General features: G+C 44.5%; 1 protein-coding gene across 1 annotated transcript; it reads left to right on the top strand.

The window, feature by feature from the left end:
- Positions 1 to 278,532: 278,532 nt before the first annotated feature.
- SLIT1 (slit guidance ligand 1) lies at positions 278,533 to 966,189 on the top strand. Its single transcript, XM_069239602.1, has 37 exons — positions 278,533 to 279,167; positions 371,236 to 371,307; positions 407,370 to 407,441; positions 424,394 to 424,465; positions 685,534 to 685,605; positions 707,539 to 707,610; positions 707,932 to 708,003; positions 709,580 to 709,743; positions 739,494 to 739,641; positions 762,986 to 763,057; positions 766,605 to 766,676; positions 767,927 to 767,998; positions 778,909 to 779,052; positions 783,219 to 783,382; positions 806,839 to 806,862; positions 809,440 to 809,584; positions 810,676 to 810,750; positions 815,867 to 816,010; positions 823,966 to 824,109; positions 825,840 to 826,006; positions 828,475 to 828,607; positions 831,062 to 831,130; positions 833,270 to 833,341; positions 835,109 to 835,180; positions 843,007 to 843,078; positions 859,924 to 860,087; positions 860,732 to 860,856; positions 874,408 to 874,508; positions 937,440 to 937,579; positions 939,994 to 940,087; positions 940,360 to 940,497; positions 949,923 to 950,160; positions 950,333 to 950,463; positions 952,492 to 952,646; positions 960,726 to 961,014; positions 961,852 to 962,063; positions 965,237 to 966,189. Exons 1-37 carry the CDS (start codon positions 278,974 to 278,976, stop codon positions 965,473 to 965,475), a joined length of 4,605 nt encoding a protein of 1,534 aa, XP_069095703.1. The 5' UTR covers positions 278,533 to 278,973; the 3' UTR covers positions 965,476 to 966,189.
- Positions 966,190 to 1,153,433: the final 187,244 nt, after the last annotated feature.

The raw sequence follows: 1,153,433 nt of genomic DNA, 5'->3' as shown, positions 1-1,153,433 counted from the left end.
CTGGGTAACACAGGCCTTGGGTTATTGTGTTAGGTTCCAACACACAGGGCAAATACAGTTTTCATTTTCCACAGTGTTGTTCCAGCTTTGACCAGTCTCAGTCTGCTCACTGTGTATTTGCTGTGTTTATTTTTGTTCCTGACTGACCCTGCATCCTGTTAGCCTGACTGGTTCCTATCTTTGCATCACCATAAAGGCTCCATGTTGGTACAGTTGTCTCATATTTGCTTTCCATGCCCTCACTCTCCTCCTGGAGTATTGTGTCATGTAGGTCTACAATGAATACTCAAATACATTGTATAGCGTAATCAGTTTACTCATCGTATCATGGGGTGGAACTTGTCTTCAAATAGCCTAATCATGGCCCATCCCTTGTCTGGGTTTCATGTATGCATGAGTGACAAATAGTGACAGTGTACCATGGCTGTATGCATGGATTGGGTATGGTGCCTCCAGCACAACAAACAACGTCAGATAATGTGCATGAAATGTAAACACATGTTTGTAACCTGACAGTCCACACATTGATTCACATTGCCCCCAACATATTGATGGGGCTTGCGTGGTGAATAGCTGTGAGATTAATCAGCACAGAGGCACTGATGTTCCCGGCTGCAGTGGAAAGTTTAGAGGCCACCCTGTGTACAATGCTGTGATGAAACCTGCTGGTTTAAAATTCCTGATCCATTAACTTTGTGAGCAAACCAAGGTTGCCCTGTTGTCAGTCTCATAACACATCTGCAGTGCCATAGCTGGACTATCCCCTGTGTGTTCTCAATTCCTCTTCGGCTTTCGTTCAATTCAGCTGTGAAGGAAACTTTGTAAATGCAGGAAATGGCTCCACAGACTCATGAGTAGACCTGCACGTAACTGTGACAACATGGACACCAGTAATGACACAGGCTACACATGGCCCCACACACTTGAACTGGACACCTTTGTGCAATTAACCACTGGAAATATGTGCACACCTGCTGCTTGGTCTGCTGGTCCTCCACTGCTACAGGAGAAACAGAGCTCATTTATATGACTCAAACTTTGATGTGACATTACATTTGTGGATTGGTTTTGGGACTCTGTGTCACAAACACCATACCCACATAGCAGTTTCCAATGCCTGACTCATGGGTAGTATACAAACAAGTGCCCAAGAAGTGGTATCCAACATTCCAGGACATGTGATGGCCTAGTCTTGGAACTTTGCCATGATTAAACGTCTTCTATCTATCCTGTGCAAGGTTTGTCATTGGAGATGCTTATGTCCCAAAAAACCTGGGAAGTTCACACAGCATTTGTTGCTACGTGTATGACAAACACATTTCCTTTCTCATTTCTGAATACCATCTGATGGTTGGCCACATTGAGAACACATGCATACATGCACATTTAAGAAAACGCGTTTTGTGATGTTCACACAGTGGTACAACTACATTAGTAAGAGCCAATTCACACACATTGACACACAGGCAATGAGTTACTGTATTGAGTCGAGTAGCCTTGTTATCCTCTATTGACGCACAACATGCCCAAACTGGGTAATACTAATTTGTATTCCACACATTTGACCATCTATTGCGTCAGTGAAGAGTGCAAATCCGGCACAACAACTAGAGGATCATGGTCCGCAGTAGTATGATCTGTCACATGTGCCTGTACACCGGAATGCACAATGTAGGTGCAAACAGTGTATCTCTGTATAGTCACACCTGTCATGTACTATTAAAATTGAGAAATGACCCAAACCCAGTAAAAGACAGAAATGTTGACGCATACGCATAAAAAAAGACGCACATGCGTCAAAAAATGCTGCATATACATGGAAAAATGATGCTCACTGCCATGATACATCCATTGGCCCTGAGCGGTGTACCCCATGAAATTGGTTCAGCATGAAAAATAATTGAAAATATGGATGCAGGGTAATTTCTAAGCATGTGCGTAAAAAAAAATTACGCACACACTGTAAGCGTTGTAATATTTTGACGCATAAGAATAAAAACGCACCGCATTTTAGGCAGGAAGTGATGTAATAGGATATTCTGTTTACAGAATTGGTACAGTGGGTGTACTTTCACTTTCACTTTGCAGTCTGTGATTTTTCCTGACTGTGTGGCTGTGTTTGGACTTGTCTCTCTGTGCATATTGTGTATTTGTCTCCTGTGTGGTCTTTAAATTGTCTTTTGGTGTTTCCTAAGTGTCTGTGTTATCCTTTGTAAGTGTATTTTTGTCATTTCTGGTGTCTAATTTTGTCTTTGTACTGTTGGGAGTCTGTTGTGGGTAGTGTTATTTTGGGGATAGTTGGGCTGTTTTACTGTTAATTCGTTTTCATTTCCCTCTCCTACTTTCCCTTCATTATCCTTTGTACCCCTTTATTACTTCTTTTTTTTTAAGCATGTTGGGTATGCCACGTCTTGGTAGGATGGAAGTGTGTGACACTTCCTCCCATTAATGATTGAAGCCGGTGGCCGTGTGATACAGGGGTATCACACAGAGGCAAGGAGGCTCCGGTGGGCAAAGGTCCTGTATCATCTGAAAAGAATCTACAACACACCACGCAACGACCACCAGCTAAAACACCATTGGGCTGACCTGGTTGCCAGTGAGCAAGACCTGCTGGACCACCTGGGGATTGTGATTGGTGGCCCTGTTGGTGAGTACAATTCAGAGTAATGTGCACATTTAAATGCTCTGTAGTGACAGTAGCAGATTTGTTCTTATGCTGCAGGCAATGTTTTTAGACATGTGGAATGCAAGTTAAACATACAGTGGCCATGAGTTATACAATCATTCCTAGACATTACCATCATTTGTTGACACAACAGCTGCACTAACTTACAAAACACAACAGGAGCCTGTAAATTAGTGCTGCCTTCACGTCAATTGATGATGTAAATGTGTCTCTAACATATGTTTTATGCATGGTCTATGAATGTACCAGGAAAGACATGTTTTAAATCCAGATATTTTCAAGAAATAATGTGTCCCCCAATTATTTCTGATACATGTCTGAACTGGATTCTGACACATACGTAACAAGTTATATCTGACCTCAGGTAACATCTTAGGCTGATAGTTGGATTTGGTTGTGCCCCAATTAAATTAGGGATGGATGCCAAAAGTAATGTACACAGGTTCATATCAAAATGTTTAGTGCCGCTTACCATAGCTGTGGCAGATGAAATGAAGCAAATGATACAAATTGAGGGGTAACAACTATACATGGCCCTCTGTTCATTGTACCTGTGAGTTTTACATTGGTCTTAGTCACAATAGCTGGCCTGAGCTAATGCATTTGCCATCTGTGTTACTCTAATGCCATGTACTTCTCATAAGTTATGGGATCATCATGGAGTACCTGACGTTGGGGAATGCATGGACACAATGTATTACGTGCATGATGTCATGCAAGGGATCACTGACCAATTCCATCATACATATAAAGTTGACTAATACTTAGCTAATTTAGTTTGGCACACCCATGCTGATCACATGCAGCATATGTTTAATAACTAACCTCCCAGTATGAAGGCTATCACTGACATGGGTGTATGCTAAGATCAGTAGACCAGCAATCCTGTGACTGCTGTCATTCCGAAGGTACATTCAAATTGAAAACTACATCATCATGATTGACACACTGGTACATTTGCCAAACCATGTCTTAAAAATATCACAGTGTGAGTTTGCTACATATCCGCTGATCAACCAAATTGGCAAATGTAAGATGATGAATGTGGCTCATCTGTGATTTCCGAAACCCATATTGGGTAAACAGGGCAATGAGAGACACATTTCAGGTTCAATGACTACACCTGTGCCCATGCAATCTGTCATGGGTGAATACAATATACACTGTCATCATATATCTCCTTGTTGTATCCAAATATGAAAACTGGTCAATCCATGGCTAGCCTCAAACTGTCACCAAATAATGCACAGGATCCCTGCCATTATGGTGTCATAGGGGGCATATGTGGCTCAGGGTACCCTTTTAATGTAGCATATGTAACCTATACACAACACAGGCCCTACATGTAAGGGACCATAGAAAGCATAATAAAACATGCCCTTAATTCAACCCACAGGTGTGTCACACAGTAAAGGGTTGTCCTTTGATGCCCAAGCCACAATACCTGAGTGACTAGTATTGCAGTCCTCCAGGAAAGTGGCTTTGCATGTCTCTCATTGATACACATGATGAGAGGAGTACACTCCATAAATGAGTCTGCAAACAAATGATGGAGCATGTTTGCCACCACATGATAGTTAGGGCCACTGAATCTGTGCAGATATGTGTGTATCACTCACTGGAGTGCCCGGGTCTGTACATGTTTGCAGTGGTATGTCGGTTGCAGTATCATCATGCCTGAGTGGCTGGACTTTCTGATTTAATCTTACACACAGTAATTGTATTTGGAAGTGTTGTACAGTGCACAGACATTGAGCACATTTCTCCCTTACAATTGGAGAGGTGGCTTGATTTGCGGACCCAGACATCTCCAGTAAGTGTTGATATTCCTGTTCTGTGTTGTGTTTGCTGCTGTTGTGTGATTGACTCCTGTGTATTGGACACATAGCAAGGTATGATGCGCTGGTAAATGATCGGATATGTTACTTGAGTGGAGTATCATTTTTTTACTATCTTTGAGTTGGACAATCATTAGCGTATAGTCATATTTTGGGATTGTCGTGCAGCCCTGTAGGCACAGCCATGTGAATAGGGTGACTTTTGTTGATTAAACTTTTATTAAGAAAAATTAGCAGAGCACCATATTTATGATTTAGTCAGCAAGTCAGACCCTGAATCTCACAGAATAGGGATGCCAAAGTCTTACACACAGGCTTGAGCCTCAATCAATCAATCAATCAATATATTTATTGAGCGCACTACATACCCGTTAGGGTTTCAAGGCGCTGAGGGGGGGGTTGGGGGAGGTTAGCTGCTACTGGTCGAAGAGCCAGGTCCTGAGGAGTTTTCTGAAGGTGAGTAGGTCCTGGGTCTGTCGTAGGTTGGTTGGGAGAGTCTTCCATGTCTTGGCGGCGAGGTAGGAGAAGGATCTGCCGCCGGATGTCTTTCGGTGGATGCGGGGGACGGTGGCGAGTGCGAGGTCTGCGGAGTGGAGCAGTCGGGTGGGGGTGTATAAGCTGAGTCTGTTGTTGAGGTAAGCAGGTCCGGTGTTGTGGAGTGCTTTGTGTGCGTGGGTGAGGAGCTTGAATGTGATCCTCTTGTCAACGGGGAGCCAGTGGAGGTCTCTCAGGTGGGGTGTGATGTGGTTGCGGCGGGGTATGTTGAGGATCAGTCGGGCGGAGGTGTTTTGGATGCGTCGGAGGCGCCGCAGGTGTTTTGTCGGGATGCCTGTGTAGAGTGTGTTGCCGTAGTCTAGCCTGCTGCTGACGAGGGCCTGTGTCACTGTTTTTCTTGTGTCTGTCGGGATCCACTTGCGGAGCAGGAGGAGGAGACTGCGTTGACCTGTTTTGACATGGAGAGGGAGGAGTCGAGGATGAAGCCCAGATTGCGTGCGTGGTCGGTCGGTGTTGGTGGGGTTCCTTGAGATGTTGGCCACCAGGAGTCGTCCCAGGCGGAGGGGATGGGTCCGAGGATGAGGACCTCCGTTTTGTCTGATTTCAGTTTCAGGTGGCTGTTTCTCATCCATTCGGCAACGGCCTGCATTCTCTCGTGGAGGTTGGACTTGGCGGTGTGCGGGTCCATGGTGAGGGAGAGGATGAGCTGGGTGTCGTCCGCGTAGGAGATGATGTTGAGGTTGTATTGGCGGGCTACTTGAGCGAGGGGTGCCATGTAGATGTTGAATAATGTTGGGCTGAGGGATGAGCCCTGGGGTACGCCGCAGATGATTTTGGTGGCTTTGGAGTGGAAGGGAGTGAGGCGGACTCTCTGGGTTCTGTCGGAGAGGAAAGAAGTAGTCCATTCGAGGGCTTTCTCTTGTATTCCGGCTTCGAAGAGGCGGGTTCTCAGAGTCTGATGGCATACTGTGTCGAAGGCGGCTGATAGGTCCAGGAGGATGAGGGCTGATGTTCGCCGTTGTCCATTTGGCATCTGATGTCATCTGTGGCGGCGAGGAGCGCGGTCTCGGTGCTGTGATTTTGTCGGAAGCCAGACTGGGAGGGGTCCAGGATGTCGTTGTTTTCGAGGTGGCAAGTCAGTTGTGCATTGACGATTTTCTCGATGACCTCCCTGTTCACTAATGAACATGTTTGACTGTATGTTTGACTTCCTAGCAGCATGTAGCTCCACATGTTGTGCTACGTGTATGTGACACTTGAGTACAATGTCATAGGTGTGCATGCAGCTCATGGCCAGATGTGTGCTTGCATCTAGCTGCTTTTTGTAAGTCATGCATTACTGGTATGAAATGATGTTGACAATTGTCTGCATTTCCTAACATAAATGTGGATGGGATTGTCCAAGGTTTGGGTCTATCCTAGTTGGACATCCTCCTTACCTGTGGTGGACTGCTCACACCCATGTACAGATGTCCGAAGTTTCCTGGGTGTCCTAGATGTTGGAAAGTATTTGTTTCTTGTCCATCCCCACCCCTCAGGCACAGACGTAGGGTTATGAAATGTGTACCTAGGACTGATGATCCAAGTTTAGTACACAGACATGTAAATCTGTGAATCACTTGTCCAAAACTAGGATACCCACTCATGATTAGCAACTACATTCTATCCTGGCAATTCCATTTACAAATCACAGATCGTGTGGCCCTTGATTGTCATCCAGAAGTTAGTCATTAGTTGGCCTGTCACATGTGGAGGACTTGCAGCATTTTTTACGTGCCAAATGGCTGAACAATGATGCATAGGTCATTTAAGTTGTTACACATCTTCTAGAGTATTGCTGGGCTGTTTGATAGGACATGTGTAGGCTGCGTTGGCATGTACTTCCTCAGGGACATTCAGTGATCTGTATGATGATATGGCCTGTTTCTGGTACATTAGATGTATTGTCTGAATTACTTCTGGAGCCATATCACACAATGAAGTACCTAATGTTTGGTTTTATATATTTTTTCACAGCAGCCAATATGAATCCCATCCAGATTCAGGAGTTTCAGTGCCGGGTGATTCGTTACCGCCACATTCTGGATGTGAAGTCTGGGTTCCGCAACATGGCACATCTTTATCGCCATGAAAGACCCTCTGGAGTGTGGAGGGCATTTGCCCAAGGGGGCCCTTCTGTGTCCACCACAGCCACCAGCACCACCACTACCACCCAGGTGGCACCAACCATAGCAGGCACCTTTGCTTGACCGTCAACCTCCACTGCTCCAGGACCTATTACAGCACCACCTGCACCTCCTCCTACACGCATGGCACCGACAACGGGACATACATCTTCAACTGGCACCCAGACCACCCCTGCTGCAGTCATTGACCCAGCTGATTTTCAGCGGATGCAACATGACATTGACCGTATGTTGAGGAAAATAAACAGGCTGGAGCAGGAGGTGGCACAAGTGAATAGGAGGGTTCGTGCCATAAAGAAGACCCTGCGGAGGGCGAACTTGTAAAAATATTACCCTCACCCATGATTCCCTCCCCTCCCTCCTCTTTCCTGGTTCTTTTCATTAGTGGGTTTAGAGGGCTTAGGGCCATATGTACGAACATGTTTTCCCATAGACACAGAATGGGTAAAAACCTTTGCTACATCCCAATTGAGCTGTTACATTGGCAACTACACCAGAGCTACTTTGCTACGAATCTGCCATCCATTGCACCCACCACTCAAGGTTACTATGGATGACCAAAGTTTTGTTAATTATTGATGTAGGTTTTCAATCTCACATACTTTGCGACCACATTTGGTATTGAGGACACTGTGTTAAGTCTGCCTGCAGCCTGATGTTCAAGTTAAGCCTTATAAGGTGAGTGATCGTAAAATCTTATGTAGTACAGTATACATAACTCACACCTATCAATTTTTACATTGTTCTGCCAGTTTACATATTTGTACATACACTCATACACATCTATTCATGTTGTATGGTGTGTGTTAGGAAACATGTGAGTCAAATGTCACATACGTAAATATTGGCTTGAAGAAAAAGTTGAAGGCAAAAATGTTATTCTGTCCAACACAGCATCTTACTGTATAGTTTCTATTTCCCTCATAATTAACCCTCAGGAAGGGCAGATGATTGTACAATCCAGACCACAGTGCATAGTTATCAGCCAACATTCTTTCAGGTCAGTTGTATTGACATTCTATAATCATTGACCTGAGGTAAACATCACTGATCTCCATCACGGTTGATGTGTCACATTACACAGAGACAAAGTTGTTGTGTAAGTGCTATTTATTTTAAAGTGCTGTAGTGCTATATGTACATTGTCCATGATTGTGAGTCCATTAGTGTGACACCTTCCATAGTGATCGTACACAAGTGCAAAAGGACATTTTACTGGACATGCTGGGGTGAAGTGTCAGACATTGCAGAGGGACAGGATTTGCCAATGAGTTAGTGAGAGACAATCTCAGGGCAGGGTGACAAGATAAACAGTGGGCTGGAGAACAGTGCTTGTGAGGAGCTGTTGCAGGACTGGCAGGTTACAAAGCACAGGGCCTTGGTTATAGGTGGCCATGTGACAGGGACTAGTGCTACCGGGTCCTCTTACGGGTGAAGGTGATCTGTTCCACGTCTTCATCTTCTGATGTGTGTGTTGTCTCTTCTGCGCTTGGTGGTGGTGGATGTGAAGCGGCAACACACACCTCAGTGTTTGAAGACGTGGAGTCAGACATCCTGGTAGCTGCCAACAGTTGGGCTATCAAGGGCAGTACTGCAGCAAGGTGGAGACGCTGGTTCTTAAGTATAGCAGCCACATCACTGTGGTAGGCAGCCAGGTCGGCCCTGAGGGGGTCAATATTGCATTTGTGCACGCGTTGACAGGATTGTTGTTGGAGGTGTTGTGTCAACTCTCTTACAGCTGTGCGGATTTCCTTCACACTTTGTTGAAGTTCATGCAAGATTGATGTTCGCCCTTGCATGGCTGCTGCCTGTTCTGCAGTTGACACCATGCAGGAACGCACCCCCTCTAGCCTGGCTGCCATATTTTCCATCCCCACCCGCACCTCCTTGGCCAGCTCCCGCTGTACTCCAACTACAGTTCTCTCAAACCTGGTGCCAGCGTTGTCAGAGTCCTTAGCTGGGTTGGAGCTGGCAGGTCGTACAATTGGGGTGCTGGGTGGGACCTCTTTGATGGCTGCTACTTCTGTGCTCCTCCTTGCGACTGAAGGTGGGGTCTGGAGGGTCCCAAGGACATCTTGGAGGGTCTGCTGGCTGATGTTTGTCAGCTCGTCATCCATGTCATCAGGGAAGTCCAGGACAGGCATTTCCCCAGGAGAGCCATCATCCTCTGCAATGAGACATGGTACAGTTAGTGTGTCTGTGATGTGGGATTTGTAATGTGACGTGCCTGCCTTCATATTTGTTGCACATTGTGATCTTGGTTCCGGTTAATTACTCCTGTCTTTCATATTAGCATTCTCCCATGGCCTATGCCCCACTTGCATGTCACATGTATTGTGGTCAGTTTGGGGACTTGTCAGCATCACATCCTCTAGGTGTTGGTTCTGGCCAAATTGTGAAATGCCACCTTCTTGTCCTACTCAACCCTCTGTCTACTTCCATTCTCATGGTGAGGGCTTGCACTGGCTGTGGTTGTTCTGATGGCACTAGCACCACACTTCACAATCTGGAACTGAGCTAGTCTCAGATATTTTACATCCAGCTATATGTTGCTGAGACCTAGCATCCACTATGTATAGCATTGGCATGGCACACTACATATGCCAGCATTGGTAGTGTGTAATGTTGATGTTGAGGAATGTGTGCTACATTGGATTGCACTGATGGTCCTAGCAGTGTTCCATTTCCTCTTCTGACTGTGAGGGTGAATTTCACTAGCCAGTGACATATGTCCTTCCCCTCAATGCTGTTGTCTGAGCAGTAAGACATTTGGGATGTTGCATGGTGTCATTGGAGCTATTGTAACCCAGGCACAGGGTGGACCCTGACATATGCAGCAAGGGTATGACATTACTGCTGTGTACCTCATAATGTTTATGACAATGGCTAATGTTTGTAGCAACTACAGACAATCACATTTGACAGGTTGGAACATTTTTATTGATTACAGGGGATTGATAAAGCTGTCATCCTGAACCCTCTAATTTGGGTGTGTTTGATCCATGGGGATGTTACTGCCATTAGCTGCTTGACCTGCACACACAGCAGAGGTGGTAGTGGCAATTGTTATCAATGTCAAATTCCACCTGCAGATATGGCCTGAGATTGTTAATTGAGCCCTAGTTCATGTCGGGAGAATACCAGCTGTCGTGTGACAGCAGGCCAGTTTTACGTTGTACCCTACCCTCCTGAACTGGCTTTACCTTTCCAACATCCTTGGCATGGCAGCAAACCCTCATGCAAAGGTTGTTGGTGTAGTGTAGTACTGTGCCCCAGGTTTCATCTGAACGGGCCATGCCCCCGTGCCCCTTTACCCATTCCACTCCCTGAATATCATGACTTACATGCATTGTGTAGTAGGTATGTCCCCCCGGTTGCAGTTAACAATTAGGCATTTTAGTTCCCCATGCAACTTACCCTGCATCTGTGTTGTTTCCTGGTAGTCTGCTCTGTCCTGTCCTTGAATCTCTGTGATGATCTCCTCAGGGATGACGGCTGCCACCATCTCCTCCATGTGGTCCAGAGCCTCCTGCGGTGCTGGACTTCCACATCCATTCTGCAGTGCTGCCTTCCTGTTCCTGCCCATCTTTTCCTTTGTCCTGCGCTTGCAGTCATACCAGCGTATCTTGCACTCAATGACTGTTCTCCATACTTCTGCCACACTGTTTATCTTGTCAATAATTTGTTGCCATATTGCCTCTCTCCTACTGATTGGCACCTTTAAGGTGACAAACAGTTGGTGCTTGTGTTCTGTCACCTCTTTCACCAGAATTTCCTGCTCCTCTGCACTGAAGCAACACTTTCTTTTCTTCTTCTCCCTGTCCTGGCTCTTCTGTGGGTCCTCCTGGATGGTTCATGGTCTGTTGTCATCTTCCTGGGGTCTGTGCAAGTATCTGGGATCCATTTTGGCTCTCCTTAGCACATTTTGCTGTGTTTGTGCTGCTTTTTGACACAATTGCGTCAAAAAGGCGTGTATCGGTTTGCAACGTCGTAAACCGGCTCACAGTCATTTTCGCCATGTTAATGTTGTTTTTCTTTACGACGTGACGCATTGGTTTGAGTAAAAAAAAATACTCACACCAGTGGTTTGCGCTGCCGTGCGCTAAGTATTAATTTGATGCCTGAGCGGTGTAAATAAATGGCGTTAGCCGGCGGTAACATTTTTGAAGCAAAACTGCATCGCTGCAGTTTTGCGTCAAAAAGTATAATTATGGCCCTCTATCTCTTCTGGAATAATGAGATCACCTAGACAAAACTTTAGGAATATACATATTTATGGGAGAGCAAAGCACGGTTTGTGTGATATTAATTTCTGTACACGGAAAGGATGTCAATTACAATCACAAACAGTTCTCCTGGGGCACACATGATGTAATAATTTCCGGGATGAATAAAAGTATAGAAAACACTGACATAAACATAATACTCAAAGAAAAGACTAAGGCCCTCATTATGACTTTGCCGGTCAGCTGACCGCCACGCCGGCGATGGTGGTTGTACTGCCGCCAGGGTGGCAGTGAAGACCGCCATATTTTCACAACGGCGGGGATCCCTCCCATATACAGCCAATCGATGGCTTGAACCGCCAGTGTGGTCGGGCCACCTACCACAGTGGTTGCCATTTTCAACCCTGAGTAACATTATTCACTGCCCACCATATTACGACATAGCAGACTGCCAGGATTTCTGGGGTGGGACCACCACCATAAAAAGCTTGGTAGAAACAACAAATATAAAAGGAGACACTCACTTCCTGGGACATAGAGAAGTCCACAGCCGCCGCAAAACCCAAACTGGAGTCCTGCTGATGCTGTACCATGCAGTGGGAGTCCAGGAGCAGTGACGTAGATGCAGATGACAATGGTCAGTACAGCCGTCTAGCACACAAGGGAGGGAGGGGAGAGTGACACACGCACAACACACACCATACACACATACCACACACTGAGAACAACCCACTGAAAAATACAACATCCATATAAGAAAGTCAGAACAAAATACCTGTGAGGCAACCACTGTATTTGGCCGGGAATATTGCCTACAACAATACACAACAGGTAAACAAAGGGCCCTTGGCCAGTCCAAAAATGTCCATGCCACTACATAGGGCAATGTGAGAGGCCCAACCTGACTCCTGACAGCCAAAGTGACTCCACTTGGCAGGGACGTCAATGTTGGAGGCAGGCACCTCGGAGGGCAGGGTGTGGGGGAGGTTTGACTTGGAAGGGGGGTCCTTGGACTTGGGTTTGGAAGAGCGTGTGCTCTTGCTCCTCTGGTGGCAGGGGAGTTGGTCTGGAGTGGGGGGTGGGACTGACTGCCTTGTGACCCGGCGTGGAGGCCTTCCTAGCGAGGGTGGGACATTGGAAACACTAGGGGGTCATGGGAGGACTGGGAGCTGGTGGGATTGGACTGGGAGAGCAGGACCTTTCGTTTTGGGACAACACAGGGTGGGTCAGGAGGAGGGAAGAGGTCACGGTGGGCAAGGAAAAGTTTCTTAGGTACAGTGGGGCGGACTATGGAAGGAGGTTTGGGAGTAGAGGTAGAGGGAGTGGTCGTAGGACGTGTAGGTGGGCTGGCATGGGTTGTAGGTGCATGCAAAGTATACGTGTGTGAGGTGGATGACTGTTGAGTGTCTGAGTGGGAGCGTTTATGTGTTTTGGGAGGAGTGTGGGAAGAGAGGGAGGGATAGGACAAACAGGTCATGTGCATGTAGGTAGGTGCGCTGCATGCTATTGCGATGGTGGTGTTGGTGACTGTGCATGTGGTGAATCGGGTGCTAGTCTGCCTGTCTGCTGTTGTGGTGACTGTGGGCAAGGTTGTACAGGTGGCAGGATCTGGCAATGAGGGTGCAGAGCTTGCAGGTATGAGTGCTGTTGTGACTGTGATGGAGGAGGTGGAGGAAGAGACAGTGGAGGCAGTGGCTGTTGTTGAGTGTGCTTCTGTGTGTTGGTTGTGTTTATGCTTGTGGTATGATCTGTGGTGCTTGTGCTTGTCTTTGCGAGTCCTGTCTGTTGTCTGGGGTGCATGCTCATCTGAATGTGTGCTTGGGATGGGTGGGGAGAGAGGGCTCTGGGACTGGGTACAGGTAGTTGGAGGAGGGATGGAAGAACTAGGGACACTGGCAGCCTGAAACGATCTCTGTAGGGCAGCCAAGCCGGTGTGAATGCCCTCCAGGTAGGCATTGCATTGCTGCCTCTGGGGTGCCAGCCCCTGGATGGCATTCACTATGGTTGACTGCCCTACAGAGATGGATCTCAGAAGGTCAATAGCCTCCTCAGTGAGGGCAGCAGGGCTGACTGGGGCAGGGGCTGAGGGGCCTTGGGCGAAGGAGATGCCCACCCTCCTGGGGGAGAGGGCACGGGCAACTGGGGGGGCTACTAGGAGGGCGTTGCCAGAACGAGGGTTGGCGAAAGATGATGTAGCCGGGGTGGTCCCAGAGGGGTCAGCCACCACCAGGGAGCTCCCATCAGAGGAGGAGGAATCAGAGTCTGTAGTATCAGCTCCTGTCTCCCTGTGGTGCTCCCTTGCCCTCTAACCAACTGGTCCCCTTGGTGTCGGTGGACACTGGGTCCCGTGGGCTGCAGCTCCCCCACTCGCCAGTGCCCCTGCTCCTTTGCCAGATGATGCTAATGAACACAAGTACAGGAAAAGAAAAGGACGGAGGATGGTGGAGAAGAAAGGAATCACAGGATCAATAACAGCACATATGGCATACACATCACAATAACTCACTGGTAAACAACACTATGCAATGACAACCACAATACCACACCATTGCCTGGGATCAACAGCTGTAAAGAACTCAGTAGAAACTACCATCTGCACAGCTACTGTGACTCACTAATCCATGTCTGCCTGTTGACAAAGGCACTGCTATACGTACTCCGTTATAGTATCTGCACAACTTGCAATTGCCAGGTGACACTACATAGGCAGTGGACATCAAAGCATCACTCCAACAGTGGTGAGTCTGGATTTAGGCCCTTACTGAACCAGAAATCCCAGCAAATCACTGATACTAATTGTACATGACACTCACTATAGCAATTCAGTCCTATAGTACAATACCTCCAGGGGCATACTGAGGCATACACTGACTATCACCTTGCATTGCAAAGACCATGGCAGGCATTAGGAACAAATGTACACAGTGAGTACTCACCCCCTTGTAACTGCTGTGCTGCCCTCAAGCGCCCATCCAACTCTGGGTTGGTCACTGCTAGTACGTGGGCCATTATGGGGGCTCAGAGTCTGACGGGCATCCCTCCCTCATAGGGAGGACTTCCCTAGCTGAGCCTCCGCGGTCTTCCGGGACCAGCGTCTCAGGTCCTCCCACCATTTTTTGCAGTGTGTGCTCCGCTAGCTATGGATGCCCAGGGTCTGCATGCCCTTGACAATGGCATGCCATAACCTTTTCTGCTGATGGGCGCTGACCTGCATAGGAAACACAGACAGAAGGACACCATTAATTACACACTACATACAGTTACAGCAATGACTACGTACTACATTGCTCCCACAATCATCTTACACATCAATTGTACCTCTGTGTCCATAATGCTTGCACTAAACAACACTCCCTAAAGGGCACACACATCCATCAACATAGAGCCGTGTTGCATTCAATTTGCCTAAAAGGTGCTCACCTGTTGATCTGGAGGCCCATACAACAGTCCATACATGGGTAGGACCCATCCACAAGCTTCTCCAGTTCTTCGGATGTGAAGGCAGGGGCCCTATCCCCTGTTGCACAAGCCATTGTGGGTTCCAGACACAGGACAAGCCAGCTCACACAGTGGAGTTCTTGATTGGGTGAAGTCAGGAGTCAGGTGACATGGGCTCCGGAAAATGGCGGTCACGCCTGCTCCGGTAATCACCGTCACCGCCGACCATGATCATCATTGGGTCCCTGTGCTCCATAGGCTTCAATGTTAACCTATGAGGAGTTGCACGGTGGTTCAGATCGCCCTCCGCCATGACATCAAACGCCGGTGAAGTGAGGTCATTTCTACCTGTACTCTTCATGCAGGGCAGGCGGCTGCCATTTCCTGAGGATTGTAATCATGTTAGTCAAAAAAATGTGTCACACCAAGGCAATTACTACACGTCAACATGTAACATTTGCTGAGAGAATCTGGCTCTTCAAAGAGAGCTCATACCAGTGCGCTGATTGCAGAAGAGTAGTTGACAAAACATGTAAAATGTGATGGTAGTTATCACGTCTCACAACTGCGACGACATCCGTGTAGCAGTTTGACAGATTAATGAAAATGTATGGTATCAGAAGTCCGTTTTCATGTAGAGTTAACAAGAGCAGATCCCAATCATTGGTTGGCAGAAAATTATGAGACAGCTCTATTTACTGTGATGTTATATGTTCCTATCACACACTTGTAATGTTTTGTGTGTACAGATATCAACAACTGCGGAGGAGGAGGCATGCACCCATGTAAAGACCCCTAGTAGACTTGGCTACACTGGAGGAATGCCATGAACTACTCACCTATCGTCTGGACAGGGCCACAATTACTGAACTGTGTCAACAATTGGAGCCAGATCTCACTCCTTCTCTTCGTAGTCCTACTGCTATTCCTCCTACAGTACAGGTGCTGTCAGTGCTCCACTTCCTGGCCAGTGGATCATTTCAAGTGACAGTGGGCTTGGCTGCAGGTATGTTACAGCCAATGTTTTCTAATGTGCTGAATAGAGTTTTGACAGCCTTGCTGAAACACATAAGCAGCTATATTACATTCCCCCAAAGTGTTGAATTGCCCACTGTTAAGGCTGCTTTCTATTCAATAGGACACATTCCACGTGTAAGTAATTGGGGCCATTGACGGGACCCATATTGCTTTGGTCCCTCCCAGGATAAACGAGCATGTGTTCTGAAATAGAAAGAGTTACCATTCGATAAATGTGCAGATGGTGTTCCTTGCTGATCAATATATTTCCCACGTTACTGCCACGTTTTCAAGATCTGTACATGATGCCTACGTTATGAGGAACAGCAATGTCCCACAGATGATGGCACAACTACAGAGAGAGAGAGTCTTGCTTATTGGTGAGCATGATGTTTCACACAATGTACGTCACAGTATGTTACCTGAAGTTGTCCTCTGTGCTATTGTACACATGTAATGTGAGTTTCTTACTATTTCCAGGTGACTCCGGCTACCCAAACCTATCCTGGCTGTTGACACCAGTGAGGAATCCGAGGACAGAGGCAGATAATCAATACAATGAGGCACATGGACAGACTAGAAGAGTCACCGAAAGAACTTTTGGTCTACTGAAAGCCATGTTCAGATGCCTCCATATTTCAGGTGGTCCCTACTCTACTCCCCTGGAAATGTCTGCCAGATAGTAGTGGCCTACTGCATGCTTCACAATTTGGCCCTCAGACGGCATGTACCATTCCTGCAGGAGGAGGGGGGGAGACCATGCACCTGTGGCAGCAGAGGTAACTGAAGACAGTGATGGAGATGGGGAAGACGATGTGGACAACAGTACATATCTTATACACCAGTACTTCCAATGACAGTCAGGTAAGACTGTAGTTCTGTCCATTTCACCATGTCAATGAAGAGCTGTGTGGCATCTATGATGTACTAAGCTCAAATGTATGAAATCTGTACCCTGCCACTGTTCCATCTGTGGTAAGTCGTGCCAGTGGTATGTTGATTAGGAAAAATCTGATTCAGCCTATGCACTGTGTCAGCTGTTTAGCAGTTTCAGATACATGCCGATGTCAAACTGTGTCCTCATTCCATACAGTACTTTGCATTTGTTGCTGGGCAATGTGAGTTTCAAAGTGCTTACACAAAGGCTCTGTGACTTCATTGTCCTCAACAGTTTGACCTGGATTAGGTGTACCAGAGGAGGGATTGACATACTGACAACATGACATGGAGAAAACTGTGGTGTCTTGTCTGCGGCCCTTACATAAGTTGTTTCTACTAGTCACTACTAGTGTATGGAGTGAATTGCAGTGCAAAATATCAAGTTGATGTGACCAGATGAAATATAACTGTTATGTTACAGGGGCTCATGTTGCTTTCCTTCCCCTTACTGCTCATTTGTATGTGACAAATTGTTTCCCTTTTTACATATGTTGGTGGGGCCACTACAGTGAAATCATGGGATGCCTACAGACTGCTTTCACATAGTTTGGTGGATGGTGACCTGTGGCAAGCACTTACACTGGTAATGTGTACCCCAAGCTGACTGTATATTGGATGTATTCACACTTTACATTACAGTTACACAGGATTATAAGGGTCAAGACATTGCATACTGATTTTATAAAATCACAAAAACTTCAGTTGTGTATAGTGAGATTACAAATATGAAGGGATAGTGCAATAGAGTGGGGTGACGGTGGACAAAATCTTTAGTGTAGTGGCCCAGTTAATTTGTAGCACAGGTCCAGTGTCCATGGAGCCATGAGATAAAGGAGCAGTGGCAGTCCAAAGTGTACACGTGTCTCATTGGCACACTAGGGAGACATGTTGGTGAGGCTCATTTCCTGGCAGTGTTTTTGGTCTTGGCTACAGTCTCTGGTGGATGTCTGGCTCACAGGGAACATTTGGGGAGTGGTTCTTCAGCTGCAGAGGGAGGGGTGCTGGTGATCTGTGAGTCCTGTGGCAGGTACTCCTGTCCACTAGCTGCAGCAGATGTGGAGAGCTGATCAGTACACTGGCTAGTGGAAGGGGCCCGCTGGTGTGTTGTGTAATCATGCATGATGGTAGCCATATCACTGAGCACCCCTGCAATGGAAGCCATGGTAGCATTGTAGGCCTGCAACTGCTGCATGACCTCCTGGTGGTGTTCCCCCTGCAGCATCTGTTCTCCTGCAAGATGGTAAGTACCTGGCCCATCCTGTCCTGGGATTTCTGGTATGCTCCTAGGACATGTGACAGTGCCTCCTGGGCAGTCGGTTCCCTGGGTTGGCCCACCCCTTGGCACACAGATATACCCCCACTGTCCCTGGCTCCCTGTGCCTGTGTCCCCTGAACTGTGGGCCCACTCCCACTGACACCAGCCTCTTGTACGTCTTGCCTGTGAGATGTTGACCTGGTCCCTGTATGGGTGGGCACACTGTTGATTGACTTGGCCTAGGTAGAGGTTTAGGAATGTTGGGTGGCTGCTGTGGTAGTGGAGTCCGATGTGGGGTGCTATGGGGTAGACTGGGTGTTGCCTGTGGTGTCTGACTGACCAGTGGTACCAGATGGGCCAGGGAGATCTTCCAGATCCAGACATCCAGAGTTGCTGCCATCGCTGGGGCCTTCTTCTGGTGGAGGACAGGGTTGACATGGCACATGCTGCCAGCTGACATTGGCTGGGGTACCTGTGGACATGTATGATATTTGTTAATTTCATTCGCAGATACATATTCAGAATCAATGGGTTTCTCTATGGGATGAGTGTGATTTTTCCACCTTTGGTTTGTGTATGGTGATGCATTGTGGGGTTGGTAGTGCTTCATGCTGACCATGCATTAAGCAGGTGTGTGACTGATGACCTTGGAGAGGTGTGCTATCAGTGAGTTGAGCATGCAGGAGAAAGTTGTTCAAGGTGGTTTTGGGGTGGTTCTAGGTTTGGAATGAAGTGGGTTAAATAGAGATAGGGTGACGGGAAGACATGCCATGCAGGTGTACAAGGTAGTAAATAATGGTGACTTACCAGTGTCCAGCCCTCCAGTTATTCCACTTAGACACTCGGGATGCAGGACAGCCAAGACCTTCTCCTCCCATGTTGTCAATTGTGGGGGAGATGGTGGGGATCCACCGCCAGTCTTCATGAGGGCAATGTGATGCCTGGATGCCATTGAACGCACCTTCCCCCGTGGGTCGTTCCACCTCTTCCTTATGTCGTCGCATGTAAGTGGATAGGTTCCCACTGAGTTCACCTTGTCCACGATTCTCTGCCGTAGCTCCATCTTCCTGGTAATGGAGATCTGCTCGACCTATGCACCTGTAAATCTACCCTAACAATTTCGTCTACCGTGACCCGCAACATTTAATCAATGAAAAGGGGGTTCTTTTGGGGGGCATGCCAATTGTGTAGTGGGTGTAGTGTGTGTGTTGTGCAGAGGGTAAAGTGTTTGTTGGGGTGCAGGGTGTGTGAGTATGTGGGATGCTGTGACGTACTGATTGAGTGCAGTGGTATTGTGTGTGTTTTGTGTAGCAGTATGATGTGTGGTGTGTGATACGTGTATAGTGTACAGGTGGCTGTGGTTTGTGTGTGCAGTTCTGGCGATATGTGGGATGGCAACGTGTTGCAGATTTTTGGCTTTTGCAAAGAATTGTATGTTGTGAGGGGGTGTGTTTAGTAGTGCTGTGGTGAGTGTGCATGGTGTGTATATGTGTATCAGGTGTGGGTTTTTCAATTTGGCCAATGTTGGCTTCTGTTGTTGTGGAGTGTTCAAATTGACAGTGGTGGTCCGCACCACCAATGGGTTGCCACCGTTGAGGGACCGCTGTGGTGATTCGTGGGTCGTAATTTGGAGGCGGGTTTCTTGTAAGTGTAGCGGTGTGGGTGGTGTGATCGACTATTTTCAGCCTTCATTGGCTCTGGTATGTGTTGTACTGCTTTGTGGTGGTTTTGTCTCTGTGGGTCATGATACGGCAGGCGTATTGCCACCTCCGCAGCAGTTGTTTGGCAGCCGTCACCGCTGCGGTCTTTGGTAAAGACCGCCAAAGTCACAATGAGGGCCTCAGTGCCCACAATGGGCTCTCACCAATTTGGGATTCTCACACTTGCCAGTGGGGGTGAGGATAAGAAAGTTGTCTTGAAAGATTACGATCAGGCTATCTTTCTCCTTTACGGTTCATGGTTTGAAAGCCTGCAAAGAAGATTAGGCTGACACTATGGTGGTCATTACAACCATGGCGGATGGTGTGAAAGCGGCGGTAAGACCGCCAACAGGCCGGCGGTAAAAAAATTGGAATTACGACCGTGGCGGAAACCGCCAACAAAGACAGCCACTTTACCACTCCGACCGCCACGGCGGTACAGACAAACATCTTGGCGGTCACCGCCAACAGACAGGCGGAAGTCAATGTACCGCCCACAGTATCACAACCTACCAATCCACCACCTTTTCCGGGGCGGATTCACCATGGACAAAAACACGGCGGACACAGGACTTCAAAGGGAAAACGCTCACCTCTATACACCCCACGAGGAATCCGGACGCCATGGAACCAGAGCTGCACATATTTCCAGCCCTCATCTTCTTGCTCCACTACCAGGAGCACGAATGCCGGCGGCGAAGACAACGGTGAGTACTGCACCTATGACACAGGGGAGGGGGAAGGGAAAAAACAGGAACACACACACGCAACACGCAACACGCAACACGCAACACTCCCACCCTCACCCATGACAACACACAAACTAATACATATTTATACATTATAGTTACACCCCCAACACCCCTGGAAGAATGCAAAGACAAAAGGAAATGAGTCGAATAATTGTAATCTATTAAAATCAAGTACGCAAAAAAATATATCTACACCATAAACAAAATATACACCAATCTTAGTAGTCCAGGTAGTGCTCCAATGAAGTCCGTGGAACACTGGGCCCACACGGTATGGGCGAGGCCCACACAAGATCCCCGATCATGACGGAGAGAACACTGCAGGGGCATCAGAGAGCAAGAAAACAGGCACCTCAGGGGGAGGGAAAGGGGGGGGCACCTCAGCCGGTTGAGTGCACGACACCAAATCCACGAGGGGGCCACATGCCCACTGTTCAATCCTGGGGAGTGCAAAGCCACAGTCTCTCAAGTCTCTTCCATGGGTGGGTTGCCCACTGTTCCATCCTGGGGAGTGCAAAGCCACTGTCTCTCAAGTCTCTACAGTGGGTGGGTTGCCCACTGTCAATCCTGGGGAGCGCAAAGCCACAGTCTCTCAAGTCTTTACAGTGGGTGGATTGCCCACTGTTCCATCCTGGGGAGTGCAAAGCCACAGTCTCTCAAGTCTCTACAGTGGGTGGGTTGCCCACTGCTGCATCCTGGGGAGTGCAAAGCCACAGTCTCTCAAGTGGATAACAGTCTCCACTGGTTCTGGAGGGGGCCTGGTGCCCAGAGTGCTTCATCCTGCTATGGACAGAGGTAGTGGATGTGATACTCCATTGGTTCTGGAGGGGGCCTGGTGCCCTGAGTGCTTCATCCTGCTAAGGACAGAGGTAGTGGATGACAGTCTCCACTGGTTCTGGGGGGGCCTGGTTCCCAGAGTGCTTCATCCTGCTATGGACAGAGGTAGTGGATGTGATACTCCACTGGTTCTGGAGTGGGCCTGGTGCCCAGAGTGCTTCATCCTGCTAAGGACAGAGGTAGTGGGTGACAGTCTCCACTGGTTCTGGAGGGGGCCTGGTGCCCAGAGTGCTTCATCCTGCTATGGTTAGAGGTGGTGGATGTGATACTCCACTGGTTCTGGAGGGGGCCTGGTGCCCTGAGTGCTTCATCCTGCTAAGGACAGAGGTAGTGGATGACAGTCTCCACTGGTTCTGGCGGGGGCCTGGTGCCCAGAGTGCTTCATCCTGCTAAGGACAGAGGTGGTGGATGTGATACTCCACTGGTTCTGGAGGGGGCCTGGTGCCCAAAGTGCTTCATCCTGCTCGTGACCGACTCAGTAGCATCAGTGCCCTTGGCACTCATGGGTCAGCGGTGCATGTGGCGGCGGTGCCCTGTTCAGCAGTGCTTGAGGCGGTGGTGCCCTGTTCAGCGTGCTTGGAGCGGCGGTGCCCTGTTCAGTGGTGCTTGAGTCAGCGGTGCCGTGTTCAGCGGTGCTTGGAGTGGCGGTGCCCTGTTCAGCGGTGCTTGGAGCGGCGGTGCCCTGTTCAGCAATGCTTGAGGCGGTGGTGCCCTGTTCAGCGGTGCTTGGGAGCAGCGGTGCCCTGTTCAGCGGTGCTTGGAGCGGTGGTGCCCTGTTCAGCGATGCTTGAGGCGGCGGGCTCCTTTGAAGCGACTCAGCTGCTGGCGGTCCTCTCTGTCCCAGCGGGGCTTGTGCTGGCGGTCCTCTCTGGCCCAGCGGGGCTTGTGCTGGATGTCCTCTCTGTCCCGGCGGGGCTTGTGCTGGCGGTCCTCTCTGTCCCAGCGGGGCGGTCCTCTGTAGCCCAGCGGGGCTTGTGCTGGCGGTCCTCTCTGTCCCAGCAGGGATGATGGCGGTGGCCTTCTGGGCAGCGGGGATGATGGCGGTGCCCTCCTGGGCACCGGGGATGATGGTGGTCTCCTCCGCTGTGCTGCTCTTCCCAGACTTGCCGGGTTTCTTGTGGCCCTTACCCACCTTTGAAGGTGTCGCAGCTGACTCCACACTCCCACCAGGACCTCTGAGAGCGGCTTTGGTGGCAGGAGTCTTCCCCCCTCCCGCCGGGCACTGGCCAACTTCTGATGCTTAACAGGTGGGGGACTGTCCGTGCTGTGGCTCCGTGCCACACTGGCTGCCCTGGTGGCCGGTGCACTCCAGATTCCGGTGACTACAGGCACCACTGGTCCCGGAGATGTTGTGGCTGAGGTGCTAGGTTGGGACCTGGAGAGTCAGGACCTAGGAGACAGACGGAGTGGGGGAGGTGTGGGAAAGAGGTCAAGGTTGGACAGGAAAAGTTTTTGGGAGACACTGGGATGGGTAGCTGGAGGGGGTTTGGGAGTGGAGGAAGAGGTTGTGGTTGTATGAGGTGTTTGTTTGGTGACTTTGGGTGAAGGTGCATGTGCTGGAGGCTGTTGTGAGGTGGATGGCTGCTGTGTGGGTGTGTGCCTGCGTTTGTGTATCTTGGGAGTTGGCGTCACAGACACACTGGGAGAGGACACAGGGGACGTGTGGATGGTAGTGTGGTGGTGACTGCACGTGAGCGGGGTGTGGTGGTGTGTGTGCTGGTGATGGCAGTAGTGGCTGTAGATGTAGCGCATGCAGGTGTGAGTGTAGACGAGACTGGGAGGGAGGAGGGAGACGAGGAGGAGGGGACACAGTGGAGGCAGTGGATGTTGGTGTGTCTGCATGTGTGTGATGCTTGCGTGAGTGCCTGTGGGATGTGTGGTGCTTATATGTGCCAGAGCTTCCCTTGTGCGGTTTGACGTGTGTGCATGCTGGTCTGAAGGTGTGCTTGGGATAGGCTGGTGTACAGGGGATTGGGTCTGGGTGGAGGAAGTTGGAGGGGGGAGGCTAGAGACGGGGACAATGGCTGCCATCAGTGCTGAAGCCAGAGTCTGAAAAGCTCGCTGAAGGGCCGCCTGACCAGAATGAGTGCCCTCCAGGAATGCATTTGTTTGTTGCAACTGCCTTTCTACACCCTGGATGGCATTCAAAATGGTAGACTGCCCAACAGTGAGGGACTTGAGGAGGTCAATGGCCTCCTCACTGAGGGCAGCAGGGGGGACTGGGGCAGGGCCTGGGGCGAAGGTGATGCCCACCCTCCTGGGTGAGTGGGCACGGGGCAAAGGCTGAGGGGCTGCTGGGAGGGCGGTGCTGGTGGGGGGGTGGCGGCTGTACCTGTAGATGCGGGGGCACAGATGTTGCTGCCACCACAAGGGAGCTCCCATCAGAGGACGAGTCCGTGTCGCTGGTGTCAGCTCCTGTCCCCGCCGTGGAGCTCCCCTCGCCCTCCGTCCCACTGGTGAACTCCGATTCCGTAGTTTCGCCTTCCATGGACATGTGGGATGCAGCTCCCTCGTGCTCCGGTGCCACTGCTCCTCCGCCTGATGATGCTAATGCACACAAGAACAGGGAGACCACAAAAAGGGGGGGGACAGAAGAAAGACATGTTGAGTGCATGCATTACCGCTACCGTTGGCGGACACGACAGACACAGAAGCCCCTGCACTACGCCGCGCTCTTGGGCTCCACTGTTCAATCCCTGGGACATGGCCTACTAGGCTATGAAGGACATCTGCACACATGGATGACACAGGGGCATAACTAGGTGTACTTGGCACTCTACAGAGGTGGGGTGGGGTGTCACATGGCCTGTCTTACGGAGGAACCTTGCCTACTAAACTCGCCCTGGCCTAGGGAAACCCACAGCCCACCTCCCCCACCCATACACCTCCACTGCGCGCAAAATCAGCAGGATGAGAGTGTACTCACCCCTTGTGGCTGCTGTGATGCCCTCAGGTGCCCATCCAACTCCGGGTACGCCACCGCCAGGATCCTGAACATCAGGGGTGTCATGGTGCGATGGGCACCCCTCCCACGTTGGGAGGCTATCCCAGCTGAGCCTCCGCCGTCTTCTTACTCCAGCGGCGAAGGTCCTCCCATCTTTTCCGGCAGTGGGTGCTCTGTCTGTGGTAGACCCCCAGGGTCCGGACGTCCTTGGCGATGGCCTGCCAAATATCTTTTTTCTGGTGGGCGCTGACCTACATGATTTGTACAGGGGGAAGAGAAACTTATTACCAACTGCACCGCCATAGTCATTGGCCACCATCCCTACACTTGGCATGTGGCACATGCACTCACCGTCGTTTCATGCACGCCGCACTCTCCCCCCTTCCTTCTTACATCTACCCCTCTCCACACAGGCATAGCCCATACAGCATGCTCCCAGTGTACTTACCTGTTTGTCTGGAGGACCGTAGAGTAGCGTGTACTGGGGGAGGAGCCGATCCATGAGTTTCTCCAACTCCTCCGATGTGAAGTCAGGGGCCCTTTCCCCAGACACTCGAGCCATTGTCTCTTCCAGACTGAGGTCACAGCAGCACTTGCAGTGTAAGTCCTCTCCTGTCGAAGATCAGGTATCGAGTGATTGAACAGATAGAAAATGGCGGTCACGTCCGCGGCGGTGCGTACCATCACCGCCGGCGTACATCGTCATTGGCTCCTGGGACCCATAGGGTCCAATGTTAACCAATGCAGCATTGCGCTGCGGTCTTCGACCGCCTACCGCAACGGTGTACAACACCAGCGCAGTTACCTCATATCCCATTGTCCCACTTTAGAGGTCAGGCAGCCGCCATTTCAGGGGCCCACATGGCTTTATTTGTAACTGCGTCACACATACCTAGGCCTAGACTCAACACACATACAGGCCACTTTTCGGATTATGATTCGTGTTCTGTGTAAGCTGTGGGTACGTGCCTCTGAGTTGGTTGACTGTGCTCGCTGTTGTCCTTCATAGGCACCGTCCACTGGGACATGTGAGGAGATGGCGGCAACCTCCGGTGACATATGATAATCACATGCAGGCTTGACCATGCCACAATCCATGAACTGTGTACCCAGCTGGAGCCAGACCTGATGTCAGCTATCCGCCATCCCACAGGAATCCCCCCTCAAGTGCAGGTGCTGTCAGTGCTCCATTTCCTTGCAAGTGGGTCATTTCAAACAACAGTGGCCATAGCATCAGGGATTTCCCAGCCTATGTTTTCTAACGTGTTGTCCAGAGTGTTGTCTGCCCTGCTGAAACACATGCGGAGCTACATCGTTTTCCCTCAGGTGGAGGATTTGCCTACAGTGAAAGTTGATTTCTATGCCCTGGGACGTATCCCCAACATCATAGGTGCCATTGATGGGACACATGTGGCTTTGGTCCCCCCGCAGGAGTGAACAGGTGTACAGAAACCGGAAGAGTTATCATTCTTTGAATGTGCAGATGGTATGTTTGGCCGACCAGTACATCTCCCATGCTAATGCCAAGTTCCCTGGCTCAGTGCATGACGCCTACATCCTGCGGAATTGCAGCATCCCCTATGTGATGGGGCAACTCCAGAGGCACTGTGTGTGGCTATTAGGTGAGCAGCTGGAAGCAAGTCAGTGGGAATGGTAGTCTGGGTCTGGGGATATCTCTACAGGTTAGTGTGTGTCTAACAGTTGTCCCTCGCCATTTGCTGGTGACTCTGGTTACCCCAACCTATCTTGGCTACTGACCCCGGCGAGGAATCCCAGGACAAGGGCAGAGGAACGCTACAATGAGGCCCATGGGCGAACACAGCGGATAATCGAGTGGACCTTCGGCCTCCTGAAGGCCAAGTTCCGGTGCCTCCATATGACAGGTGGATCCCTATTCTACTCACCAAAGAAGGTGTGCCACATCATCATGGCCTGCTGTATGCTTCACAACTTAGCTTTGCGACAAAAGGTGCCTTTCTTACAGGAGGATGGTCCAGATGGCGGTGTTGTTGCAGCTGTGGAGCCTGTGGATAGTGAAGACGAGGAAGCAGAAGAAGAGGACATCAACAACAGGGACTCGGTGATCCTGCAATATTTCCAGGAGACACAGGTAAGAATACAAACCTGCCTACTACATGTACTTCAACATTACTACCTCTCTACTGTCTCTCGTTTTCACCCAATGTATGGTCACTGTGTTGTCACTTCCCCTTACGATTTCACAGATGTGGGTCCCACTGTGTGACATCTGCTTTGATTCCTCATGGATTAGAGCTGTGTGACATAGGTATGTTGACATTACAATTGTAAGAGCATTTTGCCACAGTAATTGATAATACACTAATTCGAAATCACAGACTGACTCCAAATTGTTTTGTGCTTCAAGGGTGTATATTTAAGTGCTCAATATTGGAGGGGGTTGCAAAATGGGGAGGGTGATGGTGGAGGTAATATTGGAGGGGGTTGCAAAATGGGGAGGGTGATGGTGGAGGTATGTCCATGGCAGAGTCCAGTCTATTGGTCTCACAGGTGCATTGCCTAAATGGGCATAGGAAGTGGAGCTGGGGCAGTTTGAGGATGGCTAGGGTGACAAAGTGGGACAGAAAGATGACATTCAGGGTTGTCTCATTTTTTGGCAGGGGTCTTGGCATCGTTCTCTGTCTTTGTCTTGGATCTCAGGGACCGTTTGCGGGTTGGTTCTCCCTCTGAAGGGGCTGGGGTACTGGTGTGGTGGTCCTGTGGCGGTGCGTCCAGTCCACTAGCGCCGGCGGAGGTGGTGGGCAGTTCATCATCCATGCTAGTGTCAGGGACCCCTTGTTGTTCCACAGTGTCCCTCCTGGTGTTGAGTACTTCCTTCAGCACCCCTACGATGGTGCCCAGGGTGAAATTGATGGCTCTGAGTTCCTCCCTGAAGCCCAAATACTGTGCCTCCTGCAGCCGCTGGGTCTCCTGAAACTTGGCCAGTACTGTTGCCATCGTCTCCTGGGAGTGGTGGTAGGCTCCCATGATATTGGAGAGGGCCTCGTGGAGAGTGGGTTCCCTTGGCCTGTCCTCCCCCTGTCGCACAGCAGCCCTCCCAGTTCCCCTGTGTTCCTGTGTCTCTGTCCCCTGAACGGTGTGCCCACTGCCACTGCCCCCAGGTCCCTGTTGTTGTTGGGGTGGTGGGTTAGCCTCGGTTCCCTGTAGTGGTGGACACACTGCTGATTGACGTGTCCTGGGGACAGAGGTCTGGGCCCGCTGGGTGGGTGCTGTGCTGGTGTTTCTAGAGGGGGGAACCTCTGTAGTGGCCTGTGACTGTGTGATGGGAACCAACTCTCCCGAGGTCCCCGATGGGCCGGGCTGGTCATCTAGATCCAGTTGGACAGAGCTACTGTCATCAATGTGGGCCTCTTCTGTTGGTGGTGTGGACATGTCTAGACCCTCCTGTGCGGTGACGTTGGGTAGGGGTCCTGCAGGGGTGTAAAAGCATGATTATTGCATCTGTGTGTGCCATGGTGTGCAATTGGTGGTTGACCGTGTACCCCAGTGCTTGCATTCCTGTGTGGGACCTTGTGTGAGGATGGTTTAGGGGGATGTCTGGGTTTGTGCAATGGGCATGCTTTGGTGTTGGTTGTCCATGCTTTGTTGTTGCATGCAGGGCTTGGTGTTGGGATGTGTGGTTTGTGATATTGGGACATTTGTGAGGAGTTGGAGTGATGGGGGTGAGGGTGGAGGTATGTGATGGCATGCAGGTTGGGTGGGGGATGTAATAGTTAAGATTTGACTTACCAGAGTCCATTCCTCCATCTACTCCTGCGAGGCCCTCAGGATGCAGAATCGCCAAGACCTGCGTCTCCCATGTTCTTAGTTGTGGGGGAGGAGGTGGGAGTCCGCCACCAGTCCACTGAACCGCAAGGTGGTGTCTTGAGACCACAGAACACACCTTCCCCCGTAGGTCGTTCCACCTCTTCCTGATGTCATCCCGATTTCTTGGGTGCTGTCCCACTGCGTTGACCCTGTCCACTATTCTTCGCCATAGCTCCATCTTCCTGGCAATGGAGGTGTGCTGCACCTGTGATCCAAATAGCTGTGGCTTTACCCGGACGATTTCCTCCACTATGACCCTGAGCTCGTCCTCCGAGAACCTGGGGTGTCTTTGCCGTGCCATGAGGTGGTGTGGGTGATGTGTGGGGTGGTGTGTGTGGTGATAAGTGTGCTGATATTTAGTGGTGTGTTGTGTGAGGTGCGTGGAAGTTATGTGGGTGATGGTGTTGTGTGCCTGTGGATGCTGGTTTGTTGATGGTGGTGTCTCTCTCTGGCCTTCTCTCTGTGATTCTGGTCGTAGGGGTTTGTGGGTGATGTGGGTGTGTGTTTTATATAGTATTGGGTGTGTGGGAGTAGTGTGTGTATGTGTATCAGGTGTGTGTATTTCGATTTGTCCAATGTGGCTGTGTTTTGTAAATGTGTGTGTATTTTGAGCCCGGCGGTGTGTACCGCCAACAGAATACCGCGGTTGAAAGACCGCCGCATGGATTTGTGGGTTGTGATAGTGTGGGCGTGATGGTGGAGGTTTTGGTTTTGCCAGTTTATCACTGACCTTTGGTGTGGCGGACTTGTGTGGGTGTCTGAATTTTGGCGGATTCTGTGCTGTGGGTCATAATAGCTGTGGCGGATTTCCGCTGGCTCGGCTGTGTGTTGGCAGTGTTCTGCACGGCGGTAAGCGGCTTTTACCGCCAATGTTGTAATGACCGCCTATATGTTTTTGGGCCTTGTGCAGACTTGTTACCAAGTGCCAGTAACTTTACGGATGGTCAGAAGATGTGATTTCTCAAGAGTGGTTGGGGTGAGAGGGGTCAGTGATCTGCGCACTTCTGCTCATCTTTCCAGACAAATTGGATCCCATGAGGCTGGAAACCCAGCACTCAAAGCTGCTCTGTAGTTTCACAGTGAAATGGACCAGCTTCAAGACACCCAGCTTCAACAAACTCTTATATTCTCTTCCTATCCTAGGCATAGGTTGCAAGGATATCCTTGAAGCCTGTCATTGAGTAAACTGATGATGGCAAATAACTAAGTTGCATTTGTTCTTCTTTACCAATTTGAGAAAAATTGAGAAAAATGTAAGAAAGAATCATGGCTTGTGGCAGGAAATATCTAACCTTAGGCTTTTCTAGCTTGCACTGAATGTTGAAGGTGTTGTACTTGACTCAGGACCCATCCTTGGCTGGCTTATTGATCGAGCAGCTGGCACCCTGGATTCTAGAAAGGCACTGATGGATTGGCGCATGTTCGTTCTCTAAGCTGAAAGATAGTCTGAAACTGATAGTATTTTATGCTTCAATTGCAAACCTGCTGTTTCAATAATCAGTGTTAAGGCTGAAATGCTTTAATCTTATTATGACTAGTCCAGAAGACTACTACAGCTTTAGGCTTTTCCAGAATCTGTCATGGACTCTTCCCTCCACAGGGGCAATCTTCTTCCAAACAACATAGGATTTGAAAGACACTTTCTAGGATGACATGGAAAAGGCTGCAAGCAAGCATTATTCTGGTGCTCTTTTTCTGGGAACAGTCACTGGTCGACTATTCGTAATCCTTATCCTGTATTGATGAGGTTGGCACAATGGGTAATTCAAGGCTGCATTTTGGTAGGGCTTTTCACATCATGCCTGTATGCTTTTACGGAAGGCTGTAGAGGTTGATCCGTAGCAGAAGGGCCAAGGATCTCAAGCTTCTTTGAATGGTAGGGGCACTAGAATTGAAACTGGGGTGATTCACATTTAGTTTCAGACTTGGGGATTAGAGATGGCTTGTCCTTGAAGTAGAAGTGAGACTGGAGAGAACCCATATAAATTCTGACTAGACTTTTCAGGTAAGCTTGGCACCGATGATGGATGCCTAGGTTGCCTCCGCATTTCTTGAAATTCACTGGAGTGGCATAGTAGTCTTGACCAGTGTCATGGATCTTCAAAAGCAATACACTCACTCACGGTGGCCAGAGCTTATGCCCCTTTGCTTCCTAAAAAAGGCACTAAGATGTGCAGCAGCTCTTGCTTTTAGTAGAAGATGTGTGGGGGGCTCTAACTTCTTCCCAGCAGAAGGCGTTAACAACAGTAGGAATCCAAACAGAGTCAACCAAATGAGCATACATTTCAGAGATGCACACTGTTTTGGCAGCTGGCAATGCACTCTGCAAAATTACAGAGGTTTTGTGCATTTTCAGGAGAGATGCCTTTGCTGCTTTTTCTCTTAAAAACTGAGAGTTGAAGCTACACATATTTCGACGTGGAAGGCATGTGCCGGAGGCTTCTAAACTTTCAGGCTGCTTGAAAAAGAGCGGAGTGCTTTGTACAAATCTCTAAAGGAACTGCAGCACCGCTAGGTAAATTTACTCCTGCTAACAAACAGCAAAAGACTGTCGGATTCATGCAGCACCGCGCTTCCCTCCTGGCATCTTTTCCCAGTCAATCTGTTCTTTTCTGGCTGCCGGATTCGATCTGACTATTGATTTTCAATACCCAGGCTTTAGCCTCATCACTCCATGCTCGCTTTGAAATTAGTTAACCTCTGTTTTTGTTTTCTTGTTGATCGTTGACACATTGTTGCAAGTGGTTGGTTCACAGAGTCAGGGCTCAGCTCTTCTAAGTGGAACTCTTATGATATTTCCGTCTTGGAAATAACTTCAGAACTTGTACTTTGTGCATCTGCTTCTGTGTTTTAAATTAATATCTTAAACTTAACCCCTTCGCTGCCAGGCCTTTTCCCCCTCAGGTGGCAGGCCTTTTTTGGCTATTTGGCTATTTGGCTATTTGTTTGCGCTTAGGCCCTCATAACTTTTTACCACATAAGCTACCCGCGCCAAATTTGCGTCCTTTTTTCCAACACCCTAGGGATTCTATAGGTACCCAGAATTTGTGGGTTCCCCTGAACGAAACAAATGGGAAAAAAGGGCTGCAGAAGAAGGCTTGTGGTTCTTTCCCTGAAAATGGCATCAACAAAGGATTTCCTGTGCTAAAATCACCAGCTTCCCAGCTTTCAGGAACAGGCAGACTTGAATCAGAACACCACATTTTTCAACACAATTTTGGCATTTTACTGGGACATACCCCATTTTTACAATTTTTTGTGCTTTTAGCTTCCTTCCAGTTAGTGACAGAAATGGGTGTGAAACCAGTGCTGGATCACAGAAAGCTAAAACTTTCTGAAAAGTAGACAACATTCTGAATTCAGCAAAGGGTCATTTGTGTAGATCCTACAAGGTTTTCCTACAGAAAATAACAGCTGAAATTTAAAAATATTGAAATTGAGCTGAAAAAACCCAGCCATTTTTCTCCACATTTTCCTGCGATGTCAGATTTGTGAAAGCATTATACCGTTAGGTCTGCTGGACTCTTCTGGTCGCGGCGATATATAGGGCTTGTAGGTTTATCAAGAACCCTAGGCACCCAGAGCCAATAAATGAGCTGCACCTTGCAATGGGTTTTCATTCTGTCCGGGGTATACAGCAGTTCATTTGGTAAAATAGAAAGAGTGAAAAATAGGTATCAAGAAAACCTTTCTGTTTCCAAAACTGGCACAAGATAAGGTGTGGAGAAGCAGTGGTTATTTGCACATCTCTGAATTCTGGGGTCACCATACTAGCATGTGAATTACAGGGCATTTCTCAAATAGATGTCTTTTTCACACACTGTCTTATATTTGTAAGGAAAGAATGTAGAGGAAGACGAGGGGCAAAAACACTTGCTCTGCTATTCTGTGTTCCCCCAAGTCTCCCGATAAAAATGGTACCTCACTTGCGTGGGTAGGCCTAATGCCCGCAAGAGAAAACGCAACATGGACATATCACATTTTTACATTGAAAACTGATGTGTTTTTTGGAAAGTGCCTAGCTGTGGATTTTGATCTCTAGCTCAGCCGGCACCTAAGGAAACCTACCAAAACTTTGCATTTTTTAAAACTAGACACTTAGGGGAATCCAAGATGGTGTGACTTGTGGGGCTCTCACAAGGTTCTGTTACCCAGAATCCTTTGCAAACCTCAAAATTTGGCCAAAACAACACGTTTTCCTCAAATTTCGGTGACAGAAAGTTCTGGAATCTGAGAGGAGCCACAAATTTCTTTCCACCCAGCATTCCCCCAAGTCTCCCAAAAAAAATTATGCCTCACTTGTGTGGGTAGGCCGAGCGCCTGCAACATGAAATGCCCCAAAACACAATGTGGACACATCACATTTTCCCAAAGAAAACAGACCTGTTTTTTGCAAAGTGCTTAGCTGTGGATTTTGGCCTCTAGCTCAGCCGGCACCTAGGGAAACCTACCAAATCTGTGCATTTTTGAAAACTAGACACCTAGGGGAATCCAACATGGGTGACTTGTGGGGCTCTCACCAGGTTCTGTTACCCAGAATTCTTTGTAAACCTCAAAATTCAGCCAAAAAACCACACTTTTTCCTCACATTTTAGTGATAGAAAGTTCTGGAATCTGAGAGGAGCCACAAATTTCTTTCCACCCAGGGTTCCCCCAAGTCTCCCGATAAAAATGGTACCTCACTTGTGTGGATACGCCTAGTGCTCGCAACAGGAAATATCCCAAAACACAACATGGACACATCACATTTTCCCAAAGAAAACAGACCTGTTTTTTGCAAAGTGCCTAGCTGTGGATTTTGGCCTCTAGCTCAGCCGGCACTTACGGAACCTACCAAACCTGCACATTTTTGAAAACTAGACACCTAGGGAAATCCAAGATGGGTCACTTGTGGGGTTCTCACCAGGTTCTGTTACCCATAATTATTTGTAAACCTAAAAATTGTGCCCAAAAAAACACTTTTTCCTCACATTTCGGTGATAGAAAGTTCTGAAATCTGAGAGGAGCCACAAATTTCCTTCCATACAGCGTTCCCCCAAGTCTCCCGATAAAATGGTACCTCACTTGTGTGGGTAGGCCTAGTGTCCGCGAAAGTAAATGCCCCAAAACACTATCTGGACACATCAAAATTATCAAATACAAAACTATCTGTTTTTGCGGGGGGAAGGGCACCTGCGTTTTTGGTCCTGAGCTCAGCAGCGATACAGTGAAACCTACCAAACCCAGACATTTCTGAAAACTAGACACCCAAAGGAGTCCAGGGAGGTGTGACTTGAGTGGATCCCCCAGTGGTTTCTTACCCAGAATCCTCAGCAAACCTCAAATTTAACTAAAAAATCATATTTTCCCCACATTTCTGTGTGGGATCACCACACCGGGACAAATTTCCTACCACTCAACGTTCCCCTCAGTCTCCGGGTAAAAATTAAGCATCACTTGTGAAGGTGGGCCAAGTGCCTGTGACAGGGAAGAGCCAAAAACATGTTGAAATTGAGGGGGAACCAAAGCGAGTCAAAAAGGGCAGTTTGAAAAAAAAACATTTCTAGGCGGACAAGTGGGGCAGAATTTTTATCGGTATAGATCAGACAATGCTGGGTGGTAGGAATTTAGTGGATTCCTGTAGATTCTGGAATGCTCCATCACAGAAATGAGGAAACAATGTGTGATTTCCAGCAAAGCTGGAGGTTTGCAGGGCATTGGGGTAACAAAATGGTGCGGGTGCATGTGAAGCACACCACCCTGGACTCAGCCAAATGTTTAGTTTTCAGACTTGTCTAGGTCTTATGGATTTTTCTACATGGCAGCGTCCCAAAGTTCAAAAAGTGTAGCCCTCACCATTCCAAGTGGGACGATTTTGAGAGTTAGCCAAGCTCTCATGGCCCAAATGTAAAATCAAAACCCAAAATAATCAAATGTCTTCTTGCTTGCCGTGGGATAAGATGTTTTAGTGTGCGGGGGAGAGCTGAAAGACTGTTACCCCCTTCAGTTTGGGTGGGGGCATAACCATGCCCATACTGGTTGGTAGCCACCACCCCAGTTGTTTTTTTTGTTTTTTTACATTCCCTGGTATCTAGTAGACTTTTTGCCCCCTCCGGGTGTGGATCGTGGTAATTGCCCCATCTGCCCACTGGTGGACAGAACAACTGTGGCCCCATTTCTTTGGGGTAGGGATATGGCCATACCCCCACCCTCTTATTTTGAAAAAAAATCTTTCCTGGTCTCTGGTGGCCTTTCTGCCCCCTTGGGGGCAGATGGGCCTTCCAAAAATAGGCCGATAGGCAACAGTAATGTGCCCCCATGGGGAGTGACCCTTGCCCATGGGGCTGCCCCCCAAACAAAACATAGACATACACACACACCAATCCCCGGTGCCTAAGTGGTTTCTGCCCCCCGGGGGCAGATTGGCCTAATAGAAATAGGCCGATCTGCCCCCAAGGGAAGCATAACTAGCCTAAAATAAATTTGCCTCCCCAGGGGAGCGACCCTTGCCTAGGGGGTCGCTCCCCTTGCCTAAGTGGTCGCTCCCCTTGCATGAAATTGGCGCAAAAAAACACCCCGGGGCCTGGTGGTTTCTGCCCCCTTTGGGTGCAGGTCGGCCTAATGAAAATAGACTGATCTGCCCCCAAGGGAGGCAGAAATGGCCTAAAATAAATTTACCCCCCAGGGGAACGACCCTTGCCTAAGGGTCGCTCCCATTGCGTGAAATTGATGTAAAAAAATAAAAATCCCTGGTGTCTAGTGGTTTCTGCCCCCCTTGGGGGCAGATTGGCATAATAAAATTAGGCCGATCTGCCCCCAAGGTGGGCAGAAGTGGCCTAAAGACAATTTGCCCCCAGCGGAGCAACTCTTGCCCCACATATAAAAAAATAAAATAAGGGGAAAAAAATCCCTGGTGTCTAGGGGTTTCTGCCCCCCCCTCCATAGTGGCAGATCGCCCTAATTACAATAGGCTGATCTGCCCCCAAGGCCAAAGAAATGGCCTAAAACAAATTTGCTCAGGGGTCTAAGGGTCCTAAGGGATCGCTCCTCTCACTTGAAACTGACAAAACAAAATTCCCTGGTGTCTAGTGGTTTCTAATAAAAATAGACCGATCTGCCCCCAAGGGGGGCAGAAATGGCCTAAAATGTATTTTGCCCCCAGGGGGGTGACCCTTGCCTAAGGGGTTGCACCCCACATATAAAAAAAATTTAAGAAACAAAAAACAATTATCCCTGGTGTCTGGGGGTTTCTGCCTAATTATAATAAGCCGATTTGCCCCCGGGGGGGGGAAATAGCCTAAAAATAAATTGCCCCCTTGGGGAGCGATTGTAGTGCTCCTAATTCACTGACAACCGGTAAGGTCCAACCTCCAGCGTCACCCAAAGTTCAAAGTGAGAAATTGTGCTTTAGTGATATTACAGTATATTCAAAGACAGGCTCCACATTGTCAATGATACCGGCTGAACAAGTGCTTATCTGATCTGAACTGGCGAGTCATCCTCCAACAGAGGCACAATCAAGTCCTTCTGCACAACCACGAGTGAGGCACCTCAGTGACATAGCAACAGAACCATGTACCCTGGTGCGAGCAAGGTAAGTTACCCTCTGCCACTACACTGATTGGATAGTAAAATACAGCCCTAATTTGGGTGCATTGACCCCCTGACATGTCTGGGAGCTAGTGACACTTCACCTGCTGCATTATTGATACCTATGCCGCTGCCTATATCATTAAGATGGGCACATTAAGATGGACACTGCTTAGCTAAACTATGTATGGATTTTCAAGTACTAATGCAGGATGCCACCTTTGGACAAAGTCATGTCATGAAGTAATTAGAAGGCTAGTGTTTTATTTATTTATTTAATTTAAAACATTTGTAAAGCACTCTGAGACCATTCCAGTCTCCTAGTGCTGACAAGAACCCAACCGGGAGGGGGAGAGGACAGAGAGTAGACTGCCAAGTAGGACAGGTCATGGGTGGGGAAAGCTGCGAAATATGAGATAAAACAAGGTAAACCAACATTACTGTAGAACAAGCCAGGTTTCCAAGGCTTTTCTAAAATTATCTTGCAGGAAGTATATGGAGGCTCTCTAAAGTCCAGCACCTACTATGGTTTGACTCATGCTCACAATGACCATGTTCCAACAAACATCTTATGTCCTACTCTACAGACACTGGCCAAGACTTATCTGATCCATCCATATCTATACATCTATGAAAGCTTAACACATGGGTTGACAAGCAGAACCTAACCAGAGGCCTTCAAACTCCAACTAATTATTTCCAGCCCAACGCACTCTGCTGAACACAATTTGGATATCATATTTGCCCCACTTGGACAGGTCACAGTAAGAGACAACTCCCCAGAAGCTGGAGCAACCACTAGTGCTTAATTTGAGCCAGTGATTGCCATTGTTCGAAACCGGCACTTAATTGTTTACACCGGCACTAAAGACAGTCTGCCACATGGTCAAGTTGTTTCTTTGCTTTTGCGATGAACACAACAGTTGTTTATTCATTCAATACACTTTAAAATTGACTGCTACCTGCTATCCAAACCATTCTTATAAATTTGGGGGCCTGGAATAGTCTGAATCGTCACACTTGTAGGAGTGTGATGGTTAGTTGTGTTGGTAATGTCATTGACATCACTGACAGGGGCATGGGTTGTGTTAGATGCAGTGGCTTCCTGACGAGGGTCCTGCTACTTATTTCTTTCTTTCTTTTTCTTCTTCTTTTTTTACAAGCTAAGCGACCACAACACCACCATCTTCAAGTTCAACACATCCAGGGCTGGACTGGGAACCCAAAGCAAATTTTGTCAGACCAGCCCCCCTAGGGGAAATAGTGAACAAGCCTGACCACTACAATGGGGCTTGTGGGAAGTTCTTTCTGCTCTGAGAAAATCTGGGATAAAATGGCAAAAGTGGTGCATTCTAGAACACGTTTTTCATTATACATATAATTGTATTTGTTTTTAAAGCATAGTTAATGATGACCTTACAGTGCACCAGGATACATCAAGCTTTATTTGGATTGTTTAATGATTCCCTCACTCTCACCCTCTAACAGTTGCTCTCATCTCTCCATAGCCCCTCTCTCGTATGTATTTTATTTGCCTCATAGCGCCTCACTTACCAGCATGGAGTGTTGGAGCACTTCACATCATCCACACATACAGAGACAATGAATCATACATGTGTAAATCAGTGTATAGAAAATGTTGACAAAGAGCACTACAATGTGTACGATTCACATGTCATCCATACTGGTAGGCATTTATTTAGAGTACCTGGTCTGGGAAAGCATAAACTCTGAATTCAGAATGTGGCACAGTAATCTCCACTGCTACAAAACCGACCCCAGTAACAAAAGCAGACCCCCACCCTTTCAGCCTCCTGTGGAAATACCCGATGCCTGGTCTGGCCAGTCCAGCTTTGAACACAGCTATCATAAGCATCAATTCAAATACTCCAAGAACTAACAACAACAAACAATCATACAAACAATGGAAAAAACATAAGCCTCCACAAACTCCTCTCATCTCAAAAGAAACCCAATAACTATGCAACCTCAAGACATACACACCTTCTACAACTGAATCACCACTGCACTGAACAAATACATAACAATAAAGACCACTTCCAGTATTAACCACAAAATAGAATATCAAATGGATTAATCACACCATCAAAAGAATGAAAACCCAACTCAAGATACTACAATGCAAATGGATAAATTCAAGAAATGAACAAGACAAAGTCACTCTATGTTACTGTAACAGAGCACACAGAAAAAAACAGAACCTCAAATAAACAACACTATTCCATACATGCATAACTGAAGTTAACTGCCCCTCTCACACTGTGATAAAATCTCAAAGGACTTAGAAGAAAGATAGAAAAGGAAAGGAAAACACAGGCACCTCCACCCCAACAAATGACCCAAAGAAACATAAAAAGAGAAGATAGAAAGAGAAGAAAGCAATCTTCCATGAATACATAACTTCAATACACTTTCAGAAACGTTTTTCAACAACATTTTCATTTTCAGACCATCAGTATCACCTTCAGAATTGAACTTGTGAAGGGGAAGTAGCTAGATGTGTCATAATCTAGAAGTTCCCCCAGAGCCACTGGTGTTGGATGTCTAATTTCCTGATGCAAAGACTTGGTTCAATGCACAAACACAATTTAGAATTCCAGTTGGACTGCTGCCCATACAGAACTCAGTAGGCAATACTGTGAAATTGGTCACAAGTAGCCCTTTTAGATGCGTTCACGGACACAGTGGAACTCCTAACTCTCTTTTGTTAATGAATAAAACACTCAAATTAGCAATAAGAAACATGGCCTAACACTTTCAAATGTTTATTTCTAAAACCCAAGTCTAGTACATAAAACATGAATGGTAACACAGAATACAGTAAATAAATTCAGCAAAGCATCACGTGGCCATCGAAAACAATATTAACATTCATAACATGGTAAGTTCCTTGCATCCTAGCCTCCTTTTTGCTACATCTAAGCCCTATGTTGAAATTTAACAAGCACAAATAAAAAAGCCTATATATAAAGTGTTTTTCTTTAAAATTAGTCACATAGCATATATTTCAGTGAGAAATAGCTGTTTAGCTAGTTTCTGTCACACCCCTGTCTTGGAATGATAAGCAGTGCCGGGCTGAAGGCTACTTCTCTACAGCATTCTCAGAGCCCTGGGGCAACCCCTGGCTTGCGCTGGTTTGCAGCAAATGAGCGTGACCTCTGGCCTGATAGACCAGTTGTGAAACCTCTCCAAATTCCAGTCAAATACAAAGGTTTTGTAGCATACAAGCACTGATTTGTATCTCATGTTTATAAGTTTGTCAAGACCAAAGCCCCAACAAGACAAGAAAGTCTGGCAACAAATGTGTCATCTCAATTAACATGTAGACATTTTAGCCTCCACTGTACATTTCTTTATTAACAGGGCAGCGACCATACCACAATCAACAAAGATATGTCAGCCCATATAAGAGGTGAACATGATGAATGTGTCTACATTTGACACTTTCTAGTAAAAATAGATAAAAGATACTGCAGGCAAGCACACAATAAAAAAGAAGAGATTTGAACAAGCCCTTTCACAGTGTTCATGACAGATGCTTACTTAAAAAGGTCCCTCAAACATGTGTGCAATGGCATCATTCCTTCTCTGAAATCTTTTTGACAAATATTTCAGTGGCAAAAATCAGTTCATTTCATGTAGACAGTAGCAGGTTGTGCAATGTGAGCCAATCTGTGTCAACCAACATGACTTTTAATGCAAGAATGTATTGATTGAAACAGACAGCTATGTTTCCACACTGGTGACAGAGGTACACATAGCCCAAATTACATGTAGATGTCCTTAGTTATGTACAGATGGGAAAGCAGTGATGGTGAACAAAGTTATACTTGAAATGACAATTGCAGATGGAAGGTTCCATCACATAGATATTTGTGTATCCCATCTTGATGAATCAATAGCCTGCCCAAACATGTTTCTTTTAAATATGTTGAAAGGTTTTTGCTCTGTATTGCAGTGATTTATCAATGTATCCAGGCCTATGGATTTACTAATGCGGTCAAAGACGTTTGTCATGCTGAGAAATAAAAGTGGATAGGAGACAAAAGGCATTTATGGCATGGGAGTAAGCGTGGAGAATTTCTAGACTGTGAGCAGATGGTTTGTGGAATTCTTCCCACATACATGAGATACTGATGACAAAGAAGCCAAGTTTGAGTGCCTTGAAGCTGGTGTAATCTGTAGACTTGGCAAATAGTTTCTAAGCAAAGTTCATGTTGAACTCCGTTTACACACATACCCTCAAACTGTTGTATCTGTTTATACAGTATCACCTGTGCAAGGCAAAGATGACAGCGGCCACATCAGCGGAGAAGGAGCTGGAAACAGTGGCCCTGGTGCAAACACGACTGACACTGAGGGATACACTGCCTGGTGAGGGTACTGGCACTGAGGCCATGAATAACTCATAATCTTCTGCGGAGGCCTCCACAGATGACCGGTCTCTAGTAATGGCGGACCCTAGTACGGCTACTCCATCTGCATTGTCGTCCGCCACACATGATTCAATCTCCACCTTCTTTCTAGCTCCTCCCCCCAGTTGGCCATAGCTGCTTCCCTAAAAGTGGTGGCATCACCTTAGTTGCAGGCTCCTCCCCCCTGCCCTCATCTCCCCAGCTGCGCTCAATCAGGAGGCTGCTGATCTTTTGAGGACTATCGCTGTAGGCCAGACCACAATATTGAATGCCATCCAGGGGTTTGCTGGTCAGAATACCCAGAGGCTGGCCTACCTGGATGGCATTTGTAGTGCCCTGTCTGGCCTACAGAGGTCATTCCAGGATCTGGACTTCTCAATTACTGCAGCCCCCCACCCACTTCAACCTCTAGCCCCAAATCCCACCCTTCTCCATGCCAACTCTCTCTTCCCAGCCCTATCCAGAGCACACACACACCTTTACATGTACCCACTCCAACACCCACAAGCAGCACATTCGCACACTGACACAACAAGAAACACAGACACACATGCAGACACCACACACCCCACCACTACCACAAGCATACCCACAAACACCACACCCACCACAACACAAACACTTACCACCAGTACACCTGCAGACACCACACCCAACATGACACAGACATCCACCTTCACCACCAGGACACCCATAGACACTACACCCACCACTACACAAACACCCCCACACACCACACACCACCAGCACACCCACAGACACCATACCCACCGCTACACAAACACCCACACACATCAACAGCACACCCACAGTCACTACACTGACCACTACACAAACACCCACACACACCACCAGCACACCTGCAGTCACCACACCCAGTAAGACACTTCACACATATGCATTGCGCATCATTAAGGTGTTGTTTGCAAACATTTTGTAGACATGCACGAGTCCAGTGCTACTGTACAACAACATTTCAGAGGATGACACCTATAACACTTCTGTTCCAGCCATGAGTGGTTGGTTTTCTTCCCGGTCCAGGAGCAGCAGCAACAGCAGGACTTGTATGACTGGGTTCATGGTGGCAGGAAATATGAAAAGTGGAAAAAAGGCAAGTCTTGTCCTTTTATCCCTCCCAATCCACCAACTCAGGTGTGGAGGTTTAGCTGCCACAGTATCATCAGTGAGAATACACATTGTGATTGGCTCGGCGGCAACAGGGCCTGGATTCCCGCCGCTTTAGCCTATAGTGCCACAAAGTGGGTGGAGGGTCTTGGTGGTGACAGTGGACCATAAGTGGTCTTTCGCTTATGCGCCCCCTAACATCTAATTAAGACAGATGGATTGTAATGGTGGCAGGTGGGTTTTGAAACTGGAAAGGGACAGTGGGATCATTACCGCCAAGATATAAATGCGGCTCTTTGTTGTCCTATGTCACTACACCCTTAAGCTGGGTTATAAGATTTATTTAATCCTGTATAGAAAAATGCTTCAGGAAATCTGGTAGCAGGGAAAGTTTTCGATCCATCAAGGGGGGAGACAAAGTTAGGCATAGTGTTAGAGATCCCTAAAGCTTTTGTCATGTGAATTGCCCATGCTAAAGGTTTCTGTACCATGGTTAGTGCCATGGTTAGTGCTGTAGATTCATGAAGTTCCAGTGTCATTCCTCTGTAGTGGATGCATAAGTATTAATAGGGTTTGCTCTTGCATTGCTTTGGCCTGGAATTGCAGTGAAGTATGATGTTGTAAAATGCTTTGCAGTTTCTGCACTTGTGTGGTTGTGAAGCAGTTGTTGAATGGGTCTGCCGTGGCCTAATTTCCAGGGATAACGCACAAGTGTAAAAGACACTTGGTTAATTTATTGTCTGCAGCATTAAGTTCCTGTAGTGAGATGTCAGCAACAGTGCCAATCGTTTTCCTTGCGTGAATGGGAGTTGGTTGGTATTGAGTGAATCCTGAATGCACATGGAGGATCTGTATCAACTGGAGTGAGTTTTGCTGGTCAAGTCTCATTCGTTGTGTAATTGTGAAAGCATAGTCGCAAAGTGTATCTCCGTACTGCTTTGAAGTATTTGGTTACCCTATCCTGTAGTGAGCAGGCAGGTTGTTGGCTTATACTCACAATATTTTGCATTAAGTTTGTGTGAGAAGAGATCGTGTGAGAGACAATTGCAAAGGAGTGTCTGTTGCTTTGAGGAGTGAGATTGTCGTCATCATGTGTCGCACTGGCATAGGTCGGTTGGGGTGAAGCTGCTCCGATATCGGTGGACAGTGTTGTACTGCTACTGGTTGCAAACATCACGGAAAGAATTGGGGAACAGAGGGCCAGATGTATCTTATTATCCAATATCGATTACCTAATTGCGAATTTTTGTGAATCGCAATTAAGTAATCGCTATTGGAATGTATGAAACTCCAGGAGTTTCACACTGCAATTCACAAGGGCTCACAAATCAATCTACCTCATTAATATTCATGGGGTAGGTTGCAATTTGCGAGCCATTGCGAATGGCTACAATCACAGAGATGATGACCTCCTGGGCTCAGTGATTGCTTTTCAATAAAGCTATTTTTTAAAAAAATGCAGACAGTTTTCCTTATAGGAAAACAGCATGCGTTTAAAAATGAAAAATGAAAAGTTTTCTTTTCATTTTTTAAGAGTAGGCTGTGGTCCGTGGGACCACTGCCTGCTCTTAAAAAACGTTTTTGCATGCATTCACAAAGGGGGAGGGGTTGCCTCCTACTTGAACTAGGTGGTAACTGCGATTGTTTTGCGACCGCATTCACGGTCACAAAACAATCCTACATACCTCTGCAATTCAGTATTAGTAAGGGACGTCCTTGACACACCCCTTCCTAATACCAAATCGGTATGTAGTCGCAAATCCATTTTGCGATTCGGTAACAAGTTACCAAATCCCAAATTGGACTTGTTACATACCAAAACGCATTTTTTGCAATCGCAAACGGCCCGTTGGGCATTTTGCGACCGCAAAAATGTTTGATGCATCTGGCCCACAATTACTTCCTGATTTGTACAAAAGAATTATTGTGAATTATTGAATTTGAGTGAAAATTAAGTTCTTTGATGCATTAAAGAGTGTATTGAACGATGATGTATTTATCTCGGTGAGAGAGGGAATAGAGACCACACCCAAAAGTACTCCAGGTCATTATGTTTTGTCTGAAAAAGGTCTTCAGACACGTTTGTGGCTTGAACAATGGCATGAGGTTATTGAGAAAGAAGGTGTATTCACATTCCCTTGCAATGGAAAATTTAATTTGAGTATTATTGATAACTTGAGATGAGTACTTTATGAGATGAAACCGCCTCAAAGACTCCCACAATTTGAAGCTCTTAACACTTGGTAACATATGGCTTATCAACAGCAAGATAATTATGAGAGTGGAATGACGAAAGCAATAAAAACAGTCGCAGAAGCAAGATGGGATAGTCAGCAAGAAGCTTGGAGAGCAGATATTATTGAAAGAGCTAGGCTGTATCCAGCCATTTCTATTGAAGAAGGAGAAGGCACAAGACCGAAGACTCGGTAAAAGACAGAACCTACAGATCCTGAAAATAAAAAAGACTGAGGCGTATGAGAGTGATTTGGATGCCGAATTTATAAATAAGCTTTTGTATAATAGTAAGCCTCCATATAATTCTGAGCAGATAAGAACAAGTGAGATACCAAGAACTGTGACTTTTGATGTCCCTTCTGCACCAGTTGGACAGACCCCTATACAGACAGTGCCAGTCTCAAATGTAAGTTCAGTAGGACAGGCTTCTAATGTAAATCAACCAGTTCAGAGTTTTACCACAAATCAGTTAGCGGAGAGTTCTACCATGAATCAGCCAACACAGAATATGAATACAAGTCAGTCTGTGCCAAATTACAGTTCACCTGAGTCTGTGCAGAATTCCAATCCAAATCAGTTGGTGCTGAATTTTACCCTGAATCAAACAGGACAAACTCCAAATGTCACTTTGAAAGGACAGAGTGTAGGAATGGAAATAATCCAGACATGATTAAATGTTCCAAATACTCCAGTTGCATGAAACAGCGCATATGGATTTGTGAGCCCAAGTGATTCGGAGAGGCAGATAATAAATTCCCTTCCAAGACCATTGACCCCTACACAGATTTCTGATCCGTCTTCATTGGCAAGTCAGAAAGGATTTACCCCGATGCAAGGTTTCCTCAGAGATCCTCACCAGAATAGAAGGTTACCCTTTAGCACACCAGAAGACATGTCTATTGCAAGGACCCCAAATCAATCAGTTGCAGATCATGCAAGAACAGAAATGTTACAGAATAATTCAATAGGTTTGTGAGGCTTTACTGTCCAGCAATTGAATGAGTGGCTGAATAATTTGAGCCCCGAAGGTACAATTGGAGGAATGAGTTGCTGTGCAAGAGTAGAAAACACCCCAGAAAGAGATAGACCATTGGATATACCCAGATTGAAGCTAGAAAGAAATGAGATGATAATAGGAAATGTAGACCCTATTCACTTGGATATTCACACTGAAAGTGAATTGAGGTTTGGGTGCAAAGACATTAAAGACATGCAGGTCAAGCCTATGACAGGCTACCTGAATTACCCCAGATATAGGATGTTGATTTGGAGAATTCAAAACCCTTGAAGAGAACTTACAGAGAAGGTTTAGAAAATCAATTAGAGAATTGATTACATACATTCAGAATTGGGGAGCTTTAGGCAAATGGGAAGGAAGATGCCTCTGACAGGAGCAAATCAAGCTGAGGAAAATGTCAAGATACTTCCTATGCGAGAAATTCCTGGTGGTGGATGTGTTCATGTAGGTTGGAGTAGAACTAATATTTTGTCATTCACAAATGATTACCTGAAACTGAGAGAGAAACCAGTGGAGTGGTATAAGCAGATAGAAAGATTTGTGAAGCTTACAAAATGCTTGTGGGAAGATTTTAATACATGGTTTGATGTTGTGGTTCCGAATGACTTATGAACGAGTGTAAGATTGCTGTTGATAGGCTTGACAGTGAACCTCCAAGAGATCCAGTGACAATTGTGCTGTCTGGAGAGCTAATGAAAAAGTATTAGAAGGTAGTTGGGTTTTTGGAGATCAAGTGGTTCCCTAAAGACATTTAAAGGCTGACGATTAACAGGACGACTCAGGAATCTAAGGAGTCAATTAATTCCTATTATGAGAGATTGTTGTAGGCTTTCTAGCATTTCAGAAATACTGAAGCCTTTGAAGCTAAACATATGGGTTACTTTTGTATTCAGATGTGTCCTAGGATTGAAGCCATAAGTAAGTAACATAGGTCAGTAGCATTATATTTGTTGGCAGAACAAACCAATTGAGGAGACCCTTTGGTACTCAATAAACTGCAGCAATGAACTGGAATTGAAGCAGAAACCTTTGAAGCAGCAAAGGATGGTAATGCAAATGAAAGGTCACCGGAAGTTAGCCAGATTCAACAGTTTGTAGGGAATAATGGTGGAATGCAGGGAACTCAGGTGATGCAAGCTAATAATTTTCAGCAGCAAGGTAGAGGACATGGTGTTCCTATAGATCGAAGTGGAGTTGTAGATGTCCATCCCTTGAAAAGAACCAATCCGTGCCATGGTTGTGGCCAGTTGAGCCATTGGAGGAGGAAGTGTCCACTTAATGGTGCGAATAACCAGGTACAGAGTAATGGAGCTGTTCAAACAGAAGCCAATAATCAGATTCAAATGCAGAGAGTTCAGAGACCCTGAATGCTGAATTCAAATAAGTCCCAGAGACAGTAGATGCAAGTTCCACAAGCTCCAACGTCACACCAACAGACAAATGTGTCCAGGCCAAATTGAAATCAAGTTACAAATATGGATGTGAATCAGTTGGCATCACAGTTTCCCCTAATCGATCGAAGTGATGATGACTTTTCAGACATTTTTCATTTAAAATGCCCCAGAGAAGAAGAAAACTGCATGCTAAGTGCTTCCTTAGAAGCGGATCAATGTGGTCCATATGTGGGTGGTGATGTAAATGGTCAACATGTCTCATTCTTAGTTGACTCAGGTGCCACACATTCTACTGTTAGAACAGCAGAAGTACCAAACTTGCCTCTTTTAGGAAAGCAAATACAAGTTGTAGGAGATGCAAATAAATAATTGTCTAACCCAGTAACATAATCTATACCTGTAAAAATAGCTTTCTTTGAGGATCAGCATCAACTTCGTGGTGTGTGACTCGAGTCTTGTAATTCTGTGGCAGGTGTGATACCTTTTTTGCTTGAACGAAATGGAAACAACGTAGTTCCCTACTTTCCTGCAAACAAAACAGATTTGAAAAAGTCACGTATGACCCACCGGGACGAAGGGGCGGATCTTGAGTAAGGCCAGCACCAAGTTTCCACTGTGTGACATAGGTCATCTTTTCAGTTTCTAAAAACATAAAGAACAAACCTTAGAACATAAAAAAATGTACATTGTGATTCCTTTCCATGTATGTAACCCACTTTGAATTACCTAATGTCTCTTTACCCTTTTAGGTGCTGGTTTCGGTAGGCTGGACTTTTCTATGCTAATGCCTATATTACTGAACTCAAGATCAGTAACTCAACAGGTAATTTTCACATATATGTCTACAAATATAACGTTACTCTCAAACACCTACCTAAATGTAAAGACTCTATGAATATAGTTATAAAAATAACATCAGTCTTTTTGAGAATGAATCAAGGTTCATATAAGATTCATACGCTTAAGTCAGCGTTCGTTTCCTGAAACATAAGGTACACAATAAAACATTGACCCTAGTTGAATCACTCTTCAATAATCAATGTCAGGTGGAAGTAAAAATGACTTTAATATAAGTCTCTGTTCGCTTAACAACTTGTACAGAAAATATATATATATATGTGTGTATATATATTTATTTTTCTCTTGTAGAAAATAACAGAAAATGGTTAACTTCACCAGACTTTCAGCAAGACTCCAAAAGATGAGTATTTTTATCCTTTGACTTTTATAAAATTCTTAAATGTTACCAGATTGCGGAGATTGCTGCGTAAAACACTGTCTTTGATTTCGGTAGGAATCCTGAAACTGAAGTGCCGGAGCCAGGAACCTGATGTTTACTTCGCCGAGGAAAGACCCGCCACAGTTCTAGGCGAGGATGCTGAGCACTCAGAATACAGAAGTCGGAAGATGATGCCAAACACAGGTGTCCAACAAACAGGAGAGTACGGGAGGGAACAAGGACAACGAGCAATCGTCAGGGTGCAGCGCATAGCTTTTAAAGCTACACACTCCAACCTGAACAGGGCCACACCTGGGATGCGTGCTGTGTGCCCAATAGTCTGCTTTAATGCGACTTGCTATGGAAGTTGAATTGCTCCATCAGTTGTACCCCATGTAGTACTGAGATACACATGAATGATGAAGATGAGGTATTTCAAAATGTAAATCATAGCCCCAGTGTCATATTGTACCCAATGCTGACATGTAATGATTTGCCCAAAGATTTAAAAGACACTCTGTCCCCTGAAATTCAGGACTTTTCAGAAAGAGGACTCAATAAAGGAGTTGAACGTATTAAGATTAATGTGAAACCGGATGCCAAGCACCCGAGAACTCCCCAGTACAACATGACACCTAAAACAATTGCAGGAATCACCCCTTTGATAGAGTCATGATCGAACAGGGAATCCTAAGAGAGATTATGGGACATCCATGTAACTCACCCATGAGTGAAAACCCAGTGGAAAATACAGCATCATCCAGGATTTGCACAAGGTGAATTAAATAGTTGTTCCATGTTGTCCTGTGGTACTGAATCCATCAGTGATATTATTCTGGATTCCATTTGAAGCAGAGTGGGTCACTGTGAATGACTTGTGCCAAGAGTTCTTTTCTGTGCCATTGCATGAGGAGAGACAGTTTATCTTCGCGTTTTGGTTTGGTAGTCATGTTTTGGCATGGTGCTGAGTCCCATAATGGTATATAAAGAGCCCAACAATGTTTAACCAGACCTTGAAGAAGAGTCTGGAGTCCCTTAAAATGCCCTACCATTCAGTTTTGGTTCAGTACATTGATGACCTACTAGTGGCATCAAAGATTCAAGAAGACTGTAGGAGAGAGACAATTGACCTGTTGAACCACTTATTTGAGAATGGACATAAAGTTGCAGTATTGTAAGAAAAAAGTATTATACTTAGGTCAGCACATTGAGAAAGGTGCAAGGAAGGTGTCACAAGTAAGAATCACAACAATTCTGAAAATGAATCCACCAAAGACACAGAAAGAAGTCAGGATGTTTCTGGGAATGGTTGGCTACTGTTGCCAGTAGATTACAAACTTTTCCTTTTGGTTAAGCCTTTACAGAGGCTGACACAGAAAGATGTGTCTGATCCGGTACCAGTGGATGACAACTGCAAACATGCCTTCAGAGACCTGAGAGAAAATCTCTGTTGTGTCCCTGCTCTGGGAATTCCTAGTTACAATACATGTTTTACTTTGTTCTGCTGTGAGAGGGAGAAATGCACTCTCTCAGTTTTTACTCAAATGCATGGAAGTGAAAATAGACCTGTGGCTTATTTTTCTGTCACTCTTGTTCCTGTGGCTTCGACTTTATCTGGTTGTCTTAAAGTCACTGCAGCAATCTGTGTCAGCATAGAACAGTGCAACAGTATTGTTAAGGGTCATCCTTTGAATGTTTTTGTCCCCCATTCAGTGGAAATTCTGTTGACCCGCACCAAAACCAAGTATCTTAAGCAGGTTATACTCACCACATAGAATGTTAATCTCAAATATTGTAACACCTTGAATACTGCTACTTTGATACCTATACCTGTAGATAATAAGGATGCTCATGGTGAGTGTGCTGATGAAATTGAACATGACTGTCTGGATGTTACTGAACTGTACACCAAGCCAAGATCTGACATTCAAGATATTCCCTTGCCTGAAAATGATTGTCATGTTTGTTGATGGCTCCTGCTTAACAGACAACAATGGTGCCATGAGAGCTTGTCATGCAGTTTGCTTTGTCTCAGGTGTGGTAGTTGTCTTTACTAAAGCTTACTGTGTTTCAGAACAGCTGAAGGTGACAATTTTCTGATCGTCAGTATGGCTTTGGTATTGTTCATGACTTTGGACAGTCATCATCACAAAGTGGCTTTTTAAGCTCTTCTGGTTCACCAGTTCATAATGGAGATAAAGTTTATAACTTCTTGAATGCATTACAGTTTGCCTGATCAAATTGCAGTTGTAAAGTGCTCTTCATACCACAAAGCCACTGATTATGTAACTCTCTGCAACAACTACACCGATGAGCTAGCAACACACTGTGCCCTAAATTGTGCAGCCTTTAATGGAGATTACTCAAATGAGTCAAATGGTGAGACGAGTTACAATCCTCTGTTAATTGCTACAGATATCCGGGAGGAAGTCAAATGGTTGCAGGAAAAGGTGTCAGAGGAACAACAGCAAGGTTGGCTTAGAGCAGATTGTGTCAAGAGAGATGAGGATGATGTTTGGGTTTCAAGTGATGAAAAGGTTGCAATGCCTAATAGTTTGTTAAAACCCATGGCTAGGTATTACCATAGACCAGCCCATATTGGTTCTGACAGCATGATTAGAACATTCAGACAGACTTGGTTTAACTCCAGATTCAGATTGAATGTAGAGGCCCTATGTCACCGCTGTGTCACTGTCAGCAGATGAATGTCGGTAAACGTACAGCAGTCACACTGACTTTATTGAGCTTCCAGTGTGCAATGGACTGAAATAAGTCTGGGTTATGGTATGCATTTTCTCTCATTGGATTGGGTTGAGGCTTACCCGACTAAGGGAAATGACAGTCCTGCGGTAGCAAAACTGTTGCTAAGAGAGTTTATACGTAGGTTGAGCTTCCCAACTTCTCTAGAATCAGACCAAGAGACACACTTCAATAGTGAGGTCCTTAAATTATTATGTGTGGCATTACAAGCTGAGCAAAGACTACACTGCAGTTACAAGCCTGAAGCTTTTGTATTGGTGAAGCAGGTTAAAGGAACTTTGAAGTTCAGATCAGCAAAAGTATGCGCCTCAGCCTCATTGAAATGGCCTGATACATTGCCTCTTATATAAATGACTTTGCGCAGTACATCAGACAGAATGGCTGGCCTCTCCCCACATGAAATCATCAGGGGGCATGCATGAGATTGCCAGCTGTACCTCCAAATGCACTTGTGAACATCACAGATGTCTGGATTATTGCGCAGGACTAGCTGACATGGTTTATTCTTTGTTTCATCAGGTTGGAGAAGCTACAGTTCAGCTGCAGCTGTAACTCTGGCACGACCTGTGCAACCAGGTCATGGTGATGAAACATGTGAGGAAGCCCTGCTAAGAACCACTTTTGAAGGGGCCCCACCAGGTCATCTTAGTGACTACAACAGCTGTGAAGTGTGCTGGTCTCCCTAACTGGGTACATGCAAGCCACACTTGCCAAGTTCCAGGTCCCCTTGATGATACACCACCTGTCCCTGATGGGTCGGTTACAGTGAGTCGAAGGGATCAGGTTAGTCAAGCTGTTGGGGATGTGCAAGAGGCTAATACAACACAATGGAGTTCTGAAGGGAGCCAGAGTGAGTCAACAACAGTAGTTGGTACATAAGGGTTAAGACATAAACAGTTGGCTTCTTAAAGCTCGGATGCTGATGAAGGACCCAGTGCTGTTGCAAATGGAGTTGTTTCTAGAGACAAATGGTCAAATGAGAAAGCTGTGCTAGTAGTCCAAGTGCCCCCAACGATTCCAAAAGGACCTGAGAAATCTGGTCCGAGCGACAGTGATACTAAGAGACCAGTAGCTTGAAGATAAAAAAAAGACTTCCTGGTCAAAAGTGCACAGCACCTGAACTGACATACTTTGCAGCAAATGACTAGGAGGAGGAAAGTGTAACCCTTTGCTTTAATAATATGAATCCAGTGCAATATTCTTGAGTTTGTGATTGCAGCGGAACTGAAATGTTAAATTTCGTTTCCACTTGATGAACTGCGACTTACACCCTGGATGTGTTTATTGGTGATCTTTGAACAACACTTTTATGAAAGGCTTTTTGAACATTTGATATAGAAAAACTTGATGAATGTTCTAGAAGCTCAAGAAGATTTTTGCAACTTACGTTTGAACTAAAAACTAAAGGAGATGTTTCAATTTTAGTTTTAGTTTCCTTGAATGTGTGCTTTGCTCATAAATAAAAAAGGACTGAAAGAGAAAGTTGATATTTTGCTGCTGCAATTGCATTTTTACATTTTGTATTTTCGATTTTTAAACTTTTGGTCTGAAATTAAAGAACTCATGTAGTCAGACAAAAGCAGTAAGTGTAAGTATATTTGCAAAGGATTCTTTGCTGTGACAGTTATAATGATTATATTGTTGCTCGTTGGATTAAGTCAGCCAACAGCTAGTAACTCAGAGAAAGTTGAATCCACAAACCCTGAGTTCTGCAAGCCCAATAGCAAACAAAAAGTCCTTGTTTAATGAGAAAGATTTACAGGCAGGATGGTTCCCAAGATGGTTTGCCTACAAATGTATCTTACAAATTATTAAATGAGAATGTAATTACCATGGAAGTCAAAGATTGCTATGTCTGCACACAATTGCTGTCATCAGTTAATGAGGTACTCACTTATCACATTATCCCCTGACATATGGAACTTCCTGTAGTTTTTTGCTGACACTTTTGTAACAGCAAGAGAATTTCCAGTATTATTATTTAAATTGTTATCTTTTTTTCTCAATTGTCCCCATCAGAAAACATTTGAGCTGCATTGCCAAAGTGAAAACCATTGACACAGTAGAGGCTTCTTTGAACCTACCTTCACATTTTGTACAGTCTATGCGCAAGGAAACAATCTAACATGCATTCTTACCGCAGGAGAAAAGGGGTTTATTGGACATGTTGAAGATAGAAGAAGAGCAATGAAAGCTAAGGTACAATTTAGGGAAAAGCAGAAACTCATTCACTCGCAGGGAGTCAAGAATCCCTTGCCTTGCAGAGGCAACATGTAGGGAAGTTGTGTGTATATTGGCCTAAATCTAAAACTGACACACAATTTGTAGAGACTAGTGAATATAGATATGCATCTTTGTTTAAAAGCGTTTAGACTTTTATGTTGAATTTACAAGGCCATGTGTTTATTACATCTGTGGGAAAAATACTTATTGTAAGCTGCCTAAAGGATGGTATGGAACATGTTATCTAGGAGTAGTCTTTCCAAAGATTTATCATGTGGAGCATTACAACCCTGCGTTGTTGAGAAGTTAAACACCAGAGTTAAAAGAGGTGCCAGTGCTTCAGAGATTGTAAGAGATAATTTTGGTGCCATAATTCTATCTGTGGGAGTTATCCTGAATGATCACAAAATAAGGAAGTTGTCAACAATAGCAGATAAACTATTTACAGATACAGCAGGTGCCTTCTTGTTGAAAGACACAGAAATGGATGCTGAAAGATCAAAGGCTTTACAAAATAATCTTGCCTTAGATAAGAGGGTGGAGTTTGCAAAATGTTGCAGGTTCACCACTGCTGCACGTACATACCTGACAATAGTAAGGAGCTGAGAAATATATATTGGCAATATAAGTCAGAAAAAAACCTGAAAGATTTAGAAGCAACAAGTTCCTGGGAAACTGTAGGCAGTGGTTTTTTAGCAGTTGGAAAGTGGTTTGGAAGTTTACAAAGAGGAATTATTGGTACTATCCTGAGGCCTATATTGGTAATAGCTCTTTGTGTGCCTGGGTTGCAGTTGGTCTTCACAAATTGTTCAAGAAGCTGAATGAGGTGAGAATAAAGAGAGGAAAGCAAAAGAAAGAGATTGAGATAGAGACTAGAAGGAGTATATACTATAGTGAAATTAAGCAGGTAGAGGAGTCCAAAAGATATTTATTGGAAGAACCTCAAACATTTTGACCCGTCTCATTACAAATGAGATATTGTGATATGATGTCATGGCCTGATTCACCATCAGAGGGGGGATTGATCTAACACAAATGTTATTGCTGCCCCTGACATCACAATAATGATCTATATGTGAAAAATATTAGCATTTTGTTAACCAAAGTACTAATAGAGTGGCTGTAAAGTAGAGCACTGAAAGCTATATTATTGTGCATTCACTGTAGTTTACTAGGTGAAACTGTTGTGCTATAGCCTTTAAACCTAATATTTAATCAATTAATTTGTTTCTATTTTATATTTCATGATGTTAATTAATAGTGTCCACCAAAATTATAATAATTTTTAAGAGAGTAATTTGTAATACATTACATGCAAAAGTTGAAGATTGCAGTTGTCCACCATATTTCATAGAATGTACTATACTTTGTTTTGAAACTATTGTAACATGAACACTGACAACGTTTATTAATGTTGAATTTATAATTTTAAATGTATTATGTGTATTATTTTGTATAATAGCCTGTGCCATTTTAACTCACTTTGCCTAGTCTAAGTGAGGCCTGCAAAGCCCTGTTTCATGTGCAGAAAATGTTTAGTCATTCTTGCTAACACAAACTTTTCTTTCTGACTTTATTCTCATGAAATGTTAGCTTGGTAACAGATGCTCTATTGTTCTATACATACTGAGCCTGAGAAAATAACCTTGAGCACAGTACATTCAGGAACTGTGGAACTGGACTCTGTATACATTTGTTTCAACCTGCATGGATGTGCTAACTTGGATGCCATCTACATTTTGGTAATGGGAATCTTCACCGATGTTGCAGTCTAATGTCACATGGCTGACTTTTATTGGACAATCACACCTTCTGCATCATGTGGAGTGATGGATGAACAAATCATCTTGCACTATGAACTTTAATATACTGTTCCCCAGAGGGGCGAGAAGCATTCTTCTTTAGTCAATTTTACCCACTTTCCTCTGTCTAGTTGGTGGACCTCTTCGACTCTGAGAAGTACCGTCCTCTCTACTCTTGCCCTTTATTGCAATGCTTTGCTGAGACTTAGACATTTTTTTCCCTGCACTCAAGAAGAAGACTCTTGACTGCGTTTCTGACATACATGTTGACGCTTCCTCTTTTTACCTATCCTTTGCCAACTTTGGTTCATCAACTCTTGCTCCACATGTATTTTTTCCAAATTCTTTTTGTACTTTTTTGTTTTACCTTTTTACCCACGTGTTCAGCCCAGCACATGTTAACTTTTGACTTTTTTAATCTGTAGGATTTTCCCTTGCTCTAGCTAGTTGAATTTAGATGACTTTTGAATTGCCTTAATGCTGAAAAGAACTGATCAGCTTTTGTTTTCTGAACATCAGGTTATTCTTCTGATGTTTTGTATTGCTTTTGTCGAATGATTAGTTCTTTTGATGTTAGTTTGTTTGAACTTTTTCCATCGCCTTGGTCAACCAATAGTGATTCTGTATCTTTATAACTTTGTTTTCAGCATTGTCTACATGACTTTGAGTCTGAGCTTGTAATAAAACTTTTTAACCTTATTTCAGACTGGAGTTTTCCTAGTGTGGTTTAAGTGGTCATGCTGTCTCTCTAAATTGTTTTTTTGAGAGAAATTTGTTGCCTTATGTCTCCACACTCTTATTCTGGGTAAAAATATCCATGACCTTGTTTAAAGCATAATTCTAAGTAGGAAAATGCTTCAGCAGTACAAAGAAAAATGAAGGCCTGAATTGTGGCGAAACAGGAAGAATTCTCGAGGAAAGCTAACTAGTAAACCCACCAAGGAAGAAGTGGAACAGGAGAGAGTACAAAGAGAGGGTTTGGTCGTAGAGATGCAATGACCTAATGGCGCCTGCCCAGATGTGCGTCGACAAGTGCAACTTGAGTTGGAGGCCAAACTTAGATCAGAAACAGAGAGCTACTAAGGGGACGTGCCGGCACACCCAGTGATCATGTTGAGGACATCTAGGAGCTTCTTTAGCTGATAATCAAGTTTATCATCGCAGATGGGTGTTGCATTCTGACTCAATACAGAAGATTCCTGTGGATGGAGGGGGCAGGAGAGGCAAGAGTTGGGTACAAGTTTTGCTATGCAAATTGGTCCTTACATTTACCTGTGCATGTGAGCTAAACCAATAGATTGGTGTGCATATGAGGCATAGATATACCTATTTCAGAGAGGGATAGGTTGAATTGTCAGGGTGAAGGATACAATAGTAAAGAAATAACAAATATATTTATATTTAAAACATCAAAACACTCATTTAGCACAGATTCAAGAGCTCCATTTTTCTGTACATGAATTATCAAATTGAAAAGCAAAATTTACAAGAAAAGCAACTCGTCATTTGCACGAGGGCTATTAGTATGAATCTCCCCACAGGTTCCCTATTTGATACACAGTGGATTTGTGGACATGATGGGAGCATATGTGATACCGGGAGGGGTGTTAGATAGTGCTCAACGTGTGCTACCTTCTGTGCATGCACTAAACTGTAGATTAGTCATAAAAGGATTTTTGACACATTGACCCTAGGAGTATTCCAGGCTCCACAGTCGTCATGCATATGAAAGGTGACTTTAATTGCATACATGATATGGAAGTAGCAAAATGTAATGCTTGGATAGAGCATAGGCAACTATGTGATAAATAGAATGAAATGCACCTGAATGTGCAGGAATGTTCTTGTTACTTCCTGGTGCCTCGTCTGGTGCATACAAGACTAGGCCTATTATTGTGCACATTAGAAATGGGGGTGAGGATAACCGATATGTAACAACTGGGCCACACATTATTTGACCACAGCCCACTGATGAGGACAATAAGGCGTGGTGTAATGTTGACAGCCATTCCTGTGTGGCATATGCACAACAGAAGCATTATTAAACACATCATTTACAGCCAATGTGGGTGACAACATACAACATTACTTCGAGGAGAATGAAGACATGCCTCAGGGGAGAGGTCAAGTGGGATATATTCAAGATGGTGAAATAAAGAATATGTAAAACACAGAAATCAGGGGGGTGCAGGGAAACTCCAGTTACTGGAGATCGGTACAATGGCTGCTTCATTGGTAGCACAACAATTAGGGGGTCATTACAACATTGCCGGTAAAAGGCGCATACCGCCGTGCAGAAGACCGCCAATACACCGCTGCGGCGGCGGTAGTCCGCCACAGCTATTATGACACACATCTCGGAAATACAGACACCCACACAACTCCGCCACACCAAAGGTCAGTGTTAAAGTGGTGAATACAAAACCTCCACCTCCATGCCAACAGAAACATGCCCAAGCTATTACGACCCACGAATCCACGCGGCGGTCTTTCAACTGCGGTATTCCATTGGCGGTATACACCGCCGCGCTCAAACTACACACACATCTCCAAAACACCGCCACATTGGACAATTCCAAATACACACACCTGATACACATACACACACCACTCCCACACACCCAATACAATATAAAACACACACCCACATCACCCACAAACCCCTACGACCACAATTCATGGACGAAGGCCAGAGAGACAGCACAGCCAAGACAACACCACCATACAGAGGCACACAACACCATCACCCACACCACATCCACGCACAAAACACCACACACCACTACACATCACCACACACATCAACACTCACACCGCCCCACACATCACACACACCACCCCATGTCACGCCAAAGACACCCCCGCTTCTCCGAGGAGGAGCTCAGGGTCATGGTGGAGGAAATCATCCGGGTCGAGCCACAGCTATTTGGCTCACAGGTACAGCACACCTCCATAGCCAGGAAGATGGAGCTATGGCGCAGAATCGTGGACAGGGTCAATGCTGTGGGACAGCACCCAAGAAATAGGGAGGTCATCAGGAAGAGGTGGAACGACCTACGGGGGAAGGTGCGTTCAACGGTCTCCAGGCACAACATCGCGGTTCAGCGGACTGGCGGCGGACCCCCACCTCCTCCACCACAACTAACAACATAGGAGGAGCAAGTCTTGACCATCATGCATCCAGAGGGCCTCGGAGGAGTCGGTGGTGGATGGGACACTGGTAAGTCAAACCTTAACTATCATATCCCCACCCTACCTGCATGCTATAACACACCCCCACCCTTATCCCCTCCCCTATCACTCCAACTCCTCACTACTGTACTAATAACACAAACAACACATCCCAACACCAAGCCCTGCATGACACAACTAAGCATGGTCACCCCTCACTAAAGCATGCCCACTGCACATACCCAGAACACCCCCTAACCATCATCACACAAGCCCACACACAGGAATGCCTGCACTGGGGTACACAGACACCCACCCATTGCACACCATCACACACACAAATGCATTAATTATGCTCTTATGCCCCTGCAGGAACCCGAAGGACCGTCACCACACCAGAGGGTCCAGACGACACCACTCCACCCCCAGAAGAGGCCCACAGTGACAATAGCAGCTCTGCCCTACTGGATCCAGATGACCAGCCCGGACCATCGTGGGCCTCGGGACAGTCGGTTCCCCTTGCACAGGCACAGCCCAACACTGACCTTCCACCCTCTGGTAACACCAGCACAGCACCCGCCCAGCGAGCCCATACCTCCCTACCCAGGACAGGTCAATCAGCGGTGTGTCCACCACTACAGGGAACCCAGGAAAACCCACCACCCCAACAACAACAGGGACCTGGGGGCAGTGGTAGTGGGCACACGGTCCAGGGGACGGAGGCACAGGAACACAGGGGAAATGGGAGGGCTGCTGTGCGACAGGGGGTGGACAGGCCAAGGGAACCCACTCTCCACGAGGCCCTCACCTCCATCATGGGAGCATACCACCACTCCCAGGAGACGATGGCCACGGTCCTGGCCAAGTTTCAGGAGACCCAGCGCCTGCAGGACGAACAGTATTTGGGGTTCAGGGAGGAGCTCAGGACCATCAGCTCCGCCCTGGGCACCATCGTAGGGGTGCTGAAGGACATACAGAACACCTTGAGGGACACCGTGGCACTACAAGGGGCCCCTGACACTAGCATGGACGATGAACTGCCCACCACCTCCGCCGGCGCTAGTGGACAGGACGCCCCGCCACAGGACCACCATACCAGCACCCCACCCCCTGCAGACAGACAACCACCACGCAAGCGGTCCCTGAGAGCCAGGAACAGGACAGAGCAAGATGGCAAGACCCCCGCCAGGAAATGAGACCACCTTGATTGTCCCCCCACTGACCCACTTTGTTACCCTGTCCATACTTGAACTGCCCCAGCTCCACTTCCTATGCCCAGATGGGCAGTGCACCTGTGAGACTAATAGACTGGACTCTGCCATGGACATTCCTCCGCCATCACCCAACCTCATATTACAACCCCCTCCCATTTCTGAGCACTTCAATAAACACCTTTGAAACACAAAACAATCTGGAGTCAGTCTCTGAGATTGTAAATATGTATTATCAATGACAGAGTCATAATGCGTTTCCCATTGTAAAGCCAACATACCTATGACACATATCACAAGTCCTTGAAGAATGCAAGCAGATGACACACGTTGGTAACCACACCTGTGAAACCGTAATGGAAAGGTACAACTCATTTACCAAATACTGCTTGAAATCGACAGACAGGATAGAGGTAGACGTGTGAAAGTTAATGTAATGGTAAAAATTAAAATGTTCTCACCTTTGTCTCACTGGAAATATTGCTGTATGACTGACTCCCTGTTGTCGTTCTCCTCTTTCTCAGCTTCCTCCTCATCACTGTCCTCAGGCTCCACAGGCTCCACAGCTGCCGCAACACCGTCATCTGGACCATCCTCCTGCAGAAAAGGCACCTGGCGTCGTAAAGCCAAATTATGAAGCATTGAGCAGGCGATGATGATCTGGCACACCTTCTTTGGTGAGTAGAATAGGGACCCACCTGTCATATGGAGGCACCTGAACCTGGCCGAAGGTGCGTTCGATCACCCTCCTAGTCCGCCCATGGGCCTCATTGTAGCGTTCCTCTGCCCTGGTCCTGGGATTCCTCACTGGGGTCAGTAGCCAGAAAAGGTTGGGGTAACCAGAGTCCCCTAATAGCCATACACGGTGCCTCTGGAGTTGACCCATCATATCAGGAATGCTGCTATTCCGCAGGATGTAGGTGTCATGCACAGAGCCAGGGAACATATCATTAACCTGGGAGATGTACTGGTCTGCCAAACAGACCATCTGTACATTCATAGAATGATAACTCTTCCTGTTTCTGTACACCTGTTCACTCCTGTTGGGGGGGACCAGAGCTACATGGGTCTCATCAATGGCACCTATGACGTTGGGGATATGTCCAAGGGCATAGAAGTCACCTTTCACTGTAGGCAAATCCTCCACCTCAGGGAAAATGATGTATCTCCTTACGTGTTTCAGCAGGGCAGACAACACTCTGCACAAGACGTTGGAAAACATAGGCTGGGACATCCCTGATGCCATGGCCACTGTTGTCTGAAAAGAGCCACTTGCAAGGATATGGAGCACTGACAGCACCTGCACGTCAGGGGGGATTCCTGTGGGATGGCGGATTGGTGACATCAGGTCTGGCTCCAACTGGGTACATAGTTCCTGGATTGTGGCACGGTCAAACCTGTAGGTGACGATGACCTGTCGCTCTTCCATTGCCAACAGGTCCACCAGCGGTCGGTACACTGGAGGATTCCGCCATCTTCTCACATGTCCCAGCTGACGGTGCCTACGAAGGACAACAGCGACGAATCAGTCATTTTTCATCCAGGTATGTACCCACAGTTACACACAAGACTACACCAATCACAAAACCCTTCCTGTATGTGTGTTGAGTGTAGGCCTAGCTATGTGTGACGCAGAGGTAAATGAAGCCATGTGGGCCCTTGAAATGGCGGCTGCCTGACCTCTAAACTGGGACAATGGGATTGTGGGGTAACAGCGATGGCGTTGCGCACCGTGGCGGTAGGCGGTCGTAGACCGAGGTGCAATGCTGCATTGGTTAACATTGGACCCTATGAGTCCCAGGAGCCAATGAACAGGTGCGCCGGCGGTGATGATGCGCACCGCCGCGGACGTCACCGCCATTTTCTATCTGTTCAATCACTAGATACCTGACCTTTGACAGGAGAGGACCTACACTGCAAGTGCTGCTGTGACCTCGGTCTGGAAGCGCCGATGGCTGCTGCGTCTGGGGAAAGGGCCCCTGCCTTCACTGCTCAGGAGTTGGAGAAACTAGTAGACGGGGTCCTCCCCCAGTACACTCTACTCTACGGTCCTCCAGACCAACATGTTAGTACACAGGGAGCACGTTGTATGGGCTAGGCCTGGGTGGAGAGGGCTGGGTGGAAGAGGGAAGAGGGCAGAGTTCATGGAACATTAATGCATGTGAATGAATGGGCCACATGGCCAGAGTAGGGAGGGGGCCACTCACATAGACGGTGCAGTTGGTAATGACTGTTCCTCTTCCCTTTGTGCATGTCATGTAGGTCAGCGCCCACCAGAAGAGGGACATTTGGCGTGCCATCGCCAAGGAGGTCCGTACCCTGGGGGCCCACCAGAGACGGGGCACCCACTGCCGGAAAAGATGGGAGGACATTCGCAGCTGCAGCAAGAAGACGGCGGAGGCTCAGCTGGGGATGGCCTCCCAACGTGGGAGGGGTGCCCGTCGCACCATGACCCCCCTGATGTTCCGGATCCTGGCGGTGGCCTACCCGGAGTTGGATGGGTGCTTGAGGGCATCACAGCAGACACAAGGGGGTGAGTACAACCTCATTCTGCGGAGTTTGCGCGCAGTAGAGGGGTCTGGGTGGGGGAGGAGGCGTGTGGGTGTACCTAGGCCAGCCAGAAACACGAAGACTAGGCCCCTCTGTAATGCAGCCCATGTGGCACTCTACCCCACCTCAGTAGGGTGCCAAGTCGAGGTATAGTTGCCCCTGTGGCATCCATGTGTACAGATGTCCACCATTGCCATGTAGGCCATATCCCAGAAATTGCATATGCAGAGGCCAGGAGCACGGCGTAATGCAGGGGTTGCTGTGTCTGTCTTGTCTGCCAACGGTAGCGGTATGCCATGCACTCAACCTGTCTTTCTTCTGTCCCCCCCCCTTTTTCTGCTCTCCCTGTTCTTTTGTGCATCAGCATCATCAGGCGGAGGTACAGTGGCACCGGAGCACGAGGGAGCTGCATCCCACATGGCCATGCAGGGCCACACCACGGACTCTGAATGCACCAGTGGGACGGAGGGTGAAGGGAGCTTCACGTCGGCCACCGGATCACCAACCAGCGACACGGACTCGTCCTCCGATGGAGACTCCCTTGTGGTGGCGGCACCATCTGTGCCCCACACTTCTACAGGTACAGCCACCACCTCCCCTACCAGCACCGCCCTCCCAGCAGCCCCTCAGCGTTTGCCCCGTGCCCGCTCACCCAGGAGGGTGGGCATCACCTTCGCCCCAGGCACCTCAGGTCCTGCCCCAGTCACCCCTGCTGCCCTCAGTGAGGAGGCCATTGACCTCCTCAGGTCACTCACTGTTGGACAGTCTACCATTGTGAATGCCATCCAGGGTGTAGAACGAGAGTTGCAACACGGTAATGCATTCCTGGAGGGCATTCATTCTGGTCAGGCTCTCCTTCAGCGAACCCTGCAATCTCTGGCCTCAGCACTGATGGCAGCCATTGTCCCTGTGTCTAGCCTACCCCCTCCAACCTCCCCCACCCAGACCCAATCCCCTGTTCCCCAGCCCATCCCAAGCACACCTACAGACCAGCATGCACACAAGTCAGCACACACAAGTAGCTCAAGCAAACATAGGCACCATACAACCCACAGGCACTCACGCAAGCCTTACCCACATACAGACACAGCAACATCCACTGCCTCCACTGTGTCCCCCTCCTCCTCTTCTTCCTCCTCCCTCCCAGTCTCGTCTACACACACACCTGCATGCACCACATCTACAGGCACCAGGAATCGCATGAGGACACCCAGCACCACAAGCCGCTCACCTGCACTCACCACCTTCACTGCCATTTACACGTCCCCTGTGTCCTCTCCCAGTGTGTCTGTGACGCCCCCTCCCAAAGTACACAAACGCCGGCAATCACACACCCAACATCCATCCACCTCACGACAGCCTCCAGTACCTGCACCTGCACTCAAAACACCTAAAGTGACACCTCCTACAACCACCTCCTCTTCCTCCACTTCAATGCCCCCTCCAACTACCCATCCCAGTGTTCGTCAGAAACTGTCCCTCTGTAAAGTTGACCTTTTTGCCCCCACCCCCCCTCCAATTCATCAGTCCCGTCGTAGCGCCTCAGCCAAAAAGCCTCCAATGCAAGTGGTGCCTGTTCAAGGTATGTGGAGTGCACCGGCCACCAGGGCAGGCAGTGTGACCCGGAGCCAAGGCACTGGCAGCCCACCCCCTGTAAAGGCTCTGAAATTGGAGAGTGGACGACGGGACCGTGTGAAGACTCCTGGTGGGAAAACAACTCACATGGGTTCCAAGGGGATTGGAGAGTCAGCTGTGACTCCACCAAAGGTGGGGAAGGGCCAGAGGAAGTCTGCCCAGCCTGTTGTGAGTATCACGGCGGAGAAGGGCGCCATCATTCCCGGTGGTCGAGACCCAACCGCCAGCACCGTCATCACTGGTCAGGAGACCACCGCCACCGCCGGAGTCAGTGCCCAGGAGGGCCCAAGTATCGTCACTGGTCAGGAGACCACTGCCGGAGTCATAGCCCAGGAGGGCCCAAGTATTGTCACTGGTCAGGAGACCACCGCCGGAGTCATGGCCCAGGAGGGCCCAAGTATCGTCACTGGTCAGGAGACCACCTCCGGAGTCATAGCCCAGGAGGGCCCAAGTATCGTCACTGGTCAGGAGACCACCGCCACCCCCGGAGTCATAGCCCAGGAGGGCCCAAGTATTGTCACTGGTCAGGAGACCACCGCCGGAGTCAGTGCCCAGGAGGGCCCAAGTATCGTCACTGGTCAGGAGACCACCGCCGGAGTCATAGCCCAGGAGGGCCCAAGTATCGTCACTGGTCAGGAGACCACCGCCAGTGTCAGTACCCAGGAGGGCCCAAGTATCATCACTGGTCAGGAGACCACCGCCGGAGTCAGTAACCAGGAAGGCCCCGGCTCCCACAGCCCAGGTGGGCTATGAGGGAACGTCATGCCACACACCAATGCCCAGTCTAGGGAACGTCATGCTACACACCAATGCCCAGTCTATGGAACGTCATGCACACACACCAATGCCCAGTCTATGGAACGTCATGCCACACCCCAATGTCCGTACCAGAACCGCCATGGCAAAGCACCGCTGAACAGTCCCGAACCGCCATGGTGAAGACCGCTGAACAGGGCAAGCACCGCCATGGCAAAGCACCGCTGAACAGGGCAATGACCGCCATGGTGAAGACCGCTGAACAGTCCAGAACCGACATGGCAAAGCACCGCTGAACAGTCCCGAACCGCCATGGTGAAGACCGCTGAACAGGGCAAGCACCGCCATGGCAAAGCACCGCTGAACAGGGCAATGACCGCTATGGTGAAGACCACTGAACAGTCCAGAACCGACATGGCAAAGCACCGCTGAACAGTCCCGAACCGCCATGGTGAAGACCGCTGAACAGGGCAAGCACCGCCAATGCAAAGCACCGCTGAACAGGGCAATGACCGCCATGGAGAAGACCGCTGAACAGTCCAGAACCGCCATGGCAAAGCACAGCTGAACAGTCCCAAACCGCCATGGTGAAGACCGCTGAACAGGGCAAGCACCGCCATGGCAAAGCACTGCTGAACAGGGCAATGACCGCCATGGTGAAGACCGCTGAACAGTCCAGAACCGACATGGCAAAGCACCGCTGAACAGTCCCGAACTGCCATGGTGAAGACCGCTGAACAGGGCAAGCACCGCCATGGCAAAGCACCGCTGAACAGGGCAATGACCGCCATGGTGAAGACCGCTGAACAGGGCATGCACCGGGTAAGAATGAATAGACCGCCACATCAAGCATCATTATCCCATGTGCAGCTGGGACACTGACGGGACAAGAACTTTCATGGGGAGACTAATCCAGTCTGGGCACCAGTCCCCCTCACGAGCCACTGGTGGATGTTATCTAGTTGCAAAATTGAGGCTTTGCACTCCCCAGGATGGCACAGTGGGCAAGCCACCCACTGTAGAGACTGTGGCTTTGCACTCCCCAGGATGGCACAGTGGGCAAGCCACCCACTGTAGAGACTTGAGAGACTGTGGCTTTGCACTCCCCAGGATACATCAATGGGCATGGAGCCCCGTCGTGGATCTGGCTTCGCAGTCATTCGGCTGAGGTGCCCCCCTTTCCTTCCCACTGAGGTGCCTGTAGTATTTCTATCTGATGCCCCGGCAGTGTTCTCTCCGATTGTGGTCAGGTATCTTTTGTGGGCCTCGCCCATGCATTTTTGGACTAGTGGTGCACGGACATTGATATGTACATATCTGCACTACTTCTCGTACTGTATATATTTCTGCCAGATTTTCGTATATATCTGTATATTTTTGTAAGACTTGTTTATTGCAACATTACAATGTTTGAACGGATTTTGCTTTGTCTTTGCATTCTTCCGGGGGGGATTGTGGGTTGTTACTGTGATGTTTGGAAATGCATTGGTGTGTATGTTGTAATATGCAAGGGTGGGGGTGTTTCGTGGGTGTCCCCCTAACTTTTGCCTCCACCCTCCCCCATGTCGTAGGTGCAATACTCACCGTTGTCTTCGGCGCCTACGTAGATGGTGGTCGTAGAGGAGCAGAAAGACAAGCGCAGGGAGTATTTGTAGTTCCGGCTCCATGGAGTCCTCGTTCCTCGTGGGATGTGTTCAGGTGAGCGTTTTCCCATTGCAGCAACTGTTTCCGCCGTGTTTTTATCCACGGTGAATCCGACCCGGAAAAGGTGGCGGATTAGCGGGTTGTAATACTATGGGCGGTACATTGTCTTCCACCTGTCTGTTGGAGGTGACCGCCGCGCTGCTTGTCTGTACCGCCGTGGCGGGCGGTGTGTTAAAGTGGCTGTCTTTGTTGCCGGTTTCCGCCAGGGTCATGATTCCCTTTTTTTGTCTGCAGGCCTGTTTGCGGTATTACCGCCTCTTTAACACCATCCGCCAGGGTTGTAATGACCCCCTTAGTGTAAACTAGGACCAAACATGCCAAGCTGCTTTGCAGACTGAGCAGCTTAATTTGCATACCATATGCTACTCTACTAAACAACAAGTGGAAGGTGACAGGGTAGGTAGAATCCTAGCATTACTGTTAGAAACAGAGTGTCCCAGGTCTCCGATTTCTACCACTGGTTCGGGCGAAGGTGATTTAATTAACATAAATACAGGGATTAGCGATGTATATGCTGTATCATTCTAAATATGGAAAATGTGGTTGTGACACAGGCACATATACACACATACCCAAATGCTATCAAGACGCCCCATCTCACATGAGAATACGGAAATGCACTGGACAGCCCAATGACACCGGACAAGATCACTGTGGCAGGAAACAAGTTAATGAGAGGGAAAGTTACAGGACAGGCTGCCAGTTGAATTCCATGTGAAATATAGGATTCTTCTCGCACACCATCTATTGAAGGTTTTTAAGGTATTCCATTTGGAAAGGAACTTACCACAATTGATGAGGGAGGCGACGAGAGTGGTGCTGCCTAACCAGGCAGGAATCATTTAGAGATGTGACATATTGTCTTTTGTCACTATTGAGCCTAGATAACAAAATATATGAACCCTTAGCCAATGGATTGATGACAGCACTATTTTCATTGGTCCACCTGTAACAAAATGGCTTTACAGACCAGCATAACATGTTCCTCAACATATGACAACTTCACTGACATGGTCAGTGAACTGCTCTGCCTCCGCATAGCTCCACCAGTAAGTGGAAGTCCGTTCTAATTTGAACTCTGACTTCGGTCAGAAGTTCAAGGCCCTCCTCCACCCACAGGCTTCTGCCTGCGCCTTATACCTGGTGTCTGTTGGGAGAGCTCTGCTATTCTGCTGGGCTGCCCTCTGCCTCTTTTATCCTCCTTATTTTCTTTTGTGTGCTGTTTTTCTGCCTTTCGCTTTCTGCGCTTTCCTATAACTTTCCTTGTTTTTCTACTCACTCCTCTCATTCTTGCATCTCTCTCTCTCCTCTCTCTCACCCTCCCTGCTGCTGCTGCCCCTGTGGCCCGACCACCTTTTTCACGCTGCTGTTCCTGCTCCCACCTCCCAGCTGTCCTCTCCCCCCCTCCCTACTTAATGGAGGCTGCTGCGCAGTAGGAAGAGCAACCTCACTGACCTGGTCAGTGAACTGCACTGCCTCCGTATAGCTCCACGAGTAAGTGGAAGCCCGGTCTAACTTGAACTCTGACCTCGGTCAGAAGTTCGAGGCCCTCCTTCACCGCAGGCTTCTGCCTGTGCCTCATCCCTGGTGCCTAGTGGGAGAGCTCTGCTCTTCTGCTGGACTTCCCTTTGCCTCTTTCCTCTTTCCTCCTCATTTTTTTCTTTTGTGTGCTGTTTTTGTCCCTTTCACTTTCTGCACTTTCCTCTATCTTTTCCTTGTTTTTCACCTCACTCCTCTCATTCTCGCATCTCTCTTTCTCCTCTCTCTCACTCTCCCCTTCCGCTGCTGCCCCTTCCCACCTCCTCTCTCTCATTCTCCCCACCGCTGCTGCCCCCGGCCCGCCCCCTTTTTCCCACTGTTCCTGCCTCCTAGCTGTCCTCTTCTCCCTCACTACTTAATGGCACCCGCTGCACAGTAGGAAGAGCAACCTCAATGACCTGGTCAGTGAACTGCTCTGTCTCCGCATAGCTCCACCAGTAAGTGGAAGTCCGTTCTGACTTGAACTCTGACCTCGGTCAGAAATTCGAGGCCCTCCTCCACCGGCAGGCTTCTGCCTGCGCCTCATCCCTGGTGTCTAGTGGGAGAGCTCTGCTCTTCTGTAGGGCTGCCCTCGTCCTAATTTCTCTTTTCTCCTCATTTTTTCTCTTGTTTGCTGTTTTTGTGCCTTTTCGCTTTCTGCGTTTTCCTCTGTCTTTTCCTCATTTTTCTCCTCACTTCTCTCATTCTCACATCTCTCTCTCCTCTCTCTCACTATCCTCGCCGCAGCTGCCCCTGCGGCCCGGCCCCCTCCTCTCTCTTATTCTCCCCGCTGCTGCTTCCCACCCCCTTTTTCGGGGCGTCCCCTCTCCCGCCTCCCAGCTGTCCTCTCCCCCCCATCCCTACTTAATGGCGGCCGTGTGCGGCTGTGCCGCTGGCGCGCCTAAGGCAACCCCGTCTGCGCCCCTCCGCAACCTGACCGCAACCAGTGCCAGGACCCCTGGACCTCTCACCCACCACTGCTACATGCGAGCAGCCCTCATCGCTCTCAACTGGAGACACGACAACAACTGTGAGCAGGCATCACCAAGCAACACCAAGGGACCCTTCACCTGTCGCCATTGCAAATTCACCAGCTTCCATCACTCAAGCCCCACCCCGAGGACCTACAAAGCATAACACAACCTCAGATGTACCCTGATCAACACTCGCTCCATCCAAAGGCATGCCATCGAACTCTGGAACGTCATCGACACCACATCCCTGGACATCACCTTCCTCACAGAGACCTGGCTTAACACTTCCTCGATTTGAGACATCGCCATCGCCTTCCCAGATGGCTACAAGATTATCTGCAAAGACCGCTCAAACTGCCCTGGGGGAGGCATCGCCATCGTCCACAAAGAGTCCCGATGCTTCTCCACCAGCACCGAAGTCTCCACAACAACATGGAACTCCTCACCTCAAGATTGGAACCAACCCTAACACCACTCTGTGGAGCACCCTCATCGACAGGCCGGCGGGCCCCCACCCCACATTCTGCGACACCATCGCTGACCTCGCCACCACCCATGCACTCGTTTCCAAGGACTACATCCTCCTCGGGGATCTCAACTTCCACCTGGAGAACCCCAATGACAACAACTCCACGACGCTGCTCAAAAATCTTGCCAACTTTGGACTCAACCAACTCATCACCTCTCCTACCCACTCCACCAGACACACACTCAACCCCCATCTTCACAGGCAGCAACGCATCTCCATTAGCCACATCACCGAACTCCAATGGACCAACAACCACTGTATCCACTTTACCTTCAGCCAAACCCCCGACCAACACCTCACTCACCTATCCCCGCAGGAGCTGGAACAAGATCACCAAGGACCAACTACTTACCAGTCTCAACAACTCACCCCCCCAGATGTCCTCCACACTAACACAGTTGCCCAAGATCTCATCAACTGGATCTCAGACTGCGCCAACATCTTAGCCCCCATCAACAAACCCTCCAACAGGTGCGCATCAACAAAAGCCAGTTGGTTGACCCCCACCCTCAAGGAGTCCAAACATAACTTCAGGCGCCTCAAAAGAAAATGGCGCACCGACAAGACACCCACCAACCACAAAGCCTTCAAAAAAGACAAATATCACACACCGCAGAACCAGATGACCTCAAGAACTTCCGGCCCATCTCTCTGCTCCTCTTCCCAGCTAAGGTCATTGAAAAGGCTGTCAACAGACAACTCACCAGACACATCGAACTCAACAACATCCTGGACCCCTCACAGTCAGGCTTCTGGAGCAACCACAGCAACAAGACTGTCTTCCTTGCCGCCACAGACGACATCCACATCCTCCTAGACAGGGGAGAGACCCCAGTTCTCATCCTACACGATCTGTCCGCCGCCTTCGACACAATTTCCCACTGCACGCTACAGTCTCATCTCCACGGCGCCGGCATCCGAGACAAAGCACTAGAATGGATCACCTCCTTCCTCTCTGACAGGACCCAAAGAGTCTGACTCCCTTCCGTTCTACTCAGAGGCCACCAAGATCATCTGTGGCGTCCAGCAAGGCTCCTCTCTCTTCAACCTCTACTCAGCGCCCCTGCCCACCATCACCAGACACCACACACTCAACATCGTCTCACACACCGATGACACTCAGCTAATCATCTTCCTCACCAACGACCCACACACAGCCAAAACCAACTTCCACAATGCAATGAGGGCAGTTGCTGCCTGGATGAAGGAGAGCTGCTTCAAGATTAATACTGAAAAAACAGAAGTCCTTGTCATCGGCAACAACCCCTCTGCCTTGGATATCTCCTGGTGGCCTACTGCCCTTGGAAGCGCTCCAGCCCCCACTGACCACGCCCACAACCCTGGCTTCATCCTGGACTCAGCACTTTCGATGAACCATCAAGTCAGCTCAGTCTCCTCTGCCTGCTTTAACACCATGCGCATGCCCCGGAAGATCTTCAAATGGATAACAACCAAATCCAAAAGAACAGTCACCCAGGCCCTCGTCAGCAGCTGCCTAGATTACGGCAACGCACTCTACGCCGGAATCACCACCAAGATACAGAAAAGACTGCAACTCATCCAGAACACCTCCGCCTGTCTCATCATGAACACCCTGAAACACAGCCATACCTCCACTCTACTGAGAGACCTGCCCTGGCTCCCAATAGAGAAGAGAATCACATTCAAGCTTCTCATGCACGCCTACAAAGCCCTCCACAACACCGGACCAGAATACCTCAACCAAAGACTCCACTTCTACATGCTCACCACATAGCCCGCTCCACCGACCGCGAACTCGCCGCCGTACCACGTGTCCGGAAGGCCACAGCCAGAGGAAGATCCTTCTCCCACCCCACCACCAAGACCTGGCACTTCCTTTCCATCCACCTCAGTAGATCTACCACTCTATCGCAATTCAGAAAGGGCCTCAAAACTTGGCTTTTCACCTGATCATCAACGGCCTTCCACTTACTGTCCACCACCCCAGTGCCTTGAGACCCTAGCGGTGACCAGTTGCGCTTTACAAGTATTATGATTGATTGATTGACTGTTTTACATAATAGATTGTATTCCTGGGGATGGTCTGGTCCAGTGGGCTTCACTGGATATTGTAAAAGTGCTTGATAAGTTAAACTTGACCTATCTCTGGGAAATATTCCAGTAATTGGATTAAGGGACGTCATATCCGAAGTGAGTGATGTTGCTTTACACTTCACTAATGGCCAAGGTTAAAAACTAGTTGGGATGTCTCTGCCCCATGGAACATTGAAAGTGATATCAGACAGGAATGTCCCCTGCCAACCCTGTTGTTTGCCCTAACCATAGAACCGCCTGCCTGCTAGCAATTCGGAATAGACTGGAATGGGGCATACATGACAGATAGCACATAACTTCATTATGTGCGGATATTGTGTTACTATGGGCCTCATTATGAGTCTGGCAGTCAAAGGACTACCATGACTGCCACATTAAAACCCTGGCAGTCGGACTACCAGGGGACCGCCGTCACAGCCAAGAGCATGGTTCCTGATGGGCTGCCGGTGGTTGGGGTTGTGCTAAGTCACTGTGGAGGGGAACTCAGCGCTGCCCTGCTGATCACAACCACACTTGCCACTAGCCTTCCCATGGTGCAGACCCCGCCATGGAAAGACTGGCAGTAAGCCAGTGCTGGGGGCCACAGTGGGGCATACCATGAGCAGTGCAGGGCCCCCTTGCCCAGAACCATTGGAATGCATCCTGCCTGCAGACAGTGCGCATTCCAAGGGTGCTATGGTATTTTCCCCTTGACTCACCAGTGGGAGCCGAGGCCAATACCATAGCACTGTTCCCACAGGTCAGCCTGGCGGGAACATTGTAACACAACAGGGAGGGATGCCACAGGCCTGTCGGTGGGACCGTCAAAGTCATATCTGTGTGGAGTTCATGGGCTGGACTAAGGGAATTGATGGTGGCTTTAGAGGATTTTGGTGCTTACTCATGTTTGAAGATAAATTGTCAAAGTCGTGTCCATTCCCACTCAGAACGCTGTCTACACAGGAAAAATCCCCCTACACCAACATGACTATGCTGGAACTCAGAGACTTACATGAAGATTAATATTTATAACTAAGATGAGCAAGTAATTGCAGGTAGTCTTGGCAGAACTTCTATATGCTCTGACTAAATTGCCACTGTCTCAATTTGGTAGGGTGGTGATTGCTAAACTGTTGGTGTTGCCACAACTTACATATTTCTTTTCATCGTTACTGGTGATGTTGAAGGGTATGTTTTTCAAAGAATTACATAACTTGTTGAAAACTTTGACTTGGGGTACTGGAGGGAAAGTGTCGCTTTATAGACAATCCACTGGCCCATGAAGAGGGAGAACTGGGAGTGCCACAATATGAAGCATATTACATGGCAGGGTAACTACAGTGATTTAAAGACAGTTAGACACCTATGTTAACTTGAGCAAGATGACATACAAAATGCACTTCCTGGTACTAACATAATAGACTGGGTGCTGACCTCGAGCAAGTCTAGTGTTGGGAGATTGAATCCTCTGAAAGTAGTTAAATATTGGGGGCTAAGATGTCTTAGTAAATGGCTGGAAAATACCCCATACTTACCTGCACTGTTGTGGTCTCTTTCTAGGTTTAGGGAGATCAAGAGAAAACACAATAAATGCCTGAGGGTGGATGCTAGAATTTACACTCTTGTAGACCTGTATGAGGATGGCATTCTGCACACTTTTAATAATATGATAATATCATGAGAGGGCAGTTCCTAACAATTAATGCATACAGGGAACTGTCACAAGTACATCGGCATTGGATGACACCGAGCCACCAGAATGGAGTTGCTACATTTCCTTCTCATGTATGGGCATATTAAACAAACCATACCATAGATGTAAAAAGGTAATATTGCAACTGTACATGACAGATAATACAAACTTAGAGGACAAATGGGCAAGTGACTGGACTGGAGGAAATGGAGGTTCAGTGATATAGCTGCCTGAGGTATGCGTTCACAGTAGAATTCACACTTTAAGTATACTGTGAGAATTTGGGTTACTGGTTGACAGGGTGTGAGCCCAGTTCAAGCAGCAACCACAATCCTTGTAAAGGTAAAGCACAAGCAAACCCAAAAATTAACTTGTGCTCAACGTCATGGTCACTTGGCACAGAGCAGTCAGGCTTAACTTAGAGGCAATGTGGAAATTATTTGTGCAACACGTCAAACAGTAATACTGTGAAAACACCATATAAAAAGGTTGTGCACCAGGTTAGAAAAATAGAGCGGAATTTAACAAATAAAACAAAAGCAAGATGACAAACATGCAATCAGTAGAAGCAGAGTTATACAATTTTAAACAATAAAGTGAAAAATAGCACCAAAAAGAATAAAGCTCAACCCACGACAAGCCAGTCTCACTGGACCATGTCAAGGTCATAGGTACAGGCTGACCACAATTGAGCATGAGTTGGATAATATACCAGATTAGCCCCACTGAAGAATTTCCGTCCCACGTTTTGTGCCAAGCGTTCACATTAGAGAGGGTAGCCGGGAGCAAGGAGAGGATTGGGGGTGGTTGTTGGTGGGCCGTAAAGAGCAGGCTGGGCTTTGCTGACAGGTTGGCTGGTGCTTCACGCTGGTGATCCACTGTGGGTGGTTGATACTGCTGTGCAAAGAGACGGGCTGGTGGCAGCTCACACTTTGGTGCGAGCAGCATGGTTTTGGTAGGAAAGGGCCTTGTTTGTGGTCGCAAAGAGCCCAAAAGCTTGATTTAAGAGCCCATGTGCCACACCAAAGGTCCAGGACCTCGGAGGCACACCTTGGGTCAGGAACTCTCTGTAGCTGGGGCCAGGAGCTGGTTGGGGAGCCTTTTATGTCCCTGAGGCTCAGATCAGGAGGCCGTCAGACTAGCCATTTGGGTCCCTCTGGTGTCTTGGGTTCAAGATGAAGTTGCAGGTCCAGCTCTTCTTCCCAGACAAGAGGGCAGCAGGACAGCACAACAGGGCAGCCGTTCCTTTAAAGCAGCAGTCCAGCAGAGTGGCAGTCATTTTAGCAGCACAGCAGTTCTTCTTCCTGGCAGAGTACCTACAGGTCCAGAAGTGTATTGAAGTATTGGTGTCTGAGGTCCAGTATTTATACACAGTTGTGACTTTGAAGTGGGGATAAGCTTCTAGAGGCATGCCTTAGAAGTGCACAGATCCCTGCCTTTCTTGTCCTGGCTCCATACTAACTACAGGGTGTATGAAGCCCTTGGTGTGGAGACAGGACACAACCTATTCTGGTGTAAATGGGGCTGGGCCAGCTCCTACCACCCATCCTTGCAGTGATGGCCCATCCAGTCACACTTAAGCTTCCCATTGTGTGTGGCTGTCTAGGAGGAATACACAAAGCCCAACTGTCAGCTACACTTAGTCATGTGACCACGAGACAGGCTGCAGGCACCAAATGACCAAGGCAAGAAAAAGCCAACTTTCTAAAAGTGGCATTTTCAGAACTGCAATTTAAAATCTGACTTTGCCATAAGTTAGTATTTTAAATTGTGATTCTAGAGACAACAAACAGGAACTGGTTATCTCTACCCATTTGGAAAATAACACTTACAAAATGTAACAATGCAACTCTGATGTTATCCTATGAGAGAGATTGTCCTAGTGAAACATGAATTTAAGAGTTTTTCACTCCCAAGACATGTAAAACTTAAAAGTATGTGTCCTACTCTTTTAAAAACATTGCACCCTGCCCTCTGGGCTGTCCATGGCCTACCGTAGTAGTAGCTTATGTGTACTAAAAAGGAAGATTTGGCCTCACAAAATGTTTATTTTGCCAGGTCCAAATGGCAGTTTCAACTGCAAACACATAGGCTTTGCAATGGCTGGCCTGAGGCATCTTTAAAGGCTACTTAAGTGAGTGGCACAATCAGTGCTACAGACCAGATAATAGTACTTAATTTACAGGCCCTGGGCACATGTGGTACCATTTTACTAGGGATTTACAAGTAAATTAAATATGCCAATTGGGTACAAGCCAATGCAACATGTTTAGGGGAGAGAGCACAAGTATGTTAGCGCTGGTCCCAAGACCAACAAAAACAAATATATCAAAAATAAGAGGAGGGAGGCAAAATGTTTGGGGATGACTGTGCAAAAAGTGATAGGTCTGCCTGTCACCTGGCAAATCTCTTCTTAATAGGAATAGTTAAATGGCAGATAGGGCATTCAGAAGAGTGATCCCATACTCTGGACTTATGTTGAACTATTTGCTGTAGGTGCTTCTTGGGTAGGAAAGAATTGATTATGTGTAGATCCATGTGAAACTTTTTAGCCAGCGTGTAGCACAATGATTTTCTACTATGGATATTCTCTGGGGAAAGGGCAACATTTTGGAAGTAGTAACACATTTCAGTTAAATGAAGCAAACACTTTCCTTTTAACTACCATCATATCTCCAAATCCTTAAGTATAGTAGTATCTGACACCAAACGCTACTGCCTTGAAAAAGAAGTAAGATCCATCTGATATATATAAAACTACCCCTAGATTCATCAGACTCGTCAAATAATGCTACTCTTACTAGTCATGTATTAACCTCAACCCGTACCCAATTATTCTTCCTATGGCTACTCTTTAGCAAATATTTATATTAAGGCTAGAATACATTTCTTGATTAATTATTTGGTTACACCAAACATTATTGCATTCTTTATTTCCCTATATTTCCTCTTAACTATATTGTCAGCTAAATGTGAGCCTGACATGCCTTTTTTCAGAACCATTAGCAGCCTTACCTTTTAAGTGAGGGTCTTGTGTGACTGTGCTAGGGTGTTGGGACAAAGGAGCAAGTGTTTTGAATAGTGATACATAAATATACGAAAATATTGTGTCACAGAATATTGTCTAAAATATTGGGCTTGATTCACAAAGGTAAATTTAGACTCAAAATCCAAGTTTAGACCTAAAGTCTAACTTTACTCGTAGTAAACGTGGTCTAAGTTTGGACGTTTGGTCTAGGTTTATACCAAAAGTCTAAACTTAGACCACAAGTCTAACCTTACTCGTAGTAAAGACTTTTATTTGTAGTCTCTCCAAAGTCTTATAGTGTCTGTACTGTTGTTTAGACTGGAGAAGCAACAGTAAATCTAACCCCTCTAAAGGTCAACACTTTCTCTACTGTTGCATAGATTGGAGATGGAATAGTAAATATAACCTCAACAGAGCCATACACTTTTCCTACTGTTGCCTTGACTGTAATGGGAATAGTATATCGAATTGATCTGACAATCTACACTTTCCCTACTGTTGCTTAGACAGGAGTGAGAATAGTAAATGTACCCACTCCATGGTCCAGCATCCTCCCTACTGTTGCTTAGATCGGAGTAGGAATAGTAAATGTAACATCTCCAGGTTCCATTACTTTCCCTACTGTTGCAAACACCGGAGTGGGTTAGTAGATATAACCCCTCTAAACAGTTCTATGTTTATTTGTAATATTTTATGTGAAGGGTTAAATATTATTATTATGTATACAATTATGTTAATATATGAAATCAGTGACATGTTTTTAGGTTGTATAAATTTTTTTTTAAATTGAAATTAAATGTACTTTTACTACTTTTTTACTGTTTTAATTCTTACTGCGAAATGCAAGCAGGGAAACAGCAGAATCAATACTCTCACAGAAAGGAAGCTACTTTAGTGGCCCCCCTCCCCTCTAAAAAAAATTATTATGAGGCCGGGCCCTGGTGGTGGGGTCCCCGGAGCCAAGATCAGCCCCGGGGAGGTGGGCCTCTGCTCCGGGGGATGTGGTCCCCAGTGCCAAAATCAGTTGGGAGAGAGGGGCATGCAGATGTGCTGCCAATTACCGCTGTGAATGGTCAAAGGCTGTGTGCAGCGTAGGGTTGACTGGTTATAGGGGTTGACCACAGGCCGAGCGGTGGTTGGATTAAGGTATAGTAATACAAATTGCTTTACGTTAAAAAAAAACATAGAAATTCACTTAAAAAAACAAGGGTTAGAGAGACTCTATAGTTAGGAAATAGAAATAAAAAAAAAACATGGAAATTCACCAGTTGTAGAGTTACCTCAAGTAACTAGAATTGGCGCCCTAAGGTAATTATAACTTGTGACCACACCATGCACTGCCCATTACCTCACAAATTACGGCACTCAGAACATCTTTGATAACATCGTTGCTAATATCAATGTAATATTTGCAGTACATTTTTTATGAAAAAACTGTACGTGGCGGAATACTGATCAAGTAGGGATTGCAGGTGTTTAAACCTGTTTCACTGTGCATATTGTTACATAAACAGTGAATACTATAAGAAGATCACTCTTACACTGGCATATACCTTGTAGATTTGAACATTCTTCATAAGAAAAGTGTATAGAACAAGGGGATTCCAGTTAGACCTGGCACCCTTGGCATGGTTTCCCCCTAACTTTTTGCCTTCAGACCTCCTGTTTTTGGTGGCCTTAGGACTTGGAAAACTTTACCACTGCTAAACGGTGCTAAAGTGCTTGTGCTCTCTCCCTAAAACATGTTAGATTGGCTCATACCCAGTTGGCATATTTAATTTACTTGCACCTCTCTAGTAAGGTGCCACTAGCTGTGCCTAGGGCCTGTCTATTTAATGCTACTAATGGGCCTGCAGCAGTTCTACCCACCTAAGTGGCACTTTAAACATGTTCCAGGCCTGCTATTGCAGCCTGCATGTGTGTGCAGTTTAAACTGCCATTTCGATCTGGCAAGGTAAACCTTTTGCAAGGCCCATGCCTTCCTTTTTATTATATATCTCACCCCTAGGGTAGGCCCTGGCCAGCCCATTGGGCAGGGTGCAATGTATTTGGAATTAGGACATGTTATTTTAAGTTTTGGTCCTCATAGTGAAAAACTGTCAATTTGTTTTTCACTACTATAAGGCCGACCTCTCCCATAGGATAACACTGGAGATACCTAGGTACATTTTATAACTGTATTTTCCAAATGGGAGCAGGTCACAGTTCATGTTTGATGTCCTAACTTATGGTGAAGTTGGATTTTAAATTACAATGTTGAAAATGCCACTTTTAGAAACTTGACATTTCCTTGCCTTAGCCATTTGGTTCCGGCGACATGTCCATGGGTCACATTGCTGGGTGTAATTAGCAGTTAGGTTGTATATTCCTCCTAGATAGCCACACACAGTGGGGAGCTTAGGTTTGATTGCAGGGCCATCACTGGCAGGATGAGAAGGAGGAGCTGGGCCCAGCCCCACTTATACTTGAATACGCTGTGTCCTGTCTCCAAACAAAGGGCTGCATACCCCGTGTAGTTAGTCTGGAGCCTGGGCAAGGTAGACAAGGCACCTGTGCAATTCAAAGGCATGCCTCTAGAAACTGCTCCCCATTTCAAAGGCACAACTGGACTCTTCAATACACTTCTGGACCTGTGGATACTCTGCCAGGAAGTAGGATGGCTGAAAGGACTACCACTCTGCTGGACTGCTACTCTGAATCAGCTGCTGATCTGCTTCCAGCTACCTTTTTGTCTGGGTAGGAAGAGACCTGGACCTGCCACTTTCCCCTTGAATCAGGACACCAAAATGACTCTAAGGGCTAGTCTGCTGACCTCCTGACCTGAGCCTCAGGAGCACAAAAAGCTTCCCAACATCCTGCAACATCTAGTCCCAGCTGCAGCGAGTTCTTAATCCCCCAAGCGGTGCCCCTCAGGTCCTGGACTCTTGGTGTGGCTCAGAGAGCTGCCTTCAAGTTTTTGGGCTCTGCATGAGTGGTCCCATTTGCACCGAGACCTCACTGCTTGCACTGTGATTCAATACAAAGTTCTGGCAGCTTCATCTATGTGCTACAGCATCGACCATTAGGGCGGACCACCAAAGCGAATCTCCAGCATGCCCGCACAAGATGCCTAGCTTGGTCTTTGCACTATGGTGACAGCTGCACATGGCACTCTCCCTGCTCTTCACGGCCCCTTTCATCACAAAAAAGACTCTTGGCACAGATTTGAGAAGGTAAACTTCAGTGGGCCCAACCTGGTGACTGTAGCTGACCTGCGCTTCATTACAGTCAGCCTGAAAGTGCAACCAGATATCCCTAGTTGGCTCTTTGTGCTTTGTGGCGCTATTTGCACCAGAATCCTTACAAATTCATAACTCTGGAAATACTGATTGGATTTTTGTCATTTTGGCCTTGTTTATTTATTTATTTATTAATTTTTACTCTGCTTTCTACCATTTGGCCCTTTTTATGTGGCAATTTGTCACTCTATTATGGTTTGAAGTGTTGCACAAATATTTTACACATTGTCTCTGAGTTAATACTGACTGCTCTATGCCGAGGTACCAGAGGGTTGAGCTCACATTAATTTAGGAATGGCTTGTGCCTCATCATGACAAGAACTGTGGTTGCTATTTGACAAGAGCTCAAACACCAGTCAACCGACAATGCAATTTCTCACATTTCCTCACATATGGATGCCATTGCATTGAAGAATATAGATTAAGTAAGGAATTAAGTCATTCAAGCCAGGTTAGCTCTGCATATTGTGATAAGAAGTCAAGGGTTTAAGAGGGAATTTATGAATATACTACAAGCCTGAATGCAGTAGCTCAACAGAGAGATGCAGGCACTATTACCACTTGCTCTCTGAGAAAATGAGAGTTCTAGTCTAGTGAGATATAAGTTGGCGCCAGTAAAAAAGGTTTGCTGACTGCCACAGTATGTCAATAAGCCCTGTGAAGACTCTCTGAGAATTTATTTTTTAAACTTGGATGACATTGCGCTGGGAAAGATTGATAAATTTGGGAGTGAAGTCATATATGCTACTTCTGTCTTGCATACTGGAATACAAAGTTCAAACTTTTGTGAGAGCATCAACATGTGTGAGATATTATTACCACTTGCTCTTAGAACTTGATTCTTGTGAAATAAAAGTTATATCTGTGAACTTATTGAGGTATTTGGTTACAGTTTGAATGTAAGTGATTTAGGCTTTTTACCTAATTGGATATAGCAGGAATTTTTGCAAACCTATCTCTCAAAAATTGAAGCTGGAAATGACAAACCACATCATCCTTGTTTAATGTTATAAGAAGGTGAATCTTGGGAAAGGGATTAATGAATATGGGATGAAGAAGAAGAACCCAATAGCGCACCATTTAAATAATGGTATGATCAACACGTATTGAAAAGAGTGGTAGATTGATTCTGGTACATGATTTAAATGATTTGCAACTATATTGTTAGCTGTCATCTAAATTTTAGGCTTGTGGTTACAACATGACCAGTGACCTTGAGAATTTTTGTTCAGTTGTTTTCTTGGAATGAGGATATTTTTAAATACAGAAACATATATTGATCATTGTAAGATTATAGGCTTCTTAGAATTGGGTATCCCTAAGTGTGGACTTTTGGTTGTTGTGAGCAAAATTATGCGCCAATCCACATCAGGTTTTTCAGTATACCACCTTTGCATCTGGTTTGGCAGCAAAATGAAAGGGGAATTAAGTAAGATACCGAGGTGTAATATTTAAGTGAGATCCGTGGCAAAATGAAATCTTTGTTGGCATAGGAATGATTTTCCATCTGAGGCATGTGTTTTGATAAATCCCTTGCTTGAGGTGACTGTCACATCAGGAGTGATGTGGATATCTACGATTTATCTTTGTAGTCTTAATGGATAAGAAATAAGATGAAAGTATTATTTGAATTAGCCTCATATCAAACAGTAAGAACTGAGAGTAATACAAATGTGATGAATGGATGTTTCTCACAATGGAGGATATATTTAATGGATCTGTAGAGATTAATGATATAGAGCCAGAATGTTTTCCATGTGGGGTGGCTTATGTTGGGATTCAGTTTTAGCTATGAATCATAGAATTAAGTTTGTGCAAATATCATAAAGTAAGTAGGAATTCCATGGAAGTGAATAGATATGCAATGCAATTGAATTTATGACTTGCCTGAGGAGGATAATTACTAAAGATAAAATGAAGGATTAGGAGTTTGTATGAATCTGGTTTCAAAGATATGTGATACCTTTACAAGATGATGAAAAAGTATGGATGGAAGGAGGATATGAATAACTAATGAGTTTGAGGATTGATATGTGTTATGGATATCAGATGGAATTTCATACTATAAATAGTGAGGTAAGGCACAAAAGGGATCTTGTGTTCTTTAACTTTTGTCTTAAATCTAGGGAGGTAGACTGAATGATAGATTTGTTTTTTGTTTACGGATAGAATAATCTAATGAATACTGTCAGACAATTTCAAGGAAAAAAATTCAAAATATATATACAAACTATCCAAACCTATGGGGCCTCGATTGCATATCTAGGCAATAGTTTTTCCAAATTCCTGCCTAACATCCCAAGTATTCTCTTCCAAGATGCAGGAATTGAGATTAACAATCACTTTCTAGTCCTTTCTTTCAAAGGGTAATAGCACTGCCAGCCACTTAACTTTTTAGGTGGATTACCCACGGCTCCCCTTTGCCCATTTTGGGTTATAATAACCTCTTTTTCTTGGGTATGCTGGAAAAAAGTTTGATATCTAGTGAATCCAGAGCTACCACGTCAAAATATGCACACCTTTCTGGGAAACTGCACTGCATTACCAGACAAAAGGCAACACAACATATTATACCTTGTATACCACCCAGTACAGTACCATGCCCTTCATTACCCTACAATAACGTACTATAGAAGTCTGTAATATTTCATTATCGTACCAGAGCAGACCATAATATAGGGAAGTCTATGATATATACAAACTATTCAAATGTATGGGGCCTAGATTACGTATCTTGGTGAAAGTTTTTCCAAACTCCTGCCTAATTTTCCAAGTATTCTCTTCTTGAGAGATGGTGGGTGAAGGGGTAAGCCCCTCCCGCTTTTCTTCTCAAAATGCAATGACTTATTATCATTAGGGAATCATGTTCAAAATTCTGACTGGCTTTCGAAGTTCAAAGGCCTCTTTGTTCAATATCTCTGTCTGCCCTTGACATATACAGTCATAGGCACACGTCTTCAAAGGTGCAACAGTTTGGAAAGCAATCGCCTTCTCCTTCAAGACAAGCTCTTCACTCCCATAATTTGGAAGAAGGTGAAAGCTGAGGTGCTGTGGCGACATTTTCCATGATTCCTGCAGATGCTCATTACCTAAATACTGATGTTGAATAACTAGTTCAAATGTGCACACCTTTCTGGGACATTGTACGCATTAACACAACAAAAGGCAGCACAACAAAATGAACATTGTAGACCATCCAGTACAGTACCATGCCCTTCTTTATCGTACAATACCGTACTGTCGGAGCCCAAAATAATTCCACATCCTACCATACCATAATATGGGAAAGTCTACAGCCAGGCCTTTGAAGTGGACATAATATTTATATAGTAATATTTTGTTGGAGGAACCTGCGCCCATTTGGGGCACCGACTTCATAAATGTTTGAATAGCAGTTAAAACAATCAGCAATAATTAGTCTGCTTAGGATCAGGGGTGTGGTAACAGAGGCCCCAGCAGCCCCTGCCGTGGGGGTGGAGGGGGAGGCAGAGAAGGGGGCTCCTTTCATGGCACCCCAGTCAGCCTCAAAACTATGAATATCAACGACTTATGGGAGCCTCAGGGGCCCGTCAACATATTCTGCAAGGGGCCTATCGTTATGCGTTACAGCGCGGAACAAATCGTTTCCTCTCTATAGCGTTTAAGCTGTAACTAGCAACGACAGCGTCAAGAGCTTAAACTTCCGAAAAACAATTGCATTAATGAGCTGGATTAATTTATGCAGACAGTGCACCGTTTATGATACCGCCGAGAAATAGGCCAGATATCTTAGCAATCACCAAGTGTCTATTGAACAACGAAGCATCCACTGAGCTATTCTTCTTCATTTGAGAGGCTTAATTACTGGCTGATGGCTGGGGAGCAGAGAAAACAGGCTGTTACTGCTGGCCAGTGAAGTCGGGAACAGTGTGCGGCGTCTAGCATCATTTATGGGCATCACACATTTAATCTTCTTTCGGGCTAGGCTTAAAGTTGTAACAGGCACCTACTATGATGACATCTTAACGAAGAAGAGAATTACCACTATTTAAACGTTTTACCTAAAACGAAATAAGGCTTTTATAAACCATTCTTCTTAATAATAATTATCTCCTGGCATCATGTGAGAAAGGATATTGCAAAAGGGAATTACTATCTAGTTTTGTCCTTTTTATGCAGTAGCATCATAACTTGGTCCCATCTGCGGTTCAAGGAAGGAAGGAAATCCTCAAGCACATCATATTTAATTATATTAAAACGCTTTAAAAGCTGCTGCTAAGCATAGAAGTTCAATAAACAAAAATAACAGCAGATCTCAGTAGCCTGACCACCAGTTAACTAAACCTATAAAAAACGAGTTCTCCAATCAGATGCGCACTTGGTCAAAGCCCTTCAGGGGCCGTGGACAGGAAGAGAGACCCACCTCTCCCTGACTTACAGATTTGGGAATGGTGGCTCCTTTGCATGGGTATGAAAGGACCTGGGGCATAGCTAAGTCAGTTAAATTGGGAAGAGGGTTTGAGCCTCAGCTTTCCCAACAATAACGTTGGCACATAGGTGTCTATTTACGAAGTACTCATGCAGCAGAGTGCAGCAGCTAAAAATGCTGCACTGCGCTGTGTGATAAGGAGAGCACCATATTTACAGAGATATGGCACTCTCCTCGCCTCCACCTAGTGCCGGCACACAATCAGGCAGTCATGCGCCACTCACATACTTGTGCACCATAGTGCAAGGGTGGCTGGATGAGTCTAGCATAGGTTTTGCACTTGAAGGGTAGCATTTTTTATGCAAAACTGTATACTTTCTTTTAGCAAATAGGATTTTGCGTCAAAATCTATGGGTGGTTGCATGGGGATGCCTATGCACCACCCATGGAACACCCCTTGGCACTAAATATTGCTAAGTAGCGCTGTGCGCTTTTTTGCATTACTTTCAAGTGAATTTCCAGTGCAAAACAAATTTTGCACTGTAAAATAAAGTGGGAAAAAAAGATTTTGCCTCGGTTTGCGTCACTTTTGTGACACAAACACAGCACAAAATATTAGTAAATCTACCCCATTATGTTATAATACATTCTACGACAAGCAGGGGGCACAAGAGGGACTTAATGGGCAGTGGAAAGGAGAGTAAAGCAGATTGGTAGGGATACTAAGTGAGGGAAAACATATTATTTTGTGAAATAACCAATATTTTTTAATTCTCTTTCCAAACAGAAAGGAGAGTGTGTGTGCTTTTTAGTCTGTGCGTGTAAATATTCCTGGTGAAATCCAACAGATACAGCACCATACCCAAAGGAAAGCACCTGTATCCAAATATTCAATGCAAAATTAATTTATTAGAGGGGGTGTAACATCCCAAACGGCCCCCTGAAGCTACGCCCCTGGAAGGGGCATATTTACTAACATTTCGCACAACGCAGGTCAGCAAGGGAAGTTGCTGTGATATGTTGCGTGAAAGGGAGAGCGCAGAAGCGCACCATATTTACAAAGATAAGTCTCAGTTCTGCTCTCTCCTACTGCTGGTATACTTTGTAGTTGCCTAGCGCCAATGAAAGCACACTTACATCATGCCCGAGGGTTCCTGCATTGTGGTCAGGATAATTTTTGTGGTGGAAGAGATACCTTTCTGCATAAAAATGACTTGAGGAAGTTTCCTCTTTGAATGCATGCTGCAGAAAGCAGCACACATGCAAATAGGTAAATAAAGCAAGGACAAATAAAGTCATTTATTTGCAAGACTCGGGTGGGCTCACCATTTTGGCGCAAACCCATGTTTACAAGTCTTTGTAAGTATGGGTTCACATGAAAAGTTTTGGGTGGAAGCATGTGAACACCCATGCTCCACCCATGTAGCGCCTACAGATCTAGCAGAAAAAAAAAGATAAACATTACTTCTGTCTGCTAAGAGCTTTATTTTATTTGCGGGTTTTTGTAGAACACATAAAGTCACCATCTAGGGATTACTTGCTGCTAGAACAAACAAAGGTCACAAAGCCTCTAGTACAGAGAGTCGCATGCCGCAGAGAAGAATAAATATGGTAAATAGGAAAAAAATCTGTTTTTTTGCAGCTTGTAAAATGTGGTCAAATTATTTTCCGTAATTAGGTGAAATGGCAGCTGGTTAAACCACGTGGCAGCAGCCACTGAAAATAAATTATTGTTCTCCCAGGGCCTTTAAGCAAAACTCGGGAATCCTAAATGAGAATTTTATCTTGAAAGAGGAGATTTCTAATGAGATGATACCACTGGCCCATTAAGCGGAGAACAATTGAAGTTGAATATTGCCTTACATATTAGGCATATTGACTTGAAGAGTATGCAATTCCTTACAGGCAGCCAATGTAAGAAACTCATAGCTGGAACAATATGATTCCTTAGTTGCAGGCCCAGAACTAGAACCAATCTGGTTCCGTAGTTCTAGACTAACTGCTGTTTCTGGACCACGATGTCTGGGAGGAAACAAATGCATTGTGAAGTTGAATCTTGAAAGGGAATGGCAAAATTGTGTAATCCATTTCAACAAAAAAGGTTTAAAAAAACAAAATTTGACTACAACATTGATTTGAGCGACTACAGTTAAAGCTGATCCAATTTCCACTCCCAGAAACTTCACCACTTGGACCTAATGAGAGGGGTCAGGAGATTAATTCTAAAAATGAGTATGGTTTCCAAAGACAAAAAAATCTGTCTTTTTCTGTTTAGTTTAAGCTGGTTATGCTGTGATCTGAGCATTGTGCAAGATTATGTTAGTTATCTGCATGCCGTCAGCATAAAGATAAAAGCTGAAGCCAGAGTGTCAGACTCCAGTGAGGGATTTTTTTGGTCAGGGGGACACCAGTGCTTAATTTGTAAATAAACGTGCCAGTGCCCAAAGCCCTCCTCTTATACACGTGGCTGCTGCAATTAAATGTGCGAGCATGGAATACTGAGGCAGTGCAATCCTGAAGCCACCCAGGGCCTCTTCAATCCATTTAAAGCCACTCCCTGCCCCCTTAGCTCACTTTTGCAGCTTTCTGCTTTCTCCCATTGTGATGCTTTATCGTTTTTATCTTCCTCCGTCTTTCCCTTATGTGTCTTTTGCTCGCAGTAAATGCCTGAGGCAGAAAAATAAGCACCAGCCCTCAAAAATAAGTGCTGGTGCTCCACACCGGAAACAACAAACACAAATTCCGCACTGGGTGACACACATAAGCTAATTTCAAGGGGGAGGCAGAGGGTTTACAAGGCAAGGGGACAAGATGCATTTATGATGGCTCTAGGTCATTACATACCCAAGCTGCAGTAGACTTTATTTAGCTTCAGGGGAAAAGGGTCCATGAGGCACCTGAGGCTTTAGGTGTAGGAACCAAATTCTAAAAATCATCCGAGTCTAGTAAGTAGAACTCAGTTAAAAAATTAGGGGTGCAGTGCAGAGGAAGCTTCAGTGGTGCAAAGTACTCTGCTAAAGATACTTGAATTGCTGAAATGTTATTGTGAAACAAATCAGCAACAAATTTACATGGTAGAGTGGCTTGAATAAATTTGGCATGGGCGTGTGAGAAGTGATTTAATAACTATAAAAATAGGAGCTGTAGGATTAGATGCATTGAAAAATACATTAAGATTAAAGGTTTCTTTAGTATTCCTAATTGTTATTTTATAAAGATAGTTTACATTTTGCCACATTAGTTTCAAAGGGGGATCATAACTTCGGAGCCAATGGTGTACAAATGATGTTGAAGCTCCTTGTTGTGCCACGTTACTGATAGGCAAGATTCGTTTACTGATTTTAAGTACAGGGACTATATCATTGGCCACCTTAGTTAATGGTTAATATGCATTTATGGAAGGCCTAGTTGTAATCTGAATTACAAGAACAGACTACATCCCTCATTCACCACAAACATGTGCTTCTGTTTTGTGAGAAAGGGGTGGCTATCCCCATCTTGACATGGCATCTCTGTGGTGGATTGGCTCCCAGATCAAGGATTTAGAACAACTGATGCACAGTAGAGCCATGTATGACTCTTAATGAGACAGGGGAGTTGTTCTTTGGTGGGGAAGGAGCACTGCCAATTTAAGGCAGTACTCCCACTCCGTAAACTGTAAATGAGCCCCTCTCTCTCTTCATGCACCATAAGGTAACACACTTTTTCAGTACTAGATGTCCAAGAAACTGATGATCACCTATTATTTTCTCATTGGTTTATTGCACAGTCACCCAGCTTCACCTAGGCCCTTCTGCCATAATAATTACCCTTACGTGGAGTATCTTGAAACCCACTCTGTCCTCCCAGCATTCACTGCGCTGCATTATACTTGTATCCCTCCCACTAAGGTAAGAAATGCTTGTGTTGGTCACCTGAAAACACAAACACAAAGATGTCATATAAATTACAAAGTTCATTATCTGAACTACATATGTAAATTAGGCTCCATTCATGATTTCTTATGAGCATCTACTTAGTTCACTTCAGTCTATTAATCTGTATAACTAGAAGCCCATTAGGGGTCAATGTCTCTGCCTTACAGGATGCAACCACATTCATGGTGATACAGAAGCAGCTTCAGCCTTCTTTCCACCCAGGCCTATAAACTTCAGCCAGTTGCCTTATATCAGTGAAAAGGCAGTGGCTTTGAGTGTGTTAAAGGTCAGCTCCCCACGCTCTTTAACCACTGCTTCATGCATGTCCTTGTGGCTGCTTTCAAGTACGAGGAAGACAATTCATTGAGCCTAGAACACCAATGATCTAGAGATCTTTGGGGGAAAGAGCCCTGCATTTCACTGCTCAAGTGACAAGGCACTTAATGGTCTTCCATTTCAAATGATACAAACAGTTAGCAATCTCCTTGAGACCTTTGAAAAATTTGTCAAAGAAGAAAATACAAAGACTCTCAAAGAATGGGAGTTTAAAACATGGGCCACCAAAACAATGTTTGTCAAATTTCTCCTTTGCCCAGTGGTGTTCGGTATGCTCCACTTCCTGGTGAAGATGGCTACACAGCAAACGCTACCTATCAAGTCAGACAAAATGTGCAATGTTGGGAATCCTACGCCACTCCTGCCACATAGGTACTGGTAGGAACACCCAGCAGTGACTTAGATGTCATCTCTTTCAACACTGCATAGGCAAATAAAATGACCCTAGGTTTTAATTCCTAGTGGTGCCTTGGCTAGACTCTGTGAAAGTTAAGCTGCCTGAGAAGAAACTTCATCTCTACAAGAGACAGCATCTCACTGTGAGACAGAATGGAGATAGCTTGTTTAACAGAAGGAGGGCCTCTTAGCAAAATCTGCTGCATCCCAACCAAGGAAGTTACCAAAGATGGGACTTTGTATTTATCATCCTCGCGTCGGACTCAGAATGGAAACCTACTCTAGGATAAATGACACTTTCATCTGCAAGCCCACAGTCCTCCCTGGCCGCAAACAGGACAGCATCAAGATAGTCACTCATGTGACCTAAGCAACCGAGTTGGTCTCATGATCCAAGAAGTTCTAAAGCATTAAAAGGAATGCCCAGGAAATGACTCTCACTGTATTTTGTAAACATTGCAGAAAGTGACAGGTGGATGATTCCACTGAGATATGTTGGCAGTAGGCACTGCTTCCTCTAGTATGGGCGGCTGCGCGGCCGCCCAGCTTCATGCACATAGACATCTGGAGCTTGCACACATTATGAAAGTCTGAATATGAATGACGAAAGCTTTACTGTCAGTACTCGCTCCTTTCTTGTCTGTTTAAGGCGGCTTTCCATACAGATGGGCTACCTTCCCAAACCATATGACAAATGTGCTCATAAAGCCAGTGAATAAAAGCAGCTAACGTCTTTCAAAAGGTGAGTGCAGAACAAAATAACTCATTTTTTTTTTTATAATTACATTTACCAGGCCACATGGGATAGTGATAATTGATATAACGCGACCAGTATTGACCGCGTCATAGTGCTTTTTGTTTTTTACTTTCAGCTGCACCGCTGTACAACAAGGCTAAAAAACATTCACAAAACCAATATATCCTGCAGGAGGCGAGGAACTACTGGCTTTGCTAATGCTCCTTTGAGTCAGGTGCTGTGATATTGTGTTCATGAGCAATACCACAGAATAGCTTGGCAGACCTCCTGGGAGTCTAAGTGCTACAAAAGTGCTAAAAAATCAAGGGCCCACTTAGAATACTACGCATCTTGCACGCCATATATGCTCTTAGCTGGTACTAGTTTGAACACCCTGTTGTTACGAAACCTAGCTGGCAAAAACATCAAAACGTGGCCCGAATCGGAGAACAAGGCTGTGGGGCGAAGCCCATGAATGCATTTATTCAGCGCTTAGTACACCTGACGAGGCATTGAATCGCTTTACTCTGAGCAACACTTGGAATCATTTTCAGTGTTTTACCTAGCCTCGTGCATGAATTCCAGAATGCTTGCCTGACAGTCTCGCCTCTTAACTCATGGTCAACATTTATTTTTTAGGCGTCACTGAATGTCATCTCATCCTCTGAATGCACTTTGTCATTCTGCACTGTCGGCTTTAAATGGAAACATAGAAGTGAAAGTACTCACTCTTTAGAGTAACTGTTTGCTCCAGAGAAGTGATGATACGCCCCCATTCGCTGAGTGACAAACTGCACTTCTCCAACTTTAGGGGCTTCTACAACAGAACAGAACATGTGGCCAATTGGCACAGCCTTACATGACATAGCTGCACTTGAAAATGACTCTGCTACTATCCTGCAGATGTGCACCCGTCGTGCCACTGACTCTGTCTCAGCCCTGCAGGCCTTTCATAGGTAAGCCTGGTAGGCAACTGGCATTGTCGCAGGCTAAACGCCAAGCAGTGGAGATTCATCAAATGTCACTGAGGCCTTCCCCAAGCCCTCGACGTCTCCAGCCAGTCTACTTCTAGCTAGTAAAAATCCCTATTCACATCAACAACGCTACCCACTTGCACCCTTGGCCTGAGACAGCAGCAACAAGCAACTAAGGAAAAACAGCATTTCTCTGTACAATGAAAAAGCAACACTGACTGACTGCTTTGAGGAATAGCTGATTGATAAACACAAGCAAAAAAAGCACTTGGAAGGAGCAGCAGGCAGTGGGAGTTGGGGGGGGGGGGGGAGGAAAGAGAAATAGTACCTGAATTATGCCAGGAGCAGCGGACGGGCACTGATTAACTTGAATCAACCTAGGCTTGGGCACAGATCTACAGAAATGATCAAAATGATGCTTGGCCAGCCAGTAAGGTGATCTGGAGTGAGGTGGGGTGAAATAGAGTAAGGTGGAGTGGACTGGAGTGGGGTGGAATGGTTTGGAGTGGGGTGGATTGGAGTGGGGTGGATTGAAGTGGGATGAAATGGATTGGAGTAGGGTGGGGTGGGGTGGACAGGAGTGGAGTGGATTGGATTGCCGTGGGCTGGATTGGATTGCAGAGGGGTGGATTGGACTGGGGTGAGATGGATTGGGGTGGGGTGGATTGGATTTGGGGTGGGATGGATTGGACTGGAATGGATTGGATGGGGTGGATTGGAGTGGGGTGTTATGAAGTGGGTGAGTTAGATTGGTGTGGGGTAGATTGGAATGGACTGAGGTGGATTAGATTGGTTTGGGGTGGAATGGCTTGGGTGAGGTGGGGTGGATTCGATTTGGGTGAGCTGGATTGTATTGGAGTGTGATGGGGTTGATTGGAGTCAGATGGGTTGAATTGGAGTGGTGTGTTTTTTTTGGAGTGGAGTGGCTCCTTTGGAGTGAGGTGGATATTTTGGAGTGGGGTGGAGTGTGGTGGATTGGAGTGGGGCGTGGTGGATTTGACTGGGGTGAAATTGGATTGAAGTGGATTTGAGTGGACTGGATTTGAGTGGACTCGGTCTGAGTGGGGTTAATTGGACTGGAGTGGAGTGGGGTGGATTGGAGTGTGTGAATTGGATTGATGTGGGGTAGATTGATTGACGTGGGGTGGATTGGATTAGAGTGGGTGAATTGGATTGGTGTGGGGTGGATTGGATTGGAGTGGGGTGGATTGGACTGGAATGGGGTGGATTGGACTGGAGTGGAGTGGGATGCATTGGAGTGGGTGATTTGGATTGGTGTGGAGGGGATTGGATAGGAGTGGGGTGGATTATGGTGGTTTGGAGTGGGGTGGAGTGGGGTGGAGTGGAGTGGCGTGGCTTAAGGGGGACTAGATTGGATTGGAGTAGGGTGGATTGGACTAGTGTGGGTAGATTGGAGTGGAGTGGGTGGATTGGGTTGTGGTGGATTGGATTGGAGTGTATTGGATTGGATTGGATTGGATTGGAATGGGTTGGTTTGGTTTGGATTGAAGTGGCCTGGCTGCTGGGTTGGATTGGAATGGGTTAGATTGGATTGGATTGGAGTGGAGTGGGTTAGTTTGAAGTGGGGGTGAATTGGATTGGAGTGGGGTGGGTTAGATTGCAGTGGGGTGGATTGGACTGGAGTGCTTTGGGTTGTATTGGAGTGGGGTGCATTGGACTGGAGTGGGTTGGATTGGATTGGGGTCGACTGGAGTGGGTTGGATTGGTGTGGGGTGGGTTGGACTGGAGTGGGGTGAATTAGGTTGGATTGGAGTGGAGGAAAGGGCACAATTGTTTTTCTGGCTTTCTTCCATGGCTTTGACCAAGAAATCTCACAAAAGGGTAGTGGTGATAAATAACTTTACAAAGCACTCCTTGATAGGAGATTTCTTGGTGCCATAATTAGATGAGCTGTTTTGTAAGAGAAAGTACAACATTTTAGTTTTTTTATCACAGTGCAAAAGGAAGAAATCAAGCAAAGTTAACCTGGCATCCATCGCCTTTTGTGTGTTTCATGTGATGCCCTAAGTGGCCAAGGGTATGTCCAGATTTGTACCATTGCTCACAGTGCAACACGATCCACTCCATACTACACTGATGAGGCCTTACAAGACTGAACCAGTCTGGTGTTTCTTCTGCTCATTTTTAGTCAGGATGAACTCGCTGTGAGGAGAACAACGAGTTAGTACTGACTTGCATAAAGCAAGTCTCTGTCTAGAGGAGCACAGTGAGCGACAAAATGGAATGCAACCCAGAGTGATTGCTGGGGGTTAGACTACCTGCAAACATTCCTCCCTTCACCCTTTTTGTGTCTGAGTGCAATCTAGAATAGTAAAGAGAAGGCATGTCCTCTCAAATATGATTGTCTGAAGAGGGGCACTGAATTTTGTGTAAGTAGCAGGGAAAAAGTAAACTGAGTGGATGCACCAACATGATTTTAGTTTGAAAATGACTGCGGCCCAACCATGTATATAACTTTAAATAGTATTCGCTTTGCAATTTGAAGTGAGTGAATCTGCATCAGGAGCAAAGAGGAACTGTGGTCACGCTGTGGTGTCCTACAAAGAAGCTGAGCTGCTGTATGCTGGGTGAACTGAAGTTTAGCCACCTGAACACATCATTTAGACACCGTTATGTTTATACCTTTGAGTTACACAGAGCTATACTTTACACTTTTAATAATTGATCTGCTTACGTTGTACAATTAATGCTAGTCATTATTTATTAATATAAAACATAATTGTTTCTCAGTTAATACCTACATGATCTTACTGCAGGCCATACCAAAAGGGCTCAATTAACAAAAAAGGGTCCAGTTTGTAACTTCCCGTAGGGAATTGCCTAGTCGCTGATGAAATTAGATAGACGTGGGAGCTTGGAACCGGGGGAAGTGGATCCTAGTCCCCCATATATAGACTAAACTAAGAATAAATGGTAAGTTCCCACTTGCAAGATGATGATTTATCAGCATTCAATTGCCAAATATATAAAAATCTTCCGTTCCGAAGCTAATAATCAAACTTGAAATTTATTCATCTTAGGAAGATGGCGGCGGACGCACCACTTTGAACTTTCGTGCCCGGCCGATATCGGCGTTTTCTAGACCGGATTGACTATTTTCATTTCAATACTCTGAACACCTGTGCATTAGTGAAAATGATCAACAATTATGCCTTGAGAAAGCCCTGGTGAATGAACCCCAAATGGTGAAACACGTGTTGGCTGAATATTCACTAGTTTCTATGCTCCTTCTACCTGTAGTACGACATGAAGTGACCTACATTTGCTGAATAAAGTTCAAGTTTGATTTTTAGCTTCGGAGTACGGAACATTTTTATATATTTGGCAATTGAATGCTCATAAATCATCATTTTGCAAGTGGGAACTTACCATTTATTCTTAGTCATACCAAAAGGGCATAGTGCAACACTTCTCTTCCCACAAGCTGGATAACCTCGCACCAGCCTAATGTCCAGTCACCAGCAGAAAGAATCCCTGAAGCCATACTGGCCTCTAAACCATCTGAGCACTGCATGCATCTGCAGAGGCCAACGAAGAATTGAGGGAAGCCTAAGCCTGACAATATGTAGTGGTAGTACCTGGGCGATGGACTGTGGTCCATCAATGGCTATCGTTACCATTCCTTGTTGGTGAGATAGGGCACAGAGTAGGAACCTGTCCCGTTGACAGGCAATGAACCACGTTGCAGACATGCCTCTCAGCTGGTTTCCATCCAGTCAATCAAGGCGTGTTTGAATTTCTGTGGACCCGATGGGGGCACAGAAGGCATACACCCTCACACTGGCTTACATGTCCTGTTGCAACTCACCCCTTATTATTTACTATTACCATGGGATGTGGCGGGCAATCCTGGGTTAGGGCTCCGTATGATAATAGGTTGCACCCTGAGGCGAGAAACAGAAACATCAGTTAGGCTGCACACTTATTGACCTGGCTTTTTGGAGTGCTACGGTGTATAATGTACAAAGTTTGAATCCAGTTTCCCTTTAGCCTGCAAGACACCCTACATGTCTGCAGTGTACTCCCCAGCCTGGGAAAATGCAAATGAATATGCCACACACTGTGCTCTGTAACAGATGTCTTTAGTTTTCACCATACTATTGCGCTCTGCAAGTATTGCGTCATAACTTACATAACCACACCTTAACCCCTCCCATTGGTTTACATAATTCCTGTCTAAAGTCAACCCAGGGCCATGTGGGTCCTAGCGCACATGATATCAAGGACACTACAGCATCCATTCTGTCTCAGGGAATCCCTCACCCTAGGTGATTAGACCACAGTATGGCACCAGCCCGCTGAGTGTGAGACGGGTCCAATACCATAAGGTAAATAGTTCATCAGTGCAATTTAAAGGACCAATTAAAAATGGGGCATAACAAGTCGATCTTTGTGCTTTCTGCACCAAATTCTATATGTGTTGGAATTTAACAGGACTTTCTCAACCTGTAAAATCTGTAGATATTACATGCAAAAGTGCAAGGGGTCAAAATTTCGAATTGTAATTGCGACTCCTTCACAAACAAATATTTGCTTAAGGATTTAAGGAGGCCCTTGTAAAGTATATGTATAACTCTAAGGGTCCTGGACCCCAAAACTCAGGTGGAGTACATGTGAGATAACAAGTATGGTAATTAGATAAAGTTTTATATTTGTGCCTACATGCATATATACATATGTGTGACCCAGAACCAGATATTTCCATCAACATTCCAGAGTTAAGGTCCCTGGGCTGTTAACTCCTGTTACTGGCCTCATTGGAAACGTAAAGTCCAAGGAAAATATCCCGGTAAAATTCCAAGAATCTAGGGCAAAGTTAGGATTTAACAGGGGGAAAGGTTGTGGAATTACTTCTTTTCCAGGTATTTAACAAATTCTCAGCGAAGCCTGAGGGGTTTGCCTATGAACCCTGTGAAGTCTACCTCTCTTGTTGCCGGTTCAAGTTGTATCGGTAGTATCAGGGGAGCGGGGCGGGGCGAACTTAACGGGGCCACGTTTGGGGCCCACAGAATAAGGACCTTAGAAGTGTGCCTGGTTCTGTACTGGTTAGCACTTCAAGATGACATACTGCCGGAGAGGTGTGGGTGTCCAGAAGCGAGAAGCCATTGCTGCACAGTGCACATTGGGGGCACCTACATATCCTTCTTATCCACATTCAGGATAGGAAGAGTTACTGATGATGAGGCAAAATGTCAACGGGCTACATATCCCCTGCCTGCCTCGCCTCTCATCTATCACAAACTCTCCTGTAAAGGCTACATCTTGGCGAGCGCGAATGTGTTATTATTCTACAAATTATGTGCAATTATTTTTTACCCAGCTATGCCTCCTTGGGTTTATCAATATTACTGATTTTTTAACACGACATTTGTTTCTATCAGAATTGATGCTGTGCTATTGATTGGTTAATTATACTAAATTGTTGGCATTGCAGTACATTTTATGTGGATTATTAAATCCGTTTTCCAGAGCGACACAAAGCTCATTAGGGCAGTTTTCAACTTGCGAATTCCAAAATACTGTTTTTTTTTTTAAATATTCATTATTTTTGTTGAACTGAGAACATCTGCTAAAGTGTTTATCAGATAATGACAAATTAGAAAAAACACAAGAATATCACATATTTGAAAACAAGAAACTAAAAATGTCAAAATAGTTTAAAGTAAACAAAAAACATCAACACAAGAACTAAAGAGTTCGACCACTATTACAAGCACTCCTAAAACAGCTAAGAAGGTTGTGCATAAGACTGCAGGAAAGCTGGTCTCGTACTCAGATCCACTGAAGACAATTTTATACTAAACAGCTTAAAGAATTTTCCTGAAGTTGTGAAATTTCCGAACTGCACTAAAACTAGGGATTGTATCAAAGCTGGTACAGCAAACAAATATGCGCTTTAGCCCAGCAGGACAACAAATCTTCTATTCCGGGCACCTACCATGCTGCAGCATAAAACGTGAAAGGGCAAAAGTGTGGATTTTTTTCATTTTTGAAGCTCATTCCTGGGTTTACAGGGGTTTGAGTACCAGATTGAGAATCTGAATCTGGAATCAAGACTTTGATGAACCGAGAGAAAAACTATGGAATACTTCTATCCTCTTTAAACCGAGCTACCTGCAAAGTAAAATATATGGTAAGAAGCAAAGGTTCAGCGGAATTTGCCAAGGTGGTCATGCCATCTATTCTAAGTTCATTCAGCCAGTCTCACTCAAGAAGAGTGCAGTTTTAATGTAACAGAAGCATGAGCTCATGTTGGCTATGTTGATTTTAAAATGCAGCTGACAGTCCATTCCCCTTGAAGCAGTGCCTTAGATCATTTAGCTCTTCAGTTTAGGACTCCTAGGCCCGTATTTATACTTTTTTAGCGCCGCATTTGCGTCGTTTTTTGACGCAAAAACGGCGCAAACTTGCCAAATACCATTGTATTTTGTAGGTTTGCGCCGTTTTGCGTAAAAAAGCGGCGCAAATGCGGCGCTAAAAAAAGTGTAAATACGGGCCCTAGTGTACTGCAATACAAGGATACCTAAATCAGGGATCAAAAACCCAGCGGCGTTCTGTCCAGATGTAACAACAAGGGTGAACAAATCAATGACTGGGACTCTAGCAAGGAAGTGAACCGGAACCGCAAGATCTGTCTCTCTCCTTCCCAGCAGACCGTCCCCCCACAATCTCACAATTGTAACACACATTGGCAAAGACAATAGGTCTGGCTTTAATGTGTAAAAAATGTAAACTCCTTCTCAAAGGTTTGAATGCATTCTATACAAAAATGTTGTTTATCACAATAAAGCTAGTCATACTGGCTTTGCCAAAGCTGGGAAAAAGTAGCAGAAAATATTGATTTCTGTGTAATGGATATAGGAGAAAAATAACTGAATGTGACAAGCAGCATAGTTGGGTTTATTTTTAAAATATGGAAAAATCCCTTGAGCATGCTAATGGAAGGACTTCCTGGAAGGTGGAATGATACATCGGCAGCTAACATGAGGTGAAACAATAATACTCTTCTGGGTAGAGCCAAGCCTAAGCCCACTCTGTGCATATTTTAAAGAATTACTAAAAATATGTCATCCACACAGCAGAGCTGTTAGGCCAGACACAAAAATAGAAGGTCACCTTACCTAGATGGATTAATATTACAAAACAGTTAGAATAGCCATGCACTAATCTTTGCTATAAATAATTCACTGGCATATTACACAGGGAGTCATTTAGAATATGTGAGAAGCTGTAAAAATCGTGTGAAATACATGAAGAGTGCTTTTCAGCGCATCAAGGGCCACATGTACGAAATTTCGGGTTTGCGACTCACAGATTGCGAGTCAGAGTGACTCGCAATTTGCGAGTCGCAAATCCGAATGTAGGATGGTGTCCCTGACACCATCTGCGATTTGCAAGGGGGTCGCAAATGCCCACCTCATGAATAAACATGAGGTGGGTCACAATTTGCGACCCCCTTGCGAATGGCGACCCTCTCAGGGATGGTGGCCTGCTGTGGACAGCAGACCACCATGTCTGTGACGGCTTTTCAATAAAGCAGTTTTTTTTTTTTTGTAATGCAGTCCGTTTTCCTTAAAAGAAAAACGAGATGCATTACAAAAACAAAAAATGAAATGTTTTTGTTTAATTTTTTCAGAGCAGCCAGTGAGACCACTGCCTGCTCTGAAAAAATGTTTACAGTGACATTCACAACGGGGAAGGGGTCCCATGGGGGTGACTTACAAATAATAAATAGGATGGTTTGTGCTTTGCCAGGGGTTGAAATGGGAAAGCTGAACTGGCTGTTTAAAAACCACTCTACCTTTCTGCATTGGTAAATTCTTCAGAATTCGACAACAATTGCACCAAAAAAGCTAATTTTTCACAGAGGCCAGGAGACTGTCAGAAAAACTGGCTGTAAGGGGCTATCCACTAGTGAGATAGTGAGACGTTCCCTTAAAAGAGCATGGTACTGTCTATAACAGAGACGAATTACTGAAAGAGAAGGAAAGAAAAACAAGGAATACTAGGATTACATGTGTAAATACTTTTGGGACAGTGACTAATACCATCCAAAGAATCATCTTAAAAAATGGCATTAACTTGACTCATCTAATGTCTCTTTAGAAAGCCCAATGTTTGCCTTTAATAGAGGGCGTAATTTGAAGGACAGTTTGGTCAAAGCCTATAAACAACTGGCTAAACCAATATTAAGACAACTATAGGGTTTAAACCCAGTAGTGGGCCATTACAAATGCAGGAGTTGCACTGCTTGCAATTTTACTTCCATCACGAGTTTTTGTGTTAATGGTAAAGATTGGATATTTAAACATCATTCCAACTGTGCATCAAAAAATGTCATTTATTGCTTTGTTTGTCCTTGTGATTTGAAATATATTGGCAAAACAACCCAAGAAGTGAGCCGCCAGATTCTTCAACACCGATCAATAATCCAATGTAATGTACAGAATGCGCAATGGTTGGCCACTATCATACGACACATCATAATGTCGGGAGATCAGAAGGTTTGTTCTGGATGTTGTGACAGGCACCACCAGGAACAGGATGTGGATTATTTACTTACGATAAAAGAGAACAGATGCATTTGGTGTTTTTACTCTGTTAACAAGGGCTAAAACCAACAGATTGAATGCCAATTTCAAGACACTTTACCTTCTTGAGCCTCCTCACAGTGTCTTTACTCTAATCTAGCTCTGTTGACATTTATCTACTGTAGATATTGCTGTTAGTTTAATGGAGGTACACACTATCTTAAAACATATGGCCCGGTTGTCTTGCGATATGAACTACTTGCCTTATGATGACAACTTGTTTATTTTTCATACAGTTTGTCTTTTCCCTACAATTTGCCTACTGTCATATGGTAAATGCACCCTAGCAATCTGTGCAGGATGGCCACCATTTATGGGTATTTTAGTTTATATGGGGTAAGAGCTTTCAGCCACTTTAGGGGGTTTGTAGTCACTTATGGTAAGCAGCCATGCCTCAAACACTTGAGTCATCTGCCACTCTCAAGTCTTTTTTGATCTATTATCATGAAGTATAAGCATTTTTTTAGTAGAGTTACCCTGGTCCAATAAGGCCACTGTGCACAATGTTAAATAATCCAGATAGTTTCTTGAATAATTTTTGCCCCTAGGGATGGTGTTATCATATTGATGTATGTCTGTTGTACTTTGTGAATGATTCTATCTACTTAGTGATCCCCCTGTTTGCCAAGCGACTCTTTTTCAGTATGGCTGCCTCCACACAGCACTCCTTTTGATCAATAAAGTGTGTGATCAGCATTTGCCTACTTAATTAGGAGTGCAAGTACTGCAGCATTTGAATTTAAATCAGGTGACGCTTGCACCTTCCTGCATGCTTGATTATTCACTCAGAGGACATTCGGATTAATTTGATGATGAGTCACAACGAATTCCACTAGCGCGGTCTCTGATCCTGTTCATAAGGACTTGATAGGAATTTTCTTATGAGAATTTTGTTTGAATATGTAGTTATTTCAGTTTTCAATTTTTTAGGGTGTTAAGTGATTCAATGTGAGAATTTATACCAATGGAGGAGTGAGATTAACTTTTTTCCCTTCCTTGTAGTACGAGAATTTAATTGATTGGTTTGTTGTGAGTCGGTGACAGATAGTTCTTTATGGAAGGGTATTTTTTCACTGGTGTTTCACTTAGCTTGGTTTTATTCTGCACTCAGCGGTGTTTTGATACACATCTTGGTTTCTACGATGATCCCCATGGCGCCTCAAATCAACCTTTTGAGAAGTCACAAGTGTTGATCTGAGATGCACCATGGGACATTGAGAATCATGGATATCATTGTCTTGACCCAATGCTCATGAACTGTGCTTGATGTAATTTACTAATAATTTGTATTTGATATTCACGTTGTATATCTGATACAGTCTATTTGTAACCTGCAAATTTTGGCATAGGCTAAGAATAGCTGATATTCTTACTGGTATTTCACAAACAAAGCCCTATTCGTACAGTGGCATGAAGAGGCACACAAAGTAAAAATGAATTCCAAGTCTGGAGTATGTGAGGTAAGAGAAGTTGAAGTACCAAATTAGCCACCCTAAGGACAAAGTTAGGGCTTGTGTTGCAACTGCTCTGCCACCTTCATACTTATTTTCAAAGGTACCTGAACTTCAAGACAAGGACAAAGAGAATGAGGACACAAGGGAGGAGAATATGTCCATCATGCTATCCAGTAGGGTTGGGGGTGCAGCCGTTGATGTATTGTATCCAGAAATGAAGCAATTGCCGGTACAGACAATGCATGGGCATTGGCATTGGCTCTCCCTGAGAGCTGAAGCCAACGCAGCCACACTGTTTCCACTGGCCTTCCCGGTGGGGTGATCACAATACGGCGGTAGGAAGGCTGTGGGCTTGGCGGCCGCCTTCCACCACCATATTGGCAGTCCAATGGTCAGACCACCAAAGTCTTAATGAGGCTCTAAGTGGTGTGAAGGATGCATTGTTGAATGCGATTGGCGATGTATGCCCAGTGAAAAGAGATTGGACTAAGATTTTGAATTTTAAACAAAATTATGGTGAGGCACGAGAGGATTATTTGGACAGACTTAAGTGCATGTTTGAAAGCTGTTCAAGCATAGCCCATCCAATAGGTGTTGCTTTAGTGCAAGGATTATTACCAACTATGAAGAGTCATTTAACAACAATATGTATTGGATAGCGAACTAAGAAGTTAGCAGTATTAGTGACAGTCGCAAACCACTGTGTAGCCTTTCTTGAGAAAAAGAAAGAAAATGCAGAATCAAAGTTAATTTCTTTGAAATTGCATAATATGTGGAGGGCAGTTCAGAGAGTGGGATGGGGAGCCCTTCAAAGTGGAGATAGCAAGGGAGGGCAAGGAGGCAGAATAACTGGGAGAGGGAATGGCAGGAGCTGGTATCTCAGAATCAAACTGAGATCCCAAGGTTTTTGCTTATTTCTCACATCTGGCTGCCAGGGACTGCAGACAATCTCAGAAAGGTAGTACATGCAGCTAGACCCTATTCCTAGCAGACGACTGTTACCAAGGCCTGTCCTTCTCCCTAAAATCAGTATTGATGCAACCACTGTCAGTCCTCCGCAGCCCAGCAAGGTGGCAGAAATGACACTTGTTTAAGAGAGGGTGTATATGGGGCGTCCCTCTGGCATAGTCCTAAATGAGTGAGCTGGGTTAGAGTTAAACAGGGCAACTCATGAAGGTATGGCAACTACACATGCTGGCATAAGCACTACCACATCAGTTCTGGAGCAATGACACTGGTGTCAGTACTTAACAAACAAAAATATGTGCAACAATGCAATATCTTGAAAGCAATAAAACATTTTATTGTTGCAAGACCAGTGCAGACTCCCCTTACTATATCCAATTGCACTTTGAAGGGGTTTTCCCTCGGTCATGTCGGGATCATCACAGTTGTAAACTAATATGAATTGATATTAGTTGGTAATGATTCATCATTGAAGATTCCTGTGGGTTTTGCAGCATGGAAAACTAATACCTGAACAATAATAAAAGACTTTCAGTGCATAGTATCAGTGGGAGCAGTTAATGCCTTTCATTAAGATGATGGCCCTGCGTTTGCTATCAAAGTGTTCATGGATGCTGTGTCTGCTCTGCAAAAATGACAGCTATATTTGCACCTTTTGGTTGGAATTGTAGCCTGTGCCACTGGTATGATTAAATACGTTTTGACAGCCACGGTTCTGAGTGCAGGACTGAGTTGGCTATTTAATATGAAAGGAGTCAGAGAGAATTAAATAAGTTGCCTAGAGGAGCATTAGGTTAAGGCTCTCCAGATGAAAGGCTTTTCAGAGAACCTATGTATTGTTTTTGATTTCCCTGGAAAACTTGCAGACACAAAGTTGCCTAACCCAGAAACCAATCAAAAGCTGATGCAAAACATCGAAGAGGTCAGAACTAAACTGTCTAATGTAACACTGTGTCACTGGTTAAATAAGGTTTCTAAAGCTGTTGACAGATGGCTTCCCAAAGTAGGAGAGCTAGTTCTGGGGAAGGTAGCTAGATAAGCTTTCTTTGGTCAATAGTACACAATGCCTCTTAATAGAGAAGTAATCCACATTAAATTTATGCAGAAGATTTAACTTCAAAAACAGCAGTGCATGCCTTTAGGGAACACGATCTCCAACTAAGACTGACACAAATATTTTGGCAGTGACTCAAGCAACATTCAATGGAGAGAAGCCTCCTAACAGCTTTCCCTCTCAGTACTCCTACGCCCTTGTTTAGGGTAATGCACAATAATTTTCATGGCTGTTCTGGTCCCACATGTCTCAAAAATGGCACAGAATACTTGCATAACTGCAGGTGTGAGGTGGGGAGGACACACTAAGGCCCTCATTATGAGTTTGGCGGTCTACCGGCAAGACCGCCATGCAAAATACTGCCACAATCCCGCCAATGTTGGTGGTACAGTGTCCGCCGTATTACGAGACACAAACACCAAGCCGACGAAACACAGCCAGAAATCCAACACCGCCAGTGCCACTGATGGCAAAAGAGCAACTGTCCGTCTGCCAGCCCCGCCGACACCATTCCGCCCACCATATTATGAGTCACAATTCAGCACAGGGGAACATGCACGGTGGTAAACCATTGGCGGTGCGCACCGCGGCTGGCTAGAAAACCACCGCCAATAGAAGGCAACACCAGATTGGACAGAACAAATACCCCACACCTGAAACATATACACACACCACACACACCACACACACCTGTTCACCGCACTATAATACACGTCCCATCACACCCTCACAAACCCTTGCACATATCACCACGAGCCAGAGATATACAAAAGACAAACTACTGCACATAGAGCAAGAATCCACACGTTGCACGCACCCCACAACATATCACGCCACAAGCACCCAGGTTTCACCGACAATGAGTTGCAGGTCATGAGGGACGAGATCGTCAGAGTTGAGCCACAACTGATGGGAGCCCAAGTACAGCAAACATCAATGGCCAGGAAAACAGAGCTGTAGGAAGCTGGCTCTGCATGTACTATATCAAAATGAGATATAGGGCCTGATTACAACTTTGGCGGAGGGGGTTAATCTGTCCCAAATGTGACGGATATCCCGCCCACCACATTACGAGTTCCATGGGATATAATGGGCTTGTAATACGGCGGGCGGGATATCCGTCACATTTGGGACGGATTAACTCCCTCCGCCAAAGTTGTAATCAGGCCCATAGTGTGCATAGAGTCCAGGGGTTCCCCAAGAGGCTTGACAGAGGCAATAATAGATAATACTAACACCCTATTTGTGGTAGTGTAGTCAAGCAGTTAGGCTTATCAGAGGGTAGTGTCAAGCATTTGTTGTACACACACAAGCAATAAGTGAAAACACACACTCATTGACTTAACTCCAGGCCAATCAGTTTTTATATAGAAAAATATTTTTTTGTTAATTTAATTTTAGAACTACAAGATTCATTTAGCAGGTAAGTGCATTAAATAAAAGGTAATTTGAATAGTAATACTTAGGACTTTGAATAAATTCAATATTGTACACAGTTTTCTTTAAAATGGCAAAAAGCTATTTTAAAAGTGGACACTGCAATTTTCAACAGTTCCTGGGGGAGGTAAGTAAAGTACAGTTTCTGAGGTAAGTACCACACTTACGGGTTCAGTCTCCGGGGCATAGATAGCCCACCATTGGGGGTTCAAGGCAACCCCAAACCCCCAGCACCAGCAACACAGGGTCAGTCAGGTGCAGAGGTCAAACAGGAACCAAAATAACATGGGTGCCTATGGAGACGGGGTACTCCGGTTCCAATCTGCTTGCAGGTAAGTAGCCGCGTTGTCGGAGGGCAGACCAGGGGGGTTTGGAGGAGTACTGGAGGGCCCCTAAGTAGGCACAAAAACCACACTCTCAGAGGCATGGGGCGGCCGGGTGCTGTGTGCCAACAGGGATTCGGGTAAAACTCTATGGAGGGACAGTTAGGTGCTACAAGAGCTATGGCAGAGGATCGTCGACAGGGTGAACACAGTCGGCAGCTATCTACGCACAAAGGAGGACATCAGAAAGAGGTGTATGACCTCAGGGGGAAGGTCTGTTCCATGGCATCTAGGCACAACATCGCCCTCAACAAGTCTGGCAGTGGACCCCCACCTCCTCCCCTTGACCTGACAACCTGGGAGGTGAAGGTCTTGGACATCATGCATCTAGAGGGCCTGACAGGAATTATTGAAGGGATTGATACTGGTAAGGATCCTACACCCCCCTGAGCACTAACCACTCCAGTCCTGCATGCCTCCCAAGCACCTACCATTCCCCATCATATCACAAACCACAAGAATGCACCCCCCCACTATCACCCCACCTTCCTATTTTGCATGCCACACCACCCCTCTCCCACCATCCACACAAGCACCCCACACAACGCATGCTAAACCTTCACTATCTCCTCAACTACCACTCCCACAATCCATTACTAGGCATGCCGGATCTGAGTCACATTCACACCTCACAATGGTGCACCTGCATGGACCCACAGCCCACCCAGACTGCTAGCCAACACCACCTCACTACCAATGCCAATTACAGCACTGTCAAACAGCAAACCCACAACTACAATTGACATGACAAGCATGGCCCAAAGGCCATTCACCATGCAGTGTCAGCATTGCTGCAAATGTCATTGCCATCCTTGGGTACTGAATCCACCCATTGCAAGTGGCACACAATTATACTACAACAAAAGGTCCACGTAATAACTCTCACCCTTTCCATCCACAGCGACCCTGCTTCTGCCATCCAGCAGAGGATGCTAGGGTCAGTCAGCCCTCCCAGGATGAAGGCCCCAGTTGATGTCTGGAGAATGACGAAATGCCTGGGCCATCTGGAGCGACTGGCCAGTCCACCTTCAGGAGCCCCAACCTAGACACCCCAGACTCACTCTCCTGGGTGGCTACTACACCACAGCTAGCCCCTCCTCTCCAAACCTGTGCCTCAGGGACCATTCAATTAGAGGTGTGCCCCACAGTACAGGTGCCTGAGTCAAGGGCACCCGCCCAGACAAAGAAGGCCTTGTTGCTACTGGGAGTGGGCACACTCTGCCAGGGGCACAGGCACAGGGTGCCAGGGCTAGTGACAGGGGATCTGTGGTCCAAGGGAGGGGCAGCAAAAACATCATACGGGTCAGGAGGGCCTCAACCAGATCCTGGGTGCATACCACCAAACCCAGGACACCACGGCCCAGATCCTCACTACCCTGTAGGAGAGCCAGAGGCTACAGAGGGAGAACCATCAGGAGGCCATGCAGCAGTGGCAGACCCACAATGCCACCATGGCCACCATAGCAAGGCTGCTGACAGAACGTGCCACCATCCAGCATCAGTCCACCTCCCAACAGCAAGTCCCTACCATAAACCAGATTACATCTGAGCCCTCCACGTCAGCCGCAACCAGTGGAATGGAGGCCCTGCCACAGGACACCAACACCCCTTCCCCTGTAGCTGAGGAGCCCCCACGCAAGCAAAGGCCTCCAACCAGGCATACAGCCTCCACTGATGCCAAGACCAAGACCACCACCAGCAAGTGAGCCACTTCGGAACATACCACCTTGTGTGTCACAACGACACCCTGCTGACTGTCCACTGTCATAACACCTTTTTTCACATGGACATCATACTGGACAACGACTCCCCACAGGTGGACTAAGTACTCTGATGATCCTACTCGCCATGACCCCACTCATCAGCCCTTGCACCTGTATCATAAAAATAAACACCTTTGAGCAGAGTTTCTGTCTACATCTTTATCTACCATGAGTACATTATGTACAGCCATCACATGTGTAACAGGAAAACCATTGTCCCACCAATTAATGTGACAGTGCCAGAAGGGGGAGCAATCATATACAGGTTCTGTGATACAGTTTACAGCACCACAAATAAAGTAATGTGCGAACACTACACCCACAATGAATACACAACCCTGGTGGCAGCCCTGCACACGACAGACAATGCCACTGGTTACATAGCATGGCTCTGACACATAGCTGCATGTCAGTGTAAATATTGTTGTATCAGCTCTGCTCTGGTACCAGCTGCATCCTCTTCCTCATCCTCCTCATCACTCCCCAAATCCGCTTCATCAGCCACTGGCACAGCTGCACCCTCCTCAGCATCCAGTAATGGGATGTGACGTCTGATAGCCAAATTGTGCAACATGCAGAACACTACAATGATCTGGCACACTTTTGCTGGTCTGTACAGTGGGACCCCTCCAATAAGGTGCAGGCACCTGAATCTGGCTTTCAGCACTCCAAAGGTGTGTTCGATTACCCGTCGGGTCCTACCATGGGCCTCATTGAAACATTGTTCTGCTGGTGTAGTCGGATACCTGAGAAGTGTCAGTAGCCATGGCAGGTTGGGATAACCAGAGTCACCTATGTGCACAGAGGTAATAGGCATATTGAAAACTGTTTGGAAATCTGGAAGGTGGTGTAGAGTGTGCAGAATACAGAGGCACACATATGACACAATACATACCGATAAGCCAGGCACGATCCCTTTGCAGTGGTGCCATCAAGTGTGGGATGCTGCTGTTACGCAGTATGTAGGCATCATGCACTGACCCTGGGAACCGGGCAGTCACTTGAGTGATGTAGAGGTCTGCGAGACTTACCACCTGAACATTGGTTAAGTAGAAGTTTTTATGGTTCCTAAACACCTGTTCACTCCTCCTGGGTGGCACCAGGGCATGGTGGGTCCCATCAATAGCTCCGATCACATATGGCACATGTGCCACAGCGTAGAATGCTGCTTTCACAGTGGGTAGATCGTCATGTTGGGGGAACTTGATAGCGGACATTCTTCAAGATGTTACTGAACATGGCCTGGGACATTCTGGCAGCCCAGCCCACCGTAATTTGGAAGGACCATGAGGCAAGGAAGTGGAGGACTGCCAAAACCTGTACTGTGGGTCTGATAGCATTGGAATGACGAATTCCAGGTCGCAGATCTGGCCCCAACAGCCTCACAAGATCCATGATGGTATGACAGTTGAGCCAATAGCACTGGATGACATGCCTCTCCTCAAGGGTGATAGGATCAACCAGTGCATGCCTCACCATCATTCTTCCACCATACCTGGGAATAGGAGGGAGTGGCAATCATCATGTGCGTGAAGGACTGTGTGGATGCAGCGGAGCTGTGCACAGGTCACTATTAGATATTGATGACAAACCTCGGAAACCCCCTCTGTACACATTATAGTAGTAAAATGACAGCCGCCTGTCTGGCATGCACAGGACAGATGGAAATGAGGGATTCCGCTGCCATAAAGCGTCATGACGGTAGGCAGTCGCAACCCAGTGCAACTCCTCATTGGTTAACATGGTTGCTTATGGGAGACATGAGCCAATGACGGTCACTGTCAACACCAGAGCAGTACGCGCTCTATTGGCGACAAAAATCCAAAAACCCAGCACTCTCAAAACAACGTAATTTATGCATTGTGCTGATATGTTGTGGTTTAACCTTTTGCATTGCAGAGTTCAATCCTGAAAACTTATTTTTAAAATGCTTACAAATACTGTTCCTTTGCAATGTATTGCTGCAGGTTTTCAGAGTGTGTTAGGATGTGGCCCCTTTCCAGGGCCTTCCAGAGACTTTCCCTGCAACATGCCTGGGCGTGGTTCTGGGCTGGGCCAAGTCTCTATAAAAGAGAGCCAGCCCAATTCCCAGTGCTCACTATTCAGAGGTCACGGTGCAGAGCAGCAGCTTCTTCCTGAGCTCCTGTCCCGGCGGCCTATTTGGATCTTCCAGTCTTCTGCTCTTCATCCTTCATTGGTGATCATTGTTCCAGGCGGTAAGATGGTGGTTGGGCTGTCCCGACACCGTTATTGAGATTTTTCATATTCTTGGTTTAATTCTTAAATGAGTAACAGATTACTTGCACGCTACCATTTCTTGACATTTATATGGTAGTTGACAAATAGGCAAGACACGCGATTTGTTTCATAAAGGTTTGACTTTGTTATTCATTGCGTGCTACCATTTTTTGACATTGGTATGGTGGCTTAAGAATCGGCAAGATGCGCGATTCGTTTTATGGTGTTTAAACATTGTTGTCCATTGCGCGCTACTATTTCTTGACATTTACATGATGTTTTACGAATTGTCAAGACACGCAACTCATTTCATGGGGATTTAACTTTGTTGTTCATTACGCGCTTCCATTTCTTGACATTTACATGGTGGCTTAAGAATCGGCAAAAGAAGGGTGATTCGTTTCATTGTACTTTGATCTTGTTATTTATTGTGAGCTGTTATTTCTTGACATTTACATTGTGTTTTATGAATCGGCAAGATGCGCGATTTGATTAATGATGATTTGACTTTGATATTCATTGCGTGCTACCATTTCTTGATATTTTAGATGTTGACACTCGAATCTGTAAGACGCACAATTTTCTCTTCGAGTTTATTTCATGTTGTTTATTGTATGCCACTATTCTAAGGTATTTATTATGTAATATTTGAGTTGACAATTTATGTGATTTGTTTCCTGAATCCATATTGTGTTATTCATGGTGCACAATCCTTTTATGGTGTTTACTATATATATATATATATCTGCAATATGCACAATTTGTGTTGAAACATTTTAAGAGTACACAGAAGGCTAGAGTTTCTAGATGCAATATTGTATGGTCCTAGTATACATTCTCAAAACAGGATTTATATGACTGTTTTAAAATTTAGTCAGAATGTTTTTCTGATTCTCATGTAAAGGAAAGTACTTGAATAAGAAAGTTTTCATTTAATTCATCTTGATTCCCCTACAGGTATCCGGCCATCTTGAAACTTAGTAATTTTAAACTTAACTCTTAGATTGTTCATGTATTCAGAGTCACTAGGCTTAGAATCATAGTCTAGTATTGATTTCAGGAGATATAATTTTCATATTGTGAGTTCTAACCTTTTTCTTACTACAGGTCTCCTTCCCAGCTGTTCCCTTCCTAATCCCTCTTCCCCTCTTGGACTCTGTCAGTCTCTGTGATTTATCTATCAGAGTCTTGGAGCTGTTCAGTGGTGGACATGTTGGGAACATGCACAGACCCCGAGGATCTGGTGACTCTGACAGTCACTGCCAGCAGTGATGGTGATATCCGCGGCAGCCATGACCACCATTCCATGTTCTCATGTTCACTTGACTCCTGGTACTCGTGCTGAGAAGACCTCCACTGCGTGTGCTGCTGTGTTCTGCCACTGGTAGCCAAGATGCCACGTGCTGTAGGGGATAGAGCCCCAGCCTTCACACAGGAGGAACTTGAGAAGCTTGTGGAGGGTGTCTTACCCCTGTATGCACAGTAGTATGGGGCACCAGGGCAGCAGGTAAGTACACTATGATTGTACTGTCTGTGAGTGGTACGAATGTAGATGGGGGCCAACGATGATTGACTTGTGGAAGAACCTGGCTGTGGGCTGTGAGGACAACTGGAAGGTTGAAATGTGTGTCTGTTCAGGGGACATGTTGTGTCCAATGCAGTTCCTAAGATGCCACGCTACATGACTGTCTCCTTTTCTCTGTGTTATCCATGCAGGTGAGTGCCCAGCAAAAGAAGGGGATCTGGCTTGCCATCACCAAACAAGTGTGGGCCCTGGGGGTCCATGCCCGGGGGAGCACCTACTGCAGGAAGCAGTGGGAGGACCTGCAACGCTGGGCGAGAAAGACTAGTGAGGCCCAATTGGGGACGTCCTCCCAACAAGGGAGGGGTGCCCGTCGGACCCTGACCTCCTTATGTCCCGCATTTTGGCAGTGGCTTACCCTGAGGTGGATGGGCACTGGAGGGCAGCACAGCAGCCACAAGGGGGTGAGTTCACATTCGTACTTAGGTTATGTATTGGGTGATAGGTGCAGCCTGTGCAGTGTGTGAAGGCTGTGGAATATGTGCTAGGTAGATACAGTATGACTAGGCTTTGGACACATTGATGCCGGATGTGCTACATACATGTATTAAAATGCCGTGCAGGATGTGAGTTGGGCTTATCTCCACTGCTAAGTGGCATCGATGACAGGGCAACTGTGTAGTACACAAGTAGGGTCTTAGATGTGGATATGATTCCTGCTTCTGGAGTCCACACACATTGTACTCCTAACTATCCTATCAGTGTTGCTGTGGCCACATCTCTATCTGCTGTCTACTGGTATGTGGTGTATGTGTAGTCTGTGAAGTCTGAGGTTTCATATCATACAGCTATTTGTGCTTGGGTTATGTGGCTGTGTCAGTATGCTTTCAAAACTACATAGAGTGAATATTTAGGGTAAAGTGATAATATGGAGCCATGACCCAATGGGGTGGGTCAGACATGTGTTGAGGGTATGGCCTTCATCCTGTACAGGATTGAATGTGTGTCAGCATGTGTGTAACTCATGAACATGACTGAGGTGGCACGCATGGGCTGTCTTTGCAGTGGAATGTGTGTGTGAAGGCATGGCATGTAATGACATGGCACTGGAGTATGTTGTAGTGTCTAGTATGTGGCTGTTGTGCTGGCATTGACCACTTGCTCCCTGTTTCTCTTCCTCCCACCCTGTCTCTCACTGTTCCACCCTCCCTCCTTCCCTCTGCTCCTCTGTCTTTGTGTGCAACAGTATCATCTGGCAAAGGAGAAGGGGCACCAGCAAGTGGGGAAGCTGCATCCCACGGGACCCAGGAGGCTGATACCAGCGGAGCCGAGAGGACCAGAGGGATGGAGGGCGAGTGGATCACCGAAGGAGAGACAGGAACATCTATAGCATCATCAGATTCTTCCTCCGATGGTGACTCCCTGGTGATGGTGGATCCTTCAGGCCCTATGCCTACACCATCCTTGTCTGCCACCCCCCTTACCAGCACCACCCTCAATGTAGCTCCCCACCCAGTTGCCAAGGAGGGGGGGCATTTACTTTGTCACAGGCATCTCTGCCCCTGCCCCAGTCAGCCCTGCTGCTCTCAATAAGGAGGCAATTGACCTCCTGAGGTCCATCTCTGTTGGGCAGGCAACCATCGTGAATGCCATCCAGGACTGGCATCCCAGATGCAACAGTCCATGCATTCTTGGAAGGCACTCACGGTGCCCTGTCTGCCCTTCAGAGATAGTTTTAGGCTCTGGCCTCCCCATTGACAGAAGCTAGTGTTCCTTCTTCTTCCATTCCAACTCCAACTACCTGTTCCCACTCCCACATCCCTCTCCCATTTCCCATCCAAAGCACACTTCATACCAGCATGCATCGCCCACCAACAGACCCAGAGCGCAAGGACATTCATATGCACTAAAAATGCCACCAGCGCCATTCACACAGCCACCATTCAGACGCACACACGTCAACATCCTCTACCTACCCTGACTCCCCCACCTTCTCTCCCTTCACAGTCACCTCGCCACTCACACATGCAGATACCACATCATCAGTCCCAGGTCCAGAAACATGTACTGTCACTGCCACCGTCACCACTACAGCTGACCCCCATGCATGCACCCCATATACCACATCCGCATGCACCACAACAATCAACACATCCGCATGCAGCACATCCACCCCACCTGCACACACCACCCCAACATTCACTCACACATCCCCCCTGACTTCTCCCTGTGTCTCCTCCGCTCGTCCTCCCAGTACAGGTTTACACCCACACTCATCCACCCAACACACATCCAGCACACACATTTCATACACCCACGCACCAGCACCCACACCACATCCACCATATCCAAATACACACCTATCAACCATCCCCTCTCCCTCCACTCCCAAACGCCTAACCCATGACCTACCCGCTGCCCCTAAAAAGAGATTCCTGCATGGGTTTTCCCTGTTCCCGTCTCCTGGTCCAGTCCCTGTTCCCCCCAAACGCCTTGCTACCCTTCCCAGAGCCCTGCCTTCCACGTCCCTGTCCTCCTCTGGGCTGAGCCATGTCCCGTAGTCAGCAGTCTGCAGTGCTGCCACAACAGGCACACATGCCCTTCACACCTCCAGCCATGGTGGCACTCCATCTGGGTCCCCTACTGTGGTGGCCTCCACCGTAGTCACACCTAAGGCAGGAAAGAGGGGCAAGTCCAAGGCGTCCCCCCCGACAGCAGGACAATAAGAGAGGGAAGCATGATTAGAAGAGGAAGGACCCCCCATCCAAACCCTGATCACACCCAACCCCCCCTCCCATCCCTGAGGTGCCTCCATGCCCCATTGATGCCCCTGTCCTGTGGAGGTCTGCACATTGAGGTCAGGAGTCAAGTTGGGCAGTCCTTACATGCCCAGTGTGCCCGAGACATTTGGACTATGAGACACTGGCCCTTGTGGCATCATGTATATAGTTATTTTATTAAGATTTTGATATTTCAAATAGTTTTTCTCTACAACGGCACCGTTGGTGTTGTTGCTACATAGCTTGGCCTGGCTTTCCTTGCGCATGTATGTATGGTGCTTTTGCGTGTGTGTGTGTGTGTACTAATGTCCTTCCCTCCAGTGTGTGCTAGGATGGGGTACTTATGGCTGGTGTCTATGTCGGCATCGCTGGTCCTGGATGTCAATGGCCAGCAAGAGCATTGGAAAAACTTGCAATTCGCGTGCCATGGCACCTACGGACGTGCCTGTGTTCCAGAAGTTGGGTGCTTCCTTTAATGTTGTTAGTTTCTGCCATGGTTTTTGCGGCATTTAGACCGCCTCGGAAGTCCTGCCGGTGTGCAACCTCATGATACAGTGGGTGGAAACTGTGTGGCCACTGGACTGAAGGGGCTTTCCGCCGGCAGCAGCAGTCCGTCCACACTGGCGGTCCGGATGGAAACTTGGCTGTGTTCCGCAGGTGCCTTCCCAGTAGTCATAATATGCAACCGCCATCTCTACCGCAGCAGTTTACTGACCGCCAAACTCATAATGAGGGCATTATGTTAGCATGATGTTGAGGCAATAGCACACATTCTCCAGAGCCATGCAGGAGAACCTTTCTCCATCCTAACACAACTCAAATATTCATTTTGGAAGTCACAAATCAACCGGAGTCAAATGTGGTCATATGTTGAAGATTATTAGTCATTTCTATCCATCATCAAGAACACTTTGTACCCACGTCCTCATGCCTTGTTCTGTCCTCTCTCTAACTCCCCCTTTGCATTCTACCTTAGAACCCTCCTACATCATACAAAGGTCTTACAATAGATCAAGACATAACATATCCCCTTCACTATCAATTGAAAAAACTTAACAGAAAAAGAATCTAGCATAAATGTACATAATACCTATGATGTATTGAAATAAAATGTGTCAATATATACCATTTCATGGTAATAACTATATTACATAGGATGCATTTAAACAAATCAATATCAGGATACTGACAAAATAATATCCGAGGCGTAAATTCACAAATTCAAGAATGTATGCATTTTAAGTAAATTATATATGTAAACCTATTAATGAATAAGGAACATTGATATGAAAAAGTCTTAACATAACCAACATACACAATATGCCTGACATAAACACAATAAGGTAATGTGCCAGATATTCAAACAAAATCCTTTAACCATCCTAGTCTCTTTCGCTGTCTCTTCTTCTTCTGATGACCCTTGAGATCTGTTACAGGATCCTTAGCATCAGACAAAAAGCTAACAGAATGAATGGGATTTTTTATCATACTTTTTGGGTGCATTTACATCCCTCTTTACTATTTTTGACATACTCCATACCTCACCAGATTCCAGCACTACCACATTCTTTTTAACTTCTTTGATTTTGAAGGGACCCATGAAACTGGATTCTACTTTCTTCACAAATCGAGCTTTCTTCACCTACAACCAAACAATCACCTTCCTTTCCTTTCACTATGTAATTCATCATATTTTTGTACCTCAGTTGATGTTCTCTTATGACACCGCCTTCATATGCTTTTGCGTCTCCAATATTAGGAGAAAGTTTAGTCCATAGCAATTGGCAACAACCCATTTGGTTGTATAATCAACCAAAACAATGGCAAACTTTTCAGATGCTCTCAAACATTCCATTGGCCCTGTAATATCTATACCAAGTTTTTTCCAAGGTTCAGTAAGTAATAGTACAGGTTCTAAAGGTGATTGTCTCACAATCTTTGTTTTGGCAGCTTGTCCATACATACCACAATCTCTCACAGCATCCTCCACCTTTCTGTCCTTGCCTGGCCACTACATTTCTCACAATCTTGCTTTTGTCAAATTCCTATCTGGGTGACCCTCATGAGCTAAGCACCCTAAGTTGTTCATCAAAATCTCAAGAGGGTTTTTTTGTTACACCTGCATAAAATATTTTCTTCTAAGTACAGTTCCTCCTTGATAATCTGAAAAGGTTTCTCCTCGTCACTCAAATTATTTTATATCCGACCAGCAATTGACCACTAATGCTTGTAATCCTTATTCGCCAGGTCCCACTCATCTTTTTTCACAGCTTCCTGGCTTACCCAAGACACTAATTTCTTCTTTTCAAGTTTTTAATCATTCTCACTCTTGATAGGAAGCCTAGAGAGACAATCAGCTACTTTGGTTTTGATTTCTTTGAAACATCTCCCCTCCTTCCATCCATCTGTTTGGTCTGGGTGTAACACCTTCTCTATCCTTGCATGAAAACACATAAACTAGAGGCTTATGATCACTCCTTACTACAAATGGCATTCCCCACAGATAAAACGTGAAATGTTGAATTGCCCATGTGCATGCCAATGCCTCTTTCTCTGTCAACGAATAATGACACTCAGGAACTTTTAAAGTAATGGGGCAAATGCTGCTACATTTTCCTCACCTTCATTCACCTGGGTTAACACAGCTCCCAACCCATGTAAACTACCATCCACTGTCAAGATTGTTTTTCCCCACATCAGAATGTTCTAAGGTAGGTACTTTACTCAGTTGTTGCATCAAAAGCTGCCATGCATTCCTTATTCCAACCAAACTTCACCCCTTTCCTGAGAAGTATCCTCATTGGTTGTACAAATGATGGAAAGTTATCTACAAATTTAGAATAGTACTTTGCAAGACCAAGAAACAATCTAAATTGCTGCTTGTTCTCACGTAACAATGATCCTACCACTGACTTCATCAAATCCAACTTAGGACTTATCCCTTCTTCTAAAATAGTATGGCCAAGGTATGTAACTGTACGTATTCTGAACTGGCATTTTTCTCTTTTCACTGTTAAGCCTGCAATTTACAACTTCAACAATACGTGTTCCAACATCTTGTCATGGTCTACCCTGTTCTTACCATAAATCAATATGTCATCCTGGAAAAATAAAATCTGTTCTTCACGTTAAGGTACCTTGCTCATCACCCTTTGAAAGCAAGCACCAGCTGATGCCAGCCCAAAGGTAATCCGTTTAAAATGGAAAGTTCCCAGAGAAGTAACAAAGGAGATTAGCTGTCTCAAATCTTCGGCCAGTAACACCGGATGATAAGCAGAGGATAGATCTAGCACACTGAAAACCTATGCATCCTTAAGTAATGATAATTCTTCCATATATGTTAGTAAGAGGTCGTCTGTCCACCCAGATATTCCTATTCAGGTCACAGAGATCCACCCACATTCTAATGTTGTTTCCTCCATCTTTAGGTGCCAAAATCACTGGGACTAACCATTGCGAGGATTCAATTCCTCAATCACCTCTAACTCCTTCGACCTGTCGAAATCTTCCTTAAGTTGTTTCATCATCATATTTGGACCCTTACGTACTTTATGAACTACAACCTTTGCTCCTTCCTTCAAAAAGATTTTATGTTTGAATCCTTGCAGTAATCCTAATTTACCGGTGAATACATCAGGATAACGGACCACAATGCCACCATCCTCACTCACACATATGATCATCATAACTTGTTCTGTATAATTAGTGCTCAGAATTATCCACATATTATACTGATGCCTCCAACCTAAAAGTTTGCCACCTCTTTTTGCTACGTAAACTTTCCCTACAGTTTCTCTACCTTTGAACACAATGTTCATTGGTATATACCCCAACAAATCTACACTCACACATTTAACTTATCACCCATGTCAGCTATCTCTGCTAATTTTAATTCACCTTTTCTCACTACCTTTATCCATTCTTAGGTATTCTCAATACTTTCAATAATGGATATAACTTCTTTCAAACTAGTATTTTTAGCCAAGAGCTTTTCCTGCACCTTTGTATTATTCCTACCCCATACCAGTTGGTCTCTAATTAGTAAGTCAGATGGGGCCAGATGTAGCAAACATTTTGCATGGTGCAAACTGCGAAAATCGCAGTTTGCGCCATGCAAAATGCCATTTGCGATGCTCATTCACAATTTGCGAGTACCGACTCGCAAATTGGGAATGCGACTCGCAAATAGGAAGGGGTGTCTCCTTCCTATTTGCGACTCGCATCGCTATGCTAAATTGCAATTCACAGTTACCACCAGTGTCACACTGGTGGTAACCCATTCGCAAAAGGGAAAGGGTCCCCATGGGACCCCTTCCCCTTTGTGAATGTTGCCAAAAAGGGTTTTGGCAACATTCACAAAATGCCAAAAAGGGTTTTTCAGAGCAGGCAGTGGTCCAATGGACCACTGCCTACTCTGAAAAACCAAAACCAAATGGTTTCGTTATTGTTTTTATTTTGCAACTCGTTTTCCTTTAAGGAAAACGGGCTGCAAAATAAAAATAAAAAACTGCTTTATTTAAAAGCAGTCACAGACATGGAGGTCTGCTGACTTCAGCAGGCCACCATCCCTGCGAGTGCAGGAACTCGCCATGGGGTCGCAAAATGCGACCCACCTCATTAATATTAATGAGGTGGGTCTTTGCGACCCCATAGCGACTCGCAGTCGGTGTCTGAGACACCATACTGCATCCGATTTTGCGAATCGGAAATTGCGAGTCGCACGACTCGCAATTTCCGATTCGCAAAATCAGAAAATATTGCATCTGGCCCTAAGTTCCCCAAACTCACACATTCTTGCTAGGTTCTTTAAAGCAGCCAGATAGTTACATATCTTCTTCATCTTTCATTGATTCCTTGAGTAAAATGTATGCCTTTCCATGACTACATTAATTTGAGTTCCAAAATGTTGTTCTAGTATCATCACTGACATCTCATACACCTTGTCTGGCTCACCGTCTCCTCGACCTATAGGCATCAAAGCTTCCTTCCCTCAATTCCTGATGGGGCATCAGGTAGAAAATACACAGGCACCTCAGGAGGAAGGGGAAGGAGAAGGGGGGGCACCTCAGCCGGAAGATGGCACAATGCCACTGCTCCTGGAGGGGGCTACATGCCCACTGCTTTGTCCTGGGGAGTGCAAAGCCACAGTCTCTCAAGTGGGTGGTTTTCCCACTGCTTGGTCCTGGGGAGTGAAAAGCCACAGTCTCTCAAGTGGGTGGTTTGTCCACTGCTTGGTTCTGGGGAGTGTAAGGCTACAGTCTCTCAAGTGGGTGGTTTGCCCACTGCCTGGTCCTGGAGAGTGCAAGGCCACAGTCTCTCAAGTGGATGGCTTCTCCACTGGTTCTGGAGGGGGCCTTGTGCCCAGTGTGCTTCATCCTGGCAAGGATGCGGTGAGTGGATGGCTCCCTCCACTGGTTCTGGAGGGGGCTTTGTGCCCAATGATGCAGATCTTCGAGGGTGCAAGGTCACAGTCTCTCACCTGAGTGTCACACCTACAGTTGTTGCAGGGGCCAGGACGCACTACAGCCCATGGAGGCAGGACTACACACTGCCCGCCGGTGGTGACAGTTGCTCAGTGGTGGCAGTGGCGTTGCTGGCGGCGGTGCTGCCTGTGGAGGGAGAGGCTCCAGCCCTTCACCCGCAGCCTCAGACGGTTGCCCACTGAGGCTGCTGTTGCTGGCAGTGGTGCTGGTGGCAGTGCTGGCGGCGGTGCTGGCGACGGTGCTGCCAGTGGTGAGGGGAGGCTCCAGCCCTTCCTCTGCAGCCTCGGACGGCTGCCCACTGGGGCTGCAGCTGCTGGCAGTGGTGCTGGTGGCAGTGCAGGTAGCGGTGCTGGCAGCAGTGCTAGCGGTGCTGGCAGCGGTGCTAGCGGTGGTGCTGCCTGTGGCGGGGGAGGCTCCAGCCCTTCCCCCGCAGCCTCGGATGGCTGAAGTGCCATGGCTGGTGTTGTTTGCCTAGATGCTGCTCCAGCACCAGGCTCCAGATCCGTCCTGCCTGCAGCGTCTGTGCCTTTTTCATTGCCCTTGGCAGCTCATGTTCCCTTCCTGCCCTTGTCAGCTGGTGGTACCTCCTTGCTTCTGCCAGCAGGTGCTGTCTCCTTGCGATTGCCAGCTGGTGCTCCCTTTTTGCCCTTGGAAACTGGTGCAGGCACACTGGCTGTTTGGACAGGTCTCTTCACAGTGCCTCTCAAAACTGCAGTGGCTTCAGAAACGACAGTGGCTGTGGACTGGGTGGGTGAGGTGCTAGCCTGGGTCCTGACCACCCTGGCCTGAAGTGAAGGACGAGAGGGGAGGGGCAGGGAATAGGTCAAGGGTGGCAAAGAGAAGCATTTTAGGGACACTGGGGCTGGAAGAGGGTGACAGTTTGGGAGAGAAGGAAGAGGGAGTGGTGGTAGGAGCTGTCTGTCTGCTGTGTTTGGGTGCATGGGCTGGATGCTGTTGTGAGGTGGATGGCTATTGGGTGTCTGAGTGCTTGCGTTTGTGTACTTTGGGAGGAGGGGGCACAGATACAGTGGGAGAGGACACAGGGGACGTGTGCATTGATGTGGGGGTAGTGACTGCCAGTGAGGGTGGTGTACTGATAGGCGTGATGGTGATGGAGGTAGTGGATGAGGATGTAGTGCATGCAGGTGTAAGTGGAGACGCTGCTGGGAGGAGGTGGATGCCGAGGAGGCGGGGGATACAGTGGAGGCAGTGGATGTTGGTGTGTCTGCATCTGAATGGTGCTTGTGTGAGTGCCTGTGGGATGAAGTGTGGTGCTTGTGTTTGCCTGAGCCACTTCTGTGTGTTGATTTGGGTTTATGCTGGTCTGAAGGTATGCTTGGGATATGCTGGGGTTGAGGGGAATGGGGCTGGGTAGAGGAAGTTGGAGGGGGAGGCTAGAGACAGGGACAATGGCTGCCATCAGGGAGTTGGGCAGAGCCTGGAATGATCTCTGTTGGGCCGCCACGCCAGAGTGAATGCCCTCACGGAAAGTGTTTTTTTTGTTGCAAATGCCCTGCCAGACCCTGGATGGCATTCACTATGGTTGATTGCCCAACAGAGATGGATCTCAGGAGGTCAATAGACTCCTCACTGAAGGCAGCGGGGCTGACTGGGTCAGGGCCTGAGGTGCCTGGGGCGAAGGAGATGCCCACCCTCCTGGGTGAGTGGGCACGGGAAACACGCTGAGGGGCTGCTGGGAGGGCGGTGCTGGTACGGGGTGGCGGCTGTAACTGTAGTTGGGATGGCCACAGAGCTGTCCGCCACCACCAGGGAGCTTCCATCAGAGGAGGTGTCGCTGTCAGAACTGTCCCCTCATGTCTCCACCGTGGTGCTCCCCTCACCCTCCGTCCCACTGGTGCCCTCACCGTCGGTGGATTCGGCCTCCTGGGCCATGTGGGATGCAGCTCCCTCCGTTGCCGGTGCCTCTGCTCCTCCGCCAGATGATGCTAGTGCACACAAAAACAGGGTGACAAAGAAAAGGGGGTGGAAGAGACAGAGGATACACTTGGTCAATGCCAGCAACAACAACGCTGTTGGCGTACACAACACACAGAGAACAGCCCTGTGCTCTAGGCCATGCACTATCAGTTACAATGTTAGTCACCAGGCCATGGTGTACAATGCCTAACGCCAATAGCAGCACACCTGAAACCCACAGGATCCTGCCCAGTAGTTGATGCCCACTAGCATATTTGGGGGTTGGAGTGCATCAGACCCTGCCCATCATGGAACCTTCCCTGCCATGTTCGTCCTGGCCTAGGGGCATCCACAGATCCACATCCCCCACCCAGATTACACCTCAACACGTGCAATTTTCTGATTCTGAAACTGTACTCACCCCCTTGTGGCTGCTGTGATGCCTGCAAGCGCCCATCCAACTCCACCACCAGGATGCAGAACATCACAGGGGTCAGGGTACAACAGGCACCCCTTCCTCGTTGGGAGGCCATCCCCAGCTGGGCCTCCACCATCTTCCTTGCACAGTGGTGCAGGTCCTCCCACTGTTTGCGACAGTGGGTGCTCCACCTGTCAAAGACCCCCAGGGTCCGCACTTCCTTGGCGATGGCATGCCAAATACCCTTTTTTTGATGGGTGCTGACCTGCAGAAAAAGATACATAGAAAAAGGTATTAGTCATGCCTGGCCTGTTACACTCATGGCCCTCCATATCCCTCCCATTCCCGTACGCACAGACATTGACCACCATACATGCAGCACTCTGTCCAGGACCCCTCAGCCATCCCCCCCCTTACACGAGGCGTCCACACACAGCACTCCATGCATTCATGCCCCATGCATTGTGCTCACAGTGTACTCACCTGTTGGTCTGGAGGACCATAAAGTAAACGGTACTGGGGTAGGACCCCATCCACCAGTCTCTCCAACTCCTCCGAAGTGAAGGTAGGGGCCTTTTCCCCAGACACTTGAGCCATGGTCGCTTCCAGACACAGGTCACAGCAGCACTTGCAGTGTAGGTCCTCTCCTGTTGAAGGTCAGGTAGTAAGTGAGTGAACAGATATCAAATGGCGGTCACCTCTGCGGCGGTGCATATCGTCACCGCTGGCGTACATCACCATTGGCCACTGGAACCCATAGGGCCCAATGATAACCAATGAGGTGTTGCACAGTGGTCGTCGACCGCCTCCCGCAATGGTGCACAACGTCAGCGGAATTACCTAATTTCCACTTGTCCCTCCACACAGGTCAGGCGGCCGCCATTTCAGGGGGAACAGACCATGGCACCTAACTGCATCACAGCAGACATAGGCACATTTACTGAACTACTTGTTCACATACTGTTTCTGTCACAAAATGCAAGGGATTTTACTCTGAGGATATGTTTGAATATGACCATCTGCTCACCGTTTTTCACCCTAGAGTTCAACCACTGAGGATGAATAGGAGATGGAGACATACCCCCGTATACAGACCCCTGGTGGACCGGGCAACAATGGAGGACAGGCACATTATCCTCACCTACAGACTTGATAGGGCCACAATCCAAGAGCTGTGTGCCCAATTGGAGCCAGACCTGATCTCAGCTATCCGTCACCCCACTGGGATCCCCCTCTTGTGCAAGTCCTATCAGTGCTACATTTCTTGGCAAGTGGCTTCTTCCAAGCGACAGTCGCCATTGCAGCAGGGATGTCACAGCCTTTGTTCTCAAACCTGCCGACCAGAGTGTTGTCTGCCCTGATTCAACACATGCACAGCTACATCGTATTCCCTCAGGTGGAGGATTTGGCCACAGTGAAGGCTGACTTCTATGCACTGGGACATATCCCCAACATCATTGGTGCTATCGATGGTACACATATTGCCTTTGCCACCCCCCCCCCCCAGAGAAATGAACAGGTGTACAGAAAACAAAAAAGCTTTCACTCTATGAATGTGAAGATGGTGTGCCTGGCGGACCAGTATATCTCCCATGTGAATACAAAGTATCCTGGGTCTGTGCATGATGCCTATATCCTGAGGAATAGCAGCATCCCATATGTGATGGCTCAACTCCAGAGGCACTGGGTGTGGATAATAGGTGAGCTTATGGTCCCCACCCAGTGACTGTTGGTATATGGGTGTGGGGTTGGCCCTAGGGGTGAGTGTCTGGCTAACAGGTATCCCTCAATATTTACAGGTGACTCTGGTTACCACAACCTTTCATGGCTACTGGCCCCAGTGAGGAATGCCAGGGCAATGGCAGAGGAACGTTACAATGAGGCACATGGGCGAACAAGGAGGATCACTGAGTGCAACTTTGGCCTCCTGAAGGCCAGGTTCAGGTGCCTCCATCTGACAGGTGGATCCCTGTGCTACTCACCTAAGAAGGTCTGCCAGATCATCGTTGCATGTTGCACAGCCTGGCCTTGAGATGTCAGGTGCCTTTTCTTCAGAAGGGTGAGGCTGGAGGTGGTCATGTGGCAGTGGGGGAGCCTGTGGACAGTGACGAAGAGGAGGGAGAGGAAGAGGATGTGGACATCAGAACAACTATAATTCAACAGTGCTTCCAGTGACACACAGGTAAGGCACTGTAACCTCACCTTCCATTGCTGTTTTGTGAAGTGAATTTTCTCTGGCGGGCTGGTGTTCCCACTACAAAGGCCACTTGTTGTACCCTTTCACATGTCTATTTGCAAATATTTGTGCCTTCCTGTGGGTCCTGGTGTATTGACTGCAGCACATTACAGGTCATAACTATGTATGCTTCACTGTACAGTCTATTTGCAATGTCTACAGATTGTTAAACAACTGCATCCTGAAATCATTTGACATACTCCATACTTGTTTTTTCCAAGGGTGTTTATTTCAGTGCTGACAAGTAAATGGGAATGTGCAATGGGCTTGGGTGATGGTGGAGGAAAGTCCAGGATAGGGTCCAGTCTATTGGTATCACAGGTGCATTGTCCAAGGGGGCATAGGAAGGTTAGCAATGTAAGTTGAAGGTGGACAGGGTGACAGAGTGGGACACCAGGGAGACAATCAGGGGAGTCTTATTTCCTGGCGGGTTTCTTGCCAATGTTCTCTGGCTTCTGCCTGGATTGCAGGGACCATTTACGAGGTGGTTCTCCTTCTGCAGGGGGTGGGGTGCTGGTGGCCTGTTGTTCCTGTGGCGGGCCCTCCTGTCCACTAGCGTCAGCGGAGGTGGAAGTCTGTTCATCGGTGTGGCTAGTGTCAGGGGCCCGTTGGTGTGCCCCTCCCTCCCTCATGGTGTTGGCCATGTCTGCCAGCCCCCCTGCAATGGTGACCAGGGTGGTGTGGATGTCCTTCAAGTCTTCCCTGATCCCCAGGTACTGTCTGGGTCTCCTGCAACTCGGCCAGTATCTGGCCCATGGTCTCCTGTGAATGGTGGTATGCTCCCAGGATGTTGTTGAGTGTCTTGTTGAGAGTCGGTTCCCTGGGCCTGTCCTCCCCCTGTCGCACAGCAGTCCTCCCTGCTTTCCTGTTGTCCTGTGCCTCTGTCCCCTGAATCGTGTGCCCACTGCCACTGACCCCAGGTCCCTGATCGTCCTGTGTTTGTGGTGTTGCCTGGGGTCCCTGTAGTGGTGGACACACTGCTGATTGAAGTGTCCTGGGGACAGTGGTATGGGCCCGCTCAGTGGGTGATATGCTGGTGTTTCCTGAGTGGGGAGGCTCTGTGGTGGTATGGGACTGTGCCTGGGTAACCAACTGTCCAGAGGTCCCTGATGGGGCAGGTTGGTCATCCATATCCAGGCGTGCAGAGCTGCTGTCATCACTGTGGGCCTCTTCGGGTGGGGGCCTGGATGTTGCTGGCACCTCCTCTCCGGTGACGTTGTGTGGGTGTCCTGTGGGTATGTAAAAGCAGTGTTATTGTTACTACGTGTGACATCTTGTGCATGGGTATGTTCCCCTCTATGGTTGTTATTACGAAGGCAGCTTTGGCTTGTTTGAGTTGTAATTTGGTTAGCTTAGTGATTGCCACTACTGTGCATGCTGTGGTGATGGGTGTCCATGCAGGGCTGTGAGTGGTGTCCATGCCTTGTTGTTGCATGCAGTGCTGGGTCCTGGGAGGGGTGGGTTGTGATGGTGGGGTATCTGTGAGGTAGTGGGATGATGGGGGTGAGGGTAGGGGTGGAGGTATGTGATGGCATGCAGGTAGGGGGGTGAAAGTAGTTAAGAGTTGACCTACCACAGTCCAGTCTTCCTGCTACTCCTGCCAGGCCTTCAGGATGCCTTATTGCCAAGACTTGCTCCTCCCATGTTGCTAGTTGTGGGGAAGGAGGTGGAGGTCCACCTTCAGTCCTCTATACTGCTATATGGTGTCTTGCAACTACAGAATGTACCTTCACCCGTAGTTTGTTCTACTTCTTCCTGATGTCATCCCTGGTTCTTGGGTGCTGTCCCACGGCATTGACCCTGACCACTGCTCTCCGCCATAGCTCCATCTTCCTTGCAATGGATGTCTGCTGCACGTGTGATCCGATTAGCTGTTGCTCTACCCCGATGATTTCCTCCACCATGACCCTTAGCTCCTCTCAGTGAATCTGGGGTGTCTTTGTGGTGCCATGGGTGTAGTGTGAGTGGTGTGTGTGAGGGTGTGTGGGGTGATGTGTTGGGGTGTGTGCTGTGAGGTATGTGGACGGTGTACGGGTGATGGTGTTCTGTGGCTTTGGTTCTGTGGGTGCTCCCGGCGTGTCTCTCTCTCTGTTGTAAATTATTTGTAGTAGTAAAGGTTTGTGGGTAATGTGGGTGGGTGTTTTATTGTGGTGTGGGTGTGGTGTGTGTGTATGTGTGTCAGGTGTGTGTAGTTTGAATTGTCCAATGTGGTGTTGTTTTGTTAGGTTGTATGTATTTTGAGCGTGGCGGTATGTTCTGCCAATGGTTTACCGCGGTTGAATGCCCGCTGTGGTGATTCGTGAGTCATAATACTGTGGGCGTATTTCTGCTGGTGTAACGGTGTGGGTTTTGGCACCGGCAGTTTATCACTGACCTTTGGGCTGGCGGACTTGTGTGTGTGTCTGTTTAGTGCCAAATTTCTCTGTGTGGGTCATTATACGGGTAGCAGTATACCTTCGCAGTCGCAGTATGTTGGTGGCAGTCAGCATGGCAGTAAGCGGGAACTTACTGCCAGTGTCATATTGAGGGCCATTGTTTTTTACCTAAGTGTTTTGGTTTGGAGTGTAGTGGATGTATGTGGTGTGTGAAGTGGAATTACGTGGGTTGAATTGTAATTGTTAGTTGTGGAATTGTGTGCTGCTGCTGAGCCCTGCGGAGCCAGCACGGGCAAAAACCAAAGATTTGCTTTTCTTCTCAGGCACAGTTTTTGTAAATAGAAACTGAAGTTAGTTTTACGTTTAAAGAAAGTATTTGTCAGACTAACGTTTTTGTATTTTATTGGTTTATACAATGTTCCACAGCTCAGGTAACAACCACAAAACAACTGGACTGCAGCAAAAGTATGTTGGTATACACAGAATGATGCTGTAAAGTACAAAAATGAGGCATGATAAAGGCAGGAATATGGAACAAGTGTGGCAAAAAGAAGGGGGGGGGGGACTTTTACACTAGCTGCATAAAAAATTTACTGCTTACAGAAAACCCTCACAATAGCATACTTCACATCACATAGAGGCTCCAAATAGTCGTAATTTGGAACATAAGTACTTGAAGAGTAACATAATTTATGGGCAGGGCCAACACAACACAAAATCAAGCTGGTTCTGTGGCCCCGTACTTGAAATGTGGAAGAGAGAACCGCATACCAATCACAAATTATTAGCAAACACCGAAGAAACACTTCCCACAGCCACTTTCATTACTACTGCCGCCAATACTGTCAGCTCCACTGGTTAAAACCTTTATACATAATTCACATTAATACAGAGTAAAAAATAAACACCATAACTCCATAATTCTCTGATAAAATAATTTAATACACAGCTCATGGAAGCTGTGGGCACACAGAACCGCAATCACAGTGTGCATGTTTTCTCAAATGTTCTCAAAATCGTACGTAGATAGACATGTTTAAACACAGTTTAATGTCATCACAAGCGAAGGTGTATGACAGACATTGTTTACGCGGCTGTTTTGAAGGTGCTGTTATTTATAGGTGGGTGCATTTCGAGATGCCAAGTTTCTGTCATGCTTTGGCACACATTCACATGTGAATAAAGCCCTAAGGCAGGAGCAATGGGAGGGGGTTAGAAGAATTAGTACCTGATCAGAGTGGATGGCCACTAAGGTGAATGAATCTGTAGTTGAGTGGTGCTCCTAAGCTACAAACGGAAGTGATGTATCGGGTGCACAAACCAATCAGGAGCCAGCAAATCAGAGTGCCGCTGGAATCAATGTATGGGAAGCAGCAGGCATGATCAAAGCTATTTTAGTAACTACAACATGTCTTGCAGACAGCGCATGCGTGCTGCCATGTTTGACCTAAAACTAGATTATATTTTTATGAATTTTAGACACCAAGATGAGCAAAATCCACCGAAGGGTTCCAGAGATATACATTTTCAATTAATTAAATGAAATATAAATTTTAAAGTAAAACATAAATTTCAGCATTTTAGTCCAAAGAGAAAACAACCATTGGCAACTGTCATGTTTAGACACTTTTGAAAAGTTTGAAAGCATTGTGTTCAACTACTCCGGCCCGAGTGGGGTGACTAAATACAACAGGCCAGAATGGCCACTAAACTTTATTTGGATAATTACCTGATCACCAAAACAGTCTCAAGTCCAGTTTCATGCTTAACATCAAAACCGCAATAGACTTTATTGGAGTCTATGGCGAGGTGTGTTAGGATGGAGAAAGATCCTCCAGCACGTCGCTGGAGAATGTGCACTATTGCCTTAACTTTATGCTACAAGGACGTAGGGCCTCATTACGACTTTGCGGTCTTTTCGGAAGACTTCCACGGTGGCAGCTGCCAAAAGACCGCCATGTTGGAGGTAATCGGACCGCCGTATTACGACTCACACCCTGAAGACCACCAAAAAAATGCCACAAATCCGACACCGCCAAGAGACAGGAAGGTGGGAAAGAGGTGGTTCCACCAAGAGCACCAGCAGCCTGACACAATTCCACCCACCAGATTACGGCCCACAAATCACCACAGCTGTCACGGAAGAACACAATTGGCAGGGCGAACCGCTGTGCTCAGAACCCACTATAGTTAGAACACAACACCACATTGGACAGTTTGAGTACCGCACACCTGACTCACAAACACACACCATACACACCTACTCCCTGCACTATATAACACACACCCACACAACTCACAATCCTTTGCTACAAAATTGATTTACACATACACAGAGACCAGACATATACACTAATATAGCACCATTATACCACAGGCACAGATACACATCTCACCCAGTACACACAACACAACTGCACTACCAACACAAAACACACATAACGAGCACAAACACTCACACAACAAGCATCCATCACCAACTACGCACCACCCACACCCCATCCATCACCCTACACTGGACTTTTACACACACAACACCCCACCCACCCACCCACAACACAACCACTACCATGTCCCCACAAAAGCACCTTCGGTTCACAGACGAGGAGCTGAGGGTTGTGGTGGATTAAATCATCAGGGTAGAGCCACAACTCTTTGGAGCACAGGTCCAGCAAACCTCGATCGCAGGAAAATGGAGTTGTGGCAGAGAATAGTCGACAGGGTAAACTCAGTAAGCAGCCATCCACGAACAAGGGAGGACATCAGGAAGAGGTGGAACGACCTTAGGGGTAAAGTGCGTTCCATGGCATCACGACACCAGCTCGCCGTGCACAAGACTGGCGGTCCACCACAGTTCACATCTTGGGAGGGGAAGGTCTTGGACATACTGCATCCCGAGGGCCTGACTGGAATGCCTGGTGGACTGGACTCTGATAAGTACACACAACTTCTATGTAACACAATTGTTGTGTCCTGCATGCTTCCTCGCCACCCAAAGACTCTCCAATGTACTGCATGTCTCACTACATATCCCACCTATCCACCTAATGCCCCTCTCCTGCATGCCACACCCAGCCCAACTGCCCACACTGCCCTTGGCAAAGGCACAGATAGAATTGGATAATACTATCACTACAACGCCCACTATGCACTAGCCCATCTATGTGAATACTTGGAATGTTCACATCACATCATATCCCTTGCATATATGACTATTGGACTAGCTATACCAACTAGATGGTACCACTGAGGCCCACTACATGGCAATGGCATCAATGCAATGGCACAACACAATGCCAAACAAGGCTAAACACAGCTACAGCACTGTGACTAATCCAATTGGCCACTAACCAATCCAAGCAGTGGGCCAGAGGATAGGACCCCCAAGAGACTCGACTGACCAGGAAAACATCTCCCAAGTCCTGGGAGCGTACCAACAATCCCAGGTCAGGATGAGCCAGATTATCACCATGTTAGGGGAAAACCAAAGGCTGCAGAGGTAATATCACCAGGAGGTCATGCAGCAGTGGCAGGCCCACAATGCCACCATGGCCACCATTCCCTCAGCATATCCCTCAGGGGTGCTGAGGGATATCAACACCACCCTGCATAGTTCTTCCAACCACCAGCAGGCCCCTTCCGCTAGCAACCTAACATCTGATCCATCCACTTCAGCGGCAGCTAGTGGAATGGAGGCCCTGCCAGGAGAACCACAGCCCTCAGACACCCCTCCGTCTGTAACTCAAGAACCCCCCGCAAACGTGGACCTCCACCCAGACATCCAGCTGGAGCAGATGCCAAGACCACACCCACTGCCAGGAAGTGCCCCTCTCCTGATTTGTATCCCTTGTGTGCCACTGAGACACCCTGCTGACTGTTCAATGACACAACTCCATCTTACCATTGGCAGTTGGACACTGGACCTGTGCAACCAACAGCTGTACCACCTACTCTGATGTTTCCATCTACCATGAACTCACTCATCACCTCCTGGACAATGTATGCATTGTATATTATATGTCACAAGTTCATTATATGCACAATAAACACCAATGGAACACAGCTACTGTATATGTGTCTTCATTACAACATCAACAAAAGTAATGATTGCTAAATGTGATATGTTTATGCACCCGTACATCCAACAGGCAGTGTAATGGACAGCAGAGGGAGGCATCCTCAGCAGGAGACACAGTACAACAGATATGTCCCAGGACGCATGTCTAACACTCCAATATCCTGGGCCACAAAAGAGTATAGTCAGTATTCCAACCTGCAAAATGACAATGACAGAGAGAACCATAGGATGAAAGGCCTGGAGCCACACAAAGCACATATGAAGCACATAGAGATCATGCCCTGTATAGAATACCTCCTATCCAGGGCCCCCCAGAGCTCACCAATACAACAGCAGTCACATCATAAATCAGTGTAGCTGCCATCTGTCATTTACAACCCTCAATTCCCAAATCATTCAGCAATGGCTAATGACTATGAATACCTCAAGCCAAAGGTAGCAGAGGCACATATTTCATTGCCACAGTCAGTGGGTGGAATGACATGAGAACAGGAGAATGCAGCAAACATAGCTCCTTACTGGTCTGTACATTGGAGATGTGAGTCTAGGAAAGTTCAGGGAGTACACTTGTTTGATTTGCAAAACGTTTACTGTGCACCTTACATTCAATCAGCCTGCTCCCCAACACACACAAAGGAATAGGACCACATTACACCCACACTAATGAGCCAACTCAGGAGGACTATTGTCAGCAAATCATGTGGATATACAATACTTGCTAAACCACACTCACCACACCTCCATGTACTAGAAGTACTGATCGATTAGCACAGTCCTAGAGTCAGCTGCACCTTCTTACTCTGCCTCCTCATCACTTGCCGTGCCAGCGTTACCAGCCACTGGTCCAGCTGCCTCACCCTCATCAGATAGCAATGGAATCTGACATTTCAGGGCTAGATTGTGGCGCAAGCAGCAAGCTACTATTATCTGGCATACCTTTTGGGATGAGTAGAGGAGGGGCACCTCAAGATAGGTCCAGGTACCTGAATCCGGCCTTCAGGAGGCCAAATGTTCTTTCGATTACATGCCTCGTCCTCCCATGGGCCTCATTGAAATGGACTTCCCCATTCCCCATCTATGGCAGTGTACCTCACTGGTGTCAACAGCCAGGAAAGGTTAGGATATCCAGAGTCACCTGTGTGAAAAAAATGTAGGACTAGTGAAATAACAGGTACAGCGATAGGAAAGAATGTGATGACAGGTGCCATAGCAGTGAAACACCTTCAAATGCATACTTACCAAGGAGCCAGGCCCTCTCTGTGTGTAGTTGTGCCATCATGCGTTTGACATTGCTGTTCCTCAAGATGAAGGAGTCATGCACTGATCCAGGAAACTTGTCTGTGACCTGTGAGATGTACTGGTCTGCCAGACACATCACCGGAACATTAATGGAGTGGTAGTTCTTCCTGTTCCTATACACCTGTTCATGGGCACTGGGAGGGACCAGGGCTATATGGGTGCCATCAATGGCCCCCATCACACAAGGGATATCATAAAACTCTGCCTTCACATAGGCCAACTCCGCACATTGGCGGAACCTGATGTAGCTGTCCAGATGTTTCAAAAATGCAAATAGTACGTCCTTCAAAACAAAACTGACCATGGGCTGTGACATCCCTGCTGTCAAGCTCACTGAATTCTGAAAGAAGCCTATAGCAAGAAAGTGTAGCACCTACAGGACTTGGACTGTGGGAGAGATGGCATAGGGACTGAGTATGTCTAGTAAGAGGTCAAGCCCCAACTGTGTACATAGATACATGATGGTCTGATGATTCAGACAATAGGTCTGGATGATATGCCTGTCCTCCATGGTTGCCAAGTCAACTAATGGACGGTACACTGGTGGTTGTCTCAATCTCCTCATGGCAGAATATCTAGGTAGAGAGGAGAGAATGTACAAATGGAAAATGCACTTGACACATGTAAGCAGAACATGTTAAAATAGCACATACCTAACACTGTAGGATGTGTGTAGCACTGCTGACATATACTATAATGGGCATGCTGAAGTGCTTTGGACACTAGCCTTGCAGCACAATGCTGAACCTGTAACTTGTATAGGACACATATCACCTGTGTAATGTACCATATGTGGCACACTAAGCTGTCTTGCACTGATCATTACAAAAGTAATGGAATATAGCAATATCGTGCCACCACCTATGTGCCTTCAAGTCTTTAAGCAAGCCCATCAACAGATATACTGCCACATCACGTCACTGTGTTATGCATGTCACATGTCTTAGCACTACCATGATGGCACAACATAGGGATACTCCCCAATTTGGTAATATGTGTATTTCGCACTTATATTGGCACATCAATGCATGATATGGGCACAAAATGGCAGCCACCTGTCCTGAAGCACTGGACAGTTAGAAGTGACCTTAGTCCACCGGAGTATGTCATTATGACCACTGTGCAACTTCTCATTGTTTAACATTGCTGCCTATGGGGACTGGGGCCAATGGCGACGACCGCCAGCAGCGACTCCCTTGTATTCAGTGGCCGTGACTGCCATTTTCTGCAGCCTTGCTCATTTGACTCCTAAAACTGTTGCCAGCAAGACCTCCACAACCTGAGCTGCTGTGTACTGTCTCTGGGAGCTATCATGCAACGTCCTGCAGGTGATAGGGGCCCGGCCTACACCCCAGAAGAGCTGGAGAAGCTTGTGGAAGGGGTACTAACCCTGTATGAACAGCAATAGGGACACCTGAGAAGCAGGTGAGCCCAATGCCATAGTCATATGTGATAGGGGTGCGTGTGACGGTGAATGGTGTACGTGTACTGGTGAGGGAGTATATGGATGCAGAGGGCATAAAGTGAAGGTGTGTAGGAAGAGAGAATGGGTGTGTGTGGGCACTTGGTGAGTCAGATGTGTATAGGCTACTCCTGTTGGTATGGTGCCAGTGTACATGACTTTCTCCTTTTGTTTGTCTCATCCATGCAGGTAAACACCCAACAGAAGGAAGGGGTCTGGCGTGCCATTGCCAAGGTAGTGAGGAACCTGGGGGGTCCACAGCCAGTGGAGCACACATTGTTGCAAGCGGTGGGAGAACCTTAGACGCTGGGTCCGGAAGACCGCGGAGGCCCAGCTGGGGATGTCCTCCCAACGAGGGAGGGGTGCCCATCAGAGTCTGACCCCCTCTAATGGCCGCATTTTGGCAGTGGCCTACCCAGAGGTGTATGGGCATTTGAGGGCAAGACAGCAGACACGAGGGGGTGAGTACTGATTGTATCCTGGGACTTGGCTTGGCTTGTATGGGATTAGCTACCTCACTGTAGTTTATGTGACAATGTAGTCAATGCAACATGTATGTAGACTTGGGGGGAATGGGTAGTAACCACCCAACCTGAGTATCAGTTGTAGATGTGTTTTCTGCCAGTGGATGACCATCTCCCATATCCAGACTTCTCCATGTCTGCATTGTGGAGATGCTCTAATCATACTGGTACATGTGTGCATCCATCCAGCCTTTACTATGGATGTGAGCTTGTGTATCACTCTACCCATTGAGTAGGACATGCTCCATCCATCTGCATTAGGGCATTTGTGGCTCCAGTGCTTAATTTGTGCTTGTTGTTTCTGGTGTGGGGCACTAGCACTGATTTTTGAGGGCCAGGCATTTACTGCGAGTAAAAGACACATATGGGAAAGACGGAGGAAGAGAAAAACGAAAAAGCGTTACAATGGGAGAAAGCAAAAAGCTGCAAGAGTGAGCTGAAGGGGCACAGAGTGGCTGTAAATGGATTGAAGATGCCCAAGATTGCTTCAGGATTACGCTGCCTCAGCAGTATGTGTTCGCACATTTAATTGCTGCATCTGCATGTTTAAGAGGAGGGCTTTGGGCACCGGCATGTTTTTATTTACAAATTAAGCACTGTGTGGCTCTAAGGTTTCTGTCCACTCCCATCTGTACATGATACCTGTATATGCAACTCTGTGACTCACCTTTTATCACTGGGACTATATACATCAAGTATTGGTTACGGTATTGACTTCATGCGAGGCAGCCATTACATTTCCACCACAGATATGGCCTGCATAGGTCTGGACTAATAGCTTGATAGTTGTATTCCCACACATTGGCAATCTGCTATCTATTGGGTATGTGAAGGTTGCTAATGTAGGTAGGGTGACCACCTGGGATTGAGGCAAATTCTGGACAGGACTGTAAAAAATTCAGGACAAAGGGTCAAAATTCAGGACAAAAATTCAGGACAAAGGGTCAAAATTCAGGACAAAAATTCAAGAACAAACTTCAGTTTTACAGACACACGCAAGAGAGGCCATGCCTCATTATGTTGTCAGTGCATTTATTTACTCTTTTTTAACATAGCACTATTTATTCACTGTGGTCTTTTTGTGATTGCCTCCTGGTATGCTACATTCTAGTGTCACATTACGTCCTTGTTCAGTAGTAAATTAATGCCCTTTCAGTACTGTGGAAAGCCCATCCGCCCTACCCAAATCTACCCGATCTTTCTTGAAGAGAAAGTAACAGCAAAATTTTTATTATGTTTCTGAACATTTTAAAACCCCTGGCAAACAGTATGGGAAACATTAAGGTAATTAACCTTATGCTAATTTAAACAAATTGAACAAAAACACCTGGCTTACCCCAACCGCCCATGGACTTTCAACCTATTTTTTTTTTAAAGAGGCTGGGCAGATGGTGTGGGCGACAGTCTCACACCTAATGTCAGGATGAGAGGCACCCATAACTTGTCTGTAGTCTCACTGCACTAGAGTAAATGTCTGGGACTCTACATTTATCTCAGAAATGGGAGCCTGGACTGCAAATCAAAGATAATAAAAGAGGAGGATGAAATTGAGATCAAATGGGATTTCCTCAGCAAGTAATTCAAAGCGTTGTTGCTAATAACTGGATAAATAAAGAAGAAAAGAACAAGGTGGGACAATTCCTAAAATCAGACAAGATGGGTCCACCAAGACTATTCAAAGGTACTCGGTACCTGGGGAAATGTCTCTGCACACAGGAGCGAAACAGAAGAGGCACTATCAAGTGGTCGAACAAGCAACACCCATCCACCTTGGCAAACTCTTCTGGTGCAATGGTCCGCTGTTAGTGCTTGTGAAGGATGAGCAGGGGGCAGACCCCTTGCAAGGTTGTGCAAGGCAATTACCTGCTTTGTCCATGTCTTTAAACGGTTTTGAAATTGAGCAAAAGCCAAACTAGAGATCCGGGATATCCTTAAGTGTCAAGTACACATAGAATCTTTGGGATGTAAATTTTACAAACAAAATGTACAAATTTTAAAATGTAATTAGTGTTTCTTAAACATATGTCACTGTTTTCCCCTTTATATACAATTAGATCTCAGATTGAACTAGGAACCAGTTACCTTTTGATATCTAGTGATTAAGATCTACCATTCTTACACTGATTTCCAGGATGAAAATCCCGGCAGAGCGAATGGTCCCTCCAAGCCCAGTTTGCTTTTTGGTCTTCTCTTCTGCTTTCTTTAGTGGGTCATGTGGCACTAGTGAAGATGGTGTGCTACCCCAATGATAGTATTATTTTGCAAACCTTCCCCTGCTCGTCCTTCATTCCTTCTTCAGACAGGCCACACATCTGATTTGGTTGCTGCGTTGCCATCGGGTAGCTCTTTCCACTCTAAAGTCACCTGTGACTGTGGGTGGAGTAGGTCTTCTGGATTTAGAATGCTATTATTCAGCTGCACAGGTCCAATGGGTGGAACGCTGGCTTTCTGCCCACCTCCCTGCATTAGATGGGGTTTACCCAGTAAATACTTTTAAGGAAGGCTTAATACACTGCTCATTGTTTCCTACTGACCATTCCATGAATCACCATCTGGGGTTATCATGCACAGCTTTCTCTTGCCCTGCCAGAACCTGTAAACTCACTGACCTGAAGAAACCCTATGCTCCTGCACTACCTTTGCTAAGCCTTCCCACCTGCACACTGCACTGGTCGCCACTGTACTCTACACCACTCTGCTCTGTACTAGAGCATTCTGCACCAATACACTCTATTCTACTGCACTCTATGCCACTCTACTCTGCCCAATGCCACTCTATGCAACTGCACTCTACACCAGTGCACTCTAAACAACTGCACTGTGTGCCACTGCCCTTTACTCTGAACCACTGTACTCTATGCCACTGTTCTCTGTACCACTCTACACCACTGCACTGACACTCTACTCTACAACTCTGCACTCTACACCACTCTACTCTATGCCACTGAACGCTAGGCACTATACTCTACTCTACACCATTCTACAATAATCCTCTCTGTACCACTCTACACCACTGCACTCTATGCCACATGAGTCTACTCTGCACTCTGACACTGCATCACTCTGCATTACTGCAGTCTCTGCTACTCTACTGCACTCTATGTAACTCTACCCCATGCCACTCTATGCCACTGCACTCTGCGCCAATGTACTCTAAACAACTGCACTGTACTCCACTGCCCTCTATTCTGTACCACTGTACTCTACGCCACTCTGTGCCACTCTACATCACTGCACTGACACTCTACTCTACAGCGTTGCACTCTCCACCACTCTACTATACACCAATCTACTATGTACTACTGCATTCTATGCCAATGCACTCTATGCCACTGCACTCTATTCCACTCTACTCTGCATCACTCCACTCTACAGCACTATACTCTACTCTGCACCACTCTACACTACACCACTGCACTCCCTGCAACACAAGTCTACTCTGCAATCTATGCCACTGTACCACTCTACACTACTGCTCTCTCTGCCACTCTATTGTATGCCACTCTACTCCACTGCACTCTACTCTGTCCCACGCCACTCCATGCCACTGCACTCTAAACCACTGCACTCTACGCTAACGCACTCTATACAACTGCACTGTACCCCACTGCACTGTGCTTTGCACCACTGTGCTCTACGCCACTGCTCCTATGCCACTCTACTCCACTCCACACAACTATGCCACTAACCTTAAGCCATGCTTAACAGCAGCTACTCTGGTGTATAACATGGCTAATGGCTAAAACACATTAGCAAAGACAATAACTCTTTCGTAGACGAGACCTGTTGGCTTTGCCAATGTTTGTTAGTACTATACGGTACAGAGGTCGCTGAAAGAACTGTGAAAAATACAATTACATCATAATAAAAGCTGCTACAAAATGCGCAAATGCATTTAGGTTAAATAAAAAAAAGCGCTTCTCAAATACAGATTTGAATAATATACAGTTTATACCCAGTACTAAAACATGTTATAACACTCCATAAAAACCACACACTCCACAGCTGACCTTGGAACACCATTACAATCCCTCTCTAAAAGAAATATCTTTGCCACCAGAAAACGTCCAGTCACTCCTTTTAGCAAAGCCAATGCAGGTTTTCAAACCCCTTTGTATTTGCAGATTTAGCAGTTGCGCACATTTGCATGTCTTTAGGGAAGGTGACACCCTAGCAAGAGGGTCTGATTCTTATCCCTCTGCCCCTCCCTCAGAGCACACGAGACTCCCAGCCTTTGAAACCTGCTGGGGAAACTAATCGGCCCGTAATTTCGCTCTACCTTCTCTTGTCCATTTGGTGAAAGGCTAAAATTACGGACAAATGCTGTCCGTTAAGCCTTTCATCACGGACAACGGACAGCAGGGCGAAATTACTGACAGTCCGTGAAATTTACGGACGGGTGGTCACCCTAAATGTAGGGTAATTTGAAATGTTACTTTGATTTTGTCTGATTGCAATCATCATGCATTTGTAAGTGCTAGACATGTGGGGATGAAACCTTGAACCCAATGGGATAGTACTAGATATGGTAAGTGCCTAGGCAGACCTTGTCATTGTCAATATGTTAAGTAAATGCCATGTATGCCAATACCCTAACAGTTACAGTGCAACATAGCTTATTTTCTGCCCACATCATCACCACTATCTCAATAGTTACGTGGGGGCACATCTGATGGAGTGGGACAATGTCTGCTCCCCTTGGACTAGCTGATGTGGGAGATTAGTACAGGATTGGTTATTGTATGACTTATGAGATGTTGATGTGAAACGAATGTTGTACTTTCTCTTCTGATGCTGCCATATGTAGTGGTGGGATGTGTTATCAGTGCACAGGCCGGGGTGTTGGTCCATATCGGCATAATGCGTACATGTTTTTACCATCTGAGATGTGTGTTGTCTGGACTTAGGTACAGGTATTCATAAATCTGGAATGGTGAGAGTGAGAGTGGTGTTATCATGTTGTGAAGTCCTACTGGTGAAACTGCACGTGTGGTGGAATTTGTATGTGGACTATATTGTCATATGTGTCTTCCTGAGGTTCATCAGTTGTGACACTGCACCCAGTGATTGAGTAGGGATGTATAATATGTACAGTATGGACCATTGTAGATGCACTTAGATGTATGATCAGTTATGATATATATGTGTTTGGTGTCTGCAGATCTTCCTCTGTGATTGGGTTAGACTAATCACATGCCTGTACCCCAAACTTATATTGTACACATCAGATGTCACCTGTATGGGTGTATAACTTGTAGTGGCTTAATCAGTTCTTAGATCTATATTAGCATTACTGTACAGAGTGTTATGTCAGCCATGTAATGTGATAGGCAGATGTTGGGTGGTGTGCACGTGGAATAACATTCACTGTCATGGATATTTTAACAAAGGACATGGACTGATGAGCTGTGAGATCAGGGAGACATTTGTACTTCATCCAGGGCACAATGTCCATGCAGACATGGCTATAGTGGTGATCATGTGGATGACTCCAGTCGTGCTGACTTACTTGAATGTAGGTGTAGGCATGAGGGTTGGCATACAGGGGTAAGTAGTGGTGACATGTGACATGATGCAGGAAATGTGTATTGGCACCTCCTGTCACAGATATGCATGTTTACATGTGTGTATGTGAAATATATGTTGACCCTCTTTCTCCCTATCTCTCGCCCTCTCTCTATTTGTGTGCATCAGCAGGTGAAGGAGAAGGGGCACAGCTGAGTGGGGATGCTGCTGGCCACAGGACCTGGGGTGCTGCTAACAGTGACAGCGAGGGACCCAGTGGCACAGAGGGCAAGGGGAGTGCCACGGGGTGACCGGATCATCCACGCCATCTTCGGAATCCTCCTTCAGTGGACACTCCCTGGCAGTGGCGGACCCTTCTGGGACCACCCCAGCACCATCATTGTCCACCCCCCCCCACTACCACCGCCCTCCCTGTAGCTCCCCACCTAGTTGCCCTTGCCTACTCACTCAAGAGGGTGGGCATCTCCCTCGCCGCAGGCACCTCTGCCACTGCCACTGTCATCCCTGCTGCCCTCATTGAGGAGGCTATTGACCTCCTGAGGTCGATCTCTGTGGGTCAGTCGACCGTCATGAATGCCATCCAGGGACTAGCAGCTCAAGTCCAGCAGAGCAATGTGTTCCTGGAGGGCATTCATGGTGCACTGGTTGGCCTACAGAGATCCTTTCAGGCATGTGTATGCCTCCACACTGACGGCAGCCAGCCTTTGTCTACCATCCCTCCTCTACCTACCAGCCAAAGCACACAGGCACACAAGCATGCATCCACCTCAACAGCCAAGGGTACCGCTGACAAACACAAGCATCATAAGACCCACCACCTGCATGCACACAAACAACACTCACCTGCAGACACACCAACATCTATTACCTGTGTAGACTCCCCCACCACCCTTTCCTTCACAGACACTACACCAGACTCACCTGCAGCCACCACACCAACATTCACTGATCCAGCCACAACTCCTATCTTACCCATAGTCAGCACAATTGCAGACCCGCAGACAAGCCGCAGACACCACATCCACAGCCTCCACAACCACTGGCACACCCACATGCAGCACATCTTCCATACCCGCAAACACAACCCCAACAGACAGCCACCCATCCAGCATGGCATCTCCCAGCACCTTCTTCCCCATTCCTCCCAAGACACAGAAACGCCCACACTCACCCACCCAACAGACACCCAGCACCCACAAGCATTCATCGCACGCACTTGCACCCAAGACATCCGCATCAACACCTCCTACAACCACTCCCTCTACCTTCACTCCCAAACCTGTGTGTCTAAGAAGCATTTCCTCTTAGATTTTTCCCTGCTTCCTAGTCCTCTTGCACCCCATGATACCCCCAAATGGTCTGTGTCTCTCCCCAAGTCCAGCCATTCCACCTCCAAGTCCTACCCTGCCCCCTGCTAGTACCCATGCCCCTCCCCTGCCAAGAAGTCTCCCCACCCAAGTGTTCCCTGCCATCCCCTAAGGCTCACCTTAAGCCCCCCCAAAGCCCAAGCCCAAACACCCCTCCCAAACCCCCCTCACTCCCCCTCCTAATCCCTGAGATGCCTGCCTGCCCCCATGATGCCCCTACCCTATGGAGGTCATATAGCAGTCAGGAGTCATGTAGGGGCATACAGGGGTGCCATTTGTGCCTTTGGACTTATGACTGGCCAATGGCCTTCTCATTGTAATTCGTTATTTTTATAGCCCCATATATATATTTTGAATATATCTGGCCCAACCTGTTGTTGGATTTGATGGTAACATACTTGTCCTGCCTTTCTTTCAACATGGATGTTTTTTGTTTGTCGGCTTTGGTTTCTGTGTGTTTGACGTGTGTGTGTGTTGGTTGTGCTAGCTGTTGTGTCAGAGCTGCATGTGTGGGTGTGGTCCTGCCATTTGTCCCACTGTCATGGCTGATAATTGTGTGTAGGATATGTTTGTGTTTGGTACATGCATGTATGTAGACAAATTGTGTATTGTTTGTATTGACATATGTAATGGTGGTGTTGTGTGCCCTTGTGTGGTTATTGTGTGTGCGTCCGTGTGTGTGGTGAAGGATATGTCAGATACGTTGTGTATTGTGTTAGCGTGGTATGACAAAGTCTTCATTGTATGGCTGTTTGATTGTGTATATTGGTTGTGGGGTGTTGTTACGTGTTGTTGTATGTGTATAGTGTCATGTGGAGGTGTGAAATAAAATTGCTTGCCAACGAATTTGTGTAGTTGCGGTTATGGTGTTGTTGTGTGATTCAGTGCTGTGTGTATCGTTGTGTTAGACTGTGCTGGTGCTGTGTGCTTACGAGTTGTTGTGTGTATATAGCACATGCATGTTGGCCGTAGTGTGTGTAGTACGGGTGTGCATGCGTGTAGTATGATTGTGCGTGTGTGTATGTAGGTGTGGGTGTATGTGCATATAAGTTTGTAGTTATGTGTGTGCTTCACTGTTGCCAGTCATCCTGGATGTGTATGTTGTGTGTGCGTGTGTACTTTGGGTTTTTCTCTACAGTGTCAGGTAGGTACGGGTATACTCATGGTTGTTGTCTCCATCGCCATTGCTGGTTCCAGAGTCATTGTGAGAGCAGGAGCAGTGGGAGGACATCACGTTTACGTTCCATGGAGGTTCCAGTCAGGTATGTGTTCTTCAGTCCACAAATGAGGTGGAACGACTTTAGCAATAGAGGTCAGAGTCCCTCTAAGCCCTCTTTAAGCCAGTAAGTAGAAGGCCAGCTGCTGCTGTGGTACCAGTCTTTATACACAGCGGGTCCAGCGGTATCCTTTGATGGAGGTTTGTGTCCATTGGTGGTGACCAATCCAGACTAAGGCCCTCATTATGAACTTGGTGGGAAATCCTGCCGAGTTCGGTGCTGGCGGTTGAAACAACGACCGCCAGCACGTTGAAGACCCCACCAGCCAAATAAACAACATTCCGCTGGACTGGTGGGCGGAGACAGTGTTTCCGCCAGCTGGCCCAGTGGAATGTAGGGCCTGTACATTGCCGACGGCTCCACATGGAGCCGTCGGCAATGTAGCAGTGCGGCGGGTGCAGAAGCACCCGTTGTGCATATCATTGCTTGTAAATCGGGCAGTGACATGCGCGACGTGGCTGTGCACGGGGGCCCCTGCACTGCCCATTCCATGGCTATACCTCGGAAAGTTGGGTTTGAGGACCGACCGGCATTAGCCGTGCACATACTGGGAGCTGGGGCCTACAACTGAAGCACGTGCCCCTTCGGGGGACAGCTGGCTGAGCAAGGTCAAATTCAAGAGGAATTTAGTCACCGGGCTTTAATGAGCAGCTTGCACCAACCCTTCTGCAAACCTTTTGGCAGCCAAATTAAGATAACATACAAAGCTTCAGTTCATTTGTTGGGCATCAGAGGATAAACAGGCCAGCACAGCTTGCCTCCAAGTATGGATTCCTCTCTGATTGAAGTGTGCTTTTAGCAGCTGTCTCTGTTAAGCTGAAAGTTCTTTGCACCTACACAGTAAATGCAACAGATCTTCCTTGGCTGTGCCACATAATCGGCAGGTCGTCCTAGAGGGATCTCTTTGCCAAGGTGGTAGGTGCGGTGCGCAAGGTAGCAGACCCAAGCGATATTTCAAGAAATGTTCCTTGAGTGTACGTCTAAGCAGAAATACCTTTGGGGGGCCAATATGCCATAAGTATTCAGGGATGTCCAACAATGCACTCTACATGCTAGTGCAGCTTTATCCTCCACCAGTGACAAAGACTTTATTGATTTCCACACCAGTTTTTTAAGCATAGCATGGCTGGTTGAGGACTCCAGAGCTGGCACACCCCAACTCTATGCAAGCAGTTCGTGAGATAGGACCTGACGGGTGAAGAGTCTCTTTGTTGCAGTTCTAGCCAAAGTTATGGTTAAGCTAATCAGAGGGAGCCCTCCTGATTTTATCCCACCATACTATTGTCACGTAGGCTCTCATGAGTCTACTGGATTTTGAGCGGCAGAATCGCCTGCGGTGTGGGAGACTGAGTCTAACCCAATGCATGTGACATCTGTCTTTCCAACCTGGGGTTTTCTCCGGCCAACTAGCAGTGCCTCATCCCCGCCCAAGGGCCGGGATGACTGGGCAGCCGTGCGCATGACATAATTGGTTTCTCGGGGAAGCCGTGGTCACTCAGGTCTCATCCGTTTCTCTCGGTTACATTAGTCTCATACATAAATGACACACAGAGGCAGTATATGTTTTAAGAATGATTTTAATAAAACAACTGCATCTTAGATAGCAAAGCATGAGCTGCAATAACCAGGATGACACAGCATGACAATATTAAAATGGTAATGAGGAGAGTGAAGCAAAGAAATAATGCTATCACATTGTCGCTACAGTTGATAGACTAATTCCTACCTAAGCTATATTAGAGCACAGCATATTAAGCTCTAATTCTGCCCTTCAGGTTTCCCTGGGAAGAAACCATCCCCCATGCCTGAGCAAAGGCCTGCAGTCTGCATTAGCATCTGTAGTGAAGCATTCGGCAATCAGCATACAGTTGTGGTTCTCTGGCTGGAATCTCCCTCTAACGTGTTAAGGGACAAAGAAGTGTTTTTATAATAAAACAGCTGATGTTCTGAGAAAATGTCCCTACGTAAAGATGTGTATTTTCCACGAATGTCGGAGACTAAACTTAAACCACATTCATCAGCAATGTCCTGTGCTGCAGCCTTGGAAGAAGCACAGAGTGAGCAAGAACGTCTTGTTTGAGAACATTGTGCTGGCTTAGGAAAACAAGTGGATAAACAGAAAATAAAACCAGACCGTAAAAGTGGCTATTGTAACAATAAAATAAAGACGAATAAAATATATCTGAGTTAGAGTGCACAGCAGCTTGGCCTAGTGTGTTAAAATAACTTGCACAGAGCTATAGCTAAAATGGCTACACTACGCTATGAAGGCTCCTTGCCAGGGTCTTCCTTTGCAGACTGAATTCCAGCCTGACCTGTGGCGGCGAAATGTAACTTGGCAGGCTGAATATGATCCTGTGAGTTTTTGCAATGGTGCTGTCTAGAATTTTATCTTCCCTTACCTGCTGGGTTTTGCTGCCATATGTTAGCGCTGGCACCAGTTTAGCTTGAGTTACGCGCATTACGTGTAGCAATGGCCCCTTAATTTTAGTCTTAAAGTTCTTTAGTAAGATTACCAAAGCGTGGCCTCTTCTACCAGTATCTCTCTCTGGTAAGTGAATTGGCCCTCCTTGTCAAAAGTTACTCCCAACTATTTATATTCGGATGCTGACTGAAGATGTGTCTCAACCCAAAACCATGCATGTCTTTTCCTATAGTTTTTTCCAATCAACATAGTTTGTGTTCTCTGAAAGTTGATGTTTAGGCCATTTGCCTCAGAGTAGTGTTGTATTGTAGTAAGAAGGTGCTTTAAACCAACCTGTGTGTAGCTGACCAAGACTACGTCATCAGCATACAGGAAGCTCAACAACATTAGGCTTCCAAGTCTTGGAGCATGAGAATTGCAGGCATTAAATGCGGGTGTCAGATCAGCCAAGAGGTTGAATAAGATCGGTGCCAAAACACACTCCTGTTTGAGCCCCTTGTTCATCTGTATATGTCTTGAGAGACGCGAGCCGTTGCCAAGCTTTACCTGCACCCATGTATCGATGTGGAAGGCTATTAAAAGGTCCAGCAGATTAAGAGGGATTCCCCAATATGTCAATTTGCTCCAGATCTTACCCCGATGCACATGATCAAAAGCTGTTTTGAAATCGATAAAGCAGAAATGTAACTGCAAGTTGGATGGATTAGCCTTTTAGATTAGCAGTGGCACGGCCATGATGTTTGTTATTGTACTGCAAGACTTTGAGAAACCGGTTTGGTTAAACAGTATTATTGATCTCTCTGTAGCCCACATCAGGAGCTCCTCTCGTAGTGTCCCTTCAAAGTATTTTGCCTCATTATCTATAAGGGCTACTTATCAATAGCTTTTTGGAAAGGACTTGTGGACACTTTTAAATATAGGAGAGATTATAGAGCCCCCTCCAAGAGGAAGTCATTGCCCCAGATTGCCCTATTTCAGAGAAAAGCAGTAAAAATGCATTTGCCCAAAATTCAGCATCCTGTTTTTATATTGCAGGTAGAATCCCATAAAGACCCGGGCCCCCCAATCTTCTGCCTTTGCTAATTTGCCATTTAATTATTGGAAGGTCAGCTGCCTGTAGTGGGAGATGGTCCATGCCCAATTTTATAGAAAGAGGTACTCAAAGGTTACCATCAAAGAGGGACTGCTCTGCTTGTTTTCCCTTGATCGTATATTCATTGATTGACCCTGAGTTGTGGACCATAGACTTACTGAAAGTGATCACTAAGGTACCTTGCCCAGACCTCTTCTGGAATAAGAGCGATCATACCCCTGTGTGAAGCATGGCTCAGTATGTTGATCATCCCCAGAACCTAGCATTGTTGTTCTGCTTCATATCAGCAAAAACTTTTGCCCAGACCTTTCCTTCCATCGATCTGTTACGAGCCCACTTCAATTTTTTTGTTGGGGTTTTTTCTGCTGTAGGGGTGTCTGCAGAGCAGTGTCCTCTGCATTTTGGCAGAGGGACCTTAAAATTTGATTTGTTGGGGTTACTGTTGTTTTCTTTATTCGCCTTTTTTCAGTCGTCTGTCACTTTAATGTCCTTATTGTATTTCCTTGTCTGTGAATTCTTCTGCATGTAGGCAGTAATTCTCTTCTTTCCTCTTTTTTTCTTAGGTTCATGAACATACTCTGGTGCACCCACTTTTCTTCCGCCTGGCCACCTCAGAGGAAAAGCGAGAGAAAACAAGGATCCTGGATAAGTTAGGGGTTTATTTTATTTGGGATCTCAGCATGAGTAATGGGGAGTGAGGGAAGGGTAGGTAGTTGTGGGTTAAATAAATCATGCGCTTTCACCGTGTGCAGCTGACCTTGATAGGGTCTCAGCCACAAGAACCCAAAGTGCTCCCCTCATTGGATATTAACTCTTCCCCTCCTCTTCACCACCCTTCCCTGCCCTCTATAATGTTGCCCTTATGCCTCCAGGAATGTGGCATGGTTGGCTGGTCCTGACACCACCTCCTTCTGCTCACCTGGCCATCTCAGGTCCCGCTTCTTCACAGCGTCACTCAGATACTACGTGTCCAAGATTCTGTTGTATCCTTTTTGCATCCTGGTCGGTCACCGTCTTCCTCTCCTGGCTCAGTCTGCTTGCCCTATTCACCTCCTGGGCTCCAGAAGCAGTTCTTGCTTCTGCTGTATAATCTCTTCAATGTGCCCCCGGGGCAGTGAGAGGAGTTAATATTGCGAGCCAAGACTCCGGTCTGTGCCAGAATCTCTCCTGCAATCCCGCTACAAAGCCTCTTGAGGGTGGGGGTGGTTATCCTCAGGCAACCTACCATTGTGGCCCTTAAGTTAAGATGCTCAAGGTCATCCAAAAGGTTCCTGCTCATTTTAGTTGAGTGACTCTGAGTGATTACCCCTTGTGCTTGGAATGTCCCAAAACAAAGTTTGAGCCTCAAGTGTTTGTTCCAGGGGAGCACTTAGTAGAATGAAATCCCCTGTCAGGACAAAGTCTCCCATTTCTTCTTCAATTGTGTATGTCAGCAACTGTTCTGTGAGGTGGCGTGCCACCTTAGACTTGTGTTTTGGGTTATTGTAGAGAGTAATGATAATTAATTTGGAAGTCCAGTTCTGGAAAGTGATGGTTATTTTTAATGAGTTAGTAGATGGTCTGGCAGACCGAAGGGGGCGCACTGAGGCTGTGCAAGCAATTGAAACATAGGTTGCCAGGCCACCTTGGAAGTGCTGTGCTTTGCCTCCCCTGACAGCTAGAGTAAAGAAGCATAGGTAGCCCTGCAGGTGTATTGGTTCTGCCAGCCAGGTGTCCTGTAAGGGGATGATATAAAAATTGTTTCAATAACAAAGAAAGTCCTGAGCTGCAACTTTACTGGCAAGGTCATTCATGTTCCAGGGGTGCAATTGGAGTTGATTGGTGCATGAGGGCTGCTGCTCTTCCCTGGTACTTTCATTGACTTCCTGATTGGCAGGTGATTGCTCTAGTGATCCACCTATACTCGTTGTGTGGAAAAAAAGAGTCAGTTGTCCCCTGAGGGGGGCAGTTGACAATCTGAGGTGGCTTTATCTTGTTAGGGGAATGGCTCATTACACCTTTAAGGACAGAATTGGTAATCTTGTTCAAACTTGACAGGTGGGTGCTCCTGCCCCATGTAAGCAAGTGGGCGGGGTAGTCGGGCTCCTAGAGAGGTGTTGTGTGGATCCCCATAGTTTTGTGGAGTTTGTGAAACTGGCATCCTGGCGACCCTGCTCTCCTCAAGGGGCTGTGTCTTCTAACTTGCGACTCCTGAATGGTTCTGCTTGCAGACCCGGATTGTCCCCTTGCCTAGTTAACCCAAAGATTGCAAAAGGGTGTCCGTCAGGACTTCATTTCTTAAACCACGTAATTCCGGAGTCACCGTCTCTGAATGAATTATTTTCTTCTCAGGGAAAGTATTAATGGTAGGGAACCCACGTTCAAGGAGGCATAGATGGTCTGGATGCAAGGTCCTTCGGCGGCTGGTGCCTGCTCTGGTGTTTGGACCGCCTGCTCAGGATTTATTACTTATTATTTAACCTATTGCAGGCCTGAAAAAGGATACAAAATTATATTGGCTTAGGGCAGGCTTCCTATTCCGGCCATTCTTCCTTTGAGAGTACCTTTGCTTTGCATTTGTTTTTGTTTTAGGATCAGGTTCTTTTTCTAGGGTGGCCTCAAACCCTTACTAGAGGGATAAAGCTGACCGTCGGCTGAGCAGGTCAACGCAGATTTTTGGTCAACAGGCGAAAGTTCCTTAGGCGGTATGGCACAGAATCTCAGAACTTATTTTTAAAAATCCTTGTGTAGATTACTCAGCATTGAGAACAGAGAAGATCATTTATCGACTACTGGGCTGCACCCCATTTGGTTTGTAATCCCTGCAGGCCAGTCTGGGCACATTTGAGAAATGAATTCAAGTCACCAAGTTTCCAGTCAATGCCTGTGACAAAGACTACCAGGGTTTTTAGAAGGGTCAACTGTACGTCCATTTGGTCTGATTAATATTAAAGTGCCACCACTAAGAGTTGCATCGTGTTTAGAAGAGATGCGCTATCGCCTGTAGAGCGACTGCCATTGTCTGCATTGGACTTTCCTTTGCCCGAGGAACCCGGGGCCATGACGCCGTCCTGTGTTGTAGCTTCCACATTGGGTTCTGAGGAGGCATACCAATTTTCGTGTGTGTCCTGTGCATAGGCTGCTAGCATATCTTCCCATTCTTGTGTCCCAAGATACGAGACCTGCATATGCACTTCAGGCTGCAGCCCATGTGCTCTGTCCTGGAGGGGCAGGGAAAAAGGCTAGGCTAGGAAAATGGCTAGGTTTGTCACTATTTGATGGCAGAGGAAACAATGTGGATTGAGGGGTTTGGGGCTTAGGGTCCTTAGAGGAGGCATCTTCAGTATTTGGAGGTGCCAGACTCATCAAACTATCAAGCTGCAAGATAGTTAAAGAATTGTTTTTTTCACAGTCCTTCTGCCTAGGAATAGTCCCTTGACAAGCCCCCTTGTTGGGCGCTTCAGTGCTCCTGTTTTTTTCCCATTGTGAGGGTTGAGTTGCGTCTGCTCCCAGATCCCATTCTTGAGCAGCAATAACGTCCACCCGGACTACCTGGACCAGATGTCACAGAGGAAACAATGTGGCCTGGAGATGTTGTGTAAATAAGCGGTGCTAGAGCAGCCCCCAAATTGTGATCAGGGATTCTCCTTGAAAGAGGGGAGACTACCTTCCTTCATTTGGCCAACCATTTCCAAGGGATGAAGAGGGGATTGCAAACCTTGAATCTCGTCATTGCTGGAGAAGAGAGCAGAGCCTCGGTTTTTCAAAAAAACGAATTTTGAGTCAATGTTAGATTGGAAAAGGACAATACCACACTTCTTGGTATTGTTTTTTTCCCATCCTTTGGTAATCATTTTGTCCTCAATATCGGATCCAATGTCGATAGGCGGGGAATCAGTTGGGGTTGGGGTAGCTTACAGGCTTATTTTCTGCTTTTTCCCTTCTGCAGAAGGAGGCCCCTTTATTCTCCCAGACCTCATGCTGAGACTGTGCGGCATGAGTGTGATTGTAACCTTTCAATGGGTAGCACCACCACTCCCCTTTCCATTGATGAGAGCTCCAGAAGGCAGAGGGGCACAAGTGTGCACACCCTTCAGGGTAAGGGCACCTACGCTGGTGCGCCAGTGTGCACACTTCTCTTTCCTTGCGGTCAACCTTAAAGTGTCTTTGATGATCCCTGTGGATGATATTCAGTCCGGCTCTTACTGGCTAATAAAGATTGCAGCTTACAATACGTGGGTTCGGCCTGTCTCAGGGGCCAGAGGAGAGCTGCAGGCAATGGGTGGGTGCCCTTGGCTGATGATTGGGCTGAGAGTGGGGACAGCCAGCCACACATGCACAAGCTGCACCAGTCTAACACCGACCGCCTCCGCGTGCCAAGGACTGCCCGTAGCCTAAAGCTACCGACCTCCCCAGGCCCTCTGCACCTACCCTGCTTCAGTTTAAGAGTGCTTACTTGCTGAATGCTATGTATTGTTTGCTGCTGTGTACTTCTTTAATGCCTCTAGGGTGCCTCTTTAATGCTGCTTAAGTGCCTAGTAAAGCAGCACCTGTTCCTTTTTGAACCTCTTTGAGACTTTGTCTGTGTCTTCTATAGCGCTTCTGTGGCTCTGTATCTCAAGGCCCCCCGCAGCCACTCCCTCCGCGTACTCTTGCCTCGGCCGCACAGTGAGGATGAAAGAGAAGGTTACCACCGCACCAAATTCTACAGGACTCAATAGACCCAAAAGCCTGAGAGCCAGCACCTGAGCCTGCACTTGATTCCTTTCTCTGAGGGAAGGCGGGCCAGGCAGACAGGCAGACAGGCAGGCGGTAGGTGGCAAGGTCGCGAGGCAGCAAGCTAGTGGTCAGTGGGCAGGAGGGGGTGAGACGAGATGAGGCAGGCCACAGCACAGGATTGCACAGCGCAGGAGCACCAAGCCTTCAAACTCTGGCCTGGCCCAATCAATGGCGCGTAACTCCTCTGTGACTCCGCAGCTCCTGCACGGACCCCAGCCATCCCACTCAACAAAGCCACTAGAATCCATCCAGCTCCAACCTCCAGCCCCGCTCCAGCTCCATCGGCATTGTACGACTCTTCTGTGCTCCTCTGTGCTCTAGCTCTTCTTTTTCACATCAGTGGCATCAGTTGCGTCAGTGGCAGCAATTGGCACTCAGCTGTATTAGGTGACCCATACTGGCAATCCAGACTCAGACAACACTCCTGGGTCCAGCAGATTTGGTGCAAGCTTTGGCCATCAAGGATGCCCAGTGGTAGTTGGTGACGATTCCAGAAATGTGGCTAGCAACTTGCTGGATGGGGCTTCTTCAGCATTGATGGCCCTGATGCTGGTTCCAGGGGGTCAGCAGGCTGACCCTTGGAGTCACGTCTTTGATTTGAGGCTCAGAAATTACTTTGAGGGTCATTTTGACCCTGGCGGGCGGCGGGAGCCGCCCGCCTGGCGGGAACCGCTAAATGGCCGCTCCGCGGTCAGAAGACCGCGGATGCCATTCTGGCTTTCCCGCTGGGCCGGCGGGCGACCGCCAAAAGAGCGCCCGCCGGCCCAGCGGGAAAGGCCCTGCAACAAGGAAGCCGGCTCCGAATGGAGCCGGCGGAGTTGCAGGGGTGCGACGGGTGCAGTTGCACCCGTCACGATTTTCACTGTCTGCTAAGCAGACAGTGAAAATCTTTATGGGGCACTGTTAGGGGGCCCCTGCACTACCCATGCCAGCGGCATGGGCAGTGGCATGGGCAGTGCAGGGGCCCCCAGGGGCCCCACGACACCCGTTCCCGCCATCCTGTTTCTGGCGATGAAAACCGCCAGAAACAGGCTGGCGGGAAGGGGGTCGGAATCCCCATGGCGGCGCTGCAAGCAGCGCCGCCATGGAGGATTCCCCCAGCTGGGGGAAATCCGGCGGAAAACCGCCGGACCCGGCTGGGCGACCGCGGCTGAAGCACTGCCAGCCTGTTGGCGGTGCTTCAGCCGGCCTCCACCCTGGCGGTCATAGACCGCCATGGTCAGAATGAGGCCCTTTGTCTTGAACCAGGGCCCACAGGCACAGTACTGCCTTTGTTAGCCCAAGGTGCAGCAGGTGCAGTCCAGCAGATGGGGCAGCCTCTCTTGCTAGGTCCAGGGGTCAGCAGGGCAGTCCTCCTTCAATCCTTTCTCCAGTTCCAATGTGATCTGAGGTTTAGGGTGCCAGGGTTGCCATATGTATGTCCAGAAAGAGCCCTTGGGGGGAAAGCTGTCACTAGCCAATGGACTACAGCACCCTCCAGCCCTGTGAGGACTCTCAGCTATATATCACATCTAGCAACCCCAGGGTGCACTATTTTGCCCACTCCCAAAATGCCTGAACTCTTCATTCCATATTAGGTGGCTGGTAGCCCATCCTAGAGGTGAGCTATCTGTGGGCTAAACGCCCATGTGAAACCTGGTTTCGGCACTGGTCTCCTCTCTCTGTTCCAGCTGCCAGCCTGTTTACCTGATCAAAGGGGCAACCCTTCAGAAGTGTGAGTGCCATTTGCCCATCAAAGGTGGCTTTGCCATTTGGAGCTTGCCTTTTTGGCCAACACCCTGAGTGGCTTCCAGCTAGGGGGAGATAACACCTCCCTCTGCAGCAGAGTATCATTGTTCCTAAGCCTGGGAGTGGTTTACACTGCTCTCCAGGAGGACAGAAAGCTTTCTGGGGGCCAGCACCCCTGTGAGGCTTCTGGTCAAACTAGGCTGCAGAGTGGCAGCTTTCACGTAGTTGCTTTTCCGTAAACTGGACATTAAGTTTGATGTATTATGGTTTAATGCCATGATTAATTTGATACCTTGAAGTACCCATTTTAGCAGTCCCGGGCTGAGTGGTCAGCAGGTAACTCTGTTAGCCAACAAAAATTATAATTCTGAAGTTTTGCTGCTAGGATATATAAAATGAATATGTCCTACTTAATAATGCACACCTCCCTGCCTCAGGGTTCCATACACCTTTCTTTGGGGAGACTTACCTATATTGCTAAGGGAACTGGGGGTTCTGCATTGGTTTAAATTGCTTACGTCAAACTAGAAGTGTAGAACTGCTCTTCCAGGCTGCAGTGGAATGCTGGAAGCCATTTTGCACTTAGTCTCAAACACCAGGTGGAACAACCAGTGCTGCAGCCCTGGGTGGGGAGACACTCTGTCTTACTTGCCCTGGGTACCCTTGGTACCATATACTAGTATATTTTGACGAAATGTCAGCTTATGCCATTTGGGTGCAGTCAATTCAACATATACTTTGTAAGGGGTTAAAACACTGGCACAGTGGTCCAATTGGCAGGCCTTAGTAAGGTCTCAGAGTTGGAAAACCAGAAGCATCAGTCCACAACTTTGGGTGTTCTCATTCAAAAACTGCCATTACCTTACAACAGTTTTATCAGTAAAACTGCATGTCTGTACAAATTAATTGGCTGTTTCAATGGAAAAGGATTTTATGGCTACCACGCCATGCTTTAGTAATATAGTCAGTGTGCCCAACACTACAATGTGTTTTGGAAATTTGGCTGAAATGGAGGCCTTCATGGGACTGAAGTTGCACTCCTCCAGTATGCTTCTTAATGTAACAAAGATGAAGTCAGGATTAATAAGCATCTAAATAAGAGAAGTGAGGTAAACAGGATTGTGTTTTCTAAGAGTCTACTTCATTGTAGGATGACTGACCCTCATGGCACATCTGGATCCTTTAGTGACTGTGGTAAGGGTAGACAATCAGGGCCATATTAACAAGGCCGTGGCACAGGGCGGTGTAGCAAGTGCCCTGCTGTGCCGCACTGGGCCACCAGGAAAGGGCAGAAATGTGCTGAATCTACAAGATACAGTGTATTTCTGTCCTCTTCCCCAGCACTGGTGCATAAATTAATGCCATGCGCCAATGCATGTACGCTTGCACCATGGTGCAAGGGTGCCTACATTGTGGGAATGATTGTTTTTGTCCCCTAAGGGACAACTTCCTGCACAAAAAACAATCAATGGAGGCGACTTCCTCCTTCTATGTTTACTGCAGAATGCAGCACAGATAGAAAGAGGAAAAACGGGGAGAAATAAAGATATTTCTCTGTGTTGCACCACTGTTATACTACCCCTGGGGTAACGTATGCTTTTGATGCATTCCCAGTTTTACATAGCTTTGTAATTCTGGGAATGCGTCACAATCCATGGATGTTACATGGGAACACCCACTCAACACCCACGGAAAAGCCTCCCTGACTTACCCTGCATTCCCTTACTCCATATCTGCAAGGTCACGTAAAGCCACAAAAAGTGACACACCGGTGGCGCAGGCCGCTTGTAAATATGGGCCTCACTGTACACTAAGATTGAGCTGCATGAAACTCCTTGGAGTCAGAAGAGTTTTTACATAGTATAAGGTCTCTACCAGCAGAGATGTTGAAATGTTTGCCTCATGAGTTAAAATTGCACATTAGCACGTCTTTCAGAATTAACATAGCTTGTAAGACAATACGACTGATGACCACTGAGGTCAACTCATTATGCTATTGTGGTAGAAAAATATATTTCAATGCTATACATAGCTGAAGCGCAAGCAGTGCACATCTAGACTGCAATAATTTGCTGGTTCCTGGTTTGCATTAGAGCGTCAAGATGGACCTGTGCATATGAAAAATAGCAGGTCATCTATTACTCAAAAAGAAGCATTACACACAAACGCAAGCTTCTTTCAGCTTTGCAAGTGTAAGGCTGATTCATTCATTTTCATTCCTTGAAAAGAGGTGACCATAAATGCTTGCTCCCTCGTCAGATAAACATGATTTGTCCATTAATACCTAACATAGGGCCCAATTTATAAATTGCTGGATGGCCTGTCCTCTACCAGAGTGTAGGTGCCAACTGCAAAATGTATAAACGTCCATCGGGCCAGCTGACATTTAATGCATTGACAGGAACCCCCATCAAGGCAGTTCCAAACAATGAATTGTAACTTTGTGCATGGTTCAATCAAACATGAAAGCGCCATATGACAAAGTTAAATTTTTGTATTTCCAAAACAAAACCCACAAAGCATGACTTTGTTTTTGAAAATAAAGCAACAATGCCCCCCTTCTCCCCAGCAAGAAAGTTATCTCCCATGCAGAGGGCGCATTATGCACTTTTTACTGCCTCTTACTGCCAGGGATTTCCTGGCGATGATGGGCAGTGAACACTGACCTTGTATGTCTGCCCGTATAAATTAGGTGTGCAGACGCACAGGCCAATCTCTGATGGCCTTTAGTCTGTCAGGCCATTGGAAGGAGCTAACCACGGCAGAGACAGAGTAGCCTCCACCCTGATTACACTAAAGGTGTGCCTGCTTTTAAATTTGATGGATGGTCCTTTACGTTGGTTGGAAGGGTACTACATTGTCATTGCAACAGAGAACGCTGTCCATCAACATACAAATGGGCCCTTTAATTCTTTATGCTCTTCCTCCTCAATGACAGAAGCCTACTGCAACCGGCTGACCACCATGCATACTCCATTTAGAGTAGAGATAACAATGAATGTTCAGGAGCTTGGCATGCATTTTCATTAGATTGCTCACAGCAGCAATCAGCCATCACCCTCTCAATGGACAAATTTCCTCCATAAGTTAGTAGCTTGCACATTATCCTCAGTATGGGCTTGCACTTCACGTATTCTCATTGACCAGGAACCACTGCCTTTCTCTAAAGAGGGCTACCATATTTTCACAATTCTTTGTTCTGACAGGATAGCCTTCATTAAATCTAGCGCTTCTTCTGCATTAGTGCTTTGAGGTGATTGCAAGGCCGCTGTTGCAGTGATAAGCATTCCTTGTTCTGGAAGAAATGCCCATTATTTCAGATATTTAACAGATCACCTGTCTTTTCCTGTCGGACTATGATGAAAAACTAGAAGAAAAAGATGAAAAAGAGGGTGTGTTGCAATCCTTTTAATTTCATCTTGGACTCAGTACTGTTTCTAGCTCGATAAACTGCTGGATCACAAGTTCACATCTTCCTAATCTGCGTAGTCATTTACAGATTTACTACAATTGCTAAACACTGCCCAGTAATTCTTTATTAATATGTGTCACGCCCTACACAAAAGTCACTTACTCCTGGGCTCTTAATGTAGTGGCCCCTTTCTGTCTTTGTCTGTATTTTAGGACTGAGCATGCATTACTGTTTATGCTGGGACTGCTTTGGTTGCTACTTTGAAAGACCACAAATAAGCAATCGCCAACTCGCTGTACCTCAATGGGCCACATCATATCCTAATGAATAATGTATGTAAATGGCAGACACACAATCACCAGCACCAGCAGAACACACTAGGCAATTAGGCAGGACTAGTGATGTTAAAACCGTGTAAATGTGATACCGCCACATCAAAGTACCCAATGTCAATGAGCCTGATGGAACCAGGGGGCCCTGTGAGAGTTCTGCACCCATGAAAACACTAGTGTCAGAGCTCAAACTCAGGGGCATTAACTGGCCCGGTTTTAAAGGATGGGCCAGGCCTCACCCAGCAGGCCCCTGGCCCAGCAATGGCCAGGCTCATTCACATGCTGAAAATCATCCGTTGTTATTTTTTTAATGTATACCTCCTGGCTATGTACTGCTGTAAAAGCCTGGGGTCCATGTGTGAAGTCACTGGCTGGTGTTAATATGCATACATAAACAGCAGGGGTACGGTAACACTTCTACTATAACAAAATACGCTACAAGTTACAAACACCAAGTACTTAAAATATGAAAACAGCCATGTGACAGAAACACTCTGACAAGGATAGGATCTTCCCATGAAAAGTAATATAAAATGTGCAAAAATGTAGGCTATATATTAGTAATTTGTTTTATTTTCTTCCTGCTATGAGGCAGTTCATAAACTGCAACAGAGAAAATACATCCTAACATCAGGTAAAGGAAGATCATTATATGAACTATTCTACATAATTCACATGATCTTCATGTGTATGTCGGTGGGTTTATGTGCAAGCACTGTGCCTTCTACAAGGGTCAATGGATAGCTTGCCAAACACTGGATTGAATCGCAGTAGGTGTCTGTCAGGGTTTTATCTTCCTTAGAGTTATAAAATGGGTAGAACTTAGTCGACTATTTGTAAAACTTCTCATTTACAATGCTCCAAAATGACAAAATGTGCTTTAGCAAGAGCCACATTAATGCAAGATATTGCGAAGGTATTTCATGATAAAAAAAACAACGTTTTTATTGGTAATTAAAGTTACAACTGGTGCGGCTGCAACACATAAAAATACTGTGGGACTCAATTAGACTTCGGTGGACACCACAAACATGTGGCTCTCCTGTCCCACGTAGAAGTGGTAGATGCACAATGTTTCCAATGGGAGAATCTCAGCTGGCTGTGCAGGGGAAATTCCCATGACTTGGGCTACAAAGCAGCAGTGACTGGTACCACATCCTACTTAGATTGTGAAGTCTGACACTTATTTTGCCTGTCCTTGGCCACCCCATATACGGTGAAAATTCTTCACTTCAGGGCAAAAAGATTTTTTGTTTTTGCAAAACAATCTGCTTCTTTGGGAGTTTTTTTGCTAAAATAAAAAAGAAAGCCAATCAAGGTCAAGAAAATATGGGACCCAGTTAGCATACTGCCCTCCACACATTACATTCACCACATCAGTACAACACGCAGATGTACTGTAGGTCAAAAGATTCTCATCAGGCTGGTGGAGATCTCAAAATACTCAAAGTGTTATTCTTCCACTGAAGCGTAGGCTAGAGTCTCATCTGACCCGGGGGTGGTGGGGTGTGGAGGGGAGGGGACGCTGCTGGGCCACCTGTCAAAGTACAAATGATCTCCACAGTCACAAAAGTACTCAAACACATCAGTTAAGGTGTTTGTTTTAAAAACAAAAAATGCATTGCAGCACAATACAAATACCTTGACTTTCTCTGAATAACACACCAAGTCATATCTTAGAATATTGGTGATTCTTCAGAATTAGTAACAGATGTTTTTAATGTACTACCTTTGGGATAATTAAGTTACTTTTTGTAGTATGCACCTATTGTATCCTTAAATCCTGTTGACATTGTGTATTAAATGAATGAAAGTGACTAAGCAAAGCAATTTAATGCATAGTCCATAGCTGTCCATTCTGAATATGTATACATTCTGTATTGTTTTATACGAGGCACACACATGTAATATTGCTTTCCTAAATAATGAAGTCTTTATTTCATGTTATTTCTCTTGGTGTTATGTTAAACGAAATCCTGTATATGTGATATGAGATCTTGTGTGAAACTATATTTGATGGTGTGTGTGTCCATCAATCGGCATAAATGTACATTCTTTGTTAGTGTGCATTTGCAGGTTCAGATATAGAATGAATCTGGGCTTATTTGTCTGACTGAATATTGATTAAAGCGAACAGACATTTGACTAGGCTAAACGTCATGTAATATTTACATAATATGAATGTGTTCTCTCTGTCTACATCCAAACTGAGGAAATTTTGGACATGTTTAAAGTGCTTTCTTAAATGCCACAGAAGTGGGCAAAGTAGATTATACTTACTTGCCAAGTGTGAAAAGGCATGCCATTTTCAGAAATGTGTGCTTTATAGTGATCAATTAAGTCATCCATGATAGAATAGTGTTCCAAAACTGACTTGAAAATGTATTTTTTAACTGTGAAATCTTTGTCCAAAGTTAACTAAACTTTATTTGTGTAATGATTTGCACTTTTTAGGTCACTGCCTAAAATTTGGTAAACTTTAGTGAAAGATTGCAATAGTTTAGACAAAAATTGATTTTGAATTCCCCATAGAAGGCATAACTATGGGCCCAATATATATCTTGACGATTTGTATACTCTGACGCCACAGTGATGAAGTATACATACCGCGAAGATAAAAATCCGTCTTTCAAATATAAAAGCGGACAGATCTAAGGAGTAATTACAGCATAGACTACTCCCTCTCTGCCATACTTAAACCCTTCTCATGACCTTTTGGGGTAAGAGCCATCAGACAAAGACCTCTAATTCTGCCCTCAAATTAAAATCTGATTTAGATGGCTGGAATTAGAGGTAAGTTTTACCTGCCTCACATCCAGGAAAATCCTGGCAGTAAGGAGCAATGAAAACTGATAAATGCTCCTCTCGCCATGGGAGAGGACTCCTATGGTGAGGGAAGTATCTTCTTTTTTATTTACAGAAAGAAAATCCAGCTTCAGGATTTTCTTTCAGAAAATAAAAAAGGAAAACGTTTGGTGCAGGGCTCCGTCATTCTAATGGTGCTCTGCTCCAAACTGCAAACAGCCTTGACAGGAACTGCTGTGAGAACAGTTCCTGACAATGCTGTAGAAACGTCCACCAACTTGGTGGCCATTTTTAAATTAGGAGGGTGGCAACTTCTCGAGGGCTACAGAGTAATTTACTCCATTGCCATGATGGAAAATTGGGCTGCCCCCCCCATATATAAATTAGGTCCTTAGTTCCATAAGTTATGCTTTCCACTATTGTGAAACTGTGATATCTATCTGTAGAGTGGATAAATAATGGACAACTGTATACTGTGTTTTTATACAGAGGTGAGCAAAGGTGCAAAGCCTAGGGCTCCATACATTTCTTTTTAACTTCCCATCTTTAAAAAGTGAAAAGCTGGCAACCTTTTTTTTTATTTGACTTTAAATTAAAAGCTAATAATATGCCTCTGCCTGACAGCAGGATTGATGCTGCTTCTGCTAATGATGGAGGTATGTTAACTTTGTCGCAGGTGTTCCCATACCACAGGCTCAGGGGATGCTGCTGGCAGGAAGAGCTGGTGGGGCAGCGCGCGGAGAGAGGAGCAGGACCGGGAATAATACAAAATAAAATAAAAAGAACACTTACCTGTCGTGGCACCTTGCATCCGTCACTCCCGCAGCCTCGGTGCTTCTGCCTTGCTCCCCTCCCACCCAATCCAGATGCTTCTCTCATGCTGTTGCACAGCATGAGAGAAGCACTGGGATTGGTCTGAGTGGGCTGAAATGCCGCTCAGTGTGGGAGTGGAAGCCTGGGCTTGGTCTCCACCCGGCTGTGAAACACAGTAGGGTGGAGAGTTCCAAGTGCGCAAGTCGGTTTGGCTGGCATTGGACGGCTGTCCAAACTGACAAGTGCACTTAGAGTGCACCTAGCGATCCTCCCCTCCCCAGCTGGTGCAGAGGATGCTGGCCCCACCCCACCATACCTAGGTGGAAAAAAAAATTATGAAATGCTTTTATTATCATTTTATTTTTCTGCTTCCCAGCTTCCTTTCAGCGGAGGGGGGGGTGAACGGCCTCCGCCATTGTGGAGGAGCCTCCCCTGCACAGACCAGGACTCCTTGCAACAGGACACTTGAACTACGTGGCTCATTGGGCAGAGATAGTTGTGCGAAAACGTCAAAAATTCATCTTCATCGCCAGCACATGCTTCTTGATTGCCCTTTATTACACAGAATCCTGGGGCCGGGCCTGAGCATCACTCCTGCTAAGTGCCAGGTGGAGCACTGATAACCCTCACTGTTCCCTCGCACGGGGGCACTGCCAGCACTCAAGCTGTGCCTCAGCTCATCTTATATATGTATGCTATATTACAATATATTTACTATAACTCTGGCAGGCCTCGCATACACTTTCATGCAGCTCTTACTGGCCCCTTTCATAACAGCAAGCCGACCCTCATGCCGCCTTCAAAAGCCCTCACATCCCAACCACCTGCCATATAACCTGAACACAACGAGATACGACCCACCAAAAAGGGTGAAAAAGCTCCTTACATGCCCTCACCTAACAACCGTAACAGGCACCGCTTTTTTCACTCGCGACAACCAACAGAATGCACATGATGTTCACTCCGTCACCAACTACATTAAATTATTTCAGACAGATAACACAGAGTTACAATTTCAAAGGATTTGAAACACATTTCGGGTGCCCAAATGCAATCAATGTGAACGATCGTCTCTCGAAGGATAAAACAGACTGGTCGTATTAAAACGCGTGGAACTCCAGTTTGAATAAGCTGTACAGCTGGTACCAACGACAGCTAAGCCACCCCTCCAGTCTCAATCAATAACTCCAGCAAGGGGACATGGCCGCTGCGCTTGGACGGATTTTATGATGAAACAAGGGGTGGCGCAGCAGTGATCATCAGCTGCCCCAATTGAATGCTCAGTGGTGCGGAACCTTAAGACATAATGAGCACACTGCCACTGAGCTCAGGTGGGAAGCGCTGATGAGGGCGGGAGGAAGATTAGGCCTGCAAACAAACATGGCTGACTGAAATGCGTCGGATACCGCCGCTCAATAAATTACTTCCTCTGCACCCTTTTAAGAAGCAGGAAGGCCCAGAGTGACAGAGGTATGTGAAATGAGAAGGATCACAGTCTAATGCCTTGCTCCCCCGGCGACAAGACGAACGGTAGTAGGCCTATCCGGAACTCATCTGCCCATGCACTTCTTGCCGGTGTCATTGCTACACTATAAAATCAACACAGCGTGGTAGTCATGTCGTTGTTTTGCTGTAGTCTATTGTCTGCTGTTTGCTGTAGTCTATTGTCTGCTGGACATGGGAAGTAGGTATTCAGATATAAAACAGTGCAAAATCATCTCTAAAATTCAGGGGCATATTTATTATGCCCCTATCGTCACCTTTCGCCACATTTGCATCATTTTTGTTACAAATGTGTTATTACAGTTGCATTTCCAACACACCATAAGCATTGCTCCACTTTGTAAACCCTTGTGCCACTTTATGCCAGCACCAGGTATAATGTATGCAAGGGGGTGTTCCCACGTAGGAAGGCCCAGAAAAATGGAGCAGTGAAATTTATGAGATTTTACTGTGTTACATTTGGCGTAATTATTGACGCCTGCCTGAGGCAGGCGTTAAGATGGCACACTCATTGAAAACAATGGGCCTCCTTGTGCTTTGCTGCGTTAGCGCCATCATTTATGGTGCTAATCCAGCAAAGCGCCACTTTAGCACCATAAATTATGATGCTAATGTGGACACGACCACCATGGAGCGCTGTATTGTAAATACAGCGCACACATGGTTTGGTTAGGGCATGGGTACTCACAAACTTTTTCTCGGGGGCCAAAATTGCAGTATGGTTTGCGGCCGAGGGCCGCACTGAAGTGACAGCGGGGGGGCGGGGCTTAGAGGGGGCGGGGCTTAGAGGGGGACCAACCACCCCACCCCCTTTTTCAAAACAATGCCCCTACCCCAGTAACACACACAGCGCGCACACATACAGCGCCATCTGCTCTCACCCCTACCCCAGTAACACCCCCAGCGCGCACACATACGGCGCCATCTGCTCTCACCCCTACCCCAGTAACACACACAGCGCGCACACACACAGCGCCATCTGCTCTCACCCCTACCCCAGTAACACACACAGCGCCATCTGCTCTCACCCCTACCCCAGTAACACACACTGCGCCATCTGCACAGGTTAGGCGCAGGCACTAGGAAACATAGTTGGTCTGAAAGCATTTGTGGGGCTACATTGTTAAGGCAACCTTGGTTTTATACAGCTCACGTTTGCCAAATAGGTGGCTACTGCCTATATTTTCGATTTGGGTGCAAACTGTAGTTTCCACCTGTACTGGGATTTCCAGTCAGAGGCACCCTACCCCCTGGAGCTCGCCCCCTGCACTGCAGGGGCCTTTGTTACGGCACTGACTACCATGTGGCTTTAAAGGCTTCAGAAATTAACAAGCATTTGCAAGACCATTAGGCCTGGGTCTAATGTCATAACACATGTAGCATTAGCACATTAGTGCTAAAAACAGGGAAGCTTTCCAAATGCCCCCAAGATGTCGTTCATATACCCAGACAGCTGTGTTGTCTGGTAGGCTTTGACTTAAAAACTACAAAAACAGTACTTATTGTACTTCAGCTCAGATTAGGAGAAAATCTAGCACCACACATGGCCAACCATCAGTACTGCTGCACCCTTTCATAGAAACTGATGGAGGCAGAAACTTAAAACAAAACCCCATATGAATTAATGTAAAAGTAAATTAACCTATTATAAAATTTCTAAGAATAAAAATAATTTTAATGTAGTGTTAAAATAGGAATATATAATAAAAAATAATTATTTGTTTATGATAAACTGTGTTAATAACCTTTTTGAATATAAAAATTATCGTCAAAGGCAGAATCACTGAAACGCATACTGTGGAATAAACACATGGTGAATGCGTCTCCCTGAGTGCCAGCGCCTTTCCTTTGGGAATATTAAGGATTGTGATTAATGTATATTGGGAGGATTCCAGCACCTCCCATATGCACCAGCGCTGTTGGGTTGGGATAACTGCTACCCAGATGTTGCTGGACAAATATAAAAACAAATGTATTTTAATTGAAAACATAATTACATTAATTTAAATTAATTCTAAACATAACCATAAAAATATTTTTTTATCTTGGTTGTGTATTTTTTAATTTAAATCATAAGAAAATGTTCATTAAATTTATTATATTCAAAATAATCAAATATTTAATTCAAAATTCAGTTAATAATGCTGTGGCATTTTTTCTATTTTGTTATTGTTTAAAAATACATTTTTTCAAATAATTTACATCAATATCCATCTTGAAAATATGTTACAGATTTTTTAAAACTTGAATAAACTTATAACCTTTTCTCTATACTTTATCATGGAGAGATATCCGTCCTGTTGGCGGAAACTCCACCTTTGTGTAAAAAGTTACAACTATTATCTTTACAATTGTAATTTAAGCTCCACACTCTGAATTCAGGGTATGTGCCTATAGCCTACGATTTGTAGCAAATATATACTTGTAAATAGTGAATAGCTAAAGCAGTCAATTTTCTACAAAGTGTAAAAGTTAACATACATGTGTAGGTTTACTCACATGTATATTTACCTTTATGAAAAGGCCCCTTATTCTTTTGTCAGCAGCACATCTGATTGAGAGATGCATTGTCAAAATCAAGGCCTAAAAATCATACTTAATTTTACCTGCACTGGCTTCAGGCTTAGCATGCTAAAATCCAACCAGAACATGAAAAAAATAAAAACATAATGCGCACCTAATGGACGTGAGCGGAGAGGCCCTGCTAGGAACCTAGCACTGGCAAAGATAATGGGTTTGTCATTCATTCCTTGTTTTCTCTTGCCATTTTTGTAACCTTTTACTGTTAGGGCAGCTGCCAATATAATTAAACATTGGCAATGCTAATAGGTCTGGCGTCAGTTGCCAGCCAGTTTTTTACCGCTGTCAGTGTTTGATTTGTTTTGTTACAGTTTTTGCAAAACTTTATTGTTGAGGAAGTTGCTGGGTCCTCATCAATCACCAGTGAGTAAAAGCAAAAATATTTTTTGATCTCTAAAGTACATATTGCCATGGTAACTACTCTACTTTGTGTGTAGGTGTGCCTCTGTGAAAAAGTACAACATTGTCACTCACTGTGAAGTGAACCAGTGGCTGAAGTGGGCTGTCCAATTGCCCCATGCTGCATGCTGTAGTGAGTAGAAGAAAAATGTGAATGATGCCCTAAAAGAACAATGGAGGAAAATGGCAGGCCTAATTAGGTATATTGTACATGTATTTGTAGTGAAATCAAACATTTTGGGCTAACGCCTGACTTCAAAAGAATGCCTAAAAGCAAAAAAAACGTTTTTGCTCTGAAAAAGCACACACTTCCATAGCAGTCCCTCCCAATGAATGTACCTACTTTGTGCACCCATGATCTCCTTGTCAAGGAGCAGAATGCCTTCACTACAGTAAAGTTAGCAAATGTTTCAAGAGTACTGACCCAACGCCTTGTGTTGTGGTGAATAGAATTAAAATGTGAAGGGCACAATAACAGACCAAAGGATGAAGTACCAAAACAATAAAGAGATGGAAGGAAAGATTGATGATCGCTCTGCACCACATTCCAGCCCATAGTTTTTCACCCACTGTGCCATTCCAGACAGAGAGCCGCCTTATGCACGTCAGTCTTGGTCCTGCTACAACAGAAGAGTTCAGCTCAAACTACAAGGGAAGGGCTCCTCCAAGTGGGAACACAAACAACCCCAGACCGGTTTCCCATACCTAGGGCTCATCAGTGAGGTATAGTTTAAGTCCTATGGCACAGTGAGGACAGGGCCCAGGCCTGGGCATACCTGTCGCACTTTACAGATTCCATAGCAAAAAAAAAGCAAGGTGATAGAAGGAGTGTGTAAATTAATTTCAGCCACTGGTGATCTCTTTGAGCTGCATTCCATGCCATAGTTTTTCCCCAACTGTGCCATTCTAGACAGAGACCCACCTTACGCAAATCCGTTTCAATCTGGCTCCACTTTTGAGTTGCTTGTGTTCCAGTTCAGGGAGGACCTAGCCTAGCCCTTAAGGCTGAACCGTTCCTAATGGAGCAAGGTCCAGACTGATTTGCACATGGCTGAGTGCAAGCTGAGGTGGCGTGGTAGGCAAAAACACAATAGAGCATATTTACATGCCCCTAGCACCACTGGAGCATCACTTTTTTGTGACACTCTGGTGGCGCTGTGCACTATGCCATATTTACAGCCACTTTTTGGACTTAACGCAGCCTTGTAAATATGGGCCAATCCGATGCAGTTTTCTGTGGCAGATGGGCATGCAATGGGTGTTGCTGTGGTCGTTCCATTGCAATATACATTGCTTTTGACGTTGCCCCATATTTACAAAAATGTGTAAATCTGTGGCAGCGCCAAAAACTAACGCCGGGGTGGCGTTAGCATGGCGCACCTTGGAGAAATAATTTTAAGAGCAAAACGCCATGAATGATTGTTTATGTGCAGGATGGTGTTCCATCCTGCACATAAACAATCATTCAATAATGATGATTTGCTACTTCTATGAATGCATTCTGCAGCACACAAAGAAATGCCAAATCGCCATTGTAGATTCCTGCATATAAACAATAATTCCCTTCAACGCAGACACCTTTACACTATGGTGCAAGGATGCCTGCTTTGGCACTGGCCATAATTTAGTGCCAGCACTAGGGGGAACACAGGGGTGCCCCTTATTTGTGTAAGCACAGTGCATCCCTGCATTTCAGAAGTGACACAACTCTGTGTTGACAATATTGGCACCACGCCGCGCTGCACCATTTCTGTGTGAATATGCCCCAATATGTTTAAATGGTGCCCCAAGTGATTGTTAGTGGTTAGACGCGTTGTAAACATTCCTCCCATCACCCTTTGAGTGTGTGTCTGTGTGTTTTTAATATCTCTTCATTCTATTTTCTGTATAAACAAACAATACAAACAAAGGATAACTAAACCAGGCTTAGTGCAAGCTTACATGAAGTATAACAAATGCAACGTTATAAGCCACAAAGAGACCCAGATAAGACATGATTAAAAAAGTAGTGCTGCCACTTAAACACAAAGGAGTCTTCTAAATATCCACAAAGTATTATACTGCAGACTGAAGGTGGGAGAAAGAACCTAGAAAGCATTACTAGAAACATCAAGCAGTTGCACCTTGAATTTAAAAGAGGGAATTGGGGGAGGGGGTAGTCCAATAGCCTTTGTAATATGCTCTCAAAATGTGGTTCCTCATGGGAGTCATTGAAAAGGTTCAACTTCATAAAGCTGAACAGAGTGATTAGGGCTTGTCCATGAATGTGGTTATTGCCAAAAAAGAGGGCCCATATTTCTTCAAAAATGTTCAGTTAGTCTTGCATTCTGTATATAGTTTGTTCATTGCACCACAGTTATGGCCATATCTCACATCTAATCTGTGTGCGTGGATGGAGTTTGTTGCTTCCAGCATCTCAGAAAGGCCATTGTTGTAACTGGTAAAGCTGTGTCAATCCATTTATTGACATGACGAGAAATGTCTGGGACGTCTAGTGTGTCATGGAGGAAGATAAGTTCCATAGACACCCAGAGAATCTATGTATTGGTGGCGTTCATTGAGCTGAGTACTTCATCCCAGAACGTTTGGAAGGATATGCAAGAGTAGACCAGATACAATATGTCTCCCCGTGGATTGTTGCATCTCCATTGGGCAGAAATTTGAATTAAGTAAGCCTAGGTCAGTTTGTAAGGGGACCAGTCTTGTGGAAGAATAAATAATTGTACTTAATTCATGCCTCTTGCAACCCCCACCTTTTGTGCGTTTGATGTACTGCCCTAAGTGGCAAGAGTATTCCCAGACGTGGGTTCTGTGCTTACCGTGCCACTACACACGACTGATGAGTCCCAATTAGGGCAAAAGCAGTCTTTAGTTGCTTATGTTCCACTTCAGGGAGGACCTGGTCTGGCAGTATGGGTTGGATGTTTCCTATTGGGGTAGAGTCAAGACTAATTTGCATATGGCTGGGTCCAAACTAAGGTGGCATTGTGGGCAAAGAAATGATGAGTTGAAATGCTAACTTGAGTGCTTGCCAGTGGTTAGACTTATTGCAAGCATTACTTCCATTACCTTTTGTGTTTTTGAAAAAGGATAATGTGGGCTGGCTGGCAGCACTTATTAGTAAGAATAATATATATAAAAAGTTAGTAAAACAAAGGGTCTTGGCTACAGCTAAAAACAGCCAGAGGCACTTACCACCAAAAACGGAGACCACAATTGACTTTACTTGAAATTCACACAGATCGTATTTTTATAGCCCTGCTGTGAGGTATTCCAATCGCCTGCTGGCAGAGAGGTTCAAGGGGGAACCATGGTGAGTGTTATTTTCTAAATGACCTCCTTCATACTAAGTGCATCGAACCATTGTTGAAATACATCTCTGTATTAGTCTCTGTACAAATCATGGCCTGGTGTCTAGCATGGTTATTCCTGAAAATCCTTCCGTCTTATTCACAGTTCAAATGTTTGGAGGCAATTGAATTTTGCGCCAGTAAATGGCATTTCCTTCATTTTTAAGATGTCACGAGTCTCCTACTGCCCTCGAGCACTACCCCACGCATACCTTGAAGGGGTTGACTTAAGAGGCCCTCGAGAATCGGAAAGAGACACCTATTTTCCTTAAACTGTCTGTAAATTGCACACAATGAAGACAAAGCCCACCTCTTCTCTTCATTACATGACAGGGTCTTCCATTAAACCTTGAGTCACAAAAGCGACCCTGGCGGTGCAGACAGATTGCGGCTGAGGCACGTCTGTCTGCCCTAATTACTTTTATTGGAGGCTCCTCTGACAGTGACGGATGGAAAACAGATTCCTCTCCTTATTACTGACTGGGGCGGCGGGAGGGGGGGGGGGGGCGTCTGAGAGCAAGGAGAGTTAACCTACTCAGTGTAAGAGGTGAATATCCGTTTAAATCGGAGTCCAGGTTGACAGTCAATTATTTCTCACTCCGCACCCAGCACCACCACCCTTACGTCATTTTACTGGTTATCAGATGCCCTCAAGAACGGCCTTGGAAGCCCCATTAGACACTGCGTAAACACTCCGTGGCAGATATGTGCCAATACCCCGCAGCAGTGAGCGGGCCCGGTCCTTAGCAGAGCCAATCGGTGAATGATAACGCCACAAGCATAACGCCAGTCAGACTTCTGTATTCGTGCGGTGCAAGATTAAGTAAACATAATTTATGTTATTCTTTCCTGTGGATTGCCACTTTGAACTGTGACGTTATCAGGCAGCAGAATTGCTGCAAGGACCATGTCTGTATTTCTATCCGCATTTGAGAGGAAACGCCCTGTGGTAGGGCAGAGTATCGGAATTTAGAGAGCAGTTGCACCCCTTGAAAAGGCACCGAAGAGCTCTGTGGCGGGGCTAGCAACCTCGTGAGTGGTTGTCCATTTACCAGTGTCCCACCATTGTTCCCCATCCCAGCTTTTCAAAAAGAAACATTTCATATGTTGTCACGTTTTATCAGCATCATGGTCAAATCCAGACTTCTGCAACACATAAATATTGGGGACCAGTCCTCGGAAAGAAAAGCTGGGCAGACTTCGTATACAGTGCTGCTGTCCTGGGACAACTCACAAGTCAAAAAGGACCCCAGCTTCCATTCTTGTACAGAATAATTGATATCCCTCCCAGTGCTTTAAATGGGCAGGATCCCACAGCTACTCAGTACCTGCACTTCTTTAAATTGACTTCTTGGTAGGGGTGCAATACTTTTAATAGGAGAGTCCTTGCACTTCTCAGAAGCAAACAGGTACTCTGGAATACTGGGTACCTTTTATTCTTCCATTTCAAGCACTGATCACTCCTCAGCTGGCCACAGGATGATAGTGCCTCCTTATGGTACAATTATTCCCTTTCTGGTTGCACGTGGAATGATGGTCCCAGGACTGATGAGAGGTCTGAGTTCTTTTGCAGCTCGTTGAAGAGGACAAAGCGTGCCTGGAAGATGTGGCTAGGTATCTACACCCCAGAGTAAACCATGGATTGGTGTGTCTTACCTGAAGTGCAAAAGGGACCAAAGGAAGGATGAACTAGCAGAATGGACACAGATTTGGTCGGCGCCCCTATGCCAAATGATAAAAACCCTCACTGGGGCCTTGCGCAGACCAATGCGAAATAATAACACGTGCAAAAGAAAAATGCAGAGCAAACACAACATTTATTCACCACACCTGTAAAGATAGATCGTTCAAGCAAAGAATGGAAATGTATTCATAGACACACCCTTGCTTGGAATTTTATTATATGGACATTGCTTCTAACTCAGCAGTTACTGCACTGCCCCCCTAAGGACAGCCCACCCTTGATTTAATAGTCCTAGGTTGTGGCACAACTGGGTGTCCTCTGCACTGGCAATGGTGATCTCACACCACTAGGCCGAATATGTAATCACATGAAGTGTAGATCCTTGCTTAATAGAGATGACAATTTTATAAAGCAGGACTGCAGATGGATTGCAGGCTGCAAAAGGTAATTTACTGAGAAGATCTTGAGTCCCGCTGGCAGAGTAAAACACAATTCTGAATATAAAGCCAAGTCCATGGATGCAGATTAGAGGCTTGCTGGGCAAGCCAAAACATAGCAGGCTTCCCCAGGGTTAAAGATTTGCCACTGTTACACTGGTTATTATTTTTACACTGCAAGGCTTTTTAGAGAGAATCCTCTCTTAATTTTATGTTAGACAACGGCAGGACTTTTCTGAATTGCCCTTTTATATAAGCACTTGTTCCCCCACCCTGAAGAATCCATAAAATGCCCGGAATATATCTGCCTTGAATGAGCCAACAAGAGCTGGAGTCTCTTTAGCTGATTTACATAAATCCACTATCTCATCTCGAGGTTGGTCACATTTAACTTCTTCCAACCTTTCAATGTCTTCTTGATGCAAAAATATTTAAAGGATTCTGAGCACCTGTTACCGTTTGCAAATAAAGTCATTGTTTCTAGGTGCCAGAGAGCATAGGCTACCATCCTGCCAATAACCCTGAGGTGTTGCAGTAAGGAAACCAATGAACACATAGAAACATCTCCACAATCTGCTAACCTTTGGAGAACAGCCTGTAGTACCCAAAAGTCCCCCCCCCCCAGACCTCCTGGTCTTTGTAGCTTGAGAGGCACGGATGAGCTGAGCCAGTACTGTGCATTAATATGCCAAAGATCTTTAACAAATGGCGTGATGAGTCCATATCTGCAATGCCACCAGAATGGGCAACAGTACATAAGGTTACATTTCATGCAATGCCCAAAGAAACCACTTCTAAGACCATGGCTGGCCTCACCAATCCCCGCCAAGAGTTGTTCTATTATGTACAGTGCCTGCTTCCTCAGTAATCATATCCACATCTGCACTCAGCCATCTCACTGCGGACCATGCAACTGAACCATTGATGCATTCCAAATGTCCCAAATCTCTAAATTGTGCTTGACCGAAGCATTGAGACATTTCCAATGATGTCTGGACTTCAGCCCTGACATATCCTATGTAATGGCCCTGTAGAAAGGGCGCCCAAGAAATGACTAATAGAGCAAAAGTGAGATGGCCCACAAAACGCTTAATCTGATGTACTGTGAGCACAGGCATAATTTCGGCCAATTTGTGTGTTAATCCCAAAATTGCGGATTTTGCCACGTACTGTAAACAAGATTTCCATTCGGGTAAAAATCCCATTGCAGGAGCACAGGAACAACATAATTGAACTGAACACAAGAAGCTGCTGCTTAATGCTGGCATCAATAAAATCAACTTGATAATGAATTCCAAGTAGATTTTGTACTCAAGCAAACCTCTTGGGTAACTTTAAGGGCAATAAGCATCTTTATTTTATCCATTTTCTTTTGACTACAGGGCAAGTGGCATAGAAAGTGATGTACTGTATTGACTTCCTTTTCCTGTCCTGAAGACTCCTCCTGGTTCTTTGTTCAACCATTGATCATTTTAGATTTGGATTGGGAAGAAAGTATCACTCATCCATTGCCTGCAATCTCTGCTGCATCATCCAACCCTGAAAATGTAGCTTTATTTTTAGCAAATCAAGTAAGTTTAGCACAGTGTGTACATGTTTGTTGTTTTAGGTAGGGCAGGGACCAGTATTATTGCTTCATTTTTCCATTTTGTTTGTTGATGGGTAGCCTTGAGTTTGGAGTAGGGATGCAGACAGGCCCATGTGAGATTAAGGGATAAGCGTGTAAGGGCAATGGACATTTATGGACAGTTGTTTTGTGGTTTGTTTTGTGAATTTTGTCCAGTTGTGTCGATGTACTGGGGTGCTTTACTCTGTGGGGGCATCAATGTATTTCCAATTTACCTTGCATATTCTCATTGCTGCTGTGTTAGAGATATTTGTTATTATTTTCTGTGCTTGTGGATGACCTTAAATTCAAGCCACATTTATGTTATGTTTTTTGTCTACTTGTGACTGTTGTTGGCTAGGGTTGGGTGACTCAAGGAACAGGTACTCACGTAGGCAGATATTATCATTTGTTCTTAGCCACCTTCTTCCCCAAGTTCTTGCCCACCACTGCATGTGTAGTTGTATATGTGTGAGATGGTTGATTGATTTGTTTTTCTCCAAACTGTAAACGAAGTTGCATAGGGAAATGGTTGCCTAAGGTTCTTTGTGTTTGCCATATTTTTAAAGTTTATTGTAACTCATTTCAGTATCCATGTTGCTGTGGTATTATTTATTTTAGTAATTTTCTTTTTCCACAATGGAAACAGACACGTTTTGGGTACTTATTCGTGGACTCCTTTCCCTGCAAAGCTGCACGCTTTTGTTAGTGGAAAAGAAAAGAAGGAACTCCAGCCATTGTAGAGCAGCAATGTTCTTTTTGTTCTCCATGCCTCCTTCCATGCCTTGCCATCTGGTTGACAACGATCTTGTGGAACCAGGGTGTGTGTCATATGATGCCATTTGGTCTTTCTTCTCCATGTCTCCCTCTTTCATTGCCACATGGTCGACCACTATTCTCTGAACTAGTGTGTGCTTCCTAGGTGGCCATTTTGGATTTGTGTTCCATGTTGTTTCCTTCCTTGCCATGTGGTCCATCACCATTTTGTGAAACCAGTGTGTGTGTGTGTGCATGCTTATTAACCACTTTATGCCACTGTGTAATAGCCATATGCTAGGCACATTGATTGTTATTGCCCCTTAGAAAACCATTTCATTTTTGTTCATTTTTCATTGTCTATATAGTTACTTCCTGATATATGTATTTGGGCCTGAGTAGTATTCTGCAGTACATGGCAGCTGATTTAAATTAAATTTAATTGTTTTTTGCCATTGAAGTTCTCTAGGCCGTGGAAGGACGTCAGGAATTGGTTTACCATTTTTAGATTTTTTTCTCACATGTTCTGTTTCCTAGACTGTGCTCTCCGAGCTATTGTGGCTGTTGCTTTTTATTAATTTAGTTGATCTTTCATTCAAGGTCACAATATTCATGAACTGAAATGATTTTTGCCATCCATCCATCCTGGTCTAACAAAACAGTTTACATGTGGCTATATCATTGTTACGATGCTGATGCATTGACTAAAATTATCTAGTCTGACTGTCTTCCTGCTTAATTGTTATAGGCTGCAGGTGGACAAGATTGAGACGGAGAGAAATCTGTGAATTAGCTGCCATCAGCGTGCTACTGTTCACACTGACCAACAAGAAGTCAAGAACATGGCACTTAAGAATGAGGCTCCTGCCAAGAATGAAGCCATGGAAGAGAAGAAGTCTGTTTACACCACGGGCATTATACCTTCATAATTTTCCCGCCAACATGGGCAATGTGGTATTTCTGCTGCAGCCTCTTCTGGGCAATAAGGCATTGTGAGGAGGGTCACTCCTGTATCACAAACTGTACAGCTATCTCTAAAACCAAAGCAGATGTCTCTCAGTGCTACATTGACAGCAGTAATGGCTAAATCAGTAGGTTTGAAACAGAATTGTTCCAGGACACCGAATTTTTCCACTAAACTAAACAGCAAAACAGTCTCCTATGCCTGATCTTCCAGAGGTAGGAGCAGCACAGGAAATTGAGCTTGGTGCACCTCAGGATGTTGAGATTGCTCTTATATAGAATATAGGGCCTGATCTACAAGAAAGTGGTGCATCGGTCCCGATTGCACCACTTTTTTTTGTGCTGCCCCTGCCCCACCTCACAACACCATGGTTGTGCCGCATTTACAATACGGCATCCCATGGTGCTAGTTTCCACAATAGTGTCACAATTTATGATGCTATTGTGGCACTTTGCATGATTAACACCATAAATTATGGTGCTAGTGCAGCAAAGCACTCAGGAGGCCCATAGGTTACTATGGGCTGGTCACTCTAACGCCATTTTTTATGGCTTCATTGCTTGGGAACGCCCCCTTGCATACAATATACCTGGTGAGGGCATATTGTGGCACAAGGGGTCACAAAGTGGCGCAATGCTAGCATTGTGCCACTTTGTAAATATGCTGGGGAAATGACCTCCTTAATACCACATTAGCATAAAAAAAATGACGCTAGTTTAGCGCAAGGAGGCACAAGGGCCTTGTAAATCTGTCCGTAGTGGCTTTTCCATCTCATACGATGAAAAGAAAGCCCACGCCACTTCAGATGAAGGTAACATCCCATCATGAGAGACAAGGGAGAGGATGGTTCCAGAAAGCAAAGCATAACTCAAAGTGGGGAAAATGAACTAGGGATTGAGCATGGTACAGAGGAAGTACAGATCATTTCTATTCAAAGGGCTCCTGTAGTAACACCAACACCTCTTACTACCATCTTTTGAAAACTCCTAGAACCAACACCAAACTACCACCCCTACTGCAGGTGCAGCCTTCCCTAACGGAAAGCTAATTCAACTACCTTCTTCTGCCACAGAAACTCCAAGGTTTGACTCTAAGGATGCTCTCTTCCACAGTTGGACCTTCTTTAGACTAGGGCTGCAAGAGGGCCGCTTTGCAGACTATATACTTTGCCACAGACTAGAGGGTCATGTGAAGCTGGGTGGACATTAGGGTGATGCGCCCAATTGGCAAATATGAAAACCAACATCAAATCCTGTGGAGCAGCACTCAAAAAAGATAGCTGTTGTCGAAAGAGAAGAACCCGAGCAGCTATGAAAGACATAGTGAAGATGAAAATACTGTCGCCATGTGAAGCACCCATGTCACTCTTAGTCGGCAGCCATTATCTACAGCAACCTAAACACTTGGCATAAGGAAAGGAGTGATGCCATAGCCACCTCAAAGAGTCCAAAGAGTCTACATCCTCTAGAAAAGGTTCCTTGAGGTGGGATCATCAAATACAATTACTAACAATCTAGCAAAGAGCTCAACAAGGAGTTATTGTGCCACTGAAACCATGAGCAGGTTCATTTCTACAATTGGAATACAGTCAAAATGTTAGAGCTTCAACTTATTCCTTTTCCTTAGGTGAACAGAAAGGGTTTCTGGAATTTGTGGAGACCCACTATCTAAAATGCAAGGATCGAAGCCAGACTTCTATTTCAACTCTTGCTGTGCCACAGCTGAACCATCAAGTGCAGGAATTGATTGGTGACGAAGTGAAGGAGAGCGCTGTGTAGTGGATCTATCTCACTGCAATCATGAGGACTAGTTTTCAAGCTAGACTACATGTGCATCACTGCATGCTGGTGCTCTTTTAAGGGGGTTAAGTAAAGGCAAACCACTAATGTAGGTGTTCCTGATGCTTTTCAAGGCATTCATCGGCATGCATTAGGGGCAGTGTTCTCCATGAAGAAAGCACATATAGCTGCCAACATCCTGGACAAATTAAATTTGAAGGTCTATGAATGGCTTCAGTCCAGAGGCCACTGCATTGGGTTGATTGCCATGGATAATGGCAGTAATATTGTCAAGGCCATCCTCCATCAACTTCAGAGTGATATTTATATAACATCAGCCTAACTATGCAGTGCTTCTTCAAAAGAGAAAAAGTGGTCAAAATGTTGGTCACCTGTCACAGTAGTTGCACTCATTTTCTCAATCTCTTAAGAGCCTGAAAGCAGTCGAGTATCATTCAGTTTGCCAATAGAGTCCTCTTAAAAGTCCTCATACAGGAGGTCACAACCTGGTGGAACTCCATCTTCGACATTCTGCAACACCTGTTTGAGCAGTACAGGTCTATTATTGATTAAAATAGCACAAAGAAGAGGAGATATAACACACAACGCTATGATAATGGTTGACACATGTAGCCTAATAGAGTGCCTGATCCAAATGCTAGTATCGTTTGAGATTGTGGCACATGAAATCAGCAAGAAAGATGGGGCCATCAGCAAAGCCATCCCATTGTTGCACATGCTACAAAATCATTTGCATAAGCTGAAAGAATCAAATACCATGATCAATGAAGAAGCAGCTGCTTTGGCCAACAGCTTCATCCTTCTTGCAAATACAAATCTCAGGCTGCAAAAAGAGATTTTGTCCTCCAAAGAGTACATCTGTGCTACAGATGTGTGGTTCTAATAGTGCTGATTAATGTTGTGTGACTCTCTCATTATTTACCTGGTTCCCCTACCCATCCATTGATTAATAATCTAACCCTCTTCTCCCCAGTGCGAGATATATTTTGTTGTAATCTACTTTCATCATCAACAGACTACACAGTTGGTGGGGCTGATGTTGTGTAAGCAACTCTAAATCGTTACAGGAGGAGTCTAAAGATACGGTAAAGGTGCCCAGCCCACACCAACCCTCTTAGTCTGGACATGGGATGTCATGGTGCAGAAAATAAATTATAATGTTCAATGGTAGGCTAAGGCTTGATAGCATGTACCTTTCCCAAAATGTATGCCCAAAAGACAATCTAGCCGCTGAAGTAACTTTCTCCTGACTAGTATGTTGGTTTATTTTGTATTCCATAATGCTTGATTTAGTAAGCGACTGTGTACATTATATAGCTATAGTATGGCTTCTGTCTTGGATTAGCCACTCATTATCTCTTCTTTTAGTTTCAGGTTGAAGAATTTCCCAGCGCATGATGTTGAGCTGTTTGGAAGTAGTTGGGTGTGGGGACACATTTGAGAAAGGGCAGCTTATAGAATTGCTCAGGGGTCATCCCTGAGTCCAACCCATTTTAATATCCATGTAACCCACATAACAACAAAGCTCAGCTGATCCTAAGCTTTGATAATACCCCTTTTGGACTCAGTAATTTTTAAAGAATGTTGTATCACTGTTGCTCAATGTATACTTTGCTTACACTCAGTATAGAGAACGCAAATGTTTTGATTTAGGGGGCCAATTCCCTATTGTCCAACACAATGGGGCTCACCTCCATGGTCTCCGCCCTGATCCAGCTGATCAATTAAGAATTCTTGACATTCTGTTTGAAAAGGAAATCACTTTCTTTCCAAAGATTGCCAAAAGTGTCCTGTAGCTAAGAACCACTAAGGCCTACTCTAACTTCCTCCATTCACCCAGGCTGTCATTTCTTTCTGTTTAGACATTGGTGATTCAGTCTATCTTGGTCTTCCCACATGCATTATCAGTCACCGTCAGGTAATCCAGCTCATTGCTGCCAGACTAGTGTTTGGCCTGGGTTGCAGAGAAAACAACTCCAAGCACCTATACATCTACAATGGATTCCGGACCACAAGTATACAACATTCAGAGGTTTGTGTATTTGTCCCTGTCTCAGGTATAACACTAGTTCTGCTTTACTTTAAAGTATTCAGCTTTCTTCTGAACACATTTCAAAGGTGTACTATTCTAGAAATATCTGATCATCTGTTACTCATCACCTGATCATCCAATGAGTGTGCTGTGCTAGGTTGGAATCGAAAGAATTATTTTATGTGTCTGCAAAAATTTGGAATATCATTATCACCCACCTCTTATCTCTCATGAATCATCTTACTTTCAGTTGGACTCTTAAAACTTGGCTTTTCACTTCTTCTATTTCTCCTTAACTTGTCCCAGGTCTGATTATTTTAACCACTGTAATAAGTATGTCATTCATCATTAATTCATAGTGCAGGCAGATGACCGAAGCTAAAAAGCATACACTGGCTACCTCAGTCACAATCCTGTACCAGATCCTACTATATTCAAGTTTGATGTCTACCATTCCTAGCCATCCTACACATAGTGCCTGATTTAGAGTTTGGAGAACAGAGTAAAAGCAGTCACAGTGGCAGAGTACTGAATATCCACCACACTGCCTTTACTCCACTTGCCAAATGTAAAGGTAACCTCTGCCACGCTAGTAAACTCTAGGATTTTGTGTGGGCCACATCACATCAGTTCATGCAAAGCTATTTAAAAGTTTGGTGTGTGTCCATCGTTGGTGACTGGCACTTACATCACATTTACAAATGGTTTTACTTTTCCAAAAACAAACACCCAAAGTGGGAGTTTGTTTGTAACGGTATCAGCTGATGACCCCAACACCATGGAAGCATTCTCTCATGGTGTGAGGGTCATCATGTTTTATTTTTACTGTCATCCACCTCCAGCATATTCCTGACAGTGATTGACAGTATTAAAAAAAAGCCTTCAAGCGGCGGTTCTGAGATTTGTCTGGGAGGGTCGACCGGCGCGCCTTCCGCAACGGGTTCTGTACCGCCCTAAAGGGGAGGGGGGGCTGGCGGTTCCCTGCCTTTTGCGATATTTTCAGGCGACACAGTTGCGCTTTCTTTTAGAGTGGAGTCGCCCACTTACTGAGAAACATTGGTGCTTTATGGAGCAGGCGGTGGCGGGCTCTCCTATATGGAAGGAGCCCTGGCTCCAGCGTCGACACAGGGCGGGAGGACTCTATTCTTCCCCGATCACTGGAGCAACGTTACGTATATGGGATGCGGTGGCTTGTCGGTTGGGGCTGACGTCGTTTTCGCCCCCGATGACCCCCATAAGTGCAAATCCTGACTTTGAGCCTGGGCTACACATGGAAGGTTTGTGACGTTGGTATGAAGGGGGCTGTAAGAGGGTGGGGAGCCTTTTTGATGAGCAAGGAGTGATTCCCTTCGACCAGATGAGAGAGACATATGGCTTGAAAGAGGCGGATAGGATGATGCACTATCAGATCCGGCACTGGGACCTGTTGCCGACTAATAGAGCATTAATAGATAGGCCGCTAATGCCGTTTGAGAAGTGGTTCATGATGAAGAAGGATGATAAATGAGTAATCTCAGACCTTTACAGGCTTTTGCAGGGGGAGGGGCGTCCGCCTAAATCAAAGGGGCAGTTGAGATGGGAGAAGGAGCTGGAAAGGGAGATTTCTGAAGAAGAGTGGGACAGTATCTTTTATAGAATACATCATATGGCCTATAATCCGGCAGGGACAGAGACAGTATATAAGGTGGCCTCCTACTGGTACTACACCCCGGCAAGGATACACACATGGGACGCCATCAAGTCTAGCCTTTGTTGGAGGGGGTGTGGTGGCATGGGTACACTTGTGCACTTACTCTGGCATTGCCCCAAGCTCCATAGATATTGGGAGAGCATTATAGACGATATTGGTACAGCGTTTAATACTAAGATTCCTAGATTTCCATTGTACATCCTGCTGGGTCTGCCTAATCCCCTCACCTTTCTTCTGCGATCGCTAAAAGGGCGACAGATGGCCCTGGCCCTCAATGCGGCGCTGCAGCTGATTCTAGATTTGTGGGACAGAGACAGGGTACCGACACATGTGTCCTGGCTGCTGAAGCTGTGGTTTATTCTGGCAATGGAGAAGCTTACTCTGGCCTCTCAACAGTGGGTGGGTGACCTGAACACCTTATGGAGACCGTTCCTTCAGATTTTATCCACAGAATTTACTGAGTTGACATGCCCGGCTTATCTGAGAGTGTTGGGGCTGTTCTGAACCTCTGGGAGTGTGCCTGTTTGGAGGGATCTTGGGGAGGACTGGGGCAATGCGGGGGTGGGGGAACAGAGAGATGGGAGGAAGACGGGGCCTCTTGAGGGAAGCAATGTTGGTGTTTTATTAGTTATTTATATGTTTTGTATTACTATGTACGGAGTTCACAGCTCAATAGACTTTTGCGCGTGGCCCACCTGTTTATCGCGTCGCAAGCTGGAGACTGATGGGAGGTCCCTTTTGAAATAGCTACTCAGGGGATGGATTCCTATGGGCTGCTTTGGAGCCTTTGGGTAGAGATGGTGCATTGTGTTTGTCATGCTACGATGTGCTGTACTTTATATGTTTATATGTTTAAATCAATAAACAGATTTGATCCATAAAAAAAAGCCATCCAACAACCCACTATAAATAGGGCGGACAGTAGAAAGGATTTCCTCCCACAGGTTGTACTCCCTTGGGCTGTCACAACGGAATACATTTTACTCAGATTGGCATACACCTTTCCGCCCACTGACTTAAAATTGGATGGGCAGAGTAAGATTTTGGTGAACAGGGTACTCCGTCACCCTATCAGCCTAACTTTAAATTGGGTCCATGGTCTTTTTTATCAGCAATGTCCACAGCGTCATCCATAGATGAGAATTTATTTAGTCTGTCCTTATTAAATATTTTAAATATACTATATGTAGTAAAGGATATCTAAGATCTGTAAATTCATCAGTCAGATTAGACTATCAGTGTAAAAACAAATATAGAATACCTAATTTAGACCCTGTTGTCTGGCCAACCAGGTCAGGGCTTCCAATCCTCCAGTAGAGGACTGCCTAACATATTTTCAGATGCCTGCCTGTGTTGCAGGGATCTCACTGCTTATAGTGCAACTACAGGCAATGTGTATATATTGAAGGAAGAGCAATCTGTAAACAGGTGCTATTTTTTGGCCCGCTTGTGTTTCTTTTAGGTTTTACAAAAAAAAAATCTCACAACTGAAGTTTTTTCCACAAATCAAAAAAGTAATGGCCTTGATGTGCAGGAAGTTTTCTCCTTGAGCTTTCTAGCCCCGTGACTGGCATGCTTTGCACTGCAGAGCATGGAGGTGAAAATCAGTGACGTCCGGTAGTCACTGTGACAGAGCGGACCATTAAAGAATGGGCTGTTAGTTTAAGGATTTCCGACGGTGGAGCCAGCTGAGACTTCGCTGTGAGAAATCAGATCTCTAAATGGGACAGGGGAACTGCGAGGTTGGAAGATGGTACATCTACCATTTTCTAGCAGATTCCTCACATCCCTATATGAGGCCCAGAAAGTGCTATTTACAGTGTACAGGCTGTATGAATTCTGTCTTACAACCATGATATAATTATTGAGCTTTGATAGTGAAAAGGTTGATAACCCACTTTCATATAGGATTTTAGAGCATACTGATAATAATTTGAGATGAATCAAGTTAGTGAGTCAAAGTCTGTTTATTATTGTTGTTTTAGGCCTGGAGATCTAAGCAACTTGTAGATGTCATTTTAAGAAAGCTTGTAGGTTTTAAATCGGACAGCCGACACGTGTTTTGCCCCCTAGTGATGGATAAACCCGGGACTATTTCAAGGCTATTCACATTCGTGAGTAAAGATCCATTATGACGGTCCGTCAGAATAATCAAGTCCAACGATCAGTAAAAGTCACTTGCTGAACCCCTTTGGTTCGGCGTTCGAGTAATGCGCCATGTTGTTTCAGTTTTGACCTGGAATTAATGGGTAACTTAATTAAAATACATAAAGGTTTAGATTTCTGCTTGCATATAAACTACAGTAGGGCAACCATACTAAGGTTCTATTCCTTCTGTATGCTTTAAGCTTTGGACAAATGGCTTACCTATTTATTTATTCATTGATTGAATAGGTGCTCTAGAGAGTGCCTCGGTGAAAATGCGTTTAGCTCTTGATGTGACCCCAATTACGTTTATCAAACAGGTGACAAACATTTAGAAACCGCTATTGATATCTGTGTGTGCACTTGGAATTCTTTTGTATAGAGGACATGATTGCTGTTTGGTGGGTGAGACATCTAGTGATGAGCTGAAAAAGGTATGATTTTCATGGGGAGCACGGATATTCCAAAGTCACTCCTGTTGGTAGCTCTTAGAATGTACCTATCGCTAAACTGATGTTGAGTTATTAGAGACAAATCTTGGCTGAGCTATGAGAAGAAGACCTAAAATTAGTCAGGATGTCAAACAGGTAATGCCAATACGAGGCTAGTGGGCAAATGGACAGCATTGCCTTCTTACTTCCACAGGAAATCTGTAGGGCGTCAGGGAGATTAAACATTTTGCTCTTGGAGATTGAGTTTGGAAGATGGATAGAAACCTTGAACTATACTGGTCCGGATCCTGGCCCGCATTATTCCCTGGGCAAAGGCTTGCCATGAGCCATTATCCTGAATCATGTGGCTTTTACAGGAGAGTTCACTGAAGCTAGAGCTTGGGACAGGAACTTAAAGATGGCTCACCGTGAGCATACGGCTGGATTGGGAATTTTTGGAATAATTAAGGGATTAGGGCAATGGATCAGGAACGTAATTGGACTCATTGCCTTCTGAATGGGAGAAGGTAGATCTCCCAAAGGTATATGTCAAGGTAGGTGGCAGAGAAACTGAATATTAACCCACCTGAAACTGAAGTGAGAGCTGCATAAAAGCCATGGTTATAGATGGGCAATTAATAGGCTGCAAACCCGATGCATTAGTATGCATAAGCATGCATTTATGTATATGTTGACTTGCTGAATGTAACATCAAATAAGTGTGTAGTACTATGTACCTATAATGTTTCAGGGTTTGTCAGAGTGCTACAGGATGTCAGCCTGGCCATGTGTCAGTTCCTCACATTAAGGAATCAAGGTGGTATGCCTTCTGTATGTGTGTAGACAACCCCCATTATTCTTTCTTTTGTACATATATTTTTATTGTTTCATGATTGACAATGACAAACAACCAACCATAACGACAAGGCACCAATGATAACAACTAACAGACATGCATTGCAAAGTCCCAACGTCCCGTCCTGTTCCTCCAAGGCCAATGACAGGGCAAGGGGAAGCATATATACCATTGGTTATAGAGTCCGTGAGCCACGTGCCCTAGATCTTGAGATGTTTGGTGGCACAGCCCCTCCATTTATAGATTCCCTTTTCCACTTTGAAACAATAGTCTGTCACTTGTGTTCAAGCATGTATTCGGGGGTGGAAGGGTATACTTGGGATCGCCAACATCTATCTATGGCTCTTTTAGAGATCATGTACCCAAGAGCAGCCAATAGCCTCTGGTACCTGTTATCGACCCTGCCTTTCATGATTCCCAGCAGGGCGTTGCAGACTTTCAGGTATAAAAATAAAATGTATTCTGGCTTGAGGTGATTGAAAGACACTGTCCGGCCGTGTTGCCAAAGGTCCTCCAATGTAAATATTCCACTAAATCCCAGATGCTGAAGCGTGTCAGCGAGACACTTGCCTCAACCAGAACCCAGTCCACAGTGTACTCTGGGCAGCTGGTTTCCATATCCAGTTTATATTGGAAGGGCCTCCCTCCAACATAGAAGTGGGATCCTTGAGACCTGTAGCAGCTAAGCACGGAGGCAGGTCTCCTAAAGCAGACTGTGCACACCCCATCTTTCTAGATAGCAGAGATCTAGGTGCCTAGCTGAGTCCTGGCATTCTACGAAGAGCTAATCCCCAGACTGGGATCATCTGTGCTGCCCAGTACAGTAAGAGCCAGAGGTCCACAGTGCCCACCTTCGTGTGCCATGCACTGGGCATGTGCCACTCCAGAGCTTTCTCTGTTCAACAGCAATTCATTGCCATGGATAGCACATCTGCAAAAAAACTTGACGGGAGCAGGTAGGGGGGATTTGCTAACACGTATAGGAACCGAGGGAGCACTAATATTTTATTGAGAGTCACTCTGCCCAGGAGATTTAGTGGGAGGTGTGTCCACGAGTCCAAATCTCTGAGCACTCTCCACAATATAGGGGCTATATTCGTAACCCAGGCCGTTTAAGGGTTACATGCAATAGTAATACCCAAGTATCGGAATGGGCCCTGGCTGACGTGCAATCTGCACTCTGGGAGCCGAGAGGAGTTCAGTCAGGTAAACTGAATGTACTTTGATTGCTGCAGAGCCGAGAAATCCTAGCTATTACCTCAAACTAAACAGTAGATCTCGCGCCTTTTGCCAATGGATCGACACAACATCAATTTGAGAGGATTTCAAGGATGCATGTCATAATAAACATCAATAAACAAGAAATCGATAATCTAATCACTACCAAATACCCACACCAGTTTATTAAGAAGGATTGTAGATTTATTTCCCTATATTAACAATGCTAAAGTCACGAAAATAATTTCTAAAACATAAATGATAAGCATATAGAATCATCAACGACTGACTACAACGCCTTATATATCTAAGTTTAATCAAAGCAAGTAGACAAATTAACTCAAGTATCATAACACAGCTTAATAACACAAACATTTGCAACAGCAAAATATTATACATTTGAACAAAAGATCAAACAATTTCAATATAAACCATGAACATGTAAAGACAAATTCCCTCACTAACCACTGATTAGCCTTAACGTGTTGGGCTTCATGTAAAATAATTTAGAAACACAAACTTAGAAAAACATTCTAACTCGGGTTATAGCAAAAACTTTATCATTATGCAGCAATTTAATTTATGAATTGCAGCTGGTACCTGTAAAACAAAAGACTCAAATAACAATACACAATTTATATGTTACCCATAGAACAAGAACATGTAGATCACTTCACCAAGAAGACACCATCAGTAGGACGATTCCTCAAGCTCACATGGCTAACATATCACTGGAAAATCTTTCAAAGTCTAGTCTGTATCGACAACTAAACCCACTTCACTAATCCAACTCTCTCCCAAGAAGAATAAGAACTCCCACACCAAGAATAGGTGACAGAACATTATATTATTTTTCACAAAACATATGATTGGTAAAGACATGGGTTGTTATACGATCCAGCCAATAAACTAAAGTTAGATAACTAAAAGTTACACATTCACAAAACACGGAATTTTCATTCGTCTACATTGCATTTCCGTAATCATTAGCTAGACTTGATTGATAACAATTTTTTCTTCTCTTCTGTCTCGTCTGTGGATCTATTGTTCCATCTCATCTGAGTCTTAGGTTCAGGAAGAAACATCTAATATTGTTTCCATCTACTTCCACCCTTGAGGAAGAAGCCACACGTTAGTGACAATTCTAAATAATAGGATAGTCAAACTCGAGCAATGACCTAAGAAAACTGACCTTGTAAGGCATAACACAAAAACCCACTAGGTGTAGCTGTCTACACATCTATAAGCTATTAATCACACTCTTTTAAGTAAGCATTGAGCAATGGAAAACAACTGCAATTTTAGCTTAAGTTAGCCTAAGTAGAAAACAAAATGAATTATGGAGGCCATTTACAAAAGTCACCCATTTTTCACACATGAGTTCATCAATGATCAGTACATTATTAAATGATAAATTCAGTTAGTAAAATCTCCACTCCTGCAAGATTTGCCCCAGTTCACCCAGAGCCCTGCGGTGCCTCTGTAGATGTTTATTATTTGAAATGGAGGGGTGAGAGGAGAGCACAGTTATTGAATGTACAACAAGAGATTATCCGTTTATAGTACCTATCTATCCTCATGGTCTTCAACCCATCAGAAGCTCTCCAGCTGTGCACAAAGTCTAATCCAGGCCGCCATTTGTTCTATAATCAGGGTGAAAATGAAGAGTGAGAAAAGGCATAGAAGGTTTCTGGTCCTCAGAGAACAATGATGTAATGATGCCCGTTAGTCTTGTTGTCAACATTTTTGAAAGCAGTTCGCATTCTATATTTAGAAGCGAAATAGGTCTGTAAGGAGAGCAGAAGTGAGGCAGCTTGCCTGGCTCATGTATGCAATACTAGTGGCCAACCTAAGGTCTGGGGTAGTGAACCTCTCTGTTCACCCTCCAAAAGGATATTTAAAAGGTGCTGGGGGAGAAAAGTGGAAAATTCTTGAGAAATTCTGCAGAGCAGCCATTCGGTCCCTGTGCAGTGTCTGAGGGTGAGGTCACAATAGCGGCCTCACTGAATCTCTAGTTTGAGTAGGATGTCAAGGTCCACCCACTGTGTGGAAGAGAATGAGGAGTTCTTCAGCTATCGAAAAATATCTCTCAAGAAACAGCTGGGATGTATGACTGTGCAGAGTACCATTTCTCTCTAATTGTCTTGCTCCTAGCCCGCATTGCTGCAAACACCTGGCCCTGGGCAACCAGTTTGAAAGGCTACCAGTGGGTGAGTGGGCACTCCACAGAGTGTTGGTTCAAGTCGGAGTAGTCTCCTATGAATGGCCATAGGATGTCTACCAGGTGGTCCTCCTTTAGCTACCAAGCATTGAATCGCCAGATCCCTTAGGTCCTGGGTGCAGCTACCCCAGGTCGCATCTCCACCAGTGCAATGTCTGAGTGCTCCTGTGGCAGGATGCAAATAATAAGGCCATGTGTAAAGAGTCTGCAGGCATAAAGGAGTAGTCTAGCCTCAAATGACTTTTGTGCATAGCAAAACAGTGAGTATACATTCTCTCACCTAGAAGCCATGTATGCCATACATCTTCCAGCCCCAGAGGCATTGCCCATTTGCTCAGGGCCAGGGTCTCCATGGCAGGGGCTGGCTCGGCTGTACCTAGGAATTTGTTCATGATCACATTGAAGTCCCTGGCTGGGTTTGCAGTAGTGCTTCTGATATAGTCTGCAACATGGTAGTGATCATTGGTGGGGGCAAATAAATATTGCCTAGAATCCATAATTTGCCCTCCAAGCTGTCCACCAGTAGTACAAAATGCCCCAGAGGATCTAACTAGAAATTAGTGATGGTCAATCAATTAGTGAATCAGGATTTTTAAAGCGTGGCTAATCACCCGACAGGGTCTCCAATTGCTTGCTGGCCCTGGACGAAACAGTGAAAATAAGGGAAAAGCAAATAGAAGGCACAACAAAAACAGGACAAAAAGCAAGGAGAAAGGCAGTCAAAACTAGGGAAAAGCAAGGAGAGAGCACACAAAAATGGGGGGAAAAGCAGGGAGAAATCAGTTAAAACTAGGGAAAAGCAAGGAGAAGGCACACAAAAAAGGGGGCAAAACAAGGAGGAAGCAGTGAAAAATGAAGTAAAAGCAAGGAAAAGGCACACAAAAGACAGCAGAAAAAAAGCAAGGGGAAGGGTAGTCAAAACAAGGGAAACCCAAGGAGAGGGCACTCAAAAACATGGGCAAAAAGCAAGAAGAAGTCAGGAGCAAGAGTGATGCAGCAGCACAGGGAGAGCTGGGCCTGGGACCTCAAGCATGTTTTATTTAAATGAATCGCTACCCTCCAGGTCCTCTGGTAAACCCGCCATGGAAAACCTTATTGTAGCCATTCTACCTATAAACAGGCAGATTGACCCCCTTGTGTTTCTTGCAGGAAACGTTGGAGGCAGCCGCTTCACATATCAGAGTACCGCATCCCTCTTAATCTTGTCCATTATCCTGTTTATGTTCCAGGTTAGGGCTAGGAGTTGACATTGATAGAGAAGTCAGTGGGCACTTTGTCGTCTACAGGACAGATGTGGTCATGTTGTGTGCCTTGTGAACGTAAAAGCAAACAATAATTAAAGAACCTAAACTGAAATTCACCCTCAACTGTCCTCATCCCTACACTTCTCACCCAGTGCAAACACCTCACAAAACAAAGCATTGAAAACTTGGGGGTAGCACTAATTTAATGCCTTCCCTGCCAGGCCTTTTCCCCCTCCAGTGCTGAGCCTTTTTTGGCTATTTGGGGTAGTTTGCGCTTAGGCCATCATAACTTTTTGTCCACTTAAGCTATCCACGCCAAATTTTTGTCCTTTTTTCCCAACATCCTAAGGATTCTAAAGGTACCCAGAGTTTATGGGTTCCCCTGGAGGAGACCAAGAAATTAGCTAAAATACAGCTAAAATGTGTTTTTGGGGGAAAAATGGGGAAAAAGTGCTGCAGAAGAAGTCATGTGTTTTTTCCCTGCAAATGGCATCAACAAAGGGTTTGCGGTGCTAAAATCACCTTCTTCCCTGCTTTCAGGAACAGGCAGAATTGAATCAGAAAACCACATTTTTCAACACAATTTTGGCATTTTACTGGCACATACCCCATTTGTATGATTTGTTGTGCTTTCAGCCTCCTTACAGTTAGTGACAGAAATGGTTGTAAAACCAATGGTAAATCCTGGACATCTAAACACTACAGAAAAGTAGACAGAATTATAAATTCAGCAAGAGGTTATTTGTGTAGATCCTTCAAGGTTTTCCTACAGAAAGTAAGATCTGAAATAAACAAATATTGACATTCAGCTGAAAACAACAGCCATTTCTGTCCACGTTTTCTTCTGTAACTTTTTCCAGCTATGGCAGAATTTTATGAGCAATATACTGTTACACCTGCTGGACTCTTCTGGTTGCGGGGATATGTAGGACTTGTAGGTTTATCAAGAACCCTAGGTACCCAGAGCCAGTAAATGAGCTGCACCTTGCAATGGGTTTTCATTGTATACAGGATATACACTAATTCATTTGGTAAAATATAAAGAATGAAAAATAGGTATCAAGGAAACCTTCACATTTCCAAAATGGGCACAAGTTAAGGTGTTGAGAAGCAGTTGTTATTTGAACATCTCTGAATTTGGAGGTCCCCATACTAGCATGTGAATTACTGGGCATTTCTCAAATAGACTTCTTTCTTACACACTGTCTTACATTTGGAAAGGAAAAAAGTAGAGAAAGACAATGAACAGTAATACTTGTTCTTCGATCTGGTGTTCCCCCAAGTCTCCCAATATAAATGGTACCTCACTTGTGTTAGTAGGCCTAGTGGCAGCAACAGCAAACGCCCCAAAACGCAACATGGACACATCACAGTTTTACATTGAAATCTGACGTGTTTTTTTGGAAAGTGCCTAGCTGTGGATTTTGTCCTCTAGCTCAACCGGCACCTACTGAAACCTAGCAAACCTGTTCCTTTTTGAAAATCAGGAAATTATGAGAATTCAGGATGGGGTGAGTTGTGGGGCTCAACACACAATCCAAATTATCCTGTGCCCGCCCTCTGGTAGCTTGGCACTGAGCAGTCAGGCTTAACTAAGAAGGCAATATGTGATTTTTAGGGAGAGAGCATATGCTCTTTTGCACTGGTTAGCAGTGGTAAAGTCTCCAGAGTCCTAAAGCCAGCAAAAATGAGGTCAGAAAAAGGAGAGGAGGAAGGCAAGAAGTTGGGGTGACCCCGCAGAGAGGCCATTTCCAACATATCATCTTTCCAGCCTAAAGCCAGGGTAGGCTAATACATACTCTGATGGACTTCCTTGCTTACGGTAATAGGACATGGACAATGGCCCTCTACTGCAGGGGCACTTGCCAGTTCTATGCCTTTCTGAACTCAGTGAGGCTCCTCTGTCTATACTCTCTGGGGCCACTGAACTGACCTAATGGGACCCCTTCTCCTCATCTGAGGACCCCATCTGTGAAGCTCCCATCTTTAATTTGCTCTCAGATGCATCCCAGTAGGCAGACAGTTCCACCTGGGTCAACAAAGTAATGTGGCCCCTTCCACTCTTTTGGTCTGACTTCTGTCCCCAACGCAGCGAAAACTCTGTCCATAAGGACAGTAACCAACAGAGGCCACTGACAGCTGTCAGTGTCAAGAGCCAGGCCCCAGGCCATCCACTGCTAAGTGGAGGCCCTGAGGGGGTGCCATTGGGTGAGTTTCTCCTCCAGCCTTTGGGCTGGCAGGGAGTTCCCTATGAGCTCCTGAGGTTTCCCTGACTTATGAGGGGTCTCAGAGTGGGGGGCAGTAGCCCCAGGGGTTTTACACCCTATTTCGACCCTACCTCTCTCTGGTTCAGGGGTGGTTCTGACACTGGTCCATCAACCCAGAGTCTGTACCCTGAGGCTGAACAGGAGACAGGGGCGAGTCCTCCCTCACCTTGCCCCTACATCTGGGCTTCTGTATCCTCCTCTGGGGAGTGATACTGACAGACAACTGAACTGTCAGGGTGCCCTTAGGGGTCACCCCTTGCAGTTCTCCTGACACTGTGGAGCTCCCTTCAGGGGATGGTCTCTCGGTGCAGACTAGGTTACCCTGCTTGGGTCCCCGTGGGAACAGTCCAAACTCTGGGGCTAGAAATAGGGCACCCCGGACCTCTGCCCACCCCCACCTCGCCTCCTACCTTTAGAAGGGACATGGGACCCTTTCCCCCTTACCATTATGGGACCTGCCTGGGTCACTGTGTACCTCTCCCCCACTCTGTTGAGAGAACCCGGAACCACCCTCCTTAGGGTCACTCCCTAATGCCTCTCCAGACACTCTGGTACTCACCCAGAGGTCTGCCTCCTTTGCAAGTTCCCTGGGTTCAGAGAACTTACAATTAACCAGGTGCTGGCGTAGCTATGGAAAACATTGACTGAACATGTGCTCCCTGGCAATCAAATTGTACAGCCCCTCAAAAGTGTTTATCATACTACCCTTCACCCAACCTTCCAGTGGCTTGCAAAAGTGTCCCACAAAATCCCCCCAGGACAGGGTAAAGCCATAGCTCTTGACAAGGGTCTCCTTCCTGGTTGGATACATCAACCGGTCTCTCCCATCTAGGGCCAGCAGGGCATCTCTCCCATTACCAGGTATATGCCTCATAGGACAGCCCCCTCCTCAGGGATTCTGTGCACTACTAGAGTGACCTCATTCACCTCAAACCACCTGCCTATGTCATCCCCCTCACTGAAGTCAGGTACCAAATCTCCGGGTGTGTTGTCCTTTCCCTCAGGACTGGACATAGTAGTTTTGCTGCCACCACTGGACTCTACTTGCTGTGCTTTTAAGTCCAGTTCCTTCAAACTCAATTCATGAGCCAATAAGAGTTTTCTTTCTGCTAAGGCCCTTTCAGCCTCAGCTCTTCTCTTCTCCGCCAGGGCTTTCTCAGCCTCAGCCCTTATATCCGCAGCAGCCAGTTGAGCCAGCTGCAGCCTCAGGTCCCTTTCAGCCTGTCTGTCCCTCATTTCCTCAGTGGACAGGGTGTGGGAGGAGACACTGCTTCCTGTATATGATCGAGTAGGGGATCCCCTCTCTGTGGGCTCCCCACTCCTCTGGAGCCAACGCTAAGTAATTTCCCTCCTCCTCCTCATTATCCTTCTCAGGGCCATCACCCTTTTGGTCCTCTGCCTCTTCCTTTAGCCAGCGTGCTTCCTCAAAAGGATATAGGGCATCCTGCAGGACCTGCTTGGTTGACGTCTTTGTCCCAGACAGCCCCCTATCCTTGCAGAATTGCCTCAGCATAGCCTTGCTGAGGGCTTCTATGTGGACAAGGTCCGTCTCATTGTATTCCTCTGGGAAGTTGGAATCCATTTCTGATCTATTAAGGTGTCACAGGCGCAACACAAAGTCCCAAGTTTATGATGGAGAGGTAGGATTCAAATTTGGAAAAATGACCACTGGAGAGAAAAAAGAAGAAAACAACTCAGAATGACTTTTAACTGTGAGTAGCTAGTATACATGTAGATATTGTATGTCACTGCACAAACACAAGTTCTAGTCTCACCGCTGATCACCAATGTTAGAAATTGGGTCTCTAGTTGGCAGAGGTATACACCTTTGTCCAAATAGGGACCACAATCCTAGTCAGGGTAAATCACACACGATCCGAATTATCGTGTGTCCACCCTTGGGTAGCTTGGCACTGAGCAGTCAGGCTTAACTTAGAAGGCAATGTGTAAAGTATTTGTGCAAAAAATCATGCAATAACACAGTGAAAACACCGCACAGGTTTAGAAAAATAAAAGATATTTATCTGCTTAAATTAAGGTCAAAATTATAACGATTCAATAAGCACAAGTTGAGATATCACTTTTGCAAGTTTAAAAAGAGTCTTAGATCTTAAAAATCCACACTTGTCTCTTGTTTGCAAAAAGTACCTAATTTGTGTCGAAATTACCAAATACTGAGACGGCAGAGGAGGAGATGCATGGAAAAATGAGTTGTGCGTCGGATTTTCCGACACAGCACAGACGATGTGCCATTTCTTTCCGTGCTGCAAGGGGCTTTGCGTCAATTTCCGGCGCACAATCTTGGGTCCTCACTGCGATGCGGGGTTCTTTTGACGCCCAGGGACAATGCGGGGAAAAACCCTGGCCGTGCGGGAAGAAGTCACAGGCGTTGTGTCAATCCGGTAGGCGAAGCGTCAAATTTTCTGTCACAGGGCAGGCGCTGCATTGATTCTTAACTCAGGAAGTCGGCTGCATCGTTCCGGTTCGGCTGTGCGTTGTTTTGGCAGGGCCAGTCATTGAATTTTCGGTTGCTACGCAGGCGCTGCGTCGATCTTCGCTCGGGAAGTCGGACTGTGTCATTTTGGTTCAGCTGTGCAGTGATTTTCTTGCTGCAGGGCAGGCTGTGCGTCATTTCCAACAGGCTGTGCATTGAATTTCGGCGCACAAGGAGTTTCCTTGAAGAGATAAAGGGGGTCATTCCGACCCTGGCGGTCCATGACCACCAGGGCCGGGGACCGCGGAAGCACCGCCAACAGGCTGGCGGTGCTTCCTGGGCCATTCTGACAGCGGCGGTAAAGCCGCAGTCAGAAAAGGGGAACCGGCGGTTTCCCGCCGGTTTTCCCCTGGCCCAGGGAATCCTCCATGGCGGCGCTGCTTGCAGTGCCGCCATGGGGATTCCGACCCCCTTCCCGCCATCCCGTTCCTGGCGGTTTTTACCGCCAGGAACAGGATGGCGGGAACGGGTGTCGTGGGGCCCCTGGGGGCCCCTGCACTGCCCATGCCACTGGCATGGGCAGTGCAGGGGCCCCCTAACAGGGCCCCATAATGATTTTCAGTGTCTGCTTTGCAGACACTGAAAATCGCGACGGGTGCCACTGCACCCGTCGCACCCCAGCAACTCCGCCGGCTCCATTCGGAGCCGGCTTCATCATTGCTGGGTCTTTCCCGCTGGGCCGGCGGGCGGCCTTTTGGCGGTCGCCCGCCGGCCCAGCGGGAAAGCCAGAATGCCCGCCGCGATCTTTTGACCGCGGTGCGGTTGTAATGACCGCCAAAGTCTTTTTGGCCCTGATACTTCAGAAAACAGGAGGCAAGCTCAATCCGAGCCCTTGGAGAGCACTTCTCAGCAAAGGCCGAGGACAGCAAGGCAGCAGGGCAACCAGCAAGGCAGCAGTCCTTCCCAGCAAAGCAGTTCAGGTGAGTCCTTTGGGCAGCCAGGCAGTTCCTCTTGACAGGTTGCAGGATCTGGTCCTAAAGTGTCTGACTTGGTGCGGTCAGGGACCCAGTTTATATACCCAAAAATGCATTTGCAGTGGGGGAGACTTCAAAGAGGGGTTTTGAATTGCACAATGCCCCCTTTCAGCACAGGTCTGTCTGCCATGCTCCCAGCAGAGGGTTTGGCAGTCCATTGTGTGAGGACAGGCCACTAGCCTTTAAAATGTAAGTGTCAGGCCCTCCATCCTTCCAGCCCAGGAAGACCCTTTCTGTATGCAGGTGAGAGCAGGTGTGACTGAGTGTCCTGTGTTTGTGGTTGTCTGGGTAAAATGCACAAGGGAGCTGTCAAACATCCAGCCCAGACGTAGATTGGAGACAGGCTGTAAGGCACAGATGGATTTTTAAGGGCATAGACATGCTCACTTCCTAACAGTGGCATTTCTAAAATAGTAATATAAAATCCAACTTCAGCAACAAGCAGGATTTTTTATTACCATTCTGGCCGTAATAAATATGACCTAGTTACCCCTTTCTGATCAGAATCTACCACTCAAACAGTATATAAGGGTAGCCCCAATGCTATCCTATGAAAGGAGCAGGCCTCCCAGTAGTGGAAAATTAATTTAGGAGTTTTCCACTAAAAGGACATAGAGACCACACATGTACATGTCCTGCCTTTTACCTACATAGCACCCTGCCCTATGGGTTACCTAGGGCCTACCTCAGGGGTGACTTATATGAAGAAAAAGGGGAGTTTAAGTCTTGGCAAGTATTTCTAATTGCCAAGTCGAAGTGGCAGTGAAACTGTACACACAGGTCTTGCAATGGCACGTAGAAGGCTGGCCTGGCTTACAGTGGGTACATGATGGTACTTGCACCTTGAGCCATGTCCAGTTTTCCCTTATTAGTAGATTAGTAGCGTTCTAGCAGCTTAGGCTGATAGAGGTAGCTATAACAGAGCAGCTTAGGCTTAACTAGGAGACATCCAAAGCTCCTATTATACCACTTATATCATATACCACTACATCGTAAGAATCACAACACTCAGAGTTACTAAAAATAAAGGTACTTTATTTTAGTGACAATGTGCCAAAAATATCTCAGAGGATATACTCCCTCAGGGGGTAAGTAAAATACACAAAATATATACACAAACCAAAATCAGGTAAGTAAACAGTTAGAAAAGTAGTGCACACACTGTAGAATACGATAGGATGCAATAGGCCTAGGGGCAACACAAACCATATACTAAGAAAGTGGAATGCGAACCACTTAGGGACCCCTGGCCTAGTGTAGTGTGTAGAGGGTCGCTGGGAGTGTAAGAAAACACTAAGGGTGTCCAAGATACCCCACCCCAAGACCCTGAAAAGTAGGAGTAAAGTGACCCTACTTCCCCAGAACCACACTAAAGATGTGATAGGAGATTCTGCAAAGACCACAACAGACTGCAAAGCACTGAAGAGGGATTCCTGGACCTGAGGACCTGTAAAGGAAAGGGACCAAGTGCAAGAGTCACGAAAGTGTCTGGGGGGGCAGGAGCCCACTAAACCCCGGATGAAGGTGCAAAATGGCTGCCTCTGGGTAGAAGAAACTGAATATTCTGCAACAATGGAAGGTGCCAGGAACTTCTCCTTTACACAGAAGATGTCCTACGGAGTGCTGGAGGATACAGAGTTGTTTCTTTGGAGAAAGACTTCAAACAAGCCTTGCTAGCTGCAAAGGTCACCGTTAAAGAAAAAGGGTGCTGCCTGGGCCCAGGAAGGATCAGGAGGTCGCCACTTGGAAGAGAAGACAAAAGGGGCCCTCAGCAACACAGAGAGCACACGCACAAGAAGGCAGCACCCGCAGAAGTACTTGGACATGGGTTTAAGAATACTGAGCATGGCGGTCATCTCAACACTACAAAAGAGGGTCCCACGAAGCCGGTGGTCAACTCAGCGAGTTGAGCAACGCAGGACAGAGCGCTGGGGACCTGGGCTCAGCTGTGCACAAAGGATTCCTTGCAAAAGTGCACAGAAGCCCTAGCAGCTGCAGTTCACGCAGTACACAGGATTACTGTCTGGAGAGGGGAGGCAAGGACTTACCTCCTCCAAATTTGGACAGTTGGAGCACTGGACAGTCTGGGTCAATTGGGTCCACCACCTGTGTTCCAGGGGCCACGCTCGTCAGGATGACAGGGGTCCCAGAGTGCCGGTGATGCTGAAGTTTGGTGCCTGCTGGAGCAGGGGGAAGATTCCGTCGACCCACAGGAGATTTCTTCTTGCCTTCCAGTGCAGGGTGAAGGCAGACAGCCCCCAGAGAATGCACCACCAGGAAACAGTCGACAAAGCTGGCAAGATTAGGCGTTACAATGTCGCTGGTAGTCTTCTTGCTACTTTGTTGCAGTTTTGCAAGTGTCCTGGAGCAGTCAGCGGTCGATCCTTGGCAGAAGTCGAAGAGGGAGATGCAGAGGAACTCTGGTGAATTCTTGCAAGTCGTTATCTGAGGAAAAGCCCACAGGAGAGACACTAAATAGCCCTCAGAGGGTGATTGGCCACCTAGTGAGGTAAGCACCTATCAGGAGGGGTCTCTGAAGTCACCTGCTGGCACTGGCCACTCAGAGGCCTCCATTGTGCCCTCACACCTCTGGATTCAATATGGCAGATGTCTGGGACACACTGGAGGAGCTCTGGGCACCACCCTTGGGGTGGTGATGGACAGGGGAGTGGTCACTCCTCTTTCCTTTGTCCAGTTTTGTGCCAGAGCAGGGGCTGGGGTTTCCCTGAACCGGTGTAGACTGGCTTATGCAAGGAGGGCACCATCTATGCCCTTCAAAGCATTTCCAGAGGCTGGGAGAGGCTACTCCTCCCCGGCCCTTAACACCTATTTCCAAAGGGAGAGGGTGTGACACCCTCTCTCAGAGGAAATCCTTTGTTCTGCTTTCCTGGGACTGGGCTGCCCAGACCCCAGGAGGGCAGAACCCTGTCTGTGGGTTGACAGCAGCGGTAGCTGCGGAGAACACCCCATTGAGATGGTTTGGCAATACCCGGGGTCCGTGATGGAGCCCCGTGGATGCATGGTATTTGCACCCTAATACCAGATGTGGCATAGGGGGACTATTCCATGATCTTAGACATGTTACATGGCCATATTCAGAGTTACCATTGTGAAGCTACATATAGGTATTGACCTATATGTAGTGCACGCGTGTAATGGTGTCCCGCACTGACAAAGTCTGGGGAAATTGCCCTTAACTATGTGGGGCACCTTGGCTAGAGCCAGGGTACCCTCACACTTAGTAACTTTGCACCTAACCTTCACCAAGTGAGGATTAGACATATAGGTGACTTATAAGTTACTTTAAGTGCAGTGTAAAATGGCTGTGAAATAATGTGGACGTTATTTCACTCAGGCTGCAGTGGCAGTCCTGTGTAAGATTTGTCTGAGCTCCCTATGGGTGGCAAAAGAAATGCTGCAGCCCATAGGGATCTCCTGGAACCCCAATACCCTAGGTGCCTAGGTACCATATACTAGGGAATTATAAGGGAGTTCCAGTGTGCCAATTAAAATTGGTGAAAATGGTCGCTAGCCTATAGTGACAATTTTAAAGGCAGAGAGAGCATAAGCACTGAGGTTCTGATTAGCAGAGCCTCAGTGACGCAGTTAGTCACTACACAGGGTCACACATTCAGGCCACAAACTATGAGCACTGGAGTCCTGGCTAGCAGGATCCCAGTGAGACAGGCAAAAACAAACTGACATACATGTAAAAATGGGGGTAACATGCCAGGCAAGATGGTGTTTTCCTACATGGCATGCCTGAGACATGGTTAAGGGGCTACATATATGGTTGGCACAACCAGTGCTGCAGGCCCACTAGTAGCATTTAATTTACAGACCTTGGGTACATGTAGTGCACTTTACTAGGGACTTATGAGTAAATTAAATATGCCAATTGCGTATGACCCAACATTACCATGTTTTTAGGGAGAGAGCATATACACTTTAGCACTGGTTAGCAGTGTTAAAGCGTCCAGAGTCCTAAAGCCAGCAAAAATGAGGTCAGAAAAAGCAGGAGAGGTAGGCAAGAAGTTTGGGGGTGACCCTGCAGAGAGGCCATTTCCAACCGGGTTGTATTAGTTTCTGGTTTATTTTTGCTTCTGGAAGAATATGGTACAGAAACGCAAGACAAATGTGTGATTTTAGTCACAAACTAAAGTTTACAGGGCATTGTGGCTAAAAAACTTGTAGGGATCCACGAGGGGCACACCACCCTGTACTCCACCGGGTGTCTAGTTTTTGAACTAATCTAGAATTGATACTTTTTCCCTAGAGAAGAAGTAAGCACACTACCAAGACTCTTAGGCCCATATTTATACTTTCTTTGTGCCGCATTTGCATCATTGTTTGACACAAAAGTGGCGCAAACTTACAAAATACAACTGTATTTTGTAAGTTTGTGCCGCTTTTGAGTCAAACAGTGACGCAAATGCGGCGCAAAAAAAGAATAAATATGGGCCTTACTTCTGTGATGTTCTAAAAACTCCAATTGTGAAAAGAAATGCCCTTAGGTTATTCTAAAAAGACCCCTCACCCTCCAACATAGTTGGTGGCATGCTTCATCATTGGGTCCCACCAGAGACACAGAGCATATAACGGGTGTGCTTCGACGCCTGATTACAGCAGAGCAGGTTTTAGATTTTTTTTAATTTTACCACACATACTGGTTGGATTTGGCACGAGGGGGAGTGATGGGTTCAATAGATAAAATTTTATTAACAAGAGATTTCACAAAAATGAAATGCACTGTTAATGACTTAAAGACCAAAAAACTGAACCAATGACTCACAGCCAGTCCATTCGCACACCTTTCATACGTGACATGCACAAGACTATTCACGCCACCAGCCGCGGGCCCAGCACATTACAATCCTCACATCAACAGACAGTACCATTAAAGGGCCCATCACTTTCATATGTCCACATGCCTGACACAGTAATCACATCAGCTGACGAAGTCTGTGCACTAGCATTTGGCTAGCAGTGCATTGTAGTGGCCAACAGCAAGTCACTCTTTGCACTGCCAGCCAAGCGCCACTCCACGCAAATGCCAGCCAAGCTCCACTCCATGCACACCGTCAGCCAAGTGCCACTCCACGCACACCACCAGCCTAGCGCCACTCCACAAACACTGCCAGCCAAGTGCTAATCCACGCACATTGCCAGTCAAGCGTCAGTCCATGCACATTATCACTTTTTTTTTAACAAAAAATAAAACACTAACTAATTATAAGTAGGTGCAAAATTTACAAACACAAAAGCTCTAACTACACACATGAAAGTAATGCCAACCGTGAAACTGAACAAAAAATATAAAACAGGCAGTTTACTTTTACACTCACAGTAGTTCCCAATAATTCTTTGGGTGTGGTAACTTCTGAAACAGGCGGCCACACACAGCCCAGACTTAGAAGGATAATCAGGGCAGTACATATGAGTCTCATTCCAGATACCTCTTTTGGCACAGACTCTACATTTCTTAGCAGGAAAGTATTTTTGGGGAGTTGGAGGAATGTGATCAGGAAAGTAACAATCTTTCAATCTAGCCATATCCTCCACCACTGCTTCTCTAGGAACTCTTGCCTGTTCCACCACAACAAGGTTCTCGTTCTAAGACTCCTGAAAATTAACAAATGTCATCTTTGACTCAGGGGAACAATCCTTGAACACAATAAAAGCATTAAAAGTTGCTAAATGGAAGAGATTTATAGCCAACTTTTTATACCAAAAGTAAGCCTTACAAACAGCAGTATAAGGTTCCAACCTCTGATCTACTCTATCTCTACCGTCCATGTGCTTATTATAGTCTAAAATATACGCAGCTTTGCGCACTCCAGCAACCTGACCCCACAAGCCACAGGGGAAGTATGCTCATCATGGATGGTAGTCAACATGTAGGCATCCCTCCTGTCTGCAAATTTCACAGCTAGCAGCTCATCATTATGCAAGGCACTACACTGTCACCTCTCAAGTTTTATACGTACAAGCTCCCATGGATAGCCTTTACAGTTAGAGCGGATTGTGCCACAAGCAACATTGTTCACTTTGAACAATTCCCTGAATAATTGCACTCCAATGTGGAAATTATCTAGGTACAAATGGTCACATTTGTTAAACAGTTGTCTACCAAGTTCCCACACAATTTTCTCACAAACTCCAAAAGTGGGTGGACAACCAGGGGGCCAATATTGGAATCCCTACCAGTGTAGACCCGAAAATTAGAAACATATCCCGTACTACTTTCAGACAGCATATACATCTGAAATTCCATACTGTGCCCTCTTGCTAGGAATGTACTGCCTAAAAACCAAACGGCCTTTGAACAGGACCAAAGACTCATCCACAGCTATTTCTTTCCCTGGAACATAGACCTCTGGAAACCGATCTACAAAATGAACAAGGACAGGCCTAATCTTAAAAAGATGGTCAGAATCAGGGTGATCTTGTGGCAAAGCTAAAGCATTATCAACAAAATGCAGAATCGTAAGAAGAAGCAAATACTGATTGCGAACCATGGTTGCAGGAAATATAGTTGTTGCCATTAAGGGACTTCTGGAACAATATGAAGACAGTGACGGCTTCCTTATCATCTTTCATCAAAATAGTTAAACCCCAGAACTTTTTTAACTCTTCCAGATTGTGGGAATCCACTGGGTAGCTGTAGAGTGTGGCCTAAGTCTGCAACTGTTGTCCTTCAAATACTGATCTGCACACAAATTAGTCTGCTCAACAATCTCTTCCAAAAATCCATCGTCCATAAACAACTGAAAGAAATTGATAGGCAAAAAGTTTTCCGTATTCACTATATACCCTGGGAGACCAGTAAAGGCAGGCAACTCCGGCTGCTCCATGAATGGTGCAACCCAGAGTTCAGGTCATCCAATGGGAAGTCTTTCAGTCCCATGCTGCTGCACATCTGTGTCCTCCTCTAAAACAGGCACTTCATCCGCACTGAGAGTGGCTTCATCATCAGATGATTCCCGCCTCTGTTGGGTTAGGCTCTTGTTCCGTTTCTCATGCTCCTGCACCTTCGTCTCTTACTGGTGTGATTGATCCATCTTCCACCAACTCTGGGTCAACTTCAGACTCAACTTTCTCCAGTTCTGGTTCGGGAAGGGCCACTTGTTTTGCTGCTGTTGGTACCCTTAACAACACTTCTTCATTATCTTGCAGACTCACCATTCTCTTGGTATGGCTCGCATGAATCCAGTTAGGTAGACCGGCATATTTCACAGCTGCCATAGTTGTCAGCACCACCTGGTATGGGCCCTTTCAACATGGTTCTAAGAAAGTATTTCGGAAGTGCTTTTTGATCACAACCCAATCTCCAGCTCTCAAGTTGTGACCTGGGTCATGGTTGGGTGGCAGGGTAATAGCCTGTACCTGCTGAGATAAAGATCGAACCACATCAGCCAGACCTTTGCAGTAGTCCAACACCATATCATCTGTAGTATTGACAAGAGCATTTGCTGGTATTGTTGGCAATCTCATTGCTCTGCCCATGAGAATCTCATGTGGTGACAGTCCTGTCTTTCTGTCAGGTATATTTCGCATGGACATCAACACCAAAGGTAATGCATCTGCCTACTTGAGGTTTGTTGCAGCACACATTTTGGCAATCCTTGATTTCAATGTACCATTCATTTGTTCTACAGGTCCTGAGACTTCTGGGCGACAACTACAATGAAGTTCCGGTTCAATGTTTAATGCTGCACATAAGAGTTTGATCACTTCGTTATTGAAGTGTGTTCCCGTATCTGATTCTAAAGAGATCGGAAATCCGAACCGTGGTATCAATGCCCTAAGCAACAGCTTTGCAACTATAAGACTATCATTCCTACGTGTGGGATATGCTTCAATCCAATGACAAAACATACACACAATCACCAACACGTACTTCAGTCCACCACATGCAGGCATTTCAATGACATCCAACTGCATCCTGCTGAATGGTCCTCCTGCTCTTCCAATGTGGCTCAAATTCACCACTGTCCCTTTTCCCACATTTAGTTGCTGACAGATCACACATCTGTAACATACTACTTCTGCTGCTTGTCTGAATTTTGGATTACACCAGTCAACTTTGAACAATCTGACCATGGCATCTCTTCCAATGTGTGCCTGGCCATGGTAGTACCGGGCCATCTGAGTCAATAAACTGTTTGGCAGCACCATTTGGCTCTCCTCAGAAACCCAAATTTCATCTGGTCTTTCGGCACATTTTAACTTCAACCAAAGCTTTTTCTCTTCCTTGTCTGCATTTTCCTGCAACTTTATTAACTCTTCCAGAGTGTCAATTATTTTCAAAGCAAGGTTTGCACAATTTGTTTCTTCCTCTGGCAGTAGCTCCCACTTATCTTTGAACGATATACAGTTCAATGCGCAAAACCTTGGAACTTGATTTGCATACCCATGTCCTAAAGAAATGTAATCTTGTGTCTTTTGGTGTTCACTGCATTTTACCACAGCAATTTCGTCAGGTAACTGAATTGCATACAACAACTCTTTTATCCGGTCGCCATTTCTCACTGGTGTCCCAGTTGAGGTCATAAAACCTTGCTGTGACCATAATTGGCCAAAATCAATGAACAATTCCAAATCCATATTGACTATCAGTGTAGATTGTGACTCTTAACCTTGCAGAAACATAGCAGCCCTAGTAAGAGCTACTAGTTCTGCCACTTGTGCAGAATACACACCTGGAAGCCATGAAGCTTCTAAGGTGCCTGTTATTGTACATACAGCATATCCTACTCTCAGTGTGCCCGTTCCATCTCTGAGACACAAACCATCAACAAAGTCAATTTGGTCATTTTCTTCTAAACGCCTGTCTCCAATGTCAGGCCTCGGTTTTGTTCACAGCTCAGTTACCTCAAGACAATCATGCTGAATATCTTCCTCCTTTTCAATTTCAACAGTGTCACTTGGAAGTAATGTTGCTGTATTCAACACTGTACATCTTTTCAACGTTACATTCTGAGCACCCAATGTGCTCGTCTCATACCTTGTCAGTCTTGCTCCTGTCAAATATTGTGTTTTTGTCTTTGTCAGTAAAATCTCAACGGAGTGTGGTACCATTACCGTTACAGGGCATCCCATGAAGACCCCTTCACATTGGGACAGACTTTGACCAACTGCAGCTGCTGCTCGCAAACAGCCTGGTAAAGCTGCTGCAACCGGGTCCAAGGTAGCTGAAAAATAAGCTACTGGGCGATAAGCACCTACATAGACCTGTGTCAAGACAGACAAAGAACAAGCATCACATTCATGATAAAACAATGTGAAAGGCTTTGTGTAATCAGGCATTCCCAATGCTGGAGCTCTGCACAGACTCTCTCAATTCGGTGAATGCTTTCTTCTGGCCCTCATCTAGGATAACAGGGTCTGTAACTCCCTTATGGGTTAACTGTTGTAAGGGTTTGGCTATTCAGGCAAAATTTGGAATATACTGCCTACAGTACCCCACCATTCTCAGAAACATTCTAACATCTCTCTGAGAAGTTGGGGGACTTCTCTGCAGAATCATAGTGATCCTTTCTCTGAGATTCTTCTCAGCTCTTTCTCAATCTGATGTCCCAGATATTTGACTGACTTTTGACAATACTGTAACTTCATAGGTTCCAATGACTCCAGATTCTTTTTTAAAATATGCTTGAACAGGGATGGTGACTCCGTATACCCCTGTGGAAGCCTGCACCAGCTGTAGACTCTGCCTAGGAATTTGAAACTAAAAAGAAACTGACTATCCTCATGAAGAGGCACAGAAAAGAAAGCCTGTGACACATCTACCACTGTGAACCACTCTGCATCACAAGAAATCTGAAACAGTATCTCTGCTGGATTGGGCACTATCAGACAGCATTTAACCGCCATGTCATTCACTTTCCACAAGTCCTGTACAACTCGTACTTTCCCACATGGCTTTTTCAAACCCATTATCGGTGAACTGCATGGGCTACTCAGCACTTCTTTCAAAACTTCTTGTTTTAAAAAGTCTCTGATTATTTGTGGCACTTTCATCAAAAATCCTGTGGCATGTTATACTGTGGAAGCTGCGGGAATTCAGCATTCGGCTTCAAAGTGATTTTAATCGGTTCTACCCCCTTAATCAGACCTACTTCTTTCACTGTCATGTCCCAGACTTCCTCCTTCACAGTTCCCTGTAAATCTGCATGCAACTCTTTCACAGTGAACATTGGGAAAAATTCAATCATTGGGTATTCCTCATAAGCATTGTTGAGTACCATTGCTGATGCCTGTTCTTCTTCATCTTCACTGTTTGTCTGGACTTCTATCCCTGCGTCTGTACTGTTTATAGAATATTTAGTCCTACACAACAAGTCTCTATCCAGTAAGGATACGGGGCTTGAGTCATACACCACAAATCTATGCATGCCCAAGTAGTTTCCAATTTCAACCTGCACTGGTTCCGTGATAGGGTTTGTCAACTGTCTATTCTCGACTCCCACAACTTGGACTGTCTTGCCTGAAAGAGGTACGTTTGGTACTTCTATGCTTCTCACGGTGGAGCGCGTAGCTCCTGTATCAACCAGGAATGATACTTTATGACCCATCACTTTTCCTTTTACAAAAGGCCCTCTCTGATCTACTTCTAGGGAAGCGGTAAGTATACAGTCTCCTTCATCTGAACTGTCACTCATCCATTCATTGTTTATTTCATCCTCACTGTGGAATGGAACCTGGTGTACTGTGTTACTACTACTGTCTTGTCTTTATCCTGTGACCTGTTGAGTAAGCATCACTTGTTGCTGTTGCATCGGTGCTTGAGGTACTTGCATTTGCTGTCTAGGTACCATAGAAACCTGCTGCTGTACTGGTGATAACGAGCAAATTGTGCACGAGGCACCTGAATTTGCTGCACTGGTAGGAAATTCTGCTCTCGACTCTGAGTATTAGGAATTGAACCCTTCATTCTCGGAACTTTCACAGTTTGAAATGTACTGACGTCACCTTGCTGAACCACTACATCCTGCATCATCAATGGACACTCCCGCTTCCAGTGTCCCATGTTTCTGCACACATGACACGGTAACATCCTTTTCATACCTTGCACATCATTCTGAACAACCACAGTTCCCACATCTGGACCGCGCATCATAACCATTCCGCGCCGTCTGCCCCTCACTTGAGGTTGGAACATGACAGCTCTCTGTTGCAGCAGCATCGGAGGCACTAAAGCTCCCTGCGCTCCTGTTTGAGCTGCTTTAATTTGCATCACCATCGCCTTCTCTTTCAGCTTCTTTTGTTTTAACTCAATCTCATCACTACAGTATTTAGCGTATTGCAACACCTCATCAATCGGCTTTGCCTGCCAGCAAATTAAATTATTCTTAATCATCTGTCCCACTTCTGGTCTCAGACCTTCAACAAATCTGAACATGAAATGCAACATGTCTTCCGGCTCTATTGCTTCCTTGCCACTGTATTCCTTGAAAGCTTTCAACAGTCTCTCATAGTAAGCATGTATTTACTCTTTAGACTCTTGGACTGTTCTATCAATCCGTTGCCAATCAATGCTTTTTGGGAGAGAGTCTAGTCTTCAAGAACTCAATCACCTTATAATAATTCTTCATTACCTCGGGTGAAGGTGCACCTGTTACCTTGTCCCTCTCTGGTTCACTTGTCGGCCAGTCTACTGCCCTCTTACATTCGACCCACAAGTTGGCTGGAACGACTATCTCCAATAATGTGTTCAAGTCTTCCCACAAACATTTGGAAAGCTTCACAAATCTCTCAGTTTGTTGATACCACTCGACTGGCTTTTCTCTCAGCTTGGGATAATCATTTGTAAAAGATAATATGTCGCTCCTGTGCCACGGGACATGAACAAATTGCCCCCCTGGGATCTCCCTCATTGGAAGCATTTTAACTGATTCCCCTTTATCATCCGGGGGCACGAAGACTGGCCCGTTGCTGATCCATCCTGGATAGGTAACTATGAAAATGTGACTGACAAAATGTGTGACTTTTCTTCTAGGTGCCAACTGCGCTGTTCTGAATAGGTTTTTTTTCACTCTTAGATAGATTTTTCCAAATTTATGTTTTATCCAAAATTGTTTTCACATGAAGACCCACATGCTGATGCTAATCTTGGTTAGGTAGGTTGACAGGGGAGACGTTGACGGTGACAATTGACTGACAAATTTGCATTGCTGAATTACTCCATTATTGATGATAATTGCTGACTTATGATTGCTTTGTTGCTTGTGATTCTTTCGGTGAATAATATTTTCTTGACGATTAATAAAGCTTTGATTAATAAAAAGGTACATAAAGATTGACTAGAATTGTAATCAATAGGGAATAAACATTATTACCTTTTCCAGTGAGTGATGGTTATTTTTGATTATTAAGGTTTCCGTTCTTGGTTATTTGAATGTTGACATTGATTTATCAATGTTGAATTTTGGATCAGTAATCACTGCATGACTAGGATACTCCATGCGATTTAAAAGGTTCATCAACCTATACATGTCCCCTTGTAAGTTTACTTACTAAGGACCAGGCGCGCTAGCAGTTTTTGGTTGCAGCTTGATGGTTAGTTTCCTTGGAGAACTAGTTATGTGGTGATTTTGCTATGGTATTAGTTTAAGTTAGGATTAGTTGTTCGTATTTTATGAGGTTTGAATTGTATTTTTTCTGAAATGGCAATTGTAACAAAGATGATGTCCCCTTAAGCCCAGAAATGACTTTCCCAGATCCTGGATCCTGCTAGTACAATTGGGTATGTTCCCGGTGAATTTTGTGGTAGTGTGTAAGTGGTAGGTTGCGCTTCTAGAGGCTTAAGCAAACCTCAGGTGAATTATGAGGTTTGTGAGGTAAAGGAGGGAGTCTGCGTACTCTAGTCGAGGTTAGTAGGAGTGTGCGTACTCCGCAATGTGAGAGTAGGGAAGTCGTCGAACTTCATATGTGTGTGGCGCTTTGTGCTAAAAAATTGTCCACGTGGTTGTTGGTGATGTGCGCACCCTGCGTGGTCTAAGACTCTGGAGTATATTGACAAGTGTAGGAGACACATGGTTATATGTTGTAATCTGTCTGATTTAATAGGTTGATCGGGTGTGGTCAACAAGTCGGTGTGTATGACAATTAAATAAAAGAAATTTCGACTGAGATTTGGTGAGTTCTATGTGTACTAGGACAGACCAATTGATCAGTTGAGAGTAAAATTTGCGGGTCGAATTTTGCTTGCGAACGTGGGAGACTGAGAAAGAGGAATAGCTACATGAGCGAAAGGGCCATTAGTGAAAATCTGTAAGGTCTCTAAAGCGATTGTGTCCCTTCCTGTAGCAAACCAGCAGGTTTGTTTTAGTTATTGTTGGTAAAGGTGCTCGCAATAAATTGCATTAGTTGAGTCAATCGAGTTAAGGAGGACGACCCGCAAGACTTTGTCAGCCACTGAGTGTGAGTGTGATGTCAGAGTGTGCCGCGCTGGGATAGGTCGGTTACTGAGGAGAGCCGTGAGCGGATTGGCAGCAGTCCGTAAGAGGCAATTGGTTGAATAAGTGGGTGAAGGGAATCTTGGGAGTAAAAGTCATTTCATTATTGATACACAAGTAAACAAAGCAGGTAAAATGACGTTTTTCAAAGCATTTAGGAGTGCAATGAAGGGCGATACTTACATTAAGGCATCAGTGGGGGAGCCGACCCCACTGGAAGATTCTCTGGCATATTTTGTGATAGCAGAGCGAGGTGTAGCACTGTGTCTTTGGTTAAAACAATGGAGCAAGTTGACAAAAAATCAAGGGTCTTTAGCGTTTCTGGAGCACCGGACGTTTAATTTGAGAATTTTGGATCAGATGCGAATGTCATTATATGACATGAAGCCATTACTGAGACCAGCACAGTTTGAAGCTTTAGCAATCTGGGAGCTAGTGGCCAGACAGCAGCAGGAGCTGAAGTTTAAGAGGAGGATGAAGAAAGTGGAAAAATCATTAGCTGAGGCTAGATGGGATTGGGAGCAGAAGAAATGGAGAATGGCGACACTTCAGGAGATTAAACTGTTTCCTGCCATTGCAGAGGGAGACGAGACAGAGAAGGAAGATAGTGCAAAAGAAGATGAGAGTGGAGAAAGGAAGAAGAAGAGAAAGTCCTATCTAGATGATGATGATTCCGATGTTGAGGATCTCACTACGCAATTATTGAGAGACAGGCCGCCACCTTGAATGACCTATGCGGTGAGTCCAGCTACCAATGCTCCTACCCCTACAGCTGCTCCGGCACAAGCCCAGGGAGCTGAGGGAGCTGTACAGGCAGAAAGCGAACAAATACCAGGGGTAGTACAGAGTACACCTAATGCAGGAACTACTACTGTAGTTCAAGCGCAGATGCATCAACCTTCGGTGCAGAGAATCTATCCAGAGGTGCCAGTTCTTGAGACAGTTTCGAATATCATGGTACCAAGGGAGCAGGTGCTTCCGGAGCCAATGCTGATTTAGACAGATCCAACACCAATGTTATTGCCTTCGGCTCAAGCACAGGGTCTACCGAAGTTTACACTACAGACAGGAACACAGTCAGATATCACACCAGTTATGAATTAGGCAATGGGGGTAACGTTCCCGCAAGGTGCAGGTGCTAGGGCAGCTCCAGATGCAATATCATTGCCAATTAATGTTGGTCCAGCAGAACCCTTATTTGCACAGAAGAAGTCAGAAACAGGAGAACAAAATGAAATGTCACAGTCTTGTGAGGAGAGGAGTGTGAGATCCAGCACAGTTAATATCATCTGCAGGACAAACTTTCAATGGACCTAGACCTTTAATGGATCTTAGTCCTCTTGTAGCACTTCCAGATGTAGTAAATGGCCCGAATGCAAGTCAGAGTCTGAAACTTCTGACTCCACAAACTTCAGGTACAGTGGTACAACAGTTACCAGCGCCAAATGCAAGTAACATTTCATTATAGGCGTTAACAGCTCAGCAATTAAATAATTGGTTAGACAGTTTAAATACTCCTCAGAACGTATCCAAAGGTGAAGATCAGATAAATCGAGTGGGGTTGAATATAGAAGCAAATGTATTAGTTGAAGGAACAATGGGGCTCAACAGACTAGAGTCTTATACAGAAGAAGAGCTGAGATACTTATGCCCAAGAATCACAAAAGGAAGTGAGTAAAATACATCAGAAGCTAGCTGATTTAGCAGAGAAACATTACATTGATATTAAGACGATGAAGCATCTGCGACGAAGTTGCAGACTAGATTTTGAGGCGAAGGATTTCAAACACATGAGATCAGCTGGGATGAAAGCACATTTGAGAGAGCTGCTGCAGAGTGCACAGATTTGGGGAGCATTAAAAAAGTGGGAAGGTAGATGGACAAAGAAAAAAGAAAAACGGAAACGAGATTCTCAAGAGGGGGTAATCATTACATCCTCTGCACCCAAGGAGTTAATCAACCCTTGTTGCTGTGATCCGGTAACCTGTGTGGCCATGTGCCTCTGTCCTCGCTCTGCTGGAACCAAGAGGATCACCTACTTCCATCAGTGTCAGTGAGGTCTGCGTCCTTGAGGTGTCACATACTCCAAGCTCCCGGCAGGTCCTTCTCTATTGGGTCTTTCCTCAGGAGCATTGGTGCCGCCTGGAATCAGCCTTGTGAAGGCACTACTCCAGGTCTCCTCCAGGGGGCGTTTCCAGCTCAGGATGTGAGATCCCATTCTTAGGGAGTGCTCCCCGATCTACTCTGTTCGGATGACCAAAGAATATTGCCTTGTCCTCAAAGAGCACTTTAAGTTTGGCTGGGAAAAGGAGCATATGTAACAGGTTCATGGCCCAGAGCTTCTGCTTCACTTGTTCAAAAGATTTCTCTTGGGCCTGGATTAATCTTGCATGTACATCATTTAGGGGTCACAACTGTGACCCCTGGCTTGCCCCTTGTGACCCCTGGCACTGTGGCTGCAACCTCTGGCCTCAAAGGTGGCAAACTCAGTGCCAAGAACACAAGGCCAGCTTGTATTATTAACATCGATTGAGGTGCATCTTTCCTTGTTTTCTGTCAATTTGTTTATTACACTAACAGTGAATAATATTTTAATATTCAATTATTTGATTGTTACTGTAAAAAAGAATGTATTACAATTAGCTTGAATATGACTATTCATGTCAGTTGACATAAGTAAAAATTGCTTTTAAATGTAAGTTGTATAGGTGCTTGCGGGTGAGAGTGTGTTTGTCAGTGAGTGTGTGTATGTGTAATCATGCATGTAAGAGTGAAAGTAAAGGCTACATTGCATGTGATGTCATGCTACCACTGGCATTTTGGTGAATTGACATTCATGTACTCTTGTATAGTCCTGAACAATGAGGATATTTGAGAACTCATAAGGGGTTTCATCCCAAATTCTAGCCGTGTGTAGGATCTGGTCTCTCTCCCGGTAATTTAGGAACTAGGCGATCATAGCCTGGAGAGAAGCTACTGTTGGCAGCCAAAGTGTGAGCGTCTGATGGGTTGGCTCAATGAGAAAGCAATTGGATATCTGGTCTGCAGGTAGAAAGCACTGGAGACAGTTTTCAAGGAATTTCTCTGTGCTGGGTTGCTCTCTGCTCTCCGGAAAGCCCACAAATCACAAGTTATTGCGATGGGAGCAGCCTTCGGCATCCTCTGTCTTCTCCACCATCTCAACTTCCATCATCTGCAGCTTATGGGCTGGCTGCTGTAGCTTCGTAATGGTGTTGTCAATGGCCGGGGTGTGTCCTGCTGCCTCTGCCATTCCATCTGCTTTGTTGCATAAGTCATTCAAAGGAGCGAGAAATCCATACCCACTTTGCTGATTTTGGCCTTGAGGGCAACTCTTGATTCCTGAATGGCCAGCAGGAGGGCTTCATTGTTAACCGCATTTCCTGGGGCTGTGTCCTCCATAGGTCTAGCACCCTTCCCACAGGGGTCGGTAGACTCTTTGGCGTACAAGAGTGGCTTGGTATGTTTGCTTTGCTTGAGAGCAGGTTTGTCTTTCACCATCTGTAGATGTGTTGCCGGACTGAGTGTGCCAGACCCTCACCAGGAGGGGACACAAGCAGCTCTACCTCTACCTGTTGAAGGGAGCTAGAAAGGAACAGTCGAGAGAAAAATGGGCCATCCTGGGACACATCCCAGCCATGGGAATGCCTGTACCACTGGCGCCATGTTTAGGGCCCAGCTCTCTTTCCACTCAATCAATTCTGGCCTACTATTTCCAGCCATCTTCCTCGGATTTGGTAGTGCCAGAAATCCTGGGCCACTGCGGCTTCATGTCACCCACGGGGGAGATTCTCACTTCCTTAGCATGATATTCCAGCCCTGCCCAGAGGCAAACCCAGAGCTGCTGCCGGAGAGGCTGCATGACCTGGGCTCACACTCCACAGTTTTCCAGGGCTGATTGACTTACTTCATTGCAGCGAGGCTCCTTCTGCTCGGCTCATGGCCATGAAAGCCAGCCAATGAGTCTTCATCTGCGGAGCCTTGGATGGTAACCAGGCATCAGGTAAGGGCAGGATCTATGGAGGATAAACAGTGCCAGTCAGGAGCGCAATCAAGATGCGTTCACTAATTTTCTCACTTCGGCTGCGCTACCCCATTTTTCTTTCTAATAGATGCACTGTTGAATATTCAGCAAAATGACACAAGCTATACTACTCCATGGGAATTTCACTTCAACCCCTTAGTGTAGATCAGTGTGTATGCAGTATAAAGTATGAATAATTTAGAATTACAGAATATAAGTGACAAACATTAATATATTTTGTTTCTAGGTATACTACGACCTCCCAAAATAGTCCACATCTGTTATTTTTTTTAACCTTTCACTGACATCCAATAAACAAAAGCTGTGCACTTTTTCAAGTTGTACTCTCGGTCATGGATAAGATTTGCCTGCTACTTTCTCAATTCTTGTACTCAATATCAGTTTGTTAAAATTTTTATTACAGAAGCTTGTTGCTTTATGGCTAATTCAGTGCACTCTGAGGTGCTTTACATAAATTAAATAAACAATACAGCTCTTAGAAAATATACAGTCACAATACACCTTGGAATAAGGCACACCAAAGTGTGAGGTAGAGGGTGAGCTAACAGCATGGATACTGTGGATCTCGATTTTCTAATCCTTGCAGAACATAAGGATCACACAAATTTTCTGGCTTTGCCTTTCCTCTTCCTAACTCTAAGCACTACTGTGGTTTTTATTTGTGGACTACTTAAGACTCTAGTTTTTTACTGTTTGGCCAGAAATAAAAATTAGACAAAATTGTTATTTTGTTCACAAAGTTTTGTGAGTGATTTCCAGTGCTTTTTAAAGGTGAGGGAGTTCAAGACCAAACATTTTTTAGTTGAAATGTTCTCCTGTTTTCAATTTTAAAAAGCACAAATTTAATGAGTTTACTAACCTGAGTTCAAGAGAGGTCGCAATCCCATGCCATGAGAATGAGGGCCTGTTTTAGATCTTGGTGGTCTTACCACCAATCCGTGGTGGCAGCAGACCAGAAAAGACTAAGTCAGCGGTGTTCCACCGGCCGTTTTTAAATACATGGAGGGTGAGCTGCAGGCCGCCACGACAGAGTGTATTCCGTCACGCCAGCTGCATCCTGCAGCTGATGAAGCAGACTCTAATGCTGACAATTAGCACACCATTGCCATTTTGATGGTATGACCCCGCCAAGGCTATTTAGATAACATAGTTGTGCTGGTGGCATACCAGTGGTAATCCCATGATGGGGGGAGTTTGTCTCAGAACCTGTTCAGCATAGTACTATGGCTGTGCCTATTGGTTGGATGCTAGCAGCCCACACGTGTTGTATATTGGACAATTGTGGACACCTGCAAAACACACTATAAAACACACTTCATTTCAAACCATGATCCTTTGCCATCACACTGCAACAGATCATTTCAGACCATGATCCTTTGCCATCACACTGCAACAGATCATTTTCTAGCAGAAATTGCCACACAGGAGCCAGGTTTACAGTATTTTCGGTGTCCCCTCTCCCTGTGTTTTTTGTTAATATTACGTTATTTTTATTATCTTTCATCTGCTCAGCCACTAGTTTTTTTCAGAATTAATCACAATGGAAGGGAGGAGAAATCCATGTTTCACAGAGGGATAGTTGACTGTCATGGCGGAGGAAATCGTTAGAGTAGAGCCATACTTGTTTGGAGCACAAGTACCAAATACAACCATATCTCAGAAAAGGTAAATGTGGTCCAGAGTAGTGGACAGAGAGAACAGCTAATAATCTGGGCACACAGGAGTAAATTAGGAGTAAATTAGGAAGTGGTGGAACGACCTGCAGGGAGAGTGCGTTCCCTGTCCTCCAAGCTTCATCTGGTGGCCCAGAGTACTGGTGGTGGTTCTTCCAGCTCCCCCGTTACAGCTCTTTCCCTGGGAGGACAAGGTCTTGCAGAGCTTACATCCTGGAGGGTTGACTGGAATCCCTGGTGGAGTGGAGAGTGGTAAATTGTACTTAGCAGTGTCTCAACAATCACAAATGGAGTTCTGCCCTTACGTTAACTGTTTAGAATGTCAAGTTACACCTAAACTTGACTCCACAAAGTATCTTGTTTATATTAATTACTAGCATCATGGTTGTTTCTCTCTTCTTAACAATGTGCAATATGTTTAGTCAGATTGTGTGCTGCTCCCCATAGATCATCCCCTGTGTTTGCTTAGTCCCTTGCTTTCTATCAATGTATGTTGCTGGTCTCCAAAAACAGGCCCAAAACTCCATCCATTTGCACATGAAGGTATAGTGTTTTTGAGTGTTTTTTTCACCTATTCACATCTTACCCATATGTGTGTGTACATGTTGCAAATGTGTGTTAATCTCTACTATAGTTATTGAAATGGATATGTGTAATTCACTTTTTGACAGCTATTGTCTATGGTATCAACAGATGACTAAAACTTCCTTGGTGCCCTGTTTTTGTATCTGCAAAACAATAGTGCAATGTAATGTTGGTCTACCTTCCTTTACTCCATGTGTACACACATCTCCAAAACTTGTGCATTTGGCAGTCACCATATTATGCTATGTATGAAAATGTCTCTTGTTGTGTACATCAATCATGAAGACACTTTCTCAAAGCTATATTGAATTGATGTAAATGTTTGACGTAATTCATAGTCTGCTGAATCCAAATCCAAGATTTCCTACCATGTTAAGTGGCATGCTGAATAGAAGTAGTATCCATACACAATTTACTTTGCACTGCCATATGATGACCTAGATGAGCTAGAAAGGAACAGTCGAGAGAAAAATGGGCCATCCTGGGACACATCCCAGCCATGGGAATGCCTGTACCACTGGCGCCATGTTTAGGGCCCAGCTCTCTTTCCGCTCAATCAATTCTGGCCTACTATTTCCAGCCATCTTCCTCGGATTTGGTAGTGCCAGAAATCCTGGGCCACTGCGGCTTCATGTCACCCACGGGGGAGATTCTCACTTCCTTAGCATGATATTCCAGCCCTGCCCAGAGGCAAACCCAGAGCTGCTGCCGGAGAGGCTGCATGACCTGGGCTCACACTCCACAGTTTTCCAGGGCTGATTGACTTACTTCATTGCAGCGAGGCTCCTTCTGCTCGGCTCATGGCCATGAAAGCCAGCCAATGAGTCTTCATCTGCGGAGCCTTGGATGGTAACCAGGCATCAGGTAAGGGCAGGATCTATGGAGGATAAACAGTGCCAGTCAGGAGCGCAATCAAGATGCGTTCACTAATTTTCTCACTTCGGCTGCGCTACCCCATTTTTCTTTCTAATAGATGCACTGTTGAATATTCAGCAAAATGACACAAGCTATACTACTCCATGGGAATTTCACTTCAACCCCTTAGTGTAGATCAGTGTGTATGCAGTATAAAGTATGAATAATTTAGAATTACAGAATATAAGTGACAAACATTAATATATTTTGTTTCTAGGTATACTACGACCTCCCAAAATAGTCCACATCTGTTATTTTTTTTTAACCTTTCAATGACATCCAATAAACAAAAGCTGTGCACTTTTTCAAGTTGTACTCTCGGTCATGGATAAGATTTGCCTGCTACTTTCTCAATTCTTGTACTCAATATCAGTTTGTTAAAAATTTTATTACAGAAGCTTGTTGCTTCATGGCTAATTCAGTGCACTCTGAGGTGCTTTACATAAATTAAATAAACAATACAGCTCTTAGAAAATATACAGTCACAATACACCTTGGAATAAGGCACACCAAAGTGTGAGGTAGAGGGTGAGCTAACAGCATGGATACTGTGGATCTCGATTTTCTAATCCTTGCAGAACATAAGGATCACACAAATTTTCTGGCTTTGCCTTTCCTCTTCCTAACTCTAAGCACTACTGTGGTTTTTATTTGTGGACTACTTAAGACTCTAGTTTTTTACTGTTTGGCCAGAAATAAAAATTAGACAAAATTGTTATTTTGTTCACAAAGTTTTGTGAGTGATTTCCAGTGCTTTTTAAAGGTGAGGGAGTTCAAGACCAAACATTTTTTAGTTGAAATGTTCTCCTGTTTTCAATTTTAAAAAGCACAAATTTAATGAGTTTACTAACCTGAGTTCAAGAGAGGTCGCAATCCCATGCCATGAGAATGAGGGCCTGTTTTAGATCTTGGTGGTCTTACCACCAATCCGTGGTGGCAGCAGACCAGAAAAGACTAAGTCAGCGGTGTTCCACCGGCAGTTTTTAAATACATGGAGGGTGAGCTGCAGGCCGCCACGACAGAGTGTATTCCGTCACGCCAGCTGCATCCTGCAGCTGATGAAGCAGACTCTAATGCTGACAATTAGCACACCATTGCCATCTTGATGGTATGACCCCGCCAAGCCTATTTAGATAACATAGTTGTGCTGGTGGCATACCAGTGGTAATCCCATGATGGGGGGAGTTTGTCTCAGAACCTGTTCAGCATAGTACTATGGCTGTGCCTATTGGTTGGATGCTAGCAGCCCACACGTGTTGTATATTGGACAATTGTGGACACCTGCAAAACACACTATAAAACACACTTCATTTCAAACCATGATCCTTTGCCATCACACTGCAACAGATCATTTCAGACCATGATCCTTTGCCATCACACTGCAACAGATCATTTTCTAGCAGAAATTGCCACACAGGAGCCAGGTTTATTTTCGGTGTCCCCTCTCCCTGTGTTTTTGTTAATATTACGTTATTTTTATTATCTTTCATCTGCTCAGCCACTAGTTTTTTTCAGAATTAATCACAATGGAAGGGAGGAGAAATCCATGTTTCACAGAGGGATAGTTGACTGTCATGGCGGAGGAAATCGTTAGAGTAGAGCCATACTTGTTTGGAGCACAAGTACCAAATACAACCATATCTCAGAAAAGGTAAATGTGGTCCAGAGTAGTGGACAGAGAGAACAGCTAATAATCTGGGCACACAGGAGTACATTAGGAGTAAATTAGGAAGTGGTGGAACGACCTGCAGGGAGAGTGCGTTCCCTGTCCTCCAAGCTTCATCTGGTGGCCCAGAGTACTGGTGGTGGTTCTCCCAGCTCCCCCGTTACAGCTCTTTCCCTGGGAGGACAAGGTCTTGCAGAGCTTACATCCTGGAGGGTTGACTGGAATCCCTGGTGGAGTGGAGAGTGGTAAATTGTACTTAGCAGTGTCTCAACAATCACAAATGGAGTTCTGCCCTTACGTTAACTGTTTAGAATGTCAAGTTACACCTAAACTTGACTCCACAAAGTATCTTGTTTATATTAATTACTAGCATCATGGTTGTTTCTCTCTTCTTAACAATGTGCAATATGTTTAGTCAGATTGTGTGCTGCTCCCCATAGATCATCCCCTGTGTTTGCTTAGTCCCTTGCTTTCTATCAATGTATGTTGCTGGTCTCCAAAAACAGGCCCAAAACTCCATCCATTTGCACATGAAGGTATAGTGTTTTTGAGTGTTTTTTTCACCTATTCACATCTTACCCATATGTGTGTGTACATGTTGCAAATGTGTGTTAATCTCTACTATAGTTATTGAAATGGATATGTGTAATTCACTTTTTGACAGCTATTGTCTATGGTATCAACAGATGACTAAAACTTCCTTGGTGCCCTGTTTTTGTATCTGCAAAACAATAGTGCAATGTAATGTTGGTCTACCTTCCTTTACTCCATGTGTACACACATCTCAAAAACTTGTGCATTTGGCAGTCACCATATTATGCTATGTATGAAAATGTCTCTTGTTGTGTACATCAATCATGAAGACACTTTCTCAAAGCTATATTGAATTGATGTAAATGTTTGACGTAATTCATAGTCTGCTGAATCCAAATCCAAGATTTCCTACCATGTTAAGTGGCATGCTGAATAGAAGTAGTATCCATACACAATTTACTTTGCACTGCCATATGATGACCAATGCCAGTTATTCTATAAAGTGGACCTACAGTTTGTCCTGCAAGGCCTGCTAGGCCTTGCAACGGTCTAGTACTCTAATCCACTTCCCACTGTGTTGGGTTGAATGTCTGGTGCATGTAATGTACACTCCAGAAATAGCATTTTGCATTTCAGGACATCTCTAAAACATAATCACTGGAGTGTGTGTCTGTGTAAATCATCCTGCATGTGTAAAACAATGAAAATCACACAAAGGCCTAATCATTCTATCAGTCTGATTTTACTTTTTTAGGTTGCCCTGTTTGTAGCTAAAGACACATATGAGATACAAACCAGATTTTAATATCATGTTGTCTATATTCTTCTCAGGTCCAACACCCTGGGCTAGGGGACCACTGTCTATTACTCAAGGCACCTCCACTCTAGGCCAGGATCTAGCATTCAGTGAAGACTTCCCTCTTGCAATTCAGAATCAGGGAGACAGCTCCAGTGACTCGCACTCGGCCCACACCTACACCTCCCACACCAGCTGCAATCACATCTCAGCCTATGGATAACTTCACTTCCTGTGTATGGTGGAACTTCTCACCAATCTTGTGCCCCCCCAGTCCTGGCTGCTGTTGAGGCAACACCAAAACAGCATCCAGTTGTGCCAGGACTCAGTGGGAGGGCGCACACTTCCTCCAGGGCACAAGGTAGTGGGGGTAGGTATCATGGTAGAGAATCTGTGGGCCAGCAAAGTGAGGCCGCTGGTGTCATTGTCAGCCAGACTACCATTGACCGAGTCTTGGGAACAGTACAAGAGTCCTAAGACATGATGGGCCAGGTTTCAACTGAGATCCGGGAGATCAAGGAGGTGCAGAAGGAGTTCATGTTGGAAATACTCAATCATAATGACAAAATGAGCTCCCTGACTGAGATGCTCATCGATATCTATCATCACATGTGCAGACCTTTTCCCCATACCATCTGCCCCTGTCTGTGGTCCATCTACATCTGGACTAAGTATTCCAATGCCATCCACAGAAAAGGAGGTCCTGCCACATGAGGAGCTTGCTCCTCCCGCTCTAATCGCTGCACCTGTGCCCCCTTCCTCCCAGGAGGGGACGGTCATCCGGACCTCCAGGAGAGGATGGCAAGACCACCACCACCATCTCCAAGAAAGAAGCGGATCCTAATTTTTTCCAGTGTGTGTTACCATTCACTTTGTGGACTATTTCAGGAACACATTTAACTTTTTTGAAGACAGTTGTATCTTGTACCTTGGACTTACAACAATTTTGCATCTTCTACTGTACTTTCCTACACCATGAGAGACTATTTGTTTATCATTGTTTTACTGTTTGAAACACTTTTCAGTTCCTTTGTGTCATGAAAAGAATTTATAATGACACAATCTCCAAGACTGTTGTTGCATTTAGTGTGCCATTTTATTTTTCATGTCTGTATTCCGCCATCATTTTGTCAAACCTATAGAACAGTTAGCTGCAAATGGAAATTAAATATGGCCAAAAGTTAATGTGTTATCCATTTCATTCAAAGAAAACTAAACAAAATCCAAAGATACTTGTGTCATACATACGTAGGAAACAATTGTTAGCCAAAATCAGAGCTGATATCACAAACCATGCATAACCCCAATAGTCTGTGCCATTTAGAGGTTGACACTCCATGACCATGACACCATGGAAGAAATGGAATTTTACATGGGATCAAATTAAATAGGTAAAGTGTCATTAATGCATGACCTCAGTTGGAGCCATACATCCTGCCCTTACAATAGGAATCCTACATTAATAACACCAATAGTCTACATCAGCGGTTCCCAACCTGTGGTCCGCGGACCCCCAGGGATCCGTGACACATTCCTAGGGGGTCCGCAGGCCTGGGCCGGGAGAAAGGCACTTCTCCTGCTAGGGCCTCTAACAGTAACGTGCGTGTTTTTATTTGTGCAGCAGTGTAAAAGCCCTCAAAGTTCAGTGTACAACCAGAAGCTTTCCAGAGACCATAAAAGCATCAAGATAACTCTGGTGATTAATGTACCTGCTGGAGCAAGATTGGAGTTTTGTCTAGTGGCAGTTTTGACTTATCTAAGGTAGCGCAGATGGTTAATATGCCTGCTGCAAAGAACAGTATTTTATGTGCATAGCACAATGGATTACTGCTTTTGTTACAGAGATTCTTTTGTTACTGTGCAGTTTATAAATTACAATCGTAACATAGCAGACTGAGCTATGCACGGCCATCAAAGAGCTGCATGCAAATTGCATGGCACAAATTAGAAGGTTTGTTTTTCCCAGTCTCTCATTATCCTTATGCTGCTAACAAAAGGGTTTGCTTTCGTACAAATACATTCTTATTATTAAAGTAAACGGTAACCACTGTGTTATGTTCTGAAACCTGAGTTTGTGCTTTTCCAGACCAAGCCCTCTTAGAAAATGCCTACCAGTGTTGATGACATGTACATCCTGCACCTTGTAGTCCCCTGTAAAGTGCACCAGCACCCTACAGTGGTATGAGAGGTGCTATATAACAAATGAATTACATGTAACAGAAAGGCTATGGCGATATGAGAGGCGCTTGTGGTTTTACTTCCATTCCCCACCACATTTATGCGAAAAAAGGGTTCTCAGATCTTATATACATAAAAAATAAAAACAGAAATCGCCTGGGAGATGTAGAATCCGGCCTGAGGATTCAGCCTTCCTAAACAAAACCAAAATTTGAAAGGTTAGTTGACAAGATGCAGCACCAACCTTCCCAATAAAATGTTTAGATTTTTGCATATTTTTTCAATATAAAATAATTATATCATTAGCAATTCGAGTATTTGTTTGGTGTGTACTTGTTCATGTATTTTTTGAGAATTACTGTTTTAATATTTGAAATTTAAATTGTACAAATTTCTTGGGGGTCCCCAGCTTCTAGTAGTGATTCAGTGGGGGTCCTCAGGAGTCAAAAGGTTGGGAACCACTGGTCTACATTATGGCAGTAACACATTTTGAGGCCACATGACCATTACAGGACACTGTGGCAGTATCCAGTACAATGTCACAACCACCATTCAGTGGTGTGCTAAAAAATGTTCTATCACCTATGAGGAGACACGTCAACAGCTACCTACACTGAACACAAATTGAAGATTTAGCCAATGTGAAGGAAGAACAGTATGCTATGAGTTGACATGCACGTGTGGTTTGAGCAAGTTAAGTGGCACATATTGCCTTGATGACAATATCCCACAGAAAACAGGTCTGATACAATCTCAAGAATGTCCATTCAATCACAGAGCAAGCTGTCTCTGCACCAGACCTATCCATCCCAAGAGAGTGTCTGTCCCAGAATCAACACATGTTCACTTTGCACTTTCCAACAGCAACATATCGCTGCAAATGTCACAACTTTGAAATGCCCCAATGAAGATGTCATGGTAAAGGACCCTGAAACAGAATAACAAAGGAACATTAATGATCTCACATATGCAATCTGACTCAAATGATAAGTTAGGAGGACACATATACTTAGCGCAAATAAAGTTAATCTTTGTCAATAATAACAGTAGTCAGTGTAGGGAAGCTCTGATCCACAAACATCTTTGCCTTTGGACTTTCCTGAACTGACCATTCCTACCAAATTACCATTGCAGACTGATATGTTCCCTATGTCACAAGTTGTCTGACATTGGAGGTTACAATATGTAAAGGTACACTCACACTCAGGTGAAGAAGTGGCTAATAACATCTTGACGTAGGTCCATTCCTTCTCCTTCATCACTGTCATCTTCATTGGGCATTTCAACATCCTCACCTGGTGGCTCTTCATGGTCTCCATTCTCTGTGATGATTAGGATGTTCAGTCGCAGAGCAATGTTATGGAGCATGCAGCAGGGAACTGTGATTTAGCACACCTTATTGGGTGAGTAGAGGAAGGCTCCACTGGTCTTGTCCAGGCACCTTAACCTGTCCTTGAGAAGCCCGAAAGACTGCTCCACTGGCCTCTGTGTTTTTTCATTGGCCTCAATGAAGCACACTTCGACTGGCATTGTTGGATTCCTGTCTGGTGCTATCATATATGATCTATTCAGATAAGCTGAGGCTCCTGCATGGAGCAACACATTAATAGATTAATATAATTTCAAACCATTGTGCCTTCCTAAACTAGGATCCAAGCAAATAATCCTCAAGTCACATTGTACTTACCAACAAACCAGGACTTCTCAAGTCCAACCTGTGAAATTTGCAGGGGTATTGTGCTGTTCTGTAGTACAAATGAATCAGGAGTTGACTCAGGAAAATGGGAAAACACTTTAGGAAGCTGGCCTTTAATGTGGTATGTGTATACCATGTAAAGGGTCCAGGGGTTCCCCAGTGAGTAAAAGTGGCTTGCTATGCAATCCCAAAGTGCTCTATTTAGGGGTAGTGTGGTTGAGTACTCAAGTTCAACACAGAGACATCTACAAATACACACAGTAATCAATAAGAGGCACAGGACTCAAGAAGGAGATCCACACCAATTTATAAAAATAGCAAGTACCTTTATATATGTTTAGACATCAGAGAAAAATTGTTCAGCTAAGTATGTTTTTAAATAGGAATTATTTTCACTTTAAAAAGTGGACACAGTGCAATTTCTGAGTTCTGTAATGTTAATCAATGGGACGGAAAACAAGTTCTGAATTCAGGTACTGTTTGACAACTTACGGGACCAACCTCCAAGATTTAAGGAGAGTACTGGGCAAGGGTCAGGACCACACCAACAGGTCTCCCTAGGCAGAATTTGGGCAGCTGAGTGCAGAGGTGTAGTACGGCGTCCGGTGCCCAATGTATTTCAATAGGGATCCGTCTCCGTGAGAAAAATGCTGCAGGCCCTGCATGAAGACCAGTCGAGGTCTACCAACAGGTAAGTTACAAATGTGGGGTGCTCAGGAATGTAGGTACATCTTTGGTCCTCTTATCAATCAGTCAGGGCGATGGGTGTAGACCTGTCCTTTGGTGGTGGGTTTCTGTGTCTGAGAGCACTCACATTTGAGTGTCCTGTGGTCTGAGGCTGCAGGCCTCATTGGGGTGTCCAGGAGGGATGACACCACAGTGGACTCAAGCTTATGACAGCTGGCGGACTTAGTTGACACCAGGGGTCCACTTCAACTCGGGCCAGAAGCGACAGGTGCAGTGGTTGTTTTAGGCGTCGGGTTTCTCTCACCACAAAAGCTGCAGTAGTTCAGGGCTGCATGCAGAGGCTGTATGTGGCTTTGTGGAGTCCAGGAGGGGTGAAACCACAATAGACTCGGACTCTGGGGAGCTGGGGAACCTTTTTGGCACCGGTCGTCCACTTCATCGCGGTCGGAGACGGTGGGTGCAGTGGTGACTTCAGGTGTCACCTATTGGTGGTTCAAGAGGCTTCAGAGTCTTTTCTTTGGAGGTTTGTGAAGAACAGGCCCACTGTTCACGGAATGTCTTGAGTCTTTACTGAAAGCAGGTAGTCCTCCTGGGTTTCTGGAGTCACAGTGGAATGAAGAGTCAATTTTGGTGCAGATTTAGTCAAGGGATGATTTGCATGCAGGGGTTGCTACCAGGTCAGCTGCTTCTTTTCTCCTCTTCTGCTGCCGTGGCTGTTCAGTTTTCTTTGTCTTCTTAGGTCGTCAGGGTCTGCTTCTCTGGAACCAGGGGCTCCCATAAATACTGTTTTTGGGGCATTAGGGGTGTGTACTTTATTAACCAATAGGCTAGTGACCCTTGGGGTCACTACATCCCATATATGACTACTTCTGAAAAATGGTGTCCACCTCGCAGGACCCCACCTTAAGGGTGGTACTAGCCTAGTGGGGTGGCATGCCTATCTAACTAGCTAATTTTCCTGCCTCTCCATGTGCCAAATGCGCGCTGGACAGGGGGTGGCTTCCTTTCCTGTGAGGGGAGCCATATTCGCATTTCAAAGGTGCCAGCCCTGTGAAGCTTGCCTCCTTAGGATGGCTAATCAGCAGGTCATCCCGTGGAAGGGGATGTTACACCCTCCTCCTGACAAACTTTTGCTCTGGACCTCCTGAGAGCAGAGGTCTCTCACTTTAGGGGTCCAAAATGGTGTCTCAGAGGCAGGCTTGCAGAAACAGGTCAGCGAGCACACCAGAGGCTAGTAGGATTTCAGAAGGCACCTCTAAGGTGCCCTCTGGGTACAGATATTGCTAAATCTAACACTAGCATTAGTGTTGGTTCATCAATATGAGATGTTTGATACCAAACATCCCTATCTTCAGTGAAGCCATCATGTAACTGGGGAACTAGTATTGACTGGTGTCCAGCACATGCATTTAAAATGGCCTTCCTGGTCACTTACTATGCCTGAGAATTGACAATGACATAGCAGGGACATTTCTGATCATGCAGATATGCCCTCACATATGATATAATGTACCCTGCCTTAGGGATGTAAGGCCTGCTAGAGGGGTGACTTACATATACTGCATGTAGTGTTAGGGGACATGGCACACAGGTTGTATGCCATGTCATGTTTTCACTTTGGTCTGTACCAAGACACGTAGCCTGCAATGGCAGCCTGTCATGCTTGGTGAGGGGACCCTTAGGGTGGCACAATTAGTGCTGCAGCCTTTAAGGACCATCTTTAGTACCCCACGCCCTAGGTACCAGGATACACAGAGGGTGCTAAAGGTTTTCCCAATTGTGGAATCAACTGTACAGTTTTCTGGAAGAGATCTGCCACTAAGGACCTGGTTAGCAGGAACACAGTGCACTTTCAGACAAAAGCACATCAGATACAGACAAAAAGTGGGGGGTAACCATGTTAAAAAAAAGGGCACTTTCTGCTTGACCCCCTTCCTAATGAAAGGATGAAACTAACCTTTACCAATAGAGTTTTCATCTCCTAAGTAGAAGAACCTGGAAAGGCTATTTCATTGGCATGGTCAGTCCTAGGTCTGTGTTCCACTGTAAAAGTCAATTTCCGGTAGGGAGATAGACCACCATAATTTTTTGGCTTTTCACCTTTCATTTGCATTATCCATCTGAGAGGTCTGTGGTCAGTTTAAACACAGAAGTGAGAGCCAAACAAGCATGGCCTCAGCTTCTTCAGGGACCAGACCACAGCAAAGGCGTCCCTCTCAATGGCACTTCAATGCTGCTCTCTGGGGAGTAACCTCCTACTAATAAAAGCAACATGTTGGTCATGTCCACCATCATTTATTTGGGATAGGACTGCCCCTTTTTCATGTTCTGAGATATCTGCCTGCACTTTGAACTGCTTGGTGTAATCTGGAGCTTTTAGAACAGGTGCTGAGCATATTGCTTCCGTCAGAGTGTCAAAGGCCTTTTCACCATTCACTCTCCAATTCACTTTCTTGGGCATCTTTTTGGAGGTCAGTTCTGTGAGAGGTGCCACAATGGTGCCATATCCTCTCACAAACCTCCTGTAGTGCCAAGTGAAGCAAAGGAATGCCCTGACCTGGGTCTGGGTGGTTGAACCTACCCCGTCCAGAACTGTCTGGATCCTTGGTTTTAGTGGTTGAAATTGACCTCCACCTACAAGGTGACCATAGTATACAACCTGACCCTGCCCTCTCTGCCACTTGCTTGCCTTGATAATGAGGCCTGCACTTTTCCGAGCCTCTAGGACCTTCCTCAGGCGGATCAGGTGATCCTGACAGTTGTAGCTAAAGACAGCAATATCATCAGGACATGCTGTACTAATTTCTCCCAATCCAGCGAGGACTTTGTTCAACAACCTCTGAAAGATGGTAGGGGCATTCTTAAATCCAAAGAGCATAACAGTAAACTGATAACGCAATCAGGAATGGAGTGGAAAATTTTGAATTCTCTTTTGCTCAAGGGATCAGATCTATCTGCCAGTATCCTGATGTGAGATCAAACGTTCTGAGATATTTGGCTGCCCCTAACCTGTCAATCAATTCATCAGCCCTAGAAAGTGGGTGTGCATCTGTTTTGGTCACCGCATTGAGGCTGCTATAGTCCACACAAAACCTCATTTTTTTCTTTCATCCCTGGAAATGAGGCTTGGGAACTAAGACTGGAACTCTCAGAGTGCTCAATAAAATAACTCCCATTTCCAGCATCTTGCTGACTTCAGCTTTGATGATCTCTCTGACATGATCAGACTACTGGTAGGTTTTACTTTTGACAGGTAAGCTCTCCCCTGTATCCACATCATGTGTACACCAGGTAGTCTGACCAGGGGTCAAAGAGAGGGCTCAGCATACTGATGCAAGACTTGCTTGCAGTCAGTCTGCTGTTGGACAGGGAGTGTGTATGAAAAGACCACTCCTCCAACTGAGCCATCTATGTGATTGCTGGAGAGGAGATCAGGGGGAGGTTCACTCTCAGCTTCCTGTCCCTTATCAGTGACTATGAGCATGGTCATCTCAGCCCTGTCGTTATAGAGTTTAGGGTGATTGACATGGCTAACCCTTTTGTGTTGCCTGACAAAGTGAAAGTCCACCAAGTAGGTGACTTCCCCTTTTCTTTCTGAGATAGGGTAGGGTCTGTTGCATTTGTCTTAGAGGGCCCTAGGAGTCACAGGCTCCTAACCCCAATCCTTATGCCTTGGTTGGAACTCCACCAATGCAGCCTTTTGGTCATACCAGAGCTTCTGTAGCTCTTGGCTGGCCTCAAGGTTTTTTGAAAGCTTTTTACATGTACTCAGCCATTTGGGAGTGAATGCCAAGTACATAGTCCACAATTTCCTGTTTAGGTTCTCTGAGAGGTCTGTCCTATCCCTCCTTCACAAGACAAAGGGGTCCCCTCACAGGATGCCCAAGAAGACGTTCAAAGGGGGAAAAACCTACTCCCTTCTGTGACACTTCCCTGTAAGCGAAAAGCAGGCATGGAAGTAAGACATCCCACCTCCTTCTGAGTTTTTTACGGACTCCACCAATCACACCTTTCAATGTCTTGTTGAATCTCTCAACAAGACCATTGGTTTGTGGGTGATATGGGATAGTGAATTTATCGGTCATACCACTTTCAGTCCACATGTGTTTCAGGTAGCCAGACATGAAGTGTGTACCTCTGTCTGACACCTCCTTTGGAAAGCCCACTCTGACAAAGATACCAATGAGGGCCCTAGCTAATGCAGGGACAGAAGTAATCCTCTGGGGCATTGCCACAAAAGGCATGATCACCTACAACCAGGATAAATGAGTTTACTGATGCTGTTGGAGGTTCTAGGGACCAACAATGCCAATCCCTATCCTCTCAAAGGGGACCCGAACCACTGGAAGTAGAATTAAGCGGGCCTTTGGGAGGCCATCAGTCTTGCCACTGGCTTGACAGGTGGCACAGGAGTTACTAAAATCCTTCACCTTCTGCGACATGCCAGCCACCAGAAGTGATTAACTAACCCACTCCACGTTTTAGCCTGGCCAAGATGTCAAGCTAGGGGCATATCATAGGCCAAAGTGATGAGACACTCTGTAAACTGCTGAGGCACTACTACTCTCCTAGTGGCACCAGGTTTGGAGTCTCGGGCCTCAGTGAAAAGGAGTCCCTCCTCCCAATAGGTCCTGTGGGAAACTCTGATATCTCCCTTTATCTGATCAGCAGCTTGCTGTCTCATGCCTTCATGAGGAGACAGGTCCTCTGCACCTGGCAGAGATTATCCCCAGAGGGTCCTCCTGGGCCTGAGAGAACTACCTGGTAAGGCTCAAGCTCCTGGGACTCAGTTCCATCTGGGGCTGACAGGTTTTCTCTCTGAGGAGAAGGGACCTGTTCAGGCATCTGTTTGGAAGCTGGTTTCACAGACTTCTTGCCTTTTCTCCTGGTAGGTTGGGCCATTATTCTATACTCCAACTCTACTTTTTCTCCCTGGGCTCTGCACTGTGCTTTTTTACACACACCCATTCAGGGATACGCATCATAGCTGCATGGGTCTTTTTTTCAGCCTCAGCTCATGCTGAGGACTCCAGATCATTGCCTAGCAGACATTGTACAGGGATTGCAGAAGATACCACCACTTTCCTTTGGCAGTAGCCTCTCTCCATTCTAAGGATGAGATAGTGGACCTAGGTCTACCAGGCACTGATGTAACTTCTCTTGAACACAATTATTCAACAGATGCTCTTTCATAATTAAATTACAAAGCCCTTCATAATCATGCACATTGTTACCTTTAGCCAACTTCCCAGTGCTTTCTCTGAAATGTACACAAATTCTTCCCAGATCGGAATCTGTTTTTTTTTAGCATCCCTGAACCTCATCCAGTACTCTTCAGTGTGAGTACAAAGCCCTCAATCAGGGTATCCTTCATGAGGTCATAGGACTCCGCATCTGCCTCATTCACTGTCAGGAGTCTATCCCTGCATTTACCTGCGAACAGTTCCCAAAGGAGAGAGGCCCAATACTTCTGGCTGACCTTCCTAGCTCTACAGGTTCTCTCAAAGGCTGTAAACCATTTGGTGATATCATCACCTTCTGAGTATTTTGGGACAATCCCTTTGGGGATTTTAGGGTCACAGGTTTCCTCCCTAGTTATAAGTTTGTTGCCAACAGAGATGGTCCTAGGCCCATCTCAGCTCTTTTTTTTCTATAGCTAAGAGTTTAGCCTCTAAGGCTATCCTCTTGGATAGATTCTGAAGATCGGCATCTTTAGTATCTAAATCTTCTGAGACACTACTAGTAGTGTTCTAGGTGGAGATATTAACTGAGGGGTTAGAGAAGGATTCATTGTTGACCTCATCCACCTGCATTTTTCCCTTCTTCCCCAGTGGGGGGATTTTTGTTTGCCAAGGCCTTATTATTCTCTGCAAGCAACTCCTGCAGATGGGCTTTTGTAGGTTTGGGCCCTGTGGCAATTTCCCATGCTTTACAGAGCTCCTCAAGTTGGGGTATTTTTAGGTGTTGATATTGTGCCAGGTTGAGTTCCTCAGATGGCCCTTGCTCAGACATGGTGTTTAAAGTAGTTGGGAACTTTTTAAAGGACTTACAAAACATGTGGTAAGTACTTTGCTAAAAAACATAACTTACTTTACTACTTTAAGCTCTAAACAGTTTAGAAAAAAAGCTGAAAAGTGAAAAAAATATTTACCTAAAGACAATTTTCGGATTTCTCTGTGGAACCACTTATCAACCAAGTGGTACAGTAGATGTCAAGTCTTGTATCCCAACCGCTGCACCACCAATGTAAGAAGCTGGCTCTTTATGTCGTATATGTATACCGTTCAAAGGGTCCAGGCATTCCTCAGTGAGTGGAAAGGGCATGCTATGCAATCCCAAAGTGCTCTATTTATGGGTAGTGTGGTCGAGCAGCCTTACGCTTAACATAGAGGAGTGAAAGACATCTACAAATACACACAATAATCAACAAGAGACACAGGACTCAAGAAGGAGATCCATACTAATTTATAAAAATAGCAAGTACCTTTATATAAGTTTAGACATCAGAGAAAAATTGCTCAGCTAAGTACGTTTTTAACTAGGAATTCTTTTCACTTTAAAAAGTAGACACAGTGAAATTTCTGAGTTCTGCAATGTTACTCTACGGGAGGGAAAACAACTTCTGTATTCAGGTACTGTTTGACAACGTATGGGGACCAACCTCTGAGATGTAAGGTGATTATTGGTCAAGGGTCAGGACCACACCAACAGGTCACTCTGGGCAGCACTTGGGTGGCTGGGTACAGAGGTGTAGTTCAGTGTCAGGTGCCCAATGTATTTCAAAGGGGATCCGTCTCTGTGGGAAAAATGCTCTCGGCCCTGGCTAGGAGACCAGTTGAGGTCTACCAAGTAGGTTATAAACATGGGGTGTTCGGGGACGCAGGTGCACCTTTGGTCCTCTTATCCACAAGTCAGGGGCGATGTGTGCAGACCTGTCCTTTGGTGGTGGGTTTCTATGTCCCGAGCCCTTGCGGTTGAGGGGTCCTGTGGTCCGAGGCTGCAGGCTTCACCGGGGAGGGGTGAAGCCACAGTGGACTCGAGCTCAGGCGAGCTGGGGGACTTTGTTGACACGAGGGGTCCACTTCAGCTCTGGCCAGAGGCAATGGGTTGTTTTAGGCATTGGGTTTATCTCACTACATAAGCCAAGGGAGAGGGGGCCTGCATGCAGCGGCTGCAAGTGACTTTGTGGAAACCAGGAGGGGTGCAACCTCGAAGGACTTGGACTCTGGGGAGCTGGGGAACCTTGTCCGCACTGGTGGTCCACTTAACCTCGGGTTGGAGATGGAGGGTGCGGCGGTGAATTCAGGTGTCAGCTTATGGTGGTTCTGGAGGCTTCAGAGTCGCTTCTTTGGAGGTTTATGAAGAACAGGTCCGTTGTTCGTGGGAGGTCTTGAGACTTTATTGAATGCAGGCAGTCCACCCAGGTTTCTGGAGTCACAGCTGCAAAATGAGTCGACTTTGGTGCAGATTTCATCGAGGGATGGAGGCAGGCCGGTGGGGATGATACCAGGGTAGCTGTTTCTTTTCTCCTCTTCTGCTGTTGTTGCTCTTCGGTGTCCTTTGTCTTCTTAGGTTGTCAGAATCTGCTTCTCTTGTCCCAGGGGCTCCCCTAAATACAGATTTCAGGGGCGTTAGGGGTGTGTACAGTAGTAGCCAATGGGCTAGTGACCCTCTGTCCTGTGGGAGGTGGGCATAGCCTTGTCCCAGAATTCCGAAGTATGCCATCACCCAGTTAGCTACTTCTGAAAAATCGTGCCCACCTCGCAGGAGCCCACCTTAGGGGTGCTACTAGCCTGGGGGTGGCATGCCTACCTAATTAGCTAATTTTCCTGCCTCTCCATGTGTCAAATGGGCAATGGATGGGGGGTGGCTTCATCTCCAGTGAGGGTGGCCCTGTTCACATTTCAAAGGCTCCAGCCCATTGAGGTCTGTCGCCTTAGGAAGGCTAATCAGCAGGTCATCCTGTGGAAGGGGATGTTACACCCTCTTCCCATATAGGCTATTGTTCTGGACCTTCTGAGAGCAGAGGGCTCTCACCATAGGGGTCTAGAATGGTGTCTCAGTGGCAGGCTTGCAGAAACTGGTCAGCGAGCACATCAGAGGCTGGTAGGGTTTCCGGGGGCACGTCTAGGGTGCCCTCTGGGTGCATGTATTTGTAAATCCAACACTGGCATCAGTGTGAGTTCACCAACATTAGATGTTTGATACCAAATATCCTTATCTTCAGTGAAGCCATCAAGTAGCTGGGGAACTCGTATTGACCAGTGTCCAGCACATACATTTAAAATGGCTTCCCTGGTCACTTACAATGCCTGAGAATTGACAAAGACATAGCAGAGGCATATCTGATTGTGTAGATATGTCCTCACATGTAATATAATGCACCCTGCCTTAGGGCTGTAAGACCTGCTAGAGTGGTGACTTACATATATTGCATGGAGTGTTAGCAGACATGACACACAGGCTGTGAGCCATGTCATGTTTTCACTTTGGTCTGCACCAAGATACTCAGCCTGCAATGGCAACCTGTAATGTACTTGGTGAGGGATCCCTCAGGATGGCACAACTCGTGCTGCATCCCTTAAGGACCCTTGTTATTACCCCAGGCAACAGGGGTACCATTTACTGGGGACTTACAGAGAGTGCTAAGGGTTTTGCCAATTGGGGAAACAACTGTGCAGTTTTGGGAAAGAGATCTGGCACTGGGGACCTGGTTATCAGGAACATAGTGCTCTTACAGTCCAAATCACATCAAATACCAGGCAAAATGTGGAGAGTAACCATGTCAAAAAGAAGAACTTTCCTACACACACACCTGAGATGTACAAATCCACTAAGAAGACAACTTGCACATAGCTGGAATGGAAGTTCTTCCGATTGCGGTACCTGTTCCCTAGTGTGTGGTGGCACCAAGGCAATATGCATAACATCTATTGCTCCAACCACATGTGGTAGTCCACCCAAAGCATAAAATTCTCTCTTCACAATGGCCAAATCCTGTTTTTGTGGGAACTGGATTTAGCTGTTGATGTGTCTCAGCATTGAAGAAGGGACTTCTTGTAGAACACCATTGAAAGTTGGTTGGGACATGTCCCCAGATACTGCCACAGTGTATTTAAAAGAGCCTTTACCCACATAAGGAAGTACTGCCATGAGTTAAACTACTGGTGGCATTGCTGTTGTATTCCTACTGTGAGGCAGGAGATCAGGCTCCAGCTGGTGACACAAATCCAGGCTAGTTCGCCTATTTAACTGAAACATCGTAATACCAGCCCTTTCCTCCATGGTGGCAAGGTCTTGAAATGGCCCGAAGACCTGAGGCCGCATCTCCTACCCATGCTTGAGTTCAAATGTCTGCATGTATGGAAAATAAAATATTAGCTGAAATAGTCACACCATACTTGGATAATCAACACACATCTTAAGTCTTAGTGACATTAGGAATCTAATTGTGTCATACATGTACAGACATTGCTATCAAATTTTTGTTTAACTTCAAAACTCATTTTTACATGTCTATTTTTATTATGGGCAAATAATACTTTTGCAATGCATTATTTGCCAATAATGTTTTATCTTTTTTTCAAAATACTGTCAAGGGAGGTATTATTTCCCCGTGGCACTAATGATGTCAAACACAGTCACGGTTCACTTTTCAATGTTTCATATTGAGCCAAAAACAGTGACGTTCATATCTGACATTTGTATAAGCACTAGCCTCCATTTTTAATGCTGGTGACATACTAACAATTTCAAAATACCCAGCTTCACATCCAAAAAAGGCATCTGCCTGACCCGGCTGTCGGGAAATTGGCCAGACTCATTAATGGTAACACTCACCTGCCTTGAACCTTTTTCATGTGTTATTCCCTAGCGGTATGTTGTCATTTTGCTCACAATTCCAGGTTTAATAAGAGAAAATGCAGGCCCCTTTCTTCTAGTGGCTTGTAGGTACTGCACTAATAGTTTAAATGTAAACATACAGCTGAGATCGAAATGATAGAACTCTAAATTCCGTGTAGACTTTTCAGAGTTATGGAGTTGTCTAATGCTGTTCTGTCAAGTGAATGTACAGGGCATATTTGGGATTTGGAATATCTTTTTGTTTCAAACATGTCATGGCAGATCACAATGAGTTGGACTAATCTGGAGTGGGTCTCACTACATGACAAATTTCCTATCCCTGGCTTGGATAGTGTTTGGGTCCTGTATAGGTAACATGAGACAAAAAACGTTGAGGCTACTTAAAAGATCACTGCAAATTAGTGTTTCCTAGGAACTTTGAAATGTTTGTTGATAATCTGTACAGACTGTTCTGGGACTGTGAATGAGAGCTGCGACTAAATTGTGTGACTGCACTACTGACTGCACTATAGACAACCAAAATCACTCCAAAACTCTTTTGTTGTTACTTGTTCTCATCCATAGAGGACAACGCCTTCCAGAATCAGGAACTGTGGAAGGCCATCCCGAAGAAGGTGCGGACCCTGGGGGTCTTTAAGTGTAACAGCCTGCCTTTCTGGAAGAGGTGGAAGGACCTCTGACACTAGACCAGGAAGTCAGAGGAAGTCCAGCTCAGCCAGGACTCCCAAAGAGGCAAGGATGTGTGCCACAGCCTGACCTCGCTAATGGCCCGCATCCTTGCAGTGACTTTCCCAGAGCTTGATGGGCAGTTGCGGGCCCAACAGCAGCATCAAAGGACTGAGTTATTGTATGTAGCTACACTTGTTTTTTAACCTTGTTAATTTACAGCAATGTTGTTTGGCATCAACATGACAGTTGACACAGAGTCAACGCAGACGAGGATTTCTGGAGGTGTAGGTTTTTCAGACAGTGCCTGATGCTATGTTTGGGATATATTTTTTGTGCTAAAGTGTGCCACTAGATTCTACATCACAAGCCAACTCCTGTTTAGAGCAGACACATGGCAGCATGCGAAAAAAGAGGTATCTGCATTTTCTCCATGTTATGAGGGACATTTGTACCAAACATGCCCCATTTGAGGATTGGGTCAGGAGTAATGCTCCATTACTGGTGTGATTAGGTAATGTAGATCCTATTACTGGTGACATGGTATAGTAAGCACTTGTGAGACAGTTGCTGTTTCAGACTGTACATTGATAAGTTAGTACAATGAAAATATGATCATGAACATGTGCACCAAAAGGCCTGGAAACGTGTACAATGGCATCCTTTCTTATCTAAAATCTGTTTGAGAACGTTTTCAATAGTAAAAAACAGTTAATTTAATTTAGACAACAGCAGCTTGTCATGAAGCTTCAGTCCTTCCCAAATATGCATGTTAGCCAGTCTGTGTCAACCAACATGACTTTTCATGCCAGAATGTATTGAATGAAACAGACAGGAATGTGTACACAATGTTGACAGAGTAACACATACTCCAAATGACATGTAAGTTTACTTAGTTATGTCCAGACAGGAAAGCAATGATGGTGAGGAAAGTGATACCTGAAATGACAATTTCAGATGGAAGGTTCCATCACATAGATGATGGAGTATCCCATCTTGACGAGTCAATATCCGGCCCAAAAATGCCTCTTTAGGATATGTTGTCCTGAAGTGGTTTAGGAATGTATCCAGGCCTATATATTTACTAATGCTGTCAATTCCATTTGTCATGCAGAGAAATGAAAGTAGATAACATATAAAAGTCATACATTGTATGGGAGCTAACATGGGGAATTTCTAAACTGTGAGAAAATCGTTTGTGGAATTCTTACCTACAGGCATGGGATACTGATGATTAAGAAGCCACATTTGAGTACCTTGAAGCTAGTTGAACAGGTAGACTTGGCAAATGTTTTGTGAGCAAAGTTCATGTTCACATACATTTACCGAGATAGCCTCAAAATGTTTTATCTTTTTTACAGCATCACCTGGGCAAGACGAAGGTGGCAGCGGCCACGTTGGCGGGGTAAAAGCTTGGCACTGTGTTCCTGATGCTGACAGCACCGACACCGAGGGACACGGTGCCACAGAGGGTGAGGGGACTGGCATGGAGACCACAAGTGATTCTTCATCATCTTTGAAGGCCTTCACAGATGACCGTAGTGGTGGCGGACCACAGTGCGACTGTTCCACCTGCATCGTCCGCCAACCACGTTCCAATCTCCAGTCTCTCTCTTGCTCCCCCCAGTTGGCCGTAGCTGCTCATCTCCCCGACCCGGTCTCCTAGGCTGCGCTCAATCAGAAGGCTGTCGATCTTTTGCACACTATTGCTGTAGGCAAGACTGCACTATTGAATGCCAACTAGGAGCTTGCTGGTAAGAATACCCATATGCTGGCTTACCTCTATGGCATTCACAGTGCCCTGTCTGGCCTACAGCGGTCATTCCAAGGTCTGTCCCCCTTCTTGACCACAGTTTCCCACTTACCCCAACCTCGTGCCCCAACTCCCACCCCTGCCCCATCCCAAATTCCTCTCTCTAGCCCTATTCAGAGCACACACACCTTTACCCACTCCAACACACGCAAGCAGCACAACCTCACAAAGACACAGCAAGAAACACACACACACAGGCAGACACCACACACCCCACCACAACCACAAGAAAACCCACAGACACCACACTCACCACAACACAAACACCCATACTCACCACCAGCACACCTGCAGACACCACACCAATCACAACACAAGCACCCACACTCACCACCAGAACACCAGCAGACACCACACCCATCACAACACAGACATGCATCTGCACATCCACATTTACAGGCACCACAACCACACACAGCACCTCCACAGCAGACACATTCACACACACACATACTGTTCACAAACACCCACACTTTCCCACACAACAGTAAAAAAACACAAAGCAAAACATACACCACATACACCAAACCCTCAGGCACCCCCACCATCAATAGACACATGCACAACAGACACTGCCACTCCCTCTACCTTCTAAGCCCAAATTCCTCCCAAACACCATACAAGTTTCCCCAAGGAGGACCGAATATTTGTCCTGGCCCTGACCCCTTCCTCATCCCAGACCACCCTTCCCAAACGTAAATCTACCCACCCAAACATCTTGGCACCCCTTCCACACACAAACTCACCCCTTCCATACCCCAACTTACTTGTTCCACACCTCAACCCACCCTTCCCACATCCCAACCTACCCTTTCCAAACACAAGCCCACCTGTCCCAAATCCAAGCCTACCCCTACCAAACCCAAGGACTCCCCGTCACATCATTGAGGTGCCTGCTCTGTGCCCCATAGATGCCCCTTCCAGAGGAGGTTTATTCTGGCAGTGAAATTAGGGGGCAAGTGATGGGCATTCAACCTAGACTGGACATGATGGCCTGGAGCCTTTTCTGTATTTTTGTTTTGATTCAAGATCTCTAAAGTTATGAGAGAGTTCTCAGTTATGTATAAAAGAAAATTATTTTGAGAATATCTTTGTCCTGGTCTTATTTTTGGATTGTTACTGATTGATGATAATGTTCTTTCTGCTAATGTGTGTGCCATGCATGTACTCTCATTTGTGACAGTGACCAGCACAGGCTGTATATTCCAGTTTTGTTTTTAAATGCATACATCAGTGTTGTACAGTTGTGATGGACATGTTCATTTTGGTGCCAGCATTCATCATGTTACTGGACACCTACAGCAAAATTATTTGTGTTTCTGCAATTGTGACTGGAGAATACATGAGTGTTTATTTTGACATGATGTGTCAATAATATGCACATATGTATTACACAGGGAACCTGGCACTTTGCAGTTAAATTACATCTAATGTTTGTCATATATTGCACACACCAAGGGGACATGTGACCCTTATAAATCTTTGCAGTTTAGAAGTAAGTTTGGTAGTACATTTTGTGTAGACCCACTTGTAGCATATTGTAGTGGAATTGGCACATTATCATGGGATTGAGTAGTTGCTATTGGGAATAATGTTTATACTTATTGTATGGAATTAATATGGATATTTTTGCACATGCCCACATGGACACATTTCCATTTGTGATTGCTGTGACTTTTTGTGTATAAAACAGAAAGAGTTGGCCCCAAGGGAGAAGTGTATCCCTTGACTTCCACGGGAATAATTCAAACAAATAGAAAACCCTTTTTTGTCTGAATGTGTTTTTTAAATGAATTTATAATTCACTTAAACGTCTCACATAATTATCAATTAAAAACAGATTTGGGTGCTCCTACAGTGATAGCACAGTGAAAGTGAATAATGTGATATATGAAGTGCCGGAGTGTTACATACAATATATACAAAAGTGTGGTTAAATTGAACAGTGATCTTCAGGGAGACCCCTTCAATCCAGGTGTCTAGAAGTCACCATTTGTCTCAACATTAATCCACATCAAATGATGTTGACATTTCGACCCAGTATATAAGCACAAATCAATAATGGGTCATCATCAGTACTGGTAGTCTTCATAGCAGTAGCACCCACTAGTCAGATTATTACGCAGTGATATTTTCTTTTACATTATTTTTTATTCTTCAGTCATTCCTCCATTAGGCTAAAAATCATGTTTATTCCTCAAATGGGTCAAAAAATATGTAGAGACCACTGGGATCGGTAAATGATTGCTCTGATCCTATTCCGTCATTCCCTTTCAGTGTCTCTTCAAATTATCTTGTTCAGGCGAGACAGGCCACCTTGCATCTCCTGAGTTTTGCCTCGTTCTTTCTAATTAGTGACTTTTTGTGTGGGCGTCCATTGCCATGAAAATAGTTAGTATTAGATTGGTGGCTACTACTAATATCTCGAGGTGTGTTATGGTACAATTTTCTAAGTACGACATTACACACATATGCATTGCACATCACTATGGTGTTGTTTACAAACAATTCTTAAACGTGCACGAGTCCAGTGCTACTGTACAGAAACAATTCTGAGGATGACAGGTATACAGTGACTTAACTTCAGTTGGTGACGGGTTGATTTTCATCTTTGTGCAGGAGCAACAGCAATGGCAGGACTTGTGTGGCTGGGTTCATGGTAGCAAATGGGTAAAGTGGAAAACAGGTGAGTTTCGTCCTTTTATCCCTCCCAAACGGCCAACTCAGGTGTGGAGGATTAGCCACCACAGTTGCACCAGTGGGAATGCACATTGTGATTGGCTTGGTAGCAAAAAGGGCTGGAGACCCACCCTCAGACGATTTTGCCTATGGCTCCTTCTACGCGGGTGGAGATTCCTGGTGGTGACAGCCGATCATCAGCGGTCTTTCGTCTATGATCCTGCTAACATCTAAATAGAGTGGGTGGACTGGCATGGCGGCGGATGGGTTTTCAGATGGAAAACCAACGTCTGGACTGTTACCGCAAAGATCTAAATCAGGCCCTAAGCTCTGATCATGAAACCCAACTCTGGGCTTCCCACAAGTTCAAAATGATTCTGCTCCCTGAAATCCTGACAGTTTTCCTAAAGAGATGAGGTGGCATCACTGGCAATTGACACTTCATCCCTTCCCAGTGGTAGGGAATGTTAGGGAATGATGCTCCAGGGAGCAAGAACCTGAATTATTAGGTCAAGACAATGGTGGGGGCCATAAACCTACCCTGCTCCTAGTAGGACTTGAACAGGTGACTACACAGCAGAAGAACGACTGCTGCTGATTCTAATGTTTCCTCATTTTTAAGTCTGGCGTTACCCTAGACCTTTCAATTTTAATAATATTATATTTTTACTTATTGGGGTTTACAGTCAGCCCTCTTCATTAATTGGTCTGTTATCATGTCACCAACACAGCATACAGCAAGGGGCAGTAGGTAAGCGCATTTTATCCACTGGCTAACTTCAAAGAGATAAGTTTGCTCTTTAAAACGGAGCATACATCTACACAGAAAGTCGTTCTCTGGCAACGCATGGTTTTTGAGACCACAAATTACTTTTGCTCTTGGCCATATTTTTTATATTTGCCACTGCAGGGCAGCTCCCTAATAGAAAACGTTTTACCACACCCATGACAAATGAAGCATTAGCAAAGTCAACAGACGTATTTGATTCTGAAAACCCACCCTTTCTTCCTTGGTGAACGTCTACAAACTGCAGCCGGGCACTTTACACGTCTAGGACTGAAAGCAATATCGTCCCACACCCTAATACATGTCAATGTGTCATCCTCTATAATGGAAACATTAATCTGCCTTGAACCTTTTTCATGTGTTATTCCCTGGCGGCATGTCTTACCTGATGAGAGAGCTCCATTCATATCGCGAAATGGAGCTGCCACAAGTCTGTTTTGAAGAGCTAGCCGCTTGCTTGTTAGTATGCCAAGATGGTGGCAGTTGTTACCTTTTATTGACGTATTTCATAAGCCAATTTAGTGGTATTTTACTACGTTTTTAAGTTTATATGCAAGTGTTTATGTGGAACTCATACCGTAGCTGTGCGTATTTGTTTTAAAAAGATTGTTTACATAGATTAAAATTGGATAGAACATATCAAGAAACACATTCCTTCAAAGCACAAATAAAATTGCCTAAAGCAAAACAATAAACTTTTCTTTTAAAATACAGTCCATTTCGTTTAAGGAAAATAGACTGCACTGAATGTTCAAAAAATTATCACAGACATGGTGGTTCTGCTGACTCCAGCAGGCCACCATCCCTGTGATGACCACTGTATGAATTTGAGTTATTAGTTGTAAGGGGTAAAAAACCCACTCAGATAAGAAATACAATCTTTTTTACGATGAACCAAAAAAGTCACTAAATTAACCTATTTTGTGGCTTTTAACAAAAGCAATCAGGCTTAACTTAGAGGCAATGTAAGTATTTATGCAGCACACAAACAGTAATAAAGTGACAAGATAACTCCAGAAAAATCCCAAACCAATTTAGAAACATAGAGGGGGTGATTCTGAGACTGGCGGGCGGCGGAGGCCGCCCGCCAGTCTTCCCCCGACAAAATACCGCTCCGCGGTCGCAAGACCGCTGAGGGTATTTTGAGATTTGCCCTGGGCTGGCGGGCGGCCGCCTAAAGGCCACCCGCCAGCCCAGGGCAAATCTACCTTCCACGAGGACGCCGGCTCCATTAGTGGGAAGGTGCGACGGGTGCAGTTGCACCCGTCGCGTATTTCAGTGTCTGCTTTGCAGACACTGAAATACTTTGTGGGGCCCTCTTACGGGGGCCCCTGCAGTGCCCATGCCATTGGCAGGGGCACTGCAGGGGCCCCCAGGGGCCCCGCGGCACCCCCTACCGCCATCCTGTTCCTGGCGGGAGACCCGCCAGGAACAGGATGGCGGTAGGGGGTGTCAGAATCCCCATGGCGGCGGAGCGTGCTCCGCCGCCATGGAGGATTCTCCCGAGCAGCGGAAAGTCGGCGGGAGACCGCCGACTTTCCGTTTCTGACCGCGGCTGAACCGCCGCGGTCAGAATGCTCGACGGAGCACCGCCAGCCTGTCGGTGACCCTGGCGGTCACCGACCGCCAGGGTCAGAATGACCCCCAGAGTATTTTGTAATTAAAAATTGACATCAAAACAAGAAAAATCCATTCAGTAGAACCAGAGATATGTGTTTTAAAGTTTTTAGGTAAAAATAGCATCAAGATTCAGGAAGCACCTCTTGCAGTTATCTGTATCTGTTCTGCCCTTGCTATACCGGGGAAAGTCACAAGTTCAGTCCTGCCGTGATGGAGCAGGGGTCAGATACCAGTCCCAGGTTAGTCACGCTGAAGATTTATCATCTCAAAGGCCACACGAAGAGTTCTATTCGAATTGGCAGATGCTGCAAGGAAGAGGCTGACAGCATGAGGAGCAGGGTGAGCATTGCGAATGGTCATTGCTGGATTGTGAAGAACCGGTCCTCTCTGGAGTTTCGCCTTGGTTGATTATCACAGACGGTTGTTGTCAACACAAACTGCAGGTCTTGCATTGCCAGTCATTATGGATGGCTGAGGTTGGTGTGAAGAGCCGATCCTGTTGAATCTTCATGTTTGCCATCATTGCAGGCAGTGAATTTGTGGCAGAAAGAAATCACTTTGCGGTCATGAGGAGCTCAAAATTGCTTTAATTTCATCTTTTCTTCAGGAGTTCTTATTAATGCCAGCCAAAGGTCCAGAACCTGGGAGTCAGGACTCCCTCCAGCAGAGGACAGCAGGAGAGCTCTGGCAGGTCCAGGCCGGATCTGTTGGTGCTGGTCCGATGGAGGCCTCTGGAAGTTTGGGTGTCCCTATAGCTCACACAGGAGGTCAGCTAACTTACCCCTGAAGTCATTATGGGCAGCCTGGGTTTGATTCAAGCAGGCTCAATCCTTCCTATGACAGCAGGGAAGTCCTTCTTCTGAATTTTCCACAGGTCTAGGACTGTTCTGATGAGAGCTTCTGAAGGTCCCATATTTTTACCTTGCACCAGTCTTTGTTTTGGAGAATTCCCTGTCCTACACCTAAAACTGATCTGGCCAGTTCTTCCCGTTCTCCTGGTCCTGGGTCCTAAATATCAAAGTTAATAGAAGCAATGGCAGATCCGGTGTCAGGTTCCTTTGTGCTACAGGCAGGGCCCATTGAAGTACAAACAGGGCAGGTTACAGCTCCTCCCCTTCCACCATTTCAGGTAGACACTCTCCCCTCACACCTAGGCTTTCTTTGTTCCACTGTCAGGAAGCAATACACAACCCACAACAGTAGAGCCAACCACAGTCACGCAACTGCGGACATTGGCTGAAAGGCAGAGTTGATTTGGACAGAAAAATGCCAACATTCTAAAAGTGTTACTTTCAAAATTGCAACTTAAAATCTGACTTCACCATCGAAGAAAATATTAAATTATGATTCATTTGGGTGTAAATGTAATTTCTCTGTCTGCCCTCAACCTGAAATTATCACTTATTAAGTGTAATAAGGTAACCAGGTGTTAGTCTCTGGGTGAGAACGCCTTACAGCAATGAAATGAACAACTTTAGGAGTTTTTCACTGCTAGGACATGTAAAACCTATACCTACATCTCCTACTTTTTACATACCATGCATCTTCCGCTGGGGTGGTTAGGGCCTACCTCAGGGGTAACTTATAAGCATTGAAAAGAAAGGCTTAGGCCTGACAAAAGGTTCAATTCGCCAGGTAGAAATGTGAGTTTGCAACAGCACTACAGGCTTCAGTAGCAGCTCTAGGACATGTATTAAAGCTACTGTAGTGGGTGGCACAATGAGTACTGCAGCCTACTGGTACAATTTAATATACAGGCCCTGGTACATGTATTTCTCAATACTAGGGACCTGAAAGTAAATTAAATATACCAATCAGGTGTATGCAAATTTACCATGTTTTCAAGGGAGAGCACAAGCACTCTACCACTGCAGAACAGTGAAAAAGTGCACAGAGTCCTAATAGCCAAAAAAAACGGGTTGAGCAAAGGAAGGAAACAGTCTGTGATGTTCCTGTAGAGAGGACCAAGTCACCAATTGTGGTAAGTTGCAACTTGTGATCTACCTCATGAAGAATGATAAAGTAGGCCGGATAGAGATTCACTATGGGTCAGAATTTTGTGAACTGACCTATCAATATATAATTTGTTTTGCAAAATTCCAAATTGGTGGCACAAATACTGATCCAGATGTGTGACCATATATTGGGACCAGTGTTTCATACATGTGGCCCAGAGTTCTGTCTTAATAGTGGAAATCATTGCGGAGCTAGAGAGACCCAGCGCCTTTTTAAGGATTTTGGTCTTCAGGTTTATGATAAGGCAGGCTTTATCTATCACTAACATTTTTCTCTCATCCAGAACCATTGGGTACCCTTCCCTACAATAGCTTGTATTAAAGGGATTCAAGGAAACAGTCATATAACTTACTAAACTTAAGCAATGCAGAAATAGCACTATTTGCCTTTGAACTAATTGTATCCTAATGAGAAACTAATATACATTCCTGGTGATTGACATTCCCAAATATTGATACTCACTGACAACATAAAGTTTGTCTCCAATTATCCACCAAGATTATATTTTCCAAAGATAATTATTTTGGTCCTTTCTATTTTTGTTGTCAGTTCATTAACCTGGAAAAACAAATAGAGTATTAATTTCCCTTTCAAGGCCAATTGATGCCTGATTGACTATAACAAGGTTGCCTCCTATATGCTAGCCTTCTCACTTTAGGAGAAAAGAATTTGGGAACTTTGAGCTGGTATGTCTGCAATAGAGTCAAAAAATAGGGGGAGCTGAAAGGCAAGCTTGTCAACTGCCATTTGTCCTTGGAATTTCTTTGGATAGCTTATATGTATTGAATGGTCTTCAGGCTAGCAGATTATTCAACACATAGAATTCAATTCAATCCATTGCAGAGATTTCTTCAACCGCTCCTTAGGCTGTTCTTCCTCAACTTTTTTGAAGCTAGAATTCTACTGCCCTGTGGAAATGTTGTGCTGATAGACTGAAACCATGGGTCAGAAGAGGTTCTCCCTTCCCCCTTTACTAACCTTTTCATTGCAAAAGTCCTTTTGTGGGTGGTTGCAATAAACTGCAATTTATGGAATCAGGGCTAAATTGAATTTCTCAGTTATGTGAAATCTGAGATTAACTAGGTAAGACACTCCTTTATTCCCCACTGTGTCTTGTACTGTGATGCAAGTAGAAAATGAATGTCTCATCAATGCCTCTCCTGTATGCCTGTTGGACTCTGGATGAAAGGATGAGATTGCTGTTAATAGTTGAGTGGCCCAGAGGACTTCAACTCTGCCACACAGCTACAAAGGCTTAGGCTACCAGAACATTTTCCAGGCAGACCTCTGTAGATGAGGTGCAGAAAACAGTGAAGCCTCTAGACTAGCTGTGCGTGCTTCTGCAGGACTACTGGCAAAGGGTCTAGGCTTGAAGGGTCAGAATTTTAACTACCACCAAGAGTGGCCACTGCAGCCAAAGAATGGGCATCTCTCTACAGACTTGCCCTACCCCACTCTCACAACATTTCTTGACTCCTGCTGAGGCTTGTGAGCTGATATATCATTTAACCTTTTTTGAGTGCTCGTGTCCCAAAGACGGAACCCTTCCTGCTTTGCTGAGGCACTATCCTTGCCTATATTCCCTTTGTCTCTATCCCATGTCAGCTCCAGGAAATCAGCTCAGAAGATAGTTGTGGAGGTAAGTATACACAAGTGCTAAAATTATAAGGAGGGGTATATGTTGCAGTGGGTTTATGATCCTTCGTGTGTACCCTGTATCGGGACTTGTCATGTTGTCTTATGTGATCTGCCATCCCTTTTGTTGTGATTTGGTTTATGTGGGGTTCTAAACTCCATTGAAATGGCTCTGGGGCTCACAAACAAGGACTCTCAAACGGACTGGATATAGAACGTTCTTCTATTTCTTTAGCTCATACTTCTCAACATTTTGATGAGGATCAATGTGCTCTGATGTTTGCAAGAGCCTACAACCATGAAGTACACCAAGAGTACTGCCTTTTGACAATGGCTGTCAAGAGCCATACTTCTACATATTGCAAGTGTCAATCATTGACTGCTCAAGGTATGCCACCTCTCACCAGCACCTGCAAGGGTGTGTGCACTGGGTTTGCTACAGCTGCCCTAAACCACATTCTTTGAGGACACCATATTCCTGCTTTGTTAGCCATGTCACAGCCTGTCACTCATCATCCCACCTGACATGGAAGGGTGGTGAGTTTGTGGTTTTTTTTCTACGGGAAATTGGCTTTTCTCTGTATTGTCTTGACATAACTACAGGCCTATTTGCTTTTCTCGACTTTTGCACTCTGCTTAATACACTATAACGTGTTAGTTCATTCAACATTTGCAACATGCAAAGCAACCCACCTCCTTTGATTTTAGACATGCAAGATGAACCAGTCATGAAATGAGTTTGTGAATAAGCCTTTTTTGATGATTACTTGATTGCTATAGATTGCAAAAATGTTGATGTGATGGGAAAAAGCAGTTATTAAATCTGTTAGAAGAGAAGCTAAAAACATTTTTGAACAGCTTCCAACTAGTTGACCTCCCACTTGTATGGCTGCTGGTGATCATAAAGAGCACCTTGAAGTACTTGATAGACTGATATTTCAATTTAAAGAAGATCCACATATTGCATGGGAGAGGCATAAGTTCTATATGCACCATCAATTGCCAAATTAACCTATTGACACTTAAGTAGCCATATTACGCATTTTATCAGTGCAGTGCCATTTGACAGCACTTTGGATTTGTAGGTCAGAAATCAGATTGTAGTACACTTACACAACAACAACAAAATCAAGAACAAATCCCTTCTTGAAAGAGACAAATTATATTGTTAAAGTAATTGAAGTATCTTTGTGTTCTATAAAGCAAATGTCTGAAAGCAAGCAAATGGCAGAAGACATTTGTGTAGTCAGACAAAAGCCTTCTCTAGAGAAAACTGATGATAAGAGCAAGTATAAAAGTGGAACTACATTTTGCAGGTGTTATAGGTGGGATCATGTCCATGTACTGCAACTCCAAGAAACCGTCCAGCTCTGAGAAAAGAATATTTCAAATATAATAAATTGGAAAAAAAAACCAATTCTTGTCCTCATCTCTGACAAGAGGCAAGAAGTATCAGACAAACAAGACACAGCCCAACCCATTAAGGGTTTTAGGCCCTCATTATGATTTTGGCAGTAAAAACCACCTACCGCCATGGCGACGGCCACAAAAAGACAGTCACTGCGGCTACCAGTCATCTGCCGGATTATGACCACAGCCGGATTTCCGCCAGTAGGATGGTGGAAATCCGGCTGTGGGCATGCAAGTGGACAGCAGTAAGGTGACCCATGAAACGGCTTGGCGGTGTTCTGCTGGTGGTAGCTGCTGCTGGCAGCATCGCCCTGTTTCGTCTCCTGCTGGAGGACCCCCTGACATCAGGTAGTCAGGTGCTCCGACAGGGGAGGGGGTGGGGAGTGTTTTGTGTGTGTGTGGGGGGGGGGGTGTATATCTGTGTGTGCGTGTATGCGGCTGTGTGATGCGTGTTGTATGTGTGTGCATGTATGGATGTGGGTGTGCGTGTATGTTGTGTTGTGTGAATGCATGTGTGCTTGTATGTATGTCAGTGTGTGTGGATGTGTGTGTGAATGGATGTATGCATGATTGGATGAATGTGTCTATGAGTGTGTGTATGCGTGTGTTCGTGTATGCATGAAGGTGCAAGTGTGTAATGGGGGTCTTGGGAAGAGGGGGGTGCGGGGTAAACCAGGAGATGGGGAGGGGGGCTGGAGAAGACCCCTATCAGTGACAGGGAAGGGATTCCCTGTCACTGATACTGCCTACCGCCATGGTTTTCGTGGCGGTGAGGTTGCCATGAAAACCATGGCAGTAGCCATGATCATAATCCCGCAGGCGGGCAAGTGACGGCCGCCCGGCTGGAGTCTGAAGTCTCCAGCCCAGCGGTCGTTACTGCCGTGGCGGTCGGTGTGATACATTGGCGGTTTGGCTTTAGCCAAACCGCCAATGTCTTAATGTGGAGAAAAGCACTGCCAGCCTGTTGGCAGTACTTTCCTCCATATTAACGCCGTCCGCTGGGGTCATAATGACCCCCTTAGTCTCTTAAGGTCGACCTCGAACAACATGTGGAAGGAGAGATGGAGCAAACCCTGCCTTAGCTCCTCCTTGTTGAGATTTGTCATGTAATCATAGGGCTACCAAGAGTTTCAATCTGACCAAATAGAAGTTACTCTCAATTAAATATTAGTAGTGCTGAGTTGGGGAAAAAGGAAAAAAAAGGTTCCCACATCTTAACTCGTTTCTCCAGACTATTGACACAGACAAACATTGCCAAAACTCTTTGCCGAATTTAACCAATCCGTATGTGTAGTGGGGAGCTTAGATAACCAGTTAACACATATTTCTCTACATGCAATCATTACCAAATTGAAAATAAGATAAGACTGAAGCTTCCCCACTTCGCCTCTTGGCCCTTCACTTCCCTGTAAGCCAAATATAACCAATGCCAGGCTTACTTTTATTTCTTTTCTCATCACTGCTGAAGGAGTTTTAACCACATCTTGCCAGAAGGTTTGGATGTCCAGACACTGCCACAGTAGGTGCATGTCATCTGCTTCCTCCAAGGCATACTTTGGACAGGACCTCACCCTATCTCATTGTTTGGAGACCAATAGGTCCTCAACAATGTAAACAGATGGTTTCTCCTGAGAGGTGAAGACTTCACAGCTGACCAAAACATGCCCATTGATACTTGTCAGAGGTGAAAGATGTCGGACAAGGGCAGGTCCTCTTCCCAAACAGCTTCCAGCAGTGTGAGGGGGCTATCCTCTGCCTGTACCAAGATCCAGTACCATTTAGGTACCTCCTTCTTTAAGGCTCGAGTACTTTGTAAGTCCTCTTCCCATTCCATTCTCATCCCCACCTAGGGTTTCCCGCCGGACCAACTCACTATTTGGAAATATTTAAATCTAGATCTCCTGTTGTTTGTAGACCTAGCTAAAGAGTTCCATGAGGTCAGGGAACCCCCTCAAACCAGCTGTCCCCATCTGATTATTCCCACTTCCTTTAATGGAATGGCCAACACGTCTTGGTAGTACTGTGGCGTCCTGGGGGAGTTCCATATTAGGACCATCTCCAAGATTCTTCTCACATGGAAACATAGGTGGTCATTCTGACCTCGGCGGTAAAAGGCGCCTACCGCCGGTCAGAAATCCTCCATAATCCCGCCGCGGTCGCGGAAACCCGCCACGGTCATTCTGACCCGCAGAAGGCAAACCTCCGAAAATCCGACCGCCACAACAGACCGCCAGACCAGCGGTCGGCGGAAAGGTGGAGGTGACCAAACCTCCACCGCCACGCCAACAGAAATACGCCCATGCCATTACGACCCACGAATCCACGCGGCGGTCATTCAAACGCGGTATTCCATTGGCGGGACACACTGGCGCGGTCAGAATACACACAAACGAACAAAACTCAGCCACATTGGACGATTTGAATCCCACACACCTGATACACATACACACACCACTCCCACACACACAATACAATATAAAACACCCACCCACATCACCCACAAACCCCTACGCTTAAAAATTCGTAAAGAAGACAAGAGCGAGACACCAGCATCCAAAACATAACAGCCACAGCCACTCAACACCATCACCCACACACTATCCACACACAAAACAACACACACCACCACACTCAACTCACTTAAATACACATACTCCACCCCACACATCATACACACCACCCCATGGCACCCCAAAGACAACCCCGCTTCACAGACGAAGAACTCAGGGTCATGGTGGAGGAAATCGTTCGGGTAGAGCCCCAGCTGTTCGGCACACAGATACAATACACCAGCATTGCCCGGAGGACGGAGCTATGGCAGAGGATTGTCGACAGGGTGAACGCAGTGGGACAGCACCCCAGAAATCGGGAAGACATCAGGAAGCGATGGAACGACCTACGGGGGAAGGTGCGTTCCATGGTATCCAGGCACAACATCGCCGTGCAGAAGACTGGCGGAGGACCCCCACCTCAACCCCCACAATTCACATCATGGGAGGAGGAAGTCTTGAACATCCTGCATCCTGACGGCCTCGCAGGAGTCGGCGGAGGAATGGATACTGGTAAGTTGAAGCTTCAATACTGCTTCCCCCCCACCTGCATGCCAAATCAGACCCCAACCCTCACCCCCATCCTCGAACCCCACCCTCACCCCCACCCCCATCCTCACCCCCACCCTCACCCCCACCACCATCCTCACCCCCACCACCATCCTCACCCCCACCCCCAGCACACCTATTCCCCGCCAATGTCTCACCATCACAACCCACACATCCCAAAACCTAGGCCTGCATGCGTCCACTAAGCATGGACACCCATCACCAAAGCATGCCCAATGCATATACACATCCCCCCCACAAGCCACCCTCACCAAAGCCCCCACACACGAATGCCAGCACTTGGGGACACGAGAACCCACAGATACACCCATATGCCACACATTTAAACTATAACCATACCTCTATACCCCTGCAGGACCCGACCGTCAACACACCGCGGCGGAGGGGCCAGAATTATCCACACCCCCCACCCAAGAGGCCGTCAGCGATGACAGCAGCTCTGTCGACCTGGACACCGATGACCAGCCCGGACCATCGGGGACCTCTGGACAGTCGGTTCCCCTCACACAGGCCCAGGCCACTACAGACCCAAACCCCTCTGGGAACACCAGCACAGCTCCCACGCAGCGGGCCCATGCCTCTGTCTCCAGGGCGCGTCAATCTGCGGTGTGTCTACCACTACAGGGCACCCAGGATAACCCACCACCCCAACAACAACAGGGACCTGGGGGCAGTGGTAGTGGGCACACCGGCCAGGGGGCAGAGGCCCAGGGAAACAGGGCAACTCGGCGGGCAGCTGTGCGACAGGGGGGGGAGGAGAGGCCCAGGGAACCCACTCTCCACGAGGTCCTCACCACCATCATGGGAGCATACAACCGCTCCCAGGAGACGATGGCGACGGTACTGGCCCGGTTCCAGGAGATCCAGGTGCTGCAGGAGGAACACTATCGGGGGTACAGGGAGGACATCAGAGCCATCAACACCACCCTGGTTACCATGGTAGGGCTGCTGCAGGACCTCGTAAACAGCAGGGCGGACACTGAACAACACCCAAGGGCCCCTGCCACTAGCCTGGACCAAGAACAGCCATCCACCTCCGCCGGCGCTAGTGGACAGGAGGCCCCCGCACAGCAGCAGCCCACCAGACCCCCACCTCCTGCAGGAGAAGAACCACCCCGCAAGAGGGCCCTGAGATCTCGCAAGAAGACAGAGTAGGATGTCAAGACCCCCGCCAGCAAAGGATACCACCTGATGTCATCCCACTGTCCCACATTGTCACCCTGTCCATCCTTGAACTGCCCATGCTCCATCTCTCCACAGGCCTCTGGACAATGCACCTGTGTGACTGTTACTCTGGACTCTGCCATGGACATTCCTTCACCATATCCCCCACCCACTTGAAACCACCCATCCCATTTTGAGCACTTCAATAAACACCTATTTTGCACCAAAATATCAGGAGTCTGGCTGTGATTTCAATAGATTGTAATTGACATGACAGTGCAAATATGTCCTTGTACATGGTGAAGTCAACAAACAGCTGCCACAAAGCTGTAGTCCATGGGGAAACGAAGCACAGGACTCGTAGTGGGGACCCCAGATCTGAAATAGGGAGGGAAAAGCCAAAACTCAGTCATCATACACTGGGGCAAATAGACAGGCAGCAGAGATGCTGCAGAGTAGTTAACATTTACTAAATTATCTTTGAAATGTTACCTGTGTCCTATTGGAAGTAGTGTTCAATGATTCTGTCCCTGTTGTCTGTTTCAGCCCCGTCGTCTTCCTCCTCGTCACTCTCCTCAGGTTCCACCGCTGCCACAACACCACCGTCTCGACCATCCTCCTGCAGGAAAGGCACCTGGCGGCGCAAAGCCAGGTTGTGAAGCATGCAGCAGGCCACGATGATGTGACACACCTTCTTAGGTGAGTACATTAGGGATCCACCGGTCATATGCAGGCACCTAAACCTGGCCTTTAGGAGGCCAAAGGTGCGTTCGATCACCCTCCTAGTACGCCCATGGGCCTCATTGTACCGTTCCTCTGCCCTGGTCCGGGGATTCCTTACTGGGGTCAGTAGCCACGACAGGTTGGGGTACCCAGAGTCCCCCACTAGCCATACACGGTGTCTCTGTAGCTGTTCCATCACGTAAGGGATGCTGCTATTCCTGAGGATGTAGGCGTCATGCACTGACCCTGGGAATTTGGCATTTACATGCGAGATGTACTGGTCAGCCAAACACACCACCTGGATGTTCATTGAATGGTAATTTTTTCTGTTCCTGTACACCTGCTCCCTGTCTCTTGGGGGAACCAAAGCCACATGGGTCCCATCAATGGCACCAATTACGTTGGGAATATGTCCAAGGGCGTAGAAATCACCCTTCACTGTAGCCAATTCGCCCACCTCAGGGAAAATGATGTAGTTCCTCACGGATTTCATCAGGGCAGACAACACTCTGGATAACACCTTCGAAAACATGGGCTGAGACATTCCGGAAGCAATTCCCACGGTTGTCTGAAATGACCCACTTGCCAAGAAATGTAGTACTGACATGACCTGCACCAGAAGGGGAATCCCTGTGGGTTGGCGGATGGGGGACATCAGGTCGGGCTCCAGCTGGGCACACAGTTCATGGATAGTGGCACGGTTAAGACGGTAGGTCAGGATAATGTGGCGTTCTTCCATTGTCGACAGGTCCACCAGCGGTCGGTACACGGGAGGATTCATCCGTCTCCTCGCCCAACCCAGCGGACGGTGCCTAGGAAGGACAACATGGAGCACACAGTCAAGCAACCCACAGGTACGTACTCACAGCTAGCACAGTATACGATTCTCTATGCAGTGAATGGCGTGTCTGAGTGGCTATGCAAGGCCTAGGCCTGTGTGACGCAGTTGAAATTGAGCCATGTGGGCCCTGGAAATGGCGGCTGCCTGACCTGTGAAGTGTGACAATGGGATGTGAGGTCAATGCGCTGGCGTGGCACACCGCGGCGGGCGGCGGGCGAAGACCGCGGCGCGAAGCCGCATTGGTTAACATTGAAGCCTATGGGTTTCAGGAGCCAATGGCGAAGGGCGCCGGCGGTGGCGGGACGCACCGCCGCGGTACGCACCGCCGCGGACGTGACCGCCATTTTATATCTACTTATCCACTTGCGACTTGAACTTTCACAGGAGAGGACCTATACTGCAAGTGTTGCTGTGACCTCGGTCTGGAAGGGACAATGGCTGCTGCGACTGGGGAAAGGGCCCCTGCCTTCACTGGAGAGGAGTTGGAGAAACTTGTGGATGGGGTCCTCCCCCAGTATGCGCTACTCTACGGTCCTCCAGACCAACAAGTGAGTTTAATTCAATATGGATTTGGGGCCACTGGCTGGCTTGGGGGCCTGGCGGGGATGGGGGGCATGTTGGGGCTGGCGGGGGGCCTGGCGGGGGGCCTGGCGGGGATGGGGGGCATGTTGGGGCTGGCGGGGGGCCTGGCGGGGGGCCTGGCGGGGATGGGGGGCATGTTGGGCATGGCGGGGGGCATGGCGGGGGGCCTGGCGGGGATGGGGGGCATGTTGGGCATGGCGGGGGCATGGCGGGGATGGGGGGCATGTTGGGCATGGCGGGGGGCCTGGCGGGGATGGAGGGCGTTGGGCCACTGGAAAGGAAAATGCTGAGAAACTTGAACGTGGTATTTCTCCCTCCCTTTACGTGTCACATAGGTCCGCGCCCATGAGAAGATCGGGATTTGGCGTGCCATCGCCAAGGAAGTCCGGGCCCTGGGGGTCCACCATCGACGGGGCACCCACTGCCGCAAGAGGTGGGAGGACATCCGCCGCGGGACCAAGAAGACCGCCGAGTCTCTGCTGGGGATGGCCTCCCAACGTAGGCGGGGTGTCTGCCGTCAACTGAGCCCCCTGATGTTCCGGATCCTGGCGGTGGCCTACCCTGAATTGGATGGGCGCATGAGGGCAGCACAGCAGACACAAGGGGGTGAGTACAAGCATTATCTACTCTGTTGTCGCGCAGTGGAGGTGTCTGGGTGGGGGAGGAGGGCTGGGGGTCCCCCTAGGCCAGGGCGATATCTGTAGGCTGGGCACCCCCGTAAGCCCCTGTGTCCCCAGCCACCACCCTCAGTAGTTTGTCAGTACAGCCATCCCTGGGCCGTGTCATCCATGGGTGCAGTTGTCAACTCTAGGCGTGTAGGCCATGTTCCACGGAATGCGTTGCGTACCCCAAGTGCGCAACTTAGTGCAGGGGGCATCTGTGTCTGTCATGTCCGCTAACTGTACCGGAGATCCATGTACTCAATATGCCTTTATTTCTCTCTCCCCCCCCCTTTTTGTTTGTCTTTCTGTGCTTGTGTGCATCAGCATCATCAGGCGGAGGAGAAGTGGCATCGGGGCAGGAGGGAGCTGCATCTCACATGGCCCAGGAGGGCCATGCCACAGAGTCAGACTGGACCAGTGAGACGGAGGGCGAGGGGAGCTCCACGACGGGGACGACTGGACCCTGCAGCGACACGGACACGTCCTCGGAAGGGGGCTCCCTTGCGGGGGTGGCACCATCCGTGCCCCCCGCCATTACAGGTACAGCCGCCACCCAGCGCACCATCTCCGCCCTCCCAGCAGCCCCTCCGCGTTCGCCCCGTGCCCGCTCTGCCAGGAAGCCGGGCATCTCCTTCGCCCCAGGCACCTCAGGCCCTGCCCCTGTTACCCCCGCTGCCCTCAGTGAGGAGGTCATTGACCTCCTCCGAACGCTCATTGTTGGGCAGACTACCCTTTTGAATGCCATCCAGGGGGTGGAGAGGGAGGTTCATCGCAGCAATGCGTACCTGGAGGGCATTCATTCGGGTCAGGCTGCCCATCAGCGATCGTTCCAGGCTCTGGCCTCAGCACTGACGGCAGCCATTGTCCCTGTCTCCTGCCTGCCTCTACTAACTCCCTCCTCCCAGTCTCCTGTTCCTCTGCCTGTCCCACCCACACCATCAGACCAGCCTGCACACACCTCAACACCCAAGAGAAGCTCATCCAAACATAAGCACCACAGATCACGCAGACATTCACACACGCAACATTCCGATGCAGACATGCCAACAGTCACTACCACCTCTGTGACCCCCACCTCCTCGTCTCCCTCCTCCCTCCCTGTGACGTCTACACTCACACCTCCATTCACCTCACCATCAGCCAGTGTTTCCATCACCAGCACACCCTCCACTCCAGTCCGCACACGTGCAGTCACCACCTCCACTGCCATTTACACGTCCCCTGTGTCCTCTCCCACTGTGTCTGTCACCCCCTCTTCCACACCACACAAACGCAGCCACCCACCCACCCAACAGCCATCCACCTCACGACAGCCTATCCCTCCTGCACCCAAAGACAGCAAACGTGACTCACCTACAACCACATCCTCTCCCTCCACTCCCATTCCCACTGTACTACCACTCTCCATTGTCCCAAGAAGCTCTTCCTCGCCACTACTAACTTCTTTCCTGACCCTGAGCCCCCCCCTCCTTCTCGTCGGGGTAAGAAGAGCACCTCAGCCACCACCAGCCCTGCAGCCCCCTTGACAAGGGTGCAGGGGTATTGGAGCCCGCCAGCCCGCATGTCTGGATCTTCGCCCAGCAGCAAGGGGACAGCCAGCCCACCCCCTGGGAAGAGGAGCAGAAGGCGGAAGGGGCGCCGCAGGAGCCCGCCTTCTACATCCCCCCCGGACACCACCCAGAGACAGTCACCAGCCACAGCTCCAAAGGGAGGAAAGGGCCACAGGCCGACGACTAAGGAGGGCAAGGGCAGCAAGTTGGAGAGGTCAGGCAGCAGGCCTGCTGCCCAGGAGGAGCCCACAACCCCCATAGCCGCTGCCCCGGGAGGAACCGGCACAGCTGCCCCGGGAGAGCCCACCACCCCCATAGCCGCTGCCCAGGGAGGACCCAGCCCAGCTGGCCAGGAGGGCCCCACCACCCACAGCCCAGGTGGGCAGTGAAGGAGCACCATCCCCGCTGCCCAGGAGGGCACCACCAGGCAATTAGCAGTTGGCCATAGACCGTCCGCCGTCTCAAGAACCGCTGAACTGGGCCCTTCAAGGCAAGGACCGCTGAACTGGGCCCCGCCGTCTCAAGAACCGCTGAACTGGGCCCCGCCGTCTCAAGAACCACTGAACTGGGCCCCGCCGTCTCAAGAACCGCTGAACTGGGCCCCGCCGTCTCAAGAACCGCTGAACTGGGCCCCGCCGTCTCAAGAACCGCTGAACTGGGCCCCGCCGTCTCAAGAACCGCTGAACTGGGCCCTTCAAGGCAAGAACCGCTGAACTGGGCCCCGCCGTCTCAAGAACCGCTGAACTGGGCCCCGCCGTCTCAAGAACCGCTGAACTGGGCCCTTCAAGGCAAGAAGCGCTGAACTGGGCCCCGCCGTCTCAAGAACCGCTGAACTGGGCCCCGCCGTCTCAAGAACCGCTGAACTGGGCCCCGCCGTCTCAAGAACCGCTGAACTGGGCCCCGCCGTCTCAAGAACCGCTGAACTGGGCCCCGCCGTCTCAAGAACCGCTGAACTGGGCCCTTCAAGGCAAGAAGCGCTGAACTGGGCCCCGCCGTCTCAAGAACCGCTGAACTGGGCCCCGCCGTCTCAAGAACCGCTGAACTGGGCCCCGCCGTCTCAAGAACCGCTGAACTGGGCCCCGCCGTCTCAAGAACCGCTGAACTGGGCCCCGCCGTCTCAAGAACCGCTGAACTGGGCCCCGCCGTCTCAAGAACCGCTGAACTGGGCCCCGCCGTCTCAAGAACCGCTGAACTGGGCCCTTCAAGGCAAGAACCGCTGAACTGGGCCCGCCGTCTCAAGAACCGCTGAACTGGGCCCCGCCGTCTCAAGAACCGCTGAACTGGGCCCTTCAAGGCAAGAAGCGCTGAACTGGGCCCCGCCGTCTCAAGAACCGCTGAACTGGGCCCCGCCGTCTCAAGAACCGCTGAACTGGGCCCCGCCGTCTCAAGAACCGCTGAACTGGGCCCAGCCGTCTCAAGAACCGCTGAACTGGGCCCTTCAAGGCAAGAAGCGCTGAACTGGGCCCCACCGTCTCAAGAACCGCTGAACTGGGCCCCGCCGTCTCAAGAACCGCTGAACTGGGCCCCGCCGTCTCAAGAACCGCTGAACTGGGCCCTTCAGGGCAAGAACCGCTGGCCCTTTGGCAGACGTGGCAGGGCAGGATCTATCTCGGGCAGGGCTGCAGGATGTCCTCTGGACAACTTGCCTCCTCCAGTGGCAGTGGGGTCTGTTATGGACTGTATGGACTATGGCTTTGCTCTCCCCAGGATGGCCCAGTGGGCAGGCCACCCACTGTATGGACGGTATGGACTGTGGCTTTGCTCTCCCCAGGATGGCCCAGTGGGCAGGCCACCCACTGTATGGACTGTATGGACTGTGGCTTTGCTCTCCCCAGGATGGCCCAGTGGGCAGGCCACCCACTGTATGGACTGTATGGACTGTGGCTTTGCTCTCCCCAGGATGGCCCAGTGGGCAGGCCACCCACTGTATGGACTGTATGGACTGTGGCTTTGCTCTCCCCAGGATGGCCCAGTGGGCAGGCCACCCACTGTATGGACTGTATGGACTGTGGCTTTGCTCTCCCCAGGATGGCCCAGTGGGCGGGCCACCCACTGTATGGACTGTATGGACTGTGGCTTTGCTCTCCCCAGGATGGCCCAGTGGGCGGGCCACCCACTGTATGGACTGTATGGACTGTGGCTTTGCTCTCCCCAGGATGGCCCAGTGGGCAGGCCACCCACTGTATGGACTGTTTGGACTGTGGCTTTGCTCTCCCCAGGATGGGCCAGTGGTCATGGAGTCCCCTCGTGGATCTGGCGTCGTGTACTCAAGTGGCTGAGGTGCCCCCCCTTCCCTTCCCCCTGAGGTGCCTGTCCTATTTTCTTTCTGATGCCCCTGCAGTGTTCTCTCTGTGGAGTTCTTGTCGTGGGACTGGGCCTTGCCCCTTTGCACAGGACCCCTGTGATCCACGGACAGTGGTTGGACTACATTTAGTAGCTGTATATATTTTGTACATAGTTTATTTATTAATTGGGATTACTGGTGTACATATTTCAATATATCTGCCCGTTTATGATCTCTTCTTTTGGTCTTTGCATTATTTCGGAGGGGGGTGGTTTGTGGGTTGTGACAGTGATCTGTGGGAATGCATTGATGTGTGTGTTGTAGTGGGTGTGGGTGGGTGGGTGTGTGCCGGTAATCTTTTCCCTCCCCTGTGTCGTAGGTGCCGTACTCACCGATGTCTTCCGCGCCGCCGGGCGTGCTCCTGGTATATGAGCAGGAATAGGAGTGCGGGGATGACCTGCAACTCTGGCTCCATACTGCCGGAATCTCGCGTGGAGTGCGTAGAGGTGAGCGTTTTCCCGTTCGTAGTCTGTTTCCGCCGTGTTCTTATCGGCGGTGCTCCCGCCCCGGAAAAGGTGGCAGATTGGTGGGTCGTAATAGGGTGGGCGGTACTTTGTCTGCCGCCGGGCTGTTGGCGGGAACCGCCGCGCTGTTTGTTTGTACCACTGTGGCGGTCGGAGTGTTAAGTTGGCGGGCTGTGTTGGCGGTTCCCGCCAGGGTCAGAATTGCATATTTTAGACCGCCGGCCTGTTGGCGGCTTGGCCGCCGCTTTATCACCGACCGCCAGGGTCAGAATGAGGGCCATAGTCTGCAGGTCGCATTAAGCACTCTAAGCCTGATCTTCTTAAAGTACTTTGGATGGCTAAATTTGAAGAGAAAATAGTTGCCTTCCTCTGCAGGTCTTCTGTTAGTGCATGAAGGTAAGGACCGCCTGCTGGTCACCCTTAGAAAGTAGTTCCCTGACATTTTTCAACTGAGAGGCCCAACAGTAAGACTGAAAATATGTAAGAGCAATGCCATTGTCAATTTTCTTTTTCAGTAGTTTCTTCCAGGCAATTCTCAGACTTTTATTTGCCCAGATGAAACTGGAGAGTTCCCCGCTAATTTTTTTAACTACTCAGCCTAAAGTGTAAGGGAAGGGCATTCAAAATTAACATAAACTTGGAAAAAATCATCATTTTGATTAAGTTAGTTCTTCCTAAAATGGAGAGTGGGCGGTAGGCCCATAAATGTAGGTATCTCCTAGCTTCTGACATAAGTCTAGCAAAGTTTACTTGAGCAGTATTTCCCAGGTCTTTCACCACTCAAACTCCTAAATATCGGATTTGCTCCTTTTCTAAATGGGTTATTGACAGGTCCATTCCAGGCCATCAGTTCCGTCTTGTCTGCATTAATTAAATAGCCTGAAACTCTCCCAAAATTGTTTAAGATATCTAAAATTGCAGGGAATGAGCTTTGAAAATCTCATGTGTAAAAGATGAAATCATCTGAATAGACAGTCTCTTTTTTGACTCAATCATGATGTTGAAAAGGTAGGATCCTCCGATCTTGCCTAATCCGCCTAGTGAGTGGTTCAATATAGAGATTAAACACTAAAGGGTCGACAATGGCCACCCCTTGCCGGGTGCCTCTTCCAATTTGAAATTGTGGTGATAGATTGCTTTAACTAAAATCCTTGCATTGGGGGTTTTATAAATTATATTTATTGCCTTGAGGAAGTTACCTCCTAGCTTATTATGCTTAATCACTGCTTATTGTATGGGCCAGCTCACGCTATCAAATGCCTTAGCGGCCTCAATGCTAATTTTGGAAAGCAGAGAATTTGTGTCCACTGTCACATCTATCACGGAGACCAAATCATGGGTCAATTAACATAAATGCCTATCTCTCATGAAACCTTTTTGATTGTCATGAACCAACCTTCCCATTACTTTGTCTAGTCTTTTAGCTAATGATTGTGCAAAAATGTTATAATCACTATTAAGCAAGGATATGGGTCTATATGACTTACACCTTTTTGGGATCTTTGTTCAGCTTTAAAATTAAGGGTATAATAGCTTTGTTCCATGATGCTGGTACAGAAGAGCCTTCTATGAGCAACACGTTTATTAAGTTCATCAGGACAGGAGTAAGCTTGTCTTTTAATGCCTTGTAAAACTCACTTATATGCCTTCCAGGCCTGATGCCTTCCCCTTTTTTAACTCAGCAATAGCACTGTCTACTTCTTCTATATTGATCTGCTTATTAAGGGGTGATTGACGAGGGGGCAACATGGTGGCCAGTTAGTACCCAGGGTGGGAGCTCTCTGCCTCTCTGGAGCCATGACATACCGCTAGCCGGCACTTGAGGCTTCCACTTACCTTTGGATTATCGAGTGACTTCGTTGGAGCAGTACAGAGGTGGATGGGCACTCCGAATTCTTTCTCCAGCCTCACTTGCTCACTGCAACACGGTCCCAGGGTCATGGGATGCCCTGCGACTTCGTTGGGGCCGATGTGCATCAGTCTGGATAGACTTCCAGGGGAGCACAGGCAGGGTCAGCACAAGCTGGCAAATGTAATCTCTTCTATCAGCCATACTGTGAGTAATACTAGCATCGCAGAAAATGCAACCGAAACTTAAAAGACCTACGTGTGGTGGGTCTGTGCTCGGGCCAAAAATAGACACCAAGGACCAGCAAAATCCTTTTTCTCTATGAGGCTGGCCCCTAGTAAAAGAATAGGCCTGCCGAGTGTTGCAGGGTCTCCAGACTCAGACATGGTAAGACCTGAGGGCATAAATAAATGCACCACAAGGGATAACAAAGTGTTTTTGGAGTTACCCCAACATAAGCAGAGGGATTTCAGTGGGTCTCAGCAGCAGAACAGAGGTGTAGCTTGCTAATGCAGAGAGGTGCGGGAGAAATTGGGGACACAATAGACACAGTCGGTGGGAAGGAAAGAATTACGCTCTCTCTCAGGTCTTTTTTTAAAGCTCGAAGTACCCAGGAGGTTTTCAAACAGCCTGACTTAATCATCTTGGACATGGCTACCCCAATGCACCCCACAGAAATGAAATCAAATCGGTTTGCCCATCCTTGTCAGTTTCAGTGGACTCACAGTCTGCCACTACAGACTTTTTTCAATTGTCATTGCAAGGGTCTACTGGTAAAAAGAGGTCAGTAGCTGCACCGGTGCACCAGTGCCATCTCAGGCAGAGGGAAGCACTCAATCCATTGCAGTGCAGGACGGGACAGAACCCCTCTTACCTACCTTAATGGAGGTGATTAAAATAAGGTTTGCAATATCTGAGTGCAACCAAGCCAAAATCCAGGGGGCTTGTGACAGTCTGGACCTTAAACTCACACATCTCACTGATGGATTAATCTTGATGGAAGCCTCCCTCGGATCACTAAGTGCAGAGGTAGGAAAGAAATACAGACATTGAAATTGGTGCTAAAAAATGCTTTGTGAAAAACTGGAGCCCCTGGAAAATAATTCCAGGTGGAACACTTTAAGATTCCTTAATATTCCAGAAGAAGAGGAGGGTGAGAACGTAAGGGAGTTTGTCATAAACTTGATCAAAGAACACATCTCCTCAGTCGCTTCTATAAACCTTGACCATGAGATTCAGAGAGTGCATCGGGATCCTTTTAGGAGGAACCCCAACAGAAATAAATCCAAGAAAACCCTGGTCAGTTCTAGCTTCCACTCTGTAAAAAAAAGCAGATTCTTTCACAAGTCGTAAAAGCAAAAAGTTTTTTAAAAGGGGGGTGGCTTTCATATCAGGTCAGATATTTCCAAGGCAACTCAGAACCGTCAATGGGAGTTGGGGGAATGTATTCAGGAGCTCAAAACGTTAGGGGCCACTCCACAAATGAAATTTCCTGCCACACTAAGGGTAATGAGCAATAAAATGTATAACATCAGAGAACCTCCTGAGGAAGAGAGTCTGATAGAGCAGATAAAAACTAAACATTTGTTTCGTATGAGAAACTACCCAGTTTGGGGATGGTGGGTGGGGGATGAAGTGGGGGGGAGTGCACTGAGCCTGATGATTTGGATAGGCATTCACAGGGTGGGGAGCATGTGAGAGACATTTAAAAAAAAAAATTGTCCTCATAATTGGCAATGGTTACTTTAAGTTTTCGACAAAGGCATTAGGAACATATTGGAGGTTTCAGAAACACTCCGCAGCCTACAAATTCTAACATGGAACATAAATAGGCTCAGAGTATATAGTGGGAGGATGAGAATCTTAGAATTCTTGAAACTTTCAGATAATTACATCATGCTCCTGCAGGAAACACACTTACGGCAGGAGGAGTGAGGGAAAATTGTTAAGATTGATTAACAAACTTGCCTAAACTGTCCAGAAATGCAATGTGAAGAGGGTGGTTATTATATTAAGGAAATCTGCCCACGGTCATCTGGAGAATTTTATCGCATATCCCAGGGGAAGATGGTTGATTGCCAATGTCAGAATACATGGCATAGGTTACTCATTAGTAACCTACTATGGTCCAAACATGGACGATCCAACTCCTCTCAGGGAGCTTTACAATCAACGAGCCGAAAGTGGGAACTTTATAATAATAGGAGAGGATTTTAATATTTTGTTAAACCCCATTTTAGATAAATCTACTTCAAGGCCCACTGTTAACTCCCCAAGGATGAGGGAGTGTATCCATCATATAATGAAGATCCTGGGCTTAGTAGATCCCTGGCAAAGGTGGGCTGGCCAAACTAAGGATCACACTTACCATAACAAGAAATATGGTCATGCCTCAAGAATAGATTTTTGTCTTGACGGATGTTTGGGATTAAGCTCAAGGAGGTATCACACCAGTCAGGTCACCTCTCAGACATATCTGCAGTGCAAACAGAACTCCTGGTCATCGGCTCCTCCTCCCCACAGATGGACCGTCAATAGGTCCCCAGTAGGAAAGCAAGAGATTATTAATAATCTGAAGCGAGACACCAATTAATTAACTAAATAAGGGCTCTGTTTCAACTCACATTACATGAGACACATATAAAGCCGTTATCCAGGGGAGACTGATTAGTTATGCTGCATATACAAGGAAAGAAAATAATAACAGAGTGAAGGAGTTGTAATAAGGAATTGGTGAATTATATGTGATGTTCAACAGCTGGAATGACCCTGTGGACATGTATCTCTACAAAAAAAGATTAGAGGGGCTAGGTGATCCCTAGAGGAATCTTTAGAGGGAGTGGGGTGGAAGACGTGGGAAGCTAGTAAGCTGGCACATTACGAATATGGTGAAGAGTGTGGGAGGCTGCTGGTATGGAAGGTCAGGACAGAGAACGCCAGACATATAGTCAGGGAAACAGTGATCAGAGAGACCAATGAATGTTGTTTAGAAGACCTTGATATTGAGAGGGCCTTTATTAAATTTTTCTATGACTTATATACTGGTGATGTTACATCCAATAGAGAGGAAATAGACAAGTGTTTAGAGGGTGTCCCCCTTCCTCTATTAGAACAACATATTGGACATTTTAGGTCTGATTGACGAAGGCAAACTTAAACTTTTGGATGAGTTTACAAACGTCGGCTATTGTCAAAGGTATTTTACTAGTAGTATCTTTATGACTGTGGAGTTTCGCACCTAAATAGATAGAACAGTCCTGTGTTTTTATGTCTAGGGACTCCACAGTCATACAGATACTACTAGTAAAATATATTTCTGAATAGCAAACCAATGTAAACTCACACAAAAATTTACATTTACCTTTGAGAATCAGGCCTGTTGTATCTATCTGCAACTACTCATGAAGGAAAGTCAATAGTGTTCAAGGCTTGGAAGAAGATGTTGATGGTGTTAAGGTTAACGTGGTTTTTAGAATTGATGACCACAATGTTTTTGATAAAACTACACATAATCGGAATGCACTTGAACAATGTAGTTGTAATATGACCATGAGCAATATTGATGCAGATATTAGTAGATTAAGGATCCACATATCCAGTTATTTATGATTGATTCTTTATGAAGTTGTGGAGAAAATGTTCTGTCTTTGAACCTGATATTAACGACATTTTCAGATTGTGGCAAAACAAAACTGTTAACATGTTGGAGTTCTTTGTAACTCAAGTAAATTTAAAGATAATGTGTGTTTAGGAAAGATATATGTGGCTCATATGGGCAAACATTTATTAAAATGGAGACATGAAACTGGGAATGACCTTTACGCCATGTACTGAGGTTCCTCTTTCTTGAATTACTGAGGAACTTAGTATAAAAATAATTTTGAATGATTACATTAATGTTCTGATGATGATCTGGGAAAAGTGGAAGGATTTTCACATGCATAAATCCTTGTTGAGTATGCTATATGACTCAAGCCCAGGAGTGTGCTACTCAGTGTGTGTAAAGAACTGTATTCTTTGTTTGACATAATGTGCAGTGAAGGTCTGATTGAGCCAGTGAATCTTCTTATTGGCTATCTCTGATTTTTCTTCTGAGAATAAAGTACATGATTTAAGACTATGCACAGACCTATGGGCTCCTAATAAACACATTTTAGTGGATTATCACCCACTCCTTAAAATATGGGATATTTTTCCCCAAAATGGATCAGGTGAAAGGTTTTTCAAACTTGGACTTGCACGCTACTGATCACCTGATTCAATTCACTGAATAATGTAAACACCTTACAACTTTGTTACACTGGATGGTGAATTTGCTTTTGCAGAATGCCTTTTGGTTTGACTTCAACAACCTCCTTGTTTCACAGATTCATGAATAATTTGTTCAGGAACACAGAGGGTGCAAAAGTCTTCCAAGATGATATAACTGTTTTGCTTCAACACTTGATGAACACAGTCAATTTTTGCCAAAGTGGTGGCTATGCTCAGTGATAAAGGGATCACTGTACAAAAAGAGTAGTGTAGATTTTTATGTAAGGAAGCAGAACTCCTGGGTCATTCCATTTCACAAGATGGCATTAAACCCTAGGAAGCTTTATTGAAGTCCATTAAAGAAATACCCCCTCCTTCCAGTGAACAATGGTCTTCATTCCTTGGTCTCTGTGATTATTACTTGTGGTTTGTGAAAAAATTTTCATTAGTCACTTCTTCTATGCACTCTTTATTGAAGAAAAATATAAATGTAAATGGTCAGAAGCCTTTTCTAAAAATTTTGAGGGAATTAAGACAACAGTATTGCAGCTCCTGCCCTTGCACCATTTAATAAAAATGGCTAATTATACAATTGCTGTGGATGCCAGTGGGGTAGGTTTAGCATTGTGGTGTCCCAAAGAATTTCAGGTACAAATATTAAGGAGCAAAAGTGGGCATTTACTTCTTGATCATTGTTGGATATGTCCCTCTCTGCAGGGTTACGTCCAAACTTTTGACTTCACCCCTCTTGTTTTCTGAATTTTGTTTTATGTTGCCACTAGGACTCTGTGCACTTTACCACTACTAGCCAGTACTAGAGTGCTTGTGACTTCCCCCTCAAACATTGTAGGCCTACCTCTTATTGGCACATTTACTGCATGTATCCTAGGCCTGTAAATAAATGCTACTAGTGGGTCAGCACCACTTTAAACAAGCCTGCCATTCAGACTGTAGTGTAGTTTAAAATAGTCAATTCAACCTGGCAAAATAAAGCTTTAGCCAGGCCTAACCCTTCCTTTTTAAAACATGTAAGACACCCCAAACGTAGGCCCTAAAAAGCCCATAGGGCAAAGTGCAGTGTATCTAAAAAGTAGGACATGTTGTTTTCAGTTTTACATGTCTTGATAGTGAAAAACTCCTACATTTGTTTTTCACTACTGCATGGCCTATTTCTCCCATTGGATATCATTAGGTTACCTTATGACATTTAATAACTGCTTCCTTTTGATTAGAAACACATAGCAATGTCATGTTTGGTTGCAATTAAAAAAACACTTTTTAATGGTAAAGTAGGATTTCAAGTCACAATTCTAAAAATGCCACTTTTTAGAAAGTTGGCCTTTTCGTGTCCAAACCATTTGGTGCCAGCAGCCTGTGTCCTGGGTCACACATGACTGTCAATAGCTTGGCATTAGTCTTTGAGTAATCCACCCAGACAGTAAAACCAAGGCGGACTACGTGTTGGCAGGCTGGGCCAACCAACCAGGATAGGTGGGGCATAGCTGTTCCCTGCCCTACTTACATTTCAAAGGGCTACCTCCAGCAGACACACACAAAGGGACTTAATACCAGTCTTTTCTACCCCCTGACTTCATGGGACATTTGCAGGAGAAGGGAGGAATTCTCTAGAGCCATATGTGGGGACAGCCTAAAAATGTCCCCAACTTCAAAGGATGGCACCAGGTATAAATATTGACCCTCCTGAGCCACGGTTGAGTATACTCTTGGGCTTGTGGCCAGTACAGTAGAAGGACTGCCTAATTCATCAGAGGACTACCCTACTGCTTGAGGACCTCCTTGCTCCCCAGAACACTGCCCTGCTGCTTGAGGCCTGCCTTGTTCATCAGCAGACTGCTCTGTTGCTACCAGGGGAACACCTTACTGTTTGAGGTCTGCCTTGTTCCCCAGAGGTCTTCCCTGCTGCATGAACCCTGGACCTGCTCCCTTGATCTTAGGCAACCTGAGTGACTGCATGAGTCAGTTGGCTGACCTCCTCTTCTGATCTACAGGAACACAACAAGCTCCAGAGGACTCCCTGCAAACATCAAGCTGACCCGCTGCAACTGGATCTGCCTAGACTTGCAACTGGACCTGCCTGAGCCTTGCTGGCCTCTGCTAGAGTGCGTGCCTGTTCCCCAAGACTGGCATCAGACTTTGAGAAAGTCACATTTTCAGGAGGAATAACCTGGTCACTGTATCAGAAATGCTCTCTAGCATGGTCAGCTTGCACCTCTGACTTTACACCAGTCTAGCATATCTCGGTTCTACTGGTTGGATTTTTGTCGTTTTGGTATCATTTCATTGATTAAAATGTTCTGTTTTCTCAATTCGCTTGGGATGTTTCTTGTGTTGTAATTTCACTTTATTATTGCTTGTGTGTTACATAAATGCTTTACAAATAGCCATTAAGTTAAGCCTGAATGCTTTGTGCCAAGCTACCAGAGGGTTACGCACAGGTTAATTTAGTGACTGATTGTGGTTCACCCTGACAAGGATTGTGGTTGTTGCCTGATTGGGGCTTCAACCCCCTCAACTAATAACCCAATTGATTACAAACATTAACTACTACTGATAAGAAATTCACTATTGGGGGGTGGGGGGCATTGGTTGAATATGGGCAGTGGAACATTCAAAAAGTGTGGGAAAGTTGTTTCACTTGCAAAATAGATCACAATCCTCTCCTTTATTTGATGAAAATTATTGACATCAGTCAAGCCATTCAGGTTTGATATAGAATTCATCTTTGTTAGGCAGAACACCAGGGCTACCTGTTTGTCTAGATTGTCTAAGGATGACACACATGAAGGGGAGGAGGGACTGGAGCAATGTATTGGTGCTACAGTTGATGATGCTAATAAAGCTAAAAAGGAACATATTTCTGAAGATGAATGGGTCAAAGGAATAGATGAAGGTGTTGTTTGAAACAAGTTCAGTAGTTTTTAATTAGAAAGTGTTCGTGCAAAGGTACACTATCCAAAATATTCCAAGTGTTTTGAAAAGTGAAACATGAGCTGTCTATGGGAGAGGGTTTTGTACTTAAATTTGTAACTTGCACACATGTAACACCTACATGTAACTTCAACAAAAATGGTTAGGACAAGGTTCTGGTGTCCGTACATGGATGATATGGTTTCCAGTATTGTGAAGACCTGAAAGGTGTATTCAGAATGTGACATGTCATGCAAACCTAATTTAATACTGTTAGTTCTTGTCAAATTTCCAAATAAACCATGGGAATTATTGGGAGTTGGTTTTCTGGGTCCGTTTCACACCTTCGGAACACCTAAAAATATGTTATAGTTCTAGTGAATAATTATTCTAAATGAGTTGAGCGGAAGCTGGGGGGCGAGTTAATACTGAAACTGTGTTGGATGTTTTCAGAGAGTATTTCTTTAGGGATTTTGTTTTTAAAAAAACATACTTTCAGAAAACGGGGTACAATTTGTGTTTCACAAGATGATAGCATTTCTTCACAAAAACGCTGTTCAACACAAATGTATTCTGTTGTATTCTCCGAGATCCAAAGGGCAAGAGTAGAGGGTTAATAGGATTATCAAAGAAGGGATACCGTGTGTTCTGGTTTTATGAAGGAATATCAAATCTTTTGTTCAGGAGAAATTATGGTCTTAACCTACTTCACATACCACTATATGTTTTCCGTCATCTTCACTGTTAAACAATTCCTAAATTGAATGTCAATTACAACTGATTTACAAAAGTATAAGTGTGTCAGTGAGTGCTCACAGACATGCATGTAAAAAAAATGTTAATGACAGAAGAAATTGAAGGAATGGTATGATGAAGTATTCGGTGCCAAATCTTCTAACATTCAAGTCGCAGATTTTGCAAAATCTCCTTACTTCGTCATCAAAGGATGTCTCAGATATTTTGGGTTCTTGAACAGTTTTGAAGAGGTCGTGCTAGTTGGATAATGGTAAGTGGTGGAGCTTGAACAGGCTTGTTAAGTGCAGTAGTGTCAGCAGAGAGAAGGTTGATCATGAATGTGAAAATGTTTATGACTTTGGCATACAACAACCAGTTGGCTCAACAAGCTCTCGATCTTGAGGGACAGGAACAGTGCTGTGAGTTAGTTGCTTCTGTTTTTGTTGGTGTTCCTAGAAGCTATCGGGTTAACAAAGAAACTGGTTATTTGAAATGGTATGTGTAATTCGTCTATGGTTTATTATTGCAACTATGCATCTGTTCATAAATAGTTTTCTTGCGACAACATTCTAATAACATAATTAAAATATCTGTGTTGCAACGGGTAAGTGTGTTACATTGGATTTATGCTCCTTCTCTTGTGTGTCTTGTGGGCCCTATCTGGTTACTATTAATGTAGAGCATGGCATGATGTCTCAGGTCAATCAATGTCCCTCTTATTGTGTTGTAGTTAATGAAAACAACCAGAAATGTAAAAAGGATCTCTTTTTAGTTTTCCCCATGCTGGGCCAGATGTAGGTAGGTAATACCTACATCTGTGTTGTGATTACCAAATAGCAAATTTTTGCGATTCGCTATTTGGTAATCGCAAACACCCATGTACAAATGTGTATTACACAATTTGTGATTCCCAGTGGGTCTCAAGTAGACCTACCTCATTAATATTAATGTGGTACATCTCGGTTTGTGACCCATTGGGAATAGCTAAAATCACAGGGATAGTGAGTGGCCTGCTGGGGTCAGCAGACCACCAAGCAGTGATTGCTTTTAAATAAAGCAATTTTATGCATTTAAAAAAAAACTTTAAAGCTCTCTTGTCATTTTTAAGAGTAGGCAGTGGTCCGTGGATCCACTGCCTGCTCTTTAAAAATGTTTTATAAACATTCACAGAGTGGATGGAGTCATTTGAAAATGGGTTACCATCTACTTGAAGTGGGCAGTAAAATGTGAATGTTTTGCGACCGCATTTTGGTCTCAAAACATTCACACATACCACTACGGTTCGGTATTAGAAAGGGACACCCAAAACAAGCCGAATCACAAACCCAATTCGTGATTCAGTCATAGGTTACCAAATCGCAAATAGGGCTTTATACATTTAAAAAAGCCTCTTTACATTCGCGCATTGCCCCTTTGTGAAGCCAAAAATGCTTTTTACATCTGGCCCTCTGTCATTTTTTTGTAGTGTTGGGATCCAAAAACTTCAAATGGACAACACCTAGAGTGCAGTCCTGAAAATATGTCACTTATTGCCTCAGAGTGAATATAAAAGAACAATCTGTGGTCTACGCAGGTTCTAGTGCTGGGCTTCCACGTATTTATGCTGGTTCTGGTGTTGGGCAACTAGGGACCATGGCGGCTATGATGTTGCAGCTTCCCCACATATACACTAGGTATTTAAACCTCTGTCTCCATTTGCTCATTCCTCCACATTCAATTCTGCATTTTTGTCCTTTTTCAGCCATGTTACTGATCAGTTGATTCACGGATGCATTTTATCTTGGGCAGTTCCATATAAAATGTTCTGCTTTTCTTATATTTAACGAGAATATGTTTATAATAGAAATAAAAAGAATGTAATGACTCCCTCTTGGGCGTTTTTGTTTTTATGCATTGCTTAATTAGATTTCTCCTTTTATTGAATATACTTGTCATGAAAGTGTTTATTTTATTTCCTAACTGTGCTGAATGTTATTACCTACTTAATTGTGCATGCACATTGCTTTCGAAGGGAAGCTTTTCCCTCAGTCTACAAAAACCAGAGTTAGCTGCACCTCAATAAAGGGCGACATTAAGATGTGATTTACTGGGGCAGTGCAGAGCCAAGCGCGTGTTTTATCCGCCTGCAGTGTATAATGAAGTTACTGCATTATTTTTTGGATAGTACAGCTCTGAAAAAGTGATAAAAGTTTGCATCTGTCTGTTTCAGAGCTGTGCTGTTTGGAAATAAAGTACTAACACCGCGTAAAATTTAGTTAAATTGAAATCACTTTATGTACTGCACGCACATCTAAAAGGTGGTTGGCTCTGCACTGCGCCAGCAAAGCCCATTATGAAAGGGCCCCAGTAGGGCCACTGGAATTATGCTGTAAATTATGTGGCAGGTTTGAGTAAATTATGTGGCAGGAAAAGGCACATTATGCTGCATAATGCACCAAACCTGTTAACACTCTCTTGACATTGGTTGCTTCTTCTTAGTATCAACTTAACACCGAAATATGGCTATAAGCAACATAAAGGTGACCAGCCCAGCTTTGCAAAGGGCCTTACACTCTGCAGCAACACATGTCGCGTTTTTAGTAACTTTTGGAACGTCTGAGCTAGAAGCAAATTTTGTTTGTTAAAATCTTCAGATCATGCAGCAGATGGTGGATTATGTGGCATATGCGGCACGTCTATATTTATGGGGAAATTATGTGGTTGCAGAATCACATGATTCCAGTGGCCCTAGGCCCCAGCAATTATTTCTATTTTGTGCCAGACTAATTCAGCCTGACTGAAAGGACTTCTAGAATAGTTCTGGTGCGTGCATACCCCAGTCCTCCATGTAATTGTGGGTTGGGGAGTCCTTGGTAAATGGGAAGAATACTCAAACTTGTGTGTGCTTGTCTGGTAAACTGCACTTAGAAACATTTAGGGCCAGATGTATCAAGAAAGGGCTTTGCGAATCGCAAATAGCGATTTTTAAGAAATCGCTATTTCCAAGTCGCAATATGCCAAGTAACACCATTGCGATTCGGAATTAGCGATTTCTTAAAATTCGCTATTTGTGGTTTGCGAGGCCCAAATACCGAATCACAATTTGCGAGAACGCAAATTGCGATTCGGTAATTGAAAATCGAAAATTGCGAGAACGCACACCAGGAGGAGCCTGATGACATCACAAGCAGGAAATGAGTCATCCCAAGCAGTATACTGGTGCCACACCCAAAGGAGCACTCAGAGAGAGACATCCCAGCCACAGTGAGCAAGTCTCTGAAGATGGCAGGACTGCAGAACCACCATGGACACCTCTGCACAGGGAAAGGAGAAGGGAGAAAGGAAAAGGAAACTAAAGTTTAGTGAGCAAGAACTGGAGGTGCTCACAGAGGAGGTGGTGAGGAGCCATGACTGTTTGTTTGGCAAAAGCTCACTCCAGGTGCCTGAAAGTGAAAAGCGTAGACTCTGGGCAGACATTCAGACAAAAATCTGCGCTGTGGGAGTTGCCCAGCGCTCTGTGGAGGAGATAAAGAAGAGGTGGTACGACCTGCGTTCCTGTGCCAAGGAGAGGGTGGCAAGACGACTGCAGGAGGCAAGGAGCACAGGAAGCGGCCCACCCATAGAGACACCCTCCCCCCCAATGGAAGACCTAGTGGAGTCGACACTCCTCCCAGAAGCAGTCAGTGGGGTCACTGACATCGACACATCCGGCACACCAAGCACCAGTAAAGGTAAGTGCTATACTGAAATGTAACCCCATATGTGTATGTACAAATGCCCCTTAGGAATTAGCAAGTAGGGCAAAGCATTGTGAGAAGTAGCCCATTCCACATCTTAGAAGCGGCACCACGATGCCTTGTGGTAGTGGTAGTCCACAACCCAGAGCTGAAAGTAGCACATAGAATGTAATCAGGCAGAGCGACACCCAGAAGAACACAACACCCACAACATTGTGATGAGAAGTAACTGTACATTTATTACCATTGTGTGATCTTTGGTGATACATATATAACTGACATGCTGCACATTGTCGTTGCAGGTGGCCCAGGCCCAGCAGCTTCTACAAGTGCCGGTGCGGGGGATACTGAAACCCACCTTGCATCGGACTCAAACACCAGCGAGTCACAGAATATAGCGCCCATCAGACGCAGGGCTAGGGCTGTACCGCTACCCGAACTTAGCCAGGACTCTGATGACCTGTAGGATGATGCCCACACACCTTCCCCAGATGGCAGATGCACTGGTATGCAGGAGTCCCAGCCCCAGCGTAGCACAACACCCTGCAGGAGGCCTACATATGCAGGCGCACAGCATTTTGAAGCAGGAGAGGGACCATCAATGTTCGGTGGCCTGGAATCTGCTATGTTGAAGCAGCAGCGCCTGCAAAAAAATAAAATCTCTGCTTTGCAAAGGCAGATGCAGGCACACAATTCAAACATGGGGGGCTGCATCGGCAGTTGGAGTGCCTCAATTCGAACCTCACTAAACTGCATGAGGGACAGATCCAAGCATCGGAGAACACCAGGGAGCTGACAAGTGCAGTGAGGAAACTGTGTACTGAGTTGTGCCACGACAGAGTGAGCCACCGCAGGCAGGAGAGATGTTTTATGGGGATGTTTGGCGGTTTTTGTCACTCTGTTAATCGCCTTGCAAATTCAACAGTCCTCATATCGCGGCGTGCTGTGGCCGCACAGTTGGAGGCAGCGCACAGCAGTAGGGATATGGCACAAGGACAGGTGCAGATCACAAATGTGCTTGACAATATGCTGGGTAACCGCTCCGCCACACCCAGTGAACTGGGACTGGGGGACACTGAGGACACATCTAGCCTCAGCAGCGTAGCAGTGCCCACAACTGATGCCAGGCGTCGCAGTGCCAGGCACAGCACTGCCACTGAGGCAGAAAACAGAGGTGCCCGTGAGGCCACTGCACACTCGAGTGGCTTGCGTGGCCATAGAAAGTGAGAGTAATGGCCACAGGGGACTGTTTAACTTTGTGTCATACAGTAAACTATGAATGAATAGTGAGATACTGTTATCTGCTTTTGTTTTTAGTTACATAATCTTATTTTTGCTGCTAGTGAAACTGATGTTACTTGACATTAAGGTAATACATTTACTAACTACTAGTACAAATGTCAGTGGAGTTGTGTTGTTCTTACTTACATCTGAAATGGTTGTGCGTGATGTCAGCACGCCTTTGCCTGCCCTCTGCTGCACTGGTCCTGTCTGCTGGCTGTAGGGGTGGTATGGGATAATCATCCTCATCCGATTTAGAATCAGATATTTCCACAGGTATGCCCCTGGTGGTAGCTATATTGTGCAAGATTGCACAAGTAGCCACTATTCTACATTGTTGTCTCCGGGCTGTACTGTAGTACACCTCCACTTTTGTGGAGACACCGGAAGCGATCTTTAGCAGCCCAAAGGTGCGCTCCACCACATTGCGGGTTTCCCTGTGTGCTGCATTGTATCTCCGTTTAGCAAGTGTTGTAGGATTGAGGTAGGGCATCATCATGTAGGTGCGCACTGCGTAGGCACTGTCTCCTGGAAGGAACAGAAGGTATGATGAGTAAGTGAGCCATCTGACATCACCACGCCATCAATGCGCCAGTGTACAGAGGGTCAATACCTAGTAGATATACTTCTCCAAATGCCCCAGCTAGCAGTCTTGTGTGAATCCCGCTGTGGCGAAAGATGTACGAATCATGTGTGCTCCCTGGGTTCCTGGCCACGAGATCAGTTATGATATAAGAGGCAATGCATATCACCTGTATATTCATGGAATGTTGGTATTTACGGTTGCGGTACACATACTCTGTGGCTGATGGTGGACAGATTGCAACATGTGTCCCATCTATGGCACCTAGGACGTAGGGGAACTGTGCTATCTGGTAGAAATCTATTTTTGTCTGCTGTATTTCCTGTAGGGTGTGGGGGAATCTGATGTACTGGTATATTATGCTCAGCATGGCGTTTTTCAGTGCATTGAAAAAATCTAGAGAGGCACTCTGTGATACCCCCCCAGTTGCTGCTATGACCCCTTGATAGCTTCCTGAGGCAGGTAGGTGTAGGGAGCATAATACCTGCACATGGGTGGGTATGCTATTTGTCCTGTGTGTTGTGTGCTGCAGTGTGGGTTGTAGCTCAGCTATCAGGTCAAGTATCATGGCTGAGTTCAACCTGTACTTCTCAAATATTTCCTCCTCAGTCTGGTCAAAAAGTGTAATGCGCACTCTGAAAATGCGCTCCTGTCTCCTCCTCCCTCTCCTCAAACCTGCCAAGATCCTCATTCTCCTCACCATGACATAGAGTGCAGCCATTGTGGAAAAGAGTCTGAGGCATTCTGGGCCCCTTACATAGGTTGCACCTGGTTACCATCTGGTTTCACTTAGTGGTATTTTGCATGTGCAAAATGCCATTCTGTGAAAAATCGCAATTTGCGATTTTTTGGTGCATCGAATTGCGACCTGGTTTTGCGTGTCGCATTTTGCGTCTCGCAATTTCCGACTTGAAATACCGAATCGCTAAATACGATTCGGTATTTAATGTCGCAAATTGCGAGACGCAAAATGCGACACGCAAAAGCAGGTCGCAACGCAAAAAACGATATTTTTGCGATTTCTTATTTTTGGTCTGCGAATGCCTTTCATGCATTGCAGACCGCGTTTTTGCATTCGCAAATGGCCAAATTTAGCGATTCGCACCATTTACGAATGCAAAAACGTTTGATACATCTGGCCCATAATATTTTAGCCTATTAGAAAGAAAATCCAGAAAAGGCTAAGCATATTTCTTACTTAAGTGAAGTGATAAAGTTGTTTGGCCATTCCTGAAACAGCTCATGATTCTTGAGCTAAAACACAGGCCTGCCAACTTTCAAATTTGTTTAAATGTGTGAGGAGGGGTGTGGTCATGAATGGGCGGGGTTAGGTGTTTTGGTGGGGCTTTGAGCCCATCACCATATAGCTATTCATGGAAGCTGCTAAGGGGCAAGAAAAGGGGGTGGGCTTAGAGCCAGCACTGTTTGAGCAGACATCCCTCATGCTCTCCTAAAAACAAATTACAGGCTTCTTAGGATGCTGCCATCATCCTGGGGAGGTTGTAAACCCCCTGACGGGCTCTGGTTGTGCAGATCCCTCACACAATATGGTGGAACTTGCACTCCACAGCGGTTTTTAGCTGTGTGCGCACAACTGGTGATATCAGCTTTTCAAGGGGTGACCATGTCTTGAGAGTCAACATCGCATGACACACTTTGGCGCTTTGTGAGTTCCTACTTCTAGAAACAGTCTTGCCATAATTTGAAATTGCTCTTGTATCTTCCCACGGAAAGCAACAGAAAAGGGATGGCCATATGATCCATGCATATGAGGCCTAAGAGAGGTGACGGACAAAGAAGAGACGAAGAATAAGGACGTCATACTGAAGAATTTACCAGCATGCGATAGGGACTCAGAGTGCACGAAAGAGGCTCAAACCATGGTAAGATCCCTAATCTGTTTGGGGCTTATTTATGTATTAATACTGAAAGAAGCCAGTGCAACCTGTATCAGGAGAAGCAGCGTAACAAACAAAAGCTGTTTGTCTGCAAACAGAAGAGGATGACTCTTGGGAAAGAGACAAATCTGATGAAACTGGAAGCAGTGAAAGATTGTCCTTTTGGCCCAGTTTGAGCAACCAGTGAAGATGATGTGAGACTGGTCACTAACCCCCTCGCTCTCCACTCTCTTATTTCTGGGGCTGTATATTGTATGTTGGCATACTGGAAAGATTTTGACTGATCTTCACTTTTCTTGGCTCGTGAATATTTTGTCCAAGAGCAGTTAGAGCTCTATATTAGTGAGCAAATACCCAACAGAGAGTACTTTTAGAATTTTTCTTTCAAAACACAAAAAGCTACAACTGCAGCAGGGGAAATGCTGTTTCAAGGTATGCTAGTAACAGTGAGCAGCATCTAATGTGATATTGCAAATTTCTAAAATGGAACATCATATCGAAAGTGGGAGTCCAGGATGAGTAGGTGTTGAAGAATGTAGGTTCTCCAAGTTTTGTGCCGAGAGAATCTGGATTTCATTGAATAGATGGATGCTAGCAGTATGCATTCATCTTTTATTGCTACTCTATTGCAATACTTCAAAGCAAACTTTAAAGGAGGGACTAGAACTGTCTGACATTTCTGGCTCTTCACCATCAACAAAACTTTCTGTATCATCGCGGAAGGAGGAAACGCATACCTTTGAAGCCATTTCCAAACTTGCTGAAAAGCATCCCCTGCCTCTGCAATCGGGTCTGGCCTCCAACTGAAATACCAGGCTAACTGGAATGTCAAGCTGGAAGCAAAAAGATCCACCTCCAAAGGATCCCAAACTTTCTGAGTTCTCTTGAACAGTACTACATCCAGCTTCCAATCGCTATAATCTCTGAGATACCTTGAATTCTGGTCTGCCACTGAGTTGCGTAAACCTGAAAAATATTCTGCCTGCATATTCTTTGTTCCAAACAGAAATCCCAAATTTCCACCCAACCTTTTTATATATCGTACTGCTGAAACATTGTTCATCTTTAAAAGAACATTGCAATTCTGTAATTTGTTCCCAAAACTTTTCAATGCAAAAAGACCTGCTTTCATTTCCAAACCATTTATATGGTTCCTACTCTCTTCCCAAGACCATCTGCCACCCATCTCTTGACGATCCAAGCAAGCTCCCCAACCAAAGAGACTTACATCTGTCTCCAATACGAAATCTGGGCATATCCCAAAGATCATACAGCCACTCCAGTCTTCCAAATTGTTTAGTCACCAAATCAGGTACTCCCTTGCTTCCACTGAAATCTCCAGTTGATGTCCACACCATAAACCCTTCCTTAGGCTTCTGCCTTCAATCTCTGCAAAGCTTTGTAATGGAGGAGACCCAGGAAAAAAAACGCCTGGAAAGAAGAAGAAAACAAACCTATGACCATTGCTAAATAACTCAATGTAATGTGCTGCTTCTTCAAAACTTGCTTTATCGCTGTTTGAATCTTCATTATTTTCTTCCCTGGCAGACTCAAAGTTTAAAGGACTGTGTTCACCTGGAACCCCATGAATTCCACCTCCTGACAAGGGGTCAGTACTGACTTTTTCACACTGATCAGGAATCCCAGAGATTCCAATAGTTCCAAAACCAGAAGAAGTTGAGTCTTCAACTCCTCCTGACCCTGAACCATAATAAGAAAATTGTCCAGGTACATCATCATCATGTATTCCCCTATCTCTCAGAAAAGCTGCAACCAGCCTTAACAACTCTGTGAAACACCAAGGGGCTGAGGCTATACCAAACGGTAGACATCTGAACTTATATAATTCTCCCAACCATCTGAATTGCAGATACCTGAAACTCTCCTCTGCAACTGGTATGGTGAAGTAGGCATCCTTCAAATCCAGCTTTACTAATAATCACCCCTTTCTAGAATATCTCTTAAAAGATTAATCCCTTCCATCTTGAAATGCCTGTAAACTAAATACCAATTCAGATCTCTTAAATTTATCACAGGCCTCTATCCCTTCACTTTTCCCTTACCAAATAAATTGTGCTCACAAACATAACCTCTATTTCTGAAACCCTTCCTATTGCTCCCTTTTTTTTAACATATCCTTGATTTACGAATTCATCAACTGCTGTTGGTCCTCCTGAAAGACCATCTGCCTTGGCTCAACTGTTTGGACTGGAATTTCTCTGAGGGTAACCCTGAATAGCTTCCAGTACCCATTGATCTTTTGTTAAAATTCTCCAAGTTTCTACAAACTTTATTAACTGACCCCCTACCTTTCCTTGGAAAGAACTAATTTCTGTCTTCATACTTACATTGGTTATTCTGGGGAAATTAGGCTTGCCCTCTGGAATGGCAACCTCTGCTACTCTTCCCTCTCTGGGGATAGAATCCGGTTGCAGACTGGAATCCTCTAAAAGAACCACGCTCATGTGAAAAATATTGGGACCTTAAGTGTGACGGTGGCCAGAGGAACGCCTCCTTGCTCCAACCCTGTCAAAAACATGACTTCCAAAAACTCTATGCAAAGAAGATTGAGCCTTATACAGGCTTGTGATGCTAGAAACATACTGCCCTACACCTTTCACTAATCCTTCACCAAACACATAACCATTAGGGTCTTCACTGGGTTCCTTCTTGGCAAAATACCCTAGTTTAGGATTGATACGCATATGTATTCCCTTCCTTCTTTCAGGTATTAAAGCTGCATTTGCGTTTCCAAGGAAACATATTGATGTTTGTGATCATACTCTCAATATTTCTATATCCACCTGAAACAGATTTGGAATTGGCTTCTCCTGCAATGTATAAAATTCTTGCCAAAGAACCAGTGACATCAAGGAGTCTATCCTGGTGCTGCTTTAGAGCCCTCTCCAGACCCTTCATGGGATCAAGTCCCAATTTAAACAGAAAACTGATCAGGTCTGGATCTAAGTCTGCAGTCATGCAAGCTTTCCCTCAATTACCAGCTGGGAGCACTCTGCTCTCACCACTGCTCTTGCCTCTTTTCCTAATATCCTTTTTATCCACATCTTAATAAAATCTGCTACATGAGAAATCACCACCAATCTGCATTCCTTGGTAGTTTATCCTATCATGTCCACTCCTTGTGATATTTTATTAGCCCTTTTTCCTTTTTGATTTTTTCCACCTTGTCATCATCTAAATCCTATCCCTCATCCTCATAGCCATCAAGAACAAACTCATCAAAACTGGCATCATGCTAAGTATAAATATTTTCCTCATCAGGGCTAACCTGACTCTCCTTTCTGCTGCTTGGGACACCCTCCGTTGTGCTGGGAAGGTCACCTTCGTCTTGTGTGGTTCGAAGACCACCTTTCTGCCAAGAAAAGATGAGATCATCTGTCTCCTTATGAGAATGCTTTCTTTTCATCTTCCTTTTCCCTGATTCCTTAACATTAGTAGAAGTCTCCTCCGCTATGGAATAGTATTCCTCATCTTAATGCTCATTAGCTTTCCTCTTTTTCATCATCACATTTTCTAAAACCTCTTACACTGAGGCCTTTACTTCCTCCCGAATCATCTTTTTTAAAGCTGACTCTCCACAAACATTCCCAGAGGATTCTCCTTCCTTGCAATTTCTTTTTATTTCTATTGATTAATCCCACAACTTTTTAAATATGTCTGTGATTCTGCTTTTATGGTACCTCAAATTTAAAATAACAACTGAGACTGCGCACCACTTATCATGAAGATTCAGAAGGTATGACAGGAATCTTCATGATGAGAAACTCGTGCGCCACACTAAAATGGCCTCCAAAGGCCTCAATTGCATTATATGGTTTTAGCAATATGGCCACCCTAACCGAGTGATGTCTTCACAAATGCATTGTGTGCGACGTCAACCGACCGAGGAGGGAGCTTAAATCAGTTTCCTCAGAGCGCAGGGGCGGCTCCTCCATATGGGCAGAGGAGCATCAACCCCCACCAGCAGCAGAAGCTGCAAACCTTTTAGAACGAAAGGATGATAAACTAATTTTATCATCCTTTCGTTCTGAAAGGGGTGGGGCATTGGGGGTGACATGCACTGAGGGAGAGTGCTCAGCACTCCCCCTCAGATCGCATGTGTGTTTGGCGGGCCGTCTTGGGCTGACCAAACACACAAGCGCAGTGGGCTGTCTCCAGCCCGGCAACCGTGTTGCCGGGCTGGAGAGAGCCTGCACATGCTCCCAGTCTGCCTGGGAGCGCCCTGGGTGGGTGCTCCCAGCCAATCCTGACGCTGCTCTGAGCAGTGTCAGGATTGGCACAGGGCAGGCTGGGAGCCTGTGCCTGCAGCAGAAGGCAGCAGAGATGGAGGAGTGGCGCGTGGCGAGTTCAGGTAAGACATTTTTAATTTTTTTTAAACAATTTATTATATCTTGCCCTCCCTCCCACCTCCCCCGTTCCTTCTTCCCCTCCCAGTCGTGCCGCATCCACCCCACCCCTTTTTAGGAGCTGCGAGCCACGACTGTCAGAGCGTGCTCTACTCCTCGGCACAACCTCAATCTCAGCGCAAGGCAGAGAAAAGGAATCTCACACTGAGCCCGTTTTCCAAAGGAAACTAATGCTCAACACTCGATATGGCTCAAAATGCCGACAGGCAATCTTAAAGTTTTTTTTTTCTTTTTAAATCTATTGTAAACAAATAATTTACAATTTAAATTTGCCAAACTTAACTAATAATTACATTCAAAAGAGACTAATGTGTAACAACAAAGCCTACTAACGATCCAAAAACTGGGAAACTCAGCAAAATATCTATAATTAAAAAAGGCAAATCACACATCACAAATAATCAGTAGCTAAATTAATCTTTAAAATACAAATTATTCAAAACAAAGTTAAAACCAAATGAAGTGCACAGATACTTAACTGGCAAGGAGCAGCAATCAAAAGAGGATGATGGCTGCTGGGTTCTGACTTATATAGACTGGAGCATGGTTCTAATTCTAGAATTTTAAGTGTGGTTAACGTTTGCTTTGAAATGCTGCAATGGAGCAGCAATGAGAGATTAATTCATAATGCTAGCCTCCGGTCTTGACATGAAATTGAAATGTGTCTGGTAAAATGGGATAATGGTTGGTATATTTGGGACAGCCTTATGTAGTAGACACAAAACAATTCCTTAAGTATATTGCAGATTTATACCTCTACCAACTAAACTCCTAGCTTTCAGAACCCATGTTTTTGTACTAAGATCATCCCATTAGGCTTTGTTTTAACATTTTGGGGCATATTTATACTCTGTTTGCGCCGGAATTGCGTCGTTTTTTTGACGCAATTCCGACGCAAAACTAACTCCATATTTATACTTTGGCGTTAGACGCGTCTAGCGCCAAAGTCCATGGAGTTTGCGTCATTTTTTTAGTGTGGACACCTACTTTGCATTAATGATATGCAAGGTAGGCATTCCCGTCTAAAAAATTGACTCCGAGGCATGTGCGCCGTATTTACACTCCTGGGCAAAATTCACGCCCGGGAGTGGGCGGGTCAAAAAAAATGACGTACGTCCGCTTTTGCGCCGTTTTTTAGCGCCTGGACAAGGCAGGCGTTAAGGGACCTGTGGGCTCGGAAGGAGCCCAGAGGTGCCCTCCCATGCCCACAGGGACACCCCCTGTCACCCTTGCCCACCCCAGGAGGACACCCAAGGCTGGAGGGACCCATCCCTGGGACATTAAGGTAAGTTCCAGTAAGTATTTTTTTTTTTTTTTTTTTTGCATAGGGGGGCCTGATTTGTGCCCCCCTACATGCCACTATGCTCAATGACCATGCCCAGGGGACAGAAGTCCCCTGGGCATGGCCATTGGGCAAGGGGCATGACTCCTGTCTTTGCTAAGACAGGAGTCATTTCTATGGGGGTTGGGAGTCGAAAAAAATGGCGCAAATAGGGTTGAGGCGAAAAATTTGCCTCAGCCTGACTTGCCCCATTTTTTGGCGCCCAAGCTCCATATCCCCCTACGCCGGCGCTGCCTGGTGTACGTCGTTTTTTTCCACGCACACCAGGCAGCGCCGCCGGCTAACGCCGGCTAACGTCATTGATTAAATACGGCGCCCGCATGGCGCTTCAGAATGGCGTTAGCCGGCGCTAATTTTTTTGACGCAAAACTGCGTTAGCGCAGTTTTGCGTCAAAAAGTATAAATATGGCCCTTTATTTCTCAGAGTTTTTTCTTTATCTTGGTAACCAACCTGCCCCATTCCACCCCTGGTGAGCATTTTCTCAAGGTAGCATCCCCGACAGTTAATTGATCAAGTGGGACTATGCCAAAGTGCCAGTAGTCTATAAATTTCTTTGTCGGAAAAAAACCCTTTTTTTTTCCATAATTGCACTGCAACACAGCCATACATCGTAAAGGGTGAGTAATTGAGTGGACTAAATAATCTGACTCTTAGAGGGATAATCCATTAATTAATTACTAGTGCAAAGTTGTTAGCTGTAATTTCACCTCTAATTTATTTTATGTTCTTCATTTACACACATTACTACAGGCACTTGGGGCACACCAAGGATGATTCCTCCCTTTCTTTACTGCTGCACAATCAGTTATGATAATTCCAAAATAGAGATACCAGTGGAGAGGAGGTACGTCACTCATATTTCACAATACTTTAAAGGAGGTGTTTTGATCTATGTAATTAAACAACAATGATGCCCATGAGGGGGGCATCTGATAAGATTTGTCAGTATGACAGGGTCAGTTTCCTAAACTTACAGTAAGTCACATCCTTTTTTGCTTTAGACATTTGAGTCCAACTTTATTCTCGTGAATTACACACTAGTTAACTTGATGCTGTACAAGAGACTATAAAACAACTATCTCTAAACATAATGTATTTTGAGTTGAGTAAAAGAAATCTGCTTGCATGCCAACACGACTCTGAAAGGCTTTACTGATTTTTTTATTATAAATGATTTGTGAATCACTGTGAGCTACAGTTTGTAGAACAGGCTTATAAACAACAGGTGAGAGGCAAATTCATACACCAAAATGCACAAGTTTTGTGTTTGGTCTTATGTCTGTTCCTTGCAAAAGGTGCTAACAGGGGCACAGTCTGAGATCATTGGCCAGAGAAATCAAGGGACATATTTATACTTTTTTAGCACCACGTTTGCGTCTTTTTTTATGCAAAATTGGCGCAAACTTACAAAACACAATTATATTTTGTAAGTTTGCGCCGCTTTTGTGTCAAAAAATGACGCAAATGTGGCACTAAAAAAGTACAATTATGGGCCTAAGTACTTAAAATATTTGCAGAAATGTAAACTAAATCAGTGAGCAAGATCTTCTTTGTTTTTCATGCCTCTGGAGCCAAGATGCAAAAGCAGTTGTGTGTAAAAGACGATCTTCAGGTGATGTTAGCATGAGCAAGAAAAAATAGCTGCAGTGGATATTAGCTACTCTAATCCCTATTTGAGAAAGTGTTTCACAGTTAAAACAGTTATGAGTTAACTCATTAGGAACTTCATACATGCATATCAAAACCTGGAGAAATTGATGGGTTGTGTACTGAAATAATGAGGCAATAGTAAACTACATCCCCATATCTGGCAAGCCCACATTGGTGCCCTGCACTTCTAAAAAATCAGAGTCGAGCTTGAGGTTCTGTGGTCATAGAGAACAAATTCCCAAATGTTCTAAAGAAGAAATGATGACCTGATTCACTCTTTTCGCATTTGAACTCAGGGTTAATTTACAGAATCAAATGCTAGGTCTGGTTTGGTTAATAGAGTTAATTAAAAGACATGTGTCACATTCCTTTTAGAGTACAATTTAGGAGAACCACAGTGCAGGATCTATTTACACTGACCTCATAATCTTCGCATGTGGCCAGAAAACAAAAAAGTAAGCAAGCACTAACCGCAGGGATGTGAGAGCGAGTAGTCAAAGGCTTCTCATGGATGTAGTGTGGATGAAAGAACTCAAAATGCTAAATGTAACCAACAGACACAATAACATGTTGATCAACATAGTTCTTCTCTTGTGAAAAGAGAAGTACTTTTATAATATGAAAAAAATGCAATAGCATACAGGAATGGGGTTCAATTACAGGTTTCTTCCAACACTACGAGTTCCAACTCTAGGAAAGCTTCTGCATCCACTCATGGTTGTAGATCATGGGTGCTAATTCCCGCTCTACTACAGAGATCCAGTACTATGGCTGTATCTCCCACCATGCTTAGGGATGTATTTCTGTAGAGATACTCAAGTAACAGTCAGCTCAGGTCCGAGTACACTATTTGGTAATACACGTGTTCAGTCAACGTGGGTCAGATCGACTTGTATTTTGCCAAGGATTTTGTAGTGACACTCTTGCTGGGTTTCAGGATTCAGTTCTAGGGCAAGACATGGGGGCCTTATGAGTTTGACAGACGGTTGTCACCGTCTGCCAAACTCCCGACGGGGAGGTTGCCGCCACACAGTCTACCTCCCTGCCAGCTCCATTAAGAGTTTCCCGCTAGGCTGGAGGGTTGAAACCTCGGTGGGAAACAGGCTACCGCATTGTCACCAGCTCATAATCGAGTCAGCGGCAATGATGTAGCCTGCAGGGTGCACCACAGACAGTGAACGTTGCGAGGGTGCTGGGCATGGGGGGCCCTGCACTGCCCATTGAAATGCATGGGCAGCTCAGGGGGCTCCCTGTGGACCCCTACAGCTGCTCTCTGCCAGCCTTTTCATGGTGGTGTAACCACCACCACCATGAAAAGGCTAGCGAAGATGAGGTCGTAATCCCCAGGGCAGAGTTAACGGTCATCTTCTCTGTGGCGGCCGAGGTTTCCAGGCCATCAAAGAAGTCCTCAGTTCCAGCGGTGATGATGTCTGAATGCACAGCGTGGTGGCGGTGGCAGACAGTCTCCTCATCTGCGACACCTACAGCTTTAAACTTGATGTTGCTTCACGCACATCATGTATGGAGGCCAGGTGACCCCCCCCATCTCAGCCTCAGCCAAAACAGTGCACACTCCCAAATGCAACTCAGATTTTTCTGTGGGTTCTATGACCCAGAAAATTGCTGGACTTCTCGGTCTAGACAGTCTTTCCTCCTGTAGAATCCGGTACCCTCCTTCCCCATTGAGTATTATCACATGTACAACCAGCATTTACACACACACACACACACACATGCACATACACACACACACAAGCAGCCACATACTTACACGTTTCTCTAAATGTTTTGATGAATTTGCAAATGTATGTGCCTGCCTAGTTACTTAATTGTGTCTGTCATTCTATTCATCTGTCGATCCTCATTGTCCATCCATTAAGTCCATTCACCTATCCATCCACCGCTTCTAGTGATGACATTTTTGGGTTCGCCTGTGAAGCCTGCCACCCAGACAAACCGTGCCAATAATAGCCGAGTCCCTTCTGCAGAACGAGACTCCATTGCTCTAACCCTTCTCGTTTTGTGCAAAATAATTAAAAGCATGCGTTATTCTGCCAACAGCCATAGTGGCACTGCAGTGGGTGGCTGGAAAGTCTGCAGCCCAGCAGCAGGGTGTAACAGGGAGCCGTTTCCCCTCACGTTTCATTCTCAGTTTCTCTGAATGGACCTTTTATCCGTGGGGTCTTTTCACTTCTCAGTTGAGGGGGCCAGTTGCGACTTCGATTCTGCAGCAGCCTCTTATACTGCAATCTTAGTGAAAAGGAGATCGTGGGAGGAGGCAGAGGCCAGGTAACGGCAGTGTTTAGAGATGTACAGTGTGGATTCAGGGACCATAAGCGAAGTTTGCCTAACCCCGCTATAAAGGTGCATCCGTTCGTGTGTGTTTTTAGCCTAGGGCAGTATTTTCAAGCTCAGAAGGGCGAGCGTGCGGCTGGAGGGCAGGCACGCGCCTTATTACTTTGGGTAAGGTGCCGAGTTGTGAGAAATGGTTCTTTGCCTGCGCCACTTCCAATGCGCTTGCTGTCCGACAACTAAGCGCGTCCTTCCGCCCCTCCGGCTCGGAAGGTACTGCTCTGAAACTGCGGGCTGCCCTCCAGCCCGAGCGGGGCTCTGGGGGCGGGAGGAGGGGTCGAGGGAGGAGCCACGGCTGATGTGTGTGTCTTTGGATTGATGGATGACTGCCGTTATGTGCCCCTGTGTGCGCGTATCAGCGCCCTCTCTCTCATTTATGCATCTCCCGGGCTATCAGTTGAGACGCTGAGACTGAACGCCAGTGAGGAAGGAGAGACCCGGCCAGGCGCAGGGAGCTCATTAGAGGGAGAACTCCAGCCACTGAGAGAAGCCAAGAGCAAGAGTTAAAAAGCCGGCGCCGGGCAGAATTATTACAAAGATGCTGCTTGTGTTGTGGGGGCACAGTATTTGAGCAGCAGAAGAGGCGCCAGGCTGTGCTCTATTCTCCCCTGCTTTGCTGATTGTTGTGTTATTCTTCCTGCATCTGCCTGCTCCTGCTTGCCCCGAGATTGCCAGAGCGTCGGAGCAGAGCCCGGAGCCCCTGGAGGACAGACTGCGTGTGATGACACAGGGCTCCAGTGCCTAGCTCGGAAGCAGCGCCTGTGACAGCATGGCTCTGAGGAGCGGGCGCGCCGGCTCCATGTGGCTGAGGGCAGCGCTCTGGCTGCTGGTCTGGAGTGCGGTGTGCCAGCTGCGTGCCCACGGCTGCCCGGCTCTGTGTACCTGCAGTGGGACCACGGTGGACTGCCACGGACTGGGACTCCGGGCCGTGCCCAAGAACATCCCCAGGAACACGGAGAGGCTGTGAGTATACTCCTTGTTACACCTGCCCATCCTGCCCCGCAGCGTAGAGCCCGTGAAAAGTCGATGCATGCCAACAACACGTAGCGCGTGCGTGCGCTCAGGTCTTAGCCTCGTGTGTGTGTGTGTTCCCATTTCTCAAACCCGCTGTACGTGATTCTAAGGCACGCTTTATCATTAATTGTGTGCAATATGCTAGTTTTCATTGTTCGTGAGTAGCATGACTGTGCACCTTTGTATGAGGTTGGCTTCTTTTTGTATTTTGTTTGTTTGTTTTCCCATAAAAAGGTGCCCTGCAGTTGTTTCTTGGTGACTGCCTCTCTTGTTCATCCCCACAAATAGACAGACAGATGCTCCCAGCATCTCACCATCCCGCTGCCACATTTACGTGCGCTGCGCTGGCAGTGTGGCAGATCTTGGCACAACGGTGGCAGGGGGTGTGGTGGTGAGGAATGAAGCGCGCGCGGAGGGAGCGGACGCAAGACTTGTTTCTCTCTCACACATGACACATTAAAACATACGTTTACACACGAAGGCCTCTTGGGTGCGTGGAACATATTCCAGTCTAAAAAAACAGGCAATATGCCTTTTTGTGCTGTAGGTTGGAGAAGGGCCACCCTCTTTGTCTGCGCCCCAGGCAGAAGATCATTTCTGAGTGTCATGCAGTCATTAGAGCGCCAACAAGAAGTTTGAGGTGAGAGGCGGCTGCAGGGGTGAACGAGGGAACATCTGCTCACCTCAATATCATCGCCCTCGTCCAAAAGCAATTAAAATGCAGAGTAAAGCTCCTTCTCTGCAGACGGGGAAATAAAAGAAGTCGGGGCAATGGCGTGAAACAAATGGCAAATTCAAATCAATTCCTTGGGGAGCATCTTTGAACCTGGGAGACATTAGAACTGCTTAACTGCCTGTCCCAGGAATCCATTAATTCAAAAAAATCCAGATATCCATATTGTTAGTTGTTGGGTTTAAATGTTACGTTTCCGAGAATGAAGTTTCTGCCCTGCATAGTCTATGAAAGTGTTTACTAACATTTCACGTATATATTTAGGTGGCTGCAGTTATAGACGGCAATGCTGAAGTGGAAGTTTAAATATTGACAATGAAATGAATATTGAACCCGAGCATAAGACCTAGGAGATTTTACCGACAACGTTTATGCAGACACGTTTATATCATTTAGGAGACTGAATGATGACTAAGCTGCAGTACGGCATCGAGTTTGAATCCCAGCGCACCCGCTTAATTGCATTTGTGATCTTCGGTATATTGTTTAATCGCCCTGTACACCGGTTCCTATATTTGACGCAAGTGGGATTCCTTACAAATGGACAGTCAATAGCACGGAGAGCTTATTGACTGCTATTTATTACTAAATAATGGAAACCAGCATTAGGGGGCAAACCATAGATTTAAAGCTGTGGGGGTGTCAATCGATCTGTACTGGAGTAAAGGGCACCTTATCAGAGGGTTTCAGCAAATAGATTGTGTTTCCGTCCATTGGGTTCCTTTTGAAATACATATATTTTAGAGTGGGAAAAGTGAGAAAGCTGATAATAGAGCACGTATTGTATAAAAAGAGGGCTACTTCCCATTAAATATAGATTTTTGGCGTATGTGCGATGTACCATGTGAGTGGCGTCTCTGCACTGCAGAGGTACCTTAAAGGCATGTTTAAGAAATCGCCTTAAATATCGGTTTATGTATGGACACCTTACCACCTAGGGAGAGCTGCAGAGTCACTTCTCATCTCTCCTAGAACACTATCACCCAGTGACGCACTAGGCAAGCCAACTGCCCCACTGGTTCTTTCTTATTATCCTGGAGTTGGGGAGTGGCTCTCCCTTCGACGAGTGACTGCTGCTTGTGGTATAGCGCTTGCAGGAACTAAAACACCTCTCGGCACTTTTGGACTTGATGCACTATTAGTAAAGATGGCAGACTGAGTGGGCCTGAAAATGGAAACGCACAACATTGTGAACTCCGCATAATTCGCGAACTGCAGAACTGTGCGCATTTAGGCTCCTCGGCAACTTCAGAGTGTTTTTGCGGACAGGCCATGCTCGCCAGTTGCCATGACTGACATTTTGACCTCAGGAACCGTTATTTTATCGACAGAGAAGTGGCACCAAATAAAGGGGCCCTGGTCCAAAATATGTTGAGGGGCACCCGAGACCTCCGTGAAGCAAGGCATATCGCCCACCATGTTCAGTGAAAGTGTGGTTCTGATTTTTCTCAGTGTCTGCGCCCTCAGTGTTAATGACAATGAACGCCCTCTTGAATCAATGCTTTCTGGGCTGATCCTGACTAGGAGAACCCAGCTGCCTCTCGCCGTTCCCCGTGCAGTGCAGTGTCCAGCCCCCTGCTAAAGGAGGAACGCGGTTCCCACCGCTACCCGCCCAGGAGCCGCTGGTTAGAGCTAGTTTGAACTTTGGTGAGTGATGGGCTGGTTATTTCCGAACGTGAAATGCATAGAAAGCAACCAGAAATACTTTAGGACTGAATGGCAAAGATGTAGTTACAGAAACGTAAAGAACACAGGAAGTTCTGTGTGTGCACACGTGCAGGTTACAACATTTCACGTATTTATGTAAATCCCCGTGTGACTTGCGCACAGATACACGAGTCCTAATGCTTGTCAGTAGCTCTTTGGTTTTGATGTACATGGGTGATTTGCACCTGTTTTCCTAATCCCAACCTTGCGTGGTGTATTCCACCAGGATCATTAGACACAGCAGATTGCAGAAAAAATAAAGATTCATTATACTTAAACTATTCCTTGCTCATAATGCATGGTTTGCACACTCGCCTCGGTCTTCGCGCGTATCTTGTAGATACACCTTTAACTGGTAGACTGTTTATGCAGGCCGAAGTGAGGGTGGCAGTGTGCTGCTCTGATACAAAGAGCTACCGCATGCTCAACCCTGGGATGGTGCCCCCTGAATTACTTTGCGGGCGTTCATTGAATTTCCATTGCATGCCATTGGGCGCTCATCCGCCACTTTCCTGGAAACACAACCTTTTTCTCAACCCTTTTCAAAATTGCACACGCTTTCTGTATGCATATTTTACATACATCGCATGTGCAATGCGCCTGGGTGTGTATGTTGTACCTTTGAATGCCAATGCACCTTACAAATGCATATATCACAAAGTCCCACATGTAAATATTAATTAAAGGAGATGCCCTGTGCTCATTTCCAGCCAAACATGTGGTTTAATGATTTTAGACACATTCGCCTCTCACTGTTTATGAGTACACATTCAAAGATGACTCTGTGGGTGAATGTAGACCAGAGTGTTATGTGGCGCAGTCAGGTGTGCTGCCAGGAAAGAGAGAGTACCCGCATATGTTCCAGTGGTTATTGAAGTGGCCTGAAACGCGCCGGAATAGTAAATATGTGATGCCAGTTTCACTGCTTTGCCTGAACGGTGTCTGAACTGTGACTGTGTAAATGCATTGCTGAAAATTAGAGTACTCAGTGGCATTTAACCTTTTCCTTGGTGCTCACAAGATTCGACTGATAAAGGGGTTGATGTTTGGGGCAAGAGAAGATGAAATTGTTTTTCCAGGATCTCACAATGCAGTAAACCTCGTGCGGCGTTTATGAGACCCAAAGGTCTCTTAAATGTTCAGAGGTCTGTTTTGCAGTGAAAAGTACTGGGATGAAAAAGTCCAGTTGGTTTGTTGGATTGCAGTTTGTAGGTAAGTCTCTCGGGTACACCAAGGTGTAGTGACAGTGCCATAAGAGTGAGGGATTCCAGTGGATGAGCCAAGATTATACCCCAGGGCTCAGTGGCGTAACAAAGGCCCACGCAGCCCCTGCACTCTGGGGATGGGAGGAGGGAGATCAGCACAGTACCCGAGACCTCTTGAGTAGTCCGGAAAGGGGGGCACCTCCATGTACTGCGCAGGTGTGGGGTTTCAACTTTCGTTAAGCCACTGTCAGGGTTCCTTGTTTCACAGCTGACCGGTGACCGAGCTAGCTGGTTATAGGGTTTTAGCGCCGCAGTCATCTATTTAGTCACCACTGCGCCTCTCGTCGGCCATGTTAAGACTGCATAAACCCTCTCTGTGTAACTCGTCTACATATTTAGGTATTTTTTCATAATTTGGGTTTCCCTACTTTTCTTAACATTTCACTCACATGTGTATGCTTCCACCTTCTCCAAATGATGTCGACACTAGACTTTCTCTCTGAAACTTTAACTCACTGCGTTTATGCCAGAATGAGAAAGGTCCTCTCAGTTTAGTTCTTTCTCTTCACTCTTCAAGAATCTAGAGATATAACCACCTAACCTGATATATTCTAATGTAGCTGCCTCTGCTCTATCCACCAGATACTCTAATTAACTTGGCACTTCTAAAATAGTGCCCCTTCAATCCTCTGTGCCGAGGACCCTTGCGCGCGCGCGCACACACACACACACACGTGAATCTGCTTCCTAACACGTCGGCTTTTCGTTCACTTTTATTTGATTAGCAACCAAATTAATACAGTTTCCCTTTTTTCAGTACGAGCTGATTTTAGGTAGAACATTTTAGCTGGACTGGTAATTGCACACCGCGATAAGCGCCCCCAGGTAAAAGGACTGTCAGAATTTGGGTGGAACATTACACAAGGCCAGGGCTAGCGCTACTGGAAGGATGGATGCATCGGGCACCAGAGGTCCCGGAAGTCACGTGCAGCTCCGACGCTGCGTCACTGGCGTGTTATGTGATACCTGGTAAACGACACCACTTCAGTGTGTTTTGGTTAATCCCGTAGAGAATTCCTTCTCAGTGTGGAAAGAGTAGACCTTGGAGGCGGACGGCTTCTTGGCGGCGCTGTACAGAAGTGCTTACTTTAGAAACAAGCTGAGAATGGGAGGATTAGCTCTGCAGGAGGATAACGATCTACGTATTGTGATGGCTCTCTTCATAGCTGCCTTTCATCACTTTCCCGCCCATTTTCACAAACAGGAACCTCGATGTCAAGATGAGAAGATGGAAGGACAGCATAAAATAAAACAAAAAAATACTTAAATTAAAAAATAACTAATATTTGAAACGGCTTCAGTCAACACTTGCTGCTAAATCAACCGTTTTCTTAACAAGCTGCAGCGTTTACACTGGGGCATGACTTTTCCTGCTAATCTGACATTATTCTTCAGAGCACCAGGTGCTCGTGTTGTCCAATGGCACAGTGCAAGAAGACCTGGATTCTCATCTAGGCCTCTTCACTTAACCACACATTGCTTAACACTGGACAACTTGCTATCTGTGCCTCAGTTTCGTTACTGCCACAATCGCATAATTCTAGAGGCTGTGGTTATAAAGCATGAGGAGTTTTGCCACACAGGGAGTGAAGTTTTAGTTTTTGTGGTTCATCAGTACAGGTTTCCTCATTCAGTTTTTATTCAAGATCACAGAGCCTGAACTCGTCAGTAATCGCCTATAAACAAGCAGTGGCAAAGGCAAGAGCCTTGCCGTTTTGCTCTGCCATGGCATACCTATTGGGGTTGTCAATAATGTTCAGGATTGTCAAAATCAAAGTAAATTGTTTTTACTGATGATGAACAGCATTGGTGAAAATGTTTTAAAAAAATGCGGGGATGCGTATATGGTTCGCCACACATGCAGACTTACTCATGTTGTTTGGCAGCCCCTGAATCATCACACATGAACAAACGTGTTTAAATGCAACAGCCATTTTGTTTGTTGCTTTAACTTATCTCCTCAAGATGGCAGGCACCCATGTTGAAGCACTAAATGAAAAACAACATAAAAGTACACCAGGACAAGAATTTTTAAAGAAATGAGCAGCCCTGTAACAAATTACATCTCCAGCCCCTCCAAAAACAAATACCATTTTTAAAAAAAGTACAAGATGCGGAGGGATGAACAGTGGTGCAAAAAAATAAACAAAACTGAGCAAGATGCCTATGGGCAGAGGGAGCAATGGATGAGCTAGGGAAGGAGAAATATGTTTGAAAATTTTTCTGACAAGCCTCTGAACTTTAAAAGCCTGGTTGCATCTTTCTGTCACTCCATAGGCCAAAGAAAGGCACATACCAGACCCAAGACACATGGCATGATTATTAAGTAAACAAAATAGCAGAGTGGGTTGATGCATCTCTATCACATAACTACGTGCAACTTGGTGCACAACTCATGTTGAAATCCTGTTTGGGCCAACCCGGCCCCTTCCTCCACTATCCTTTAAGGGAGGCTGCACACTAGAAGTAATTTAAAAATAGTAACATTACAATTCTTCCAACCTAAGGAGATAAAAACAAAAGCCTTTACACTGTGTGCTAATGACCCATATCCAGTTTTCATGCCAATAGCTAGGTTAGCAGAGTAGGAAAAGTCGGTAGATATTTTAACCCAGTGATGATGGTGTCCAGTGGCTGCGATCCAAGGAATTTAGGTTCTAATCCTGACTTTTCCACTTTGCAAAACGCTGTGTAAAGCTGAACAAATTACCATAACTGTGTTTCCCAAGTCTTTTCTGTAAATTACTGTGACTTACTTGTTACTTCTGTGTAGGAAAATGGCCCCCTGTTGCAGTTACCCCCCACACTTTTTGCCTGATATTGATGCTGACTCGACTGAGAAGTGTTCCTGGCCCCTGCTAACGAGGCCCCAGCACCAGTGTTCTTTCACTAAAAATGTACCATTGTTTCCACAATTGGCAAACCCCTGGCACACAGATAAGTCCCTTGTAAAAGGTACCAGTGGTACCAAGGGCCCTGTGACTAGGGAAGGTGCCTAAGGGCTGCAGCATGTGTTGTGCCATCCTAGGGGACCCCTCACCTAACACATGAATACTGTCATTGCAAAATGTGTTGATGGGGAGAAAAGGCAAAGTCAACATTGCATCCTCCTCAGGATGCCATGCCCACAAAATACTGCCTGTAAGTCACCCCTCTAGCAGGTCTTACAGCCCTAAGGCAGGGTGCACTGTACAACAGGTGAGGGCATAGCTGCATGAGCAATATGCCCATACAGTGTCTAAGTCTATTCTTAGACATTGTAAGTACAGTGTGGCCATATTAAGTATATGGTCTGGGAGTTTGTCAAAACGAACTCCACAGCTCCATAATGGCTATATTGGATACTGGGAAGTTTGGTATTAAACTTCTCAGAATAATAAACCCACACTGATGCCAGTGTTGGATTTATTACAAAATGCACACAGAGGGCATCTATTTTCCCAGTCCTTCAGTGCAGGACTGACTGGTCAGTGCCAGCCTGCCACTGAGACGAGTTTCTGCCCCCCTGGGGTGAGAGCCTTTGTGCTCTCTGAGGACAGAAACAAAGCCTGCACTTGGTGGAGGTGCTTCTCACCTCCCCTTCCAGGAACTGTAACACCTGGCAGTGAGCCTCAAAGGCTCATGCCTTTTTTTTACAGCATCCCAGGGCATCCCAGCTAGTGGAGATGCCCACCCCTCTGGCCACTGCCCCCACTTTTGGCAGCAAGGCAGGACAGGATATTGAGAAAAACAAGGAGGAGTCACCCACCAGTCAGGACTGCCCCTAAGGTGCCCTGAACTGAGGTGACCCCTGCCTTGAGAAATCCTCCATTTTAAGATTGGAGGATTCCGCAATAGGATTAGGGATGTGCCCCTCTCCCGTCAGGGAGGGTGCACAAAGAGGGTGTAGCCCCCCTCCAGGACAGTAGCCATTGGCTACTGCCTTCCTGACCTAAACACCCTCCTAAATCTAGTATTTAGGGGTGACCCATAACCCGCGAAATCATATTCCTGCAACATACAACAAGAGAAGGACTGCTGACCTAAAAGCCCCGCAGAGATGACGAAGACGACAACTGACTTGGCCCCAGCCCTACCGGCCTGTCTCCAGACTCAAAGAACCTGCACAGCGAAGCATCCGACAGGGACCAGCGACCTATGGATTCTCAGAGGACTGCCCTGAACCGAAGGACCAAGAAACTCCTGAGAACAGCGGCACTGTTCGAAAAACAGGAACAACTTTGCAACTTTCTTGCAACTTTCAAAGACTTCACTCTTCCCGCCGGAAGCATGAGACTTCACACTCTGCACCCGACGCCCCGGCTTGAGCTCCGGAGAACCAACACTGCAGGCAGGACTCCCAGACGACTGCGACCTCGTGAGTAACCTGAGACGACCCCCATGGACTCCCACAGCGACACATGCAGAGAGGATCCAGAGGCTCCCCCTGACCGCAACTGCCTGGAACAAAGAACCTGACGCCTGGACCAAGCACTGTACCCGCAGCCCCAGGACCAGAAGGAACCGAACTCCAGTGCAGGAGTGACCATCAGACGACCCTCTGCCTAGCCCAGTTAGTGGCTGGCCCGAGAAGCCCCCCTATGTCTTGCATGCACCGCTAGAGTGACCCCCGGATCCCTCCATTGATTCCTATTGAAACCCCGACGCCTGCTAAGCACACTGCACCCAGCCACTCCTGTGCCACTGAGGTTGTGTTTTGTATGCCTACTTGTGTCCCCCCCAGTGCTCTACAAAACCCCCCTGGTCTGCCCTTCGAAGACGCAGGTACTTACCTATTGGCAGACTGGAACCGGAGCACCCCTGTTCTCCATAGGCGCCTATGTGTTTTGGGCCCTCCTTGGATCTCTGCACCTGATCGGCCCTGTGTTGCTGGTGCTGTGACTTTGGGGTTGCCTTGAACCCCCAATGGTGGGCTGCCTATGCCCAGGAAACTGAACTTGTAAGTGCTTTACTTACCTCAGAAACTTTACCTTACTTACCTCCCCAAGGAACTGTTGATTTTTGCATTGTCCACTTTTAAAATAGCTTATTGCCATTTTAACTAATACTGTGTGTGTTACTGCTCTAATTCAAAGTTCCTTACTTACCCATGTGGAGTAACTTGCATTTTATGTATTTACTTCAAATCTTGACTCTTGTGGTTCTAAAATAAATTAAGAAAATATATTTTTCTATATAAAAAACTATTGGCCTGGAGTTAAGTCTTTGAGTATGTGTTGCTCATTTATTGCCTGTGTGTGTACAACAAATGCTTAACACTCCCCTCTGATAAGCCTACTGCTCAACCACACTACGACAAAATAGAGCATTAGAATTATCTACTTTTGCTACTATCTTACCTCTAAGGGGAACCCTTGGACTCTGTGCACACTATCTCTTACTTTGAGATAGTATATACAGAGCCAACTTCCTACATTCTGCTTACTCCTTAATTTCTAAGAGCAAGTTACATCTATTTTTGGAAATAAAACGGTGTGATTTGGGGCCCATACCTCTGTACCTCATTCGAACAATTGCTTGATTGAGAGCTTTGGGTAACAGGTTGCTCATTAGTATTTAATCCTGCATACTAAACAGTCATTCAATGTCATCTGGGAATGTGTTGTGTCAATGCAGTATGTAGTGTTTCTCCATAGAAGTTCACTCCACACTAGCTCTGCACAAGTGCATTCTTTGGGGGTTGTGCATCTGAGTCTGGGAGTTCTTGTGTCATAGATAAGTAGCCATTCTGATTCCGAGTATCCCTGGTCCTGTTACTTGAAATTTTCCACTAGAAAAATGTAGTAAATCCAGGTTGTGAAATGTTTGCTGCTCATGTTGTAAAGAGTGGCACAAGTGATTTTAGCTCCAACTTGAGACTGAAAAAGACCAAATTAAATCTTACACAAGGACAAAATGCACAATTTACACGTTGCACATTTTTTCACAAGTGATGGACCTCATTTGGAGGCATTAGTGTCTTGACATACATTTCATTATGTAAGCAATACATATGCTACAATTATCCACTGTGTCATTTAGCCATGTGGCAGGTACATTCTGCTCCAGTCTAGACTACCATAAATAAGATGATGATGGTTGTTTTCCTTCAAAGCATGGTGGCTTCCCCCACAGCTTTCCAAGCATTAGACCTGAATCTCACCTCGAGAGGATTAAAGAGAGGATTAAAGAGAGGTGATGAGACATGTTTCAGCTCTGTCCTTAGAACCACGGGGGGGTAGGCCTACACAGCACTGGAAGCAAGCTCTGAGAAGGTTTTACCTTCTCATCTCGCCCTTCAAATATTTTTTGTATTCATTTTTTGATACATTATTAAATGATAATTAATCAGATAATTGATTTTTATGCCTATTTATCGAATTGGCGATCTGGATGGGGCAAACATTGAACACCAGCAGTACTTTGGGCAAAACCTATTTGCCCAGGGATTGCATTAGTGCAAATATGCATAAAACCTTATGTAATTCCGCACATATGATGAAGAGTTCCTGAAGTAGGAAGATGAACCATTATACATAGCATTCTCTCTTTTACTATGAACCCATATAGGTTGACATTACTTTGATGTTTTCAGTAAAGCACAATGCACAGCCTAGCCAATGATCACTATCAGATAATAACGAACAATATCAGCCAAAAATCAGAGACATTGAAAGTAAATCAAGTTCAACTAAGACTGCACAGTAGCTTGATGCGCCAATGTTTTTGACACAGGAGACATCTTTGTGTAACCCAGTGGTCACTAATTTGTACACTGATTGAGTTAAATGAGCATTATTGTCTAATTTATTTATTATTTATTTATTGATTATTAAGTGTGCAGTTACCCAGAGAGTGTAATTGTGCTTAGCTAAATAGTATCTTCTGCATGCCAACAAGAAAAAAGATACAACCCTTAGTTAAGTAAATAGATAGGTTTTCAATGCTTCACAAAATTCTAGAAAATCAAGTTCAACACAGAGGTCTAAAGGCAATGTATTCCCGGCTTGGGCTGTGACCACAGCAAAAGCTTTCCTCCCTAGGCATGCTTTGCAGAACTTCGGTAGATGATGAATGAAGCAGCCTAGAAGGACAATATCTTTTAAACACATCGGAAATGTATGAGCCTCAAATTGCTGGGCAGAGAGCTTTATGGGCCATGAAGAGGGCTTTAAGCTGGCATTTAATCTTAATAGGTAGCCAGTTAAAATGTCTGAGAAGGGGAAACACTGTCACATTTTCTTTACCCTATCATTCAGCCTGGCTTCTGTATTATGTATGAGTTGTAGACTCCTAGTGAGGTACTCAGGGAGACCAATGTATGGGGGCATTTTAGTAATCCAGTCTGCTTATCACCAAGGTTTGTGTCAGCACCTGCCTATAATCTTGAGGAATACTATGAGTAATCTTCCTGAGTTGTCTCAGAGCAGGAAGCATTTAAACATCAGCTTATTAATGGTCAACTCAAATGATAGTCTATTGTCAGATAAGCCTCCTAAATTACGAGTCGGGTAGGGTGTACCGATCATTCACCCATAGAATGAAGCCACCACATATGGGGCCAAATGGAAGGATTCCCAAAAATCAAGACTTCCATCTTATCGGAATTAAGGCTGAGAGAATAATCATTCATCCAGTTGGCCACTCATTGATATGATTTTCAGTGCCATAGAATACTGATGCGCCAGTAGTAACCACTGGTTAAAATAATTTAATATTAACTGCTGAATGGTAAATCAAGGTGAAATTTAGGTAAGAAAGAAGAGGTGAGCGGCTGGCCCGATGTGCAACACCAGCTGCAGAGGTCAAGCATGAGTAAAAGTCCCTGGGAAGCAGGAATAACTGTTTCACTGACTATCTTGCCTAGTGTGAGCAGGACAGACAAAATAATGCAACATTAAACTGGAGGGTGCAGCATACATCTCTACCATCAACCTTTCCCACAAGACTTGGCAGGTGCATCATCTAATATAACCTAACCACACCATGTTGTGGAACAAGATTTGGGCTCTTCAGCACTGCCAGGACAGTTACAGATGTAATCTTCTCCTGATGAGGAGCCTGAGTTGTTTGTATATTTACAGGATCCTGAACTGTCTGAAGTACTTTGCTACACAATAATTTGCAGAGTGTTTAGTAAATGCAGCATCACATCTCAAGCATTGGCCATACTATGATTATTATTGTCATATCGCCATTATGGGCCATTGATAGTGTTTGGATGAGAACATTATGTAGTTTAAGACTTTTCAAACCTTGTGAGTGAACAACCTTTTTGAAGCACATACTCGCAAAAACAAACTTTCAACCAAAAGGAGATCAACTCCTTCATTGATGTTGATCCTCCAACATACCAAAGGTTGAGGGAATAACAAAACTCATCCTTGGACCTCTGCAAACATTACAGGGTTGACCCTTTGTTCCACCATTCACATCTCAGAAGCCTCCTGTTTGATGGGCTGGAGAAAGGGCCTGGAGTGGGAAATATAGAACGCTAACACAGCTGTTTGGACCCTGCTTGTCTTATGTTTCTGCTATGTCTTCATGAGCCCCGACATCATGGAATGCAAGGGAAGTACCACGTGTACCAAAGTACAATCCATAGTAAAATGTGCTTCCCCTTGCTATCTTTAATTGACCTAAAAAAATTCTCTTTCCAAAGCATCTAAGTGTGCAACTCATTCCCAAAAGAGTTATAAGTGACTAAAAACAGAATATTCTAGTAACCGTAGAAGTTCAAAGAGAATATTTTGGTGGTACAGAGTGCTACATAAGGCCAGCCACTCATTCAATTCTTTCACCTTGACTAAGCGGTAACAAAAGATGAGCTGATGGTTTCTCGTGATAAGTAGCCATAAGACATGAAAAATCCAGAAACAAGAAGAACATGGGCTGAGCAGGTGAACTAAAAGTAGTAAAGAATGACAGCAGAAGTAGAAAGTGGTGGGGTGCAGGTCCAACGTGGTACACAGGCACCAAAGGAAGACAAAGAAGAATTTGCTCTGCATACAATGGTCAAATAGTCAAGGAGGTTGCTATTTATCACACAACACTAAATCTGATAGTACATGGAAATAGTTGTATCTTGAAGAGTGCAGCTTGTAGCCGAGAAAGGGATTCATAAAATTTGACAAGCTTTCTCCAACATTGTTTGGAACAGGTAGCTTAGAATGGTGAACTGAGCTCTGAATGATGATCTGCATGTTAGACAAGGTGGATAGCTTTGTAATGCTTTTATAGACTGCAGCAGCACTCATAGTTAAGGTTGCAATGTCATTTAAAAAAAAGGAGTTCGTTTTTGATTTATTGTAACTGTCCACTCTGGACCAATCTTCACAAAACTTTCAAAAACAATTTTTTGGTCACTTTTAAATTCTTTTACCAGAATTTGGGAAAATTTCTCAAACTAGGAAAAAAGTTGCATAAACCTTTTCGGAGAAACAGAGCAAGGTTTGCTCTTTGTTATAGTCTAAGGAAAAAAGTTGCTTAATGGACGGTCAGCATAGTTGGAAGACAGGTGGTGATTGCTAAAATGTGTAACCTTCTGCTTTGATGCTAAATTTCAGATCTTATATTCAGGTTTACTATTGACTAAGGCAGGCGGTCAAATTGAATTAAGTGGATACATTTTGCACAGAAAGTTTATGTGACCGTAGCTCCATATGTTATGTTATGTTATGTTATGTTATGAAAATGTGTAGAGCGCATAGCTACCCGAAGGCCTCCCAGCGCTATACAGAAAAACCTTTGAATATACGGCTTTGGGACACAACTAAAACAGCCAAGTTTTTAATAGCCACGGAACAACAGTTCATGGCTGGTTTGACGTACATTCAGTGGTAATGAATTCCACAGTCTAGCTCCAAGATACAATATTGATCTTCCTCCCCATTTGGCCTTTTTTATTGGGGGAATGACAGCTAGGGCCGTGGATGATGATCTAAGATGTCTGGTAGGTTTGTAAAAAGAAGCCAGAGTTCGCAATATTGGTGGGCCTTTCTCATATAGCCCTCTATGAATGTAACATAAAGATTTAAATGTTATCTGTTGCTCCAAAGGAAGCCAGTGCAACGTTGATAAAGCTTATCTGGCCAATTCATGCCTGGGTAGATTGAAGAGAAGGTGGGCAGCCGTGTTCTGCACCACCTGCAATTTCTTCATAACATATTTTGGTGCACCAAGAAACAGGGCGTTCCCATATTCCAGCCGAGAGATTATTAAGGCCTGTAAGATGGGCCTCTTTGCAATGAATGGAAGTATTTTGAAAATCTTTCTAAGAAGTCTGAGTATGCCAAAACAGGAGGAGGATATTTTTTTCGCTTGATGATCCACGGTCAACCATGGATCAAACAATACTCCCAGACTCTTAATGCTTTCTTTGGGCAATGGAAGATTTTCTAATGGTTGTAATACTGGGGAGATTAAGTTGTGTTTTGCCTGGTGACCCAGAAACATAACCTTTGTCTTGTCTACGTTCTACTTAAGTCTACAGCTGGACATCCATTTGGAGATTGCCTGATGACAAGGAATGAGGCGAGAATTGGTTGATTTTTGATCGGTAGAAAAGGATATCACAAGCTGGGTGTCATCTGCATATGACACTATGGAGAGTCCATAGGGCTCCACTACTTTTGCCAGAGGGGCCAAGTAGATATTAAGTAACGTAGGGCTCAAAGAAGAGCCCTGCGGCACCCCCCACTTACTCTTAAAACAGCTGAAATAAAAGGAACAGTCCAACACTTGAAATGATCTTGCTTCCAAGAATGAGGCAAACCAACTCAGAGCATTGCCTGAGACTCCACTTTCCCTCATTCTCTGGAGTAAAATCTTGTGCTCCACCGTGTCAAAGGCGGCACTAAGATCGAGAAGCATGATTGCAGAGACCAAGCCCTGATCTACACGTTTCTTAACTTCTTCAGTGACTGCGATTAATGCGGAATCCATACTAAGTAATGGTCTAAAGCCCATCTGAAATGGATGGATGGAGAATGTTATATTCCTCCAAAAAACTCAAAAGATGAGTATTGACATGTTTTTCAAGAACTTTGGTAAGGGCTGGCAGCATAGAGATTGGTCTATAGTTCCCAGGATGAGTGGATCCAGGCTGGGCTTCATAAGCAACGACTTCACAATTGCATGTTTCCATTGTGAAGGAACGGTGCCGACTGATAGTGACATGTTCAGCAGCTCAGTTATCACAGGGACTATTATTGAAGTCCCTTGTCCTAAGATTGAAGGTGGGGTCGCATCCTGGGTAGACCCTGATTTAAGGGCGGTCAATATTATAGAGACCGCTTCAGGAGAGAGGGGAGGAATATATGTAAAGCTTGCTGCACCCTTGGAACACTCCTCATCTACCGCTTGGGGACTATGGGTATCTATTGGAAAGGTTGAATAGATCTCTGCAATTTTTTCCTGAAAAATACAGCTAAGTCATTACTATGTTTATGCAAGGCTTCTACAGTTTCTGTGTGTGCCTGCAGAGAGGGTAATTCTTTTAACAGGAGGAAGATTTCCTTCGGGGAGTTAGGGCTTTGTTTGATTTTATCTGCATAATATGCGCTTTGGGCTGCTTTAATTTCAGCATTAAACCTTCTGATAGCCTTCCTATACTCATCTTTAGAGAAAGTCTCATAGCATTTTCTCAATTTATGCTCCAGCCGCCTACATTCCCTCTTTATTAGGCTAAGATGTTTGGAGAACCAGGGGGCACATTTTTCTTATGTCCACTCGGCCCCTTGAATTGCCTTTGCATTGCCCAGTACCAACCCCAATCTACTTAAGATGAGCAACCAAGTTTTGCATGGCATCCTAGCACCAAATAAAACCAAGCAGAAATAATGGCGAAGTAAAACATTACATGCTATTTCTTCATGTAATGTGTAATTTCTAGTGAGTAACGCATTTTACACAACTTACCAGGGACGGTTATCAGCGCATAGAAATTTGTACTGGATGGTGTGCCTCTAGTACAAATTTCACAAATGATACTGCTGAGTCATATTGGCACTAACACACCATGTTAACCACAGCTTATGACATCATTGGAGTGCGACTCTGTAAAATATGGCATTGCACAATTTTTTTCATTTTGCAGATGGCAACATTGTAGAATGTCATGCAGCGCTTTCCGATTTTTAGTAAATATGGGCCTAAGGTTTTGGAAACATTTGATATAAATTGATGTAGTAATGAACCCTCTACCGCTGCTGACGACAGTCTATAGGCTGAGTCATTAGGATGGGGTTTCTGAAGTAGGCTACTTTAGTTTACCATTATAGAATTAGAATTGTGTAGGCTCCTCTACTGGAGAATGCTGGGACGTTCGAGCCTTTGCAGCTTTATTATTCTGCAGTAGTATTTTTTCTAATGAAACGTATAGGGTTTAGAACCTTTATTGTAAACTGTAAGAAATTACACACAGAGCAAATTCTTTATATTTTTGGTAGGTACGCTACAAACTGTTTGTTTACCTATTGAACAATCCCAGTACTAGTTGTGGACTGAAATAAGACAGTTTTGCAATTATATATGGCAAAAGTATAGTAAACTGTGCCATGGTGTTTTTTTTAGCTCTTTACGCATGTATTGTGTATGTCCCTAGATGCTTGATATGAAAGATACTTAACTATATGAAATATGGTTTATAATGTTTTGATAATAGTTTGTAACTCCATTAATTTGATATAATAAAAACAAAATACATAAACTTGAAAATTGAGCATAATGGATCTGTGGAAGCTGTGCAGAATTATCTCTCAACAGTTGGTTACACATGCATATATGGTGGTTACTGCATACTTCTCTTAAAATAGGATTTTAGCAAGATAATTGTCAGTATATCACTGAACTGTTCATTGCACAAAGCCAAGTACTGATGAAAGTTGCCCATAAGCGTAAGTGGACTTGAATCTGTGCATTACAAGAATGCAATATATTTAATTTATAATAGCATAAAGCTTGTCCATTACCATTAACAAATGTAACATTGTCCCCTTGAATTGATGTATTTTTCAGTTAACCTATGAACTGGCAACATTTAGCACTGTTGCAATGTATTCCCCCTTAGTGGCACAAACCATGGTCTATTGCTTTATTTTGAGAAAAAATAAAAAAATATCCTAGCAAGTTGTTCCTGTTTACATTCAATTGTACCTCATGGATAACTTCCTATAAATTTAATGAAAATACACACCTTACCAGGCTATTTTTGTATCTTCGTCAATTATTAAATCAAAAGCTGGCAGACTTTAAGGTATGCGATTACAAAGATAACTTATTGCAATGAGAAGTTTGGTTATAAATGATCATTGCCAGATTATCAATTAATAGCTTTAAAAACGTAACTTAAGAAAAGCACATTATTTAAATTATCATTACACAATAAAGTATTGAAAAAAGTTAGTGTCCTTCCTTGTGTTATTTTTAAAATTACTCCAGCGTAAGCGTTGGAAATGCCCCTTTTCGCAGGGTTATCCTCAAACTTTTTGCCTTCTTCCTCCTGTTTTTTCTGACCTGCTTTGTTGGCTTAATGGCTCTGGGCACTTTATCACTGCTGACCAATGCTGAAGTGCAAATGCTCTCTGTTCAAATTGTGTTGGTGATTACTTTATCCATGATTGGCATATTTGATTTCCTAGTAAGTCCCTAGTATAGTGCACCCTGTGTGCCCAGGGCCTGTAAATCACATGCTACTAGTGGGCCTGCAGCACTGATTGTGCAACCCACAGGTGTAGCCCTCGAAACATGTCTCAGACTTGCCACTGCAGTGTCTATGTGTACAGTTTTAAACCGCCATTTCTACCTGGCAAGGGCAGCCACTTTCCAGACCCAAACCTTCCCCTTTACTACATGCAAGTCAATCCTAAAGTAGGCCCAAGGCAGCCCCATGGGCAGCGTGCCGTGTATTTAAAAGATAGGACATGTACTGGTGTGTTATACATGTCCTGATAGTGAAATACTGCTAAATTCGGTTTACAATATTGCAAGACCCTTCTCTCCCATAGGTTAACATGGGGATTAAAAAAAAAAATAGATATATATATATTGTTTTTTAATGAAACTGACAGGGGGTTGCCTGTGAGCAGGGCTGATCCCTTGTGGGGGCAATTACAAAAAAATAGATTTATGGTTTCCCTGGAGGCCTGGGTCGCACCCCCAAAGGAAACAATACAGCTATTAAAAAGATATATATTATATAGCACTATATATTTATAGATCTATAAATATAGATCTCTCTCATATCTATATGTATGTGTGTGTGTGTGTATATATATATATATATATATATATATATATATATATATACACACACACATACACATAAAGGGAGGTCACTTTTGTCAATGAGTGTGTGGTTTCACTGGAGGCTGTGATCAGCCCCAAGATAAACCCCACCCTCATATAAGAGTGATCTCTTTGTATTTATATATATATATATATATATATATATATATATATATATATGTTCACCACCAGTTATCTTGCAGCGCGCATCTTCAAAGCATTGCCCATACTCTGACGTCCTTCAACCGTAGCTTTTAGGCAGCAATAAACAAGTCAAGCTAACTCTTGTGATTATGTTACTGTCTAGTAGCAGTTTTGATGCCATAAAGTAACAGTGAAGGTTATATATGCCTGCTGCAAAGATCAAATCTGTATTTTATGTGAATAGCTGAGTGGATTTGTAAAGCCAGCCATTACCTGCACTATAATACCAATGAAATGTATGTGCAAGGGGGGCTATGGAGAGATGAAGGGCATTTTTGCCCAGTGGTAGTGACGGAATCCGTGGAGGAGACCATGGGAGTGGGAGTACCAATAATGATTGTTAGCGTGGGTGCTACAGGAGCTAAAGACTGTGACGATGGGTATGTCACAAGGTGAAGAAGTAATGTGTCTTTTTTTGTTTTTTGAGTGTCTTGAGAGAACGTGCTGATTGAGGGAAGAAGCAAAGGTAAGGTGACTGACCTTTACTGTTGCACGCATCACATACCTAGGCTAGTATATTAGAGGGACAGTTTAGCCAGTAGCAGAGATGGATGATTCTGCTCAAGGGTTATGGAGGACAGCTCTGACGTAGGATCAGAGGCTGAGACATCAGATACTGAGACAGCATCCGAGGTGTAGACCAGGGAGCAGACTCTGAGAGTGATTCTTCAGTCAGAGGAGTCCCATCCGACAACTCCTCCTCCAGTGATTCTGAGGGAGGTGATGAGGACAGTCGTGCTGTCCCTTTGCAAGCACAGTCTGTGCAGAGGGACAATAGCAGGTAAGCCCAACCCAGAGAGCAGGTGCATGCGGCGGCAAGCACACAGAGAGTGCTCTCTTGTGAGCTCCCCAATTTAGCTCAGCCCCAAATTCCACCACCCAAATCGTATTGTGGAGACATCAAAATTATCTATCACAAACAACCTTTTTTTTAAGGCAATTACCTGCGTTTCTTGTTCTGGGCTCGGCAGCCATATAGGCAAACCTACCAAACCCAGACATTTCTGGAAACTATGCACCCGGGGAAGTTCACGGAGGTGTGGCTTGTGTGAATTCTCCAAAGCTTTCTTACCCAGGAAACCCTGCAAAGGTGAAATCTTGAATAAAAAATATTTTTTCTTGAATTTCTGTCACACAAACTAGAGGAAAATGCTAGGATCTACAAAATTCCTACCACCCAGTGTTTCCCACCTGTCCTGATAAAAACGCTACCCAACTTGAGTGCCTGTACCTAGTGCCTGCATCAGGAATGGATCACCCCAGGGTCAACAGTTGCCCTCATATAAGGACTAAGATTGACCGTTGTGTGATCCATTCCCGTCACGGGCACTAGACTTATTCACAAAAGTGAGATTACGTTTTTATCTGGAAACTTGGGGGATTGGTGGGTGGTAGGAATTTTGTGACTCCGCTCAGATTCCAGAACTTTCCATCGCTGAAATATGCAGCAAACGTGTTTTTTTAGCCAAATTTTGAGGTTTGCAACGGATTCTGGGTGACAGAACCTGGTGGAGCCCCACAAGTCACCCCATTCTGGATTTCCCTAGGTGCCTACTTTCATTAAATGTATAGGTTTGGTAGGTTTCCCTAGGTGCCGGAGGAGCTAGAGGTCAAAATCCACAGCTAGGCACTTTGCAAAAAACATGTCCATTTTCTTTGGGAAAATGTGATGTGTCCACATTATGTTTTGGGGCATTTCCTGTCACGGGTACTGGGCCTACCCACACAAGTGAGGTACCATTTTTATCAGGAGACTTGGTAAGTGGAAGGATGTTTGTGGCTCCCCTCAGATTCCAGAACTTTGTAGCACCGAAATATGAGGAAAAAGTGTTTTTTTGCCACATTTTGAGGTTTGCAAAGGATTCTGGGTGACAGAAGCTGGTGAGAACCCCATTCTGCATTCCCCTGGGTGTCTACCTTCCATAAATACATAGGTTTGGTAGGTTTCCTGTTAGACTTTTCATCCTTGGCGTGGTCTCCCTTAACTTTTTGCCTCAGTTCCCCAGGTTGTTGATGTGTGCTGGACTCTGATTTTATTGTGTTTGTTACTCTGGGCACTTTACCACTGCTAACCAGTGCTAAAGTGCAAGTGCTCCTGTTTAAAATATGTACGTAATTGGTTCTCCATGATTGGCATATTTGTTTTACTGTTAAGTCCCTAGTAAAGTGCACTAGAGGTGCCCAGGGCCTGTAAATCAAATGCTACTAGTGGGCCTGCAGCACTGGTTGTGCCACCCACATAAGTAGCTCTGTAATCATGTCTCAGACCTGCCACTGCAGTGTCTGTGTGTGTATTTTTACACTGTAAATTCGACTTGGCAAGTGTACCCACTTGCCAGGCCTAAACCTTCCCTTTTCTTACATGTAAGGCACCCCTAAGGTAGGCCCTAGGTAGCCCCAAGGGCAGGGTGCAGTGTATGGATAAGGTAGGACATATAGTAATGTGGTTTATATGTCCTGACAGTGAAATACTGCTAAATTCGTTTTTCACTGTTGCAAGGACTGTCTCTCTCATAGGATAATATGGGGGCTACCTTTAAATATGATTAAAGCGTATATTCCCCTAGAAAGTAGATGGACATGTGGAGTTTGGGGTCCCTGAGCTCACAATTTAAAAATACATCTTTTAGTAAAGTTGATTTTAAATTGTGCGTTTGAAAATGCCACTTTTAGAAAGTGAGCATTTTCTTGCTTAAACCATTCTGTGACTCTGCCTTGTTTGTGGATTCCCTGTCTGGGTCAGTTGACAGTTGGGTTGTTTTTCACCTCACACCAGACAGTGACACAAAGGGAGCTGGGGTGTAACCTGCATTTCCTGATTAGCCATCTCTGCTAGGAGGGAGGGGTGGAGTGGTCACTCTCATCTGAAAGGACTGTGCCTGCCTCTAACAATGCCGGCTCCAACCCCCTGGTGTGTGTCTGAGGCCTTGCCTGGGCAAGGCAGGATTTCACAAGTAGGTGTGAGTCCCCTTTGAAGAAAGGTGACTTCAAAGACTAAAATGGGTATAAGAAGGGCACCCAAATCTACAGACTTTAGAAACACTTCTGGAATCAAGAGGAACCTCTGCCTGGAGAAGAGCTGTTAGCTGAGGAGGAAGTGCTGCCCTGCCTGTGACTGTGCTTTGTGGAGCTTTCCTGCAGTGCTGCTTCTGCCAGAGTAAGAGGGCAAAGACTGGACTTTGTGTGCCTTCCATCTTGAGAAGAAATCTCCAAGGGCTTGATCTAGAGCTTGCCTCCTGTTGTTTGAAGTCTCAGGGACAGCAAAGACTTCTCTCTGCCAGCACCTGGAGCCTCTGGAGAGACTCCTACTCGGCCCTGTGGTGCCCATCCAGTCCTGGGACCCTGAAAGGAGAAGCTGGCAGCCTAAAGACAAGAAAATCCACGCACAGAGCGCCGTGCGGGGAAAAGATCGACGCGAATCCGATCGGCGGCTGAAAAACGACGCGCCGCCAGCTCCGCGGCTGAGAAACGACGCTCACAGGAAACGCGACCGAAGAATCGACGCACGGAGCAGGAGAAACGACGAGCAGCATCGCTGACGGAGGCTGGGAGATCGCAACCTGCGCGGCTGGATCGTCAACTCATCGTGCGGCTGGATTTTTGACTCGAGTACCGCCGTGCGGAGTTATTTTCGACACACGCCCACCCGTGCGGGGTTATTTTTGACGCACACCAGGTACATTTTCACTCTAGCAGCGCTAGTGTGTTTTTAAAACTACTTAAAGACTCTTTTTTGATTTTTAATTAATAACTTGACTTGTGTATGGTGGATTTTTGTCGTTTTGGTCTTGTTTTGTTTAGATAAATATTTCCTATTTTTCTAAACCTGTGTTGTGTCATTTTGTAGTGTTTTCATTGAGTTACTGTATGTGTTGGTACAAATACTTTACGCCTAGCACTCTGAGGTTAAGCCTACTGCTCTGCCAAGCTACCAAGGGGGTAAGCAGGGGTTAGCTGAGGGTGATTCTCTTTTACCCTGACTAGAGTGAGGGTCTTTGCTTGAACAGGGGGTAACCTGACTGTCAACCAAGGACCCCATTTCTAACATTTCCCTTGGTGCCTGCTGAGCTACAGGCCAAAATCCACAGCTGGGCACTTTCCAAAAAAAACGTCCATTTTCATTAGGAAAATATGGTGTCCACGTTATGTTTTGGAACATTTCCTGTCGCGGACACTGGGCCTACCCACACAAGTGAGGTACCATTTTTACTGGGAGACTTGGGGGAATGCTGGGTGGAAGGAAGTTTATGACTCCCCTCGGATTCCAGAACTTTGCAGTACCAAAGTATGAGGAAAACGTGTTTTTTAGCCCAAATTTGAGATAAGCAAAGGATTCTGGGTAAAAGAACCCAGTGAGAGCCCCACAGTTCACCCCATTCTGGATTTACCTAAGTGTCTACTTTCCATAAATGTATAGGATTTTGTAGGTTTCCCTAGGTGCCGGCTCAGCTACAGCCCAAGATCCACTGCTAGGCACTTTGCAAAAAACACATAATTTTTCAATGGAAAAATGTGATGTGCCCAAGTTGCATTTTGGGGCGTTACCTGTCATGGGCAATAGGCCTGTTCACACAAGTGAGTTACCATTTTTATCAGGAGACTTAGGGGGAATAGAGCACAGAAGAACAAGTGTTATTGCCAATTGTCTTTCTCTACATTTTTGCCTTCCAAATGTAAGGCAATGTGTAAGAAAGAAGTCATTTTGAGAAATGCCCTGTAATTCACATGCTAATATGAGGACCCCCGAATTCAGAGATGTGCAAATAACAACTGTTTCTAAACTCCATATCTTGTTCCCATTTCAGAAATACATAGGTTTCCTTGATTCCTATTTTTCACTCTTTACATTTTACCAAATGAATTTCTGTATACCCTGTGTACAATGAAAACCCATTGCAATGTGCACCTCATTTATTGGCTCCTCGTAGCTTGGGTTGTTGATGAACCTCAAGACCTATATATCCCCAGCCAGGAGGATCCAGCAAATATAACATCGATTGATTTAAAAAATCTATCATAGTTGGAAAAAATTACGGAAGAAAACATATTCAGAAAGGGCTGTTTTTTCAACTCAATTTCAATATTTTTTTATGTCAACTGTGAGAAAATCTTAAAGGATCTACACAAATGACCCCTTGCTGAATTCCGAATTTTATCTACTTTTCAGTAATGTTTAGCTGTCCGGGATCCATCATTGATTTCACACCCATTTCTATCACTAACTGGAAGGAGGCTGAAAAATAGTAAAAATGGGGTATGTCCCAGTAAAATGCCTAAACTGTGTTGAAAAATGTGGTTTTCTGATTCAAGTCTGCCTGTTCCTGAAAGAATGGAAGATGGTGGTTCTGGCACCACAACCCTTTATTGATGCCATTTGCAGGAAAAAAAGAGATGCTTTCTTTTGCAGCGCTTTTCTCCCATTTTTCAATAACAAAAACACATTTTAGCTGTATTTTGGTTAATTTCTTGGTCTCCTTCAGGGGAACCCACAAACTGTGGGTACCTTTACAATCCCCAGAATATTGGAAAAAAAGGACGAAAATGTGGCGTGGAAAGCTTATGTGCACAAAAAGTTATGGGGGTCTAAGCACGAACTACCCAAAATAGCCAATAAAGGGCTCAGCATTGGTTAGGGAGGGGAGGGAGGAAGGCCCAGCAGCTAAGGGGTTAATAATACAATGATAATAAACAATGTTTATTAGCATTTTATTTTTAAAGGGGCGGGGCCATGGGGATGATGAGCATTGAGGGGGAGTGGTGTGCACTCCCCTCTCAGTGCGCATCGGTGTTTGGCTGGCCATCTCAGTACGGCCAAAAACACAAGCGCACTGATCTCTCTCCAACCTGGCACTGTGTTGCCGGGTTGGAGAGAGTCGGCCCAAACTCCCAGTCTGCCTGGGAGTGCCAAGTCAGGGCACTCCGGTCTATTCTAATGCTGCTCTCATGCTGCAAGCAGCATGAGAGCAGTGGTAACAGTGACCGCAGGGCATCTAGGAGCCTGTGCCTTTAGTGCAACCTGAAGACCAGCGATGCGTCGGGAACTCAGGAGTCAGGTAAGTTTGTTTTTATGTGTGTATTTTGTTGACCCCTGCCATGAGCCACCCTGCCCCACCCCCTCATCGAGCAGGGAGTCGCAAGTGCTTCCTGCCACTACAGTGTAGCATATGGGGCAGTGGGTCAGTCCACTTCAATCTTTGCTAACTTCACTGTGAGTGATGGCATTCGGCTCTTTCACAATAAGCATATCTTTACACAACATTGTTCCCTTCAGTGCAGGGACTACCATGCCCAAAAATATTTTGCTTTGTTCCAATTTTGCTTGATCCAATATATATATATCCCACTTATCCATCTGCATTTACTTTAGGTTGACTATCTGTCCCATGTCCCATGTGCCCCGATACACTTCTTACCCCATGCTTGGCCTGGGGGGCACCACCTGTAACTCGACTTCCCTGGATCCAAGCTCTGCACGTTGGGTGTGCTGTGTTGAGTGTGTTTGGTGTTCAGTCAGCAGCACAGCACAAGGTTTTCAAGATTCTGTTCTGTGTTTGCGAGCTCCAATGTGTAGATGATGTGAACAGGTCTGCTCTGCACCCATTCATCCACATGCTGTGAAGTCTTTATTCTACACCTCACCCACTCAGTGCTCTGTGAAGTAATAACACCCATGGACATCACATGGCCTTAAGCATTCAGTGGCATCGCAGAATGTACTGTGACACAAACCTTCTCCCTAAGGGTGGGCTGGTTGTAGCATAGTATTTTATTGAATACATTGTTGTTTGGCTCATATATTGAGGACAATATTAGCAGGGAACTTGGGGTGTCAAGAGCAACATCAGGGCAGTATTTGCCAAGTTTAGCTGCCCCAAAATGTGTGCATAGTAACATCAGGTCAATTTGTTGCATTCTTTCAGTTGGTTCATAGATAGGACTTCTGGTTCAATGTTACTTATTTTTTGACATTCCTAGCTGTATTTATCCATGATTAGTTCTCTTTTCTTACTATGTTTTCACTTTTTTATTTTTAACAGAAATGGGTACTTACACTAACATGTCTGGATGATCAGGGCCAGCTTTAGTACTGTGGCGGCCAGCGCGACAATCATTTTTGGCACCCCCATGACCTCCTGCTTGAATACAGTGGCACTCATCCCTCCATGACCCCTCTCTCACGTACAGTTCATGTTTTTTTCAAAGCATACTGTTATGATGCGGCTCGCGGCAATGATCGCACATCGTAGCCGCGAGCCTAGAAGGTTAGCGGAGATTCTTCCTCCCGGCAGTTGCTTGCTGACCGGGGAAGATGACACCGCGTTAGAGGAGAGCTCCTCGAATAAAACTTACCATCATACTACGACGCTGCCTCCCGTCCGTCATTACATTTCTTGGCGACGAAGGTGTCAGCAAGCAGATTGCTTTCCTCTTAACGCGGATGCCGTGAACTTTGCGGTGTGATTCGCTTTTGATGAGGGATCACAGACGTGGCATAATGTGTGGTGTTTTATGCCTTTCCAGCAATAATTTTCTTCAAGGAGATTGTTTATGAGTTGCAGTCCGGCTGGGATTTGGAGACACGACTGCATCGGCCTCGGTAATGTCAGTGTTGTTGATTTGCTGTCATGACAACGTCATGTTGATGACATAGAAAACTGGTGGCGGCCATCTTAGAGAGTTGGGAATACTCTCATTCAATTATATTGCGTGTACGTCGAACTACTTTGTGTGGTGGCGGCCATCTTAGAGTGTTGGGAGAACTTCAATCAAAATAGACTCTGGCCACGACGAACTGCTCACTATTACACTATTTTGTGGTGGCGGCCATCTTAGAGTGTTGGGAAAACACCAATTGAAATAGATTCTGACCACGACGAACTGCTCACTATTGCATGGACAAGTGTCCCCTACGGTGATAGGCATACCCGTAACCTGCTGTTTGCTACATTGATTTATCCTGAAAATACCTGGAGGAACATTAATTTTGGGAGTATTCTTTTGAGTTTCTTTGGAGCACACCGTCAAATTTGTGTTTTACAGAGACTGAGCACAGATTCACACAATGGATATGTCAACCGCTGCTGTGCACTCTCCACCTTTATTCTTGGTACAATCTGGGAATCCGCCAATACTTTGGGAGGAGTGGATAGACATATTTGATAATTACCTTGAAGCCTTAGACGGGCTAGGATTCTCGTCCAGTAGAAAAAAAGCTATCTTACTTAGTTCCCTAGGCAATGAAGGACAGCATGTCTTCAAGTACTTGCCTAAAGCCGTTGATCAGTCTGGTCAACCCATAGATGACGTATTTTTAGAAGCAAGGCGGAGACTAGAAATAAGGTTTGCCAAGACTGAGAATGTAGTCATGCAAAGATTTAAGTTTTACACACAACCTCAAAGGGATGGTGAATCTGTGGACGAGTTTGTCACTCGTTTAAGAGAGCTTTCTATCAAATGCAGATTTGGGGCGATGACAGAGGAGTTGATTCGGGATCAGCTCATAGTGCAGTGTAGGAGCAAGAAAATGCAGGAAAGGTTGTGGGCAGCGAAGGACCCGAAGCTGAAGGATGCTATAGAAATTGCGAAGGTGGTTGAGGAGTCAGAATTTTGTATGAAACAAATGGAGAGGAGAGAAGTTAAGGCTTCCGAAGAGGTATCTTCTGTTCAGGGTGATGTCGCTGTGTTGAGTAAATCATCCTGGGAAAGACCTAGTGGATCTAAAAATGGGAGGTGCAACAAGTGTGGGAGCAGGTATCATACTTCTGAGTCCAAGAATTGCTTTGCCCTAGGGAAAGAGTGCCGAAGGTGCGGGCGCAAGGGGCATTTTGCGAGAGTGTGTAGGGAAAAAGAGTATTCAAAGGGGAAGGTGGCCATGGTTGGTGATGTTTCAGGCGAAGTGTCCTTTGGTGATAAATTTGGAAGGGTGTTGTGTGTTTCTGGGTTGGATGTGGCAGGGGTGAGAGCAGAAAGGATGCAAAGACCTAAGGCAGAATTTATAGTTAAGAATGTGTCTGTGGAGCTAATGGTGGATTCTGGCTCTTTATATACAATAGTTCCTAAGGATTTATTTTTCAAATTGTGGCCTTCAACAAGATTATTGCCAAAGGACATTAATCCTGGTGGGTATCAGGGTGAACAGATAGACATCGTAGGTTATATGCTCACTGAAATAGGGTTCAAGGGGAGAAAGATCTTAGGCAAAGTGTATGTGGCAGAATCTGGTCCGCCTATTTTGGGTTGGCAACATCAGTACGATCTTCGCATAATCATCAATCCGTGTGCCCCAAGTCAGGTAGCTGCAATCGAAGATGTTTCCCTTGCTAGTATACTGAATGGGGCTAAAGGGGTATTCAGAGAGGAGATGGGAGAGTTGAGAGGTTATGTTCACGAGATTAGGTTGAAGCCCGGTGCTGTTCCTGTGCAGCACAAGGTTAGAAAGGTTCCAATCTCAGTGAGAGAGGGAGTAAAGGAACTTTTGAATGAAATGTTAGATAGTGGGGTGATTGAACCAGTGGAGGCCTCAGCATGGTTGTCACCTGTAGTAATTTCTAAGAAGAGAGATGGGAAGTTGAGGTTCTGTGTGGACTTGAGAGGGTTGAATCAGGCGATTGTTACAGACAATTTTCCCTTGCCAAACATTAATGAATTGGTCCTACTGATGAAGGATGCTAAATACTTTTCAAAACTGGACTTGAAGCACGCATATCATCAGATTAGACTTCATCCTGGTTCGAAGGGCCTCACTGCTTTCATCACCATGGAGGGCACATTTCAGTTCACACGGATGCCGTTCGGTCTGGCGTCTGCCGCCAGTGTGTTCCAGAGGATGATGAATCAAATTTTCAAGGGGTTGGACAATATTTAATTTTTCCAAGATGACATTCTAGTGTTTGGTGAAACTATTGAGAACCATAATATAACTTTGAAGATGTTATTGGACAAATTATTGCAATCTGGTTTGACTTTGCGCCGTGAAAAATGTCAATTCTTGATGACACAGGTGGAGTATCTTGGTCACTCACTGTCGCAAGAAGGTGTAAAACCAAAAAAAGATCTGTTGGAGGCAATTAGGTCGGCTCCAGCACCCAAAGACAAGGATCAATTACGATCTTTTTTGGGATTGATTGAGTACTATTCCAAATTTGTAAAGAACTTTGCTAGTAAGACAGAATGCTTAAAAGTACTTTTGCGCAAAGGGGCTACTTTTGTCTGGGGAGGAGAGCAATACCGATGTTTTCAGATGATTAAGGATGATATATGCAACGCTGGCATTCTAGTGCCTTTTGACACAAAGAGAAGAACAATAATCACGGTGGATGCGAGTGCTGTGGGCATTGGGGCCGTCTTATCTCAAATGCATGGGTCGGTGGAGAGGATGATTGCCTTTGCTTCTTGGACTTTGTCGTCTGCTGAGAGACATTATGCTGTCATTGAGCGTGAAACTCTGGCTGCGGCGTGGGGTGTGGAATATTTTCGCACATATGTATGGGGTAGTACCATCACATTGCGTTCTGATCATAAACCATTGCTGAAGATCTTGTCACCAGGTGGGACTGGTAAAGGGTCAGCGAGATTGGCTAGGTTGGCGTCCCGTTTGCAGGAATTTAATTATAAGATTGAGTACATTCCAGGTTGGAAGAATGTGCAAGCGGACTGTCTTTCTCGTCTGGCTCTTGAGTGGCAGACAGTGGATGGAGACAATGTATTGGAGCATGAACAAGAGGGAGTCGTTGTGTCAGTGGGTGAGGTTATGCATTGGTGTAAAGGGGCAGTGAAGGAAATTGACTGGGATTTGGCTATGAAAGCAGATGAAGTCTTGTTGCAGGTCGTAGATTTAATAAGGAAAGGTGGGAGGAGAGACAGTACTCTCCCGGTATCTGTACGTCCTTTCAATAAGGTTGTGGATGAGCTTTCTGAAATTGATGGAAGAATGATCCTGAGGGGTGAAAGAGTTGTTCCACCTATGGGGGTGCGCAAGCGCTTGTTTGATATTGCACATGAGGGTCATCTTGGTCAAACGATTACCAAGAGAAGGTTGAAAATGGAATTTTGGTGGCCTGGTTTGGACGATGATGTGGTGAGATGGGTAGAAAGATGTTCTGAGTGTATTCAGAGTGAGAAACGGTTGAGAGTGGGAGAGCAGTCAGCTAGTGGAAATATAACTGACCCTGGCAAACCTTGGCATAGTGTTTGTTTGGACTTTATTGGACCTTTGTCTGGCATTGGCAGAGGAAGGAATTTTGCCTTGGTTATGGTGGATGTGTACTCCAAATGGCTTATTGTCAAGTTTATGGGAGATGTTACAACATCTGCTACCATAAGTGTACTGAGAGAAATTTTCTCTGAGGAGGGTTTTCCGTCAGTGTTGATTACTGATAATGGTACACAATTAACGTCTGTGGAGATGAAAGGGTTTCTAGACTCGTGTGGCATACGGCATGCCCGTACAGCGTTATACAATCCTCGTGCTAATGGTATTGTGGAACGAGCTAATCGCATGATTAAGGGTGGTCTGCAATTGGCTGTGGTCAATGGTTTGGATGCTGGTTCGGTGATCTCAGAATTGGTGTGGGGATATCGAACTACAGAAAATACAACGTCGTGCAGAGTACCGTTTGTTGATATGAGGGGTAGGAAACCTGTCAGTAAACTCAGACCTGCATGGATGGAGAGATTGTTGGGTGGTGGTGGCGCATTCAATGGAGACTCAGCTAATGAGACAGGGGATGACAATGAGAGAATTAAACCAGGTGATTGGGTAAAAATCAAATCTGGTAGAGTGAGACAGGGGTTTAGCAAGTTCTTAGGTCCGTTTAGAGTTCTTCAAGTTCACAGGTGGCATGTTTTGCTTGATAATGGTCAACGTTGGAATTTCAGGCGTGTCGCAAAATTTTCCTCTGCGTTGGAGGGTGGATGTGCAAGGAGGGGTGATGATTGTAGTGGTTATATGATGATGAAAGATGAAGATTTGAACGGTTCTAGTGGTGGCGAGAGGATACAGTTTGATGGTGGAAGTGGCGATGCTGCGATTGGCAGGAGTGAAGTGATTATTGATGCTCCTGTTACCGGCTCAGATTCCATGGGAGCCTCTACTTGTGTTCCAAGTATGGTGTCACCTAGAACTGTGGGGTTTCCCAGGACTACTAGATGTAGGAGACCTCCAGTGTTCTTGAATGATTATGTAACTTAAAGCCTATTGCTAGGGTAATTACTTTGTGTATAGATTTTTCTTTGTTTTTAACTTGTTATCTATTATTTGGTTATTGTTTTTCCAGTTGTTATTTGTGGTTCTTTTTGTGGGTGTCAACGGTGGGGGATGTGTTATGATGCGGCTCGCGGCAATGATCGCACATCGTAGCCGCGAGCCTAGAAGGTTAGCGGAGATTCTTCCTCCAGGCAGTTGCTTGCTGACCGGGGAAGATGACACTGCGTTAGAGGAGAGCTCCTCGAATAAAACTTACCATCATACTACGACGCTGCCTCCCGTCCGTCATTACACATACCTAAACGCTGGCTTTACTAATCCACTCAGCTATCCACATAAAATATAGATCCGTTCTTTGCAGCAGGTATATTACCCTCGGAGCTACAGGAACATTATTCACAAGCGTTATCCTGATATTTTTAGTGCTGCTTGAAAGTTGGGCGCACAATGAACTCTGCAACAGGTGTTTAAAAACCGAAATTTATTGCTCAACAGGGCGCCCCCCCTCGGACCCCCTAAAGCTGTGCCTGTGCCTGATTTTAATACACGAAGTAGCCACGTGTTCTAAAACAGTACAGAAAACACCAGCTTTATAGCAAGAAAAGGGTCGTCTATGTTTCTATTTATTTAAGTATAATTACAAAATCAAATTTATTTATTCATTGCGCATTGTGTCAACGTGCGCAGCTGTTAAACTGGTGGTTATAATTACTATCACGGAAACATACTAAAAAAGATGTAATTTATGTGCAGCCAGGGATACAGATGGGTTAATGTCTGTAAATTAGTAAAATGGAAAGCTGAGTGTTACTCATGGAGCCCTTGTTCAATCTGTGCTACTCTCATTCCTGTTGCTGCTCTTTCAGTACCCCAAAGTTCTTAGATGTCTCAAAAAGCAGACTTATGTGCTAAAAACGACTCTGAGCTATAGTGCTCACTCATACACTTCTGGACTTCTTGGTAGAAGTAAAGGCTTCTCACCATATGCTCTGAGCTCAAGCCTCACTTGAGTTTCATTTTGCCTTCTTAGCTACCCCTGGGCTATACAGTTTCCGATTCTGTGCAGATTCTGTGTTCATTTCATGCTGATTCCTGCCACTGCTCGCTCTGTCATGTGTGATCATATCGCTCACCTGGACCTGCCCTCCAGGGCCAACAATGTTCGTGGCATTTCTCCTTCCTTCTGTCTTCCTCTCATGTCCTATACACCACTTTCAAGTCACAGCACGGGGGTAATCTAAATGTTTGATGATTGTGTGACTCCCTTTGATCATTATTATCTTTTCAATTATTGTGCATCCCTAATGCTTCTGCCCTGTTTATGCAGCACCTGACTGTGCTCCAGCATCCCCTCGACTCAGTCCACCTTTCATATGTTGAAGTGTGCCTTGTGTCCATCACCTCCTTCATACCTCATAAATACTTCCAAATGTGCACAAGAACCTGGCTTGTTGAGCCTTTCAGGATTACAATCCTGTGCCCAGCTAGTATTCCCTCTGTTATCACAAGAGTGAGCCTATAAATTGGTGCAGTTCCTCTGCTCTGGGAACTTGCCTGACTAGGCTTGTCATCAACCAGCACACCCTCCCTTTTAATGTCACCTAGTACAATGTGTTTATACTTCCATCGACCATTTTAGAAAAGTTACCAGTATTCATTGCTCATTCTCCACAACTAATCCACACCTATATCTTTCATCTGTGGACGGGACATGAGGTCTCAGGGTAAAAGAAGATGAACACTAGAGTTGAGGGGGTGGGGGGGTTGGAGCAGGAACCCTGTTCCCTCAGCTCCTGATTGGAGACATTTACAGCATCGAGCTAGCTGTGTTGTAAGAAAATAGCTTTTTGATTTGTTTCCATTAGACCACATTTTTATATCTTACCCCATGGATTTTCCTAAAAGTGATATTATGGAACTTTAATCTTGAAAAGATGTTTACATGGTACAAAGCATGCTTTTGCCAGCAAACCTACACCAGGGATACAGCATCAACCCGCAGACAAAAATGCCCTCCGCAGCCAGATTTATCTCATCCAAACAAGAGTGATGTATCTTTACAAAAAAAACAGCCATGTCATAAAAAATATTTTGCAACACTAGCAGGCCAGCTAAGTCATCTATCAGGATCTTCTTTACTTAATGTCCACCTCAACACACTTAACTCGGCCCACCATGTTGACACTCCATTTTCAGCATTTATTACTTCAACATTATACACAGAATTGAGACACATGGGTATGCCCTTTTCCTTAAGCTTTGGGAGCTCTAAAGACCCCCCTAAGCCCTTGATCGGTTGTACTTCTCTGAAAGCCTTGCATATTCCCGTGTTGGGATCCTTACCCTGACACCTATTCTCAACCCCATGACATTCCCAAATGCTACTGAACTCTAAGAAATCATGGCCATCTCAAATCTGTTGACATGATTTGTGGAAGTGTTTCCACTTAACCCTTTGCTGTTGCCTAGTTCAGATCCCTAAATAAATTGTATCTTCACAAAGCTTTCTCTTCAACCATCTGTTCCGTACCACTTTTTATACCATTGTGTCCAGAATATTTATTGTTTTACTGTTTTACATTATTTTACTTCACGTTTGTTGTGTAAAAATGGTCAATAACTGTGCTAAATTAAAACAAAAATCTACATACTGGCTAAATAGGTATAGAGACAATAGCAGGTACTTTCTTTGTACCAAGTGTGAGATCATTCTTATGCTGCTGAGGGCAGTTTTTGCAGTTTAGGCAGAGCACCTTTAGTAAGTTCCTGCCTCTAAACTCTTATCTGCAAACTCATCAACATGTGAGTGATCCCACCAAACCTTACATGTCAAAGCTTCAAACAGTGTGGTACATATTACTCTCAACTGACTCTTGAGTAGCATAAGATGGCAAGTAAAGAAAGGCCTGTTGGAAATACTTCTTAATGGCAGCTCCTGAAGGAACAGGATATAGGTGGTGGTCTTGCGTGGTAATATGCTTTGATCCCATGTGCTTCCTGCCCTACCGCGAGGCTTTGCAGTTACAGACTCAGTCTTTGGCAGTGGACCACCTAATCTTCTTTATTACCACTCTCTCCATCACAGCAGGACTCTCCCTGGTACTTCTGCTCATTATGGGATCACTTGAGACATGCTGTGACACTTCATTAGGGTTTTTTTTTTCACTGTTCAAAACACTTTTAGAAAAAAAGCGTACTTTGGAACATTGAAATACAATTGTGCCCTTTCCTCTGTGTCTTCGCTGTGTTCTCCTTTTCTTTTCATTTCAATCTATCAGTGTGTGCCTAATTTGAAAACATGCTTGTACAAAATAGTTTCCTACATAAACTATATGGAAACTTAGTAACCAACTATTAACTACATTATTGATAGGTAGTTTAGAGTACTTGTCACATAGGTTTGCTAATAATAAAATAACCACATGTAGTTCTTTCAGACTGTATGTGACTGAAAAATAGTATCTTGTGTGGTTGAGTTTCTTTTGAACGAGAGGGGACGCAGTGGCTCCCAAAATAGCAATTAGAAAGACAAAACAATGAATTTTGTTAATTCTGTAGTAAAACCAATTTACAAATCTCTTAATCCTTGGAAGCTGAATGAAAGCACCGATGAAAATTCAGAAATGTTGACAAATTTATACGTGAGATAAATGATTCAGATTCACTATGGCATCACACGAATACTTGTGACATTTGTCTTCGTGCCTTCTATGCCCAATCATTCATGATTTAGTGAGATTTTCTTAAATCTTAGCTTCAATTGAAAAGGTTACTCACCCCAAGAAAACTTTAGAAAAATAAAAGCAACCCCTGCATTTCCCCATCTAGATGTAAAGATTGTACAGGAAAATCTGACGAGTAGTTCATTAAATATTTGAATACTCCAGGGTCTGTGGTGAGAAAAATCATGTCTGTTCTGGATGCTGCTTAAATATACCAGAATTCTCAGGGTTGTGCCAGCATGTGCTGCATACAAGTCCTTGCGTAATCAATTTTTACCAAATTGTACCTCGATACCCATCTAATTAAGTGGCGGAATTAAACTTGAGGGGGTCCCCATGCAAAGTACATGGAGGGGCCTCCTCCTCCTTCCTCCGGGCCCAGTCAGGAGAGCTCAGGCCAGGGTCCCCTCGCTCATGCACATTGTCGGCTGCGCTGAGGGGGCCCCCTAGAGCTCGGGGGCTTGCGGGGGCTAATGTTACCTCACTGACCTAATTTACTTCCTAACACACAAAACAAAAGCGTGAACAGGAGAACGTCTCCAGTTAAGGAGGTGAGTCGATTTTATCCACGGAGGAATATAGGCTTATGTTGCAGGGGCTCATCTTGAGGACTTGTGGCCCACATAAGCTGCCTCTAGCTTTCATTCTCCCTAAAGGTCATTCATAGGGCAGTTGCCACTCTACCGTGGCTGCAGTGTTATTTGGACCACATAAAGCGCTTCGAGAGGACTTCCAAATGCGGAAATATTGGAGGAAAAACACAGGTTCGGCCCAAAGTCAAGTGAAGGAACAAGGTAGTCCAGCTGTCCCCGTATGGGGAACCTTTTAGCATTATAAGTCTCTTCATCTAAACAATGCTTAAATATCTACGTGTGAGATGCCACGCTGTCTGGAAAATAGAAAAGGCAGGGAGGCCCCAAATTACATGTACATGAACATTAAGTATTTATATTCATGTAAACTTCATTCTACTCAGTAAAACCAAGTCAGATTTTTTTACTGTTGGGGAAAGGATAAATATGGGAAGAGGAGTGTGTGTGTTTGGCTAGCAATTATTATCCAGTTCTGGGTGAAAGTAGGTTTTAACTTCTGCTTATGAAGATGAACAGATGGGAGGTTGTGGCCCTTCCGGGAGGTGGTGGCCCAGGCCTGGGTGGGAGCAGGATAGAATACTGTAACGCCCCTGCATGTCAAGCAGGATATGATGCTGCTTTTGGATTGTCAGAGGCCAAGGGGGCAAGAGTGACAACTAACGAAGTGGTCCTGAAAGTGGCTAGGACTTCCTGTGCTGCGCTAGCAGGCAGGGGTTCACCACAGTACCCATGGCCTGTAAGTATTGTAACAATAAGTAGCTCATTGAAGCAAAGATATACCTAACCCAGACCTCAACCGTATCGTCACAATCTACCAAATCTTTCCCTTTGTTAAGACTCACTTTTGGGTTCACCACTCACTGATTTCACTCCTGCACGAGGTCTGACTTACTGTGCTTCACAGTTGTGCAGCAACTTCTGCTTAGACTCAATCCTCACTTCTTCATGGCGGCAGAGGAGACAGTAGTCAAGCCACTATTATGTTATAGTGTTAAGCACAGGTAAATGTCTGCACACAGCATCTGTGGTACATTCATCGTGATCACTTGGTGTGGCTACTTACCTGTCCTGAATCTTAGTTGTTCTCTGGAACCCTTGTTGCTGGCCTGTCTGGCCTGTTGGGCTCTGGGTGATAGAATAGGTTGCTCACTCCAGCATTAACTGTACTTCTACACCAGCACTGAGGCTGGGTGGGTTGAGATTACCAGTCAGTACCACTACCACTGTGCCTAGATCCCTCAGTGAAGTCCCAAAGGAGGTCGGAAGAGGACATAGAATCATAGTCTCCTCCTCGGATCAAGCTATCTCAGTGTCTTTTGCCCAAATTCTTGTTTGTAGTCACTAAAGGTTGTAGACCTCACCGCAGTTTGTGAAGAGCAAATTTAAGGTTCAGGACGTACACCACTGAATTCAACAATGGAGGTGTGTTCACAAATCACAAAGAGTACCTATTATTTTCTCTAAACACAATAGTGAACGTGTCATCTGGCAGCACGGGCATGCACTACTGACAGGAAATCAGCAATCACTTTTGTGGAGCATAAAGTCATACCTTTCAAAGCTGGACTTCAGAACCGCTTTTGAGGCTCTGGTCCTTTCCCTATGAATGAAGACACTGTCCTACTTGGCACCATCCTGACTGTTCATCGGCTTCACTCAAGAGAGGCCTGCATGCCATCGCTCGACATCACAGGGCTAATGTACTAGACCCTCACTTTTCCGCCTGAATCTTCTCCTCATACAGACGCACATTACATTCAAAACCGTTTGTCTCTGGAGTGGTGTGTTCCAGGAGTATGGGGCGTGCAGTGATGATATGGGCGCCCTTCGTAAGTAAATTAGCAACACATGCATTTTCAAACGACAATTTAATGCTGCCTCTGTTGCCTTATGGAAGACCCAAGACTTTAATGTACTGCTTTATCTTTGGATTTCTGATTTTGTCCTTCCACACCAACACGTACATCTGTTTTTTGGAAGAGCAGGTGTAGTGCCTTTACCCCAATGACATCTGTCTTTTTCTACTTATCGGGTCCCGTTCCATGCTTGCATTAGGGCCTCTGCCACCTCTGCTATGTCTACTGTATTCACTAAAGTAAAGGTCGGACCATCATAATTTAGCACCTGAGTAGGTGTTGGGAGAGAACGCATTTGGAATTGTGGAAACAACTTTGTTTAAACACTCTTCCACTCTTCCATAAGTATAGAATATATAAATCCAAGTGAGGGTGTCCAATTTGGAAAGATTCAGGGAGCAACATGTATCACTGTGTTCCCTCTTCTCTTACAAGACTCTTGAAAGACACACATTTGTAAATAATACATATACGCATGAAATACAGAAATATTAACACAAATTAACACAGATCATAAAGACTAACAGATACTTGTATAAATGCATCAATCAATAAGTGGAAAAACCCTCCGAATTGTGGAGGAAGATTTGCTATATGTAAATCAAAGTTCCTGTGAACCAGAGCATTTTGCAGTGATGTCTTTAGAGTACAGGGCGAAGGCTTCTTCTCCCATCTCATCAATGTATGATCCCAGTTGACATAGCGGTGTAAGGTTTATATGCAGACTGAGCATATCTAAGATCTATTAAGGGTGCTACTTTCTCAGCTAAAGGTATCACACATTCAGTACTCACCATTAACCTTCTATGTTAACACTAAGAAGTGGCCTTGACAATGTTGCCAATGAGCCAGTTAGTTTCATTACCCTTTCTTTTGACAGGAAACAGTGGAACCTTTTTATTGCAATCATCTGAAACGCTGATGGAACCTGAATCCCAATATTCTAACAAGCTGTTAGCACCTTCACATTGCTTTCATCTGATAATCTGTTAAATGACTAAAAGGTAAAGTCACACACGTTCTACAATGCAAACTGCACAGCAGTGGCTCACAGCTTTAGAGATGCACCCCTGTTAGGAAATGACACACAATCACCTGCGTTATGGGAACATGCTATGCAGATGGCGTAGATCTACTTACTAAGCATCAGTTATTGCCTGTTGTAATCTGTCTGCTCACTTCTCGATTATGCATTTCCATATCATACTATGTGGCACAGGCAGATTCTTTCAATGGAGAGAACACGTTATCTTTATCATTCACGCCCCACCTTGGTTTATCTACTGGTAACTGTTTCCTTTAAGGGGGCGTGGCTTTATGAGTGCATTAATTACACTTGTTTTGTGATGCCGTTTGTAAAACAAGAGGTTGCACTGCTCAGTAGTCCCTTCAATTTTTGGATTGGTGCCTAACATGATGAATCCGGCATGGGAGCTAGCTTTTACAAACAAGGTGTAAATAAACATAAAAATACTTTGGGCCTGATTGTATACACTACTCAGATTGTACTAAATTGCACTGAGTGTTGTTTGGCACCACATAATTTTGTAGAAGTGCTGCATTTGTTCCATTCCGCTTTATGCCATTCCGTGCTGTTTGTGGCAGTAAACCGCAATATTCATATTCTGTCTATTTAGACAAAATAGGAAAGATGGGCCCCATTCACAAAGGTACATTCGGTGATAAACGTATCACCAAATTTACCTTTTGTACGCGTGCCTGGAATTCACAAAGGAATTCCTGGTGGGTGTAAATTCATTTGTGGGAGCAGAGCTCTACATCGTGAGTGCAGAGATCCCTGCAGCTGTAAAAACCCCAACGGGTGGGAATGTGGGCGTTCCAAGGTATGGTGTGCCTTGGAAGTTTGGGAGCTCCCATAAACTTGTAGGTTTGTAGGCATTCCTAAACTCTGACCCATCCTGTTTCCACCATGGAAAGAGTTGGAACTTTACTCCAGCACAAAGCTAGCATAAATCGCCTTTCAACAGTAGAAGAGGAGTGGCTCACCTCCAGATTTGCTGGGCATCTGAAGGAACCAGTGAACCGGGGAATGAGGAGAGCTGGCTGGAGAGGTTAATAGTCAATATAAAGTCCATTCTGCCTGCAATGACAGGTGGTGAGGTGAGGGATTGGCGGTAGTAGCCATAGTCTTGCTTTCTGTGCAACAGTCAAGGTCAAATAGAATTTAAAACAGACAATTTTAATTGATCCGTTTGTCCTAAGTATAAGTACTTACCAGTATTTCTCACTGAACGTTAGCAAAGAGATATACTTATTTTTAGCAATTGGGTAGCACCCTTGTGTGGGGGAATATAGCTTGAAATCAGAGAGCTCTCATTCTAACTCCTCCATTGCAACAAAAGCTGCCACTGTTTTGGCTAGCAACCCAACACGATCGACATAGACTGCAGGGGTGGGCGGTGAGCTCCACTCTGCTGGCGAAGCTAACATAGCTTTTGGCACTCCCCACTCCACTTGGAGTGCAGAATTCAATCAAAAACTCAGCTAGCCCCGGCAGCGGAGCGGAACTCACCGTGTGAGCACTGCAGCCCAGTTATGGGCCACAGAGCGCGAGCGCAGACAGTCTGCGCTTGCGCTGTGTGGCCCATAACGGGGCTGCAGTGCACACATGGCCCAATGTCGGCAGCATGGAGCTGCTGCCGGCGCCAGCTCCTGATCCAGGCCTCCCTCCGCCAGCAGTCTGGGAGGAGGGGGCAGAAGGAGGCAGAGATCCAGGCCGCTGGTAATGAGGGTCCTGGAGGACCCAAGTAAGTCCTCGTTTTTTTCGTTCTGTGCACAATAGTTCACAAGAGGTCTGAAATTGAAGCTTTTGCTGCTTACGGCCCTGGCCTGTGAATTCAGGCCAGGGCTGTAGGCAACAAAAACTGCAGTCCCAGGCCTCTTATGCACAAAGAGCTCTGAAACAGCAGCTTTTACTGCCTATGGCCCTGGCCTGATTGCACCTGATTTCAGAAGTACCAAGCAGGGTCTTAGCACTTCCGAGATTGGGTGCATTCAGGTTAAGGTGCCACTAGGGCAGGCAGCACTCCGCCGCCCTCGGAACTCCATGGAATTCCACAGAGCTGTAAACCAACTCCGCAGAATTCCACAAATTGAACTCTGTGAGCTCTGCCCACCCCTAAAGACTGGTAATTCCTTCAGATGTTAGATCAACTTGTAAGACCAAGGAAGCTTATTCAGCTTTTAAGTTGGGGAAAGGTATGAGCAATGTGGCTGACTGATTACCAAAACAACAGACCAGATGGCAGGGGTAGGCTGATTATCAAAATCATTTTTCCCGAAGTCACAGACGGTAAGCAAGCTAAAGTGAATCCAGTACTTTAAATGGGCCGGTACTGTCCGGTACTGAGTACCGGCACTTTTTTATTTTGAGAGGGAGAGTGCCTGCTCTCCTCAAGAAAAACATAATACTTTTAATTGTAGACTAGCTTTTCATAAACAAGCAGGTTCTCTGATACAGAGTACCTGCACTTCTATTTTTCCATTTCAAGCACTGAGTGAATCATTCTACAGAACAGCCGCAGCAGCAACGAGCGAGTGCTGCCCACTCTGTCACATAACACCTGGCAGATGTTAAAAAAGACTCACCTTCTTTTGTCCCTTACTTTAATATTAATCCCCTAAAAGCTTCCCTCAACGTCAAAGACAAAGAATAAGGCCCTCAATCCGAGTGTCGACTATTTTGAATAAGGTCCTCATTCCGAGTGTCCTGTATTTGGAAAAAGGCTCTCATTCTGAGTGTCCTATGTCTTGGTGTGGTAATACCAAACTCAGTAAAAATCAATAAGGTGCAGAGAAAGATTTACATGGAGCAGTAGTTCCGTGCCATTCTGAGGTTTGAACCTCGAAATGGCCTTATTGGAATGAGGGTTGTGAAAAATAATACACAACATGTAAGGAAGTCCAAATGTCGTTTAATGCAAAATAAAAGCAAAAATTTCAAAGACAATTATCATGTCAATTGACGAGGGCTCTCGCTAGAAAGTGGGCAGATGAAGCTAAAGCGAAATTCACATAAAATTACCCCAGTATATATATCTTTTCTCTCAATGCAAGTGAATGCAGCATGGTCATGTAACACAAACTTTTTACTCTCAGAGACAACTTAGCTAATGGACAGGTGTCAGGATTTTCCCCAGAAAGAAGTGCAAAGCAGCCTTGAGGGGAAGGTTTCATGCTTGTGCACTACTTGCCCCATTATTTTCACAAAATTCTGCTCCCGTTGCCAGGTTTGAAAATAAGGTTACAATGTTTGGAAAATGTGCAAGGCTTGAGGGCCTACTGGAGCCATGAAGGTTTCAAGCATATGTTCAATGTCACAGGAAGCTTCAAGTTAATACAAAACGACATTCATACATAATTAAATGGTTGCTACATTCAGGACTACAGAAGTGATTGCTTGCATAGATTTTAAAAGGGTTTATATACAACGTGATGCAGACAAATCTTAATTTTGTTTTCCCAGTGCTTAAGTTTTTTGGTGAGTGCCAACACCCAGAGTAATATGGAGAGTTAAAGTGCCAAGTATATATGTACATAATACATGTCCAAACTAAGATTAATCTAATCACGTCTATGTATTTATTTATTGGGTTTGTACTAGTCCATCACTAATGTCAGAGCATTCTAAAGTTCCATGTGATACCAAAATGAATGTAACTCTATGGTTTACGTCAAACGTCTTTGACCAAGGCTTTTTGAAGTCCCTAAGTAGAGTGGAAGAGGTGAGATGTAAGGGCTTTCCCAAAATAAACGGGATGAGGGTTGTACAGGGAGGTGGAACAACTCTACATTTTGCAGCGTGACTCCTTGACAATGCAAGGACTTTCCTCCATAATGTGTGTCCCTAATTTTATGACAGTACAATTGGCTATGTCGGCCACGGATGTTTGTCTGGCTGCTAAGGTGAGCTCAGTCTGGGACACTGAGAACTTTGTGTTGTAAAGACAGAGCTTTGCAGTGTCTTCATTCCTTCTTTGAGAGCCAGTATAGGGCAATTCTTGCTACATTGATGTGGTCAGAGCTCCACATGCTGAACATTAGTTGTAAAATAATGTTTTAAGCCTCTGGAGTTTTACTACTTTTTGGGGGGAAATCTAATAGAGATGCTGTGCCGTTATCGAAAGTACTTCATTATCGCCACATGGATCCAATCAACCTCAGCTGCGGGATAAATAGTGAGAGATTAGCCTTCAGGGTGAGCAGAAAATTAAAGACTTGCTTCACAGCAGGCATGACCTGTGATATAAATGATAAATCAGAGCCAAATAACTTACATCTATTGCAGAGATTGCAGGTGCTATCCTGATTCTAGGAGTGTCAGGAGTCACAGGAACTTTCCAAGTTATCTAGTTCAAAATATTTTTAGACACAGTTTCAGTCTGCAGAATCAGTGCCAAATTTCACACAAATTTATTCCAAGGTTTTGCGCCGCCCAGAATGTATTGGACTTGTTGTAAATTGAAGGTCTTTCTTATTTCAAACATTTTGTTGGAAGTTTTGAGTATAGCGAAAATTATGTGCGTTGACAAGGGATTGAAAGAAAGGAAATAGCATGTATATGAACCAAAATCGGATGGGCATACATTTACTGCGGTATAGTGCAGAAAAGGGTTCAAGGAGCAAATGAAAGAAAAGAAAGAGTGGAGAAAATAAATTTATAAGTAGAGGCGAGATAGGAAGACAGAGTGCAGGAAAAAGGGGAAAGCAGGGAGAAGGAGAGAGGAGGGGGCATCTAATGCAGTTCCTATGGGTATTCTGTCTGTGAGCACTTCTTAGGATGAAGTGGCGAAGAGTGGGAAGCAAAGGTAGCATGAAGAAGAAAATGGTAGGAATAGTCAGAATTGTAGAAGATTTAGGGTCGTATATAATTGTCGAGTGTCTTCCATATTTTAAATATGGTCAACATTTCAGGGGTCCAATCTTGTTTATTGCACTAAAGTCATAACCGCTGTCTTAATGCCATTCACTTCCAAGAAGTTTAGTTTGCTTGCCTTCCTTCATGAATGGCAGAGATGCAAGAATGCACAATGGAAGACTTGCTATCCATATGTAGCTGAAGGTGTGTACCGTCTGTTTAAGAAAAAAGTTGCACGCCAAAACAAGGGGTTAAGTCTGCGAGGACTCCATATGACACTGTAGTGCCAATAAACTGACTAAACTGTGACCATTTGGTGCCGGGCGGAAATGAAAGATGAGAACCATCAGAGAACCAAATCCGCAAGTGCTGTCTGGGCCACAGGAGAGTAAACTGACATGATTGATGGTGCAAAATGCCGCTGACATGTCTGAGAGTATAAGGGCTGTAACACTGCACTTCAGCGGCCTGACACAGTTGCTCCGCAATTGATCCATTGAAGCAACAAAAACATTACTTTAACTCTGCCAGGCCAAACAACAAAACGCGGGAGTTGTTGAGGAAGGTCCACCAAGCCATAAATGATGGCTCGATGAGCTAATGGATCCACTGGAGTGATCTGCATCACAGATTTGAATCCCAGCGGTCATCCTGAGTTTGATAAAATGAGTGCTATTAAGCCATAACAACAACCATGTATTGCATAGTTCATAACGATCTGTAGATGATGGTGCACTTCACAAATAGATGTTATGTAATAGACCTAATATAGGAATAAAGATCTGTGCCAGGAATAATTCTGGAGCTTAGTTGAGTAGAGTTGACAAAAATCATAATGAAACTTGCAGTGTCATTGGGAAACAGCCAGTTTTTCGAATGGAGTAAACACAGCTCCCTTCAGCCCATTAGAAGCATTAATTAAGACATAAAGATTTCAGCTGTAGCCGCAGGAAAGTACTTCAAAAATCCTCAGATGGAGAAAGTGGAGTTTCAATAATTGCTTGAAGAGAAATTTTGTGAAAGCTACTGAAGAGCTTTTGGTGGAGGAGATTGAAGATAATAGAGATATTTGTTTAAAGTAGTATTGCTTGTCACCTGAGTCAGAGTCTTTGTAGACTTGCTCAAAAGAATGAATTCAACTGGGGACAGTTATGAAAACACAGTGTCTCTCAGTAGTTCTTGCATGTTATTCTATTCTTTTCTTTTAGAACCTCGGAGATCGGCCAGTTATTTTGATATGTGTACCTGACTATTTTTCTGGCAGGCCGGGCAAGGAAATCTAATTTCAAATTAATCCAGGCCTTGAAGGTGACTAGGTTCATCTGCAGCTAGGTTCAATGGAAAAGCATGCACTGAATAGAGAACATATTTGGCAAGGTTAACTGAGCCCAAGTGTCATGCACTGCCAGCCCAGGTGAACAACACAGTGTTCTATATCTCAAGTGGAACAGCTAATTGATCTGATCAAATAAGCTGCAAAGCATTGAGAACTCTTTGGTTGCTCCAACAATCTGCTATTTTACAGTTCAGCACAAAGTACAGAAAGTCATGGCGAAAAGATCTCAAAAGACAGAAAACTCTGTTCAGTTCTTTTTGCTCTTGTGAGTGCCTTGCAGGGGGTCTGCATCTAAGTTGTTCAATACTAAGGGCCATATTTATACTTTTTGATGCACAACTGCGCCAACGCAGTTGTGCGTCAAAAATTTTACCGCCGGCTAACGCCATTCCAACGTGCCATGCGGGCGCCTTATTTATGGAATTACATTAGCCGGCGCTGCGGACTGGTACACATCAATAAAAATGACTCACACCAGGCAGCGCCGGCGTATGGGAAAATGGGGGTTGTGCGTCAAAAAATGGTGCAAGTCAGGTCTGAGGCAAAAATCAGGCCTCACACCGGACTTGCGCCATTTTTTTTTACGCCCAACCTCCATTGACATGACTCCTGTCATAGCAAAGACAGGAGTCATGCCCCCTTGCCCAATGGCCATGCCCAGGGGACTTATGTCCCCTGGGCATGGCCATTGGGCATAGTGGCATGTAGGGGGGCCCAAATCAGGCCCCCCTATGCCACTTAAAAAAAAGTTGAAAAATACTTACCAGAACTTACCTTTACTTCCCTGGGATGGGTCCCTTCATCCTTGGGTGTCCTCCTGAGGTGGGCAAGGGTGGCAGGGGGTGTCCCTGGGGGCAGGGGAGGGCACCTCTGGGCTCCTTCCGAGCCCACAGGTCCCTTAACACCTGCCCTGACCCAGGCGTTAAAAAACTGTGCCCATCAGGCTGTGCGACGTTTTTTAAGGCCCACCCCCTACCGTGCGTCAAAATTATGCCAAAGTATAAATAAGGCGCACATGCCTTAAAGTCATTTTTTGGAAGGGAACGCCTACCTTGCATATAATTAACGCAAGGCAGGATCCCCCTTCCAAAAAATGACACACATGGTGGGATTTTGACGTCCGCTGGGTCGGGCGTCAAAGTATAAATATGGGGCAGGGTTTGCGCCGAATGTGCGTCAAAATTTTTGATGCACATTCGGCGCATGCAGAGTATAAATATGCCCCACAATGTTAAAGTTCACCTGTCTCTTCAGTGATTTTAAACAAGGGTTCTCATCTGATTCATTATAACGTTTTTGATAGTCTAGTGCCATGATGTTTAAATACTGTTTTAGCTTCTTTTGCTATTGGCAAGTATTCCACAAAATCATTCCGGTAATCCTATATGGGAACTGCAGATGCTTCGCTCACGTTTGGGAGGGCTATCCTCCTTGGGTGTATTTCTCTGAATTTGTAAAAATCTCTCAGCAGTCATTGGGGTCATTTCAATTTCCACAATTTTCTGAATACTGTGGCTATCTCATGCATTTTTGGATTTCCTCCATTATCCACTTTATTAAATTAATCTTTCAGTGTCCACACAGATTTTAATACCCTCGAACATGGGAGGAACACAACTGAATTCACACTTTTTAAGTTCTTTATGTGTTTCAGTATTCCTCCAGTGGTGTGAATGGACATTGGATAATACATTATGTTGCAGACAATATTATGGAAAAACAGACATCAGCATCTAGTTTGGATAGGGAAAGGCACAAACTAATAGTGGAAATGCAGGCTCGGTTGGTCAGGTCCCTCTGGGGCTAATAAGATTGCATTTAGGATCAGCATATTAAAGATTGTGCCACAGACAACTTGTATGAAATATTTTAAGGATTTGGTGACTGCAAACAATATTTTTCCTCCGTTATCATCATCTCACTAAGTGATAAGGTTAACAGGGAAATGTCAGGAAACATTATCGATTGCACAGTAGAAGGACATGTGCTTGCTAAAATCCTACCATGTTTTTGTTGTAGCAAACAAGAAAATATAGCATAAGAGGAATTTCATATAAAGGCACATAGGCTAAATATTAAGTGCATGTAAACGATGCATTGATATTGTACTCTGATCTGCTGCCATCTTTGCCACAACTTTCTGAGGCTGATACACTGACAGGATTCATGAGTTAATGACGGAACAGCAGAAGCATTGTCGGCTTGTGGCACACAAGAGCAATATTCCGAATATTTTAACAAACTGAAATAGGTAGACATTTAAGAGCAATCTGCACACAGCAAACCTTCTAATTTTTATGAGCTTTCTCGAAAACATGATCCCAATCTTATAATATGCGATTTTGATGTAAACTAATAATGTCCACTGTGCAAGAGTCAACACCATAACATGCACAGCAATTTTAATGCTACTGTTTGTTACCTTGAATGTGTCTCCACCTACTGACTTTCAGTGCCAATCCGATACATCAACTAAAGAGTAATTATCTGGTGGACCATCGTCGCCCAGCACAAAGTCACATTTACATCATTTGGTTTCTGGCTTCAGTTGAGAAGTTGGACTCTTCATTTTAAGAAGTGGGTTATTCATCATAAGGCGAATAAGGGGCTCAGGACAAGAAGTGGTGTGATATGTAACTGCAATTATATTTCCTTGCCGGGAAGTATTGTCTAGTGAAGGATGGAACCTAAGACTACACGTTCCAAAAACAGGATAAAATGTAAGTCAATTTCATTTTGATGTGCCTTATGATGTGGTTGTAACTAAATATGGGCAAACATAAAACGTGTTTCATTGGTTCCATTATTGTTTACATTCCGTGCACCCCATAGATCAAGTGTTTAATCTAATGATCCATCTTTCAGCTTCATTAGCTTCAAGCGGCATTGGAGACTTGCAAGTGAATTAAAGACGTACTTGAGAAATATATCATTGTGACAAGATAGTGTCCTGCACAAATATGAGAATATGAATAGGCGTAGTACTTATGCTGTTAGAGAACATAAAGCTATGAAACTTATCAATTTGCATTGGGCCGTCACACTGAGGCAGGAAAGGGAAGATAAATTGTTCGCATCAACTGAGCTGCTCATGGGAGGGAGAATACTCTGGCACTGACACACATGCTGCACAAAGTCTTAATTACAAGGCACAACATGCACACTCATCTTTACATGCTTGCTTTTATTGGTGATTATTTGCAAGACAATCCCTCCCGCCCCCCCACCCCAACAACCCCTTCACACCCACAAGAATAACTCTGTAGCAAAAACCCGCAGTTAAAACTAGGCTTGTGAAGATGGAAGGTAAAACCATATGCCCACTAACGTAAATTTAGACAATTTGGCCAAAAAAAAACAAAATGAACTGATTGGAACAGGTTTCTCTGAGGACCAGTGAGTACCATTAAACTAGATTTACAGACACACAAAGCTAAGCCAGATTGAACCTGAGTGCAAGATCCTTAATTCACCACTAGGGCACCATCCAGCTTGGATCAATATAGCAGCACTCTGCATCATGACACTGACAAACTCCAAGCCGTGCCAAAAGGTTGTTAAATATGGTGGTCGATGTGCCATATAAAACAGAATAGCAATGTGGCACAGCGAACATTTCACTAAGCTATGATGTGAAAGTCCAGACATATATCCTGTACTTTCATTGGCAAAGTCATGTCACTGACTGAAAACTACCAGTTGGCAGAGCCTTAAATACTCCAGGCTAATTATTTCCGTTACATTGAATCTCTGCTGCTCATGCGGCCACATTGCAGTCTGCAGTTTCTATCGCTGCTAAGTCATTCTAGATTTTGGAAAGATATTATTCAGGGGCGGATTCCTTCACAATGGCGAAGGAGCGTCCCCCTCCTGGCTAAGCCAGGAGATAAAACTATATTTAATTATCATTTTATCTTTCATCTGCTGGCTCAGCCAACAGCGTCTTCAGGGTGGGACGGGGCTGGGGCTTGGGAGGAATGGAATGCACTAAGTGCGCATGTGTGTTTGATTGGCCGTCTTAGGCTGGCCAAACACCCATGAGCACTTAGGTTTCTCCAGCCTGGCTGTGTACACAGCCGGGCTGGAAAAGCTACACAGACCCCAGGGTTGTGCCTGAGGGGCAGTCACTGCTGCTCAGACCACTCCTGGCGCGGCTTTCTATGCTAGGTTTAGCATGAAAGCAGCACCAAGATTGCTGGGGAGCCTGCACAAAAAGACCAGAGGAGCAATGCGTCAGGAGGCAGCAGTGACGGGAAAGGGTACGTTTTTTAAAATATTTTTTTTATATACCCCTACACACTCCTCTCCTTGAGATTTGTAGTGGCCACCGCTGATATTAATGCCAGCCCTGTTCCATTACTCCTCTTCCTCTCGATATCTCTTGTTCCATCAGTCCTCTCTCTCTTTCCTTCTCCTCTATAATCTCTCTCTTGCTCTCTGCTTTCCTTTCTCTCGCTCTGTCTTCCCTGAAAACTCCACTGTGCCTGCTGTAGTTAAACTCGTTTAGATGGAGAAAGTCACAGAGGAGCAAGCAGCGGCTCTGGGCCTTCAGAAACACCCCCGCCCACCAACGCAGTATTGTAGGGTCGGATAAATGGCCAGTCCAGGTCTGATTGTCTCTCCGTTCTCTGGTTGATCTGACCACACTTTACTCCACACACATTACCTGAGCATCTTTGGCTGCCAGTCCCAAAACAAGACAGAGAGAGTGTGAGCTCAAGAATGAATGCGTTAGAATGTACGCGTGTAAAGCAGACTAAACGCAATATTTGCACAGATCCGTCATCCAGGAGAAAAAATACAAATTCTCCCAAAGGCCCAGATCCTTTATGAAGCAGAGCCCTGTCTTTACTTGGATCCAATGCTGCTCCGTAGCAATGCATTTGCAGAGGGGTGCTTGGGACATTAAATATCAAGGCTGATGTATGGTGGCGCACGGAACATTCAGAAACCGATTTAATGGGTGTCTGACAAAATGATAATATATTTGCTGACAAGTACTTTTTAGAAACTACTTTTAAGAATGTCATGGCAGCACAATGGTCTTTAACCCGTGGGTCTGGCTGCAGTGAGGCATACAAAGAGTTCCTTGTGAATCCAAGCTATGGCAGGAGTGAAATATCCAGCATGTTACCGGTTGCACAAAGCCTTCGCAGCTCTGTTATTATTGGTGACCGAGGCATTTAGTTTTGTTGAAATAGGCTCAGCAGAAGCCGATTAACAACCGCTACAGTTCAAGACAGTGGGTAGTTAATTTACACACGCATGTGACCCTTCAATGCATCCATAGTCTGCCTAATCTAGCCGAAAAATAACTGCTGCGTTTATCTTGCTTACTACCAGATCTGATGATATTGAGTCGATTTCAATGAGCTTTAGAGCTCATATAACCTTTTTTTATTTCAGGGCTCTGAGGCTCATCTGTAAACCACATTGAAAGTGGGGGGTCGGAGACAGGGAGAGCATAGCCACTCATTTTTCTGACCCCTCTCTCAGGTTCACTTAGTTTTTCCCCCTACATTTTTAGGTCAGGTTTGACGGATTGACAGCTTTAATTGTCTACCAGAGCTCATATAATAACAAAAAAGACTACAGAAAACCAGTGTAGAGAAAAGGGGCTTTAGTTCTGCTCTGACTCTGATTTTCGTCTTACCGTATTTGGGAAGCAGTTGTGTTAGTTTGCATGCAATGATGTCTCCATTGCAGTCCATCAATGGTGTAGTGTCTATAAACTGCAGTGGAGGTGCATTATCACCAACTATTACTGAATAAATCTGCTTGCTACTGTCTTTCCCCCCCAGTGCTCCTGCATGTGGCACCACCAGATCTAACAGAGCTACCCTGCTGGTGGCTGCTGAAAAAAAGAGCCATAGTGTGTCACGCCTTAAGTACCAGCAGCAGCACTGTAACAACATAGCATGACATGCTGTGAATTCCCAAACCCTAGGACCGCTGAGGTGTCTAAAGATAATGGCTCTCTCAGAGCCACTGCCCATGTTTATGACAGGCATAGCATTGCACATACCGTAGTCTCAAACCGCTCAGAGAGTAGAAGTCTTTCAGTCTCTGGAACTCCAGAAAGCCCCTACCATCCCTGAATACCTGTACTGGTAATCAGAGGGAAATGTGTTACCTGTTGTGGGGATCTGGAGACAAACTGGGAAAGAGGAGTGAGAGACAAAAACACTGGCATGAAGCTCACCCCTAGTCGTGTAATTGTCTGACTCAAGGAACTCACGTCTAAGCATTGATGTTCTTAGGGCAGGTAGTTCTGAACCGGCTGGAAAATAGAAGATGATAGGTAAGTATATGTTGACAGCCATTTGGACCAATAATGTACAATGAATGCGACTGAGCTTACCAGTTTCAGAAGCTGTGGTGCTTTGATGAGCTGTGAATCAACTAGTATTCCAATGAAGGGTCTCAGGACGCTGAGTTAAACACACTGGCCACTAACTACAAAAGTACAGAAGAGATCACAAACCACAGTACAATGCAAGTAATGACTAACTAGAGGACTGAGGGTTCTAAGAGGGAGATAAACCAAGGGATGCAAGATGGGAGCAAACGGATATAGAAAGCAAAGCCCCAATAAATAGAAAAACTTTTGCTAGGCAGTGACTAAAAGCCTAGTGAGGTCTTAAATGTGGCTCTATTACCCTTTATTTGGAAATGATCCCAACCCCAAGTAATGGGTTAGTTGTCTAGGGCTCCTGTCCTTGTTAGTTTCCACTGGCCCGGTCTCGAGCGTTTCCACTTCCTGTACACATGATGATGCTTCACCTGAGTCCTGACACAGTCACATAGTACCAGAAACATTCACATACTACCGGTCTTGCTTCACTGAGAACACTCCCACACCCATCAGAGTAGCAGTCACATTCTAACAGACACACTTTCCCACCCATCACTGACTAGCAGTCACACACCCCTGACAGCACTTTCATACCCTCACACTGACTCACGATTACACACTACTGACAGCACTCACTCCCTCACAGACTATCAGTCACACTGATAGTATTCTCATACCTTTCACAATCTAGCAGTCATACTCTATCAGAAGCACTCCCACATTCCTTATAGACTTAGTCACACATCACTAAGTACACTCTCACTCCTCACAGTGTAGTAGTCTGATACTAACAAAATCATTCACACACCCCTCACATACTAGCAGTCACAAACACAAACAGCTCTTTCACACACCTCTCAGAGTAGCAATCATTCACTTCTAGCAGCACCTTAACACCACTAATAGAGTAACAGTATACCACTATCAGCAGCACTCTCATACCACTCACAGGCTAGAAGTAACACTCTACGAAAAGCACTCTCATTGATGCTACACCAGCAGTCACACACTACTAACAGCACGCCATTATAGTCTAGGAGTGGCTTACCCCTAGAAACACCCCTACGCTCCTCACACCCTAGCAGCAAAGCATATAGGTCTGGCTTATATTGAAAAGTGTCTCTTTACTGAAAGGTGAGTTTGTTTTATTTGGTAGTGTGGATGACTACGTAAGTGAATGCAACCATGAATCTGCGTGGGTGAAAAGAGGCATAAGTGCAAGGATGAGTGACCAGGAAATCAAGATGAGTGACTGAGCGCATAGGAAGGTGGAGAGGTGATCATATGGATGAAAGCATCCATGCACTTCCGTTATACGCCATGCCTATTGGTTTAACCAAATTGTTCACTCTTTCACAGACCTGATTTCACTTGCAATTGTGCTTAATGTCTAACTTCCCTTGATCTTTAATCCCCTATAAATCAATAGTTCCTCTCAATGTCAGACCCCTAAGGCCTTAAAAGCTAGCAGTGAAACCCAGCTTGTAAGGTTAGCTCGCCATGCAGCAACAATAAGGGACATTTCTCAGGGTGAAGTGGTGCTCAGCAGCGTGTATTGTACCAGGTAGAGATAATAATGTGAATTACCAAGATTTTGGCACATTTCAACCGGTGAAACACACCTAGAGCGTGTGAAAAGTCTGCTGTAGCAGGCTATGTCGTGCATTTTTTTCTTGTTTGAGTCAATAAAGATTCATCAAACCCCGTAATGTTGTAGCTTGGCCGCCCGAGTGGCCCCTTCTGTGTGAATGACGTTCCTTTGGTAAGAGACTGGGCGGCACGTGCAAAGGCGTGGCACTCGAGAGAAAAGGCAGGTGCTGAGTGACTTCACGTTGAGAGAAGATAGCTCGAGTTCCAGAGCAGTAGGCTTCACGTGTGTATAGTCGCCACTGTAAATAAAAATAGAATTAAACTAACAGTCGAGCTAATGTCATAGGGACACAGTTTTGAATTTAACTGGAATTTCCACTTCATTCCTGTTCTTTAACTTTCCACATGAGTCAAATTTAGATCAAGATTAAATGATCATGCGTACAAAAGTGAGTTTACATTTGCAGGCCCGGTTGGAGTATGGCCTTGCTGTAAACCTAAAAAACAAGACAACTTTAACCCCTCATTGCTGAATCCACTACAATACTTTTCTTTATGTCGCCTAAATATGTTTCAACTGAAGGAACCGCCGCCTCGTGCTTCTTCCATGTTTTTCCCCTCGCAAGCCCCTCCCCTTCTTGCAGTGCTGTCTGTGAAGCGCGGATTTATTTGCGAACAAAGGCCCTGAGGTGGAATGTGTCGTTCGTGGCTCCTTGGCGCCCTCCAAGTTCACTTTTGTTTTGCTTGGTATTTCTAGCCAAAGCAATGGTTGTTATAGCATCTCAATCCAAGGGCAACTTCCTTTGATGTCACAGAAATAATCTCCGGTTTTTACAGAGGTGTAGCGCGCCTGACAGCTGCAAATCGTGCGGGCAGAGGACAGGGAAGGGGCGGAAAAGCCGCTGCGCCTATAACACAAACCACTGGAATTAGCTGAAGCCTGTATTTATAAATGCGAGAGATTTCCGTGTCACACGGTGGAGAGAAAGGTGTCAGGCTCCAAGCTGTGCTGCTTTGTACTATTTTTTTGGTTCGGCTATGATGAAATGTTCTTTACCTGCTTAAAAGGGTATCAAACTTAAACCAAGACCTAAACCGTGGCAGTAATGTGTCTGGGGCCAGGCAGGAAGCATTAGCCTTGTTTTTATGGGTAAAAGTATCCACTTACAGTCTGGGCTCAAATGTATTCTGGTGTCTGTGATGTGGCTGGAACTTTCTATCATGTTGCTTATTGCACCCTTGTCCTTAACCGCACTAACACGACGATATTGTGGGAGTAGGTGGACATATTTTGACGTCTTTGATTAATCGAAGCACATGAAAGAAAAGCCTCTGGGGGGAGGAGAAAGAAAGTAGTGCTTTCAGATTGTTGCATTTGGCTCCGCAGACCTGGCTTCTAATCCTTGCTGATACATCCTACAAAATAATTGAGTTTTTTTCACCAAGTCCCCATATCTTACTTTACCTCAATTATAAATGTGTGTAATGTAAATGCCATCTCATAAAGTGGTGTCTCAAGCTGTCACAATTACATGTTCATCATTTTTAGGGTCGAGCCTGCGTAGCATGCGCTTGCACATGCGTATCGCTTGCAAGACGTTGTATTAGTTAGAAAAGGGCTCGGAGCCCTGCCCACGTCACATCAGTGTCTTTCATTGGTTCGTGGGCTTGCCTTTTAAAATCTGCTTGCTTTCATTAGTGGAAGGCATGCATATGTCATGCCTTTTATGGTGGTTAGCCCTCCTCGAGCGCAGCGACCAAGTACGGAAAACATACAGGGCTCGTTGATTTCCGTCTGGTTTGTGGACTACTTTTTCTCTTTTTTCGCAGCGCGATCTCGCTTGTTTAGCAGCGCGATCGCGCTTGTTTTTTTTCCATTTAATGAGGCAAGAAAAGTCCAGTTGGGAGTTTACAACTGCTAATAGCTCTAACTCAGAGAAATGCGAGACCCGTTGCATTGCAAATGTTTGTTTTGAACTTGGGTTCCATTGTGTGATTGCTAAAGTACCAAACATCATAGAGTACTGAATATAGTGCCTTTACTGTTTGGACGCTACAGATGCTTTCTGCGGACCCACTCAACAAACCTGTGTGTTTAGAAGCTGAATTCACTTGCTCCAAAACCTGATGTTGAATGAAGGTTCAAGAATGAAGATTGATGAATGTTTCAGATGCAGATTCTCTTTACTACAACCAACTTGTATGGTTATAAACATAAAAGTCCTGAGGTTGTATGCAGCTCTTCTTTGCCATAATTTTTTCTTTGATATAAGAAGTTCCTCTCCATTTTTTCCTTTTTATGGCAGAGATGTCCAAAATCCCAAGTGGCCCCCAAACCACAAACCTGATTCTTAAAGTGATTCTTAAAGGCACGTTCAAATTTAGCCTAAGGTAAGGGAGAACTTTAAATTGTCTCCCCATGTTGAAGTCTAAAGAGTGATCCACTTGTCTAGTTTCTTGCTGATGATAATTTGTATAATTATTTGGTATGAAACAAAACAATGGTTTGGTTGAGGGAAACATAGAAAATCAGCCTTCTTGCAGTTACAGACAGTGACACATTCACACTGCTACCAGTGCAACAAGACCCCCAAGTGTTAGTCATGGGCCATTATCAGCACTGTTTGACAAATCATTCGCTGCCATCAATTAGTCCTTTCTAGGCACTGCACACCTGATTGTAGGCCTTTGATATTTTGGTCCCCTGCAGATCTACCTTAGTAGATTGCTACTCTTCTGATTGTCCCTCACACCATTCTGATGATGACCTTAGCCTCATCACCTCAGGGAGTTGAAACACCAACACGTTTTCGATTGGACTGGCATGCATATCTTTTTGGATATTTAAATTAGGTTTAATTAATTCTATACATCATTTTAAATACTTATTTTCACATAAAAATAATTGTTTGCTTTAGGTGTTTTTTTAAATTTTAATTTAATCTTCCGAAAAATGTTTTAATTTAATATATTTAAATTAATTCGTTTTTAATTTCAAAATTGTTATTAATTTTGCAGCATTTGTTTGAAGTGCATTTAAAATGATATACCATTAATTTACATCAATATTCAACATAAAATACTTTTATTAATTTTTTCCAAGTTTAGGAAACATTTAAAATTCTACTTATATATTACCATGCAGAGATCTCCACCATCTGCATCGAGATCTACTTATGTTAAAGTAAAGGGATTGTTTTTTCTTATACCGTAAGCAAACTCTGCACTCAGGGTGGCGATCTCCCCACAGTAAAGTATAGGGAGTTCCTATACTTCACTGTAGGGAGCTCTCCCTCTGCAGTGGTGCAGTAAGAGCAATGCAAAATATAATCTAATACTTTGTATACCATGGAGAAGGATGATTAGAAAAAGGATATCAGTGTTTTCACTTGTGACAAGTTTGTGTACATCAAATTAGTTATCAGGAGTGTTGTGACAATGGGGTATGTTTGATTTAATAATGATTAAATTGTACGAAGAAGGTTATGTACAATGATTTCCACAATAGCTCATCAGTGGGGCTGTTGCTTAATAATGTGTGTGGTGATCTATCAACATTTGAATGTTTGTGTGTGTTTATTTTTTGGGGTTTGTGGATCTATATGTTAAATGTTATGTTAGTCTTGTCTTATCCATTATAGCATCCTATCCTTTGATTTTTATTTGCAGCTCACCTAATGAAAATTATCCAAAGCCAGAGCCTTTGGCTTTCTAGACTTGTTGCCTGTGGCAAAGAACGGGGGGGCAGGGGGTATGTTTGTGTATCTAGCTTAAAACATAACAGAAAATCACATATATGCACACTGGACATTGAAATCACCATTGTCTATGTCCATTCTCTATGTCTTAGCACATCACTTTCATTTTTAGGTCTCCCCTGCAGACAGCTTTTGACTGCCTGTTGCTCAAAAACAACTTGTGGACTGTACCAGAAACTTACAGTTGGCTTTGTGCTGTACCACTGCTTGCCTCTGATTGACTTTTTAGTCACTTTGATTGGATTGCTTTGTATTCAATGGCTGGTCTTTCTCTTCTTGTGCTCGTTCCTCCCCTGAAGCACAGCTTCTTTACCATCCTTTTTATTGGACGACTTTCATCCTTCCACTGATGATATTCAGGGAACATCGTTTTTTCTTTTTACATTCAGCATTCCATGAGCGTCCATGCATTGTCTTGCTCTCAACTCATGTTCTGCTTACCTTCTCACCCCACGCCCACAGTGCTTCTTCTTATCCCTCCCAGCTTGTTAATAAATGAACAGCAACAGATGTGTTTTGTTCCATGATATGACCCTTGAACAGATTGCAAGGGTTGTTTTTATTTTATTACCTGCATTCTACATATTGCATGTAAGCAAAGGCCTTGGCACATAAAGTATTTTTATGGCATCAGGGAGGGCCTGGCTGCAGCACTTACTGAGCTGGTATTTGAGGCAGAAAATGTACTTAGCATGACTGAAAAGGAAATGTCTCTTCTACTTGAAGCCATAAAGCTTCTCTCTGGTCTACTGCAGAGGACCAAACAGCTGAAGCATTTGTTTCAGTACCGAGTTGTACGAGAAGTAAATTAGGCCTTGGTAAACATTTGTCCTTAAGTTCTGACGCTACATTATTCTTTTTCAACTCTGTTCAGAGTTTCCTTAAGAAAAGTATTTGAAAAATAAACGTGCCATTGACAATATGGAATTGTATATAAAGTTCTGAAATACCTTAAAATGCATGTTTGTTTTTTCTCCAGTATTTAGAAATGTTGTTTTGTTTAACTTTTTCAAGCAATGCTTTTCAAACAAGCAGTGGCAGAGGCAATAGCCTTGCACTCACATTATGAAGGCGAGAACTATTGTCTTTGTCAGTGCTTAGTTTCTCTTGTTCGTTGTATGTGTGCATTGAGTTTCTGTGTGTAGATATGACATAGACACACCCACAAGGACATTAGCCCACCGCATATAAACAAAGACTCCCCTTTTTTTACTTTTTAACATATTTCTCCACTATTTTCTCTGTCTCTCTTTTCAAGGAAAATGCTTAACTGACTGCTGCCCTTCCTGCATGCATGTGATTACTGTAGACAACTGTTGGACTCTCATTCAGTTACAGAAAGTGAAATGGGCACAAGCCATTTTAAATTGAAAGAAATGACCAACATTAATTGCACTGCCACTCCCTCCAACACATATCAGTGAGTTTGAGGGAGACTGCTCTTTAATGGCAGTCTCTGCCAACCAACGCCGACTGTAGTTTCTATCACTGAGTGCAAGTTAGGAGGGAGAAGAGGAAGGGAGACCACGAGACCTCTGTTTTACAGAAACTCTGTATACTAGCAATGTCTGAGGAATAATGGTTTGCATACGTATACCTATAGTGTCAGTCTATGCATGTAGTGCTCCAAATTGCATACTGCTACCCAGCATCCAGCGGGATAGGCATTTGCAGGTTTTGACAGTTCACCTTCACACACTTGTAGTGCTTTTAGGATGCAAACTGCTACCCAGCATCCTATAGGCCAATAATTTACAGGCCATCTTTGAATGACACGTATCTTGCAAATGCACAAAGTAAAGCATTTTAGGAACCCTAACACACAGGCAGGTGCTGCATTAGACTTGATTCTCATTCAGCAGGCTACAAAGACAACTAGGAATTTCATTGTACATTACTTAGCCCTTTTCGAAGTGCTGATCCTTTTTGGCCAGTAACAGAATTGCCTCACAAAAAAGAAAAAATCATTTTGCAGAATTACACAATGTGGTCAAGTGATGAAGAAGGATTGGAATTTCGATTTTCTGGTTGAAACTAGACTAGACCATATGACCCCCCAATGCCATTCATACTGGTTGGCAGCTAGGTTCTACTTTGCTCTAATATTTTCAAGCAAACTTACGTTCTGACCAACCACAGATTTGACCTATACAAAAATTCATTGCTATTACGTCTTGTACTCTGCAACCTGTTTGAATAATATATATTGTTTTAAATGAATGCTTTGGTGTTTGCCTATGCAATATCCATTTCACACTGCAATGAATTATGGAACATGATTTCTGATTCTGTGTAGGGGTAGGTGTAACTTGTGTAATTCCTTGTAGGGTAATCAGATTTAAATACCTAAAAACCCTGCAAGATTACGTTGAATTACGCAAGAAGAGTAATTCTGCATCTAACTCGATTTTCTCTAACTCGATTTTCTTAGCACAAAACTGCTCCCTCATGCCCTAAATGTGTGTGGAAGGATGCATTGTGCGCTAAGAAATAGCACTAAAGGCAACAGGACATGAATAGCAGTGTGAACAGCTGCTTGCGCTCTCCAATTGTGCACATGGCGTAGGATTTTCCTCTAACTCACTACCAGCATTTAGCACAAGTTTGATGGCAGAAAATGAAACCTTGCATCGAAAACGAACATGAGGATGCATCTTATGCTAAGAAAATAGCTCCAAATGCAGCAAACCATGACTAGCACTGCTCACTCTCGCTAAAAATGCTCTTGCAGTAGGTTTTTTTTCCTCAAAAGTACTCTTAGTTACTCAAGTGGATGTAATCGCATTATTATCAGTAATTCTGCGTGAAAGTGTACAGATTTACCGAAATTATTCTAATTACTCTGTCATAAATAAAATTAGTCCCAGGCCTATTTCTGCAAACGTTTGGGGATTTATCTTTAAAATGAGTTATCAATCAGAAATTAGAAAGTTGTCAGTCATTGTTTGTAGTGAATAGCTAGCTTATGTGGCAACATAAACAATCTTCATAACAGTTCCATAGATAAACATACTTGGTAATTCTCCGACAACAGAACTGGCAAAAATATAATTTTGAAACCACATTCTAGGTTTTACTACGGAGTCCTGGCCTTTCTAGTTTGTGACCGCTGTATGTGACAGATAATAATTATGTTAACCTCGAATTCTCATTTCTGATGTAATTACTGACCGTATATGCTACTTATCATGCATATATGAGGTTTTCAAGAAGGGCAACAACACTGACTATATGTTAGACGCGCACTTATTTTCGATTTTCTACATTTTGTTAGAAGAGTGTAACAGCTTTCGTGGGTTGTTTGAATTTTTATGCAAACATTCAAATACCAACATTTCTTGCAGACTGGTAAGTGATTCAGACTCAATGTAAACAAATACTTTGATGTCAAATGTTCCTACGTGATGATACTGAAGTCACAATTCATAAAAGTTCATCATTTTCTGTAGAGAAAGTATGTTATGAAATTCACTGCTTATGTTCCCTGACAGACCAGGATAGCACAGTCTGAAGTGGGTTGCGGGCACACAGGAAGTGCAAGATTTCATATTAGCTCTGACACTTTTATTTCCTGGAAAAATTGTTTTATTTTAATAAACCAGTCACCCTTAAACCTACAACCCCAGGATGTCATTAATTACACGACCATGGCATTGGTGAAGGCAATAAAACACACCTGTGAAAAGTCAATCTAGCCTCACTGAGCTCCTTTATTTCTTTAACTTGTTTCATGAATATTGCTCAAACGTTACTACGAATTCTAAAGTAGATTGTATCCCTTAAATGCTGAAGGACATAAGCACAACTTTATACATCAATAGGGTTGATGCCTTCCTATACATTTCATGACGCAGGTACATGCCATAAGGGTGGTGAATGTGTTAAGCTCTATTTATACCAGACTTTAAAAAGCGCTCGAAAAAGTGATAGATTTTTGTATTGGTCAACTTAGGGACCCAGACCCATTTCTGAAATATACTAGTACCTTGTCCTCGTAGAGATTAACGAAATCAACAAATGCAGGGCACATCTCCTGCTCCATCAAAGACGTTTACCTAGAATAGCAGAGAGAAACGTACATTATGAAAAGCAGACAAAACACTGTTGAATTTATTTGATATTTTTCATTTTACGTATTTGCATTATATGTGTTTCTGGTATTTAAATCACTCTTATTCGACTATTGTGTCTTTCGAACAACAATCCCCTTTTCATTCATTTTTTTTCAATTACTACCAGCAAGTATTTATAAAGGGCTACCACAATTAGTTTTCAGCCATTTAATTGTGTGTAATTTGCCTAAATATGCTGTTCATTCATTTGTAATATTATATATAATCTACCACTGACGTCATCTGTAATGTAAGGTGTGATCCTATAAGCAATATGTTGTGTGAATGTTAGGCTTATGTGGCTAATCTCCTCTATTCCATAATATATTAAGATGCTATTATATAGGCAGAGAAAACAGAGGTCCTTGAAAGTCCCCAGCATTCATCTCCTCCGTGACATATACAGCAGAGTTACACTGAATTACCTCTCCATGCTCCAATGAAGTAAACAATTAAAGAAATAACCTCATAAGAAGATTGTTTGAATGTGTAGTTTCACCCATCTGCATCACTGTATCGCAGCTTCTTATACAAGGGAACACAAGTGCCATCTGTCCTCTGTACCGGAGATATAGAAGTGACCGAACTGACAAAATGCATCTGGGTATATCCCTTCCGCTCCACAACACGAACTCTCACAGAGGAAACCTCATAACTCAGCTGAAAGGCCTGTAGTTTTTGCTCCCTTTCTACGCCTCACTATGTGAACTACACAAATGAACTGTCTATTCTCAGTGTTAATCTATTTGTACATCAGCGAGTGACTCTTCTATCAAAAGATGTTCGTGTATGACGACTAAGGAAACCTTCAGAGTGGAGAAGCCGCAATCTGCTTGTCAGTCATCAGATGAGCTCTATCGGTCCAAGTTGTGCCGGCCACTGTTTTGGTGTTGGATACATACGATTAGTTGAGCAAAGCTTCCTAGCTTTTACTAGCTTTTACTAGCTTTTACTAGCTTACTAAAAATATAGAGAAAAACCAAAACCCAATATTGACCAATAAACAGAATTAATGACGAGATGAATGCCTGCTGGTCACTCAGCCTCTAACATTTTTAATTAATTTACTTTAGAGATTCTGCAATTATCATGCTGTAATTAAAATACATGGCTAACCTTGATGAAAGATGATATGGAAGGCTTACATCTCTGGAGCACATTAGCCTTATTAGAAACACACCAATATTTGTATTTTATCGGAATATTGGAGACCTCAATATAGATGCAAATTATTTACCTTCACGGTTTCATTGACAATCAAACACGTTTCAGGTAATTGAACGTCCAACGCATTACATTTTCGTTCACTCATGCTGAGGTTGAATATTTCCTACAAGAAAAGATTAAGATTAAAAATAATGTTCCCTATAAATAAAGAACCTTTTTATTATACAGTATTCAGTAATGGAACCTTTTGTTCATTATATTTGTTCACCAGAGTCTGTCCAATAGCTTTGTTCCTGTTATAACTAAAGTTCTGTTAATTAACAAAAATGTATATGATGTTGTTATAATATGAGGCTATATACAAATCTTATATATATTATAACTTTGTTAATTTGGTTTCAATTCCTTTTTTGTGGTAGGAGTTCTCTGTGTATTGTTATTTTCACATATTATTTGTTCATCCGTTTTCCCTGCATGTTTATCTACATACTCAAGAACTAATAAAAACATTTGATTAAAAAGTAAAACGCAACCAGTTTCAAAGAACCTTTAACCAAATTTCATTTGCTATATGGGATCTGGAGAAAAATATCAGTGGTTTGCTGGTTGCATTACTTATTGTATCTGATTGTATATATTGATCTAAATTATAATTTTACTAAACAAATGGAAGTTCCATTTTTGTTTCAGTGGTTGTATATATATTGATATATGTTAATCTGCTTATTGAAATTTTCAGCACAATTATATAATATTAGAAATGGGGTCTCTAGTTGGCAGTCAGCTTGCCCCCTGTCCAAGTAGGGACCCTCAATCTAGTCAGGATAAGGGAGATACCCGCTCAGATAACCCCTGCTCACCCCCTTGGTAACTTGGCCCGAGCATTCAGGCTTATCTCAGAAGCAATGTGTAAAGAATTTGCACATAACACACAGTATTAAGTGAAAACACTACAAAAGGACACCACACTTTTTTAGAAAAATTGCAGATATATATCTGTGCAAAATAAGACCAGGACAATAAAAATACAACATACTGCTTAAAGATATGAATTTTCCAAGATTTACTCAAAAATACAGTGTCGAGGAGACCCATAAACAGTACCTTTGGAATTGCAGGGCGTCATGATCCTCATGGTGACCTCCGGAGAGTGGCTTTGCGGTGTAGGTACCGGAGTTGGTGCGGGGGTCATCGGGCCTTTGAAGTCACACGTGTTGCAGATCGAACTCTGGGCTGATGAAGCTAGGAGCGCTGGCGTGGATGGTGTCTGTGTTGCGGTGCAAAGCAGGATGATACGACGTGCGGTGCCCACAGGTCATGGTGTGGGCAGCAGCTCGGTGACGGTGTCCAGCGGAGTCTGTGAGACTAGGGCTGCAGTGTGAAGCGGAGCGCTGCGACGTGCGGTGTCACCAGGTCACGATGCAGGCAGTGGCATCATCTTTGCTGAAGAGCTGTCGTCGGTAGGCCCAAGCCAGCTGTCCAGGGCGGGATGGTGCTTTGTGATCCTCACGAGCGCTGTCCACAGGTCACAGTGCAGGCAGGGATGCCTGGTGACAACACTGGAGTTGATGGTAATGGCGTCGGTGGACCATGGCTGAGGTGAGGGATGGGATGGTGCTTTGTCAACCTCATGAGCAGTGTCCACAGGCCACGGTGCAGACAGCATCACCGGTGTCAGCAGGAGCATCGTCGTCGGGGAGGCCCAGGCTGCGGTGTGAGCAGGCGATGCCAGAGTGCGGGCCTACAGGTCGTGGTGGGAGCAGCGGCTCGTTGAAGCCATCCGACGACGGCGTCTGTGAGACCAGGGTTATGGTGCGAAGCGGGGCAGTGCCACTCTGTGTGGCGTTGGCAGGTCATGGTGCAGGCCAGCCGCATCGTCATTGCTAAAGAGCTGTCGTCGGTAGGCCCAAGCTGGCAGTGCGGGACAGGACGGTGCTTCGTGACCCTCAAAAGCGGTGTCCACAGGTCACGGTGCAAGCAGGGATGCCTGGTGACGACACTGGAGTTGATGGTGCTGGCGTCGGTGGACAGGGGCTGCAGTGCAAGATGGGACGATGCTTTGTGTACCTCATGAGCAGTGACCACAGGCCACGGTGGAGGCAGTGGCGCCAGTGTCATCAGGAGTGTTGTCGTTGGGGAGGCCCAGGCTCAGTGCGGGCCCACAGGTCGCGGTGCGAGCAGCAGCTCAGTGAAGCCATCTGATGACGGTGTCGGTGAGACCTGGGTAATGTGCGAAGTGGGGCAGTACAGCTCCGTGCGGCGTTGGCAGGTCACAGTGAAGGCCAGCAGCTTAGTTGGCAGCGGTGTGGTGGTTTCTTCTCTTGAACAGCACAAAACACACAGTTCCCAGTGCTGGAGGTCGGGGAAACTGAAGTCTTTGGTGTCCCTGGGACTTCCAACATACGACAAGCTCTACTCCAAGCCCTTGGAGAAGTTTCTCATGCAGGATACACAGCAAAGTTCACCCTTTGCACTATTTTCAGGCAGATACAGCAACTGCAGGCCAGTCCAGAAAAGTAGCTCAACAAAGGGACAGTACTCCTCCTTCAGCTCTTCAGCTCTTCAGCTCTTCAGCTCTTCTCCTGGGCAGAGGTTCCTTTTGATTGCAGAAAGATTCTAAAAGTCTGGGGTTTTGGGTCCACTACTTATACCCAGTTCTCCCTTTGAAGTTTGAAGTAGGCATACTTCAAAGGGAAGTCTCTGTTGTTCACAAGATCCTGCCTTGCCCAGGCCTCCCCCCAGACACACTCCAGGGGGTTAGAGACTGCATTGTGTGAGGGCAGGCACAGCCCTTTCAGGTGTAAGTGACCACTCCTCCCTCCACTTCAGCCCAGATGGCTCATCAGGATATGCAGGCTACATTCCAGCTCCTTTTGTGTCACTGTCTAGAGGAAAGGTGTGAACAGCCCAACTGTCAAACTGACCCAGACGGGGAATCCACAAACAGGCATAGTCACAGAATGGTTTAAGCAAGAAAATGCATACTTTCTAAAAGTGCCACTTTCAAACTCAGAATCCAAAAAACAACTTCACTAAAAGATGTATTTTTAAATTGTGAGTTTAGAGACCCTAAACTCCATATTTCTATCTGCCCTCAGCAGGAATCTGCACTTTAAAGTTATTTAAAGGCAGCCCCCATGTTAACCTATGAGGGAGATAGGCTATGCAACAGTGAAACCCAAATTTGGCAGTATTTCACTGTTAGGACATGTAAAACACACCAGTACATGGCCTACCTTTTAAATACACTGCACCCTGCCCATGTGGCTACCTAGGGCCTACCTTAGGGGTGCTTTACATGTACCAAAAGGGACAGTTTGGGCCTGGCAAGTGGGTACCGTTGCCAGGTCAGATTGGCAGTTTAAAACTCCACACGTAGACACTGCAGTGGCAGGTCTGAGCCATGTTTATAGGGCTAGTAATGTGGGTGGCACAACCAGTGCCCCAGGTCTACTAGTAGTATTTGATGTACAGGCCCTAAGCACCTCTAGGGCGCTTTACTAGGGACTTACTAGTACATCAAATATGCCAATCATGAATAAACCAATCAACAATACAATTTACAAAGATATGCACTTTAGCACTGATTAGAAGTGGTAACGTGCCCAGAGTCCTAAAGCCAGAAAAAACTGGTCAGAAAAATTAGGAGGAAGGATGCAAAAAGATTGAGGATGACCCTAGTAAAAGGGCCAGGTGCAACACATAGTAAGTGTACTTGTGTGAATCATGGCTATACCAAAGAAATGTAAATTGTACTTTATGACTTGTAAGCATCATATATGCTGTTTGCAAATGTGGTGTCGCTAGCAAAATATATTTATGGCCGTCTCAGTGGATAGGATATTTTTATACAAATGCCAACACAATGGTTTACTAAATAGTTTTTTTGAATGTGCTATTACAGTTTTTCCTTTCTTGATGTAAGTGCATACATTTTAGTCTGCAGTCATCTCGAGTCTCTAGAAATTTTCATTCTTTTGAATGCAGTAGCCTCCCTCTGTGCTCTAGCTTGTTCTTTCTTCCAATTACTTTCTGAAAGTTTGAGGAATCAATAAGGATGCTACATTTATGTGTTCCTCTTACAAATAGATCAAAAGACCTTGAAAACATTTTTTATTTATTTAGCTATCTATTTCATTAATTTATGTGGTTACTTATTTATGTTCTTATTCATTTATTAGTTTTGCTGGCACATGTATAAAACAACTCCCTAAGAAGGGGAAACAGACAAAGTGAAGTAATCTAACACTGTATGCAAATCAATTACTGACCCCAGTACAAATTTAATATAATCAGGGAAGTGCACATAAATCCATGGACTCAGTCATGACAGTACAGTGCATTTCTTAGCTACTACAGGGTCACTGAGTTCTACATCTCTATTACATTGGCATCCTAGTCTCCTTCCCACCTAATTCGGATCCTTCATCTGAAGGGAGCCAAGTGGGTGCACTGTCAGTGGCCTGCTGCGCCTGCAAAAGTTAATTGAGAAGCAGGCTCCAGATACCTCTCAGACGAGAAGTCTGAGTTAGTAAATCTGTGTACAATTCTAACTGCTCATTACAATAGCTTAAATCTGACTGCCAGCTCTGCCATGTTGTGGTCCTGCCTCTACACCAATGTTTGGAAATTTGGCACTTGGCTAACAACAAGGAGACTGCCACCAGTTTACACAGAACCTGTGTAATTTGCAAATGGTCATTTAGCCAGCAGCGAAAGCAGCAGTTTGATCCATCTTAACACCTTTTCCTCTATTGCAGAGACAGCTCTGCCATAGTTTTCCCCTTTAGTATCACAGAGGTGTCCCGGTGTATCCACCCCCCCCAGATATTTGACCAGTCCTTCACTCCAGACCGGAAGGAAGTCTAAAGTGCATCCCACTGCATCACACTCTCTCAAAATACCATTCAAACACACTGTTGGATCCCTCAATGTCAGTATCATATCATCTGCATATAGTGATATCAGTACTAGATGTGCCATACAGCGGATGGCAAACTCACAGTAGTGCTGTCTCAACATCGCTGCCAGTGGCTCAACCGCCAGCAGAAACAGGAGTGAGGAGAGGGGGCAACTCTGCGATGTGCTGCATCAGATCTTCATTAGTTCTGAGGTGATCCCCTTGACTCTTGTACAGGCTAAGGGTTTGTGCAGAACAGTTTTATCCAGTTGACAAAAGGGGGTGAGAAGCTCAAATTATTTAATATCATGAATAAATATGAATTGGAGGCCTTAGGGCCATCCCGCATCATTGAAACTGCTTGAAGATCAGGGTTTAACTGAGGTATTATAGCTAGGAGTGTGTGGAGATTGTGGGCCATTGAGCGACCTTGTACGAATCCTGATTGGTCCAGCAGTGCCAGTTTTGCAAGCGAAGCAGTAGATATTGGGATTCTTCTTGGCCAATATTTTCACATCACAGTTGATGAGCGATAGCGGATGGTAGGGGTAAAGACTCTCTGCTAGTTGGGGTTTATACAGGATTATTACCAGGGCCTCTCTCAGAGTTGGTGGGCATACCATGTCTCTTCGAGAAATGAATTTCCTGTATGATTGCCCTAAAGGCATCCCATAGCATTCCCTTGCAAGACACTGAGCCATCATTTAAGTAAATGTAATCAAGGACTAAACTTAAAAACATTAGGGACAGATTTTTCTGAATCAGTATGAAAAGAATTGTAAGCAGTTTACATTTTATGATATCCTAACTGTATAGTTCCATATAGGCAACTTGTTTTCATGTAAGGTAACTTTGGCTTGGTGACATGGTTTAAGCTTCGGGGCTAAATAAATTCTAGTGGAAAATGCATTAGTTGCTTGTGCCACAATTTATAACAACAGGTCAATCAAAGAAATAAATAATGTCAAAGAACAAAGTTTAAATTAAAGATAAATATTTTACTAGAAAAAATGTATCAGCAATTTTTTTTTTTTATAACTGAATCAAGGTGTATTAATTATCAAAAAATGGGCAAAATGAAAGTGCCAAGCTAGTCAAATGTTCTGCACCGTACTTTTTTCAGTTTAAAGCATTATTAGAGGTTTCATAATAGTACATGCATTGCCATTTAATGAGTATGGAATGCATTACTGGATTTATAGATAATATTTACTTTAAAACCAATAACTGAATGAGCATATTTAAACGATAAAAACCATAACATTATACACTAGAAAAACTTACAACACTTACATTATAATATATTGAAGCATTATAACCAGGTCACTGGAACTATGCGGCAGAGGAGGACCAAATTATGTGTCAGGGTTGACTAAATTATGCGAAAAGAAAAGGCAAATTATGCAACATAATGGAGAACAAAAGTTCACCTTAATTAGTACCAGTTTAGTTCCCAAATACAGCAATTAGCAACTGAAAGATGACCAGTCAACCTTTGTGGAAAGCAATCTGGTGCACAGGAACCTGAGTAGCTATATTTTTGTGTTACAATTTGAAGATTATGCGGCAGATGATGGATTATATGACAGATGAAGCAAATCCATAATTATGCAAAAAATGCAGTGGCTGCAGATTCGCATAACTCCAGTGACCCTGATTATAACTATTGTTGGACTTGGCCCTCTCCGCATGGTCACCCCCTTACATTTTGTCTTTGTTTTCCTACATTGATTAATTAATTTCTGTTGGTTTTAGGACCCTGTGCACTTTACCATTACCTAACCAGTAGTAAAGTGCTTGTGCTCAGTCCCTAAAACATCGTAAAATTGGCTTACACCTGATTGCATATTTAATTTACTTTTAAGTCCCTTGTAAAGTGGTATAACATACCAAGGGCCTGAAAATGAAATGCTGTGAGTTGGCCTGCAGCACTTATCGTGCCACTCACTTAAGTAGACCTTTAAAATATACACAAACATCACCCCCTAAGGTAGGCCCCAGGTAGCTCAAATAGCAGGAAGCATTGTAAATAGAAGGTCAGACGTACTTTTAAGTTTCATACGTTCTGGTAGTGAAAAACACTGAAATTCATTTTTCACTGCCTCTCCCACCCAATAACATTGGGTTGCCGTATTGCATTTAATAAGTGCTAATTTGTGATTGGGAACAGGTGAACCTTTCATGTGTGGTGTCTGAGAAAGTTGGCATTTTCCTTCTTGAGGTATTCATCACCTGCAGTCTGTTCCAGACTGGGTGAAGTTTGGAGTTGTACTTTGTTGTGCAGTTGTCTAAGAAGGATAAACAGAGAAATTAAGTGTGCCTGGATAGGCTCTCACTGGCAGGATGGTGGGAGGGAGACTGACACAGCCCCTCTTGCAACCGAATAGCCTGTGCCCTGCCTTCACACAAAGGACTTTCACCACTGTATTGTTTATTCATCCAGCTTGGTGCGTGTCCAAGGGAGGACAGACACTTCAAGCACTTCAATGGGAATTCTCTAGAAACATCTCTGACTTCAAAGAAGTCACCAACATATGACCAACAGACCCATTCTTCAGTTCACTTTCTGAGTATGTGAAGGACTCCCATAGGACTGCCTACTGCTGTGGCCTGCTGTGTACCTCAGAAGACTGCCTTGCTGCACCTGAAAGGACTGCTCTGCTGCCTGAAGCCTGCCTTGAACACTCAAAGGCCCGCCCTGCTTCTTGAGCCTTGTTCTACTTCTTGAACCTAGGACTACCAGAGTGACTCCAAGGGTTAGTTGACCGGCCTCCTGATGAGAGCCTCAGAGACAGAAAAGGCTTCAACTATATTGAAGCTGTGTCCAGACCCAGCCTGAGTGAGTCCTAACCCCTCAAAGTTTGCTCCGAAAGAGGACCGGAACCAAACTTCTTCTCTATCAACCCAAAGTGCATCACCAGTTGGCCTGACTTCACGCCTTCTCCTGCTATGTTCTTGTCCACAGCAGCAATTCCTGTTCAGTGGTTCTTTGCCTAAGGGTTACCCGCCTCATGGAACTTTTATCACCTACAGCCTCCAGACTCACCCTGTTGAGAGTTTTGACTTCCAAAAATGGGAATAAGGCCCTCATTACGAGGCTGGTGGTCTTGAGACCGCCAGCCCTGTGGTGACGGTCGGACCGCAGCACTCCAGGTGGTCCGACTGTCGATTAGATCCTTGGCAATCGGACCCCAAGGGGACCGTTGCCACCACCGGGAACAAGGTTTCCAACGTCCTGACAGTGGGTAGACTTGTGGTCAGTCATGGTGGTGCTGAACGCCGTGGTGATCATGACTCCTGTTTCTGCCAGCCTTTCCATGGTGTGGACCCCGCCATTGAAAGGCTGGCAGAAACACACTGCAGAGGGCTACAGGGGAGCCCTGCCCAGCACCCTCGGTATAGCAGACAGTGCTACAGTATTGGCCTCAACTTCTTATGGGAGGCGAGGCCAATACCGTAGCACTTTTCCTGCAGATCTGACCGGCAGGAGCGTCGTAATACGATGTTCCTGCTGGTCAGCCCAGCGGGAACATCGTAATACAACCGGGGGGAGACAGCTGGTATGACAGCTGCCTCCTCCCCACAGCTTTGGTGGTCACAGTGTTCCGACCGCCAAAGCCGTAGTGAGGCCTTAGGGTTCAATGTGGAAATCTTCACAACTTTGTCCAGTGGCTCACTGACGATGCCTCCTCCTCTTTGGACACTACCTGGAGGCCTGCCCCGCTGAACTTTGCCTTTTCAGACAACTTTTTGCTGAAATTTTGTCTAAGTCCGAAGGTAAGCGATGACCAGGCCCAATCCACTTCTTTTATCCAATTTGCATTCCATTGTTGTCAGCCATAATTTTGGCTTTGACCTGCTCGGACACGACTAAATGTCTGTGATTGGCGCTTTGATCTTTTAGGTGCTAGAGTTTACCTTACATTTTAAAAATTCATAGCTCCAGTTCTACTAATTGGATTTTTGTTGTTTTGGTGTCAAATAATTTTATTTTGCTAATTTGTGGGATTTTTCTTGTGTTGTGTTTTCACTATATTAACTGTTTGTGTGCTGCATAAATACTTTCCACAATGCCTGTAGGGTAAGCCTGACTGCTTTTGTGCCAAGCTACCAATGAGTTAGGCACAGGTTATTTTAGTGACTTTTGTGGTTCACCCTGACAGTGACTGTGGCTGGTGCTTTAGCAGAGTTAGCACCCTATTCAACCAACAACCCAATTTCTCACAAATATTATATTTATAAGGCAAGTACATATTCTATATTTATCAGAAAAATTAACAATTGTAAAAAGAATAACACAAATCAGTAACCCAAAATATATTAAACTGCTATGCATTTGAAATATTACACTAACAACATATGCTTATTTATGTAATCAATAGAAACATCCTAATGTTTTCTTAAAAGACGGGAAGAATTGAGAAATGTTGTTATAGGCGACCACAGATTCTCTCTTAACTATGAGTGATATAGGATATTCATATGCTTTATCTATTTAATGGTGAAACATATAGCATATCCCTAGGATTTAAAATTAACACTGGTAACATTTTCCAGTTAACTGTGAGCCACTGAAAGTCATCAGCATTAAAATATCAATTATCTCATTTGCCTAGGAGTGGTTGGGCTCTTCAGGAGAAATGCTTCTTAAGAACATATTTCGTATGTGATCCATTAACATTAAAGATCAATGTAATTTACTTCTAAAACATTTACCGAAATTTATAAATATATATGAGCAAGCAAATAGTATAAGATTCAGGTCTCTTTTCAGCTCATTATAAGATCAAAATCGATCCAGCATTCCAGTTTTCTTTTTTGCAAAAACTGGTCTTAATAGCAATCTAAAATAAACAAAATATAATGTTTGGGCTGTATTAGATGCTTTAGATATTTATGAATTTTCTTCAATGTTTTATCCCACCAGTCTATTAAGCTTAATGAGGCCTTGCAAGGTAGCCTCAATATGTGAACCATTTTAGCATTATTTTGGTTTACATTACTTTCATTTGATACATCAAAATAGATTTGGAAATAATTCCCAGCTGGTGGACCCATTTAAAATCTGTTGGGATCTTGCTTGGAATAGTGTGGGCAGTGGACAGATGGGTGGAGTCATTGAATGTGGGGATTATGATGTATGTAAATGGAATGGCAGTAGTTGAATAAGGGGCCAGGCAGTTGATGTGAGCCTGCGTCCATGCCAATCTGTTTATGAAGTTATTCGACAATAAACACAGGAAAATAAGAAATAACTTGTGGATGCATCTTTATATTAGTGACAAAGATGAGTAGACTGGCAGACTCCCACCGAATGATCCTTGACTTCTTCATTTCTAGAAGGAATCTTCATACAGCAAGAATTTTCCATTCACACTGTCATTTTGCTCTTCTTTTTGCCATGGATTATATGCTATGCTCTGAATTCATGCGCTGCTGAGAAGATGTCAGCAATGTGGTAATTCAGCAAATATTTGCAGGGTTGGTCATTGGCAACATTTCTTATCTGGCTGTGTCCGGATTCCGTGCCTGACTTCATCATGCCAGCTTATTGGTTGGAGTGTGATGCCATCTTCTTTGATGTTTGTTACTTGGACATATCCAGGTTTCGTGTCTAACTTCATAGCACCAGCACTGGCTGTAGTTTAACATCACCTTCCAGCCTGACGATTTCTTCAATTGCATGCCTGATCAAGGTGTCAACTAGTTTGTTGATGTATCCTGGAGCTGTTTTGATGGCAGTTTTGGCATTGCCTGTTGCATGTCTGACAACTGGCAGCAAGCCTCACACAGCTGGCCTACGTGCACGTTGAAGTTGGCATATCTCCATATTCAGGTATTTTGGATTTGCCCTTATTACCATTGGTAACAGCCACATTATATTTCATATTTGGAAATGTATGTGTTTTTGTTAACTTCGGTGGCATGCACACGCTAACCTATAAGTAGAGACATAATTCTCATTACCTTGGTACTATAGTTCAGATTCTTTGGAGTGTTTGTGCCTTGTTTAAAGTTGGTGATAGGCATACTGTATTTGATTCAGTTAAGAATTTGGAGTGTCTGCATTCACTTCAGAGACACGTACACTGTAAATATATTGAGTTGATAATCTACATTAACTCTGCACATGCACATAGTTGTGTACCAGTATTGATGTGAAGACTGGTGTGAAAACAGTGTATTATTTTTACGCTTACAGTCAGTGATTTGGTATGTAGATATAAAGTGTATTGTACTTAGCAGGCTTAAATTTTACTTTACATATACTTCACCATAATGCAACAAGATATAGTACCTCCACACTAATTTATACCCAGCCCTGAACATGCTGGCATCTATTGGGATCAGTGGAAGAAAAGTTTTGAAGTGTAAATGGATGCTATTGTTGATAATGACTTGACTAACAAGAAACAGTACGTTTTGCTAAGACACTGTTTAGGTACAATGGGAAGGAACGTTTTAAAACATTTACCACAGCAGGTGGTACTGGGTGAGGGAGAATTGGAAGATGAGTATGTATCTGCTCTCAAGATGCTAGAAATATGACTCCATCACTGTTTATGTTGCCAAGCATGCCATGGATCATCATTACTGGATTGGCTGGAGCAGAGGAATTTAAAGATAATTCTTGATCCCAATAATTTTGATCAAGGTGCTATACTCTGGAATAGCCTTCCTCTTAATATTAGATTAAATTCTCAAGAGATTCCCTTTAGGAAGGCCTTAAAAACCTGGCTATTTAGAGCTTGATTTCCTATGCAACTATGAACAGTGACAAGTCTGCGTTGCAGTATAAGCGCTACGAGGCCTCTGGGCAGTTTAGGGTCTATATAAGCAATTCTAACATAACATAACATAACATAACATAACATAACATAAGTGAGTAATAGAATAACCAAGAATAAAATGGAATGGAAACCTATAGATAAACAATGAGCAGATAGTACAAGCCATATAAATGACAACTGAAAAATTACATAAATGAAAGGAATGTGTTGAAGGAATAGGGAGACTGCAAAAGACAGAGATGATACAGCTTTGCTCAGGATGAGCAGACACTATGAACATATATGGAATATGAAGAGACAATTGAGTAAATGAAGAACAGGCCTATGTGATAAGAAGTCATCAAAATATTATTTTATGAACAAGCAACAGCAAAACTAATATTCTCATAGAAGAAACCTTCACAATAATTCAAAAAGACAGCTACATCTTAGAAGTCTCTAGCTCTCTTGACGACCATCATATAGGATTTTTTAAAGTTTGGAAGTGTCATCGAATGTGACTGATTTGTCTTTATAGGTATTTTTTAAATGACGCGGCTGCATGAGGCCAATCTGGCCTTCTTAAGTCTGCAGCCTTAAGTCTAGGTTTAGCTGTTCATTTCTGCCCAACTCATTGAGCCCTTAGTATGAATAGTGAAAGGAATATGAATTCATAATCTTTGGTATAAGGTTTTTGAAGAGGTGTATAAGAGCACTTTCTTCTGTATTTTCTGGAAGGCCATAAATTCTGAGATTGTTTCTGCAAATCTTTTTTAAAGATCCTATGCATGTCTCTTGAGATTTTACAAATCAGATGCAAAGTGTTTATCTTAATCACCTCGTTTGAAAATCAGCCACTTTTTGTTCTAATTCTGTAAGTCATTTCCATATAAAAGACAACTTCACACCATGACCAACTTTTTATTTATTTATTCCTTCCAAATAAGGTTATAGAGCTTTAATTTCTTCCAAGTGTAGTTCCATTGAAGCATGTGGGGGTGATTTGATAGGAGAAGGTGGATTTTTCTTGGGTCTTTTATTATTTACTACTGTTGTTTATGTTTTATTAGATGTTGAGTCTTTATTGACCACCACAGGAATAAAACTTGACCTTTTAGTTGCATTTTCCTCCATGCTTAAATTCAAATTGACGCAATGAGATTTCAGCAAAAAAGAGTCATACTGTGGGAGATTAGTGAGCAGCTTATTAGATATTTTAAGTGTTTTCTTCACCTCTTAAACAGATCAAATGGTTACAATATAAACTGCAACATTTTCAAGCATTCAGTGACTAGTAATTCCAAAAGACTGAAGAGAGATTTATTATGAGTATAATTTTGAAGCATACTTGAAATAAGATTGTCGGAGTAGAAATATTCTGCTTTTTCAGGTTTTTTAAAACAGATTTCAAAGTGAAGCCATAGTTCTTTGCAGACCAATAAACCTATACAAATAGATCACATATATAGGTTATGGCATTGAACTGTGAGTTGGTAATGAACAATAACGATATTGCAGCAGTAACTATGTTACATTAAAGTACAGCCATATTGACCATAAAAGCAGGCATTACAGTCTAATGAACTTTACATTTATTTACTTTTATTTTAGAAGCAAGTAATAAATCTGTATCTTTAGGAAAATCTGCAAGTTTTCCCTGCAAAGTAAGAGATATTGAAGAAGAATAAAAAAGTACTTCAGTGCATATTGTACCTGAATTTGTCCAAACTTCGCTTTGTAAAATGGCAACTAAAACTCATCAACACATCATGATGATTTCTTTCACTCAAACAGCATAAAGAACATCCATTAGGTTCCAGTTCCTCTCGCTGTCAGTCGCTAATGGCCTCATTTATTCTTTTGTTACAAAAATGAACTCTCCAGCACCATGCTGAAAGTCTTCATGTTTGTTGCCTCTGAGCAGGACCACAAGGAGGGCATCCTGCATGGCATCCATAATCCCAAATGTTCTATAAGTAAGTTAAAAGAGTATCTGGTTAAAAACACTGAGAGCCATCTGCTAACTGCCTTGACGGAGGCTGGGAGAAAGCAGCTGTCCACATTATGATGTGCTTTTCCAACAAACCAAATGTGGGTGGGGGGCACTTGCCTCGAGATGGCAGAATCGAAGGAAATGTGGTGCTAGCTCCCCCATTTCCTTCTTTATCCTTAAGTCTCTGGTGTGCGCGTATTCATCCAAGGACCCTCCTCCCCCCGTCCACAGCTGCAACTTCACCCCTCAAATAGAACAAAAAACACAAGTAAGTACAATTTAAATTTTCCTGTCATTTACTGGACTGGGCATATAGGGCCCATTCTCCAGCAATAAAATGGTACATGCACAAAGTATTTTTACACATGTGTCATGCATATCTGTTGCCTTTGGCCAGAATGCACACACCAGCATTGACACAAATGTAAAAATATACATTGCATTGCCTACCACGCCCGCTACCGGTCCACCGCCATCAGATACACCACCGCTGGGCCAGCGGTAATGTTGTAAGAGGGCGAGCAGGAGACCGTCGACTCAGAGGTCTTTTGGGGACCGCTGTCTTGCCGGTCTAGCAGTCTGACCGCCAATCTTGTAATCGGGTCTTAAGTTTTCATGGGTTGTATGTGATTTGATAGAAAAACTATTTCAAGGTATACAAATATTGGGAAGCTATTTCATCTAAATTGTTTAACTGAAATTTTCAGAATCAAAGGCATATAGCTTTTTATAGAAACTAATTGATAGAATGTCTTTCTGGTCAGAATTGGCTTTTGAATACTAATTTTTGAACTCTAAGTGCAGTGGTTGTAGGTCTTACTTTCAGAAAGAGATTTCTCTGAGATATTTATTTATGTATTTTCCTTCAGGGGACAACATAACATATGTATATTTTTTGCATTTTCAGACAATTACTTTGGATGTTTTTAATTCTCTGAACCATCACCTTCCCTCCCTGACCCCTCACAGCCCCTAAACACCATTAATCCCTGCCCCTAAAACCCTTCACTACACCTACTCTATACTCTCCCCTGAAACCTAAAATCCCTTTCTACACCACAAATGCACCATTGAACCATAGAATCACTTGCTACCCCTAACATCACCCATTCCTGATCCCTAAAAACCTCTTTCTATGCCTAAACTCCACCCATCACATCCTATAAAGATCTCAGAACACCCAAACTCCACTCATCCCTGAACCCTAAAAACCTCACACACTTAAACACACATTCATGAACCCTGAACACCCCTCACCACTGCTCCACTCCACCCGTCTCTGAACACTAAAAAAACCTTTCTAGCACTGGCCTCCAATTATTCCGGATCCATCAAAATCTGTCATCTCCCTAAACATTACCCTTCCCTGAATTAAAAAAAAACCTATAGTAGTTCCAAATTCCACAGAATTTTATGTAATTTTAGATTTTTCCATAAAAGTATCTTTCCTTGAAAATGTTTCTTTAATTTTTGATTTTGTTTATTTCCTTACTGTGAGGAAGATCAACCCACTTCATTCAGGAATATTACCTGAGCATCGTGCAGTATTGATAATATTATAACTTTTTTGTTTACAACAATTTTAATGAAATACTTGACAAATGTGCAGCTAGATCCCTTACCTACCAATGCCTTCCCAGCATAGATTTGTGGGTTTTATAGTCTCCCTGTACATAAAAGCACACTATTACACTATTTCAGTTTTACAAAAATCTAATTTTAAGTATAGACCTTAAGAGATGACAATTTTGTGTATTTACTCTTGTGGCTTGATGTTGTGGTTCAAGTGGAACCCCTGGTAAATAGCTGTAGGAGTTGGCAATGTCATGTGAAACATTGTTGATGGGGTTGGTGATTTTATTCAGGTATTTATTTACATGATAAGCTTTCAAGTGGTGTGGGATACCACAGCAGACACTGAAAGAAATATAACACAGTCAGAGGACTAACCTATATTTGATATACACCTTTTAACTCTTTTTGCAATTGGTATTAATGTACAATGTTCAATGATAACTTTCCCTGTTTCTGTGTCCTGTCCTCCTATCCTCTCTGGAAAATATGTTTCTCTGATCCATAATGCACCCAGTTCATGCAACTACTGAACAATTCTTTGCTTGATTTGGATTATGCATTGTCGTTCTGTGCATTAACCATTTACATATTTCCAGGGCTTAGGCCTTTTACTTTCTCATCTTAGATCAACAAAAGCTGCACAGTGTTCCATGGTAATTGTTGGGTCCAATATTACATTTTTTTTGTAAAAGATAATGGGATTCATCACGTGTCTGGTGGTCACTTGACTGGCAGACTTGCGGATGGCAGTCAGACTAGCGTCAATTCAGAGGTCTGAGCCCATATTTTGAACACAGTGGTTGTGCCACGGTGGGACCGCCAGCACCGCCAGGATCAGAGATCCTGGCTGTCTGGCAATTGCAGCGGTCCTAATCTGCAAGGCCTGCACTGCAAGCAGTGCTGCCCTAGGGATTACGACCTTGTTCTCCGTCAGTCTTTTCATGGCATGAAAAGGCTAGTGGAGAATGGGTGCAGGGGTACCCAGTGGGGCCCCGGCACTGCCCATGCATCCTACAGCATTGCCGCCGGCTTGATTACAAGCGGAAGACAATGCTGTAGGCTGTTTCCCGCGAAGCCAGTGGGCAGAAGCCGCTGACCTGACTGGAAACTCTTAATGGGCCCGTTGGGTAGGTAGCCACTATGGCGGCAACCCCCCGATTGGAAGTTCAGCGGACGGCCTAAACCGTCTACCGAACTCGTAATGAGGCCCTATATGAGCTAAAAGTGAAACTTTCATGCAGGTCAAAAAGAGATACATGAGATTGCCATTACCAAATGCCCGTAGTATCAATTTACCATCAAAAGTGAAGATTCATCAGGTTTTTTTATAAACCCTCATGTGCACACATCACAGTAATCTGCACACATCACGTGCCGATTTTAACGAATTAATTAATGGACAACTGACGAATAAAAGAGAGTCCTAGAAAGTATCTCTAATACTGAGAAAATAGGCAACAATGTGTATCGAAACCATGCATACTTATTTTCACCTTTCAACTAAATGATAATTCCTTGAACCGGCCAGTCTTTGCATAATTTACTGAAAGCAGTATTTCAACACTCTCTTTTGTTTTGCTCTTCCCAGATCATAAACCCCTTTCCTAAATCCATTTTTTTTCTTCAACTAATTAAGTATATTTTCTCTATAGACAACATATACCAGTAGAACAAATGACCCACAATATGGTGTACAATCACATTTATTTCACATGTTAGTGATGGGGAGGCCAAGTTTCATGAGTGACAGAGCTTAAATAAATGAATTAGCCCTACCCTTCATGTAATAAAATAAGAGATCACATTGTCTAATATCATAAATATTGTTTATTCCATATGACACCAAATGATAGAAACTGTAGGTGTAATATTTAGCAAAACACCTTGCAATGATTACGAAGTGGATTAAAAGACACAGAGCTTTACTTATCTGGCACATAGAAATCACATACAAAAATATATTACAAGCTCATGATGGGACGGGTGAAATATCACTTACCACAACGTCTCATGGTATTCCAGACTTCAACAAAAGATAATGTGCAAACCTATAATATTGCTTGGCCTGGTTGTTCAGTGAACTAATGCACTGACTGCAGAAACCTGTGTTTGACGTCATCGTCACAGGCTGTAATCCGTAATTCAGTTTTCCTTAAACTGAGTACCATTGAGTTGAGTAACAGTAAATATTTTGTATTCAGCACCAAGAAGTCCAAAGAGGTGAATGTTTACTTTACAAATAAACATTACATTACTATTGTTGCAGTGTGATTTTGTTTGAGTATTGCACTGGTGTCATTTACCTGTAAAAGTATAGAGCACATTTTGCAGGTATAGCATGGAAATCTCTTCTTCAAGGGAAGTGGGCGGTAAGAGGAGCACATTTAAAATACTTTTATTCAGTATGCTTATTATTCATTCACCTTGTTATTTTTATTGCATTTCTCAAAACGTAATTTTGTGGTTGACATACAGATCACTGGCACAATATTGAACACAACAATATATATAGATAGAGAAATATTCTGTCAAAAACATTGTCTACGAAAATATTGTGTCCGTATACTTATAATGGTATGGACAAGAATATAGAAAAAATATAGTTTCACATTAATATTGTTGAAAACGTAAAAAATATTGGGGGTCATTCTGACCTCGGCGGTAAAAGGCGCTTACCGCCGGTCAGAAGACCGCCATAACACCGCAGCGGTCGCGGTAAACCGCCACGGTCATTCTGGCCCGCAACTGGCAAACCGCCAAAAACCCGACATCAACAAAATTCCGCCACTGCAACGGCCAGCGAAAAACTGGCGATGACCAAACCTCCACCGTCACGCCAACAGAAATACGCCCATGCCATTCCGACCCACAAATCCCCGCAGCGGTCTTTCAACCGCGGTATTGCATTGCCGGTACACACCGCCGCGCTCAAAATACACACACCTCTACAAAACACAGCCACATTGGACAATTCAAAATACACACACCTGAGACACATACACACACCACTCCCACACACCCAATTAAATATAAAACACACACCCACATCACCCACAAACCCTTACGACCACAATTGCGACTGAAGGACAGAGAGAGACAGCACAGAATAGAGTAGACCATCACACAGAGGCAAATCACAACATCACCCACACAATATCCATGCACAAAACACCATACACCACCACACTCACCACACTCTACAACACATACACCACCCCTCACCTCATCCACACCACCCCATGGCACCCCAAAGACACCCCAGGTTCTCTGACGCAGAACTCAGGGTCATGGTGGAGGAAATAGTTCGGGTAGAGCCCCAGCTCTTTGGGACACAGGTGCAGCACACCACCATTGCCAGGAAGATGGAGCTATGGCAAAGAATAGTGGACAGGGTCAACGCTGTGGGACAGCATCCACGAAATCGGGACGACATCAGGAAGCGGTGGAACGACCTACGGGGGAAGGTGCGTTCCATGGTATCAAGGCACAACATCGCGATGCAGAAGACTGGCGGCGGACCCCTACCTACTCCCCCAGAATTCACAGCATGGGAGGAGGAAGTCTTGCACATCCTGCATCCTGAGGGCCTCGCAGGAGAAGGCGGAGGAATGGACTCTGGTAAGTCAAACCTTCACTACTTCATTCCCCCCACCCCACCTGCATGCCAAATCATACCCCCACCCCCATCACACCAACTCCTTGCAAATGGCTCACCATCACAACCCACCCATCCCAAAACCTAACCCTGCATGCGTCCCCAAAGCATGGACACCCATCACCAAAGCATGCCCACTGCACATACCCATCTCCCCCACAAGCCACCGTCACAAAAGCCCCCACAAGGGAATGCCAGCACTGGGGTACACGGCCACCCACCCATTACACAAAATGGCACACACAGAAGCAATAACCATACTCTTATACCCCTGCAGGACCCGAACGCCACCAGACCGCCCAGGAGGGTCCAGAGATGTCCATCCCACCCCCAGAAGAGGCCCCCAGTGATGGCAGCAGCTCTGTCTCCCTGGACCCAGATGACCAGCCCGCCCCATCGGGGACCTCGGGACAGTCGGTTCCCCACAGACAGCCACAGGCTACAGCAGACCTAACCCCCTCTGGGAACACCAGCACAGCTCCCACCCAGCGGGCCCATGCCTCTGTCTCCAGGACACGTCAATCAGCGGTGTGTCCACCACTACAGGGCACCCAGGTTGACCCACCACCCCAACAACAACAGGGACCTGGGGGCAGTGGTAGTGGGCACACTGTCCAGGGGACAGAGGCCCAGGGAAACAGGGGAACTGGGAGGGCTGCTGTGCGACAGTGGGGGGACAGGCCCAGGCAACCGACTCTCCAAGAGGCCCTCTCCTCCATCATGGGAGCATACCACCGCTCCCAGGAGACGATGGCTACGGTACTGGCCAGGTTCCAGGAGATCCAGGTACTGCAGGAGGAACAGTACATGGGGTTCAGAGAGGAACTGAGAAACATTAGTTCCGCAATGGGGACCATCGTCGTGGCCCTTAACCAGATAGTCACCACATTGCGGGACCATGTGGCACCACAAAGGGCCCCTGTCACTAGTATGGACCCATACCAGGCTACCACCTCCGCCGGCGCTAGTGGACAGGAGGCCCCCACACAACGACAGGCCACCAGAACCCCACCTCCTGCAGAAGAAGAACCACCCCGCAAGCGGTACCTGAGATCTCAGAAGAAGACAGAGTAGGATGCCAAGAACCCCGCCAGCAAACGATACCCCCTGATGTCATCCCACTGTCCCACATTGTCACCCTGTCCAAACTTAAACTGCCCCTGCTCCATCCTTCCACAGGCATATGGACAATGCACCTGTGAGACTGAAAACTGGACTCTGCCATGGACATTACTCCACCATCACCCATCACCGTTTTACAATCATGTCCCTAAATTTAGCACTTTAATAAAATCACTTATTGCACTTAAAAAATCTGGAGTCTGCTTGTATTTTGAACAAATGTATTAGACATAACGGTGCCAAAATGTTCAGTTACATTGTGATGACAACATACCACTGTCACACAGCTGTAGTCCATGGGCAAACAAAGCAGAGGTCACGCAGTGGGGCCCACAGCTCTGAAAACGGAAGGGAAAGTCACAACTCAGTTAACAGGAACTGGGGGGAAACACATACAGTAGAGAGGCAGGAGACTTTAAGTAAATGTAAAATGGCGGGGTTGATTCGTACCTGTGTGCTACTGAAAATACTGTTGTATCACTGTGTCCCTGTTGTCTGTGTCGTCCCCGTCGTCTTCCTCCTCTTTACTCTCCACAGGCTCCACAGCTGCTACAACACCACCATCTGGACCATCCTCCTGCAGGAAAGGCACCTGGCGTTGCAAAGCCAGGTTGTAAAGCATACAGCAGGACACGATGATATGGCACACCTTCTTTGGTGAGTACATTAGGGATCCACCTGTCATATGCAGGCACCTAAACCTGGCCTTCAGGAGGCCGAAGGTCCGCTCGATCACCCTCCTCGTACGCCCATGGGCCTCATTGTACCGTTCCTCTGCCCTTGTCCTGGGATTCCTCACTGGGGTCAGTAGCCACGACAGGTTGGGGTAACCAGAGTCACCAATTAGCCACACACGGTGTCTCTGTAGCTGTTCCATCACATAAGGGATGCTGCTTTTTCGCATGATGTACGCGTCATTCACTGACTAGGCATTTACATGGGAGATGTACTGGTCAGCCAAACAGACCACCTGGACATTCATTGAATGATAAGTTTTTCTGTTCCTGTACACCTGCTCACTTTCACTGGGGGGAACCAAAGCCACATGGGTCCCATCAATGGCACCAATGATGTTGGGGATATGGCCAAGGGCATAGAAATCACCCTTCACTGTAGCCAAATCGCCCACCTCAGGGAAAACAATGTAGCTCCGCATGTATTTCATCAGGGATGACAACACTCTGGACAAAACCTTAGAAAACATAGGCTGAGACATCCCTGATGATATGGCCACTGTTGTTTGGAATGATCCACTTGCCAAAAAATGGAGTACTGACAGAACCTGGCGAATGGAGGACATCAGGTCTGGCTCCAGCTGGGCACACAGTTCCTGTATAGTATACTGTATGTCAGTATGACATGTCTTTCTTCCATTGTCGACAGGTCCACCAGCGGTCTGTACACAGGAACATTCCTCCATCTCCTCGCAAGTCCCAGAGGACGGTGCCTAGGAAGGACAACATGGAGCACAGAGTCAAGCAACCCACAGGTACGTAACCACAGCTTGCACAGAACACGATTCGCTATGCATTGAATGGCTTGTATGAGTGGCAATGCAATGCCTAGGCCTGTGTGACGCAGTAGAAATTAAGCCATGTGGGCCCTTGAAATGGCGGCTGCCTGACCTGTGAAGTGTGACAATGGGATGTGAGGTCAATGCGCTGGCGTGGCACACCGTGGCGGTAGGCGGTCGAAGACCGCGGCGCAAAGCAGCATTGGTTAACATTGAACCCTATGGTTCTCAGGAGCCAATGACGATGTGCGCCGGCGGTCGCGGTACGCACCGCCGTGGGCGTGACCGCCATTTTCTATCTGCTTAATCACTCGAGACCTGATCATCCACAGGAGAGGACCTATACTGCAAGTGCTGCTGTGACCTAGGTCTGGAAGAGACAATGGCTGCTGCGACTGGGGAAAGGGCCCCTGCCTTCACATCTGAGGAATTGGAGAAACTTGTTGATGGGGTCCTCCCCCAGTATGCGCTACTCTACGGTCCTCCAGACCAACAGGTAAGTACAATGGGACCATGCTTTGTGGCCAATGCCTGTGTTGAGTGGGGTGGATGAAAGATGGTGGGGAGGGGAGCGAATGAGGCATGCATCGCACGACAGATGAGAGCATGTGCCATATGGCAAGGTTGGGGAGGGGGGCCACTCACATCGACCATGCAGAAAATGATGATATTTATTTTCCCACCCTGTCCATGTCACATAGGTCAGCGCCCATCAGAAGATCGACATTTGGCGTGCCTCGCCAAGGACGTCCGGACCCTGGGGGTCCACAACAGACAGGGCACCCACTGCCGAAAGAGGTGGGAGGACATCCGCCGCGGGAGCAGAAAGACCGCGGAGGCTCTGCTGGGGATGGCCTCCCAACCTAGGAGGGGTGCCACACGGCAATTGACCCCCCTGATGTCCCGGATCCTGGCGGTGGCCTACCCCGATTTGGATGGGCGCGTGAGGACATCACAGCAGACTCAAGGGGGTGAGTACCAGCACATTCTGCTATATTAGCGCACAGTGGAGGTGTCTGGGTGGGGGAGGAGGGCTGTGGGTATCTCTAGGCCAGGGCGATTTCTGTAGGCTAGGCCCCTCCGTAAGGCATGGCCCTGTGCCCCCGCCCCCCACCTCTGTAGGGTGCTAAGTACAGCTATCCATGGCCCTGGGTCACCTATGTGTGCAGTTGTCGTCCATAGGCTTGTAGGCCAAGTCACAATAATTGAGTAGTGTACACCGAGTGCGCGGCGTAGTGCAGGGGGTTTCTGTGTCTGTCCTCTCCACCAACGGTGTCGCCAATGCATGCACTCAACATGTCATTTTTTCTCCCCCCCCCTTTGTTTTGGTCTTCCTGTTCATGTGTGCATTAGCATCATCAGGCGGAGGAGAAGTGGCATCGGAGCACGAGGGAGCTGCATCTCACATGGCCCCGGGGGGCCATGCAACCGACTCCGAGTTCACCAGTGAGACGGAGGGCGAGGGGAGCTCCACAACGGGGACCCGTGGAGACGTCAGCGACACAGACACGTCCTCGGAAGGGAGCTCCCTTGTGGTGGCGGCAACATCCGTGCCCACCGCTACAACAGGTACAGCCGCCACCCAGCGCACCAGCTCCACCCTCCAAGCAGCCCTTCAGCGTTCGCCCCGTGCCCGCTCGGCCAGGAAGGCGGGCATCTCCTTCGCCCCAGGCACCTCAGGCCCTGCCCCAGTTACCCCTGCTGCCCTCAGTGAGGAGATCATTGACCTCCTCCAGATGCTCATTGTTGGGCAGTCTACCCTTTTGAATGCCATCCAGGGTGTAGAAAGGGAGGTGCACCGGAGCAATGCATACTTGGAGGGCATTCATTCGGGTCAGGCTGCCCATCAGCGATCGTTCAACGCTCTGGCCTCAGCACTGACGGCAGCCATTGTCTCTGTCTCCTGCCTCCCCCCTCCAATTTCCTCATCCCAGTCCCACTCCCCTATTCCTCTGCCTAACCCAGCCACACCTACAGACCAGCCTGCACACACATCAACACCCAAGGGCAGCTCATCCAGACATAAGCACCACAGATCACACAAGCATTCACACATGCAACATCCACATGCAGACATGCCAACAGCCACTGCCTCCTCTGTGTCCCCCTCCTCTTCGTCTCCCTCCTCCCTCCCTGTGACGTCTCCACTCACACCTGCATGCACACCACCATCAGCCAGTACGTCCATCACCAGCACACCCACCAGAACACTCCGCACACGTGCAGTCACCACCCCCACTGCCATTTACACGTCCCCTGTGTCCTCTCCCAGTGTGTCTGTCACCCCCTCTTCCAAACCACACAAACGCCGGCAGCCACCCACCCAACAGCCATCCACCTCACGACAGCCTCCGTCACAAGCATCTGCACCCAAAGACACCACACTTGACTCTCCTACCACCACATCCTCTTCCTCCACTCCCATACCCACTGCACCTACCCTTCCCACTGCTCCTAAAAAGTTTTTCCTCTCCAAAATTAACCTCTTTGCATCACCTGACCCACCCCCTCCATCTCGTAAGAGTCCAAACAGCACCTCAGCCACCACAAGCCCTGCACCTACAAGGACCATAGTCCAGGGCTATTGGAGTCCACCAGCTTCTAGGGCAGCAACATCGGCCAGCAGCAAGGGGAAAGCCAGCCCACCCCCTGGGAAAAAAGCTAAAAAAGGGAAGGGCCGGAGGCCAGAGACGGCAGCCCCCAAAGGCACTACCCTGGCACCGTCACCTGGCACATCCACAAAGGGAAGCAAGGGCCCCAGAGAATCGGCGAAGGAGGGCAAGGGCAGCAGGGCGGACAAGTCCGGCAGCAGGCGAGCTGCCCAGGAGGGCCCCACCAGCCCCATTTAGGGTGTGAAAGAGGACACCCACGGGCCCAGGACTCCAGCACAGGAGGGCCCCGCAAGCGAAAGGTCAGATGGCGACTGAGCGGAAAATATTGGCCTGATCTGGTTCCCTGGGAACACATGTCAAGCACCGCTGAACAGGGCCCCGCCGTGACAAGCACCGCTGAACAGGGCCCCGCCGTGACAAGCACCGCCGAACTGGGGCCCGCCGTGACAAGCACCGCTGAACAGGGCCCCGCCGTGACAAGCACCGCCGAACTGGGCCCTTCAAGACAAGCACCGCTGAACAGGGCCCCGCCGTGACAAGCACCGCTGAACAGGGCCCTTCAAGACAAGCACCGCTGAACAGGGCCCTTCCTGTCAAGCACCGCTCCGCTGGGCACCGCCGTCTCTGAACTGCTCCGCTGGGCCCTTCCTGTCAAGCACCGCTCTGCTGGGCCCTTCCTGTCAAGCACCGCTCCGCTGGGCCCTTCATCTCAAGCACCGCTCCACTGGGCCCTTCCTGTCAAGCACCGCTCCGCTGGGCACCGCCGTCTCTGAACTGCTCCGCTGGGCCCTTCCTGTCAAGCACTGCTCCGCTGGGCCCTTCCTGTCAAGCACTGCTCCGCTGGGCCCTTCCTCTCAAGCACCGCTCCGCTGGGCCCTTCCTGTCAAGCACCGCTCCGCTGAGCCCTTCCTGTCAAGCACCGCTACGCTGGGCCCTTCCTGTCAAGCACCGCTCCGCTGGGCCCTTCATCTCAAGCACCGCTCCGCTGGGCCCTTCCTGTCAAGCACCGCTCCGCTGGGCCCTTCCTGTCAAGCACCGCTCCGCTGGGCCCTTCATCTCAAGCACCGCTCCGCTGGGCCCTTCATCTCAAGCACCGCTGGCCCATTGGCAGGGCCAGATCTGTGTCGGCCAGGGCTTCACGAAGCACTCTGGGCACCATGCCTCCTCCAGAACCAGTGGAGTCTGTAATCCACTTGATGAACTGTGGCCTTGCACTCCCCAGGATGGATCAGTGGGCAAGCCACCCACTGTAGAGACTTGAGAGACTGTGGCTTTGCACTCCCCAGGATGGTACAGTGGGCAACCCACCCACTGTAGAGACTTGTGAGACTGTGGCTTTGCACTCCCCAGGATGGTACAGTGGGCATGGAGGCCCCTCGTGGATCTGGCGTCATGGACTCAACTGGCTGAGGTGCCCCCCCTTCCCTTCCCCCTGAGGTGCCTGTAGTTTTACTATCTGATGCCCCTGCAGTGTTCTCTCCAATGGAATCGGGTCTCGTGTGTGGGCTTTGCCCATGTGTTTAGGCCCATTGGCCCACGAACAATGGATGATAGCCAATATGGGCCGGACTTTTGACCTATGTATATATTGTTCATGATGTAATATATTTTATTTATATATTTCATATTTCACTTAACTTCAATTATGCTATAATATACTTCATTTTTAATGATCATTTTATTTTGTCTCTGCATTCTTCCGGGGGGTTTGGGGGGTGTCACTCTGACTTGTTGCTCTGCATTGATGTGTGTGTTGTAGTGGGTGAGGGTGGGGGTGGGTGTGTGGCGTATGTGTGTCCCCGTAATTTTTTGCCTCCCCCCTCCCCTGTGTCGTAGGTGCAGTACTCACCGTTGTCGTCTGCGCCGGCGTTCGTGCTCCTGGTAGAGGAGCAGGAAGACAATGGCTGGGAGGATGTGTAGTTCCGGTTCCATGCTGTCCAGATTCCTCGTGGAGTGTGTAGAGGTGAGCGTTTTCTGTTAGAAAAGTCTGTTTCCGCCGTGCTTTCATCGGCAGGGCAACCGCCCCGGAAAAGGTGGCGGATTGGTGGGTCGTGATAGTGTGGGCGGTACATTGTCTCCCGCCTGTCTGTTGGCGGTGACCGCCGCGGCAGTCGGAGTGTTAAAGTGGTGGGCTGTGTTGGCGGTTCCCGCCAGGGTCGGAATTCCATTTTTTGGACCGCCAGCCTGTTGGCGGGTTGGCCGCCGCTTTAACCCAGACCGCCAGGGTTGGAATGAGGGCCATTATTTGATATATGCATATTATTTAAAATAGTAGATATTAAATATGTAATATATTAAATACATTTATATAATAATGAATACTATATAGTAATAAATACTTTTATAAACATACACACATATATCTGCATATATATGCTTAATTATATAATGTAACGCTATTAGTAAAAATATACATTTAACATTATATTTAAAAGAAATTCTTGAAATTTACTGTTATAAAAAACATATATATGTGTACACTGACATATATATACTGCCAGTCCTGTTTTCCCATACAAACAGGTACCAACACCGGTTTGAGTACTGTAAATATATTATTTTTTATTTAGCTGACCCTTATATATATATATTTTTTTTTTTTATATATATATATATATATATATATATCTTGCCACAAACTTTCTTCGAATAGTGAGGAAAGTGATGCACACTTGAAGACATTTTTCACTGCTTCTTTTACTGAATAGTTACAAATTTAGAGCTAGTTACATGCTGGTGCGTTTCAGTCCCCCTAGACCTTGATCACAGGTATGAAATTCTCTTGTCTCTTGTCCCGGTTTATGTCATCAGCTAATCACGTTTGTTCCACCAATTATCCGTGGGATATGAAGTTCGTCCTTTTTCATGGCGGAGCACACGTATAAGTGTTTTTGTGTTTATGTGCAAATTAGCAACTGTCTCTAAAACAATAAAAAAAAGTGCGAGGTGCTGATACTGTGAATGTTAAAAAAGAGAAAAATGAGCAGTCCAGAGGTTCTTCACAATTCAATTAAGGATCCATTGGCAACTTCACCATTATTTGTGAACCTGTACATTTCTTTTCTTTTATTTTCATTTTGCAATGCATGAACCTTCCTAATCATATGAAATGCGAATATGCTTTCCGAGTTCAGCATCTGTCAATTCCATTTATTCTGATATGCAAGTACTCTCAATTATGTTTTCCACTTTGAAACTTCTTACGCCTTACTTTCATCATTTGAAGAATGGCACCGTGTATTTTGGCCCTCTAGTGAGTTGGCAATTAGACATCCCACATGATATTATCACTGTTTGCACTTTTTCCAACTTTTTCTGATGGTTGGGTCAATGCTCATTTCAGAGTCATTTCATTTTAAAGTGCATTTTAGGCATTGCAGGAATCTTCCCTGCTTGATGTCATTAAAAAATATTATTTAGAATACAGCATCAACCAATTTATTATCTCAATTATAAAACACATTTAGTGCTTTTTAAATGCACTTTTTCTTTTGAGCAATATTCAAATTGCTTCCTTATTTATTAAAGCGCAAACATGTTTTCAGATTGTACAACCAATCTATTTTCTCTGATATAAGTGCATTTGTGGCCTTTAAAGTGCAATTTTATCTTTTGAACTGTGCTGCAGTTTCCACTGTTCTCTCTGATGGAATTCTCATAGTACAATTTAAGATGGAGTACCCAATCTTCATTTTATATTGCTTTCAGTATTCCTACTTACTTCTCGCTACTAATATATATTTTGACGAATGGTCTGGTGACATTCTCCCGGATGGTGAATATTTCCAATTCTTTCTTTAGTGGTTTTCATGTCTGGGAGGGGGTTGAGGGAGGTGAATGCGTGCTTGTATGCAAGTGATTGTGAATGTGTGTGTGGGTGTATGTGCATGTGTATGGGGTGTCTGTGTAGATGAATGCGAGTGAGTGGGGGTGTCTGAGTGCATGGTTGCGAGTGAGTGGGGGTGTCTGTGTGGATGTATGCGTATGCTGAAGGATGTGTATGTGAATGCATGCGTGCGTGAAGGGGTGGGGGTGGAGGTGTGTTTGTGATTGTGTGGACGGGTGGAGGGTGTGTGTGTGCATTTGTGGGGACATGTGTGCATGTCACTGGGTGCGTGACTATCAGGGATTTTGTGGCAGGGTGACCGCCACAGTAAGCCTGGCAGTTTTCAGCTGTGTAATCTGGCCTGCAGGCTGAAGCCTGTCGTCGGGTTAGAGGTGCTAACCGCCGGCCGCGGCTTGCAACCCCCACGTGCGGACCAGGCGGCATTGTGAAGACTTGGCGTCTGTCAAGCGCCACAACTCGTGATGTGGCGGTTCTTACCGCCGTGTTCGCGGTGGAAGGACCACCACGGCGAGGCTGACGGTCTCATGACCACCAGCCTCGTTATGAGGGCCTATATTTTTAGAACTAATTGATTGAAAATAATATTAACAACAATATTCTTTACAAGGATATTACTTACCTAAAAAAATCTATATTCTGGTCAACGATATTTCTGCATCACAAAATGTGTGAATCATGTTATTTTTCCCGGATATTTTTGTAACTCAATATTTAAAACTCAATATTTTGTCCAAATAACTGACATCCTCTACGATCTTGCTCCTATTGTAGGGCGCTGCATGAGATTAATGAGCCTATTAAAGGTCCTTATCTAACATTGTCTATTGTTCTGTGTACGTGGCTTTATCAGTCTTTGCTGCTAACCGGCCCAACGCACTAGCCTCTGCGTATGTGTTAGTATAGGAAAGCGACCACTCCAGCCTCCTGCATTTGCAGCAATTCCCTGAAGTCAGGTATTTTTCCCTTGTAAAGACGTGATAACACAACATTTTCTTTGTCCATAGTATAATGCTCATTGGGGACACATCTTTGATGTAAGGGCGAATAAATTATCATTAGTGAATTACATATAACATTTACATAGAACTGCTGATGAAAGTGTCCGACATTTTGCCATTTTATGGCATATTTGTGTTTTTGATTGATTTTGAGATCAGTATTGCTGAATTTTCCTTCATACTGATTAATTGAAGAAAAATATATATCTTTGTTTTCTTAAATTGTCTTAATAAATGTAGTGTTTAATTTTTTTTACATAGACCATGGATTCTTTTTTTACAGTTTAACTTAAAGGAAATATTGTAATTTCCTTGTACTCTTAATTTTGGGCACCTCTTATCCAACGAGGGAGTAATGTCCCCGCTCTACTAGGACTCCTGTACTCAGACCTCATCGATGGGCCAGTCATATCCTCAAACAGGGGTTATGATGTACACATCTAAGTACTTTTAAAAGTGACAATATGTAATAATAGGAAGTCACAGACATAAATATATCAGATCTTAAAGTCAGATCAACTAAAGCTGACTATAACAACTTACAATCGAGTTTCGCTCAAGGTTTCCATTTGGAAAACGTACATTAAAGGTGGCATTTTATTAAGAATCAATATTGTTGTATTGTTTGGCTGGTTTAACTGCTGCCTAGACCAGTGTAAATTCTGTATAATGAGAAATGCCAGCCATATGAGAAAAATTCTGATGAGTGAGAATTGCACCTATGGAAGTACTTTTAAAGAATTCCAAATTCAATGGTCTTCGTACGTGGCATCAACAATTTCACTGTATTTTGGCCTATAAAGACTAGTGCAATGTTATGTTAAGGACTGAGCACTTGTGTAGCACTTACCACTATTGTTATTACATCATAATGCATTCTGAATCCATGCCACCTCCTGTGTGCATCTGGAACTACCATCAATTTATTGTGTCTGTTGTTGGTGTTTTCTTGCACATGATTAGTAGTGAGGTGTTGTCTTCACTTACCTCAAATAACCGTCTTGGTCTAGACGGATATTTACAAGATTCTTCAATTTACCTGCTCAACATTAACATATTTCTTGTTTACCAATGGAACTCTGCTCTGTGGGCAATCAAGACTTAGAACAGAGAACCTGAACCAACTTTAGTCTCTCTAATACTGATTATCAACTGCTGAGCCCTTTCCATGAGTTGGACTGACTACCAATTCATTAAAATAAAAAAATGGCAAAGTTTTGTGTAAGTATTTCAGACACATCATGGTCCAGACCCTCGACTCTAATATTGAGATTGCAAACAATAGCTATTTTATTTATTTGTGTAGTCATTGCTGCCATCAAGAGAGATTCCATACCATATTTTGAAGTCCCAAAGAGGTGATACAACAATATGAATGAACAATTTTCAATACATCACAACATTGACAGCTTGAGAGTCTTTATTTACTACCACAAGACCATGGCCACTGTATAGCATGTGTTTGAAATCCACCATTTCAAAACTTGGTAAGACTTCATCTTTAATGAGGATCAAAGCAACATCATTTTACCAGGATTCAGTGATAAACAAAAGGTCAGGTTGGAGAATCTTTCTTTAATTAGCATACAGCTAATAACTGAAGGTTGCTTGTATGGAAATATTATTGTTAAAAGTTTCCAATTTACTAAGTTTGCTTCATTGGGGTGGCATTGGAATAGATGCTTCCATATGGATGTCTCTTAAAGTGTCATTAAAATGAGCACCCAAGTGTTCTCTTTTTATATACACATTTCTTAAACCTTGACATAGATATCTTATCACGTATCTGCACTCTTTTTTCAATCAATATCCATGACTTTTTATGACACAATCACAAGTCTCTTAAAGAGGGAAGGTTGATAGGATTAAGGCGTAAATGAGTGTGAATCAGATGAAAGACTATATTGTTAATGGTCTCCATGCTAGGAATTTGATCAAAGCAAAAACAGCGCAAATGGAAACATCAGAACTCTGTCAACATCTATTATAAAGATAGAGAATAACTGCGAGTTCATCTACAGAGCATTATGCAAGAGAATTGTGAGCTAGTACCTTTGTTGTTCTTTTGATGAATTCTTCATTTGGGATTACAGAATGTAATAACATTATTGGACCTGTATGTATTAGATAAATGCAAGTGATCCTCTTGCTCTTCAATGAATGTTACATATTAGACACCAACCTCTTGACCAAAGAACACTGTGTTTCTGGAGCCTCGAAGATGTGAAGATGTATATGAATTTATATCACCATTTTAATGCAGCTTTCCTCTGTTTAAATCTATAGGGAATTGAACGGCAACAACATCACACGAATCAATAAGAATGACTTTTCTGGACTGAAGCAGATGCGAGTTCTGTAAGTGCTCCTTTTGTGCTTTGTTTTTTTTCTCAGTGCTGGTATTTTTACTAGATATGAAAACTGATGAGGTATGAATAATTAAGCAATCCTATAGATTACATCAGATAAACCGTAAAGCATAAATGGATATTCTCACTGCAAAGTTGTCTTCCTTTAGTTTACACCATATGTTCCATCTCCATCTACGTATTAGGACTGGGGGTGTACAAAAGTGTGCTATTAGCTTGTGTGTAATTACATAAAATGTTCATAAAATTATGTATACATTTCCAAAATGCAAAGCTGGCATTTGCAGCTGTATTTTAGCAGGAAATGCATTTTTGCGTCCACTTTGGAGGCAGGGGTGCAATTCACTCTAAAAAATAGTGTGAAAAAACAGGAGTACTGCAAACAAAAGCTGCTCGCGCTCTGTCATTCATTTGGTTGCTGTAAATTTTTTCTGTGAACATTGTTGCATAATTAATCAATTTAGTGAAATTGCATAATTTGAGGAATTTCATGCAGCAAGAGAAACACACACCAGCAAAATGCTACTTTCACCACTGTCTAGAACCGAAGTTACTTAAGGATAAGCCACACATCTTAACCAAATTTAGAACAGAGAACCAGACAACCAAATTTAGTTATTTGTACTCTGAAGCAAGCTTGGAAATATCAAATGCATTTTAAATGATCCTGATGTGTCTTTGGGATTTGCACAAGTGCATTAAATTTGTTATGAAGCTGTTGGCAGTACCCTGAAAATCTTCAAATTAGCTCAAAGGTGAATCTGACCATAGAGGTCTGTTTTTTTCTGGAGAAGCAGGGACCATCCCTAAAGTTTGGTAGATTTTGCTCCAAAGATTTATGCCAAAATGTAAAACTCTTTAAAAAAAATATATATATGTGACCAGGATGGATGCCAGATTAAGAAATGAGTCCAACATTAACATTAAAGTGCAAAGGAATGTAAAGTGCATATCAATACTAAGTAAAGTGTATCCAAGGTTACGGAATGTAAACATTAACGTCTGGCAACACAGAAATACAGCTTAAGCAGTAGTAATCCTAACCAATAAAGTGCAGTATAGTGCTATAAAGTGCGAGCATGCAAAAAGTGCAAATCGAGAGCTTAATAAGACACAATGCCAATTCAGACAAGTACATTCTATAATAAAAGCATTTAAACAAGATTAACAATAAAATGGCAAAACTTTATAATACCAGGAAATCATGTAGCTTCAGCACTTTGGACCAATTATCGTTCACCATAATGAAATGTTTTTGCCTCAAAATAATCGCATCAGTGCAATTCATCAGTAGGACTATAGCTGGGAAAAAGAGATCCCAGTGGCCTCAAATCTCTCAAGAGCCCCCACTTGCTTAGCACAGACCGCCTCGAAAGCTTTTGTACGTGGCATGTTATCGTGCCATTGCAAAAATGTTGGAACCATCCCCGTTTTCCAGCACTGAAGGATCAGTGAGCATGTCCGCGTAATAGCTATTGATATGAAATATTACTGGTACTTCCTTAGGTGAGGAACCTTGTGTGAGGACCCAAACAAGACTAACATTGGTGACGGGGTAATCATAATCTAAATAGAATGACTGATTGCATGAAAAACCTCACCCCAGAATTTCTGTAAGCTAGGGCCATCAAAAAAAGTCTGAACCCAGCAGCCCATGTAACTGGCCTTGTATCTAAAGCGATGCTCTGGAGAAGATGGACATGTCTCATACAGCCTATGAGGTGTATAATAAACCAGCCACCTTTATGAGAAGGACATTCTTTTGAAGTTTGCGGCTCTTAATGATCTGTATCCTACTTCTCAAAGAAATTGCCATTCTTTGATGTTAAACCTACAGCTAGTTTCCTTGAAGATTTTCTGGAGCAGTTTCGGTAGTAATTTCTGACTCAATCATTGGCCAATAATACCAATTTCCCACTCCTGCGAGCTTGGTGACATAAACGTGACGTATTAAGGCAAGGGCATCCTCGTCCAATAACATCTTGTTTTATAGTTTGCTATTTTCCTATATTTATTAGCAGCTGTGACCTATGCATATAAATAAACATAAATCTTTACTCCTGAGAAAATTGAAGATTGGATTGACTATTCTAAGCAACAGGCTGCTGACTTTCTGGTAGTGTAGAGTGTTCATGTTGGGTTTTTGCTGTTTGACCTCAAATGCAACTCTGCTGAACAATTCTGGGCTTTCGCACTAATAAGCCTTCATGGGCCTTTGCACTTGTGCCGGAGCTGATGGACCAAAGCTTTAAAAAGTTGTGCTGCAGTGTGCAATTGCAGGTTACACCTAGTGTTTATCATCATAAGCAGTATTCATGACTGTTGCAATCACTAGAACTTGAGGCAGACGTGCATCATTGAGGCAGACAAGTGCATCATTCCTTCTGCTGTCTACTGATCTGTTTGGCCGTGGATCCCATGGTAACATCTGACTGCTTTCATACGGGAACTGTGCAGCCTCTGTCTCAGCTGGCAATTGTCATTCAGTACTCGCCAAAACAACAGAGATCCAGATGGTCCAGTGTTGACAGAGTTTATGGGAGGGAACCCAAAGCAAAAAGCTTATTTATTTATGTGCCATTTTAAGTCCCAAAGCACGGCTCATTGAATGAAAACAATGAGACCGCCATGACAGAAAATGGAAATGCCTAAAAGGGGCCTTGAAGGCTAGATTAAACTGATGAGTTTTGTAAAGGGTGAAAGGAGAAATTGCTTCAGCAGAGTTGTAACACGGTTAATAGCTTGAAGCTAACCAGCTCAGAGGCTGAACTATTGTTGCTGGTTTAGAAAGCATGCAAAGATTCTTTGCAATATCTATGCTACTGGGAGAAAAAGAGCCACTCTTTCACAGCCAGGGGTTCGGAGTTACTCTGCACACACCCATGCAGCAGACTTGTCAGCATGGTTATTCTGTCATATACCAATTACCAGAGGCTTTTCCAAAGTATTCCCCTACTTGCCATAAAGGTGTCCGATTACTGCAAGCATTCTGATTAATTAAGATATGACTTTTCACCTTTCTTTATGAAGAAATCACCTAAAGTGAGATGAACAGAACTGAAGGAAAAAACTACTAAAACATCATATTGGCTCCTTAGCTGAAGCAATGGAACCTGATCTACAGAGGTTTAGGTAACTCTTTGCTAACCAGGAGCTAAAGGGGGGCCCTAAGCTAACACACCTTTGTCATTATGGAGGACGTTTTTACTATTTTACACTGTACTGGGGATCAGAAAAACACCTTGAGCATTAGTGACTGTCCTAAATCTAGATGGCCAACCTGTTTGCCACATTTAATGGCTTGCGACAAATTATGCACTACCATAACCCTCTACAACCTTGCTTACACAGAATAAACATGAGACGGGGGCTGGGAGCAAGGCCAGAGCACGAGTGGCCACAAGATGCAGCCACGAAGAGGTCCTGAACAGGCATATTTATAACTTTTTTCGAGTGTGTGATCCCCTTTCAGGGTCTCACTTTACTTCTTTCTGACCAGTTTCATCTTTCGAGAACTATTAAAACCATATTTCAGTCTCAGTATAAGAACAGTCCATTCTTACCGGTTGAATATCCCGATATTTCATTCATTTTAAAACAGTGGTGTGACCATCACTTTAAAATGTAGATTCTGAAACTGTTAAACTACAAGTCAAGGGAGTTTGGATCATTGTAAGATAATAATAATAATAATAATAATAATAATAATAATAATAATAATAATAATAATGATAATAACACTAATAATAATAATAATAAAAATAATAATAATAATAATAATAATAATAATGATGATGCCTTTTATTGAGCGCACAGCTGCTTCAAAAAAGCACCTGAAATTTAATATCATTAGGAATTAATGGAAAAGAAAGTTCTTTAAGTGTTTTTTTAAAAATAGACGCTGTAGGAGCCTTCTGTATCGTTAAAGGAAGACTGTCCCAAAGTTTGGACAGGAGGTAGGCAAAGAATCTGCCACTTTATCTGGCCATCTATTCAGTGTAAAGGGCAAATGAAGAAATAGATCTTTTTACAAACTTTGGGACTCACACATGTGCTTTGGACTGTAAATTATTTTCTATATTTGCTTGTTATGACAGACATTAATATCGAGTTGTTAATATCGAAAATATCTTTAAAAATGAGCTGTTATTTTTGTGATTTGTGCCTTCAGTGCCTATTTACTGCTCCTATCACGGCACATCTGCAATGCCAAGCCATGGAATGCAGTTGGCAGAAATAAATGTAAAATGTTTTTGAAAAGCTTTCATACAATATGTAACAAATGTCATTTTTTCAAAATCTGTATTAAGGCATCCCCAAACCTGCATTCCCAGTATTTGATATTAATAATTCTGGAATTTCAGGCTTCCAGTGTTTTGCTTTTGAACTTTATATCTTTTGCCTTTTTTACTTTTTAAGTTCAAACATTTTATATAGCACCAAGCATGCACTCCAGCAGCCATATCACAGTACTTTCTCTCACTGAAGCTTGCATATTTTTGATTAGTGAGTCCATGCTGATGAATCAGATGTGTCATTGATGCAGTTTACAGCCTATGTTTTAAATCTAGGTAGTACAGTGGAAATGTTCCCTCCTGTGCCTCTTTTTGTGGTAGTAAGCAACCTATGAGTTGAATTCCTGTGTGGTAGTTTGTGGGAAGTGAAAGGGGATAGGAAGGTAGAAAAGGAAAGGAGGGGAGGGTTATATACATATGAATGTTTATACAGATGCAAATCCATGACTTAGTTGAACAACCAATCAGGTTAGCGGGAAAGGTAATGTGGAATTATTGTTTACAGCTTGTTCTGCACTAGGTTTAAATACAGGTGAAGATCTGCAACATTGGTTGAATAGTTAAGAGTATGCATCCATGGGTATGTGAACTGTCTAAATACTTTTCTATAGAGCGACTTCTGGTGTGGATCCATAAACTGTTGATCTAGAATATTGAAGAATGATGTCAGCCATTGTATTTTTGAAAACATATCACTTAAGGCACATTTGTGACCACCTTCTAAAGGTCTCTTTGGCATTAAAACTCTCAATGTTATCCACAGAACCACCTGGCATACTGGACGTCTGCATTATGTATTTCTTGTAACTATGCATACACTAAGAAAATCATTTGAGTCTGTTGATGGCTTCCTGGATAATAATAATATTGATACACTGTTTTTATTAGAGAGTCAAACAGCATTTCTTGTGTTTCAAAGACCAACATTACCAATGAGCTGGTAACTGGTGTATTGTTTATTGCACTAAGATCCAAGTCTGCTGGGTTGAGATTTATTGGGTATGATAAGGATCACCTAATAACGAATTCTCAGTGTCATGAGCAAGGACAGGTTAGCAAACAAAGGATAAGATCATAAAGAGTGCTCTGAAGGGCCCAGAGAAGAAGATTAATATTGGGCTGAAACACTGAGAGCCTCCACTGCTCAGATGGATGAGTGAAAGGGCTAACCACTTAAGGACAATGGTTAGACAGAAATTAAGGCAATTTCTTAGAAAAACAAGGAAGACTCTGGAGGGACATATGCAGTAGGGGTTGGTGCTGCCTTGAAGTTGCTTCCTGTGGCATATATTGATGCTAAAACCAACATAAAGGAAACAGAATGTCCAGCTAGGTCTAAAGAGATGTCCACATTAAATTCATGCAAATCTGGTGTAGTAAACAAGTGTAGGTTACTCAATTTCTGAAAAGAGTTCAGTGGAGTGAGGAACCATAATTATAACTCAAGTAGAAATTGTTCTGTGACAGAACAAAGTTTCTAATAAACTTCACAGAAAAGAAAGATTGAAGTGAGATGGCTATTCTGAAGGACATGGAACAACAGGAAGCCTAGCAAATGCACAAGTGTTTGACTTTTTACTAAAAGAAGATGGGAAATAAAAATAATTTAAGACTTAAATAAGGAGCAAGGTATGAGAGCCGGTAAGAACCTTGACTTGGAGAAAAAAAGAGAATGATTGACTACTGATTATATGGTAATAACGACTAATCAAATGCATAAGATCATGAAAAATATTGAGAGCACGAGTGTTTAAATAAAGCAACACTGTTAAACTCCAAGCCAGGAGTCACTTCATCAAAGTGCTATTTTTTGGTCTTCCATGCATAAGGGTAGCACAAAAGTATTTTAGCAGAATTTTGATTCAAACTCCCCGAGCAGTGGATGTCCTCATGGGACAGCCCTTCCTTGAGGTCACCGGACACCCAACCTCCAAAAGAGCAAAGGCTTAGTACTTTGAGAGAGTGCAGATGACATCCTTCCCTCTCCAGATAGGAGCCCACGACTGAGACAGCATCCATTACCTTAGAGGCTAAGTTATACTCACTGATGCCAACCCAACTCATTCAGTAATCGCTCCCTGAGTGGGATGCCACATTTTAGCACCATGGTGTACAACTGGTGTAAGGGGTGCAGAGAGAATCTGTGAGTGTGACATCCAGCTGTGCTAGTTACCATCGAGAATGCTCAGCACAAAGATGACCTCCCTACAATTGACTATGGGGATGAATCTGCTACCTACTCCTGCCTAGCTTCCATTGTGTTCCTTCAATGGAGATAGATTTTGCCACCCCAAGTGGATAGCTGCTCCAAACACAAAACAGTCTCAGTTAATTCCAGGCACCTATTAACTCATTTGTGTGGCGTGTGTGCATGCACACACACACACACACACACAAACAACTTTCACACACACACCTCTCACACTGATATTTTCAATGTGTGACCATAATTTGCAGCCAGGGCTCAGCTCCATACAACCTTCCAGGAAACCAGCAATCTTTCCCAAACCTTTAAATATTCCACAGGCATCAGAGAGAGACTGGGCTATTGAAGAGTGGACAAAGTAAAGTGAGTAAACCATCTTCAGGAAAAAGGTCTCTGATAGTTGTTAAAAAAAGAATATTTCTCCCCAGCTCCGTCGACATCTGACATGACAAGGATGACCTTTTTTTCTTGACATGGTGTAAAAGTAATGAATCCCAGCTTTGTTAACAAAGTTACACCGAATAGACCTAAAAAGGACAAATGATGCATGTGATTTTTGAATATCTTTGTGAGTCATTTCTATCTTATTGACAAAGGAATACCATGCCTAGATTATAAATGAGTCTGAAATTGTGGTTGGTATCATCGATGATCATAATGGGTGTTTCTTAGTTATAATGTCCATATAAGAAAGCTTCTTCTAGTGCCATGGGTCTGAGGTGAAGCATCATGATGCGAGGAATCTGTAGGCAAGGGGATGCACAATGTACATGATGATGGGGGCTGTCATTTTCTTATAATCATAAGAGTACATTCTCAAGATTACTTGTGAGTAAAAAAGACAATAGATTCTTAATTGGCTCATTATTTCTTTACTACTACTAAGATCTCATAACATACTTTTTCATCAATCAGTGAATTCATATTTGACATCTCTGTTTAACTAATATATATTTAAAATGTATAACCCTTGTGTTTTTGAATTGCCTAGAACACTTGACTAGGTTTCATCCATATCATGACTAAGGCATCTCATAAAAAGTTCTTGAAGACTTATCGATGACTGAAGTAATCTGGACAGCAGATAAAAAACGTAAAGCTGTGAGTGGTGAAGAAAAGGGAGACAGGATCTATCACAAGTGTTCTGAGGGCTTCAGGAAAGGGAACTCAAAACCTCCAGGGTGAAAAACCTGACCTATGTGATGCTCCCACATATTTGGGACGTCATGTGTTTATAAAAAATTGAAGTGGCCACATAAATGTATTCTAGGTCTACACTTTAAGGCACAATAGCAGAAACAACCAGCAGAAAGAGTTGTGTGTGGGCAGGAGAGGACTACCAGTAAACAGGAAGTGGATCGCATGCTGGCAGTAACAGATGACTGCCTTGGGTCAGAAGAGTAGTGTTTGGGAGGCAGGGACAGGGATCTGCAACTATTGGACAAGTAGGGGTAGAAGAAAGTCTAAGTACACCCTGGTAGAAGGGATCTGGTTTGTGGTGAAGGTCGGAAGGAGTATAAGGGGTTTAGCATTAGTAATCTGTGTAATCTTCAAAATCAGATACAGGAAGTCCCAAATCATCGAGAATGATTTAATAGGTGATCAGAGAGGGATGGGACTAGAAAACGTGCCTGTGGTGAATAGCAAGTCCCAGTGTATGTGGAGGCTTTGAAGCTGGCAGAGAAGCTGTACCGTGGCACATATATAAAGAGGGACCCCAGCAGAGAGTCTGGCTGAGAGGAAGCACCCTGCCCATGGCAGGGAAAGGGCTGCAGCAGCAGGGGCACATAAGACCCATCCTGACAACCAGATGTCAGTGCTCATAAGTATCAGATGAATACCTTTAATCAGATCCAAATCAAAGAAAGGATGTTATCCACGTGAACACAGGGAGCTCAGTAGCTCTGAACTGCACAGTATGTGATTCCCAGCCCTTAAAAGGTGCTGGACACCAGTGATCCAATTAATCCTAGGCGCCAGAAGCCAACACATTTAGGCAGTTTAACTTAGTCGACCAGCTGAAGTACCCAAGCAAGGCAGTCCAGCCTACTAAACGACATAATAAATTAATGTAAAATGCCCGTGCTCTGTCTCTCACATCTCATCCCTCATTTGCATGCCTTGGCACAATGACCATGGCCTCCTGCCCTCCAGGCAGGCTACACCTTTGCTGTTCACGCGCGCACTTGGTGACATCACCCACATGACCCCTTTCATCAGGTTCAACTTAGTCAGAGCCAGGAGCAGACGATACGTAATCGGTGGAGCCACTGGTTCCAGTTGCATGCTCGCTTGAAACCGAAAAATGAATTAAAATCAAGTCCAGCAATTCATAAATCTTTTTGGCCCTTGTAATACGAATAATTGAATGTTCTATTTACTTTGACTTGGAAATCTAAGATTATTAACACGGGTATTACCCTAGTTTCTTAACCCTGTAGGATTCTCTGCAGAAACACATGCCTCTGTGTCTTCCGTTTGGGCCTCTTGCCCTGACTTCTCAGCATGAATATTTAATATTTGTCAAAAGATTGTGTCCTGATCTAGAGAGCTCGTTTAAGCTGGTGTTGTGAAAAGTTGTATTTGTTGTCTCTAATTTTCATATGCATGAACCAGGATTTCACACAATAGATTCTTTAAATCTGTTTTAGTGGCCAAAATGTTCCAGCCTTTTATGATGAGTTTTTATTGTTTGCCTGAAACTGAAATAAAACGTAATCGGTTGATTAGCTGATAGATTTTCAGGGAGCTACACGACTCACTGCTACATGTAAAACCCAAGGACAGCTTGGTTGATTCAGTGCTGTAATTTCACTAATTTCACAAAGAAAGCAGAAGTTACACAGACATTGATAGTAAAATAGGAATTAGCACTAAATTACCTTTTCCACCAAAAACCATTACAATTCTCAAAGCTTTGATCCTGCGGAACCTTGTCTTCTGGAATTCCATGGGTATGCCACACCCATGTCTCAGTAAGACAACTACTCACACACAATGCAATCTGAATCAGGCCAGAAAACCCAGGACTAAATTGAACATATAGCACAAAGAGTATATTTTTTTATGAATGTGCGACTCACTGATATATCAGTTAACGCACCAATGAATATTTATGATTAGCATGGCCAACAAAGACGATTCTGATTGTTTTTTTATTGTTTAATAACGTGACTCTGCAAACAGATAGAATTGGCTCGGGTTAGTTTTTTTATTGTATTTGTTGTAATTAGTCTCTGAAAATGCTTTGTTTTGCCAGATTTTAGATATCTATCTAGTCCTATATATTTCATATAATAAAATACTCATAACTGTTTAGCAACTTCCATCACCTGATCAAATTATTGGTGACTTCTAACACCCTATTCTAATATATATATAAAATATAGCGTCCTTCTATATCTACAGGTTGAGAGTCTTAATTCTACTCGTACATATCATATATATGTATATATGTTTCTGCTGCTGAACACAAATGCACTGCCGGAGAAAACATAATTGTGGTTTGATGACAGCTGTGTTTATTCAGCTTCAGCCCCTTTAATCTTATGGATTTAAGGACTTTTTTCCCATCCGCCACACAAACTGAGCAGTTCCTATGAGGAACCTTCTATTTGACATAAGCTATCATTAATGATAGTCTTGTAGGACTTACCCCTTTCTGTATTTCCCCTGCTTGATAATTATACATCCTTGGTACAGTTTCTTGAGCAGAAAACTTGTTATCTGCGGCGTGCCTGTAGAGGCTGTTGCCGAGGGCCACGACGCGGCTCAGTGAATTGGAACCTTGTGTTGGCAGCTTGGATTCTGCCACTGAGCCTTAATGAACAAAGGTAATTAACATCTACCAGCTGTTTGATGGTGTCCCTGAAATGAGTCGCTGGCCTGTGTTCAATTTGTAGTTAGCCTTGAACCTTTACTGGCAGAATAGCAGAGAATGGGGAAGGAATGTGCAGCAACTCACAACTTTTTATCACTTTGGAGATGGACTCTGCGTTGGAAAGATGTACCTTGAGAGGACTCTAGGGCATAGCTTCCACTATCAGTTCCACCATGTGCCTTACCTTTGCACAATAAAAGAAGGACTGCATCTCCTTGTGCCTTAGCACCTCGCACCACAAGTGAAAAATAGTAAACAAAGTAAAGTTTGACTAGTGCTAGGATCAGAACCAGGTTGTAACTCTAGGGAACTCAGATCATTCTGCTCTGAACACTCTAATTTGTCTTTTGAGAACAGAATACGTTTAGCATCTTCCACACTATGCACAAAGCTCCAATGCTAAAAGTCCTGGATAGTTGTTAAAGCTGGATCAATGCCACATCCTAGGCTGAATTCTATAGTCCAGCTGTTCCAAACCCATCTGCAAACCCAAAGTGAGTAGGACCAGGAATGCCAAAATGCTAGATCTCACCTCTGGAATAACCGGAACAAACGCCCTAGGGTTTCGCCCACCTTTCTGCCTTTAAAAAGAGCCTAGATAAACTTCCTTTCCAAGATGCCTTAACCTAGTTTTCTTGGGAATCAAATACAACCTGGTCTCCCAAAAAAGACTGCTCCCAACTTGGGCAATCCTCCCACTGAGCTTCAACAGTAACCTGATATTTCTCCACTCCTCAGGAAAGCCGACTCCAAAGTGATGATGCAAATCTCAAGAATCTTTTGTCATATTCAACGATACCCAATGATGTGCCATTAAGCGAAAGGAAACCGAAATCTATAGCTCTCTGCAAAACTCCTAAATAAATATGTCTAAAGTGCTACACATCAAGCAAAATAATAGTGTAACATAAAGAAAAAAGGAAGGCACTAGGCAAAAGAAATGGAGGATTTTTTACAAAACAAAAAGACATACATTACAGCAGCATCCGAGTAAAGTACACACCAACTACTGCACATGTAGTTGTAAAGTGCGTTTTCAAACAATGTAAAAGTAAGACTTTGGTTATAAGAAGATAGTTATCGTCATTACGAAACTTACCCAATACCTGGCATGTTGTGTTCCCCAATATGAAACTTTTTTGTACTTCCCCCACATGTGCCTCTTATTTTTACTTCTTCACTGATAGTTTTAGCAATCCAGTGAGACAAGGATAATGAAACTGTTATGCTATTCACACTCACCTTTGACTAACAGTCGTAGGCTACAGTTCCTAAAAGACTGTGTGCCTGATTTAAGATCTGGCAACTGAAGTGCTGTCCATCAGGGTGGTGGGAGACATTATCTCTGCCACCTTGACAGACCACCCCACTCCAGATTTAGAGATGACCGCCAGCCTAGTGGTCATTCCTGTACACTAAAGGAATCCACAGTCATTGTGGTTCCTTTCAATGTAAAACAGTACAGGTGAAAAACTGGGCGAAGAACCTCTGTGTAATTCAAACACAGGTTTGAAGTACGGGTTATGTATTGCACCCAATAAATATTTGGTGCTTTGAATACCCCAACCTTCAGTAAATTCGGCAGGCCACATGGTGACAGGGGAAATGTGTATGGAGTTTACTGTACCATACCAATTATGGTAAATTAAATGCCAAATCTCCACGTTATTCCCAGAATACCTATGAGGCTCTGTTTTTTCCCACCCAGTAAATAATGTACGTTGAGGTATCGTTATATATGAGGTGAGCTAAATACCACCTTGTTTGAACGAGAACTTATAATCAGGCCTTTAAGCGGGTGTGGTAGTGATATAGGTAAGGGCACCACAGCAGCATATATTTGTAACCTTCTCCATTACCTAGCTTTAGATCTACTTGACTATGTTTTATGAAAGATTTGTGTTCCGTTTAGCTACATATGATTAAACATTAGCATTTTTGAAAATTGTCTTTATTAATTAGTGCATTTCATAAAAGTAGTGTCTTCAAAACAAGTTCATAATCCGTCTGAGAAGCTTGAGCAAAACAGTGGCACCTGTAAAACGCCTGTTGAATTTCATTCATACAAACACATTGGCATTATGTACTTCTGTGAATCAATGCTGATCTTCAAGATGGAAGCTTAAGTTCTTGTTCTTGCTATGTCATCTGTGCTCAGTACTGGCAAGACCCAACTTGGTGCGAGTAGGTGAGCATCCCTGCTACTCTTTGCTTGGTCCTGGTTGTCATGTCTTGTTGAGGAGAGATAGTTAAGCTGGGATGCTTGCTTCTGGCTAATGTAGTCATAAGAAAGTTAAGAGTTCAAAACCCGGTAAGGTTGACCCAGCTTTCCCTTCAGAGGTGTGTACATTGAGTAGATAACATTCGCAATAATGAAATATGTAACTAGTGCTTATGAGCTTGAACGATGCTAGCAGTAATCACCCTCGCTGCTGCTTCACTCGTCGATTTCGATAATGTAGTTCGTTTTAAAGAAATTCTGAGCACATTCCAGTCAAAGCCTGATATAATATATATATTTGTGCTGTGCCTTTCCTTAGGAATCTCCCTCATTTAAGGTTTGCAGGGAAAGTTCCTAGTTGACCGAATCTGTCACTCATAGATAATACATTTTACTTTAGTTAATAAACCCTTTCAGGCTTTGACTGGCATGTGCTCAGAATTTCTTTAAATGTTATACAATATAATATGCTTCCAATACAGATCACATATTTTCATAAAGCAAAGTACATACACTTATTGGCTGAGGAAGCTAATCAACACCTTCTCCTCTTTGGATCCAAGATGTGTAAAAGAGGCTCAAAATGTCTTAGAGGGGCAATTCCCTTAGGCATCTTTAGCATATAAAGGGAAGCATGGCTGCAGCGGTTACAATTATGCTAAGGGAATGAATTTCACATTTGGCTCTTAAAAGCTTCGTTATTCTTGCTTAAATAGTTTACTTACATTTTACACAAATGAAGCCTCCTTACTTCTTTGGTATTTTACAACCATACCTGGGAAACCTTAACACGTCAATTTTCTAGAATTATTTTTCACTGATGCAGTTAGAACAGATTTCTATTTGGCTAATATTTTCTTATAGAAGTGGTCTGAAAGAACACCTACTTCAACTATGTCATATTCGTTTTTACTTTTCTAGTGGGGAACTGCAGCCATAGGTAGCATTTTATTAAGCAAGATGCACAAATCTACTTATTTCTTTGGATCCTGTGTACCATGGTGTCTGTCGACCGGCGGTGTTCTGTTATGCATATGTTGTGCACCAATAGAAAACGACATTTCAATACAGTTAAGGTTAATAGGTCACACCTTTAGGACCCTATTGCTTTGTAGAGGGTTTTAGCAGTGTCATACAGCATCCCTGATGCTATGGAGCTTGGCTGAAAAGAAATGAAAAAAGCCTGTCACGGCCGTGTGACATGTTTTAAGAATGCGCACCATGCATGCACACATTTTCCAAATCACGTGGACTTTCTTTTTATTTTTATTGGTCCTAGTTTGACCTGTAAATAAAAGGGAAAAAACGCAAAAGTGTTTTTGTGAAAGCAAATGAGAGAAGTAACACAGAGGGGTGGAAGGAACAAAGGAGACGGGGTGGGGGCAGAGATCACCAAACAGGTGAGAGAGAGAGCAACATCGAGCTGGGGAGGAGAAATACGTAGACGAGGTGCAACTTGGGGGTGGGGGCGGAGTACACAAAATCAAGTGCATGACAGAGAGGTAGGGAAAGAAACACCCATGAGAGAGAGAAACACGAAGCGTGTAGATAGGAAAGAGAAGCATTCTTGTGAGACAAGTGTAAAACACATGTGCTCTCTTAAGACAAAAGAACAATGTAGATTCCTAACACATGTATAATGGAAATGGTCGAAGATGGACAAAGCAAGCATCTGAATTAGATGTAGGCAAATGAGACTGAGTGTAGTCCAGCAGTGGTAAGCCGCGAGTGGACTGCAGGCTCCTCCATGCTCTTGGTGCACATGCTTTTGCATCTAGACACTTGCACTGTCTGGCAGACTCCACCCGCGGTCGAGGAAGCCGGCTATGCAAATATCGATGCTTTTATCGGAAGACAGTATGTTAATATTATCACAGTTTGGCTGCCAAAGTGTGCCCAGCGAAAAAGCGAGAGCTCGGTTTCATGGTCGGTGGGCTAATGACATGGCGATAAGAGGTCTTGGTTTCAAATAAGACAGTGTCTTGAAACGAAGCACCTGGACATTCCTTGACCTCCTGTGAGAGGCTGGATACTCTTGTTCTGGGGTTGCCAGCCATTTTGTCTTGCTTCTCAGTTCATACGTACTGGCAACAACATTGATCAGCTGAGATTTCCTAATGCTCAGCATAAATCAACTTTTTGTTACCACTGACTACGATCATATGGCGCTGTCAGCATGCCCTGGTGATCACAGCGTCGCGAAAAACACATAGTGATACAAAAGGTGCCTGATTGTGTCAGATATGTACTGAATGAATGTTACCAGACATGTACAGAATGAATGTATGACAGATTTCACAGCACCTTGCAGCCTCATCCAGGATATCAGGGAACTTCGCAAATAATGTTTAGCTTGCCTTACTACCATGGGCGCAATAGAATCAGCGTGGAAATTCCGCAGAAAGGAGAGTTGTTTCAGGGGTCTCAGGCAGAACATGTGTTCAGCAGCTCTTCTCCCTGGAACTCACTCAGTGTATGTGGGAAATCCTCTTGGAAAGTACTTCCACTTACTTGACCTCTACATATCAAATTAAGTTGACATAAAAGACTATGGTGATCCGACCATTTTACCCTTCTGAGGAAGATCCACTGGACTCTGCATCAATATGTATCATCAGCCTCAACGGGATTCGTATAGCTCGCGCTTCCACTCCTGCTTTTATCATTTTATAAGTTGTCAAGTGCAGGAGGATCCCAATGTTGGAAATATATACCATTACTGACCATGTATGCTCGTGGACCCATTGCATCTCACAAAACTATTGTCTAAACCGCATTGATACTGGGCGCAGATTGGAACTGTTCTTGCTTATGGTTATTTAAAAGTAGGTGGCAATACATACATTTAAACATCTCATGTCAAGTACAGATGGAAATCAATTGCTCCGTATCAAACACAATAAATATGTACATTTGGCAACTCTATAAAATGCTGCATACATTTCCTCTCTTACTCTCTCCTGAGTCCTTATGACTTCAAGATTTCATTGTCAAGAGCTTTACCCCTATACCCTCTCAGACAGGTAATCTTATGATGTATGAGTTTTAGTTTACCGTCATTGCTCTCAAAACGAAACACTGAGCACACAGGAGCACTCCCCCAATGCAAAACTAGAGCTGACGAAGCCAATAAGTCTTGTCTTTACGACCTACTGGCTTCGACAGTGCTTTCTGCTGAAGTTCCACGCATCAGTAAAAAGAAAAATGTGTTTTGAGAATGCTATGCAGCATCTGTACACGTACCTGTGATGACGGTACTATCACCCATGCCAATAAGTAGGCGTGCGCATGGGTGATGACGTATTTGCAGTTTTTTTAAATTACGGCGATGAGAGGGGGAGCAATGAAAGAGTTGGGAAGAAAGCAATGTAGAGCTGTTTTTTTTTTTTGGGGGGGGGGGGAAGAAAGCCGAGGAGTAGACAGCAATGGACATTGCAGAGTCGGGCTGCTCCTTGGAAACGAGATGCAGACTCTGCAAAGGCTGGAAAACTTTTTATTTTACTATTTATCCCCTTGCCTGATTACCTTTGCTAGCAACTCGCAATCAGCTGAGAAGAGCTTTTTTTACCGACTTTCCTTCATCATGCCGTCATATCCTCTCTCTCTCTCTCTGTCTCTTTAGCACTGCCATCAGGGTCCTAGTGCTTGACTCCGCACCTCTCCCTTTCTTTATTATTAGTCCAATCTCTTTTCAGTGATTAGATCTATTCGAGTAGCTGGCGGGGATGGATGATGTGCTGACCAGACCATGTTGTTGTTGTACCTCTTCAAGTGTCAGAGATGGGAGTTGCTTCTTTTGCCCTGAGGGGTGCACTGGATGAAGGTGTGCCCTCAGTGGGTTCTCTGACACTCCTGGTGACTTCTTTTGGGTGATTGAATGGCTTGAAGTGGAAAACATCCCCGGTGATTACTTTTCCCAGAGGTGTGGCCGTGAAAATTCTTCCCTTTGGTTTGGTCACTTGCAATGGGTGGACAGCATAAGGGGTGTCTTCTTTCTTCTACTGTTTTTGTTTGACTATCACCCAATCCCTTTTGTTGAGTGGGACCTCTTGCGCATTCCCCTAATGTCAGCATATTCCTTCATCTTTGCCTCCTGCTTGGTGACTTTCTCACAGTTTGGTGGCATTTATGTGACGCATGCTAGTCCATTGAGGGAGTTTTGTTCGGATGACCTTTTCAAACATGAGAGTGGCAGGACTCTTCCTGGTGGTCTAATGTGGCATAATTCGATAGGCTTGCAATGTTTGACATAGGACTTCATCAATAGACAGTCCGTCAGTCTAGGCTTTCTTAACTGTTCTCTTTAATTTGCCTATGAACCGTTTAGCCACACCATTAGCCTGGGGCCATAGTGGTGTGATCCTCTGGTGCTGAACTTCATGGTGCCCCAGGAAGTCTTTAAACTCACAACTATTAAAAGGTAGGCCATTGTCAGATGTGAGGATTTTCAGAAGCCCCCACATGGTGAAGATCTCATTGAGTGCTTAAAGAAAAAAAAAGGCTCCCTAAATGGAAGCAGTGGAAGGATACAAGTCACCCAATCAAAAGCATTGTATAGAGTCTAAGCTCAGAGGAGGGCCAAAACATATCCACCTCAGGGTTTTATCAGGTTTTACTCCAGATGAACACTGTCTCTCCACTCTCCAAATTCCATCTGAGGGATTTCTTAAATTCCATGGTGCCAACAACTAGCTTTTGACTACATTCCACACATCTCCCCAGCAGTCAGACTCCTCTATAAATTATGGGGATAAAAAGAGCTCACTCAGCCTAGTTTCATCCTGGGGTCTATCTCACATTAGTAGTCAAGCCTTATGGCACACTCTTCCAGTAAATGTAGTGCTTTCAGGCACCCTTTCAGAGTTGCGTGATAATTAGAGGTGCAATTTGCTGTAGTGGAATTACGCAAAATTACCAAAAATGATTTAAAATGCACTGCACACTCAAAAAATTACCTAAATGGTCCATTGAGGTAAAAATTCAACTCAAAAATGCAATTTTGATTTGATTTCCAGTTGGTCACATTCCAATCAGTGCTGCTCATGTTCCAGTTTGTAGTTTTGCACTCAAAAGCTCAAGCTGCTAAATTCTTCCTATGCTCTCACATAGAACAACCTTCTCCACTGACTCCTTCAGCAGCCAGCTTCACTCTCCTGCCGCTCACACAGCAGTTTTTCCTCAGACATCACAAAGAACTCCCAGTATATCTAATGAAGATGCTGAAGGTTCACTTCCACCAAACACAAACTCCATAATCCTTTACTGAACAGGAAACACATGCTACATCACGTGAACTACATGTAGCTCATTGCTGTCTTCTGCTGGGTGGAAGTTTCTATTCATCTCAAGGAATACTTGAATATTGGTTTCAAAGATATTTGTAGAGTAATGCAGGCAGTGACCTCAAGGGTGCATTGGGCCCTAAGTCTAATATTCAGTATAGGTTCTTTACCCAGAACATTTCGGCCAATAAAAAACTCATAACTGAGGTGCAATGGCAACTCACATCTATGGGCCCCAATGCCACTCTACCTGAGGCACCACTGATAGCTAACTCTTGAATACAGGTTTCAAAAAGGTTTGTGCCTTGGTGATGGTTCCCAGAGAAGGTTCACTGTACTAAAATAATATTCTAAGTGGCTAGTGCAGTTCATACAAATGTAAGTAGAACATGGCTTGCACATGCTTCTCTTTCAGTGCTTTGCTGAAAAGTAAACTAAGAGAATATCATCCTAATATTTGGTTAATAGTACTGGTATTTCGAGTCTGGGAAGTGGTAGATGTTGGCCATGTGCGTTGGATACACCGAGGTAGGAGCTGCATCCATGCATATAACAGCTGCTTGTAAAGGTAGAAGAGATTTCCGAAACAAAAGCTGAAATAAGTTTTGATAGATCTGTCAAGTAAAGAGTTTCTTGCTCAGGTATTGCATTTTGTGAGGATTGTTCTTGCTTCATTTCATGTCTTGAATATATGGGCAAATTGTTTTAATTCATTTGGTAGTAGTAAAATGTAACGTTGAAAAACTCAAATCATGTGTGATCCTATACTTGAGTAATTTCAGATTTTTTTGCACATAAAATAGATAATTATAACTGATTAGCATTTTATTTGCGTTCCTGTTTTATATAGCATACGCTTAAATCAAAATAAGTACCAGTACGATGTACAAGAAAAGACACCTGATATGGCATTGTCTTGAAATTAATGCATTTATAAAAATATAACATCTACTAACAAAGAGGGCAATCTGTACAGGTAGTCTGAGTTTTTGATGGATGAAGAATGGAAGAACAGGTAGTCTGAGTTTTTGTTTTGACAGATATCATGGTAATCCCAGGAGCACACTCGATGTTTTTGAGAGAAAATGCTAAATAATTCATGTATGAATATTTCATATGCGTGTTCTTCTCGTAATGCGCAAGAAGCACTTTAAACATTTTGGTGAGTGCTACAAAATAGTGCTTTCTTGTCATATGTGTTAAAGTGCGCTCAGAATCAGTCTCAGAATCTATTCACTTGGTTCTTGAATTATCAGTTTTGGAAAATAATCTGCCTTTTTTATCCATTGCTTTATGAATATGGCTTATATTTACTATTGTTTCACTGTGCTTCCCAGACAGCCGGTACAGAGACCAATACACCAGTTTAAGGTGCTATAGCGACTCGTTTACATATTATTTTTTTTTGCAGTTTTCTGTAGCGGGAACTCTACCCGAAGGTATTACAGCTCGTTACCTGAGCATCAGTTACATTACACAAGGACACATTCTTTTTTGATGGGACAGGGAGATTAAGGGCCACATTAGGAGTGTGGCGGTCCGAGGACCAACACACTCACGTTGACGATCGGACCGCCCTACTCCAGGCAGTTCGACCACCCAATTACAACTTTGGCTGGTGGGCCCACCTAAAGACCACTGTCCCTGCCAGGATCATAGATCACAATGGGGTGACGCCCGTCGGGCTTGTAACCAGCCCTGGCAGTGCTGAACTCAGAGCCACCCAGCTGATTACAACCCTACTTTCTACCGGCCTTTTCATGGCAGGGATCCCGTCATGAAAAGGCTGGTGGAAAGCCAGTGCTGGAGCCCCCCTGCCCAGCACCGCCATAATGCTCGCTGTATGCTTTGCAGACAGTGTGCATTCTAATGGTGCTGGAGTGCTAGAATATAGGCCTCAGCTCAGGCCAATATTCTAGCACTGTTTCTGCTGGTTAGCCCAGCGGGAACACATATTACAATGTAAAACACTCTGAAGGTGTCACCGGAATGGCAGTGGCATTCTTCTTGTGATTTTTGTGGTCCCGTGGTATGACCACCAAACTCATAATGAGCCCCTAAGTGAATCATAGGATGTTAAGCCGATTCTCATTCACAATCAACCTGACCCCCATGGAGCAGTGAGGTGCTGCCTTCGAAATGCATATCACAACTTCAATCCCTCTGAGTGATAGGAAGCAGGGAATTTATTTTAGAAACTGCACATGTGGTGTGCACAGACTATCACAGATGCATTGCCTAGGCTCGGTAAAGGTGGGGGGACCTTTGCCAGAGAGTTGATCGGGATGCCTTGATACCAAGCCATCTAACAGAGTTCTCTTCGCCCCGCTCTCAAGCCAATCAGTCAGCTTTACCAAGCTCTGCGACCACACATTCACTAAGGTGGACAGCGAAGGGCATGTACTACATGTTGAGTGTTAATGGGCACCACACTGTGAAACATACTGATATGTATGAAGGCCGGTTTTCTGCCTCAGCTGCTGAAGGCTTTGTAGGGCTTTGGTGGACTGATTTCAGTATCAATTAAGTAGAAGAGGAGGAGATAGGACTTTTGACTGGCCAGGGTGCTGGGGGTAGTGGCAGTGTAGGAATAGGTGTGCATGTGTTTTTACACCTTTGTGTACTTGTATCAGTCTCTCTGCGTGTGTTCATGAGTGCATGTATGGTTGTCTTTGCGTCCAAGAAAGTACTGGACCCGTCACAAACTAGAGCCATATCTTTCTTCTTATGGCTCATCCTTGGCACAATTGTGGCCATGAAAGTCATATTCTGAGTAAGATATAGTCTCGATTATTCAGCTATTTTTGGTGTTGGCTACAAGCGCAACAGAACTGTCAATCCTTTCACTGGAAGTGAATTGAGTACTATTTAATAGGGTAATCCAATATCCGTTATTTACAGTGATTTGCAATGGAAAAAAATACAGTATGATGTGATGTAAAAAAGGCGAGTTACCATTATTGTCTCGTTGCTGGCGTAATGTGGTTGCTGATCTTATGGTGGCCATTCTTGGCATACTCTGGGCATCCATGCATGATTTTGCCCACCACTGCTAAAATGTAGAACGTGGCATAAGTTTTGGAATACTATGGGACTCTAGCATTATAAAGCACAATATAGTGCCCGCTTTTGCCTTATTTTTGTCGTACTTTATGTTTGTGTGCTTTTTCCAGGCATTCTTGGCGCACTCATATAATGGTGGCCATGAAATAATTGTGTCCACACCTATCATATTGTGGGCACTCTTGATATAAATGTGTCAATTCCAGGGTGAATGGACACCCCTTGTAATTGCTGATGATGTGACGTGGAAGGACTTGATAAAAATGACAAGTTGATGCTTGGACACCTAACGTACACTGTAAGTAGCTTGTATTTTGCACCAAATTTAGCGTTTTTGTGAAACTGACGAGCATGTGTGTGGAGGGAAACAATTATTGAAAACGAATGAAATAATTGATTTATTGACTTTTTAAATACATTTGCAAACTCAAGTTTGGAGATAAATTTACTGTATTAAAAAATATATTTTAAAATAATATTGTGGAAAAGTTCATAATGAGTTCAGGAGACTTATTGCTGGTGTTGGTTCCTTGTTAGGAGAGGGTGCTTGTTGATAAGGCTGTTCTTTATTTCATGACTAACGTTGAAACATTTCATCATCTTTATTGATAATACCTAATGCAATATTATGATTACTGTTATCTGACACTTGAGGCAGTAAACTCCGTTTAAAGTGTCTGTTTTCTGTAGCAGTGGGGTCTCTCTAACCGGAGTGGCAGGAGTTCTCTAAGATCCATCTAGCTCTGCTGTCCACAGCTTCAGATATTGAGATATCTGTAACTTCTGATTTTATTACCATACACTTCCGAGCTTATTCTCTTGCCTAAGAATAGTTACCTACTTACAAAGGCTAGGGATGAATACAGAAGTGGAATGTATCAATGAACGTATTGAAATGTATGAAGCTGTGTGAAATTGTATAACTACATTTTCTGAACTGCCTGAAATACCTGTGGCTCTTTTTGCAATTTATAAGAAACGTTTGTTGGAAAGGCACTGCTTTGTCATCACTATTTCAAAGTATTTCTTGGAAGGACTTCTGGGTAGTGCCAGGCAAACTCTTATAATGCACTTAACAAGTGTTCCTGCCAAACCTATTGCTTTTTATTTATTTATGTAGCAGTTTTATATAGGGCACATGCACTGTGAAGTATGCAATATAATACGAACAAACAATGTGGTCTTACATCGAGTCATGAAAACTGTATGAAGAGCCAATTTTAGGTCAATAAGAGAGAATTGAAAGATCTCTGGAGATGGATGGAGACAGAGGAAGAGACGATCTAGCTAAAATGAGCTGACAAAGAGCAAAGAAGGAACTCTGTGCAAAAAATAAACAGTGGAGGAAGATGAGACAAGAGAAAGTTAGACCAAATGAGCTCGAACAAGTAGGAGGAAGAGTGTGAAAGAACTATGAGACCGAAACACAGGGGATGGTTGGTAGAGAATTTAAAGGCCAGAAAGAGTCCACGATGTTGCATAGAGAGGACAGTGCAAAAAAGAGGAGAGAATACCACTGAGGTACAAAGAGAGAGGGGCCAGATTCAAGGCGTGGGGAATACAGGAGGTGGAAGGATGCAAGGCAAGGGCTGATGAACCGATGGGGATATCGGACTCATACTATAGAAGAAGAGGGGCATGTAGCTAGTAATGATGAGCAGACTAGAGGAAGGAGGAGACAGTAGAGGAGACAAGGGAGCGGGTGACATGGCACAGTAGGTAGCAAAGGTACAGAGAAGATAGGAGTGACAAGGAAGGGGACCAGAGGAGTACAGCTAGCACATCGAGAGTGACCATAAGAGGATAAGCCACAAGTCAACATTGTAGTGAGAGGACAGTAGACGGGAACCAGAAGATTAGAGTGCAAGGAGACATTTAGGGCTTTTGGGTGAAATGCAATCTGGCTCTTTAGATGTTGGCAGAATCATAGGAGAAAGCATTTAGTTTTTAGGTCACCTGGAAGAGAGTTCCGTAGCAGAGTAGCAGCTCATGAGGATAGTTGGTGCTGTGCATGAGTGGGTTTGAAGCTTGGGATTTCCAGCAGATGGTTGATTTTGCTTCTGAGACCTCTCGTACCATCTGATAGTTTGAGCAGGATATAAAGATAGAGTGGGGAGTTGGAGTGGACTGCTCTGTAGTTTAGGCATCCTAGTTTACATTTTATACTAGCCTCAGTAGCTAGCCATTTTAACTCAGTGAGGATTAGAGAGTTGTGTCAGAACTTCATAGAATACGAGATAAGTCTTGCGATGGAGTGCAGAACATTTTTGGAGAGGCAAGAGAGAATACTGTAGTAAGCCATTGAGGACAGCACTACCAGCTTTATTAGTCAATTTATGTGAACATGTTGCTTTGTAATGCTCCATTTATGTAAGTTTGTTTTCAAACTTTTCTGAGGATGAAAACTCCACTCAGTCACTTCTAGAGGAATTCTGAGCTCATCCAACTATAGACAAATGTTTAAACCCCACCAGAATAAAATTTCACTAGCTGCTGCATTGGGATGAATTGTAAAGGCGAATTACTGCTAATCTCACTGCTTTACGTACGTTTACCTCAAGGTCTTCATATTATCCTGGGGAGTCCTCTAAGGACCACCAACCCTCTGCTTTGGCTTCTGTTGCGGAAACAATGGAATTGTATGTCAGTTGTTTACAAAACTGTTAATGGGTCGAGCTTAAGAAAAACTATGGGTTTTGCGTTTTTTTTTGTGTTCCAGCAGGATGTTAGGTTGTGCTGTATCGTGTATTGTTTTGTTGTGGTGCCTTGTGTGATGTTGTGTTACAGTATATTATTTCATCAGGAACACAGGCAAACATAATTTGAGCTCTCCTACCTGGTATAAATCTAATCTTGTGTTGCCATCAAGGATAGATTTGCTGACACCTTTGGGAGCCAGCACAAGAATGCTTATGTCAAGACGCTTTGGATGTCTAGTATCAGCATACTTTTTTTTTTTATCTTTAGAAGTGGGTAGTTCCATTCGATCTGATGTGTGTAATTTCCATTTGCAAATTGCACACTGACTTTTCACAAATAGAAAGGAAGTTTGCAAACTGACCTCCTATGTACTAATAAGTCGTTCACAAAATTCCGAATCCTGATCCATTGCAGTCTAACCTTGTAGATTATAAAGTGTGACTCACGATGATTGGATGCCATCGCAGGGACCATGGCCTGCTGGGGTCCGTAAATGACCATGTCTGTGATCACATTGTAAATAAAGTTAAGTTTTACAAAAATGGAGCCCGTTTTCCTAAAAGGAAAAGGGTCTGCATTTAAAAAGAAAATGCTTTTTTTTTTTTTAGATTTGACAGCGTTCCTAGGGACATTGCCTATTTGCCTATAAACATATTTTTTAACCATTCGAAAAGGGCAAGGGTGTCCACGGGGAACCCTACCTATTTGTGAATGGGATACCACCTCCTTTGAGCTGCCAGTAAAATTTCATTGTTTTGCAACCAGATATCAGTTGCAAAACTTTGATACATACCTAAACCATCAACCATTTGGAGGTGACATCCTAAACACGCTTATTTCAAATAGCGATTCATTATGGGCTTCTGAAACCATTTTGTGATTTAATAACCTGTTCCTCAATCTCAAAACAGGTTAAGCATTAAAAACAAGCCATTTTCCGCGTGCAGACCCTGTGATTTTGTGAATTGCAGGCTTTTCAACTCCAAAACAACTTTCAACTTCAGGCCCCCTTTTCTTTGAAAAATGTTTGAGAGATGGGAAATTCTATTAATGTGCCTATTATTGGGCTTCTTGAGGAAGTGAACTGCTAATAAAGTTTGTCATCTGGCTGATACAGTTTTTTTAGGGTCAGGTCTGCGAGAGCATGCGCTAGCTCATGTGTCTCGCTTGAGAGACCTAGTTGTTAATAAAAAGGGCTTAGAGCCCGCCCACTGCTTACCATTTATTAGCTTGCGTGGCACTCTTCTTTACAGCCTTGTAATTTGTTAAGGCATACCCAGCATGATTTTTATTCCTCTCTGTGGAGCAGTGAGCAAGCACTGATTGATTCAACTTAACCAGAGCCCATCCGCTGCTCCCTACATGACTGATGTAGTATTTTGTTCTTTTTAACTTTTAGTGCCATGGAAATAGAATGCATGTGACTGGCAAAAACGTGTCCAGCAGGACAAAAAAATTGCAAAGATTTATTTTCTATGGTTAACTCTCTTTTATTTTCCCAAGTCTTCTTTTCTCACTGTGCAGTCGTTTTCTTTTGTTGTTGCTCGTGGGTGCTGTTCTCAAAAGATGAAGATTATTTTATTGCCAAGCAGCATTGTTTCTTTGTTATGTTTATTTTCTGAAATGATGCTTTAACACATAAACATGCAGTAAACCCAATCCACCTCACTCAAATCCGCCCCACTCCAATCCACACTAATCCACCCCAGCTCACCTCACACCAACCCACCAAACTCAATCTATTCCGCCCCAGACCAGTCAAACCCCTCACTTCAATCTAAACCACTCACACAATCCAATCCATTCCAATACACCACGTTCCAATCCTCCTAACCCACCCCACTCCAATCTTCCACAGTCCAATCTGCCCAACTCTAATCCAAAACAATCTGTCCCACTCCAATCCAAATCAATCTATCTCACTCCAATCCAAAACAATCCTCCTCACTCCAATACAAAACAATGTGCCCCACTCCAATCTGCCCCACTCCAATCTAAAACAATCCGTCTCACTCCAATCTGCCCCTTTCCAGTCCTGAAATATATTCACCACTCCAATCTGCCCTACTCCAATCCAAAACAATATGCCCTACTCCAATCTGCCCCACTCCAATCCATAACAATCTGTCCCACTCCAATCTACCCCACTACAATCCACCCTTCTCCAGTCCAAAACAACCTGCCCCACTACAATCTGCCATACTCTAAACCACCCCATTCCAATCTGCCCCACTAGAATCCAAAACAATCTGCCTACTCTAATCTGCCCCACTAGAATCCAAAACAGTCTGCCCACTCCAATTTGCCCTACTTCATCCTAAAACAATCAGCCCCACTCCCGCCCATCCCACTGCAATGTACCCTACTCTAATTCAAAACAATCCTCCCCACTCCAATCTGCCCCTCTCCATTCTAAAACAGTGATTACCACTGCAATCCAATTTGCCCCAGTCCAAACAAGTCCACCTCACCACAATCCACTCCACTCCAGTCCAATCTAATCCACCCCACATTAATCCAATCCACCCCACTCCCACCCCAATTCACCCAACTCAAATCCACCACAATCCACCCCACTCCAATACAATCTGCCTCACTCCAATCTGCTTCACTCCAATCTGTCCCACGCCAGTCTTCCCCAATTCAAAACAATCTGTTCCAGTCCAATTAAAAGCAATCTGCCACACTCCAATCCAAAACAATCAGCTCCCCTCCAATCCACAACAACATTCCCACTCCATTCAGCCCCACTCTAATACTAAACAGTCTGCCCCACTGTAATCTTCCCCACTGCAAACCAAAACAATATGCCCCATTTCAACCTGCCCCACTCCAATCCAAAACAATGTGCCCCACTTCAATCTCCACTCCACTCTTCCACACTCCAATCTGCCCAACTCTAATCCACAACAATCTGCCCCACTCCAATCCAAAACAATCTACCTCTTTCCAATCCAAAACAATCTCCCACACTCCAATTTAAAACAATGTGCCCACTCCAATCTGCCCTACTCCAATCTAAAACAATCTGCCCCACTCCAATCTTCCCCTCTCCGGTCCATAAATATCTGCTCCAATCTGCCCTACTCCAATCTAAAACAATCTGCCCCACTCCAATCCATAACACTCTGCCCCACTCCAATGTACCCCTCTAAAATCCACCCTGTTCCAGTCCAAAACATCCTGCTCCACTCCAATCTGCCTCACTTGAATCCAAAACAATCTGCCCACTCCAGTCTGTCTCACTCCATCCTAAAACAATCAATCCCACTCCAGGTCATCCCACTGCAATCTGCCCCACTCTAATCCAAAACCATCTGCCCTACTCCAATCTGCTCCACTCCAATCTGCCCCACTCCAATCCACACCATTCCATTCCAAAACTGCGATTACCACTCCGATCCAATTCGCCTAGTCCACACCAGTCCACCTCACCACAATCTACTCCACTACAATCCATTCTACCCCACATAATCCAATCCACCTCACTCCCTCCCCAATTCACCCAATTCCAATCCACCCCACTCCAGTACAATATGCCTCACTCCAATCTGCTTCACTCCAATCTGCCCCACACAAGTCCTGCCCACACCAATCCAAAACAGTCTTCCCCAACCCAAAACAATCTGTTCCACTCCAATTAAAAATAATCTGCTACACTCCAATCCAAAGCAATCAGCTCCACTCCAGTCCAAAACAATCTGCCCACTCCATTCGGCCCCACTGTCATACTAAACAGTCTGCCCCACTCTAATCTGCCACACACCAATCCAACACAATCTGCCACACTTCAACCTGCAAAACTCTATTCCAAAACAATGTGTCCCACTTCAATCAGCATGATTCCAATTCAATCAGCATGATTCCAATTCAAAATATTCTACCCCACTCCAATTTACCCCACTGCAATCGGCCCCAATCCAATTCAAAACAATCTGCCACTCCAATCAACCCCACACCAATCCAATCCACCCAGCCCAGCCAAATCTAATCTACTCAATCCAGTTCACCTCACCCCAATCCAATCCACCCCAACCCAATGCACTCCATACAATACAATCCATTTTACTCCAATCCATTGCACGCCACTGCAATCCAGTCTACTCCACTCCAATTCACCCCACACCAATCCCGTCCACCCCACTCAAATTTACACCTCTCCTTTCCACCACACTTCATTCCACCCCACTCCAGTCCACCGCACTCCAATCCAATTTATCCCACTCCAATCCACCCCACCTCAAATCATTCAACCACACTCCAATCAAACCCACCACACTTCACTTCACCCCAATCCAATCCAACCCATCTCACCCCTATCCAATCTACCCTGCCCCACTCCAATTCACCCCACCCTCTACTCACCCCACTCCACTCTAGGACACTCCACTAACTTTTAGTCATGCTCACCAACAGTCACACTGGTGTTTAACATGGCAAAACACATTGTCAAATCCAATAGCTCTTGTATAGGCAAGATCTATTGGCTTTCCCAATGTTTGTTTTTCAGTTTGTGTTGTGATTCCTTTTCCTTGTGTCTTGTTCATTGGCTTTGTCCTTTCAGGTATTGCCAAGGTGTAGAGTTGAGGCAGTATGTTCTGCCAGGTACACTGTCGTTCATGCCTTTGGTTTAGTTAGTGTTGACTTTTTTCAATTTCTGAGTGGACATGTGGTACGATTTTTAGGACAGAATAGGGAAGTTTATTCTTTAAGTTACATTGTTCAGAGTGCAAGCCTTTTGAGGAGCAGGCTTTTCTGGTTAAGCTGCTGGTTTAATGAGGTGTGCAGTATTTAGCCGGGCAAAGTTTTAAAGCAGTTTGTGATGGTAAGTGTGAATAAACCATGATAGTTAAAAGGTAAAAATAGTTATGAATTTCCTTTCTACAAGAGTGATTTTTGGGTCTTGTGAGTAAATGAGCTGCAGACATTATGTTCCATTTAAAGGTCAGAATCAGTACAGAGAAATATAGTTATAGGTTACTCTAATTCAAAGCTGCACCTAAGTATTTCATTATTTGGTCACAAATATTGCAATAAATAATCTAGCTCCATTTCTGAGATATTCCTATATTCTGTTAGCAAAACCCCCAATAGTAGAATGTGCTCCAGAATTTTTGTTTTCCACAATGAATAGCAACAAAAAGTGTTTTATGTACTGACTGTAATATGATTAAATGTACAAAATGGATCTATAACAGAAAATCTGCAGAGTAGTAAATACACACCTACAACCAGCACACCAGCAGTGCAGCCAATGCATGCACTCCTTGTTACACAGCAGGTCATGCCTCTATCTGTTGAACAATTAGAGCCATCTATTAAACTGTGGTTGCAGTGTTCTCAGTCAAGAAGGTGTAGTAATGTGGCTAGATTGTGAACCTTGGAAGTAGACGAATGAGCACTGATCTTAACTTCCACACTTGACAAAATGTTGAATGAAAAATTACATCTCTTCCTGTGTACCAGTCCCTTTGTTTGTAAAGATCCTGAGAGAATCCAATTTTTAAGTACATGATACTTTAAGTGGATTTTAGGGTCTATGTATCTTGTGTTTGCTTTTCATTAAAAAACTGGCAATGAGTAACTGGAACAACAAATATTTAATGTTGGCCACAGCGTTTATATTAGGGCTGTTGAAGGTGTTTCAGCTCATGCTTTTTTATATTTTGTGATTTCAAATTAAGATTTCAGCACCTCTACTCTAAAATTGGCACTCTTTTGTGGCCTTCACATATGCTGCATATTTGAAATTACCTGTAGGCGTCTGTAGGAAATCCCCCTTTTCTGCCTGGTCACCCCAGAATGTTCACCTTTTGCTGAACCCTGTATTCTTGCTGATTTTAGAACTTTATGCACTTTAGCCCTGCTAACCAGTAGTAATTTGCTTGTGATACCCTTTAAGCGAGGTTAGGTTGGCTTATTTCTTATTGGCACATTTAACTTGCCTATAAGTCCTTAGTATATGGTGTAGAAAATACATCCAGGGCCTGGAAATTAAATGCCACTTGTGGACTGCAACACCTCTTGTGCATCCACTACGATGGCACTACAAAAAAGTCTTCATACCTACCATGTGTAGCCTGACTGCTGCAGTTGAAACATGCAATGTAATCTAATATAAAAACCACATTTTTACAGGTAAAAAACTCCCTTTTTAAAATTATTAAGTCATCCCTGTGTAAGGTTGCAACCCACAAATAGGATGCATTGTATTTAAAAACAGGATGTGTAGGCATTTCAAGTTAACATGCCCTTCCAGTAACACACACTCAAAAGCTATTTTCACTGTAAGAAGGCTGGCTGGGGCATGGAGAAACACTAGGAAGTGATATTAAATACTAATGTTGTATCTCTGAAGTTCAGTAGTTATTAAGAATCCAGTTCAATGTTGAGGGCAGGTTCTTAATCAATATTATGGAAAAGTAATTTTAAAAAGGCATCTTTCTGCTGCTTGACCTTCCTGGAAGCTAATTTGCATTAGCTCCCTAGTTTCTTTCAGCCAGTGGACAGCCTTGGATAGGTGTAAATGAGATGTGAAATAGCCAATGGGAGCAAATAATAGGTAGACCTAAATGGGCAGAGATGAATCCTCTGTGATCAACAAAATATGTAGGATAGGATGTGGGCCTCCTTTTGACAGTACAGTGTCACATCCTGCTTGATAAGTCTGTTAAGCCACATTAACACTTGGTACACACTTGAAAGGGAGAGAACAGGATCCAAAGTTAATTATTGTGGATCCCCTTGCTGGTTGCTGAAGGACTCTACTTTTGTGCTACCAGACCTCGTTCTCTGGGTTTGCTGTAGGTACATTGCCTGCTTACACCTGGAATTTAGAGTTAGATATAGCAGGACACTGTGTTTTCCATAATATACAGCCTACTCACATCTCCAGTCTCAGAGCCCAAGTTCAGTATGGCCGAAGATTTTCAACACTTTGAAAATGCCCTGACAAATAGGCATTGTAGTCCTGTTTTCAGCAAAGCAAATAGAATTGCTGCAAAAGTGAGTAGGTCAGGGCCTGGGATCTTTTACCCCATTAGTTAGGAAGGAGCCAGGAGTCACCACTACCCAATAACTAGTCACAGGCATATAACTGCATCTTCAGGCACCTACTTCAGAGCTCTTTATGGACCTCTAGAAGACCAGAAGAGGACAGACCTGCTGTTTGTGACCTAAGAGGGGCACTGAAAGACTAAGGCCCTCATTACGACTTCGGTGGTCTTTTACAAAGACTGGCGAAGCCGCTGCAGTCAAGAGACTGCCAGTGCTGGCTGTCTGCTGACCGCCATATTTGGAGTTCTGTGGGGACTTCCAACAGAGTTGAAGAGGCGAGTGCATTACCAGCACCGCCACGCCAGCAAGACTCCACCCGCCAGGACCCATCTCCTCCCGGACGACTAGCTTTCCGGAAAAGGTAAGGTGGTCATCCGAAAGAGGGGTGGGGGGAGTGTTGGGTGCATGTATGTGGTGTGTGCATGTATGTGTGCGAATGGGGGTGTACGTGTGCATGTTTGTGAGCAGGTGAGTGGGGGTGTTTCGATGTATGCATGCGGTTTACGGATGTGTGCCTGCATGGACGCGGAGGGGGTAGGGGTGTGGATGATTACAGAGGGAAGTGAGGGTGTGAATGTTTGCGGAGGGGGTTCGTATGTGTGAGTGTGGGTGTGTATGTGAGTGTGAGAGCGGGTGGGGGTGGGGGTGCTGGTATGGATGTGTACAGTTGGGGGGTGTTTGGAAGTGTGTGGATGGGTGGGGGGGTATTTGGAAGTGTGTGGATGGGTGGGGGTGTCTGCATGTGTGTGGACGTGTGGGGGTCCATGTGCCAGTGACAGGAATGGGGATTCCTGTCACTGGGTGCGTTACCGCCAGGGTTTTCGTGGTGGCCTGCAGGCTTGTAATCCAGCCAGCAGGCAGAGGCCTGCCACCGAGCTGGAGGAGCTCACCGCTGGCTGTGTTGGTGCAACTGCACTGGCGGGCCAGGTGGCTTTGTGGCAGTTTGGCTTCTGCCCAACCCCACAACTTGTAATGCAGCAGTCTTTACCGCTGGCTCTGCAGTGGTAAGACCGCCACAGTGAGGCTGGCGGTCTGATGACCGCCAGCCTCATAATGAGGTCTTGAATCTGTTTCCTTCTCTACCAGGGCAAAGAAATTAACTCCAAGGGTCAGTTGGCTGACCTCCAGTGTGGCTACCGAGAGACAACAAGCTGCAATAGGCCTTTTCCTGGACGTACCCAGCTGAGCAGTGGCAGCTGGACCTGGACTGAACCCTAATGTTGGCCTCAACGTGACACCCTTTGAGTCTCTAAGTACCTCCCCTGAAGTACTGGAGGCCATAGATGTGTACTCTTGTGGCAGGTTTGGACACATAAGTCTTAGGGCCTGATTTATATTTTGGCAAATGGGTTACTCTGTCACAACGGTGATGGATATCTCATCCTCTGAAATATAAATCCCATAGGACACAATAGAATTTATATTTCAGCGGATGGGATATCCATCACCATTGTGATGGAGTAACACAACAGCTAAAATAGAGATCAGGTCCTAAGTCAAAAGATAAAGGCCCTCATTACAATAATGGCTGTAAACGCCGCCTACCCCCGCCGGCGACAGCCGCCAAAAGACTGTCGCTGCGGCTACAATCCGTTTGCCAAATTATGACCACAGCCGATTTCCGCCACAAGAAGAGCGGAAATCTGGCTGTGGCCATACTGGCCCATGGTGGTAAGGTGGCGCTGCTACGACCAGCAGCGGCACGCCAGTAGACCGCCGCCAGTCGTACTATAAAAAATAATACGGCCTGGCAGTGTTCTGCTGGCGGTAGCAGCGTTCCGTCCCCTGCCGGAAGAGCCCCTGGATTCAGGTAAGTCAGGTTTCCGATAGGGGAAGGGGTGGGGGGTGTTGTATGTGTATGTGTGGGGGGGGTGCATGTATGTGTGAGTGTGTGAGTGTGTGCGTGAATGTGAGTGTGTGTGTAGTGTTGTTTGCGTGCATGTATGCATGTGTGTGCGTGTATAAATGGAAATGTGAATGCGTGTCTGCAAGTCAGTGTGAATCTGTGTACGGATGTGTGCGTGAATGAATGGATGCATGCGTGTATGTCTGTGTGAACGAGTGTGTGTCTGCATGTGTGTGAATGGGGGAGGTTGGAAGGGAGAGGGAGCGTGGATGAAGGGGGGTGGGGAGAGTCTGGGTAGTGTTGAGGGGGGTGGGGGCCTCCTATCAGTGACAGGGAATAAATTCCCTGTCACTGATAGGGCCTACCACCATGGTTTTCGTGGCGTTACTAACGCCACTGCAACCATGGTGGTAGGCAGGGTCATGATACCGCTGGCGACACAATAGCGGCAGCCGGGCTGGAGATTCTTATCTCCAGCCTGGCAGCTGCTACTGCCATGGAGATTGGAGTGGTACATTGGCGGGTTGGCTTCAGCCAACCCGCCAATGTCATAATGTGGAGGTAAGTACAGCCAGCCTGTTGGCGGTACTACCACCACATTATCTCCGACCGCCAGGGTCATAATGACTTCCACAATCTTTGACCACAACAAACCTGTTGTATCTAACCCGCACTTCGTTTCAGTCGGCCTCAAATCATGTTTAGGTCCTGGTCTACCACTACCTTTACCATTGGCTCTGTCAGTGCTCTAATTATACAATTAAGAGAGTTAGGCCCTCATTCTGACCCTGGCGGATTGAATCCGCCAGGGCCGAGGGCAGCGAATGCACCGCCAACAGGCTGGCGGTGCATTCATGGGCATTCTGACCGCGGCGGTAACGCTGCCCATGGGAATCCTCCATGGCGGCGCAGCAAGCTGCGCCGCCATGGGGATTCCGACCCCCTTCCCGCCAGCCTGGTTCTGGCGTTTTACACCGCCAGAACCTGGCTGGCGGGAACGGGTGTCGTGGGGCCCCTGGGGGCCCCTGCAGTGCCCATGCCAATGGCATGGGCACTGCAGGGGCCCCCTAACAGGGCCCCACATTGCTTAGCAGACACTGAAAAGCGCGACGGGTGCCACAGCACCCGTCGCTCACCTTCCACTCCGCCGGCTCCATTCGGAGCCGGCATCCTCGTGGAAGGCGCTTTCCCGCTGGGCCGGCGGGCGATCTTTTGCAGATCGCCCGCCGGCCCAGCGGGAAAGTTGAAATGCCCCCCGCGGTCTTCTGACCGCGGGGCGGTGTTTGGGCGGTTTCCGCCCGGCGGGCGGCGTCCGCCGCCCGTCCGGGTCGGAATGAGGCCCTTAATGTGCAAAATCAGGACTGTCAAAGTTTTCATGAACCTGATTTAGATTTTGGTGGACAAGTTAATTTGTCACAACAGTGACGGGTATCCCATCTGCCAAAATCTAGATCCCCTTATATCCTATGGGATTTAGATTTTGGCAACAGAATGTCCATCACCACTGGGACGGAGTAACTGGTCCATCAATATATCAATCAGTCTGATGCTAATAAATAAATCTGCATGAGACAAGATTTCAAGTTAAAAGCTCATGGGTTTATTCATTTATTTAATCATTACAGAAAACTACAAATAATTAATTACTCACTTAGCCAAGGACTCAGTTAGAAAGCCAAAGAAAGTCTAAGTATAAATCAAATATCAGACTGACATGGTGTCTGCCTTCAAAAGTAACCCTGAAAGCACTTTGAAAAATTAACAAATATATATCAATAAAGAGACTAGTGTACAGTCTGCACTGCTAAAGGCCCAGGAAAGCTCTGGCTCATCTTTAAACTAACACAGCTTTTAAAATGTTTCATGGTACAGAAACTACACACATTTCATGGTAAGATATGACACAACAAGTTTGGACTAGCAATGTTGCAAACACAGAAACCAATCCGTATTCCGGTAATCAAGATACTTCTAGAGACTCCTAGTTACTAATGCCTTTCATTGGTTAGGTTATTCTAACTAATTAGGAAAACAAATTGGTATTTTATATAACACAGCAATGCAGCAATACAATGATTTGTTTGTCTAATGGATGACATACACTGGACACCAGGAGGCAACCCTTGAATGTTACAAATTAAAGAACATCCTGAGCACTGGTTCCTCAAGAGAACATAAATATTACACTTTATGCTTGTACAGACACCACAGATGGGGTCCATTTTCAGTGATTTGATGATGAAATGGAAAACCACACAAGATTAGAGAAAGACAGAGAGAAAGGCTTACATGCACTATTATTCTGCAAATATGAATAACTCTCATGGCTAGCTGACTGCAGCCTAGTCATGCTAACTAACACACATTAAATTAGGCTTCAGTTTTTTAACTTGTACAAACTTGCTTAAAGTGCTCTGTGGTTGTTGGTGCACGTTTGTACTGAGAACTTTAAAAACTGATATCTCATATTGGATTTTTGTTATTTTGTATGTCAATTTTTTAAAGGATTTACTCTATTTTCTAATTCTCTTTCAGATTTTCCATGTTGTTTTTATTGCTGTTTTCGTATTTCATAAATACTTTACACAGTGCCCTATGTTAAGCCTATCTGATTTATGCTATAGCTACCATGGAGTTGAACACAGGTTAATTTAGTGACTTTAAGGGTTCAATCTGATAACAGTTGTGATTATTTATTGGGGTCAGTACTAATCCAATTTCTTACAACATCCACTACGAAAGTCAGTGCTCCCTGGACCACAAGATGTCCATCATGTTACTTAGTTGCTCTTAGGAATATCCTATTTCACGACCTCAAACATTTCAGCATTGACTTCTTTCCTCTCATTGACTTAGATGCCAATATCATATATGCTATCTCTCACCCCAGGACTCCCTTTTCCCTCCTGATCCTTCACTGCAGTGGCCCAGCTGAGGCTTGTCTATACCTGGGTTAACAGACAGACAATTTGCGAGTTGCATTGATGCTGCTCCTCCCTCAGAGCTCAATGAACTCACAAATAATTTGAAATATCTAACAATTTTATGTTGAGCCACTTGCTTGTCATTTGTTTATCACAGAAAGCATAGGACAAAGTTGCTTGGCACTATAATTACCAGGGTGTTCCTAACAGCAGTTCGGTCCTGTGCTTATGGTTGTTAGGAGGGCATAAAATGTCACGTCGAGCAGGACGGCAAGAATGTCCTACATCAACGGCTGTCAATGGTTATGTATGAGTTTATGCTCACAATAACTTTGCTCCTTCTCTTCTCTCTGAATTTCTGCTTTGCAAAATATATTGAAACCTATTGCGGTAGTTAATGTGATGTATAAAAAGAAAGGCCGCTTTCCCCGTCACATTACATCTGCCCCCTGTCCCCATTTGTCTCTATGAATGTTGGCAGTCTTGCTGCTTTTGAGCGATTTACATATTTCACGTTGCATATTGAATTCCTGTCATGAATCTCCCTGAAACAACTATTCTGTGATTCTTTTTTGCAGGCAGCTTATGGAAAACCAGATCAACACTGTGGAGCGTGGAGTGTTTGACGACATGAAGGAACTTGAGAGGCTGTGAGTGTTAATATTGTGGCACAGGGGGGAGGGAGAAGAAAAGTAGACGTTCAAAGCGCACACAGAAGACATGTTAAACCTCAGGGATGTGATAGCGAGACTGTGATATAAAATATGCATATTACATACACTAAAAGGTAACAATCTCAGTAGTACCTAGCCATAGCTTTACTGGGTCTGTTAGTGCCAGTGTAATCACATTGGGATATGCGTTATCACACAAACACGGTTGAGTTATAGTACGTTTGATGTTACCATTTCCCCTGCTCGCTTTCCCCTGTGGTTTACTATCTGTAGTTGGCAGAAACTTAGAATAGTATCCTCTCTCTCTGGGAACGTGGAACCCTCTGTCACTTGATCTGTGCTCTTAATGTGTAGGTAGATGTTTGAAAGGTTAGTAGCACAGAAGTCAAAACCTTTCCAAAACCTTAGTCATTGTCTCAAAATCATAGTTGATGAGGTAAAAGATAAGCACTCAATTTCGACAGAGAGGAAAACAACACAGTATTGGAAGGGAGGACCTCAGTCACCATGTTACTCCAGTTAGTCACCAATCCAGAGGTCCGTCAGCAATCGTTTCCCACTGGAATACAGTCCTCAGAGCTAAGAGCACCACTGATTGCTGCAAGCAGAATCCAAAGAAAGGAAGTGAAGACACAAGAAAATTATGAACAAAACTCTGATGTCTACAGTCACTGATAACGTACACCCCACTTCCACCTGAGGATGAAGAAGGGACGGTAGTTTAGGTGGAGGTGGTGTTCCTGACTTGTAATGGTTACCTCAACTTCACAAAGGCATTGCCATTGGAGTTAGGGATGGCGAGAGGCTGACATGTCCTGAAAGGATGGTCCCACAGAGATTGTGTTCAAGTTATATATTGGAGACTGTTACACAGGACTGTCTCAAAGCCAAAGGGAATAGGCCACAATGAGCAATCTGACCACAATCTGGCACTATGGACTCCCTTCTTGGCCCAAACCCTTGCTCTCATTGCACCCTTCCTTGTAAACTGCTGGTATGTTAACCTGCGTTGGGAGGATAATATGGGCTTAGAAAGGGACGGAAAATAAAGACCGCATCTATCTGTCTACAGAAACAGGGTCAGGTTGTGACAAAAAACAGGACTGGGCACCAGAAAAAGGAAAGGAAAACACCCCACATTCATAATTTGCAGAAGTTGACTTTTCACAGCACATTATTTTAGTAGTACCCGTAGGTACATTTTTGTGGAGCATTGTGCCTATATATGCATTTAAAGCACATCTGAAGAATAACAATATATAAAATGCAATAGAAGTTTGTTACTGTGGGTTATGAGGGCACTGGGGTTACCCACTAAATAAATTGTGGAAGAAGTGCATTTTAAGTTTAAGGAAATGCCATTGCCCAGCTTCATGTAATACAGGAGTATTACACTGTGTTTCTGAGACACCACAAAAAGCAGCCCATATTGGAGACAAAAAGACTACACTGGGCTTTAGGCTACCCCTTCTGGTATTGTTATACATCCAGACAGGGCAGTCCAAGCCTCAAAAGACACGGTTAAGAGACCTCTTCCAACTTATCTGCTGGGAGACAGAACGGGAAGATATTGTGGGGCAAATATACAGAGCCCCAAATATCGAGAACAAAAATATTGGAGGGGTGGGCGAGGGTAATACATAAAGGTAGCTATATGTTTACAATAGTTAACTTTGCAAATGTGGCTTGAAGATATAAATATCATCAAGGGACCTAAATGTGGAGTTATCAGTAGTACATATACACTTACCTATTTGCACATACATATGCACTATTTTGATTCTTGGCTGTTAGGTGTCGATATTTTGGCCCCATAATATGTTCTCCTGGTATTTTGACATTTAGTCAGTAAGAGAGTATTCTCCACAATGTTCAACATCTCTAGAAATTGTAATGCTATGTTGCTAGGAAAGTCTTAGGAGGGATTTTGATTAAGAAAACTCAAAACCTTGAGTCTAAGGAAATGACTTAAGGTCGTTCTCTGAAGTTGATAGTTCTCTGAAAGGCTTGGAAGTCGTACCTTCCTCAACTTTTCCTATCTCATGTCACAACCCTACCAGCACAAAACAACATCTCAGCACCCCTAGTGGGATCATGTCACTGGGAATGATAACCAGGTTTACATAATGAATGTAAATTGTACACTTAGTAGGATATCTTTTTGGCCACGTGTAAATGGCTAGAAAGCTCCTCTGTTTCTTCTCTATTTGATTACCCTTGCTAAAAGTGTACTTCCTACTTTTTCTGCATATTTAGTCTAGCATAATTCTAAACCCAAAGCCGAAGCCTAAACCCAAAGTCAAAGTGTTTTGTTCCCAGTATATCGAAGCTCTGCCTTACATGCAATAATGGATACTCCGATGTGCAGACATTTGCAAGTGGAAGCTACTAGCATAAACTGTGGCTACTGCACCCGCAACTACCCAACTCCAACCTCCTTGAAACTCTCACAGTCTTTCTTACAGTGACATTAACACCAGCTTTGGGACATATGCAGATCAAGCAGTTTGGCCCTCTTGCGATCCAAGGCCCTAAGCTCTTATATTTGCGTACCTGCAGGTGATGATCTGCCCGGCCTTGTGTTCTATGACGCTTTCCAATGTTTGTGCCTTGAGCTTCCTGGTTCTTTAACTGAGCTAGTGATTTGTCTTATATGCCCATAAAATTGAGATACTTGCGTGTAGCTACTTATGAATGACTTGAACCACTTCAGATGGACACTGAGATGATTGTGTCCCTCTATCTGAAGTCGAACAGATAGCGGGAGTAGCCTTCGGGCACAGAGGTAATTTGGGTATTTAATGCAATGGGGAGCATCACAAATGGGAGGAAGCAGATAGCCACACAATTGCTAACCAAGCGAAACAACAATACATTGCTGTCCAACTACTAGCCGGGACACAATCCGGTTCATCCTACCCGAGAGGAACCAAAGCTCCCCACCGACCTCACGGCCCTACCATTCAAGTGAACATAGATGCAGTGCCTTGAGAGGTGACTAGCAGACACTCTAGGACACCCAACAACGCCATCCGTTTCTCCCCAAACCTGACCATAACCTCACCTTAGCACTGATATTATTGTATTTCCATAAACTTATCGTTTCACCTCTGAAACCTTTAGCACTCTGAAAATCTTAAATACCTAAATGTTATCTGCATCCAGGTCTATAGAATTAATACTGTGATGTCATGATAGTATTTTCATACACCCTTGAGAAAACTGCCATGTGCTCTTATTGGCTTTGGAGGTCTTGGATTTCTCTCTTTACTTTCGACTTGCGCTGTGATATTATTCTTTCAGGTTGCGATTTACTCGAGTATTTATGTTTTTATTATATACAGTCTGCATCTACTATTACATTACTGTAATGCAGTTCTAACATTGTACATCTTTGCTGCAAAGTTGTGTTTCTCCAAAAACTAAAAAGTCAATGACAAATTAAAAAACAACACACACTTGTTTATTTGAGGTGGCGTCCAGCTCATGGCCCACGTGACGGAAAAGGCTGGTGCAGGTCCAGGAATAAGGAACCATAATATCATTTATTTATCGTTTGAGGTTTTGTTGCCACATCAGATTGCTTGTATGGCAGGGAGTACTTGGAATGATAGAATTGAGGACATCCAGTTACCAAGGCGCTGTGAATATTTGATTATGCTTCCAGTAGAACAAAAGAAGAGCGTGCAGCAAAGTGTTAATCGAGTTGGCATGCCCAGGTCTTTAGTTGCAGTTTGGCTCATTGTAGGGAGAGAACTGTGCCTCAGTATCCAAGGTGCTTAAAAAGACGCTTTCATGGACGTCAATTCACCGAAATGCCAGGGGGAGCGGAAGTGACATCACAGGCCCTTTGACCTCCACTTTCACTTACATACACACAAATTCACACTTACATACACTCTCACACAAACACAATCTCGCCCGCAGGCACGCACACAACATACATTTATTTAAAAACATTTTTACTTACCTCAGCTTCCATGGAAGGGCATAGTCCAGCTATCTGTACTCTATTTTCATTACACTAATAGTGAATAATATATTATTATTCACTATTAGTGTAATGGTGAAATGAAAAATTGACAGAAAACAAAGAGAGAGTGGAACCACAACTGACGTACATGTACGATTTGCCCCTGTGTGCCTGGCACCGAATTTGCTACCTCTGGGGTCATGGGTCGCAAAGGCAGTGCCAGGGATCGCAGCTGCGACCCCTGACGACCCCTAAATGACGTCCATGGACGTTTTCAGTTTTATGCATTTTAAAAAGCTGTACACTTACATATTTTCCTCAAACATACCCAATCAGTGTCAGAAGCCGTCCATCATGTACCCCCTCATCTCCCCGTACTCAGCATGAATTACCTCACCATTCCTAATACCAAGAAGGGCTCTGGTTCTACAAGCACTTTATAAAATAAAAGAATAAGGGGGTCATTACGACCTTGGCGGGCGGCGGCCGCCGCCAATGCGGCCGCACTCACGCGGCCCCCATTATGACATTCCCGCTGGGCCGGCGGGCGCAAACCAAGTTTGCGCCCGCCGGCCCAGCGGCAATGAGGCCGCAACATAGGAGCCGGCTCCTTATGGAGCCGGCGGAGTTGCGGCCGTGCGACGGGTGCAGATGCACCTGTCGCACTTTTCACTGTCTGCAATGCAGACAGTGAAAAGCTGGCCGGGCCCTGTTCGGGGGCCCCTGCACTGCCCATGCCCGTGGCATGGGCAGTGCAGGGGCCCCCATGGGCCCCAGGACACCCCTTACCACCAGCCTCTTCCTGGCGGTGCAAACCGCCAGAAACAGGCTGGCGGTAGGGGGGTCGTAATCCCCAGGGCAGCGCTGTAAGCAGCGCTGCCCTGGCGGATTACATCCGCCGGGGCCATTGTGGCGGTAAACTGCCGGCCCCGGCGGTGCGACCGCGGCACTACCGCCGCTGTCAAAATACGCCGGGAGGCACCGCCAGCCTGTTGGCAGTGCTCCCGTCGTTTTGGCCCTGCGGTTATAATACCGCCAGGGTCATAATGACCACCTAAGTGTCTTAGAGCGAGCCTTCACTGATCGGTGTCACGGTCCTGACCCAGGTCTCTTTCAATAATCAAGCAAGGACTGGCAAAGCCAACAGGTCGTGCCTACGAGAGAGCTATTCAATTTGTCAATTTTTTAGCCATATTGTACAGCACTGTGGCTGCTGTGCAACATTGTTGAAAGTAAATTTAAAAATAAAATCAGCACTATGTTTCTGCATCCTAGTGTTTTTTTTAATTGCTGGTGGGGCGGGAAGGGAGTCAGGAATCAACACAGAGAAAGGGCCTGTGAAGGGGTAAAACAAATGTACGATGTTGGAAAGAAAATGTTATGTTACCAGCCCTAGGTGCATAAAGTGCTTTTTTTGTTTATTGTGGAAAGTGATGTGGGAGGCAACAAAGGGGGAGGGGCAAGTCAGGAGGAGCAACGCAGACATCAGAAAGAAGGATGGGCGTGTTGGGGTCAAGCTCACAGCAATGCAAGGTCGGAGGGAAGGAGGTGGGGAAACTGACGACAACGGAATGAGTGAATGGTGGAAAGCTGACGATAATGGAGGGTGGAAACGAAGGGGCTGGTGGCAAGCTGTGACAATGAAGGGTGGAAGGGAGGTGCTGAGGGCAAGCTGACAATAACAGGGGCTAAGAAGGGAAGAGTTGGGGAGAAGCTGACAACAACAAATGATGGGAAGGGAAGGTCTGGTGTCAAGCTAACAACAGTGAATGGTAAAACGATAGGGCTGGGGCAAACTGACAACAATGTTGGGTTAAAGGGAGTGGCCGGGGTCAAGCAGACAGACTACAGTCAAAGGGAGAGGGAAGAGCCGTGGCGGGCGGTAATTTTAGCAGGGGGGGTGAGTGTGCACACTTAGACTCATTTATTCACACACGCACGCACATCATTTCACAACACTCATCAAATATTCAAACATACATGCACGCACCAAACATTCATTTAAAAAACACACTCACAAACACACACACTTAGCTTCAGCTCGGAGGTCCCAGGAGGGTTGGGACTGCTGCCTTCCCTCATTGGCTGATGTTAGGTTAGCCAATGAGGAAAGGCAGCAGTCCCAACTTCGTCACAGAGTGGGATGGGGTCAGTGAGACTTCTGACCCCTCCCCACTCTGTGATGAGGTGTCACTGATTGACACTCGCCCTTGGCGCTTCAGGGCTTAAACCTGAAGCGACCAGGTCAAAGTCAATCGGTGACGCTTCCCTGAGGGGAAAGGCATTTAGGCACCTTTGCTGAGCCGAGGAGGTCACGCCCATAGGTGCTGTGACCTCTTCAGCACAGCAAAGTTGAGCTCAGGCAGCCCGGGGTCTGCGCAAATCAAGCATGTCTCGCTCCTGGCTGCCTGATCTGAACAAGAAGAGTGTCTGTCAGGCTGACCTTTGCTCAGCCTGCTAGCCACTCTTCATGAGGGGCAGAAGGTGGGGGGATGAGGCCCCTCCACCCTAAAGGATCGACAGCGGCTGGGCTAGAGGCAAACAAACAGACTGAGGAGGGTCAGCGGGCAAGAGCAACATGGTGGGGGGCAAATAGAAGAGGGAGACAGCACAGAATAACGCTCTCTGATGGAGTTGTTAAACATAAAAAAGTAGCGTCTAAAACAATTTGCATTGGAAGGACACAAGTAATGTGTCCATGCTCCCGGGGAGGGACAAACACATACAGAGGAATGAAGCCTATGATTTCTGACCAATAAAAAGCAAGGAAATGAGCCAACCAATGGTAAGAAATGGGTTGTCTCTAAGCCCACCGAATTGAAAACAAAAGATTTCACAAGCGACAGCGTATGTGCTGTCTTAGATAAGATCAAGAAAGGGCATTGGTCTATGGTATAAATGGATTTATGTAGTGGTAGAAAGAGTGTCTCTCCTATGAAGTAACATTCCATTAAGAGGGTTTTTCCGTTACTCTCTCTTTCCAACTCGCTTTGTAGCTCTTGTGCAGTTGTTTTAGATGAAGGTGTAATGTCCACAATAAATATGCTTGGTTACACAGCTTTTAACTGTATTTGCAACCAGTTGCTATGTTATCTCAGATGAATGGAACTACATGTGTGGAATATGTTAATCATAGGAAGTTAGAAAAAACAGCTTTGCATGATTGTCAAGGCCCAGAAAAACTTTAGTGTGCATGTACTGTTCCCTACTTTTCATGAGAAGATGATGATCCTTTGCCAGACTCAAAAAAGACAGACTGAAAGAGTAAGTACCTGCACATTTGTGCCACATAAGACAGCCTCTTGACAACCAGGTCTGCTTCAAGATTTCCAGATCCAAGAAATACAACCTGCCCCTACAGAAACACTATTGGCTGATCTGCTTCACAAGCTAATTGTACTACTGCTCATTTTACACCAGAGTGACACTGCATCCAATGTTTCCAACATCTGAACAAAGTAGGCGGGACAATTGCTTTGCAACTATTTGTAAGGCAAAGCTATATATGGGCCTAGCTATATGTCAGCACTGCCCGTTATTCCAGCCGGATTTTGGATAAGAACGCCTGTTATCTGCACTTTCTATGATGAAAACAAATTATCTTCAAAGCTAGGGCCACAAACCTTCGTTCTGCTGTTTGATGTGCAGCTTTAGCTGCTGCAAATACCAGATGTACTCCAAAAGTAGAGAATAAAAATGAACTGTTATAAAATGTTACAAAAGGACAAGGGAAAAGGGAAGTAGAAAAAGGGAGAAAGGTAAGAGAAAGAGAGAGCAATGAAGGGGAAGAAGTAGGCAAAGGTATGAGAGGGAAAGAGTTAAGAAATTGTCCCGGAGACTTTATTGATACAAAGAATAGGGCACACCACAGGCCGTATTATGCATAGTTCCTGAGTGTGCAATGGTTGTGTGCTCTTGCTTTGTGTGCCCGGAACATTAATAGGGGCATCATCTTCAGAGAGTGCTTTCATTTCCATGCAGGTGTGGCCTCATGCAAATGAGGGAATCACTTTGCCTCTGTGCTAGTGCCATTTTTGCAAATAGGCCTTCAAGAGTTGCACTGAAAATGTGTTTCAAAGATATGGTGCACTGTCAGTATTCCCCCATGAGGGCAGCCTTCTGGAGGTGGGGAAAAGGGGTCCCTTGGTCCCCTCACACCTACCTCCAACAAGCGGGCGCAGTCACTCACTGCACCCACCAGCAGGGGATCTCGTCCTCATCTGAAATGCAGGCAGGTGCTGCCTGCACAGTAAAAGACAGATCGCCTGCTTCATGCAGCTGCTCTGTCATTCACTCATGTGCTGCCCCTGGGACAGGCACTAGTTTGTGGCTGCTCTGGGGGCAGAGCATTGTCTGTAATAGTGCACACTGTCCACGTTTGCACCTGTCTCACCGGTTTAAGGGAACACTGTGATGCAAAGCGTCAGTGTGCAAATTACATAACACCGAGCCAGATGTTCTACTTAATTGACACTCCCACATTTTTCATGTTATAAAAAAATGCTCGATGCAATGCAAGGCGCTTTCTATTGAACATGACATAACTCACTCAAGACTTAGAGCCTCATTATGAGTTTGGCAGAGGTGATTACTCCATCACAAACATGAAAGATATCCCATCTGCCGTATTACAAGTTCCATTATGTCATATGAAACTTATAATATGACGGACGGGATATCTGTCACGTTTGTGACAGAGTAATCCCCTACGCCAAACTTGTGATGAGGCCCTTAGTGTGCGCACATTGTTGTACTGTCCTCCCTCCTTTATTCATTCTTCAAAGACTATGATGCTATTGTGGGTTCATTACCATCCTAACTTTCCCCATATGGTACTTGATGACATGAAGCTTAAATGGGAAAGCAATCAACAACACACACTTTGTGGCCAACTTCAATTTGGCCAATCTCTAATAAGCAATCACTCCATCATATACACATGCACATGAGACTACTATTGACTGTTGCCACGTCGCAGAGACTCATTTCTCTTGAATTGATAACTCTCCCTCTGACCATCCTATAACAAAGAAACAAATATTTTAATAGGAAATCTTTGTTTGTTTCCCATAACAAACATGACTAATGAAGCCACTAAAAGGGAAGCCAATTATTTAATGGAAGTATTAATCTGACTCTATGCAAAAGTTCCTTTGCCCAATCTCCATGACCTCTCCCACCTCCCCAAATCCACTTCTCTCAACATATTGAACCAAGTTCTTCATTTGGTATATAGGGCTCACTGTCAAAATGTTTTGAAGGATATCTTCACCGCCCCCGATCCCACCCGCAGTGGGTAGCCTACAGCATCAAATTTCTTCTCTCCCCTCCACACATAGCCCATATCAACTCTGATGTCTTTTCCACTGGCTTTGCTTCCTCTCTACAAAATCTCCACCATTCGTGTGACCTTTGCCCTGCTCCATTCCGTCTGACTCTCACCCTTTTACACCTCCTTAACCCCTACTTATTTAATACAACTTGTATAATTCCCACACCCTCCCGCCTGCACTATTTCCAGTACTTAACTCTTCAAGGTCATCATTTTCCTCTGCTGATTGTGTGGGTCCCCAAATTAACTAGTATTTAAACCTCACCACCACAGCTTTCTCCTGTATGCTTTTAATATTAATCACTCACTCCCCTGTGGCACTCACCTAAAAAGCTTCCAGTCGCCAATTATGAAACCACATCTCATAAAACCTGCAGCTGGCCCTGCTATTCCGTCTTTCAAAATGTTGCTGAACAACCCGCATTTTACCAAACTCTTGAACACCCGGAATTCCTTTGGTCCTTTCACTACTTCGTCCTATACAATCTACCAAAACCTCTTCAATCTGCCATTTGTGTGCTGCATTTCATGGAAACTATCCTTTGTTTTCTGTGATAGCCATAACTTCTCACCTATTCACACATTTACTGATCTCCCGAGAGCAGTGTTGGTAACCTTTAGACTTCTGTGGACCACACCTTAATCACTACTGGAATCGAATAACCCTCATTAAATAATTACTGGAATCCGTGGACCTACACTAAATAATTATTGTAATATGAGGACCCTCACAGAGTCATTATGGGAATCTGGGGACCTTGACTTAAGCAATTTGAATAACTGGACCACAAAGCAATACAAAAAAATACTGAAACAATCATTCATCAAACAAATGGTGAAATATTTTATTTAATTCACAAGTACAAAAAAATCTTTTCAGTGGGGAGGTTGGAGTTTTCCTAAATTCAGTTGAGGCCACCTATCACCCGTACTATATTCTGTTTGCCGCACTGGCACTGCTCCCAAGAATCAGCCTGAGGATACCAACTTACGTTTTTGCCTCCAATTTCAAAAGCCTTCACATTTACAGTACTTTTTTACGTTTTCTGTTTTACTTTTTGCTTCTTTATGTATATACACTTTATTAATCTATTAATACAATTTAATTTTCTAAGCAGTCAGAATCCACTGAGTAGGCATCGTGGACCACCCTGGGTCCTCGGACATCACAAGCTTTCATTCTACTTTTCTGGTGGTTCATTTCCATCTTCCGGTCTACTCGTGATTTACGCCTACACTGCCAACTCCATACCCTTAGGTGGCCTCCAAAGGTCATCTCTTAATGCTTTGCCCCTTGGTGACATCATCGAGTTATCCATTCTCCTCTACATGGATGATAATCAAAATCTTTTTCTTATTTTCATTCCTCAGCTTTCGCCACCATTTTACCGCCTCTGCTTCTCTTAAAGCCACCCATCATTGCACGCCTCTCCACTTCCTCCTATACCATGTGATCATAATTCAGACACTGTGAAGCCCTGTGCGTCATCAGATGGATATGTCACTTATGGAGACTGACCTCTCTTAGGTGAGTCTGGGGGGTGTACTGTAGTAAGTTTGGGTAGGTGCACAAAATCAACTTTGCACTCGAGAGAGCTGGTAGTGCCCTGATCTGCAAATCTGTATGAAAGCCCCTGCTTTTCTGTCTTTCCAAATGCTTGTAGCCAGGAAATATGCCGAACCCTGCTTGCATACCGCATTGCCATGCGTGACTGAGTCTTAATTGTACAACAAAATGTGGAACACATGAAAAACAATTAGAGACTCATGCAAATAAGCAGACTGAGTATGGAAGGAATTCTCTTAAGATAATATGATTAACTTAGGGATTCCTTTTAATATTGTTACACGCTACAGTTTTTTTTATAAAGCCACGAACCAGGCGTGGTAGTCTGACGGCAAGCAATGATCTTCTGCCCATATCAGAATAAAGAAATAAAGGTCTGGGCGATGTGAAGTGTGGCTCGATGCTTAAGATGGCACTTTATCTACAGGCAGTGATATTTCTGCGTGTGAGTCCCTCGCTGCCAACAGTCTGAAATTAGCATAAAGCCATTTTTAAGGCTGGTTCAACACTTCTTTTGCATAGTTTTACTGCTCAGGGCTTTGCGGTCCTCTTAAGAGTGAGCTAACTGCTTGGGTACACTCTTGTACGCAAATTTATTAAGTTTTCTTGCAAGACAGTGCAGCATCCAACTATGTTGTGTTGTGTTGCATGAAGGGGAAACACACAGTGCAGAGTCATATCTATTGTGATTGTCTTGCTGCTAGGGTCATCCCCTGCACCGGTGAACAAATAGACTGCTGTGCACCACTTTCTGCCTTGTACCGTGCACAGAGGAGACTGAGCAATGTCCATCATAGGGTTTGCGGTGGAAACATATGTAGCGTCTTCCCCAGCCCTGGAGTATACACATGAATGATGCCACATGAGAGCTGCATTCAAATGTTACATTATTCATTGGCATACACTAACATATTGTGCATTACATCACATTGTTAACCATACCTTAACACCTCCCATCCATTGCATACTTCTTGTTCACAGTCTGCCCAGAATCATAAGGGTTCTAGTGAGGTTCTAGTGAGCATACCTCTAAGACGCTACATCTTCCCAGTTGTTAAATAAAATGTGGGAAACATCACCAAAATCTAATTTCCTATATTTAATTGGTGAGACACTCTTACTTGTCTGCCAGATCGGGTGGTTCAAGATGAATGAGGTTCACCCTAATTGGGCGACAGCACTATAGGATCAGGCTCTTGAGCTGGACCAGCTGGCAGAGTCATTTCCCATACAGTTTCAGAAATCGATGAGTGTCTCTGTGGGTGTTCAAAATGTGATGTGTCCCAAGTGATGGATTGTCCAGGATGATGTGCTGTCACCATATGTCCTTTGCACTCCACAGCCAGTAAGGGATCAAGATCAAAAGGGGCATTCATTTTCTGTTTCCATTGTTGCTTAACCAAATAGCAAGATGGCTGGACTCTCACCCACTTTGGAGTGACGAGTTGATCGATAGGCCCAGAAGGCCTGACATATGGCTGGATTCCAGTCAATTCCCTCCATGGAGGCTTTTTGAATGTCTCTCTTGAGGGTGCCCATAAATCGTTTGACTACACCATTGTTTTGTGGCCAGAGAGTCGTACTCTTTTGGTCGTTGAGGTGAACGAGGAATTATTTAAACTCTGTAAAAGGGTGGGCCATTATCAGACTGGAGAATCTCGGGATGCCTCATGTTGCAAAAATGTTATCAAGCCGTTCTTTGACTTTGTCATGAGTTGTCGAGGATGGGTCTTCCACTAAAGGGAAACGTGAAATATTCGTCTATGACTATCATGAAATGGTATTCATTTTCTAAAGGCCCAAAAAAGTCAACTGCAACTCTCTCCCAGGCATGGGTATGAAACCTAGACATTATTATGGTTATGGTTATTGGTGATAGATGGTTATGGGTGATAGATGGTTATGGGTGATACAGTTGCAAATGTGGCATGCCTTTAACTCTTTCTCGATTCCGTCATCTAGCCGAGGGAACCATACTCGATCTCTCAGTGCTCTTCTAGTGGCCACAGCACTACAATGTCCTTCATGGGCCAGTTCGATGACCCACTCTCTGAGGCATCCAAGTATGACAATTCTTGAACCTCTTACTATCACACCTTCTCGAGTGACTGTTAACTCATGTGCATTCTTTTGAAATTCAACATAGTCAGGGGCTGGGTCTTTCTCCTCCAGGATTGATTGGTGATCAGTTCTTTAAATGCATTCATGTCTTTGTCTGCATTGGTCTCAGCAATGATCTGTTCCACAGATAGAGCAGCTGGTGTGATGGAGTTCACAATAAGGTTGAGATATGCTTCAGTTGTCTTGGCTGTCAAACTGTGACAATGCAGCAGAACTAGTGAAAAATAGTCTGCTGAGTTTTGTTCCTTTTACCGTTTGTGTACAAATTCATAATCATAATCTTGGAGATGTAACCCCCACCTCTCAATGTGAGAGGGCATCATAGTCTTTGGGTTCTCAAAAACTTTAAGCAACGCCATTAGTCTGTGATGATGATGAATCGTTTTGTGTAAAGTAATACATGAAAGTGTTCACAGGCCCGCACTACAGCTAGACTCACTGGATGAGAATGAGCACATTCTGCATCAGACAAGCATTGAATGGCATAGACCAAAATGTGTCTCGAAGCATCTGTATGACCATTGTGTTGATCAAGGATTGTCCCTCATCTTACTAGGCTCAGATCAACCGTTATTTCAGTGTGTAAGTTTCTGTTGCATTCTCAATTGCATATTTGATGTTTTTGAAACTCTGGTCACATTCTTGAGACTACTGGAAAGGTACATTTTGCTTTGTCTAGTCTCTTAGTGGCGTGCTCACTATAGCAAGGTTGCGGATATATTTTGAGCAATAACTGGCCATGCCTGAAAAGGATCTCAGCAAGGTGACATCTTGGGGGAGGGGGGGCAAGCGGATGATAATGCTTGCACCTTGTCTGGATCTGGAGTCATCTCTCCATCAGAGAACATGTGCCCAGAAAATGACAGTTGGTCTTGTGAAACTCACACTTTGTGGCATTCAGAGTGAGGCCTGCATCAATGGATAGCTCACTTGGGTCAGGACTTTGTCATGTTCTTTTTGTGTTCACCCAAAAACCAGTTTGTCACCACTATAATTGAAAGCATGCATAACAGGTTGAATTACTCGGCTGATGACATCCTGAAATTTTCAGGAGCTGAGGACACACAGAAACTCAGTATCTCATGCCTGACCAAGCCAACATGAGTTGAAAAGGTAGTGATATATCTGCAGTTTTCCTCTAGATCGAGTACATGATATCCTTTATTCAGGCCGAGGGAGGAAATTATTTTGGCTCTGTACAATTGCATGATCATGTCGGCGATGTGTGGACCAGGATGCCTTTCTCCCTCAGTGGCTTTGTATGTCTGGTGGAAGGTTGAACACAAATGTGCACGCTCTGCTATTGTCCCTTTTTGGTACTACTACTTTAGGTGAAACCCAGGACGTGAGGTCTGTAGAGAGTCCAAGGATGTCATGTTTTAAGAGGGCTGCTAAGTCTTTCTCTACAGCGTCTTATAGATGGAAAGCAATGCTGTTGTGTCGCTGAGCAACAGGGTGAATGTCTTCATTGATGTGAGGCTGTACTTTCATTTTCTTGAGTTTTCCCAGGCCGTGGAACAACAATGGGAATTGGCTCGCGGAGGTTGTAGTTAGGGGATATCTGTCCCATGTCAGCAGCAGTGGCAAAGCTGATTAAGCAAGCACTCAGCAAAGTCCCTGGTAGAACGTGAACAGTGGCTCGCACCAATGTCTTTTTCATTGCATTGTTGCTAAGAACGACCTTTGGCTTGTAATGATTCAGAAGCAGCCCAAGTATATACCTTTGTGCTTGGTGGAGTGAGGTGAGGCACAAGTGATAGGTTGTTAAATTGTTTGATGCACCAATGTCTATGATGAAGGTTATTGGATGATCATTCGCTTTCAACTTGATTTTTGGACTGTGCACAAGTGACGTTTGCCGTTCTGTTTGCTGAACTTTCTTTTTGTGGATATCATCAGTGCACATTCCTCCTCTTTTCTGGTTCTTGATAGTGACATTGAAGATCCTTTGTTCAATTAGCTCAATGTGGCTGATGATGCTTTTCAGTTTCAGGGGCGTGGCGTGAAGGTTTCTGCGCCCAACACTTAGTTATGAAGTGGTTCTCTCTTCAACAACCTTTGCAAACCTGTCTCATGGTGGGACATTTATCTTCACTGGGAAATGAAAATCCACATTGGAAGTATAGTTTTGATTTCTTTGACGACGTCGACCTGCCTGTATCCTGCTTATGTTTGTGCCTGCTTTTCACATCAACACTGATTCATGATGTGCCATTCCTACTTCCATGTCAGCAGCTTGTCGATCTGCTTGTTCTTCTGCTCACGCAGCCATCCGCATTTTCTCTAGACTGTGTGTTTCTCCTAGCATGTGCCTTCTAAACAAGACACATGGCTTCTTGAAGCCGCAGAACTTGCAATGTTTGATGAATGTACTGAGTCTTTCAACAAATTCAGCTATTGTTTCACCAACCTGATGCGTGCTTGGTTGAAGATAAACCTTTCACAGTCAACATTTGGAATCAGTCTGTGAGATTTTCTTTAGGGCTTCTTTTACCCCGTCTTCCACAAGGTTTTTTTGATATTTGATGATCTTCTTGTCATCTTCCTCTAGTTTATCTATGAATGTTCCAATCTATGGGGCCCACCTAGCACTGATGTTTTGCTTCTTGGAAGCACCGAAAGGTGGTGGTGGCTTCAAGAACACGGCAGCTTTATATTTTGCACTCACTTCTGCTGCCATTGAGAGCACGTGCTGTTCAGACAGTGTTCGCCGTGCAGAGTGGCACCACTAACGTCTGCAAGCAGAGGTTGCAGGAGGAGTGTGCGTCGCTGGGTGCTTCCATCTCCCCTGGCGGTGAATACATTTTCTGTCTTTCGTACCTTGCTGATGCGATCGTTATTTCTTGCTTCAGCTGTATAATCGTTCTGTATTTGATGCATGTCACAGCATCCCTATTTACTTCAGCAGTTTGGCGGGTGTTTTAAAATGTACTCCTTAACAAGGCCTTCTATTACATCCAAAGCTGTGTAGAGGCTGTAGCAAAGCCTTGACTCCACATGTGCCAGTGCAGACCACTCTATATATCGATTTTGAGAATATGTGGGAATGCACAAGCAGTTTGCTGTATCGTTGCAAACTCTCAGGGAGAACAGTCTTGTCTTCTTGGGGTATGCATCTCCTACTCGTCGCCAGTATTAGCATCATCCCCAGTCGTGGAGCATACACATGAATGACGCCACATGGGAGCTGCATTCAAACGTTACTTTATTAGGAAAAACCCCTTCAATGCCTTGAGAACCTTTCAGGTGAGTAATTGATCTCTATAAATCCTGATTTTATTTGCATTTGATTTATTCCTTTGCATACACTAGCATAATCTGCATTACATCATGTTTTCTGTTATCCACACCTTAACACCTCCTATTCATTGCGTACTTCCTGTTCAGAGTCTGCCCAGAACCACAAGGATTGTAGTGAGCACACCTTCAAGATGCTACAACATACACTTCCAGGACAAAATATTAAGCACAGACAGCAAAAGGGTCAGACGCCTTGGATGTGAGCTGTGCACTTTAGCACTTGTGATTCTTCGGTCTCTTGAGGAAATGAATGCATTCCCCTTTGTGGCTGTTTCTACTAGCTATTTGCCTTTGACACAAAGGCTTGTTCGACTACCTTACTGGATTGTGTATTGGGCAAAAACCTATGGGCATTTTCATTGAACACCCCTTTGAAAAGCAGAGCAACATTGATTCGGTGCTATGAAAGAGCCATCTTACTAGTGTAAAGCACCTTTTGCACTGAAAAGTAAATCCCTGCTTCTGCTTTGTGCTGCTTTTCACCATATTGCGTTGCTTTGCATCATGATAACACCGGTGCAAAGCTTTTATAACTCTGGGATGTGGGCTTTCTTCAGTCAAAAATCAAACAACATTTGGAAGGGGAATGCTACTGACCGGCTGGTGATTGTTAATTGTGTTTTCTTCTTCTGTAGACGCCTAAACCGGAATCAGCTGAACTCTCTGCCAGAGCTGTTGTTCCAGAACAACCAGGCCCTCTCCAGACTGTGAGTACAAAGGGTCTCCTAGAAGAGTTTGAGAGGCTGATATCCAGCCATGCATTAAGAACATATTGTATACTGTGGCATGTCTCTCTGTGTAGTGACTTTTATGCAGTAGAAGAGCTTAAACAAATGCTTGGCAAGGTGGGAATTATAAAACAAATGTTTGGAATTAAATGCAGTTTTTCTGATTAAAGCAGTGTTTTGTATATTCATCCTAAATTACTTCTTTGAGTTGAGGGAATATTTAAAGCATGGCCATAACTCCATGGGCCTTATCACGGAGTTCCTGGATTTCTTCCCATTAAGCACACCCCGAGGAGCTCAGTTAAGAGTATTTACAATTAGAACCCTGGGATTCTTGACAAATTAAAATTTATCGTTGCAATCTGTAGTTAATCTGTCAATTTTGAGGCCGGAGTCCCCTGGAGTGTCCTTATTTTCACCTGGAATTTGATCTAGGTAAAGTGTAGCTGGTCGGAGGTAAATGTATGGCCTGTGTAATTCAGATCACAGGAGTTACTGTCCCGTTAATCAATTGATGCTTTTGGAAGCTGCAAGGTTCTACTAATTGTTGGATATAATAAAATCATGGAAAATACATAGCATAGTCTTTGTAATTAGCATAACGACAGGACAACACATGCTCAAGTTGTTTTAGGTGGCGGCTACTTAGAGCGTGAATTAGAGACGAGTAGTTACGATAATTGAAGAAACTGGATCAAAGAGGTCCAGTGCAGTTAATCTATCCAAAACAGCAACAGCAGAAGCTGATTGGCTAATGCAAACTCCCATCACGGAGTCCCTGCTTGTTAAGAGAATGCATGGTTACAAAGATATGCAGAAGCCCGAATTCTGGTATATTGCGAAGAACTGTAATACACGGTGCCTCGCTATGTCTTCAAGCTTCCGTTTAACACAAAGGGAGCTAAAAACAGGGAACTACAGAAACTTGCCAAAGTTCACAAGACAAAGAGAAGTAAAACTGAGCTTTGACCTCTAGTCACAGGTTCCAAACTCTGTGCTGTGAAAATCTGACTTTGCCTCTTTAGTTTTTGTTGTATTTCAATAACACAGGTCTACAAAGCCTTGTTTACTTATGTATTGTATTGTATTGCAATAGTATTTATATAGAGCTTACTACCCCTGACAATGCGTCGAAGCGCTTATGTGTCTTAAAGCATTGGCATTCCGACAGCTACACACAGTTTAGCATTTTAAAAGACATGAGAAAAGGGAACCTGATTTAAAGGGAGAATGGGGATGCAATGTATCCGGTAATATTTACTGAAACTCACTGCTTATTTTTCAGAGCACAGCTCGTTCTTAGTAAGGTGATTCTGGGGTCTTGACATGCCAAATAGCAAGGTTAAAATCGCCATGTCATCCATCTTCAGTGACCCATGGCAGAAGCTAGCATACCACCGAGATCAGGGCCACTTGAATTTTGCGATTGTGCAGCCGCAGCGTTTTTGACATAATTGTAAATTTGCCTCATAATCTCTCATCTACCCCATAGTCTGCAGACTTTAGCAAAAAAAGATGTTTCTATCTCAAACGGTTTAACAGTTACTAAAAAGGCAGCGAAACATGTTGCCCTGCAGTGGAAGCTCCTTTGCAAAGATTGCTAGGTCATTTTTCTGTTGCTTATTGTTACATTCGGGTGTCAAACTGGTACTAAGGAGGCACAACTAGTCCCCAGACAATGTTAACAAATTTAAAAAAGGCAAAAAAATGAAGTAATACTATCACATGGGGCGCATAATTTGGCATAATTTGTCTTTTCTTGCCGCATAATTTACTCACCCCTGCCACATTATTGGGCCCCCCCTGCCGCATAATTTCAGTGGCCCTGACCGAGACTCACACATTTCAGATGCACTTTCACCTCTTTAATGGGACAATGCATGTCAACTGGACTGCTCTATTTTAGTGGAAGCGTGCATGCCTTTACAGGATATTCCATAATACCGTTAATAGGTCAGTAGAAACCTTCCAAAGAGCAGAGTATGCTTTTGTCATTTATAGCATTATAATTTAGTCTGCTAGTTTGTGGCTTTTTTAAAGGGACAGTATGTCCCTTCCAATGAGGAGAGCCTGCCTTTAACTGCTTGCCTGAAAAACTTTAGTTTGACAGTACCAATAATACTTTCAATGGGATAGGACCTGTATTTCAAAGGGCAAAGCATGTCTTTAACAGTAGACTGATGTACTTCAGTTGGACAGAGCATTCATTTATAGAGTGGCCTACAGTGCATACCTCCTAATGGGCAGGGCACTCCTTTACCAGCTAAGCTGCTGTACGTTAGTGTGACATAATACTATGAATGGGGCAGAATGTCCCTTCTAATCTGCAGAACATGTCTTCATCAGCCAGACTACTACACATTAGTGACAGCAGTGGCATAAGGTGAAAAGCTCAGCCCCCCTGGCAGAATGTGATGAGGGACCCCTGAGTCTCTCATATTTCACAGATATACATTGGGCTTGGGTTGAACGGGGGTCCTCGGTAGTTTTGGGGTCCCATTAAAGAGTCAGGGTCACCCCTGCACCACAGGGTGTACAGGGGCCTGCATTATTCCCCTGGTGAATTTTGCATGCATTTATAAAGTGGCCCACAGTGCATGGATTCCTAAGGATGGAAACTGCTTTCATCGGCTAGACTGCTATACTTAGTGGGATAGGGCCTGCCTTGATAATGACTCCCACAGTACATACCTGCGAATGGACAGGGTATGTCTTTATCACCTGTACCGCTATGCTTTAGAGCGGTGAACAAAAAAGTGCATGCGTGCCTTTATAAGGGACCCATGGTACTTTGAATGGGGCAGTAGGTGGCCTCTAATAGGCAGATCATGTCTGGATCAGCTGGACTGCTACACTTTGATAGAACAGTTCATGCTTTATTGTGGAACCAAAGTATTTTTAACAGCTCACTGCATACACTTGTAACTGGAGCATTCATTCAATCTGTGGTACTTTGCGTCCTTTGATAAGCCAGGCATGGACACTCCAAATGGCAAAGTGCAGTTTATTTGCTGGACTGTAAGAGTTTCAAACTAAGATTCACAAAGAAAAAAGAAAAACAATCCTCCCTACATCCACGCAGAGCCTTCTCTTTATTTACATTTCCTGACATGGGTCTGTCAAGCAGAAACTACACACCTAATGCAGCCCCCCCACCAAGCCCTGGCTGCTACTAACATCAATAAGGACGCATGGGGCATGACAACAGGAATGACAGACCGAGAGTGGCCTGATGTACATCAAATTTAGAGGTTACTTTCTCCTCCTGAGGACTTAAGAAAATTGAAAAAAAAGGTTCTTGAGGGAATGCATATCTGTGGTGCGACCGGAATGTTTATTTTCCACTAGACATCCATTTTCAATCGGACATACCTCTTTACTGCAATACTTTTATCATGGCTCTTGGCTGTTTCCTAGCAGCACTGCGGTAAATAATTCTGTTTGTATAGACTGGACTAACATAAAAAATGCATAGCTGCCACGAGCACCAGCTTTTATCACAAAATATTTACCCCTTGTAGGGAGTCTCACCAATAGGCCAGCGGCAGAGCCTCCGTGCAGGCATTTTGAGGTGCTGAGTGTCTGGATCTCTTTTTGATTTTTATCAGTTACATTTAACTGCATTTCTCATTAGCGGTAGTCAACCCACATGTGTGGGACGAACATCTGTGCTTTGTTCCCTCCGAAGCATGGGACAAGAGGAGGCTACGTCCCTCGAGTGGATTGCTAACCGCATTTGAATATTAAGTGCCTGGATGCTTCAGTCACATCTGGAGATGCATATTTATGATCTGCACAGCCGATCCTTTTCATTGAGGAACTGAGCTAATTTTATTTTCTGTACTCTGATCAGTCAGCAAAGTAAATCTAAAAATGAGACAGCTCTCATTTTCTGCATCTTACGGGGGGGCGTTGGTTTGCTCAGTTCAGACCCTTTCAAGATAAGCTTGGGATTGTACATCTAATTCTTTGTTGTTACTTTGGAAATAATGGATGCACCATTCTGCGTGAGTACCTCTTTGACTTGGCGCTTGGTGATACATTATACACATGAAACTCTACTCACTTCTTGCACTTTAAAGGGCAAATGAACTATTGATTGTTTAGAGCTATATGGGCTGTAAGATGGGTGCAATGCCGGTCAATTCAGACTGATCACAGCACCTCAGATTTTCCCATAACTGATTATGCACGGGATGTTCTTTGCCGTCTTTCGCCTGATGCGTGGAATTGTACAAATGGTGAACTGCGAGGGTCACTCATGCGCTACATTGGCGAACAGCCTTATTAGACAAGAGGCTTTGGGAGGTATGTTGTCTTACTCTCAAGAAGAAAGGATCAGACTAACCAGGGTGAAATTGAGGGGTGCATGCAACAATGACACGTGAATAATGCAGAGCACATGCAGAAGCAACATGTATTGTTAAAGTGGAGCAAAAATTGCAAAACTACCTGGTGTTCTTGTAGAATCCGCAGCTGATATGAGAATGGGAATTTGCAATTATTTGCTCGGTAGCATGTGGGCGTGTTTATAAACCTGAAAAGCCACCGGACGTACCATGTTCACCTCCTATGGCTTTATCACTGTCCCACTTTTTTGTAAGTCTTGGGATACCCCCTTGCAGAACTTCATGAGGCCTCTCCAGACTCCTTGAAGGGGCAGATTAGTGACTCCTGCCATTATGAGACAGAAGAAGAAAAGACTTACATACAAATTTTAATGTGAAAAGGACTGCGTGCCCTTCATCTCCACTTACACTGACGCCAAGTAACAAGGATCACTCCAGGTGGGTAGGAATGAGTCCACCATGCCTTCTTGTGCATGATCTGCAGCAAACCCACCTTTACAATAGCGGAAGTGAGAAACATTTACATTCCTTCCATTGGGCCTCAATACCCCCCAAATGGAGGGATCCCAGAATGATTGACTGCGCATGAAACCATTTTAAAAGTAGTAGCAACAATATGCAATGGTGCTTGTTTTATTGTATAATAGCAGAATCATTTGTGAAGCAATTTTAAAGGGTTTTGAGTGTCTGTAGCTGTGCCTGGGGCAACGTCACAATTTGCCTCCATAGTCCTTAAATGGGTGCTTTGCGAATAATGCGGAAGCTGGTTTCCTTCTAACAATGGTGCATGCCAGCTAGCACAGCAAAGCACACTGGGGTGGTGATTGGTGATCTCAGAATATGACTTTTTCCTTTGGTACACTGAGTTGTACTATCAGGTTAACAGTGGTTCCATAGTGAACAGTTGCTTTACTGACTGTCTACTTCATTGTTTTACTAATTGAATATGCAAAATGTTAACATTTATTTACGTCTTTTCGTTTGCACTTTGAGGAAAAGAGTTGGAGTTTTTGTTTAATGCCAAATTTAGAAGTGCTGGACGGAAAGGAATGTAAATTGTTATGTTTAAATCAGTGTAATTACATGCTATCAGAAGAGGATCACAAAGTCTGTTGCCAATGGAAGCTAAATACAGAGTAAGAATATCACTGATGGCGATAGATGCAAGAAGCATCCTAGACACATCAGGCAGAACTCCACAACATCTAGCAATTTTATTTCTCTAATGTAGACAAACAGTGCGGACCGGGGTGGCTCGAATGTGGTTTATAGTGGATACCCTTAATTCATTCCTATACGTGTTGTGATATCAAATAGAAAGTGATATATAAAGGGGATAGAGAAACAGTGACCTACTATTTTGATCTGCCACATTCCCCGTCCCCTCATCCTCTGCATTGATTCCACCACTCGATGTCCTTCCACAGACAGCCGGGCTCTGAGTAGAGGCATTACAGAAAGGGCACCAGAACCCAGCAAGATGGCAAGGGGTGAGAAGGAGAACTGAGGGGGCAGGAAGCAAGGAAGAATGGACCTCGCAGATGGATGTGTCAGGGAGAAAATTTAATGACATGGCTTTTACACAGAGACTGAAGCATGGGCTGGCGACGTTAAGGGATGATGAGAACTCCGGACAACAGGACTGTCCCAGACATTCTCTGGCATCATAAACATGTGAAGGAAACTCGGGGAGCAATAAATAAGTGAGAATAGGTGATGTCCCACATATGAATAAATAAGTAACATGCAAAGATGTGGAGGTGGATTTGTGTGTAGAGCACCTTGTGGCAAGGACTTTGTGGGTTGATTGCCACTTTATTATATGGTAAATATTCTTTACCACATTGCCACCTCAGAACAGAGCAAAGATGGATTACTGCTATTTAGATGCTGGCTACCACCTCTCAAAGTCTCTTGTGTTAGTTTTAGTTTGCACAGTTTCACTTAAGTCCAATGTAAACTCTACAGAAACAGGATTGTCTCAACCAATGCTAAAAATGAAGTATAGTTGTAGCACGTACTACTGTGCATTATCCAGCCTCCCCCTAAAATAAAACTTCATGAGTGAGAAGAGTGATTACACCAGGATGGCAGAGTTAAAAAAAATGTAAGTAAACTGTGGATATTATAGTATGTAGCATGGTAGAACACGTCTTACTGTGGGAAGTTAAGCGTGGTTGCTCACACATACTTCTAAGCGGAATAAGGTAGGCTAGGAACAACAGATATGCATTTAGCAACATGAAAAGTAAAAAGTGCTCCAGAAAATGTCATACATTCTTTTAATGGTGCTGTAATGAAATGGGTCAAATTAGACTTACCGTTTTGGTTACTTTGAGGTCTGTTGCCGACAACTTTAGTTCTCTCTTGGTAGACTTATGATTTTCAATACATAATAAATACTTATGGAGGGCTTTGAGTCAAACCTCTGCTCATTATTGGGTAACTTTGTTGTCTATCTTGGCTGTCTGTGCTTGATTAAATAGATTTAATTTCAATCCATTTTCTTGTGGTTTGTCACCAGTAGCAGCTGATGTCAGGGGGCGGGCGTGGTGGGGGTTGGATGTCATGAACAGCAAAACACAACAAACAGAGGATACAAAAAAAGATAAAAAGAACTTACCTGCGGCCGCCGCATTGACGCTCTTCTGCTCCTCCCCACTGCAGGCTCCAGTGCCCTGCGGGCAATCCTAATGCTGCTCTCATGCTGCTGGCAGCATGAGAGAAGCATCGGGATTGGTCGGCGTGCCTTGGCTTTGCACTCCCAGAGAGACTGGGAGCCTGTGCCTCCTGTCTCCAACCCACCAACGCAGCTCGCGTTGGAGACAGCTCGCTGTGCATGTCGGTTTGGCCGACCTGAGATGGCCGGCCAAACCCAGATGTGCACTGATGGCAGTGCACACTACCATCTCTCTGTCCCCCCATTGCGCTTGGCCCCAGCCCCAAGGCTCAGCCCCGCCAAACTTGAAAAATAAAGCAATAATAAACCTTTTGTGTTATTGTTTTTTTTTTCCAACTTTTGAGGCTGCTGGCAGGGGGAGACGCTTCTGTTGTTTGTCTCAGCCGGGAGCTTCTTCACCTTACATTATTTGATTAGATGAGTTGTATTCTTCCACACATACTTGAGGGGAGGTTTTTTTAAAATGTTATTATTGAGCCCTCCTTTGGTATGTGTTTTATTGTGTTTCCTTGCTCTCTCCCCCTCTTTCCTCTTTATTACATGTGCACTTTTCGTTCTCCAATGATGCTCTTCACCCCAGCTCCTGTCCCATTCACCATCCTGCTGGCCGTGTAACAATTTGTTAATTAATTATTTTTATGAGGGCTCAGCAACTGCGAAGTGGTGCCAGGACACTCACTAGCTTTCTCATGCTCCATGGGCATTAAAAAAAAATGTTAACATTTGAATTTATCTTTCTAACATGACTTCCTGCCTTTTTACAACACCAACCTTTAAAGGCCACCATGTGTCATGACCCATGTGTACACATGCATCAAGCACATGCATGTGCATCCACTGCCGTGAAAGAATGGGTTTTCTTGAAAAGAAAACCCATTGCAACCTTGTCTGTCAGGTGTGCACGTTTTGCATGTGTCACATGCATTGCTCTGTCTTTCAAAGTTGAGATGTATTGGCTTTGCCAATGCTAGTTGGATAAGTGACAAATCCACTTCATTTACTGCCCTGCTGACCAAACAGCTTTAATGTTGTTTGATTCATAGGTTCTGGGGTCCAGAGTTTTGCTTAGAGGCAAGTGGACGGTGTTATCGAACTTTAGGGTGCTGAATAATAGAGGTGCTTAATCTTGATTCCACATCATGCCTCTTTCATTCACCACCAGAGACCCCCTACCTTTTATCTCATTCTTGAAGGTTCTTATCATCTTTGCTTTTGTCCATTTGTCACTGCTTTTCTTTGTTTCTTTTTCCTTCTTTCTGCTTTGTGTGTTTTAATCTCTCTTTTGTTCTTGGTCAAAGTCTGATGAGGAAAGATAAGTGTTGGTCCTTAAAAAAGAATGCTGGTGCTCAAATGAAGTATTGCACGTTTTTCTGGACAGCATTGTATAAATCGCTAAAAATGATTCTATTGTAACATTCAACGGTTTAAAATGCATTCATTTTTGTGACGTTTGTGTTCATTGGATGAACTTTTAAAACCTATACGAACTATTATTCAGCTCCAGTATTAGATCGCAAACCTCACATAGGCCCTGTTTTAGAAAGTGTGTAAAATTAGATAAAAACCCTAACAATTTCCATATGGAGCCACGTGCGCTCTAAACACTTGGGTCAGGGCGGCAAATAAACTGAAAGATTTGGTGTGCTCAGGTTTTGGAAAGTTCACAGAGGCGAGGGGGGTTATAGAGCATAATTCCCAGTGCTTTAGTCTAAGCAAGCCTGATAGACAATACTGTCAGTTTGGCTGTGACTCGGGGCTTAATTGAGGAGTGACAAAATCTTTCAACACTGCAAAACCCAAGGAACCCAGCAGGCAACAACACACTTAACTAAACCCTTCCTACTTTGCAAGGTATGTTCTTCTTAAACCCTACGTTTGCTCGTTTGTAACTTCAGCATGTATGTGACTGCGGGAGCTGGTTATCTCGTAGCGCCCAGTGTGAAACAAGTTACTTCAAAGTGCTTTCCTGCAACTCTCAGAGATTGATGGATAGGTGGGCTTCTCCCCTCTTCTGTAACTGCGTGCGATTTCTGGATCTTGTAAAAACAACAGGACAAGAATTCTCAATCGAGGCTGGTCCTGTAGTCTTTGGAACCTGGATAAACTGAGGAAGGCAGTGGGTAGCCTGTGCAATCCTGCGGCTATGGGCGTTGTAGAACACACAGTGAAGTTGGACTCTCCAGAGATCCTGAACCGGAAGTGACGAGTATGACAGGGGATTCCTTCCCTCATCCATCTTGCATTTCATTCATTGAACATAGGCAGGCCTGGCTCCTCTCCCCTCCTCATTTCAACCCTTCCCAAGTCTGAATCCCTCTTGACCGGTCCATCAGCGTAGGCCGCTCGAGAAGGGCTCGCGCTCCTGATTATGTCATCGCTTGCCGGACAATTAGCAAGGCTTTGGGGACCATAATGAATCCAATCACAGCAATGAAAGGATCGTTGCAAGGCTGAAAACCCCTAAAGTTTATAGTAAACATGAAATTCCTTCTCGCAGAGTGGTCTGCTGTTGCCCTTGCGCTCCACGGGCTCTCTTTCTTTCTAGAATGTTTTAAAATTCCTTTCTTTTGCTTGCCTTTTTCATGCGGTTGAAGTGTTGAAAGAGTGTTAGCATGGGAAAATAAATATTATTTAACCCAGTGAAGAAATGGTTTGCAAAGTTTTCTGAGCCTCGGATGGAATTTGCAATGCTTCCTGCCTTTTTCTTTAAAATTAAGTGATATTAATATAGACCATATCAGAGAGCAGCCATTTTAAAGAACACTGATAAAGTGGTACATCATAACGTGCCATTTACCAGCTTCCTGAAAAAATGGAGGGATAAAAAGTGTCTCTATGGTGTCTGACGTGAAGTCATCTGTTAACCCTGAAACTGACATTCTGGCCCAGAAAACAGATTTTTATTGGAACAATGTCTGTGCCAAGTCTGCAGTCAAAGATAAAGAGAAAGAGTGCGCTTGTACATTTTGTGTGCTTGCTTCAAGGAGAAAGGAAAGGAAAAATCAACGAGGGACAATTAATGAAAGCGATAGTATAGCTCGAAAAACATATACATATGCTTTTGGGCAGAGACAGTGAACAAAAAAGAATATTCTTTTGCGCTCTGGTCCCATGATGAATGAATGCTCGATGGGTCCAATCAGAGAGTGGAAGATGGCTTATGTGAGGAAAGGATGCAGTAAAACGTTGCAAGAAGGATCCCAGTGTTGTAAACGTGGGATTAACACGTGCTCTGATATCAGCACTGCTTAACAAATGAAATGCTGTGCTGTGCACAGCGGTACATGGATGTTTGGGAGAGCTTCACAAAAGTTTGTACCCGAATCAGGACTCTGTTTGGATTTTGCGGTAAATAACAGACCTCGGTGTTTTTGCTCTTACGCCTTTCATCAGGTAAAACTGGCAGAATCTGTGTGGGAAAAACACTCACATTCCGAGTTTGCACACCTGGGAAGCAGTGGTTAATTGTAAATAAAAACGTGCCAGTGCCCAAAGTCCTGCCCTTAAGCCTGCGGCTGCTGCAATTAAATGTGCGAGCACAGAATACTGAGGCAGCCTAATTCTAACATCATCCCGGACCTCTTTAACCCAGTTACAGCCACTCCCTGCCCATTCAGCCCACTCTTGCAGCTTTCTATTTTCTCCCTCTGTGACGCTTTTTCGTTGTTCTCTTCCTCCTTTGTGCCCGTCAGTGTATTTTGCTTGCAGTAAATGCTTGATAAAAAAAAAAAAAAATGCCGGACCCCAAAAATAAGTACCGATGCCCCCGACCGGCAATCACCGGCTCAATATAAGCACATTGTATTAGTGCCGTATTCCCAAATATGAGACGCAGAACCCAGAATGATTTGTTAAACTACCCTTGGGTAACAGGACGACCCACGGTATCTGTATTTACCGGTGCGGTATTATTGCTGTGAGGAGCTGCACTGTAAATGAGGCTCTTTACACGGTATACATGAGCGGGCCCCGTGATGTGTCATGAATCGGAGCACTAGGCGAATCTAGCGCAATCCGTAAGTGGCGAGGAGGTGCAGGAATGCCATTTTATCTCACATATGACCCCGGCTCATTCCTCACAGTTAGCAGCGCTCCGGCTGTGCACGAGGAGCTAAGCAGCAGAATTAATGCAAACAGTTACCATGACAATGCGACAGGGCATTCCCCATTGTTGTCATGATTGTTTGCATTACAATGTTTGTCTTGTTTTCCGCTGACTGAGCTGAGATCCCTGGCTGTGTTTGCTAAAAGCCACTGTCAGGAACAACAGCTGTGGCATCTGACAGCCAGAGTCGGGTGTCTGAGGTCCCGTTCAGGGAATAGTGTATCCGACAAATCACAACGAGAGTGTGTGTGAGCGCGAGTGATAGCGAGGGAGAGAGAAAGGAAAAAAAGAGGGATGGCCGGAGAAAGGCAAAGACAGATCGAGATGGAGAGAGGTGGAGTGAGGTGCAAGAAAGACAAAGACAGAGATAAACAGAAAGGGAGGGGTGTGTAGGTGAGAGAAGGGTAGAAAAGAAGCACGAGGAAGGATGAACAGAGAACCGGCTTGTGTGAGAGAAATAATGAGAGAGGAGAGAAACGAGACATAGTAAAAATAAATACGAAGAAAGAGAAGGGGGGGCAAGAATGTGTGTTTGTTAGTGAAAGAGTTCAAGAGGAGAGATAAATATACTAAAATGTCTGAAAGAAAAGGAAAGGAAGAAATGGTAGAGACAGAGGTCGCGAGAGGACTGTGTTAAAGGAGGAAAACACAGAGAGAGGTAGAAAGAGGGAGGAGAGAGAAAGGGACAAGCAGAGAGAGAGAAAGAGAGAAGAAGAATGAGAGAGAGTTGTAGGGAACAAAAATAAAAATGAGAAAGTGTGCGTCAGGGAAAGAGAGAGAATAGGAGAGGGAAGAGAGACCGAGAAAGAGGCAGATAGATGGATAGATAGATAGATAATGCGAGAGTTTTAGAGAGAAAGAGCGAGAGCGAAATATAAAGAGATAGACACATAGGCTCATATTAATACCTTTTTAGCGCCACATTTGCTTCATTGTTTGACGCAAAAGCGGCGCAAACTTACAAAATATAGGCCCATATTTATACTTTTTTTACACTGCATTTGCTTCACTTTTTGATGCAAAAGCGGAGCAAACTTACAAAATACAATTATATTGTGTAAGTCTGCACCGCACTTGCATCAAAAAATGATGCAAATGCGGCGCAAAAAAAGTATAAATATGGGCCATAATTGTTTAGTAAGTTTGCGCAGCTTTGGTGTAAAAAAATTACACAAATGCAGCGCTAAAAAGGTATAAATATGGGCCATAGAGCGAGAGAATGATAAGGAGCCAGAAGTCAGCTGGAAATCTCCCAACATGCCTTTGTGTTCTGCTGTAGGCCGCTTGGCTCTGCAGTGAGGTCTAATGACATTTCTGCACTCCTGCCTGCTGCACTCATCTCCAGTGCATTAATGCTCAGCTGGTAAATGTACCAAGATGAGAAGCGCATAGAGAAATCGGTCGGTGTGCTCAAGGGGTTTGATCCATATATTGGAACAGACTCAAGTTGAGTCATAGTTCAAGATTTAGGCTTCTTGTACAGGGCGTGTTTTATTTACGTCTTCTTTTAATTTGCATACAGTACATTTATTTGTCAAATACACATTTGAAAGCCTACAATATTATTAAAAAACACAAAAGAAACAAGCGATAATGGATCTAGTTATTGACAATCCTCCTAACCAGACCAGGTACCTTCTCCAGTGTCTGCAAACACTTCTGTCCTAATTGGTCACATTTACTGTGAGCACTGTGCATCCAAAAAGAATAAAATGCATATATTCTATCTCCTGTCACAAAACCTACTCATCGGCTTTTCATACTTGGAACCCACCCACGCACCTTCAGTCTCACAAACTGGAATCAGTCCCACTGAGGACCAGGTAAAGTTATGTTTATCCGACAGAATGGATCATTCAGAGCAGAGAACATGAAATAACTTCTCACGGTTATCTTTTTGCACGATGGTCAGAGATTGAGGATGTGCCACAAAATATCAACTGGTCTCATTAGTTATTAGAGTTCTGCCAATTCACAAGGCCCGATCAATGGAAGATTTGTTGCAACACTTAGGCCTACATAGCGAGTTTGGTGGGGGAAGGAGGCAGTCCACCAAACTCATACTGCCATGTGACCACCAGTGCGGACGGAACACCGCCGGCCCTATTACAAGTTTCACGCTGGACTGGTGGGTGAAAACAGTGTTTCTGCCTGCCAGCCCAGCTGGAGACAGGGACTTAACATTGATGCCGGCTCGTAAACAAGCCAGCGACAATGTGGAGGTGCGGTGGGTGCAGCAGCAGCTGCTGCACTTTATACTGCCCATAATTCGGACAGCGGAAAGTGTGACAAGGCTGTCCATGGGGGTCCCTGCACTGCCCATTCCAAGTGCATGGGCAGTGCATGGGCCCCCAGAGTGCCCCAGACACCCCCATTCTGCCAGCCTTTCCATGGCAGTCCAACCACCAGGAAAAGGCTGGCAGATTGGGGAGTTTTAATCCCCAAGGCGGTGCTGCACGCAGCTTCACCCTGGTGGATTAAAACCGCAGAGAGCACCAAGCTATCTACTGGCGGCAACCTGGCGTTGTTGGCAGTCGGACCATAATGGCCCTGCCACGGTCGTAATGTGGTGGTCTGACTGCCACGACCGCGGCGGTCCGACCGCCACTGCAAGTCTGGCTGTCTTAGGACCGCCAGACTCATAATGAAGGCCTTAGTAGTCCATCACCGCTTATTCTCCACCATGTGCCACAGCCTCTTTCACTTGTAAACCCACAGGCAGCTATTGAGAATTTAATAGAATAAAGACAGGAGGTGCTGCACCACCTTTGTTGTATAGGAAGTGAGTCCCGGGCCGGACTGTTCCTACAGAAGCAGAATCAAGACTGATTTTCATATTGCTGAGTCCAAACGAAATGTAATTGTGAGCAAAAGAACAATGGGCTGGGATGCTACCCTGAGTGATTGCCAGTAGTTTGACAAATTGCAAGCATTTCTCCCATTATCCGTTGTGTGTTTATTGTTGGGTTTTGCCATTAGTATTTTGCCCTCAAGAAAATCCTTCTATGCATTTTCTCCTGTTTCCTAATGGTAGATTACATCAATAGGAGATGAGTGTGCTTAATAGTGGGGGGACATATGAGGTGATGTAAAAGTTATTCGTATGAGTAGATGAGATGGAGAAGATGATGTATTGTAAGGGTGCAGAGATACTCTCCTCAATAAAACGAGGTGAGGGCAATTTGCAGAGATAGAATAAAGAAGATTAAAGTGACAGGCATGAGGTTTATAGTAGGTATGCAGAGTGGGGGGATAAGGCGGGTGTTATTCAAAATAAGGAAAGAAGAGGGAACAATTGAAAGTTTTCAGTCCAGGTTACATTTTCATGCAGGGTTTTTGAATATAGTGGGAGGATGCCTTGTAGGATTGCATGCAACCGGAAGGTGTAAAATTGTAGAAGGAAACTGTAGAGAGAAACATCATTAGCATGTGAGATAGAGCTATATAGCAAGTATTTTGGTAGGATTTAGAATCAAGAAAATTGACTGTGCACTGCTAGGATTTATTTTTGTTGGAATGGGAATGTACCCTGCATGATATACAAATATATACCCCGCTCCGACCGTCTGACTATATGTGTATCTTATATACTGATTTATTTTTAACCTAGTGTCATTCTCACCTAGCATGGTCACAGAGGCCTAGTCTGTCCGTGACAACGTGAGGGCAAGAATCTGTCCTGTGACCTGGTGGGTGCACTTTGTGTTCCCTTAGAGTGGCCTGAGCACTACTGTTCCTGGCTTGGATTTAGCACGTTAGGCAGTTGTGGCAGCATATTGTGTTTTATAATCTCATGGTCAGTGTGAGTGTGGCTTTTTTGCTCCTCTTGCACAAAGTTCTGCTATTACGTGAAAAACTCAGAACTTTGAGCTCACACCATTTATGTTTGTGAAGTGCATGTGTGCCTGTGAGTGTGTGCCTGTGTAATATATGTGTAACCAGTGCTTGAAATGGAAAAATTAAAGTGCAGGTACTCTGTGCCAGAGTACCTGCTTGTTTCCGAGAAGTGCTGGTACTCTGCAATTAAAGGTATTACGTTTTCTTGAGATATGCAGGTACTCTCCCTCTCAAAATAAAAAAGTGCCGGTACTCAGTACCGGACAGTACAGGCCCATTTAAAGCACTGTGTGTAACTCATGTGTAGTAATAGGACTTTGTGTGTGTATGAGTGCTGAACCCAGTGGAATCTGCTCTGGATGCCCTTGGAGCACCATGGCACAAGATGAGGATGACAGCGGCTTTTATTAAGATAGCGGTATTAAGCAACCACATCTAGAGCCTATTGGAGTCCATTAATGGTGTGATCCAAAGGAGTAGTGTCACCTGCGTGTAGGAAAAAAAAGATGTGATTGCGCTGTCACTATATAGGAAAAATGCTAATAGACAAAAAGACTTTATAAAAACTGTCTCGGAAGAGATTATGGGGGTTATTCCAACTTTGGAGGAGGTGGTAATCCGTCCCAAATGTGACGGATTTACCACCAGCCGTATTACGAGTTCCATAGGATATAATGGACTCGTAATACGGCTGGTGGTATATCCGTCACTTTACTGTCACTTTTGGGACGGATTGCCACTTCCTCCAAAGTTGGAATAACCCCCTATGTATTTACAAAATGCTCCAGTCTCCTTATGCGACTCTGATCAATATTTATGTGCACTGTGTGGATTGTTCTTTTAAAAAATGAGTAATACAAAACAGGAGGCCTCCTAACCCAACCTTTTCCCATTTGCACCATGGCAAATATTTTGTAGCTATAGGTAGATGTATATAAAAATCTCCAACTGCACATTTTGCCATTTGTCTCCATAAAAGGAAGTTAAGCATTACTTGTTGTCATCAAATATCATGAACAGAGAACCACATCCCGTGTACGACAAGCCTTTGCATTACCAGACAGAATAAATCCAGATTAGGTTTGATTATGACTCTACCATACAGGGACAAAGGTATCAGCAATGTGACCGTGCTTAAACTGTGTTCTCATTGAGCTAAGAAATGCCCTTCTTATCATGCTTGTTAGCCAGGCATGATTTTCAGATGTTAGACAATCAGTATTTAGTTGTTTCTTTTGGTGTTGCACATGGCATCAAATGTGTTGGCTTGCGGTCACATCACAGTACTCTGCTGTAGCAGCTGTAGGTTCATTGGCTTAGCAAGTTTGTGCGGAACAAAAAAGAATGTGCCCTGGTGGAATTCTTATCTTATATGGAGCAGTGCTGGGTTATCTATTGTAAATAAGGCCTCAGGCCTTTTCCATCTATTTACCCAGGATCTGGAACAACTTCGCCGTATCTATCAGGACTACCCTAACGGTGCTCCATTGTAGGAAGAGTTGAAGACTTGTGTCTTTAAAGAACACTACATCACACTGCGTTAGCCTTCCATCACCCAGGCACATCTCCTATCACTCGTTGACATTATGCTGGTCTTTAACCCTATACATCTCTGCACTGCCATTTTGTTAGGTGTACACTAGAGAAATTCCATATGGATACATACATACAAGAGAGATATCTTCTCCCTGGGTGCCAAGTTTTGAGGTTCAGGGTAGTGTGGGAGGTTAGCCTAAATAGCGAGGTAATCAAGAAAGGGAGGTAAGACAGTAGTTAGACAAGGGCAGGGAAGTTCAGTTATGCCATTAATCAGATGGAATTGGAGCCTGGACTTGAGTCTGGGGGTGTTCACCATCTGGTGTTCCTTGGCACCAGCATCCCGTGGCTCTGCAGCTTGTGCCTTCAGACACCAGGAGGTGGGAAGGGGTGTCTGAGGGAGACACCACTGTAGTGCAAAGAGAACAGAACACAAGGTAAGTGCACATTTAACTAAATGCAGACTGCAATAGTGAAGTGGGGACTCTCCAGTGGCTGCCTAAAGCAGTGGTTCTTAATCTTTTGACAGTCGTGAAACCCTACTGAATCACATTTGGAATCCGGGGACCCCCGCCTAAGCAGTTTCTATGATTTGAACCTCCAAAATCTCAAATGTTTTCTTTAGTTCACAAACAGAAATGTATACAAAAATTGTCATTGTAATGGAAAGGATGGAGCTTTCCAAAATGTGTATTTATTTCTAAAAGACAAAGTGATATGCAAGACCCTATCATATCTAGCATATCATTTGTCTTTTGCTCGTGCTGCATGCTGTCTTTTTGACAGTGCATAACAGTGCTTAACTTGAGGTCACCAATTGTCTGTGCTACTGTTTGCTGTACTTGTGAAGCTCCTAAAACTCAAGCTAAGGATACCAACTGAAGTTTTAGCCTCCGATTTCAAATTACTTTACATTACATATATATGTTTTTAAATTGAACTTTTGTTGTTTATGTGTATATAAATGTTCTGCTAATACTAATTCATTTTCTAAACAGTAGCCGAACCCCTGATTTCACGGACCCTACAGGTTAAGAACCCCTGACTTAAAGGATTCTTTGTGCTGTCAAAGGTGTTGGGCCCTAGAGGCAGAACCATGTCCTGGCTGGCGAGGGGATTAGTGCTTCTGGTTTACAGTTTGAACTTGGCCTCTGTGCTGAAACAACCTGAACTTGCAGTGGTGGTGGTCACAAGAAGACACCGGACTCAAAGACTGCCAGTGAGGGTGTCCCGTGACTGTGAATTCTGAGCCCTATTGGTCTGGCTTCTGCCTTGAACTAATGGAGAAGAGCGCCTTACCGGTTGATCCCGCCACGCTCCGCCCCTCCCATGGGGTGTGCATAGTTTGCAGGAGGAGGGAGAGCAGTGATTTAATGGACGAGGAGGGTGGCATCTGCAAATGAGCGAGACTGCTTGCACCGTTTTGTCCGCGAGATAAAGGGAGCCGAGCAGTGACAGAGCGACACCAAGCCAACCTGAAAAGGGCCCGCTTTTAAGCCAGGCGTTGCCCCGGCAACCGAGGGCTTGATCTGGATTTTTGCCGTTGGACGTTGACTTTGCAGTGACTGGCGCGTTTACCTTCGGAACTCATCTGTTTTCATTAGAGGTTGATATTTCTTTGGTTTTCCATTTTGTTCGCCCTGGCAGTGAAAAGCTGCCTTTCTCTCGGCAGCTTGCCCCTTGCACAGAAACGAGACAGGTGATTAGTATATTGCCACAGACACCCTGACACCAACCAACCCCCTTTGTGCGCACACGGCGGGCTGCACAATGCGTCAATGGAGGGGCGGCCTGCATTATCTAGACGCACAATTGCTGTTTTCGCACAGAGCCAAAGCAGGAAACGAAGCCCATCCTTTGTCATTAATTCATCGCAATCACAAATGTGCCGGGCAAACACCCGCTGTCGGGTAAAAGTCAGCCCTTACTGCACCTGTGAAATAAACTATGTGCGGGGAGAGAAGGGGAGGCCGCTCAGCTATATAGTCCGAGTGACTGCCTCAGACGGAATCTGGAAAAAAACGTTTAAAATCAAAGTAGATGTGTTTTAACTATAACTTATGCATCTGTAAAGAGCGCGTTCAACCTTTGCAAATGAATAATATGATACTCAACAGCACTGATTTTATCGATCTCGACTCCAAGGGGATCTTTCAGGGTTCCTGTGACCATGAGGTTTAACACAGATCCCTGGGGTGGGTGCGTAAGTCCACTGAACCACTAGGCACAGATATAGCTGTGATGCCCTAGTTACTTATCAGGTCTCACCTGCACGAGCAGATTCTAGTGCATGGGCTCTCGCTTGCAAGACCCTTGTGTTCAATAATGGCCTGGAACCCACCCATTGCTCACCATTCGTTGGCATCATTGTCGCTTTTCTTTGCTGCCTTCTAACTGGGCAGGCCTTGACATGCATCACTTCCTTTTCTTTCCATGGCACAGGCAGTGCTTGGAATGGGAAAACAGAAGTGCAGGCACTCTGTACCAGAGTACCTGCTTATTTTTGAGAAGTACCGGTACTCTCCAATTAAAAGTATTATGTTTTTCTTGAGAAGTGCAGGTACTCTCCCTCTCAGAATAGAAAAGTGCTGATACTCAGTACCGTCCCATTTAAAGCACTGGACACAAGGACCAAGCACAGATTAATTATGTTTGATTAGCGTCCCTCTCCTGTCCATCCACTTCCCATGCTGTGATTCAGGTACTATTTCTTCTAAAACAAAGTGCTAGCATGCCAACGCTGGTCACATTGTAGCACCATTTTTACCTTCTCCCCATCCTGTCCCTGTTTTTTCTCCCCCGCCACCTTCCTTTTCATCCACTGCCCCATCTGTTTTCCCCATCTGACATATCACTGTTTCTTCTTTTACCTATCCCTGTTTCTCCCCCACCCACCTCTGTCTCTGTTTATTACTCCCCGCGACAGAAGGAAACAAGTGCTAATAAGTGGCCAGTGCTGTCCTCTTCCTCGTGCTTTTTAAAACTCATCTTGCCCCCAGTTAGCCTTTCCCACCCGATTGCCAAAGCCAATGGCTTGCCTACAGGCTCGACCTATTTGCTTTGTCAGCGCTTATTTTTAAGAGTTTTAGCAATCTGTTTGAGGACGTTACCACATATTTTAAGGAACAGTGGGTATTCCCAGGCCAGTACCTAACTGAAGATCCTGAAGAAAGTGCATCATTCATTTTTGAGGGTTTAGGCACCATAAAATAGCTTGTTCTGAGTAGCTGCTGGAAACTGTAGTATTTATTTATTTGAAATGTTCAGATAGCACTAATATATCAGCGTATGGCGATTCAGAACACTTCTGTCACAAAAAGTGCTTATAAGATAGTCTGTACTATTCATTTGTAGTCCAGTGCCTTACAGTTTTCACATTGCTGGTGCCCAGAACTTATGGTACATATTCACAGGGCCGGAATCAATGTTTTGATACAGTAATCTTTCTAACATAAAATTCACCTAAACATAACACTCTTGAGGTTGGTGGTGCAGTGCTTATTACTTTCCAGGGTTAAAAAACCTTGCAAAGGCACTCACTTTTTACAAATTATAAAGTTGCCTTTGCTTGTTGTTTGAAAGTAAAAGACTATGCAGCCTTTTGCTTTGTATTTTTTATCACTACTCCCTTACCTTAAACTCTGTTTTGAAAGTCTCATATAACATCACTTAGCTATGTATATGCCATGTGAAAGAACGAGAGTTGACCTGACACTTAAGTAGAGGTCAGGCAGCCTGAGCCCTTGGTGACCAAGAGACTGGCTCATCCTCAAAATGGACCACTTGTGAGTATTTTGAGCCAGGTTTATAATTCTTCGTGCAACGCAACCCTGTACTGCACAACACCAGATGCATTGTCTTGCGGAGCGTATACAAATTGTGCAGCACAGTGTTTACAAGGTCTCGTGCTGATAATGTCATTGGCTACACAAACTCAAATAATGCCATGTCCACAAATGGTAAATGTGATTCAGCGTTGCACCACTATGGAAGGGCTATAACGCAGGATCTTGTTTGGCTTTTGTAGTTAGGGGACATCCCCAATGACAACTGTCTTGAAGCAGATGACGACCAAAGAGTAAATCACATAATAGTTGCACTTTCCACGATGTTTAAACCCATTGCACATTGGAAAATCACACACGTCACCCATCCCACATTTTGCACATGATTTGCACCTGTTTTTATTTGGTGCTAGTAATGTCAGCAATGCTAGGCTGCACTAAGTTGCATAATGTTAGTACATGTGGATTTACGTTAACTAGTAGGGTTTTTTTTCCTTCATTTTCCTCACCATAATACACATGTTACATTCATTGTCAGTGGTTTTGCACTACACAGTGAAATGCCATTTAGTGGTATGCAAGCAGAATCCTTCAGTGCAACAAACCTTTAACAATCAAACGTTCTTGAATCTATTTTATATGTGAGTGCCAGCACAATAGTTTATGTAGTCTGGGCCTTCCTATTTCTTCCCCATTGACTAACAACTAACATTTTTCTCACTTACAGCATAAACATCAAAAAACAGGGGGAAGAAAAAGAAAACAATTATCTATTACATCAGTGGCTCCCAACCTGTGGTCCGGGGACCCCTGGGAGTTTGCGACGCCTCCTCAGGGGGCCTGCGACTGCTTAGAAAATTAAATAAATTAAATAATATTAACAGATTAGGTCCAGAGCTTTCAGTAATGACTCAGTGGGTGGTCCAATTTTTCAATAATGATTAGGTGGGGGTCCCCGAGTTCCAGTAATAGTAAAGCGCGGGTCCACAGAAGTCAAAAGGTTGAGAACCACTGCATTACATCATTTGAGGTGAAATACAGAATTTGTTTATATGGGTCTCACCTCAAATTAAATGTAGTGGCTTAATTTGTTGAAAAGTATGGGTTCAACACAAACCACAGAAATGTTACTAATAGGATCACACCGAGAGGTTTCCAGAAACGTGTGCACCTGTTACTTACTTCTCACAAAAGGGTTCCTAAAAGCATGTAAATTATCATTCTTTACAGTTTACAACATTTTGGTGAGTGTGTGTTTTTTAACAGGCTTTACCTCTACCTACCATAGAACACATTTTCAAACCATTCACTTCTAAACTTTCAAACACATCAGCTCCATATGTAAAATACACTCTATCTATGTTACACATGCTACTTTCCTGCTTAGCCCCCACCTAAAGATGCTGGTTTAACTTACCCTTGAATTTCTAAGAGTAAAACGGGCTTATTCATCAACGTGATTTTTAAAGCTATTTTTCCCAGGAGTAACGATGTCTTACTACTGTAAATTCAGATTTACTTGCACATCTAAGGCAGGCATACAACATAACTCACAGGAAAAGCTTTATGGATTGATGTATTTTAAGTATGGAAACTGAACTGTTCAGTCAGTCAACAGATTACTTGAAAATACACTAAGAAACTGAGACCTCTAGCGCTGTGTTTATGAGCCGGGTTGCCTCATGTTTGCAGCGCAAACCGCTGCATTGCCCTACTCGGCTCTAGAGCGGTGTTCCATAGGCATTGCGTTGGTGTTCCCACACAACTCCCATGGTTTTTGGCACATTTCCAGATTTACCAGAACTGGTAAACCTTGGACTGCGCTAAAAAGGTTTGCCTCCAGAGGAGAGGCGTAACGAGAAATATTTGTATTTCTCTTCGTTTTTTCCTCTTTTGGTGAGTGCTGCATTCTGCAGCACACATCGAAAGAGGAAGAAGCCTCGGGGATTGTTTTTGTTCAGGAAAAGTGGCCCTTCCTGCACAAAAACAATCCTGCATGTAACAGAGACGCCCCTTGCACCTTGGTGCCGGGTGCCTGCTTTGGTGTTAGGTGGCCAAAACGGCGACAGTGCATGGGAAAAGGCAGGAATGTATTTAAACAGAATGTGTTCCTGGCCTTTCCCTGTCATGAAGTGCAGCACAGCAAGGTGCTCCACTGCATGACAGTCCCCAATAATATGCCCCTTAGAGTCTCACTATCCAAACCTACTCATAACCAAGAACTGACCTACAGCACCCAAGGGGCCCTTAACTGCACCTACTGTAGTTTACTATTTTCATATTGCCCAGAAAAACTGACCTGGAAAACATCTGAATCATCAACAAATGAGTTGTACAGACTGTCCCCCTGCATAGGACAATTTTTTGATTGCGCCAACAAGACCTATTGTGGGCTTATCAAGAATTTAAAATGGCATATAGCCCTCCCATTGCTTACTATTGGTTGTCACTCTCATCTGCTCGCTTCTTTTTCAACGACTTTCCATGTCCCCATTTGTCCTACTTGATTTTGTCCCTCTCCTGTAGAATAGCCTTTTGACCATCACTTTGATTGGGTGGAGTTTTGGGGAACTCCTGTTTAACTGTTTTATTTTTGCTTACGGGCCCCATGAGACTGTATGTGTTTACCAGCTATCTCACTGGTTTATTTCACCCCTTGCCAATTACCCACTCGCATCCTCTGTGTTGCTATCCCCCTCATGTCGCAAGCTCTCCTTCCTGTGCATCTCCCCCCACCAAATTCCCTACCTCGCCCATGCTTTATGTTGTTTTTTCGTTAGTGTGCTCACCTTGTGTGCTGCTTTTCTCCTCTCATTCCCACGCCCTATTTCTTTCCTACACACACTCTTCTGTTGCCTCACCCCCATATCCATTGTCTCTTTTGTATCAAACATTTTATTTTACATTATTTTGTTGGAGGGAGAGGACCAGGCAACATATTTCTGCCGGTCACTCCCCCTTTAAAAACATACTTTCGCGCTACTATTTATATTTTTTATTCACTAATCCATCTTTGATTGGTACATTTTAAAAAGAGGCACCCGTGTAATTTTTTAGGCAAATATGTGTAATAACGCATGTTCACACACAAGCCATTCTGCATGCACGTACCCGCAACATGACATGGGCCCTGGGACCGAGCCATAGCAGCTCTTATTCTCTTTTGAACATGCTCCACCGCCTCTTGCAGAAACTGTGCAGCATAACCAAAAGGCATTGGCAAAGCCAGCAGCTGCGAAAGGTGACACCTATTAGCTTTGTCAGTGCTTGTGTTATGTAGTTTATTGAATGTAAAAGGCTAATCGTGAATGCTATGAGAGTTACTGAAACCTTCTTACAACATGTGCAACCTTTTCTGTCAATTTACCTGGACAAGCACCAGAACTATTCTAGCGAAAACCTTAGTGATACCATTTAAGAGGGATGTCATACAATTCGAGGTGGGTAGTTTTCGTTTCTTATAAATGTGAACTACTGTGAAACATATGTTAATTAATTCTTCCAAAAAATGCTCCACCAATGTAAATCAATCACCATTTTCACGGATTAAGGTCAGAGTAGGTGGGCAATCAGGCAAGTGTTTAGAAGAGCGGTGGATTGACAAAGAACTAAGGAAAACGTGGTCAAGGGGCACTTTGCTGTCCAGCCATGCCCCTTCTTCATGTCTGGTAAGTTTAGCAGGCAGCTCTTTCAAGTCCTAACCCAAAGCTTACACCCACCTTCTCCACAAACTGTGCTCCACAGACATTCACTGCACAGTCTGCTATAGGCAGCCCCGAAGGCACCACAAACAGGTGCAGTACATTTCATTATTCAGTCACGTTTGGGGTCTCGGGAAAAGGATAGCAGAAGCTGATGCACGTGCAACAGTTAGTTTCAGTGATAGGAATAATTTGGGATGGGAGGTACTTGGGGCAAGTACTAACACTTGTTAGCAGTTTGATCCTGTTTTAAAATTTGAAAGAAAACGAGTGAATAGCGACGTATGCAGTCTGTTGCCATATTGTTATTGCAGTCTATATGTCTAAATGTTCATAAGATTTACCACAAGGTAAAAAAAAAAAACTTTAAATAATGAGTGGTCAATACGATCAAAAACTGTTATTACCAAAATACACATCTTATGTGTACTGACAGATGCAAACCTCATGGGAGTGACCTAGGACAACTGAAAGATAATATGACACTTTTTTGGACCCTGGCCTATAAATCAGTGTCTAGATGAGATCTAAACAACAGAGATGCAGGCAGCTGGAAAATGTTTAAAACAAGCACTGGCAAAGCCAATAGGTTTCACCTACGACAAAAGCTATTGACTTTGCCAATGTCTTTTAACCATGTTGTACAGCAGCGTGGAGTGGAATGAAGTGAAGTGGCATTGTGTATAATGGAGTGGCATAGAATGGAGTGGCATAGAGTACAGCGGGTGGCTTGGAATGCTGTAGAGTGGCATAGAGTAGAGAGAAATGGCATGGACTGACGTAGAGTAATCTGGTGTGGAGTGGAATAGAGTTGCATATAGTAGAGTGGCGTAGAGTACAGTGGCATATAGTGAAATGGCCTAAAATAGATTTGAGTAGAGTAGTGTGGTAGACTAGACTGATGTGGAGGGGCGTGGCATGGAGTCATGTGGACTGGAGTAGAATGGAGTAGAGGAGAGTAGATAGGCATGGAGTGGAGCAGAGTGCCTTGGAGTGGCGTAAAGTCTAGTGGTGTAGAGAAGACTGGCATAAAATAAAATTGGGAGAGTGAAGTGGATGGAAGTAGCGTAGAGTAGCGAGGCATTGTGTGGAGTGGAGTGGTGTTGAGTGGCATACAGTGGAGTGACAGAATGGAGTGGCTTGCAGTATATCGGACTGGTGAGGAGTGTAGTGGCATATAATAGAGTGGTGCAGAGTAGAGTGCAGTGGTGTAGATTAGATTGATGCAGCATAAAGGAGAGTGGCATAGAGTGCAGTGGTGTAGACTGCAGTGGCATAGAGTGCTGGAGAGTAGAGTAGAGTGGGGAAGAGTGCAATGGCATAAAATTGAGTGGTGTACAGTGCAGTGGTGTAGAGTGCAATGGTGCAGAATGCAGTCATGTAGAGTGCAGTGGCATTAAGTAGGGTGCAATGGCATAGAGTGCAGTGGCGTGTAGTGTGGTGGCATCGAATATAGTGGTGCAGAGTAGAGTGCAGTAACATAGAGTAGGGGGTGCACAGTAGAGTAGAGTGATGTAGAGCGAGTAGGCATAGATTGCAGTGGCATAGATTGCAGTGGTATAGAGTGTAGTGGCATAGAGTGCAGTGACATAGAGTGCAGAGACATAGAGTAAAGTGGTGCAAAATAGGGTGCAGTGGCATAGCATCGTACAGAGTAGAGTGCAATGGCATAGAGTGCAGTGGCATATTCTGCTGTAGTGTAGGGTGCAGTGACAAAGAGTGGACTGCAGTGGCATAGAGTGCACTGGTGTAGAGTGCAGTGGGGTATAGAACAGGCTAAGAGTGTGGAAGGGAAAAGATGCAACATGGAAGGGGAATGGGTGGGAGGAAATCAGAGTGAAATGGACAGGGAAATGGGAGACGGACTGAAAACACAAGCACTCACATGGAGTGCTTGAACTCAAAGAAAAAAGTTTCCTCCAAAAATGGGAGCAGTGGATGGACAGAAGTACTTGATCCAAATACAAGAAGGGGACATGACACCCACATGCCCTAACAAACTGGGACAAAGAAAATGAGGGCAATGCTGAAGCTAACAAATGGTAAGCTTTTGGCTGGCTGACAGCCCCCTGAATGTAAGTACCTTGTCTTGTAGAGACAGCATATACCTCATTTACACAGGCCAGTAATTCACAAAGAGATTTCTGTTAGTCATAAATACATTTACTATTGCAGATTTCTCCATCACGAGTGCAGAGAAATTTGTAGAAGTAAATTCCACTAAAGGTGTGGGAACTGTTGGGCATTCCAAGGCATGGTTTGCCTTGGAAGTTTGGGAATGGCCATAAACATGTATGACTGTTGGCATTTTCAACCTCTTTTTTGACCTCTTTACATGCTCGAAATGTTAAAATATTTACTCCAGTCAACGGCTAGCATACATTTGCTTCCAGGATGAAAGTAGGGGACAGATCACCCCTAGAATTCGTAGACCTGTAGAGGAAGAGTTTTCTCCATGAGGAAAAATGGTTTCCTTGCAAGCAAAGACATGCGAATTTGCTCTGTATCTCCTGTGTGGAATTCTACACAGTGTAGTTTTCCGTCGGGGTGAATAGGACCCAGGAGGACAAGTCACGTGACATTCCCAGCAGTACACCTGGAGACCTGTGCCTGGCCTAGCTTTTCAAGAATACCACTGAGAATTTTTGTGAAAAGGAAAAAAACTTAAACTACATTTAAGTGGAGATGTAAGTCTCAACCCATATTTTTACATTTTTTCTTAATAGGGCCTGATATATTTCAGTTTTTGTTTTCATTCCCTTTTCTAGTGGTAAGCCTTTCATAGTCAGGTCATTTCCTCCTGTTAACGCTCTGGCAGGAGACTGGATCCTCAGCTTTCGCCAGACATAGCCACAACCACCAGGAAATACTTTCCCTTCCACTTCTTATTGCTTTTGTAATTTGGTAGCTTTTCTCTTTGCTAAATTAGCTATTGTTCACCAAGTTGCTGATTGCTGTTTATTTGATTTGCCGCACCTGGTCCTCTGTTTAATCTTGTGACTGCTTCAACAGTCAGTTTTGTTTGAAAATGTTTTCATCTTGAACAGGTTTGTTAATGGAGACATGAACTCCCCATATACCTTAGAACATCTGCTGCGGTGCTGAAAGCTGCTCCTTGTAACCCAAACATGCCTGCAGATTTTAGCCTGCTCGTTCCATTTATGATTTACCTTTGTTATTCCATGGAGCCCGAGCTTTATTTAAAAAGGGTCCTGGGAGAACGATATAGAATACTAAACCTGCTTTGCAGGACTGACTTTTTGATTCACTCCATAAACATCATATGTGATGTCAGATAAGGGCCACCACTTCCAGACACAACTAGTCTACATGTTTTGTGGCTGCTCTTCACTCCTAGATGCCATATGGTCTCCAAAAAGTCAAATTTGTAAATAGATAACTGCAGGACCCCCAAAGCTTTTCGCAGCAGCTTGTCAGTGACATTGCTGAATGATGGGGTTGCTTAATAACAATGTTTCTTTGTCTTCATGTCACCTCATGCCTCTTTCCTCCACCACCCTGCACTTGTTGTCTCTTTTGCTTTCACACTCTTGCAGGACCATCCCTGCCTTTTCTATTTGTAACTGTTTTCCCACCTTTCATTTCCTTTCTCCTTTTTCTGCCTTCCTCTCTTTTGAACTGGATCAAAGTCTGACAATAAAAAATAAGTTTTGGTCCCCAGACATTTGTCTCATCCCTCACCACCCGCAAGTACCAGCACAATTTAAGCAGTGTCGCTAGGTTAGTTTTTCTATATATTCTGGGAATTTTGAATTCATTTTCTCTTTTTGCCTCCACCATTGATGTCGAGGCTCAGTGTAGTTGGTTCGCCACATAACTGAGCAAAAAATATTTTCTCAGATGTTTTCCCCTCCATCCCTTGGCCTCATCTACTGTCCTGTAGTAAACAGTGCAACTTTCTTCCACTCAGACTTGTGTTTCCCCCTCTAAAAATAATCATTTTTAAAAATGTTTTTTTTTTTTAATTTACATTTACAAACTTACCTGCTAAAACAGGCATTGGCATAATCATTAGGTCTCGCCTACGAGAGGTATTGGCTTTTTCAATGTTTTTTTAGCCATGTTGTAATGTGTTGCTGATGCTGTGCAGTCTGGCTGAAACTAAAAAACAACAAGCTCTATGACACAGCCAGTGCTGTCAGCATCACAGTGATTTCTTTTTTACTGCTGGTGGGGTGAGAAGAGGCGCAGGAAGCAACACAGGTGTAAGGCATGTGGAGAGAAAACACAGACAATTGTCAGGGTCAAAATGGACAATGAATAGAGGGAAGGTTTCATGGGGGCTACACGGACACAGGTGGAAGAGGAAATACAGATCTGGACAGATCAATGCAGACAATGCAGAAAGGGTGGCTGGGGTAAAATGGACATCAGAGGGACGGCAGGTATGGTAGCAACACAATGGATAGTGGAGAGTCACAGATGAACACGGAGGAGGGGGGAACAAATGACGAAAACAGCTGAAAAAGATGCACTCTGGTTAATGCTTAAATACAAATATAAAAGTATTGCTTAAAAGAAATGAGCATTGCAAGGACACTAATAATGTATCAAAAGCCCCAGGGAGGGACAAACACAAAGAGGAAGGAAGGCTATGGCAGCTGACCAATAAGAAACAACCAAATGAGAGTGACAATGAAGTGAACCAAATGTAAGCAATGGGTGGCCTCTAAACCCACTGCTAGAAAACAACATGTTTTGCAAGAAGCGCATGCCCTGTCTTAGTTGAGACCTAAACATTGCACACAATAGGGGCATAAAGCACTAACATGGACCAGTAAATGTCTGGGATAGAAAAAAGGCTGATCTGTTGTGCTTCCCAATAAGAAACACTATTTCTGTTAGAGCTCTAGGTGTGCTGCGATTGCACTTCTTAGAGCTTAGCATGTTAATAAACCTTCTGCAGGGAGCTGTGTGTAACCTGAAAGCCACAAATTTATGATAATGTATCTCGGTTCGTGACTGGAACAAAAATGTATTCTGTACAAGCTATGCTGATTTCCTTTTGAAGCATGTATCACAAAGCAAGCCATCTATGGCCATTCCAGGAACCAATGATACTGAAGCAAGGAAATAAGTAATTTTTGCTTTTTAATGACCCAAAGACAAGGAACAAAGGGGCATATTTACAAGCCCCTAGCGTCACCGGAGCGTCACTTTTTGTGATGCTTGTGTGGCGCTGTGCAATGCCCCATGTGTACAATGTGAAGCTAAGCTACTTTTTGTGGCTTAACACCACCTTGCAAATATAGACCCCTCTGATGCAGTATTCTGCTGCAAAGGGACGTGCAATGGGTGTTGCTGTGGGAGTTCCACCGCAACACCCATTGCTTTTGATGTTGCCCCAGATTGACAAGGAATTATAAATCTGTGGGAGCGCCAAAAACTAACGCCACCCCAGGGGTGGTGTTAGCATGGTGCATCGAGGAGAAATACTTTTATTTCTCCCTGTTTTTGCTTTTTTGAATGATTGTTTATGTGCAGGAAGGTGTTCCTTCCTGCACATAAACAATCATTCAATAAAGACGATATGTAATTTGTGCAGCACACATAGAAGTGCCAAATCACCATTGTAGATTGTTCATGTGCAGGAAGGGACACCTTCCTGCACATAAACAATCATCCCTTCAATGCAGAGATCCTTGCACTTTGGTGCAAGGATGTCTGCATTGGCGCTGCAGCTAAATTTAGTGCCAGCACTAGGGGAAACACAGGGATGCACTGTATTTTTTAAATATCCCTGCGTTTGAGAACTGATGCAGCGCGGTGCTGCCAATTTTGGAGCAGCGCCACGCTGCACCAGTTTGTTATAAATCTGGCCCTAAGTCTGTAAAAGATTTGTCTCATTTATAGTCTGATGGCCTTCGACAAACCACTCTAAAATAACCAGTGATCCTCTCAGAGTAAGCTTTACGGTACCCCACATGGATGCAGTGAAGTTATTGGTACAACTTCTCCACCAGGGACCGGTGAACTCTGAGCCTGCTGTGCCTGTTTTTAGTTTACATGCTTTTGGCTTCTTTCGGTTGAACTCCATCGGAGTGAATGCGCAGGAGAGCCCACGAAGATCATCTTTCCCGGGAAGAAAGTTGTTCACCATTTCCCAAAACTGCTATGACGTCTGTTGACTTTTAAATGAGAAACACTCATTCAGAAAATTCAGGGTTTGTGCTAGTTTCATGGTATTCTATCCCCTGAGAACCTGTTTTCTTGACCTTAGCTGTTATACATTATAAATGTGCACTGCTTCTCACTGTATAGCACGTGCTGGATTCAGAGGTATGTTACTTCTCTACAGATACAGGCACCAAGTGTTGCACAAATGATGGGCCATCGATATGTACATCCGAGCAGCCGTGTACATATAGCCATACTCTGGTCAAAATAGAGCTCTTTTAGAGTCCTTCAGTGAAAAGCATTGGGCGGTTCTGTGTCATGTACTCATTGTTGGTGGTATTGGGTCACAAAGCAATTACAATAAACAGGTTTGAAAAAGCGGCAGGATGGGGGTGAATGTTTTTGGAGGTCACTTCCCTTTCAAAAAACAAGTGAAGGGTGCGAGGGTAGGTGTACAGCAGGGAGGAACCAGAAGTTGCATCTCCTCTCTGAAAAGCGATTTAAAAAACTATAATGTAACCACAGAGTTGTTTTGTGCAGATCAGGACTGCCTATGTTCACCTAGGGCCTGCAGTACCCCAACGGTTTAAGAGAAAGCCCATCTGCTCAGAGGATATCACGAGTAGCCCACATATTGCCATTCTTTGCTAATCCTTTGCAATATATTTTCAAATTTTAGCAAAGTATGAAGAACAATGTCAGGCAAGCATGCAGCATGCCTTTAATCAATTATTTAACACCCCTCCTTTGGAAGAACAACATAATCTATGGTCACAGTGTGACCCACCTGTATGGCCTACAGCAGGTGGAAGAGTTCTGCATCTACCTAGTATTTTTATTGTTGAAAGGTTTGCTGGGCATAGTCCTAGTTTCTTGTCTTACAGGAGGGCAGTCTTTGGGGCCAGGGTCTTGACCAAAGGATGAAGTGTTTGATAGGTGCTCTGAGTTTGCAACACATCCGTGCTGTCTGACAATTCCTAGGAGTACGTTAGAATTGTGAAATCGTGTAAGAGTAAATGAAAATACAATAGCTGGATTAAGTCAATGAGTATAAGCAGTCCCTATGAATCACGGTTATTCATTTATTTAGTGTATTGCTTTGTAAAGCCCTGGCTTATGACAGAAACCACTGTGTATCACTCCAAACAAAAAGTCGTCAGAAAAAAATCAATCTGTGACTGATATGAAAGGGAATCACACTGAAGTCAACAAAAAAAGTGATTGGTGGGATACTTCAATTAATCTCACTGGTAATTACTAGGGCGACATTTCAGTCCATTGTTTTTTTGCCATATGCACTTCAGCCTTCGGTGGGGCTGGACTTTTCCTACTGGAGAAAGATCAAGGCTGAATGCTTGTTATACTATGGGATGCACTGGTGCCGATGCTCTGCTAGGACATTATTTAAGTGAAGCTGCCTCATTTGAATTGGGTCCTCCTTGCATTGATCCCCGTCTACCTTGTTTGGATAGACATTTATCTGGCTCCCTTAAATGTTCAGATCTTGGAAATTTTCACTTCTGTCTCCTCAGTGAAATAGTGGATCATTCTTTGATGTCATGATTGTTATCATTGACCTTATGACAACCTAATGGCTGTTTTTATTGTTGGCCACCTGGCTATTAATCCACATAAGAACAAGCATTGTCAAAAGCAATTGGGCTGGTGTTGGGTGCCAGTTTTAAAGCTTTGTCAGTGTGTATTGTGTTTTGTCAAAGTTTTTGCAAAACTTTATTTTTGGAAAAGGTGTATCACATCATAAATCTAAGAAAAATAACAAAAAATGACCCATTGCCATAGTAGTCCTGGCTGCCGAACAGAACAACTTTATGGGTAGGTGTGTTCCTTGTGAAGGGACAGAATGCTCTCACTCATGGAGAAGTTACCCAATGGTCGAAGTGGGCTGACCCATTTCCCCATTCTGCCTCCTGTAATGGATGGAAGACAAAAATGAATGACACGACAGTACACTAATGAATGAAGAGGGCTTGCTGAAGCCCCTATATGTAAGTATATTGCAGATATAAATTTAGTAAAATGTGTTGACTACTATCAGATTAAAAAAGCAACACAGCCCCTATTCCACACTAGCTCCCACACCACACACACTCTCAAAAATTGCCTTGACCTAATCTTGCCCTCAACCTAATTATCGTTCTTACCTCTCTCTAGCCACCTCTCACTCATTTTAAGACTACTTCCATTACTCTTAGGAAATTCCCTCTAAGACCTTTCTACTCCTGGCTACAGTTAAAAGATTTTTCATGCCCTAAACCATTTACCTTACATCGCCTACCTTAGCTTGTTTAATAACACCTTCTGTATATTATTTCACACCCACTAACCTTCTCGAAGTAGGGTGTTCACTGTTTCCAATCCTGGTGTATATGAGGGGTTTGAGCACAAAAATGTTGCGTGTGCTTACTTCTTCACGAATTGAGGGAAAACAGTTTACAGCATTTAACAATGCATAGATCCCAAAAGTCAAACCTCTGCCATCTTGCAAAAACCATGTCCTTCATCACCCTAATAAATCAGTCATGTGTACCTGATGCTGTGCTTGCCTTCCACTTCTGTTCTAAAACATCTAGGCCAATATTTATTATTTTTTTACGCAGCTCAATGCAGCAAGCCACTTTGTTGCACTGTGTGAAAAGGAAAGGGCCGGAGTGCACAGCATCTAACATTAAATGGAGTATTCCAGTCCTTTCCTAGTGCTGGCGCACTTTTGCTTGCCTAGTGCCAATGTAGGCACCCTTGCATCATGGTGCAGGGGTGCCTGCATTGTAGGCAGGATTGTTTGTGTGCAGGAAGGGACACCTTCCTACACAAAAACAATCCTCATAATGCAGCACATGTAGAAAGAGGAAAAGAAGAGGGATAAATATAGATATTTCTCTGTGTTACGCCTTACATGGGGAGGTGTAGCACTTTGACACATTCTAGGGAAATGCATCAAAATCCCTGGGCAGATGGGTGGGAATACCCTCGCTCCACCTATAGCACCCTCACTGTGGCAAAGTAATGCAAGGCAGCGATATGGCTGTTTTGCGTCACTCCAGATTTATCAAACCATACAGGGCCATGCAAGGCCTTGCGTGGCTTGAAAAACAACACGTAGATTTTGTGTCACCCTTGCACCCCCTGTGTAGCAGAAGGGCAACGTAAAACCTTGATAACTATTACCCCTAATTTATATACTCCTCTTTCAAAGTCATTAGCTACTGTTGGGATGAGCAGCCTAGCTTATTTTACTCACAGAACATTGGTACAGCATGAACAGAAGACATGCAAGCATCTCTCAGACACAGAAGTTGTATGTCAGAACATTGAGCACAAAATACCATGCTCCCAAAATATTGTAGGCTAAATATTATGAAGATTAATTTGTATTGGTAAGTAGAGATTTATTATTCTAAATTCCACATCTAAGTACCACAAAGGCATGTTCTTCATCAAGGTACATAGTATACAGGGAGTGCAGAATTATTAGGCAAATGAGTATTTTGACCACATCATCCTCTTTATGCATGTTGTCTTACTCCAAGCTGTATAGGCTCGAAAGCCTACTACCAATTAAGCATATTAGGTGATGTGCATCTCTGTAATGAGAAGGGGTGTGGTCTAATGACATCAACACCCTATATCAGGTGTGCATAATTATTAGGCAACTTCCTTTCCTTTGGCAAAATGGGTCAAAAGAAGGACTTGACAGGCTCAGAAAAGTCAAAAATAGTGAGATATCTTGCAGAGGGATGCAGCACTCTTAAAATTGCAAAACTTCTGAAGCGTGATCATCGAACAATCAAGCGTTTCATTCAAAATAGTCAACAGGGTCGCAAGAAGCGTGTGGAAAAACCAAGGCGCAAAATAACTGCCCATGAACTGAGAAAAGTCAAGCGTGCAGCTGCCACGATGCCACTTGCCACCAGTTTGGCCATATTTCAGAGCTGCAACATCACTGGAGTGCCCAAAAGCACAAGGTGTGCAATACTCAGAGACATGGCCAAGGTAAGAAAGGCTGAAAGACGACCACCACTGAACAAGACACACAAGCTGAAACGTCAAGACTGGGCCAAGAAATATCTCAAGACTGATTTTTCTAAGGTTTTATGGACTGATGAAATGAGAGTGAGTCTTGATGGGCCAGATGGATGGGCCCGTGGCTGGATTGGTAAAGGGAAGAGAGCTCCAGTCCGACTCAGACGCCAGCAAGGTGGAGGTGGAGTACTGGTTTGGGCTGGTATCATCAAAGATGAGCTTGTGGGGCCTTTTCGGGTTGAGGATGGAGTCAAGCTCAATTCCCAGTCCTACTGCCAGTTCCTGGAAGACACCTTCTTCAAGCAGTGGTACAGGAAGAAGTCTGCATCCTTCAAGAAAAACATGGTTTTCATGCAGGACAATGCTCCATCACACGCGTCCAAGTACTCCACAGCGTGGCTGGCAAGAAAGGGTATAAAAGAAGGAAATCTAATGACATGGCCTCCTTGTTCACCTGATCTGAACCCCATTAAGAACCTGTGGTCCATCATCAAATGTGAGATTTACAAGGAGGGAAAACAGTACACCTCTCTGAACAGTGTCTGGGAGGCTATGGTTGCTGCTGCATGCAATGTTGATGGTGAACAGATCAAAACACTGACAGAATCCATGGATGGCAGGCTTTTGAGTGTCCTTGCAAAGAAAGGTGGCTATATTGGTCACTGATTTGTTTTTGTTTTGTTTTTGAATGTCAGAAATGTATATTTGTGAATGTTGAGATGTTATATTGGTTTCACTGGTAATAATAAATAATTGAAATGGGTATATATTTTTTTTTGTTAAGTTGCCTAATAATTATGCACAGTAATAGTCACCTGCACACACAGATATCCCCCTAACATAGCTAAAACTAAAAACAAACTAAAAACTACTTCCAAAAATATTCAGCTTTGATATTAATGAGTTTTTTGGGTTCATTGAGAACATGGTTGTTGTTCAATAATAAAATTAATCCTCAAAAATACAACTTGCCTAATAATTCTGCACTCCCTGTAGTTAAGTATAGTAAATATTTACTGGCATATAAACTTACCTTTGTGATATTTTGGTAGTTAATGTTATGGCTACAATATTTTGGAAGTTTGATATTTCGATATTTCAAAGTCTAAATACTGGTAGTATACCAACAAAGAACAACTGCAGCCTGGGCAGCAATGCACTTTTCTTTCATGCAGACAGTGCTTAGTTTGTAAATAAAAACGTGTGGGTGCCCAAAGCTCTCCTCTTAAACACATGACTGCTGCATTTAAATGTGTGAGCACAGGATACTGAGGCAGCATAATCCTAAATCAATCTCGGACCTCTTTAATCCATTTACAGCCATCCTCTGCCCCTTCAACTCACTATTGCAGCTTTCTGCTTTTTCCCTTTGTGTGCTTTATTGTTTTTCTCTTCCTCTGCCTTTCCCATATGTGCCTTTTGCTCTTAATAGTGCTTAATTTGAGCCAGAGGTTTCCGGTGGGGGGTGGAGGGGGCTAAAGCACTTTTTTTTTAGGGCTGGCACTTATTTTTGTGCCTCGAGCATTTACTGCTAGCAAAAGATACATATGGGAAAGATGGAGGAAGAGAAAAAAACGAGAAAGCAGAAAGCTGCAAGAGTGAGCTGAAGGGACAGAGAGTGGCCGTAAATGGATTAAAGAGGCCCGAGTTGGCTTCAGGATTATGCTGCCTCAGTTTTCTGAGCTCGCACATTCTATGGCAGCAACCACTTGTTTCAAAGGAGAGCTTTGGCCACCGGCACGTTTTTATTTACAAATTAAGCACTGGCTCACAGTAAATGCTTGATGCAGAAAACTAAGTGCCGGCCCTCAAAAATAAGTGCAGGGGCCCGCACCCAAACCACTGTCTCAGATTAAGCCCTGCATGTAGAGAGATCAGCCAGAGCCTGGAAAGCAATTGTGTAAGGTTCCCTCACACACACCAGAGTACTGGTGCAACACGTGCACCAGCAGTTCAAGCTTCCTCACAAGGGAACAGCATGAGCTGCGAGGGGCCAAGGTTCACTCATAGAGCAGGTATGGCATAGCAGCAGCAGTGCAAACTTACTTTCCAGACAGGACAAGCCATGCAAAGCCAGTAGCGTGGATCCTAACAGATTCATGTCTGGCACCTGCTGTCCCCATTCCATGCATCTCCTGACATAGGTTGACATGCTCTCCTACACTTCCATGCCAATACCTGTGTACTCTCCTGGTTACCTACAAGCTACTTCTAGGCCACTTGCGTACTCTATCTGGCAACTCCTCTTTTCTTTCACTGTTTGTTAGCGCTCCTAAGACCAGTCGCAGAGTTCTGACATTCCAAGCATCATGTCCCACACATCTCTTAATGCATGGAGGCGCCCACATCACAATGTACAAATTACTGGGCGCACAGTGGTGGCACTCGGCCCAAATGCTATCTCTTCTGGGTTGATCTGGGTGGTCTCCTACGGGGGTGGAAGGTTGAGTCATATTTTGTAACCAGTCCTCTGATTTAACCCATTCCTTTTGCCATCTCTCAGCCTGACAATCATACTACCCTTCTGTCTGTGAATCGGTATTAGGAAGCTCTCTGATTTACTCATTTGTATTTCATAGCGAGGCACAAGGAATAATATGTTTCGGATGTGAAGGTAAGGCTCACATTAGGGATTCTCCTGACTAATTCAGGAGGTTTGGCATTAATTAAAGTTGCCCCAGCCCTCTTTTTCCTGCATATGTTAGGTGTTGGCAGCAGTGACTTCTATTTCAGCCTAGGCAACGGTGCATGTGCATAAAAGGGTGTGCTATGCTGCCATTTGATGAACTTCAGCAAGGGCAATGACAATGCTTTGCTACTTAGGAGATTGACTGGTGATGAATGATACCATGAAGCAGCTTGTCATGTCCCTCCCAATGATACACTTATTGAAACACCACTTCTTTACTTTGCCTTAAGGTGTCACTACACCAACATGTTACAGAACTAATAAAATTAAAAAACACTTAATTAAAATTAACTTAATCCATCTTGACAGCATCACAATACCATCTATAAGTGATTCTGGAACTTTTCATCAGTTTTCTTTGTAAATGCAAGAAAGCTTAATAACCATGTTGCCTTTGATGCATATCCACATAACTGATTTGCATCTGCCTATTTTTTAGTGTGTAATTAACAAGGGCTTAAAATTGAACTTGGCAAAGTTAGGACTTTGTCATGTTAGCTTAATTTCTTACTTCAGTTCTACATGAACGAACAAGTGGAATACCAACTAAACTCTTCATGATGTGCTTGCATGCATGTGAGGAGCACAATGCAGAAATACGGAGTGTCCAGTTCAGACGCTACTCTGTGAATGTGTGCTGTAGGTCTTACCAGCCCTTTAACAGGCAGGGAGCTGGATATTCGTGCACAAATTCTAATAGTGTAGCCCTGGCCAAGGTAACATATTTTAAAGGTGTGCCCTACCAATAACCCTTAAGAAGGGAACAAGGACACTCCACAGTGGTGGACCTAAGAGAGCCCTTGGAATCTTTACAACATTCCATAAGGCTCCACTGGAGATGGAACATAAAATATTTGCCACCTCATTAATGGCAAATATCCAGCACATCCGTGTGATCCTGTTGGTCACTGTGAAAGCTTCTTTTAACAGAGCTACCTCTTCTCCTGAAGACATATAAATCTGCTCCTTTGCGCTTGGCTACTGCAGAGGACCAAATGGCTGGAGTATGTTTCAATTCAGAGTTCTGTTGAAAGTGAATTATCCTTGACAAGGATTATCCTTTAAATTCTAACATTTCCTTTTCAGTGTTTTCTGGGTGAAAAGTATTTGAAAAATAAAACAGGTTCTTTATAATGATTGAAATATTGAATTCAATGTACAGTTTTGTAATACATTAAGATATGTGTTTACTTTTCCTTCAGCATTTTGAAATCGTTTTCTTTTACTCTTTTAAGCAATGCTTAATAAACAATCAGTGTCAAAGCCAATAACTTATTACTTGCATTATATAGGCATGAGCTGTTGGTTTTGCCAAGGCTTATTGAATTTTTGACACCAGTGCAACCACCTCACATAAAAGTTGAGGGATGGAGCTGTTTATACTTGATGTGGTTCACAAGTGACCTCATTTAGATATTATTACGACGGTTCTCAGCTGAGACTTGGGAGTGCAGGTGTTATTATTCTCCTTTCAGTGGGCACAGTGTGACTTTGTACAGTAAAAACTCAATTTCCACCATTATTGATAGTTGTGCAGCTAGGCAAATGCAGAAGCATGCAACTCTACACATCTACACCCCTCTGTCTGGAACAATTGCAAGACTCTTTTTAAATTTAGCATCTGCTGCCTTTTGATAGGGCACCTACAACACAGGCTAGGCTGGACTTGCCATCTTCAAGGCTGGGGCAACCAATTAGATAATAATAATCACATATCCCCAGGGACTAGGCACACACTTCTTTTCTGGGTGACTTGTTACGTAATATTTCTTTTTGTAAAGTGTTCATACTCCAATGACATTTTGGCACTCGGGGTAATGATCAGATGAACACGGGGAGGCACCGCTAACAGGCTTGTCTTTGTCAGCTGGACATTGACAGAGAAGCTCTCCCTGTTCTGTAATATGTACCTGATGCTGCCCAAGCTTTTGCTCAGGTAGTTCTAGGTCCCTGACAAGGAGCCCCAACATTTCTCACAAACACCAGAAGTAGGTTTCTGGCGCATAGTGCAATAATCCCACTTGTGCTCTTCATCAGTGCATCAGGCCATAAAAGAGGGTTCAACATTTGGCCTCGAGCTGTGACTAAACCTCACCTGAGGGCCTTGAGTGAGCAATATAGCTCCTGTGCAACAGGTGGCACATGCAGATGCGGGAACATTCCATATACTTGAGGAGGCATACCAAAAGCCTTGTACTATTCAATATGTGAACATTGGAATGGTGAGTGCCCCACTGAAGACAACGAAGTGACAGAGGGCAAATAATGGCTGATATAAGTATTTGACTTCAACATCTCAATGCTTGCCTCCTGTTTTTCGTTGTTTAATTTAGAACATTCTACCCTCAGTGGTTGAAATGTTCTAGTAGCACTATAGGCCTTCTACCCCAGGCTGTAACAGTCATTATAGAATGTTTAGCCATGTCAAAGGCCCTCCCCATCTGCTCATGCCTGCAACTTTTTAGCTGGCCTTTAACAATTGCTATAGCCCTAAGCAGCATGTGATGCTGTATTATAGAATTATAGAATGTTCTATCAATGTTAGTTGGCTGTACAAATACCATTATAACATGAAGTTTTCCCTGGTTTCTCGAAGCAGCTGAGTCGTACCCACAGTGTGTTAGAAAGAATTAGAACTATGACTTGCATGGAAGACAGAAAGACGAAACTCTTTCTTATAACACGAATAATAATTGAATTTTACTTACAATGAAACAATGAAAACAGGGGAGGCCTCTCCGCCATGTCTAGGAGTGTCGCCACACTGCTGAAAGGCAGCAAAAAGCAGGAAAATAAAATGATAATAAAAGCATTTTATTATCATTTGATTTTTCTGCAGACTGTAGGGCAACAGGGAGGGGTGCTAGGTGCGCTCTAAGTGCACATGTCGGTTTGGTCGGCCATCTGAGGCCAGACAATCTGACATGCGCACTTAGAACTCTCCACCCGAGCTGTATTTCACAGCCAGATGGAGAAAAAGCTCAGGCTCCCACTCCCTCGAAGAGTGGCATTTCAGCCTGCCAATCCTGTGTAACAGCATGAGAGAAGCATCTGGATTTGGTGGTGAGGGGAGCGGAGAAGCACCGAGGCAGCAGGAGCAGAGGAGCACTAAGGCAGCATCCCGCAGCGGCAGGTAAGTGTTTTTGTTATTTTCTTTATTATCCGCCCCCATCCCACCCTACATCCACATCCACACCCCCCGCTCCGCGCTCTGTGCCTCCAGCCGTTCCTGGCAGCAGCCGCCACTAAATGAAAATAATTTGAAAGTTCCTATGATTCTCATGAAAACATTTTTTTCTTTAAAATGGGCATGCACATAGCAAAATAATATTTAAAAAGAGGGAACTGGGAAGACTCCTATAAAAATGAAGTTTGGAAGAGGACTCCAGTATAGCCTTTACCGCAAGCATAATTGTTGGACCGTTGTGTTTTTTACAATGATGCCCCACTTTTCTCACATCCACCATAAAACCAATTTTAGTAATGAGGGAGGATATATAACACATTAACCTGCCCTGCGAGAAATGAGAGGTGCCCAGCCTAAATTCCAGTAAAACGCTGTTGACAAATGGCTGACCCTCTGTGACCTCCTCTTGAGCAGGGTTTAATTAAACTGTCAACGCTGGACAGCCGAACAAACGGGGGCCGAGGTCCAGTACAGGCAGCCAGGACATTGTCTCCATAGAAGTAAGGAGCTGTTAAAAAGCGATCTCTGTTTATCGTGGAGGAAAAGTGACAAAGGCGGGAAAGTGACCCTAGCGCTCTCTGGTGTCACAGTTTTCGACTCCTTGTACCTAAAAGTGCGGGGCATATTCCTCTCCGCCTCCCTTTTGGCACCATGCCTCTCCCTCATGCTGAGTTTAGTCACCGCTTTATTTTACGTCAGGCGGAACGCGGAGGGGGCCTGACCGGAAAATGTTGTTAACAAGTCTTCAGAAGAGAAGATGGCGCGCAGCACTGGGTCAAAAGAGCGACCCGTGAGGAGTTTGTGGCCCGGTGCTCTAAGTTAGCTGTTTCCCTTCAGCGAAATAACAATGTGATCTGAGACGGCTCACCCTCAGTGTCTCACTTCTCTTATCTGCAAAAAACGGAGAAACTTTGAAATACGTTATTAAAAAAAGGGCTATACAATTAAATATTCTGAAGACGGTTTTATGGCGCACTCGGCTCAGTTCAGTCACATGCAACGTGATCAAGTTGTAAATGTCCAGTTTATTAATTGTTTCAAGAAAACAAACAATTGGCCAATAACCGAACCATTCCAAATATGTACCTCATGTTAAGCCAATTGCAATTAGCGGTTCTTATCAAAGTAAATATTTTATTTTCATGTGTGTCACTTCAAAAGAATTGGCACCCCGTTTCAGTTGCTTGCAATGAAACAACACATGACGTAATTGGCCCTTCGCAGTTGCTTCTCGCAGTCTCCTCTCCAGACGTATGAAAGGCTGGGGTGGGATCCCACGGGCCGTAGCACTGCACGGATTCTCCAGCTGGTGTCTGAGCCACAGGCTCGAGTCTCCAGTCGTTTAGTAACAATGCAGATTGGTCGGCGCTTGGACTTCAAACCTGCATTGGATAATACTTGTGAGGGTTTCTTCTGAGAACACAAGACTAACCCCCTAAACAAAATACATCGACTTAACCACTGGGCTACGGTGAAGAGTACTAATCGCCATAAAACGTTTCAGTGCATCGTCTGGGATTGCGAACGCATTGTAATGTCAATTATAATTCAATAAACACGATGTCTTGACTTCCCGAAGTGAGACAAATGGTTTAAACTGGGATGGGCTGACCTTGACGCATTTTTATGTGTATTTTCTCAGTACCATTATCTCTTCCACTATATCCTTTCTCATATGTCCTTCTGAAAAAAGGCCATATTTCTGGCGACTTCCCTACACGATGTGCTAATCGTATGTGATATGACCAGATGTTCTGGGGCTACTTTATTTTTATGGCAGAAGTATTGATCACATGCTGTGTTTGTTGAGTACTGGATCTTGAAAGTTCTTTCCAAGTCACTTTGGAGGAATGGAACAAGAAACCTAAAGTAATTCTAAAGGAACTTGTATAATAATTTTGTTATTGAACTGAAATTGTACGAGCTGTAATTTTTATTTTTTATTTTCTCCAAAAAGAAGCTAATTCAAGGACCTTCAGTGAGGTGAGATAGAAGCCACTTCAAAGGGCCTGAATGAGGTGTGATAGGGAGTCTTCCATGAGATCTAAATTTAGGATCATTGCAGCTCTGAAACCACAGCCCTGATTTATTAATGCTTTGTGCCGGGTTTGCAGTACTTTTGCAACACAAACAAGATGCAAAGTGTTATGCTCGGATTTACTATCCAACGCAAATGAGGATCTGCATTGGATAGTTTCCCAAAGTAACACGAAGTTGCGATATGCACTGCTTTGCTTTACTTCGATTGAAGGAGGCGTTCGATGGGTGGTATATGGGTGTTCCCATGCAACCACCGTTTTGATGCACATGCCTATCTACAAACATATATTGACAAGGATCTGCACCAAATTCTAATGTCTCCTTGAGGCAGATGTAATGAGGAGAAATGTTTTCATTTTGCCTCGTTTTCTCTGCATGCATGCTACATTCTACAGGATACATACAAAACAGGGAAAGTGTTAAAGGATAATTGTTGTACTGGAAGGGTCCCCCTCCAGTATAAAAACTATTGCTTACAGAACTCACAGACCCTTGCTTTATGACGCAAGGGTCTGTACACTAAAACAAGGCCGCCTAAAGAGCACCAGCACAGGCAGATATTAGATAAAGTGTTCTGCTCTCTCCCCTTAACAAAACACAGTTTTAGGTTAGTGTTTCCTAAATCTGGGCCTTATGTTGGGATGGGGGTTTGCTTCTTTGGGCAGAGACATCTCTAATGTAGTTTAAAGACTAGTTGGAACAGAAGCATTTAAGGCTTTTCCGATTCTCACAAAGCAGAGACTGCTCCAAAGGATGAAGCAAGACAGCATTGGACATGAAGACTCACTTGCAAGACTGCTAACTTACAGCATGAGGCAGAAATTCCACATTCTTGAAATGCTTTTGTTTTCTAGATGGCCTGACGTGGGACTTTGCACTGCTTTCTGGGCCTATAGGTTGTATACCTCAGAGCAGAGGCAGTTTGACCTCTTTGCCCTGGCAAGTGAGCAGCAACAGAGTGCCTGTAGATGCACCCCACTTGTGAATAGAGTAGTTTACTTCATGTTTTCTCAACTGCTCATTCCTTTGCGTTTGGCTCTGGGTGGAGAGGTTGGCTTGTGTGCCATGTTGTAGGCTGCTTCTGAAGCTGGTATGCCACCTACTGCCCACAGGAAGGGGAAGAGAAATCTGTATCACAGTACCAAGTCTTATCCCTGTTGCTCAGGACCATTTCCCAGAATGAATGTCCGGGGCAATGGGTTACTCTAGAATGGTTGTTAGGTCTGCTATTTATGTTTTATATGCTACCATAATGGGAAAGAGATTATCCCTATAAAAACATAACACATACATAATTGAACAGTGTGTAATATTGCCCCTTCTATGATAAATTATTGACCTTTTATGGAGTGTACACAAGAAATACGAAAAAGCAAAAACACAATGAAGTGCGAACACCATCAGGCCAGAAAATAACTTCTAGATGTATGTCATGGCTTAAATAAATCTTTCTTTATTTCTAGTCTTACTTTGGATTATGGACCACTTAGTTATGTATCATACATTTCAGCGTTTCCAACTTCATTATGTCCAGTTGTTTGGTTCAGTATACTAAGCCAGTGCATTGTGGTAATTGAAGTACATCCTAATATTTTAAGTCTAGTTCCTGAAAGTTAGTTTGCTCTTTTTTTGAAGCTCCTCGAGAGGAAGATAGCAAAGTTGATCTGTAAGCAGTTCAAATTAATTTTGTTCCATAAAATAATGTGGGTACATCTGTCCAAGGGATAATTTTTCCCCGGCGTGCAGCCACCTTTTGCCACTAAGAAACCACAATGGAAAATCCAAAAAGGCAGACTAGGAAGTGCACACCATCAGGGAAGAAAATCACTTGAAGGTGCAGTTCATGGGTTAGTCTTTACCTTATTTCTTATCTTACTTTGGAATATGAACCCCTTAGTTGTGTTCATTCCGATTATCTTTCACAACTTCCTTATATTGCTTTTTTTGCTCAGTAGCCCAGGTCAAGTGCATAATCGCTATTGTAGCACACATACAAAGAGGAAAAAGCTTAAACAGATAGTTTTAGTGCAGAAACCCACTCCCGCAAAAAATTGACCTGACCACAGAGCAAGCATTCTTGTTCTATAGTTCAATGATACCTGCAGCGGGAGCTAGGCACCCAAAGTGCACCAGCTTATGATAAGTGCATTACTGTGTAATTGTTAGAAGATTTGGGTCAATTCTGCTCTCTCTAGGTGACACAGTGTAGTTCAGAAACTGTGCTTGCTGTGCTGCAGTGTGCCACATCTTTGTAAATATGACCGACCCTACTTGTGCATATACATTAATGGAAAGCATAAAATAAACAAGAACTGAACCATCTCATAGGTGAAGCAGGAAAACCGTTAAATGGGTCCTGACACACTATAGTTAGTCTGAGTAACTATTTTGCGTCTATTTTTAAGGAGTTGATCCTTATTCAGTTCATAGACATGGAACTAAAACCAGAAAGAAAACTGAGGCACAGAAAATATTGATAGAACTCAAACCTTGAAACTGAGCTCCTTAGGTGTGGAATAAATGCAGCCTGAATTTATTAGGGTTTCATGTAACATAGGGAAAAGGCATTGAAATGTTCTTGAAAAATCACTGAGGATGAATGTATCACTGCTAGTACAGAGTAATACAGGTGTAAAAAAGGGTCCATGGTAAATATTGTCAAGTACATTTGGCCTTTTTACCTGTGTCCAAGGGAGTAGCCAGAAAATTAAAATATCCCCCACTCGAACCATATCAATATTCACACAAAGCACGAGAAGTGGTTAAACCTCTTGCTTTCACCCTTTAATTCTCCTTCTATCCATCCTTCTCACTTCTACCTGATTGTCCATTAATTTGCTCAGAACACAATAAATGGAGAGAAGGGGAACATAAGCGAACAGTCATAATACCCCTATTTATAACAAGCACAAAAATATCACTGCTCTAGTGAAATCATCTTTCCATTTTTATCAAAAAGGAAACCTTTCGGCTGAACTTCATGGGCTCAATAGCCCGCACTAGGGTAATTTCCTGGAATGGAAGTAGAAGTCTCACACACTTCATGGTGTCATGCTTCATCCTTGACTTCTACTCCCCTCTTCGTTAGGATCAATGCCACCGGGGAGGACTCAACCGTCTAGCTCCTTTTGAGCCGAGGGGAGTTGTTGATAAGTGATAACTGGATAAAAAGACCAGGATCCAGATTTGTGAAAATAACTTGTGTTCACCTCTAAGAATTGCGTTATTCTATTGTATTGTTAAAAAACATAAGTTGAAATTACGATAATAATGAGTTGTGATACTCACTCAAGCCAGCATGTTTCTGCCCATTCTTATAAGTCTTTTTGGGTCTCGGGCATTCATCAGGGCATTGGATCCCTGTCCATTAGGAACATTTTTGTGTCAAACAGCTATAGTGTACCTTACAAAATAATGTGCAAGGAAACACCCAGAAAAGATCCTACCTTACTTTGGTATACATCTGTGTTTGGCACACTTAATTTGGGAGTCACTAAGCTGCTTAAGTGTTGAGGGAGAGTGGCACCACTCCACAGCCTGTGTCAGTACTGTAGGAAAGAATGTAAGAAATGTTATGGAAGACGATGGAAGAAGGTAAACTGTAAACAAAAGTTTGTGTGTGTTTCCCAGTGTGAAATCACATAAAGCACACTTTATCTTCTTTGAGAAATGTAAATGAATCCTGGACCAATAGTTGAGAAAGAGAAGGCCCCAGATCCAGATTTGGAGGAGGTTTATTTTTTGGTAAGGTGGTATCACAACTCATGGAACGTGTTGATGCCACCCTCTCACCTAAGACAGTTGCATGTGTTCTTTGAGTGTGAATCACCAGAGTTCATATCATAGTAAGGTAGATATATGGTATCAATATTAATTGAGAAGAGAATAGTAATCCAGAACAAAGTGCAGGATCATGAAAACAGAGTTGAGTATATTTATGGATCTCCAAAGTTCTTGGCTGTGTTCTTTGTAGAGGTTCAGTGTCCCAAGCATTGGTGAATAGTCCACCTTGCTGAATACCACTGAGTGTTCTAAGAGGAACACTCATGACGGGCCATGGCCCCTGGGAGATCCAGCCTCACTGAAGTGCAAAGGTGAAGGTGTTTCCAAAGGCTAGAAGAAGAAATGGGGCACAGCACAAATCTATCTGTTGTAGGGCTCGCTCACAAAGGATCCCCACGAGGCAAGAAGGACGGTCACCCACGCACTTGTCAGCAGAAAACTTGACTACCACAACGCTCTTTATGCCGGCATCATGAAGAAGCTCCAAGCAAGACTCCAGAGAATTCATAACGCAGCAGTCAGACTCATCCAAGACATCCCCTGCCACAGCCACATCTCTGCCCACCTTAGAGACCAGCACTGGCTTCCCATCAACAAACGCATCACCTTCTAGCTCCTGACACACACCGACAAGGCCCTACACAATATCGTACCGGCCTATCTCAACCACCGCCTATCTTTCCACACCCCTGCCAGACAACTCCGCTCTTCTCATTTTGCCCTTGCCGCCACCCCTAGAACCAGGAAGAGCACAGTAGGAAGCAGATCCTTCACCTTCCAGACAGCGCAGACCTGGAACACACTACCAATCCACCTCAGACAGGTTCCCTTGCTAAATCAGTTCAAGAAGGACCTCAAGACCTGGCTCTTTGATTGATCGGCACCCTCATGTCAGCACCTTGAGACTCCATGGGTGATAACCAGTGCTTTGCAAACTGCTGATTGATTGATTGAGTACACTTTACACATATATGTACATCATGTAAATCCCTGGTATAGAGAGGATGCTATGAAATTGCACAGGGCAAGCAAAGTGAGAGCTTCGAAAAGGAATTGTATTGGTTATGAGCAATTTGTGATCTGTGCGTTTCTCTCTCTCTCACACCCACCCTGTCTTTCAAACTGTTTTCTCTCTGACTGTCAAACTATCACAATTTCTCTATTTCACTCACTTTTTCATTTTTTCTCTGTCTTTTAAGTCCTCGATCTTCGTCTCTATTCCTCTCTGCCTCAGTCTTACATGGTCTTTCTCCTTCTTTCTATCCATGTTTGCTCTTACTGTCCGTCTGTGTCGCTCTGTTTTTCTCTCTCCGTCTCTCTCTGCCAATCTCTGTCTCTTCGTAGTTTTCCACCTCCATTTCTCTTGATCTTCTGTACGCAATCCTGCACCTTTCCTCATAAAGCCTCTACCCTCTGCCCATCAAGCCATCTTCTAATTAATTCTTGGCGCTGCCTGCCTCCATTTTTTCTCATTTTCTTCTTCCTTAGTTCGTGCCCCCTCAGTTCTTGCCCACCTTTCATCTGCCTATTCGTATGCTTGCTTAGTTTTCTTTTGATTGATTGCCTTGGCTAGAGTGAGTCTTCTCATTGGTTCAATTGCCCAAGGGCAACTTTGAAAGGAATTTTCCTAGAGCGTGTGAGAGAGTCATTTGAAAAGGAATTGTGCTTTTTTCTTGTTCGAAAAACACATTTCTCCTGGTGCTCTTTAAACACTGTGTACGATCACATGAAAAGTGGCAGGAAGATCAGAACTTCTTCCCTTTGCCCAACCCTTGTACACTTTTTAATGAGATACAATATGAATAGAAAAAAACAACTAAATGTCTATTTTTTAAAAGACAGAATTTGTACTCGGCTAGACATCACTGGACATGGTTAGAATGTTACAGATTAACACTGGTCAGGGCTGTAAGTGGGCTAGCTGGTCTTAGACCTAGTAGTAATTTAAAATCTACATTGAAATGGGTCACTTTCTGGCCCTGTATTCATGTCTTTAGCTTTTCAAGCAAAGGCACTGACCTGTTTCTGAACAATGAGTGTAAAAAAGTCAAAGTAATTCATATCGTTCCTGTTTATATTTCACCTGGTTTACTTAATCTTGCATTCACTATGAGTGTTTGCTTTTTCCAGGATGTTGTGTTATTTTCTTTTCAGGGAGCATATTACTCTTACCTAGTGCATAACTGATATTCAGTTGTGGCTGAAGGCATTGCGCGTTTCTCTCAATGCCTGTCAAAGGCAAAAAGGGTGTTAAGAATACTTGGTCATCCAATCCTTGGCCTCTCTTCAAAGGACACAGAGCAATGTTTACATATGCTAGTTGCAGTTCTGATTCTGTGCAAATGTGTGGGTAAGCTGGCACTCTATATGAATTTGAGGACCATATTTATGGCAAAGTCACGTAGCGCAAGGAAGCAAGTTACCTTGCTGTGGTGTGCTGCATGACAGAGAAAGGTGTGTTTAAAAGAATAAAATGCATTTCTGCCTTTGTGTCTGCACTGGCGCCATTTTGGTTGCCTAGTGCCAAGACAGACATCATTGCGATGCAAGGGTGCCTGTGTTGTAAGGAGGATTTTGTTTGTGCAGAAAGGGGCTCATTTCTGCACAATCACAATCCTCTTTTCAACGCAGGCACCCTGAGGCATTTTCCTGTTGTGTGTGCTGCCTCATGAAGAATCCAAGATATCTACAGGTATATTTTCTGCTGCTTTCATTCATAGCATCAGTGATTTGTTAAATCTTTCTTTGAAGGAGAGGCATGAGCCAAACATGTTCAAGAAGTGGCAAATGGTACCTTTGATAAAAATGTAATTCATATTCCACCTCGCTGTCTATTTTTGACCCATTAGAAGGCTACCAGTTTTGGCTAAAATACTTGAAAAGATAGAGGAATATCAATCACAACTATATCTAAACCATAACGCAGTGCTTAATTTGTGCTTGTTGTTCTGGTGCTGAGCACTGGCACTTATTTATGAGGGCCGGCGCTTATTCTTCTGCCTCAAGCATTTACTGCGATAAAAAGACACACATGGGGAAGACGGAGGAAGGGAAAAACGAAAAAGCTTCACAAAGGGAGAAAGCAGAAAGCTGCAAGAGTGAGCTTAAGGGGCTGGGAGTGGCTGCAAATGGATTGAAGAAACCCAAGATGGTTTCAGGATTACGCTGCCTCAGTATTCTGTGCTCACACATTTCATTGCAGGAGCTGCATGTTTAAGAGGAGGGGTTTGCGCACCAGCATGTTTTTATTTACAAATTAAGCACTGCCATAACGCCTGCCATCTAAACAGGCCTTAGCCCCAAGCATGAAACTGATATTGCCCTCATAGCCTCCTCAAGTAAAACTCTTAGGAATGGAGATGAAGGAGGCTTTTGCTTACTTGTCATGCTGAGCTTCTCAGGCACTGAGGGCCATGGTTTCCTGCAAGATAGGCTGCCTTCTATTGCTCAGTTTGAACTCAATACAATGTCTTAGATGTTTTCTTTTACATTAATCCAACAGGTCATCCTAAATCAATTTATATCTGAATGAGTTTAAACCACTTGTGATCTTCCCAGGGATTCCTTTGTAATATTTATTTTATCCCTTCACCTGACATCTTTGCTGATCTACTGGTCATTGACCCATTATAGTCTTATAACACACATGCTTATATCAAGTTTTCTGAAGACACTGTTGTGACCTTACAGAATATACACCCCAGAATTCAAGACTGGATGACAAATACCTACCTTCAGCATACATGATGAAAACAGGTTGTAACCCGGCTGTTAAGTAAGAACAGCCCAGGACTCCGTCCCCATTTATGATCTTCTATAAGACATAAGTAAAAAAAACTTGATTTCCTCTTTGATGCTGATCTATTTTCATATTCCAAACAGATACGGTCAGCATTATTCCATCACCTATCTAAATGTAAGCATATTCTCTCCAACATAAAGTATTGGGTGTAGGTGTGTCATTTATATATTGTCTTCATTACTGTAACTTATTGCATCTCTCAGATCCATAGAATCCAGAGAGAGTGGACTGTCACAGCAAAGGATTATCCAAAAGAAACTGTATTAACCAGCTATACGTTACCTGCACTTGTCTCCGGTGCAACAGAGAACATTCAATTCATGCCATTGTTTTTATCCATAGATCCTTTAACGACCTCCCCCCCTAACTATCGAGCTTGCAAAATTCACACTGATCTGTAATTATAGAAGTAAACATCTTGGTCCTTCTGACTACCCCTCAGTTTACCCTTTTTCTGAAGATGAAAGGACTTTTTTCAGCCAGGGCCACTGATACTGGAACTCATCTCGTATTTTAGAGTATCGAACCCAGCCTTTTTAAAGTACCAAGAAGGCTCAGAAAACCTACTTGTTAAAGGTAATACCTTATTTAGCTTATATTATCCCTTCCCAATACCCAGACATGCTAAGACTTGAATATCAGTAGCTATGTTTTCCTCCTGCAGTACTTCTATACATATATACCCCTCTGGGCGTATATCTTTTGCCTTTCTTCTCACTGTGGGGTGTTCAAAATCATATTGGAAATTTGGAAAATGCAGGTGATAGATGATAGCTCTTGAAGACTGATGCATGTCCTCATCAAGAAGGAATGAAAGACACCAATTTTCACAAATTAGTAAGAATTATACACCGAAACAGGTTGCTAAAATTCGGGAAGATGTAGGGATGTCATTAAAAAATATATTCAATGCCAGATTTACAAGAAAGTGGCGCTTCGTTCCTAATGTCTCACTTTTTTTCTGTCCCCTTTGTCCCCTCTAACGCCACCATGGTTGCGCCGCCCGATGGTGGTCATTACCACAACAGCAGGCATGTCATTAAAAAAATATATTCAATGCCAGATTTACAAGAAAGTGGCGCTTCGGTCCCAATGTGTCATTTTTTTCTGTCCCCTTTGTCCCCTCTAACACCACCATGGTTGGGCCGCACGATGGTGGTCATTACCACAGCAGCATCAACATTTTTTATGCTGTTGTGGCCCTTTGCCTAACTAGCCTCAAAAATGTTGACGCTAGTGCAGCACAGCACAGATTATGGGTGCATCACTTTAAGGCCTGCTATGAGCAGGCATTAAAAATTATGGAAAAAATGGCGCTGTAAAATCTTGTAAATTTTACAGTGCCATTTTTTATGGCCTCTCTGCGTGGGAACGGCCCCCTTGCATACATTATGCCATTGCATTTATTGCGCCACTTTGTAAATATGGCACAGGGATTGGCCACCTTCACACTGCCTTAGAATCATAAAAATCACATTAAAGCAATGTTAATGTGGCACTAGGGGCTTGTAAATCTGCCCCCCAGTATTTAAAAGGTGAAAATGTACTCCAATCGTGGCGTAGAGTGCTCACCTTTGGGGCACCTACAACTGCACCTGAAAATCTACAAAAAATAAAGTAACACCCCTCACTGAACATAAATTCATCATTTTTTCTGTCTCTCCAAAACATGGATATTACTGCATGTGATTGATCACAATACTTATTACTTAAATGTATTATTCATTTTATTCATTTGTTATTGAGTAGCACAATCATAAGTGTGGTAAAGGGCAATGCACTATTTTCTCATAGAACGTATTTAAGAGATGCAGTTCATACTGTCCCTGATGAGGGCAAGACTGTTGTTTTTGTGTGAAAATAGATTGATTAGTAATTTTAAGGGGCATTTTAAAAGTCCATTCAATTTGCCAGTGCTCCTCATGAATGTCATAAATAACGTGCTGATGTTTCTCGACCTCTGCTGATATGGGCAGTGTTCAAATAAGCCTTCCTCAGCACCAAAGTGTTGTTTCCTCTTCAGGACATGTGAGAAAGTGGATTATTCATTGTGGTGAAAGCTAGTCCACCACAAGTAGTAAGGGCACTATTCTTATTAGGTCCAGTAAATATTTCAGTAATTTAATCAGGAGCTCAAACCCTCATAGCTATATCAAAGAGTAGACAGGCTTAATTTCAGAAAATATATAAAGCATTTAGAAGTACCAAAACAGTTACAAAGTCAAAAATACACAACAATAAAAATCCCACTCCAAATAAAAAAGTTAAGAATATTTTAGTGAAGTAAATGTCACAGAAACAACAAGAATTCAATAATGGGAGCCAGAGATATGAATTGCTAACAGTTTAGATCAAAATAGTACCAAAACGTGCAAAGCAGCAACCGCGGGCAAACTGTCGAGCTAAACCAGAAGGGTAAGTGTAAGGGTTGAGGCTAACCACGAAGGACCACAGGTCAGAAAACAAGAACAAGTTCACCCCGGTCAGAAGTCTTACCTTCTGACTTAGTCTCAGAAACAGAGGTTAAAAATTCTCAGCTGAGCAAGCCAGCAGAATGTGGTCGAGATGGGTTTCACAAGGCCAGATAACTGTTGAATGAAGACCTGGTGAAGCTTTGATGTCTGGCAGCAAAATTCAGTGTGGGAGAAATTCAAAGTTTGCACCCAAGGAAGAACCCTCTCCAGCCAGATACCTAAGGCACCTTTACCTGCTGAAGATTTGTACCTTCAGACTGAGCCACTTTTTGGGCACTTGGATACCTCCAGTAATTCAAGGCTGGAAACTGTAGCTGAACAGGGCCCCATAACGTCAAATATCTTCTCAGAGATGTCCATCTGAGACAGATGTGCGCTGTGAAAAAGCTCTGAGTAGTAGCATCCTGATTCTTTCACCTAGTGGCAACATACTTTCATTGGAATGATTTGGCAGTTTTGTCCCAGTCTTCTGTCAGTTCTCCAGCAAAATGTATTGAACGTGTTTATAAGTCCCAGGTTTTAGGGTTAGGCAGAAGGAGTACACTTTGACACCAGTGTAGGTCTACAGGACCTCAAGAACAGCACTTAGAGGTTGGGAGTCACTCCAACCAAAGCCACCAGCAGTGCCAAGGGTAGGGGAAGTTGTAAATGGTCAGCTGGGCTTCTTCAGGAAAGAGCTTCTTGCAGCTTTTGTGTCCCTCTACCTTAACAGGAGCTCAGCCAACTGACCCTTGGAGTCCAGTTCTTAGTCCTGGATATAACTTAGATTAGCCCTTAGGTTTAGCCTCACAGGCCACAGCAGCAGGTGTTGACCTTCTGTCTTTCACAGGTCCAGTAGTGTTCTGAAGAAGGTGCCCAGGGACACCACATTTATGCTGGGCACTAGCCCTATGGTTAGGGAGGGGTCAGGAGTGGGTGAGGGTGACTCCTGACCCCTCCCTAACCATAGGGTAAACGTTCCCACAGGTACACCTACCCTCTTTTGCAGAAGTTCTTTGTGTCCTATGGCAAACAATCCAAGAGTTCCCCTCTCTGCCTACATCCAACATGGTAGAACCTTTTTTTAGTGTACAAGGCTCCTTCACACATCCTAGAAGTGTGGCCAGAGAAATGAGCAAACCCTCCTCGACAGCCACTCAAAACCAGTTTTGGGGCACCTCCTCTCCCACTGGGATTGGTGCCTGACTGGCTATTTAGACAAAAGGGAGACAGGCCAGGTGTGAGCTACATCTGCCAGTGACAGGATAGGATAGGTATCCATTGCATATATGCCGGTGGCAGGGCACAGCTCCAGGCCATCCTGTCAGGAAAAGGTCAGGCATATAGGGCATGCTAAAGATGACTTTAAAAAAAAAAACTTTTGTAAAAATATATGTTACAAATCTGACTTTATTAATTAATTGAATTAGTAATACACATTTAAAAAAATCTAAGAATTAACTATTGTTGGAGACTAATGCAGAGATAACTTTTTAAACTTTAATAGAGTATCCCAGTCCTTTCCTATGGGACAATTAGCCCTGCTATAGTGAAAATGGCTTTAAGGGAATTGTCACTCTAAAACATTTTGAATATTAAACTTTTACATTTCCTACTTTTAAATATCATGCACCCTGCCTTATGCGCATTTAAGGTCTACTTAGGGGTGACTTACTAATACTTAGAAGGAGGGTTTAGGCTTGTCAAAAGGAGTTATTTTGGCAGAATTTGCAGTTTACTCTGTATAGTCAGGTTACTTGTGGAGGCCTGCAGTCATGTTTTACATTGTCACTTTAGTGGTGGCACAATGTGTGGTGCAGTCAAATAGTGACTCCACCACATGTTGCGCCACCACTGAGGAGACAACTTACATGCCCAGAATACATTTTGTACCACATACTAGTGACTTATAGGTAAGTTAAATATACCAACTTTGTATGTACCAATTTAGCATGTTGTTAGGGGTCAGAAAATATACACTGAGCACTGGACAGCAGTGTCCCAGTGTTAAGAGTCCAAAACCCAGTAGAAAAATCCAGCAACAATTGGGGATTATCACATAAAAAGGGGTATTTTCCTACAGGTCATGGTAAATATCCTATGGGTCTATCCCTGTGTTGTTATTTCTTCAAAACCTACAACAGTTTTAGATGTACAGTGCTCCAATTTAGAAGAATTTACCCATGCTGACTTTTGAACTTAGGTGATAATCCACATGAGGAGCTCATGCACTAATAATTACGTATTTAATCAACTATTTTTTCCACTAGACAAAATGTTTATCCTGTAGTGGCATTACCTCTTTGAAAATGTAATTTTCCTGTTTCTTTCCCTCACATCCTGGAAATGCTCCTGCCTTTCACAGCTGTAGATTTGCATGTGTATCCTCACCTGGAAAGTGTGCAAGCAATGTGTCAATATCCATAAACATATGATTAGGTAGCTCTGGGAAGTTGTGGTGCATTTCCACAGTCAGAACTATAATTTCCAGGTGTTCTGTGAGTGAAGTTGTGGAATTTACAAAGGAAAAATGCATTTCATGTGCACCTAAGTTTCACCAAAGCGTGCAAAAGCCTTTGTGCATTGAGCCAAGAATAATAGTTTCTGAAGTGGTCTATGTGTTAGACGGAATTGTTACAAATTGTTCAACGTGGGTTTATAGCCATATATGAGTTGAGAGACTTGCCTGAAAACTGTCCTAATGGGAATGGAATAGTTCCTTTTCACATACATGAAGATATCTCATCCGCCGTATTATGATCCTATAATGCGCTGCCTTTCCGACGTGTTGGAATGTATCTGGGCTTTAAACAACACCCACCTCACGCTCATCACTATCACTTGTTCGTGGGCTTGCCCTTCAAAAATCCTTTGATGACATTGGTAAATGGTTAACGTTTGTCCCTCCTTGGGGAGGTTTTGTTACCGCCTTGGCTATCGCCCCTGTTACATTGCTAATTGTAAATGTAAATTTGCACTTGTATAGCGCACTACTCACCCGTTAGGGTCTCAAGGTGCTGTACTCATACCGCTATGGAACCCCTCCTGGCTTTTCCCTGTGAGGTGCCCACTGCTGGGCACCCCCAGGGTGAAGCCAGGCATCCAAGCGCTGTTGGGACCGTTGTGGAGATTAAGCAAGCTATTGCCCAGAGTTGCAGAGTGGGACCCATTAATTAGATTAGGCACCGAGGCAAGAATTATCTGGTCCAAGGGAATTGAGCCCAAGACCTGCCCAAGCGGGACTTGAACCCTGGTCTTGAGCCAGATCTCAGCTTCAGGGTCTGCCGCTCTAACCATTGTGCCACACTTTTGCCAATAAGTTTGACTTCCAGCTAACTTCTTTTTCCTTTTGTGCCTCTCCTTATCGCTGATGCTCATGGCGGCCCTGGTGCTGTGAATCGGCTTGCTTATGTGAAACTGTTTTACTTTTGATTTTCAAGTAACGGGGTAGGAAAAGTCTGGTTTGGAGTTTACAACCCTAATAGCTCGAATTCGAGCAAATGTGAGACCCATTGCATTGCAAATGCTTGTTATTTCATGTGGTCTAATAAGTTATATTGATGATTGCCTTGTTTTTATAAAAAAAAACGTTCAAATGATAGTCGTGTATCTACCCAAAAATTGACTTGAATGTAAATTCCTTGCAAGAAATATAAGGAATAACCTTGAGAGTAAAGTATTCGAAGAAGCAAAGTTCAACTCAGTAGAGATGTAAATAGTTATTGATGGCCATGTTCGCTAAATATTGCTTAGCCTGTGTTCTGTGCTGCAATAACGCGGTAATGACGTGTAATATGCCGTATTTTAGTAGCAGAGGACATGATGCAGCTAAATGGATCCACAATCAAGTGCACTTCTTCACTCAGTAATTTTGGTCAGTTTTTATTATGTTTAACACCAGTCTAGAGCCACAAAGGTATCCACTTGGAAATTATAGATGGTTTTACTTCCGGGTTACTAAACCACTGTGTAAATTACAACTGCAGTAAACCCATAGTCTGGGAGGGGCAGATCGAGGCCCTGATTGCCTAAAGACTGCCTTGAGTTTGCTATCACAGGCTCATCTCTGATGCTTTCTCGTGCGTGTTTAGAGGTTCGCTTCAGCAAAGTGTTAGAGTAACTCCCCTACTATGAAGGTAAGGGAAAGGAAATATCCCTGAAATGCATTCAGTGGAGATGAAAAGGTTTCTTCACGGGTAAACCTTTTTCCCCTTGGAGAAAACTTCCCTAACAAGAGCCATGGACGTTAGCATTTGGTGAATAATCTTATCTTTGCCCAGCAGCTGGCAGAACGGCTCAGAAGAGGAAAGTGCAGGCCAGTGAGCTGAAGATCACACGTGTGAATCCCAGCAATCTAGCCCCCCTTTTCAGGTTAGCAAAGTGGCATCATAAATTGGGTAATAGCAACAGCTCTTATTTATAAAAACCGAAGGTAGTATTTGCCTGCTTTCTATTTTTCTTTAGTTAAAAAGGCTGTCACCCTCTTGGCACCCTCCGGTCACACTGCTTCAAGAATCAAGAGACACGTTAACATGTACAGATTGTGGTGTACTCACACACAACAAACTGAGGTGTGCAACACCTTCATCAAATGTGGATAAAATGAACACATCCGACTGTGTGTGGCCCACACAAAGAATCACCAAATCCCGAAAATGTACCTTCAGCCATCTTGTCCTCAATCAGTCTTTGATATGTAGCAGGTTTGTGTGTTCAGTGGCGTAAGAAACATTTAGACCCCCCGTGCAAAGTGCAAGGAGGGCCCCCCTCCGAACTCACTCAGGAGCTCTCAGGCCCAGCTAGTGAGCTGAGGGGGCCACCTGGAGCTCTTTCCCCACTCCCCCACACTCGGGGGCTGCGGGGGCCTTTGTTACGCCACTGTGTTACAAGATAATGACAGAACCTGGTAAATGGGTGTAGGACACGACATGAATCAGGAATAGTTTGAAAGCAACAATCATCCACACAGGAAGCTTCAAATCCACTGGAGGACCACATCACCCAGACAGAATCCTCGTGCAGTCTAGAGAACAAGTGATGAGTCATGCCATCAAACCATGTGGAGAGTTTGTGTGGAATTATCACCACCCTCCTCATATAGAGACAGTCCTGAAGAAACCATCATATAAGACACCAAGAGCCGATTCAGCCCCCTTTAAGAGTCAGCACAGCGACTGAGGGGCCTCGAAGAGAGGAATGTGGAGGTTTTTTTTTATTTTGTTTACTTAGTTTTGGTCTTTTATAGAGTGCTAAATGTTACCTTGTGCTCACTTCAGGCCGCTAGTCCCCTCAGTAGCTGCCGAGAACATGGCATCTGCAACTTGTTAAGCAGGTAATTCCGTGTCATTTCATTGGATACAGCCCTTCTTTGGTTCGGGCTGTGACTTTTTATTATTGCATGGAGTACCGCAATGTCTGTGTGGGCTGCCTTATCAGGTCCACGTGAACTGCAGATTAAACAACACAGGCCGCTGGAACCGACTAAACTTCTAGATGTCACATACCCTCATAAAAGTGACAAAGACGCCTACAAGATCACCATGAAATAAAGCTTATTACCCCCTTCCCTCTGCCTGCCCATTAACTAATCTGTTCCTGAACACCAGATACAGCTCTCTGAACCGTGGTTGAATCAGAAACACAGCGACAGAGAGAATACTCAAACAAGAAAGCACCTTATGTTAAGACTGACTTTGCTATAAATCGCCCTATGCCATAAAAATACGCCAAAGCACTCAGGGGCATTTGCCTTGTACAGAATACTGGTTCTGAAGCAAATGGTACCATCGAAGCTATCTGTAAGATGTTAGAAAGCCATCAGTTGAAATATCGGAGACAGCACGGATCCTTAGCCCCAGGGGCCCCTTTTAATTGATAATTATTCTCGTTCAAGCAGTGAAAATGCCAGACACTGAGGGACAGATTTACTAAAAGGTCAGAAGATAAAGTTGCTGTGCAGCAGTACATGAAAGGAGACAAGCAGAACAGCGTCATGTGTACCGTTCTCCCTGCGCAGGCGCACCTTTGGCAGTCATGACCAATGTAGAGGCCGTCGTGCAAGTGTGCAAAGGTGTCTACGTTTTCTGAAGCTTATATTTTGTATTGAAAAGTGCTCCTTCCAGTACATAAACTATGCTTAACGAATTTTCCCACTTTGCCTGTGTGCTGTGCAATGCAGCACATATACAAAGTAGAACAAGCGTTTGCAAAGCAAAGGGTCTCTCGTTTGCTCGAGTTAGAGCTATTAGCATTGTAAATTCCTAACTGGACTTTTCTTGTCACTTAAATTGAAAATGAAAAGTAAAACAGTTGACATAAGCTAGCCGATTCAAAGCGCCATGGCCGCCATGAGAATAAGTGCGAAGGAGAGACACAAAAAGAAAAATACGTTCGCTCGCAGTCAAACGTATTGGCAATTGTGCAACTATCCATGTAATAGGGGCAGTCTTCTAGGCAGTAACAAAACCACCTGAAGGAGGGACAAACGTAAAGCATTTACCAATGATAACAAAGGATTTTTGAAAGGCAAGCCCAGGAACGAGTGGAAGTGATGGGCGTGCGGTGGGCATGGTTAAAAGCCCACAATACTCACAACAGGTCAAAGCGCTTGCCCGCTCAACCTAAAAAACAAGGGGAAATGAAAACATTTCTCCTTGTTGCACCTGCGTCAGGGAGGTATTGGATTTTGGTGCAAATCCCTGTCTGTGATTCTTTGTAAAGAGACAGTTTCGACAAAGTCCATGAGTGGTTGTGTGGGTTTTCAAAAGTAACGCAAGCCAGACACAAATCGTTAGTAAACTTGGGCCTGAATGAGAATACATGACCTTATGAGGCTGAACCTCAACTATATATAGACCCCAACTTTTGGGGAGTAAGTGTGGTAAAAAAGAATTATTTTCTTGAGAAGTAATTCAGAGTTTGCCCTGTCTGGTGCTGGTAGCAGATAAATATAAATAAGCATTAGCACATGCCAAAGCTCTAACGGGAAGCAAACAAAATAAAAGTGCAACTTTGCCTGTTGAATCCATGGATGGATGAGCTGATTGTCATATCATGGGATACAAGTTAAGCTTTATTGTTTAAGGGTCAGGTTCAGAAAGTGAGAGAAAATTGGCCTGGGCAAATTGACCCTCCTTAGTAAATCAGATAGTTGAAAAGGTGCCCCTATTTGCAAACCGGGGCAGTTTTGAACTTGTAAAGACATGCTGTATTAGTAGGAAGGTAGTAAATATTGCATGCATTTGTACTGCAGCAGGCAATATTTATGGACATATCAGGGAAATGAACAGTAAAATACAGCCCATCCACCTGTAAACTTGCCCACAAATGGCCCACACTGACTGTTAAGTCCAGCCTTCAGGACAGGGAGAATACCCTATAGGCCAGTTAGACCTTTTAATAGTGGTAATCTGGTGCAAAGTTTTGAGCAGCTGAAGAGGTTATTGTTAGTAACCTGCAGAGTATGTAATAGGTACAAGGTTTTGAGTGAATTAATCATTGAACCATTTGCCAGGAGGGGGATGGAGTGGTGTTTTGACCAGAATTTTCAAGATTGTGTGCTCAAAGTTAGGTGGGATGATCCATAGTGAGTAGAAGATGTGTCTGATATCAATATTTGATGCAGTCAATCACGTGATTATGCATGCCTGAGTAGAATGTATTATAGCCCCACAGCACACTGTTGAGGGCTGTATTAGTTGTTGAAGGCCCTGAACTCAATTTACAGGCCCAGGCTGCAAGCAAGGGCCTATAACAAGGATGAGGGCCATCAACAACAGATATAGCCCGAGGTAGAAGGGCTTTAAGGAGGCTATTAGAGCATTCCACCCACTAAGGATAGAATGTTCTTAATTAAAAAGTGAGAAAAAGAAAGACAAGAATTGTAATGCTCAAGAAGAAGGCTCATGCCAGCCCTTATAAGCCTGGAGCCACTCCGTTGTCATCAATGGAGCTCTCATCATTCCAGTGTTCTAATATATTAGAACATTCCACCCACTAAGGGTAGAATTTTCTATTTCTAAATGTGAGAAACATGACGACCAACATAGGGATGTTGGAGTTCTGTGCTTATGCCAGTCTTTATATATATTACTCTATTGTTTCAACATTCCAATGTTCTAATAAGGATTAAATTGTCAAGTAGGATAGGAGCGGACAATGTGTTCTGTAGTTTATAGTCACGTTTCAGGTTAACGTCACTGATTATGATGGTAGAATTTGTGGTGGTCAAACATCAAAGGACATTATCATGCTTTTCAAAGAATGTGCCAATGGTATTAGGAGGGTAGGGGAATGACACAACTTTGGTTTTGACGGGTGCAGTGATTGATGTGCATGGTAATCAAAATATGATGGGATATAAGAGCAATTGATAATTGATAGATGACCTTTTGACAGAGCAATCTCTGCTGTCACTGTTGATCCATTGAGGCGTGTGGAAGATAGATGGCGTAGTCACTGTGAAGAGCAGTACGAGTGGTAGAGTCATTGGGGTCAATCCACATCTAGGTATTCACAGTGTGAGGGGCTATCTCAACCATAGGATGGACAAAGTATGAAGCTTTTGCAGGTGAATCGTGTGCTCCATAGGCAGAAAGAGATGGTGCAGTTACTGGTTGTAGGATCAAAATATCCTATAAATAAAATATGTTTTACATTCTGCTTTTCCTTATACAGGTTTCCTGTCTTACCTAATTTGCAGAAAATGCAATATGAAAGATTAGCTTTTGGCGACAGCACTTTTCTATTTGACAAATTAAAAGAGACATGATTGTCTTTCTAGACACCTGCAGTGCTGTAGGCTAGAATGCAGATGCCTTACTTCACAGCAAGTCACGATTCTCATGAGCTACATTTCAATGAGCAGTATCCTCAAACTAAATATACAGACTCCTGCTGGGGCACTAATGAGATCAGACTGGGGGGACGCAGCGGTAGATGTATGTGGATGTAGAAGAGTATCCCTATCTGTTTGTGAAGGAATTTGCAAACATCAATACGATTTTCATTAATGTATTAATTATTTCATCTGCATCAGCTCCTTTGTCATTGAAATAATACCCAAACAGTTTGAACCACAAAGGGGAATTTATCAACACTGATTAAGGGAATTATCCCACCCCATCCTAAACATTACAAGTTCCATGTATGTTCAAAAAATCGACGCTGGGTCCTGAAAACTTTCATTCACAGAATTGTTTTCTATGTAAAGACATTGCTATGAGCCCTCACTATCTCATTCACTGTTTCACTCATATTCTTGTGTATAGCGATCACTCAAAGACTCGCACCTAACATCCCCCAAACTGATCGGCCCAATGAAAGAACATATCCAAGCAAGCTGACTTATAGCCCATTTGTTTTATTGGGTTCACACCGACGTCCACTTTTAGCAGTACAGGGCCACTACAGCACAGTAAATAATTGGAGAGTGACTAGGACTTGCTGATACGGATACTGTCTGTGGTAGCTGAACTCAGCCATGGAGAGCCCCGACTTTAACAGCAAAGTGCCATTGGCTCCAGAACCCCGGCAGGATTCAAACCTTTGCACTCCAATGACCCGGAGATGTGGCTGACTTCATTCAGGACTGTCCTAGTCCCGTCAAGCAAAGGTCGCTATGAACCTGCCCATTTTCACGAATGAATGAGTTTCATGGGCTAGAAACCAAAGTGCAGGTACTCCTTATACCTGGCCATGAGCTGGGCCTCAGCCAAGCATGCTGAGCTTTCTTTTTAGTTTCCTCACACAAGAGAAGGCATAATGAAGAAGCTGAGCAGAAAAAGGTCTGCTATTGCTTGTGCATGCCTTGAAAGCAGCAAATCACCTGCGATCTTGTATCACTTTAGACCTTTATTGTGACCTGCTTGTAAGGGCTCCAAGCTTTTATATACAAGAATACTGAGACACAAACTTAATCTTCACCCCCACGCTGATTGGACTGGGATCATCTTTCCAACTTTAAGAGGAAATAGGTTGCATCAATGTAAGAACCAGTGTGGAGATCTCTGTAATCTTAAATGTGTGAAAAATTAATACCTTTAATTAATTCTTAAAACAATATTTAAAAATAAATATAAATTACAAATGTGATAACATTTAAAATCATAATTTTTAACCTATAACTAACATAATAAAAGGTTTCAGCTCATGGAGTCATAAAATTAAATTTGTATTAAATAGTTAATAAGTACAACATAGTAATGTAATCTATTACAAATATTAATACTATTTGTAATCAAAAGAAGAAAAGACCCCACTAGCGAGTTATTATTTAATAAATATGTATTTAATTCTAATAAATGTTATGTATTTTGTATTAATTTAGAATATTTTTTTATTTGTATTTAAAAGTTTACATGTTTAATGTAATTATTTAAACAATAATGATCAATGCTTAAAATCGGTGATGTTTAATTTTCAAAGTAAACTATTTAACATTAAAAACATTAATACACATAATTTAAAAGTGAAATAATTTAATTTCTTTGATATTATTTCGTATTGGGTGATATATTAAATCACTGCCTCTGGGATTGTCTGTGAGAGTGAGTTGCAATGCCTGTGAGTTGCCATCACTCCGTGGATGGACTGGTGTATATTCACTACTGGCTTGTGACATTTAGGGGTTTAATATCTTTAGATGTGTACTTTGTGAATAGCAATGGTTATATTCCTTTGTGGGTGAGTATTTGTGTTAGCATGTCCCTCCCTAAATTATGTATTACCCATAAGCCCCTCCTTAGTCCATCCTAAACCCAATCCATTTATTAGTAAGTGTTATCTGTTTTCCAGCCAATCTCCCATGTCCATCCCACATTTCCACCTAAATTAAATGCTTATGTGTGTGGAGATCTCCACCACTTTGCACACGATCTCCACACAGAAAAGTTAGGAGAGATGGAGGTCTCCACATCGAGGTTTGTGAACAGTATTTTGTTCTATGGGAATAATAGTAATTTAATACCACTTTACATATTACACATTGCAGTTTGCGAATATGCCACGTTCTGTCCTTGATTGACTGCCAGTAAAGGGAGTATTTTTATTGTCTCTCTTGCTCAGCCCGAAGATAGGTATGAACTTTAGATTTTGAACTCCATGAAGATGTTATTTTAGGCAACAAGAAGAAGGGCATGAGTTACCTGCATCTGTCACTACTACGGGCTAATGAGCCATACATAGCGAGAGCAGGAAGGGCCTGAATTTAGACAATTGATGGAAACAGCATTCTATGGGACATTTTGGAGTCAAAAATAAATCCAATGCTCTTGCCTTTGCTGGAGACATCAAATCTTTGGCTAAAATATACAGGGATTAACTTAAAAGATAACCTGGCTTTTACCATGAATTGAAACTGTTTTTTTTGGGCAAACAAACTACAACTGATAGCTTTGTTTTACTACTTTCAGCTGTTTTGAAGTTCCACCAAGTGCATTTGTCTTGGATAAATCTAATAGAAAAGGGATGTCTTTTGCATAGAACTGCATTTTTACCTGGGTGGTCTTAAAAATCTCAATAGTAATGCAAAATAGATATTAACTAGTGAGGGCACAGTGAAGCCGCCTTCGGATGGAAACATATCCAGTGATACATTTGGCCTAGGTAGAAGAGCCTTTTTATGAGAAAAGATTTAGAAGTGAATTGAATCACTGTGTATGATTGTCTGCATGTGAAATTGTGGAGGATCCTGTTTTGCAAGATTTGGTGGTGGAGAATGTCAAAGACTGAAGAGAAGTCCACATTGACCTACAGACAGCTTGCACTATCATCTGCAAACCTGAGGCCAACATCAGAGAAACTGATTCCAGAAACCTAATAAGACATTTTCTGTGTCATATTTGGATAAAAACTGGTTTGGAAAGGTGGTGGGTAGTTTTTCTATCAATGTGGTATTTGAGTTGGTTGATAAGAACTTTCTCAAAGATTTTGGCCAAAGCAGGCAAATTGGTAATAGGCATAATATGAAATAGCACCGTTGGATCAAAGATTTTTTTTCACAAAGGAAGAAAACATTCCATTTTAGGTGAATTTTGACAAGCCTTTGGGATTGAACAGTTTATGAGATGGCTAAATGGCCTAAATGTCAAGCTTTGTTAGGCTTAATTTATCTCTGCATAAACAGAAGTGAAAGGGCAGACAAACAGATCCTCATGAGGTGGGTCTTTTCACCAATCAATTTCACTATTTCCTTTCAGGAATCAATTTCATTATATACCTTCTCCACCTAAAATGAATTAGGAACCTTGTTGTAATATTGTATAACTGTAACAGTGAAGCTCAATTATTCCAGGTTGTCACCAATTACTGATCAATGCAGACACAATTTCTTAGAACTGCATGATTCTGAACAACCTGAAATTGAACCAGTCAAAAATGGAGAGTCTGAGGGAAGGCTACACACCTGTGACATGGCTACATGCTCTGTAACCATGTGAACCAGATTTCTCTCCTAGGACAGTTCATGGGTTGAAAATCTCAGGGTGCTGTTTGCCGTAAATGAAACCACAGGTTGCAGAAATTGTCACAAAAGCTACTTTCAGCTAAGATCACTGAAGTAATTTTGCTGTTCTTGTTATTTTCCTAATATGTCAAATCAACAATTCCTTTACCGCTATCTCACTAGGAACTCACAAAACATTCTTCTAAACAAGTGGTTCCCAACCTGTGGTCCGGGGACCCCTCGGGGGTCTGTGAAATCTCCTCAGCGACTCCGCGACTGCTTAGAAAATTAATTAATATTAACAGACTAGGTTCCCAGCTTTCAGTAATGGCTCGGTGGGGGGGTCACCGAATTCTAATAAAGTTTCAGTGGGGATTCCCGGGCTCCAGTAATGATAAAGTGGGGGTCCACAGAAAGTCAAAAGGTTGGTAACCACTGTTCTAAACTACCGGCTCCATAGACTTCCAAGGCATTTGAATGTCACTAGATGACTCCTTTTGGGTCTTAGACAGGCTGACCCTGCTACTCTGACACTGAGAACTTCGAACAGGCTAACTGTCACGAGCTAAGTATACCTAAAGATACAGTGCATGGTGCATTGTACCATCTATGGATGCAGCTCAAAGTTCCATCATAAGAATTGTATTAATTCTCCCTTCCCCTAAAACACGATTCTGAACTTTGTATAAATTGGTAATCTCTAAAACTATAATCATGAGAACAAGTGATGGAGCATTGCCAGTAAGTGAAGACTGAGGGGCAATCTGCTGCTGAACCTTAATTCAGAAGAGCGTCTTAAAACTTGTGTTCCAGCAGTAAATAACAGTCTATTGTTGTACAGTCTTTTCTGGCAATTCATTGATGGTGCCTTGTAACTCCAGTCATGCTGCTAGTTGCAAGAGTAGACTAATATACCATGACTAGTCATTCTAGCATCATTCATATTCGTTTGAGTTTAAAGGATTTGCCCCCCCCTGCCCGTTTGTGCACTCAGGAGTAAGATGGCACCATGCACACACACAGATTTAGTTTGAGCTTAGAGCCATGTAGTTGTCCCACTATGGATGGAATCATGGGAACATGAAAAAGAACACAAAACGCAGAGGTAGAAGCAAGCCAAGTAGGACCCAACTCCATCCAACCCACCCCCCCCCCCCACAACTCCCCCGCCCGCTGCAGGCATGGGCTCTTCCCTCATCTACATGCCATTATGGCCAAATGTTCATCCTTTGAGCTTTGATTGTACCCCATGACTATCAAGATTGCTGCATCATGGGCTACAGTATGGATGTTGCGGGACACATATTGTCATTAATCCTGCAGCTTCCTCCTGAAAACTCTATGAGGCAAACGCAAATATACACCACAAAGTGTTGCAAAGTGCTGTGGGTGTGCTCGGCCTATACGTGCCAGTGTCTGCTTGCTGATGCCAGCCTCGAAGCCGCTACATGCCCGCCCAGCTCTCCTCCATCATTTGGTATCTGCGGGGTGAGTCGCATAGGGGCAGGAGTGGTGTGGATACTGCCACTACCCACTCTGACCCACACTGCCACGCCTAGTGGGGGCATTCAAGCCACGTTGTTCCCTGCATGCACGAGCTGCTGGTTCTGGGTCTCTCCCTGTTTAATACGTTTGCCTTATAACAGACGAAGGTTTGATTTTGCAAATGCGAAAACGAAGTTGCCTCTAATGATAATAATATATACATATATGCTTCAACACCTAAAAAAAATCCTATCAATGGAACAGAATTTAAGTCTCGAGTTGAGTGGTTGGTGAAGCAGATCGAGCTCAGAGTGGGAAGCCCCCCCCCCCCGGCAGGCTCTGGGGTCGTCCCGTGAGAGCACTACGACATTGCACCGTAGTTTATTTTAATACAAGTCAGATAATTCTTTTGACATTTTCATGCTTATATCTGGTTTAGCCCTCATACGCTCTCTACCGTATAATTTAAAAAATAATGCCACTGATCAAAGGCAAAGCCTGGTCTTTGAAGGAGCTGTGCGCCGCACAGTTGGTGTTTCAAGCCCAGTGGGCTCCACTGTGCTTGTGGTAAGACTTCCTTCGCCCTTGTCGTCCCGCCTCCCTCCCCCTCTCAGAACCTCTCCTGCCACAACCCCCTACAAAGGGCCCTCTGTCTGTTGTGGAGAAAGATTACATGGTACATGTTTAGAGGCAGGGTAGAGCAATAAGTCATTAGTATCAGGTTAAAGTATGTTTACCACGGAGGGGTGGAAATCAAGACTTCTGGCGTAAACTTTGTGGATACTAAGTTTGTTCAGTTTTGCTGCTTCCAAGGGAAAAACAGTGAGGCCACACATGTGCACACACACACACGTGCCCACACACACATGCATACAAACGCAAATGCACAGACACCACAAATGGGCACACACACGCACACATACACATGCAGACACACAGGTGCACAGTGTTGCATAAAAAATAAAAAAAATAAAAAACTGAATAAAGCCCCTCTCCCACCCCACCTCAACCACCTCCCCCTTGGGTTTTTGACAGACTGTACATTGATACTGGATGGAGGTTGGGAGTGTCCGGAGAAGCCATGATTTCTGATGGAAATTGACACTACAAATATATCACATCCCTTCAGTGATGGCGCGATGTAGACACAGGGCAGCTCATGCTTCCCTCTCCATTTCTGGAATTGTACCCTTGTTCTACACTTACAACAGGTTTGCCACAGACGTGTAAAGCAAGGTTGGCAATAGAAGTTGGTTGCTGTGGTGCTTAACCCAGGATACCGGTTGCTCCCCTTCTCCACTCAGCCAAGCAGGCGTGAAAACATTAGCTCATAAGGTTCCAGCAGCAGTTGATCCCATACCATCTCCAGCTACACTCGCATGTAATAAATCTTTGACATGTACTTGTAGGGCACTACTGCTTTTTTGCATACATGTATTGGTTTTATCCACGTAAATAGAACATACACAGATCTTGTAGTATGTATGGCAAGACTAGAATATGCATTGCATGACAGTTACTTGTGTTCTGACTGCACATGTGGTACATTTATCAGGTACAATTGGAAGCCAGGCTGCGATAGGAAGAGCAGTTCACTGACTGCTTTACCTGAGCACTTCCTATATCAAGCTCTAACCGTCTCCAATGCTTGTTGTCTGTGGACGCTGCACGGGGACTTTACCATGACAGACAGCCTCATGCTGTGTGCCTTCCTGAACTGGGTTCAAAAACCACTCGGGGAAATAGCATTAGTTCGTGGAATTGGGTCGATATTAGCACCCGATTCTCAGTTTTTTAACTCATGCATTGCGGAATAAGGCGCTGAAATGGTTTTTGTGTCTGGGTTTTTCTTATGGCATTCCCATTAACGTAGTTTTATACAACCACTAGGCCCATCAGGTTTTCCCGGCAGAAATGATGTAAGCAGGCAACTCGGGACCGATAGCGCTTTGCGTGGAGCATCTTTGCGTCCGATTTCAAACTTTGAACGAGGCTATTCCCACGAAATATTCAGGAGTGCAGTCATGTAAGAGAAGGAACCATTGTACTTTGTTTTTTCATGTCAATTGCTGAGCTCAGCTGTGTGGTAGGTCTGTAACTGCACAGCCATGAATAGGTACGTGCTTGATATAAATAGAACATTGTCGAATGCATTGAAGTCGGCAATGATGTCATTGGTGCGCGCGTGCCATGGAAGCAGTGTGGTTTTGTAAGCGGCTTGCTGCTTTATATTTTACGTCTCATCCTGTAGTAACAGTACTGGGAAAGACCACTCCACTGGCCCTGATAACTAGGTGGGCTTGTCAATGGGGCAATGTGATTCGGTAACAATCCAGCGACCCGAAAGGCCAGAAGGGCTGGTGACGGCCGGTCATGTGAGGCAGGCAGCACTTGCAACCACCGGGACAGCCGGTGTTTCAGATGTGCATGCCTGTTGTTACACCTCCACATATCTCTGTGTGCCACCCCCTTATGTGCCCCCAACCTCCCACACACACTCCTGCCCTCAGTGCCTTGAGTGCCGTGTAGCGGAGGACGTTCTTCACTGGGGCTGTCCAGACAGTTGCAGCTGTGTCGTCCCCAGACAAGAGAAGCAGGGTTCATTTTTAACTGTGCCTGAGGGGGACATTTGTAACGGAAGATGTCGTGCTGTCTTGTGCTCTGTAATCTGTGACTGAGGAAAGAGGAAGCTTTTGATCCCGACTGGAGAAGGGGCGGGAGGAGTGGGCCCTCAGACGCCGCACTACGGCTTTTCACTTTCTTTACTTCTTGGTGTTGGAGATGTCTAAATTTTTTTGTTGAACAGGTGCTCGCTGGTGGTTGAGATATGGAAGCAGCATGCATTGTGCATATCCCTCGGGAGTCCCTCGAAGCCAATTTTGCTCACATTCGTCTTTCAAAATATACAAACCTTCAGCAACGGAAACTAAAGCCCAGAGACACCTTTCAACGAGAAACAGGGCACCCTTGAGTATTTTGTATCTATGCTTGCAGCCATGTGTTTGTATATGTGTGAGTAGGTGTTACTGTCTCCACACTGAGCTGTGAGTTTGCATGAGTTAGGTGATGGAAGTGAATCTCATTCCTGACGCGGGGTATGCTGGGATACTCTTCTTAATGACAAGTACCAGGGCAACCGCTGTGTAATCCTTTGTATTCATTGCACAGTTTCCAGTCATGCATCCCTTGCATCTTTAAACATGTTTCCCCTGATAGTTACCGCGCCACCAACCGCAGAACTTCCAGTGTCCTAAAGGCACATTATTAGCTTTTGAAGGTTCCACTGTCTGGCTTTTCTCAAGGTGCTCCAATCCGCAATGCGGAGGGTAGGTTGGTTCCCTTGGCCTGTATTTTGCTGTTAAGGAGAGTGTGACTGAGTCATGAAGGAGAGGACTGGTGTTACCACCAGAAAACGGCCAACATGCACAAATCAGTCTGTTCAAAATATTTAACTGAGTGGAGAAACTGCATTGGCTGTGCAGCTCTACCACCCAGAGCACGGCTTTCGAGAGTATCCGCATGTGCTGGGCACAGGCCTGCTTTTAGCGCTGATGGCGCCCATTGCAGCAGTCTTTCTTGGCACCCCTATTACCTCCTCCTCGGATTCACTCACTCCAACTCTGCAAAAGTGACCCTCATCTCTCTAAAACCCCTCTCGTATATATCCTTCATTTGTTTTAATGTGCTGGAACCTGCTGGCTTTACTAATCTACTCAACTATCCACATAAAATACAGATCTGTTCCTTGCAGCAGGCTATTAACCCTCTGCGGTACATTATGTGAGTCAACCCTGCCACTAGACAAAACTCAAATTTCTCTCTCTCTAGCAGGAACATTAATCACAAGAGTTAACTTTACATTTTATTGCTGCCTGAAAGCTGGAGCACAAGGAACTCTGCAGCAGGTGGTTTTAAATCTAATGTATTGCTAAACGCTGTTGCCCCTCCCCCCCCCTTCCAGGTCCGCACCCAACGCGGCTGCACTGGTCTCACTGCCCTAAAGCCAGTCCTGGCTGTGTAAATATTGAGCAGAGGGTCAACCAATCAGGTTTGTAGTTTAGGTGGGTGTCTTTGGTCCAGACAGCTTATACGTCATTCGTCCTTAAATAGCAGCTACTTCTTCCACAGTAGTCTTGCTGTTCTGGGAAAGATATCTGCCAGCACCAATGCTTCAGGACATTGTCTTCATCAGATGCTACATTTGCTGTCTGTACGTACGATGTGTAAAGTCAATTCGTTTTGGGTTGGTGAGAACATTAGGTTGTTAATTAAAAGAAGATGGAGACGGTAAATCAATTTTATTTGTATTGCCTGTCCACACCTCCAACCTTTGTGTACAAAAAGTTTGAAATCATAAAATTGTAATGCATTGATCAACAAGGAATAAAGAATACAAATAAGTAATGAACGAGTAGAGCTGTTTGGGGTGTGTGGCAAGAAAGGAGAAATTAGGTAGGTTTGCAGTTTAAGAATGCTGAGTCTTCTGTGAATAAAAGCAGCAGGGGCATCCATTTTATTTAATGCATTCATGGTAAACCCACTTGTTTTTGGCAAAATACATTAAAATAATCAATGTGCTCTTAATTCACCTCTGTTTCCTCTGTGGTACTTTATCAAAGTGTAAGAGCCCAGAGAAATCAGTGTACAGAGGTCAGGCACAGACAGAAGTTGCTGTGGGATGCCAATACCTTCAGTAAAAGAAGAATACCATCCTGCAACAGCATCCTCAACCCAGTGCGGTGAGTAGGAAGTACACTTTTCTACAATTTTTAAATACTTTTCGCTTGGTGAGTGCTTAACAGGTTACACCGAGCTGTAAATTCCTCATGGAGAATGATCATAAGACATTGAGGCTTTCCAATGAGTCCCACTTCTAGCTGACAAGCTTTAGACTAGGAACAATCACAACAAACTGAGGATCTAAAAATGAACTTGACCAGTGCTGCACATTATCAGCCTCTGTTCATCACAACTAAATAATAAGGATTCCGAGTCTGATGTTTCTCTTTTTCATCCCAAAGGTGCAGGAGGAGCCCACTGACACTCATTTTTGTGGGCGGCATGTCATTTTCATCATCAGATTTTGGCCCGGAGCAAGAGTGATAAACACAAAAGAAAGACAGGAGGAAGAGAAAGATGGAAAAATAGTGACAAAGAGAGAAAGCATGGATGAAAAAGAGCCTGCAAGGGTGAATTAAGGAGGCAGGGAGTGTGTGGTGGTGCTTTAGAAAGGCATACGGTGAAATTAAGATGAAGTTGCTTAGATATTCGACATCGCAACCACTGATACCACCAGCTGCAGATTTCTGAGCAAATCTTTGTGCTCAGTTTACAGACTAGGCACTGAGATGGTACTTCATGACTGCGAATTTTTGACCCAATGTATACAATTTTAATCTGTCGGGATGGTATCAACATTCCCATACAATGAAATTCACTGAAGAGCAGTTGCATTTTTTATGATCCTACTGAAAACGTAACTGAATTTTAGGAATCGCTGGCTTTATAACTCCAACCCTAAAACAGAGGTGGAGATTCAATTTGCTGTTGATAACAGAGTGGCTATGAATCAGGGAGCAGTTGGTGACATAAAGAGCTTGACTTCCTGCAAGACTCCAAAACAAGCATGGGCAAAGCCAGTAGGTCTCAGCACAACAAGAGATATTGGCTTTGTCAATGTCGTTTAGTCATTTGTGTTGTTTGGGGGTCCATGTAAGGGAAAATAGATCCTTGTGAATTACTCTTGTATTGTTTGATGGACAGTTCCAATATCACAGTGTCTTTTTGCTGCCCAGGCATAACTTTCTGCTTAAGTGGAGAGGATGTGGCTTGACGGCCAGAGCAGCTGACTTTGAAGTTGGAGATCCAGGTTTGAATCTCGGCATTGGCTCAACATCCTGTTATTTTGGACAAATCACTTCATCTCGCTGTGCCTACTGCAAATGAATGTGTCCTTGTGTTATGTAACTGGTGCTCTTCCAGTCGAGTTCACACTATATTTAAAAAAAGCAATAAAATGGACAGGGGGAGGCAAAAAAAAAACAGAGTCACATAACTAAGAAAGAATGTGTATGTGTTTTTTTGTAAAGGGCATCTACTGAGATCCGATTTTATACTAGCATAGTTCATCAGGCTCATGAACCTTTTAAGATTACAGAGGCTAAAATTTTGGAACTTTGAATTGCCTTTAACAGGACAACAATATTCTTTCATAGAATCATTTAGCATATTTTGGGAGGTCCATCACCATGCCAAGGAGACTATAGGTATATATTACTGCAAGCAGTCCTTAAACATCCATCACTTCTCGGGTTTCAATTTCCTAACATACCCCTACAACAAAACGCTCCTCCTTCCTTGTGCAGTGTATAAGAGAGGGTCAATTAAACATCAAAACCCTTCTGGTACACACTCCCAAACTTCTGGACCAAGCAAAACAAAGAAGGAATCAGTGAGATAGACAGAAAAAAGGATTATTATTGTCTCTGAGCCCAGTCCTGAATTGCCTAATTCGGTTATCTAACCAGTCTTCGTTATTTAGTATGCAATTTTTTAATCCAATGTTTTTTTTTTTTCGTCCTCATAATAGTGAGAAAATCCCACCTCGCTACGTGAGGGTCATCAACCTGCGTCTCGTGAGGTGATCTAATATAAACGGATCAAACCTGAGCAGACGCAGCTATTCACCTCTCCCAGACGGAACCAAAACTCATGACCTGCAAGGCCCCAACCAACAACCAGCCCAGAGAGGGGGGAGGGGCAAGAAAGAGGACAGAAGGCGGTGGTAATAATCATTGGACTATAAATCTGGGGTAACAGTTTGCAAAAAGTTCTCCCAAATGGCCCAACATTAATCTCTGTTACCCAAAGGGCCCATATGTTCCAAATCACAAAAGTAATTAACAGATGCAAACCAATCACGTATGTTCGGAGGTGTGGATTTAACCCATTTTAAGCATATTTGTCTTCTGGCCAGCAGCATCAGTAGGAACATCATAACCTTATATGACCTGGGCAACTTGGAATCCCATGAGGTACCCGAAGAAACCCCCAAAAACACTAATAGAGGGGTCACTTCCACGTCAGTGCAAATAACCTATTTAAAAAAAAAACATTAATCGAGGTCCAAAAAGAGAAGAGGTTAGGGTAACTCCAAAACATATGTATGTCATCTGCGTTAGGCTCCGCACAACATGGACACTTCTTTTCTACCTTCCCCAAAGCAGTTAACCTCTGGGGTGACCAGTAAACCCTGTGTATTGTAAACAAATGATTCTTCTGCAGAGCTACTGATCTAGTTACCGACCAAAGTATGGTAAATGAAGACTCAGAAATATGCGCTATATCTGGGGCTGGCAAGACACGTCCCCATTTCTTCTCTGGGAGGGAGACCTCTGAATCTGAGGCTTCAAGGAACGCCCGATACCAAACAGAAATTTCTTTATGAACCAAACCCGTTAATAGCTTCTCCTCCCAGTAGTTCTTAATACCCCCCTCCTCTTGAAGGGAAGCCACCCAACACAATAACTGCAGGTATTTGAACTTGGAAAGCCTATAATCTGTTAGCTCCCCAAGCCTAAACCAGGATAGCACCCTGGACTCCTCCATTATTTGCCCCCATCTCATTACACCCTTCAATGGAAGAGCCAGTTTATATAAAAGGGATTGAGGAGTACCAGGAGATTCCAAAATCGGGGCCCAAGAACTGTAATAATGAATACCTAATACTTGCTGAGCCAGCCACCAGACTCTAGCAGCATCCTTAAGAAGCTTCAAACAATAAAAAAAAAAAAATTGGGATGACCAAACTTATACAAGAAAAAACTACAGGCCGCTGGAAACTCTTGAGTCATTGCGCCCCACAAAGAAGTATATTCAGAACTGTCACGAAGTAAAATCCGAACATTCTTCAAATGAAAAGCCAGATAATATTTATAAAAGTCTGGAGCTGCAATCCCCCATTTGCCCTTAGGCCTGCGCAACTTTTGCCAAGCAATCCTGACCCCTCTGGAGGACAATACAAATTAAGTTAGGTCTGCTTGTATCTTTTTAACCAACTCTTCTTAAATTCCAGAGGGATAGCATTGAACAAAAAGGTAAATTTGGGAAGGATAATCATTTTGAGGACGTTAACTCTCCCTATAAAAGATAGAGGAAGCCCAGCCCAGGTCTTAAGCAAAGCATGAGTCTCCTTACAAAGCTTTTCAAAATTAAACCTCGCTAAATACTTCAGGTCAGGAATGACTTGGACCCCCAAATATCTAATCTGCTGCTTAACTAAAGGGCTATTATAGGTGGTATTCCAGCACATTATTTCAGTTTTCTCAGGGTTAACAGAATAGCCAGACAATTCAACAAAATCTTTTAAGCATTGCAGAATTCTAGGAAAACATGTGTCAAATGACCAGTCTAAATCATAAGATCGTCCACATACAAAGCAACCTTTTTTTCCCAACCCAAACACTTAAAATGGGGGTATAACGATGTCTGCTCTAATTTTCGCAGCCAAAGGCTCAATATATAAATCAAAGAGAAGGGGAGACAGGGGACAACCCTGACGCGTCCCTCTCTCAATCCTAAATCTAGAGGAAATCCTGTCATTTATCAAGATACCAGCGAACAGGTCTTTATACATGGCCTGTATAGTCCCAATAAATTTAGAACCCAACTTAAAACCCTCCATAACGCATTGCAAAAAGCGCCAATTAAAGCGATCAAAAGCTTTGGAGGCATCAAAGGTAAGGACCGATAAGGGAACTTTTTCAGAAACCACCAGGTCCTCGCACCCAGCAAATCATGAGTTAGCTCATGCAATTGTCTACCGCCAACAAATCCCTTCTGATCCGCGTGTATCAAGTTACAGATCACATCCTGAAGTCTTTTAGACAAAATATGGGTGTAGATCTTATAATCCGAATTTAAACGGGAAATTGGCCTATATGAGCTGCAAGAGACTGGATCTTTCCCTGGCTTCAGAAGGAGATTAATAACCACCTCATCCCAGAATTTGGGCATAGCAGCCCCTTCCTGTAAGAGAATATTAAACAAGTCTGTCAAGAATGGAATTAACTCCTCACCTAAGTTACAATATAATTCGTTAGGCAGACCATCAGGACCTGGAGCCTTCGCCTTCTTTAAATTCTGAATTGCTACCTGCACCTCCTCACAATCTACCTCCCTGATCAATTGTATATGATCCTCCTCTGATAACTGAGGGAGATGAAGGGCATCCAGATAAGCTCTTGCCGACGATTCGGAAAAGTGCAGCTCTTCAGTATAGAGGTTCTGAAAAAAAACTATGAATGCCTCCTCTATCTCAACTTCAGTTGTAGCTAGGGCTCCATTAACCTCTGATCTAGTGGAAGAAACAAAATTTCTGGAGTGATCTGTTTTGGTCTTCCATCCTAAAAGCTTCCCATAACCTTCTGCATACTCATAGTGAGCAAACCTGCTGCATTCCCACTACCTTCTGATTTTCTCCTCAACATATAGCCCCAAATCCATTCTAGCCCTCTCCAACTGAGCATTCAGGGAGCGCAACTGACTCTTTTCAACTCCTAAATGATCCTGGAGTAATAGCCATACTTTTTGTTATTAAATGTAAACTGCTGTCCTACCCCACCCTTCTGATGCCAAATGTCTATCAGGCCAAGATCTAACATTCCTTGTTTTATGCACGACTGAGTTTTGGGTGAATTCACATTAGGTCTTATCGTAGATTTATCTAACATTGGGTCTAAAAAAATGTCAAAGTCCCCATCAACTAAAATCGGGTACTTAGCACCCAGAAGATGGCTATAGAGAACTTGAAATGGTGCGGGGTCGTCAATATTAGGCCCATAATACCCAGCGATGGTGAACCAAACCCCATATAGGGCGGCCTCTACAATCAACCACCTACCTTTAGAATCCTTTTTGACATTTGCAACTTTCATAGTGACCGACTTCTTAATGAGAATTGCCACCCCGTTCACAACACAAGATTGATTAGTACACACACAGAAACCGACCCAATTCAGATGTTTAAGATACTCTTTCCATTCTGGAGCTAATAGGTGAATTTCCTGTAAAATAATCACCTCCTCTTCTATCCCTTTCAAAAACTCAAAAATTCTCCTCCTTCTCCCTGGAACCCACAGGCCGTTAACATTCCAAGATCAAAATTTCATCAACACCTTATTTGACTAGCCATCAATCAAGGAGGGGACCAGTTTAAAAAAAAAAAAAAAAAGAAAAGAAAAATTGTGGGCGTGAAAAATAGCACAAAATCCCTCACATAGCCACATACCACATTCTTGAGGACTTTTTTTAAAAAAGGCATATTCCCCCAACCCCCTCATACCACATTCCTAGTGCAGGCAACCCACCAACCAACAAAACCAGTAAACCTCATCCACCCACCACCAACAGGGAACCCTCCCATGCCTTCTCATTAGGTGAATACAACCATCCATATGAGCTTGGTTTCCGGCTGACTTGTCAATAAAGCAAACCAAAAGAGTAAGCCATCAACACGCAGACTTCATCTTTTCAAGTAAAGCCCGAACATCCGCAGGATCTCTGATATTGAACATAGTGTTGTTCCACATAATCTTCAGAAATGCAGGAAATCTCATTTGAACCATGGCACCAAAAGATCTGAGCTCCTGCATATACTTCCCCAACTCCCATTGCCTGTCAAGCGTTACTTTAGAAAGGTCTGAACGTATCTTAAGCGACCAATCGCCCACTGAGAAGCTGCCTGCCTTTAAGGCCTCTGATAAGATTTTCTCCTTAATAATATAAGTACCAAAGTTAACAAGAGTTTTCCTGGGAGTCTTCCTATCAGGATTTCTCCTAAAGGGATCGCAGTGGATTCTCTGGATATCTTCTTCCATCTTTAAGTGAGCCATAGAGGTAACAAAATTCTTAAACAGCGTTGTTACATAAACCTTAATGTTATCCCCCTCCAGCCCTTCGGGGACGTTCAGTAACCTAAGATTATTCCTCCGTAGACCATTCTCCAAAGATTCCAGCTTCTCCTGAAGCATCTCGCCCTTGTGTGTCAACTGGGAGATATCTTGGGAATTAGATAGCACTCGGGCCTCCTGCTCTGAAACAACCGTCTCCAGCTTACTCATCCTCTCCACCAGCGCATTAAGTTTACATTCCAATGCAGCACAAGATTCTCTAATTTTTGCCTGGTTATTTTCAAAAATCTCAAATTTACCCCCAATCTCCTCTGATAGTGATATTAGAAGGTTCTGCACAGCGGAATCCTGGGGGGATGGACCAGCTCTACTACCTTAATCATTGTGGAGCCCTGTGCTCCACCATGTTCTACAAATGAGAATTGTGTTACCTCTTTATCGCCAACCAACTCCCCAGAAGGGGAAACAAAAGAGACTGGGGAGGCAGAAGATAACCCAATACCGTGTAAAGACTGCATCTCAGAACTGCACGTGATCTTTTTTAGAAAGTGCATAAGGGGGGACACCAGCCTACGTGTTCCTGATAGGTAACCTTGAGCACTAGGAGCCTTACAAGGGTCGCCCGGTTTATTGCTGTGCCTGCTCACCAATTTGGCTTCTAACTGCGGGTGAACCAAGGAGCTCCCTTTTTTAGTTTTTATAGCCCCCTCCCTTGCTTTTTTTTTTACAAAGCCCCTCCTGACCAAGTACTGTTGCAGCTCCAATAGAACCCTCATGAGGGGGCCCACTAGCCCCCCTGGTAAAATGCTGCTGCTGCTTCGACGCCAGTGGTGGGCCTCTACTGACTCCCCGGGCCCTTCACTTCACTGGCGTCATGTACGAGTTCTCTCCTACTGTGCTAGCCGGGGTTCTGCCACAAAGCTGGGTTCTCTTTTCCGCCTCACTCATCCGGGTGGAGAGAACCATGGCAATATGGGCCCCGAGGAAGTGGCTGAGAGCAAGCCCGTGTCTCCTCTGCCCACGGCTTAATACTCGGGGCGCCGAACCTCGGCGTCTCAGTGCAAGAAGGCCAAGAAGGCTCATCTGCAGGGCCACAGTCATTCGTGCGTAGCGCTGGCATCTCCAACTACGCGTGCGCCGGCCGCAAACCGAAAGCTCACGACCGCGGAGCTACACGGCCGTCATGTCCCCCTCAGTATGTTATTTTTTGTCTTGTTTTTTACAGCTTATGCTTGCTCATTGCAGGTAAAACTGCCACACGCAGATGTAAGTCTGACTCTGTCTGGCCCCCATCTTTACAGGGGCTTCGCAGGTGCCAGTACCTGTAAGTTCCTTATTTTTATACTTTCAGTCAGTTTATGAATGAAGCACCAATTGATTGGGAATGTGGTCAATGATAGGAGGTACACATTTTTACCACTGATGTGCAGGACCAGTGGAATGACGTGAGGAGTAAGCGGTAGCATTGAATCAGTGGTCGTAGTGCATTAAACAAGCAGAGCAACAGTCCTGCTCAAAAGCCAATTGCCATAAATACATCGTACATCTCGAAGCGGGTCCTGCTTCCACGGAAAGTGCTCCCAAATGCATGCACGGTCACCCATTAAAAAAAGATTATTCCAAAAACAATGACTGAAAAGATCCGCTGCTTAGTTTTAAAAGCAGTTGGGCCGTGCTCTCGGGGAGGGCTAAATACCCAAGAGGCATGACATATGCATTTCATTGACAAATGGGGAGAACCAAAAAATAGAGCAACAATATTGCCAGCATGGAAGTGATGGGTGAGCTGTTAGCCCACACAGTAAATACAGCACTGTCTCAGTTCGAGACAGTGCATGTGCGCTGCCTAGAGCCATAACCTGGAGGAATGTTTTTTAAATTAATGAACAAAGGAACAATTGAAATGAGATGGCATCATGTATAAGCATTGGGAGGAAACACCCCCAAAGGAAATGATACCAAATACCATTACCTCATGTGCATAAGACTGTTTGCCTGAAGAAGGTTTTACAGCTTATCAAAAAAAAAAAAAAGACTCCAGTGCTAAGAGCCACAAAATTATAATAATTATTTGGTTTTCTACTTTTATTGTATGATTTTACGATGTTGTTAATTGGTTATTTGTTTGTTTGTATAATGTCAGATATGTAGTGATGTAGTTATGTATTGAGTGATGTTTATGTGGTAATCCACCTCCTGATTAGAGTCAATCAAGGAGACACAAAACACTAAATAAATATTAGTAATGTGTAAGACAATAATTGTCCTCAATGATTAATTGATGTTTTCATGTGAGATATGTTTCTATATACACATCTATCCCCTCTGTATATTTATCAAGGTGTATAGAGCCAAGACCTAAACAGGCAGAGAAATGAAGGTTCTATGCAGCATGGTTTGGGAGGTTGGGGGGGGTTGTAACTTAGCCGCTAGTCACAAAAAAATAAAATGTGGAAGAAGAAAGCTTCCAATATATTACTTTGCCCTGAATTTCTAAGATTAAAAAAGAAAAGAAATGCAAACGCTGTATAAGTGATGCTACATTGAGTGGTTTATACAGAGTTGTATTGCCATTGGTATTAACTTGCAGTGCTGTCAGGCTGTGGTACTTTCACACCCAATGTTGAGGATTCCATCACCGACTGCAGTTTGTTTTCAAGTCAAGTATATTTGTTGATGAGGTTGTAGAGGACAGCGGCATGTGGCACTAGTACGAGTTACATGCAGCTTGATATTTCAATATCCTTTAGGTGGGATCAGGCTACATATGCTTCTTCATTGATCGTTTAGCAGATTTTAAGAATCTTACATGGATTAGTGGTAAGAGCCGCACAGTTTAGAAGGTGTTTAAATAGTAGTGTGGGTGATATCACTGGTAGCCAATGCATGTTTGGGTAATACTGGATGAACCTGTTCGGTGGTGTGTCAGAATAATTGAACAAGCCAAATACGGTTTGAGATAAGAGAGTGTAAAGCAATGGCAGAATGATGCATTCACATTATAATCAGGGCCACTCGAATAACGTGATCCTGCCACCATTGCAAATTATGGATTTGCCGCATTTGCCACATAGTCAAACATCTCCTGCATAATTTGCAGATTTGAACAAAAATGGTTTCTAGATCAAACCGATCAAAAGTTACTAAAATCTCAGTGACACAAGTTGTCACCCCGTGGAATGCCTTTCACAAAGGTTAACTGGTCAACGTTTAGTAGTTATTGCTGTATTTAGCTGTTAAAGTGGTACTAACGAGGTGAGACTTTGCTAGGATAGTATTAAAACGGGTACAAATGTCAAAATAATGAAGTAATACTATGTGCTGCATTATAACACATACATTTCCAATTTCTTGCATAATTAGTCAACCTTACTGCATAATTTAGTCCTCCCCTGTTGCATAATTCCAGTAGCCCTGATTGTAACCCATTGTGAATCAGAGCCCATTATGGGGGTCATTCTAAGTTTGGCGGGCGGCGGTCGCCGCCGCCAAATGACTGCTCCGCGGTCAAAAGACCGCGGGGGCCATTCAGACTTTCCTGCTGGGCCGGCGGGCGCCCGCCAAGAGAGCGCCCGCCGGCCCAGCGGGAAAGGCCCTGCAACACAGAAGCCGGCTCCGAATGGAGCCGGCGGTGTTGCAGGGGTGCGACGGGTGCAGTTGCACCCATCGCGATTTTCACTGTCAGCTATGCAGACAGTGAAAATCATGCTGGGGCCCTGTTAGGGGGCCCCTGCACTGCCCATGCCAGTGGCATGGGCAGTGCAGGGGCCCCCAGGGGCCCCAGGACACCCGTTCCCGCCATCCTGTTTCTGGCGGTGAAAACCGCCAGAAACAGGCTGGTGGGAAGGGGGTCGGAATCCCCATGGCGGCGCTGCTTGCAGCGCCGCCATGGAGGATTCTCCCAGCCGGGGCTAATCCGGCAGGAAACCGCCGGACCCGGCTGGGCGACCGCGGCTTTACAGCCGTGGTCGGAATACCACATGAAGCACCGCCGGCCTGTTGGCGGTGCTTCCGTGGACAGCCACAGGTTGGAATGAGGGCTTATGTCTTCTTTTGAGGATGAAAGACTCTGGCAAATATTTCTGGATTACAACATGCACCAGTGTTTCCAGCCAGTGCGTTAGGAACACCCAGTCACATCTACAGATATTTAATTCACCAATAAAATGGCAATTGGCATGCGGCTGGCGGTAACTTTAATTACATTTTAAGGAATGTTGTTATTGATAGAAATAGACATGTGCATCCAACGATCAAGCACAACAAATGATAAAGCCACACATTGTTCATGTGCACAAGCTCTATTACATGTTAATCTGAAGCAAGGGTAAGTACAGCATCACACAGTTCAATTAATAAAACTCACTGTGAAGGCACGTCTATCCTACCCACCTTGCCTTTGTAATCTACATTACAACCTCTACCCCTGGATCCTCCACAACAAGGAACCTGAACGTGCTCAGCCCAACCATTGCTCCAAGCAGAATACTAGTCTGAAATTGGCATGCCTACTTTTCCAGGGGTAACCTTAATTAAGAGAAATTTAGCATCGTTGTATCAAATTGCGTCATATTTCAACAAACGTTGACATTTGACAAATTTATGGGTGCAGCAGAAAATCCTTTGTCGGAGGCCAGATCTAATGACCCGAGGATCACACTGGAAATAGCCCCATTGCGCAAAACTACCACATTAGTTTGCCTGTTCACAAGAGTTGTGTTCAAACGTAAGTACTTTTCGGTGTTTTAGATTATTATGATTCTGTGGTGTTATGAAATTAAATAATGCCACTTTGTATCACTGACATTTCTACTGAGGTGTGTAAACATCCACTTCATTTGTACAACAATGAGTAATACTAGTGTTTACCCTGTTTTGTCTGGAAGTTATTGCGATGGACACAAAGGGACCTGAAGTAATTTCTGTGGATCAACAATTTGTTGTTTGCAGTTCTCTTTGCTGGAATAGAGTGGGAACCAGATGGGCTGCTTTTCAGCAGCTACTCATCTGGATACTCCCCAGTTCACTGTTACAACAAGCACTGTCTACATCATCCTCATGTCATTGTCTGGGTCCCACCTTCCTTCCACAAGAATGCAAGCAATACACTTCCCATGTCTGGGAAGCTAGCCCCATCCCCATCTTGTGCCATGTCACAAGCATGGCATTACAAAATGGATTCAGCGTTGCTCTCATAATTACTACCGATACAATTTTAAGAGTGAATTTCAGAAGACTTTCACTCCAGAATTTTCAGAATCTCCAATTTAATGTTTGTGTTATTGACCCCTTATAAAATCTTACGTTGCCTGAATCCTGAGGTTACTGCTGTCATGAAAACAGATACATCTCTTAATATTTCCCTAATTATGGGTCCAGCCATTACTTTATGCTTCATGCGCTTAAACTGATTAGCTGTTGTTATTAAAGCAGGGGTCAGACTATAGCCCCTATCAGGGGATAGAATGTTTGCCTGATTCTAGCGCTTATAAAAAGTACCTAACATAGAACAATCTCACATGCAAATAATGCTGTCTATTTCCACAGTTTTCCATCCTATGATTGTGTGTATTCTCAAAAAAGCCTCCTCGGAATTCCAATGAAATGTGACTATGTCTTAAAACCTCTGATTGATGGTCCTCCTTTTTCTTTCAAATGACCCTTCTTTCCACCTTCTATATGCCCCCTCTCTCTGAGTACAGCCTGCTCTAAATCATTTGCATGTTTACCTTAATCCCTATTATTGTATTTCTGCAAATTGCTTGCACCTCATTTCAAGGATTACAACCTCTACTTTAAAAGTCATACCCCTGCAGCCTAACAATACCTAATCTACTGTAGCTCATCTATTACTATGCCCAACCAATTGCATGAATTCACCTACTCCCTTCCACTGAAGACCACACTTAATTCCTTGTAATTTAATACACTTAGAAACTAGAATATATGCCTGGAATGGATTTCTTAAAAGTACAAGAATAATCCCAAAAGCCAACAATAACCACTGGAAAAAAACACCAAGCTTGGGTTCCGGAGCAGCATGCTGCCTGACGTACAGCTATTCAACACCTCATCAGGGGAGGTAAGCACTATGCAAATGCGATTACAGAACGATAGAATATATAATCCTCCTTGCTCATACTAATACTTATATCATAACGCTCAAATGTCAGGCAGTCAATTTTAGTTCATACAAACTGAATAATAATTTTGCTCATACTTCTTGACACTCTTACATTTACATAAAGCAAAACTGCAAACCGCTCCGGGTCACATCCATCACCCAGGACTGTGCCAGTCCAGAGCAATAAACCACCCATCCCCAACTGAACAACATAGAATAATTAAAGTGACCTGCCACATGCTGCTGGCCAACAAAGGACTTTAAGTTCATCCACCACTGCATGTCCTAACAGGCTACATACTATGACTGCTTCTTGCAATCTCACAATGACATTCAGATATGGTATAATATTACTGTAATCCATCCCAGCAGATCTCTCAACCATGTATTTCTCCAACCTATGCATGCTCAGGGCCTTAACTTAAGCAAATATCTCAGAATGGACATCCAAGCGCAGTAACTGGTGGAGTACAATCATGGGAAACACTATAAAGGAACCTGCAGAGCTGTTCAAAGCTGCCGGCTTACTGAAAACCATATACTGTGCACTTGTTTCTCTCACAGCTCACTACACCACGCTGCTAAGAGCTGTATCCAATAACAAAATAACTGCACTTCAGCAGTCCTCACACACAACATGAAAACACTTCTCAAACTAGATAAAAACAAAAGCAACGCACGTCTAACCACTCATCATACATGGTGTCACATGCTACCCACTTAGGAACCTGCTTAGGTGCCTCACATATGCGGTAGTAAACGCTTGTATTGTATTTCAGTGCAATGCAAGAGTGATACACATGGTGCCACACATGCACATTCAGTATGTGCTGTGTCATTCCTATCAGCAGCCAGCAGGTGGTCATGGGGACTGGATGTTCTTTCGTCCACTGCCAGACTGGCTCCAATTCACTTACATTATTTTTGCTGTCCAAATTTTGTCTTGCCTTGGGGAGGGGCATGAACTTAATTTTGCCTCTATATTATGATGTCCATCAAGGTAGACAAAAATGTGCTCAGCTGGTAACTTCACACAATGACCAAGAAATAAATCAAAGCTAGCTCGAGCACTATAATTATGTTGAGTACATAGGAAAGTGAATGTGCTATATGTACTAGACATGCATGTGGAATTACACTACTAATAATGTTTATATAGCATACAGTATAAGCAGGGCCACTGGAATTATGTGATTGTGCAGCAATGTTTACACAATTTTAGATGTGCCGCATTTGCCACATAATCGATCATCTGTTGCACAATCTGAAGATTTTAACAAAAATAGCTCGAAAGGTTCAAAAGTTACTAAAACCACAGTGAGCCATGTTGCTGCACAGTGAAAAGCCATTTGCAAAAATAGATTTATCTTTTTAGGGATCTACTGCACAGCATTTGGGCTGTGCTTACAAAATCTGTAAATAAAAAAATCTTAAAAGGGGCTCACAGCCGACCCACAACGCATCCATTACTTATCATTGATAGGCTTTGTTGGTCAGGCTTTTCTTGCTACTGACTGGTCAGCAGAACCTTCTGATGTCATCAGGCTGCACTTCTTCTCTGCTTTCCCCGGCTTTGGCTCTCCCCTGGAGCTTGGACCAAGTACCTTTCTTGGTTGACAGTCACAGGCTGGCAGCCAATGTTCTTCCACTGGCCACTTGCTTCAGAAGTAATACTTTTTAAATTTCAGTCTGCACTCCATAAAAGTGCATGTGTTCTGTCTTTCCACTGTTTCCTATCGCCTTCCCACTCCCTCTGTTGTTTCACGCACGCCCTTGTATTAGTTTCCCAACCCCCTCCCACTATTTGTTCTTTTTTAAAATTTTATGTTTGCAGCAGATCTTTGCTTCGGCAGTTTCTTCTTTCAGCCGAAGTAGCGAGATATAAACTCTAGTGCCTCATATCACGCATAACTTTGATCTAACTTCTTTTTTTTTTTTAAATAGGCAAATCATGGATTATAATTTTTCCAATGGCATGAACCAAAGAAACTCTTCCAACTCTTCCGGCACACCAAAATGACTTGCACTTTCCGGCCATGGTGACTGAGCCTAGGAAGGGTGACAGCCTCTTCCCAAGCTCGCCCGGTATAGCATGTGCAGAGTGGAGTCCACAAGCCACCTGGAGGGCTCCACTACTACTGCAGTGGTGTAAACACTGACCTTTAGATGAGTTCATCCTGTTTCTGCCCCGTCCCATAATAGAAGCCAGACACGGTGAGACGAAGGGATCTACCCTAAATGGCAGCAGTATATTAAAACGCAGGCCCCTACTTTTTGAGTCAGAGCTTTCAACAACATTATTTTTTACTTTCAAGCAGGCAAATTTGGTACCTGACACGTTCTGTGACTAATTACTGCGCAGACATTAATTTGAAAAGCCTGTTTACTTACCTCGCTAGGCTCATTCGAACAGCCCTCTCTACCGGACATGGCTCTGTTGTGCATGACACTGATACGGGCAATGGCTCAGCACAGGTCGAACTAGTAATTTACATAATCAGGCATTTGTTTCCTGGGAGGGCTGGAGCCTCTGGAGGCCAGCATTTGAAGAACCAGGGTCACTTGTTTTAATTTTTCCCTTTAAGCCATGCTGTACAGCAGTGCAGGCTGCTGTGCAACATGGCTTCAGGTAAAGAACAAACAGAGTTGTAATGTGGCCATCACTGGTCGTCTCAAACCGGTAATATTATTTTTACTTTCAGCCATGTTGCGCAGCAGCCTTTGCTGCTGTGCAAGGTCTTAAAAACATTGACAAAGCCAAAAGATCTTGCATATTGCTTATTGCTATATTTGGGTATTAAAATGGTGCAAATGAGGTGCACCAAATGCCCAGACAGAGTAAGCAAGTTTAACAATGATGAAGTAATGAAGTAGTATCAATACACAATGTGCTGCATTATACTACAAAATTATCCTCTTAATGCTGCATAATTTACTCAACCCTGACACATAATTTGACCCTCTCCTGCCGCATATTTCCGGTGTCCTGAGGGTCCTGAGTATAAGCGGAATTGATCTTTTAGCCTTAATAATAGATGTTTATTATGATCCAACTTAATGGTGCCTTTTTATCAACCTTAGAAGAAAATATTGAATTTAACCACGAGGGTTCTAATTCATGACCTGAAGGTTACATGCAACATGTAACAACAGGAGGAAAAATCTGAGACCTGTATTTCAGTGATTGGAACTTCTGATCTGCATGGCAAGCAGGATCTCGGCAATGAGTGCTTACCCCCTGAGCTATGTTACTATGAAAGCATCAACTACACATTGCACGCAGCGCCCTGCAGCAGGCACGCTAACCTCTTAAGGTGTCTTCCTTACCATTATTCCACCCTGAGATGTTCTTAATGCACAGAGAGCTCTGAGTGTAGGCCACAGTACCCAGAGCTATCTGAGAATGCTGGTTGTCTGTTTCCCATAAAGTGAACCAAAATTATTTTCCTATTGCATTGGTCCTTGTTGTAAATGTTGTTTTAGTTCAAAGTTTGTAAAAATATAAGCATATTCATTGGGATTTCATGTGCTGACTGTGCTCCTCGTGACACTGCCATTTCTGGCTTCTACCTCTTACCGATGCCACCTGTCCTCCTGATGGTGATCTCCACAGTAAATTGTCACACACACCCATTGAGCACAACACACACATATTGACATTGAGGAGTGCCGCTGTCTCGACTTTTATGTGTGGGGGAAATAGATAGTAAGACTGGCCCACGCATCGGGCACCCGGCCACGCATGTGGACTACATTACAGGAGAACCAACCACTAGGAAGAAGCGAGAGTGAACTATCAAACATGCTTTTATAAATAGCGACACAAACAGAGCTTTCTTTCTGGCTGTGGTCCAGGCATTCGGTGTCCCCCAATAAAAGGACAGCTGCATTTTCTCCTTTTTAGATTTCATTTCCTACACACATTAAAGGCAGTGCATTTCCCAGAGAATTTTATAGCGCTCTGTTGCGGTTGCCAGCACAAAGTTACAATACCCCAAAAACTCGCTCTTCAAAGTCTGCGCTTACATTTGCCGAAATACCTGGAGCACGCGCCAAAAGCAGCAAAGGCCGCGGCGCTCTAACTTTCTCTTCATTATTCAATTACTGTAAACATATTGGCCCCGTTTTACAGGACAAGAGGAAATGACTGCACTGGTGTTGACAGTAGGGCCTTCACTAGATATGTTAGATGCTGCCCACATATCTTGACTCAAATAAGACATACCCTCCTCCAGTGTGATGTAGGGCCCACGAGTCTCCAACTTCTCACAGATATTCAATGGGCCGGAGCTGAATGGCCCTGGAAGAACTGGGGCTCCCGTCAAGGATTCCCTGCTGTACTGCAGGGGCTGTAGGGGCCTGCATTACACCCCCTCTGTGGCTTTTGTTCCTAAACCGAGGCCCAGGTGTGTCTGTTGTGCACAATGTACTCGGTTTGACATTAACTTATGTATTCTTTCCACTCATGCCTACCCTTGTAGTTGAACATAAACTAGTGGAGCAACAATAATGCCAGGTTCTAGTGCAAGGAAAAATGGAACCGCCTGCAAACCTTCAACAGACAAACGATAATAAACTATGTTAATAAACAGGTTTGATAACTATGTTTATTATCGTTTGGTTGTTAAAGGGACGGGCCATGGTGTATGACTAGGACGAGGGGAGTGCCCTTTGCACTCTCCTCAGAGCGCATGTGTGTTTGGCCGGCCATCTTAGGCCTGCCAAACACACATGCGCACAGGGCTCTCTCCAGCCCAGAAACACAGTTGCCAGGCTGGAGAGAGCTTGCACAGGCTCCCAGTCTGCCTCGGAGCACCCTGGCTAGGTGCTCCCAGCCAATCCTAATGCTGTTCTTAGCAGCGTCAGAATTGGCGCAGGGCAGGCTGGGAGCCTGTGCCTGCCTGGAGAGATGAGGGAGAGAGGAGTGGCGCGGCACGGAAGCAGAGCAGGTAAGGTTTATTTTTTATTTTATTATTTCCCCCACTCCCTCTTCCAAGTGCCACCTGCACCTTTTATTCCCCACGAGCCTGAGTGTGCACTATTTATAGTTGTTATCGTCCAATACAAATGTGAACTCTATAATGGCCAGTGGCATATACCATGAATATGCATGTACTGCAGGTGTGTAGCGCCTACCAGTTCAAAGCTTTGTATGGACCTCTATCATTCTCCTGCACCTGTGCAGATATGCCATTACTTACGTGGTTCCCAATGGAGAAGCACATGGTGTGTAAATTTTCTCTGTGGTGGTTTGTTAAACAAATCAGTTATGTTATTAGTTAGATGTTATTCCTGTTTCAATGATGTTTGCATTGGTATGTCGAGGCAGTATCACTAAGGGGCCTGCAGACACATTTGTTTGAAGTGCCTAGCCCTTATTTGCAGAGAAGTTATTATATTTAGTCCTGGCAATCGTAGAAAGAGAACACAGAAATTACCACTTAGTAAATTCTGAGTAGTTACTTATAAATACAGTGAATGCGAACATAATTAGTGCTTAATTTGAGCTGGTGTTTGTTAGTGGGGGGTCACTGACACTCATTTACGGCAACCTGCACTTATTTTTCTGCATCACACATTTACCAAGAGCAAGACAAGGAGAAACACATGAAGCTGACAGGCAAAGACCGAAAAACTGTCACAGGAGTAAAATAAGGGGGCAAGGAGTGTGTAGTGGATTAAAGAGGCATGAGATGAGTTTAAGACTACACATCCTTGGTATTGGGCACGTCGACATTTAATTTCACTGGGCACGGACTTTGAGCAGAACTTTGGGCACAGTCACTCATTCTTTCACAAATTAAGCACTGGATAAATTACAATAATAAACATGATTGTATTTCCTTCATTTAGTTGCTAAGTTCAGCTGCACACCGGAGCGTTTTTAGAATTCTGGTCCAGTCAAGCTGGTATAATAGCGCCCACCGGGACTGCAGAAGTGGTTGCTCCACCACATCTACTCAGTCCAAGGGGCCTGGGCTCGCAGAACGCAGCTACATTCATGAGGGAGTGATCTCTCATTTACATTTCCCATGCAAATGGGGGGTGGGGAGGTTACTGCTGCTAGGGCCATATATCTTCCAACAGAGGATCACTCCTCCCCTGGAGGGCGTCGTTTCTCCTCGACTGGAAATTGTACCCCCCTGAAGGGCCTTGGCAGAGCCCAGGAGTGTCACATTGAATCTTATGGGCCATTTTAGTGGATTTAGAAGTACTTCCACCAACCCTCCCATAAAAAGAGGACAGTTGGAGCGCCAGCGCAAATGAGAAGTGTGTGCTGCGAGGCCATGGCAATCACAATACAGAGCTATACAAATCTTGGATAGCACAATATAACTTGCAGCATTTGCAGGAGGCCTGACCTCTTTTACTAGAATTCCCCATGCACCAGAGCTCTATCTCTACAGGCAAACAATCTCACTCTCCTGCAGAAGATCGTGGGCGCACAAGGTCCCAGAGTGTGATCTTGGACAGCGATAGGTGAAGTAAAAAAGGTGTACATTTGCTGAAGCTACTCAGTAAGTAATATGCAGCGTCTTACAAATATTGGGCTAAATAAATATTGGGGGTTATTACAACTTTGGAGGAGGTGTTAATCCGTCCCAAAAGTGACGGTAAAGTGACGGATATACCACCAGCCGTATTACGAGTTCCATAGGATATAATGGATACGGCTGGTGGTATATCTGTCACTTTACCGTCACTTTTGGGACGGATTAACACCTCCTCCAAAGTTGTAATAACCCCCTATGTGATTAGTGAATTAATTGACTGCTGTACAAATCCTCGTCTGCTAGATTGCTTTTGTTCTCCTTTAAAGATGGAAAAGCGCAATGTGTCTTCAAGGTGTACGTGTCCAGTAGTACCCGAAATCGCACAGCATTAACATGCTGTGCATTCTTTTACATCGCATGCCCTTGAACATTTTACTTCAATATTTCGGATACTTTCTGCAGGAGTGTTTACACTACCATTAATCAAGTTCCATTACATTAGGTAATCATGCCAACCATCATACTCTTTGCTTCCTAGCTGTTGAAGTGTAATATGGAGCTGTATATCTATAGTCAGTATTATTATTATTGCTAGTAGTAGTAGTCATCCAAGTAGTGGTAGTAGTTGGCATTCATCTGCTACCATCACCAAACCTAATCAAAGTGCCAAGACTACAAACTTGGCAAAAACATCTGCAAGCGCACTTTATTTAAGAAATAAGGACGTGTGGCAAGCTCCACCTGTACTTTTATCCACTTTGTAAGGAATAAAATCCAGCCTTTTCTTAAGATTTTGATCTCAGGTCACAGCAGATTTCCCCATATCTGAAGCATCCTCCTTTCCCAGTTGAGATTAAAAGAGAGAGAGTTGGTACACAAAGGCACCTAACTTCCACTGGCATGACTCATTAGGATAGGCCAGGGTTCTGCAAAGTCGGTCCTGGAGAGCCGGGTCCATGACAGATTTTTTGCATATCCACATTTAGAAAAATGTAGATTTCTGAAACATCTTGTTTCTAAATGTGGATATGCAAAAAATCTGGCATGGACCCAGCTCTCCAGACTGACTTTGCAGAACCCTGGGATAGGCATTCAGCAAAAAGAGTTATCACGTCCCAATGAAACACAGAAGCAGTGTCTGGTCTATCATGTAGCTCTCATGTTCACTGTGTATAGATGGTCTGTGATTGTTACACGTCTTTGAGAGATGCAGGCTGAACCGTTACGTTTAAACCAGCACTTTTTTAGGTTATGCAGTTATTCAGAGTTCTTGCTTAGAATTGTTGTAGCAAAAAATGAGCATTGAGTTGGGAGCTTGGGCGTCCACAACTCCTGCCTACGTCCTTACCCTGGTGAGGAATCATTGAGCATAGTCAGTGCCACAAGGAACGAAGCTTCTCTACTGCTCACTGTAGTGGATATTTTCACATTATTTTCGTGTGTTAAGGGATTCTGGTTTTATGGTTGTGCCTCCTGAATATCAAGACCATACGAATGGTGGCACACAACATCGAGGACATAAAATTGAAAATAAAATATCGACAGGTAAGTACGTCTACATTTTTAGACCTAAATCCACATATATATACCTACACAGTACATATATCTTCACGGTACGTAGAATAGTGAATCTATAATTCCCTACCTGCATTTACCTTTTTATATTTTGTACCTTGATATTCTGTCATCGATATTCTTTTTTCATGATATTGTTGTTGTCCATATTCAGTAGTACAATCATATTATGTGTGTAACTGAGAAAAGGTCAAACTCTGTTAGGAGAGCAACATGTCAACTTAAAACTAAATACTCTGACCTGTATACAATGAGGACGAGCCATTAAACCCCATATTGCTTTAGAAAACAACCCAGCAGAGTGAGCTTGTAACTGCTGTGTCCCAAGTCCTATGTCAGAAAACTTGCTCTGGACACCATACTGCCAGGACTTTCGAGGCGGTCACCACACAGGTTTTATAACGACAGTAACAATGACAGCGGAAGCAGCATAAACCAAAAAAACAGAATTGCATGTAGGCTCTTGAACAAGTGTCACTACAAACAAAGCTCGAGTACCCGTTTAATCAACCCAGGAAGGGTGAGTGGCTGAGTGGGCCCCACCAAGGTTTCAGACTTCCAGGTCTCAGGGTGGTTCCTGGGCCCACTGAACTATTCTACTTTCTTCATGGTTGTTTTTTGACAACGATAATGTCACTGCATGTGATGATGAATGCACTCTTTCACCCTCGAAGGTCTGTAAGAGCACAACAAGTAACGCAATTAAAGAATAACATTGACTAATTAGTGAAAAGCGACTCCGATTACCCGTGGATTGCGCCATACGCGCTTGTTTCTCTCACCTCTGGCTGGCGTAACTTGTTAAATGTATTGTACAGCACCAAAAACTCACTGGTGGCGCACTAGAGGTTTCTGAGGCCCCAGGCCGGCCTAGATCTTTAAAGTTATTTGAATAATCAGGCAAGGTTAGAAAATCTTCTAGAACAATCAACTTTTTTTCTTGCAATAAAAGTGGCGCTGCAGCCAGGCTGGGACTCCCTTGAGTACCTGAATGGCATTGGTGGGGAGAAGTAGAGAGAAGGCTCTGAAAGCAGCTTTTGTCCCTTTAAAAGTCAGCAGAGAGCTCCACAGGTGGGGTGACTACTTCCGAGACTCTTACGATTTCACAGCGCAACCCTTAGCAGACCCGCAGTGGTAAAAATCGAATAAATTTACAACTTTCATTTTTACCCATGCTTGACAAACAAGAGCCCCCACACACCCCACCACTTCCACTAAGTAAAGCCCAGGCCGCTCCAAGTGAAAGAGCTGCCCTTTACCAAACTGCATGTGCTTTTCCCAGGGGGCATTGTTCCCAGTTGCTAGGAGACAGAGGCCTTCAGGTGTCACCAGGGAGACAAGGGCCTGGGTATTTAGTTTTAGGTCAGGCACAATAAAGACGGCAGAATTGAATGGGCGTCCTCTGGACCTCCTCAGTCATTTGTCAGGCAATTCCAGCCCCCAGCGCCTATTCAGGAAGACTGAGGAAGGGGGTGTAGAGACAGAGGGGAAATGGGAGTTGGATTGTCTGTCAATCCGAGGGCTGAGCGGCCTTCGATAAACACATTGACCGATTCAAAGGAACATGGCCGATTTCTGAGAGGAGAAAAACTGCCTAAATAGATCAATTAGGGGACTACCTGGAACTGAAGCCACGCGAGCTGGAGCGTGCTGTCAGTCTTTGCCTAAATGCTTTACTGAGCCAATTCAGAGTAAAAGTCATAGTCAGGGAAAACATGGCGTCTTTATAACAGTGAGGGAGGTCCAGCTTGTGCGCGTCTGTGCCAAGTGCAAGGGTTCCATGCTACACACACTCCTAATCTGTGACTCCAAGGTTTCAGTAATCTATTAGCCATTTTGCCTCTGTAATTACTGAATTTAACACTCATGTAAACTGAGTGCCAGCATGTCAACAATCTCATTTCATATCCTCCGTGCTTCCCTTGCGTGGCCCCTGCCACCTATTGGAATTGACAACTGTCTACTTGGTAACTTCAGGGATCTCAGACCCAATGCACTTTGCTAACACACTATGGCGTCCTTCTCTTCCATCAGGATGGCTGGGGAGTATGGCAGCCTCTTACCCAGAATTAAAAGGGTTTGGATTGCTACAAACGTCCTGTACAGACCTGTGGAGAACTTTGAGAGAGAGTGAGAGCTAGAACTCAGCATCATTTTCAGCTCTTATTGGAAGCCTGGCCTCACCAGTCGAACAGTGGGTTCAGAAAATATGTGAAAATGGAGGTCTACAGTTTATTTAGACAAACACTTTTAGGGCAGCAGTAGTTATGGGTCAAGAGGGCACAATAATGTTGTTTCATATAACCAGGGCCTGGCAAAGACTTTATCAAGGCATCACAGCAAGCCTTTTGCTGAACTGAGGGTAGTATTTCCGTCGGCAAAGGAGAAGGAATATCACCAAGGTAACACTATGGAACCTAGAGTCGGAAGAGGCAAGTGGAACGGGACGGGGCACCTTCAGAGGGGCAAAGAAGCAAGGGAAAACTACGTAGGAGTTCTTAGGGAAATCAGGTCCAAGTTGGAAGTAGATGAGAGACAAGGCAAGGAGTAGTTACATGTTGTGAACGGGAGACAAAGACAAGGAAGCCAGGGGAGCACAAGAGCTGATCCCAAGCAGGCTTATCCCAGAGTAGAAGCAAGAAAAACAGCTAATCACTGTTTGAAGCTGAGGCATAGGTGGCTTAGAGATCAATGACATTCTAAGCATTCTATCTGTTTTTATTTGGTATAGTTATACTTTGCATTTTTAGTTGTTTGAAAATGCTAAACATGCTATGTCTTCCTTTACAATCCTCTGGGATGTCAAGCGCACACTACTTTGTGCCGAGAGAGACCTGAACTCGAGAGCTGCCTGGCATTCTTCTAAGCGATTGTTTGGTATCTCTTAGGCTTCTCAGCAGGGAACATATTTTGCTTTCCCATCAGAGGGCTGTCTTCGCAGTTGAACTTTCTGATGAATTTCACTCGTGTCACTCTTTATTAGTGTTTCTGGAAAGCAAAAAATAGGAATACTTGCCTATTACATTAATGTGAAATCCATTTTACAAGCACATGGCAACCATGAGCGTTCAGTGATTCCATAACTGGCAAGAAATTCAAGTAATATTTTATGTATCCTGCCTATCTAAAGTACAGTAGATATGTAGAAGTTAGCAAATATGAGCATGGAGTAATACGAGTGCAGAGATACCACAACACTATTTTTAATACAGCAATGTACATCTAATGTCTAAAGGTGCATTTTGAACATTATCCTTCTTACTGGTGTACTTGTCCAAGAAGGCATTTTTCTTGTCACATGGGGGACTGGTCATTGATAGGAGGGCTATGGGAACTGTCTAAGAATACCAGGTTGTTAGCATGAAGGTCAAAGCACATGATGGTGAAGATTAGCAATCCGTAATATCAAGGACAGGGTGAAAAGCAGTAGTGCATGTGCCTATAATTTCTTCTTCATCTGCGTATCTTGGTAGGATTTACCTGTTCCAGGTGGCTGTAATCAGCTCCTTGCCAAAAGGTCTCATAGAAGGATAGCCAAAGTGGTGCCACTGCTCCCCGATATGTTGCGGCTCAATCTCCTCGTGATAACTAACACTCTTTGCATCTTTAGTGACAGCTGCCCTGATTTTATTTTCATGGACAATTCTGAATAATCAATTGTTCATGAACTATCAAACACTGATGCCCAGGGATTAACAGTCTTTTAATTAAATCATTCAGTGGGGTATGGGGGGCAATTCTTTATTCATACTTCTGAAAAACACACATCATTCACGGATCATTTTCCTTTCGTCCACAAAGAAATTCAACTACATTAACCCCATTATTAATTTTCATTGGCTGCAAATTGAGGTTAGAACAATGTTTAAACTTATCTGTGTAATCTACAAAGCCCTCCACTTGACACATCACCAAATATCAGTAACCCATTCACTCTGGCAGACAAAGAGAGTTCAAAGGCAAGACGGTCTGTTTCATTGAATCCACTAATTTCATGACAACTGTGGAGACCCTGCACTTGTGGCGGGGTCTTCAAACATAAAAAGATAGGCTTGTCCTATCTTTTTATGTGCAGAGTTCTATGCCCTGACTACAGAGTCTCTGAAGTCATAAAATTACTATAAGTTAAACTTGTAGTTTGAGAAAATACCAAACAAAACTTACATAAAATAATAAGACCCCTGTGTCAGGAAGAGTCTGAGGCAACAGATTCATGCAGTGCTATACTTTCCACCAATGCTGGTCGAGAGGTAGCTTGAAGTTGTTTAACCTTCAAGCTGGTTTAACGTTTGTAGACATGTCAAGAGGTTTGAGGTGAACCTTGCTGGTGCATAAGTATTCAAAGATGTGGAAGATTGTGTGAAGTCCAGTGTTTCAAGTGTGCACATGTAAGTGTATCCCAGAAAGTTGCATTATGGTGTGCTATGGAGTAGTAGCCACAGGACCTGCATACGAAAGTACCCTGTTCTCCCTCCCCACACACACCCACACCCTTCAGGGCAGCATTGAACATACTAAATAAATGACCAACTTAACAATATGAAGTACACTACACAAAAAGGAAAGTAATTTATAGCGCAACAAATTTTAAATATGAGCACGTATTGTGTAAAGTTGAATTTTTTAACACGTTAATGGAAGGCTGTGTTTTGGATCAAATTATTAACATAGGAAAAGATACGTGACAAGTGATGTATATTAAATGAAACTATTTCCTTATGAGTTGTAATGCATGAATGGGCTCCCATAAAAAACAGCTTATACAGATTTAGTGTCTCACCACAAGAAGCTGCAAAGTACTTCATTGGTGTCATGGTTGATAGAGCAACAGAAATGTAGAGTAAAAGAATGGCTGAACAGTTATCAGAGGTGATGGTAAACTGGCTGAACACAGCTCTGTTAGGTACACAAGTTCTATACTGCATAGTGTGTATAGCCAGGATCTTTCAATGTCTAGCTTTCAAAATTCTTGTTGTAATCTAGGAGGGCCTGTAAAGCAGTATATTTGACATGTGTCATACCTCCCATCGGCCAACTCCTAGGATCCATGGGTTGACTAGAAATTTCATATGAACTGGACATATTTATCGAGAGGAAAGTACAGGAACAGAGGATCATCTATGTTTCAACTTTGCATGGGCCAACAGACGGGACTAGATGATTGTTCATGTAGGATTGAAGAGTTGGTTTGAGGCCAGGTGCCTAGACAGTAATGCATCGAGTTCTAATATCAATCAAGAGAATGGCGGATTGCAGCCTGAGTCTATCATGCCTCAGGATGAACCTTAGTTTGTGGGGACTGTATCTTGGATATCGGATACAATATATTGTGGGTCCAGTGCTGTTCAGAGATGGTGGGTCCTGTAGTATTTATTCTGATAGGGGGGTATCAGTGAACAGACATTTCAGCTCTTTATCAAAGTGTCAAGTTTTAGTCTGGGTTGAAGCAACAGATCATAGTAGATAACATCAGACATGAGCCTGGGCCTGTTTTAATCAATCAATTATTTAAGCTAGTAGGTGAATACTCATTCAGATGTCTGGTCTCCGACCTTGGTTGGGCCTGGGTGGAGTGACTGCAGCCTGAATGATGCTCTATAAAAAGAACTTTCGGCAATCTCAATTACCACACTAGTTATGTATTCTAGTGTTGGGTTTCATGGTCTTTCCTTGTAATATCGCACATATTGAAATGCTATGGAAACTTGACAAGTTTCTAACTGTGATCATGGAAAGAGGCAGTACAGAAAACATCACACCGCTGGCTGTAAACATAGTCCAGCATGTCAGGGGCACACTGATACAAATCTAGACTTCTCCGAGGCAGCACAGCTATGAACACCATGCTAGAAGGGCCTGCTTCTCATTACTTATGTCCCTCACAGGAATTGTCCGATAAGGATCCTAGGATTTCACCATTTCAGTGGAATCCGACGTGACAGACAAGTCATCAGTTAATGCCAAACCTTTCGTGTAAGATGATATGGATCCAACTACATTAGACAAATGAAATATTACAAACAGAAAGCAAGTGACTAGTATCAGATGTTTTCAGCAGCTCTCTAAGCAGTTTTCAGTTAGGGTTCTTGAAGTGCTTGATTTTTCGGTCTGGCATTAGCCAACATTTTTTGATTTCAGTAAAAATTTCAAATGAGATAATTAGCTATAGGAGGTTTCAGCCCACCATATTCACCCATTGGTCTGTTGTGTCATTAAAAGATTTTCTACCCACTACATCATACAGCATGGGCAGTAAGATAACCCACCTCAGCTACTGGATAGCTTCCCTGTGGGTGCCGGATTTTTCCCTTTTTTCCACAAGGAGCACATCCACACACAAAATAATTTCATTAAGTAATAGGAATTACAACGGCAATCTGCTTTTTGAGACAAATATATTTTTGCTTCTATCCAATGTTTTTATTTGATATTGGCGAGGGCTTCTCTAGCAATAATGTTTTACAAAAGCCATGACAAAACAAGCATTGTCAAACCTTGAAGGCTGGCGGCTAAAGTCAGAGCTATTAGCTTTGCCAATGCTTATTAACAATGAAAACAGTTTAACAGTAACATTTAAAGACATTTACATGCATTGATTCCATAGCTGCCAACTCGCCCTGTCTTTTCCAATAGCACTTTGCATGCTGGGATTTGAAGGCTCATGCTTAGTACTGGAAAGGCAAATTAGAAAGTCTAGAAAGAAAATTGCTGTTGGCTAAAGAGTCAGGATGGACTGAAGATGTCACACATGACTTGTGGCCCCAGTGCACCTTCCTAGTAAAGGAGTTTAGTGTAATGTCACCATAAGTACAAAGTTAACCACAGACCAGGACTATGAAGGACAGCTGATGGGGGGCGAAGGGGGTGGTGTTAATTGGTAATTTTACCATATTCAGCTACAACTGCCGGAACCTTTAGTGGATGCTATGATCAGGTTCAGCCCCACCCCTCCCCCAGGCTCTCACCCACACACTCCCCCCTCTACTCTCCCCACTGGGGCTCAGGTGAGGTGGCTGGTGCTGATGCTAATTTGATTGAAGCTGCAGCACGCTGTATAATGATAGCACTTACCATGACAAAAGGGAAAGAGAAGCTTTTAATCTGCTCTATTTCTGGGTGGATGTAACAATAAACTGGGATCATCCTGAGACGTTCTGCAAGCAGACTCTGCCCGCAGGATGCAACGTGCTCGGCTTAGAATCCGATACCAGAAGCCCAAATAAACATGCTATTCTTGTACAGCACAACAGCCTTTCTGAACCTTTTTTCCTACGAAAGGAAATTGTTCAAATGAATTGCTTGAATAATAATGTGGCTGCATGAGCATGTGATGGCGAAGTGCTGGGACGCTGTTGGCAGAATTTAAAGAGGGGATTAAATAGGTTAATTTGTTTCAGATGGGTGGCTCCATGTAAACAGACCAGTTGTCTGCAGTCTGGGGGCGGACACAATAAAGGCAAGGGTTGGTTGAATCTTGCTTCCCTGTTTGGTGGTTTGTCCCCTACGTTTCAAAGGATGACCTGCCATTTTGTTGCTATTGTGCTTGACGTGCCACATTCTGCTTTTGGTTAGAGCTACTGCGTGTGGCCTCCACGTGATAAATTTCGGAGTTGTTGCACCTTTGCCTGGCAGTCACATACTCACAGAAACCCAGGGCTATGTCCTAATTACAAAATCCTGCGAGGAGCTATCATATTCGGTGTGCGTAATGCCTTCGCTGCTCTTGGATGATTCCTCTCACATCTTTAAACTTTTCAGCGTCCCTGTGTGCCTAGAGATTTATTCCTAATGACAGTCGCCTAGTCACGACCCTCTGCACTTCCCTTCTGATGAGGTCTATGGGCTTCCACACTCACCTCTGGGTTCCAGACACATTACAAACTTTCTAGAAGATCAACAGTGCACTGTCTTTGCAACTAGTTTTTCCATATTTTTTCACGCCCTTGACAACCCTGCTTGTCTTTATTGTGTAGATAACATGGAAGATGAAATTGTTCTAAAAAATGGTACTTGATGTGTTAAGTTTGTTTCAAAATAATGATTGATACCCTCATTTAAACAATCTTTAATGGAGCGTGCAGCAAGTTATGCATGCACTGGTTTACCTGTCCTGTATGGACTCTTTTAAGCTTTTGCCCAGCCAGTTGGCTGGTCTTTCTGTTGATATCTGGAATTGCCATCCTCATCTGCCTGAAGCCATTCTGTCCTTTTAAACGTGCAGCTGATGCTGCCTAGAGCCGCTGTTTTGCCTCTGGTGCAAGGGAGGTTGAAAGTTGTGTTCAGGTCCGTAACAAGTCAGTTTGTCCCTTTGTTGATCTTGACTTTGCCTTAGTGTTCAATTATTTTGTCTCCCTGCTGCCCTTTCATTTAACTTTCCTAAGTGTTAGGAGTTCTGTGTCAGAAAGCGATGTCCACTCTTCTCCAGACTTCCTTGAAATTATACTACTTGCTTTTGTATGGGGTGAAGCATATATTTGAGTACAACTCTGATTTAGCACCACAAGAAATGATTGGACAGTGAATACATATGAGCAGCCGTTCTCAATATTCTGAAATCACACTTGATATGGATAGCTCTTCCAGACAACCTCATTTATCTTCAGCTTCTCTAAATGCATTTTATTTAGAGTTTCATTGCCTGCACCATCTTTGTATCTTTTATGCACCTTTTTTTTAGGTCCATACATTTATTTGGTTTGATGTGTTGTGCCATTGTTCTGTTTATTTCCTTCTGGATTCTGTAGAACAATTCTTTTCAAAGTAAGTTCTCCGCGCTGTTTATCTTATGTATTCCTGTCCCCTCTTCACTCTTTCTGATCACTCATTTTGTGCAGTAGAGATTTTACACTCTCCAAAATCAGATGACATTTCCTGCATTGTCGTCCATCAAGTTCTGCAATTTTAGGCGTTCATTCAGACCACGTTGTTTGTGACTGCCCCTTCTAGAAAGATGATGTTAACACTAATTCTAAGACAGCAGAGCATGTTGATAGAAGGACAGTAATGAAAGAGCCACCACAGTTCAGCAGACCTTGGGCCCTATTACACTAAGGGCCCCAGAAGTGCACCAGAACAGGCTATCTATCCACTTTTTGCACCCCCGCCCCCAGCACTTTGATTTTACAAAAGGGGCAGTAGACACCTTTTTTTGCAGTTTTTATATAGTGCAAACTCAACTGGAAGGTATTGGGACGTTAGCACTAGGTTCTTTACATAAGATTAAATTTAAGTTTTTTAAGGCACAGGAAGATTAAGTGATTTGCATAGGAACGCAGCATATTGAGGGGATGCCAAGATTTGAACGTGGTTCCCCAGTACCAAGCTGACCGCTCTGGACCTGAGGCCATTTCCTCTCCCTCGCTTGTGTGGCCTCTTCTGTAATACAGATTGCAGGAGCGCTACATGTGTGCTGGCATGATCTCAAGGTAGGGAGCAATTTGCCACCTGCAATATATTCCAAAAGTGGGCACAGATGCAGAGGAGTTGTCATGGGACACATTTATTATGCCACATTGAGGTTTCACACAGTAAGTGCACATCCCACTGTCATCCCCTTAAAGGGAGTCCACTGGAACTGCTGAACACCACCGCTTGCAGGTGCGTGCACCCTCATGTTGCACTTGCCTGTAGGGGGATCTCTTACCTTTTTTCAAATGCAGACTTCGCCTCTGACACAGTGAAAGGAGGAGCAACAGCTTCAAATAGCTAGTCCTCCTTTATTTAATTCCCTGTTCTGGGTGCAGCTTTGTGCCTGTACTGGGAACTGTCGATTTGTTGTAATATAGCACAGTGTCCCATTCTGAGCCGGTGTACAGACTTACGTGTGCACTGCTGTGAAGACTAGAACAGTGTGCTGTATTCATAATATGGCACCTTGTGTCTGCACATACTGCAGTCTAACCTCTGTTTTGGAGTTGTCTCTATGATGGCTGTCCTGCAAAGAAGGTAACCTCGGTTTCTGCCATTTATTAGGCCTGCTACGGTGCCCTTGTAACTTTTCCGAAAGTTTGACTACCACTCTACTTGAGGAAAGTCTGCCACTCTGTTTGTCAGAGTTCGCCTAAAAAGAATTCCATGATGAGTGTGGTAGACATTCGAGTAAAGATGAGTATGGCATTTCTAGTATATGTAGAATCAGCCCCTGGCATGTTGGAAAGACCAGCAAAATAGGAGTGCACAATGTATTTCTACTTGGGGTACATTACCCTGTTCCATCTATGTCAGTGCCCACAAGGTTGGTGGAAATTCTACCATCCAATAAAGGCATTAGCAGAATGTGTGCCAAACAAGGCACATGACATGTCAGAGAGTGCCACTTTGGTGGAGAAACCTCAACTGCCAGAGAGGTTGAAATTTCTCTACCGGTGTGGCAAAGACTGAGTTCCAGCTCACAGGTGGATGGAAATTCCCCCAGAAAAAGTTTCAATCAGCCTGAAGGGTTTTTAAAGTGCTAAATACCAGAAGCATGCCATTTTGAAGTTCTGTAAATAGACAATACTGGGAAATGACGTAGCCTAACGGTCAGTGACTGACTTTAGAACTGGGGAACTAAGGTCAACTCCTGGCATCAGCTCAACATCTTGAGATTCTTGGCAAAGCACTTACTCACCTGTGCCTAACAGTAATCATATTAAATGACTCTGACCTTGTGAAATGCAATCTGGTGTTCAGGTCAACTGCTCTAATGTCCGTGGGCTGAGGTTTGTGCTCTATAAAACTGCAAAAAATAGAAAAAAGGTTTTAGTGCAGTCTTTGAAAATTTTACGAAGTCCTTAAAGAGGCGCAAATATATTTTGCACTTGTGTTTTTTAATGCATTGATGATCACGAGTACAGTTACAGTTCAACTGTCTCAGGCTTTTCACTTGCTTTCAGCTCCACCTTTCAACTGGAGCTGAAACAACAGAAAATGGTAAACAAATCACTAACAATGCATGCAAGCCAAGCACAAAACAAGTTTATATGCATTTTCTTTCAATCAAGTTGTAAAGTGTGGCTGCATCACCAGTAAGGGTCTCGAGGTGCTGGGGAAACAAACTGACAGTTCTTCTATTGGTTGAAGATCAAAGTCTTGAGGTTCTTCCTGAAATGCTGGAGTAATGGTGACACTCAGAGTTGCAGGGGGAGGTTGTTCCAGGTATTTGCCTCCAGGTGAGAGAAAAAGAGTGGCCTCTGCTGTTCCCAGGTGGGTACGACATGTAGCTGCTATGGAGAGGGATTCAGAGTGGAGTTTCCTGGTAGGTTGGTGGAAGTTCGCTTGAGTGTTGAGGTACACCGGTCGTTCAGTGTGTAATGCCTTGTAAGTGTGGTAGCCATTGGAGTGTCTTGAGGTGAGAGGTGATGTGAGTGCGTCTGTGGAGGTCGAGGATGAGTCTGGCTGCAGTGTTCTGGATAATCTTGAGTTTCATCATGAGTTGGGTGGTAGTTCCAACTTAGGCAGAGTTGCCATAGTCTAGCCTGCTGATGACGAGAGCTTATGTGACTGTTCTCCTGGTGTTGGGTTGGAGTCATCTGAAGATCTTCCTGAGCATTCGGAGGGTGAGGAAGCAAGCGAAGGGGACAGCGTTGACCTGCTTCTTCATAGAGAACAAGGATGATGCCAAGGTTGCAGGTGGGTCCATTAGGTTTGGGGGTTAGGCTCAGCTTGGGTGGGCACCATCCGTTGTTCCAGAGGATGTCCTTACCTCTCCCGAGAGGAGTACTTCTATCTTGTCAGTGTTGAGTTGAGTTTGACACCAACTTAATTTTAATCCCCACTTTGAAATTCCTTCACATTTATGAAAAGTTTTACATTTTTCAATTTTCAAATTTGCTTCTTTATTCATATACTCTTTATTAATTTGTTATTATTATTTAATTTTCTAAGCACTTACAGCCCCCTCAGAAGGCATTGCCGACCCCCAGGGTTTTCTGTACCGCAGGTTAAGAACTGCTAGCCTAGAGCAGTGGTTCCCAGCCTGTGGTACAGGGATCTCTGGGGGTCCGCGAAGCCTCATCGGAGGTCAGGGACTGCTTAGGAAATTAAATAATATTAACAGATTAATAAAGTTTATATAAATTCAGTGGCTAAATGTACAACTGAAATTTTTAAAATACACTGTAAATGTCAAGGAAATTTAAATTTGAGACTATAAATTTAATTAGTACCTTCTGGGAGCAGTGCAGGTGCATCAAGCAGAATATGGTATGGACGATGTGTGGCTTCAATTGAATTTAGAAAAGCTATAACCTTCCTATTAAACTGTATTTTTAAATTTATATTTGTTTGCAAATTAAATAAAATGGGGTATTTGTGAGTGTGCTTGATGTTTCTGTATTTCTTGTGTATTGTTTTGCATTTCAAATCATCTACAATGTTTAGGCCGTGGTCCCCAGCTTCCAGTAATTACTCGGTGGTGTTTCCCAGGGTTCCAGTAATGATAATGTGGGGTTCACAGAATTCAAAAGGTTGGGAACCACTGGCCTACAGTACTCTTTGCTCTTTCGGCAAATGAGAGTGGCCATTACCTGGAGAGCTCTGAAGTTGTTCTGTATGGAAGTAGGCCTTCCCTATAGCTTTGCTGTCACTGCCCTGGCTACAAGTCATTTTCTCTTTCTTAGCTGCCCGGCATTGTCTGGAGCAATCTGTTTTTGAGAGATTCACACAGTCTGGGCTGCTTCTTCCCATCTGCATTTCCGTCAGCAAATATTGAACCAAAGTTCGAGTCAATGGCGGGGTGAATCGGTGACTTTCCTACCGGTCTCATCAAATATCCCATCTGCCCTTTCGCACAGAGAGGGGAGCAGGTGTTAACCCCTGATCCCTCGCTCTGCCTTAAAGACTTATGGGTTTACTTGAGAAAAAAAGCAAACATTCACTCTACTAAATCTTGTTGGCGTCTTGAGTTTTTTCAACAAACGTTTACACAGTGAGCATGGTTTAAAGTTTCTGGGGAGACAAGCAGGCAGGGCAGCAATGTTACTATAGAGCCTAAGAGAGAGAACCTGTGAATCAACTTGGATCAGCAGGCCAGCTTCAGTCAGACAGTCTGGCTATACTTAGCCAAAATACATATATCTTCATGTTTCGTATAGGAAAGCCACTTAAATCATCTGGTTCTAGTCTCTGCCTCACAAATGAATGCATTGTTATGATTCAAAAACTGTTATTTCTTTAAACACCAGTAGCATTCAGTCCTACATGACTGACACAAAGATATACTGACCCAAAAGCAGCCTTATGAAAAATGGTGAAATCCCTTTTCTGCAATTGTGCCTCAGGCAGGATGTCTCAGTCCATTCTCAAGCACTAGTATTTTTGTACATGTGCTACAATACAGCATGACCATTGCATGTCTATTTACGATCTAATTCTAACAGGCGTGGTGGAAACACCAGGCTGCCTTTTTCTTGCATCCCATAATAGCGCATTTCATTCCTCGAGGTGCATTACAAATAGAAATGGCTTCTCGGCGCTTGCTTGAATTATTTTAGTGAAAGGTAGTGTTCGTGGGTGGCACCTTCTCAAGATCACTGGGAACGCCACAGTGGTGCCAGACTCGTTGCTCCTGCCGCCAGTGTGCATCAGATCTGATCAAGTGGTGGGAATGCAGGTGAACCTCTTGCTGTACTGCGCACGTGCACCAGTTTATATAAGTTGCAGTCCTGATTCTGTGGGTACCAGGCACAGAATCCCTGGAAGGCAAAAATGCATCTATGTATTATTTCGTGTTTCATACCTGAAGAAATCATAGTTAGGAACACATTCTGATGACTACTAACCATGGTCGGATTTAAACTTGCAACTTAATGAAACAAGTATTGGCAAATCCAGCAGGTCTCACGTATACAGGATCTATTGGTTTTGTCAATGTTTCTTTTAGTCGTGTTCTACAGTAGTATGGCTGCTGTGCAGCATGGATACAAGTTTTTTTAAAAGTGCTATAATGTGGTCAATGCTAGCCCTGTCGTTTTTTTGTTTAACTTACAACCATGCATCATAGAAGCTGTACTGCTGTACAACATGGCAAAAAAGCATTGACAAAGCCAAATAGCTCTACTTGTGGGGAATCCCTTCTGGTGAGGTGCTTGTGTTTATGGTTACACTTATTCCACTGACACATTTCTGTGGAGGGAAGACAGATAAAATGACCGTTTCTAAAAACAGCTATGTCGAAAACAAGAATGCCTCTTACATGCCAACTGTGATAGACATGTCTTTTACCTGCCCATGAGTTCATCATGATTTGGAAAATAAGAATCTTTTCTGTCTTGCTGAATTCGATTATCAACCTGGAGTGTATTTCTTAAGCAATGGGATTTGGACCTGCATATCACTAAACAAAATGTTTGCAAATTTTCTCCAAACAAATGTATGAAATGCTTAAAAAAAAGAAGCTCAAATATTTTTTAATTCCTATATATTGTTGCAGTCTTAGGGTCTCATTTAGAGGGGAGGGAAGTACTCTGTTTCTGATTCCAGAGACACAGTTGGTTCCACCGTTAAGAAATGCTCTGTTCAGTTCTTGATATCATGGTGATTCTACGTGGAAAAAAAACGTTTCCCTTATAACCGGTGAGAAAAAACAATGTCAGGGATATTGATTTGACATTTTCCAAAAACACACCCTCCCTTTATGAAAAAGTACAAAAAATGAAGTCCAGTAATTCATGCTATAGGGACATTGTGGGGCCACTTGTATTGTATTTATGGAAAGTGACCAGCCAACACACACAGCAAATGGTGCTGGATGATTTTTAGAGGTTTTCTTTGCGGGGGGGGGATGCTGCCTAATAACATCACCTCTGTTAACGCATGCAGGATATTTGACAGTGTTTCTTTGAAAATAGTAAAGAATACTGCCAGAGGAAAACATCTGATGGGTTTCTTTATTGTTCATTCTGCATCCAAATGCTGTTGCACCTCTCACACTCCTAGCTCCAAAACCACTGCACACATTGTCATCAGGTGTCAAATGGTATTGGATTTCCTTATACAGTCTCCAAGTGAAGAGCCAAAGCCACATAGTGAAAGATAAGCTGATTTGGAACCTCCTGCTGAGAGTGGGTTTCCAGCTAATGCATGGAGTCCCTGCACAACTGATGCCCATCAGAGGTTTCACAACTTCCATGAGACATAAGAAACAGCGTTAGATATGTTATTCGTTTTCATAGGGAAGGATGGGAGTGTCTCCTAAGGCAGTACCCTGCCCTAACCTCTGCCATCCCACCTTAGCCTCATCCCAAAAGCCCTTCCAATGGTGGTAAATCAGTAAGGGTCTCGAAGATCCGTCCTCTCTCCTGATTCTACCCCCATCCCAAGACACTGCCTTCTCTACTCACACAATAAAAATAGTTTATAGCTAGGCAGGTCTTTATCATTATAGTGTGAATATTTACAAACTCACGATGGTTTTGCATCTGCAAGGTGGCTTTCATCTTCAGAACCTTTCTGATTACCAGAATATCAGGAATTGGTTGGTAGTTTCAAGCATCTGAAGCATCTAAATACATTTTTAAAACAGGCCATAAACTATCGGTTTCAGTATTATTGAAAAAAGTGAACGCTGAGGAGAACAAGTTTGAGAAAATGGCACAGAAGATGCCCTGGAGATAGTTCACAATGTAAGTCACTGTCCTTTAGTTTAATCAAAAGGAATCCAAGTTCACCATCTTTTATAGAATTCCTACTTGAATGGATAGTTGGAATAGATGCAGCCTCAGCATTGCCAGGGTGAGTTCACTGAGGTGCAAGGCAGGTGATCCTGTAAGTAGACAGAGAATATGGGGAAAGCAAAACATCTGAAATGGCATATCCATTGTCAGACACCTTAATTCCATGACTTCTTTTTTTTATTTTATTAAGAAAAACAGTGTTGTTGGTGAAGAATCCTCTTTCCGAAGCAAATTTGAAACAGCCTAGTGAGCTGAGCCACATACCTTAAAAAAATACTCTAAAATCCTCTGGATGTTCAACAATTAGCTACAGAGAATCTCTTATCAATTGTGAGCCATTTCTTTATCGAAAGAAGCCTCCTATTCTCATTTGTAGACTGTGGAATCGTGTACTCATTTCAAACAAGTGTCAATGCTTTTAGACAATAGATTAAAAATGTTGAGATGCATGACCTGGGCACTGTGAGTCTCATAATAGGATGGCCCTGTGCAAATAGTAGGAACCTTCACAGGACAAAATTCAAAGTCAAAACCATAAAGGTTTACTCAAATTTAAGAATCAGTACAGAAGGCAAACATTTAGTCAGATTCAAATGAGCATCAATAATGCATTAAATATTGCAAATGTGGGAGGAACCAACATAAGCTCAACCTCCAAAGCAAGTATTCGGTCATAACCAGAGTATAGTTCAAAAACAGAGATAACATACATTTGCTAAGTTCAAAGGTCAATGAAAGTCTAAGCACAACTCAACAAGCAGAAAGACATAGGGCCTGCTCAGTTTAAAAGGCAAGAACAATCCATGTATGTACATATCCTACGTGATTACTGCTTTGTGCAAGTGAGCAAAGAATCTGGCACACATCCCAAACACGTTTGGACACATTTTTATAGTTTTTAGGCAGTGAAGACTACACTTTCCACAGGGCATCATAAGACTTTACTAAAAAAGTTACTTTTACATAAATCAATAGTTTTTCAAGAAAAACTGACACATCAAATTGAAACCATTTAGGAACTTTCATGTATAATTTAAAAGCACATTTTTCTTTCTGTTACCACAAAACGAATGTCAGTGCAGGCTGTCGTTGGCCTTTGAAACTTAATGGTAATTAAAACACATTTAATACAATCATTATTTTCTAATAAGCAATTGTTTAATCCAGTACATCTGGTCATTGCAAGCTGCTGGAATGATGACTTTTTAAATTACAATTAAATGCCACAAAAATGAAAAGAAGAAAAACAACCATGTCACGATCTAATTGTGGTGGCCATAAACTTGCTATTAAAAAATATTTTTCTTTTAATATACAACACAAATATGTTTCTTATTGTCAAGGAGAAAATGTACTACTGGCATTAAGTTACTATAACCAGAATCCGTACTTCAAACACACAAACGACTAAACAAAACACTGCAATGCACTTCTTTTTAAGCAGATGAGCACGTGTTCAGGTGAAATGCAGCTACTCTCAGTGTAAGAGAGACAATGGCTGAAGTAGACTGACCCATAGCCTCATGCTGTATAATGAGCACTAGGCCTCTACGTCCCGTCGCTCCACTGATGCCTCACTCTTTCAAGTATCTGATTTCTGACCTGGCCAACGGACACCCACCAGGGCTCCTTAAAAAGGGAATTTTGAATGCCTTCCCTTTGCCTTTAGTTCGGGTCACATGAGTCTGCCATTCCCGCCAGACGGATGTCGGGGAGCAGAGTAAGAGCTTTGTCAATGCAGGAATTGAAAGCGCAAACTCGAGTTTCTCATTATATTTGGTAGCTGTTGAGGACATGCTCCCGCACCTTTTGGGCTCCTAATCATCACTTTTCTCAAAAATACCACTAGTTTAGTCTCTCCTGAGTGGTTGTTATCACTCTCCTGCACGCCAGAGGGAGCTTCAGACACAAGCCTTTTCAACTGGTGTGCTAAGCTTATGTAAGCCTGCAGATATGTTTAAAAGCCATGGGTCTGAGGTACACTTGGATATAATAGTAAAGGAAACCTGTGGGAGGATGTGACCACTGAGTGCATTCATCATCAGACTGTCGCACCAGCGCACACCGGTGCGCTCGCCAGCTCGCTCAAACACACGCCTTAGTCACAATTCCAGCTGGGCATCCTCCGTCTCCTAGCAACTGTCTCCGATAGGAGACCCGGAGTTAGCTTCCTCTGTGATCTGTTTTGAGTATGTTTGACAGTGCCAAGCTGACAGGGCAGATGGCGAAGTTTCATATCTGCCTGGCTTGCAGTTAGAGGGAGTCTGAGGAGGTCTCAGGTCCTGAATCATTTAAAGAAAAGTATTATATTACACCGCGTGCAGCCGTGATTGTTGAAAACTCTGTAACAGTGGCATAGCGTGGGGAGTGCAGGGGAGGCCGGCCGCACCGGGCGCAACATCTTGGAAGAGACTAAATCCACGGGTTAGGGGGCGCAAATTACTTGCCTTGCCCCGGGTGCTGACAACCCACGCTACGCCACTGCTCTGTAATGCTCGAAATTTAAATTCATGGTTTGTTTATATTTAATCGTACTGTAAAATATTACCCGCAGCTGGCCTCACTAATATTTCCGAGGGAGATACTGTCCCATTAGGTTTGCTGAACGCACTCAGTACACTCAAATATGTTTCCACGTACATTTTCCTGGAAGCAGAATAAGGAAGTTGTAATGCAGCATTAGGCACAGTATTGTTAGGTCTTGCATGTTATTCCACATTCCAAGCAAGACAATTTGTTATGACCAGTAACTAGGATGGGAACTCTGGTAGGGAATTATAACATCTGACTTGGACTTTGCCTCGTGCCTATTAACAATGTAGACGCTGCTGGTTTGTACTCTCCAAAGAAGCTCTAGAGGCAGAGCAAGAACCAGATAAGTGGGTCATCCTTTGCAAGCAGCAGCGAGCTCTGGGAGTAGGTGCTTCTAAGTATAGTCACTCGGCCATTACTCTATTCCTCTGGTGCTTCAGTCCCAGAATTTTACAGTTTTTTTTGCTAAATGCGCCATTGTGGAACATCCCATTGAAGGTGTTGGTATGGGCTCTAGAGTCAGCCTGCCATAACCCGACGAATCAATGTTGCAGTGAGCATACCCCTTCTGGTCCCTGTGCCACAGGTTTATGTGACCGGCGGCCCACTTGTACACAGAGTGTACTGGGTCTTAGGTGAAGCGTTTACAATAGTTACTTAATGAGCAGTCACATTGGAGCAGAGGTTCACATCTGCAAGTGTATGCCCACCCCTTAAAGCCGGCACAGCTCCACCAAACATTTGTCACTGGAGGAGTGATGCAGCTGAGGGTGCTTTATGCCTCTGTGGGCTCACCGTAATCACAGGTTTTGAGAACTTTGTGTCCCCCAAAAGGCAAAATGCCTGCATCTGGCTACAGCTGGCTACACCATGCCATTTTATTTATTTGCTTTTATTTCATTTTGTATTTGTGTAAACACCTGAAAATTGCCAAGAGGAAACTGCAGATCACTTTTATGCCACTTTTATGCCTTCCATCACGATAACTTGGAAGCAGGAACATTATGTGTACACCCCACTGTGACAGGTTATAGGGGTGTTGTATGTGCTGGTTTGTGATAATCGGTGTCTCCTAGCCCCTCAGATCCTACAGAATGCATGTTTGAAAGAGCACTAGCTACTAATGCCAGTCCTGATTATTTGAATGTCTGGGGTACACTTGAGGTCCTACAAGCTCTCCTGTGCACATCTGACACTTTTTAAAAAAAATAGGATATTTTATTTCTACGGCATTCCTTATGATTGAGCCACAGATGGTGAAAACGTGTGCAGCGGTGGTTCTAGGGCCATGCACCTGTAGCCACCTAGGTTGCCAGCAGCAAGTGCCACATGATAAGCAGCTGAATGGCACTTCAGCAGAAGCAACAAAACTGTTTGCACAAGCCATGTGCTGAAACTAGTCACCTAGCGTACTAGCAGCAGACATGATTGCCTACAAAATCTGCGAAACATTTCTATTTCTAGTGAGCTCTGCATAGCCGCACTTTTCCATGAAAAAATGCTTGTACTTAGCCATGTGTACAGGGAACGACTTTATAAAATGACATAAGCAAAACAAAGGTGGGTCCTACACTTGTCAACTTTATTGTTCGACAGATGCCCCCACGGTGACAAAATAACTTTTTAAACCATGGTGCATCCGTGCACGCAAAGCGTTTAAACAGAAACAGCCTCTGCCACAGCAAGGGCATAGGGGCGTTTTTAGTGTGTCATTTCTAAATGCTCTTTTCACTGGAATTGGCTGACGCTTTTGACTCTGTATACACAACTAGGAAAGTGAGGGGCAGTGGTCATTAACCACCAATATTTATCAAACTGTCTGCCTCACATAGTGGTAGAGCTTTAAAATGCTTCAAAGCTCATGAAACACATTGCCACCAACAGGGAGAACTTGGCATGCTTCCTAAGAGGGTGGGGCGCGCGTCATAAACAGATTAATGCCCCAAGGGACAGGTCATCATCGTGATGGTAATTGACCTACCCCTTCATTATCTACTCTTGCTTGTTGCCTGGAATGCTTTGAGGGTGGATAATTATCTCAAGATAATTACTTTTTTGTGTGCATTAACGACTATTTTAGACTTATCTACTAGAAAGATGCCCATGAAAGATGAAAGAATGTTAAGATATCTTGCTAGTGAATAGTAGCTATATTTTAAATGTATTTACTTTCTGCAAAGTTGTGAATTCTCCTGATTGGAACCTGGGTACATTTTCCATAGTTCACAAGATTTGCAAAGGGCGACATTTGTGTGTTTAGAACAGCATGCTGCTTTTAAAGGCCTTCTGTGGCAGTGGGAAACATTTTTGCTTACACCGAGGGCCACAGGTGTACTGGCTTTGCTTGGCAGTCATCCCGCAACTTCTTCTTTGAGTCTTCAGAGGTAAAGTCCCAACTCCAAAGCCCCATTGTCTCGCCTCACCTGCACCAATCCTCTTCTTGGCTGCACAATACCCTAGAAGTAGCAAAGCCTACCCAACTACCCCTCTGCCCATACACTGCTACCCTGCCCTGCAGTACATGTGTAATCGTACCTAGCAAACCATTCTTTGAGGTCAACAAATTACCTCTTTCTTAGGGCTCTAGAGTCACTTTCGTCAAACCGGTGATTGCGTAGATCTCCTTCACAGGTGTAAATGAATAAAAACCTAGATACAACTTCCTCAAATATCCAAATCGTTTTTACACCTATGCCTTAAATTCTGCGGTCCATTAAAATCAGGCCACTGGAATAATGCTATTGTGCAGCGCGGTGTTTTTCGCAAAATTATGGATCTGCTGCATAATCTGCAGATTTTTTAACATCAACAAAAAAATTGTTTCTAAAATTGCTAAAATCGCAGCCACACGGGCTCCCGGGCAGTGGAAGGCCATTTTGCAAAGGTAGACTGGTTACCTTTCTGTTGCTTACTGGTATGTTTTGGGTGTTAACCTGGTACTAATGAGGTGTAAGTATGACCAGACAGTGTTAACAAGTATAAAAATGGCAAAGTAATGAAGAAATAATATCAGAATATGTGCTGCAGTATTCTGCATAATTCGCCTTTTCTTGCTGCACAACTTAGACAAAACTGGTGCATAATTTGTGCCCTCATGCCACATAATTCCAGCTGTCCCGAATAAAATATATGATGAAATATACATTTTAAAGAGTTTCGCAACTAAATTGAAGATGCTGGCAATAAGTAAATAACTGTAGCTCTCATTAGGCCATGCATATTTACCATAGATTTTGGAGACTTAAAGAAAGACTGCCTCTGTTTGTATGTTAATGCAGTGCATTGTTAAGAAAACACACTTACTGGGCAGGGCAGAGTCTCATTTAACCCCAAACACAAATCTAGCTGATTATCATGTGCCCTCACCTTCCCACTGTGATTAATTTGCTCCTCTAAAATGGTTTAAAATAACCCAAAGTCTGGAATAAAACTAGGAAAACAAATGCCAGCTAAGATCTAGCACGACCAAACAGTACATCAGAGACATCTGCAACTTCAAGATGCTATAGCAGTTCCCTGTGTAAGTATATTGAGAACTCCCAGGAAACTCACATTTTAACACCCAAGTGCTCCACCCCCCAAAACAGGCCACATCTTAGGTCATTTTCTGACAGTTGATAAATGCTTGTACTGGCACCACAATAGAGCTACCTACAGTCTCTTTACAGAAGTCCCAACCCTATGCCTTTATGTCCAAGTAGTTTACCAGTCAGGAGCATGACGATTCCCGCAGCATGTTTTTACGTTTAAGGAATGAGTCCGGTGTCTAGATTCGGTGAGAAGAACAGCAAGGGTTTGAAGAAGGAAAGTATTTGAATAGCATTGTGCAGCACAAAAAGCATGTCAATCATGACATGTAAACCTTCCAGAACGAAAAATTACCTCTCTGTTAATGGAACACAAAGCTTACAATGGGGCAGTCAATTATAACCCCGCCTTCGAGTCTGTGATTCGCAGTAAAGGCTGCTAAGAAGCAAATATTAAAGCCAAGTGGAAGTAGGCTGTTGCTGCAATACTGCAGGCAATTCCATGTGAGTATCAGCGACCTCAGGTACAAGGGTACTGAGGCCTCGCGAAAATCTAGAGCGGGGACTCAATGAGTCAGCATTTCTCTACTCTTCCATCCGCACATTCTTCATTCATCTTCAACTAATTTTCATATCTAATTGCAATTTTTCAATCACTCATTAGTTTATGCATTCATTTCTCATAACTAGGATCTTTCAATTGGTTTAATTGGTATTCTCCGCGCAGGATCTTCACTTACCTGCATGACCCATAACTGGAATGTAGGACTCTTTTCACTCAATTGTTGGTACTTTTAAATAATGTTCAGGTTCTTTTCATTGTCAGCTCTATGTTTTTTCTTATTCAGTTTAGGGTGGTGTGTGCTCATTTGTATACTGTTTTATAATAAACAACAGTTTATATTTTCTGCATTTTATAATCTACATGCTACTGTCATCTGTAAAAAACGAAATCCTGCCTATCACCTTTCGAAAATCTCAGGACTCTCTCTTGCCCTCCCCCTCACCAGGGAGAGGGCCCCAAAGAGCACAGAACACTCACAGAGGTTGTCTTGTCCCCCAGTAACTAGCCAGTGATACCTCTTACCCATCAGCATTACCACCAGTATCTGTTCTTCATTTAATGAGAATGGGGACCTATTTCCTACTGCTCAGTGTGCCCCCTAAATTTTGAAACCACAATATTGATGGGATACAATATTAAGGACGGAATATTACAAATAAAATATCAACAGATAAGCAAGTCCAAATGGTCTTGACCTAACTTCACATAGATGTACCTATGTGGAGTCAGTAATAGTAAATCTATACTTCTCTATATGCACTTACCTTTTGATATTTTGTCCCTTTGTGATCTGTCCTCAATATGCTTGTAGCAAGATATTTTTGGTTTCCACATTCAGTAATACAGCTCTATTGCTCAACAGTGCTACAAAATGACTCAGGCCACAAGCCAGCACTTAAGGAAACACTCAAATAAATAAATGATACCTGCAGGGCTTTGTCATGTCTACTCTCTCTCTATTCATCTGCTGTGTCTTTTCATTCATGCACATGTTCTATTCAAACAAATATACGTTATTTTAAGGTCGAAGCCTACCAGACATCTTGGGGACATTATGAAAGCTTCCCTGGAAATGCATTCCGCCCATCGCTTACCATTGGGTTTGTGGTTTGTAACTCACATTTGCTTGCTTTCTATTTGATGCCTTTATTTCTTTTAGACTGTCCAGCTTGAGTTTGTCCCTCTGTGCATTTAAAGACAGAGGTCAAATGTCAGGTGTTTATTTTTCTATCTCTAACATCAAAGTGAGAGGATTTATGTGACAATCTTGCTGTGAATAAAATACCTTTTTTCTAGTACATGGCTAAGTATAAATGTCTGCAGCAGAACTATGCAGATACTTCTGAATATATCAGAATTCGGAAAGCACAAAGCACTTTTTTTGCATTCGGAAGTGTACTGGAAAAAAATATTTGAATACGATTAAAACAAATCAATGCACTAGGTGATCACATTCCCACATGTTATTGTTTGTGTGTTGTTTATTTATATCAGTAAAACTGTATGTCTGTGTAAATGTAATGGTAATTTCCATTGAAAATATGTCACCTGTTATGGCATTGCACTACCACACCATGCATACTCCACTTTATGCCACTCCACTCTACGCTGAAACACTCCATGCCACTCGACACTTGTCTAAACCACTCCACTCTTTGTCACTCCACTCTATGCCACCCCACTCCACTCTGTATCACTGCACTCTACTCAGGACCACTAACCTCTATGCCACTTCACTCTTCTCCTCGCTACTCTACTGAGCACCACTGTATGCCAATGCACTCTAGACTACTCTCTACCACTGCACTCTTTGCCACAGCATTTTACACTACTCCACTCTACTCTGCAACAGTCTTCTCTATGCCCGTTACTCTACGCCACTCCACTGTACACCACTTCACTCTATGCTGAGCCACTTCACTCTATGTCACTGCACTCTACTCTACACCACTCTACTCCTCTGCACTCTACTGTAAACCACTGCAATCATTGCAAATTCACTCTACACCACTCTACTCAAAACCAATGCACTCTACAACCCTGCGCTGTGTGCCAATTTACTCTTCACCACTGGACGCTACACCACTATACTCTACACTGCAACACTACTCCATGCCCCTGCACTCTATGCCACTACACTCTACACCATTCCACTGTACACTATTGAACTGTACACCACTCTATTCTACTCTACACCACTGTACTCTGCACCACTCTACACTACTCCACTGCACTATATGCCACTCTACTCTACACCACTTTACTCCATTGCATTATATAACACTCTACTCTTCAATATTGCACTCTCTGCCACTGAACTCTACGCCATTGCACCCTACTCGACTGCACTCTACTCCATGCAACTCTATTGCATTGTACACCAGTGCACTTTAAGTCACTACTCTCCATACCACTCTACTCTGCATCACTCCACCTTTTGTCACTGCATTCTATGCCACTGTTTTGTATACCACTCTACTCTGCAGCACTCTACTCTGCACCTCTCTACTCTACACCACTACACTCTATGCGACTCTACTCGAAGCCACTGCACCCTATGCCAATGCACTCTAAGCTACTCTGCACCAATCTATGCCACTCAACTCTACTCTGCACCACTGCACTCTGTGCTGCTGTTCTCTATGCTACTGCACTATATGTACCCTACTCTGCACCAGTGCACTCTATACCACTTCACTCCAGGACACTCTAGTCCTCTCTGCACTACTCTAATCTATGCCACTGCATTCCATGAAACTACAACACTCCACTCTGCGACACTCCACTCTATGACACTGCACTCTACAACATGCCACTCTACACACTCTATGCTACTCCACTCTGTGCCACAGAATTTGAGCCCCGCTGAACAGTATCCACGCTAGTGTACAATATTGCTAAAATACATTAGCAAAGCCAATTGCTCTTGCATAGGCAAGACATATTAGCTTCGCCAATGCGTGCTATTCTTCTGTTGACTCTTTTGTTTCATTTGCAGGTTCGCTTTTATGGTGTTCAGTTGTGACTTTCAAAGATCCTTTCTTGCGTTGTCATAACACATCCTTTGGCCCTGTTTCTGTTATATAATTTCGTAACAGGTGAAGCCAGATTGTCCCCCAACAAGCTCTGGTGCACAGCCTGACCTTCAGTCACTCCTGTTATCCAGTCTCTAATGCCCAGTTTATTGACACTTGGTATGTTGACCTTGAGAGACAGAAAGCTGAACCAGCCCTACTAGCGCTGGAACTTGTAACCTTCAAACTCTACACAGATGACCTAAGTAAGTGCCTAACCTACTGAGCAATCTAGCAGATTCAACCTTTGCCACAGCCCTGAGAAGTGGAATGGGAGGTATCCATACCAGAGAAGAGTGTGCAAGCTCACGTCCAGGAGCAGACATTTGGAAACAAAAGGGTGATATATCATCAGAAACTACGGAAACCTACGACACTGACTTACATTTTGATAAAATAATTTGAGGCTACAATTTCTTTATTAAGCCTCTCCTATTGTGGGTGGGATAAACTCCTCGCTCTTAATGACAAACTTCTTGAATACAATGCTTTTGAAATTATGCGTAAGCCATGGTTTCCACATCTGATAGAATTTAATGCCTGCTTTTGTGTCTCATCACTCACCTCTAATGTATTCTTGTTTGCATGTCATTGGCCAATTCTAATAAATTAGGAAATGTTGTTTGCTTTTGCTCGGTATAACAAAGTTGTTTAGGTCCAATGCATGTGTGTATAAAAGTAGTTTACTATCACATTAGGTACAGGTAAAGAGCATGAAATATTCAAAGTGCTGTCCCTGATCTGAGGCACGGGCTCACAGACGGGAAGGTCTCCAGAGAGAGGTCGCGGGTGCTGCGGGTAAGCCCTCCGTCCAGGCACCTTGGGTGAGTTGTGGCAATGAGTCATCCTGAGAGCTTTTAACATGTTAACGACGAGTCTCCCAGGCCAAACAGTTGTGTGTAAAACCCGTGTTCAGACCGCATTCACTGACATTTGCCTGGAGACACATTGTTAAATATTTATCCCCCCTCAGCTCCTCGCCCCCATTAATTATGGATATTACGTTTTACCTCCCATTCTCTAGAGAGCTTGTGGCCTGCAGAGTAGGACAGCTGACAGTCTCATTTGTATCTGTGAATTATTGATGCACTATAGGATACTGTGCATTTACCCAGTAATGCGAGATGAGTTCTGTCAGGGCGCCTCAACGACCCCGGCCAGCGCCTTTGTGACTATGACGTTTAGCACTAAATCTCTTCCTTTTAAAAGGAAAACAAACAAATGTGGCTTTGAATTTTGAAAAAGAGAGATTTACGGAGCAAATTGAGTTCTGAAAATGTACCAGACTAAAGTCAGCCACATTGCACGAGTTACACTTAGTTTCACAAGGAGTTCATTAAAATGCATACAAATTAAGAGTAAACAGCATTTTACATGCCAGGAAAAACTAAACATTTCGGAATTCGATGCAAATATGTTAAACACCAGTATCTAAAGGCCAATCTTCATGTCTTCATAAATGCCTGCAAAGCTCTGTCTACAATACCTGGAGAGTACCTTGGAGGCTTACATAAAGATTTTAAATCGAGCTCTGTCTTTTTAGGTTGAGTCTAGGAAGCACACATGCGCTGTCGCTGTCTTTGACATGTGATCAATTTCTGTAGGCTTTCACCACACCCATCTCACGCCCATCACTTTCATTCGTTCCTTGGCCTACCTTTCGAAATTCTCTTGATTTCGTAGGTAAATGCTTTACGATTGTCCCATCTTGAGGCTGTTTTGTTACCACCTTGGAAACTGACTCTGTTACATGGATTATTGCACAATCTGCCATATACCTTAGTGTGGCGCACTACATTTATCTTTTTTCTTTTGCCTTCCACTTTTGCACTCCATGTCCAAATGTTGTTTCTTGCTCTTCCTTGTTTTTAAGCATGCCACTGTTTCTTTGTGGTGCCTGTGCCCAAAGGCTGCAAGCTAGAGGGGGTTCTTTGTTATTTATTTATTTATTTTATTGGGAAGTTTCATATAGCACAAACTGGATCAGAGGAGCGCTTTACATGAGTACCACTTACGTATGTGAAGTTTCAAATAGCACAAACTCGATCCGAAGAGCACTTTACATGAGTACAAGTTTAGCAATTGAAAAATATACAAACTAGTGCATCTTAAACAGAAGAAACACAGAAATCCTCAATGCAATTCTCTTAACACAGAGGGAAAGCAAATAGTGCAATATTCACTGTACTCAGGAAACTCGCTCCATAATGCTTTGCAGAGCATTTCTTTTACAAAACATTTTGGTCCATTACTCAGCCTGTGGTGGTCCTACGACAATGGGACCACCATCAAACCACTCAGCACAACACAGTCTTTCTGTTTAGGTCATCTCTGGGTCCCCACAATAGGTTGTGGGGGACCCTAAATTAGTAACCTCCCCCACCATTCAGAATCTTTTTAAGCTCTCATGGCTGGAACTTTTGTTTCACGGCTTGGAGTACTTTGTGTTTTTAAGGGCCTTGTTTGTAATATTTTTGCAATAGGCCTGAAAATGTTTAAGGGACCTTGGACTCGATGTATAACGTGATTTTGTGGTAGCAAAAGGTGAATTTCGCTGTTTGGGACCGCAAAATGGCCTTTTCCAATGTACCTTCCCTATTTTGCTAACCAACATGCAAAATAGGGATTCTGACTCTCAATTAAGAAGGGGCATTCCAAGGGTGCCCCTTCCTAATTGCGAGTCGCAGTGGCATGTATTATAACTGTTTTATTTAAAAAAAACAGTCACAGACATGGTGGTCTGAGATCCCATCAGGCCTCCATCTCTGTGAGTGCGGCCATTCCCAATGGGGTTGCAAATTGCAACTTGCCTCATGAATATTCATGAGGTAGGTCATTTGCGCCCCATTGGGAATCGCAAACAGTGTCATTGATACTGTTGTACATTTAGTTTTGCAACTCGCAAACAAATTGCAAATTGCGAGTCGCAAAACATACAATCGTACATCTGGCCCTAAGCTCTCTAGGGGCTAAATATATGGATCGACTGCATCACTTTCTGCCATTCTCTTTTCATATGGTTATGCCCTCGGGGGCTCACTATATGTTTTACATGACTATGGGGGTGATTTTAACCTTGGCGGACGGCGGAGGCCGTCCGCCAAGGTACCGCCGTGAAATGACCGCACCGCGGTCAAAAGACTGCGGCGGCCATTTAAACATTTCCGCTGGGCCGGCGGGCGCTCTCCGAAAGAGCGCCCGCCGGCCCAGCAGAAATGCCCCTGCAACGAGGACGCCGGCTCAGAATTGAGCCGGCGTAGTTGCAGGGGTGCGACGGGTGCAGTTGCACCCGTCGCGTATTTCAGTGTCTGCAAAGCAGACACTGAAATACTTTGCGGGGCCCTCTTACGGGGGCCGCTGCAGTGCCCATGCCATTGGCATGGGCACTGCAGGGGCCACCAGGGGCCCCGCGGCACCCCCTACCGCCATCCTGTTCATGGCGGGTTTCCCGCCATGAACAGGATGGCGGTAGGGGGTGTCTGAATCCCCATGGCGGCAGAGCGCGCTCCGCCGCCATGGAGGATTCAATGGGGCAGCGGTAAACCGGCGGGAGACCGCCGGTTTACCCTTTCTGACCGCGGCTGAACCGCCGCGGTCAGAATGCCCTCGGGAGCACCGCCAGCCTGTTGGCGGTGCTCCCGTGGTCGGTGACCCTGGCGGTCACCGGCCGCCAGGGTCAGAATGACCCCCCGAGTTTCTTCCAAATGCTATTTTTATTGTGGTGTCCTCTAAGGGCTGTTCTGAGCATTACATCAAGATACTACAATATTCTCTGCACTCGGAAACTCGCCCCATAACGCTTTGCAGGGCATTCCCTTTACAAAACATGTTTCCCTATCACTCACTGTATGGTTGTCCTAGGACAATGGGACTGCCATCAAAATATTGAGGCGAGCACTCTTTCTGTTTAGATCATCTCTGGGACCCCACACTAGGTGGGGGAAACCCCCAAAGCATAATCCCTCCCACCATTCAGTGTCTTTTTAAGCTCCCTCATGACTGGAACATTTGTTTTACAGTTGGGAGTAGTTCGTTGCTTAAGAGCCTTCTTTGTAGTATTATTCTAGTAGGCCTAAAATGTGTAAGGTACTGCACCCTCTAGGGACTATGTATATGGTTACATTGCATTACATTCTGCTATTCTCTTTTCAGGTGGTTATGCTCTCTAGGGGCTGGCTTTATGGTTACATTACAGTGTTTCTTACAGATACTATTTTTATTGCAGTGCCCTCCAGGGGCTGTTCTGAGCATTACAGTCGAGATACTACAATATTTGCTGCATTCGGAAGCTTTCCCCATAATGCTTTGTGGGGTATTTCTTTTACAAAACATTTTTGCCCATAACTCACCATGTGGTGGTCCTTGGACAATGGGACCACCATCAAAATGGTCATCACAACATGCACTTTCTGTCTAGGTCATCTCTGGGTCCCCACACTAACCTGGGAAGGACCCCAAAATAGTAATATAAATAAATATAATAAATAATGGCAACATTTTCATTTTTTGCTGCAGATAGAGGAAAAAGGTAAACAGAAGTGCTTTAGTTATATGCAAGGCCACTGGAATTATGTGGCAGAGAGGACCAAAATATGTGGCAGGGTTGACCAATTTATGTGGCAAGAAAAGCCCAGTTATGCATTTACAATGCCAATAGCTCCAACTCAAGTAAACGCCAGATCTATTGCATTGCAAATGCTTGTATTCCTTGGGGTTAAGTAAGGGTCATTATTTTGAGGTTAAGTTTTAGCAACCATTTAAAGTGCTTTACAAGTAGTAGTAAAGTTTAAAGTCTGTTGGGCTGATACAATTCTGCTCTCCTTTGTAGTGTTGTATGGCAATACTTCAGCTTCAAAGACCACAAAACACAGATCTATCTGCAGGATTCAGACAGATACACCTCTCTCTCTCTCTCTCTCTCTGCTGCTCTCTCTCGCTCTGTCACACACACACACACATACACAACGACGTGCACACACACACACACAGATCAAGAGCCATATCTGTAAATTTTGGTCAAGCACATTGTTCACAACGGGATTAAATTGGCTTTGCCCCTTGCCTTGATGAAAGCACCTTTAATATCATACACTGCCCCGTAATATGTCATCACAAATACTTTTTTTTCGTGTTTTACATCCATGTTGCTGTTAGAAGAAATCTTCTCCATTGACTAAAACAGATACATTCAGGGTTATGCCTTGAACCAAAAAACAGCAGTTACTTTTCCTATTTACATCCAGTTTATTTGACTGAAGTTACGAATTGTTGCACAATTTATCAATATACTATTTAAACTTATTAGTACTTGGAGAAACTCAGCAATACTGTTTCAGGTATCCACAAAGACATTGCTTACATTGATACGTATAGCTCACATTGTTCTATCAAAAAAATTTTACCTGAGCTCTGGAAGGGCTCATTTGAGGAACACACGTGCCATCATGTTTCGCATGCCGTCCGTCTGTGGCACTTACATATAAAAAACATAAGGTCAAGGCACAGTTGCTATATTCATTTACTTATTCATTTATTCGAAAAGAATAGAAGACGCTCAATACCGCTCACCGACATGATCTTGGTGAGGCATTTGTTACAGTATTTCCTATGTCTTTTCAGAGTAGAAGCAGATGGACAATGGTGACTTTCTTTTCTATTAGTTTTGGGTATCGATCACACTTCTATTTGCTAGTGCCTTGAGTTTCTCTGTGGTGTTAGGATTTCCACTTTTTCCCTTCAATACTTTTTTAAACTCCTCCAATGTGACTGCAGCAAATTTGAGAACAGTGACGTAAAACTCTAGTCACTGAAATTTGGTGTCTGTACAGCTTTGATTCTTATAAAGACATGACTGAGTTATCTGCTTTCCAGTATGGTCTCCTGAATTAAATAGAATGACAGCCTCCTACAGATTTCAGTCGATCATTTGGTGTTTCCGAATATAAAGGCCCCTCCTGACTAGACATGTGTGCCATTTTATTACAAGAGTATAATCTTGGCTAGACCTTGATTATTAGGCTTCCTGTACTTTCTGTAATTTCCTGTCTTCCTTACGCTTACGAGGACTGCTTAGATTTTTCTGGGAGGAGAACCGGATCTCTAAGAAACGTCTTGTGGGAACTTTGAAACAGTAGGCGTGCTGTGTGTGATGGAGTAGCAACGGTAATTCTGTGACTTCCAGAAACTGGGGAATGTACAATCTATTTGGAAAGAAAAGCAAGATCATTTATTCTGGAAAATAGATGTTGAGAAAGGGAATTTTGTGATAAAAGACATTGCAAGTTTCCCTATTTTCATGCAAAAAAACATCCCTGCATAACATCTAACCCATTGTCAGTTGGGTAATTACATGTGCACTTCAAGAAAAAGACTAGGCAGCTTTGCAGACCCCTTCTCCTAGCTAACTCTTTTTAGGTCCAGGTTTTACCTGTCTACTGAGACACACTAGAGCTTTAGTCCTTTGCTCCCATCAAGTGGAGAATAATGGACAGTTGAACATGTGTCTTTAACTTAACACTGGTACTGGGGGACTTAGGGAGAATGATCTAGAGCATTGTTTTTCATAGGGTGGATTGGGCCAACTGCACCATTATTTTGACCTATCTGCCTTTGCTTGCTTGGTCCACTTGTAATTTAGCTCCAGGATGATCCCCTGCAGCAAGGTAGTCTCTATCTCTTTTTGTGGGCAGGGAAAGGATCAGGGGCCGCATTACACAAAGTGCCTCGGGGGCACAACGGGTGCATACACCCACTTTGCGAGCCCCAGGGGCACTTTGGTATTACAGAAGGGGACGCAGATATTTGTACAGCCCTGTCTATAATACAGATAGCACTGGTGGACATATAGCTCCAGTGCTGTCATCAGAGGGCACGCCCTCATTTGCATGCAGGCTTGTCCCCATGCAAATGAGGGAATATCTTTGTCTTTGCGCCTGTGCCAAATCATAGACGTGGATGCAAAGGTAAAGAAGCTCTTGGGAGGCGCATTGACAGTGTGCCACAAAAAGATGGCACACTGTCAGTGTTCCTCCTCATGGCAGCCCCCTGGGGAGGGCAAAGGAGGTCCTATGGACATCCCATTGCAGGTGGGTGCAATCAATCAATGCACCAGCCTGCAAGGGGATCTCTTACCCCTCTTAAAAGTGCAGGCCAGTTGCCGCCTGCACAGTGATGCATGGAGTGGCTACTTCAAAGTCGATCCGTATTTCACTTGAATATGCTATCCCCAGGGCTTTGCAAGTTGCAGCAGCCCTTGGGGCAGCGCCTTCATTCTAATATCGCACACTCTCTTTGTTTGCGCAGGGTATACCTTTTGGAAGGTGCACCAGGCCAAATAAGGGAAATGCACCATATTTGTTATACGGCCCCTGATGTGCAGCACATGGTAAGTTGCCCATAGAGGCTCAGCAGAGACTACCTGATGGGAGAGTGACATATACGCTGGCCTGCTTTGTGGCTTAACTTAGTTGTTGTGACCAGAGGTAATACTTCCAGTTTGCCCAACAAGGGGAGGTGAGATACCTAAATCTGAGTGACCAGGATAGAATACACTTTGTTAGGTGAGCGCTAGGGGTGGAGTTTCATTCTGCAGAATTCCGCGAAGTTCCATAAAAAATTTGCACGATTCCATGGAGTTCCGCCAATGGGCAGAAATATACACATCTCGCTGCTCACCCTACAATTTAGTACCATAGTGTTAGCAGATCTAAAAAATCAGCCTAATTGGCACCATAAAGTTAGCAAGAGCTTGCGGACATATGAGTGGATTTTACTGCCGCTCGAGTGGAAAACCACTGAAGTAGAAAATCTCTTTGAGTGACATCAAATCTACTTGAGAAGCAGCCCCCTGACTGTGACTGCTCGTGACCACCTGTGTTAGAAAATCACGCTAGGGGACGCCATATCTCGCTTGCATTTCTGGAGCCTTGTGGAAAATAATTCTGCCATGCGGTGATTGGTGAAATTTGTCCAGAACTCTGTGTTACAAGAGTAACACAGAGTCGCCACATTCTGCCAATTTTGTGGGTGGAATGAAACATTCCGTCCACCTCTAGTGCTAAGGAGCCCATTGTTAGGGTGTTGATGACCTAAACAAATAGGAGCAGGCCATGATGGCACATGCTTTTAATCCTGTCAGTCCCTAGTAAGCATCATGAAAAGCGTTATTATAGAATTATAGAAAATTATTTGGAGGGTTAATACACAAATTCACAACAATCCGACAGCAACCCATTTCACCATGCCAAAGCTACAAAAAGTGCACTGTATATGAGTTGTTGCTAATCCCTAAAAGCGTTGTTGCTGCAATAACTGATAGAGTAGTCCTGTCAGGAGCTTTGGCAGAGATGTCTAGGTTAGGAATCCGTGTTGATGTTTATTGTAAAAAAACATAACGCTGGAAGCAATACTTGGAAACCAGCGTACCTCAATGCTTCATGATGAGCATCTGTATGCAGGGTGTAGAGGAGCTCAGGATGCAGTGAAAGAGGGAATGACTGTGCTCGTGCAGCGCCACAAAAGTTTGACTGACGTTGCCAGTGCAAAATGTCCGACTACTCGCAAATGCTCGAAGAACAATTTCCCCTTCTCCAGGATTTCATTTTCACTAATTGTTGTTTTAGACGACCAAATGACTTATCATTCATTACCTGATGTTTCGAACCAGTTATGAACTGGATTTTTAAACTTATGAATATGGATCCCAGTGTGTGTACGTGATTACTAACTTCTGTCATCGTTTGCAGGGCGGAGGCATTTTGTGTAATGCTCCAGTACAGCGCAAGTGGTGCAATCTGAGAAAGAGTATGTCGAGTGTGCGGACTTATAGAAGGAGTAGAGAAATCAAGACAAGGTCATTGAGTGGACGGCGGGGTACCTCAGTGCACCATCACGTTTTGTATTCATTTATTTAGGAAGGGATTTTATAAAGTGCAGTGAGGCATATTTAGGAGCCCCTAGCGCCACTGGAGCGTCACTTTTAGTGACGCTAAGCAATGCACTGTGTTTACAAGCTGGCGTTAAGCCACTTTTTGTGGCTTAACACTACCTTGTAAATACGGCCCCTTCACATGCAGCACTTTGCGGGGAAGGGGTGTGCAATGAGTGTTGCTGTCGGCGTGCCACAGCAACACCCATTATATTTTAACGCTGCCCCAGATTTATGAGTTTTCATAAACCTGAGGCAGCACCAAAATCTAACGCCACCCCATTGGTGGTGTTATAGTGCACAACGAGGAGAAATGCTTTAATTTCTCCTCGTTTTTTGCTCTTTCTATGTGTTGCATTTCGCACCACACATAGGAGGAGCAAATCACCATTGCAGATTGTTTTTGTGGAGGAAGGTGTCCCTTCCTGCACAAAAACAATCCCCCCTCAACGCAGCCATCCTTGCACTATCGTGAAAGGGTGGTTACACTGGCACGCGGCTGAAAGTTGAGCGATGGCGCAGGGGGACCCACAAGGGTGCGCCATATTATTGTAAATACAGTGCATCCCTGTGTTTTGAAAATGACGGTGTGTGATGCTGCCAAATTTGGCACAGCAACACACACCGTCATTTTCTCTTTAATCTGGCCCAGTGTGTCTCCATTTGGTTGTGAGTTGGCAGGAGGCAACCTGAAAGAGTAAAAGAAATGTGTCTGAAATTCTATCCACATAACCCCTCTTCTGTGTTGAGTTAAAGGCCAGTGAAACGTGGTTCGCTTTTCAAAAAATGTGTGTCCAACAGGTGGTTGAGTTCAGACCTCAGGTGCATGTCGGGGGCGTTGCTGAATGCAGGTGCTTCCATCCCCAGTGATCTGCTTCTGCGCTATGCGAATTCATTTTGATTTTTGCCTGCTTCATTCGTCTCTGAGGAAGGGTCGTTTGAAGTCCTGTAAAACAAGTTTATAGAGGAAGATCTGCAGCACACATTTCTTTAGGTCTACAGTTTGTGCCATAATTGACAGATGGTGGATTGTTGTTGCCTGCCTCTTGATCGTTCTAGGTCTCACACAAAAGTTTCCACTGGGTTTTTCTTTCACCATTGGGGTGAATGTTCCAGGCTTTCATCCTCCTGGATAGGTATTTAACAATTCTGATAATAAAGCTGCCACCGAATCGTTGAGACACTTTCTCTGGTACCACTCAGCAAAGGCAGAATTAATCTTTGTGCAAAATGTTTGATTTCATGTGGCTCTGCTCAGCAGTATAAAGTTCTTCCACCGTGAGCTTACTGATAGCTCTGTCTTTTCCTTTCTACTGGAGGTGAAACAGATCAACAGCGGGCTGCAGTGGCCGGAAGGCTAGCAAACTTTCTGGCTTGTTTTACAATGAAAGGCTTTAATCCTTCCCGCAGGTTTGCTAGAGACTCCAACTCCTGGGCGGTACCCTCAGTTTCTCAGGTTATTAAGGCTTAGCAAACATATCCTATAATGCGTTGCCAGTTGGTCACGCCACCTCCATTCTCTGATTTTGTGGTGATGGATACACCTCTTTCTTGTTGTCAGGACTGTCACATCTTCAGTGTACAAGGCAGGACGTGAATGGGATTTATCTCTCTGACAAGATACGTCAGGTAAAACTTTTGCTCAGGGAATGGGTTATGGCTGTTTGTGTTGTATTGTTAACTTGCATCCTTCATAGTAGTTTGATGGGATCAGACTTGCAAGGCCTGGTGTGTGTTTGTGCTGGGAGTCCAATGTATGACAAGATGGCTGGGAGGTTGCATGACCCAGGATTGATTTTCAGACTCCAGTCTGGGCTTACGTTGTTGTTGAAGGTTTCTCTGCTCTCTCCTTAACTTCTTGCAGTTGTGTGTTTGCTAGTCCCCCACATGCTAGTGCAGGGTGTCCCACATTCAGATAATTGCTATGTTGTTTAGGGCAGATAAAACGTGCAGCCTCTTCCTAAGAGGTTTGTGTTCAGGTGGCTACACCTCCTTCCTTAGAGTTTGGGGGCTATATTAGAATATCCGTATTCTCAGGACAGCTAGCACAGGGTAGACTGGTAGCGAGCTTTCTCTCATAAAATGAGGTGTAGCATTGAGTTTTCTTTGCAGATGTGGATGCCACTTACATTTGAAAACCAGACATGTTCAACTTGGGTGCCAGTCGTCCACAAATTGGCAGACCCTAGAAGGAAAGAGACCCTTTCCAGCCATCGGGCACGGCGTAGAAACAGCAGATCATATTCTGTTATGGATTTCTATATAAGCAGGATTAGAAACTTGGGGATTTGCCATTTCATGCCCGTTTCCTCTTTGGCACAATTTCAAGGCTGGCAGATGGCTTCTGCATCAAAATATTATTCATGAAAGAAGCAATGCCTCACGAGACTCAGTGGCATGGGTGAGAGAAACCATGAATTAGAAATGAGAGCTGCCAGTTCACCATCAAAGCAATATAAGGGCAAAAATTCCACTGATGTCAGAATTGTTCATAATGTGTTGCTGCTAAGTAAGAAATCCAGATGAATAGAAGATGCGGTGTGCTTGAATCTATGACCCATCTTCTTCTCTGATTAGGTTTTAAGTCATTAACTGAAGGCTGCAGATAGAATGTTTCGAACTGAACAGATGCGGCCATGCTCATGTGGGAGAGAGGACAGATATAGGAAAATAAAAGAAGTACTGAGGAGTCACATGAAGTTGTTATTCAAGGACTGCTTGAACACTGCAGGAGTCCACCTTTCAGCAGTAATTTGAAGAACTGAATCAGGATAGAGCAAGACATGAGGTAGATGAAGGTAGAGATGAAACCCTTTAGTGCGGTTGAGCTCTTGCTGGCAGGTGATTGTAGTAGGGGACAATGAATCCCAAAAATCGACAGGACAGACTATTCCCTACCACTATCGAGGGTCAAAATATTGAAAGGTAAGTGCACAGAGGGAGGTAAGGATTTACGTTTCCTAACTCTGCATCTACATACCTTGAAGATATATTTATCACCAACGTGCATATATGTCGAGTTAGGTATAGAAAAGGTATGGAAACATACCTTTAGATGTTTTGTCCCTTCTATATTTGGGATAAAAAATATTCCTAACCTACACCTAGAAAGGGCATCACTCAGCCTAAGGCTTTTATACACCTGAGAGGTAACAGCTTCCTAGTCCCGAACTTTCGTCGCCGTTTGTAGGGTGGAGGAATTTTGTGTAATGCTACAGTACAGCGCATGTGATACAACCGGCGGGAGAGTATGTCTAGTGTGCAACTAACAAAGTAGGGGTAGATAAATCGAAGAGAAGGACATCGAGTGGAGGACGGTGGGGTAGCTCAGAGCGGCCTCACCTTTTTGTATTTTTTTAGTTGTTTCGGGAGGGATTTTATAAAGTGCAGTGTCTCCCTTCGGCTGTGAGTTGGCAGGAGGTTTGAGTTCAAACAGAAAGGGTAAAAGAACCGTGTCTGAAATGTTACCCTCGCATCCCTCTTCCGTGATGAGTTGAGTTAAATGCTAGAGACATTTGGGGCCATATTTATACTTTTCGACGCACAACTGCGCCAACGCAGTTGTGCGTCAAAAAAGTTAACGCCGGCTAACGCCATTCTGAAGCGCCATGCGGGCGCCGTATTTATTCAATGACGTTAGCCGGCGTTAGCCGGCGGTGCTGCCTGGTGTGCGTCAAAAAAAATGACGTACACCAGGCAGCGCCGGCGTAGGGGAATATGGAGCTTGGGCGCCAAAAAAATGGGGCAAGTCAGGCTCAGGCAAAATTATCACCTCAACCCGATTTGCGCCATTTTTTTCGACTCCCAACCCCCATTGAAATGACTCCTGTCTTAGCAAAGACAGGAGTCATGCCCCCTTGCCCAATGGCCATACCCAGGGGACTTCTGTCCCCTGGGCATGGTCATTGGGCATAGTGGCATGTAGGGGGGCACAAATCAGGCCCCCCTATGCCACAAACAAAACAAAAAAAAAATACTTACCTGAACTTACCTTATGTTCCCTGGGATGGGTCCCTCCATCCATGGGCGTCCTCCTGGGGTGGGCAAGGGTGGCAGGGGGGGTCCCTGGGGGCATGGGAGGGTACCTCTGTGCTCCTTCCGAGCCCACAGGTCCCTTAACGCCTGCCCTGATCAGGCGCTAAAAAACGACGCAAAAGCGGATAGACGTCATTTTTTTTTACCCGCCCACTCCCGGGCATGATTTTTGCCTGGGAGTGTAAATACGGCGCACATGCCTCGAAGTCAATTTTTTAGACGGGAACGCCTACCTTGCATATCATTACCGCAAAGTAGGTGTCCACGCTAAAAAATGACGCAAACTCCATGGACTTTGGCGCTAGACGCGTCTAACGCCAAAGTATAAATATGGAGTTAGTTTTGCGTCGGAATTGCGTCAAAAAAACGACGCAATTCCGGCGCAAACAGAATATAAATATGCCCCTTGGTTCAGTTTTCAAAAAATGTGTGTCCGGTAGTGGTTGGGTTACGATCGCAGGTGCGGGTTTGCTGGCTCCAGGTACTTCCATCCCCCGTGATCTGCTTCTGTGTTTTGCGAATTCATTTAGATTTTTGCCTGCTCCATTCGTCTCTGAAGAAGGTCGTTTGAGGTCGTGAACATATGCTTCTAAATCTGCGATATCTATATATGCTACCTGAACAAATGAAAGGTGTAGCTACTAGTTTTTAGTTTTCTTCGTGCCATCGCGTGATGCAAGTATGGCGAGACTCCTGTGCCGCTGGACAGCCAACACACACCGCCCACCTTCCAACTCTCGGAGGGAAATCTCGGAATTCCTATTTGCAGCTTTTCGAATGTTGTCTGAGGAGACCTGCTTTAATGACAAGCCTCCCCCGCTCTGTAATTACTCTTGGTATGGAATGGCGCCTTTCGCTCGGTTCTCTCCACATCCAGAGCGCTTTGTGCCCACACGTCTCCCCCACCTCTTTCGTCAGTGCCCCCTCCAGGCTGGCCTCTGCCGTGGAAGTTGCACCCAGATGGAGCGGCTTATGGCGTCTCGTGTCTCTCGTGTCTCACCCTGGACCCCCTTCACCTGGTTAGACCAAAAGAAAGTATTTTGAGGCCACTCGTTAGCCATCCCTAGAACAGCAGTTCCAAAATGCCAGACATTTTATTTGCATTCCTGACCGAAACTGTAAGCGAGACGCAGTTTTTAAACAACGGTTTATGTGAGGCCAGTCATTTCTAAGTGTAAACCAACAACAACACTACACAATTTCAAACAGCTCTGCTCCAAAGTCAGCAGTTATACACCAATTAACTTGACTGGCCGGCCTTATTTTGAACAAAACTGGAGGCTAGATTTTACACTTCAGTCTTTAAGCATATCTATTCTGGGAATTCAAAGTGTACATCTTTTATTCTTTGACATGCCCTCACACTTTCTGTTCATTGCCTTCAGTGCATTGCTTGATGTGTAGAGGGAATTTTTGCATTCTAGATATTTCAGGTAAAGGCGAGAGCATCAAAATTCACTCACACTACCTGCGTATGACCTAGTTCTGTAGGTAAAAGAAGCACTAACTTCAATAAATTGAATTAAAAGTTATATAAACTATTTGTTGACTCCAATACCATCCAAAAAGTGATTCATGTCAATTGTCACTCACTGCGAATCACTTTAGGAAAGCGCTCCATACTCTGAGCAAATCTTTTTTCAGTGTCAGGTGGAAGTAAAGGGACTTCTAAAAAAGTGTGGAAGCGCACTGTTAGAAATAGGGCTTCTTGTTGGCTAGGGTAAGTCAGATACACACCCTAAATTAACCTGTGCTCACCCTCTGGTAGCTTGGCACAGAGCAGTCAGGTTTAACTCAAGAGGCAATGCGTAAAGTATTTGTGCAATCTCCACCACAGTAACCCAATTGAACCACCACAAAAGGACTTCACACAGTGTTTGAAAACATAAATCACTTTACAGCCTTAAATAAGATTAAGATGGAAAAAAACATCCAATTATTAGTATCAAAAGTATGTAGCTTTGCAAAGTTGTCATCAGCAGAGTTGGTTCAGCACATTTAAGTGATTTGGGCAATGCAGATGCACGTTGTCCCAGGTAATTACGGTAATCCACCGGTCGTGCTCTCGTCAATCGATGGTGTGTTCTGATGAGGCTTGGTTCCCCTCTCTGCACTGCGGGAAGAAGTGCTGTTGGTGGCGAGGCTGCAGGGAAAAAGGAATGGTCGAGGGGCTCCTTCGGGTGAGCCCAATCCCAGACTCACTGGACCGGGTAAGTTGCAGTCAGTGAGAGTGCTGCTCTTTGCCAATTCCTCTGGGGAGAGGCCGTGGGAAGAAACACTGCTCCATGCTCTGGCAGGGAGCTCAAATTTGGGGCTAAGCTCCTCCCCTTCTACTGCAGGTAGTTCCTCTGAAGGTTCCTCCTCACATCCCTCCATCTCATCATCCTCTTCTGAGGTTACACCCAGTGCTGAGCGAGCTTCTGTTCAGGCCGTCAGGGCCTCTTGCAACTCCACCTTCCTGGTGGTGCTCTTGGCAGGATTTCCAAACTCTGCAGAAACCCTTGAGTTAGGCCACAATGAAGGTGTGCATGTAACCCAGCAGACAGAGACATGATTTTGGGAGAAAAAAAATCCAAAATGCTGATCAAGGAAAAATTTAAATTCAAATTGGTCTTAAATACAGAATGGTAGTGTACACCAAATCACTGTATGACACTGCACAAACACTGTCATCCCTGCTAATCACCAATGTTAGAAATTCAGATGTTGATTGACTGGGGTTTAAGTCCTAATTAAGCATCAACCACAATCCTATTCAGGGTAAGCTACAAACCAACCTTAAATTAACCTGTTCTTCACTCTGGTAGCTTCGTCCGGCTTAATTTAGGATGCAATGTGTAAAGTATTTGTGCAACACTTCAAATAGTAACATGGTGAAAACAGCACACAAAAAGATTCCATACCAGGTTAGAAAAATGGATCTGAATTTAATAAATAAAACAAAACCAACACAACAAAACTCCAATATGTAGAACTGGAGATATTGAATTTCAAAATTTTGGGTTAAAATAGCACTAGGAAGTCCTATTGGGGATATCCGGTCGCAACGGATTGGGACAAAGTCAAAGGTTCAGGCCGACTGCGATGGAGTGTTGGTCACCTCCAAGAACCTAGGTAGGCCTGCTGAACCAAAGTACCTTAAATCCTGCTGGTGATGCGTTGCTTGGATCCGTATGGAAAATGCGTTGCTCAGCCATGGTGATGAGACGGTTTCATGATGCAGTGAGGCTGCGGGGAGAAAGGAATGGTCGAGGGGCTACTTCGGTTGAGCCCGATCCCAGACTCATTTGACTGGGTAAGCCGTGGTCAGTGAAGGTGCTGCTGGGGGGGGGAGCTCCCGGATGAGTACGTGGGTGGCTTCTCTGATGAAGGCGGGCCCAGACTTACCATGTCGTCGGGTCAGAGCGCGAACCCTGAGAACACTTCCACTAGCAGGAGCGGCCTTACTCCATGTCACTTCCAGGCTCGGGGGCACAGCATCATCCTTGGTTGTAGCTGCAGGCCCGCATCGTCGACTTTGATAACCCTGGGTGGCAAACACCAGGCATAGCATTGTTACTCTGGCAACCTCATTAATGGAAGTGGATCCGCACTCGAGCAGGGAAAATCAGCATGGAATTGGGCGATTACGCGGATCAGGGCTGCAAGTCTCTGCAGTCCCCGGAGACGACCTGTCGCAGCTGATCAAAATTTGATCAACACAGTTCTTGGAGAAACAGGACACGCCCGCAAGGCCCTGGAGACACTCTGATGTTGCTTGGGATGTTGTTATTCTGGGCAGAGGTCAGCAAGCAGTGGGGTAAGCTCAGCAATGCCTCGCAGCAGTTCCTGGGAACAGTCAAAAACAGCAGGTGGCAATCCTTGTGACACTGCAGCCTTTACTCCCGCAGAGTTTCTTCTTGGTCCAGAGGTGTGCTCATGAGTGGGTCAGAAGACCCACTACTTATACAGGAAAGTGCCTTTGATGTGCAGGATGACTACAAAGGAATTCTTGTGAAGTGCACAGGCCCCCCTTTCAGGTCAGTCTCAGCTCCAGCCAGCCAGTGGGAGGTAATCATCCCTTTTGTGTGGACTCCAGCCCTTACACATTGAGATGCAAGTGAGAGTCTCTCCCAACCGCCTCCCCAGGAGGACCCATCAATCTGCAAGTGAATGCAGATGTGGCTGAGTCTCCTGTGTTGTAGGTGTCTGAAGGAAATGTACAAGTGTAGCTGTCACATGGCCCAAGCCAGACGTGTATTGGAGATAGGCTGTAGGCACACAGGGCAGAGAGTACATAGATGTCCACCTTCTAAAAGTGGCATTTCTAAAATAGTACTAATAAATCCAACTTTATCAGTAAAGAGGATTTTTTATTACCATTCCAATTGTACTAAACATGATACAGCTTCTCCTCTCAGATCAGGAATTTACAGCTTAAATATTTTATAAGCAATTCCCAATGCTGGCCTATGCTAGGGGCAGGCCTCACAGTATTGAAAAATGTCTTTAGGAGTTTTTCAATACTAGGACATGAAAAACGGAAAGATACATGTCCTACCTCTTGCTTACATGACTACCTAGGGTCTACCTTATGGGTGATGTATATTTAAGAAAAAGGGTAGTTCTGGACTTGGGAAGAGTTTTTAGATGCCAACTCATGGTGACAGTGAGACCGCACATGCAGGCTCTGCAGTGGCAGGCCTGAGACATGTTTACAGGGCTAATTAAGTGAGTGACACAATCAGTGCTGCAGGCCCACTTGTAGCATTAAATTTACTGGTCCTGGATATGTGGTCTACCACTCTACAAGGGACTTACAGGCAAATTAAATATGCCAATTGCGGATACACCAATGTTACCATGTTTTAGGGGAGAAGCACAGGTACTTTAACAGATGCACGTGCACATAATTAGCAGTGGTAAAGTGCTCAGAGTCCTGAGGGCAACAAAAAGATACAGCAACAAAACAGGAGGTAAAGGCAAATGTCTGGGGTACGACTACCCTATGGATGCCAGGTGTAACATGCACAATCACCTCTGTCAAGTGCAACTATTGGTAACAATCAATTTGGTCCCTGAAAGGCACCAAAACTGAGATCCTCCTCACTGGCCTTGGAAGTCCCAGGGATTCTCACCACTATTCATCCTTTGTCTCACACCCACCAATCAGTCAAAAACCTGGAGTCATTTCTACATTGTAGTTTACTTCTCAACGCAGGTTAATTCTCTCACCAAAATGTGCTCTTCTACCTTTGCACTTTTTTCATGATTCTTCTCCTACTGAAAATACAAAATCAAACCACCCCTAGGATACCCAGGCCCCCATTTGCATTGGGTATTGAATTGGAGTCTATGAGGGTTTTACAGTAGGAGCCTAACGAAGACCCTTACAGCCACTGTGGTGTATGGGGGGCCTCAACCCTTGATGGGGGGCATTCATCCCAAGGTCAATGAATATCTGTGACATATGAGAGACTCAGGGTCCCCTATTCACATTCTGTGGAGTGGAGGGGTGTAGGAAGCTGGCTCGCTTTATGATATATCAAAATGAGATTTATCATGCAAAGAGTCCAGGGGTTCCCTTACTAGTGGAGAGGTGCTTGCTCTAGCAACCCCAAGGTGCTCTTTGTAAGGGATAGTGTGGTTGAGCTGCCTTAGGCTTCTCAGACAGGAGTGTGAGACTTCTGCAAATACACACACAGCCAATAAATGAGACACACGACTCAAGAAGGAGGTCCACACCAATTTACAAAAATAACAAGTATCTTTATATATATTTCAGCACCTGAATCAATTCAATCAGTTAAGTACATTTTGCAAGAAAAATCTTTACAGTTCTGAAAAGTTGACACAGTGCAAATTCTGGAAGCTGCAATGTTACCTTATGGGGGAAAAACAAAGACAGCAAAACAGGTATAGTACAGTGACTTACGGGACCAATCTCCTGGACTTATGGTAAGTAATGGGCAAGGGTCAAGACCACATCAACAGGTCACACCGAGCAGCACTGGGACAGCCAGGTGCAGAGGTGTAGTAAGGCATCTGGTGCCAATGTTAGACAATGGGGCTCGGTCCAGTCAATAAGATGCTGCAGGTGATGACTGGAAATGCAGTCAGGGGGAACCAACAAGCGGGTTCCAATCATTGGATGTCCAGGGACGTGGGGGCACATCAGGTCCTCTTCTCCACGGGCCAGGGGCAAAGGGTGCAGAGGTGTCTTGAAGCATTTGGTTTTCTGCACCGGAGCATTTGTGGTTTAGGGGGCCTGCGTGTAGAGGCTGCAGGCTACTTCAGAGTGTCTACAGTGGGCAAGTCCAAAGTGAACTTCGTCTCTGAAGGGCTGGGGAACCTCGCTGGCACTGTTGGTCCACTTCAACTCGGGCTGTGCAGCATGGGCGCAGTGGTGGTTTTAGGCGGTCCAGTGTCCTCGCAGTTTGTCTTGGGGTGACTGCAAGATGCAGTGAAGCAGCCGCTGCTCCACAGAAGTTCTTGGGGTCCTTGTTGAAGGCAAGCAGTCTTCCCAGGCTTTGGAGGCACAACAACTGCAGGATGAGATGACTTTGGCGCACTTCGGCAGGAGCAGCAGGCAGCCAACAGGGCTGGGTCCGGGTCAGGTTCTTCTTTCTTTGGTTTTGCAGCTCTTCAGTGTCCTTCTTCTTAGATCAGCAGGAATCTCCTGGTGCTCCCCTAAATACTGCATTTAGGGGCATTTCAGGGAGTTTAGGGTAGTAGCCAATGGGCTACTTATCCCTAGGATCACTACACCCCATATATGATCATTTCCTATGGGAGGTGGGCTTAACCCTTTCCCAGACCCTAAATCTGCAGACACCAAGATGGCAGAATTCTAAAAGTTGTGTACACATCAGCCATCACACCTTAGGGCTGGGACTGACCTGAAGGGTGGACACACCTCCCTGAATACTAATTTCCCACCTGTCCAGGTGCCAAATGGGCCCTGGGGCAGGAAGGGGAGGCAAATCTCCTTTGAGTGTAGCCAGATCTGCATACCAAGGGCGGTGGGCTTATTTGATGCCCCCTGCCTTAGAATGCAGATTCACAGGTGTTCCTGTTGAATGGGGTGTGCAAGCACCTCTCCCAGAGCAGGCTTTGTCTCTGACCGCCAAGAGCAGAGGCTCTCACCCTGAGGGGTCAGATGCCTGGTGGTGTCAGGCTGGCTAAAACTAGTCAGTCCCCACACAATAGTTGGTAGGTTTTCAGGGGGCACCTCTAAAGTGCCCTCTGGGTGCATGTAATAATAAATCCATGACTGGCATCAGTTAGGGTTTATTAATTTGAGATCCCTATTTTCAGTTAAGCCATCATGTAGCTGGGAAACTTGTAGTGATTATTGTCCAGCACATGTACTTAAAATGGCTTCCCTGTTCACTCACTATGTCTTAGATTCGACAAAGACATATCCGGAACATATCTGCTCATGCAGATATGTTCTCACATATAATATAATGCACCCCACCTTAGGGCTGTAAGGCCAGCTATTGGGGTGACTTACACATGTTGCATGCAGTGTTAGGGGACATGAAACACAGACTTTTAGCTTCACCAAGACACACAGCTTTCAATGGCAGTCTGCATGTGTTAGATGAGGGGTCCTTGAGGGTGGCACAATACATGCTGCAGCTTTTGGGGGCCCTGCTTGGTTCCCATGCCCTAGGTACTAAGGGTACCATTTACTAGGGACTTACAGGGGAATCAAAGATGTTTCCAATTGGGGAACAATTGCACAGTTTTAGGGAAAGAGATCTGGCACTGGGGATCTAGTTAGCAGGAACCCAGTGCACTTTCAGTCAAAATCGCATTTGATACTGGGCAAAAAGTGGGACTGACCATGTCAAAAAGGAGACCGTCCTACCGGGGGCTATTATTTTTTGTTATGCTACAGCTTCACAGCTAACCTTGTTAAAAAATAGCTCAAAAGTTTGCTACTTGCCTCATTTTTCACTTCAAGGGCCACGACCACATCACCCCAACACTAAATTCCCTCCACTGGCTACTGGTCAAACAAATAAATCATTTCAAAACCCTTCTCTTGGAACACAAATCCTTGCATTGCACAGCCTATGGCTACATTTCCCAACTGTTCAGTCCATATAACCTGACCATACACCTAATTTTGGACTCCCAGGATCTTCTCTTCCTATGCTTATAAAGCTTGCAATGGTTTGAATGCAGGTGTCTGCACCACCAAGGTTCCTCTCTCTGGATCTTTCTCTCTCACAGAATCTACATCTTAAAGCCAACTCCAGATCCAGGTCCCTAATTTGCTTTGTTTGCAGCAAATAAAATCAAATATAATATGTAGATGGAAGACCTTGAGTTTGTAACTGAGTTTGCCTTAAGCTACTAGTCCACAGCTCAGCGTTTCACGAAAGGTTAAATCTAGGCACCCAAGTGCCAATATTTGTGGTAGACGTCAGCTCTGGTGCTTCTGCCATACTGCATTTAGGGGCATTTCAGGGAGTGTAGGTTAGTAGCCAGTGGGCTACTTACCCCTGGGGTCACCACATCTCCTATATGACCTCTTCGTATGGGAGGTGGGCTTAACCCTGTCCCAGAGTTCCTAAATCTGGGAACACCAAGATGGCAGATTTCTTAAAGTTGTGTCCACATCAGGCAGCGCACCTTTGGGGTGGGACTGAAATGAGGGTCATATTCTTGTAGACCATGGCAAAGTTTAGAAATGGGTTCTTTCCCTAATTAGCAAGCAGTTCAGGGCCTTCGTTACTGGGGTGTTATGGTGACACAAGCGCAGTCTGAAGATTAGGTAAACAGCATGACTATATGCTCTTTCTAGCTTGCGATAACTGTGGCCAGTTTGGATGTGGGAACTGCAAGAAGCAGGGTGATCCTGTGTGGAATATTAAGAATAGAAAGGATTCAATAAATCAAGTAAGGAGGTAGAATGTATTGTTGACAACTCCATTAGCTTAGCGAAGATATCACTTTTGAATTGAAAGTGTACCACAGGTCTCACTTCTTTTATACTGGCTGGGGCACTAAGGATGTTGTCCAGTTTTAGGGAAGGTTGATAAGACTGGTTGGTAGGATATGCGATATATATCTACTTTTAAAGTACTGAGATATAGTATCCTTAGAAGGTAGGGCCCTTTTAAGGCCTTTAGTACAGAGACCTATGTTTCCAGTTCATTACATATACATATAGTGGGCTATGGGTCAGCCTCTTGCTCATGATTTGACCGCTTTGCTGTCTATCATACGTCTTTGCTCCTTATTCAATGGCGTTCCTCCCTATTCTTGTGTTCATTTCACAGCAGTATTTTGGTTTCACACGGTTTTAACATTTCAAGATGACCATCTATGTGTGCCCACACATACACCAGACAGCCATAAAGAACTTTGTTTTATTATAAGAAATCCCATTCAAAGATGGCTTTCATTTATGCATGTGCATCCACAGCAGGAACCACTGAATGGGATTTGTAGAAGTAAAATACATTTCAAAGATGACCACAGTGGATTCAGAAACATCTATGACTGCCAACTTTGAACTCAATTTTTAAAAATAAAATAATTTTCAAGATGGCTGCCACAGATTCATGCAATGGATGCTTTTTTGACTAATTTAAAATAACTGCCAATGCATACACATGCATGCGCATAGGACATGTTTACATGGCTTTGTTTTTTTATTTGTTGCAAATCAACTGACGTATAATAATTCACTAATGGCATTGTCATAATGGAGGGGGCAAGGAGTTTCTCAGTGCATGTTTACAGACTCTCACCATTAATAAATACTTTCCATTGCAGATATATCATATAATCTGATGTACTAATTTGTAACACTTACACATGTTAATGAAATACACTGTAGAATCTTGAAGAAAACTTTTTATATTCTAACATGATGTTTGTTGCATGATTTGCATGCCAAATATTTTCAAGGCTCAGCTAGGCTTGTCCATGGGCTCTTAAAGCCAGAGCCGACTCTTAGCTTGGCTCTGCTCTGCCTGTTAATTTGTTGGCTTGCCTACCTCTATACTGGAGCCATGGTGTTCTGAATGCCCTAACCTCTTATGAAACCTTCGCAGATGCTTGGAAACATGCAACTGTCCTTCCATTGCTGAAGAACCCCTCTTTGGATTCTTCAATGCTTGCCAACTACAATTCGATCTCCCTGCTTCCATTCCCAGCTAAAGTCTTAGAGAAAATCATCTATCAGTAACTTCTCAACACCACAGTCTGGTTTCAGACCCAAACACAGCATGGAAACTGCCCTCATTGCAGCGTTGAAGGACATCCATATACTATGAACAGAGGAGACCCAGCGGCCCTCACCCTCCTGGACCTCTCCGGAGCATTTGACATAGTCTCCCATCCCATCTTCATCCAACCCTTACGCAATATCAGAATCCAAAGACACACACTCTGATGGCTCTGATCCTTCCTGACTGGAAGGACCCAGTCAATCAGCCTGACACTGTGCACCTCGGATGCCTGGGACCTTATCTTTGGAGACCCACAAGGATCCACCCTGACCCAACCCTCTTCAATGCATACATGATCCCTCTAGCCAGCATCATCCACTCTCACAATATCAACTTCCTCTCATACGCGAATGACACACAACTAATTCTCTCCCTCTTGGACAAGACGCCCAGTACCCAGATTAAGTTTGATTCTTGACTGAAATCACTCATAAGATGAAGACCAACTGCCTAAATCTGAACACCAACAAGACTGAATTCATGATCTTTGGGAAGAGCACATCACTGTTGGCCTCCACCTGGTGTCCATCAGAGCTAGGGCGACATCCACCCCCATCACCCATACCATAAACCTTGGGGTCATCTTCGACAGCAAACTTGACATGAACGCCCAAACTAATGCTGTCACTGCCTCATGCTTCCATACTCTGAAGATGCTGAGGAAGATTTTCAAATGGCTACTAATTAGCACCCGGAAAATTATCACACATGGCCTTGTCACAAAAAAGCTGGACTACGGGAACACCCTTTATGTCAGCATCAGTAAAAACTCACCAGAAGGCTGCAGACCATTCAGAACTCATTGGCCAGAATCACTCTCAACCTCCCACTCCGTACTCACATCACACCACACCTGAAGGAGCTCCACTTGCTCCCCATTCACAAACAAGCACAAATCAAACTCCTCACTCACACTTTCAAGGCACTACATAGCATTGTCCCAGCATACCTCAACTATTGCATCTGCTTTCACAAACCTTCCAGACACCTCGACTCATCTGGACTCTGACTTGCACAAATTTTACGCATACGGTAAACCAAATCTGGCAGCCAAGCCTTCTCGTACATCCTTTGAAAGCTTGGAATGACCTGCGGGCAGAGAAATCTGCAAGAATCTGAAGACTTTCCGAGTAGTTCCACTAGCCCCTGGGTGAGCATAGACTTACACCTGCTGATTGCCAGGATACCTCACGGTGATAGTGCACTCGACACATCTGCATAACATAACATACAAGTACTCTGAGAATGCCGGACTGGTGATAGAATATGCACTGTACACATCTCTACAACATAACATAGCATAACTGTTCATTAGGAATGATTATAAATTATTGAGGCCTATGGCATATGTAAGGTGACAGCTAGACTGAAAGCCATTAAGAAGCATCACAATGCCACCTAAGTGGAGTTGCATGTTATACACATGGCAGTCCAAAAGAGGAGAGAATGTTTAAGTGATCAACTTCTCAAGGGTCACGGCCAAGAGGGGCAGACGTAATACGGGTGTCAAATTGAACAAATGTTTTACCCACAAATCACTTTGAGAAGTGAGCTGACAGTGTCTTTAAGTTTCTGGGGTTATGGTTCAGGTGCAGTGATGGATTAAAACAAACAATGATGAGAGGGGTCAGTTCAAGCAGCCCTAAATTACCTACCTTGGCATTACAGTTCTCTGTGGTGAGGTGCATTATAAGGACACACAGAAGTATCTTCAGTACATCTGTGTCTATGCTGATTTTATACTGGGGATGTTGCATCTACTAGTCTCGCATTAAGAAGACTCTGGGTTGTCACGGAATACTTGAAATAGGGATGGGGACATTGAAGATTGAGATGATGAGGACAGCATTGGTAGACCCCAAACAGCTCCCCGTAACAGTTAATGTCTCCTGCCTGCTTCGCAATAAATTGTGTTGCTCCTGAGCTGGGAGTGTTTTACCCGCTTTGGTGCTTGCTGCAGGCCATATGGTCAAGCTTGTGTTTTAGCCACCATCTTCCTAGATTCATGCTCTGGCTATTCCATTGGCACAGCTCTTAAATAAAAAAAATGTACTGAAGATTAGCCCTCCATTGTCCTCTTGTGGCTTGGAAAGCACTCAGTGGCGGCTCCTCTGTATGGGCAGAGGAGAGTCGCCCCCCGCCACCAGCAGCTGCAGCTGCAAACCCTTTTAAATAAAATGATAATAAACTATATTATCGTTTTGTTTAAAAGGGGGCGGGGCCATGGGTGTAACATGTACTGGGGGGAGTGCTCAGCACTCCCCCTCAGAGCATATGTGTGTTTGGCCGGCTGTCTCGGGCCGGCCAAACACACATGCGCTGTAGGCAGTCTCCAGCCCGGCAAGAGGCTCCCAGTCTGCCTGGGAGCACCCAGCCAATCCTGACGCCGCTTTGTGCAGCGTCAGGATTGGCCGCAGGGCAGGCTGGGAGCCTGTCCTGTGCAGCCAGAAAAGAAGAGGAGCGGTAAGTGTTGTTTTTTTTGTTTTTTAAAAATTTAATTTAGTTTGAGGTGCCTGCACCTCCCCTTCGCCCTGCCCCGCCGTTTCAGCGGCCCACTACTGAAAGTACTCATGAAAGGGACAGAGGTTACTTTGTAGATGTCCTTTGTTAACAGTGCCAGTCCTGTTTCTTCAGGTAGACAAAGGTGGATTTGCAATTTCGCATTGAAGATTAATTGGAAGAGAGAGTTCAGGTTTCTGATATACAATAGCTGGAGATGTAGAGGTTGGTGGCAAGAAAACATATGTAGTTCAAACAGTGACTCCCTGAGTCAAGGCGTTTTAACATGAGTGCCTCTCATGGGGGCTGCATGGTAAATGCATGCTCATTTCCACAGGTTACATGCCAAGCAGGAGGACAGTGGAGGAAAGATGAATGTTGGTGTTGCATGCGCCACCCAAAGAAGAGGTAGGCGGAATATGGGCAGTCAATGCTTCTGTATGGCAGTTGTGGAATTCGGCAGCAGTTTAGGGACAGACCTTAATAGATGTTGTGGGCTATATGTAAACAGTGGTATTCAGTTTGGTAAACTTGGGTTTGAAGGCCTTCAAGATGGTGTGACATATTTGGATAGCTATTTTGCTTTTGCACAAATTCTGATTGTCAGATAGCTTCGGCCATTCACTGGCTTCACCTGTCAGCCTAGTAGTCCCAGGGTGAGGCACTCTGGTATGCACCATGCAAGGCCATCTCTCAATCACGGATGCCTAGAATGAAGAATATGATCTACTTCAAATCAGGCCGTTTCAGAAACTGTAAAAGTGCTCAATTAATAATGTCTACTTGTGTTCATAAAGGAAGCTGTTTTTTAATTTATTTAGTTTTTGTGGCAACTTTATGCAGGAAATCTCATTTTTGAAGCAGGAAAACTACCCTTGTTTCATACAGAATCTCAGAGCCTGACACGGGTACCAAGAATATAAAAAGTGTGACTTGGAGTCCCTATTGGTGTTTCTGAAAAAATAATGTCTGTTAATATTTTAGGTTGTTCTAAGAACAGTTTGTTGTTTAAAAACGAATTCGTTAATGTTACTTTCAGTTTTTCTTTAAAAGTTAATGGCACTCTTATTTTCAGCATTTATGCACTAATAATTTGTCAACATATGTACGGTGTGTGTAAGCGGTTAGTAGGAAACATACCTTCTGTTGTCATAGGTGGGAGGAGTGGCTATTAGAGATTCTGAAATAGACTTGCTTAACTACACTAGTTGTCCGTGCTATACCAGCCCTCTTGGAAAACTGTACTTCCGTTAAATTTAACATTTAACCCTGAAATTCGTGTCGAATTTGATGATTTCAGAGAATAAACATTTGTTTACTGTTTACATAGCTCATCGAAATTAACAGATTCATTTCATAGTTCTAATTTTTAAACTATTCTACCTAAAATAGACCGATTGACTCACTCTAGTAAAAATAAACAAATATAACCCCCCCAGGTTCCCAATGCATTAGTGCCTCCTTCAAGGTTTTGCAAACTCAAAATTTAGTCACTTCTGCCCTACTTCTGTGCTTTTCCGTTTTAAAAGAGGTAAAAATGCATTCTTCTAAATGGTGACACATCCTATGAAAAAGCACTTAATAACACCCTGTCTGCAATGCACAGCGTGGGACAAGCCCAACCTCCCTAGATTTTCATTAGAAAGCATTCACACAACTATGCACAGCAATGATGACCTACTCACAGTATACAAGAGCTATTCATAAATATTTAAAACGTATTCACTTCGTCTTCTTTAATTATGCCATCATGCAGAGAATGCATGTGTAAGGAAGTTACTCCAAGGTATTTTCAATGTCAAGTTTAGCATTTTCCTTTGGCTTTAAATTTAATAATTTAACCCAAATTAATTGTGCCATGATACAGCAATAGTGACTAAATGACACGTCCTACAGAAGGATTATGGCCACTGGATTGTGGAAATGAGTAGCTCCAAAGAGTGAGCTTAATATCTCAAAGTACAATTTGGAATATTAAAAAAGAAGCCAATAATCATTTACCTTCTTAGTAACATACTATATCCAGCTAAAAGTAATTCCCAATGTTCCTCAAGATCATCCAACATTGAGAGGTTACCACAGACGTCACTAGTATAGACCTGCTAATGTAAAAAAATAATCACCTCTGTGTGAAGGGGGAGGCCTTAGAAGGAGCAGAGCTTCATTCCGAGAACTGCCTTAGAGACACTTCTGCCTCATCCCCCCACCAATACTGTCCCCTCAAAAAAATCAAAAGCTATCTGAGGCACCGATGTCTTACGGAGTTACCACATTACAGAATAGACAAGGGATGATTACTGTCTCCAAAGACGAGTTGGGATCGCACTCAGTGGAGGAATTTCAGGTTCTCCTTCCCTGCCGCCTTGCTATAGCGGCTCCGCACCAGGTGACATTGTGAAGTGAGCCAATACCCTGTAACACAAGGTAGCACAGTGCGAGTTGGCAGGTATGCTAGTAGCCTTTGCACAGTCTAACAATTCATGTTAACATCAGGCTAACAAAAGACGTTTTTTTTTTTTTTTTTTTGCACTTTTATAAAGCGCAAACCTGACTTGAATTGCCTTACATGAGCACCAGTTACACAAGGACACATTCAGTTTTTTTGGTAGGCATGGGGAGATTAAGGCCCTCATTCTGAGTTTAGCGGGTAGCGGAGGTCGCCCGCAACACTCAAACCACTGGTAAACCACCATTACGGTCTGAACACCGCCCACCCTATAAAGAGTTCACTGCAGGGCCAGCAGGCGGAAACAGCATTTCCGCCCTCCGGCCTTGCTGTGAACAGGGTGAACAGGGCCTTAACATTGATGCCAGCTCGTTATTGAGTCGCAGCAATGTGGCGGTGCGGCGTAATTCTGGCAGTGGAAAGCACGACGGAGCTGTGCCAAAATGCATGGGCATTGCAGGGGCCCGCATGGGGCCCCCTGCACCCCCTTTTCACCAGCCCTTGCATGGCAGGGCTGCCGCCATGCAAAGGCTGGCGGAAAGGGGACTCGGAATCCCCAGGGCAGCGCTGCAAGTAGTGCTACCCTGGCGGATTACAACTGCCGAGACTGCCAGGCTGTCGACTGGCGGCAACCTATTGGTGCAGGCGGTCCGATCCTGGCGCTTTCGCCGCGGTCGTAATTTCGCGGTCGGACCGCCACTTTGGCAGCGGTCTGACCCCGACCTTATAATGAGGCCCTAAGTGATTTGTAGGACACATCCCTGTCAATAGAAACAGTGAAATATTTTTTTCTTACATTGTAGCAACGAACAACATCAACATACCACACACCAATTAAGAATTCAAATTGCGCATTTCTGTCTTCTATACACATACTGTTTTGATATATCAGATTGTAGTGAGGCCAATAGTTCTCACGTATTCAAGAGCTATTGACGCTGACAATGTGTTTTTCCATGTTGTACACCAGTATGACTGCAAGTTAGAGGCATGGAGTGTCAGAGTGGAGTGGGGGTGTAAAATGTTGTAGAGTGAATTTGTTGGAGTGTCATAGAATGTAACAGAGGGATTAGAGTGTTGTAGTGTTGAATAGAGGGGAGTAGAGTTCAGTGGCAGACAATGTCATAGAGTGGAGTGGGTGGAATAGGGTGGAGTGGGTTGGAGTGGATTGAGGGAGTGGGTGGATTGAATTGGAGTAGGGTGGGGTGGATTGGGGTGGAATGGGGTGGATAGAGGAGGTTGGGTTGGATTGGAGTAGGATGGATTGAAATGGGGTGAGGTGGATTGGATTGGGTGTATTTGTGTGGGGTGGTTGCTTTGGGTTGGAGTGATGGGGCTGGGGTGGATTGGATTGGAGCGGGGTGGATTAGATTGGAGTGGATTGGAGTGGAGTGGGGTTGATTGGATTCCCTGGATTGGAGTGGGGTGGATTGGATTGGAATAGGGTGGAGTGGATTGGAGTGGGATGGATTGAATTGGAGAGGGTGGACTGAATGGGAATGGGGTGGGGTGAGGTGGTGTGGGGTGGACTGAACTGGGATTGGATCAGGCACATTGGATTGGGATAGAGTGGGGTGGATTGGAGTGGGTGGAGTGGAGTCAGTGGGATGGGGTGGGGTGGTGTGAATTGGATTGGAGTCGGTGGATTAAAATGGGGTGGGGTGGATTGCGGTGGTGTGGGGTGGGCTGCAGTGGGATTGATTGGAGTGGGGCGGTGAGGATTTGGATTGGAGTGGGGTGTGTTGGATTGGATTGGGGTGGATTGGAATGGGATGGATTGGAATGGGGTGGATTGCATTGAGGTAGGGTGCACTGAGGTGGGGCGGGTGGGGTGGACTGGGGTGGGGTGGACTGGAGTGGGGTGGGGTGGATGGATTGGATTGGAGTGGGATGGACTGAACTACGATGGGGTGGGGTGGACTGGATTGGGGTGCAGTGTATTTTAGTGGAGTGGGATGTAGTGTAGTGGATTGGATTGGTGTGGGAAGGGGTGGTTTGGAGTGGGGTAGGCTGGATGAAGTGGTCTGGAGTGCAGTGGTTTGAACTGGGATGGGGTGAGGTGGATTGGATTGGGTTAGAGTGAGGTGGATCGGAGTGGGGTGGAGTGGACTGAAATGGTATGGTCTGAACTGGAGGAGGTGGATTTGATTGGAGTGGGGTGAATTGGATTGGAGTGGGGTGGATGAGATTTGATTGAGGTGGGTGGGTTGTTGTGGATTGCACTGAGGTAATTGCCGTGGAGTGAAGTGGACTGGAGTGGGGTGGACTTGAGCGGGATGAACTGGACTGGGGTTGACTGAATTGGGGTGGATCAGATTGGGATGGATCATCTTGGGGTGGGGTGGGGTGGGGTGGATTGGGATGGGGTGGGTTGGATTGAGTAGGGTAGATAGATTGGATTGAGTGGGGTGGGCTGGACTGAGTGTGGTGGATTGCATTGCGGGTGGTAAAATGGATTGGGGTGTATTGGATATGGGTGGGGTTGTTTGGATTGGGGTGGGGTGGATTGGAGTAGGGTGTGGTGGGGTAGGGTGGATTGGAGTGGAGTGGATTGTGGTGGATTGGACTGGAGTGGTGGTAGATTGGATTGGAGTGGGTTTGATTGGATTGGAGTGGGGTGGATTGGATTGGAATGGGGTGATTGGATTCGAGTGGGGTGGATTGGATTAGTGTGGGGAGGATTGGTTTGGTGTGGGGTGGGATGGATTAATTAGAGAGGATGGATTGGAGAGGGATAGATTAAGGTGGTTTGGAGTGGGGTAGATTGGGCTGGAGTAAGGTGGTTTAATGTGGACTGAATTGGACTGGAGTGGGGTGGATTTAAGTGGATAGTAGTGGAGTGGGATGGATTGGGGTAGTGTGTGTAGATTGGATTGGAGTGAGGTGGATTGGGTAGTAGTGGACTTGATTGGAGTGGGGTGGATTGGAGTGGCTGTATTGGGTTGTATTGGATTGGAATGGTGTGGGTTGTATTGGAGTAGAGTGGGTTGCACTGGAGTGGGGTGTGATGGATTGGAGTGGTGTTGGTTGGATTCGAGTGGGGTGGATTGGAATGGGGTGGATCGGACTTTAGTGGGGTGGATTGGACAGAGTGTATTGGGTCAGAGTAGAATGGGACAGACTGTTTTAGATTGGAGTGGGACAGGTTGTATTAGGGTAGATTGGAGGGGGGGATTGAATTGGAGTGTGGTGAACTGGATGGAAGTTGGGTGGATTGAAGTGGGGTGAATGGGGCGGAGTGAGGTGGATTGGATTGGGGTGAGATGGATTTGATTGCAGGGGTCGTACTGTTTTGGATTGGAGTGGGACAGATTGGAGTGGGGTGGATTGGAGTGGGACATATTGTTTTGGATTGGAATGGGGCAGACTGGATGGGGCAAACTGGAGTGAGGCAAATTGGAATGGGGCAGATTACTTTGGATTGGAGTGGGGATGGTTGGGAGGACTAGAGTGGATTGGGGTGAGTGGTTTGGACTGAAGTGGGGTGGATTAGTGTGTGGTGAGATGGGGTGGATTGGGGTGGATTGGAGTGGGGCAGATTGGAGTGGGGTGGATTGGGGTGTACTGAATGATTATGTGTTAAAGCATAATTTCAGAAATTACACAAAATAAAGAAACAATGTCGCTTTGCAATATTTAGAGCAAGATAATCGTCATCTTTAGAGAACAGCACCTATGAGCAAAAACAAACAAAAACATGAGTGCAAAGTGAGAAACGACGACTTGGCTAAATATTAGAAAGTTAGCTATCACAAATAAAACTTTGCAATTTTGTTTGTCCTGCTGGGCACATTTTTGCCAGTCATGAGCCTTCTGTTTGCTGGACATTAGAATTAAAAAAGAACAAAATAGTATCTCAATCTCATCAGGAGCAGCAGATGGGAACTGATTAAGTTGAATCAATCAGTGCTTGGTCACTGCTCCCTGGACAGGAACAGAAATGACACAAGACCTGCAGTGACGAATTACAAGGCTATACCGAAGAGTGCCATGCAACCCAACAAATGGTTAGCGACAGGCGGGCTACATGCATTTACTGTACACAACAGAATGTCGCAAATGAGACACATGCGTTAGCGCATGCACTATCAGACTCAAACCTAGTTTGCGGGCAGACGATGGATCCTCATCACCTGAGTTGAAATCCTATCTCCCAGACTGCCCTCGTTCTTCAGTCTGTAAATGGGCAAATAAAAGTGGATCGTGTTCTTAAGGAAGAAGATGAGTCAGCCCTACAAGCAGTCAAACTTCACACCAGTATGACTACTCTTCCCTGACAAGAAGAGCTTGTCAATCATTATGTATACATGTTCAAAACAGGATAATGTGCATATGACTCACTCTCTCTCTCGGGTAATTTCGACAACTGATTTCAACACAGATGTATCAAGCTGTTCCATCTTTCCTGTCTTTAACGAACCCACATTTCACTTTCCCACACTGCAAACATCTGTTAGTATAAACTCGACAAGTGAATGTTTTCTCTCTTTTTATTTACTTAAATTATTGTACCGTTCCCAAACTGTAAAATGCACTTACACTGTTTTTTTCTCAAAATGGAAGGATTTGCTTTAGTTGTATTTTAACTGATTAAATAAGACTCACTTGATTTTGATAGTCCAGCAACCAAACAAATACGACTTAGTCAAATAGAAGTATAAACTTTGGCTGAATATGTTTTGCATTTATTGAAATAGTATTTTGTTACCTGGTTAATGTGGTATCCCCCTATTATTGTACACATTCAGTTATCAACAATACACAGTCAAGGCAGAGGCTAGTGGTTACTGAGTTAAGTAGATTTCACAACAACCCTTTTTCAAATAGAAGGATTCAGATGCACGCCTCTCTACTCACAGCTCCCCCGCAGAGGCCTCGGAGCACGTGTTTCTGCCTCCCGGCTGAATGCTTAATGTCAAAGAGAGTTTGGGTGGGAGGTCGTGCATGAAACGTGTTGTCATATCAAACTCGAGCTTGTACAGATTCCCATTAGCCCTATACTCAATGGCCCTGTTGTGTAGAAAGAGTTCAGAACCGAGGGTCCCTTTGATAGACGAACCCACACACTCAAAACAGGTTCAACAGGTCCCTGATGAGAGGGAAGGCTGTTGTTGGTTTTGAATTGCTAGTTTAAATCCCAAATTTTGAACTGATTTATGACTCTTCTTGTGCCATGGAGGCATGGCACATCCGTTGAAAAATGACAAAGCAAATACCGCCTTCTGATCCTTTGTCAGCAGTAATCTGTTGATTTTCCGTGTCATTGGTTGGAGTTGGGACTTGTTTAAGCTAAAAGGTAGTTCCTAGTAATAATGGTGTTGCTTTTGGAGGGCATAAGTTGGACAGCATGATATATAACCATAGTACTTTGGCTTTGTTTCCTTCTGGAAAATGTTTGCAAGTGTCAGTTTTTTATTTAATGAGGTATACTTTATATGACTACTATCTCATTGTGCAAAGGTCATTAGCAAAGTCAACCGTTTACAACATACCTCAGCGTAGTAATCAATAATACATAGTTAGTTGCTTTCCTGGCCTAATCATCTGTGATTTTTGTACTGCCTCACGTTTTCTTAACATGCTGGTTTTGAAGATGCTAACTGGGGAGTGAGGGGTGGTCTTCATACTCTAGTACAGTGGTTCCCAACCTGTGGTCCGGGACCCCTTGGGGTCCACAAAGCCTCATCAGGGGGTTCGTGACTGCTTAGAAAATGTAATAATATTAACAAATTAGGTCCCCAGCTTCATTGGGGGAGTCCCCGGATTCCAATAAGGATTCAGTTGGGATCCCTGGGTGTAAGTACTGATAAGGTGGTGTGTCACAAAAGTCAAAAGGTTGGGAACCATTGCTATAGTAGCTTTAATACAAGAAAGACTCTGAAAAGCCCTGTCTTCACCTTGAACTCTGTGCCTTTTGTGGAATCTGATCAGCTTTTGACTTTGAGGATTCTGCTCCAGCCTCTGTGCTCCCTACAGAAGAATGTTGTGGAATAGATATGCAAATGTCGCTAGATAAAATGTCACCAATAGGAGTACAGCAACCTTCATTCAACACATCCAAACGTGATCATCTTTTATTTCTACAGGTAATATATTTTCAACATTTATACTTTTTCTTGCAGCAGGTGAAAGCAAAGGCACTTCCAATATATGTGGCTGAGGCACTTTTGGTGACAGATTCTAGGCAATACAACAGAAAGGTATCAAACAGTAAACAGTGTATGTTTAAGCTATGAGTCCTGCGATGAGAAGCTGTAGGGCCTGATTTAAATGTTCACCGAGAGAGAAGTACATCAGAGCGGTGATGGAGTTCCATCCCAGCCAGTATTGTGGTAGCTCGCCTGATTTTGATTCAGGCGGACTATAGGTTGATAGTTGATCTAACTTCTCCGACGGCCTGACCATTGAATATTTGGCTATACGTCAACCCACCCAATTTAGATGGAAAAACCTGGTGGAAAAAGAGCATTGAAAAGTGCACAACGCCCTCTTCGCCATGGGAGGAAACTCTCATGGTGAGGGGGGCATTTTATTTTATTTGAAAAAGAAAATCTAATTTTGAATTTGTTTTTTTTGTTTTTTTTTTAAATAATAACTTTGCCAAACAGCACCGTTACAATGCATTGCATTGGCAGAAACTGCCTGTGAAGGACTGAAATATCCGCTAGGCAGATGGGCATTTCAAAATTTGGCAGTTGACACCTCCATTAGGCCCGAAGGAGTAATTTACTCTGTCAAAATATAAATGAGGCCCTTAGTCTCCAAAAGTGAACACTAATGGGAAGGAGGGGTCGTGATAGACATGTTCAGATTCCCGAAGGAAACAAAATTATCAGTCTCTCAGGACAAGCATTAGAACATTTTTATTCAAGTGCATTTTTACAGACAAGGTAGTAAATGTGTAAAGCCAAAGCCTAACGTTTTATAATTTGGAGGGACATAGTATATTATTGTAACAAGCACTGGCAAAACCAATAGCTCTAGGTTTAATGGGCTAATACATACTCTTACTATGTAGTCTCATCATCTTGTGCTCGGTCCTCATAAACCATTTTTCCTGTCATCTGTTGTTTTCAGTCATTAAATTAACGAGTAGGTCTTTTTAAGACATCCTTAATAAATACATCAAGACAACAAAGCAGACTAAATGACTGCAATACACATCAGCTCCATTAGTGAAAATCTATGCAAGTATCTTCCGACTTTAAAAAAACACATCATGTCATACATAGCAGGACAGTTGATTTAAGATGGTGACTGTGATCGCTGCCACAAATGCTTGTTCCCCTCACTTTCTTCAGGAACACGCCTCTGATACAGGTTGTGTAACCTGATAAGGGATTATCTTCATAGTGTGAGACTTAACGTACAGAAATTATCAATGTGAACTTCTCTAATGGTTAGTAAAGAACCTGGGAAAAACGAATGCGAGAAGAGTTCAGCTCATTCACGGCGTATCAACCTGGAAGCTACCCTAAGGAGTAAACACAAATGATAGCTTGCAGTACAATGGGAACCAGATTCGTCAAAGGAAACTTAGAACTCCACACCTCTCAGCTATCACTCATTACTAATAATACCGCTCATTTCAGACGTAAATGTACCACTGCGTACAATGTACGACTAGAAACAGGTGGGAATATAAATGGACTAGCATGAAACCGAGACCAGAGGAAACACAGACACTCATTTCCTACTTCTTTCTGTTTTGTTTCTGCATTCCACCCCTGCTCCTACACATCGGGCCTTTAGCCTGGGAGTTATCACTTGTATGACGTGACAGGCCAAGGGGGAGAGATTAATGAATAGTATACCTTCTGTAACCCAAGCCAGCCTAGTTTTCTAAAGACAAAGGACATTTATCTTCAACAGACACCTGTCCAGGGGTGAGCTTCTTTACAGAGGCATTTCTTTAGGTGTCTTTTGTACACATACTCCTGGTAAACTCTGAGCCTGACTCTTTTTGCAACATTTTCTTATTTACAAAAGTAATAATTTGCTAGAATCCAGTAGTTCCTTAATAAAACCGAAGAATAAATAATACATCCGTTTCAAATACCTTCAGCATTAATACACTTACATTTCACAAAACATACAAAATCCAAGCACCTATGAATAAATCGTTAAAGATATTATCTTAACATGTTTCTAGTATAATCAACTCAAAATAACACATTGTATCCTCAAGAAACACTAGGGCGAGACCAACCGAGACAATATATCTCTTCGTAAAACCTTATTCTGAAAGCACATGCCTCAAAGTGCTAGGATAAGTTGAAGCCTTGCGAAAGCAGAAGATTCCGGCGGTTGGAATGTTTAAAGGACCATCTCAATAGTCGCTACAGTGCTTAAATATGAAACTCTGTTCTCAGCTGCACATGCACACTGGTATTGATATTTCTTCATTTACATTTTTTTTGTTTGGGACAGGCTTAACCAGGGCGGGCTTTAGAGGGCAGTACATCTGGGTGTTGTACAAGATGGGAGAGCATAGTTAAATTACAATACGTGCTTTTCTTTCAATGTACACATAAGCAGGAGGGCATTAAGGGGCATATTTATACCCTGTTTGCGCCGAATGTGCGTCAAACATTTTGACCCACATTCGGTGCAAACCATGCCCCAAATTTAAACTATGACGCCCGCAGACATCAAAAATCCTCTGTGTGCGTCATTTTTGGGATGCGGGATACCGCCTTGCGTTTAGGACATGCAAAGTAGGCATTCCTGCCCAAAAAATGACTTTAAGGCATGTTCACCTTATTTATACTCCTGCGTCATTTTGACGCACGGGAGGAGGCGGGCCTTAAAAAACGGCACCCAGCCTGATGTGTGCTGTTTTTTAACGCCTAGGTGAGGGCAGGCGTTAAGGGACCTGTGGGCTCACTTCTATGGTCTCTGACCATGGAAGCAGTCAACAGGTGCCCTTTCCTTCCCCCAGGGAAACCTCCTGCCACCCTCTCCCATCCCTGGAGGACACCCATGGATGGGGGGACCCATCCCAGGTAAGTACAGGTAAGTTCAGGTAAGTATTTTTTTTTTTAAGTGGCATAGGGGGGCCTGATTTGGGCCCCCCTACATGCCACTGTGCCCAATGGCCATGCCCAGGTGACAGAAGTCCCCTGGGCATGGCCATTGGGCAAGGGGGCATGACTCCTGTCTTTGCTAAGACAGGAGCCATTTCAATGGTGGTTGTGCGCCAGAAAGTGGCGCAAGTCCGGTTTGAGCCATGATTTTTGACAAACCTGACTTGCACCATTTTTTGACGCACAACCCACATTTTCCCCTATGCAGGCTCTGCATGGTTAGAGTAATTCTTTTTACTCTGACCAGCCCGCAGCGCCGGCTAATGTCAATCCTTAAATATGGCGCCCGCATGGCGCATAGGAATGTCGTTAGCCGGCTGTAAAGATTTTTACACAAACCCTGGTTTGTGTCAAAAAGTATAATATGGGCCTAAATACGATGTTTTCACGGGTGTAAACAAGGCCAGCACAATGAGTTGGTGTAACATTTCAGAGAACATTGTAAGTAGAAATTAGTGAGTAACATATTTTCTTAGAGCACAGATATAAGACCAGTAGGCTGCAGAAAGGTTTTTGTGAGTGTAGGCAAAAATTCCATACAGTAGTTTAGAGGGGTAAAGTTATGATCATAAATGTCGACAAAGATAGGAAGTCTGTACAATCGTTTACACGGGCATAGTTAAAATGCGTGAAGAAGATTGCACAGGCTATTTGTCGATGTACAGTTTTTGAGAAGTTTGGTGAAGACAGGTGAAATCATGTATTATGTTGTTGTGGAGAGCTCTCCGGATTTTACGCTCATGTGTAGTGGTACCATGCTTGGAATTTAGCCATCAACATCAGATTTAATTTTCAAAGTCACTGTCTCCTCGTTGTTGTGGAGATATCACCCCCCCCCCCACTCAATTCCGGAATTAGATTTTGGAAGGCTGGGGAGCCAGGCCCTCTTCGGGTGGGTTTCCCTTCTCTCAAAAATCCTCTTGACTTTCCCATCAACTTCATGGTTGCTAGCAGATGCATGTGCTTAATTGGTATTGGGTTTTCGGAAGAGAGAGGTACGCAGTGAAACATGTTATGGGCAATGATTATTCACACATCATTAATATCTAGAATTGAGCCCTCATCTCTTTGCCTGCCTCTGTAAATTGATCAAAAATATTGGCTCCAGAAATTAAAATCCAAGGTTTTTATCAATATAACAAGGTTGATATTGAAGATATGAACTTCTTTTTACACCATGCCACCAGTTAAAAAGAGCTTGCACTTTTGCCTAGAAACATCGATTAATTAGTAGGGCATACTCTGTCCTTTAGGTCTGGCATGGCAGATGTCCCCACACATTGTGTGATTAAAACGAGGTTTCAGGTGTACTACATAGAGGGATTCTAGCTTCACCCAGATGTTCATTCATCTGAGTACAGCTTTTGAGTCGTTTATGACGGCAACTAGTGAAAAAAGTTATAGGTGTGACTACTTCCTGAGAAAAAGGTTTGCCAAATGCCATAGTTCTGATCTGTTTTTATAAAAGTTACAACCAATTCAATAAGCCACATTTATTTGGTATGAAACACGTGTGAAAGCCAATAAACCTTCAAGAGTGAATTGTAATAGTACCATATTTAATTTTGCACACATGTATTTTGTTATATGAAATCTCACAGATTACCTTTGTGGTGTAGGCAAAGATTTTGCTATTGATTAACTCCTCTGACAAACCCCAGTGTGCAGACGATTTGCACTGTCATACTGGACTAGTTGTATTTGTCTGTCATAAAAAAAAAACATTAATACATTAAATATAAATAAATATATCTATATCTATATATATATATATATATGAATATATATATATATATATATATATATATATATATATATATATATATATACATATATATATATATATATAGAGAGAGAGAGAGAGAGAGAGAGAGAAAGAGAAGGAGAAGGAAATCGGTTCAGAAACAATTGCTGTCATTCAAAGGGCAATAGAACAGCTGCAGTACAGCCAATGGCAGAGGCATTCTGCCTGCATCATGATAATATTCAGCATGGGGCATAGGGACAGCCGCTTCAGACAAAAACTCTGTTGTGCTATGCGTTGCACCATTTTTCTGATCACATGCCAGGACTAGTGGGCCAATCCTTCAGTTTTCCATTGTTTTCCCCTCATTTATTTCTTTCACATCTTTTTATTTTCATTATATTTAGAGCATACTTCACCTCCCAAGACAGTACAAGCAGGCTGCTTAATTACACCATTTCATCTGCGGCGCTCCTGTAGACGAGGCGGTCATGATAAAATCGTATTGTCAATAGTATAACTGTTATACCATTCCAAGATGGGCAACATATTTGGTTCTAAACATGGCAGCCATACTCCAACTTCAAAATTAAAAAAAAACACCATGACAAGTTCCATTTTAAGGTTGCCATCTGCCACTATGTTTCATTTTATTTGTTATTGCAAGCATATGCCTGTCATGTTTTCTTTTTCTATTTTTATTCTTTTCATTTGTCTTGCATATGTTCTTGACTTTGTATACGGGTTTATTGTGTTGTATGAAAGTTTATTATGGTTTATTGTGGTTGTGTAAGTGGATAATTCAAGGAGGAGTCACTGGGTGCATGAATGGGCACATGAGTGCTAAGATGAGTGACAGAGAGGATTTATGATGACGTTTTGTTCGCCTAAAACCATCAATGTCTCTGGAATCACTTTCATTTGAAAAGCAGATCTATTTGTTTTGCCAATGGGCTTTGTTTTGGATGGTGCAGTACAGGAATTCAGCCACAACCAAGTACGGTTGTGTACATGTATCTGACGACTAGTCTGAACGAGACTCAGTATGACTGCATTCTAATTGCTTCTTTTGCTGCAAGTCGGCTTTATTCATGCTTGTGCTTCGGCTCTTATGATTGTGCGGTGCTAGGCCATAGATTAGATATCGGAAACTACAAATTCAGGACCCTAGGACAGGTCACTTGATATTTACATGTGCCAGACAATTTTCCAGTGATTCCAGAAAATTGAGCATCAGTGCTAAGCAATTATGCAAAGATATTTTTCACTAACCATTACTGAAAAACTAACATTTGTACCAAAGAACCGGAGCAATAGAAACGTTTGGTACTAGACTGACATTGAAAATATCAGCTGAAGAATGGTGAAAAATTGCTCAGCACTAGTGCCTGGGGCTGATGCAAGTTATATGACCAGGACCCTTCTGTTTGAGGCGAAGTGGTCCAGTGGCTAAATTCTTTAACGTGGAATTAAGGTTTTGAATTTTAACCCTAGCTCCTGCATTTCTCAAAGTGATTGTGTAATTCTTGGCAAATCAGCAAAGTTATTGTGTGGTTCTTTGCAAATGAAAAATCTTGTGTCTTGCTTCGAAGATGTATTTAACAGATAAGAATAAAAATACTGTCCAAATGTCAACTCCATCATCCGTTATCTACATTCCACCCATCTCCACATATCACAGTTTTCTGTATGTACAACACCGAGTGCAGGAGATGCTCCTGCTACTGTACAAATGTTTTCTGGAAAGTCCTCGATTGTTGGTAGGTCTGCGCTGTGCCTAAATCTTATGCCCGCATATATATATTTAAAATGATTTTCTACAGTTGTATGCACCAGCAAGTAATGAAGCTGACCACAAATTGAAGGAATGTATTAATCTATGATCTAAATCGAATGTATATTTTTATGTGATAAAATTTGCTTCCAGATTAATAAAACACTTTACTACCAGCAGTACTACTTCTATTACAGCCCGGATTATGCTACTACTGCTACCAAGTGCTTTATGCGGCCTAGAGCCACAAACATTTTTGTTTTCCTACATCATCTACTATACGTTCTTTAGAAAGTATCCCACATTTAACTGCAGCTTGTATGTCACAAGCTTTATTCACGCCCTTCTGGATCTTGAAATTGCACACAGCCCGCACAGTATACACAAGTCAGATTTTAAAAGAAGTGCCTTCCCTCTCAGCTGTATTTGTCTCTGACACGACGGGGGTCATTCAGACTCTTGTGGATGGCCTGCCCACCCGCCAGGCTGGCTGGCTGCCCTATTGAGAGATTCCGTCAGTTGCGGCTCCCTTCACTGAATTGAAGGTTTGCCAAGTGGGCACCATGGTTAAAGGGACTGCACAGAAAACTATTTGGTATTGAAAAAATAAATTCCAAGAGCAGAAGTTTTCTCAAAACAAAAAGTAAATGGACCCTACGTGTTGAGACTTTTCCGCCTGTGCATTAGCGGCCATTTTAAATTTTCACTTCTTGTGTCCACCATGGTTGTGTTATGGGCACAAAAAGGAGTGACAATTGCAGCAGCTGCCACAGGGCTAGCGGACATTCACTGTGACCTGCCAGCCTTTGACTTCCGGGTCAGAGGTTCATACTCAAGAAGCTACTGGAGATAGCTTAGGAGTTCCTGCTCATACAAAAACTCCTACTGAAGATCTATTTCTTGAATCCAAACAAATACGTTCGATGTTTAGCGGAATCAGGACAACGTAAACAACATGGTTTTGTGTAGTTACGATCTTGTGATTCCCATGTTTCAACTATAACGCTATCCGCCCAATGTCATCTGCCTCCCTCTCGCTTCCTGCAGTGGCTACACTTAAAACGTGGGGTGACGGTAAAGCTAGAAACTAATCGCTGTTCCATTTGCTTCAAGAGAGAACCTTGCAGAATTGATGGACTGATGGTCTTTTCTGCTACATCTTCTTGTGGATCACTTTTAGAACTGTTGGAGTTTATGGACTTATACATTTAGCCCCCTTCTCTTTGTCTTCTCCCCTATTCTCTCCCCTCCTCGCTCTTTACCTACTCCTCTTTCCCCTGTTCACTATCACGTTTTCTCTTTTACTTTGTCTCCCACTCCATTCTGTGGCTCTCTGTTTCTCCTTCTCTCTTACAAACTGTTTCTTTGTCTCTATCTCTGGCTCTCCTTCTTTCCCTTTTCCCCTTTTCCCATTGTTCCCCTTTCATACGCTCTCTCCATCACTGCCTGTCTTTCTATATATCTGTATATATGTTTATCTCCTATTCTCCCCCTCGCTCTTTATTCTGTCTCTGCTTCTCGTTGTCTCTCACTGTAGCTCAATATCGCTCTCTGTCAATCTCTCTCCTTCTCAATTTCTGTTTCTTTCCTTTCCTAGCTGTCTCTCTCGTTCTAAATCTCTTTCTCTGTCTCTCTCTATTTCTCTATCTGTTCTTTCCCATTCTATCCCTCCTCTTTCTTCCCCTTTTTTTCTCTCTCTCGTTTATGTCTCCTCGCTATTTCTCTCCTTTCCCAGCAGTGCCTGGCTCTCGCTCCCTTGGTGCCCTGTGGTTCGCAGATTCTTAGTTCTCCTTTCCTGTCTCTCTGAGAGGGCCATGCAGTTATTTGTCAGACTTCCTGGCAATCTACGTTCGATTGCATTTTGTTTTTTTGGCAGAGCGCTTTGTAGATGCAAATCTGTTGGGTGGTTTGCTATTACATTCAGCTGCGGTCTCTAGATAACAATGCAGACTAATCACCAGTTTCACTGCATACAAAAAAAGATTCGGTAGATGGTATAGGGTAATGCAGATATAGAAAAGGTCTTAAAATTTTAAAAAGAGAAACATAATCAATTTCATTCTTTGATTTTTATAGAATAGCCACAACCCACCTCAATGGAGCAGTGTACAAAACATAGGAGCCGAAACCAAGGCAAGCGTGATGAAGCAGATTTAAGATAGAGAAAGTAATGCTACAACCTGAAGGCAGCGGCTGAAGACGTGGTACCGTGCATGACTGTGAAGTAGAATCTTGAAGCTTTGAAGAGGGTAGCAGGCACACTCTGAAAAGGTTTAGCAACCTACTTCCTAAATAAACTGGGTTTCAGTCTGCACTGCCCAGAAACTTGTAAGGCCCTAGAGTCTTAAAATGTTGACTTGACTACGGGCGAACGATCAATTCTGCTCTACAGGTGGAAACGTAATGCGGAGTTCCGACCACATTCTGGAGTTTTTTCTTGCACGTTGCGGGCCAACTGTAAGTTGATGAGCACAAGCCAAATTTGGCATCGCTTAGTGCAGTTTACGGTCACTAGGGGGTCACCTGGTGAGATTTCTGCAATGTGGACATTCGCAACCATTCGTGGTCAGAAAGCTGCTGTTCAAGTAGATCTTCTACTTGAGCAGCAGCAAAATCAAGTCGAGAAGCAGTGACCTTTAGTGTGCCACGTGGTGCAGTTTGTGCTGGTATTTCAGTGCAGGATGAACTCCCAGTGCTAAAAATAAGAGTGAGCAGAGCTACGTGCCTATTTCCCCCCATTTGCGGAACTCCGTGGAATCTTGCAGAGTTTTCATGTAACTCTGTAGACTTCTGTGGAATTCTGTGGAACTTCACAAGTTCTACTCATACCTAGTCATGACTCTGGCTGTGCTGTGGGAAGTTGTGGTAAATGTGAAGCAGAGGAGAGGTGCTTGAGGCATAATACTTCTGTCCAAGCAGGAGAGGCTTTGCTTATCCTGCAACTCAGGATAATTCTGCAGTCTAGACTTGCCATTCTGAAGGCATGCACAAGTGTCACTTTCACCTCATCGAATTAAAGTAATAATTTGGGTTTTGTGCAAGTGGAATCAGAAGTGTAGCTAAGTAAAACATGCCCAGTACATGCAATTAGGGTTCAGATATGCTATCAATTGTGGTCACAAGAAATACTCTGAAAATTTGCAATGGTTAGAATACAAACCTTCCATTTTGGATGATCGTAAATGACCATATAATCATGTAGTGGCTTCATGCAAAATTTACTGTGTTTTTTTTTCTCCAAATCCATTTAGTAGGTACCTTTTTTGTGTCTGGGCTACTGGTTGTGAGAAAAAATAATCTTCCCTCGGTTGCTTTATTGCTCCTTTTAGGTCCTTACTTCAACTTGAGGTATTGCACTTGAAGTGATAATTCTGGGTGAAATAACCCAGGTAATAATACCAAGTGTGTCTGTGCCCATACTTATCAGGACTGAAAACTTTTCACACAATAATTCCGGGTAGAAAATGGTCACTGTTTTTTCATTGAAGAGTTCCCCTGTAAGTCACCCAGTATCTCGAGGTCCGAGCAATTATTCCCCATCGCAGGGAAAAACTGATATTGACTGGACTAACGTGCAGCGATAACGGTTGGTAACATAGATTCCAGCACCCCATCGTGGATGCACCTAATTCACCCAACTCTTAAAGAGGGCCTTAGCGGGGGACTGAGAAGGTGTGCTTGTAAGCACAGTCAGTCATATAACTCTGTTGGGCTGAATAAACTCACAGGGTTCTTTACTCATGTTTTGCCTTTCTGTGAATGCATTAACGTGCTTTTCCAGGTTATGTTTATGTAAAAATGACCAATGGCCTGAGGTACGGGACACTGGTTGAAAAATACTGGTTGCAATTTGCAATCAATATTTGTGCAACCAACGTGTAATTTTGTGAAGTGGTCAGTTTGCAAGATTCCAAATCATACTGGGTTGCAATCTTACCTAACTCATCAATATTCATGAGCTAGGTCACAAATTGTGACTCACTATGATTGGATGCCATCACAGGGATTATAGTCCGCTGGGTTTAGCAGACCACCAAGTTTCGGATTGCATTTGAAGAAAGTACATTTTTTAAGTGCAGCCTGTTTTCCCTTAAGGAAAGTTAACTATGTTTAAGAAATCTTAAAAGATTCACAAACCTTTTTTAGAAGTAAGCAGTGGTTTGTTAGGTGTCTTATGTAGCTAATAGGGGGGAGGAGGCATTGGCCTCCCCTTGGGTAGGTAGAAAAGAGCTTCTCTATGAAGACTGTGGCTTTGGAAGGCACAAAGGACAAAGTAGATGGCATTTGCTTATGGGGGTGCACAAAATGGGAAAATCCTGGGTTTTGTCTTCGACCCAGACCTCTACTGCATTTCACAGTAGTCAAAGAGACTAACTCCCACCTGTCCACTGACAAAATGCCTGGTCATTGAAAGACTAGGCTGTTCCAAAGAAGCCAGTGCTGGTTTTCATTAAAACTAATAAAGTAATTGATCTACTATAACAAGTACAAAACAAGGCAGCAGGACTGGCCATGAATTCAAAGAAATTGGAGCACATTAGCAAGCACTGAACATACTCTAGTCCTAGACAGTTATTCATCAAAATATCAGGAGTACTATTTACTATCTCCTCCCTCTGGTGTTTTCAGTATTTTGGAGACTGGGGCAGGTAAGGTAGTGCCAGGGGAAACAAAGGGCTAAGCAGAGTTCGCATTAATATTTATTCCTAATGAAATGCAGTATACAGTTCAAGACTTACCCACGGGGCACATGGCATCTTTGAACAGGAGCCACAGCTTCTTCATAGGTTTGACCTCCACTACAGACCATCCAGAAATCTGTGATTAACTACCACACTGTTCATCATTCAGAGGAAATTTAAGCATCAGAAACATGGGAGCACAGTCATTGATTACAGGGACCGGGATCTTGGAAAGTCCACAACGTTACTCATCATGCAACAAAATTACACACTCTTCAGGAAAATATTACAAACTGTTTAGTAAGAATTATTGTGTTGGAGTGATAAAGGACCTTACTCAAACTGCACTTCAGTCATAATGAATTTTATCTCCAGGAACAAGCCCTTACTCTCTCCACACTACAAAGATCCTTGTTCCCACTAACAGTTTGTTTAGGCCACATGAGAAGCTGTACTGGCAGAAAAGTAGGAATGCATACCCTACCAAAATTAGCCCACGCACACACAGTGCATCGATCTTCAAACAGTATATACAACTATGTATAAATGAGTGCTTTAAAATATAAAACAGAGAAAATAAAAAAGGTTATTAACCCTTCTAAAGACAACAAGTTCCAAAACAGGTGGTGGATAGATTTAATGAGTCTGCCCTAACAGAATCTCCTCCGCCATAAACAACTAGGTAGGTCCAGGCATCAGAGAGCTTGCACACCCTCTAGACCATGGAACAGCTAGTGCCCCATGGTTCTTGGAAGTCTGTCGTTCTTGCAAACAAGGGAAGGAGTGCACCCCTCTGCGAATACAAGGAGCCCCTGAGGTAGGGGAAGCCCAAACGGGGTTCCTTGAGGTTCCTAACCCCCTCCTCTGATGTCCCAGGGGGTCCTCCTGAGCAGAGCTTCTGGGTGTGTGTCTTTTAACATGATGGGAACAAATATGGGACACCCACGGCAATCAAGCCCTCTACTAACAGATAGTCTATGGAGGCCAAGACTATATTATCACCTTATAGTTGAATAAGTTGAGGACCACAAGTTACACTTGACGTGGCTGTACTTCTACACCCACACAAGAATGTTTGGTTTTGGGCAGCACTGTCGCGTGGGCTCTCATTATTCTAAATGAGACTACTGGATTTCTAGGTAGCAGGATCTATAACAGTGTGGGGGACTGAGTCTGACCCACGTGTAAAGAACTCTGCCACCCTAAATCCGGTTTTTGCTCCGGCTAACTAGCAGTGCCTCATTTCTCCCATGTGGAAGGAATGATTTGGCAGCCGAGCGCATGACATCTTTGGAACTTCTCAGGGAAGTCGTGGTTACTCAGATCCAAACCAACTCTCTTATTTCCAATATGATCCCATATACAAATGACAAAGACAGTATAAGTTTTATATAATGTTTTTAATAAAACAACTGTATTTTAGATATTAAGGCGTGAGCCGCAATAACCAGAACGATACAACACAGTAGGATTGTAATAGTTACCAGGAGAGTAAAACATAAAAACAAAGCTATCATATTGTCAAACAGTTTCTACTCTCCCTCTGCTTGTTTTATCTAGAGCACAGCATGTTAAGCTTCTAGCTTGCCTATTAGAATCACTGTGGAGACATCAGCCCTCATACCTGAGCAAAGACCTGTGATCTTGGTTCAGCATCTGCAACGAGGCAGTCAGCGTCAAGTTGTGGTTCCCTGGTCGGAATCTCCCTCTTGCGTGTATTGGGACAAGGAAGTGATTTTATAACTAACATGTCATCGTGATCACAAAATGTCCCTACGCAGGAATGCCAAGTCTAAACTCTTACCATGTCTATCGGCAATGTACCAGACTGTATCCTTGACTGAAGCACAGAGTAAATATGTTATGGAGAACTCCAGTGCTGAAGTAGGCAAAACAGTGTGATATGAATAAAAAACAACACTGTAGAACTGGCTATTTGAAAAATAACAGTACGAAGCCTAATAAAAAGCAAATAGAGCAAAGTACACAGAGGCTCTAAGCCGTCAGCAAATGAATAAAATATATTCAGGGCAAAGTGCACAAAGGCCTAAAGCCTGAAGCTAAAGTGCAATGAATACGTAAAACTAACCACACTACACCCTCCCCTTGTCGGTAGCAAGTGGTTCCAATAATATAAAAGGATGCCCTAAATATAAACAATACCTAAAAAAAATTATTTCGACAAGGTGAGAAGACAACAAAGTCATAAATTTAGGTAACATGTGATCATAAAGCCAAATTCAATATAGTGTAAATTTCGTAAAAAATCCAATCGTCAGATAGAAGCAATAGAACGCAGGAGTTCCTCCACTTCGATATATGTCAATATCGGAAGATCCACGCCACAAAGTACCATGGAGCAGGTGTGATCCAATGCCCCAAAACCATTCAGGGCGGCACCCCGTGCAGGGCCTATGAAAGAGACAATACCATCTTCCTCCAGGAAGGGAATCTCATAAACTGCCTCACGAAGCAAACGCATCCGTAGTGCACAAGTCTGGGAATGAGCCCTAATAGGGAACATCAACAGATCAGTATCGACCATTGGAGGGCGCTGCAATGAGAGACAGAGAGCCAGTGCATGTTCAAACGAGCACCAAAGGCATCGAAACACGGGTTGCACACAATCCAAAACCGGTCTGAATGACAGAGACCAGTCGCACTCCAAATGTCCCAGGAGTGTCGCTCCAAAATGCTGCATCATGCGTTCACGACACAGCTGCGCTGATGGGAGCAGCAATACAGGATCTCGTTGTGACGGGACAGCCATTGCGAAAAAAAAGCAACAACAGCAAGACTCCAGCCAATAAAGCCAAAGTAATCGGGAAACCCCCAAAAATGCTTCCGAAAATAGGATGTATAGCCGAAGGAATCAAACCGAATATGGAAGTGAAGGTATGAGCAAAACCAACACCAACGACTTTGAAAAAATGTGCAATACAAGCAGTGCTGGATGCATTAAATATACGTCCCACAAGTTCACCGAAGTGATTCGGAAAGTTAGTATTCAAAAGGGACTGTATCTCCGCCGATGACCTTGCCACCTGAAGTGCGTAGGTCTCGCTAGCAGATGTAAGGGCCACATGATTTTGAAACAATAAAGCTTTTAGCCGACTCAACTTGTCGAAATCAACCTTGGAAGTAGCAATATGAGGCCAGATGTCCGCTACCTCCCTAAATTGAGTGGGGGGAAACATCACATTCCCGCAGCACGTAACGGCCTTGTTGACAACGACGATGTAAACTATTCCGGCACGCATGCCACAGCAGCGTTCGCTGTTAAGAACAATGTAACTGCCGTTAGAAAGCACCTGGAAAGTGTTTTTAATAACCGGGACTGGAACTCCCTTCAGATAACAAGCTAAGTTAGCAATCGAAGCGTTACACGCCCCGTGCAAGAACAGCTGTTTACAAACCATTGAATGGCTGACAGAAGCTTCGCATTCGCTGCCGCTAAGAAAAACCTCCTTCAAACCATTAACACATCTGTACTGAAAGGGAAGGTCCCACACCTCGTGTATGTAACTGTCTCCCAATAGTTCATATCTACCCACCGGAATGTGCTTCAAACACGAAGTAAATTGCAAAGTAGAGATAGGCAAATCAATAACCCCATGGATCAACCATTCAGCTGACGGAATCTCAGCTACCGTGAAAGGCAGTTTCTCTAATTTCTCAATATTTAACATAACATATGTCGCTTCCTTGTTAGCCATCAGTTGTTGTTGACGAGTCAAATTAAAAGAGATAAAGATCTCTCTGGCACGAACGTGCTGCCATGGAACGCGACCCGCCTTCAAGGTCTGAAGAGTCCAACCCAGCTGCATGATGGACCGCGTCTGACTCTGCCCATGATATAAAGAAGAAATGTCCGATTTAATAATGTCAATGGCAGAGGAAACAATGCTGTCAATCGTGTAAACACGTTCAGAAAGGGTATGCATGCCATTATCAACAACAGACAAAGGGGGTGATTCTGACCGCGGCGGTCACCGCCCGCCAAGCGGTTCCCGCCGAAAGACCGCTCCGCGGTCAAAAGACCGTGCGGTCATTCTGGCTTTCCCGCGGGGCCGGCGGGCGACCGCCAGAAGACCGCCGGCCGGCCCAGCGGGATAGCCCCGTCAACAAGGAAGCCGGCTCAGAATTGAGCCGGCGGAGTTGAAGGGGTGCGACGGGTGCAGTGGCACCCGTCGCGATTTTCACTGTCTGCACAGCAGACAGTGAAAATCTTTGTGGGGCCCTCTTACAGGGGCCCCTGCAGTGCCCATGCCATTGGCATGGGCACTGCAGGGGCCCCCAGGGGCCCCTCAGCACCCCATACCGCCATCCTGTTCCTGGCAGGCGAACCGCCAGGAACAGGATGGCGGTATGGGGTGTCAGAATCCCCATGGTGGCGCAGCAAGCTGCGCCGCCATGGCGGATTCCCATGGGCAGCGGAAAGTCGGCGGTACACCGCCGGCTTTCCGCTTCTGGCCGTGGCTGTACCGCCGCGGTCAGAATGCCCGGCGGAGCACCGCCAGCCTGTTGGCGGTGCTACCGCCAACCTCCGCCCTGGCGGTATTTACCGCCAGGGTCAGAATGACCCCCAAAGTCTGCATCAGATTTTCTTGATCAATCTGCCTCAACCGGGCTGCAGCCTCTTGTTGTGAAAGCTTCCAAATCTCATTATAAACCTCGTATAAGAACCTTTTCTTCCGTGGTACTTTGGGACCTGACAAAAAATCTTGTAAATCAGTATTATTAGACAGTAACATGAGATGTGACTTAACTGCATCCAGCGTGGATGACTTCAACCATTGCTGACAAAGCTTCCCCACACTGTATGTAGTTATAATATCAGCATGTTCTGGTGAAACGTAACGAGGGTCTGCCCTACTAGTCCTGAACCCCCCTGAAGAGGTGACAAAACGTTGATGACACATATTAGTGTCTACAGGCCATAATAACCACCCGCCTGGATGTAACGATGAAGTGTTAAGCGTACCATTCTGGACCCAATGTGTAAAGTCACTGAAAGTAGCATTCACATAGTGCTGCCAATTTTTTAATTTAGAAGGGACAGGTATACTAGGCAAAGTCAACTCCCTAATCGTCGCTAAGCCCAAACAGCTAGTCTGTTGTACTGTGTCATTGAGGAAAATCATCTGCACAGGGATAATACATGCTCTAAATAACGTGTCCCTGCCTTGCATTTGCCAATTTTTCGTACCCCAAACACTTTTCAAGTCAACATTTTTGAACCAGTATTCATATCCCTCGACCGACAGTTTAGATACAAACAAATTGGAATACAGTAATTTAGTATCGGTCAATAACATTTGCTTATTAGAATACGGTGTAACTTTAAAATAGTAGGACTTAGCATTACGTGGATCATGCCCAGCAAAATATGCAAATTTTTCATAATACGTTTTTGAACTCCCTTGTGGAGGAGTCGAGCAATGTTCCCATTGCACATAATTAAACATGGGCTTAGGGCTACTAGCTTTATGAATAAAGTGGTGTCCATAATAGTTGTAACAAAACATGTCACCATGATTATCTCTAAACTGGTAAGCATCTTCATCGTCATAGACAGTATAATATTGCAAATCCGTTAGCATAGAATCTACTGTCTTCACATCCCAATCATCAGAAACAATGCCAGGTATAACAATATCATTCATTGATAATTTGAGGACATACGGTATTTGAATCAATTCAGTGGGACCACATATATCAAACATTACTTTATCCCACACAATTCCATCCGGAACTGGTATAGCAGAAATGTTCACTGTGGACAAGTCTCTTCGAACCATATGAGACAAAAAATGCGGTTTTAACACAGTCTCCACGTGCTCAATGTCAGATCGATCAGGAAGAAAATGACCATGTATTATCAGAAAAAAAGTAACCACAAATCCCAACCATAATAAAATAGTCATTACGGCCAAAAACAGCCAAAAATAGTTCCAAGGAAAAACAAAATATGTTCGTTTAAGCCATCCCAGCAGCCGTCGTGGACCGTGGACAGAAGACATCGAGGACGAGGAGCCGGACCCATCATTATCAGCGTCGTTGAAGCAGCCAGAAGCAGTTCTAGCAAAAGGTGCAACTGTGAACGAAGAAGCAGATGGAGGCTCTCGCCGTGGCACGCTATAAACCACATGTTCAGAAACGTCAGTAGAACGTACAGCAATTTGATCACAAGATTCCATATTAATCGCCGTCGGTGGAACAATCGCAAGATCATCATCGACCCTCCCCAAGCTCGGAGAGGAAACAGTGTCGGTGAAAATCACCTGCAGCGGGACCTCTTCCCCAGTAGTGAGAGGGATTCTGGAACTACTGGGTGTCCCTCTTGGTCTGCTGTGCAGAATCAGCCACATGTTGTAACTTGACATTATCAATGGAAACAAAGCGATTTCCTTTGGCCCCTCGCAGCGGCGGTAAAATCACAGTTCTTGTGCCGCTTACCCCTAACACAGGGACAGGTTCTCGATGAGAAGGACCAAATTCTTTTTTAACTACGACCTTTTCACACACTAGATCCCCAATCCTGGGTATCCAACCAGTAGGTGTTACTGGCTCATCCTTAATTCCTGAGGAGGCAGCACTGGCAGAAGAGTTATCTTCACGGAATTGTTGTAAATCCTGCAAAACAGTGACACGATCATTTATGTCAAAGGGCGTATCTGCCGCCTCCACACCAGGACCATCTAGATCAGGAACATACATTTGTGTTCCAAACAGGCACTCATATGAAGTACGACCCCCCAGTGACCTTCTAGACAAGTTATTAAGTGCTCTCTGTACTCCATATAGGTGGGCTAGCCAACCACGACCTGTACCTATAACTCTGGCCGTTAAGGACTGCTTTAAATCACGATTTAAACGCTCCACAACAGAATTTCCCTCGGGATGAAATGGAGACGAGAATTGGAGTTGGACCCCCAACGAAGCCATGGTGTCCCTGAATGCCTTAGAGGCAAAAGCAGGGCCCTGGTCCGAATGAAAAGCCGCAACTGCAAATATATCGACAAAGATGCGCAAATCTTTAATAACAGTGCGAGCGTCAGCCGAGCGTTGTGGCCATACCCATACAAATCTGGAGCACGAATCTACAGCAACCAATATATATTTGTATGCACTATCTGGCGTCAGCGGACCACAATGATCCAAGTACACACACTGTAATGGTTTATTTGAAATCAGAAGGGGCGTCTGCTGCGGGCGTCTAGCCGACGACGCTTTAATTTGTTGACAAACGTCACAACAAAGGACATATTGCTTTGTCTCTTTATAGAGACCAGGCCACCAGTAACGAGCCTGTAAAAGTGAAATCGTGGCAGCCACCCCAGCATGTGCAGAAGCCACCCCCTCATGTGCTGCAGAAATCAATCGAGGTCTCTCAATCTTATTGGGAATTTCACGTACACCAATGCCTGGAATTGTAACAGTAGCATTTAGCGCACCATTCAAGCAGTAACTATATTTTGAAGGAAATCCTTTAGGAAAGGGCGTGCCATCAGCCGTAGCCTTTATGGCAGCCGAAATTTCTGTGTCTGGTTTGGAACTCGAACGAGTCACTGCGGCCACAGTGGCGACAGCCACTGCCGATTTCGCGGCTTCATCAGCCAAAGTATTCCCAGCAACGTGTATTCCAACGCGCTGGTGTCCAAGTGTATGTACAACATGGACATTAGGAAGCGTTTCCTTCAGATCCGCAACCTTACCCCACAACATTTTATGTTTAATGGTGTTGCCTTTAGAATCTCTGAACCCATTCATCTTCCAATAGTGTAAATATTCGTTGAAAGACTGCACACAGTAGTAGGAGTCACAGACCAGCAATGTTAAAAGTGCCGGATCCGCGTGCTCCAACGCTAACAATAGAGTGTTCAGCTCAGCCAGCTGTGCCGTGCAATCTCCCAAGGTTTTAGTATAAGTATGTTGGGGGCAGAACACTTCCCCCTCCATAGTGCCGCTCACCACCGCACATGCAGCCGAATACTGTTGTTTAGTCCCAACCGCTGGTTGCGCAGAGCCATCAGTATACATGACCACTTCATATTGGTCAATAGGCAACGTACCAGCAGGAACAGGGTATTCTATTTCGTATTGAAGAAATTCTTGAGTCTGCAGTTTAGGGTCAAATACATAATCTACATCAGTGGCTTGTCAAAGACGTAGCCCATTGTATCCATTGCGGGTGTAAAGCTTTCGAATTAGGAACACTCGCTTTTGTAACAGCCTCTAAGGCCGGAACCGGGGAAACGACAACAATGCGTTGACCCTGGGCCAGCGGTCTTTCTTTAATAACAGCCATCTGTACTGCAGTGAGAATTTTCTCAGTTTGTGCAAAACGTTGCTCTGCAGCAGAATACAAGTGAGACTTGTATGCAATCGGGACAGTCTCCCCTTTATTAAAGGTGACATAAGTAAACCCAACAGCCCCAGGTATCACCCTGATCACTAAATGTGTCTTATTGTCCCGTGTGTGTAAGTGTTTAACTGCTAAGAGATCACTCTGTAATTCTCGCAGTATGTGTGTATGTTCAATCGTCCAAAATGTACTCGAAAAATTCGGGCGAATCAACTCGTATAAGGGTTTTATACGCGTTGCATAATCAGGAATGTAAGTTCTGCCAAAATTCAGAAACCCCAACAATGACTGGAGCTTCCGAACCGTATTAGGAGGCTGCAATAAAGCACATTTCTCCAAAAAATGTGGCGCTAGGCTCTTGCCCTCACTCGACAACTCATATCACAGGAAAATGACGCTGAGGAAGGCAATCTTTGATTTCTTAAAATTAAACTTATAGCCAATATCAGCAAACCCCACAACAATGCGCGATACGCGCCTTAGATGTTGCAGAATCTCATCATCTGTTAGATATATGTCATCAACATATGATAATGCTTCAGGGTCGAACTCATGCAGCATTTCAGTTACACGAGCCGAAAACAGTCCTGGGCTATTCTTATACCCCTGAGGCAAACGACAAAACTTTTTCTGAGAGCCAAACGCACTGAAACAGGTATAGTCCCGACTCTCGGGCGCTATATTCTGGCAGAAAAATCCATTCGAGATATCCAATGTTGTTTTGTATTTTTTACGCACTATATTATTCATAAGCGCTGCGCTATGTGAATTCTGTATTGCATATGTACGTGTATGACTATTCAAATGTCGGTAATCCACCACTATCCTATATGAATGGTCCGGTTTAGCAACCGGAAACAAGGGATTATTCATCGGCGAGACACAGGGCTCAATTACACCCTGATACTCCAATTGTGTAAGAATTTGTCTAACCGATGCCCTAGCTTCAAATTTGATAGGATACTGCGGTTGTGGCTGAGGTTCGCCCTTTATCGGAATTACATGATAAGGTGAATGTCTGTCCCACCCCACGTTATTTCTATACAAGGCGGGAGCCTGTGCTAGAGCCCATGATTTACTATATGACTCCGCGAGTTCTCTCGGAACAAGTGGTGAGAAGGAAGGTGTAATAACCTCCTCCCCAACTGGACAGTCGCGAACAAAGTCAGGTGTCCAATCTTGTTCGGCCAATAGAACATCATATGATTTTACCACATGGTCCCAAAAAATGGCGTTTATAATACGGTCAATGTCCCCTTCCAATCGCAGAGTCACTTCATATACTCTATCAGGATCAGAGACTCGCATATCCGCCGTTTCGACTTGTATGAAGTCATCAGTTGCTTTCACCTCCAGATGCTCTAGAAGACTCCGGCGAACTATTGTGACCTCTGCCGCGCTGTCTAACAGTGCTAACGCCCATGTCTTGTTCGTCAAGAGAACTCTCTTCTTGAGCGGCATGTCTAACTGAGACTGCTGCCACTTTCTTCTTTTTAAATTGCTGTTTTTGTTGCAGCGGTTTCTCTTCTTGTTTAATAGAAACCTCAGCTGAGCGTTGTGAATCCTGTCTTGGTTTCACGTACTCCGTCCTCCGCTCTGACCGCCCACCTCTCTCACTTCTCTTTTCCGAGGAGTCCTGAAAGGAACGAGATTGGCGTGTATCAGTGTATTGATATCTATCAGGCGTCTTCAAAGTATCCCTATTCCTGAGATTATACTTATTCTGTGGTGTCTCCGGTTGCGGAGACTGTCCACCATCTTTCTTAGGTGTTTGCTGTTTCTTTTCCCAGCGCTTTTTCGAACCTTCAGGTTGTTGCTGTTTAGCATTATCTTTATTATTTTTACCCTGTAACTGGGGTTTTTGTGGTCTAGCCCCCAGGCTATCACGACCAATACTAGAATATGTTTCTGCTATTATTCTCGGAAGCTCCCGCTCCTGATTAAGCAGCGGAACATCCCGAAGACGCATTCGCACTGCTAGTGCTACCGCCTCTCCTTTGAGATTACTCAAAATAATAGAAGAAACCGTGGCAAAATTGCCCAGCAACTGCATGCACCAATCCAAGGCAGGGGCAGCCCCATATTCATCTTGAATCTGTTTAAGTACGTCCGGTAAATTAGCTAATGTCGGTGTACCGTGTCCCGTAGTGTAGAGCGCGGCAAACACCGTGCCCCAGGTATTACAAAGGTCCACCGGAGGAACCATCCTGTACGGCAAACACATCGTCAAAATTCTATGTTTATCCTGAGGTCCCGTATGGGGAAATACTGCTTCCAGCGTATGAATTTTTTTGCGCCAGCCAAAATGGAGTCTCCTCTCGTTTAGCCGGCACTTTACCCATTACCGAGTGCACAGTGGCCGGATTAATACCCGGAACCACAGCCTGTGGGTGCGCTGGAGCAGCACGCGCTGCATTCGTATTTAGTGTCTGCATGACAAACTGAACTAATCGTCTATATGTAGCCGTTAATTCTGTATATAAACGACGAACTTCAACCACTGCCAATTGAGCAACCGCAGGATGTGGTGTATATGTAGCCAATAAAGGGCAGGTAGGACCATCATTACTCAGTGGACCTAACCTAACTTGTGCTACTGTGTGTGGGAGGGCGCCATCAAGCCAATTATGGTGTTCTTGATAAGATAGAGGTATTTCTAAATAAGCGTAAGCCCTGTATTGTCCAGGGACATTCGCAACTGTGTATTCGTGAAAAGTATTTGTTCCCCCATCCACTGCTGGAAATCCGACCCAAGAATAAAAAAGTTCCGTTCTATAGGCTGCATGGGCGTCCACCACAAAAGTGACTGGACCCCCCTGGACTGTCAGTCCATGTGTCAATAGATGACCCGTGAGCGGATGTCGCATATTAATTGCTATGTTCACTACATTAGGATTCGCCATTTTATAAAAAAGGCTTCAGGTCAGAGAAGGCACACCAATATCGGGGTTTTTTCCTTTCAAAGTACAAGCTTGAACAACCAACCACTAAGCAACAGGAAGCACCTATGCCGTGGTGGCGGAAACCCTCAGCCCCACGGACGTCTCCGTATACGGAACCGAGGAGTCAAAATATATATGAGACCAAGAGAGTCAGTCGGACCTAATCATTAGAGCCAGACCAAACGTTGGCGGCGCCATGTCGCGTGGGCTCTCATTATTCTAAATGAGACTACTGGATTTCTAGGTAGCAGGATCTATAACAGTGTGGGGGACTGAGTCTGACCCACGTGTAAAGAACTCTGTCACCCTAAATCCGGTTTTTGCTCCGGCTAACTAGCAGTGCCTCATTTCTCCCATGTGGAAGGAATGATTTGGCAGCCGAGCGCATGACATCTTTGGAACTTCTCAGGGAAGTCGTGGTTACTCAGATCCAAACCAACTCTCTTATTTCCAATATGATCCCATATACAAATGACAAAGACAGTATAAGTTTTATATAATGTTTTTAATAAAACAACTGTATTTTAGATATTAAGGCGTGAGCCGCAATAACCAGAACGATACAACACAGTAGGATTGTAATAGTTACCAGGAGAGTAAAACATAAAAACAAAGCTATCATATTGTCAAACAGTTTCTACTCTCCCTCTGCATGTTTTATCTAGAGCACAGCATGTTAAGCTTCTAGCTTGCCTATTAGAATCACTGTGGAGACATCAGCCCTCATACCTGAGCAAAGACCTGTGATCTTGGTTCAGCATCTGCAACGAGGCAGTCAGCGTCAAGTTGTGGTTCCCTGGTCGGAATCTCCCTCTTGCGTGTATTGGGACAAGGAAGTGATTTTATAACTAACATGTCATCGTGATCACAAAATGTCCCTACGCAGGAATGCCAAGTCTAAACTCTTACCACGTCTATCGGCAATGTACCAGACTGTATCCTTGACTGAAGCACAGAGTAAATATGTTATGGAGAACTCCAGTGCTGAAGTAGGCAAAACAGTGTGATATGACTAATAAACAACACCGTAGAACTGGCTATTTGAAAAATAACAGTACGAAGCCTAATAAAAAGCAAATAGAGCAAAGTACACAGAGGCTCTAAGCCGTCAGCAAATGAATAAAATATATTCAGGGCAAAGTGCACAAAGGCCTAAAGCCTGAAGCTAAAGCGCAATGAATACGTAAAACTAACCACGCTACAGCACAATATAACATACATTGCTAAGTCATTACGTGGTGGACTTAGATATCCCTGTGTCCCCACTTATTCCTGAACACAGTTCTGGAGAAACTGTCCATTTTTAAAAACTGGACTAAGTAATATAGTTTGATCAGCATTCCCATGTTTTTGGAAGTAGTCAGATGAACCACCTTTACCTCTTGCCATTCTCTCTCTTTATGTTACTGCGTTTCTTCCCTGAGAGTAAAATACATTCACATTGCTTTCTCAAGCCGAACAAACAATTTTGATTAGGCAGTGAAAAAAATTACTGAAGTCTGCTGAAATGATAAGTTCTAGAGACAAGCTTCACGTACAAACTATGCAATTCAGATTTCTTGGTAACTGTAAGAGTAATCTCACTGCTCATTTAACAGGTTACAAACAATGTACTCAAGGTCAGTTGTGATTAAGTCAATGCATAGAGATGAACCACAACAAACTTCTGAATACAGGGAGTGCAGAATTATTAGGCAAGTTGTATTTTTGAGGATTAATTTTATTATTGAACAACAACCATGTTCTCAATGAACCCAAAAAACTCATTAATATCAAAGCTGAATATTTTTGGAAGTAGTTTTTAATTTGTTTTTAGTTTTAGCTATGTTAGGGGGATATCTGTGTGTGCAGGTGACTATTACTGTGCATAATTATTAGGCAACTTAACAAAAAACAAATATATACCCATTTCAATTATTTATTATTACCAGTGAAACCAATATAACATCTCAACATTCACAAATATACATTTCTGACATTCAAAAACAAAACAAAAACAAATCAGTGACCAATATAGACACCTTTCTTTGCAAGGATACTCAAAAGCCTGCCATCCATGGATTCTGTCAGTGTTTTGATCTGTTCACCATCAACATTGTGTGCAGCAGCAACCACAGCCTCCCAGACACTGTTCAGAGAGGTGTACTGTTTTCCCTCCTTGTAAATCTCACATTTGATGATGGACCACAGGTTCTCAATGGGGTTCAGATCAGGTGAACAAGGAGGCCATGTCATTAGATTTCCTTCTTTTATACCCTTTCTTGCCAGCCACTCTGTGGAGTACTTGGACGCGTGTGATGGAGCATTGTCCTGCATGAAAATCATGTTTTTCTTGAAGGATGCAGACTTCTTCCTGTACCACTGCTTGAAGAAATTGTCTTCCCATCCTAATACGTACCGTGCATTACCTACCTCGATGCTATTGCGATTTAAAAATTTTGCAACCAGCACTTCTGCGGCGTGCATGAATTTTGACACGTGTGGATTGGTGTGCTGTGTTTTATTATTCACTATGTTTCGGTCTGTTTTCATCCCTTTTTCTTTAGGTCCTCCCCAGATATTTTCTTGGTTAAGGTAGGCCCTCCCTTCCATATGTGATTATTTTCGCAGTGTTTAAGTAGGAATCACTACAGGGATCCAATGCCCTGATGAATGCCCAGAGACTCTCCATAGCTCCACCATAAGGGCAGAAACATGTCGGCTACCCCATTTTAGACAGGTGACCTTGTGAGTCATTGCTCTCACACTGGTTCCCCATCCTTTTTAACCACACCACACAGGACCCCCATTAAAGTTACCCGGGTACCTGAGTAGGTGTTTTTATTTCCCTAGTATAGCTGGATCCCTATTTCCAGGAATAAGATTAATTTACGCACTCCCTCCTGTTCTTTTAACAGTGAGGTTGAGTCCGCCCAGGTGGCACTGTCCTACCTGGGTGGGGCTAGGTGGTCATATGATGAAGCATGACACTATATAGTGTGTGAGACCACCTAGTCCGTAAAGGAAACTTTCCTTTCCTTGTTTTTTTTTCCCCAGCTCCTCACCTTCCCCCCAGACCGAACATCACTACACAGCCCACCCAATTTTCACCTCTAGTTGAGGACTACGAGTGGTCTAGCGTCACAATTAGTACACTACTGACCCCCCCACTTTATATACAACCCTGTAGTCCCCTTTTTTGTGATTGTCTTCCAGGAACTGGCAGTAGGACTGGGAGTTGAGCTTGACTCCATCCTCAACCCGAAAAGGCCCCACAAGCTCATCTTTGATGATACCAGCCCAAACCAGTACTCCACCTCCACCTTGCTGGCGTCTGAGTTGGACTGGAGCTCTCTGCCCTTTACCAATCCAGCCACGGGCCCATCCATCTGGCCCATCAAGACTCACTCTCATTTCCTCAGTCCATAAAACCTTAGAAAAATCAGTCTTGAGATATTTCTTGGCCCAGTCTTGACGTTTCAGCTTGTGTGTCTTGTTCAGTGGTGGTCGTCTTTCAGCCTTTCTTACCTTGGCCATGTCTCTGAGTATTGCACACCTTGTGCTTTTGGGCACTCCAGTGATGTTGCAGCTCTGAAATATGGCCAAACTGGTGGCAAGTGGCATCGTGGCAGCTGCACGCTTGACTTTTCTCAGTTCATGGGCAGTTATTTTGCGCCTTGGTTTTTCCACACGCTTCTTGCGACCCTGTTGACTATTTTGAATGAAACGCTTGATTGTTCGATGATCACGCTTCAGAAGCTTTGCAATTTTAAGAGTGCTGCATCCCTCTGCAAGATATCTCACTATTTTTGACTTTTCTGAGCCTGTCAAGTCCTTCTTTTGACCCATTTTGCCAAAGGAAAGGAAGTTGCCTAATAATTATGCACACCTGATATAGGGTGTTGATGTCATTAGACCACACCCCTTCTCATTACAGAGATGCACATCACCTAATATGCTTAATTGGTAGTAGGCTTTCGAGCCTATACAGCTTGGAGTAAGACAACATGCATAAAGAGGATGATGTGGTCAAAATACTCATTTGCCTAATAATTCTGCACTCCCTGTACAGAGAGTCTTGAGTGAGAGCTGACAGCTGAGCTTTATGGGGTGATTTCCGGCACAGTAGCTCCTAATATTGTTACACAAATGATCCTAGGACATTCCTCTTGGTGGCCACGATGGCCCCAGAAATCCTGTGTTTTTGAGCAAGGTACAAGGACTGCTTTAAAATATGGAAATGAAGGTGAAACAGCACGACATAAACTTGGCTCGAAAGTGTAGAGGTAACAGGTAATCATTAACCAAAATTAAATGATGTGGAATGTAATCTCTAGTGATCAGTGATCTTTCAATGGCCGGGCACAGATGCCATGGGTCCTAGTACAAGTGTAGACACTGAGCCCCCAGAATACTTGCTGGATAGTACAATGCTGGAATAATAAGGGTTCGGTGGGTCCCTCAGGCTCTTGGGCGCCAGTGCCACTGCACATGCTGCACCATTTGATAGGTACGCCCCTGTGACTACGCAGAACTGGATTGCCCTTAGAGAGAAAAGGGTAAAGAAACAGAGACCTGCAAGTAAGGCGTTTCTACCGCTAAGTGCAGAAAAAATGGAAAAGGGGAACTGTATCAGATTTTACTAATTTGCCAATTTAAGCTTTGAAGGTGAGTGAATGTTAATCACGAACCCAAGAGATTTCACAAAGTCAACAGGTGCAGGGAAGACACAGTGATGATAATGAGAAATGCCAGAGCTAGGCTAGATTGACAATGAAGGAATGTAAGTTTTAGAGGATCATCCATAAATAATGTCTGTTGTAAGCGTTCTATTTTGTTTTATGTGCACTACATAAAGAGCATTTTGGGGAAAATCGATAAATGGCACCATCTTTAATTCAGAATGTTGTCTGGGTGTTGAAAACTGTATTTTGGATTTTCCAGTACTTCTAGCTCACCCTCCACTGTTCATTGAGTAAAAGCAAGCACGTACAAAAACACCTAGAAATTGCCCAGCTAAAAAGTACTAGTGAAAAGATTTAGGCTACTCATTGTATATGAGTTGTAGTTGATGAGTTTAAGGTCGTTTTGGCCTATTCAGCCTTTCATCCTTCGGAAGTTGAAGAATTAAGCTCCATCGAATTTGGTAATGAGAAAATCTGTTATTTTTTGCACTTAGAAAAGGAAAAAATGGAGACTATAAGATTTATTTTAAAAGTTTAGGTTCATAGAGTATGTATCGGTATTCCTCCTTCCATCTTCGGGTAATGAGGAGGTAATCACATGTATTTGAACTTTAGTATGATATTGGCTTGTATTAGAGTTGATTGCATTATGCACGAATTACCTCATTTAGGCCCATATTTAAACCTTTTTAGCACCGCGTTTGCGCCGCTTTTTGACGCGCAAACTTACAAAATGCAATTGTATTTTGCAAGTTTGCGCCGCTTTTGCGTCAAAAAGCGGCGCAAACGCAGCACTAAAAAAGTATAAGTATGGACCTTAATATTTGCGTGTTGGATGATTTTATTCTGCATTCACGGGGTAGTATATAAACCGTAGCTAGATTGATATTCACTAGACCGACATGGTATGCATAGTCTGAGCTCTGATAATAATTATTCTTGTCTGACCTTTTGAGAAGAGGATTATAGGATCATGAAGCCATAACGTATTTTTATGCTGCAAGTGGAGCTCAACTCATCTCTTTGTTCTCACCCAATCTGTAACATTCACCTCTTGTGGATATTTTCACACTCTTTAATGTGAAACGTCATGTCAGTCGTCTTTAGCTATAATTTTACTGCATTGGGTGGCCTTTGCAGCCACAGAGTCAAAGGGCTTGCACTTGGGTCAGATACAGGCTTCTACACATCATGATAACTTTAAAAACAGTCATTTACTTTTTCATTTACACCTTTCATCCGCCCTGGAGAGAGGAGGCAATCTGTCTGGCACCTACCATCTCCTCTGTGTAGCAGCTCCGATGCAACCCTTTGCAATACAACACTGTTGCCTTCAATATGAGTTCCTTGTTATCACCCCGGGGAGGTACCACCACCAGAATTAATGATTCTACCTGTTATCTCTGAGTGAGATAATGGGGAATCACAAGTTAAATGGGAAATAGGGAATAACCTGCTGGACCCTCAATTTTCAGGTCTTTGTGCAGGTTTTCTCCGAATCCTAGGAGTTTAAAGCAGATATTTACCACCTGTTCTGAGCACATTATAATTATCTTTGGGTGGGCCGATGAGGGTCAGGAGTGAGGATGTGCACATTTTCATATTTGACATGAAGTTTTTGGAAAATTATGTGAAATTACATAAAATGCAAATCATCATTTAGAGCTATGCTTTAGTGCAAAGTGCGTCCTCACATTAATCGATGCAAGCATGCCTTTAGCAAGGAAAAAAAAGCACAAAAACACAATTGCTCCCTGCTATAGTTTACCATTAACGGCCATGTGGCATAATGGCGTCATTTTGGAAATTTCATGTAACTAGCGAAATGCAAAGTTTCCAAAATTACAGGAATTACAATGGGGTCAATTATATTTTGTGCGTTCCTATTCAGGAGATATTGGGTGGGTGGGGCAGGAAGGGCGTCGAGGCCGTAAGTTCTCTGGGGCCCCATTGTCAGCTCCCCTATGTGGTGCATGAGGGGGTGGGTGGACGCCAGGCTGTTTTTATGCCCTACATCCTGTGCATCATATTTCAGGTCTGGAAATACTGGACCTCTTAGAGTAGCTCTGTACTTGCGGGGGACTCATAATGTAAGCAAAGGACTTACTCTCATCCTTCCTTCTCTAAGCAATAAAGTGAACTCAACTCAAGGCCTCAGGTATGTCTTAGACGTGTCAAGTATTCTACCCTTCATTCTGCTTGTTGAGTAGAACCTGAGACATTAGTGAAGGTTGAAATACATCCTCCCCTTGGCTTCTGAGATGATAGTGCATGTCTATGGCAGTAAGGGCCATATGGACAAACACATTTTCCCATAGACACAGAATGGGTAAAACCCTTTGATACATCTGGCCCTAAATCTCTCAACGTGCATTCTTCCCAGTGTACACCTCTGCATTTGAAGCTCCGAGCCCGCTGTGTGATAGTAGCCCAGATTCTGTGGTGCCATCTTGATCAGGGACTTAAGAAGGTCTGAGCTGTACTGCTCACCTAAATCCCGGGCTTCAGTAAGGACCTGGGTCAAGGCTTCCTCTACTAGTAAGTGCACCGTGCATTCACTTGAATGAACCTGTTTCTACATCTGATGTCTCGAATTTGGGTGTTTTAGCACTTTTTCCTTAAGCTGGAATCCAGTGCCATCTCCCCAGACTAGACCTCTTGATCACAGATAAACAGATGCAATGAGTTATGTACATATTTATACATCTAGGTGAGCTTAAGTCCTGCACCTAGTGCAGCGATGGCCTCTTTAATATATGATTGTCCCCGAAACACAAATTATGGAGGCTTCTATGATTGCTACCTGGAATTATAACATGGTTTTCCAATGCCTGGGAAAGGGAACAGAATTGTAATGACAGGAGGTGCAGTATGTTTGAGTAGGGTATCAAAGAATGGCTTTTTTCACTCCTAAAGGTGTTGCATTGGGTGCTGTACAGATGCGAAAAACATTCTATAACTGTGCTTACCGACCAAACACATTAAAAACTCTTTTTTGAGGTGTATGAATATTTTGGAAAGTAACATAACAGCATAAGGAATACATTCTTATGAGTTGCTTAGTCACTGCCTCCATGAGCCAGAGCATTTGGTATTTATGTCTATTTTATTAGAATGCCTGCTTTGTTTTTTTTAGTTCAGTGGCGTCTTCTGTCTCCAACTATTTTTTTAGGTGTTGAATTAGCCAAGACATTTTAGTTTTCATACAATTACATATACTATACATACTTACTCACAGGAACTTTCAGTCGGCCCTCTTCACCCATTGGCTGCTGTTGTGTCATTCACATTTAGCATCAGCCCACCACATTATAGCGCATGGGACACAGGATGAGCCCATTTTAGCCATTGGCTTACCTGATTGTGAGTGTCATCGTTCTGCTCTTACACATTAAGTTGGCTCTTTCAGTGTCAGGAACTACTGGCACAATGTGTTTTTCTGTATACAAAATATACATAAAGACATTGCGTTTTTTACTTAGAATGTTTCTTCATACATAAAATAAGCAATGGCAAAGCCAAAAGGTCAGCAGTTAATACCAGACCTACTGGGTTTGGCAATGTTTGTTTTTGTTTTATATAGTTTTGATTTGCATCCACTCACTTGAAAGTCCTTACCAGTACTTGGCTTGCTTATGTAACAAAGCATTTGCCTGTTATCTCTAAAGAAAATGTGGGAGATACTCCAACCAACTCAAGGCAACTCCAAATGTGGAAATAGAGAGTTCTCACCTAATCTGATACTACATATAAAGACAGATGGGAAATTCTAGAGAGGAAAAGTAAAACATCATTTGAATCATAAAACATATTGTTTTTTGGTGCAGGCAGCTCGCTTGACTACATTTATGATTTTAATCCACTCCATTTTCTTTGATAGAATTTGCTCCAGGCAGGACTTGTGTAATTTCCCCAAAATGAAAAAGTGAAACATCGATTAACTTTTGATTTTATAGAGCCTCTTTGGAAGTTTCAGCCCTCTCAAATAAACCTCTTAACATATTAAGGCTAAGAAGTTATTAAGATCCTCAGTGAAAAGGAATATGGTTTGTTTCCGGTAAAATCCTGTTTGAGGAGTGTCTGCCAGTGATTGGCCAGGAGACACAGAATGACAACTTCCCCTGTCAATAGCTCTGCATATCTCATTATGCTGTGTAATGAGGTATTAATAGTCCAATTACATCCCATTGATTAAGTGAACACATAATTGCCTTCCTTGCCAGAGCGGGAGTGATTAATATCTCTAATTATCAGCTCGCTCTCCTGGGTGTTAGATTGTATTACAATCTCTCAAGGTTCACAATAGCCGAGAACAGAGAATACAAACTGCTTTAGCGGAATCTGTCTGTCCTTCAAGATATGAAAGGTGAGAAGGCATGGGCTATACATTTTCACTGGGATGACGTAAACGGTACAATGTTCTGTTTATCCAAGCATCGTATCATGAACTGCAGGGCCTGCAAAGCATGTCCCCTGGGGTTAGATTGAATCTTAAAATAGTTCACATTTTTAATGTGGCGTTTTTTGTGGACAAGGGTGACCAAGGTTTTCTATCAAGTTTTCTGATTTTGTAAAATGACTGGCATCCTTGTTAAGTTAATTTAATTACTCACACCAACGCCTTTTGAGAATATTTATTTTACGAAAAAACATATTTCTCTCAAACCGGAAGTTTCTGCCTTCTGATTCAGTGACAAGCTCTAACATTTTAGATGCAAGAGTCATAACTTTCACAGTGACCAAGATTCCCATCATTGAAAAGTTCAAAAGATGGTCATTTGTGGGGGCGTTCAAAGATGGGCTCAAAATATCAAGCTGGACAGTATGAAGCATACTTTTCCCTTTTTTGTGATTGACTCAAGTCAGGAAAAATATATTCTTTAGTTCTCAGGTCGCTTTTGTTGCTCTTCATCAGGAAGAGTATGTGCAGTTGGGGTGATTAAGGACAGATACACAACCCCTCCATGGCAGGTGCAAGCAGCGCATTGTTCACATAGCTGCTGGTGGCGCTGCACATGGTTTACCCACAACTGATTTATGATCTAGGATGTTGCCCACAGTGCCTTCGGGCTGAGAGTGTGAGGAGAAAGGAGGTGATAAAGGGCATCATCGAGCAGCGTGTCTGTATTTTCACCTTCAGCGGATCTGGTCACTCATGGAAGACATCTTAGAAAGGGTTCCATCCAAAGAGGTGCTACAACTGGTACAGGAGGCAGAACTCTGCCCAAGCATGAGTATGCTAACCAGAAGAGGTGACATGATAGTGGTACGATGGCTCTCACATCCATGCACACATGGGCAGAAGTGTAATTTACATTGATGGGACCACTGAAATGTGTGTAAGGGTCCCGTGAAATTGCCACTATTTGTGGTAAAGCTGCCCAAATGCCCGCACTAACCAACCTCACAAGGGCCTGTGGCTGACTAAGGTCTTCTCAATTGCTGAGGAACCCATCCATTGCAAAAGCCAAAGGTGGCTGTGTCACACCACATATTCAAAGTCCTGGCACTACATTGACAACTGAGATGGCTCGATGGCTGGAGTGTGGCCAAAAAATGTAAGTTTGACAGCAAAGAGTCATTAGTCATTACTTTTATAATCTGTGCTTACATCCTGCTGGTTTCCTAGCAACTTCTTGAAGCGCAAATCCTGTTTTTTAAAAAGTTATCTAAAAGAAGGACCTCATGCAGGTTGTTCATGCATATACAAAGGTAGAAGGGAAAATCTTGACACACGTCTACAGGAGCACTGGTCTTCATTGACCTCATTCTAATAAAATGCTCATTGAAATATTTCCTATTTCATTTGATAAATGTGGTAAAGCCACTGGTGTTAGAACCGAGGACCATGGCTTTGTTGTGCTCGGTAATAATGGAGACCTGTGCTCGAGGAGAGATTTTCTGTTATGTGCAGACCTCTACTACCTCAGGATGTAGAGCAGGGTACCAGACGTAGGCCCACTAGGAACGGATCCATGCAAATGTTCAGGATTTCCAAGTAAAGTAAATTTCCTTACAGTGGACCTGGATGAAACTTACATACTCCTGTGGTTCTCCTGAAAAGCTGGAATAGATCCAGCCCTCCTTGGTCGACACTGACACCCTATCTGCAAAGTCTAGGATTAGAAATGACAGCACAAAAGACCACAGAGCAGCCAAAGCCAGAGTTACTTCTGATTGGGAAAAAAGAGCACTGATGGATGGACTCTCTAACGCCATCATCAATTGACATGCCAACAAGTCATGCAACTTGTGAAATCCCCAGGAGTATTCACTAAGATTTTTTTTTCAATCCCGGATAAACAAAATTCCCAACTCCTGCTTTTACTTTTTGCATCAAGGCGAGAACCTTCGTTTCATTCCCAAAACAACTCATGCTAGAGTAACTGCAGCCTGCATGTAATCCACTAACGATTTATCTAGTTTTTTACTTAAGAATCCCTGCACATTCCCTAAAACAGCTTCAATTAATCCAGAATTTTGCAGCAGAAAAAGCTATGAGCCTTAGAAAATTAGATCACGTCAACCACGCAAGCTAATCTGTTGATTACCGGAGAAGCAATGAATTATCTTTAAGACCTCTTCTCTCGTACTATAGTAAACTTAACTCCTGGTTGAAGGACAGATATACCAACCTCATCACTGGGATAATCCTCCAGTCTCACTTGGATCTACTGTTTCGGGTTCCCAACATCATAAGTTCTTGCATGGGAGTGTGGGCCATCCGATACCTGGGACTCAGGACGTGGAATGAATTTCTCCTTTCTAATGAGTATAACCAAGGGCATTGGCCTTTCAGAAAAAGTTTGTAATTCCATGTACTCTTTTCATCTGTACATCTTGGTGAAAACTCAACACTTTCCTGATTTGCTGTTTAGCACCAATATTATACCCTAGAGTTCCCACTTTATAAATAAATAATAATAACAATCGTGAGGAAAAACTAGGCTTTGATCAAAAGCACCTATGCCTTCTTTCAGCAAAGGAACTTAAGACCTCCAAATTCTGAAAAAGGTGAAGCTAGTCTATGTCACTGCCTTGCATACAGCGTTCTCCGAGAACCAGATAAATCACCTTCTGGTTGAAACTCCTCTCTCACAGTCAATGCAGGCCTCAGGAAGAATGATAATTTCCTGAGAAACTTTCACTAAGTTCTGGTGAGAGCCAGAATCAACTTTAAAGGCCTCTGACTTTCACCCAGAGATGCTTCTCTGCGACCACGCCATTACTGGGCTACCACAGCATCTCCACTCACAACTCACATAGGTGCCTGCTCAGCTAACAACAGAAGTTTTTCTTCTGCAGGAGGACGCTTTGCAGCCCAGGCCCCTAACCTGTGGTAGCACTTGCTCATTCACACAAGAGTTCTCGTTGCTCTCTTGTGCTGTAAGAAAGCTCTGAAGATCCATCACTCCATGTCACATTTTGCCCTCGAAGGCTTGACTGTCCATTCTGTTTACCTGAGAAAGAAAGAGAGAGAGAGAGGGTATATTTAACGGGCTACCTAAGTAAAATTAACGTTGAGACCACTCTAAACCGAAGCTACGGTAAGGATGTGGTTTTCACCAAAGAAGGACTCAGAGGTAACTGGACACATAGCAGATCGCTGAGGAAACTCTGGGCCTAGAAGTCTCCAAGATCCAGGGCAGACCCCTGTTGCAGAATTTCTTTTTGCCACATTTGACAAAGAGAATACTCTGAGACTGTTTTCTTGATTCGGGCCCAGGACTGAAACCGCCATTGACAACTGTCTGGCAACAAGTTCAGGCCACTTTCTAGTGCTACCTTTGTCAAATATATTTAATTCACCCAAGGAAACTTATGCGCTGCATCCCACTTGTCCGTGATACTTAATATAATACCAATACCTTAATTGTTTTAATCTCTCTCATATTTAGTTTGGTTTATTTCTCAAATTCTAAGAACGTATTTTAGCCAGAAGGTGCTGGACAACACCAAAGAAACCTTTGTTCCACAGGTAAGTTCTGCAAGTGCTGCCAGATATTCAGTACTATTTGGGAAGACCACTTCTTACATGAATAGAAGTAAATGCCTTATTGTCATCATAGTGTGCTGGACTGGGTCCAATACTTCACAGGGCAAAGTCTGGAAACGTTCTCAAGTAGAGGGATTATTCTTCTGCCCACTAAAATGCACATCTGGATAATATACACTTTCATTTAATTTAGTAGAATTTTGGGTAGCTTAGCTAATCACTGCAAGCCCTTTTAAGGTGCTCAACAGATGAACATGAATGTCAACTCTATTCTAAGAGGCCAGTCACGAGTGGCCATGAGTTTGGTATGTTAAATCAGACTACTTCTCGCTCCACTCCCAGACCTCGTAAGTTACTGATACCAAGGGTGCTGGTAGGTCTGGAGTGCTCGGAATTGAAGGGGGTTTTAAGAGGGACTCTGATGTTCTGCTCGGAAATGACGAATACATGGGAGAAATCAGTATGTGCACATACGTTTCCTGGGGTATTTCCTGATTTTCTCATAGAGCTTTAGCAGTCAAAATCTCTGAATGAAACACAGTGGATCTGTGGTGTTCCTGTGGATCTTGTAACCCGGATTCAGCTTTTAATACGTGCTACTACGCAGCACAGAATTGTCCTCCCTCTCAGAATCAGCCCCTAAAATGTTGGAACATGATTAATGATAATGTCAGCTTACTGATAGAAGGCCTCTTGAAGCAAATGGCTCTTAAAATTGGTGGTGATGCATCCTTTTATATAGCACACAACGTAAACATCTCCAATGTCAGATCTAATTTTCATCCAAGTGTGGCATAAGGGAGCCTAGGTTGGAAAACAAATGGCATCAAAAGAAATATAAGAGCTCGTCTGCTCTCATTGAGTATGGAATGGAATTCCTAAACCTAGGAGCATGCTGAACACTTCTAAACCCTCTTCTGTTTGCAAGCTTTCTTTTTCGCTAAAACAGTAGGTTGGAGGCAAGACACCAGGTTTTGTATGTACTTTTTATATGACAGACAGGACCACCAACTGAGAGTCAGTGAACATGTTACCTTCCCTACCCCTGGCAAAATACTGTTTTTCTAGGCATTCCTAATCTCCCCTGCAGCTCACAGGGCAGCTCCGAACAAATTTCAAGTGGGCAAGGCATATCCTTGTGAATCGGATCCTGGGTGCAGGATTATTTTCGGATGAGCTGCACAAACAGAAGTTTCTTCAATGGCAAGAAAATGAGAGGGCATAAACATGTCACCAGAAGCCATAGATACAGGAGGTGAAGATGCATTTCGAGGTAGATCTTGGATAGAACGATGACAAATGTCAAAGGGACCATGCAAGCCTGCGATATATTATTTTGGAAGGCTCCCGAGTGAAGTGTATATTTTGTGTTTGACAGAGAGAAGACCACTATTTATTTGCTCACTCTCCAATTAGGATACTGGCTCCTGAAAGACTGGGGAGAGTATCTCTGTGGTCTAACGTTAGCTACTGCCTCTGAATGTCTAACTTTAATGTGAGAGTGATGTTACATCAAATACGGTTTCGTGAAAATCCATCTGTGGTTTATTTATCTGAAAGTAATTATTGGTAATACAGTGATAATAGTAGCTATGGGCAAAGCCACAAAGTTCACTTCTAGTGCTGTGTTTATTAATGTCTAGCAATGCTTTCTTTTCTTGGCGCCCATGATTTAATGGAATAATCAGATGTTATGCGATGTGCAGAGGTGGATATGAAGTCTATTCTGAGGAAACCCCACTATTGCTGAGCTGCTTCCTATTTTCGATGGGAATGATAATTTTAGGTCTGGCCTACAGAGAGCTTTAGCTGAGTCCTGGCCACATTTATTTCTATATAATTTACAATAAAATACATACCTATATGCATACATACATAGAGGGACTTTGGGTCAACCCTTTTTATCCATTGTTCTCTTTAAGGATCTTCAGGTTTTTTGCGTGGAGCAGTGAGATAGCTCTCTGAATTCCATTGCCTCTCTTATACTGTGAGCGATGGCATTTTGCTTGATCTCATGTGAACAGACGTCTAAAACGAGTAAATTTATTTGCCCAGGCCTCTGTGTCACTGGTGCTATGCCACTTTTTAATATATTTTATTATATTTTTGCCATTTGTTGCGGATTGTATATGCTTACAAAAAAAGTTTTAAAAAATTCCATTCTTGACATGTCTAGATCTATTGCCTTTGCCGGTGGTTGTTTTAATTTGACGTAACACGTAACATTGCCGTATTTGCGCCGCTTTTTGGCGCAAAAGCGACGCAAACTTACAAAATACAAGTGTATTTTGTAAGTTTGCGCCGCTTTTGCGTCAAAAAATGACGCAAATGCGGTGGGCTAAAAAAGTATAATTATGGGCCTTTCTTTTCCAGCAGGACAGTTTGCACAGCAACCCAGGTGGAGGCCACCGTGAAAGAGCGAGGGGCAAGTAAATGTCTCGACCCACACTGCCCCGAGTATAGTGAGAAAGGGGCTCAGCACGCCACTCATTGATAATGTGTGTGGTCCTCTGTGCTGTGACAAAGCTGTCACACCTCTCCCAAAATTGTCTAATCACGCATTTCCCAGGAGATTACATTTTTTTGGGCTCATTTGTGAAGTTTAAGCCTCTTCTCCGGCTCTGGTTTCAGCTCAAGTGGTTTGTCAGGGCAGCAGCGTTTGCTTCGACGGTGGCAGGGTGTGACAGGATAAGAATGGTTCATGCATAGCCTTTCAAACATGATGACTAATAGTGGGTACACCTGCCACGTGACCGCCCTGCTTTAAATCGGTCTTGTGCACCAGGCCTACTTAATTAAGACTGTATCAAAATATGGACCTGCGGAAACGTAAGTGCCCACTTAATTGTACATACTAATGAGTGATTATAGTGAAACGGAAACGACTTCTGTATCTTTTTTGTGAAATCTCCACATGAGAAACTATATACTTTTTCAACGCTATGAGGGTATATTAAGGAAATTATATTCTTGTGACAAAAGTGTTACACTTCTAAAGTTGCTATTCTTGCATTTGATGAAACGTTTGCTACTCAAAATCCAAAACTAATGAAAATAAAATAAAAATTATAAATGAAAAACAAAATCACAATTATTCAGCCATGACCCTAACTCCACCCTCTTCCCTCGGTCTCTTTTGCACTTGCAAATACACTAAGGCCCTGATATATGAAAAGTGGTGCTTCACGTCGTGAAGCGCACCTTTTCTTGCACCCCCTTGAACCTCTTAACGTCACAATGTGTGTGCCGTATTTAAGATACGGTGCACCATGGCGGTATTAGGAAAAACAGTGTCAAAATTTTTGACGTCATTGCGGCGCCTTGCTCCAATAGCCTCAAAAATTCTGTTGCTAGTGGAGCAAAGTGCAAGGAGGCCCATTGATTCTAATGGGTGCGTCCTTTCAATGCCTACTTTCAGCAGGTGCTAAAAATGATGCTAAAAATGGCACAATGAAATCTTAAAATGAAACCTTTTCTTTTGGCGTTTTAATCTCTAACTTTCTTTATACCATGTTCTCTCTCTCTTTCTCTGTCAGTCTCTCATTCTCTTTTTCATTCCTTCTTTCTCTTTCATTGCCTTTCCCTTTCACTGTTTATTTGTTTCACAGTGTCTCTCTTTCTCTCACTTGCTCTCTCTCATTCTCTCTTGGGCATCATTTCTCTCTCACTTAGTCGCACTTACCGTCTCATGGTTTCCATCTCTCCTCATCTCTCTTTATTTTTCTCTCCTCGTCTCTCTCTCATTCCCCATCTCCCTCCCACTCCCTACTTCTTTCTCTGTGTATCTCATTCATCTGCATTAGGTCCTCGGATTGGAGCATTTTTCACGAGGCCTATCACTATTTGAAAGCTAATATAAAATGTACGGGCCTTGAAATCTTTCTTCATCTAAACCGCTGGCAGGGGTTAAGCTCGTCAGTGAAGAGAGCGAACATTAGCTATTACTGCAGGGTTATATTGTTTTAAGTGTTAAGTGTACTGACCAATTTGTTTTTTGACTTATCTCCTGTTGGGCTACAAGAACAGTGTCTCTCCCACAAGTCCCAATGAGATCTCTCTTGACGTTCCACAGTACTCTTGCAGTACCTAGTATGGCCTTCCTGTGTGATCCCACAGGAATGCTGTGGGATACCACACAACAGTCCATGCATCAAAAAGTGAAGTTTGCACTGTCCCAAGAAATTTAGAGTGCCAGTTGTGTGGCAGCGGTGCCATGGAAGTACTGATGTACTGTGAAAAAAAATATATATATATATATAGGGTGGGGTCCGTAGGGGGGAGCGGGTAGGCCAATCTGCATTTCTATCAAAAAGTGATAAGAATGTGAAGTTTATTATATAAACAGCTTCTGTGCTATTTTTGATGAGAGGAGCACCTCTATGCTGGGAATATCACTGAACCTGTATGAGCTGTGACTGATAGGCAGCCCTGTTAACTTGACCTTCCTTCTGCCAAGGAGGAGCTTGGCTTCCAGACACCAAGGTATGGGGTTTGGACCATCCCAACGGATCTGGCAGACGGTACTCCCACTATGGTCTGTTTAGTATAGTATTAGTTACAGACACGAGTACACAAACCTTAGCATAAACAGCAATTGTCATGCTTGAAATGCTTATCCTATTCAGCATTTTAACAATGCTGATTACCTCAGTATGTATCATCTTACTAATAATCATAGCACATACTTTCTATACAAGAATACAATCATTTGGAGATGTGGGGCGCGGGGGCTGGTCAGCAACAGAGCGTTGGCTGCCCCCATTGGGGAGGGTATGTGTCCTGCCCACACACCAGACCTTGTGGCCAACCCAACACCACGCACTTCAAAAATATAAAAAGAGGACCTATTGGCTTTATGGAGGGTTCAGCAATGAACATATGTAAAGCACACCTATTTACTTTGTAAAAAAAAATACCAATAATCATAATCAAATGTACCTTTAACTAATTCACACAGTGTGATATTTAATAAAATGTTATTTTAAAAATATCAATGTGCACCTATGTCTGTGTGTATAAATACATACACACACACACACACACACACACACACAGATGAACTTAGAGTGAAATGCTATTTATTGTCATTGTTGAGAGCAGGGAGGATGCCGTGACTCAGGAGAGGCATAACCACAAGTGAGTCAGGATGTCCCTCTCTTCCCTTAACAAAGGTAATAAATCACATATTATACTTTGTGCATCTGCATAGATGCTTTATGCCATGTTATATTTTCATGTGTACTGATTTAACAAACGTGCTTAAGGAAAACCAGGATGTAAGCGATAACATTTGTTCAGCTAGGGAAAATCACACTGGAGATGTTGTAAATCAGAGACAGTCGTTTCCTTGTGTAAAGTAATTGTTACATGCAACCTGTGAGGCAGAAAAAGTTGTTTTCTCGTATCACCTTTGGTGTAAATGTGACAGTTGCACTCTAATATAACGTGCTATTGGGCCAGATTAATTTTCATTGCTTTGGTGTGTGTGCGCGATGGCTTTGTAAATCGGAAAGCAAGAACTTTTCAGACAAAGCGGCACAAAAGCCTTGAACTTCCTCTGTAGAATAAACGCCGTGTGCCTGTCCAGGTCTAGAGACTGTTTAGAAGAACAGTTTATTTTAACATAACTCTCCTTTAAAAAGAGGACAAAAAGGTGAAAAGACTGGTTTAGCCAACGTCACGCCTAGTTGAAAGGAGGTCTATTGAAGTCATACTAGTTTCAGACCCTAATTCACGTTAGTAGTGGCCAGCACTTATATTGTGTTGGTGGATGCATGTGGAGGGCACAGGTATTTCTTTATCGTGATAGTCAGTGTAATATACCTTTCCCGGGTCAGTCACTGAAAATGTGGGCTGCCCTGGGCTAATTGCACCTTCAATCTGTCTCGTCTCTTCGGCTCCACCCAGGCCCCAGGACATTTTAATGCACGGTCAAAGTGGACAATTGCCTAGGGCCAGTGGCGTAGCGTGGGGGGTGCAGGGGGGGCCGGCCGCACCGGGCGCAACATCTGGGGTGGGGCGCGCTTGCACTCGCGAGTGCTAAAATCCACTGGTTAGGGGGCGCAAATTACTTGCCTTGCCCCGGGTGCTGACAACCCACGCTACGCCACTGCCTAGGGCCCACACCTTCCAAGCATGGACTGTCATTTAGGGGTCGCAGTTGTGACCCCCAGCTTGCGCCTAGTAACCCCTGGCCTCACAGGTGGCAAAATCAGTGCCAGGAATATAAGGGCAGCTTGTCCTTATGGACATTGCTTGGGGCTCCACTTACTTATTTTCAATCAGTTTTTTTAACTACACTAATAGTGAATAAAGCATTATTCACTATTAGTGTAATAAAAAATTGAGTACAGTTAGATGGAGCATGACCCTCTTTGGTAGCTGTGGTAAGTATAAACACTTTTAAATGTATGTTGTGTGCATGCTTGCAGGTGAGAGTGTGCTTATTTAATAGAGAGTGTGTGTATGAGTGAATGTGTGTTGGTGTAAGCATTTGTGTGTAAGTGAAAGTAAAGATGACATAGTACGTGATGACACTTCCGATATCCCTGGAATTTTGGTGAATTGATGACCATGCTTCCAAAGGCCCTGCTAGGAGAGTGAATTTCTCTCTTTCGAACCTCTGTCTATTCTGTTCTCCAGTTAAACCTCTGTAACTACCTCTACCTTTGACTCCGTCTCTCTACCAAGTGTAATCCGAAGGATTTGTGGGGTCACATGAAAGACATAGTTCTGCTGTTTTTATATGACCCTGTTAAAGGTTAATAATAAAATGTAGTATTGTTTAGCAATGTGGAGGCTTAATTTAGCAGGAAATGGATAATACAATTCTAATTTGTTCTGTCCAGGGGGCCCAAAATTATGTCTTGCAGAGGGCTCCCAATATCCATAGGATGACACTGTCCAGGCTCTCAGTGCAGGTAAGTGATAGACCTGGCGGCTTTTTGGCATGTCTCCCATGTCTTTTTGCCTTCTGACCTCCTGTTTTTATGGTATACTGGACTCTGTTTTTGCTGGTTTATTGTCTCTGCGCACTTTACCACTGCTGGTCAGTGTTAAAGTACAAGTGCTCCCTACATAAATTGTATTGGTGATTGGGTTATCCATGATTGGCATATTTGATTTACTGGTAAGTCCCTTGTACAGTGCACTAGAGGTACCCAGGGCCGGGAAATCAAATGCTACCAATGGGCCTGCAGCATTGGTTGTGTCACCCACATTAGTAGCCCTGTCAACATGGTTCAGACCTGCCACTGCAGTGTCTGTGTGTGCAGTTTTAAACTGCCAATTTGACTTGGCAGGTGTACCCACTTGCCAGGTCTAAACATTCCCTAAGGCACCCTTAAGATATGCCCTAGGTAGCCCCATACAGCCCCAGGCAGGGTGGGGTGTATTTAAAAGGTAGGACATGTACTGATGTGCTTTACATGTCCTGACATATTCAAGTTTCACTGTTGTAAGGCCTATCTCTCTCATAGGTTAACATGGGGGCTGCTTTTAAATCACTTTAAAGCGTAGATTCCCTTCGAGAGCAGAGAGAAATGTGGAGTTTAGGGTCTCTGAACTCAGAATGTAAAAATACATCTTTTAGTGAAGTTGTTTTTTAGATTGTGAGTTTCAAAATGCCACTTTCAGAAAGAAGGCATTTTCTTGCTTAAACCATTCTGTGACTCTACCTGTTTGTGGATTCCCCGCCTGGGTCAGTTTTACAGTTGGGCTGTTTACACCTCTCCTCTAGACAGTGACACAAAGGGAGCTGGAGTGTACCCTGCATATCCTGATAAGCCATCTGAGTTAGAGTGGGGGGAGGAGTGGTCACTCACACCTGAAAGGACTGTGCCTGCCCTCACACAATGCAGTCTCCAACCCCCTGGTGTGTGTCTGGGGCCTGGCCTGGCTAGGAAGGATCTTACAAACACTTTGACTTTGCTTTGAAGTTTGCCAACTTCAAAGGGAGAAAGGGGTATATGTATTGGACCTAAAACCCCAGACTTTTAGAATCTTTCTGGAATCAAGAGGAACCTCTGCCAAGGAGAAGAGCTGAAGAGCTGGAGGAGGAGTACTGTCCCTTTGCTGTGTTGCTTTGCTGGACTGTCCTGCAGTTGCAGCTTCTGCCTGAAAAGAGTGCAAAGGGTGAGCTTTGCTGTGTGTCCTGCTTGAGAAAGTTCTCCAAGGGCTTGGAGTAGAGCTTGCCTCCTGTTGGAAGTGTCAGGGACACCAAAGACTTCAGTTTCCTCGACCTGCAGCACTAGGCACTGTGTTTTCTGCTGTTCAAAAGGAGAAACCATCATGACGCCAACATTGATGCCACTGGCCTGTACCGTGACCTGCCGACGCCACAGTAAGTCACACTGCCCCTCTTCTCACCACGACCCTGGTCTCACCGACGCCTTCATTGGACGACTTCACTGAGCCGCAGCTCGCACCGCAACCTGTGGGCCCTGCACTCCGGCTTCGCCTTGCTCACACTGCAGCCTGACCATCCCCGAAAATGCCGCTCCTGCTGACACCGGTGCTGCTGCCTGCACCGTGGCCTGTGGACACCACTCGTGAAGTACACGAAGCACCGTCCTGTCCCGCACCGCAGCCCCGGTCCACCGACGCCAGCACCATCAACTCCAGTGTAATCACCTGGCATCCCTGCCTGTACCGTGGCCTGTGGACGCTGACCGTGAGGGTCACGAAGCACTGACCTGTCCCACACCACTTGCTTGGGCCTACCGACAACAGCGCTTCAGCAACGACGACACTGCTGCCTGCACCGTGACCTGGTGACACCGAATGTCGCACCGCCTCACTTCACACAGCAGCCCTGGTCTCACCGACGCTGCTGGACACCGTCACCGAGCTGCTACTTGCACCGTGACCTGGCGGCACCGCACGTCGCATCATCCCGCTTCACACCGCAGCCCCGACGCCATCCACACCAGCACTCCTTACTTCATCAGCCCAGAGTTCAATGGCACCGTGTGTGACTGCTATCTTTTTTCTCTGATGTTGGAAGATGACAGCCAGTGGCATGGAGGGTGGCTAGCAGTGACATGGAGCACAGGTTACCTGTGACTTCAAAAACATAGGTAGTTGGGCACCGAAGGGAACCTGGAGGGAGGTGAAGGACAGGCAAATACTCAGGACCCTGACAGCTGGATTGGTGTCAGGGACAGAGTGCTATGGCTTTGAGAGTGCATGAGGGCAAGTAGCGGCATAACCATCTGAGTCTTGTAGGCACTTGCATTTATTCTTTTACAAATTAAGCATTGTTATTGACAAACTGAGGCCAAGCAGTAACAACTTTTATCACAAAAAGGCAGAAGATCGAAAAGATCCCCAGTCTGTCCCCCACATCTAATCTGTTTCCGGAAAACAACATTCATGCAGTACACCATCACTTCATCATACCCAATCAAAGAGCAATTATTGCTAATCTTGCTAAAAGTAACTATACTATATTATTTCTGAAGAAACATTAAATATAATTTATGCTGCTAAGGTGCACTGTGGTAAATGGGGCACTGCATTACTGTATGGGTATCACAAGGGCAGAGCAACTGAGAGGAAACCACAAGGTGTCTACCCCAACCACAAAGGGAATGTAAGCAGATGCGGGAAGCACATCAAAGGCACCAACTATATTATACATAAAGCAAGTGCCCTTTTATGACTTTGGTATACTCTCTGTTGAGTTCTTCCACAACTATCAGGAGATGCAGTAGCTAAGACCAAAGTGAAATGAAATATCCCCAGGCTCTAGGCACATAGTTGTTAGTGTGGATGAACTCCCTTTGGCACAATGTGTTACTGACTGCATGATGCCTATTGTGGAGTGAACCTTTGACTGAATGATATCAATCTCTTCTCCCACGCCCCTTGCACAGGTCCTCAACGGTTTTCCCTCCATTATACTTTGCTGTAGAAGCAGACTGACATTCTTGACACTTCATTATGCTGAAGGAGCGTGGTTGGTTCCACGTAAAGTCATTTGTAAGTAACCACTTTAGGTGCTACCAGCAGAATGTCATCAATTTACAACTGAAGGTATTAAATACGACCATTGTCAGAGTGGGGGAGGCGGTACACTGTCTCTTAGCAGAAGACACCAAAGCTCCTCATACTGGCCCTGTGAGGGGGTAAGTGAAAAACATACAGGTCCATGGTAACTATATTCAACCTTGGGTATCAAAGGGATGAAATGTCCTCTGTCTACCCACACACTCCTGAGCCTACCGTATCATATTTATGATCAGAGGGATGCTCTGGACCTGGCCTGGAGTCAACTCCTTCAAAATGTAGCACTATGTATTAGTCATTCCAAGGGTCCCACTGGGAAATCAAAAGCAACTTTGGCAAAAATGCTCAAACTACCCCTGCTTCCTTCATCACCACTGGCTATCTCTATCTTTACATCCATTCTCTTTGTCTGTTGGGATGGAAAATACCTCTGCATGTAAAGGACATGTATCCTTGCTCTGGGTGCCCAAATGTGTTATTGTCTGGATCCCTTATGCTGACTTTTGTTGTCATAAGCAAACATGTATCATGCATGCGCTCTATGACATAGGCCTGTCTCATAGATTGCGGCCTTGTTGGACCAGGAGGGGCACCCAAAGCAGTACCGTTATAGTGTTGGAAGGCTACTGCCTTCACCAAGAGCTAAGTAACACGAGTGCAGTGGTGGCAGCATATCATGTAGTGATCAGTAGAGGTGAACAGGTCCTTTTTACCTTGTGCCACTGGAGTGAGGCTTTTGGGCGCATTCACCTTTTTAAAGTTTTGCTTCTGTGTGCTTAACTCACCCCTGGCCTATATTGATTAAATGGGAAGCGCTGCACAGCGCAGGAGTGGTGACTCTGCACTGATTGTATGTGTGCCTGGGAAAGGTACAGAAGAGGGATACAGCAGTGCTGTGCAATACATGCATGGGTTGTGAATGTACTGAGAGTATGTATATATCTGTGAGGAATACCTTACATGAGAGATGTAGTGCTGTGCAGTGCATGCGCAGTGCAAGCATGTACTGTGTGTATGTGTGTTTGCGAAAAGTACAATACATGAAAGGTTTAGTGTTTTATTGTGCACATATGATGAATGTGTGTTCCGAACGTTTGTCTGTATGTGTAAGTAGCACTCCATGGCACAACACAGGTAGGCTACAGTACTGAACAGTGTTCAGAGTGAATATGTGTGCTGAATATATGTGCGTCTGTGAGGGCACAATGCGTGAAGGTAACAGTATTGAATAGAGTGTGTGCTGTGCCCATACACTGAGTGTAAGTGTGCCTGTAAAGCTACATTATATGGAGGACCCTTGGTTACATTTTTGTAAACCCAGCCCCGCCTACAAAGTAGAGGATTCCCCCCCCAGAGAGATTTGTGTTTTACTGTATTCCTGTGAGCTCGGAGAGACACATTGGAAAAAAAGAGAGATTCCAACTGTACATTTCAAAAGCTGTTCTTTGATTCAGTGATAGATCACAAGGAAAGGGCCTGAACACATCTCAGGAAGGAGATAGGGCTGATAAGGGATTCATAAAGAGTAGGTCTAGGAGCCCAGGATGAACCGTTTTGATGCACATATTACTGTGGTTAACTTCCAGGTGTGAAATCTAGTCACTCCTGTGTCAGGTGTTGTGGGATTATCAGTTCTCAAGTCTTTCCTGCTGCGACAGATAGCCATTCAAGAGGCAGAAGAGAGAGATAAGTGTAAACTTCAAACGAAACAGAAACCTAAGCAACCGAAACACGAAAATCACATTTGGTATCTGGAAATGGACAATAAGAAGTGGAGTTTGAGGCCCCAAAATGTGTCCTTTGCCAAGCAACCACACAGGATGTGTGAGGAGAGTAAACTCTGCAAGACGTCTGCCTGTGACCAGTACTGGGGGCTAAGGCATGCTAGTCTTCCTGATGAGGGAGGGGACATTAGCCAGAGAAACCAAGACCACCTGCTATTGTGCACTAGCGCTTGCCTGCTTGCCCTGTGAGGCAGAGGAGAGAGCATTGGTGGGAGCAAGGACCAGTGGGAAGCCCTGCTGAGAGGTCTATCAGTGCAAGGTGTGAGGAGACAGCTGTGCACTGAACAGGCCCAGTGAGGGTGACCCCATAGGCAAAGGGTCCTCTATCATATAGGTGTGCACAGGAAAGGTCGACAACTTGTCAGCAGGCACTGCTGGAACCCTGTATACCAGAAGGGGCTGCCAGTGCAAATATTGCAAGGTTCGGGCTGTCACCTTGGAAAAGTGAAGCTGCAGCCTGTGGGTCAGAATTGAGCTCTGACACCTGCCCCCTGACCTGCCCAGTGGACTCCAGAGAACATTGAGAGCACTTTGCTCCATCATTGAGACTCAGTTGGGAGCATGAAGATCAACCCCCTGCCCCTGTGTAAGCAAAAGCTGAACGTACTGTGCCAACAGAAGCCTGGAGCACCTCTGATTGTTGGTGATGCTGGCTGCGCCACTCAGAAGAGAGCCTGTGCTTGCGGGGTGCTCCCACACGTCCCACATGCAGACCAACTCAAGTGAGTAGGACTGAAGCACTGCAAGTGTCCATGGTCCGGCACCCTCTGAAATACTGAACGCTTACTTGCTGCTGGAGCGGGTGGGATTTTACACTGGCCTGTTAAGGTCTTCTAATGAGGATTCCCTTGATGTGTCCACTACTGAATCAGGAATAGCCCTGACCGCATTACTAGTAAAAGGGTGTGAGAGCAATTTTCTAAACACTAGAGGCACAAACTCAAGGGGATTATGTTATTGCTTACGAATGTCCTAACACTTCTTTGAATGCATTCAGCTATGAATAAAATATTATTTTTAATATAAAAACAATCATTTGACTGGACATTGATGTATTGACATTACTAAGTACACATTGAGTTATGAGTTGTGTGCACCAATATGTAACTATGCATTTGACTGCTTGTCCACAGCTACCACTGATAGTCAAGTGCAGAAGGGCTACTTGGCCCAGTTCCTCAGGATCCATAGTAGATTAGGCCCCAGGACATCAGGAGTAAAAAGCCTCAACAACCGTGGTTGAGCACAGTAGACCCAGTGCGTCCCAGGCTTTCTGAAATGGGTTCAGACACTCTCCTGCACTCCTCTCTCTCTTCTCCCTCTCTGATCACTTCCTCTCTCTCTCTCACTCTCTCCCTCTTTCTCTCAAGAAGCCTCTTGCCTGCTGCAATTAACCTCCGGGAGGTGGGGACTGTGACAGAGATGCTAAGGTCGGCCCTGGGCTTTCAAACGTCGCCTCCAAGGCCTCCAGTCCACGAGGGAAATGCCCGAAAGGCTTGTAGTGCCCTGCTCACTCCACGAGCTTAACAGCCCTCGCTGCTTCTCTTTGCCAAGGAGCCTATCCAGCACTGGTGTTGAATGTGTAAAAGCAAGGATGACGATAGTTCTACTGTCCAGCCTTTTAATAGTTATTTCTTCCAGCAGCTCAAATGATTTATTTCATTAATAACTGCCCCATCAGTAGCACTAGTGAATGATCAGACGGCTCACTGATTCTCTCAGGCCATCACTTACGTCTCCGGAACCAAAGTCACATTTGTTCCACATTTCCAGAAAAACAAAACACAAATGCTTGTTTCATTAAAATAAGTAAAATAAACCAGTCCATTCCTTTTGCAGAAATCTGAGCCTTGCTGTGAGGCCCTGTGCGGAGGCCAAGTGGCAAGGTTTGTTTGCTTAAGCTGGCCATGTTTTAGATTTTAGTTCCTTTTATTTGAGAGGTTTTTAGTTACTGCCCAGGTCCTTCAGACAAGGAGGCACAAAGGGGCTGGGAAGGTACAGTAAAGAGGGATCCCACTACAGAAAAGGGAAAACTTCCCAGAAAGTACAGGGTGTGTGAACGCTTGATGACGACAGTGAAATACTGATGCAAGGCCGGTTCCAGTATAGAGCAGCAAGACTTACCAGTTGCCTTCGGAGCCACCAGCAAGGGGTGCCACATTGCCCACAGAACAGTCCCCAGGTGCCCGGAGATGGCAAAATGTCAATTTAAAGTTAAAAATATAATCTAGTTAGGAAAGTTTGTAATCTGTCAATCTACTGGTCATGAAAGAGGTGCTTTCTGTCTCCTGCCATTGCTGCTGTTTTTAATGTTCATCTTTTTTTTTACGATGTGAACAAAATCTTCAATTCCATACACTAGTACATTATACTTGAGAGAAATCAGTACAAATGATAATGTAACATGTAATTAATGATTGCAAAACATCTACCTAAATTCCATTACCAGTTCCATCATCTACCTACATTCTATCACCAGTTCCACCTACAGAAAAAAGTATGGTTGTCACTTGTCATTCAGGTGTATTTCAAAGCGGGAAATAAAATCCTGCCACTTTCTTAAGTGAGGCGTGAAACGAAAATCTCAAAATACAAAGCTTGTAGATCCCAGTTAATGACTGAGTCGATGTAATAAGGCTAAATACCTAACTAGGTGGAAAGACCTGCAATCGCTTCCTGGATACCTCCTCAATAATTCCTCTTTCTCTTCCTGACTCTGAATAGAAGTGAAATTTTCCCCTAAGCCCTGGTACTTGAAACGCAGATACTCTTTCTCAAAGGAAAATCGTGCACATTTTATAAAGAAATTAACGTTAATTTGAAAGGGTGCGAACAAAAAGAATTGTCAAGCTATAAGTCACGACATGTTAGCTAAAATTGTTATCATATTGACAATGTACAGTTCAGTGCCCTTGCTTTAAGGCCAGTTTCTCCAAAAAACGCTCTAAATAGAATATGTCATCTGTTTTTCAACAAATCTTTAATAACCTTTACTTGGAATGAACACCTTCTACACCTCTTAGCCATTACTCCATGGTTTCTGCTAAAAAAGGCAATGGTTGACAACCACATTATGGCACAGTTGCAAGGGGCGCTAGATTGCTTCGAAAGGCCTCAAAAAGCCCCTGTTGTTAGGTAAAGTCTCACCAAGCTCTTGCAACTTTTTATTGGTTTCTTCCACGTGAGGCTTTAGTGCTCTGATTTCCTTAAGAAGTAGCTCCATTGAAACTCGTGGGGATGGTTTGGCAAAACGTTATTTTGCGTGAGGTCTGAAAATCCTCTGCGTTCTCAGTCTTGTAATTACAGATACCCCATATTTTCTTTAATATTTGTATTTATTTATTTAATTATTTATTTATTGCATATACCAGAATATGAGAGCAGTTTACGTACATGCAAGAAGTTTCAACAATACAGTATAGCTGTCAAAAATAAACAATAAAAAGTTTATGAAGGGCAGATAGGTCAAAACTTGTTCTGGGAAGAAAAGGGTGATCATAATTAGGGATAGGCCCCCATGAAAGTCGTTAATAGTCTTATAGTTATAAGAGGAGAATAAGGAGTAAGCAAAGTACTGAACAACCCATCTACTTTTAGCGTTTGTCATAAAATTAGTAGGGGTGATAATCCAGTCAGCTAATGACATCTGAAAGATCTTCCTATACCACTAATTCAATTCCTACAGATATCAAGTACCAAGAGATCATAGATGGGAGATTTGTGAATTTTAAAGTAAAATACTGTATTGTAGCATTACAAATGTGATATGCATGTGGGAGACTCCATTAAAGTTTGCATGATCATTGAGGTTCACTGAGAAGAGAAAGACGGCTTTTCCAAGGGTGAGACTCAAAGAGTGAAACTTAAAGTACCTGCTAACTCCAATCACAGTCCAGTGTTGGAATACAAGCTGACAGCACTTGCCGTTACTAAGTGTATATGCTCGCCTCAGGAGATTATTTTAGGCTTCCAAACTTCAACCCACTTTTCAGAAAAGTCCTGGTATACATGGAGGTACCACAGGACAATTTAATCAAATTTCTGTTTGCCTATCTGACAAAGAAATACATTGCAATCTGGAACATAAGCACACAGGTGTTGCTCATTTGCACCATGATGCTACTTTGCACTGATTTATAGTTAGTGAGGGTGTGCGACTTTGCCTCATATGTTTAGAGGTGATTGGTGATTCCTGCAGCCATCACCATGAAATGTATTTTATCTCTGTAGGTAAATTAGAAGTGAGGATGGATAAGGACTGTTAGTATTTTCATCAAAGACCTTGATGTAGTTCCACACTAAAAATTCCAGGTGGTCTAAGTAACACTGATGTAGGCCCCACGTAATCCAGCTAAACGTGAGCACTTTTAACCAGTCCCAAAGTAACAGGATACAAATGCTGTCCATGAATGCAGTTCTTTCCTGGGGAGGGGGGGAAGGAGGGGACCTGTACAGTACCAGAAAGATTGGGGGGGGGAAGGTAACCAATACAGTACCAGAAAGATTGGGGGGGGGTTGTGGGGAGGGAACCAATACAGTACCAGAAAGATTGGCTATGTGTCGCTGTCAATACCTACATACAAGACATTGCAGAATGACCTGGATGGAGTCTACACTTCTTTGGAGCTAACAAAGCAATCTAGGGATATACCATCCCGGGACTCCCATGCATTGTGTGTAGCAGTGATGTAGTGAGTAATTCCATTCAGAAAAGTATTTTGCAAGCTCTGTGTAACCTTTGCATGTGATTTCGACAGCGTCAGAAAATGAATACGATTTGCAGCAATGTTTCTACCTCACAGACAGTGGGATAAAATATTTGAAATCTTTTACTGTGAGACAAACAGACAAGGACTTTAAAAAATTGAACAGATATTTCAGAGGTGTCTGGTAAGATGTAGTGCAATCAGGGTGGACGAAGCATGGGAAGCAGCTCTAGGTTGAAGGAACCTCTCACACAGGAGATGAATCTCTGTTAAACTAATCTGTTACCCAAAAGTTTCACATGTTTTGACATGTAAGTGGGGAAAGACACTGTAAGTAGGGAGGGGTTCAGCCTGCAAATACAAATTAAATTGTGTCAACAATCAGCAGTATGCAAATATTACTTTTCAGTTAAGTACCCCGACTGGTATTGCACTGAATAAGTATTAACGTAATGCGCAAATAGATTATGTTATGTCTGCAGGGTAACATTAATAGCTTTTGGTAACTGTTTTGATAACAGAAAAACACTGTTTTCTACTTCTATGTGATGGCTTTAAAGAAGCACATGACTTAATAGATATCGGGTACATATTATTTTTATATGTATAAAATTGTATGCATGTATGTTGGATAAATTATGTGTCTCGCGTGTTTAGTAAACTGCTCCTTTTTAGGCCTAGCCATAGACAGTGCATGTGCTGTCATTTGAGAGCCATTTTGCCTACTTACAGGGGGACTAAAGCTCACTCTTCGTTGGCTTCATCATCACTCTCATTTCCGTGCTTGCCTTTGGTCAATGCTTGCTGGCTTCAATCCCTTTTCATGTTTGTCCCTCCCCTTGAGCATAGCTCAAGTACTGTTTCCTTGCCCAGCGTGTTCCCTTCTATTGTTTGGGATTTCAGAGGCACTTGCACCCGCCCCTTCGGCATTGTTGATTACCCTGTCCCCCACCACCTTTGTTTCATGGCAGGTCCCAAACATAGTTGTACTCGCTGTCTGTTCCGCACAGCATGCCACCTTCATGTTAGGGGTCAACCAAGTTTGTTTTTATAAAGAGTTTTAACAGCATGCCAAACAAGTGCACAAAGCCCCAGAAAATGTGAATGAGTGACTGGCTGTGGAACCAAATTCTCATCCTATTCTTCCTACTACTGCCAGTAACAGCATATACACTCAATGCAGAGATTTGTGTTTAATCAGCAACTCACAAATTCTAATCCTGCTGGACCCACTCACTCTTTCCTTGACCTGGACATTAAAAACACTGACTTAGACTGTAGTCTATACATATTATTAAATTAAAAGTGCAATAATGGCGATTTCCCATTAGGAACAGGCTGACAACTACAAAGGTTTATCTACAAATGTAAAAAGAAAAAGTTATATTACATAAAACAATTACATGAAGAAAAGATGGGGATGGATACATTTATGAAGTGAATAAACCCATGGCAGTGGGAGCACCCACTTATAAATTTGGGGTCGCAAGAGACAGGAGTGTCTTTCCTCGAGTGTAGCATGATGGAAACTCTTTTCCACAAAGAGGGTCCAAAATGCACAGGAGTCATTCACAAAAGAAGGCAGACAAAAACTGCATTAGAAAGTTGTAGGTCAGAATTACAGGAAATAAGCCACCGAGGTAGAGCAACAGTAAACCAGAGGACTATAAAGTCTCTGTGCCAACAGCAGGGTGGGACATGGGCAGAACAGATGGGTCTCGTCTGCTAAGTTCACAGCTTCTTTTCCATCCATTGGCAACTACTCAACAAAGGTAACCCCTAGGTGCAGAAGAGTGAGCACTTTCGGGTGAGATAATACAGAAACAGTAAATGTAATAACATAAAAACAATCCAATGGGCCTTCAATCATCTGGTGCTTAGTTAACACGCGGCACTGAGGGAAATGCTCGCCTATGGAAAGGAATTCAGTGGCAAAGACAGCGCAGAACGGTATGAGCACTGCAACCCTACAATGTCATAACCCCCAGTTACAATCACGTGAGCCAGTGCAAAACAGTACAGTTTACACTGGTTCGGTCCTTACCAGCCCTGGGGATGAAATCTCACTGTGATTTTCATGAATAAGAAAAAAAAAAAAACAATTGAATGAGCTGCTCCAACCTCTCAAGAGACACCTAAAGTGACAGGTGCAACCTGGACGCAGGTCTGATGGCTCAGGGTACCACTGCATCTAATATAGAGATCTGCATTTCATGCCACGACCTACTCATCCTTTAATCTCTCCTGAGGCCTGATATTTTGGTTGACTCTGTAAACCAAAATAACTTACATAGAACCAAGAAACGCCTTTGTGAAAATATGCTTTACAAATACATGTAATGTTAGGCATGGAAGAGTACATGGCACTTTCAATGCTCCTCTTGCCCTTAGATCAGGTTGGGCAGTAAAAACATTGCTTCCATCGACTGCCCCTCACCCTACCACCCACACTTTAGGGAACTTTGAGGGCATACAATTACAAGCATCCTGCCACGATCGCAGAAATTATCTAGCATGTAACCTTAATTCAGCTAACTTTCACTTACCCACTGTAAACAAGCATTGTCAAAGTCAATAGGTCTTGTATACGAGAATTATTGGCTTTGTCAATGTTTTTTAGCCATGTTTTACAGCAACTCAGCTGCTGTGCAACACGGCTGAACGTTTAAAAAACGTGGCATCACTCTGTGTCATGGACCTTTTTTTAAAACTTTTCAGCCATGTTCAACAGCAGCTACACTGATACACATTACGAAAAACAATTGACAGCGCCAACAACTCTCGTAGGCAAGGCATATTGGCTCTACCCATGCTTGTTGTGTTTTCTTATGAACTAATATACACTGAAAACCAAGTAAGAATGACGCAACTTTAAAAGGTGGATATAAACTTGTTAGAGAAACGTCCAAATTGTGGCAGTTTCGCAAATGGCTCATTTGCCTATGTGGGCTCCTGGTGGGCACTATAAAGTTCAAAGAGGTCTTTGCAAGACTATACAACAACCGGAGTCGATTTCTAATGGGAGTTGTTTTCAGATGAAATGGAGTGCAAAGGTCTGTTACTTTTCGACCGAATATTAATTTATTTGCAGCAGGTCATCGTCAAGGCTGATGAAGGAATGCAAGTCCTTCTTAGCTTCTCAGATTGTAGCATTTCTTCAATGCCTTCATGCAATGCATCCTACAGGAACTTGAGATCACTAATCCGGTGCATCTGCTTATCACAATCTTAGGTGACATCTATACATCAACATCATTAGACAGATGATCGGTCATATGTACCTTGCTGCCTGTCTGCTGCTGTAATGCAGCGCTTTACAGCTCTCGCATCATACTTAGTAGAATGTGAAACATTATATTGTACATTAAAGTCAGAAATCTGGCAACAATGCTAAGTTAACTCCAGTGACAATGAAAACCAGAAAATGTTCCACAATATGAACAAGTAAAGAGACAATATTTGAGGCTTTGCAATATCTTAATTGGGATCCTAATTGTTTCTTATTTATGGGACTGTTCCTTTTTGTTAATCCTCACCATGTCATCTCCATCTTGTGCTTGCTCTGTTTGTTAGGTGTCTTTTCATTGTTCATTGTGTAACAAACTTCCTTTTTAAATTAATATTTACCCGTTGCTCATTCACTTTGGGATTCTGTGTGATCTAGTCCCAAGAGACCAAATGGTTCCATTCGTAGAGGTTTAATGTTAGGTATAATGGAATGCGTGGGTTCTCTCACTGGTCCAGCATATTCTGGAACGTTCCTCTGTCTTGCTGTCTGCCCTGTAGATATTTTGTCAATTTACTGTTATATGTTTCAAGTGGAACTTCATCTTTACAGTCTTGCAGGTCAACTTTGTTATGTACACCGACATAACGGTGTAGCCCATTTTTTTCTCAGCTGCAAACAGAATTAACTGTCTTTTGTCGGACAAGAGGAAATGTAGAGGCGACAGAGTCGTATGTTCTAGGCCTCCAGAAGTATATAGTGATCACCTGAAAGAACAAGACAAAAATCCACCCAGATGTTTCATAGGCGCATAGGGCAAAGCTTACTGGTAGAACAGGATCCCCAACAAAGTGTCTTTAAGCCGAAGGTGGTTCATTCTGCTTCGGGAAAACAATCGAAGAAAGTTAAGAAACTGCTAAGAGATTCCAGAGTGAGGCAGTAAGTAGAGGATTTTAAGTCCTCTTGTGACTTTATACGATGTGAACTTCTGAAAATGCTGGGCACTAGTAGGATGGCATAATTAAGTAATTTGGTTTTGAGAATGAGTTCTACAAACTGTAGACCAACTCTAGGGTTCTTACTCTGAAGCTCTAAATGTGGGCATGTTTTAAGCCCCAGTTGTATTAAATTGTTATTTACAGCCAAATGGACTTCAACATTCGAACAGAAAACTCAAAAGCCTTGTGAGAGACTTTAAAGCCCCAGATGATTTAATTGAGAGTTGCTGTAGCTATTGAAATAACTTCTGCGTTTACCAGTGACAGAGCGGGTGGGTATCCTGAACAATGGCTCAAATAGAACTCTTTTATGTTATTTTTGTAGATTTGCTTGTATGCAGTTCTTTGATGACATTGCTTGATTTCCAGTCATTAAAATGTTCCAATTACTTCAAATTAACCAATAATATGCTTTCCATTTTTCCATTTTAAATTGCGTTCCACGAGAAGCATATGTGCCAGGGTAATTCAAAACAGAATTACCCTGTGAGATATAACATCTGTAGAGCGTATGCTATTGCACAGCATCCCCAAGATAGGAGGGAACTATAATGGTACTGTAAGTCTTCCTTGGTGTTCTAGGGAGGGGCCGGTGAGCACAGAAGGCTTCCGTGTTTGATCTTCACATGTGCAGATGTTTCACATGTCTGGACATGCTCGAATTTTTAGTGAAAAACAACCAATCTGGAACTAAAGCAGACAGACGTGTTCAAGGCAGCTGGTCTCCTTCGTTCACTTTTCTTGAGAGTTTCATGTCCTCTAAATACGGTCCGCTGTAAGACCGTGCCTGGCATGACAGTGAGCTTCCTCATGCCACAAGAAATCAGACTACCACAACGCATGTATTCAATTGCATTAAACATGTAACCTTTTTTTCCTCCATATACTGCCCCACAGTGAAAGGTTTTAATTCACTTCTACACCAGTCCCACCATTTCGATTGTAACTTCACTCCCTGCTCCTGCAGGGTTCAGTGGTGAGTTTAATCAGTGCCCATGAATAGGGTGCCAAATGATCTGGGCAGTGCCCATGCTGAGCCTTTCTCACGGATCCAGATCTACTGCTCCAAGAACTCCTGATTCCAGGAAGGCATCACATATCTTTGATCAGACCTCTCCCATACGGCACAGGCAGGCCCTGCGGTGACTGGAACAGCTGAGCAATGGGTTCAAAAGTTGCAAAGATGCTTGCCCTCGAACTCGGAAATGGTTTTTAAAACCTCAAAAACAGGGTTTAAAAAAGGTTTCAAACTTGTACCAAAAGGAAGAAACATTGCACACAAAGCAGGTTTATATGGAAGATCAATTCTGTGTTTGTGCAAATATTCTTGTGCACAGTGAAAGTATGCCATTGGGGGAAACTGCAAACGTTACAATATTTGCAGAGTGCAACGTCTACCCACTTAAAGTATGAACTTTAAACACCACACACCCATTATTCAGAGACTAATACTGCTAACAATTCTGCTCCAGCCTGCCACATTGATCCCGTTCCAAACATACCTGCTTTCATCTGACCTTGAGCTTGTCCATATTTATGGAGACCATGAATAATACTTTTTACCTGAGAGAAACAAATAGCCGAATATTTACTAGTTATCCCTTTACTTTGTAGCACGCATACCTCCCAAGACACTGCTCATTGCTTTCCTTCATGTTGATGTTGTTTGTACACTTCCTTGCTGATGATACCATCACTCCTCAAGAAGTTGTACTTGATGGTGACATAACAGGATGGTCCAGTCACAGACTGGGGGTGAGGACTGTCCAGGAGAGTCTTGGTACAGTATAAATCTGGGGAGGTTATTGAGAGTAGTGGCTGAACTAGGGATCTAACAATGAGTGCCTCTCCTTACGTTCCTCTCCCATGTCATTTCTCTGCCACTGGTACATTCCCAGTCGCAAAAGAGAGGGAGTGAACACATCCCACAAAGATGAAGTAGCTCTCTGGCCCTTTATTGGAGAGGGTGTTGGCTTAGTTGTACATTTACAGACTAACCTCACCACAGAGTGCCTCCACCTGTAGCCCATTGTGTAGACTAGACCATCACCAAAGGACCATGATTTGACCATTAAAGGTGTAGGCTTCTAGAGTTAGGTCAATGAGTGGAGGATATGATGTATACCAACTACCAATCACAACCAACGGAATGATTACCTTCAGGAGAGCCTGGGTGAGTCATATACCACAGAAGCCAGTCTGGATGCACCACAAACCAGCTAAAGTGCTGTGTCAGCATCACAGCCTGCAGTGTCAGCATCATAGCAGCAGAACAACATGGTAACGTTGAAACTCATTTGATAGGGCCTGTTCTGAGCTAATGCAAACACTGATTGCGGTATTGATTTCCGTTAACTTGTCCTCCTTGATTCCTGGGACTCGCTTCGCACCTTCACGCTCTCTGCTCCCAGCCGTCATTTGCAACTATCGAGCTGTGGACAGTGTCTGACAGAGATGGCCACTTGATCGCAGAAGTCACCTTGATTGCTATTTGTGTTCTTGAGTGTTGCATGGGTCGTTCAATCAACCGAAAGACAGTTGTTTTGCTGTCTTATTTGCTTCTGAGTGCATTTCGCTGAAAGAACACGATATTTTCTTGAGTTATCTTTGATTTGACTTTGCCGAGGAGCTGCCCATTCTGGACTGCTGATTGCCTGAATCATATTTTTATCATTCTTTTGCTGCTGCATTACCGGAGCTTTACTTGTTGTGCACTTTTTCTTGAGTTGTCGTCTTCTTAGGAAGGACATTTTTTTCTAAACATCAAAAGAGTTGCTCTTGATGCTCAAATGATTGTGTATGTGATGATTTTTGACAGCCATTAAATTAGTTTTTGCCGCTTTCACAGAAACAACATATTTACCACTGCCTGATGCACCTAGCATGATGCTTTGTGTCAGTGGAACAATGTTTATTTTATTTAAATTTGTTTTTTTTCTAAAGCGAACTCAGTTGTTTTTGTCATAAAAGTCTTAAAATTTCTATCTAAAAAATGAAAATCTGTCCATTGTTTTTGAAAGTCTTAAGACTTAGATGCTAAAATTAGGCGAGTAAAAATGCTTTATGACTCAACTGATGCAAACAAACTGCACTGAAGGAGAGAATATGGACATATAAGGATAAAAAGTTTGAAGTCAAAGATTTTGAATATGTGCCTTAAGCCACATGATGTCTGGTTTATAGGCTGATACATGAAATGGAGATTTTCTGCTCACTATCACCTCGTGCTCGGGCGTTTCGACCATTTTTTGACAGAGAGAATATAGAAAATGGGATTAACAGAAAAACAGGATACTGCGCACAGACACAAGACGGCTTAATGGCTCAAGTCCAAGGTCAAACTTTACAGTGGTTTCACTGCAATAGTCTTCTCGTATAGGTACTCACTATACAAGTGCAATGTCCTGGCAGGCAGGACCAAGTTTAAGATTATATCTAGCTCTTATATGTGCATGTGACAGAGGATACCTTTACAGAGGTCTCTCTAGAGGGGATGTGCAGGTCGCTCTAATAGCCTCAAAGGCATGTTCTGGTTGTTACAAAGCTCTACAAAGCAAACAAATGAATACAGCAATAAATAACGGGCATGAAATAAAACATTCAAGCAAGCACAAAGCACTATAACATACCTATCTACTAAGACAACTCAGTGCATCCATTGCAGAGAACTGAGTTTCCCCTGATGGTCTTAGGTTTGGAAAGTGGTCGATTTAGTTTCCTTCCGAGACTAATAATAGAAGCTTCTAGAGGCGGAGAAAAGTAGCCTGTGTAATTTAGAGCTACATTCTCTGGTAGAAAGCGATGCAGAAATCTGTTTTTAGTTACTAAGTGTTTGGAAACATAAATTTGTCTTGTTTTGTCTACTAAACTTTTTTCATGAATACAATTTTAAGCGTAACCAAACACACATGTCAAGTACAATTGCTTGACAATTTTATTTGTTTCATTGGCTTCCAGTGAGTAGGCATGTATACCACATGAAGATTTTTGTTTTGTGACAAATTTCTGTCACATAAGGACAGACGAGATGCTGTTGGAACTTCTTGTCATGTGGCATTGTGCTCATTTTGTGAGCACTCTTCCTGTTACCATGAAACTAGACAATTTACAAGTTCTAAGGTTGCTTCCAGGTAAAAATGCAATCAAAACATTTTTGATGTGATGGTACACCCCTCTAAAAAAGAAAATGTGAACAACATGTGAACACATAATATTGAAATGTGTATATATGTTCGTCAACTTTTTACCTCCTCTATTTAATATTGAAATCAGACAATCCACAAATATCGGATTTGAGAAACAACAATGTGCTCCCTTTATACCGCTTGAGTCACAGGCAGCACCTTTCTGACAAGAAAGCAGCCATTACCGGCCAATGAAAAGTTTTAGCAGCAGCGGCAACCATTGGCGCAGCACCATAAGGCCATTGCTGGAGAACATGCATTCCAAAATTATAAACTAAACATGACATTTCTATTTACTTTTCAATATTAAAGATCCAGAAATGTTCATATTGTAAGGATGTTATACAAATATGTACCAGGTAGCCTAAAATAAGTGTGTATTTCTCAAAACTGGAGAGAGCCTCATGTGGCCAATTGGAGAAACATTCTCTGAATCATTCTATATTTGTCTTCGCCAGTCAAACTCTCCAGTAGGCATGCATAAGGAAGTGGATCTGGACTTTTTTGATGATTTGTTTGGCTGTATGGAAAAGATTAACTGCTATGTCTTTTGGAGAGAGACTGAAATCTTTTCAAGACACCCACCTCATATAGGGAAGGGAGTATTGGGCCCTCCAGGAGACTGGAGACTGACATACCCACTGAAGCACTAAGATGGCCTACAATGGGACACATGGTGGCTTGAAGGAACTATGTGGAAGAGGAAGCAGCAGAAAGGGTGGACATGTTCATCAAACTAAGGTTTCTTGATTATTGGAGCTCTTACATTCACTTTCTCCTCAATTACATGGGATTGTCATTTCATAATCGATCATTTTGTGGTGGCAATTGATACACTCTCAGAAGGGATAAAAACATCAGCCTATATAACGATGCCACGCTGGGTCTCGTGGCTTAAAGAACTAGTGTTGAATCATGCTGTTCTTCCTTTCCCCCTATGGCTCACAGGATGGTGTTTTGGAATTCACTTACTCCCTCCTCCCATCTATGCTAATTCTATTCAAGTGGGCTCCATAAGGCCTGGGCGTATGGCATAGAGATAAGGGATCACTCAATTTCCCTGCATTTCCTACGACAACCCAAATCGTGGGTGGAGGAGGTGGAAGCACAGATGAATTTAAATAGATAATTGAATAACCTTGGGAAACTTTTTCTTGCAAATATTTTTGACTAGGCAAAGGTCAGGGAGAATCCTCTGGTAACAAACTCTTAAACTAGTGCAGAGAATTTAAATTCCACAGGAGTCACTTCTATAGCCTTAGAACCCGCCGTAGCGGGCTCTACCGGCTATTTAAGGCCTGCTCCCGGGCCTTTAACAAGGGAGAGGGCCTTTAATAGCCGGTAGAGCACGCTACGGCTGATTCTAAGGCTATTAGAACATTCTGCCACTCAGGGCAGAATGTTGTATTAAATAAAACAAATTCCTCACGAAGCCCAAGGGGATTAAAATCCCCTGGGGCTCCATGAGGCTTTGTTCACAGCTCTCGCTGTGAACAAAGAGAACATTGGAATGTTGGCGCTGCGGGCTTTTACCAGCCAGTAAAAGCCCGGATCACTCCATTGTTTTCAATGCTCTTACAACATTTTGATGATCCCAGGGTCTCTTATGGAGGGAGTAGCTTTATAATAATGAGAAGTCCAGTACTGACTGCTAAACTGTGTCAGCTATACTCATTAGGGGGTGCCTAGCAAGGTTCTCACAAGTAGTATTTTTAATGGAAATCTGCTCTGGTGATACTTACAGGTCATGAGCAAAATAGAAGCCTCTGTAGACGGCTAGTGGAAAGCTTATGCAACCACCAGCCCCCTGTCATAATCGCAACAGGTAATTTCAGGGTAACAATTGGAGATGCTTGGCCTCCTGAGGGTTGGGATGACGTCTTCCATGGCCAAGTCATATTAGTACCTAACCTCAAGCCCAGTAGAGGTGGCAAATTAGTGTATAACTTCATGCTAAGAATGGACCCACAAATAATTAATGGTGGACCACCTCACATTCCTCTACCTTAATGCCCCCTTTTTCCACTGTGAATGTTGATTTTTCTTGCCAGTTCCTGTTTCTCTCCCACTCCTTCCTGCCTTTCTGTTGTTTGTTGTCACCCCCACCAGTTGCAATGTTGTTGTGCTACCCACCACCCCTATTCCACTGCATTTTACCCTTGTACACTAGTTCTCTACCAGCTCATTGTCCAAGCTCCTTGCCATAGCTCCCACACTGCATGTTGCTTTCCCAACTTCCTCTGTCGCTCTCCCAACCCTTGGCTGCTCTTCCAATATTTTTCACCCCTATGCTCCTCACCATTCATCCCTTTTCCTCTTCTTCCTAATTTATTTATTTATTTGTTTAATTCATTATGTTTGCAAGAGTCTGGCAGCTGCATACTGTTCACTCCTTTATTTTTGAACTCTTGCACTTTCTTTTTGTAATTTAATTTAGTGTTTGAAAATGACTGAGGGCTATCTTGTGATGGTAAATTAAGCTTATAACAAACATGCCAAAATGGCACCCGGTGCATGATAATGCATACAAAAGCACCATGATGCCCGAAATCTTAAATGCTTCTTCATTCAGAAACCTGTTCCAAAATGGCTACCCTTGCATCCTCATGCATCACAACTTACCAGTGGCTATCTTGGTACAGGTTTTTCATAGAAAGATAAACAAAATTCAAGCTGGCTGTTGATGCAGCAGCATGAGGAGCTCTGCTTGCCATTTTGTTATTATTTGTATATTTGTTCTATGCTTTATAACCAAGCAATTCTCAAAGCCAATAGTTTACACTTTCATTTTAAGGGCACAGCCTATTGGTTTTGCCAATGTTTGTTTGTTTTTCTAAGCAATACACTTGGCACAGGGCAAAGAATGGATCATGATGCATTGCTAGAACCATGCAACACAGAACTGTGATGCAACCCAGGCAATATTGCATTTGCCTCTGGGTGTTTTAACAGATTAGCACAAGGTTCTTATTGCAGCTGAACGTTCAGTCCAGTTTAGCTATAGTGGAAACATTCTATTATGGTGAATGCCCCAGAAGGGTACAGAGTGGTAAAGGGGCATGTTGGTTGTGCGGGCAGGGTAAAATTGGAATGCCGCCCTCTTGCTGTGCGAGGGTTGTGGATTTACGGACTATTATTTTCAGTATTCTGCATTCGGCATTGTTTGTGAGCTCTATATATTATTCACACACTTGAAAAAACGAACAGAAATCCATATGTTTAATATAAACTGAGCATTTTTTTACTGAGGAAATCTGTAACGCAAACGCAAACTGAATGTTTCTAAAGTTGGCCTTTTCCGCTCACATCACTACATCATAGAGAGAAGCTCGGGTGGCACAATCCTGCCGCCAAAATTATACAGTCTGGATTTTTAACATATTCTGTGTCCTAGATGAGTAATAACTGCATGTGATCAAATAAAGGGAACAAATAATTGCACATGACCTCACATCGCATTATCATGACCATCCCCGTATAGGGGTCGAGATATGCTTAAGTGAGGAACATTTCCTTCGATATGGCTTGTTTTGGTTAGGATTCTCACCAAAATAATGAACACAGTGTACAAATGGAAGGTGACACAAAAAGAAGGTAACACTCAAGCAACGGCATTGCCACTAAGATCAGTTCTGATGCTTGTGGACATCCCGCTCTTTTGCAAATGGTTTTGTGTGTATTAGTCTTTTGCTAAGTAACAGTCCCTCGGATTTCCTTAGATGGTTGTTGTGTGTCTTGCATCTACCTGATGGTTACAATTTTCTTCTTTCCATTGCTAATGGTGCCTGTTTAATAACACAAGTTTAAAACCCTTTGTTTTTCAGGTCGCAGCCTACCGGACAGCACAGCTGTCTGGTTGGTTAAAGACATCTGGGGAACTTTCAGAAAGTTGACCTAGTAATGCATTCTGCCTGTTGATTACTATTGGCTTTGTGGTTTGTAACTCACATTTTCTGTCTTTCTATTTGCTGGCTTTATTTGCTTTAAGCTTTCCAGGTTCAGTTAGTCCTGCCTGTTGCCTAAACTGTTTTTACTGTATCCGTCCACAAACTCCCTTTCTGTAAACAGGCTTTTAAATCTTCTTATCTTGTCACATTTGCTGTGCATTCAATGGCCAAGGTCAAATGTCAGGCGCTGTCTTTTGAGGGTGCTTGTTTGCTTTCCTTTCCCTGACTTCAAAGTGAGAGTATTTATGTGACAATCGCTCTGGGTACTTTGGGTAAGAAAGAGTTTTTTTCTAGCACACACCATTTAAATGTGAAAGTATTTCAGAATATAACAGGAATTGGTAACAAAAATGAAGCATATTTGTTGTTATTTGTGAAGTGTGTTGGAAACAAATACTTTAATATGATCAAAACAAATCATTACAACAGGTGATGCAATTTCCACACATTTTCGGTGTGTGTATTGTATAGTTTTATTAGTAAAACTGTGTGTCTGTGTAAATGTAATGGTCATTTCAATTGAAAATGTGTTGCTGTTAATGGCAGTGCGCCTCCATGCCATGCGTACTCTGCTCTATGCCACTCCACTCTACTCTGCACCACTCCACACCACTGCACTTTGCTCTGCAACACACCATACCACTGCACTCTGCACCACTCCACTCTGTGCTACTGCACTCTATGCCACTTCATGCTATGCCTCTCTACTCTAATCTGCGCCACTCTATGCCAATGCAATCTTAGCCACTGTACTCTACACCACTGCACTCTTTACTACTGCACTCTATACCATTCCAGTCTAGTCTACATCAGTCTACTCTGCACAACTCCGCTCTACGCCACTGGATTCTAAACCACTCTGCAACACTGCACTCTAAGCCACTGCACTTTAACAGTTCATGCCAATGCATTCTACACCAGTCCAATCTCCTCTATGCCAGCAAAGCCTGTAGCTTTTGCATAAACGAGACCTATTAGGTTTACCATTGTTTGTTTACTATTTGTATTAGGCTGAGTGTCCCTCAGTGGTGTAATTATCAAAAGTGACAGCATCCACTTTATGACTCTCAGATGACATCATAGGAAGTTACATGCCATGACCTGTGACCTAGATGACAGACTTTAGCATGTGTTTTATTAAATCAATATTTATTGAAAATTCGAGGTGGCAGTGTGCTAACAAACAGAACTTGGTACAGGCACAGCAGTATTTAAAAGAACAAGCATTAGATAAAGGATTAGTTACATTTTAAAGATAGATGTAGGAATACCTATGCAAACACAGCCCTGCTTTGCTGTCTGTCATGGAATAGGCTGTCCAAAACATATGCATTGTGAAAACAGAGCATTTCATAAAAGACATAAACATGTTTCTTTGGAATATTTGACTTTGATGAGTTTTTCATGCTGTTATTGCTGACTGAGGCAAGCCTCCATTTTTATTGTTTTTTGTTCTTGTTTATAAAAGTATGTACTTTTCCTTAGCACAGAATGAGGCATTGCAGCTTCCCGCCTGCTCGATCAATCTCTCGCCCGAAAGCAGCATACATTTATCAAGTGCCTCTGTAGCTAGGCCTCCTGCTTTGTTGAGGCAGTATCTTTTCTTTTCACCCCCTGTTGTCTTTCACTTCACTGAATAGTTATTGATTCTTTTCTGACGTTTCTTTCAGGGGAAAAAAATCTTCAAAGAACTTTTGAGATGAACCTAGAGAATAGAAAGAATGAAAAGGCTATTAAATTGTGAAGCTTTTCATGGCATCTATTTTTTCCCCACTTAGACAAGGTACTTGATGATGTACAGTGCTGTTATAAAGGATCCCGTGTTGCAAACACTCACAGACTGATATCACTCATAGTCGTAGAAAGCTCTTGAGTTGTGTGTTCTTGCAACATCTGAATAGGACGGGCGCCTGATCAAAAGCTGCCAAGCTGCCACAGCCATCTGGATCTTCAAGGATTCTGTTCTCCACCAAGATCCATTGGCCTCTTATGACGAACAATATTTCCATGTGCCCTGTAGCTTCTTCATTATTGTTGAAGATTGTGGCTAGAAATGTGTAAAGGATTAGGTGCAATTACTCTTTGCTATAGACGGCAAATATTTTTATTTGTCTTAGCATATACTTCAATCTGAAGATTATTAAGACTCATTAAGACTCATCTGAGTCTTCCAAGCAACAACTCTGCAAACCTCTTATGATGATGGACTTCTGTAAGTTCTAAACCTCATCTCCTAAGATCACATCAGCACCATGATGGAAAAGTGGCAGTGGAGACATAGAAGCCATCCATTCAAAAGAGATGGTAAAGAGCCTATTCTCCATGGGAGGGGAAAACCCAAGATTGACAAACTGGGACACAAATAAGAAGCAGGAAAATAAGAGTGACAGAAAAGCCAACCATTGGTAAGCAATGGGTGAGCTCCCAAACTACCCATGCTGCCCCAACACCAGAGAAAACACCAGGTCAGGGCTTGGGAGAGGACATCTATTGTTCATCCAGAGATAGTCAAAGTCCATGATTCCGCCTCCCCAGAATGAATAGGACAGTTAACCTCAAGTCTTAGTTGTTGTGAGATGTTTGTCCCTCAATTGTTGAGCAAAGGAAGCAAGAATTAGCCACCCCCATCACCGTGCCCCCACCATGCTCTCACTCTTCGACTGAAAAGACATATAAACTTTAAAGGTTTGTTAGTCGGCTCCATATGCATACTCTCTGGTGAAGCTGAGTCAGATCACTGTCTGAAATATCAGAGAAAGGGGGTTGTTCATGAAGAAGCCTAGAATAATAAACATTTTAGTCCTTGACCTAGAATTAACTGAGCATGTAGGTGCCCAGTCATCTGCATTTGCCATCTGCCACCTCCTGTTATTTTCTACATTTAACAAACTCCAAAGCTAGTCACACATAATGGTCAGAGGGTCTCTTTAAAATATGCAGCTTGGCTGCAGAGCCGGAGAGAGATGAGTCCAAGAGATTTCCCTCAGAATAGTATAGAGCTATTGGATGGATCCCCTCGCTTGGAAAGAGATACCATGGGCCCCCATCCAAAGGCCTCTGGGCTTCAGAAGGGAATAAAGCTGGGAGGGAAATTGCCATCTAACAGCTAGTAGCCAATTAGTCTCCCGCTGTGCCCAAACCTAATCCTCTCAAGCATGGAGAGAGCGAGCAGAGGGGGGCAAACAAAACTCAAACAGGTTAAGTGTGAAGTTAGGATTAGCAGGCAGAAAGAGGGTGACAATGACCCTCCGCCCCTCCATCTTTCTCTCGAAACAGCCACCCCTCCTCCATTTCACCCCCCTCTGTCTGAGAGGATGTTTGTAAAGTGTGCAATGAAAAGATTATGGTCTGGCCAGTTTGTTTGCCAGAGTTGGCGTCCCGCTGGGCGGCAATGTGGTGTGATCATGTAACTAGTGTTGAAAAGTTTCACATGAATGCCCTGTAAAGCCTGGGAGGGGAGGCCAGGGAAAGGTTCAGCTCCTGTTCTTGGAATTTGGACTGCTCTGAATATGTCAGTGAATGGCGGCCTCGAGAGGTTCACTGGGAGGGCTCATCCGGGAAACAATAACAACAACTGTTTTCAGATTGCAGTGGCAGACACTGGCAGGCAACACCAGAGTAGCTGGCAACAAAAATATATAGTTGTCAGCATTCGGGTAAATGGAGGAATTTCGCTTTTACTCAATCAGATGCCATGTTCATCTATCTGAAAAGAGCAAGTGCTTACATTCTGAAGAATGTCTGCGGATAAGATTAGCGTGTGCATTTCGTATGTTCTTCCACGAGTAATACTGCAATGGCGATAACATACAAGGCAGCATTCTGTTAAGTAGCCCTTACAGAGCTGCTTCGTGTTGTCGAAGTCCACGTACTCGAGGGTCAGAGATAAGTAGCTTTTCCTACTTTCCAGTCTTATTACAGCAGGTGATTGAATCTGTGAAAATGCTGTATATTTTCTAAGGAAAGTTGACTTTGTTAATAAATCATCATCATATTGGATACATAGGCAGGAACGCTACCTTAATAAATTCAATAGGGCAATGGGGGCACGGCATCACGTTCATAATTCAAGAGCATGAAAAACTTAGAAGATTTTTTAAATGTTTCTGAGAGTCATCGCCTTTTCTCCAGTGAAATGAAAGACATAACTAAATGAAAAGATTTCTTTGAATTTTGCATTGTCAAATAATAGACGCTGAAACAAAATGTTGGGTATGTACTGTATCACTGTTCATTGCGAACTCCATAGACAGATTCCATTGACATGGCATGTGCTTGAAGACATATATGTCCAGCTTTACTATGATTTTGCTTCGAGGTTGCAGCACTTTTGTGGCTCAGCCACAACGAAAAAAAACATTTTTGGCATTTACTAAGCCATATAAAGCCACTCTGCTTGGCTTTGCGTGATTTGGCAAATACAAAGTAACACAAAGTAATGCAGAGCGCTGCCTTGTGTTACATCACATCAGGTAAATGTTACATGTGTGGAGCTAGGGCATTTCCACGCATTCACCCATGTTTTTTTTTACACAAACCCAGATGTACAGACTTGTAAACCTGACTTTGCACCAAAATGATACGGCTACCAGACAGAAGTCGGAATCTCTTTCCATGGTGCTGTATTCTGAGACACACATACAAAGAGGAATATGCCTCTCTGGATTGTTTTTGCACAGGAAGGTATCCTTTCTTACGCAGAAACAGCCCTGCCTGTAACGCAGGCACCCTTGCACAATGATGCAAGGGTGCCTGCCTTGGCGCTGGGCAGCGCACAGTGCTCCAGAGCAAGGAGAGAACAGTAATACTCCATATCTTTGTAAATATGAAGCATTTCTGCGCTCTCCCTTTCATGCAAGACAGCGCAGCAAGTTCCCTTGTTCCCTCAAAATGTTCAAGGGAGTGGCCTATCGGGGCTCCTTGGGGAGCCCATTACTGCTTTGCTTCAATACACATTTGACACTATTTAAGTGAGAAAAAAACAAAAGACTCCATGGTTGGATACTCAAACGCTGCATTATGGCTCCTCAAGTTCAGGTTTGGGATCCGGAAGACAAGACATGGTCCATGTTGTCTGGAATTACTTGTTCAAACTGATTTTTCTGAGCATACACCCTGTTGTTCCCAGGCCATAAGCAATATACTTCTCATTTCTAGGATTGGTCGTTTCTCAAATACACTGGACTACACAGATGGTTTTGCATTGCCACTACAGTGCTCTGTATTGCTCATCAAACGATTCTTCTCATTGTGCCCCATGTCATCCTTTGTACTGTTTACTTGGAGATTGCCCGCCCTTGCCCCCCTACAAATGTATTTTTTTGGTCCCTGCAGGCTCATCCCCATTTCACATTCACAGATTGCTATGCCACAGAGCCCACAGTTTCACCCTACACACTAGGCCTAAATTGCTGCCTACTGATCGTGCCTCATTGCACCTCTAGAGATCAAACCCATTATGATTGTGTATCGTTACAACGAGTGCACATTTTATTTTAATGCATTTATCTCCTCTCATAGGTTTCTCCCTAGTCCTCTCTAAATTGTTCTTCATCCATTTCAATTCTCATTCATTTTTACTTTTGCCTCCACAATCTGTTTTCCATTGGTCACTCCCCTCAAGTAATGACTGCCTTTGTAAAGATTGTCCACTAGCCTCACAACAATGCACCACCAGATTTGTATCCATATTAGACGGATCACTACTCACCCTATTTCATTGCATCTCATAGCCTGCCACATTTTGATTTTCTTAACCACTTTGTATCCATTCCTACTCAAACCACTGTGATATGTTTTCTGGATTTCTTTCAAGAACTCAGCCCAGAAATTGATTTTTGTGTACTCTTGTTACTAGTCAATGTAGCAACATGTGCCAGAAAATCCAGTGGGCTGCAACCATCTTGCAACCAACTGAGCATTGCTTAAGTAAAATGTTTTCTAGGTAAGAATCAGTTGTGTGTGATTTCACAGTGATAATTAGTGGAACCCAGAATTTCTGATGCAATGGAAAGGTACACTCAAGAACTTTAGGTAAGGTTTAACTTTTCAGTAGGATTTATTTAAAATCAAAACCTATCCTACACTGCACACAATATGAATAGTAACTATTATTAAAAGAATAGTTACAATGATATTCACCTGGAGTGTGAATGATGAAACATATTGTAATATTAGGATATTTTCATAAAGCATCTTAACACCCATATCCCCAATCCTTCCTTCCTCTTGACCAAATTAGATAAATTTAGCGCAGAAAGAGGCTTACTCTGAGGTGCATATGTGTTTCACACCCGCAAACCTTTTCATAACAATAGAACCATTTGTTCAGTAAGAAAAAGGAGCAGCTGCATCTGCTTCTCAAAGCTGACAGATGAGTCGAATGAAGGCTGGTTGCGCCTTCCTCATATCATTCAGCAAGGGAGATTGCTTACAGCTCTGATTGACCCTCAGTCTTGAATCCCTAGTACGAAGCCCCTTTCTATTGCATATCATTCTGTTCTAGTTTATATATTTTGTCTCAAAATTGTTGAACGTTTTCAAAATAAGCAATTCTAGTAAGCCATTTAACGTTTCAGTTACTAACATTCTGTGAAGTCTTGCCTATTATTAAAAAGAGTAAGTGAAAAGTTGAGATCAGTTTCCCTTAAATCTTGTTGTTTGTTTAAACAAAAGCACTAGAAAGCCCATTTTAAAACTATATGAATTCAAGAAGACTGAATTATCACATTGTAACGCATAACAACAATAAAAATTGTGAGTTTGTATTTGAAACTGAATAAATGAGTAAAATATGTCCTTATACTTTTTTTAAATCCTGGTAGGCAATCACAGGTGCTGCATTAGCAGCCTCAGGAAACTTGTAGAAGTCCGCTCCAGGATGCCCAGGGTTAAATAACATGCATATATTTGATATTTTACCATGATCCCACTCCTGTGAAATCAAAAAACATGAATCCTTGGATATATACTTTCTGGAAATTCTGAAAGAAACTGTTAGAGCTGGTCATAGAAGGGAGCTGTCAAATGTGTTTGTGATTTTAGTTGGCTTTGTAGGTTGAGGCAGGAGGATTTGGTCCAGGTCTTGGTGACGCTGCTGCTTAGCGTAATAGACTTGGTTTGCCTGTTCGACAGTATGTCTAAGAGACAATATCTTAATATTACCTAGCTTCTTTTTGTTGCTCATGTATCACCCAGAGGCAACTGATTGTCTAACCAAGTAAAGGATCATGAGTTATGATTTGATGGCATTTCAATATGAATGAGATAGCACATGGCTTGTCAGCACAGACCAAATCCTTAATGTGGCTTGGCATTGGCTGTTTCTTCTACATAGAGGGGACGAAGTGGACATAGATGGGGCCGAGATCATAGTGGTGTAGTCAGGTTTTGTGGCATTTGAAGCCGGGCTTCGGACCCAACTCAATGAATTAAGAATGATCACAGTTCAGCGATGAAGCAGAACCAAGGTCTCTTGCATCCTACGATGCTCTTCTCAGCAAGGTTCTGCATCACCTTGGGGGGATGCAGTGAGGAAACATAGTACACAGTACATATTTGTGCTTTCTTCCACATATGCACTAGCCACTGTGACTTTATCCAGCTTTCCACCTTAGCAGGGTCTTTGAACAGCACTCAAATCCAACAGAGTTACTGGTAAGAGTCAAATAAATTTGAGTATCAGCTACCTAAAGTGTGAATCCCAAACTGTGCCAGTGGATGAATGGAAGGTATGCCTCTGTTTAGAGCAGCATGGAGGAGACATGTGAGCTATAACGGGGGAAATACAGAAACAATTCTTAATAAGTTTTTAAATGGTGGGAGAGTCGCCTGAATCTTTATTTATTAGCAGAAGAGTAACATACGTGGCCTGTTCTTGCTGAGCACGAAATCAGATGATTAGCTAACATCCGGTTTTCGAAGTAACTGCATCTAATTAAATCAACCTTTTTGCTATTAATTGGCCCCAGAGGAAGTGTGTGCCTTCTAGCCTCCCTCGGGAAGGTGAAGCTAGTAAACATGCGTTCTGTTTGACTCGGGAAGACACATTTACACAACATGCCTCAGCCAGGAAAAGGTGGGTCGGCTTTTAATGGGTAAACATTATGAGAAAGCACACCATCCTCTTCTGTTTACTGTAGCATATGTTCGAGATGCTCATGCTACGATCCTCACTGTAAAGCGCTTTTCAGTTCTATGGATCTATTTCTGTTCTTCATCAAGCACCCAAAAAAAGGCTTAGAACATGGCAGCCAGACACGACCTGAGCAGTTGCTTTTTCTCAGTTCTGCCCCCTTGGGGGCCGACTAACAGTGCTTAATGTGAGCTGATGGTTACAGGTGGGCCCCACTGGCACTCGTTTTGGGGGAGAAGCACTTATTTTTCTTAATCCGATTTTCATCCAGAGCAAGAAAGGGAAAAACACACAGGGAAGAAAGAAGGAAGATGAGAGACATAGAAGAACCGTGAGGAGAAAGCAGAGATGAAAAATAATCCAAAAGAGTGAGATAGATTGGCAGTGAGTGCCTGGTGCTAGTTGAAAAAGAAATGAGGTGAAATCAAGACAACGCAGCTTTGATATTGGGCACACCAACATTCAGTAGTTTAAGCTGGTGACTTCTGAGCAAAAGTTTGCCTCAGCATTAATTCTTATAAAAGTTAAGCATTGCTGATTGACACTTTTTAAACACGTATGACAGGCTTATGGGAGGAAAAGAAAACATCTGTGACTCGAAATTGCTGATTTATTCTAGTCTTATCCCTGCAGGTGTTCTGCTTCCAGGGTAAGGGGACTGTAGAGTGATTGCATTTTTGTAGGTCACTAGTAAGAGTGCCCTTGTAATTTTGATGGGGCCAATAACACGATTTACCAGCACCATCTGAAATGCAAAGTCTGCTGGATCCAGAGACATGCAGCCAAAACCTTCCAGTGAAATAGTGGTTATGAAACAAGGAATAGCCAACGGAGTTGGGGTCAGAATTGCCAATTCCCATGGAATGTTATCACTTTTTAGGACACCCTCATGGTAGAACTGGGACAGAAAATAGACCTGGACATAAAAAAGTGGACCCCCATTAGCCAATCAGATAGATAAACAGGTGTCCCACATTTGAGATTTGGGGCAATATTTAACTTGTACAGATACACCGTATAGATGTTTTGAGAGTTATGGGACACTACATGCATGTGTGCTTGCAGGAGGCAATGTTGAGTTAAAATAATGAAAATCAACAGTAAAACCTGCCAACCAGACTAAAAGTAGGCCTACAAACTGCCAAAAATAACATATATTCTAACCTGTCAGACGAGCCCTTCTGGCACTTCCAGATTGACCTATAGCCATATCTGGCCCTTCCTAAGGGTCCCACTTGTAATATCCAGACTGCACCCTCTGAGGTACTGGTACCTCCAGAATCAATAACTCTGGATGTAGAGTTACTCAGTACCACAACTCATCACTTGTAATGAGACATTTAGTATTGATCTGAATTACCTCCAGTCTCGTCCACTCTGCAAATATTGTGGTTAACTATAACAATAATAAGGAGGATGACATCACTAAAAGTAAATACAACCACTCTGTTTGGTGGACTAAAGCATCTACTACAAGGACCTTTGTTTGACCTCACAGTCACACAGGTTACAACCCTGGCAAGCTCACTCTGCCTTTCATCTTTCCAAAGTTGACAAAATGAGTACCATTACGTTGGGTAACAATAATATATTTCTGGGGGAAAAGTTGTTTTACAAAAACATACATTGTGTTACAATAAATCCAAAATAGATAACAAGATAAAAAAAGAAAATAGCTGTTATGGATGACCCCATCAGTTTGTTTGGCTGTTGCTAATAGAGAAGCTTTATTGCAGAGTAGGTGAATATTGTAGTTTGTGATGGTTTTGAGCATCCTTCTTGGTTATGTTTCCTTAGGCTGCAAGATTATTTTTTAGCTAGGGAATGACTCTTGGAACACGTCAAAGCTGGCGGGAGGCACTTCCTGAAGAGTATTGTTAACTTCTTGCCTAACATAAGGATGGATGAGGTGGAGTAAAGCTCCATATGGATAAGATTTCATTCTCAGGAACCACCTGAGCAGAAATCTTGGGACCTGGTTTAGGGCTGACTGGTATTCACATTGTCTTGGCTGAAGGTGACTAGAGCTTGAATGACTACAATGAAATGCTTTGATTGATGACAGTTAAACTTGTAAGGTGAGGTTTAGTTGCTATGGCAGTCTGTTTGCTCAGATGCATATGGATGTGGCTTTCTGACCCTTGCCACTTGGTAGTTTGCTACTGACAGGGATTGTTTGTCTTTAGTTGGGCAGGGAATTGTGCGGTACTATCAATGAGAAGGATTTTTATTTTATTTTATTTTAATGATGTAACGTGTGCTTTGATGCAAATGTAGATACTGTTTTAATGATAGTTTTTGTGTTTTCGTAGAGATACGTGATGGTTAACAAATGTTTTTGTGTTTTTGTTGAGATACGCGATGGTTATCAACTTTATGAATTTATTTCAAGGCTTCACAGGATTTAAATTTTTTAATTCGCAAGCATAAACATTCATGCAATTGCAGATTTTGTCGAGAAGAATGTCTTTTAAAAATTATTTGAGATAATTTTCTCACAAAAATGCTTGTTGAAAAATTCTTCAGAAAAAATGTATGGCCATAATATTCACCCACGGGGAAGAATTTGTAAGGTTTACAAAACTTTGCAAATTTTCACCAAGTACATTGCTATATTTATCTTTCAGTGTTGTGTCTCTGTAGGCGTTTTGCATCCCTGTCCATGTGCAATGTTGTCAGCAGCTTCTCTTGCCAAGTGTTCGACACTGCGCTTACTACCGCCTATTAGCCATATAAAAGTGAGGCGATGAGGACACAGTCAATACCTATTAGATTACTTACACTTTGCCAGTACAACGGGGACCTCCCGTCTGCCTGCAGTTTTCCTCTGTTTAGTTTTTAGTGTCTGGCTATTCCTGCATAATATATTCTTCTATGCAGTGAATGTCAGTTTTGTATTTATCAATGTGACAAATCTACATTGGACTGTGTTAAAGTGATGCTTTATCTTTGTCCAAGAGGCCTATTTCATTCTTACACATTAGACTCCGAATGGCCCCATGACGTCGATCAAAATTCCATATCCCACTCCTTGCACAATCCATCCAATTTTGCAGGTGCTTGGTTTAGAGATATGACCCTCATTTGCTGTGCATATCCGAACAACGGTAGAAGGCAAGGCAATGCTACAACAACTAGAGGCAGATTACAGTAGTGAGATGATTCCCTGAAATATGCTTCATTACAGTTTCAAATATTTGTGGGCTATTGTGTAAAAAGAACATTTTCATTTCTGCTGGCACCAGGCATTGCACAACCCTGCGGTTTATGAATTATTCCACCCAATAAAAACCCATTCTAGAATTTGACAGTCGCCTAATTAGGAAATGAAGCAAAGGTAGTGTGTGGGGATGGAAGGTCATCAGTAGACAATTGTTTCCCATGGGCAGCGTGGAAACAGCTGAGACCACCTTCTGGAGGAATTCCTCGGGTGGATTTATGATGGATACACAAGCCATCGATCAAGAACTCGTGTGCTGGAAGATAGAGTACCTGGGTAAGTGCCTAAAAGCTCTTAGGATCATTGGGGCCACGATCCTCATTTAGCATTCATCTTTTTGTGGAGAAAGGCTGAAAGAGAGAAATATGAAGTGGGACCCGGGACAAGGGCTGTCAGAGAAAATGAATGTGCACGTTCTGTGTCCCTCTGTGGACTACTGGTTTGACTGTATGAAAGGATTTCATTCAGTCTCACATTATAGCAACCAGATATGATGGTTTCCTTCCAGCTGCAATGCACTATAGGCTAGAAAAAAACAGCGTTTGAGTCTTAATTTTTCATTATTAAAAATGCTGGTGATTAAGGCAAGAGCAGTCACGTTTTATTGTTTTTAAAGTGCCACATACGCTGGTCAGACAAATGGTAATAGTTTGCAATAAGACTGCTAAGGCACTCATTTTTCACATATTGAAACCTCAGGTTAATTAGCCCAGTCTTCGACTACCAAATCCACTCCACAGGTCACAGCTGTGCACAAAGAAGGTGACTGCCACGCAAGCACTGGATGGTGGATTACTGAGCATATGAAAGGTCACCAAGAAAGAAATCTCCAGTAAACTATATAGGCCCATATTGTTTTAGTCGGAGGGGAAATATCTCTCTTTTTTGTTGAGATATTGTTTTTGCTTTACTATTATATACATTTTTTGACTTCATAGGCACTATGATCCGTTTTGTCAATTCGAAATGTGATTGCTTTACAAGAAAATGCTACAACATACTTGCCTCAACCAAAGATGAAGGTGTCTAGTCCCGTCCCAGAGAGGGCACACTACCTGAATATTGAGTTTGAAATATTGTGCTAAAACATCGGTACTCGCAAACATTTTCACGTGGGCCAAAATGTATGGTCTGAGGTGTGCCTAAGGGCTGCATTGAGGCCTACAGGGTGGGAGAGCGGCATCTAGTCTCTAGAAGAGGCATAGATTTGACAATATTGTGTTATGTTGTATTTAAATTGTCATCCCTGTAGTGTACCTTGGGTTAAGCCTTCTGATTGCTATTGCTACTGTGGAAAAGTCAAGTGTGAAAAGGAAGTAACTTGGTTATTGAATTGGAATGAAATAGAATTGTACAATGTAAAACCAGAGCATCCGGGATCAATCCCAGCTTCCCTGTTTGGACAAAGAGTGTGATCCTAGGCAATGGTTTTATTTCACTTTGCCTCCTCTTTCTTCGTTATCACATATAGGACCACCTTGGAATACATGAGTTGGGAATATCCGCTGTACAAAACCTTCTCTTTTGTTTGATTTCATAAATGATAATGTTATCCATGTGTAGTAATATCCCAGGTGAACTAGAGGGGCCCACATGATAACTGACTTGCCTCTTAGTACACTATTGACATTTATGTCCTGGTGGGAGTAGGCATGAATGTTTCTACGTTCATTTTTGAAAACTATCACTTTAAAAAATACTTCTTAATGCACTGATATAATTTTATGTAGTAAGGTTAAATGCTTCTGCATATTAGTGAAATATACTTTTATGGATTTTTGTAGAGACGTTAGCACATTTTTACACGTTTGTTGCAAAATACTTTAAAATTAATGTGTTCCTAAAGTCATGTGGTGCAGAACACCTTATTGGCTTTTTTCTTTTACTTCAGTTGATATGTAAATACATAATTTCCTAATTATTTATCTATTTAACATATTTCTGAATCTTAGTGCTCTCTCAAGTAAACATCAGCCCAGTGCTGCTGTGCACCAGGGGGTGCATGTAAAGGTCAGGAAGATTGCAGGCAGCCCAGGTCACATTTTGAGTATCATTGTGCTGACATATCTTAAAAACCGAAGTGGAGGTGGAAATTATGTTAAATAGCATGACAGTCCTAAATTAGGGAATTCAGATGATTAAATTGAAGCTAATTTTAATTATGCCAAAATACTTTTCTGTTTAAAGGACACAAGGACCTCACCCACACCCACAAGAGTGGCATGCTTTATCCTCAGTTCTAATACAAGTGGACAATAAGAGTGGTTATATCATGTCCCTTATTCTAGATCAGTCAACATGTTTCAAATTAAAGCCCAAAACGGGGTCTCTGGTTTCCTTTGGGGCCAGGATCCCATAAAAACTACCCACTACTCAACTCTTTATGTGAAACTGTGATCTGTCATGTGGTAGCTAGTGTGCATACAAAGTTATGGGAAATTTAAAAAAGGAAAAGAAATAGGGGGCTGTCAATACTACCCCAGTTTTCAGTAATCTTTGTTTTTTACCCTACTCTAGTTTAGGAGTGAGGGACACCACAGAATACTGTACCTGGTAGTCAATCCATAAAAACGCATAAATCAAAGTATATTACACGTTATAACGTTTTGTGGATTGACCTGTGTAGGATAAACGGACCCAGCTTGGGGGTTTAAACAACAGTCTCAGCCACAATGGTAACTAAGGGGGTGAGTGTAAAACAGATTTTACATGTTCAAATGATCTAGAATCTATAACACATTTTGCTGCTTTTGCCTGCTGTTGAGTTAATGTTATACCCTAAAGGCCGTGCCCTGGACATTGCAGCAGGCCAAACTGGTCATGGGCAAGGTTCTGAAATTGACATATGATCGAGAATGATGAGAAGCAGAATTTGTGTCAGTGTAACAAGTTAGATGCAATCCTTTAAGTACTACAGTAAGTAGAACATGGGCCCTTTGGTAGCAATGCATTTCCCTGAGGCACAAATTGGGTAAAAACATTTGATACATCATGCTCTTGATACCTTAAGCTGTCATTGGGATTATACTGCATCATGCTATTTCATTCGGCCAAGTGAAAATGGGTTTGTTTCGGGGCAATATGGGGTAGTTGTGGCTATTTAAAAAATAGGAAGCATTCTTATATCCAGTGTTGAAAGTGTGAGATGCATTCTCTAATCCTTCCTTTTTAAAAGTGAAGTACAGACCTATTTTTGATTGCAAGACGTATCTTTACTCCATCATACAATACTGCCGGCTATGCACTTCTGAGCAAAACCTTTGGCCCAGCATTTATTCTTTTACAAACTAAGCACTGGGATGGAGCAATGGAGAAGGATAAAGTAGTCAAATATGTTAAACACCACAGATAGAACTGGTAACCTCAAGGCAGCAGATGGACTTTTATCTGGCCTAGTTTTGGGATCTTCTTATTTGTCCACTAAGGCATGCCCATATACCAGATGTTCAGGATATACAATTAAAATATATTCTATCACCTCTCTGCCATTCAAGGGCCGATGTGCGTTGTTAAATGTTTCACCCCCACCCATAGGATTCATCCACACACTGCAATTATGATATTCGGAAGGAGTATCCCCTTCAGTTCCATTCCTTTCATATGTATAATCCACACCATTGCGCCATAGCACCCAACCCACCAATCCCTCTCCCACAGAGACAAGCCCTACCATCAGCGACATTACAATATGACTTCTAATATGCATAGGCAATAGGAAGTGTGAGATGATACCTCTATGAGTAACCCACCCTAGCAGTGGATGTGTTTAGGTATGTGTTGGCAGGAACCACAATAGCGGGGTGAATCCTTGAACTCAGACATTTTGGAAATGATGGTTATCCCCACAAAAATATCAACAATTAGATCTCTGAAAAAAATAGAATACTCACTTAGGACATAGTTTTTGGTGTTTTCATTCTTCAAATTTTCTTGGCAATTCTTAGAACATACAAATGGCAATGTTTTTTTTCTCTTTTCGTGCAAGAGGTAACACCTTTCACCCCCTTGGCTAGCTGGTGTGAGTCCTTTTCAAGGTTTTCATGGGTCTTGTGATGGCAAATCCGTTTAGAAGTTAAGTGAAGTGATCCATTGCAGTCTGGATCTCATTATTCTGTAGCTGCGGAAGAATAGCAATGCCACTTTATTTCACAACTATAACTGTCAATAAGCGCTTTGAAGTTTTTATTAGGAAAGTTACAATCAAATCTCAAAAATACTCATATAATCTACAACTGCATTCCTACAATTTGAACTATACCTAGATCAGTATCGTATATAAAATGTTGCACGGGATCGCTAAATACAAATTGTTTACTCTCAACATAGATTTCCTTTAAATTGTAATTTTAAATATGAATGCTTCTGAACTCTCTGTAGCTGTTCGATTGCATCTTTGTAAGGAAATATTATATTGAAATATTTTTTCTACTTATAATATATATTTTTATCAAATGTGGTTCATTACATGTGTATGCTTGTAGTTAATATTTACCATGCTGATTCATTTAATGTACTCCAAGACTACTGACGTTATAGTGTTTTTATAGCTTTTAGTTGTTTTATTGCCATTTTGGCATATTGTTGTAGCCAAACATTCAACTAGTCACTTTTCTATTGAATGCATATGCTGGTTAAACTTAGCAATGGATTGTACAGAGAACTCTGACAACTTTTTATATTTTCCTTGACCTACTTGAGTCCTTCATGATGTCATACTTGTGATGAGATGTATGTCCTGCTCTCGGTATTTGAATATTGATTAAAATGTTCCTTTCTATACTATGAAGCCTTGAGAAAGCAGAAACCAGCTGGATATGTGAAACACATGCTGGTGGTTAATTCATTATATGTTCAGCTGCTGAGCGTTTTTATTCTTGGAAAGAAAACCTCTTGGACACGTGTCTTAAAATTGAGAGAATAAATTGAAACTGGTGATTGAGAAATACAAATTCACTGTTTTGTCCCTACGAATATAGAATGTGGGACTTTCTATTTTGAGTGCCTCCTTTCAAAGCAATGGAAGGTTCCATACACATCATGGGCCCTTAGGATTTAATGCTGGTCAATGCTCCTTGATTCGGAGCCAGTAGGCACTCAAGAAGATCTAGACGATGTTAACATAATAGCATGGCAACAGTCCAATTAAGAAAACAGCTACAAACGGTAGAGTGCTAAGATCTCAGTGTTCCCTTGTTGGCTGATTGAAAATTGCACCAAGTGATTTCAATATAATTTACATCACCTTCACTGTTTCGCCTGGATACTTGCCACATGCTTTAAGCCCAGGGCATGTAAAATATAGCAGAAGACATTTATGGAGGAAATGCATTTGCAAAGGTTAGTTGTATTCCGCACTTTAGGTTCTAGTACTTTAGTTTGTGCATGAACAATCGGTATGCATTTTAATCTAATGGAACAATGACACTGAAACCTGACTTTAACTGATGTAAATGAGAGAAAGAACGACTTAAACATTAACACGATTCTGTTTTTGGCAGACTATTTTAATTGACTAAGCGATCTTTGATCTCAACAACAGAGCAAAGTGCACTCTGCTGCAGGCTAAGTGGCTTAATTAAAAATGTGTAATTTTATATGTCTGTAATTAGACTGTGAATGAGCCGTGCTGCTATAATTGGCATACAATACTTAGCCTTTATTAAAACAGGATACGCCTTGAGACAATCTGCCATGGGCTGCTATAGAGCTTTATTTGAAGTGGAGAGCTTTCATCAATTACAGAACAATTTTTGTCATTGGATCTCATACCTGTTAGGGTTGCTTAAAGGATTTTCTAACCCTCACAAAGACATATATATGTGCGTGCACACACAAACATATAATCCTCTTTGTGAAATCTAAACTATATTATAATATTTTTTCATGGGTTCTGCAGCCACGTACCACAAGCCCCAGAGGCTTGAGGTACCTGTGCTGTTGGAGAATGATATCTCAAGATGGTGCTTGTTTCTCCACTTTAAGAGACGTAGGGGCATATTTATACTCTGAGCCATTTGTGCGTCATGTTTTTTGACGCAAAAGCGGTGCAAACTTAACTCCATATTTATTTTTTGATGCTAGACCTGACTAACGTCAAAATATTGGAGTTATCGTAATTTTTTGGATGCGTGAACCCATCTTGCGTCAATGAGATGCAAGGTAGGCGTTCCCACCCAAAAATATGACACTATCCCCGTAGCGCCATATTTTTTTTGCCCAAGCTAAAATGACAGACGGGTGGGAGGCGAACAAAACAATGGTGTTAAGCTTGCTTAGTTCCAATATTTAATGCCTGTGCCAGACCAGGCGTTAGGGGACCTGTAGACCCATTTCCATGGCTAAATGCCATGGAATGGGCTTACGGGTGCCGACCCCAAGACCAAAAAACGCACTCCCATCCACACCAGAGGGACACCAGAGGATGGGGAACCCCACCCCAGGTAAGTATAAGTAAGTAATTGTAATAAAATGTTTAAGTGCCACTGGGGGTCCTGACATGGGGCCCCCTGCATGGCACTGGGTGCAATGGCCATGCCCATGGGACACTTGTCCCCAGTGCTGGCCATTGGGGTGATGGAGTTAATAAGACAGGAATCATTTTATGGATGGTTGTGCATCCAGAAATGACGCTAGGCTGGTTAGCAGCATTGTTTGGCCTCTAACCAGCCTAGCTCATTCTCCAACTCCTCTACCACCACCCTCACCCGGCTAGCGTCTTTTATTTTGACGGTAGCCCGAGCTTAGCACTGGCTTGCGCCATTCCTTAAATATGGCGCCCGGCTGGCCTGTAGAATGGTGCAAGCCGGCGCTAGTCTTTTTGAAGCAAAACTGTGTTAGCGCAGTTTTGCATCAAAAAATATAAATAGGCCCTCATTACAAACCTGGTTGTCTCATGACTGCCAAGTTCATGGTGGCAGTCGGACCACCACCAATGCAGCAGTCCGAGTGCCATATTACAGCAACAGGCAATGTCTCAAGGTCTTGTTTTTCATGTTAATATCATGCATCATCGAGATACTAGGAGTTTGTCTGGTTTCAGGAGAGTGGCTCAGCATACCATTGTTAGCAGGTGTGTATGCGAGAGAGGATCAATAACGTGCTTTGAGCCTATGGGAGTACTGTGTTCTGGTGACTCAGCGTAGACTTGTGTGTCTGGTATATCTGTCATCATAAAAACCATTAAGGCATGAAGAATGCCTAAATCACAGAGCAAAGGTACATTGTGTCATTAGGTTATTTCCCTGGCATTCAGACTCACAGACACCTTTCTTCCAATATTCTAAAATAGCTGTGCTCCTGCAGCGTGGGATATTAAGCTATATAACCTTCTGTTAGTGGGCTCCACCTACCATTCTGCATTGTCTGTCTGAGTTGTGTCCAAGAGTCTGCATGCCTGTGGTATGTCAACTTGCACCATAAGCCTAATGTGAGATAATGCACTAGGGTCATCTACAGAATGATGTTGTGTATTTAAAGTGGGAGTTGTGATGTGCTGTAGGCTATTTTGTTGTGAAATCAAGTGCTAAGTAGGGGGAAAGGTTAGATTTTTTTACATTGTGTGATATTTTGGTAAATTGAGTTGCGTGTAAGGGCATGGTGTTGGTGGTCAGTTGAAGTTTGGTGTGGGTGCAAATGTGGTGTGTAACATGAAGCTATCTAGTGAGAACGTAGAAGTAGGTGTCAGTTAGCTAGTATTTTACTATAAAGAGGTGTGACGACTCAGCACTTAATGTGTGCTGGTGTTTGCAGGTGGGGCAAGCACAAATTAAGCACCAGCACTCATTTTTGGGGACTGCAATAATTTTTTGTCATCAGACTTTGACCCAGAGCAAGAGAGAGAAAAATAGAAAGGGGGGAAAGAAGGAGGCAGAGAAAGACAGGAAATCAAAAACAAGGAATGAAAGCAAAGGCAAAAAAGAATGTGGAAATTTGAGTTAAAGGGGCAGGGAGGGTCTGGTGGTGGATGAAAGAGGCATGAGGTGGAATCATACTAGACAGCTTTGGCATTTGGCACCCACAACATTCAGTAGAAGCAAGCTTTGGTCACTAGCACTTATTCCTTTAAAAATTAAGCGTGGTGTGAGGCATGGTGATAAGTGGTGTATAAAGTGGTAGGGTTCTAATGTACTGAGGTCTGTTACAGAGTAAAACAGTGAACAGATGCAGGTATTAACTGTATGATGCTGTTTGGGGTGATGTGGTGTAATTAGAAAGTATACATGGTATGATACTACCTTTCCATAAAATGTTCAAAGTGGAATGCATCGAGATTTGACCTGCATTGGAGTGTGATAAGGCAGGAAAATGTGTTTCATTGAATGCACATGTGGTAGAAGTCTTACCACTGTGTTTCGTATGTGTTGCAGTTATCTGACAAGGTATATCAGGGGTTCATAGATGACTGAGGTGGCACAGTAGTCCTTGGCATGACAGGTTTGGGAGAATGCAGGGCATATGTTTTGAGAACTTTGCTCATCTGCGGTTCTAAGGAAAGTGCAGACTCCTTGATTATTCTAAGGGAGTTCACTGTTTTGATAGAGGGAGGGTAGTGGTCAGTTCCTGGTGGCATTGCAGTGGACTGGTGGCTTTGTTTACTCATATGAAAATGTCTGTCTTTCTCAGGTTGATTCGATATATAGGACCTGATTTTAACCTTGGCGGACGGCGGAGGCCGTCCGCCAAGGTTCCGCCGCCAAATGACCGCACCGCGGTCACAAGACCGCGGTGGCCATTCTAACATTTCCTCTGGGCCGGCGGGCGCTCTCCAAAAGAGCGCCCGCCGGCCCAGAGGAAATGCCCCTGCAACGAGGACGCCGGCTCAGAATTGAGCCGGCGTAGTTGCAGGGGTGCGACGGGTGCAGTTTGCACCCGTCGCGTATTTCAGTGTCTGCATGGCAGACACTGAAATACTTTGCGGGGCCCTCTTACGGGGGCCCCTGCCGTGCCCATGCCGTTGGCATGGGCACGGCAGGGGCCCCCAGGGGCCCCGCGGCACCCCCTACCGCCATCCTGTTCATGGCGGGTTTCCCGCCATGAACAGGATGGCGGTAGGGGCTGTCAGAATCCTCATGGCGGAGGAGCGCGCTCCGCCGCCATGAAGGATTCCCCCGAGCAGCGGTAAGTCGGCAGGAGTCCGCCGACTTGCCGCTTCTGACCGCGGCTGAACCGCCGCGGTCAGAATGCTCGTGGGAGCACCGCCAGCCTGTTGGCGGTGCTCCCGTGGTCCAGGGTCAGAATGACCCCCATAGTGTCCAGCTCACCCCTGATAGACCTCCTGAAGGTAACTGAGGCAGTGTGGGGTGTTAGGAGATGTTAAAGCTTAGTTCTGAAAATGATTTGAGTGTTTGCTTTAACAATGATGAAAAGCATTAGAGGTACCAGTGGATTAATGCAGGCATTGCAAAGAGTGAGTTAAGGAGCCCTAGGGACTAGACACTACACCCCATTCACGCCTATCATTTTATGTCTTGGAAATACCACTATTAGAATTATTGAGTTAGTGTAAAAGACTCTAAATTCAGTATATTATTGAGGTGCTAAGTAACATCGTTGCATTACGTTCACTGGTGCTATTTTCTGAGAAATTAAAAAGAAGTATAACCATGCTCGTGCTGTATATCAAAAGCCTTCAACTGCTCTCTGGTTAAAGTAGCTACAATAGCATAATCTAGGTTCATCCCTTGAGTGTACATATGATTGGTAGTTCGTTCAGATGAGAAATTTAGTGCGTATTCCTCGCAAACAAACCAACAGTCACAGAATAGTACAATGAACCTTAATCAGTCCAGGGTAAAAGACAGAGAGGGGAGTTTTCGCCTTTGGAACCAGAGATATGAGAACCATGGGCATGAAAGTAGGTTTCCCCCTCGTAAACCTAAATTCTAACCTTGTAAGAAATATTAGGTTGAAGGGCAGAAGGACAGAACTTGCAACCTCAGTTCGTTGGACATTGGGCTAACCAAATCTCTGTGTGGGGACAGATACCTGAATGTAAAACAAATGGATCTCATAATCTTACGAGTAGTCAACAAGTTTAGGGCGACATTGAACAGTTTACTATGGACCTCTATGCTTCTTTCTTTTAAAATTTAGTAGAACTAATCTCTGCCTCCAACTAGGTACCTGTATTGTGAAAGTAAACAAAGGAGGCATTGGACGCTAAGGAGAATAATTCAGAAGCTCTAAATGAATTAAACCTCCAACGTAGTCCTGAGATTGCCCATATAATTTTATAAGCAAGCCAGGATTGCACCATTAATTTCACAGCTGTATTTATTTATTTTGAGAGTTTTCTAGAGTACAAACATGATCCAAGAGTATCAGAGCACTTTACAAGACAGCTATTTACATCTTACACAATACTCCTTGTACACCAAAGGTTGAGAAAAGATAGTAGGGGCATAAAGAAAAAACTAAAAACTAAACAGTTATGCCATACAATACATGCATACATTGTGACATTGGTGGTGCCTAAGTCAAAAGTCTCCTGACTGTGTCAGGGTATGTGCGAATCATCCATCACAGTGCACCTAGTACCAAGCACTAGGTGAACTCCTATTGTGTAGCTTGCCAGAAGGTATAAGGGTGATGAGGATCTGCAGATCATCCATCGCATGTCTGTGTTGGCATATGTCTGTACCATCCATCACTGTGTACCTCGCCTTGTGATCCTTCATTCAGGTGGCGCCCCAAGTGAACTCCTGACAAGTAGCTTGCCAGAAGAGAGTAGGATGCTGAGGGGCTCATGCCTCGTTTCTAGTTCATGGGGCATCAGGAGATCCCAGGGTCACTTGTCTACCAGGATGTCTTCATGGGAGACCGAAGTTCAGAGTCGGAGGAATCCGTTAATCAAGATCTTTTTGGCCTCTTTCTTGAATGTGAATGCAAATGGGTTGATGCAAATCTCAGGTGAGAGGAAGTTCCGGATTCTCAGAGCTACACCAGACAAAGTGCGGGCATAGGTCCTTTTTTTCTTGAATCTACGTGTTTCGAGTAGGAGACAGCTGGAACTGCATAGTGAGTGTATGCTCCTGGAAAAAGTGAGGTTTTGTGCACGGTGTTTGGGGGTATCCACGTGTAAGTTTGCGAGTTAGACATGCTATCTGGAGCATGCTTCTTGTTTTGAAAGAAAGACACTGGAGAGGTAATAAAGCCTGAAGCCAGTTACCAACCTCGCTGCAACATTGATGTTTGCTTTGAGAGGAGCAAGGTGAACATGCAGTATTTCAAATTCCAATTAGAGTAGTGATTCCATAGTCTAATCTAGACACAACCAGGGCTTGTACTGTTTCCTTAAAATCTGGCAGAGGGATCAATGCTTTGAAATTCCTGAGGAGGCTGAGTTGGAATAGAGAACTAAGGGCCTGATTTATGAAAAGTTAGCGCCGCCTTTGCGTCATTTTTTGACGCAAAAGCAGCGCAAACTTACAACATACAATTGTATTTTGTGACTTTGCGCTGCTTTTGCGTCAAAAAGCAGAGAAAATGTGGCGCTAAAAAAGTATAACTATGGGCCTAAGGATTTTGTTGGTTCAACGATGGCCTATTCACTGTTTATGTCAGCTATGTGACTGACCCACTCCTTTACCGGGGGGCAACTGTGGGAGGGAGAGATGAGAAGCAATTCGGCCTTCAGGGAGTTCAGTTTGAGTTCGTAGGTTTGGACCTTTGTCGGTACATTGGTGGGGAAGATAATGTCTTCCAGGGAGGATAGTTTTCAGTACAATTAAGTGTCATCTGCATACATGTGGTATGCAAGATTTCAGTGATGAAGAATCTTAGCCAGTGAAACCATGTAGAGGTAAAATAGTGTGGGAGAGAGGGTGGGGCCTTGGGGGACCTCTAGCCTCACCTGGGATAGGTGGAATCAGAAGCCCTTCAATTGACTAGTTGTGGGTATTTATCTAGATAACAAGACAACCATTTGAGCAAATTTCCTGAGAATCCCATTTATGCTCAAACGTATTCAGCATGGTTTTAATAGTGTTGAAAGCTGAGAATAAATCAAGAAAGATGAGAAGACTGTAGTTTTTTTAGTCTATGATTTCAGAGCATCATCCATGTTGATATGATCCATTTCTGTGGTGTAGTGTGATCTGAAACCATATTGGCACTCAGTGAGCAGTGATGAGTGTGGCCACATTTTCTAGTACTTTCACCAGGGGAGAGAAGTTAGTTACTGGACAAAAGTAGTTTAGATCTGTCGGGTCAGCACCTGGTGTCTTCAGGAGAGGTGTCACTTGACAAATTTTCAGGCAGTCTGGGATTGTGCCCTGGGTGAGAGATACATTGACAATCCAGAATGATAGAATGGAGAAATGGTGCCTGAGGTCCTTTGTGAGCGATGAGGTTGAGTCAGTGAAGTATGAGCTGGATTTCAGTACTAATGGATGCAGATGGTGGTCACCAGCATTCCTTTTTGGGGATCAGGGCTTATATGTTAATATCAGACTTTAACTTGGAACTAAGGAAATAAAGGCAGAAAAAGGAGAAATTGGAAGGTAGGAAGATAATGATGGGACGAATGTGACAATGTGAGGAAAAGGTGAAAAGGCACGTTCTTTAGAAAGTAAAGTGACAGGAAATGCGGGGTAGTGGAAGATAGAAGCATGAAATGGAATAAAAACTAATAAGCTTTAGAAGTCGGCCTGATTGGTTCACTGGGGGGAAAAACTGTGTCAGATAGGTGTGATATGTTTATTATGAAAACTTACAACTAAGGAAAGAGATCTCACATATTGTGTTGTGAAAAGCACAATGGCAACAGGTCTTTGAGGATAGTTTGTTATCACACTGTGTTAAATCCTCTTGACAGCTATTTTATTTAGGAGGGAAGGGTTTTGAGGTTTTCTGTTATGGCAAACCCTGGGGGGGTGAAGATTTGCATGGTGGGGACCCTTGTAAGACTCTCTTTAAAGGAGTTGTATGTTATTTTCTGAACTGAAATGGTGAACATATTTGCCATTTTTTATTGTTTGCCTTATGATCACTCACTTGCAAGAGAAGTGAGTTGGTTATGGCTGCAAATCAATAAAAAAGGTTATAAGACAAAAGGTTCATTTAAAAACAGCTTGCTAGTACCACAGCTCTGATCTGTTAACCACAATAGCAGTGGTCTCGCTTATTTATGTTTAAAACGTGTTAAAACCAAGAGGCCTCTAAGGGTGGGATTTTATTATACTGTTTTAAAACCTGTAGACAAGTATATTGTTACATGGAATATCATTAACAATCATAGCAAGGGTTTTGGTAGTTGTTACTCCCTCTGACAAACCATGGGGTGATTTATTTATTTTATTTATTAAAGCAAGTTGTAGAGAGCGTGATTAGTTTAAGTTTTTTCCTGGTGCTAATGCAGATTTACATAGTAGCAAATCTCCCACAAACAGGAAGAAAGAAGTAGTCAAGGAAAAAAACATCCAAGTTTTCAAGGCATTGAGAACAGGTATAAGATGCTAGATGACCTGAAGATAATGCAGTAGGGAACTCCAATGTATGGGCGTAACAACGGAGAAGGGTTGCCCCCCCATCACTGGAGTTGGTAACACGAGGAACAACAATCACACTGAACGAACAGATGTCAGAGTGGGAGCAGGCAGGTAATGAACATTACTACACTCTTGCGCTGTGATAATCCTTGCTGGTACTCATCCTCGCTGGATACTCTCAGGAGGTGTTGCGTGTTGTTTTTGCCAACTGTTATTTCCTACATATTTGTTATTTCGGTTATCAGTGTAGTTACGTACGGTTTAGGCATTTCTGAACAGCTCTAGCTGTCTGAGAGGCTCTTGTAGTAAAACAAATTCATGCTAAAATGACACACACACACATACATACACACACTCACACTCGCTAACACACTTTTTGGGTCATTCCTGTTCAGACACTTGCCTGTTTAAGTGCCACTCTTATTCTTCTTCCACTCGAGGCAGCAAACAACACTGGGTAATGGCTAAGCCCACTTCAGCCACTGAGTCCATTGACTTGTGAGTGACTTGCTCACAGGGGCATAACTGCCTGAAAATGTCAAGGCTAGTTGGTCAGTGCTTTACTTTTCTATTTTTTACTTTTATACAACTTCTTTCATTTCTTGCTCTCAACTTTTTTCATTTGATGTGTTCCCATTACTTTTTGTGTCCCAAAGCTCTCTAGGCCAGTGCTTCCCAAATCTTTGAGAACCACAATCCAATTTGAAGAACAGCAAACATTTGTGACCCACCTAGATTTAATGGACATGAGGCGAAGAGATTTTTTATGTAATAACAGCAATTGTTTGTAAATGATATAATCTTGACCACAACCTTCGATATCGCACTGTGACCAAGATTTTGATCTAACCATAAAAAAGGCAGATGGTGGACTGCACAGGAGGCTGGTGCAGGAACACTTTTTTAAGTTTGAGGTGCTGGCATGTGGCATGCCTTCACTAAAATCACAACGCTTTTGAAAAATCTTGGTGTTGATATAAGGGACATTAGCACATTTGAAAACCTCTTCTACAGCAGACTTCAGAGTATGGGGTACTGCTTCATATCATTCTTTGTGTTGAAATGAGGTCCACAGGAGCATATTTGAACTCCATATGAATACATATATTTTTTCAGCTTTATATGGCACAAACACAGCCCAAGGATATTGGAGCACTTTACATGAGAACCATATCACATTACGCGAAGTCAAATTCATTTAATTTTAAGCACAGAAGGGTAAGTGATTTGCCAAAGGATGTCGAGCCAACACCCGGACTTGAACCTGGTTTCCCACATTCAAAGTCAGCAGCTCTGGCCATTACACCACATCAGTATTTCTTATTTCTCAAAATTATGTGAGTCTTCCTTTGGAATACTTCCAAGGGTTTAACTTGACTTAGATCAATCAATCAGTCAGGATTCTTATAGAGTGTGGCTAATCGCCCGTTCAGGTCTCAAGGAGCTATGGGGTGCTGCAGCTCAGTTGAATCGTTGGATGGTCAGTTTAGTCGAAGAGCCAGGTCTTGAGGTCCTTCCTCAATTGAGGCAGAGAGGGAGATTGCCTGAGATGAAGACAGAGAGAGTTCCAGGTCTTAGCGGCAAGGTAGGAGAAGGATCTTCCTCCGGCTGTGTTTTTAAGGTCACGTGGGATGGTGGCCAGGGTCAGGTGAGCAGAACGGATGTGTCTGGTGAAGGCGAGGCGATAGTTGAGGTATGCAGGTCCGATGTTGTGGAGGGCCTTGTAGGCATACATGACGAGCTTGAAGGTGATTCTTTTGTTGATTGGCAGCCAGTGGAGTTCTCTCAGGTGTCTGGAGATGTGGCTGCAGCAGAGCATATCTAGGATAAGTATAGCGGTGGTGTTCTGGATTCTTTGCAGCTTCTTTTGGAGCTTCTGGGAGGAGCCAGCGTTGAGTGCATTGCCATAGTCGAGCTTGCTGCTGACGAGCGCCTGGGTAACTGTTCATCTGGATTAGACGGAGGTCCACTTGAAGATCTTTATGAGGAGGCGGAGGATGAGAGGGCGTTGACTTGGTGGTTCATAGAGAGCGAGGAGTTGAGGATGATGCCGAAGTTGGTGCGTTGTCGGTCAGTTTGTAGGGGGCTATGGCCACAGGCCACCAGGAGTCGTCCCAGGCAGAGTTGGTGGTGCCTGAATGAGGACTTCTGTCTTGTCAGAGTTGAGCTTGAGGCAGCTACCTTTCATCCAGGCGGTGACTGCCTTCATCACATTGTGGAAGTTGTTGTTCGGGACTGTAGGTTCGTCGGTGAGGGAGAGAATCAGCTGAGTGGCATCAGTGTAGGAGACGATGTTGAGTCAGTGGTTTCTGATGATGTCCGCTAGCGGGGCCATGTAGATGTTGAAGAGAGTGGGGCTCATGGAGAAGCCCTGGGAGACGCCACCGCTGATCTCTGTAGGTTTGGATGTGAACACTGGGATCCTGACTCTCTGGGTTCGGCCGGTGAGGAAGGAGAAGATCCATTCCAGTGCTTTGCCGAAGATGCTGGCATTGTGGAGTCTTGCACAAAGGGTGTGGTGGGAGATGGTGTCAAAGACGGCCGAGAAGTCCAGGAGGATGAAGGCTGCAGTTTTGCCTCTGTCGAGTAGATTGCGGATGTCATCTGTTGCGGCGAGGAGAGCAGTCTCAGTTCTGTGGTTGCTTCTGAAGCCAGATTGGGAGGGGTCCAGGATGTGGTAGGTCTTGATGAATTTGGTGGGTTGGGTGTTGATGGCTTTCTCAATAACTTTGGCTGGTAAGGGGAGCAGAGAGGTGGGTCTGTAGTTTTTGATGTCGGTCATGCCTGTAGAGGGTTTCTTCAGCAGGAGGTTGATCTCTGCATGTTTCCAATCTTCAGTTCAGGGAAGGTGGCGGTCTCTGCGGAGCAGTTGACGGTGCAGCAGAGTTCAGGGGCAATGGTGTCACTGGCTTGGTTTAAGATGATGTGGGGCAGGGATCTGAGGGGCCTCTAGAGTGGGTGGTCTTCATTATCCATAGGGTGTCGTCAGTGGTGAGGGTGGTCCAGTTGGTCAGTGGCGTCTGGGATCCGGAACCATCGGGTCCAGTGGTTGGGGGTGAGGCTAGTGGGTCCTGGGTTGGGAAGCTGTTATAGATGTTGGAGATCTTGAGGTGGAAGAAGCTTTTTGCAGAGGGCTTGGGATGGGGGGATGTCCGTGGTGTCAGTGCTGGGTTTGGTGAATTCTTTGATCATGGTGAAGAGTTTGTTGCTGTTGTGTGCATTGGGGTTGATTCCTTCTCATATGGCTGCTTTCTTTCTGGCTTTTTTGAGGCAGTGGTGTGATGTGACTGAGGTTTTGATGGCTGCGTGGTCTACCGGGGTCTTGCTGCACTGACATCATCTCCCGAGTCGTCTATAGGTGTGTCTGGGCTCTTGGAGGGTGAAGGAGACCCAGTGGCTTTCTAGGTGGTCTGTTTGCCATAGGGTTTCCTGAGAGGGGCCAGAGTGTTGGCGCAGTTGGAGACCCATTGGTGGAGGTGGCGTGCAGATGTGGTGCCCGTGGAGGTAGGTGGTGGAGTGTTGCAGAGGGTGGTGGGGAGTTGGTCTTTGGAGACCTTGTTCCAGCTTCTACATGGGTGGCGGAGGGCGTGGTGGTGATGGGTGGGTTTGGTGAAGGAGAAGTGGACGCAGTGGTGGTCCGTCTATAAGAGTTCAGAGGTGTGGCTGACGGAGATGTTGCTGCTGGCAGAGAAGATGGGGTTGAGCATGTGCCCTGCTGAGTGCGTTGGGGAAGTGACCAATTGTTTGAGTCCGATGCTGGCGAGATTCTCCAGTAGGAATGAGGCGTTGGGGTCACTGAGGTTGTCTGGGTGGAAATTGAGGTTGCTGAGGAGGATGTAGTCTGTAAGAGCAAGGGTGTGATGTACGATGAAGTCAGCTATGGATTCACTGAAGGGAGGGTGGGGACCGGGGAGTCTGTAGACGAGTTTGCTGCATAAGGTGGTGTTCGGGTTGGTCTGGACCTGGGAGTGGAGGTGCTCCATGTTGGGTGCATGGTCATAAGTGCTGGTTGTAAGGCAGAGGGTATTCTTGTGTACGATGACGATGCTTCCTCCCGGGCGGTTGGCTTGGTCCTTGTGAATGATTTTGTAGTCATCAGGGACAGCAGTGGCAAAGTCCAGTGCAGACATAGCCAGGTCTCTGTGAGGAGTGCAACATCGGGGCGGTGGAGTCAAGCAGGTCCCAGATCTCCATGGCATGTTTCTTGAGCAGGATACATAGTTCAGCATATTTGCACTAGTGTGCAAACATGGCTAATCATTTTAAACATTACTTACAAATAGACGAGGACTTTTCCGACCCACTAAAATGTGGCTTGTGACCAACCAGTGAGTGTGACCCACAGTTTGGGAAACGCTGCCCTTGCCAGGGCTACTGCGTAACCCGCTTACAGATCATTTGTCCTGCAGTGCACTGCATCTCAGCAGCACTGCTTGTAAACCAGGCAGGCATATTCAAATTGTATTGTCCATAGTGTATCATTATTCTACCATTCCAATATGACTTTTGAGTTTAAATGTAACATACGCAATCTTGGATTGGTGCCACAATACATTATGCACAATACCATTCCAAGATGACCACCAACTGCGATTTTTACCAGTGGCAAACTTGGAATAGTGTTGCGCATAGTGTATCATTGTATTACTATTCCGGGTTGGCTAACAAGTTGCTTCTAAATGTAGCTTTTGAGTTGGAATTTTAGATTAGGAAACACTATGCACAATTCCAAGATGGCCGCCTTCATCTATGATTTGTATTGGCTTATTTTTTATTGCATGCATAAGACCATCCCATTTAAGTAGCAGCGTTATCCTCTTTCTACTTCTAGTGTTTTTTTTTAAATTAGGGTCCATATCTTTGTGTTTTATGTGTGTGTCATTATGGATGGGTAAAAGGGTGAATACAAGAATGATTCAGCGGGTTGCTGGATGGATGCACGTTTGCAAGGATGAATGACATAACACACGATTGATGAGTCACTCTGTGCCTAAGCTCTTTTGTGAGAGAAGAGGTACTTTAATTTATAAACCACACCTACTGGCACTGCCAATCCTTTTTGAATAAATACCTTTAGTTTGCCTGTGTATTTTTAATTTATGTCAAATCTAAGGTACTCTTGAAATTGCACACGTTTCCTATCTGCTGTTGCCAAGTGATATAACTTTGTCCAGACTGAAAGCCTTTGTGATATTGCAACTTCTTCTTCATTTTGGCTCTCTCACTCACAAAGGAACTCGTACTACAGAAGCTAGATTTAAACTGCAGAAGACTTTGATGTCCTAAGTGCAAAATGTAACACCAACGATCCCGTCTAATTATCATGGTAATGTTATGAAAATAGTTGAAAATATTTTTCGAAATATAATTTTTTAATTTAACTAAATATTTATGCATGTCTGGATTAATGTGATGAACATACCATTGCTCCAGAAAACATTATTACAATAAATCAATAACTACGCAAAATCAGCATATTTTACCCCCAAGAAAAATATTTTCTACGGATATACCAGCAATATATCTTTAAGTATTTAGATGTCATTTTGGTCAATTTCTGCATGCTTGCCTGGCATTGTCTTTCGAACTCAGTGAAGTTCCTTTCAGTGTGTTCGGCTTTTGTGTGAACTGCTGTCTTCCCACTTTCTGGAACGCCTTACAAATTTGCTCCATGACCTATCAGTTCTAACCGTGTACAAAACACAATCACAACAGATATTGGGCAACGTTTGCTCCAGACTGCTAGAGACAGGCCTAGGTATTGGGCAACAAAAACGTCTTCTTATTATGGATCTTTGGTGCTGACTTTAACAAGGGAGCAGTGCTTAATTTGTGCTTGTTGTTTCCGGTGCTGAGCACCGGCACTTATTTCTGAGAGCCGGCGCTTAGTTTTTCTGCCTCAAGCATTTACTCTGAGCAAAAGACACGTGGGACAGACGGAGGAAGAAAAAAATAGAAGAAGCGTCAGAAAGTGGAAAAGCAGGAGGCTGCAAGAGAGAGCTGAAAGGGCGGGGAGTGGCTGTTAATGGATTGAAGAGGCCCAAGGTGGCTTCAGGATTACTCTGCCTCAGTATTATGTGCTCGCACTTTTAATTGCAGCAGCCGCATGTTTAAGAGGAGAGCTTTTAGCACCGCACCTTTTTATTTACAAATTAGGCACTGCAAGGGAGCGCACACTTGTTTGTGAAGTCATAGGTATTACTCCCTTTTGCGTCTGTGACTGACGATGGCACTGACATTCAGGGGTGGTGGTTCTGTATGTCAATGTAAGGCAGCAACTTTTCTTGTGCCACCTAGAGACGGTTCCAAATTACTACAAATATTCAGAATATGGCTTTTTATCCATGTAAGTTAAGCGTGCGAGTAGCAAAGTGCTATTTTGCTAGGAGCACTGAAAATCTTTGCAACGTTCCTGCTAATGTTCTTATAAACTTGATTTAAATTAGAGCTGACAATGTTATTGAACTGTACATATCCACATGGTGTCATTGTCAACTGAAAGACCTGTATGACCTCATCAGGTGGAAATTTTGGGCCTGGGAGGACACAGTTCCAGACTTATTTATTTATAGGATTCCTAGACAACGAACATGAAGCGGGCCACCTCAAGTCTCTGGGGGACCAACATGGCCTAGACAGGGTGGCCTGTAAGAGGAAACAGCAGTGAGACAATGTGGTGACATAGACAGGCAGACAGGGAAGGATCAGAAGAGGTTACAGAGCATTTCATCAGGCGGTCTATGGTGTAAGCAGCGGTTCACAGTGGCTGGGCTTCAGCACATCATTGACTTGGACACGATCCCATTTGTTCCATTGATTTCCTCTTCCTCGGTGCGATTTCTCATCTGACAGAGAGCTTAATTTGTTAGCTTAAATTCTGAGTATGTGACCAAAAAATGTATTTCATCTTTTTAATCAATGTTTTTTGTTTTGTTCATAAATGGGCAGTTTACATTCATTTATTCATTCATTCCATATTATATGTTTGATATGGTGCAGGCCTAACAACAAGGATTAGCAGAGCATTGTGCAAAGAGCATTTCATTGTAATGGGAGCATCTCACGCAGTACGTACTGGAGATAGAGTTTGATGACGTGTGGGATCCGGTTGATGCCGACTGAAAAAAAAGCCAATGTCTTGCAGAGGGAAGGGGAGAAGATGCTGGGCAGTATACTCGACTGTCATAGAGGCTGACTTTGTTGTACATATTTGCATTTTAGAATGACTCATATTTATGTTGCACATATTTACCATTAGAAGCACAGAGAGATTAATGTCGGTTGTCTGCCAACTCACGGTGGAGACAGAGGCCTGTCTGTCCCGGCCCAGCAGAACACCTCCACCTCCACACTGCATCCAGATAACCCCTACTGGGATTTCTTTTTCCTGGAACAACTTCTGTCTGCTCTAAGATAGAATGTACAGCAACCATGGTGTGCTGGGTGGACAGTAACACATTTCGTGCAATGGAGGCTGGGTGGCTTGTTTTCTTGTACTTACAAACAAACACCAACCTGGGATTTGTTTGCAAACATCAAGTAGCAAAGACCACTAAGTGACAATGTGTGTGGGGCAGGAAGGTGTAGGAGTTCGGGGACTGGCTAGAAGTTTTTTTTTCTGACCTCCATGATTAACATGGTTATTGCTAACAGAAAACAAGCATTTGCAATGCAATGGGTCTCACATTTCGCTGAGTTAGAGCTATTAGCGTTGTAAACCCCTAACCGGACCTTTCTTGCCACATTAAATGGAAAAAAAACGATGTTTCCAATAGTTGGTCGGTGCACTCGAGGAGGGATAAATACCAGAAAAAGCATGACGTTTGCATGCCTTTCACAAATGAAAGCAAGTGGATTTTAAAAGGCAAGCCCACAAACCAATGTAAGGGACTGACGTGACATGGGTGTGGTTAGAAGCCCAAAGAGAGATTACATCAGAGAACGGAGCGCTTTGCGCTCGCCCCTAAAATGGTGTCATAATAATCACCTTAAGCAGGGCAAGGCCTCTGACGGCTTGAAGCACAGGCACTGTGGTGCATTGCCTACGGCGAAGAAGTTCATGCAGTATCTTCCCTCTGAAGAAAAAGTATGTTTCAACTGGTCTGCCGTGGGAAACCAGGCATCTCTGGGTCCCCCCTTGCCCCCCACCCAGCCCCTAAATCAGTTTGCACCACGGTGGAGACAGGAGTTACTTAGGGGGAAAAATCCACCTTTAGTGCAGGCCACTTCAGACTCTGAGTCAGCCTTGATTGAAGTGCAGATATAGTCCCGTAATTGTCCCATTGTTGATCGTCCAGCATACTGCCCTCAATTTATTTTTCATTATTTATCAACATTATTATCGTGCTCACTGCACAAATGAACTACTTGTTGTTGAAAGGGCGCTAAATGACCCCTGATACCTCCCATGGAGGTGGACCCTACAGGGCAGCACCTGGGTCACTGTTCTGAGCATGACCTATCTGCTGTGTTCTGTTACCTGTACATTTAGGGGCAATGGGGCTGGTCAGCTGGAATACCAGTGGCGTCCTGGTCAGTTACATCTAAGTGGTTCATGCCCAATGGAGCACATGGAATGGCTCTTCAGGGTGCTTTTACACCTCAAGGTCACCTGCAGTCATGCAGTTAGTTCCTGCTGTAGGTGCTTGTGCTGCTGATATACAATACTTCCAGGTCATCCACCTGCTGGCACGTGCCTCCCCCACTTGCTGATTGTAGAGGAAATCTGCAGGAGTTCCTGTTTTGCCATTTCAATAAATGCAAAAAGAGATTTTACTGTGACCGTTTGCTGTTCCACTATGACCATCGTTTCACGTTCTTTGGTGATGTGTGCATCGTGGTTTGGCTTTCTACTCTCTTTCTTTCTGTCGTGATTGATTGCAAATCATAACACTTCTGCTCTTATGCATCACCTTCCTCTAATTTTGAAAAGCACTTTGGTTGAAAGCTCGGTAGAAACGACATAAAATAAATAAACTGCCACGACAGCCACCCTCAAATTAATGCCCGGTTGCAGTTCCATTAGATGAAGAAAAATCTTTCAGTTTACTGAGTGCATAATTTATGGTGTGCTCGGGGAGTTAGTTAATTTGTGGATCAAAGCGATCAGTTAAATATTCAATTACCTATTACACCCATGCAGTTAATTACTGCAAAGCTATTTAATTAACTAAGCATCAATATTTGCCCAGGGCAGATACGTTCTGGGCTGTAATACCCACAAGAAAACGGTATCCTGCAAAGGAATTCTGCTGCCTGATGCAAGGGAAGATGTAGGAAGCTATGAGGCTTTGTTTCAGTCTGGGAGCCACAGGTTTCAGGGCACATGGTCTGATTTGGAGTCGAACGATATGGCGCTGACCTGATTTAGAGTTGGGTTGTAATGACACAGAGATAACAGAGTCATAGGGTAATAAATCATGACCTGGTTCTGAGTCGGGTGGTAATGTCTCAGGTCTGGTTTGGAGTTGGTGGTAGTGGCACAGGCTTGAGTTAGAGTCGGTGGTAATGTCTCAGGTCTGGTTTAGAGTTGGTGGTAGTGGCACAGGCTTGAGTTAGAGTCGGTGGTAATGTCTCAGGTCTGGTTTAGAGTTGGTGATAGTGGCACAGGCTTGAGTTAGAGTCGGTGGTAATGTCTCAGGTCTGGTTTAGAGTTGGTGGTAGTGGCACAGGCTTGAGTTAGAGTCGGGTGGTAATGGAACGCAGCCTGATTTAGAGTCGGAAGGAAATGGCGTGGCCTGCATTTACCATTGGATTTTATTAGCATGGGGCCTGATTTTGAGTCAGGTGGTAATGGCACAGGGTCTGATTTTGAGGCTTGGGTCACAGACAGCCGTCGCAGTTGTGGCGGAATCTCTGCACCGCAGTTTCTCATCGCGGAGATTTCATCAGGAGTGCACAGACTCAGACATTGCTCCACAGACTCTGCCACGAATACGGAAGCTCTTTTCGAATTGGGCCTTGAATCTTGTGGTAATAGCCTGGGGCCAAATGTAAGTTTAATGAAAAATCTTCTGAATTCTAGAGGAAGAACAATAGCGACAGGAACATTCATTGTTTTATTTCCATCTAATTTCCATACCAAATGTTTGGTGGATTCGGCTCTGGATTTAGCGCTCACTCCAGTAATCTTCCATTTACCATCATCACCCAACTCTAAAACAGACCCTTTCCTATTATGGTAAAGTATGGGCATATCCCCTGTTTCATGGCACAATGATACTTCTTATGAACATTGTGATCTGCTGGGATTAGGGATTATGGTAGCATTGGTTTGGGCTGTGTTGAGACCATAGGGCACTGCTCATTTAGGTATTGGGATTTTGTCCACGTAGTTGTTATAATTTATACATTTTTTATTGTATATCCATTTAGATTACTAGCAGCACACATCATGCTGCAGAAAATAATTTCAGAGCATGAACGTGTAAGGGTGGGCAGACCTGCCAACTTGTAAAAACTTTCCACTGTGTGAGATGAGGGCGTGAAGCCTTGCACAGGCAAGACTTTGCCCCTCTTACACATGAGGCACTACCACCAACCCCTCTCCCTCCCCCATAAACAAGGTAAAGCAAACTAACCTCAAAAGCTTCTGCAGCTGCAGCTGATCTCCTGTGGGAGCTTAGAAACCTGTAATAGACACCGGCTGTGCATAGACTACCAGCACAATCTGGAGAGCCTCTCTGAGCAGAGCAGGGGGTTCCAGCTCAACTTGCCTTCCCCGTGATGCTCTTCACTGGGAGGATGTATGAAGGGAACCAAGACGTAGATGCAGTGTTTCAGCTGGATAGTCTGCATGCCTTTCTTTAGCTCATATGGCTGGGTATCTCCTGAGCCTCCTTCCAATAACACCTACTCACCTCCCTCAAAGATAGCTCAGCGAATCCTAGCTTGCTTTACACTTAATCACACTTCTTTTGGGTTTAGGGGTCATTAACCCCCAGCCGTATTTTTGTCAAAAAACACACAAATTAAATAAAATCATCAGAATTATACGTAGTAACCACATCATATTCACACAATAGTTACAGTGCTTCAGATGCCTAGCCTTAACAGAGTACATTAATACATCCAAATTCATAAAACTGACTAAAACAGTTCATTCCTGCGTACCCCAGTGTTGGTGGTTGTGAATGAGATCATGACTGTTTGGCTAGTACACCCAGTCCCTGCCCCTCCTCCCGCTATGAGTCCCATAGCAGGACTTCTTATCCCTTCCCAAAACCCACCTTATTGGCACACACTTTGGAGGGGGCCCGCCTACCCACCAGGATACCTACCTAGGTAGTCCCTGCCACCCTCAGGCTCCGCCCCCAAGAGCCAGTGCTTGCTTCAGGCATTTTGGCATGTGTCAGTGGTTGGCCCTAGGGACCAGATGTCAGAGACCGCTCGCAACTCCCCACCCCCCTGGATGTCGTCCTCACTTCCCAGCCAGCACCCCTTGGAGGGTACAATTACCTTGCCATCATGTTCTTGTAAAAAAAAGGTACCTATTTGTCCTCCCAGTCATGATCTCAACCCGCCACAGGCCCACATAGTTGACCCAGGCATAGTCCCTCCTATCAAGTACGAGGACACAACTAAGCAAGCAAATTCTCCAAAAACATGTCATAGCAAACTCGAGAAAGACGTACTCCATCCTGCAGGAAGAAACCTTCTCCATGAATGCAGCCATATGAGATAACAGCTTACCTTGAAGTCCGAAACAACTTGGCCAGTTTGTTATTAATTCTTTTCACTGAGTCATTGAGGGCTTCAACTGAAAGTCCACCCCTCCACAGCTATGAGGGATCATGTTTGACCAACCAAGGACTACCTGCAGAACTTTTTTGGCCAACAAACCAAACTCCGATACTCCCAGCTCAAACAAATGCTGGTGCCCCAGTGGGACCAAATCATTACCCCCAGGATGCAAAATGATGATGTCCGGCAACAAACACCGTAAGGGAAGCATAGAGTCCACCACTCTCCCTAATGGAGTGAGTAGCAGTCCGCCCTGACCAAGGAAAGAAAGACGGAAACCAGCTTGCGATGCGCGTTATGCAATGGCACTCCTTACATACAGTTCACCTCCCCGTTGGACATGAGAGTGGGCGATTACCCACACATCAGTGACACCGGCAGCTCCCGCTTGCACAGAAATCTTTGGGACCATCAAACAGTTGTCATGGGCACATAAATAGAGTATGGAGAAACTAAGTGTAAAGGACAGGTAGTCACAGCATATGCAATCTCACACACCTTTTGTAACAGTCAGAAGACCACTTGCCAATTCTCCTAACTGCCGCTCCAGAAAACCCCATTGACACTGCTGCCGTGGCTGCCCCTATGTTAAAAGAGTGAGTACCAGACTCAGAGGCGTCAAAACCTGCTGTTGATAGGGAGCATTTGAGCACCTGTGAGAATTGGTACCTGGTCAGTGACGTGCAGTCAGCATGCACCAAAGCCGTACCCGTTGACACCAGATGGCACTGCACTAAGAAGACCTCCAGGTTATGTACTGGACAACATGCACTACCAGGGGCTCTTTGCAGCAAAATGTGATCCCCTCTCCCACCCTGGTCCGTCTTTTAACTAGGGATGTTGATCACCAAGGAACCGGATCCTTCTGGCCAATGAATATCCACCAACTGCAGCTAGCCCTCCTGTGATGTCTCCCTTATTTTTAGCCACTAGTTTACCCAATCTGAAGGCCCCATAAAAGGCTAGGGTAAAAGCCGACCTAAATAAGGCGACCTTCCATGGAGAGGTACAAATGTGCTCTAATGGGGCTAGAATGGCTCCTACCTTTACTGCATCTAGCAAATGCCTAAAATCTGGTTTAGCGCCCTAGAGCCGCTGTCAGCCCTTGAGGACTCTTCTCACCAGGAATGATTTTGTTCCATCAGTCACCCCCCACAGCTGTGCAAAGAAAGAAATAGCTGCAGTGTGGCACCTGGCACATGCATCGGACCTCCTCTCCTCCCTCAAAACCTCAAAAAATGACAAGACTGATGATGCATCAAAACAAAGAGACGATCCCACCCCGCCCAGAAAATTAATATAGGCCGCAAATGCTTCCTCATAAACCTTCATTGTTCTCGGTGCTAGGCCGGCTGCCACGAGGTCCTGTATTCCTTGGTGCCAATCTGCCACAGATGCTCCAGGAAGGGTTTTGGGAACTCTTCCGCTCCCAGGAGGTGGCACCTGAAAAACTGCATCTTAAAACAGGACAGGGCGTCAGCAGCATTATTCAGAACACCAGGCACATGCTTTGCTCTGAAAGTCACATTCAACCTCAAACACAGGAACACTATCTCCTTCAGTAGCCTCAGGATCATCTTACACCTGGCTGCTTGTTGGTTAATGCAATCCACCACTGACATGTTATCCGACCAGAAGATGACAGACTGGTTGCGAAACCCTTCTGGCCAGATTGACAATGCCACCAGAATTAGAAATAGCTCCAAGAAGCCAATATTAGCTACTGGGCCCTCCTGGACTCATTGCAAAGGCCATCGCTGAGCGCACCAGGCTGTACCAAAAAGAGCCCCTAAAACTTCACTGCCTGCCGCATCTGTAAAAATGTTCAGCTCCTCATTGGATCTAGGCGGACTTGGCCACACGACAATCCCATTAACGTCACGTAAAAAGGTCTCTCAAATCCTCATATACTTCCTGACCTCACTGGAAAGCTTGGTGTGGTGGTGCATGACCCTCAGTCCTGACATGGCCTGAGCAATAGACCAAGAGAATGGGTGCCCCATGGGGATGATTCGCAGTGCAAAGTTGAGCTGCCCACCAAATATTGTAACTGGTGCAGCATGACCTTCCACTATCTCAAACATGCCTGCTACATTTGAGAGAAAGAAACAACTTATTCCCAAGGTAGCCTCGGCACTCCTGCTAATGAATCCATTCAATCCCTAACAATTCAATCGTGGTACAGGGCCCCACTGTCTTGCCCTCTGACAGTGGGACTCCAAACTCCACCATTAGGTTTCAAAAGACCTCCAATGCACAGGCACACAATTTAGAACCAGAGGGACCAAGAATGAGGAAATCATCCAAGTAGTGCAAATATCCATTAGTGCTGTGTTGTGCGCCTAAAGATCCACTCCAAGAAAGTACTACATTTCTCATAATAAGAACAGCCCATAGGTATACACCTATCAAAATGGTACTCCCCTTCCCACTGGAAACCCAAGAGATGGAAGTCATCAGGATGGACTGGTAACAGTCAAAATGTGGATTCAATATCTGACTTCGCCATCAAAGCTCCAGGCCCCACCTCCTTAGCATCTGAATTGCTTGACCTAGAGAATCATACCTGCCAGAACAAAGTGCCCCACCAATGACGTCGTTCACTGATTGGACCTTTGGTGCAGACAAGTTGTGTATTAATCTAAACTCACCGGGGTCTTTCTTGGGTACCACTCCTAACTGAGAACAGGCAAAACCCCGCATGGGAAACTCAGCAAAGGGTCCCGCAACCCGCCCCAACTTCAGCTTCTTTAGAATCTTAGCCCTAGCCCCCTTAGGGCTGGACCTTAGAAACAGCTGATTCTTGCAATGGGGAAAGCCAACATAGCCTTGATCTGGGATCCTGAAAATATCCTTAAAACTCTGATACAGAACCTGTGCAGCTGTCTGATTGAAGTATGAATTAAGCCAAGGGATCCCAGCCAATAGATTAAGGGGTTGAAGCCTTAATGAAAAATGAAACACCCTGCCCAGTGCCTGCCGAATCATCATTCATGTTTCTTGCCACCTTTATCCCATGATTTCTTGAAACACTTGAATCTGGAGTGGATGCCCTGGCCACAGAAAGAACAGCAGTGCATGAAACGGCAGGTCCCGGAGGACCGTGAGCAGGTGCACATGTTGAAATCCCAGCAGGCCCCTCGATTGGCCATAACACCCTCCATCCCTCCACCCCCTGGCAATGCCCGATGCAGCCCTTGACGGCCACAAAAAGGCTCGTGTCCAGGCCCCACTGGTTGATCCATGTATCGCAACCAAGTAATTATATGTATCTGATCCAATACCAATATAGGTTTATTGGCCTTGATTCTCCTGAATTTCCTATCATAATCTTTCCATGCAGTGCCGCCATCCTCATCATGCGCCCCTACGCTCCTGTTCTGGTAACAGGCTAACTGGGCACCTAGATCACCAAAGCGCTCTGCTAAAATGGCCTGATAGGTGGAGAAAGCTTTCACCCAGTGGGACAGAGACTCTTCCACCTTACTTTTCTGAGGCCAATGGCTACACTTTCTCGAATGCGCACACTCTTTACACTGCTTCACCTCATCCTTTCCAGATTTGTCTACCAGTAAGTCAAATATATCAATTTAGGCCCCCTTCCAAATCTTTTCCCTCACCTCTAACGGCACATGCAGCCCCAATTGTTCACGCTCAGAGCAAACATCACCCAGGTCCGTAAGGGGGGGAAGAGTGAGTAGTACCTGAAATTGCCACTCCCTGGGTCAGAGAAGATGTCACCGTAGTGGTCGCCACCACCGGCACATTGCCCGACTGTTGGGTGGATGTCCCTGACGCAGAAGCAACTTGCTGCACAGAGGACGATGGAGCAGGGGTTACCTGTCAATCCTTCGGAGGTGTTAAAGACGGGCGGCTGGCTCTCTGCGCTTCTTCAATATGGCCTGACCCCAGTCCCTTCCCCTGGAACCCTTAGCTGCCTTTCTTGGGACCCAGATGCGAAACCAAACACCGACCCCTCTCACTAACATCGCCTTCACTAGTACTGCCACAGGGCCCCCCACCAGAGAGGTGGGAAGCATACCCACCTCAGAAAGCCATGGTAACACCAAATCCAAATATCCTACGAGGTCCTGCTGACCAGCCTTCCCACGGGGAGAAACACCTGTACTCACAGCAGACACATCACCATCCGGTCCAACCCCCACAACGCTCTTGGTAGTGGCCTGAGCTGCCTCATGACTCATAAAAACACTTGTGTGCCGAACCGTACTTAAGACCAGCAATTCTTGAATCATGGACTGCACTGAAGGCTGGGGTGAGGCTAGCCCCTCTGAAGTCGCCATGAGATCTAAAACCTGCCCCGGGGTGACCTCCACTCGCCCATCTGCAGCCCCTGTCCCTTTCCTCTGCCCATGTGCCCTCTGTGGAACCAGGTGGAATGCCTCCCTAGGCAGTACTCCCTCCCGCCGGGGCCTATCCACCTGATCACCTGGCACCCCCATTGGAGAAGTGGGCTGGGATCTCAAGGATGCTATGGCCCTATCCATAGCATCCATTGTAAGCATCACAGCCTCTAAGAGGGCCTCCATGAGCAAGCACTTTGCCCCCCTCTGCACGTTCTCTGCCATGCCGCAGAAACACTAATGGGAAACTACCCACTTGCACCCAAACAAGCCTAGGTAACTGAGAAGCTCCGCGTTTTAGCAGATATAATTACACCAACAACTGCACACAATACCTTAGCAGGCGATCAAAACCTGAAGAAGAGTAGAGTGCCCACCTAAAATGACAATCTATGCCACTACTAGCAGCATGCCCTCCCTGCACACCACCAATGACAGAAAAAAGTGTATCCAGGGCCGCGGCAGCCCAAAAACCAATCAACAGTGACGTTATTTCGGGGTGGGGGTTAGGGGTTGCCTCCGCCCCATCCTGAATCCTTCCAGCCCGGCGCCACCGCCGTAAGCGGGGCCCACTGATTGGGGTGGCCCATACATTCTGTTTGTTGTATTCATTCAGTTCAGTTTGGCATATGTCTATTATCTTTAATGCTTATTGCATCATCTTCAAAACACAATCAGCATGTTAGAACTAAAAATCAGGGGATGAATATATTAGGTGGGAGGGTGATTTCGTAAATTATTCTTTATGAATATTATCCACTTATTGATCTACAGCGTGCATATCCAGCTCATTAATATTCATTTGGGATAAACTGTAAATCTGCTTTATTTGTCACTCTATGGAAGAATGACATGTTTCGCCTTTTCATCTCGTATAATGAACTCATAAAAATAAATTAATCTAATATGCAGTATTCATATTGTCTGTCATGGAAAGGCTCCATCTTTCTTTGGTGAGGCAGTGTTGTTTTCTATTCAAGCATGCCTGAAAGTGTGCTTGTGTTTGCAGAGCTATCCTTTCCTTCAGTGGATGCTGAATTCCTTTCCCTATGGTGGCACTTCCTGTCAACAACGCAGGAGGTGAGACTTCATTATGCTCTGTACACAGTGTTACCTGCATGGGGTTCTGCATTAGCAGAGGGCTGCTAGCTTTGAAAGCTGAAGCCTGACAGTGGCTTGCATTCTTTTCATGTGATTGATTGACAGAAGAATGGGCACTCAGCTGCCTCTGCCACATCCAACCGTTAGATTTCCTGGACCTAGGAAAACCTGTTGGGTTGTTGTAAATACCTGTACGTCAAAATGATACATTTTCCCAATGATTTATTGATTTATTGCAGGTTTATTTAAAAAATATTAAATCAAATATTAATATCTATTTATGTGTTTTTGTTTACGAACCAACTTTCGTTATTTCACTTCTAAAGTGCACACATGCATGAAAAGTTACCACCAAGGAATCTACGGCAGGCAAAAAAGTATTCCAAGGTAAAAATGCATTTCAACCTGGCCAATGAATAATGGGCCTGTGACTCCACAGAGTGAATTGATATTCAGCAGTCCCACACTGAAGTGCCAGAGATGGCATTTTCTCTGGGCCAGCTATCTGCCTGTTGACCCTCTCCCTACAACTGCCCATGCTCCATTGAACCCCTGATGAAGGCTCCCCTAGATACCTAGATACTGCCCTGGTCAGGACCCATAATTGGGTGCGCACTTCTTTTGGAATGTGTGCCCTGCCTCTTCCAGCACCTAGTCCTGCAGGTGCTAAAACTGACCATGGAGCAAGGGGGTGAAACTTGTTTGCATGAACCCAGACAAAAATGCCACCAGCTGACCAAATTCCTGTGCACTGCAAGTGGTGGTCTATTACTGTGTAATCGGTACTATGGGCCCAACTGTCATGAAATCCATGATGATGATCAATAATCTGTGTACTACTGTGAATAAATGCACATATACTAAGAGTTCACAGGGAGAAGTGATTAACTTTACAACAATGTCATTAGCCAACTTCTTGTGGGTCTGCATCACACACTCTAGTCACTCTACCTTCACCTGTGGTTCTGAGAATCCAGTAGTGTGCACAAACACCTAGGGGCAGATTGAAAGTAATGCAAAGGAATATCCCATGGGGGCACATGAGCATTCCCATGCACCCCTCCATTGTTTTTGATGCAAAACCCTATCTACTAACAGTGGTAGACACAATTTGTCACCACAAATGAAGACGTCTTTGAGGCAGGAGTTAAAAGAAGATATGCTTTTATTTCTATAAACATTTCCGACTTTAGATGTGGGCTGCAATATACAGCAGACATTCAAATTGGGAAAAGTTATAAAGTTTGTCTAGGCATCGTATTTTGTACTGGAAGGTGACATTCAGGTAACAAATCTATGCTAGACATGGCACACACACTGTTGGATTTGTAGTGCAAAGGTGTGTGAGTGATGCTAGGTATCCTGATTATGTGCCAAAATTAGGCAGAAAGCAGGACAGTGCTGTGTTTTAGTAGATATAGCGCATTCCTGCTCCCTCCCTCTCATGCAGCACAGCAATTTTGTGTGTGGCGCTGTGATGCATGACAACTTTGTAAATATGGGCCCAATAATTTTCTGTGCTAGTTCTTTCAGGAGTTCGAAATGCTGCTTCTGATGAAATGTCCCTTGTCCCAAACAAACTCCTACAGTCCTTCAAGGGATTGTTGTCATAGTTTATGAGTTCAGTGTGAAGGAACTTTACCGCAATTCTATGTGCAACCATGCTTGCTGTTTAGGTACTGCTTCCATCCTGACTATAGTCGGATTAGCCATATGGGCAAAAGACCTTTGCCCGGATGGCCTGACAGCAAACAGTTGTGGACCAGTTTCACTCCACTCGTGGGTCTCCCTACATCACACATGCAGATAACAGACTGAGAGGGCTACAGGAGATCTGCTGAGCTGCTCATTGTCATATAGATCCTGACAGCAAGCCGGCCTGGGAGGAGACAACCTCAGCCTTAATACACTAAGGGCCATATTTATACTTTTTGACGCAAAACTGCACTAACGCAGTTTTGCGTCAAAAAAATTAGCGCCGGCTAACGCCATTCTGAAGCGCCATGCGGGCGCCGTATTTAATCAATGACGTTAGCCGGCGTTATCCGCCGGCGCTGCCTGGTGTGTGTGGAAAAAAACGATGTACACCAGGCAGCGCCGGCGTAGGGGGATATGGAGCTTGGGCGCCAAAAAATGGGACAAGTCAGGCTGCGGCAAATTTTTCGCCTCAACCCGATTTGCGCCATTTTTTCCAACTCCCAACCCCCATAGAAATGACTCCTGTCTTAGCAAAGACAGGAGTCATGCCCCCTTGCCCAATGGCCATGCCCAGGGGACTTCTGTCCCCTGGGCATGGTCATTGGGCATAGTGGCATGTAGGGGGGCACAAATCAGGCCCCCCTATGCCACAAAAAAAAAAAAAAAACTTACCGGAACTTACCTTAATGTCCATGGGATGGGTCCCTCCAGCCTTGGGTGTCCTCCTGGGGTGGGCAAGGGTGACAGGGGGTGTCCCTGGGGGCATGGGAGGCACCTCTGGGCTCCTTCCGAGCCCACAGGTCCCTTAACGCCTGCCTTTTCCAGGCGCTAAAAAATGGCGCAAAAGCGGCCTTACGTCATTTTTTTTGACCCGCCCACTCCCGGGCGTGAATTTTGCCCGGGAGTGTAAATACGGCACACATGCCTCGCAGTCAATTTTTTAGACGGGAACGCCTACCTTGCATCTCATTAATGCAAAGTAGGTGTCCACGTTAAAAAATGACGCAAACTCCATGGACTTTGGCGCTAGACGCGTCTAACGCCAAAGTATAAATATGGAGTTAGTTTTGCGTCGGAATTGCGTCAAAAAAAACGATGCAATTCCGGCGCAAACAGAGTATAAATATGCCCCTAAGAACTCACACCAGGGGCTTTAATTGGAAAATGCAGCACTTGTTGGAGGGCACATTTTCCCCTTCTCTTCCAACATAGGTTTGCTGGAAGTGAACAAAGGAGGTGTGCCCATAGTTCTTTCTATAGGAACCAAACTGGTGAGTATGCGGTAGCTCTCTGATGCAAAGTTAAAAAAGGTTTGCAGGATGTCAAGGGTCAGCAAGCATTTCTGAAGAGGTGGTGTGCTCTGTCTAACAAAAAAATTATATGTGCCTGAATGTAGTTGCAGGAGTATAATTCTAAGATATAGACACTTATTAAGCACAAAACAAAAACTGTTTATTGGCTCTTATAAATACTCAACTAATGTGTCACCTAATCACCCTGAGATGCGTAATGGCCAAAATTGGTCATGCAAACAATCAATTTTGCGCCCTATACATCATCACATACAGGGAGTACCGCTGACCAATTTGAAAATGCTGACCTCAGTGACTAGTTTGTTACCTCTAGCTCTCAGTGATAATTAATGAACCCACCGAGCCGATATTTTAGTGAGAGAGAGGGAGAAAGAGAGAGAGAGAGAGAGAGGGGAAAGTTGTTAAACAGTGATGGAAAAGGCTTTCAGTTTTCACAAGGGCGGTGCTTACTCTTTGCTTTAGATGAAGTTGGTAACCTTGGGAGCAGCTATCTGAGGCAACCAGTCCCCATTTCTATCTGAGCGTTTGACAAACGAGGAGCAGATTTTTGGTACTGCCCGGCCCTAATTCTGTCCTCAATCCACCCCTGGTCCTTAAGGGCAAAGATCAGAAAGCTAAACACGGGGTGGTGCTAGGCAAGTGAGGTCATGTTATGTACCTATCGAGCATGGAAGGGGGAGGGACGTCATGGCTCAGTTGCATGGGTCGTGGAACATGACTGCCGGAAGGCTAATAAAATTGAAACATAAGGATGGGATCGCTTTATTTTCCTTTAAATGGCAGTGCGCCCTAAGCTCCTGCTGTCGATAAAGAAGTTCATTCTTTTCAGGTATCTCCTGAAAGTACAGAAGCCATCACATTTTCTCCACGCTTTACCTGCCAGCAGTAGTAATACTGATTAAATGAATAAAGTATCACCTCAGATGGCTACCTCACTCTTTCGCAAGAGGCACGTGCCACCATGCAGTCGATGCTTTGATATTAGTGCCTGGGGAGAAAAATCTTTTGAACTACACAAAAATTCCTCAATAATTTAAGGTTAACTAATAATTCCTTTGCAAGGTTCGTCCAGCCTCTACGCACTGCGTCGCACTGTCTGATATCAAAGCATTTCCTCCTCAGCTGGGGTCAATAGATCTACTGGAAACTGCAGCACAGAAAGAATTGAAAATGTCAGTTATTCTCAGTTTTTTTCTAAAAATTCTGCTTTCCTCTCGTTTTTTGTTCCCTGCAGGGATCTCAGCGAGAATGCAATCCAAGCCATCCCAAGGAAGGCCTTCCGTGGAGCCACAGACCTCAAGAACCTGTGAGTAGCATCGTGCAAAAGAGTTATGAATGAGTGGTGAAGCAGGTGCAGTGGGAGAGGACCCCTTGGCTGTGCTTAATTTGTGCTTGTTGTTGCCGGTGTGGAGGACCAGCACTTATTTTTGAGGGCTGGCACTTATTTTTCTGCCTCAAGTATTTACTTCGAGCAAAAGACACATATGGGAAAAAATGAGGAAGAGAACAATGAAAAAGTGTCACAATGGGAGAAAGTAGAAAGCTGCAAGAGTGATCTGAAGGGGCAAGGAGTGGCTTTAAATGAATTAAGAAGGCCCGAGATAGCATCAGGATTACACTGCCTCAGTATTCTGAGCTTGCCCATTTAATTGCAGAAGCTGCGTGTTTAAGAGGAGGCCTTTGGCACCAGCATGTTCTTATTTACAAATAAAGCACTATCCCTTGTTGTAAGGGTCCCACTGCACACCAATTACGGCTGTCTTTTACCACCCAGCAAGGAGGGTAGGGGACCATTTTACTTGCTTCCATTATAGCCCGTGACAGCCTTGCATCCTCAGAGCTTGTGTACAGAGCACCTGTCGTCTAGGACGTGGCGCAGTTACACGCACTACTTTACTCATTTCCCCTTCCCTCCTCTCTGTAAAGCCAGAGGATGAGATGCAGTGAAACTAATTAGAGTGAATTACTGCTTGCCATTCGGAATCCTATTATCTGGGGAAAGCAGCTTTTCCCTTTAGTGGTGTGTGAAACACAAGAAACATAAAACAGATGCATGCTGCTTTGAATAAAGCCCATAATGATAAATCACTTACATTTTCCCTTCTTATGATGCCATTGTGAATAATAGCCTTTTTTAGCAATACTAATAAGGGAGCGAAACAGATGGCAAACCTTTCAATTTTTGCTGCAAAGCCATGATAATGATCGTAAGGCACTAACTCATACTTACATAACCCATACATACATACGCATCATAGAGAAATGCCATCATGGCTTCCTTCCTTGGGTCAGCAATAGTTGTATGAACCATTGTCTCTGTTCGGAGTTCTTTGTTTTTTTTCCTTCATGGGAGAAAGTGATTGGCCACAGTGCTGAATGGCGGGGTTACCTAATCTTTAATCCACCTCCAGCCTCTTTCTTACTCCTCCTTACAATTCCTGTATCTTTATCTGACTTTGGTTCTTTCTCTTCCATGTTTTCTCCATTTGTTACTATTTTTCGTATCACTTGCTTATTTTCCTTTCATCCCTTTCATGCAGTTCCCCTCTGTCTTGCTTGTTCTCATTCATGATGAAAAGATGTCCGGGTCTCCAAAAATGAGCAGTGGCGGTCAGCAGCTTTAGTAGGGAGTGGGGCGGGCGGGAAGCACACACACACACACACACACACACAAACACACTCACACATTCTTTCACACACAGACACGCACGCACGTCCATTAACAACACTCATAACATTCAATTGTACATGCACGCACCAAACATTCATTTTAAACATCACACACACACTCATTCTTTTACACACGCACGCACATCCATTAACACTCATAACATTCAAACATGCATACACGCACCAAACATTCATTTTAAAACATCACACACATGCACGCACATCCATTAACACTCATAACATTCAAACATGCACGCATGCACCAAGCATTCATTTTAAAAGATCACACACACTCATTCTTTCACAAACACATGCACGCACATCCATTAACAACACTCATAACATTCAAACATGCACGCATGCACCAAACATTCATTTTAAAACATCACACACACACTTACCTTCAGCCTCGGAGGTCCCAGGAAGGTTGGGACTGCTGCCTTCCCTCATTGGCTGATCTTAGGTCAGCCAATGAGGGAAGGCAGCAGTCCCAGCCTCGTCACAGAGTGGGATGGGGTCAGTGAGACTGCTGAGCCCACCCCACTCTGTGACGAAGTGTTGCTGATTGACGCTCGCACTAGGCACTTCAGGGCTTAAACCTGAAGCGCCCAGGTCGAAGTAAATGGCCGACGCTTTCCTCATCACCCAGGGGATGGCCTCGAGGCACCTTTGCTGAGCCAAGGAGGTCACGCCCAGCAAAGTTCAGCTCAGGCAGCCAGGAGTCTGCTCACGCATTTCTTACACCTGGCTGTCTGAGCTGAAAATGAAGAGTGTCTGTCAGGCTGACCTTTGTTCAGCCTGACTGACACTCTTCATGAGGGGCAAAAGGTGGGGGAGTGTGGCTCCTCCGCCCTAAAGGGCGGGCCCCGCCTGAAAATGAGTGCCAATGCCCATCACCTGCAACCAACAACATACATTAAACACTGGACAGTCCAGTCACACCTTGGTATGATCAAAGAACTATAGATCTTGATGGGCACTATGCATATCTCAAGTGGCAGTACCTTACAATTAGCGGCCATTTATTGTGTTGTGCCGTTAATCGGTTATATGGACATTGAACTGCAATCTTTGTTTCTAGGAGCAAAAATGCAACGTGAATAAGACACACAAATCTGAACCGAAGAGTTTTGCAGTTTTTCCGTATTTTTTCATGAAAACTTCAGTTCAATGTTTATGTGAATGAAGATAAAAGTAGTTAAATACCTAGAGACCTGCTCTAGCCAAATTCAGAAAAAAGTGCGACAGTACTTGAGAGGGAAATTTGGGGCGAATGCATTTTGGACAGATACTACTGTGCTTCAAAACATCCTCCTTTTAAATCACCTCCTAACAGGATAACTCTCCCAAAGTGGGAACTTGGAAACCATTTTCATTTATTCTTAGAGTAAGTCAAGGCCTTTCCAGAGTGTGCATTGCCAATTATTCCATCAATTAATCTCTAAAAACGAGTCTAGTGAATTCAGGAAAGACAATCGACAAAGGAGTGTGTTTTCATTGGGACTTTGAATGCATCTAAAGTGTGGAGAAAGTGTGCCTTGTTCTTCAACTAGAGGGCCACAATAGAAAATGCAATACATCCCATTGTTAATACTGAACGAAGATGTCCTGCAAACTTATCACCAATGCGTGGACCATTGAAACAAGCTGAAGTCTGTCAAAAGACTGCAGGATCTCTAAACGGTATAGCATAGAAAAAAAGGCTCTAATCCTGATAATAAAAGCTACTTAAACGAGTATGTTCAGGTTATGCTAGAAAAGGAACACAAGGTTGCACGTGTGCAGTATCAATTATTAGCAGCCTTTGCTCTCCCGGCTCAGTCTCCAGCAACTCTTGGAAACTAGTTTCATCATATCCATTTTGTCTTGATTGACTTTCAACCTATGTTTCCCTAACTAGTCAGCTACTTCAGGCTAAAGAGCCTGTCAGAGTCATGAAGTCTGTCCCTGGCTTGCCCTGGAAAGAGCCAGAGATATGGATTGACAAGCACACTGATAGCGCATTAGACCATGTATTTTGGTAATTTTAGTCAGTGGTAACGGTTGGCTATCTGAAGAGTTATGCTCCCATCAGCTGCCAGGGTCAGCAGGCACGTGGCAACACTGAGTCAAGTGTACCAAATACCTCTGAAAGGTCAGACATGAGCAGGGCTGAGATATGTCCCAGTCCATGTCATAAACAAATTATCATCAAATAGAGCTGGGAATCTTTTGTCATAGATGACATAGAATCAGAGAAACAGCTCTTCTCCTACCACCTTTCTACCTAGGAAATGGCCACCTTTTTCTTACAACTTACCCTAAAAAGACAGATGAAGGTGGATGATGATTACAGAGACCATCAAGCTCCAGACAAGCTTTGTTCTGAAGATGGCACATCCAGACTTTTTCAGTAACATCTGAGCATGTTCAGCTCATGCGAAATTCACTGAGATCCTCTGCCATTGAGCCACAATACTGTCAGGTTTGTCACTACCCTAGAGTGCAAGGTCCAGCAGAAGCAGCATTCTGTTCTGTCTCTCACCGTCCCCCAGAGACCACATGTACTAGAACATGAGAGTCAGTGGAAGAAGCAGGGTACAGAGGAATGGGGAAAAAAGAAAATGGAAACACAGGACTCTACACTCTTGGTCATTCACGTATGGGGTCACGGAAGGCTGGAGTTTGTAATGGAACTCTAAAAGACTAAAATACACCTAAACTAACTTGTCACTGGAACTCTGAGCATAACTCTAATCATGAAATTATATACCTTCCTAATATCTCAGAATAAATACATGTCTATAATTTGACGGAATACTGGAAATTCCTGAAAGCTAAACATAAAGATGCACAAGTTTTTGTCTAGATAAGTATCTAAGTACACCTCTCCCTGTGTTGAAATAATTTACTAAAACTGTGCCAATATACAGGCTTTTGTAGAAGATGGATTTAGTTTCTACTTCACAACTGTAAACTGAAAATATATGATCATTAACATCCTGTGATTCAATGCACTTATTATTATTTACACATACCTGAACTCTAATACCTTATACATATGTGCATTAACATTTGTAGATATAGGAAATGTTCTTTTAGATTCACTATAGTGATAAAACCTTAGTAGGAAATATAACCCCAGTCTTTAGTGCTCAAACAAATGTGCAAAGTTTTCAAATCAAACACAACTTCGGGACTCCTCACAAATAGCCAAAAAGCCAATAATCCAGTCCTTGTGGAACTAGAGGCTTTGATGTGTGAAAAGAAACCGTTATGTAGAAAGGCCTGCTTGCAACATAGTAGCACAAATTGCATTGCAAGGATGCCAAGCATCACTGGAGAAGTTATACCCGAAGCCCCAAGTTGGCTGCCATCTCTTTACACATGTAAGAATCTGGTCTAGAGACATAGTTCACTCCTAACACTGTAGCACATGTGTTCCCAATGTGGGTGCAGCTTGAGAGCAGTCAGCCCCAACTCCCTGTACTGACTACAAACTTTTATTTCGTTGGAAGTGTCTCAGCATAGAAAATCCTAAGGTACTGCGTCCTCGAATGTGAATCCAACATGACGGTAAGCAGCTCTTCCAGACCCATATCCTAACAAATCGCCACTATCCCCCTAAGCAGGGTGAGGAATATCAAAGTTATAGATATTAGAATTAAGACCGCATCTAAGCACAAGGAAAATTGAAACAGAGATTTACTTCTATACTTCCCACACTATAATTGGAAGAGACCAGCAAAGATGCAATTGTTATTACATACAAAATTGGCATTCTATAAATGGGCATACAGCATAGGTGAAAAAATGATATTGAGCATCATGAAAACCTCTTTGCTGAGACCATTCTCAGAGTGAGGAAGCATCCATTGTCCTATTTCTCATATTAAGATCCTAAACACTGCTGAGACAGCACCTTGCTTTAATCCTATGCCGGGGTATTCCCTTGTAGATTGATTATGAGCAAGGCTGTGCGCTCTCTGTAATTTCAGGCAGTACTCAGATCTTCCTAAGTAGGAATAGGTAAGTGGGGGCATCATTGGCTTAGCAGAAATACATAACTTGGCTTTACCCCAGAATTCTCGACCCTGTCATCTTTTTTAGAGGATGTGGTGTATCAATCATATAATCCAAATCACAGAATAAAATGGTTAAAGGGTGGTAAATTGATTGTTTGATTTATTGATTGAATCCCTTTTTATAGTGCATAAGTGCCACTGGGCTTCCTGATACTGATAGAGAAGTAGTACTTTAAAACATAGGACTTCATTGCTTACATCAAAATAACTGATGAGTCTTTAGAGCTGTTTGGAAAACCATGTGATCATTGATGTTTCAAAGGCTACGTGGCAGAGTTCCAAATTTCAGGCCCCAAAAACCTCCATGAACTTCCAGTGCATTGCAAGCTTGTACGCAGTCGCCAGGCAGGGACAAGTGGGGTAAAATGGTCTGTAGAAAACATGGTAAGTGCCAGTACATCACCTATAGCTAAGTCCTGAATAACAAAGCACATCTCATGTATGGCAGTGGCCACGGGTTAGGCCATGTGTAAATGTAGGGAATGCCTTGGAAACCATGGTGCACAGACGTTCTGTTGTATCAAAGCACAAACTGAAGTACTCATGCACAATAATGCAAGGGTATTGTACCAGAATTTGAACCACCAAATCTGCCAGCTGAGCCATACTATAGCTCAGTGTATTGGTGACCTACACATAGCGATTAACCCTGGATCTTGAACATTATTCTTGGCTCGATTTGCAGTCACTTTTACACATGATGAGAGCTGAGCTCCTGGTAAGGAGGACACTATTTTATGGCAGTGAAACATTATGGCCAGTGATTCCCTTGCCATACATGTGGTAGGGACATGCAGCCCGAGGAGCCATGCAGGAACAGGTTGGCCAAAGGCTAGTCATAGGATTTATTCAGATTCTGCAGTGAAAGTGAGTGGGGAAAACTTGCACAATAATATCATACACCAAAAGAGCACATGATGTGGCACTTAAAGGGTCTAGTCTCCAGGTGTGCATATCTGACAAACGTTGCTGCCTCTCAAACTCTGGAAGCTATTTTGAACTTCATAAACTTTGAACAAAATCATGTTGTTCGGGAATATAAAGATGTTAAGAGGTGGGAAAATCGCTCAAAAGGTAGTTTTTTACTGTGAAAAATTCTCAGACAGAATCTATTTTATATAGCTGTATACGCACTTGCATGCAGCTCGTTTGCTTCTTGTTTTTGGAAAATGGAAACGGAGGCACCGAGAGACGCAGTTAATTTCACCAGAAACACTCAATATGGTTAAGTGAGAACGCCGTGATTAAAGTGTGGCAACATTATCTTAGTGATCTGAAGTAAAATAACACGAAGAGGGATGCATGTTAAGCTTTGGCAGAACAGGAAGCGATCCCTTATGTTTTCAGTGCTACATATACGATTATCACTGCAGATATGGCCACTAAAAGTATTTATTTCCACGGCAATTGCTATTACTACATAACACAGTACTAGTTACATAATATACTTTTTTTGCCACATAATCGGTTGACAGATTATAAGCGAATAGCTTTAACCATTTACTTTTGTCCTAAACTTTAACCATTTACTTTTGTCCTAATCAGTTGTGTCTTGTGCTAAAAGACTACGCAGGTTAGAAAATCATAGACTGTAAAACAGACCTTTATGGACTGTAAAAGAAGGGTAAATACAGGAGACAAGGTAACAACGATTAACATGCCAATGAGAGCCATTGATTGGAAGGTAAGGACAAGCATACCTTAAACTGAAACTAATGAAAATGGGGGAAATACATGTTTATGACTGCGGAGCGTTCTAGAGCGAGGGAGACAACTAGCAAAATAATTGATTAGTAAATTTACACAATTAGTTTTAGGTTTTACATTTAAGAAGTCCACAAAGTACCCCTTAACTTCCAAATAAGGACTGCTAAGTTTGAACCGTGTTTTTCTCAACAGCCTACTACATTATTGCAGAGGTCATGTCATGACTGGGGAGGATGAAACTGACAATGGTTTAGAAGGATGAAGGAAAAGCATGGCAGAATGAATTGTTGGTTCTTGAATATGAGGCACAGGGATACGTTCCACCTTGTCACATGATACAGGTCCTTGTTATTAGCTGCCAGACTTTAGATCCTGTGAATTAGGACTTTTCATGCTGAGGAAGCTACCGGGAGATGCTCTTACTTTTAATTAGGGTGCCCTCAAGTAGAGATTGATATGATTGTGGTATCTAGTGGCTAGGTAGAGAACGGAATTTACGATGTCACTAAGTGAATCCGTAGTTTGTCTCTGATTTGGGCTTCTATACTAGGAGGGAGAACGAGGTTAATAAATATGCCAAAGTGATACTTTACTGTAGGAGCATCCCTTTCTAAGTCTCAGGGCAACTGAAACTGAACTGTTTATATGAAAAGGAAATGCCAAGACCATCATGGTAGAGTAACTGGTCACTGGGGGACACGTGAGTATGTTAAAGCCATAAAAAATCAAGCCCTTTAGAAGGATCTCGGAAATGTGCCTTGCAGTTCGGGAAGTGGAATATTCTAGAAATACAAATGACTAGTGAAGAATCATAGACCTACATGTACAAAGATTTGAAACAGAGATTTCCTAATTGCAATTTCCTGCAAATCGCAATTAGGAAATTGCTATTTCTAATGAAACTCTTTTGAGTTTGATTAGCGATTCATAATGCATCGCAAATAAAACATCCTCATGAATATTTATCAGGCAGGTCGCAATTTGCAACCTATTAGGAATCACAGCCTTACAGGGATGGTGGCCTGCTTGGTCAGCAGACCCCCATGTCCTTAAAGGAAAACAGACTACATTTAAAAAGAAAAAACTGTAACTTTGAAGTTTACATTTTTAAGACTAGGCAGTGTCCCCAATCATTCTCAAAGGGGAAGGGCTCCCTTGGGGATCCCTTCCCACTTGCAAATGAGCTACCACCAGTTTCAATTAAATACATTGTGAATGTTTTGCATTTGCATTTCATGCATACCACTCTGATTTGGTATTAGGAAGAGACGCTCTCATCATGCCCCTTCCAAATACCGAATCGCAAAACCCAAAGTGCGATTCCAGTCTGGGCTTTGTACGTACCAAAAAGCATTTTTGCAGTCGCAAACAGCCTGATTCTGTGAATCGGGCCATTTGCGACCTCAAAAATGCTTCGTAACTTTTAGGCCTTAATGCTAGAAGAGAACATAACATATACTTGGGCACCATAACATATAGATGAAGCAGGCTCATTGGAGGAGAGTGAGGAGCAGAATAGAAGAAGCAAGGCAGATTAGAGGACACAGTTATCTGGATAATTATAGTGGATTGGATGAATTTGTAAATTAATTATACTGGTTTAAACTGATGAAATGTTGCTCGACACAATTTAATCAATTAGTAGATGTCAGTAGGCTTCAACCCAACCAAAATGTAAATTGATTTAAGAGGATACAGGAGCACTGACTTTAAGGAGTAGAAATCCATTGTTTATCAAATTCAGTGCAAGAACTTTGCAAATGTGGGAGTGCTCCCTCTCAAACATTTCTTCATTGCATCCTTAATGCCACCCTCTCTAAAGACGTGGTTCTTTTAGCTCAGAGGTTGTATGAAGAGGGTGATTGGAAAGCCACTTTTTCAGCAATTCATTTGGTGGGGATTGTACAGATGTTCGGTGCTCGTTTCCTCTAGATTGAGAAGCGGCTCCTTCCCTTAACTCATTTCACTCTACTAGCATTTCATCTTTCTGATTAACACCGGTCCCTTGCTACCTTACGGAAAATCTTCACTTCGCTTCTGGTATCATTTATTTGTTGCATATTCGCCCCGTGAAAAGTATTTCTCAACTCTGTGTCAAGACCCAGTGGAACGTCCTAGAGGATTAAACTAATGTTAAGACGTGTTAATGTCATCCTAACTCAGACTTCTATTTCATTTGTGATTTTCTGCAAATTATATATTTTAAAATTTGTAATGGTTTTTAGTAACTACGCAGAAAAACTATATTTGTCAACCCTATTATCTCTGTTGGAGGGGTATACTTTTATTGCACCGACTTTCAAAACTCAATGTCCTTCCTACCCTACTTATGTTGACTTTGCACTGCCCACTGTTACCTCCGAATTGTGTAGATCAACAAAGGCTGATATGAAAATGTGAGATGGAACTTACTGAACCCTCAAAAGCAATATTTGGCAATAATGTTTTAGTATCTTTGCAGGTATCTGTTTTTGGGCATTCGATTTGAAGAAGATTCAAAAAATCTATCGGAGAATTTAGAAATGTAATACCCATCAAATATTACAAACTAGAGTACATTTTGGAAATATTAGACTTATGGCAAGCCATTTGGAAACCATAGGGAGCAGAGGTAGCTCATGACCCGCTCTCAGTTGTGCTCCTGCCCATACTCAAAAATAGTAAAAGATAGCATTTTGCACTTTGTGCGTCATCATCCATATGACTTATGCCATGCAGCTTCCAAAACTGAGGGAAGATGTCTGCTGTTAGCCTGGCTGGAATTGAGGTGAATGCCTCAGCTCACGAGAGCTCTGTGTGATGGCTGCTGAGCATCAGTGGGGACTAAGATTATGCTTCGGCTTACTAGCAAGCTTTGCTGAGGTCGCAGATGAAGACCAGCTAGTGTTCGCTGAAGAAGGCAAAGAAGAATGATTATATAACCTGTATGATGGTGCTTACTTCTGTAGATGAGAAGCCAGAGAGAGGGTACTACGGCAGAAGAGTACAACATGGTGCAGCCGGCTGACTGAACAGAGCAGTGGTGCAAAATTCTGAAGAGATGCAGCAAGGTGTGTTGAGGGCCAAAGGGAGATGGATCTCACAGGTTCACATCGATAAAGTACCAGAGAACCTGGAGGACACCAGGTACAGTGCCAAGAGAAACAATGTCACTTAGCTGGACCACACCAGGACCTAAAGCTGCTGATACTGCAGCTTTCTCTTATGCCTAAAAATGGAGGGCCGGCGCGATGAGCTCAGTGAACAGAGCTGTGAGCCACGAGCAGAGAGCTGGGATGGTACGGGCTGACAGAGCTGCTGAATCCAAGCCAAGTACTGTGGCACCGAAGGTCCATGCTCTGAGCTAAACATTTTAAAGTGATAGATAAGAAGAGATCTTTGCAAGGCTGCTAGTAGCCACATGACAACCGCTATACTCCAAGCTTGGTGAGCAAAAGACAAAACCCAATGATTGACTAGTTGATTGCATAAGGAAGTGACTCAGAATGCCTGAATAGTTTAACCTATAGCTAGAGTTAGGGGGAAAATAGTGTGTTTACTGAATTACTGAAGAAATACTGAAACATTATTGATCTTTATCATCACCACTGAACAGTATCCTAATAGCACCTAGGGGGACAGTTTACGATCGAAACTTCTCTTCCAACTCACCCCAGCTTTTTAAGATCCATAAGTAACTTTACAATTTATGATATTCAAGAGTTAAATAGAGGGTTTGGGTTAGGAAGGAGATGGGTGGGGGAACTAAATGCAACTCCCTAAGAACAATGAAGGAGGCTGAAGAAGAGGCCTGAGTATAAGATGCTTCATTACCCCAAGCGGACTAGGAAAATAAAAAGAAGAATTAAAAAATAATTAGGAGAAAGCTGATGTCTTTTCTATAGAAAGTGATGAAACCTGTAAAATATGCACATGATTCAGAGATTCCTCTTTGGAACCATGAGATTCATAAATTCAGTCTCCTCATTAGATAGTATAGGAACTGTAATCAGAAAAGTCGCCAAGATCACCCCAGGCACTGGTCTACTGAGAGAAAACTCTATATCCAAAACGTGCATGATAAACTTCGAAGCACCTCCATTGGCAGTGAGTGGCTAAAGGACTGCCATCCCTTAGAAGATATTAATCCTTAACTGTTGAGCAAGAACGGACTATTATTTATCTTGGAAATATCTTACAAAAGAGCTCTGTATCCAACAGAGGGGGATGCAGAGTCAGCAATTTGTAATGGAAATGAGTCGGCAAATGTAAGAGCACTGGAAAGAGAGAGGAGAGTTTCACAATACAAAATTCAGACCTGTGAATGACAACTGTGACTGCATAAAATGAAAAGAAACCATTGACAGAGAGGTTAACATTCTTATACATGAAATCTACATTCCCAATGCTGTCCAGTGAAGAACACCCAAATTGTGGACGGTGGCATCAAAGGAACTGTTCCATGGTCTGGTGGAATCGTTCTCACTCTCTATCCATGTGAGGATGCCAACTGATGGAGAATTTGGTTGCAGATCCTACCCTACCATTTCACAGAACCGCTTTCAAAACCAGGAGGCAAATTGCAGCCGTTTATCGTAGACAATGCTGGTTAGAAGTCCACAAACTTGGACAACATTATTCAAGAATAATGTAGCCTACTTTACAGGCTGTGGGAATTCCTTTGCAAGGAATTGAGTGGGTCATATTAGTAAGATAATCAGCTATTTCATTAACCAAGCTTCACAACAAAGTCCCTGGAAGCTGTAGTCCAGGGCTTATTGGTAAAAGGCATTGGTATCAACAACCCTTGAGGTTTTCTGTGGTCTGATTTACTCTGAACACAAATAATACACTATTAAACATAACCTTCAATTTATGATCATAAGCCACCTGTAAATGAAGACTTGTGCTATGCCCCTCGTGCCATACTAATGTATGATAATGTCACCAAGACAATGCAGTGTGCGGAATTTTTTTCTGTAAGGAGATAGATGAGGTTTCTTTCTTATAGAATGCCACGTCAAAGACTATAAGTGTCCTATTTTGAGAAGAAAGTTTAAAAAAAAAGCATATTCAAAATAAAGAAAGTCCTGTAGAGAAGTTAATTAAGCTGGATAGTTTGGCAGGGAGATACATAGCAATTATAGTGCAATATTCACTCCCCATCACTTAATACTGCACAACTGCATACAGAACCAGGGACAGACATCTGAAATCTTAAAGGAAGCCACATTTGTAAGTTTTTGAAACCTCTATAAGGCCTTATGAAGAGTGTCCCTCCCCTCTTCTGAACACCAACTATAAAATCTTTATGAAAATAATGAGCAATCTCCTGGTGTCATTGATGTGATGCATAATGGGTCCCATTCAAGTGATCTTCATATGTGGGTGCCGATTAATGACGTAAGCCAAGTTTCGTATTGAATACATTTCTTACCTGGAGGAGACAAAAAAGAAGGGACTGTCATTGTTTTTAGATTGTGAGAACCCTTTCAACTTGTGAACTGAAAATATTTATGGAATATTCTTAATTCTTAAATTGCAATACATTTTGGTTCCAGTGACAAGACAGAGGTTTGTGAATAACACGTATAGGCATAGAGGTAAAACATGTTGGGACCAACTCAGCGTGTCATCTTCGAGGGTATGACATAATGGGTAGCCTTTAGGTAAATATTGACATTCCCCTGTATTAAAAACATTACATGTTGCAACACTAGTCACTGTTTGAAAACATTCTCCTTGGGTCTGCTGTGGTTCTCTTCTACATTGTTGCCAAAAGGGAAGCGGATGGACTTCTCGGTTCGATTTCAGGTCTAGAGTGCCTCAGTGCGTTGAAAGCCTGGTGGAAAAACAGCAATGTTTGCAAAGGTGGAGCAGGGGGCGTGCTTCCTTTGACTTAATTTAAATATTGGACCCAGGGGATAGGGATCCCGGGGCCTTAGCAGGCTTGGGGAGGTGGGGGGTGTGCCCCCTTTCTCTATATTTAGCATTCAGCCCCAGGTGGTGGGGTCCTTGTGGCCCAAGAGAGGCAGGTGAGAGGATTGCAACAAGACCCCCAAGCCATGGCCCACCCCAGGGGTCTAATAATTTAAATTAAAAAGAATGCCGGCCAGCATTTTACTTCATTTTTATGCTGCAATCCCGTAGCAGTCCTGAGGCACTCCTACAGGACTTAGGTAGAAACAAGTATTTTTTTATTCTGGCCCTAGGTCCACAATATCACAATTACAAAGTCACTGCTTTTTTTAAAGAGCTGCCTAAGCATCTTGATCATTCCCAATATAGTCAGGCATTCATTACTTTGCAGTTCCAACCACTGCGCTGACGAATTGTTCCTACTGAAGTGGTGGCTGAGTAGTATTTGAGCAGTGAACATGCTGTTCATCTGTATTCTCTGCCAGTAAAAAGTATCTAAGAGAACACTTTATCATATACAAATAATGTTGTTTCTTTCTACAGTGTTGCATCGTTATATTGCGTGCTACCTGAAAAAGCCTCCTCTATATTGCTAAAACCCTGCATGAAAACTGACCTTGTCTCAAAACTTCTGACCGTCACCTCTTCTTTTTTCGTCAATGATGCTTTCCTTTCTTTCCACCCTTGCACGCCGCCTCCTCTCTCACAAGTGTGTTTACCTTAATCTCTATCATTTCAGTTCTACAAATTGCCCACCCCTCCTTTCAAAGATCATAACGAACTACTTTGTAAATAATACCTGCGAATCCCCTCTAAGTAAGTTATCAATCCCACCAACTATCTGCATGCTCACATACCCCCTTCTAATGATTGGGGCCAACTCCTATCATTTCATTTACCACAAACAAACTTACATAAATGCATGGAATGGTTTCCTTGTGAGTACAGTATTAATTTGAATAACACATAATAACCAAAAGCAGTGGACTAACTACTAACCCTGGTTTCGGGAACTGTGTTCTGCCCCACATAACTCGCTTCAACGCCTTCTCGGGGAGTTGTAAGTGCTATATAAATACAATTACAACAAAATGGATGTCCCTTCCCATTTCATCAGGATACTTGCAACACTATATAGAGAAGCTTTGGAACCACTCTTAATTAATGAGTCAGTATAAGAAAGGATTACAGTTAACTCAGACATTAGTGAAGATTGTCCACTTTCCCTCTTACTCATCACCATATTTCAAAGGACCGTTCACTATTAAGCTAAGGGAGAAAAAGACAGTGCCAAGTTGCCTGCCCAGGGAATTTGTTATGTTACATGTTGACAATGTGGTATCATATTTAAGGGCTGATACTCTGAATTTACAGAAAGCTTTTGCTCTTGTAGCTCAGCTATATCCGGTTCAAAGATCAACGTAAGAAAGCAACAGTTATACAACTGAATGATAGGCCTAGTGCCTTGCTTTAGAGATGAGAACCACTGGAAGTTCAAATCAAATGAAATATATTGGTATTTATGTTAGATTTGATAATTTGTTTGAGCTAAACCTTTCCCTTCTACTAATCCATAATTAAAATCAACTGAAAACCTGGGGCAAACTACCTTAACACTAGTCAGAAATATTAATTAAGTGAACATGACTATCATGTCACAATAATTGTACTTTTTTCAGATAGTCTCATGATTGCTTCCTAAACATTTTTTCAACACATGTCCAGGTTAATATGGGCATAAGCAAAAAGCCAAGAAAGTGGAAAAAGCTTACCTGTATTATGTTTCATGGAGGATGCTCACTCTCTGATATCGAGAAATATCATCTTTCCCGTTCCTTGGTTTATGTGTGTAGTCTTATTATCTTCCAGATGGCCTAAAGAGGTGAATACCAACATAGACAAGCAAAGAAAATGGTCAGTAAAAATCACTTACATGGATTTGCTTTCAAAGATCACCATTCAACCTTTTAAAAAGAAAGATATGCTTCACAGTGTTTATCAAAATTATTCAGATTTTTAGACAAATTGTAGCAATGCCTCAAACTCACATCATTGCGTAAGAACCTGATGCTCCCAACAGATATGACAACTACAGTAAAATCTGGCAGGAGAGTGGAATTTTCCTGTCTTGAGATCTCATAAGGAGAGAGCATATGAAATCACTTCTGCAACTATTGGAGGAATTTGGGCTACCTCAACGGAGAAACTTTTTGAACGCTTACAACTAAGAAATTGGCTGATGGATGATCTAGACAACAAAGATGAGAATAAAGGAAAGATTTAGGTTACTGGGATATATCAAAAGAGGAGGCTGTCTAACCAGTGTTACATTCTCCTGTGAGCTTTGAGGAAGGTACCTACTTTGCCGAAATGCAGGGGAAATGGGTTACATTTAGAAGAATGCCAGCTTGCAATAATTTGGAACAAGATGCATACAGTGCTGACAGGCGCCGGCGTCAGGCAGTCATTGTACTTTTCAATATTCAGATTGTATTGCACACATCAAAAGGTGAAGTCCTAAAATCCTAGAGCCCTGGCTGTAACATCATGCTTGATAAATAACCTAATAGGAAATACTAAAACTGTCCTATCTAGTCTGCCTTCTGAGGATCACACAGTTTGGGCACAACAATATTTGATCCTTTTTGTGGGCACCCTGGCAGCCAAAAGAGTAACAAACTAATGTAAAGACCAGAATTTATGAATTGGCACATCAAACTCAAATCAATAGCCACCTGGGAGGAGTCGAATAATGTAAGAATGGGAATAGTATAAAACAGAACACGTTATGGAAATTATTGAAATGAAATAATGAAATGGAGTAGTGAGCTAACCACTGTTAAGACTACGGAAATTGATAGATGGTCAGACATGTATTAGTAAGACTTTTTGTTTAGTTTGGTGGATCAAGGTATTCTTAGAGCTATAATGTTTAGCTAAATGTTACAGCTACACTAATACCAGCAAGAGCTAGATGATACTAGACCTTCTATTGTACAAGATTCACGGGAAAGCATCTGAGGGAACATTTTTAAGCAAAAGGGTTGAGTAGGTAAAGTAGATCTGATCATACAATTGTAGACACATTTTAACTTTATATATTATATACATATCTTCTGCTCTGCTTTTCATGGCCAAAACCTTCTGATTTGAATAACATTTAACATAAAATATTCTAACTTGTAGTGGCTGTCAGATCTCTACATCCACTGGTCTTTTATTGTGTCATTCGCACTTTTCTTCTCCCCACTACAGCAGGGGCAATGGGACAGCCCACTTCAGCCTTTAGCTAATTCCAGTGTAAGTGATGGCATTATGGCGGTCATTCTGACCGCGGTGGGCGGCGGTCACCGCCCGCCATGCGGTCACCGCCGAATGACCGCCCCGTGGTCAAAAGACCGCAGCGGCCATTCCAACTTTCCCGCTGGGCCGGCGGGCGCCCTCCAAAAGAGCGCCCGCCGGCCCAGCGGGAAAGCCCCTGCTACAATGAAGCCGGCTCTGAATGGAGCCGGCGGAGTTGCAGGGGTGCGACGGGTGCAGTGGCACCCGTCGCGATTTTCACTGTCTGCTAAGCAGACAGTGAAAATCTTTGTGGGGCCCTGTTTGGGGGCCCCTGCACTGCCCATGCCAGTGGCATGGGCAGTGCAGGGGCCCCCAGGGGCCCCACGACACCCGTTCCCGCCAGCCTGGTTCTGGCGGTGAAAACCGCCAGAAACAGGCTGGCGGGAAGGGGGTCGGAATCCCCATGGCGGCGCTGCAAGCAGCGCCGCCATGGAGGATTCCCTGGGCCAGGGGAAACCCGGCGGGAAACCGCCGGTTCCCCTTTTCTGACCGCAGCTTTACCGCCGCGGTCAGAATAGCCCAGGAAGCACCGCCAGCCTGTTGGCGGTGCTTCCGCTGCCCTCCGCCCTGGCGGTCAGAGTCCGCCAGGGTTGGAATGAGGGCCTTTGTCCTTTCACAAGCAGCACATCAGCAAATGAAGTAGTCCCCTTAAGTGTAACAAACTACTATGACACTGTGTAATTGTAACAGCATTTTTATATTGGTTACTACCCCTGGAGATGGGCTAAAGTGTTTTACAGCGACTAGCACTCTACTTCGGTACCCAGGTTTGTGGTCAATTCATTGGTATTGTTAGTTATTGGAATTATTCATGTGCTCCGAAGGGGAAAACCAATGCATTTACTTCAGTATCTTTGTGGTACATTAAAAATATTGTTTCACACAAATGGTTTGTGTGATAAGAAGACGGGCGGAGGTTAGGTATTTTTTGGTCTGCAGGGTTAGGGTTTTAAAGAAGGAAAGGTTGTGATCCCTGAAATGAGGCGAGAGCAATTTGCAGAACCAATTAGAAAAATTAAGGCACACAGACATGAGACTGAGAAGAGATTATACTCCAAAATCGAAGGCATTCAGTGGTTGGTTGGCAAAGAGAGGGTTACTCTGAAGAAAGAGCATAGAGGAATCAATCAGAAGTGAGCTGAGGTCAATTTTGCATGAAAGGTTTAAGGTGCATGGTGAAAGAAGGCTTTCTGACATGGCAAACAAACTGAAAATGTAAGCTGTATAAGAAATATCATATATAATAGTCATTAAAGTGGCCATCCGATCGATACTCAACTTTACATTGACTCATGGACTCAAATCTGATTGCACTGTGAACCATTCAGAGAGCAACAGATGCAAGACCACAGACAGACAGCTCTTGATGCTTTGTGTGCTTTTTCAGATCAGAAAAATACATTTTTGCTTTTAGTCAATTTTCTTTTTTTTAGAATAATGAGGGTTAGGCAGCATCCCCAAGTATAAAGTTTTGCAGTTTTGCAAATACCATGGGAAAATTAAGCCAATGCTAGAGTTATTGGCTTTAGCAATGTGTTTTTCCATATTGTTAACTATTGTGGGTCTTTCCTTGTGACTGAATCAAAAAAACTGTTGTGAAATAGGCCACATAAATGAGTCTTAGAACTTCATAACACAATATCCAACCTGTGTGGTCGAGCTCAGACCCACCTAGAATTCACCTTGCTGGTGTCCCCCGAACTGGGCACAATGTGTCCTCAAACAGCCATTCCGCCTTCCCACCTTGCATTATTCAACAAACAAAGGCACTTAAACCAATAATAGAGCACATGCATATAAGAGTGAAACAGGGGCACATTTCGCAGACAGTAATGGCCCCAGTTGCCAATGTGCACCACACAAATACCATAAGACGCAGAGTCATATATCATCAAAAATGTCACCTGTCAACAACATTGATGTGAACAGTTTCCCTCTCAGGGCGGCATCCCATTGTTCTTACCTCTAGCTTCAAAACATATGAATCCCACATGGTGCAGCAAATCTTGGCAAGTTGCTCCGATTGCTGTCCCAATGTGACCTCCAACTGGCCCACTAGCCCCGTACCCTAAGAGGTCACATCAACAGTGCTCAGGCCCTCTCCAGAGGGCAAAGGCAACGGCCTGCTCCCCTTGGGCATCACAATTTTGGGGGTGGCAAATGGGGCTGAACCCTCCACCCTGCAATTCAAGGCCAGTCCACCCCCATGTCATGGCATCAACACAGGTCCCCCCCAATAGACGCAATCAAATTGTGCACCATCACCTGGCCACGCTGGTACCAGCGTTCAGGAGATTGCCCGGGTCCCACATCCCAACAAGGAGGAATCCGGGAGGGCACTCAGACAGGCCCTCACAAGAAGAGGGGAACTAGACACCGAACCTGAGGTCGAAAACTCACCTCCAACACCAGGCCTCCACTCGTTCTGCCACACACCTCCGCAGCAAGAGGGGTCAGGTCATCCATCTCTAGAAGCCCTCGATGTACAGCTTGCTCAGTGAACTAGAGCGTCGGCTCCTCAACTCTGCTGCCAGCATCCATGGGGCCTGTCTTTTGAGGGACCTACGATGGGTGATCATTCCTAATGGTGCAGCTCCAGTATTGGCCAGGCTCCAGTGACTTTCTTGTGCTAGGAGACCTTGAGTTGCCTGTGGGCAGCACGAGCAGTTCGATGGGCCTGTGGTGGCAGTGTAGGGTACAAGGCTCAGTTAGGGAGCCTCAACAACCAGACCCATTGGGGCTCACTCTTAGATGTAGGAGGCACAATCATTATAATGTGTGTGGCTCCATCAGGCTCCCCAGCCAATCATCAAGAGTCCTGAGCCCCCAGCCAGGAGGCACACATCCACGCCGAGTCCCAGCCTTATCACTCTGGAGCTTGGGCCCCTCTGCCTCAGCAAAATCCGGCATGAGCCGTGCTCAGGTGGCCTGGCAATCTTGGTTGCTTGCGTTGCAGCCATATGGCCAAGACACCTTGCCTGAATTTTAGGCCCCCGGGGCCAAGGAGAGTCACAGGCTCCAGGCAGGGTGGAGGTATGAATGTCCTTACCCTCGTCCCTGTTCTCCAGGCCCGTCCACACCTCGTTTAGGCTGACCACTGTTGCTGGGACTAGGTTGCACCCAGCGCTGCCACCACATCCACACGGACCTAAAGTGTGGCAGGTCACCGCTGCTCCTGAATGGCCCCACAGTGGCCAAATCGCTAGACCAGAGCATCTCCAGCAATCCAGGTGGGATACCCAGTTTTGGGTGTCGGGCTCCCTGGTCATCGGGCATAGGATTATGGGAGGATATAATGAGGCTCAGTGTGGAGCTCAGTCGGACATGCCCACACGAGTCTCCATCTTGGCCATACCCACTACAGGTCACACTTAGTCGGATACTAAAAAATGCTTACACAACTTTATGTAGCAATATGTCTTTAAACAATGTGATGTTTTGTAACCTTTGCACTTTTTTTTAATTGGTCACCCTAAAACAACAGCAACATTTTCAATTACAGTATAGCAATAAGTATTGGCAAAGCCAATGGTTTCAGCTCTTGGGACTTTTGACTCTGCAAATGCTTTTGGCAATTTTGTACAGCAACGGCAAGATGGTGTGCAGCATGGCCAAAATAAAAAGTGCCACAGCAGGTGCATCCTTTTGTAATTTCTCACACGCATAATGAGGCATGCACACATGCATTATTATGTATGTGCATGCCTACAAAATGATGCAGGCTCCATTTTTCTCTTTACTGATTTGAGATGGAACTGGAAAAGTAAAAATTTTTATAAAAGTAACTTAAAGCATTAAGGTGAAGGGGTGAAGGGGGCAGAAATTTGCTGCCTATTGCTCCCAAAATAATGATAATAATAATAATTATAGTAGTAATAATCATCACCATCGTCACCATCATCATCATCATCAATAGACTTTGCAGAGGTAGGGTTGGGTGGTAACGAAGGAGAGGGTGGTGGATGGCGATGGAGTGATTGAGGGGAAGGGTAAAGCAGTAAATGAGGAAGCAGAACACCGGGGATAGAGGTAGAAGCACTATGGAGTGCAGTGGATGGGCACAGTTGGGAAGGTGAGCAGCATATGAGAGAGAGCTTGCAACACAAGTGAGAGCAACATAGAGTGCTTGATGTATATTTGGAGGGGGAGAAGCACACGAGTGAACACACTGTAAAACACATGCAATTGCATAGGGTGCCTAAGAAAAAACAAAAAAAATAGATTCCTAAAAGTATGCAATGGAAGGATATATGTCAGCCAGGCCAAAAGGTGGAAAAGAGACTGTCCTCCAGGGATGGATAAATGAAGGATGAAACAAGATGGACAGGGAAAAACATTGAATAAGGAGCAAGCAAATGAGACTGACAATGAAGCAAACCAATGGTAAACAATGGGAGAGCAGTAGACACTGTAAGCTCTTGGAAAGCCCGCAATAGGTCTTTTCCAACTAGACAGCTTGCACTGACTTGCAATCGAGATGTAAAATACATATTACATGTATCTGAGTATTTCTTGTTTCGAATGTTTTAAATGATTTATTCATGAATCATGCATATTCTCTTGGACGTCTTGGTATGGGACCAGAAGGTGGGAAAAAGACTGCAGGAAGAACGAAGCAGCAAAGCAAATATGGTTCCTTCAAACTAGATGATTAGAAAGTCGGGGCAGATCCTGCACCATACTGACAAAAGGAGGCTTTAGTTTTGTGCTTGACCTGATTAAAGAAAGAAATCTCACTGTGCATTAGTTGCACTTGTAGCGCCACTAAATATTGAGAACAGTGCTTAATTTGTGCTTGTTGTTCCCGGTGCTGAGCACCGGCACTTATTTTTGAGGGCCGGGGCTTGCGCTTCTGCCTTAAGCATTTTCTGCAAGCAAAAGATACATATGTGAATGACGGAGGAAGGGAAAAACGCAAAAGCGTCACAAATGGAGAAAGCAGAAAGCTGCAAGAGTGAGCTGGAGGGGCAGTTAGTTGCTTTAAATGGATTTAAGATGCCCAAGATGGCTTTAGGATTACGCTGCCTCAGTATTCCGTGTTCACACGTTTAACTGCAGCAGCCGCGTTTTTAAGAGGAGGGCTTTGGCCACCTGCACCTCTTTATTTACAAACTAAGCACTGGCAGAGAACCTAGTAAAACATGTGCATCCCTACTGCAAGATAAACATCACAAATAACAAATATGCCCTAGGGTGCTTTAAAAGGGTAAAAGAATACCTTGCATTAAGATGCTGGAGCAGACCCTTGCTCTGAAAGCCAGTGTAGTGCCAAGTGTGTCCTCCTTAACTGAGAACATAGGGCTTCTCTAATAGAAATCGGTGTGTTCTTCAGCAGTTGAACCTACAGAAATCAAGCCCATGGCTTTGTTCTTACCTGCAGTGAGGGGGAGGGTGGTTGTGCTGTCCAAGACCACACTTGAATACTCGAATACTCTTTGTTTTTTGGAAAGTGTGCGATGCCCAGCCTGCCCTTCTCATGCGCGTCGACTTATGGAGTGCTTGTCATTGTGATCAGGTGGGCTGTGGTCATTAATTACTCCTCTTTCCATCAATTACAGACAGCTGGACAAGAACCAGATCAGTTGTATTGAAGATGGCGCATTTCGGGCTCTCAGGGGACTGGAGGTTTTGTAAGTATAATATTGGCGGGAGTCATCAGTTTCAGTTCTCATTAAATAGAAAAATAACTTATTAAGTGTACATACCGGCTGGAAATAAACAATACTGCTTACAGGCTGTTCCTCATTTCTTCTATACCTCCTTACATTACCTTGTCTTATGCACCTCAGAGATGTGGGGTTAGCATTTCTTAGGATGTGACCTTGGGGTTACTGATAAACAAACCTACTGACTCCAGCAAAGAAGCAGTGCAGAGAAGCTGTACAAATCTTCAGAGAACCCAAGAGGACCCTTCCACCCATGCATAATTCACATTGTCTTCTTTCCTCTAGGACGCTGAACAACAACAACATCTCGACCATCCCAGTGTCAAGTTTTAACCACATGCCCAAGCTCCGCACCTTGTGAGTAGCTCATGTTACATATAAGTAAGGGGGAAAGGACCGAAGGTCGGCATCTCACATTACAAAGACAAATGTGCTGAATGAACTGAGACCCTAACATTATGGGGGCTGAAGAAGAGAACCATTTCTGGGGCTGCCCCTTTGCCTACAAATGCATCTGTTCTTGCTTTAAAAAATCCACCCATTTAAGTACACTGGAAAGTGAGGGAACAATTGAAGAAAACAAAAAATTCAAAATATTGTGTTTTCTATATCTCAGCAAGTGAGAACATGCGCTATGACAAGATAAGCATCAGTTGTTTTCTAAAACATGTTGAGAAACGTAGAAGAAATCAATGTGACGCATTTCTTTTTAAGCACGAGACCACTGTGCTGTCGACATGAACGTCCCTGAACAATTTTTGCAATTATTTCAAATGCGGTCAGCGCTGGCAACCCTGCTGCTCTCAACCTCCTGTCTTGCGCCCTTCAGCTCTTAGCTCAGTAGCTTGGAATAATTGCTGAGGGCAGAGCAATGCACCACCTTTGAGCTCTTGGTTCGCAGACAAGTGTGTGGCGGCTTCAGACTGAGACCAAGCTGCATGAGACTGGGGCTGACATGAGTGCATGGTGGGGGCAAGCGGGGCGCAGGCAATCCGAGGGAGCCATATTCATTATCAGTCAAATACTTATGAGCTATAATCACAGAAATGACAATGCCTGCCATTCTGGCCCTTTAATCATTCCATGCAGTCATGACTGGCGACTGGGCAAAGTGGCAGGGCAGGGGTGGGGGAAACAAAAAAAATTATATAAAAAAAAATGCACCTTAAGCGCACTGCCGCACCACCACTCTCCGCAGCACTGAAGGCACAGGTTCCTAGCCTGCCCAGCGGCTAATCATGAAGCTGCGCAGAGCAGCGTTATGATTGGCTGGAGCGCCCTGGCTGGGTCCTCCAAGGCAGAGTGGGAGCCTGGGCCTGCTCTCTCCAACTCACCAACACAGTGCTGGGTTGGAGAGAGCCCTGTGCGCATGTGTGATTGGCCGGACCGAGACAGCTGGCCAAATAGACATGCACACTGAGGGGAGTGTTCTGTGCATTCCCCTCCATGGCTGTCATTCCCACATGGCCCCATCGTTTAAAAATAAAACAATGATAACCATTGTTTATTATAATTTTATTTTTAAAGGTTTGCAGCTGCTGCTGCTGCTGGCAGGGGCGATGCTCCTCTGCCATTGCAGAGGAGCCGCCCCTGATTCCATGTAGAGTAACATTGACAGATAATGTAACCTGATTGGGTGAAAATGTTTAAGAAACTGAATTTTGGGGGGGAATTTTCCACATTAGTTATCATCATTCCTCAGAACTAAATCAGAAACATTAAAACACAATTCATTTGACCTTAAGCAGAAATATTCAACTGCAGATCATGAACATCAGGCTCATTGATTGTATGGTTTTCTGTTTCTGGGCATGCAATACACCACACGCTCTACAGCTATAATCAAGTATAACCAGTATCAGTGATCAATGACCTCTGTCGGTCCTATGCCTTTTGTAATTCATGACTGAATGGTTTTTCAACCCTTCTGCAGTCGCCTGCATTCAAACCACCTCTTCTGCGACTGCCACTTGGCATGGCTGTCCCAGTGGCTGCGCCAACGACCAACTATTGGCCTCTTCACGCAGTGCACGGGCCCACTTTCTCTCCGCGGCCTCAATGTGGCAGAGATCCAGAAGAATGAGTTCAGCTGCGCAGGTGAGAGTGATTTCTTTAATATGACTGGGAAGATGTATTATTTGACATTTGAATCCCAAGAAAGTTGTTTGATATTTATTGCTGCAGAAGCTGAAGATCAGTGAATGATTGTCCTTAGTAACTCCACAGATATTTCTCATTGCTTAAAACCTCTTTTGTATTTACTGTTGAAGTACAAACTACCCACTTGAATCCCAGCTCACTGCTGTTTTCTATTCCTTTCTTTACATTTCTGTTGTGGGTAATGGTCTCCAGGGTACATATGAGCTCCCTTAGGGGTTACCTTCCTGGGAAGCTCGCACACTGGTATGGGCACAATGGATAGACCTTTTTAACACTTGGGACTGCCCTACCAGCACTTTCCTCATTTTACTTTAATTTGGTCACTCTCAATAAATCCTGACTTCATCCTCAAAGAAGAAATGAAAGGAAGAGAGGCATACCACAACCCTTGATCTATTTCAGACTCATTCACTCTAACTTCTGTTTGGAAGCCCATCACTGGGGGAAAATGAATATCATGTTTGCCTTTATTGAGGACTTCCTTAAATCATTGCACTTGTCCAGAGATCTCCGATGAATGTAGGCATCTAATTGCTATACCCTTTGTAATTGCAGGCACATTCAATCCTCATAATAGAATGGCTTAGTTGAAGAGGGCATATATCCCTCCAAAAGCGGGTATATATCCCTCCAAAAATCTTGTGTTAAAATCAGACAGGAGTCTACCACCAGGTGGTGTTATTGACAATAGGATGTACCTCCTAAATTTCAATGTGGGAAAAATAGTAGTCATATTTATTACATTTGTTGAGACCATTCACCTGGCGAATTCTAGATGATATTTATGTAGATACACAAAAGGGAAAAGTGGTCATTGTCCTCTAACAATTTCATTGAAAATTAACCTCTGTCCTATTTGTTCAAATAGCACACAAGGTACACACATTAAATGGAATGTAAGTAATCAACAGAAAGCAGATTTGATCAGATGTCAATATGGGGAGGATGTCATACCAGTGTTTCGCTTAAGGATCTTATTTATTCTGGACCACTTTTTCCATGACCGCTTGCACCCAAAAGGTTATCTGTCTACGCATTATAAAGTGGTCTAGGTGATCACATCCTTTATGACAAAGCCAATTCAACCCACAGTACAATTTGCAGGTACCCACTGTTGGCATGATGAATAATATAGGCATAACAATAAACAGCTTCTGTATGCTGTTAAATAAAAAAAAGGGAGAGGATATCTTAGAGCATCATACAGCATACAAGAGGTATGTGGAGGTTAAAGATGAAGATGGGATACATGCACATTTGACAGACATTATTCACAGCCAGGGCCAATGATGCACGTACGTTTTGGCCAGTTGCACATAGGAAGAAGGAGAAGGTAGTTATCTGAATCATATTTAGAGAGAGGTAAATGCTACTTACACTTTTCTTCACTATACTCCTGTAGCTAAATAAACCATATGACCAATAAGCCTTTCCATGATATTGATGCTTCAAGTACATTTAACTATTTATACTGGAGGAGGAAAGTCAGGCTATGGAGAGCCAAAAGGTGGGCCATGCACCTGGAGCAGACACATTTCCAGTAGATCAAGCTAGAACCTGTGAGCTTGGTGTGTTATTATGTGGTGTTAGCTAATGAAATAATTCAAGTGTGTAAGATCCTCTACGTGGTTAGGTGCTCAGAATATACCTATGTTCAATGTGTGATGCTGTAACAATCCATCAGCTTATCACCCTATTGTTTGATTGACATTAGTCAGAAACTAATTGTGAGAATGCTACTGAATCATATAGAGTAAAAGGGTCACAGCAAATAATGTCATGTACTTTCTCACTTTCAGGCAGGTAATCATAAAGGGAATAGTGCTGTAGGTGTGGGGGTCATTAGTGTTTTTTGTTTTTCAATAACGAACTCCCCCTTTGGGAGTTTTTTTTTTTTTTTTTTAATAAACATTGGTAAAAGTTTGGTTGTTGGCTTGGTTGTTAGTGATGTAACTAATCTAAGGGGCGAGGGATTAAGAATTGCTACCCTTTTGTTTGCAGGCAATACTTTATTCCGTTCATGTACTCCACTTGGAATGCCAAACCTGTAATCTTATTTTATGATTATTGCAAGGTGAATGGACCAACAATTAATCATACTAGAATAAAATTGATGGTATTCAGTCTCTGTAAAACCTTTCGGAGTAACTTGAAATTGAGTGGTTGCATATTAGAAGCGGTCACTGACATTGATTTTCCAGGGGTTACTTTTTACAGTGATGGTAATTGGGAAAAGCTGTCCCATAAAGAAATACTATTTTTCTCAAAGGGCTGCGACCACCATACACTTTCGCTAAAAGTTTCTGAAGGTGTACGAAGCCAAAGTGTAATCTGTGTATGGAGGAAGGTTTTGAGGTTGGATAGATTTAACAATATTACCAATATTCGAGATTATTTAAAAAAATAAAAACCCTCTTTCACTTACTGCCAAATACACCAAACATCCCCGTTTATTCTGAACTTAGTCATAAAACTATTGAGTCTACAGTTCGACTCAAACACTTACAGTACTGGGCACGTCTGCGAAGGATCAAACAACCTTGTACATTCAGAGATCCTGTACAGGTGATCACAAAGATAAAATGCAGTGAAAACCTTAGTGTTTTGAAACTATGTGTTAAACCAGCTAAATTTGATTGATTTTAGGACAATATGATTACATCTTGAGTTAATTTCAGTGAGCACTCCCCAGATCTTGAAAACTGTCTAGAACTGAAGTGATCAGGTAATCATGGACAATTCAAAGTAGGGAAGCTGGCAGACCAGTCTTCAGTGCTGTAGTCTCTGCTAAATGTGATCACTATTTGGACTATGTTCAGCCAAAGGGGCAAGGCAACTGGTTGAAAAGTTCAATTAAGTATGCTAATCCTTGCGGCGCTTGGGTGCAGATGATCTCTCTATCATAAATATGTTTCGTTTGTCATGACATTATGGAAACAGAGGCCACTTTACGTTTAAAGGTACATTAAGTTTAGAAAGAGATATTTGTATCCTCTTCTGAGCTGCAAAGGTTTGAAACAATACCATGCATGCCAAAGGTTATGTAAGATGGACACTCCATGGCCTTTCACTTTTCTATCTGTAATTGCCCATTCTGTGCTTAGAATAATCGTTTAATGCTTGTTAAGTAAAACAAATTCAAATGGTTGAACATCTACACCCATCCATCAAAAGAGTGTGTCTAGAAATGTTTAACTGACATGTCTTAGAGTCCAGGTGCACAGGAGGCATTTCATATAACTAAATATAGGCAGTAGTTGATTTAAGGAGTTATGATTTTGTATTACCTATGATTATAAGCTTTTCTGTTGGTCTGATATATTTAGTGAATTTGAAATGTTTCGTTTGATCATTTAGGACTTCATTACAGTGGTGCAGGTTCACTCTCAGTGATAACTGGGTAGAACTATGCCATCAGCAGTTAGAAGTGTTTCTGGGCACACAATTATCTGGCTCACAAACTCTGTACCTTATAATTCTGGGACCAGAGACACCTGACCTGTCTTCACTGCTGCAGACACTGTGGTTGCGAGGATCAGAACACCCTGTCCCACGCCCAGCCCCCGCAGCAGCACCGGGAGCAGGCAAAGCTCTCCCAGACAGACAGAATCCAGCCCTGACCCCCCACTCCTACGTCACACCACATCACCATATACCTACCTTCCAGGTGACACTTTCAGCCCTGCAGGCGAAAATATCAGTAGTTTTATCCCTGGAATGTGAAAAACACATGGTAAAAAACCTGGTATTTCTGGGTCTGTACATTTATTCCCATTTGCGAGAGAAAGCACAGAGTAGTGGAATGTGATGCAGGAATACTGGCCAAAACTGGAGATTCCAGCAGTCTAATAATACTGCACAAACTTCCACCTATAAGTATTCTAAATTCACACATCTGTACTATTTCTTATTGTACCTCTATATTATATATGTTCCTGTATGATGGACTTAATATGTGTCTGAAATAAACATGAATGAATGACAGCCATCAAGACCCATAACCACGCATGTGGCAAATCAGATTTCTCTTCAGTAGAGCAGATGAAGAGCTAAGTACAGTTTTCTCTTTTCGCAGTCAGGTCTCTTACTTTCATCAAGACAGTGCCGAAGATCCCAAAGTTATGTTCCTCTAGGAGGGAACAGTGTCCTGGACTAGATATTTCAAAACTATTGGAGATAGTATTCTCACTTCTTCCTCCACCCTCACCAAAATGAACTATTATGAATTCCTGACTACTGACACGGCAGGTTTTTAGTAAACATTACAACACCTTCCTATGCGTGCCACACAGTCAGCAGCCAGGTGGCAAGCTCAATGCAGAAGAAATAAATTCCAGTTAAAGCAGCATTAAGCGTATCTTAACTAAGCTTCAGTGCTTTCTCCCTGTGGTAGGCACCCAAAAGTTGGCGTTTTAAAAAATAAGATGGCGCCTAGACAGCAGGTGATTTCTTCCATTGTGCAGTAAATGCTCTCACAAATCAAAGTCGTGGGTTAAAATCTTGGCTCTTCTGAATGCTTCAACAAATATTTTGGACCTTACTGCACCATAGGTACATTGTTAGTCACTCATTCTAATATAGACATCAACCCATGAATCCATTCTTTTCATCTTCTAAAATTCCATAGCACTAGCGATATTCTCATGGAGAGTTTGGAGGCATGAGCTCTAAACCAGTCCTTGTATAAAACTCCCTGTAACAAGCCTTCTATGCAAATAAGAAAAGCTAGAGATAGCACAGGTTCCTTGTATATTTTTACAGTGTAAATATATACTTTAAATGAGATATGATGATTAAAGTCCTTTAAGGCCAACCTAGTTATTGACTAGTGTCTAACATAAAAATTCAATGTATTTAATTTATCAAACAATTACGAAGAGATTTGAAATCCTTATCTATGAGTACCAAAGCGATAACATTTGGTTTGATGGGGGATGCACTCAACTGAAAACAGACCCCATAAAGAAATAAGAGCTTTTTTATAAGCCTGAGGAGCCTAGTAAAAGGTATGCTATAAAAACACAGATGAAAAGCAAAATAAAACGCGTGTATTTATGTAGGGATAGTTAGCAACTAATGACTCATGCTTTAAAACTTAACTGATCCCGTCAGCGTGGGTGTATTACACTAGGCGCATTTACTAAAAACATCCTTTCTTGAAATAAGACACCATTGCACAAGGCAAGGACCATTTAGACTAGCTTCGTTGTATTTGTAAATGCCACAGAATGCCATTAAGATCACAAAACGCTGCTTCCCTGCTCGAGGTGGTAAAGTAAGCATTTTGACAACCGAAAGCCAGCTCAGCGAGCTACATTTATAGTAATCCAGGCACAAGCAGAGCTTTGAGGAGGGTATTCGACAATAGACTTATGTAAATGTTGGTTGAAATGGCACAGCAAAATACGAGTATTAGCAGCGATCATTGTGCTAGTGTTTCTCCAACCTCTTTTTGGTATTTGGTAATTTTGAGGGACGAACACATTTTTGTAATTCTTCTAATATGCCTGTTGCATGTTCTTGATTTAAGAACCTGCTACAAAGCCCAAACACTCCGAAGACCTCCACATCTCAAGATTTTAAAGCGAATTGCATATTGGGGAAAGCAAAATCTTCTTCTTTTAGAAAGCTAAAATAGAAAAACAATTTGTTTTTCACCAGAAAAGACATCCAACAAGTTAAATGTTTTGACAATGATCCTTCTGGTCTCCTACACTTGCTGCTGCCTATGTCCAATGCAATTCAATCAGCTATGTAGAAGGTTGTCCTTCGAACTGCTGAATATGGTGCTGACCTTTGTCAACCCACTTAGGGATGGGATATGTGGAATGTCGATGCCATTATCACATAAGTGTGCCTCTATGAAGGTATCTAAGTCCCTCCGTAAGCCACTTTAAGACCTGAGCTAGGAATAATTCTAGTAACAGCTAGGTAGGAAAACAACTCCTAACCTAGTAGTCTTAATGTGTCCCTCAGCTAAATTTATTTTTGGTTTCTGTAGTCTGGTAAACTGTTCATGAGATGAAAAATAAGGCATTCTTGTACAGGTGCCATGTGAATACAGAAGTAGAGTATGAGGCAAAGAGGCTCCCTAATTTGCATGGGGCCACACCCCCATGCAAATGAGGGAACACCCTCTAATGATAGCACTGGTGCTCTATGTGTGCCAGCACTATCATTTTTCAGAAGGGACCGCGCAAGCATTTGTAGCCCCTTCTAAAATACCAAAGTGGCTTGGGGGCACTTGTGTAAGATGGCCCCTTGTGTCCTTTAATGCCCTGTGGAAAATATTTTCATTGCTGCCAACTGCCAATGACCTGGTTTTGCTTTATCAAAACCCCATAACACATGGCATTTGGCTGGTGCATTACCAGCAGGTGAGTCGCTTCTCAGTCCAAGCTATGTAAATGATGATGCCAAGTACCTCACTTGTTGGCAACCTCAGCTGAGATGACATGAGCCACAATGTTTCTCCTGGGCAATACTGGGGCCATCCCATGTGCCAAGAGTCTTGCACTGCGGTAGATCCATGTAGCATCTGTTCAGTGGGCGTAGATAGGATTATCAAGCTTAGATGCTTGTGATCTGGTCTCTATCCTGAGCAACAGAGCCACCCATTTATGGACAACAGGGTTGAAGAATAAATAAGCCAGTGTGCCATTCAGGAGCGTAACACAAAATGGGCTACTGGGATGGAGGATGATGAGATCACCATGTTGAAGAGAAGAAAATAATCCACCCTTGTGTGGCTGTGGGTACTTACAGTAAATACTAGAGGACGAGAAGTGACTTCACGGTAGTAGCTGCCTCTGTCCAACTGGGACCCGCAAAGTGACTAAACCGATGATGTAATTGCCATTCTCTTGAGAGGAGCACTATCTGGAGAACAAAGATGAGGTGGTGCACCTCTAACAACAATTGAAGGGGAGGTAATGTAATCAAACATCCCGTCTTAAAAAAACAGGACTGCAGAGGGCATGCATTTAAAAATGTCTGTTGGTTACATACCGGCGGATGTAACCTGCATTGGTTCTTGCTAAATCAAAGCACTGTTGTTCATTATTTCTGTGGTTAGAGAGAGGACTTCTGTTTGCCAAAACAGCTGACTACGTTAGAAAAGTCATTCTCAATCCTTTTTCTTCCACTCCAAAAATATTTTTAGAGGATATAAGACTGTAAGTAAATGTATATAAAATATTCCTGGTGCCCTTTATAACATTTTTGTTGATCCTTTTGGCATCTATGTTGAAACTTTTTTGATGTTACAGAGCTGTGTGATTCTAAATCATAGCCATTTTTAAGTCATAGCCTACCACTACTGCACAGCTGTCTGGTTTGCTAAAGACATCTTGGGGACATTCAGAAAACTGACCTAGGAATGCATTCTGCCCATTGCTTACCATTGGCTTTGTGGTCTGTAACTCACATTTTCTGGCTTTCTATTTGCTGACTTTAATTGCCTTAGCCTGCCCAGCTTGAGGTCGTCCCTCCAGTTACCCAAACCTTATTTACTGTATTCTTCAACTTACTTGTTTTCTGTAAACAGGCCTTTAAATCTTTTTCGCATCTTGTCACAAATGCTGTGAATTCAAAGACAGAGGTCAAATGTCAGGCTCTCTCTTCCAGGGAGCTTGGTGTTTATTTTTCTTTGTCTGACTTCAAAGTGAGAGAATTTAGATGACAATCCTGGTGAGTACCCAGGTAAGGTGAGAAAGCATGTTCTTTCTTTTCTAACACAAAACAAAGAAAAGAACTGTGCTGATGTGTCAGAATATATCAGAATTAGTACAAATGAAGCAAATGTTTTTTGTAATTCTGAAGTGTGGTGGAAACAAATCTTTGAATATGATCAAAACACATCAAAACACTGGGCGATGACATTTGCACACATTATCGTTTGTATTTCGGTGCAAATGTAATGATCATTTCAATTGAAGTGTGTTTCTCTAATTGCAGTGTTCTCCACACTACGTCACTCCACTCTGTCCCTTCCACTCTATGCCTCACCACTCCATTCTATGACACTACACTCTATTACATGCCTTTCCACTCTACGCCTTCCACTGTAAGACACCTTGCGATATGCCACTCCACACCACTCCACTCCACTCCAAGCCACTCACTCCAAACCACAACACACCACTCCACTCTACGCCCCTCCTCACCACACTACTTACCCCACTCCACTCTATCCCACTCCAATCTACCTCACTCCTCTCCAATCTATCCTACTCTACTCCAGTGTACCTCCACCTACCCCATCCAACTTTGCTGCAATCTACTCCAATCTACTTCAAACTACCCCACTCCAATCCATCCAATCTACCCCACTCTACTCTAGTCTACCCCACTCCACTCCAGTTTACCTCCCCAATTTATCCACTTTAAGCTACCCACTCCACTCCATCCCTCACCAGTATACCCCACACCAATCCAATCTGCCCCACTTCAATCTACCTCACTCCAATGTACCCAATTCTAAGCCAATATAACCGACGCTAACCCAATCACCCCACTCTAACATAATATACACCACTCCAACTCAATTTACTCACACTCCAACTCAATCTACTCCATTCCACTCCACTACGATCCAATCTACCCCATTCCACTACAATCTACCTCACTCCAATCTATCTCAATCCACTCTACTTTGCCCCAATCTACTCCACTCCACTCCAATCTACCCACTCCATGCCAAACGACTCCACTCCAGTCCAATCTACCCCACTCCACTCAATATAACCCAAACGACCCCACAGCACCCCAATCTACTGCCCTCCACTCTGATCCTATCTACCCCAGTCTACCCCACTCCTCTCCAAACTACTCCAATCTACACCACTCCAATCTACTTCAATCCACCCCACTCCAATCCATTCCAATCCACCACAATCCACTCCAATTTACCCCACTCCAATATGTTCAACTCCACTCCAACCTAACCTAACCTAACCAATTTACCTCACTCCATTCCAATTTGCCCCACTGCAATCTATCCAACTCTTTTGCACTCTATTCTACCCACTCCTCTCCAACCTACCCCCACTCCTACCTACCACACTCCACTCAAATCTACCCCACTCCACTCCAATCTACACTACCCCACTCTACCCCACTCCAATCTACTCCACTCCAGGCTACTCCACTCTCCTTCAATATACCCCACTCCAAATGACCATGCTCCAATAGTCTCTCTTCAATATATCCCACTCCAATCTACCCCACCCCATTCCAACCTACCCTACACTAATCCACTTAGTGTAACCCAAGTCCACCCAAGTTATCCCACTACACTCCAGTCTTCACCAATCTATCTCACCCCACTTAAATCTCAACTCCACTCCAATCTATCTAATTCCAGTCCACTCCAATCTACCCCATTCCACTCTACCCCAATCTACCCCACACAATTCTACCCACTCCAATCCACCCAATCGGCCCCACTTCATCCTACCCCAATCTACCACACTCCATTCCACTCTACCCAATCTACCTGACTCCACTTCACTCCGTACTACTACATGCCACTCAAATCTACCCCACTCCAGTCCAATCTAACACACTTCACATCAATTCATCCCACTCTAATCTACCTTCCCCCACTCCACCCCAAACTACCTTACTGCAGTCTACCCCATCCAGTCTGCCCCACTCCAATCTACCCAAATCTACTGCACTCTGGTCTACTTCACTCCACTCCAATCTTCCCTCCAACCCAATCTACCCCACTCCAGTGTACCTGACCCATCCCAATCTACCCCACACCACTCTATCCAACTCCACTCCAGTCTACCCAAATCCACTCCAGTCTACTGCAATCTACCACACTCCTATCCATCTCATTCCCATATACCCCACTCCACCCTAATCTCCCCACTCCAAACTACCCCATTGCACTCTACCCCACTCCACTCCAATCTACCCCACTTCAATCTACTTCACTTCAGTCTACCCCACTCCAGTCTACCCCAGTCCAATCTACCCCAATCCACTGTTCACCACTCTTCCCCTGCCTAACCCACTCCACTCCAATCTACCCCAGTATACAACACTCCAATCTACCCCACTCCTCCCCATTCGACCCAACTCCACCGCAATCTACCCCACTCCAATCTACCATGCTAATCTACCCAACTCACCTTCTCCAATCTACCCCCAATCCACAACACGCAATTCTACCCCTCCCCACTCCACCCCAAATCTACCCCACTTCACTCTACCCGCAATCTACCCTGTTCCACTCTACTCCACCCCACCCAACCCCACACTGCTAACTTTTAGCCATGCTGAACAGCAGTTACACTGGTGTACAACATGGCGAAAACACAAATGCATAAGCAAGACCTGTTGGCTTTGCCAATGCTTGTTATTCCCATATTCTCAATTTCTCATCCTTTTTTTGATACCATCTATTTCTTGATAACCATTTAATATACAATGAGGACATGCTTTTGGGGATGACAACACAGGCTGAGAAATAACAGAGCAATTTATATGTGTCCATTGTTAAGTGTGAATGGCTAATTAATCCCATCCAGTTAGTTTCTTTGCATTCTGGTACTCACTCACAATTTTTTGGCAGAACCACAAGGACTGAATTGGGGTGACCTGCTAACTCAATATGAGCAGGATACGATTTTATTCAGCCTGGGTTTTAATTCAACATAATAAAACATGTTGTACATTGTTGTGTTTCACAGAGTAATATAGCATTATAGCCCACTGTAGCAGGCTATATCAGCCATTAAAGGCCCACTCCAGCATTAAACAAGGAAGTGGGACTTTAATGTAGGTATAGCCCAGCTTCAGAGGGCTATAAGGCTAATAGAAGATTCTGCCACTAGAGGACAGAATGTTCTAATAAATACAACAAAGGCCTCACGGAGCCTGAAGTGATTGTAGTCCCCTCAGGCACCGTGATGCCTTTGTTCACAGAAACAGCTGTGAACAACAACATAGGAATGTTGGAGTTCTGGGCTTCTAACATAGGGTGACCAGATGTTCAGAACAAAAAACCGGGACAGCCATTGACATAGAAATAGGACTAAATGTTGACACTGCACTGACCATTGCCAACATTTAGTTCTATTTTTATGTCAATGGCTTTTCTGATATATATATATATATATATATATATATATATATATATATATATATATATATTAAATCAGGACACCCATATGGAACACACCACACCATGGCAAAGAAAATCTATTTCCCATGCTGCCAAATCACACTCCTCTGTAGCATGAACATTAAAGACTTCCTTGGCCATGCTGCAGAGTGATGCAATGGGACCTTTGTTATTCTGGCTTTGGGTGAGGGGCACCGCGGGATTTTATTTGCCCCCATTAAGTCCTTCTGTACTGCCTGAATTAAGTCTGGCAGCACAGCAGGAGAGTTTTTTAAACAAAACTCTGTGGTGTCAGGAGAGGGCTGGTGTGAACATAAGCCTTCAAAGCACATTGATAAATGTGTGGGCTCACCCGACCCTCTCCCAAAACTGGAACATTTTTCTATTTTTATGACAAGTGTTTGGACACCGGGACAATCATCGGAAAACCGGGACTGTCCGGGCAAATCCGGTACGTCTGGTCACCCTATTCTACCAGCCATTAGAAGCCTCGTGTACTCCATTGTTTTCAGTGGCGCTCCCAACATCTCAGTGTTCTAATAGAAGTTAAAGTTTTGGTTCTGTTCAAAGGACTAATTCGCCTGATAACATAAAAGAGGTTTACTGTAAAAGTGGTGCCATGTGGGCCTACATCATCAGGGTGCCAGGTTCCCATCCACCAGCTTTCATTGGACAATCTAAATCTATTGTAGGAGTTGTACGTCCTGTTAGCTTATATTTGAAGCTATTTCACTGAAGCACACTGGATAACAATGATGAGTAAGTTATAAGGCCTGAACTGGATACATGGCGTCATAACATGGAGCCAACTGATAATTCTGCCTTGTTAACCTGAAGTCGTTTGTTCATCCTAACCAGAATGGAAAAAAATAAAACGGGTCCGGTGAGGCAGAGCACTCATATTTCCCCATTTAAAGACGTGAGCGGTTCATCCTGTCCATGTATTTCCCCTTGAATTGTGGGGCTTTTAGTTATTCCTTTTAAAAAAGGGATAACATGGACTACAAACCCCAGAATGCAAAATGTAAAAAAACCTGGGCTGAGTGAACTCACTCGTGGAAATGAGAAACCCTTAGAGCTCTGCAATTGCTTGAGGCTCCCTTGAGCCAGGATTGGAGGTTGAGAGGGTCAGAGGGCCCGGAGCCATTCACCCAGCGTTGGTGAGTTCACCTCTGGTGCGCGGCGGTTAGGCCTGTCATCACCTTCGGCGTCCCCAAAGAGCAGTCACTGGAATAAAATGGGAAATGGCCACCAAAGGCAATTAGTGCTCCCCGAGGAGGGCGCTTGCTGCCGGCATCCTAATCCTCAACACGCCGTCTCGGGCTGAGAAAGAGCTTGGCGCCTGCAGGCCAGCAATTTCCAGTACACGGGGAAAAAAGCAACAGCTGGTGCCGCTAAGAGCAGGGGTGCCGCCGCTTAGACCTCCCACTACAGTTAAATTAAACACATAGTCAATAATTATGACATTGTAAATGTATTAACACAATGGGAGCACGAGGCAAACGTGAACTTGATGGGAAAGTGACAATATAAAAAAAAGATGAATGTGAGGGGAAGGGTGAGCAGATACCAGTCATCAGACACAAATTATTTCACTCCTTTCAGTTCAAAAGAAGTTTAGCAAAAAAAACGCTTTGGGAACACAAAAAATAGAATAGAAAGTTGATGACTCCTTGGGTGTAGCATTTGTGAAATTGATCTCAGTAAAAAAGAGAATGAAAGAGCAGCTCATCCAGTTCAGTTTTTCTTTTTCCATTCTCGGATTTTTAGTCTTTTTCTGTCAGTATAAAATCAAAATGCAAAGAAAGAACTTTGATTGGATAAACTCCTTACCACGGACCTTGGAAACAAAAGAACTCTTCAACAGAGCATATGTGACTATCTGAAGGAGCAGTGTGGCTATCACAATTTTATGAATGGACTTAATATAGTAACTTTGACCTCCCAGTATCTGCCACGCTTACTGCTGCCTGAAGCGGCAACTCAAGCCAAAAAACACCAACAGTGACTCTCGCGCTAACTTCTGATAATGTTACATGTCGTTATTTACAGACAGTTTTTTCATCCGCTTGTGTAAGGGTTGAAATTAAACTGGCAAATCAGCCTTTCTGGTAAAAGGCCTAATTACGAGTTAAGACATTGATTATGGCCCCAGATAAATAAGGATACCATGGCGCACGTTATTTATCAGGTGTGATAAATAACATCAATTGCGAGTTAATGGGGAGTAACATGCGGATTTTGGTGTTTAACGCACCAAAATCTGCATAATACAGTAAATACCGTATGTCTTCCCCTGTTACATTTCAGCAGGTTTACTTGCCAACATTTTTTAATGCATCCCATAATTTTTGGATGCGTTAAATACCTTCAAACTCGTAATTCTGACCAATGCTTAAACAGGATTTTACACATGGATCGGAATATTACGAGCAAATCATAAGGATGCATGATCTTCTTTGTTTATTATCTAAGATGCTTTGTTCCATAGTGCAATGTTTCGTTTTGAAAACTCAAATACATACTTCCTTTATCCCAAAGACATAAATTGTCACTCTTTGCTCTGTCTGAGGCCATTTTTGTGAGTGACCTCTGAGGTCTCAAGTTTCCAGCTCTATGTGTGATTAGCTTATCCAGTCTCGGTTTATTCTTTGAATTATACGATTTGTAGTTCTAATTTTACAATAGGACAAACAGTCCTAAAAATCCCAGAATGCAAATAAAAACATGGGACTGGATGAGCTACTCATGGATGAACCTTGGAAACGTGAAAACTCTGTAGCAGGTTTGAAGACCACCCAAGCTTGTCCTTTCATGTAAGTTTGAAAGTAGAGTCAAAATTCTGTTTCCTGTAGTAACCCCGTTTCAGGAAAAATGAGAAAGCATGATATAGGTACACAAATATTGTCTTATTTAAGTAATAAAATGTTGGAGTTGGTTACATTGATTAGCGTAGTCGCTAGTTTTTATTCTTGTTGGCTCCTTAGGTGAGGGAGCACCCTATGGCAGGGTGGGTGAGACAAAAGAACAAAACCGCTTAACCCCATTGGTTCCCCTCCTCCATCAATAATCCGCTAGAGACTCACCATTGCAAGATAAGAGAATCAAATTCTCAGGCCATATTTATGTATTGACAAGATGGAAAAACATAATCATTGCATCACAAATTTCTCAACATTGTAGGCATCCATTACTGGAAGACAACGAGACTTTCGATCACCTAACCACCAAATGCCCCAAAGTCATGGTTGAACACCAAGCTGGCACTTCCAACATCAGTTAATTGACTTAGGGTCCCTACTCTACCCCTGTTGGATTGCTCACAGGAAGAACTCACCAGCTCCTGAGTACAAATAGGTAGCACGGAGGAATTTGTAACCTGAGCTCCTAACTAACACCATGCCAAGGTCAAACCTAAAGAGGGATCCTCTTTGGGAGATGGCCATGGACAGCATGACCATCACTTGGTCTCCGGATGAAAACACCATATCTCTCTCTTCCAAAGGGCAGTGCTATAGGGGACGCATGAGGGGCCAGGGAGAGTCCACCCTAACTCCCCTGATCACTACAGTACCACTGGCCTTTAAGCCAAATCCAGATTTTCCAAGACTTTTGTATATCTGATACCAAGATGTGTACCTGCTTTGTGGCCAACTCTTAGTCTACCCTGCCAAAGGCGCAGGTAGTTAACTGACCATCTGAGACCCCTCACTCCACCTCTCCCACCAGGTCTCCTTTTTAGGCTAGATAAGCTTGCGGCACTGCAAAGGCTAGCAGCGAGCCGACAAATGAGTCATTACCCTAGAGAGATAAATGCACACCATTAATTCGAAAATACTGGTCTCCTTTCAGGCAGTTCTGAGGTGCCATCCTTAGTGTGAATGGTTTAAGTAACCACCTATTTAGGCACGTAGCTGATTTATTATGGCCCCTGGAAGAGATAGCCATCTTCCAAACTCCCCTAGAAAAACTGTACCCGGAGACTCCTTGCCATACATGAACTCTCAGAAACAAGAATATGAAACAAGGTCCTCCACCACAACTGCCAAACAATTACCACCAAAAAAGCATTTTGAGTGCAGGCAGCTATAGCTCTCCGCAGACTGTTTTCTCAGCCAAATACTACAGACCATTGATGCGATGTACTCCAGTACCACAATGCATTCACAAACCAGCATCAGCTGCCCGACTTTGAAAATCATCCAGGTGAAATAATAACCTTTTCTCAAGAAACCATACAGTGGCTGGAGCCATGCAACCTAATGCGCAGAACTAAGGATGGAAGAAATGCTTTACATGCCTGTTTTTACCTGTGTTCATTCCATATCAAAATAGTCTAAAAAAGATTGAGGTGAACATAGTGCTGATAGTGTTATGTCTTCCACCTCCCAATTCTTTTTTACTGTTTCTGAATCAAGGCCCAACTCTTATGCAGAAGTGGCAGCCCCAATCCTGAGTGAATGATAGCTCTAGTCAGAGACCCATAGTCCCACAACCTGCAGCGCTATGAATCAAACCCTACTGACCTGAAATCTGGAGAGCATCTGTACCAATATGGAAGTAGCTTCACAAGCAGTCTGGAGATTCATGAACTGGGCAAGTCATCATAACCAGTCCGTCTTGAAAAAAATAGAGTAACCACCATGGGCCAGATGTAGCAAACCGTTTGCGAGTCGCAAACGGCGAAAATCGCCGTTTGCGAGTCGCAAACGTGGGTTTGCCATGCAGAAATGCATATTGCGAGTCGTTACCGACTCGCAATATGCATTTCCGACTCGCAAATAGGAAGGGGCGTTCCCTTCCTATTTGCGAGTCGCTGTGGGATGCAATACCATTTGCGACCGCGTACGCGGTCGCAAATGGCATCGCAGTTACCATCCACTTCAAGTGGATGGTAACCCACTCGCAAATTGGAAGGGGTCCCCATGGGACCCCTTCCAGTTTGTGACTGGACCCAAAAATATTTTTTCAGGGCAGGGAGTGGTCCAAGGGACCACTCCCTGCCCTGAAAAAATACCGAAACTAAAGGTTTCGGATTTTTTTTAAGTGCAGCTCGTTTTCCAGTAAGGAAAACGGGCTACACTTAAAAAAACTGCTTTATTTAAAAGCAGGTCACGAACATGGAGGTCTGCTGACGTCAGCAGGCCTCCATGTTAGCGAGTGCCTATACTCGCAATGGGGCCGCAATTTGCGACCCACCTCATGAATATTGATGAGGTGGGTCATTGCGACCCCATTGCGAGTCGCAGTCGGTGTCTGAGACACCGTACTGCATAGCAAATTGCGACTTGCAATTTGCGAGTCGGATGGACTCGCAAATTGCAAGTCGCAATTTTGCATTTTGCTACATCTGGCCCCATGTCCTCTCCCAACTATGAAGCATGCTTCAGCAATTCACCAATTAAATATCTGTTTTTTATCTATCCACCAGTTCTGAGGTTCTGAAAGTCCTATATAACGCCAGGGAAAGGCTGCAGTAAATAAGATTGTCTCATAGTACGAACTACAAACTTCTGGGAGAACATTAAGAAATATTCCCAGCTTGTCAAAGTCAATGGAACATTTTTTGTCAGCCCTTGCCCCCTCCAAGCTTTTCCAGCCCTTAAGGGCTTTTCTTGTAAGGACGGATTCAGAGTGGTCAGAAAACTCTGCCACCTTGAGGTGAAGGCTGTCAGAGAAATGTGTTACCATGTGAAAGTTACAGCTCAGAATTCCTGAGGCATGTTCCCAAGGAATCCCTCCCAGATTTCATATTAAAAATAGTGTCCCCGTATGGAAAAGGCAAAAAATGACAAGGAGAATTGTAATGCACTTTCGTAGGCCTTTTTTGCCCTAGGCATTAGGCTAGCTGAAACTCAGACAGGAATGCACACTAAGACTTCATAGTTGTTTTGGAATGGTGAAGGCCTCCCTCACTGTCTGAGGATGTTAACTCTGGAATTCCTGAAACTTAGAACAATATATGGCATCATCTGCATTATTCAAGACACCATGGAAATGTTTAATTCTAAACAAAATATTGTTTCTCGGGCCAATCAACACAAACTTGTTGAGCAATTTCAACACCATCTTGTGTTTGGCATGCAGTAAGTTAATGTACTCAACCAATAACATGCTATCAGATCAAAACATGACAGACTTGTTGCAAAAGCACTCAGTTCAGACATTAATGGCCACCAGGATGGGAAACAATTCTGGAAAGGTAACGTCCTTGACCAAATCACACCCAAAACACTGCTGTGTCCATGGTAGAGCGCACCACTCTTTCCCTCACTCCCTTGGTACTAGAGGAGGTTTTTTCTTCCTTCTGCAGAAGCCTGATATTTGCCAAAAGCCTGGTAAAACAAGCCACGGAATCAGCACACCTTCTGGTGCCCTGTGGACCCAAAAACAAGAAGTCATCCATATGGTGAAAGACTGTCCATTCCCACAACATGGCTGAAAATACACTCCAGGAAACAGCTGTATTGTTCAAAATAAGAGCAAGACACAGAGAATACTATGGGTTTGCATCTGCTGTAAAAGATAACACCCTCAAACTGAAAACCCTGGAGATGAAAATCCTCCGGGTAGATTTAACATCAGCTTTTGCCATGAGTGTCCCCATAGTCCTCAGCTTTACAAGGGCCCGATTTAAAGGAGCCTACCTTACAGACAACAGGGTGGGTTGAGAGGCATCATTCACTGACCCACCTCTAGGGGCGGAAAGGTTGTGTATGATCCTGAACTCATCAGCATCTTTTTGGGGGATGAGCAAACAAAGTCATTAAACAAGGGTTTTCTAAAACAACTTGTCACCCTCCCAGACATTTTTTCTTGTCAGTCTTCTTCCTAGACATTTCCTAATTAAACAGTAAGGATTGTTCATTTTTTTTAAACATTGGACGCTGTCCCACTGTGGCTGTAATTTTGTAACCATAGCTAAAACTTCAGTAAAACTACTACTACTAGATTTTGGGTATGTGTTTAGCTATGGGGTCTGAGCTTGTAGTGCGACATGAAAGGAGTCTTTTGAAGACTTTGTTCCAAATCACTTTTACCATTCCAATGGGCTGACCTCAGTCTGCCAAACTCAAAACCAGGCCCTAAGTCTTTCTATTTACCTTTGGACGTGTAACACATTCTCCTGTGGGTGTACCACATGCTCTATGTGCCTCCTATGCATGCATTAGACATCTTTGTCCATTGAACTTTACCTGAAGCATGATTCTTACACATCTCACATGAGCCGTTAGGAAACAACACAATTCTTCATAGACATAGAATGGGGAAAGCTCTTTGATACATCAGGCCCATATTTTCTTGGCCCTACTCACAAACTCTTATACCGTGTTACTGTCTCTTACTATAGGTTCAAAAGGAGCTGCATACAACTGTATAACTATAAATCTTTCAAGGCTGACTTAATAGTTCTAGTGTAGAAAGGAACAGAGAGTACATATATGATTGGCATTCTATGAAAATATGTGAGACCAGTGCCTAATTTATGAAAGAAAAGTGCGTGTGCCCGAAGCTCTGTTTAAAAGCGGGCGGCCGGTGCAATTACGCTTTGGCACGCCAAATACCAAAGCCAGTAGACCTTTTTCTTGCAGGTTAGTGCTTTCTGTTTGTGGCGGTTGTGTCAACGTTTACTACCTCTGTCTTTCCAATATTCATGTTTTTCTATCTCTTGCAGTCGGTAAATGTCTGTTATGTAAATTAAGTACAAGTGCCCCCCACTGCAACCGGCTCATACTAAGCACTGCGTGAGACTCTTTACACACACATCAGAGACACGTGTTTCAATACACTTTAAATAACTTCCTTTATCTGTTTTCGGGGGGTCTTGGCAGAGGTCGGGTATTGCTCCTGCACCATGCAGTTATAGAAGTGAAGTCTATAGCCATTTTAGTTCCATCTTGTGGTTTAGAAGATGCACGTAGACTCTGGTTCGCGTTCTGCTTAAGAGACCTAGGAGTACGTCCCAGCGAGGAGATCATCTTCTTCCGTTTGGGAGGCTTCGAGGCTCAACTGACCTGCAATGTGGTAAAATTCTTTGTCATACTTCTGATGTATTTGCATGAAGAGTCAAGACTGAATTTTATGGTTCTGTTTATAGGCTGGTATACCTACTACCTTTATTGTTCCTTTTTCCAGTTGGCAACAATTCCTTTAGCTTAGAATCGTACATTCACAAATTGATGAAATAATGATTATGAAATAAGGCGTTTACCTGAAGTTTGAAGTAGTTTTACATAAATATGATTTTTTTTTAATAATAACAGAATTGATGTCTGTATGGGAAAATGATATTTTAATTTGTATGTATGTATTGAGGTGTTTTTCTGAAGATGATTTACTTCACTCATAATTTGTCAGTGGGTCAATTTCACATTCTCCTGATGTTCCTGCGCCAGTCCTTTTCTTTGGGTATGTCTTACATATCCCCAGAAAGGAGCCACTTCCTCTCCCTGGAAGTCATTGCAGATCTCAGGCTTTGTGAACTTGACCCCTCTGTCAGTGATAACAGCCTGGCCTAATGTATGGCAGTACACATCAACCTTGACGTCATCGGGCCGCACAACTCTTGTTGCTGCTTCTTCCCTTTCTGTCGCAAGTTTTCCATGCTAAGCATACAATCACCTTCTGAGCATGGAAGAGGGCCCTTTGTTATGTTACGCAATGCTGCCTAGCGATAAGGTACTCGCTAATGACAAATGACGTCTTGGTGCCTATCAAGTTGATCCGAACCCTGCTGAGTGTTAGGTGAATGAAGAGGGTCTCCTGATCCATTATTGAGACTTTGTATTATCGAGAAGTTGTCTTAATTAGGTCTTTCCTTTCCCATATTAGGTAGGTTCGTTCGTGGTTTAGTTCTCAGGGCTCGCAAGTAAGGATTTGGATTCCAGTCCTCAACCCCGCTGCCGAGTGCAGAGCCTTTGAGATTAATCCCTTTCACATGGTGCTTTCTTCTTGACTCGAGGAGCATGTGGCGGCTGGGACCCCAGTGCCAAGATCTGCCAGGTCTGTGGCCCCTTCTGTGGCACAAGGGAAAAGAACTCACTGCTGTCACCCAGCTGTCAAAAATTAAATGTTTCCATGACCCCGCGTTTTGATCTTGAAAGATCAAAACATTATTGGATGACAAAATATTTATGAGTAACACCACAAAGACCTTGCGGAGTAGATTAAAATTATACAGGGACAAGGGGAAGTGGAAAACGATGAGAAAACATGTTGATTAAAAAAATCGTTTTAAAACATTTTTTTCAGGCTGCCCTGCAGCCAATTATATCTTTAAAAAAAAGGCTTATGATTATGAAGAAGCCCTGAATCAACACATAATATATTATGCCTGTGTTTAATTTGTGTAAGTGGTTGTAGGTGGTGGGCACAGCATTCGTTTTTATTAACCAGGACTTAATCATTAGTCTCTGACCATGAGCAAGTAGAAAAAGGTAGAACAGGGAGGAAGGGGAAAAGAATGATAGAGAAACAGCGAAAAGTGATGACAAAGAAACTGCAAGAGTGTGAAAAAGAGACAGGAAGTGTAGGGTGGTGAAAGAATAAGTTTTGAGGTGGAATCAAAACTAGGCACCCTCGGTATTTGGCAACTCATCCCTCAGCAGTGCCAGCTGTGTGCTCTTAAGAAAGAATTTAGAACCCTGCATTTGTGTTTTTGTATTTTGTTGCACAAATTAAGCACTGCATTGGGGCAAACACTATCAGCTCCTGCCACATTTACTATATGCCTTAATATCATCAGACTGGCTTTAAGTCCCTTTCTGGGCTGGGAGTGTATTTTAGCATCTCCACTGTGGGCCACCTTTGCGATATAACAGCACGGGACAGGACTATGCAGTACTGTAAGTAAGAAATCACCACAGTGCAGTAACTTATTGCAAAGTGTCCTGCTATAAATAAGGAAGAACCAATACTTATTCTACTATTACTAGTGGCAAGCTTCTTTCTTTTTAGGGCAAGCTTTTGTTTTATAGTCCCTCATGCCTTGTTGTCAAATTGCGTGCTTATGAACTTTTCCTGGCTGTACTACAGTGTTCTTGGGTGTGCAGAGCAGGTGATAATCCTCCCCAAGGCAGACAAGGCTGCTGTTGAGACAATAACTCTTGCCCGACCAGGAAAGAAGACTCACAGCTCAAAGGCTGCTTAGCTAAGAGTGGACATGAGTGACCGCTGCACTCCCATTCGTTCCCTGCTAATGAGGGAGGGGTCGGGTTAAGGCTGACCTTTTTTCACACTTGCTGTGCCTCTGGTGAGTGGAGAGGCTGCTGTCAGCCAATGCTGCTCCCAGAAGGCATCTTTCACACTGACAGAGATTTCATTGATGAAATAACCGCAAGATCTTGAGTTAACCTATTGCATGTGCAGTGCAACACATGTGACTGAGGTAGACTATTCTGGTCCCCTGCAGGCCCATCACCCCTTTGCATGAATGGATGAAGTAGCAACTTTCCTGCAATAAGCTCACTCATGGAAGTCGGTGGCAGTACTTTGTTTCCAGCAGTACAAGTGGTAGTCTTTGGTGGCCTCACACAGAGGCAATTCTGAGTTTAGTTTTGCAAGAATTCTGTTAATGTATTCAATATATGGCTCAACCTTCTCATAAAATGTTATAATTTAGTTACATGCAAACCATCCCAATATATATAATCTAGCAATGTATTATATGAAGTGGGTTATTTTGACCAGACACCTGAATAAAGAGCAATAAAGATGGGTGGTGTATATTAGATTGGGATGGGTAACGTGATAACTCAGGAGTCAGGTCTGTGAGCTACCTCTAGGGCGCAGGTTTGAATCCTGTTTTAGTCAGCTTTTCATCCTCTGGGGGTTGGTGAAATGAGTGTCCTTTAAGTGGGTACTAATAACAGCTAATCTTAAGTGACAATGACTTCGGTGGTGGTCTGCTTTTTTAACAGACTATGGGCCACATGTACAAATATTTGGATTTGTGATTTCCTAATTGTGATTCCATGCGAATCGTAATTAGGGAATCACAAACCTAAATGTAAGAAACTCCATTGAGTTTCTTTTGCGATTCCCAGTGGGTTGCAAATAGACCTGCCTCATTAATATTAATGAGGTAGGTTGCAATTTGCGACCCTCTGGGAATCGCAAAAATCACCGGGATGGTGGCCTGCTGGTGTCAGCAGACCATCATGTCTGTGATTGCTTTTATATAAAGCAATCTTTTTTTGTTAAATGCAGCCTGTTTTCCTTAAATTTGAAATTGGTGCTAACTGCGATTGTTTTGCGACCACATTCACGGTCACAAGGTACGCCCTGAACACGCCCCTTCCTAATACCAAATCGCAAAACCCAAATGGCGATTTGGTAACAAGTTACCGAATCGCAGTTTGGGCCTTAAACATCCCAAAAAGCATTTTTCTAGTCGCAAACGGTCAGATTCTGCAACACCGTTTGCGACTAGAAAAATGCTTTGTACATGTGGCCCTATGTTCTTGGTTTTTTCTGAGAACAGAACAATTTTGGCAGAAGTAGATATAAATTTCAAGCTCGATTACAGAAACACACTTTGCAATTAATTGCCATGCCCCCTGCTTTATTGTCTGCAGCTAGTGCAAATTAATGATCCAACCTATCAAGTTTGTTGTCTGAAAAGGAATATTAGCAACCAGGAGCCCTTACTACTAGCAGACTTCATTGAGAAGCTCTGTTTCCAAATTGCCTACTTGTGTTTTTGAAACGCCCCCATACTGTGGCTTCAACATATGTGCCATCCAAAATGACTCAAAGGAAAACTTAATCACTCTTACAACTTCTGAACTGTGAATAGATCTCACTTCTCCAAGAGATTTGAATTATATTTCCTTCTTGTAAACCAGGTGTAAAATCAGATATCTTCTAATTCAGTTGTTCTCTCTTAACAATAGCGGCTGCAGACCTTTGCCATAGTTAAGTGTGCTAAAAATGCAGCAATGTTCTCACTCTGCTGTGAAACAGACTATAACTTGGTTAGGTTTGTGGGATGCCCAAGTAAATGAGGTGATCCGAAGCATGGAATGAAGTTAAAGGGTCCTACATCAACAGGAAACTGACTCCCTTTGACCAAGACTCAGGAACCTGCCCTCCTCGATCCAGAGGAGCAGGTTTCATGCAAAAGCAGGTCTGAATCCAAACTGGCATTTCTCCATAATACCAACTCCATTAAAAGGCTCCTGCATATACAATGCCTCTCCTTCAAGAAGCTTTGCAGTGAAGGAGTGTTTATAGGTGGGATATCAGATGCTCAGATACTCAGCATTAGTCTTTTATTTTGGATTAAATAGAGGAGCTACCCTGTTAGATATGGCATCCTTGGTGTGCCCCCCCCCTCAACTTTTTGCCTTCATTCCTCCTGTTTTGCTGACTTTGTTTTTGCTGGATTTACGACTCTTCACACTTTACCACTGCTAACCAGTGCAACAGTGCTTGTGCTTTCCCTTAAAATATGGTAGAATTGACTTTTATTTATTATTTATTATTGTCATATTAAATTTACTTATATGTCCTTAGTAAAGTGGCACTACCTGTTCCCATGGCCTGTGAATTAAATGCTACTAGTGGGCATACAGCATTGATTGTGCCACCCACTTAGGTAGCACTTTAAACATGCCTCAGGTCTGCGCGCTACAGCATCGACCACTTGCGGGGAACTCCACAACGAAGCTTCAACCATAATGCTCAAGATGACGCAGGATCTTTGTGCCACAGCAATACCAGTCCATGATGCCAGGCCTGCTCTTTACACCACATTGACAACTGTCTTCAAAGCTTCTCTGCTCCTCACCGCCCCTCTTTGCTGTGAACAAGACTCTTTGCACTGGACTGAGAAGGTAACTTTTCAGTGGAACTAATCTGGTCCCTGTATCTGTCCCATTACCCATCATGATCCACCTGAACTTGTGACCTTCTTCTGGTCTCCTACAACCTTCTTCTGGACTCATATGACCAGATAAACATAAAAAGCTCTTTGGACTTTTTGGTACTATTTTCACCTAAATCTTTCAAATTGCATATCTCAGGTACTGCTGATTGGATTTTTGTTGATGTGGTCTTGTTTTATTTACTAAACTTTAGTCTATTTTTCTAAATTGGGGTAGGATTTTTCTTGTGCTCTGTTTTCGCTTTAGTACTGTTTGAAGTCATGCATAAATACTTTACACATTGCCTCTAAGCTAAGCCTGACCGCTTTGTGCGAAGCTTCCAGGGGGTTGAGCACAGGATTATTTGGGGTTTGCTTGTGTTTCACCCTGACAAGGATTGTGGCTCCTGCTTGAGTAGGGTTTCATCCCCCTCAGCCAGTTTCAACCCAATTTCTCACTTACAACCTTTTTGTGCAAAAGCCATAGCATAGTCAACAGCACAGACACAAGATGCAGAATGTCCCCAGCAGTAAATGAGTGGCTTGCACGAGAATTGTTTTTGTTAAACCAAGAGTTCTGTGTTTTCATTGAATAATGCATCATGCTTAAATGGTTTAGGATTTCGGTATAATGAGCTATAACATAAGATGTCTTCAGTGAAATGATTCTGAGCAACAAAGGAACATATTCGTATGCAGCATTAGAAACAGCAATCACCACAGAGTCCTACAAGTATTACTGATGAGTCAAGAATCGCATAACGTTATGCTAGTATGACTATTTTGGCCATTGTAAGAGTGTGACACACTCCTATCACATTGCCTAAGTGACCGTGTGGGGGTTACATGAAGATCTCTTCTTTACTCCAGCAGACTCAGAGCAGGCGTTTTGGGGCAACTAACATTTACTACATTTCAAAAAGATAATCTGTTCAATAAAGCAGTTCTAAGTGCTATTAAAAATATGTCTCCAATTTTGTGTCTTTAAGAACCTTTTGGAGACAAAACTTTCTCAAGCCCAGCGTAAAACTCTAATTAGCTAAAAATGACCTTAAAATAATGTGAGATTGTTGAAAGATTTTCTAATTGGAAACAGAAGAAACTTCTATTTAAAATGTTTTCTCTTTGCATGTCACGTACTTCACTTAAAGTGAAAGGACTTCGATTGCAGTTGGCACATACTTATTTGCAAATGGAAATATAATACACCCTTTGCAACATAATGCATGCAAAGCAAACAAATATTCCCCCTTTGACCCAAAGGCCAGACATCTGACCAGGTCCCGAATCCTCCTCTTCATTTAGCGGCACCATTACGTTTTAAAACATTATCAGTATAAATGCACATCACATATTACACTGATGTACCTCGTGCATCATTGCTTTACTATCTAAGTGCAACAGATCAGCTAGGTAAAGCACCATCATGTTAAACAGAAACAAATCCGGTACACTATTTTAGGCTTAAAAGAAAGGACCTTCGCACCCTTTTTTCCTTCGTCTGTCCTAAGGATAAATGATCAAAGATACTGAAACCATATTTTAAGACAATTTGCTGGAGGACTCATGACATTCTATATATTTTATTTTGTTTCTAATATTACACTACGTTTTATATAGATGTTAGGGTTTCCAGAATATGAAGCACAGTGAGTCAAAACATTTTCAACTCGGGTTAGGCCCAAACACCTCTCCCACAAATGGAATTCAATTAGTGAATGAATGAAATATATTTATAAAGCACGACTAGAAAGACTAATTTTAGATAATGTTAGCAAGAAAGTAGTAGTTTATCCGAGTTTTCTTGAGGATGTGTATTGAGAGAATTTAGACTGAAGATATGACGGACTAGTATAAAAAATGCTTTGTAAATCTGACATAAGATTTTAAAACTAATTATTTTCCGAAACAGAAACCAGTGCAAGGCTAGTAGATGAGATTTGATTGGCTCAGGTTTAGGGAGTTTTAGAATGAGGCACTCTGTCTTTTTCTAAACTACCGGAAGACATTGTAAGATATATTGAGGGTCACCCAGATAAAGTAAATTACGGTAATCTAATTTGGATGAGTAAATCCCTAAATTATACTTGCGAGTAGGGATCGGAAGTAAGAGAAAGATTCTGTCGAACCAGGAAACACTTAGCTGATACTTTATAAACCTATGTGACAAACAAGAGGATACCATCAAGCATGGCACCTGAATTTCTGACTAAGGCTACAGGGATAGGTGGGTTGCTGGGACCTCAGACCACCAATGGGACGACCATAAATTGGCTTGCTTGGACAATAATAATATTTCAGATTTTGCACCGTTGATGTTCAAACAACTGGCTACCATCCAGTTTGCTATGGAAATAATGCATTGATGGAAATTATCTTTAGTTGGTAGATAATTCTCAGAGATGATAACACAGATCTGTGTATCATCAGCATATGGCTTAAGTTTAAAGCCGAAATTCCTGACCAAGGCTGCAAATGGAGATGTATAAATGTTAAAGAGCATCGGTTTCAATTAACAGCCTCGAGGGACCCCCACAGATCAGACTGAAGGCACTAGACACTTCAGCAGGCATATTGACAGATTGATATCTATTGGAAGGAAATTAATGGAACCATCTCAGTGCATTCTTGCAACTACTCAGATCTGTCATTCCAGATAACACCATGGTGTGAGGCATCATAGGAAATTCAGCATAGAGGTCTAACAGCATTAGAATAATATCTGAAATATTTTATCAGATAGTAGGAACAAATACAGTCATAAGTTGCAATCAATTAAGCAATGAATCAATCATTCAATGCACAATTTAATTGCTCCTTTGTCGAAACCTCTTTGTGAATCCCAACAACAAAGACAACCAATCTGATTACAACAATCTTTTATGTACATAGAGAAAAGGTGTGCACATCCAAACGAATTTGTTAATACACCACATACATACAATACTTAACAATAAACATGAAACATTTAGCAATAAACATGAAACATTAGTGATTGGTCCAACAATCCTCTCCTTATTCCGACAATCGTGTGAAGGTTTTTTTAGAGGTGGGGTAATGAGAGTCTGTTACTAATTAGACAGCACGACTCCTAATAATATAGAAAATTATACATTTTATTCAAAACAGGAATAATCCATTTGTTCACGTGTTGGAATCAAATGGGGGCAGGGATCTAAATGGAATCCAGACCTGATTGAATGAAGAATTTTAATAATCTGATTTTCGTTAAGTAGAGCCAGACTATCAAGAGAAGAGTCATTGATGAAAAATCATGTTTTGTTAATGTATTTGTAATAATAGACCAATTGTCAAAACCAGCATAAATATTTTACATTTTCTCCTTTAAAAAGAGGGCAAGGCTGTCACACAGTATCTGAGAGTGGGTAACGACTTCTTTACTGATTTTTGCTTTCAACACTGGATGACCAGCTTAAAAAGTTCTCTAGTGTTTTTTTAAATTACAGTTGAGAGGAGAATAATGCTGTGCTTTAGAAGATTTTGTAACAGCCTTATGTTCTCATAGAGCTAATTTGTGTAAGGTTCCGGTCTCCTTATTATAGTTGGGTCTCCAGGATAGCTCAAGCTTTTTACAATGGTTTTTAGTCTTAAGAAACTCCTCTTGTATGCCAAGCAGCAGAAGGAGAGAGCCATTTGCTCGTACGTGGACACAGGAGAGCTTGGTCTTCTAAGGCAGTTTCAATCCAGGCCTTAAAGTTAATCACAGCATTAGCAATATATTCCCCAATGGAAGGGAGGCTGGATGGAGAGTCAAAGCTAAGTCCTTGGTGTCGATTTAAGCAAGAGGGCAGAAGTTAGAGAGCATAGTGCATTTGGTAGCAGGAGGGTGAATGGAAAGCACATGGAACTTAATGGAATTAGCATGATGATCTGACCTGGTAAAAGGGAGCGGTGTAAAAGCACTGGCTTTAGCGTGGTTGCAGAAGTCTGTGTCCAAAGTGTGACCAGCTATATGAGATGCATCCTCAACAAGTTGGGTGAAATCTAATGCTGTAAGAGCATCCAGTACTGTGTCACGGTTAGGAGCATCCTCAAGGTGAAAGTCAAAATCATCAAGTATGGTCAAGGTATTAGAGATAAGGGAAAAAGGTTTCGAAGAATACATGCTTGGCTATAAAAATATCTTATAGAGCAGGGGAATAGGGCAGTATAACAAACCCCAGATAAAGTGGGTTCGGTATTCATTTTCAATGAATAAATATTGCATTGGCCATTTGGTATTGTGTAATCTGATACAGTGCATGCAATAAAAGATATACAAATATTAGTGACACCTCTACCTGCTTTGCCTTGTCAGTCTTTGTTTTTATTAGAGTGGTCGCTCATTAAGACAGCTACTATACAAGCACAATGATGGCCCTAACTATGTTTCATGTCTGGTTTGTGGACCTCAGTGAAATGAAAAATATTCAAACTGTGCTTAGGGAGGTATCTGACACTGATAAGATAGGTTAAGAGACAGGTTTTCCTGGAAGTTGTAGAAGCCAGCAGAAGCACTAGGCTAGTTAGTAATCTTAAAGCCACGTTAATACAGGCAGAATTAGAGGTAGAGGCTACATCTAACAGACTACATTCATCAAAAGAAATCGATGCAATACATTTTAGAAAATTAGAAGAATAAGTTACACTTATCTGTGAAGTCTGGGAATGACTACTTCTGTTGCTGGGCACAGTTTGGGTACCTTCAACATGCCTGCAGTGAGTCTACCGTGCCTGTCCTCTGCCTGGGCGCACTGCTGCGCTCCAGTTATAGCCCACCATAGGGGCAGGGAGTGGCTAAGAAGATGACATGTTTGTGTCACGATTTAAAGCATTAAACTGAGGGTTAAACAAATAAATAATGGAAACTGAAGTCTAACCACTCTTAACTTCCAGGGAGACTCCCCTTCCCGGAAAAAATATAGGAAAAATAAACCAAATTAAAAGAAATGTGGAAAAAGGTAAAACATAAACCAATTAAAATGGCTTCCAAGTGCTTTTAAGATGATGACAGCTGTGGAGCCAGTCACCTCCAGTCACCATACAAGGAATAGAAAGAGGGGTAAGGTTGTTTTTACAGGGAACAATTAGGAAATGTAAGCGAGTTAAACCTCCTGATTTTGGGCCTATGCAGCGCAGACACACTGATGCAACCCAGTCAGAACGCATCACTGGGAGAGGGCGTGTCTAACAAGATGAATGTTTGTATCACAATTTAAAGTATGGAAACCAGGGGAACATATAAATAATGCAAACGGGAGTAGAACCACGCCTAACTTCCAGGGAGGTTCTTGTGAAGAGGTTGATATACATATGAAAGGTTCAGAAAGAATAGCAAATGTAAATATCTTACCTTCACAATTTTCAGGTAAGTTCAATAACAAGGTCAGTTTCTTGTGGCACAATTTAATGCATGGTTTGGTATTCTAACCTTAATATGATGGATGTTTCAGCACTTGCTCTTGGCCTTGTAAATATTGACATGCTTGTGGTGGCACTGGCGATTATTGTGTATCATGCCTTTCAAGCGTTCTCATAAACATAACGAGATCAGACTTTATAGAGTAAGGGAGGATTCTCAATAGCAAAAGAAGGAATTTTCAATAAAGTTAGAGAGTATTCTTCCCATTGTAGTTTCATCTGTTGCCTTTTCCTCTGCGTCACACTAACTTTCTGTCTATGCAGGTCAAGTGGATTCTTCTCACGCTCAGATCTGCAGCCTCTCCACCGGATCCTGCCCAGCCATGTGTACATGCAGCAACGGCATCATAGACTGCAGAGGAAAGGGTCTTACTGCCATCCCTGCCAACCTCCCCGAAACGATGACCGAGATGTAAGTAGCAAAATGAGTGCAAACATAACTTTGGGTGTGGAAGAGCTGGGATTGGGCAAAGTCTTAGAGAATCAGACATGAAACTGCTTCACTGAGCCACAGCTTTTTTGTTAGAGTCTTGCATTAGTTGCAAACCAGGCCCTACCTAGTAGGAGGAGTTACAGAATAGCTTGAGTTGTAGGAACGGCAAGATGTCATTTTTTGACCTAGAGATATTAAGAATGTTGTGACTCTACTGTCTCACATGAGGAGCGCTCGTAAGCAAAGTGCCATCTAGGCCTGCACTGATGTGGAGTCATTGGAGGCCGGTTTTGAAGGCCCTGGGCTGCTGCTGAAGCCTCTGTCCCTTACCCAGTCTCTATTGCAGAAGGCACAGATGGGGCTTCGAAAGAGAAAGATCAGAAAGGAGAGAAGAGAAGAAAGAAAGAGAATGAGTTAGAAAGAGAGTCGTTGTGCGAGGAAGGAAAAGGACAAGGCTGGTTTAAGCGGTTTTGACAGGCCTGCTTTTGATTCCCAGTGTGGCCCTGTGCCATCATTAGTTCCATGCCCACTAATCCACAAAAAAACACTTAGGGGCATATTTACAAAGAACTGGCACTGCGCTGCACCTAAATTGGCAGTGCCACGCTGCATCAGTTCTGAAACACAGGGATGTGCCGTATTTACAAAAATACAGCGCATCCCTGTATTTCCCCTTGCTCCGGCTCTAAATTAGCTGCCTAGCACCAACATAGCCACCCTTGCGCCATGGTGCAAGGATGACTGCGTTGTGAGGGAGATTGTTTTTGTGCAGGAAGGGACACCTTCCTGCACAAAAACAATGCTCAATGGCTATTTGCGCTCCTTCCATGTGTGCTGCAAAATGCAGCACACATGGAAAGAGCAAAAAACGAGGAGGAATTAAAGCATTTCTCCTCTTTGCGCCATGCCAATGCCACCCTTGGGTGGTGTTAGATTTTGGCGCTGCCACAGATTACAGATTGTAAATCTGGGACAGTGTCAAAATGCAATCGGGGTTGCTGTGGAACTCCCACAGCAACACCCATTGCACGGCCCTTCCATGCAAAGTGCTGCGTGTGAAGGGACCGTATTTACAAGGTGGAGTTAAGCCACAGAAAGTGGCTTAATGCCACCTTGTAAATATGGCGCAGTGCACAGCACCACCGGAGCATCACAGCAAGCGATGCTCAGTGGCGCTAGGGGCTTGTAAATATGGCCATTATTTTTTGTGAAAACTGAGGACTCTTTTTAAAGATTTTGCCCACCGATATTTAGTATCTAAAAGTACAATATGAAAGGTTACATCAACAAAACGACAGCAAAGATGCCATAGAAAAAAGTAAATGTTGGTCCTTGGAGAAGAATGACCATCGATTAGGAGAAGGAAGGAACGCAGAACACTACGGACCTGATTCACAAACTGCACTTTGTAGTGTGTTTTGTAATACTCTAGTAGTACTACAAAATTCCCTATAAAGTGCTAATCATGACCTGCATTTTTGTAATATCTTAAACTTTTGGAGTAACTTTCATTTTTATAGTATGTTCATACCATCATTATTTTCAATGGAAGGGTGTTCCAGCACCAGTGATTGGCCATGTGTAATGCTGGGCCTACTACTAAATTGTACGCTACTAAAAAAATAAATTAATACAAACCTGCAGCTTGTGAATACTGAAATGTAGTAAACTTACTCAGACATGTAAACTTACTCAAAAGTGTGATTCAAGTCCTTAGTTACCACTGAATAAGTGACATTGCACAGCAGAGAGAAAAGAGGTGGTCAAAATCATGTAGGACAATTAAAGGAAAAAGTCAAGTGACTGAGGCTGGCGAAGTGTCTGCTTACAAGAGGCTGTGATTGTTCTGTATGGTGAGCTAGGTAAAGGGGTTTCTGTTCCCTTTTTTGGTACACTGTTGTCTATTGCGTGTGTTGTTAGAGAGGGTGTGTTTGGTTCCGATTGGCTTATCATAGTAAGAGACTGGTAACAAGTCGCAGCATGGGATGGTACGCCCTGATTTAAATAGCCATCTTCACGTTAATGTTGAAAATAAGTGTCTCACTTTGGGTGGTGAAAGCTACTTTATGTGCTAGAGAGAGGACCTGTCATTTCTGAATATTTTCCGTGGTAATTACTAGAGACTTAGAGATCAGATGCAGATGCAGAGGCACTCCATGTGCCCCGTGCCTTTTTACAACTCCATGTATAATAACTTCCAGTGGGAGTAAAAAGCAGTGTTGCATTTATAACACCAGCTATTGAAAGATGGAAAGCAGGGCTGGACAGCACATGTGGAGAAGTGTTTCTGCATTCAGCGAAATAGTGCCTCGCTCATGCACTAATTCATTAACTCATTTACTCGCTGACGACGTAAAATGATATTACATTGTACTGTGGGTTCGGCAGGGCAGCCTTTAACTTGTTTTATGTATATACCGACTTTATGTGCATCACTGAAGTGCCTAGTTACACAATCTATCTCAATGAAGATGGGTGCCTAAGTGTTGAACTGATAAATTCGTATCATGAAAGCAGCTTTTACTAGGAAGAAGGTTAGCCACAAGACTTTTTATGGCAGACGACAAGTTTCCAGCAGATGTCAATGATGAGAGGAACATTTTATCGTGAAACATGTCTGCGTATAGTGTGATTCAGGCCCGTAGGTGAAGGCATTATAAGAGAATAAGTGCATGCTGGGATATGATTCAAAGCAGGAAGCCGAGCTATTCTGTGCCACACTGGGATTGTTGATGCCGCAAGCTATATATCTTGCATGAGCCTTTGAAGCGAGCCATGCTCACAGCTCGTAGTTGGCCCTTTCCAGGAGGAGATATTGGATTTGAGCTCTGGAGGAGCGGATGAGGGGTGACCTCTGATAATGATGCCTCTCGCTCCAATCAAGTAAACTTCAAGGTTGTAGATACGGATATTTGAAACCAATTTGGCTTCTCTGCAGAAAAACGTGAAAAGCACAGCCTCATTGAAGAATGAAACCACTTTAAATATAAGTGAATTTTATACGTTCTGAATTTATTGATTTAATTCACACATTGCCCATTCCCCCATCCACTGAGCCCCTGGGGATGAACTGTAATTAAAAGGCTGCCGTCAAGCAATGTAGAGCACAGTAAAAAGTAAGACCGATAGCACAGGCTCTTCAAATCTGCATAACATAACAGGCGCAGCAGTGGGAACTGCTGCAGAATAGTAAAACTACCAGGATGTGCCTACTACTTGAACCCCAGACACTCATTACTGCTAAAATCCCAGCTCACATATTTTCCAGAATTCCAACTCACAATAGTACTCAGGTTTGAGCTAACATTACCGATAGGTCATTTCAAGACAATGCCAGGATCCAAAATTCATTTACTGACAGGATTCTGTTCTTCATCACTCATCGTTTACCAATGTGGAGTACTGGCTGGATCACAGTCTCAAGAGTACCGCCATGTAACTTGAATTACTGCCAGGATACCAACTTGAATTACTTTCCCAGTCCTAGCTTGATCTGATACCAGAATCAAAGATCACATTACAGTCAGAATCAACATCTCAGCATCAATGCACAGATCCCTGTCATGTGAGTGACAGACTTCTATACAATAGTGCTAGAGCTGCAGCTCACATAACCATGAGGATCAGAACTGGTGTTACCTGAAAGATTAAGTCCCACTCTTGCTGCAGGATCTCAGCTGGCATTACCATCAAGCTCATAACTAGCATTACTCTAAGGTCTCCAACTTGCATTGCTATCGTGATAGCTACCTGGACAGCTGCCAGGATCCCACGGCCACAGCACTGACCATGGCCTGGAACGCAGCATGCATTACTGACAGAGTAGCATCTTGGGTACTGACAATGTTAGCTGACATTGGATAACTGAATTAACTAGAATCTCATTTCTACTGCTCCCTTGTGTATGTGTACCCAATACTTCGAAAACCTGTGACAGGAGTGATGTTAGATTAAAACCCATTGGGCAATACAAATCGTTTCACAGCTTGACTGTGATTAGTGGGGTTATATTAGAGGCGCCTACATTTAAGTGCACCTATCTTCACACATGATCTTCATGAATTCACTCTTTGTTTTAAGTCACTTTGATTACGTTATTTCTTTATTTTAAACTTGCTGTGTGTACAATACTTTGTTTTTAAAACACACAGAGTAATCAAGAGTTTTGTGTTTTAAGAAGGTTGCTTCAAATGTTACATCAGTGTCTTATTACCGTTACATTTCTGTGAGGGAAAGCATCATACAAATTTCGTGAAATCCAGCCGTAGGCCTCCATGCACATGGCAGATTGTCTTTGTATTGGTACATACGCAACAGCGTTATTCGTGACTGAAAACAGTAACAGCATTTGCTAAAGAAGGATATATAGGCTTTCTGAACGCAGGCCTACCCAGCGGAGACAAGGGTGAGAACACCATCGCAGGCGGGGGTGTGGCGGAGGTGTTAACGGCTTCTCGCTTAATATTGGCTGCCCCTTTACTAGGAGGCCAGCGCGAGGCCCAGGCATGTTTCAGGGACATGCTGAGTCCGTGTTGGCCCACGGGACTATGGGTCTGTGCAAAACTAGGAGTCGCTGCTAAGGAAACGGCCTTCCAGCCAAGCCCGTAGCAGCGGGGCCTTCTCCCTGGGCAGGTGTAAATCCTGTTTATGGGAGCCCGTGACTCCTGGATAACTTGGCTTCAGCCGCTGCTGCGGTTCTTTGTTGTACAACAGGTGCGCTCGAGACGGGCCCAGGTACCCTTTGGCCTCGTGAAGGCAGCTGCACTCGGAGGCCTCCTCAGCCGGCCATGTGCTGCGCAGACATCATTTCCTTTCATAATTACAGCTGCCCTCGGTTACAGTTGAACTGCTGCGCGGGGCAGGAGGCGAGGAGCGCGCAGAGACCTCGGCACAAAACACAGACCTGGTTCAATGGCGCTGAAACCCGACCAATCCAAACCAATAACCGCCTGGAACAAAACACCCAGTCAATGCGCGCTGGCGTGTGGGTCAGAGTGTTTGTTTTTAATAGAGGGCTCGGCAGACCTTAGCTGGCAGGCTCCTAAATGTTATTGATGGTGTCCTGGCCCAGACCGCGCATTCTTCTTCCTTAAAAGCCATCAGCAGCCTATCCTGCCCGCCCTTAATGTAACGTCCCTGCCATGCTCATTTCTCCCCTGCTGCCCTCCCTTGGCTCTGTCTAGTTTCCCTTCCCTGTCTCACATACTGTTTTTAGCAAACCTTTCACTCCTCTCCACAATCTTTTTTTATCTATTTATTGCTATTTTCCTAACTCGTACTTTATCTTTTTCTCAGTGCCAGTTTCCATTCATGCCCTGGGTAACTTTGCTTTCTCATTTCATCTCACCATTAGCATTTCTCTTGCTCAGTCTGCTCCTCTCACATGCTCATTGTACTTCAGCTTTCAGTTGTTGCTTACACATGACCGGACCCCACGCCATTTTAATTTTCTTTGGGGAAATATGATTAATTCCACTGTTCTTGGGTGCGTCATAAACATAAGGTATGAATGAGTGAGGGGATCAAGGATGATGTGGATGTCATGCCAAGACTGATGACTTTTAACTGATCTAAGATATGGCTGGCCTGTGATGGAGTGAGTATACTTTGTGTTGGGTTCCACGCTTCAAGGAAGACCAGGGGTAGGGGCACTCCATCTCCCACACCTGGCGGCAGGAGAGCCGCGCCTGATCTCATTTCACCCCAGAGGTGCATAAAAGTATCTGCTGGGTCCCTCTGCACAGGACGCGCACGGGACACACTTGAGCGCATGTCCAGGACGAAGACGAGCAAAGAGCGGGCCTGTCTGTGCCCGTCAGAGCCCTGAGGAGGCTGGTTGGGCCACCCCTCTTGGTTCTAGTTGTTGGCCCCCTGGTTTTGCTGTGTTTCAGCCTCTCTTCTTGTTATCTCATAAGCAACCATGGGGCAGCGCAAGACAGAACTTGGAAAAGGGGATACCACTAAAGATTCCAAGGTAACTTCAACTTTTACCTCTTATCTTATCTCTGTAATGGGTGCTATATATGATATGCGGAAATTGACTTAGTAGAAGAACGAATTGATAAAGTGCAACAAACGTCATTGGGGGTAATCACCTGGAGTTGAAATACCAAGTAATCCATTTGCAAGCCCCTCGCAGAGATCACTTGAGATCAAAGAGTGGTGCTGTACAGACATGGGGGTGGGGGGGCGAGGGGGACAGCCTCCGTTGGGGAATGGGGGGATCATGTGTCTGGCACGTCTTTTCAAAAGTGGTATACTGACTTTTTAAATAGTTTGGACTCAAAATTGAACTCATTTTTTAAAAGTATTTGTGCTCGTTTAGACCAGCTTGAGAGAAAACTAGATGGTAGGGTTCCTCCCTTAAAACAAACTGAGAATGAGAGTGTATCTATTTTGCCAACTTGCATCAGTGCTGCCATCCCCATCCAACTGAGGTAGAAAAATGTGTTAGTCAAAGGGTAGGAAAAGATGCCCTGATGAATGGTGTTCCTGTAGGAAGCAGTGATATGCTCCTAAAGGGGATGGGGGGTGGTTCCACTGATCACGTCAGAGGCTCTAAGGTGTCAGATAATATCCCAAACAACCATCTACATTTGTCCCCGGCCTGTACTCCGTATGTTATAATTCTGAGGAACATGCCTATTTTATCTTTGGGGATGGATGAACAGATATTAGATTTAAAATCAAAAGAGGTCCATTCAATAAGAAACATTTTGAGATGGAGCTCGATGGAGATATTATCCTTGTGACAAGGGTAAAAAAAAGTGGGAAATGCACCCCATAGTCAGGGTTCAGATTTTATGGTGGTAAATTTTAAGTTCCCAAATATATTAGCAGCATTATTAAATTGCCTCTCACAAGCATCTGCCAGTGATATCCAGACTCTTCCATTACGTTTTTTTATAAGCCATCGGCCCTACCACATTCATTTGTATCTCAGAGCAAACTCAGAGGGTAAGGGTATTCGCTGGGTGCATTGTTTTACAACTTATAATCGATTTGCGCCACTCGAGGGTCCTGAAAGTGTTGACTGACAGTATGGGCTGGGCCACAGCCAAGCAGGCATAAGGGGGAGGCTAATAATTTAGTGGTTGATAGGTGGGGGTTGAGTTCTGTATTCCCGGCTGTAAGGGATAAAGCCTGCTTGAGGACAAGGGTATCATGAGTGCAATTAGTGTTGTATCATGGAACATTGCAGGTATGAGCTCTAACGTTGACAACCCAGAGTGGTCTGTATTGTCAAATTAATATGGTGTAATTCCATTGCAGGAAACATAGGTGGTTGCCCCAATTCAGATTGATGGTTTTCATTCTTATTGTTCCCCTGCTGTTCCATCAGTTATGTGTCACCTGAAAAGGGGGGTTAGCCATCTTGATTTCTGTTAGTCTTTCTGGCGCTTCAGTAATACATGTACATACCTCTAGATGGTTTCATATTCTTCAGGTGTCATCTAAAGGTTTTAGGAATTTGGGTATTTTGAATTATTTTTATACATTTCTGACCATACATTATCGGAGGTGGTGGAAGATTTGGATGGGGTGCTGGAAAAGGTATTTGCCCCATGAAACCATTGTTTTTTGTTATTATGGGCAGGGGATTTTATTCTAAAGATCTGCAGATTTCGTAATACATCTGTATGTGGGCCCGCTACCCCTAAGGGTGATTTGATTACAAATTTCCAACACACTCCATATGAGGAGGCTATAAATAGGCTGCTCATTTGGCATTTGTTGTAGACCTCTATTTTAGCCTGTGTTCGATACCCCCAACCTTTCATGACACGGAATGCGGAACCAATCAAACATTCACCCCCAGTCACAGATCTGGGTTTAATCCATCCATTCTTTTGCTCACCATGCCACCCCAGTTTGAACCCAGTCATATGAAAATCAGTCTTGACCCTGTTCCTTATGGGAACAGTCCAGCCCGAACTGCCAGGCCAGGTTCTCCCTGGACCGGAAACAAGCATCCTGGGACCGGTTTCAGGGTTTCACCCCTCATCAGCCAGGCTAGCTTGAATCTAGTGGCACAGTGAGACCGGGACCCACGTCTGGGCATACCCGGCGCACTTAGGGCGGCAAAAGCAAAGCAAAACACAAACGCTGTGGGATAGCGTAACTGGATGGACGGAATGCGGAACCAATCAAACATTCACCCCCAGTCACAGATCTGGGTTTAATCCATCCATTCTTTTGCTCACCATGCCACCCCAGTTTGAACCCAGCCATATGCAAATCAGTCTTGACCCTGTTCCTCATGGGAACAGTCCAGCCCGAACTGCCAGGCCAGGATCTCCCTGGACTGGAAAAAAGCATCCTGGGACCGGTTTCGGGGTTTCACCCCTCATCAGCCAGGCTAGCTTGAATCCAGTGGCACAGTGAGCCCGGGACCCACGTCTGGGCATACCTGGCGCACTTAGGGCGGCAAAAGCAAAGCAAAACACAAACGCTGTGGGATAGCGTAACTGGATGGACGGAATGCGGAACCAATCAAACATTCACCCCCAGTCACAGATCTGGGTTTAATCCATCCATTCTTTTGCTCACCATGCCACCCCAGTTTGAACCCAGCCATATGCAAATCAGTCTTGACCCTGTTCCTCATGGGAACAGTCCAGCCCGAACTGCCAGGCCAGGTTCTCCCTGGACCGGAAACAAGCATCCTGGGACCGGTTTCGGGGTTTCACCCCTCATCAGCCAGGCTAGCTTGAATCCAGTGGCACAGTGAGCCCGGGACCCACGTCTGGGCATACCCGGCGCACTTAGGGCGGCAAAAGCAAAGCAAAACACAAACGCTGTGGGATAGCGTAACTGGATGGACGGAATGCGGAACCAATCAAACATTCACCCCCAGTCACAGATCTGGGTTTAATCCATCCATTCTTTTGCTCACCATGCCACCCCAGTTTGAACCCAGCCATATGCAAATCAGTCTTGACCCTGTTCCTCATGGGAACAGTCCAGCCCGAACTGCCAGGCCAGGTTCTCCCTGGACCGGAAACAAGCATCCTGGGACCGGTTTCGGGGTTTCACCCCTCATCAGCCAGGCTAGCTTGAATCCAGTGGCACAGTGAGCCCGGGACCCACGTCTGGGCATACCCGGCGCACTTAGGGCAGCAAAAGCAAAGCAAAACACAAACGCTGTGGGATAGCGTAACTGGATGGACGGAATGCGGAACCAATCAAACATTCACCCCCAGTCACAGATCTGGGTTTAATCCATCCATTCTTTTGCTCACCATGCCACCCCAGTTTGAACCCAGCCATATGCAAATCAGTCTTGACCCTGTTCCTCATGGGAACAGTCCAGCCCGAACTGCCAGGCCAGGTTCTCCCTGGACCGGAAACAAGCATCCTGGGACCGGTTTCGGGGTTTCACCCCTCATCAGCCAGGCTAGCTTGAATCCAGTGGCACAGTGAGCCCGGGACCCACGTCTGGGCATACCCGGCGCACTTAGGGCGGCAAAAGCAAAGCAAAACACAAACGCTGTGGGATAGCATAACTGGATGGACGGAATGCGGAACCAATCAAACATTCACCCCCAGTCACAGATCTGGGTTTAATCCATCCATTCTTTTGCTCACCATGCCACCCCAGTTTGAACCCAGCCATATGCAAATCAGTCTTGACCCTGTTCCTCATGGGAACAGTCCAGCCCGAACTGCCAGGCCAGGTTCTCCCTGGACCGGAAACAAGCATCCTGGGACTGGTTTCGGGGTTTCACCCCTCATCAGCCAGGCTAGCTTGAATCCAGTGGCACAGTGAGCCCGGGACCCACGTCTGGGCATACCCGGCGCACTTAGGGCGGCAAAAGCAAAGCAAAACACAAACGCTGTGGGATAGCATAACTGGATGGACGGAATGCGGAACCAATCAAACATTCACCCCCAGTCACAGATCTGGGTTTAATCCATCCATTCTTTTGCTCACCATGCCACCCCAGTTTGAACCCAGCCATATGCAAATCAGTCTTGACCCTGTTCCTCATGGGAACAGTCCAGCCCGAACTGCCAGGCCAGGTTCTCCCTGGACCGGAAACAAGCATCCTGGGACCGGTTTCGGGGTTTCACCCCTCATCAGCCAGGCTAGCTTGAATCCAGTGGCACAGTGAGCCCGGGACCCACGTCTGGGCATACCCGGCGCACTTAGGGCGGCAAAAGCAAAGCAAAACACAAACGCTGTGGGATAGCATAACTGGATGGACGGAATGCGGAACCAATCAAACATTCACCCCCAGTCACAGACCTAGTACCATTGACCAAATTATTATTTCAGTGGATTTAACACAACGGGTGAAAGATTTTGCTATCAAGACATATTGTATGAGTGATCATAGTGCTCTTAAATTGATATTGGAACTAAGTCACAATAGAGGCCAAGAAAGATCTGCGGGCATATTGACTGTTTCAGGTGATAGTGGACTGAAAATGAAATAGGAAAAGTTAAAGGTTGAGGAGTTCTTACAGGACATGGTACAGGGGTAAGAGGCTGCTATGGCTATTTGTATTAATCCTGATGCTAACCCACATGTAGTTATCATGGGGTTTTCTTCCATCTGTTGCACGGTGTCAAAGTTATTGGGGGAGAAGAAGGGAAGGTAGATACTGATTACTGTGCCTGGTATGATAAGGCCTGCAGGGTGGCACACCATGAGTTACACTGAGCCCTTACGGTGGTCTCAAGGGATAAGGGGCAGGATAGGCGGGTCAGGAATATTTATAAGGACACCCTGGCTGCAAGGAAAACAGATATTCATAAATCTGCCTGGGAAAACCTGGAGTGGGCTCTGAAACCAAGGGATCAGGCCCGTTTTTGGAAAATCATTAGGCACCTGTTCTTTACAGAACATAAGTTGGCAGGGGTTGAATGCTTCATTCTAGCAGAAACCTGGGTAGCACATAACACATAATTGCTTGGTCAGGGAAATGCCCAGGGTAGGTCGAATACAGATGCATTATAGTGTGGTAGCATTGATCAGAGTTTGAGGGTGGTGTTAAGTAACTCTATTTATAATAAAGTGGCTGGCCCAGATGGGGTCCCCATGGATCGTTTTAAGACCAATATAGAACTACAGGGTCCCTTGGTTACGAATGTTCTCCACGCTGTGGTGAGTGGCTATTTGCCCCCTTCTTGGCAGGAGTCTGTAGTAATCCTCATCTTCAAAAAGGCGAATAAAGTGGATCCGAGCTGTTACAGTCCTTTTGGATACTACTTCAAAAAATTTGGGACAAGTCCTGTTAAAATGTCTAGAGGCACGGGGAGGCGAACAAAACATCCTTACCCCAGTGCAATTTAGTTTCCGCCCAGGAGCAGGTACAGTGGAGCAATGTTTGAATGTAATGCTCTTTGTGGGGAAGTATGTCAGCGCCAGGGGAGGTGCTTTCCATTTAGGGTTTATGGACCTCTTATGTGTGTTTGACAATGTAAATGAGGTTAAGCAGTGGACAGTGTTGGTGTCTATCGGGTGGAGGTGGCCTTGATTGACATACTGAGGAGAACGTATTTGAACAGCAGTACTATAATTCAGTGTGGCAAGAAGGGTGAGTGTACTGACCCAATTATGACATGTAGGGTCAGACAAGGGTGCATACTGGCCCTGTTTCTCTTTATACTTTATATCAATGAGTTGATTCATATCTATCTGCTGATGGTATAGATATTGCGAAGGCGGGGGGCATCGCAAACCGTGTCTTCTTTACATGGATGATGCTGTACTCATTGCGCAAACAGTAAATGGACTGCAGAGATTGTTGGAATTGTTTACTACTTTTATGGGGAAAACAGTCTCTTAATAAACTAGGGTTGGGTGATTTGTTTATAAACCCTGCCTTATTTACTTCAGCTTTTAGGGAAAGGGCAAAATACGTTTTTATGGAGTAAGTGGATGATCAGACTGACAAAAGCTGTGACCATGCATACAGTGAGGGAATGTATAGATTTGGGTCCATCCAATGATGTAGAGGCATATCTTGTTTTTAAAAAAAAAATCTGCAGCACAAGTTCTATTTAACCAGATTTAGGTTGAATATAGTACACTTCTTATGTGCTTTTCCTACTCAAGGACCCTGGTTTAAAACTCTGCCAAACTGCCCTTGATATCATTGCACGCCCCAGAGCACTTTGCACTTCATTCTCCCCCCCCACCCTGTATGCTACCCTACGTAAGAGGTTCTTACTAGCATGTTTGAAAGCAGTAAGTATCAGCTACTATAAGAGTGCCTTTTCCTTCCTTCAACAGATAGAATTGATAGAAACTAGTATTGCCATTGTGAATTTTATAAGGAGTGCACTAGTTATCAGAAGTAGATATGCGGGTTAAACATGGATTTGTTGAGTGTGGGAATTATAATTGAATTTGAGATTCATTTTTTGATTTTATGATTTTTTTAGACGTTCCTCATGTTTTAAATAATCTAATTATAGTGTTTATTGTTATTTTGTTTTAAATTATGTGCTGCTGCTTTATCTGTGTGGCTTTTATGGTCAATTTGTGACCGAAATAAAGTTTTTATGATACGTTAGGTTCCTATCAATGACAGTGTATGTCAAACCAAGTCCAGCCGTAAGTATGAATGCCGGCCCTGCTAAAAGTGCAGTGATAACAGCAGTCAAAGTACATCTACTTAAAGGTAGTATCTGATCCTTGAATGCATAAGGCCATTGAGCAATAGTCAGACTTATGCTCTTGGTTGTCAGGTGCAGCTTCTTTACCAAACAAATTATTTAGGGAACAACTTTGTCATCACAAGGATTCTTTAGTCCTGGATTAATAATCTTTCTTGATGGGGTGTTGTGTAGTAGGGTGAACAGATTTTTAAAACCAAATGGGACATTCCACAAACACGGAAGTTGGACCATAATTTACCATCAATGCTTCCTGCTCTTACCATCATTTAAAGTTCAGAAAATGAGGCACTAAGAGGAATTAAATGCAAATTTTACATCCAGTAGCATCTGTGCTAACTAAATTGCTTTATGCCAAAGGTTAAAATAAATGAAAACCCGCCCCCTGTCAGCATTCAGTAGATTCTCTGAAAGCAAGGATAGACTATGGAAATCAGGACCCCTCGGCATACCCAGGGTGCCTGGTGACCCTAGTTGCGTTGTCAATACCATTCTTAATAGATCTAGCAAGTTCAAAAGCAGTTAGAAAAGTGCAACCAAGTACCCCAGTGGCAACCTAGAAGCGAATGAGTGCATTGACCGTGACCCAGGGAGCGCTGCATCCTTTGCTAGGATTTTTGCTCTCCGGTGTGCCGCATGGCTTTCTGGGAAGGGTACGGAAGCCTTCATTTATACACACGTGCACATTGTGTCCTGAACCCCTCTGCGTGTCTCCGCCTGCCCCTCATCGGCCCATCTGTTTCTCTCTCTTCACAATCCACTTTAATATGAAGTGGCTTAATTTGCATGACTCAAAATATCCATAACCTGCTAACGCTACATACATAATGATTGCTTGTAAAACATAATTAAGCAGCACATCATTTTTCGTTGCACATGAATACTAATGCAGAATTGTTTTGCATGTACACTGAGCGTTTAGAGAAATAAAATCACCGAATTTGTGGATTTCCACGTAGCGCTTACACATTGGTTTTTTGGGGTGCCTAATTGTTATGGTGCTGCATATTGTGCGGCATTCACACTGCCTTTGGCATTACACTATCAATCATTGTATGGTGAAAACCCCGCAGTCAGCTTCTACATGGAGCTGCTGATTGCGCAAAACGCACTCTCAGCCTTTCCTGTTCCCCGATTTCATGGTCTAAGCCTCAAATTAGTGTGCAGTGACTTATCTCTGTATTTGCTGTGTTAAAAAATGTAAATACCGATAATCCCCTTAAGAAATCCAATTACACCGAGAAAGGTCGCATAGAAAGATTGAACTGAATGTTCACCAGAGGCTAAACGTGCTTTAAGTTCCAGGCTAGCGATGAAGGGTTTTGTGCGCGCCTCACGCGGTAAACCCCTGTCCGCACCATTCACAGAAAATTCAATCTTGGATGGGGAGTTGGGAGGTCCTTCCCCGACAGCAGAGCTTTCCTTTTGTCTTTGCTAATTGCTGCGAGAACCGGAGTGGTTTGAAAAGCTGTTTTGGTGAATAACGAGACCTTGATCCTGCTCCAGGTTCTGCAGGGACATTGGAAGATCGGCGCTAAAGCGGGCATAAGCTCCCTGAGAGCCAGCCCAACCATAGCGCCCCTGCACCGCTGCATCACTGTCTCAGGGCACACGAGTGGTCTTTCGGGGGCCCTGGACACTCGCAGCACTCCTTCCAAGGCTGCTTATGAGATCTGAAGGCAACGAGATCAGTCTGGCCGTCCTTTTCCGCCCCCGCTAGTGTACGGCCAGCCAGTAAGAGCGACGAATCATCGTGCAGGAACAACCCGCCCGGGTGAACGCCACGAGCCCTCTAAGGCAAGACTTCCGCACAGTTCTTGCACACAGAAGCCTAGATTTACTGAAGGATGGGCGTGGTCTGGTACAGCAGTGCACAACCTTGTGTCCTACCCGCACGCCTATTATTGATAAGGAAATTGACACAGTGCAAATCAAATTCTTTTCTTAGCACAACAATATTACTCGAGCACTTTGGACTAAGACACGTGAATCTCTGTACGTTAGATGTGCCGATCCTTGATAGGTTTGGTTTTGTGTTCATCCAAAATAAAAACTCCTGCTTTGTTTTGTTGACAGGCTTTGAAAGATACAGTAATGGATATTTTAAATCACAGAAATGTTCGAAGCACATTAAACACCAAATGCCACATATACATAGCTTTTTCTTTTTCGCCAACGGCCCGATTCTGCCAAATTTCAAATTGGTGCTAACCCATTCGCAAACGGGAAGGGGTTCCCAAGGGGCCCCTTTTGCTTTGTGAATAGAAGCAAAAATATTTTTTGAGAGCATGCAGTGGTCCTTTGGATTACTGCCTGCTCTGAAAAAATAAAAAGAAAACTTTTCATTTTTGTTTTTGAAATGTATCCTGTTTTCCTTTAAGGAACTGCATTAAAAAAACTGCTTTATTTAAAAGCTGCTTTATTTAAAAGCAGTCACAGGCATGGTGGTCTGCTGTCCTCAGCAGGCCACCATCCCTGTGAGTGCAGCTATTCCCAATGGGTCACAAATTGTGACCTACCTCATGAATATTAATGAGGTAGGTCATTTGTGACCCCATTAGGAATCACAAAAAGTGTGAGGTACACCGTTGTACATATTGTTTTCCGACTCACAAGTTGCGACTCGCAAATTAGTCACACATTGCGAGTCGCAAAATTCTTGGTCGTACATCTGGCCCCAAATGTTTATTTCCAAGTTCTCTCGCAGCACATTAAGTAAAGTTACAAGCTCAATCCAGCTCTGTCTCTCTGGTCACACTTGATTTTGAATTGCTTCCCTGCTTGCCTCTTCTGTCAAACAGACTCTCGAGTATTTGGTTAATGCTGAAGAGGAACCAAAGGATGCTGTCTTTTAATGCAAAGCACGCTCATAGTTCTGCACATGCACCAAGCCTGGGGTTACTATAAAAGGTGTTACTCCTGGTAAGATGTATCACACTAAGGGCCAGATTTACAAGGCCCTGGCACCTTTTAGTGCCACACTAGTGTCATTGTTTTACGCTAATGTGGCGTTAAGGAGGCCATTCTCCTTCTCCATATTTACAAAGTGGCGCAATCGCCACTTTATAACCCCTTGTGCCACATTAGGCCTGTGCCAGGCATAATATTTGCAAGGGGGGCATTACAGAGCATGGAGGCCTGTAAAAATGGCACAGTGAACTTCACAACATTTTACTGTGCCATTTTTAGCATCATTTTTTATGACTACCTAAGGCAGGCATTAAAATGATGCACCTATTACTTTCAATGGGCCTCCCTTTACTTTGCAGGATTAGCGCAACAATTTATGGTGCTAATCTTGTAAAGTACCACAGTAGAGTCATAAATTATGACGCTATTGTCCTAACATGCACCATGGTGCACCATATTGTAAATACGGTGCACACATGGTGTCGTTAGGGGGGTGCAGGAAAAGTGGTGTATCAAAGCTGATGCGCCACTTGAAGGGGCACTTTCTTGTAAATATGGTCCATAATGTCCTTAGGGGAGCACAAGAAAAGTGGCGTATCAAAGCTGATGCGCCACTTTCTTGTAAATATGGCCCTATGTTTCCAGCGTTGCAGGGAGGTTCTGTGGATTCCTTAACTAGTAGACTGCATTCATTTTACAGTTTCGTGCCAGTCTCTCTGCAAGTATTTCTAAAACTATTCTGCCATCTCCTGTACCTGCCTACTTGGTGCCCTTGGTTCTATTTTCCAGCTTCTGTGTCTTTCATACTCTGAAATTCATCATTTTCTTTAAATGTAAGTGTTTATTCCACCTGCAGATGGTTTTTAGAGGTTTAATTCTTCTTTTTCCTTAACTACTACCATCCTTTCAAGACGTCAAGCTTATTCGGATCATTTCATCTAAATCCTTCTTCAGCCATTATTTGCAAAAGACTCTCAGGCATCCTTAATCCATTGAATCTTGCCTTATCTACAGTATCTACCCCAGACACAAAAGGATCCTTGGGCAAAGTTCTGCTGCTTGCATTTTACCTACTTCTTCACAAATTGCAAAATCACATTCAGGAGTGAGAAGATTGGACCATGTTGTGATCAACACTGAATTACGCAGACCACAGGAACAAATTGAGATTTTAAACTTGGGTAACAAAGTTGTCATTAAAAAATGTCAAGAATTGTCAATTCTCAGCCCATCTTTTTCATTCACCAGGGTGTGGACCTCTATTCACTTACCACCTTTGGAAATGTTTAATGAAAACCTGAAAATTTACCAATTGTTTGCAAATCAATGACAGATACATTTTTTGTTCAAAGCAGATTCTTTTCCCAATGACTAGGTAACGACTGAATATCTACTTGGAAATCTTACAGCAGATGCATTATTTGCTACAATAGTAATAGCAAATGTACAACATTTACTTTTTGCTTCTTTTGTTGCTTTGGAGAAGCACTCTGGATTAACATTCCACGGAAGAAAGTATAAAAATGCTTGTGAAAGTGAACACCTCAACGTCAGTAAAGGATCGGAAGAGAAAACTTTGTATATTGCATGAGTAAACATTTGGTAGCAACATCAGATATAATCAACCTTAAGCTGTTACTTTCAGACATGGCCTTGGAGATTACCTCAAAGATGAGTTAACAAGAGGTGCAACTCCATTCCCATGTACTGAATCAATCCCTTGGTAGTGCAAATTCAACTGTGTTTACAAGAAAAAAGAATAAGAGAATTGCCAACCATAAATGTTGACAACCTACAATTAGTACATGAAACGTTGTACATCACAGACCTCCTAAATCACTTGATCTTAGATCTGAACCAATGCAGATTGGTACACGTCAAGGACAACCATTCACTTTGAAATAACAAGAAATGCCACTAGCAGGATCTTTGTGCCTGTACTACAGAAAAAATATACAATTTATTTTGGATTGTCCTACCCATCCACCACATGAAAATGGAAGACCTCAACCTTAGATTGAGTGAGAGAATGAAGATAACAAGAAGCTAACACCTCACGTTGTCATGGACTTCGGTGAGGCTGCGACGGCGTCGGGCCTGTGGGGTCAGGGTCTTCGCACTCCAGCTAGGACCACGGCTTCTGTTGCAGGCTGTGTCGTGGGATCTGGCAGCGGTGTCAGTCCGGGCATCGTCCAGAGTCAGTGCAATTGGTTTTCTTGGAATTTCACCAGCCTCTCCTTTTAAGGGCCCAGGGACTGGATTAGACACCACTTTACAGGGTAGGAGTCTCAGCAGAAGAGTCCAGAGGCTGGTAGGTGAAGTATTTGCTGTCCCTGAGACTCCTTAACAGGAGGCAAGCTCAGTCCAAACCCTTGGAGAAACTTCACAAGCAGGCTACGTAGCAAAGTCCAGACTTTGCCCTCTCTTAAGGCAGAAACAGCAACTGCAGGCCAACCCAACAAAGCACACACAGCAAAGGGGCATTACTCTTCCTCCAGCTGATCAGCTCTTCTCCTTGGCAGAGGCTCTTCCTGAACCAGAAGTGTTCTAAAAGTCTGGGGTTTTGGGTCCACTACATATACTCATTTCTGCCTTTGAAGTAGGCAAACTTCAAAGGAAAGTTTATGTTGTTGACAAAATGCTGCCTTGCCCAGGCCTGGCCCAAGAAAAACACCAGTGGATTGGAGACTGCATTGTATGAGGGCAGGCAGATCCTATTCGGGTGCAACTCTAGCCCAAGAGACTCATCAGGATATGCAGGCTACACCCCAGCTCCCTTTTTGTCACTGTCTAGAGGGAATTCACACTAGCCCAGCTGTTAGTCTGACCCAGATGTGGAATACGCACACAGGCAGAGGCACAAAATGATTTAAGCAAGACAATGCCCACTTTTTAAAAGTGGCATTTTCAAACTGACAATCTAAAAAACAATTTTACCAAAATATGTATTTTTTAAATTGTGAGTTCAGAGACCCCAAACTCCACATCTCTGTCTTCTCTCAATGGGAAACTGTACTTAAAAATATTTAAAGGCAGTCTCCATGTTAACCTATGAGAGAGATAGGCCTTACAACAGTGAAAAACAAATTTGGCAGTATTTCACTGTCAGGAAATGTCCTTCCTTTAACATACACTGCACCCTGCCCATGGGGCTACCTAGGGCCTACCTAGGGGTGCCTTACATGTACAGAAACTGAAGGTTTGGGCCTAGTAAGTGGATACACTTGCCAGGTTGAACTGGAAGTTTAAAAGTACACACAGACACTGCAGTGGCAGGTCTGAGCCATGTTTACAGGGCTACTCATGTGGGTGCCCACCAGTAGAATTTGATTTACAGGCCCTGGGCACCTCTAGCGCATTTTACTAGGGACTTACTAGTAAATTAAATATTTCATTCATGGAAAAGCCAATTATACATACAGTTTACTTAGAGAGCACTTGCACTTTAGCACTGGTCAGCAGTGGTAAAGTGCTTACAGTACCAAAAACAAAGTCCAGCACACAGCCACAACATAGGAAGCAAAGGGAAAAGGGCAGGGGATACTAAGCCAAGGATGCATGGTCTAACACCATGTTTGCAAACTGGGCCAGTTTTGAGCTTGGAAAGACACACTGTATAAGTGTATTGCAATGTGTGGAAAACTTCATAGATTTTATCTTGGTGCAGACAATGTTTATATCAATATCAGAGAAATAAAAGTAAAAGCTGGCCCTGCAGATCATAAAACAAGCCCACATTCAGGCAAAATACAGCCTCCACCCTGACCTTTCAGAACAGCCTTTGGGGCACTGCCTGATAGCCCTATAAGTCAGTCCAACCCTAACCAACATTAGCCACAGTTTCTTCTCTGCATCTTTCTTGATATTAGCCTGTACCATATGAGACATCAGTTATGGAAAGGCATTGGTTGGTATTGTGGCTATTAAGTCCATGGTTTACTCCCATGTCTGCACTAATTAGGTAGACTGCAAAAGGTAGGGCCCAAAAGCAGCCTTGTATATCAAGCTTGTATACCACTGTGGATCGTCAGTTGGTCTCTCACAGGTTTTTAAGTCTGCCATGTGATCTTCTCAGTAGAAAAGCTTTCTGTGCAATGCACCAAGCAACTGAAGCTTCACTTTTATGATTGGGCCCTGTCTGCCAATGGTTGTGTAACTAGTATCACTCAGTCTCTTGGTCACCTTCTGGGGACCACCTTAGTTGTCATGGCAGTCAACCACTGTTTCCTGGGGGTTTTGTCATCCTAGTGCTATCTTCCATAGCTGTCTTTTGATGAGACTCAATGGATCCCTGTCACATCAGGCAAGCAAGAGCTCTCATGGGCACTACCAGTTTCTTGTTATGATAAAACTGTGTACACAAAACAGCGGATGTAATTAATAATTCCTCTCACCACCGACTTGTGAGGCTGATCACACTCTTAAAAATGATGTTAAATTGGGACCACTTGCAAAATGTGTTTAACACAACATGCTCTTTCTAGCTAGATCATCTCTGGGTCCCCACAATAGGTTAGTGGGGGCCCCAAAAAAATAATCAATCCCACCATTCAGTGTATTTGTAAGCTCTCTTATGGCTGGAACTTTTGTTTTGCACCTGGGAGTAGTTTGTGTTTTAAGGACCTTGAGATATAGTTAAGTAAAGTTGTGTTGCACCTAGTGCAGTGCCACTTTTCTAGCGCCCCCCTACCGCTACCAAGTGTGCACTTTTCTAAGATATTGCACCCCATGGCGCAGAGTAGGGGGCAATAGCGTAATTTTTATTGATACTATTAATGTACTCTGCAGGAGTAGCTCCAAAATATTGGTGCTACTCCAGCAGAGTACATAGGGGATCCTTATAAATAATGAAAGCCCCTTTTTAATGCCTGTTCTGAACAGGCATTAAAAGTGCCGTAAACAATGACACAAGGAAATCTGTTAGATTTCCTTGCGCTATTTTATTGGTCCCCCTAATGAGGGAACGCCCCCTTTGCATACATTATGTCTGATGCAGGCATAATGTAGCGCAAAGGGTTACAAAGTGGCGCAATGCATGCATTGCACCACTTTGTAAATATGGCGCGAGGATTTTGGCCTTGTTGTGCCACATTAGCATTAAAAAAATGACACTAATGTGGTGCAAGGTGGCGCTAGGGGCTTATAAATATGCCCCCTTGTTTGAAAAAATATTCCAGTAAACCTACTATTCCTTTAGTTGTATGCAGGGCCACTGGGATTATGTGGCAGAAAGGATCAAAATATGCTGCTGGGTTGGCCAATTAATGTTACAAAAGAAGTCCAGTTATAAATTTACAATGCCAATAGCTCCAACTCAAGTAAATGCGAAACCTGTTGGTTTGCAAATGTGTGTTATTTATGTATTTATACAATACATGCCATATTTTGTTAAGGTTTCTGCAGCCAAGGTCGCACCCGAAATGTTGTTTATATTTAATTACATTTTTTTTATAAAAGTGTGGCAGCAGAAGAATAGCTCAAACTCAAACCAACAGATTAGGACAATTTTGATCCTAATTAAGTTTAGTTAACCTGCAGACCTCATAGCATAGAAAAATTGGAGCCTGTGAGGGGCAATAGTTCTAGCATTGAGGTTTGGTCTTGTGAATTACTGATTTGCGGGTCTTCAGTCAGGTTATTTATGTTTCCATAACAGTGAAGAGTGCTCTTGCTGCAGGTACTGCTGTAGAACAGGGTCTTCCCTTTTAAATCCAGTTAGTCCCGAAGTGAGCCATTTGTTGAAGAGCGTGACAACTGGTGTACGGTGAGATATCTATGAGGACATACTTTAAACAGTGCTTTATAATAGATTATTTAGGTGTGACAACAGTACATCCAGGCAAAACAGACTGTATAGAGATAATGTTGATTGAACTTGACTCCTTATCGTTCATGAGGATTTCCTCCATGAGCAGTCAAGCTCTTGAAATCTACAATGGTGCCAAGTTTCCCATGTGCCTGTGTGACTAGTTAGTCTTGTAACCCTGGTTTTATACTAGGCCAAATACAACTACAAGTCTCAGAATTCTAAGAAACACTGTGACTGGTCTGGGACTGGCCTACTAGTCGCGCATGGACCTGGGAAATTTGGGAGCTATAAATTTGATTTTGGTAAACAGTGTCACCATCAGAAAGATTGCATTTTTAAATCAGTGAAAATGGCGCTTGAGGAGAATGGTTGTGCTGATATGAGAGTCAAGAGCATTGGTATGACTTGCTAGGTTGGTTGATCGGGCTGTTGCTTGCTTGCTGTCATTAGTAATCCGGTTAGCACTGAGATGTTGAGTAGCCCACGTGAACTTTTGAATAAAAAAAAAGTACAGAAATTCATGACTACCGCAACCGTAGATAGTTAACAATGCGTTCATTGGCTTGCTCAACATTTCTCCCTGGACTCCACAGTGGCTGCTACCACCCCTCCCCTCGTTGCAGTTCCTTAAGTGTTTTGAAATTATGAGAAAGACAAGATGGATGGTTGTGTCACAGATTTGGCAAACCAGGTTTCTTCAATCCAGAGGAAACCCAAATCACTGACAGCAATGACTTCATGACCTTCGAAAGTGTTTTTGAAGGTCATGAAAAGGGCCTTTTCTTAACTAGTATGAAATGCAGTGGAACACCCGTGTTGTCATGTTGACACGAAGATTCGGAGTGCGCCGGTACTTTAGTGTATTGAGGAGTTCCATGTGATCCCTTAGCTTGCTAACAAGGGAAGGAGAAATGAGGTGGGTGAGCCTGGCAGGGATTTACAGCAAGACAGGTGATGTGGGCTAAGATGTGTTCCACACTGGTGGTGCCAACGACAGCGCAGTCGTGCTGTAGCCCAGTGTCTGACTTGTACGCAGCCTCGTGGAGGCTTGCCATTGGTGCAGCCTCGAATTACGGGAACCCCTAAAAAAAGAGATAGAAACTGTGGTACAGATGTGCTACCTCTGGAATGAACCTGAAGAAAATGTAGGCTCTGTAAGTAAGAATTACATGCACATTAATGTAATAATTGCAGTCAACATTTTGGGCTTTTGACTCAATGATCTTATTGCGGTGGGAGTTATGCAAATTATCACAATGTTGTGGCCCTTGTTTCAAATTCAGGGCTGATTTATGACACCTGAACAATAATCGGATTATCGGAATTACCAGTTGTATTGTAATAGTATTTATATTGCCCTTACTATCCTTGATGAGGCGTCGAGTTGTGTGATAGCTTTCACCTCCTGGCAGGTTACCTTTGTTATATCCAGTCAAGTCAAATACACAAAAGATTTTTGGGGCGACTTTGCAAAACACGTGGAATTCAGTATATTAAAATGTATTGTGCTTCGTTATCTTGTAAAAACAATATCACAGAATAAGAGATATTTGCCACATGAGGCACGCCAACCCGGGGTTGTTCCTCCGAATTTGTGGTGAAGGCCTAGAGCTCTAGACGGTTGTATTCGAAACTATTTGGCTACAAAGTGTGATTTCAAATGAACAAACCTAAATGTTTTATGTTTTGTTTAACTTTGGAGGATGTTTATTGTTTTAAAAGTAAAATTTGTTGTAAAATGAAAGAACCAACCAGGGCTATCTAAACCCTTACCTTGTGTAGGAGCGCCCTCTGGTGACCACTGCTCTAAAAGACATTTTTCTCTGGATGACAAATGGTTTTTGTATATACACTCCGTTTGAAATGAGCCTCCGCGCGCGACAATTGGAATTTATTTCCCTTAGCTAACTTTGAAGTGCTGATGTTCCTTTTTTTCAACGATTCCTAATTTTCTCATATTAATGTTCTTTGTGCAGCCGTCTGGAGCTCAATGGGATTAAGTCTGTGCCGCCTGGTGCCTTCTCGCCCTACAAAAAACTCCGCAGGATGTGAGTATGCAATGGATTCAGTCCAGGTTGTTCATTAGTAACGTGTCCATCTTTCTCCGGTGATTTACTGCCCTGTCCTGATCCATTTATCAAGTGAAAGCTTCGAGTCCATGAAGCCTCTTAAATTATTGCTCGTGGAGACACTGCGTTTCACTTTACAACGAAACCTATTAGAAAGCAAGCATTTTCACAGACTGCCTTTGATTGATTTGTGCATGCCAAGCTGTCTTTTAAGCAGGTGTTGTGAGCTATGATGGAGGACCACCTTGCCAGCCAAATATCCACTCTCCATGACGTCTGCGGGGGGGGAAAGATGGAGTCTGATGACATGATAAAAGTGACAATGGCCATACGGCTCTTCGCTAAACACCTGATAAAGTGCTCCCCGTTTTATGGTCGATAGAAGATATCTCATTCTAGGACAAGTGGAAATCCCGAATACATTTAATACTGGAGCACTAACTGTCAGAGGCTTTTAAGGCATGGACAAAGTGGGCAATCGCCCAGGCCCCCGCTATCCAAGGGGTTCGCCCAGGAAAGTTAATTTTCTCTCTTTGACCTCCGTCTATCATATTTCTCTATCCAAATTTTTCTTACTCCCTGCCTACATCTACCTCGTGTCATCCTATGGATTTTTATGTGACCCTGTTAAACTTCAAGATTTATTTTGGTATTTCTTGGCACCATGCAGGCTTGAGTTAGCAGAAAATAGTTAATAAAATTCAAAATGTGTTTCGTACACCCTCCTCCACCCCCGCCAAAATAAGTCTTGCCCAGGGCCCCCGAAATGCTTGAGATGACACTGCCAATTGGGCTCCACGGGTGATTGCCAGCATGACCTCAGCTAGGTATGAAGTGAGGTCATAGCGTTTTGCAAAAATGCTATTAGTGTTTCATGAGGGACTCAGCTATCATTGGTGCATCAGGTGCAACGGTACTGTTCCCTCGGAGGGTGTCCACCCACTGCACTCGAAGTTTGGTTGTTTTTATTATCCAGCAATGAGGTAAAAGGCCCAGCTTCTTTGTATGCATTAGGGCCCGTGGCACCCTTGCTACCCCTTTGTGCATTATCCTTTCTTTTGAAGTCTGAAACTCTGAAAGGTGAAGGAATGGTTTGCCTCACTACAGCAGTAATCTCTTCTGGTATTTTTGGATGCATAACTACCACCCACGATGTGTCTACACAGTAAGAGTCCTGTTTAGATTGGTACTATGCAGCTTGAGAATTTCCTGCACATCCACCACCACTCACTATATACTCTAAAGAGTTTAGATGCAAGCATAACATAGGGTAGGATGCAGGGTTTTCATCTGTTGCAGGCTGAACATTTACTCTGCTTATTGCCATTGCCTCTACCTTGTTGAGAGTTGTCATTCTCTGGCAATGATTCTTATGTCACATTACCAGCGTCAGCATTTCTTTGGGTTACACATTAAGGCGGTCATTCCGACCCTGGCGGTCATGGACCGCCAGGGCCGGGGACCGCGGGAGCACCGTCAACAGGCTGGCGGTGCTCCCAAGTGCATTCTGACCGCGGCAGTACAGCCGCGGTCAGAAACGGAAAACCGGCGGTGTACCGCCGGTTTTCCGCTGCCCTGGGGAATCCTCCATGGCGGCGCAGCTTGCTGCACCGCCATGGGGATTCCGACCCCCATACCGCCATCCTGTTCCTGGCGGTTTCGGCCGCCAGGAAGAGGATGGCGGTATGGGGTGTCGTGGGGCCCCTGGGGGCCCCTGCAGTGCCTATGCCAATGGCATGGACACTGCAGGGGCCCCCGTAACAGGGCCCCACCAAGATTTTCAGTGTCTGCCATGCAGACACTGAAAATCGCGACGGATGCAACTGCACCCGTCGCACCCCTTCCACTCCGCCGGCTCCATTCGGAGCCGGCATCCTTGTGGAAGGGTGTTTCCCGCTGGGCTGGCGGGCGGCCTCCTGGCGGTCGCCCGCCAGCCCAGCGGGAAACCCAGAATACCCGCGGCGGTCTTGTGACCGCGCAGCGGTATTCTGGCGGCTCCCGCCGGCCCCGCGGATACCGCGGCCGGCGGGAGTCAGAATGACCCCCTAAGTGTCTTGCCACTTTGATACATGTCCGAAGAGCTACATGTTTTCAGTTCTGGGCCCTTCTAGTACGTATTTTTGCTTCCAAGTGCGAGACCCTAATGGAAGGATGGACACCAGTGCTTAATTTGTGCTTGTTGTTTCCGGTGCTGAGTACCTGCACTTATTTTTGAGGGCCGGGGCTTATTCTTCTGCCTCAAACATTACTGCGAGCAAACAACACATATGGGAAAGACGGAGGAAGAGAAAACAAAAAAACGTCACAAAGGGAGAAATTAGAAAGCTGCAAGAGCGAGCTGAAGTGGCAGGGAGTGGCTTCATATGGATTGAAGAGGCCCCAAATGGCTTCAGGATTACGCCGCCTCAGTATTCCGTCTTCACACATTGAATTGCAGTAGCCGCATGTTTAAGAGGAGGGCTTTGGGCACCGGCACCTTTTTATTTACAAATTAAGCACTGATGGACACCATTCAAGACTCAAACTACTAAAGTGCAATGTGATGGTTAATAAAACCCCAAACTGCAAACATTATGCTCTACAGATGTGAGCGAAGTGCCATCCTAGGATTGTCAAGTTACAAGGAAGCGTGAGTATTCTTGTAATATGGGGTAGATGGCGTAGCTGGCGTCAGACCCCATGTTCAGAAGTTTGTCTTAGTCAGTCACAAACGTAGACCCAAAAGCACTTCAGATTCTAGGAATCCAAGTTTTTTGTTCCATTTAGAAGCTGTGGCCTCCAGCTCCCAGCACTGGCCTCCAATGGGGTTCCGTAAGAGAAGCAGGACCAGCTGCAGGTAATCAATACTAGCCCTCGGTTTGAAGAATAAAAACAACCTAATTTATATTACAACTTCACACTCAAATCCAATACCTCAAAGAGAAAGATATGCATATAGCCAATCTACACAAAGATGGTTGCAAACCTTTCCAACGTTTCTCTATTTCTAAATTAGACTTCACAACGCAGGTAGAATCTGTGACCTTATGTGTACTTATGTACTTTTAGTATTGCACACTTGAATCTAATTTTTGAGTTGATTTGTTTATTTTTATAATGAATCTTTATTGATTTCAAACACAGTTACATATAACCTCCTCCAAACTCCCTCGACATGGGGGGATCACTTCACACTCATATAAACAAGTAAAGCAGGTCACATTTATTACCTCAGTAATCATGAATGCTCAAAGAGTTTCCTCATTCACTTTCTCCACATCATTGTTACATTGTAAAACCTTGCTCGTTTCATTTCTATTGTGCCTAGTTGTATGATGCTTATGTTGGAAAAAATGTATGCGGTGATCTTTCATGCTTAACAAAAAACACCTAGAAATATTTTGCTATAGAATTCTTGGGTTTTATCTTAAATATCACATTGGCAGATTCCTCAAAAAAGTATTTTTGCAATTATGTCTGTGTTATACTAACGCAGCACCATTTCATATTTATGTTTAATGGCATTATTTCTCCTTTCGCATTTCAGAGACCTGAGTAACAACCAGATTTCAGAGATCGCCCCCGATGCCTTCCAAGGACTGCGTTCCTTGAACTCGCTGTAAGAGCCAAGTCCTCCTCGTAGTTCATGTGTGATTGTAGGAGCCTTCGTGATGGAGACTGATGCACAAATGTGACTCGTATTGAGAGAGGACGATATAGGTGTAGGTGGGAGTCACTTCAAACAGTGGCACAGGGGTAATGCTGTGTGTTCCAGCAGTGTGGCAGTGACATAGATTTTGTGTATGCATCCATGCATTCCAAATGCACAAACCATCGGAAGAGTTTAAAGACCAAAGCAAAAGATGTAGTGTGATTTCTGAATACATTTGGATACATGTAAAACCTAAAACTTTTTTGTTCAACATTTTTTTACGGAATGTCATAACGGATAGCTGTTATGTTTTGATAAAAAAAAATCTTTTAATTTATTAACATTTCATCAATGCCATCCAAGGAATAACCAGCGAAAAAGCAATTGATAGGGGCATTTATTCAAGACCCCATAGCCACCGAAACATCACTTTTTGTGACGCTCCAGTGGCGCTGTGCACTCTGCTGTATTTACAAGGTGGCATTAAGCCACTTTTTGTGGCTTAACAATGCATTGTAAATACGGCCCCTTCACACGCAGCCCTTTGCATGGAAGGGATGTGCAATGGGTGATGCTGTGGGTATTCCACAGCAACACCCATTGCCTTTTGACGCTGCCCCAGATTTACAAGATTTTGCAAATCTGAGACATCGCCAAAATCTAACGTCACCCCAGGGGTGGCATTAGCATGGTGCATGGAGGATGAATGCTTTTATTTTTCCTCGTTTTTTGCTCTTTCTATGTGTGCTGCATTCTACAGCACGCATAGATGAGCAAATCACCTTTGAAGATTGTTTTTGCGCCAGAAGGTGTCTCTTCCGGCACAAAAAAATCTCCCCTGCAATGCAGCCATCCTTGCACCTTTCCGACGGGTGGCTGCGTTGGCATTCAGCTACAAATTTAGCACCAGTGCAGGTGGAAACACAGGGGTGCGCCGTATTCTTGTTAATAGGATGCATCCCTGCGTTTCTATAGTGATGTAGCATGGAGCTGTCAATTTTGGCACTGCACTGTGCCACTTAATTGCAAATATGCCACAAATCAAATTTTGTCCAGGCTCCTTTCACACACAAAAGTTGTATGCTGTTGTTAACAAACTGCATTCCTTGGCCTCCGCCTAATATTATTGATAAGTGGCAGTTATGTGTATTGTGAATGCAAGACTTTTATGTGTTGGAGAACATTGTATCCTTTCTTGACAATTACATATTTTTCAGGGTACTGTATGGAAACAAAATCACTGATCTTCCCAAGGGGGTGTTCAGTGGACTCTTCGCACTGCAGCTGCTGTAAGTATAAAATTACTTGTTTGCGCCATGAGCTAAAGCCTTTTCAACATAAAAATAGCCCCTAAATGAAACCCTAAGACTAAAACCTGTGCCCTTGTGAATCTCACACAGATTCACCCTCATTTTCTTTTAGCTCCTAGAGACATTCCACAGATGTGTCCACCAGCATTCTTGCTGGCAAATAGCTAAGCTGCCCCAGAGCATGCTGTATGTGACAGAAGCATGAATCATTGACAGATCACCTCTGTCAAGGTACAACGCAGTGCTCCACTATGAGTTGCCAAGTGATAGATGGATGAAAGGGAGGGGTTTGTACAGTGCAAATTTAGTGTAAATTCTAAACTGTGCTATACTTACTTTGATGTGTCTTTATTTCAAAGTGAGTATTAAATCATCAAGTGTAATAATATATCAATGACAGTGAAGAAGATTTTGCCTATTAGTAACGACTAAGAGTACATTTGAAAACCATAAAGGTTTATTAAAACATAGGTAAAGTTACAATTTCAAATCAAATCAGTTTGGTCATAAATTGATAATCACACGAATGCAGCATATATAAATATCATTCAGGCAAGTCACAGGGCAAAGGCGAAGTCAAGATATTTAAAGACTGAATAGGCAAATTATAGCAGATTCTGTTCTCCTGAATGGATATTCCCTAGTGGTAAACTAAAGGTGCATGCAGGCAGAGTTGAGGAATTCTTAAGCAGCAGGTGTCAGCATATATATCTTAAATAGAATCAAATGAATCTATGATTTGTATAGCACTGCTTATCACCCATGGGCGTCAAGGTGCTGTTCTGAGGGTGCCGATCAGTGGAAGAGCCAGGTCTTGAGGTCCTTCTTGAACTGATTCAGCAAGGGTGCCTGCCTGAGGAGGCTTGGTAGTGTGTTCCAGGTCTGTGCTGCAAGGTAGGAGAAGGATCTGCCTCTCACTGCGCTCTTCCTAGTTCTAAGGGTGGCAAGGGCAAGTTGAGAAGATCGGAGTTGTCTGGTGGGGGTGTAGAACAACAGGCAGTGGTTGAGGTAGGAAGGTCCGATACTGTGCAGGGCCTTCTTGGCATGTGTCAGGAGCTTGAAGGTGATGTGCTTGTTGATGGGGAGCCAGTGCAGGTCCCTAAGGTGAGCAGAGATATGGTTGTGGTGGGGGATGTCTAGGATGAGTCTGGCCACTGTGTTCTGGATTCTCTGGAGTCTTCCTTGGAGCATCTTCTTGATGCCAGCATAAAGAGCGTGCCGGTAGTTGAGTTTGCTGCTGACAAGTGGGTGGGTGACCGTCCTTCTTGCCTAAGTGGGGATCCACTTAAAAATCTTACAGAGGAGGCGGAGAGTGTGGAATCATGACGATGAGACGACATTGACTTGGCTGGTCATGCACAGCATGGAGTCCAGGATGATGCCCAGGTTGCGTGCATGGTCGGTGGGTAGGGGGGCGCTTCCAAGGGCAGCTTGCCACCAGGAGTCGTCCTAGGCAGAGGGAGTGGGGCCCAGGATAAGGATCTCTGTTTTGCCCAAATTGAGCTTGAGGCAGTTGCTTTTTCATCCTCTCACTCTGTTGTGGAAGTTGCTCTTGTCTGTAAGTGGTTCGTTGGTAAGGGAGAGAATTAGCTATGTGTTGTTGGCATAAGAGACTATATTCAGGCCGTGCTGTCTGGTGGTTTTGGATAGCTCCTCTACCATGATAGCTATCCCTGCTGGCCCTGATGTACATACCTTGGCTACCAACACATAACCCTGATGCCTCTAATATTATTCCCCTGATAATTATTCTTTCTGCACACCACCACCATTTTATTTTTCCATTCTTTAACTATGGGAGCTAAAGTCCAGAAGTTTAGATTCTATGGATAGTCCTTCCTCTTTCTCTCTACCTTTCTGTCTATATTTCTCTCTCTGTTTCTCTCACACACACTCACCTCTCCTGAAGACCTGTTCCTCCTATTCGTACCCCTGTGTGCATTCTCCCCGTCTGTGTCCCTCTCTACTCAATCCAGCTGAGCATGGCAGCCATCCCTTCCACATCATCTGTCTGTATGCTATAAGCTTACACAACCTCAAAGTGGCGCTCCATGGACTATTCTATTCATTGTTCTAGCCTTCACCATGACAGACAAACATGGAATATTTAGCAATCATGACACAAGGCTTTCAGAATTGTCAAGAGTATTCCACCAAAACAAGAGGATATTTCTGGAGATCCTAAACCATGTCACTTTTGCGGAAATCTGTGGGCTAAATCTGTATGTGTCTTTGGCGAACAATACTGTCTGAGTTCTCTTTCTAGACCTGCTGCCTGATATATGGACCCTGAAACTGTGGTAGGTCCTCTACAATGGCATCCTCCCAAAATGTTTTGGAGTGTCAATCCTTTTATGTCTATTTGGGAATCTGACGGACTCAAGAGATTACTTATGGCAATATTTTTCATAAAATCATAGATCTATTCAGTGTACCAAAACCCTTTTATGAGTCTCAGTTTACATGCAAACATTAGTATTTTTTCTCCACGAAAAGCACAGATGAAGATCAGAGCCTTTGAGCTTGAGGAGAAGATTTGCATTTGTGTGCTGAATATACACACATTATGTAACGTGAAGTCTGCTTACATTATCACATTCAGGAGCAGATTTACTAACATTTTGCTCTTGGTTTGCATCATAAAAAGTGATGCAAACCAGCTCAAAATGTTTATTTCAAATCTGATTTCAGCCCAAAAACTTGCTTTGTGCTGGAACTTTACCTCAAAATACGCAAACCAGTGCTTTGTGCTGCCTTTCATTTCTTTGCGTCAAATGGCGTTCCATGGGTTGTACGTGGATGTTTCCATGCAGACACCCGACGGGTTTTGATGCAAAGCCCTATCAAATAATAATAGTAGACAGGGTTTTGCACCACCTTTTTCAGCGTGGCGTTAAGTTGGAGAAATAATTTTACTTCTCCATAATTTTCCGACTTTGCATGCGTGCTGCACTGTACTGCACACATCCAAAGTGGGCAAAGTTATAAAGCTTGTCTAACCATAATATTCTGTACTGGAAGGATAGTCTTCGAGCAGAAGACCTATGCTAGACATCACACATACACCCTTGAACTAAGGTGCAAAAGGTGTGTGCGTGGCGCTAGGTGGCCTGGTTGTGCGCTAGCGCCGAGAGAGAGCAGGACAGTGCCACATCTTAGTAGATATAACTCTTTCCCACTGTGTCCCTCTCACACAAAACAGCGCCGCAACTTTGGGTGCTGCACTGCATTGCATGCGTTTTTTAGCAAGTGTTCCCCTCAGACTCATAGCATTTTTACCCCAATATGATGAAAGGCCCTAAATTGCCACATGGGGTCTATCATCTTCAAACGTCCTTACTTATATCATTGTTACCAACACACCTTATGTCTGCATGATACTTCTTCTCATAGATACTAGATGTGAGTCTTAATTCTGAGGTAAATAAGAATTAAGACTCACCAATGGTCACCAATTTGGATTAGATTTGACTGCGCATGTTCCCACAAAGTGAATCTTAACCAGAAATGCAGCAAAGCTGAACCTAAGCTACCTATATGCTTGTCACAGTTGCTATGATTAGGATTAAAAGGAAGGATTCATGGTGTGAAATTTCTAAAAGAAGTGATGTAGAATAAATCATGTAACTGCACAAAACAAATCAAGGCAGGCAATACCATCAACTTAACAAGTTCACCCATTTAGGAAAACATAATGGAATGTTATGACATTTTTTTGAGGATGATACACAGGATGTTTGACTACTCCATCAAACTAAAAGTAATCACCTAAGGGTGCAGTTCATGGATGGTGTAATCCCTTATGCCCTTTTTATTATGGCTGTTGGCATGCCATGATGGAAAAAATAAACAAAGCTTGCTTTTCATCATGGACCACGTTGATGAGTATAATGCATTTCGTTTCCCCCATATTCCTTATATCCAGTAATAAGCTGCGTAGCCCATGCCATTATTTTATGACAATTTTTAAAATGTGAATGGTAATACATTTTAGGGCACACTTAATATGTAATTGACTATTTGGAGCTCTTCAGAAGAGCATAGCAATGCTGATTTGAAAACAATTAACAGAGCACTGCTCCTTAGTACCTCCTGTGTACCACCCACTTCTTCAGATGGACATCTCCACCGCCTCACCCCGGGGTGTCGGAATGCAGTTGGAATGTCATAATGGAAAAATCCAGCGAAGGACATCATGTGGGAGATGTCAGCCTTTTGAACAAACACCATGTTTTTTCCAGTAAAATTTCTAAGTTGACCCTTCAGGTTAGTTCTCAGTCAGGATGTAATTTAACAACATAAGAGCTTAACCAACCACATGAAGTTCAGGAAGATTCTGAAAACTGAACTCGCTAGCTCTGCCTTCAGTTGAGATTGACTTGGAGTAAGGGTCATACTGAAGAATATCAACCATGGATCCGTCTTAATAAAAACAGTACCTTTAAATATACATTAGAAGTAGTCAGTTCAGGAATTACTATATTAGGGCTGATAATATGTGCCTTGCTTATATTAAAATCATATCCAGATTAGAATCCAGTATTATCAGTGAGTTTTACAATTGCAGGCCTAGTACTTTCTTCATGCTGCAAAAAAGGCAAAAGGCTTTGTCACTTTTCTAGCTCTGCATGGATGACACTGTGCTGATCTAATGTTTTAAAGGTATCTCAAAAACAGACATTTAAGGTGAGCACGTCTACAGTTTTAGTGGTGTTATGTAGTATTTCAATATAAAAGCACGGCTCTCTGCCTAAAACATAGGAACTATCCAGAGTTTCCTACTTCTTTTTTGCATACTTTCTTCATCACGTGAGTATAGCAGTGTCACCAATAGAGGCCTCCACTATAGTTGTGACATGCAAATATTGAGATGGATGCCATCAGCAGAGATTCAGCCGCAGTTTCAGACATGCACACTGGTACTGGCATAATGGATGAGCCAGCATGAGCTTCCAAAAAATGCTATCTAAACGGAATCTGCAGGTTTAGTAGTGTAACACATCTGGGTTTATGGTTGAGAGGAGCCATATTTGAAAAAAACAAATGTTGTGCTACTCTTAAGAATCTAAGGACAATTCTTCCAAGTTTTCTAGCCAATTTCTGAAAAACCAAGTACCATGCTGCATTAATCCTGTGCTTGGAATATGTTAAATCTCAGTAGTCTTCCCAGTAATAGTACAAACATTTCAAATTACTCCAGTTGCAGCTGCTCGGATAATTTTACATAGTATAAAGATGAGAAAGAATCACCTGTTAAGAGAAATGTATTGGCTTCCAGTATTCTTACAGATACAGTTCAAATATTGATATTTCTCCTATAAGTGGCTCAAGGCCATTCTCCTGCTATTAGTCTTAGGTAGGAAGATAGGTAGGTAGGTAGATATCAGATTTCAGTAGAAAAGAACATATTAAACAAGCCAAAAGATTGATGCAATATCTACCAGTCACTGGCAGAATGTCAAGCAAACCCACTTGTTAGATGTAAAAAAGTCAGCAATAAGCTTGCCTGACAAAACATGTACAACCCAATTTCTGTCAACCATCCTGCATGGTCATTGCACAGTGCAAAAAAACATTCTCTGTTTCCCACGTGTAAAACTGCAATCTTAGGTTGTCAGAATCTGCATATAGGATCCTATATTGTGAAACTCCCACTCAAAATCACTGGGATAACCACTCAATGATCTTTCTTTGAGGCAAGCCCTTAAGGCACTCTTGATCTAAGCATCTGACCGAAGGCCAGCACCAGGACACCACTTGGATATTCTGCCTCTTGGACTGTGGTCTGCCCCTGCAGGACGCCCGGAGGCATTCACCTGAGATAGGCGTCATGAGGGTAGTGTACACTATTAGGGAAAGTCAGTGTGCTTTACTATTTTAACTATAGCGACTCTCCATTATACATATAGGGAGGGAACTGCCTTAGAATGTAGCTTCCTTCCCGTTGGCCTACAAAGACCAATGACATCTTGAATTGAAGTGTAACCTGTGCAAGAAAACCAAATTTGTAACTTCTAAAAAGATGATTTGTACATTTTGTGGGTCATTCAGAGTTTCCATATTTTCCTGGCTCAGCTTAGGATCAGAGCCCAGGCCTTATGTCACCCTGCTGTGCCCAGTAATTACATTCTTCTCCCACAGCTGGAACAAAGGCTGCCACCATACCAAATGAGTAATTAGCACTACTTCTCTTAGCTTCCTGAGGAGGAAATGGATGGGACGGAATTATATTTATCAATCACCCAGCTATCACACTGCAACAAGGATGGTTCTGCCCAAGCCCACTGAACAAAGGAGAGAGTGCAGGCAGCTAGAGCCAACCCATTAGCAGGCTCCCTTTGAAGGTCTGGTGCGCAAGTCCCTGTTAGTGATTTCAGTGATAGGTGGAGCTGAGACCCAGGAGCTGAAGAGACCAGTGGCTCCTGGATAACATCATTTTGGATTGTCCCAACATGCTATGCAGGAAGGTTGGGACAGTGGTGGAGAGGTGATGTGGCACCCAAGGATTGTTTAGGGGTGCCTGTCTTCTGGAACATTCCTCTTCCCTTCATAAACTCTTGCACAAGGAGAAGAAGCTCTCCTGCCTGCTGATTTTCAACCTCCTGGGCTTCTGGTTCCTGGAACTGCCATGGATAACTGGATTCCCCTGACCCCCACTCAGGTCCCAGGACTCTGTCCAGTTGACCCCAGGACCAGTGGGTCTTTCCAAATGTCAGTGAAGCTTGCCCCTTACTCCTCTTGAGGACCAGGGAAGCCCTAGACTTTCCTGCGCCCCCCAACAAAGCCACAAAGGTGAGCTGGTGCAGGGAGCCAGGAGGAACAACCTTTGAAGACTGCACCACTTTAGAAGTGAAGAGAGTTGTTGCAACTGCCCCTGGTGGATAAAGCTGCCAACAGGAGTACAATGAGCCTAGAATTGTCCAAATTGGCCGCATTCTAAAGATCAGTAACCTTTTACCTAGTTTTTCCTCCTTCGGAGCATGTAGAGCTCCATTGCCATTCGTTTAAATTACCTTTACCCCCATGTCTCAGCCTTTCATGGCTCTAGGATGATGGAACCACATCCAAATTGTTTAGCACAATGTGCCCTTGCTCTTTGGCTCATCTTCTGGGTCCCTACTCTAAGTTGTGGGAACCCCACAATCATCACCTTTCTTGCTTTTTCATGCATTTTCAAGCTTTCCCACGGCTGGAGCTTTGGCTCTACAGCCAGAAGTGGTCTGCCCTCTAGGGGTCTGGTGTATGGTGACATTTTAGAAGGCATGGAAGGCCTACAAATGTATAATGACCTGTTAACATGGTTATGCCTTCTTGTGGCTTATGGTATGGTTATGCTGCAGTGTTTATTCACCATGTTGTTTGATTATGATAACCTCTAGGGGTTGCTCTGGCCATTACAGTTCAATGGCAAGTATATGAAAGAATCCTCAAACACAAAGTTAATTCCTGATGAATGTTTTAATTGGTTTTCATGGTGATTGCATATGTTTTAGGGATACATCATTATCACAATTATATATTTGTAAATTACTGCAGGTATTTAGTAGTGTGTGAAGAATAAATGTACTTCTCCTTTTTTTAAAGAAATGGGACTGACTGGACAATCATTTATTGAGCGTTATTATTGTGTGCCAGTGATTACTAGCCCACACCACATCCGCTGAGTAGGAGTTAGGGCCTCATTTATGAGGAAATGACGCAGCGTGGTGCTGCAAGCAATTCTGCTGCACCGAGCTGCGTAATTTCCAAAACACAGGGATATGCCGTATTTACCAGAATACGATGCATCCCTGTGTTTTCCCCTGTGCAGGCGCTAAATCAGCTGCCTAGCACCAAACACAGGCACCCTTGCACCGTGATACAAGGATGCTTGTATTACGGGGGTTATTTTTTTATGCGGGAAAACCTGCGCAAAAACAATCAATAATGGTATTTTGCAGAATGCAGCACACATAGAAAGAGCAAAAAACAAGGGGAAATAAAAGTATTTCTCCTCATTGCACCACTTTAATGCCACCCCTGTGGAGGTGTTAGTTTTTAGCGATGTCTCAGATTTATGTTTTCTTGTAAATCTGGAGCAGTGTCATGAAGCAATGGGTGTTGCTTGGGTGTGTCTACACCAACGCCCCCTGCAAGCACCTTTGCCGCAGAAAACGGCAACCCAAATTTACAAGCTCTGCCTTCTAAATATGGACCAGAACACAGTGCCATCGGAGCATTACAAAAAATGATGCTGCAATGGCACAAGGGGCTTGCAAATAAGCCCCTTAGACTGCTCCACCTTGCTACCCCTTTGAGAGTCAAGCGCTACATTGGGGTGTTTGGTTCCCATTGAGGACAATTGAGGAGCTATTACTTGTGCTGGCCATGCAACTAATGACCAAATTTCCAGCAGTGCACTATACAAATCTCACAATGATGATGAGCGCAAGGGTATGTGTTACAGCACATTAACTTTTTAGGCTGATCCAGGGCATGTGAAGCTTTTGGTACATGGGTGTATGAGACTGCACAATGGAAATCTGAATTAGTGTATGGACATGTGGGGCAGTAGTAACAACCCAAAGAAGTAATGTAGTTGCTAAAATATGCAGTTCTACTTAGGAACAAAATACTTTTAAATACATTTTTATCAAATTAGTATTTGGGGAAAATAGGTTTATTTCCTGAAAACGAAAAGAAGGCATTTGTTAACTGAAAGGGAGTATAGAGAATTTTAAGAGAATGGCATGTTGACATTCAAAGTGAAAAGCTGATATTCAGATCGAAAACCTTTGGCCTAGATTTACTAAAGGCTGCACATGCAATTGTGCTGCATTAGTTTGCTCTGCACTGACGGGCCTTTTTTAATGGTATATGAATCGACACAATGTTTTGCATTCCCTTTGCTCTGTTTTGTGCCATGCACCCGAGCACATCATTAATAAATAACCACCCGAGTCTTGGGAACACATTGAGTCTTCATATGGTAAATCAAAATCTAGCCATGTGTTGCAGATCATATGATTTTCCATAAGCGATACAATTAGTTTGTTTACTAAAACTGACAAAATAGTCTTACAGAATGAAAAGAATGTTGTTTCAAGGAATTAGAAGCTGATGTTTGTGTGAAAATCAGTATTTTCAAAATATTTCTATTCAATATTTACAGGGTAATTTCTGTTGATTTGAGAACACATATTGCTGATTTTATGAAATCTTTAGTTTTCTAAAATCTTCTTGGAAAAGAATCGCCTAAACCATTTTTATGGATGAAGCCGGGCATCGGTTTGTGCTGTTTTGCTTCGTTCCCTGCCTCATGGCTATAAATACTACGTTTTTGTAGCCCAGAAGTTTGAAATTTCACCAGGTATTACTGGCTGTCAGGCAATTTATCAACTTTAAAAGTTAAAGCTGTTAAATAGTTTGTTATCCCTGTCACTTCAGTTCCACCCCCAAGACATAAGCACCTGTAAATAATTTCACTCCTGTTTGTATTGCACATGACTTACTAGCACCTCCATTATTTTTATATATATGCATTTGAAATGTGTCTAATGTTGAGGAGGTTGGTTTAGTCTTGGGTCAGTCTACTTCTTTTACATAAAAGATTAATGAACATTAATAACACACCGATCACTAAATTTGGGGTTATTTTACTGATGATTGCCAAAGAAACTGTGAAATTACTCCACGAGTGAGTCCCTTGGTTATATACGAATCCCTGAAATTTTATAAGCCACTCATTACTCTTGCTTTGGTGTGTTTTCTTGGCTAATTTGTAGGCACATTTTCTGATCTTTATTTTTAAAGTTGGATACTGAGTTACACATACCTTAGGAAGGCATGGGCTTTCTATTCATCCACTGTATTAAACTGAATCAACTAAAGTCACTAGTTTAGATTCTTAGATAAGGAATTCATGAATGTATTGCTTTAGGTATTATTAATGTATTCATGTGTTTGAGTTTCTCTTTGCTCTCTCTTGCCAGCTGCCACAGAGCTTCAGATCCTCTGAGGCGAGCTAGACATGCTGCGGATAACTAGCAAGTTCTAGTTTACAATCCAGCAAACACACAGGTTTATGCGTTTGGGTGACAAGAGAGCGGATATGTCAGGGAGTACACAGTGCGCATATTACTTGATAACATTAGCTGTTTTCCTTCACATAAACTCTATACTGAACCAAGCATCAATTACTGAGCGTGTTAGATAGCTCACTCTTTGTTAACTTTTGCCCGGTCAAACATGCTTCAATTTAACAGGAGAAAACAATGTGTCATTTATCATGACGTGGATTTTGGTGTTGTAACCATTAAAATCGGTATGTTATTTCCCTGACACTCACAATATACCACAATATGATCGCATACAATAAATCCCAGATAAATCAATGTCAGATATTTATTGGTCGCCATAATAATGGAATCCAGTAGGGACATCTCTTAATCAGGCCCCTAACGTTGTTTCTCCTGCACACAGAGATCAGGCTGGTGCATGGGTGCTGACATACTTTATATTTGTGCATGACGGCTCTGAAGCCTGACTTTTAATTGTCGGACTGCAACCTGACAAAATCATAAGTGTCACTGGTTGGTAATATGATTGTCAGTCACATGTTCAGCCATGCTTCACTGTTGATAAATACAGGGGTCCTATGTGCTTGCGCAAAGACTATCAATCTTAGAAACTCTGTTTACTTCATTCTCTTATACCCACTTCCCTCATTCCAGTGACACCCAGAATTACATCATGATGTCAATCATCAGCCACGAGCATGCAAACACTCCAGCTTTTTAAACCTTGAATCCTGGAAGTAGAGATCACAGGATTGATGATTTTATAGAAGCAAATGCTTCTGCCTCCAACCTTTTATTCACCTCGTCCCTCTCTCCTTTCTCATTGTGCAGGCTTCTGAATGCCAACAAAATCAACTGCATAAGAGCCGATGCCTTCCAGGACCTGCAGAACCTGTCGCTGCTCTCCTTGTATGACAACAAGATCCAGAGCCTAGCGAAAGGAATATTTGCTTCTCTACGCGCGATCCAGACACTGTGAGTACCTACTTCAGCAGCAGGGGCAGCGCAGATTACAGACTACAAGACATCAAATAGCTGTGAACTATACAGATGTTTGAATGTGTAATTTGATATCGAACTCAGCACATCTTGAGCTTCTTGGCCAGAGGTTGGGATGAACACTACGGTAAGGAAGGCGTCTCAAATGTATTGGGATGCAAAGGCTGGCAGTCGGGGTTTGTTTCACGGGACCCTGCCATTGTATGTGCTACGTGCACTTGCTTTATATGCTGTAAAAACACCAACAGTAAGGTACATTTTTTTATTTAGCTTACTGGGAATGTGAATATTTTATGGTCAGTTCTAACACTCCAGAGTGCTGAATCCTCAGCGTTCCAATCACATAAACTTTTGTGCTTCGCAGTGCTTCCCCTGTCATCAGAAAGCCTTTAAAAAGTTCAAAGTAGATTCAAATCTTGATTGGGCAAGAACATAAAAATAACATCTGGTGCTAAGTATGTTCTGCGAAAACTTCTGGGAACGTTTTAAAGAATTGACATTCCACGGGTATTTTAATGAGGCTATTCACAGAAGCACATCTTGTACTGGCACAGTTCTGCAAGCCCTGCAAGTTCTGAGATTTGTTTATTTATTGATTTGTTGATTTATTGTCTTATGTAGCACAGACTCCACCCAAAACGGCTTGCAGAGCATTGTACACTAAGGATAGAATTTCTCAACAATTGAACACACTGAAAATATAGAGTTTTGCCAGACGTTTTGAGGAAAACCTTTGTGGAAACAAAGCAGTTACTTGATAACCATCCCATAAATTATATATGACTAAAGAATCTGAGATCAAGTCAAAATCTTTTATATAAAGTATTGAGGACTGTAATGCAGGCAGTGATGAAAATGGTACATGCCTTCAGCTTCTGGTCGTCACTGAGCATTCTTATACTGCATGGATTGCCTCAGTCTGAAAGCCGATGGAGTATTGCAAGTGTAAATGTGTAAATGCATGTAGGTAATATTTGTTATAGCATGAACATAGCCAAAACGCCAGAATGCTGTACAGGGTCAAAGGAAAGGATACAGCCAACATGTGGTTTTAGAGCCAGATGGTTTTTGAACTGGTACTTCATTATAATGTACTGTTCTTTAAAGATATGTCCAATTAACCCTTTCCTGAATTGGAGTCGCTCTGGGGAGCTCCTGATTTATATGGGGAGTATGTTCCAGATCCTTGGTGCATAGATGAAAGATGAAAAAGGTCTGCCACCTTGTTGCTTACACTTATTTGTCTGCAGACTGATGGCTGCAAGTGTGCCTAGGCCTGAAGATGGTGAGGCATCAATGGAGTTACATCAGAATGGGGGGGATATCATCATATTGCCTCAGGCCATGGATGAGTTATCCTGTAGTGTGTAGGATACCCAGATGTGAGAGTATGAGGGCTTAAACTGCAGTTCTGAAGCTGCTTTCTAGAAGGAATGATTTCACTTTCTTCAGTAGGGAGGGTTGTTACCAGATATTCTTTGTTTTCTTGGCATTGTATTCATTGAGAGTGATGTTGGTGTCCAGGGTGAATCGAAGTGACTTGGCACTGGGTGAAGTTGGGGTTAGAAGCCATCAAGTTTCATGTCATTGAGTCAGGTTTGTTCAAATACTTGCTTGTTGTTCTTGGCAATTAACAGGAATTCTGTCTTGGGGGTTGAGCCACCACTAGGTGCTGAAATCCAGGTCTGGATAAGGTAGCAGAAGTGTTTGAGGTATTGCATGACCAGAGCGGAGAAGACTTTACAAGTAGAGTTGTGTATCTTCAGCATATCAGTAATGTTTGACACTATTATGTTTGAGAAGAGCCCCAAGGAACTCAATGTAGAGGTTGAAAATGATAGGGGACATTATGAACCCTTGAAGGACTCTGCAGGTGAAACAGATTTTCTGGGACCTTAAAGTGCCTAGGGAACAACCTGGTGATGGTTGGAAAGGGGGGAGGAGCACAACAACTTGAGCTGTGTGAACACTTTATTTCAGGATATAGAATACATTCATAACTGTATTTATTGTAATTGAAAAATCATGATTCTATTTGTACACTCACACTGTTAGACCAATTGTCCAGAAAAAAACCTGTTTTTCGAAAATTCTCTTGCAAAAGGGATTTTGTTTCAGCAGAATAAGTAAAAACACTCCTCAGACTATTTATCTTGCTTAAAAGATTTTCATGTGCGTGTTTTTTCTATTTCTGTTGAGTTCTTCACCTCCAGTTGTTTAAAAACTGTACTAATTTCATAAAATTTGTAATATGTTTTTGAGTGGTTCATGAAATGAGATTAAATGAAGAGCCATAGTTTCACACACCCATAATTATTAAGAAAGGACCCTGCACGTCAAAGTGTTTATTAGTATCCAAAAGATTTTTGACCCATCTCTTCAAGTTTCATTTGAAATCACACGGTTCCACAATCCAATGAATAGAATCACTGCTTTTTATTGATCCAGAATAAAATTACATAATCCATAGCCAACGCATTTCGTCCTAACGGACTTCTTCAGGGCTAAAAAATATAAACATATAGAACCACATATCAATGTGATAATATGCCTAAATCCTAAAGTGCTATGCAATTAAAATGCAGTGAAAAAACTTTAGGAATACAAAGGGCCTGATTCTAACTTTGGAGGACGGTGTTAAACCGTCCCAAAAGTGGCGGATATACCACCTACCGTATTACGAGTTCTATAGGATATAATGGACTCGTAATACGGTAGGTGGTATATCCGCCACTTTTGGGACGGTTTAACACCGTCCTCCAAAGTTAGAATCAGGCCCAAAGTACCATCACCATAATTTAATTATATTATTCCAATTCAAAGTTCTCCCATTACCTGGTACATCTAAATTATTTTCTATTTATATTACATTTTCTATACAAATATTATAATCACACCATCCTGATTTTATGGTGTTCACATGTACTGGAGATAGATAAACTCGGAAGGAAACCTATAATTATGTCCACTGTTGAATGACATCCTCCGGAAAAAGGTAAAAGTCTAAGTGCCTGACGTATAATGGACAGGTCAGCATTTTGGTGTACAGCTACAGGTTTAAGACCTGCCCTAAAATTTGCAATATAACCAATGTACTAGCCAGTCACATTGCAAAATGCAGATTCACAGGAGGTTGTAAAGCCTTCTGCTTCATAAATATGTCAGAGGCAGGAGGCAGTTTGTGACCAGTTGAGAAAGCAGGACTGGAGGTCAGGTGGGACACATGACCTACATTACTGTGTTGCCTGTTAGTTTTTTTAAGCAATCCCACCTCAGAAAAGGACAGAGGCTGCTTTAAACAAAATCCAGTGCAGGAAATGGACATTGAGCATAGCAATCAATGCTCTCCATGACCCCTGTTTCTTACCCCAAGGCCACATACTACAACTCACAAAGTGTATGGAAGCTATCCTACTGAGAAGACTTCCATTCTGTGCATGGGCTAGCAACCCAAGGTGGGTATTGATAACTTTGCCACCACAATTGCTGTCAGAAGGCACTGATGTATACCATTGCAACTCTCAGTGAGGATTGGCATGCCCCTTACAAGCACCCTCCTCTGCCATTTGGAATGAACGCCAAAGGCACTTATGAAGTCAGAAAGACTTATTCCACTTGCAAACTACCTTTACCACAATGCAACTCGTGCTTTTGCAGTTCTAAAGCCTTTGATTTTGTGAATCAAAGGTTTTGCGACCACAAAAGTACTTAATACATTTGTCCTGAACAGTGGAAGACAATCTCCATATGTCTTCCTTAAAACGTCATCCAGCACCAAACTATTGAACTTTATAAATGGGATTTAGCTGTAGGGTACAAGTTGTCACTGTCTACTACGCCACTGGGCTATTGAATGATAAAATCCTTTCGTATCAAACGATGGCCCCTTGATACTTTCTGGGATCTCTAAATATATGGTGTAAATATTTTAAAACAATTCACAATAATAGTATTTATATGTTACACAATTTAATTTATAGCATAATTCCTTCTAGGCGGAAACAACACAGCATTTTTAACCTGAAGACAAATATACATTGGTGTTTGTGTTAGATAAATCGCAATGTTCTTAAAGACCTTTTTAAAAAATGACAGAAAATGTATAAATTTCTTACTATATTTCTTTTGTCCTTTTTTCAAAGGCATTTGGCTCAGAATCCATTTATCTGTGACTGTAACCTGAAGTGGCTGGCGGATTTCTTGCGAACCAACCCCATTGAGACAAGTGGCGCAAGGTGTGCTAGCCCACGCCGCCTCGCCAACAAGCGCATTGGGCAGATTAAAAGCAAAAAATTCCGATGCTCAGGTAAGCATATGTTTTGTTTGTTTTTAAGACTAAACCTAGATTCCTTTGAAAGGCTTTACACGTGTTCGAGATGACTCACTTATTCTAGATTAAAAAAAATAGCTGCGGTCGTGGTGGCCAACTGGCTGGGTACACCCTGTTTCTCAGCAGATGTACTGTACAGCATGTGTGCTCTAAGAAGTTCTGGATTAACACACTACAGGTAAAGTTCCTAAACAAGTCATTATACGTCTGAGGCCACCTCTTTGCTGAAGGATCATGCTGTCCATCATGGACGCGGTACCCGTACTCATTGAGGGTTGTTCCTGCCACATCTCCACGTCTAAACATTGAAGGGCCTGTGAAGTGGGTTTAGTTCTTAATTTGCCACACTTTTTTGTAATCTGCCCAGAATGTACGTCAGTTCACCACCTAAACTGCCAGAGGTAGTGATGGTGACAACCCATGCCCTTCTGACAGACACATCACATAAAGTGACGTCATGTAACATTTAATTTTGATGCCATCACGGGATAAACTGGCCCTTGATCTTAGACGCTGGAAGCACGACGCAAAGTGATATCATGTTTTAAAGGATATACAATAAGTAATAACAGAAAAACAAAAAAGGGATAACACAGATTAAAGTGTATTTTAGTTACCGTATAACTAAATATATATTAACTGTATCGCTGATTCCTGGCTGTACCTGAAATGCAACCATAAACAGCTTAAAGCAGAGCCATCATACCCCAGGATCACAGCCATCAATGGCCAGTTTTAGTCATCATACTCCCAAACATAGCTTTATGCTCACATATCGCCTTAGATGCACCACTATGACCAGATGAAGAGCTGACAAATTAAACTTGACATCATGCACTTTGCACTCCTGCACGACTGTCTCTTTGCGTCACTCCTGTGCCGATGTCCGTTTACTACACTGTTAGGCTGCTGTCTCCTTGGTCCACTGCTCGTGCCTCTGTTTGAGACACTCCTGCGTTACTGTCTCTTTGGGACACTCCTGCGCTATTGTCTCTTTGTGACACTCCTGCTCTACGGTCTCTTTGTGACACTCCTGCGCTACGGTCTCTTTGTGACACTCCTGCTCTACGGTCTCTTTGTGACACTCCTGCGCTACGGTCTCTTTGTGACACTCCTGCGCTACGGTCTCTTTGGGACACTCCTGCGCTACGGTCTCTTTGTGACACTCCTGCGCTACGGTCTCTTTGGGACACTCCTGCTCTACGGTCTCTTTGGGACACTCCTGCGCTACGGTCTCTTTGGGACACTCCTGCGCTACGGTCTGTTTGGGACACTCCTGCGCTACGGTCTCTTTGTGACACTCCTGCTCTATGGTCTCTTTGTGACACTCCTGCGCTACGGTCTCTTTTGGACACTCCTGCTCTACGGTCTCTTTGTGACACTCCTGCGCTACGGTCTCTTTGTGACAGTCCTGCTCTACGGTCTCTTTGTGACACTCCTGCGCTACGGTCTCTTTGTGACACTCCTGCGCTACTGTCTCTTTGTGAGACTCCTGCGCTACGGTCTCTTTGGGACACTCCTGCGCTACGGTCTCTTTGTGACACTCCTGAGCTACGGTCTCTTTGTGACACTCCTGCGCTACGGTCTCTTTGGGAAACTCCTGCGCCACGGTCTCTTTGGGACACTCCTGCGCCACGGTCTCTTTGGGACACTCCTGCGCTACGGTCTCTTTGGGACACTCCTGCGCTACGGTCTCTTTGGGAAACTCCTGCGCCACGGTCTCTTTGGGACACTCCTGCGCCACGGTCTCTTTGGGACACTCCTGCGCTACGGTCTCTTTGGGACACTCCTGCGCTACGGTGTCTTTGGGACACTCCTGCGCTACGGTCTCTTTGGGACACTCCTGCGCCACGGTCTCTTTGGGACACTCCTGCGCTACGGTCTCTTTGCGGCACTCCTGCGCTACGGTCTCTTTGGGACACTCCTGCGCTACGGTCTCTTTGGGACACTCCTGCGCTACGGTCTCTTTGCGGCACTCCTGCGCTACGGTCTCTTTGGGACACTCCTGCGCTACGGTCTCTTTGCGGCACTCCTGCGCTACGGTCTCTTTGGGACACTCCTGCGCTACGGTGTCTTTGGGACACTCCTGCGCTACGGTCTCTTTGGGACACTCCTGCGCTACGGTCTCTTTGGGACACTCCTGCGCTACGGTCTCTTTGCGGCACTCCTATGCTGATGTCAGTTTGCTCTGCTCCTGCGCTGCTGTCTCCTCGTTCCACGTCGTGCCGTCTCTGCCTCCGCTACCAGCTGAAGTGATCACAGGCAGAGGGCCTGAAGTCATGCCTTCCTTTGCCCAAACAGCAGATACGTAGCTTCGGGGTGGGTGTTTGGGGTGTTACACCCCCTAATAAATGTATTTTCGATGCATATTTGGATACAGGGGCTTTCAGTCATGTATGGTGAGGTGTCTGTCGGATTTCATGGGGGATTTTTATATGCACACACACACAAACACACTCTCTCTCTCTCATCTCTGTTCTCAAAGCCCTAAAACAATAACGTTGATTTTTTTTTTACAAAATGTGTTTCTCTCACTAAGTACTCCTAGCAATGCACATACCTCTCCCTTTCAACTGCCCCTTAAGCTCCTCTCATGCGCCATGCTTGTCTAATACTGTATTTTAACATTATATTTATATGCCAACGTGATTGTCGGGAAATCTGAAGTTCCCACCCCCTAATCTCACTGACCAGGCTACGCACCTGCCAAACGGAGCTGTGCTTTAGGGGCTCAGATGAGCAGTGCGCACACTACCTCAGGATGCCTCCTTTAAGGTTCTTGAGAACAGCAGACCTTGAAAATGTGTTGAAAGTCATTTTTGCCACCTTGTGAGAGCCAAGCTCAGCTTTAAAAAAGCTGAAAACGGAATGGGAAGTTTGAGTACACATGTCGATCTGGTTGCTGTCATGAACACTGAAGTTGCCAGAAAACTGCGAGGGGTCGCAAGTTGAAATCCAGCAGTCATGACATCCATGCTGTTTTGACAGAATGCTCCCCAAATTGGCAATCCAAGCAGATAATCCAGAGAGTAAGTGCAAGGTGAAAAGACCTGCTCGAGAACAGATTCCTGCAGTCACTTTGGAGGCACTTTAAACACTGAGGGGCCTATTTATGAAAAAGTCGTGCAGAGCAGCAAGTCACCTTGCTGATCTGCGCTGCATAATAGGGAAATGCAAGGAATGTGCCGTATTTAATGCAATATCTGCGCTGGCACCCTATTGGCAGGCTAGCACAACGCAGACATGCAAGATTGTTTTTGTGCAGGAGGGGACACCTTCTTGCACAAAAACAACGCCCTGTGACCTTTCCCTCTTTCTATGTGTGCTGCAGAATTTATTAATATGGTGCAGGGAAAAGGCCACCTCAGTGTTAGAAAAATGACACTTAAATTAGGGCCGTAGTTTTCTGAATTATAACCATAACTTCTGCATTTGTCGTTCACACCTCCCTTCCATTGCACGGCTAAACACTGCATCTAAGGACAATATAAGAGTGCCTCTCCCATCATTCACGTGCAACATCAAAATGCTTCCCACATAGGCTCACAGACAACAACAATAGTCGTGGCACATCCTTTGGGGCTGAGGGGCCACTTCCTCTCACCTTTTGCCCCTCAAGAAGAGTGTCTGTCAGGCTGAGCAAAGGCCAGCCTGACAGACACTCTTCAGTTTCAGATCAGGGAGCCAGCAGCTAGAAATGCATGATTTGCGCAGGCTCTTGGCTGCCTGAGCGGAACTTTGCTGGGCTGAAGAGGTCACAGCTCCTATTGGCGTGACCTCCTCAGCTCAGCAAAGGTGCCTCGAGGCCCTCCCCCTCAGTGATGAGGGAAGTGTCACCTATTGACTCTGACCTTGGTGCTTCAGGTTTAAGCCCTGAAGCACTCAGGGCGAGTGTCAATCTCACTGACCCCATCCCACTCTGTGATGAACAGGAGTTTCCAACACCCATCTCCTGCTTAAATGAGAGTAATTCACAATTGAGAGTTTTCTTGTCAAGTTTTCATCTCTTTCTTCCTATCTTTCCCTCGTTTGTTTGCATAAGCACCACATGCATCTTCAACCTTCGACACCTCCTCTGCCCCTGAACCCACCACTACTTCTGCCCACTAACTCACATCCTATCCTCTGTCGACTCCATAGAGGTGCTGTGTATCACATACTGCAGCTTTACTGCACTATCTTCGAATTCCCCAATCTTCACTCATCCCAGCAGCAACTGATAGCCGCTTGGTCATCACTATGGTGCTGTTTCCTGGCGTATGTTCCTCCCTCACCATGGCTCCATCCTCTGCCTTCTCTGGAAACCACTCAGCTGCTGTACTAGCTGGAGCTGGCACTGGTGCTCGTTTTTGTGGTGATGGAAATATTCCATCAATCTCTGCATCTCTAACCCTTGTGTTGGGAACATTAATGGTGCATTAGCATTGGTTTGTGGCAGTTGACCCACTAGTTCTGTAGCTGTGAGCACACAAGCCAATCAGAGAAACTGGAAACGCTGTCTAGCTCTTCTGATTTCTTTGCTTCTCCCGTTTATCTTCAGCTGGTATTCGATCTTGGACCTGATACAAATCAAGGGAAACTGATGATTTCCCAATTTAGGAATTCACTGACCACAATACACCATATTGTTCAATGTCTAAGTATTTATTCTTGATGAAAAGTTCTGGCTTAGTGGCTCTTCCTCTACCATCATCCTTTGACAGCTAACTCACACAAACTGTTAAAATGCACACATTCTGAGAAGAACTGCAGTGCTGGATTATAGGTAAAAAGGAATAAGGTGGAAGGCAAAGAAGATAATACTCCTAAAGCTTCGACGGCCACTAATACACCAATAGTAGCCAAATTATGAAACAATTCATTTTTATTACGTTTTGAAAAGTACACAATCTCTTGTTTACATCAAAAGCTGATGAGTTTATATTCCTCAATAGGAGAGAATTTCAAAACAGTGCTGATTTAATGTGTCAGTTACTAATTAACCACGAGTCCCTCCCTAACTGAACACAGTGATCTCTCACATTTCCTAGGAAGGTCTAATCCACCATGTCATTGCACCAAATCTGCTGTGCTGGAAGTGTTCAGTCTCCTGCCCTTTTGCTCAAATTGTTCTTATCCCACCTAGCTGGTCTCTGCCGGCGTGCCCCTTACCCACTGTCAACAGAAGGATTCTCAAGTAATTAGGGCAGGACATCTGATGGAATTCCTGTAGGAGAAAGCTTATGAAGGGCTTCCAAATCTTTTCATAATTGTGGAAAACCCCACTCGTTGATAGTATCTGCCCAACATTTCCCACAAGGCATAAAGCTATGAGCTGTGATTGGGAATAGTTTCTCTTTCCCGCAGTGTTGTTATTATCTGTTTCACCATCCAGAGTGCCTAAGCCATTAGTTTGCCTTTTAGGGAATGCATATTCTATATATTCTGTGTCAGTTAGTTAGGGAAACCCCAAATCACATAGGCCTGGAATCTAGGAATTTGCATGCCAAATTTGGTGTCTATGTCAAATAGTGCCTCTGTCCAATACTTTGTCAGACCGGAGGGTTAGGTACTTCTGTTTAGGTGTCGATGCCACGATATTCTGATGGTCCTATCTGTATATATGGTGCCAGCATTGAAACAAGGGGAGGTTTTGGAAGCTTCTAACCCAGAGGTGTTTTCCTTCCTCCTTGCCCCATCCCCAACTTTTCTGGTGTTAAAATAGACTGGTGTCAAACCTTTTGTGATGTGCAAGTGTGGTAAGTGACGACTCCTCCTCCTCATCAATTCAGAGATGGCTCATTCTGCCAACTCCTCTGCTTCATTCTCTCAATATCTGGGAGCAATACACAAAAGCCAACTGCCAGCTACACCTAGTTGTTTGACCCAGGAAACAAGGTTCAGACACCAAATGACTGGGACAAGAAAATACCAGCTTTCTAAAAGTGGGATTTTCATAATTGTTACTTAAAAGCTTTATTTTGCCAGGTCGAAACGGCAGATTAAAGCTGCACACACAAGCTGCAATGGCAGGCCTGGGATATGTCTGACAGGCTACTTAAGAGCTTGGCACAATCAGTTCATGTAGTACTTCTTTACTGTTTTAGGAGATAATACACGCAATATAGCGCTGGTTAGAAGTGGTAAATTGTACAAAGTTCTAAGGCCAACAAAAACAAGATCAGCAAAAAAATGGAGCAGTAAAGTTTGGAGTAAGACCACCCTAAGGTTGACAGGTCTAACACTGAAAATAAAATATTTTTGGAGGTTTAATTTAGAGCCAGAAACACCTCCAAAAGCCTGCATCCCTTCATCAGATCCAACAGGGATCCCACAGAATCTGACAGTGTTGCCAGAACATCATCAGCGTACATGCTGAGGGTGTGTATGTCAGATCCTATTTTAATAATGGTAATGGTGATTCTCTCTCTCTGTTCCTTACTCCTTCTGTCATCAGCTTATATAGAGTGCAAAGAGCAGCAGATTCAGCAGGCAGCCTTGTTTGGTCCTCCTTATTATAACCAGACTTCGGGAGCGGATGCCATTCACTTTTCTAACCACAGTGGAAGATTGGTAGCTGCAGTTAACCCACAATCTGATTTCAGGTCCAAACAGGTTGCGTCACTACCTCCTCAAGGTACAGCCAGTGGACATGTTCAAATGCCTTTTCAGCATCCATGATGAGGAGTAGAGCACCTGTGTGGGCTCTAATACCCTTATCTATGATATGAAGGAGTCTTGGGTATTGTCAGTGCAGCTTTGAATTTATAGTGAAAACGGACTGATCCTTGTCCTCAAAGCCAGGCATGAGATGATTAGGACTTTTTGCCACAATCCCAGTAAAGATTTTGGCCTCAACATTTATCACTTAGATTGGCCTCTAATAGGGACAGAGAGAGAGGTCCTTCCTCTATAGAATTGAAGGTGTGAGAGTGCAAGTCTCAGTGAAGCTTTAATCGCTTGTAGTCATAACAGGCGCAAGCTCCTGACAAAAAAAGAGAAGCCATCTGACCTAGCAGCTTTCTTCAGGCAGGATATAAAGGATATGACCTCTTTAATTGTTATGGGCTGATCAAGAGTTTCTGTGGAATTGTAGCAATCCTGGAATTTTACAAGTAGACTGATTCAGTGTCAGTTTATACATGCTCTGTTGGGTACAACTTGGCATATAAGACCCAAAAAGCTAGTGCTGTATCCACATGTTGTGTAGAGTCTTGAATCAACTCTATCCCTGTTGACTTTGTCTCTCAACATGCAGGCTAGTAAACAGTCGGTCTTTTTACCCCAATGCCTAGTATCTTTGCTTGGTGTGGAAAAGCACATATTCTGCTCTGTCTGGGTCTAACATTTTGACGTGTGCTTAATGCCATCAATCTGCACAACACCTTCTTAGCACCTACCTGACCATTTGTGTATATGCTATAGTTTCTTCAGCTGCACTATTAGTTCCTCCATTTCTACCTTCTGGTCTTATTAGTTCTGGCTGCTGTGGCATTGCACACCCCACTTACCACAATCTTTAGGGCATCCCAAAATGTGAACAGTAAAACATTGCTACTTTTGCTGACTGTGGTGTAGACCTGTAATGCTGCCTTGATCTTCACTTTTTTCTGCTGAGCCAGTGTTGGAAATGATCCTTTCTGCAGGGTCATCCTCAGGCTTTTTGCCTTCCTCTTCCTAATTTTCTAACCTTGTTTTTGTTGGTGTTAGGGCTCTGGGCTCTTTACTATTACTAACCAGTGCTAAAGTTCATGTGCTCTCTGCTTAATACATGGTAACATTGGTGTGTCGACAATACTTAATTTACTTGAAAGTCCCTAGTAAAGTGCACTATATGTTCCCAGAGCCTGTGGATTAAATGGTACTAGTGGGCCTGCGGCACAGATTGTGCCACCTTCTACAGTAGCCTTTCAGACATGTCTCAGGCCTGCCACTGCAGAGCCTGTGTGTGCAGTTTTAAAGTACCATTTCCACCTTGTGAGCGCACCCACTTGCCAGGCCAAAAGCTTCCTTTTTACTGCACATAAGTCAGGCCCTAGTTAGCCCCAATGGCAGGGTACTGTGTATTCAAAAGGTTGGACAAGTACTTTTAGGTTTAACATGTCCTGGTAGTGAAAATCTATTAATTACACTGCAAGGTCTGTCTTTCCCATAGCTTAACATTGGGTTACCTTGAAGCAGCCTTTAAGTGTAACTTCCAATTAGGAAAAGATAGAAATTTGGAGTTTGGTGTCTCTGGACACACAATTTAAAATCACATCTTATGGTGAAGTCAGATTTTAAATGGTAAGTATGAAAATGCCACTTTTAGAAAGTTGGCATTCTCTTACATTAACCATTCTGTGCCTCTGCCTGTCTCTGAATAAGCGTTGGCAGTTGGTGACAGCTAGGCTTTGTCCATTCCCTCTAGACGATTGTGTGTCGTAACAACGTAGGCATTTACGACGCCTGCCTTAAGAACGTGGCCCAAACCATGAATGCATCCCTACAATGCATTTCTTTACCACGCAAGTCATTACAACGACTTGCGTTGGGGAAAGCGCTGAAGTTTAGAATAGTATAATTTACTATTCCAACTCCAGTCTGCGCCACAGTAGGGAAAGTGTTGGACATAAAGTCCAACATCAGTCCAACAACACTTTCCCTAAATGTAATGTAATGTAATGACTTGCGTGGTTAAGGAATGTGTTGTAAAGACATATTCGTGGTTCGGGCCTCGATTTAAAGGCATAGCGTGGTTTCAGCCACGTTGTTAAGGCTGTTTCCCCTCTAGACAGTCACACACAATGTGAGCTTAGGTGTGGCTAAATGGGCTTTAATGGGCCATTAACTGGTTTGATGGGGGGGGAAGCTTAGCCCTGTCTCACTTACACCTGAATAGAGATGTGGCTCTCCTCACACAAAGGGCTACATAACACTTGTAGAGTGTGCGGAGCCAGTGAAGGAAGGGTTTGGACCTTGTGATCTTCAAATAACTCTGTGCAGTCTCCCCACTTCAAAGGCACATTTGAGTATAAGTACCGGACCCCAAACCCAACCAAATCATAATTCTACTGAAGCCAAGGACATTCCTCTAGGAAGAAGGACAGATGTGCTGCCAGGAAGGAATGCCACTTTGTAACTGCATTGCTGTGTTGGCCTGCTGCTTGCTGTTAGTTGTACTGTAGGAAGGACTGACACTTTGCTACTTGCTTTGTTGTGTTGGCCTGCTGCCTGCTGCTTCTTGCTTGCAGTGAGAAGAATTGGGCCTGTTCTCTACATCCTTGAACTCAAGAGTCTCCATGGGCTTCTTGGCTTGCCCCGTGTTTTCCTGCAGTCTCAGGAACATCAAAGACTGTCTGCAATTCACCTCTACCTCAACAGCACCTGGACTCTGCCATCTGTACTGTGTTCAGCTGCCCTAAGTGGGTCCCTGTTTCCGGCCTGCACTCTGTCAGGGTTGGCCTGAACTGTTGACTTTGTTCAGGTGTGGTACAACCAGAAAACCAGAGTTGGTGCTTTGCGCCTTTATGCACTACTTTCACCTAAAAATTGCACTTACAATTGCATATCTCAGGATCTACTTATTTGATTTTGGTCTTTTTTTTGGTTTCTTTCACTGTGTAACTGTAATTAAGTGTTACACAAATACTTTAAGCATTGCCTCTTAAGTTAAGCCTGACTGCTCTGTGCCAAGCTACCAGAGGATGAGCACAGGTTAACTTAGGTTGGATAACTGACTTAACCTGACTAGGATTGTGGTCCCTACTTGGACAGGGTGCATACGTCTGCTAACCAGAGACCCAATTTCTAACAGCTTGGATGAGATAATAACGTAGCATCCACAAGTTCTGCAGTGGGAGTTGTTGTGGTTGAATGATATTTATAAATATCAATGCATAGTCACAGAGTGAGAGGGTACATATCTATGTCGAGGCAATCATAGGACCCATGGGGCATGTGTGCAATGTGCCGTGGAGGAGACAGTGTAGTCCTTCAGACTCAGGTGTTATATTCTCCAGATATCTAAAAGTCCCAGTGAGACTTGCCATTTACTCCATGTGTGTGAGAGAGCACTCCCCATGGCTTGGAATATCTGCAGATTGAGACATCACATTACCCATTACCTGGTTCAGATTTCCTCTGATAATTACCTCTTTATCTATTATGCTTATTATGCTTAAGAGCTCTGGGCTAGTGCGGTTGCAAGAGGCTTCTGAACCCTCATTTGGTCTGTATATATCAACGAAAGTGAATTGACGAAGAGCATATTGAAGTCTAAGCTTCAACTTTCTCCCAAACTCCTGCCTCACTGCTCCTACAACATTCTCCTGGATGGAGTTGGATATCAAAATCACTGTCTCTGCCCTTGTGGCCAAATCTGAGCACAGGTACTGCCTTGGAAACCCCTTGAAATGAAGCCAATAACTCTTACTCTAGAAAGTGGGTTTCCTGGAGTAAAGTGAAATCACACTGCATTAGGGATAGTATTGCCAAATGCCTTGCTTATTAAGGGTGTGTGGTTGTGGTGTTATAATGTAACCTTGTGTGTCTATAGTGTACCTCCCATGTCGTCCTCTTCCCCATTGACTGGTATGGTCATAATTCTGAGAGGAGTGGATCCGAAACCCCTGTGCAATAAAACTGAGCACTCTAAAAACAAATTTTAGTAATCTGAGACTAGATGTACATTTACTTCAGGCCCATTTAATTTAGCCCATGTTCAGAGTTGGTTCCTTTCTCTTTTGGAGCCAGCCTCTCCTTTCCTCTTTTCCACTTTTCCTCTTTTCCTCCTCATGCCCACATGGATCCCCCCCTCCAAGGTTCAGTGCCCCTAGTGTCTTGGTATTTCTCTTGCTGGTAACTCTGTGGGCGCAGCTAGCTAAGTAAGATCTACCTATGTACATTCAGGCATAGCCCAATAGTCCTATGGGTCATAGCTAAGACTCTCCAACAAGGCCTTGCATTTCTGCAAAGTCTCTGCTGCATTGGGTTTAGTTCTTTTCTGACTGCACTGTACTGTGGTCCACCATCAAGACACAGAGTTGCCATCTGTGTCCCTCTGCTTTTGTTGTTCTGGATCATCCAGGCTCAAAATACCTCTGGCCTCTGATAGGGTCTGCAGTTAGCGGGCCATCCATCTAAATGAAAGATCAGTTTGAAATTCTGGCCACATCTATAGGAAATGTGCTTCTCTCTCAGGACACTAGGGACAGGGTGGAATGATCTATGTTCATGTAGGGTAATTAGTGAAAGGTCCTGGAACAGACAGATTTTAAGCTTTCCTAAGTAATGCCAATCTTCGTTCTGGCTTGATACTTAATCTCTTCAATTATTTCAAAAATATTAATGCAGGTGAGGATGTCTGCCAGCCAGTGCATGTGGTCGACCAGGCTCCCATTCTATGTGTTCTGTCAAGTTTGATCAGGGTTTTTCTTCATTTTCCAGGATAAAGTTGAACAGTCTTTGTACGTATGCAGCAGTGTCAGGAGCCTCTGCCCCCATCAGCACCCCTCTGGTTCTGATGTTATGACGGTGGATCCATTTTCCAAGTCTTCCAAATATTTGTGCAGATCTATGTTTTGATATTTAATAGTGAGGGGAAATTCCAACTCTTTATCTCAATTGTCACCTATATTCTCTAGTATGGATAGTCTGCCCTCTCTATGTCTGCTACATCTAGGCATAGGTTTAGTAAATCTCTCATGATATCCAATTTCAGGGCAAAATTGCATTCTCTCAGGCCCTGGAACAAATCTTCCATGAGTTATCGCGTGACAGGAAGTCCGCACAAGTGGCATTAACTAGGCCTGAACTTACCCCTGCAGTTACCTCCTGGTCCTGCATGAGAGAGGTGTCTCCTTTTGTGGTACTGGATTAAGTATGTGAGCTTTCTTGGGTTTTGGCATCACCATCTTCTGGTTTGGTCACCTACAGCTTACATAATGCCTGGACCTATTATTTAATCCTCTCCTTCTCATTTGGAGAGGCACCAATAAACCACTGCTTTCTTACCAACTGCCCAAGACCAGATCTTCATATGCCTAGCACCCTCAGTCACAGCACTACTTCAGACACAAGGGCCAGGGAAAGGAGGTGATCCAATTCTCCCTCTGGCTACTGGTCCCCACTGTTTGTCCCTGCCTCTGCCTCTGGATAGGTAGTGACTCTAGGACGACCCTAGGCATCAGTGGTGGTCAGTCTTTACTCTCCTCAGTGCTAGCGCTGTTCTAGGGTACTGATATGCATTTCATCCATTCTTCTCCCCCCTAACCTCTACTCCCCAGAGCCTCTCCTCTTCTCTCAGTTATCTGTGCCAGACAGCTGGACCCAGCTGCCTAACCGGGGTCCAGTATTTTACTACTTGTGGTTGCAGCCCATCCTTTTCCTTCACCACAGGCTGCCACAGAAGCTCCGAAATGCTGGTGACCTTGGTGTGGCCAGCTCTCTTTAATTCGGAGTCTTCAGCTGGGCTGGTGATGTCCTCTCCCATCCCATCAGTCAGCACCACTCTTCTAGTGGTTGCGGTCTGTCCTAGATCCTTGCGCCTGCCCATCTTTCACTTTCACGCAGGGTACTTTACTGCCCAGGTCCGTTATAGGATGTCAGCCAAGTTCTTCTGCCAGTTAAAGGCCAAGCCTCCAGGGCACCTCAAAATCTTCCCTTTAGCCCTGCTGCCCACCGAGCCCCGCCTCCTCTATTCTCTTTCTCCATTACCCACACCACGGGAAACCGTTGTGCATTATGAGACCCTGTGTGGACAGCATGAGCAGTCATAGGTCCAAATGAGTCAGGGGCCCACTCATCACCGGGTGTCTGTCCCCCTAAATCACCCCCCCCCCCACACTCCTATCTTCTGACGTCTCAAAGGGTGCATGGGCCCGACTGTCTCCTCAATGGGGTCTATCTCCTCCAACCCCGCTGACCTCACCCTGACCTGCACCGCTAGCAAAGGGAAGGTCTTTCAACCCACTGTCACAGCTCTAGCCCAGGTCCTTAGTGCGGTACTTCAGAGAGTATCTTATTAGCATGGCCGGCTGATAGAAGCCAGCTCTTTGTACAAGGTGGGCAGGAATACACCAGTTCCGTGGCTCTTGGGCACCAATGATGCTGGTTCCTGGTCTGTTGACCTGTTTCAGAGTCCTGAAATCCTAGAGCCTGTGTGGAGGAAGCAGATGCTATGTCGTACTCCTCCATCATCTTGATGCTTCCCTTAACGGGAGGCAAATTATTTGCAGAATTCCAAACACCCAGAAATACCATTTACATCTGTGACAAACCAGAGGGCATATAGTACAGGCCAAAATGCAAAATATATATGAAAGATAGGGACTGTACATAGAAAGTCACTCAAAAAGACAAATAAAGAGCTCTTCTCTTTCATTGCCTATCTCTGTCCTTTATCCTACGACTACCATCTTACTCACCTACCTTCAAATCTTATCCCAAACCCCTATCCTCTACCTCGTCCTTAAGACTCCTGTCCTTCTGTTGTATCTTGAGCTTCTTGCTCTACATATGCAAGCCATGCCAATATGTACTATGGAAGCCAGAATTTCTGAAATTAATTATAGATTTCCTGGACAAAAGCCAAATTTTTCTTCCAAGGGGAAATTCAATCTCTAATATTACTTCATGTCGATTACAAATGCACAATAACTTGCTTACAAGAAAGTAAATATCAGTGCTGGGTTCAATTTCAGAGTGGGAATTCAGAGACAGATACATTTGCACTTACTCTTCCATATAGTGGAATTGTTTAATGAACTTCTCAATATTATTTTTAATTTGCTCTGAATCTCATTGATAAATGTCTTTATTTGGTCATTGGCATGTATATGATGTGGACTAAAGAGGTTTGGAATGTAATGGAGTTCTACTCCTATTGGCTTCAGTAGTCATCAGCAATGAAGCTTCTCTTCAGGCCTATAGTTTTATAGTCTTCGGTATGGCTCTATAGACGAAAATATTGCTCGAGGGTGGAGATGGGATGTAATACACATTTTGATACCTCTTTTTCTGTATGGACTTGTGTTCTCCTGTTTATAGACTGAGGTTTTGAAGACATTATGGGTTCTAACGTGATATCACTTTAATGGAAATTACTCTCTCCACTGCTCATGAAATCCATTACTTGCTGATGCCTTTTCTGCCTCCCTCCCCAGCACCCACGTTAAAAGGTGTCCTGGCTGTTGAGGCTATCATGACTTTTGCCACATAAATGGCAAGAATATTGGGCCCAGAGAAATTATAGCATGAGTAACATAAAACAGAAATGAGTCACTGCTTTTCTGACATATAGTGCTGTGAGATCGGAGAAAAATTACAGCGAAATAGGGAGGCAGTGTGATGGGTAATGGGGAAAAGATAGGATGAGAGAAAAGGCTAAATACTTTTTATGTTTTTCTGGGTCTTCACTTTGTCGCAATTTTCAGTAATGAGATCAGCACAGAGTGGCTTGCAGCTACGGCCCGTACATATGGGCTGCCACGCTCTCCACCTTTTTCTCGACAAGGAAAGACACTCTTCTTGTTCAGGTGAGACAGGCAGAAGCTAGATGTACTAAAAGCACAGGCTCCTGGATTACTGAGCTGAACTTTGCCAGGCTGAGGATTTCACAGCCCTGTGGGTGTGACCTCCTCAGTCTGGCAAAAAGTGCCCCAAGGCCCTTACCCTCGTCATGAAGGGGAGCATCACTGATTGCCTCGGACCTGGAGGCTTCAAGGTTAAGTCATGAGGTGCCCAGGGGTGAGTGTCAATCAATGACCCCTTGTCACAGAGTGGGGTAGGGTCAGCAGTTTCAGTGACCCCCATCCAACTCTGTGGCGAGTGAGAGAATACTCTTTAGGTCAGCCAATATGGGAAGGTGGCAGTCCCAACCCTCCTGGGACCTTGAGACTTATCTCCCTAAGAGCTGCAGTGAAGGCTATTTTTGTTTTTTGATGTTTCTGCATGTGTGAGTGTATGTATGAATGTATGTATATATGTGCATTTGAGTGAGTGTTGTGAATGGTTGTGTGTATATTCATGTGTGAACGCACAGGTGTGAGTGTGTGTGTGTGTGTGTGTGTGCCCCTCCTCCCTTCCAGCATTGCCGGCTGCCACTGGTGGCTTGTTTCTGGTTAGTGCTTGCAGGTTGGGTATAGTTTTGCATAAATGCAATGACAGGAGTGAGCTACATTGTGGAATCTTTTCATGATAGAATTAATGTGCTTTGTTCCTACTGTCTCATTAAATGGCAAGAGCTTTTATTCTCTGCCATGCCGAAGAAAGCCTCTTTTTGATGTTCAATTGCAGTGATGTTTACAGTCGACTAATATGTAAGTGTATGAAAGTTCTCCTTCATGAGCCTGAGTGAACTGGGAGATGAAAGGGTAGAATGAGTAAACTGGAAGAAGACAAGACAAAACATAGAAAATACAGAATTTATGATTCCAAACTGCATTTGCTTCCAGAGCCACTAGTCTCTAATCCCAGTGTAAAAGCAAGTTTCAGAGAATAGAAGCCCAGTTTTCTGTATTTCTAGCCTTATTTGGGGTCTAGTGGGCGATACTCCATCACAAACGTGAGGTATATCCTGTCCACTGTTTGCAAGTGCATGATAAGCCTGTTGCACTTGTGATATAGGGGATAGGATATCCATCACATTTTGACAGAGCATCCCATCCACCAAAAACACCCTAATTCTGCCACATTTCTAAACACTATGGCCCAAATTGTGAGTTAGGTATAGTGGTATTTACCCTATGTCATGGTAAACATAGAATTACTTTAACAAATCCTCTGATATTTATTGCATCATTCAATCAATCCAATTTAAAAAGCACACAGCTGCCAACTGGTCTGCGCTTGAAGCAAAAAGAGACCAAACAATGAGACTAATCATTGGCTAAATATTCTTCAATTGTTTCTTGACTAGCTTTCATTAGTAATTTGCTGAAGGAAGAGAGGCATCTTATTTGTGGACAGGTAGGTGAAAGAGTTGCCTTCCCAAGTCCTTAGTGAGTCATCTTTCATCTAAGAGGATAGCAGCACAAACATCCACACCGCCTCTTGCTGAGATACTTGGGGGCAACCTTATGAAAAGAGCAGAAGGCAATAAACAGAGCTTTAAAAAATATGTTTCTTGATAAAGAGCCAGTGAAGTTCCTTAAGATGAGATTTTAGTGATTGACATCTAGGAACCCACAGATTAGCCCTGCAGCAGCATTGTGATTTGACCTGCAAGTGATTAAGCAGATAGCTAGGCCGACACGTATACACATACACAAAACATTTGTATAGTCAGGTATAGAAGTAATGGCTACATGCTGAATGAACCACTGCCTTACCTTCTATATACCCAACAGAAGTCTCCGTTCCTCCCAGCTCGCCCTTGCAGCCATCCCCCAAGATCCGGAAAAGTACAGCAGGAGGAAGATCCTCCTCCTACCTCATATTTTGGACATGGAACACACTACCTCTCAAGCTCAGGCAGACCGCATCACTGAAGCAGCTCAGGAAGAACCCCAAGACCTGGCCCTTCGACTGAGCAGCACACCCACATACAGCACCTTGAGACCTTTGATTGATTGATTGAACGTTTTTTTAAACATTTTTGGGGAATTTGAGATTCAAAGTTTTTTTTAAAGTACAGATCAAAGGAAATATGTCCTAGCCACCGATTAAATCTGGGGGTGAAAAGTGAACTAATCATCAAGCATCACCCTAAGATGTTATCTTAAAGAAGTAGAAATTGGAGAGGGCCCAGCTCAGCAGGCCACCAATCATAAGACCAGCCAGCGGAGATATGCCCAAACAAAAGAATCTTTGTCTTAGAGGAGTTGCATTTAAGACAATTCCTATTCATCTATTTCATCCCGTCATTAGGCTTGAAGGCAAGCTGCCAAATTTTCCCCAAATGTTAGAGTAAGCTATGTGTCATCGCCATCAACATAGGAAATCACCTGAATGCCAAATGCATCAATAATGGGTTCATATATATGTTAAACCGTGCAGGGCTCAATAAGGAGCCTTGAGGAACGCTGGAGCGCCCATCCTACAAGAAGCACACCCTCGGATGAAACTTGACATCCCTATGGCATTTGTGAGGGCACCATAATATAATCCCTAGGATTCCTCCTTTCCAGTTTTCATCTTCCTTACTGCTTTCTCTCATGATAGGAACAGTGCCTTCCCCTTGTGCTGAATTACTAATTTCATAGCCCAGGTACTGGACTTTCATTAGCTACCAGTTCCGTTTTCTTTTGTACTCTACATTTCAAATACTTATTCAACTGATGATTAACAACCTTTCCAAGCATTTCAGAGGTGGCTGACGCTATGGAGATGAGTCTGAAATTGTCCCACTGTGTGGGATTAGCAGGAAGGTTTGTTAAGCAAAGGAATCACAGCTGCTTGTTTCCAGCATTTTGGGATTAGTGCAGAAGTACGTGATCAATTAAAAATGTAATTTACAACAGGGTTGGTAACCTCTATAACAGATTCTAAAACACTAGGCAGGCAGGGGTCAAAAGAAGAGGCAGATTTGCATTGAAAATTTTCCTGTCACAATTGTCCTAAAGAGATCTGTTTGAAACTCAGAAGAGAGCAAGATACTTTAGCGAGAGCCATACCGGACCTGTAACAAAATGTGGAACAGGTCCTATTTTTAAAAAATGATTGTTACAGTTTGTCTACTTTCTCTTCAAAAAGGTTCAGAGATTTGTCAGACAGCTCTTGAGCAGGCAACATTCTAGCGATGCAGACTTAAGAAATGCTTTCACAACTTAAAATTTTCCCTTGTAGAGTTGCCATCCTCCCTAATTTAGCCAAAAAAGACTTGGTGTGTGATTTCTTAGTCTTTTTTCAATACTCTTTTAAGAGCTTGGTTGTAAATAGCTTTTTCTTCTTGATTGTAACCCGATCTTCATGTGCTAAATACAGCATGTCTAGTCCACGTATGCCATTTAACACATGTTTTCTTCACCACGTGTGATTTTTACCACAAGTGAAAAATAACGCATTTGGTAAATAACACCCAATTACAAGTAGGAGAGGTCATTAAATATCAGTGGAAAATACCACCTAAAAATCCCTCTAGTCAAAAGCAGGTGGTAAAATACTTCTAAAATGTAGGGAATTAGAGATTAGCTGTAAAACAGTAGAACAAAACAAATGCCTACACAATAATGCAAAAAGACCCCAGTATATGCACTTTTTGATCTTGAAAAATAAAAGCTCACACACCTGCACACAAGGCCAGGCCTACATAAACAGCCTTGGGCAGATGAAGTTTTCACAAGTTAATTGTGGCAGCTCATATTTCTGCAGGACACCACAATGGATGCAGTGCAGCTAGGCCACTACTGCTACAACAAACCATGTAGCATGAGGATGGAAACCAGGTGACCAATCAATGACCTCAAAGGCACATCAACGCAGGACAAGAGCCAGGGTTAACAGAGCAATGATAGAATCAATAAACATGAGTCAGCTTGAAATCCAAGTGATACACAAGCTCAATATGGGCACCATACAAAACATATTTTCATCATTACAAATGCCCTGGAGCCCAACATAGGGATCCACTGCCATAGTCACTTCCTAAAAATGGTAACAGCACTACAGGTCTTTAGAACAGACACCCCACAGCAGATAGTAGGACTAGTGCATGGCCTTTCTCAGTCAACCTTTAGCAAAGCACTCCGTTAAATGACGTGTTGCAGATGGTCATAATTCTTTCTTCCCGCACCTTAAAGTAGACCTGAGTTGGAGAAGCATGACCAGCTACTGTGCATTAGTGTTCGTGCTTGGCAACTCAATTAAGTACTTAACATTTCAATGCTTTGAATTTGTTCTAATGTTCTCAACATCATGGTGTTATGTTGATACAGTATTGATTTGCTCCATTATCTCCTTCCACTGGCATGTTTTATTTGTTTGTAGTGGCATATTCAGGATGCAATAGCACATTAGATGGTCATGGTGTTTTACCACCTCATTGGCAAAGACGTCTAGCTTGGGATCTGTAAACTTGTATTGCCTTTCCCTGTTGGTGTAACTTTGGGCTGTCCTAAGGTTCTTTTGTGTGTTGCCCTGACTGTTTCCGTTCTCTAGGGATTCATTCACTCACTCCAAGGGCCAGATGTATAAAGCATTTTCAAGTCGCAAACGGGCTGATTTGCAGAATCGGCCCGTTTGCGACTTGAAAAGTGCTTTTTGGGATGGACAAAGCCCAAACTGCGATTCGGTAACTTGTTACTGAATCGCAGTTTGGGTTTTGCAATTCGGTATTAGGAAGGGGCGTGTCAAGGGCGTCCCTTCCTAATACCGAATCCAAATGGTATGTATGATTGTTTTGTGACCGCAAATGCAGTCGCAAAATAATCAGTTTCTAACTGGTGCTAACCCATTCCCCTTTGTGAATGGCAGCAAAAATATTTTTTCAGAGCAGGTAGTGGTCCCACAGACCACTACCTTCTCTGAAAAAATGAAAAGAAAACTTCTCATTTTTTATTTAAAATGCATCTCGTTTTCCTTTAAGGAAAACGGGCTGCATTTAAAAAAAACTGCTTTATTTAAAAGCAGTCACAGACATGGTGATCTGCTGTCTCCAGCAGGCCACCATCCCTGTGAGGGCAGCCATTCCCAATGGTGTTGCAAATTGCGACCTACCTCATGAATGTTCATGAGGTAAGTCATTTGCGACCCCATTGAGAATTGCAAACACTGTAAAGTACACTGTTGTACATCCGGTTTTGCGACTCACATCAGTTCTTTGTACTTGTGGCCTCAAGTACTTCCAGTGCCTGAAAATGGACACTTCTGATGTTTTGTGGTTGTGCTGTTTGTCAATTGCAGTGTTTACCATATGTGCTAAATAGCACACATTTGGTATTTAACATATTTAACACATGCATTAAATATCGAGTCTGCAGTCCATGGTAAAAACTCATAATCAGTGTTATTCGATACATGTTATTTAGAGAACCCTGTGGAATCACTATTTATCCCTCACCAAATTCCTAATCAAGGCCTCTGTAGTGTGAATAAATCAAGTTTAGATTAATTTGTGCACTTGTTGTAAGCATGTGCAATATTAAATATGTGCAAAGCTACTCCTAATTTTGATTATGGGAATCAGGACAAGTGACAAATTCAGTGAGTAAACTGTATTTGCAAATATGGAAATTCTACCAGTGGGAGAGTTTTCGCATTTGCAAACTTACATAGAGGTCAGTTTGTGGTCTTCCTGAGTGGGACCACCTTAAAACGGTGTTTGAGTACCCATATTCTCGTGAAATTGTTTGTAATCACCTGAAATTTCCAAGTAGATTGTCACCCTGGAAACATACACAAATTCATCTCTTTCAAGGGATGGCAATATTGTGGTTCCAGCTAGATCGGAACGGCTTTCTCTATGGTAAAATATTTTCCTTTTGAAGAAAATAATTTACATGTGGTAGTGCACATTTATGTTACATGTCTCGATGATGAAAATTCTCTCGGTGAAATTTTGCATACATAAATGTTAAAAGTTATACTATGTTAGCAAGTGGCAACGGACTATAGCTCCATGCACCCTAACCCCTATCTCCTGCTCTGTATTAAGATGTTAATAAAAAACTAGAAAATTGCTCATGCGTGCATTCATCCGAACATCTGCTCCCAAGGAGCAATCCTTAAAAAAGGAACTATGATCAATTCAAATATTGATGGTGCACCACACTAAAGAATATTAAGAAGTCCAATTCTTAAATATAAGTCCATTTATATTTTCACTTTATTCTTCTTTTCTTTAAAAATAGGGTACATTCATAAAAGAAACAGCCTAATTCTTCTTTTCTTAAAAATAGAATAAAGAGAAGATGTAAATGAACCTATATTTAAGAAGTGGACTTCGTAATATGGTTTAGTGTGGTGCACCATTAAGATTTGAAAAAATGTTAAAAGTGTGCATACTACTGGAAAACTATAACTGTCAGCAGTTTCCAGATGTTCTCATGGAACTATCTTGAAATCGAAAAAGTCACTATTTTCCCCTTATTGTTAAAGTGATCTTACAAGAGCAAGTCTCTTTACTTTTTCATTAGTTTCCCCATGAATCATGTCTACTGTATATACTTACCTATGGGTTTAAAGAACCTGGCTGTCATTAATGAAATCACTCTTAAGTCAGTGCACGTACCTTCTGACTGAACAAATTAATGTTTTCGGCCACCTTTAGCCAAGCCAATATTTACACAAAGTAAAGCTTCCTATACTAAAACAAACAAACTTACAATTTTAGTAGGTGAACTCCTGAACTTAATAGCATTGAAGTTATTTTAAGATCAAGTAATGACTGTGGTTAATCTTGATGGTCTGATCCCACAGAAAATCGTAGCCAAGTTGCATCACTTGTTATTGGGCTGTCCTAAGTCTTTAACTTAAAGACGTTATTTTATAGCACCTAGCCTTTGTAGATATGATATTGAGAAACACAAAAATGCAATGACTTATGTATTAAGTATATCTAAAAATTAATATAGCAAGAAAGGTTTTTGTTAAGAAAAAATCTAATTTATTTGTTGCTCGGGTCTTTTAACATATAACTGGTTGGTTTTAATTTGTTCTGCATTTATTGCATCTGTATGGGCATTAGGCTAGCTTTTAAATGATTAAAATGAGAACATGCTATTATATTTAGTAAAGGCAGGACCAACAGAATTATACTATTCAGTAGCTACTTTAGAATCTGTATGATTAGGAGATTCTTGCATTTGCCGCATGTTCTATCATTTGGTACATAATCTGCATATTATTACCAAATAATTTTTTGTATCCATCCGATAAACTATAACGAAATATTCTGCATATAAATAAATCATATACAGTCCTTGCCAGGCTGGCCAACTTTCACTTATTGACTGTTGTATTTATCATCAAGGAGGTAAAGATTTCTCAGAGATTGTTGTAACTTCTATAACATAGTTAAGATTGAGGGAAGCGATTTTTTCTTTTGTTTTCAATATGCAAAAAACCTCTACAAACAATTATATTTGCACCAGCCTTAAAAAAGACTGATATTTTATTTGAAAAATATTGTTTCATTATTGGTGAAAATGTATATAAATATTCAAATAATCTCAAAGCAATGGTTAAGTAAAGAGGACAATAAGCATATAGAAAAAAGTATGCCAGGCTTTTTGCTTCTTTTTAAGGCCACATGTTATGAATTTTCAAGAGCTCCTTTTTAAGGCAATTACATGTTGACCATGTGATGTTCCAAAGGACAGCTTCTTATTGAAAAGAGATGTTTTAGGAAACACAAAGTAAATGCAAAATTGAGCTCCAGCAGAAAGATCTCTTCTATGTGCAGAGTCATAGAGTCTGATTTAGAGTTTGACGAAGGAGGGGTTACTCAGGCACAAACATAACGGATATCCAGTCCACTGTATTACAACATTATAGTCTATGGAAATTGGCACGGGATATCTGTCACGTTTGCTGGAGTAGCCCCTCCACCTAACTCTAAATCAGGTCCCTAGTCTTGCAAAGTGTATTCAAATACAAGTTTGTACATATTTGTGTTCTACTAAAACACTTCACTTAAGTTTTTTCATATTTTTCTCTGGTGAGATGACAGCATTGACAAAATGGTGGCCCTTGGCAAAGTCTTTAATGTTAGGTGAATACAAGTTTAATTTTTCTGCTAATTGTATGCAATTTTCTTTCTTCGGATACCTTTGTAGCTTCTGGATGATTGAAATCTATTTTGTATCAATAACAAAGCACAAATTTGTATTTATATGGTACTAGTGGGGTGGTATCTCCCCACCTGTAAACACCAGTAGAATGCAGTAACGTGACAGTAAGCCAGATATAAGTTAATCCCCACAGAAGCCTTCGTCCTCCCTCACGCCTTGAAAAGGGATCGGACGGGCGGTAAACGAGGCTGGGCAGCATGCAGCCTATTTCCAAGGTGATTTTACCAGACAGATTTTTCAGCAGGTAAATTTGTTCCCACAGTTGGTAATGGCAGGTGCAGGAACAACATCCCAGTCTTGATTGAACTGTGCAGAATTCCACACAGGAATTCTGCTCCACTTAGCTAATAATTTGGAACTTAATGTGCTAAAATGTCAGACTATATAGATAATCGTTTCACACAATATGCCCATCTGTTGTATAGTTGGCCTTTTCCATTGCATATAATTTAGCCTACTCTGATGCATAATTTGTTTTTTATTGCTATATAATTCCTGTGACCCTGAATGTAGACCACAATTATAATTCATATTTACAGCAGGATAATATATGCAGTATGTTGGTAACTTTTCATAATTCTTTGGCTCATACAATATTTATAGTTTCAGCCTTATAACCTTGAACACTGTAGCACTGGGGACCTAAAATATACTCTTGCCATGTTGTCACTGGCAGTACAAACATTTTTAATCAACTATAAATGTTTATGATTAATTCTACACTTATTGTGTTTTTCCCCACAGCTAAAGAGCAGTATTTCATCCCAGGTGAGAAGCAATTGCGAAGTGCATTATGTTTTCTTATGCCTGAGTATGCGAAAGTTTGATATGGTGAAACTTCAGGTAGATGTTGACCTCCGGGACCAAATACAAAGAGGGAATATGACGAGCAAATGATCACATGCTAAGTATATGCCAAGGTCCTGTCTCTTTCTGACTCCAGTATTGAAGAGAACATTCGCTACGAGATGGTAGGACCAGAACATTACTTTATTGGTTGCTGCAGAGACAGCTACAGATCTTCCATATGCTGTAAATGTAGCTCTGCTTCAGCTCCCGTTCTTCAATCATTGGTTATGACAAGAAACACCATGTCCCTGATTTAAGAGGGCCTAGTGCCACTTTAGTGCCGCCTTGGCGTCATTTTTTTTACGGTAAGGTGGCCTTTTCCCCACACCATATTTACAAAGTGGTGCAAAGCATGCATTTCGCTACTTTGTAACACTTTGTGCTACATTATGCATGTGCCATTCATAATGTATGCAAAGGGGGTAACAGATTTCTTTGCTTCATTAATTTCGGTACTTTTAATTCCTGCTCAGAGCAGGTGTTAAAATGGGGCACACCATTGTTTACAATGGGCCCCTTTGTACTGTTCAGGGTTAGCGCCAACATTTTGGTGCTAACCCTGAACAGTACATCAGTAGTGTAAAAAATGTTGATGTGATTGCCCCCTACCCTGCGCCATGGTGTGTCATATCTTAGATACTGCGCACACATGGTGGCGGTAGGGGGGCTCTAAGTGGCAATAGGAAAGTGGCACTGCACTGGGTGCAGAGCCACTTTCCTTAACACTGCCTCTATATTTTATGTCATGTATTTTCTTGACTGAAAAATATTTCTCTCTTTTTGTAAGTTAGCACATGTTCAAGTAATTTTTTTGGGGCATTGTCCTAACTGGTGCAGGCCTTGACCTAAAGTTAATGCTCACTATACCCCTGCCTCTTTTAATGGCTTTCTCATCCCTGATGCACCTGAATGGGCAGTGGATTGAGTCAGCATTTGGTTCACTAGTTTGCCACTCTGAGATTCCCTCTCTGATGTTTATTCTCAGTTCTGGCTGAGACATTGGTGACTTTTGGTCTGCAGATGGTTTTATCTGGAGCACTGGGAGCCAATGTTGTTAAACATGTCTAAAATACAACACTTCACCAACCCAAAGGTTCAGTTAGGCACATTGGCCCTCATTAAGAGTTTGGCGGGCGGCAGAGGCCACCTGCCAGACTCTGCCCGCCTTAAGACTGCCTGTGAGGCCTGAACCTCACCGGCCCTAATAGGACTTCACTGCTGGGCTGACGGGCAGAAACACTGTTTCCGCTCACCGGCCCTGCGTGAACAGGGCCTTAACATTGACACCAGCTCCTAATGGAGCCGGCGCCAATGTGGCCGCGCGACAGGTGCAGCAGCATCCGTCACGCATTCGCAGTGGAATGCGTGATGGGGCTGTGCATGGGGGCCCCTGCACTGCCCATGCCTAGTGCATGGGCAGTGCAGGGGCCCCCATGGGTCCCCGATACCCCCATTCCTCCAGCCTTTCCATGGCGGTGTAGATTGCCAGGGAAAGACTGGGGATGATGACTCCTAATCCCCAGGGGGGTGCTGCAAGCAGCACCGCCCTGGAGGATAAAAACCACTGGGACTGCCATGCTGCCAGCTTGTGACAGCCTGGCAGTGTCAGTGGTCCGGCCGTAGCAGCTCCACCACGGTCATAATGCGGTGGTGTGACTGCCACCGCGAGTCTGGTGGTTATGCGACAGCCTGACTCGTAATGAGGGCCTTTATATTTGAAGATTATCTTTACTGTCTGAAAGATGCCTTGTTGGTTCCTCCTGACCTCCTGTAAGTACAGTGCCACAAGAGACTCTTTTGTGAGAAGTATCCTATGACAGATGCTGTAATCACTAATTAATGCATTAATAAGAGGGAAGCATCCCTCTCATTTTTATTCTAAGTCAGGGGGCAAAGGCATCCAGGAAATCATCAAGCAGAGTGATGGGTAAATTCTTTTCATGCAGTCTCCGATTTCTTCTATAATGAAATTGGTCCCTTCTTGAAAACAATGCCTGACAAATATTAGGAAAAAATTCTAGATCTCTGATGTTTGATGCATTGCTTCTTCACTGGAAATGGTGAATACGATGATTGTGATTTAGGTTTTCTCTGTTCTATAAACAAAAGACCTTCTATAATTGAAAGAACTGAATGATTTTCCCACTTCAAGATCTTTTTACCTTTCCTGGCTCCTCAGTTGTAACGCAATGAACTCAAGCACTCCTAATCAATTTCCTAAAATCAAGATGGGTTTTCCCATCAGTGGACCTCTGTTGTCCTCACTTAAGAATACATACCTACTGACCTTCTGATTGGACACTTTTGATACTAACAGTTTGGAAGCATACCTTCAGACATTGAAACAACAATAGAATATGACTAAGGTAAATTTCCATGTTTGTATGACCCTGCATCAACGAATCTCACACTCCCCATTTGGATTCACAGGAACAGTGGGAGACAGCAATGACTTCCACATCCATTCATAGTCCATTCTCTATTTACTTGAACTAGGAACTGAAGATTATCAGCTGAACAGCGAGTGCAACAGTGATGTAGTGTGTCCTCCAAAATGCAGATGCGAGTCGAATGTGGTGGAATGTTCCAATCTGAAGCTCACCAAGATCCCGGACCGAATCCCACAGTCCACGGCGGAACTGTAAGTGCAACCCATCCCTACTTCAGCTGAAGCAAACATATCAAATACCCTGTGTCATGTACTAAATGTGAATGTATGAATATGTGGCATATCTCCTCAGTAATCTAGAAATAGCTATGTTGTACTCTTGATTATTAACTCTGCTGCTGGAGTGAGGACACATATTGTTTAACTACTCACATAGCAACACAACAATTCAGGTGTAGCAAATTTACAAAATCTGTTTAGATTCAGTTATAGTTAACTAACCAAATGTTTAATAATTTTAAATCTAAAAACCTGTAAACAAACAATGCATTCAAAAATCTATGCACATGTATTTATTGAATGATTTCAGTAATTAGGGGAACAAGTGGTTTGTGGGATGAAGGAGAAAACCTCACAATACATGTGAAGCAGGTCTTGACAAGTATTTGATTAGGTGCATCTCCAGGACACTTTTGTATGAAACAATTAATTTGATGGCAATATGGGTAGTGTAGAATCACAAGAACTTCCTTTGATGCTGCAGTTCTGCCCAGGGTAATCAATGCAACAGCACTAATTGCATAACCTGTAAAGCAAGTCACCTGAGAGTTGAAAAGTCACACCTATTACAGTCTGTAGCAACAATGTCACATGGGTGGGTGCATCAACATTCTCCCAGACTTCAGTCATTTCAAAATATACACAAACATGTATGTACACACTCACAAATGCAGATGAATGGGGGTGTACACTTGTAGGTCACCACGATGCTGCTACATGATATACTCAGAAAGCAGTTCCTTTTATCTGCAGTCATGCCCACAGTATAGTCTATTTCTTCTGTAGCACAATGGTTATTAAATGAACCACCACACATTTTCAAAGAGAAGACATGGTTACAAAGAGATAGTTTAGCTCTTTATTCTAAATATTCAATATAGCATTTCCTTTCACAGCTGTTATTGTATGCTATCCAATTACAATAGTTGCTGTGTGGTGCTTGAGAAATACTGTGTGTGTATGTGTGTGTGTTTGTGCACATATGCAGTTGGATTTTATTTCTGCTTCAACTTGTCTTATGCACCTTGAATAATTTATTTTTTATTTTTGTGTCCCTTCCAAAGGCGCCTGAACAACAATGACATTTCAGTATTGGAGGCAACAGGAATCTTCAGGAAACTTCCACACCTCAAGAAAATGTGAGTCCAAGAAGACAAACAATGGACATTCAGATTTACTGTAACTCATTAAATATTAGGGTGATGTTTTTCAGTAATAAAGTAAGAGGTATACTGAAAACATGGGAATTAATTGAGATCAAAATGACTGCAACCTGGTAGTGCCAGTAAAGAGTAAACCTCAGATAAAGAGGGAGTATGTTACTGAGAGGCTATACAGGTCGCCGCTCAGCTGTAAAGCACATTTCAAAAGTAGCTAGCATTGAGCTTAAGAAGTTCGCTATCTATAGAGGTTTTATATTCAGTAACACAATGAATAGATAGTATTAAAGCAGAAAGTTGTCCCAGTGAGTTAATGCTCATCATTGAAAAGTGTTAATATTATTTTCCAGTGGGTACAGGTGGGGGCCACTTGTACTCAGCTTTGGGGACCAGGACTTAATTTTCAATATCAAACTTTCACCAAGACCAATAGATAGAACAACAGGAAAGGGAAAAAGAATGAGGTGGGAGAAAGCTGGAATAAAGAAGAACATGCCAGAACAAGTTAGGATGTGTAGGGTGGTGCAAGAAAGAGGCATGAGGCGGAATCAAAACTAGACTGCCTTAGTGTTCCTTACCCCTGATATCCAGCATGCAGACAAGGGGCTTCAAAGAAAATCGTTGAGCCCCGGAAAGTACTTGTTTTTAACAAGCGTTAACACTGATATCTGCTGTCAGCTGAAGGACAAAACTTAGCCTTATGTAATTCAAAATTGACAAATCTGGCATCATTACATTGGGTGATAGTAACCCACTTCCAATAATTTGATATTACCTTAGTTTCAGATAATAAGCAAACTGAACTTTAATCATTAACTACAGGTGTTTATGGGCTATGACTCCATTGTAGTATAAATCTTCACACAGGGAGCTTGCATGTCATTAATTCCATTTCCTGGAAGAATCACTAAATGAAAAATTACATTTGGAGCAACAGATTTCAAGTTCAATTAGCCCATTGGCTCAAAGGGGTTTCTTCGGCACAAATAGAATCAAATTTAGTGCTAATTCATTTTCAGCTCAACTAGATTTTCAAAGAGCTCAGGTAATCTTTAATGACTTTTAGTGTGCCCTGAAGGATTATATGCTCTAAATTCCAGTAGCAGATATGTAGAATTCAATTCATTTATCTTGAGAAAATAAAAATGATCACCCTTCCCATGGCTCGATAAACAGCATCCTGTCTCCCTCATCAAGGGAAGATAAATGATTCAATGCATCCATTAGTTGGTGAACAAGCACACCCATTTGGTGTGGGTAGCAAACAGACTTGGACTAGAGTGGCACAGTTATTGCCTACTTTCCTCTAACACTAGCATGTCCCACCTGGTCAGGCTGCTAGAACTTTCCATGAAATATGCAAATCATTTCACAAGTGGAGACCTGGACCTCAAGATTTCTGGATGTGCACTATGAACACATATCTGGTGGCTATAACTCAATAGTCCAAGAAGGAATTTGTAAACAGCAAACTTAGAAGATGCTTATTTGAGATACTGTTTGTTTGCTCCACTTTCTAGGGGTTCCTTGGTCTTCACAATGAAAAAATTAACATATTCTGTTATTGGGGCTCATTAATGATTAAGTGGAGAGTTTAATGAATATTTAGGCTTTACAATGCACAAGTAATGAGTCACATACACTATCATATTACCACGCAACATATCAGCAATTTAAAACAGGGAACATACATAGTAAATACCTATACACACAAAATGTTATCTAAAACTACAGTTCACCTGCCACTGAGCGCATATTTTTGAGATTAACAATGTCCATGTGCTGGAAAGTGAGATACTATATCATATCCAAATAAATGTTGAATAATAATAATATTAAAAGGAAATTATTACTGATTAACTGAAATATTATTTTTAATAAGTGACTATGAGTATCAGGTGATTCCATGTCACCAAGCAAACAATGCTGCTGAAATGGGCGTATATGTAATTTGTTAATTAATTATAGTACCTGTTGCCTTCATTCCCATTGATGAACCCATTTGGACTCACTTGCTGGCTAAACTGATTTGTAAGCTGATAGACTGGATTGGACCTTCAGAGTCTCGGCAGCAACCCATATTGCACATTTTAGATGGGGTTTTTGTACGAGCCTCTCTACAGCTGGTTTTAACCATCGTTCAGCTGAGCTGGACGGACCATTACCTGTTGAACTTTAAATTTGCCTTTATGAATTTCCTTGATTCTTATAAGGAAGTGAGTAAAGTGGTAAGGCTATGGAAACAGGTTAAAGCAGAGGAATTAGTCCTGGCATTAGAAGATGGCTGGGAAAAGGCTAAGAAATTAGCCCTGCCCCTGCTTGACAGCTTTCAGCAAGGGGTGGAAATAACCATGGCTCAACTGGTGCCCCCTATAACTCGGGGACCCAGCAGCCGGAAGAAACTTGGCCATCCATGGTTTACAAAGGAGCTTAAACTCCTTCAAAGAAAGTACCATCAACAGGAGCGCCGGTGGAAACTTAACCCAGTTCCAGAGGAAAGGGCGGCCCTAAAGTCCACTTTGAAGGCTTATAAAGTAGCACAATTTAAGGCCAAATCTAATTTTTATACCACTAAAGTGAAGGAGGCATTAAATGCCCCTAGGGAACTTTTTAAGTCGATAAAGGCATTATCTATGCCCCTTAAACCTGCTGATTTGGAAAACGCTCAGGAATTCTGTGATAAGATTGCTATGCATTTTGAGAAGAAGATTCTACAAATGCATGTTAACTTTGCTCCTCAGGATAACCTCGGAGCATTTCCCCCCATGACACCTGCTGATTCTAATGCAAGCAGCAAACTATTATCAGATTTCCATTTCCCTACCTTGGACAATATTAGAAAGAGGATTCTTGAAATTAAGTCCGTCTCCCCTCTTGATCCGTGTCCTCCCTCTATTTTTCATTTGGCTCCTGATCTGATGGCCCGGATGTTAGCTCCCATTTATCAAAAGGTCCTAATATCCGGGATGTGCCCCTCTTCATGGAAAGAAACCATAGTGGTACCCCTTAAGAAAAAAACTGATGGTGATAGTCAGGATCTGAGTAATTTGTGGCCAATAGCACTTCTCCCATATTTGGCGAAGATTTTAGAGAAAATTCTGAATTTGGAACTGGCTGAGTTCCTAGCAGAAGCTGAAGTTCTTGATGTCTCTCAACATGGTTTTAGGAAAGTGCACAGCACAGAAACTGCCTTGATCTCATCCTCCGATGCTATTCGGAAGATGGTTGATGGAGGCCAAGGGGCTATTTTAGTTCTTTTAGATTTATCTGCGGCATTTGATACTATCTCTCCTTTCTTGCTGACGTCTCGCCTTCATCAAGTGGGGATCAGGGACCGGGCGCTTAAGCTCTTGGAGTCCTTTGTCACAAATAGATGGACCACAGTTAGCTGTGGCAATTTTAGATCTACACCTTATCTTTTGCCTTGTGGGATTCCTCACGGATCTTCCCTCAGCCCCACACTGTTCAACGTGTATGTAGCCCCGTTGGCCAGTCTAATTCGATCTTTTGGTTTCATTCCATCCTCCTATGCAGATGACTCTCAGCTCATCATCCCAATTAATCAGCCTTGGGAGGAGGTGGCCGATCGGTTCAGCAATTGTATGCTGGCCGTGAGTAAATGGATGAATACCAATTGGCTTAAAAACCAAAAACGAAATTTTATGTTTCGGACTTGGGAAGGAGCTATGGAGCTCACGGTGGTGGCCCTCTGAATGTTATACTTGCCCTGTGCCCTCTACTGTTAGCAGGAATTTGGGCATTCTGTTTGATGATCAGTTATCCTTCAAAAAGCAGGTTAACCATACGGTAAAGATTAGTCTATGGTCCATCAAAATGCTCAGAAAATGTTTTCCTTATTTGTCATATGAATGGAGAGTATCTGCCATCTTAGCATTGGTGATGTCAAAGGTAGACTATTGTAACGCCCTATTCCTCAATCTGGATAAGGCACTGATTAATAAGCTTCAATTGGTTCAGAATTCCGCCGCCAGAGCGGTTCTTAATCTCCCTCGGCAGACATCAGTTAGAGAGAGCCTCAAGCAATTACATTGGCTGCCGGTGGCTCAGCGCATTCATTTTAAATCGCTCTGTTTAACATTTAAGGCAGCTCATGGGATTGGACCACGTTATCTGACTTCCAGACTTCACTGATATGTGCCTAAGAGAAACTTGAGGTCTTCTCAAGCTTATCGGATTCAGGTCCCTCGAACCTATAAAGCTAAATGGGGGGATAAAGCCTTTACTGTGGCTGCTGCCAGAAGTCGGAACCTGCTCCCTTTGAACATCAGGCAAGAACCCTGTTATTTGAAATTCAGGAAATTGGTAAAAACGTGGATCTTCCCTCGATAATATCATTCCCTGGTGCCTTATGGCCTGAGTTTGGCATTTCCTTTTCTTTTCTTTTGTTTATTTTTTAATTCTCTCTGTTTTCTGGGTAGTGTCCTTTATTGCGTTGTTTCTTTTACGCTCTCTCCTCCCAGCGCTTCGATGCTCTATTGAATAGGAATGCGCTTTATAAATTATGGCATACATGCATACATACATAAAACGTAAGGCCAGGCATGGTTTATTGTGTCTTTGGTGAGGTGTCCAGTAATCTTATTTGGAAACAAATAACCAATGCAAAGAACTCATGCAAAAGATCAAGATTCTGAATCAGTTCATAGTAATGCTTAGTAATATTTAGGGAAGAACAGAGAGTTAGGGTCACAATCTGGAGGGCTGCGTTGCCAATTCCAATTTAGGCCACCTCTCTAGTTCCCGGAGGCATATAATGCATAGCAATGTATGGCGCCTTGATGTATACAGAATTCACATCTGACTGAGTGGTGGGATTTGCACTTTCTTAGTTGCTGCTCAAAAGATTTCAAGATCTTTTCAACAAGAGTTCTTAATGCCTCAAAGTCATGCATGTTACAGCGGGATCTACAAGATTTAACCTATGTTGTACATTGTTTTATTTTTTATTTGCCTGAAAATTATATATCATACATAATTGTTACTCTTGTATATTCCAGTGAAAAACTAAAAAGAAAAAGTGATTTTGGTAGCATATCATATTATTATTTTTTTGTCCTTCTCAATTGCTCCACAGTAATCTGAGTAATAATAAAATCAGCGAGATCGAAGATGGGGCATTTGAGGGAGCGGTGTCACTAAGTGAGTTGCACCTGACAGCCAATCATTTGGAGTCAGTCCGGAGTGGAATGTTCCGGGGCATGGAAGGACTGAGAACCCTGTAAGTATGGTACACACTGAATTACCAATAGTTTCCAAAGACAGGACATACTTTTCAGTTGTCTATTGGGCCATAATCTGACTAGATCAAATCAGTGTCTTCAAACAGTGATCTCTCATCATAGATTAATTGTATTCCATTGTAGCATTTGTATATTGCTTCATATCCCTGATTATGCCATAAAGTGCCCCAATTCCAATCAGTTTCTTGGACTTCCTTTCAGTGTTTGAGTTTGGAATCATGATTGAAGTAAAATGGCCTACATGGGAGACGTTGGGTAACTTGTGAGATCCAGAAATATGGTGCAGCATACACTGTGGCGCATGAGATGTTGTAGAGAGTGTGAAAATTATGCATTGATGCACCCTTCTTAGCAGTTTGTTTAGAAAGACTTCTGCTTATTACAGTTAAATAGATGAGAAAAGCCATGTTTCAGTGCTTTCCAGAATTCTGAATGGATGTGAATTCCTTGCATTCATGTTGACATTGTGTTCCACAATGTAGCTTTCTGGATGGGGAAGGAGCTCCCATTACTTCATGATTTGTTAAACTGTGTCACATTCAATAGCATGGCCAGCTTAGAGCGCAGAGATCTTCTCTGCTTATGGTGTGGATATTGTTGCTGGAGAAACTGGCTCAGTCCTGTGGATTGCTTGATGAGCAATGCATATTGCTTTGAAGGTGATCTGTCAAGCCACTGCCATATAACGCCATGGGTGATATGGGTTTGCATTGGTAGACTGATATGGTATCTTAGTAGTTCCTTTTTGAATCCTCTATAATTTCTAAGTAGACGGTCCTCCGAGGTACATTCAGTAGTCATAGTCAAGATTGGAGAATGCTAAGGTGATCATAGATTGACCCTTTTGAGGGACAATATGGCATTAGAAAATCTGTCAAACGCATCTCATTCTGTGAAAGCTTTATTTAAGGAACACAGTAGAGTCTAGAACCATATCTGGGTGCTGTGGTTAATCTGAATGTGATGATGGGGTCCTAGTTCATTCGAAAAAATGGTTAAAGGGTAATAGTTCATCCATTCATTCCACTCTTGAATTTCAGTGTTTCAAATGATTAGCTTGAAGTTGTTAACATTCAGTGGTCCAATTCATTCTCTGATGGGACTTGGAATCACATTCTGATGATATGTGCATTTCAACCTTAGTTGTAACATTTGAGATTAAATAAGGAGAGGAGATGAGATGCTGGACTGAAGAAAATATTGAACACAATTTAAGAGGTGGCTTGACCTTCTGGGTTGCCGGTTGTGGATTTTAATTGTTTAGAGGAGAAAGGAGGAAGTGAGATAATGACTGAGGCACAAGATAAACCATTTCAACACAGTTCTTTGTAGGAAGTTAGAGTGGCAACTTGTATCAAAGACAGATGAGAGATAAAGTAAAAGGAGTGTCACTATTCATTTTAGTCAACCATTGTTTGCTATCATCCCTTGTAGCTATTAATTCTGATACAGTGCCCATACATTGTGATAGCCTAGGATCAGGTAGCTTAAACCAGCTCCCCCACCATCACAAACTGACTATCTAATCAGTAATGTGAATGTCCCCCTTCTTGCAGCCTATTGTTTCAAGGCATTTCAAAATGGTATATTGTCTTTCTGAGCTCCTGAACCCTCCTTTATAGTCAGGCCTCAATCTGACCTCCTCCCTTTTTAAGTTTCACCTGCATGCATGTGCTTGCACGTTGTGCTTGCAAAATCTTTTGTGGTTAAAAAACAAAATCTTAAAAGAGGCTTAGAACCTGCCAGTAGCTTACCTGATATTACCATTGGCCTAGTCCAACGTCGCTCTTATTTACGTGCTTCTGACTGGCCCACGCGTAATCTACTTCATCTAATTTCACTTGCTACTCTCCCCTTTGCCGTGCCAAGTGTCAGATTAAGTACTCCTTACGGTCACTGCTTACTGGCTTTTGCCCAGTGTCTTTCCACTGACCACATGCTTCTCAAGGTTCTTTGTTTTTACTTTTTTAAATGCACTCTCTAGGAATGCACATCTCTGCAGTCCGTCTGCTCTTCTATTACTTTCCTTGCTCACCCTACTTTCCCCTCCCACTGTACACCACCCTCCACACCCTCTATGGCTCATCCGTCTGCTCTCATATTACTTTCCTCTATCTACTCTCGTATTACTTCCCTTACTCGCCCTCCTCTCCACTCCAGGTGTACACCATCCCCCCACATCCCCTCTGGCTCTTCCGTCTGCCAAACTTGCACTGTAATAAGAAGAGGGAGAGGTTTGACACCCTCAAATGAAGCAGGCAGGTGAAGTGTTGGTGAATCACAGGTTTTGCTAAACCCCAAAATATGCGATCACCCTGGAACACTACCAGCGTGCACAACAGTGTTTTGCTTCCTTCTTTTAACCTCATTGTTAGAATTCTGCGTAGTTCTCTTGCCATGTAGTGCCATGGGGGATAGTTTACTCATTTGTTTACGAAAAGCAGTGCATCAACACCAAAAGAAATACATGTAGCTGCTTTTTTGTCACTTTTATTTAAGTCTCACAGTGTCGTAGCTGGACTATTGTTAAATATTGACCTCCTGTTCATGACCGATTGTGTACCGATGTCTTCCAAGACCATGTTACAGTTGTGTGTGACGCACGCACCCTTTCGAAGGGTTTGGGCTGAGGAAAAGAGTGTTGAAAAGAGTGTTGAAAACTATGGTCCGCCCTACATTTTCTAGCATCTCTGTGAATGTGGGAGGGGCCGACTTGAGAGAGCCGAAAAACACAATTTCTCCCCAGTGCTGGAATGAAACGCTCAAAAAGGAACAGCATGAAAACATTAATTGTGGCGAAAGTGGAACCAAACCCAAACAACGCAACGTGACCGGGGCACTGCTTGTACCCCATTTGACTCTTTGCCATTCTCTCTGGAGCTCTGTTCGGTTCTGATTATACCCGGGTGCCGCTTTGGCACCGTGTTTGAGAAATATGTTTTTTGTACTTTTTCAATGTGCAGAACTACGAGGTATTTTCTATTTGTGGCAATGTGGCTTAAAAACACATATAATTAATCTATATTCATTATTATTATTGGAAGTAGAGTCAAATTTGAATTATTTGCGAACAGTCTGTTTGGTGAAAGACACAATACCCATACATAATGTTACTATCGTTGTTGGTATTATAACCTAATTCCACTTTTCGGATAGTGCTATTTATCTGTATTTTCAGAAACTCACTTAACTTGGTTTTACAGGAAAATTATAGCGCCTTTTTTTTAATTTTTTTTTACTTTAAGCCATGTTGCACTGCAGCTTGCGCATATAGACCCCGCATAGGCTAAACCTATTGCCAATGCTTGTTCAACTACTGCTAGCACTTAGTTGTGCTGATTGTCAGCATGCTTCACAAAAAGCTTTTTATAAATAAACGTGAAATTAAAATTAATGCACGTGTTAGGTTGTTGTCCTTAAATAAATGTTTTTAGGGAAAGGTTAAAAAAATGTGTTTCACTTTGCTGGTCTTTTCAGCAAAATCACTATGTTGCTAGGGGCAACTGGCATCTCTAGGTCATAAATGCCCTTTCCTTTTGTCAGTTAGAACCTGGTGTTCATTTTCTCCTACTGCAACCGTGCTTTTAGATTGTGACAGAAGGTCATTTTCTCTTAGAATAATTCAGGAAGCAAATATTTTTCTGGTACAGTTGAAGCTTGTTCTGCCATTAGAATTGCTGACTTTTTTTCTGCATGCCACAACAACAGGCACATGAATGAGTCAGTGATGTTGACGCAAAGGGTGGAATTGCTTATTTGGTGAAACTTCGAAGCTTGTACTCGTCTCTCGCTTTGGAAAGAAGGAACAATTGGATGCCCTTGTAGAACAGACAAAAAGTGTGCAACTTAAAAGACTATTGGCCAAATCATGATCCTTTTCTGCGCCTGTGAAGAAGCGCATTAGGGTGCAATCATGCTGTTGGCAGAGCATAGAGTTGCTAGGGGTAGCTGCTACCACTGTGGGTGGCCTGGGGGATCATGAAGAGAGAACAAGGAACAGAAAATAAAGATGGCTTTTGAACCTCTAAGAACCCTGCTTACCCTCTGTAGCCCCCACATGCTAGGGCCGAGACACTAAGGGCAAGATGTACGACGCAGAGTTTTGCAGCTCGCAATTTGCGACTCATTTGCGAGTCACAAAACCATATGTACAACAGTGTACTTTTTGCGATTCCCAATGGGGGAATGGCTGCACTCACAGGGATGGTGGCCTGCTGGGGACAGCAGACCACCGTGCCTATGACTGCTTTTAAATAAAGCAGTTTAAAAAAAAAAATGCAGCCCGTTTTCCTTAAGGGAAAGCAGGATGCATTTCAAAAACAAAAATGAAAAGTTTTCTTTTCATTTCTTAAGAACAGGCAGTGCGTGGGCCCACTGCCTGCTCTGAAATATTTTTTGCTACCATTCACAAAGGGGACGGGGTCCAATGGGGACCCCTTCCCATTTGCGAATGGGTTAGCACCAATTTGAAATTGGTGCTAACTGCAATTGTTTTGTGACCGCATTCACAGTAACAAAACAATCATACATCGCACTGCGACTCGCAATTAGGAAGGGGATGCCCCTTCCTAATTGCGACTCACAAATCTATTTTGCAATTCAGTAAATAGATTACCGAATCGCAAAATAGGGTTTGTACATACCAAAATGCTTTTTTCTTGTCACAAATGGCCTGATTCTGCGACGTGGGCCGTTTTGCGACAAGAAAAAAGCTACATGCATGTGGCCCTAACTCCGTAATACAATATCTGCAAGAACTGCTGACAAAACCGTTTGAAAACCCTAAGTGGCACCCACCACTTTGAGTTGTTAAGCTGAGCTGTCTGCAGTCTTCAGCTAACCTATAGAATTACCATGTTTCCGTATGCATCCTTTACAGCACAATTTAATTGAAAGTAGATGTATGCTCAAGTGGAATTAGGATAATGACATGGACCTATGAGTATGTCAATAGCAGATATGTTAATCATTAAGGTCAGCATTAAATAGAGATTTGGCCACATCTGGACCTAAATTCATGTCTTTAACCTAAGTCAAAATATTTTATCTCCACCAATCCAAAGTTTCAATCAGCATGAGTGGAATCATCAAGTGCTAGATTTTTAAATATGCCACCTGCGTCCAAATAAAGAATCAATTTCACTGAGACATTTTACAAATCAAAAACAGGTCATTTGCTTGCAATTTGGTAAATTCATTCATTACTATTTTCAACATACAAGATGCGCTAACGAAAATTAAGTTAATAAAACAAATACAGTAATGCAAATGTATGAGGCTGTTATTTTCTGCTGCTAAAAAGTGCCTCTCCGTCACCTCAAACTCCCCAGAAACTATTTTGGCGGGGCATTTTTGGTGTAAATGAATACTTAATCAACAAATTTGTCTTAGGCCGGACTTTCAAATATCCCATTCTGTGTACTTAATGTACCCTTGGTGTTGGTAGAAGTGTTGGCACCTGTAACTCTAGAGAACATGTGAACAGTCTAGAATCTCGAGACACTGATTCCATCTAGAATTTTGAAAGTGGTCTTTGATGAGGAAATATGAATATTCAGCTTCACAAATGTAATACGCCTGATGTAGGCAGACTAATGGTAGGAATGTGACAGCAAGAAATCACACCTAGTCCTTCCCTTAGATAAGGTCTTTGCTGATGTAATACTGTGCTGGTTTTTCATGATCTTCAAGTTTTTGTACAAGAGAGAGCGAAGCCCTTAGGCTAACATGTCAAATGCAATTTTGTGGGCTTGAATGGTGCAATCAAAATATAAATATGTTAATTTAGTGTATTAAACAACACTTTAAGGTTTCTTTAAAGAAAACTATAACAATTAAGAAACAATATTTAATTTTGTTTTAATCTAAACATGCAGTATTGATTTAGATGATTTAATATTTAAATCTTTATGCAGTTTTAAAATGTTACAATGTTCTTACTTCCAAAAACTTATGTGTTACAACCAATATCAGAGGTTCTGGGAAAAGGGCAATGAATATACACAAGGTCTGAATACAAAGTTAAGTTGAGACTGGATACTTGTCTAAAATGTGAGGAATGGTTTATCTTTTATTTTTGTATATTTAGACAGCGTTTTGCTTGCCTCCATTTTTACTGTCTCTGGCTTCTCCTTCAAAAGTCCACCAAAGTTCTCGGCCTCTTCCCTCTTATTATTGTTCACATGCTACGGGGAAACGATGATTGCTAATCTGTGCACCTGCAAACTAAACTACAGTTGAAGGTTTAACGAACCATTTTTCAATCCGTAGCTAAGAGAATTAAGGCTGTTATGGTAACTCTGAGCCTAGACAAGGAAATCGTATGTGTTCATCTGTCTTCTTTCCTTTCTTTCCAAAACGGTTTATGAACCATCCAATGTCAGCCGAAGGTGATATTGACTGGGGCCCAACAAGGGCAATAAGATGCTGTGGTGGGAAAGGAGAGAAAATAATTGTTAGGGAAAATGTCCCTCCTAACCTTTAAAATGTGTTATGATCGTTGACTAAGAATTATGGAAAGTCAGTGGGACGGAATTTTACTTTTGGTTATGAAATAGTACCTATTTTGGTAACGTGAGGGAAAATTCACATATTTCTAGACTAGATTAGTTGCACCAAAAAACTGTGAGCCTGATCTACAAGAAACAGGCGCATCGCTGCACCAAAAATAGCAGCGCCACACTGCACCAGCTTTGAAATGCAGGGATGCTCCCTAGTTACAAGAATACGGCACACCCCTGCATTTCTCCCTGCGCCGGTGCTAAATTAAGCAGCCTGCGCCAACGCAGGTATTCTTGCATCATAGTGCAAGGGTGTCTGCGTTAAGAGGAGTGATTGTTTATGTGCAGGAAGATGTCCCTTCCTGCACATAAACAATCTACAAGGGCGATTTGGCACTGCTGTGTGTGCTGCAGAATGTAGCACACATAGAAGTACCAAATCGTCATTTGTGAATGATCGTTTATGTGCAGGAAAATACACCATCCTGCACATAAACAACCATTCATGGCCTTTTGCTCTTTCTATGTGTGCTGCAAAATGCAGCACACATGGAGAAAGCAAAAAACGAGGAGGAATAAAAGTATTCCTTCTTGTTGTGCCATGTTAACGCCACCCTCGGGGTGGCGTTAGTTTTTGGCGCTGCCACAAATTTACGCCTTCTAGTAAATCTGTGACGGCGTCAAAAGCAATAGGTGTTGCGGTTGAATGTCCACAGCAACACTCTTTGTGCGCCCCTCTGAGAAAACTGCATCAGAGAGGTCCACATTTACAAGGTGGCGTTAAGCCACAAAAAGTGTCTCAGCGCCACCTTGTAAACGTGGTGCACTGCGCAGCGCCACCGGGGTGTCACTAAAAGTGACGCACTGGTGGCAGTAGGGCCTTGCAAATCTGGCCAATATATGGTTAGAAATGGCACATCCGGATTCACACAGTCAGGATTAGCATGCTGTTAAATCATCAGATGGAATTTAGTATGATGAAAATTATACCAGTTTAGGATTAGGTTAGGGACATGGGGGTCATAGGAAAGGGGCATGTGGCAGACATCCAGAGGATAATGAAATAGATGCCAAAAAGGATGTTCTAAGTGTGGAGATTGAGAGTGAAAAAAGTGCACCCACCTCCATATTTGCGAGAGGTGCCCGAATACGGATCTCTCTGCTAGAATCTTTTTTTCCCTGTTGGGAAATAAGCAAAGTGTTTTATGTCCTACTGCATAATTCCACCACATTTATCTCCTGTGGACTGACTGCATGGCAGACAATCAATAGGACCAAGAGAAGACTAGATATTTCTGTGACTCACTAAAAGTCTGAAATTTAACAAATTCATTGGAGGAAATCTACTAACATTAGTTTTCTGACTTTAAAATTGTTTATCACATTGTGTCCAACCTGTCCAATTTACTTATGTTTTCTTTTTCCTAATTCAGGATGCTGCGAAATAACAAGATAGGCTGTGTGCACAACGACAGCTTCACTGGTCTAAGGAATGTGAGGTTACTCTCCCTCTATGATAATCAGATCACCACTGTCGCCCCCGGAGCATTCGACACATTGCAGTCACTCTCAACTTTGTAAGTCCCAGTCTGCCTGTTAGATCATCTTTTGAATTTGTGTTTGTAGCAGTTATCTGCCTGATCTAAAATACCCTTCACTACATGTTGTGACCCTTTACACGTGTACAAGTACTTAATATTTAGTCCAAAAGGACACTGTGCAGAAATATTAACACCATACGTTCATGGATATTTATATCACTAGAACTGCCACATAAGAGAATGCCGCTACATATGCACAAGCTATTTTGAAGAAGTAAAGCTCTATTTTATATTAGCTTCTTAAATGTATTTTCTTGTATTGTTAGAAGCACAACGTCGAGTACATTTAGCCTACAGTTCATCATTGATCTCGATTGTTTTTATTTAATATCCTTTGTATTTATATGTTTATTTATATATTTGTATTTCCTTATTTAAAACTCTATCATTGTAAAGCTTAGTAACAAAACATGTCGATGGTAGGAAATGTATAGAAACGTGATAGCCTAATGTTCGTTAACAGAAGAAAAAACACTGTAGACCATGCTTTAAGTTTTTGACACACTCATGAATGCAGTGGTGGTGGGGGAGAGGGTAGCAAAGGGTTTGTAGGCCAAAACTTACTGCTATATAGTTTCAGAACTCGACACTGTGTGTACATCCACCCAGCACTCCGTTTGCTTGATATTATTGCTTACTAAGGCGTGGGGCCATATGAAAGTGTTTTGGCATGTTTGTCCTGTTCTGCTCATTTGGATTTGTTACGCATATTGGCTTGTCTTGTAATCAGATGGGACTCTAACAAACAGGCTATTGGACCAGGTCTAGTACTGGTGGCAGCTGCATTACAAATAACACTCAACATCAATCAAATGTACCTGCTTCAACAAACTTCCTAGCCATTGATATGGTTGGTTGGACCATACCAGCTTACTACATGCCATCCGCGGTCATACATTTTTGTCATGGTCAGGCTAGTTCTGTATTTAATTCCTCCTAAATTGCTAAACTGAATTATACTAATTGTTTAACAAAATAGTTATTGTTTCATCTTCCAAGAAAGATGGTTTTCACCCAGGAGTAATGCTTATTGTAGCCTCCTTACTGACTGATCGAGTCCTTTGAAATTAACTTCATGATTACAACCATGCCTAGTCCAGATCAGAGTAGGGAAAGCACTTTGTTTTAGTTCAGTTTGACTTTTCCTTCTGAATTTGCTTAAGTGCAAATAAGATTAGTGTTTTCAGAGGGGGTTTATTGCTGTATGAGTACCGAACACTGGTAACAGTGGCACACATACAAGGTCATGCTGCATGTTTTCTCTACCTGTACATGCAGCAAACTGTATGAAACGTGTCAGTAAAGCATTTGGGCCTATATTCTTTGTATGTATTAATTTTGTAATTTTATACAGAATCCTAACTAAATATAAAAAAGCAAGAGGCCATTGTACTTAGTGACCCCCGTTGATAAATACATTTCCACAGGTACTATAGAATGAAACCTAATGTTGTTATAATTGTGTTATGTTATATTACCAATTATAGAGCCCATGTCACAGCCATGTTCATTATTTTTTTTATTTCATGTGTCAGCATGCTATTACCATTTTTAATTATTTTTGGATTTGGTGCACCAGCATGATATTACTAAGCTTCAGTATTTGTTGGATTTCGAATACCAGCACGCCATTGCCATGCTTCATTTTTGCTGTGTTGGTCATACCCAGACTGATTTGTCCAATACTTTCTCCCATGTTTGTGTAGGAATTTGTTGGCTAACCCTTTCAACTGTAACTGCCAGCTTGCCTGGTTGGGAGAGTGGTTGAGAAAGAGGAAGATTGTGACCGGGAATCCCCGTTGCCAAAACCCTGACTTCCTGAGACAGATCCCTCTTCAAGACGTAGCCTTCCCCGACTTCAGGTGTGAGGAAGGTAACCCACCGCATACTGCCGTTTAGCTGACTTTAAAATTGTATATTTCCTCAATCCGAGGCAAACTGTAATACTAGTGAATGTTTCATATATATCACTGTGAATTTGCCAGATCACATTTAGTGATTTACAATAAAAATACCAAAAGCTTTATTACTTTATGGTGGTTCATCAGCAACACATACCTGTCAGTTTCGGACTTCGGTAGGGGGTTTTGGAAATAGAAAGACCTGTCATTTTCTTCACAAGGGATTCTTCTGGTAAAAAAAACAGCTGTTGTATATTGTCAACATTGCAGGTTTTATTCTTACTTCTAGCTAATGTTTGGGAGAAGGGAGGGACAGAGTTAGTCTTAGGGGTAAATAAAAGTAAGATACAGTGCCCATACTTGGGTAGGTAATGGTAATAAGACTAGTAGTAGAGGATCCTTACACACTAGCAGGACTCACCCTTATACTGTGCCCTGATGATGCCCATTCATATGGAGCTAGTAATGTGACTTCGCAGAGCCATGCTGCATGAAAAAGGGTGCATCATCAGTGGCTCTTGCCTTATGCAGAATGCGGGGCTTTCCATGACAGTCAGGCTGACTGGTGTTCAAAGTTACTGTTCCATTGGCCTTGTCCTTGGTGGCACTCCACCTGCCTTCACACTCCTGGTCATTTAAGCTTGTAGTTTTAAACTCTTGGAGGCTCTGTCATCGCTAAAGGCACCTCATAACTTTATACGTTGTACTTTCTCTCCCTCCAAAGGTTTTCTGGGAGGGATTTAAACTCCAGGCCTAGGATATTTTCGTTGAAGGCAGTTAATTGTGTAGCAGATGCGATGTGGCATAAATGGGGGGATATGTTGATTGAGAAAGACTTTGCATGGGGGTATGATCAACAAGGCCATGGTGGTAGTCATAAGGAATATTTATTTTTGCAAAAACATTGTTGTGTTTGGAATCTCTGTAAATTAAATGTATGAATCTCACGATAAAGATCCTTCTCATGACTGTGCATGCAGTGTGCAGGCAAGCTGTGCTTATTATAAGCATTCTGGTTTGGTTGTTTTTTAAAAGGCTGCTCTGCAAACCACATAGGTGATAGCGCTGAGACTTTGTTTTAGCAGTGGGAGAAACTATGCCCTACAAAGCGCATTCATTTTGTTTCTTTTTGAATTTAAACAATAGAGAATTATAGGTGAGCCAAAAAAATACACGTGATAACTGAAGTACATGGTCCTTTATTTGTAGATGCATAAAAACTTCAGGCATACTCAAGCAATAAAACAGAAAGCATTAGTTCACTTAAAGTGCATTCCCTTGTGATGCACTAGAGCTTATCTCACTTGTAATGGAAGGTATTTCTAATGATGTATTTCCACAGTTCTCTGTGTATTACCAGTGATACCATTTTAAGGCCAAGATTTTGCAGAAACTTGAGAAAACCATTCAAATCTCTCACCAAATATCTATTAGCTATTAGCTATCAACACGTCGCATGCGCTCACTCAGTTAATGCTTTGCCTGCAGCTTTTGAAAAATGTGCTGATGCCTAAATCTGAACCATGGCTAACCTGCAGGAGCAGGTTATTATTTGTAAAACAGTAACCGAAGTCCCTGTTGAACACCAGTCAGCAGCTAATGGAAGTTACTATCCAAAAAAGGGATTACAAGATCCGAGGTAACGCACGAACATGTGATTCTTCACCTAGAAATACGTCTGGGTGAAATACTGGGGAAAATGGGGAATTACCCGGAGAATCAGAAACAAATTACTAAACATGCATATGACCATGAGATAAAGGGCTCCCCTGTAACCAATGAACCTTCATAGAGTCACAGGACGTGAGAACTGGTGAAAAAGTGCAACTGTTTCTCTGCACGAAGAAAAAGAGTAGACGAGCAAGTTAAAAGAGTGGTATGACACAACCTATTTATGTATTTTGTAGTGAGGAGTACATTCATAGCCATTTGAAGAGCCCATGTTACACTTGGAGGTTCCAACAGAGACCAGTATTAATGTTACCTCAATGTCATGACTTGTTGTACTTCATTTTACCAGACTTGTGCCCTTCATTAAAATGCATGTAAGGTGTGGTGTGCAGACTATATTAAAAAGCACAGAAATAAGAGGAAGACATAAACATCGGCATGCAAGGCCGGAAGTACAAATTTAATAAACCCCTGATGTAGTGGAGAGTGGAAGGAAGAGAATAAATTATTGGGGCTATCCTCTCCCCAATAAGTTCAAAGAAAAACAAAACTCAAGAAGTGAATATACATCGATGGGAAACAAAGGAACCAGTGCAATTTAAAGGATCAGACAGAACAACCATCTTCTTTTAAAGGTGCAGCAACTAATGTCTTCATTCTACTTTTCCAAATTGAGGACAGAAAAAGCAGGCATTGAGATGCATGTTAAAGGGGGCTTTCAGGGGGGATAAATACTATTAATCAGATATTTCTGTCCTTTCTTTAACAGGTCTTGAGGAGATGAGCTGTGTCCCCAGGCCTCAGTGTCCCCAGGAGTGCACATGTTTGGACACTGTTGTCCGTTGCAGCAACAAGCATCTCCTGTCCCTGCCGAAAGGAATTCCAAAGAACGTCACCGAACTGTGAGTAATTCAGCACCCTCCTAATGACAGTCTTTTAAAGTGCAAGTGAAGGAAAATTGGTTTACCATGGTGTAATTTATCCCTTTCTATGTGTATGTTACATAATGGGATCCTGTGTTTACAAATTGCTACCTGTCCATGTACGATTAGACGTTTCACTCCTAGTTCTTGTGAACAGAGCTAACATTTTAGTACTTAGCTCCTAGAACCAAACTTGCAAGACTTGAAATAAGCTCTCCAATGTAGAGGGGAAGATGTTATGATCTGTACACACTCATGTTAGAAATTGGGTTACTGTTTGACCGGGGTGGAGCACTGGTCAAGCAGCAAACACAATCCTTGTCAGGGTAAGGCACAAGTAAACCCCAAATTAACCAGTGCTCAACCCCCCGGTAGCTTTGGCGCAGAGCAGTCAGGCTTAACTAAGAGGCAATTGTAAAGTATCTGTGCAACACTTCAAACAGCATAATAGTGAAAACACTGCACAGAAAATTCCCACACCAGGTTAGAAAAATAGAGCAGAATTTAATAAATAAAACAAGATCAAAACGTCAAAATGCAATACTGTAGTTACAATTGGAGTTATGACTATTTAAAGAATAGAGTGTAAAATAGTGCTTAAAAGCACAAAGTGCCAACCAGGGCTATCTTGTCGCGCTGGACCAGGTCAAAGTCAAAAGTTGAGGCTGACTATGATGGAGCGGTGTGGGTTCAGCCAAACATGTCCGTTTGCGCAGACATAGAGCCAAAAAGATTGATTTTAGCACCTGTGAGCTACACCAACGGTCCAGGACCTGAGAGACACCACTTGGGCTTCAGGAGTTCGCTGCAGCTGGGTCAAGGAGATGGCTGGGGAGCCTTTTATTTCCATGAGGCTCAGGTTAGCAGGTCAACAGACTAGCCTTTGAAGTCACTCTAGGGTTCTGGGTTCAAGATGACGTTGCAGGTCCAGTTCTTCTTCCCAGGCAAAAGGGCAGCAGGCAGCAGGTCAGCACAGAAAGGAGCAGTTCCCTTACAGCAGCAGTCTACAGAGTGGCAGTCCTTGCAGCAGCACAACAGTCCTTCTTCCTGGTAGAGTATTCACAGGTCTAGAAGTGTACTGAAGAGTTGATGTCTGATGTCCAGTATTTACACACAACTGTGCCTTCAAAGTGGGGGAGAATCTTCTAGAGGTTTCCATTTGATGTCCCCAGGCATCTTTCCCTGCCCTGGCTTTAAACTATCTACAGGGGGTATGCAACCCTTTGTGTGAAGGCAGGACACAACCTGTTGAAGTGTAAATGGGGCTGTGCCTAGCTCCTCCCACCATTCCTGCCAGTGATGCCCCATCCAGGCGCACCTAGTCTCCTTAGTGTGTGTAGCTGTCTACAGGGAATACACAAAATAAAACTGTCAGCTACATCCAGTCATGTGACCAGCGATAGGTTACAGGCACTAAATGGCTAAGACAAGAAAATGGCAGCATTCTAAAAGTGGCATTTTTAGAATGGCAATTTAAAATCCAACTTCACCATTAGATACAATTTTAAATTTCGATTTCAGACACCAAAATGAACTGTTTTTTCTTGCCATTTTGAAATCACACTTATAAAATCTAAAAAGGCAACTCGAATGTTATCCTATGGGAGAGATAGGCTTTGCAGTAGTGAAAAACACATTTAAGAGTTTTTCACTAGCAGGACAGGTAAAACTTTCACGTACATGTCCTGCTTTTTAAATGCATCATAACCTGCCCTCTGGGCTATCCAGGGCCTTCTCTAGGAGTGATTTATATGTATTAAAAAGTAAGGTTTGGGCCTGGCAAATGTTTGTTTTGTCAGGTCAAAATGTCAGTGTAAACTGCATGCACAGGCCGCAATGGCAGGGCTGAGACATAGGTAAAGGGCCACTTAAGAGGGTGGCACAATCAGTACTGTAGGCCCACTAGTAGCATTTAATTTAAAGGCCCTGGGCAAATGTAGTGCCATTTTCCCAGGGGCTAACAAGTAATTTAAATATGCCAAATGGGTCTACCATGCTTTAAGGAGTGAGCACAAGTACCCTAGCATTGGTTAGCAGTGGTAAAGTGTGCAGAGTCCTAAGGCCAACAAAAATGGATTCAGTAAAAAAGTCAAAAAGGCTGGGGCTGACCCTGCAGAAAGGGTCAAGTCCAACAACTCCCACCTGCACTTTATTAAGCACAGTTCCTGAGATGATTTAGTCAGTACATTGCTACTCTAAATTGTGCGTGCCAGGCAGACCAGCTTGTAATCCTTGCTTAGAAGCTTAGAGAATGGGGGATAAAGGTACATCTAACACGCCCATAGTTTTATTTCCTTTAAAATTGAGGATGTCACATTGTCCATTCATATGGCTCTGTTCCCCGGTAACGTTTGCATTACTATTAATATTTGTGTAGATATGTGTACTTTGCTTGTTTGTATCACAGCACTGACTATGTCCATCACTCTATAGGTATCTGGATGGGAACCAGTTCACCATGGTACCAGGACAGCTCTCAACATACAAATACCTGCAGCTTGTGTAAGTATGGTAAAATGTGTACACAACCGTAACACTGTGCTTCCTGGTTCTGTATGTTCCCAGAGGTAAGAGAAGCAAATGTTTATATTGGAAATGAGGAAGCAGAACTGTGGGCTATCTAAAATCCCAGGCTGGTGTGGTCTTCTTGCAACCACTGTACAAATTTTAAAGTAATTGTTTGGAACAGAATTAAGTGAGAATGGCATCCCATTGTAAAGTCAAGCACAAAATGCACCATAACAAAACAGGCCTTTATATAGTTTAAAAGGACCGTTGTGTTATATTGGACCTTATCGACATTTAGATAAACATTAACGTCCTCAGACATTGAGGAATGTCAAGGAAGATTCCAGCTTCAAGGTATTTAGACGGAGGAATCAAAGCATAAATATTAAGAAACAAATCCAACGCAAATGATGACTGTTTCGAGTAAATTAAATATACTTGTCTGAAAGATTTAAATAAGAGTTGTGGCTTCCCTTCAGTAAGTTGAAACAACAATCTCTGCTTGCACGCCTAATGCATTGCCTTTATCGTAATGTAAAATTCTTTATTTTTGATATTTATAAAGCATGATGTGAGCGGTGGGGGCAGCAGAGCGCTGTATATGGATACATGACATTTAGGCAACGTAAGGATAGTGACAACTTGTACGCATAGCGACATGGAGGTTTATTTATGATGAGAACTTAAGTCAGAAAGTGCATATGGATGAATAAGTAATTAGCAACAACATCACCATGTGGTGAGATGGGAAGTGGGAAGGGCACAGTCTAGCATGAGAGAAGACGAGATGGGTGCGAGATGTTCAGGCGTGTTAAACCCAGCAGCATCGGAGGGTGCCAACACACTGTTAACATGAGCTCAGGAGAATCCCAAAGACCTCTGCAAATGTCTATTATATGAAGGGAAGTGCCCTTTAGTGTATTCCACACTCAGACTGTTTCATTGTGAGCCCCATTCAAATGAGTCCAACACCATTCAGTTGCAATCAAAGCATCCATAAATAGTCCTCATCGCCTATGGCGATTACTGGCTTTATGGCATAGTTATGTAGCTTGCCAAAAAACATTTAAATGTCCATATTACACATTTAATATAATTCACACTGGAACATCTTTAAGAAAAAGGAAGGATGAAAAGATTGCAAAGTGCGTGTGTGCATTTGTGTGTGTGTGTGCTTCAGCGCATATATGTGCATGTGTGCATGTTTGTATGTGAATGGGAAAGGACTTGGAAGTGCATGTATACATTCACAAATAACTGTAGCATTTACTGTAGAACTTTGAAGAAAGCAATCCCTCTAGTGTGTAGGGCTGTAGTCTGGAATATCAAATAGGCAATATCGAGATACCTTAATATCATAACCAAAATATCTAGTATCAAAATATCAAGGAGGCTCATTTTTATTACTAAGTGTAGATTTATTGTTCTTAACTCCACATCTGTGGACTTTGAAGATTTATATATAACGTCAAGGTACACATATGTGGAGTTATGTAGGGAAAGTCTATACATGCATACCTCTTAATATTTGGGTCCTTGATATTTTAAATATGATATTAATGTATCTCAATATTACCTAGTCTACATGCAAAGCCAACATAAAATGCAGATGGCAGTAGAAAAAATACTGAATGCAAACCTTTAGTTTGCAAAAGGGAGTATAAAGCATGGTGGGTAAGATATGAAGCATAAACAGCATGACCAGTGTATTTTAAGAAAGAGAATCAATAATGCGGGAGACGGGACTTGACATGGTGATCTAGAGACCACGGAGATTAGTTTGTAGTTTTAATTTATGCTATCACTCACCAGAACGACCACTGAATGTGTGTAGTGGGGCAATGAGCAGTGAATTTAATGTCTTCAACAAGGTGAGAGCAACATTGTGGAAGGCGATTAGCCTTCTGTCTGGTTTGCTAATTACCAGAGCTCTAATGTGGGGTTTAGAGGTCTGCTATGGGAGGTAGGTAATTGTGTTTTAATCTGATTGTCACAGTATAGCAGAATCCCTCCGGAGAACCCTGCAGTGAGGGAGAGATATGATTATCAGGGGGATGCGATGGGAAAACAAATCGTATGTCTGTACTTAAGTTATAGAAACAAACTTTGAACATGTTGTTTGCTTTTTTTCAGGGATCTCAGCAACAATAGGATCAACTCTTTGAGCAACTCATCTTTCACCAATATGAGCCAACTCACAACATTGTAAGTCATTGAATCAGGCATGTACTAAAGTTGTGAGTTATTGAATATATTTGGAAGGTGCATGTGCATCAGTGATACTCACAAGAGTGGATGCCAGAATATACCTGGATCCCCAACTTCTCCAGTTTTCTTCCTCTTCTGAAAACATTGGTGGTCATGTAAACCCATGGGGCTGACTAATATTCTTTGTAAATGGGGTCAAAATTTATCAAACAACCAGCATTAAATAAGAGGGTTTATTGACTCATTGGCTACCTTTGCAGGCCAAAGAGGCTTCAAGGCGGAGACACTTTACACTTTCCCATCACCTGTTGGCTGATGCATACACATCGGTAGTCTTGTGTCTGTGCCTGGGTCCACCAAATACATGCACCTTACCATTTAGCCATTTAGCAGAAGTTATCACTAGGTTGCCCTTTTGAGTCTTTTTTCACAATCAACTGAGGCACTGTCAGAAGGTTAACAAATGCATCTATTGTTTTCAACAGGGTTAAGGGATTCAATGCTGCCCTATTTCTCAGACTTGTAACTGTAACTATCTGCAAGAGTTGTTATAACTTTGGCAAAGGTGTGTGTTATTTGAAAATTCAGTGACACACGAAGAGTCTGGACCTTGGTAGGCAGGTTTTCTCGAGTATTATCAAACGGCACAAGTGCACCACTACACTGCCAAGCACTCGCAGAAGATGGTGAGTTCACCATGCAATAACAGATATTCTCAATTACTGATAGGTGCTATATAATCTCTCTTGTGTTCTCAAGTGTGGTGCACTTCAGTGTTCACATTAGTGCCGGGACGTCTTTGACAGCTGTGTACTGTAGAAGTGGCATATTAATTTGGGAAGCAGTTACAGCTAATTTATTATAGCAAGTTACTTTCTTGTTAAGGATCCCATTCTGAGATGCTAAGATAGTACATTACCACAAAGTCTTTTTTCTTTTTTACCCTTTCCATCAGGCAAGTTCCTCCCATAATGTCATAGGAACTGTCCCATTATGTCTAACAAATATGTGTGGTCATTTAGGGCCAGATGTACAAACCTTTTTGCACGTCCCAAACAGCGAATTACACTGTTTGCGACGTGAAAAAGCACATTGCGATGCCCCATCCCTGTTTTGCCAGTCGGTAACCTGGTTACCGACTCGCAAAACGGGACTGCGAGTCGCAATTAGGAAGGGGTGTTCCCCTTCCTAATTGCGAGTCACAGCATGATGCTGTATTGTTTTGTGACCGCGTACGCGGTCGCAAAGCATCCCAGTTACCTCCAGTGTCACACTGGTGGTAACCCATTCGCAAAAGGGAAGGGGACCCCATGGGACCCTTTCCCCTTTTTAAATGGCATGAAAAAACTTTTTTCAGAGCTCTGAAAAAATGAAACGGAAACATTTCATTTTGTAGTTTTGTAATGCATCTCGTTTTCCTTTAAGGAAACCGGGCTGCATTACAACAAAAAAAATCCTCTTTATTTAAAAGCAGTCACAGACATGGTGTTCTGCTGTCACCAGCAGGCCACCATCCCTGTGAGTGCCGCCACTCACAAGGGGGGTCACAAATTGCGACCCACCTCATTAATATTAATGAGGTGGGCCTTTGGGACCCCCTTGTGAGTCGCAGATGGTGTCAGGGACATTCTGGATTGCGACTCGCAATTTGCGAGTCGCAATCCAGATTTTTGCTACATCTGGCCCTAAGTGTGTTATTGTGGTGTGTAGCAGAGAACATAACATTGCCAGAGTTCTCACCTTTGCTGCTTTCCCTCTCCTCAGAATCCTCAGCTACAACTCCTTGCGTTGCATCCCACCATTGGCGTTCGAGGGCCTGCGCTCCTTGCGGCTGCTGTAAGTTTCATGATTTTGTTATTAACCCTGATATTGTGTCAGCTCCATCTGAGTCTTTCTGAGTGCCTTTGTAAAGGTTTGTTTCAGCAAATATGTTGGCCAAATCGGAGGGTAGCCTACCGCTTGGTTCAGTGGGTCTGTGTTCTTACAGCACTTTTCATACCTATATGCTCGGGAAAGTTTGTGGTCACCTGGTTGTTAAATTGAATTGTGTAGTAGCTGTGGTTATCAAATCACACCAGGGCTGAAATAAAAAAAATATACTTCAGGAACCCACATATTGGAGGTCAATGTGTGGCAAAGGAAAGGGGGTGTAGTCACAAGTACCAGAGTCATGAAAAGCAGAGTCTGATAGTTAATTTATGCACTTATTTTTTTAAACTCTGCCACAAAGAAATTGGCAATTTGGACAGATGTAACAGTGAATCTATTGTGGCTTAATCAGTCACAACTTTTCATTTTTAAATATCTTATGGGGTTAAGGCACATGCTGCAGAGATCTTTGTTTGCCCAATAGCTCGAAGGGGTAATAGTATTGGTGAGATAGCTCTGGTGAATAATGCACTTATTGGAGAGATATGTGTTTTGTCTAGCCAAAGTTTTAACTTATAAAGTAGCATAAAGAGTTAATGTGCCTTCTACAAAGCACATCGTATAACAGCCAGATCACATATTTTTATTTCATCAAGGAGATGCATGCAAACTGCAAGGCATGGGTTTCAAACTTTATTGCTTTTTTATTAATCTGAGCTATTAAAAGGCTACTAAAAAGGGCTTCATTAGGTAGTAATAGTAATAGTAATAGTAGTAATAGTCTTATTAGTACAGACAACCCCAAACATGGAGCAACAATTGTAATGTCTGGCTTTCTGTTTCTCCTGCTGTCCACTCTTAAAATATAATAACCACCAGTTTGGATGAAATGTGACTCTTGTACCTTGTAACACTCATTGTGTTTAGTAGCAAATCCTGTGCATTGAATTAGACACATAATTTATTGTTGATATAATGTGTACTGACTCCCTACATTAGAATGAGTAGGGCTATAAAAGAATTAACAATATATTAGTAAGTGCTTTTCTTATGTGTGTAACTGCTCATGCAGACAGATACACCTGACATTTCCACAGTGCATGCATATATCTCTGGTATACAGTCAAAAACATGCCTGCACTGTTAAGTACAGACGAAGTGAAAGTAGTCTGAGTGACTTTGTTTCTCTCAAATGCGTTGGCATCAAGGTGATAGGCTCCAGGTAGCACCAAGCCAGGCTCATACGCAAACAAGCATTGTCATAACCAATAGGTCTCACCTTTGGGATCTTATAAGTACTTAGTTATGCAGCACATTAAACCTTTGTGTTTGTGCATTCCTTCATATACTTGGCATAGAAAATTATTACAAACAAGGCTCTTAGAACACAAACTAGTGAGCTTAAAGAGACATTGAACGGTGGGAGAGGTTATGATTCCCCTCTCCCCCAACCTAGTGTGGGGACCCAGAGCTGGACAGAAAGAGCATGTTGCGCTGAACGTTTTGGTGGTGGTCCCATTGTCCTAGGACAATCACAGGCTGAGTAATGGGCACAAATGTGTTGTAAAAGGATTGCCCTGTAAAGCATTATGGGGCAAGTTTCCTGAGTGCAGTGAATATTGTAGTATTGCATCTCCCACTGTGTGAGAGAGCCCAGTTGATGGTTTCCCATGTGTTTTTTCTATTTCAAAGATGCCAGTTGTATATTTTTAAAATGCTAAACTTGGGAACAATTTAGGGATGGGGCTGCAAATTTAACCGGTACAAATACAAAGTGCTCCAATCTTCCAGTCAAGTTTGCGCTATATAAATAAATAAAAAAGAATCCCCCACCAGCTTGCAGCCTTTGTTGGGTGCAGACACCTCAAAGAAACAGCCAGATGCCAGAGGAATAAACAACAGACTGCCATGAGCGGCAAAAGAAAAAAAGGTATGCGTCAACACTAATGTATATGGCCAATTGTGCATTAATCCATGTAACAGGGTCAGTCTCCAGGCGGGTAACAAAACAGCCTAAAGGCAGGACAAACCTAAAGCATTTACCTAACAAACCAAAGGAATTTTGAAGGGCAGGCCAAGGAACGAAAGAAAGTGATGGACGTATGATGGGTGGGGTGAAAGCCCACAGAAGTAGATCACCGCATGTCGAGAGACAGTGCATGCACCCTGCCTAGGCTCAACCTAATAAGGAGGGTTTGGGGCCTGTTAAAATAGACCTTTTTTTAAGGCGCAGCTGGAATAAAAAATAAGAAAGTCCCTTCACCACCTGCAGGTTGCTGCTCAGAAAAGAAAGCAGGCAATGTGCAGGCTCTGTTGAATACATCCTGGTGTCTGCAAATTGCACTCCAAATCAGCATTCCAGCCTGGTTCTTGGCTCTAACTCAAAATTGGTTGCCCAACTGGGGATCCGGCTAGATCCCCCTCATGTCCTGCAATTCATCAGGCAATGTATCAGGTGTTAATTAGTGTAACAGAGATCTCTAGTTTCTCAACAGTAGGCAACTAATAACTCTGTGTTTTTCCACTAAATGTTTTATGTTAAATAACTCTCTTAGAACTGTTACAAACTGATTTATATGCCATGTCTGTGCTAGTAAATAGGATTGCATATGTGATGCTCAGATGTTTTGAAGGGCATGGAAAAATTGGCAGAGAAAATATTACTTTAGAAATTAAAAGTATGGATGTGGCATTCCAAAAGAAGTGGCTAAAGTGCCATCGAGTAGTTCAGACTCTAAAATCAAATATCAAAAATTGTGCTGCATGTAAAACTTTCAAAAGATCTCCCAAACTTCTCTCTTTTGCTATATTTCTGAAATAGAGATTCTCTTTTTTAGCATAAAAGAGTACATTTTTGGTTTTATTGGTGCTCTCTATCAGTTCCCCCATTTGATATGCTACAATTATGTACGCAGCTGCTTCTCTGTTTGTACCAAATTACTGAAAGAATTTATAAAAGCAGGAAAATATGATCTAATATTAGAGCTGTGACATACTTTCCAATTAGTTTTAATTCAAATGATAAGAAATGTTGATGAGTGGAAAGTCAGTCATAACTCTCTCTAGGGTGCGTAAATTTCAAACACTTTCTGGAGTGGTTGGAGGATGGAAAATATGCAGGGTAGAACTCTAACATAATCACATATGGGCAAACATGCTTGTGATGCCTCTAAGAAAATGTTTGCAAACAATACTCTTGTGGTGTACAGAAAACGATATTAAAAAATACTCTTCTCTTCAATTTGAGCCTAGTTGTAAAATGTCAAACTCAAATTTTAATGAAATATTGTTTATTGGTTGCACAAATCACTGGGCATGATTCAGAGATAATTTTACACAACTATGTGAATTGTACATGCACAAAAACGTACACAGGCAGTTGTAGGTAATTTTATCCTAAAGAAAAAGACAATGGGGGTCATTCTGACCCTGGCGGTCCGAGACCGCCAGGGCAAAAAAGACCAAAGCACCGCCAACAGGCTGGCGGTGCTTTTTTTTGTATTCTGACCGCTGCGGTATAGCCGCGGTCGTACCGCCGGGGCCGGCGGTTTACCGCTGTTTATGCCCCGGCGGTGATAATCCACCAGGGCAGCGCTGCAAGCAGCGCTGCCCTGGGGATTATGACCCCCTTACCGCCAGCCTGTTTCTGGCGGTTTTCAGCGCCAGGAAGAGGCTGGCGGTAAGGGGTGTCCAGGGGCCCCCTAACAGGGCCCCGGCCAGCTTTTCACTGTCTGCATAGCAGACAGTGAAAAGCGCGACGGGTGCAACTGCACCCATCGCACGGCCGCAACACCGCCGGCTCCATTAGGAGCCGGCTCCTGTGTTGCGGCCTCATTCCCGCTGGGCCAGCTGGCGCAAACTTGGTTTGCGCCCGCCGGCCCAGCGGGAATGTCGGAATGGGGGCCGCGGGAGTGCGGCCGCATTGGCGGCCGCCTGGCGGTTTCCGCCTGGCTGGCGGCGGTAGCCGCCCGCCAAGGTCGGAATGACCCCCAATTTGTGGTACATCCATCTCTGTCCAAACAGCCAAACTATGGAATTCAGAAGACTACCCAAGAGTTGGCTCTTTCCTTTATAACCACCATATTCAAGCAGCAATGGGCTGCATATGCCTGTGTTGTTAAGTGTTTATAATCTGATTATGTGTATATTACAGATATGTATAGTTCTTTAAGAAATATATATTGTTACTATTTCATAATAATAAATTATACCCATGCTCTTTAAGCCTGTTTAAAATATGTATATTTACTCACAGTTAAATATATATGTGTGTATGTGTGTGTACGTGTGTGTATATATATATGTGTTTGTATATACATATAAATGTGTATATTATTCTACGCTTAACGTGTTCATAGGTCATTGCATAGCTCCTAGATAAGTTTTTATGTTAGATACTTATGAACCCCTGCTTTCTTTTTTATATCACAGTGAGCAAATTATTTAACAGCAAGTATTTCACTATTCAAAAATTGAGGAAAGATAAATGAATGTTAGAAAAGTACATATATGAATTAACTTCAAATATTACAAATCTTGAAAGTCTGGGTTTATACAATACTACTTTTCTTCTCTTATTATACCCATTATTATATTCCTTGCTCATATATTCACTTATTCTGTATTTACATATCTATTTATTACTCTAGTCCTACTGTACTAGAGAAAAATAAATGAAAATAAATTAAATTAAATCTATAAATAAAAGTTACTTTAAAAATAATTAAATTAAATAAAAAAATGAATACATACATACAAAAAATATATATATATATATATATTACCTAGTGGTGGTTGCCATTAGGTAGTTATAGGTAGGATTACGTTTCTATACAAAAAGCAGTTTTTTACTTGCCTATATCTTTGGTACAGCTTGACGAATCTTCATGAAACTTTCCCCAAAAAAAATTCAAGTTCTGTCAGCTGCTACCTGGAAAGTTTCGGGGTGATTCATCCGGGGGGGCTGAGAAAAAAAGGGGAGGTCCCAAAACACATTTTCCGCATTTATTTTTCCATAGGGATTTTGAATAGCGACAGCACCAAAACTACTGAATGGAATTACACCAAATTTGGTAGGAAGGTAGGTCCTGGTGCAGAAAGAGTGCTTTTTTAGGTTGAGCATAGCAGCGCACAAGCGCTGCTTTTCTGACCTGTTGGTATGTATCTAGGCTTTTAACAACACCCACATCACGCCCATCGCTACCACTCGTTCGTGGGCTTGCCCTTCAAAAATCTTTTGATAACATTGGTAAATGGCTTGCGTTTGTCCCTCCTTGGGGAGGTTTTGTTACCACCTTGGCCATCGCCCCTGTTACATGTATAGTTGCACTTTTACCAATAAGTGACTGCGAGCAAACTTCTTTTTCCTTTTATGTGTCTCTTCACTCTGATGCTCATGGCGACCATGGCTCTGTGAATCGGCTCGCTTATGTGAAATTGTTTTACTTTTAATTTTCAATTTATGTGGTAAGAAAAGTCAGTTTAGGAGTTTATAATGCTAATAGCTCTAACGCAAACAAATGCGAGATCCGTTGCATTGCAAATTCTTGTTTGTTTTGGTGTAATTCCGTTCAGTAGTTTTTGAGAAATTAAAGAAAATCCAAGTTTGTATTTCTAGGGACGCGAAGGATTTGCAACCCCTCACGATCTTGTGCTGAGATCCGTGAATCTGCTCATAAAGTCACAAAAAAATGAAGCGCGTTTCATTAGTTTAATGCCCCCAGGTGGGCCAAGTCACGGGGGCTCTTTTTTTAAAAAAAGTGGGTGGGGGTCCTCCTGGCCCCCTCCTGTTGCCCCAGGGCCTACCACCTGTCTGGGGCTGATTTTTTTCACTGTGGGAGGCCTCCCCAGGGCGATCTTGTAATAAATATGGGGGACCTGTGGCCCCCTGCTGCCTCGGGCATCACCCCATCCCCGGGGTGATCTTGTAATTAAAGTGGGGGCCTGTGGCCCCCTGCTTCCCGGGGCCCACCACCCCCGGGCCTATGTTTAAAAAAATAACCATGCCCCAAGGTCTACAACCCACCCCTGGCTAACATCTAGTTGGAGGGTGGCCGCGTGGCCCCCCTCGAGGAGCCTCTGATGGCCCTGGGGACTGCCAGGGCCGGCTCCTGTTATGTCCCAGGGTGCCCACCCCCGGGACATAGCTGTTTGCTGTGGCTTGGCTGCAGCTGCAAACACTTTGGGTTTTCAAAGCGGGACCTTTCAAGCAGGTCCCGCTGTCAAAATCCAAAGCTTTCATCTCTGTCCCCTGCACGTGTGCAGACGACAGAGATGAAATGCTTCAGCAAGCACAGAGCTGCAATCAATGCCCGTACGTGCAGTGTTCAAAACAATCAAATAAAAAAAAGTAGGGCCTGCAGGGGGAGCCCTTGAGGGCTCCCTGGCGGTCCCACATAGCCTGTGAATGACTTTATCATAAAAATTGAATACATTTTTTTAAAATATATTTTAAAAAGTAGGGGCCATGGGAGAGCCGTGGTCCCTACTTTTTTATATTTTATTTTCATTACCAAGCCCACAAAGGGCTAAAAAAAAAATAGAAAACCCCCTTAACTCAGTGTGTCATCAGTGATGTCACTGGCCATGTCATGAGTGATGTAATATGTGAGGTCATAAGCAGTGCATTCCGGGAGTGCCAGTTATAGTTAGCTGAGGTACCTATAACTGCTGAATTTCTATGGGTTTGTGCAAGTAAATTCAGAAACAAACTATAACATCCATGTAGACTTTGGTTTTTCCAGTGAATTTCTAAGTTTTTTTAATTCTATTTCCTTAACATCCCTGTAACCTTTGTTTTTTTCAGTGACTATATATATATATATATCTATATATATATATATATATATATAATAATAAATAAATAAAAATAATATAAATGTTACTCTATTTTAAGCTTTACTCTGTCTCCCCATCACCCTAGGTCTCTACAAATCTATCCTCCATCCCCACTCTGACTCATCCCAAGCCCATTCTACTACTTTAATCCCCAAAATAACCTTGCCTAAGCTCCTCCCTCCTCTACCGCATCTAGCTCACCCCAAACCTGAGTTCACTACCATGATCTCCCAAACACCCATACTAAATTCTCCCTCAATTATCTCACCTTTGACTTATCCAAAACCCCTCCTGCTACTATGATCACCCTAACCCTTTCCACAGACTCTTCCCTCCTCCATTTCTCCTTTACTCATCCCAAGCCTCATCCTATTACTATATACTCCCAATTAACACTTCTGGATTCTTCCCATCTCTGTCCCTCCATTACTTTAGTCAATCCAACTAACAAACTCACATATCCTCTGCTCAAATTAACTCATACTAATACTAGTACTGTACTCATATTTCCCTATACTAATCCATCACTAATTCCTCTTGGGTTCCGGAGTAGCGTGCTACCCACCGAAAAGAGTTTTGACGCCTCGTCAGGGGTCACTCTAACCGTCACTGTAATCTGGTAGCCCAGTGTTAGAGGGGCCATCAGGACAGGAGTTTCCACTCGGGCAGCTAGAGGGTTTCCATTCTCAGAAAACCTATTGTTACACAACCTTAGAATGTATCAAGGTAATTATGAGGTTGGTAGACAGGGCATTTGCCCTGCATCTGCCACCATCTGAAATGCCACCTTCTTATCGTACGTGGTATGAGGGGGGTACATTAAAAAGTACAGGCTAGTCGAGTGATTCAGGCACTATCTTATTTTATAATCTTTATTTCTCTTTTCCTGGAGTGTGAGCATATACAATTTTTTTGTTTAATGTGTTCCTGATTACACATGCATTGCTTCTATGCAGGTCTCTCCATGGCAATGACATCTCAAGCCTCCCTGATGGAATCTTCACCGATGTCAGCGCGCTCTCTCACCTGTAAGTAAACTACCATCATGCTGACATCGATTCAAAGGGCTGTAATACTTTCCATCATGATGTCTGATTTGTTGACCTACTTCATGCTGTTTGATCCCTGCTGTGCACCGAGTTGGGCAAATATGATGCATGAGTAGAGAGATTGAGAGCGCAAGAATTAAGATTAAGTGGGTCATTATGAGTTTGGCGGACGGAAAATGCCGTCCGCCGAACTCCTGCGGTCAGGTTGCGCCAGTGCGGCGACCTTCCCGCTGGCCCCATTAGGAGTTTCCTGCTGGGTGAGTGGGTGGAAATGGTGTTTCCACCCACTGGCCCAACAGGAAACAGCCTACAACATTGATGCTGGCTCATAATTGCTGCAGTGCAGAGGGTGCACCAGCACCAGTTGCGCTGTTCACTTTCTGCCTAGCAAACAGTGAACAGTGCAACAGGGCTGGCCATGGGAGCCCCCTGCACCCTGTCTCCTCCAGCCTCTACATGGCAGTGCTACTGCCTGTGGAGGAAAACTGGTGGTGTTGGTGGTCCATCAGTGGCACAACCTCCACGGTCGTAATGTGGTGGTCAGACTGCCACCAAAGCAGTCAGACCACTGCCACCCTGGTGGTCTGAAGACTGAATAGGTCGTAATGACCCCCTAAATGTATGTCTAATCAGAAGAAGATATCAATGCTTATCGGGGTCTTGGCACCCGTTTACATGTCAGTTCAGATCAAAGCCGTTCTATTGTTTCCCTGTACTTGTTTGAGGCCTGTTGCATCACATAATTTTGTTAAACTAGTTTGGGCTACCATTTCATTGGCCAGACAGTTCCTTGAACTGTGATGAGCTGTAATATTTGTTGCTATACTAAACCAACAATATAAATAGGGTTGCTGAAAATCCTCAGATTTTTTCATCATCTCATCTGGCGTAAATGCATCCTATAATGTTCAGATGTATAATCAAGAAGAGGGTTAGGAAACTATGGGGGTGATTCTAAGTCTGGCGGGCGGCGGAGGCCGCCCGCCAGACTTCCCCCTCCAAAATACCGCTCCGCGGTCGGAAGACCGCTGAGGGTATTCTGGGTTTTGCACTGGGCTGGCGGGCGACCGCCAAAAGGCCGCCCGCCAGCCCAGTGCAAAACTACCTTCCCACGAGGACGCCGGCTCCGAATGGAGCCGGCGGAGTGGGAAGGTGCGACGGGTGCAGTGGCACCCGTCGCGAATTTCACTGTCTGCAACGCAGACAGTGAAATTCTTGTGGGGCCCTCTTACGGGGGCCCCTGCAGTGCCCATGCCATTGGCATGGGCACTGCAGGGGCCCCCAGGGGCCCCACGACAACCCATACTGCCATCCTGTTCCTGGCGGGCGAACCGCCAGGAACAGGATGGCGGTATGGGCTGTCAGAATCCCCATGGCGGCGCAGCAAGCTGCGCCGCCATGGAGGATTCAAATGGGCAGCGGAAAACCGGCGGTTTTCCACTTCTGACCGCGGTCAAACCGCCGCGGTCGGAATGCCCAGCGGGGCACCGCCAGCCTGTTGGCTGTGCCCCCGTCATTTTAGCCCTGGCGGTCTTGGACCGCCAGGGTTAGAATGACCCCCTATGTTTGCAGCAGACACAGAACATATCCCATCGGCATCTGCAGAATGTATACCCTTCTGCTTCTTTTGTGTTGAAACGCAGACATGAAACAGGAGTATGGAATACTTGCTGAAACTCATCTTTTTCTGTTGGATATGACTGTTCAAATCGACCACATACATACACTGCAAACTTCGGAATAAGTTACCTGCAAGGCATCAGAACGAGGCGGTACAAGACGTAGGTCACATTAAGGTCCCCCGCCTCTCCCCCCAGCTCTTTCCTCATTTCATGCTTACTAGGCAGTGAGATGGGGGTGATGTGTGCATGTATGCGTATGTGGAGGGAGGATTGTGTGAATGTATGCGTGCTTGGAGGGGATGTGTGTCTGCATGTATGCAGAGGGGTGTAGGGTGTGAATGATTGCAGGGGGGTGTGAATGGTTGCGGAGGGAGGTGCATATGTGTGAGTGGGGGTGTGTGTATGTCAGTGTGAGAGCATGTGGGGGTATTTGTATGGATGTGTGCAGTGGGGGTGTTTGGAAGTGTGTGGACGGGTAGGTGGGTGTCTGCATGTGTGTGGACATGTGGGGGTGCAGGCGACATGAATGGGGATTCCTGTCACTGGGTGCGTTACCAGCAGAGTTTTCGTGGCGGGCGACCGCTGTGAAAAGCCAGGCGGTTCACTGCCTCCTAATGCAGCCGGCGGCCTAAGGCCTTCCGCTGGCTCGGAGGAGCTCACCACTGGCCGCGTCGGTGCTACCACACCAGCGGTCCGGGCGATGTTTTGGCAGTTTGGCTTTGGCCAAACCCCACAACTCATAATGTGGCGGTCTTTACCACCCTGTCCGCAGCGGTTAGACCACTGCCGTGAGTTTGGGGGTCTCATGACCGCCTAACTCATAATGAGGGCCTCAGTCTTGAATAAAGCTGAAAGGCTAAACAGCACATACCCTAGGCAAATTACATAATCTACCTATGCCATCTATGTTTAAAAAACTGGAATTTCCTATCTGTACTGTAATTGTTGATTGCACCACCTAATGATGGCAGAGGGTAAATGGCTTTGCTGGCATTATGCATCATCAGACACCGAGCACAAAAATCTTATTGCAAACTTGCTGTTCATTCTCGAGTATGCATAATGGAGTGGAATTTAGTGTTTTACTTAGAGGTGTACTAAGATTTTCTATCATATTTTTTGATCTAGCTTAACACTACAGCTGTCACCAGCAAACAAACTTTAAGGAGTAGTACGGAGAGCGTAGCTTAAACTTTACCCTCATGTCGATCTACTGCTTTTTATTTTGCAGAAGATGTATGGTTGTACTGACAAAGAGTGCTTTTATTGAAAATTTTGCAAAAGTATATGTTAAACAGAGTATACCTAGGTTAGTTATAGTGCAAGCCACTGATAAAAGCTATATGCCTGATTGGTTCATGGAATGGTGCAGATCATATGCTGTGGTCAAATTACATAAAAACAACGTTTTGGTGTTGGTTACCCCCTTTGACAACCAGGAGGGTAGTACATTTACACTGATATTATCCTTTGCTAGGCCCTCTTAGATTGAGTTGTACATTGTTTTGCCAACTGTAATTTTGTTCATATTTGTAATTTTATGCTTATTATTGAGCTTTTGTGTATTAAATTACTTTTTAGTTCTGGTCAGACAGCTTTATATATTTGCAGGGCTCTTGTAATAACAAAAGTCACATACATATATACTTGTACATACACAAAGGTGCTTCCATTCAGCCCTTGTTATCACTGGTCTGTTTGAATGTCATTCACATTTTGCTTCCACCCATGATAGTACACAGCATTGGGAAATACATCAGCCATGTTCAGCCATTGGCACTAGTGCCCTATAAATGACTGCATTTTGCCTGAGCATGTATGCACACCCTGCTGAAAATGAATGTGCCTCAGTGCCAGAGCTGATCGGTCAGTACTTTTGTTTTCCATTTTCTTCTTTTAAAGGTCCCCTGTCGTTTCATTCTTTCTCCCTGATTTATTTTATTTTTTTAAATTTTGTTTTACATTGCCTGGCAGCCCCCTAGACTGTGCTATTGGGCTGCTCGCTTGCTGCTCATTTCAGGACACTGCATCCGACATAGGATGAATATTGTCATTAGTGTATCATTGTTTTACCAGTCATATTTCGAATTAACACCAACCATCTTGAATTGGGGCAAGAATGATTTACTATGCAAAATATATTTCCAAGATGGCCATGCAGTACCCAGTTTGTTAGAGTGGCCATTTTAGAAACGTATTGTGCATAGCATGTCATTATTGTACAATGCTCATAATGCAAACACATTACTTTTAAATGTGTACTAGAACTTTCAAAAAACGAATACACTATGCACAATGTCATTCCAATATGGACTCATGCTGCTTTGATACATTTTTTACTTACTTTTATTTCAAACATATGCCTGCAACGGTTAGGCTTTGGTAAATTTTCTTTTTTTAACTTTTATTCTTTAATTAATTCTACATATGCTTGTTAAGCTTGTATGTGTGTGTGTGTGTGGTTTATTGTGAATGGGTGTGTGGGTAAGTGCAGGAATGAGTAAGTGAGTAAATGAAGGCATTCTTGAGTGCAAGGATCAGTGAAAGAGAGCATGTATGTTGGGTTGAGTGATGAACAAGGCACTTGCAGTTACATCACAACCCTATTAGCTTTGCCGGTTGCTGTTTTGCTTGGGTACCATCTAACAAAGTCCACATTTGTGGGTTAGGATGGTCTGGACCTCAAAAGGGAGAACGTATCTCACAAGATCTAAACTTTTTCCCATATATAACTGTAAGCTAGTTTCAAGAGTTGCCAGCCATTTTATATGGAGTATTTCACTGCACAGTAATTATTAGAGCTGATATTTTAAACATATCTTCTCATGCAGTTAACAACGATTAATAGGAGTATTCTGAGTATTGTGATTATTGTGGCCACTTTCAACATGTATGCTGGTTAGGCTCAGATAGCTTTAACTGACCACTAACAATGATTCTAGGCCTTCTGATTAATATCTACCCAGGTTGATTATTTAAACCACACTACACAAATGTTCCCTGTACAGGTCTTTTGTTGGATAAAAGGCAGATCCTCTTTTTCGGGGTGGTGAGAATAGAATAAAACGTGCCTGATTTGTCTCCCTCCAGTCCACGTTCGGACAGGAAGGTGTGCCATGTAAATATACAAAGGACATTACAACAGAAGGCACTTGACCAGGGCTCAGTGATTGTGCTTCAGCCATGATAATTGCAGTGCTCCTAGTCCTCCACTAAAGGTTCCAGAAAGCACCTGATGCCTGCTTTGCTGTCAAAATGCTGCTAGGAAAAGCTCGTCTAACAGAAATATAATGTCCCAAACATTGCATCAAATGCCTAATTGTGTGTAGATTTGTTATTATTAATGAAGAATGGGCAATATTTTGGTAAAAACATTTATGGCACTTTGGGCCTGATTTAACCTTATTACAAGATTACCGCTTGCCCTGCAGGGATTTCTGTACTTTGAGAGGAGCTGCTGCTACAAAGACTCCACTGAAGGCACTGAATGTTTGCTGCATGACTGCTGTCTTCTGGTCCATTGGGCGTCAAGCGTATTTGTTTTACAGAAATAAACTCCAAAGCCGAAGTTTGTTTCTGAAAAGCAAAAAACTAATGGCAGCCACACCCCTGTAGTGCACTCACAGGGTGTGTTGCCCATCATTTTATTTCTGTTTGTGACCACTGGGCTTTGCCTGGCAGCGGCGGACAAATAAAGAAAGACATCCACTCTACATTGGGCAAGTGGTCTGATGCCCTTTCCTCACAAAACCCACTCCAAAGGGGTTGGTAGGGTAAGGTGTGTGCCAGTGGAGTCAGCAGGGGCACAACTGTCAGAAACCTGACAATCCGACAGACCCATAATCAAGTGGGCAGACCGAGGGATTGGGGGAAAGGATACTCCATCACAAAACTCAGTATCGGGCACTATTTTTCTTTCAGATTATATTTTGTTACAATATTCTGGTATTTTACTTATTTTTGCTGACACAATGCAACACACTGACTTTCATACAGGGAGTCATGAAGTAATATAAAATTCTATGATTGAATCAATATAAGCCAAGTGAACAGGATCTTATCAAACATATTACCAATAAGCCAATATCATTTTGAAGGTGCTCTTGATACATATAAACAGACAACATTCTCGTTTTTTTTCTATTCAGATTATAGCCAGTGGAATGCAGCAAGAGTCAGCACACCTTAGCAGTTGAGCATTCCAGCACGAAACAGATTTGCATTTTATTGTCTCTCCCTGGTTTCGAAAAGAAATGTGTGTTACCAATGCAGGGTTAATTAGTAGAATGCAAAATTATTCTTGAATACAAATCAGGCAAATCAGGCATATATCACGGTCTTGATATGGTATTAATGTAGATAATAATGGAAATACCGAAGACACACATTTTTTATTGCCATCTAGAAAGATCAAAGTAATACTTAAGAGTTGTCAGCAATTAGTAAACCAAAGATTCAACTATTGTAAGAAACTGAGTTACTTGTTGACTAGGGTGTAAGCCCTGGTCAAGCAGAAAACACAGTCCTTGTCAGGGTAAGGCACAAGCACATTACAAATTGACCTGTGCTCAACCCCCTGGTAGCTTGGCACAGACCAGTCAGGCTTAACTTAGAGGTAACGTGTAAAGCATTTGTGCAAAACTTCAAACAGTAAAACAGTGAAAACACCATACAAAAGTATCCCCCACCAAGTTGGAAAAATAGAGCCGAACTGAATAAATAAAAAAAGCCAAAACAACAAAAATCCAGTCAGTCGAACTAGAGTTATGAAGTTTTTTATGAATAAAGTGGAAAATAGCCCCTAAAAGCATAAAGCACCAACCACGTCTATCTGGTCACAGTGGCCTGGGTCAAAGTCATAAATTCAGATTGACTGCAATGGTGTGCAAGTCGGATAAAATCTCAGGTTTCTTCAGCTAAATGTTTACCTTCTCATGTTTTGTGCCAAGAGTCTCTTTCGCATTGGAGAGGGCCACAACGAGCAAGGAAAGCATTGCAGGAGGCTGTCAGCGTGGCACAAACAGCAGGCCTGGCTTTGCAGACAGCAGGGCTGGAACTGTGCATTGGTGGTCTCCAGCAGGCAGTCAATGCTGCTGTGCCCCCTCCCACCCCATTCGCTGCCCAGCTCTATCCCCCCTGCTGCCCCTCCCTCCCACCTCCACTTATATGGCAGCCGATGCGCGGCCGCACCGCTGGTGCGCCAAAGGCGCGCCTTAGGGAAGCCTGTCTGCACCCGTCCGTTTCCAGACTGCGCCCAGCGCCAGGACCCCTGGTCCCGAAGACCGCCACGGCAATCAACGCCTCTACACCGCCAGCACCCTCCACGCACTCAACATAGGACGAGCACACGCCTGCTTCCTGGCCTCTCCTAAGAACACCCAGGGACCCTTCACCTGCCGGAACTGCAGCCTCACCAGCCTCCAAATCGCCAAACCTCCTGCCAAGCCTGACCGCAACTACCTTCGATGCATCCTGCTGAACACCCGCTCCGCACGCAAACACGCCATTGAACTCTGGGACCAACTCGACACCTCCACCCCAGGCGACGCATTCCTGACGGAGACTTGGATGAACGCCTCCTTGGCCCCAGACACCGCCATAGCCATTCCGTATGGCTACAAGATCACCTGCAGGGATCGCACCAACGGAGTTGGAGGCGGAATAGCCATTGTCCACAAGAACATCTTCAGGGTCACAACAGGTACTGACGACCCCCTCAGCACCGCCGAACATCTGCACTTCCAGATCCACACCTACCCCAACACCACCCTCAGAGGCCCTCTCGTCTACAGACCCCCCGGACCACGACCTCAGTTCTGCGACTCAATCGCCGACCTCGTCAGCAGGCACGCCCTAGCCTCCGCAGACTACATCCTCCTCGGCGACCTGAACTTTCACCTGGAGAATAACAACGACCCCAACACCACCACCCTAATCGACAACCTCGCCACCCTCGGACTCAAACAACTCGTCACCACTCCAACACACTCCACCGGCCAAACGCTGGACCCCGCTAGCCCCCACGTCACCTTCAGCCACACCACCGAACTCCCATGGACTGACCATTGCTGCATCCACTTCACCTTTCAGAAACCCACCACACACCACCGTACCCAACAGCTCCCCCACCGCAACTGGAGCAAAGTCAGCCAAGACCTCCAACCTCGCCCGAGAACCTCCCACCGAACCTACCAATCCCGGCCTCGCAGCCCGCAGCCTCTGGCACAGGATCGACGACTGCGCCAACACCCTCGCCCCGCTCAAGAAGCCGTCCAACAGAGATACCAACAAGAGACCAAGCTGGTTCACCTCGGACCTTCGAGCCTCCAAGCAAACCTGCCGAAAACTGGAAAGAAAGTGGCTCCATGAACAGATACCGGACAACCATGCCGCCCTCAAGAATGCCATCTGCAATCACCATCACCTCATCAGATCTGCCAAGAAAACCTCCTTCAAAGACCGCCTGGACAACAAAGCACACAACAGCAATGAGCTCTTCAACATCGTAAAGGAACTCGCCAACCCCAGCTCCAGCACAAACGACATCCCGCCATCCCAAGACCTCTGCAACTCCCTCACCACCTTCTTCCACCACAAGATCACAAACATCCATGACAGCTTCTACAGCCAGACCTCCCCTCCACTCACTGACTCTGCTGACTCTCCACCCACCTTCAACCACGACCCCCTGCTCGTCTGGGCCAACGTAAACGATGACGACACAATCAAAACCATGAGCACTATCCACTCTGAATCTCCGTCAGACGCATGACCCCACCACATCTTTAACAAAGCAAGCACCACCGTCGTACCCCACCTCCGCAAAATCATCAACATCTCCTTCGAGACCGGGACCTACCCAGAGAGCTGGAGACATGCTGAAATCAAACCCCTACTCAAGAAACCCATGGCGGACCTGAGAGACCTCAAGAATTTCCGTCCCATCTCCCTGCTCCCATTCCCGGCCAAGGTCATCGAGAAGATCGTCAACAGACAACTGACCCACTTCCTCAAAGAAAACAACATCCTGGACCCTTCCCAGTCAGGGTTCCGCAGAAACCACAGTACCGAAACAGCCCTCATCGCAGCCACCGACAACATCAGGGGCCTTCTTGACAACAGCTAAACCGCAGTCCTCATCCTCCTGGACCTCTCGGCCGCCTTCGATACCGTCTGCCACCGCATCCTACGCACACGCCTCCACAATGCAGGGATCCGGGACAGAGCTCTGGAGTGGACCACCTCCTTCTTCTCCGGCAGAACCCAGAGCGTCCGCCTCCCCCCTTTCTGCTCCAAAGCATCCAAGATCATCTGCAGCTTTCCCCAAGGATCATCCCTCAGCCCTACACCATTCAACATCTACATCGCCCCTCTCACCCACGTCGCCCGGCTACACAGCCTCAACATCATCTCCTACGCCGACGACACCCAACTGATCCTTTCTCTCACCAAGGACCCCCTCACTGCCAAATCCAACCTCCACGAAGGAATGAAGACAGTCGCAGAATGGATGAGAAGCAGCAGACTGAAGTTGAACTCAGACAAGACAGAGGTCCTCATCCTCGGCGCCAACCCCACAGCCAGGGACGACCCCTGGTGCCCAACCTCTCTGGGAGCAGCCCCAACACCCACCGACCACACACTGAACCTGGGCGTCTTCCTCGACTCAACACTCTCCATGTCCAAACAAGTCAGCGCCGTCTCCTCTCCTCATCCTGCTTCAAACACCCTCTGCATGCTCCGCAAGATCTACAGATGGATCCCCACAGATACAAGAAAAACAGTCACCCAAGCCCTCGTCAGCAGCAGACTTGACTACGGAAATGCCTTCTACGCAGGAGCCCCGGCCAAACTCCTCAAACGACTGCAATGCATACAAAACACCTCTGCACGCCTGATCCTCGATGCCCACCGCCACATCACCCCCCTCCTGAGAGACCTACACTGGCTCCCCGTCAGCAAAAGGATAACCTTCAAACTCCTCACCCACGCACACAAGGCGCTCCACAACACCAGTCCAGCCTACCTCAGCAAACTAATCACCTTCTACAACCCATCCCAACAACTCCGCTCCGCCGACCTTGCTCTCGCTACCGTCCCCCGCATCCGAAGAGCGACAACCGGAGGCAGATCCTTCTCCCACCTCGCCGCCAAGACCTGGAACACCCTTCCTCTGCCCCTACGTCAGTCCAAAGACCTGCTGACGTTCAGGAAGTGGCTCAAAACCTGGCTATTCGACCAGTAGCAGCACCCCTCCTCCCCCCAGCGCCTTGAGACCCTCACAGGTGGTAGTGCGTTCTACAAATACTTGATTGATTGATTGATTGATTGCAAAGAAACAGGCTGGTGGAGGCTCACACTGGCTTTCAGTGCGAGCAGCACAGTTTTGGTGCAACAGGCCCATTTGGGGTCACAAAGAACTCAACAGCTTGATTAAGAGCCTGTGACCCAGACAAGGGTCGTGAACCTGAGAGGCACCACTTGGGGGTCAGGAACTTGCTGCAGCTGGGTCCAGGAGCTGTTTGGGGAGCATTTTATATCCCCGATGCTCAGATCAGATAGAAGATTAGACCTTGGAGTTACCCTGGGGTCCTGGGTTCAAGATGAAGTTGCAGGTCCATTTTGTCCACCCCAAGAAAGTGGGCAGAAGGTGACAGATCAGCAGGGCAGAGTAGCAGTACAGCAGAGTAACAGTCCTTTCAGCAGCACAGCAGTCCTTCTACCTGGCAGAGTATCCACAGGTCCAAAAGTGTACTTAACTGCTAGTGTCTGAGGCGCAGTATTTATACCCAGTTGTGCCTTTGAAGTGGGGGATAAGGTTCTAGAGGTTTGCCTTTAAAATCCCCAGTCATCCTGCCTCTCCTGTGCTGGCTCCAGAGTAACTACAGGGTGTATGCAGGCCTTTGTGTGAAGGCAGGACACAGCCTATTTAAGTGTAAGTGGTGCTGTGCCCAGCTCCCCCCATCCTGCCAGTAAGTGCTTGTCCAGGCCCACCTATGCTCTCTATTGTGTGTGGCACTAAGGCCCTCATTACAACCCTGGCGGTTGGCGGAGAAGCGGTGGTCTTACAGCCAACAGGCTGGCGGTAAACATTTTGGAATTATGACCATGGCGGTTACCGCCATGGTCACCCGCCACTTCTCCGATCAGACAGCCAGGGCGGAGACGACCACTGGGCTGGAGACCTGGGTCTCCAGCCCAGCGGTCGTCACAATACCGCCGGCGGTATCATGACCCGGCTGACCGCCATGGATTTCATGGGGTTAGGAACCGCCATGAAATCCATGGCGGTGAGCACTATCAGTGCCAGGGAATTCCTTCCCTGGCAATGATAGGGGTCTCCCCCACCCCCCACCCCGACTCCTTCCCAGACACCCCCCACCACCCCTGCCACCCCAAAGGTGGCAGGACCACCCTCCCCACCCCTACCCCCAACATTACATTACACATTCACACCTGACACGCACGCAGGCACCACCAACACACATACCCGCACACACACCAACAAACATGCCAACAGCCACACACACACACCCATATTCAGACATACACGCACACATCCATACAGACATACATACAGACAGACATGCACACATTTCCAAACACACAACACCCCCGCATGCATACACGCACTCACACACCCCTCTACATACACACACGCACACCCCCATGCACGCACACAACACAGAACACCCCCCCCTCCCCTAGCGGGCGATCAACTTACCTGGTCCGTTGATCCTCCGGGAGGGGACGGGATCCATGGGGGCAGCTCCGCCGCTAGCATCCCGTCAACAGAACACCGCCACGCCGAATCACAGAACGTGATTCGGTGGGCGGTGTTCTGTTGACGTGGCGGTGGAGGTGGAGCAACCTCCACTTCCGTGTTTACCGCCAGTATGGCTGCTGGCGGCTCTCCGTCCGGAATAGGACAGAGGGCTGTCGGCAGTCATAATGTGCCGTACGGAAAACCGCCTGCACTGGCGGTCTTCAGCACGGCGGTCCCTCAGCGGTCTTGTAAAAAGACAGCTGAGGTTGTAATGATCCCCTAAATGTCTAAGGCAGAAAAATGCCAACTTTCTAAAACTGGCATTTTCAGACTTACAATGTAAAATGCAAAATCTGATTTCACAATAAGTTAAGATTTTAAATTGTGATTCCAGAGACACCAAACATGACCTGGATATCTAGTCCCATTTCCAAATTACACTTATAAAATGTAATAAGATAATTCCAATGGGAGGCGTAGGCTTTGCAGTAGTGAAAAACGACACCCTCCCACTGGGCAGTCCAGGTTCTACGCTAGGGGTGACATATGTATTAAAAAGAAAGATTTGAGCCCGACAATAGGTATATTTTGCCAGGTTGCAGTAGGAGTTTAAAACTGCACATACCGGCTATGCAATGGCTGGCCTAAGACATGCTTAAAGGGCTACTTACGTGGGTGGCACAATCAGTGCTGCATCCCCACTAGTTGCTTTAAATTTACAGGCCCTGGACACATGTGGCACCTATTTACTCTGGACTTATAAGTAAATATGTTAATTGGGTAAAAGCCAGTTTTACCATGTTTGGAGGAGACAAGCACTCAGCACTGCTTAGCAGTGGTAAAGTGCACAGAGTCATAAGGCCAGCAAAAACGAGGTAAGTAAAAATGGAGGAGGAAGGGAAAAAGTTGGTGGAAGACCACCCTAAGCCTGACAAGTCTAACAACTAGTCTTGTATGTGCTCCACATATAACCATTCATTTAATCTGTTGGGGGTTGAGGAAAGTTGCACAGATTTTGTTCCTCAACCTCCTCTTGCAACTAACAGAAATAGTCAATGTTTTTGTTGTTTTCCTGGATACAAGTTTTTATATGGTGCCATGTCACTTAAGTCTGAATATCTATCAGTCTGTGTGATTAGCTGAGAGTTAGTTTAAGTTAATTTGCATCTGGAAATCAGGCATAGGAAGAAATTAGTTTTGAGTGTTATACAGTTGGGTTGTTGCATTCTTTACTTTTTTTTATTAAAACATGCGGAATACTACCTCTGCTTGTATTTGCAGCATTGGAGGCAAAATACAAAATGGATCCCTTTGCCTGTGAAAGCCTCTGCTATCTACTGTGCTCAGGAGAACCACTCCCAGTTCCTTATAGAGCAGCCGTTGGAACACCCAAAACCTCCAGCTGGTCTCGGGGCATAACCACACTAAACTTGACCAGCATGTCCTTTTCACCCGCGGGACCATGGCGGTTCTTTAGAGCCACAGGAGGGGGCAGTTGAAGTATGTGGTGTCCCTGACTCAGATTGACATTTCCCCAGCTGAATTAGACAGATATAGAACAGAATACATCTTTTTTCAAGAGATGCATGGATTTTAAATATAGTTTACTTGAATGATAAATTGATAAAATTTAATTGGCATTAAAATTATGTGTATTAAGAAGCTCTTCAATGGACTTTGGAAACCTTCCTTAATTGTCAGATTGGCATAGTGAGGGAAGTTGCACCAGGAACATGTGCCATTTTCCCTCACACCACTTGCAAACCTTTGGAACAATCGGGTAATTTTCCAGAACTGGGGTGGAGTTGATGTGCTGATCATGTAAATGTTCCGTTGGCATGTATGATCCTCACTAGCAACACCCACCAGGGTTTCTGCACTCCAGGGTACTCTACACCATCTTAATTAGGAGGTGCTCTACAGCGCTGGGGCATAGGGCGGACCAGGGCACAGCCCTGGAGAGGAGTATACATATGCTACATGTAGAGGAGGGTCTTGTGTTGTCTGCAGAGTTGCGACTGTATGCTGTACTTGGCATAGAGAGTAGAGAACCTTGGGTGTAGAGGGGGATAAGACTATCATATCCTTGGTCCCCAGTCAGACCCCGAAGATGGCATCTGTGGCTGCAGAGCTGTGGGGCTGGGCTTTGGCACAACAATTCACTGGGATCCCAGCAGCAGGGATAACCCACTGCCCCTGCAGTGAGATGGATTCCCTTCTGCTATGGTTTCTACGACCCCCTTCCATGCCCTGTTTTCCCACTGTTGCATTCTCTCTGTATTACTCTGCTGTGATCCTCTTCTGTGCTTTCTCTGCCCCTTGCTGTGCTCTACCTGCCGACCCTTCTCTAGTCTCTGGTACCCTCTCTTTCAGTGCTCTTTTGTTAGGATGACCAGGCATCTCGGGTTTGCAGGGACAGTCCTGGTTTTTCACCATCTGTCCTGGCAGATTTCATTCATTTTGGGTCTGGTCCCGGTTTTCAGTGAGGGTCGACCGCAAACAGTGGAGGCATGTTATTATGTGCTCCAAAGCAGTAGTAGCTAACATCTGTTATGAGAACGTTATTTAAATAACATATATGGTTCTGGGTTTAAAAAATTATATTTAATTTAATCCCTTAGTTCCTTATCTGTGTTTCTGCATTGAAAAACGCAGTCATTCTGTGCACCTCATGATGATGTTGAATTAGTCCTTCAAAATCTCCCAATTTCTGACTTTCAAAATCTGGTGACCCAATCTTTTGTCATCAGAAGGTATGCTCCCTGTCTCTTTCCCCACTTGCTATGAACTCTTGTGTGGCCATTGCCTGTGCTGTGTTTTTTGTCTTTTAACATTTGTGTCCGCTGCTGCCACACCTATGTGTAGCGTGTGCCCTAGTTCTTTCTTCCATCCTCATACTCAGATGTAGTACAAGGGGTCATGTGAGGGGAAACCTTTTACAATTGTGAGTGATTCCTCTTCAGTGGCAGTGTGTTGGGATAAGTCTTCAATAGTATGGTATTTATGTTCCTTATGAAAATATTCACTTACTAAGCATGGGATACAAAAGTAAAGGCTCAAAAATATAGACTATATAAATATAAAACATATACAAAATATCTAGCTGCAAATGTTTAGACCATGTAAAAATTACAACTCTGGAGTGCTTAGCTGCTCATTGTTGAGGTCTGGAGATCTTGAACCATCCAAAGCATCTTGGGCAGCAGAAGTCCGGTGAGGATGTCAACTCCCATTCAGGTCCTCAATGTGAAGCATTGACAACCTGAAGTTGCGTATTTTAAATAGTCTCAGCCTTGAAACTGACCAACAAGACTTCTGAGTCTCAGGAGAGCCAATAAGCTTGCAAAATGTCAGTCTTTTGGCCAAGCAGGTACTGGAAGCAAGATTTCCAGGTTCTTTGGTTCTGTTGTCAATAGTAGCTTGCTGGGGGCATGATTTGGCCGAGATGTGTGTGGGTAAGTAGAGTCAACGAAAGCACTGGTGTGGTCCCATGGAGGAATCATGTGGTATTTGAGGTGAGAGAGGACAGCAACTAGCCTCCGCCTCTCTATATATTGCGAAGGCAGACGACTCGTCGATTCTGACAGTGCCTTAAGGTTGGCCGCCATCCATTCATTGTTCTTGAACCCAGGCAAAGCAACTTTGAAAATAGCATAACACAGATTTTGAATACGTTTCTAAAACATGATACACTTTTTATGTAGCTGGGGGCAAAATGGGCAGACGTGATTCACCAGAAGTGTGGGTCAGGACATGTCACCAGTTTTGGGTTTCTAGAGCTTATGAAAAGGGAATGCTGCTCGGTGCAAAGTGAAGGTACAGCATAGATATAGCAAGACTGAGGACACAGGTCACCTGGAGAGAGCATGTTTGGAAACAAGTCACTTATCTTAAAAATTACGATTAACAGGACTGAGAGGAAAGCAATTTGGGAGGTTAGTTCATGTTTTTTCCATTGTTGCCAGGCCCTATAATTTCTCCTTTGCATTCTAGTGCTGATGACTGAGGTATAAGGAAGGTCATAGCACAGCAGCTTAGTAAGACTATTAATAGCACAGTAATTGCAGCTGACAGGTGGCCTTTTGAGATGCTGTGTTACCCCCTCAAGTACTCTAAGCACCCAGATTAAATACAAGCCCATCTGAGACAATCACAGAGCGATGAGTCCAGGATGTGCGGGCACCGGGTGAATGCTGGAATGTTCAGGAGCTGGAGGCGGCAGCAGTGCTTGATGAATTTATGTGCTGTGTAGCACAGGCGAGGAATACATCACAGGTGCTAAGGGGCAGCTGGGTCCCCAATCACACTTGTCGCCGCCACTATGTCAAGTGGTTTCAAACACAATAAAAGAGCTTTGTTCCTCATCCAAGCAATGATCCCCGCACAACAGGTAATGATTTAGAGCAATATGGTGGCTCGGGGAAATAGGGTGCAACTGTGACACTAGTGTGACACTCTGTCGATGTTCCCACCTCTCTCACACACATTGCACCAGGGCGTGAAACTAGATCTGAAGATGGTGGATAAAAATTGCATCCTTCTTGGCAAACTTAAAAAGGAGATTGATTGCAATACGGTCCCCCTTGTGGCTTCATTTTCTGCATTGATGGAGCAGTTTATACTTTCTACTTGACAAGCCAGACAATCTTCTCAGGTTAATCATTTCAAAAATATCCCCTCAATGGTGTCATTAAGCATGACAGCTTCTTGAAAGCAGGCACTTGGGTATAATGGGGATGTTTCGAAAAACATAGAGGGTTCGACCGTGTGGATTGCAGGCGCCTCTCCAGTAAACCAAAAATAAAAGAAATCGGGAATATTTTGTCGCTTAGTCACAACTTTTTAACAGATTGAAATCTATGTAGTGCAGGTGCCCTAATAAACTTGAAAGTCAAATCACTCTCCGAAAAATATGGATTGTACGGGAACTCGCTGTACACCCAAAATCAAAAAATGAAACTTGTGATTCCCGAACACAGGTACGGCCACGGTAAAATATATATCTGTTAGAAAGTAACTTAACATTGATGACATTACGCTATGCAAACAAAAGTTTAAAACGTATTTTAGAACATGATTTGGAGAAAAGACTTTTGTACAGTGAATCTGACATGTTACTCTGCAACAAAGTAAACTTTTAGTTGTTGATTACTCCAACTCTATTGTTCCATATTTTTAAACATTTGTATCCTACTAAACATATACAAAGAATGCCTTAGATGGACTATGCTATTTGTTTTTGCCCCTCATATTCCCTCCCCCCACCCAATTCCTAAAATGTGAGAGAAGAGATAGAAGAATGCAAAAAAGATCAATGCACTGCTAAAGAAATGTAAATGACATCTTTTAAGAGCGGGGCTAGCCTCATTAATAGAACTTGCCGTGACAAAGCTTCGTAAGTTTGTTTCTTCTATTCTTGTGTTTTTCATTCTCCAGAGCCATCGGCGCGAACCCCTTGTACTGTGATTGCAACCTGCGGTGGCTTTCAGGCTGGGTCAAAACGGGGTACAAAGAGCCAGGGATTGCCCGCTGCGCTGGCCCCCCTGACATGGACGGCAAGCTTTTACTCACCACTCCCGCTAAGAAGTTTGAATGCCAAGGTAAGAAAGGGGTCTTCTGTACAGAGCGCCCAGGTCGAGGTCACAGAATGTGGTCGTTGGTTTACTTGGGGGGGGGGGGGGGGGGGGGGTGCATGCAGCCCCCTTGGCTAATTTACAAACTTGTACATCCATCATTCGAAACCCCTCCACAGCACAACTTCGGTTCTATTTGTTGATCACAGTGATGGGTATATTTGGCCTGTGATGTGCTTGTAGTTGCACCAGAAGGCAGAAAGCAGAACAGAGAGCCTTGTGTGGAGTTTGGCGGATCCTCTTTCATAAACGTGCCAGATGACCTGCCCGCCATATTACAAGTACACTACATGCAGCAGACAGGCTTTCGCTCACGTTTTAACAGAGTACCTCGTCCGCCACTTTTTTTTAATGTGAAGTGAACACCTACACAACTTTTATTTAAATATTAACAAATGTATGTTACAGGTAGCATTTAAGCGAGGCACTTTTCATTGTCTATCATTGAATATATCTCTTTTAAGCGCATAAGATTTACTCCAAGAACAAATGCATGTTACTGTGCATTAATAGCAATGTATTGCTATGCACTTGTCTTGTATGGCACTTTTTTTCTAATACAATTTTTATGTGGATCTTTTTTGATTTATGTTTTTTTGCACTTCATTCAGGGCCTCCAGCCCCAAATATCCTGGCCAAGTGTAACCCGTGCTTCTCCAGCCCATGCCGCAATCAGGCCACTTGTCAAAATGACCCGGTGGAGATTTACAAGTGCATCTGTGCAAGTGGGTACAAGGTAAGGTTGACAGAAGGAGCAGTATTTAGACTGCATAGCATGTGGCAGACCCCTGCGTGCATCCTACTCCAGGGAAATAACTCCAACGGGTTCCCAAGGCAACTGTTTTTCTGGAAGCAGATGGTGTTCTAAGTAGTTCTATCTGCTTTCTGTTAATGTGTACTTAAACCTTTGTTTTGGGCATAAAGAAAGCAAATAAGTTTGGCCAGCAAGTATACATGATGATGTCCCGTGATAATTCATGTGAAATAATGTTTTGCTGAGAGACTTGTTTACATATAGCCAGACACAGCACTTTGCTGTAAAGTGCTGAATGGGAATGTATCTTGCTGTTTAAATGTACAAGACAAGAAAAACGTCTGCCTATCTCTCTTCACTGTGTTCTCTGGTGGAGGGCTTTAATCAAAGATATCCAATAAAGATCCTGGAGGGCCTGATCCAAGGCAGAGTTTCAGGATAACAACTTAAAATAAATTTACCCTCACTGATTCTTAAAAGGATCCTGCTTGCATAGTGAGTGGTTATCCAAAAAAGCTTGCTTGCATCAGGACTCCTTGATCTACGTTAGACATCCCTGTCTTAAGTAAACATGGCAATGGCACAGCTTTATTTTAATGTGACTTGTCATAACTCTGCTTACAAAGTCACTAAGGATGATGGAGCAAGAGTTCTACACAAGTACAATTGTCACCTTCTTACAGTCATCAGTAGGAAAACATTGTTCAGCTGCTATATATTTTGTTAGAGCAATTCATTACAGTTCAGACTGTCAGCGTAGGCTTGGCTCCAAGTGCTATATCAGCAGAGGATGGCAGACAAGTCATCAGCTCTCCGAGGCAGGTGAATCTGAGCTCAAGCAGTGAGAGGTGATGAATAATGCTGTCAGCACAGAGGGACCATCACTGAAATAACCTTATCCAGGGAGGTGACCGTCTCCCATAAACCCAGCTCTCATTGGAACTGTGCTTGTGGCATATGTTTACAGGATACAAGCAGTGTCACATGATTGGCTAAATGTAGGGTGGACCAGTGGGTGGAGGCTTCAAAAACAAGAAAGGACAATTTACTCCAGGTATTACCAAGCTACATAACATTACACGCCTCACCCCCCCCCCTCGCCCAGGGAGGTGGGGAGTGGGGGAGTGGAAGGAAAAGCATGCAGATGAAAACTAGAAATAAATATGGTCATTTGTTTAAATTTTTCAATTTTGTAACAGCCGAGCAGCTGTAGGTGATAAACAAGCCCACAGAGTGGCCCCAGCTCTACCCCACCCCCTCCCTCAATGAACGTCCCGCTGAGCCCAAGAGAGGAAACAAAGACAACGAGAAGAGGTAACAAGCATTGTCAGCTGTTCAGAACAGCAGCTGGGCGGCTTTCTTGGTGCTGGACTCGAGCACTGCCACTCGTGGCAGCCTCCAACGCTCTTCACTTTGGAGCAGCATCTGCGGGGGCCAAAGCTACTGGCTACGCCCCTCCATGCCCGCCGCTGAAGAGGCACAGACAGATAAACAGCAGCAGACACGCTACCTCCCTATGAGAACAAAAAAATGAAGAGCGGCATCAGTGAAGTGGACACCGTGATGATACACAAGCTGAGGCAAACAAAAAAAATAGTGTGTTCAAAGAAACCTAAATAAAAAAAAGAGTGATATTACTTGTTACAGGGAGAATCTCCTGGAAGGGTCTGAAATCCCAAAAGGCAGGACTAAGTAAGCATATTCATCAAACAAAAGCAGGCATTTACGGAGGGCACTAACAGGAACGAATGGAAAAGATCGGAGGTGCTTGAAGCCCTCATTGCAGATACAGCATGTCTCAAAAGAGACCGCGCATGCACTGCCTAGTCAAGACCTAAAAAGGAGGAAGAGAGAGGCAGAATAAAGCACAGAGGGAGAAAGAAGGGACCTGCAAGAGTGAGATAACAGGGGAAAGGAGTGTCTGGCAGTAAATTAAAGAGGCCTGAGATGGATTTTGGATTATGCAGCCTTAGTAACTGTTGTGCTGACATTTACTAGCACCAACCGCTGGCTTCTTAGCAGCACTTGGGGCACCAGCACTCTTTATTTTACAAACTAAACAATGGAGAGATTCTGTGTTACATTTGGGGGTGGGGGGAGGCATCGCAATGCTAAATATGCTTCCAACTGGGCTTCCTTTGACAGTGGGCAAAAGTGAAATATCAAATTATGAAGTTGGGAAAGATATAACAGCAGGCAGCAAAACAATACAATTATTTTAAAAGGCACTCAATTTATGACATGCAATTAGCATCTGGGCTCCAAGTTCGAGTAAAAGAAGACTGTGGACTTCATTTAGAGAAGGATAGCCAGTTAGTGGTAATTCCACAGTTGTTCTAATTCTGCTACCACAGCAAGTAATCAAGACGTTACCACCTATCTAGATGGATGTGAGGAAGATAATTGGGAAAATGTATCTGCATTCATTATTATTTCCCACATTTTTATGAGGCCATACAGCTGTTATCTAACTAAAAAAATCATATTTCATGTACAGAAATGCACTTTTCTTTACATGTCCTAACTTTTCCTACATGACACACTAGGTACGGTCTTTGGTCCCACAGGCTGGTAAATACGATTGTAAGAGGTTGGCAACATTTCAAAGAATCTATTAAACTATCTCATGAAGAACGTCACATGTAAGCAATGCATTCGCAACTTAAGATCACTGAGGGGCATTTAGAGGTTGGTAGTAACAAGGCATCAGGTGCATGCCACGTCCACCTCGCTCCTTGATATGAGGAAAAGCCTCATTACCAAGCATTCAAAGATAAACATGACAACAGGGTAGCCACCCTATTCGGGGCGGAACCTCTGAGGGCCTCTTTGTCGGCTATATATTGTACCGGACTGCCATGCACAACAAGGCATGCTGGACATGAAAAATGATCAAAGAACCCCCACATGCTGAGTGAACGCTCTTAGGGCCAGATTTATAGTATTTTAGCAGCGCATTTGCGTCATTTTTGATGCAAAATCGGCGCAAACGTACAAAATATTATTGAATGTTGTAAGTTTGTGCAGCTTTGCGGCGCTAAAAAAGTATAAATCAGGCCCCTAGTGTGTCAAGATTTTTTTTTTATTCATTCTTATGATAAAACACCCTCCCTTGGAGATTTGTCTTTGAAAAATAAAAAAGTACCAACAGATCCACCCTATCATCACTACGTGGCTCGCAGGCTGTCATTTATGTTTTCTGCTTAAGAGGCTCCCGCCACCGAGAATTGATTTAGTCACACAGTCAAACACATACACATATACCCAAATCAAAAAATCCTACACATTCATGTACCACGGTTGAGAGGACAGCCACTTCAGGCAAAAATATTCACAGGCACATTGGTGGCCTTTACATATGGTCGACTGGCTACCCCTGGTCCAGGCAGTTAGTGTCTCAGCCATGCCATCCCAGCCATTTGTCAGCTAGCATGCTAAAAGCTAAATGTGGCCGAGTGCTTGGGTAAATCATTTTAGTGGAGAGCCAAATAGGAGCCCATTCCTGTAAAGGGCCCTTACTGTTGAATGTCTCCGCATTAGCACATAAAAGGGTTCAATACCATAGGTGATTAGCTGCTTAAAGACTACACCATCGAGCAGTGGAGTTAAGATCAATAATGTAAATGTCTGCTTGATGTGTGCATTAAAAATATCCCTATTAGAGAAGCCAGACTATTACCTTACATGACTCATGTTTGCTGCATGTATTTATAGATGCATACTGCAGTGAGCTAAGAAACGCAAAGATCTGCTACAGAACAGAATGTTCTGAAATGTAAATCTCTGATAAAACTGAGACATCAACTTTCTTTGCAGCCCCCAGTCCTGTATTTCTTTCGCCTCAAGTTAACTTGACCTAAATCCTCCTCTAAGCCAATACTTGCTGCTGGAATTCAGTGCAGGTTTGAGTCATTTCGAAGCAGTTGTCAAGCACGAGCACTTTGTCCAAATGTCCTCAATACTTTTGAGTGTACAGCAGGGAGATGTAGTCATTCCTCCAACAGGAATCGATCACGTGCCTGCAGTTGCCCTCAGTACCAGTATCAGCTAAACTGATGCAGGCAGCACGTGTCACTCAAAAAGAGAGAACCTCTAGATATATATGTGCATAATCTGATTGTAGTGTGTTATGTTCTTTCTTTTCCAAACTGTTATCATCTTTTGCTTTAGCTTGAATTAAGTCTGTGAGTGCCTTCTATTCTCTGATAACGCATAGGGACAAAATTTGAAAGCAAGCTTGTAATCACTTTGGAGAGCGTAGGAGTGATAGGTAATAACACATGTAAACCTCTTGATTACTCTACTACACAGATGTGTACAAATGGACCTTACAAGTCAATCCAATCAGGAAAGGCGTGATGTGCAACCATCCTCCGTATTTGTGCTCCAGTGTGGTACTGTAACAAATTATTAGAATCTGGCATCCTCCTGCCCTCATAGGACATATGTCATTATGTATTTCCATCTGCACAATGCATAGACCGTGGCCAGCAGCGGCAATTGCAGCGAAGGTTGCCCGACTCTGCTATGCCGAATACCTCATGCCCCTGCCCTGGATCGTTCCCGCAGGCGTCAAATAGCAAATCAGAAACTCTGTGAAAGTGCTGCTCGAGGAGCCAAGTTGCAACATTAATTTAAAATCAAATTTTCCGCCTTTAGCTATAATATTGTCTTTGCACATTGGTGCAGGGATCCGATGAGCTTCTCTTAAACATGACTGCCTTCAAGCTGCTCAAGGCTTGAGCCAGGACATTGAAATAGCATTGACAGTCACCCTGGAGTCAGCAATCATTAAAGTTTGATGAGTATGGGAGAGGCTTGATTAGTATTGGAAGGTAGCCATGCTCCTCTCCCCTCCTCCATTACATAAACATACCATCTGCTTCGAGAAGACAGGCATACTCTGAAACCAGACTTGATGCTCCTCTTCATAGGGAACCTCATTTCTGTCGCCCATCCAAATAGACGGCACTGTTTCCAGGAACATTTCTTCTCTTGCACTCGCCAAATTAAATTATTCCACTTCCAAATCACTTTATGCAATCTCTCTCGGCCCCCACGCACACACACATTAATAACTCGTACACACAAATACACACACACATCACAAATTCATACATGCAAACAAGTACATATATGCAGTTATACACACATATATACACATCCGAGCCTCATACACATATATTTATATACAAACACATACATATAAATGTTTGTGTGTATGTGTATATGTTTGTACGTGTGTGTATTACCTTATCGACCCCAACCCCTAAACCCTACAAACCCAAAAATGTACAAATACCCTTACACCCAAATACCCCTACCCACCATAAACCTTAAAAATACCCTTGCCCCACAAATGCGCCTACCTACCCTAAACCCTAAAATACCCTTGCCACCCTAACACCAATACCCACCCTAAACCCTAAAAATACCCTTGCCGCCCTAACACCATTACCCTCCCTAAATCCTAAATACCCTTGCCACCCAAATACCCTTACCCACCCTAAATCCTAAAAATATCCTTTCCACTTAAATAACCCTACCCACCCTAAAGCCTAAAAATGCCCTTGCCACCCTAACACCATGACCCACCCTAAACCCTTAAAATACCCTTGCCATCCAAATACCATTACACACCCTAAAAACGAAAACTACCCTTGTCTTCCAAAAAATCCTTTCCCCTAAAAGCTAAAAATAACCTTACCACTCAAATACCCTCACCCACCCTAAATCCTAAACGTACCTTTGCCATCCAAATACCTGTACCCCCAAACCCTAAAAGTATCTCTGCCACCCAAAATACCCCTATCCACCCTAAAACCTAAAAATAGCCTTGCCACCCAATTACCCCTACCCACCCTAAACCCTAAAAGTACCCTTGCCACCCAAATACCCTCACCCACCCTTAACCCTAAAAATACCCTTTCTACCCAAATAACCTTACCTGCCCTAAAAGCTAAAAATGTCCAGGCCATCCAAATATCCTTATCCATGCTAAACATACCCTTGCCACCCAAATACCGTTACCCATCGCAAACCCTAAAAAATACCCCGGCAACCCTAACACAATTACCCACCCTAAACCCACCATTGCCACCCAAATACCGTTACCCACCCTAAAATTACGTTTACTACCCTAACACTATAACCCACCATGAACCCTACAAAAACCTTCCACCCAATACCTCACCCACTCCTAAACGCTAAAAATGCCCATATATATATATAAAACCTACTGGCAGTCGCTAGTAGGTAGTTACAGTTAGGACCCTGGCCGTGTTTCCATAGAAAAAGCATTTATTGACTTGCCTTTATCTTTAGCACCATTTGATGAAACTTCACAAGAGTTTCCTAAAAAAGTGTGCCAGTGATTCTTGTTGCGCACGGGAAGTTTCAGGTGATCATTTCCTCAAGTGGGGGCTGAGAAAAAGGGGGGTTAAAAAAATATGCATTTGCCAAATTAATTCCCATATGAGTTTTGAACACAACACATCCCACACTACTGGACTGAATTACACCAGATTTGGCAAAAAGCTAGCTGTCAGTACGCAGATACTCATGCCCTAAGGTAAAAATAACTCGCGCCCTCGCCATACACTGCTAATTGCCCCACAAGTTATGGCACTCATAACATCTTTGATAACATCATTGATGATATCAGTGTAATATTTGCAGTAAAATATTTGATGCAAAAACTATGCATGGTGGGGGCGCAAGATATAGTTAAGGGCACGAGTTACTTGAGATAAATCTAGCTATAACAGGTGAATTTCTATGGTTTTGTACGTTTAAAATGTGAGCCTAACTATAAGGTCTGTGTAATCTTTGGCTTTTTAAATACATATATATATATATATATATATATATATATATATATATATATATATATCTTTCTGTTTTAGCAAGAGAAAACCGCACTCTGTCGTTGTGCCAAAAATACCTTAACTTTTAATACATTAGTGAGATCATAAACAAACAAACAGGAATCCCCTGACGCGTTTCGGTCTCACCGGACCTTGTTCACAGGTGTTTCCTGTGTGATAATTTCGGCGCTTTAAATAAAGTACTCCAAAGTAACAGAAAAAATACTCAAGTTACACCACTTATCAAGGGTTACTCCATAACATCACTAAATATATACACTTTAACAAAGAAAAATTAAACGTTTTTCTATATACATATTTACCAAATTGTAACAGTGTTTTAACTACAATCCAAGGTGTTTTTCACTAAGTTCCACATTGCATTCTGGTATATGTAGTTTATAGCATTTCATTGAATCAAATTATTTTTAAATATATGTCATAAAATCTTATTTCAGCGACTAATGGAGACTTCAAAGCAATTTCTGAGGTGTGTTAACAAAATGTAGGGGCCCTCATTAGTTTTTAATTTATATTCACATTGGATTCATATTCATGTATTGCATGTTACCTACAATAGCACAATCCCCAACGTTTCTTTTAAATAAGGCCCTCACTAAATCCTGCACCTCTGATGTAAGGAAATTAATGTTTGGGTATTATTCCTTCAGTCAACTTATATTGATAGCGCCAAAATTATATGTCTATCTGACAAATGACAACGGGAAAGAAAGCATCTTATCAATTGGTGGAAATGACATAAAATAAATGAATGGTAACATCTTATGAGCTATGACAACCCTTATAGGTGTACAAAACAAACCATTGGAAGTTACTGAAATAGTTAAACCTCTTGGGGCGGGCCTGACAGATAAAAGACCACCTTCCAAGTTTTACCCAGCACTACCAGCAGGGAATAAAATAGATTTATTTGCGGAGATGGTCATTCATGATCTTTATAAAAAGAATTGGAATAAGAAAGAGGAGAACTTAACCATACCAGAGAAACAGGTGCTGCACAGACTTCAGATGGAAACAATGGTTGAAATCAAACCCGTGGACAAAGGTGGAAACATTGTAATACAAAATAAACAGGATTATGTGAAAGAAGCGATGCGGCAATTGTCGGATAAAACCTGTTATGCACATGTTACTGGGAACCCAGTAATAAAACTGAAGCAGGAGATAAATTTGTGTATCTTAAGGTGGGAAGATCAAGGCCTCATTGATCAAGTAGAGGCAAAAAATATTTTTGTGGAACATCCTGTAACTCCAACAATATACTTCCTCCCTAAAATTCATAAAAATTTGCAACATCCACCAGGTAGACCTATAATATCAGCCAAAGCATCTCTATTAGAACCTATGTCAGAATACATAGATTTCTTTCTAGCACCCTTGGCAAGAAATTTGAACTCCTATTTACGTGATACAGGAGACTTACTGTTACAATTGGAAGGGATACCTTGGCAGGACACCTATAAATTAGTAACAATGGATGTAGTTTCGCTTTACACGAACATTGAACATCAAATAGGAACCCAGGCATGCAAATTCTTTCTCAACCAAAGGAATATACGTTTTTATCAACACAATGAGATGCTTCTGGAAATGATTAACATTTGTTTAACGAATAATTATTTCTTGTCTAACCAACAACTGTATCTGCAAATTAAGGGCACGGCAATGGGTTTTTCTTTTTCTCCCAATTTTGCGAATCTGACAATGGGATGTTTGAACAACGAATAGCTTGGGCAGAAGAAAACAAGATTTACCAACAAAAAGTAGTGACTTGGCTGAGGTTTATTGATGACCTTTTTCTTATCTGGGATGGTACTGAGTCAGAATTTGATGAATACTTTAAGATCTTGAACTCTAATGTAGCCAAACTTAATTTCACCTACGACATCAGTGCGACACGTGTGACATTTCTAGATCCAGAAATTTATGTTAAAGAGGGGACAATTCAGACTTCATTGCACAGGAAAATAACAGCTACGAACTCCATATTACATGCTAACAGTTTTCACCCACCACGAACAAAGTGGAACATTCCCTATGGTGAATTTCTACGAATAAAGAAAATCTGCTCAGAGCCGCAAGAGTGTGAGAAGCACTTAAAATTAGCGGAGGAGAGATTCCTGGCAAGACAATATCCGAAAAAGTGTTTAGCTCTGGCACAGAAACGTGTGAAACAATCATCAAGAGAAAAATTAATTCATGGAGGAAACCAAGCCATTAAACATGCCAAACAACAACAGCTGAGGTTCATAACAACATACTCACAGAGTGTCACACAAGTTCGTAAAATCTTGGAAAACCACTGGGCAATTTTACAAATGGACCCAATAGTGGGGGAAATCATGGGACAATACCCATTAATGACTTTCAGAAGAACAGCAAACTTAAGGGATAAATTAACGCACAATCATTTCCAAACTACAAAAGCAAACTGGTTACAGAAAACTGGCTTTTGGAAATGCAGCAGCTGTAAGGGATGTAAAATTGGGGTGAATAAGAAAGAGTACTCCACAAATACTGGCATGGAGAGAGTGATACGTAAGCACTTGAACTGTAAAAGTCGATTCACAGTATATGTGATTGAATGTCCTTGTGGGTTGAAATATGTTGGCAGTACCATATGTGAGACCAAAAAGCAAATTTTAGAACATATTCGAGCAACTATCAATATGGATAGGAGCTATGCAACAGCGAGACATATGGAACAGAAACATGATAGCAAGTGGGAACTCATGACATTCTATGTAATTGATCAGGTACTAAAATCAGAACGTGGTGGTGACAGAGAAAAGAAATTGCGTCAACTAGAATCCAGACATATACTTGATATCCGATCTCTCACCCCGCTAGGTTTAAATCAGGATGAGGAGTTATTTGTACACCTATAAGGGTTGTCATAGCTCATAAGATGTTACCATTCATTTATTTTATGTCATTTCCACCAATTGATAAGATGCTTTTTTTCCCGTTGTCATTTGTCAGATAGACATATAATTTTGGCGCTATCAATATAAGTTGACTGAAGGAATAATACCCAAACATTAATTTCCTTACATCAGAGGTGCAGGATTTAGTGAGGGCCTTATTTAAAAGAAACGTTGGGGATTGTGCTATTGTAGGTAACATGCAATACATGAATATGAATCCAATGTGAATATAAATTAAAAACTAATGAGGGCCCCTACATTTTGTTAACACACCTCAGAAATTGCTTTGAAGTCTCCATTAGTCGCTGAAATAAGATTTTATGATATATATTTAAAAATAATTTGATTCAAAGAAATGCTATAAACTACATATACCAGAATGCAATGTGGAACTTAGTGAAAAACACTTTGGATTGTAGTTAAAACACTGTTACAATTTGGTAAATATGTATATAGAAAAACATTTAATTTTTCTTTGTTAAAGTGTATATATTTAGTGATGTTATGGAGTAACCCTTGATAAGTGGTGTAACTTGAGTATTTTTTCTGTTACTTTGGAGTACTTTATTTAAAGCGCCGAAATTATCACACAGGAAACACCTGTGAACAAGGTCCGGTGAGACCGAAACGCGTCAGGGGATTCCTGTTTGTTTGTTTATGATCTCACTAATGTATTAAAAGTTAAGGTATTTTTGGCACAACGACAGAGTGCGGTTTTCTCTTGCTAAAACAGAAAGAGAATCTTGTTTTCTGAAAATATGGTTGTCCTGCCGCAAACCAGCACCACCGGAGAATTAAGTGCACCGTAACACGCAGATCAGGACATCTTTTCTTTCATATATATATATATATATATACACACACATATGTATATATATATATATATAGATAAATAGATATACCTATGTACATAGATATATCTATATATATAGATAGATAGATATATCTCTATATATCGATATATCTATCTATCTATCTATCTATCTATCTTTCTATATATATATATATATATATACATATATATATATATATATATATAGAGAGAGAGAGAGAGCGAGAGAGACAGACTAGGAAACCATATACCAAGCCAAACCCCCCACACATACTCATATATAAACGTACTTCTGTTCTGGACTTCAATTCCCCAACCTCAGAGATAACCTTCTTCCAAATCCATTTAGTCAGATATCATTGCTTTGAGTCAACACTAGCAGATTGCATTGCTTCCACTCTGCAAATTGATTCACCCTGGCACCTGAGACAAATACCCTAGCATTTGGCTGACATTCTGAGAAACCTACTTACATCTTGAATGGAAGCCAGGACATAGAATGAATCACTGTAACACAAGGCAAGTTAGAGTCAGAGGGCCTAGACATAGCTAGGAACAGTAGGACAACACACATTAAGAGCAGTAAGAGGTGTAGAAAGACTGTGAATCAACCGTATGCCCAACTTGCAAAGCCCCAGTCGAGAATCTCCCTCACGTCCTTTTTGCCTGCCCCGCGTACACCGCCCCCCGTAGGAAATGGCTGGCCCCGGCATGCAGACCTCTGGGAGTTCACAGCTCTGCGCTAGCCGTGCGAATCCTCAGATCAGACACTAGGCCAACGCTAGTGATCGCTGTCGACAAATTCCTCGGAGCTAGTTGGCTTATTAGAGGGAAAACACTTCTGGATAAAGACTCCAAATAAGACTGTCCCATCGTCCTGTGCAGCACATTTTACTCCATTTTATTCCATTTTTATTCCACTTTTTTTCCATTTTTTTTCTTAGCTTTTACTCCTTTTTATCATTATATTTACTTGTAATTATCATTATGTTTATTTATTTGTATTTATTATTGCTTTCGCTTTTTTGGCTCTTGTATCCGCAATAAAGCTCGTTTGAACTGAATCTGACAGAGGTTGACCTACTCCTTAATTTGTGCTGGTGGTTACAGTTGCACAACACTGGGACTTTTTTTTCTGGATGGATGATTTATTGTTTCATTATTAGACTTTCACTCAGAGCAAGAGAGGTAAAAAATTTTGATTTTTTTTAAATGACAAAGGAGTGAAAATGGAGCTCTTGGGGACTTCAGTGAAAACTAGCATTTGAACAAATCACTGCCTGAAAGATAAGAAGCGAACCATTATAGGCTGCTTTTGATGATGCCTTTGTGGGAACAAGTAGTCAACAATACAGCTTCTTGTAGTAAAGGCCACTGATTCATCAAGGAGTAACGATTGGGAGGTATTTATACAAAATAGCATAGACAAATATTGTGTGGATAAAATATAGTGTCAAGAATACCAAGGCCAAAAATACTGTGAAGGTAAGTTTCTATAGGAAAGCAAAGTTTTTCTATATATGACTTCACATATATGTACCTTGACAATATATTTCTTCAAGGTATGTAGATGTGGAGTTAGGAATAGTAAATCTATACTTACTTATTTGCACTTACCTACTCAATATTTTGGCCCTCAGTTTTTTTGACACCATGTTTTTGGTTCTGATATTCTGATCGTGATCCAAATGGGAGGTGTTGCTCTTGAATGAAAGGTGATGGGCTAGGGAAATTAGGATTAACGAAGAAGAATACTATTAGTGGTACGTTGGTTGATGCAGTGGTGCTGTGATTTTCAGGTTAAATGTATGGTAACAGTGACACCACCACCAGATTAGCGGTGGTCGTGCAGTGTTCCTCTGTGTATTGTGATGCTTATGGGTCACTATTTTGTAATAAATGAGTTTGCCAAACTACATTTTAAATCATACTGGATAGGTACGTAGTAACACGTGGTAAGCAAGAATTTACTCCACTGTCAGCTCTAAAATGATCTGCTTAAGGACAATTTTATGCTGAAGCAGTCTCTTCATCTGGCTTTACTTTTTCAACTATAGGCATTTGTAAGACTATATCAGTCTTTAATTTCAGATAAACCACAGTGGACCTAAATGGAATGTAATTGAGTTCACGATTTAAGAGATCTTTTATGAAAGGGCCTCTAGAGATATTAAAATGTGTACACATTGTAAGCGATATACTTACAACCAAGAGTTTTTACATTGACACAGAATGTTAAGCTTTATCAAACATCACAGGCCAGGCTCTCAAAGAATTCAGAAATTATTGATTTTGGAAATTGTAAGCTTTCATACTTTTCCTGTGAATCCCAGTTAAGTAATGTTAACCATCTCTATGCATTCTACATTCCAATTGAAACAGAGCGTGACAGGTTGTGGATAAATTATGAAATACTACTTACAGCTCAACATACAAGATCAGACCTGTTGTCTCCACAAAAAAACTCAAGTATACTTCACAATTAGACCCCATCAGGAAAAATTTACTTTCCCAATAAAGAGATTCCTATGAAATCTCATTTAATAGGATCACCAAGGTGATACCGAAAGTGAGACTGTGAGAACATGCCAGCTGGTGGTTTTAAGTCAGAATATAATTGTTAGGAATATTGTCTGACATAAATAAATTGTTTTAAATATTGTTTACCCAAATATTGCACGCATGGTGTAGATCTTTTATTATCTCTAATTTAGAGATATCTTACTAAACAATATCTGGGACAGGATATTCATGTCTGACACTATTCTGACAACTATATTCTGATCCCACTCCCAGCTGACATGTCTCTTGTAAATGAAGTATAACTGTGATGTTTCTAGTACAGCAGATTAGAAAATAGTTGCATACATTTTTTTCTCTCCTACAGGGCAGAGATTGTGAAACACCCCTAAATGTATGTTCCAGTAATCCATGTGAAAATGGTGGAGTATGCCATTCAAAGGAAGGTGGGGAAGAAGATTCCTTCATGTGAGTACACCTTGAATTTTTCATTGCTAAATACATTTCACCCACTTTATCCAATTTTGGAAGTTTGCTTTTGAAATAAAACCTATGCTGTGCAGGCACATTGAACATGGTGTCTGCACAGCAAAGCTTTAGCACCTTCAGCGAAGTCTTCATGGCAGTGGCTGTACTGAAAAAGCAGGTATCTCAGCTCGGCAGAGATCTCTAAATATGGTAGGCTTTCCTCCACCAAAACTGCAGAGTACATCTTGCTATACTCTACATATGGCCATTGCTCCCAACATCATTTCTAGAAGACAGTTGCATGCGTTTACCACACTCTCTGGAAAGAAGAACGGCATTTGTTTTTTGCTGCACCTTTTTTGTATGTAACCACAATTTCACTGAAATCGTCTTGTGTCCTCTACTTTATGTGTAAACTGACAGTGATAATAAGCACCCCTTACAAGAACCAACAGCTGGGGGATAGGAATTTAATAGGCATAATAATTATCCCCTATTCTGAGTTCAGCCCAGGTAAATGGAGCATAACATTTGGATTATGTTCCTTACCACACCAAAGTCTACATTTTGCAAATGTTAGATTTTATCAGGTTTGACCTGCCAAAATGTAACGCCAGGCATCCGACTTTGTTGCACCTTGGAATAACTATGTGCTGTGAACTCTGACAAATGTATATTTGTGCACTTTAGTCTGATGAGGACCTTATCACTGCCTCTGCTTACATTATCAAAGCTCTTGGGAGGCCCTTCTAGTTTTTATAATGAAGTACAATGAAGCTGGAAAAGGTGGAGAACTTGTTCTTTGCATTTCATATTTCCTTATCTTTTCATCATTGCAGCCAGTAGTCTGGTTCACACAGTTGTTTCATACATTTCACTACAGCTCATTAAAAGAGTCTTAGAAGGTGCAGGTCATCTACCAGCAAGAGAGATTTGAGAATCACATTACCATTCATTAAAAATGAAGGTGACATAAATCTTCGAAAGAATAGATACTATGTGTGCAATGCACAAGTGGCAAGCTAATCATATGCATGATTTTTATGGAACTAAAAAGAAAGAAATAGGGCCTGATTTGGAGTTTGGAAAATGCTGTTTACTCCATCAAGGTGACTGAGTAATCTGTTGCTTTGACTGAGTAACTGCATTCCTAATTTAGAAATGTCCATCGGCCCAGCAGACATCTCTGAACTTTGTCAGCAACTGCTGTCCTGGCAGCTTCTGTCAATGCATTAAATGTTTGAGGTGCTGTACCATCAAAATGGTGCTACTGTCTGCCAAACTTCTAACATGTTTTTGTTTTTTCAAAAACAAAATCCCAAAGTAGAATGCTGTCTTAAAAAAAAAAAAAAAAAAAATAATAACACCCATGCCCCCCCCCCACACACACCATGGATGTTTTCTTCCATGGTGTGGGGGTCAATTAAATGTTTTACTGTCTGACGCATTATTTTCAGCAGTAAGGGAGAGTAAAAACTGTCCAATTGACTGCCCACTCTAAATCGGGTGGGCCTTCGAATGGCCAAATCTCTGAAATTCCCTAGTTTGTTGTGACGTTGGAGGACTGTGTCAGTGACAGATTAGTCCCTGTCGCTCACATACTTAAGATCCTTTCATCTGTAAATCAGGTGGGTGGACATTCAGTTTCGCAGAGGGTACTGCATCGCCATTGTGACAGAGTACCTTCTTCAACAAACTCTAAATCAGTCCCGTAGTGCAGTGGGAAAATGCCAATTTTACATGAAGAGGCTTTCCAGTGATTGGTGTCAATATGTCTCAAAAAATAAGTGGATGCTATCACACAAATCCACATTCTACAACGCCAATTGTTGGGGGTTGTTAATGATCCACGACTTGGTAAAGAAAATAGATTTTTTCTCCTCTCAGATGACCTTTTTAACTGGCAAAACTAATATGTCACGCCTATGAGTGCTATTGGCTTTGGCAATGTTTTGCAGCCATCCTGTCCACCAGGTCGGATGCTTTTCAGTGTGGCTAAAACTAATTTAAAAAGAGCTATGATGCATCTAGGTCGGATGTGTTTCATTTTTAAAAAGTACTTTGGCATTGAATGCATATTAGTCGTTTTTTATCATTGTTATTATTATTTTTAGCCATGCTGCACAGCAGCCACGCTACTGTACACTATGGGTACAAATCATTGCCAAAGTCAGCAATGCCCATGATGGACAGCATGAACAAAAGGCACTGGCAGAGCCAATCACCTCAAAGGCGAGACCTACTGGCTTTACTAGTGCTTGGTAGGTCTCTGCAAAACACTCCTATCATCCTGAGTAAATCAGTTCATCTGCCTATACGTGAAAAACGAAGAAAAAAAATAAATTTCACAAAAAATCCTATGACATAAAGAAACCAATTGCACCAATGTCCATGTCCATGTCTTAGTGAGAATACATTTGAAAGCAGATAACATCTATCACAATAAAAGCAGATAACATCTGTTGTCACAATAAACATCCATTTTAAAGGAGACAAGGGCTTCTTTGAAGTCTTTGTGGCATAATAAAACATAGCTACTAATGGCAAGTGGTTCAACAAGGTCAAAAGGGAGAAAGAGTACCTCAATGACAGTGTGGTCAGCAGAAAGACAGCAGTCAAGCTGAAGCAATCAGTACTTGGTCCATGCTCCAGCCAAAAGAACAGGAAGTGAAGCTAGCATACACTGGCCAATTAGAAGGCAGCAAATGAGAGTGACAATGAAGCCAATGAATGTTAAGCAACGAGCTGGCTGCAAGCCCATTATTGCATACAATATCTCTTGCAAGCAAGAGCGCATTTATTGCATGCACTACGCAGGCGAGACCTAAAAATATGGTATACACAATGCACTTCTCAGCATGTGCTGACTGTTTGCTGGTGGCTTGCATGTGTAACATGTTTCTATAAGCTATTGTTGTTCAAAGCTAATGAGAATACATACCAGATTGATATCTTACCTTATTTTCAGTATAGTGAACACATAACCACGTGCCACACTTTTGTTCAATTGTGGAATTGAGAAGCATGCATCAAGGCCTAAAGCTCTTTATCTGTTACCAGAAGGGTAACTGCTGCCAAAATTATTTTTTCACGAAAAAATCCCAGGGTTCTTTCAAAAGTGCATCAATTACATCCCAGCTATTAATCTTTTGAAAGCTGTATTGCAGCAGATCCCTCATTAAATCTTCTGGAGACTACAACATGGAAGCAGATGCCAAGGTCTTCAAAAGTGAAAGAAGTGGAATGCTTTGAGACAGAAACTGAGACCAGAATTCAAACATATGCACTTCAGGAAAGACCTAAATACGCAGTTATTCAGGAAAGTCTTTGATTACCCCACAGAACTGATGGTTGCATTGGAAGAATATCGGACAGGCTGGCATATCCCTGGATAATAAGTGGACTTCTGTTAACTCACCATCCTGGACTCCCACTATCATATTGTACAATGATCCAAACCAACCACAAGGTTACCACCTTGTGGTTACTTTGTAGTATTGTAAGTATTGAAGGCCCATGCTCACTTCTATAAGTAGTGTGGGCACTGAGAAACACTCTTCCTAACTATATAGGGGCTCAAGTCTTCCAATACAGAGGAACTTAGAAGTGCACACAGAGAAATACACGCATACACACACACACATACACACACATATATATATACTGGAAGATGCAGGATTACAAGAAAACAACAGCCAGCCAGGGCAAAAATCTGGATCCCAAAGGATACAATAAGTCACAAGAAAATGTAATATCCAAGAAAGAAGTGACTCAAACAGATGATCTCATTAAAGAACAAAAATATATGTCTACTACAATGTTTCAGTTTCCGCCTTCCTCAGGTAGTACAAGATGGTTTGCTATATATATATGTCTAAACAAAGCAGCTCCACTACAGAGCCAGGGGCACTCTTGGATTCCACTTCCTCACCCCAGCATGACGCGTTTCGGTGAAGTGCCTTCTTCAGATGCCGGTAATTACAGGACACATGCCCACTAGTGTTTAAATACGTTTTTACAGACTTCATTTCCCATAATGCACCAAGCTGGATATGCTACCACTCTGATTTTTCTTAATTGTTTTTACACAGCCTGCTGCAGAGACAGGATATTACTTACATGAAGTGGCGCAGATTGGTTTGGACATTAATTACGTGCGGTGCTGCTTGCACGAAGGAGGCACCCACCTGATAGAGTTCGGTAACAATGAGCAGCATTTGGGTGAATGTACTTTCGTTCGCTACCTGAACTGCCATTGTCCCCTTTTCAAACACATGCCTGCTGCAGACAGGGCATAACTTACATGAAGTGGCGCAGATTACAATAATCAGCGTTTCCTGGCTGTGTGTGGAGTCTCAGGGGGGAGATGTGGCAAGGTGAAATGGTTCATTAGAACTACTGATAAAGGGCCACATGCACGTTTTGAAATTTGAGTAAGAGAGAGATTCAGGCTGGGAATGCACTTGCCACTACAGTACAGGTAAGTGCCCAAAATCAAAATGTTCTTGGTATTACAATCCACTGAGAGAAAATATGATTGGGACTGTGTAAAAACAATTAAGAAAAATCAGAGTGGTAGCATATCCAGCTTGGTGCATTATGGGAAATGAAGTCTGTTTGTAATCATTAATGAATTGAAGGAGGAGTAAAAACGTATTTAAACACTAGCGGATTCTAAAGCTGACCGTGCAAGAATATCCTTTGCACGGTTGGGAGTGGGATTTGGAGACTTTAGATATTAGCATCAGTCCTGTTACACATTAGTGCAAATCTGCCAGACAGACATACAGCACTATATGAAACTTGCACATAAATAACTTCAACAGTACCTTTATTGAATTGTATCTAATTTCCTTGGCGGGTGAAATCTCAAAGGCTTCTTAGTCAGCTTTGTGCTTGTAATCTTCTCCAGAGTCATGTTGTCAATTATTAAATTGTACCCACTACTGCTTACAGTGGCATTACTCCTATTTCCCTTTAATCTTTCCTTAAGTGGCCAGATAATGCAACCGGGTGGACAGACAGTGTAGGGATGTTTCTTCTGCTCAGAGATGGTGAAGAGAAAGATCGCATGCCAGCACAGTAAATCTATTGGTTAGTTGCTGAAGATTTCTTCTTGGCTAGCATTAAGATGGGGCTATTGTAACTGTTAGAAATTGGGTTTCTGATTGGCACAGGTATGCAACCTTTTTAAGCAGGAACCACAGTCCTAGTCAGGGTAAGTACCAAACACATCTTAAATTAACCTGTGCTCACCACCTGGTAGCTTGGCATAGATAAATCAGTCTTAACTTAAGAGGCAAAGTGTAAAGAATTTGTGCGGAACTGCAAACAAGAAAACAGTGGAAAAAACATGCAAAAAGATACCACAGCTTGTAAAAATAAAGCTTCATTTAATGAGCACAACACGATCAAACGACAAAAATCGAATAGGTGGAACCTGTGAAATGAATTTTAAAAAATAAACTGAAATGTAGTACTAAACAGCATAAAGCGCTTACTGGAGCTATCTCGTCATGATAGACTGGGTCAAATCTCAAACGTCAGGCTGACCACAATGGAGTGCAGGTCGGATATGGGGACCAGACATGGCCCGCTGAGAAAGTACCTTGTTTGCTTCAACGTTGAGGGGGATGCAAGGGGCAGAGGAGGCAATGTGCCATTGTCGATCTTTGTGATAGAGGCAATGTGACGGCTCTGAGCTGCACAAATTTGGAGATGCATCAGAAACACAGTTAATGCGCTGTGCATTTGGCAATGAATGTCCTCGATCCTTGGAGTGATTTGTGGCAATAATGGAGATGTCCAGTTCCCAGCAGCGCAAAGGTGTGGATGTGTTGATTCTTGTCTGAAGCTGCACTTCATTCCCAGTTCCAAGGGCTCTGGACTGGATTGACACCACTTGGCATACAGCATGTTGTTTTTATTTTGTACTATACTAATATTGAATGATGGGATATAACTCAATATTAGTGTAGTAGACCCAAGTTGATAGAGTCCAGGTGCTGTAAATGATGTGTTTGAAATCTTTTGTGTCCATGAGACTTCAGAAAATGGAAATCAGCCAAGCAAGCCCTGGAGTCACTCTGTTACTGGGTTCAAGTGTTGTGTGTCCATTCCTTCTCAACCAGGCAAGGAGGGCAGCAGGCAGCAGGTCAGCACAGCAAGAAAGCAGTTCTTCCAGAGCAGCGGTCCAGCAGAGTAGCAGTCCTTGTAGCAGCACAGCAGTCCTTCTTCTTAGCAGAGTATCCATAGGTCCAGAAATGCACTGAGTTGGTGGTGTCTGAGGTCCAGTTTTTATACCCAGTGGTGTCTTTGAAGTCGGGGAGTCTTCAAAGATAGGCGTTTGAAGTAGACAGAGTCCCTGCCCTTCCTTCTCTGGCTCCAGACGCAGTACAAGGGGTATGCAGGCATTTGTGTGGGATCAGGACAAAGACAATTAGTGTGTGAGCTCCTCCCTCCCATCCTGCCCAGAATGGCCCATCAGGCTGTGGGTGGAGCCTCACTCACACCTAAACTCCCTTTGTGTGTGGCTGTCTGCAGGGAATGCACAAAAGCTCAGCTGGCACCAACTAAGATGTGCATTCAGAGACGGGCAGAAGGCACCAGGTGATTAAAGTAAGAAAATACCAACTTTCTAAAAGTGGCATTTTCAGAATTACAATTTAAAATCCATCTGCGCCTTAAGTTGTGATTTTAAATTGTGATTCCGGAGGTACCAAACTTGGTGGTTCCATCTCTTCCCAATTGGAATTTACACTTATAAATGTAATAAGGTGATCCCAATGTTATCCTTTGCGAGAGATAGGCCCTGCAGTAGTGAAAAACTAATTTAGTAGTTTCTTCACTACTAGGACATGTAATAGTTAAAGGTACATGTCCTACTTTTTAAATACATTGCGCCCTGCCCTTTGGCTGTCAAAGGCGTAGCTTAGGGGTGACTTATATTTATTAAAAAGGAAGGTGTGGCCAGGCAAGAGGGTAAATTTGCCAGGTCGATATGGCAGTTTGAAACTGCACACACAGGATCTGCAATGGCAGGCCTGAGTCATGTTTGAAGGACTACTGAATTGGGTGGCGCAATAAGTGCTGCAGGCCTACCAGTAGCATTTAATTTACAGGCCCGGGGCACAGGTTATGCTCTTTACTAGGGAGTAATAAGTAAATTAAATGTGCCAATTGTGGATAAGCCAATGGTACCATATTTTAAGCAGCGAGCACATGACCTTTAGCACTGGTTAGCAGTGGTAAAGTGCCCAAAGTCCTAAAGCCAACAAAAATAAGGTCTAAAACAGAGGAGGAGGATGGCCCTGTAGCAAGGGCGAAGTCCAACAGGAACCCAATAACATGGATAGGCATCAATGGTAATAGGCCTAGGACTTCTTGAGGGTTACGTCCAGTCCTGTTGCTATCTCATTGAAACAAACAATAAACCAATAGATGCACTGTGAGTACAAGAGGACAAGTTGTAGATGTGACTGTAAACTCTCCAGTCTCCTGTGGAGTAGAAATATCTGTACAATACTCTCTCTCAGAGGAATGCTGAGGTCTATTTCAGCAAAAATAGATTGCCTTCCCTACAAAATTGCCATCACAGTATAAATCTGGCATGTGTGATACCAGACCTCAAATCACCACTTGTGGTGGTTAATGTAACTATGAAATCCTACACTTACGGATTAATGATAATATATAACAACATACTCTTCTTTAACATGTTTTTGAAATATGATTAAAGTTTTTCCCTTTTCCTCTCTCCATGCCATTTCGACAAGGCAGTTTATCAAAGTCCCTGGAGGACGATAGATAAGAGCGCCATAGACAACAACGTTTTTAAAAAGAGCCAGGGGAAAAAGGCAGCTTCATCAGCCCTGAATGGAGAGTTCAGTGAGGGTGCATTGAATGTCTTGGTTTAAAATGTATAGCAGTTCCACCCACTTTCTGTAGCTGCTTGTCCTGCCTAATAATGGTGAAGCCTTGCGGAATGGCCATCAATATATCCGGGGAAGAGTCCTCATTGAGCCATGTCTCAGTCACAAGACTGTGACCGGCATATGCTTCTCAAGAAAGTCATGCATTTCAACTGTGTGCTCTGCCATAGATCTACATTTTAGGGAGAAAAGTTTACAAGAGTGGTGAGGCTGTGATACAGGGGTTGTTACACCTGCTAACAAAATAGGGGTCGGGAGCATGAAACAGCAGTAGTCACAACGGGAGTCCATATTACCACGGTTCAGAGATCCACAACAAGCTTTAGGCAGGGTAGGGCATAGGTTCAATAATTCATGTTTAGTATAAGGGATGGGGGCTGACTTGAAAGGACCTGGGGTCTTGGCCCATGGCGCCGTCTAGGTGCAGATGGGCTTGCCTTTGCTGCGCCGGATTGCGGGCACGCAGCACTCTCATTTAAATAGTTAAGATGCACAACGACTAGACTGGTAACCTAAAGATGGTGCCCGGAACACTTCCTAGTCGGAATGGATTGAACACACCACTGGCGACTGAATGCTAAATTCCCGATTGTCTCCAAACCATTAAAAATGCCCTCAAAATAGTTTTTCAATGACCCCAGTGGCAATACAGGGCTCAACCTACACGGCTACGGGCTGAACCTTAAAGTGCCCAGAGCTACGTTTACAAGTGGCGTTCCTGCACGTCATCAGAGGGGAGTCCAGGACTGTGACTTCACCAACCCTGAACAATCTGTCGGATAGCTGGTGCCGTGCACATGTGACAGCTATCACACAGAGTTCACTTTCTCAGAGGGCTTGACACTTGCATACAGCATGTTTTTTTTTTACTATAATAATATTGAATGACAGGATATAACACAATATTAATGTAGGAGAAAAAAGTGGCAGAAAATAGGGAGCTCAAGTCCATGACTCCCACAAAAGGGAGTAATGCATGCATGCTTATGTGTTACCTTGTTTAAATTATGGAACCGCCCCTTGAGCAGTGGAGCCTCATACAGTGAGATGGATAAATGGTGAAACATCTCTCTTACTTATAGAATATGTGTTGTGATACAATTCTAAGGCCAACTACTACTGGAGAATATTAATATCAAATTCAAGTTAGTAGCCATGGCGAATGGGGTCTGGGCGACTGTAGGCTTTGATCTGTGCAGTCTTGTAATGCTCCATGTTGCAGCAAGATGTTGGCTTCCGTGATTAAGAGCAGCAGTTTCTCATCTGACCATGGACACCTCGAAACGTGATTACCAAGTGGGCAAGTGCACTGTCCGTGAGTTGGACATAAGCTACCTGTTTTTTCGTAGGTCTGCACCCAAATCTAAGGACGTTGGTATTTCCAAGTCTTCCTAATGGCTTTCGGAAATGTTTGGTTTGCCCTAGGTGGTCTCTTGCCGGTGTTTTATACCTTGCCCTGTAAATTGTTTATCAAATAATAGCTTTCCCATGAAGTAGTTCAATTGCACTTTTTCCAGAAAAAAAGGAATTGTAAGGCTCACCCTACGTCTGAAGTGCATTTTCCACGTATTTACAACATTGGAAGAAGTGTGAATAAGTATTGTGCCCGACAGACTGCAAAAGTGTATTTTTTATCCCAAACTTGAACCAAAACTTTCTGTGTAAGACCCTTAAGAAAATACTTTGGAAAAATAAAGAATTAAGCACATTTCAAAAGAGCAGAAGGAATTCGAAATAAACACTTTCTCTGTGATCATTCACACAGTACATGCGAGATTTGCAGCCTTTACAAAGTCTGTGAATCTCTAAACATGAGGTGTAAAGGCAGCAGGAATAGGTATGGAAATGTCACTGAATAAGGCTCACCTTTCGATTTTCAGAATCCCTGCTCTGAGCTGCCTTCTAGTCCAAGGCACAATGTTTTATGCGTAGCTTTTTCAGCTTACTTTAAAGTATCTGCGATCAGGACGCGAATACATTCATACATACTGGATGTCTTTAGTGCTCTGCATTTCAGGACTCCTGGAAAAGTAACTTCTTGAATAACAGAAATGTACAACACCTCAGTACCAAATGCCTAATTTTTTGACATGTATCAGGAGTCTAGAGTGTTTTCTGTCTCAAGAGAAACTCATAGAACAGATGTAGCAGAGCAGAGCAACCAAAATTGCTGCGCTTTGTTGCACAAGAGGGAGGCAGCAGTACAGAGTCATATTTACTAAAAATCGCCTGCTGCCTAGTGCCAAACAAACCTCTTCACTATGGTGCAGAGGTGTGTGATGCCTACCAGAGGTTTAAAATATAAGCATCCAGTAAAAAATCATGTGCCTAGACAATTTCTATAACATTTCACACGTTGGGGAGATATTTACTTACATTTCAATCAATGCGATATGGGGCATTTCTCCTGTCTCCCAGCACTGGTGCACTGTGTGCTACCTCGCACCAACGCAGGCACCCTTGAACAAGGTGCAAGGGTGCCTGCGTAACAGGCAGGAAAATTGTTGGAAAGTGGATTATTGTGAGGGCAAGTAAGTACCTACAACTTGCAATAGGCCACTAATCCCCACTTATGTCCAGTTAGGTCTCAATAAATTAAACCAGGCTCAACCCTTGTTAGATTGGCAATGAGCGACAAGGCTTAGGAGATGTGTGTAAAGGATTTAAAAATCACAAAACAGTAAATAAGTAAAACACAAAACACAATGAAAATCCAACACCAATTTCTAAAAAGAAAGTATATTTTTTACCTTTAAAATGACACCAAAAACAATTAAAATCAGATAAGGGGAACCGGAGATATGAATTTTTAAAGAATTTAGGTTTTCTAGCGCATAGAAACTAAAAGCGCCAATCTGGTCATCTGGTCACACTAGACTGGGGCAAAGTCAATGTTTGAGGCCAACTGCAATGGAGCCATGCTCGGCTACAGCAAGCAGGAGGCCTCAGACAAAAGTTTACCTTCGGACTAGGGCCTGATTTATGAAAAGTTAGCACCATCTTTGCATCATCTTTTTACGCAAAAGCGGTGCAAACATACAAATAATTATATTTTGTAAGTTTGTGCCGCTTTTGTGTCAAAAGATGACGCAAAGGCGGCGCTAACTTTTCATAAATCAGCCCCTTAGTCTTTTTCTTGAAGATTTTATTTAGCAGGACAAAGTCACCAATCCGATCCAACCCCTGGAGCCCTCTTCGAATACGTGTCCCAGGAGACCTTGTGAAGAATTCTAGCTTCGTCCGGGCCAAAGCTGAATCTTGATCCGACGTCCCTGGAGCCCTCCTCAGATATGCTGTGCAGGAAGTCCTGGTCAACTTGCTACGTTCGGACTAGGTCATTTTTTTTTAGCTTTTCACTCCGATTTCGGACAATCCTCTACAGCAAGCAGATTTCGAGTTGACATAAGCGGATTGCTTTTCCAGGAGCCCCTGTTGAAATCCTGGAAGTCTAGGGCTCCAGAACATCAAGTGGGTTAGCAGTTGAGGTAAGCTGACTTGACTCACAGCGTCGAGTTGGTCACTTTATGGAGCTTTTTTTCCAAAAGTTCTCCAGACTTCTGGATTTTCTTCCAGAAGGTCTTAGAATGTCCTTTAGAATTCCACAACTCACCCCAAGGTTCCAAAAGCTCTGAATTGCTCCTTGAGGGATAGGACTCCAACTCCCAGAATGCATCTGGTTCACATCCACAAATTCCCACTAGCCACTGGTCAGCTGGTCAGTTCCTTCAGGTTTTGATACAGGGGACTCTGGTTAGCAGTTTTTCACCTGTAGCAAGCAGGGAGTCCCTTTTTTGAACCAATTCATGACAGGCAAAGTCCTTTTAATGGTGAAGCCCAAGTGTGAAGCTGTTGTAGTCTTTTAGAGTACAGTGTCCAGGTGCAGGTCAGTGGTCCAGCATGGCAGTCCTTCTTCTTCTGTCATTGTTCCTTGTAGGGATCTCAGGTGTGTGTGCAGCTCTGCCAAATTTATCCTTGTCCCTGAGGTGAAAAGCAAGGGGGGGCAGCTGTCCAATCACAGACATGCCAGCACTCTCTTGGATGACCACTTCCTGGGAAGTGTAGCAGAAACCAATCCCAGGGAGCATCATAACTTAAAAATCCAAAATGGCAGAAACTGAATTTTGGAGGTTAGGTCTGGCTGAGTCCACCGACTGCTGTGGCTAAGTTCCATTAACACACCCCTCTCCAGCCCTCTCCTAATGTAAACAGGGTGGCACCTGCTTGTCTGGGTTTGCAAGAAATGGGAGAGGTCCTGTGTTGCTCCAAATGTCCTTCCCTCTTTTGAAAACCAGTTTGGCTGCTCTCCCCCCATCCTGTTTCATCATCTGCTGAGGTAGATCTCCTCCACCAGGCACTTCCTTTGTCCTCAGCACAGGCCACTTCACACCTCATCAATGCAGCCTGGCCAGGCTGCCAGAGGCTTGCCAATCAGAGAAGGGCATTACAGAGCTGAAGTAGGCTACTTTCAGTTAGAGGTCTATAACTCTTTTCTCAAACAATTTATATTAAATTCAACAATGGCAAGTTGCTGGATGTATTATAACAATAAGTTTGATGCCAAACTTGACATATCTACCTCATTTGGAGACTTTATTAATTAAAATAAAGTCTCCCTGTTTTAGCCTATGGAGCCTATTCACTACAATGAGGGGAAAATGAATGTGGCTATTTTTCCTCACCAGAGTTTATAAAACAATTTTTGTAAGATCCTTGCTTATAGTTACATAGCACCCAGCTCTATTGGCACTACGGGCACCTTAGGGGTGACTTATATGTAAAAATAAGGTAGTTTAAGACCTTGGAAGTACTTTTAATTCCAAAGTCGAATATGCCAATTACTTTAAAAGCAGCCAGCAAGGCAGGCCTGCCATTAAAATGACACTGGGTACCTCAACAGTGCACCTATAGCTGCACCACCTATGATGGGGTTCCTAAACCTACATGCTCTACCATATACTAGGGACTTATAGGTAGGTTGATATAACCAATTATAATTAGCCTAATTTGCATACTCATTTCACACAGAGCACTAGCCTTTGTACTGGTTAGCAGTACACAGGGCACCAGGGGGCTTCTGCAATAAGCCCAGTTTTTTCACAATAATAGTCAGGTACATACCTTTAAGAATTGTTTTTGTGTAGGAAGGGAAACCTTCTTGCACAAAAACAATCCTTAAAGGCATGTTCCTCTTCCTATGCAGGCTGCAGAATGCAGCATGCATCGAAAGAGGAATTAACAAGGAAAAAATAAATTGTCTAATTTAGAGTTTGGTGGATGGGTTACTCTGTCACAAAAGTGACAGGACATCTCGTCCACCATGTTCCGATTTCCATAGGAAATAATGGAATTGTAACACGGCAGACAGCATATCCGTCATGTTTGTGACGGAGTAACCCTGTTTGTCAAACTCTAAATCAGGCCCAAAGTTATTTCTCCTTGTTTGCCTGGTTCACGGAGGAGTAGCATTTTAACGCATTCCCAAATTTACTCACCGTAGTGAATCTGGAACTGTGCCAAAATCCATGGGTCGATCCATGTGAATCCCCATGTTCCACCCAGGGACCGCATCCCTGATACAAAGTAAAGCAAGGCAGAGTTACGTTGCCTTGCATTACTGCCTATTTACCAAACCAGACAAAACGACAGAAAGTGGCTTTGCCTCACTCAGTAAATCACTCAAATGCTTTTGTTTAGGGGCTGTACCACAAAAGTGACATAACCCATATGCAAAATCTCAATAAATCTGCCCCTAGATGTCTGCTGGATAGTACAGCACCAATACAATGTGCTGGCTGTTTTAGAGAAATTAAAACATTATTTCAACTGTGTGCCTGCTTTAAAGAGGCAATTTTTACACTAAGCCCAGCTTGTTTTAGTAGCTCGGAATTAATGGAGCAACGCAGTGCAAAGCATAATTTGCGCAGAGAAAAGGGCTGTCTTTTGCACTGGAAAGTAAAATCCCTCCCAAGACTGTACACTTCTGTGCATTGCTTTTTGTATTTGACATAATTTTATACAAGTGCATAGCCTGGTAGATCTGCCATTGAATTTCAGAAGTTGTCATAATACTTAACAATAAGGATGTATTGCTCTTCCATGGCCCATCTCATGAGCCTTTTATAGAGGTCTATGCATGCCTGCATAATCTTTTGCGATGCATGCCAGATAGCACAAGTGGCCATGATATTTTGGTGGTCCCTCGTGGACATTACAGAATATTTACATCACTCATTGTTCACATATTGTAGAATTTGGACTATGATTATATGGATGAGGCCAATTCAAGTCACCACAACTTGCATTCCTAGTGGGGTACGCTTAGTGTTCCCAGTTTTTCCTTTGCACAGGATTCCGCTGGCCACAGACTGCATAGTACTTTCTTGTTAGATGACAGAGTCACCAAAATGCCAATAACAAAAAAGAGAATTCCTGTACCCTTTCACCTTCAGTCACATCACGTGAAGTTCAACATTTGTGGCATCATGAGACGTTACAACAATTTGATGCTGATGAAATCACTAAAAGATACATAGCTAAAGTTCACTAAAACATACAGATTCAAGATTAGCAGAACATCAAAAAAGAATGGCTAAAGCAGGCGGAAGCCTAATTTGATTCTTGTCATGGTATGTCTGGGTTCAGTCATGCTGTGCAAGAAACACTCCCCAGAAACAGCTTCCGTCTGACAGACAGTTCATATATGGCCAGGTACATCCTGTTAACGTAGACAACCCAATAGTTCAAGTAAATGCCTCCCAAATGTGTGTACTGCCCAGTGTGCCCAATCACATATCCATTCACCAGACCATAATCAACACATGCTACTGTATAACATCTCTATGCACCAGTATAGTCTGAGATGCTCAGTGCAGCCTCATAATGCTCAGTTTTAGCCTCAAATTCCCACTGCAGTCTCCTCATTTGGGTTTAGCCACTAAATGCCCAGTGGCGTGTCCTTATGCTTAGGAATGGCCTCAAATGCTCTGGGTCACCTTGCAATTTGCAGAAACAGAGTGAAATGGCCAATGCAGCTCCAAAACGCAACTATAGCATTGACTGCTCACAGCAACGGCACAATGTGGAGAAAGGGTCTTATAGCCCCAAAGATTATGTTGATGAGTCAATTTCAAAATGAAGCGCCTTCTACCTATGTCCAGGATCAAAGGCTGGCTGCTAAAATAGTGTATAGGGAAGTATACAAAATATGGTTTAGGCAGAATATACAGAGGGTCACTTTATTAATTATCATACATTTTCCCTTTCACAACGAATGACATCATTCTATAATTGGCATAGTCTTACTCCAGCCACAAAGAAACAATTAATTTTACAGAATGTCTTTCAAAATATGTGTGTTTTTAGAAAAAAAAATGAAATAAATATATTACATTTCATGCCTACTTTTTAAAACCGAACACTGCATACATGCACCTAATTAGGTGTGTACTCCCAGGCCCTAGCCAGGAATCGCCAAAGAAGGGAAGTGCCAGCGTTATTTGCTTAACAGTTCTACGTAGCACTCACCTCCTGGTGGTATGATGCCACTCTACATATAGCAATAACAAATACTCTACATGTTGTAGGACATAAGAGCTCTGAACTCGGAGAACATGCTCTATTGTTCCACCAAAGTTATAGACATTTTGCAGGAAAGCGCAAGGCATTTTCAGAGAGAGAAAGAGAAGAAGCAGGAGTGGAACAGAATCACAACAGTGTGCTAGGTGTAGGGCCAAGACTTTGTCAGTATTAAAAACAAATGTAGTCCCAAATGTAGATAACTCTTGTCTCTCCAGCAGCTACTAAAAGGAATTTAGAGCATTCTATTACAAGAAATAGCTGGCAACTAAAGAAGTCTTTGGCTGGAGAAATTATGCCTCTTCCTCTCAGGTGACAATTACTGGCAGTGCGAAAGCCTTGCTGATTTTGAGGGATTCATTTATTTTCATTCTTTTTAACAGGGAGTCGGGGAAAGCAGGCAATGTATGACAGGCCATTATCACTTAAACCACACTTGGCTTGGTGTGAGGCAGGTGAGGAACTTCCTCTGCATCAGCGACCTGTGGTGGAGCAGGAACTTTAGTTAAATATTTGGTTTACGATATAAATATTACCAACTCTTCTGTTCACAATGTCTCCGCTTTTTCATCTAGGCCTAGACAGACGGACCTTATTTTTGTAGATGAGATTTATCAGAAGCTGTAAATAAATCAACTTATTCATCACAGTTTCACTTTCTTTTAGGAGTCAATGATGAGAGTTGTTGTATTTCCGAGTTTTATTTACAATCTTTTAGCAATTAAATCTTTATTGTTCAGCATTAAAATAAACAATCCAATCTTAATCAATATAAATCATTTTAATATCAAAGCAAGAGCATCATGTGTGTTCCATAAAGGAAAAAGTCCCTATTGTAAACTATGGAGAATGAGAGAAAAGCATTTGTCAGAACCGACAAAGAGCTCTAAATTTTAGAGGTGAAAGCATGAAGCTTTCATCATTAAATCACAAATCATAAAACAAAACTTCCCATAGAGATGTTCAAGAAACTCAGAGAGTATCAAAGAAGCATACATTTAGGCAAGGGAAAAAATGTGTCTCTCAGGATGAATCTGAGAAGCGTCAGCAAAGTGCTCTGCAGAGAGTGTCCTAGCATGTGAACAGCCTTCTCTAGAAGCACGCTCATTTATATAACATTCTGATATCTGCAATTGAAACAAGTTGTTTGCAATCGTCTGTCATCTCATCCAAACAGTGTGCAGTATCATAATGGGAACAAGAACGTTTCCGTTTCCTAAGCAGTCAAGAGACAATGACTCACAGATAATAAACTTTAGAATAAAACATTATATGATACATTTGGCAAGTCCCTGAAAGATTCCGCACGTTCATGTACTATAATGCAACTACACTTCATGGTTTGGACTCAACATTACACCATTAGATAATGGGTTTCTCACCTATCTAAACTAACTAGCCTCATTGTTCATGTGAAACATTTTACAGAAATTAACTAAGCAATTTAATACATTATTATATTCTGGGAAACTGTGCCTAAGGGAAGGTCGAAATCTAAAAAAAAAAATTAAATCATACATTTATCAGCATGTCAGCCTTCCTGAATATTGACATTTCTGACCTAAGAGAAAACATGCATTCTACATCCTTTTAAACTTAACACTGATAAATGTAAAAGCCTAGTGCTCTCACTTGCTTTTAAAATACAGCTTTTCATGAAAGGCCTACACATAAAGTCTGTATGTTAATTGCATTGATTTTCATTACACAACAACACATTAGCACCCGGCAGGGATAGAGAGCGTCAAAAATTCTACCGCCGGCTAACGCAATTTCTACGCGCCATGCAGGTGCCATATTTAAGGATTGACTGCTTCTTATTTGTGTCTCAACTTGTCAATCTTGTGTTTGTCCTTCCTACAGAGCATTGCCATATGTGTTTACCAGGTTTCAGTGCTTCATGTCAGGGAACTCATTGTTTCTTTTTTGTCTGGGCATTTACAAAGAGTGCATGTGTTATCAAGCTGCCCCCTCCTCTGCTAATCTCCCCACTTGTGTTGCTGCCTATCCCCGTGTACTTATCTCCACCCACCTCCCTGTTGTGATCCCCATGCGCCTTTCTGGGTTACATCTGCCCTGCCCTTCTCAAGTTGATTCCATGCCCACTGCCCTCCTCTTATTGTTTCTGCATCTCCCATCATCCCCTTGTTACTATTGTATCCCCTCTGCCCTCCCAGTGTTTCTTCTGTGATCCCAGCCCACCCCATTTTTTGCAACCACCCTGTTGCTTCCACTCCCATCACAAGCTTAAAATCTTTTTTTTAGAAACAAAAATGATTTTGCCCATTTTGTTTTTGGTTTGTTTCGACTCTCCAGAATTTTGCAAAAATCACAAAAATCATGACTTTTTGTAAAAATGCTGCAATTTTTTTTATAAAAGTGTCTGTAATTAAACCATTTCTTTAACCTTCCTTTTAATGACCCTGCTCTGCTGGGCCAGTAAATGGCGGCTTAGCAGGAGAGAAATATTTCCTCCTCTCTGTCTGCCTCCATAGTTAGGAGCAAAGCAAAAGACTGCAGGAAACCGGGTCTAAACAGGTATGTTAATGTTCTGGCCTTCTTTGGCAGTCTATACCCCCGCCTCCCATGGTAGCACGTATCTATGGTCATCCCCACCCCTAGATAACAACTCCCTCCCCATCCTGATAGCTTGGTTCTCCTCACCCCCACCACCCATCGCTCCCATCATGCACAATTAGTGTGAAATACATGGTTACTTAAGCTCCCTCCTCACATCCTAATTTAAGATAGGAGGGGGCAGACGGGGCTAAGGTAACAACTCCCTCAAGCATCATGTATTTTATGCTGGGAAACGTGATGGCAGGGTGGAGACAGAGAGAGTGCAACTTTAAAATTTATATCTGCACTATCTCTGCCAACAAACATGTGTCTTCCCAGCTCACTCATGCTGTGCAGTGCTGGTTTGCTGGCCCAAGATCTGCGCCACAGTATTTTTGTGACAAGCATGTTTAGTGCCTGTTGCAAAAAAGCCACAATTTTTTCTTTTGTGGGCTGCATTTTTTTTAATTTTGTTGCCACAAAAGTACTGTTACAGATCTGTCTCGGTTTGGTAATCAAAAACGAAAAAGTGTAGCTGCGTCATTTTGTGGGTTCGCACTTATGTGGTGCGTGTAGCTACAAAATGACCCAGCAGTGAAATACAATCTGTATAACGCTCTAAGTTGGATCTCCTATGGAGTAATGAGTTAGAAAACCATGTGTCCTGTATATAGATGCTACATGTGACACCAGGGGCTACACTAGTTCAGAAACAGGAGCTATTACATTTGTGGTTCTTTTTAGTATTTTATAAATAATATTCTTTATATTTATGTTCCCATTACTTTCTCAAAATACATGATATTTTTTCCCATACATGCCAACCTTCCTGCATGTGCCCTACGTAATCTGTATAGATTGCAGGGATTTCTGATAAATTTTCACGAGGATGGGGGGGGGGGTTATATTTCTGCAATCAACTGTATGGAGAAAGCAAATCAAGGAAGCTTAGCCTCCTGCCTACGAGGAGTCTAGTTGGGGAATCCCAGACAAGAAAATTATGAACAACTGGAGCTAAGTGGCACGTTTTTGCATCACAATATTCAAAGAGTTCATCTAAAGTCTCGTAGGATTTATTGGCCGTTCTGAGGGACAGTCATGATATCTTTCCATCCTTTGCATCATTACCCAAGAAAATGGGGTGTTTTACATCACAGGTTCCCCAAGAAACTGGCTGAAACGTTATGGCCCATATTTATACTTTTTGACGCTAAACTGCGCTAACGCAGTTTAGCGTCAAAAAATTTAGCGCCGTCTAACGCCATTCTGAAGCGCCATGCGGGCGCCGTATTTATGGAATGGCGTTAGCCGGCGCTAGCAGACCGGCGCTGCCTGGTGTGTGTGGAAAAAAACCACGTAGACCAGGCAGCGCCGGCGTAGGGGGAAAATGGCGTTAGGGCGTCTTAAAATGGGGCAAGTCAGGTTGAGGCAAAAAAATCGCCTCAACCCGATTTGCGCCATTATTTTCGACGCCCAGACGCCATTTAAATGACTCCTGTCTTAGTAAAGACAGGAGTCATGCCCCCTTGCCCAATGGCCATGCCCAGGGGACTTATGTCCCCTGGGCATGGTCATTGGGCATAGTGGCATGTAGGGGGGCACAAATAAGGCCCCCCTATGCCACCCAAAAAAAAATAAAAAATTATACTTACCTGAACTTACCTGAATGTCCCTGGAGTGGGTCCCTCCATCCTTGGGTGTCCTCCTGGGGTGGGCAGGGGTGGCAGGGGGGGTCCCTGGGGGCAGGGGAGGGCACCTGTGGGCTCATTTTGAGCCCACAGGCCCCTTAACGCCTACCCTGACCCAGGCGTTAAATAGTGGCGCAAATGCGGGGGTTTTTGACCCGCCACCTCCCGGGCGTGATTTTTGCCCGGGAGTATAAATACGACGCATTTGCGTCGCCGTCATTTTTTTAGACGGGAACGCCTTCCTTGCATCTCATTAACGCAAGGAAGGCGTTCACGCAAAAAAATGACGCTATTTGCCCATACTTTGGCGCTAGACGCGTCTAACGCCAAAGTATAAATATGGCATTAGTTTTGCGCCGAATTTTCGTCGAAAAAAATGACGCTAATTCGGCGCAAACGGAGTATAAATATGGGCCTATATGTTTTAGAGACGTTGAAATAATCAGGATGTGCAATTTGATCCTCTTAATATTTTTCAAACTGTATAAGACATCACCCTTCAATTCAAGTCCACCTTTGACTTTACCATCCGGTTGAATGCAAATATATTCTCAGATCCAGACTTCAATGCGGCAGGATGGGCAAATGAAAGCTTTCACAGATCTCCTAATTTCAGTTCATCGACAGCCCATGTGTCTCTCAGGTGAAACAGATTTCCCAGGATGCTTGTTTCCGGTCCAGGGAGGACCTGGCCTGGCAGTTCGGGCTGGACTGTTCCCATGAGGAACAGGGTCAAGACTGATTTCCATATGGCTGGGTCCAAACTGGGGTGGCATGGTGAGCAAAAGAACAATGGATTAAACCCAGATCTGTGACTGGGGGTGAGTGTTTGCATTGTCAGCACTCCGTCCATCATACTTTTGTGTTGTTAATGAGCTTACACAGCAGCTGCCACTCAAGTAAGAAAGATATCAAGTAAGAATTTTTCAGGAAAAAGACGATAAAGGTGCTTTTTCAATGTGAAAAGTATTTGAATCTTAAATAGAAGGGTTGAGTTCAGTATCTATAAATAGCCTGATTTAATTGCTAAGTAAAGGATGGAGGAGCAGATAGGAAATCACTTGATAGTCCACAATCGAGCCTTTAAAAAAATGTATGGGGCTAAGCAATAGTAAAGTATTGGATGGCATTAACTTGGAGGAGACAATTGTGTACAATGTGTCTGCTGACATCACTATCAAGTTAGGTAAAGCCTCATATTTGAAAGGTGGAGATGATCAGATCAGGAGGAGCAGAAAATCTGGCATCATAATATTAAGATCCCCAGCACAATCAGATGATGAATGAGTAACTGCAAGACGTTCTAAATCATGAGAAATTAGGTAGCCACTGATTGAAAAGACGATGAAATGGGTGGAATCCTAAAAATCCTTTATAGTCCACTTTATAGAAGATCTGGTCTGGATCATTGTTCCAAAACGGGTGATGTGTGGCTGTCTGCCCCCAATTACTGCAGAGTTTGTCTCCCGGAAGTTAGCCTGTGATGTGCTTTTAGACCCTCCTTCACCTTTCCCCTATCTTGCTCATCCTGTTTTTTGACACTGGCTGTATGAAGCAGAAGAAAAATCAATAAAGGGCCAGGTCCTGGTGCAAGAAGGAAAATCATTTAAAAGCCTGGTAAGGAAGAAGATAACTGATTCAGACCTGGATAACAGAGAAATTGGTGGAAGCACTGCCAAAGTAAATTTCACCCTACAAGCTAGAAAATACCCAAATCATTCTTGTGTCCCAATAGAGATCAAAGCTCTGAGTGATAGAGGATTCAATTAAACTCTCAGTAAGGAAAGTGATTGAGACACTGAAATGTCTAAAAGACATTAAAACTCCTGTGACTGAGGAAAACACAAGAGAGGCATGTGCTTAGCTAATCAGAGTCCTCCAATACATACAGAATTTCAAGTTAATCAAGTTCACTAATATTACAGAACTCTTATGCAAAGGCTCTTAAGACAATGAAAGCTTATTCAGCCAACATTATTCTAGAAGTAGCAGCATTTGAGAATAAAAGCTTCACCGCTGCGGCTACTTTAAGACAACAAAGCGATTACAGCAAAAAAAGCACACACTGAGTAGTAACAGGTCTGTGGAGCAGCAAGAGGGCTAAACAATAACCATACATAAAGAAATTATTTCACTCCCTTTTAATATCCTTCTGAACCATTCACTGCTAATACAAATGAACCTTAAGTGACTACAATTGAATATAGGAAAAAGCACAAGCAGGAGAAGCAATCGTTAAACTGTAGTTTCTCAGGCAGGATTCAAAAGCCTACAAAGCGGCTTCCCCAGCAGTGAGGACAACTAGAGGATTAATGGAGGGTGAAAGTTCTTTACCCGGATGTACACATTTTGAAAGTAGATAATCCTTTATGATGCTACTAAAGGAAATTCAATGGACTCCTTAGGTACAATCTATGGCATGACACAAGGGACAGAATTCTAGCTCACTAAAAATGTGCAACTACAGAGGAGGCAGCAACTTTACTGCTTTGTATCACCTGACTGCCCTACTTAACAGAAGGACAGTAGATTGATGCAGCTAGGGTGGATAATGAACATGTATCTGCAATAAGGTGGTGGGTTGACAATCTCTAATTACCAGAACATTTTAGTAGGAGAGAGGTTTTTGCAAAACAGCTTTGGAAAACAAGGATCCAGGACAAGGAATATCAGGACAGCTGCTTTAGTGTCTCATTTATATTAACAAAGTGCACACCAGTGCAGCCCTCAGTGATAGTGTGTAGATCTGGCACACCATATGTGCTGGCTTCTCTGGTGTACCCTGCACTGTAAGTGTCTCCACTGATGTGTACCACCAGTTTCAGACATGCTCTATGTCCTTGAGACCCGCACGGGTGAGTAGCGCGCTTTATAAATGTTAATGATTTTATTTGATTTGATGCTCACGTTTGTATGTGTCTTTCTTATTGGCTACACTAGTGCTTCCCAAGACATACACCCTCACCTTCTGTAGTCCTCACTTGAATTCTGGACTGGCATGAATTAATTTGTGTGGGTTGCCTTCCATACTGGTCAGGTGTGACTAATGACTCTACACCTCAGATCTTCCTTTCAGAAGCATAGGAAAGGGCTTTACAATGATGCTGGATGCATCCATTGTGGCAGATTGAGTACACCCACCTTTCTTTACTTCCAGTTCATCTTCCTAATTAAAATTGAGGTAAATGTTCCCATAAAATTCATATAATAGAGTTAAATAAAGGATATAACATAACCACCAGTTACAGTGACAATGCATCTTTGCTGGCAGACCCGTTGCCCATTTTATTTTCTGTTTCTTCCTTGTCGCTGTCTTAACCTCTTCATTTCCTGTCAGTTTAGGTTTTATTTTCTGAATAGGGTCTCCACAATGCTCTTATTGAACCACTTCCGAAACCACTATATTCTGGTGTTTCGTCTGCTTTTGCTTTTCTGCAATTGATGATTTCTTCCTGATGCACATACTAGTTTCATGAGCTATAATTGTGTACAGACACAGTGCCTATTGGAAGGCCTCAAACAGTGGCCTAGGTGAAGTCCTGTGTTGAGGGTAAGTAAAAGTATTCTGGGGCTGCTGCATATCGCCAAAAGCAGTGCACAACTACCCAAGTATGTTTACCTTTGATTATAATGGTGTGCTATCACATAGCATGCGCAGATAGTTTGGGTAAACTGGAGTGGATGCAGTGTGTGGGAGAATAGCACACCCTTCGCCCAGTCCCACTGCACGTGGCCAAAAGATGTGCAGAAAGAGTTCCTTGGTTTTATTATTATGGATGGTTATTATTATCTCCTTGCCTACTCACCTGTACAGGTAGGTGCACTGAAAGCAGGCCCTGTGCAAAGACAGTCCCTGCACTCAAAGAGAGAGGACTGAGGTACTCAGGACAAAAGTGTTGCTTCTAAGCTAAGATCATGCACCCATAGTACACTGGGTATAAGCTACATGTTGGGTAGGGGTTCTGAGCACAGACTGAGGTCCTGTACTTTGCTTCTTCAACAGAACCCATCTCACTTGCTCACTCCATCCACATTGTTATTTTGTTTATTAACTTATAAAGCACACATTCACAGAGCTTCTTTACGCTGAATAAAACATGTCTGAAAGCTCTTCATACAGACCGAGGCCTGGAAACCTCTAGGAAAGCTTGGTTAAAAAACACATTATCAGAAGTCTTTAAATCTAGCATGGCAAAAGAAGATCTTAGAGTTACACATTGTGTTTTGCCAACATAGAAAGCTCTGTCCTTTAAAGTCACACATAAGACCTTTGGAACCACATCAAGACATTGATTCAAAGACTGAAATTTCAAAGCAGGGGATCACTCAAATTTACATGCCAGAATTCCAGATGTATTCAAATAAAGGGCCCTGTGCTTAACTGACAAGGCTTGAAAATGGACTCTGCTGCAGATGTGTAGGAGGTACAAAGATGATAACCCAAAAGGGCATATGTTCTCCTCTTGAAAAGCTAGAAACCCTATAGGGCAGCAGCATTGTGTGCTTCTCGAAAATATTTTCAGTTTTCCTCAGAGATTCCAGTTGCCATAGTTGCGTCTGCAATGGATACGTTTATTGATGACAAGAAGTGATACTGAATGGGACAAATGGAAAGATCTTTTTCTGGAATCTTAGTTATACAACACAGGCATTAGTGACCTTTTCCACCTCTGGGTCAACAAATTGTAATCAATGAGATTCTCCAGATGGATAACAACTGGCTGCAGCTGTGGACCTAATGTAAATATTATATGATATGTATCCAGTCGGTGGTGTCAACAGTGGTAAGAAGAAGGTCAGTTTTTGCTGGGTTGAGCTTCAGAAAATTTGAATAAAATTAGTCTCACGTGAAGGAAACAGGCAGGAGAGTCACCATTTGACTCCTATTGGCTAAAAAGGATTTAAGCCAGTGCAGTACAGTGCATGAAAACCTGGCTTCAACTACTGTCTTAATTCAAATGCTGTTGTCAATGGTGTCGAAGGCATCTGTCAGATCTAAAAGGACTAGCCAACACCAAAGCCATCAATAACTTTCAAAGATCACCATTAACAGAGAGCATCACTGACTCAGTGCCAAAACTCCTTGAAATGGGTCTGGGAACTTTTTCTCTACAACAAATTTCTGCAAGGTGCCGAAAACAAGTTTTCTAACAATTTACCCTGGAACAGTAGCAAAGAAAGTGGCGAATATTGCTCAAGTTGTTCAAGATCAAGCAGGGTTTCTTAAGCAGAGGTTTTACCACCACTGATTTCCAAGTTGTAGTAACAATGTCGTGGAAGAACTGTGAAACAGTAAGGAAAGATCAGAAATTATAAATAGGAAAAGTTGTTTCATGACTCGATTTTTGCAGGACAAGGTCTGCTAACAGACATTACTGTCCTCTCTCCTGAACACTCTAAAACGCATCTACGCAATCAGAAGTCTAGGAGTTCCTCTCTGCCTTAAGAAAATGGAAGCTTTTAATGCTAACACAGCTATTACTGTATGTTTCCAACTACTGAATGTACAACGAATAGAAACACAGACAAAATATCAATCAACCCATTAGTGTTCACCAAACTGGAATATTGTAACAGTCGTCCTGTTGGCCTCCCCTAAAACAATTTTGCTCCACAATTCTCTGTCAATTTCATACATTTGTTGCCTAGAGGTAGACAATTGACATAGCAACATGCTGACTTCATCCAGACCTGTAGCACACATTTTGTGTTCCTTTAAATTCCACCTGGTGCTAATAGAATGTTCCCTTGGGGCACCGGTTTAACCTTACTGATACTTTATTTCGTTTTTTTTAACATTTGATGCTGACTGCTGGCAGATCCAAGCCATGACGGCAGCCATGGATTTCGACAACGTTTGAGTTTAGTAACAAAGTAATCTTTCCTGAGCTTTTTTACACGGTTGCCAAAACTAGCTGACCATGAATCTTCTCAACGATGCCATTCAAATCATACGTGGCAGTCAAATAAGCAACAAGATCTATTTCAGGAAGCATCAAAACACGCGCTCTAATCTCATCTAAATTTACGCATACCCCATCCCACTTTCTCTACTCAGACCTATAAGGTATTACATTAAATGTGCCATTAATGTCTGCCTTCCCTCGTTGCCTGGAGTTTTATATAGCAATGCCTACTTCCTTTCTGTTGGAAGCATATTTCCATCTATGGCCACCTGATGTTTTTTGCACAGTCCACCCCATTGGTTGCATATTGCTACTGATGCACTGGGTCATTTCCAGGGCATGAAAGGCAGTATGACTTTTTGCACTTTAAACTTCAGTCCTGTAATAAATAACCAGTTCTCTGACTTTTTCATGTTTATTGCTTTAATTGTTATGTTTTTTTCGACTGTCTGTTTTTCGTGTGCTCCATCTTCTGTGCAGGCGCGCTTCATGTTCCAGTTGCAATCGGGGTAAGGCAATGGTAGAGTTCAACCGCACAGAGGCAAGAGGGCTGTTGCGGAGCATTACACTGTGACAATAATGACTGAACACAGCCATGTATTAACTTTCAGCTTCACCTGAGCCAGATCCTCCTTCTAATGCCTCCAGTTACTGGTGTGCAGAGCAGCTGGGATATGTTCTTCCTGCTGCTCAGTGACTGTCAATTGCATCTCAGGCCTCCGTGCCAAGTAGTCTGACTTTGATGCTTTGCACAAATGGGTTCATCCCTCACAGGCCTCCTGCTCACCTCTTAAGTCCTCTTTGTGCTGCTCATAGGATGTACACAGTGGGAGTTTCAGAAGAGCACCCCTTCCGATGCTTGATCGAAGCTATGGCCTGTAGCTCCAGAATAGGTCACTGGTATGTGCCCCGCCCAACTGGATTTCCCCACTGCTGGACTGCATCTCTGGAACTCTCTTCCTTTATCATGTAAAGTCTGCCAGTCGTTTGGCCTAATTTACAATGACCTGTGAGGAAAGATTAACTCAGCAGAATATTTATTGATGAGCTGCATAAATATGATTACCTCCCCACCGCTCAGTTCCCTCCAAAGGTTGCAGCTCATTGAACTCCCTCATATTCTAACATGGAACTTTTTTCTTATGCACATGCAGCTCTCCTGTTGCCAGTCTCACAGCACTACCGGATACCATATTCAAACATTAATCCATTTTCCAAGGATGGATAGTGTTTAAGCACTTAGGCCCTCATTCTGACCCTGGCGGTCGGTGATAAAGCGGCGGCCAAGCCGCCAACAGGCCGGCGGTCTAAAATATGCAATTCTGACCCTGGCGGGAACCGCCAACACAGCCCGCCAACTTAACACTCCGACCGCCACAGCGGTACAAACAAACAGCGCGGCGGTTCCCGCCAACAGCCCGGCGGCAGACAAAGTACCGCCCACCCTATTACGACCCACCAATCTGCCACCTTTTCCGGGGCGGGAGCACCGCCGATAAGAACACGGCGGAAACAGACTACGAACGGGAAAACGCTCACCTCTACGCACTCCACGCGAGATTCCGGCAGTATGGAGCCAGAGTTACAGGTCATCCCCGCACTCCTATTCCTCCTCATATACCAGGAGCACGCCCGGCGGCGCGGAAGACATCGGTGAGTACTGCACCTACGACACAGGGGAGGGAAAAGATTACCGGCACACACCCACCCACCCACACCCACTACAACACACACATCAATGCATTCCCTCATATACCAGGAGCACGCCCGGCGGCGCGGAAGACATCGGTGAGTACTGCACCTACGACACAGGGGAGGGAAAAGATTACCGGCACACACCCACCCACCCACACCCACTACAACACACACATCAATGCATTCCCACAGATCACTGTCACAACCCACAAACCACCCCCCTCCGAAATAATGCAAAGACCAAAAGAAGAGATCATAAACGGGCAGATATATTGAAATATGTACGCCATTAATCCCAATAAATAAATAAACTATGTACAAAATATATACAGCTACTAAATGTAGTCCAACCACTGTCCGTGGATCACAGGGGTCCTGTGCAAAGGGGCAAGGCCCAGTCCCACGACAAGAACTCCACGGAGAGAACACTGCAGGGGCATCAGAAAGAAAATAGGACAGGCACCTCAGGGGGAAGGGAAGGGGGGGCACCTCAGCCACTTGAGTACACGACGCCAGATCCAAGAGGGGACTCCATGACCACTGGGCCATCCTGGGGAGAGCAAAGCCACAGTCCATACAGTCCATACAGTGGGTGGCCTGCCCACTGGGCCATCCTGGGGAGAGCAAAGCCACAGTCCAAACAGTCCATACAGTGGGTGGCCTGCCCACTGGGCCATCCTGGGGAGAGCAAAGCCACAGTCCATACAGTGGGTGGCCTGCCCACTGGGCCATCCTGGGGAGAGCAAAGCCACAGTCCAAACAGTCCATACAGTGGGTGGCCTGCCCACTGGGCCATCCTGGGGAGAGCAAAGCCACAGTCCAAACAGTCCATACAGTGGGTGGCCTGCCCACTGGGCCATCCTGGGGAGAGCAAAGCCACAGTCCATACAGTCCATACAGTGGGTGGCCTGCCCACTGGGCCATCCTGGGGAGAGCAAAGCCACAGTCCATACAGTCCATACAGTGGGTGGCCTGCCCACTGGGCCATCCTGGGGAGAGCAAAGCCACAGTCCATACAGTCCATACAGTGGGTGGCCTGCCCACTGGGCCATCCTGGGGAGAGCAAAGCCACAGTCCATACAGTCCATACAGTGGGTGGCCTGCCCACTGGGCCATCCTGGGGAGAGCAAAGCCACAGTCCATACAGTCCATAACAGACCCCACTGCCACTGGAGGAGGCAAGTTGGCCAGAGGACATCCTGCAGCCCTGCCCGAGATAGATCCTGCCCTGCCACGTCTGCCAAAGGGCCAGCAGTTCTTGCCCTGAAGGGCCCAGTTCAGCGGTTCTTGAGACGGCGGGGCCCAGTTCAGCGGTTCTTGCCTTGAAGGGCCCAGTTCAGCGGTTCTTGCCTTGAAGGGCCCAGTTCAGCGGTTCTTGAGACGGCGGGGCCCAGTTCAGCGGTTCTTGCCTTGAAGGGCCCAGTTCAGCGGTTCTTGCCTTGAAGGGCCCAGTTCAGCGGTTCTTGCCTTGAAGGGCCCAGTTCAGCGGTTCTTGAGACGGCGGGGCCCAGTTCAGCGGTTCTTGCCTTGAAGGGCCCAGTTCAGCGGTTCTTGCCTTGAAGGGCCCAGTTCAGCGGTTCTTGCCTTGAAGGGCCCAGTTCAGCGGTTCTTGAGACGGCGGGGCCCAGTTCAGCGGTTCTTGCCTTGAAGGGCCCAGTTCAGCGGTTCTTGCCTTGAAGGGCCCAGTTCAGCGGTTCTTGAGACGGCGGGGCCCAGTTCAGCGGTTCTTGCCTTGAAGGGCCCAGTTCAGCGGTTCTTGCCTTGAAGGGCCCAGTTCAGCGGTTCTTGAGACGGCGGACGGTCTATGGCCAACTGCTAAATGCCTGGTGGTGCCCTCCTGGGCAGCGGGGATGGTGCTCCTTCACTGCCCACCTGGGCTGTGGGTGGTGGGGCCCTCCTGGCCAGCTGGGCTGGGTCCTCCCTGGGCAGCGGCTATGGGGCTGGTGGGCTCTCCCGGGGCAGCTGTGCCGGTTCCTCCCGGGGCAGCGGCTATGGGGGTTGTGGGCTCCTCCTGGGCAGCAGGCCTGCTGCCTGACCTCTCCAACTTGCTGCCCTTGCCCTCCTTAGTCGTCGGCCTGTGGCCCTTTCCTCCCTTTGGAGCTGTGGCTGGTGACTGTCTCTGGGTGGTGTCCGGGGGGGATGTAGAAGGCGGGCTCCTGCGGCGCCCCTTCTGCCTTCTGCTCCTCTTCCCAGGGGGTGGGCTGGCTGTCCCCTTGCTGCTGGGCGAAGATCCAGACATGCGGGCTGGCGGGCTCCAATACCCCTGCACCCTTGTCAAGGGGGCTGCAGGGCTGGTGGTGGCTGAGGTGCTCTTCTTACCCCGACGAGAAGGAGGGGGGGGCTCAGGGTCAGGAAAGAAGTTAGTAGTGGCGAGGAAGAGCTTCTTGGGACAATGGAGAGTGGTAGGTACAGTGGGAATGGGAGTGGAGGGAGAGGATGTGGTTGTAGGTGAGTCAAGTTTGCTGTCTTTGGGTGCAGGTGCAGGAGGGATAGGCTGTCGTGAGGTGGATGGCTGTTGGGTGGGTGGGTGGCTGCGTTTGTGTGGTGTGGAAGAGGGGGTGACAGACACAGTGGGAGAGGACACAGGGGACGTGTAAATGGCAGTGGGGGTGGTGACTGCACGTGTGCGGACTGGACTGGAGGGTGTGCTGGTGATGGAAACACTGGCTGATGGTGAGGTGAATGGAGGTGTGAGTGTAGACGTCACAGGGAGGGAGGAGGGAGACGAGGAGGTGGGGGTCACAGAGGTGGTAGTGACTGTTGGCATGTCTGCATCGGAATGTTGCGTGTGTGAATGTCTGCGTGATCTGTGGTGCTTATGTTTGGATGAGCTTCTCTTGGGTGTTGAGGTGTGTGCAGGCTGGTCTGATGGTGTGGGTGGGACAGGCAGAGGAACAGGAGACTGGGAGGAGGGAGTTAGTAGAGGCAGGCAGGAGACAGGGACAATGGCTGCCGTCAGTGCTGAGGCCAGAGCCTGGAACGATCGCTGATGGGCAGCCTGACCCGAATGAATGCCCTCCAGGTACGCATTGCTGCGATGAACCTCCCTCTCCACCCCCTGGATGGCATTCAAAAGGGTAGTCTGCCCAACAATGAGCGTTCGGAGGAGGTCAATGACCTCCTCACTGAGGGCAGCGGGGGTAACAGGGGCAGGGCCTGAGGTGCCTGGGGCGAAGGAGATGCCCGGCTTCCTGGCAGAGCGGGCACGGGGCGAACGCGGAGGGGCTGCTGGGAGGGCGGAGATGGTGCGCTGGGTGGCGGCTGTACCTGTAATTGTGGGGGGCACGGATGGTGCCACCCCCGCAAGGGAGCCCCCTTCCGAGGACGTGTCCGTGTCGCTGCAGGCTCCAGTCGTCCCCGTCGTGGAGCTCCCCTCGCCCTCCGTCTCACTGGTCCAGTCTGACTCTGTGGCATGGCCCTCCTGGGCCATGTGAGATGCAGCTCCCTCCTGCCCCGATGCCACTTCTCCTCCGCCTGATGATGCTGATGCACACAAGCACAGAAAGACAAACAAAAAGGGGGGGGGAGAGAGAAATAAAGGGATATTGAGTACATGGATCTCCGGTACAGTTAGCGGACATGACAGACACAGATGCCCCCTGCACTAAGTTGCGCACTTGGGGTACGCTACGCATTCCGTGGAACATGCCCTACACGCCTAGAGTTGACAACTGCACCCATGGATGACACGGCCCAGGGATGGCTGTACTGACAAACTACTGAGGGTGGTGGCTGGGGACACAGGGGCTTACGGGGGTGCCCAGCCTACAGATATCGCCCTGGCCTAGGGGGACCCCCAGCCCTCCTCCCCCACCCAGACACCTCCACTGCGCGACAACAGAGTAGATAATGCTTGTACTCACCCCCTTGTGTCTGCTGTGCTGCCCTCACGCGCCCATCCAAATCAGGGTAGGCCACCGCCAGGATCCGGAACATCAGGGGGCTCAGTTGACGGCAGGCACCCCGCCTACGTTGGGAGGCCATCCCCAGCAGAGACTCGGCGGTCTTCTTGGTCCCGCGGCGGATGTCCTCCCACCTCTTGCGGCAGTGGGTGCCCCGTCGATGGTGGACCCCCAGGGCCCGGACTTCCTTGGCGATGGCACGCCAAATCCCGATCTTCTCATGGGCGCGGACCTATGTGACACGTACAGGGAGGGAGAAATACCACGTTCAAGTTACTCAGCATTTTCCTTTCCAGTGGCCCAACGCCCCCCATCCCCGCCAGGCCCCCCGCCAGGCCCCCCGCCATGCCCAACATGCCCCCCATCCCCGCCAGGCCCCCCGCCATGCCCAACATGCCCCCCATCCCCGCCAGGCCCCCCGCCATGCCCAACATGCCCCCCATCCCCGCCAGGCCCCCCGCCAGGCCCCCCGCCATGCCCAACATGCCCCCCATCCCCGCCAGGCCCCCGCCATGCCCAACATGCCCCCCATCCCCGCCAGGCCCCCCGCCAGGCCCCCCGCCATGCCCAACATGCCCCCCATCCCCGCCAGGCCCCCCGCCAGCCCCAACATGCCCCCCATCCCCGCCAGGCCCCCCGCCAGCCCCAACATGCCCCCCATCCCCGCCAGGCCCCCAAGCCAGCCAGTGGCCCCAAATCCATATTGAATTAAACTCACTTGTTGGTCTGGAGGACCGTAGAGTAGCGCATACTGGGGGAGGACCCCATCCACAAGTTTCTCCAACTCCTCTCCAGTGAAGGCAGGGGCCCTTTCCCCAGTCGCAGCAGCCATTGTCCCTTCCAGACCGAGGTCACAGCAACACTTGCAGTATAGGTCCTCTCCTGTGAAAGTTCAAGTCGCAAGTGGATAAGTAGATAGAAAATGGCGGTCACGTCCGCGGCGGTGCGTACCGCGGCGGTGCGTCCCGCCACCGCCGGCGCCCTTCGCCATTGGCTCCTGAAACCCATAGGCTTCAATGTTAACCAATGCGGCTTCGCGCCGCGGTCTTCGCCCGCCGCCCGCCGCGGTGTGCCACGCCAGCGCATTGACCTCACATCCCATTGTCACACTTCACAGGTCAGGCAGCCGCCATTTCCAGGGCCCACATGGCTCAATTTCAACTGCGTCACACAGGCCTAGGCCTTGCATAGCCACTCAGACACGCCATTCACTGCATAGAGAATCGTATACTGTGCTAGCTGTGAGTACGTACCTGTGGGTTGCCTGACTGTGTGCTCCATGTTGTCCTTCCTAGGCACCGTCCGCTGGGTTGGGCGAGGAGACGGATGAATCCTCCCGTGTACCGACCGCTGGTGGACCTGTCGACAATGGAAGAACGCCACATTATCCTGACCTACCGTCTTAACCGTGCCACTATCCATGAACTGTGTGCCCAGCTGGAGCCCGACCTGATGTCCCCCATCCGCCAACCCACAGGGATTCCCCCTCTGGTGCAGGTCATGTCAGTACTACATTTCTTGGCAAGTGGGTCATTTCAGACAACCGTGGGAATTGCTTCCGGGATGTCTCAGCCCATGTTTTCGAAGGTGTTATCCAGAGTGTTGTCTGCCCTGATGAAATCCGTGAGGAACTACATCATTTTCCCTGAGGTGGGCGAATTGGCTACAGTGAAGGGTGATTTCTACGCCCTTGGACATATTCCCAACGTAATTGGTGCCATTGATGGGACCCATGTGGCTTTGGTTCCCCCAAGAGACAGGGAGCAGGTGTACAGGAACAGAAAAAGTTACCATTCAATGAACATCCAGGTGGTGTGTTTGGCTGACCAGTACATCTCGCATGTAAATGCCAAATTCCCAGGGTCAGTGCATGACGCCTACATCCTCAGGAATAACAGCATCCCTTACGTGATGGAACAGCTACAGAGACACCGTGTATGGCTAGTGGGGGACTCTGGGTACCCCAACCTGTCGTGGCTACTGACCCCAGTAAGGAATCCCCGGACCAGGGCAGAGGAACGGTACAATGAGGCCCATGGGCGTACTAGGAGGGTGATCGAACGCACCTTTGGCCTCCTAAAGGCCAGGTTTCGCTGCCTGCATATGACCGGTGGATCCCTAATGTACTCACCTAAGAAGGTGTGTCACATCATCGTGGCCTGCTGCATGCTTCACAACCTGGCTTTGCGCCGCCAGGTGCCTTTCCTGCAGGAGGATGGTCGAGACGGTGGTGTTGTGGCAGCGGTGGAACCTGAGGAGAGTGACGAGGAGGAAGACGACGGGGCTGAAACAGACAACAGGGACAGAATCATTGAACAGTACTTCCAATAGGACACAGGTAACATTTCAAAGATAATTTAGTAAATGTTAACTACTCTGCAGCATCTCTGCTGCCTGTCTATTTGCCCCAGTGTATGATGACTGAGTTTTGGCTTTTCCCTCCCTATTTCAGATCTGGGGTCCCCACTACGAGTCCTGTGCTTCGTTTCCCCATGGACTACAGCTTTGTGGCAGCTGTTTGTTGACTTCACCATGTACAAGGACATATTTGCACTGTCATGTCAATTACAATCTATTGAAATCACAGCCAGACTCCTGATATTTTGGTGCAAAATAGGTGTTTATTGAAGTGCTCAAAATGGGATGGGTGGTTTCAAGTGGGTGGGGGCTATGGTGAAGGAATGTCCATGGCAGAGTCCAGAGTAACAGTCACACAGGTGCATTGTCCAGAGGCCTGTGGAGAGATGGAGCATGGGCAGTTCGAGGATGGACAGGGTGACAATGTGGGACAGTGGGATGACATCAGGTGGTATCCATTGCTGGCGGGGGTCTTGACATCCTACTCTGTCTTGCGAGATCTCAGGGCCCTCTTGCGGGGTGGTTCTTCTCCTGCAGGAGGTGGGGGTCTGGTGGGCTGCTGCTGTGCGGGGGCCTCCTGTCCACTAGCGCCGGCGGAGGTGGATGGCTGTTCTTGGTCCAGGCTAGTGGCAGGGGCCCTTGGGTGTTGTTCAGTGTCCGCCCTGCTGTTTACGAGGTCCTTCAGCAGCCCTACCATGGTAACCAGGGTGGTGTTGATGGCTCTGATGTCCTCCCTGTACCCCCGATAGTGTTCCTCCTGCAGCACCTGGATCTCCTGGAACCGGGCCAGTACCGTCGCCATCGTCTCCTGGGAGCGGTTGTATGCTCCCATGATGGTGGTGAGGACCTCGTGGAGAGTGGGTTCCCTGGGCCTCTCCTCCCCCCCCTGTCGCACAGCTGCCCGCCGAGTTGCCCTGTTTCCCTGGGCCTCTGCCCCCTGGCCGGTGTGCCCACTACCACTGCCCCCAGGTCCCTGTTGTTGTTGGGGTGGTGGGTTATCCTGGGTGCCCTGTAGTGGTAGACACACCGCAGATTGACGCGCCCTGGAGACAGAGGCATGGGCCCGCTGGGTGGGAGCTGTGCTGGTGTTCCCAGAGGGGTTAGGGTCTATAGTGGCCTGTGCCTGTGTGAGGGGAACCGACTGTCAAGAGGTCCCCGATGGTCCGGGCTGGTCATCGGTGTCCAGATCGACAGAGCTGCTGTCATCGCTGACGGCCTCTTGGGTGGGGGGTGTGGATAATTCTGGCCCCTCCGCCGCGGTGTGTTGACGGTCGGGTCCTGCAGGGGTATAGAGGTATGGTTATAGTTTCAATGTGTGGCATATGGGTGTATCTGTGGGTTCCCATGTCCCCAAGTGCTAGCATTCGTGTGTGGGGGCTTTGGTGAGGGTGGCTTGTGGGGGGGATGTGTATATGCATTGTCCATGCTTTGGTGATGGGTGTCCATGCTTAGTGGACGCATGCAGGCCTAGGTTTTGGGATGTGTGGGTTGTGATGGTGAGACATTGGCGGGGAATAGGTGTGCTGGGGGTGGGGGTGAGGATGGTGGTGGGGGTGAGGATGGTGGTGGGGGTGAGGATGGTGGTGGGGGTGAGGGTGGGGGTGAGGATGGGGGTGGGGGTGAGGGTGGGGTTCGAGGATGGGGGTGAGGGTTGGGGTCTGATTTGGCATGCAGGTGGGGGGGAAGCAGTATTGAAGCTTCAACTTACCAGTATCCATTCCTCCGCCGACTCCTGCGAGGCCGTCAGGATGCAGGATGTTCAAGACTTCCTCCTCCCATGATGTGAATTGTGGGGGTTGAGGTGGGGGTCCTCCGCCAGTCTTCTGCACGGCGATGTTGTGCCTGGATACCATGGAACGCACCTTCCCCCGTAGGTCGTTCCATCGCTTCCTGATGTCTTCCCGATTTCTGGGGTGCTGTCCCACTGCGTTCACCCTGTCGACAATCCTCTGCCATAGCTCCGTCCTCCGGGCAATGCTGGTGTATTGTATCTGTGTGCCGAACAGCTGGGGCTCTACCCGAACGATTTCCTCCACCATAACCCTGAGTTCTTCGTCTGTGAAGCGGGGTTGTCTTTGGGGTGCCATGGGGTGGTGTGTATGATGTGTGGGGTGGAGTATGTGTATTTAAGTGAGTTGAGTGTGGTGGTGTGTGTTGTTTTGTGTGTGGATAGTGTGTGGGTGATGGTGTTGAGTGGCTGTGGCTGTTATGTTTTGGATGCTGGTGTCTCGCTCTTGTCTTCTTTACGAATTTTTAAGCGTAGGGGTTTGTGGGTGATGTGGGTGGGTGTTTTATATTGTATTGTGTGTGTGGGAGTGGTGTGTGTATGTGTATCAGGTGTGTGGGATTCAAATCGTCCAATGTGGCTGAGTTTTGTTCGTTTGTGTGTATTCTGACCGCGCCGGTGTGTCCCGCCAATGGAATACCGCGTTTGAATGACCGCCGCGTGGATTCGTGGGTCGTAATGGCATGGGCGTATTTCTGTTGGCGTGGCGGTGGAGGTTTGGTCACCTCCACCTTTCCGTCGACCGCTGGTCTGGCGGTCTGTTGTGGCGGTCGGATTTTCGGAGGTTTGCCTTCTGCGGGTCAGAATGACCGTGGCGGGTTTCCGCGACCGCGGCGGGATTATGGAGGATTTCTGACCGGCGGTAGGCGCCTTTTACCGCCGAGGTCAGAATGACCACCTTAGTCATGAGCCCAGCTGAGGACACTGGTGCCTCATATGACCAGAGTTAATGCTGGTAAGGGACTCCGCACAAAGGAAGGCTCAGCCTAAGTAGACTTTCAACTCTGCAAACAGCAGCGGCCGTGACGCCGCTCCCTCAACTGAGAACCACACAGCGTGTACCTTCATTATGAGCGTGCAATATAAAGCTTCTCTTGCTCTCACTACTCGAGTTTTGTAAAACTATGCCAGAATATTTCACGGTGTCTCAAAGAGCCCGTACACAATCCAATTAAATTTGCATTTTTTTAACGCACGCTACTCACCCGTAGGGTCTCAAGGTGCTGTGGGGTAGGTCCTCAAGATTCAGTCGAAGAGCCAGGTCTTAAGGTCCTTTCTGAATTGAGGTAGTGATGGCGACTGCCTGAGGTGGAGAGGAAGATGCTCCATAATTTTTGCAAAAAGTAGGTGAGAGATCTCCCTCCAGCTGAGAACTTCCTTATGCGGACTACGTTGGCGAGCAATTGCTGGAAGGAGCGCGGCAGTCTGGCAGGGGAGTAAACAGTGTTGTGGTGGTTGAGGTAGCTGTGTCCAAGGTTGTGGAGTGGTTTGTAAGCATGTACAAGGAGCATGAAGTTGATCCTCTTCTCGACGGGGCGCCAGTGGAGATCTCTCAGGTGTCCTGTGATGTGTTCTCGGTGGGGGATGTTCAGGACGCGTCTTGCAGAGGAGTTCTGGATTTGTTGTAGCTTGGTCAGGTTCTTCTTGGTGGTTCCGGCACAGAGGGCATTGCCCTAGTCAAGTTTTTTTGTTCTCAGAGCATATGTTAATGTCTTGCAGCAGTCACTTGGGATCAATCTGAAGATCTTCTGGAGGAGTCGGAGGGTGTGGTAACAGGTGGAGGCAACAGAGTTGACTTATCTTGTCATGGTGAGTGCAGAGTCGAGGATGACACCAAGGTTGCGTGCATGGTCTGTAGGGGTGGGGGGCTGCCAAGTTTGGCTGCCACCAGGAGTTGTCCCAGGTTGAGAGGAAGGGTCCAGGATGAGGATTTCATCTTGTTGGAGTTTAGCTTAAGGCAGCTCTCCTTCATCCAAGCGGCAACTGCTTCTAACCCCTCTTGGGAGTTCTTCTTGGCCGCTGTGGGGATTTAAGTCAAGGAGATGTTCAGCTGGGTGTCATCAGCATAGAAGACGATGTTCAGTCCGTAGTTTCTGATGACTGGGGTGAGTGGGGCCATGCAGGCATTGAACAGAGTGGGACTCAACGAGGATCCTTGGGGTTCTCCACAGATGATCTCCAAAGGTACTGAAAAGTGTGGCGAGAGTCTGACTCTCTGCTTTCTGCCTGTCAGGAAGGAGTGTATCCACTGTTAGCTCGCCTGGTCCTTAGTAAGTAAACTTACAAGGGTACGCGTATAGGTTGATTAACCTTTTGATTTGCATGGAGTACCTAGCTAGACTAATGGCAGTCACACTAATAATTAATACGCAATTCAATAAACATTAGTCATCAACATTAATGAATCAGAGACCTATCACCCCATGACCCTCCGGTCATGAATAACCACAACTAACTATACGTTTTAGTCGTTTTTATTCCCTATTAGTTACAATACTAATTCATGAAAATTAATTCAACTTTATTCGAATTAGCAAATCTGTATTAATTCATTAGAAGGCGCCAAAAACATAGTCTAATCAAAACTTGCATCAGACTACATTCTAAAGCAGTAGCGTAGGTCAATAATCTAATCAGGAATGAATAACTCAGCATGAGTAGCAGAGTTCAGCAAATCAGTTTGTCAATCATTTGTCTCTGTGTTTGTCAATGTCATAAGGTATGAACCTCACCTAGCCCAGATTAGCATCAGCATGTGGGACTTCATGCGAAAACAGTTTAGTACATGAATTTGGAAAACATCTAGCTAAGAGAAAAACTATTTAAAACAGCGCAGTTGGTACCTAGAAAGAAAAGGCACAAAGTTAATTCAGTCACATTGTCATATCTACCTAACCTCGGTATGGATCAGCAACAAGTCAGTCTTCGTCCCCAGGTCATCAATCGATCAGCATCACATCAGGCTCTCAAAAGCATGAGCCCAATGACAGAACCTCAAATCGCCTCGACATCTCTCTCCATCCGTCTCATCTGACCAATTAGGAATATCCCCCAATTCCTAATTGGTCAGTTAATCACCAGTTATGACTCTGTCCAATTGTATATTTACTCCAAATCTATAAATTGTAATATTGTACAGTTCTCAGTTTGTTGATCGGTTCACTTTGTGATGTCCTCATCATCCGGCTCGTCAGGTATCGAAAATGTTGCATCTTCTTCTCCAGTCAGTGTCTCTATTGTTTGAGTCCTGGGAAAGTACGCTCTGAGCACTTTACAGAGTAGTTGATACATTCTGGGTTCCATCGTCTCCTGTCTGTCTGTTCATGAAAAGGGTTCAGCTAGACAATTTTTATTAAACAATGAGCAGTTCCTGGTTAGTCTGATTTGTCAGCATCTTTCATTTTAATGTTAATATTCAGCTTCTGCACAAGGCCTGGCAAAACTAGGCCACAACTTTGGCTAAGTTTAGCTTTGCAAAACACAAGATATATCTCTCAATATGACATACTACTACGTTAATTCTATTAGTTTTTCTATAATTCATAAATGCTATTCATTTTATTAGTACATTTGTGAATCTTGGTGATCGCTCTCCGAGGGCACATTTTCAAACGTGCACATTATTTTCCTACGTTTATCATTTTCTACATTTTTCATTATTCAAAATACATAAACATTCATTAATAATTTTTAATTAATACATTTTGTGAAAACACCACCAAAAAGCCTTGCTGCTTATGCCTGCTGTGTGGCGTCTGGCGTATACGGTGCAGTGGGACACTGTGTCAAAGGCTGCCAATAGGCCCAGTAGGATGAGGAATGCTGTTTGGTCGTGGTCGAGGAGAGAACGGATATCATCTGTGGCGGGGAGTAGGGCAGTCTTAAAGCTGTGGTTAGTTCTGAATCCTAATTGGGAGATGTCCAGGATGTTGTTGTCCTCAATGTATTGGCAGAGATGAGCATTGATTGCTTTTTCTGCGCCCTTGGCTGGGAAAGGCGGCAGTGAGATAAGGCGGTAGTTATTGAGATCCGTGGGGGTTGGCCGTGGGTTTCTTCAGGAGCAGGTGGACTTCTGCATGCTTCCAGTCCTTAGGGAAAGTGAACGACTCTAGGAAGCAGTTGATGGTCTTGCAGACACTGGCTTTGTTGAAGATGTGGGATCGGTGGGACCATTGTGAAGAATTATCATCAGAGAACCCCACACTATTGCCAGGATCAGACGGGTGTGTCCAAGGATTCTATGGAATAAGCTCCTTTTCCAACCTGGTCACACTCCTACTGCCTGTAACAGATACATTTGTATGCCTGGTAGTATATCCACTTTATTTACATCAATGAACCAGCACAGAGCACTCTTTTGCAGACAGCAGGTTGTGAAACTTCCACCTACTTCAATGCCATGTGTGCCTTGGTACTGACAACAATGCCCCTCTCATAGTCGTGGTGAAGGGTTCGCTGCATAAGTATTACACTGGCAGATCAGCTGACAACTCAATTAAGCAGCCCAGCTACTGTGCACACTTGCATGCTTTTTGCCGGGGTTGTTTATGCCTGCTTTGAGCTCACCAACGTGAGTATGACTGTTCGCTCCGCCCACTGATTAAAGATCAGGCATGCATGAAATGCTTGCAGATGTGTGTTCTAGCCTGCTCTGCCTGTAACCATCTCCCTAGGGCAGGCAGCCATTAGCCATTGCTCTGAAGGGATGAGCAGTGGGTCAGAAAGGGACAGGGCGTGGGAGGGAACGTCAAATACAAAGTGCTGTCATAGCAACTTCATTCCTCTAATTATTTTCCAGACGAGTTGCTTTTCAATGTTTTCATTACTCTGCCAACTTGAATATTACATTATTTCTTGCTTCTATACAAGTTCTTTCTTTCCGCAGAAAAAAGACATCTTGCAGTCGCGGCATTTCATTTCATGGACTTTTTCAATTGTACACAGCAGTTTATGATTCATTAGAAAGTAATTAGTTTCCTTAAATAAGTCTTAACTGGAGAGGAAGAGGGAAAGAGAGAGTGAGGGAGAGGGGAGCAGAAGGAGGGGGAGAAAGAGAGATAAATAACAACGAAGAGCGCGCTAGAGCAACGAGAGGTGGAGCAGAGGCTGAGGAGAGAAAACGAGAGAGTATGTAGTGTCAGGTAGAGAAAAAGAAAACGAGCGAAAGAGAAAAGGGGTAGTTTCAGGGAAAGAAGTTAGAAGAGGGATAGAGTATGAAATAGGAAGAGAGTGACAATAAGTGAGTACTCCTGTGACAGAGAGTGAAAGAAAGGGTCTTCTAGTGAGCGAAGAGGAGGAGTGATCGAGAAAGAGAAAGCAACAGAGTGAGATAGAAACAACCAGAGGGAAATAAAAGAAAGCTAGGAGAGAGGGAGGTTTCACAGAGCAAAACAGAGAGATGAGACAGAGATTGAGAGTTAAAAAGGTAGCGAAAGAAAGGGAGAGTCAGTGAAATAACGGGGAGAAAGAAGGAAGAAAACGGAAAGACAGAGGAGGGAGAGACAGATCAGGTAACGAAGGCGACAGCAGTGTATGTGTGAAAGTGTTGAGAAGAAATGACAGGAAAAAAGATGGACAGCAGTATTAAAGGGCAAGTGAAAGAAGATAGATAGATAGATAGATAGATAGATAGATAGATAGATAGATAGATAGATAGATAGATAGATCGACATCGAGTGCACAAGATATCGAGAGCAATGTTAGTAGATTTCTGAAATATGGAACGGCATCGAGAAGCAGAATTGACCAGACCTGCCCCTCAGAGCCCAAAATTACCAGACGTAAAAAATGCTAAATTGCCTCTCATCCAGTCTCCTTGACAACCGAGCATCTTCACAATAGATCTATTTTTTCTTCCATTGGGTTTCGCAGAACCGTTCAGTCAAACCATTTACCCTCCGCATCTCTCCCACTCGTACCTTTCAGCTGCTTTTATTTTAGGGGAGCGCTTGCCGCAGGCCAGGTAGTGATTTTTTTTCTTTAAAAAATGCAAATGCAGAGGATAACACATGTTCCGTTCAAAGGCCGATCCAAGTTCGGTTGCTCGTGTTTCCAATTAAATGTACCTGAAACACAACTTATCGTTTCATGTTTCGCATATTTATCTCATTACATGCTGTTTTAAATCTGAATTCTCCCAGCTGTTAAGCAATACTCCTGCTAGAACCGAAACACGAGCTGGAGTACAGTAGGCGATAACTCTTCCTTCGTATTTCGTCCGCAAGGGCCCAGGGGAGCTGCTGATATGTTTCAGTTGCTGGCGCCGTGGTAAACTGCCTGAACTAAAGAGATGCGTTGTTTACCTCCTCGCCACTCCCCGGCACACCTCCAGGTCTCTTGACAGAACTTTTTCGAGGACTGGCTAACCAGCCGCTGAAAAGCATGCCTTTTAAGGACTGCTAAATGTGCACGTTATGTGTTAAGTGATCAAGTTTCTGATAAAGCACTGACCTAGCCTCACATAGCAGCGCAGTACTTTGCAGAGAATATTTTTATTGTAGCAGGAGCATCTGAAGCATATAACTGCATGCTGTGAGGCGTGTGCTTGAAATCAGGTCCCAGAAACCCTCGTGTGAACATGCAATTGGGAGTAGCATAGAGTGAATTGTGTAGCTAGCTTTGAACTAAGGTTGCCAGATGTCACCATGATACCAGGGGCACAACATTTGCCCGCCCTACATACTCATTTAAAATTGTAAACCATTCTGGTAGCTGTGTCCTTGTTTAAAGAAATTTAAATAAAGGGCTGGTGCATACCATGTTTAAGATTTAAAAAAACGGACTGGAAAAAGGAGCACCCGATGGCCTGGAGTCAGTCATCCGTTAGCCATTCCTTTGACACATTTAACATATGAAGCAAAGGAGATAAAATGGTTTGCCTAGAATCACACGTTTTGTGTTGAAGGATTGAAGCTTCCAGATTCCAAAATCTGCACCTTATCAAGAAGAACATATTCAAATCTCTATAACATATGGGGTCAGGTGAACCAATCAACAGCATGGTAACTGAGATTAAGCCTCAGTTGTATATCCCTGGGCAAAGGGTGGGCAGTAGGACCTGTGCACTGAGATGATGTTTCAGTTGTTTCTGCATGGGAAAGCAAAGGACACGGATGTGGTGTGCATTGAGATAATGCTTCATTTGCATGTGTGAGGGCAGAGGGTGGAATGGGGTGGGTCATGGAAGAACTGACAGAAGGGGCATTACGATGGGGCATGCCCTGGACTAGGCTCTCACTGCGGCTACTATTATAAAATCATGTACAATAGGCATTTGGTGGGATTGACCAACGCTTCAGAGGTCCCTCAACCCTTCGAGAGGGGTCTGGGGGGTGGAATTTGGCTCTAGACCAATGAGAATATGTAAGATATGGTAAAGTAAGGGGCCCCTCCACATTCTGCCGGATGGGGAGATTTATTTTGTTTTATGCCACTGGTCACTATTTCCACTACCCAACGATTTGATATATTAATTTGGTGTGCTCCTTCTGACCAGTTACTATAAGCTGAGGACTCCCCTTTGAGGTGATACAATGTATTGTTTTTGCCTGCATAGGAGAGGCATTGTGTGGTAGCTTCGTAGGAGCTCCTGGAGCAGCATCAACACAGGGTCTTAAGTTATTGTATTAATTCAAATACACATTTATGTATGTAATTTGTTAAACGCATATTTGCCAGATATGAATGAGCCACTTCACAGTGCTGTGACACCTTGGCTTATAAGGCCGCGATGCTACAATCTGGCGATGCATAAGGACGCCCATTTTGACGGAGTCTTGCCTACCAGTGTCTGTTAGCAGTGGGGTACTTGGTAATAGGTGCCCCCGGTGGAACCTTCTTCTTCTCAAATAGACAGCACAGTTCTACCATACAAAATACTCAGGTCAGCTACAGTTTTACCTTAATACCCAACTCCCTCTTCACTTCACTGCATTGGAACAGTTTTCTCCACCCTCTGTTATAAGTGGTCAACGCTCTCCTGTGCTCCTGAAAGCAAATGTTGTTCTCCATAATTCGCTATCATTTAGAATATAACTTAGGCAAAAAATATCAGGCCTAAAATACAATTTCCTTTCAACAACATGCTGCGGTAGAATGCAGGGTCTGTGAAATTGTGACGTTAGTTCCTGCCTTTGGAGAGGTGTTTATCCCCACGGTTTTCTGTGCATTCATACAAGAAAATGGAGCAGATGTTGTTGTACCATGCCACTGAACTTAATTATGAACTGCACGATAGGCAGAGGTCCAGTGCAGGTTGGCTTGCCAGACGATGTCCCTTTGAAATTCCTAGCTTGCAGAAAGCATGGCCATGCCATCTGTGTAGGCCTCACCACACCTGCTTCAAAGTTCTCAGTTTTTGTTAGTTCCAGTGATAAGAAAATCAGGAGACATTAAGTGAAGTCTGTGAACTAGTTCTGAAGCACTCAGATCCCATTTGAAGTCTTCAGGTGGCATGCATCGCCAACTAAGGAAGTCTTAGACAACGTGGTAGGTTTCAATGCGTTCATTACAACCAATACATTTACAAGGCATTGTAATTAGGCCTCCCGGTTTTATGGTATTTATTTTTTTAACATTTCCATCTGTAATTATCCATATTTGTTTTTAACTCATCTTATTGTTATTTATCCATATTGATTTTGTTTTTTAGGAACAAATCGAGTAGCAAAATGGTATTGTTCCACATTTATTTAACTAAAAACCATGCACTCATACTTTGATGCATGTTGCATGTTCACAAATTAAACAGCCAACATAGCAAAACACTAGGCCCACAGGTACATATTAGCATTATATCAAATAAATGTTAAAATATGACTATTTAAGGAAATCTCATCCTGTTATAAACCGCTTGCTATCTATCTGCTCATCTGTTGGTCTGGAATACGTGCAGGACAGCATAAAAAAATCACTCACAAGTAGCACAATTTTCTGTATTTTTCCACTTTTAAAATTAAATGCAGGCAGAAAACACATTGTTTTCTCTATGTTTTTATCTGTCAAAATCAGTAAAAACGAAAAAACTGGGAGCCTTAATTGTAATGTACCATAACGTAAACACATTTTCAAGCTATTGCTATATATATAGATGGACACATATTTCCTCATTCCTTGTTATATAACTATAACTGCTGAATTTCTATGGTATTGTGTGTGTAAAACACAACCCTACCTATAACGTCCCTGTAACCTTCGGATTTTTCAATGAATTTCTATGTTTGTTTTTGAACTTAAAGTAACATAACTACCATACTTTAATACATCTCCGGCCATGCATGGTCTTCGCGGATCTGCAGATCCCTCACGGTTTTACACTGGGGGTCGGCCACAATAGATCCACGTAACCATGAATCAGCCACAAAAAAAATGATTTTGGCATAAGGGGTCCCTCAGAGAGCCCTCTATGTTTCCTATGGAATAAGGATACCCCTATCCTGACCCCTTATGTGAAATAGAGGGGAAGAAAGAAATGAACAAGACTGATCCTAACTTACAGTAAGGAGAATAAACAAATCTTAAACATCTTAAACAAGCATTGGTACCTAGTCAAAAAAGATAAAGATATAGGACCATGTTTAGGAATGAGACCAAATGTAACCTATAGAAAAGTGCCAACCATAGGAGATTTAGTGGTGAACAGCTACTTTGAATCCCCGAAAAAATCACATTGGCTGATGGATTCCAGCAAGAGTTTCAAGTGTTGCCATAAGTGTAAAGCATGTAAAATTGACTCCAATAGGAGCAAAATTGTAGATTTTCAGGGAAGAGAGATTCCAATTGTGGATGAAATCACATGCGAAACAAGCTTCGTAGTATATATTATTGAATGCTTGTGTGGTTTAAAATATGTGCGAAGTACTATCTGTCCCCTAAAGAAAAGAATATTAAAACATAGGGCAGTACAAAACGATGATATGAACTATGCCATGACCAAGCATTTTAAAAAACATAATGGCGGTAATTGGCTACACATGAAATACTATGGAATTGCAACCATTGCAAAACTTGAGAGAGGGGGAGACAGAGTTCAGCAACTTAGACGTTTGGAATTGAAATACATTATAAGATTAAAAACAAAAATCCCATTTGGGATCAACATGGACGAGGAGTTATATTGTCATTTGTAGAGATTAAGGATTAGGAGGAAGGTAGGGAGTATTGTTAGGGATGAAGAGGCAAGTACCTCTGGTGAAAACTAAAACGTGGTTAAATATATGATATGTGACATGAAACTAACTGTTGAAATAAGTACAATTTTGGGAAATACTATGATAAAAATTGTACCAGCGCCTAGGTATATGTATAAATAAAATAACAGCAGTACAAATAGTATAGAAGAAGATAATGTGTAGATATTTTTGAGTAATTGTCAGTAGGATTGTAAATATTGTTTTGTAGGACACGGGTGATATTTTAGGGGTATGTATGAAATTCAATGATAGATTTTGGTGATAAAGGTGTATGTATAGTTATTTTGATAGGTTGAGAATCTATATTTAAGTTTGGTGTCGAATATATACTACAAGTTCCAGAATGCAACATAATGGCAAACTGGAAAAAGCAGTATAAATTGTGAAAAAAGAAGGTCTCTGTACCGTGATCAAGACCCAGGAGCATTGAAACGCGTTGGTGTGGGTTGTATTGCTATCAACATACAATAAAAGGTGGATTTCTGAAGATCCCATGTGTGCCGTGTGTGACTAAAAGTTTTTGTTGGAGAATATATATATATATATATATATATATATATATATATATAAGTTATAGTTAAGAAAACATATTCCATATACAGCGCATTCTTTGTTTTTCCAAAAACTGTGGTGCCTCTTGGTGAATCTTCATGAAATTTTCAAAACTTTTACTTTTGTCAATTCAGCCACTGTTTTAAAAGTTTCAGGCTGAGCTGTGAAGCGGGGGCCGAAAAAAAGGGAGTCCAAAACAATTTTTGTACATTCTGTGTCTATGGGGATTTTGCATTCTTTAGACACACCTACAGCCTGACCAGCTGAATGGAATTACACCAAATTTGGCATGAAACTATATTTTGCTCCACAAATTACACTGTTCGTGGTTTGGTGCATATCCATACAGTAGTTTTGTGGTAATTTAACGCACAAAAATGTAGATATCTAACTACGTGGATTTCTCGCGGATCGATCCGCTGATCCAGGCGCCACAGGGAGAATCTGATTGGCTGTCTGCAACATGACAGGAATATTGTGGCCGCCATTTTATTTCATCGGGAAACAGTCCCCGTGGCTAAAATTTTGGATGAATGTTGATGATGGGTTCAGGGTAGCGGTTCCCTTACCTCATATACTTGTGATAAATAAGTAAAAATGGTCTTCAAATGCCTGAAAACTTATTTTCTTTTTACTGTTTCTGAAATCTGCTTATCCACCTGCCGGGCTCAGTGCGCCCTCCTGGTGTTAATCCGCAAGTGGATACGCAGATTTCACAGAACGTAAAAAAAAGTAACTTTCACACCCACTCTCACACCCATGCAGGAACTCTCACATTCAGACTCAGAGGGAGATACTCTTACAACCACTCTCACATTGAAGCAGACACAGTCACACTTCCTCTCACACCAAGACTGAGGCTGTCACACTTACTCTGACACCCATTCAGACATTGTCACTCGTAGTCTCACACCAAGAGACACACTCTGACACTCACTCTCACACCCACACAGACACTCTCACGCTCACATTTAAAGAGACACCCTTACACCTACTCTTATATATACATATATATGTGTATATATATATATATATATATATATATATATATATATATATATAGAGAGAGAGAGAGATAGATATATAGATATAGATAGAGCTATAGCTATAGATATATAGATATTGCGTAGGTGCGGTCACCGCTAGGTAGTTATAGTTAGGACCATGTTTCCATAGGAAAAGCATTTGACTTGCCTATATCTTTGGCACCATTTGATGAATCTTCAGGAAATTTTCCAATAAGTGTTGCGGTGATCCTTGTTGTGCACGGAAAGTTTCAGGGTGATCTGTCAAGTGTGAGCCGTAGCTTTTGTTACGAAGATCACGCTTTCACTTATTTAGTGTAAATCTGTTCAGGAGTTTTTGAGATATTAAAGAGAAAATACATTTGTATATCTCTGGGGGGATGACTTCCTGAATATTTCCCGAATGCGCCTGTGAAAAGGAGCATTGCAATTGGCTGATGGCAACCTGACTAGACAAGTTGCACCCGCCATTTCATTTCATGGGACACAGTCACTGGGGGTGAAAGTCCAAATTGAAAGTGGCATAAGGGCTTAGGGTGAAGGTACCCTTACCCCAATGGTGTGATATAGGTGTGTTCGAGGGGCAAATTATAGGCTTTAAATATTTTTTTGTCCCCATGATTGGCATTCATGAAAATTCACAAATTTTCATGATTTATTTGCAAAATATTCACCAATATGAAAAAAATTGAAAGACAAACCACAGACTCATTCATACACAAATTAATTCACTCATACATGCACTCACAGACTCAGGCACCTACTCACACACCCACTCAGACACTCACGCACCCACTCACAGGTCCACTGACATAGTCAGGCCCTGTGGCCAACCTGCGCTGCCCATGGCCAAAGGCCACACGTGGCCTGGGTTTGGATGGTTACAAGGGCTTTGCAACCAACCCTCGCTGTGCATGGCCAAAGGTATTTGGAATAAAATATTGTAATTGAAATTGCTTTACGTTAAAAAACCATATAAACTCACTAAACAAAATCAGAGGTTACAGTGATGCTATAGTTATGTTCTGAATTTACTCGTACAAAACCATAGAAATTCAGCATTTATAGGTAGAGTTATATTAGGTAACTATAACTCGCGCCCTTTGCCATGCACATCTTAATCCTCCACATATTATATCAGTGATGAGATCTTGTATGGCATCTTTGACATTATCACTGCAACATTTTGAGTAAAATTATTGATAAGAAAACTGTGCATGGCAAGGGCGTGAGCTATAGTTACCTTAGGGCACGAATTATAGTTACTTAAAATAACTCTTACTATAACTGCTGAATTTCTGTGGTTTTGTTCAGGTAAATTAAGAATCTAACTATAATGTCCCTGTAACCTTTGTTTTTTTTGGTGAATTTATATATGTATATTTTTTTGTTTATTTTCTTTTGCATATGTACACACATATACACATTCCCATATGTATTACAGAGTGGAAGTAGGCACTCTGTAGTTATTGTTAGGATTCCAAGAGAGATAGGAATTCTTCTGATTTGCATGCTAATAACTTTGGCACTATTTGAGGAATCTCCATGAAACTTTGCAGACTTATTGCTTTTTCTACATTAGCAGATGATGCAAAGTTTCAAAGCGATTCATTAAGGGAGTGCAATGGAAAAGGGGGGGGGCGGTCTAAAACAGGTTTTTCTAACAATGCACTTCAGATTGACTTTTTAAACAGACATAGTGCCAAAATGTTCAGTCAGGTTTTCACACAAATTGGCAAGAAGAGGATTACGGGGTAGAAAGAAGATCAGTTTTGGGACTCTATGTAATTTGGTTAAGTACTTTTAATATTATAAGGTACTAAAACTTAGTGATATGTTGAGCTACGGTAAACCATTGTAATATTTGTGATATACTGCAGTAAATGCCAATGACAAGGCAGTATATGATTGGCTAATGGCTGCAAAATCTCATCTACATCCATTCAGCCATTTTCTCTGTAGATCTCTTTAAACGATACGCCACTCCACTTTACGATATGCCACTCCAATCCATAACACGTCACTCTATTGAATGACATGCCACTTCATTCTGTGCTTCTGCAGTACACGCTATGCCACTCTATTGCATGCCACTGTAGCCTACAACACTCCAGTCTATGCCATTTCACTCTACACTATACCACTGTACGGCACTCAACTCTACACCACTGAATGCCACTCCACTCTATGCCACTTCACTCGATGCCACTCCACTCTACACCACTCCAAAACTATGCTATTTCACTCTACACCATTGTAATCTATGCCACTCCACTCACTTCATGCCACCCCACTCCATAGTTTCACTCTTTCCCATTCCACTGTATGCCACTCAACACTATGCCACCCTACACCACTCCACTCTATGCTATTCCACTCCATGCCTCAAAACTGTATGCCATTACGCTCTCCACTATTCCAATCTACACCACTTCACTCTGTCACTCCACTCTGTGTGACTTCACTCTTTGCTATTCCACTCGACACCACTCAACGCTATGTCACTCTAACCCACTCCACTCTATGCCACTCCACTGTTTGCTGCTCTGCTCAACGCCACTGAATTCTGCACTATTTGACTTTACACCACTCCAGTCTATGTCACTCTATTGTCTGCCACTCCAGTCTGTGCCACTATGCTACCCTCCTCTTTACGCTATTCCAATCTATGCCACTCCGCTGTACACCACTCCACTCTATGCTATTACACTCTACTATTTACCACTCACTTCCACGCCATTCCACTCTACACCACCCCACTGTAAGCCACTCTACTATGCGCCACTCCATGGCATCTCACTCTACGCTATTCAACTCTACTCCATTCCACTCTATGCCACTCTACTCTACACCACTGTACTGTACACCACTCCACTCCACGTTACTCCACTCTATGACATTCCACTCTTCTCTATTCCAGTCTACACCACTTGACTTTGTGCCACTGTATGCCACTCCAGTCTACGGTGTTCTTCTCTACACCACGCCACTCTATGGCACACCACTCTATGCCACTCCTTTCTATGCCACACTACTATATGACACGCTACTCCATGGCACTCCACTCTCTGTTATTCTACTCTACACCACTTGATTCTGTGCCAATCTATGCTACTCTACTCTATGTCAGACCAGGGTATACGTAGAATGTCCGTAATCAAAATCAGAAAATCCTTTGTCTGTATATGGGTAAACATATGGCCCGTAAAATTGGTAGGTAATTGAATAATCTGGCACATTACAAAGGAGCTCATGAAGTCAGGTAATTGTTGTGCTTTTAAGTCCCTTTCAGTATCAGCACAAATATTAAAATCACTCAGGATGATTAGATTTTTAAATTTTGAATCAGAAGTACCCAGCAAATCAAGCAACTCAGGGTTATTTTCCTAATTTGGTGGATGGTAAAGGAGCAAGAAATGAATAGAGAAATCAACAAAGTGAGTTTATTGATAAACTAAGGTCTCCACTGTGTCCATCATAGGAATAACCACAACTGAACAATTAAATTCTTCATGGAAAATAACAGAAATGCCCCCACCTATTCGGCCTAAATAGTTTACATGAAGAATTAAAAAACCTTTAGGAGTGGAACCGCTGTGTAGCCAAGCTTCTGATAGGGAGAGAAAATTCCAAGTACAAGTGAATCAAAGGTCTGAATATATACATGGAATAAGTGGGAAGAGATTGAATTTGTTCAGGCCAGCAGAGAAAGAGTGGTTAGAGCTAATAAATCCTAACCTATTCAACAACTGATCACCAGAAGCATACGAAGCCTCCACTAACTTAATCTCCTGAATACTAAGAGGAATCCATAGCATAGTTCATACTGCCATGAACACAATGTCCATGGTACTTATATGAATATTAATATTAACATCAGGGTTGGTGTATTTTAAAATCTTGTCTTGAGAATAACAAATCTTACCAGAGGCCTGATGGGAGACTGTAGACCAACGGGAAGCAATGGGCACATACAGGCTTGCCCTTTGCATGATACAGATGCACAGAGAGGTCCCCTAAATAGAGTACATAGGGCTGCAGATGCTCAGTGTGCCAAGACAGAACTGGACCGTTAAAGGTCACAAGTGGGACGATATACTTCCCTACCACCAAAACATGCAAAAGTAAATTGACCTACGAGTAAATCTACACTTGTACATTTATTCTTACACTTTGAAGTAAATGCACTTCCTTCGGCTTTCACCAATTCAAAGTGTAAGTTTACTCCAAGATGTAGACTTACATGTCTACCTCCACCTCACTCCCCCAAACCAGAATGTTGATCCAAATGTATGAGTATAAAGTTGTAAAGGCACCAATTGTAACTTTTCACGTGTAGGCAGAGATCTCAACAGCCTTTTTGGAGATCTCCCTCATTTTAGTGGTGTTCTCCCTGGAAGAAAGAAGAGAGAAAATGATTAAAGTTTATTAATTTAAAAACTAAACATATTTGGTTGTTTTATTGTAAAATATAGTTGCAAAATAAATTAAAAGTATTATTTTTTACCCTAAAGCTAATAAAATATTATAAATATTACACTTTAAACAAAATAAAAAACACCAATGTTTTGCAGAGTTATTGTTAATCAATGTTTAGTAACTATCAGTAAAATTTATGTTTAATTAATGTATATTAGTTTTTAATAAAAGTTTAAAATAATTTCGTTTTTATTAAGCTAAATATTTTTTTTTTAACACACTAAAATGTGCAATTAACGTTGCATACTTTTTAAGACTAAAGAATGTACATATAATTTAAAAGTCAAAATAATTTAATTATTTTAACATTATTTCCCATGGAATGGTATTAAGTACCTGCCAACATTATTTTCCATGGGAGTGTGTCGCAGTACCTGAGAGTGTCCCTGTGTGGCACTAGACTTACTTCAAAGTGTGCTGGAGTACATTTGCTACTGTTTTGTCACCTTTGGGGTGGTAGTTACTTTAGAAGTGTAGTTTGTGAAGAGCAATGTTCTTACTCTTTTGTGAGTGGGTGTTGTAATAGCATCTCTCTTAACAAACTCCTTCTTGACCCTCCATAAACCCCTCTCTTATCACTCCCTAAATCTCCTTCCACTTAGTAGTAGATATTCTTCATTTTCCAACCAGCCACCATAATCCCTCTCACGTTTACTACTAAGTAGTAAACATGCATGTGCTGAGATCTTCCCATAGAAAACATGGGAGAGGTAGAGATGAGAGGTGGAAATTTCTACCTGTAGGTTTGTGAATTGCATCTGTAGTCATTAAGTTGTGCTGATGTAGTACTACTTTCTTTACTACAAAATGGGATGGACCGGGAATAGAATATGAGCTCTCATCAAAGAAACAACCCTCCCAAAAATGTAGTTAAAACTGTAGATCAACCTAAGGAAACAGCCCAAGATAAATTAGAGAGCAATTCAAAAAGTGCAAAATTACACATAAGGCAAAAAATGGACCAACCCCATGCCCAAAGCATATCCAAAGCAAAGGAGGATGCTACACAAAATTAAAATGGGAACTGTAAAAAAGTAAAGTCACAGTTAAAACAATGGGTCCTAAAACAGTGCCTCTCAGTAGTTCTGATACCAGTTTTTATGAATTGTGAGATACACAACCAGTGCCCCATAATAAAGGGCTGCCTGCCTGAACATGTTCTGTGTGCCAAGATGGCACTGGACCACAAACTCACCAATGTTAGCTACTGTGAATGGGATGATGTGAGGAAACAGGGCTGATTGCAGAGGCCCCCTAACGTTTTGCCCCCATTTTAACTTTTTTGCTGGTGTTTTCCTGACTCTGATGGTGCCCTGGGTGCTGCTAACCAGTCCCAGGGCCTGTGCTCTGCACAAGATAAGTATGCAAATTAGGCTAATTATAATTGGCTATGTCAACCTACCTATAAGTCCCTAGTATATGGTAGGTGTAGGGATCCCAGCATAGGTAGTGCACCGATAGGTGCACTGCTGAGGTGCCAGGGTAATTTTAAAGGCAGGCCTCCTTTGCTGGCTGCTTTTAAATTAAAGTTAAATGCAAATTTGACTTTGTAATTAAAAGTACTTCCAAAGTCTTAAACTACCTTATTTTTACATGTAAGTCACCCGTAAGGTGTGCCCCATGTAACTATAAGGAGGGACCTTATAAAAATAGTTTTATAAGCTCTGGTGAGGTAAAACAGCCAATTTATTTTTTCGCTCACTGTAGTGAATGGCCTCCATAGGCTAAAATGGGGAGACTTTATTTTAATTAACAAAGTTCCCTTAAGTGTCAGATACCTCGAGTTTGGTATCAAATTAATTGTTATAGTAAATCCCACAAATTACAATTGTTGGATTTAATATAACTAGTTCAGGTAAAGAGTTTTAAACTCTACCTGAAAAGTTGCCATCTTCAGCTCTGTAGTGCCATTCTCTGATTGGCCAGCCTCTGACAGCCTGGCCAGGCTGCCTTGATGAGGTGTGAAGTGGCCTGGGCTGAACACAAAGGATGTGCCTGGGGGAGGAGAACTACCTCAGCAGATGGGGAAGCAGGAAGTGGGGAGGGCTGCCAAACTGGTCTTCAAAGTCAGGGAAGGACATTTGGAGCAACCCAACACCTCCCTCACATCCTGCAACCCCAGACCCTTAGGGGCCCTCTTGGTTACATTAGGAGAGGGCAGGAGAGGGGTGTGTTTAAGATTTTTAGCCACACCAGTGGGTGGGCTCAGCCAGATGTAACCTCCAAAAATCAGTTTCAGCCATGATGGATTTTTGAAGAATTTTGCTCCCTGGGATTGATTTTTGCCACTCTTCCCAGGAAGTGGTCATCACAGGGGGAAGGACCCTGCATCTGATTGGAGAACCAGGACCCCCCTGTTTTTCACCCAGGAGCAAGGATAAATATGGCAGTGCTTCACCCACACCTCAGATCTCTACCAGATCCATACAAGGAAGAGATCATCAGGAGAAAAGGACTGCCCTGCTAGACCCCTGACCTGCACCTGGACACTGCACTCTGAAGGACTGCACCAGCTGCACATTTGGGCTTCACCACAAGAAGGACTTTGCCTGGCTTCAACTGGTTCAAGGAGGGACCCCCTGTTTGCTACTGGTGAACAATTGCTAACCAGAGTCCCCTCCAGCAAATCCTGAAGAAACAGACCAGCTGACCACTGTCCAGTGGCAGTTTTGGAGTTTGAGCCAGGTGCATTCTGGGAATTGTAGTCTGCACCCTCAAGGAGCAACTCAGAGCTTCTGGTACTTTAGGGTGAGCTGTGGACTCCAAAAGAACCTTAGAAGACCTTCTGGAAGAAGATCAAGAAGATGGGGGAAGATCGGAGAACTTTTTGGAAAAAGATCCCTGGAGGGACCGACCCACCATGGCAACTCTAGCCTGCTTGCTTCAACCGCGACCCCGTCTGACAGGTGGGTTCGTCACGCTGAGAAAATCTCTGAGAAAGTGACTAAATCTGAACGTAGAAATTTGACCAGGACCTCCCGAGCAGTGTATCCAAGGAGGGCTCCAGGGACGTAGGATGAAGATTCAGGTTCGACCCGGTCGAAGTATTTTCATCTCAGAAAATTGTCTAAGTCCGAAAGTAGAAATCTTCAATGAGGGCTCCCGTGACGCGTATCTGAGGAAGGGCTCCAGGGAAGTCAGATCGCACTGGCGACTTTGTCCCGCTGAAGAAAATCTTCAAGAAAACAACAAAGTCCGAAGGTAAACTTTTGAACGAGGCCTCCCGCTTGCTGTAGTCGTGCAGGGCTCCATCACGGTCGGCCTTAAACTTTGACTTTCCCTAGGTTGCGGTGCGACGAGACGACCATATTGGCACTTTTCATTTGTAGGCTCTAGAAAAGAGTAATTCTTTAAAAAATCATATTCCCCTTATCCCATTTTATTCATTTTGGTGTCATTTTAAAGATAAAAATATACTCTATTTTTAGAAATTAGTGCTGGATTTTTATTGTTTCATTTTTTTACTGTTTTGTAGTTTTTAAATGCTTTACACACTAGTCTCCTAAGTTAAGCTCGTTGCCAAGCTACCAAGGGTTTAATTTATTGAGACCTAACTGGACCTAAGTGGAGGTTAGTGGGCTATTCCTAAATGTAGGTGCTTACCTGCCCTTACCAATAATCCACTTTCCAACAGATGATATACTTTCCTCCCCACTAAAACACACTGTGTGGACAGACCAGGGATAGAACTGGAACAGGGAAAGAAATAAGACCCGTAGAAAATTGAGGTAAAGCAGTAAGTCAGCCCAAGGAAATAGCCCCACCTGTATTAGCAAAGCATTCTAAAAAGTATGAAAGTGTAAAAGTACAATCAAGACAAAAAATTGGCCAGCCCAAAGACTAAAGAGCTTCCAAATTAAAATAAGCTAGACAAACCTAAACAGGAAAGATTAAAAAACAAACAAACGTAAAGTCAAATGCAGTTAAAGCAATTAGGGGGTCATTCCGACCCCGGCGGTCAAGGACCGCCGGGGTCAGCAGGAGCACCGCCAACAGGCTGGCGGTGCCCCGCAGGGCATTCTGACCGCGGCGCTTTGGCCGCGGTCAGACCAGGAAAACCGGCGGTCTCCCGCTGGTTTTCCGCTGCCCTGGGAATCCCCCATGGCGGCGCAGCTTGCTGCGCCGCCATGGGGGATTCCGACCCCCTCACCGCCATCCTGTTCCTGGCGGTTCCGACCGCCAGGAACAGGATGGCGGTGAGGGGTGTCGTGGGGCCCCTGGGGGCCCCTGCAGTGCCCATGCCAATGGCATGGGCACTGCAGGGGCCCCCGTAAGAGGGCCCCACTTTGTATTTCAGTGTCTGCCTTGCAGACACTGAAATACGCGACGGGTGCCACTGCACGCGTCGCACCTACCCACTCCGCCGGCTCCATTCGGAGCCGGCTTCCTCGTGGGGAGGGGTTTCCCGCTGGGCTGGCGGGCGGCCTTCTGGCGGTCGCCCGCCAGCCCAGCGGGAAAGCCAGAATGGCCTCCGTGGTCTTTCGACCGCGGAGCGGCCATATGGCGGCTCCCTCCAGGCGGGCGGCTTCCGCCGCCCGCGGGGTTGAGAATGACCCCCTTAGTCCTTTATAATATAGAACTTCTCAGTAGTTCAGACAGCACTATTTAGAAAAAGCAAAAATATATGTATGTAAGTATGTGGTATTTCTATAGCTCGAAGACAGCCAAAAGGTAGGACAGCACTGTATAGGGTCAAAGACAAGCGTGAGGTCAATGAACGATAGGAGAGGTAGCTAGTCTTTGGATTATTAATGCATTTCAATACACCATTGTGGTAGTCCTATTGAATACAGGGATGTTGTTCCAGATCCTGGGGGTATAGATGGAAAAGAGCTTCTGCATGTTTTTTGTTTTCTGCCTGATGGTGTCCTGGGTGTAGGTGTGCTGAGAACCACCAGAGATGATGAACTTGTCTGTAAGATAAGGGGTGCGCTGATCACGGTGGCTTTGTAAATGAGCACCAAAAAAGAGGCCCACCTTCCTGTACACGCTAAACCACTAACTCACAAAAGATGGCGACTGTGAGTGGGAATATATACTTCCCTCTGCATCAAAGAACTGGAAAAGGAGGCAAGCTCTCTTCAAATAGATAACCCACCATAGAAAAAGGAGTTAAATGTATAAACGTCTGCAAGATACCCTTCAGGGACGGCTTTAGAGTGGTGTGACTGGTGTACCCACTATGAGTACTGACCTGAGGAAAGGTGTACTGACCTCAGGGAGGGCACAGTGTTTAGCAATAACTTATGATTTAAAAGTGCCTGCAGCAGAGTTCCTTGTATGTCTGGCTTTCAGGTAGAAATAAAAATGTCAAGATAACTCTTGTAATTTATGTTCTTGCTAGAGAGAGAGATCAAAGTTTTGTCTAGTGGCAGTTTTGAATAGCCATAAATTAGTGCAGTGGGTTAATATACCTTCTCCAAAGAATGCCTTCCATGCAGATCAGAGATCTGTATTTTATGCAGATAGCTGAGTGGATCATTGCTTTTTTCCAAAGAGATCCTCCTCTTACCGCAATTCATAAGATACTACCCCAATGTAGAATACTGACTGTTACGAATGGTAATCAAAGAGTTACATGCAAACTGCATAAAACGGGTTGGGATATTATATTTTTTTCCCCACAGTCTTTCATTATCTTTCCCTAATGTTGCTAAAAACGGTTTGTTTGGGTAGAGATACATTCTTGTTAGTAAAGTCAGCCTTTATCAGTGCTTTAAAACAAATTAAATGTATGGGAGAGAGCGGCTATGGAGAGAAGAGAGGCACTTTTGCCCGATAGTAGTGAGGGAGTCCGAGGAGGAGGTGATGGGGGGCATCAAAAATGAATGTTTCACCGGGCACCACTAGCGCTAAAGCCGCCCCTGACCTCCTCAACGGCATGGTGGCCATAATCACAGTAAAGGATGGTGTTCCTAAAGGGCCAGAAAGAAGAAAGCATGGAAGTCACACCTCTCACTTCTAGGAGATCATTTGTCAACCATGAATGGAAATTTCATACTCTTTCTGGCCCCAGATCTCCACCCTAAGCCTTCCATGGAGGGTCTTTGCAATGTAAGCAGAAGCTGAATTATAAGCTCCCTAGAAAGGCGAGTGTAAATTTTGTGCCAGTGGACACCAGTCAATAAACTGCAAATTGTTTGAGGATTTTAGTTTGTGTATTGTATGTATATTTTGTTGACAACCACACGGGAAACCCTAAATATTCAATTTAGTTTATGGACAATGTATACAACAAGCTTATTGCATGATTATTACTACTTGTAAACTTTGCTCTAAAAACATTTTAAATAGAGAAATGTTCGTATTGTATAATATATCATCTCTTTCCTGCATATTGTTTTAAAACTGTTACTCGTCACAGGCTACTATTCCATGTATACCTCACTGACATTTCTTTGTGCTCTGTTTAAAAATCAGCAAAAATAAATTAAGAGATTCAATAGGCAGATATAGGAAGTGCGACAGCATAGGAAGTACTAAAAATGGATAAAGGGCAGAGAGTGCTCATAGCTGGAGAGAGAGGTTGTTGACTAATGTCAGAGCCTCGCTAACTCAAGGAATCTTCCCAGAAGGTCTCGAGGCAGGCCTTATCATCCCACTCCTAAAGAAATCTATATTAGACCCCGCTGACCTCACCAACTACCAGTCCATCACCCACCTACCATTCATCAGAAAAATCATTGAAAAATGTTCAACTTTGAGAATCATATTAAAACTAACCATCTTCTGCACGACTACTAGTTTAGCTTCAGATCATGCTGCAGCATGAAGACTTCTACCATACTTATCATAGATAATGCCCTCCTGTCCACAGTTGAAGTTGACCCCTGCCTCCTGATATTGCTGGATTTCACAGCTGGCTATAGCATGGTCGGCCATCCCACCCTCATTCGCGCTCTGTAGTCTCGAATGGGATTCACTGGCAACATCCTACACTGATTTTCCTCGTGCCTTTCCAGCCAACACCAGTTTGTTTACATGGGCATCTCTAAGTCCCAAAAGATCCCTATTGCCTGTGGAGTCCCTCAGGGTTCTGTTCTTTCCCTTGTCATCTTCAACCCCTACATGGAACCGTTCCATGCTCTACTCACAAATAAGAGCATCAAGTTTAATCAATATGCCTTAGATACATAGCTCTACCTTAAAGTCTCATTTGTTCAGCCGTCCACCGCCTCAAACACTGCCTGCATATCATCCAACAACTACCTGAAACTCAATTCAACCAAGAGAGAATTCCTTATATTTTTCAAGAAAAATAAACAAGAAACCTGTCGGATTGACATGAATCCTGATGGTTTCAAAACCCATCTTTCACTAAATGCCAATTCACTTGGATTTACGCTGGACACCTGTCTTGCTTTCAAGGAAAAACAGTGCCAAAAAACAAGGATGGTACTAGCTCTCTTTTCTGAAGGAAGTGAAACTATTTCTACAGAAAACAACTTTAGAATTGCTTTGCAAGCCCTTGTACTCTCACATTTGAATGATGTTAACACCCTACTCCATGGCCTTTCAGACTCCACACTTGTACCCCTTAAGGGAATCCTACATGCCACAGCAGGTCTCATTTGGGGCTTGAAGAAATATGATTATAATACCACCATCCTGTTGAAGCGACATTGACTCCTTTGTCAGACCACACCATGTCCAAAACCAGCTGAACAATTTACAAATACATCACAACCAGCACCCCTGTTTAAGGCAAGCTCCCAATTTCTGGTGGAGCTCGCAATCTCTGATGGGTCTTCTGACATCTACAACCAGGATATTTTCAGACAGAGAAGAAAACAAAGGCAATAGGACTTTTCCATCTAGTCACTCAGGATCTGGAACATTATATTCATCGTGACCACCCAACACTGCTCCAAATTAGGACAGGGTTTAAAACACACCTCCTTAAATAGCGCTACATCAAAAAGCATTAACCATCCACTAACTAGCTACCTCTACTATCACTTGCTGACTTTATGTGTGTCTTTGACCCTGCACAGCATTCCTCTTCTTTTTGGCTAGGTTTGTGTGATAGATATCCCACATACATACATAAAACTGAACAGAAGGCACAGGCATGTGAAACTACCTGTTCAGATGAGAAAGGGAGACAAAGAGCTGGGAAGTAATTAAGTGGGTGGGTAGAAAAAGCGAAGAGGGAAGGAACTGTAATAAGAAAACGTTCATAGAGGAATGAGAAAGAAATGATTTAGAGTAGCATTTCCCACACTGGGGGTCTTAACTCAATAGTGGGTTGCAAGTCGATTTTCTGTAGGTTGCGAAAGTCCAAGCAATAAAGATATCTTTAAATCCCGTATTTATCTTGTCAGATTTGCTATGACAGACGTAAAATGTCAGGGTATGTCATCTGACAAATAGCAGCTTTTTTAACATAGGTATTGGTGTATATAAACACCTTCCACTTTTCAGTCAAAGAAAGAAAACTAAGGAGAATTATGTGACAATCTTGCTGGCGTACCAAGAGTATGAAAGGAAAGGCTGAAGGATGTAATTTTCTTGTAACAGAAAACAACATGTAAATATGTGCAAATGAACTGTACACATTCAGCAATTATGAAAGAAAAAATGAAACTCTTTTTTTGTAATTCTGAAGTTTTTGAGGAAACAAAACCTTCAATAGAATCAAAACATATCAAGACACTTTATTTGGTGATGCACAAATGATAAATATTCACTGGATCCTGACTTTGACACATTATCATTTGCGTGCAATAGGGGTTTATCAGTGAAACTATATGTGTGTGCGAATGTATTTCCCATTTCAATGGAAAATGAGCTATCTGCATATGACAGCTCTCTACAACACAATACTTTAGTTACATAAAAAATTCTTGCCTCATGTTGATTAAAGCTAGGTGGGTTGTAAAAGTTGGTAACAATTAGATTGTGGTTCTAGAAAGTTTGGGAAGCACTGCTTTAGGGGATGAGGATGAAGATGGTGCGCAAACCCCCCCACAGAGGCTGAAAACAGGAAGCCTAAGAACTGTTGAAGACCAGAAACCTTAGTCATGTCAGGAAATACCGATAAGGAGAGAGAAAAACATGGGCTAACAACTTCTAAGGAGGAAAAGGAATAACAAGGTAGAGCTGCTGTGATTATATAAAACCGTAGAAAATATAAGAACTGCCAAGGGAAGTAAGAAAAGAGATGGGGAAGCAACAATTGCTGATAAGCATAGGTGTGTAAAATGATATTTTTTCCTACATTATTGGGCCCATTTCATAATTATTTAATAGAATGGCATTTGGTCTTTTTCTTTTAAGTCCCCAGTAAATTGTTTCCATTTTTGTGAAACCTTTTCCTGTTAAGGCGAAAAACAATCTACAGCGCTTCTTAAAACTTAACACACTGAACACAAATATTGCACACACCTTTGTATACAATGGATGATTAGGAGATAAAACACAAAAAAACAACATTGGGTTAACTCAAAGATAAAGACATGTTTATAAATTAAATTTATTTTTCAAATATTTTTTTCTAAGTTGGAATTATATTTCCTTGAAACGTTTTATGACCTCCAATTGTCATATAAGCAAAACTAACTACACACTTCTTCACTTCCATATTACACAGGTAAATTAATAATAGTTATTATGAGAAAGAATTGTATGAAGTATTATCTAGCCCTAATTTATCCCAGATAATCAATTCCATAAAACATTCTAGACCATACTTGGACAGGCAATCTTTAAGTAGGTATCTTGGAAGTCACTCCCTGTCTAGGGACAAACCATTACAATATAAAATTTGCTCTTCAAACAATAGTGCCAAAAACCTTCGTAAAACTGATTTCAAAGAAATCCAATAAGGTAAAACTTGGTACATGTACACAGGTGCTTGATAATATCTTGTACCCTAACAAATTTTCAGTGAAGGAACAAAGTTTTCCATTCGATAGTTAACAGATTTAAGCTATGGCCAACTTAGCTGCCCTACCTATACTTTAACTGAGAAGCATGTGCAGAACACTCGCCCCTAAAATTAATCAACAAGCCAAAATGGCAAAGGCTATCGTAAAGTCAAGCAAAAAGCGAAGAGAGACATAGTAACAATGAAAATTCAAAACTTGAATTTAAAGTTGCTATGATATATTATAGATGCTTTATTTAAGAGTCTAAGCAACAGTACTACTCTCACAAAATTAATGCATGGAATAATCTGCAAACAACTGTTTTCCAAATCATTAAAGAGATATCTGATGACACAAGAATGATTCAAGAAGTAATTGCTGTCCAAATACTCTGTGCACAGTTAAATCATTATTTTATTGGTAAGATATAGGTATAACCTCCTTAGCCTTCCAGGAGAAGCAGAGTTTTCAGACTGAATTCCACTCTGCCTTATTTAAAACGGATTAATTTTGCAGCTCCCTGATTTCCCATGCGTGGGAACACTGAATCTGAGTTACAGAACGGTAAATCCACCATAAAATTGCATTCTTCTTTTTTCTTCATTCCTCATGATTCCTGCCAGAACCTATCTTTCTCTTCCCTCTCCTACTCCGCACCACCCTTTTCTGCCCTCCTCATTCTGAGGCAGAAGCATAAATTTACTGACTGCCTAAGGCAGGCGGCATGTGTGTGCCTTATTAGGAGTTCTATCGTTTTATGATCAGTAAATCCGGTCCCACCCTGTAATTGCCCATTCCATTGAGTTAGAATTGTAATTGTATGGTTCTGGCGTGCATTTACCGGACAGTAACAGTAAATTTACACATTTATTTACCATCCTGCCAGTACAGCACAACTCAGAATCAGGGCCTAAGAGTGAAAAATGAGGAAGAAGACTTTCTGATTCCCACAACATAAGGTGACTCCAACAAAGCTCCTTTTTGTGGGGCAGGGCGGTGATGGAACTGCCTCTGCGCCTCTGACCGCCAGCACAACTACTGCAGGATTTCCGCCCAAATTGTGGCAGAAATCCTTCAGTACTCGTAATATGTTGGTCGGAAGACCGCCAGCACTGGGGTCTTCTGTTGCCCGCAGCTTCGGCGGTGTAAGGAAAAGACCACCAAAGTCAAAATGACCACCTCAGTTTTGCAAGTTGAACTACTTTCTCAATATTTGCATATAGTTAGATTGATATGATTTCGTATTTCTGCTCAAATTCACTTCATATTGACACAGACGCTGGGAAATCAAACATTTATACTTAAAACTGTAGCATATCTTATATAACCACAGCAGACACTGTTAATGTTAACTGTTTCAAAGTGCAGACGATTGTGAATTATGTCCTTGTCTGTTGCTTTTCCTTCCTGCTACAGGTGCGCATGCCTAGAAGGCTTTGAGGGGCCAACCTGTGGCGTAAATAAAGATGACTGCAAGGACAGTGAGTGCGAAAACGGAGGTAGCTGCGTCGATGGAATCAATGATTACACCTGCTTATGCCCTTCGTCCTACACAGGTACAGGCTAGCTCTTATTCTCTCTGGCAACTTTTAGTCCATCGCTGTCCGTCTTCATTCCCTTAATCACTTAAAAAGAGTATTGGTTGTAAACAGAGACCACCAGCCTCATCAACAATTCAGGTGTGGACCACTTGACCTAGACCCAATCACCTAAAGAGATGCCCCTCATTGATATATGGATGATGCACGTTTAATGTGAAACCTACTGAAAATCGGTAATTACTGGCCTGTGCTGGGAAGTCAATTACGAGGCCTAGCCTTGCTTGTCTAAGTCTCGCTTACATGCCAAGGGGTTTCATGGGGTTTAAACGTGTTACATTCTTGCTTCCTACACTTTGCTTCGTACGCATGTAGATAAGGTAAAAAAAAAAACTCATTCCATTTTCATCTGTGCTACACACTCCTTAGCTTTCTTTTGTGGATAGGGGCAATGTACAGTTGTGTGGTCTTCTTACTGCACTGCAGTTCAGCTGCTCATTTTATTGCCGGTCAAAGGAACTGAGATGTGATTGCTTCCCTTCTTAAATCCTTGCACTGGTTATATTTGGAGTCTCTCTGTTAATTTATTGTTGGCTATCTTATTTTCAATGATCTGGTATTACAACAATCATCATTTCCTACCAGTAAATACTTACTTCTGGGTCTGTCCTTCCTAATGAGGAGTAAGCGTGCTGGGCGTGTTGAGATTTCAGATGTCCCTAAAACGATTACTTTACTACAGGCATTTCCTGTAGCAACTCTTCTCTTTTGCAACTCTCTCCTCATAACTTGTCCTTGACGACATTCACTCTTGAGTTTCAGAAATTAATTGAAATGCTTTTTAATCTATCTAGGTTTCATATTTCTTGTAAATCTCTTTTTTTGTAAATGCATTGTCTGAATATATGTTTTGGTACAAGCTTATCTTTTTTTCTGTTTATCACATTTGATGTTATACACAATTGTATTGTTGCATTAAGTTAGAATACTAATAAGTAGAAAGGTGTCCTCAGAGGCAGTTTTCAGGAATATGTTTCAGTTTTATTGCAGTTGTATAGATCTGATGCTGAATAGCATAATAATTTAAGAGAGGTAGGTAAACACAAACAAGGCAGCAAAAACAAGCCATACATTTTATGTATTTCAGCAATAGAGATATTCAACCATGTACAAAAGACATATGCCATGTATGGTTTAACTCAAATTTAAATGCCTGTATAGTTACAACATAAATATACATGCAACTTTGCCAGGAATAAGTAGTGTCAGGGCTTTGAACATAAATACAAATATTAATATGGTGTTGAAAGTAGGCAATCATTTTGACCTCAATGGAGAGGTAGCATTGCCTTCATCAGGGCTGGGCACAATTGGAGATCAGATGAATCCATAGATGATTAAGGGCCTGATTTAGATATTGACAGACAAGTTACTCCGTCACAATGGTGACGGATAACCCGTCTGCCAAAATCTCAATCCCATAGGATATAATGGGATTTAGATTTAGGCAGACAGGATGTCTGCCATGGTTGTGATGGATTAACTTGTCCGCCAATATCTAAATTAGGCCCAAAGACTGTTTATACTCAGAACAAGTCTGCCTATGAAAAATTGATACATTGAAATAATAAACAAATGTAGGTTAGTGTCCAAATGTGAGAAAAGTGGCTTTCTAAAGATGAGGTACATTTATGATGAAGAAGGGGATTTAAAGTAACCCAGGAACCTTCAATGTTTACATGCTATAGAAAATCACACAGGAAGGTTTAGGCACCTTGTTTGATTTTAAGTCTTTTGAAGTAACTATTCAGGTTTCTTGGGATGAATACAAAGTTCACATGCTTTATTAGTCGGATTAGACAACAAGTGATGTTCTGTTATCTTAGAGGCTAGAAGGATCATTTGGACAATTGCTCACTGTTAGGGTCTAGGGTTTGCTCCACTTTGAGAGAGTCCACCATCATTCAATATGCTCTAGAAGTAAATAAACAAAATTCTGAAAACAGAAGCCCAATTTTGGTATAAGCAACGTAGAGTCTTACAGTTCTGTATGCTTGCATATAAATAATATGCATAAATGAGTTCTCAGGTTTAGGTAACTGTTATGAAATAGAAAGCTTTTTGTGCATGTAGTTTCCATTTTAGGCACTTTTATAGTCTTTTATCATTTCACATAGCTTTCTAGGGTGTGTAGGTTATCCGTATCTTTCTCTATTCATTAATCTGTTATACAACACTCTGTATTCCACGTTAGCAAATAAAACAAAAAAAATAGTTATCTGATGGGAAATATACTTTCTTCCTTCTTTACAGTTTGCATACTTTTTGTGTTTGTTTACAGATTTATTTTTTATTTTTTGTTTTTCTATAAAATTCTTAAGATCTAGAATGGGTGACAGAGTTCCTTACAACATTTTTTCTATATTTTGCAGGGGAGTACTGTGAACAGCTCATTGATTTGTGTTCCTTGGAGATGAATCCTTGCCAGCACAATTCCAAATGTGTCATCACAGCTGAAGGAGTAAAGTAAGTAACCACAGCCCATGTGTCCATCCCTTCATCACCACATTTTATTCATTGGTGAATTGTTGACACTGACCCTGGTGGTAAAAGAACCAATGAGAGCCAGAACAATTGTAGACACAGTTTTATGACAAATTAGCACTTTATGTGGTACACAGCTTTGGTGGAAGTGGAATTATACTAGTAGATTCCATGCTGGAACTGGCTAAAGGAATTTATTGGCTAAACCTGAGCATGAATCTGATAAACATCCTCTTTATTTTGTGGCTTCCCAGATGTGAGTGTGCACCTGGTTTTGTTGGAGACAACTGCAGCATCAACTATAATGACTGTAAGGACCATCGTTGCCAGAATAATGCCCAGTGCGTGGATGAAGTCAATGGATACTCCTGCCTCTGCCCTGAAGGATACAGGTAAAGGAGCACAAGAGTAGACAAATGCCTCAGAATGGGCTGTAGGAGGCTAACAATATTTAGGTCACTAGTCAGTCATGCACAGAATTCCACCGAGTTTATATATGATCAATTTAATAATTTAGGGGCCAAATTAGACCCTGGCAGGCAACCACTGTCTGTAAGGTTGGCAGAAGTCATCTCTTCTGCCACCCTGGCCAGTTGCCTCCCACCATATTCAGAGATCACTGCCAGCCTGATCCTGCTTGTGACCACCTTGTTTTACCTGGCAGTGATGGATAGGAAAAAAGGACATCAGATCGTCCTCTCTAAATAGGTTGGGTGATCTGAGGCCCTTATTTTGAGGGACCCTACTCCGTGTGGCCATCCCAGCGAGTTTTCCAACAGCTGTGGCACCAGCAGGGGAACAGCAGTTGTAAAACTGATGGTCTGCCTGACTCATAATTGAGTGGGTGGTCCTAGAGTTTGGAGAACAGGTACTCTGTTATGTTTGTGATGGAGTACCCTGTCCACCAAACTCCAAATCAGGACTTTAATCCTTTCCGTTGTTGAATTATGGCCCTAAAAAAGCAACAGAATGCTAAATATAACTAGAAGCGATGGGAATAAAACATAAAAAAGTTCCCTTTGAAAAATAGGAAAATGATTGGTTTATCAATTATCCTAGAATATGTTTAATTTACTCGTAATGAAGTACTTTGCTTCCAAAACACAGCAAGATCTCTTGTGAGTTCTTAAACATATTAAGGCATCACTTTTAGGTCGAGCATAGCATTGCGCAAGCATTGCTCTTCTCAACATATTGTAACCTATTCTGTGGGTTTTAACCACGCCCATCTCACGTCCATCACTTTCATTCGTTCCTGGGCCTGTCTTTCAAACTTTCCTTGATGTCATTGGTAAATGCTTTACGTTTGTCCCTCCTTGAGGCTGTTTGCTACATCTTGCAGACTGACCCTGTTAGATGGATTATTGCATGATCAGCCATGTACTTTTGTGTGTGTGCACTACTTTTTTCTTTTGTCTTGACGCTTCATTTCACCCAGTCCCCCACAAAGGCACCTTGCTGCCACCGATGCCACAGCAAGCGCTTCACAATATCACAACGAGTCATTTGTCTGTGGGGCCCTTGGCAAGGGCATTGTGCAGACATATATATATTTTTTTAACTTACTCAGTCCGTGTAAGTTACAAATGGCTGGTGGTGCTTGGCGGAGCGGGAGTGCTTGTTTCTTTTGCCTTGGCTTGTTTACTTAGTTTCCTGCTCGTGTTCTTCTGTTATTGGCAATGAGCCTTATCTGTGCCCCTCCCCAAGACACCCGATTCCCCCAAAAAAGGCACCTTTCTGCCACCGATGCCACTGCAAGCGCTTCACAATATCACAATGAGTTTGCAGGGCGCTTGGCGAGGGCATTGTGGGGACATATATAATATTTTAAAACTTGCTTGTCGCGTGTAACTTACAAGGCACTGTGATGCAGAGCAGGGGTGCTTGGCCTGTCTTTGCTCAGTGGATAAACCTGTGGCAGGTTGGTGCCACGCTGGATGACTGATGCCCCTGAGTTGCAGAGTCCCTGTACCGAGAGACTGAAGCGATGTAGAATTAAATGCTATTTGACAGTCACTATTGGGCATCTGTTTCAGTGATTTGAGCAGTATATGCAGTGCTATTTATTGCAAATCCAGATTCGTCGATGAAGCATAATGCCAAAGCAGCCCTGGTATTAGCTCGGATGTCACACTGACCATTTGAAGCACTGTGACTGCACACTGTTGCTTATGACATGTTGCTGTACCACTCGTGAATGCGGTCTGGACAGCAGTGCCTTGTGTCTGATTTAGTGTCTAGTGCACTGCTCCCCGAGTGAAATGCAATTGTCGCTCATTTCTCAAAACTCCGATGCACATGCTCATTTCAGACCTGGGTTCTTCTGGTTATTTGAGTTACTGATGGGGGTCTGTGAACTTTTCACACAAGGGAGCTACCTTATTATTAAACTTCACGTCTGCTCTCTTCCTCAGTCAGAATATTTTTTCTCTGCACTCACCAGTTACTCAATCTTGCATTCTCTACCAGTGTTTGTTTTTTCCAGGATGTTGTTACTTAGTTTTTTTCTGCCACTATATTACTCTTGTCTCCTCTCCTTCATTACCTATGTCACATTTTCTGGTTCTCCTGCGCTGCAAGGTCATACGAATGGAAATAACACAATGCAAATATCATCACTCCACTGCATACAAAAAAACAAAAGTAAAAAAAATTCAATTTTCAATGCCAAGAGCTCTAACTTTCACAAATGCGAGACCAATTGCATTGCAAATGCTTAAATGCTTGTTTAACCTGCATTCTTCCCTGCCCGTGAAGCGCCACAAACAGACCAGCGACAGTCTTCAGGCAGTTTTAAACCAAAGCAATGGCCACAGAACAAAAATGGCATGCAAAGGAACGTGCAAGTAGAAAAGACACCTAGGCAAAGGGAGCCAGGCTGTCAAGAGTCTTTATTTTTCTCTGTTTTTTTCCTGATGGGGTATTTTATATCTGCAAACCAGTTAAGGAGGATGGACCAAAATGAAACTTCATATTAATCATATTTATAAGTGCAGTACACTCCCACCAGGCAATGTGAAAATTCTCGAACACTTGATTAATGCGTTTAAAATTAATAGTCTACTTTTATGCTGCTTCAGTTTGGACCACTGAAGTGGCTGAATATCTACTAGGGCATTGAAATAATCCATTTGCTCTGCAAGTACCGTTTGACTAATTTGTTAAGAATCGTTCACTGTGAGAACATGTAAAATTCTCCTCAGTGGGTGTAGTTTAAAGGCACAGGCTTTGAACGCTTTTAGGCCATTTTTCAGGATTAGGTAACATTTTAGGAGAATATTCAGAGCTGTTGACTGAGAGAATATAATTTCTGCGAACATCTGTATCGATTGTGAGATGACATTTGGAGACTTTTCAATAGGAAAACAATTGCCCTCAAGCTGGTCTTGAGTTTCATCTGTATACTGATGGAAGGAAGGGGTCTCCGCGGCATCCTGTCAAATCCCTCAGCAACTCCTACTATGTAAATTTAGATCCTCTGGATCTTCAGTTATTAGTATAAAATTATACTTGGCAAGGGATAACATGACAAGGTTTAAATATTTTCCTCAGAAACAAGCATGCCAAAATTTATGGGCCTCATTTGTGTGTCCAGTAGTACAGTCCAAACGGTTTAAAATACCAAAAGATGAAGTAGGACATCTGTGCTTCCCCCACTCCCTGTCTCACGTAACTTCAGGGGCATGCTGGAAGTCAGAAATCCTAACTAAACTAATGCCACGCTAATGCACATATCTAATGGATTGGTGATATGTGCCAACACGAAGAGAGACTTCCTGTGGACTCCTTTGGCCCTATGGCTGCGACGTACCCCTTCAGTGGACCCGTTGTCAAGCTGGGACATTCCACCGACCAGCCCCTTATGTGGTCTGTGACTGAGAAGGGCCATGAAGTATCTTTTCCCCCTTGATTTGCTTTGTGACACATCTGCCATTTTGTAAGTATTTATGACGCCCATATCATTCTCCCATGCTCTGAATCCGTTATTCTAAAATAGAAAGACGTTGGGGAATGCATGTTCACTCATGCATGTATTTAGCCTATTGATCAGTGTCTCTCCTTACCATCTATGGGGTTTGTACCTTGTTGAGTCCTGTGACCTTGAAATTTTCATAACCTGTCATGGTGCTGGTGCTCTTTTGCTGTATTCTAATGGCATCCCTGTAAGACTATGGCTATGTGAGGCTCCTCGTCACTGGTGTTCCCATGTGGAAGTACTAGAGCTTCAGTTGTGCTACCATTCACCTATATCCACCCAAGTATCATGTCATGCCAATCCATGCAATGTTATGTTATGTTATGTTCAGTTGTGTTCTGTTGCATGTTGTGTTTGTTGTGTTTTACTATGTTATGTTGTGTTATACAACATTTATTTAGCACACTATCACCAGAGGTCTGTAGCGTGACTGCTGAGCAAGCAGCGGTAAAACAAAAAGGGAATTCTGAAAGTGTGTTGAGATAGATGCGATTTTATGGAGCTGTATTTTGTTATAGAAAGCTAGATACATTTCCCATGTGGATGTATTTCTATGGCCAGGATTGCCTTTACTTTAGTGAAGTACGGCGTCTTGCTATCTTCCAGCCATCTCGTTGTCCTAGGCTTTGTGGGTACAATCACTCATTGGTCACTGACAGTGGAGTTGGTCTGTGTGTTGTTATGTTTTCTGGTGGTGACATCCGTTTGTCTTTTCATGGGCTGTATTTTTGGATCCCCTGACTTTACTATTTGGGGATGGTCCAAAAGCCTAGCACTGTGTTCTCAGGTAGGAGGTGGACTCCAGGTGCTGTCAGTTCATGGAGGCACAATTGGAGCTGTAAATTCATGCCTCTCAGAGGTGTGTTACTTTCTCTTCTTCTTTGCGAGACCTGGTGTCACTTGCAAATATGTCTGAATTGCTGCTAAAGTTTTAGAGGTGAAGATGCACACATCCTGCCTGAACTGGCCTATAGTCACAAGAAAGATAGTCACGTCTTTCAGTGGTGGGATATGTCTTGAGCAGCCAAAACGTATAGATGATATCATGCTTGTTTTTCACTATGACTAAAACAAAGCTAGGGTGAGGGGCGTATGTACAGGTCTTGACTTTGCATTTGTGGAGGATAGTTTGTAATCCTTGTCATATCTGTTTCAAAAGTAGCTTCCAATTTGTTGGTTGCCACTGCATCGCTTTAATGAGCTTTTTATGCTCTCATGCGTAGGGGGGAGGGGTGGTTTCAGCATGGCGAGTGTATCAAGACCTGCCAACTTTAAAAAAAAAAAATCAGTATGTGGGTTGAAGTCTTGGGAGAGTGCAGGGCCCTGAGCCCATTACTGTCACCATCCATGGGGGAGCTAAGGCTTTTTGCCCAGCACTGCCCAAGTGCCAGTCTACACCCTCCCCCCAATTTGTTTTGTAAACACTTCTGGGCGTAGTTGCTGGTGCAAAATTTCATTATTTCACTGGATGCCACTGCATCCTGATATTTGCACAAGTTCATTCATTTTCACATTCGTAGTTCTTGGACTGCCCTAGTTCTTTTTTCTGCTGAATCTGGTCATGTTTGTGCACACTTATTCTACTATGGCATGGGTTAATTTCACAACTTCTGTGCCTTTTTGTAGACTGTTACCCAAGTAGGGCAACTAGACCCAAGCATTTTCTGTGAAACCAAAACTGCTACAGGTCATATAGGAAGAAAATCTTGATTTCAATATGCATCCTAAGTTGTGCCGAAAGTAGAACTTATCGCTGTACACCCATCGATTGTCCAGTGAAACCTTCTGTAAATCTACTGCAGACTATTTATATTGTCTCAATGACACAACTGTCGCCACTGTGGAGTTCACTCTTCCGATTCTATACCGAGCTAAAGTGCCATACATAGGGCCCGATTTGGAGTTAGGTAGAGGGGTTACTCAGTCATAATGGTGACGGATTTCCTGTGCACTGAAATATATATCCCATAGGATAAAATGGAATTTATATTTTGACAGAGGGGATGTCCGTCACCATTGTGACGGAGTAACCCCTCTGCCAAACTGTAAATTAGGCGCATATTTCTTTGTCATCGCTATTTGAGCATTAATAGCAGTTAAAATGTAACACAACTTCTAATGCGTAGAACAATAGGGATCCTATTTAGATGTAACTTTGTAGTTGCAGTGCACCTATTAGCATATTTTAGTATTGTGGGCAAACCAGAGATCACTAGTTTTCTTTTGCTCTAAACTTAAGAAACTTTTGTTGTAAATGTACTAAAAATCATTTCCACTTTTTGTTCCTGTGTTTCCTATATTCCTCTTTTCTCTGTTTTATTGATGCAGTTAGAAATCGAAAGCCAGCTGAGAAATAACCAGCGAGCAACATCTTGAATTTAATTTGGGAAATTTCAATTTGGGGAATCAAGGAATCTTTTTAATTAAGCAGCAATAAAAATGATGTTGGTTAAGTAATTAAAAAAGTATTTGTAGGAAAGCTGACATTTGGCTAATCTTCGCACACTACCTATTATAGGCCGCCAAACTTTGACACTCTCTTATTGGAAGCGCATAGAAAGTCTGTGAATCAGTTAGTGACCTTAGTATATAAAATTAAACGCTAGCGGCGAGTGTAAACTGTGAACATTAATAAGTCTTTGCTGGTTATCCAGCCAATGGGATGGAGGTCATGACCTCCTCCACCCTGACATATTTAGAGATTCTCGCTTGCCTGTCGGTGATATTTATGCTGTGAGGATAGCTGAAGCTCAGATAAAAGCTTTGATTTCCCACTGACTAGTTTAATTTCCTTTTTTTTCATTTAATGTGCGGGCATTATCTTATATGCAGGTGTCTAAAGGTGAAACAACCAGATACTTGTAGAATTGTAGAATATTTGTTCTTTTTAGCCACCCCTTTGACTCTGCCACCAAAGTAACTCAGGATTGCATTGCACGTACTTTTTAAGCACTTTAAACGCTGCATTTTAAATGAAGACAACTAGTTACATTATATTTAAAATTACTTAATGATGTGTTCTATGATGTATATATTATTTACATACCACACACTGATTGAACAATATTCGCTGTTTAGTTATAGTTAAGCCCCCGTTTACAATTTAAAGACAATTTTGGTTTGCTTACAACTTTGGCATCCATTGAGGAATCTACACAAAACTTTCCACTCTAGTATGATAACCGACTATGTTTTGGCATGTTCTACTTTGTGCAGTATCATCTCTTGAAAAATCTGGAGAGGGTCAAAAAAGTTCTAATTCTAAGTTGCTGCTGCAGCAAAATGTGCCTAATGGAATAATACAAAAGGTGGCAAGGACTAAGGGCTAAGGGCCAGATGTACAAAGCGTTTTGCATGGCGCAATCTGTGAAATTTGGTACCGTCTCGCAAAATGGGAATGCGACTCGCAAATAGGAAGGGGTGTTCCCTTCCTATTTGCGATTCGCACCGTGATGCAGAATTGCTTTGTGACCGCGAACGCGGTCGCAAAGCAATTCGCAGTTAGCACCCATGTCAAGTGGGTGCTAACTCATTCGCAAAATGGAAGGGGTCCCCATGGGACCCCTTCCCCTTTGTTAATGGGGCAAAAAATATTTTTTCAGAGCAGGCAGTGGTCCAATGGACCACTGCCTACTCTGAAAAAATGAAACCAAATGGTTTCATTTTTTCTTTTGTATTGCAACTCGTTTTCCTTTAAGGAAAACGGGCTGCAATACAAAACAAACAAAAAAACTGCTGTATTAAAAAAGCAGTTACAAACATGGAGGTCTGCTGTCTCCAGCAGGCCGCCATCCCTGTGAGTGCAGGGAATCGCAAGGGGGTCGCAAATTGTGACCCACCTCATTAATATTAATGAGGTGGGTCTTTGCGACCCCCTTGCGATTCGCAGATGGTGTCATGGTCACCATTCTGCATATGATTTTGCGACTCAGAAATTGCGAGTCGCTCTGACTCGCAATTTCCGAGTCGCAAAATTAAAACTATCTACATCTGGCCCCAAGTGTACTAACGCTTCTTCTTGTTGCAAAACCTACGATTTGGTAAATTCCTGGGTTTGCATCAAGAAAACGTGTTTGTGACTACATGTGCAAATGTTTTAAACCCACTCAGCAATTCGGTAACATGTTAAAGAATCGCTAAATGAGTTTTGGAAATCAAAAGGAATCTCTATTTGGAAGGGGCTTGTTTAGGGCGTCTCTTCCAAATCGTGTTTCCTTACGGGACATATTAATGATGTGCCACTAATATCCGTTCTCAAAACATTAATATTATATTGACACCTCAAAAGAGGTGGTACCCTGTTCACAAACGGGAAGCTGTCTCCAAGTAACCCCTTCCCCTTTGGGAATGGTCCAACGGGACCACTGGTACTCCTAAATTTTTTTTTACAAACTTTACTTTTTAACATATTTTGTTATCATTTAAGAAAAATGGGCTGTGCTTTAAAAATGCTTTATTTAAAACCAATCATAGACTTAGTTGTTTTTTGCTACTTATCTTATTAATATTCATGAATGTAGGTCAAATTGTGGCCCACTGTGTTTTGGGATTTTGTGAACGACCTTTTAGTACATAGGTTGGGTCGCAAAATATCAAAGGATTATCAAAACATCGAGGAGCAAATTGCAACCACTTTTTAGCAAATCTTATCTTCATACATTTGGTCCTAGATCATTACTCAGAGCTCTGAGGCATGTCTTTACCAGCGGCGGCTGCCGCAGATATCAAGATGAGGGGTGAGGGGGACAACAGGGGGAATAAGTTAAATGTTTTAAAAACTTACAGTTCATCGCTGCCGCGTCCTCTCCTGCTGCCTTGATTGTCCTCCTTTCCTGTTCGATGTCTCAGCATTCCCTGGGACACCAGAAGAGGCTCCCCAGCAATCCTAGCGCTGCTTACATGCTAAACATAAAATGTAAGCAGCATCAGGATTGGTCCGAGCAGCAGTCACTGAAGCTCATACACAACTGTGTACACATTCGGGCTACAGAAACCTAAGTGCGCGTGTGTGTGTTCAGACGGCCGTCTTGGGTTGTCCAAACACACATGCAAACTTAGTGCACCCAATTCCCGCCTCCCACCTCCCGAGGCCCAGCCCCACCCCTCCCTGCACCTGCTGGCTGAGCCAGCAGCAGAAAAATAAAACAATATTCAAAAATTGTTTCATTTTTCTGCTGCTGGCTGTTAGCCAGTGGGGTAACGCTCCTCCACCATTGCGGAGGAGCCACCCCTGGTTTTTACTAGTTTTGATGGAATTCTGTTTAGTAGTTTTTGAAAAAATAAATGGAGTTCACCTGGCTGTGAGCAACAATTTAAAAATTACTACACGTTCACCCATCTAAATGGGCGGGCAGATATGAGGTCATTTCTCCGACAGCTTCTATTTCCCATGGCTGTTGGAGAAGTTTGGCCACTGCGGAGACAGAGTACTTTTCACCATGGCCAGACTGAAGGGTTGCTCACATTTAAATTGGGTGAGCGTACCTTCAGGTTGGTGGCATGTATACTCTGTTGCTGTTGTGATTAAGTATATATACTGCCAACATATGTCACTTCCTTAGTGGATTAATCAGTGATGGACATTTGTAAAGCGTGGCAGTTGATGCTCGGATTGTTTGCGGATCTGGATCTTCAAAATAAACAAATATCATGGGAAGAGGTAGATGTTTTTCTTTTTATCTAATGTGTATTTCATAGTTTACCAATTAAAAAGCTGGTCTCCAGTCAGTGGGACACACAGTTTGTTCAACAGACCACAGAGGCATTACCACTTGGTGTCTGGGGAAAAAAGAATCCGGCAGTCCAGACATTCTGCTTTATGTTTTTTTGTTTCTTTTTCAGTGGTCAACTTTGTGAGATGCTGCCACGTGCCTCCACCTCACCAAGTCCGTGCGAACTGGCAGAGTGTCAAAATGGGGCCAAATGTGTTGACCTTGGGAACCGCGCCATCTGCCAATGCCTGCAAGGATTTGGTGGTGCAAAGTGTGAAAAGCTGCTGAGTGTCAACTTTGTGGACAGGGACACTTACCTGCAATTCACTGACCTTCAGAACTGGCCACGGGCAAATATTACTCTGCAGGTGTGTGGAAAATATATTTCTGTTTGTTTTTTTACTGGTTTGATAATTACAAGGCTAAAATTACTGATAGGTCACCTTGCATCATTTTTTTGCACAATGGAAATAATTATATGCTTTTGCCACACTGGTTAAAATGGTGGTTTAGTTTTACATGATTTTTCTATTACTGCAGGTTTCAACCGCAGAAGACAATGGAATCTTGCTTTACAATGGAGACAATGACCACATGGCAGTGGAGTTGTACCAGGGTCATGTTCGGGTCAGCTACGACCCTGGAAGCTTCCCCAGCTCTGCTATCTACAGGTAATATGAAATGTTTTTACCTGTCTAATTACAAATAGAATACAAAATGCATTTGCCATGATTATGAGCGGGCCAGATTTAAGTGTTTGGATACTGTGTGGCTGGAACTAATGTTTTAGGTTGGTATCTTTTCAATTAAATCCTGGCATTCTGAGTCAAAATCCATAAAATGAGTAGTTAACATACTGACTCTGTTTTTCCAGGTCAGATTATGCATGAAATCCCAATCAATGCTTCATTTTACCACCTGCTCTGAGCAGATAGTGAATTGAAACAGAGAGCCAGTGTGCAGTGGGTAGGCAGTCGGAGGGTGGCATTGAGGATGTTCGTGGACCTCGTAGACTGTGGGCTAGCAAGGAGGGTAGCCATGCTTCCACAATTCTGTAGGAAGAGGTCAGGCAGAGCTCAGGCATATTCTCCTGCCAAGTCTGATGCAATTTTCCCTACAGGATTTTCTGACCAGTAAAATAAGGCCCTGCATTCCTGCAGTTTGTAAATCCAGAGTCAGATGTGATCCAATGGAGTAGTGTCTTCCTAGAGATAACACTCCAACTAACTTGTAATTAGGCCACTGAACGAGAAATGACTGTGTATGCTGGACGATCCTTTGTCATTCATTGTGTTTTATTGTGTTTGGCTTATAAAAGACAAAAGTAGTGGCAAAACTTGTATTGTCTCAACACTGAGTTAAAAAACTATTACTCTACTGGTGATGAAGACTGCGGGCCCAATTCACAAAGGGCCTCCGCACTTGCAGTGTCACTCATGGTGGGACCTCTGCAATGAGTTACTACATTACGGGCCCCCGCCACAAGTGTATTGTGAATTGGGCCCTGCATGTGCTTCTTACATTCTGATTACCCTCACCTGAATTTGGACATGAATTATTCACTAGAGCTTATCCTTCTCTTATAAAACATAGTTATCACTTACCACCCTAGTAATGTAAAAAATGTATGCACAGCCGATTTTTTGTTGTCCACTTGGTGTTTATTACAAAATGAACTAACTTTACTCGCCGGAGTGAAACTCACTCAAGCTCTAGGAAACCTAATTTCCTTAATACTATCCCAAACAAACCATGGCCCTTAATCACTAAATATTTTGACAGGAGTTTGTTTATATAAGTATTTATTTACCATTGGTACTTGCTCATTCATACTGATGCACAAAGGTTGTCGCAGCTGTAGTGACCAGAGGGAGGCATGGAAGTAGAAAGAACCACAGGATTTAATGATTAGGTAAGGGGAGGGGTCATTACAGCAGCTACTAAAAGTAATCAGTGGAAGTTTAATATTAAAAAAAACAAAGGTTACAGTTTCTTTAATTGCCATCCGGTCTTGAGAACATAATAATATTGCAGGACTCTGCCAACAACCTCATGAAGATTAATATAATATATTGAAAAATGTATAGATCTCTGCCATGATTATTAAGAGAATGGCACAGGAGATTTTAATATCTGTTTTTCATAATTTATTCCCTCTCTGACATCTGATTTTTATCCAGAAGTCTGGCAATTGGGTAAAATGCTGCCCTAGAGAGTGGGTTGGAAATGTAGGGTACCCTTCCCCACTTTGCTAGAGCAACAATGTAGATTGATTAAAGTCACTAGTCACTGTAATGTTGTCAGTTTGTAATTGATTACACAACAAGGTTCTCTTGAAAAGTAACCTATGCAAACTATTTAGATAAATATAGGTATACCTATGCTTCCTGATGAATACTCACACAAGTTGGCCAGAAAATGTAATTTCATTGGTGGCTTATATTTTATTGATCTTGTGACGTATCCATGAGAACAGTACACAACTACACAAAAAATAAAAACTCAATATGTATGATACCTGATGAGCTGATTAGGTGACTTATAACCTAATGTTTTTGAAATGATAATTTATTCGCTTTCCTCCTGATTGATTTTTTTCTACCATTACTCTGACTCCACACTCCTTCCCTAAGTATGTAAGTGTCTTTTAAACTGTACTAGCACAGGAGCCATGATGTCTCTGAATTCTTGCCTTCCAGTGCAGAGACAATCAATGACGGCCAATTCCACACAGTAGAGCTGGTCACCTTTGACCAGATGGTGAATCTTTCCATCGATGGAGGAGCCCCTATGACGATGGATAATTTTGGAAAACATTATACCTTGAACAGTGATGCCCCACTCTATGTTGGTGGTAAGTTTTATGACTTTAGATAATAAACAGCATACTAAACATTCCAGGATAAAAAGGGCACTGTCAATCTGTAGTCAGGACGGAATGCATATGCAAATATTGCAGTGCTGACAACTCATTTGAAAACAGGGTTTTAGAGGTTAATTTTAGTTGATATATTCTTGCTGGCACAACATGTAACAGCAAGCATATATCAACTAAAATTAACCTCTAAAACCCTGTTTCACAGCGGGCGGGCAGCACGCGTGCAGAAGGGGGAATAATAATAAAATAAATAAACTTACCTGGGCCTCCGTGGGCTGGAGAACCGCGCCGCTCCTCACCTTTTCCTGCAAGCACTGGCTCCTAGCCTGCCCTGCAGCCAATCCTGACCCTGCTCAAAGCAGCGTCAGGATTGGCTGGGAGCGCCCAGCCAGGGCACTCCCAGGCAGACTGTGAGCCTGTGCAGGCTCTTTCCAGCCCAGTAGCTGTGTTGCTGGGCTGGAGAGAGCCCTGTGAGCATGTGTGTTTGGCCGGACGTTTCGAGCCGGCAAAACACATATGCGCTCTGAGGGGAGTGCACAGAGCACTCCCCTCTGCTCGTCACAGCCTGTGGCCCGCCCCTTTCACAAGGAAGAATTAATAAATGCAGTTTATTATCCCTTCCTTGTAAAAGGATGAGCAGTGGGTGCTGCTTGCGGGGGTGGGCGATGCTCCTCCGCCCTCATGGAGGAGCCGCCCCTGGTTCTAATAGCACTATAGGCACCCCTTTAATGGCTATACATGTTGTTGTATGCTGCCCTCCTAGTTATTGGTCCATACTAGAAACATGGGCCAAAAATCCAGGAAGCTGGAATATAATCCCTTGTCTGGAGCATGCAGCAACTTCTTTGCATGCAGTACGAAGTACATCAGACCTTCCTTTACTGCTTATCATAGAGTATGGCTTTTATTATATACTGAAAATTCCTTGAACAAACTGTACTACTGATTGATTATTTTTCTTTTATACACGTTTAATTTAAACGTTGGTCTAATATATCATCCTCTTACCATGAGTGACAACTAAGCATCCATCTAACTGATCCACTTTTAATATATCAATTGCGTTGCCATATCGTCACATGATCTCATTTCACAAATCCTGACTCGATTTTCATCATCCGACATAAGAAGGTAAAAATAACAACAGAAAATTACCTTTTAGCTTCCGAATAGTTAAAAAGATCTAGCGTTTGTGACCAACTGGTTGACACCCAGGAGAACAATATTTCGTTTTTGCAAATGAGTTATCAACATCGAATGCAAGAGATTTCTTTTGTCTAACTGGCCAAAATGTGGAAATCACAGGGAGAAGCAGAAATAGACTCTGATTAAGCCATATAATGCAGCGCAGAAATTATGAACCGCTAGCTCAGGCATTATGAGGGTATTAAATATTCTGCTCTGTACATAGGTATTTTTTATGATGGACATCCCTTTCGAAGGAATATCCATCATCACATGTAAAAGAGAAAAGTCAGTCACAGTTCTGGACTATTTCACTGCCTCCATTTATCCATCAGACTGCACCTCAGAAATTGGAGTGCCGGCTGTCTCACTGCAAGACAGACTTCTGTGGGAAGGTATCACTGAATCCATTTGGAGCTACATTGTCATGTTATGAATTCAGTGTGGCTGATAACACCAAGTAATAAAATGAAATTAGATTAAATAAAATAAAGCTTCATAAGTGCAATCTGCCGAGGCATCAACATGCTAAAATTACAAGGAAATGGGCACTCGCAAAAAGCAAGGAAGCTGCCGTCGTGGAAGGGAAAAGAGCCAAATTTCCAATTGCTTTCGAAAGGGCCCAGACTTGTAATATGAGTGGTCAGAGTTTTCCATAGTTTAGCTGCAGCTACTGAAAAAGACGAACACCCCATTTCACTTTCCAAAATCTAGGAACAATTACCCTCCTTATGGAAGGTGATCTAAGATGTCTTTTTGGGGCGTACCAGAGAAAATCTGTTCTCAAGAAGACAGACCCCTGATGATCGAGAGCCTGAGATACCATAAACAGTGCTTTATATGTCACACGCTTTTTGACAAGAAGCCAGTGAAAGGAGCACATACCTTCCCTCACTGAGAGCTGTTTGGGAACATTCAGAATCAGATGAGCCGCCACATTCTGGATGACCTGCAATCTGTTAAGTGAGAACAAATTGATATTAAAATATAAGGTGTTGCATTAGTTGAGGTGCAAAGTTATTAATGCAATGGCCACTGCTACTCTGAGCCCTCCTGGTAAGAATGGAAAAACCTTTTTCAGAATTTTAATAATGAAAAAAAGAAGGAGCTTACCTCTCTATTGACCTGGGGATCAAAAGTAAGAGAGGTGTCAGAAATAATACCTACATTTTTTGCCAAGGTCACGGAAGAAGTTAATGGGCCACATGCCTCAGGCCATCAGATTTCCGGCCATATTGATTGCTGGGCTTCAGACACCAGGATCTCTGTCTTATCGGCTTTAAGCTTCAAAACGTTATCCTTTATCCAGTTACTAACACTGAACATGCAGAGTTTAAATTTACCAGTTTGTTCTGACAAATCATCAATTTAGGAGACATGATTTGCATGTCATCTGCATAGGACAGCACCTGAAAGCCAAAGGCGTCATCAATGTAGCTATGGGGGCAATATACAAGTTAAAGAGGGTAGGACTAATAGAGAACCCCTGTGGAACACCACAGGGAAGCTGGAATGGTTCCGTCCTGAATTTGCCACAGCTGACTAAATGAGGTCTATTGGTCAAAAAGGACTTCCAAAGGTCCAGAGCTGTACCCCTCACCGCTGCCAGATGCAATCTTTGCACCAGGTGGTACGGGGAGATTGTGTCAAATACTGCAGACAGATCCAACATAACCACAATAGTGGCACCTCCTTGATCCACCTGGCGGCATATAGACCATTGCTGACTCCATGCTGTGTCCACTGCAAAATCTATTTTCTGGGGTCCAGAAGATCTCAGCCAGTTAAGAACTCAGCCAGTTCCTGGTTTAAGAATTTTTCTAAAATTATTGCTGGTGCAGGCAACAGCGTGATAGGATGCAGATTTTTAAGATCCTCTATATCCCCATTGGGCTTTTTTTGGACAGGGATCACTATTGCCTCCTTCCAAGGTTGTGGGAAAATTTATTTTGACAGTATGTGGCTGAAAACCTTCACCAGGAAAGTTATAATTAAATCCAGAGCCAGTTAAAGAATCTTAGATGGACCTGGATCATCAGGTGATCCTGATTTCAGGCTCATAAGAAGGTTTTCAACTGTAAGCAGGGAGATAGGAGTAAAAACAGACATAACAATGGATGAGTGAGGTTCTTTCATCATAGACATTAAACTCAGAGAAGATCTTCAAGATCTTGTCTTTAAAGTATGCTTCAACATTATTGAAAACATTTTATGAGCTTTCCAAGGATTGGTGAGTCAGTGGCGTAGATAGTCATCCCCATCCTGGAATGGTACATTTAAAATAAAATGGCCATTGTCTGTCCGCACACATATTCAGCAGACATAATTGAATGTTTAAAAAAAAAAATATACCAGATGGCTGCTGTAACTGGGTGGGCAAGTGCAGCAGCCATCTAAGGAAATAAAAGCATTGGCAAAGGCAGAAGAATTCACAGGTTAGATTATTGGCTTTGTCAATGCTTTTTGTTGTAATTTGAAAGTAAGTAAAGAGTTTACAGTAGGTACTTGGTGACATTCCTTATATTTAGTACTTCAATCGCTGGTGTACCCAGGTTTCGACTTACATACTACTTTTTAACATAAAACAATTAAATATTGAAATACATTTCTGGATTTTTTTAATCATTTAAATGTTCTTATTTCTTTAGTGTGAACTAACTCAGAGGCATCGAAGCCCTGTACAAATGATCTGATTCTTAGAAAAACAAATGTATGAATGAAGAATAAAAGTACCCGACAAATGCATAGAATAATATTAAATGCAAAATTAAAAAGAAGGGGAAAATGAGCTTAACCATTGGCAGGATTTGGCATCTGAATTTGGGTTCAACTGACTGATAGAAAAGTCTAGAATAAAGTAGTGCTATTGGAGGCAGTGTATTCTGGTTGGCTGAGTCTGGGCCCTAGTTTGGTAGAACTTACCACTCCCATCAGGGGAGGGTGATCACTCACTGTATAACCTGAGCTTACCCTTGGGTAGCTTGGCCCAGAGCAGTCAGGCTTATCACAGGCTTATCACAGGGGCAATGTGCAAAGCAATGGCACAACAATCCCACACAATTACGCTGACTGTCACAAAAGAGACTTCACACGAGGTGTAAAACCAAGGCCAATCATGTAAGTCCCCTGGCAAGAATTAACGTGTTTGGCAACACCCTCGTATGGTGTAACAATCACATTACAATCGCTCCCACACACTCACTACACACTGGCAAGCAGTGCCACGGATATTAGGCGGCTCGCAACTTACACACTCGTATACACTCACGTATACACTCCCAGCACCCTAATGTAGTACACTGATATCCCGCAGGTTAGCTGTCACTGCGTGTGCAGATGCCCCCAATTGGGCCCCAAATCATTCCTCTACCCTCCACATGGCCCTACAGACCCGCCTTCCACTAGCTGAAGATGCAAACAGCCTTTCCCCTGGTGCTAGGCTGCACACAGCCAGAGTCACTCTTGTTCAGGCACTCGGGGACAATATGGGTGGAAAGGAACCAATACCAGTGGAGCAGCTAATAGTCAACAAATGGAGGTTTGGCCACTACTCGGGAAGTTCACTGAGAGGGCTCTGCACCATGCCTTCCGGCACAGGCCCAGGTCTGCAAAGCACAGGGGGAGGGTTATTGGGGGACACATGCTGGTCACAGTGGTGCCCAGCCAAGCCAGGCACTCTAATATGCAATAGTTATCAAATCCCGCACCTCCCTGGCAGGAAGTGCAATGTCTGGGGCACAATAACTTGAGAAGCCCCAGTTGGTCCCGGTTGCACACAAAGAGATACCAATCCGCACCTCCCAGGATGGATGTGCTACGTCGGGTGCGCGATGACTTGAGTCACACCGGCTGATTCCGATCACAAGCACAAAGTGCTGAATGTCGTACCTCCCTGAAATGAGACACAACATCTGGTGCTTGACGACTTGAGTTGCACCAGATAGATTCTGATTGCATGCACAAAGTCGTTCCTCTCTGGAAAGAGGCACAACATCTGGTACGCAATGACTTGAGTCACATCAGACAATCCCGATCACCAACATAATGTGATCAATGTTGTATCTCCCTGGAATGGGGCACAACATCTGGAGCACAATGATCTGAGTCATACCAGACAATCCTTGAGCATGCACACAAAGGATTCCAATTCCGTGCCTCCCTGGAATGAGGCACAACGTATGGTGCACGATGACTTGAGTCACACCAGATGATCCGGCTATACACACAAGAGACGCAAGTTCAGTGGTGCCATACGAGGTAGGATACAACACTGCTCCTGGGACATCCATACTTCTGAGGGTCATCACCTATGACAAAAACACTACACACAATGAACATGCAGTTGGGAGTCGCATGAAAGAAATGAAACACACTCGACAAAGGTGGGCCACCCGGGGTCCCCCACTGGCACATCTGATCAAAACAAACCAGCTGCTTATGCGTGTTGTGGCCCCCACAATGAAGAGCCACATTCCTTGAAATGCAGGCAATACTTTCAAGACCCTGCACCAAGCAAAACCAGTCTCCAGACAGTATAATGCTCACATTGCTGCTGCCTGATGAAGTCCAGCCAATGATGCGAGTACTTACGAGGGCACCACTCTCCAGATGACACCGTCAGAAGGTGTAGGTCCCACACGAGAGGTCTTTGATGTCTCTGAGACCTCCACAAGAGTACCGGGGGCATGCCATCGTACCCTTGGGGAGCACACTTCAGAGTAGCACACTGCAGTGACCAGTTTACCCGGGCCATCCACAATGTTGGAATGTGAGCGGTCCCTTCTGGGGGCTGTGAATACTCCTTCTGCACAACAGAGTCCTCTGGCAGTGTGCACCATGCGGTCCAGTGGTGTCCATCCCGCATTCCTGCAAGCGTAGCTACAAGTTGCTGAAGTGTGGAGATATACTGAAGTGTGCCTTTGAAGTTAAAGGTGGTTCAAAGGGTTGCCTTTTGAACCACAGATGTCTCTCCTAAATTTCAGTCCTGTCCGACATGGGGCCATGGAGTGCAGCTTGTTATCTTTAGTGGGGCTATGATCGGGCTCCGAGAGGTCAATTGTCAAAACCTCTTCCTCCAATCTATCCAGCCAGGCCCCCAACTGGCAAAGGCCTGTCATTCTGGGTGCCCAAGAATCATGGCTGTTGCTGAGGAATGCACAGATGTGCTTTCCACAGCCTCCATTCAAATGAAATTGGAATTAGAAGGCACCAAAAGAGAGTTTTTAGAGCATAGAAATGCCCTCCTTTTTAGAAGTGCCATTTCTAGAGCATTACCGACAAAACTGCTTTTACCATGTAAAGGGGTTTGTCCTCGTGAATCCAATGATAGTAAACACCATGAGGCTGCTCCACTGCAATCCACTCCTGCAGTTCAGGATCAATTGTAACCTATCCCCATATAAACCCATGGGCAGAGCAGCTCTCGTGTGCAGTGAATTATTTCACTAAATGGTCACATGTGCCATGGGGCATGCACAAGCCTGCTAGAGTTACGTTAAAGGAAACCACAGGGGTGCAAGTGTGTCCATTCAGACCTGCTATGACAGACCAAATACATAGGGTCATACCAGTGTGTATATGTGCACATACTGGTCAGCTCCACTTTCCTGGCATAGGTAGGAAGGAGCGTGTACTTTCACATTGTATTCACAGTGTAAAAGCATCAAGGGCCCCAAAGGCTCTTTAAACCTCGTTGTTCTAGTGTTGTGTCAGGCTCAGTGTACATTGGAACACCATTGTGCAAGTGTGCACATACTGGTAAGCAATTGCAGACCCAGCCCCTTGTTGGACACCGTGTGGCAGGTGCACACATACTGACCTGCTAGGCCAGGTTCAGAACGTCAGAATACAATTGCCAGTGTGCCCACTCTGATCTGCAGTGTCAGGTCCAGTACACACTGGTTAGTGCCACTTCTCACAATGCGTAGGAAGGGCGCTGGCACTTCCACACTTCACTCACAGTGGGACAGTGTCCCGGGCCCTAAGGTCACTCACAGGAAATCAGCTAAATCTATGGGAGGGGCGGACTCCCTAGGTAGAGAGAACCGATGTGGGGGTTCTTCCCTGTCTGGGCAAGGAACACCCTGGTGTCCCTGCCCTGCCTTATGCCTACCACCCTTGCAGCTCGTCAGGTGGCATTCTAGTGGTAATGTAAGCATGTTCAAGGTTGGTCAAGGCATGAGAGATGCCACCCTAGGTCAGACGCACCTGTGCCTCCACAGGCCTGCACTGCCAGGCCTGGTACATGTGGGTCAGGCTAGTCTGGTTGGGGGCACACTTACTGCAGCACCGGCCCAGTAGGCAGGGCCATACCTGCATGAGTAGGTGGTGTCCCTTTTTACAGGGCACCCTGGGTACAGCACCTCAACCGCTCACGTATGCACCCCATCCTGGCCTATGTAGGAAGGGCTTGTGCAAATTCCCACTGCGGTACAGTGCAAAAGTGCCCAGAGTCCAAAGGTCATGCCAAGAGAGTCAGCAGAACAATGGGAGGGAAAAGCAAAATGTTTTGGGGGGATCCCCCTAACAAGCCCATGTCGAACAAGTGTCTTGATGAAGATTAAAATAATCAGACTAGGGCACATACTTTTCTCCTGGAAAAGGACTGCAGATTGCATTGTGTAATAAAGTTGTGCACTGAATGTATAAGATTTTGAAAATGTTGGACAGAGCTGATGAGCTTTCCAAGTAATATATCTACTCTTTGAATCACGGACTGCGTGTTATAAAATGTCACTTAGAACTATTGTTTGTGTGCTGCACTGGCTCTTCAGGAATAGCTCTTGGGGTATGCTGTAAAAAGCAGTGCCTGTCACCTTGTACATACTTCTGTGCTCCTTATGTAATGCATGTCTTTTTGCTCTGCTGCAGGTATGCCAGTTGATGTAAACTCTGCTGCCTTCCGACTTTGGCAAATCCTTAATGGTACCAGCTTCCACGGCTGTATACGCAACCTCTACATCAACAACGAGCTCCAGGACTTCACGAAAACACAAATGAAACCAGGAGTTGTGCCAGGTTGTGAGCCGTGCCGAAAGCTCCTCTGCCTGCACGGCATCTGTCAACCCAACACTGCTGATGGCCCTGTTTGCCACTGTGAGGCAGGGTGGGCCGGGCCTCACTGTGACCAGCAAGTCAACAACCCCTGCCTAGGACACAAGTGAGTAAACATGGTGACAGCGACTGCGTAACTTGTCACGGAAATAAATATATAAACAAATAAATATTTCAGGAGGCCCAAAGTTGTTCTTGTGAGCCTGCTGCTCGTGATGACAAAGGTCAGGTTTGATTATTGCAAGGCTACCTAGGCTTGATTCCACCTCATGGTTTTGCAGGAGGCCCAAAGTTGTTGTTGTGAGCCTGCTGCTCGTGGTGACAAAGGTCAGGTTTGATTATTGCAAGGCTACCGAGGCTTGATTCCACCTCATGGTTCTTTCACCTTACACATCATGTCTCCTTTCTTACTCTTGCAGGTTCGTTTTCAACCCTGCTTTTTCCCTGTTATTTCTGTTTTGCATTCTCTTTCTTGCTTTGGGTCAAAGATTACTAATGGAAAATAAGTCCTGGTCCCCAAAACATGTTCCAGCCAACTTCACAAATGAAGCCTCTTGAGCTATGAACCACTATTAAGATAAAGAACAAATCCCATGTGACCCACTGGTCAAGACTTTGCCACCCAGCTCAGTTCGAGCAGGTATATTTAGTAGGTTCCATGCCTCTACTCTCTCTTGTGAAACATAGCACATTTAGGCCCATATTTATACTTTTTTAGCGCCGCATTTGCGTCTTTTTTTTACGCAAAATCGGCGCAAACTTACAAAATACAATTGTATTTTGTAAGTTTGCGCCGATTTTGCGTCAAAAAATGACGCAATTGCGGCGCTAAAAAAGTATAAATACGGGCTTTAGGCTCTAGGAATCCATCCAGCACCACTTGTCCTGTGGGATGTTGTTACCCCTCAGTGCCTGAACCCTGCCGTTTATACTTCTTGTGTAGGTGTGTGCACGGGACCTGTATACCACTCGATGCCCTTTCCTATAGTTGCCAGTGTCGGGATGGCTACAAGGGAGCTCTGTGTAACCAGCAAGGAGAGCTCTACAACCCCTGCAAGAACTTGCAGTGCCATCACGGACGCTGCCAGATCTCCGACCTGGGGGAAGCTTACTGCGAGTGCGACAGCGGCTTCACCGGCGAGCTGTGTGATCAAGGTCAGGAAACTCTTCCTTTCTCACGTATTTATATTTATACCTTTGCAAATATTTCTGCCACTTTTACTAGGTTTTTATGCACTAAAAAACAACGATTCATAGAAAGCGCTCAAAACAACCAAAACTACCAAAGCCTACCAGATTTGGGGGAACAACCAGATACTCAACAGCTTCCTGAACCTCAGTAACACAGGTTCAGAATGTCGAGAAAGGGGCAGCATATTCAATCTTGCTGCAATCGGAAAAGTTCTTTCACCCCCAGATTTTAGACGAGAGACTGAGATTTGCAGATCTTAGTGCACAAGGTGTCAGACAATGTGTGGTTTTCTGTGCTAGGCTTTGTTTTTATGAATTGTTTTCATTTTTTTGCACAAAATGTCTGCTGTAGTGGCGTGTGATGAGAGCTGAATTGAAAATAGTGAACCACTTCAGTGGTATGAATACTCATTTCGCGGTATACAGAATATTGTAAATCCTCAACAATCGTTCCTCTCTGGTCTATGGACGAAGCAACTCCTCCTCCCTGACTTTTGTGGCATCATGCTGCACATGTTTTATCACAAGTGGATAATATTTTTAATAAGTGCTTCAAATCACTTTTTAGCCATTCTAAATGCCGTAAAAAGTATGTTACTACCACAGCTTAATAATACTCACTTCACTGACTTTGAAAGGACTGAAGGCTGAATTGGCCCTGCAGGAGTCAAATGTATGAACTGCAGGTCACCGAAGTCACGTGTGAGCATTTACTCACGGGTGAACGAATGTTGTTACCTGATGTTTATTTCATTTATGCACATTTTCAGCACTCACCCCATGAGTCCAAATATTTCAGCTCGTAACCCACAATACAGTGCGATCTTCTGTTTCAAGCTGCCACTTTCACCCCAGCTAAATTTATGGCAGATTAAGAACTGCTGATGCGTACGATTATAAAATAAAACGAGTTGGTTGGAGAAAGGGTGCATCATAATTCTCTGCAGTAGCATAAAGTTCGTAAACCAATCACATCTTAACTAGTAGTAAAACTATCACAGCAGTGGGTAAATGTGCAATCAAATGAAGGAAGCCAGATGAAAAACAATGAGGCCCGTATTTATACTTTTTTTGCGCCGCATTTGCGTCGTTTTTTGACGCAAAAACGGCGCAAACTTGCAAAATACCATTGTATTTTGTAGGTTTGCGCCGTTTTGCGTCAAAAAGCGGCGCAAATGCGGCGCTAAAAAAAGTAGAAATACGGGCCAGTCTTTGAAAACTGCTTGTGTTTATGTAGCCAGCGGGAGACCTCTAAATAGGGAATATACAAGCTCCTAACTCAGAGCCCTTTCGGAGGACTGCATGCCGAATGCCATATTATTAGTTCTACTTTAGAAAGCCAAATTACTGGCAATATAAGTAAAATTATGACTCACTTCAAAAGCAATATTTTGCCTTAGAACTCACTTACATGAGACATTGTGAGTGTGGCTGTTTCATTGTGTAGCTATAACTAAATCCACATTGGTAGGTAGTTAGTAGATTGATGATTCTAATGTTTTTCTTCAGCTGCACATCAACAAATTGCTCAAGAACTTTTCCTAGCCAGGGAAAGTTAGTCACAGGTTGATAATCTGAGAGATCCGAGTTGGTTTCTTTAAGCGAGGATCTGTTCAGTGTTCAGTGAGATGCCAAATGTTTCCTCAGTTCAAAACGCATTGATTGGTCTACCCCTGAGAGTGGAAAACAGCTGAAAATGTAACAGGTAATGGCGTGGTGACTGCGTGAGAGGAGCTGGATTTTTCCCACTTGAAGTATTTCCCGGGTTAAATTGGGATTTTGCTTTAGACAAAAACAGCTGTACGGGATGGATGTCATTTTTATAACTTGTTCTTGCTTTTTTGAGGTTGGTTAGCCTGCTTCCTCAGTTCGTGTACTGCATTGCAGATATCACTGGAAAACGAAGAGGTCCTTATGTTTGATGGTTATTTCACTATATGCTAGAGAGAATGGGTGTCAATTTGATTTGTTACAGCATCGTTGTGACTGAAGAACAGTCCTTCTTTTTCTTGTAGGAAGTAAGACATTAAAGCTAATGTTGTCAATTGTTTAGTCCAGTCTCTGCAGAAACAGATTTGAGTGATTTCTGCACACATACTCAGGAGTGGTGCAGTTGGATGTTAAGGTCCCATTTAGTTGAATGGTGAAGGGAATCAGTAGGTGGTCCCACTTGGCTTCCAACGGTCACCGCAGATTGTTTTCATCCATGTTATGTCAAGCTGTCCATGTCATGCTGCTGAATCTTGGAGACCATTTTATACCCACACAGGCAATCCACAATGCATATGAAAAATCTCTGGACCACTCCAGTCAGACATTGATATTCTTTATGGAATCTCTCACTGTCCTGAATTAGATCCATTCCAGCCTAAATTGAAATGAAACTATATGTCTACTTGTTAGTTTTGAACATATATTCAGATCTAAAACTCTACCTCAGCTATACCCTACAATGGGTGTTTGGAAACATGTTGGAAAAAACTCACTTGTCCAACTCCTGATTTTGTGGGCTTATGTAGCCACTGACCTAAATTTAGTGTACAGAAACCATTGACATTAAAACAATTGGATATTTATTGGATTTTACTACATATATTCTTTGTATCTAAAATGTGGTCCTTCATTGCCACCGCTGCAAACTACATAGGTTCTAAGTCAACGTTGCTGTGTGATTACTCGGTGGACACATAGTAAAAGTGAGACAAGTGCTGCATCTTAGTGTGGAGGGGAGCCCTCCTTCCAAAGGAATCAAAGTCCCAGTACTCTGGATCAATATATGTATTGCATAAAACAAGAAACAAACCCTAATGAAGATGGAATTGGAGAAACTACTGCTAATTAATAAATATTGTCTACAGTATAGAAGGTTTTATGACAACATTTAATGTTATAATGTTTTTCTCCCATGAACTGCACATTAATCACATATTCCTCCCCAGGAGCATCCTAGATATAGTCATACTTTGCTAAAATCAAAAGTATTTTTTTCGTGGCAGCAAGCCTGAATGACAAGATGCACGTTTGGGGAGAAAAAATGCCCACAGAGAATTTAGGCATAAATTTAGAGGACGGGTCATTGAATAGTGAGAACGGTTCCTGCAAGTAAACCCTTCATTTTATCTCTTTTCCCTCTTCAGAATCTGAATGTCGAGGCGACCCAGTCAGGGATTTCCACCAGGTCCAGAGAGGCTATGCCATCTGCCAAACCACACGCACGGTCTCATGGGTGGAGTGCCGCGGTTCTTGCCTCAACCAGGGCTGCTGCACCGGATTGCGCATGAAACGGAGGAAGTACACCTTTGAGTGCAGTGATGGGTCATCTTTCATGGAAGAGGTGGAGAAAGCTATCAAGTGCGGTTGCACCCAGTGCATTTAGCACCAACAGCAACGAAGAGCTAACAAGAGAACACAGTAACTAAAAAAAACAGACAAGAAGATATCATGGACAGTGAAGTCTGTAAAACAAGACATTTTGTACCTTTCAGATGTGTGAACATCTTGATGTCTGTCACATTTCAAAAATATATATAAGCAGTACCTATTACTTTGAGAGACACACACATACTGACTGGAATGTTGTATAGTGCTGTAATCATTGGAAAGGGTTATATAGAAGGTATATATTGCATCTAGAGGGTAAAAATGTGTAGATAGGGACCTTTTTAAAAAAAAAATCAGATACACAACATGTATTTATGCACAATGTGGATAGTTTTTCATGGAATACGAATGAAGGTTTCTTTTTTGTTTCTGTTTGTACATATGGGAATATTTTCGTAGACCGGACTCTAAAACAGTATTCACACAAGCCTGGGTAATATCACTTTCATTTTTTACTCTTCATCTCCTTGCTTAGGAAAAGGTTTCTGCGTGGTTCAAAGATTGGAATACCCTTAAATGCTCTTTTACAATTTACACAAATAGTGGCATAGAGTTGCGGGTGAAAAGCTAAGACAAGCTTTACAATAGTGATTTATTGACAGACTGGTAACTCTGATGCCCAATAGCGTTCTGGTATAGAATCGTTCTAGCTCTACCATGCATTGAAAGGCTTACATTTTTCAGTAAACTACTCAATATCACAATGTGATTACCCATCTAAACTTTCGTGTCCTCCACTTTCTACATTTTAGTATGGTAACCTATTGCATGGGCTGTGGTGCTGGAAACATGAATGCCAGAAGGTGGAAGGAAGGTGAGAAAGAAACAGAAGAAAGGGACATGGAAAAATGCAGTAGCCAACTAGAAACTGTATATCATTTTGACACCGAGGTTGTCACCTAGAGTAACTTTTAAAACTTTATATATGTCAGCTGATTGGACTACAATCTTTAATTTCCAAATTGCAACATCACAGTATGACCTGCATAACAATGCTGCTTAGATGTTGCTTTTGAAGATGGAGGCCACCTGCCAGTGAGCGTGTTCAGCAAGGTCATGCCTGGCACACATCTTAGCCACAGTGACAAATAATGTTGAGGGGATGGCAGATCTTGTTAGCTGTGCTTGTGCCAACAGATGCGTCTGTTCCAAATAGCACAATGTCCCCAGTCTCCTAGTGTTTGCAAGGAATGGCAGATCGAGAAAAGTATGAGACAAGAAACTCAGGGCCTCATTTACAAGAATCTGACTCATCATCATTGATGTGTCAAAATTCTTACGCCTGCCGCACACCCCCTAACAATGCCATGGATGCACTGTATTTACAATACAGAGCTCCATGGTGCACATTTTCACGGTTGCATCAGAATTTCTGACGCATTTGTTGGTGCTAAACTGACACATTGCTGGAGTTTCATCGTTCAAGTGTTACAACTACAACAATGCAAGGAGAATCCCATAGGAAAAAGCACTGAGTCAATTTCCCGCCTGCTCTGAGCAGGCAGTAAAATTTTTATGCAGTAAAGTCGTAGAATGACGCAGTGAAAAGTTGTAAATTTCACCAATTCGGTTCTACGTGGCTTTTTCTGTGGGAATGCCTACCCTGCATACATTATATTTGGCGCAAGTAAAATGGACGCAGGGCTTTATGATCTGACGCTTTGGGTTCAATGCATCAGTTTGTAAATATGGAGCAGTGCACTGCACTGATAGTGTCACTGCTGTGTCCAAAAAAATGATGCAGCAGTGATGCAAAGAACTTGTAAATGAGGCATCCAGTCTCACTTGGTTCATCTTTCAAAGTCATGGACTGGTGCTAAAACAACTGCAGACCTGCAGATATCCACGAGCAGCTATTTGTTGTCTATACCTCACTCTGATGTACAATCACACGGTCAAGCTTCCACTAACTGAAAAACGTTTCAGTATGAAGGAATTTCCTAGGTTCATATTCTGTGCACATATCAAAGGCCCTATAGGGTTCAATGGAAAGTCAAATTTGTTTTTTAATTGCGGTTGCAATGATGTATACCCAACGGCATTGTTTGTTGCATTTGTCAGTCAACTGGTAGACGAATGTGGATTTTCAATATATCCATCTTCTGAGAAAGGAATAATTTGAAGTGGATTCAAGGTTAGTGTTGTTGGAGTGTGAATGTAGGTTGTTAGGTCTAACACTGGAGTTCTGAAGATGAAAGAGAGTGATCAAGCAAGAAAGGACCTTGTGTGAGTTTTTTCTAAAGAGACACCAGCATCACAATCAGATGTACACCACACTGCTTTTAAGAGCCAGTGGGCAAATCACTTCAAATCCGAATTCCCAATTATTGCCCTTTAGCATGGAACAACAGAAAACACATGCAACGTACCTGCATTCCATTTGTGGCATGCTACATAACCATCTTCTACCTTAACAGAAATCATGCATTTGGGTGCCGAGTATACATCTCTTACCATATACTGTATTAATGTGGCGCACTGCATGCCTCTAGCATGTATGTATTTTGCTGCGCTGTACAAACTTGTTACAGGGGACTCCATGCACCAGTTGAGGTGACCGCATGCTTTTGTGGAAGCACAGCATGCCTCTACTGCAGTACATTGCATGCATCTACTAAGGTGTACTGCCTTCAACTATTTCAGTGCACTGCATGCACCTCTTTCGGTGCACTGACCATATCCAACACAACCCACTCACTACCTGTGTATGTTTATGATCACTGTAAATATCTCCAGTGGCAATGAACATGACAAATCAGCAACATGGCTTAAATCAGGGCCCTTTATATCCACATTAATCACATGCAATTCATTGTCCTCGAGACATTAATGTAGTCCTCTCTGTACATGCACCTATTTTGGGTATGCATAGTAGCCAATTTATTACACGTGTGAAGTCCAATCTAATGTGCATGCACCATGCTCACATTGCAGTCGGAGAATTTGTAACACAGACCATTGCTATCAATTGCAATGATGCGTTTTTGCCCAACATATGCAAATATAATGGTCTGGACCCTTTTTATAGGGCACAGGAAAGTAAAATGGACATTTTTGCCAGTCAGACTGTGTAAATGAGGTTCAGATGAGTATTAAACACTCAGATTGTGCGTCCACTAAGAGCTACGGTACACTTTTGTAAGACACTTTGGCCCATAGTTATACTTTTTTAGCGCTGCATTTGCGTAATTTTTTGACGTAAAAGCAGCGCAAACTTGCAAAATACAATTATATTTTGTAAGTTTGTGCCGCTTTTGCGTCAAAAAGCGGCGCAGATGCGGCGCTAAAAAAGTATAAATATGGGCCTTTGTAGCATGTATGTACTCTAAATACACACAGGAGACGATTTCATAATAATGTTTTTCACTTTACACATCCATTCTGCTTCTTCGGAGATAATTAGCACCTGTCATTAGAGTTACAGGTTCACACATATAATAATGGTGACCTGGCATGCATATGTGTCATACTTTATATAATACACAACTGCCACGTCACAGTCAGAAAACTGAACTCCACAGAATTAGTTCTGTGAACTGTGGTTTGTGCAGCAGGATTGGTAGGTTGCAAATTGACTGTGTGATTGGCTGAAGGCTCACAACCATGTCTACTGCCGTGCATAGGGTTATGCGATGAGTGTCCTGTGGAATGAACACAGTGTGTTCCTCAAATCACATACATTCATCAGTGCTGCAGAGGTAAAAAAAAGGTCACCTACATTGAGAACGAGGACAACCTCTTTTTTGCAACTGACAAACCTGAAACACTTGATTCAACAATGGTGGTGCCTGTCCAAAAGAAAGCACATGGCACCAGTTGTTTTCTGCTTGAAATAGTCCCACTGGCCAGCCTCTTGTCGGATGCACGTCTTTTGGAATCGTGTATCCAAATGAGTGATAACACATTGCTTCTAGCAGGTACTGCTATTGGGAACTCTCTGACAACCAATAGCATGACCCTTGCAGGTGCAGGTTCCCTGTGCAGTTATACCATCAAGTCCTATCAAGTGACAATACCTTTGTGAAATCAATTGGGAGCTTCTGATATACGAGTTATTGTCTCTGAGACCTCAGATATCTGTTTTACAGACAGAGCACAATTTACAGAGACCTTTTAAAAAATCTAGAAATGTATTCCAATGGGCTACTCTAAATGCCTGGATTAGATTTGCGACTTTAATAGGATTTTACGGAAATATATGGTAGACATAGATTTCCAGGAGTACTCCTCTCCTTCATGTTTAGTCGGGTCTGGGTGTAGAAGAAATGTTCATTTTGCCATTTAAAATTTTTGTTTTTTAACTTCCCTTACTTCACCAAGAAACTTTATTTAAAAATATTTTCGGCCAGTTCCCATCCTGGAAACAGAGCTACTCCAACCTTTTGAGAAAGTAACTTTACACTTCATTCCAGGGTGAGGATGGCCATAAAAAATAATTGTAAATACACAAAAACACATGCATTTTCAATATTCAACCCCTTGTTTCTCCCTCTTTCACACATAAGCCCTTAACCAATGATGATCTTAAAATTTCTCTTATCCTGATTCTGTGAATCAGAATGTGAAGTTTAGAATCATAAATGTATTTTATCGACATATGTGCTAAAAGGTGTGGAATCAGCTTGCCTGTCATTTCTTTTATATCGTTCACATGAGAAAGATGAGCCTACATATGCATATGTTCCCCTCTGTGCCATTTATCTAGTCATTCATAGAGGTGGCTTATTGGATTAGTGACTGGTTGAATTCGTTTAAGGGGCAGATCTTCATGAGGGTGTTCTAACCTTATTCATAGAGCTGGAGTTATAGACTGGTCAACCCAATTTGAGGAGTAGACCTTGATGGCAGTGTGCTGAGCGCATTACTAGAGGTGTAGTTATTGACTCCTCCATCCACTTTCAGGAGCATATCTTGAGGCTGGTGTATTGAGCTCATTCACAGGGGTGGCGTCATAGACTTGTTGGCCCTGTTCAATTAGCCAATCTTGATGATGCTTTGCGGAGCTCATTCCTGGACATTGTTTTCAGACCAGCCCGACAACTAACAAGGAGCAGACCTGGATGCAGATGTTCTTAAGGAAATTTAAAACCAATTACTCACTACCAACTTATTTCAAGATGTTATCTAGCATGCTGCCCACCTTCTAGCAGTGACGGTTTCTGTACAATCCAAATTAAACCAACAGTCATTGAAAAAACGGAATTTGTAGTTGTTTTAATAACGTTAAGCCTGATGTCTCAAATTATTTTATCCACACAAGGGCCGTTGTCCTGTAGGCACAAGGAGTATGACGGGCACAGTGAGCATTCTTATGCTCCGTGGTTATGTTATGAAAAGTGACTGAACACTTGTGAGTGGTTCATTGAAGCTGTGGTGCTATCATTTAAGATTATACTCACATATGTTGTTCAACACTGTTTGTGTATGTCTTTTTACATTGTGCTATGTGATCTGTTCCTGGATTACTCTTGTCACTCACTCCCACACCTGTCACCAGAGCATTCCCATGTAGAACTGCCTGTTGTGGCACGTATGGCCAGTAAGCATCTAAAGGGCTAATAAATTGCATGAGAGAAGACAAGACAATTCCTGCACATAGAACCTTGTGTCAAAAAGTAGAAACTGAACCTCGAAATTAAGGGCACGTGGCAACCTGATTTGCTTTCCATAGACTAAACCTTGGGTATAAGATCTACGAACTACAAGAAAAAGTAAGGGAAACTTAGACAATGTGGCAATGGGTTCAAAAAGTGTGAATGGCCAGTGCTTAATTTGAGCAGGTGGTTTCAGATGTTCGGCACTTAATTGCCAACACCAACACTTATTACAGCCTGCCACATGGCGGCACTGTTTTATTTAGAGATGAGCACAACAGAATTGTTAATTCAGTATACATTAAAAGTAACTAATACCAGAAATCCCAGTCATTCTTATAGTGTTAGGCCCTGGAATAGTCTGAATTGTCACACTTATAGGAGTGTGATGGTTAGTAGTTGTGTTGGTACTGGCACTGGACACGCTGGCAGGGGCAATGGGTGGTGTAAGCTGCAGTGGCGTCCTGACAAGGACCCTGGCATTAAGATTTTTTTACAAATTAAGCACTGTGAGCGGCACCACGTCAAGGCTAAATTTGTATTGTTCAGTGTGAGTCACAAGCTGGCACTGGGGCAAATATACATGGGCTAGAGTCCATGGCAATGTGAACTATCAAACTATAAATCATAAGGTATTTTTGGTTCTCTCAGCAGTTGCCTTGGGATCCTCATCTTATCCTGCCAGCTTCCCTTTAACAGCAAGAACATTCCAATAACCCATTCTACTAACTGAAGGAAGGTTAGTCAAGGCATCTAAATGTAAAGTCCAATGTGTAAAAGTAGGTTTCAAACTTTAAACGCTTTACTGTTTTTTCAAATGACCATGTTTCAAACTCTGGAAACACAAACACATTAACATCTTCAAATTGTATCTTTGGTTTTGAATAAGGAATTGTTCAATGGGTTTCTGTTTTTGCCTGCCCATATCTAAAACAGGTCAATGTGATCTGGTAACCTTCAATTGGAACAGAGCATATATGGGGGTGCCTGCCCTTTTATCACTCTGCCCACCTGACAGTGATTCAGAAATGCAGGAAGGGCTGATGTGGCTCAGAATGAGCATTGCTTACAGTCGGAAAGAAAACAGCTGCACAACTGGCCCCCCACAACCCCGTGCAGCTGTCCAGGTGCCACTGACCCCAGGGCACAGCCGCGCTCTGCATACTAAGTATGTGTGGGATATGCACGCAGCAGGTAACAGACCACAACCCAAGGCCCTGGCATTGCTCTGCCAATGTTATAGTGCTGCAGGCGGGTTGTTGGCATGCACAGTCTTCTTGGCCTGCCTAAGAGTGTACATTGTAAATGATATTGCATGAATTCCACGACCCTATAAAGGCATTTGTGTTGCCACCTTAGCCCCTGTTTGGTCACAGTACTGCTCGACAATATCCTTGCACTGTACAATCAGGCGTACTTCACTTCATTTACAATATCTTGTAATTGTCACGTTCTGTGGCCCAATCTTTGACATATTGACTGAAGCACTGGACACATTTCATAGCACAATAGCACCGTAGTGCATATTTCCCTGGACACACCAACACTTCTTCTTAGCACAGCTGGACATTATTTCTCCAAAAAGAGTAACCTTTTGACACAGTTAGCTTTATTCTTTAACATGGGTGCCTTTATCCTCTGCACCACTGGGCTTAGTCTCTGGCACAGCTGCTATTATGCTCTGGCTCAGTTTGTTTTACTCTCCGGTATAGATGCCCTTATTTCCTTCGAATTATTCCCTGCAACAATTGTCACTCTCTGGCACATCTGAGTTTACACTTTTGCTATCTGGCCATATTTTAAGGACATTGGTTTTATCCACTGGCACACCTAGTCTTGTTTTCTGGCTCTATTTGCCTTGTTTTTTGGCAAATTATCTATTTTCCTCTGACAACGCTCATTAGGCTCTGCAACAGAATCGTTGGCACATGTCTGGCACAACTGTGGACAATATTGCCAGACTCTGCTTCGCATTCCCTCAGGTAAAGTTATAAGCACTGGAGAAAGTGGCTGACACATGTTGTGCCGGTGCAGGGCTGATCCAGCACAGCACTGTGCTCAGAAAATGAGACACCCATTAAATGATGACATGATCAGTTCTTTCACTCTTGTCACTGTGTGTTCTTTGGCATGGGTTCATGTGGGTACGGCCTGACATGCTTTGCTTTATTTAATAAAGGGTTGACACGCTCTGTGATGTTTGTGACCTGCTGGGAATAGTCCTTGCATCCAGAAAATTGCACAAGACAGGGTGTGGGATGAAAAGAGTTTCATTTTGGAGGGTTCTTTGCTTGTAGCTGTAGAACCACTAAGTAATAACCCAGCCAAACCTTCACCCCTTCTGTTGTTGCACCCTCCCTCTGTCTCTCGGAAGTTCTCTTTCTCACACTCTCCGCTTCGCTCTTTCTGCCCCATCACTTCCTCTTTCGTTTTGTGTATTTCTCTCGCACTCCTCTTGTTTACGTCCTTCTGTCTCTCGGTCTCTATTTCTCTCACTCTCAGGCTGTCTCGGCCTTTCTCCTTCTGTCTCCCTCTTTGTCTCCTTCGCCCTGCAGAGTTCACTTCTCCCCCCCCCCCCCTCTCTCTTTCATTCCCATTCTCGCTCCCCTCTCTCTCTTACACATATGTGCATAACCAGACATACATCAACACACACGCGCATATGTTGCCCTTTTCTCCTCTGTCTCCCTTTCTTTGGCTCTCCTGTCCCCTCTCTATCTCTCTTTTGTAGCCCGTCTTTCATCTCGCTCACAGCGGGCCTGATCCACTAAGGCAAACCTACACGTTTGTGTCAGTTAAGAATTGTTTGCTATTCACAAAGGTAATTTAGGAGCAATATATTTACAACTGTGGAGTCTCCGCATATTATGAGATATATCAGTCCTATATTTGTATGTCTTGAGACTCCGCAGCCCTCAAGGTGCCACGCGTAAATTACTTCTTGTGTATAGTAAACAATTGTAAACTGTACAGAAAAGTGTAGTTCACCTTTGTGAATCAGGCTCACTGTGCTCCGACAGGCCATAGCCATGCTTACCTCCCCCACCCACCACCCCTTTTCCTTTTACCGTACAGTGACGACATCCCTGAAACAAAGCACCAATGACAAACTGACACAGGAGCCCAGGATTGGCTTCCAAGAAGGGCCTATCACGCGTCCAGCGCCAGCGGTAATAAAGTTGCTTTGGAACGGAATTCCAAAGTCTACAGTTCCAGATACACCGTACAAATATGTATGTTTGTTCTATGATTGCTATCCAAGAATCGTAAGAATAATAATCCCCTCCAAAAAAAAAAAAAAAATGACTTTGCAAACGCATCACATCTAGTTTCCTTCACAGCTATAACAGCCTTCGGTCTCAGAGCAGGCTTTCAACAAACAAACCCTTCAATTATTACAGGAAATGACCAACATCTAGGGGGTCGTTATTCAAACACACCGCTTACCGTTCCCCGCAAGAGGGGAATGTAATTTTGACATTTTATTGGCAGTATTATTTGTGCAAATTTGAGCATGTTGGTTTTTTTCTAAAAAATATATATAAATATATTACATGATGTAGAAAGTGACAAATGCTGCATTTTATTTCGGACCATTTTTGTATTGTTTGCCTGTGACCTAACCTCTAAAAGTATCTCTTTATACGGAATACTTACAGATTCTAATATATATTTCTATTTCATTTTGTTATAGTATTTTTATATGTTTAAAGGGTGATCGAACTGTGCATTTCTTTCCATGTGCTAGGCAGCAGCATATTCCGAAACTGAGCTTTGTAAAATGTGTGCGCCTTATGTTTTTTATTTTTATTTTGGACTGGTCGCTTGTTTTAATGAAAATGGGTTATTTGGCGAGCTGGCAAGGGAGCCAATGATTGTTCTTTCCATAGAGGAGACAGTATTGTTTTAGACGTTGTTTAATATTGTATATGTTGTCTTCCATGTGAACATGACATTTAATTCATTCAGCTACTTGGCACCGGTGTGGTTCTTTCTGATTCGTAGTCGCTTTGTTGGTAAAAGCTGAGACTTGCTCAAGTAGAAACGTGTATAGCTCACAGTCGTCCTTAGGGACAGCACCAGAACGTAGAACATGCTAGATGGTGCAAAGGGTCCAGTGGTGGCAGCCGCGACCAAGACAGGTCCAATGCACTTTTTGTTGTGGCGCTCCACCTCCCAGAAAAAAGGCCATATTAGCGCTGCAGCTCCCACCAGCACAACAAAGCCCTTTGCTGCCCCACACTAGTGGCGCCATAAGGTTCTCCCTGACATTGCCTTATGGATGCAACAGCCTTGGCACTGCTGTTCTTGAACCAATAGCCACTGTATGCCTACGAGATATAGTAACCAACTTTTGAGATTGTGGAGTCTTGTGGTGTAGTATAGAATCAGTAGAAGTGCATTTCTTATATTAAGGGGCATATTTATACTCTGTTTGCGCCGGATTTGCGTCGTTTTTCTTTACGCAAATCTGACGCAAAGCTAACTCCATATTTATACTTTGACGCTAGACCCGTCTAGCGTCAAAATTCTTGGAGTTAGCGTCATTTTTTAGCGTGGACACCTACCTTGCGTTAATGAGATGCGGGGTAGGCGTTTCCACGCTAAAAATGACTCTAAGGCATTTGCGCCTTATTTAAACTCCCGTGCAAAATTGACGCACCGGAGGGGTTGGCCTTAAAAGATGACGCGCAGCCGCATTTGCGTCATTTTTTAACGCCTGGTCAGGGCAGGCGTTAAGGGATCTGTGGGCTCGGAAGGAGCCCAGAGGGGGCCTCCCATGCCCCCAGGGACACCCCCTGCCACCCTCGCCCACCCAAGGAGGACACCCATGGATGGGGGGACCCATATCAGGTAAATACAGGTAAGTAGAGGTAAGTATTTTTTTATATATTTTTAAGTGGCATAGGGGGGCCTAACTTGGGCCCCCCTACATGCCACTGTGCCCAATGGCCATGCCCAGGGGACAGAAGTCCCCTGGGCATGGCCATTGGGCAGTGGGGCATGACTCCTGTCTTTGCTAAGACATGAGTCATTTCCATGGTGGTTGTGCATCATAAAATTACGCGAGTCAGGTTAGCGTCAATATTTTTTACTCTAACCTGACTTGCACCATTTTTTGACGCACAACCCCCATTATTCCCTACGCCAGCGCTGCCCGGTTTGTGTCATTTTTTTTACGCTCACCAGGCAGCAGCGCCGGCAAGCGTCATCCCATAAATATGACACCCGGCTGGCGCGTTGGAATGGGGTTAGCCCGCGTTAAATTATTTGAAGCAAAACTGCGTTAGCGCAGTTTTGCGTCAAAAAGTATAAATATGGCCCTTAGTTCCTACAAATAGTATCTAATGTTTCCTTCAATAATTTGGGTAATCAGACTCAAGAATTCAATTAATTGTTAAACCGTACGTGCAACAAGTGAGCTTTCGAATCAGCAAAATTGTTCCAAAGTTCTCAGCCAAATTTGAGAACACAGTTAATGGGCGGATCCTCAATACAATGTACTTGCAAAAGGATTGTTCCACATCTATTGTATTTTCCAGTAAACTATGTGCTTACCATCTGTAAATTAACTATTGATACAGTAAAATATGAACCTGCAACTGTAACTTACATTTAGGAAAATAATTCCTCAACACCAACAATTTCTGGTTGGAACTCATGTTGGACCTTCAATTCTTTTCAGAAAATTTACAAGCGATTGGCACCACCGACCAATATCAACAAGGCCACGCAAAATATGGCAACTGAACCCTCAACACATTTACTAGTGCAATACATCCAAGTTATGGGACAAGGCAGACACCTGATACGGTAGTTCACCGAAACACTTAGAACGCACACGCTATAAACCCACACTGTCTTGTGCGCTAGCTGGCAGGGTGATCTGGCTGAACCTTTTACTGAAGCAGCATGGACGGTGGCACTATCCAGCCATACTAATGTCCCCCACAATTCCAGATTCCGCCTTATTCAATTTTACATTATTTACAGAGCTCACCTCACGCCAGCCCACATTAACAAATACTTCAAATGTGTAGACGCGCATGCCCCCTCTGTAACCTAATAGGGGCAGACTTCCTTCATATGCCATGGTCTTGCTCTTCCTTAAACATTTATTGGCACGGAGTCACATCATACCTATCAATATGCACATCATGTCCACTGTTAATTGATTGGGAATCCTGTCTCCTTGGTCTCTTTCTGAGAAATAGAAAGCAAAAAGCTTCCACAAGATTCCTGGATCTAGGACTTCTGGCAGCCGAGTGCCTCATCACTAAGAGATGGAAAGCCACTGAGCCTCCATCCGTACTATCCTGGGAATGCTCTTTTCTGATATGGGAGGAGGCAGAGGGAGTAGCGCTACGACGTGAGGATGCTATGGGCATGCGTAAATATCCCTTGTCTGCTAGCTGGGACGAGATGCTGACCCATTTACATGAATTGGAACATGGCACAGATACTGAAGACCCAGTTGCTCATAACACGGAACTAGTGCTGGATTAGGCAATTCATATGCTAAGATTGTTAACAGGACGCTTAATAGCATACTTTCCCATATAAACCCATTACAGTCAAACCAAACTAATAACAGTCCATTTAACTGTCGTACCTTGGATACAGGTGGAGTTACAGTATTGCAGATGCTATGGGAGGCCCTTGGGCAGGGGTTTGGGGGATATTGAAACTGGGCTCTAAGTTTTGTTAACTGTTTTTCTTGTTCATACAGTTCTCTTTCTTGTCATTGCTGAATCTACAAGTTGATCAGTGGCTTTACGAACACGAGACTTAGTTTGTACCAGACTTGAGTAGTCACTTGTTTCTCTAGAGGTAATTCACCGAATTGACCAGGCTACAATTAATATGATGTTGACCTTAAGTGCAATTTGCTCTATATGCCAGTCTAATACTACTGTGCAGCTAGCCAATATGATTGTCCATTTATAAGACCAAAAACCTCTCATTGTTTCTCCCGCAAGGAGTACAAGTGTATAGATAATGTACCCAGCTTATACGTCTGGACAATGTTATTGCATAATGTGCTTGTATTAGATAATTTTCATTGGATAAATAAAACTAATAAAAAGATTTTTTTTAAAACAAGGCTACGTAAAGCCACTTTACGTGGCTTTTCATGGGCTTGTAGACATGGAGTAAGGCAACGCAGCGCAAGTCGCTGCATTGCCTTACTCTGCACCAAAGAAGTGTCCCATGGGCATTGCAGTGGTTGTTCCCATGCAACCCTCATGTATGTTGACACACTCCCAAATTTACAAGGATTTATAAACCTGGGAATGCTTCAAAAGCCTATGCCTTTTCCAAGGAGGTGTAGCAAGGAGAAATAACTTTATTTATCATAGTTTTCTCTCTTTCTTTATGTGCTGTATCATGCAGCACACATAGAAGGAGGACAACACCTCTATTGATTGTTTTTGTGCAAGAAGGTGTCCCTTGCTGCACAAAAACAATCATTCCTGGAAGGCAGACACCCATGCACCATGGGGCAAGTGTGCCTGCTTTGACGCAAGGCCTCCAATTGTGTTCCAGCACAGTGGAAGAGGACAGGAATGCGCCATATCTCATAGGTATGGTGCATTCCTGCCCTTTTCTTTTACACAGCACAGCGCAGCAAGAAGCCTTGTGGGTCTGCGCTGTGCCAAAATGTTTTAAGTAAGTTCCTTGGTTTTAAGAATATATAGGGCAAAAAATGGAGATATGAAAGTTTCAACGTAGATGTTTATCTAGCAATGACTAAAACCTACTTGCATGGTTTACTGATAAAAGATTTATTGATTTTTGGGAAGAAAAATATAATGATAATGATCTGGAATTTGCTGGTCGGAAAAGCCAAATTATCCCATTTACAAACAAAGGCCTATTTGTGTCTAATATCTCAATGACTAAACTTTCCTTTAGATTTACAAACAGATGGCAAGAAGGCTTATGATAAAGTATCACCCCTATCTGGTGTCATTCCAAGTGTCTCTGAAGAAGGGAGCACTTAATGACACTGAATCTATATATGTCTGGGCATATTTATACTTTTTGATGCAAAACTGCACTAACGCAGTTTTGCATCAAAAAGTTTTGCACCGGTTTGCGCTATTCCGGAGCACCAGCCGGGCACCATATTTATGGAATGGCGCAAGCCGGTGCAAAGGGTGGGCTACCGTAAAAAATTTTACGTTAGCTGGGTGGGGGTGGCGGTATGGGAGAAGGGGGTTTTGCACCAAAAAATGATTTTAGGCTGGTTAGAGGCAAAAAAATGCCTCTAACCAGCCTAGTTTAATTTCCTGATACAAAACCATCCATACCACATGAGTCATACCCATCACACCAATGGCCAGCACATCCTATGGTTTATAGAAACGTTGTAAAATAGTTGTTGAAAGCCCATTAACAAAATCATTTATAAAAAGACACACATGTAGACATTATAAAGACAGCATTATTTGAATAATAACTTTCAGGGCAGGGCCTGGCAACAATGTTTTTCCTAAGTAGTTTTCTAAAAAATGAATAAATCATGGCTTTTTCAAGGTACTTTAATCCCACTAAAGGTAGACAGAAAATGCCTCTAGCACCTCTGATAATGTTATCAGATAATCCCGAAATTGCTGTCACCAAGTCACAAACTTGAACCTTGAGTAATTGAATTGAGTCATATGAACCTTGAATTCGTTTCATACACTCATATTTGCCTACCAGCCCATTGTCTGTGCGTTTCCTTCTGCCACAAGCCCAAAGTACCTTAAAGTGGCAGCAAGGTGACATGGGTGGCTCTGTACATGACTAAATAAGTATCCCGATAACACTGTGGTACAGCAACAGTAGAAAAAGGAGTCTAGCTTCCCCTAGTCATCTCCACTGGTGCTGTTTCCTATACTGGCAACACTGCACTCACCTCCTGCCATGTTTCCTACGTAGGCCACAATGTGGGCGCCCCAGAGAATCTGCGTCCTACTTACCACTATCAAAGTCAGGGCTCTGCTGGTCACCGTACATGGTGTGCTGCCAGTTTATTTTTGGAAACCAAACAACCCTCTTATGATCTCCACCACGGATACTCATGGCACCACAGTGCACCAAAGATACAAGCAAGGGTCTTCATTACAGAGAAGGAGTGCTCAGAAATGCCTGTCCCCACCACCACAAACATCCCTTTGGAAGACAACATTGCTCGCAGCTCAGGAAAGCCCTTTTCATGCTGGCCAAAATTGCTACTCACTACCAAGGAGAGAAAGCTTCTAGTTTCTACTCATGAACCAATCTTGCAGTCTTCTAACTTCACTCCTTCACCACCACTATCATCTCTGTTTAGCTCAACTCTACTGTGTATAAACAAGAGTGCAAAGAAGGTTCTCCTGCCAACTCCAGTGACAGGCTGCAGCACCTCTAAAGTAACTATGATGGAATTCAGAAAGTGGTTGAGCAATAAAAAGGCCTTTACATCTTTCTATTAACCTCGTACATTTGCAATGAGTTCAGTCAGGAGTCAAATGTCAGACTATGCCCTTTGAAAAACTGCTTCTTATTCTTTTAAAATGGATATTAATGTTTACTTTTTTTTTTCTGCAAATTGAGAGGATTTGTAAAGTGAACTATGTGACAATCTTACTGCTATACAGGAAGTGTGATTGAAAGGCACTAGGATGTCATTTTTTTCTAACACGCAAGAAAATTTAAATGCCAGTAAACCATACAAATATTTCGAAATATAACAGCAGCAAGGAAGACATAAATGAGGCACCAGTTTTAAATTATTAAGTGTGATGGATACAAAGGTTTTAATAGGATAAAAATAAATTAATACACTTTACTTGCTGATGCGCAAATGCTAAATATTCGCTGAAACCTGTCTCCCACACATTCTCATCGGTGCATAATTTAGTTTTAGCAGTAAAACTGGATATCTCTTCAAACTCATGGGCATTTCAGTGGAAAATGTGCTGTCTGTAAATGACAGTGTGCTACCACGCCATGCTTTAGTAATATATTTGCAACAGTGTGCTCCAAAATGCACCACCAGACATACACCACACCCTTACCACTCTGCGGCTGAATGGGCGTCGCTCTTTTGCTATACTTGTTATTTTTGTAACACTTGGATTTTTCACAATACCTATGACGTCTGTGACGTAACATTGGTGGCAGCACTCCCACTGTAAAAATTGTACTTGCATCATTGCCCAGTGGCCCAACTGCCACTAATACAACATTGCAAACACTCCAGTGACATACTCTCCTCTGCAGCCGTTATCTAATGCTGAAGTTCGCTGGCTGACTGTGACGGGCTGGAACTTGCGCGCCCGCACATGACTCCCACTTGTGCTGACTCTACCCCTGTTACTCTGAAGTTTCCTGGTCCTGCTGCCCGTGATTGTTCAATAGTTCCGCAGTGGCGGGACGCCAGTAGGTCCAATGTGCCACTGTCAGCACTTTCAGCATTCGGAGGTCGGAAGGAGGGAGACGAGGAGCGGAGCCCACCTGTGAACCAGCACCGGCGGTATGGTCCGGGTATCGGAGGAGAAATTGGAAGGCGATTACCAGACGAACCTGTTCCAGGCGACCAGGAGGACGAAACGCAGCATCCCACCACGCTCCCGGAGAAGCGTGGCCATTCAGGTGCGTGGGACTACGTCCCTGAGTGAATGCAACTATGAGAGAGAAAGGAGTGGAGTGAAAGGGTAACACGGGGAATAAGGGGGGGGGGGAACGGACAGACACCGAGGAAACAGAAAGGCACGAGTACTGGGGTAAAAGGAAGGGGAAAGAGGGAAGCGAACGAGTAGCAGGGAGAAACACGAAACTTACCAACCGGCACCATAGACCACCGTTCCCCTTTAAAGAGCCGGCCAAAACTCGAGCACAGAAATGACTGAGTGCTAAAAGAAAACAAATAAAGACAGAAAAGATTAGGAATCAGACCATTAAGAAAACAGAAGGAAAGTACAGGCTAATCTGAGTTAATGAGAGTAATGTAACTTTGCCAAGAACAGAAAGACAGGGATTACAAAGACATTGTGAAGGAAAAGAGTTATCTCTAACACGATCACTTACAGATATTATTCTTTTCTCTCCACATACGCTTCCCGGGGAACGACCTGTGAACAAGAGAGACAGAAAGAGACGAGTAAAGATCAAACCTCAAGAACATCCCACCATCGAAAGCCCAGCATCGCAAGACTGAAACAAACCTACCTGTATTCCGCCATATTCAATATCTTCAATAAAAACTCCTTCGTTTTTAAGTCTATAACGCAGTCTGGAGTGGTTCCTCCACACCCACACGGTTACACTGACACACAGAGGATATCACATTTTTGCCCACCAAACGAGGAACCCTCCTATAAACACAAAGGAGGGCTTCAGCGCAGGCTTCGTAGGTTAATCCCACTAAGGAACAGTGTGTCACATCCTGACCTGCTCACACATGCTTATAGTGCACAACGCCAGAGCGTGCTATTTCATTGGGCCGTTTGTTAGGAGGCCGCAGACCCTAAGCCATAACCACTGGTAAACTTGAACACAAACATATGAAGAATTAGATTTTCTATTGAGTCAACTGCATATTAACCATTGTTCCCTGAAAAGTTTGCCTCAGAGCAAACTTTCTTTGAATAGCTGCCCTGGACAGAAAAAGGGCATAGATCCAACTGTACTTGAATGATTAATTACTTTGACAACCAATTAGTAGTGAGTCACTGCACTTGCTTAATGTCCCCCTGACACAAATGTGCCTTTGAATGCACTTGTACTGAATAATTGCTCCATGTTAAAAAATTAGGGGGCATATTTAAGAGCCCGAGTGCCATTCTGACGCCACATTAGCAGCATTTTTTTACACTAATGTGGCATTAGAAGGCCAAAAATGCCACGCCACACCATATTTACAAAGTGATGCAATGTGTGCATTGCGCCACTTTGTATCCCTTTGCGCTACAATGTGCCTGCACCAGGCATAATGTATGCAAAGGGGGCATTACCCCATTAGAGGTGGCCAACAAAATTGCGTAAAGAAATCTAACATTTCTTTGCGGCATTTTTTTCTGCATTTTTAATGCCTGCTTAGAGCAGGTGCTAAAAGTAGGTTTCCATTGGTTACAATGGGCCTCTGGGTGCTTTACAGGATTAGCGTAACATTTTTTAATGCTAATCCTGCAAAGCTCTGGAGTAGCATAAAAAATGTGGATGCTAGTCTCCTAACTACCGCCAAGGTGCGTACATGGTGGCATAAGGGGGGCGCTAATGGGCGCAAGAAAAGTGGCACTGTACAGTGTGCAGCGCCAGGTTTCTTAAATATGCCCGTAGGTTTCTGGTTGACAGAGGTACGTACCCTGTCCAAGCAGAAACCACAATCCTAGTCAGGGTAAGTCAGACACACACCAAAAATTGACCTTTGCTCACCCTTTGGTAGCTTGGCACGGAGCAGTCAGCCTTAACTTAGGTGGTGACGTGTAAAGTATTTGTGCAACACTTCAAACAATAACAGTGAAAACACAACAAAAAAACTCTCACCAAGTTAGACAAGTAGACTATATTTTTATTAACAATACAAGGCCAAAAAAACTAAAATTTAATGAGTAGAAGTCAAGTTATGCATTTTTGAAGAATAAATAAAACAGTGGTGCTTAAAAGCATAATGCATAAAGGCCAACCATGACGTTGTGTGGGTCAGATACAAGGAACAGTCTTGGTCCACTGAAACAGTACCTTGCTTTGGAGATGCGTTGATGTAGAGAACAAGATGCGAGCAGAAAAGGAGGTGATACATTGGCATTGATCATGGCGATGTAGGCGATGCGTCAGTTCTAAGCGGCGTAAGTGGGAGATGCATCGCATAGTCGGCAATATGATGCTCCTGATCCTCGAAGCATCGACGATGCTTCGGCATCGACTGCAACGAGGTGTCCTCAATCCTCGTAGCAGCAGCAATCTGACGGTATTGATGAAGATGTGGCGGTTCCAATTGCCGCAACTGCGTCTATGCACAGGTTCTGGCAGCTGCAGCACTTTATACTCACTTCCAAGGGCCCAGGACTGGATTGGCACCATTTGGCAGGACAAGACCTGCAGCAAGAAAATTCCAGGTGCTGTTGATGATGAGTTGGAAGTCTTTTGTGTCTCTGAGACTTCAGAAGAACAGGAGGCAAGAAAACAAGCCATTGGAGTCACTCTAGGTTGAAGTAAGATGGGTCCAATCTTTTTTCCACCAGGCAGAGAGCAGCAGGGCAGCACAGCAGAAAAGCAGTTCTTCCACAGCGGCAGTCAAGAGTGTCAGTCCTTGTAGCAGCACAGCAGTCCTTCTTCCTGGCTGAGTACTTCACAGGTCTAGCAGTATGCTGAGTTGGTAGGGTCAGAGGTCCAGAACCTATACCCATTTGTGCCTTTTCAAACGGAGGTGATTTCAAAGAAGGGTCTTTGAAGTGCACAGAGGTTCTTCCTTCCTGCCCTGGCTCCAGACTCACTATAGGGTGTTATGCAGCCTTTGTGTTGAAGAAGGCACTGTCCATTCAGGTTTAAGTGTCAGCTCCTCCCTTCCATTCTGCCCAGGATGGCCCATCGGGATATTGATGGCCCATCAGTCACACCTAAGCTGCCTTTCTTTGTAGCTGTCTAAAGTGAATGCACAAAGTGTGGGTGTCACCCAGCCCGGACTTTAATTGGAGACAGGCTCTAGGCAAAAGGGCTAAGAGCAGGAAAATGCCAACTTTCTAAAAGTGACACTTTCAAAATTGTAACAATAAATCCATCTTTACCATTAAAGGGGGTTATTATTACAACTTCATATGTACTAAACATGACATGTCTACTCTTTCTCAATTAGAAATTACAGATTATTAAACATAATATGGAATCCCCAATGTTAATCTATGAGAGGGGTAGGCCTCACAGTGGTGAAAAACGAATTTGGGAGTTTTTCACCACCAGGAGATATAAAACTTAAAAGTATATGCCCGCCTTTTAATTACATAGCACCAGGCCCTGTGGGCTACATAGGGCCTCCCTTAGGGGTGACATATGAAATAAAAGGGGAGTGTAAGGCTTGGCAAGAGGTTTTAAATGCCAAATAGACATGGCAGTGTAATCTCACATACAGGCTCTGCAAGGTCAGGCCTGGGAAATGTTTAAGGGCTACTTGTGTGGTTAACACAAGCAGTGCTGCAGTCCTACTAGTAGCATTTAATTTACAGGCTCTGGGCATATGTAAATCTTAGCACATGTAGAAAGGTCCAAAGCTCCTTTCCCTAGTAAGTGCCATATTAGAGTGAAATTGAGTGGGAACTCAAAGTCTAGGGGTATGGACCAAAGACCCCTTTGTGAGTAAATCCAAAGTTTATGAAAAGATGAGAACCCACATTAAAAGGTTTTTTTATGTCCAGAAATTCTTTATTTGGAAATTCACAGATCCATATCATGGTACGATAAGTGAAAGTTAAACAATCATTAATACGTGGGTATATCCAGAGTTAGACTGTGTGTACGTCAATTATCACAGTTAATGATAAATATACAGTTGTAGCAGCCAACACGTGTTTCGCCCCCTACGGTAATTTTACCTGGTGCTTCCTCAAGGCGGTATAAAGTTCAATGTTAATACATCATTTTGATTAATGGTCCGAATACCTATTATGTATTAATGATTGTTTAACTTTCACTTATCGTACCATAATATGGATCTGTGAATTTCCAAATAAAGACTTTCCGGACATAAAAAAACCCTTTTAATGTGGGTTCTCATCTTTTCATAAACTCTGGGGATATATAGTGCACTTTACTAGGGGCTTATAAGTAAATTAAATATCCCAATTGTAGATGCATCAATCAAATTATTTTTAGGGGAGAGAACATATGCACCTTTGCACTAGTCTGCAGGTGTACATTGCTCAGAGTCCTAAAGCCAACAAAAAAAACAGCAAAAATGTGAGGCAACAAGGCAAAAGGTTTGGGGGGAATACCACCCTAAGGCTGCCAGGTCAAACTCCACTACAATGTATGCCAGGACCAATTTTGCTTAAACAACCGCTTCCTCACAAAATCTTACTATTGTGTCAACTGTGTTTGAATAATTGTGCCCTGCATCAATTCACACTTGACTCAACTGTGTTAGTATATCTGTTCTTTAACAAGCACTTGCAATGAATTCAACAATGATAGACCAACTGCTCCCTGGCAAAAAACTGCTAATGAGTCCTCTGTGTTAGAATACAAGTCACATGACAGGAAGCTACACATGCATCAACATTGCCTGAATATTTTTATAGACGTCATTTAGGGGTCACCAGAGATGCAGCTGTGATCCCTATCTTTCCCTTTGCTACCCCTGCACTGCTTGTACAACCATTGGCCTCAGAGTTAGCAAAGTGTGCCAAAAAGACTGAGGCAGCTTCTTCTTATGGTCGTTGGTGCTCCATCCTTGTTTACTGCTCATGTTTTATTATACTAACAGCAAATAATAGTTTATTATTCCCTATTAGTTTAATATAGAATGGAGCACCAAGACCTAGAACAAGATCTCTAGTTACACAAGATGTAAATGAAAAAACACTTTGAAGTGTATGTTGTGTGTGCTTGTGGGTGAGAGTATGTTTGTGTGCAAGAGAGTGTCTGTTTATGCCCATTTGTCCATGTCTGTGAGCATGTGTGAGTGAGTGGATCAGAATCAGTGACAGTAAGTGAGTGTCAGTGACAGGTAGTAAGTGAGCGCAACTGAGAGTCAGTGAGTAAGAGTGGGTCAGAGAGTGGGTAAGAGCGAGTGCAACAGACTGAATAAGAGCGAATGAGTACAAGTAAGTGAGAATGAATGAGGGAGTGTGAGTGAGTGTGAGTTAGTGTAAGTGAGCATGGATAAGAATGTTGTGCCGGCCACTGGCCCTGGCATACTGACGGTAATTCTTGGCTTTCACCGGTATGCAGGAAAAACACTGCTGCTTGCAAATTGGACCCATTTGTTAGCATTAAAGCCATCTGTGACAAAATACTGGCACACTGGAGGTAACTATTGCCATAATGTTCACCTTTAAGTAAAATACAGGTAGTGCCATACCAGAACTCATTCTTGGAATACAGGGCACCCATGAAAAATGCTGGCAGTAGCATACTTGATGAAAATGTTGGCTTTGGGGGACCTGTGGAACTAGCTCATTAGAGATACTTCTTGAAATAAGAAAGGTAAACTGTGGCATATGGGAGGGTGGCACCAGGATAAAATACTGGCTCTAAAATCATAGCAGTAACTTTGACATAAGATATATTAATGGTATTAATTGCAAACGTCTCACAATGACATACTGTAGGTAATTTGTGACATACGGTGGCATCCATGCCACATGAGAGGCCTGCATAATGAAATGCCGGCCTTGGGACAATGGACGTAATCTTTGACATGTGGGTGCACCCATAGCACCTGCTTGAAACAATGGGCACTTCTCATTAGCATCATGCTTTGTTATCTTGGACCAACATGAAAGGACTTGAATATGAAGGAGTGTTCTTTATGAGTCAAAGGCTTTTAAGCAAAATTATGTGACATTGTGCCTTCAAATACACCATTTGATCCCATTTAACTCACAATTTTCTCAGGGGAAGGACTTCCAAGACCTCCTAGAAGGGGTCTGGCTTGCAATAATTCCAGGCAAGTATTACTTCCCACAACTTTCATAGGTTATGTCAATGCCCTAATGTAGGTGGTTTCTAAAATGGACATTTGTTTGTGTTGTATAATAGTGGTCATGCAGTTATGGTACTTTAGCAATGACAATTATTGTAGTGTCTTCAGGTAAAGTTATACCACTTCCTAGAGATATTCAGGTTCAAATGTCAAGTGGTGTTTGTTGGACATGGCCCTTTTTACAGGGTCATCCCAAAACGTTTTGCCTTCCTCCTCCTAATTTTTCTGACTTCTTTTTAGGACTCTAAGCACGTTACCACCGCTGATCAGTGCTAAAGTGCATGTACTCTCCCTTCTAAACTTGGTATGATTGGCTTACACCTGCCTGGCACATCTCGGTCAATATTTCATACTTTTTTAGCGCCGCATTTGCGTCACTTTTTTTTCGCAAAAGCGGCGCAAACTTGCAAAATACAATTGTAATTTGAAATTTTGCACTGTTTTTGCATCAAAAAGCGGCAAATATGCGGTGCTAAAAAAGTATAAATATGGGCCTTAATTTGCCTGTAAGTCCCTAATACAGTGGTATCTTCATACCCAGGGCCTGTAAATTAAATGCTACTTGTGGGCCTGCAGCGCAGCTTGCATCGCACACAGAAGTAGCCTTTCAAACCTGTCTCAGGCCTGCCACTGCATGGCCTGCATGCACAGTTTACTGCCACATTGACTAGGCAAGTCCAACTACTTGCCAAGGCCTAAATTCCCTTTTTTACTACTCCTAAGTCACCCATAAGGTAGGCCCTAGATCGCCCTATGGACAGGATGCTGTGTATGTAAAAGTTAGGACCTATGTCCTAGTGACAAACTGCCTATTTAGCTTCTCACTACTGTAAGTGCAGCTCCTCTCATTGAATTGCTTTGGAAATGCCCTAACATATGTCTAAGTGGTATTGCCTGATCTATGGGGGATAGGCATGTTTGATATGGTTAGAATGGTAGTGAGAAATGCTGCTTACTGTGTAGGTGGATTTTTATTACCATTATAGAAATGCCACTTCTAGAAAGTGAGCATTTCTTTGTGCTTATGACTCTGGTTTTTCGCAGCTTGACTCCAATCCACCTCTGGGGTAGAGTGACAGCTGGGTTTTGTGCATAACGTTCAGACAGCCAGAACACAGGATGGGAGGAGATGTAACAAGAGCACATCAGCATACTGAATGGTCATCCTGGGCTGGGACAGGTAGAGGCACACGTGTATTACTAGAGGCTGTGTCCTGCTCTCACACAAAGGGCTTGTTTACCACCTACTGATGTTTGGAGCCAGTGTTGGGGGGGAGAGGACATTCCTGGAACCCATTAGTGCTGGTTGGAGCCCCTCTCCCCCTTTGTGGAAGCTGTGATGAGTATAAGATGAGTATAAGTACGGGGGGTTGCCCCCTACATTTAGAGACAAGAAGAGGGCACTTTTGGATGTGGGACCAAAGATCTGCCAGACAGACTATCTGACTGAATCAAAGGACCCATTTGGACTGCTCTTCTTTTGGCATGCTGCCTGGTATCTGCTGGGTGGCCCAAGGGACTCATCTGGATTGCTTTTCTGTATGTTGCCCTGCTGCCAGCCTTTCCCCTGACTCTGGATTGCCAAGGTTCTGTTGGGCTGTTAGAAAGAACTCCCACTTGAACTTCTTGTTGTGTGCTAGTCTGTCTGCCCCTCTGTACCCCCTCTGGTGCTTCCCAAGGAGCCCAGTGTGTAGGGAGCACTGCATCTCGCACCTTGGCCCTTTTACAAAAACTAGTAAGAAAGGAGCGCATTATCTTTTGGATCAGTGTGAGAAGCGCTCTATCTTTTGACGTCTGCACCTACTGGGGGACAAGGAAGCGCCTGTGTCACCCAGTGTGTGCCCCCCCTTTCTGATGGGGAAGAGGTTGCGAGGAGCGGGAGAACTAGCACGGACCAGCGCGCTACGTGTGGGGCAGAAGGAGACACCTGCTTTGGTGGCCGGGCCACAACACAAAGAGACACCCGCTATCCGGGGACACCGAGTAGGTCCCAGCCAGCCGGGCGGGAGAGCTCTGCTTCATGCCCCTAAGCTAGGAGGCCTCTTCAGCAAAGACGTGGCATGCAAACAACAGTGGGAGCCGCCCCACCCCTCCTTTGTAGTGCCAGAGAACCCAGATAGGCTGCCCCATGCCCGTGATAGTCGTGGACGGGGTGGAGGCACCTTGCGACAGAGGACACAATGTGCCGATGTGGGGAAACCAGGAGAGGTCCCCCAGACTAATCAAGTAAGGGTGTGGACCCTGAGGAAGAGAAGAGCTTCCAGGTTGAGGAGCTGCACTGCGGGGAGGACCCGCAGAGGCCTCCGCCATGAGTAACCCGCCGCAACCCCAACGGCCTCCTCTGTTCGTCGCATGAGGGGGACCTGGTGAGGTCTCCCGCCCCATCAGCGAAGGTGCGGTTGCCCTCCTTTCCCCCTCCCCCTTTTCAATGAAGGCTCCAGCAGCAGGGGCAGCTCCTGCATTAGGGTGGAGGAGCATCGCCCCCGCCAGCAGCGGCAAAACCTTTAAAGGCGCATGGCCAAGGGGGTCTGCAAATGTATGTTTGGCAGGCTGTCTCGGACCTGCCATACACACATGCGCAGTAGGCTCTCTCAAGCCTGGCAATGGCTTTAGAGATCCTGCACAGGCTCACACTCTGTCTGACTGGGTGCTCTCAGCCAATCATGATGCTGCTTTGAGCAGCGTCATGATTGGCCGCAGGGCAGGCTGGAAGCCTGTGCCTGCAGCAGAGGATGAGGGACAGAGGAGCAGTGCACGTCAGCACCTGCTGGGAGGTAAGTGTTCTTATTTTAATTTTTTCTTTACTTTTTATATACAAACCACCATCCCACCCTTGCACACGTGCCACCCAGCCCCTTCCCGGTGTTGCGAGTCGAGACTGTCCGGCAGTGCGAGGGGGGAACAGGATGAGGAGAGGGAGTACCACAGTGGTTGTGGTCCTAGTGTCACCGGAGCACAGGAGCTCCTAGACGACATGGTGGGCAGGGCCCCATTAATTAGGTTGTCCAAGGAGCACAGGTGCACAATTGCCTTCACGTACGACAGGCTTGTGACCTGCATTACATGCCTGTGTCTCATTTTGGCCCTCATTGTTTCTGCATTTATTACCCCCTGATTTATATTGTTGCTGTTCTCTGATTGGGGTAATCAGCATATTCGGGGGTCTGTTTTGCCTGTAGAGGTAGTGTGTGTCTAGTATTTATGTGCATTATGATGATACTGATGATCAGGTTACTGCTTGCCTTTGCTGAGTCTTTATAACCTGTGTGATGATCTGACAACTGCTTGCTTGTGCAGAATATTGGTAACCTGTGTGATAATCTGACAACTGTTTGTGTAGCAGGGTATTATTGATAGATGTTGTGTTTAGTCTAATAATGTTTTATTCAATACAGTATATTTTTATATAACTTGTTGTAGCCTTTTCTTTGTGGTGTATTTATTATGTCACTAATGTGTGCATTGTGCAAACGCTTTACACATTGCCTCTGGGATAAGCCTGACTGCTTGTGCCAAGCTACCAAGGAGGTGGACAGGGGTTATCCTGGGTGTGTAGCTCTCGCGCCCTGACTAGAGTGATGGGTTCTGCCTGGCTGAGGTGCATACCCTAGCCAACCAGAAGCCCCATTTCTAACAATGTCACTTCCTTGGATGTCATTAAGGTGTGATGTAACTTCCACTATCCCTGGCATTTTGGTGAATCGACACCCATGAATAGTATGCTTCCTGGAAATAACATTCACTTTGAAGTGAACTGCTAAAACACACTGCACTACGCATCAACAAAAACCTCCATTCGCCACCCTCCCATCTGCTCCACCAATGAGCCTTCAGGAGATGAAAATACTGGTCTCTGGGCGCTCAAGGCCCTAGAACGTTGAAAGTCTTCAACTTTAATGGGCGATCCAGAGTTGACCTTTGCTTATAGAATGTCCTGAGTGAAACCAATTTGGCACTCCTCCCACTTGTCCTCCTTAATTTTCTAAGTATTGGACATTTGAGAAGGGTAGGAGAAAGGTGAGAGGGGTAATATTATAGAGCTCCAAGAAAAAAAAAAGCAGGCAAGTGCAGCAGCAGCCTTCAGTCTTTCCTTTGACGTAAGTCATAGGGAGATTACTGCATTGAGTTCCGGTGCCCCCTTGAGGTCGGCACTTTGGCCTTGGGCCCAACTTACACATAATAATGTCCGGCCCTGATGAGATCGACATTCGACCACACTCAGTTTAGGTAACCTCTGAAGAACATTAGTTGCAGTTACTCACTTATCCAAACATACTTTTACTTCTCTTTTCCTTCTCCGGGAACTGCATTTCTTGTCATTATTGCAGAGCAGTGAGGTAACTGAAAGGGTACACACAGCACTCCCAAATTGCTTCCACAGCAGCTGATATTCCTAGCCTGAGCTGTCCCCCTGAAGACCACATCAAAACCACAGAATACTGAGCTCTGATTAGCCACAGAGCACTTAAGAGAAATCCAGTATATGTCAATACGTTACTCAAAAATCCAAAGAGGACTGTTTCAACCTTTATACTGTCTTCAAAGCCTACCTGCCTCCTTCCCTGTGACTGTTCAATAAGTCTGTCTCAACTGTGCTGATAATCCTGCTTTCAACCCTTCATCCCACACCATCTGTCCCAAAAGCCACATGTGAAGGGGAGAGGGAGGTCTCCTCCATACAACAATGCAAAGTAGACTATGGCCAATTTTCCTTGTCACAGCAACTAGACAATGTGAATACACATGGAGCAGAATCTTTTTTGCTGCTGCACTTAGCATCACAAGTAAGAGCTCTCTGCTCCCAGGCTTCCAGTGCATTTCCTGTTGTTCAGATCCACTGGCTCGGCTGTCAAGACAATACCTACTGATTGTAGGAGGCTGGACTGGCTTGTAGTGAGTACCAAGGGGTACTTACACCTTGCACCAGGCCCAGGTATCCCTTATTAGTGTAGAGGGGTGTCTAGCAGCTTAGGCTGATAGAAAAGGTAGCTTAGCAGAGCAGCTTAGGCTGAACTAGGAGACGAGTGAAGCTCCTACAGTACCACTAGTGTCATATGCACAATATCATAAGAAAACACAATACACAGATATACTAAAAATAAAGGTACTTTATTTTTATGACAATATGCCAAAAGTATCTCAGTAAGTACCCTCAGTATGAGGATAGCAAATATACACAAGATATATGTACACAATACCAAAATATGCAGTAATAGCAATAGAAAACAGTGCAGACAATGTATAGTCACAATAGAATGCAATGGGGGCACATAGGGATAGGGGCAACACAAACCATATACTCTAGAAGTGGAATGCGAACCATGAATGGACCCCAAACCTATGTGACCTCGTAGAGGGTCGCTAGGACTGTAAGAAAACAGTGAGGGTTAGAAAAATAGCCCACCCCAAGACCCTGAAAAGTGGGTGCAAAGTGCACCTAAGTTCCCCAAAGAGCACAGAAGTCGTGATAGGGGAATTCTGCAGGAAAGACCAACACCAGCAATGCAACAACGATGGATTTCGAGGCGAGGGTACCTGTGGAACAAGGGGACCAAGTCCAAAAGTCACAATCAAGTCGGAAGTGGGCAGATGCCCAGGAAATGCCAGCTGTGGATGCAAAGAAGCTGCCACCGGATGGTAGAAGCTGAGGATTCTGCACGAACGACAAGGGCTAGAAACTTCCCCTTTGGAGGATGGATGTCCCACGTCGTGAAGAGTCGTGCAGAAGTGTTTTCCTGCAGAAAGACTGCAAACAAGCCTTGCTAGCTGCAAGGGTCGTGGTTAGGGTTTTTGGATGCTGCTGTGGCCCAGGAGGGACCAGGATGTCACCAATTGCACGAGGGGACAGAGGGGGCGTCCAGCAAGAGAAGGAGCCCACTCAGAAGCAAGCAGCACCCGCAGAAGTGCCAGAACAAGCACTACAAAGTGGAGTGAATCGGTGCTCACCCGAAGTTGCACAAGAGAGTCCCACGCCGCCGGAGGACAACTCAGGAGGTCGTGCAATGCAGGTTAGAGTGTCGGGGACCCAGGCTTGGCTGTGCACAAAGGAAATCCTCGGTGAGTGCACAGGAGCCGGAGTAGCTGCAAAACACGCGGTTCCCAGCAATGCAGTCTGGCGTGGTGATGCAAGGACTTACCTCCACCAAACTTGGACTGAAGAGTCACTGGACTGTGGGAGTCACTTGGACAGAGTTGCTGAGTTCAAGGGACCTCGCTTGTCGTGCTTAGAGGAGACCCAGAGGACCGGCGATGCAGTTCTTTGGTGCCTGCGGTTGCAGGGGGAAGATTCCGTCGACCCACAGGAGATTTCTTCGGAGCTTCTAGTGCAGAGAGGAGGCAGACTACCCCCACAGCATGCACCACCAGGAAAACAGTCGAGAAGGCGGCAGGATCAGCGTTACAAGGTCGCAGTAGTCGTCTTTGCTACTTTGTTGCAGTTTTGCAGGCTTCCAGCGCGGTCAGCAGTCGATTCCTTGGCAGAAGGTGAAGAGAGAGATGCAGAGGAACTCTGATGAGCTCTTGCATTCGTTATCTAAGGAATTCCCCAAAGCAGAGACCCTAAATAGCCAGAAAAGGAGGTTTGGCTACCTAGGAGAGAGGATAGGCTAGCAACACCTGAAGGAGCCTATCAGAAGGAGTCTCTGACGTCACCTGCTGGCCCTGGCCACTCAGAGCAGTCCAGTGTGCCAGCAGCAACTCTGTTTCCAAGATGGCAGAGGTCTGGAGCACACTGGAGGAGCTCTGGGCACCTCCCAGGGGAGGTGCAGGTCAGGGGAGTGGTCACTCCCCTTTCCTTTGTCCAGTTTCGCGCCAGAGCAGGGCTGAGGGATCCCTGAACCGGTGTAGACTGGCTTATGCAGAGATGGGCACCATCTGTGCCCATCAAAGCATTTCCAGAGGCTGGGGGAAGCTACTCCTCCCCAGCCCTGACACCTTATTCCAAAGGGAGAGGGTGTAACACCCTCTCTCTGAGGAAGTCCTTTGTTCTGCCTTCCTGGGCCAAGCCTGGCTGGACCCCAGGAGGGCAGAAACCTGTCTGAGGGGTTGGCAGCAGCAGCAGCTGCAGTGAAACCCCGGGAAAGGCAGTTTGGCAGTACCCGGGTCTGTGCTAGAGACCTGGGGAATCATGGGATTGTCTCCCCAATACCAGGATGGCATTGGTGGGGCAATTCCATGATCTTAGACATGTTACATGGCCATATTCGGAGTTACCATTGTGAAGCTATACATAGGTAGTGACCTATGTATAGTGCATGCGTGTAATGGTGTCCCTGCACTCACAAAGGCCGGGGAATTGGCCCTGAACAATGTGGGGGCACCTTGGCTAGTGCCAGGGTGCCCACACACTAAGTAACTTAGCACCCAACCTTTACCAGGTAAAGGTTAGACATATAGGTGACTTATAAGTTACTTAAGTGCAGTGTAAAATGGCTGTGAAATAACATGGACGTTATTTCACTCAGGCTGCAGTGGCAGGCCTGTGTAAGAATTGTCAGAGCTCCCTATGGGTGGCAAAAGAAATGCTGCAGCCCATAGGGATCTCCTGGAACCCCAATACCCTGGGTACCTCAGTACCATATACTAGGGAATTATAAGGGTGTTCCAGTATGCCAATGTAAATTGGTAAAATTGGTCACTAGCCTGTTAGTGACAATTTGGACAGAGAGAGCATAACCACTGAGGTTCTGGTTAGCAGAGCCTCAGTGAGACAGTTAGGCATCACACAGGGAACACATACATATAGGTCACAAACTTATGAGCACTGGGGTCCTGGCTAGCAGGGTCCCAGTGACACATAACAAACATACTGAAAACATAGGGTTTTCACTATGAGCACTGGGCCCTGGCTAGCAGGATCCCAGTGAGACAGTGAAAACACCCTGACATACACTCACAAACAGGCCAAAAGTGGGGGTAACAAGGCTAGAAAGAGGCTACTTTCTCACACAACCCCCCCCAAACGAAGGACAATAAGGCTAACCTTGGCCAGTTGAGACTTTATTGTCTAAGTCAGAGGTCTTCAAACTGGGGGGCGGGCCCCCCTTGGGGGGCCTCAAGTGATCCCAGGGGGGGCGCCAAACTCTGCCCAAAAGAAATATTATACAGATAACATGCCTTTGCTTTAAGCAGAAGCATGATATTGCGGTTTTAAAAAGTTAACAGTACTTAACTGCAATGTTTAAATAGGTTTAGACCTATTTAAACATTGCCATCTTTCTAAAATAATTGTGAAAAATTCTGAAGGGGGGCCCAATGATTTTTATTTTTCAACTGGGGGGCGCGGTATTAAAAAGTTTGAAGACCACTGGTCTAAGTGGTGATAAGTAGAGAGTAGCTCTGCAATAGACTGGTTACTCCCTTTATCATCCACTATATGTTTACTTCCCTGTGGGGATGTAAACCACCCTGTTTGAAGTTTTTTAGCTAAGCAACAATGTGAAGATATATTTTCAGAGTTCCTATCAGTAAGTTTTAGTTTAGAGCAGTGTGAATTGTCCACTGAACCTATTTGTAGTGATGAAAATGCCAGACAGGGATGCTGTCTCAGTAAAGCCATAGCTGGGCAAAAACGTTGTCCATATGGCTGGAAGAGAGAACAGGCATGCTGTTTCTCTTGATTTGGAGCAGGGCAGGGATGCTGTCCTATGAGCTCCACACTAGGGCAGGGATGCTGTCCTAAGTGTTGTGAGGCAGTGCAGGGTTTCTGCACTAAAGTTTCTCTGGGAGGGTTGGAGGGATGCTCCATGTTAACTAAAATGGTGCTCTTTTTCTCACCAATGTTAGTTATCCCACAGAGAGGTACTTCTACTTCAGGGAGTACAGCTTTGCCAGCTGATGATTCCCTTGGAACAGGTGCCACCCCAGGAGATGTTTCTCCCACGACAGGAATGATATCCTGATTGGCAGGGTGGTTAGGGGATACTGTGATACCCTTTTTACCTGTTGTTGGAGAGGGTTCCTGAGTTTTCAGGCCTTCTCTCCTTTGCTTTTTCATTTCAGTAGAAATGAGAGGGAATATTCCTCTGGGATGCCCAGCATGGCTGCATGGGCATAAAACTCTACATCAGCCCAACCTGAGGCCTCTAGGTCATTACCTAAGAGACAGTCTACAGGTAAGCTAGGTGATACCACCACCTGCTTAGGGCCAGTAACTCCACCCCAACTAAACTGAATTATAGCTAGGGGAAGAAACTTAGTGGAGTTATGGACATCAATAATCTTATACTGTTGTCCAATGATGTGTTGTTCAGGGGCCACAAGGTTTTCAGTCACCAAAGTGATACTGGCACCCGTGTCCCTGTAGGCCTGGGCCTCAACACCATTTATTGGTACTGTCTGCCTGTACTTATCCATTGTAAGGGGACAAGCAGCCAGTGTGGCAAGGCCAATGCCACTAGGTGTGACAGAAACTGTCTTGGGACTGACTACCCCAGTTTCTATGATGGACCCATAAGTGAACCCAACTACACCCTTAACTTGACTGTTGCCAGCAGTCCTACCACTAGTACCACTACTGCTAGGGGCACTAGAGCTTGATGTATTAGTGGTGGTAGGCTCAGGGGGTTTACCTGGACAGGACTTATCCCCTGGTCTATGGCCTCTGTTTTTACACACAAAGCACCAAGGCTTTTTAATTTGTGTAGGTTGAGAAGAAGAGGAAGAATCTGTTTTATCCCCACCCCCTGAAGAGTGTTTAAGATTAGAAGAAGGATCTTTGGTTTTACCCTTATCCCCATGCTTATCTTGAGATTTCTCACCATCTTTCTTCTTGCCATCCTTGTCGCAACCTGTATGAACTTTTCTGTTCACCCTTGTTCTGACCCATTTGTCTGCCTTCTTTCCCAATTCTTGGGGAGAGGTCAGATCAGAGTCCACCAGTTACTGGTGTAACAAATCAGACACACAATTATTAAGAATATGCTCTCTCAGGATTAAGTTATACAGGCTTTCATAGTCAGCAACTTTACTGCCATGTAACAACCCCTCCAAGGCCTTCACTGAATGGTCAACAAAGTCTACCCAGTCTTGTGAAGACTCCTTTTTGGTTTCTCTGAACTTCATCCTGTACTGTTCAGTGGTTAAGCCATAACCATCTAGGAGCGCATTCTTAAGAACTTTGAAATTATTGGCCTCACTTTCTTTTACAGTAAGGAGCCTATCCCTACCCTTTCCACTGAAAGATAGCCATAGGATAGCAGCCCACTGCCTTTGAGGGACCTCCTGTACAACGCAGGCCCACTCAAGTGCAGCAAACCACTTGTTAATGTCATCCCACTCCTTGTAAGGGGGAACTATCTTGTGCAGATTCCTAGAATCATGCTCTTTTGCAGGATGACTATTTGGAATACTGCTGCTGCCACCATGGGTTTCTAAACCCAATTTCTGTCTTTCTCTTTCTATTTCCAAGGACTGCCTATCTAAATCCAGCTGTTGCTTCTTGAGCTTCAGCCTGGATTGTTCCACTCTCAATCTATTGAGCTCCCTTTCTAACACTCTGTCATCAGGGTGGGTGGGTAGGGCATGTCTTGAAACAGAGGAACGGTGAGAATGAACAGAAGGAGACCTGGCCCTAACAGATGTCACACTAACATTCTGGCCTATAGAAGTGATACTTCTACTGTGATGAGAAACAACACTATTACTGTGATGTGAAGCAACACTTTTACTGTGATGTGAATTCACATCAATACCAGCTATGCTAGGTGGCCTGCTAAGGGGCAGGTTGGAAAGATTCCCTCCCAAATCTTTTGCTAGGGGTGCCCCAGAATCAGAGTGGGAACCATCAGCTAATTTTTCACCAGAAGTGCCAACAAAAGTCTTGTCTTGTTCAACTAGCATGTTAACTAATAGTTCTCTAGAGGGATTCTTCCCTACCCCTAAACCTCTTTCTACACAGAGACTCCTTGCTGCCTTCCAGCTAAGGTGATCGTAAGCAGTCTTGGACAGATCAACAGGTTGGCCTGTGCCAGACATTATAGAAAGTGCTTAAGGGATAGAAAAAGAAGAAAAAGTTTTTAGAACTTTTTAAAGAACAGGAAAAAAAACGTTTTAAACTTTTTAAGAACTTTTTGAAAGTTTAGAGGTACTTTTCAGCACTTAGAAAAGAAGTGAGAGAAGAAAAGCCAAACTTTTTGGTTAGGTGTACATACACTGAACTTGTTTTGTATATTTTTCTCTTATGAAAAGTACAATGACAAAAGTGGTAAGTAGTTGCAAAGTACTTATCCCACCGCTGCACAACCAATGTAGGAGGCTGGACTGGCTTGTAGTGAGTACCAAGGGGTACTTACACCTTGCACCAGGCCCAGGTATCCCTTATTAGTGTAGAGGGGTGTCTAGCAGCTTAGGCTGATAGAAAAGGTAGCTTAGCAGAGCAGCTTAGGCTGAACTAGGAGACGAGTGAAGCTCCTACAGTACCACTAGTGTCATATGCACAATATCATAAGAAAACACAATACACAGATATACTAAAAATAAAGGTACTTTATTTTTATGACAATATGCCAAAAGTATCTCAGTGAGTACCCTCAGTATGAGGATAGCAAATATACACAAGATATATGTACACAATACCAAAATATGCAGTAATAGCAATAGAAAACAGTGCAAACAATGTATATTCACAATAGAATGTAATGGGGGCACATAGGGATAGGGGCAACACAAACCATATACTCTAGAAGTGGAATGCGAACCACGAATGGACCCCAAACCTATGTGACCTCGTAGAGGGTCGCTGGGACTGTAAGAAAACAGTGAGGGTTAGAAAAATAGCCCACCCCAAGACCCTGAAAAGTGGGTGCAAAGTGCACCTAAGTTCCCCAAAGAGCACAGAAGTCGTGATAGGGGAATTCTGCAGGAAAGACCAACACCAGCAACGCAACAATGATGGATTTCCAGACGAGGGTACCTGTGGAACAAGGGGACCAAGTCCAAAAGTCACGATCAAGTCGGAAGTGGGCAGATGCCCAGGAAATGCCAGCTGTGGATGCAAAGAAGCTGCCACCGGATGGTAGAAGCTGAGGATTCTGCATGAACGACAAGGGCTAGAAACTTCTCCTTTGGAGGATGGATGTCCCACGTCGCGAAGAGTCGTGCAGAAGTGTTTTCCCACAGAAAGACTGCAAGCAAGCCTTGCTAGCTGCAAGGGTCGTGGTTAGGGTTTTTGGATGCTGCTGTGGCCCAGGAGGGACCAGGATGTCACCAATTGCGCGAGGGAACAGAGGGGGTGTCCAGCAAGAGAAGGAGCCCACTCAGAAGCAAGAAGCACCCGCAGAAGTTCCGGAACAGGCACTACGAAGTGGAGTGAATCAGTGCTCACCCGAAGTTGCACAAGAGAGTCCCACGCCGCCGGAGGACAACTCAGGAGGTCGTGCAATGCAGGTTAGAGTGCCGGGGACCCAGGCTTGGCTGTGCACGAAGGAAATCCTCGGTGAGTGCACAGGAGCCGGAGTAGCTGCAAAACACGCGGTTCCTAGCAATGCAGTCTGGCGTGGGGAGGCAAGGACTTACCTCCACCAAACTTGGACTGATGAGTCACTGGACTGTGGGAGTCGCTTGGACAGAGTTGCTGAGTTCAAGGGACCTCGCTCGTTGTGCTTAGAGGAGACCCAGAGGACCGGTGATGCAGTTCTTTGGTGCCTGCGGTTGCAGGGGGAAGATTCCGTCGACCCACGGGAGATTTCTTCGGAGCTTCTAGTGCAGAAAGGAGGCTGACTACCCCCACAGCATGCACCACCAGGAAAACAGTCGAGAAGGCGGCAGGATCAGCGTTACAAGGTCGCAGTAGTCGTCTTTGCTATTTTGTTGCAGTTTTGCAGGCTTCCAGCGCGGTCAGCAGTCGATTCCTTGGCAGAAGGTGAAGAGAGAGATGCAGAGGAACTCTGATGAGCTCTTGCATTCGTTATCTAAGGAATTCCCCAAAGCAGAGACCCTAAATAGCCAGAAAAGGAGGTTTGGCTACCTAGGAGAGAGGATAGGCTAGCAACACCTGAAGGAGCCTATCAGAAGGATTCTCTGACGTCACCTGCTGGCCCTGGCCACTCAGAGCAGTCCAGTGTGCCAGCAGCACCTCTGTTTCCAAGATGGCAGAGGTCTGGAGCACACTGGAGGAGCTCTGGGCACCTCCCAGGGGAGGTGCAGGTCAGGGAAGTGGTCACTCCCCTTTCCTTTGTCCAGTTTCCCGCCAGAGCAGGGCTGAGGGATCCCTGAACCGGTGTAGACTGGCTTATGCAGAGATGGGCACCATCTGTGCCCATCAAAGCATTTCCAGAGGCTGGGGGAGGCTACTCCTCCCCAGCCCTGACACCTTATTCCAAAGGGAGAGGGTGTAACACCCTCTCTCTGAGGAAGTCCTTTGTTCTGCCTTCCTGGGCCAAGCCTGACTGGACCCCAGGAGGGGAGAAACCTGTCTGAGGGGTTGGCAGCAGCAGCAGCTGCAGTGAAACCCCGGGAAAGGCAGTTTGGCAGTACCTGGGTCTGTGCTAGAGACCCGGGGAATCATGGGATTGTCTCCCCAATACCAGGATGGCATTGGTGGGGCAATTCCATGATCTTAGACATGTTACATGGCCATATTCGGAGTTACCATTGTGAAGCTATACATAGGTAGTGACCTATGTATAGTGCACGCGCGTAATGGTGTCCCTGCACTCACAAACTCCGGGGAATTGGCCCTGAACAATGTGGGGGCACCTTGGCTAGTGCCAGGGTGCCCACACACTAAGTAACTTAGCACCCAACCTTTACCAGGTAAAGGTTAGACATATAGGTGACTTATAAGTTACTTAAGTGCAGTGTAAAATGGCTGTGAAATAACGTGGATGTTATTTCACTCAGGCTGCAGTGGCAGGCCTGTGTAAGAATTGTCAGAGCTCCCTATGGGTGGCAAAAGAAATGCTGCAGCCCATAGGGATCTCCTGGAACCCCAATACCCTGGGTACCTCAGTACCATGTACTAGGGAATTATAAGGGTGTTCCAGTATGGCAATGTAAATTGGTAAAATTGGTCACTAGCCTGTTAGTGACAATTTGGACAGAGAGAGCATAACCACTGAGGTTCTGGTTAGCAGAGCCTCAGTGAGACAGTTAGGCATCACACAGGGAACACATACATATAGGTCACAAACTTATGAGCACTGGGGTCCTGGCTAGCAGGGTCCCAGTGACACACAACAAACATACTGAAAACATAGGGTTTTCACTATGAGCACTGGGCCCTGGCTAGCAGGATCCCAGTGAGACAGTGAAAACACCCTGACATACACTCACAAACAGGCCAAAAGTGGGGGTAACAAGGCTAGAAAGAGGCTACTTTCTCACACTGATGCACATTTCTGATGTATCGTTTGACATGCCCAGGGATTATAGTTCTTTGTGGGGCAAATCATCTTAATACCCTCTCAAGTTTGAGAGAGGAGGGCAGATTTTCATGACCTGTGCAAAGATGCTCACTCCAAATATCTAAATGTGCATTGCACAGTTCACCACATATCGACACACTATCCAGGCCCTAATTCACAAATGGAAATTATGCTTTATGAGTGGCCGGCTGTGCTGTCCTCAAAGGCACATAATGAATAAGCAGTAGGTAAGCGTGCTGTGCACTCCTTTATGTTAATTATGCTCAAACTGTGGTTGCTATGGAGGCTGACAGGTCACTGCAGGAGTGCATGCCTGATCGAGGAAGTACCAAAAGCCCAATGACTGCACTGACACCATGGCACCGGTATTTTACTGCCTGCCAGCAGATCTTTGTCTACCCCGATATAAGGTGCGACCACCCTCTGTTTTTAATCTTGTGGTAGATAGATACCAGTAAAAACATTGTTAGCTCACCCACAATTTCAATAAAGGTCTATCAGTTTAACAAAGGTAGAACATAAATGTCACAATGAGGCACATACACTCGGCCAAGCTAGGAGACTGTAAAACCAGCATACAGGAGTACTCTCAGATGCTTCCCAGTGTTAGATATGGAATCCACTGATGTAGCATGCCACACTAGGGGGCAGATTTAAGAGCCCCTAGCGCCTCTTTGTGCCACATTAGCGTCCTTTTTTAACACTAATGTGGCCTGATGAGGCCAAAATTGCTGCACCAAATTTACAAAGTGGCGCAATGCACTCATTGCGCCACTTTGTAACCCTTTGTGCTACATTATGCCTGCGCCAGGAATTATGTATGCAAAGGGGGCGGTTCCCAGTTGGGGGGGCGATAAAATGGCACAAAGAAATCTAAAAGATTTATTTGCGTCATTTTTTAAGCACTTTTAACGCCTGCTTAGAGCAGGCGATAAAAGGAGGCACACCATTGTTTACAGTGGGTCTAAATGGGCTTTGTAGGATTAGCATCAACATTTTGGACACTAATCCTACAAAGCTCCGAACTAGCGTCAAAAATTCTGACGCTAGTTCCCTAACTACTGCCATGGTGTGTCTTATATTACGGCGCACATATGGTGGCGTTGAGGAGGGTGCTAAGGGGTGCAAGAAAAGTGTTGCTGCACTGGGAGCAGCGCCACTTTTCTTAAATCAGGGCCTAAGTAGGTGAATGTTCCTCATCTTGTCTGTTTACAGAGCATACAAAGTATTTTAACTTCTCTCTGTCTCCTTGGTGCGAAAGCTACTTGTGTAGTATTGTTCTCTGTGTGTGTGAGAACTGGTAACATTCTTCTGCTACTGCCACCTGCCCTTTGCTTATTCTTTATAGTAGGGGAGGTTGTGCCTCTGCTGTTCATGTTTTAGCTTCATTGTGTTGTAAAGCTCTCTTTAAAACTTTAAACTACACCAAAGGTCAATCGATTGGTATTGCCATGATTGTTGAGGTACGTGATATGAATGAAACAGTGAACACTCACATTATAGGTGAGCATTTGGCATTTGGTTTTACGTTATACAAGCAGTTTTAGAAATGGACAAGACATAGGTTACTGTTTTTTTAGCTGAAAAGTGGTTCCATGACATGCATAACCTCTGGGAAATTCTGGCGTTTTAGCCAACAGCACTTAACATGCTGAGGTTTTGAGCCCATAAAAAGTGTATTGACAGCAAAACTATAATCTCCACAGTTCAACATGCTGTCAGCTCAAAAACCAGGAACAGCTGATGACATTACATGTCATCGTGCCAGTGGGCAGACCTGGGAAGAGCAAAATAACATTTTCTGACAATTTGCCTCTTTCTTGTAGGCAATCACAGGTTAAAAATTCGAGTAGGTGATGCCTCTCAAATGCAAATGCGAACAGGCGCCTGTTCATGTGCTGCTATAAGCACTCCTTGAAACCCGACTTCCTTCCAATGCAGCAGGTACGTCTGAAGAGACTCAGAAAAGAAAACCAACGCCCTTGCACCCCATTTCACGAGCCCATCCTCGGCCTAGTGGTTGGTGTGATTTAGGTGGAGAGGCTGCAACACCACTGTGATGTGCCATGGCTTGAAAAGGGGCTGCTGGTGCTGCCCTGCGAAGGCCACCAGGGCATTTGGCAAAGGATGACCACGTGGGTTCACCTCTGTCAATACAGACTCACAAGAGCTTTTCAGGTGACGACACCTTACGAAGAGGGGAACTTTGGAAGAATTAGACAAATAGAAAATGTACATGTTTTTTATTCTGTATTACCTTTCGGAAGCCAGTTGATCAACGCATTCCGTGGCAAGCTGCGATCTCCGCCTCCTTCTGAGGCAAAGGGTTTGAGTGCTAGTGATTAACGTGGAGTAGGCGTAGCTTCCTCCTGGAATAGTACTGCATTTCCATAAGTTACACTCACAAAGCATTGTGCATCAGTACCAAAATTCCTCTCAGTAGAACCTTCGAGTATTGGCAGTCAACAGCCTTAAGCACAAGCTTTTGATAATGACAGCATTCTCGTGGTTCAACGTACATCTGCAATGTTGAACGTACAGGGTCGGGCTTGCCAATAAGGCAGTCTGGCAGTGCCCCTTGCGCTGGTCACACAAACGTGCAGCGGGAGTTTTTTTTGCAGTTTGTGGGCCGGTTTTTTGGCCACGGGGGGCGCTTTTACTTGTTGGTTTCTCTAATATTATAACAAACTGCACGCAGTCTCCCATACCTTGCAAAATACCCATACACCATGTCTTTACAAGTTCAAAACTGCTCTAATTTACTAGTGTGAACATTTTTTTAGCTATCTGGTTCGCTTACGTGGGCCACTTTTATTTCGGTGTCAGGGCCTATTTTTTGTATCCAGTCCGACCTTGCAAACATAAATTCTTTCTTTATATGACTATAGATTGTTCCTGACACATTCAGGGCACAGACAGACTTCATTAAAATATAACAAAGGCTGAGATGCTGGTATCCTTGTGACACGTGGATGCTTCATTAATGAACTAAATCTCCGCTCTCCAGGCATCTTCAGGCTCAGCCTTGTCACTTGACCTGTCACACGATCACAGACCTGCCATATAATCAAGCAAAAGGGAAGGTCTGTACGTTTAAGGAGATTATTTTATGCTGCAAGCCTCCTAAAGTCGACACATAATCACAGTTTCCTTAACACCCAAGTGTTCAATCATGCACGTTAGTCTTGTGGTGATTATTACCTGCCTAATATTCACAGGGAAGGTGGAATATGCATTAATCGCGGCTACCTGCCGAATAACAATGATGTAATAAGCTCTTCCACGTGATTGGCAGTGCACAATGGCTCTCAATCTGTTTACTCAAGAGCTCATCAGTGGGAACCGGAATTCTAAAGCAGCCAATCAAAACGCCGTGTTGCCTCTTCCCTCGTGCTGTGATGGGAACCATTACCAACATTACTTCCACATTACAGCACACGTCGGTGAGTTTAACAGTATGCATTAGGAAATCACAGGAATGGTCACTTAAAATTTGAAGTAAGTATTAATCACAGCGGTATGGCAAGTACTGCGATTCATTTTCTTTAATTTAATGCATACAAACCATTTGACAGGAGCACACTCCGCATTTTTAAAATGTATTTGTTCTTCAGCCGCACATATGAGAATGTATTCTCATATGTATGTGCATCCTTATATATGGTATCCGAGCTGATGCGCCCCAAAAAGCGTCTACCTAGAGTTTTGAGAATATTCTTTAGGAATTGTTTGTATTGCTTGACTCGCACAACAAACTGCGTTTTGCTTCTGTTGTTACATATACAAGTGTGACTTGGTGTCCCTTGACTTTGTATTTAATTTTCCTTTTAAAAGTATCGTGGATACGTTGTAGCGGGTGCAGACTTTCAGTTTTCTTTCCTCCCTGCTCTAGTGTATTGTCCTTACACCCTTCACTTTGAGTGCTCTACACAACAGGGGACTAGGCGTCCAGGATTTGCCTGGACAGTTCCGGTTTTTCATGAGCTGTCTCGGCAGATTTTGGGAACTTCAGCTCATGTCTCGGTTTTTAGAGAGGGTAGCCTGAAAACTATGGGAGTTGATTTTTTTGTTTTCCAAAGAAGGGATAGTTAACAGGTGTTATCAGAAAGCAATTTTATTTACAGGAATGATACTGGATTTAAAAAATGCATTCTATTTATGCTCTTAGTGCCTCTTCTGTAATTCTGTGGTGATGTGCGTCGTTTGAGGTAAACTTGCAGTCCTTCTTCAATTTTTTGTGAAATGCCCGGGTTTTTAGCCTTAAATTTCTGGTTACCCTACTACACAAGGCCTGCGTCATTGTCACCTCTAGACCCCGTAAAACATCCCACTTTCTTGTGTATGTACGACGCACACAAGTCCCCGCCCCTGCCCCTTGTGTCGCTCGGGGTCTTACCTGACCGCCACTGCAGGTCCTACCGTTTAGCTACATGCACTTTGGGCCACATGCATGAAGATCAGGTTTTGCGACTCGCAAATTGCAAGACTAAGCGACTCGCAATTTGCGAGTCGCAAAACCTGATGTACATCAGTGTCAATGACACTGTTTGCGATTCGCAATGGGGTCGTATATGACCTACTTCATGAATATTCACGAGGTAGGTCGCAATTTGCGACCCCATTGGGAATGACAGCACTCACAGGGATGGTGGCCTGCTGGGGTCAGCAGACCACCATGTCTGTGACTGCTTTTATATAAAGCAGTATTTTTTTTTTTAAATGCAGCCTGTTTTTCTTAAAGGAAAACGGAATGCATTTCGAAAACAAAAATGAAAAGTTTTCTTTTCATTTTTTCAGAGCAGGCAATGGTCCCTGGGACCACTGCCTGCTCTAAAAAAATGTTTTTGCATGCATTAATTTTGCAAATGGGTTAGCACCAATTTGAGACTGGTGCTAACTGCAATTGTTTTGTGACCGCATTTACGGTCAAAAAACAATCATACATTAGACTGCGACTCGCAATTAGGAAGGGAACGCCAGTTCCTAATTGCGACTCGCAAACCCTTTTTGCGATTCGGTAAATAGATTACCGAATCGCAAAAATAGGTCTGTACATACCAAAATGCTTTTTTCTTGTCTTGTTGCGAATCGGGCCGTTTGCAACAAGAAAAAAGGTACGTACATGTGGCCCTTTGTGTTCAGTGCACACACGTGTGTGTTCAGTCAACGTGCCTGTGAAATACTACATCTGCTCGGGTCACTCTGAAGACTTTTGTATTTCTTTGGAAAGGGTAATGATCTGGAATAAGTCAGGCAGTATTCTGGGACCCATGCTTTTCACTCCTATCTCGCTGCTTCTCATAAGGGTCTCTGGTAGATTTGCCACTTTGTGAATTAGAAAACATTGATGGGCCCCACTTTTCAGGACAGTCTTTCAGCTTCTCTGGGCTACCCAATAGACTCATTTCTGGCCTAAACTTGCCTGTTACGCAGGTCAGGATGTTGATCTGAGGCGCCTCCCAAGACTCATCTATCAACTGCGTGAATGCTGGTGACTGCAAAGTCTTCGATGTTGTTGTCAGTAGCAGCTGGAAGTTAATGCTCAAAAGTCACAAGTCTTCCCAGATACAGGATGGGGTTTATTTCTGGAGAAGGTGAGAAAGGGGGTGCTGCTTTCCTGGACTTCATGAACATGGATGGAGCTCTCCCTCTGGAGCTCTCTGTTCTGTGATGGTATGGGGTTCCCAAGGACTGCAGGCCTGACCTGAGGCTTCGGGGAAGCAGATGACTGAGGTTTGTTGGTGATTTCATGTGCAGACACTAGAAGATGTGATGTGATCCATTCGGCTTAATATTACCTCAATGGTGAAGAGCTATTGGTCTTATACGGTTCCCATTCAGAGTTGAGGGTAAACAAAATTCAAAGAAGGTGCCTTTCTCATCTCTTACTGCCATCTCTGTCTCTCTCATCATGACCTGGACTCTCAGGTCTTCATATGTTTGAGAGGCCAGCTTTTCTGAGGTCCTACCTCACTTACATCTGGTGCACTGCTGATGGAACCTCAAGGGATTCACCCTGCTTGGGATTTATGACAAGACAATCCTACCCCCACACTGCAATACTTGCTACAGTTTCCCTATTCAAAGATCTCCATTGCTCCATAAAGTGCCTTACATTTTCCCACTGCTGGGATACCTTCCTGCCCATAATTCCCTAGTTGATTCCATTGATCAACGACTGTACCATTATTGACGTTGCTTAAAAACGGAGGTAAGGAAGTGAAGTATTCTGTTTACTATGGATCCTTTAGATTTTCGTGCACTTTATAACAAGTTCTGCTTTTCTTTGGGCATGTGATCGTTTGAAGGCTTCAGTGCCCCCCTCCTCCATCTGGCAGAATAGATTTCTGCCCCCTCTTTCTTCCTCTCAGGGCTTTTCCATAGAGGACATCCCTTCTCCCTAAATAGGTGTTAATGTTACCCTAGTGTCTCTCCTAGCATCCTGCACCAAAAACAGTTAAATGTCTGTGTCTGGTGTTTTGAGACCCTTTAACAAACTCTAGGCCTTTGAAGAGGTTTGACAGTGCGTTGCTCCAGGGAATCTATCTAGGTTGATAACCTAGGTTGACTTGCTCAACGCAACTCAGAAGTCATTCTCTGACTTTGACTTGATGTCATTGCCCAATGGCTTCATTTTTGGGAGTTGATGCCTACTAAAACTCTAAAGAGCCTTTACTCTTTGCGTTCCTTCTCTGTACCCTTGCCACTAAAATTACATGTGCAAAACAGACAGATAAAGCTGAGATTTAATAAGTGGACGATCTGGAGTGGTTATGCCTAAACCTCAACTGATTTCAACAATCATTTAAGTGACATTAGAAGCACATACCATGCTAAATGAAAGAGTACATGCCAGAAAAGGTACTACTATTGTTAGACCTGACAGCCTTAGGGTGGTCATCCCTCATCCCCCAACTTTGTGCCTTCCTCCCTCCATTTTTCTGACCCTGATTTTGCTGGTTTTAGGACTCTGCACACTTTACTACTGTTGACTAGTGCTAAAGTGCATGTGCTCTCTCTCCTACACATGGTAACATTGGTTCCTACCCAATAGGCATACTTAGTGTACCCTTGAGTCCCTAGTGAAGTATACTACATGTGCCCAAGGCCTGTAAATTAAATGCTACTAGTGGGCCTGCAGCACTGAGGCCCATATTTATACTTTTTGACGCTAAACTGCGCTAACGCAGTTTAGCGTCAAAAAGTTTTGCGCCGTCTAACGCCATTCTGAAGCGCCATGCGGGCGCCGTATTTATGGAATGGCGTTAGACGGCGCAAGCAGACCGGCGCTGCCTGGTTTGCGTGGGAAAAAACCACGTAGACCAGACAGCGCCGGCGTAGGGGGAAAATGGTGCATGGGCGTCTTAAAATGGGGCAAGTCAGGTTACGTCGAAAAAATCGTCTTAACCCGACTTGCGCCATTTATTTTCGACGCCCATCCCCCATCAACATGACTCCTATCATTGTAAAGATAGGAGTCATGCCCCCTTGCCCAATGGCCATGCCCAGGGGACTTCTGTCCCCTGGGCATGGTCATTGGGCATAGTGGCATGTAGGGGGGCACAAATCAGGCCCCCCTATGCCACAAAAAATTATTAAAAAAAAAAAAAAAAATACTTACCTGAACTTACCTGGGGTGGGTCCCTCCAGCCTTGGGTGTCCTCCTGGGGTGGGCAAGGGTGGCAGGGGGGGTCCCTGGGGGCAGGGGAGGGCAATCTGGGCTCATTTTGAGCCCACTTGTCCCTTAACGCCATGCCTGACCCAGGCGTTAAAAAGCGGCGCAAATGCGCCGTTTTTAGCCACGCCCACTCCCGGGCGTCTCTTTTGCCCGGGAGTATAAATACCATGTAAAGGCCTGGGAGTCATTTTTTAGACGGGAACGCCTCCCTTGCATATCATTAACGCAAGGAAGGGGTTCACGCTAAAAAATTACGCACATTCCGGGAACTTTGGCGCTATTCGCCTCTAACGCCATAGTATAAATATGGCGTTAGTTTGCGTTAGTTTTGCGTCGAAATTGCGTCAAAAAAAACGACGCAATTTCGGCGCAAACGGAGTATAAATATGCCCCTGAATGTGCCCTCCGCATAAGTAGCCCCCTAACCATGCCTCAAGCCTACTTGTGGAGCTTCCAAGAATGAGGTATATGAAAAGGCACTGAGGGCTTGGGCAGAATCCGACTCCCAAGAGCATGATGAGTTGGGGAAGCAAAAGATGGCTCTCCAGAGGAGCTGCCAACAGCAGTGGGTGGTGACACCCCTGGTTTTGTGCCCCCCTGGGAGACCAGGGAGCAGTGTTGCACGTCACGGCCTGATCGCAGATTAAAAGAGAGAGGAGAGACAACTCAAGCTGCAGTAGGCAAAACTGAAAATGGAGGCAGCGAGGAAAGCAGAAGCTAAAAGAGCTGAAAGAAAAACTGAAAGAGAGGCTGAAAGAGCGTTAGCAGAAAATAAATTACTTCTGGCTCATGAACTGAGTCTAAGGGAGCTGGACCTCAAGACTAGACAGACTGAGTCCAGCACTGATAGTGGCTGGAGACAAGAAGGTTTGACCCAAGGGTAGGTCGCTCCCCCTGCCGCTGCAGCTCCTCCAAGTTCCCGAGTTCCTGTGTTCCTGAGACCCACCTAACTGTAAGTACCCCCCTCCTCCCAGCCCCTCGCCCTGCCCCGCGCCACTCACCTTCTCTCCTGCTCCTGCTTCTTTTCCTCCTCTCTGTCTCTTCCTCCTCGCTCCCCCTCTGCAATCTTCTTCTGTGTTCTTCTGTTCTTCTCTTCTGTTCTTCTGTTCTTCCCTTCTGTTCTTCTGTGTTCTTCCGGTCTTCTGTGTTCTTCTTCTCTGTTCTTCTCGGTGCTTCTGTGTTCTTCTTCTCGGTTCTTCTGTGTTCTTCTGTGTTCTTCTCTGTTCTTCTCTGTTCTTCTGCTCTTCCGATCTTCTGTTCTTCTGTTCTTCTGTCTTCTGCTCTTCCGGTCTTCTGTTCTTCCTGTCTTCTGTTCTTCTGTCTTCTGTTCTTCTGTCTTCTGTTCTCCTGTCTTCGGCTCTTCTACCTCCTCCGTCTTCTTCCCCCGAGCCTGCCCTCCTGCTCCTTCCTCATCCCCCTCCCTCACTCGCCTCCCCCTCTCTCACCCCTAGCTAACCCGTTCGCTATCTACCTCCCTCACTCCTCCTATCTTCCTATCTCTCTAGCTCCCTATCTCACTATCTAACTCCCCCACTCTCCACCTCCTCCTACCTACCTATCTGTCTATCTATCTATTTCCCTATCTATCGACTTCTCTATCTATTTTCTCTATCTATTTCTCTATCTCTCCCCCCCTCCCGCCACCCCCTCTACTACCTATCTCCCTATCCTCTCACTCTACCTCTCTCCCTCACTCACCTCTACAACCCCCCCTCCCCTATCTTCACAACCCTCCTCCTATCTCTCTCCCTAATCTCCAAACCTCCTAACACTCACCCTCCTCCACCCTAAACCCCCTCCCCCAGCTCCTCTCACTCTACCTGTCCCCCCCCTCCCTCGCGCTTTCCCGCCGCGACCTCCTGCACGCCCCCGCCCCCCAGCTCCCATTCGCCCCCAGCTGACCCCTCCCCCCCCCCTCCTACCTCTTATGGCGGCCGCTGCGCGACTGCGCAGCGGGCGTGCGCAGCGGGCACGCCGCTGGCGCGCCGGAGGCGCGCCAGAGGCAAGCCCGTCTGCGCCTGGCCCGCGCCCAGCGCCACGACCCCTGGTCCCCAGCTCCCCCAAGCCCCGCTGATCCGCTACGACCCCACCACCCTCCACGCCCTCAACCCAGGGCGCTCCAAAACCTGCTTCCTAGCTCACCCCAAACGCACCCATGGACCCTTCGCCTGCAACTCCTGCAAACGCATCTTCCACCACGCAACTACCACAACCACAAGCCCACGCGCCATCAACCACCTCAAGTGCATCCTGATCAACGCTCGTTCCGTCCACAAGCACGCCGTTGAACTTTGGGACCTCCTGGACTCCACAGCCCCGGACGTCGCCTTCATCACGGAGACATGGATGAACGCCTCCTCTGCTCCAGACATCGCTACCGCCATCCCCGAAGGCTACAAGATCTCCAGAAAAGACCGCACCAACCAAGTAGGAGGAGGTGTCGCCATCATCTTCAAAGACTCCATCAGCGTCACCACCTCCACCGAAGACCCCCCCCTCGCCGCTGAACACCTGCATTTTCAGATTCGCACCGACCCAAGGACCACCCTCAGAGGATCCCTCGTCTACCGTCCTCCCGGACCTCGCGCCTCTTTCAGCGACGCCATCGCCGACTTCATCTCCCCGCACGCCCTCGCCTCACCGGACTACATCCTCCTAGGCGACCTCAACTTCCATCTGGAACAAAACAACGACCCCAACACCACCACCCTGCTCGACAACCTCGCCAACCTCGGCCTCAAACAACTGGTGAACACCGCCACCCACATCGCCGGACACACGCTCGACCCTATCTTCTCCGCCAGCAAACACGTCTTCTTCAGCCACACCTCTGCCCTACACTGGACCGACCACAGCTGCGTCCACTTCACATTCCGACGCGAGACCTCCCACCTCCGCACTCAACCCATCCCTCATCGACAGTGGAACAAGATCCCTGAAGAGCAACTCTTCTCCGCTCTCGCCGCCAACCAACCCACCCTCACCACCGACCCCAACGACGCAGCTCTCAACCTCACAAACTGGATCTCCAACTGCGCTGACAACCTTGCTCCCCTCAAACGCACGCATCGACAGACCAACACCAAAAAACCTCTCTGGTTCTCTGACACCCTCAAAGAATCAAAGAAAACTTGTCGTGCCCTTGAGAAGGCCTGGCGCAAGGACCACACCGCTGACAACATGACCGCCCTCAAGAACGCTACACGCGAACACCACCACCTGATCCGCACTGCCAAAAGGAACTTTTTCACCGACAGACTAGACAAAAACAGCCACAACAGCAGAGAACTCTTCAGCATCGTCAAAGAGTTCTCCAACCCCAGCGCCAGCGCCAACGCCGTCACGCCCTCACAGGATTTGTGCGAATCCCTCGCCACTTTCTTCCATCGCAAGATCAGCGACCTCCACGACAGCTTCGGACACCAGACCCAACCATACACCACTGAACCCGCTTCCCCGGACACCACCCTCAACAACTGGACCCACATCAACACGGAAGAAACCAAATCCATCATGAACTCTATCCACTCCGGCGCCCCTTCGGACCCCTGCCTGCACTTCATCTTTAACAAAGCCGACGACATCATCGCCCCGCACCTCCAGACCGTCATCAACTCTTCTTTTTCTTCTGCTACCTTCCCCGAATGCTGGAAGCACGCTGAAGTCAACGCCCTACTAAAGAAACCTACGGCTGACCCAAGCGACCTGAAAAACTTCCGCCCCATCTCTCTTCTACCTTTCCCAGCCAAGGTAATAGAAAAGACCGTCAACAAACAGCTGACCACCTTCCTGGAAGACAACAACCTGCTCGACCCTTCACAAACCGGATTCCGAACCAACCACAGCACGGAAACCGCCCTCATCTCAGTCACAGACGACATCAGAACCCTGATGGACAACGGTGAAACAGTCGCCCTCATTCTCCTCGACCTCTCGGCTGCCTTTGACACCGTCTGTCACCGCACCCTAATCACCCGCCTACGCTCCACCGGGATCCAAGGCCAGGCCCTGGACTGGATCGCCTCCTTCCTCGCTAACCGCTCCCAAAGAGTTTACCTCCCTCCGTTTCGCTCAGAACCCACCAAGATCATCTGCGGCGTACCTCAAGGCTCATCGCTCAGCCCGACACTCTTCAATGTCTACATGAGCCCCCTCGCCGACATCGTACGCAAGCACGACATCATCATCACCTCCTACGCCGACGACACCCAACTTGTACTCTCCCTCACCAAGGACCCCGCCAGCGCCAAGACCAACCTACAAGAGGGTATGAAGGACGTCGCAGATTGGATGAGGCTCAGCCGCCTAAAGCTGAACTCTGAAAAAACGGAAGTCCTCATCCTCGGCAACACCCCGTCCGCCTGGGACGACTCCTGGTGGCCCACGGCCCTCGGCACCGCACCGACCCACGCAGACCACGCCCGCAACCTCGGCTTCATCTTGGACCCTCTTCTCACCATGACCAAGCAAGTCAACGCCGTGTCCTCCGCCTGCTTCCTCACTCTCCGCATGCTCCGCAAGATCTTCCGCTGGATCCCCGCCGACACCAGAAAAACCGTGACCCACGCCCTTGTCACGAGTCGCCTGGACTACGGCAACACCCTCTACGCCGGGACCACCGCCAAACTCCAAAACCGCCTGCAACGCATCCAAAACGCCTCGGCCCGCCTCATCCTCGACGTACCCCGCAACAGCCACATCTCCGCACACCTGAGACACCTGCATTGGCTCCCAGTCAGCAAAAGGATCACCTTCCGTCTTCTCACCCACGCACACAAAGCCCTCCACAACAAGGGACCGGAATACCTCAACAGACGCCTCAGCTTCTACGTCCCCACCCGCCCCCTCCGCTCCGCTGGCCTCGCACTTGCTGCCGTCCCTCGCACCCGCCGCTCCACGGCGGGTGGGAGATCTTTCTCCTTCCTGGCGGCCAAGACCTGGAACTCCCTCCCCACCAGCCTCAGGACCACCCAGGACCACTCCGCTTTCCGGAGACTCCTAAAGACTTGGCTGTTCGAGCAGCGATAACCCCCCCTTTCCCCCCTAGCGCCTTGAGACCCGCACGGGTGAGTAGCGCGCTTTATAAATGTTAATGATTTGATTTGATTTATACCTAAGGTTCTGGTGTCCAGTTATATGGTGGGGTATGACACTGACAAGTAGTTTTCTGGTTATGAGGTTGCACTGAAGGCACATGGGGTTCCTGAATAGCACTGGGGGGGGGAGGCAGGTCTGTGGAAATACATGCTTACATTTGGGAGGGACACGCTTCTGACATTAGACACTGGGGACCAAAACAAGTGCACTCCCATGAAAACCATTTTGATTGCCATATTTGGTCTGACCCCTGAGAAGTAGCATTAAAGATTCAGGGACAGTAACAGGCTCCCCAACCAATCTTGGGTAGAGTTCATTGATTGCTCAAGTAAGGCACTGAATGGCTGTGTGCGGGGCAGTAAAGTCAGTGATTACGTTGGGTTGTGCAATTTAATCCTGAGAGAGCACATGCTCAGTTCTTGCATTACAGAGTTGCACCAGCACCAAGGTGACAGTAAGCTGACTGATCCCAGGAAGCTTGCTGAGGAAGCAGACCACTGGGCTAGTACCAGAGAGTCCAAAAATATATTTCTGGGGGACACCCACAAAAGTGGTCAGTGTTCACAAATGAAGAAAGAGGGGGGAGATACACTTAAAACTAAGGAGTTCTCTAAAGGTCCCCAAAATAATTCCCAAGGGAGTAGTGGTATCTAGTACCAGTCTGATCCTATGAAGAAAGGATTCTTTTATGACAAACCAGGGAGCATGGGTGTGCAAGGTGGTCCAAGTATGGTCACTCTAAGTGTGACTCCAGATGTCCAAAGAGGGCACAGCCCCCCACTGGTAGGCAGACATCTGGGCTGGCTAGTGTACCGCTGGGGCCAGCGTGACAACTTTCAAGTGTCAGCTGATGCCAGCAGAGCAGGTCCTACCGAACATATTTCACCAAATCATAGTCGCTGACAATCGTGAGAGCCATCTACCATTTACTCTGGTTCCTTTTGAGTGAGGGGGTAATCTCTGGTACTCTGAAAGTAGCTGTGAGTCCTCCATTGCCTGTAGTTTGTGTAACTGGCAATGACCTAGAGCAAAGCTCAGGTCTCATTTGGAGATGATGGGATTGCCTTATTGGGTCTGTAAGACCACATGGTCCATGGCTACCCGTGAGGGGAGTCAAGAGCGTCTGGAGCTTGGAAGAATGGCCTAGACCAGGGTTCTGCAAAGTTGGTCCTGGAGAGCCGGGTCCATGCCAGGTTTTTAGCATATCCACATTTAGAAAAAAGATGTTTCAGAAATCTACATTTTTCTAAATGTGGATACGCTAAATATCTGGCTTGGACGCAGCTCTCCACGACCGACTTTGCAGAACCCTGGCCTAGACAGCTGCCAACGAGAGGGGTATCGGGTAGGCAACCGGTCCCAGAAGTTCCCATGGTTGAGGTTGATGGGGTCCCTGAGGAGGAGGGTCCTGAGCCAACTGGGGAATACATTGCCGCCCTAGGTGACCCACTTGAGCATGCTGGCTGGCAAGTTGAGGGTGGGCCCACCATGGAGGAATTGTGCAAAGCACAGAAAGAGTGTCCCACTCTTGAGAGCTTGAGGTGACAGGCCTCAGCCCTTGCAACAGGTTAAGCTTCTGGGGATCACCTGATTTACTGGGAGAATGATCTCCTATGTAGTGAGCTGAAGGCTATGGGTACTGGTGCAGCACGTGTGCTGGTGGTCCCCAGTGTTATTGGGCCTTCCTACTGGATTTGGCTCATGACATACCCCTGGCAGGACATTTAGGGCAAGAAATAACCTTTGCCAGGCTTGTCACCCACTTCTATTGGCCCTGAATGAAGACAGCCTCGGATACATTCTGCAGGTCCTGTCCCACCTGTCAGACTAGTGGGAAGTCAGGGAAAAGGCTGAAGGCTCCCCTGATCCCACTTCCCGTGATTGGCACCCCCTCTGAAAGGGTGGGCATCAACGTCATTGGACCATTGGACCCCAAGACAGCCCTAGGCAAAAGGTTCATCCTGGTAGTGGTGGACCATGCCACATGCTACCCAGAGGCAATTCCTCTGAGGACGGTGACTGCACCTGTGGTGACCTGAACTTTGATGCGGATCTTTACCCGCGTGGTGTTCCCCAAGGAGAGTCATGTCTGCATACATGAAGTCCATGTAGGATGTGCGTGGTGTGATTTACAAGTTCACCACATTCTATCACCCTCAATCCAATGGTCTAGCTGAGAGATTCAACAAGACCTTGAACAACATGATTGCAGGACTACCTAAGGCCATGAGGCTTACGTTGAATGTCCTCTTGCCATGCCTTCTCTTTACTTACAGAGAAGTGCCCCAGAAAGGGGTAGGGTTCAGTCCCTTTGAACTTCTCTATGGCTACCCTGTTAGGGGGGCCTCCAAGCATTGTCAAGGAGGGGTGGGGGAAAGCTTTCAGGAAATCCCACAGGATGTGCTCAGCTACATGTCGGCTCTCCGCAACCAGATGCATTGCTTCTGGAAAACAGCCAACAGCAACCTTAATGCCAGTCAACAGGCAATGAAATGCTGGTATAACCAGAAGGCCACTCTGGTGGAGTTTCAACCTGGTGACAAAGAATGGGTCATGGAACCAGTAGAGCCCAGAGATCTACAGGAACGCTGGACTGGCCCATGTGAAATAAAGGAGCGTAAGGGGGAGGACACTTACATAATGGACCTCCAGACTCCTAGGAAGCCCCTAAGGGTGCTCCATGTAAACAGACTGAAGCTTTACTTTGAGGGGTCTGAAGGCAGTATGCTCCTTGTGACAGATGAGGGTGTGGAGAAGGAGATTGGCCTTCTCCCTGACCTCCTCTCTGCACAGAAAAGTGATGGGTCAGTGAAGTGTGTCAACCTCTCTGACTCCCTGACCCTAGAGGAGAGGGGTGACTGCTACCAGTTGCTGGGACATTTTGCCTCATTGTTCTCTCTCACCCTTTGACTCACACATCTGTGTGTTCATGACATTGACACAGGAGACAGTCTCCCGGTAAAGAAGAAAATTTACAGGTTGTCAGATAGGGGGAAAGCCGGTATCAAGGAGGAAGTTGCCAAGATGCTAGATTTAAGGGTGATTGAAACCTCTAACAGTCCCTGGTCCAGCCCAGTGGTACTGGTACCAAAGGTTGCCCCACCAAGGGCTTAACTAGAACTTCGGTTTATGTGGACTACCGAGTCCTCACTTCCATCACTAGGACTGACGCATACCCCATCCCCAGAGCTGATGAGCTCATTCACAGGCTAGGTGCTGCCAAATTCCTCAGTACCTTTGATTTGACATCAGTGTACTGGCAGATTGCCTTGACTGAGGGGGGCAAAAGAGAGGGACCTTACCAATTCCAGGTGATGCCCTTTGGCTTGAAGAATGGCCAGTCTACCTTCCAATAGTTGGTTAACAGGGTCCTGGCTGGTATAGCAGTGTTCTGTGCCGTCTACTTAGATGACATCGCTGTCTACAGTGCCAGCTGGAAGGAACACCTGCTTCACCTCCAAGAGGTGCTCTAAGCCCTGCAACAGGCAGGACTGACAATCAAGGCCAGAAAGTGCCAGATTGGGCAGAGTTCTGTGGTATATTTGGGACACCTGGTAGGTGGTGGCAAGGTGCAGCCCTTCCAGGCCAGGATTGTAAGTGAGAGCCTTCCTTGGCCTCACAGGCTACTACATGAGATTTGTTAGGGACATGGCACCATACCTGCACCCTTAACTGAGCCGACTTCTAAGATGCAGCCCAGATTGGTGAACTGGACAGATGCTTGCCAGAAAGTCTTTGATTCCCTCAAGGAACCCTTGCACACAGCACCTGTGCTCAGGGCCCCTGATTAGTCCAAGGAATTCACTGTGCAGAGAGATGCTTCAGTGCATGGCATAGAGGTAGTCTTAGCACAGCTGGATGAAGAGGGCCTAGACCAATCGGTAGCCTTCTTAGCAGGAGTTTACTTCCACGGAAACAGAGGTGGAGTGCCATTGAAAGAGAAGCATTTGCAGTGGTATGGGCACAGAAGAAGCTGAGACCATACCTGTGTGGGACTCACTTCAGGGTTTAGACAGACCACAAGACCCTCAGATGCTAAACTCTTAAGGTGGCCCATTTCCCTACAGGGAATTGACTTTAGGGTGGAGCATCGCCTGGGGACTGACCACTCCAGTGCCGATGGTCTCTCTAGATTCTTCTGTCTCAGTGATGAGAGCTCCCAAGTGGTTGGGTAGGTTTCTCCACTTTTCAGCTGGGGGGACACATGTTCGATTTGACAGCCGTAGGGGGGCCATCCCTCAATTGTTTGCCTGCCTGCCTCCATTTTTCTGACCATATTTTTGCTGGTTTTGGGACTCTAGGCTCTTTACCACTGCTGACCAGTACTAAAGTACACTTGCTCTCTCCCCTAAACATGATAACATTGTTTCCTATGCAATTGGCGTATTTAATTTACCTGTAAGTCCCTACTAAAACGCAATACATGTGCCCAGGGCCTGTAGAATAAATGCTACTAGTGGGCCTGCAGCACTGATTGTGTCCCCCACATAAGTAGCCCCCTAACCATGCCTCAAGCCTGCCATTGCAAGGACTGTGTGTGTTCAGTTTCACTGCCACCTCGACTTGGCATTTAAAACCTCTTGCCAAATTAATTTTCCACTTCTGTGAGGCCTGCTCCTGTCATCGGCCAGCATTCGAACGTCTTTATTTTACTTTAAAGTGGTAGATTCTGCTCTGAAAAAAGTAGCCCTGTCATGTTTAGTATGGGCAGAAAGGTAATTGGATTTAATAGTACTATTTTAGAAATGCCACTTTAAAAAAGTGGACATTTCTTTGCACTCACTGCCATCCATGCCTTATAGTCTGTTTCCAATCCACGTCTGGTCAGTGCTGGTTGACAGCTCCCCTTGTGCATTCCACCCAGACAGCCATAAACACAAGACACTCAGTCACATCTGCATTCATCAGCATACTGAATGGGTCTTCCTGGGCAAGAAGGGTGGAGGGACTCTCTCTTACACCTAAAGGCCAGTAGTCTGCCCTTGCACAAAGGACTTATAACGACCCACAGGGATTCTGGCAGACAGAACTGGGCTGAAAGGGGAACTTGTGCACTTCAAAAACAATCTTTGAAGTTTCAACCACTTCAAAGGCACTTTTGGGAGTATATATACTGGGTCTCTGACCCCACCAAAGCAGACACTTCTGGATCTACACCTGGATTCTGTCAGAGGGATTGTCTGGCTGCTCAAAGGACTCATCTGGATTGCTTTGTTGAGAAGAACTGCTGCTCTGCTTGTTGCCCTGCTGCATGCTGACCTCCGACTCTGCTTGAAGGGCTCTGCCTTCCCCACAAGTGCACTACAAGGGCTTGGATTGAACTTGTCTCCTGTTCTGAAGCCTCAGGGCCAACAAAGACTTCATTTACTAGCGTCTAGCTAGTTCACTGACTTACCAGACTCCAGCACCAACCGTTGCCCACCGCTGCACCGCTGCTTGTTCCACCTCTGTGGTTCTCGCTACATGCAAGGACCACCGCCTGCAATGTAAGTCCGATGTCACTGCAATTCCCCTGACGTCCTGCAATGTGATTGCAGCACTGCAAACTTGACTCATCATGTCTTGACCAATTCTATTCATCGACCCTGCTGAGTCACAAGGAACCAACACCTTGCCACTGACACTGCATCAGCTCCCCTGCAACTGGACGGAACTAACACCTCGCCTCCCCTGCCTCACAGTACGGAACCAATGTCTCACCTCCACGGATGCTGTAAGGGACTGACGCCACACTGGCTCCAGTGACGCATCACTTCCAAGACTCTGTGCAATGTCTTTGTTTCTTCATTTTCAAAGGTACTGTGCCTGGGGGTCTATGAGACCCTGTAGCTGGCGTCTGTGGCATCAGACTTTTGAGAGCGACTCTATCAACAATGTTGTGATAGCCCCAGTTTGAGCTATTGTATTTTTAAGCTCTTTATTGGGATTTAGGCCGTCATTATGACATTCGCGGTAAAAACTGCTTACTGCTGTGGTGACGGCCGCCAACATACCGCCACTGCGGCTTCCATCCGTCCGCCATATTATGAGCATTCCCTGACTTCCGCCACAAGAAGGGTGGATATTCTGCAGTGATCATTTGGGCGGACAGTGGTAAACTGGTGCTGCTACCACCAGCACGGCCACACCAGTAGAACGCCGCCAGCCGTATTATGTCCAGTAACACAGCCTGGAGGTGTTCCGCTGGCAGGGCGCTGCTGGCACGAGCAGTGCCCCTTCCCGTTCCCTGCCGAAAGACCTCCTTGACTAAGTTAAGTCACGCTTCCGACACAGGAGATGGGTTGGGAGGGTGGCGGGTGTTGTGTGTGTGTGTCTGAGTGTGTGCATGAATGTGTGAGTGAGTGCATCTGTGTGTGTTGGTTTGTTTGCGTGGATGTATTCGGGGGTGAATGCGTGTAAGAATGGTGAAGTGAGTGCTTGCCTGCATGTCAGTGTGATTGTGTGTAAGAATGTACAAGTATGTCTGGAAGTATGCATGAATGAAAGCATGTATGCCAGTGTGAGTGATTGGGTGTATGTGTGGTGCGTGTCTGGGTGTGTGTGCGTGTATGGGGATAGAGGGGAGTGTCAGGATCGGAGGGGGTGGGGGTGTGTGTGTGAGGATTGGAGAGGGGAAGTGTGAGGATCAGAGGGGGTGGGGGGAGTTTGATGATCGGAGGGGCGGGGGATCTTTGGATGGAGGGGGTGTCAGGTGTGTTTTGGGGGGTTGGGGAGCCACCTACCGGTGACAGGGAAGGAATCCCCTGTCACCGGTAGGGCCTACTGCCATGGTTTTCATGGCGTTGCTATGCCAGCCACCGGGCTGGAGATAGACATCTTCGGCCCGGCAGCTCATACCGCAATCTCATAATGTGGCGGTATGTACCACTAGCCTGTGGGCGGTATTGCAGCCACATTACTACTCACCGCCGGGGTCATAATGACCGCTTTAATCTTTAAAAAATCAAATCTTGGCTTGTATGCATTGGATTTCTGACATTTTTACCTTATTTTATGCAGATAAAGATTATAGATTTTTTCTAAACTGGTGTGGTGTATTTTTTTGGTGTTTTTTACTGTTTTACTGTATGAGTTATTGCACAAATACTTTACACATTGCCTTCTAATTTAAGCCTCCCTGTGCTGTGTCAAGCTGCCAAAGGGTGAGCACAGGATAATTTGGATTGTATTGTGACTTACCCTGACCAGGACTGTAGTTCCTACTTGGACAGAGTGCATACCTCTGCCAACTAGAGACCTCATTTTCTAACACCTATCATGAAGGATCCAGCAGGCACTGGGCTGTGTCTTTATCTGAAGCTTTGGATAACTAGGACATGGCCCTCAGGGACAGCTGAATTCCAAGGTCATCATGTCATTCCCTCTATATCAGCGATACATAATTTTCTGATTCTGGAGTCCCCCCACCGAATCACTACTTGAAGCCAAGGATCCCAATCTATGCAATTTCTATGATTGTAACTTCAAAACAACACAGTAAATTACAGCAACAAGTATAGGCCGAAAACATAGACCAAAAATAAATATATTGTAAAAAACGTAATATTTAATTCAGAAACAAAAAAATATACAAAAATCTAAATTTTAATTTTAATGAAAAGGTTGAAGCTTTTCAAAATGTGGTGTTATTTCTAAAAGAAGAAGCAATATGCTTGACTCTATCTTACAAATTTGACTTTTTTGCACTTAATACATGTTCTTTTTTGTCCACGCATACTAGTGCTTTAATTGAGGCCAACAAATATTCGTAATATATTCTGCTCCTAGAAATCATGCTAATAATATCAATTTAAGGCCTGATTTATGAAAGATAGCACCGCCTTTGCGCCATTCTTTGATGCAAAAGCGGTGCAAACTTACAAAATATAGTATATTTTGTACGTTTGCGCTGCTCTTGCGTCAAATAATGACGCAAAGGCAGCGCTAACTTTCCATAAATAAGGCCCTTCATTTTTAGCCTCCAAGTTCAAAATCATTCACATTTATGTAGCGTTTTAATATCTTTAATGTTACAATTTGCATTTAGTATGCTTATATATTTTATTAATATTCTATTATTTAATTTTATAAGCAGTCGCAGCCCCCCTAAGTAGGCATAGCAGGCCCTCAGGGTCCAGGAAAAGAGCCAGAAGCTAAGGTGCACGCCAAACAGTACTGCCACGAGGCAAGCTCCCGCTTACCAGGTGGCACCGCTCCAATACCAGAATGCAGAATCAGATTATTCACACAGCTGCAAGGTTCCAATAATCACAGGCAACACAATCATATTCTTTAAAATGAGAAGGGAGCACTGTGCCAATTAATCTACAACAATTGCTCAATATATGCTCTACTTTAATGCCTGCAGAAATCACACAATCTTGTGTGAATTTAAAAATCCAAAGAAAATAAAAGAACCCTGAATTACGTCCATGATACATTTGTGCCTTTCTGATAACACAAAGGTTTATGTAATTTTAAAAAGGTAATCTAAAATTAATTTTAATATCTGTTGACATTTTGATTCTGCACTGCACTATATGTGTGGAGTTTCCACCAATATAGCATGCTAGTTAAGGCTGATAATAACATAACGTGTATCCCTATTTTAAACTCCTTTTTATTGCCAAACCCATGGAGTGCTGTCTTCCTCAACAAATATAGACATACATACAGGACCTCAAAGTAATAGACAAAAATCTTATAGAGCTCATGCCCTAGTCACTGCATACACATTCGCTTCAACTCCATTGAAAGCTAGTGTTTGTTCCCTTTCAAGGGAAGCCAGCACATGGAATCTTCTAGACAGACCCCTTTCCACACATTACGTGGTTTACTCTTCACTGATTGCCTTATTTTTTAGCAGGACATTCTCATAACATTAGAGTAAGAACCATATCTCGTCTATCCATGCGATGCACTGTAGAGTTCCATAGGGATTATTCCTCCCCATTCCATTTAATGTGCATAAATGACTTGGTAAGTGGTTATCCTGCATCATCAGCTGCACTTCCGTATTTGTGCCATTGCATTTATTTGTGCATAACGAAGTGGAAAAGAGGACTCCCTTTCTCCCTCTTCCACTTAAATTGGATGTTTTGCGGCCAGAGAGGTTGGCTGTAGAATGCATGCTGAGAACCTGCGGTTGTACAGCATCCATTTGAGGTCATCCTCATTCCTCAGTCCTCATCCCTGCTTCTCCTCCATCATCCCTACTTTTCATCCATCAAACAAATCAAATCAAATCATTAACATTTATAAAGCGCGCTACTCACCCGTGCGGGTCTCAAGGCGCTAGGGGAAAAGGGGGGGTTATCGCTGCTCGAACAGCCAGGTCTTTAGGAGTCTCCGGAAAGCGGAGTGGTCCTGGGTGGTCCTGAGGCTGGTGGGGAGGGAGTTCCAGGTCTTGGCCGCCAGGAAGGAAAAAGATCTCCCACCCGCCGTGGAGCGGCGGATGCGAGGGACAGCAGCAAGTGCGAGGCTAGAGGAGCGGAGGAGGCGGGTGGGGACGTAGAAGCTGAGGCGTCTGTTGAGGTATTCTGGTCCCTTGTCGTGGAGGGCTTTGTGTGTGTGGGTGAGAAGTCGGAAGGTGATCCTTTTGCTGACTGGGAGCCAATGCAGGTGTCTCAGGTGTGCGGAGATGTGGCTGCTGCGGGGTACGTCGAGGATGAGGCGGGCCGAGGCGTTTTGAATGCGTTGCAGGCGATTTTGGTGTTTGGCTGTGGTCCCGGCGTAGAGGGTGTTGCCGTAGTCCAGGCGGCTCGTGACGAGGGCGTGGGTCACGGTTTTTCTGGTGTCGGCGGGGATCCAGCGGAAGATCTTGCGGAGCATGCGGAGGGTGAGGGAGCAGGCTGAGGACACGGCGTTGACTTGCTTGGTCATGGTGAGAAGAGGGTCCAAGATGAAGCCGAGGTTGCGGGCGTGGTCTGTGGGGGTCGGTGCGGTGCCGAGGGCCGTGGGCCACCAGGAGTCGTCCCAGGCAGACGGGGTGTTGCCGAGGATGAGGACTTCCATTTTTTCAGAGTTCAGCTTTAGGCAGCTGAGCCTCATCCAATCTGCGACGTCCTTCATACCCTCTTGTAGGTTGGTCTTGGCGCTGGCGGGGTCCTTGGTGAGGGAGAGTATAAGTTGGGTGTCGTCGGCATAGGAGGTGATGATGATGTCGTGCTTGCGTACGATGTTGGCGAGGGGGCTCATGTAGACATTGAAGAGTGTCGGGCTGAGCGATGAGCCTTGAGGTACGCCGCAGATGATCTCGGTGGGTTCTGAGCGAAACGGAGGGAGGGAAACTCTTTGGGAACGGTTTGCGAGGAAGGAGGCGATCCAGTCCAGGGCCTGGCCTTGGATCCCGGTGGAGCAGAGGCGGGTGATTAGGGTGCGGTGACAGACGGTGTCAAAGGCAGCCGAGAGGTCGAGAAGAATGAGGGCGACTGTTTCACCGTTGTCCATCAGGGTTCTGATGTCGTCTGTGACTGAGATGAGGGTGGTTTCAGTGCTGTGGTTGGTTCGGAATCCGGTTTGTGAGGGTTCGAGCAGGTTGTTGTCTTCCAGGAAGGTGGTCAGCTGTTTGTTGACGGTCTTCTCTATTACTTTGGCTGGGAAAGGCAGAAGAGAGATGGGGCGGAAGTTTTTCAGGTCGCTCGGGTCAGCCGTAGGTTTCTTTAGTAGGGCGTTGACTTTGGCGTGTTTCCAGCATTCGGGGAAGGTAGCAGAAGAAAAAGAAGAGTTGATGACGGTCTGGAGGTGCGGGGCGATGATGTCGTCGGCTTTGTTAAAGATGAAGTGCGGGCAGGGGTCGGAAGGGGCGACGGAGTGGATAGAGTTCATGATGAATTTGGTTTCTTCCGTGTTGATGTGGGTACAGTTGTTGAGGGTGATGGCCGGGGATGCGGGTTCGGTGGTGTTTGGTTGGGTCTGGTGTCCGAAGCTGTCGTGGAGGTCGCTGATCTTGCGATGGAAGAAAGTGACGAGGGATTCACACAAATCCTGTGAGGGCGTGACGGCGTTGGCGTTGGCGCTGGGGATGGAGAACTCCTTGACGATGCTGAAGAGTTCTCTGCTGTTGTGGCTGTTTTTGTCCAGTCTGTCGGTGAAAAAGTTCCTTTTGGCAGCGCGGATCAGGTGGTGGTGTTCGCGGGTAGCGTTCTTGAGGGCGGTCATGTTGTCAGCGGTGTGGTCCTTGCGCCAGGCTTTCTCAAGGGCGCGATAAGTTTTCTTTGATTCTTTGAGGGTGTCAGAGAACCAGAGAGGTTTTTTGGTGTTGGTCTGTCGATGCGTGCGTTTGAGGGGAGCAAGGTTGTCTGCGCAGTTGGAGATCCAGTTTGTGAGGTTGAGGGCTGCGTCGTTGGGGTCGGTGGTGAGGGTGGGTTGGTTGGCGGCGAGTGCGGAGAGGAGTTGCTCTTCAGGGATCTTGTTCCACTGTCGACGAGGGATTGGTTGAGGGCGGAGGTGTGGCTGAAGAAGACGTGTTTGCTGGCGGAGAAGATAGGGTCGAGCGTGTGTCCGGCGATGTGGGTGGCGGTGTTCACCAGTTGTTTGAGGCCGAGGTTGGCGAGGTTGTCGAGCAGGGTGGTGGTGTTGGGGTCGTTGTTTTGTTCCAGATGGAAGTTGAGGTCGCCTAGGAGGATGTAGTCCGGTGAGGCGAGGGCGTGCGGGGAGATGAAGTCGGCGATGGCGTCGCTGAAAGGGGCGCATGGTCCGGGAGGACGGTAGACGAGGGATCCTCTGAGGGTGGTCCTCGGGTCGGTGCGAATCTGAAAATGCAGGTGTTCAGCGGCGAGAGGGGTGTCTTCGGTGGAGGTGGTGACGCTGATGGAATCTTTGAAGACGATGGCGATACCTCCTCCTGCTTGGTTGGTGCTGTCTTTCCTGGAGATCTTGTAGCCTTCGGGGATGGCGGTGGCGATGTCTGGAGCAGAGGAGGCGTTCATCCAGGTCTCCGTGATGAAGGCGACGTCCGGTGCTGTGGAGTCCAGGAGGTCCCAGAGTTCAACGGCGTGCTTGTGGGTGGAGCGTGCGTTGATCAGGATGCATTTGAGGTGGTTGATGGCGCGTGGGCTGGCGGGCGTGGTGGTTTCATGGAGGAAGGTAAGTTTGCAGGTGTGACATACGAAGGGTCCGTGGGTACGTTTCGGGTTGGCTTGAAAGCAGGTGCTGGAGCGCCCCGGGTTTGTGGACGGAGCGAGCGTTGACTAGGATGCACTTGAGGTGGTTGATGGCGCGTGGGCTTGTGGTCGTGGTAGTTGCGTGGTGGAAGATGCGTTTGCAGGAGTTGCAGGCGAAGGGTCCATGGGTGCGTTTGGGGTGAGCTTGGAAGCAGGTGTTGGAGCGTCCTGGGTTGAGGGCGTGGAGGGTGGTGGGGTCGTAGCGGATCAGCGGGGCTTGGGAGAGCTGGGGACCAGGGGTCGTGGCGCTGGGCGCGGGCCAGGCGCGGACGCGCAGCGGCCCCCATATGAGGTAGGAGGGGGGGAGGGGTCAGCTAGGGGCGAATGAGAGCTGGGGGGCGGGGTCGTGCAGGAGGTCGCGGCGGGAAAGCGCGAGGGAGGGGGGGACAGGTAGAGTGAGAAGAGCTGGGGGAGGGGGGTTTAAGGGTGGAGGGGTGTGAGTGTTAGGAGGTTTAGGAGATTAGGGAGAAAGATAGGAGTAGGGTTGTGAAGATAGGGGAGGGGGGTTGTAGAGGTGGGTGAGGGTGAGAGGTAGAGTGAGAGGATAGGAAGATAGGTAATAGAGGGGGTGGTGGGAGGGGGGAGAGATAGAGAAATAGATAGAGAAAATAGATAGATAGAGAAATAGATAGAGAGATAGGAGGAGGTGGAGAGTGAGGGAGTTAGATAGTGGGATAGTGAGATAGAGAGATAGGTAGATAGGAGGAGTGAGGGAGGTAGATAGTGAACGGGTTAGATAGGGGAGATAGAGAGGGGGATGCGAGTGAGGGAGGGGGATGAGGCAGGAGCAGGAGGGCAGGCGCGGGGAGAAGAAGACGGAGGAGGCAGAAGAGCAGAAGGCAGAAGATAGAAGACAGAAGACAAGAAGACCGGAAGAACAGAAGAACAGAAGAACAGAAGAACAGAAGAAAGGAAGACCGGAAGAACAGAAGAACACAGAAGAACACAGGAGAACACAGAAGAACACAGAAGAACACAGAAGAAGATACAGAAAACGATGAACAGAGAGCAGAAGACCACAGAAGAAGATGAGGAAGAATAGAGGCAACAGGAGAAGCTGAGAAGCACACAGAAGAAGAGAGAAGACGGGGAAAAGAAGAGTACAGAAGAAGATTACAGACGAGGAGCGAGGAGGAAGAACAGAGAAGAAGAAAAGAAGAAAAGAAGCAGGAGCAGGAGAGAGGGTGAGTAGCGCGGGGCAGAGCGAGGGGCTGGGAGGTGGGGGGTACTTACTGTGAGGTGGGTCTCAGGAACTCAGGAACCTGGAGGAGCTGGAGGAGCTGCAGCAGCAGGGGGAGCGACCTACCCTTGGGTCAAGGGTCGCTACCACTGTCGCGCAGCGGCCGCCATATGAGGTAGGAGGGGGGGGAGGGGTCAGCTGGGGGCGAATGGGAGCTGGGGGGCGGGGGCGTGCAGGAGGTCGCGGTGGGAAAGCGCGAGGGAGGGGGGGACAGGTAGAGTGAGGAGAGCTGGGGGAAGGGGGTTTAAGGGTGGAGGAGGGTGAGTGTTAGGAGGTTTAGGAGATTAGGGAGAAAGATAGGAGTAGGGTTGTGAAGATAGGGGAGGGGGGGTTGTAGAGGTGGGTGAGGGTGAGAGGTAGAGTGAGAGGATAGGAAGATAGGTAATAGAGGGGGTGCCGGGAGGGGGGGAGAGATAGAGAAATAGATAGAGAAAATAGATAGATAGAGAAATCGATAGATAGAGAAATAGATAGAGAGATAGGAAGATAGGAGGAGTGGAGAGTGAGGGAGTTAGATAGTGGGATAGAGAGATAGAGAGATAGGTAGATAGGAGGAGTGAGGGAGGTAGATAGTGAACGGGTTATATAGGGGAGATAGAGAGGGGGATGCGAGTGAGGGAGGGGGATGAGGCAGGAGCAGGAGGGCAGGCGCGGGGATAAGAAGACGGAGGAGGCAGAAGAGCAGAAGGCAGAAGATAGAAGACAGAAGACAAGAAGACCGGAAGAACAGAAGAACAGAAGAACAGAAGAACAGAAGAACAGAAGAAAGGAAGACCGGAAGAACAGAAGAACACAGAAGAACACAGGAGAACACAGAAGAACACAGAAGAACACAGAAGAAGATACAGAAAACGATGAACAGAGAGCAGAAGACCACAGAAGAAGATGAGGTAGAAGAGAGGCGACAGGAGAGGCTGAGAAGCACACAGAAGAAGAGAGAAGACGGGGAAAAGAAGAGTACATAAGAAGATTACAGACGAGGAGGAAGAACAGAGAAGAAGAAAAGAAGAAAAGAAGCAGGAGCAGGAGAGAGGGTGAGTAGCGCGGGGCAGAGCGAGGGGCTGGGAGGTGGGGGGTACTTACTGTGAGGTGGGTCTCAGGAACCTGGAGGAGCTGGAGGAGCTGCAGCGGCAGGGGGAGCGACCTACCCTTGGGTCAAGGGTCGCTACCACTGTCACGCAGCAGCCGCCATATGAGGTAGGAGGGGGGGGAGGGGTCAGCTGGGGGCGAATGGGAGCTGGGGGCGTGCAGGAGGTCGCGGCGGGAAAGCGCGAGGGAGGGGGGGACAGGTAGAGTGAGAAGAGCTGGGGGAGGAGGGTTTAACGGTGGAGGGGGGTGAGTGTTAGGAGGTTTAGGAGATTAGGGAGAAAGATAGGAGTAGGGTTGTGAAGATAGGGGAGGGGGGGTTTGTAGAGGTGGGTGAGGGTGAGAGGTAGAGTGAGAGGATAGGAAGATAGGTAATAGAGGGGGTGCCGGGAGGGGGGGAGAGATAGAGAAATAGATAGAGAAAATAGATAGATAGAGAAATCGATAGATAGAGAAATAGATAGAGAGATAGGAAGATAGGAGGAGGTGGAGAGTGAGGGAGTTAGATAGTGGGATAGAGAGATAGAGAGATAGAGAGATAGGTAGATAGGAGGAGTGAGGGAGGTAGATAGTGAACAGGTTATATAGGGGAGATAGAGAGGGGGATGCGAGTGAGGGAGGGGGATGAGGCAGGAGCAGGAGGGCAGGCGCGGGGAGAAGAAGACGTAGGAGGCAGAAGAGCCGAAGGCAGAAGATAAAAGACAGAAGACCAGAAGACCGGAAGAACAGAAGAACAGAAGAACAGAAGAACAGAAGAAAGGAAGACCGGAAGAACAGAAGAAAGGAAGACCGGAAGAACAGAAGAACACAGAAGAACACAGGAGAACACAGAAGAACACAGAAGAACACAGAAGAACACAGAAGAAGATACAGAAAACGAAGAACAGAGGGCAGAAGACCACAGAAGAAGATGAGGAAGAAGAGAGGCGACAGGAGAGGCTGAGAAGCACACAGAAGAAGAGAGAAGACGGGGAAAAGAAGAGTACAGAAGAAGATTACAGACGAGGAGCGAGGAGGAAGAACAGAGAAGAAGAAAAGAAGAAAAGAAGCAGGAGCAGGAGAGAGGGTGAGTAGCGCGGGGCAGAGCGAGGGGCTGGGAGGTGGGGGGTACTTACTGTGAGGTGGGTCTCAGGAACTCAGGAACCTGGAGGAGCTGGAGGAGCTGCAGCGGCAGGGGGAGCGACCTACCCTTGGGTCAAGGGTCGCTACCACTGTCGCGCAGCGGCGCCATATGAGGTAGGAGGGGGGGAGGGGTCAGCTGGGGGCGAATGGGAGCTGGGGGGGCGGGGGCGTGCAGGAGGTCGCGGCGGGAAAGCGCGAGGGAGGGGGGGGACAGGTAGAGTGAGAAGAGCTGGGGGCGGAGGGTTTAAGGGTGGAGGGGGGTGAGTGTTAGGAGGTTTAGGAGATTAGGGAGAAAGATAGGAGTAGGGTTGTGAAGATAGGGGAGGGGGGTTGTAGAGGTGGGTGAGGGTGAGAGGTAGAGTGAGAGGATAGGAAGATAGGTAATAGAGGGGGTGCCGGGAGGGGGGGAGAGATAGAGAAATAGATAGAGAAAATAGATAGATAGAGAAGTTGATAGATAGAGAAATAGATAGAGAGATAGGAAGATAGGAGGAGGTGGAGAGTGAGGGAGTTAGATAGTGGGATAGAGAGATAGAGAGATAGGTAGATAGGAGGAGTGAGGGAGGTAGATAGTGAATGGGTTAGACAGGGGAGATAGAGAGGGGGATGCGAGTGAGGGAGGGGGATGAGGCAGGAGCAGGAGGGCAGGCGCGGGGAGAAGAAGACGGAGGAGGCAGAACAGCCGAAGGCAGAAGATAGAAGACAGAAGACCAGAAGACCGGAAGAACAGAAGAACAGAAGAACAGAAGAAAGGAAGACCGGAAGAACAGAAGAAAGGAAGACCGGAAGAACAGAAGAACACAGAAGAACATAGGAAAACACAGAAGAACACAGAAGAACACAGAAGAAGATACAGAAAACGAAGAACAGAGGGCAGAAGACCACAGAAGAAGATGAGGAAGAAGAGAGGCGACAGGAGAGGCTGAGAAGCACACAGAAGAAGAGAGAAGACGGGGAAAAGAAGAGTACAGAAGAAGATTACAGACGAGGAGCGAGGAGGAAGAACAGAGAAGAAGAAAAGAAGAAAAGAAGCAGGAGAGAGGGTGAGTAGCGCCGGGCAGAGCGAGGGGCTGGGAGGTGGGGGGTACTTACTGTGAGGTGGGTCTCAGGAACTCAGGAACCTGGAGGAGCTGGAGGAGCTGCAGCGACAGGGGGAGCGACCTACACTTGGGTCAAGGGTCGCCAAGGGTGACATCATCCCTACTTCTTGTCCCTCATCCCTGCTTCTCTTCTATCATCCCTACTTCTCATCATCATCCCTACTTCTCATCCATCATCCATCATCCCTACTTCTCTTCCATCATCCCTACTTCTCATCCCTGCGTCTCATCCCTGCTTCTCACCCATCATCCCTACTTCTTATCCATCATCATACATCATCCCTACTTCTCATCCATCATCCCTGCTTCTCTTCCATCATCCCTACTACTCATCCATCATTGCTACTTCTCAGACTTCATCCCTACTTCTCTTCCATCATCCCCACTTCTCATCCCTGCTTCTCATCCATCATCCTTTCTTCTCATCCATCATACATCATCTCTACTTCTCATCCATCATCCCTGCTTCTCTTCCATCATCCCTGCTTCTCATCCATCATCCCTACTTCTCATCTATCATACACCATCCCTACTTCTCATCAATCATCCATGCTTCTCATCCATTTTACATCATCCCTACTTCTCATCCATCATCCCTGCTTCTCTTCCATCATCCCTTAGTCTTATCCATCACCCCTACTTCTCATCCACCATACATCATCCCTACTTCTCATCATCATCCCGACTTCTCATCCCTCATCTCTGCTTCTCATCCATCATACATCATCCCTTCTTCTCATCCATCATCCCTGCTTCTCTTTCATCATCCCTGCTTCTCATCCCTCATTTCTGCTTCTCATCCCTACTTCTCTTCCATCATTCCTACTTCTCATCCCTGCTTCTCATCCATACTTCTCATCCATCTTCCATCATTCCTACTTCTCATGCCTCAGCCATCATCCCTACTCCTCATCCATCACCCCTACTCCTCATCCCTCATTCATACCAACACATTTTCAGTTTTGTGAAACACACCTTCACACTGATTGGCTGGCAACAGCCAGTCAGAGTTATGAGAGGAGAGAGGCCTGCATTCTATTTCACTGAAAAACAGCCTTCTCATTGCATGTGCTGGGTGAAGACAGAGGAGAGGAAATGCAACTGTGTGTTTGTTTCCAGTGAATTCAAGGCTGTACAACATTTCATTTTATTGAACTAAGTGTTTTTCTGTTTACAGAGGCCTCTGTAGAAAGCTCTGCTGGTTTGGGAAATACAATGAGCAGGCAGCTTGGGAGATAAATCAGCTCTTGGAGAAAGGGTTATACAGTTCATCTACAGTTCATTGAAAATCTTTCTGGTTTCAGAAAAGAAAAATAAACAGCTCTCAGAGATAAATGCAGCCTCATTTTTAAACATTTTATTTATTACAAATGAAAAGCAGGTTCAACTTTAAACATTTTATTTGTTACAGATACAAATGAAGCCAAAAAAGTTTTGGATGAATTGGATTGCACTGTCACCAGAGTTTGATTTTAAATATTTTCTTTCTACATATGAAACTGAAACCAGAAAGCTTTTCGGTTGAACTGTAGATGACCTCTATAACCCCTTCTCATTCAGGAATGATTGAAGATGGATGAGAAGTAGGGATGAGAAGCAGGGATGAGAGATGAGAAGTATGGATGATGGAAGAGAAATAGGGATAATGTATGATGGAAGAGAAGCAGGGATGATGGATGAGAAGTAGGGATGATATATGATGGATGAGCAGCAGGGATGATGGATGAGAAGTAGGGATGATGAAAGAAAAGAAGGGATGATGGATAAGAAGTAGGAATGATGTATGATGGATGAGAAGCAGGGATGATGGAAGAGAAGCAGGGATGATGGATGAGAAGTAGGGATGATGTATGATGGATGAGAAGCAGAGATGATGAATGAGAAGGTGGGATGATGGAAGAGACGTAGGGATGATGAATGAGAAGTAGGGATGATATATGATAAATGAGAAGTAGGGATAAATGATGAGAATTAGGGATGTCAGAAGAGAAGCAGGGATGATGGATGAGAAGTAGGGATGATGGATGAGAAGTAGGGATGATGAAGGAGAAGCAGGGATGATGGATGAGAAGTAGGGATGATGGATGAGAAGCAGGGATGAGGAGTGAGGAATGAGGATGCCCTAAAATGGATGCTGTACGGTTGAATGGCTCACAAATATTGACCCTAGACATTGGCTCTAGCAACCAGGGTCGGATTGGCCTATAGGGCAATCAGGCAGCGCTCAACAAGAAGGTCTGACAGTTCAATGTGTGGGTGTTTTTTGGGCTGTTTGTGAGCCTGTTTTATAGTCTGGTGGGCAGGTTTTACTGTTGATTTCCTGAAATTAAAACAAACACTGTCTTCCAAAACATTCCAAAACACTGATACGGCGCGTCTTTACAAGTTCAAAACTGCACTTTTTTAGCTATCTAATTCAATAATTGGGCCCACTTTTATTTTGGTGCCTGGGCCTATTTTCTGTCCAGCATCACACAAACAATTAGGCATGGGCACGAAAATAAAAGTGCTCCCCATTAGAGAACAAGACAGCTAAAACAAAAAGAGGCTTGCATTTTCAGATCAGACAAGTTTTGAACTTGTAAAGACATGCTGTAAAGTATTTTAAAAGGTATGAGAGATGGCATGACTTTGTGTTTGCTGAAGGCAATGCTAATGGTATTATCTGGGAGAACAATGGACCACCTTGACAGAAAACAGTCCCACAAACTGCTAAAAAAATTGCCCTTTCACCATCTGTCAAACAAGCCCACCAGGCACCGCCTGATACCCTATAGGCCAATCTGATACTGTCTCTGGTGCTGATAGGCTCAACTCATTCACTATCTGTTTTACCTGGCCCTCAATTATTAAAGCTCTAGCTAATGTAATCGGAAACTCAGAGGTAATATTAGACTCTCATCCCAACATGCAACCGCCTGGTTATAGTTCTGTTGAAGGCGACAATTTAAAATTTAGACAGGGGATTTTGTTTGATCAAATATGTGTGTAAAAAAATTAAGTAATGGCTCCTGATGCTCCGTCAGGACCTGGTCAGTGGTTAAATTAAGATTTTGTAGTTTGCATTGTTTTGTGTTGCAACTGCATTATTACAGTGCTTCATAGACAAAGAAGGTGCAGAAGCATTTTCGATAGATGAGTAGTAAGCAACTTTTTAGATTTTTGGACCATGGGTGAGGTGTTTAGCACACCATCCAATCAATGAGCTGCAGCTCTTAATTCAAGCGCAAACTACACCGTAGTTCTAAGCGGACATATCTAACAACAAGCACTTCTGTCATTGACATTGGTCAAGAGGATTGAGTTCATGGTTTGATATTGGTTCATAAGTCTCCTGGTTAACATGTTCGAGGTCTAGGATTGTTTGTACTGACTTCTAAAAGGAGCCTCTCCTGGCTGTTCGGAATGGATTGTTCCCATGAGGAACAGGGTACATACTGATGTGCATAAGGCAAGCCTCTGTCTAGAGTGGCATGGAGGGTAAAAAAACAATGGGTTGCAATGCTACCCTGAGTGATTGCCAGTGGTCTAGACTATCTGCAAGCATTCCTTCCATCGTCTTTCGTGTGTTTCAACTCACAAAAGAAAATGGGAGAATTGCTAAGATGGGAACAAGATTACTAGATACACCACAGAAAGAGAACTGCATTCAGCTTCAGGTGCTGTCCTGCTCAATACTTCCTTCACAAAGAAAATATCTCTGCCCCTTCTTCCTGTGGAAACTCCTACCTCTTTAGTTAAGACATATATTATTAAGATCCACCCTAGGACATATCACAACAGTTGCATTTTCCTATTAGTGAATCTTACTAGCTATGCTATATTAAGACTTGATCTTGCTTGGATACCTCCGAGCAGTAGTGACCAATAGTACTATAATGACACATATAAGAAACTGGGTTACTGGTTGGGGAGGAGTGAAACCCTACTCAGCAGAAACCAGAATCCTTGTCAGGGTGCAAATTAACCTGTGCTCATCCCTTTGGTAGGTTGGTACAGAGCAGTCAGGCTTAACTTAAAGGTTATGTATAAAGTGTTTATGCAGCACTTTAAACTGTAATAAAGTGAAAAAATAATATAAGAATAATCCTACACCAATTTAGAAACATAGAGTAAAGTTTAATAAATAAAACAAAGCCAAAACAACAAAAATACAATCACTGGAACAAGAGAAATGCAATTTTAAACATTTAAGTGAAACTAGCACCAAAAAGCACAAAGAGCTCATTGTGGATATCTGTTCTCGCTAGACCAGGACAAAATCACAAGTTCAGAATGACCAAAGATGGAGCACGGGCTGGCTACATTGACCCTGGTAGGCCCTCGGAACAAGAGTAGCTTAAATCCTGGTTGCGAAGAGTTGCCAAGTCCCACGTTCACGATATGTCTCACCGCTGAGGCAACGCAAGGTCTCGGTCAGAGATGCATCAAATAACATTAGTTTTGAGGATTTGTGAGGCCCTGAGGCAAAGTTCTGCATCGTCAAAGAGAATGCCATCGATGAGGAGGGTTAGTGATGTGAGGTCTTTCATCCAGGATGCACAGCACACCGGCTGGCTCCAAGAATCTGTGGGGCTTGTGATGTGAAGTCCTGGGTTGTCGTTGAGGCTGCCTTCAATGAGAGTCTTGCGATGTGAGGGCCTGCATCAAGAACAGATCATTCAGCTGTGGTTACGGTGAGGCTGAGGGCTGTGATGCGAAGTCCTTGCTCCTGGAAACTCCATGCAGCAGAGGTGATGTGCCGGTTCTGCTCTGGGTTGCACCGGGCAGCCAGGATGATGCTTCATTTCTGCTGGATCCACAAATGGGCTGGCACTGCACCTTCAGGCCCACTTCCACGGGTCCAGGTCTGGGATGGCACCACTTGGCAAGATAGGACTCACTGATGGCAGAGTCCAGATGCTGGGGTCAAGGTTACTGTATCCTTCTGTCACCAAGGCTGTCGTCAGAAGCCCAACCAACTGACTCTTGGAGTCACTCTGGGATCCTGAGTTCAACAGATGCAGGTCCAGCCCTTCCCACCCAGGCAAGAGAGCAGCAGGTCAGCACAACAAAGCAGCGGTTCTTCAGAGCAGCAGTCCAGCAGAGAAGTACTCCTTTCAACAGCACAGCAGTCTTTCTTCCTGATAGAGTCTACAGGTCCAGAAGTGTACTGAAGAGTTGGGGTCTAAGGTCTAATATTTATACCTGGGGCTGACTGTGAAGTGCAGGAAGCTTCTAGAGGTTTACACCCCGTGAGGTGTCAGGCATCCCCTTTCTCCATCACCAGGCCCCAGCTGGTCTGGGGTCTCAAAAGACCAGTGGCAGTGCTTTTGTAAGTGTGCTCAGGCAGAGCCTTTGTGATGTGCAAGTGTGGTAGTTGACAGTTCACCTCCTCATTAACTTTAAAGTGGCCCATCCTAACAAAATCTATCTTCCCTTTGTCTCACTGCCTGGGAGCAATACATTAAGACCAACAGCCACCTACGCCCAGTCATGTGGCCCAGGATCAGGCTGCAGGCAGCAAAAGGTTCAGACAAGAAATTAAAACTTTCTAAAAGTGGTATTTTCAGAACTGTGATTAGAAATCTGACTTTACCATTAAAGAGGGCTTTTAATCACAATTCCTTAAACACCATACTTGACCTTTTGACCAGCTCCCAATTGTAAGTTACTGCTTATTAAATGTGGTACGGTAACTCCAATGTTATCCTATGGGAGAGGTACGTCTTGCAGTAGTGAAAACGACTTTAGTTGTTTTTCACTACCAGGACATGTAAAACTTAAAAGTAAATTTCCTGCTTTTTTAAATACACTGAACACTGCCCTCTGGGCTGTTCAGTGCCTACTTGAGGGATGACTTATATGTAGGAAGAAAAAAGTTTTAGGCCAGGAAAAGATTGATTTTGCTATATCGAAATGACGGTTTAAAGCTTTACATACAGGTTGCAAATGCAGGCTGAGACATGTTCGAAAGGCTACTTAAGTGGATGGCACAATCAGTGCTGCAGCCCACTAGTAGCAATTAATGTAGATTTTCCAAATAAATTATGATGGAAAGTCTTAATTTTATTAAAGACACGGAGGCAAGTATTATGCTTACTTTTCCTGCTTTAATTTCAATAGCAGCTGCAGTCAGGAACAATAGCCAATCCCAGATGGATAGCAGAACAAGCTACCAATGGGAAACAAAGAGATACTAAAGTCCAATCCGACCGCAATGCACATAAGCTATACCAAGCTTGACTGCAAGCAGCCCTCTTTTCTTCTGCGAGAAAGTCATTAGAAAGATTTAAACATTGGAAAAATACAAGCAATTATACAGGCAGCTAAAATTAGAGCAAACAGATCTTGAAACCAATTCAGAGAAAATGCAGAGACAGTCTTGATGGAAGGAAGATGGTAACAATCCATAGGTAACACTGGATGAGAGAGCGTCTGATTCATAATGTAAGATGAACGCAGGGATTTATCCAGAGATAGTCGCTGGGGCGTTTGTAGAGACTAAAGGGAGGGAAATAAAAAACAACGTCATAATAAATGAGATGGGATAATACTCGCCTCCGTGTCTTTAATAAAATTAAGAATTTCCATCATAATTTATTTGGAAAATCTACATTTTATGACAAGACCGGGGGCTCCTATTATGCTTGTTTAAAGCATATCAATTACCACTGATGATGCAGTATTAATAGGTTTACAATAAAAAGTATGAAATGTAACATCATTTGACCAATCTGCTGTTCTCAGAATGTCTTCTAAACGGGAACCAGCCCAGAAGGCTTTGGACGCCATAGTACCCCGGGCAGAATGGGCTCCAAATCTAGAGGTATCAATTCCTGCAAGTGACATAATCCATTTGACCCAACGAGCCAAGGTGGGGGAAGAAACTGGTTTATAGGGTTTACTGAAGGAAATTAAAAGTTGGGTGACCGAAGACGTTCTGAGATCAATAGTCTTTTGTTCATAAACTTTTAAACAGTCACCCACACATAACTTTGGATAGTTGGAGAAGAAAGGATAAAACACAGAGGAGATATTGTTTTTAGTACGTCTAGAAACATTGAAAAGAACACCTGTATGGGTAAAATGGCAAGCAGAAACATCAAGAGCCCTGACATCTGAAAGGCGTTTAATAGAGACTAGACACAGCAACATTGTCAATTTAGTAGAAAGCATTTTAAGAGACAAGTAATTATCTTGCCAAGATAAGAACATTTGTAAAACAAGGTTAACATCCCACAAAACAGTATATTTAAGTAGAGGAGGATTGGAACATTTTACTGCCTTTAAAAGCCGGCAAATGATAAGATGTTCGCCAACGGGTTTACCATTATTGAAGGGATGATGAAGAGAAATAGCTGAATGATAAAGGTTGATAGTCCTATAGGATTTACCAGAGCTAGCTTGAGAAGCAAGAAAGTTAGCTATTAAGCTTAAATCTGCTGAAAAGGGATTACTAGATTTTCCCAGACACCAGCTGGACCAGATTGACCAAGCGGACTTGTAAGCTTTAGATGTACCTGGGGCCCAGGAGTTGTTAATATACGTTGAAGCTTCGAGTGAAATTCCTGGATAGGAGGAAGAAGACCTGACACCTTCCAGGCTGAGAGAAGAAGGGATTTGTTGAGGATCAGATCATGTGGAAGACCTTGGGGGTTGTGAAGAAGAGATGGGAAGGAGGGGGAAAGGACTGGGAAGTCTATTGATAATTCGAGAAGTGGAGGGAACCAGACTTGGGACTGCCAAAATGGAACTATTAGAGCTACGGTGGCCCTCTGCCACCGTACTTGGGGAAGCACCCTGTTGATCATAACGAAAGGAGTGAAGGCATAATTTGTTGAGTGTGACCAGTCTTGGAGGAAAGCATCCGTAGCTAGAGCTTGGGGATCCAGCCTCCAACTGAAGAATTGAGGGAGTTGTGTGTTAGGTGAGACGCAAAGAGATCTATCTGAAAGGGACCCCATTTGCGATAGATCAAATTGAAGACTGAAGAATGAAGCTTCCAATCACTGTAATCTGAGAGATGATGCGAGTACCAATCTGCAACTGAGTTGAGGGACCCTGGCAGATATTCTGATTGAACTGACATTTTGTAGTGAAGGCAGGTTTCCCGGATGCTTTTGGCTAATTCGGCAAGAGTATTAGATCTGGTACCACCGAGATGATTTATGTATTTGACAGCCGAGAGGTTGTCCATACGGAGAAGCACTGAGCATTGTACTTTGTTTTTGGTAGAGTTTATGATCGCAAAGGAGCCTGCAAGCATCTCTAAACAATTGATGTGCAATGAAGACTCCTGAGAAGACCATGTGCCTCCAGTCGATATTTGACCACACCCTGAGCCCCAACCTGTTAGGCTTGCATCGGATTCTAATACAAGATCTGGGGCTGATGCAAAGATAGTCCTGCCGTTCCAGGCGTCCAGATGGTCTAGCCACCATTGAAGCTCTGTACGGGATTCGTGATCGAGAAGGATGGATATGAATAAGCAAGACCTTTGCGCAAATGTCAAATTTGTATTCTTTGGAGCGCTTGATAATGAAGGGGACCCGGGAAGACCGCTTGAATTAAGGAGGAAAGAAGACCTACAGTCCTTGCAAGAGACCTTAGGGAGAGAGAAGTCTGCCGTAAAGAGTGGATTATCTCTGATTTGATGGATTTTATTTTTGTATCTGGGAGTTGAAGAGTGCCTTGAGCGGAATTCACTAGAAATCCTAGAAATTCTGTGGTTTGGGATGGAGTTAAGACAGATTTGTTGTTGTTGATTATAAAACCTAATTCCGACAGGAGCGAAATGGTGTAATAGAGCTGAGAGCGAAGAGTGGTCATGTTTTGATGCATAAGAAGGATGTCATCTAGATAAATGATTAATCTGAACCTTTGAGATCTGAGATGAGCTACCTCTGGTTTCATTAACTTGGTAAAGCACCAAGGAGCTGAAGAAAGCCCGAAAGGCAGACAAGTGAATTGATAGGTTTGGTGAAGCCATTGAACCTGAAGGAATTTCCTGTGAGTGTGATGAATGGGTACTGTTAAATGAGCGTCTTGAAGGTCTAGACGAACCATCCAATCGTTCAAAAGAAGAGAATCCCTGAGATGCAAAATTTTTCCATTTTGAAATGGCGATATACAACAAATTGATTGAAATGTTTGAGATTTATAACCGGTCTGATCCTCTTGTTTTTCCTGACTACCAGAAAAATGGAGCTTAAGAAACCTGAATGATGAGGCTGAATAGGTTGAATGGCTCGACTGAGAAGAAGGGACTGGATTTCAGAAGAAACTAGGGCTGCCCTGTCTGTGGAGAATTTTAGAGGAGGAGGATGAAACATTTGAATAGGGGTGTTGTAGAACTCTATTGAGAACCTTTGACAGTGTCGAGAACCAGGGATCTGAAGTAATCTCTTACCACCTGTGGAGAAACAATTTTAGACGACCCCCTATGAAAGGATGGCCAGAAAGTGGGCTTACCTGTGGAGGATAGGATTTGGAATTACATTGGTTTCTGCCCCAGAAGCCTCTGGATCTTTGAGGAAAGAATTGTGGATGGAAATCTTGCTGTTGCGAATTAAAGGAGCCTCTGTAGCCTTGATATCTGGCGTAACGGCCGGTAAAGCGACCCCTTCCTCTACCGGCCCTGGCAAAAACCCACGCATTAAAAATGTTTTTGAGTGATTGTTGTGCTTTATCAAGAGAAGCAAAGGTTGTAACATATATGCTTAGGTCCTAAAAAAAGGAATCTTCAAACAGCAGTCCATCAGCTTTGGGGCCTGGATCCATAGCGGCAAGGTTAGCCAGTTTAGGGTCCAATTTAAGAAGAAGTTCCTTCCTTTATTCGTGAGTTATAGCAGAGTTTGCATTCCCAAGAAGACAGAGGGCTTGTTGAATCCAGAGAGAGAGTTCTTCCGGATCAACTTGATCATTATTTAATCTGGCGGATTCCACCATGTAAAAAATACAGGCTAAAGGACCCACTATATCTAAAACTTTGACCTGACAGACTGACCAAGCTCTATCCACTCCTTTACGCGGATCTTTCCCAAACTTGGAGAAAAAGGTTATCATGGAAGAATCAATGGAGGGGGTGGAAGTAATGTAGAGAGGGAGAGAAGAACTAAAACATTCAGAGCGAAGTTTGGCAAGTACTTGCTTGTCAAGTGGGAGGTGTAGCTTGGCTGTAATATAGTCTGCAACATGATCTGAAGGCAGTCACTCAGTGGAGTTAGGATGATGAATTAATTTGGGCTCAAACATAGGGCTTCCTTTAGCATCTAGGAGAGGGGAAGCAGAAAGTTGGTCTCCTGACGCTGATTTAATTTTTTTGGTAGGTGGTCCAATCCAAAAATCTGAATTACTGATATTATCCAAGTCTTTATCAGAATCTATATCATCCGTGTCATCATCAGTGTCCTTTATGTTATCAATCACAATCTTGTGGGATGAGAGTAAATGTTTTGTTTTTGTCTTACTCTTAACACCCATAGAGGTTTTCCCCTCGGAGATAGGAGGCCTGTGAGGAATGGTGTCCTCCGTCCTGTGTGAGGTAGACTCACTACTCAACAGCGCAGATGAGACATTAGACTGATTAACATTACAAGCCTCCGTGGCTTTGCATTTTCTGCTTTCCCCCGCAGACAGGGTCAATTGAGATTGTGAGAGACTGTATTATACAGTATTTTCAATTTGTTTAGAAAATTTAGACATTGAGGCAGAAACTGCCTTTGCCACCGAAGATTGAATAAACTTATTCAAGTTGTCTGAGAAAACCTCATTAGAATCATTATTCTCCTCAAAGAATGAGGAAATATCAATTTTAAGGGTAAAACTAAATTACACTGGTAAAAATAGGGATAAACTTGAAGCGGGAGGGCCCAGGATTAGGAGTGTGTTGTTAGGAAAACACCCTGCCAACCAGAAGCTTTCAACGGTGGAAGGCCGTGCCTCCAGGAGGTTTCCAAAGGAAGGAGGAATGCTGAAAAATTAGCCCGGTAAGACGAGCGTCCTGACAAAGAGTCAGGAAGTATAGGCGAGTTGAGGCTAATAATAGCCAAGCAGAGGAGCGTTTCCCAGGAAAATCAAGATGCCTGCAGTCGAAGTGCGGGAAACGCGAGGCTGACAGAGCATCTAGAACAGAACGAAACATGTGAGAGAGAAGCGCAGTACGAGGTAAACGGCCGTGTTGACCGAGAATAGGAGAAAAGGGGGTGGGAAGGGCGACACTTAACAGAAGTGAGTATAATAGAATGTGCGAGTGAAAGCGCCGAAAGATATTTATAAAATGAGCCAATATAAACACAATAAATAGTAAACATCTTTTAAAAAGAAATACTTATCTTGACTGCGAGCAGCAATAAAAGAGGGCTGCTTGCAGTCAAGCTTGGTATATCTTTATGTGCATTGCGTTCTGATTGGACTTTAGTATCTCTTTGTTTCCCTTTGGTAGCTTGCTCTGCTATCCATCTCAGATTGACTATTGTTCTTGACTGCAGCTGCTATTAAAATTAAAGCAGGAAAAGGAAGCATAATAGGAGCCTCCGGTCTTGTCATAAAATGTATAGGGCCTGGGTACATGTAGTACCACTTTACTAGGGTCGTACAAGTAAATTAAATGTGTCAATTGGGGATAAGCCAATTCGACCACGTTTTGAAGGAGAGAGCACTGGTTAGAGGTGGTAAAGAGTGTAGTCCTAAAGCCAGCAAAGATGAAGTCCGCAAAACAAGAGGCTTAAAGGCAAAAATGTTTGGTGAGCCATGCCAAGAATGCCATTTCTAACAACACCCTACAAGAGGAAGTAAACATATTAAAACAATTGTATTGAAGCATATCGTTTTCAGTGGTATAGGAAGGAAACAATCTAGGCTAGACTGCAGCAGGTCCTCATTTGTTGATATTTAGAAGTTTGCTTCCTCTCACACACATGTAAGGGTGGAAGCACCATTGATTTACAGTGGTGCTCCAGCTCATCCAAACCATTATTGACTTCCTTGGCTTGTTCATCATTTTTAATGTATTTTTTACCTTGCGTAAATAAAGACAAGGTCTGTTTTTTAAGAGAAGTAGCTCTGACTGGTAATATATATTTATACTGGGTGTTATTTAAGTGATATACTGTTTTGCGTCCACATTCTCGCACAATGTTCTAGAAATTAGAAAGTTATGTTATTCACATTTATTTAGAACATAGACGCTTCTTACTTCACAGTTCCGCTTTTCCCCATAGATTATAAATGCTTATGCTCTCTGTGAACATTATTAATACCATTAGAATTAGAAAATATATTTCATTGCACATATAGTACCGAGGCAATTTCCTCGTGCTTTGCGAATAATCACCTTTCAGTATTACAATCTAAGACAAACAAATCACACTTATTTGCTCAACACACAAACCTTGCTCACTATAAGCACAAGGGGTGTCGGACTGACTTTATCAACTCTGTCTTCATTTTAAACATAACCTATGTGTAATTTAGATGTCAAATACTTGCTTGATTTAAGCGATCCTGTAGCGTTTACCGCACTGTCGTGCTTTCCAGAGATAGGTTTGTACTATGGAAATATCAATACGTACATGGCAGAGTTTCTCAATGTAACTGTTGTTAGCATGAGGATGTTCATGAAAGCTGCCAAAAGGAGGGATGTTGGCCAATTCGCTGATGGCATAGTGATGAAAATCCGTTTTTGGACAAAACATTGCAGAAAAAATATCGTGTGGGTAAAATATCGTGTCAAGAATGTTGAGGACAAAAATATTGTGAAGGTAAATTTATGTTGGTAAAGAAAGTTTTACTACCCTTAATTCCACATATACGTACCTTGATGATATATATTTTCAAGGCATGCAGATGAGGAGTTAAGAATAGTATATCTATATTTAACTAACTACACTTACCTCGACGGTATTTTGGTCCCCGATATTTTTGACACAATATTCTGTCCTCACAATATTTTTAGTCAGTCAGCCCTCATTGCAGCGCATTTAGTCGTGCACCCTTTTTGCATGGGATCACTCAGGGAAAGAGAATAGTGTTGAGTGGCAAAGAAACAATGAAATATTGTTAACTATACAATCCTAGTATATGGTACTTGCCTCTTCATAGTGCAGGGCAACTCCCACTGGGTGCACACAGTAGAAAAGGTAATCTAATATTGAAGATATTTGGAGTGGACTTGGCTTACGTTGGTGTAAGCATAAAGGGTCCGAGCAGTTCCATCCAAACCCTTTGTTATAGGAGGGCCCCCCCTAGAAGAGGGGGCTTTTTTCAATTGATGCTTTTTTAATTCCTGAAGCTGAAAACATTCTAAATTTCACTCGTTTCCAACTTGAGGTGCCGATTTTCCAATTTTTCATGACAATCTCCTACAAAAAGAGGGTTTGCAGGGTGCTCCTCCCAGACAGCCCTTTCTTGTGGACGTTATATTTGGCAAAAAAATGCCTTGGTAACCTGCGTGAAGTGTGCAGAACCAACCTATTCCAACTTCACAAACCTCCAGTCCTTCAACTCAGGGGTCACCCACATTACGAAAGGTCTTTGTATTTGTAGGAGCTAAATAACTTAAGTGAAGTTTTAGGAGCCCCTTAATATGTTTTGCATGGATTCCTGCAAATGTGTTAGAGTGAACTATGAGTCCTGCGCACTTCCCAATGAGACTGGCAATGACTGTTCAGTAGACAGCTTATCATGTTTTAATGGTATAACTCTTTGTCACACAAAAGAAGACACCGTTTTGGAGGGTATAAACGGATAAAAAGGTGAAGTGAAAAGGGTAATAGCTGTTGCGTGGCACTGAAGGAAGCAACAGTCGTTGGGGGCAAGGCATGAGGTGCCATCATGGTGGGCATGTGAGTTGAGTGCTCCCAGCTTAGAGCTCCTAAATCAAGGAGGACAGGTGGTCCTGGGACATAGCTACTGCAGGCAACAGTTGGGGAAACCGGCCTGACTAACTGACATTGTCCTTGACCCACAGAGAGCCAGGACCAGGGCTGGGGGCGACCACTAGCGGAGAGAGTGTAGCACCACTTTGGTGGTCGCCCAAGCCACACCTGTGGGACACACTGGGTCTACCCCCTACTTGGACCGGAGGAGCTCAGGATCTGCTTTGGGGGCAGAGAGAGAAGGGAGCCTCTCAAGTGACCTGAAAGAGCACCCCACCATTAACACAGATGTGAAAGACCATCCAACCTGGAACAGGTGGCGGTCATTCTCCTGTTGTGGTTCCAGGAAGCCCATGACCCCCTGCCACAACAGTGGAACAAGAGGTGAGGGGTGACCTAGGAGGGCTTTGAGAAGGGGACCTCAATTTGTACCCTAGAGGGAAGACACACTCTCAGAGCCCAGCAACAGCATGGCAACGACTCTCCAATCAATTCGGGCAAACTTAGGAGAGACTCCATGCCCAGTTAGGGATCTCTTCTCCTTCTTCTGCCTGGGAACACCTCTCCCTTGGCCTCAAGTACACCATGCGGTCGGCCGGGCTCAGAGTTTTCAAACATCGCTCACCAGGATCGGTGCTCTATGCCTTGCTGGTGGGGACTGGTCCGACTTACCCAAATGGCCTGACTTACCCATTGAAGGTCAGTAATGATCATGCACGCCATTGTGAAGGCTGGGTGCAAGTCCCCGGAGTGAGGGTCAGTCCTGACCGTCCCTTGAGGGCAGTTCTGGGTGGTCGAGGTGCAGCTGCCCTCCTCAGAGAAAACAGGTACTTAAAAGTGGGACAAAGTCACTCCGAACTTCACTGCAGCAGTAATCAAGCCAGGAAAAAAAGGGGACCTGGCATGCTCCTTGAAATGATTGTGCTATTCTCCCTCTGGATCACACATGTATAGACTCCCCCAGTGCCAAGAAACCTTGGTGGGTCCTTACCAGTTACCATCTAATCCTCACTAATACTTTACTTTCCTTGTTCTGGGCTGCTCGTGCTGGGTCACCTCTTGGCAATCTATTTGGTCCCTGGCAATAGTAAGCATACCTGACCCCTTTCCCTCTTTGCCTACTACCCACAGACCTTCAACATGGGGCGCACCAAGGCTCTCAAAGCAGGCAGTCAGTCCCCATCACAATTGTCATCCCCGCATTTCTTCTTTGGACCCAAATTCATGCGATGTCATCCTTACAGCAATTGAAACATCTTAATTGTTTTTTAATGCAAAGGACGTGATAGCCGTGGACGTTGACCTTTTGTGAGATGATCACTGAAAATTATCTGTCCATGTAAACCAATCACAAAGGGTGCTTTCAGACCTACACTCCCACACTAGGGATCTCCAGCAACAACTGAATGATCTGATGGAACAGGTCCACTGCCTGCAGAGGAGGGCAGAAGAGGCAGAGTGTTGCACCCACTGCAGTAATATATGCATTGTGTGCCTCCAGGAGGGCATTCGGGGTCATAACATTGCGGATTACCTGAAGGGATGCTCAGGAATCTGCTCACCACCAAGTACCTCATGCACTACTTCTCAATAGAACAAGCACACAGGGTTTCATATATTGCCCTCAGCTGGAGCTCTTCTGCTACCAGCTGTGACCAATATTCTCCATTACAAGGACCTGGACGGAATTTGGAAAAGCCAGAACATGGTAAAACAATCGGATCCTATCCTTAGAGATAATCATCCTATCCGCATTTTCCTGGACTACACACTGGCGGTCCAGCACCAACAGGCCACCTTTTTAGGAGTCAGATGCAAACTGCGGTACATGGATATCAGATACACTCTTCTTTTCCTGGCGAAGCTCAAAATTGTCATTGTGAAGAGCTGAGACACTTATACACAAAAGAAATCAGTCCAGGGATGGACACACAAGACCACACAGGGAGATCAGCCCTCGACACAGCTGCAACTTTCCGTGACTCCCCGGAAGAACCTGCCGGCATCTCCTCTGGTGAGATGATGGAGACACTTCATCATGCCTCCTACAGGACTTTGGGTCCCGTCTGAGGATTGTCAACCAAACAGTGGATGACATCACCTAAAGCCAGACTCTGTGGACTGTTACAATAGGTCTACTTACATTTCTCCTGAGCCCCCGGAGGCCAACACTTGTGTGGTACCCCTTGTGGGGATACTCCCCGACATCCTGCAGTGATCTACTCTGTCTATCCTTTCTATCCCCACCTGCTGGTGACAAAACACTAGAAAATCTTCTAGACGGGCTTCAGACCCTTACAAAGGTCTCTCCTCTACTCACATGGTGCTTACACCTGAAACCTCCAGGATTTCCCTCAGATCTTACATGGGTCCTAGCTTCTATATTACTTAAAATGTTGGTGCTATCTTAATTTGTTTCATTAAGCAGTGAGCCCCAGTCTTGTGAAAGTCCATGATGTTACGTTTTCAACCTCACCGCCCCACAATTTTGAAAGGTTTGGACAGTTGGCAAGTTGTCCTCTGCTCACCGTATTTACTCCATATTTTTTTCTTTTGGTATTCTCCCTGGTTAATCTTTTGCAAGAGTCAGCAGCTCCTTCTCCTTCTCCTTCCCTACCTGTTCTGATCTAGTCATATCTGAGCTTACACAGGAAAAGATCGCCCAACCCCGTAGAAGACAAGGTAGCTATTACACAACCCAAATCATCACACCTATACAAACATTTCAGATAATCTCCTGGAATATTGGAGGGATGCATACAGTAATTCAATGTTATAGAATACACTCCTTCCTCAAATTTAGGGTGGGGTCCATTTAGCATTGATCCAAGAATCCCACATTACTCAGCCCAAAGGTGACAGGTGCCAAAGGTTATGGAGGGGTCAGAATCATACCACTAACTACTGAGTTTATACTAGGGGGACCCTCATCTGGGTTAGAGCAGTGCTGTCTAAAAACATGAACCTGAATGGACAATTTGTCCTCCTTCAAGCCAGACTGGATGGCTCCCCACTTATAATAGGGAGTATCTACACCCCAACTCCAACTAGCCAGCATTTTCTCAATACCTTTCCGCTCATCTGGCTAGATGTGGACATATCCCATGGTTACTCAGAGGAGACGTCAAGCATCTTAGACACTTCACTAAACTGCTAATACCCGCCTCCTTCCAGTATTCCAACCACCTCTAACACACGGATCCTGGGGTCCAGGCTTCAGCAATGGTCCTCACAAGATGAGTGGCGCCACCACAACCCTGGTGTCAGACTTTACTTTTTTTACTCCCTGCTTCACAATCTTTACGACCACTTGGACAGAATTGTATGCTTAACTGCACTCTCCCCCTCTGCCTCCTCCTAAGACTATCCTGGCAGGAAGCTCCTAGTTCACATTACCCTTTTAATGGGCCTGGGGTAAATCTCCTTCCCAATCACTACCTGACGCTTGCAACACTTGTCCATCAAAGACTTGGCTTTCAGAGGTATTCTGGCAGACCACATTAGAGAAAATTTTTATCACAATGCCAAGGCTGCTTCCTCCCTGGCCATGGAAAGGGAGGCCTTTATGATGGTTATTAGAGGCACTTCTATCCATATCACCCTGGGAGAATGAAAGACCATCTCATGAGAACTCCTTGGGGGGGAGAAGGAGTAAATTGAGGGTGACAGAGAAATGTTTGCATACCCGACCCTTCAGGCTTCCTTGTGCCAACTGTGGGAGGAAGAGTCCAACTTAGTGGAATGGCTGCAGTGCCTAGGCTATGCCGAGTTCATACCCAAGCTCACTCGGAGGGGGACAAATCAGGCAAAGTGACCACTAGATTTTAAAACCTAGCCAGAATCATCGTCAAACACACCATCACAATGAAATGGAAAAGCATTCAGCCTCCCTTCACCTGGAGACAGACTCTGAACATCTTGAGGAGAACTGAGGTATTGGCACTCCATAAAGAAGTAGTTAATTGTATGCAACCATACCCAAAGGTCCAAGAATGAGATAGATTTCTTGACAAACTATTGGTACCACATGGCGGAGGAATCTCACCCTCATAAGCTACCTTCTGGCCCTGTTCCCCTCCTATGGCAGCAGACCCTCCTCTTCACCTAGACCGACCTTACCAGCTATCTAGAGGAGCCCTCCCACCACCCCATAACTCACCACATATCTTTTTGATGCAGTATCCACTCCACTACCTGATTTACTGCACAAAGCTGGATCCTACAGTGGCCATGGAAAAATGGCTTCAGACCGAATACCAACACTATTAAAGGTGTCGAAATCCTGACAAGAGAACGGCAATCTTTTATTATCAAGCCTGTAAGCTCTCGAAAAGGGCATATATGCATTTCTAAATGCTGGAATTGTGTACATCGTCCTCTTGTAATGGCGTCCGTGTCAAGCGAGACGGCACAGCCGCCTTCACTTCTGAGCTTGGTGCTCTTCCTGGGTGATGGTGTCATGGTGTTAGCTCCTTTCGGGTCTATTGATTTTATGTAATGACAAAAGCGTAGTTAACTCAATGAGCCCATCCAAAGAGCAATCCATGGAGAAAGAAGTAATTGAAAGAAAAAGAACGAAGAACAACAATTAAAGTTCGGAAATGTAAGTGCATGCATGATGTGTTGTTTCTGACCTCTTAGGAAAGTATTGAAGCCTCCATTTCCTTTCCTCACAATGTGTGCAAATGCCCCAGCTGAGTGTAAGCTCTCGCTGGAATGCTGAGGAATAGCTTTTAAAATCTCCTTCAAAATCTTACAAACATTATTAGTCATGGCTCTGTCAATTTGTGGTTTGGACAAATATTTACTAATGCGCCGTGCAGCGGATGGCCAGCAAGGACGAAATAAAACGAGGCAAGCCCTCCATTAAGTAGCCAGTTCTGCGCCCTCATCTAATATAAATGAGACGCTTCTTCATGCTGGTGCCAAAATCACAGTCTTTAATGCAGGTTTGCAGGCAGCAACTTCAATCCCCACTGAATTTAATGGGAATGCTTAAAAACTAGACATTAGTGTAATTTTTGGTTCCATTAAAATTAAATCATTCTTCAACAGTGATTTAAGTCGAGTTAAGAATTATACTTTATCACGTCGCAAAAGGAGTATCTTCGTCAACATTTGCAAGTGGTGCAAAAACAAAAGCAACATGAAGAAAAAAATAGGGTGCGTCCTTTATTCTTTTATACATTAAGCACTTTCTGGAGAAATACAAAAACAATGGAAACCAGCTAGTTTACATTAACCGGTCTGAAGCAGTCCCACTCTGTTCCCAGTGGAAGGCACTGCACTAATGTGATGACAATGGCCTGCCTGGCTCCGCATTGCAATTTGTGCGCAAGTGTTTGTGCACAGCGATAGTTGAATTTATCAAATATACTTCACACCACATTACAACCACGGGCGTAAAACTTGCATGCCTACGTTTAGAGTCATGGGCACTTTCTGTGCACCAAACACTTCTTTAAATTTATCATTTTATTCACACGCCGGAAATTGCAAAAAGAGGCAAATCGTATTTTTCACGCCTTTTACTTCTACCAGCACCTGAGGAACTAGACTCTATTACGCAGTTCGTCAAATCATAATGCAGTCTTTTAATAGAAACTGTCCTCTGGGTCAGCCTTACACAGGGGAATGTGCTTGGAAAGGAGCTGTGTTGTCCAAGCAGCAGTGGAAGATTCCAGCAACTGACGGCATTTGAATTAAATTAGGGCCCTGAGATTTTGAGACACTGAGACAAAAACGAATGCAACCCACGAGGTGTTCAGGGGTATTAAATCAACACACTGAACCACAAGCAATCTCAAGGTGAATGTTCAAGAAAGCATGAATCCCCAGAGGATATAGGTGGTCATTACAACCCTGGCGGTCGGTTGTAAAGCGGCGGTAAGACCGCCAACAGGCCGGCGGGAAAAAAATGGAATCACGACCGTGGCGGAAACCGCCAACAAAGACAGCCACTTTAACACTCCGACGGCCACGGCGGTACAAACAAACAGCGTGGTGGGAGACAATGTACCGCCCACAGTATCACAACCTACCAATCCGCCACCTTTTCCGGGGCGGATTCACCGTGAACAAAAACACTGTGGAAACTGGACTTCGAAGGGAAAACGCTCACCTCTACACACCCCACGAGGAACCAGGACGCAATGGAATTAGAGCTTCACATTTTTCCAGCCTTTATCTTCTTGCTCCTCTACCAGGAGCACGAACGCCGGCGGCGAAGACCACAGTGAGTACTGCACCTACGACACAAGGGAGGGAGGAGGGAAAAAACAGGGACACACACACGCAACACCCCCACCCCCATCCTCACTCACTACAACACACACGCTAACACAGCATGATACATTACAGTTACACCCCCAAACCCCCCAGAAGAATGCAAAGACAAAAGAAAATTAGTGTAACCATTGTAATCTATTAAAATCCAGTAAGCAAAAATATATATACACTATAAACAAATATATACTACAAGAATAGAAGTCCAGGTATTGCACCATTTAATTCCGTGGAACACTGGGCCCACACTGCATGGGTGAGGCTCACACAAGATACCCGAACATGACGGAGAGAACACTGCAGGGGCATCAGATAGAAATAAAACAGGCACCTCAGGGGGAAGGGAAAGGGGGGCACCTCAGCCGGCTGAGTGCACAACGCCAAATCCACGAGGGGGCCACGAGGGGGCCACATGCCCACTGTTCAATCCTGGGGAGTGCAAAGCCACAGTCTCACAGGTCTCTACAGTGGTTGGTTTGCCCACTGTACAATCCTGGGGAGTGCAAAGCCACAGTCTCACAAGTCTCTACAGTGGGTGGTTTGCCCACTGTACAATCCTGGGGAGTGCAAAGCCACAGTCTCTCAAGTGGATAACAGTCTCCACTGATTCTGGAGGGGGCTTTGTGCCCAGAGTGCTTCATCCTACCAAGGACAAAGGTAGGGGATGTAAATCTCCACTGGTTCTGGAGGGGGCTCTGTGCCCAGAGTGCTTCATCCTGCCAAGGACTGAGGTAGTGGATGCCTTTCTCCACTGGTTCTGGAGGGGACTTTGTCCCCAGAGTGCTTCATCCTGCCATGGACAGAGGTAGTGGATGTAAACCTCCACTGGTTCTAGAGAGGGCTTTGTGCCCAGAGTGCTTCATCCTGCTCGTGACGGACTCAGTAGCGTCAGTGCTCTTGGCGCTAATGGGCCAGCGGTGCTGGTTGTGGCGGTGTCCTTGGCAGCAGTGCTTGTGGCGGCAGTGTCCTGTTCAGTGGTGCTTGTGGTGGCGGTGTCCTGCTCAGCGGTGCTTGTGACGGCGGTGTCCTGTTCAGCAGTGCTTGTGGCGGCGGTGTCCTTGGCAGCGGTGCTTGTGGCGGCGGTGTCCTTGGCAGCGACTCAGCTGCTGGCGGTCCTGTCTGGGCCAGCGGGGCTGCTGCTGGCGGTTGCCTCCTGGCCAGCGGGGCTGCTGCTGGCGGTCCTGTCTGGGCTAGCGGGGCTGGTGCTGGCGGTCCTGTCTGGGGCAGCGGGGCTGGTGCTGGCGGTCTCCTCCTGGCCAGCGGGGCTGCTGCTGGCGGTCCTGTCTGGGCCTGCGGGTCTGCTGCTGGCAGTCCTGTCTGGGCCAGCAGGGCTGGTGCTGGCCGGATCCTGGGCAGCGGGGATGATGGCGGTCTTCTCCGCCGTGCTGCTCTTCCCAAACTTGCCAGGTTTCTTGTGCCCCTTCCCCACCTTAGAAGGTGTCACAGCTGACTCCACACTCCCACCTGTACCCCTGGGAGCGGCTTTGCTGGCTGTTGTCTTCCCCCTCTCCCGCCGGGCACTGGCCAACTTTGATGCTTGACAGGTGGGGGACTGTCCGTGCTGTGGCTCCTTGCCACACTGGCTGCCCTGCTGCCTGGTGCACACCAGAATCCGGTGACTACTGGCACCACTGGTCCCCCCGCTGTTGTGGCTGAGGTGCTAGGTTGGGACCTGGAGAGTCGGGCCCTAGGAGACTGATGGGGTGGGGGAGGTGAGGGAAAGAGGTCAAGGGTGGCCAGGAAAAGTTTCTTAGGAACAGTGGGACGGGTAGCTGGAGGGGGTTTGGGAGTGGAGGAAGAGGTTGTGGTTGTAGGAGGTGTACGTTTGGTGACTTTGGGTGAAGGTGCATGCGCTGGAGGCTGTCGTGAGGTGGACGGCTGTTGGGTGGGTGTGTGGCTGCGTCTGTGTACCTTGGGAGGTGGCGTCACAGACACACTGGGAGAGGACACAGGGGATGTGTAAATGGTAGTGGGGGTGGTGAGTGCACGTGAGCGGGGTGTGGTGGTGGGTGTCTGGTGATGGAAGTAGTGGCTGTAGATGTAGTGCATGCAGGTGTGAGTGGAGACGAGACTGGGAGGGAAGAGGGAGACGAGGAGGAGGGGGACACAGTGGAGGCAGTGGATGTTGCTATGTCTGCATGTGTGTGATGCTTGCGTGAGTGCTTGTGGGATGTGTGGTGCTTATGTTTGCCTGAGCTTCCTTTGTGTGTTGAGGTGTGTGCATGCTGGTCTGATGGTGTGCTTGGGGTAGGCTGAGGTACAGGGGATTCAGTCTGGGTGGAGGAAGTTGGAGAGGGAGGATAGAGACAGGGACAATGGCTGCCATCAGTGCTGAGGCCAGAGTCAGAAAAGCTCGCTGAAGGGCTGCCTGCCCAGAATGAATGCCCTCCCGGAATGCATTTGTTTGTTGCAACTGCCTCTCTACACCCTGGATGGCATTCAAAATGGTAGACTGCCCAACAGTGAGGGAACTGAGGAGGTCAATGGCCTTCTCACTGAGGGCAGCAGGGGTGACTGGGGCAGGGCCTGAGGTGTGTGGGGCGAAAGAGATGACCACCCTCCTGGGTGAGCGGGCACGGGGCAAAGGCTGAGGGGCTGCTGGGAGGGCGGTGCTGGAAGGGGGGGTTGTGGCTGTACCTGTAGATGCGGGGGGCACAGATGGGGCCGCCACCACAAGGGAGCTCCCATCAGAGGACGAGTCCGTATCACTGGTGTCAGCTCCTGTCCCCGCTGTGGAGCTCCCCTCGCCCTCCGTCCCACTGGTGGCTTCAGTCTCCGTTGTCTCGCCCTCCAGGGCCATGTGGGATGCAGCTCCCTCCTGCTCCGGTGCCACTGCTCCTCCGCCTGATGATGCTACTGCACACATGTACAGGGAGACCACAAAAGGGGGGGGGGAGACAGAAGAAAGTGCATGCAATACCGCCACAGTTGGCGGACACGATAGACACAGAAGCCCTCCGCACTACGCCGCGCACTTGGGGTCCACTATACAATCCCTGGGACATGGCCTACAAGGCTATGGCCGATATCTGCACACATGGATGTCACAGGAGCCTGACTAGGTGTAGTTGGCACTGTACCCAGGTGGGGTGGGGTGCCACAGGGTCTGCCTGAAAAAGGGGACTTAACTAGCACACTTGCCCTGGCCTAGGGAAACACACAGCCCACCTCCCCCACCCAGCAACTCCACTGCACGCTGAATTAGCAGAATGAGTGTGTACTCACCCCCTTGTTGCTGCTGTGATGCCCTCAAGTGCCCATCCGACTCCTGGTACGCCATCGCCAGGATCCTGAACATCAGGGGGGTCATGGTGCGACGGGCACCCCTCCCACCTTGGGAGGCCATCCCCAGCTGGGCCTCCGCCGTCTTCTTGCTCCAGCGGCGAATGTCCTCCCATCTCTTACGGCAGTGGGTGCTCCGTCTGTGATAGACCCCCAGAGTCCGGACCTCCTTGGCGATGGCACGCCAAATATCCTTATTCTGGTGGGCGCTGACCTACATGAATTGTACAGGGGAAAAAGAGAAGTTATTAGCAACTGCACCGTCACAGTCATTGGCCCGCATCCCTATCCTTGCCATGTGGCACATGCACTCTCCGTCGTTTCATGCACGCATCATTCTCCTCTCCCCTATCTTTCATCCACACCATTCAACACAGGCATTGCCCATACAGCATGTTCCCAGTGTACTTACCTGTTTGTCTGGAGGACCGTAGAGTAGCGTGTACTGGGGAGGACCCCATCCACAAGTTTCTCTAACTCCTCCGTGCTGAAGGCAGGGGCCCTTTCCCCAGACGCACGAGCCATTGTCTCTTCCAGACTGCGGTCACAGCAGCACTTGCAGTGTAGGTCCTCTCCTGTCGAAGATCAGGTATCTAGTGATTGAAGTGATAGAAAATGGCGGTCACGTCCGCGGCGGTGCATACCGTCACTGCCGGCCTACATTGTCATTGGCTCCTGGGGCCCATAGGGTCCAATGTTAACCAATCCAGAATTGCGCCGCGGTCTTCGACCGCCTACCGCAACGGTGTACAACGCCAGCGCAGTTACCTCACATCCCATTGGCCCACTTTACAGGTCAGGCAGCCGCCATTTCAGGGGCCCACATGGCTTTATTTTAACTACGTCACACATACCTAGGCCTTGCCTCAACACTCATACAGGCAAAATTTGGGTTATAAATGGTTTTCTGAGTAAGCTGTGTTTACGTACCTCTGAGTTGGTTGACTCTGTGTTCGCTGTTGTCCTTCATAGGCACCGTCCGCTGGGACATGTGAGGAAATGGCGGCATCCTCCGGTGTACAGACCGCTGGTGGACCTGTCAACAATGGAGGAAAGACATGTGATCATCACCTAGAGGCTTGATCGTGCCACAATCCTGGAACTGTGTGCCCAGTTGGAGCCAGACCTGATGTCAGCTATCCACCATCCCACAGGAATCCCCCCTCAAGTGCAGGTGCTGTCAGTACTAGTTGTCTGGGTCTGGGGATAACCCTACAGGTTAGTGTGTGTCTAACAGTTGTCCCTCACCATTTTCAGGTGACCCTGGTTACCCCAACCTGTCATGGCTACTGACCACAGTGAGGAATCCCAAGACAAGGGCAGAGGAACGCTACAATGAGGCCCATGGGCGAACTAGGAGGAATATAGAGCGGACCTTCGGCCTCCTGAAGGCCAGGTTCTGGTGCCTCCATATGACAGGTGGTTCCCTATTCTACTCACCAAAGAAGGTGTGCCAGATCATCATGGCCTGCTGTATGCTTCACAACTTGGCTTTGTGACGACAGGTGCCTTTTCTGCAGGAGGATGGTCCAGATGGAGGTGTTGTGGCAGCTGTGGAGCCTGTGGACAGTGAAGACGAGGAAGCAGAAGAAGAGGACATCGACAACAGGAACGCTGTGATCCTGCAATACTTCCAGTGAGACACAGGTAAGAAGACAAACCTGCCTACTACATGTACTTTAACACTACTACCTCTCTACTGTCTGTCCTTTTCACCCAGTGTATGGTCACTGAGTTGCCACTTTCCCTTACGATTTCACAGTTGTGGGTTCCACTGTGTGACATCTGCTTTGTTTCCTCATGGACTAGAGCTGTGTGACAAAGGTATGTTGACATTACATTTGAAAGAACATTTTGTCACTGTAATTGCTAATACACTATTTCGAATTCACAGACAGACTCAGACTGTTTTGAGCTTCAAGGGTGTTTATTTAAGTGCTCAATATTGGAGGGTGCTGTAACATGGTGAGGGGTGATGGTGGAGGAATGTCCATGGCAGAGTCCAGTCTATTGGTCTCACAGGTGCATTGCCCAAAGGGGCATAGGAAGTGGAGCTGGGGCAGTTTGAGGATGGAAAGGGTGACAAGGTGGGACCAAAGGATTACATTCAGGGTGGTCTCATTTCTTGGTGGGGTCTTGGCATCGTTCTCTGTCTTTGTCCTGGATCTCAGGGACCGTTTGTGGGGTGGTTCTTCATCTGCAGGGGGTGGGGTGCTGGTGTGGTGGTCCTGTGGCGGTGCCTCCTGTCCACCAGCGCCGGCGGAGGTGGTGGGCAGTTCATTGTCCAGGCTAGTGTCAGGGGCCCCTTGTTGTGCCAGTGTCCCTCCTGGTGTTGAGGACTTCCTTCAGCACCCCTACGATGGTGCCCAGGGTGGAATTGATGGATCTGAGTTCCTCCCTGAAGCCCATTACTGTTCCTCCTGCAGCCGCTGGGTCTCCTGAAACTTGGCCAGTACCGTTGCCATTGTCTCCTGGGAATGATGGTATGCTCCCATGATGTTGGAGAGGGCCTTGTGGAGAGTGGGTTCCCTGGGCCTGTCCTCCCCCTGTCGCACAGCAGCCCTCCCAGTTCCCCTGTTTCCTTGTGCCTCTGTCCCCTGAACCGTGTGTCCACTGCCACTGCTCCCAGGACCCTGGTGTTGTTGGGGTGGTGGGTTAGCCTGGGTTCCCTGTAGTGGTGGACACACTGCTGATTGATGTGTCCTGGGAACAGAGGTATGGGCCAGCTGGGTGGGTGCTGTGCTGGTGTTTCCAGAAGGTGGAAGCTCTGTGGTGGCCTGTGACTGTGTGAGGGGAACCGACTGTCCCGAGGTCCCAGATGGGCCGGGCTGGTCGTCTAGATCCAGTTGGACAGAGCTGCTGTCATCACTGTGGGCCTCTTCTGTTGGTAGTGTGGACATGTCTGGACCCTCCTGTGCGGTGACGTTGGGTAGGGGTCCTGCAGGGGTGTAAAAGCATGATTATTGCATCTGTATGTGCCATGGTGTGCAATGGTTGGGTGACTGTGTACCCCAGTGCTTGCATTCCTGTGTGGGACCTTGTGTGATGATGGTTTAGGGGGGTGTATGAGTATGTGCAGTGGCCTTGCATTGGTGATGGGTGTCCATGCTTTGGTGTTGCATGCAGAGCTTGGTGTTGGGATGTGTGTTTGTGATATTGGGACAGTTGTGAGGAGTAGGAGTGATGGGGGTGAGGGCGAGGGTGGGGGTATGTGATGGCATGCAGGTAGGTTGGGGGATATAGTAGTTAAGGTTTGACTTACCAGAGTCCATTCCTCCAGCTACTCCTTCAAGGCCCTCAGGATGCAGAATCTCCAAGACTTGCTCCTCCCAAGTTGTTAGTTGTGGGGGTCCGCCGCCAGTCCTCTGTACCGCAAGGTGGTATCTGGATACCACGGAACACACCTTCCCCCGTAGGTCGTTCCACCTCTTCCTGATGTCATCCCTATTTCTTGGGTGCTGTCCCACTGCGTTGACCCTGTCCACTATTCTGCGCCATAGCTCCATCTTCCTAGCTATGGAGGTGTGCTGCACCTGTGATCCGAATAGCTGTGGCTCTACCTGGATGATTTCCTCCACCATGACCCTGATCTCCTCCTCAGAGAACCTCGGGTGTCTTTGCCGTGCCATGGTGTGGTGTGGGTGATGTGTGGGGTGGTGTGTGTTGTGATATGTGGGGTGATATTTAGTGGTGTGTTGTGTGGGGTGCGTGGATGTTATGTGGGTGATGGTGTTGTGTGCCTGTGGATGCTTGGTCGTAGATTGTAGTGTCTCTCTCTGGCCTTCTTTCGGGATTTTGGTCGTAGGGGTTTGTGGGTGATGTGGGTGAGTGTTTTATATTGTATTGGGTGTGTGGGAGTGGTGTGTCTATGTGTATCAGGTGTGTGTATTTGGAATTGTCCAATGTGGATGTGTTTTGTAGGAGTGTGTGTATTTTGAGCGCAGCGGTGTGTACCGCCAATGGAATACCGTGGTTGAAAGACCGCCGCGTGGATTCGTGGGTTGTGATAGTGTCGGCGTATTCCTGTTGGCGTGACGGTGGAGGTTTTGTTTTTGCCAGTTTATCACTGACCTTTGGTGTGGCGGACTTGTGTGGGTCATAATGGCTGTGGCGGATTTCCGCGGCAGCGGCGGTGTGTTGGCGGTCTTCTGCACGGCGGTAAGCGGCTTTTACCGCCAATGTGGTAATGACCCCCATAATGTCGATACAGCACACTTAAACGTCCTAACTGTAACTGTTTACTATGTCCACACAAGATAGTTTTCCAACTCTTAACCTTTACAACTTTTTTAACTTTCAGATCAGCTTTGACTTTTCATACTTTTAAGATCTTGTAGGTTCAGAGGAGTGGCGAGACAGCCCGCTGGGCTGGCAGAGGCGGCCCCTGTCTCCCTGCCGGTGGAGAATGCTCTCCCTAGTTGGAGAACATTGCCTCAGGTGCACTGGTGGCAAAGTCGAATATCAAGCAGTACGCGATGTTGCTGGGGCCCGTGCTGCATTCTTTCTTCTCTAACAGTAACAACCCCAAACCCCCAAAGTTGGGTTTTGTTTCTGAAAATGAAAAGATCAATGTTCCTGGTGCCCACGAGGTCTTTGCCCTGCAACAGACATTTTTCTGTTTTCCACCCATATCACTACACCTTATATGCGAACCTGGGCAGGAAAAAATCATTAGCAGATGGGAGATCATGTGATGAAACTTATATACAGTTGTTGCACAGGTACAGGACCTGAAGTCACATGGGACAGTGTGCAAACGACCTTCCAAAAATCATTGGCAGATGGGAGATCATGTGATGAATTTATATACAGTTATTGCACAGGTGAAGGACCTGAAGTCATGGGACAGTGTGCAAACGACCTTCCAAAAATCATTGGCAGATGGAAGATCATGTGATGAACCTGAAATAAAGTTATTACACAGGTGCAGGACTTGAAGTCATAGGAGAGTGTGCAAATGACCTTCCAAAAATCATTGGCAGATGCCCCACCATAAGGATGTTGGATCATTAAAAACTGTAACTTGGTAGACCTGTATGGCAGACCACAGGATCAGAGGTTTCTGACAATGGAGCCGGCCAAGACTCCACCACCAAAACAGTCCTGTAGGTTCCCAAGCTCTAAATGGGGAGGTTGAACAAAATGTCTGCAGTCACTCTTATACAAAGGCAATATTTCAGATTTCAAAATCCATCCCTTTGCATGATTTTATTGTGAATTCCTCAAAGCAAATCACTTGTCATTAAACAATTTACTTCATGAGAAACATTATCACTCCCATAGTAAAGTGAACCATAATCATAATTTTCATCTATATCATTTACAGTTTCCGGTATTTTAAGGGCGGAGGGCAAAGGAGAAGATTCTTTACTTTAATTGAAACGATCAGTGGAACACATAAGGACTGTGATAAGAATATAAGGTAATGTGAGATTGACAAAAAACACTAGAAAGATTTCTACTATTATCATTCCCGAACCCCCAAATGTGCCCTTTACCATTTGTATTTCCTTAACACAATCTGGATATGGTCAACCTGATCATGTGTGTTTAGCAAAACATTTGGTATAACGGAGCAGCATTCTGAGCCTAAAATGGCACACACTATACTCACAGCAGCCCATGACAAAAATAAAAGTCATTACATTTTACAACAGGATAGTTCTTCGGGCTTTGAGTTAATAAGATGATTTCTCTAACTGTACAGCAGTGGAGTTCGCAACTTCTTGTAAGGTCTTGTCTAGAGTTCGGATTTCCTGTATTGAGAGTCTTATTCTATAATTGGTAAACAGAATAAAGGACATGCAGTGAGAGAGATATTGCATTCACAATGGGCCCACTATGGCTGTTTAGGGTGTCACAGGCCATTCTGTGGGCAGTGTGAGCAAGTTAAATAACAGGGTATGATGTGTTGGTTAGCAAAATTGAAACCCCAAGTCAAAAAGCCCAAAGGAGGAGACATTGTCACATACATCTGGAAAGTGCCCATGCGAGTACATGTCGAATCATTGTTCTTCCTCTTCATAGGCGCCCCTCCCGCCCCCCCCCCCCTCCCCCCCATGGCTTAAGTGAGCAAGTGGGGACAGGTACAGCAAGAAGAGAGGTTACAATGTTGTCAGTACTTCTCCAGGAAATGCAAAAATATATTTTCACTTACAAAGATAGTCGATCCCCAAGGTTGGTGGCAGGCAGACTATTTATGATTTTTGTGCACTCCCTACCTGCTCGTTCTAAGCACACCACCACTGTGAACCAAACAACAAGACTTAGACCAAAGAATACCAGCCACACACATCAGGGATCGAGTAGCTTGGAAGGAACCTTGCCAATCATGGCTGTAGGGTTTGCTTTCACTGAAGAACCTTCACATGAACTCAGTCCCCTGGCTGCCGGCTGTGGCAGCCACCAGTGGGACAGGCAGGTAAGGCAGCTCAAATCTGAGAACGGAAGCTATAGAGACACCCAATAAGCAGGGCCATTGGCATTATTTGGCAGTAAAGGATCAAATTATATGGCAGATGTGACTAAATTATGGGTCATGAAAGGGTAAATTATTCAGCATAATGCATTACTTTATAAGGTAGTATGACATCATTATTTTATCCATTTTCCACATGTTAACACAAACTGGGCATTTTATTACCTTATTTGTATCAGTTTAACACTTAAATAGAGCACTCTGCAACCAAAAGGTCACCCGTTAGCCTTAGAAAAGGCCCTTTCTTTGGGCAGCAACTCGTATGAATATGTTTTTATTAACTTTTGATCTGTTTGAGGTAGAAACAGTTTTTGATAAAACATGCAAATTAGGCACAAGATGTTTAATTATGTGCGAAGTGGGAAAAACCATAATTGTGCAAAAATGCTGTGGTCACATAATTGCATAATCCCAGATGTTAGGCCAAAAATGTGCTTGCAGTATTTATGGGCCATATCAGTATTAAAGTGCACAACAATGAAAGCTCAGTACACATGAGGGTTTGACGAAAACACCATGGGCCACCCCAGTACTTTCTCATCGGTGCTTAGCTTAGTCTTCTTGTTAGGGATTGCTCTAATTGACCAGAGAGAGAAGGGCAGGGCATTGGACAATTTGAGTCCTTTTTCAGTGCAAATCTTACTGATTTTGTTATTCAGGATACAGTCTGAATGCACCACCTTCCCAGAGGATTTGGATTGTATTCACAGTTGTTCAAGTGTTGTTTGATTCCTAAAGCTGTGCACAGTTTCTGAACTGCAAGGACACAAAGGCCCATATTTATACTTTTTGATGCAAGCCAGCGCCAGCGCTGGTTTGCTTAAATTTTTTTACCGCCGACTAATGCCATTCCTGCGCGCCATGCGGGTGCCTTATTTAAGGATTGATGTTAGCCGGCGGTAAAAAAAAAAGACTCTAACCGGGCAGCGCCGGCGTAGGGGAAAATGGGGGTTGTGCATCAAAAAATGGTGCAAGTCAGGTTTGAGTCAAAAATCATGGCTCAAACCGGACTTGTGCCATTTTTTGACGCACAGCCCCCACTGAAATGACTTCTGTCTTCGCAAAGACAGGAGTCATGGCCCCTTGCCCAATGGTCATGCCCAGGGGACATCTGTCCCCTGGGCATGGTCAATGGGCACAGTGGCTTGTAGGGGGGCCCAAATTAGGCCCCCCCATGCCACTTTAAAAAAATAAAAAAATTATACTTACCCCAACTTACCTGTACCTACCTGGGATGGGTCCATCATCCATAGGTGTCCGCCAGGGGTGGGTGGCAGGGGGTGTCCCTGGGGGCAGGGAAGTGCACCTCTGGACTGCTTCCGTGGTCAGAGACCATGGAAGTGAGCCCACAGGTACCTTAACGCCTTCCCTCACCCAGGCGTTAAAAAACGGCACACATCAGGCTGTGCACAGTTTTTTAAGGCCCGCCCCCTCCGGTGCATCAAAATGACGCAGGAATATAAATAAGGCGCACAGGCCTTAAAGTCATTTTTTGGACCGGAACGCCTACCTTGCATGTCATTAACGCAAGGTGGTTTCCCGCATCCAAAAAATGAAGCACAGAGAGGATTTTTTACGTCCGCGGGGTCGGGCGTTATTGTATAGATATGGGGCAGGGTTTGCGCTGAATGTGCCTCAAAGGTTTTGACGCACATTTGGCTCAAACAAAGTATACATATGCCCCAAAGTGGATACCGTTGTCAATCCATATCTGAAGTGGGCCCCAAACCAAGGACTGAAATCCCTGATCAGCCTTTTCACAACTGAAATCCCCTCAGCATGGGTGCACGGATAAGCTTTAATCCAGTCAGAATACAGACATACTATCATGAAAACATCCACACAGGTAAAGCATTTGTGCATTTGGGTGAAGTCCATCTGAATATGGAGAAATTGGTCACATGAAGGTGGGTGGACAGCGTTTCTTTTCCAATAATGTATGTTTATTAAGTGGCACGGGTGGCAATATTTTTCGGCAACTGAAAAGAAAAATAGAGCAAACCAGTGGGTACTAGAGGCATGAATCCTGCTGTCCCTTCTGATTCGTGGTTTGTGATACAATTAGGTAAAGTTCTAGAGGAGGAATTTCGGAAACGTACATGATGCTGTCCCTCCACACTCCATAGAGACCCTCTTTACTGTTCTGTTACGTCCAAGCCTGCTTCTCTGTCTCCGAGGTACACTGCTGTAATTCAGACAAATATGTCAATGTATGCATAAGAGATCCAACAGTTTGAGAGACATACATAGTCCCTTAAGAGTTTGGTGTCAAAGCAGCCTTTTTGGCAGATTCATCAGCAAAAGCATTTCCTCAACGTACCTCATCTAGATAGAATTGGTGTACAGGACACTTAAAAATAGCAGTTTTGGAAGGTAACAAGACTGCATCACCTACTTTTTTGACGGAAGTCCCTTTTTGATTGGGATCCCCGCAGAGGTTAGTAAACCCTGTTGCATCCAGAGTAGCCCACAATTATGTTCCACTCCAAAAGCATACTTCAAGTCTGTAAATATGGTAACAATCGGTCGAGTAGCAAGAATACAGATGAGTGTGAAAGCTATCAATTTAGCAGAATGAACTTGAAGAAAACATAATCTCTTAAACTCTTAATACAGAGAACATATTACATATCTGGCCAGTAGTGAGCCAAAGCCATTTCTAAGGCAAAAATGATCAATATAGTACAAAGCATCAGAATTAGGTGTCTTGCATCAGTAAGATCAATATGGGGCTTTGACAAAGGAGTAGCTTTGAGGAGACAGTCATGTAGCTCCATGCCCTGACCAGTGAGAAGAAAAGCGGAGGTTCAGGTTGGAACATCGAATAAGGGTGATATAGGAGACAGACAGTCAAATAATTGTATACCATGACAGTCTCACCATGGAGAAGTGTAGGGCTTTGGAGGTAAGTAGCATGGCAAGGGTAAGGGCAGTGCAGAGGACTATATTGTAAGAAGCTTACAAAAGTAGGGCAGCTCCTGCTACAGCTGACAAGCAGTGCACAATTCTTAGCGTACCTGCATCAAGGGCAGAGCATTGATAGGCAACTGGTTTCTTTTGACCTCGGTGACCTGGCACCAACATCTCTGAAGCAAAATCATCTTTTTCATGGAGCTATAGTGTAAATAGCTTGTTATAGTTAAGCAGCCTTAGAACAGGGCCATGAGATAATGCCTGTTTTAGAGTGAAAAGGCTTGTTCCACCTTGCTGGAACAATGCAAAGGTTCAGGGGAGCTCTTTTTTCAAAACTCTTGGAGAGGTTTAATAATGGTCCCATATCCAATATCCACTCTCAGAAGTAACATGTCATCCCCAGTAATGTGCCTGGCGGTGAGACGGTGACTGGTCTGTGCAACATATGAATAACTTCAATACGGTCTGTGGGCACATGCTTATCCCCCGGCTAAGATGTTGTGACCCAGATAGCAAAGATGGGGAAGACAGAATTGTAATTATTCTTGAGCAGCTTTTGCTAATTTACGTTGCTCCAAGGAGTCAGATGCAACTAAAACATTTGCTACATATTGAACTAAACTATATCTTCGTAGGAAGACAACAGGTCCAAACTCTCTTGAGTGTTTGTTAGGTAATGGATGGCAACTCAGTGAAGCCTTGTGGCAAGCTGCGCCATGTCAGTTCATCTCCTAAAAATAGGAACAGTTAAATGTATTAACTTTCAGGGAGTATTGGGATTCAAAAGAAGGCAGAGTGTATAAAAAGAGACACTCGGGACAGTGAATAGATGTCTCACACATGCTTGATGCTAAATAGCCAGAATGCATCAATAAGGAAATACAAAACGCCAAATCCTTGGACCAGAGCTTCACCTCCAGGTCTTTTGAAGCGTGTAATGCTAAATTCTACACATTTTAGTGTAATGTGTATACACATTTTCTAAATAGAAGTGTAGGGAAGCATGAACACAAGATAGATAGAACCTACGAATACACGCTAATGAACAGATGCCAGGCTCTTCTCCTAGGAATGAAGCTAAAAGAGCTTGGAAGACTGTCATAGGTTTCTCAAGAAAAAGGCTGACTAATACTTTCTGTAATCCTTGTTTAGTTGTGTCAACTCTAAAATGAGACTATGCTTAGGAGGACGATTGAGCTAAAATGTTAATGTACAACACAGGGCAGCAAAGTGGCAGTAGGTGTAAATGCACGGTAATGTGCAATAATGTTTAGGCTTTAGTGAGCTTTACGCAGGTATAAAAAATATATTATTATAATTCTTACAACATAATTATATGTGTGCACGTGTTAATATAAACAGTGTTATAATTGAAAATTCTACAGTTTCACTTAACAAAAATCAACTACTGTAAAACATTTACCTGTGACTCTAATACAAGGCATTATTGTAGTGGGATTAGGAACAGGAAAGCCAGGTGTTACAAAAACATGAATAGCTCATATATTTTGCACAAACCTCTAAATGTTTTCTGGCTTTTTTGATCACCAAAAAAGGAGTGTTAAATACACTTACGGTGAGCACCAGGACCCCTTCATTTATCTGAGAACTAATAACAGGCTAGATTCTCAGTTCCACCTCAGTGCATAACAGATACGGGGGTATACGAGTGAGTTTCTTAATTGGATTTACCACTATCTTTGCAGGTTCAGCAGTTAAAATGTAACCAGTATAATATTTATTTTTGGATCATAAGGTAGTGGGTATATGTTCAAGTGTATTTTACATTCAACATCAATACATTCAGTAGATTCACATAGAATGTCAAGGTCTATAAAGAGTGAACACTAACCTTTTAAGTCATGCCCTTGGGGAAAGATCAACCCACAGACACTGATTCCCTGCATCTCCCCCAGACTGCCCCAGCCCCAAAAGCCGTATCAGCGACTGAGCAACTCCCAGCAGGGAAAAAGGGAAGGGGACATGAGAAAAAACAGAGAGATGATATCTTGAGTGTGCATTCGTCCTCCACTACTAGTCTTGACCCCAATGCAATACATCCACCTTCTAGTGACGATCATGACTGTGTGTACCTAAAGGCAATGAAACTAATGAGTGAAATGCCACTACAACACAACAGAACACTATACTATACTTCTAAGTAAGACCCTAGCCTACCATAACATTCCCTCTTTCCCACTTTCACTAAGTTGAAACGCGAAACTCGAGGTCATCTGTTCTCTGCTTTCCCGAGAAAAGGTAAGCCGCATCAATAAATAGATAAAAAGAAAAATCATTTTGACATAATCACTTCTGTTGTTTTCCTGCAACCTTCTATTCTCAATACCTCGATTTCAAACCAGTGGGTTATTTTTTAAGAGTTTATTAACAGGAGTTAGCTCAATTCCTTAAAGTCCTGAAATGTTTAAAACATTTGGAAATCAACTTGTAGACATTTACTTCTCTGATTCAAACAAAGGGCCTGATTTAGAGATTGGATGATGGGGTACTCCATCACAACAGGGACTAATATCTAGGCTTCCGAAATCTAAATCCCATAGGGCATAATGGCTTTTAGATTTCGGCTGACAGGATATCTGTCACTGTTGTGATGGAGAAACCGGTCCAACAATATCTATATCAGGCCCAAAGTCTCTCACTGTTTACTTATGAAGAGTCTGTGGTTAAAGGCTGATATCCACTCTTCACCCTTTACTTATTTTATCCTTTCTTATTTTTTCTAGGACAAGGACGTGATAAGGGAAACAAAAACTTTTCAAACAAACGGAAGACAGTAAGTTACCAAACGGCTGCGCTGTGTGTGAACGTTACCACTTTACTGTACCGATGTCTGTTAGTGATTTGTTTTTTCTCTCATTGTTAAATTTTCAGGATGAAGATGAAAATGGAGGCGCTGTGAGGAACCTCCAAACAATGCCTCAACTCGCTGAGGATCAGAAGGCAAAGGAGGAAACAGGAACCTGCCTGATGCCAGTCTTGGAATGAGTAAACATTAACAGGCAAGAAACCCTGGATGAGCAAAGATGAAATAGCCTGCCGCACCCAAAATGTCTGCTGTACTCACACAAGTGGAGTTCAAGCGAGAACTCGGCCTCTTGATTTGCAGAAAGAAGTTAAAGGCAGGCTAAGTGCCAGCTCTATTCTGTGCTACTCTTCTTGGGCTCAGGAACACTGCAAACCCGATTTAATTTCATTGCTTTTGGTTACATTCAACTAGACACCATGAATAGTACGATATACACTCCAGTTCACTTTATACAAGGGCACTCTTCCTCAAAAGATTTGATGGACAGGTGGGGCTTAACAAAAAGGAATATTACTCTGTAATGGGACCCAAGGTTATGATTACAGGATCGGAGATATGGTGTTGGACCTGTGTCACAAAGGCATGAGCCGGGCTTTCCTTTAATACCATATCACACTTACAGCCCATTTTATTCTACTAGTTTCAGGGTAGTTGGCTCCTCTCAGGCTGTCCTAAAAAGGTAGAGTATTGATTTTGGGAACATTCGGTGAATCCAGGTGGCTTGTGATGGTCGCGTGCTAGTGGTAAGTGAGACAATCCAGTTTCCAATGTCCCAGCAGTCCACAATTAAAATATGAGTAGCCACCGGAAGGGACTCAATCATCAGAATCACTTCTGTTTGCTTTGCAATATCCTCCCAGCTCCTTGTCTACCAGCATGTGGTCCTTGACCACCAATTTTTTTATACCACTTTCCCTTTGCTCATCTTCTACCAGTTTGTTAAAATGACTGCATTGGTAAAGATGTCCCTTTTGATTTATTTACTCTCTAGTTTTTCCATTCCTTCTCAATGATTTGCAATAGAAGCTAACTAAGCAATGATCTTGGTTTGCCACTCAATGGGAGTAGCGTGAAGTAGTTTCTATATCATAGGCAGCAACCCCTGAAAAAAAGCAGAACCCACAGCGTTCTGAACATTTTCTGTACGTCAGATTCAGCCACACTTTATAGGTTGGACTGGATGTGCACTGGTTCAGATCATCACGAAATTCCGTTAATGTCACATTAACTGGCACTTTTCTCCAGAAGCAGCTGTATGTCAGCCGCACCTGGCTCAGGTACTAGAGCAGTGTTTAGTAACACAGGTAAACAGCTTAGGTCTTGTAGAGCTTACTGCAATTTCTCTATAACCATCAGTATGCATAATAAATCCAGGAAGATATATCATTAGCTTGGGCTAAAGCATCATTCACAACTACCAAAAATGTTATTGACTAATGGAAGTGTAGCATACTTATAAACATACCACATGTAAGACTCTTCATAGCAATTATCCAAACAAGAACGAGCAGATAATAATTCCGTGAGTAATAATGATTTATTACCACCAGGCTATAAAGAGAAGGGTGCAAGATAAATTAGGCCTAAGATTAGTTTTCTAAAGCATTGCAAACGTACATTTGAAGAATATAGAGTGAGCTCATTTTTGAGCATTGCTGCTATGTGATTTCAGACTTTACAAATGGGGTCCCTAATACACACAAAACTTTTTTTTAGCTTCACCACAACACAATTATATAAAGAAAAAGGTGGAAGAATCTTTGCACAATATGTTTAACCACTGCAAGTGTGTGACATTATTTGCATGAGTTAGGTAATATCATTAGGAGTTTTTCCAAAACCAAAATGTTATTTTTGGGATCCCCATCTCCTAGAAAATCAGAAGCATCCGTTCCCATGCCACCATGCCTGCACACTCGTAAGGGTGGTTTACTGACAGAGGGCCTGATTTAGATCTTGGCAGAGGGGACTACTCAATCACAAATGTGGCGGATATCCCGACCGCCATTTTACAATCCCAATAAAATCCTATGAAGATTGTAATACGGCGAACGGGATATCCATCTAGTTTGTTACGGCGTATTCCATCAACCACATCAAACAATGTTGGCAGCCACTTTGGGACTCGGACTAAGCCAAGTCCCAAAAAAAATAAACGTAAACATAAAGAAAAGGGGACAGAGTAGGAACAATTTTTTAAAAAGTGCAGTCTCCCACATATGTTTACAGTTTAGCCCCTGGGGAGGCCTGGTCCCCGGGGCCCTGCCAAGTGGGCACCCCTCCTGAGGCTACAAAGAGCACTGGGAGCATGACCTTCCTGAGGCTTTTTCTAATAAATGGAGGGGGGGGGGGCGCGCTGATCCCCTTCTCCAAGCTTGTTAGAGCCCCTGGCACCACCACCTCTCCATGTCTTTAACTAGAAATTGGAAGTGAGCCAACTGGACCCCCCATGTGGTTCTTAAGACCCCCGGGGACCACCACCTCTCTGAGGCAAAGCTGTGAATTTGAATAGGAGCCTCCCTTCTGGCCATTAATGGCCCTGGAGACCGCCGCCCCCCAGGGCTGGCTCCTCATGTTTTCTGAGGTGCATACCCTTGGGATATAGCAGTTTGCTTTCGTTTGGCGGGAGAGTGAGAGCAAACAGTAACTCCACTCCCAGTGGGCGGGAGCAAGAAAACAGTTTTCATCTGTTTCCCTACCCACTGTCAAGGGGGCTAGAAAACAAATGAAAGAATTGTTCACACACGCAGGGAGCACCATTGTTTGCTGCTTCCTGAGTGTGGGAGCAATGCCTGCTCCCGCTGGAGGCAGGGAGCCGACAGGGTCCGCGGGTGCATTGAGGATCTCACTGCGGTCTCCAGCAGAGAAGCAGGCTTCTCTACAAAAGGGCTAATGTTATCACATATTTGTGTACGAAGATGCTCAAGGAACAATCACAATAGCCAGAATTACCCTTGTTTTGTGAAGATTGAACTCTTTGTAGTCTTGCCGTCTTCTCTACACAAGAATTCAAGTTGTCAGTATGAAGAACCTCGAGGAACAATTACATTGCCAAAATTACAGACACACACTGGAGACATTACCTCAGGATCCTTGATGAAGCTGTAATGTAGAATATAACTAAACATTTTACCCACAATTAGCCAGTAGAAAGTACTCTAGTTGGGTATACATTTTGCACAAAACTGTGGAATCTTCTAAGCAGGTGATGATCTATTCTAGCATTGATACTCATTTCACAGAAATTAAACCTCAAAGGGAAGCACTTACAAATATAAACAAAGTAAGTGCCCCATTTGAAGCTCTGCTTCCATAAAAATCAAATCATCCTAACTTTTTGCTCTTGGCCATGGCAAAGCAAGTGTGTTTTGTCTGCAGTGTCACCTTGAAGGATTATCTGAAATCCTTAATGAAGGTGAACACATCATTGCTCTTTTGGACCATAATTTCTTGTGTTGTGACTGTGACGAGAGGGTTTTTTCTTGTCATCTCCTATTGAGAACAGAGTACGGCAGTCTCCCTCTTAGCAACTACAGATATGAAAAAATGCAACATTACCTAGAAGTCCTGTCTGTTTGGCCACAGGCCCTGCGTGGCATGGGCTGGAAGCCTATGGGAGGTTCTAACATAGAAATTTAGCAGTTATGGTGATAGTAATCTCAAAGAATTATAACTCGTGCCCTAAGGTAACTAGGACTCACGCCTCCAGCATGCACAGTTTTCTCATCAATAATTTTATTGTAAATGTTGCAGTGATATTATCAATGATGTCATAGAAGATATCATGACTGATGTAATATGTGGGGTAATAAGCAGTGCATGGAGAGGGCATGAGTTACAGTTAACTTAGGGCACAAAGTATAGTTTCTTGATATAACTATAACTGCTGAATTTCTATTTTGTGTGTGTGTGTAAAATCTGGACCTAACTCTAACATCCCTGTAACCTTGTTTCTTTAGAGAACATATGTTTTCCACATGCAATTTCCCATAGGGATTTTAGACATGACTACAGCATGAACCACTGAACGGAATTTTGGTAGAAATCTAGATCATGGTCTGAAAAGAGTGCTTTTTGTGGCTAAGTGTAAATTGATTCCGTAGTTTTGGAGATATTAGAAGAAAACAAAATATAGATGTCTAGGGATGCAGATTCTCCGCGGATCTGAGAGAGCTGTTTCTGAAATCTAATTGGCTGCCAACCTTTGACACCAGGAGGTGTTGACAACCATTTTGGGAATCACACTCAGCCGAATTGCAAGAAAAAAGTAAAAAAAATAAAAAACAGAAGGGGGCAGGGTAGGAATACCCTGACCTCCTAGGCCTGGTTGTGGAGTTCTACTGGGAAACCGCCAAGGCCCCCAATTTTTAAACCTTTTGCCACAAATTTGCTGAGAACCTTTGATTCTCTGCAAAACTTTAAAAAAAGCAAGTGTAGTCTCCCATGCTTGTTTTTTTAATTTCCCCCCCGGTTGGCCAGGTCCTGGGGGTGGATTCAATATGATTATGGGGGGGTGTATGGTCCCCGTCCCCAGGCAAATATCAGCCCTGGGCATGTTAGTCCCCCCTTCCGGCCCCTTTACATCCTTGGAGACCAGGTCAATTTCTAGAAGGGGCAAGGGAGCCACGCAGCTCCCATCCTCAGGCCACGATCAGACCGGGGGACCCCATCTCCTGGGGCCAGCTTTCTATGTCCAGGGTTTTCACCCTCTGTACATAGCTGTTTGCTGTCACCTGGCAGGAGCAAGTTAAAGCTCCTGTCTGCTTGGAGCAGACTTTTCATCTGTTTCCCTGACCGCTATGGAATAGACAGGGAAACAGATGAAAAAAATTCTCCGACCCGCAGGGAGCAGCATCTTAAGCTGCTTGTTGTGGGTGGGAACAATGCTGGCTCCAGTAGGAGGCAGTTGGATGGCTGGGGTCACAAGGGCATTGGGGATCCGCGTGGCCTTCAACAAACAGGAAGTGGGTGCCCTGGGTGGACACCAAGGCAACCACCATGTACTGGCCAGGTCACGGGGCATGGGGTCCCTATGCCAATATTGTCCACGGGAGAGCGGCTGTGAGCCACCCTCCCCATTTAGTGTGTGGTCAGTCCTTGGGGAGGATAAGGTCTCCAAGGCCAATATAGGCCCAGGGAGGGGTGCTGTGTGCTCCCTTCTGCTTTAAATGGTGGCTTGGCCCCGGAGAATGGAGCCCCTGGGACCATATTGGCCCACAGAGGAGGGCTGCATGCCCACCTCCCCCTAAATCGTAAGGTTGTGTTCTGGAAGATTAGGGCCCATATTTATACTATTTGACGCTAAACTGCGCTAACGCAGTTTAGCGTCAAAAATTTTTGCGCCGTCTAACGCCATTCTGAAGCGCCATGCGGGCGCCGTATTTATGGAATGGCGTTAGCCGGCGCTAGCAGACCGGCGCTGCCTGGTGTGCGTGGAAAAAAACCACGTAGACCAGGCAGCTCCGGCGTTGGGAAAAAATGACGTTAGGGCGTCTTAAAATGGCGCAAGTCAGGTTGACGCTAAAAAATCGTCTTAACCCGATTTGCGCCATTTTTTCGACGCCCAGACGCCATTTCATGACTCCTGTCTTAGTAAAGACAGGAGTCATGCCCCCTTGCCCAATGGCCATGCCCAGGGGACTTGTGTCCCCTGGGCATGGTCATTGGGCATAGTGGCATGTAGGGGGGCACAAATAAGGCCCCCCTATGCCACCAAAAAAATAAAAATATAAAAAAAATCATACTTACCTGAACTTACCTGTACTTCACTGGGATGGGTCCCTCCATCCTTGGGTGTCCTCCTGGGGTGGGCAGGGGTGGCAGGGGGGGTCCCTGGGGGCAGGGGAGGGCACCTGTGGGCTCATTCTGAGCCCACAGGTCCCTTAACGCCTACCCTGACCCAGGCGTTAAATTCAGGCGCAAACGCGGGTTTTTTTGACCCGCCACCTCCCGGGCGTGATTTTGGCCCAGGAGTATAAATACGACGCATTTGCGTCGCCGTCATTTTTTTAGACGGGAACGCCTTCCTTGCATCTCATTAACGCAAGGAAGGCGTTCACGCTAAAAAATGACGCTCTTTCTTCATACTTTGGCGCTAGACGCGTCTAACGCCAAAGTATAAATATGGCGTTAGTTTTGCGCCGAATTTGCGTCGAAAAAAACGACGCTAATTCAGCGCAAACGGAGTATAAATACGGGCCTAGGTCCCCAGGGTCAAAATCAGCCCGGAGGGGGAGCATACGTAGCACGTTTTTGCGAGCATTTGTGTTATACCAATCGAGCATGTGTGTATCTTTATGTGTAGTGTCGCTTGTGCCACAGATGTACTGCTAATTATTTATTGTATTAATGTACAAGAATGGACCACTTGATTTGCTTTTGGCTTGGGCATACTATCTACCTGTTGTGTTTTATGTCCCCAATACCTAAAGAACCTACTTTGACCTATTAAGGGAAGGTAGGCCTTTTTACTTATACTCACCAATGGCAGTAATAGAGGGTCCTATTAGCACCGATGAAACAGTAGAGATTAAGTAAATTATGAGTATTAAATGAACATGAATTACTCATACTTAGATTTATTAACGTGAGTTACATGAGTGCTGAGAAATAAATGCACATTTAAACAGTTTCTAATGTCATAAATAGTTATTGCAATTAAATAATTTGCTTTGCATATTTGATTTAAATTGCAAAGTGCACAATAAGATTTATATGTAATAATTACATTAATATATATTTAGGCTTTCTTAGCTAGACTAGGCCTGAAGAATCATTTTGCAGCAGCAGAGGAAAAGTGCTAATTTATTCTGTTCCCTTTGGCCTGAATTAATTCATATTCTGCATGATGTGTTAGAGAATGTCCTATTGTATTAATGTCAGAATCCATGGTTTTGTTAACAAATGTAACAGTATTTGTTCTAGCTGTCAAACAAGACAGGAAGCCTTATTAAATTCACATGAGCAGTGTTAGAATCATCCTGTGCACCCTGAGAAAGAATCACAAAGTTTCGAATGATAAACAAGTGTTACATTTTGGCAGAACTGTATGAATTTATCGAGATGACTTCGGACACTGCATGAGGAAATCCAGAATAGATGTAAACTGTATGTCGTCAATGATTTTCCATTGGATATTGATTAATCTACACAATATGAGCTCACATGGAGGACCAATCAGAAACTTGTAGACATTTCTAGTTAGGGAAAGACTTTGGAAACTTTTGGTGATTTGAGTATTGCTGATGACCCCTTGATGTCGTGCTCGTCTCTTTTCCTGAATCCCTCTCACCTTCCCATCCTTCCTATTACTTTATTTGCTTATGCTGTTCATTACTAATATGCCTAATAAATTCTAAACTGCTGACCTGCCCCATGTGCAGCATGTGTTCTGCACTGCCCCTGATGCTGTTGTCTACTGATGCTGAGAAGCTGTGAGTGCTCTGAACCAGCAAATCTTTCCTGTCTGCTGTCCCTTGAGTCATTATAACATTGGCGGTAAATGCCGCTTACCGCCGTGCAGAAGACCGCCAACACACCGCTGCGGCCGCGGAAATCCACCACAGCTATTGTGACCCACAGCTCGGAATCCGCCAAAATTGAGACACCCACACAAGTCCTCCACACCAAAGGTCAGTGATAAACTGGCAAAAACAAATCCTCCACTGTCACGGCAACAGAAATACACCCACACTATCACGACACATGAATCCACGTGGCGGTCTTTCAACCGCGGTATTCCATTGGCGGTACACACCGCTGCGCTCAAAATACACACACATATACAAAACACAGCCACATTGGACAATTCGAAATACACACACCTGATACACATACACACACCACTCCCACACACCCATTACAATATAAAACACACACCCACATCACCCACAAACCCCTGCGACAAAATAACTGAGAGAAGGCCAGAGAGAGACACCACAAACAACTACCAAGCATCCACAGGCACACAATACCATCACCCACATAACTTCCACGCACCTCACACAACACACCACTGAATATCACCCCACCTATCACTACACACACCACCCCACACATCACTCACACCACCCCATGGCACGGCAAATACAACCCAGGTTCTCTGAGGAGGAGCTCAGTGTCATGGTGAAGGAAATCGTCCGGGTCGAGCCACAGCTATTCGGATTACAGGTGCAGCACACCTCCATAGCTAGGAAGATGGAGCTATGGCGAAGAATAGTGGACAGGGTCAACGCAGTGGGACATCACCCAAGAAATAAGGATGTTATCGGGAAGAGGTGGAACGACCTACGGGGGAAGGTGCGTTCCGTGGTCTCAAGACACCACCTTGCGGTGCAGCGGACTGGCGGCGGACCCCCACCTCCTCCCCCACAACTAACAACATGGGAGGAGCAGGTCTTGGCAATTCTGCATCCTGAGGGCCTCGCAGGAGTAGATGGAGGAATGGACTCTGGTAAGTCAAATCTTTACTATTACCTTCCCCACCCTACCTGCATGCCATCACATACCCCCACCCTCACCCTCACCCCATCACTCCAACCCCTCACAAATGTCCCAACATCACAAACCACACATCCTAACACCAAGCCCTGAATGCAACAACAAAGCATGGATACCCATCCTCAAAGCATGGCCATTGCACATATCCATACACCCCCCTAAACCACCATCACACAAGGTCCCACACATGAATGCAAGCACTGGGGTACACGGTCACCCACCTATTACACACCATGGCACACACAGATGTAATAAACATCCTTTTATACCCCTGCAGGATCCCTACCCAGCGTCACCGGACAGGAGGGTCCACAGATGTCCACACCACCAACAGAAGAGGCTCACAGTGATGACAGCAGCTCTCTCCAACTGAATCTAGATGACCAGCCTGGCCCATCGGGGACCTCGGGACAGTCGGTTCCCCTGACACAGTCACAGGCCACCACAGAGCTTCCCCCCTCTGGAAACACCAGCACAGCACCCACCCAGCGGGCTCATACCTCTGTCCCCAGGACACGTCAATCAGCAGTGTGTCCACCACTACAGGGAACCCAGGCTAACCCACCACCCCAACAACAACAGGGACCTGGCGGCAGTTTTAGTGGGCACACGGTCTAGGGGACGGATGTCCTCTTCTTTGGCTTCCTCGTCTTCACTGTCCACAGGCTCCACAGATGCAACAACACCGTCATCTGGACCATCCTCCTGCAGAAAAGACACCTGTCGTCGCAAAACTAAGTTCTGAAGCGTACAGCAGGCTACGATGATCTGGCACACCTTCTTTGGTGAGTAGAATAGGGATCCACCTGCCATATGGAGGCACCTGAACCTGGCCTTCAGGAGGCCGAAGGTCCACTCTATTATACGTCGAGTTCGAGCATGGGCCTTATTGTAGCGTTCCTCTGCCCTTGTCCTGGGATTCCTCACTGGGGTCAGTAGCCATGACAGGTTGGGGTAACCAGAGTCACCTGCAAATGGTGAGGGACAACTGTTAGACACACACTAACCTGTAGGGATATCCCCAGACCCAGACAACTATTCCCACTGACTTGTTTCCAGGTGCCCACCTAATAGCCACACAAGGTGCCTCTGGAGTTGACCCATCACATAAGGGATGCTGCTATTCCGCAGGATGTAAGCGTCATGCACTGAGCCAGGGAATTTGGCATTAACATGGGAGATGTACTGGTCTGCCAAACACACCATCTGCACATTCATGGAATGATAACTATTCCGGTTTCTGTACACCTGTTCACTCCTGCGGGGGGTACCAAAGCCACATTTGTCCCATCAATGGCACCTATGATGTTGGGGATATGTCCCAGGGCATAGAAGTCACCTTTCACTGTAGGCAAATCCTCCACCTAAGGGAAAACGATGTAGCTCCGCATGTGTTTCAGCAGGGCAGACAACACTCTGGACAACAGATTGGAAAACATAGGCTGGGACATCCCTGATGCTATGGCCACAGTTGTTTGAAATGACCCACTTGAAATGGAGTACTGACAGCACCTGAGGGGGGATTCCTGTGGGATGGCGGATAGCTGACATCAGGTCTGGCTCCAGCTGGGCACACAGTTCCAGGATTGTGGCACGATCAAGCCTGTAGGTGATGATCACATGTCTTTCCTCCATTGTCGACAGGTCCACCAGCGGTCTGTACACCGGAGGATGCCACCATCTCCTCACATGTCCCAGCCAACGGTGCCTATGAAGGACAACAGCGAGCACAGAGTCAACCAACCAGAGGTACGTACCCACAGGTTACACAGAACACGAATCCTAATCCGAAATTTGGCCTGTTTGAGTGTTGAGGCAAGGCCTAGGTATGTTTGATGCAGTTAAAAATAAAGCCATGTGGACCCCTAAAATGGCGGCTGCCTGACCTGTAAAGTGGGACAATGGGATGTGAGGTAGCTACACTGGCATTGTACACTGTCGCAGTAGGCAGCCGAAGACTGCGGCGCAATTCTGCATTGGTTAACATTGGACCCTATGGGTCCCAGGAGCCAATGACGATGTACGTCGGCAGTGACGGTACGCACCGCCGCGGACGTGACCACCATTTTCTATCTGTTCAATCACTCGATACCTGATCTTCGACAGGAGAGGACCTACACTGCAAGTGCTGCTGTGACCTCAGTCTGGAAGAGACAATGGCTCGTGCGTCTGGGGAAAGGGCCCCTGCTTTCACATCAGAGGAGTTGGAGAAACTCGTGGATGGGGTCCTCCCACAGTACACGCTACTCTACGGTCCTCCAGACAAACAGGTAAGTACACTGGGAGCATGCTGTATGAGCTATGCCTGTGCGGAGTGGGGTGGATGAAAGATGGGGGGGAGATTGAGGCATGCATGAAACGACAGTAAGTGCATGTGCCACATGGCAAGGATAGGGATGGGGGCCAATGACTGTGACGGTGCATTTGGTAATAACTTTTCTTTCCCCCCTGTACAAATCATGTAGGCCAGCGCCCACCAGAGAAAAGATATTTGGCGTGCCATCGCCAAGGACGTCCGGACCCTGGGGGTCTACCACAGACAGAGCACCCACTGCCGTAAGAGATGGGAGGACATTCGCCTTCCCTTGTGGTGGCGGCAACATCTGTGCAGGTATAGCTGCCACCCCCCCTACCAGCACCGCCCTCCCAGCAGCCCCTCAGCCTTTGCCCCGTGCCCGCTCACCCAGGAGGGTGGGCATCACCTTCGCCCCAGGCACCTCAGCCCATGCCCCAGTCACCCCTGCTGCCCTCAGTGAGGAGGCCATTGACCTCCTCAGGTCCCTCACTGTTGGGCAGTCTACCATTTTGAATGCCATCCAGGGTGTAGAAAGGCAGTTGCAAAAAACAAATGCATTCCTGGAGGGCATTCATTCTGGTCAGGCGGCCCTTCAGCGAGCTTTTCAGACTCTGGCCTCAGCACTGATGGCAGCCTTTGTCCCTGTCTCTAGCCTTCCCCCTCCAACTTCCTCCACCCAGACCCAATCCCCTCTACCTCAGCCTATCCAAAGCACACCTTCAAACCAGCATGCAGACATTTCAACACACAAGGGAAGCTCAGCCAAACATAAGCACCACACATCCCACAGGTACTCACGCAAGCATCACACACATGCAGACACACCAATATCCACTGCCTCCACTGTGTCCCCCTCCTCCTCGTCTCCCTCCTCCCTCCTAGTCTCGTCTCCACTCACACCTGCATGCACTACATCTACAGCCACTACTTCCATCACCAGCACACACACCACCACACCCCGCTCACGTGCAGTCACCACCCCCACTGCCATTCACACGTCCCCTGTGTCCTCTTCCAGTGTGTCTGTGATGCCACCTCCCAAGATACACAAACGCAGGCACACACCTACCCAACAGCCATCCACCTCACGACAGCCTCCAGCATTTGCACCTTCACCCAAAGTCACCAAACGAACACCTCCTACAACCACAACCTCTTCCTCCACTCCCAAACCCCCTCCAGCTACCCGTCTCAGTGTTCCCAATAAACGTTTCCTGTCCAAACCTGACCTCCTTCCCTCACCTCCCCCACCCCGTCCGTCTCCTAGGGCTCGACTCTCCAGGTCCCAACCTAGCACCTCAGCCACAACATCTCCGGGACCAGTGGTGCCTGTAGTCAACGGAATCTGGAGTGCACCGGCCACCAGGGCAGTCAGTGTGGCACGGAGCCACAGCACGAACAGTCCCCCACCTGTCAAGCATCAAGCGTTGGCCACTGCCCGGCGGGAGAGGGGGAAGACTCCAGCCACCAAAGCTGCTCCCAGGGGTACAGGTGGGAGTGTGGAGTCTGCTGCGACACCTTCCAAGGTGGGGAAGGGCCACAAGAAAGTCAGCAAGTCTGGGAAGAGCAGCACGGCGGAGAAGACTGCCATCATCCCCTCTGCCCAGGAGGCCACCGCCACCAGCCCTGCTGCCCAGGAGGCCACCACCAGCACCAGCCCTGCTGCCCAAGAGGCCACCGCCATCATCCCTGCTGCCCGGGAGGCCACCGCCAGCATCAGCCCTGCTGCCCAGGAGGCCACCGCCACCAGCCCTGCTGCCCAGGAGGCCAGCACCAGCCCCGCTGCCCAGGAGGCCACCGCCATCATCCCCGCTGCCCAGGAGGCCACCGCCAGCACCAGCCCTGCTGCCCAGGAGGCCACCGCCAGCACCAGCCCCGCTGCCCAGGAGGCCACCGCCACCAGCCCAGCTGCCCAGGACAGGGCCGCCAGCACCAGCCCCGCTGGGCCATGAAAGACCACCAGCCCTGCTGGGTCAGACAGGACCGCCAGCAGCTGAGTCACTGCAAAGGACCCCGCCGCCACAAGCACCGCTGAACAGGGCACTGCCGCCATAAGAACCGCTGAACAGGGCACCGCCGCCAGAGGCACTGCTGAACAGGGCACCGCCGCAACAAGCACCGCTGAACAGGGCACCGCCGCAACAAGCACCGCTGGCCCATGAGCGCCAAGGGCACTGATGCTATTGAGTCCGTCACGAGCAGGATGAAGCACTCTGGGCACCAAGTCCCCTCCAGAACCAGTGGAGTATCACATCCACTACCTCTGTCCTTGGCAGGATGAAGCAGTCTGGGCACCACGCCCCCTCCAGAACCAGTGGAGACTGTTATCCACTTGAGAGACTGTGGCTTAGCACTCCACAGGATGGAACAGTGGGCAAACCACCCACTTGTGAGACTTGAGAGACTGTGGCTTTGCACTCCCCAGTATTGAACAGTGGGCAAACCACCCACTTGTGAGACTTGAGAGACTGTGGCTTTGCACTCCCCAGGATGGAACAGTGGGCAAACCACCCACTTGTGAGACTTGTGAGACTTGAGAGACTGCGGCTTTGCACTTCCCAGGATGGAACAGTGGGCAAACCACCCACTGTAGAGACTTGAGAGACTGTGGCTTTGCACTCCCCACGATGGAACAGTGGGCAAACCACCCACTGTAGAGACTTGAGAGACTGTGGCTTTGCACTCCCCAGGATGGAACAGTGGGCAAACCACCCACTTGAGAGACTGTGGTTTTGCACTCCCCAGGATGGAACAGTGGGCAACCCACCCACTGGAGAGACTTGAGAGACTTTGGCTTTGCACTCCCCAGGATGGAACAGTGGGCATGTGGCCCCCTCGTGGATTTGGCATTGTGTACTCAACTGGCTTTGGTGCCCCCACTTTCCCTTCCTCCTGAGGTGCCTGTTTTATTGATATCTGATGCCCCTGCAGTGTTGTGTCCGTCATGTTCGGGGATTGAGTGTGGGCCTTGCCCATACCGTGTGGGCCCAGTGTTCCATGGACTTCAATGGAGCACTACCTCGCCTACTATTCTTGGTGTATATTTTGTTTATAATGTATATATATATATTTTTGTGTACTGTATTTTAATATATTACAATGGTTACACTAATTTCCTTTTGTCCTTGCATTCTTCCAGGGGGGTTTGGGGGTGTAACTGTAATGTATCATGCTGTACTAGTGTGTGTGTTGTCGTGGGTGAGGGTGGGGGTGGATTTGAAGCGTACTGCGGGTATGTGTCCCTGTTTTTTCCCTCCCCCTCCCCTGTGTCGTAGGTGCAGTACTGACCGTGGTCTTCGCCGCCGGCGTTCGTGCTCCTGGTAGAGGAGCAAGAAGATAAGGGCTAGCAGGATCTGGAGTTTGGGTTCCATGGCATCCGGATTCCTCGTGGGGTGTGTTGAGATGAGCGTTTTCCTTTCGAAGTCCTGTTTCCGCTGTGTTTTTGTTTGTGGTGAATCCGCCTCGGAAAAGGTGGCGGATTGGTAGGTTGTGATACTGTGGGCGGTACATTGTCCTCCGCCTGTCTGTTAGCGGTGACCGCCAAGCTGTTTGTTTGTACCGCCGTGGCGGTCAGAGTGTTAAAGTGGCTGTCTTTGTTGGCGGTTTCCGCCACGGTCGTGATTCCATTTTATTTCCTCCGGCCTGTTGGCGGTCTTACCACCGCTTTAACACCGACCGCCAGGGTTGTAATGACCACCATAATCTGTAATGTGTTTTCTTGTTTCCTTTTCAGCTTGGATGATTACACCAATGTATTTTTATAGTGTGTTCTCGTAGTTAGATGATTTAACAAATTATTTTTGTCTCTTCTATTGTTTTGCCCGCATGTGTTAGTCTGTCCACACACATGAAAGTCCAAATTCATATTAGGCCCTGAAAACCGATTGCTATTAATTGAATTTTGATGATTTACTGATGTCGCCTTCATCTTCTTTGAAATCGATTTCGATGTGCATATTATAGTTCAGTTAATTTGTGTTATCCTCTTGGAGTGTTTAACAGTAATAATGTTTAGTAGGCTTAATCTCTTTACACGTTTTTGTCTTTGAAAAAGTACCCCACATCACACTCCTGAGATTGGTGAGACAGTATCTTACTGTCCCTGACACTCAACCCACACTCTTCTGGGGTGTCTCCATACTTTACACTCAGGACCTCTACCTGAAGAGAACTCCTCTCCCTGTCACTCTCACCTACAGCCAGTAGAGTATCCCTACCACCACTAGGACTATGGCTCCCCATGTCAGTTCCCCAATCCACCCCAGGGACCCTGTGCACCACAATAGCTACCTCATAAACCTGAACTTCCTGGCGTATGTCATCCCCCTCCTTCAAGTTCGGCACCAAGGGGCAGATTTATGGAAAGTGGGGATGCACTAAGTGCAGCACCACTTTCCTTGTGCCCCTTAGCACCCCCCTACCACAACCATGTGTGCGCCGTATTTAAAATATGGCACACCCTAGTGCAGGGTAGGGGGCAATAGTGTAACTTTTCATAATGCTATTGATGTACTCTGCAGGAGTAGTGCCAAATTATTGGCGCTACTCCTGCAGAGTACATAGGGGCCATTTTAGATAATAGAAGCCCCCTTTTAACACCTGCTATGAGTACGCGTTAAAAGTGCCATACAAAATGATGCAAGGAAATCTCATAGATTTTCTTGCGTCATTTTTTCAGCCCCCTAATAGGGAAACACCCCCTTTGCATACATTATGCCTGGCAGAGGCATAATGTAGCGCAAAGGGTTACTGAGTGGCACAATGCATGCTCGGACCACAGGGAACGGGGATTTCGGCCTCATTAGGCCACAATAACGTCAAAAATAATGATGTGCACTATTTCAGTACTCTACATAAGACTTTTGCTGCCACCATCTAAACCGGACTCAGCCCTCATGGCTTCCAGCTTCAGCTCTTCACAGCTCAGTTCATGAGCTCCCAGTATTTTTTTTTCCTGGGCTAAGGCCCTCTCAGCCTCATCCCTCCCAAGCTCGTCATCGAGCTCTCTCAACTTCTGCTCACAAGCTAGACTCAATTCCTCTCTCTCTTATTCCCTCTCAGGGCCACTGCTCTCCTCATCAGAGTAGTCCTCCTCCTCAGAATCAACTGGTATGGTTGTTTCCTAGCATTTCATCTCATACTGAAAAGTGGCTGTCTCAAGAACTCACATTTGGGACCTTCTCTTCACAGCCAGCCACCATTCCTTGCAGAAAACCTTTAGCTCCCTCATTGTATAGCTCTCCAGGTGCAGAAGTTGACTTCCAACTTAAGAGGAAAAAAACAGTATGTGGGTGCATGATGGGCTGCACTGAAAACAGTAGTGTACACCAATCACTGTATGCCAAGTACAAACACAAGTTCTATCCTCACCGCTGGTCACCACTGTTAGAAATGGGGTCTCAGGTTGGCAGTCAGTTGCACTCTGTCCAAGCAGGGACCCTCACTCAAGTCAGGGCAATGGAGATACACACTTAAGGTAACCCATGCTCACCCCCTTGGTAGACTGGCACAAGCAGCCAGGCTTATCTCAAAGGCAATGTGTAAAGTATTTGTACCAATACATACAGTAATACAGTAAAAACACTAGAAAATGAACACCACACCAGTTTAGAAAAATAGCCAATATTTATCTAAACCAAACAAGACCAAAACGATAAAAATCCAACATACACAAGTAAAAATATAGATTTTTAAATTACATCATGGAAAACAATGGATGCATTGATGATTCACAAAGTACCTGGTTTGCGTAAAAAATAAAGCTGCACAGGCGAGTGTGCGTCGGAAAAGTCAGCGATGCGAGAATTCTTACTCGCGTTGTTTCTTCTCCAGTCGGGTAGGCGATGCATTGTTTTTCTCTCCCACAAGAGAGTGATGCGTTGATTTCTATACGGGCACCTCGGGTCCGGGCAGGTTCACGTCAATTTTGATGCCCAGCCACGATGCATGCGAAATCTGGCCGCATAGTGATAAGAAACCGTGCTGTGTGGAGGTTGCATCGATTTCAGCAGCCGCAAGCGGGTGTTTGTGATGCATTGATTTTCCAGCCGCAATGTAGGTGGTGCGTTGTTTTTACAGCTGCGTTGCAGGTGGTGCGTTGAATTTTTCCCTGCATGGCTCCAGTGCGTGGACTTCCGCCTTGGTTCTATCAGCTTCACCTTTCAAGGGCCCAGAGACTGGATAGGGCATCACTTGGCAGGGTAGCATTCTCAGCACAGAGCCGGGGTGCTGGCAGAGGAAGTCTTTGATGGCCCTGAGACTTCAAAACAGGAGGCAAGCTCAGTCCAAGCCTTTGGAGACACTCACAAGCAGGAATATACCACAAAGTGCAGTCTTTGTCCTCTTTCAGGCAGAAGCAGCAATTGCAGGCCAACTCAGCAAACCACAATCCCAGGCAAAGGGGCAGTACTCCTCCTCCATCTCTTCAGCTCTTCTCCTTGCCAGAGGTTCCTCTTGAGTCCAGAAATAATCTATAAATCTGGGGTTTTGTGTCCACTACTTATACCCATTTCTGCCTTTGAAGTTCACAAACTTCAAAGGAAAGTCTCTGTTGATGACAAGATCTTGCCTTGCCCAGGCCAGGCTCCAGACACACACCAGAGGGTTGGAGACTGCACTGTGTGAAGGCAGGCACAGTCCTTTCAAATTTAAGCATCAACTCCTTCCCTCCCACTCTAGCCCAGGAGACTCATCAGCACATGAAGGCTACACCCTATCTCCCTTTGCGTCTCTATCTAATGGAGATTCATAAACTGCCACTCTGACCCAGACAGGGAATACACAAGCAGGCAGAGGCACAGAATGGTTAAGCAAGGAAATGCCCACTTCCTAAAAGTGGCATTTTCAAACTGACAATCTACAAAACAACTTTATCAAAAGGTGTATTTTTAAACTGTGAGTTCAGAGACACCAATCTCCATAACTCTATCTGCTACCAAGGGGAAACTGCACTTAATAGTTAGTTAAAGGCAGCCCCCATGTTAACCTATGAGAGAGATAGGCCTTGCAACAGTGAAAACCGAATTTGGAAGTATTTCACTTTTATGAAATGTAAAAACACTCCAGCACATGTCCTACCTTTAACATACAGTGCACCCTGCCCAAGGGGCTACATAGGGCCTACTTTGGGGGTGCCTTAAATGTATAAAGAGGGAAGTTTGGGACTGGTCAAGGCTGATTTGCATATGTCTGGGTCCAACCTGGGGTGGCGTGGTGAGCAAAAAAACAATGGATTAAACCAAGATCTTTGTGACTGGGGGTGAATGTTTGCATTGTTCAGCATTCCGTCCATCATCTGTTCTTTCTGCATTTGTCTCCCAAAGTGGAAAGGGTATGCCCAGATGTGGGTCCCGTGCTCACTGCACCACTGGATTCAAGTTAGCCTAGCTGATGAAGGGTGATACCCTGAAACCGGTCCTAGGATGCTTGTTTCCGGTCCATGGAGGACCTGGCTTGACAGTTCAGGCTGGACTGTTCCCATGAGCAACAGGGTCAACACTGATTTGCTTATAGCTGGGTCCAAATTGGGGTGGCGCAGTGAGCAAAAAAACGATGGATTAAACCCAGATCTTTGAGACTGGGGGTGAATGTTTGCATTGTTCATTATTCCGTCCATCATCTGTTCTTTTTGCACTTTCTAAAAGTGGCATTTTCAAACTGACAATCTAAAAAACAACTTTACCAAAAAGTGTATTTTTTAACTGTGAGTTCAGAGATACCAAACTCCACATCTCTATCTGCTACCAAAGGGAAACGGCACTTCAAAGTTAGTTAAAGGCAGCCCTCATGTTAACCTATGAGAGAGATAGGCCTGGCAACAGTGAAAAACGAATTTGACAGTATTTCACTGTTAGGACATGTAAAAACACACCAGCACATGTCCTACCTTTAACATACACTGCACCCTGCCCATGGGGCTACCTAGGGCCTACCTTAGGGGGTGCCTTACATGTATAAAAAGTGAAGTTTGGGACTGGCAAGCGGGTACACTTGCCAGGTCTAATTGGCAGTTTAAACTGCACACACAGACACTGCTGTGGCAGGTCTGAGCAATATTTACAGGACTACACATGTGGGTGGCACAATCAGTGCTGCAGGCCCACTTGTAACATTTGATTTACAGGCCCGGGGCACCTCTAGTGCATTTTACTAGGCAGTTACTAATAAATCAAATATGGCAATTATGGATAAACCAATCACCAATACAATTTATACAGAGAGCATAAGCACTTTAGCACTGGTTAGCAGTGGTAAAGAGCCCAGAGTCCTAAAGCAAACAAAACTGGTCAGAAAAAATAGGAGAAAGGAAGCAAAAAGTTTGGGTATGACCCTGCAAAAATGGCCAAGTCCAACAATCCAGTTCTTGGGAGTGCCCTGATCTTCACCAGGCAAGGTACGGGGTGGCTACTACTTCTTGGAAATGAGTACTAAAGGTAAAAGACATAGAGCCATATGATTTAGTTCCAGTGTCATGATGTGTTTGTGATAGTTTACCTGAGGCAGATGTGGGGTTTGCTTTGGCCTTCTTTGTTCCCCAAGTTTTATAGAGAAGTTTCTAGAGATCCCATTGCAGTAGTCGATCCAGGCCAGGACAGTTCAACTGTGATCACAAAGCCATTCCTATAGTTAGAAAGAGCAGGGGAACAACTTAATGACATATGTGAAGGCGCTAAACTATGGTCCGTTTCGCAAAGGTAAACTTAGACCAAAAGTCTAAGTTTAGACCTGAAGTCTAAGTTTAGATATAAAGTCTAACTATGCTAGTTGTAAAGTTAGACTTTTGCTCTCAGTTTAGACCAAAAGTCTAACTTTACCAGCAGTAAAACTAGACTTTTAGTCTAAGTTAGACTTTTGGGGGCATATTTATACTCTGTTTGTGCCAAATGTGCGTCAAAAATTTTGACGCACATTTGGCGCAAACTGTGCACCATATTTAAACTTTGACGCCTGCGGACGTCAAAATTCCTCTGTGTGAGTCATTTTTTGGATGCGGGAAACTGCCTTGCGTTAATGACATGCAAGGTAGCCGTTCCTGCCCCAAAAATGACTTTAAGGCCTGTGCGCCTTATTTATACTCCTGCGTCATTTTGACGTGCAGGAATGGGCGGGCCTTAAAAAACGGCGCACAGCCTGATGTGCGCCGCTTTTTAAGGCCTGGGTCAGGGCAGGCGTTAAGGGACCTGTGGGCTCACTTCCATGGTCTCTGAGCATGGAAGTAGTCCAGAGGTGCCCTTCCCTACCCCCAGGGACATCCCCTGCCACCCTCGCCCACCCCTGGAGGACACCCATAGATGGGGGGACCCATCCCAGGTAAGTACAGGTAAGTTGAGGTATTTTTTTTTAAGTGGCATAAGAGGGCCTAATTTGGCCCCCCCTACGTTCCACTGTGCCCTATGACCATGCCCAGGGGACAGAAGTCCCCTGGTCATTGCCACTGGGCAAGGGGGCATGACTCCTGTCTTTGCTAAGACAGGAGTCATTTCAATGGGGGTTGTGCGTCATAAAGTGGCGCAAGTCCGGTTTGAGGCATGATTTTTGCCTCAAACCTGACTTGCACCATTTTTTGACGCACAACCTCCATTTTCCCCTATGCCGGCGCTGCCTGGTTTGAGTCATTTTTTTTTACTCTGACCAGTCCGCAGCGCCGTCTAACGTCATTCCTTAAATAAGGCGCCCGCATGGTGCATAGGAATGGCGTTAGCCAGTGGTAACATTTTTGACGCAAAGTATAAATATGGGCCTTGGTCTAAACATAGACCAAAAGCCTAAACTTTACTAGTAGTAGTTAGACTTTAGGTCCAAGCTTAGATTTCAGATCTAAACTTAGACTTTTGATCTAAGTTTACCTTTATGAATCGGTCCCTGCATTTGTGACATTGTTCGCCTCTAGAATCAATAAGAAGTTTGAATCTAGAGTAACTCAGCACAGGCAATCTGAGGAGGAGGTGGTGGTAGGTCCATAGAGGAAGTCTAGTGAAATGGAAGCTTGCACATGGGCGACAGGCTTTCACATGACATGGAAACTATCCACCACTTTCAAGTATTTTGGATGCCCAGGCCCTCTCCCAAATGCTGTTTCGAGAGCACCTGTCAGTGAGGCTGGAGCTGAGTTGACAGTATTTAGCAATGAATAGCTGCACCTCAGCCCACAGTCTCCCTCAAGTGTCGGGAAGGCCAGAGGCACCGACGGCTCACACTAGTGCCCACATTATTTTAGAGCACCTGTGGTGAGACTGGGCATTTTCTTAGAAATAGTTGGACTACCCTAGTGCACAGGTGAAGCTACTGGTGTGCACACTTTTTAGAATATGTCCTCTAATGAGTTGCTTGTGAAACAGATCGCAACCGGTTGTGCAATCCAGGTGTCTCAGGCACCTTTCCTGGCTAAATATTTCTTGGCATTTATATATCTTGCTTTGTTTTGAACTGTTAATTCAATAAATGCAATGTTATATTATCACTGAGATCGCTTCATAAATAATATCCTGGAATCCCTTATCCCAATATCGAGATTTTATTCAATAGAAAATGTTGTCTTAGTGTCACCAATTAGATTTCCGTAGTCCGTGGTCTCGTTAAGTTTTTTCTGCTAACTGTTCCCTGGAAGCTAATACGTATACTGTCCGGTACTGAGTACGGGCACTTTTTTATTTTGAGAGGGAGAGTACCGGCATATCTCAAGAAAAACGTAATACTTTTAATTGCAGAGTAGCGGCACTTCTCAGAAACAAGCAGGTACTCTGGCACAGAGTACCTGCACTTTGTAGGGACCCGTGGAGAGCAGACGCAGTCTAGTCTCTCCACGGGGGCATTCGGGACAGAGGAAGTGACACACCAGGACAGGGATTGGCTGGGGCTAGGTGGGGGGAGGGTCTAATGGTGGGAGTATATAGGAGGAATGGGATTAGGGGGACGGCCTCTTCCGCGACAGCCTGCCGCGCTGTCATGAAGTTGGCTGTGGGGGTTTTTCTTGTTCAATACTGTAAAGGTAGGGGGTGGATTACTAGGTTCTTGGAGGAACTCGCGGCGAGTGGGGGCTGCGCGGGCCGTGCCCCGCGATGTCGCCTGGCCAGCCAGGCAAATTTGCCCAGGCCTGTTTTGTGGGCCGGGCCTCGGGGGACAAGGAGCGCTGGAAACATGGTGCAGCGCAAGGCGGAGAGGCGGCTGTACAGCACGTCGTCCGCGGCTCAGGTGCGGGAACAATCGGTTTTCTGTGGGGCGGGTGTGGCTATTCACCCCCACCTGTTTTTCACAAATTTGCACACCGCATGTTGTTGTTTCCTGGCCAGGCAGGCCGGCCAGGCAGGGCGTTTTTTCGGCAGGGCGGGGATAGCCCATTCACGCGGAGTAGGGCCCAGAGGTTGGGAGCAGACGGGGTGGGGGGGGGGAACTAGCAGGGCCCTGCCCAGTCTCAACTTTTATTGGTGGTGGGGGGAGGTGGGAAGCTGGGGAACTGGGGAGAGAGGTTACCCGTTAATACGCAGGCTGTAAGGGCATGTAAAAGGTAGAGAGGAGAGGCATAGTGGGGTTTGTGTTTCCCCCCCCCCCCAGAGGGTACCAAAGGAGATGGTTTGGGGTGCACCCCGGTGCAGGCCCCCCTCTCTGGCTGAGCATGACAGCGGGCGGGGGGGAGTGGCATGGCAGGGACAGCGGCAACTGTTGGTGTGGCCCCCCCCGTCCCCACCCCTCGTCCCCCTCAGGAGGGTGAAGGCAATGATCTGCGTGGCTGGCAGGGGACATCGGAGACAGTAGGGAGGTGGGCCCGGGTAGCCGGGGGCGGCAGGGGGCTAGTGGACAGGACAAGGAAAGGGGGGACGCTGGCGCCTTGGTCAAGAGGGCCTGAATTAGTCAGAGTAGTAGGAGGGGGTGCCGCATGAGGATCTTAGGAAGGGGCAGATGGCTGGAGCGGCCAAGGGGGCAGGCAGCGCGCAGGTAGTGCATGGCGCACACGGCCATGCAAGTCGACGAGAGTCGAAGTCAGCTGTGGAGGCTGGCAGAAAGGTGGCGAAACCAACGGGGCGCAACACGGCCCTCGGACGTTGGCCCGAAGCACTAGCGGGGTCACCGGTGGCCTTCTCTACAACGTGGGAACGTGGACACCACACATATGGCACACGCCATCAGGGGTAAGGAGCTGGGGAGTGAGTGCTTGACGTTTTTTCTGAAGGTGCTAGGGACACGTGTGTGGGAAAGACGATGATGTGGGGCAATTCATTTTGAGGTGGTGTAGAGGTTGTGAGGAAAGGGAGATCCATGAGTACGTGGGACTTTGAAGCGGGAAGGGGAAGGGGCGCAGGTGCGGCGTGACCCCCCCCTTTTTTCAGTTAATGTTTTGCAGAATGCCAAGATGGAAATAAGGAATTTTTTCGCAACGAGAATCGCGATTGCAAGGCAATGGTGGACACTGGAGCAGGCGCACAGTGGTGCCAGGTATGGTGAATTGGGGGTCCAGTGTGATACTTTGCTGGGTAGCTACGGTGCACTGCATGGCATATTGGGATGGGGGATTACTCCATACACGGAGTGCCTCGGTATAGGTGCAACACAGGTGGAGCGCCAGGAAGGGGGTAGTGGCCCAAGAGTAAAGAGTTACGAGTGGGGAGGGAGAGACGATATCGGTAAGGGAGACTGAAGGTGAGGAGACAGAGAACGGGACACAGGTTAAAGCTCTTGTGCAGGGGTTGGACAAAGTTTTTGGTTTTTCATTTTGTGGAGTAAGCTAAAGATGAGGTTGCGGGGAAACAGGAAGGCGTGGATGTTGCGGGCTGCTTCCCAGGAAACAAAAAAAAAAAAAAAAAAAACATTAAATTACATTGAACAATTAAAATAAAAATTATATATATAAAAATGGATGCATGGGTATGGTCCTGGCGCACTAGCTGAATGGGGGTCATCAACATCATTTCAGTTTGGGTCACTGGGGCCCGAGTTTTTGACGCTGGGCTGACAAATTGCGGTCTGCACCAGAAGTGGCAGTTTCGGAAATGACGGAGTGCACAAAGAAAGGTCAAAGGGAAAACTTGGGAACATGCAAGTGTGGCAGTGGGTTGTGCGGTTTCCCTCACGAAAAGTGGTACTTCAGATTTGTACACACCCGTCATGGATGGGGAAGGCATTGGTGAATGATTTCATCATCTGGGTGGAGACGCAGGTGGTACATGCGCTAGCGGATGAGGCTAATCGGCTCATTTTGGGGTGTGGCAGAGGCGATGAATGGGCTGAAGGCGACAGTTGAAGCGACTGTCGATTTGAATACTTATGGGGAGATACTGTTACAGTGCTGAGAATTGCTATTGGGGGGGGGCAATATAGGGGGCAGGAGTGCTCATGGAATGTGTAATCCACTGTCCTTTCTCGGCAGCCTTTGGTTCATTTCTGATTTGGTTTCCTTTCACAAGGGGAGTGGACACCGGTTGGGGCTGCACTGGTGAAATGATTTCTCTTTGAGGGATGGACACGGTTTTGGGGTTGGGGGCTTGAGATTTGCAGGTTTTCAAGCAGCTCGCAAAAGGGAGTGGTGTTTCTGTTGGCTCCATGGCAGACAGAGGGTACCAGGGGGGGTACTGACAATGGAGAATCAAACTGGACACAGTGGCCTTCACGGCAAGATGCCACGAGGCATGGCAGGGATTTTTCTGGGCACTATGCGGTGGAAGGAATTACTGCGATCAAATTATATGCGCATGGGGGGGACAAGGTACGTGGCAGCTGGGTGGGATTTGTTGAGATGCCGGGTGCATACTTTAATTTCCTAAGGGGCCGGAGGAAGGGTATACGGGTGTGGAACACGTTTCTAGCATGGTTTTACACAGGGTATACAGGGTTTTTGGCGAAAACAGGTACTGTATGGCAGGTGCGGATATTGCCTGATGCGACAGGGGCTGCTTGGGTGTTGGCCAATTTTGGGGATGTACGGTACAGCACGGCAATACGGCTGGAACCAAATTTGTTAAGACAGGAGTATGGTGTTCTAGAAGTTTTTTCACTGTTTGTGGTTTGGACAGAATGGGGAGAGAGGTTGGCCACTCGAACCATCAGCACATGTGTGCAATCTGAAGGTAGTGTTTTTTGTTGAACTGACAGAGGGCAAGGGACTTTAGGGTGCTGCATCTGCGGTGGAATTTTCTGCATGCTTCAGGGCTTTGCTCCACAGAATTTTCAAGGCAGCGCGCGTTTAGCTGCCGATGCACTGGATCGTTGGAGGTGGCAATAATTTTGGAAGCCTGGCTCAAGCAAGAACGAAGGCAGGTCAAGGTTTCTGGAGGAATTTTTGGGAACAGGGGCGTGTATGGTCATTAAGCGGGCCGAAGGGTTGTTAGCCCCACCCATGCAGAGAAGTTTCTCGCTTGACACGGTTGGTTTTTCAGATTTGGTAGGTTTGTGACGGGGCAATTTGGGGACTGCTGAGCCGTACTATGGAAAGGGAGGGTTTACGTGGTTTTGTCTTGGGGTTGGAAGGGTTTCCCGCACGTCACAAGGGTGGACAAGTGGACAGGTGTTTTCCATGGGCATTTTGGTTTACAATGCTATCCCGTTGAGAACGATATTGTGGAAAGGTTGATGGGGTTTTAAAAAAAAAAAAAAAAAAAAGGACCTGGGGTAGGGAACAGCGGTGAACAAGGTTTATTGCGTTTGTCCACCGGTTTGAAATTGTACGTATTGCCAATATGCTGGTTGGGTGCACTGGAAGTGGCATGGTCAGCTTCGGCAGGGTAGATAGGTTTGGGGCTCATATGGGAGTTTAGGAGTTGACGATTGGAGGGAAGTCGGTCAGCAGGTGTGGGGGGGGTTAGTTGGGTGGCGGTTGGCGGGATAATTGGTATTTTTGGTATATATATATATATATTTAAAAAAAAATAATAATAATAATAATAATAAATGGGGGGCCAGGGAAGCAGACATGGGGAGCACAGAGGGAGTTGCAGCAGCATGGCTGGTATGTGAATGGGGGACAGTTTCGGGACGCACAGGGTGACGTGAGGGAAGGAAGCTGTTTGTCGGGCAAAAGGGGAAATATATTATGCATTTCCATTTGATGGCGGTCTTGAGGGTGGCATTGTCTGGGTTAGGCAGTAGGCCAATTGTCTGCGTGTTTTTTCATTTATGTGGAGCAGCCACGGTGGCAGACAGTTTAGGTTGGCGCTGGTTTTCCTTCTGGTGGGTTGGGGTGGTGGTAAAACGCAGTGTCCGTCAGGTGGGGGGCATGAGCAGTGAGAGTCAAGGCAAGAGGTATAAGGGCATGGTAGCGGAAGCAGAGGGGGGGGGTTTGTGATAGTCTACCTTTAAACTATGGTGCTTCTTTGCAGATTAGTCCACCATTAAACTATGGTTTCTTTGCAGGATACATAAGTGGCCCCGGGTAAGCGGACGTGGTTCCATTGCATTGAGCATCATCAGTCATGTGCGAGAGGGGATATATGCAGAGGGGCAACTTTACAGAGGTTTGCTGGACCTTTGGGGTGGCCATCACAACATTTTTGTGGGAGGAAAGAGCAACATGGAGTGGGGAAGCTTGCATTTCTGGGATGCCTATTAGGCCAACATGGGGGCTGTATGGACAATTTGGTTACACCTGGGGAGAATGGCCTGGTACGGCTCCCTGGGGCTCACCCTACGGCAACACATGCAACGGGGCATAGCGTATGTTTCCCAGAATGGGCATGGAATTTGTGTTGTCTGGACTAAGCGGTCCTCAAAAGAAGATGGTGAGGGGCAATGAAACATACCCACGAAAGGGGCTTGGAGGAAGATCAATCTGGCTATGAAGGTTTTTGGTTGTGATTCATTACATGAGTGATGGAATGCAAGGGCATTTATGGTGAAGGAAGCGGGCACTCCAGAGATGACGGGTGCATTTTTTCTGAAGACGGGGAATGCATATTACATTATGGTAGTGTGTCAAAATCAAAAAAAAAAAAAAAAAAATAAGAAAAAGAAAATGATGAGCTGAACGGCTTAAGGTTGCAGTGTTGCTGTGGGTTCGCTGGTGGGGCAGCAAAACGCCCAAGAGGGGTTTCTGCTGGGTGGCAGTAGATGGGGGAGGGTGGAGAGCCAGATGCGGGCCTGGCCACCCTTCCACGGGGAGAAGAAGAAACAGGTGAAGGATGACAGAGTGGGGGATGCCCGAGACAGGCAGGGGACGGAAGGAAAAGAGGGATTTGTGGGGGAATGCATGTGGATGCTGGAACGGAGGCAAGATTGGAGGAATGAAGTAAAAAGGAAGAATGGGGAGAGTTCAAAGGGGGAGGTTGAAAGGTCGATAAGTTGAAGTTACAGTGGATATCAATGTTATGTTATGTTTGCAATCCTGTCCTAATAAATGGCCTTTTACACTAATAAGTGAGTGTCGACTATTATGTCCCGATGTAGGGACCCGTGGAGAGCAGACGCAGTCTAGTCTCTCCACGGGGGCATTCGGGACAGAGGAAGTGACACACCAGGACAGGGATTGGCTGGGGCTAGGTGGGGGGAGGGTCTAATGGTGGGAGTATATAGGAGGAATGGGATTAGGGGGACGGCCTATTCCGCGACAGCCTGCTGCGCTGTCATGAAGTTGGCCACCCACCCGCCCTACATAGGGAATAAGGTAAAGTGAATGGGGGCTAGGGTGATGGGGCAAGAGCAAAGGGGGGAGCATGCCAGAGTTGGGGCAGGTTTGCACAGTGGTAGCAGTAGATGGGGGAGGGTGGAGAGCCAGATGCGGGCCTGGCCACCCTTCCACGGGGAGAAGAAGAAACAGGTGAAGGATGACAGAGTGGGGGATGCCCGAGACAGGCAGGGGACGGAAGGAAAAGAGGGATTTGTGGGGGAATGCATGTGGATGCTGGAACGGAGGCAAGATTGGAGGAATGAAGTAAAAAGGAAGAATGGGGAGAGTTCAAAGGGGGAGGTTGAAAGGTCGATAAGTTAAAGTTACAGTGGATATCAATGTTATGTTATGTTTGCAATCCTGTCCTAATAAATGGCCTTTTACACTAATAAGTGAGTGTCAACTATTATGTCCCGATAATTTTTACATTTTAAGCACTGGTTATTCTATGCAGGAATTGAAAGTCCTGCCTTTCATTGAATGGCACGGGCTGCCTCCTCATGGCGCGAACTCTTGCCGCCCCTTATTTAGAATAATGATGATATTTCACGTTTACTTGAGTTGATAGGGTGTGTTTGTTGCCATGCAGATACCCACCCTCCCTCTAAAGCAAGCTGCAGCAAGAGCCGTCGTTGCTTGTCGCTTTCCGCATTCATAACGGTTCACATATGCTTCATGCAAAATTTACGTTGCGGGAAGCCTTCGCCATTCTATCGTGCTCATCAGCAAACTAATTAAAATATTTTCTGCTTTAGATCACGTATTTTCATTTTCTAATATTTTAATTAAATGTCGTGTTCATCCTATCCAACATAGATAATGAATTCTGCCTTTCTTAGCAATACCTGTAACCAGCCAGGCATCACCTTATAGCAGATCTCAAAGGTATCAACTAATCTTGTCATTTACATATGTTTTAAATATTAAGTTGTTCATTTACACCTGTCACATGAGAATTTTACACCCTAAAGCAGAGTTAACCCTTCTTGGTTCTTCATCCGTGTTCAGACATTTTAGAGTGCATTTGCTACTAGTGATGGTAGGCATTTATTTCATCTGTTGATACGCTGTACTGCGTCAATGACACAGTGAAACTGCAAACAAGCGGGTTTACCGCTAAACCAGACGTCCATCACAAACGGGTATATATGGCTTTTTTCTATACTTTTACTATTTTCACTTTACCACTTTCAAGATCACTGCCTGGGGTTGAGGCAAAGTATTTGCTTTAGTGCAATTACTATAAAGGCGCTAACCCACTTTCTTACATAAATAGCAGAAAATCCATTGAGTTCCTCTCAATATGTGTGTGGAGCTGTAACCGTGAGAAGGAGGAACCTTGAAAGATATGTTTATGAGTGAAGGAGGATGGTGAGAGTTTGAGGAGCTGGTCCCTTAGGGACAGTGAAAGCAAGGCTGCAACTTGTCTGTTTATCACAATGTATTATATTTTCCAATTCGTTTGTGCTCAGGGAACAAGCACAATTACTCTTCATAAGAAAACACATTCGTTTTGAAATATTTATTGTACAAAAGTACTGACTGATAACTTTTCATTGGTGCACAAGAAGACTAAGGGGGTCATTCTGACCCCGGCGGTCTCAGACCGCCGGGGCCAGGGTCGGCGGGAGCACCGCCGACAGACCGGCGGTGCCCCGCAGGGCATTCTGACCGCTGCGGTTCGGCCGCGGTCAGACTAGGAAAACCGGCGGTCTCCCGCCGGTTTTCCGCTGCCCTACAGAATCCTCCATGGCGGCGGAGCGCGCTCCGCCGCCATGGGGATTCTGACACCCCCTACCGCCATCCTGTTCCTGGCGGGTCTCCCGCCAGGAACAGGATGGCGGTAGGGGGTGCCGCGGGGCCCCTGGGGGCCCCTGCAGTGCCCATGCCAATGGCATGGGCACTGCAGGGGCCCCCATAAGAGGGCCCCACTTTGTATTTCAGTGTCTGCATTGCAGACACTGAAATACGCGACGGGTGCCACTGCACCCGTCGCACCTTCCCACTACGCCGGCTCAATTCTGAGCCGGCGTCCTCGTGGGAAGGTTGATTTGCCCTGGGCTGGCGGGCGGCCTTTTGGCGGTCGCCCGCCAGCCCAGGGCAAATACAAAAATACCCTCAGCGGTCTTACGACCGCAGAGCGGTATTTTGGTGGGGGAAGTCTGGCGGCCGGCCTCCGCCGCCCGCCGGACTTAGAATGACCCCCTAAATGAAGCATGGGTATGCGTAGAATTTGTCCTTGTTTTATCTGGGTTTACAATTCATATTTTAAAAAATAAACTGTCCCGTGCCCCTTCAACTGCAACCTAAAATTTGACCACCTATTAAGTGTTTGGTGGGTACTTAATAAACTATTTGACACAATGACATATCTGAACTCTTTACTTTGTCACCCCTCCTTGCTTATATAATGCACTTTCGGCTAGATTATACCTGGTTGTAGTATCATTGTAGCACAATTAACAATAGTGTGTTTATCTAGCAGCACAATAGAAAAAACATGCATTCAAGAGATGTATAACATACCGCTGTCTCTTTTTACTTATGGCCAGTAAGCCCCTTAAAATTAACGCCATTAGCTGCTATGATTTCTATTGTTCTAACGTGTCATAATGTTTGTGCTTGCTCCAAAATGAGAGCATCATTTGCTTGTTGCCCTATTCCCTCGCCAGTGCACATGCCACCCAAGTGTTCATTTGCAACTGACTGCTGAAACTGGTGTTCTCGTAGTTCCTCAAGCAGGCCTGGCAATACCACCCAAGGTGGCTGAACCCAGCAAGTGGACTGCTTGGGTAAGCCTGAAAACTAGTAAATCTCTAATACTTCCTGAAGGTAGTCACGCAGAGCACGTGTGCTGATCCAAACCAATGTTCACCTCACTAACCTTAATCCTATGCGCTGTATATGCCTATGCCTGAAAACTGCATTGAAGCACACTAAGAAATAGTTCGGGAAATGACATCAAAGAAAAGAATAACCATTTATTTTAGAACTAACCTTCATACTACTCTTCCGCTGATTATACTTAAGCTTTACTAATATCCGATTTAATGGTATTCAATTTCAACCAATGAGTATCAGAATGCAAATCTGTCTCTCATTAACTTGCGACCCAACTACTTGGACCGGGAGCAGTGTAGCCCTTAACGGGTTTCGGTGCTCCCTGATGGACCCTACTCTACCTTGTTACATCTGAGACATTAGAAGGAAGCTGTAAACATTCTTAACAAGAATGACAGGCAAGGGTTGAAGTTTGAAAGTGTACTCAAGTAATCTAAATACAGAACCACATAGGCTGCAAAATTAACCAATTAAGCATATAGGCATATGTATCTTAAAATACAAAAAGAGCTAATTAAAGTTCAACGGAAAATCCAGCATACATTTGCATTCTAAGAACGGGAAAAGGTGAGAGCTAACACACAGAATGAGCAGGTCTTTTTATAGGACTTCAGACAAAGGATTTCAAACATTCACTACACCAATGCAAAGTTCTCAGGGTATGCACCAATTAGAATCAAGCAAGACAACTCTCACAATGCTACTACATTAGGTTCAGATGCTCCTAGAATGTATTCAGGTCACATGGCTTGTTATGTAGTACGTTAGTCTCTCTGGGACAGCTAGGTTGTCCTTGATTAGGTACATAACATTCACCGTGACTGGGAAAGTCTCAGTCTTTCAGTGTAAGCCCACAGTCCTTTATTACAACAGAAAAGCAACAGCAGCAGTAATCATGGGATACAATACAATGTCACATCCAAAATGGAAGAAAGCACAAAAATTGTCTTAAATTAGCTTGCGCTTGATATCTTGTGCATTAAATATGAGATATGTGTTGGAATTGCTGGGGTTCAAACTTGTGAGTTAACAGCCATACAGGTGTCAGAAACTAGTGCTTAGCATATTCCAGGTCTCATCAATGGTTTAGAGGGAAGGGAGCACATCCATCAATTGGTGGTACGCCCATCTACTGAGCTCGTGGAATATGCGCCTCATTAAGAGTCAGGGTTTCCGACTGCAGCATCTTAGATAGCTCAGCTGTAGAAAACCCTTTCCTTGCCAGTCTGTCCACTACTGGTTTATCGGGATGCTATAGAGTTACGAAGCATTATTTAGGGCTAGTTGGCCAGAACTAATGTTTTCCTTCCATTATTGACTAGTGACATGTTATTCCCTAGAAGGAAAAGGTAAAACATCTCTGCACGTCAACATTATGGCCCTCATTACAACCCTGGCAGTAAATCCCGCTTACCACCATGCTGACGGCTGTCAAGATACCGTGGCCGCAGCGGAAATCTGCTACAGGTACTACGACCCACATCTCGTAATCCGCCACAATACAGACACCCACACAAGTCCGCCACACCAAAGGTCAGTGATAAACTGGTGATAGCAAAAACCACACCGTCACGCCAACAGAAATATGCCCACACTATCACGACCCACGAATCAACGCAGCAGTCATTCAACCGTGGTAAACCATTGGCAGTACACACCTCCGTGCTCAAAATACACACACATTTACAAAACGTAACCACATTGGACAATTCAAAATGCACACACCTGATACACATACGCATACACACACCACACCCACACACTCACACCACTATAAAACACACACCCACATTACCCACAACCCCTTCAAACTATTTTTTTGGAAGAAGCAGAGAGAGAGAGAATAGGAACCAGAACACCAGCATCCATCGGCACACAACACCATCACTCATACAACATCCACGCACCTCAAAGAACATACACCAACACAAGACATCACACAGCACAGCAAACCTCACCGCACACATCACCCACACCACATTATGGCACCTCAAAGACACCCCAGGTTTTCTGAGGAGGAGCTCAGGGTCATGGTGGAGGAAATAATCCGGGTAGAGGCACAGCTATTTGGATCACAGGTGCAGCAGGGGTCCGTTGCTAGGAAGATGGAGCTATGGCGGAGAATTGTCGACAGGGTAAACGCAGTGGGACAGCATCCAAGAACACGGGATGACATCAGGAAGAGGTGGAACAACCTACAGGGGAAGGTGGGTTCCGTGGTATCCAGACACCAGGTAGCCGTACAGAAGACTGGCGGTGGGCCCCCAGTTCCTCCCCCACAACTAACAACATGGGAGGAGCAAGTCTTGGTGATAATGCATCCTGAGGGCCTCGCAGGAGTTGCAGGAGGACTGGACTCTGGTAAGTCAAATCTTTAATAATATATCCCCCCACCCCACTTGCATACTATCACAAACTCCTACCCCAACCCTCACAACCATCACCAAAGCATGTCCAGTAAAGATACTCACCCAGGCCCCAAAATCACCAATCACGCCAAGACTATAAGGCAAGCACAGGAGTAGAGGGTAACTCACCCATTGCACAAGATGGCACACACAGATACAATCATTATGCATTTACACCTCAACAGGACACCTACCCAACGTCACCGGACAGGAGGTGCCAGACATATCCAGTCCCCCCACAGAAGAGGCCCACAGTGATGACAGCAGCTCTGCACACCTGGATCAAGATGACCAGCCCGGCCCATCAGGGACCTCTGGACAGTCGATTCCCCTGCCACAATCACAAACCACCACTGAACTTCCCCCCTCAGGAAACACCAGCACAGCACCCACCCAGTGGGCCCATCCCTCTGTCCCCAGGACACGCCAATCAGCATTGCGTCCACCACTACAGAGACCCCAGGCAACCCCACTAACCCAAGACAATCAGGGACCCCTGGTCTGTGGCAGGGGGCACACGGTTCAGGAGACAGAGGCACAGGATAACAGGGAAGCTGGGAGGACTGCTGTGCAACAGGGGGAGGACAGGCCCAGGGAACCCACTCTCCACAAGGCACTCTCCAACATCATGGGAGCATTCCACCATTCCCAGGAGACCATGGGCATGGTACTGGCCAAGTTTCAGGAGACCCAGCGGCTGCAGGAGGAACCGTACCTGGGGATCAGGGAGGACTTGAAGTCCATTAAAGCCACCCTGGTCACCATTGCAGGGGTGCTGGCAGAGATGGCCAACACCATGAGGGACACAGTGGCACACCAACGGGCCCCTGAACGATGAACAGCCCTCCACCTCCGCCGGCGCTAGTGAACAGGAGGTTCCGCCACAGGAACAACAGGCCACCAGCATCCCACCCCTGCAGAAGGAGAACCACCCCACAAATGGTCCCTGAGATCCAGGAACAAGACAGATGACATTGCCAAGACCCCCGCCAGGAAATAAGACTCTCCTGATTGTCACCCTTCTGTCCCACTATGTCTCCCTGACAACCTTGAACTGCCATTACTCCACCTGCTATGCCCCCTTGGACAACGCACCTGTGATACCAATAGACTGGACTCCACCGTGGACATTCCTCCACAATCACCCAAGCCCTTGCACATACCCCTCCACTGAATAGCACTTAAATAAACACAGTGAATCACAAAACGATCTGAAGTCAGTCTGTAGTTTCACAATTGTGTTATAACAACCTCTCTGAAAAATAGCAATGTCAATGTTAATTTTCACATACCAATGTTCGACAGTTGTTGGGCAGCAGTAAACATAGCAGAAGGCAGAAGGTGGTACCCAGATCTGTGAAATGGAAAGCCAAAGTGAACTGTCAGGGTCCATACGCAGAGGTAAAAAGGCAGAATCATGAAATGTCCTACTTTATTCTGATATGGGAGGAGCAGTGCCAGTCTCTTACCTGTGTCTCACTAGAAGTATTGTATGATGATGTTGTTTTGGTTGTCTATATCTTCTTCTTCTGCCTCCTCATCCTCACTGTGCACAGGCTCCACAGCTTCCACAAGACCAACATCAGGCCCATCCTCCTGCAGAAAAGGCACCTGGCGTCGGAAAGCCAGGTTGTGCAACATACAGCATGCCACAATGATCTGGCACACCTTCTTCGGTGAGTAGTATAGGGAGCCACCTGTCAGATGGAGGCACCGGAACCTGGCCTTCAGGAGGCCGAAAGTCTGCTCTATTATCCTCCTAGTTCTGCCCTTGTCCTGGGATTCCTCACTGGGGTCAGTAGCCATGACAGGTTGGGGTAACCTGAGTCACCAGCAAATATCGAGGGATAACTCTTAGACACACACCAACCTTTAGGGATTCTCCCATACCCAGACACCTATTTAAACTGTGTGGGGACCTTGGCCTCACCTATTAGCCACACAAGGTGCCTCTGGAGTTGCCCCATCACATAAGGAATGCTGCTATTCCTCAAAATGTAAGCATCATGCACAGAGCCAGGATACTTGGCATTCACATGGGAGATGTAATGGTCTGCCAAACACACCATCTGCACATTCATGGAATGGTAGCTTTTGCGGTTTCTGAACACCTGTTCATTCCTGCGGGGTGGGATAAATGCCACATGTGTACCATCAATGGCACCAATGATGTTGGGGATATGTCCCAGGGCATAGAAGTCACCTATCACTGTGGGCAAATCCTCCACCTGAGGGAAAATGATGTAGCTGCGCATATGTTTCAGCAGGGCAGACAACACTCTGGACAACACGTTAGAGAACATTGGCTGTGACAACCCTGATGCCATGGCCACTGTTGTTTGAAAGGACCCACTGGCCAGGAAATGGAGTACAGACAGGACCTGCACTAGAGGGGGGATTCCTGTGGGATGGCAGATAGCTGACACCAGGTCTGGCTCCAACTGGGCACACAGTTCATGGATTGTGGCACGATCAAGTCTGTAGGTGATAATGATGTGTCTGTCTTCTATTGTTGACAGGTCCACCAGGTGTCTGTTTACCGGAGGATGACACCATCTCATCATCTGCCCCAGCGGAGGTGCCCTATGGAGGAGAAGGGTGAGCAGAGGGTCATACACTACATAGCTTGCACAAGGGTGTTTAGAACAATTGTGATGTAAACGTTGTGTGGCTCTGTCTGTCCGTATTCCTGCCCAAAAGTGCTGTGACGCAGTTAATTGCCCTGCCATGTGGCCCCCTGAAATGGCGGCTGCCTGACCTGTAAGGAGGGACAAGTGGAAATGAGGTAACTGCGCTGGCGTTGTGCAGCGTCGCGGTTGGCGGAAGAAGACCGTGGCGCAATTCAGCATTGGTTATTATTGGGCCCTATGGGTTCCAGGAGCTAAAGACGATGTATGCCGGCGGTGACGGTACGCACCGCCGTGGACGTAACTGCCATTTTCTATCTGTTCACTCAACTGATACCTGACCTTCAACAGGAGAGGACCTACACTGCAAGTGCTGCTGTGACCTGAGTCTGGAAGAAACAATGGCTACAGTGTCTGGGGAAAGGGCCCCTGCCTTTACCGCGGAGGAGTTGGACAACCTGGTGGCTGGGGTCCTCCCCCAGTACACGCTACTCTATGGTCCTCCAGACAAACAGATGAGTACACTGTGAGCATGATGGACGAGACTTGAATGTATGGAGTGGGGTGGATGGAAGATACGGGGGTGGGCTGAGGCCAGCATCTGATGATGGTCAGTGTATGTGTTTCTGGGCCTGGGTGGGAAGTTGTGGCCAGTGAGTCAGTAGAACTGGACAGGGGAGTAAAATCCATTCTTACTTCACTTTTCTTCTAGGTCAGCGCCCACCAGAAGAAGGGTATTTGGCGTGCCATCGCCAAGTAAGTGCGGACCCTGGGGGTCTACCATAGACGGAGCACCCACTGCCGCAAAAGATGGGAGGACCTGCGCCACTGGAGCAAGAAGACGGTGGAGGCCCAGCTGGGGATGGCCTCCCAACGTGGAAGGGGTGCCCGTCGCACCATGAACCCCCTGATGTACTGGATCCTGGCGGTGGCATATCCTGAGTTGGATGGGCGCTTGAGGGTATCACAGTAGCCACAAGGGGGGTGAGTACAGTCTCATTCAGCTGACTCTGCACACTGTATGACTGGTCTGGGTGGGGGAAGTGGGCTGTGGGTGCCAGGGTAGGTCCATTGTTAGGCAGACTCTGTGGCACTCCAACCCCAAAAGTGGTAGTGGCCATCTACACATAGTCAGGCTCCTGTGGGTTCCAGGTGTGCATCAAATGGGCTTAGGCACAGTCCCCCATAGGCAGGTGATTTTCCCATGAACTGTTAGTGCATGGCCTAGTGCATAGGGCTGCTCCCTGTGTGTTGTGTCCGCCAACGGTGTTGTTGTTGCTGCCATTGACCATGTGTCTCCTCTGTCTTCCCCCCCCTTTTTGTTTTGTCACCCTGTCCTTGTGTGCTTTAGCATCATCTGGCGGAGGAGCATTGGCACCGGAGCAGGAGGAAGCTGCAACCCACATGGCCCAGGAGGGTGAATGTACGGAGTCTGAAGACACCAGTGGGACAGAGGGCGGGGGGAGCTCTACGACAGGGACAGATGGAGACACCAGCAACAGCGACTCCTCCTCTGATGGGAGCTCCCTTGCGGTGGTGGGCACCTCTGTGCCAACCGCAACAACAGGTACAGCTGCCAACCCCCTACCAGCACCGCCCTCCCAGCAGCCCCTCAGCGTGTTTCCTGTGCTCGCTCACCCAGGAGGGTGGGCATCTCCTTCACCCCAGGCACCTCAGGCCCTGCCCCAGTCAGCCCTGCTGCCCTCAGTGAGGAGGCTATTGACCCCATGAGATCCCTCACTGTTGGGCAATTAATCATTTTGAATGCCATCCAGGGGGTCGAGAGGCATTTGCATCAAACAAATGCATACCTGGAGGGCATTCATTCTGGCGTGGCAGCCCAACCGAGAGCATTTCAGGCTCTGTCCTCAGCACTGATGGCAGCCATTGTTCCCGTGTCCAGCCTCCCCCTCTAACTTCTACTACCCAGACCCAATCCCCTCTACCTCAGCCTATCCCAAGCACACCATCAGACTAGCATGCACACTCATCAACTCACAAAAGTGGCTCAGGCAAACATAAACACCACACATCCCACAGGCACTCACACAAGCACCATACCCATGCAGACACACCAACATCCACTGCCTTCACTGTGTCCCCCTCCTCCACATCCTCCTCCTCCCTCCCAGTCTCATCTCCACTCACACCTGCATGCACTACACCCTCAGCCACTACCTTCATCACCAGCATGCCCATCCCCACACACCGCTCACGTGCAATCACCACCCCCCTCTACCATTCACACGTCCCCACTGTCCTCTCCCAGTCTGTCTCTGAGCCCTCCTCTCAAAGTACACAAACGCAGGCACACACCCACTTAACACCCATCCACCTCACAACAGCCTCCAGCCCATGCACCCTCACCCAAACTCAGCAGCCGTACTCCTCCTACAACCACTACCTCTTCCTCCACTCCCAAACCCCCTCCATCTTCCCGTCCCAGTGTGTCTAAAAAACCTTTCCTAGCTAACATTGAACTCTTCCCTACATCTCCCCCCTGTCCTTCCCCTAGGGCCAGGATGCCCAGGCCAGATCCAGGTGCCCAGCACCTCAGCCACAAAATTCTCGAGCACTGTGGTCCCTGCAAGTCCAGTAACATCGCGGGTGGCACCCATCAGGGCTGCCAGTGTGCCACGTACTGAGGCCACGGATCACCCTATTCCGCCACCTGCCAAGGTGAAGAAGGGGCCCACATGCCGTAGGGGAAAGCCACACCAACCACACAGCAAAGGCCTCTTCCAAGACAAAAGAGGACAGTGCCAAGGTCCCAGCAGTGGCTTCCAAAGTGGGGAAGGGACACAAGGCCAAAAGGAAGTCAGCTCAGGGCACGGAGCCTCCGGGTGAGGGAATGGTGTCACACCTTCTGCAAGACAGAACAGCAACCTGTATGGCGGGGGCCACCGCCTCAACCACCACCACTTTCACCGTCACCTGCACCACCACCTGCACCGCCACCTGCACGTCTGCTGCCTCTACTACAGTCCCCAGCATCATCCCCAGTGGGCAGCCATCCAAGGCTGCAGGAGACGTCCTGCTGTCTCCCTCCACAGGTGCTGACACCTGCACGATGGGAAGCATCTCCGCGGCAGACACCGCCGCAGCCGTCACCTGCCCCGTGACGTGCCCAGCCAGTGCCACCACAGCCGCCAGCAACATCATCCCCAGTGGTCAGTCACCCGAGGCTGCAGGAGACGTCCTGGACCCTGCACACACTACATGAGGCACCACAACCAGCACTGTCAGTACCAGCAGTTGGCAGGCAAAGTCACCGCAGGGTGGAGTGTGTCTCTGCCTCCATCGAGTATCGAGTATCATGCTACCTGTTCCCAAAACATCTCGTGGCAAACAGGACCAAGCAGTGGGCAAACCACCCACTTGAGAGACTTGTGAGACTGTGGCTTTGCACTCCCCAGGACCAATCAGTGGGCAAATCACCCACTTGAGAGACTTGAGAGACTGTGGCTTTGCACTCCCCAGGAACAAACAGTGGGCATGGAGCCCCCTCAAGGAGCAGTGGCGTCGTCCCAACATCCAGCTGAGGTGCCCCCCTTCCCCCTGAGGTGCCTGTATTTTTTCAACCTGATGCCCCAGCAGTGTTCTCTCCATTTTGAGGCAGGTGCCATGTGTGGGCTTCGCCCATGCATTTTGAGACCACTGGTCCAAGGACACTGAATGGAACAGTATCCGGACTTGTGTAGTTGCTCTATATATTTGTATATACAGTTATGTTGGCCTATCTGGATTTTCAATGATTGCACTTGTTGCGTGTGTCACTCTCTTTTTCCCCCCCTCCCCTGTATGCTAGGTGCAGTACTCACCGTGGTCGTCGCCACCGTCTTTGATGTTCCTGGTAGAAGAGGAGGTAAACTAACATTGGTAATACCTGTAACTCGGGCTCAATGGTGTCCTGGTTCCTTGTTGGGTGTTGAGAGGTGAGTGGTTTCTGTTCCAAGTACTGTTTCCGCCGTGCTTTTGTTGGCATTGGTTCCGCCCCAGAAAAGTTGGCGGATTGGTGCCTTGTAATACTGTGGGCGGTACATTGTCTTCTGCCTGTCTGTGGGCGGTTACCGCCTCAGTGTTTGTTTGTACTGCTGTGGCGGTCGGTTAAAGTGGCTGTCTGTGTTGGCGGTTTCCGCCATGGTCGTGATTCCATTTTTTTCCGCTGGCCTGTTGGCGGTATTACCGACGCTTTATCACCGACTGCCAGGGTTGAAACGAGGGCCTATATCTTTTGCCTTTCAGAAACAAACATATGCTTTTCGGGCTTGTTCCTGGACAGCAAGAGAATACCAAGAAGGCCGAACAAAGATGGCGGTATGTCCGCCATTCAAATGTTTTGAAAGTCTTTCTGTTGCACCGACGGGTATACTTTCTTCACTGAGCTCACCGCCAGGCAGGCAGGGATCTCCAAAAGAGTAGGGTGGGCAGCAGCTACACGAGCACAGGGCAATGTAGTGGGCACCTGCCGAAAGATCTTAACAGCACAATGTGTCCTTAATGAAGGCATTATTACTGTTCCTGATGGATGAATTACAGCGAAATTCTAGCAGGGATTTCATAGAAAAACCCACTTGTTTAATGTATGGCAATTACAAGTTATATTTGTTTATATAGTAAGCATATGATAGGTATGCAAATGTATTTGACTTCTGCATTCATTACTGTACATTTTTCAGCAAGCTCAGCTTACATTTAATTTGAACAACTCTATACGCAAGCCATTACAGCACTTCAAGAGTTACAATACAAATATGTATTTTCTTCTCCGGTAATACTTCCCGCACTGTGGGAAATGGATCCACCAATAGGGGCAGCTGTATATTGGAGAGTAATATTGGTAGAGTTGATGTTTCCCCGGAGTCACCCCCTCCCCTGCCACCCAAGGGTTCTTTCTTCAAGGTAATTCCTGATAAATATTCTGCACAAGGGTAATGCAGCCATGCAGAGATCAGTCTATAACTCAGGCCCTGTGTGGACTCTGAGTCAAAGGCTGACATTGCCCTCAAAACCTGTTCATGTCAAGCCATATTTCTTGGAGCTGGCCTCCTTTAGGTTCCACTGATTTAGGTCGCAAAGCACTGCCTGCATTATGCCACATTAACCATGGCAGAGAAACGTATTGTTACCACTGTTCAGAGGGCTGAGCATTTTGGGTCTCATTTACAAAGATTTGGTGTAGGGAAGCACCGCACAGTCTTTTTGCTGTGCTGCCCTTCACCAAATTGAGAGGGTAGGAATGCATTGTATTTGCTTTGGAACCTAGCGCCAATGCAGGCTCTCTTGGGGGGTTGTCTCTTTTAGGACTGAGGGTCTGCGTCCCTCAGAAATTCCTACACATTCATTTAGAAAATATGAAATAGATCAATTTGTTTACAGATATGATCGTATCTCTAGACAAATCGATGCATTTAAATCAGGGCTGTCTGTCCCAGACTGCCTGTCTTGCCCCGCTTTGAACCAGGAGAGGGAAGCCAGGCAGTAAATCAACTTCCTACACTGTGACTCACGACGCAAGGCTGACTACTCTAAAGCCATTCATTTCCATTGTGGTCTATGGCAGTATCCACTATACCCCAGTGATGCTTTTAGCAGCATGATTTTGGGTGTCGGTGTCTTCATCCCTGCGTGAGGGCAGCTATCTGTCATTAACAGGCATAGATCCCACCATTTCCCCATTCGTCACGCAGTAGGTGTGGATGCAAGCATGTGTGATTTAGGGGGTCATTCCAACCCTGGCGGTCGGCGTGAAAGCAGCGGCTAAACTGCCAACAGGCTGGTGGGAAAAAAATGGAATTCCGACCCTGGCGGAAACCGCCAACAGAGACCGCCACATCAACACACCGCCCGCCACGGCGGTACAAATTAACAGCGCGGCGGTCACCGCCAACAGACAGGCGGGAGACAATGTATTGCCCACTGTATCACAAACTACCAATCCGCCACCTTTTCCGGGGCGGTAGCCCCGCCGATAAAAACACGGCGGAAACAGCCATTTCAAAGGGAAAACGCTCACCTCCATACACCCCACGAGGAATCAGGACAGCATGGAACCCGAACTCCACATACTCCCAGCGATAGTCTTCCTGCTCCTCTATCAGGAGCACGAACGCCGGCGCAGAAGACAACGGTGAGTACTGCACCTACGACACAGGGGAGGGGGGAGGGGAAAATATTACGGGTACACACATACGCGACACACCCACCCTCACCCTCACCCACTACAACACACACATCAATGCATAGCAACACATCAGAGTGACACCCCCCCAAACCCCCCGGAAGAATGCAAATACTAAAGTAAATGATTCTAAACATTGGAATATATTGTATTACTGCCCAAAAAATATATATACACATCAAAAACTCTTATATACATAAATGTACAAGTCCGAGCATTGTAGCAGGCATTGTTCGTGGACCACTGGGCCCAAATCACATGGGCAAAGCCCACACAGGATACCTGACTCCAACGGAGAGAACACTGCAGGGGCATCAGATATCAAAACTACAGGCACCTCAGGGGGAAGGGAAGGGGGGGCACCTCAGCCAGATGAGTGCACGACGCCAGATCCACGAGGGGCCTCCATGGCCACTGTTCAATCCTGGGGAGTGCAAAGCCACAGTCTCTCAAGTCCAGACAGTGGGTGGGCTGCCCACTGTTACATCCTGGGGAGTGCAAAGCCACAGTCTCACAAGTCCAGACAGTGGGTGGGCTGCCCACTGTTACATCCTGGGGAGTGCAAAGCCACAGTCTCACAAGTCCAGACAGTGGGTGGGCTGCCCACTGTTACATCCTGGGGAGTGCAAAGCCCCAGTCTCTGAAGTGGATAACAGTCTCCACTGGTTCTGGAGGGGGCCTGGTGCCCAGAGTGCCCCGTGCAGCCCTGCCCAACACAGATGCGGGCCAGCCCCTGCCACTCATGGGCCAGCGGTGCTTGAGATGAAGGGCCCAGTGCAGCGGTACTTGAGATGAAGGGCCCAGTGCAGCGGTGCTTGAGACGGCGGTGCCCAGTGCAGCGGTGCTTGAGATGAAGGGCCCAGTTCAGCGGTGCTTGAGATGGCGGTGCCCAGTGCAGCGGTGCTTGAGATGAAGGGCCCAGTGCAGCGGTACTTGAGATGAAGGGCCCAGTGCAGCGGTACTTGAGACGGCGGTGCCCAGTGCAGCGGTGCTTGAGATGAAGGGCCCAGTTCAGCGGTGCTTGAGACGGCGGTGCCCAGTGCAGCGGTGCTTGAGATGAAGGGCCCAGTTCAGCGGTGCTTGAGACGGCGGTGCCCAGTGCAGCAGTGCTTGAGACGGCGGTGCCCAGTGCAGCGGTGCTTGAGATGAAGGGCCCAGTTCAGCGGTGCTTGAGACGGCGGTGCCCAGTGCAGCGGTGCTTGAGATGAAGGGCCCAGTGCAGCGGTACTTGAGATGAAGGGCCAAGTGCAGCGGTACTTGAGACGGCGGTGCCCAGTGCAGCAGTGCTTGAGATGAAGGGCCCAGTTCAGCGGTGCTTGAGACGGCGGCGCCCAGTGCAGCGGTGCTTGAGATGAAAGGGCCCAGTGCAGCGGTACTTGAGATGAAGGGCCCAGTGCAGCGGTGCTTGAGACGGCGGTGCCCAGTGCAGCGGTGCTTGAGACGGCGGTGCCCAGTGCAGCGGTGCTTGAGATGAAGGGCCCAGTTCAGCGGTGCTTGAGACGGCGGTGCCCAGTGCAGTGGTGCTTGAGACGGCGGTGCCCAGTGCAGCGCTGCTTGAGATGAAGGGCCCAGTGCAGTGGTACTTGAGATGAAGGGCCCAGTGCAGCGGTACTTGAGACGGCGGTGCCCAGTGCAGCGGTGCTTGAGATGAAGGGCCCAGTTCAGCGGTGCTTGAGACAGCGGTGCCCAGTGCAGCGGTGCTTGAGACGGCGGTGCCCAGTGCAGCGGTGCTTGAGATGAAGGGCCCAGTGCAGCGGTGCTTGAGATGAAGGGCCCAGTGCAGCGGTGCTTGAGATGAAGGGCCCAGTGCAGCGGTACTTGAGATGAATGGCCCAGTGCAGCGGTGCTTGAGATGAAGGGCCCAGTTCAGCAGTTCCGGCCATGGCGGGGAGGTCATTTGCCACCTGTCCTGTGGCTGGCGGGGCCCTCCTGCCCATCTGTCCTGTGGCTGGCGGGGCCCTCCTGGGCAGCTGTGCCGGGGCTGTTGGTGGCCTCCTGCCCACCTGGGATGGGGCTGGCGGGGCCCTCCTGGCCAGCTGGGCTGATGGCAGTCTTGTCGGGCGTGCTGCCCTTCCCAGCCTTCCCTGATCGCCTGGTGCCCTTCCCCACCTTGGGCGGTGTACCAGCTGTCTCTACACTTCCTGCCAGAGCCATGGTAGGGGTTTTAGTCCCTGGTGTTTTCACCCTTTCGCGCCGGCCACTGCCTATCTTGGGATGTTTCTCCGGGGGTGGGCTGCCCGTGCCTTGGCTTCGCACCAAACTGGCTGCCCTGGAGGGTGGGGCACTCCACAGTCCATGGCAGACTGTGATGACAGGGGCCGGTTTTGTCGTGGCTGAGGTGCTGACTGTAGTCCTATGACATGGACGGGGTGGGGGAGTTGGTGGAAAGAGGTTGAGTTTAGACAGGAAAAACATTTTGGGAGCAGTGGGACGGGTAGGAGTAGTGGGTATGGGAGTGGAGGAAGAGGTTGTGGTTGTAGGAGTTGTAAGTCTGGTGGCTTTGGGTGCAGGTGCTTGGGCTGTAGGCTGTCGTGAGGTGGATGGCTGTTGGGTGGGTGGCTGCCTGCGTTTGTGTATCTTGGAAGAGGGGGTCACAGACACACTGGGAGAGGACACAGGGGACGTGTGAATGGTAGTGGGGGTGGTGACTGCACGTGTGCGGGGGGTCTGGTGTGTGTGCTGCTGAGGGACGTAGTGGCTGAAGATGTTGTGCATGCAGGTGTGAGTGGAGACGTGACAGGGAGGGAGGAGGGAGACGAGGAGGAGGGGGACACAGTGGAGGCAGTGGGTGTTGGTATGTCTGTATGTGGATGTTGCTTGTGTGAATGCCTGTGTGATGTGTGGTGCTTATGTCTGGCTGAGCTTCCCTTGGGTGTTGAGGTGTGTGCAGGCTGGTCTGATGGTGTGTCTGGGATAGGCAGAGGTACAGGTGATAGGGTATGGGTGGAAGAAGTTGGAGGGGGGAGGCTAGAGACAGGGACAATGGCTGCCATCAGTGCTGAGGCCAGAGTCTGGAACGATCGCTGAAGGGCAGCCTGACCATAATGAATGCCCTCCAGGTATGCATTACTCTGGTGCACCTCCCTTTCTACACCCTGGATGGCATTCAAAATGGTAGACTGCCCAACATGGAGCGTCCTCAGGAGGTCAATGACCTCCTCACTGAGGGCAGCAGGGGTGACTGGGGCAGGGCCTGAGGTGCCTGGGGTGAAGGAGATGCCCACCTTCCTGGGTGAGCGGGCACGGGCCAAACGCTGAGGGGCTGCTGGGAGGGCGGTGCTGGTGCGGTGGGTGGCTGCTGTACGTGTTGTTGCGGGGTGCACAGATGTTGCCGCCACCACAAGGGAGCTCCCTTCAGAGGACGAGTCGGTGTCACTGATGTCTGCCTGAGTCCCCGCTGTGGAGCTCCCCTCGCCCTCCGTCCCACTGGTGAATTCGGAGTCCGTTGCGTGGCCCTCCATGGCCATGTGGGATGCAGCTCCCTCGTGCTCCGATGCCACTTCTCCTCCGCCTGATGATGCTAATGCACACATGAACAGGAAGACCACAAAAAAGGGGGGGGGAGAATAAAGACATGTTGAGTGCATGCATTGGCGACACCGTTGGCGGACAGGACAGACACAGAAGCCCCCTGCACTACACCGCGCACTTGGGGTCGACTACTCAATCCGTGGGACATGGCCTACAAGCCTATGGACGACATCTGCACACATAGATGACACAGGGCCATGAATAACTGTACTTGGCACCCTACAGAGGTGGGGGGTGGGGGCACAGGGTCATGCCTTACGGAGGGGCCTAGCCTACAGAAATCGCCCTGGCCTAGGGATACCCACAGCCCTCATCCCCCACCCAGACACCTCCACTGCGCGCAAAGTCAACAGAATGAGAGTGTACTCACCCCCTTGTGTCTGCTGTGATGTCCTCACGCGCCCATCCAAATCGGGGTAGGCCACCGCCAGGATCCGGGACATCAGGGGGGTCAAAGTCCGACTGGCACCCCTCCCACGTTGGGAGGCCATCCCCAGCTGAGCCTCCGCCGTCTTCCTGCTCCAGCGGCGGATGTCCTCCCATCTCTTCCGGCAGTGGGTGCCCCGTCTGTGGTGGACCCCCAGGGTCCGGACGTCCTTGGCGATGGCACGCCAAATATCGATCTTCTGGTGGGCGCTGACCTATGTGAAATGTACAGGGGGAGAAGAATAGTCATCACCATCTGCACCCTCAATGTGACTGGCCCCCCATCCTTACCCTTGCCATGTGGCACATGCTCTCACCATCGTTTGATGCATGCCTCAATCGCTCCCCTCCCCACCATCTTTCATCCACCCCACTCAACACAGGCATAGCCCATGAAGCATGCTCCCAGTGTATTTACCTGTTTGTCTGGAGGACCGTAGAGTAGCGCGTACTGGGGGAGGACCCAATCCACAAGTGTATCCAACTCCTAAGCAGTGAAGGCAGGGGCCCTTTCCCCAGTCGCATGAGCCATTGTCTCTTCCAGACCGAGGTCACAGCAGCACTTGCAGTGTAGGTCCTCTCCTGTCGAAGATCAGGTATCGAGTGATTAAGCAGATAGAAAATGGCGGTCACGCCCGCGGCGGTGCGTACCACGACCGCCGGCGCACATCGTCATTGGCTCCTGAGACCCATAGGGTTCAATGTTAACCAATGCTGCTTTGCGCCGTGGTCTTCGACCGCCTACCGCCACGGTGTGCCACACCAGCGCATTTACCTCACATCCCATTGTCGCACTTCACAGGTCAGGCAGCCGCCATTTCAGGGGCCCACATGGCTTAATTCTTACTGCGTCACACATACCTAGGCCTTGCATCAACACCCATACAAACCATTCAATGGATTGAGAATTGTGTTATGTGCAAGCTGTGGTTACGTACCTGTGGGTTGATTGACTCTGTGCTCGCTGTTGTCCTTCATAGGCACCGTCCGCTGGCACATGCGAGGAGATGGAGGAATCCTCCGGTGTACAGACCGCTGGTGGACCTGTCGACAATGGAGGAAAGACATGTCATATTGACATACAGGCTTGACCGAGCCTCTATTCATGAACTGTGTGCCCAGCTGAAGCCAGACCTGATGTCACCAATCCGCCAACCCACAGGGATCCCCCCTCTAGTGCAGGTGCTGTTAGTGCTCCATTTCCTAGCAAGTGGGTCATTACAGACAACAGTGGCCATATCATCAGGGATGTCCCAGCCTATGTTTTCCAAGGTGTTGTCCAGAGTGTTGTCTGCCCTGCTGAAACACATGCGCAGCTACATCGTTTTCCCTGAGGTGGGGGACTTGCCTACAGTGAAGGGTGATTTCTATGCCCTTGGACATATCCCCAACATCATAGGTGCCATTGATGGGACCCATGTGGCTTTGGTTCCCCCCCACAGAAGTGAACAGGTGTACAGAAACAGGAAGAGTTATCATTCCATGAATGTGCAGATGGTGTGTTTGGCAGACCAGTACATCTCCCATGTTAATGCCAAGTTCCCTGGCTCAGTGCATGACGCGTACATCATGCGGAATAGCAGCGTCCCTTATGTGATGGCTCAACTCCAGAGGCACCGTGTGTGGCTAATTGGTGACTCTGGTTACCCCAACCTGTCATGGCTACTGACCCCAGTGAGGAATCCCAGGACAAGGGCAGAGGAACGGTACAATGAGGCCCATGGGCGAACTAGGAGGGTGATCGAGCGGACCTTCGGCCTCCTGAAGGCCAGGTTCTGCTGCCTCCATATGACAGGTGGATCCCTATTCTACTCACCAAAGAAGGTGTGCCAGATCATCGTGGCCTGCTGTATGCTTCACAACCTGGCTTTGCGACGACAGGTGCCTTTTCTGCAGGAGGATGGTCCAGATGGTGGTGTTGTAGCAGCTGTGGAGCCTGTGGAGAGTGAAGACGAGGAAGCCGAAGAAGACGACATAGACAACAGGAACACAGTAATACAGCAGTATTTCCAATGACACACAGGTATGAATACACACCGGCATATTACATATACATAAACACTACTACCTCTCTACTGTCTGTCGTTTTCACCCAGTGTATGGTAACTGAGTTGTGACTTTCCCTTCCGATTTCAGAGATGTTGGCCCCACTGTGTGACATCTGCTTTGTTTCACCATGGACTATAGCTGTGTGACATTGGTATGTTGGCATCACAATGTAAATAAACATTTTGGCACGGTAATGTCTAATACATTTGTTCAGAATCACAGCCAGACTCCTGATTGTTTAGTGCAATAACTGTGTTTATTACAGTGCTCTATATTGGTGGGTGGTTGCAAATCGGTGAGGGGTGATGGTGGAGGAATGTCCATGGCAGAGTCCAGACTATTTGTATCACAGGTGCATTGTCCAAATGCCTGTGGAAAGTGGAGCAGGGGCAGTTTAAGGATGGACAGGGTGACAATGTGGGACAGTGGGATGACAATAAGGGAGGTATCCTTTCCTGGCGGGGGTCTTGGCATCTTACTCTGTCTTCTTCCTGGATCTCAGGGACCGCTTGCGGGGTGGTTCTCCTTCTGCAGGGGGTGGGGTGCTGGTGGCCTGTTGGTCCTGTGGCAGGCCTCCTGTCCACTAGCGCCGGCAGAGGTGGTAGGCAGTTCTTGGTCCATGCTAGTGTCAGGGGCCCTTTGTGGTGCCACAGTGTCCCGCAATGTGGTGACTACCAGATTCAGAGCCCCTACAATGGTGCCCAGGGCGGAACTGATGGTTCGTAGTTCCTCCCTGAACCCCAAATACTGTTCCTCCTGCAGGAGCTGGATCTCCTGAAACCTGGCCAGTACCGTCGCCATCGTCTCCTGGGAATGATGGTAGGCTCCCATGATGAAGGAGAGGGCCTCATGGAGAGTGGGTTCCCTGGGTCTGTCCGCCCCATGTCGCACAGCAGCCCTCCCAGTTCCCCTGTTTCCCTGGGCCTCTGTCCCCTGGACCGTGTGCCCACTACCACTGCCCCTAGGTCCCTGTTGTTGTTGGGGTGGTGGGTTAACCTGGGTGCCCTGTAGTGGTGGACACACCGCTGATTGACGTGTCCTGGGGACAGAGGGATGGGCCCGCTGGGAGGGTGCTGTGCTGGTGTTCCCAGAGGGGGGAAGGTCTGCTGTGGCCTGTGGCTGTCTGAGGGGAACCGACTGTCCCGAGGTCCCCGATGGGCCGGCCTGGTCATCTAGATCGAGGTCCACAGAGGTGCTGTCATCACTGTGGGCCTCTTCTGGGGGTGGAGTGGACATTTGTGGACCCTCCTGCGCGGTGATGTGGCGTTCGGGTCCTGCAGGGGTATAAAACCATGATTATTGCATCTATGTGTGCCATAGTGTGCAATTGGTGGGTGGCCGTGTACCCCAGTGCTTGCATTCCTGTGTGGGGGCTTTTGTGACGGTGGTTTGGGGGGGATGGGGATGTGCAGTGGGCATGCTTTGGCGATGGGTGTCCATGCTTTGTGGTCGCATGCAGGGCTTGGGGTTGGGATGGGTGGGTTTTGATGTTGAGACATTTGCAAGGAGTAGGTGTGATGGGGGTGAGGGTGAGGGTGAGGGTGGGGGTATGAGTTGGCATGCTGGTGGGGTGGGGGTATGAAGTAGTGAAGATGAGACTTACCAGAGTCCATTCCTCCAGATACTCCGGCGAGGCCCTCAGGATGCAGGATCGCCAAGACCTCATGTAGTAAATTCTGGGGGAGGAGGTGGTGATCCGCCGCCAGTCCACTAAACCGCGATGTTGCACCTGGATACCGTTGAACGCACCTTCCCCCGTAGGTCGTTCCACCACTTCCTGATGTCATCCCTATTTCTTGGGTGCTGTCCCACCGCGTTGACCCTGTCGACTATTCTGCTCCATAGCTCCATCTTCCTGGCAATGGAGGTGTGCTGCACCTGTGTTCCGAAGAGCTGTGGCTCTACCCGTACGATTTCCTCCACCATGACCCTGAGTTCATCCTCAGAAAACCTGGGGTGTCTTTGCGGTGCCATGGGGTGGTGTGGGTGATGTGTGGGGTGGATTGTGTGGTGCTAAGTGTGGTGATGTGTATTGGTGTTTTGTGTAAAGTGTGTGGTAATATTGCTGGGTGATGGTAATATGCGCGTCTGGGTGCTTGGATCTCTATTTCTCTGTGCGTGGTCCCGATACTCTAGGAGTGGAGGTTTGTGGGTGATGTGGGTGTGTGTTTTATATTTAATTGGGTGTGTTGGAGTGGTGTTTGTATGTGCATCTGGTGTGTGTATTTTGAATTGTCCAATGTGGCTGTGTTTGTAAATGTGTGTGTATTTTGAGCACGGCGGTGTGTACCGCCAATAGAATACCGCGGTTGAAAGACAGCCGCGTGGATTCGTGTGTCGTGATAGTGTGGGCGTATTTCTGTTGGCGTGACGGTGTCGGTTTGGTTATCGCCAGTTTCTCGCTGGCCTTTGGTGTGGCGGACTTTTGTGGATGTCTGTATTTTGGCGGTTTGCGTGTTGTGGGTCAGAATGACTGTGGCGGTTTACCGCGGCCGCGGCGGTATGTTGGCGGTCTTCTGACAGCGGTATCCACCTTTTAACGCCAAGGTTGGAATGACCCCCTTAGTGCCTTGTCTTTGGTAACAGTCAGTGTTATAATGCTGATCTTGTGTACTTTTTAGTGTACTGAGACCCCTTGTCACTGTAACTTCCCCCATGTGACACCCCAGGCCTGACTGCAGATTGCTGGGTCCTTTAGGAGTGGAGGTGCTGTATCTACTCTTCGTGAGCAGGGTTCTTGCTCCCTTGTAAAATGGATCCAAATACTGAGTCAAGCACAAGGGGCGAAATATGTGCTAACAGTAAAGGCAGTTATCTGCTGCATGGCATTACAATTGGCCCTATCTTCATGTCCTTAACATTAATTGTCACAAATATGGATTGACATGCAAACAATGAATGATAACGTGTGTCAGCCATTTAGTTCTTCTTATTACATGTTTTACTTAATGTTGCATTCCCCATGAGAGTTAGCTGTTTCATCATGCTGTGTTTCTGTGCATTGTATTACTCTTGCAAAAGGCATACTTTGACTCGTGCCAGGTGTTTATGAGGGGCTTTGATTGAGAGCTCTGGTGCTGAGGCTGAAGGCAAAGCAAAGTGCCTGACAGTGGGCTGGTCTCTCTGCAAAGCACACGCCACAAAGGTCATGTATTCCAGTTGAAAATGAAATTCAGTACAAATGTGTGCGACGGGGTGTGTAGCGGTCAAATATTTAGAAGGCAAAAGCAAAACAAAATAAAGTGCTTAAATGTGAATGAGTGCAGTGTATTTTTGGGGTGGTAAAATGAGAGAGATCTGAGGGAGTGCGTTCATGAGACTGGGAAAAGAGGGTGTTGAAGAGAAAAGTGAAGTTTGAAATGTGCAGATGGAGGAGATGTGAAGAGAAAAAAGGGCACACACATCTAACGTAAAGCACACACATTTGAAGGCTGTACTCCTTCCATAGGCCTCAATAATATTTAATTTACAGTCTCACAATTTCAGAATTGAAACATTTCCAATGTTAATTATTTCTAACTAATCATTGCTGTTACTCAATTATCTTGAACAGCTAATAACCATTGACAAAGCCAACAGTACTGCTAGGTTCTAGGTGTATGTCAGTTGCTGTGTTATATTTCTGGATGCAACAACAACTCAGATAGAAACCAAAATGCAGGCCGGGTGGCACACTAAGGGAATCACAGAAATGTATGTTACATGTTCCCTTTTACAGAGCCCCCACTTTTTGCATCCCACTTAAAGATCCGTCTACACATATTTCTGTATGGTTGATTGCAGCCAGCAGCTGTGGGTGCTTCCTGATGCCTGGTTAGAGTATTTTCTTCCAAAGTTGATGTGGCATGCAGTGCAAGACACTGGGCAAGCACACACTTTAGAGGGCCTGAAGTTGTCACCTTGTACAATTTGCACATTAAAGTAATTGTTGAACGTATTAATGCAGTAAGATATTGGGCAATTGTTAATGTGTTTAGTATTTTAAGACTATACGTTCCCACTGCTTTATAAATCTTGCTTTCTCACTAAATTAATTTGCTTTCAAATGCACCATTTGTCAATCTTTTTTACATTTGTTCTTGGGAGGAGGGCTCAACTTAGACCCCACATATGTCCATTAAGCTTGCTCACTTCACTCGCTACATAAAAGTCAAACCCAACTTTTATGCCCCATCACGTTCAAATGTCACCAGCCGCCACTGCCTTGCACCATGGTGCAAGGGTGTCTGTGTTGTTGGCAGGATTGTTTTTGTGCAGGAAGGAATACCTTCCTGCACAAAAATAATCCATGGAGGTGTTTCCTCATTTTATGTGTGCTGCAAAATGCATCACACATACGAAGAGGAAAAACAAGGAGAAATAAAAATATTTCTCCTTGTTACGCCTGCTCTGGGGTGGCGTAAGGTTTTGGCGCTGCCCCAGGTTTACATGATTTTCTACATCTGAGGGAGTGTCAAAATTCATGGGTGTTGTGTGAGAACACCCACTGCAATGCCCATGCAACACCTCCTTGATGCAGAGTAAGGCAATGCAGCACTTTGGGCTGCCTTGCCTTACTCCATATCTATGAGTCATCCAAAGCCAAACAGGGTGGCTTTGCGTTGCCTCATAGATACGATTGAGAGGCCTGTGCCACCGGAGCATCTAAAAAAGTGACTCTCTGGTGGCGCAGACCTCTTGTAAATAATCCCCCTAGGCGCAGAATTATCACTGTGGGCCTGATTACAACTTTGGAGGAGGGTGTTAATCCGTCCCAAATGTGACGGATATACCACCTACCGTATTACGAGTCCATTATATCCTATGGAACTCGTAATATGGTGGGCAGGATATCTGTCACATTTGGGACGGATTAACACCGTCCTCCAAAGTTGTAATCAGGCCCTATATGAAGTAGCACAACGCAGCAAGACGACTTGCTGCACTGTTTCAAATGGAGAGGGCAGAAATGCACCATATGTACCAAAGACATGGCAAATTCCTTCTCTCCCTCTGGGCTGACACAGTCATTGCTATCATGCACCTACACAGGCGCCTGTGTTGCAGGCAGGATTGTTTTAGAGTAGGAAGGTATGCCTTCCTGCACAATAATAATCATCTAAGTCTTTTTCTTCTTTCTCCTCATTCCACCTCCCTTGGGAAGGTGTAACATTTTAACACATTTCCACATTTACTAGTAAATCTGGGAATGCCCCCAAAACATCTTCCCAGCTCAGAATATTGCAAGGCAGTGACTTGCACTGTCTTGGTTTCCTCCAAATTTACTATTCCACACAGAGCCAAGCCAGGTAGCTCTGTGTAGCATACACTGCGGGGAACAGAACTTGCTGCCCTGCTGCTTATACAAGGCCCCAGCCTGTCCGCCTCTGGATCCACTCTAATTTGAGGGTGACTCTGCCCCTGCACGCCTCGTGGGTGATAGGATGCATGATTGGAGGAATTATGGCTTGGCCCCCTATACTGACCTCTTCTTCTTCGAGGTTCATTCCCATTCCTTACCTAATTGTACGTGGATTCTATCATGTGTTGATTTACTTCTTCTCATAGGAGAACTGCACTCGCGGCTCTTAACTACCACCCCGCCAGTGACGACCCTACATACTGGCCTGGTCTTGGTTGCTTGTGCAGCATTCCTCAGGCACATCTCATGTCCTGATAATGATCCCGGTACTAATTGTGGGATTGAAACGGCGTCGACTAAAGTTCCCTGACTCACAGTATTGTAACTAAGTTAATGTGTTCGAGCATGGACAACATATGTATGTGACTTATTCTGTATTTCTGTCCTGTCACAATGAACTTGTCTGAGGACAGTTGCTTTTGGTTTCCCACGTTATTTGTCTATTTAACAGATGCAAATATTATTTTGAAACAATATATTCGCCTGTTTTCATAGATTTCACTGCGACTCTATGATTATTACGTTCATCCTATTTTATTCAGAGACCATTGTTCCTTTAGAGGAACTTTCTAAAAGTGGCATTTTAAAAATTGTAACAATAAATCAGACTTTACCATTAAAGAGGATTTATCATTACAACTTCTAGAGACTACACATGAGATACCTACTCCTTCTCAATTAGGAATTACACCTTAAAAATTGTAATATTTAATCTCCAATATTAACGTAGGAGAGGGATAGGCCTCACAGTAGTGAAAAACAAATTTGAGAGTTTTTCGCTACCAGGACATGTAGAACATAAAAGTATATGTCCTGCCTATTAATCACATAGACCCCTGTCCTCCGGACTACCTAGGCCTACCTTAGGGGTGACTTAAATGTAATAAAAGGGCAGTTTAAGGCTTGGCAATGGGTTTTAAATGCCAAGTCGACATGGCAGTGTAACTGCATTTACAGGTTCTGCAATGGCAGGCCTGAGACATGTTTAAGCACTACTTGAGCGGCTGGCACAAGCAATGCTGAAGTCCCACTAGTAGTATTTAATCTACAGGCCGTGGGCACATGTAGTACACCTTACTAGGGACTTATAAGTAAATTTGCCAATTGTGGATGTGCCAATCAAACCATGTTTAGGGCACTTTAACACGGGTTAGCAGTGGTAAGTGCTCAGAGTGCTAAGGCCAACAAACAGAAATCAGCAAAAATGTGTGGCGAACAGGAAAAAAGTTTGGGAGAAGACCAGCCTAAGGTTGTCAGGTCTAGTAGAGTGTTTGAAACTGACTGTGTGAGACTATAACGCCATAAACTGAGATTTGAATGGGCTAAAAAACTGCAGTGGTCTAGAACTCTCAAATAAATGATAAGGCAATATAATCTAAAGGGCAGTGCAATTCAAATCGCAGCTTAAGATTGCTAGAATTTGATACATCTGTACTGTTCAACTATAACCCAAGAACTTGCTGAATGGAAACATCTGTTAATCAATATTTTCCAATCTGAACTTTCTGAAAATACATTGTGCTCAATGGAGCAGGTCAAAGTGGTAACAACTGAAATACTGCCTGCTTCTGGGTCCCCAACAATTCAAATCAAGGCTGGTTGAATAGTGTTACCTTTTCCCACTTCCTCTAATTTTACAAAAGGTGATGGGAAGACTGCTTGTAAATAGTCTGACCCCTAGCAATCAATCTTGGTAGCATTCCACCCATTGTTTTCAACCACTGTGCCATTTTAGACATACCTTATGTATATCAGTACTGACCATACTCCACCTAGGAACAGCTTATATCAATCGGCGAGGCAAGGCACCGACCAGGAGGGGCTACAAGCAACCCAAGACCAACTTCTTCTCAATAAGCTGCATCAGTGAGGTACAGCTTGGAACATATGTCACAACGAGCAAGAGACTCATGTCTGGGCACACCCTTGAACATCAAAGTCGTCAAGTCAAACACACAAAAGGTGATGGGAGGAATGCTTCCAGTCTAACCACTGGGAGCAGCACTGGGCTGGGACAAAAATGTGAGGTACAAAGGTCTCCTCCCATTCAGCGTTAGGCATGTCTGTCCTTATGGTCATCCCGAGCTATGCCCTGATAGCCAGGGGCATGAAGAGAGCTGTATGGTACTATAGGGAGGCCAGGGTTCCATAGGCAGTGCTTGTTTCTCAGAATGAGTCCTCCTATGGAGGCCATGTAAGTAAACTTTGGAAGGGAGTTTGAGCTGATTCGGCCCCTCCAGAAATGCTGGGCATGGCACACACACAAGTGGCTACAGTTTTGTTGCCACCTCTGCCCAGTTTGAGTATAGGTAAACAATGCACTGATGTGCTGGTGGGTCCTGCTCTCTACTCCCTACACAGTAAATAAGTGCGGACAGTGCCACACAAGGGAGTGGTCGCAGAAGGAGGAGAGGTTGGGTTTACTAGCCCCTTAGGAGTAATTGCCGTCTGATCATTGGATGCAGTGGGTAAGAGCTATTATCAAGCCACCTTCGATTTTATGCATCTTCAGCTACACCTGCAGCCACCATAGTTCGCCATCACCGCTGGCCAATAAAGGCAGGAACTACCCCATATCGTAAATGCCAACCTGAATTCTGATGTAGCCCAAATAAGTAGAGGATCCCACAAACTCTACTCTAACTTACATTAGTATAAGTATCCCAAAACGGTGGTGATGATTATACCAATATTTCAAGAAGCATTGGCAAAGATAATAGGTTTGTCACTTGCTGCCACCCTTTCGGCTTTGTCAACACTTGTTCTGACAGGCGTTTTGTAAAACATTGTTGTAGGACCCGTTGAGCCATCACCAAGATATACATAAAAACATTGGCTACAAGCAAAATATTTTATTGGTTTTGAAAAGCCTGCTTTGCCATAGTAGTCCTTGGCACTGAAGGTAACTACTTTGTGTGAGGATGAAAAAAGTGGTTGACACAACAACAGACCAGTAAAATCATAAGGTCTTGGCCCTGCAAGCTTTAAAAATAACCAAGGCCCGTTTGCACCCTCTTCTTTACACGGATCAGGTATCGCAAACTTAGCAAAAGGCAACAGATACAGTGCAAAGTCAAAGGCAACAATTAAGAGATTTTAGAGGTAACTGCTTTGTAGCCTGTTACTGCATCACGATGTAGGAAGGGTTCTTCATAAAGGTCCGTCTTCAACTCTTTCCTGAACTGGGGCAGGGCTAGGCTGTCCTGACGAAGATCCTAGGTTCATAGGAGGTAAGGGCCTGCTGCTTTTTTTCTTTTTTACGCTTCTTTTTCTCCGGGCTGAGGGTGTACTGGCATTAAATACATCGGATCACGTTCTTAGTATTCAGCGTAATGTTGCAAATGGTGTTTATGTACATAACAGATGGTTTCATCCCTCCTAGAGTTTGGACGACTTGTGCTGTTTCGCAAAGCTAAAAGAATAACTTAATTGCCATTGTATACATGAGTAAAAGCAATATGAGCGACACAAGAGAAAAAGCCCCAAAAGATACCCAATATTTCCTATCATTACAATGTGAGACCTACATATAAATCACATTCCTGATGCAAGTAGATGTATGCAGTAAACCATTTGTATCGTAACCTACATGCCACACCACGATGAAAAAATCTAAAAAAATATTTGTTTTCGTTTTTATTTTGGTTCATACATTTACATTTATTGAGCTTCGTGTATTTTGCAGGTGTTTAGGCATACGTGTGGTGTTCATGTGTATTGCGCAGGTAAAATGCATGCGTGAAGATGCATTTGTCAAAGTGTTGTGCCTCTACGTTCATTTCTGGCCTATGAGGAAAAGAACACTAAGGTAATTGGCGATTCCCTCAGTTGCATGGGGCCATGCTCCCCTGGTAATGCCCTGACTATTAATACCATGAATTGGCTGTCACCAGTGAAATATCACAATGTGTGTTAGATGGATGGAAAATGATGCTTAATTCAGTAGGGTTGCCTTATTCTGCTGCTATATTCACTCAGGACACTTCAGGTAACAAGGCCTTGATGTCACTGTGTCGGCCGCCTGTGTTTCCTTTCAGGTGAAATTGTTGCTGAGTTCGCTGAAGAATTAAGTACACTGGATAGTTTATATAGGATGACTATGGCATGCCACCGTTTCCATGGTCACTACAATTTCAGCTGCATTAGCAGACGCCAGCTCCAGCTGTAATGGAGAGTATTTCTGGATAATTTGTTCCATAACCCACAGATACCGTAGCTGCAGTATGTTCCTATTGGTAGGCGCATTCAATTGTTTTTCACTTCAACATTATATTTAATTACTGTCGCATCGTGGTCCTAACCTTTTGTACTCTAGGGAAGCTTTACAAGTTGTAAATTCACAGGATGCAGAATATTTTAGTACTTAAAAAGTCGATTGAGCTGCACCCTGAATGTGTTTATGAGGGCAGTGCCAATGAACAGAGACAATGCACATTGTGTTAGCTAAAGGACTAGATGGTCGTAATTTTATTAAGAACACAGAGACGAGCATTATGCTTTAACCACCTTACTATCGACAGCTTAGTTTGCATTATCTTTGACCATGACAATGGACCGTCCATCAACATCCCTCACATGTGCTTGAACTCTGCCCCCAAAGGAAGCCAAGAAGGACCATCACCTATGTCCCAGGATATCCTCACTCCAAACAACCCATAAAACAACCCACTACAGATAGTATAAACATCATAATACAAGCTCAGTCATAAATCAATGAAGGGGTTCAATAATATTCACCTCTGTGACCTGAATCGACTCAAGGCTGAGTTACTTTAGCTAGGAAAACCTACATTCTATATTAAAACTAGAGGAAAGCATTTGATATTTTCAAAGTTAAGTCACTAGAACTCGGGGAAATCGAAAAAGTATATTTTGCATAATACACATACTTTTCCCCAAATTATGATTTTACGTTTCACGTGATTTTTCTCTGCGATAACATATCTTGTGGAAAAAAGTCACTTGTAATAGGCGTGGGAGACCGGTTCAAGCAGAAAAAATTCTTGAGGCCACTGCACACGGGTCACTCAACCATTCTTCCGTGGCTGAACATCACACTGAAATGTGAAACCTGCATGACGAAATGTTATAGGAAATGCAGATATCAAGGAGAAGGGAATTTAGGCAAGATTAATCTCAAACAGTGAAACTTTCGCCAGGTCCTTTTCACTAACAGTATAGCATGGTAGCATAGGGTAGGATTTCTTTAAAACCCGCTCTTCAGACACGTCTGCTGCCTTACTAATACCTTCCTCACTTGCCCCCAGCAGCATGGCCTGTGAGGCCCATTCACCCCTAGAGATATCTATACCCACCTACTGCAACACCTAACTCACCCCAAAGGACATAGTCAGAGAATAAACTGACTGACTGACAGAAATCAAGAGCTGACATGATGAAATGACCATCTGGTCTCCTTCATCCACTCTGGTCATTGCTCTAGGCAACACACCACACATACCACCCGGTTTTCTGAAAAACTGGGGTAAAACACAGACTTGGACCTCGATTACCAGAGGCCTGTTGTCAGATGCGATTATTATTCCACTTGATAAATTCTGACACCAAGGTTTTGGAAATGTGTCGGATGTATTAACTCTCGTCATTTTGTTTTTTAGATTTTCTTGAAAAATGGAGTGAAGGATACAGATTTGGGTACTTATCGTACTAAAATCTATCTCGTTCAGTGTTTGCTGGGCGTTTTTCCCCTCTAAATATCTGCAGGTGTGACCAGCTGAATTATATATGAGTAAACGTCTGGGTAGTGCGGTGTTTGCTGCACAATCGTCTGGCTAACTTAAAAGTAGGTCCAGAACTGTATTCCTATGCCAACCTCTAAATGCGTACACGGGAGTGGCTTAACGTGCGTTATCCATTTCATCTGCCTGAGTTTCAAAGCTCTCACATGCTCTCACATCTGTACCCCATACACGGCCTTTATTTTGTAGAAACAGCCCACATGAAGGCTGTTGTGGTCCTATAAGTATTCCTCAACTCTACCAATTAGGTAAGAAATTCAGAACCTTCACTACATTGGCCCAATTAGGACCTTGACCCTATCCCACGCTGCACTTAGTCCAAGTCTACTAATTTTCCTATATCTCTTGTGTGTGAAAGGGGCCCAAGTCTCATGCAAGTAGAAGAAATTGCTTCATAAAGGTCCTGTTTGCCATATCCTGGCTTGAAATCCTCCATTCTATAATTTACAGCAGCTCCCATGAATCAGAATGTATGGGTCCCCAGCATATATTGCAGCAGAAAAGGATAACTCAGATCAAAAGATCTAATGAAAATTCAAAAACAACAGGACACCAGGTTTGCATCGTCAAGAATGGGGTTATCAGCACCATCGATTGATCTGTTGTGGGTCAGGTCATACAGACCATCGTCGCTCTTTAACTTGGATTATGGAACCTTGGAGAAAGTGTTGATGAGTGGACCGGTTCCAATAGCCAATGTCTGGTGCACTCAGATCAGAATGGTTTTATTCCTGGTCGTAACACTTTCTGAGGTATGATTCCTCCATAATACCTGGAGTGTTGTTTTGATCTAATACTTCCACTAGAATTGTTATATAAAACATTGTATAATTATAATTGGTGTCTGATCTAGCATATTACACTTCCCCTCTTAAAAGAACTAACCCCAACACATGGGCTAGTTCGCATGTTTTAAGCTTATCCCAGCATGTGATATTCCATGAGTTTCCTAAGCTGGCTCATGTATATTTCAATATCAACATTCTAGACATGCCCAGTCATGTGTATTGGGCTAATCATTTCAAAGTAATAATGCATGTTCTGTAACAATAGAATTTAGGAAACGTTTTTCCAAAACTAAGTTCAGATGCATGTCTCCCAGAGCAAATACACACAAAAATGACGACTCTAGGCACTGCCACAGTGTCATGTTTTAACACAGAGGCCCTCCTTATGAGTTGATTGACGGGAAAGCCTGTTCATCGAACTCCTGGCATGGCGAATGCTACCTTAGTGGAGACCACCCCGGCGGACCTATTAGGAGTTTCCTGCTAGGCCGGTGGGCGGATACCTCTGTTGTTGCCAGCCGGTCTAGCAGGAAAGAGGCTACAGCATTGTCTCCGGCTCGTAATCGAGCTGGTAGCAATGCTGTAGCCCACAGGGTGCACCAGCAATCTGGTAATGTTCATTCTCTGCAGAGCACTGTAACAGTGCTGGGCAGGGGAACCCCTGCACTGCCCATGCCAAGTGCATGGGCAGTGCAGGGCCCCCTGTGGCCCCCTGCACCTGCCTCCACCAGCCTTTTTAAGGCAGTGAAACTGCGATGAAAAGGATGGCGGAGAACAAGGTTGTAATCCACAGGGCAGCGCTGTATGCAGCTCTGAACTGGCGGATTACGATCTTTGCCACCCTCAGTCCGTCGGGATCACTGATCCCGGCGCAGGCGGCGGATCCTGATGGTCTGACCACCAGGGTCCTAATGTGGTGGTCGGACCGCTGACCGCCACCTCAGAGCTGGAGATCTAAAGACCACCAGCCTCATAAGGAGGCCTAGAGTCATTATTGATTATAAATACTTATCAGAAAGAAAACCTGCAGGCTTCAAGTTGTCCTAAGACATGATACATGGAGGGAAAAGGAGCATATCTCCTTTCTTAAAAGTAAGAAAGTGCTTGGCACAGAATTCACATGCACTCATACACTATAATTGTCACTTTTAACTACAAACATTAGCACCATCAAAAAGTCTGGCTTATCATTGAAAATGCCTTTTTAGTCACTGAAATGTTTATGCACTTGATAAAGAAGCATACATGCATTCTGTAACTCATCCTTGCACTCGTACATACATTCCTCCATCAGCTGACTCAGTCTTGCATTCACACAATTACCCATCTGCGTTAACAAAGACACACAAACTCAAAAAGCATATGAAAGAAACTAAAAGAAGAAAAACAGTCAAATGAAAACATGCCATCACCAAAATGTGGCAGACGTGTTTGCAATACAAAAATAAAATTAAACATAGAAGTGGGGGGCCAACTTGTAAAAGGAATGTTCTATGGTACACTTGTTTCAAAGATGCCACCTAGCTGCTATACTTGGAAGCAACATGTTAGCCATCTTGGAGCGAAAAAGCAATGATACGCTATACACTATCCCACTCCAAAATAGCAGCCAAGTAAACACCACATTGGGCAACCAAGTTCGGAGGCTAAAGTAAAGCGTTTTTTTCTATTTCACTCATCCAAGATTGCCACCATAATGCTTCTAAACACTGTTGAAGTTTTGGAACAGTAAAATAATGATTCACTATGAACAGTACCATTCCAAGATGGACTGCCAGTTTAGAAATAGTGGATGCACAGGATGTAGCACACTTCATGAGCAACTACCGACCGCGTAGGAAAAAAATGAAAGAGGAACAATAAAAGAAATAATTGAAACTAAAGTTCTGGACATCAGCCCACACAGCCAAGCACAATCATTTTCGAACGGGTGTGCACATGTAATAAGGTAAAATAATGTTACTTAATGACAGAAATGAGCTAACTCATTGCCTCATGCAGTATGCTGTCACGGGGAGAAGCAGAAGGTGAATGACACTCAAACAGACAGAAGATGGTGCGCCTCTATGGGTCCTATTCACAAACTGCATTTTGAAGTACGTTTAGTACTAAAATACTGCTACTAAAGTACCATAAAATGTTATTCACAAACCTGAGTGCAAATCTCCAAATCCACTTCTCCTATATTTTCTCTGAGGACAGCATCACACCTGTAAGATTACTACTTAGTAGTAAATGTGAAAGGGTGCAAGGGGAGTGGCTGGAAAAAGGGGCATACTTACTACTAAACAAAAGGGGCTTAGACAGGAGTGAGAAGGGATAAAAGGGTTAGAGAGGGGTTTAAGGAAGAACGTGCACCCACCCACAAAAACAAAGCCCAATTCTTATTCATAAGCTTCACTCTTAAAAGTTACTACAGCTATAAAGGGACATTAAAAACAATAGCAAATTACTCCAGCTCAGAGCTGATATGAGTCCAGCACCATGCATGGGCAACTACTGGTACTGCAATTCGCTGCCATTGAAAAAGGCGGTAAGGACTTTAAATAAAACCCCATAGATAATAAGGTTAAATTATATTTATTTTTTTAAAATAGGTAAAATTATCAATAAATATAATTTAATGTTTAAAAAATAACAAAAAAAATGTATTTATTATTAGCAAAATATTTTAACATAAGTTTTCAAATTTAGAAATTTTAATAAAATATATTTAAATTAAATTTCAATTACTTTTATACAACGCTTTTAATAATTATTAATGCATGATAAAAATATGTTTTTTTAGCTTGATGGGAATTTATTTTCTAATTTAATCTTCAGAAAAATATTTTTTCTTTAATTTAATATTCCTGCCTCTGGCTCTGGGCCCAGCCACACAAGTGGGGTAGCGTTTTTATCAAGACAGCGGGAGAACGCTCGGTGATAGGAAATTTGTGCATCCCTGCCAATTCCGGAAGTTAGTGTCACAAAAATACAAGGAAAATGTGTGATTTTAGGCAATGTTTGCGGTTTGCAGTGCATTGTGAGTAAGAAAAATTCATGGGATCCACTCAAAGCACACCACTCTGGATGTCCCTGAGTCCAAGTTTTCAGATATATCTGGGCTTGGTTGGCTTCTCTGGGTCGCCACTGATTCAAGGCCCAAAGGCCACAGCTACCCAGATTGTCAAATCAGGTCATTTTCTTTTTAGGAAATGTTGATGTTGCCACATTGTGCTTTGGACTTCTTCCTGTTGCAGGCACTGAGCCCACCCACACAAGTGAGGTAACATTTATATCGGAGCCTTAAGGAATGCTGGGTGGTAGGTAATTTGTGGCTCCCACAGATTCCAGAACTTTTGTCACAGAAATATGAGGAAAATGCGTGTGGAAAATATGTGTTTTCACACAAAGCTTAATGTTTGCAAGGACTTCTTAATAAATAGACCTGGCGAAAGCCACACAACTCAAAGCACCCTGCACCAGGGGCAGCTCCTCCGGAGTGGCAGAGGGGCATCGCCCCCCTGGATGGGCCAGCAGATGAAAAATAAAACAATAGCTTGCTATCGTTTTATTTTTGATTTTCCATCTGCTGGCTCAGATGCAGGGAGAGGCGGGGCTGGGCCACGGGAAGGTGGGAGAGTTAACTAAGTGCGCAAGTGTCAACAAGTTGTGGCTGTGCATTGGCGGTGCGCACTTCCAGAATTTTTATTGTCCTGAATATCGAAAGTTCATGATGGTGTGTCTAATTAGACAGAAGACAGTGCTCAAGTGGTGGTACACCCAGCCACAGGGTGTGGTAAGCTGTTAACCAAAAGGTCACAGTCCATGTATGAAGAGAAGAAAACCACGGCACATCACGGGATCAAGGTGAAAACACTTTATTCCTTGGTGTTAAATCAGGGCAGAAATCCTCTGATGTCATAAAACGCACTAGATACGTAGCATGGAAGCGCTGTACAATTTTCATTTTTGTGTAACAACAGCCGACACGTGTTTCGTCATCATTTACTTTTTCAAGGCTGTAAACATATATAAATATGATGTATCAATCACAAGACTTTACAATGCATCACAATCAGATTGGATTTTAGTGTTAAAAAAGTGAAAAACGTTGAAATAAGTGAATCGAAACGAGAAGCCCAGTGTGATCAGTCATTGCATGAAGAGTGAAAAAGATGCCACCATCTACCCTTGTGTGGTCTAGAAAAGGCAGTAGGTGGCAGGACGAAAAGAAACATGCAAGTGCTGGTGTAAATAAGAAAATTAGCATATACGCAAAAGACCACGTAAAAACCCATATAAACAAAGAAGATATTGTTTGTGGTATACTCCACAACCACTCATTACCCCCAGCATTATGAAGTGGAAAAAGGGGGAGAGTGTGCGTCTGAAAACGACGCGTTTGAACAAAGGAAAAATAAAGGAAAAATAAAATAAGGGCGTACCTTATTGGATATGAACTATGAGATTGTATTTGATAGGACTCCAAAGTTTCATGAACTGTACAACAAAGTGTGCAGATAGTAGCATGGATGCACTCAGATTACATAAACCATGGTAAGTCTGTAGGGAAGGAAAAGAGGGTAAGGAAATAGGGTAAAAACTCGAAGGAGTATCAAATGGAATGTGATGTAGAAAAGACAAGCAGGGAAGGGAAGAGAGAAAGAAAAAGAGGGGGGCCTCACTATGTGAAAACTGGAAGCTAATCTAAAAACTCTAGACCAGAAAAAGGAGTAGTATTAGATGTTAAATTGTAACACATATCCTGAAATGTTTCACCACAGTTGTACATGTAAGAAAAAAGGAGGGGAAAAGGCTTAGAAAACATACCCCAAACTATAAAAGTTAATTGTATCTAAAAGCTCATTTAGAAGCATGACATACGTCTAAGATACGAAGAAGCTGGAAACCCTAGGTCGCAGAGACCACTCCCCTTTTTTTGGGGGGGCCATTAGGGATATAAATCTGAAAAAGGAAACCTACTCGGGAACGCTCCGTGAATTTGAATCGAGTATGACCGGGCGTTGGAATATCAAAGCGCCCAGCCACCTGTATACATGAAAAAGGTCAAAATGCACGGAGGCGACGAGCGCTGGGGAAAGCAAACGGAAAGATGAAAAACAACAAATGTTTAACCCCGTCCGTGGATTAGACGGAGTATGCAGGTGCTCATACCTGTAGGGCGTCAGTGCTTGTTGCAAACCGAGCATGTACGGCGTCGTCCAGGAGACGTTCGCCATCTTTACATGAGTATTTATAGTGGATCGTAGAAATAGAAACCGGACTGCAGGAGCCGGAATAGAGGAGGCCGCCATATTTTGACGAGGTTACATATAAAAAAGGTTAGACAAACAAGGTGCATGTAAACATAATAAGACGGGAGACCTCGTGAAAGACATACAAACAGTGGATAAATGAAGCAAAATATAACGTGCCCCCCACAGAGTGGCGAGCGTGCACCCAAAGTAATTATGTAATTCGATATATGTTGTGAAGAGCAGTAACCATAAAAATGAAAAAGCTAAGAACAGAGGCATATGTCAGCAACACAACGAGCCGGGCATGTATGATTTTACAATTAGAGACTCGGAACAAAAAGTCAATGTTGAAAAAGTGAGATAGTGCTGTGTAAACAATAACAATGATTGTTAAAGTTACAGAGGACACCAAAATCACATAGCATCATCTTACATCCAATGCCAACAACTGTAAATAAACACACAGCCAGCACCACAGAACCGGTACGCAAGAAGTGCGCTCGAAAACAAGAAAAACAGAATGGCGTATGGTGAAATATTTAGTGTGTGAAAATAGTTACAATTAAAGTACATTGAGCAATACAGTAGCAAGTCACATTTGAACATCATCAAACAGTAACAAATGTGAAGGTCTCTAAACAGACATGAGGATCTTTATACAAAAATAATAATAAGTCCCTCACATGGGTATCAGAGATGGATCAATATGTTATATGAGTGACATGTTGACAGTAGATGTATTATGAAAGGAGGTGGTCTATAGGAAGACATGAAGGTCTTTGTCAGAATTGAGCCCCTCCTCCACAGAGCGCAGTTTGACTATCCATCTGCTCTCCAGTTGTCTTAGGAAGAGAGTCTTGTTCCCACCCCTTGGACAATTACCCAGGGTGGCAATACCATGTGTGTGTATGTCTAGTCTCTCAAGTAGAGGGTGTGCTGAGTTGTAGTGCACAGCAAAAGGATAATCCTTATTATTGCTTTTTATTGCCCGGATATGCTCTTGCAATCTTTCTTTCAGTGGTCTGATAGTGCTGCCGATATAATTTTTTTTGCACGTGCAGACGATGCAGTAAACAATTAACTTGGTGTTACAGTTCATCAAGAAAAAATCGGATGGCAGCCAAACCTTCTTTTTTTGGTATGCACGTGTAAAGGGAAGTCACATCTAGTGTGACCAAAAAATGGCCATCCGTCCATTCGTAGTCTGCAGTGAGACTGAGAAGGTGTGTTGTGTCTTTAATGAATGACGGTAGGTTGCATACAAAGGGTTGTAAAAAAAGATCGGTATACTCTGACAGTTTTTCCGTGGGTGAATTGATGCCCGATATGATGGGTCTGCCAGGAGGGAAGGATGCTGGTTTATGAACTTTGGGAAGAATGTAAATACATGGAGACATAGGCATTGGATTAAAGAGATATTTGCATTCAGAATTGGTTAGGAGACCTCTGTCCATCCAGAAACCAAGTGTGGTCTCTATGTCTCCGGTAATTTTGCCTATGGGATTGGTGAAAAGTTTACAGTAGGCTTTCTGATCTTGGAGTTGTCTGTCTATTTCTCCAACATAGTCTCTGCGGTTCATAATGACAATATTACCGCCCTTATCAGCCTCCTTGATTACTACCTCTTTGACGTCATCCAGGGAGCGCAGAGCCTTAAGCTCCTGTGGGCTTAAATTACGTGACCAGGATTTGCGACCAAGTGAGTACTGGTTTTCCAACTTGTAGAGATCATCGGTAATCAATTTGTGGAACACATCAATTGCGTTGTCTGATGAGAAGATAGGTGTAAATCTGGATCGTGGTCTAAGACCACTAGTGTAAGTGGTAGAGCTATTAAGCCCCATGTCCCGAACAATGTCATTGCAGGTGGGTGCAAGTCTGCTGTTGTCGGCTTCCTCTAAGGAGAGTAGGGTCTGTATGTCCCTTATGTCTCCAATGGAGAAATCACAAGTAGTTATATTGGCAATATGTCTTTCGTCAGTCTGGTATTTGTGGTCAAAATATTTCATTAGTTTGCATTTCCGTGTGAATTTAAAAAGATCTATGTGCATCTCCGTAAAATCTGGAAACGCCATTGGAACAAAGCCCAAACCTTTCTTGAGGACACTTAGGGCCTGATTACAACTTTGGAGGAAGGTGTTAATCCGTCCCAAAAGTGACGGATATACCACCAGCCGTATTACGAGTCCATTATATCCTATGGAACTCGTAATACGGCTGGTGGTATATCCGTCACATTTGGGACGGATTAACACCTCCTCCAAAGTTGTAATCAGGCCCTTAGTTGTTGTTCATCTAATATGATGTCTGATAAGTTCATGACACATAAATCATCGTCATGGGTTGTACGGTTGTCTAGTTCTTTAAGTTGCGTGTTACTGATCTTGTGGTAACACCGATCTTGTTGTTCATTGGTTCCGCCCTTTTTTCTCTTCCCCCTTCTGGTTCTCTTGAATAGGTGACCTGTGTATTTCTGTTGTGTCTCTGTCCTCTGCGGAACCTTTCCATTTCTAATAAAAAAGTAGATTTATTATGGGGAAGGCTACCCTGTTCCTGCCGGGAGCTACTCGCCTCCTCGCTTGTAATACTAGAACAGCTGGATAGCTCAGTGTCACTAGATGTGATGCTGGAAACGGTTTGGGCTGGCGGTAGTAATGCCCTATTGGTCTGATTGTCATTGTTAATGTTATCAAATTTGTGAGCAAAGGTAAAAACCCTGCCTGCCGCATAATCGTTGCCAACCTATACATGGGACATTTTGAACATCATCACCTGTGGACCAAGGGTCCACCGGCACTTACGCAGCATATCCTTTACTGGGGTCGGTACATTGATGATGTCCTCCTTTTTTGGTCAGGGGACCGCTTGTCCTTAGATCGGTTCATCCAGTACCTAAATTCCAATTCATACAACATACACTTCACTAGTAACATCAGCCCTGTGAGTGTTGATTTCTTGGACGTGACATTATACGTTGATGGTAACCACATCTGTTCCAGGCTTTTTAGGAAGGCCACAGCCTCAAACTCCATCCTACACGCTAGCAGTGCTCACCCACATGCCCAAATCAAAGCTATCCCGTTTGGGGAAGCAGTAAGCGTTAGACCCAACTGCCAGGAAGATCCGGAATTCTCTAGACAGTTAGACCTATTAGAACATCGTTTTCTAAATAGAGGCTACTCTAGGAAATTACTAAATAACACACGGGAAAGGATCACAAAGATCGACAGGACATCCCTTTTTCAGAAAAAAACACAGAAACAGATGCACCGGAAAAAGGCACCAGCATTTATAACTACCTACACTTGTGCCAGTTCAGAAGTATTTAAGATTCTTAATAAAAATTGGCACATTTTATTGTCTGATGAGAGTCTTAGGAAAGGTTTAAAGAACAGACCAGACATGATCCATCGCAGAGGTCGCACCCTGAGGGACAAATTGTGCCACAGCTATTTACCAATGGTCACCAATGCTAGCTGGTTACCTTCACTACCACCGGGGTTTTATAAATGTGGTCATTGTAATGTGTGTGAATATGCCCTGGATAAAACCAAGAACTTCTGCCATAACACAAAAGTAACGTATACCATCAAACACTTTATGAACTGTAACACCAAGTTAATTGTTTACTGCATCGTCTGCACATGCAAAAAAATTTATATCGGCAGCACTATCAGACCACTGAAAGAAAGATTGCAAGAGCATATCCGGGCAATAAAAAGCAATAATAAGGATTATCCTTTTGCTGTGCACTACAACTCACCCTCTACTTGAGAGACTAGATATACACACACATGGTATTGCCACCCTGGGTAATTGTCCAAGGGGTGGGAACAAGACTCTCTTCCTAAGACAACTGGAGAGCAGATGGATAGTCAAACTGCGCTCTGTGGAGGAGGGGCTCAATTCTGACAAAGACCTTCATGTCTTCCTATAGACCACCTCCTTTCATAATACATCTACTGTCAACATGTCACTCATATAACAGATCGATCCATCTCTGATACCCATGTGAGGGACTTATTATTATTTTTGTATAAAGATCCTCATGTCTGTTTACAGACCTTCACATTTGTTACTGTTTGATGATGTTCAAATGTGACTTGCTACTGTATTGCTCAATGTACTTTAATTGTAACTATTTTCACACACTAAATTTTTCACCATACGCCATTCTGTTTTTCTTGTTTTCGAGCGCACTTCTTGCGTACCGGTTCTGTGGTGCTGGCTGCATGTTTATTTACAGTTGTTGGCATTGGATATAAGATGATGCTATGTGATTTTGGTGTCCTCTGTAACTTTAACAATCATTGTCATTGTTTGCACAGCACTATCTCACTTTTTCAACATTGACTTTTTGTTCCGAGTCTCTAATTGTAAAATCATACATGCCCGGCTCGTTGTGTTGCTGACATATGCCTCTGTTCTTAGCTTTTTCAATTTTATGGTTACTGCTCTTCACAACATATATCGAATTACATAATTACTTTGGTTGCACGCTCGCCACTCTGTGGGGGGCACGTTATATTTTGCTTCATTTATCCACTGTTTGTATGTCTTTCACGAGGTCTCCCGTCTTATTATGTTTACATGCACCTTGTTTGTCTAACCTTTTTTATAAGTAACCTCGTCAAAATATGGCGGCCTCCTCTATTCCGGCTCCTGCAGTCCGGTTTCTATTTCTACGATCCACTATAAATACTCATGTAAAGATGGCGAACGTCTCCTGGACGACGCCGTACATACTCGGTTTGCAACAAGCACTGACGCCCTACAGGTATGAGCACCTGCATACTCCGTCTCCGTCTAATCCATGGACGGGGTTAAACATTTGTTGTTTTTCATCTTTCCGTTTGCTTTCCTCAGCGCTCGTCGCCTCCGTGCATTTTGACCTTTTTCATGTATACAGGTGGCTGGGCGCTTTGATATTCCAACGCCCGGTCATACTCGTTTCAAATTCACGGAGCGTTCCCGAGTAGGTTTCCTTTTTCAGATTTATATCCCTAATGGCCCCCAAAAAAAAAGGGGAGTGGTCTCTGCGACCTAGGGTTTCCAGCTTCTTCGTATCTTAGACGTATGTCATGCTTCTAAATGAGCTTTTAGATACAATTAACTTTTATAGTTTGGGGTATGTTTTCTAAGCCTTTTCCCCTCCTTTTTTCTTACATGTACAACTGTGGTGAAACATTTCAGGATAAGTGTTACAATTTAACATCTAATACTACTCCTTTTTCTGGTCTAGAGTTTTTAGATGAGCTTCCAGTTTTCACATAGTGAGGCCCCCCTCTTTTTCTTTCTCTCTTCCCTTCCCTGCTTGTCTTTTCTACATCACATTCCATTTGATACTTCTTCGAGTTTTTACCCTATTTCCTTACCCTCTTTTCCTTCCCTACAGACTTACCATGGTCTATGTAATCTGAGTGCATCCATGCTACTATCTGCACACTTTGTTGTACAGTTCATGAAACTTTGGAGTCCTATCAAATACAATCTCATAGTTCATATCCAATAAGGTACGCCCTTATTTTATTTTTCCTTTATTTTTCCTTTGTTCAAACACGTCGTTTTCAGACGCACACTCTCCCCCTTTTTCCACTTCATAATGCTGGGGGTAATGAGTGGTTGTGGAGTATACAACAAACAATATCTTCTTTGTTTATATGGGTTTTTACGTGGTCTTTTGCGTGTATGCAAATTTTCTTATTTACACCAGCACTTGCATGTTTCTTTTCGTCCTGCCACCTACTGCCTTTTCTAGACCACACAAGGGTAGATGGTGGCATCTTTTTCACTCTTCATGCAATGACTGATCACACTGGGCTTCTCGTTTCGACTCACTTATTTCAACGTTTTTCACTTTTTTAACACTAAAATCCAATCTGATTGCGATGCATTGTGAAGTCTTGTGATTGATACATCATATTTATATATGTTTACAGCCTTGAAAAAGTCAATGATGACGAAACACGTGTCGGCTGTTGTTACACAAACATGAAAATTGTACAGCTCTTCCATTCTACGTATCTAGTGCGTTTTATGACATCAGAGGATTTCTGCCCTGATTTAACACCAAGGAATAAAGTGTTTTCACCTTGATCCCGTGATGTGCCTTGGTTTTCTTCTCTTCAAGTGCGCAAGTGTGTTTGGCCAGCCATTTCAGTCTGGCCAAACACACATAAGCACATAGGTTTCTCCAGCCCGGCTGCATACACAGCCAAGCTTGAGAAACAGCACAGACCCCAGGTTTGTGTCTGTGCAGCAGTGACTGCCGCTCAGACCAATCCTGATGCTGCTTACATGCCATGTTCAGCATGTAAGCAGTGCCAGGATTGCTGGGGAGTCTGTGATGGTGTCCCAGCGAATGCTGGGACTCCAGAAGAGGATCGAGGCGGGAGGAGACGGCAAAGGGAGACAGGCGATTCAAGGTAAGTGTTTTTTTTTAAATGTTTTCCCCATCATTCGTCGTCTCCCCCCACCCCCCTCCTTGACATATGTGGCGGCCGACACTGCCCTGCACTGGCCCAGGTGTCAAGCTTTCAGAAATGTGAAGGTTTGGTAGGTTACACTAGGTGCTGGCTGAGCTAGGGTTCAAAGTTCAGAGCTACACAAATTGCAAAAAAATGATTGGTTTTCAGTAAAAAATTCTGATGTGTCAAAGTATTTTGGGCCCTTTCCTGTCCTAGGCAGTAGGCGCACACACACACACACACACACAAGTGAGGTATCATTTTTCTCGTGAGACTTGAGGTAATGCAAAATGGTTGGAAATGTGTGGGTCTCTGCAGATTCCAGAACTTTGCTTCACATAAATGAGAGGAAAATATGTACTTTTAGCCGAAGTTTAAGTTTTAGAAGGGCTTCAAGGTATAAAACAAACCTGGCGAAAGTCATGCAAGTCATGTCACTCCGAATTGCCCCGGGTGTCTAGTTTTCAGAAATGTGAGGGTTTGGTAGGTTTCTCTGTGTGCCAGCTGAGTTGGGGCCAAGAGCCCACAGCTACCCAAATTGCAAAAAAAGGGTCGGTTTTCAGTGGAAAAATTTGATATGTCCATTGTGCATTTTGGGCCCTTTCATGTCACAGGCACTAGACCCACCACATATCAAAAGAAGTAACCCAGATCAAAATTCTGTCTTACTACAGTAATCTGTGAGATTCAATTTAAAAAAATGCCTGTAACCATGCATTAATATAGTGTCATATAAATCCACCTTTAAAGGCCTATTTCCTTTAACATATGATTCTTCACACTGTATGTGCCTGACCCACAAGTACATTTAGACTCCATTATAGAAGAATGTGTTCAATTTGGTAGACTTTCGGGCATCACAATAAACTGGGTTAAGTATGTAATTTTCCCACTGTCGGACGCTACAACGCCACACCTCATGGAGTATCCACTACAATGGGCATGCAAGCCGGTTCGATACTTCGGGATTTGGTTGAGCAGCAACGTGAATTAAGTCTGGGCCGAAAATTAAAACAGGGTGATCTAATGGCTGGAGGACAAGGTTGCGACCTGGCGTACTCTTCCTCTTTCACTCATGGGTCGTATACAAATTGCCAAAATGGTAGTACTGCCCAAATTTTTGGGCTTCTTCATTATTATTCCGTCCCACTCACATCTTGTTTTCAGAAAAGACTCCGCTCCCAATTAATCTCGCTGGTCTGGGCGGGTAGACAGCCCAGGGTCCCATGAAAATTGCTGATCCAGACCATTGAAATGGGTGGCTTAGAGGCTCCAGATCTGGAGCTCTATTAAAACTGTGCCCAGGCACACTTTGTGCACTTCTGGATCCACCCTATTAGATACCTACCACACTCGGCCCCTGAACATGATTCTATATTGCCGCGTGCACTTTCCAGGGAACTTTACCATCCTCAGCATCAGCCTTAGATGGGCATGGGAACTGTGGCTTGCACGGCCCTGAACTGGCGGGTGCTGTTCCGACGCACGGGAGCATCTACGATGTATGCACCCTCAATTCCGCTATTTGACCAACCTGGGTTACAGAGGGAGGGGGAAAGTGAAGTGCACGCGTGTCTCTGCATGATGCAGTTGACTACTATGGGCTCTTTGTATCCAGCGGTAAATTTAGTTCTCTGGAGACAGCATACAGTGAACCTTATAATACCGCACAACACCACTTGAAACATTTCCAGGTTAGAGCGGCTATGCGTAAGTGGAGTGCCGACTTCTCCTCTCCACCGTAGACATTTCAAGACCTTGAGCTTTTATATCAGTCCTGACTCCCAGGAGGCTAGTTACTGGCTTATATACAATTATGCAGATCACCGCCTCCTCCACGAGACTGTGAGCTAGGGCACAGTGGAAATCAGATTTAGATACACCCTCATCTGATGAAGTCTGGAAGTACTGCTGCATGCATATGCGTGACCTTTCTCCTAATTACAGGCTATGTTTAATATACTTCAAGTCCATAAATTGATTACATTATATCCTGCAGTGACTTTGCTGAATGAGACTGCAAGCAGAATCAAGGTGCATTAGATGCGCGACACCTGATGCAGACTTTCTTCACTCTGCTTGGGGGTGCAGCAGGCTACAGACATTTTGGCAGGAAGTGCTGGATGTGATTGGGGATATGACTGGCTTTGTAATCCTGCACACCTCCCTGGTTGCACTTCTAGGGTATTTGAAGGACATACCACCTGAGTCAAGGAAACTGGTAGGCCTGATGCTCATATTGGCGAAGAGCAGAGTTTAATGTGTTGGGGCAAAAATCATACTCCTCGTAAGCTTGACAGGCTGAAAGATGCGGCGCATTGTCAAGAACATTTTACAGCCTATTGAGATCTAATGCCGGCCCATTCTTGGCCTGCAGACATTTGGTCCCCCCTTCAGACATTCCTAATGACTAGGACTTAGGAGATGCTGTTTGGTAGACTCTTGCCTGGTTGGGCGGGACCGCCATATAGGTCTCACTTTGAAAGGCCAGAGCTCCGGAGGCACTGTGTCCCTAGGATGTGTCACTAAAGTGCTTGGTGTTTCCTTTCCCCTTTTCCCTCCCTTTCCCGTATGGCCATTCCAGGATATAGAATATATCATCATTGTAGATGTCCTGCTTTGTTCTACACTAATAATTTTCAATATTGTAACTGGTATCTTGGCCTGTTGTACATATACATTACAAGATGGATCACTTGGGGTGATCGACTAGATATTGACGAATTATGGAATTCTTGTGGTTATGGCAATTGTTCTTGGGGGGCGTGGCTTCCTCGCTGATCAAGATGGCTGCGGACCTCTGAGCTCCATATCGACGCAGAGCTCTTGTTTTATTTTAAAGCCCTAAAGCTTGTGCAATACTTTCTCTGAGAATGTCTCTCATGTTTAGTGTTGCTGTGTCCTCATTTCGATTATGCTGGGAGGCTTTTCTGAGTCTATTTTTCATATGGAATCTCAGCGGTGAATTCCTGTCAGAAGCAAACGGCTGCCATTTTGTGTTCTGCTCATGCTTACTACTGACATTGGCCTTGTACTCAAGTACTACTGTGAACCAGATATCTATTTGGGTACTGTTTTATTTTGGCGATATTTTCAGCTATGGGGTGGCATTTCTAAGCCCATTTTTCATCCTGGAATTGAGACAGTGGATTCCTGTCAGATGTTTGGGATCACTAAAACGTTTTCTGCAATGCCTGTGTTTTGTTTTCAATCTCATCAATATTAAGAGTTACAGCAATTCATACTGAAGCAGTGAATGAGGCGATATTCAATGACAGTCAAGTACTTTAATAATGAGCCACGTAATATGGTTTAATATGTAGCGACTCTTTCTCCCTATATATTTTCATTGCGCGCTACAAGTACCTCATCTATTTTCATTTGTGTAGACTTGATTTTCTTGGATACTTTCCTCTACTGTACTACTCAACTTCCGGCCCAAGTACTATCGTTTCACCATATTCTTTCAAAGACATTTTCACTTACGTATTATTACATAGTATATGGGCAGAACCAGACATCTTCAGAAGATTTCAAAGCGTTTTCTGTAATCCGTCAAAATGGCCAGTGATCTCATTGCTTCTTTGAAACCTTCTACATCTGAAGCGAAATCTACAAGGGCAAAACTGACCCCCCTTCACCCATCATGTCCTCTCACAACCCGGTTCTGGATACCATCCTGGATGAAGTGAGGGGCCTTAAACATTTTATGCCTGCAACTAATGAGAAATTACAACAAATCAAAGACCGCTGGATTACTATTGAAAGTAAGATGTATGAAATGGAAAAACGAGTTAGTGATCTTCAGGATGAGGTTACTAAGAGTCCTGTACTTGAGCAGGAAACTAAAAAACTTAAAATACACACTGAGGACCTTGAAAACAGAAGAAATAATCTCCGCCTGTACGGTCTACCTCAAAATCTTGAGGGCCATGATCTCCTTGCTTGCCTGAAAAAAGTCTTACCTTCCCTGCTAGGTCTCCAAGGTACTCCAGCCCTGAATATTCAATGAGCACATCATCTTGGCCGTCTTCAACCTCATTCATCCAGACGGAGAGGCATCATAATGTTATTTCTGGAATTCACTGACCTATTGCACATTTTGAAGGCTACTAAAGAAAAACGTTGTCTTATTTGGTCTGGTCATAACATTTTCATTTCTCAAGCTCTCTCAAATACAACAAATACCAGCAGAAAATAATTTCTTGACCTTCGACCTCAGATGAGACAATTAAATCTATGTTATGTCATTCTACATCCATGTGTATGTAAAGTTACTCATGAGGGTACTTCAAGATCTTTTGACGATCCTGTGAAGCTGAAGTCATTTCTTCAGAGTATTTAGTCAAATATTTCAAACACCATTGCATAATGTTTTCAATATCATTTTATGATGCACAGAATAATAATAGTTATTTCTTATTACTATAAACGGCTTTCTTTTATGTACAGCTTTTTCTTTTTTCTTTTCTCTCTCTGCTGTTCGTCTTGTTCAGGTTCCGACACATCTTATGCTTATTTTTTATATTCTTCACCTCAGATCTGGATCTTTGTCCTTGATCTGTTCTTTCATCTTTCTATCCATACTCTGTACTTTCCTTTTATACCCTCTCCCTCTTCTCTGTATTTATCTAAATTCTTTCTTATTTTCTTTTTCTTCTACATGTCAATATTTAAATTACAGTGTCTATATGCTTTGTCGTTATCATAAGCAGTGTCTTTCGTTTTATTTCATGTTTTTTGCAGGTCTTCATCCATATTCCTGTTTCCCTTATCCATTTGATTACCAGTATGTTTAATGTTGTTTCGTGGAACGTTCGTGGTCTGGGACACCCAATTAAAAGACAGAAGATACTTTCTCATTTGTCTAAATTTAACCCTTATGTTACCTTTTTACAAGAAATGCACTGTAAAGATGTGGAATCACTTAAGCTAAAAAGACAATGGGTAGGTCAGGTTGTTTTGTCTCCTGCCACTAATCGTAAGGGTGGTGTTGCTATCCTATTCCATAAATCTCTAAATATACAGATTGTATCAACTCAATGTGATAATGATGGACGATGAGTACTGGCCAATGTTATCATTTTTAATAAACAAATATCTTGTCAGCGAGAACGGATCCTCGGGGTTTGCGCCTGTTCCCAATATGTCCACCTCTTGGCAGCTCCAAACTCTACTAGCTATCATAGCACAGAGTTAAAGAATAGCCAAGCGGGGGATGGGGTTTAGGTTGGGAACAGCGGGGAAGGAGACCTGTTGAAGCAAGAATTAAAAACACCGGACCAGCCTACCTTAACGAAAGAGTGACCTTCCACACTCCCACACGCCACCTCCGCTCCGCTGACCTATCTCTCGCCACAGTTCCTCGCATCAAACACACCACCACTGGAGGCAGATCTTTCTCCTATCTGGCCTCCAAAGCCTGGAACTCCCTCCCCACCCACCTCCGCAAGACCCAGGATCTCCTACTCTTGAGGAAGAGCCTTAAAACCTGGCTTTTCGAACAGTGATCTTCCCTCCCCTCTTCCCCCCCCCCCAGCACCTTGAGACCCTCACGGGTGAGTAGCGCACTCTATAAGTCTCTTTGATTGATTGATTGATTGAAAAACACAATAGCAAGGTCATTCACATTAATCTTCATGAACTTTGTTTTAATTCTTTATGCTCTAAAAACATGAGAGATCAAGAACTTTTCAATAACGTGACCTTTTTATACTCATATGCTCTGAACATTGAACTCTCTCAAGTTAATCCTTAGAATAGCAATTACATTACAACAAGAGTCAATGCGTACATTCGTTCCCAAAGAATTACCTGCTATAGGATTCATGAATGATACTGTAGAATAGGCAAACCTACTAAACTTGTTTTGTCTAGAAAGATCACACTCTGTTTGATCTAAGTTTCAAGATTCAATTACCCGGAAATTATTGCGCACCTTATTGCCAGACTGCGCATCAAGAATCAAATACCTGGAATAATCGCACGCTCTGCCCATCTGAACTGCAAGGGTTAATTGCCAAGAATGAATTGCGCACACTGTTGCCAATTCAACCATCAAGATTCAAATGCCTCGAATTGATCGCGCACTCCGCCGAACTGCAAGGGTTAATTGCCAAGAATGAATCGTGCTCACTGTTGCCGATTCTACCATCAAGATTCAAATGTCTAGCAATGATCGCGCACTCTGACGATCCGAACTGCAAGGGTTAATTGCCAAGAATGAATCGCGCACACTGTTGCAGATTCAACCATCAAGTTTCAAATGCCTCGAAATGATCGCGCACTCTGCCGATCAGAACTGCAAGGGTTAATTGCCAAGAATGAATCGCGCACAGTGTTGCCGATTCAACCATCAAGACTTTAATGCCTCAAAATGATCGCGCACTCTGCCGATCCGAACTGCAAGGGTTAAGTGCCAAGAATGAATCGCACACACCGTTGCCGATTCAACCATCAAGATTTAAATGCCTCGAAATGATTGCGCACTCTGCCGATCCGAACTGCAAGGGTTAAGTGCCAAGAATAAATCACGCACACTGTAAATCACAAAGCCAAAGACTCAAATGTTTCTAGAAACGGAGTTGGGGGGCCTACTACGACCTCCGTCTTACCGTCCTGCTTGAAGATCAGCAAGATAATGAGGCCAGGGCCAGGAAATGTCCAAGTAGGCCTCCGGAACAGGAGCCCAGGAAAATGCTGCTGCTCTGCACCGGGACCTCTGAATAGTGAGCACGTAGAGCTGAGCTGGGCTACTTAAATAGACCTAAGCCCCGCCCACATGCCACACCCAGCCAGGCTGCAGGAAAGGCTTGAAAATGAACAATACATTACAAACAGCATTAATGACATTTCAAGATAAATACCTGCAATGTAAAAAGTTAATATGTAATATCAACACACAATGCATGAATTATTACATTGAATAAGGTTTGTCATTTTGCATTATGTTGCCCGTAGAGCGCGCACTGTCCTGGTGTTGACATATCTCTTCTCAATATTTATGGTCCTGTCAAATCATATCCTGCATTTTGGACTTCTATTAAAATAAGATTGACTAATATTGATACACCCGACTTTATTATAGCAGGAGATTTTAACCAGTTGCTAGATCCTTTTATTGATAGGTAATCCAAATGTAAATTTAACCCTGATAAATCCCATAAAGCATTCTAGTCGGCCATTGCCTCTCGTCCATTATTTGATGTTTGGAGGATTTGTAATCCTGATGCTTCTGAACTTACGTTTTTCTATAATGCTCATCATGTTATGTCAAGGATTGACTATATTTCAGTTACTAAATCCCTATTGCCTTTCATTCAATCCTCTGACATTGACTCCATTTTTATTTCGGACCATGCCCCTGTTTTATCGTCCCTTAATTTATCTCTAAATAATCCTAAAACTGGAAGCTGGATTTAATAATTCTCTCTTATCAGACACAAACTTCATTACAGAAGCCAAGACTTTTTTCTCTTAGTTTTTTCAATTCAAACAACCCAAAGATACCTCTATTTCAAATAATTGGGATGCCTTTAAAGCATCCTTCCATGCTTTCACCATCGCATTCACTTCTAAATAGAAAAAGAATATAAACAATGAATATCTTAGGTTACTCCAACAAATCAAAGTACTTGAACACTCTTATCATACCTCTCAATCCTTATCTGCTTTACATGAATTAATTGTGGCTAAATCCTCACTCAATAAACTTGCGACTATTAATGCATGTAATACTCTGCTAAAAGTTAAATCGAAGTATCATGGAGGCCAAAACAAAGCTGGTAAAATGCTAGCTAATTACTTAAAGATTAAGGCCCCCATTATGACACTGGTGGTAAATTCCATTTACCTCCATGCTGACTGCCGCCAACATACCGCGGCGGCGGCGAATATCCGCTAACCTTATTATGACACACACACACACAAACACCAATCCGTCACTATTCAGTCACACACACAAATCCACAAGCCCAAACGTCAGTGATAAAGTGGCGGTAGCAAAACCCACACACCGTTACGCCAACAGAACAACGCCCACAACATTATGACTCACGAATCACCACGGCGGACATTCAATGGAGGCATACCATTGGCGGTACAAACCGCCACGCTCAAAATACACACACACTAACAAAACAGCGCTACATTGGAGAATTCAAACTACACACACCTGACACCCATACACATACCACACCCACACCACTATAAAACACACACCCACAGTACCCACAACCCTTAACGCATACTAATCATTGCCATCAGAGAGAGACATCAAGAGCACACACACAACCAGAGCCACATACTACCATCACCTATACACCACCCATGCACCTTACATCACACACCCCAACACATCACCCTACACATCCTCACCCACACCATTCACACTACACCCATGGCAGCACAACAACACCCCAGATTCTCTGAGGAGGAGCTAAGGGTCATGGTGGAGGAAATCATCCGGGTGGAGCCACAGCTATTTGGACCATTGCTTGGAAGATGGAGCTATGGCGGAGAATCGTGGACAGGGTCAATGCCGTGGGACAGCACCCCAGAACAAGGGATGACATCAGGAAGAGGTGGAACGACCTACAGGGGAAGTGGCGTTCCAATGCAGCAAGACACCAGCTAGCAGTACAGAGGACTGGCGGTGGACCCTCCCTCCTCCCCCACAACTAACAACATGGGTGAAGCAAGTCTTGGGAATCATGCATCCTGAGGGCCTGGCAGGAGTAGCAGGTGGACTGGACTCTGGTAAATCAACTCTATAATCCCTGCATGCACCACCAATGCATGGACACTACTTACAGCCCTGCATGAGCACCAATCCCTAAAGCATGCACACTAGAGACAATCAGCTAGCCCACCAAATAACAACTCACACAAGACAAAGCTGCCAGGGCACTAACAACCATAGAGGGCAACCCACCCATCCACAATATGTCACACACAGAAACAATATCACTGCATTTACATCCCCACAGGTATCCCAGCCAATGTCACTGAAGTAGAGGTCCCAGCAACTTCCAGTTTCCCAACAGAAGAGGCCCACAGTGATGATAGCAGCTCTGCTAGCTTGGATCTGGATGTCCAACCTGGCCCATTAGGGACCTCCAGACAGTCGGTTACCCAGGCACAGTCTCACACCACCACTACAGAGGTCCCCCACCCCTCAGGAAACACCACCACAGCACCCAGTCAGCGGGCCCATACCTCTGTCCCCATGACATGTCAATCAGCAGTGTGTCCACCACTACAGGGACCCCAGGCAACCCCACAAACCCAGGACAAGCAGGGACCGGGGGTCAGTGGCAGTGGGTACACAGTTCAGGGGACAGAGGCACAGGACAACAGGGAAGCTGGGAGGACTGCTGTGTGCCAGGGGGAGGACAGGCCCAGGGAACCCACTCTCCACAAGGCACTTGCAGGGATCCTGGGAGCATACCACAATTCCCAGGAGACCTTGGGCCAGATACTGGCCAAGTTGCAGGAGACCCAGCAGCTGCAGAAGGGACGGCACCTGGGGATCAGGGAGGATCTCAAAGACATCCACACCATCCTGGTCACAATTGCAGGGGTGCTGGCTGACATGGCCAACACCGTGAGGGAGGCAGTGGCACACCAACGGGCCCCTGACACTAGCCACACCGAAGAACAGCCCTCCACCTCCGCCGGCGCTAGTGGACAGGAGGCCCTGCCACTGGAACAACAGGCCACCAGCACCCCACCCCCTGCAGAAGGAGAACCGCCCGGAAAACGGTCCCTGCAATCCAGGCAGAACCTAGAGAACATTGCCAAGACCCCTACCAGGAAATAAGACTCTCCTGATTGTCACTCTTGTGTCCCACTCTGTTACCCTGTCCACCTTGAACTGCCATTGCTCCCCTTCCGATGCCCCATTGGACAATGCACCTGTGATACAAAGAGATTGGACTCCAACTGGGCATTCCTCCACCATCACCCAAGCCCATTGCACATCCCCCTCAACCTCTTACCACTTAAATAAACACCCTTGGAACAAATACAAGTCTGGAGTCTGTCAATTGATTGAAAAATGTATTAGTTCAACAATCTGTAAACATTGCAATTTATATGTACAGTTATATATACATTGATATGACCTGTAGTGGGCAGCAGTAAACACACCAGGAGCCAAAGTGGGGCACAGAGATCTGAAAATAGAGATACCAAAGGGTACAGTAAGTGGCCATAGACATAGGGAAATTATGCTGCCATGTCCAATGTCTGACACAAAACTGCAATGTAAAGTGAAGTTACAGTGTCTTACCTGTGTGTCACTGAAAGTAATGCTGTATGAGAGAATGTCTGTTGTCCACATCTTCATCCTCTGCCTCCTTTTTCTCACTGTCCACAGGCTCCACCACTGCCACAAGACCATCTCCAGGCTCATCCTCCTGCAGAAAAGGCACCTGGCGTCTCAAGGCCAGGTTGTGCAACATGCAACATTCAACGATGATCTGGCACACCTTGTTGGGTGAGTAGTACAGGGATCCACCAGTCAGATGGAGGCACCTGAACCTGGCCTTCAGGAGGCCGAGGGTTCTTTCAATTATCCTCCTTGTTCGCCCATGTGCCTCATTGTAACGTTCCTCTGCCCTTTTCCTGGCATTCCACACTGGAGTCAGTAGCCATGAGAGGTTGGGGTAACCAGAGTCACCTGCAAATATCGAGGGATATCTGTTAGCCACACACTCACCCTTAGGGACAACCCCATACCCATACACCAATATATACTGGGTGGGGACCATGGGCTCACCTATTAGCCACACCTGGTGCCTCTGGAGTTGAGCCATCACATATGGGATGCTGCTATTCCTCAAGATAAAGGCATCATGCACAGAGCCAGGATACCCGACATTCACATGGGAGATGTACTGGTCAGCCAAACACACCATCCGCACCTTCAGAGAGTGATAGCTTTTTCTATTCCTGAAGACTTGTTCATTTCTCCGGGGGGGGGAACAAATGCTACATGGGTACCATCAATGGCACCAATGATGTTGGGGATATGTCCCAGGGAATAAAAGTCAGCCTTCACTATGGCCAAATCCTCCACCTGGGGGAATACGATGTAGCTGCGCATGTGCTTCAGCAGGACAGAGAGCACTGTGGTCAACACGTTGGATAACACTGTCTGAGACATCTCTGATGCCATGGCCACTGTTGTTTGGAAGGAACCACTTGCCAGGAAATGGAGCACTGACAGGACTTGCACTAGAGGGGGGTTACCTGTGGGGTAGCGGATAGCTGACATCAGGACTGGCTCCAATCGGGCACACAGTTCCTGGATTGTGACCCGATCAAGTCTGTAGGTTAGGATAATGCGTCTGTCCTCCACTGTCACCAGGTCCACCAGGGATCTGTACACTGCAGGATGTCTCCATCTCATATTCATCCTCAGCGGTTGAAGTCTAGGGAGGAAAACGGTGAGCAGAGGGTCCTATTCATACATCTATTGAAATAATGATGCATATCTTCATTTACAGAACCAGTATGTGAATGCAAGAGTCAGTTGATGTGCCAATGTCTGCTGTGACGCAGTTAGGTGCCATGGCCTGTGCCCCCCCGAAATGGCAGCTGCCTGACCTGTGAGGAGGGGCAAGTGGAAATGAGGTACTTCCGCTGGCGTTGTGAGCCACTGAGGTCGGCGGTCGATGACCGCAGCGCAACTTCGCATTGGTTAACATTAGGCCCTATGGGTTCCAGGAGCCAATGGCGATGTATGCCGGCAGTGACAGTACGCACCGCCACAGACATGACTGCCATTTTCTATCTGTTCACTCACTTTCTACCTGACCTTCCACAGGAGAGGACCTACACTGCAAGTGCTGCTGTGACCTGTGTCTGGAAGCGACAATGGCTCATGTGTCTGGGGAAAAGGCCCCTGCCTTCACTTCGGAGGAGTTGGAGAGACTGGTGGAATTGGTCCTACCCCAGTACACTTTACTCTGTGGTCCTCCAGACAAACAGGTGAGTACACTGTGAGCATGATGAGTGGGCCATGAATGTATGGAGTGCTGTGTGTGTAAGCTACATGTATGGGGGCTGCGGTGTCCTGGGAAGAGTGCTGCATGTATGGTGGTCAATGTATGTGCGTAAGGGGATGGGAGGGATATGGTGGGCCATGAGTATGACAGTCAACCATACTGTTGGGCAGTCAACCATACTGAATGCCATCCAGGGTGTTGAGAGGCATTTGCAACAAACAAATGCATATCTGGTGTGGCAGCCCATCAGAGAGCATTTCAGGCTCTGGCCTCCGCACTGATGGCAGCCATTGTCCCTGTATCCAGCCTCCCCCCTCCAACTTCCTCTACCCAGTCCCAATCCCCTCAACCCCAGCCTATCCCAAACACACCTTCAGACCAGCATTCAACCAAACCAACACACAGAAGTGGTTCAGGCAAACACAAGCACCACACTTCATCTCACAGGCAATCACACAAGCACCTTCCCCATGCAGACACACCAACATTCACTGCCTCCACTGTGTCCCCCACCTCCTCCTCGTCCACCTCCCTCCCAGTTGCATCTCCACTCACACCTGCATGCACTACATCCTCATCCATTACCTCCATCACTAGCACACCCTTCACTACACACCCCTCACTGGCAGTCACCACTCCCACATCCATGCACACGCCCTCTGTGTCCTCTCCCACTGTGTCTGTGACCCCTCCTCCCAAAGTACACAAACGCAAGCACACACCCACCCAACAGCCATCCACCTCCCAACAGCATCCAGCTCATGCACCTGCACCCAAACACAGCAGACTGACAGCTCCTACAAGCACTCCCTCTTCTTCCACTCCCAAACCTTCACCTTCTTCCCGCCCCAATGTCCCTAAGAAGCTCTTTCTAGCAAACATTGACCTCTTCGCTACCCCTCCCCCACCTCGGGCTCGGGTGGCCAAAACCCAGCCCATCTCCTCAGCCACCAAATCCACGTCGGCTGTGGTGTCTGCAGCTGTCAGAGGCTCAAAAGGGGCACCTGTCAGCTCTTCCACTGTGCCACCAACCCCTGCCAAGCGCAAGAACATTCCGCCACCTGGCAAGGTGAAGAAGGGGACAGCATCCAGCAAGGGGATGGAGCGACAACCACCCAGCAAGGCCACCTCAAAGACTACAGCTGCCAGACCCAACGTGACACCACCATCTGCCCAGGGCAGGAAGGGGCACAAAACACCAGCCAAGGCACGTCAGCCGTCCGAGCCTGCAGGTGAAGGCCTGGTGGCTACCAGCATAACCGCCAGCACCGCCACATGCCCCGCGGCCAGCACCACCACCTGCACAGCCGCAAGCACCGCCACCTGCACCGCCGCAAGCACCACTACAGTCAGCAGCAGCAGCCCCAGTGGGCAGCCATCCGAGCCTGCAGGAGAAGGGCTGGAGCCTCCCACCACCATTGACAGCACCGGCACCTGCACCACGGCCAGCACCGTCACCTGCACCACCGCAAGCACTGCCGCAAACACTGCCACCTGCACCGCTGGCAGTAGCACCACTGCCGGCAGCAGCAGCCACAGTGGGAAAGCTGTCCGAGGCTGCAGGGGAAGGGCTGGAGCCCCCCAAACCACTGGCAGCACCAGCACCTTCACCGCGGCCAGAACCGCAGCAAACACCGCCACCTGCACCGCTGACAGTAGCACCACTGCCAGCAGCAGCAGCCCCAGCCCCAGTGGGCAGCCGTCCAAGGCTGCAGGAGAAGGGCTGGAGCCTCCCCCCACCACTGGCAGCACCACCACCAGCACCGGCACTACCAACACTGTACAGCCGTAGCCACCGGGGAATAAACTGTAGCCCTCCCTCCATGGACTATCATGCATCCTCGTCACTGCAAATCTCGTGGCTCTGACACCCAGGTGAGGGACTGTGACCTGGCACCCCCCATGTGCTGCATCACTGGGCACCAAGCCCCCTCCAGAACCAGTGGAGAAAGGCATCCACTCACCCTATCTTTGGCAGGATGAAGCACAATGGGTACAAAGCCCCCTCCAGAACCAGAGGAGAAAGGCATCCACTCACCTTATCCTTGGCAGGATGAAGCACACTGGGCACAAAGCCCCCTCCAGAACCAGTGGAACATGTCACCCACTTGAGAGACTGTAGCTTTACACTCCCCAGGACCAAGCACTGGGCAAACCACCCACTTGAGAGACTTGAGAGACTTTGGCTTTGCACTCCCCAGGACCAAGCAGTGGGCAAACCACCCACTTGAGAGACTTGAGAGACTGTGGCTTTGCACTCCCCAGGACCAAACGGTGGGCATGGAGCCCCCTCCAGGAGCAGTGGTGTAGTACCATTTTCCCCCTGAAGTGCCTGTGTGTTTTCGACCTGATGCCCCTGCAGCGTTCTCTCCGTTTTGAGGCAGGAGTCAAGTGTGGGCTTGGCCTATGTGTTATAGCCCAGTGGGCCACAGACAATTTTTGTGTGGACATTGTCTCTCATTTTGTATATATTGTATATATTGTACCTACTGTTTATTTATTTATGAACGTATTTCTCTAAATTTCTAATATTATACTCATTCAACTCCATTCCTTTTGTCCTTGCGTTGTTCCAGAGGGTTACGGGGTGTATATGTAATGTTGTTGCATGTGTTTGTGTGTATGGTGTTGGGGGTGAGGGTGGGGGTGGGGTGTGCGTGTTGCGTGTGGGTGTGTTACTCTCTTTTTCCTCTCCCCCTCCCCTGTGTACTAGGTGCAGTACTCACAGTGGTCGCCGGCGTTGGTACTCCTGGTAAACGAGAAGACACACCAGCATGGGTAACACCTGTAGTTCTGGCTCCATGGCGTCCTGGTTCTTCCTTGGGTGTCGAGAGGTGAGTGGTTTCCCTTCAAAGTACTGTTTCCGCGGTGCTTTTGATGGCGTTGGTACCGCCCCGGAAAAGCTGGCGGATGGGCGGGTTGTGATGGGGTGGGTGGTACATTTTCTTCTGCCTGTCTGTTGCCGATTACCGCCGCGGTGTTTGTTGCTACCACCGTGGCGGTCGGAGTGTTAAAGTGGCTGTATGTGTTGGTGGTTTCCGCCGTGGTCGTGATTCCATTTTTGTTACTGCCGGCCTGTTGGAGGTATTACCGCTGCTT

The sequence above is a fragment of the Pleurodeles waltl genome, chromosome 6, assembly GCF_031143425.1.
Source record: "Pleurodeles waltl isolate 20211129_DDA chromosome 6, aPleWal1.hap1.20221129, whole genome shotgun sequence".
Taxonomy (NCBI): Eukaryota; Metazoa; Chordata; class Amphibia; order Caudata; family Salamandridae; genus Pleurodeles; species Pleurodeles waltl.
The sequence above is the reverse complement of the archived record's forward strand: the minus strand, read 5'-3'. Positions and strand labels throughout refer to the sequence as shown.

Coding starts and splice junctions, on each gene's coding strand:
- SLIT1 (XM_069239602.1), top strand. CDS start 278,974: ATGGCTCTGAGGAGCGGGCGCGCCGGCTCCATGTGGCTGAGGGCAGCG. Junction 824,110..825,839: donor TTGCAGTCACTCTCAACTTT/GTAAGTCCCAGT, acceptor ATGTTTGTGTAG/GAATTTGTTGGCTAACCCTT. Junction 835,181..843,006: donor CTGCGCTCCTTGCGGCTGCT/GTAAGTTTCATG, acceptor GCTTCTATGCAG/GTCTCTCCATGGCAATGACA.